Below are 1,075,677 nucleotides of genomic sequence, written 5' to 3'. Positions count from 1 at the left end.
TATATCAATTTTGTTCCTTATTGTAACCCATAGTCCAGACTTCGGAGAATTTCGCCGGTTCTCGAAAACGCTTCGTGTGCTTTGGATTCCCAGCCGACAAAAATATCTTCCCTTTTGAGCAAGTTGCAGGCTTTTTAATACCTTTCCTTTTCGCTCGCCCAGTCATGAACGGTAGGAACAGTAATGTACACATTTTGTTTACATGTGCAGAACACTTGAATAATTAAAAATAAAAATGTTGTTTCTACTTTTACATTTCTTTGTTTCTATGTATACGTTTCTGTTTGTAATACACATAATTTGTCACACTGTTTGTTACATAATAATAAAAAGTAATAGTTTATTAATAGCTTTTCTCAAGCTGGCAGGTTTATGTCCTTAAGAAGTTTGTTGAAATGACGTATGCACATCCATTCTTACACACAGCTACACATACACATACATACACATACACAGCTGCTTCAAGCCTTCTTACCTTTTGTCCTACGAACACGGTTTCCACAGTTAAGGTTTTAAATCAATTTGATTCTATCATTAATTGGAAAGTTAGTTAGAGCACTCGTTATAGTCCACCGTTTCACTACACTATTCTCCGTACGGAATCCAAATGTAAGCTCATGCGAAAGCAGTACTTCTAAAAAGCAATTACACTGCGTTTGTGTATGAAATTGAAAGCATTTCAAGTATTTTTACGGTATTTTCTTTCATTACATCACCACCTCCCACTGAACGTACAGCTGTATTTTTGCGACGTGTTGAACAAAATTACATCTTAGCGATTCACGCTGCATTCACTAGCACGAGACTAGCAAACCAAATGAATTCCACGTTCGGAACTGCATTAGCTATGAGTCTTTGGAGCGTAGTATCATCCACATGAACATAGAAAAAAAACAACAGCCTCACAAATGAGATTTTGCAGTACCAATCGTATGACAAACCGGAGCTGATTTCATCCCACTCGCCCGTCATACACAAAGCGACCGACCGTAGCTCTCCCGAAGGGAAATAATTTGAACGGTCGAAAAAATGGACTTACACAATTCCACGAATTCAGGGGCAGCTACAGCATTCGTCAACGTTCATCCCTTAATCCGCCACGTCCACCAGCGGATGGGGAGAGAAAGCGTCCAATTAATTAAAATTGGTCATCGATATTATCTCTACCGAGTACTTCCTCGCCAGATCGATGGAACCAGCGCACCTCGCAAGTGGGACAACATGGTGAAGTAGGGCATATGACTACAGGAGGAAAATACAGCACTACAAGCAAGAGGGAAACACAGACACCAGCAATAAAAGTGGACCAAACCAGCGAGGATAACTGAAGTAATTAAAGAGCAAAATAAACTCAAAAAACAAGGTTGATTTGCTTTCAGGTCATACCATTCAGCACAACATATTGCATGTTTTGGACACATTGGAAACATTCCTATGTCAACATGCGACGGGTGTATTTGTATGTTCGATATGTCATCAAAGATAATACATGAACAACTATTAGTACAAAATTTGTAGCTTACTGAAAGTGTGGAAAGAGTATGTATTTTTTCATTAATTTATATTAACTATATATAAAGTATGATCATAGTTATTTAAAAGTACTAAAACTGGATAAAAAAGAGCATTGGAAACAAGATTTCGTAGCAACTTGGAGAAATTTTTCTATTTTTAGTTTGCTCTGCTATCCGACAGACCCTTTCCGATGTAACCATGTCGACCGTAGCACCTAACGATCCAGCAATTCTTCTCCAATTGATCCTACCCCACTGCTTGAGGCGATACGTGTATCTCACACTAATCAAACAATGGATGACTCTCAGGAAAACAGGTCAGCATCACCTGCCGTAATTCTGTGAACCGTATCAAACGGGGTTAATTTCTCGGAATACAGAAGAAAAAATCAGTCTATCAAAACGAGGTTCTACTTTTTTTGTCACATCAATTCATTACATTAGAGCATTTCCGAACAGGAGGAGGGATTGGGACGGGAATTAGGAAGCTGACTGTTTTGGTCCCACAAAACAGTGCCACGACAAACATGTTTTAAATCAATCATGAAATTGATTGCTTACCACTCCCGCATGCTTCTTTTTCTCTTCGCTTGTAAGTGACATCGACGCTCCCCGATTTCGAAGCTTTTGCCCTTTTTGCCTACCTGGTCCCGGTGGTGGAAGAACATAGGTACAGCACAAGCTGGAAAGGAAGCTGCCGATGAGACTGCCGTGGGCTGTGGCTCTATTTTCCATTCGCATCGTATTTTGCTTATAAAACATCATTATCTCTCACTGTCACTGGGCAGGCATTCTACAATCCGCCTGTCATTGGGGGTCGATTTGGATTGGAGCAAACGTACCTACTTAAACTGTCGGGGTCCTGTGTCGCAAATACCTCCAATGCTAAGCCAGGACTTGGTTTTGTATGTTTTTGTTCAGACCCGGAGGCGTCGGAGCGTCAGTGGAGCCTATTTGGCTGGCTTTTTTCCAGTTTGGAAACGTTGTGGGATGGTTACATTAAGCACCAGGAACAATTGAATCTTGAACTAAGTATCATTTGGATACTTGTTCAGCAGATTGATTGACATATTTGACTTTGTTTGTGCTGTTTAGCTAGATAAAACCGTAGCCGTTTTATTGATTGACGAACTTAAGCTGTTTGCAATTTAGCGTTTTAATTTAGCTTGATGTTCAAGGTTCAATCATCAAACCTGGTCAATTACAGTCGTTGCCACCAAATTTTGGTTCTAAGGCATCAATTTTTGACATTGCGCATGAATTTTTGCCTCTAAGGTATCAATTTTTGACTCTAACGCACCTACAACTCATAAAAAATACAAAAACTGTGTAAATTGATTGATTCTTGAGAAAAAATGATGAAATTTTAGAATTTCTAAAGCTTTTGTTTACAGCTGAAAATACGTGCCAATTTTTTTCACTCCATGAAACTGCCAAAATTGGCAAAACAATTGTTTTATTTTAAATTGTATCAATAAAATTATGCACTATTTAACTTAATTTCAATCATTTCAGAACACACAGTTTCAGAAATTACTGAAAATTTTGTAAATAAAGCGATTGACTCACTGTAAAAAATTGATGCCTTCGAGGCAAAAATCGTGCAACGCTGTCAAAAATTGGTGCCTTCGAGACAAAAATAAGTGAGTTAGAGTCAAAATTTAGCGGCAACGACTGTATCATGTGAGGCAATAGGCTCACCCAACCTTGTTGAGCGCCTAAATGTATGCAATATCGAGGTGTTTGTGGTGTTGTTTTTTTGATATTAAAGCCCCAAAAACCGTTTAAATTTTGATAAATTAAAAACATTTTCTTCAACAGCCTTTTGATTTTATTCTTTCGCAAAAATTAACCTTATTGAACTCACTTCGAAAAGGATTGAAAACAAACGTTGAAGAAATGTTTGGTGAAAAAAACGATTATTGTAAAGTGCCCAAATTGTACAAATCTACCCAATCATTTTTTTTGCGTTACAATTTAATAACGCCTATGATTTATGATAAAATCATTCACCACTATGGGCATTTATTTCTCGAGTATCTGCGGCTGTAAGCTAAAACACCCTGAAAATGCAATCGCAACCAAAACACTCATATTTTTATCCTGTTCCCCCCATTGCTTTTCATATCGCACAAATGGGTGGTTCGTGAAACATTTCAAGCACCGAAACGGGAAATCGATCACGTTCCCGAGCTGCAACCAAATGTGACCCCATGTCTGCCCGCACCCCGGTACACCCATCACCACGTGAACGTCATCGCAGCCGATGCGGTGTGGGGTGTGGGGCCCACCACCCAATGGGAAGTAAATGCAAAGTGGCCCGGTGATGGAACGGCGCTGATCGGAATGCAAAATCAGAATACGGCGGCCCGCTGCTTTGACGGTGGGCCAAAAGCGACTTCAGCAAACCCACGGACTGTATGGTGTGTTATGAATTTGAATTTTATCGAAACCCTTCACTCCGCTCCGACCGTGATCCATACACACACACACACACACACACCCTTTTCCCCTGCGTATGATGCTCGCAACAGTCGCACGGTTGGGTTAAGGTGAGGCGAAGCTACCTGCAGAAAGTGTGTGAGTAAGAGCGAATGGACGAAACAGAGAGCGAGGGAGCCACCAACCGAAACGGACATTTTTCGCGTGAATATTCACATCTTCATGGCACGGTGGATGAGGTATGTGTGGCCCCACAACTCCACGAGCGTTGGCAACGTTGGCATATCGGCCGAGGGAAGTTAGTGGCAAGCACAGGTACCGTCTATCAACCGACAATTGGAGCACACCGCTCGGGGAAGGATAAATAGAATGCGTCACATTTTCGTGCCATCCGTTATGCTTCCCCGCACCGATCACCGGCTACGGTCGAAAATGAGGCACCAAATCTGGTCACTGCCGTCAAAATATGCAATATGTCGACCTTCCAGAGCCCGCAAAGCGTACCACGGTTGGCCCTTCCTCGTACTTATTTCTTTCCTCTCTGTTCCCACTGTTTCCACACCCGATTTATTACGGTCGAGTGCCGCGAGTGATTGAATCCCGTTATGCCAAGGGGACGCCGAAAAAGGAATTAAAAGGCTCAATCGAAAAGCTCGATCGATCGAGCGCAGAGATTAAGGGACACGGGGACGACAAATTGAGGGCGTGCAGGGAGGCTGGGTGGCCTAGGGATCCAACGGGACCGTGCCGAAGGTTGTTAAAATGTTTGATTTGGGTAGCGGCCACTGGACGGCATTATGTCGACATCGAAGTCATCAAAGTCGGTCCTCGGAGTCACCTTTATAATGTTCTATTTTTTTTCGAATATAGAGCATAGCAAAGTCCGCCCTGGAATATACAATCGGGGTAGGGGGAAGACTTCGAGCAGGTGTAGAGGCTGGTTGTGTTTGTGTGGGCGCGTGTGCATTCAATTGTTCTCCGGGAAACCTTCTTCCTCGTCTTCTTCGTTGCGCTGCCGCGATCAAACCTGCCAGCCGAATGATGACGATGATGATGATGACATAGGTCTCGAAAGCTGTCAGTGGAAAGTTTTAATGAGCAAAAGTTTACCGAAGCTACGAAAATACCATGTTGGTGTGCGGATGTATGCGCCCATGCCTACACCCCTCCGTTTGGTGATGTGTTCGACTCCCTCCGGGCAGTTCTGTTCCAACAGCAGCCGCCACCCACTGGCAAAACCACTTTGTGTCATGTAAATTGCATATTACTTTTCGTCTCTGCACGCTCTCTCTCTCTCTCTCTCTCTCTCTCTCTCTCTCTCTCTCTGGTGAGTGATAAAAATATAACCCCTACAAAAGCACCAGCAAAACACTTGTATCGTACACAATAGAGGACAAAAACGCGACCCCCACAAACATGACACACTCACGCTCTTTCCTGGGGACCAACGGAAAAGAGCAAGCAGAGTAAAAGTGTGCACGACTTTATAAAAAAGCGGCCTGCCTCCGCTCCGACCGAGTGGGACCCTGTCAGAAACACAAATAAGCTACCGGGAAAATCACGACCAAACTGTCCGTCATCCGTCTGTCAGGGTCGGGTCGGATTTTCGGTTTCGTCGCCCCTTCCTGCCAAGCCCGATGGCTCAAACGCCGCTCCCCCGGAACAGGAATCAAATCAATTATCCATAACTGGCGGCTACATAAATATCCTTTTTTGCTCACAGTTCACAGTGGACAGGGACGGGGAGACGTCGTGACGACCTGAAAGGCCGATGAAGGAGATGAAATTGTGTGAGTGATGTTGGTTTTTGTTGTTTTTTTTTGTTCTTCTTTTTTCTTTTTGCTGGGCCAGATCATTGCTGTCAGCCTCCGCCCGGTGACCAATCGATCACTCAAAATGTTGATTTTTGCTTCTCGCACACGCCGATATTTTACCCCAAGACGCGAGGCCACAGCGCCCGTATCCTGTTTCTGCGCCAGCGTCACACACACAAAGGGAAACAATTTCATCGTTTTGGGGTTGCGAAAGGGAGGCGGGAGGGTTTGATTATCCGACATTGGTGACGGATGTTGTCAAAGACTACACCGAAAACAAGAGCTCAAGCCACCGCCCGTAGTGACCGTGTGGAGCTATTTGCCGGTAAGGAAAGCGTTTCTTGCGCTACAGTGCGTGAGCGCGGCAGTGGTACAGTGGTTATAGATATTTTAATCTGTTTGGTATATAGCTATCTTGGAATACAACATAATTAAACAAATTTATTATATAATTGTTTTATTTTTATGTTTTAATTATTTTACAATGGACGACTTGTAACCCTACATCTCATGAGTAATTTTAATATTTTCGCAGTCAGTCTATAATGAGAACAGCGTCATTCATCGCTCACACGATGATTTTCAACGAGATGTCATTTTATGTAAAAAAAAAATTTATGGAGACTTTTAGCCTATTTGCTTCATTCGCCTCTGAGCCTGCTGACGAGATGTCATATTTATGTGACAGCTGTACTGTTGATCAGCATCCCGTGCGCCTAAAGGTATGCAATGCAATTGATAAATTGAAAAATTAGTACTGATTGTAAATAATTAATTTACGATGTTATACTTCGTTCTTGAAAAGAAAGAGATGCATGCAACTAGCGTCACAGTCCCCGGTCGGTGGACCAATACGCGAACCATCACCGGCCAGCCCTGCCCGCGAGGCGCAAGAAAATAATTAGCTCGCCATTCGTGTCCGCGTGTGTCGTGTGGTGGTGCGGCGCACTCTGGCATTGTAGCCTTTTTTTTTTTGTTCGCTTGTTCATTACACTGCCACTGCGATTCTTTGCCAGCCTAGCCCTGGGACACCAAGTGGGAGTGAAATATATGAGTGGTTTTTTTTGTTTTTAAGTTTTTTTGTTATTTTGCATTTACCATAGTTTTTTCTCCGTTTTATTTCTCACTCCTGTGCTGCTGACACTGTTGGACTATCAATGTTTTTTTTTGTTGCAAAGAAGCGATGAGGAAACGAATAGATAGTGTTATGCCTTGCGGTGTACCTAGTGTTGGTAGAAAGATGGAAATGCATTCACACCATTTACAATAACAGCAAAAAAAACTAATAATAGTGCTTGCTAGCAGTAGCTAATCAGCGCTCCATTGCTCGAAGCTAGCTTGGTAATCATTCGATAGCAAACAAAAGGCAACTTTTCATGCTGAATGATAAACCTTCCAATTCTCTCCGATTCAGCGGCATATTTGTTACGCCTTGTCCAGTCATTTGTGCAGTGGTCTTGGCACTATTTTACATGAATGTAAAGGGTGTTTTGTGTGTTTTTACAAATGAAATGCGTCGAACACTCACCACTCATTGAAATAAATGTTAAAACTGACACTAAGAGGAATCCTCTGCTTTATTCAAATAGTGCCAACACAAATCGGCAAAGCTCGAATGAAAAACGCACACTATCCATGCTCATCTCACAAAAACGCCAGCAAGAGAATCAGAGTTAGTCGCGGGGTTGCTTGTAATTACTCCAGCAGAAACCTCGGGACATATTCCCGGCTGTTTGGACGTTGGCGCTAATGTTTTTGCTTCGCATTGCTTTTACATAATGTGTGATCATATCCACGACACCCAAGACGATGACATGCCCCTGTAGACTTTCCATCGTAAATTATTTTCTGCGAGTAATATAATGCCTCCAATTTCAAAAACATAGCGCAGTCACGCGTTAATGATTTTGTTTCTGTTAGCTCATTATAACACTTAATGTTTGGGCTTGTAATTGTGAACATAAATCATAAAGGTCTCATTTCATTGAAACCCCAATTAAAAAACACAACTATACACACTCCCTTTGGGTACCCAGCAAACCCTTTAGCTGATCTCTATCGGTACCGTATTTCCCGTGCCACCATTGCAGATTGCATTAATTTAGATACATATTGTGTGATAAAACCGAACTGCTTTTTGCACTCGATCAATAATCATCCCGCACGGGGTCACTCTTCGCCACGACATCGACCACATTGGAAAGCTACCTCCCACTCTTCAAAACTACACTACGTGCAAGCACGATAGCGATTCATTTCAGCTCAGCTCGGGATCACTTAATGCTGCCCCTACCACCCCCCCCCCCCCCCCCCCCCCCCCCGATCCATATGCAACGCATCCGGTCGCACCGAAAGGCAGCTAATCAAGCCCACACAATGGTCTCGCTGAGCGAGATCGTTTGCGAGCTCGTTGCATTATGTGATTCAATTAATAAGCACAATCGTACCGACGCGGTTGATTTTCGAGTGTGCACAAAGCGCGTCGCGATTAACACACGGTCATCGATAAATGGAGCAATAATTCCGCCAACACACACGCACGGCCCACACCAGCAAAAGCTCCAGCCCGGAAATCATTCTCCCATGCTCTCGGCTGCATTCATTTCCTGTATGCCGGCCATTTTAGGACGCCATTTTGCACTTCCAACCGAGCGATTGGATGTTTCACGTTTCAATTTCCACCGTATCGATACTGGTACTGTCGGCGCTTGGGGCCCTTACCGAGGCTCTCCGGGAGGGACCGTTAAATGCGTTCGCGTTACTTTGCACCATATCCGGTGCCCCTGGTGGACGGGTGCGGATGAATGCGTGCAGCGTCTCTCAAATCAGCCATGGGCAGGAAAGCGGCACAACTGGGTCAGGGTACAACGAGAAGGTTCATTACACGCATACGCGAGCTGCTTCCGGAAACTGGGGTACCATTTTGGGGGCGGAAATATGGTTACCATCACCATGGAACTGTTGGTGTCGCATTACATGGCTATGGTTTGTGCTGACTGTAGAAGTCAGCGGACTTTTAGTTTTGATGGCTGATTTAAGTGCTAATGAAGTTAAAGTTAAAGACAACTATTAAGTAGTTTGAAGGTTCGTAGTTCGTAGACAACTATTAAGTAGTAGGTTAAGCAGTTATTAAGTCTTCCGATGTAATGATAAGATGAATTTATAAAAATCAATTTTTTTACACAGATGGGACTGATATGGTGGAAACATTAAGTAAAGAACATAAAAAAAACTCATTGGGAAATAGCTGTAACTGTACTATCACATATTCGCTTATTAGCTACACACGCACCTTACTCTCTTTAAGCTAATTCAAATGAGCAGCTTTAGCTGTTGTACGAAATGCTGTAAAACACATCGCTGAAACAGTTTGCCATTTTTACGTTCATGCATGAATGTGCCTGCCGCTACATAAATTTAGTTAGCACGATCCGCGAAGCAATACATACCAGTGATGCAACCATTTCGCACTTTTGTACTGTGCACAGCCAGGTTTCTTAGGCAAAGAATGCTGCACTTTGGGTAGTGAGTGTTGGAGGGTGTTAAGAAACAAGAGCACGATATTTTAATTGCTATTGCTTTTTCCGGCTTTTCACCTCGGTTTGAACAGCGGGATGCAATTAAAATGTGAAATAAAATAACTCCTCTGTGCTACGATTCGCTTCAGATAAGAATACCAGACACACACACACACACACACACACACACACACACACATACACAGGAATAATAAGGAAACGGTACGGAAAAGCACAGTCGCAAGGGGCGCTCACGGTACAACAAACGCTGGGAAACGGGCAAATTCTACCACTGTCCACCAAAATCTTCCGTGCTGCGGAAGGAGCAAAATGAGATGAAGATGCACTTTCAAGCGTTGACCGGCCGTTGCTGCAACAGTCTGCTGCCAGGGTGAAGCATACCCGCGCACCATACCAAGCACGTAAGTACGTTGGGTCGGGTAAGCTTGGTCGCTTAGGTTTTGCAACCAAATGCAATGCACGTTTGTTACAGCAAGCCAGTGTGCAGCTCTGCGCATTGCACTTTTCGATTAATTCACTGGAAAGCCCGTGCTGTGCTGCGCGTTGATAAATGTACTACAGAAATGCACGGTCGGGGCAGCTTCGCACGGAACAGCAGCAACAGTTTCACACGAGCGTCCGCGGAGGATTAAATTAATTGTGTGCACTGACCGGTTTCGGCCGAATTGGTCCGAGTGTTTCGATTACCCACTCCGGGTTGCACCGAGCCCAGAGGAGGGAAGGAGAGAGGATGGGAGTGGGATGAGGTCGCACCGTCCGGGGTCAGGATCCAACACGTTTGCCCCGACAATGTTGCGCTTACGAGCTTTAAGAGACCGCTGGGATTAAGAGTGCTACGAGAATGGTTGCAGTGTTCGGCACTGCTCCAGTGCTTGTCGCGCTTTTTGCACCCGCTTTTGGCCGATGATAGAAAGCAACGAATGTGGGGGACAGTGCGAAAAGTGCCACAAAGTCTGGTGCTGAGTGCACAAGACAAAAATCGCATCGGTAGCGTTTGGAGTGGCGAAACCAGCACCGAATGGGGAACGAGTGGCATTACAATACAAAATTAACCAGCAAAAGGAATGGTAAGTCGTGGAAGAACCATTTTTACGTAAATTTGAGTAAAGTAAAATCACTTCAAACCAGAATGTTTATACGGTGCATTTTAAGTAAACGATTTTACAAACTTTTCTAATGGAAATGATTGTAAATATTGCGTATTTAAAGAGCATCAAAAGTTAGCTAAAAAGTTCAGGAAATATTACAGATTACAGACGTTTGGGGTGTTCCGTAATTTCTTGATTGAATTAAATGACCATTAAGTACACACATTTGCTTGCTATAGTAGAGTAGCGGCGGCTTGGGCACTGCTGCAGCAAGAAATTGTTTCAATAGCTCCAGGAGGCCCCTATCTTTTCAATAGTCTACGATTTCCAGAACTAGCAGGAGTTAGTCTGGGAATACGTATATGTATTCTTAGGTTGTTTGCTAACTACATTTTCCACATCGTTGATAACAACAATGATGAGATAGATTTAGTCGTCCTTAAGTGTGCACTACTTTTGTAAATGTAGAGGTATTGTGTAGGAGTGCGCCCCACACTAGATAACTAAAACTCGCGACTCGAGATTTCTATGGGAGCAAAAATCAGCACAGTTACCATATTCACCGGGGAGTGCTTAAAAGTGTCAAGCAAGATCTACCCGCCATAGACTCTATGCAAGATTTGATAGCAAGATGATAAGTAGATATAGTACTAAATTCATGCTCAAAAACTGTGCTGTTAACTGAATTCCATTAATTTTCTGGGGATATTGACCACGAAGCGTAATGCTCCGCTAGCGATGCTTACATTTGGGGTTTGTCCGATGGCTTAATTCACTTCCCCTCTTTCCTTTAATATACAATGCTTCCCAATTATCAGCTAATAAAACACCCTTTGACCCCATGATTCGCATAACTACCCACGTAGATGGCGCTGCTGTTAAGTGTGCATTAGTTGCTTTATTGCCTCATGATGGCGCTGCTGTTGTATTATGGCTTAACTAAGGTGTAAATCAAATTGCCTATGTTTTGGCGCATTTCAATCCTAAACAGCTATATTAGAGTATGTTGTAAATATCTACCCTAGTAAATAGACATTATTCTGTACACGCGAATAAATCCATTTTTACAAAAAAAAAAAAAAACTAAGTGAAGATAATTTAGTGACCACCTGAACACAAACTTTTCTTACTTGATCATCTTTTCATCCACAACTCCTGGTGGTCAAGGTGTAACAGTCGGTTAAGCTGAAAATTGATACTGAAAGGTTAGTATGTTGGATTTGTTGAAGGATAGCATTAACTCATCATTTCAGCAACATTCAGAAATCAGAATCTAAGGTTCCCTGTCAGTTGCTCAATCCTTTGACAAACTTCAGTGACATCAAGGATCTATAGGGCGGTGTTGATCATCAATAAACATCAAGATAACCTTCCGAGGCCTGTTTCATACCCAATAAGAAGGTAAGATGTGGTGACGCGTGGAAATAAAGACTATTTACACATCTTGCAGCTCTAAATTTTCGATAGTAACATTTCGTGGCTAGCTTTCAAAACTGTGCTGTTTAATAAGCAATAATATCATCGTTGAGCGTCTGCTTTAGTTTTTCTTTTTTTTTTTTTTGGCTCAACAACCGATGTCGGTCAAGGCCTGTACCCACTTGTGGACTTGGCTTTCAGTAAATAATTGTTTCCCCCCCCCCCCCCCCCCCCATAGCAGGATAGTCAGTCCTACGTATGGCGCGGCGGTCTGTTTGAGGATTGAACCTATGACGGGCATGTTGTTAAGTCATACGAGTTGACGACTGTACTACGAGACCGGCTAGCTGCTTAGGAACTAACAGAATTTAAGAGGTACTTTTAGACTTTATTCTTCTTATTCATGGGACAAAAGGCCTTCGTGGCAGCCCTTTCAGCGGTAATGTTTTAGTTCTTTTTACTATTTACGACATATCTGGTAGCCTAAATCTATAGACCTGATTGGACAATTTGATCATCGATTCTTCCGTAAATCTTAACCCGTTTAAACGCCCCCATTGGTTTAAACATTGGCAACATTCAACACAGGAAAATGTGGGCCAGCTTTAATTATTGCATAGAGTGCGACAACGTTTTGCCAAAGCCCCAAAGCTACAACCTTTTGTATCAATTGAGTGTTTGCCTGTTTTTGCTTCAATGCTACCCAATATGTGCTTCAAAATTGTTTTTTTGCCCTTAATCATCAAACATGCACTAAAACTATCTCCACCTGACCGCCTGACCGTGGTTTAATTTCATTTGATTTCCGCGAGCGCATAAATCATCGGTGCCAAAAAGTTTTACACCACGCATACCAACCAGCTTGTGTAAAACAGTCCTTCCTTCGAATGCATCAAACCGACATTCCCGACAAAAAAAAAGCAAGGAAAAAAAAGGACAGCCCACAGCTTGCATTAAACGCCAACGTTCAAATGCTTCAAACGCTGTTTTATTCCACGCACAGACGGTACCGATTCCAGTGTGCACGGTGCTCTGCATTCGCCTGCATGCGCTCGCAGCAGTTTCAACGATAAATTTAATTATTTGACAGCGGGACGGCGAACCGAGCGGGACGTCCGTCCGGTGAATCCTTGCTGAGTGAATTTGCATGACCGATTCCATCCGGCCAATCGCGGCCCACCCGCCACCACTTGAACACCATTCCCGCTGCCACGGTTGCGCTGAATGCAGTTGAAAATTGCCCGGAAAAGAAGACGATCAGTGGGGTTTTTTTTCTTTTTCGCTCACTGTCCCCACTTTCTTTTTCTCTTACACACAATTCTTCGCTTTTGCAGCTAGAATGTAAGCATCCGCGTACCGGGGTTTTGCTGACGTACGCGAGCAGCACAGCGCAGCGCTAAAGTTTGCTGCTAATTCAGTGCTAACGGTAAGAAATTGTCGGTGCCTTACGGGGTCCGTGCCCGAGTTAAGCACTTCCCATGCGCTATGCACCGAGTGATGGAAAATCTCTCGCAGCCAAGTGTGTGCGGCCAGGCGGGCTGTAACGCGGTGCAAGATGTTGAATGTAGCTCTCAGATTACCGGCGATCTCGCTCTTGTTCTATTTGCCCAACGGTCTGCCAAACGGTTCGCTTTCCTAGAGCGTGTAAAAAAACTGACTTGCAATTGTAATTTTTTGTGCTTACCCCCTTATTTCCTTTCCTTTCTGCTGATGGGTTGCGCCTCCATCATGCCCGGTGTCGGGGTGGGTAAGGTACGGCTAAGGAATAGCTTGTTTGAAGTGTGCTGTATTTAAATCTTAGCACAAATTCTAAGAATTTTCTTTTCCCCCGTTCCGCTCGGTCACGATCTTCGCAAGCATGAAGCCGGCAGCGTGATGAAGCTGTACATATATTTTCATTATGTTCGCTGCATCGCAATAGCACCGCACAGCGAACAATCGGAGTTCGGAAAAGAATGACTTTGGTCGCACAATTCGATAGGAAAACTTTTGTGAACAACCCGCTACTCGCACTGAACGCGTTTGATGTTCGGTTCAAATAAGTTCGGTACAAAAATGAACTGAGCAGCTAGCAAAAATAAAGTTTGATCATCTTTTTTCTTGCGTTTTGCCGTCAGCCACCGCGGGACAATAGGTTCGTTTCGCAAAGAAGGCAATGGTCGGCTCCCGCTCCATCATTACACGTTTGTATTGTAGCGAACGGGGTTTGCTTTCCAGCGCCGGCAACTAATAATAATAGTTTTGACCAAGAATTGCCCAACTATTCTTTGCGCCCATTCAGAGCATCAGCAAGCGAGCCAAACAAAAGGGCCAGTTCGTGATCGAACTAATCCCCACTGTTTGATTACGAGTCAAAGCACGTGGTACGCGAGCGCGCTGGTGTAATTTTCCGGTTCCGCCCAGTCCGGATCATGCTTTTGATCAATCGCCATGCCTAGGATGACATCGTGACATCCTACCTCCTCCTGCTCCATTTGTTCGCCCCAGCAAACGAGATACAAAGCGAAGAAACAAACCCAACGACTCCTTGTTAATCAAGCGCCCGTCGATGGGATGTCGCTCGTGGGCTGGGAGGGAATATAATTACCTCCGAACTCACCCACCACCTACACCGCGATGATGCAGCCGGTTCGATTGCGCTACTCGCTCTCACGCGGAAAGGAAGCTCGCCCGACCGGCGCAATTACCGTATGAGCTATGGAAGGATCGTTGGGAGGCGGTGCCGAGACGTTCACCGATCGCTGCAGGAGATTGCTCAGCTGGTGTAGCACAAAGAAAGAAAGGCAAAAAAAAACGCTTTCTAGGAGAAAAAATACTACCCCAGGGCGATGTATTACTTTTCGGTATGTGACATTTATAGTCAATTAAATGAAGTGAAATGAAATTTATGTTCTTCCTGGCGTTTCATCCCCGTTCGGTACGCGACCGGATACAACATCCGGCTTGCTAGCGGTGTGCAGCTTAAAGGCTTGCAAGCATTGGGTTTCGTTTCCAATGTTGCTGCCTTCTTGCGACTGGCCGTTTTTATCCTACCCTCAAACGTGGTACAAACGGGTGGGCAGCAGCACCATGGTGGGATGCTGTTTGACGGGCAGAACCAACCTGGGTGGGTCGCTGTGCTGCAAGGAGTTTTATATTTAAAAAGCCACTTTAAACCATTTCGGATTAGCAAGACAAATGGTGTAGCAAATGGATGGACCAATGGTGATATTTGTTTTGGAGCATTATTTGTATTTATGGTAGCGTTTGATCAAACCCCTGCACCCGTTGATCGGTACATTGATAAAGGTTTTGATGTGCGGGACGAAGAGAGAATAGAGTGTTGCTATATAAATATGCAATAATTAAATGTTTTATCTATCAACTCTTCTAGCAATTTCTGTATAACTTCCTTTTGCTTGCCTACAACTATATTGAAACAATTAATTCAATGCACAAAATGCCAAATAGTGCTAAAAAGTATTTTTAATACTGTCTTTGTCTGTCTTTTAAATCCTTTAAATATATCGGATGTGGTATGATACGCTACAAACTAATTTGAGTCATCTCTTTCGCTTGATGAAAGCATAATCATTCTGCATATTCATTATTCCATTACACCAAGAGTTCTAGGAATTTGTTGCCTTCCTTTCCTTTTGTTGCTTTATCGCGTATTCGCCCTTAATGTAAAGCAAATGAAGAAAACATTAACTAAACTTTACATGCAAAACGCGTTGATCCCGTCAGCGAAAGAAGGTAGAGTCAAGTGCGGTACCGCACGCTTCCCACATGTCGTCAGCATCTGATTATGGATGTTATTCGGTGCTTTTGTTGTGGCTTGAAGATTGCTTTGGTTTGTTTCTCCTGTACGCAATCAATCTCCTTCTTTCTTCTTTTATCTTCCATCTCACTCTCCCGAACCGCGTTTGCTTTTTACTTCGGTTAGCTTACACGATATAAAGATAGCGGTCGGAAGTGTAATCTTGTCATCGATCATCGACGTTCGACGGATGTTGGCTTTTCGGCTAGCGTGTTTACGTATCGAGCTCGAGCGGTCCCGCTTAAGGTTAGTTTCCGGACAGGTCCTGGCAAGCGGCTCATGCATCGCGCAACAGACGGAGGAAAAACTTTTGTCCCATCGAACCGATGCGCGATGAAAAGCGGCGAGTTCAGGCACCAGTAACATCTTGCCAGACACGTGGTAAAGATGTGTATGTGTGTGTATGTGTGTGCAGCAAAAAGTATGAACCCCAATACAGCAGTGAGCCGAAGGCAGCAAAGGCAGCAATCTGCAACGTTCCGGTGTTCCCCACTCACCCACTCTGTCGGCGGAGAAGAAAGTTGTTCAATAAAATACTTGATTAGCTTTATGAACGTGTTGCACATTTTTAAACAAAAGAAATAACTCGCGGTAGAAAAGAGCGCACAGCTAACCCGCGATCGTGTGCTTTCTTGGTGTGTAAAGCAAAGAAAGCGGCACTCAACTTCCGGAAGGCGAGTCGGAAACTTTTAATTGAACCGTACTGTTTAGCGCGTGGGCCGGTCTTCTACCATCCTTTGCCGGTCCGACCGCTTGCCAAACTCAAACCGGCATTCCGTTTTGATGATTAGCAATAAATTCGAAGCAAGTCGACAATACGAGCAATGCGAACAACGGCAGTCTGCCCCTCCTCCCTCCATTTTTCTACAGTCACTTATCGCGTAAAAATTTCCAAACACGTGCCAATATTGTGCTCTTTAATGTCAATCGTGGGACTATTACTTCGGCCGAAACTTCGGCCGTATGGCAGACGGGTGAGACAAAATCAATTTGCTTACCCGAAACCTTCCCTTGGTCGAGGGAAGCGAGTGTCCGTTGGAAATGAGTCGCAGCCAGACTGATGTTTCATCAAAAATTGACCATCGTCACACCGGTGGCCATCCGGTCGCCCAACGAGCCGGGCTGTCTGCTGGGAGAAATAAATTCCCCCTCGCCGTAAAACTTTGACGATTAATTAGAAAGAATATATCTTCATCTTCGGTGGACGGCAAGTAGAGCTGTCCTCTTCGCTCGCACTACGTCCGTGTCTGTCCCGCTGGCTGGCAAACAGTTTGCCATCGATCAATCGGTCTTTACGTGCGCGCGCGCGGAGCTTCCCTTATGGTGACCTGCTGGCAGAGCGTTACTTAAGATGCTGGGTGTAAAAGTAATAGCACAACACCCTGCCAACGCACCACGGCCATCGAGTGACAATTTCGCCCACATTTCGCCCCTGGCGGCAAATTGCAAACTTACACTCCAACAAAATGATACGACCTCCCCCCCTTGCGGGTACATGACACAATCTGTCTTACGGAGGGCGGTGTGCTTCGGCAAAGTTTTCTGTGCAGATAAAAGTCAATATACGTGCGACAAGTCACTCACACGGCAAAGTCGTAGCATTATTGTTTGGCTTTATTTCTCCACCAGCTTGGAGGTACTTTTTGCATTTTTAAGGTCCTTAGAAGAAGGAATTCCAAAGCGCTGTATAACAAAAAACAGTGGCAACTTCATAGCTTATTAGTGAGGTCCGTGCATGTAGCTTGCATACATGTGTAGTTAGCAGTAATTCTCCTAAAAGTATGCAAAATGCACGACAAATTAATTTTGCTGCTGTACTCTTGTAACTAACCGTATTGCAATTCATTTTTGTTTCGTTCCAGAGTGTCCAAAGTTAATCTAATGATGGAAAAGAGTCACTTCGGTACCTTGTTTCATAACAGTATACAACAGCCACACTGTGCCACACGAAAAGCCCTGCACGTCCCATTAGCGGGCACAACGATCGATTGCCCGACTTATTGCAACCCATTTCGTATAGAACGCGTAGAAAACTTTTGAAGATTCAATTACACCTAACGAATCCATTGGGAAGGCAGTACGAATTCCTGGTTGGACGGTACAACTGTCTAACGTACGGATTGTGTATGCATTTAAAGCACACATAAGCCTTACGCCATTCATCAGGTCGATTGATTGCCTTTCATATTTTATACGTATAGCACCACTAACCGTGCAGCACATGGATGCACATGGTGTACTGACGTCCCTGAGTGTGTGTGTGTATGTGTATGTTGTCGGTCACACACGCTTTCGCTGTCGGGAAATCCATTTGTCAAAAGGTTTTAGAAATCTTGGAGCAACGCATGAATTTAAACCACGCCGAACGTTTTGGTTGCCTTGAAACGGGGCTTCCATTTGTGTTGGCTGTCGCATGACTGAAGCATTTGTGAACGGTGTGCATGTGTGTGTGTTTGTGTGTGATAACAACTGACACATCCACTCTTCCCATATGGTTCCGGCCCGTTCGTTCAGTCGTTATGGACGCTGGGCAGTATCCATTTGGGGTAATTGTGTCACTTTAGACCGGCACGGCAGGAATTAAGAGCTTTCCGGTCTGGTCGGTGAATAATTTAACATGACGCTGCTGTCGAACCACCACCCTGTGATACGATACGCTACAAAAGACTTCCTACCAGCATCCATCCAGCTGTGCGGTGGATGTATACTTCTCTGCTCATTCCATTTGAGATACATTTAAGATGGCAGCACTCTCCGATACATGGTTGTGGAGGTATTTTAGAATTAAACTGTTAGAGCGATAGAATTTGTCGTTCACTCTCTCGTGTGTGGGTTTAATATGATCGAATTACCGAGAAGTAGTTTCTATCAATTTACAATACATTTTAATGTATAGGATTGATTTCGCAATGCATGGAAACATATTAAGTCGATAATATTGATCAAATGAGCTGCTGATTGCATACATTTAGGCGTTTATTGTAAATTTTATGATAAATAACCAACTAAACAAACGATTTGTAGCCAATCCTATACTAACATTTAAATGTTTTGCGAAAAAAAAATCATTCATTTAATTTTTACTATTTTTCACTATTTTGTTAGTCATTTATTCAGATATAACGTTCATTATAATAACAAGTTAGCAACTCAAACGCAACAAGATACCCGGAACGTGCCCCGTTAATTAAAGCGTCCATTTAAACTTGACTTCCTAAGGCTCCCAGATGCCAAAGTCATCATCAAAACAAATCTTTCCAAATTATTCCGATTCCCGCCAGCAAACTGACTGGAGGCTCCATCCTTCTCTTGGTTGATGGATATTTACCCTGTTCCCGGGTCCGAGGAAACGATAGACATCCTAACGAATACATCTTCACTCGTGCTTTAATTATGTCTTTCCCCCAAAAGCAAAGAAAACTATCGCAAAGCAAAGCCTTCATGTTCAACGTGCCGGAAGCTAGCTCGCACATCACTGTTCGTCCATTTTCCCTTCTTCTTCTTTGGCTCAATAACCGATGTCGGTCAAGGCCTGCCTGTACCCACTTGTGGGCTTGGCTTTCAGTGACTAATTGATTCCCCCCATAGCAGGATAGTCAGTCCTACACGTATGGCGGCGCGGTCTATTTGGGGATTGAACCCATGACGGGCATGTTGTTAAGTCGTACGAGTTGACGACTGTACTAGGAGACCGGCTCGACCATTTTCCCTACAGCTAGTAAAAAAGTGGGCTGTATGATTTGAAACACAAAGCGAAACTATCCAAAAACTTACTACCCACTCGAACGTGCTGCGCCGGAAGCAATCGTAGACGGTGTAGACACTTTCCAGCTCCGTGCACAAAAGCCAACTCGTCGACGGACGCTCGAGGGTATGGAGCCGCTTGAACAAACCCCGAAATAAATGGCAGCAAATCATGACGCACCGAAATGGATTGGTCAACTGGCAAGCATCACGTCGTGTGCACACACTGTACGACTGTGCCATGTTATTAAAGTAAAAACTTTCTCCACGCTCAACAGAACCGAACTGCCGAAAACAGTGTGAGGTGAATCGAGAGCCCACATAAACAATGTGCCGGACGCGTCGAGAAAGTTTGCCGAAGCGACGCACGGCCCCAGAAGCAATGGGGAAATGGGGGACCAAAGTTTCATTAAGAAAATAGATTGAAGATTAATTATCTGCAGCAGCAGCAGCAGCAGCAGCAGCAGCAGCAGCATCGGTGGCGCCTGAGAGTTTCCCTTGCACATAGGAGAGGATACTTCACCATTCTTTTCTGCCAACATTGTGCCAGCAAGCTGTCTTGTCTTCTGACAACCAGCTCCGTTACCAAGCGTCAATTTACACCTTTTTCCATGCCGGGCGGTGGAAAGGCTGGTTGTTGTAGCACTCAGATTCACACCCACAGCTTGCCGGTCGAGTCACCAAAGCGCTTGTCAAATGCTGCTTTTAATCTCAGCCAAGGAATGCAAAGGAAGGAAGAAGTATTCCACCCTTGGCTCTAGCTCACCGCCACACCGGTCCCGCACTCTTTCATAAATCATGAAAAATATGTTTCATCAAAATGTGCGGAATTTGACTAATGAAAGGCAACTTCTGATCCATCCGGCTCGCTGGTTGCAAAACTGTTCATCGCACCGGCTCCGGGGCAACGCCAGCAGACCATGCATCAGCACGGGTGGGAAGGAGGAAGCATTTTATTTCGCCCAAACACGCTGGCGCACGTTGGTCTGGTGATGAAACAAAAGCGCATCAACACGATTTCTTATCTAAGAGTGGGTCTACTCGTGTCTACTGTGTCACCAGCATCGATAGACACATTCGGTCGCACTGTGCACAGCTTTGGAACCGGGAATGAGCGGCAGTCGGAACAAATATACAAATACACACACACACACACACACACACACACACGCACACCGAGGGTGGCAGTAAAACCATCCTTCGTGCGAGGAGCGTGATTTAACACACATCATCGTAAATAAAGCATTCGGCTGCATGCAGGGAAGTAGCGGCGAGTGTGCGGTAGCAGCACGTGTGTTCAGCACTTCCGCCCCGCGCCATGGTGCGGGTATGGCTGTTTGCTGTCAACAATCATTTTGAGTAATAAACTCAGCACTCAAACCGCACCCGGTCGATGATGTCGGTTGATGTGGGTTTACAGAGCGTAATGGTTTGGAATGTGCGAATTTTAGCAGCGCGCCAAACACATCCACATCAGCTCCAAGTCTTGCGGGGTTGAGAGTATGTTTGTTTTTTTTGCGTGTATGTATGTATGTATGTGTCTTTTTGTGTTTTCGTTGTTGTTTTTGCTTTGCTCGCGCCTTTTCCCTTGTTTCAATATGGCGAAGAGTCGCATGATACTGGGCGGGCCCTCGCTGTGTGTTTCCGCTTCCTGTGCAGTGCGGTAGTGAGCGAGTGGTGAAGTTTGACGGCTTTGGGAGAGCGGAGGAGAGGGGATGTAAAACACAATTTCCATAAAATAAACCGGGATGGATCTTTGCGAACTTTGCAAAGCATGTTCTACGGAACTCGAGTATAAGAATGCACGGGATGTGTGGCTGCTGGCGTGTGAATGTTTGCCCAAATTGAATGCGATAAAATCACCTCGTCGGTTTTGTACACACATATCGTTTTCATGAAATTATTTAAGTAACCAGTACCATATTTGATATTTGATACAGACGAAACCGAACTTCAAGGTAAACGTTTCGCGGTCCTAGCATAATGGGTTGCCTTATCGTTCACGTCATACAATTAGTACCAGCAAGAACATAAATGCGTAGATCAGTTTAACAATTACGAAAAAAAGTAAAAATAAGATGTGAATTATACGTAGAAAATATTTCGACATTCTATGCAGGGCCCACAAATGCTTGTGCGTCGAAAACTTCATTGCTATGCCTGAATTTTTCCACTGAAGCATAAGCACATTCAATGATTGCTTTGTAATTAAAGCATTTGAACTCTTTTTTATGTAAAAAAGACCTTTTCTAGTTAAAGATACTGAGAGCTCAGCCCATTAGTGGTGTAGGCAGGCCTTAGCCCACAACGGTTGTTGTTCCGGAGAAGAGAAGAGAGCACTGTCGAATACTTGTTTTGGTTTTTTTTTACTTATACTCTATTCGCCAGTGAAGAAAAGAGCAAAGCCTAGCCTAAGAACTCCCTTTTTACTGTCTTGCGATCGTTAGGCCGATGCTAGACACACCGACAATTCACCGTCATGCTAATGAAATGTTAACCAACAAATTACGCTTCTGGAATGTTAACAAGAAAAAACTGAGGATTGTTCACGCCAGTTCGGATGAGACTATATGTGAAAAATTAACTAAAATGCAAGTTAAATTGTTGGTTTGCTTTGTAGAACAAAACAAACAAGCATTTCGTTTGGATTTAACTGCGCCAATGGGTAGAACAAAATTGATCGCCTGAAAAAAGAAGCGTTGCGAAGCGTTATACCACCGACAAACCGACGTGACACTGGCGTTACAAAAGTGTCCCACACGAAAGTACTGTCATTTACCAGTGTGGCGATCACTTCTGTCAAAGTAAGCTCTGTTCACTGCTGCTTCGATGTTAACAACTTTTCTAAATACAAATTGCGAAGGAAGTGTGAGGCAAGGTTTTGTGAGAATTATTGGACAAAACACCCAGGAAAATCATTTTATAAGTTTCCAAATCAATGTAAAAGATGTGAGAAGTACACAAAACAATACGCATAGGAATTTGCGAAGAAAATCAAAAAGGGAATTTAGCAGATTCTTCTCTGTGTCAGTGTAGTAAGCGAATCATTATAGAGATGGCGCTAGTGTTTAACGTATTTTCATTAGAAATAAGGAGACAACTTTTGAAGCTCATTTTGTTCGAAGTGTCACGTCGGTTTGTCGGTGGTTATTACTTCGTCTGTCTTTTTATTTCGTTATAGTGTTTAAGGTCAAGCACTGTACGCACCTACAAAACCAATCAACATTTCGTTTGTGGGTGATGTTCATTTGCTCTGTGCAACGTCTTGAGTGGAAAGGAAGAGTGGCCATTTGAAAGATCGTGGATAAGTCATTTAAATACTATCAACCCGTTTTCCCAGCTAACAAATAACCCGCTTTATCCTTCAATCAACTAACTATTCATTTACATCAGTGTGTCTTCCCCATTTTAAAATCGACGTCCTCAAACACAGCAAGGCAAATGGGCAGCAAAGAATTAACTGCGAGATAAAATCACTCCGCTCGCGGCCCCCGTTCGGTTGCGCACACTTTCTTGCCGCACAAATCTTGTCAACCGGTCTTTATAACTGTGTCCGCACGGTATATACAACCTGCATCATTATCCCGTGCCCGGAATGTTCAATGTTAATCATGCCGCTGTGGCATGGGCTACGGGAGAGCCATTTTCCGACGACCCAGAATCCGCCCATGATGTTTGCGCAAAAGTGCAAAGGCGTGCACGGCGGCGTTCGTCCCAGCCGACCCTATATGCCTGTTTGCTGTTTTGCTTGCAAAGTGGAGCGCGTTGAAATAAAATCGCGTGTCACTCACCGCAAAGAATTGCCCACACGTCTCACAACGCATCGGGAAGGGTTACAAAAATAGGGGGGGGGGGGGGGCGATGTGGAGCGCAGCAGTGAGGAAACCATACCGGCTCGGCTCATAAAGCAAACCACCGTGCCCGCTGCGAAGCTGCCGGCAGGAGGAAGATGAATGTGCGACGCAAAATATGATGTGTGTGGTTGGAACATCGGTCGGTGTGGTTGAGGTTTTGATGGGACAAGAAGGAGAAGGATGGAGAGGGGGAGAGAAAAAACCAACAAACAGACGCTTACAACGATTCAGAACTGAAGCGTAGCGTGGAGGAAAGGAGCACGTGGCCAACCAACCCTAAGCTTTTTTTTTTACAGTGAACGCTTTGGCGCCACATGGCCGTCGCTGTGCCTGTGCGAGAAGAAGGTAAGGAAAGTGGAAAATGATGAACCCCGGTGTAGGCGTGCAGTGAACGCAAGGCAGGCAGGAAGAAGGTAAAGCACGCTGGAAACCCACACGACACGCTCACTCGGTGGTTAGATTGGTGGTTTTTTCCTGTTATCATTTGTTGTTGGCTTTTTTTCTGTGTTTCTTTGCCTGTTCCACTCCCTGGGAAGCTTGGTCAGAATTTTTATGAGCATCACCGTCGCCGATCAAACGCCTGGATGGAAGGCGAGGGAATGTATTCAACGAAGAAAAAAGGAAAAAAAAACATCATCATTCGTCCAGAAGCGCCAGTATCTCGGGATGGGAGAGATTCAAAAGAAATGAACGGTAGTAGCAAAATAATCCTCACAAGCTGATGGAGTTTCTGTCCACCTCCCCGTGTCTACTTCAATAACACACCATGAGCGCAGAGTGGACGAGAACGAGACGGGGGCAGAAATAAGGGCGAATTCAAACATTCCATTTCGAAGCGCTGAACCACCCTGACATCCCGAGGCATGGTCATACATCAAATCTAGCAGCCTTGCTTTTTTTTCACCTCCACTTGGAAGCGGCACGTTGATACGGTTACATCGGTAGAGGCGTGCCGTTTTGGCGCTTTCCCACTTTTTTTTGCTGTTGTGACGTTGGTTCGTAATTTTTACTCCCATCGTGGCTGCGTGCCACCATTAGATCGTTTCTTCATTTTGTTTTCATGTTTTTTTTACTACTTTCTCCCTTTCGCACTGTGGTTGGTGTGGCGGCACGAAACGAGTTCCGTTTATTTTATTTCGTTCAAATGAAATCAAACGTCAGGAAGTATGATAAGAGCACAAACCACCAAACAGCTATAAGCGCTCGCTAGACCGTTAAAAATCAGGCGAAACGTACAAACACACACACACACACACACACACACACACACACACACACACACACACACACACTAAAACACAAAAAGGTTCCTTGCGAAATAAAGAAAAAAGAAAAGCATCGTACATGGCTCTCGGAACGAAAAGAGACCCGAAAACAGTCCTTCTCAGGCAATGGAGACGCCCGGTGGTTCAATGCGCGGTGGTCGGGACAAACCGGTAGGTAGGTGACGCGCCCGGAATCGTATCGGAAGGTGCAAATTGTTACCTGATAAGCAATGATACCGCAACAAATTGTGTCATTACGGTGGGCGTGGGATGAGTCCACCTGGCGCACGGGCAAGGCGGGGCTTTACAGTGGAAAGCGGCCGGGCCGTACCGTACAATCAGGCACTACACAGCGAACCTGACCTTCCCGTAGCCCACCTGTCCCACCTCGATAATGTGTCCGGAAGTCGCCTCGGGCCGATCGTGTAGTACAATGGCAGATATTTAGCTTCGGGCAGGTCGTACCATCGTGTCAACGGTACACCAACAACATGAGAACACAAAAGGTGGAAAACGTTTCGGTCGTCGCTGTACACTGATGGCTGATGTGTAGCACGGTAACAAAAGGGAACGGGAGAACATTGCCTTTCACGCTGATAACACGACTTCAAAGTATTGCTAGACGAGAAAGGAGACGGCGAAAAACACACAACAGCATACACACTGTGGCAGGATCTTCAGGATCAGGTGTCGAGCTGGCGCCACAATTTCTCTATGTGTGTGTGTGTGTGCATGTGTTGTAAAGGAAGACACACATGTGACGATGTTACGCATGTGAATGTGAACCTGTCTATCCATTGGTTTTCACAATAGCAATTTTGTCATACGATATTTTCTGTGAAACGCGAGCAATAAAGGTCTTCGTCGATTCACCTCTCGGGTGGAGAGAGGGACAAAGATGTCCTGTTACACATTGCTACCGGGCATTCCTTGCTACATGCCTCGGTACCGGAGCAAAGGCGAAAAGGGGAAGAAATCGGTGGACCCGGTGTACCCGGATGAGAGTGAAAAAATAATTTACAGATTAATTAAATTCAATGAATCCAGAACATCCTACACTGCCTTTATGGGAATTCCTGCGCACACCAAAACGAACCCTGGAGGGTTTGGGGTTGGCAAGATCGAGTTTTAGGAATGTGCTATTCCGACTTGTTGAAGAAAAGTTTTCAACACAACCGTTCAGTTGAATTAGCGTTTAAATCAATACGTTCATAATTGAATCTCTTCTCTCGTTCACGGTCCATTTCGAAGAAAGGCATTTAAAAGGGTTGTGATACTGTCCAATTGTTTGATTATTTCGGTGAAAATGTTAGACAGTAGACTGCTAAAATATGCTACATATACTGGGTATCAGATGGAATGAGCAATTAAATTAGCGGCATAGTTGAAATTAAGCGGCATAGTTGAAAAATGTGTATGAACTGAATGCTGTTCATAGTAAAGGTATAATAACTTAAAATTATTTAACGCATTACACAATACAAAAAAGACTATCGCTGTTGGAACCTTACAACAGCAAAAGAGGATGGTTCCAACGACCTGTCGACATATGCGTTAGGAATTGGTGAGAGAGGAAAAGAGATGGGAAAAAGAGAGAATATTTTTAATGAAATAGGCTAAAAAGACTCGCAAGATTAGCTAGAGCGTTATTTACAAACGAACTGGCGGAATAAAAAGACATATTTTTTGGCAACAGCTAAAGTACAACCAAAAGGCTTTAACGTGTTCGGCATTGAATTATTTTTCCGCTTCGTTTTTTAACGAATTATTTTTCCGCTTCGTTTCGTTACATAAATTGATACATAAAAATACGATTGATTATTTCAGCGGTTGGCAAACTTTCACGGTAAGGGACCAAATTTAGAAAATGATCGAGAGGCGCGGGCCAAGTGAAGGTGTCGTGTAGATACAATGTTAGTGTTACAAACGGGAAATTTCACCTCGCGTTTAATATTTACGATAAGTCCATCAATCCAATTAGCGATAACCAAAGTTAGAAGAGTTCGACAGTATGAAATGTCAAAATATGTTCAGTAAGTTGTTTACGAACAGAGATAGGATTACCCATATTTAAAAATCATACAAATCCTTTCAAGGTCCGGATTCAATGGATTACGGAAAACATTTCATGACGGACTTCTCAGGAGCTCAAAAATTATGTAAATCGGCACTGGTTAAAGTTTTTATACAGCTGGAACAATGTTCAACAATTAAAATGCATTCAACTAATTGCCATGAAAGCTTCCAATTGAACCTGGTCTGCAAGGTTTACATCTCTCTGTGACTAACTTATTTATCACAAATGAAAACTTTGTCCTTTTCTACTGTCATCCATCACAACCCACTAGCTGATCGGCACGAACATTTCCTCACCTCACAAACCGATGGATACACCTCACAGTCCCACACAGTCATTAAATCATTTAGTCTAATGCTAGGGTAATGGTTTACGGGGCTACCGTGATCAGCAATGACGGCCTACTACCAGCAACCCACACGACGCTAAAACCCATATCGCATCCGTAGCCCCCATTGCGTACGGCGCATCTTTTCCTCCCGGCCAGTGCTGTCGACCAGCACAAACCAGGTGGAAAATGTGTTGATCCATCCGCAGAAATGCCTCCCCACCCCATACACACAAACAGCGTACCAGCTAGCGATTAGATGGCGTTATGTGTGCGAAACCGCGGCTTTCGCCATTTTACGGTCAACCGGTTTTGCGTACCGGTGAGCATCAGTGCCACCGTGTGCATTTCATGTGCCCATCACCGATCAGGTGGGAATGAGCGCAAAAAGATGTGTCTCTCCCTCCCCGAGCAGTTAGGCTCGATGGAACTCGTTCGGTGTTTACGGGTGTATGCTTTTTGTGCAACGGTGCGCGGGGCTATGCGGGATACCATCCACACCGGGACCATTAAAATGATAAATAGCACAGCCATCAGTTTTATGCTACCCCCGCTTGACAGGATGCTTTAAACAGGATGCCGTGTTCCGTGCCCATTCCGCTCGCTGCACTTAGTCGGCTACTGTTTGCTTCCTAATTACGATGTACCTTTTGCTATCTCGAAAACGGCTCGGCGGTATATTATTGGAAACAGGTACACAGCGGCTGGTTAGTGCAGGGAGTGTTCCATCCCCGGATGTGAGCGGAGAAGATTCGAAAACATCCGACACAGGCTTGTCGATAATGAGTGCTAACGTCTTCCTGTTTGGTGGTGATATTTTGGGACCGTCAAAATAGATGGTACACCTCGGATATCCTTAACACTCCCTGCCACACTGGGCCACGGGACGAGAGCCCAGCTTGGTAAATGGTACAGAAAGCTACCCCGCATTTTGCGCGATTGTAAATACATCGTTCGCTTTTGGAATGTTTATAGGCGCAGAAGAGTTTTCCATGCAGCGATCTTCCATACCGAGCTGCCACCGTTCCACCTCATTCGACCGCGCTCATCTTTCGATCACGCAAACAGTGCAAATCGCTCCCACAAGGCTAGGGTTGTGGTGAAATTTATGAAATTGATATTACTTATGCATGTCAGCAGCACGTGATGGAAATAGGCAAACACGGTATGGGCCACCAGCGAGCTGTGGGCTTGGATGGAATTTCAAATCAAGAATCATCACCTTTCAAGAGGTATGGGCGAGGGAGTGAGTAGAAGAAGAAAAAGTTAACACTACAAACACAGCAACTCTTCAACGCGTTTTTATAGCCCACATACCAGACGAGTTGGAGCGTACTGAGATAAAAAAGGAATGTACAATTTGTACCGAGAACGTTGTGCCGAGAGTACTCCCACCTCAATGCCCACGTAGTTGTGTGAACATATTGCCTCGATTTACTGCTTCGTCCAATTGATCATTCTGTAACGCATCGGGCAGGTTTGTGTGGAACACACTTAATGCCACAGTTGTCAGTGTGGCATTTTTGGCCTTTGAACGCATTCCCGATTTAGAACGAGAGATTACACAGCGCATGTCGGTCGATTGTACAATCATGATAGCAAATGGGGCATGTCACAGCAAGCCTCGAACATACACCAGTCATTACCAGTCGATCGATGAATTTAATGAAACACGAAGTTGATCTGTAAAGTTTTGAAGCGTTCGGCTCGATCGAGTAGTTCATAAGTAATAAGTAAAATACCTTCTTGAGTTCAAGCCTCGAATGGACCGTGCCCCCGTAGGACTGACTATCCTGCTATGGTAATCAATAAGTCACTGAAAGCCAAAGCCTATACTAGTGGTTTAGGCAGGCCATGATTGAAAACGGTTGTTGTGGAAGAAGAAGAGGAAGAAAGAGAAGAAGAAAAAGAAGAAGAAGAAAGAGAAGAAGAAGAAGAAGATACAAGGAAACATATATTGCTGGAAAATTGATTCTCGAAATTGTAGTTCAGCAAATTAAATACATGTCATACGTTTACGGTCTACGTAAGCCAGTCGTAATTGAATTTAATTTAAATTAGCGTAACTTATGGATGACACTCGGTAGCACTTCCTTACAATAGTTTTGATGCAACGTTGAAGGTTCCTAAAAGGTTCTCTTTTATTCTCTCTTTTCCGTGAACTTCATTTCACACACACACACACATACTTCATCCACAAACGAGTGCAACAAATCCCAACGAACGGACTTTTCAATTCAACTTCACATTGCCGCACCCCGCATCGCCACCGTCCGCCCGATCTGCTCGCTTCGATGCCAGCACAAACGGAGCATCAAAGCGATAACTATTACCATTCCCCAACCTAGTCTGCCACTGCATCAACCTAGTCTGCCACTGACAAAGACAACAGCGCCACGGGAACATTAGTGGCATCGCATCGGCCACCTTCCTGCCCGCACCGGAACAACGTCACGTGTTGTGGAGCTCGCGGAACACACGGGACGCGCACGTCTGCTGCTAATGACTTATTTATTCAAATGATATGCATATCATAGCGGCCGTTCGAAGCCCCGACCGCCCAGTGATCGTTGCCCGGAATTCGGCTTGCCCCGGTCGGCTGCTCCAAACCGGCCCCCTCCAACATTTTGGCTCGTGTGAGTGTGGCGCTTGGAGTGCGAATAGCTGCAACCGCCAACGCTGGCTGCTGCCTGCTGCAAAATGATAAGCTGCAGAACGCAACGGTCAGCGCAATCGGTACGGGAGGTACGGCTGGTACATAGCCCCGACATACGAGTTCATGGTCAATTTCCGTTCAATACCCTCATTTATTTCCTCACGACTTATACTTTTCCGCTCGACTGGTCGCCCGCCGCACGAGGACAAAGGCAAATGCAAACAAAACGTTCTGCCCGAGCGAAAAACTCCCGAGAGCCATATCCGGTGTACGCGTGCGTGTGTGTGTGTTGGATGAATTGGTGTGTTAGAAACGTTTTCACTTGCGGGACGGGTATCACGTTTTCCCCCTGCGATGGGTTGGCTTCGGTAGATTGAAAAAGCGAACCGCGAGTCGTGCGTTTTTGCAGCCTAAACACCCTACAATAGCAACACACTTAGGCTGGGGGAGGGCTTGCTGGAGTGTCCTTTAATCCTTGCGGCATTATCATTTCACGGCCATTTCGATTCTATTGGCTCTTATTGCCGTACATGACATCATGTTTCTGTTGTGGTGGTGAATCATTATGCCGTTTGAGTGTTGGTTGTTTAAAGGGAAACGAAATAAACAACACGACTTTTAATGACTTTCTCGTTGAAAAACTATCCCTTCAAGTAATATGCTTCAATGCAAAAGGTAGTGTAGTTGTTTGAAACATTTTAAAGCATTTTACACAGCACTCGGTAAACCGCGAAACCGAGCAGCTTTCTACACCGCGTAGCAATCGTACCACTGCACTACACTATGGTGCAAGTTCTACCACAAGCCACACAGTTTTGCAATGCCTATTTAATGCCATGCTCATAAACGGCACACTGCAAAATGGTTCATTCACACACACACACACATACATTTTCATTCTACGGCATGCTACTCGGAAGTCGGAAGTTAATTGCAACTGGCAGCAACTAATGCGACCGTATTGATCGTTCCGGGTACAATTAGCGTCAGCTCATGGGCGAGGAATTTGTTGGACCGCGTTGCGCCCGCCTTCATTGTTGCGCGGTACGAACCGTTTGCAACGCTTTACTGGTTGGCCACTTTTGGTGGGTGCCAGCTAGCTAGCGTTGCTTTTGACGGGTGTTAGCGTTGCTTTAAAAATAAAATGTGCAGTTTTTAGACTTCAAGCGTCTATTTTTCGCATGAAAAATGCATTTCGAAGAACGGTTAGTGAAGTAATCCGTATACATCACATTGTAAATGCCCTTAAATGTGATGTTGATGTTGTTATCTCATGATATTTTCCTGGGATATACTCTTAAATACCAAATTATACAAGCAAATACTAAGTATAAATAACAAAAAACGTATTTTTGTCTTTGCTATTTGGCGTAACGTCGTGACGGTCACTATACAGGTTGTCGTGACTTATTCAGTATCACGCAGCCGAATAGTCAGTTAGCTACGGAGGGACGGTGCAAATGAGGCTTGAACTCATGACGATCATGTGATTAGGTCGTACCAGTTGACGACTATACTCCGGGACCGCCCCAAAAAGCCTAAACAACCACTTTCGCTTTAAAAGCTAAAGCGACTACATGTTTTCTTTCTATTTTTTCTTCTACTTGGTTGGAGGTGGCTTGAAACTTAACAACAAAGTTCGTTTGATCTTCCTGTTCCGCTATCGATCAAAACTTAACAAGCCGTTTGAAATCAGTGCATTAAGCAGCATGGGGGATTGTCCAGCCCGGCTTCTTCGCCTCCAAATATCGAAAGCAAGATATTTCCCTTTTTGTAAAGACATAAAACATGCATACACTAAAAGCATTCAACTGTTCCGTGACGTTTGGACAGCTCGGGTATCATAACTGGGCAGCTTTCTGCACCTTTTCTGATGTTTTTTGTACGATTTTTTCTTTCTCTTTGTGTTTGTGTGTTACTGCTACCGTTTTACTCCCTTCGGCACGCAATGCTTTGCAACGCAACATGACTGTTCGTGCTGCTATAACAACAACAAAATCCCGCAAACCTTCGTCAGTCCATTGTAAAGTGAATCACTTTCACTGGTACGGGCACAAACGGTGGGCATAAAATAAAAACAAGAATCCTACCAAACTGGCTTCCCCTACATGGGCGTGTTGCTTTCGTGCACGATAATTATTCCGGCTGCATTATGTATGTTTATTTTAAGTACCTAGGGCCCGTCCCGTTGCCCAGGCCACACTGTCGATCGCAGCCAGGTTGGCCAAGGTTAGGGAAAGGCGAATGGGTGTTTTCTTTTTTGAGATTTTCCAAGAAAATGTACCTAACTGGTTTGTGTAGAAAGAGCGTGCACTTCGTGGCACCTAATTTGCAGTAAAATAAATCCAACACAAAGTAGTACTGCGCTACATATCAGCCTAACCCTTTACTGTGCTTTAAGTCTGCTCCAATTTACAGCGTCATGTTAAGCGTGTTTTGGTCAATCCTCAGCAGTGGATCGGTTTCGGACCGGATGAAAAGATCTTGCCCTGCACGACCAGAGGGCCGGAGGAGTGTGAACTGTAAGCTTTATCATTACTCACACCCAACCAGACCAAACGCAATCGAACAAGCTCCCGCCCCGTCCCATCCCAAAAAACCATCATCATCAGCCGGTACACGGTACGGGATTCTGGTAAGCCGACAAGCTTACCAAACCATTATGCAGATCGCTTTTAATTGAAGCGCAAACCAAAAAGTGACTAAACCTTGCAAAAGCCCCACCAAAACCGGTACAGCCCCACCAGATCGTACAGCATGGCCTGGGTGCCGTATCTGCTCCACCCCGCTGTAACTGTTACGCTGCCTTTGCCGCATGCATGCCTCTAAACCCGATGTACAACATAACCGCACGACAAGCAGCACGGCTAATGCTAGACTAATGGTAGGTAGCGGAAAGACCGAAAATAGTGTCGTTTATGGGATTATTCGGATTGTGGTAGTGCTAGCAAACTGCAGGCAAGGCAGAGGAAGAATGACAGTGGGATGAGGTGAGTTGTCGTTAGGCATTGAAAAGTTTGATACATGTAAGCAGGGTTCGGTGCGGTGCTGGATAGGAGTAGTATTACAGTTTTGCACTAAAGTCAACAGTGGAAGTTTTGTAAATTTTTCTTAGTAAAGATTTGTACAAAAACTCAACAACTATCTGACTCAACAACTCAACAATCATGATTAAAATATTAATCCAACCGTAATGAAACGAATATTCAAGCATAAAAAACACACACATAAAACCACTGTAACCTTATTAAACATTATAATGTTCCTTCAATCAAGAACCAACCCCCTCCTCCACAGGCACTCGCACAAAACTGTAGCTAAAATAAGCTTAATAAACAATAAATTAGCGCCAGCAACCGTCAGCTACCGACGGCGAACCACAGTGGCGTCAGCCTGAAACGAGCTATTTCCATAAATACACCCACGTCCCCCAATGGGGATCTCAAAATTCCTTCGCACGGATTAAATCGTCACACGTTGCCAACCCGCCCGGTTCCTTCACCACGGGTCACCTACGCTACCGAACCGAGCTTTAGAGGCCGATGAATCAATTTTTAGCTGCTTTGACACCGATACGGACCGTCACCGGGGGGATCCTTCCCCGAAGAGTACGGTATAGTTTTACGAAATCGATTAAAATCTTGCACCCATTCAAAAGCGCTCCTTTGGCTGTGTGGGTACACGTTTGTGTGTGTGTGCATGGGAACGCTTATCTCATCGAGATAAGGGCTCATATTAAACCGACAATGAACGACACTCTTGGGTGAACGCAAATCCATTAAAACTTTGCGTTCACTCGTCGCTCAACGCAACACAACTACGGCGATGGCGATGTTAGGCGATGAGCTTTTCCCCTATCTTCTCCACACACACACACACACACACACACACACACACACATCACCACACGCACACATTCCGTTGAGCAGGGTGTGGAAGCACCTTAACCGTTGCGGGTTATACTTGGTCTGGTCGGCATACCCGGAAAAGAACGGGATGACTGCAAGCGGGGAAAGGAATATGATCACGTGCGTCCGGTGCGAGCAGGGAACAAGCCAGCCAACACACTTTACCATAATTGTCTGCCGGGTCAGCCGGGTTATGCCCGAGCTGCCCTTTCGGACGTTGTTGTCGGACGGCCCCTACCGGCAGGCGAAAGAAAGCGGTCTGCTGGAGTGAAGAGAAGACGAACGCATTGTTTTGTACCGGCCGGCACATAATCTTTCCTCGATGACCACCGTGGGAGCTGTTAGGCGGCCGTCTCTTTCCACTTTCATTGGTTGTTGTTTCCCCCCCCCCCCCCCCCGTAGTCCTGGATCTGCTCAATATACAGTGCTGTCTCCAACGAACGCACGACGGCAAAAGCTCATTCCTGCTTCGGGATAACAAACGCTGTAAAAGATTCCGAGAACACCAACATTCCGACACGGTTCATCTTTCAATCGAGTTAACAGTGATTACAAGACGGTACAACTGTGTGAAGCCTATTCACGGGCAAAGAATTTAATCTCATTTGAACTATGACAAGAACACGCTTCGAACAACAGCGGTTCGATAAGTTTTGTGCTGGTGGGTAGAATGCGTGCGGACGCATTGCTACTACGTCTCATCACTGCACCGGAGTGGTTCATTACTATCAAACGAATGTAACATGGATAAAATTATACACCAATGGGCAAATGGATAACGTACAAACCCTACACGCCTTCTCTTTGGCGGATGATGACGGGAAGCTGAGAGCAGCGGTTCCGGCTTTTCCTTTGATGTGTATCTGCGAACGACAATCGGGGGGAACGCTGGGTAGCGAAAAAACGAAACGCCACTTTTTTTTTGTGACTTTCGCTAGGAGACTGTACAGCAAGCAACAGCTTCACCGCGTTCGCAAAGCCGTAAATCCTACCATAAATGTGGTGTAATTAAATTTAACGCCAACATCCGCGCGCGCGCGACTGCGAGAACGACCCCGACCGATGGGATTATAAGCGCGAACATGGTGGGGTTGGGGAAGGGGAAGAGACAAATTTTGGCAGCTGCAAAAGCACATAAACAGGGCCCCACATACACACTCGTATACAGAGGCAGGCAAGTGGCAAGTGGTAAATTCTTCTCCAGTTAAGCGCCAGTGACACTGCAGCTGACAGCAGACAGAAGAAAGGCTACCGTAATGAAGCAGCAAAAGCTCGACACACACACACACAGAACAAGAAACCCAACCGGTACTGACATCTTGAACTCCTCGGCTGAGAGGGTGACAGTGAGAGTTGAAAGATGTAAATGAGAATGAGCGCGATGAGAGGCATAAAGGATAAGCTTTCGCTAACTGCTGGGGATGGATTAGATTGCATACGGCGGGCAAGCGGTGCTTAGCAAAAGGATGGAAGGAGCCGGTGGATTGCGTCGCGGATGAAGCTGAAATCTGATAATGTTCAGTTGAACATGGCCGACACAACCACGAACGATGGAAAATGAGGTAAGAAGCGCAGAGGACACACCCGGACCATGCATTGAGCAGCCGAGATCTAATTATGTGTGTAACGGTGTGTCAAGAACAGGAGCGCTCTACACTATGCAATCTCGGAGGGTTCAACCGGAAATGGGGTTTGTTATGATTTCCACACCGTATCTTCTGGCTTGTGTTTGTTTCTTTCTTTTTTGTCAAGATGATACTGGAGGAAGAGTGAAGCTACTCACAGTAGCATACGGTAGTGGTAGCTATCCGAAGTAATCTGTTAGGTGGGATGCCGTCAACTGTTCGTACCTTTCTGTAAGCAAAACAGTAAGAGAAAATGAGTGAAAAATGAGATAACGAGAAGCTCTACAAACTGATAGAGGCAAAAGTTGCATAAAAAAGGCAAAAACTTCCCGTTTAAGACCATGCAGCAATGATCAATTATCTTCCGCTTTGCAAAGCACTTTAATACTTCTCAGACCAGCTAACACCTACGGGTCACTGAAAAAACATGACTGCATCCATTTCAAACGTAACTGTCTGTTGCCTCTGTAGTTTTCGAAGAAATCTTCATGAGTTACTTTTTCCCATTATCACATGATTTCCCAGACCTGGAAAAGCTCATGAAAGCAATAGTTGTAATGTGAAATTGTGACTCTAATTAAGTAACAAACGCTGCTTACAACAGAATGCTCAACCATTTCGTCATATTGGTGCAGATAAATGCATCATCATTTGTATCATTTGTGTTCAAATTTCAAACAGTTTTGTCATAAAACTAAATATAGGCTGGTATTATTGAATCCGTTCGTAGCGGGAACGTACGGCGCTCACATGAAATTCTAGAGATGGCAACACATTTATTGAGCCCGGTCCTACAACGCCGCGGTGAATAACTGTAGCAACCATCTAGTATGTTAGGAAAATGAGTGTCGGGATGTACGCCGCCGCTACGAACGGATTCAATAATACCAGCCATAGTGTTTCCCATGATTCATTGGTTGGTTCCTATCAATTTTTCGATGATTCCCATCTTTTTTTTTTTTGCATACCCACGATTTTTTGGCTGTTTCCCAGATTTTTTTGTTTCAATTGTATTGATATCCAATCGAACGATACCAATAAATTATGAAAACGAACCAAACCTCTATGGGACACGATGAATAAATCGTGAGACGAGCCCAAACAATTATGGGACCTGATCAATAAATCGTGGGTGTTGCTGCGAATCGTAAACAAATAGAGAACTGTCACCGCGGCTGACAGCAAAACATTCAGCATTTGCGATCGCGAGAGATTCTACACTCTCACGTACAGAGGGCACTGTAACGGGTTCGGATACAGGGAAGGCGAATGACCTCAGGATCGAGAATCGGGTTCCTCGCCATCGCGATTGCTTCAGTAGCATCACGACAGCGAGTGAATATAGTTGAAAAACTTTTTAAAGGTTTACAAAAACCGCGATTCAAATAAAGTTTCCACCCAAAGCGAAACTCAGCGTTTTAAGTATTTTTGATTCCTACGAAGAAGTGAATACTATATCGCCACGCGATTAGTTCGGGAGCTAACAGTGGGAAACCCTGTAAATAAGTAGGAACTCCTTAAGTTTACCTTTCCGATGCCTGCCTCAACTGTTGATCTGTTTTCTTGTGCCATCAACACAAAACAACCTCAGGTATGCTGGTTTCCACAGGAAAAATTCTTCAACTTCAAACATTCCCACAAAAGTAGATGGCGGTTCTCTGCCGTTACCCTGCGTTTTGCCAGAAATTCACGGCCATCAGCCCGGTGAAGCATTTCACTTTGACATTGTTTTCGTTTCCGAAAACAAAAGAGGTCGAATGTGGTGTGACGAGCTCCTTGGTTTTGGGGCCAACATACGCGACGCAGCTGGGCCTACTGTACACGAAAACAGAAAAGGCAAAAGCGGCAAAACTTTTATGCTCAACTGCTTTGTGGTGGCTTGCCCCGTCGCTGGTTTCGCCACATTTTGTGAGCTTCCGTCGGCTTTAAAGAAGATCGTTCAAGGAAGAAAAGCACAAGAAAGGTAGTATAATGGGATACAACAAAAAAAGCAGGAGGAAATGGAAGAAAAGTTTTTGCCGTGGGTAGTTTTCAAACTTTGCACTTTCTACCTGGTCTTACAGCGTTCGCACGAGTTTTCCTTCATGACTTCATGGTGGAATGTGTTGAATGTTTTAAAGCATTGATTTCAAAAGAATGAACAAAAGCTCAACAGTACCAAGCGTAGGAATGTACAATGGAATACTATGTTGAACAGCACACACACACACACACATACACACACGAAAACTAGCAGAGTAAATGCATCGAGTGGGGAAAGGTGCAAACTTTTCACCGAACTGGGTCACCAGAGTGTTGTAGCATAAGTTGCAAGCTGTCAAGGGCAGCCGTGAATCACGTCACCCGACATCTTCATCTTCTCGGTGTCACCTGTCGACACCGAACATCCTGACGTTGGATGTCTCAGATTGATTTACTGCTCATACATAAACGCACGCTCACATATACATTGCCGCATTGGCAATAGCAGCGGACACGGTGTGCTCTCCCGTGCACCACAAGTTATCGCCGCTTCGGCCCATACCTTCATTAATCATTCTGCTGCTGCTGCTGCTCAAACCAGAGAGCGAGTGCAAGAAGATTTCACACCGCTTCTCATCGTCAGGTGTCCGTCAATCGCACGGGCTTCCGGTACAGCGTGCCGGACAGCACGGTATATATGGATGACATTCACTTGGGGCATTAATATGACACCCATTCGGGCGTTGGCTACACTATTAGGCCACTATTTGCATAACGGCCGCCGGCAAGGGAGCGAACAGTAGGAAGCCCGAGCTCACAGTAATCGACGCGTATTTCCACCAGGAAATCGGCAGATAATGATAGATTATCGAACGAAACCGGGGCAGGCAAACGGCTGTGAAGAGGGAGATGCTTCTGATCAATCGATAATGGATGGACGGGACGTAGCCTAACCTAATTCGCACGCTATTAATCACGCAGTTTCGATTGCGCCATCAAACGGACCATCAGTTGCGGCACACTGAGGGGCGCGTGCTGTGAAGGCTTTAAACGACCGAACCAGGGTTAAATTACAGGGTAGAGGAAAACATATCAGCACTCATTGTTCGTACATATTGGTCGGAAGCGGAAGTGCTTCTTCTTACAGGAAATTGTGTCCGTCTCGAACACGCTCGACATGTGATTTACTATGGTAAGCGTTTCCATTTCGTGGATCTTCGTTAAAAGGAGCTCAAAGATTAGTCGAAAATTTTATATATTAAAACTCAAGCAGCTTTAATATGCAGCATTTAAGAGCGGTCAACTCTCAAGAAAACATCTGGTCATTTTGATATCAAATATTGTTAATGTATTTATGAGGATTTATTTATTAAACAGATACATGATAAAAAGGAGATTGTAAACAAATGATCAGCGATAATCTTTCAAAACAAAAGAAAAACAGGCAAGAGTAGTTGATAAAACTATTAAGTAACTCTAGGTACTTACGTCTATTTCCTGATTTCATTTCATTTCATTTCATTTATTTCATACAATATCCGCCATCAAGGCTAAATATAATAGACTTAAAACTAATTTAATACTAACAAATTAACAAAATAATTCATGAAAAAATAAGCCTAACTAACCTAGTCTTGACCTAGCAAAAAAGAAAAGAAAAAAAACAAGAGTAGAGCGTAGAGACTATCATAAACTTAGCAAAAACAAAAAAAAGAGAGTAATAGAAAACTAAGGAGAATAATTAAAGGGAATTAGAAGAAAAAATACGGTTACGGAAAGAGTTAAGAGAGGAGTCGAAATCAAAAAGATAGTAAAAGTGGTTAAACAACCTGAAACAGGACAGAAGAGGGTCATTGAAAGAATAAAGAGTATGACGTGTTTCAATTGACAGAGGATCACGTGGACGAAGAGAACGAGAGGGAACATACAGCGAGATGGACGAGAGTAAATCAGGAGCATCAGTAGCAGAAAGTAATAAGCCACCAATAAAACAAGCCTGAAACACTTGGCGGCGGAAGCTTAAGGAGTGAAGATTGAATAACTGCAATCGCGTTTCATAGGGAGGTAGTGAGGCAGCACCGAACAAACGACGAAAGGCAATCCTGGTAAAGAGGCGCTGAATGCTTTCAATTCTCGAACAGCCATCAATAGTGGGAGGATTCCAGATGATACTTGCATATTCAAGAATAGGCCTTACCAAAGCACAATAAAGGATTCTTAGGATGCTTTGATCTCTAAAAATAGAGGTAAAACGTAAGATAAACCCAAGGGTTCGATTTGCTTTTAGTAGCACCTCATCACCTGATATCTGGTAAAATATCTCAATCATTGTTGCTAGTTACAGAAACAAATGCCCGTAGCCCAGCCATAACCACCAGCTGCGCCCAGCCACGGCTACGGTTCCCAGGAAAACGAGATCTATATGCTTCGGAGAAACGCTGAGCAACATTGGTTTCATAAAGTAAATCCTCTTACGGAGCTACCGATATGGTTTCGTACGCATTCGCACCGGCACATACACCTCCCCGGTATCGTGCCCGTGCATCAGCGCAATAAATATGTCTGCTCGATAAGACGAACCTGCAGTAGTACACCCGGCGTACGTACGTACGTACGTATGTGTGTACACAGTGGCACTTGGTTGCATAAATCGGCGGTTGCCTTTTATCGTCTTGCTCTGGCAGCGCAGCGCGTTCTGAAGATGGTTCCAGCAGTGCCTGCCCAGAACCAATGTAACGGCCGGTGGGCAACGAACCAGAAATGCATCAGGCCCGCTGCAAAGCCACACGCTGTCGGGATGGAAGCACCGGCCAGCCCACAATGGACAACGACCATATTCGTTTGTTTGTGGCCTGCAACCAGAACTAGCCATAATGTTGTCAATGTTGTACCGAAAGTAAACAGTCGCTTCTGTTCTTGCCAGGGCCGTACCCTCTTGTACAGCCGAAAGAGGCTGTCGCTGTACCGGACGAAAACTTGAGCTTGATGGTAGACGACAGTGCAGCGATAGTGAAACGGCAACGGGAGGATTAGCTACTGTAAGTGTCCGAGCGAAAGAAACAGTGGAGTTTGTGTGGGAGAAAGTGTGTGTGTAGCAGAGGAAGTATCACGTACAGTATCGGACAGAAAGATAGGGCATTGGTTTTTTAACGCACCGTGCACCCGTTGGGTCAAGTTTATGTGTGGTTTGTATGTGCTTGTGTGTGTGTGTGTGTATGTGTGTGTATGTGTGTGTATGTGTGTTTGTGTGTGTGTGTGTGTGTGTGTATATGTGTGTGTGCATGTGTGTGTGTGTGTGGATGTATGTTTGAATGTGTATTGATGTGTGTGTTTGTTTCACAAGTAGGTCGTTTCGAATAGATTTGTAAGTAGTTTTTTTGTGTTTTGGGTTAGGTTTTTGGTGTGATAAGCAGGACCACCGCCCTCGCGATCAGTGTGTTTTCGATGTATTAACAATGTTACGGTCTTCTTTCGCCGTGGTCTTCTGAGGACGTCCGGTTGACTTGCGCGTTTCGGTTGTCCAAACGCGTTTCAGTTGTCTAAGCACGTTTCGGTTGTCCGAAGCGCGTTTGCCACAAAAGTGCGCGATCGTTCCATTACGAACTCGATCCTTTTGCGCTTAATGCCAGCAGCAGCCATTCGCTTTTACATATGGCGCTGATGATCGGTACAACGTTTACCTCGACCCATTGTTACTAACATTGCTTGCTTGGACCGTCAAGAACGCACTGGTTAAAAACTTGGACACGGCTGATCCCGTGCTCTGCCTGCGTTCTACTTCTATACGCGATGAATTACATCGTTTTGGAGCAGCAAAAACATCGCATGGATAAAAACTATCAACGAGTACGCGAGTAAGCGTCTTCCCTTCAAAATCGAGAAAAGAATACTGCCGCGCTCATGAAACAAAACGCCCATTGAAAAGAATAACTGCGCGCCAGCTCAATGCACGCACAAAGTTTACCATTCGCACACAACGTGCAACGCAGAGATGCACGAAGGCCTTTCAATGGCGTGCACTGGAGAAACACCTGTGAGGGAATGCCGAGTTCATTGCTATTGTGCGCGTGTCCATTTCGCACCGGTGTCGCATTCACATTCATGAAACAGCACACCTGCGTTTTCGTCCGAGGAACAAGCGCTGCTGTCGATGCAAACTTTAGTTTTTATCCAAGTGTAAACGCACAATGTTTCACATGATAACACACATAATAAGAATAATTTCAACGCAATATGACATCATGGCAAGCTATGTTTTTCAGACACAAACCCGCGCACTTGCTAATACACATTAAAAAGCACACTCTCTTTCTACTACTACACACACACACACACATGCACACACACACACACATACACACACACACACACTCACACACATACACACACACACATACACACATACACACACACAAACACAAGTAACGTGGCAAAACAAGTGCACGGTGCATTGAAAAAAAAGGGTCCTATCTTAATGTCCGATACTGTACGACACGACACATTTCATCCACTGGAGTAAGATGGGCAGGCAGGCAGATGGTTCGGGTGGTGACCGGGGCAGAAGAAGAAAGCAGAAGAAATCGCTTGCCAATGTCGGAGTGCCGTGTTCTCGTTCGGTCGGACAACGATGTAATAATGTTCCAATTTCTTTGACAATGCTATGACCCCCTTCAGGGTCCCCCGAGCTGTACCGAGCTGACCGGCCAGTGCAACCTACGGCTACGGTCACTTCGTACCAACCCGGGCACACCGCATCCAGGATGGGCCATCTCTGGCAGACTCGAGTGAACCGAGGCTTCGTGTATTTTATGAAAATGTGTTCCCAATCAACAGCATCCTCCGGGCTGGCCTTGAAGCGATCCGTGTGTCTGCTTATTCGTACGTCGAAATTGTCCCTGTCAAGTAGCAATACACACACACACACACACACATACAAACCTTAGCCGGTTCATGTTCAGTACAGCACAAACGTGCGGAGCATGTACAACTCGCTTTTGGCCAGCCTAACTGAAACAAGGCTCACTTTGCTAACAGACGACCCGGTCGCAACACAACGTTTGCGTAGCGGTCAAGCAGATTCCTCTCCCGGCAGATGGGGAAACGATCGAGTTCGGTAGATTGAAAAGCGGTACGGAATGGGTGAAGGCAATCCATTAGCTTACAATAGCCTTAATCCCGAAGCAAATCGGTAACGCAATCACAAATGGGGTATTTTACGCTGCCATCCAACCGACCCGCTACCCAGCTTGAAGGGTTGATCCCTGTCCAGTTCAGCAGACTAGCAGCCGATATTCGCTCTCACGGAAAAGGTTGTATTTTTCGGAATTCGACACCGGACAACATCTGGAGGGTTATCAGGAGTGGGATGAAGGGGTGTCAGATGATCCCTTCCAAAGAAAAAGATCTATACTTACGTGATAGTGTGCTGACTTGCCGTCATCAATACTCTAATCACTTGCAAAAAAGATAAGCGCCGTACAGAATGCCTTCTATTCAATATGCTATCGGAATACTTCCCATGCTACCCTCATAGTTGTTTTCCGATAAACTGGAGTGAAATAAATGAGCCCATGAGTAATTTTCTCATGCCAAACATTTTTTACATCCTATTTTTTGCTGTTGTTCCAGTTAGACGTCAAAGTAATGTCGTTGTTCAATAAATACAAAACCGATAAATAAAGGTATAAAATCAAGGTACCCTCTTTTGTGAAAGTTCAATTAAACACATTCTGTTTGTTAATCACTGGAAATCAACACCGTAAGTTGATATCATTCCAAACATGTAACATTGATTGCATGACATCAATATCGATAACATCAAAAGGCATTTCAGATAGACAGGTACTACATCCTGCCAGCATCCCTTAGTTCCTTTCGCACGGTATCGATGGATTGGATTCATCGAATGACGTGGAGGAAATTAAACAGACTGCATCGGAAATGTTTTCAGCCAACTGAACATGCATCACTTGCAAGCAAAAGCTTCCTAAGAAACATTTGCAACATTGCAAAACTTGTACAGTCATGCTGAAGAGCACATTGCGCTGTACAAATTAATTTGATGAAATAAAGTGTTATAGTATTTACGAGGCCTATAAATTCCCTGAAAACACGTAAGATAAATATAGAATGTGTACTAAATAAGACCGTAAAAACGAAAAGCATGTAAATGAAATCAAGCAATTTTCATCGAAGAACTCTTCACACTACGGTTTTGCACTTTCACCTATTAAAAAAAAAACTGCCGGTCAGGGGTGGAATCGATTTACACGCTATTGCGCTTTTCCAGCTTCCATCTTCCGACTTTAATCTCAGTGCCGTAGGGAGCAAAGTTGGAGCAAAAAGACACCAGAAAAAACCAACGCTTAAAGGACGTTTAAATAAACGCTAGCTCGATGCCACAACAAAAAGGCCATGCATCCAGCACGATCTATTTATGATGTTTTCTGACCATTTGGTGGTCACTGTTAGGCCGCCGAAAATATTGGAACCACTGCTCCTGTACATCTTATTAAGAATTATGACACGGATTTATGCCGTCCAATATATTCTACTTCATTCTTCGTAGCTTCTGTGTATCTTCTGGGCGCGGGCTTTTGTCCACTTTCACAAAGGAAATGGCTTGATCGGTTACATAAAATATGGAGGAGAGAAAAGAAAACGGGGAGATGGTTGGTTTTTCTTTCGTATGTATGGATATAGCATAAAAATTCCAGCAGTGTAGGTTTTTTTTCGTGGATTCCATGTATTCTCAGATATTCCGACCCTGTTTGGTCAAAAAAACCAATGCAAATCAAACCGTTTAAGCTAACGGCACCGACTTACGACGAGCCAAACCAAACAGCACTGTAAATGTTAGCTTCATCTGTAAAGACGTTGCGCTTGTCGAAGCAATCGTAAAAAATCCAATTAACATGCAAATTAGCGTCGCTCAGCTTGGCGGTTACAGCGGCCATTGAACTTTAAGGACGCTTGCTTGGGCTACACCGTCGGGGTGCATCGCCTTTCGCTCTTTCTTTCTGCACCCACCGGTAGAGCGTAACGATGCAGGGGGGGAGGTGTAATGTGCGCCAAAAACTTCCGAAAGCAAAACCCAAGCAGCACAAGACGGGGCTGGAGCTTTGATTTTGCAAATTAACAAACTGCGACTGCTTTCGTACATTCCACCGGAGCTACCGATTTGCCGGCAGCATTTCGTTAATGCAATTGAAATAGCAAACGGAACAAGAAATTGCTGCAGTAAGCTGCAGTCAGATTTTTTGGCATTAGCTTTTGGCAGCTGCAGCTGCTCGGTCGGTCGTGTTCGTCTGGTTGATCTGGAAGTGGGCAAACATTATATGGCAGTGACCAATGCAAGATAGCCTGATTTGTATTCACTAATGAGGGGAATCATCTTGATGTTAGTGATTTAATATGCTTATAGCGAGTACAAAACGTTGGAGCTACAGGGCCGATTACATTACGATCTGCTACAAATTCATGTGGTTTACTTAAATTTAATTCTTGCCCTCAATGTCACTTATAATTACACAACAGAAACCAATTAAACAAGGTTCAAAAGAACACATAACAGCTTTCTGGTGAAATTCAGCTTATTTTAATGATCAAACACGACCAACATGAAGTGCGCGATGAGTGGTTCCAAAAAGTTATTTAAAAAAAAACAACCAAAAGCTCACTCAATCATACGTAGATGTGCAAAAAACACGCCAAACCCATTGGATTGCCGTGAACCAATATCAATCAGCATGCTTAATGCAAGGTGTACTTTGAGCGTGTTCTTAGAAAAAAGGCATAATTAATGAATCTACTCTAGCAGTGCGCCAGAACTGCTCAAAAGCGTAGCCAAAATGGCAATAAACCGGTTCGCTTTTTTTCACTTCTGATTAATGCTAATTCGGTCAAGCTTGTTGGTTTTTGGTTCGTTTGCGTGCTATCGCGCTCCGTTCGCCAGTGAAGCAACGAAGTACGAACGGAAAGCATCAAAAATTTAATCCCATTGCACTTGATTGAGAAACTCGAAAGCTCAAATGAAAGCGCGCACTCGGGTGAAGAAATAATTGACACATGTTATTTAAATTTTGATGTGCATTTTTCGAGCAGCACACGAAGCGGGATGGTTCTAAGCTTCTTGCACGTGCGGAATTGAGAATTAAATATTTTTTTCTCTCTTAAGTTTAAAACCTTTAGCTTGTCTGTTTTAGCTTGTCTGACTAGTGATCATGAATAATAAGGAAGAATGAGCTTTATTTTGAGGAAAGCTACCAGAGATGAATTTCAACGGGTATAACTCACCATTTTGATGTACTCGATCAACGCATTTTCTTTTTCTAGACAACAAGCTGAAATTTCAGCCTATCAGTGTTAACAGTATTCATCATCATCGGTTGAATCCATTGAACAGCTCCAACGGTCTGCCATATTGGACTTCAGCAATTTCGTACAAAAAAGATGTATTTGCAAAATTGTTTTCTATTTTGGTTTTTTTCTCTTTATAATGAGTTATAGTACTTTAATTAAACTTTAAAAAAATCAATCAAAACAATATTTAACCTTTCTTGACACAATATTTATCCTTAAATATAAAAGCAAAATAAATAAATCCTTTCAATGAGCTAAGCTAATCGCGCCCGCGACAAATCGACGTTTGTTTACATATTTTTCAGGCTGAAAAACTGAGGCTAGTTTTGCGTGTGGTTTTGTATAGAGTGTTGACATGATTTCAGCCCTCAAACTACATATAAAACAGCTGGCGAGTATCGTAAAAGCTCCGGCGAGTTAGTGTTATTATGAAAGGTCGTTTCCCTTCCACGAGTATGATTTTTGAATGCATCGGCAAACTAGTTGTAATGATTCTGTCGGTTATGTTGATTTGTATGCTGTTTTGCATAAATAAACATAAAGCATACACATGTGCGGTGTATATTGAAATACGTGTATACATACTTATACATAGACACCGCACAGCAAACATCGCTTTAATGGTACAGTCAAAAAAGATAAAAAATGATAATCTCACTGGCATTCGTACTTCGTTAATTATTTGTTAACCAATTGAGTCATGGGAAATGTGACGTAATTTTGACCACAATAAAACTGATGTTGATTGTTCTATGTTAAATCAAGGCCTTTACTGATGCCCCTTTTTCCACTCCTTTTCTTCTGCCTACGCAAAATTCGGCAACACAAAATAAACCCCTACAGTCACTAGACATTTTAAATCTTCTTTCCAATGTTTTCCGTTCGACTACTCTTTGATCCTCGCGAAAGTACGCCTCAATTCATGCTATTTATTCTCTAATTCTGCCACAGTGTCAATCTTACCAGTGCGCATCATCAACACCGTGTCTGCTTTCACTGGCAACGGCAAGGAAATTAATCCCACGACGGGTCCGCCACCGTACTGAACGGCTAGACAGCAAAGTGTGCCCTTTAGCTCGAACGCCCGCCCGGGGGTTGACGAATCGAATAAACGAAGCTGATTGCGTTGGTGCCAGCTATTTTTGGTTGCTTCCACAGCCAATCGAGGCGAGCAGCAGTTGTTTTGCCATCCCGATCGGTCGACTGATTTCGGCGCCCTTTTGCTGTGTGCTGGACGTGGGTGAACTAGTAGCAAGACGCTTCATCAAGACGCGCCTGCCAGGAAGAAACTAACCCGGGGTAGCCTTTTTCCTGCCGGCCGGTATCAATTTAGATACCGCAACGGTAATAGCGGTATCGAATTTGATTCTTTATTTTTTCCTCCTCTGTTGTCCCACCGACCGTTCACCGCTCGGTGCCCGGACAGGTCCGCCAACCGGAACACTTTCGCAAAGAGGAATTCATTCGTAAGGTATCGACATCGCAGATCGAACCCATAATCGCTATTCGCTTTCGTACCAGCAGTAGCAAATGGGGCATGCTTTCAGGGCGAATCGATTCGAGTGCTGCCTGCTTTCTTCCCCCCAAACAAGGACACAATCCATCCAGGGCCATTCTCGCTTGAGGATACGATCGTGGGAATAAATAAAAATGATATTCGATTATCTGCCTTTGCTTTACTGCTTTACGCTTTCGTTTCCAATTGGTTGCGCCACAGCGCCGAGAATCGGGATCTTCGCATCCCTCCTTGCATGATGCGCCCCCCCCGCGAAGCGAACCTTTCCACGACTGTCCCAGATTTCATCACCTCCAAACATTCAATTATTGCTCTCGGGAAGTAATCATAGCGAGCGAGCGAGCATGCACCAAATGTTGCGCCCGGTTCGGTTTTCGGTAGCTAGAGAATGGTACGGTAGTGTGGTAAAATTAATTACATCCTCAAAGCCCCGAGCCTGCCCCAGCCTGTTGGGACGCCCTGGCGGATTTTGCGACATTTGATTACGGGCATCGGGCGGCGGGGGAGGTAACCATGGGTGAACGGTGGCGCTCCATAAACGATCGGCTCGGCTTTGAACGGTGGGTGGGTGAGCAAAATTTGCATACCAGAAATGAAGCTATTCCGCTTAATGAAGTGCAAATTATGAATCAATAATCCGACGTCCCGTTTCGGGATCGGGAGCATTCGGTGCACTGTGGCGTTGCGGCAATTTGGACGAGTGCGACGCATTTTGTCGGCTACATGCCCATGATGGCAGGATGTGGAAAAGTGAAGGGCACGGGCGAACACCGAAGAGCGTAGAGTAATGGGATGTAATTATAGTTTCGGTTTGTTTTGCCTGATGAGCTGTAAAATGTAACTAAAGTTGCGATTAGTTTGAGCAACAAAATCGGATTGTTTTTGTATTTATTGGCTTTACGTAAATACTACAAGTAAGTGCTAAAATCCTCCAAAAAATTCGTTACATTTTGCTGAATTTAAAAGCACAATAGAGTATTGTGCATGGAAGCAATAAAATTATCGCTAAGAATCATATAACCTATTCTTCTACATTTATATCACTGATACATAATTTTACCTTCGGCCATGTAAATACTGAAATAAAAAAAAATATATTCTACTGTTTCCATCGAATGCTCTTTTGTATTGCACCACGGCGCCTTCGACAGTGCGCACGAGCGCACAAGTGTGAAGCTAATGAGACCAATTGATCGTACCGCAACCCAAAAGGCGATAAGCACTAATCCAAGACTTCACGTGAAGTGTCGCACGCCCCTTCAAGCCGCCGGGCACTTGCGCACGATACACAGCTTCATGCTAATCCGCCCGATGAAGGCCCTTCTTAGTTTTTGCTACATTCTCATTTCCCATTTCGCCTGCGCTCGTAATCAACGCTTCACTCGAATGGTGCAGCAGCACAACTGCCTCGCCTAACAACCGTTGAAGCATTTGGAAAGAAAAAAGTCAAACACTCGTACACTCACAGTTGTAAAACGGTGGTTGAACTGCCATTTCCTAGATCTTTGCTAGCATTTTTTTTCCGCCACTCTTACGGGACACAATCCTCCCAGACACGAGACGCTTGCATTGGCGTCTTATTTTCACCCATGCTCCAAACGGCACACTTTAAAAGCGTGCCGTATCTGAAAACCTAGCAAATGCATCGTCGGCGAAACGTGGAATGAAACAAGGAGAAGGAAAAAACACCGCTTTCGCTACCATGTACCGATGCACTGGGCACAGTTACGGTTGCAGGAGTAAAAACTAAGCTCAAAAAATGCTGTCAAGTTGCATGGCTCAGCGGGTACACCACTTAATAATGTTTCTCTCTCTCCCTCCTTCTCTCTGTATATGTGTGCATGTCTGTGCGGCCATGTTGTGTGGCCGTAACTACTCGCTGGATCAGTTTGATGTACCCGCACGACGGTTTCGAGGATCCGTTAGAGGTGTGGTGTACGGCAAATTGTGGCGACAAATTTATCGCGCCTAAGTGCCACCGGGTGGGCCTTGGGATGCTTTTTTTGTTTGTGTGCTTGGAGCAAAAGCATTCGCAATTAAAACTGCACACTTTACAGAATTTTTCCTTATTTATCATTCTTGCAATGAAAATTTATTTCCTCTCACTTTTGGGTGCCTTTTTTCACAACGCACACGACGGCGATTGTATGTGCGAGTGTGAAGGCAAACGGTACAGTATTTTTTTTTGTTCTAACGAAGATAGTGGTGTACGGGCCTTTACGCTTTTTTCCTTCCCCCTCCCCCCCTTTGATCCCTTTAACGGGTGCATTTTTCCGCGCGTACCATTTGCAGTAAATGTGGAAAGCTCGTGCTGCGTTGGGCAACTGTTGTACGACCCCTTGTACGAACCATCGCTGATGTCAACGACGGCATAGTTGGCGACGATTTCGGTAGCATTTTTTTTTTCATGATTTTGGTGACTACAAATTGTCCCTACTAACCGCTCACCATGTGGCTACATGCATCTTCCTCCTCCTTTGCGAAAGCCAGCCGACACGAGACAGTTTCGTTTGAGCACTCTGTTCACTGTGCCGTGTTGCACTCAGCCAAGTCGCGCCGGAATTGCAGGCACGCATTGCGCACCGTTTCGTGGTTCACATTTCTCATTTGCCTCCCGTGTCGGTCCGATCTGATATTCTGCTGCATCTCGTGCGAAAGGCAATCGGCAAAGGCAAGCGAGGAGCACATTCGCGCGAACGTTGGCAGCGATTCGAGCGTCGCATTTTTATCGACAATCTTTGCCGACCTATCATTTTATTCGTCTCTTCAAGTATTTGCTGCGTAAAGGAATGGCTTTTGGAGCCGTAATTGAACATGAACCAAAAAAACATGCACATGCACACACACACACAAACACACAAAGCTATCGTATCACACGGACTACGCTGAAGCCGTGTGCGCTGGTTTGGATGCTTTTATAAAAAACGCTTACTTGTGCAAAATAGTGGAGAGTCTTTTTTTTCTACTCATCTCCACTATTTCTCATTCAATTTGCTTCAACTGAAACGGCGTACAAGGAATGAAAAATATGCAAACGAGTTACGCATATCGGTGTGAAGGGAGCAAATTGGTACGTTCCTTGGCGGTAAAGTAAACACAAGCACGCCAAATCGTACCCAACACACCGAATTAAACGAACGTTCGTTACGAAGGCTAGCGCAAGATTTAAAGCAATTTTTAATGATCTGAACGGTAAACAAATGTAATTAAAAAACATGCAAATTAACGTGTTGTAAACGGTTTCGTGCTTGGGGTGCATTGCTGGCAAACACAGAACACCGAAATTGGAACACTCCACAAGGAATGTTTTTCTTTGCCTCTCATTCCTAACAGCTTTTTCTGCATAACATAGTGCGAGCGCTTCATCCACTGCTTACCATCTGCTGGTGATTTTCTCACCACGAAATGAATGAAATATTCAAAATATTCAAATGGCGCCCATTTTCCTATCCCTACCCGCAGTGCCGAAAAGATAGAGAGTGGAATTTATTTCAACGCATGTTCATGTTTTCTTTTTCCCTTTTTTTGTTGCTCCCAACATCAAGCACTTATGATGAATTCATCATCATCAACGTTTTCAGCTTTCGCTTGCTTGACGGCGATTTCTGTCTTAGTTCCCATCGGCTGCACAGTGCACGATGGAAGGATGAAAAAGCTCGCACCTCACTGACCTTAGGCTGCTCGAAAGCAGAGTCGATCGAAAGCTATTCATTTAACTGATGGAGAAAATGAATAACATGGTTGGAAGCAAAGATAGATCTAGCAGATTACACGCTTTCATAAAACAAACGCTTGATTAAAGCTAATGTTTTGCTTCATTGTTACGGGCAACCAGGCGTCTCCATGTTGCCAAAGCGCATGTTGAATGATGGTTTGCGTTAGCAAATTTATCATGAACAAACGGCGTTAGAACTTGACGTTACTGTTGATGTTACAGGGTTACTTTTGTTGCAAAGGCTATTGAACCTGTCTCAAACCGTTTGCTAAGATTTTCATCATTTTCAATACAATAACGAAGCGTTTCTACAGTTTATTTCAAGCCACTCCGATACGAAACAGTCAACAGATTGTAAGACAAATTGAAAATTTAATTGGAACCGGTTAATATCTTAATGACCTTCGTAGTTAGTCATTGTTGTGATTGTGAATTATTAGATTTGATAACACCGAAACGTATATTACCATTAACACAGTGTACTTTTTGGTAAATTAATTTTCTTATCAAAATGCATAAAATGCTTCATGTACCTACAGTGGCCGGCAATATAAAGTGGCCACTACTTACAATTTTACATTTTTTACATTTTTTCCATGAAAAATGAAGTTATTGTACTGCTTTATTTTTTGAAACATTGCTCGTGATATGCTTAAGAATGCGCAGTATGATAGCATGACAAAAATGAGAAGTTTGCTTCAAGAAAAATTATTTTTTCCAAAATTGATCAAAATCACTAAGCCAAAATAAAGTGCCCACTTTATTCATTCTACAGAAAATATTTTTCTGAACAAATATAACACCAAACTTATAATTTATATGCGTTCCTTTCACATTCTTTACATGTTCAAGGATCTTTGGCGTGATTTTTTAAAAATTTTAAAGGTTTATCTAGTTCTACATCTAGTTTTTGCATGTGGTTCTTCTCAAGTGTTATCCAGAGCATTAAATTTAAATTTATTTGTTTGTTACACCAGTTGTATCCAACTTCGAACTTATAATCTGCCACAAATTGTCGATGGAACCAAGATTTAGACTTCATGGAGGACATGCAAGGTGTTTTATACGATACTAGTTGAGAAATGTTTTTTGTATTGATTGTGTGTGTTGCGATGTTAGCCTGTAGGAACATGTATTTAGTTTTCAAACCCCATTTTTTTAAAGAAATATCCCAAAGTATTGATGAAGAATGTTAAAAAAAGTATAAGCCATAGTTGTACTTTCGATTCACACCAGTTTTCCCGCTACTCCTAAAGATAAACACCCCCTAGCTATCACATTGCAATTTTCGTAATTTACTGCTCGTTAGATGTGGCGTCCTTCAAGTTCCTCGCCCGAGCTACAGCAAGACTAACAAAGCCAATTGGCTTCAATATGATCAAGAACATGCAGATATATCGTAAGATTGTTGAAAAACTGATATTTGGACAGATGATTCCAAATTAGAACTGATGTTCAAAAATATCTAGACGCGATCCAACAAACCAATATGTATGAAGAGTGCAATGTGATGACCAGGGAGGGGATTTCTATACGAGAAGTGGGAAGTATGGTTTGAATCGACGGCATAATGAAAGCTAATACTTATTTAAGCATCCTGTGTGAATGTATCTGTTTTCTGTGAAAAATACGGAGCTAGTAAATAAATTGATATTACAACCGGAAGACGACTCAAGTTATACACGAAGAATTTTTTAATTATTTTTTTCAATCAAATCGAATAAAACTTCTTTAATGGCTCCCACTTAGACTTAACTTTAATCCTATCGAGATTTCGTGTGCAAATTTTGATGCAAATGTGGTGAAAATGACGTGATTAGGAAAAACAAAATATTTTAAAGCTCTGAAATACTCCTAGGAAGAACAAATGCCAAATACGTGCAAATAAAACAAAATAAATTATGTCAAAGATCCTCGAACATGTAAAGAATGCGAGAGGAACGCATATAAATTATAAGTTTGGTGTTATATTTGTTCAGAAAAATATTTTCTGTAGAATGAATAAAGTGGGCACTTTATTTTGGCTTAGTGATTTTGATCAATTTTGGAAAAAATATTTTTTCTTGAAGCAAACTTCTCATTTTTGTCATGCTATCATACTGCGCATTCTTAAGCATATCACGAGCAATGTTTCAAAAAATAAAGCAGTACAATAACTTCATTTTTCACGGAAAAAATGTAAAAAATGTAAAATTGTACGTAGTGGCCACTTTATATTGCCGGCCACTGTATTACTGAATTATCTTAATGAATAAAACCTTCATCAACCAACAACATCGGACTCAAGCGAAACGTACGAACGAGTGATAGAATATTCCCAGCTAATTACCAAACACCGGGCAAGGTGTGCTGAACGGCACTTGCAACACTATCCTAGCGTGGGGACACTTTTTACTCATTTATTTATTCAACAAGATAAACATTGTGCTCGAATTAAACGTTCGCATTCACGTTCTTTTCCCCGTTCGCAGACGGCTAAGGACAAGTTCTGCCATGTTCTGCTCCATCCACGTCCGTCCCTCCACCGTCAACACTACTTGGAAGTAGGTGAAAAACTTTCCTTTCGTGGTAATTAATTTTTCTAACCCCATCCGTGCAAGGTGCCGCCCCGTTTGGCACTGAACATTAATGTTTTCCCACTTGCACGGTAAGTTGTGTCAACAGCGAATGATAGTAGTTTTTGGTTTGTGTGAAACCAAAGAAAAAAAAACAACAACACGACGTTTAATACGGTTGGCTTTCGACTCTTCTGGCATCTGTTTTAGTGTCATGCTCAATGCTTCGTGTGGGACATTTGATAGTGTTTCGGCAAGATATAATATTCAATTCCATTCCTTACGTCTCATACTGCATGTGATGAAAAGTTTAAGTGAAAACGACATGCTGGATGGCAACATCTGATAATTTAATATCATCTTTAATCATAGCCATAGACAAAAGAGGGTGTGAATAATGACCATGTGGATAAAAAATACATCCCATAGCTTTTAAGAAATGACATTAATGAGTATGAGACACACAACCAACCAAGAAAAAGCCGTATGTCGCATGTCTGTTATTAGTTTATAGCCGCAGTTGAGGAGTCAAAATTTGTGATATCGTGTATTTTAGATAAACAAGTTGCTAACAATGCGATAATGTCTTGATAAAATTCGTTTAAACTATAGAAATGTTCAAATTCGGGTAGTTAGAGAATCTTCATAAATGTGTATGTAACGGTTATGAGTGAAAAATTTCAAAAACTACTATCAATTTCAGCTAAAAGACAATTATGAACTGTGCAAATCAAAATGATCGTTTCTGCGTGTCGTCATAACACAAGCGGGTCGTATCTCGAGGGTCGCCTGGACTTAGGTATATGTTAGCTATGCTGTACATTTAACTACATATTTGTTATGAAATAATTAATCTAAAAAACACACTTTATCATATAATAATCATTCAATGATCCTCCAACATCTATTGAAGCGTTTTCAGCACACCTTAATCGACAGAGAATTTGAGTTGATTGAAAAAAAAAAAAACTAAAATACAATAAAAACTTAACTCTTCCCATGAAGTATCAACATCACAACTTAGCACAATGAATTTATAGCTCCTTGGAGCTGCCATTGCAGGTTTTTCGTTGTGGTTTTGTTCGCTCACTTTTATCCATAAACTGCACATTAAACCGCACGCTGCCTTCACCACCACCATCATCATCATCATCATCTTCAATATCAGCACCATCATCATGATGTCAACTGTTCGGTTGACCGCTAGCTTGGATGAGAAATTATTTGTTCTTGCACCTAGCCTCGCATGCCAGCAAAGGCAAGGCCCCGGATCGTCTCGGCACCGGGCCCAGTCCCGCCCGAGCCCAAAAACCGCTTGCAACCGTACAAAAAGGAACGCGTCGAATGCAGCCAGCAGCAAAGGCCACGGCATCCAAAGGACGACACAAACCGCCCCTCCCATAGAGACAACGACCACAAAGCGCTGTACACTTTCATTAAAAACAAAATTGGATTAAAGCGTTTAACCGCAATGGGAAGCGAACGAAACATGGGAAGCGTGACAGCAGGGCACCTTTACGCTTGTGCAAAGCTGCAGCAGCCGTACCGGGCCGGTTTGTGGTGTGGCAAGCTCAACCCCAAACCCACCGCCATTGCTGCAACTGCACGAGCCCGCCGGACGTGGAAGAAAAATATCGTCATAACCTAATCACGAGCGCCACGAGTGTCCTTCCACGTTCGTTCGCATTGGGTCATATTTCTTCATACGCGAGCATCATCAGCAGCAGTATGGAGCAGTAACATGGGGCGGCAGTGGCAGTGCAAATGGTGGGTTACAGCGATGCACAAAGTGAAGCAAAATGGCACACCCGTTTGTACTGTGCGCAACGAAACGGTAAGAAATCCCAGGGAAATCGAATTCCAATCCAAGCTACTGATTCTCGCGCCCGTGCTCGCATTATGGCTCGATATCTCAATCTTCGTACGTCTCGAGTATGTGTGGCTAACGTGCACCGATGCTTAACCTCGTCGCCTGCAGCTTGTGTTGCAAAAGGTTGGCGCGATGCCGTGGTGGGGGACAAAATATGACCTCAAGCTGATTTGAATGCGCATGTGAGCAGCCACATTTCTGTGCTTTCTCGTACTCTGTGTCGATAACGAATGGGAGGATGTTTTTTTTCGATGGTGACGCTAACAGAATTTACTCGGATGGTGGTACAATAAATGCAACAGTTTAGTTTCTTGAAAAATAGAGTTTAAAAGTATTCCTGCAGTGAATTTTAATGGAACAAATATGTCAAGATTTACTAGAAATAAAATTGAACTTGAAACTTCAAAGAGAACCTTTAATCGTTTTTTTATCCTCAATATGAGAATAATATGAAAAATTGCGATAAAATTATCATAATTAAAGTACTAACATCGATAAGAAGAGCCTCTAACTTGTATTTAAATATAATAAATCCCCAAGCTTGCACCCATACATACCCGAATCAAGAGCGTTCTTTAGTCTAACGGTCGTAACTCAACCGCAAAACTGGAATAAAAAAAAAACAAACCCTCACCCTTGCACAAATGTTTATTCCATCTCTTCGGTGCGCTAACCGTGGCAAGGGTAAAAAGTAAATCGAACCATACCTGCACCAGCGGCTTAAATCCGCTCGCTTCGAGGCATTGATGTCTTTTTCCCGGTGCATGATGACCCTTATCGTACCCCCGCTCCCTTATCCGTGCCGCTTGCAATAGATTTGAATAGATTGTATCTCTCCACTCTCCAAGCACTCTTCATGCTGTGGCGCAACGGCTGCGCTCCGTATCCGTGCGGCGTACGGTTCGTACAGTTCGAACCTGGTGTCGTTCTGTGGTTTCAATGAGTGGCATTTCTTTTCCCCACAAACGGTCACACGTTGATAGAGGAAGAACACAAACTAACTTTTTTTTCTCTATCTTCTTCATTCCTTTCTACTCCCAACGCTTTTCACCCCTGATAAGTGCGCTGGGCCAATGAAGCCCCTGCGAAACCCCGATCGTACCGCAGGTACACTCGACTATCCGATAAGGATGTGCGAAAGATGTGTACCACCATGGTATAGACAGGATTTGCTCGATATTTATAGCCTTTTTCGATTAGCATGAATGGCACGGTGTCGTCTTTTCGGGCAAGGCAAGGCAACTTTCAGTGTGCCCTTTTCTCTTCATCACACTGCTCCGCTTGCTTTGCTGCGTGTTCTTTTCTTGCTACGTTCTTAGCGTTCTCAACGCTTCATTCGCTCTGTTCACTTTTCCTCAGGTTACACTTTTAAATTCGTGCTTCATTGGCCATTTTGCCCGTGCGAAGGGGCGCACACAACGAAAAGGGTGCATGAGGTGTGCAAGAATGCATACGATTTACCGTTTTGTCGCCCGAAGGCAATCGTTAGCACAGCACGACGACATTCTGGCGTCCCGCTCCTAACTCCATTTCACACAATCGTTTAAGAATATTGACGATCTGGTGTGCAAGTGTCTCCGCCGAGCGGTAGTGAATAAATACAGCACGAACAATCTAGAGAAGCGCGCTCATGCTCTGCAGTGCATTTTTCTTTTGCGTGCCAAGAAATAGAATGAAACGTTGTGTTTTCCTTTTCGTATAACAGCGCTGCTATGGACAATATTTAGATTAGGGCGTTCTTTTTCCATGTTTAACAGATTTATTAAAGGACGGTACAAAAAACACGCGCTAACGCTGTGCTTACGATCTGAAAACCGGGAAACTGCTCACTACCCCGGGGGGGTTTGGGTAACGCGCCATCCGCCATCGAGCGAACGGTTGAATGATACAACTTTTTTATGTCTCATATTCGTGCCGTGCCGCAATGCAATAAGCCAGATAAATGGAAAACGCCATTCGGAAAAATAAAACTCTACACCTAACACCTCCAGGATCTGTGGAGTAACGCTTACAGCGAGCGCTTCACTACGCTCAGCTTCGGTGGTTGTTAGTGTAGGAAGAAACCAACACCGACAATAGTAAACTACTTCAAAGTGCAAATGCATGCGAATGGGAAGCTACAAAGCGTGGAAACCGCCCCAAACCGAGCGCAAAAGTAGGTCGCCAAGCTTCAGCGGTTCGAAGCCAACGATATGCAAAGCAAACCCAAAAGGTAATAATAAGCAGGTACGAAGAAACGAACACGTCCACCGGGCTACGAAACCAGTGCCCTTTCTGAAATATACAGTGAGTGTAAAAAATAATCGAAAACAGACAACCAGCACAAGACGTAAAGATAAAGCCTGCCAAATCTTGTGTTATGCATATATTGTGCCAGAGTTTTGGTACTGGGCTTTGCCCGCCGCCCTAGGCGAACGAGATGTTGTACTCGATGCAGGCAAATATTTAGTTTTGACCTGGTGCAAAAAAAAAAACAACACCGAGGAAAGAAAACATGAAAATACTACCAAACACATTCCGGCAGCTTCGACTCGAGCGGCGTGCAATTGTACGGTATTTTCTGTCCAGGTACATATCTGGGCGAGAAGTTTCGGTACACCCCCCGAAGCAGTGTTTGGTACTGTTTGTGCACATTTTCCATTTCTCTGGATCTAGATGGTTGCGAGTGAGTGAACAAAAAAGAGGACTGAGAAACGGAGAGAAAATTTGTAAATTGGAAAATTTGCATGCTTTGTAAGTGGTGCAATTGTACGGCCGGCTTTGCTGTACTTTGTTCACCATATTGTAAGACAGCATTAGCATGCCATTGGTAAAGGTTTCAGGTTTCTGTGCTGTCGTTTTCTATTGGCTTCGATTAACAGCAGAAAATTATCAGTTTAACACAAATTCTGAAAGAGTATAGCATGAGGTTTTACCATGTTCATGGAGTACTGTTGCTCTATTTACATTGAATGTTAATAATTGTAACACCCAGTGGCGCATTAACACGAGTGGATGCCTTCAGCAGTCACACGAATATAGGCCTTTCTGATTTGTCGAGTGTGAAGTTGCAAGAGGAATTCTGAGAAGCAAATTTACTTGTGACTGGCGGATGGGTTCCTTTCTAGGCCCCCCCTCAAGACTTCCCGGCTCCATGCAACCACTTAGTTTGTGTGCTGTTTAATCCGCCATTGAAAACACCATAGAAGTATCAACTCGGTGAGTAAGAAATCCAAGAAAAAGAGCATATCGTTTTATGTGAAACTAATCCAATTGGATTATTTGGCTCAACAATTGATAATTGATCATGATAACTAAAACAGCTATATTAACCTTCTTGTTTCAATTTCCCTTCTGCTTGAACCAGTCAATCGATCAAACTGACTTGACAGATATCGTGATGGCGGTAATCACAATCTGTTGAACAGTGGAGTATCAGATGCATTGTTAAGGTAACCATTACTATCATCGTGGTTACCAGGGACTTTACAATCTTCATTAAACGGCCTAAAATATGAGTTAATTGAATAAGTAACAACTCGCAGATTGACTTGATACGATAACATAACCATCTGCGACTTGTTCAGCATCGAGCATAAAGGCACACTAGAGGTTTATTGCTCGTAGTAAATAGACCCATAACGCCATAAAGCTAGACTATAAATACTGTTTTTATTAACGAATGTAACTCCACTTTAATTTACAGCATTTTTAAATACCAAACAAACAATTCACACTTATGCAACGGCATGGTTTATCCATTAAATAAACTACCGTTCCCACCGGGGGTTAACCTTACTCGCCTACGAATAGTCAATCAAATGCAAACGAACAAATGTGAAAATTGCATCTAATCATCTATCAATCACGCTGGCTAAAAAAAAGGGGAAACAATTCGATGCGCTTCCCTGCCCAACCCGTTCCCCATTGCCAGTCCATCGCGAATCAGCTCGTTAACGGAACAGCAACAGCACAAGTTTGTCTACACGACAGTCTAGACAGCGACGTGAGCACAACCCGCTACTCGTTGGCTTTGCAATTGCGTCATGCATAATGAAGCGCAACCGTTTGACTGTTGCATATTTAATTTCTAATTTCACTATCCGCACACCGTTCCGGTGTTGAGCACCGGTTCTGCGGCAGTGCGGCCTTCCTCGTTCCTGCCTTGTTCCGTAATTATATCACACTCACACGCAGCCCCATATGTCAGTCATTATGTCAGTATAATCAGGAACCGTTGCAGAGATAGATCGAGTGTTGTGCCTCCGGTATGACTAAAAGTGTTGTAACAGCGCGTTTACAAAGGACGCAACTGTATGGATGATACATTTTTTCGGCTTAACATTGTACAAACGAAACTGATATCGATATCAGTAAGTAGTCTTAAATTAACACTTTGAGATAATTCTATTTTACTTAAACACTTAGAAAAGCAAAAGTAATAGTATATAATTTTATCAAATTATTTTTATTTTCCTAGCGCTATTGCTTCCAATTACTTTCTAAAGTGTATTTGAGCATTTACCTACTACATCAAAACTATAAGCAAAAGTCTATCCTTTCCCGTAGTGCATAAAACTTCTCAGATTGACACTTAATTGAGAAATTATATTGCATTTTCTCTTTTTATAGCAAAGACAAGGTTCTTTATCTTTCAATTAAATATTTCTGAAATCTGTTCAACAGCATAGTTGAATTGTGGTTATTTGGCTGCAACAAAACTACAGAAGTAAACAATAATTTTGAATTATTCTTACAAACCGCAGTAGTGGCCAATTGCATGATTGGCATCAGCTTGACCGTCGATGCCAACCAAACCATCGCTAAACTTTAAACCAAACAAATGCAATGCGCGTAACAATTTTGCCGCAGTCGCGCACAATCGCCGACAACCCGTTTGTTTCCACCAAAACATTCCTGTTTCATTCCCGACACAGCTTCCACCGACCGGTTACTGGTAGGCAACACAGTTTGCATTATTTATTCAACGAAAAAGGTAATTTCATTCACGACCCATCATTGAGCCAATACGAACGGTGGAACCACATTACTGACAGAAAGAGGAAACATTTTCCAGATACGAAGTGCTTTCAGGACAGATTTCTTCGGAAATTGTCAACTGCAGCATTCTTCTTCGCCGAACTCGCACAAACCGCCGTAACTCAAGTATCGGAAGCAAAAACGACCACGACGGACGGAAATGGTTTCCGAGCAAAACCGAGTGGCACACGGTTTAATTTCGGATTTGTTCAACTCGATTTCCACAGATAGGTCATTGTGTGTGTGTGTGTGTGTGTGTGTGTGTGTGTGTGTGAGAGTGTGTGTGTGTGTGTGTGTGTGTGTGTGTGTGTGTGTGTGTGTGTGTGTGTGTGTGTGTGTGTGTGTAAACAAGTGATGTCGTAATACACTCACAAGCACGCAACCCACAGGCACCAAACCGAGAGCGAGTTTAGTATTGATGGAAATGGAATACTAATAGGATTTGCTCGAGAAAACCGATAAAACCCATCCATTTCTGCAAAACCGCCACCTTCTTCTTCTTCCACTTCTTCCACCCGGCCAAATGCAATCGAACCGTGAGCTGTATCAAATTCTCGCTACATGATGTGCCTTTTTCAGGTCTACAATTTAGCTCCCAGCCCCGGTTCCTGCTGGGACGCATCAGAACGGCTTACCCCTTTTTTGTTTCCTTTGCCTCCGTTCCCTGTGTGTGTGTGTGTGTGTGTGTGTTTTCGTTGGTCGCAGAACGTCTTCGTTTCGCCCCGTTTCACGGCGTTTGGTAAGTGTTGCACGTGTTTTTATGCTAATGAAATTTAACCTACTTTCTACAGTCGGAAAGGCCACGGACTAACCTTGGCTACGGTTGTACGGCACCGGCCTGTAGAACAAGTGTTCTGCTTCCTCCATTCGTATGGTTTGACCTGATTCGCTGATGTATTATTCGATCCGAATTAGCATTCCGATTGAAATACGTCAATTTTGATTCCAAATTAATCCAACTTACTCTATGGCAACGTTTAAATTTAGCTAATTTATTATTATTTGACTTAATATGACCGCATATTTGCGTAACCGTTTTCCAAATGTAATTCGACATTTAAATGCACTACTTTTGATCAAGCACAAAAAAACAACACACTTTACAAACGCATTTGCCTCACTAAAGCCTAAAGCCGACGAAACCTTCCCAGCCCGTCCCGCCATCAATCACTGTCAGTCGACTGTCGCTCAACCTGTGGCGTCGCTGTTTTATGCGGCCGTTCCCGTCCTAGTTCCGGACGGCGGTCGAGCAATATCCTTCCAGCCTTCCCCACAACGTGTACCTGTTGTCGGTCAGAGATCAATAATTTCTAGCTAATGTCAGCAAGAAGCTCCAACGCAAAGAAAGCTCTGTAAACCTGACACGATCAAAGAGGACAAGACTTCTGACGATAGTTCAACCGCCAACGGCTTTACTAGTACTTCGTCAATGGGAATCCACTTATCGATGGCGGAGATTGAAGCGACCACCAGCAAGGCAATGTCAATTGCAAACTAACCACATCACCTACGGGAGGATGTAGCATAATCTATACAGTAATTATTGATTCCACGTAAATCTATTTCAACTTACGCGCACAGAGAACAAGAGTTTGTCTTGAATAATATGCAGCGAATAGGAGTGATAAAGAAACGACACGGTAGTGGTACAGTATTAAAAACACAAAGTAAAAAGTCTATTAAATCTTCATTAATGCTTCTACTTAATGCAGTTTTCGAGTATATTGATAAGTATAAAAGATGTACGACCAAATTTGAGATTTTAAAAATCCAGCACCCAACACCCAAAATCACATCACATTAACGTACGCACATTTGTGGACCTAAAAGAATCGCTCCATTAAAATGGGCCACAAAAAATCGCCTTTGAACTTCAATCTTATGGAAATTTTCCCACATCATTCGTGGCCATTAGTGGTCGCGTAAGGTCATAGCTGGACCGGCACTGTATACACCCACAATCATGATAAGACTTATGGCGATAAAAAAACGGGGGCACCAAACCGCATGCCATGATATCACACTGGCGTAACGGGCAAACGCTAAATAAAACCAAAAACAAAGAACCCCGACCAGCCGTAAGAATTTGATGAAGCTAATTAATTTTTGATGTTACCCAAAATGATTAATGGACCACATTTTGGGAGGAAACGTACTGTGTCTTACTTTTGTTTTTTTTGTCTTTGTTTCATACACTTACTTACAGCGCCTGACGGAACGACAATTTGGGATAGGTTGAAAAGGTTGTTTTTTGCACATCACAAGATTGGCCCTGGTTTATTTTTTAGATCGATTTCATAGCACCCTTTTGGTGACTAGTGGAAAGTAGAATTGATTAAAAACAAAGCCTGTGAGAAGGGACAGTTAGCGTGTGTGTAACATTTAGGGTAGGGATAGCGATTTGCCTGTGTGCGTCATGTAAACGAATGCATACCGTTACAGAAATTTGCTTTTGCAGAGGTCTTAGACTGATTGCGTGCAAATTTACCTTGAAAACATGTTTGTATTTTTCTAGCAGCTGAATTCAAAAGCTCTTTCGTTGTTGAATGCTTCATTTACAAAAGCGTTGCGTTTTATAACTTTCCTTTTAACTAATTTTAATTGATTTGCAAATCATAATCAGAAATCCTGCAATTCATCGTGTTTTATTTTTCGAATTCTATTTAATTAATTATGGCAAATGAAGGCATCACAGGGCCATTGCAAGAAATAAAATAATTATTGCACATGAATTGAACAAACCCATTCTGAATCTCACCCAACACAAAACAAAATCATATTTAAGTATCCTGTTGCAAACCAATAACGACAGCCCTCACTTCAGACCTGCTGCAGCGCGGTGGATATTAATTCAATCAAAACAAGCAGAACGTTCAAAACTCCCAACGTGCACGCGGGGTTATGTTTTTAATTACTTTAGCAATGTTATACCCATGCTTAAAAATACAACTACACATCTGCTCGAGTCGAACCGATCGATAACAAGGCCGAGGTAAATGTGCGGGGTAAAATAAAGGGAAAGTTCACTGATTACACCTGTCCGCTGAGCAGTGCGTACCCCGTCCGATCGGAAACTGCACCTGTTAAATACCATTTCGATTGCTTCTCAGAAGGCTTATGAATAAAATTCCGCTTCCTGACCCAAAAAAGCAGGAGGCACAGCTGATTGATAGCTTTCGGAGCAGATTTCGAAGAAACATAATAATACAATTTCCAGAGCCGATGATTGGATGCCGATTATGAATTTACGGCCCAGACAGATGGAATACATCATTGAGTCCCTTCCAAGATTCAGCAGAATTTGCTACCCCCAGCGAAAGCACTAATTAAAATGTCCTAAACTACTCCATCTGATTGAACTATTGATTGATGCGATCGGTTCGGAAGGATTAAGGTTGGAATGTAACGGAAATGGTTGTAACAGTTGTTGCAGTTCGCTCAGTGGCCTAAAATGCATTGCTTTATTTTACTATATTTAAGATCAAACTATGTTAAGAGGATATTCTCCTGCTGCAGCTATTGAAAAAGTGATTGAGCAAACATTACTATGATACACTCATTGTGAAACATAAATGTTTATTTTGTCATTTTGAAATCGTTCGGTTAAACATATCAAAGCAGTTGCGTAGGAAGTAGCAAGTAATCTTTTTCGATGAAATTGCTGCATAATTATTATACATCTTATCGGAATCACTAGCTAGTAATTATGCAATGCAATACTTTGTGTACGAGTCATCTATATTTTTCTGAGTAATTGTTATGCCTTAATTGGCGCTTTCACCGACACAGATTACTTGATAATGAGGGGTTTACCTGTCCGTCCCACGCTATTATCAGAATCGTGAACCCATCGCTGAGAAGTTCCGCAAAGATAATTATTCAGAGCATTGCGATCGTACAGAAAAACCTTGACCGTACAAGAGTGCACCTACACGAGCGATGGTTTAATATGAAGCAAAAATAATACAACCCTCAACCCATTCTGTCTGAGTAAAGTGGCAGTAGAGCCGATGTTGATGACTGTTTCGTAGTTAGTCACGCATAGATTTACCGCTTCGCAGTAAACTAAGACCGTGTCATGGTGCGAAATTGTTCCATCTTTCTTCCACCGGGATACCGAGATCGGTGCAGAAATGTGCACCACCCTCCAGTGGTACGGGATATTAATTTTATCGGAAACTTTTCGAGTGTCATCGAGCGAAACGTTCCCGACCGTCCCAGCCGGTTCACCGTGGCCAGGTGCAGCACTCAAGGCAGCAAAGTGCACTCGTCTGCATCCTGCTCGGGGAAGGAGCGCCATTCGGTGCCCGCATTGTGGATGGATAGGAAAGCAGGTAGCAAAGGATTTCTTGGGCAGGGAGAAAAAGTTTCATAACCTAGCTTCAAGTGTGCGAAGGTTTCTACATCCAGCGCCGGTCCCACAGCCGGTGGCGTTCATTGTCGCACGTTTTGGTTTTCTGCGGTGTATATAATGACGGGAGCTGGGATATCAGCGATGCAAAAGTGACGATGGAATAAACATTAAAATATGTGAGTACGTAAAAGTTTCCCTATTTAAAATGTACGTTTTTTTTCTAAAAGCCGTCATTTGGTTATACCTTGCCCAGCACATTGAGGAAGTTTAGACGCATAGAATGGCACTACCACTGACCTTCTTTAGAAATTGCATCAAGTTCGATCATTTTTTTACTCTCTTAAAATGTATCGTTGTAAAAATGTGTTTCAAAGCTATTCAATTAAATGTCCAACACAATATAAAGTCCAATTCGGTACACTGTAGCATAGCTTGCTCGCCGGTACGAAGACGTCAGCACAAATATTATACATACAAAATCTTCTTACACAAAATCAACAAAACACCTACGATACTTTTTCCACATGGATCACATCGCACCATTGGCAGAAACTATGTTTGTTTCCGGCTGGGTTTTTCCCTAACCTAACCATTGAAGGGATAGGCACGTCCAGCTAGAAATGGATAGGCAATGTAAACAGCTCTGTTAGATTTCATTTGCTGCAAAATATAAAGATTACAGTTTCTGGCACTATGTTGGGCGTTCGTTTATTTGCTAACAGTAAGCACTTTCAAAAGCGAGAAAAATTGCTAGCAGATGTGTCGAGACTGCAACTGGGGATACAAAAATAAAAACCTGCTCCTCAAAAACCATCCCACCGAGGGAAAAAGCTTTTCTGACGCTTGACGCAATTACCAAATGAGGCATTAGGGTACGCTCGGTTTGCGAGATCCAATTACCAGGGCCAGCTGAGCAGCCGAACTCGCCCAGTCTGCGGCCCTAGTTCCAGCGTAACCAGTGCGACGGATGGTGCTTGAAAACTTGCTCGCAAAGGACCACCTATTCCCGGAAGCATTGATGCCCGCAACGAAGACAGAACACTGGCACTGCAGTTCCGTGACACGGGTCCCGAATGCGGTGACTCAACGGTGAGCCCATTACGCTTCAGTACCCTCCCAGTGTTTCCTCCTGGCAATTGCAAACCGGCCACCATGCAGTAGACCTTGACATGTGGAACAATATTGAAGATGTTGAATGTTAACTTTCCAAAGCAGCTCAGCTAGACCTTCATATGTGCACACATGCACACACACACACGCGAGTAGAAGTTACACTGCACGCGAGTCAGTCAGCACACGGTTACCGATAAGTGGCCAAGTGGCAGTGGCAGAGAGTCACGAGAGTCACGGGCAAGATCCGGTGGAAGATGCACACGGGGCCTGCTTTTGCCACATCAAAAGCGCCCAAGACCGGCTGAGAACGAAACGGGTGGAGAGACAGAAGGCCACGGCACTTGCCATTTGCAGGACGTGTCGCACTGCGCATGTACTGGTGCCCAACCGATTTGCTCAAGATTGTCACGACAACATGCTGTCCGGCCTCGGCCGTCCCAGCTGATCAGTTGATTCGTGCGGGACTTCCTTCTGTTTGACCTTCCTGGAAATGATGGCCAGTTGCAAATGAACTAGTTGCCTTCTTTTGCGAGAAACCTGTACGGTACATCGACTCGTTCAACGGGATGTCGAGAGGAAATTTCACGGAACGGGCAGAGAGCAAGAGAATGACCATTTTCAATCGGGTCCAATTAATGTGAAACCATGATTAATTCCTGTCCCTCGTCCAACAGTCCCAGGAGCATGGTGTGTTGTAACATTCAACGCTCTATGCATCATTTGCTGGTACTGCCATATGGGTGCAGTTTTGTATTTATTACTACTAAACTACCAAGCATTGATAAATGTATCTTTTTTTTATCTGTACTTCACGTACCGTTGCATTGCCACATTGGAATTGTTGCTAATAAATAAAACAAAACAAAGTAGCTCCCATGCTAGATTTCCATGAAATTAGTATCGGTGAAAATGTATCACTGCATGCTCAATGTTGCATAAAATTTATAGAAGAAAAAAACAAAACAAAAACCCTCATCATAAAACTGGCTAACAATCCCTCTCCACTAGTCACACACACATACACATGGTTATAAAATCAAATCAATAATAATCGGTAATGCAATTTTCCACACCATGATCACTGAGCATTATTTTCTATAATTTCCCTGCCCGATAAAAGCGCGCAAAACGTGGGCCCGGTATTGGTGGCGAACAGTAGCGATATTAATTCAATCGTAAATAATACCCTTCGTTTTACGCTCGCAAATCTACCACTGTTCACAACAATGACACTATGGCCGCTGTTGCTTAGTCGTCGCTAGTGTAGCCCGCTACCGACACGAGCACATGCACAGAATAGGCCCCTTTTTCGACCTTTATGCCATACTCAGGCCCTGCGCTCAACACACATACACACACACACACACACACACACACAATAACCCATTCAATAACTGACCCCGAAAGGGCACAAGCAGGCGTAATGCAAAGAAGGATCATCTCGTTTGCAGCCATTGCCGATGGGGAATAGGCTTCCTTTGCAGTCGACTGGTTACGGGATTGAGCAAGCGCATCATATAAACGGGTGCTAGCAACGGAGCGTAACTGCACATTGGGGACAATGCTAGTAAAGCGATTCATGGACGGGTTCCTGTGAGATGAAGAGAAAGAGGAAGCGAGAACGTTAAGCACACATACCATTTCACGAAATCCAACAACTTACAGCGGTTCTGCTGAGCGATAAAATAATAGGTCCTATCCCATATCGATGACACAATCAGCAGCGCAGGTGTACGGACAGGCCCATTGATAACAAGCTGATTGGAGTAGATTAAGGCGCCCACTCGCAACCTGTTTCCCGGTCTGCAAAAGTGTCACCATCGATCAACATCGAACTTGGGCTACGGCTCTCAGAACAGCTGTAATGCGTTTCCGAACGATGCAGCACTTGCATTGTTTGCATGTTGCTGGCAGACGCAACAAGAAATTAATTTTCCAAAACTGATGAGTCCACCGGTTTGAAACTGGGACACCTACAACGATAGCAACGAAATGCAAATACACGCAACGGATGGTTCGATCACAGCTGGAAATGAGGTCAAGCATTGAGACAGCAGACCGGATTCGCTTGGAACATCCACAGCCGGTAGTGATTGATTTGGCCCATTCGGTTGGCAGCTAGGCAGCGCTTCGGGAAGGAAGGACGGCGCCAATTACAAGTGCCGGGGCACAAACAACACTCGGACGGTTTGGACGCGCCCAAACCGTGTTCCGGTAAGATGAAGACGTGAAACGGCAACGGTCATACATCTTGTCCGGCTTAACACCATTAATTTCTACCAAACCTCGGTAATTGCCCTGCCCGGGTAGGTGGTAGACTGTCACCAATGACTAAACCGAGCATCGTGTCTTTCCCGTTCCCGTTCCCGTTCCCTTTCTCGAACGTTTTGTGGATGGTTTGATGGATGCGCGTACGCCAAAGTGCTAAGACGACACAGATGTCTGGCGGGCGTGTTTAACTCAGGGGGTGCTCGGATGTGCATGGCGAAGCCGATGGCAGTGTCCAAAACTAGGAACACGATATTATCGTTAAATAAAGACGTGTGCTATTTGCGGCAGTTGAGACGAATGCTGGCACTAGCTGTCGGTGCTAAATCTGAACGGATGCATGCCGTAGTGGCGGTGTCAAAACTGTTTACGACTGTACAATCGATTTGCTGACAGCTCCAATGCAGGATTGACATGCTGCGGCACATGTGTCAAGGAGTGGGAGTTGATGGCGTTTAAATTAGCATATTTAACGGTTGTGACAGCTACCAGAAATGCGTGTCGAGCTGGTGACCTTGTAAAGTGCGAGCTTGCACAAGATCGTAGTACATGAGCATGAGCGCAGGGCAGAGTAAAATAGGATAGCGTAATTAGATTTTTTTTCAAAAAGCGACATATCAAAACCGGAACTTCAGATAAATAACTAATGAACTAAAGAACTAAAAAACAAAACTAATTAACTAATGAATTAAAGAACTAAAGAACTAAAGAACTAAAGAACTAAAGAACTATAGAACTAAAGAACTAAAGAACTAAAGAACTAAAGAACTAAAGAACTAAAGAACTAAAGAACTAAAGAACTAAAGAACTAAAGAACTAAAGAACTAAAGCACTAAAGAACTAAATAACTAAATAACTAAATAACTAAAGAACTAAAGAACTAAAGAACTAAAGAACTAAAGAACTAAAGAACTAAAGAACTAAAGAACTAAAGAACTAAAGAACTAAAGAACTAAAGAACTAAAGAACTAAAGAACTAAAGAACTAAAGAACTAAAGAACTAAAGAACTAAAGAACTAAAGAACTAAAGAACACAAGAACTAAAGAACACAAGAACTAAAGAACTAAAGAACACAAAAACTAAAGAACTAAAGAACACAAGAACTAAAAACCTAAAAAACTAATAAATTTAATTTTGACAACAATATGATCTTTACATCCCGATTCTTTATTTACTATGTTGTTAACTCATTAGCACTTGTTTTATCAAACTCTAAATCATTCTGGAATAATGTTCATGACATATATACTATTTCTCCAGCCAAAGAACAGTACCCATTCATCCAATTGCTCATTCAGACTCATTCAATAGCGCTCTAGCTGTATTTATGTTAAACTGCCAATTATATGCTGCATGAAAACAACATTAAAATTGATTTCACAGTAATCATCGTTGGTTCGTACGCGCTATGAGCCATTTTCATCAATAAGCATGCGTGTGTGGGTAATGCTCGTGTGTGTGTGTGTTGAAGTGAAAAAAGTGGACCTACGACAAGCAACACATAATTAACAGTGGGGATTATACTGCTCGGCGGAGACAATAAAACACAGCGTTACTGTTACTGATATCGGCCGGCTGGTGACCATCTCATTAGCAGCTAATGGACAATCCAGGGGATAAGCACGATTAACTTATTTTAACATCAGTAATCAACGCAATATTTATGACACCGAGTGTCTTTTTTTTTCACCAACCAGTTGGTGCATGGATTATACGTGATTATCGAACAATTCAGTTGCATCTGCAACCACTCGCTCGTTCGTTGGATAAAATATCAAGTTCTTATGAAAGGGATAACTGACATATCAGCAAGAAAAATAAAACACACCCAACACAGCAAATCTCTCGTTCTCACTTTCCTTCCCATGTTACAGTATGTACGCATGAAGTTGTTCGCCACTGCACTGCACTTGCAGACACCGTGTAACGATTATTTTATCACCATGTAATGGATCATTGGACGGGTGCTTGCTTTCTTGCGAAATCACCATTCGCGAATGTTTACCAGTTCCTTTGAGCCTTGCGAACAAAGAGTTCGTGGCGAAAGCCATAGTACAAATTAAGATCCCTCTCCACGGCTGGGGACAACTCGTACAAAGACAAGCGTACCCTTCGATTATGCTGTGAAACCTCCTTCAATACTCCCGCTTGATGTACAGATTGAAGGGGCGTTCCATTATGTCCACCCTCTCGGGATGATCCATTACAATAACATCATCCATCTAGAGGGAAATTATGCTCTTTCAGTGATACATTCATCTCGTGTACTCGTTAGCAGTCGTTTGTTCACACCGTTCACCTTTCACCTTAAAGCTGCTCTCCAAGCTCCACGGCGAGGTTATGCCTGCAGTGCGATTTTACGTCATACACAGTTGCATCTTATTTTGTGTGTTTCGTGGTGTGTTCTTCTTTCTATGACTGGACTACCATCCCCTTGTTGCCGGTTTATCTGGTGGGTGGCACTTCACCACTCTTAGCATACAGTGCCTGTCGCATAAAATTGAGATTTATGACAAATCTTCCACAGTCCCATTTTACACTTTCTAATGATGATGGCTGGAAGATTCAAGCGCCTGACGAGCTGTGCACGGTTGTGTGTGTCCCGATTTCCCGCAAACTTGCCCAAGGGTACAAAGCGTAATGTTGAATATGGTGCACATTTTCCAAACATGAAATCTTCATAAACCGTACGAAGTTCGACGCGTTTCCAAGAAACGCCCTGCTTTCGCACGGGTCGAACACTGCCGTCCGTTCATCCGGGGAAGGGTAAGTGCGAACGCATTTACCGATTAGCTGCGTTTATGGTTAGTTTTATTACCCACCATTACCCCTCAAACACAGCTCCACCCAAAGCTGCGAACACTTTTGTTGTAGCTCGAAACATTCGAGGTATTTCCGGGAGCGCTGTGCTTCTAAACCCCTCCACGTATCTGTTAATTTTTTTAATATTGTTCAAGAGGCTAAGAGTGAGCCAAGCGTCGGAAAATGTCACAAATGAGCCTGTTTACGTGGCTCACAAAAGTAACAACCCCGCTTTAAATGTATTACTTTTGCTGCTGCAAACAACAGGCAAACAAGTGGCTGGCCGCATGAAAACGGGCCCCTTTTTGGGAAATTTATGACACAATAAACTCTTCCCTGTTTATCGCACAATGATAAATTGTTAGGATTCTTTATTAAAACTTCCCCGGCTAGATGGATGCGTTCTTGGGCTTATTACTCTGCGAGACGTGTATATGGAGTTCTGTATGCGTGTGTGTGTGTGTGTGTGAGAGAGAGAGAGAGAGAGAGAGAGAGAGAGTATTATGGGTGTGAAACTTTATTTAAGCTAGTGTTGGTAATGTAAAGCAGCATGTGAAGGAGGTACAACTTTGTTAATATTTATGCAAAATCTATTCAAACAAACACTTGATACGATGGTATTAAATTTTAATAGTTTTGTTTTGTGTTTTAGTTTGTTTAAGATTTGTTATTAAAAGCAGGCTTTTTTCGGTTCGCTGTTACTTCAAGTATAAGCTGAATGTTCATTAGACGTATTGGCGTATGTATTGTAATTTTTATAAGAGTAATGGTATCATAAAACAATAGGACCATAACTGTTTCAGGTAAAAAAAAGCGTTTATAATCTTTTTTAAAGACGATATGCTGTACCGAAAATTTAATACAGCAGATATGCCGAAAGGCAAATGGCAAATGCCATTGTTTAAAGCAAGCTGAATACACGACACCCAAGCATACTTAAACCCTTAAAAAAGGCAAACGCACTCATTCCATCGCATTAAGGCCAAACCTTGAGTGATTAATGTGGACGCAAAAAAAAATCGATCGATAATAGTGCTGCAATGAGGGTAGTTTTATTTGAATGGTTTTCCGCACCAACGATCTGAACCGAGCCGGGAGCTTTAAATCCCTTTGCCATATGCATTCCAAATGCACTTCCGGTATGGGCAGGATATCATCAATGGAGTTTTTCCTCCTTTTTGTTTTTTTTTTGTTTTTTTTTTGTTTTTTGTACATGCCTGCACATCGTTTTCCGTTGTCCCGCATGGAGTTAACCAGCTTAAGCACATACGACTACATCGCTTGCATTTTCCCGTGTTAATTAAACGGAACTGTCACACGGGAAAATCAATATCACTTCATTCACACGCTCTCGTGAGCAAGGGTTTTGTCCGGAACCGAGCAGTGCGCGACGCAGAAATGGAAATCAATCAAAATAATCTCTTTCCCAATTTTCAGCAGATGAAAGCGAGCGTGTAGAGATAATGTGGAACAAATCGATGGAATTAATATTTCACCTCGGCGAATAGCCGAACAATGGATCTGTTTGGTGACAAATTTCCTTTCATCGCCGTTTGTCTTTCGATCTTGACCGTCGATAGGAAGAGATAGCAACCATAAAGGACCCTTTGGAGCAGTGGTGCATAACATCTTCGAGCAACAAGTCCACTCACGGTGCTGTAGATAACGCGCTTTCCGAAGGCTGAAAGCATTGCAAGAAAAATGTACAAATAAAGCACCGTTGCTTTCTTCGCTCTTCACCAACTCACCCATTGAACCCACCCACCCGTGGAAAATGCTGCACATGAGTGGAAAAACAAGCTCGAAGCAAAGCCATCCACCTTCCACTGCGCAACAAACAAACACAGGCACGATTCGGTTGTGTGGTGTCATTTTTATTGGACGCTTTATCGGTTCCCTTTTTGCACGGACCCTTTGGACGCAACGCAGCACGCGTCAGGTAACGGACAGCGACAGGTGCTTGTTAGTACCGTACACGAAACCGATGAAATCCTTCCCCGCTGGAACCTTCCACCCCAGTGCGCTCACTATCGATTGCCTTAGCTGATAAATTATCTCCCTCCCTACAAGCTGGCTCCAAAGTCGGTCCGGCGGAAGGCAAACGAAACAACATTCGAAGAAAAGGCAAATATTTCTCGGTCAAGTCGACCCGCAAAAACGGACCAAGTCGGAGGGCCCAAGAGTGGCGGGTGTGCGGGAAGCTGCTGACGTAAGATTTTGACAAATCGAACAACGATAAGATGGAATGTCGGTACCGTGCCAGTATCTTCACACACGTACACGTACATACAAGGCACTTCCTCTCACCGAATCCTCACTTCCCGTTGGGCCCCAGGAAACCTTATCGGTGGGGGGAAAAACCAATAATAATAAATCACTATCGGTTGTGTTGTGTAGCAGCAGCAGAGAATGCGGGCATAAGTTTACGACGGGGTTGCACGGGCCGAAGCAGCAGGTTGGGCTTGCTTGCTGATGGGCGTAACACACTGTCATCCGCAGGTTCTCGTGTCTTCCGTACCGGCATGTAGTTAGGGCTCGCACACTCCAAACGTTAGCTTCCTACTGATTGCCGATCTCGCTCGCTTGGGTTCGAAGTACTTAGTCGGTGTGAGTGAACGCTGTTAAAGGTTTGCTGTTGTACTGGCAGAAGGGAGAGACAAGAATAATTTCTCTAATAAAAAAAAAAAAACAAACAAACAAAAAACTAACTTTTGTTAAAAACAAAAACATCTCATCGGAATCGGTTCCGGAGCTTTGTCCCGTCTCGGGAGATTGCTATGAGGAGCAGCAAAATCAAAACACCATTATTAATGGAGCTGGCCGGCGTCACTTAATTACGTTTTGGTATACCCTGCAGCAAGTTCAGCCATATATTCCGTCGGTGTTTTAGTTTTTGTTCTTTTTCTCCTATCACACCGTTCTGTGTCCTTTGCGTTCTCTTTTTTGTTTGTTTTTGGCCTGCTGACCAATGAGGCTGTTTATGAGCCGGTTTTGTTCCGTTTTTAGCCGACGGGAAAGATAAAGAATTTTTAATCTGTCAAAGTGTAGGTAGTGAAAGGAATGGGGAAAATCAATAACTGCTTTGTTGCATGGGGCTAATTTCTTTCCTCCTTTCGTTGCCATCGCATGATCGACCAGGCGTCTCCACCAGTAGAATGTTTCATGAAATAAGTTTCCATTTCGTGATCAACAGTAAGTGAGTGCTATCCGTTTAAAGCTTGACTTGAAAGTTGAAGTTTTCTTACGAACATTTTGATGGAAAAATACTACAAAAAAATGTACCATTTAATCTTCAAATGTTAAACAAAACGTGAGCCACCAGGCGCATCCGTTGGCCACTGGCACAAAACTGGTTTATGTGCAAGCGCAATAATTATAATTTTTAATGGAATGAAAAATGTTTAACCACCTAAGTTACGTTCCATACAGCCCATATTAACAGCCCATAAAACCGTAAACATCAGAGCCCTCGGATGCCCCCGAAACTCATTTCGTACCGGCCGATGTGCGTATTTACCGAATGTTTCAGTGGTTCATTACTCCGCCGAGAATTGGCCGCCCACCGAACGGACGGCCGTGCGTTAAATCTCGCCAGACTGTAGTCAGTTGTCACGCGGGACCTGCCCCGGTCCCCGTTGGCTCGAAAATGATGGAAATCATTCGTGTGAGGCGAAAACAGCACACCAACAACAACAACCCGCCACCATCAATGCCATGCCATCCATCCTGCCCAATCGGCCCAAAAACCGAGCGCGGGAAAAGACGAATGGGAGAAAAACACAGAAACGCTGAATAAAAAATTAACCTTCACATCAAAAACACAGCCGCACTGGGATCCAGTAACGGCTTCGGTGGTTTTTGTGTAAGCGTTTAATTAAATTCTGCCTTATCTTCCTCGGTTCCGATCGGGATTGGGCGCTGGAGTAAAATTGGTTGATGGATTTACTTGCCAGTGAAAAGCGGTTCGAAGTTAAAGCGAAAATTGAACCATGAAGAGTGACTACATAGCGTCCCATACGATAGAAATGGAAATGTGTGTGGACCATTTTCCTGCAACGATCTTTAATTGCTCCTATGCGGGATCCGGAAAGCAATGAAGGATGAACGAGTGCTTGAATTGACAACGTTTCATTCCGTTAGTCGTATGCACTGTATAGTAGAAGTGGTTATGCACCATAAATTACACATGTTCTTGGAATACTAGATACCTATTAGTTAGCCATGATTTAGCACAACAATCAGTGAACGAATGGAGGATATGCATGAGTAACCCATTTCATCGAAGTGCAACAAAACACTGAATAGTTATGGTTAAGGAAAACATTCCATGAATTTTATGATTTTCCGAAATGTTTTGTACAACTGACTGTTTTCCAAAACAAAAAAACCGTACATACCAGGGCAATGCACCCACGCAACCCTGGTAAGGCGGTCGGATAGTTATTTAAAATTGATGCAAACAATTCTAACATATTTGAGTGTAGGAGCTGCGGCTGGCGAATAGGACACTGAACGATGAGTTAAACTGTTGGTTTCGTATTGGTATGTTGGTATGCCAAATACATCTGAGATGCTCTTTGAAACCTTCCAGGAATGCATAACTTTACACAATTGGAGCACTGAGTGAAGCGGTAAACGGATCGAGAGAAAATGCCTTGGTACGCTTGAGAATTAATAATGCTGTAAAGTATTTCTTAGCAATCGTTCAATGGTCTGTGCAATTTTGATCCTATAAAAAAAGCCATTTTCTTCTGTTTGTGCTTATACATTTAAATGCTGCTTTAAAGCGATGGTTGCATTTCACTTCTTGACGGATCATATGCATCTACCATCTATTTATACCTTCACAGGCAATATCACGATGTACGATTGTTCGCTTCAAGCAATTACCAACATTAATATGTTTCTGTTAATCTCCTTGGATTAATCAATCAAATGAATTAGCCGCAAGCAACATTGTCCTGCATTCCTCGCGCACGATCAACATGATCAACTGTAATAAATTCCAACGAAAACCTCTCAATTGATTGTGTATAATTTATTGCGAACGAATCGAACCCACACAAACAAGTCATCGTCTTCTACCACTACTGTCACTGTCCCTCAAGGAGCCCGGTTTGATTCCCTTTATACTTGGCCGCTGATTTTGTGCCTGATGGTGAGAAGATTATCCAATATCATATCCATCTGCAAAGGAGCGTTGAATCATTCAATAGTATGACCCACCGCCTCGGTGCGGTTTGATAGTTGTGGTTTTGCACCGTGCTTCTTGCGCCACCCATCCCTCTCCCGGTTCCCGGAGCTGTCTTAAGAAACGCTCCAATCGAACATTGTTATGCAGCGAATGTTTATCTTTCATATCTACCGCTGGCCTCGTCTCGGAACAGGGGGGTTTTGCTAATGTTTTTCCTTCCTTTTTTGTATAACGGGGGGCGCCTTGGCACTACGTAGCTCTATTCTGCATCGAATCCCTATGCCAACCGAATCGAACAGCTCTGCCGAATTGTTATCTTTCGGGGAAGGGATAATATTTCGACAACGATTTCATGCTCGACATACTCACACACACAAACTAAAACCGGTACGCCAAACGACCGTGAGCGATTGGATGCTTATCGATTTGCACGAGCGTACGGACACGGTTGGCAGGGCCCGTACCTGTGCCAACGCCGGGGAGTTGTTACTACATTTATTTTACCGTTTCGTCTGTCTCTGCAGTTTCATCGTTGTGTAGTGTTGTTCTGTCTGTCGCATCCTCCACTCCAATCATCCGCGTACGGCTCTACATGGAGAGCTATCACGCTAGAATGATTTGTTTAGTCAGAGGAAAAATGGGCTAAAGTTCGCTTAACTCCCCTTTTCGTAAAGTTTGTCGGTTGACAGAGCAGATGGATAGATTGTGCTCCACAATCAACTCACTTTCATCGACAGCTAATTTCGAATGTTTGCGTGATTATTTTACAACAGTGCACACGAAATGCTGGCACACGGGTGAGTACACTTTCCAACTGTAATCATAATACTTCACAAACTGATGGCAACGTTTTTTTTATCTCTATGTAATGTACATACGTGGAAAGTTAAATGACCTTCGTTTGGACAGTGGGTACGTTGGACTTATTTGCCTTTCAGAACATTACCTTACTTTGCAGAAGTTCCAGAAGGTCCACGCGCGGGCTTCAACAAGCCTGAACGTGACCAGTGTCCTTTGATCATCCGGTTCTGCGTGGTACTGATAAATCCAGGAAGCCTGTATAGGCCGGCATACACCATGCAATGCGAAGGTTTTTTCATCAAGGTAGATGATTGATGAGGTATATCGATTAACTTGTTTTCTCAGAAAGAGACTCATATTTTAAGTGACTGATGGTTGCCAAATTGTTTACTGTGAAAAGTAAAAGCATTCGGCAGTCGCTAATGATAGCTATTTACACGAAAAAATAATCAAAATAAGGAGTATAGCAATAAATTATTAGCAGAGAAAAATTATCTATATTTATTAAATCATCTATTTCCAGCTCGTCCTAACTGTAAAGTGATGCAATTCAACATTAACTGCATTCTTTTTGTCAAAGCTTCATTCCCTTTTATAAGTGTTCCTTCCATCCGTCGTAGCGTTGCAGCGACAACAAGGCCCATGCCATTACAATACCTACCTGTGATTAACAAAGCATACATCATTTCGCTCGTGTGTCACTTCAAACGGTAGCTAGGGAAACACGTTACAACATGCCGGACCTAGAAACCTCTCCCGCTAAGTGCTGGCTGTACTAACACGGTGTGATGTGTCGTTGCGCGATGCTACATAATTAATGACGAACCAGACGTTCAGGTGCAAAGTGCGCCACAGAAAAAAAAATGGCTTCACATTTGTAAAATTTGCAGTCTATCTTGGCTGCATCGCTGACAGTGTGGTAGTGTAAATAATTTCCTCATTACTTTGCACCACGCAGCTTCATCAAAGTGGCTTTCCGCGTTATCATCGTCGTTATCATGACCTCCGGTGAGGCTTTTATTTTCCACTCACTTAATGCAAAAGGTGTATGAATTGGTTCATACATGGTTTCAGAATAAGCAAACAAGTGGTGCACACGTACTTACCAATCACCAAAATTGCGATACTGTGTGTACAGCTCTAGGAACTGCTGATACATTTCAGCTGACGTTTATTTTAATTTTTACTGGGTGTACTCGTTAATGGTTTTGGTTTCTTTCCTGGAACTATTCTGTAACTTTCGCTTATTTCTTCATTTGTACTGTTTCACTTCAACGAACAATACTATATTGTGTAATTATGCTTTCAACTCGTACATCTTACTTGGCGATCTTCATAGTACAAAGCTCTGATGTTTGTATTTAAATCACCAAGAAATGACAAATTTGATACATTTCTGCAAATTTTCGAAAAATGTTCACATTGTAGATTGATATTTTGAAGTACTTCTTTTACAGTAGGTAGGTTTTCTGTTAACAAGTAATACAGACTTATTAGTTACCACGCAGCCGAATAGTCAGTTCAGCGGAACGTCCACGCTAGGCATAAAACCTACGACGTGCGTGTTGTTAAGTCACGCAAGCCTCCAGAAACCTCGTTTGAGCAAAAGTTTTCACTCGTTCTATCAAAAAGCGATGTAAAAAATTGGTTATAAAAAAATGCTATGAGACCACCTGGACTACATACACTTTGATTCTATAGTGCATCACCTGATCTCTTTAATGCACCTTGGGGTAAATGTAAACAAAACCGTGTTTTCGAGTAGCTACTCGAATCTAAATTTAGCTTTATGGCTAGAATAATCTAGACTGAAAATTGCAGGCTAGTTTTTTATGTGGTTTTGTATGGAGTGTTTAAATGATTTCAGCCTCCAACTGTCAAACTCCATACAAAAAACTAACTAGAATCGTGAAGGCCCCCATAATCTGTATTGTATTTGTAGCTATCGGTTTTATTAACAAGGTAAGCAGCGTTATATGATGCAATGTATATGTATAATTGTATATGATGCAATGCAATATAATACAGATGATGATTGTTTGTTTCTTATAAATACGTGATTCTGTTGGGCTTAGCATTGCGTGATATTGCAGCGATACTTCCGAACCGAGAGGACCTATCCCCTCCCGGCAGTATTTATATCAACGAATTTGTTGGCATAGGTATTTACCTACCGATTCACCTTAGCTGGGCATACATTCTGAGCCTATGCTTCTAATCTCAGCTGGATGCATCAATAGCCAGCACAGCATCAACGCAGCAAATCACTAGTCCTTATTTGCTCATGCGTTTCGATTGGACGGTTGTAGTGGCAAAGGACAATACTGGTACAAACTCATAAAATCCACCGCTTTTTGGTTATGGCCTTTCAATTCTTTCCATCCTTTTCTCCTCACTTCCGTTTGCTATCCCTGCGTAAGGAGGGGTTCGAGTTTCCCCCTCTGATAGATTTCTTTTGTTTGGATGGTATGGATGGTTTTATTGAAATTTAGGATTACTCTCTAATCGCTTTTAAAGCATCCGACAAACATTTCCATGCATTGATTCTAGACATCTGTTAACAGCAACATAAAATGTACCCGTTAGATTTTACATTATTTTCGGATTAAACAACAAGCCCTGGAACACATGCCGTGCAAACGATGCTACAAAAAAAAGGAAAATAAAAACGACGTACAACGAAAACCCTATCCCAAACATTGTAAGCCTTACTTTAGTCCGTTCCAATTCCTGGAAGGAGATGTACTAAACATTCACCGCAAACGCTACCACATTACAATAATGTGAATTAGTGTGTGAGTGTGTGAATGTAGGCGTGTGTGTGTTTTTGTATGGGTACGAGGAACAATAGGAACCGCATTAGAAATTGTAATCTCCGATAGCCTCGCCAGTCATTCGTCGACGCTGGAAAGGTGCTGAGTTTACGTCGGTTTGTTCGCAACTTTGCCATCGCTTCCGGTTTCCAGACTGTCCGGCTAGGTTCCAACGGCGTGCAATAAATTCAAATCAAAACCACTCGATAGTACGCCCTGCGATAGTAGTTGCAACGGACGATGCAAACGCTCGTTTTGCAAATGCTCGCTTGCAAGGACGATTAATTACTAATTCATGAGTGTATGAGCGTTGGCTTGGGCACACTTGGGCACACGGCGCGTGAACCGAAACCCGTAGTCAAATCGCACCTCTCACGTTTGCATCACAAATGTAAGGCTGAGACTGGAATGGAAGGCGAATGTAGTCTATGTAATAGTAAATAATCTTGGATTAAACCAACTATTTAGACGCCAGGAATGTTGTAAAGCCCACGGTGACTGTTAAATATTTACTTCATTGTATGAAACATTGTTTCAGAACAAATGTTTTAAAATGGGGAAAAAACAATTTTAGGTATTTAAAGTGATCTAAAACCGCTAATGAAAATGAAAAAAAATCAGGAAACAAATAATTCCATGATAAGCACGCCCAAAAGTATGCAAATGGTATTGCAAAACGACGTTTTGAAGTAGTTCGTAGTCCCACGAATCAGAAGCAAATGTAATCGAAAGGCAAAAGCTGCTGCCAAACAACGCAAAACAACGCAACCATCCATCGCAAAGAATTGCCATCGATTTGGTTTTTTTTTCTTTTTTTTCAGGTTTCATTAACCGATAAAAGCTTAAACGTAAGGCCACAACAAACTAGTGCAGAGAACTTTTCAGCCAAATCGAGTTTTGATTTTGAAGCATTCCAATTGTGCTGTGTGCACTATAAATGGTACCACGCTACGCTCTGCTTTTGCCCGAGAATTTAATTTTCTGTTCCAGTTATGAGTACTTAAATGGCTGTAAATCTAATTTCGAATGTGTTCGTGTGCACTCTAAACCGCCCCGTGATTGCTCATGCCCGTGTTGCTGGCGACGATTTGGATGTATTTAGCCCGTCCCAGCGCTTAACACGTTGCACGGAAACGTTGCCCGTTTCGCACCGATTTGAACAATAACAACGCTAATGGTTAATGAAAATGAATGGCTGTAAAGTTTTGCTCCTCCAGCCTGGCCAAGATGTTTTACGTTTCGAGGAGGGTGGTGGGGTGTTTTTTTTTTTATTTAATTTTATTTCTGCCCAACAATTCTGGCCTTAGACGGCCTAAGCGATGGTATCATATTTGGCTTCTAATTTCGTACGACGTAAGGGCAAAGTGTGACAGGTCAAGAAGTGCGCATAAAAGGTAAATTAAATATATTTTTGGGCCGTTTGAAGCGGTGTCGTTCAGTTGCCTCTGCAAGACCCCGTCTCCCACTCAATTCGTGAGTAGTATGGTTTGTAATGCGTTAATGTTGTCGTTTTGTTTTTATTTTTTCCACCGATCCATTAAAAAAAAGATCCAGGACATTTTAAACTACATAGCAATAAACTGGTGATGGATCTTGGAGATGGAGATCTGGAAATGAATGGGTGGGTGAGTTATTTAATGGTGTGTTAATGTATTCAACATTTAAATATACGATTTTTGTACACTGACGGTAACTGACATCAGGCTGGCCCAGTGTTAGATCCAATTTTAACTTGATAGTACATGCAGCCTTTACGCGTTCAAGCCCTTTCAATTACCACGGGTCAGATACGCGTACACTTAACCCCTCAGAAACGTTCATCCCTGGTGGTTATAATTTTTAACTAATAGTACAGCATTTTAGCAAAGAGTGCAGCCTAACACAGACAGCCTGTGCACGACTTTGTTAGCAACATTTGCATGCAGCACAGTAATTTCATACAAGTACAGTGTGTGCGCGGAACAAAAAATAAATAACGGGGAAAATTATTTCGTCAAAGGGTTAATGTTTGTTGTGCTTACTTGATAATGGAACGGTAAAATATAAACAACATGAAACAATCGAATCGTGATAATATTAATTTTTTGAATTGTGTTTTTATTTAAAATAGAACTTGCCTATAAATTCGCCACATATGTCCCTATCGTTCCATAGTGCATTTTACCAATGCGTTTATAGCTGCTGTTACATTACTTCAATGTTTTATCGATGCGGTAATGTTGAAGAAATTATTCATTCGCTGGCGGTGTTTACAAAAATGCATCTTCAACGTGAAATAAAATAAACAATAAAATACAATCCATCACCGGCACAACGTGTATATTCATACAATTAAAAAAGGAACTTTCTGAAAAAAAACGGTACCGTTGCACAGGTCCGCTGCGGCTAGTAGGGTTATTTTTCACCGGGCTGCACAAGACTGCCAACCTAAACGTACACAATCGAATTTTTTAGCTGAACAAGAAGAAGGGAAAGCAGCACAAGAAGCGGCAGAGTAGCGAAGCAGAGGAAGATTGGGAGAAAACGAGAACGGATCGTCCGGTTAAAGTGAACATTTCATTTTACCCGCCTGTCCAGCCAGTGGCAGCGAATTTGTGCACGGAGACGAAAGGTTGCAGCAAAGCGTTTGGTGCCGCCCCGACGAAGTACACAACCGGAGCGCGTACGATTAATCGTACGAATTAGAAAGAGGTTCGTTCCGAGCTGTGCGGATACGGGAGGGTTTTTTCTTACTTGCTTGTGCTTGCCTGCTCGTTTGCCCGCGGTGGTGGTACGTGTTTGTTCTTGAGAGCATCGTGAGAGGGTGATCGGAAAGGTACGAAGAAGGGTGGTGTTTTAGCGGTGCAGCAGCTGAACCAACCGGGCAATTGTTCTGCCTAATGCCACCGTTCGCTCAGTCGATACAGTTTTGCTTTTGCGTGTAAGATTTTTGCATTGCTGGTATTTGTCTGGAATTGAGATTGGTGGGCAGCGTGAGGTGATGGAAATTGGATTTTGAGGTGAAAATAGGGAACATTCAGGGCTTTGTGCTCAACAGTGTGTATGCGCGTGGACGTGTGTGTGTGTGTATGCACGTTGGTAGTAGTAGTGGTAATGGTGGTGGTTTTATTGTGTCCGTCCGTGCTGTGCAGATCCAAGTGTACGAAGGTAAAAGCTTATACCTTGTGCGTACATGTGTGTGTGTGTACGTGAAAATGTATGCGTGAGAGAGAGAGAGAGGTAGCATGAGAGTGCGTAGAGAAAAGCAGAGCACGACCGAAAGTGGTCCAAGAATGGCGAAAGCGCCGCATACAAACAGTCCTGTATTTTTCCGTGTGTATGTGTGTGCGTGTGCATGTGTGTTTAGGTGTGTGGGTTTTGTATGTGAAATCTCGATGGATGGGGTGATAATCGCGATAAAAGATACTGTTTTCCCCAATGGCGCTATATTGCATTTTATTGTGTTGTTATTTTTTCCTTTTTCGTTGAGTTTTTAATTTCAATCTTTCCTTACCATTCTAGAGTGCTAAAAGAAAGTGAAAGTTGCATCAAACAACGGCACATGATCAAGGTTTACATCGGTTTTGTGGTTGACTAGCAACAGCTACCCGGAATCGAAACCGTGATTTGCTCGTGAGCATCTTCGCGTCGCGAACTGCTTCATGTAGGGATTAAGCTAATCACAGTCAGACACACTCGCACACACATTCATACATACACTAACACGCCCGGTCGTCTATAGTGGTGCAGTGTATATCCAGTGTAGGCTCGGGTGTGTGGTTCCTCGAAGTACGCAATACCAAATCAGCCGGCAAACGCGCGGTCGGAAGTTGTCCACCAACGCGGTCGCCCAGAAAAGTAGGAATTATTCATAAAAAACAACGTTAGAGAGAGAGAGAGACAGAGAGAGTGTGGTACGGCAACGCAACTGGCGACCGTTGTGGTGTGTCCTGGGACTGTTTGTTAGAAAGCGCCCAAAGTCTCTCGCCCAAACGGCACTCTCAGCTCAGCCAGAATTTCTGCCACCCATCCACAAGCTAGGAGCGCGCCTACGGTCCCCGAAAAAAAAAATCGCCAAAGTACGCGCGCTCGCTCGCCTGCTCCGCTGTGTTTGTGTGTATGTGCGTGCATGTGTGTGTTAGTGCGCATTAGTGCGTGGAAGCAGAGCACCACCAAAGTGTGTAGGATTGTTGCGTGCGTAGTGTGTTAGTGCTCCGACCGGGCTGTATACTCACATACACACAGCATCACGAGCATACATTCAAACAAGACTGAATTTCGGAGAAACAAACGGACGCTGCCCAGGGACAAACGAGTTTGCAGGACGAAAACACCTGCAGACTTTTAAGTTAGAGGAAAAAAAATCAGTGAATTGTACCGAAAATCCTTTAAAAACAAAGAAAAGAAAAATTACCAGTGTAAACGTGAACGTATTTAAGTTCGGTAGGTTAATTCTTCCTTCTCCCTTAAAGCAATCGTAGTTGGCTGTGGTGCGTGTGTGTGCGTGCGTGTGTGGTTCGCTGTGGGCGCTTCCGTTGCAAGCAGCAGAGAGACGTCATTTCAAAAAGGAACGATAACAACAGATAAAACAAAAAGACAGCAAAATGACAGAAGAATCCTACCCGAAGACCCTGTACGTGGGCAACCTCGACACGTCCGTGACGGAGGAGCTGCTCTGCACACTGTTCAGCCAGATGGGGACGGTGAAGAGTTGCAAAATCATACGCGAAACCAGCATCGACCCGTTCGCCTTCATCGAGTACGCCAACCACCAGTCGGCCCAGACGGCGCTGGCCGCGATGAACAAGCGGATGTTCCTGAAGAAGGAGATCCGGGTGAACTGGGCGACGAGCGCGGGCAACCAGCCGAAGACGGACACGAGCCAGCACCATCACATCTTCGTGGGCGATCTGAGCCCGGAAATTGACACGGAAACGCTGCGGGAAGCGTTCGCACCGTTCGGCGAGATTTCCAACTGCCGGATCGTGCGAGATCCGCAGACGCTCAAGTCTAGGGGGTACGCGTTCGTGTCGTTCGTGAAGAAGGCCGAGGCGGAGAATGCGATCGCCATGATGAACGGCCAGTGGCTCGGTTCGCGCTCGATCCGGACGAACTGGTCGACCCGCAAACCGCCGGCACCGCGGGAGAACTCCAAAGGTAAGGCAGAATTGTGCTCGACCATCCAAGCAATCAAGCAACCAGGAAACGAATTAGCAAACGTTTTTACAAATGTTCTCTTTTCCTGCTTTTGCAATAGGAATTAAGAGCGGCAAAACGCCCGGCTTCGAGGAGATCTACAACAACACCAGCCCCACCAACACGACCGTGTACTGTGGCGGTTTCCCGCCGAACGCGATCACGGACGAGCTGATACAGAAGCACTTCGCCCAGTTCGGCCACATCAACGATACGCGAGTGTTCAAGGACAAGGGTTACGCGTTCATCCGGTTCGCCAGCAAGGAGTCGGCGGCGCGGGCGATCGAGGGCACCCACAACAGCGAGGTACAGGGCCACCCGGTCAAGTGCTACTGGGGCAAGGAGAACGGCGGTGATGTGAACAGCAACGGCATGAACACGTCGGCGATCGCGGCCGCGGCAGCGTCCGGCATGATCGGCATGAACATGAACGGCATGGTCAGCCCGCTGCAGCAGATGCAGCCGAACGCGGCGGCAACGGCCGCCGCCGCCATGGTCGCCCAGCAGCAGCACAGTGCCAATCCGCAGCTTACTCAGGCGTCGGCGGCGGCGGCGGCTGCGGCCGGCGCCCAGTACCCGTACTCGGCGGCGGCGTACGGCCAGATGGCGTACTGGATTCCGGTAAGTACGGTGGGAAGCGGGCTGTTCGTCGGGTTTGCATTGTATTACTCATTCTGTGTGCTCTCCTCGTTATACAGAGTGGATATCCGCAGATACAGACCCAGTACATGCAGCAAGGGTACTACACCTACCCGACGGCGTACGCACCGTCAGCACCGCAGCAAACGGGTACGCCAGGTTAGTAGAATTTTATGCACAAAATAAGTTTAACGTCGCTACCAACACCGCTTATTCGTGCTTTCAACCATTGCAGGATATCGCATGATGCAACCAAACATGGCAGCAGGCTGGGGAATGCCGACGGTGCCGACTGTTGCCACTAACGGTGCTGCTGCCGCGGCGGCTGCCGCTGCGGCCGCTGCCTCATCGCAGCAGCCGGTGATGTACGCGACGATGCCCCAGTTCCAAACGCAATGAGAACTATTGAAAAATTACTCTACCAGCAACAACATCATCAGCAACAGCACCAGCGTTAAGTCCAGCACCCATAGCAACATCAGCAACAACAGTACGAAGGTCCACGCTAGTACCAGTATCACGAAACCTTACAACAGCAGCAGCAGCAACAACAACAACATCATCAACAGTAGCAGCAACAGCAGTCTCCTAAGCATTGTTTCACCCTCCCCTGCCGCAATCGCGGGCAACAGTAGCAAGAACAATTTCTGCCTGATGCCAAACCTGCCCCTTCCTTCCGCATCGGGAGCACTACTATCGTCGGGCACGTTCGACAACTTATCCGCAATGTCGTCCACAACTGCTGCTGCCTCGAACGGCGGATCCATACTGCTCGGCAGCGGTCACTCTAGCACCAGCAGCACCAACTCCACCGTTGCCGCCATGGTAGCGGCAGCGGCCGCCGCTGCCGCCGCAACACTGAACAGCAAGCGGCATCCCCCCTCCGCAACGGTCGTTTCCTCATCTCAGCTTCTCGTTTCGAACGGTTTGGGGAGTGGTAGCAGCGGTAGCAGCAGTGGCATTGGAAGCACACTGCTTTTCAGCGGCAGTCACCATCGGCGTCTTCCACTCAATCCATCAACGTACCAGCCGCCGCAGCAGCAATCGACAGCATCGGCCGCTACAGCGCACCACATGACGGCGGCAAACGCGATAGCGGCGGCGGTCGCCGCAGCAGCAGCGACCGTTGCCCAGCAACAGCGCCAGTATCGTCAGCAGCACCAGCACGGCTACTCGACGACGGCCACGCTAGCCGCATTATTCCCGCCAATGAGCAGCAAGCTGCTGCTGCCGAGCAGAAAGCAACACACATCCATCACAGAGCGCAGCAGCAGCGCAGTTCCTCCATCCGCATCGAAGCAATCAGCGCTGGCAGTGAGAAACAGCACGGCAACAACCAGTGCCGAAACCGTGTCGATCTGTGGCGGCGGCATCAGCAGCAGCAGCAGCAACATTCCATCCGTTACGGTTGTGCCCTCCTTGTGCGGCGGCGAGGTGATGGGGGGTAGTGAAGCGACCGTGCGCACGCTAGTCGCAACCGTCGGGGCAACGAGCACGATCGCCACGCTGGCCGCGCCGGTACCGTCGGCAATGCTACTATCGGCGTCTTCGTCCAGCAGCAGCAGCAATAGTAATAGTAGTTGTAGTAGCAGTAATAGTAGTAATAACCATAACGATACCATCGGTACGACTAATCATTCCCATCGGGCTGCCGCCGATGGTCTGTCTCCGTCCGCATCATCGTCGAGGGTCGATGGTGGTGAGTTTAGCTCGTCAGTGTCGTCAACCGTGTTGATGCCGTTGATAACGAAACCGCAAAGCAATGAACCCTACATCAGCAATAGTGGTGGAACCGGTGGCGACGATCTTTCACACGCAAGCGTACCTACTGCCGTTGAAGGCGAGACTGATCCAGCAACAGAATCGTGTACGGAAACGGCAGTAGCAGCAACCACATCGGCAGCAGCAGCAGCACCGCTCGCCGAGGACGGCACTGTTACGGTTGTCAATGGTGCGGACGGGATCGCACAACATTTTACCAGTCGGGACGAGGAGTGCTCCAACTTCACCATCACCGCCACCAGCAACAGCAGCCGCAATGCTCTGAAGCACAAGCTAACTTTTGATGACGAGGACGACGAGCGCGAACCGGCCGTACCGGCAAAAGTTCGAATATCGGAACAGGAGGATGATGATGACGGTTGTGCATGGGCGGCGACAAAAACCATCCAAACGGACGTGGCTGGTGATGGTGTTATCAGCGAAAAGCTACATCACGAGACAACTAAGAACTGTGGTGGTAGTGGGATGCATAATACCATCGGCGCGTGTACTACAAACGGTGCGATCGAGGGACAAAGTCCACAAACCGATGGTGGTTCACCCACGGAACGGTGCAACAATATTCCTTTATAGATGGGACGGATCCCTGGATCGTAATTTAATTTGTCTGATAAGTTCCCTTCCCCCCCTTCCCATTGCTGTTGCTGCTGCACACGCACACATTCGATTGTCCTCATCACCACACAACCAGCCACCATTCGCGTGCAGCGAAGCGAAAGGAACAAGATTTATTTTGCTAAACAAACGACTTTTTTTGTTCAGATAGGGAAAGAGAAAGCTCATACACCCACCACCACTACCCCTCACTTTAAACACAACCTTCCAATTAGGTTCAAGCTGTAACGGTGGATTAATCTAGACCACCACACCCAATACTTGTCTGCAAGCCACAACGCATCCTGCTGCTGTGTCCCCGGACCCCATGTGCCCCATAGTGTAAGCGGAATGAGTTGTAAAATAGGGCAGGAAGTGGCTTTATGTACAGAGTGCTTATATCTATGCGTATAGCTTTTTGTTCATTATTGCGTCAAGGTTGTGTTTTTTTTTTTAGCATCTGTGTGTACCACAGGATCCAAGGCGCAGTAACGCTTTCCTCGCGACGCTTCTGCGTTTTCTGATCAACAGTTTGAATCCGGTGTGCACACAGCAGCAGCAGCAGCAGCAGCAGCATCGTGATTTTAAATTGCGGGCTGATCGTCCGCCAAAGACTGACACACACACACACTGTTGTCCCTATTGAAAAGTTCAAAATGATGCAAAACACGTTCCTCTCTCTCTCGCGATTTTACACAGCGTTCAGTCCGGGTAGCAGTGCGGCAACGGAAACCAGTTTTTGACCAGTCTGTCTGCAGTCAAAAAAGAAAAAGGACACAGACAGAGAGAAAAAGCTAGAGCACGAATAGGATTACAGCAGTGGATGCGCTGCTGCACACAAGGTTCGGAAAATTTGACACTGTCCTTTTGTGTTGCAAAGTGCGAGAAGAGGCAGGGGAAAGAGGGCACCCTCCGAAAATGGTTGGTTGTGTGTGTGTGAGTGTTTATTTTTTTGATAAATGTAAAGAAGTAAATAGATATGCAAGAAAGGGGATTTTTTTAACAACAACCACACACGTACGAACGCACAGTGTACCACCGTGGAAAGGAAAGTGGGAGAGCGCAACCCTTTTTATAAATTCACAAAAAGATCACTCCCGGACATAACCCAAAAAAATAGGGAGAACGCTTTAATGTGCTGCTGAGGACGTTATTAACAAGGGGACTGGAGATAATTCCATCTTCATTCCTCCTCAATTGCTCTTCCCGGTTTGTTCGTTCAGTTTGGTGTGCCCGGTAAACAACGATGACGAGCTGCTGGTGGTGGTGCATGTTGGATGGTGTGTGTGTAGTATTTGGTAAAGAAATTCTAAGAGGTCGTCGTAACTAAGGGAAGTAGAAGAGCTAGCGTGAAGGAGAGTGAAACAATAGCGTGAAAACCCGTGAAACAGCGATGCAGTGAAATTAAAACATCCCCCTTCTTAAGATGCTGCAAAAAAGAGTGCAAAATGGAAAACACAGCTCTAGCAAAGATAGGCACAGGTGGGTGGGTGTGTGTGTGCGAATGTTGTGCATGTTGCGTTTGAGTTAGTTCGTTGATGATAAGATGCGCTATGCGCTATCACATAAAACAAAATCAACCTCGGACGGATATGCGTCGTGCGGTTAGGCGTGTGTGTGTGTAACAATGAGATGAGGAAAGGTTTAATGGGTTAGTTTTCTACTCGTACGGTAAGCAACAACAAAAAAAAAAATAGGAGAAGGATAGGCGAAACGAAGGAAAGCGAGAAAGAGGAACAGATATATTTATTATACTAACTAACGCACAAACCTGGCTGGAAAAACAAGACACACACACACACAGACACTGACAGAGAGAGAGGTTTTCCAGAGGTTAGGGGACAAAGCAGGGAAGGGGGAACACTCAATAAGAGAGAGAGATTCCTGGCTAGACAATTTTCGAGAATTGCGAATAGAATAAAAGAACGACGGAAACCATCGTCAGGTGCAGACGTGAATTAAGCTATGAACCTTTACTCTTGTGTGGATGTGTATGTAAGTGTATGGATGATGATGAGTGGTGTTGTCGTATGTAAGTTATTAGAACATGCTAGAACCACTCTGTAGCTCACGGGAAGACGTTGGGAAAAGAACCGATTGGATATAACTGTAACTGGGGGAAAAAAACAGCGAGAAAAGGGAGAAGGAAGGTTAGCGAAATGTAGTTTTGATTGAAAACGAAAATTAGTATTGGAATTGTATGTGTGTGTGTGCGAATGTATGTATGTGTGTGTGAGAGAGAAAGAGATAGAATGAGCGAGGGAATTAGAGGAAACATGGATCACTAGATCCGTGATTGATACATTAATTGGCGAATGCGCAAAAAGAGAGTACGCAAGTGTACTGCGCAAAGACGCGCCAAAAGTGTGAGTGTGCGGTATGTGTGTGGTTAAGGAAACTTTTCGCGGGTGCCGGGGGAGGGGTGTGGCAAAGACTGCACACAGAAGGCACCCTGGGATGGATGGGGTGGTACAACCAGCCAACGCATAACACCACCCATGACCCCATCCTGTGGCAAAAACAGAAGCAACTCAGGGACACAGGAACACAGGTGTCGCACGTGTCAACTACTACTGTACCCCGCGTTGTCTGCTTTACCGGACGATTTAATGATGAAGGTAAAGAGTGAAAAATGAGATTGGATAAAACAAAGGGTGGTTAAAAGGCGAATGGGATGGGGGCGAGAAGGGGGGGGGGGTATAAATTGGGATCTGTATAAATTGAAAAGGGCAAAGGGGCGTGTGTGGAGTAGCAACTCAGAGCAAACTCAGTGAAGCAAAAAGGTCTCTGCAATCTTCCATTAATGTGGAAACACACAGACACACACACGCTTGCAGGACAGGAAACGGAATTTGTGCAGGAAGGATTCAGTTCCCAGGAGTGTTTGTAAACTGAATGATAATAAGGAAGCCAGAAAACGCAAAGAAATAAAGCGGAAATCATGGATAAAACAAATACAAGTCGTGACAAGCCGTATCAAAGCTGAAGAGGCGTCGAGCATTGGGCAAATGCTCCATGGTAAAATTTGTTTTTTGTTTTTGTTTATGATAGTTACACAACATCAGGCTTTTTTTAATTTACCTTTTTTCCCCCTATAGTACTTTCCATAGACAGTTCAGGTGTGTCCGTCTGTGTGTGTGTGTTTGTGTGTTTCCATAAGGCAAAGTGAAGTGGATGGAAGGGTTTAAATTATATACGTAAGGATGTGTTTGTGTGTGTCTGATAGTGTAAAGGAAGAAATGAGAAATTAAGGGGGGTGCGGGGAGTAAAAAAAAACTAGCCGTTAAGTTAAAGCTACTGTGTCCTAGTGAGTAAGTAAGATACTGTCACACAGCAAGAAGAGGAAGGTAAAACATAGAACTAACTATTTAAGATAGAGGAGACAAGGCAATGAACGAGATTGGCCGTGGGAGGAAGAGAAAAGTAGGGTGCAGGGAAAGGTTGTGTGGACACCGTTCTTCTTCTATATGGCTAATATGACCTACGACGTGCAGCTTATGCACAACAGGCTTATGAGACCTTCTTGAGAGTCCTTCTACCTACACGCAGCCGAATAAATAAGTCAATCCCCTATAAAGCGCTATTGGGAATGGACGCGGTGTCCCACATGAGATTTGAACCCACGAACGGGAGGGTAACATGTTGTTAAGTTGTGCGAGCTGACGACGGTACCACGGGGTCGCGCTGTGGACGCGATGTGAGCCAATTATTTAAACTAAGTGAGTGAGTGAGTGAAACACGCAAAATACTAAAAAACCGCTGAAACGGCGTACAAAACTCTCAAATTGGACTGTGCGCGCAAAAAAAAAAGAGAGGACAATTACAACGAGAGAGAGAGAGATATGTGTGTGTGGAAAAAGTGATGCCGAGTTGTGTTGTGTGTGCATGAATTTAACTATAAAAGCCTCTCCCCCGTAGGTAGTGCTGGTAAGGTTAGGTAAGGGGAAAGTGGGAAGGGTGGGAAAATGGAGGAAAGTGCAAAGAATAGGATCCCTCGGAATCGACGACAAAAAAGACAACACTTTAATGCACCCACACACACACGTGGGTGAGTTCACTGAAGAAAGGAAGGTGCACAACTCCACAACACCCCCATGCTTGATGGCGCGGGTTGGCGGATACAGAAGAGTCCGAGGGTGTCGAATACTACATGAAGGTGCAGAAGAAGAAGAAGAAGAAGAAGAAGCCAAATGTTTTCCTAAGGTAGTACACGAGGGGGGGGGGGGGAAGTGGGCTAATAAGACGAGTGGGAGATGGGGAAATGGTTGATGGAAACCCCCGCGAGGTACAACGAAAAAGACAAACCACACGCACTAAATCCGTTTCCGGATCCAGCATTAGGGACGGATTCTGTCACCCAAAAAACTGCATAATTGTGGCAGAAGAGAGAGAGAGAGTGTGTGTGTGAGAGTGTGCTCTAATGGAGGTGAGAGGAGAAGCAGGAGGTGCAGTTGGAGTAGTACATAAGACGACGCCCCCATAGTTTGTAAGCTACATTAGGATGTTAAGGACTATTGGATTATGCTGAATAATAATAATAATAATAATAATAATAATGGTTTGCGCAAATCCGGGGGTGTGTGGGAGAGACGACGACATGTGTGATATAATTACAAGAAAAGCAAAACAGATAAAGAAAATGGGAAAACTTAAACAAAAAAAAGAAAGAGAGAAAGAGAGAGAAATGATGATTGACGGAGACAAAAAAAACAACTATTAGAAAGAAAGAAGAAGGCAAACAAAAAAGGACCGGGGTGGGTAAGACGAATCAATTATATTAGTTATTTTAAGAGAACAAAACCAGGAAACAGGAAAAGCGCAAAACAACAAGTTAGTAGGGAAAGAAAGAGAGAGAGAGAGGGAGACGTGCTATGAAAGATATGGGGAGGGCGCGCCGGGTGTGAGTAATAAATGGCGAGAAGAAACAAACAAACAAACAAAAAAACGGGCGCACAGTACGTGTGTGTTGTTTGTGTGTGTGTGCGCGCGCGCGTGTGTGGAAAAGAGTAAAGTGGATTGACAACAAAAAAATAATAATTAAGAATGTGAGTGTGTATTTCTTTTCATTATCATTTTAAACACTTCCGAAAGCCGAATCGTGATTCAATTTTGTTTTCATTTCTTTTGGATTAGTTTTATTTCTGTCTTCTTGACGGATATGAGATGGATCTTTTGTTTCATTCGTTTCCATCCTCTGGTTTGTGTATGTGTATGTGTTTATTATGTTTGTGTGAATGCTTTTATGAAATCTACTTTGTGTTGTTTGCTCTTTTATCGTTTATTGTGTGGTTATGTTGTTTGCTTTTTGTTCTTATCTATTTTCTGTTTTATTTACTACTACTACCACTACTACTACTACTATTACTAATGTTAGCAACTCACTCGGTTTCCACTTTTGCTTTCTTCTTCTTTTTTCCCCTTTTGTTTGTTATCTTTTTCGCGCGATAAGCAACTGCTAAAACTGATTTGGGTGCTTGCTTACACTACTGTTACACGCTAAGGATTCCAATGGACGTTACGTACGCCGTAATTATGCGCCCGCAAAGCGCAGTCGCAATCCGTTCCACGATCGTTGTTTTCGGCCAGTAAAGAGAGAGAGATTGAGGGACCAATTCCAATGCTAATTAAATGTGTGTCCCGTTTTTTTATGTCTATCACCAATTCACCTACCCAGCACAACACATTACTGACGGCGCGTTGTTCTAAAACAGCACCACAGCCTACTAGTAATGCTCATTAGAGCAGAAAAAGGGCGAGCGGGAAAACCTTTGAATCTTGTTCGCCTGATTGCTTGCCATTCTGTGCTTTGTGTTGCATCACTACTGGATGGAATGTGTGTTTTTTTTGCTAAGTAAGTTTTGTAAAGGATACAGGAAGAAAAGCCCCAATCGCTATGAAACGACATAAACCAACACGCTAAGTAGCTGACGAGCAACACGAAGGGAGAAGGGAGAGTGAATAACGGTTAGAGAACGCTATAGCTATATGGTAACCTGCTGCAAAGTGAACACAAAACTCATGCTAAAACTTCCCTAAGCTTGGTGTGAATTTCTCCATACTACCCCCAAAATCCTATCTGCTTTAGTTGTGTGTAGTAGTGTGTGTGTGTGTGATTAGTTTGGTGTATCTTTTTGTACAAATTCCGTCGTCGTCGTTCGAATCTACGCTCCCAGCGGTTACGATTTGTTATTTGTATAGTAGAGCACTGTATCCGCCAAACGACTGTGTGTGTGTGTTTGATTTTGGATGCACTTGGATGCACCGTAAGACTTACTGCTCCTGTCCATGCATGTATGCATGTTTCTACTTATCGACAAATTTGCTGCGTATTGTGATTGCGGCATTACTTTTGGTTGAGGCATTTGCTTTGGCGTGTTTGCGGAGCGCGTTATGCGCAATGATTGCGTTTATGTGTGACGGGGGCTTCCCGCGTTCCGCAAATGGAGAGTTCCCGTTTTTGTGCCGTTCCCTTACTCCCCGCGGAAGAAGCTTGTGTGTGATGGTGATGGTATTGCTTGACGATGCTAATAATGTATGTTTATGATGCGTTAAAAGCGAATGGTTTTTGTTTTTTTTTGCGTTTGATTTATTTTTCGTTTTGTTATTTTGTAATGTTTTGTTTTTGTTTCTTTGATTAAGACCCGAACGGTTCATCAGGCTGTTTCGGTTTCAATTTCAAGGCAACTGCTGTTTCACATTAAGAGAAAAAAGAAGGGAAAGCTAATGTGTAGGGTGAATTAAAGCAATTAAAGGAATGGAAACATCTTGCATTTTGCAGCTGTGTTTGCTAACTCTTTTATAAAAACATTTAAAATGGTAAACCAATTTGGCTCAAACTAATATCCCGATGTGCCTGCGTAATTGGGATGTCGCTGTAATTGTACAACACATTGTTGCATTCGTTGCCCATGCTAATGCGTAAACCGTGGTATGCCGAGAGCTCATCAAGCGCACACGCATTCAAGCAGCATCCATTGTATAAAACCGTTTGTAATGGTACAAACAGTACGTGTTTGTGCCGTTTTCGGTAGAAGCCAGCGAATCTCCCCATTACTCTTTTACACTTAAACAATAAACAAAGCCTCTAAAATTCTTAAGCATGTACATATTGAAGAAAGAGAAATAAACAAAACAACCAATAACGTACCCAGTTTGTTCAGCTTGTTTACATGTTCTTTACACCGACAAATACCAAATTTCTGTTTGATTTCCTGTCTCGCGTTCACCTTCCTTCGCGCAGCATCTAAAGCATCGCACGGCATCACAACTGGTTGCAATAGTGATAAAGTAAGAATACTTGTATAATAGAAACTTTGTTCACTTTCGAACGAGCGGCAAACGGAGATTGTTTTGTTTTCTTATTCGTTTGCGAGGATAGATGCTTACAACATTGAATTAACCTACAATGCTACGGTCGGTCGGTTGGTTTGGACACTCCGTTTCGCTTCCGCACATCATCTCCATTATATACATTCATTGGGCAGTACCACCAAACGGTTAGTTGTTTACCTAGCCGGATCGGTACACAAACGATTAAGGAAAAGGCAAAACAAACCACGATAGCACGAGCATTTGGAGTTTGAGGAATAATCATTGCTATCTAGACGGTTTGTTCTGTAGCTAAGTTTAAGTGCAAATGTGTGAGTGTCTTTCCTTACGCCTACCCTATAGGCGTACAACAACTAAACTGAAATGTACAAATACGCATAATAGCTAAAGATCGTGTAGACGATGTGATTAACAAGAAAAAAAAGAGCTTGCGAGTGAAGCGAACATACAACTATACATAATACGCATACATACACACCGTCGCATCGACACACGCAACACCGTAAGTCATTGTCTAGTGACGATTTCACAACCAAGGATAAGAACACAACAACAGCAAGATGATTAATCGCAGGCGGGGAATTACTTGTCTTATACATATATACCAGAGTACCACACGCTCTACTAAATGTGTGTGTGTCTGCTTTGAAACAAGGGACCTGTGTCCGCACCTGTCCGCATCAGACCGATGCCAGCTTTCCTACTGCCTCCCTCTTCATAATGGCCACACACACTTCCTGCGACATGTTTGTGCGTCCTAAAACCTCCTACGAGGTGCCTTCCTGTACCCATTCCACCTGCTTATAGCGTAACGTCACCAAAGTCCTGCAGCCACTTCTCGTACGCGGCTAAGCTTTGCGGTGCCACTGAGCGGCGGATGCGCTTGAGCGAGTTGTGAAAATCGCTCTCCCGGATGCTGCGCAGCTTCGTCGGGTCCATATTTTTCACCTCCTCCACGTTAAGCTCTACAAAAAAAGCAATCGGGTTTGTTAGTATTTCCCCCACCAGTCTCAACATCCGCATTCTGCAAGGCCGACCTTACCTCGTATCGGTTCCAGCGCCGCGTCCCGCGCCAGTGCCGTCAAATCCGACCCCGAGTAACCCTCCGTCAGCTGGGCCAGATGGGCCAGATCGGCATCGCTCAGCGGGCTGCCCTGCTTCTGCAGCAACCGCCGCAGCAGCAGCTCGCGCGTATCGCGATCGGGCAGCGTCACGTAGACACGCTTCGGGAACCGGCGCAGCGCCGCCTCGTCCAGCTCCTGGGGCCGGTTGGTGGCGGCCATCACCACTATCCGGTCCGCCTCCGAGTTGGCCGGCAGCCCATCGAACTGGACCAAAAACTCCGTCTTCAGCCGGCGCGTTGCCTCGTGCTCGTTGCTGCTCCGCTCCGACAGCACCGAGTCGACCTCGTCGATGAAAATGATCGACGGCTGCAGCTCGCGCGCGACCGCAAACAGGGCGCGCACCAGCTTCTCCCCGTCGCCCACGTACTTGCTCGTGAGCGTTGCGGCCGAGATGCTGAAGAACGTGGCGGAACATTCGGTCGCGACGGCACGGGCCAGCAGCGTTTTGCCGTTGCCCGGTGGCCCGAACAGCAGCAACCCCTTCGCCGGTGTACGCAGCCCGGTGAAGAGTTCTGGCCGCACGGAGGGTAAGATGACCATCTCCTGGAGCGCTTGCTTCGCCACCTCCTGGCCGGCAATGTCCTGCCACTGGACCTTGGCGCCGCCCTCGACTATCTCGTCCATGATGATCTGTACCAGCTTCGGTTCAACGCCCTTGACGGAAATTTGTGGCTGCTGCTGCTGCTGCTGAGGTTGCTGCGGCTGCTGACCGGCGAGGGGAGTTTTCGAGCGTGGCGGTGGCGTATTTTTGCTACCATAACCATTGCTGGCCTTCCGCACTGGCGAGCTTCCAGGAATCTGCAATGGTAAAACGGGAAGAAATGTTTCAGAGAGAGAGCAAGAGAGAGCGAGCGAGAGAGAGTGTGAAACCGGGATGCTTACGGAAAACTGACGCCTGATGGCAGGTGGTGTTGCGGCCGGTTTTGGCACAATTTTTGGCATTCCCGCACCACCGCCCACGATGCTGCCGCCGTACGTACCGCCGTTCCCGAGCCCGCCGGCAATGCCGCCCGCTCCGCCCGTTCCGGTCGGGGTCGTGCGGGTGCCGCCCATGCTGCGGGGCAGGGTTTGCGATTTATTCATCACGCCCAGATTGCCGGGACGCTTGTAGCCGACTGTTAATTTCCGCCCGGATGCTGTGTGATGAAAAGGAAGAGAGAGAGAGAGAGAAAAAAACATAACGATGCGATGTTAGAGAGTGTTTGTAGCGCGGTATGGTCTCGCTCGTAAGATTAACCTCCTCCCGAAAAAAAGGGTCAAATAAAATATTCACTCGTTAAACTGCGACAGGAAGTTGAGTGGGACAGAGAGTTAAAGGATACACAGCGGGGAAGGACGATCGTGCAATTACAAAACGGAAATCAAGCTTTCCACAAGTGTTGTGGGTTTGCTCGTTATTACTGTGGCAATTTATATGCTTCTAGGGTGCTCCCATTAATGTAAAACGTGAACCTTGCGTGGGTTGTACGGGTGCAGGCGTGTGATTGAACTTGAAATCTACGCTCCTCAACGAGGTAAATGCATGCATACATTAAAATAAGTAAGGTACAACAAGTGAGTTAAAAAGCTGTCTAAGAGAACAGTTTCTAATCATTGTCAAACTAAAGCTGATAAAGTGCTACATAGAAAAGGTGCTAAGCGTAATAGAAGACAACAAAGAAATTATACAAAATAGCCTAAAAGTGATTTACTAAACTAATCTGTGCTGCTTGTTTAAAACCACTTAAATTGCGCTACATAAAGCTAACACAAAAAAAAACAAAGATACGCAGTGATCGGGCGTATGAGCCTGTGGTTCATAATAAAAAAGCATACTTCCGAGACACGCAAAAATAACACAATAAACGATCTTTTTTGTGTGTAGAAAGCACACGATAAAGGAAAATCATTCCCCATATAATGTGAAAATGCGTTCCCTGTCCTTTGTTTGCTTGCCGATGCTTTGCACTTTACGATAATGATGCTCACAAGCAACCTTGTCAAGTGGAGGATGGTTTGTTTATCAACATTACTATACAATCGTTATCATCATCGTCCTGATCACGCCCGCAACAAGCAGCCCGAAGTAGGATGGCAGACACGTTTTGTTATCCTGCAAAAGCTCCAGACCCGTCCCGGGTCTGTTTGGTAAAGTCCTTTCCGTGCGCTTGTGTCCTCTTCTCACGGTTAGAGAGTGGCGCTTGTTTCCACATTCTTTCCCGGTGCTGTACCGCAACAATAAGGATATAGATGAGCTGATGAGTTCGGTGTGCGGGGAGAGCGGCTTACCTTCGCTGGCGGTTTGTTTAATGGGCAGTGATGGTGTGGCAGGCGCAGTGGCGGCCGTTGTTGGCCTCGACGAAGCAGCAGTACCGCGGGCCGGATGGTGGTTGGTGGTGATGGTACAGTTTTCATTAAACGATACCATCCTGTTCTCGGTCGGCGTACTGTGCAGCTTTGATTTCACGTCCCGATAAGGCAGGGTGGTGGTGGGACTTCTGGTGCCACTGCCCGTTTCGTGCAGGTCGGATGGAATGAACATGGGTAGCTTAAACTTTCGTTCGGGCGCAGAAGCAGCACCACCGGAAGTGGCGGCTTTCGCGGATGACAACGCGGTCGAGGTGTCCTCATCGCCGACGGTGAACGTGTTCTGGCGCCGTACGGTGGAGTGTGATGGTTGCTTGTGCGTTTGCTCGCCTTGCTCGCTGCCTTCGAGCAACTCAAGCCGTTTCGCTTCCAGCATAAGTTCTGGCATGGGGATGGGGAGATGGGGATGGAAAATGAAAATAATAAAAAAAAATACGCAAAACAAAAGGGCTTAACTTAAACCCGAACCCGTCACCGAGATACACTACCAAGCAGTTAGCATCCTGGATAAGCATTAGCAGCTCAGTGTAAAAGCGAAGAATGGAAAACAATCAAGCCAAAGCCACCCACCACCACCCATTCGCTGCTCCCATGGGGACAACAACCAAACGGTGATCTACATTACCTACACACACACTACTACTACTACACTGGTTAGAGTACAACTGGAGAAGAAGCAACAATTTACAGGCAAAGGTCGGGGAGAACATTTGCAAAAGCTCGCACACCACCAGACACGTTGAATGCAAATACTTCCGTTCCATACACACACACACACAACATACCCAGAAACTGCAGCCGATCGCGTGCCATCGAGAGGTTGGTTTGCATTTTATCGTGCAGCCGCTGGGCCCGCTCCCAGACCTCGCCCCGGCCACCCCAGCACTCGACGGCGATGCCGCGCTCCAGCTCCAGTATGCCCTTCCGGTACAGCTCGATGGCCAGCTCTTTTTGATCTGCGGAAGAGAAGGAAAGAAGGAAAGCAACATAGTAAAGCTACTGTTTGCAGTCAACGTTACCGAATCGGCGTGCAATCATTTCCAGCTAGCTAAATATAAATCACAGACACAGCAAATTAAGCAGTAAACGTAATCCACACACTGTTGCATGGGCATCCAGGTTTACAAGCTACTGCACCCAAAAGTAAATTAAAAAAAAACGATGGAATCACACTTACCACACCGCCCCACCACACTTAATCTTCAATTATGTCGTTAATAAAGCAATTTTCGCATTCCCTCCCCAAACGAGGACGAAGACACGCTGCAAGCACACCACAACGACACACCACAGTCTTGTGGCGGTGGTGCACAGCTGGGTCTGCAACGGTTTTGCACTGTTGTCTCGAAGCCAATAATACCTCTGCACCACTACTGCATCCATTTCCCAAAAGCATCGATACAAAACGGTACACACCAGACCCACCACCATACCTATATCGGGATCAAATTTGCATTACGATGATAGGGGGGGAACAGCTTGCCAAAATCGAATGCTCCAACACTGTTTGGGCTGCAAACAACAGTGTTGTCGATTTGCTTACGAGGTTTAAAACAAACACACACACACACACACACACACACACACACACACACACACTTGTGCTTTGGCAAGCGAAAGTGTTGCTTTTGTTTCGTGAAAATAGAATTAGATTGTCATTTAAGGGAGAGAGAAATTGTATTGTAGAAAGAACATCGTTTAAGTAGCCGAGACATGGTAAAGCCAAGCGCTTAAGCGGTTGTTAGAGGGATTCCAAACACTCGTTCAAGTTTAAAGTTCAAAGCGAGCTTCTCCTGAAGGTCACGCAAAAGCTCGTGTCTTCTGCAAGAGTCTTAGGGAAATTACAGAAAAATCAGCGTACCACTGTGGACGGAGATCTTGAGTATTTGTTCAATTACCAAGGCCCTTCTCTCAGCGATGGTTATTATCCAAAGAATTGGTTGTGAGTAAGAGCAATGCCTCTTCTGGACCTTCTGGATAGCTGTGATTGGTTAGTTGGTTGGTTAACTTACAGATGCTTTGAGCAGCATTTCAACCTCTAATCCGACCTTAATAAGCCCTTTTAGTACCGATGAAGCGTTACCATGCTTGTCCTTGTATTGCTTGTTATTTTAATTAGTTGAATGTTGAGGAGAACTTCAATCAAAATAGTTGGACTGTGCTGAGGTCATACAAAGCATGATGTTCCACTTAAAACGGTATTACTTAAATGGGGAAAAAATGGATCGAAATTTAAAGAATATAGTTTATCCTTGGAAAATCATTGAAAAATAATAAATTGTACTCCTCAAAATATTTTAGAAAATTTTAAACATTTTAAATTAAATATCCCTTTAAAAAAGCGTTCAACAGTCGATAGTTAACAAGTAACGACTGCTCATCAGGAGCATCACAATAGGAGGAGCCGCGTTGAGTACTAACTTGCTTAACTTGAGCACTACACACGTGTATGTCACTCCGGATGCCACTTTCCACAGCTTATAATAACCTAATTTAAAACAACATTAGTGTCACCGTCAAACGAAAAAAACGGGTTGAAACTAACAAGAAACGAGCGCAGCGCGCTACTCATCACCGACAAGCGACCAAATGTGTGCCAAGTAGATGATGTGTTGTGCTGTGTTGTGTGCTCGTGTCGTCCGGAAGCGATCCCGAAGCGACGACACCACTCTTTTTGTACCATCACACCTGTGCACTCCACTGCATAGATGGCGACGAGTGGAACGATATGATGCCGCTTCAACGCCCGCGAGGGATTGCAGCATAATGATGCAAAGCACAGCTGACAATTTGTCGACGCGGCATAACATACGACGATGCCAACCGTGCCGAGCTGTGGGGATGATGATGGTGATGATGGAACTTCCCTGCCATCGAAGCCCCCCAGCTCCAAGGGTACGCAAGATTGTTTGGTGATTTCTCGCGAGAATACCACGCAAAAAAAAACACACACACACACACACACAGCCAGCTGGCACAAAGAGGCCCCGGGGGAGGATAACAACATCAGCAGTCGCTTTAAACTGGAAACATCATCAACAGTACTGGAACCTTTAAACCATCTCATGCAAGTATCATAAACCACGAACAAAAACGAAACGAACGGAGGACCCAACAATAGAAGTTGCACATTTTAATAGCACGACAGAGAGGGAAATGGGGGACGAGGGGGATGATTGTGCATCTTAAGCTGGATTGATATTTCCGTTCCGGAGAAGGACGAGCTCGACGGCCAGCCATTTGCTCGGTGCTAGGAAATGTCCTTGCATTGCTCCGGTACCGTTCCTTTCTTTCATGTCTAAAAGAAGACCTTTTTTTTAACTTCAGCCGTGTGCATTCTGGTTGCAAGCTCGAGGAGTAATAAAAGGAAAGCTGATTCATGGCACATCACACAGCAGCATTCCTTGTGCTCGTGAAGAATTCGAGACAAAACTTTCGCTACTCTCCAGTGAGAAATGGCATCAAAGTTGACACGTGTAGAGCTTTGCCGCGTACGGCACAAGGAAAAATAGGAACGAAAAAGCTCACCACCAGACACGGTCATCTTTACTTTACGAACGAACCGTCACCACTGTTAAATTTTATGATTTAAAATAAAAGTTTTGTACTGCAGATTACAATGTGCTATCTCAAACATGAAATCAGATATTTTAAACTGTGAGTTGACAACCCAAATGACATTTGCTCGAAATTGTTTTCCCATATCTGCTCGATTAGTACTCGATACGCCTGAAATTGTGGATTTGTGTCTGATCGAGTGTGTTGAAAGCGCTAAAATTTGGTGAGTTCGTAAATTAGACTTGCTTCTATCGATTGACGATGCCGTCGAGCTCATTTTACACACATAGCTTAGATTTTTGATGAAAAACAAAAGCTAATTTTGTGTGACGTTATTTTATAAAAAATCAATATTTTTTAAGTATAAAATGGCTACCTGACCAATTATAACGATAGAAAACATCATTTTCGAGCGAATCTAGAAGAAAACAACGAAAAAGCCACATCACAGTTGATTTTAAAGGCCTTTTTCTAAATTCCCTTAAACTGGTGCAGTTTAAGGGAAGTTTAAGGCTCCAGTTTAAGGGAATTTGCTCGAATTCCGGATTATTCGTGCTCGAAAATGTCAATTGGGAACTGTACTACATGCTAGTGATGGGCAAAGATACGGCAAACATCCGGAGTTGGCTCCGATCTGATACCGAAAATTTCGGAACCATCTTCAAAAGGTAGGTCCGCCCAGCATTGATATGTCTACTTGTTCGCTCTCTCACTTGTATGTTCCGACTCGCCATACTTGCTGTGGACAGAATGTTCGGCTTTTAAAGGCAATTGCAGCACTTTCAATGAAGCTTCTTTACTAGTTCAATTTCAATCTTTCCGCTGTATTCGAATTTCGAAGATGCATTCACACCCTTAATCAGCAGTATTCTTTGTGTACGTTATCCTTATTGTGTAATTGTCCTCTCAATGTTATTTCCCGTGACCGTATTAATTCCTGGACTTTGCGTAAGGTTAGGATATATTACTATATTAAGATATAGGGAGTAAGAACAGATAGGTGAACGCACTTTTGAAGTCGTCCCACAATTCACCTATCTTGGGTCAAAGGTCAGCAACGACAATAGCATGGAAGCTGAGTTGCGCGCAAGAATGCTGGCTGCCAACCGGTCATTCAACAGCCTGAAAAATCAGTTCACCTTAAAGAACCTGTCGCGACGGACGAAGCTGGGACTATATAGTACCTATATAGTTCCGGTACTCACATACGCCTCTGAGTACTCACATACATGGACACTGTCCAAATCTGACGAAACCCTCTTAGCCGCGTTCGAGAGGAAGATGCTCAGAAGGATACTTGGCCCCGTATGTGTGGAAACACAATGGAGCCTCTATAATGACGAGCTATACGAGATGTACGGCGACCTCACTGTCGTACAGCGTATCAAGCTCGCCAGGCTCCGGTGGGCTGGCCATGTTGTACGCATGGAAACGGACAGAGGAGGCGTATAAAACAAAGTTATAAACAATAAACTAACGGAGAGAATGTATATAAACAATAAACAATTGTCTGGAGTCGTTCAGAATCGTCTGGAGAAGTCTGCAATCGTCCGGAGTCGCCCGAGTTCGGAGTTGGTCGGAGTCGGCATTCGAAACAAGGCCCTGTATACGAAGTGCATCCACAAAGTGAAAGACAAAAAAACACAACGAAATGAAATACCTAATCACCAGCAAATTACAAATCACTTCGGTTCCGGTTGACTCCGATGGATTCCTATCGACTTCAGACGACTCCGAACGACGAGACGAGTCCGAGACGTCCCGGATGACTAAAACTCCGGGCGGAACTAGTGGTTCCCATTTTGCTGTAGTCGGATCGGAGTCGTGGGTACGCTCTAAAGAGCACATCACTATTCCGGATGACTTCGGACGACTCCGACTGCGGTTAGAACTAGTGGTTCGTGGTTTGCCGAAATCGGAATCGGACTAACAATAGTCCGAATAGGATCGAAGTCGTAGGTGCGCTCCAGAGAGCACATCACTACTACATACACAAAATTCTGAGATTTAACATTGTCATTAATAGGGTTCTCTAGCCAGCCCAACATCAAAAGTTTCACTTTTAATCAACAAAATTCTCATTTCCACAATGTCAAACGTGTATCGACCGTAATCCTGTCATTCCAGTCTTTTGCGACATCTATAGCACGAACTACATCTATTCGTTGTACGGAGACAACTATCTAATTTGGCAGCAAATAAAATGGACTACACCTTTTTGCTGGAAAACGTTATCACGGCAAAGGGGTTTTCCATAAATTACCTTCATGAATCTTCGATCAAAAACACACTCCAAAGTGCCTTGTAACAAGCTACCATTTATTGGGATTGTATACGTATTCGTTAAAATAAAAAGTTCCTATCATCGCCCCAATGCCTCATCTTCCCTTTAAGTCCCCTCTCACCGGCCAAAGTGCTTCACTCTCTGTCCGCAATATCCCCGCGTAGCGGTAAAGGACAGCCGAAAAAGGATTCTTTTAATACCGCAATGTAAGTCCTGCAGCATGACCAGAGAGAAAAAAAGGACACGTTCGGAACCGTTTGAAGGTAGTTTGCGTGCGGCGGAAGGAAATATGTGTAAGCGGCATACATATAGATTTTCTTTCTTTTTTTGTATTAGCTTTGCCTCAAGCTCCTTATTGCAGTGTTTCGGCTGAAGTATCGCACTGTCGAACATTGGCATTGGCACTGCCGGTCAGCGATTTGCCAGTTGGATCGAATATTTATTGATTGATCAGCTCCAACCCTCCGTGCATCCACCCGCAAATGGGCCTCACAATTCCGTACCGTTCCATTAGTGGATTTTGCTAACAGGGGAAAAACTTTCGACTTCACCGAACTTCACCACAAGCGTGGGAGATGATAGAGAAGCAAACAGTACACAGCGCTACTTGAGTGTAGTGTTCGTCCAGCCTGCCGAAGCATCCATTAAGTGCTCTGGCAATGGTAAATTAATTCCAAATTCATTTGTTCTGGCTGTGAAATCATCACACAAGCATGTAAGCACGCCAGCCAGCCAGCCCGGCAACAGTCCCACCAGCCGGGTGGTGTATACATTCTGCCAAATTTTAGCAGCATCATCATCATCATCACTTGCGCGGGTTGTTGTTTGCTTGCGTAATATTAACAGTCAAACATTACACCATCGCGATATTCTCCGATCCAATCGTTCGGGAGTACCCATCTGTAGTTTGGGTTCCGTTTCATTCTGTAGCAGGGATCCCCTCCACAGAGCCAGCAGGCCAATAAGGACACAACAACATGTGTTAGGGGGGCACGGTGTAATACAGCAGTAGCAGGGATGAAACTGGGTTGGAAGGAATTATGCGCAGAATCGGAAAAAACCTGTTCACCACCACCACCGCCTCTCTCGCGAACGGGAGTCACAAACCGGCCAAATGGGGGAAAGGAACTTTTGATGACAAATTTGATGAGGCGACTGTACAACAGATTGGCACACTGGCTCGAAGGTCACGTGTTAAAGGGTAAATGTGGGCGGTAAGAAAAGAAAACAAAATGGATAAACATGCAAAATGTAATTATATCAGTAAGGTAGCGTCTGATGCTGCTCTGTGGAAGTGTGTATCTGTAGTAACGGGTGTACCAAAAAAGGAAACTTGCCGATGGGGAGAGGAGCATTGTGATTCATGCCAGCTTGACGCCAGCGCAAATAAGCCAAAGCACGCGGTAAAAATTCATGATGAAACGTGTTAAAGCTCGAATTTCTCTGTGCACAAAGAGTGTTTTAGTTTGATTTCTTTGTATGAAAGACAGACACAGTGGCTACGAAAACCAATCAGTAAGCTACCGTAATGGCCAAGGTCTCGCTTTATCGTACCATCATAAATCCTAAGCTGATATAAAAGCATTTTAAAACACATAGATGAACCACTTGTTGTACCCAAGCATAAATAATCGTATATGGTTGTTTAATGAGCCGACTGACCGCATTCGCGCACCAATGCCTGATGGGGAAAACGGAGAAGAACCGATTAGATTAGCAGTTTATCCTGCACAGAGGTAGCTCTATATTTAGCTTGGACCGTTCATTCACGCATGCGGGTGCACTTGCAACTAATTTAATATCGTACACACCCGGGGTAACCTTGTTACAATTAACCCGCTAGAAACTAGAGACAAGCCATTGCTGGAAAGGTCTTTTAAAGGGGTTAAAAATTATAGTTTCCTGGAATTGGAGAACCACGGGAAAAGGGAAAATGCACTCGCAGACAAGCATTGCGTGATGGCGCAAAACCCCAAACTTGTTTGGACAGTGATCGAGAAAAGGTGAAACGTGTAAACAAGGGAACATTAAATTCGTCGCGCCATTACATTGTCCCGTCCCCCTCCCCGGAGGAGAAACCATTCCCATAGCTGCCCCATTTTAATCTCAATAAGGGGTTTGTGTTTAAGGCGGCAGACTACACTTCACTTGCTAAGGTGGCTCATGAAAAGGCTTCCCACCCTGGAAGAGGTCACAACACCGGTTCGGTACCGTGTGTGTGTGTGAAAGGAACGCTAGACACATAAAGCAAGTGGAGGAAAAATGACATAAAACATAAGTTATGTCGCGTGTATGCTCACATGCACCATGTACTGGAGAGAGAGAGGGGGCGGACCAACAATCATTCTGCACTCAGTGCACGTTTGCTGGCGCACACGACAACCTTCTCCCACATCCAGCCCACCAACCACCACGGTCATGAACGATTTTCTTTTGCTCAATTTGGTGTCGGGAGAAAATTGCCACCGCCTTTGGAAGAAACAACACAAAGATGGGGTTGTCTTTGCCTGGCGAAGCCAAATACTTTACCGTCCTTTGTGCGCGCCCCAGGATATCATCCACTGCTGAAAGGCGCTTGTGTTTCTCCCTTTTTATGTGCTTCTTTTCAACCTCCCACACAAACACACACATGGAAGGGAGGGCAGGTTGGTTACGGTGAATACAGAAATTGATTAAACTTACAGCACGTAACTTTGGCGATCGATTGGCCGCAGCATGTTTACAAGCAAACAGTGGGGGAAGGACTTGTGGAAGAGAACGGAGACAGAGGAGAGACAAGCAGATGCTATATGATTTATGATATTTTGGTATACTTTTTCTTACATTATAAAGGGTAGTTTCGCGTGAAAGTAAAGTCCAATAAAGCCAGATAGTTCAACAAATGATGTTTAAGGGAGGGAAACACTGTAATTATCTGGTATAAAACAATGTTGTTAAAAATCAGGCACAATAAAATCACTGAAACTGTCACAATTTACGACAGGATAATAATTTGCCATTTTACACAGGACCGTAAACGCTCGATCACGCTCGATAATCGAGTGTCGTCATGGAACGAAAAGGACACTTTTATGAGCCCTCAAACACAGTAACACAGTAACGCACAGCAGCGTCAGCACAACATACCCAAAACTCTCCCAAGAATCCTTCCGAAAGACCCCTTTTACCCATGCCATACACCGTCCTTTTAGCCCTTTTTTTCTTTTGCTGACCAGTCAGTCAGTCAGCCAGTCATTCAACCTTGCCTCGGTGTGTTAGCCGTATGCTGCCGTAAGTACCACGTTTTGTCGCAACGGCCCACAGCAACGGAACGAGGCGTAGGGGAGCCCGCGTTTGAATTCGGTATCGATTATACCGGTACCGGCAAACCCGGTTTCGGACCGGCCTGGAGCCTCCCGCCCCTCGCATCTATGGTACCGATCCTAACAACATTTAGGTTAGTAGCGTGTGCGTGTGTATGTGTTCACGGTGCGTCATGTGCGTTTGCGATACCACTTGGCTTCACGTCCAACGAAACAACAAAAAAAGCTGCGTTTTTTTGTAACGATGGTAAAGTTGAACAAAATAAATACACCCAAAATCCGGAAATCCTTTGCGGAAGCGCTCTCCCGTAGCGCTTCTTGCCGTAAATGGTGCGCCATAAACGGGCGCCACCGGACACCCGGGAGGGGAAAACAGAGCACGCTAACGCACATAATCAGCTAAAGTGTTGAAAAGTGTTGGCCGGTTAGCAGCGAACCACTGGACCGGAAGGAAACGGGCCGATCGATTTAAAATTTGATCAACGCGCATCAACTCCCCGATATCGCGAGCTGGAGCCGTCGTAGTGCGCCATTGTGTCCGCGGCGTATTGTTTCTTGTTCTGTACCGTTGCAGTCGGTTGCATTTGCACCGTTCCATTGCTTACTGCCATTGTGTGTTTTGGGCATGGTGGGGCAAGGTGTTTGCATATTTATTCCAGTGCTGATTGTTGTACCGTTCGGTTTGTGCAATAGATGCGCTTCCGTAAATGGAGCGATAGATATTTAACTGCCGATACGTACTCATGGTCGAAGCTGAAGGGAACGCACAGTTTCAGCCCAATGAACCTGCTGCTAAGGACATCTAGATAGCGAGTTTAATAAGCTTTTCATGAGTAGTATGTTGGAGGTAAATAAGTCAGCTCTCAGAAATTGTTCAGAAAAATATACGAAACTAAATTAAATCAAACAAACAATTGTAAATATTTGCAAATAAATGATGCAAAATATAACATTGAAAATTGAATTAAAATGCTCACTTTCCGCAAGAAACAGCAACCAGCAACTGATTACAAAAGGAAGGAAATTTCACAAATGATTTTTCCTAATTTTAATGACCTATTTCCGGCAACCCTGGAGATGTACTCATTCCGTTTAAATATTAACAATTAATAGTGCTTCACCATCATTCCGAAATTACATAAGCAAAAAACCAACAGACAAAAGAAAGGCTGTTGTTTCAAATGTTTCCAGCACGATAGTCCCGCCATCAGTCACGCCATCGGCCAAGTCGCACCAACAACAGGCACCTAAAAGTAACAAGATTAATTTTTTATCGGCGCTCGTCTGGATGTATTGATTTTTTGAGTTCCAGCATGTCCCAGTTGCTTGCTTGCTCTCCCTCTCCCTTCCTTGTTTCCTTTTTGTCCCATTTAACCCGTTCCCAAACAGTCTTTTGCCGCCAGTGCGACCAAACCTTTGCCGTTTCCTGGTGTGTCGAGAGAGTGTTTTTTTTAAACATTTTTGTTCTTTGTGTTCGTTAACGTTGGGATAGGACAAGGCTTCATGCGTACCACACCACACAAGCTCCAGCGTGTCCACTCTTGATGCTTGCAGAGTGACTTTGACATGCATTACTAATCATAAGGACGCCTTCACAGAACTCTGGAGCGCATTGCGTGTTCCAAACGTGTTGTTAGTAGTACAATTTTATAAAACCAGCACAAGGATACATTAATTGTGCAGGTGTTTGCGAGGCCAATTTCACCTTCCAGAGAAAGGTGCTTTCGCTTGGACGAGAGATGGTGATTAGCGGCGATTAGCTGTAATTCATTTGATTCAAGTTCGCCAACTTCAAGGTGATGTGCACAAGTTTACCCTTTTGGAGCAGGTTTGCCCCCCAAAGCTGAGTCATCGTTCAGGGTTAACAGGGCCAAAAATCGTTCAGCACACGCTTAAGGACTGGAAGTGAATGACCTCCGCGAGCCAAGTCGGCTGGTAATTCGCATAAAATTCAACACCATCTCGACACCCCGGTTCACCTTGCCGCAACGTGCCCGTGCGGTTTATGTTGCAAGCTATAGCCCTCCCATTAATGCCGCCACCTTTTCAATTCATCCCAACAGGGGACGCAGAAACACTTACCCCCGCCGCTTGCCGGAGTGTTTGGCAGCAAAATTAAAACTTTCAATTACTTACGAGCGCGCATTGCGAGCGGACCAAGAATGGAAGTAAAAGTGCACCGGCAGCCAAAGTGCAGAACACCGCGCGGGGCGCCACCATCCGGGGTATGCACCGAACGGCACCTTGCAGCTTAATCCTTGAACAGCACGACACAAACACAAAAAGTGCAGCAAAAGGAGCGATGTGCAACGGCACGAAACCAGCGGACAGGCGGCACACATTTTTCCGCTGTGTACGTGTCTAGCGAGCGGAATTGAAACTATTCCCTTTTGTCCTGCCACCCCCGTCCCTCCGCAGGCCTTCCTCTCCATGGGTCTGTAATAATGCTGGGCGGATTGGCTTTGTGCCGTTCCAGACGACACAAAGACGGCACCACCGACACACTCCGCCATTGCTAACTTTTTCTTCCGGGAGCAAAGTTTGCTAAAAAGCTCCTTCAACCAGACGCCAGACCTTTTGCACGGCTCCGGCAGTACGAGGTGCACAGGGTGGACAAGATTAATCACATCCTTTAAAACTCAATGGAAGGATTTTTCGCCTGCCAGTCTCCGTTAGCGTGATGACCAATGGGAAATTCCCCATCGGTGCCAAGTCTGCCGACATACCGCTGCACACCCGTGCAATGGATAATGGTTCGTCAGCAAAAAGGTACTGCTGGCGTTGGGTGCTAGAGGTATGCCCGGGATGACATTTTGTACGAAAATAATAAAAATAAATCGTCCCTCCATTGACAACCTCAAACTGGTGCACAACCAGTTGGTTGAGGGGGAATGAATCAGTTCGGCGAGGTTTGCAAATCCGTAAAAGGACAGGATTTGCTGGTTGAGCGAGTTGTCTCAATGCCATTTCTGTGAGCTCGCCGTGTGGTTGAAGGACGCCAAATATCTTATGCATTTGTTGCTCAATAACGCGAGAATGTCAGAGAGCAGGCAGTCGCGAGCAGTGTGTTTTTTTGTTTTACAAAATAAAACTTGCCATTTAGAACTAAAACAAAACAAAAGCTAAATAATAAATTGAAATGAAGCTAAGCCCATGCTGCCCCACCCAACTCACCCTCGTTGTCTTCGTCGATTTTGAGCGCCTTGGAAATGTACTCGAACGCACGCCGGTGGTGATGCTTCTGCTTCGCCAGCAGCGGATCCCCGGGACCCACCTGGCTGCCGCTCGCTGACCGCTGGATGGACATTTCGCGACCTTCGCCGTTTACCAAAATGCCACTCTGTGAGCACTGCAGCGGATGGGCCGCTTGATGCTGCTGCTGCTGCTGAGGTTCTGTGACACCGTGCTGCTCCTGTTGCAGTAGGCTGTATTGATGCTGCTGCTGCTGTTGCTGCTGAAGCTGCTGTGCGGCGGTGGTACTGTGGATGCTGTGGCTACTGTGCCGATGATGGTGATGGTGATGATGGCCGTGCTGATCCGTGTTGATCACGATCTCCAGCCCGCACTCCTTCCGGACCGGCCGGTAAACCACCTTCGTGGTGAAGTTGTACACGTAGCGGAAAACGATAAACAACTGATACAGCAGCGAGCGCAGCACGTTAAACACAAAGATAACGGGAAACGAAATGATGTAAAGGTTTTGCTTGTGGACCGAGCCGCCGTCACATCGTTTGGCGGCCGCGTCGGTTCCGCCTCCTACAGGACTGCCGGCGGCGCTTCCGCTGCCGTCCAGGGTGCCGGTTTCGCCGTCGTCGTCGCCGGTGGCGTCGTGCTGCTTGCTCAGGCTGCCGGTGCGCGATTTTTTACTGGGCGACTTGCCAGCGGTGGTTAGCGTGTATTTATTGCGCACCATCGGTCACACGGGCGCGGATCCGGGGCCACGGATTGCCTTGCTGCTGCTAACCTTCCGTGGCGCGCGCGATTTTTATTTTTCTTCTTTGCCTCTCTCCTTGCTTAACACCAAAACACAAGACCCACGCTCCTTTTGCTTTCACGCTGGTCGATGAGCGCTGCCGCTCAGGCGCTTCACCATACAGACGGACCGAACGAAAGTGTACTAATCGTGCTACGCCTATCGCGCTTACTACTGGCAACGGGGAACAACAAATCAGGACGAAAGGCTAACAACGACACCCGCCTTATGATACCCATGTAAGCGGGGTGGGGGCAAACTCTACTGCTTTCTGCCCTGCCCTGGTACTACACAACACGCACTGTGAACTTCTATGCTAGCACGAACGAAAGCACCGCTCACCATAGCGATCGCATAGTGAAGGGGATGCTGCACAGCACACAGTTGGCGTGGGAATAATGGGTGTGCAGACGCAATCGCCACAAAATAACACTACAAAAATCACACTCACACACATGTGCGCATCGACACACGCACAGTAACGCACGGAGCGCTTCTTCACTCTCGCTGGTCGCACTAGAGCACTAACACGGAAACGCTATATTTACACGACGGTGTTACAAGAACAAACGCTACAAACGGAACGGAACCACCTATCGTAAGGCTACGGAGAAGCACTACCTAGTTGCCCGTTTGGAGAACGAAATCGCTACGGGAAATCATCCCCCTATGCAGATGGTTCCGCACTGTGCCCGACTACAGCTAGACACACTGGGACGGCACGGCACGATGATACAATTCACGCCCGTGACCGAAACAAAGACTGCTGCTGCTCATTTGTTGTTGCTGCTGGTGCACACAACTTTTCGCTGCCCGCAGCTGTCAACGCTTGTGCTTAGGGCGCGTGTACACGGTGTCGCTTCCTGAGGCAATGGGCACTGCTCGTTCGACTGTACGGTAGGATTTTTTTTTGTTACTAGCTCTGGGGGGAAATCAATTGCAGCACCTTGGGAAAGCCAATTGTTAGTTTTGTTAAGTTTAAGTTTAATTTAAATTGTAGTTTGTTGATATATCTCTCTCTCTCTCTCTTTTGTTGGCCTGTTTACTACAGAGCACGTCAGTGTGGCATGGTCCGGTCAACAATAATTCTCCAGGATGCTCGGTCCCTGGCTGCAGCCTCCCATTAATGCAGAAATCAGATCTCCGAAAGGCCTTGCTTCACCTGATCCAGCCATCGTGTTCGCTGTGGTTCCCTGCGCCTTATGCCGAACTGGGGATCGCTGTCGAACACGTTCTTGTTGGGGCATGAGTCCGACATCCTCATGACATGTCCCAGCCATCGTATCCTGCCAGCCTTGCTCGGTTCGCCATACAGCTCAGCAAGCTCGTTGTTAATCCTTCTCCTCCATGCTCCATGCTCGAACACACCACCAAAGATGGTCCGGAGGATACGTTGCTCAAACACGCCCAGAGCGTTTGCATCCTCCGCTCGGGTGGTTCAAGACTCGTGTCCATAGAGGACCACCGGGCGAATCAATGTGCGATATATCTCACATTCAGTGCGGGCTCTTCTGGATCTCTCGGTTTGATTGGTGGAAGATTGCCTCCAACAAACCCAGCTTGGTAGCAGCCGACTAAATTTGTTGCAAGGGGCACAAGTCTGCAGAACACCATCTAGGATCTTCGACGGTAAGCCTCTCCGGCCCCATCTTGAAGAGCTCGGCCGCCAGTCCATCGCTGCCAGCTGACTTGTTGCTCATAATCTGCTTGATGGCGCCGATGTTCTCATTCAGAGATGGCGGAGGCACCTCGTCATCTGCACCAAATTTGTTGATTTCATAACAAATTGAAAAAAAATCAAATTTTGCGATTTTCTTGCAAGTTACTGCAACGTGTATACGGTGCTAAAGTAAAAGCGCCTGATAAACAGCTGTCAAGTAAATGTCAAGCAATGTTTACAGCACGTTTTGCGTCGCCGCGAAAATAAAACAACGTTTTTTCCCCAGCACCATCGGTTCCAATCTACCTAAAAAGCTATGAACTCGCAGGCAAACGACTCCGACAGTGAATATTCGGTCGAAAATGAGGGTTTGGAATCATCCGCGGAAGAAGACAAAGGCAGCGACTCAAATGACACCAGCGACGAGGATGCGGATGAAGATGACGAGGACGAGGATGTGGTAAATATCGTGTCAAAAGAATCGTACACCGAATGAGCTACTAAAACAGATTTATGTCCTCCTTTACGTAGCCAAAACTTGCGGACGATGAGTATAAAACGATGCCGTTCGAAGATTTGCTCAAGCTGCAGAAGAAGCTTGGCGCACGGATGTACAACGAGGCCATATTCGGCACATCGAAGGATAAGAAACCGAACGCATTGAAACCGAAGCCCAGCAAAAAGGCGAAACAAAAGTCCGCATCGGAAAACGAGTCGAGCAGCGATTCGGACAGCGGCCCGGAGGAGATGACTTCCAAGCGGAAGGTTCCCGCACTCGGAATGGGAAAGAAGGACAAGAACGCTTCCCTCACCCAGCCCAGGGATCCGCGGTTCGATCCACGGCAGGGGTACTTTAGCGGCCGCCAGTTTCGCAACAACTACAGCTTCCTAAACGACCTGCGGCAGAAAGAGCTGAAGAAGCTGAACAACAAACTAGAGGCCGCGACCGATCCGGAAGAAGCTAGCAAGATCAAGTTTCTCATACAGCGCACGGAAAACCAGATTCGTGAGTACGCGAAGCATAAGGCACTCGATGCTGACCGAATGCGCGAAAAGCAGCAGGCCAGGGCCGCGATACAGGAAGGCAAGCGACCGTTCTTCGAGCGCAAGAGCACCAAGCAGGCGCGCGCACTGGTCGAGCAGTACGATAAGCTTAAGGACCACGGAGCGCTGGACAAGCACATCGACAAAAGGCGAAAGAAAATCTCTGCTAAAGATCGGAAAAAGCTCGACTTTGCTACGTAGCGTCGTTTTATTCCTCTACTGCTCAAATAAAGAACACAAGCACTCTATCCCACACGCAACATGCGCGCTTCCCGCTTCTCCTGCAGCTCCTTGCGCTGATCTTCGACCACTTGTCGCCGTTGTTCGAGAAAATCTTTATACTCTGCCGGATCGAGCTCGTTCACTATTTCGATCCCACACGTGCGGGCGACTCCGACCAGCGCCTTGCACATGTGCTCCAGCGTGAGTAGTGCGTTGGGTGGATCTTGCAGTTTGATTTTCGCTATCTCGTACAAATGCTTTCGTGTGATCTTGCCCGCAATCTCTTTGCCCGGGCTCATGGCACCGCGCTGTATGCCGGCCGCTTGCTTGAGCAGGAACGTAGCGGGAGGTGAGTGGATCGTCAGCTCGTACGCCCGGTCGGAGGTGACAGCTACCCGGCACGGCAGCGGAATGCCTTCCTTGATCTCTTTGGTCCGTTCGTTGAAGTCTTTGCAAAACGCCGCTATGTTAATGCCTCGCTGGCCGAGCATCGGGCCGAGCGGTGGGCCGGCCACTGCCATGCCGGCTGGGATGTTTGTTCGCAGCTTGCTGGTGTGGTTGATTTTGTCGAACGTTTTCTTCATCGTTTTCAGCCGTCCCGCCGCTTTCGACATTTTGGCTGGAAAATGAGGTAAAAGAGTATTAGAGTTAGCTCGACAAATTATCGGAATATTTGATGAAATACTTACAGGTTTTATTTGCTGTATCGCCCGGGAATTATTGCATGCACGGTGTTGTCAAAATTGTGTAATCAAAACAAACGGTTTCGTAGAAAGGAGGTTGGCTCATGGACCTTCCAACTGCAAACCACTGACAGGTAAGATTGACAGTTAAGAGCAAAGCAAACCAATGTGATTTCAAAAATAACGAGCGAACAGTTGAGATCGTTTGAAGTTTAAAAATTTGCGTTTTATTTAAAAATCTCGATGTAAATGGAATTGTTTAAATTTTGAGTTGTTCTTTTTGCAATATTTATGTTTGAATGAATTTAATTTTTTTTACTATTCTATGAGATCTACGTTCGAATATTCAGTTTTGAGCTTTGAAACCTTGATTGGTATTATTCTATTCTTTTTCTTCTTCTTTTCGGTGCAATAACCGTTTAAATCAGGGCCTGTCTGAATCACTGATGTGCTTGGCTATCAGTGACTAATTGAACACCCATCCCAAGCGCCACAAATTAAACTTCAACGACTGGAAATGAAATATCTACAGAAAAAAAGAAAGCTCCATAACTTCACTGGTTTCTAGTTCTATAGCCGTTCTAGTTCTAGCGATGCATAACTTCAATTCAAAACCATACAACAGTACAGAGGGAAGGAGAAAGCTCCCTAAGCGAAGGAGGATCCGCTATCCCGCTAACAGATGGCGCCACCAGCTTTTATGCTATTTTTTATAACGCATGAGTCGTTCACCGTCTGCTAAACGAAGTCGTTTAGGTTTAGGTTGAAAGCTTGTGTGGTTTAGAACCCGTTTAGTGGTCGTTTAGTGGATTTATGGCACTTGGGATAGCAGGATTGTAAGTTCTACGTGTGGGGGGCATGCATGCTCCATACAGGTGTTGACAGACATTTTCTTAAGCTTTGCGAGTTGACGATTCTACCACTGGAAACTCAAGGTTTTGGTTTTCGATCGTCTACCAACCGTTTGGATCTGCTTTGTTTTATTTATTTGTTGCGTGCAACAAGCACATAGTTTTTGTCGGTTCGGGTTGTTGAGATTGTTTTCGGAGAGATGCGATCGCACACGATCGTACCCTAATAATGAATCAAAATTTAAAAAAAAACCAAGAGCAGATTGCATCCATATCAACGTTTCTCGATTTATTTTTTTGTACTATGAACCTATTGAACTCATTTGTCCATTTGTGACTCAAAATGGTACTGTGGAATTAATAAAATCAATTGAAAAGGTATCATGATTACCGCCATCTGTTGATGGATACTGTGACTTCCCCAGATTGTTTGATTCGTTTTTTTAGCTTTTTTAAACTCATACGATCATTACAAAAGCAAAATAAAGGAAGTCCCGTTCAAAATTATTCTCACCAATTACTTCCGGTAGTACCTGCCCAAACCGGAAATAAAATCCATAACGTTCTCTACCGCATTTTCCATCCACAGTTGTTACCATACACAGCTGTGCAAAAGTGGTTGTAATTTAACACCTTTCCCTTTCTTGACACCTCAAGTTCTAACTCGCAACCGGTTCGTGCGTGTAATCCGATATGATGCAATGGTATGCGATTGCTCGATTAAATTGTTATCATTCATCGTAATAAGAAAATGGAACGAAAGCATCCCAGTAGTTGGTGAATTAACACAATTAACAAGCCACCCCACCGGTGAGTGTACACGTGTGTACCAGCAAGCAAACCGATCCGCACCATCAGCGTGGCAGTCGTGGTGGCTGATGCTGTCCAGCACGTGGCACCAAAGGGAATGCGCTTAATGCGTGCCGACAAAAGGTGTCGACATACTTAGGCACACACACCGCGCACCACCGGAAAGCACTGATCGGCTGACTTCCGGCATACGAGTGGAATTTCACCCAGATTCGATTGCCCGCTGGTGCTTCGGGTGACAAATTCCTAGCACGCGCCACCTTTTCTTACCAAAACAAAAGGCATTTTCTTACGAATTTTTAACAAAAATATGACACACCCAGCAGAAACAGCAGAAAAAATGCTGACGAACCACCTGGTGCGTAGTGTGGCGCCACCGTGTAGCGCGTAATGTTCTAGCTCGATTATTAGCGCGCACACAGCGACAAAAAAGCCACTGCTTACCGTGGCACATTTTTTGGTGTGGAACGGGCGGAATAAAAAAACCATAACAAACGGAAGGAAAATCGCACCCCGCACGTGCCGTTTATGGTTACGCGCCTTTTCACAGTGAGGGCGGTACAACGAAGGGCGCTCCGGAGCTCTCTTGCGTACGACAAAACGCTTATGTTTCCATTTTTTAATTTATTTTACTTTATACTACACCACAGTCGGAGATAGTTCAATGCGCGGGGTTCACGAGCGGGGTGAGAAAGCACGATGTGCACGGATTTCATAATCGGTGATAAATTGAAAAATCAATGAACGCATTTAACCCTCCGCCTCCCCCGAAAGATCATGTAATGTTGGGCAAGGGTTTGGGCTGTGCATTTTCAAAGGGTAGGGAATGACGAGGCAAGAGGGAAATATAGAAAGAAAGAGCGAGAGACATTATGGTGGCAGGTGGTGGTGGTGCTACTGTAAGTGCCAAACGCAGGCTCTACCCTCTACCCCACGAACGCTGCTATACCCGTTCGTTTCGCACCGAAAACGATCGATCGATCGACCGCGAGTGAAGGTTCTCCGTAGTGCTGCTGGTCGTGTATGCATCGTGCATCGGGCCCTGAAGGTGGACGGTGCACGGGAGGGGAGGAATGTGAAGGGGGTTCCAGCCGGCAAGGTTGGAAAATTCATAGGCGAAAACGCATCGCCCACCGAAGCCCGGGCGACGACGATCGAGCGGACGCGCACACGGTTCGCTCAGTTGTTTACAAGATCGCGATAGAGCAGCACGCAACAGCTCTCGGACGGCTTTCACACACCGTGCGCGCCTTGTCCAACCGGGTAGGAAACTGGTAAATAGTAAACAGAAGAGCCGTGTGTCGTTGCACGAGTGTTTCGACAGCTTAGTGCGCTTTGCGGGTGTGCAGGTGTGTATTAAGAGGTGTACGCTGAACGTGGTAACGTGGAGAGTGCCAAAATAATAAACAACAAGCTGTAATTTTGTGTTTGTCGGGTGTGTATGTAATTGTGTAACTGTAGTGATATTAAAGTGTGAAAAAACGGAGTGGTGCTCATCATTGTGCTTGGATCGACCGTATCCTTGGAGGCTCCTCTTGTTCCCGTACCATCGGCGTGTGAGTGTAAGTGTAATATGGGAATAGAAACCGATCCTGTTCAGTTCAGTTTGACAGTCCATCAACAACAATGAAAAACGTGGACAGTATTATCACAGCCACCGCCGCACTCTGCCGATCAGCATCTTTTCTCCACAAGAAGGCTTCTTGGAGTTTTGTCTGTCTGTCTCGGCCCAAAAAAAAAGTGTAATATTAACGGTAACATTCGCCGCATATTTACACAGTCGGAAAGTGAAAACGAGAGCTTACGCGTTCCGTGTGTGAGCACGCAAACCGGCCACCACCACCGCTATCAGTGTACACGGTCGGTCGGTCGATTGGAGTACACATTGTAATGCCCGGCAAACCGGGGGGAAGAAGGTTAGCTTCCTGATCGTGGCCCGTTTTTCGCCCTTACACAGAAATGGCTTTATGTCTTTTTTTTTTGGCTCTGCTTTGTTTCATTCCGTTTTGCGTGCAACAAGAATGGAATTTTCAACAATTTTAGTAACACACGATCGTACACGATCGACCGCTAATAAAGCTTCCAATCGAACCTATTTACCAACTGAGCTTTACGGTGGGGGGGTTGGATTATAGCGAAACGGCGGTGTTTGCATCATCGTTACGGCTGACTGATGCGTCAGGAAATGTGTATCTAGGGGAAGCCCCTCATATGGGGCGGCGAGGGTCGACCCGGGTCGATCGGTTCGCAATGCGTGGGAGCACTTGTTTTGGGTTGTTTTTTTTTGCACACAAACACACAAAATAGACGATTAAATACATTTTTTTTTGCAACAAGTTTTGCATCATTTATGTGTGTAGGTGGGTAGGCGTGTGATTGACGCCTCCCGATGAGCTTAAAGAAGGAGCGTTAATCCGATTGCTCTTCAGGCACACGCGGCCCACGTGCACGAGGGGTGTTTTTGGTGGGGAAGAGATCATGCCAATTGGTGTCACCTTTAATCTCTGTGGCTGATGAGAATTGAATGGATACTACCTTGGAATGTTTAATTTATAATACAGCAGATCATCCTTGACCGATAACCGATTTTATTTGTTGAGCAATCGAATCAAATCTGATGCAAAAAAGACATACAAAATCCATTTTTAATCTGCTCCCCATTTCGGAATCCATTACAGATTGAAACATTATTTGCGAAAATTTAATGCTCCACGAAAGAATTGCTAATTGAGATATCTTCCCAATTACAAGGTTCGAGCTTGAGTTCAGTATTCCAGTCCATTTTGTACTTGTTCTGCAATGGCAATTGCAAATTGCGCCTCATCTTTACAACCGTCTGCGATCCAAATTACACACACACACACACACACACACACACACACACACACACACACACACACACACACACACACACACACACACACACACACAGTCAATCCAGTTATTAAATTGTTAAACAGACAGCAAAAAAACAGAAGTGGCCATGAACTGTTCACTGGGTCCTGTTCAACAAGCCGGAAGGCTCGATATACCTCTGCAACAAGTAGCACTAATGGAAGCAAACACAAAAAAACCACAACGATAACCACAACCACGGCAGAGAGTCCAGTTCGACGCAGAAGAAGTAATCGAGCATTGTGAGGAACCAATAGGGGGGAGAAGGGGTTTTTTGGGTTAAAAGTTGGTCTCGTTTAACCTTTTTTTTCTTCTTTGCCATTCGGTATTCCCACGTTCGGTGTTGCATCATTAGGCTTTTGATTTCCCGTTAGAATGTGGTAATCATATCTGAAATCACAGTGCCACAAATCAAAGGTTGACCTTCGCAGACGCTTCCTGATCGCAAGGCGTTTGAATGTGTCATGGTGAGTTGGTTGTTTGTTTGTTTGTTTTTTTTGCAGCACATGTGTGCCAATTATTTAATTCCGACCGAGCTACCAATGTGTACACATTGGGGGATTTTTTTTTTGGATAAAATGTCTGGTACTACAGCTATAAAATAGACCGGGACGGGCACAAATATGGAAATCAAACCAGTAAAGGATTGATTGTACAGGCAGCGATCTAATTTGCGATTCCAATAATCCCTAGTCCCAGCACAGACATCATCTCCGGTTCATTACCATGCGGAAAAGGGATTCCCCGCCTCTTCCCAGCCAAAGCACATGTGTGCTCGGGATCAAAAATCCAGTTAGCGCATAAGCAAGTAAACCGGTGCCTGATTTGTTGTTTGATTGGCTTAGGTACAGCCTGAAAACCGCCGTGCAGTGCGGCGGCACCAGACGCGGCGTCGTATCAAATGATAGGTTAGATTACGGCGGGGCAGTGTTAGGCCACGCGGTTGAAGTGTGTGGTATTTATTTCTTTCCCCTTTGTCAATCAATTAATTGGATGCTACCCGATCACGCTTACAAGCACGAGCTTGTTGGACCGGAACCGGTCCATCCCCGGGGGGATAGCCCTGACGTTGCATTTTTGGCATAAAACCATAGTCTCAGTCATTGCACGTGTAGCAAGGAGAGTTGGGAGAGAATGGGGCTTGATGGGAACAATTTATATTGTACTGTGAATGTACTATTAAACTTATTTAGTCATGCCTCAAACATATTAAAAAAAAAACAATAGAATCTGCGACAAAATGAAGAAAGATATCGATACAAATTCTTCATAAGATAAGCTTTAAATATGAATTTGTGATGCTTTCCGAGGCTCAACTTCAGTTTTTCGTTTTTGTTTTGCTCTTCTTGCACTATTGAAATGATAATAGCTTTGGAACCATTAGAGTTCACAATTATTGGAAAATGTTCCACAATTTTGTTCTATGCACTCAAAACTACAATAATCTTGTTGGAACAAACTCCTTTAAGTCTTGTTTTACCCCACAATGACGAGATTGCTTGGATTTTTCTACCGATCTGGTATGATCAATTGCTAAACGTTTCCGCAATGTCCCTGTCGGCGATCATTGGCAAATATCATAAGCAACCTTCCCAGCAACCTGAGATAATGGGATGGATGCTGCCTGTTTGCACGAACCGTTCCACGCTTCGCATATCCGGCAAAACAGAGGCGTTTGTGAGCAATAGAAACAATAGAATTGAATAATTGCACCTCACGATCGCTCGCCGATCATGAGATACCGCGGCTGATGCTACCGCGGTGCCAGTACCACAAACTCCACAGTGTTCAGTGTTTGAACCTCCAAATTCCAAATTCCTAAAACATGCTCTACGAAAGTTAATAAATCCGTTCAGCGCTTGTTTTTTTCTCTCTCTCTCTCTCCACTTCGAAAGCCCTTCAAAAGCGTTACAAATTTGCCCTTTTTTTCAACCAAATTGCACCACAAACCTGCAGTGCCTGCACGGTGGCGGGGCGGCACCGCTTAATAACGCCCCACACTACGGCTGACCTTCGGTGACGCTTTCGGAGACGCGCGCGCGCGCGCACGGGGTCGTAATTACTTTCTCAAAACTTCTCTCCACTACTGTGGACCGGTGCGCTGCCGTGACGCCCCTGTGGGCAAACGCGTCGGTCCGGCGGTTCCTCGGTGCGCAGGTTAAGTGTTTTTGTGTTTTTGGTTAGCGGCAAGGCGGACAAGGCACACCCCCCCCCCCCCCCCCAGGAGACAAGGTAAGGCCGCGCGGTGTCGCCTTACCTCGATCGGCAGGGCTATCTTAAGGTGGCAGACAGGCAGCCGGCAGGGCGCTTAATGGTTTGGTTTCGGAGCTGGGTGGGCAACGATGGGCATTTTATTAGTTGCGACATTATTATATTTTAATGATGATCGGTGTCAGACGAGTAAGAGGTGCAAAAGAGTAAGCTGCTACTGCACACATATCCATCAGACCAGACAAAAGGTGTGCAGCTGGAGAAGAAAAGCAATTAGAAGAAGAGCTAGGACCCCCGCCGGGGCGTCCTTTACCTCCTTTGTGCGGGTTGTGTGGATGATTTTGGACTTTCGCAATGATTTCACATGGTCATCGAAAGCATCAAAACAACAACAAAACCAATCCCTCCCTTAAAAAACACAGTAAACCCACACATCCAACAGATTGTAAAACTGTGAAAGTTCGCGAATCCATACCCGCCGCGGCGGTCTTAGCGTTGCCCCTGTGACGAACCGGCGACAAAGGATTCTCCTGCGTCACGTGCGCTCTGCCGATGTTGCGCTGCTTTGCAAGTGCGTACCGCGCCGGCAGTTTTATGGTCCCGCGCACGGTTCGTTGACCACAAGCAAGTTCGTCCGTAGGTTGTGCACCGTTTATGGGTACGCAAATTTTACCGCAGCACATGGTCTAGCCAAACGATTCATGTAATAGCGGCATTATATTCACACAAACCGAAACAAACACACGATGATTTGATGCATTTGATGCGGGGCAACAAGAAAAAAACCCCGCGTTTGGAGGATGGGAGTTTTTTTTGTTCTCCCTCCTCATTCGTACGTTTCTTTTGCGACAACGATCACAACCGGTCGTTACCGGTTTTTTACTGTAGCGAGCAGGGCACTGTGAAGCGTTAGTTGTAAACAAAAATTGTAAACAACTCGGCGGCATACCCGGTCACAGATTCGATCGTTAATTGGCACGCAAAATGATGCTTTGCTTTAACGCTCTTCTCTCTCTTTCTATCTCTCTCTCTCTCTCTCTCTCTCTCTCTCTCTCTCTCTCTCTCTTTCTCTATTTTTCATATTTGCCTTTCAACAAAACGGTCACGTGCGTGACGCTTTATCCAAAAAAAAAAAAACGCATCAGCACACTTGCGACCACGCTTCACGATCTTCAGGCGATCGTCGATCGTCGCAATCCGAAAGTTGTTTGCGCTAACAGGTAACCACCGACAGAGAAAAAGTACTCAGTTTGTGCTATTTGCATCCGTATCAGCTTTAGAAAAGGCAACATTTTGAAAGGCATTATGTTATTTTATTCATTTTTTTTTTAAATGAACAAATCGATCTTTGTCGATCGATCTTAGTTCGCTTTGTGTCTAGAACCAATCAAGATCCAATCTTTCCGACACAACCCACAACAACCACCAGTTGTTTGGAATGTCCACCGACGTTTGTTGCGGTTTTGTGGTCGAATTGGGGAATCCAGCCATGCCCCCCGGTTCTGCCCACAGGCGATGGGGGATCAATGAAGCGAAACCAACCACCTCTTACATTAGATGTGGAAGAAAAAAAAAACCGGCATCTCCAGCTTGTTTTTTGCTTCAAGCTGGGAAATTCCCTTCAAACTGGTTTCGCGTTTCTGGCTTGACCACCAACCCCCGGGCAGTAATCGGCAGATACACGATCGTTTGGTGGGAAATCTTTGCCCGTACGGTGCCGATCAGGTATAATGGGCAACCTTCATAGATTGCGATTTGATACCAATCTAGGGAGCAGTAGCGAATTTCTGCCACAGTAAGACCCATTCGTGGCATGACATTGATTTTGGCAACAAGATCACTGCCTCCGCCTCTACAAGGGGAGGTCTCTTACTGTGCATCTTGTTTTGCTTCCCGTACCATTTCCCATGATGCACCGCAATGGAATGTTGAAAATTGCTTCGAGCTACTGTTGGCACGTTGCCGCACACCGTCGTCATGTACGTTCCACCGCCACGCTGACAGACTCACCGATGCCTTGTGACAGATACGCGCGCACAGCCCAACTTTAGCACAACACAACGCGGGAACTGGTGGCACAGTAGCAGCCTGGAAGGAAGGAGCGGGAGCGAACAGGGGGGAGGAATGTTGCAAACAAAACACATCATCCATTCCATCAAACAATGCCGTACCATTGTGCAGCTGTAATGGCTTAGTGTGTGATTGTTTGCCTGCCCGGTGGAAGAATGTTAAACGTATTTGCAAATAATTGTGATCTTAGCTCGATCCGTTTGCACAAGGGGGAAGGGGGGATTCCCCTGCAAAAAGGAATTTGACCACATCCTGTGAGCAACAAAGTTTTGAGCCGTGCTGTGTGCAACACGGGCTGGGCCCCAATACAGCTGGCCATAGAGTCCGCGAGCCCGCCGGGAACCGTATTCACAATCATTAGCATTGATGGATTGGAAGGGTAGGAAAGCTTGCGTCCGATCAGCGAACCCGTCCATTACGGTGGCTTATCGTGGTAATTAATTACTGGCGAGAGTGTGTCGCCGATGCCAGTGATGCAGTTCCGGCAGACGGAAGGAAGCGAGTGAGTGTCCAGCTGCTGCACTTAATGAGAACCATTTTAACCAGCCGACCGGCCAAACACGTGCCGCCAGCGCCCACGCAGCGAGGCTGCGAGAGGTGAGACACGGCCGCGCTTGCCCGTGCGCACGAGTTTTGTCCCACGCTGGAAGCTTTCGGTTGGTACGGTGCACACTGGCACACTGTATATGCTTGGTTTACACGCTTCGTGGCGCACAGGGGGAAACCATTCCTGGGCAGGGCTGTCAAACACTGGACAGAGCAGAAGAGAGTTGGTGCGGAAGTGCGACCCGAATGGGAAATGGAAAAGCTTCACGCGCTCTTTACCTGTCAGTTCGTTTGAATTGTACTGTCTAGAGGAGAATATAAGTTAATGAGGATTTATGTTGTGCTTAGATGCTTAACGATATGCGTTTTTTTTTAATATTTAACGTTGAACGTCGATTATCCGGGGGCGCATTAACCGGCTGGTGACTTAATCGTGCGCATGAACTAGCCAGCTGTGCAATTGTGGCAAACATTTGTAGCGATTTTAAGATCTGTAGGAAAAAAGGGATGTAGATTTCTAGTGTGTAGTGAGCTTTACAATGAATTTTGTTTAGTAAGTGAATTTTAAAATGTTTATATGAAATTGACATTTTTCGGACAATTATCCGTGGAAATCGATTAACCGGCAATCGTCCAATCCCTAGCATCCCTGATAATCGGCGCTCTACTGTACTTAAAATATTTTTTAAAAGATTTTCTCTCTCTCTCTCTCTCTCTCTATCTCTCTCTCACTTACTCTATCTTTGACTCTTCTTTTTATCTATCGGAATTTTTATTTCTCTGGATCTCTTTAGCTTTCAATTTAGTTTCCTTAAACTTTATCTCCATATTTTAGATAACAAATCCTACATAAGTAAATAATACTGAATAACGTTTGGGGAGGACCATTTTGACGTAACTTTTAGCTTATGTGTGAACGTTGAAATCTTGTTTTTATAAGACAATACTACTTGTTTGTAGCAAAAATTCTTCTTCTTCTTCTTCTTCTTCTTCTTCTTCTTCTTCTTCTTCTTTTTGGCTCAACAACCGTTGTCGGTTAACCGTAGAGTTGGCAACCAAATTTACACACGTAAGTTGGCAACCGGCATACCCGGGTATTCCACACGTTTTGATGCAAAAAAATTACGATTTTCATAGGTAAACAATGCTTTCTATATTTTAATGCTGTAAGCAAGTAATGCCGACCATATATTCTCTTCAATTTCATTTATTCATTTAGTTTATTCATTTTATTATAAAAATAACGGTCAAATTGAAATTTGGAATCGCTTGAATTTGACTCGAAAATAAGCACAATACGAAAAGAGGAAGAAGAGAAACGTCATTCTCCATACAAAATGTATAGAATACCCGGGTATGCTGGTTGCCAACTTACGTGGTAAAGTTAAAAAAAAATTAAAATAAAATACTTACAGGCTGTTTAAAATTACTACTTATGCACCAAAAAATCATAAATTAAAAGTTGGGAAGCTACGGAAAATTTCAAGTCAATAAAAGCAATGAATCAAAAGTTATTGCAGTTCGAAGTTGAAAAAAATACCCGGGTATCCGGTTGCCAACTTAAAGGTTAAGGCCTGCCTCTGTACCACTTATGAGGTTGGCTTTCAATGACTTTTGCATTACCCCTCATAGTAGGATAGTCAGTCCTACGGCATGTTGTTAAGTCGTACGAGTTGACGACTGTACCATGAGACCGGCCTGAGCAAAAATTCTACAGCTTTCTATTATTCATGCTTAACTTTCATCTTTCAAAAGTAAAAACCTTAAATTTTGATGAAATCATTTAACAAATAGTTATTTTAATCTTTCGTTAGTTGTCAAGAGACACTTTGTAGGATCGCGAGCGCCTTGGGCCGTAGTTTGGAGTCCCTAGGTCGAAACCAATACAATGAAAGCCTTGACGATTTAAAATAAAAACCCATAAAAATGATGCAGAAAAACAATTATGCAATCAAAGAACTTGTAATAGAAAAGAGGATTTGGGTTATGTAGTTTATACTTTTACTTTGTCATTAAGGTGGCATTACTCTGTCAAAGAAAAATGTTGGAATGTATTTAATTCATTAGTCTTCATTAGAGTTTGACACCACTGAACCGAAGAGTGCGATTGATCGATCGATCTTTTTGCGTTGGGTCGTTTTTAAATTGTCATCCGCACGGTTGGTGCACACCAAACCAGCTGGAACTAGCTGTAACCAGCTATGCTTCGACGAACGTGTGTGTGATTTTTTTTTGTGCTGTTTTCGGTTGTCTCACGATGATGTTTACAAAACCTGTCCCCTAAAGCGAGGTCCACGGTCAGGTTCAGTGGCTATCGTCGAAAGGGACAAACCCAAAAAAAACGCACAGGATGTGTACAACCGAATGCATCGCATTGCATCAGCGGCTAGCTGCTGTACGCTGGGATGCATTTGAGCTAGCAGCTCACCCCGCTTAGGACGCTGCACGATAACGAGCAACCAGTTGGCGACCGCAGTCGCAGCACAGCATACGGTTGTATAAGCGCGCTCCGTTACATGATCGTGCGCGCATAGAAGTTGCTTTATTATGGGCACGACTACCATGCACCGTGCGTCCCAATTGAGATCGATGTCATTTCCTTACCATCGGCACTGCGCGTAGCACTGTCTCACTAAAGCTTAGATTTGCAATGGCTAGCGCACACGTCCCAGCAAGCCTTCAACCTCCGCTGGTGATGCTCGCGGCGCTCGAGCGATAGATTTTTCCAAGAACCGGCACACAATCAATTATATCCGATTAATTGGCATCAATCGGGCCACTGCATTGCATCACCCAAATTGCCGTTCTGGTGATGGTGATGGTTTGCTGTTGAGCTCAATGTTTGTGTTTTTGCAGAGTGTAGCATCGGGCACGACTGTGCTGCCATCTGTGCTGCATTAGGCACCGATCACCTTACATGCCGCGGCTACCAAACGAGCAGCGCGCCCGGTTCTGTTTGCCCATTAAGCATAATTATATTCATCGCCAAACTGGTGGCTTCAGCCGATGTTCAATGTTTCAATGTTTGCAAAGTATACCTCCAGACCTCCAGGTGCCACCCTCGTCTCGTCCGTTTACGATATACCCACTCCTCGTGTGTAAGTGTTATTGTTAGGTTTTACAGACGTTACAAAGGTCGAACGGTTGAAAATGGCGCACCGTGGTGCGTTCAATAGCGCTCTCCCCGCTCATCAACAATGTCAATGTGAATGATCGTAAGAAAACAAAACAAAACACAAACACACACGCACAGAGTGCATCCCATGCACAACAGCCACGAGTTCACGAGACGCACGGCGTTGCATTGGCGCTGACGCCGCGGCCACGTTTTTCCATTCTTGGCTGTGCGTAAATCTTGCCTCCCTTCCCCCTGCCCTTCCAACTCGCTTTACGCGCTAACCTTCGCGTGTACAATGGCTTCTGGCAGTCTACACACATTCCACAATGCACTGCGTTTAGCATCACCTCCACGGCACTGATGCTGCGGTGCGGTGCGTGTAGAACGGAGGAGAACGAGGAGAGAAGGTACGCAAACAAGATCGCGAATGGGTTGTTTCCTTTTTCGCTGCCCGCAACGGAACTGACAAAATCGATCACCCAACCAACCTACCCCCCCCCCCCCCCCCCGGCCCAGCGCACAACTCATCTCGGCAGCGCATCTTGCTACGCTCCGACTTTAGGCAACCGGTTCCGATGCAAATGGGCAGTGAGCAGGCGACGAACCCCGGGCAAAATAACAGGAAACAGACAAAACAGGACAACGCGCAGCAGGCCCCGGCGGTGATAAACGCGAACGAGATCGGTCCCGCCAACAACAAAAAAGATCAATGAACGATGCAAATATGTGCGCGTGCTCCGTTACGGCGGGCGCTTTCGGTTTGATAGCGGTTCGAGTGCGTTTATTGAAGTCGTTCTCGGAAGATCCTTGACTTTGCGATTGTTGGCCGGTTAGTGATCGGGGAGGGTGTGTGTGTGTGTGATAGAACGTTCCGGGATGGGTTTGAGAAAACACGCTTTTTGGTGACAACGTTTTATTGCCCCTTTTTGCGGGGGGGAGGCTTGTTTCGTTTGAAGGTTCGTGGCTTGGTTTTATTGCGAATTTAGAGAAATGCCGTTATGCTCTTAAAATACCAAATTTAAATTCGGAAGCGGTGGAAGCGAATCGTTGGCTTGGGAAGGTCGTTCGTTTTATGGTTTTATGGAGATGTCATGCAGCTAGTGAATTAGCTCGTGCCATTTCTGATGTTTCCCCTTTGGGGACAACGAGCTGAAGCGATCTAGATGGTAAATTGACGGAATTTTGCAGTCGCAAACGTAGATGTAGATGATGAAATTTAATGCCCTGCTTCTGCACAGCAGGATCTACCAGCCACACAACACCACCCCGTGTGACATATGAACAATGCAAATTGTGGAATAATTTGCTCGCGTCATCTATCGCTTCACTGTGACCGAACGCCCTTTTTTCTCACGAAACTCCTGACGTGTTCTAACCCACCGACGCGTTCACCTTGCCCTAGAACGGGTCACGAAGGTAAAGAAAGAAGGGGGAAAAAAATAAACAAACCAACCTGCCTTCCCCGGAGAGTGTGTCCGGCCGTGCCGCCCGAAGCATTAATAATCAATTTGTTCCGGTACGCTAATGGGAATGCCACCCACCAGCCAACCAGCCAGCCAGCCATCCAGACTAGATCGTGCCACGAAAAGGGGCTTTTAGTCACCCTCGACAGCGGCGGGAGTGGCCATTCCCGGACACATTCTACACCCTTGAAAGCTTTGTTTGCACCACAAAGGGAGGATTTGCTGCACACATTGGCCTGTCAAAAGCGTTCCCACATGTGTGTGTGTGTGTGTGTTTGTGCCCTGCATTGGACGGCTCGGGATAGGTGCAGGGCTAGCTATGCAAATCTGCGCTCTTTCGTCATCCGATCCGGTCCAGACCCGGTGCTTTATTGGCTCGGTGTGGTGCAAATACGCGCCCGGTGTGTTGATTTATGGGCATGATCGGGATGGATTGTTTGCTGGCGAGTTTCCACCGGCTTGCGACAGCAGCCCCCCTGCGCACCTCAGCAGACTGACGGTCACGATCATCGATACCGGCCACCGGTAAGCGCGTGTCCGGTTGAATCGATTTGCATAAAATGTGTACCAAACGCGTGGTTGCACGCGACGACAAATGTGCCTGTAGCGGGGCATACTCCGTAGGTGGGTTTTTTTTGTTACGATAGGTGGTTGGGTGATCACACTCACTCAAACACTCTGCCAGCGGTTCGGGAAGAAAGACACCTCCAGGTTTTTTGGTTTTTTTTTTGTTGCTGTCGGGAGAAGTTATCAATGAGCTATGCCGCTCTCTGGAGAGGGAACTTGACCACCAGCAGGAAGCGTTTCGCGTGTGCGCGTACCGAAGACTGAAAACCCCCGTCCCGCCTGAAAACCGGTTCCCTGGGGGTTTTGGGTGAAGGGTCATCGCGTAAGCGGGGCGCGGCAAGCAAGACAGCCGGTCCCGTAGAAGTGAACCGTGCCGCAAGTCGGGTCGAAACTGGAACGGACCGGATCATTCCAACGGCGTGCGGATGGACCCGCCGGCCGGCAGATGAGCGCCAGGGCTGCGTTGGAAAGCGTTGATCTCACGCTACCTTTCGGGGCGTAGGCGTGCAGACAAAAGGGGGGTTGTAAACCAGGGGACGACAGAGGTGATGTACGCGATCGTAAACGATCGTGGAAGTAACTCAAGGGCGCTTGCGCTGATCGTGTCCTTTCCGAGAAAGGGGGAGTGACGAAGTGAAGCTTGCCAAACCACGCACACACACACATGCATGCTTCTTACCGTGCACACTGTCACATTTCAGGGTGTAGTGGTGTAAGCTGTTCAAAAACCGTTTCGCTTTGGGGATGATGGCCACGAAAACGTGCGTCGATGGAGCCGCCTGGTGGAATGGAAATGAAATGTTTATTTGTTTTTTGTTTTTTTGCTTCCATGCAGAGAAGAAAAGCCAAAGCCGGTAAAAACCCAATAAAGAAGCTTTTTTAATGCCTTTGTTTTTGGGTTGCGGGATGAAACCCAAATAACACAATAAGCGTCACAAACTGGTTCCTTGCCTTCGCGTTCAGTATGATCGGTGAGAACTGTTTTTTTTTCTTCTTCTATTGACATAACAAGGTCACCCCAAAAGGGAGGGGTGCACAACTTCACATTTCGTATCACCCGCACGGTAGCCTCGATCGTCAAGATGCTTCTAGAACGATCGTGTGATGTAGTACACCACTTTTTTGTTTTGTTTTTGCTCGGCCCTCTCTTTGTTCGGAGCGGCTGTGGTTCCGCCTTCGATGCAAAACGCTATCGATCGAGGGCGATCGAAGGAGAGTGTTTAGAATCTGTGGGAGAAAAATCACCGTTAAATTCAATTAAACCCCGTTTTCGTGATCGGAGCCGCGTGAAGGGCGGGTAAAGCCTTTCACACCGTGTCGGGGCAGCGCTTGATGTTGGTAGATAATCAAAGGGTTTACATTGCTATCGTACTATCGTATGCCTATCTCACGGAACGATCACACAATTGATCGGTATGGGGCGGTAGTTTTCCGGCTACAGCCCGGCTGCAATGCACTGGGGCGATTGTTTTTCACCGATTAGCATCTACGCGGTGATAGCAGACTGAAGCCATTTTGATTGATGTAGATCGTTGATCGTTGGTTTTGCTCGTGTCTTTGCAAAACAAGCAAATTAAATCTAAAGGATGAGCTTTCATAATTCATCAAAAAATGCGTTCATTTTTAAAAAGCGCGCACACACACATACAAAGGAATGGTATTAAACCTAACTGAAAGCTGAAACATGAAACCTGATCTCCTAAACACACATACACATATACAGAAACAGTGTTGAGAAAGGTCTGCGCCCGTTCCAGGTGCCCTGTGATTCAGCGGGATTTTCAGCAAACGGTAACAAACATGCCTTCTACCCTACCGAGAGAAGCAGAGAGAGAGAGAGAAAGATAGAGAGAGAGAGACAGAGAGAGAAAGAGAGAGAGAGAGAGAGCTCAACAGAGAGGGAGACAGCGACACATTTAAGCTCTTGATCGTACGATTCGTACGATCACAACCGTTTCCACTGCCATCACGGAAAGGCTGCGGCGTCCCTACTAGCTTCAAATACTCACATTCTTGTTGGGCCACGCGTGCGTTCCGTGTCCGGCGAATTGCGAATTTGCCCTCACCGCAACGGCACGCTTACGTCAGTCAGTACCCGCATCAACGCACTTCGCCAACCGTCTGGCTGAGCTCCTGGCGTTCCGTGATTCAGACGGTAATCAAGTGTACAATTTGGTTCCGACAATAAATCCGAGCCCAATCAAATTAAGCTCTGCTCATAGAACCGAACAGCTGGCGAACTTCCGACACTACCAGTGCGTCATTCAAACCCAGTGCGTAACGCCTGCCTGGGCGTGAGGCGTGTGAAAAAACAGGCACGTTTGTTAACGTGTTAGCATGTTTCACGGTAAGTCGCTAAGTGTCACTAACAATGCCACAAGCCAATCAGTGAGGTAAACTGTGCGTGATAACGGTCCGTGTCCGTGATGATGAGTGAGCAAAGGGACATCGGGAAGGGAGTAATTATGTCAATAATTTACGCTCATGATTGAGCGATCAGTTTAATTCGAAGTTTTTGATCACTTCTTTAACAAATGGTGCGTGTTCTGTGTGTGTGTGTGCGTGTGGGGTGTTGTTTTGTTGATCCGATCGTGGGAAATGGTGATGATGATTTACCGAAGCCAACAACGGTAGCAAATGATGTAAATTGGTGTGCCCATGCACCCACCCCCGTGCTGTGTTTGCCGAAAAGCTGATCGTTGTTTACTCAAAAAGAAGCGTGATACACTTATCAGCCGGGACGCAGGATCCTTGTTACCTTGACGGCTTGCTGGAATGGCCCAGGTGTCGATCGACACAAAGCAAAGCAATAGTGTGGTTTTAGCAAATAGAACAACAACAACAGATCAATATATCATCTACGTCTTTTGCGGAAGAAAACATGAATTTGCAACCGTGTCCCACCCGAAAAAAAAAAACAAACCTCCACACACACACACACTAAATTTGCCTAACGAATTCATATCCTCCGCGGTTGTGAACCACCGCGTGCCTTTGCTGCGCGGCGCGCCTGTTTGTGGCCGCCGCACATAAAACTCGCTCCGTCGGTCCGCAAACGGTTCATTCGTCGGCAGCGGTCACGGTTGTGCGGATCGTACTGTTGCGTCCAATCTTTTTGTTGATTCGGTTTTCTCCTCCGCTCCTCCCCCCGTTTGCAGGTGACAACGGTTGCCGGCTGGTAAGCATGAAGACGCAAATCCACACGCAGCTCGGTGCGCCGCCGCACGATGGGTCGTACGATAACGAGGCGCTCAGCTGCTCCACGATCGACATAACTGCGCCGAACAGCGGCGAACCGCACGGTGGTTTACGCGGCTCGAACGAGTTCATACGTAAGTTACCCAGTTGCTGCCAAAAGTTACTGCTCGGGAGTGCAAAGTACTGATCAAGCTGTTATTTTTATGATTTTTTGTTCTTTGCCATTGTGCTGCCAACAGTGTCCGACAGTGGGAAGAAGGTGACGGGCGATGATCAGACGGGCCAGCTGAACATGTGGCTGCAGCGCAAGGCCCGGAGTGCGTTCTCGGAGAAGATGATTAAAAAACGGCTGCCCATCCTACGGTGGCTACCGCAGTAAGTACCCGTGAATACCCGGTCCCGGGTCGGTTGAACCTGTTCCCGAGACGGTCGTAAATTCAAAAAGAAACAGGTTGTCTGTAACCAATGCCCTTCTCTCTCCCTCTCTCTTTCTCTCTCCCTTCACAGGTACAACTCCACCGACGCGATCGGGGATTTAGTGGCGGGAATAACCGTCGGCCTGACGGTAATACCCCAAGCGCTTGCCTACGCCGGTATTGCCGGGCTTCCCGCTGCGGTTAGTATTCGCTACGGCTACCCCAAAATCCACCGTCACATGTTTCTCTCTATCTAATCATATATGCTTCTTTTCATTACAGTACGGACTGTACGGCTCGTTCCTCGGGTGCATCGTGTACATCGTGTTCGGCAGCTGCAAGGATGTGCCGATGGGACCGACCGCCATCGCCTCGCTGCTCACCTTCCAGACGGCGGGCGGCAACGTGGGCAAAGCCATCCTGCTCTGCTTCCTGTCCGGCGTGGTCGAGCTGCTGATGGGGCTGCTCGGGCTGGGCTTTCTGGTGGACTTTGTGTCCGGCCCAGTCTCGTCCGGCTTTACCTCGGCCGTGTCGCTGATCATCGTTACCTCGCAGGTGAAGGATGTGCTGGGCATTAGCGCCAAGGGCACCACGTTCATCGAGATTTGGCGCAACATCTTCAACGATATCCACAACGTGCAGGTGTGGGACACGTTCCTCGGGCTGACCTGTATTGCGGTGCTGCTGATCATGCGAGTAAGTGCCGGTTTGCTTTCGGGAGCTCTCTTGGGAGTGCCTGTAACTAAACTCCGGTTTTTCCATCCTGCTCCCCTACAGATCATTGCCGGACTGAAGGTGGGACCGCCAGACGATGAGCTCAAGTCAAAGAACCATCGCATCATCAACAAACTGATGTGGCTGATCGGGACGTCGCGCAACGCGATCCTGGTGGTGGTGTGCGGTGCCATCGGCTATTCGTTCCAGTCGTCCGCCGTCGCACCGTTCAAGCTGATCGGCGACATTCCGCCGGGGCTGCCCTCGCTAAAGGCACCGCCGTTTTCGCTCACCGCGAACGAAACGATGAGCGGGACGGAGGAGTCCTTCATGGAGATGGTGTCCAGCCTCGGTTCGGGACTGATCGTTGTGCCGCTGATCGCGCTGATGGAGAACATTGCGATCTGCAAAGCGTTCTGTAAGTGTATGGGGATATTGCGATCCTACAAAAAACGGCATTTATTTATCCTTTTTGTTCTACCGTTTGTGCAGCAAATGGAAAGCCGGTCGACGCGACCCAGGAACTGATCGCCATCGGGCTTGCCAACATTGCCAACTCGTTCGTGCAGGGCTTCCCCGGTACGGGGTCGTTAAGCCGCAGTGCCGTGAACAATGCTTCCGGCGTGCGCACACCGTTGGGCAACATCTACACGATGGCACTGGTCGTGCTGTCGCTGCTGTTCTTCACGCCCTACTTCTCCTACATTCCGAAGGCGTCCCTAGCGGCCGTCATCATTGCGGCCGTTGTATTTATGGTGGAGGTTAAGGTTGTGAAGCCCATGTGGAGGACCAAAAGTAAGTGAAGATGGGTTTAAAATTAGTCGCGAAAGAAATCATGTGCTCAATCTTTGCTTTCGCTGTTTAATTTTGCAGAGAGTGATCTAATTCCCGGGCTGGGAACGTTCATTGCTTGCCTGGCCCTGCCGCTGGAGATGGGCATCCTGTTCGGCGTGGGGCTGAACGTGGTGTTCATACTGTATCACGCCGCCCGACCAAAGATTTCCGTCGAACGACTAACGGTGAGTGGCGTAACATTCTTCCCCCTTACAGCAAGTGCATTTTTGATTCCAATAACGCTGATGCATTGCGCTTCCCTTCCACCCATTCCAGAGCCCGGGTGGTGCCGAGTATTTAATTATCACGCCCGATCGCTGCCTGATCTTCCCCTCGGTCGACTACGTCCGCAATCTGGTGACGAAGCAATCCATCCGCCAGTCGCTGCCGGTCGTAATCGACTGTTCGCACGTGTACGGTGCCGACTTTACTGCCGCCACGGTGATCGACAGCATAACGCAAGACTTTGCGCGGCGCGATCAGCCATTGTTTTTCTACAACCTGAAGCCGAGCGTGTGCGCCATTTTCGAGGGACTGTCACCGGCCGACTTTGTCGTGTACTACCGGGAGGAGCATTTGGACGATCTGCTCAAGCAGCGCGCCTACAAACCAAAGGAAGTGATTAGCGCCTAATGTGCCTTCGTGCGCCAACGGAGGGGGGAGGATGCCGGACGATAGCGAAAGCGGGTCTAGAAGTTGGGAGAGGGGGGGGGGGTTCATTATTGTTGTCCAACTATTTTGAGAACAGTATTAAGCAAAGCGAAACGAAAGCAAAAGTGCCAGATGATTTACCAAGGCGTGGCGCTGCCGCGCGCCTGTCCAGCCAGACGATTGGATTGGAAACTATGTTCGACTTGTGGTGCCGACACGCGTTCGAGGAGCTCAAAAGTACGGAGCGGAGCGCACGGCGGTCCCAACGGGTTTGAGGTGATTCAACGAATGTATAGCTCCTACGATGTAGGTATTATTATTATTTAAAACAATCAGAAATACGGGCACACGCGTGCGAGCGGAAGGAGCGTTTACATTATTATTATTTAATTATTAGTAACACGAACATGTTCCACGATTGGTTAGAGCTTAGCGAGTAAGGGCACACATGTTTTAGTATGGCCTAATAATGTAAAACAAAACAAAAAACACCATTGGCATCCCGACGAATATGAGTACTTAAGTACCGAACATTAGAGGTATTTTGTTCTACGAATCTGAACACTAATAAAATGATCCAATAGAAAATGGATAGGGGTTTGTGTTTATTTGGTTTTTTCACTATTTTAATGGTAAATTCTATTTTTTTATTGGTAGCTGTGCCGGTTTCCGCAAGACCGGCTGTGCATCCGCGGAAATATTGTGCGTAAGTGTTAAAATATATATTTGATCCAGCCTTGAACTGATTTAGGCCTTAGTTCTAAGAAGAAAACAAAGAGAAAGAATGCGATTTCCACGTAAAATGTATTCAAATGAGGACATTGAGTGTAAATATTATAACGTTCTTCAAACAAATTTAAATGCGAAATATTTCAGTCATGAAATATTTCAACGTTGTGTTTGGAAGATTCAATTTTTAACATTTGAACCACTTTTATATTAAATAAGCTTGCAAAAAATAAGTTGTTACATGATTTCATAAATTTGAATAAAATTTGATTGCTAATAACATAAGGTAAATGTTCATAAGTCTCTAACTGTTGATTTTTAAATGGTTTATGGAGTTATTTTCTCTAGTATTTGATAAAAGATGATTTTTGAAATCAACGATTAAATTATTAAATAATTTCTTTAGTAGCTTATCAATCAGTAGATTGATTAAAATAAACAATCGTGTACAATTTTGAATCATTTCAAATTTGACAGCCTTTTCGCTGTAAGCTGTCAGATGGGACTGGATGAGCCAACCCGTCCGCAACCATCACTTGACATCAATAACAACTCGTAAACAACGTGCAACGTGCTGCCAATTGCTGTTCCACCACTTCGTAGTACCTTAAACAGTTTAATTTTTCGTTATTTAGCTGTACCATTCTTCCACACTCACCATGAAACGACTATCAGAACAGCAAACAAAAGTTTTGTTTGAAAAGTTATCAAAATAGTGAGTATTTGGAGCGTAAATCGCTCGTCGCTCAAAGCCGGCAATGCGGTGACACTATACAAGAGCTTCTCCACCCATTTTCCAGCATCGGAACGAACGTAAAGCTGCTGATAGACCGGTCCGATGGTACCTACTGCTTTCGGGAGATGAAATCCCGCGTCTACTACATGTCGGAGAAGATCCTAAAGCTCGCGGAAACGGTACCGAAAGAACACATGGTATCGGTTGGGACGTGCTTTGGCAAGTTCACCAAGGGCAACAAGTTCATACTGCACATAACGGCGCTCACCTACCTGGCCCCGTACGCACAGTACAAGATCTGGCTGAAGCCGGCCGCCGAGCAGCAGTTCCTGTACGGCAACAATGTGGCCAAGTCGGGCATGGGCCGCATCACGGAAAACACCCCCGTGTACCAGGGCGTGATTGTCATGTCGATGAGCGACGTGCCGCTCGGGTTCGGTGTGGCGGCCAAATCTACCAACGACTGCAAGCTGGCCGATCCGCTCGTGACGGTGTGCTTCCATCAAGCGGACATAGGCGAATACATTCGATCGGAGGAAAATCTAATTTAGGTGGGAAAATAAAAGAAAAAGGTTGAAGTAAAAAAAAGCAAAAAAAAAACAATGCGTTTCATGCGTTTTGAAATGTTTCGTCGAAAGTTTTCACGCGACGTGAAATTTATTGCAGTTCACAGAGCTCGGCCGGTAAAGTGACAGCGCGCTGTAATGTTTTGGTTCTGGGTGGGGAGGTACTGGTTGTAATTTTGTTGTGTGCCGCCCAAACCTGTCCGTCTCCGGCTGTACACTTGTTTTGCGCCCGTCTGTGCACAGCGAAATATCGCCACCGCCTAGAGCGAAGTCCCCGCAATTGAGGACCCTTCCAGTACCAGTGGTTCCAAAGTCCAAAATCGCGCACGATCGCGCTTCGATACCGTGCGTGTGGTGCCTGGTGGGGATAGTGTTGAAGCAGTAGAAAGTGGAACGAAGAGACTGCTGCTCTTCAGTATCACAGTGCCAGAGGTCATTGCACTACGCATGTAAACATCGCCTGTCGGTTGGTGCATCGGTTGAAGCAGCTGGTAACACCCACTTCCGGGAAATGAATCGGGAAAGCATCTACTACCTGCCGGAGGGTAGCACGGAAAGCACCTTCTGCTACGATGAGGACCGGCCCCGGCTGCCGCTGCCCAAGCTGGACCACACGCTCAAGCGCTACCTCGAGTCGTTGAAACCGTTCGGCACGGCCGAGGAACTGGAGAATACGAAAAAAATCATCGAGACCTTCCGCAAGGGCGTCGGTGCGAAGCTGCAGACGATTCTGGAAGAGAAGGCGGCGAAGGAAAAAAATTGGGTAAGCATGTGTGCGTGTGAATTATCATCCACGGGGGCGCTTCAGTATACCACACACCGTACGCGGGGTTATTATCTCGCGCAAAAAAAAACGAAAGTCATATATTTCAGAATATTTAATCAGCCAACAAGATAAAGACATGGGAACGAAGAAACGAGAAGCAAACACACACGCACCACTGCCAACGGGAAGGTGTAAAGTTCACTATCGGTATCACACACCCTTCCGTCCCGTCCCGATCGCTGTACCGTCGCCGACGGGTGGATCGGGTCGTCTGAGCAAACGATCGATCCAGTAGGCGGTTGCGTAGTTGCCTTGCTTTAGCAGCACGTTCCGGTAGCTATGGAGACGGTCACGTAGCGCGGGCGACACTCGGATCGGTCCACCCGGGCCTGCCTGCATGTGGTGCAGAATTTCGTACCGCAGCTCGTTCGGAATGTTGCTCGGGACGCGTCTGGACGTGTCCGTTTCGCTGTAACCGCCGTACGTGAGCACACCGCCGCCACCGTTCCGTATCATCGCAACGAACGTTTCTTTCAGCACTTGCTGCACTCGCGGCTGAACGTTTGGGTCGAACTGGGCCAAAAAGCGAACAATGTTTGCCTGCGACGGTAGTAAACTTTCGAACGATTGCTTACATTCGGTAGGTAGGTCATCGAAGGGCTCGATTAAATCGACCGTCGAGATGCAGTCGGCCAGTATCGTCCGCTCTGTTTCGAACGGATTGAGCTGCTGCGGCGTGCCAGCGATTCCGGACGACACGGCCAAAAGCACCAAGTACCCAATGCTGTGCACCATTTCGATTAACGAGTTCGTACTGAACGAGACAATTTTGATAGGGCCATATTGCTTGCTTGGTCCCGTCACTCTCTACAAGGCGCTCTCGGCGCTCGTGTCAGGTTCTGATAAGACATTAGATAACCATCAACACCTGTTCGGTAAAGAGACGATGAAGAGACTTTTTCTGTGTCTACTGTTTGTTTGCGCTAATGACAACGGAAAAACCAACGCCGTGTCCCGGTTCGGTAAACAAACGCAAACCAACATGGGAACGATGCGCCGGTTTGTTTTCCCCCTTTCCCCGACTTCGATGATTCACTACCGGAAGTCATGTGTGCGGCTGATGCGCAAAGCAAAGATACAAACACCATCAGTGTTGTTGGACAAGCAGCGCGAAAGATTTATCTAATGGGGAATGTTTGCTTTTTAGTGCCAAGATATGGTTTCGGTGAGCTTTTTCACTATAAAAAGATGCTGGCTGCGAACGGTACGGGCACATTGTGAAGTGTATACAACCCCGTAAAGCAGTTGCAAACAGTAGCCATGAAAGTCCTGATCGTCCTAGCACTGGTGGCCGTCGGTGTGTCGGCAATGCCCGCCCGCCCGCACGGTGACGCACGGGAGAAGCTGCACGAGTATTTGGCCCTCGTGCCGGAAGACATTCGGGCGGAGCTGGAGACGGCGATCCGCAATCGCGAGAAACCGTCCGACGCGTTCTTCGCGAAGGTGCGCGAGCAGATGCTGACCCAGCTGGCGGAGAACCAGCGGTTCCGTGAGTTTGCCGAGCAGAAGTACGCCCAGTTCCTGGGCCTGCTGACGCCGGAGCTGCGCGAGGAGGTTGATGCGCTGATGCAGAACTGGATCCAGACGGGCAGTGTGCCGCATGCGGACGAGGAGCTGCGTGGCAAGATGCAGCAACATTTCCAGCAGCTGAAGCAGTCCCATTTTGAGCAGTTCCTGGCGCGACTTTCGCCCGCTCTGCGCGAACAGGTGCAGGCTGCGCTGAGCCAGGCCGGCCAGGGGCGCCCACAGTACAACGCTGAGCTGCGCGAAGCCATCCGGGAGCACTTCCTGAAGCAGAAGCAACCGCAGCCGCTGTAAGGAGGGAGAGAGAGATAGATGAGCTTGTATCTGCCGATTATAATAATGTACGCAAAAGCTATAAGCGAATGTTCAATGAATAATCTGAAACTTATGAAAAAATGTCTACACTTTCAATGGCGTTTCTTTTGGTTTCGTTTACTTTGTTTAAGGGGAGAAAAATCATATCAAACTCACTCCACTCATACTAACTCCACTCATACGGTTCCGCTCTCTGCCCACAGGTCGACAAATGGTGGGAAGACTACGCTTACTGTACGCTCCGGATGGCGTTGATTCCGTACTGCGTCATGGTGCAACCTCTGCTGCTCGACGCCGTCGGTCTCGCCGCGGTGCCGGAAAACTTCCTCAAAAGCCCGGCGACCTGCCTGCATCACAACATGGTGTTCTGGAAGCTGCTGCGTACGGAGCGGCTCCGACCCATCGCCAGCGCCGACAAGAAGAACGTATTTTCGGCCGATCTGTACCGCCGGCTGTACAACACCGCCCGCACGCCCGGCCTCGAGATGGACAAGGTGGAAAGCCACTTCCGCACGGAGCGCGAGGGACCGTGCGCGTCCCACATTATCGTCCTGTACGGGGGGCGAATCTTTAAAATTCCCGGCCTCAACGCTACCGGCGATCCGCTCAGCCCGCAGGACTTTCTGTTCATGCTGCAGCAGATCCAGGTGAAGGTGGAGAGCGAAACGATGACGGTCCCGCATGCTGGCGTGCCGGTGCTGACGAACGATGATCGTACGAGCTGGGCCCGCAATCGACAGCACTTGATCGAGCTGTCGGCGCGCAACGCAACGATGGTGCGTGAAATCGAGGAAGCCGTCGCGCTGCTAATACTGGACACCCACTGTCCGCAGAACTTTTCCGACCTGGCCCAGCTAGCGCTCACCGGTGACATACATTCGAAGTGGACGGACAAGAGCTGCGGTACGATCGCGTTCAAGAACGGGCAGATGGGTTGCTACGGCGAGCACTGCTGCTACGATGGGTCGATCTCGATGTCGATCAGCCTGTACGTGATGATGAGCATCGCGGAGGAAGGCGTACCGGATTGGGACGTGCCGGCGGCGAACCTAATACGCCCCGAGGAGCTCGTGCTCGATTTGGACGATACGCTGCGGGAGGAAATCGTACGCATGGAAAGCGTCGCTGACGAAATGGTAAGTGTATGTGTAAATGGGTGTGTGTACAAGATCAATAAAAGTATCTGCTTTCCCTTCACCTTTTTTTAGCAAAACTGCGTCGTGGTGTCGATGGACCAGTTCCAGGACTACGGGAAAGCGTTCATGAAGCAGCACAAAATCCACCCGGACGCGTACGTGCAGACCGCGCTGCTGCTGACGTACTACCGGCTGCACGGCACGTTCGCGCCCACGTACGAGACGGCCATGATGCGCCAGTACTACAAGGGCCGGACGGAAACGTGCCGCTCGTGCAGCATCGAGTCGGTCCGCTTCATAGAGGCGATGGAAAGCGCCACCGTGGCCGATGCGGACAAGGCAAAGCTGTTTAAGGCGGCCGCTCACCGGCAGATGGAGCTGATGAACGAGGCGCGCAAGGGCAACGGCATCGATCGGCATCTGTTTGGGCTGTGGTGTGCGGCGTACGACAACGGCATACCGATACCGGAGCTGTACGACGACCCACTGTACAGCCGGAGCGGCGGCGGCGGCAACTTTATCCTTTCCACCAGCACGCTCGGCTACACGATCAACTGCGGGTACGTGGCGCCAATGTGTGCGGACGGGTACGGGTGCTTCTACACCATGCTGGAGGACTGCATTTGGGCGATCTTTTCGGCGTACCGCGACAGCACGGTCACTAGCGGGCACAAGTTCCAGCAAACATTCCACCAGGTGATGGGCGATTTGCGAGCGCTGCTCGAGCGCACTGAGATGACGAACAAGCTTTAATGTAGGGATGGGATGGGAAAAAAAGGAGGAGGACGAGGTGTGGGCCAATTTTGTTTTTTATATGTTTTTTTTTTTAATTCTGTTTACTAGCCGTACTAACGTAGTCATGATCAAAGGTCAACGGGGTGTTGTGGTTATATCGGTATTTGTTGTATTTAAGCGTCACATTAAAGTGTAAAGCGTACAATATTAATTCAGTTTTAGTGTGTTAGTCTCAAAAACATAATATCACAGCCATAAGAATGGGTTTTTAATGTTTTTAGTATGATTTTACAATGGAAAATTCAAACTAAAAGCACTCCGAAGACTTTTCAACGCCTTTGTTCATCAAGCGGATCAACCCATCCTGCACGTGATTTGTTGTTGTCGTGTAAGTAAATTGCCTAAAAATAGATAATTTTTTGGTAATTACCCTCCCGCTTATCTCACTCTCAGGCGCCTTGGTGACAGGATGTTGGTGAGAAAACGGTTATCATCACGCGCCTGCAGCTGCTGCTACTTTCTATCGAGCACGGTGATTCGATTCGATGCGATGATGCAACAATGGACATATTGAGGTGTACCGCAGCCACCGATTCACGTGATCGATGGCCAACAGGTGACTCACATACATTGGGGCTCCGGGCCCCCTCTGGTGCAGCGCGATAAGACATATTATGCTAATTGGCCGAACGCAAAATTGATTCATGCGATGGCTGGAGAAGAACCTTGATCTGTTCGCTCGGTTTGATATCTTCTCGTTACGGCGGTGCTGCTGCGGCTGCTACTCCGTTGCGATAAGAAACACTGGGCGGCGTATAAAAGACATCCTGCGGCAGAACGAGGGACAGTGTAGTGTGTTCGACGTAAACCTGTCAGACGCAACGCAAAGATGAAGGCACCGACCGTTCTGTTGCTGCTCGTCGCCAGCAGCTGCTGCATCGCATCGCCCGTTCCGCAGGCTCGACTGCAACGCCGCACCGAAGTGCCGGACGAAACGCTCGACCTCGTGTACGAATCGTTCGTGACCGTGTTCCGCACGGTGCAGGCAACCTATCCGCCCGCTCTGCTGCAGGAAATTGCGACCGAGCTGCTCGCGACCGGTGGCCGCTTCCAGTTCTCCGACGCGCTCGCCGCCCAGCTGGACGAGAAGAATGTCGAGGTGCGTGCGAACCTGAAGTACGCGCTGGAGGATTTGGCCATCACTGCCGCCGGGCTGGACGGTGCCGATGAGGTCGTCCTCAGCAAGGTGCACGACTATCTGGACTACGCCGTGGACGTGCTGGTTGGCGCGGTACCGATGGACGTGGTCGAGGCGCTGGTGGTGGAGGTGCTGGAAAAGGAAGGCTCGTTCGATTTCACCCCCGAGCTGGAGGCGATGCTGGGCGAGGCGCTGGCAGCCGCCAAGGAGGAGCTGCGCAAGGTGATCGACTACGAGTTCGAGCTGTTCGACGATCTGATCGCGCTGGACGACGAGACCCGTGCCCTGATCTACCGGGTGATCGACTATCTGGCCGACGAAACGTACCAGGCGATCCCGTGGAAGCTGCTGGAAGACATCGTGTACGAGGTGATCGAGAACGGGGGCGTGATCGCGCTGTCCGACGAGCTGAACGAGCGCATCGAGGAGACGCTCGAATCGTTGCGGCAGAAGCTGCGCGAGGTGCTCGAGTCGCTCGAAACGCTGCTCACCCCGAAGAAGGTCGCCCGCGTCGTTCCGGACGAAACGATACAGCTTATCTACGAATCGATCGCGACCATGCTCAACAGCCTGCGCGCCAACTTCCCGGAGGACGTGTTCCAGGACGTGGTGCACACGGCGCTGGTTAACGACGGTGTGTTTGCGTTCTCGGAGGAGCTGTCCGAGCGGCTGGACGTGGCGCTCGAGACCGTGCGCAGCGCGATGCAGCAGGATCTGGTCGCACTGGCGCTGCAGAGCGTCGAGGATGCGGACGAGGAGGTGGTCGCCAAGCTGACCGATTACTTTGACCACGCGACGAAGGTAATGTTCGAGGTGTTCCCGGCCGACGTGCTGGAGGAGATCGTGAAGGAGGTGCTGGCCAACGGCGGTGTGTTTGAGTTTTCGGCCGACCTGCTCGCCATGATCGACGCCGACCTGGTGCGCATCAAGGCGGGTCTGCGCGACCTGTTCGAGTACGAGTTCGCGGTGTTCCCGGAGCTGCAGGAGCTGTCCGGCGTGGAGCTGGAGCTGGTCTACCAGGCGTCCGACTACGTGGTCGATGAGGTGTACAAGATCATGCCGTGGAGCCTGTTCGAGGAGATCGTGTACACGATCGTGAGCAACGACGGTTTGGTGGACCTTTCGGACGATCTGATGGAGCGCATCGACGCCACGGTCGAGGAGCTGTTTGTCCAGCTGAAAGACATCATGGACAAGGCGACCGAACTGTGGGAATAAACGTTCCATATCGCCCAGTCGCGTAGATCGTGCCGATTGGAACGATCGGTTCTTTTGGGGAATGCGATAAATAAACAAAACTCCACACACTTTGGACGAACGAAACGGATCGTTTATTGTTTGTTGACTAGCTTGGGGAACAACTTTCTCAGCGCTTCCTCGATATCGATGTCCTGTTTCGGCTGCGATTGGGGGGAGGGTGCCTTTGTGCCGGTGCTCGGTGCCATGGTGGACGCAGCGGCATCCGTTTCTTCGGCCGCGTGACTTAACCTGCGGAACAGTTCCACGTCTCCAGTGGAGGACAGCAGCAGGGCAAGAATGTTCACGTAGTCCTGGTTGATTTCGTTCTGTATGTTTGCCGTCACGTTCACGTTCACGTTCACCAGATCTCCGATGGTGTTGCCGGAGATGGTAATAGGATCGCCCGAGACAAGCGCCAAGCAGATGGCGCTGCTTACCAGCAGGAGGGCACTAATTCTCGGATAACTAACTCGGATCATTTTGATGCAGTGCTGGAGTTGGAACCTTGCGTAGGCTCTTTTATATTGTACACATGGTTCAAGAAGTTGTGCAAGCTTGAAGATGAATGTGCACACCTTGGGCTGAATTGAATCTGCATCGCTTGTGATGGTGGCAACATAATCTTGACAACCGTTTATCTGTTCGATGTACTTGGGTCTCTTCCGATGAGCGGGACAAGACAATGTGCCTAACCTTGGCAGTATAGTTTCATCACACTTGTTATCACGATGGGGACTGATGGAAGAGAGCAAAGCAACAGAACAACAAAGACATAAAAGGTCGTTGTAGCATCTGGTACGGTAAGCGATTGTTTTCGCACATGTTATCAGAATGGTTATCACCTGTGGTCAAGAAACGTGATTGAAACCAATAGCCTATTCGATTATGCAACTAATTTCAATGGTCTATTTCGATTCGTTTTAGGAAGAGGTTTCGCTGTAGAGATTGCAGAGTGATGTAACGTTTGAATCACTGTAATATCTTTATCACTGATAAGTAATGCACTTTATGTGAATCAACGAGGAAAAGTAACGACCCTGAATTGTTGACTACTCAACGCTTTTGTTTGTAGCATTATCTGAGAGTTATTTGCGTACAAGTTTCATGTTTCCACATTTTGTAAATAACAGATCATTTCTCAGGGTGAAGCTGTCCAATGATTAGTGTAGCAACATACCCGTCTCGTTGGCTGAATTTGCCAGACCTTATGGCTAGCTCTAATGAGATGATTTGATTAATTGATTGATTAATTTATTTATTTCTTTATTTGATTAATAATTTGTTGGCCTCTAGGGTTTTACAAATGTGTTCTTGTAACTCTTTATCACGAAGACGAGAGCGGAACTGGGAAACTGAGACGTTGAAGTCGAATAGGTGATACGAGTCGTTAAATGCAGAAAGAGCGCTCAAGAAAGGGTCATTGTGGCCATGACGAGTTTGGCGGGAAGGAATAAGAAGCGGGGATCTGTCACGAAGGCGACGTGAAGGGGCATAGATAGAAATCTAAATATTCCAAGATCTTTTGTGACAGTAACTCCGTTAAGCATAGTCCTCGAATGCTGGACTTATTTATAATAACTGTTAACGTACCGCATTTAAATCAATAGGTAGCAGGGGAAGGTCCTTTGGGTAGTAGGGAAGGTACACATTTTAGGGTTAATCGAGAATGTCTTATGAAGCATCAACATATGTAACTAGAATACAAATGTTTCATTGCAGTAAATACAGCAGACACAAGGCCGCTAAGCTAAATCTGCAATATCAATCCATGCCTGTCTCCAAACATAGTCTTTTGTCTGTGAGCTACCCAATGTTGCTGCCTGCAGTTGAATTTACAATAGTTCTTCTTCTATAGCACAACAACCGTGGTCGGTAAAGGCTTTCCTGTAGCTACTAGTAGGCTTGACTTTCAGTGACTTATTCATTTACCCAATGCCGGATAGTCAGTCCTGCGTATGGGGGGCTCGGTCCATTCGGGGCTTAAACCCATGACGGGCATGTTGTTAAGTCGTATAAGTTGACGACTACACCACAAGACCGGACCCCAAAAATAGTTCATCTAGACTTATACAACTACAGTGGAGGCTCGTTTATGCAGGTACCTTTTATCCGGTTATCCGTTTATTCGTGCTGTTGCGAAATGACAGTTCAATACAAAGGTGACAATGCGTGCTGAAGAGGATATTTGAAGAAGAAAAAAAAACCGTTATAATAGCACAATGCCATCACAAAAATGCTATAATTCATGGCAAATTTAAAATATTTTTATTGTAAAAACATAAACTGGCTATTTTAATCGAAACATAAGATACATTATAAAAAAAGTTCAGTAATTTGTGATTTACTATATACAGAGGAGCGCCGTTTATCCGGGTACCTTTTATCCGGCTTTCCGTTTATCCGTGCTGTTGAGAAATGACAGTTCAATACAAAAGTGATATTGGGTTATGAGGAGAATATTTGAAAAAGCGGTTATAAGAGCATATTGTCATAACAAAAAACACTATAATTCATGGCAAATTTTAGAAATTCTCTTTCGAAAAACATGAAGTTAATAAAAAAACTGGGTTATTTTTATCAAAAAATAAGAAAAATTTCCAAAAAATAACCAGGAATTGGTGATAAAATATATCATTTGACTCATTATCCGTGTTATTCGCTTATCCGGGCGAAGCTAAGTCCCGAGAAGCCCGAATAAACGGCGCTCTACTGTACTTTGACTCAAGGATAATGTATTTCCTTGAGTCATTTATAACACCTTGCTTTGACTCATTATCTGTGTTGTTCGAGCATCCGAACGAGATCGAGTCCTGACGAGCCCGGATAAACGGCGCTCCTGACTGTATTTGACGTAAAATAAAAGAAATTAAAAAAGTGCGTCATTTGATTTGACGTTTTGTGAAATTAAATGTGTTTATGCACAAATACATTACAGCATCTAATAAACCACGCAAACGCGTGGCAAATCATCATTTTACGTCTTTTGTTACGTCGTTTGCATAAACAATCAATCAATTATCCCAGCGCACAAATTAATTGCAAATCACAAATCAGTTTAAAACTAAGATTCCCTAAGGATAAAGTGTTGGTATTTAATGATCTTAAAGACCAAAAGTTGATCATTTTAAAGCAATTTTATTCGGAGGGAAAATTACTGTTGCAAACCAGCTATCACAAAGCTTTTCTAGCTACTTTTAAAAGTGTCCAATCCAACTCAAGCAATTTGACAGGCGGATTGCTATCAATATTTCGACTCTTTCCAACCGATCGCACACCAAAGTATGGCAGTACAGTTGTGCTTGTTAACAATAATAATAATGCTCTAGAAGTTTAGTAGAAATTGAACTTCTACCCAAAACACACTCATTCCCATATCGAAGCAATTGGCGATGGTACGGGCCAATAAAGTTCCAAAAAACAATAAAATGGCAGCAATAGAAAAATAAATACACCAATTATTGCACCGACGGGAAAAAAAACTTTATCCCAAAGTAAGCAAAAGCGATCGAATGCCTGTTTCAATTCGTTGCAAAAAGTTTGCCCTGCAAACAATGGCAAACAATGCGGCACCGGATACAGAGGGCGCACGCAAATTACCCAATGCCGTAGCATACCGTCCATTGTAACAATGGCATAGTCGTTCTAGCTAATATTTCCCAATTTTTTACGGTGGGCAAAAATTGCCCAAATGGTTCGATTACACACGGCAAATGGGTAGATTTATAGCTAAGCTTTTGAGAGGAGGGGACGTTGCTGTACTTAGTGGGAAGATAATTTTTGTTACTCATCTCCAAACGCTCGCTCCGATTACGCGCTCGCACCGGCAGATCGAGCAGATTCGGAAAATCATTTGTGAAAAGCACGAATAAAAAAAAATCATGAACAAATGGAAAACGAAACCGACTTTTACCGAATGCGATTTAAGCGACATCAATAATGTATGTATGCGCCAACCAACCGCGTTGCGTTTCGCCCTGATATTGTGGTCGAACAAGCGGCTCCATACCATGTGGCGAATGAGGCGAAAAAGTTTCGGCAAGTAATTTGCAACTTAAAACAAACAAAAAACGGACCCACACAATGACTCTCAATTTGGAAAAAAAACAATCAAAAATACAGCAAAAAAATATTATCACTTATAGAAAAAGGCATTTATTTGTCGGGAGGAATAATAAATGTGAGCGTGAGTACGAATTATCAAAGCGAACTTGGTGGGTGAGGAAGGGAGGAGTGGAGGGGAGGGGAAAGGAGGCTGGATTGGGAAAAAATCACGCACATCTCTCCCCCTCCCCCGTCCCATTGGTTGGCCGGAAGTGGTGAACATTGGTGGTAGAAAAATGACGGGAAAAAACACACACACACACACACACACACACACACACACACACACACACACACACACACACACACACACACACACACACACACATCAGAGCGGAAACGTTATACGCGCGGGACAGCGTTGTGTGTTCCGGGTGTGTGTGTGTTTTTTTTTTGTTTGGGACAAATCTGCATACACACACACACACACACACACACACACACACAAAGGGACGATCAAAAAGACGCAAATTAATTTCCTCCTACATAAACCATCATCATTTTCCATCGGACGGCCGTCCCACCAAACATCGCCGGAAGGACGGAAGGATGAAAACCGCACCGCATCCTCTTCCTCCGCATCGCACAAAAAAAAAAAACGGCACAGCAAAAATAATAACAACAGTTGAACTTTCTGGCCATTGTCACAAGGGACGCTTGGTAGAGGCGCACCGTTTTTCTTATTGTTTTTCGTTGTATGCAAATATTATTCCTGTGTGTGTTGTTGTTGTTGTTGCTGTATCACTGTCATTGTTGTTTGCCAATTGTTCCTCTCCACCCCCTCCCCCTCTCCCCGCTCTCCTGTCCTTGCCCCGTTTCGGACGGACGACCACGCGGGGCAATGAGTTGCCCCCATGTTGCCCGGATGTAGTGTGTGTGTGTGTGAGTGTGACATTTATTTTAATTTTCTTTTCATCGCAATGTAATTGTTTCGCGGATCGTGCGGTACCACACCCCCCCCCCCTCCCCTCACTTGATGAAATGAAAAATGTATCGGTAATTGTCGTACGCTTTTCCAACGGAAACGTATGGTTTAATTAAAAATACAAAAAAAAATACAAACAAACCCCAAACAACGCAATGTTCATTATTTTTCATTACCATTATTCAATTAAATTTATGTGTTTACAAATAATTAAATCCTTCACCGAAAGCCGTTGCTCGGCCGTCTTGGTTGGGCCTTGTGCTGGCACGTTTCAGTCCCCCCCCCCCCCCCCGCCACAGGGATCAGGGATTTATCGGTGACCGCCTGTCCGCTGGTTCGCTGGCCGCGCCTTACCGTACCAGCGTGTCAGCGCCCGGCGTACGTCCGCCATCCCGATACCGTAGTGACCGTACTCGTTCAGCGCACACACCACAATCTGCACCAGCTCGAGCGAAACGTTCGTCCGGACGGTGCTGTTCACACGCACGCTGATGCTGATAATGTCACCGATGATGCTGTCCCGGATGCTGATCGGTCCGGTCACCGCCTGTCCACCGTACCGACCGCCGACCAGCTCCTCGGCACTGTCCCCGAACAGGAGCAGCTGCGATAGTGGGTCTTCTTGCTCGGCTGGCGCCACCCGCCCGACGATGGCGCCCAGTACGGCCAGCCCGACCAGCAGGGCCGCGCGATGTTTCATTGTGTTTCAAAAACTTTCCCGCTCACTCCTCACCCGTGCGTCCGTTGCACCGTTGCACCTGTGATTGATTCACCTGCTCCGGCTGTACTGAAGTGGACGTGGCTGTCCGGGGAACCGTTTTGACAGCTAAACAGGGGCAAGGAACCGTTTTCGGGGTCGGTTGATCCCGCTGTCGGCAATCAAATCACGCCCCGAGCGGCGATCCAGATTAGATAGCCGTGAAGTGTAGCGCCCTCCGAACGTTGGAATGTTCACCAATCAATCGGGTTGCAAAACGAATTGATTAGCTATCGCGAGGGCGGCATCACCGTTTGACTGCTTAAATTAGCACCCACCACGGGCTGTGGCGGCGCCATCTGTAGCCTCGCCAGTGCGTAGCAAGCTTCTCAAGATGAAGGATCGAAGTGCAGCAACCATCCTTATTACCGTATCGTTCGTCGTCGCCGCCCTGCTGGTGGCAGCGAATGTACCGAGCGCGACCGGGTCCCCATTGCCCGGGTTGGGCGGCATGCCCGCGGACTTTGCCGGCCTGGGGCACGGGTTCGGCGCACAAATTAGCAACATCATCAAGGGCAACACGTACGACCAGTTCGAGCGAGTGATGCGGAAGCTCTCCAAGTCCGCAGGAAGCCGCAGGTCCAGCTCGGAGTCGGGGGACGTTTCTAGCGCCGAGAGCGACAGTTCGTTCGGCATCGGTGGGTCCCAGTTCGGGCAGCTGTTGGAGATGCTGCAGCAGCAAATGGCCCGCCAGCAGGGACAGGACGCGGGCGAGCAGCCTGGTAATGCGGTCCCGTTTGCTGCCATTGATAATAGTGTCGATTAATAAAATGGTTAAAAGTTCAAAAAAGATTCGTGCTCGTCGTAACTCATTCGCTTTCTTTCTTCACCCACTATTACGATCACGCTGTCACATCGGGCGGCCATTTCTTCACGGTGCTCATGAGACATCCATCTCGGGGCGTCAGGTTGTGCGGAAAACCGCACACCAAACATTGTTTGACAAATGTGCAGCTGGAGATGTACGGCTGCAACTGCACCGAAGCTCTTTCCCCTTCCCGAAAAGTGTACTTGCTCTACTACCAAGCGATTTGAGTGATTTTGCGACGGTAAAACATTGTGGCACATGAAATATGAAACGCTGGACCGCAAAGCTATTCCGTTTCATTTGCAGTAATGCTGGAAACGATTGGTTTGCAAATATTACAAGATGGCTCGTGGCTGTTTGTTTTCGGAGTGAGAAATGGTGGAGCATTACATCACTAACGTGGGCGCACCAGTGCCAGCAGTTCCTTAGCGATAGAAGGGGCTGTAACAAATGACGGTGACATGGGTCTGCCGACGTTACCAATTTCAACCAAATTAGCGGAAGCGAATGGATTCGATAGCAAAGTAAAGCAATCGTTTGTACAATTAATAATGTTTTAATGTTTATTTATTATTTACGCTCTCGGCGTTTCATCAGTTTTCACTGCCAACGGTCTTGTTTATGGTTGACGATCGACGATGTGCTTCTGGACCAGCTGCTCCACATGCTGGCGCCACAGTTGCTCCTTTTGCTCCTTGGTCATGCCGGGCGCATTGTAACCGTCCGGTTTGGTCTTCACGAGCGACTGCACCAACTGCTGGTAGGGCATGGCATCAGGCAGTCCCGTTGTTGGCAAAGTGCCGGTGGTAGTGATGGTGGTGGAACTTAATTCTTCGCTGAGTTCTTCGCTAGTTTCTTCGCTAGTTTCTTCACTGGTTTCTTCACTAGTTTCTTCGCTGGTTTCTTCGCTGGTTTCTTCGCTAGTTTCTTCGCTGGTCTCCTCGCTAGTCTCCTCGCTAGTCTCCTCGCTAGTCTCCTCGCTAGTCTCCTCGCTAGTCTCCTCACTAGTCTCCTCGCTAGTCTCCTCGCTAGTCTCCTCACTAGTTTCTTCGCTGGTCTCCTCACTAGTCTCCTCACTAGTCTCCTCACTGGTGCCCTCAGACGAGGAGGATGACGATTCGGAGGACGATCCCCGGCAAACGTTCACGTTCACATCCCGCAGCTCCAGCAGCAGCTCGGCAATCACATTCACCAGCTCCACGTTGATCTCGCTCTTGATATCGACGTCGGCATCCACGTTAACCTTCACGATGTCCCCGATGTTGTTGTTGCTCATCGATATCGGTCCCGCTGTGACCGCACCGAGCAGCGCCACCAAACCGAGCAGTGGTAGGAAATGCTTCATATTTTTCTTTTTTTTGTTGTTGTTGCTGTTCCTTTTGAGACAAAACTTTGCCAAAAACTTCGACACAACTTAGGCAAGTGTAATGGTGCCAATCGGTTGCTGGCAAATGCTTTTATACAGGTGGGAGTCGATACCGTCGATACAAGGGACACGCTGAATGGGTATGGATACTTACTAACCACGAAGCGATAAACACGGTAAAGATTTTGTTTTATTATTATTTTTTTCTGCTAAGTCTAAGGTCAGATTTAAGCCACAATCAAAACGGGCGGTACGATAAGAGACGTTGTTAATAGGGCTTACATTAAGCGGTAATCTTTTAACCGTATGAACAACATTGATTGAACTGATCGTGCTTGATAAGACGGTTTCGGCTGGTTTTTAATGGGAAGCGGTTATTGATTTATTTCGTTTCAGCGAACAACACGCAAGAGTTTTTTTTAAATATATCCTTTTCTGCTTCTTTGGTGTAACCGATCTATGGTCTATGCATGTCGGCCTGTGCAGACTTTTTAGATTTATCAAGTACCTCCCTGCATGGATAGACAAGACTATGCTATGGAGGGATAGTTAGGATGGGAATCGATCCCGTCCAACATGGCAGCAATATATTGGAGCAAGCTTGAATAATTTCTACGTTGCTATTTCCTTTAGAATTCATGTTCCTAACATAAGGTTTATGTTGGGTTATGATCTGATACACTAAATTAACATAGGAAACCATTTCGTCATGTGAATACGACGCATTAAAAATTGAGTTCAATTCTTCAAAATTTCCTTGAATCATGTGCACTGTGCGTTTCGAAGTAATGGGATGTGCTATTAGTTGATGGCCATCGTCTATTCTAGTTCTGGCGAGCTATTGGGGTAGTTGATGAGAGTTATTGGTGTACTTCCTGAAATGTAAAGTGCACGATCTTCAACCAGCTGTGATCATTCAGGTCTTATGATCTCGAAAATGAGGGAACTTTTTATGCCACGGATCTCAAAAACCAGTTTTCTGGGAGTACTGTTTAGTCACAACAGAATATAAGTATGAGTCTTGGATAACAAAGTGCATATACCCTATCTTTGGATTACAATTTCTGCAACAGAATCTTCTCACTGGTGACACTGTTCATCCCTCCTATGTAAAATAATGTAGAAGGAGCGTCTTATGGCGTTTGATCCGAGATGTAGCTGACTGTTTGAGCACTGGATCTGCTATCTATGGGGTACTCAATGCCACGTACACGAATTTTTGCAATTGAAATGATACTCACCCTCATCCAGTTCTGACATCCACTATACAAGTGATTGTGTTGTACCTTTTAAATCATTATCCTGCACCTGCAAATCCGAAATGACACACTTTCTAAATAAAACCAACCAAACGAATGAAATAAAAAATGCTTTAATTCCTCAATCACCCCCGTCGCCCACTCAAGCAATCGCCTCATTTACATTGGTTGCATGTTGTACTATGTCCAGCTCAGCTCCCAGTCCAAACGGAGTTGTTGCATTACGGATCACCTTTCAGCCACATCAAGATTAAAGATGTTTGATGGAAACAAAATAGCTTAGCATGAAAGCTTATGTTGTGTTTTGTTTTTGTACACCCCGCCCTCCCTAACCAAATGATCGATTGTACTGCCATAGGGCGAGATGTGGGCACTGTATGTGTGTGGTATAATTTATGAAACCGTCAACCCGTTGCTCGTCGAGCTTCGCCGCCCGGCCGCCCGCTTGCCAGTGGTTTCGTAGTGTGACAGTGGGAAAATAAATTAATTTTTAAGGAATATGAATGTGCGGCGTAAGCGAGAAACGCCCTTATTCGGTGTTGCAATTTAGTGGGGCTGAGGTGGCAGGAAAGTCAACCAACAGCACCGTAAGGCAGGTGTAGTTTTGCATGTATTTATTGCGCTGCTACAATATTCTGACATGCGACACATGGCCATACACACAGAAGAAATAACAGAACAAAAAGCGGACTTTGCACTGCAGCTTTTTGTGAGTGAAATCTTTCGAGAAAGGTATTTAAAACGGTCGTTCTTTTTCGTGCTACACATGGCCCTGCTTAGGGTACGGTATCATGTTCTCCTTTCTTCGTATTGGCTTTCAGTAGCCACGTGCTAAGGCCGGGCTTGTCCACGCTTGAAGGATATCGAGGACGGACTACCCTACGGGATCACGATTCTTTTACCGAGGAAAATGGAATCGAGAATGGGAGTTGCAGAGCACGACAACACGACAGTCGAGGGAGCGGATGGGGGGGAATGTACGGCCCGCGGGCAAGGGCAGCATGTGTCACATCCAAACATACATCAACTCAGTAGAACTCAATTGAAACCAACTGTGCCAGTCAGTTGGTGCAGCGAAACCAAACCTCGTGGCTGTTCCTTGCACATAGGAGCATGGTGGAAACTCCCACCCCACCAAACAAACAAAAAAAAAACCCATATGGGTGGCAAAAAAAAGTATCCCAGCAAATGATAAACGACGGCCACGGGGTGGGACCGGGGGGAATGGGGCACATGAATCACCCCTAATGCCCCCGGTGCGGTGTGGAGAGTAATGGTAATCGTGAAAGCGTTTGGACATTTATACAGTTTTTATTCCGCCGACGGACTCGTGGGCCTCGTGTTGGCATACGGTCGCGTCCGGGGTGGTCGTCACACCGTCACAGCTTTGCAGCGATTATGTACGGTTTACGGACGGAATCACATCAACGTCAAATGCCAAGACATTTAAGAGGCAGCGAAACGGGCGCACCACGACAGTTATGATACGCGAAAAGTATAAAAAAAATACTTGCGATGGAAACTGGCGGTGCCATACCAGATTGGCTAGCTATGGCCTGAATACGGCTGCTAGTATGGTTTGGTCCGTAGCAAAGAAAGGTTTGACACGCACCTATCGCTCAGGAAGTTTGATGGTGGGCAACTAAGAATAATAGTATCTAAAAGTAAAAATCTTATGAGGAAGTCAGAACATGGCTGTATGATTTTGTAACTGAACACATGTGAGGACCGACATTTCGTCACATTTGAGCGGACAAGGTTGTCAAAGTGCTTTGGGTTAAATTAAGTGAAATGATTTTCTTCTCAGGGAACACCTCAACAACAATTGGAGTGGTTTGCTGGGAGGCAAAAGAAACCTATCGGTCCTTTGTCTCTGTAAAAATAAATAAACAACATGTCTTTTTTCCAAAAAACTCAGACCAGTGCTCTTCTTTGCATACGATGTTTTAATTCGTGGAAGCATTTGGTCGATTGGGTGCTGTTACTATTAATGCATTCTGGATAAAAATGTCCCTACTTTTCTGTTGCTCAACTTCCATGTTCGGCCTTTCTCTGGAATTATCTTGCAACAATTTTCTTGAGCGTTTCGTACTGAACTGGACAACAACATAAGGTGATCGTAATACTGGTTTACATTTGAGGTCTATTATTCCTTCTGGAAATAGAAATGAAAGGTTGTTCCCAAGGAATACTTGTCATGCGGATCATGGAGTCTTCGCGTAGCTCGGGTGTTTGCAAAAGTAAAGTTTTACGATTTTTAAGTGTAAGTAACATGTAAGTTGGTAGGTTAAAATACAATTGGTACAATAAATAATGCTTTACATTAAATTAGCAATCTGTTTGTTTTCTTTCATTTAAGTTAAATAAAACTCAGTGCAAAAGTGTTGTATTTGAAAATTGTTCTGTTACTATTGATCGTATCGGAGCAATTTGTTCCATGAACTGTCGAACTTGGGTATACGTGTGTATTGTCGAACTTGGGTATACGTGTGTATTAGTGTATTTTACACTAATTTAGATATGCGAATTTTTGCGAATTATGGACTGTTTTTTTATAATATCTTAACAATAACCATTATAGCATCATAGCTGAGTTCTGTGCTGGCGCAGTGGAAAACAATTGAAAAACAAAACCAAAACGTTACGAATTAGATTAAACCAAGTGCAACTCAAAGTAGTTATGAAAAAAAACTAAAAATTAATTATTTTGTTTAGTAGTCATTTACAGCGATAGTATGGACAGGGAAATATAAAGAATTAATAAAACATTTTTACATATTTCCATTTTATGCGTATGGTCAATGTACCTATAGCGGTGTAATGAATGGAGTTTTGATACATATAAAATGTATGAATGTCTTAACACAGAGCAAATGAACAACGATTCATCTTCCCAAACACAACCAATATTAACATTAATCACAAGTTTTTTTTTGTATAGTACTACATTGTACCAACAAAGTAATGTTAATGAAACTGATTTGTGGAAACTTGTTTCCATTCCTCAGTGTAGAATGCTGTAAAAATATGAAATTTCGTCATCATTCGATCGTCAGAAATGTAAAAATTTGATTGGTGGAAATATTGAATGTTGCATTAGTATTAACGACTGCATTTAATCCAGTTCTGGAAAGGCGTAATTGAAACAGAGGTTTATTTTACACTAATTTAGATATGCGAATTTTTGCGAATTATGGACTGTTTTTTTATAATATCTTAACAATAACCATTATAGCATCATAGCTGAGTTCTGTGCTGGCGCAGTGGAAAACAATTGAAAAACAAAACCAAAACGTTACGAATTAGATTAAACCAAGTGCAACTCAAAGTAGTTATGAAAAAAAAACTAAAAATTAATTATTTTGTTTAGTAGTCATTTACAGCGATAGTAATAACACGAGTTCCTTTATGAAATCCTAACGATCCCGAGATAATGTTGTCACATTGAACAAAACAAATAGTGGTTTCGACCGCTGGGGAAGCATCATTTAACCTTGAAATCTTTTGTAAAAGACCAGAAAACTTTTTGTACTACCATATATTAGATTATACTTGATGATTTCTAAATTACCGTATATACCACAACAGCTCTTGGCACTGCCACCAATATAACTATTTACTCCCTTTACTCTAGTTATTGTTCGGCTTAATTCAACGAATAAAAAAGCGAACATCTGTTTGTTTCTCCGTGAGCCGTTGTCTAGCACTTGGGTAAGCAATTGAGCCACTAAAATCCCTTTAACCCTTTGGTAATGCATATTAAATAATAAAATAATTAAACCAATGGACATTTGAAATCCGTTGGATGGCATTAAGCCAAACATCATCCCTTCAGTAGTTTTTTGCGTATTTTTTGAGCATGATGTTACAAAGTATTAACTGGTGATAAAGCTCGAAAGTTTCTGAACCACATCATCATTCAGAAGGGTAATCGTGTTTAGCCTGCTAGGGTTACATGCAAACAAGGAATGGTTACGTTTTTTATCATTTATTCCAGATGTTCTTGGATTGCTGCAGGCTTGCCATAGAGCTATTTGGGTAAACCTTCACCATTAGTTCGTTCATTTCGATCATTGTGGTGAGCGACGGAGCTTTTACACCGTTGTATCAAGCACAAACCAAAATGCAACGGTTAATGCACACGAGCAATCCATACAGATCGTAATCCCATCACGTCTATCGTCAGCCATTGGCTAGTTAATGAAGTCGTAAATTGTTTCATCAAAGTGCAAAGCTTACAATGCCAACCTAATAATCGCAAAAAAAAACAACAACCTCACGCCAAACGACTCAACAAACTGCTCCACAGACCACGACATTCACAAGAAACGCTCGATACACCATGCCTTCGATACAATTTGTCTACCAAATGGGACTTTATTATCGTGATATTGTGTAGTTTACTTTTGCATTAAACGGGTTAAAAGCACGTCCTGCCCGGGCGAATGGACCGTCCTTACCGTCGCACACCTTGCCCAGTCGACCCAAACGCTTCGCTACGTACTGTACAGTGTGCGCGGAAGAAAGTGTCCCTTCGCTCCGTGCGCGGACCAAGGCCCGCCGGAATGTGGGGGAAAATCTTTAACCCCCCCCTCCCCCGATTGCACCAAAGATGGAGCCAATGTTCGCGCCATAAAGTACGGCGTGCAGATAACGAATGTAGTGCCAGTACACCAGTGCCAGAGTGCACAAAAGAACTGGAACGCGGATAATGTATGCAAACCCCGTACCCGACCGTTGTCCGGTTTCGTGTTCGGTTCGTGTTCGATTTGGTCATAGAACGAACAGGCGCGCATATTACGGTACAAGGGCTTGGCTGGGGAAGCTGCTTCGGCAGCGGGTATGCAAAACCGTTTCCTTTCCTTTTTTCACGATCCGGTGAACATCTTGGTGCCATTTCCTTCGCTTGTTTTCCTTTTGGACTGGTTTGCCGTTTTTTTCTTCCCTTTGTTCCGTTGCTGTTTCATCATGGGGGGTGGGGGAAAGTTTGCCGGTACACACACACACACCCTGAAGGATCGAAACTTCAGAATGTTTTATTGTAATTGTGTTCCGGTTTGCACCGGTCGTTTTGTACCCCGGCTATTGGGCAACGGAATTGGCCGACGGAAGCGGCAAAGTGGAGCGGGGGTAAAGGGGTTCGATGGGGCGTCCGGCAGAACAATTGTGTTTGCATTTCGGTTTGGTTGCTGTCAGCGACGGTCCGATGCCGATTTTTCGATTCCAGCTTTGCTCCACATGCCGCCCCTGTTCTCGGAGCTCAGAATCGTATTTTACTGTTTGTTGGGGCGATAAAGAGATGGAGAGAGAGAGAGAGTGAGTGAGTGTGAATGAAACGTATGCAAATACGGCTGCACCCGTCCAAAGCTGTCCAGTCGTTTCCGATTTGGAAAACCCCCGTTCAGCATGCCCGGGGACACAACACCGTCCCAATGCCGGCGGTAGATCCTTGGCAAAGCCGGACACGAGGTCACTCCAATGAGCCCACCGGTTCCCGTCCGGCTTGCGGTCGGTGGCTTCATGTTTGCCGCCCGTACCAGTGCCAAATGTCGAGTGCCGGGCACTTCCGGTACAGCCGGGCAGGGCACAAGGCTTTCGTCGGGCTCGCAGCGTTCGCAGGTAAACAACTGCGAGTGAGCGGTGCGGGAATGGTGGGTAAGGGGCGTTGGGCTTGCAACCGGATTACCGATTGACCGATGGGATGCTGTACCGATGTTTACCGAACAAATTTGCAATTATCGCCATCTGGTTCGTGATCGTACTGACCGGGTGACCGGATCGCATTGGCTTGGCGTGTGTCGGTTGCCGTGGCTGCAACCAGCGGCAGGTGTTTAGCTGGACCCGTTGCAGATTGTACCATTGATGTGCTGACAAGTGATAAACAATGTGTCCTCGTATTGTTTGTATCGCAATAGTGACGATGACGACCGGCATGCAGTGGGGAACAACGGCCAAGCATCATGTCGGGTATGATGGGGCACTTTGTCACCCTATTGGCTGGGCAGCCGGCAACCGATTGAACTTTTGTCTTTGATCCGGTGTTTGGCTTTGAATTTTTACATACAGTTTCTCGTTTCTCGGTGCACAGTTTGCACCCGGACCGGACGGCTCGTGGATATAGTCGCTGCATCAGAATTCTAAGAATATGATTGTCAACCTGCCTTGCAGGCGGAGGAGTCAAACGCGAACGCAAGCTTATGCTACACTCGCTGTCCAGATGCTGCGGTGTCGGGACGGCCAGCGCACACATAAACCCATCCATTCAGTTTCATTACAATTTCTGTGTCAGTGCACATATTTTTAATTTTATGCCCGGATGAGATTCTGCATCGTACCTGTCCAGCTGGCAATGGGTTGCAATTGGTTTCTGGAGTTTTTTTTTTGTTGCGCTATCCTGCCATCTTTTACAACGAAATGGCTAGTAGAAAGCGGACTGGTGAGGAGTGTGCGGCACAGCCGTACCACAATGAACCTTATGGCAGTGCATTTAGCTGTAATGCGGGGATGGAAAGCTTCCCGGCAATCCTTTTCGCATTGCAAGCGGCTACGGTGGATGGCGTAGTTGATGACGACTCGAGGTTACAACTAACTGCTTTGATGTTTTCATTATCATTGTGCAGCTGCCGGGATACAGCTGTCTCTCTCTCTCCCTCTTTCTCACACTCTTTCTTCATCATGACAGCTTGCTTGACTTTTTTTCTCCTTCCTTCTTTCCCGTTCCATTAAGTTTTGTGAAAAGCTCGACCCGCTTCAAACTGATACTCGGTAAAACCCGGGAAAAGGATAACTGTCACCAATCAAATGTATGTTCCAATGGGTGTTTATGCGTGCATGAGAGTCGCTTCTTTCAGTATATGGTTTTGCTTTAATTAAAATGAACCGTGTGCTAACAAGAAAGGAATACTATATGGAAAAGTCATTTCCATTAAGAATTAAATATAACTGAAACAATACTATTATTTACAATTATATTGTTTATCGTAGTGCAAAAATCAATTAAATTTTGAAGAATTTGTCACTAGTAGTACCCAATACTAGTACCAATAAAGGTGGTATTCCACTATAATGCGCTCCATACGATAATTGAAAAGTTGAAATGTTCTCTGGTCTTTTATGAAGGGTTCAAAAATAAAATGAAGTCATTCCGTTACATAGTGACAGAAAAATCTCTTATTTTGTTAAATCTGTCAACATTTTTCTAAAAAATCTTTAGGATTTCGTTACTAAAATCATATTAACGCTGTAAATGTCCAAATAACAACGCAATTATTTTTTTGAACATAACGTTTATGAATTGTTATTGATTTAAAATGATAAATTGCCTTTTGATCATATTTTTGCTTTTTTAAGTGTTTTTTTTACTAAAGTGCCATTATAGGTACACAAAACAGGATGTTCCTACAGTGATTATCGTCATAAAATCAGTAAAAATAGGATATTTTAGAATTTTTCCAAAATATTTTTAACATGTCGTATTGTTTTCACAAAAGTAAGCATCAAAAATTAGTAATTTACAAAAAAATGATAGACTACTATTTTTATTCAGTACTTTTGTCAATATTTTCTTCACTCAAATTTATACATTTTTTACGATCAAAATATGTAAGAAATCAATAATAATCCTTGCTATTCATATGAAAACAGCTTCAAAACTAAGTTTTTTTTTATAGTATACTCAGGTTTTGAGCTATACCATCACTAGAGGAACACAATACGACGACTATAAGAGCAATACAACCATTATAGGTACAACGAACTAGTCACAAACATACGTATTTTTTCGTAAATTTGTTGTGTTTGATGCTAAAAATGGTTGTGATGGCAAAGACAAAACATATTACTATTGTTATGTGTTAAAACATTCATAAATTTACCTTCCTGATACTTAAAATCTATTACAGCACATCTATTAGGGGTATAATTGCACCACTATTGATACTTTTACCCTATTGTATTATTTGTAAATCATAAAATGACAATTCGAAGGATGAAAATTAATTCCAAGTACCTGATACTCTCTGTACGATGTTGCCAATGGAAAATGTATTCATTCATCATAGTTATGAAATTTCCAACGGTAAAATAAAGCTTTTGCTTTACTTGTTATTTTAACGAAATTCTTCTGTTCTCTATTGAACGAGCTACATAATTCAGTTGTATTTCGATTCTGATCGTGACTATCACAGAACACCGCAGATATACGAAACAAATTCACTATTTTATGGTGCTCTATAGTGCTCAAAAGTAGAATGTAGAGCTCAAAAGCTCTCGGGAAGATAAGATGTAAAGTATCTTTCTTTGGACTTTGATTCCATCGAATAATATCTGTACCATTGCCAATAACGCCACTATTGATTCATTTACCCTGCTGCTGAGCTATTCCAGACACAAATCCTGTAGTAATACGTTAAACAGTTCCAGTTTTGTTTTGTGCCTAGCTCGTATATGGCTCAAGCGTGTGTGGCTCATAAAACAAGGTGAGTCAGTATTGCAATCGAATAGCTGCTTGTTTGGATAATTGGTAACATTATCATAGGGCGTGGTTTGCGTGGACCAGTTATCAAGGACTGTCAAATTTGAAATATGGTGGCCAGGGCAATGGTCGAAAATAGACCTAAACCTATGGCGCTCGGTAGTCAGCGTCACGCGCACATACGCCGGTGTGATTCATACTCCGGGAGCGGGATGATTCAGCACACTTCCTCAAAGAAAACTCACCGTTGCACTGCGCCAGACGATAAGGCGAAGGTTGCTTGGCGAACTTCCTGTACGCTTGTACAGTTCTTTCATAGCAAGCTTATTATTACAACTGCTTATTATAAGCGATGAAAGATTCGGCACTTGTCGTCGCACATAAAACGCACTTTCATTGCAGCCGAGGTTTATTGCAGGTATAAGCTTCATTCCAATCCGTGGCTTATGCTTGATTTACGGTTCACACCGAGTGACTGATCCAGCTGTTTATCGGCGTCCGTTCGTTGTTGCGATTGGATTGTGGGGAGTCCGCATTGGCATTGGAAGCTTTAGATTAGCTGTGAGTAAAAAATGTAAAGAATATTTTTAAAATTATAAATGCATCGATTTTTCCACTATAGTGTTAAGAATTTTGGTACCATTTCAGAAAGTAATTTGATATACGTCGAATGTGTCATGTTTTGAGTTACATATATTTTTTTTGAGTCTAGTATTGTAGCTTACTTAACATGTAATGATAAATTCATTTTTTTTGGGGGTTTAAAAACATTTTCTATTGTTATCGTCGTATTACTTTTTTTAAGGTTTGTAAAACTAATACTGCTATTAGGTGACGTTTATTTGAAGGACCTTATACATCCATAATAAGATTGTTTTGCAGTAAACAATCTTCTTCAGAAAACTCAAACCTTAGTCTCTTAATTCTAGGACATACGAAGTTCAGGGGCATAGTATTAACATAGCATAGGGTAAAAGTATTAACAAAGTATTTATCTGTGTATTCAGTGGGAATAAGTAAATGAGTTGAATCCTGCAAAAGAATGAATGGATTCATTTCAGTACGAAGATTTTATACTTAGCTTTCCATTGTATATGATTCCCTTTTTTACGATTCTCTATTTGCCTCATTTAATCTGATTCAGGGAGTAGAATCTCAAAGGTGTGTGTTGTTAGTAGGCTCAGAGGGTAAGTTCGATCGCAAACTATTCGCCCAAGTATTTGTGTAGTGCTGTTTTTTTCAAAGTGTAAATGTGAAGTTTGAATCAAATATTGAATCAAAGAATCAAAATACTAGCTCATCTTCAACTCATTGATTCAACTAACTGATTCAACTCATTGAATATTTTTAGGTGTAATTTAACACAAAACCATGTGGTATAAATCATCCTTAAATAACACAGTAGAGCATTACAAGGCTCTTTAAGAATAGTGCAGTATCAAATCCCAATTCAAATACTAATAAACGTTGCAATTCATCTGATGAATCCTCTTACGTATCCCGCTGTCTGTCTATTGAAGGGTGCCAATCGGAAATGCGCTAACAGAATTGGCACAAAATTGCAATTTGTAACATAGATAAACACACTCACACACACGCATATGCACCTTGTTCTGGAATTGTCTTGGAATTCGTCTTTAATGCAGCGCTCGTAGCGTGAGAGGCGAACGCCAGCCAAATCCTTTCACTCCACAGATGCAGTGTGGCCAAGGGGGCGGGCACGACACGTGGACGCTCCTTGGGGAAATAACAAGGATAGGGATGAAACTAATTAAGAATTTAATTAATTATTAATCGACCCGTGACGGAATCGAACGACGATGGAGAGGAAACCAGTGACAGTGTGGCCTGATGTGATGCAGCCTCGAAAGCGCCCTCTCCCTGGTGGATGGTGGGAAACGGGTGGGAATCGGACGAGAACCGAACGAAAATCCCGGGAAAAGCCCGGACGGCAAGCGCGTGGCTTTAAGGAATGTCGGAATTGAAATTCGATCCCGATGGCGGCACTTAATTGAAGTGATTTGTGGAGCCTGGAAGGGGTTTGGATTTTGCGCGGTTGCGTGTGAGTGTGTGTGTATTTGCATGCCCGCTCGGTCGGGGAATGCAATTCCATCGGGATGAATTAAATTGCAATCATTTCGCGGCAAGCTGCTAGCGTACGAGCCATCTCCGCTGAAGAGGTACATATGACCGCGCGACCACACACAACACCCATACGTCAAACGGCAGATGAATTAGCTGCCCGGAATACCTCAATAATTAAGACATCGGGCACCAACATTGAGCTGGACCGCACGGGACCGGAGGTCCTGCATCACCGTCCAAGAAGCGTGCCTTCTGCCAGCCGTAGCCGACTTCGGCGGCTGGAAATGGTAATTTCAATTGCCAGCACCCACCAAAAGCCACCCACAAGCACAACGGGACCGTGTGGGCTTAAAGATGCGGTTGCACTTAAAGAGTTGGGTTTGCATTTAGGGGTCTGCCGATAAAGCCGCCAATTTACAGGGTTTCCCACGATTTATTGGTTGGTTCCCACGATTTATTGGTGCGTTCCCACGATTTTTTGGTCATTTCCCATAATTTTTTGGTAGCAACCCACGATTTATTGGTCGGTTCCCAAATATTATTGGTCGGTTCCCAAATATTATTGGTCGTTTCCCAAATATTATTGGTCGGTTCCCAAATATAATATAATATAATACCGACCAATAATATTTGGGAAACGACCAATAATATTTGGGAACCGACCAATAATATTTGGGAACCGACCAATAAATCGTGGGTTGCTACCAAAAAATTATGGGAAATGACCAAAAAATCGTGGGAACGCACCAATAAATCGTGGGAACCAACCAATAAATCGTGGGAAACCCTGTATCGGTCGCTATTTAACACCGGATATGTTAATGCCGCGTGCCGCGTGCCGAACGCCGGTGGCTGATAATGGAAGTTGGAAATCAAAGTTTAATCTTTTGCACTTGAACCCGTCCGCCGCCCCACTCCGAAGTAGCAGAAGTGAACCGGAGAGGGCGCAAATGCAAGCAAAGGCTGTACGGTATAATGGATGATGCTTGCACGGCACTATTGGTTTGGCATATGGTTGTCACGTGTCGTGAGTCGCTTCCGGCTTTCCTGAACAGTATTAGCCGTTCATGTCGGCCAGGAGGGAGCGTTTTAAAACTAGCCCGATCCTGTTGCTCGCTAAAAATAGGGAAACCCCCTCACGGCACACCAACACAAGTTTGGAGTGGAGTTTGGTAGGTTGTTTGGCTACGTTGTTGAGTTCTTAGGGTCGTGCTGGTTGCGTTTTTTTGCCTCCCCGTTCCTGTGCAACACTAATTGAAATCGCATTTCCCGGGAGGCCCACCTCAGAGTAATCCCGACCGGACCTAACGATGGCGGAAGCGTGTGTCGGCTATTATCGGCAATCGGGGGTACATCAGTCCAACACAAAAATGAAGGTTGTTTTTTATGTTGGCAGGATAGCAGCAAAAAAAAGCAGGCCTAAAAAAGTAACCCACTTGTAAATTTGTACTCCACCGACGTAACCTGACCCGCAAGGTGATTAGCGGTACACGGCAGGATAATTGTGCCTCTGGGGGTAGGTGGGAATACGAACGTCTGTCAAAAGCGACAGACGCTTCGCGCTGAGCTCAGGGATCAACAATTCGGGATTGGTTAGTTTAAATTTGAAAACGGGTTTGTGCAGTTGTTAAGCTTGAAATTTAAAGTATAATTGTGGCAAATGACATATCTAAAGTTTCTTCTAAAAATATACTCCAGACCTAGGATGGAGTAGTTTGATAGACAGTTCAGAAAATCAAAAGACAAATGAGTTTCTTCATGAAAGCCTTTTACAGCTTATTAAATAACGTACACCGATTTATTATTAAGCTTTAAACTGTTAATATCCTGCAGCATTTTGAAGCTTCTTGCTTTAACCTTGCTTTAACGACGGAAAAGCCTCAGGTTGTCCACCCCTGGATTAAACCGCAAAAAACCTTGTTGATTATTTTGGTACAAAAACGACTACCTTTTTTATATAAAAAGCATCGCGCCACTGAGTGACAGGTACGGCTTCTGGGCTGTGTTGGTCCGGCACCGGAAAGGAAGTTTGGTGTAAAATCAGTTCTTTCCGCTTACCACCATTAGAAAACAACATGCCGACCGGGGAGTGGCGGGCTAGGCAAGGCTGTCCGACGGTTAATTAATTATTTGCATGCAAATATCAATTTACGAACGCATTACACTGAGACCATGTTGGTCGAGAAACAGAAAGTAGAACACACGGAAACGCGGAAAAGAAACTACACCGAATCGATGCGAAGAATGTTAAGCATTTCACGAGCATTTTCTCACAATTGCATCCTGGTTGGGACGATAAGAAATTCTGAAAAATAATTCTGCAGAAAACAAAACAAAAAAAGGTCCTTTACCTAGTCGGTTGCTGTAATGGTACGGTGGAATCAATTTACCCCGTTACATATGAGCCACAAATAGGTGTGTGTGTTGTTTCGGTAAGTAGGTTTTCTCCCAAACAAATGGTAAACCATTTACGTTTGCCAGTTCTACATTCCGCTTTGCGCGTTCCCCCACCCTGAAAACGGAAGCGGAACAGTTGATTGTTCCCGCTCAAGCAGGTGTTTAAGAAATGGCAAGCGGAACTGCACATTCGGAACTGGTTAGTGTCGCTGCATGCTTGCCCGAGCCCTAATTATCCTCCATCGAGCACGGCAGAACGACGGGCGCGTTGGAGTGTATGTGTGTGTGTGTGTGTTTGTTAGTGCCCGGGGAAAGGTAGTTAGGTTTGGAAATATTTTTCAATCTCACAAATTGTAACTAATTCGTCTAAATTAGACTGCTCATTAGTGACGGGTAGGCGGCACGGCGGCGCAAGTATGTGTGGTTTGATGCATTTCAGCATTAGCCCGCGTGTGTGCGCTTTTCGGAGGGACCAGGCAAAGAAGGGAGCAGGCGAAATGGTGAGTTTATTTTTCTTACAACTCATTAGCATCAAACTGTTGACAGTTAGAACTCGGGTCGTGAGTGTGGCCATCAACTGCCATCAGCTCCCTGGTGGCTCGTCGAATGTGGAGTACCGAATCGCACGCAAAACTGCATTTTGCACAATCGGATGAATGGAACCGTGCGGTCTGAAGGGAAGTTTAAGGGGGGGGGGGAAGGTTGACTTGTGGCTGTGTGGTATACGTGAACGGCAATTACCATTACTTAATTGTTAATCAGCTTTAATAATGAACTTTCCGACATTCTGTACCGCAAGCGTAATGAGAAGTGGTAAAGAGAAGAGAGCACACGACATGAAAACGAAACGTCTAGTAACCTGTTTTTCATGCGCAATGCACAAAATTAAAGGTTCCCGTTGCTGCTAGAACAATTCTGGAAGAAAAATGTCATGTAGATTTAATCCACAATAAGTGTGAAAATGTACACTTCAAGCATTCTGTTAACCTTCCCATCCCATCAGCAACCAGAGTTTGTATTCGAAAAGATCAACCTTACCAAGGCAAAAGGTGGGACGGATTAGTATGCTACCCTCGGGCCACACGAATCAGACTCGATAGCTTAACATGGGTGTTGTCCTCGGACCCTGTCACCAAGGTACCGGGTCCACCATTTGATGGCAAAGGTAGTGACTACATTCGTAATATGCAAAAAAAAAAAAGTAAAACCAAAGATCGGACAGCGGATAAGCCGCTGAAGCGACTCTCTGTCCATTGTTCCGATGTGCTATGAGGCAGTGAGGAGAAAGGGGATGAAAGAGGCGCCAGAGCCCCGCGAATGGGGGTAGGTAACGATGGATCGACGATTTCAAATGACTGTCGATTGTGTGTCATTTAGAGAGATAGCCATCTCATCGCCAAACGACACAACAGTGTAAAAGAACAAATATTGCCCCAGAAGGTGCCCGCTACCTTCCATCGTTCCACCCTTAAGAGCCACAAAAAAACGTGCATGAGCCGTGCCAACCCCACGGAGCTGTGGCACGGAAAAGTGTAATTGATTTTGTGCATTAAAATGCATGCGATGTCATTAGAAAGTGATTTGGATGAAACGGGGCAAACGGTTTCCACCATTTTTTGTTTTGTTCGCCGTGCTTGCTTTGCTGGACCATGGGTGGCAGTAACTGGTTGGCTTCGGTTGGTCCCGGGTTTTCCTCGCGCCTCCCCCATTATCGATCCCACGGCGGAGGGATACATTTACGACCGAAAAAGCCGCCGGTTGTTGTTGTGTAGTGGCGCTGCCACCGGTGCCCAGTGCTATGCAGGACGGCACATTATATCGATCGTCCCGGGTAGCTCATTTCTCTCCCCGTCCCCGTCTTATCACACTCCCCACACGGTAATGTTTTCTACTTTAAAACGAGCCCACCAAAGTGGAAGCGGAAGAGCGAACGGTGGTGACGGTGGTGTTGATGAAAGAAAAGCAACACGCAGGCGAGGTATAAAATTTAGAGGAAATAAACAAATGGAATTAAATTTGTATGCAAATTTGAAAAACAAACGTCACCCATCGCCCGATAGGGAGAGAACGAAATGCCCACTTTACTCATCCCTTACCCCTTGGCCCATGATTTCATTGCCGGTTCCTCGTACCCGAGAGGAGCGATGGTCGTTGGCTTCCGGTGGGTGGTATGAGTGTCCTTGTGTTTTGGGCGGTTGAGCGGCGGGCGATAAGACCGGACCACCCGCGGGCTCAGACTAGGGCAGCTATCTCGCACTTGTGAAGGGGGGGACAAATGCCCATCCCCGTCCGGCCGGCTGGCTCTGGTCTAATTGCTGTGCAAATTATATCTCTAACGAGATAGATAATGACACTTTTGCTCCCGGGGCTGACCCCGCTGTCCGCTGGGTGAACTGTTCCCAACTGAGCTTCTCCAAGGCGGAGTTCGGCTGACTGAGGCTTTCTTACCGTTTTCCAGGGGGGGACAAAAAGGGAACTATCGATTCTGGGATTCTAGGATTTATAGGAAACGGCTGGATGGAATCTTTAATTTTCTGGCTCGAGCGAGGAACTAACATTGAGGGGGTGAAATAGAAAAGGAGGGAAAACAAATGGGGTGCAATGGTCATGAGCACGGTTGTTAGAATTTACCGTGTTAATGTGTGATGTGTTTATTTAATAAAGTGCGTAAACAATCACAACTTTAATCGCAACTTCCAAGCCCATAATCAGTGACCGTCCAAATTAAGGGTTTGACGACTGAAATAAAGGTTAATTACTATGATTTTGTGACATTGTTTGCGATGGTAAATATAGGGCGCAAATTTGAACATTCTCTCCACCGTTACGCGTTTTCGCCCTCCGAAATTAATGAAATCATACGATATGCAAAAAAAAAAGGTAGTGATTTGTTTTTCCACAATGTTGTTGCCCTCGTTGCCCACGGTGAATGGGACGATGACAACAGCAACAGCACTGTGTTTATTAAAAACCGTCAATATTAATTCAATAAAGTCCTGATGAAGCCAAGGGAAACTCTCATGGGGTAAGGCCAACGTTCGCACATGCCGTGCACCTGAGGGAAAGTATTCTTTCCTTTTTTTTCGTTCCCTTTCGCGTTTGAGGCTTGTTTTGCGCCTCGCGAGCTTTGCTCTGCGAACGTCGCACGTGCTAATATTGAGCACGTGTACCGGTGGAGATAATTTAGAAAAATTCCAGCAGCAGCAACACTCCACACCCGACCTAGCGTTGCATGAAAAATGATGCAGCATTAACTGAGCATAAGCGCTTGGTGGTTTTGGTTTTGTTTTCCTCCACGCTCGGCTGTAGCAATTTTCCTCCATTCGCCCTACTCGCTCATGGCGTTTGTTTTGAGCGCTCGATTGAGCGAAACCCATCGAGCTAATAGGTCATCAATATTTTTCCTCTCGATTCTCGAGCGCGTGCCCTCTCCGCGTGACTGTGGAGAGCGGCATGTGAAGGCTTTCCGGGCAAACGATGGAACTTTCCACCCTGAAGCCCGGTGCATCCTCCGAAACACGGCACAGGAAAAGAATTACCATCTAAAAAAATAATAAAAAAACACCCTTACTCATCGGAGGAAAGGATATCGAGTCAGGCCGGTTTTTGGTTGGCCAAAACAGAAGAAAGTAGAGACAAAAATAAACCAAAAAAAAAAACACAAGTGCTGGATAATTTGTCACTAATGAGATATTTTGCCACCCGGTAGCCAGAATGCCACTCACCCTCACCGGTAATGGAGTTTCTTGCCACTGGCCACACATCTGTCAGTCCTTCTACCTCGTGCCGTGCCGCTGAAGGTCCAACTGTCGTGGTTTAGTTTTGATGGAGCGTACGGTGTAGGGGCAGGGCCGGCAAGCCATGTCCCCGGCACGGCGTATATAATGGTATTTTTCATTAAAAATGTAACACTTGTCCCGCTGCGGTCACCCGGCAGCGCTTCACCCGTCCTGGTGTGGGGTGATTGAAGTCAAGCTGTGCGTTGATGATTCGAGTGTTTCATGCACACACTCGCAGCCGCGCAATGAAGTGGATGATTTGATCGATCGCAGGCAAACGGTGAAAGACAAGTGCTGGAGGGCGTAAAGCAATGGACGTGGAGGGTGGAGTGATCAAGGGTGGAGGTTCCGATTCATTAGCGAGAGTGCTGGGCGCTCGCTTTGGGGTGGTGGTACGGTCGGACGAAGAAGTAGAAAAGGACCTTGAGAAGATGGTTACTGGTTTGCTTCGGTGGAGCTGGAAGGAGCATTGGAGCATAATTTCGCAAGTTTGATCCGGGAACTACATTCGATTATTACCTACCAGTGATGTTTTATTAAATGGTCCTGGAGAAGGTAGCATTTTGCATACCGCTTCACGCAAGTGCTCATTTCTATTGCACTTTGGTAAACAATATTCCAATAATAGCCCGAAGCGTTTTAAGTTTGCTGTAGATAGGCGTATTTCTTAACTAATATTTGGCTTGAACTCACGAATAGTTATATTGAGCCTTATTCTATCCCATCAATCGAGTCTTCTCAACTTCAAATTGAGATAAAAGTTAATTTTATGCTTCATTTTTTGGCATAAATTACTTCTAACCTTTAAGTTGATTAGAAAATAATAGTAAATGCTTCAAAAACTGGTTCTTTATTTCATGTTAGCCTAGCCGCATTGTTACATTATGTTTGGTTAAAAGGTAAATTTTCTGTACTAAACATCTATTAACCACTAAAACTACATATCTGCTATTCTATTGAACAATCTATTAACATAACTGAATAGACGAATGTGTAATTGAAATCTCATCTTTTATCCTATTTTAAGTCTTTCTCAATAAACAAACAAAAAATCTACCCTACTCTATATGAATCATGATTATGGTAATCTTCCGCTTTTCTTGTCATTGGCATTCAAAAACTAAGCCAATTTGCTTTGATCACGACGGACCGGCTTACCAACGCTGCTGTTGATTGCTTCAACACACACAAACACACACACACACACACACACACACACACACACACACACACGTCAACGAAAGTTTACGTTTATCCTTCGCCAACCCAAATATGACCACGGGGCTTTAGCCATACTTTTGTCAACTTTAAACAACTTTGAAGTGATTCAAATTTCAATTACACGTACTTCATACGATCCTGTGTTTTGCGCTGGGGTTTGCGCCCCGGAGGGGTTTTATACCCGTGGGGGCAAAACGGCCCCTATTCTAGCGCGGTCTATCGAGTACGGGCAACTAACGGGTGTGCATCGCCCCCGGGGGAAATGATTGTAATAAACCAGCAGAAATATTTTCTTTGTTTCGATCCCGCGCCTCAGCCTTAAGAACGGGAAAGGATGGTGGCGCTGGCAGCGAATGGAAGCGAGAGGACGAAATATAAGGCGAAACGGACTACGGCGGCATAACACGATCGCACTTAACTCGTCACCGCGAATGCGCCAGACCAATCATCGGCACAGACATTGATTTTGTGCCATTTTTGCCGATGATGACACTTGCCCCGAGACGCCGACAGCACTGCCCTCGCTGCCACCCGGCCTACCCGCCCGGCACACAAGCACACAATACGTAGGATGATTTGAAAAGGATTATCAGATTTCGGTTGTTTTCCTGCTTTCCTGCTTGACATGTTGATGTTTCTTTTTTCTTCTTCCCGTTTTTTTTTGTCTGTACTTTTCTCTTACACGCTCCTATATCCGCATCCTTTATTGTGATGTTCCCAATTTTCCCCGGTGCCTTTTTTCCCGTACCCATTTTTCTGACCTCAAACCCCTCCGCCACGGTCCCGGGAGGTTCATGCGTTATCGTGTCAAATCGAACAGGCTTGCTGCCGTTTGAAGGGTTTACACTTCCCGTCATAACATATCGGGACCAAGCGGGATGCTTTTTGCTTTATTTGTTTTCGTCTGTACCGGACTCGTCGACCCAACGCTTGGTGGGAGAAATGGTAAAGGAGGTTAGTGAATTCAATTTTGTGCCCTTCTCCGTTGTTTGATTGCACAACAGCGCGGGAGCCTGGGAATGCGTCGGCAAGCCGGAACAAAACGATACCGACAAATCAAAAGGATATCAATCCCTTTACTGGGATTCTCGCACGAAGAATTGTGTGTGTGTGTGTGTTTTGGGAGGAAATCTGACAGAATTTTCTCGGGTGAAAATCCGCAGAACGGCATCAGCAGGTTTGCCAAGCTCGGATACTCGGAACAGGTGGACGGATTTTTTTGTTTGGGCATCGGGTTAAGTGAAGGGGGTGTCGATCTTGTTTCCTGCAAGCAATTTCGATAAATTCCATCGTCATCATCATCATCATCATCATCCTCACCGTCGTCATCATCGGCATCGGCAGGCAGCGTGATCGTCTGGCCATTGACCGGGAGCGGAACGAGCCAAGAAAAATAGCCACTTTAGCCCGGTTCCGGTTCCGCTACCAGTGGCGATGGCCTTGGGGCAAAAGATGAAGAATCACTCCGTGCCGTGCCTTCCTGTCGTCTCAAGAGATTTCGCTGGTGGGAGAGAGGGGGAAGGAAAATCACTGAACTAAAACAATTCCACCGAAAGGCAAACGGGCAACGTGAAGCGTTTGCACCCGTTCGGGCACCAAATAGAAAGCTACCGAGTGTGTGTGTGTGTGTGTGTTGTGTGTGCGAACGATCGGATATGGAACGGAATTGTAAAATTTATTTGCTTTCTGACAGTTCTACTGAGCAAGAGGGTTGGTGGTGGCGTGGGCATGTTTTGCTAGCTGAAGATGAAAAATCGTCCGTCCCGGGCAGAGCGGAAGGAATCCCGGAATACACGGGAATTTACACATCACCGGCAATGGCACGTGATAAATATCCGGAATCGGACATTATTATTTTTCTATTTGTACTGTGTCTGCGTGCTGGGTTGGTGTAGGTGCGAGGGAGGGGAAGGAAATACCGAACCAGCCCGTTCCATCCCTCGTCCCTGTTGTGTTTTTTTTTACTGAACCAGTGGTTTGTGTTTATTTTATTTTATTTTAGTGCCACTGCGCTACAGCCCTGCTTTCCACTCGGTAGCCTGGCGATCCCTCGGCAGCGGTCAAACGAAATTGACGAAGGAAGCAAAACAAGGAAGGAAATTCCGGACCATTTGCAGCGAAGCGTCGTAGCGAATCTTATTGCCGTGGCCGGGTCCGTGGGTATTGAGGGAGCGGTCGTTGGATCCAGCGAGTGAAAGAGGAGCATCAAACACAGAGCAAAGCGAAGGCAGAGAGAGAGAGAGGAAGAGATATGTCCGCGGTGGATACGGATTTGGTATCGATTGCCTATCGAACGAGGCAGAAGGAATAAAGCAACCGTCGACCGCACGTGCCCACACGTCCTTGCTGCAGTTGAAGTGGGGCGTGACAGAAGGGGCAGGAGTGAAATCTAATTAAGGCTACGGATTAAATACAAATCAGTTCCTGGTGCGAGTGGGGTGAGTCAACCAGCAAGCCAGCAGTAGCCAACAATAGCAACAGCAACAACAAAAACCCTCAGTTGACATAGGAAACTTTAACCTGCCAAAACCAATAAGATTACAGGGCGTATTAGCTATTATGATGTAACTAAATATTCCACTAAAATCAGCATCATTCGCCATCCCCGCGCACTGTTTTGTCCGTTCCAGTGGACCGTTCCCGGTCAATGTACGATTACCGAAGGCTGCACGTTGTTGTGATGGGTTTTGCTTGCTGGGGTGAGTGAGGCCGCGATGCGCAGGACACACTTTGCTGCAACATTGGACAAGAAGAAGCTCATCAGTTGGAATTGAGTGGATGATGATCGTTTCAATTAGTTTTGGTTGGACACCAGTGCCCGCTACCTACCCGATTTCCGTCCGATTGGTTTAGTGGTGTCAGATGTACTTCGATTCGATGCTTATTTGTTGGATAATGTGATTCGTTGGGATTTTATTGCAAATAGCATGTTCAACGCCTCGGAAATGGGGTTGTTTGGTTGCCACTAGCTCCGTTATTCTTCAACGGAAGGATAGTTTTGGTACTGGCACTTCCAGCCGTTCTATTTCTTCAAACATTGGAGAGATTTAAACCTTCAGAACACAAACTTCAGAAGATCTCAGAAATAGACAAGTTCTTCAAAAATTTTCCGACACCGGTGGGTATGATCACGCCGGTAGCCTTCATTGCAGGGTGCGGTCACGATCACTTTCGGCGAGTGTATCCTGACCGGATCGCTGGTGCTTGTTTCTTTCGCCGGACACACAATGGTTGGCTTCGGGCAGAGGCTTTTGCACGATCCGTTCACTTGAACCCACTCGCAGCACGCGTACTGCCACTCGCACCCTTCGCCCGCTTCCATCGCTAATGCTTTGGAAGTGATACAACTTAGCCATAGAACGCAAACCACTAGCAAAGCATCCTTCTTCTTGCGACACAAACCACTAGCTGTCATCGTTGGGGATGCAACCCCCGGTGGGTTGCCAAACGATTGATTTTAATGAGGATCAGCAGCGAAAGTGTGGCGTCCCGTTCGGGCGTCAGTGATCGTGGAACTGTAATTGTATACTGGCAATCGGTGAGGCGAACCAGGGCGAACACGCACTGCAAGCGGTAAATCCCCGCATCAGTACCAGAGATAAGATAGAAGGAAGGTCAGCGTTGTTTAGACGAGCTGTTTTGGCACGCTACCCAAACAGTGGTGACTGTTTACCTATTTTTGATATTATGTGATAGTGCGATTGTAGCAGAAATGTGTGTGTGTGTGTGTGTGTGTGTGTGTGTGTATTTTGCAAAAGTGAACTGTAACTAATTTCAAAAGCATGAAATAATGACATAATGCTTGATTGCGTAAAAACCGCTATAGAACGTCAATCGTGTGTGTTGGCAAGCGAGGAACCCTGCTAATTCAGTCAGCGAAAGGTTCAGTCGAGAGTCAGTATAAATAATGATCCACTGTGTTGTATTTTCCACACCTAATTGGCCGTTTCGTTGAGCCATATTGGATAGAATTTGGTACAAATGAGCATGTAGCTCAAAATAGTTTTGTACATAGTATTTCTGTTGTATTTGGTTGAGGCATACAACATAGATGGTTGATATAATCATCAGCTCATCAAACGGCTAAACTGGCCACTATTGTTTGACTTAACACAAGAAGACGAAATAGGAAATTAGAATGAAGCTACGCGCGCTTCAAAAAGCATCAAAATGCTATGATTCCAACAAGAAAGCGGATGGATTTGATAAGACTGATTAATTTGTCACAACGCCGGTGCCGTGCAAATCCTATCTTGAGCAATGCTCCCGACAGCTCCAAAGCGACCCATTTCCTTTAGTAAGAAAAGCGTTTGCGAAGCGATTTGAATGATTGATTAATTTGTATACTTGCAAAACCGGCCGCAGGCGTTATCGTGTATGTGCCCGTCGTCACGGGCACCGACACTATGCGCTCTGGACGCTCCACAACTCTAGCTTCTTCGGTCGGTTGGCCGAACGTAGATAGAACTGTTTATTTTCTTGCACACTTTGCCGGATGGTCGTTGCCGTTGGTGCCTTCAGCCGTTTGTGAGCCCGGGAACGATCGCCCGTCCGACCGACCCCGGTGATCTGGCCTTTGCCCCGGGTGTGTTAAATTTTACTGCCACGGAGCTATTGATATTTGCGACCGTGATTGGACTGGAATATCCATTAGCAGCCGTCGCCTCTATTGGATTGCGATTGCGGTGCTTTGCTCGGTGTTTGCTCTAGCTTTAATCGATGCAGTGCGATGCAAACGAAACACCAGCACACATGTGGTGCGTGTCACCTTTGGCTTAATCCTTATCTTGCCTCCAGCAGCATCAGCAGCAGTAGCAGCACAGGCAAGCGTTTGTTTTGCAATTGTCAATTGGCACAACAAAACGCATGCCATTTCTTTAGATTGGTAACTTTTTCAATTACCATTCGGGTGCTGGGTAGCGCTCAAGACCGAACAGTCAGGAGCGGATGGTGACACAAGTCACTAGTGCAAAGCCATTCGCCTTGAGCATCGTTTCGGAGTGCCATCGAGAGCCGTGTCGTGTTGTACGGAGCAGGATCATTTAGCAGGAAATGTATCGGATCGGCAGTTCTGTATCGGGCTGTATCTAGGATAAGCATTTAGAGAGAGAGAGATAGTGTGTGTGTGTGTGTGTGTGTGTGATAGAGAGAGAGGCAGTGAGAGATGGAACGAGAAAGCATACTGTCGTGACGTTTTTCTCGACGTACGAAATAATACAACCAATAAAATTTTCAATCAATTTGATGCGAATGAAAGGTTATTGATTTTGAATTCCACTGTTTTTGCCTCCGTGCTCTGTTTTGCTGTCTGGGAGTATACCAGCAGGCTTTGTTCGTTTGCATCCTCAGTTAAGAGTTGGATGAGAAACAGTGATCTATGAAACTATCGTTACATTCCGGACACACATTGCACAGATTAATTTAGTATTAAAATAATTCTCAGTAAGAGAGTTGTGCGAGCCTTAAACCAATGCTTTCACTAGATGCAATAGATTAGTTTTGAGTCAAATAAACACATTATAATAATCTTTGCAAACTAAATTGTTAAAGCAGATCTTCATGTTAACTCAGCCTTGTAAATTAAACGTGCATAATAGCACGTGCAGTATTTTCAGAAAAATGTATTTACATTCCCAACTCGAAATCGGAATTGGACAAGATGCAATTCTGAACTCCAACATCTACTTTTAAGCCCAACAATCAACTGAATTGACAACCGGTCAAATATTTTCACACAATGCTTAAACGATGACAGGCTGTCAAAGACCGAGAAAAATAATTCCTAGGAATGATTCTGATCTTTTGTTCGCACCGGCTGTGGCACAGTCTGCTAGAAAGTGAAGCTATAGCGCGGTCTAAGGTCTAATTGTAAGTCCCATTACACTAAAGCTCGGTCTCGTTTATCGCTGTCACTGTGGTCAAACGGGTACGGTGAATGACAGGTTTTGATTTATGGTACACTCTGTTCATTACTCTTCCGTTTAACCCTGTCAGGACGTTGGCCACAATTCTACACACACACACACACACACACACACACACACACATACACCTTTCTGCACACGCACAGAACGATCATTTCCGTTCTGGGGGCAGCTTTCGAATTCGTTGAATAACTATTTTGGAATATCAAGTTTCCTGTTGGCATGGTTTTGATGCGTCGGATAAGCTCAGCCGGGTAAGCGGGACGGTTTGCTAATAATTTCTGACGAATAATGTGACTCCACACATTTCGTTCGTTTTTCATTATATTTATGCTGTACAACAAATGCAACGTAAAAATTTGCAATAATTAAACGGTTGCAAAAAGTTAACCATTTTCCGGGAAATTATCAATGTAGGGTAAAATTGAGCTTTGCCGAACAGTATCCATTTGTGAAAGGTAACTCGAGATTATTATTACTTTCAATTCTGTGAAACAGTTTTGATTTTATATAAATACAGAAAAAAGACATGCTAGTAAATCATAAAAAAGTCGATAAACGCATGTGTATTTTCCAAATAAATTGATGTAAAATAATACCTCAACAGGTTGTGCTAGCGTCGAAATACTTTGTTCAGTATTTTGCAGCTTATCCTGATAACTGATCTACCTCCATTTTTACCGTGAAATTTGAAAAATGCTGCAAATATAGTTCTAGCAAATGGTGTTATAATATCAATAAAAAACAATAAATTATGCATCTGTTTGCAGTACGCATTAGTCGAACTGACGATGTGCATTTTGACCATTTGACGGTCTAGCAAAGTCCTGCCGTGCAACCCGGCTAACCCGATGGTTTGTGGTCCAGTCCCACATTTCACATGCGGCAGGTGAGTGATGAAATTCCGCAAATGATTTCTGTCTCATCCGGACAAAGCCAAATCCACCCCACCCCCCTATCACCGCTCCCCACTTGGTGTAGAGCAATGAAAAGGAGGAAGGGGGTTTTGGTGGGACTAGATGATTGACAAACAGCACCGCAGCGGTATTCTTTCGATCGTCGACCAGTGATTTAGCACGATGCCACTTTCACACCTTCCGCACTGCACGAAACCCGGTACTGTAACTGATTGACTGGTATGAACTACGCCTCCCACCCGCCTGCCCCTTCAACTGCTTCGCCACGCATTTGTCTGGGCAGCGGGCGGGCAGCAGCTTGTGTTCCGGTCGATAAAATGTGGCATCGTTGTTATATTATGTGTGCCGGACTCCGTTTTGCGGCCTGACACGACTCAACGGCACAACGGGCTGCACAAACCACAGACCGGAAAGGTGAAACAATATAAATTGCAACCATGCCACGGCAAACCCGTTCCGTACGTGTCATAAAACACGGGACTAGGGCCGTTTGCCGCCCGTTCGGTGTTTGGAGCAAGTGCCGGAATGCAGTCACGTTCTGGACACGTGAGGGTGTGTGTGTGTGTGTTTGGGCATGTATGTGTGATCGATTACTGCCCACGGGAAGTTGTGAAATGCTAGCGTTGAAATGTCAATGATGAAATCTACGCCGGGTGGGATTTGTGTTGATTGTAACATAATTTATAGAAGGGACAAAAAAAACAGCCAGTAGTCCTTAAAGTATATTAAAGTGAATGTAAAAATGACCTTAAAAAGTGTTCAGGCGTTAAATTACCATCACCGCACTCACACACACACACTGCACCCCAAATCAATCGATACTGGGTGTGGAAGAAAGGTGTAGCGTCAAATGCACAAAAGGTGTATATGTCGAGCATATATCCCTTCAAACTTTCAACCCAAGAGTCTGCCGTGGATGTGTTAAGCCATTGTAAACGGTTTTTGTAGGGGAGTAAAAAAACAACCTTTCACCGATTTTTCTTCACACCATCTTTCACAGCTCGCACAATCGCTTGCAGAAGGCAGTATCAGGGATGCTGTGGGATTTTGCTTTCATTCGACTGCCCTCGTCACAGCTTTGACACGAGCTCCGGACACCCTGGCTTTGGCTTCACTTGAAACCACCGTACGCGGATCCTCTCTCTCTCTCTATCGGTCGTTAGAATGTTTATACACCCCACGAACCTTTCACCAAGCCCACGAAAGGGAACGTTCTACTTCAGAACGGGAATTCATTCCAAGGGCATGGGCAGCAAAACAAAAAAAAAAAACCGGCACACGACCCTAAACAGCTTCGTGATAAAAATGTTAAAACACAATCTCGCATTCTCTCGTCTGGCAGGGCCGGCTCGGTGCGACGAGAGATCGCGCTGCAAATCAATGTCAGCGGTGTAAAGGGAAAATTAATCAAATGAACACGCGGTTCTGAATTTCAATGAAACGAAACGATCGTGTAGTTTCGGTGTTCTTCCGTTCCTTTTTCTCTCTCTCTCTCTCGGTCCCCTCACGCGCGTTTTGGTTTGTTGGTTCATTCAATTGCCGAAACATTACCACACGGCCGCTCGGCACGTCAGTCGTTGCCAGAACCGCGGGCTGCTTGCCTACATTATCGCCTTGCCGATTTTTACCGCTGCCAAACAGGGTCGCTGCGATCTGGGACAGGCGAAGAAGGAAGGGAACAACAATGAAAATGAAAGAAAAAAAATCATTTCATTTGTCATGGATGTATGCTGGACCTGAAGGGAGAGAGGGCAATAATGGCCGGGTAAATTAAAAATGGTTACATTATGGTGGTACAATTCATCGCACATTCATTTGGCACGGCCCTGTTGATCGATGGTATCAAATCGAATCGATCAAATGTCACGGATGTCATTTCGCGGAACATTTTTGTTGTCGGGCAGTTTTGTGTGTATGTGTGAGCAATTTTTAAAGAGTTTTAATGAAATATGACAAAACGGATACAGAACATAGCTTTCATCTACGGATGTAGTTCTACTGGGATGAATGTGGAAGCTGACAATCGAATCAGCGCTATCGTTAGATTATTAGTTTAAGATTATGTAGAATTAAGTAGGTACATGTTTGTAAATAATTTACAAAGAAATTAATTTTCTCTCTCGATGATTTATTCTCAATTCTTTCTAAATTCTTTTTTTCAATTTGAAGAACAAATAAAACCAAATCCAATAGAAACGACTTGTTATTTATTATTTGAATTTCTACCGCGGTGCAAGCGTTGTACTAAATAGAGCCTACTTTCAGGGGCAATGTACTAAAACTAATCACATTGCTAGGAAATAAACATTTCTCTTGCTTAGTGTTCATTGTCTTTAGTTTCTTTTATTTATTTCTGTTGTTATTGTAGAAAAAAATCTACCAATTTTATTAACACATTATAGGTTCTTCATTAACTAAAATGTGTTCTATTGTTTAGTTTCATTTTTACAAACATTTTGTAGGCCTATATTTACAAACTCGTGATTTTTGCTTCCACGTATTACCTTTTTTCTAGAATTTCTACATCATTGTACATTCCTTTTTTGCTTGTATTGTTTACAGATTATATGGTAAAGCGCTATCGAAAATGAAAGTAAGTATGAGACAAAATCAGTACCCTAAACCAAACGTTCGGGATGAGACACGTTCGCGATGAGTAAGGAATTTCGTTCAAATCTGCCTCAGTGCACAAGTTTAATCGATTACCTTTTTGAAATAGATTAATGTGTTAATTAGTATTGTGTTTAATTACGTCGTTGCTGTATTTCATTACCACCCCCCAAAAAATCATTACTTGAAACTATTGTGTGTGGAGCAAAATTAAGTCAGCTATACAGTACACCTGTTAGATTTAACAAGGACGTTACGCACGCCGCTTTTATAGCCTTACACAGTGAATTAATTTGCAAAACAACAGCGGCAGCCGAAAGACTTTGTTGGCTTAAGAAAAGCGGCTCTACACCCCATGGACATGCAGTGTTTACCTTCAGTACCGTTTCGGGGCTGCATTTGTTTGGCCTTATTGGAAGACTTTTCCCCCGGTATACCTAAGCCCCCACTGTTGCCTCCAATATGATATGCTCTCGGTACACGGCACTGTCGATAAGCCGCAGCCGAGATGCCAGTTACGGCAAGCGTATAGTAGTGTTTTTGCTATCATGCCCGTCAATCCCTGCCCCGAAGCAATCGTTTGCAAAAACCAGAAACCGATCGGGCGTAAGTAACCCTCCCGGCATTAAATCCTTCCCCGTATGCGAACGAGATTTGACGCTCCAGGCGTATGGATGGGCTCTGCGTCTGATGGGTTAAATTAAAATGCTGTCCCATTGCCACTCGTTTCATCCTCGCGGAGTGGGGAAGAAAAGTTTGGTCGATTGAAATTATCGTCCCCATCGTAGTGATGGGAGTGACGGTGACATCAAAGCCCGTTTCTGTGCCGTGTGTCTGTATACATCTGTGCGCACACGACCCGGAGAAGCACCTGCAGCATCTCGTGACATAACTTAATTTCCCAGTGCCGCACCTTGGTGGGTGTCGTTTCGATACGGACTGCTGGGAACCTTGGCTTAGTCCCTTTTGTGCGGGCAACGGTACCATCGGAGGATCGAGCAACACGCCAGCCAGCGTCACCTTTTGTCACCCATGATAAATCAGTGCTCAGCGTTAGAGTGGAAAAGCGTAGCGTATTATTTGGCCAAAATTAAAATATCACCCAGACAGCACGGTACCCCGTCGCCTCAGGACTCGACGCAGCAAGGACCGTGTTTTACCATTCCGTACGGGGAACCGTACGCACAAGGGAAGCAAATGCTGCCCATGCAACACCGTCACCGAACCGAAGGGATATTAGATGCCATTGAAGGTGGCTCATCCGTGGTGAATATTGTACGAAACATGCATCAAATAATTGTCAATGGTAATAGCATGAGTGATTGTCGTGATAAATAATGCGTTCCAGTTGGTTAAAAGGACAGGAAAAACAGAGCATTAGGGTGTTGCACAGGTACGGTGAAGGTTGGGAAAGGACCATAGGAGGGGAGAAATATTAGATACAAAACACAGCCGAAAGCGACTGCGTGCGGAAGGATGCAAAAACGAAGGGCAGACAAATCCTACATCATCCTTTGTCAACCGAGAGAAGGGAAGCAAAAAAGCCCCGAATTCAACCCCAGGCTGCATTTATTCTGCACCTTCTCACCTTACCCCTGTAAAAAGTGCGTTTATAATGTGCCTGTGTCACCGTAGTATTGAGGGCAGCTTTACGAACCACGCCTAGACCGGCTGCTATCGTGGTGTGCATTTGCACGATAAGGGATGTTGTAACCCCTGGAATAACAAATCCTGCACGCACTGCCGCTACATCCACCCACTGACCCCTATAAGCGCCAGGAGCTCGCTTTCTAGACGATGCTGCAACCGAACGCCGATAGAAATATTACTCCTGACTCAAACAAACATATAGAAATGAACATTTGGAGCACATTGTAAGCAACAATTGTGCGTGTTCGTGCGTGCGTTTGTATGCCGAGACTAACGAACAAACACTCCTGCTGTAGGCCGCGTGTTGGTGATACATATGTTTTCTCCCTTTCTCCCTCCCTTCCATCCGAGAGCTCTTCCCCGTTGCCCTTGTTGCGCGGGAATACCAGCATATGCCGGCACCTTTCCGGTGTGACACGCAAAGTGTCGATGCGTGAAATGCGTTGTGATTCGCCTGCGTTGGCCCCTTGCTTGGCGCAGCCTGAAACTGAAGCGTCTGGAGATTGTTCTTCCCTTCCGATTGAAGGGCCGTAAGTGAGGTGCAGGATCCAAACTATCGAACAGTCGGGTCGGTAAATAGTAATTTAAAACCCCTTGCATATAAACTCCCGTTTTGTGATGAATTAGCGAGGGAAGGATGCAAACAATGAAATGGATCTCCGGTCGGGCATAATCGGGGAACTCGAACTCGAGCTAGTCGAGTCGGTTATTTGGACGGGATTGTCGATTTGTTTCGAGAATGTTTTCGAGAGCTCAGGTTCGAGGGTTGTGAGGGAGACACAAAGGATTACATTGCACTGTGTTTGTTGCTCTATCTCTCTTTCTTTCTCTCTCATACACTCTTTCTCTGTGTACGGATGTAATGTTGCATGAAGCGAGATAAATTGATGGTAAGCGGGTGGGCCTACCCAATGGTAGGTAGGTAGGTAGACACATTTCGAGGTACGAGGATGATAAAGGATTAGCGACGATGTCTCGTGTTTGTTGGAAGGATTACGAGCCAACCGGCAGGGAGATTGTTTGTCCCTGTGACACGGGTTTTGCGATGAAATTAATGTAATTAAATAATGCCTGTGTGGGAAGCGCTGCTGCTGCTGTTTCAGCGCTGCGGTGCTGAGTGGAAATCAATTTCAAGTCAAGTAAAGACGGGCCCGCAAAGCGTACTGTAAAGGACAGTTGCGTAATGTTGAATGGAAATTGAATGGAGGTTGGTTTTTCGTGATCACCATACGGATGGTCAACAAAACCATTGTCTTCGGAAAAAGTATAACTTTAAAAAAGAACATTAGAGTCATAGCGTCGGTAATATATAAGTTACATGCATTACATGCAGGTATTCCAGTTCACAAAGCATTGCTTCCATGTTTTAGCGAACCTTATCGTTGGTAAGCATGTGTTTTCAGGTGTTCAAGAGGAATCCTTAAAACAACATGGTAGATAAACAACCTTTAACTCGTAGGAGATATTGAATTTAATATCCATCTTCTGTTACAAAACTAGTTTCACCTGAACCAGTTTCATGCCAAAAACAAAGAATTTGAAGATTTCTTTTGGACACAATTATGAGATTAATTGCTCGGTCGAATATTGTTTATCTCAATGGTAAGATATTGTCGGAAGTAAAAATAAACTAGCATTAGCGGAGCATATTACTCCCGCATACAATGATGTCTTAAAACATAAATTGTACTGCGAAGATGAAAATAAAATAGAATATAATAAAAAAATTAAATATAACATTGATTATGCCACATATGTAAGTTTCAGCCAAATATGTAAGATAATAGGTGCGTTAGAGTAAGCAATTAATGTCTTAGAGCTAAAATTTACCGACACTACCCGCTACCGTTCGCAGAACACGGAGTTGCCAATATAATGCATGATTTAACCAGTTCAATTAATGACAAAGAGATGAAAAGCACGATCAAACATGAGTTCTGAGCAATGTCAATTAACTGTCGATCAACATTAATTACGTTATCATATTATTTATTGTATATTAACGGTAGTGCATCTGATGATATCGTTATTATTTCGTGGTATTTAATTGCAAAACAATCAACTCCATATTCCAGTTAATACTATTTTCGCACGAATTGATTCGATTCTGGGTAGTGCAATATTGCACAGCATTGTTTCGTTCAGTTGCCTGTTTATTAATGAAATATGCGCGACGCAAGTACTGCCAGCATGTACTAAGCGCACCACAATCGAGCCTGAGTGCCCACTTATTGACGTTTTGCCTATTCCCCAGGAGAGTTTAAACTGTCGTACACGTCTGGGGGGCGATTGTATACAAGCGGCTTCCCATGTTTTCCCTTTCCCCAACCGCACCCAAATCGGTGTCGGTGGTTGACTTAATAATTTTCTAATTAAGATTTCATGCCAGTTTAACGTTCAATAAAACTGGCAGTTTGCCGCGGGAGTCGTTCCCTTATCATGGGACACGTGCTCAGTAAACTCTTACTCTCGCTCTCTCCTCTTTCCATTTCTACCGAATCGATCCTGTTTACCAATTTGTTGGTGTAACAAGAATCTCCCCAACTGGAAGGGATAGAGTATCTCCCTCCCGAAAACTTCCATTTGCAAGCGTAAGCACAGTTCCCGACACACCGTAGAAATCGTCGCTTGCCGGTATACTACTTGGGGTTGAATGAGAATGTGTTGCCTGGTACGGTAGCAGGGTGGTCTCAATGTGTAGCTTAAAGGTAAAGCAAAGTTTGAAAAACAAGACAAAGGCGGATATAACTGACTCGCCCGGTTGCTCTTTCTTCTTCACTGGAAGGGTTGAAGGTCTCCGCCCGTACGTTGGAGGTGAGCAAAAAGCGTTTCCATTGCTACATGTCAAAGCAAACGGCATGATAATAATAACAATAAAAGAACTGCGCAGAACACACCCCCCCTCCCTGCGAGTGGGCAGTTGGCAGATTTTTGCACGGCTCAGCCAAAAATTTCTAATTATACTAAATATTTTAATTAAAATTATAACGCTCTCTCACGTATGCAAATTAGTGAAACGGCACACGGGCAGCAACACAGAGGAAAGTTTTGGTGCGATCTTGCATCACACCAAAGCCGTGGAAGCGCTGACCGGTAATAGTGGATCCGAACCGAACCGTCCTCTAGGGTTGGGTTGGGGAAACGAAATTCCTTCCCAGTGCCAGTCGGCGAAACTTTGCCCGACCTGCGTCATCCTTGGCCTAGAACCGTTTTCAAGTGCGGGCCAAGTGTTCGGGCAGCAATTAATAAGAACACACTTTTCGGCCGATGCTTCGCTTTTGCGGGACCTTTTCGGGGCCTCTCATAAACACAATCCTTTCATGTGCGCGCCCGCGTACCATGTGAAGGTTGGGTGCGCACCGTCCTTTTGCGAGTGGGATTCGTTAAGCCAAAGTTCGAATCATAAGCCTCACGTTGGATTCCGTTTTGGCTTGTGAGGTGAAAAGCATAAATGAAAGGATAGTTTGGCATTAGTGCCATGTGCATACGGAGGTGGAGTGGGAAAGTTGAAGTTGAAGTTAAACGCCGCATAACTGTCTGGATTGTGATGGGAGGTGCAGTTTGCAAGAAGAACAACTCAGCAATAGTTATTTAATTTTTTTCATCTCGTATTCAAATTGAAATTATTAAGCGTTGTCCTCGGCATTTATCACTGTCAATGTGAGACTTCAAGCTGCATGTAATGGTATGAAAGGCTCGAAGGAAGCCTCTAACAAGCACTCTCCAATACATTACCCTTTTAAAGAGTGGTTTTAAAAGATAGTCCCAAAAACACTCATCACCCGTTCGTTTAGCAAGTGGAAGTACGCTATTATTGTCATCACTATTCGGCATACTCGGCAACAGAGGCACTCACAAGCAGTACAGATTGTATCACTAGAACATGACATGACAACATTCAGTCCCGCTGTGCATCAGAGCAAAGCTAGAGCCATAAGAAATAAATAAATAAAATAAATGCTTGAATCTGGGCAATCCAGGAGGGAGAGTGTTAAAATTAGCATATTCGTTTCCGTTTTTCCCGAAAATCCCGACGTCATTTGCTGTTCCGTGTGCCATAAATCCTTACCGGGCGCGCCCAGCACTGGCAGCGCGAGACCTCACGCTCACAAATGCACGTAGAATTTAAGGATTCCTGGGACAATGTTTTTTTTTTCATCCCGCTAGTCAAATCGCTCCGGAACCTCCCCGGGAACATGTGTGAGTCCCGGGGTGGTTACCTTTCCACTGGTAGGAGGTAGAATGGAAAAGATGCTGGTTGTTTGGTTTCAGAAGGGAGGGAGGTTTGGGGACGACCAAATCTCGACTTCTTTGCCTATCGTCGCGTCGGTTCAATGCCGAGCGAATCGGTCCGTAACGCGGCATTGTAATACCCTTCGCATACCGTGCGTAATGCGCTGTGTAAGAAGAGAATAAACCGTTGTATTTTTGATCTTGTGCGCGCGCGTATGTGCTTGTGTGTGTGTGTACTGTTTTTCTTTTGCTATTTATTTTTGCTTTCATTTTCCATCGCCCCGTACTGCCCCATCTTGATGTACCAACAAAGGTTGACTGTTTGGTATTTGGGGCAGGAAAGTCTCTCTCCTCTCTCTTTTTTTCTTTTACCTCCCTCTCTGTAACGCGCTTTCCGATCCCGAAAGCAACAACGGTTTGTGTATCACAACAAGAAACATGACGGTCCTGCTCAAGGACAAGGAGTGTGCGAGTGTGTTGCTAGGAGACGGTTGCACCAGCACCGGCAGGGACGGCAGCAGATCTGACTGAAGCGTTGTTCAGAGCAGTGCCGGAGATATTGAGCATGGTTTGTTATTTAGAGCATATTGACCGTGGATGATGTGTAGTGTGGGTGGTATGTGTTCATTATCCGAGCGCCCTCGGGCCCCTGCAAACACAACTGTTCAACGGTAGGGTAATAGGGAGCAAAGCATTAATGCGATATCTTCACAATAGCTGAATGGGTAAGATTGGATATGTAACGCTCATACAAACACCGCACCATCGTTCACATATTTACCGCAAGGGTAGTATAGATTTTGTGCACAAAAAAAAAAAATTGAAAGCACTACTACCGAATCACTGTTGAAGTTAATTTCATTTTGAGTTTTAAATTCAACAATCGATGGCACGCGCTTGTTACGGCGTTTGTTTGCCGGCATACACAGGCAAACACGGCTGCAGTTACCTCTCACCGCTTCTCCCTCGCCCATTTCCATTTATGCTGAGGATCGCTAACATTGCCCACTCCCCCTTCTTCTTGCACAATGCTGACGCCAGTTTTCAGGTTTCAAATGTGCATAAATCAACATCATCAGGCTCGTCAAGCGTGGAAAAGGGCGCAACCCGGAGGAACAGTGTAAGAACATTCTTGGGTGGCTTAACGACGACCGGAACACACTCCCCATTGTCGGTCGTTATAGCCATCAGCAGCCAACAACCTACCCGCGGAAGCGGTCGGAAAAGGGGCGAAGAATGTCGGTACTCGAGTGTGCGAGTGTGAATCATCGCCGGTGGCTGGCTGTGGATGCTGCGGAGCATCGGAGCTGCATCACTCGTCCATAAATTACATCAGATTTCTTGTTTACATTACTTTACTGGCCTCTTTGTATCATCGCCCAGCCATTACATTGCTTCCAGCAGGCTGCATAGCAAGGGCAGTGGCAGAGTGGCATGTGGGCAAGGTAGTGGCAAACGACTACTACAACCCGAGCAAACGCCGTTCTTGTGTGTGTGTGTGTGTGTGTACGGACGCATTGCTTTGGTTCGTCTATTCTTGCGCCTTGTATTGCTTCCGGGAAACGGAAACCGGAACCAGATGAACGGATGAGTAAACACACAAAACCCTCTCGGTGGGTGCCGTATGTGTGAATGTGAGTGTGCGGCTGGAGTGGTACGTGCAGACAGGCCAACATCGTAAGGATAGTTGCGTTCGTTACGCTTTACACATGGGGGGGCGTTATGGGGCCTTTATAGGGAAGGCCGGTGTGGAATAAAAATGCATTGGAAAAGTAAAGTACAGCGACAAACAGCAACGTAGGCGACGCAAATGAGGAAAGATAAATAAAGATGGTAGAAAGCTTCCCGACTACCCCCACCCACCCTTTCGCAGTCAGGTGAAGGGGGTGTGCAAAGTTTGCAATGTTGTTTAGTCAGAGCAAATCGATGCGTTTGGGCAAGGATAAGGGGGTTCGGATTGTGTGCAGGTTAATGCATAGGGCGGTTAGCAGAAGGGTTGATAAGGTTGGTACAGATCAATAGTAAGATATACCTGTTGGTTACCATTCGTTGATGAAAGGATGGTAAGCTAGCACATGATGGAAACTGATTGTGGAAGTTTTTATTATGTTTGTTCAGTGTACGATTGCAGGAATGTGGTTTTTGTAGCATATCTAATCAAGCAAACCATCAGTAAAAGGGTGTTTTTATGTTTAATGAGTTGTACAAGAGCTATTTTGAGATGGATAAAGTTGGCAAACATTCGCAGTCGTCTCCGTCTGCTCCACCCAGTTTTATACGGAGCCGTTTGGTATCGTCTGGAGCCATCCGGAATCACCCAGAGTCGTCTGGAGTCGGAGTCATTCGGAGGCATAGTTTTACGGAGTCGGAGTCGACCGAAGATGACCGATGCAATGTTTTTGTGGTTAGGCATGAAATCATGCCCTTCAGACTTTGACTTCTGCTGATTTTGGTCGCCTCAAACCACTATTCTTATAAAGAAAGGCCTTTATAAGAAGTGTAAGAAACGCAAAATGAAAGAGGAAAAAACTAACTCCGGCAGAACCTTCATTAGTGTCAGTCCTATATAGGAGTAATAGTTATAATCAATTGTCATAGCATCAGCTGAATCTTTGATACTAGAAATCTCCCCAAAACAAATTCCGTCGCTATTGATGAGCAAATCCGTATGAAATCTTAATATTTTACAGCTAGATCAAGAAACTGATCATTAGTTTTAGCATCCATTTGCAACCATTTCATTTCCGTGCATAAACGCGCTGTCCTGAATGAATTATTTAAACATGTGGTAAAAATCGCAAACAAAAAACAAACGAACGTTCCACTCCAAACTACCGTAAGTGCTAACCGTTCACGCAACGCGTCAGCTGTGTTCGAGAATCTATTCATTAGCAGCCACACGAGCGTTATGCACATGTTTAACTTACCAATAAGCACCGCCAGTAAGTCTTTCCGTTGAAGATGTTTTTTTTTCTTTCAACTTTTGCCTTCTGCAATGCTTGCAGTGTGTGATATACTATAGTGACACGGTATGACAACAAGCAGCCAATGGGACGGCGTTGTTCCGCTATATTTATTAATTTACATTCATGCTGTTTACACTGCATGTCCGCTACTGTATGCGGGGCCGTTAGACGGCTAAAGGTCGGGACGGCCATTGCCTTGGCAAAGGTAAATGGCGCCAAACTAGTTAGAGAAACAGGCAGACAAACGGTGGATTTTTGTTGATAGATTTGAAGCTCTTCTAGCCACTTCATTACGTGGACCACGCTGATGATTGGACGGAAATTAAACGCAGCAATGGAGTTGGGGCTCCTCCGTGATGGGTGCGTGCAATCGTACGTCATATGGACGCACTGATTAGCGACGCTTCAATAATCATTCTGAATGCGTGTGTGAGTGTTCAGTAGAGTGTCGTTTTTGGGCTATTTTTAGACAACGAAAGGCAATGAAAAAACCAGCCAAATCAAACGGACACAAATACATTTACGAAACGAACCCAATGTTTAGACGACCACGCCGAACGACGAACAATGTGTTTTGGGTGTAACGCTTTGGTTTCGCTTGTAACGGACAGGCAATGAACCGCAACGCAAGTTCATTGCAGCAGTTGCCGTTCAATCGTCAGCCGATCAGCTCCAGAGGCAGTGTGACATTGCCGAGCGCGATTAAAACCCCTCACACACGGCGTGACGGAATGGCATGAAATCTTCAACCGGCAACAAAACAGTGCCCCCAACACACACACACTCGTCCGGTGCCGGTGATAATTGCCTTGTGGACCAACGACGTCTGATAAGATATAATCGTGAGCACGGAGGGGGATTGCTTTGCAGAACAGCGTGGTGTGTAAAGATTCCTCCAGTTTGTCGTTGTTTAACATTATTGAAGGTATGTACGAATGAAAGTCTCGTCTCGTCTAAAACCACTGTGTTGTAACAAATGTTGAATGCTTGTTTTAGCATACGATCTACGATCTCCAACCATGACGACACAGCGCTGGATCGCGCTAACCCTCGCACTAGCGATCTGCAATGTGCATGCCGAGAACATACTCTTCCTCCAGACGACGCCCTCGAAAAGCCATCACATCTGGAACCGGCAGATCTTTGACCGGCTGTACGAAAACGGACACAACCTGACCATCCTTTCGTTTGAGCAGGAAACGTCCGTCCCGGGCAAAACGTTTCTGGTGATGGACGGGTACTACGCGAAGATGATGGCCGCGTTCGCCGACAGTGCGGGTGATTTCTCCAGCTACGAGCACGCGTACGGCAACATCATGAACGTGTACCAGTACTACAAGGTGGCGAGCGGGCTGCTGGAGGAGGAGGACGCCATCCAGCGGCTGCTGGCGTACCCGCGCACCTTCCGGTTCGATCTGGTAATACACGACTTCACGATGGGACAGTGGTTGCTTGGCTTTCTGGAGCACTTCCACAATCCGCCGCTGGTTAGCATCTCGCCGTACAACATCCCGTCGTACACGCAGTACCTGGCAGACGTACCAGTCTACACCACCTATCTGCCCCATCCGGCATCCAGCTTCGGGACGCGCATGACTTTCGTGGAGCGCGTTCAGAACACACTGTACTGGTGGTTCGACATGCTGTACCGGCAGCAGGTGTACATGCCCCAGGAACAGCAACGGCTGGTGCGCGTCTTTGAGGGTGCGAATCGCACTCACGTCAAGCTGCTGGAGCGCCGATCCGAGCTGGTGCTGGTGAACAGTGATCCGGCGCTCGACTTCTATCAGCTGCTGCCCCCGAACGTGGTGCAGGTGGGCGGTTTGCACATCAAGCGGGCGGAGGAGATGCCACCGGTAAGTTTGGAAGGGTTTTGGGCGGGAATATTATAATGGGAGACATACAAACAAAAACAATGCTATTAAATACCCTTGCATCTCTCCCACGTTAGATGATGAGCCAGTTCATTGCCCGGGCGAACAAAGGCGTGGTGCTGTTCAGCTTCGGCACGAACGTGCAGAGCGAGATGCTGGGGGCGGAAGTGAACCGGCAGCTGCTCGAGCTGTTCGCCAGCATGCCCGACTATGGCTTCATCTGGAAGCACGCGAACGCGGACGGGTTGATAATGCCCCCGAACGTGCTGATGGCGCCGTGGGTGCCCCAGTCCGCCGTGCTGGCCAACGGGCGCACCAAGCTGCTCGTTAGCCACGGCGGTCTGCTCAGCCTGCAGGAGGCAGCGTGGAACGGTGTGCCGGTGATTGGGGTGCCCTTCTTTGCCGATCAGTTTTCGAACGTGCGGCGGATCGAGCTGGCCGGCATCGGTATCGGCATACCGTCCACGCAGCTCAACGCAGTGACGCTGAAAGAGGCGATGGATACGATACTGAGCGATAGCAGGTAGGCCTAAATAATAATCGATCGGATCAGCACTGCATCACTTTCACTGCCGTTCATTCCACTGCTAGCTATCGCGCACGGAGTAAGGAGCTTTCGTACCGCTTCCGCACGCAGCCGGAACCTCCGCTCGAGCGTGCCATCTTCTGGATCGAGAAGACGATCGCCAACAAGGGCCTGCGGTATCTGCGCTCGCCGACGCGCAGTATGGCACCGTACCAGGTGTACGGGCTGGACATGGTCGGGGTCGTGCTGCTGATCGCGCTCGGATACTATCTTATCTTTAAGCGTCACTCGAAGCCACCGACCGGGGAGGCGAACAAACCCAAGAGCGACTAGTACCCGCGATAGGGTGGAAGATTTCACCTGTGCGGCAAAACGCACGGTGGCAAAACAACACGGACACGGCGTTTGAGCAGTAGCGCATGGTTTCTTTCTTTTTTTATTATTTCGCAATCATCCCGAAACTACACGCGACGCGGGCACAGCGCACAACCAGTCTTTACAACACAACAACAACAACAACAAAGATGGGCGAACGGTGCCAAGAAGCACGGGAGCGTTAGCCGCTCCCGAGGCTCTCTCGGCACGGCGCACGCAATGGCACGTAGATCAGATGTGGGCCGCCACGTCACGACCGAGCGCGACGGCGTACGGGGGCGGCGGCTCCTGTGGCGGTGGAAAGATCTTGCTGATCTTCTCGTACGACGGTGGGGCATGGTCGCCGCCCATCACCGACTCGTACGACGGTGGTGGCAGGGTGGCATCGTGCCCGCGCTCGATCGAGTAGATCGACGGCTGGTCCGGCTGCGGCCCGGCCCAGAGACAGTTGCCGACCCGGTGCGTCAGGTAGACGGAGATCATGATGCAGATCAGGAAGAAGGCCACCGCCAGCGCGGCCATGATGAGCTGCGCCTCCAGCTGCTCCGCCCACCCAGTTCGGTTCATCATGTAGTCCAGTAGCAGTGCCACGACGACGAGCGACGGGATCGTTATCAGGATGATAGCGAAATCAATGACGCACTGCTGCAGCTTCATCTGCAACGAGGATGAGGATCGAAAGGCACACACAGACACACATACGCACACAAACACAATTAGAGCACACAATTCGATAGGCTTTCCATCACGCACTGCAAACATGGCACATGTTCACTGTTTCGTTATTTTTTTGTTTATTCCGTTTGGAACTTCCCGTCTACTTACGGTGCTACATTTTGAATCACAACGGAATTGGAATGTTAACGGCCGCGCGTTACTTCAAGAGCACTGAGGAGGTGTTTGCTCGATAGTCACTAAGCGAACCGATCTGATCGCGCACACTCAACTCAAACCCAGGCGCGCCAAATGTCCTGCGCGGGCAGATACTGTGCTGCGAATACGATAAGCGAGCCTGCCACAGTCGGTAGATAAATCGTTCACTCCCCTACTCTCCTACGTGGTTCGTGAGATACTCATGGTGATTTTTTGTGAAATGCTGAGAGTATTCGCACGTAGACCAAGGCACACTAGCACGCGCACGCAATCGCATCTCACCTGACCGGACGTGCGGAACATCGCTCTCGCGGGCTCTCACGTGTACCACTTTGTGTACGCTGAAGATGCTGGCCCCGGCCCTTGGTGACACCTTAGCCTGCCGCGGGCCTGCCACCCCCTCCCGGGAGGTACTCTTTTCCATCCGGTGTTTGGCGCAGCTTTGTTGACACAGCGATTACGCAGTTCGTGCTGATTTCGTTCGCGTATGGGTCGGGGAGGTGTTGTGGTCTTTGTACGGTTTGCCATTGGGAGAGCCGTTGGAAAGCCTGGACTGCTGGCTATAAAATCAGGTACAGAGCGCAGAACTGATACGCGATCTAGGTGATGGGTGTGGGACGCGGTTTGGCAGCGAAAAATTGGAGCAGAATGTTGTGCGATGCGGCAAAAAAGATGGTAGCAAACAACGTGCTCCAACAACCCGGCTTGACCGGGTGCTAATTGTAACACATTCCCGCCCCCCCTCCTTTCCCGTTTTGTTGCTATCAGCGTGCGGGGTTATCCATGCGGAAGGGGAAGATTACTGAGAATATCTCAATTGGGGTTTAACAAAAAAAAAAAAAACTGGTAACTCACAATGTTAGTGCGAGATACTCTCGCTTGTAAGTCCACTCTCGTTGCAGGGGATATTGCAGAAAATCTGAGAAAGAGTTTGAGAAAGAATTAAGCATTAAAAGCATTACAGCATTATTTTATTAGGTGAAAACATACTTTTGAAAGTCAAATGTCAGCCCTTTTCCCAAGTCATCAAGTTGAGCATTTGAATAAATGGTAAAGACTTGATAAAAAAAACCCGAAATACAAACATTAAACTGGGTTTACATATGGCCTGACAATTACACACCACACAACAACAACATTCTCCGCGGTGATCTTACACTCTCCTACTAGTAAGATCTCCCCACGCATTACACGAAGTGCTCCTGAGATGCTGTATACAGCTTGTCTTTTGTTTATTGCTCTCTACTCTCGGTTCCCGCAACCGCACAGTTGGCGCCAGATCGCCAGCTGTGTACTGCGCAGCGGCCAACTAGCCGGAAGGGCCGATCTCTGTGTTTTCGTATCGCCGCGATGACGTAGTAGCGACGGGGGAATGGGTGGAAAATGCAGCAAACAACACGAGATAACAATGCTTCCCACTGGCAGACAGTGGCAAACCACACCGCACCACACCGTTGACGGTGTCAATGTCACACAAAAAAACGCGTGGTGATGACGCGGCGCACGCCACCGATTGCCGTCATACGTTGGGCCGTGTAACTGGGAAAGTCATCGGCCCACTGCCGGGGTTCGGTGCGGGTGGAAACTGCGAGGTGATAATTGGCCTTGAAAGTGAAATTTTGCGCCTCGACCACTAAGCGGCGAGTGGATTGTGAAGACCGGCAGGTAAATGGGCCGGAATCGGTTCCGGTTACGTTACCGCTTCGCTACGGTGAAAGTCCTCGCACGTGTCGCTGCCGTGGTGCAATCGGCCAAGCCTATGTTTTCGGAAGGTGGTAGCTTCCAACTGTCGTGCATTCTGCGCGAGCTTAGATAATCTGCGTAAGTGAAAAGCGAATGGTCATGGCAGTTTTGGAGACAAAAATGGTTGTTTTTAAGGTGTAGCCGTTGGGTGGAATTTCCCATTTCTCGCGTGATCGCTCAGCCGTGACTCAGGATCGATCTGGGTGACCGGGTTATAATATTTTTAGCATTCGTTGCAGTTGCAAATCTTTGTTCGAATGTGTTGTGACGTGTTCATCGTTTTGTGGGTCGCTTGTTCAGGTTCAGAGGAAAAAGTGTAGAAAAAAACAGAGGAAATACAACATCGACAGTAGTGAAGATGAGTAATCTTGATCTGGTTTAAACGCATTAACATTAGCGCTGGAGAATGCTACACAAAGTACGGCCCTTGCCCTAGGATCATGAATTTACTAATGATGCAAATTACAATTGCTGGAATCAGAATTAAGCTTGAAACAAAAAACCTCAAACAATAGCGTACATATTTCTATCCCTGCCCTGATGTCACGGTAGATTATGAGTGTCCGACCTTTCAGGCCAGCAAATGAACCATTAAAACGCACGCTTCAGCGTAAACCCTAATCCAGTCGTTCATGATTTAATTTGGCGGGATTGTCGGGATACCCTACTGGCGATGGAAGGAGTGCAAGTATTTCGGTGCAGCAAAATATGACGAGCATTAGTACTTTGCTCACGTACATTTTAACATCATTATAATACCTATAAATTTCATCTTTTATCGTCACCCACACAGCATCGCCCGAGGCACATCCCTAGGTGGACGCACACTATCATCATCATCTATCTTTTCCCGGGGTCCCTTTTTCTACGGGGGGAGGGGAATTTTCTGGCAGCTGGGATTGCTGTCGGGGCGTTCGACCGTACCGTGCGCGTCTGGAAGGGATAGCTTGCGTGTAGTAAATTCTCGCCCTCTCGCATTCTGTCTCACTTTCTCTTTCATGCTCACTCTCTCCTTCTCTCTTAAGCGTGTCCTAAGCGCTGTTACGTCTTTGTGGGGCAGACACATTACGACGTCACATTTATTACGTTAGTTTATGAATACTTCTTTCCGCCCATTTCTTAGGCGTAATGAGATGGCTATCGAGAATAGGTATTTTCTGCTGGTGATAGCATCATTTGACAGCTATTAAACTTACAGCGCATAGGTCAAACGCAACGCAAAACGAATGCGAGGTTGGTTGTTGTGTACAATTGTTGTGCATTATTTCTTTTGCGGGCAGTGCTGTTCATGTACCATTGTTTGGAAAATATTTGTGAATTATGTTATCACTTCGAGGTGAAGTAAAGAAGGTGGAAGGGAAAACAAAATAGTAGAGAGAGCAAAATAGAGTAATTCGTATAAAAATATCGCTTTATTTGGTATTTCAGTAACAAGCAGGTAAGCTTCATAGAAACTATTCCTATTGGTGGAAACAAAATGAAGACGATTATTTACAAGAAAACAAGGCAAACAACAATGAGCATAAATTTAATGAATGATATTGAATGAATATGTTTGAGTGCGCGCTGCTAAAATTAACTACAAACCTAATAACAATACCAGCGAGGATGGATAACATTAGTGACAGGTTCTGCCAAACGGGTTGAACAAAACAAAATAATAAAAATTAAATTTTTTACACAAAAAAAAACTGAAGCACAAACGATTAAACTACACCACTTAAGCGAGCAGCAAACAAACAAATAAATAAACATCAATGCAATCTCTCGGAAAACGAAAGATTTTAGTTGATTCAATGCTGCTGCTTGTAACTGGTAACAGCTCACGATGAACGTTCGGTTAAAATGGCTTTTAGTAAACGTTTTGCGCTTGACACGTAAAACACAAACACACACACACACACACTGTCGTCATGGTTGTGGTAAAATAATGACAAACATACCTAAAAAACTACTCCCGGTACGATAATTCGCGCTGCCAAGTAGGAAGGAAACCAAGCTAAAAAGGCTAGCCGAAACAAAACATTCACTAACAACTGCCCGAACAACATTGTATGGCAAACGACCAGTGTGTGTACTGGTATGGCGAATGCAGAAAGCAAATGAGAAAAAAAGAAGATACTAATTAGGGCTTGATAAGAGAATGAAACAACAAAAAAACATAGTTAGCAGCTTAAAACAACACGAGTAACGATAATTGGCATGATACAAATGAGCAGGTATCGTAGCTGGAAATTATGCAATCATGCGTTGGTCACTGTTGCCAAAAGAAAGAAAAAAGGGAAGGCAAAACAACCAGTGTTTTCCTCCCCCTTTTGCAGCCTTAAAATGTAACACCCAATGCGTAGCGGAAGACGGACGTTGGAAATCGCATGCCGGGCTAGTCGGGCCATGTTCGCCACTGGATGCGGTTTTGCATGCTTCGTTGGGCACATACACACGCACACACGCACACACGAATGCAGGCTTATAAATCTATGTTCCCACCGACATCGATACCTTTGCATTTGAATCGCTGGCTTCCTCAATGCCCTAAACCTTACTACCAGAAGGAACTGCCGGCCCCATGCCCGGGCGGCGGTAGCGGTGGCCCGCTGGCCGTCTGCTGCTTCACCTTGTGGATGATCGTCTTCACGATCGGCACCTTCACCGGGATCGGGTGGGGCAGATAGACTGGCACGTGCTTCTCCACCGGGTACGGTACCGGTTTCTCGATCGGCACGGGAATCTTCTTCTCCACCGGGTACGGGACGATCTTCTCGATCGGTACGGTAATTTCCTTTATGTCCGGCACGGCGATCGGTTGCGCGACGGGTATGTGCACCGGGTAGGGGCGCGGCACGGGCACCAACACCGGGTGGGGGATCTTGATGCGCACTTCCTGCGGAATCGGTACGTGAATCTTCTTCACGTACGGTACCGGCACGGGCGTTTCTATCTCCACGTGCTGGCTGATCGGTACCGCACGTCCCTTGGTGTGGATGATTTGGTGCGCGGCTGACCCGGTGGCACCGTAGCCGGACGTGAGACCGGCGGCTGCCCCTATCGCTGCCCCGCTGTGGAAGTCTTCGTCCGCCTCGTCGAACTCCTCGCTACCGTCTTCATCGTCGGTGTACTCGTGCGAGGTGGGCAGCTGGTTCGGTGTACCGTGCAGGATCTTGTACGCCTGGATCAGCTGCGGATGGTACGAGGTATGGGCGGACGGTACGTGATGGTGATGATAGGAGGACTGTTGCTGCTGTTGCTGACGATGGTGATGATGGTGATGCTGCTGCTGCTGCTGCTGCTGCTGCTGGTGTTGCTCCTGATGCTTTGGACGGTGTTGATGTTGAACGTAATGCTGATGGTAACGATTGCTGCCCAAACCCGACGAAGCGGCCGAGATGCCAGCATGATGGCTTTGCGGTTTCTTGCTGCCCTTGCCCTGGTACGCACGATACGCATTGTAAGCGTTCGATTCTTCGCTAGCGCTCGTATCTTCATCGTCTTCCTCCTCCGAATCCGAGTAACTGGGCCGGTACCGTGTTCCGCCGCCATGTTTGGTGGACGTTTTGTACGTCGTCATGTACTGATGGGTAGCGCCTGCCGTAGCCGAATCTTCCGCATAGTCTGACGACTCTTGCTGCTGCTGCTGCTGCTCTTGGTCCTGTTGGTCCTGTTCCTCGTTGTCGTCGTACTGGTCGGGTTCCGGTGCCGGCCGATACTGGGGCCGATAGTGATAGTGTTTGTTGGGTGCCGACTGTGGTCTCGCATACTCGGCCCCACCTTCGCCACTCTCAATCCCATTGGACAGTTCGTTTATCTCGTCCGGATCGTCGTGCGGGTTTAGGTGCAGGTTAGCCCCAGGCGATTGATACGCCAGCACATACTTCCCGAGTATTTTGGCCGGCACGGGATTGCCCCGGATGGTGACGCACTGCACTAGCAGGAGTGTTAGCACGGTGGCAAACACTGTAATAGATGCCATCTACAAGAGAGGGAGAGAGGGAGAGTGAAAAGCACACGCGCACAATGCTTGTCAGTAAAGGTTAACATCACAACACATACACACACAGCACTCCATCACTCACTTGTTTGATCTTGTATCTACTGCACGGGTTCGGAACCGAATTTACTATTTTTCACCCCTTCACTCTGCACTGCTCGAGCATACTACTATGAAAAATGCAATACGGACTACCAGATACGGGAACGAATAGTTCCGGACTTGCAACACGCACCGCTTTGATCTGCACTCGGATCTCTGGATGTTGTAGCAACCTGTAGCAAACTGTGTCTTGTGCTTGTTGAGTGCCGACCGCTGAACGAATGCACCCATTATCGTGCAGTGGTGCAATATTTATAAGAAAATTGGCACCCGAAGCCACCACAGGGCTTAGCTGTGGTTTGCAGAAAGAGTACCACATTCACCTGGGGGGAAGGGGTGAGGGCCAATGCGCTATGCGGGCATTACTGCGTTCGGATCGGATTTGCGCTGGTAATTCGAGCGGAACTTCGTGCGAGCGCCACTTCCGCCGCCGCCAACCTCTTAGACACCGGGGGTTGCGAGGGCTTCCAGTTGACGGAAGAAAGTAAGTATGAGGATGGCGGCAGGCCCAATGCCCATGCCGACCGAAAGTGGTTGGCGAGGAATTGTTTGGGTGATTAAAAATTCCCATGATCGTAACCGATCGTCGCCGTTGGATGTTTTGTGGGTCGGGCAGTGCAGGTGCAGGTCCGGCGAGCCAATTAGGGCGCGCGTAATGCATGCGAGTTTGGTTGTTTTATGAACATAAAAACACATTTCGATCGCGCTAGCATGACCGGTAAGGATTATGGTTTAGGGTTTGTTTATGAAAAGCGGCACGGGACGTGCAACACACGAGCTGCGAGCTGTCGGGCTTCGTTGTCCGAGTGGTGTTAATAATGGGCGCGATAATCCGGATCAAGAAATCAAACACACACACACACACACACACACACACACACACACACACACACACACACACACACACACACACACACACACACACACACACACACACACACACACACACACACACACACACACACACACACACACACACACACACACACACACACACACACACACACACACACACACACACACACACACACACACACACACACACACACACACACACACACACACACACACACACACACACACACACACACACACACACACACACACACACACACACACACACACACACACACACACACACACACACACACACACACACACACACACACACACACACACACACACACACACACACACACACACACACACACACACAGACATATGCATTTGCTGTAATTGTATGCTTTATTACGCTTCCAATTGATTATTGGAATGATTAATGCAACAATGAAATCGAAATCGAAGTGTAATTATGAAGCAGAATGAGGCTTATTAATTCGCAACATATCGTGCTGCTGGAGTGTAATGTGTTAGCGGTGCGCTCGCACCCCTTACGGCTGTACTTCTGTAGGTCTTCTTTGCCCGGCACAGTTTAATGAGCCATAAGTCAATCGATGTGGGTTTAGCAAAAAACAGAAACAAAAAAAAAAGACCGAATCAATTATTCCACAAAGTTGTGTCTTTTACGAGTGATGCAACAGATACGTTTATGCTGGATGATTTTACTGGCAATTGAAATAGTTATATCGACCAATACTTATCGTCATACTTTGCTTCGATTAAAGGGTAACGTTACAGAGTTACAGTCCATGGAAATTGTCGTTATCGATGTTGTTGAAGATGCATTCAAACAAGAATTGCGATGCATAGTTATATTAATTTTTATATATTGTTTGCTTTATATATTGTTGCGATTTATGCTTTATATATTGTTAAACATTACATACATTATGTATGACATTGCCAACATCTTTTAAAAACACTGTTTTTAACGTTTAGATCCTGACTAGCTGTGGCAAAACTGATGTAATAAGTAGATAGCGGTAATAAAAACAGAAGAGAAATAAACAAAATGAATATTTCAGTATGTATTACGTTATACTTTATCTAAGCCTAAAAATCATATTAAGTTTATCGTAACGTACGCTTTTATCGCTCGTTCGAAACCTACATAGCGATGAACTTTACCTTGAAGTGCAAATAGTGAAACAAACTGTTGTAGTGCTAGTACTGTCTGTCATTCATTAGCATTGTATCTTTGTCGTTGCCACGCATTTCATGATAATTGTAAACATATTACAATAATGATCTCTTCTTCTTCTTCTTTTGGCTCAACAACCGTTGTCGGTCAAGGCCTGCCTGTACCACTATTTGTGGGCTTGGCTTTGAGTGACTAATTGATTTCCCCCCATGGCAGGATAGGCAGTCCTACGTATGGCGGCACGGTCCATTTGGGGCTTGAACCCATGACGGGCATGTTGTTAAGTCGTACTACTGTACTACGAGACCGGCCAAATCATCTCTACTAATTGAAATAACTGAACTAACATACATTTTGCACCACAAACCCTTTTTATTTCAAGAATGTTTTGCAACAAAAGTGTCCATATTACAAGTATTCCCGTTCTATTTTCCACTTCCGAGAGTTTTTCAACCAACCATTCCAACCATTCCAGCCCGGCAGGGACGTCACGCGGGATGCTGCATTTATCGGATTTTAATCACATTTGTGTTGTCCGCGTGTTGCCCACCGTTTCCCAATGACAATGCCCCCGTCCCTGACAATCAGCCCGACGCACGGGCCGTGATGCGAAAACCGTCGTTCGTATTTCCGCCCTGGCGCAGGGTCGCACACTGCATCCGGGCAGTGCATTCCGGTTGAAGGGTAGAAGCATAGAATAGCATCGATCTCGGGTAGCCAAGCTAGTGACAAAAATAGAAGCAAGCGAAAACTGGCACAACAACTACAGCAGCAAAAAAGCATCGGTCGAGCAACATTTGCACTCCTCTTTCAATGGAAGGCTAAATAGAGTGCGTGCTTCGCAATAATGCAAACACGGAAGCAAACACCGTAACAAAAAATCAAAATACAACAAGGCTAAACTTGCTGCAGTCCCGGGTGCGAATCCCGCGACTACATTTGCGCACATCCGGGAAATGGTATGTGGCCCAAAATCGGAAAATATTAGCTAGAGCTACTCCGGTAGGGTGGAACGGTTCCTGCAACCAGGCGGGCTAGTGGAGATGCACTTCTGTCGCACAAAAGCTTACGTTGCTCGAAAAAAAGCAATGGGAATGGGTTGCGATGGGATGGGTTGACGGAACTTTGTTCTATGGTCGATAATTTGATTGCCTATCAGGGACCTGTGGAAAGAGCTGTAGGAAGAGACAATCAAACAACTGGGAAAAAATGGACGAACTGCAGCGAAGGCAATGGTGAACGATTCTAGTGTGTGTGTGTGGTTTTATGATCTGGTTTTTGATGTTGTTTTGCCCAGTTTTGGACGAAATGCCGTCGTTGTGCACAGTGTTTACCATAACCGAAAAAAAAAGAAACAGTAGGAATCGGCGTTTTGCTGCCTGTGCAGCCAATCATTTCACTGTATGAAAGCTGATGTTTGCAGCACTATGGCTATCGATATAAAAACACAGTTCTATTATTTTGTTGAAACATTTTTAGGCAACGTTGGGTGGAGAAGTGAAGGTTTTTTCTGCGCACGCAAGTGTTGCTATCCAACTCAGTTGTTAGCAGTTAAACAAAGCACTGATCAAAACTCAACAGTAAGAGAACAAAAAAAAAAACAAGGTCTAGAGCGTATGCGATTCTGTGGAGATTTGATGGATTGAAGGGTAAAGCTAATTGGAAGAACAGTGAAAAATGAAACGAAGTTCGTGGAAGAAGGCTTTTAGTAACAACATTGAGGAGAGCATGAGTGATTTAGTGCAACCAAATGGAGCTGCATTCGAAGTATTGAAAACAATTGCCCAACAAAAACGCATATTCCCACACTAAAGGGAAACGTTCTTGCAGGAAAAATGGACCTAAAGCCGCACGATCGTTAATTAATTAAATTGGGTTTCTTTGTTTGTATTAGACTTTTTTTCTTCTTTTTTGGGTTTGGATGATCTTTCTCCACACGCACAATGGCCAACTAGAAGTTCGCTTGCAATCAGGTGATTGTAAGCTTCGACCAGTATTAGGCGAAGCTGAAGCGAAGGTGAACTCTGTGCCAACGCATGGGTTGTGGTTGAAGGATGTAGTTGAAAAAATAAATAAAAAAGAGGCAACGATTGAGCGATTCGCCAAGGGAAAGAAAACGCGTGAAAAGAAAAAGAAAAAGCGAAAGGGCAACATTGGACGTTCGATTTGTGGGTTAGCATGTACACGCAACGCAACGCATCATAACGCTGGGGGACGCAGTAATTGGAGACCCCAAGTTTTGTAAAGCAGCTGGAACAGTCGCACCCGGTTGCTGGTTACCACTGCTGTAGTGGTCTACCACTACCATTGCTGGCGAGATTGAGGAAGTGGACGTGAGCCTGGCACAATAGTTTTGATACCAAATGGGCCACCGGTCCCATACCGGGCGTTCGATCACGCGCGCAGAATGTGCCCGTGCTCACGCGGGTCGAATTGCAGTTGCAGTTGCGAGCAAAGCTAGCGAGGAAGCAATACAGGATGCGGGTCGTTCCAACAGTGTTTGCAGTCGGTACAAAGCAACGTGCCCGAAGCAACCAACACTTGCGTAATGGTTGAATGGTAAAGTGTAACATTAAATAAATAGAAAAAAAAAACAAACAAAAGGGCCAGCACGACAGTTTGGTCGGGAAGCCGAAAGTCGAAGAAAAGCGTCGAACCCTTTCTCTTCCGGTTTGGAACCCCGTTGCACAGGTCACTCAAAAATCGTTCCAAGTGAAGCTTCCTCGTACGTGTTCGATAGAGATAATGTCTCTTTTTTTCTCTCACCCTGTGTACACTCTAAAAACTACGAAGATAATTGTTGCAAGCTCTTCCTTATCGTTCTGTTCTTCCTGTCGAGTGGTGCATGAAAAGAAAGACGAAAAAAAAACACGAAAAACAACACAACGGACCATAAACCACGCCGTACCAGTCGATCGGACCGATAGTTGCCACCGATTCGCATCCAATATTGCCCCGGGACACGGTACATTGAGCTTAATTGATGAATGAATGAAACGTAAATGGACTCGGCGGCCATTGGCAGGCACACCATCGCGGTTGCGAGTGTCGCGCTTGCAGTAGCCCGTTCGCTGTCTCGTGTTCGCGCCCAACACCTTGCCCGTGTTGCGCGCCCAACGAGAGTGAATTTTTACGCTCGCCGTACGACGTGCGAAAACACCGACCGAACGCTATGGACTGCGATTGCCGGCCCGGGCAATTGGCGTCCCATTTTAATGGCGCTGTTTACATATGTTAATCAAATGAGCATAAATCTGATTTGATTGCTTCCGATGTCCGGGGCAGCAAAAAACGTCGGGCAGATCGGTTGACGGTAATTATTCATGGCAGATTAGTTTTCGGTACTTTCGGCCTGGTGGTGGTTCGGCCCCTATTCCACTGCACTGCACTGCCGGAGTGGTTTGGGGAAAATGGTGTGCTGGCCGGTAGTGCATGGCGTATCGAACAGAAAGGACAGGAATGAGCATGAGAAAGGGCGGTGCATCCAATTTACTCTCGGTTGGAGTGTGATAGAAGGCGGATGATGTTCACAAACAAACGTGAACGAGTTGCTCCTGGAAAGAGGGAGGGCATTTGAGTTGCATAAAATTAGGGGAGCATTTGGTGTAAAATCAAAGGGAAATATTCAGCAATTGGTTTGGTAGACCTTCTTTGGCGAAAGATAATGTAACGAGTTTTTGATGCATAAAAGGGTCCAGGGAGCATGGAACTCATATGCACTGCCTGTAGGGAACGATAGTTATTGACATTAAAACATAAGCTAATGGAATTAATGTTTTATAAGCGAACATATCCAGTAATAATGTATCTTTACTATGGAAATCAGATCTGGCCCACCATGGCTGTTCGTTCCAATTGCGTTCGAATTTTGAACCTTTAAACCAGTACACGTTATGCATGATTTATAAAGCTTGATTCAAGAATCAAATAACACTGCATTCTGTCTCAAGGGAGCATAATTTCACAAAAAATGTTACACTGCACGTTACTATTATTCATTAAATATGTTTTCCTTTTGACGTTTCCGCTATGCTGCACGCAAATTGCTACACGCCCAGAAGCCTGTAAGTCAGCCAAAGAAGCCAACTCAAGTCAGGCAAAAGGCTTGCATCATCCAACCGGCTTCCCGGGATGGGGTGGTGAAGCAAAATGGCGCGTATGACCACATCTAGATCTCTAGCCGCTGTTGGTTGGCTTGGCTTAATTTGTTCCTTGTTCCATCCGGGTTTCTGCGGTACGCTGTGGATGGATGTGGCGGTTTGCTAACCGGCGATAAGAAGCAGTATCATACATGCCATACTACAGAGACACATACATACATATTCACACATGCACATAGTCACACAAACATAGAGAACTTCACCAAAATCCAAAGCCACGCATCACGGACGGATGATTAAGTGTAACTTCTGATGCCATTCCCATGCCGCAACTCCGCCGAAAGAGGTCCCGCGTGATACGGTAACGCGCCGCGGTAAGTTTAGCACACGTACAATAACATCAACCACGCACACACACACACTCACACACACAAACACACCCATCGTGCACCCCGTTCGGCGTGGGTAAGTGGCCAAGATCTGGTGGCGGGCTTTCGCCAGCGCCAGCGATACACGCCCGCAAACACGCGCACGCATTAGCAGTGGCGCGCTCGAACAAACCGTTTATCAGAGGCGTAAATCAAAATTTACATAAAGTTACCCGATTATTCCTGGCAGTGAAAACTTTGCGTTCGTTTTTCTCTCTCGCAGGAAAAATAACGCCCACCGTCGGGTACCGGGGTTGAAAACTGGGGTCGAAACATGTGCTCGCTTGGACCGGCTGGTTACGTTGAAACTTTGGTACGCGGCAACCAGACCGTTGTCTGGCGGATGGTAGAAGTCAGGGATCTAGTACTAATGGAAAGGGGAAAGATGATGGTAGATCATACCATTGGGAATTGGTGTAGCTTACCACTCCATCTTTTCGGGGCACTGGATCTTGTCGTGACAGACTGCTTCTTTAACGATACTTACTGTTTTTAAAGCGATCGGTACATTAACATTGGTTGAATTTAATTGGCACGAGTTTGCAACTGCCATTTGGAATTGATTCTACGAACATCTTAGTCGAGCAGGGAATCAAATATCAACAAACTGATTGAGTTTACAGTTCTTCGATTGACTTGAAGAATAGCAATTCATTAACTGAACAAGAACAAGAACAAGAACAAGAACAAGAACAAGAACAAGAACAAGAACAAGAACAAGAACAAGAACAAGAACAAGAACAAGAACAAGAACAAGAACAAGAACAAGAACAAGAACAAGAACAAGAACAAGAACAAGAACAAGAACAAGAACAAGAACAAGAACAAGAACAAGAACAAGAACAAGAACAAGAACAAGAACAAGAACAAGAACAAGAACAAGAACAAGAACAAGAACAAGAACAAGAACAAGAACAAGAACAAGAACAAGAACAAGAACAAGAACAAGAACAAGAACAAGAACAAGAACAAGAACAAGAACAAGAACAAGAACAAGAACAAGAACAAGAACAAGAACAAGAACAAGAACAAGAACAAGAACAAGAACAAGAACAAGAACAAGAACAAGAACAAGAACAAGAACAAGAACAAGAACAAGAACAAGAACAAGAACAAGAACAAGAACAAGAACAAGAACAAGAACAAGAACAAGAACAAGAACAAGAACAAGAACAAGAACAAGAACAAGAACAAGAACAAGAACAAGAACAAGAACAAGAACAAGAACAAGAACAAGAACAAGAACAAGAACAAGAACAAGAACAAGAACAAGAACAAGAACAAGAACAAGAACAGTGGTGAAGAACAAGTGGTTTTATCATATAATTTTTTTTTACATTTTATCATCTCTTTGTACATGACATTGCGAACATGAACGTAGTACGTGAATTATTTTCAAAATTGCAAACATTCTATTTTTCGTTCTATTTTTTCTAGAAAGAGGATTTTTAGACATTCTAAAATTTTCGTTTCATCCCCTCTGAATTTTATACACCATCGTTGAGTTCAAAACAACCCGATCGATAGTGTTTTCGCGCCGTGCACTGGAATACCAAACCCCGCAAAAAGGTTATCGCGCAGAGAAGTATCCCATCGTGAGCGCGTCCCGTTGGGAGTTTATATTTCTCGTAAAAAGCTACCCAACAACTACACACATCAAGCACGAAGGATGCAACATCTTGGTATGGGAGGTATGGGTATACGTATTTTTTGTAACTCCCAAATTGTACACTGCCAAAAATACACAAGCAAACAAAAGTGCCAAGTGACCGTTGCGCACACTAAGCGACGGGAAGGTGTGAAAAGATACGCATAAATCATACTTTTGGCCCCATTTTCTTGAGCAAACCCCGTATCGTGCTCGTGTTGCAACATCGATGGAGGTGGATTAGGCTACCGGTGGAGTGGAGAAAAAAAAACAAGCGGAACTAGAGAAAACTCTCACAGGGTCAACCGTGCGCGGTAGTAGAAAAGCGCGTCCGGCAATAAATTAAATGAGTTGCGAAAATCCGCCTTCCGAGTACTGTCGCTCCAGTCGCTGTCATCCGAAACAACGCTCCAACTCTGCCTCGTGCGTGTGCGTGCATGTTTGGGAGTGTGTGTGCCTTACGATGGGAGAAAGCTTTAAGCTCAATTTATTTTACTTCTTTTGAGAAGCATCCTCGCATTCTTTCCTACATCAAAAAAAGGAAAAAAAAAGCAAAATGTCGGCAATCGTCCACATTGTCTGGCCCTTGGTGCTCCCAGTTCATTCCACCGAACGAGCTCGCTTCGACGTGTTGATAAGAAAGTGAAACCGTTGCTCTGTTGCTTCATTTGGCTTTGGTGTATCGTTTTTCATGTGCTGAGGGTGTTTTTTTTCTTCTTCCGTTTCCATCCTTCATTGCTCTCTCCACGTACGGTGGCGATCTTAGAAGGGAAGGAAAATCCAACCCAAGCATAACGGAAAGCCATCAGCAGTCGGGATGCGTTCCGCACCAAACACGCACCAGCGTAAAATCGACCCGGTTAAGCCCCCGGTTCAGATCAAGATTCGAGCTCGTCGGCGGGTGATGAGCAGCTTTGGTGCTCGCCTTCCTTCACATGCGGTAAATTCATCATCGAAGTACTGGACGGGATGTGACGGTGCGGGTGATGGAGTCGCTTACACCGTTTGACGGTTTTGATGTAGGTGACGCTTTTTCTCTGAGCAAGCGTCCCTCCCGTGCTATGAACGTGCGAGAAACGAGTGTGGAGCGGGGGTAGAATTGGGAAATGAAGTGGATAATTTGCTTTCTGTTTTCGTCGCAACCTGTTCTATGCGAACAGCCCTCACCCGTGCCGTGTAGATAGTTTTCTTGCCACGCTTCGCAGGTTCCGTTTTTGTTGTTGTTGTTGTTGTTGCCAGTACGGCTTCAGTTCTGGCTGGGCAAAGAAAGTGTAGCGTACCGTGGCTAGGCCGTCCCTTCCATCCACCAGCAAAGACGCATGTGCGTACACGCGTTGGAAGGTAATGTTGTGCTTGTGTAACGTCAACTGCACAGAGATCGTCGTTGAGAGGTTTTTTCCGTCTGCAATTTTTGCCACATATTTTGAGACGACTTATTGGTAGCATTTTATTTTGCCTCCTCCACCGCCTTCTATGCTCTCATGGGTGCTTTAACACACGACAAGCAATTTGATGGCGAACGCAACAAACCAAAAAAGAAAAGTGAGAGGGATTGAAAACCTACCCTCGTACTGAGTAGATTTCAAATGACAGCAAAGGCTTGTGATTTAGCGCGGCGGAGAATTTATTGACAGAGATAAGCGAGTTTATTAGAAATGATTTAATCAAACGGTGAACATGGCAAGAAAAATCAAACCTTAACTGCAGATACACATTCAAACACACACACACACACGCATACACAGACATACACCCACTGAAATGGTGGATATTGGCGAGCTAGGAATGGTGCGGGAGCATTCCACATGCTTTGAGTTCGGTGAAAACTGTCTTTCGACAAATCCCTGCGTAGACGACATGGGCGAAAACGAACCAAAAATAATAATAATAATAAAAAAACAAACAAATTGATGCTTTTGGAGAATGAGCGCTCGAGCGCGTACGCGTGTGTGTGTGTGTGTGTGTGAGTGAGTTGGGAATTTTCCACTTCGGGATGCAAATCTCTGAGTTATGCTAATGGCATCGACACACTCTCTAGAACAAAGAAAACGAGCATTCGTAAGATTGTAGACCGAACCCTTGGAGGCTGCAAGAAAAATGGTCTCGTTCGAGATTTTTAAACATGGGACATACAATGGGATGATTTTGTGCAGTCGGAAGTGTGCCCATTGAAACGGACAGGCCCCGGAAACGACCGGGTTCTATCTCAAATGGGATCGGGCTAATGTGAGTGTTTTCTGTTCGACCAGAACACATCTCGTAAAGCATCGTGGTGAATAGGTTGCGCTGATTTGTCTCCGAGTTTATGTGTAGAGTGTGCTCTTACAGTAGATTATCGAGAATGTTATATGCTTTTATTCATTCCATTGAGTAAGGCAAGTCGATGCGCTTCATAAACAGAGAAACACATAAAATAGAATGATTATCTACTAAAGTAGCCTTTTATCACGAGCATCTTAGTTTCTTCTTGATGTGTATAACTGTCATTCATGCAATAGAACTACTTTTTGTTTCGGAGTATAGAAATTACACGCTATATCACAAGTCTGTACTGTTTCCAATCCTTCAATTATTAAGATCTTATGGTCGTTCTGTTATTCTGCTTTATAGTTCTTTTTAGTAAATCCGTTTGTTATGATCAATATTTTGAATTCTTTTGTTGATGTATGGTATTTTTTTCTTTAGATTTTGTTTTTGGTTGATTAGATAATGTAGATAATTAGATGTAAAATGAATTCATTAGTTAAATTGGTCAATAGTGCACAAATGGTTAAGGGATCTGTTTCTCCATTTTTATTTTGTTCGACTCTACAGTTTTCCCGTATAAGATCTGTAAATCTAAAATTTTCCTCATCAGTGCCTCAGTTTTATTGTACTTTGCTTGAGTTCTAGTTCTCTAGTTGCTAGAGATTAGATTGGTGATTTGGAATTAATGAATTTAACAATTGTGAATCATAAGTCTCCATTTGCTATGGATTAGTTTTGAAAACAATGTCGAACATTCGAGCTGAAACATTGCGAAACATGTTGTTTGCCGTAGTCCATTGTTTTTCTTTTTAGAACGTACAATCCCTATTGACTGACACCCATGTCTAATAAATGTCATATGAACTTATCTGTCACCTTTACCATCGCATACAAATGATATAATTACCATGAAATGACCGAAATTTGCTAACACAGTGAGTTTGCCGAAACAATTTCTCCCCCTCTTGACACGATTGCCACCAATTGCTATTGATGCAAAGCAAAGTATTGTTTTGCTCTACGTTAGTAGTTTGCCATTTCCACAAAGGTCCACGCATTGCTCACCCTAACAGCCGAACCCTCGCAGGAAATGCTTTGAATATTAATCACCTTCCAACCCTGAAACACATCAAGCCTCGTCTATCCATAGCACCGTATAATGTCCATTTTCCCCGTTTTGGGGAAGTTTTTCGCGTGCAGAAACAATTAACACCACGCGGGGCGTCACCCATTGCCGTCGGCGTTCCCAAGCGGAGGTTGACATTTTGCTGCGCCAGCATAACGTTGCGAGGGTGTGGTAGCGTTGCCGAACTAATGTTTGCATCGAAACGAACCATTTGTCCGATAAACAAATCTAGCATGCGTTTACGCGACAGAGCACACAGGGGCGCGAAAAATCATCGGGTGGAAATCAACTCAAAAATGACAGAGTGTGGATTTAATTACAATATAATAAAAATAATGACACCGCGTGCGCATATCACCGGATCTCGGGGGCGTACCGTGGTGCGATATGAAACTTTCCATCAATTCCGAAAGCAACAAAAACGCCGGTTCACTGAGGTTGAGGGGAACATTATTAAACTGGCTGCTGTGTGCGGCAAAAGGTTTGATCGGCGTCGTACGAAATATGCCTCCCGGCCGTGTCGTTGTACAGCAGGGATAGTATCTTGCAGGCAGCTTGTCCCTGCAGCAGCAGCGGCAGAAGCAGCAGCATCAATAGTGAGCGTGAGCACCGTTATCAGTTATGACTTCCGGCGGCGTCTTGCCAAACGTGACAAGCTTTTCGGGGGTGGTGTGATGGTGGCACGCAAACTGTGTGGCGTGGATGACAAAGAGAGGCAAACACAGACTGAGAGTCAGTCAGCCAGTCTTGCCAACTTCCCATAGCCATAACAAGCTGACATTTAATGAACGTCATCGGTAGGCGGGTTCGAATCGTCGCCGGGATTTTTCACAACCGGATGCACACACACACACACACACACACACACACACACACACACACACACACACACACACACACACACACACACACACACACACACACACACACACACACACACACACACACACACACACACACACACAGATACACACACACACACACACACACACACAGATACACACACATTGCGATATTCCGCACTAGTTTCCAATTTGTTCGGCGAAGTATTCGAGGAAAAACGGCGAACACACGCCGTGGGTAGTCGAATCACTGCGTAGGCCATTGGAAATGGCGTTTACGCAGCTAGAGGGGTATAGTGGCGACGGTGCTATTTTTCTACATCTCCCAAAGCTCTGCGTCGGGAGCGGGACGGGCTGCGAATCGAACAGAATGGGAAGACGCATTACGCTAGAAGCAGCGCATAATTCGATGTCAGTCAGATTGTAGTGCCGGTGAACGGGACACAAACGCCACTGCACGGGCTCGTGGGTTTATTGGGGGCCATATTGCCATCGACCGGCGATACACCCTCACCTCTCTAAGCTCATCCTCTCCAGCAGTCGAACGCTAAGTGTGAAAACCAACCGAACTTCAATGGTGCGTGCGTGAGAGAGATAGAGAGCGACTCCTTCAGTGGTGGAGGTGCATGTTCTGCATGCGAAATTAGAAGTTTTCTTATCACACTCCGCTGCTTGCCGAGTCGGATTGGCGGGAAGTTAGTGGGCACTTCCGAGGGATTTCCTCCCGTGCTTTTTTGGATACCCGTGTGACAGGTTTTCCCTCCGCGTGCTCCGGACAATCTCTGTCCGTCTGTTGTATCCATCAGTGTCAGCGTGTGTATGTGTGTGTGTCTCGGTACACTATCATGGTCGTCACGGTGGAACGGGCATGCTTGCAAGCGCCAATCTCATCTCATTCCCGCATTCCAATTCTTATCGAACGTGGATCATCGCCATGATCCCCCAGGTTTTGTGATCCGGATCCTGGCCGGGACCTGGCAAAGTGTCTCATCGTCATGCAAATGTGCTCGGTCGGGGAGCGATGATTGGAGATATTTTGGGAAGCACAAAACGGTAATCAGACGTCAATATCGGTTGCCCTGAAATCCTCCTGGGTTAATCCAGTTAGCGGATGAAACAGCAGCAGCAGCAGTCGCTGCACGGTGTCGTGCGTGCAGGGCATAACCGGCATAAGCGAAGGATTAGAAAGGAGTGCTGTTGGTGGCTGTTAAAGTGAATTAAAATTAAATTGATTGGATTTTGTGTAGCTCTCCTGGTGCGATACGGTTCCGAACTATGCTGCTATCAACGTTTTACAAACACAATCTTCACTGCAGCAAAGGTGAGAGCTAGTGCTACAAATACAGTTGGTTGTCTCAGTGATTGTTTGACAACTGGCATAATACGGTAGGGTAATATAAAATCGCATCGATATCAATCTGTACACAGAATACAGTTTAAATTATTTCCAAACTATGAAATTATGTTGAAAAGAAAACATGAACAAAACGCGATAATCCGTTCTAATCTTTGCACGATGCTACGAATGTTAATGGGAAACTATTGACGAAACAGCTACACATTATGGTTTTATTTATTTTGCGACCAAGAATTTTGCGACCAAGAATTTTGAGGCCAAGAATTTTGCGACGAAGAATTTTGCGACCAAGAATTTTGCGACCGAGAATTTTGCGACCAAGAATTTTGCGACCAAGAAGTTTGCGACCAAGAATTTTGCGATCAAGAATTTTGCCACCAAGATTTTAGCAACCAAGAATTTTGCGACTAAGACTTTTGCGACCAAGAATTTTGCGACCGAGAATTTTGCGACCAAGAATTTTGCGACCAAGAAGTTTGCGACCAAGAATTTTGCGATCAAGAATTTTGCCACCAAGATTTTAGCAACCAAGAATTTTGCGACTAAGACTTTTGCGACCAAGAATTTTGCGGCATAGACGGAAAAAACTACTAAGCAAAATATCGATGAAAAAGTCTGTTTTAATATTTGGCTTTTAAGAATTGTATATGATACCAATGTGTTATATAATTATGATGAACAAAGCATCAACTAATCTCTTGATATCAATTTTACTATTAATGAATGGTATATGCCACCATGATATAGCTTATCATGAACAAAGCATCGACTTATGCCTTAATATCAACAGTATTAGAGGGATAAAAGTTCTGTGTAATAACCGATATAATTAAAGTTGCTCGCATTTCTTATGCAAGTATTGTTCGTTACCTGGTTTGAGAGATATTTTTTCGGCACGGGAAAAAAGATACGCTGTGCATTCCGTTGTGCCTACCTCTTTGTTCTGGTGAACCATGTTCCGGTGACTCCACTACCTATCACAACGTGCAGTAATCTGTTCCTCAGTTACCAAACTTACCAAACCGTATCGATGGCCCCTGCGCTGCTCCAGATCGATGCGAGCCGCATCGCAAATAGACGCTGCCAGTATTTTATTACTGGCATCAGTAACCACACATACACACTCACAAACATATACACACGGAGGTATCACGGGGTGAAGGGCTTTGATGAAGCCGTGATGAAGGTATGGCATAGAAGGTTTCGACGCCAGCACTTCGTTCCACATGTGGGTGAGTGCACTGGCAATTGGAGAGCTGTTGCGTGTGATACACAGATCGCACTTCTGCACATTCGCATCCTATGTCGGGATTGGTATCATGCTGATGATGAAGGAAGTCAGCGAGCGACGACAAACACTCACCGGAAGCACAAAAACCGACGATGAGCTATGATGTAATGGGAAAATGTATGTCTGATATCGATACCCTCCGTCGGGGATGTAATTGGCTAGGTGTTGCGGATAGCAGAAACCTGGGACTTTCACGCAGTCAAAGTCGGTTCGAAAACGTGAGAGCGATTTGTGTATTTTAATTTTTGCAGAAGTTGAGATGAATTTTATCGACTCCAGGGGAGATTGTACGTGGCTAACGAAAAGTTTTGATTGTGGTTAGAAACAGTAAAAGTACAGGACCATTTGCGCTTTTTGCGCTCTCATTGTCGCAAAGCAAAGCAAGACGAATTGGCACGCGGTGTGATTCATCAGTTTCTGCTTTCAGCACGCAAAAAAAACACGAGAATATAAAAAAAAAAAACAAGATCAAAAGATAAAAGGGTAAGCTGACAAATAGCTCCCTGACAAATGTGTGTGCCAATGTGCAAAGCGTGAATGTAAAGGCAAACAATCCAATCGGAAACACCAACAGCAGCTTCTGAACAGTTTAATGGACTTTGCGCGATAATGTACGCGTGCGGCTCGCGTATGCAAATGGGGAACCGAACTTAGGGTTTTTGCTTCTCATTTCTTCACCCTTACGCTCTCTCTATCGCTACCTTGCAAGATGCTGCTGGAAGCCAAAGTTGAAGTTAAATATGTTTGAAAGAACCAACGCAGCGTTTACCTTTGCCTCTTTCAAACGAAAGCAACCGTTGTGCAGGGGGGACGGAGCATTCTCATCCGTTTGGTAGAAGCTGTACATTAAACGACTTGGCAGATGAAAATATTCCGAATGTGACTTTGCCCAGCTTCTTCTCACAGTTTGCACCAGCCCCACTCGAAGCGGTAGGTGCAAAAGTTTTGCCAGTTTAGCTGGCTGGTGGGAAAGTGTTCCCATCCCCTTTGCGCGAGGCCTTTTTGACTCAAAAGCTACCCGCGCTTACGCTCTTACGCCACTACGAACGGATGCCAACCCATCTTCGCCGTGGTGCTGTTTCACGATGACGCTCGGCAAACCGACGGCCAGAAAGAAATCGTGATGAAGCGCGATGCGTTTCGATGGTTCGATTCGGAAGGCAAATGGCAAATGACTAAATGGAACGGATTGCTGAAGTGACACTTTTCGTCATCCTTTCAATAACCTCTCTCGTTCGTCCAAAAACACGCCACAGCTGGTTGAAGAGTGGAGCGTTTATGGGAGGTTTTTTTTCCTTGTTTTGCGTGCAGAAAGTGTAAAGTTGGCTCTAAAATATTCATCCCACCTAATAAGGTGTAAAATGATGGGAAAATGCTTTTAGCATGCATAAAAATCTGAAAAACCACTCATACGTGCCCGCCGAGCGAAAATGGAATCGGCGAACGAAGAGGGTGAAACGGTGAAATGAGACTCAACGGATGGCTGAGGTGTAGAAAGGAAACATATACGTTATACCAACAACAACAACAACAAAAAGGGCAAAAACAAATGTCACGTGAAAGAATGTGCAAAACTGATTCGCACGGGGGTGCGAGATGGATGCTGCGATGCGTCCGCTTTCTTTACGATCGACGCCGCGAAAGGTTAAGAAACCGCCCACCGGGAAAGGGGGTTGATGGAAATGTGCTTCATAAAAGCGAACCGATGCGAAAGGGTTGCGAGAAAAACTGTGACACAGTGTAGGCGACCGATGGGAGGATGGGGAGTAGAGCATAGCATAGCTGTTTATATCACCGGAAGAGCGTGAAAACTGTCCGGGTGTTGATGATCGTGTGTGAGAATGAAACTGAAAGCTCCGATCGTGCTTCGGTACGTATGGGTGGAAGAAAGGAAGCTAGTTTTTAGGCTATAGTGCAGCAACAATTTGGGATTTATCAAAGATTTAATTCACAGCGACATCTAGATTGTTTCTTTAAAAATTTCACTAAAATTAATGAAATGGTGTTATTCCTTGCAGTTGCAGAGCAGTTGAACAAATAATGAATTTACTTTTAGATAAGTTAGATCTCCCAAATCCCATTACGCAAATGGCACAAAACTGTTATAGAAATCGCTCAACCAGGATCATGTAACATATCGAAAGAAAAGAAAACAGAAAAGAGCGGAAGCTTGTGTCGCGCGTAGTTTTAAAAGCCGCGTTAAGAGGAAACTTTTCCAAGAGGCAACACACGGAACGGAACGGAAAAATGTATCCGAAAAAGAAAATGGATTGTTGAAAGCTTCATGTGTGTGTATGTGTGTGTGTGTGGGTTGTACTCCTTGTTTTTTTTTATGCAGATACATGTAGCGCGAATGGTAAGCGAGTGGAATGGTTCGAAGAGCTGGTTCCAGCAACATGTTTTATAACGACAGTACACTCACCGCATGATGACGATGTACTTTTAAAGGAAGCAGAGAAAAAAAACTTCCAGCCTAGCCTCATTCCTCCTTGCCCTTCTTCCCACCACCCCGGGGGAAATGTTTGCCAAACGGACGGAAACGGGCGGAAGAGGGGGGCGATTTCTTCTGGGAAGTTGTAAAAGGAGTGATGTGAAGTTTATGTCGTTTTTGTGCTTTTTGTGCTCATATATTTGTTTGCCATTGTGAGTGTGTGTGTGTGGGTGGGTGGGTGTTTTTTTGGTTTATTGTTGAGTTCATATGTGGTAGAGAAATGTGGCCGAAGGGGCGGTTTGGTGGGTGAGCTGGTAACTTCAAAGGGAAAAGTATGCAAACGAGAATTAAGAAGCAAAAACAAGACACACACACTCATAAAAACGGTTGATGGAAGTGTAAATGAAATAATTTAATTACATTATCATACTTCTAGCGCCAGCCGGTTGGTTTGTGGTCGGCCTCCATCCAGACTGGTGCCGGGTGAGCTTTTTAAATAGTAAAACAAACTTGCTAATATGTTTGTCTTGCAATGGAGTTTCGTAGGTGTTATGTTTGTTTTACTGGAAAAGGATAATATTACAACTAACAGATAATCATGTACTGACGTTGCACATGATTATCTGTTAGTTGCAACACGTTGCAACGGTGGATTGTAAAATCCCTTTCAGCCCAGCTTCATCCTGGGCGACACACCAGCAAACGCTCTGTCAAAAGGCGAATCTGTTGATAGCTAGCCCAAATGCTATCCACCATCAGCATTTAAATCAACCATCCGATGTTTGGCGAAATGTTCGCACCCCAGACCGACCAGATACGAGATTAAAAGAAATAAAACCCCGGGTAGATAACGTCCGCTGCCAGGCCGGATTCACACCACCGCGGTATGTCGCAATAGGTAAAAGTTTATCGTTTATAAATATGTTTGTTGCTTGCATGACGTTGCTGCATCCGTGCGTGACGGGAAGAGTATGTCGCGACGGTGCAAATTTACGACGCTAACGGTCGTGTTTAGTGTGGAGCGGCTAGAAAGCTGCACAGATGAAATGGTTGCGACGGATCATTACAGCCTCGAAGGATGTTTAACACACACACACACACACACACACACGTGCACAGGATGATGTTGATCGGGCGTAAAATTCGCCTGAAATGGTGTTAAAACTTTTTACGACGGCTTGGAGAATTCATTTACGATCACTGCGTGTCCTACTCTCACTCTATCTCTCTCTCTCTCTCTGCTGCCCTCAACCTGTGGCTGGATCGATTGCGTGGTTTATCGCGGTTGATGGGTTGATAAATTCTCTATCGTTAAAACCGAATCGCTCGATGATGCGGAAGCGCGTTAAACAGGCTTCATTTTCTCAGTGCATCATTCGGCAAAATTAAGCCTAACGGCAGCGTTTGGTGGTTTTAGTACACGTTTAGTACATCTAGGCCGTTATTATGCTCCATGCTCCGTGCCAGTACGCGAACATCCAAACGGGTCTTTCAAACGCTGCTGTAGACTTTCTTTGTGTTTAAGGATGGTGGAGAAAACCAATTTTGTTTGTGTTTAGCTAAAAAACGGTGTAAGTAGTCATCATAAAAGGTTGTAGTTAGCTTATTTAAAGCGTTAACAAATCACAGACTATGGTAGAAATCATACATACATTTCAATGTCGACAAAATCAAGTAAAGTTATCACAGAGATAAGTAATTTATTATAATTTTAGAAAAAAAAGAACAAAATCGTCTCAGTATGGCAGCAAATGAAAACTTGCGTTCGAATTTTCCGTTGAAAAAAGTGACAAAAATTCCATGATATAACAAGCTATTGCTCCATTTCCTAGGAATTTTCTACATCTTGCGTCCGAAAATCCGACTTGAAAGTTTTAAATTTCTACTGAATTTTCCACATACCAACATACCAAAGCAAACTCCGATCGAACCATACCTTCCTTCGCCGAACACAGTGCTGCGTACGCACGAATCTTACACGCAGCATTCCCGAAACCGAACCAACCCCCGCTCACTCCACCTTACCCCGGGTTACGGCACTATAAAACTAAGCTCAAGAAGCACGGTGGCAGCCGGAGCCCGCAGTCGGCCAAAAACCGGCAACCGATATTTATTTTCATTTCAGCTTTGGCCCACCAGAATCCCACCGTAATCTGATTATCCTGATGTACCTTCGGTGCCGCGGTCGTGGTATGGCTCGAGCGTCCTCGTTGTTCCCACGAAGGCTCGAGCGTCGCGCTAAGGTCACCACGGCGGCCATCACCGCCGATCCTACCGCCGATTCAGCCGACACACATTTCCGGCTGTTTCGGGACCGGGCCCTGTACCGTTTTTCCCGGACAACGCTTGTGGTTGACAGGCCGGAACCCGATTTTTGAACCGTCTGTGTTACCTTCTACTTAGCGGGCTTACCGGGGCGCGGTACCGTAGAAACCTGATTTACTCTGCGCGCGTTCGCGCACGGACACGTATTTGCTTTCAAAACAACGGTCCTTAATGTCAATGGTGGTTGCGTGGTGTGATTCGCGGCTCTGGAACGAGAAGAAAAGGCAAATCCTGGCCGTTGGATGTGATCCACAAATCATACTTTGTCCGCAAATGAGTCATCATGCGGACGAACAGAAGAGGGGGTAGCTATGTGACCACGGAAGAAACCAAACCAGTTGACCAGTATCTGAACGGGCAGGCAGCCAGTGTCCTGTGGTGGGAGGGAAGATCAATCATAATTAAGCGGGCCCCGCAATGAAGCCGCCTAATTCAATTGCCCGTCCTGCAGCGCACGCTGACGGAAGAAGCGCACGAACGTCGAACGAACCGTCGAACTGCACAGGCACACACACACACGATCGATGCAGACATATTTTATTCATACCGGCAACCAGGCAAGACATCATGCACTACTCAACCTACCCGTCCGAAAGAAAGTGCGCCGGCAAACAAAAGGGAGCTGCTACCCGATTGGCTTTTATCCCGTTGCACAAACCCTTCCCGGACGCCCCCGTTCCCGTGCACCGTTTGTTTGTGTGTGAGAGTACACTCGAGGGATTAGCACATAACCCGGTCGGCACGGCAGACATTAACCGCACGTCGGAAGTAAATGGATTTGACACTCGACCGTCAACTGTGATTAATGGCTTTTTAATGGAGTGTAAATAAGCGAACCCGATGTAAACACGGGTTTTGCACGATTCGCCACCATACCCGTAGCTACCCTGCCATAGCCAGCACGCGCCCTTGCAAGGATGCAAGGATACAAGTGGGTGAACAGGGCGACTTACCCGCCCGACGATCCTGGGGGCCGCGCGGCTCGCACAGCCACTGTCAATCTGATAATGATGGTGAGTCTGATTGATTTTTCTCTGTCGAACTGTGACGGCGACGATGAGATGGGTGGCGGGCAACGATGAAGTCGGTGCCCATCACGCGGGGTGGATTAAAGAGAAGCTTCACCAGAGCATTATGATTATGAACTCAGGATGGACAGATGCTATTGCGTGTTTTGGCGTTGGTTGTTTGAGTTGTGTTTGGGTTGTTTTTTTTTTCTCTCCTCCTTCTCCCATAAATAGACATTTTGCTGATGTTCATTTGATCGTGAAATGTGGTTGATTTTCCATTCCCTTCGCCCCGCCAACTCCACTCTACTCGGGTGGCTTTACGATGGGTAGTGGTTTTTGCGGTTGCTCCTCCAGCGATTTGCGCAGCTCGGCGAGTAGATCCCTCCCGGGGTGCTGGTTCCGCACCGGGCGCACCGGGCTGCATTCGCGACCGGGCGGCGGTTCGACCGGCCCGTCAGCCGTCCGCTTGGGCCGCTTGATGGAGATGAGCAGCTTGCTGCTAAGCTCGTGCTGCTTAGTGCGGGCTTTTCCACCGGTTGATTTAGCTTCCATTTCGGATTTCGGCCGAACGCTATTTTCGAACAGACGCAGCGGTACAAACGCGTGTGAATTTGGCGATCCCGCACGGTGACGACGACGACGACTGCTGGGATGTGTGAAGCGGCGAATGAAAGTTATTACTCGGCTGCACACACACACGTGCGTCGCCTACTGTGCGTATGTGTGATGAAAGGTGGGATGAAAGATGAGGCCATTTTTCGGGCCAATCGATCGAATGCCTGGGTAGGGTTGCATGAGCACAATAAATCACATCGGATTAGCCGGCGACGCACTATTGCCCTTGGTTGGGACGGGGAAATGGAGGTTTTTTTCCCACCCAACCAGCTCGGAATAGGAAAGCGGTACCAAGTGAGGGTTTGTGGTAGTTTCAAATTTCATAAATTATCATTTACGCTTCGCAATAAAACACGCTGCCCCATGTTTGGTTTGTATTCTTCGTTTTAGTGGCAGGGTATCGGTGTATTTTTTTCTCAACTCAACATCATCCCTTTTACCATCACACACACACACACACACACACACTTTTGCTGTCAACCCCATTTGGGATAGGGACGGTGGTGAGAGTGCGCCGCATCCAACTGATAACGACACTACGCTAAGATCGCATGCGACACCCCTTAGTTTCGGTGGGTTCGATTATTTATTTTTATTATCCTTTATTTCCTCACTGATATGTCGTGTGTGTGTGTCCTTTTTTTATGTTCTTGTTGAAATCGGAAACCTCCGCCCCCGGAGCCTGGAGTAGATGGCGAGCAAAGAGAAAACAACGAAGTGCATTGACAACCGGGACAGGAATTATGGTTCAAAGTTTGCAAACCAATTTTGGTGGTTTTCTTCGTCCTCGGTCCAGTCTTCAGTACGCCTTGATGCGTTGCTGGCGTGTGCTGGCGTGTGCTGGCGTAAAATGAAAAGCTCGCCGTCGCGTAGATATTCCCTGGAGTACACACAACAGGATAAAGAGGCAGAACGAAAGAGTGAAAGACAAAGAGGCGCAGAGCTCTGTATAGATGAGAAAAGTTTAAATAGAGCACACTATCCCTGGTGGCATCCCTTGCGATGCTTCTACAATTTAATGATCCTTGAGCCGTGTGGAAAATATTCTACAAATACAAACATCCACACACACACACACACACTCGCTGTGAGATTGTCGAGCTTCTTGGGAGTAGCGAATAAATTGCATCACTTTATCGACTTTGCGACGAGAACCTTCTTTCGAACCGTACTGTGGTTGGCCGCGATGAGTACCGTACCACTCGCCGTCATTGCGGGGGCCAATCGACCGGAAGCCGGAATGTCCGGATGCGTATCGGATTGCTAATAAGATGTGTTTTGTGTTTGCCACAGCCCTGCATACGCGCTTCGAACGGCTAATGATTAGACACGCTCGACTCGACTAGCCCTGGTAGGTAGTACGCATCCCGCCGGTGACGTCCGGTTTTCCTGGGTGCCACGCGCCCGCTCCTTCCGGCATGGTGTACGAAAGTACGCCGTACGTGAACCGTTATTGAACCGGGTATTGGGGTCCAATAATTTATTCTTTCCCCTTGCTCCCGGTGCTTCAGCGGCTTATTGCAAGGGTGGAAGAGTCACACACCGCCCGGAGTCGCCGTCGATGTGGAGGACGGTCCCGTTTTACGACCGGCAAGCAGATTGTACTCCCGACAAACGACAAACGACCGGAAGGTTTACGGCTTTATGGATGAAGTGTGTCGGCTGGCAGCTTTCTGGCCCTGGCACTGTTTGATCAGTGACAAGTATGTAATGTTGAGTCAACACGATGGCTACAGCCGAGGGCCGAGTAAAGTTTACGATCATTTGCTTGGTTTTTGGGGTGTACGTTTAGCAGTAAAACTGGAAGGAAACTGTAAGATGCGCCAATTAACAGCTCAAGTAGGTTGATTTGCAGCAGTACCTTGTTTTTGCAATCATCCTTTGTTCTTGTAGACAAACAATATCCCTTCACTTTGCGCCTCGCAGCTTCGCTTGTTAATCGAAGAAAAGCTGTAGCGACATGTAGGTTTGGTACCGGTGCTGCTAATCCTTCCTAATGTGGCTAGCTTGACCATTCATCTTCCCGGGATGGGTGGCGAGAACCAGTGCTCAACAAATGCAAAAAGCCAAATGGCTACAGTCTCGAGAGCCTAGCGAAGTCCAAAAAACTACCTCCCTGAGGCACCATTTAATGCCATTCAAATTTATGGCATTCATGAATAGATAAAACCATTTTCTTAATATTTGGATGGCGCCTGAAGACTAACAAACTGGATGGGAACGGTGGGATCGACTTATTGGTCAGCTTTGGTCACAATAGGGTGGTTCGGTTTTAGTAGCAAGTCTTTAATAGGTGCTCCAACATGTTTAGATGAGTTCCAATAGGCACGATTATTCGCAGTTCAATTCACGATTATTCACTAAAATCACATCAAACCAGGCTACAGCTCAGTGTTCGCATCCAAACGGTAACAAAGGGCCGTGCCCAGCTTAAGCCAAGTGTGCCCGTAGAGCGAGGGTTGTCCAGTGTGCACGGCCACTATCATGTCCTCGCTGGGATGCACTGGCAGATATACGAGTGTTCTTCTTGGAGACAGAGACACTTTTGCACGCCTTTCGCCACTTGCCATTTTGGCCGAAGGATATGGTTCCGTTTATCCACCTGATTTTCAGACTCTTTCCTTCTCTCTGTTTCTGCCCCTTTCTGCTCTGTTGTTGCTTCACGCTGTCTATCCTTTCTTTCGCTAGTTTAGGTCCGACGGTCTGTTTTAAAATTCCTTTCCAACTGAAAGCATATTAGCATTATTATGTGCCAAGAGGCGATGGTTTTTTGTGTGGTGCGATTTTGCCTTATTTTGCATCGTACGCCGTCCGTAACGGACGGTAAGGTGTGTCGTCCTTCCTCGGGCTGGATGCTGCGACGCTCTCTCTCTCTTTGTCTTTCTCTCTCTCTCTCTCTGACCATAGTAGGGAAAATATTCATACTCGAATCTTGAAAGTTTTGTGTGACAACGTTCGCTTTTATTTCACGAGTTGCTATGCTTTTTTGTGTGGCACAAACCACACTTCGTTCTTCTACCGAATGCTGCTACCCTTGAATGCATTTTACGAGTGTCGGTCAAACAGTGTGTGTGTGTGAGTGCGTTTTTTTTTCGGGTCGCTCATCCCGTGCCAGGTCTTTGCTTTCGCGTTAAACGATTTATTGGCAAGAAAGCGTTTAGCAGGGGTTTTGCGACAGCTTTACGGGATGCTTCATTTTATTGTCCTGTTTGCTTGCGTTCCCTTCCAGCTCGTGAAGCGGATGCTGCTTGACGAATCCACTCAGGACAAAAGCACCCCAAGTACGCACAAGGGTTAGAGAACGCGGCGAGCAAACCACCGTAAACATCTGGGGAAGGGATAAAAACCAATGCACCGCGACCTGTATATCGGGGTTTGGCTTCCAAACTCGTCGAGCTCCGGTACCGGTGGATGAATCATAAAGGTGTCATCAGTCGGTGATCTGGATGCCGTACGTGCGTGAAGCGGGGAAACCAACCAAACCAACAATCACCAAAATTACGGACTCAGACCGATAGGCTTCATTCATGCTGCAATTACACTTCATTATGTCTCTTACGAATGTGTCGATCTCACTGCTTCCCCTGCTTGGCAGGGGACACAGCATAGCGCTACCGAGCTGCCTGCCTTTAGGAAGGGGGAATATTGTAGGGAATACTGTTCGAGCAGTTCACATCCGTTTATCCCCGGATACTTATGTGACCCCGGGATTCATGATCCGTTTCGGGCACACATTTGCAGGCACTGCATCCCTTTCTCGGGTGTGTCTCGGGAACGGAACGCAGTCTTGGCGAGCTAAAAGGCGCTGCTTAGACACGCGACACACAACGGCAACGAACAGGGCCGAAGGGACGAAAGCCGAGCGGAAAACAAATAAATACATCAGACCGTGCAGGAGAGGCAACATTTGTGCGGGCCCGCGCCCCTTTTTCCCTTCACGCTGGGCACTGTTTTCACATCGTTAAGGGGATTAGAGCTTACTGTGTGTGTGTGCGTGTATGTGTATGTGTTAGCAGTGTTGCCATTTTTGCATTTTCCATGAAGTGAAGATCTTAATGCCTTTATTTACGACAGTTTAGCTGTCTTTTTCTTTTGCACACTTTCTCCCATTCATTCCACTATTTTTTGTTTCGCTTTCTTTTTTTTTGTCGCCTGAAAAGATTTGTTTTGCTTTGCTGGGATTTTTACGCGACAGAAACTTAAAGACGGTTAAGGGCCACACAAAGGGACATCGTTAATTATGAAAACGGGCAACACTGTTACACTCACACGGAGTTGCTTACAAATTGCATTCTAAAGTAGTGGAAAAAAGGATTTAAATTCATTCATCCCTGTTTTCTGACTTTGGAATCAACTCAAGATTGATATTCATCCTCAAATTCTGTCTAATTGACGATTGATCCCTAATTTCACATTGTATCATTTCTGTACGTCTTTAATATTTATTTATTGATTTATTTATTGATTAATTTATTGATATATTGATTCATTAATTGATTGATTGATTGATTGATATATTTATTTATTTTTATTCAATTATTTATTTATTCATTTATTCATTTATTATTTTAATAATTTATTTAACTTTTTATGTATTCAACTATTTGTTTATTTATTCATTTATTTATTTATTTACTTAATTACTTCTTTATTTATTTATTTGTTTATGTATTTATTTATTTATTTATTTATTTTTTTATTCATTTATTTTCTTTGTTTATTTATTTATTTATATACTTTTTTATAAATTTCTTTATTTGTTTATAATTAATTCACATATATATTGATTATTTCATTTATTTATTTGTTTATTTATTCATTTATTTTTTGTTGAGTTAGGTTATTGGAAGGTTATTGTTAGGTTAGAAGTTTTTGTTAATAAAGTTGCTTGCTGCATGCCTTTTAAATCATTTTTTGTTTACAACGGACGGTTGTAAAATTCAACAAAAGTGAGCCAAAATTTACATAATGCGAGCTTTATTGCTAAAACACACCAAATAAGAAATGGAACCTGAAAGCTGAAAGGCGGTTCGCTTAATCTGCAAACCCCTCCGAGGGCGCCAAAATGCAACGCTGTACACTTGCCTGCTTGGCAAACCGAGGCTGGCGGTTAGTACAAACCTCTGTTACACATTACACATTGCTCATTCGTTCCCTTCGCACCGCAACGCGGGGTAACGCAAAGAGAAAGCAAACGTAAAAAAAACAGCAACGCTCAAACAACACACAACCGGTACGGGCGGGATCCCTTTTGCTCGGCTGGGTTTGGCTGGGCTGGGAATGTTTGCTAATCCTATTACGTAAGATTTTTGAAAGTGTTAAACATATGTGCCTTTATTTATGCTAGGCCATCAAGTTCGGGCTGCCGCCGTCAGGTCAGGACAATCTCATCCTTCCCTTTCTTTATAGTGCATTTTTTGTTGTTGGCTGCGTTCGTTGGCGCTAACCCATCACCAGCATCCGGGGCCCGTTCGCAGGAGCGATGCACCCGAACGATGTGGGGATTTATGGCTGCCGGAAGGTTGTCTCATTTGCTCATTTGCCTAACGATTACCAGCTGAGCGTGTGTGTCAAATGTCTCTAGTACTGGTTACTGCTGTTTATTCTTATTTTTCTGCTCTATGCTACAGCTGACGTCTGCTCCAATGTTTGTACACGTATCCGGCACTGTAACGCGTTTGATCCAGTGCCGTGTGATCCCGGGCAGCTGCTTCTTCCGTAGGATTTGGGCTCAACTAACCCGGTTTGGACATTCGGGATGAGATGGAAAGATCATGCTGTGTACCGCCGCTGGCAACACTTGCACCGAGTATGTTGTTTGCTGTGGTGTGCTGCATTTCGTCGTGGCAGTGACAGGCCGAGGCCAGCATCGTAATGATGTCGTGTAAGTAAGTAGCTTAAAAGCGGTGTTGATTAAATTTTTCCCTTGAAGCTTGTCATTTATTGCAGTAGATGCTTGCACATTTTAGCTAACTGCATTATTTGGGCAATAGCACACAGACGAAACCTTCGCTGTACTTGTCACGCCCTCCCACAACTTCTAGCCACAAGGCGTACAAATCAAATCGCTGCTCGTCGATGGTTCATTTTCATTCGGCTAACCCCATATCGAAAACGTGTTCCAATCACACTCAGAACGGATCAGAGCGTGGCGACTGCAGACTGTTGATTGGATTAGCTGTGTCATAATCGAGCAATAATCGGAACGAATCAATGAAAAATGCACGACATCTTGTCCACTTTCACTAGCTGCCCTTGGGTGAGCTTTTCGGAGGTTTTATGCTTAAAAGAAGGATGGAAGGGGTAGGCAAATTTCAGTGAACAATATTCAAATAGTTCATGGAATAAATCAGCATCATTTCGAACGAAATCAATCAATCGATTGAATTTCGGACAGTTACTGATTACACCAATTTCTACGAACAATTCAGCTTGAACCACTGTTATGGTGCATGCTGATATTAGTATCAATTCATAACACTGATTAACGATTGTAAATATTTCACATTTCATCTCACATTTGGGTTTTTTTGGAATTTTGATTCAACAATGCACTAAGTTTTGCTTGACGATCCTTTTCATTATCATATTATCTCTGATGCAATATTATAACTCCATTTTGCTACATTGTTACTGTATTTCAGTTACATAAAGCGCTAGAGAGCTATTGTCTTTACAATTTGGTGATTTTGGATTAGGATTTTCATCCGGGTGCATTTCAGGTATTTTTAAAGTTGAAGTCATAATGCTCTCGATTATTAGCAACAGAAAAGAAAGAGAAAAATGAAACATGAATAAATGTAAAAGAACTTAAAATAGATCCAAAAATTAAAATGTAAAATAGAGAAATAAAATAAGAAACAGAATATATCAGAAAAAACAAGTGATAATCAAACTGGTCGGCCGAACAACTGGAATAACTTAGATTTGGAAGAGAGGTAATGCGTCAAAGGAAGTTTTGGAATACAACAAAAAACGTATTTTTTTCTTTTTATAATCTAAAAACAGGCTGAGCGAATAATTAAAACGCGAATTGCTTGTTTTGCACGATGTGAAGGAGGCAGTTGCATTAAATTTGCATACATAATAAAACAAACAATAAATATAAAGCATTGGTTATTTTCCTGAACGTCAAAAGACATGAACAATATCCAGAAAAGCCTTTCAACCCGCGCATGGAAGGTGTTCTCTGAATGGTTTCTGTGTAAATTAATACAGCGCTTCGAATCACAAACCAACAATTTGTTTTGCTAAATGTACAAATTAATCGACTCACTTTGTTCTTTTCCGTTTCCTTGGCACACGGTAAGCGTTCTAGATAATTCACACCCAAACAGCCGTGCAAAATTCCGCCAGCAAACCGGTAGCTTTCAGCGCACATACCCCACAAGATGTACAGCGGCTGATTGAATATTCAATATCACAAACCGTGTGCAAAATTGGAAAACAAAACCCTGAACAGAAGCCTTCTTCCATTAAGCAGTGCTTCTCGGGAAAAAGCCCGGTCTCAAGCAGGCTCAAGCACCGTACCCGTCAAAGGGGAATGGCCACCAATCCACGCAAAAGGACGACGAGCCTGGCAAAGCTCACGCCTTACCCCTCCTAAGAACTGCCCATCAAACACGCTAATACATCATATCATCCCTGTGTCCCTCCGTCCGCGTCCCGACGGCCGTTTACAACGGGATCCCGAGTGTTTGCTCACACCGCGCATGCATATGCGAAACGGCTGCAGGCTACCGCTGACGAGAAGCAAGTTGCCAGCGGCGGCGAAAAAGACAAAACCCATCTCGAGACGGTGCTGCGGCACCCGGTTTCCCGGTGGCCCCGACACAATCGCGCGTGGAAGATTTATGCTGACGAAATTAATTAAAGCATCTCGTCCACCCCCCGGGATGGCGCGCGCTGTTGTCTAGGCTCGGGCAAACGGGCAACGTGCAACAATTGGGCTGCTGCTACTGTTTACTGACGCACTCGTCGCCCTTGGGGACTTGGCGGCAGCGAGCGCGCCCGTTTAACAGTGAAGCCCTTTCTCGGCTCGGTTGGTTGCTTGTTTCTGCCGCGTGCCAACACAAACACGATAAGCGCCAAAGCAAAGCATACCGCACGGTACTGGATCCCTCCTCTATCTAAGAGGGGGTGGGAGACTTATTTTTCTTAGGGACCCCCGCGAGCGACAGGCTGTTTGGGAGTCCGCGAATAACGCTAACACAACACCAGCGCACACAATTCGCCGAACCGAAGGCGCCAACCACTTGAGCGGTATGTGCTGGAATTGCCCTTAGAATCGCGCCCTCCTTAGGTGAAGCAGCTGGGACGAATGGGCCTCAAACAAAAGCGACAGAGAGGGCAACGAAAAAATGAAGGCGCAAAGGGCGCAAAGAGTGAACACCAATTCGTACAGGAGCCGCTGTGCCAGTAAAAAAAAGCAACCCCCAAGCAGCAAAGATGATAACAAAACAACGAACGTTTGCTCACATCAACACATCAAGCATGCACAAGTGCACAAACACACACACACACACACACACACACACACACACACACACACACACACACACACACACACACACACACACACACACACCCATTTCGCAGGCGTTAAAAGCAACAATTCAAATCACGCGCTTACGGGCGCTTTTGATCGTGAGCACTCACCGCTCACGGTGATGATGATGATGTTGATGATGAAAGGTGATGATGACTTTTCCTTCTGCCCGGGTTTGAATGTCAGAATCAATAGAAGAAAGCGCTTGCTTATAATGCCAGCGTGCGGGCGTTCAAATTAACGAGCGGCAAATTACTTTTCTGACCTGGCGCTGGCCTGGCCGGAAAGAGCCAGAGCAGCCTGGCAGCAGCCGCGGATCGGGTTTTGGTGGTGGAAGCTTTCTCCGAGAAATTGCTGGCCGGCTGGCTGGCGGCGTTGGAAATTGAAAACAGCAGTGAGTGATTGTGCTCGCGATGGGTTTGTACGTAAATTGCGCGGAAAGATGAGAGGTTTTTTTTTATCATTATTATTTGATTGTTGTTGCAGCTGATGTTAGTTTATTGTTTTTCTATCGCTTGGTTTGCCATTTGAATTTGCCAAAAACAATACGAAAGCTCAACACCGGAATAAAGTAAAAATTTTATTGCAAATAAATCACCGAATTCCAAAATCGAAGAAACTAAAATTCCGGAGAGGCTCGTTCTCGACGACCGCGGTCACGTTTCACGGGGCACAATTTTGGTCCGCGTGTCAAACGGTTACTGCTGCCGGCATATTGTTTATATTCCCGGGCCACGCCACGTCAGCAGAATGTAATCGTACGCGAAATTGACAGGCGAATTCGGCTGGCCAATTCCGCCCTACTGTGCCAGTTACCTGTGACCACGGCACAGCACACCGCTAATCGGGTATACGGCCGAACAAAATAGTAACCTTTCCACTGTTCTCGTTCGGCTCTGCCCCGGTCAAATTCAATTAGCCTCTTCGTGCGCATCATCCTAATGCCAATTGTTGACAGTTGTTGACCGGTGCTGCTGCTGCGTTCTGTTTGTTTCCCGTGGAAATTCGCATTCGCGGCTGTTTGCTGTTGCTTTTGGAACGGGAAGCAGCTACAAACTGGGTGTGTGTGTGTGTGTGTGCCGAAGGCCGGCGAAAACGCGATGAAAGGTTAATAATTTTTATTGAATTCCAATTGCGTTTGCGAGCAAAATGAAGGAGAAGTTGTGAGAGTGTAAGAGGGAGGGGAAAGGGAAGAAGAAAAAAAAACCGGACGGACGTGCCATGATTACCAGACTGGTTGCGCTGAAAAATCGCTGAATTTGATGCACGTGGAAATCAATGTACCAAAAAGTGGGGAGGAAAAAAGCTTTGAAATATAAATGTTGCCGGTGCCGAGGCTTTCTATTGTGGCAATTTTGCAACGGTGTTTAAAAGAGGAAAAAAAAAATAAAAACCTGGAAGCGAATGGGCGATGGAAAAAATAAATAACAGGACGTAGCGGAGGTCTGTCAACAGCGTTTGCTAAAAATAATCTAAATTTGCAATCGTTCATGGCTGACAGTAAAGAGCGTCATACGCATACATTTGCACGGGTAAAAGCATGCGGTAAAATTGGATGAGATGACATAAAATGGTTTTTAAATTACGCAGTTTTTATGCACGATAAACTTCGCTATGTCTTAGATTTGGCGTCGTGTTATCGTTTTTGCTTGAACCGAAAGCAAGGTTTGGCCATGTGGTGATGATGATGATGAAGTCCCATCTCTTACCCTTATACAGGTTTGTGAAGAGCAGACATATCTGAAAGATAATGTTACTCTTAAGGTTGGTGTAAAGAAAATTCGAGCAAGTGGTGGCATTGGCTCAGAATACACAGACACAGCACATCCACCATATTTCTGACCAACTTCAGGGAAAAATGGGTTTAACTTCATCAAATACAATGGTATTCCCTAACATGCTTTACATAGCGCACTGCGACATACATATGGTCAGTTCCATTGGTAGCTTGAAGCAATTAAATATGATCATCCAAGTACAGTGTGTTCCTGTTCCATGTTTTGATGACCTAAAATCCAAATCACGATCGGTTGAGCATTTGTCATTTGAGTTGTCATGATAAATTATCACTTATCATATTTCTAGATATTTGGGCCGGTCTGATGGTATATTTGTGAACTCGTACGACTTAACAACATACCAGTCATGGGTTCAAGCTCCGAATAAACCGAGCCCCCATACGCAGGACTGACTATCCTGCTATGTGTATTCAGTAAGTTACTAAAAGCCAAGCCCACTAGTGATGTACAGCCAGGCCTTGACCGACAACGGTTGTTGTGCCATAAAAGAAGAAGAAGATATTTCTGGACTCGCTATTAGTGTGAACTCGTGTTTTGCGTTTCAGTTTACATGCTAGGAATAATTTACTTCATTCCATTAATATCGTCTCATTTTGAAAACTCGAAACATCTTTTCCCTAGAATCCCTTCTTACCTATCTTTTTCTCTTTCTTTTTTGTGCTTGTATAATTTAGCAACAGTAAGCAAAGCGTAAGCAACAAAGAAATTGACTGAATTTTGCAAACGTTTGATTAGAGAAGTAAGTCAATAAAATGGGGATAAAATTGTGTACCTCATCCTTCAAAAACTGACTAAAAAAAAAAAACGAGTAAATATAACTAAGAACTTCCGCCGAAACAGATTTGCTGCGTAGCGTTACATGCTGCTACATGCTCCCGTTCGATGCTGAAGGCAAACCTTTCCGAGCAAATCAATTTGGATTAGGCAGCAAATGTAAAGGAAAATAATCTCGTAAATCATACCATACTTCTCTTTGCATTCCTTCCCCAGTGTTTACCGCGTACGCAACCCGCATCCATCGCTACGCCGAAAGCCGACATTCTTTCTACATTAAACTCGCGTAAATTTGATTGATTTCCTTGTCAGCACGACATCGGCACGTCGGTTGCGCTAGCGCCGTACGGCATGTGCACATGCTATGCTCGAAATAATAGAAAACAAGCAGGTGGAGGCAATGCAAACACCTGCTCAAGAGAGGAAGCACTGGCTCTTCGCAGGCCTGTGGAAAGGCTGCGCGAGGAGGAAATCCGATCCGCAAACATGCCTGCGTACCGTTTCCGATGCTCGATGACGGATCGACGACACCTGCCCGGGAAATGGGAAACAAAATGGGTGGCAAGGACAGGGTGACACGGGGGGAGCAGTTTTATTTATTATTAATCTGCAACTAATCCGCTCAGCGAAACAAAAGAAAACATCGTGTCGTTTATCTGCCTACGCGTCATGCGGTGTGCGCGTCGGTGTGTCTTTTTGCGATATGCTTCCGATGCCGGGACTTCGATGCCGAGTGAATATCGAACCGAGTGAGAGCAGGTGAAAGTGGGAAGCCTTTTGTATTCTAGCCACGCGATACGAGGCATTAGAGCCGGGCGGCGATTAAAGGACCCGCGTCCACACGAAGACGAACGTCGTGCGAATGTCGGCTTCGCGAAAGTCAATACCCCGAGAAAGTGGTGTAAGGGATGGTGTGAGAGAAAATGTTAATTATAATTATCCTTATTGGTAGCGTGCGTCTTATTCCTGCATGAAATTACAATCCGTAATGAAAACACTGCCCCCCGGGTAGGCGAGGGAAGGGTTGTGTAGTACAAGAGGATAGAAGATTACTTTCCAAAACACAACGTTGACGTGTTTGCCATTGCTTAACTAACCGTGTATCTAGCACCAGCATTTCATTACCGGAACAAACTCAACGCTCGACTCAAATAGAACGGCTGGATCATGACTTTGAACATGCGTCCTAGATGCCTATTTAGCTTCGGTCGGTTTAAACAAATTTAAAGACAAATTTATTGTCAACAAAAACCCATCGATACGCTCTGCAAGCAAGAGCCAAGCAGCTAAAGGGAAAGGGTTGGACTTTGGTGTGGCGATCCAACGCTCAATCAGCTTGGAAAACAAGCATAACAGAGGCGGCAGCAGTGCATGAAGGGCACCGGGGTGCGGAATCGGTTAATGAAGGGTTCTCTCTGTGTAGGGTTAGGTAATAAATCCTTTCCTGGTTTGCTGTTAAGCAACAAACAAGAAGCCTCCACTCCCGGTGGAAGATAGCACTGTCGAAAAGGGCGGAGAAGTACGACAAGGAACAACGTCCGGTTCGGGACTTTTGTTTTTCCTTCCTGCAGCCCTCCCAGGGCTCGTCCTGCAAAGACTGGGTCGGGGTGTTTACAGCAAAGAAAGGGGAAAGGGCAATGTTTCTTGCTCAGCGTGTCCAAGAAGCGTCTTCCGAAAGGCGAATGTGAAATGTTTGCTACACAGACATTAGACCCACACCTGTCCGGTTCAGTTCGGCTTTCGGATCCTGGTCTTGCGGATCTTGCAGCAGTGCGGGAATCACACAACGGGAGGGTCAGCCCGAAAGGGAAGGGAAGAATTTTGCATGTTGTACATTGTTCCATTTTGCAAAATGTCCGCTGCTGGCCAACGTCATCGTCCGTTTTGGTTTTCTTCCAAGGAAAATGGGCAAGCACAGAGCCCGGGTGCCTGGCCTGGAGGATGATAATTTTTACTAATTTTCTACCCATGTCGCCATCCTTCCCAGGATTTCATACCCTCTGCACATATGTGTGCGGTCAAGGAACCGTTCGGTTTCTTCTCCTCCGTCGTGTTTCCCACATGGGCTTTGCAAATCCCATCCGAGCCTGAGGGAGACCCGACCGCCTGGAATGGGGAACGATGTGTGGGCGCATGGGAAAACAGAAACATGCTCCAAGTTGTTGTAGTTGCTCGAACCGTACCGGAGACCCGGGAGGGCCAGGAAACGGTGAGACCGTGTTGAAAGATATGATTTGTATCTGTTTCATTTATTATCAACAATCTTTCATTCATTGTCCGGGACGAGTTGTGCGTGAAGATGGTGCCAACCGAAAGCTATACCTTCATCTTGTGCTATGCTGTGGGTGATTCACAAGTGGGAGGGTTGCAATTGTGGTTTGTTGCACAAGTAACCTTATTGCAAATGATGCATCATTGCTGTGATTGTTGATGTTTAGCTGGGTTGCGCAGAGGCCCTCGGCCACACGGCCTGGGAAGTGTTGCAGTGTGTTGAGAATGTGAGCGGAAATGTATTGATTAATATTGTTTGATAGAGTGGATGGAGAATGATTTAATAACCAATGTGGGATGTGTTGTACAGAATGTGTCTTCAGCAGACGAAACACATTCCGTATGAACTTTGGCCGTGCTCACTAGACTTATTGTAACAAATTCCCCGAACGATTGCAATCATTACTGATTATACCATTGACAATGCATTGTGCAGAGTGAAATTCTGGAAATTCACCTATTTAGTCCTTATTCCGCGAATAACGTGCATCTGTGCATTGTACTGCAACTGTTTCTCCTGTTTGATGGATTATCTACAACTATTCTGCCTAATGTTTCATTGCACTTCGACATCGCTTGCTACATATGCGGGTGGCTTTGTACACTGCAGCCACATAATGGCTAAAAACCGGCAAGCAAACATCGTACGAGTGTTTGCGTAAAAGCAAGCGAAAGTTTTACATCCATTTAACAAATTAAAGGCCACCGCTACCGCTCCATGCTTTCCTGTGGCCTGGTGACACGGCATGCTAGCGGTATAATAAAAGATACGTCCTTTGAAGATTTGGTTGGTTGGTCTACTTTGCAGCCGAAGCATCGAGGCAAACTAAGCAAAGTTTTGAAAAATTATGAAACTACATTTCGCAGTACTTTGCAAGTGTAAGTGGTTGAGGAATTGCTGCATCGTCGTTGCATACAAATATCAGCTTGTTTGCTTGATGGATTAAGGGGGTGACTCTAAATGTTGCAACATTTCTACTTTCATCCTCCATTCACTTCATTAAAAAAGCTTTTACAGTGCGCCAAAACTTGGCAAACGTTGCCAGTTATGCAAACAAATTTAAAGCAACACATTTTCGGTAACATACAAAGGGCCATGTAAGAGCATGTCCTGTTTTTTGCGTACCGTTAAGCGCCATGTGTTTCTAAGCCAAATGAACCGACTCAGCGCTGTTTGATCGCACCATTTGGAAACACTTTCCACCTTACCAATGTTCACGCGTGGCGTGCCGAAATCGCTCCTACCCACACACCTAACGGTGTTGCACGGTGAAAATTAAATTGTATTTCTATTTGCCCGACCGTGTCGTGTCAAGGGTCGGTCGGCCAACAATCGGCAAAAAGGTGCGTTTTAATTTGTGCGTGATTGTTGCACCCATACCCTACGCCACATTGCATGGCATCTAAGCAGGAGCGAAGAATCAGGTAGAATCACGAAGGCACCCACAACTCAACAGCAACGCGCGTCTGGCAGTGTTTGTTTAAACTGTCGACAGCCGACAGTGATGTTGCCCGAAGGAGTCGGAAATCGGAAAATCGTTGTTGCAGGTTGCCGGAAAATGCTTCATATCCGCTTGGCGAACAAACGCCACCCTCAGGGTACGTGTGTGCAATGCACCAGGGAAAGCTGCTGTAGCTGGTTGTTGTAAATATTTGCACCACTCTCGTGCGCTGGCATTTCTATTCTGGCGTGACAAGCGGACTCAAGTACGGCCGCCCCGGACACGGTGGAGCGTACACGGTGCACCAAAACAACATATCCGCTTGTTACCGCAGTTGTACGCTAAACAATGCTGATGATGTCGAGTGGCAATGCTTCAAAGCGGATGCATTTTCGATTTCGTTCCTATGCTTCTTGGCCGTTCTTCGAGTTTAGCGATCGGTGTAGGCTAATTGGAACCCGTTTGAACCCACGGGAAGAACTGCACTTGACGAAATTGGTCGTTGTGGTGAAGGAACTTGGGAGAACAGAACTTCAGCACTGGTTGAAGATCGTTGGGTTTCATGTGTACGATTCGTTGGCTGCTGCCTACTGATCAAAAACCTCATGTTAAGCAGCTTCTATTTTATTACATTACACGCTGTAATTCTTACTTTATTCTCAGCTGTAATGTATATTTATTGAATCGAAATGAATACTCGCCTTCTAAACAACACATTAAGCTCAAACGCAGTACGCTCATTACGGCATTACGGTATATTTTTTTTTTAATTTTGGATAAAACTCATGCAGAATTAAACATTTGAATTAAACACTGGTTTTGCTGCATTCTCATATTTTCTTACAGACGCTCTATTTATTACAACTTCCACTCGTTTAACTAGCTTTTCTAATTTGACTGCAGGCAACAATTAAAAGCACACAGATTGTTCGTATGCAGCTGTGCACTTCTTTCAACAGATCTGATTGATGCTATTGAAATGGTTGCGTGAACATGTACTGAAAAGTCAATTATATTTATTTCCAACACATTTTATCCATCATAATAAAATACACGTTTATGAAAGCATATCTAAACCATATTCCTAGCATGTTTAATTCAGCAGCAAGCGAGAATACCGGTCCTTTGTGTCATTTTAAACCTAGAGCTATATAAACTATTACACCATTCCAACAAACCAGCATTCCAACAGCAGCATTTGATTGGCCGAGTTGGGAAAATCCAATTGAATACATAAGAAAAGCGTGCCAGGGCAGAGAGGTCGATTTGCACATTGTAGATGAATTAAAAATAGGGCAAACAAACTCCCCATATGAAATGTTGGAAATTAATCAAAACATCACTCAGAAACGGTACATTAAACATTCTCTCGTTACCAACGAGCTTTGTCAAATCTGTCGCCCATTCGTTTCTATAGTTCCTCTTTTTTTCCGACCACCACCCCTGTCTCATCCTCCTTCTTTCCCTTTCCTTGGTCTAATCCTTAACCACTGAAGTGCTAGGGCTCCTTGTGAAGTTTTAAGCAAAAACCTACTGGCAGGCTAGTACATACATCTAGGGCAGAAAGTATTCCAGCTAGGCACATGCATCAACCGATTGGCCAACAGTGCTCACATATTGCTTTCGCTTTGCTGCTGCCCCTGCTGCCGTTGCTGCTGCTGCTATTTGCGACGGGGTTAAAAGAATATTTTTCATTCCCGTGTCGAGTTTTTGCATCTAAATGGTCGTCCCGGTCGTTCCCACATCCTTCCCCGTGCGCACCCCGAGTTGAAGAGCCGGAAGTAGCAGCGACATAGACGGCGAACCCGTACGCAGCATGAGTGGGGCTGGGTGTGCAAACATGAGCAAAACACGAACTCCCCGGTTGTGGGTTTCTCACTTTCTCGGTCACAACCGTTTCCAGCCACATCAGAGAGATCGGTTTTAGTGTTGCCCTTTTTTTTTTTAGCTGTCCCACACAAAAAAGTCTTCCCCGGTCGAGATGATGATCAAATGAATGGAGCAAAAAGGAGTACATCAGCAGCAACAACAAAACGAAAACGAACGAAGGAATCAAAAAGGATCAACGAAGAGCATATAAGTGTTTTTCAAATCATTCACTTTCAGGCTGGCAGTGGACGGGCGGGTCGTGGGTAAAGCAGGGACACCCGTCACTCGATCCGGGATCTGGACAAATCTTCCGGCTTTAACGCCGGCAAAGCCGGTGGCCTCTAAAGAGGGCGCAAAAAAGAAGAACCAAAATACGCTCGGTTCGACAACTTTTCATTTCGTAGTGATTGAGATAGTAGCTTAGGCTGCGAGCGAAAAAAAAACACACACATACAGAAAGAAGGACATGGAGGGTTTAAAAGCTCCCAAAGCATGGCGTGAGCTCTTATCCATCAGTTTAAGCATTTTAAAAGTGCCACCACCCCGGTAGAATTGCTAGAAGGCAAAAAAAAGGGTAAAGGAATCATTCGAACTCCATTTCCTAGCAAATCCATTTCCTCTCTCTCTGTTTCTGCTTGTGCAGAACGCGGAGTGCAACGAAGGACCTTTGGTTCGGGGCAGACGGTGTGCCGAGTTTTGCTCAGTTCCGTGCGCTTTCGCCGGAAATGGAAGAATGTGAACGCATGCAAATGTAACTAATGAATTAAAAGCGGCACCTGCCGGACGGGGTGCAATTGCAATCGAGCAACACCTTGCCGGTTGCGCTGTGGGCAAAAGGCTGTGTGTCGATGATCTTCGGCAACGGAAGTATCGTCAGCTTGCATGTATTGCCGTTAGTGGCATAACCTTTTATCCCTGCTGTGAACTGTTTTTTTTTTTCAAATGTTTTGCATTTCGCTAATTCAGATTTCGCACCTAGTCATCTTGCAGCAATGAAATTGAGTTCGAAAAAAATCGAAATGCTACGAAATGCACATTCATCTCTCGTACATTCATATCCGGTTCGAAGGACTAAATCTTCGTCGGCCCAGATCAGTTCACCTAGTTGAATATGTGACTTGCGTTTTGGTTGAAATTTGTTTCTTCATCGTTTCGTATCACTCAACAATTTTACCCTTTTTATAGATAATAATGTGTTTCTCGTTGCGTACCTTTTCGAGGTAGTGGTTACGAGGTATTTGTATTAAGTAGGTTAGGTGTATCAATGAAACGAAATTCTCGTTAAATCAATTGGCCAACGCCATGCTGTCGTGCCAACCAATTCTTTGCTGGCGTTTCATAAAACATGAATCTTGAGATACATTTTTAACGGCCTCAAATTAAACCCCAATTATGAAGAATGTATTGAAACGGTCGCAGTGTGTTAATGTTCCCGTAGGACAAACCCCCGCAAACGAGCTAGCTGAAATCAATTTTGATCCTGAACCGTCCGTTCTGGCTCATAAAATCATAAACTGGACGATTTTCCGTTTTCCGGGCAGTGCCCATCTATTTTCACGGAAGTGTGGATCAAAATAGCAACCACAGGTAGATGCCGGGCCGGCCACACATATTCATCCACCCCTTAAATTACCCTTTTTTAGGAGCGCTAAGTGAGGGTAAACAAGAATTAAGGGAAATTACCACACACACAACACAACGCCCAGCAGTATGACGGAAGTATGACTTTTTGTCACCTTAATTATGGTTTCATCGGAATTGAGGCGTGTGTGTGGGTGTGAGAAGCACCAGCTAGCTTAAATTGTTTGAACAAAAATATGAACAACACGTACCACGATTAACCCACTCATCGTCATGGCGCGCTTGTCATGGCCGTAGTGCCTTTTACATATTTCATTCGTGTGTAATTAAGTGTAGTTTTCGGGGCTGAAGTGCGGAAGCGCTTTTTGGCAGCCCCAAAAATGGGATGCATGATTGGGCGCTATCGATTAGGTGTATTGTTCTCGAGTGTTCTGGCCGTCCATCGGCTAACCAACCTGTTGACAGCTTTCCTATCCAACCGTGTGCGGATCGAAAAAAAGAAAAAGCACTTTCCATAACGAGTCCAGTGATAGTACGGCCGAATGCACGATGTTCTAACGGTCAGTGTGTGTGTGTGTGTGTGTGGACGTTTATAAATGCTGGAAAATCAATCATATCGACGTGTCAAGCGTGGTTAGCATATAACTTTCCCGTGCTAAGGTCAATGGTACGGGGTGGGCCATTGTCGATCGAACTAGGCGAGTTTTGGTGGGGCTCGCGTGTTCATCTTCACTGAGGAGTAAAAATTGAGGCAATACAGAACCCCGTGACAGCGGTATAGTTGGTCGTGTGCTAGCACGGTGTTGGGGTGTCCGGGTTTGACAGAAGCTAGAGCTATGGCAGGGAAGCTCAAACGATTATAGTAACACAGTGAGATTTAACTCAACAATATCTCTCATATTTCGATAAATCTTTGTTTTTTTTACAAATTTTACAAACTTTAACTTTACAAACATTTTATGGTTTTGATTTGGATTATAAGCTTATGTTACAAGCGAAAAAACTGTTTTATTAAATAATTTGTTTAAGATCCTTGTATTAAGTGTTTCTTCATCGATGGTATTTCATAGTATTACTACATAAAATTTCCTACATAAAATGGATGAAGATAACCAATAGCTTTAAATTGTATAGATGTATTAGGCGCTTTCAACTTCTGAGACAATCTAGATATTCATTTTATATAAGTAGCAACTTGAATAAAACATCAAAATAAAATAAACCTCCTGAGCTTTTTTGAAAATTTGTTATGCGATTAGAAACCAGTACAAGGAATTTTTCATTTAGTGGACAAGAAGTGAGGTTTTGTGGAATACAAAGTGGTAGCAAGTTGAACGAAACTAAAACATATAAATCATGTTCTACTTTAAGCATAATACATACTCAAACAAGGATTTAAGACATCGTTAGTGGACTTACTGATACGTTCAAGAAGGCTCGAAAAGCATAGTTTCGCTTCACTATCAATCAATAGTGACATTGAGCTCAAGTGAAACAGTTGAAGCTGTGTGCAACCTCTGCCGAAACAGTTTTACCAATCATTTATCCTACGGCTTTCCCAGCCCTGGCCGAATGAAGCAAGAATCGGCTCGACGGCCGCTGGCTCACTGTTAATTATTCATCGTGACATCAATCACTTCCGACACAGCCGTCATGGGCAAGTAGGTTCGATCGCTGGAAGGATTCGGTTTCGAGATGGACTGGAGACTCCTCCGTGCAATATGTATGTGTGTGTGTGTGGTTGGAGTGGTTAGTTAGAAGCACCCAGGACGTGGCCGCCACCGTTCCCAAGACGGGAGCTAGATTATTTATATCCCATCGGTGAGCCTTTAAAATCGTCCCGTTCGAGGCGCACTACCTGCTGTCGCTTGATCCAACCTGGGGAAAACGTCATTATCGGGAGCTGCTTCGTTGCTTCGGCCAAGGTGTAGATATTTCACACCATCGCGGTGGTAACGTACTGATCGCTGCAAGGTAATCGGAAACACATTTTCCTCACCAAAATAAAGAAAAAAACATCCATGTATTGCTTAACTCGAGCAGTGTGCTTGGAATGTATAGGCAACGGGAGGTGGGTTGAAGATTGGTCGGTTGGTTAATTATTCAAACTGAGGAGAGTACGGGGTAGGGGGAAGGGGGTAAATTTAACGCCGGAATAGAGCCGCCGGAACACCACAACATCGTGCCACATCCACCCACCTTCTCCTTCGCCATCAGGGGCTTTCCGGGGAGCGATGAACGTAACACGGCCAGATAGTACCTCGTACCTTCGCCGTACCTTATTGGTCAGCAGCCTTGGGTCAGTTAAAGTTTATGACTTATTCATACGTCTGGCATAATGAATTCATGACAGATAATCGCCGACCGGAAACCGTTTAAGGGAGGTTTTGCAGGATTGTACACCGGTTCGATCGAGCGCGGCCGAAACCGTCCGAAGGTAAACTACCGCTGTGGTTGATTTAAGAGGTAGAACAGCTTAAGAGCGCTGCCAGAGTCGTGCCAGCCCGCAGTCCCTTGTCGTAGGTGGCACTAATAACAATAATAACAGTTCTGACCACGCCAGTATCCATGGTAGGCTCACGGGCGCTAGGAGTGCTAAAATTTACACGAAATTTGCTACCAAGCGGAAGAAATATTGCAGCCCGGAAATGCAGCCGGAATGTAGCGGTCTGCTTCTGGGTGGATGATGATGATGGTGAAGAAATCGATATGGTTTCATTTAAATTGTAGTATGTAGAAGCGGAGGCGTTTAATTTATGTTGCAACATGTTTCGGCTCATTCGCTCGTAGTTTAATTTTTCCATGATACATGGCAAGGGTCACAATATGCAATTGTAATTTCACGATAAATGCGCGAAAACAAATTTTACACAATACTTTTGATTATATTTCTGTGCATGAATTGAAACGATTTTTTAAATAATATAATCAGCATTGAATTGCAATAAAATACACAATTCTCTGAGGTCGATCAATACTACTGCTTTCTGTTGTGCATGTGTCAATCAATGGATGTCGCTCTAACTGCCACATTGACCGTGCTGTGAACCTGTTATCATTTAACCAACAAATAATTTAAGCCCTTCCGCTTGCCCAGTAGCCATTGTTTGTAATGGAGCAAATAGCATAATCACACCTTTACCTCCCTTACCAAAGCCCCAAAGATTTGCATCGTTTGATCGCAGGTTGCTGCAGGCGTGCTGCACGCTGCACACGGTACGATACGTGCCTGCCCGGTGCATCAACACGGCCACAAACAACACGCGCACAAGGTGTACCGGTGTTCGCTGGCAACATCTTAGTTTAGCAGCCGTGTGTTAATTGAAATAGGTCGTTGCCGTTGCCCAGTGCACCATTCGGACCAGTTGGGGAGGGGGGAAATAATCCTCGAGCGCACGCGGGCGCGCCCGCTCTTGTTCGCCATTGTGCACACGAGCACAGCGAGAATAAGATCCTCCATTGTGTGGCGATTAGGAGACGTTTGTCTTCGAAAGAGAACCTCCGCACGAAATTGATGAAAGCCCAGTAATTAACCATTTAATTGAGTAGTGTGCCAGTTTGTGTGTGTGTGTGCACGCCATCGGCCATGTAAGGCGTGCCCCGCATTCGTGGCGGTACACCAGGGGGTAGTGGGTTTTGTAGGGCCCGGTTTGTACCGTCCGCACCGTGGCAGGTTGATTAATTACGCCGAATCGCTTTCGGCATCGCTTTCGATCGAAGGATTAGGCAATAGTTTACCAATAATTAAGCGAGAATGCTGTTGCATTCGGACAATGTGCACGGTGCACGGATAACGGTGCACGCGGTGTTCAGAGGAGTTATCTACTGCAGCGTTTCACTGTTTGACAGAACAGGTCCTTACCTTTGCTTTGAATGTAGAGTATTTTGGAAATTATTGGGATGATCAAAATTACAGTTAAAATATAATTTTAACATTAAATCTCTTAACTAACATAACATAAACAGTTATCACTCTGAAAGATTCTAAACGCTTTCACAAACATTTCCAATCGTCACTATCCTGGGCTGAAGCAGATCGTTGAATGCAGCAGATTTTGCAGCAGATTGAATTAAGACTTTGAGGCTTTGAAGAGGGAGGAAAATACTGCTCAACGGACAATTCACGGAATACATTGGAAGAATTGGTTGCAATCAAAAGTAATACATCAAGAATCATTTGAATTTACTCAAATAATATATTTAAAAAGTTGCGTGAAGTAAAACATACATCCATACATATTGTAATATTCCACATTAGAGGTTAATGTTAGAACTTCAAGATTGTTTACTAACATCAAAGATGATCCTAAAAATAAAACGAAAACTAGTACTGTTCTCGAACTGCACTACCAACCACCGGATACTGTTCACATACCCCAGCTGCACATATGTAACATAGCAAACTTATCAAAGTTATGCTGTTGGACAACATGCATTCCGATTAGATTAGACCCGGCACAAGTTACCGCCAACATGTGCCAGCAGCCAATTGCGATAGGTGATAGTTTGTCCCGAAAGGCCCAGCTAGCATAATCAAGGACAGCAGGCCTAATCGACAAGTTTCTGGTAGTTTGCTTGTCGGACGAAACGATGCTGCTACCTTCCCACGTGTGCTCCTTGAGCAGCGTCCTCAGTTAGCAATCTTTGCGCGGATTGGAGGACGAGTAGACGAGTGCCGATAAGTGTTGCGAAAGTTTGGAACTATTTCTCTTGCTTAAATACCAGGTTTGGGGTTAGTTGCGGTAGCTTCCCGCTGTCGATGAGAGCTTTCCTCCGTCAGTGTGAGTGTTTCTGACAGCGACCACCAGGTGACGAGGAACGAAAGGGAACGGAGTGGTTGAGTGGGCAGCAACAAAAAACCTCTCCTCTCACTGCAAATGGTTAGTGTGGTCGAATGTTGAAGTCGTAATAGTGAAGGCTTTGTTTTGGCCCAGTGCAACAGAGCCAAACGGAATCGTCCCTCCCAATGTGCGCCCTTGGGGAAAGCTCCCGGTGAGACGAACTCACTGCCGAAGCAGGAAGGTGAAGTGAAAATTTAATTAAACTTTACGAAACCTCTCCCAGTGCGGTGACTGACTTCCGGATTGGACTTGGAGTTGGTCCGGTGTCGATGTGCGTGTGTGTGTGTGTCAACGGTGGATGTCACCCGTCTGGGCGGTGTACGCAGGTAAGGTTGCGGCGTGTTTCTATGCAAGAGAGCGAGAGTGCTAGTTTGTTGGCGCTTCCGTTTGCGCTTTACGAGACGTGTCAAAACATAATAGATGTAATAATATGGATAATTTATTATCTAAACATCTTGCCAGGCGCCTCCGTTTTTGGGACCACCTCAAAAACGGGGGAACCCGGAAGCTGGAGCGCAGTGCTCGGTGGGAGTGAAAATGAAACAGATAGATGGGACGCCACGCAGGCAAGGAGTGGTGAAAATGAGAACGTAAACATCTCCTTTTCGCTGCCAGCCGGCGAAGGATAAGCGATAAGCGCTGCGGTGTAGAAAAGTTAGGGACGAGTGAGTTGGTAATGAAGTTGTTGCTATTGTCGGTTTGCTGGGGGCGAAGGGCTGAGTTTAGGAGCAGATAGATAGAGAGTGAGAGAGATATCTACATCTACATAATCATGAACGTCCGAAAGGGGAATGAGAACTAGCGGATGACATGAGGTAAGTGAAAGGATGAAGGACATTGCTAGGAATGGTCAGCAACGGGAGCGGGTGACGGTAGCAGTAAGGCAGACACTGACGGAAATGCAGCATCGAGGAAGTTGTTAAGGTGGGTTACAATGGGAGTCCTAGGGAGAGGGTCCAAAGACAGACAACAAGGCTGCGAAGGATGGGGCGATTTTGATCCAACGTCAAAATCTTGTGCTGCCCGTAAGATGGTTGCGGTTTGAAATCGGCCTGGCCTGGATGAGTGCGGTCAGAATTTCTGGCATTAGTTGAGTTGTTTGACTTTTCCACTACCAAAATGGGGTTGTGGAGAGGTGGTCAGGGTGGCGGAAGGAAGGGACCCGGCTGGTGCTATAATCGGAGGAAGGACATCGGAGCGACGGATGCAAACTGGGCGATGCGGAAATGCACAGTCAACGAGGTGGAATATTGAAGATGGCACTTGTGGGACATGTTTACGTCTTCCGGTCGAAGGATGAAGGTCCTGGACAGGCCGGCAGTACCCGAGAACAGACGATGCCAGTCGAGGAACCGAGAAGCTGTTGGGAATGATCTTCAGATAATGATAGTAATGGAGAACGATAGCTAGCTTGGCCGGGGCTAGTAATAAGGGTAATTCAATATCGAACACAGCACAAACTCTCACGCTCCCGTTCCGATAAGAGTTTGTCGCCTGCATAAGCACTAGAAATTTGACGACACACCAAGGAACGATCGGTGCAGGAGGGTTATGCTTTACAGCGACCGGTAGCATGCTGCTGCAGCGGCTGGAACCGATTGGAGTGGAGGTATTCCGGTGCAGGGATCTTGGTTCAATTTTGCGGAACAGTGTGCAGCGCACTCGAGCTAAAGCAGAAAACATCAAGTTAACGTTCCCAGGAGCATCATGAATTGGAGATGGCATTTGCAGCTGCAATCGGGCTGGTGCATATTTAAATTTCAATTCTGCATCCGGTTTAAGAGAAGGGGTTCGTGGCGAGCGGGACGTGTGCGATGTGAAGGTGACCAGGTCCTTAGTGCTGGTGGATTTATTACCGCACTTAAGAAACACACCAGGTGTGGCTGTGAAACCGACGGGGCTGCTAAATGGTCAGATAAGGCAGGACTGCAGGCACTGCAAGATCAATAAGAATAAAACATACATCATGCATTGCAAATAAACACAGTGTGTACACGCTCGTACCATTCGTGCTCATCTGGGAAGGTTCTGTGGAAGGTTCTCAAAACAACGATCGGTAATTGAACTAGGAGGTTAAAGCGGATAAAGAGGGAACCGGTAAAAGAAATATGAAGCTGGAAAGGAGCGGGACTGCTGTACAATTAAGAGGTAGTATCTCGTGCATGGCAAAGAAAAACACGAGGTTATATATCCTGGTAAGGAAAAAAGTGTTTTTGCATTCGGTATCCTGTAAAATCAGACTGCATAATGGATCATATTGATTATCCATCAAAGCAGAATGGGAACAGGACAGCTTTTTCGTAAAGAGCTAGCATATTTTTGTACATAGTATTGTATCTACGTGTGTTTTAAATGAAGTTATACGATATCTTAACACGTTGTATATTGTATGCGCAAAAAGAAGATAGTTTCATAAATAGTTAGTGTATTATTAAAAGGCAGAAGTCAAAGGTGGGTAAAATATGTCGCAGAATCAGAGGAAGTATAATAGTGAAGGAAAGAGAAGAAGAGGAACATAGGAAACTCAAAATAAGATAGTGAAAAAATTAGAAGTAAGAAGAAAAAGCGGGAGACGACTAACCTAAGAAAAGGAAAATTAAATCAAAATCAGAAGGAAAAAAAGAAAATAAAAAAACCGAGAAAAGTAAGCTCAATGACGCGAAAAATAGAAAAAAAGGGAAAGATAAGAAAGAAGAATAAGAAGTACAAATGAAAGATAATAGAAATAAACCAAAAAGAAAACAAAGCGAAGAAGAGCAAAAAAACAGGAATTAGTTAAAAAAGAAGGGAGATAACTAAGCGAAGAGCCACCGGAGGCTTTAGGCAAACTCAAATTAGGTATTAAGCAAAAGAAAACGTAAAAAAATAAAGGGAAATATATCATGAAGTAAAACTTTTGTTTTTCGTTTGATACTTTTTTTAAACACAAAACATGAAAGAAAGTAAACCTCCTACTTCTCACTAAAATACATTTGAAGTTGCAGAAAACGCCTTTTTGCAAGAAATTGATGTCCTTTTTTATTATTCCGCAAGAATATATCTTGAATTCGCTCTTAATTATTGAGCTGTCATATAGGTTTTGCAATGACTTTGACTTTTTATCACATTTTCCATCTAAGCATTCGTACGAATAAATTCGATAGACATTTCTTGCGGGATATTACATACAAAATAATAGTAATATTACAAACATAAATTTCCCCACCAACAGTTATTAGCAGGGGTATGCAATGGATTAGCTCACCATCCACCCCGGGGCTTGTTGAAAGGCTCGTTTTTCCCAACGTGATCCCCATGACGTGATGACTACTGTGGTTGGGACGTTTTTTTTACGACGCCAAGCACGCATAAATCCAAACCCCTAGCAGCAGCAGCAGCAACAGTAGCAGCAAATAGCACCGGCCCATGTCCGCACAACCGTGGTGCGTTTTTAATGGTGCGGTTCTAACAACTATAATCTCGCTGCGTTCTGCTCAAAACGAAACCGCGTGATTAGTGCGTATTTAAAACGAGAGCAAAGCACCCAAAGCAAACGCCCCCTCAAAAAAAAAAAGCAAAACAAACGGCTCTGAGTTTGGATATTTTGTTTCCATTCTCGTGTTTCGCATTGTTGCTTCCCACCCAGAGTGCGCTCCCAATCTTTGTCATAATCCATAATCCATTCCCGGTTGCAACCGAGGGCCCTTCAGTCTGACGAACTGCTGCCAGTGGTTGCCAGCGTCATCAAAAGCCCGCCCGCTCGTTCGTTCCTTCGTTCCCGGGTCGATCCACATCACGCAAAGTACAGGGGACGGTGATGCGGAATCGCGATTGGGGGGCTAACAGTGTGGCGTGGTTGGTGCGGTCCCATCATCCACCGTACGCCTTGTTTCGGCGCGGTTTCGGCAGATATTGCGTGACATTTGTTTCCCCACAGTGCCGAGGTCGTATTTTGTGTAGAAGCAAGATAAATATTTGCCGATAAGAATCATCAAATTTCAGGCTCAGTTTCACTCTCGGATTATGTCCGGTTGGTGCGGTTTCGTGTTTCGCGGTCGCTGTTGCTGGACAAGCCCCACACCGGAGAGGGTGCAATTGGCCAGAACAAGCACCGTGGCAAGTTATGGCGATAGATCAAACTGCGCCGAGTAGAACATACTAGCAAAAAAAACGGAAAGCAGAGAAATCGACTGTTTTGCGTCTGATTTGCACACGAACTTTTCGGGCAGCAGTACGGGACCGAAGCGTCCGGTTGTCCACCTACGCGGGCCGGCCCGGTAGCACGGCAGCACTACCGTGGTTTAGAGATTGTAGATAAGTGTCATAAATTTGTCCCTCCCGTGCAGTCCGTACCGTGTTGCAGAGGGACGGCAAACGCATCGGCGAGGAAGATGAATGAGCGAACGAGCGCGAAAGGGTGTAATTCAGAGGGTGATTGCGAGAGCGGGATCGAGAGAAAGGTTCAAAGATCGCGTCCTCTCTCGCAGCAACTGGCACAGGATTTGAGTGACAGACAGGATAAAAAAAAAGCACAATGTCCGTCCGTCGGTCCACCGGAAGAGTTAAGCTTGAGGTCGATGTCAATGGTGGAACCGGCGTGCGTTACTGCTGCTACCACTTGGTGGGTTGGTAAAGATGTTAATCTTTCGCTGAAATCAGGCTTTCGGTAAGTTTCGGGCCTGTTGACTGTATCCCGTCCAAAACCCTTTTTTTCTCGCTTCGTTTTGTTTCAGCGGTATTGTGCTCTGTTGTCCTAGAAAAAAAGGATGCAGCTGTGCAGATTTGTGAAAGGGAAATGCTTTCAACTGCGGCCCATTGTTGTGAAGCGGTTTGACATTTGATCCACCGGTGAGTGGAGCATGATAGTGCCGTTGATAGTTCTTGAACTTTAAGCTTTATTTTTGCTGGATCAAAAATGCTGTTGGTATTATTTTATGTTACTACTTTATTAAAGGCATTTTCTGTTTCACTCCATTGTCTGTTGATAGCTTTCGATTGTTGCAACAACCGCACATGGCTGTTCGGTTCCATCCGAGTGGCGTAAAGAGGCAATCAATGACTTCAAATTTTAAGCGCTTGTGCATCAACGTTGTACTTGACCTATTGTTACTGGTAAACATAGAGTCTATGAGTACATTTTGAAGAGTAAAGGAATACTTATTATTACATGTATAGTCTGTTGACATACATAGAGTATATCACGCAATCTTTCGTGGATGATTATTGATTAAAATGATTACGTAAAAAAAATTTGAATGCTTTTTGTTGTAATGTTCAGATCACCTAGAGTGATTTTTTTTAAAACTTTATGAAACATTTTTCTCTACCTTTAAATAAAACAGATCCCTACAATTATTGCCCGCACTGTCCCATCCCCTTACAACTGGCCATTTGTCCTGTTCACATGTTCGAAACTGTCACACGGCAAATACGGTTCAAAATCGACGTTGCGCAACATACAGCAGCCAGCTCCATGGAGTACCGTGTCAGTCCGAAATACCGAAACCCGAAACTGCCCCGGTTGGCCAGTCACGTGTTTCCTAGTTCGAAAAACCACCCTACACCCTCCCGGACAGCAAACGGAAGGATCAACAGTGGTGACGGAGGGAGGGCCAGCAACTGTCACTCGTTCGGCCCTTGTTGTGTTCGGCTGTTCGGCCGGGTTTTTGTTATCGTTTGCGTTCGTGCCGTAGGAAAAGCTGGCCCACGAACGGAACCCGAACACAAAACAGCCAACGCGTACACTGCAGCGGCTGGGAAAGTGCGTCGGGAAAAAGTGGTCCGGAAAAATGATACCCACATTCTCTCAAACGAAGCCCACTCTCTCTCGCTCTCTCTCTCGCACACACTTTTATTTGTCAAAATTTCTCTCATTCTCTTTGTTTCTTTTCGAGATTTTAAGCATCTTCTCTCGGTGCGATACAAAATCACATTCATTCGTGAGCGTGAGCACAGAGAGAGAGAGAGTCCCACAAACTCTCCGGATTTCCCTCAACTCTAGGGGTTGGTTCGGGTCGGGTCGATTTGCTGCTGCTGCTGCTGCTGCTGTTGATATCTCTAATATGTGTGTACATTTGTTGTTGTTGTTCCCTCGGACCGAATCCTGACGGTGGCGGCAGCCCGACAATTGATGAAGGTTCAGTATTTGCGTTGCATTCCTTACGCGAGCATCCCGCGCCGCACCGAGCGATCCCGGGGCGTACTGTGCGCGTTTCGCTCTGTCCAAATCTGCTTGTGTCATTGCCGGGTTTTAGTGAAAGTGTGAAGTGTGTGCTGAAAAACAGGCGGTACAGCCAAAACACACGGTGTGGTGGTATTGTACGGTGGGTGCTGCCACTGCCACTGATTGGCAATCGGCATTTTTTCCGGTAAGCGTTGTGTTTGGGTGTGTGTGTGTGTGTGAGGGTGTTTGTTTTGCGCGAAACAGGGCCAACAATTGAAAGAAGCAAAATTGATCGATGCATCGTGCACCCTATATCCCTGTGCTGCACCGCAGCACCGTGAGTGACGGCGTGAAGCGTTCGGATGCTTTAGTGTCTGGTGTCTGGCATCATCTGATGCTGGTGTGATACTAACCGATCGATGGGTGGCGATGGATCAGGGCCACAGTGCCAAGCTTTCTGATGTGGTGTACGTAACACTGGTTTGTGCTTCATGTTGCGTGTGTGCATGTGTAACACAGTGTGGTTAAAAAGCAGGATAATAAAAGAATGCGAGTGTTATTGTTGAGCGAAAAGGTTGTTCGAAACTAATCACCACTGAACAAGGTTTGTGTACTTAGTTCTAATCTGAACATCAAAAAGTTGTTCTTCGGGACTGCCTGAAAACTGAAGATAGATCTGTGGTTCTTTGTGAAAAAACCGCGGGGAGCATAGTTGTGCTGGAAGTGAGCGACTGGTTGAAAAGTGTTGTTATCAAACTAAACCAAACATATTAGTGTCAATAATGCCATACTTTTTCAGTGATTAATTGTACTAAAAACGATTATAACAATCCTCTGCACATTTGAACACATTGATAAAGGATACATACCAGAGCGTCACAGCTTTAAGGTCAGTTTGCAGACGGTTCCGTTGCTGTAAAGACTCAAATGATTCAAAAGCTCGTTTGGTTTGAAGCTCGCTGCGATCCGTCCTATGCTATGCTCCGCACTGGCACCAGATCGTTTCGGAAACTTGCCAAAACGGGTTTAGTTTCGGCTCGGAAACCACCACTGACCCAGTGTGGCCGTGACGGACCGAGAGCCACCACATGGCGTCCCCCTCCAAAAACCCAACAGGAAGCGAGCAAGTGCCGGTGAACAATCACCCGACCAAGAATGGTGTTGGTTCCCTCTTGCACCAAAGGACACCAGCTCCTTTCTGCTGTGTATCAGTTTGCTTGGCTTTGGGGACAAACCCAACCCTTCCCGCTACAACACCGTGTTAGTGGTGGTGGTGCAGGCATTTTCCAGTGACAGAATTTACCACCGATCGTTTTGAGACACCGCGACATGGCCACGGCCACGGTGGTGAAAGCGGTTGCTGGAGTGAGAATGCCTCGAGTGCTATTTTGTGGCTCCCACGCTTGTGTTTGGTAAACAGTTGGTGCGCTCGGCTTGAGGCCCGTAACCCCCGTAAACGTACTGACGACTGATGCGCACCACCTCCCTCCCGCCAACACGAAGAAGGGACTGCGGTGGAGCTGTGGCAAACAGAGCAACCGAAAACCCGACGCTGCCAGTTGGGTTTTTGGGATCGATTTTCCACTTAAAACCTCAATCGGAGACCGTAAACTATTTCATAACATCGGTCGGGTTGGTTTGCGATAGCTCGAGCCACCCGAACGAAGCGTTAGTGTGTGTGTAAGAGAGAGAGAGAGCGGCAGGGAGTGTTGGGTTGGGGGCAGGGGGGACTATAAAACAATCACGAGTAAAATGAGAAAATATTCATCTAATGTGAGGTAACAAAAACCCTCTCTGTACCGCTCTTTACCGCCAAGCCCCATCATCACGACCCACCATCATTGGGAAGAAGGGCCAGATCCATCACAGATGTGGAGTTCGTCTTTTTAGTGTCTGTCCGGAAAGGAATGAAGGATCTACGCTTTTGAAATCAGTCACACGACCCGGGGAGCTGAAAAACAGGGCAAGTTTTCCCGTCCGCTCAAAAAGTGCCCCTGCCTGACGACGAGTGGCAAATAGGGGGAGAAACGGTCTCGAACGGTCTTGCCTTGGAAGCGGAGGATTAACAATTTATTCAATAGAGACAAAAGTATCCTCCCTGGCTGGTTCGGGATACCCGGGTTCTGGTTCTGGGAGATTTTGCCCCGTTCCCGTTCCCTGCTGCGTCCCCGTAGCTTACCTTTTCGATCTTACGGCACCCGGAGGCCGGTGCGATGCGGAGCTACCTTGTGCAAGCGAAGGTTTTGCTCGGCTTCGATTCGAAATCGAACCCGTGAAGGGATGGACAATGGCAGCGCAAAAAAAAAGAACGCACCGTACCGAGTACCTTGAGGAACAAAAGGCTAAGCAGAAGGGAAGCCCTTTATTTTTTGCGCTCTTGTACTGTGAAGGGAAACCCGTGGGAGGCTGGCAAAAAGGCGAAAGGAAAAGCTCGTTTCTAGATCGTGGTGACGACGGCGACGACCCACGAAACGACAGAACGTTGCGTCCGGCAATCGTTGATCCCGGGACGATGCTTAGAATAATGTTGTGTCTATGTGTGTGTGAGTGTGTCCCGGACCGGGCGGACGTAGCACGCACGGGTGGTAGAACTTTATTTCCAGCTTGATAATCAACCTTGCACGTTAGGGCCAATTTTCCACCATCCACACCGTCCGGAAGTTCCACTCCGGCGGGGAGGTCCGGTCATTGTGGACGAGAGCAAGTGAAAACTGTGGACTTGTGGAGATGGAGCAGGTGGCGGAGTTCGGTGTCGATAAGAACTGAACCTCCCGTAACCGATATGTCGCATTAAGTGGCAGCAAAAGGAAACCTTTCCTTTCTTTTGCTTTCTCTCTCTCTCTCTCTCTCTCTCTCTCTCTCTCTCTCTCTCTCTCTTTCGCTCTCAGTATCTGTCTGTTTCTGTGTTTGTATCGTACCCGTAAGTTCCCGTACTTTGACCGTCCGTCGTCCCTAGTTCAGGAAAAGTGGCTTCCGCTTTTCGATGAAGCTAAAGTCTGTCTCTCGGCAGAACCCATCGAGCGGGGTTTGTGTCCGTCTGTGGGTGTGTATGTGAAGAATAACAAAAAAAGGGCTTTTCCACTTTTCAATCAGCATGCGAAACGGCGCGAAAGGATCGCACGCTTTTACTTTTATTTCATGCTGATCGGTTCGTTTCGGGCAAAGTTTCTTTCGGGTGATTGGGTTGAAGATGCTGTGCTGTGAATTAGCCGAAAAAAGGGGGAAAGTTTCTTTCTATTACCCCGGGTCGGGTGGTACTAAAGCACACGGATGCTGGAGTCGGAAGTGGGGTTTCTGTGGGCATTGTTATCTTTAGCCGGTGTACGCAAAAGAAGAAGAAAAAACGGTTTCAATCAGAAGAAGACCACTTTTGGGGTAGAACCATACCATTGAAAAGGACCTTTCGCTGTGCTGGGTCGATCACTTTTGTCACACGGCCACACATCCTTAAGGTAAGGCAGTCATCGCACCGAGAGAGTTTGTTTTATAGTTCAGCGTGTGAATTCGATTGGAGGGGTTTGCTCGGTGCAAGATCTACGGTCTACGATTCTTGATTCAAGGAACCGTAAGCTAAGGATTTCCGGAGGTTTTATTCCCCATTTTCCAAGGCACCCTTTCGCCCCGGTTAATGATGGCGATGGCGCCACAGTGCGCGTTAATCCTTCTTGCCACGGGGATCCAATCGAGCCACGGGGCCACATTAACCCATCAACCGGGCGATCAATTAAGGAGGACAATTAATTATCAGATTATCAGACCCGCGGTTCGCGCTATCGCCGTCGGACGGATCGTTTCTTCCTTTTATGTTTTTTTTTTTTGTTGCTGAGTATTATCTGCGTTTGTTTTGATTTTGGATTGAAGTTTGGCGCCTTTTTGTGATGCTTCTTTCGTCGCCCGAAGCCCGGATCATTAGAATGACCGAAACGACCAGGGGATACGGTTGAAGCAAACCACTCATTCGCTCCCAGCAGGAGCAGCAGCAGCAGTAGTAGTAGCAGTGGCAAATTATTGCTGATGAAAATTGATACTGTTTCGTTAGCGATTCGGGACAGTTTTCTTCCTTTTTGTGGGCGAAGCACACAAAAGACTGCTCGAAGAGCTCGTCCAGAGAGCTCGTCTCTCTTTCTGTCTCGCTTATTAGAGGTTATTTTTGAACCCAGTTTTCCCAATTGCTGCTGCAAACCACATTCCCAACCCGCCTGAAGGAGCACGGCACGTGGCAGCTTCTTTTGCCGCGAGTGGCGTGGACAGTCTATCCCCGAGCCACGGGTAAAGGTAGCCGAACTCTTAATAATTTCCCGGAACTGTTTGTCTTGGCCGTAGACGGAACGTGAACGATACTTCGCTCTGCAAATGAAATATAATGGTGGCGCTCGGAGTGTCCCGAGCCGCGGACGCAAGCGGCAAGGGAGCCCACACAGCGCAATATTACAAAGTGGACTCTAAGGGGGGAGAAGGTCTGTACGGTCTGTCTGTGTCGTGCGAAGAAGACGCACTGCACGCAGAATGTCACGGAACGAATTTGCGTTTGTCAAACCACTCTCCGGAGAAGCATGGAAGACGGGTGGAAAAAATGGCATGTTTACCAAACCGGACATCCACCGACACTCCAAACGCGCGCGCTCTCCCAATGTAAAGCTGGCGGACCTGGTCGGAAAGGAAAAACCTCCTCGAAAGACAAGGATGTTATTTTTTCGCCCAGTCGTTCGCTCGTTTGTTTGATTATCATTTAATTTCGAGACGGTCTTGTTGTTCTTCCGCTATCGGGAGGGAGGGGAGGGTCGTTCGCCGTCTCCGTGGGCTGCCGTGCATCGGGGACCACTTCCGCTCCGGCACGAGCACGCCACGCGGTCTGCTTTTTTCTGTTGCTGTTTCCGTTGGCCCATTTCTATGCCCCTGTGTCTCATTCGCTTAAGTGTTTGGTAGCGATGGGGCTAGTGGGGCGAAATAGATAGGGAGGTAAGGGATTTGCTAGGGTAAATGTTTGCGCCCGGTGCAGGCTGGGTTTTTGGATCTGCTCTCCCCACACTGCCCACTATTCCAATGTAGCAGATAAGTAATTAAACCAAAGCCCAACTCTATCGGGTTTGGCGCGCGTATTGCCTTCGGGCTTCAGGTACGCCACCAGCTGAGGGCCGCGGAAAATCCACTCACTCTATGAGTCTCTCTCTCTCTCTCTCTCTCTCTCTCTCTCTCTCTCTCTCTCTCTATCGCATCCCTTTTCTCTTTCTGCTTTGCAAAGAAAAACAGTTTGCGCTGGAGAAGAAGCAAATCAAAATAGTTGCTGTATGCAGATCGACCTTCGCGCCGGGCGAGATTCGCGCCCGGAAGGATTCCGGGGTGCTGCCGGAGTTTAATTAATTTTTCTTGCTCTCTCCCTTTCTCTTTTTTTCTGCTTCTTCTACCGTTCTGCCACATCCGGTCCTGCTGGTTTTTTTTCCATCTTGCCGTGTGTACACTTGTGTGCAAAGACCCCCTCCCCCCACTCGAGGAAAAATTGAATGAAACGAACGGGGTTCGATTCGCGCATTCGAGTTTGTTTAAGGGGTGGGAGCGTGTTTCCTTTGCCTTTTTTTTTGCGCTACATTTGATGCTGTAGCGAGCTGACTTATTTTTACCACTGTTTGTACACCAGCAGGGCGGTGGGTTGGCATGTGTGTGTGATTGTGGAAAGGGAGAAAGAGAGAAGAGTTAAAATCCACCAGGCGCATACTTTTGCCCCCTCTTCTACAACTCGACAGCAGTGAAGAACCACGCGTTCATGATTTGAATTGTGCCGGAAGTCGCCGTTTTTTCCCTCTTTTTTTCGTTCGCATCTTATCACACACGACCTGTGTTATTTTATTTCAATTTTTTTTAAACATGAAGCAAAGGCATACAATCTCATCGAAGAGGAATCTTTGCAATCTTTGGCGATCCCGCCGTAAAACGTGAGCGTAAGCAGTCGCTTTGGTTTGTTTGCCTTCGCGCTTTGTGCTTGCGATTAGGGATTTTAGGTTTCGTTGTGGTTTGGGTTTTCTTTTTGATGCAAAAGAGGGCAAGCCCTTTCAGCAACATTTTGGCAGCAAAGATGCGTGCCGATTCGTTAGCGTCTTTGTTGATCTTGGGCGGAGAACATTTCCCAAAAGCAATGTTTTTCAAACAGCAATACTGTTTTCCGGTTACACCAAAGACAAAGCGGATGTAGAGAGAGAGTGAGAGATAAAGAGAGAGAGAAAGAGAGAGAGAGAGAGAGAGAGAGAGAGAGAGAGAGAGAGAAGGAGCTGTATTGTGTTGCCACAGCTTTCGTGGTCCTGTTACTTCTAGCGCGGGGGGGAAACGAAATAAAAACACCCTTGTGTAAAGTGTCCCTGCCGGTACTTGACCCCGCTGTTCTTCCACTCCGCTTCTGTTCCGCCCGTGACGCCGGTGTTGGTTAAATTAAAAAGTGAACTTTGATTCCATTCCTGCCCCCTCCCTGACCAGTGCCACCGCGTGGCAACGGAACATAATGAAATTAGAAAGCAAATAACTCAATTTAGTTCGCAAGTGAAACGTTTGCGGCTTCTAACCCTCGATCGTGTTCGCCCACGGCCGTTCCCGCCTACTAGCTGTTGGGGGGGGGGGGGGGGGGGAAATTATGCCTTTCCCCTTCTGTTTGTGCTCTGTTTGCACTCAAACGGTCTGGCTGTGCTGAGTGATGTATACATTTTTACCCACCCTCTCCAGCACCTCGAGCAACGGTCGGGCGACTCGGCATCTCCGTTGCTAGGAAGGTCCGAAAACCCGGTTTTTGGCTAATATTTACCAATTTTACTACCACATCGAAAGTTCAGCCACCGGAACCGGAGTCTCCCACTCTGACGTGGTGTGTGTGTGTGTGTGTGTGTGTGTGTGTGTGTGTTTGTGTGTGTGTGTTTGCTGTTGACCAGTGTTGCCAACTGTCAAACGTAGCGTGCAGCAAAGGGCAAGATTGACGAAACCTGCCATTTCCAACAGCACAGGTGCACAGGAGCCTGTCGGTCGGTCGGTTGGTCGTGTCGGGGGGGGGGGGGGAGAAGAATTTTAATTAAAAGTCTTTTATAAATCAATTTGTCGAACCTCATTCCCCATCTCGCTGTGAAAATGCTGGACGGCTACAAGTACACAAGGTGACACACAAACATACGCACGCACGTACCGTTTTTGGCAAACGCCTATACGTGCTGGCGCGTTCTGTCGGTGCTCGTACGCAAAGTGGGTTGCCGATGGTGGGGCCGAAAGGGACGCGTATCGATTACACGTTGGGTGGCGGCTCCCGGACCCTTCCCCGGAGTGGGTAGTGTTGCTGGCGACAATGTTGGGCGACGATACGGCATTTTTCCGAGCCCGTTTTGCAGTGGAAGTTTAGTCTCTCTCTCTATTAGTTGCTTCCGCTGGTTGGCTGTGCTTTCAGCACCTTCAGCAAAAGCAAACGCACCAAACCAAACTGCGGCCACTCCACGGAAAACATGTTCAACCTTTCCACCCTGGCTGGTGATTGTGAGTGAGTAGTGAAGCAACCATTCCATCGTCACGGGTTTCACCGCCGTTAAGCAGAGGAAGTCGTCGGGCAAACGTTGTAACTTCCAAAAATAGACAAAGAAGTACGTTGCTGTTCAAGATTTTTTGTTTCTTCCAAACTAGAGCCTGGGAATAGGTACCGAACTCGGAACTTTACGGTTCACTCGCTCAAGGTGTAAGGGTGTAATTAATAATAACGATTTAATTATGAGGACAGGACCCGCGCGCAAGGGTTAAATTTACCTTTTACCAACCGATCGTTGGGGAAACGCCCCTCCATCGATTGTCCTTCTTTTTTTCCTGGCGTTGTTTGGCGAACTTTGATGCCCTGCTTCAAATTTAACCCTTTTTTTGTTGTTGTTCTAAAACAGAACAGACTCAAGGTCTATTGGGTTTTCGATGATGCATGTTGCTTTAGCGACCTTTTGCAAAGAAAAAAGAGCGCACCAACCAAAACGCGGCTGATCGTTATCAAGCATCAAGCGGGGAAAGGTCCTGAGGGCTCGATGAAATCGATTAGCAGATAGAAGGTGATACAACAGCATCAGCACACACACACACATACAAACTGGGCACACGGTAGGTCAAATAGGCAGAGAGGAGAAAAAAATCGCTGTCCGCTGCAGTAAAAAAATGAAGGCAAAACCTCGAACGCATCAACGAAGACCGCGCTGATCGTTAATTAGACACGGATCCGGATGGTCCGTTCGCTTGGACTCCCTTGAGCCATTGCCGTTCATATATTTTTTTTTTCACTCCGCCCGTTGCAGGCGCAAACGGGAGCCAATGATTTCACGGTCTAGGAAGAATTAAGTGCGCCATCTTTTGGGTTTTTTGTTGTTGCCGTTGCCGTACGGTTTTCGATATAGGCCATGGGTTCGCTTACGGGATGCCTCGTAGCGCCGGAGTACGATAAGGTCATCAATTAAATTTTCCCGCCTGACTTGACCCCGGTGGCGGGCTTATTCCTCATGGGCCCCGAAGTGGAATACGGGAAAAGCTGAAGGGATGCTGCTGCTGCTGCTGCTGCTGGAACGACAAGCCGTGGACGGTTTTGTTGATATTTTTCGTCGGCAACTTCGTCGATTAAATCGAATCGCGTGGCTTTTACCACGCGTCATTGAGCAGAGAGGGGACCGTTTTTGTTCGAGTTCGAGTTAATTACGGTTAGTGAATTGCAGTCTTGCTCAACCCTGTCCCCTGTGTCCCCATGGGGACGCGTTCGCTGTGATTAGGATGGTTGAGTTAGATGATGCAGAAGAAGAAGAAGAAAAACCTGCTTCCCCCTATTGAACCTCTTAAAACAAATATGGTACCACCGTTTGCCAGCCGGGCCGGGCGACGAGCTGTGGCTTGGCTTTGTCGCTTTTAATATTTCTCGTTTTAGCAAAACGATGGGAACACCACCTTCGTGGAAGATCGAAAGATTGGACCCGGCAGAATGACACACCGTAATGGTTATGATTTTTGGTTTTTTCGACCGAGCGACGGGGGAAAACTTTTCCTTTTATGACATCCTACAAACCCAGACGGTTGGCTGGCCCTCGCAGCTCCCTCGCCGTGCTTTCCACTTTTAACGACAGCACCAACCATAACGAATCTCTAGCACCTGCGCGCGCGCGCGTGTGTGTGTAAAATAGATCGTCATCGTAAAAGCGCACGCGAACGCGCGCCCGATTCCCGGCGTAGTGCGGTTTTTCCCGTGCGAAGATTGCGGGCGGCAAACGCACCGGCAAACGTCGAAACTGACGCGCCCCTCGAGGGCTTCGCCCGGAGCCGTGCCAGATTAGGATGGGTTTTCCTGTGCGAGCTTATGCTGGGTGTGTGTGTGTGTGTGTGTGTGTGTGCCTGTGCGCGTATAATGTGATGGAATGTTTACGATTTTAATTAAGATTCGTAAATAAAAATGAGCACTGCTACGATGGACCGGGGCCTTCCGTTCCTTCGCTCGTTTTCTGAGGTGTGCTTCAGCGACGTTCGACGGCGGAAAATAGACGCCAAAATGGGAGGAAAACAAGGAGGAAGGCAGGTATCGAAATGAAAGTTAATGCCCGATGTGCACACAAGATTGTATATGTGTGTGTGTGGAAGCATATTCGCGATTTTATAGCGCCGGGCGTTGGGGAAACTTGTGGCGCTCTGGCCTCGGGCGCTGAAGCTTATCAGCAGACGGGGAAAAGTGAAGAAAATGGTTACGTTCAGAAGCATACTGTCTGGCGAAAATTATGAGAAAAAAAAACACGATGAAAGTGAAAGCAGTATAGAACAGCTTTAAAATAACTAGCAAAGTTCTTACAGATCATATGAGAGTGGTCTGAATGGTCGAGTGAAAATGAACGTTGTTTAATTGGTGTTTTGATGAGATCTCGTAACATATAAAGCAATATATAAATATCCCTTAAGATTTTTTGGTTAGAATAAACAATTATTATTAGAATATACATTTTGATAAAATTGGTTTTAATTACGTAGCATAGAAGTACGTAGGATACAATGGTCTATCATTAGATTTAGACGATGATTTTACCGAGTATTTTCGACAAGTTTTCACACAATTTCCTCGGTTATCCTGTTATATGATACACTTGTATAAAAAACCGGATTTATAATTAAAAAAGGACTTATAGCACCTGTTGTACGATTCACACACTCGTCTGCCACACCCAGATTCATCAGTAAGAAGCGCCACCAAATAAAGCCTCACAGCTATAAGCGATCAATCAATGTGGTTTTGTTGCGGGGGGGGGGGGGGGGGTGTAAACTCAACAACTGCTGGAAAATGCTGCTGTACGTTTCCGAAAACAAAACAAAAAACAAAACAAAAAAACAACCATTCCTAAATCCTCCCATTCCCGCAACAGCCGACGCGGTTCGATTCGTTCGTTCCGTGGAAAAACACCTTCCGATTGCTTATGAGTTGTAACGTATCATATAAAATCTGCTTTCGGAGAAATGCTGCGCTGGAAAATCGAAACTTGCCTGCCCGACTCCCCTGCCAGGCCTTATTATTCGCGTGCTGCAACTTAAACACATACATTCAGCCGCACACACACACTGAACAAAACTCAGCGAACACATGCTGGCGCCGCGCTTGTTTGATGAAGTTGTTTGATTCCTGAAGAAAACTCACGCAGGTTGGAGTCCAAAACCAGGCAAGACAGAAAGGTGGCAGGTGGCATGAGTGGCCGGTAGCAAAAGGTGAAGAACGACGCTCGAATCGACGTCGTCAAAGCGAAACCTAATCTGAATCACAGTTGTATTATAATAAAATTTTATGTTTATATTTCCGCTTTGCTTCCGCACCCTGCTCCTTTCCTGCCCTTTCCTCTCCACTCCCCGTACACAACAACACGTGCACGATGGATTGGAGCAGTGGAGCAGTGTTGCCCTTTGCCAAGCTGCTGACGCAACCTAGTCAACCGGTGTCCGCACACGAAACCGGAAGCCCGAAACCGTTTCCCCGCCCTTGGTCGCTATGGTCAGCGACGGTTACAGAGGGAGGAAGGGAACGCCTTTTTCTTCCTCCAAAACAGGCTTTCCTTTCGCTGTGTGGCAAGGTTGGGTTTGGATTTTGCTCTGCCCATCGCCCCTTCCCTCGGCTCATTTTTCCCCCTAACGCCACGGGTTGGCTCGAAAGTACGGAGCACGAAAAGGCAATCTCTGGTTAATGGAAAATAAACCGCCCGCCCGGTGGCCAACCTAAGCCGTACCATGAAAGGTGGAAAGCCCACTAGCCCCACTATTGTGTGTGTGTGTGTTCCTTTTCCGTTGTAGAGTGGAACAAAAAAATGTTGGAAAAGAGAGCAAGAGTGAGAGCGGGTTCTTTGGGGCGGTTTTTTGTGTCGAAGAAAAGAACCTACCAATAGAACTACCTCCCGAAGGAGAAAGGAAAGGAGGGAAAAAAGTAAAGAGGCATTTTCTCCATTGATCGTGAAATGACCGATAAATTTTTACCCCATGGGCAAGTGGTTTTATTCCTTCGTTTTCTTTTTTTTTCGGGGTTTACGTTTCACCTCCGCCCGGTCGAAACCGGAAATCCTGTGACCGTGACTGTCGATCGTCTGAACGCGTCGAGGACATCGAACGGAGAGAAGAAAAAAAACCTCCCCCGCCACTATAACAATGGACGCGTCAATGAAGGTTGGAACATAGTTCCCCTTGGACGTAAAGAACGCCCGAATGAACGCCCGAATGACTGGTGTACTGCCGTGTCCTTACGACCAACAGAGCTAGTACCGTTGCTATCGAGCTTCCAAGTTTTCGATTAATCGTTCTCGGAGTAAGATTTGCCGGCGCGTATTGATGGTAGAAACAACGGGGAAACAGACTGCGGTGTTCGGACGGGCAGTGCAGCAAATCCTGCACCACCATCGAGTGCATTTAAATTGCTTTTGATCGATCTTACGAACCACCGGAACCTCCGGAGTGTGGTGCATCTCCCAAGCCAGCCCAGTCCAGTCTTTAGCAGTCGTCTAATAGGATTGCTGTTCCATTGCGCCGTTTGAAGATAGGAGCATGAAAAACCCCAACACTGAGGATGGCTGAGGTTCTTTTCATCGGCTGGAAAAGCACCTGCTGATGAGATCCTGTTTTTCCCGGCACTGATCAGCAGGATTGGTTTTGCAAAAGCGAATTGTTGCATCTGCAGCACTGCCGAGCCCGAACTCAATTGCAGCTCGAAGGGTCTCCGGCAAACCGGGGTGGAAGCCAATGAGCTGCAAGAGCGGCACGCGGGGCACTTGCACCTTTCTGCTTTCCGTCAAACCCGTCTCCAATTAGTTTGATCTGCAGCGATGATAGGGCGAACGAAGGTGCATGCTAATGCGGCTGGGGCTACAGTTTTAATAAGACGTGAGCAAAACTCGCCTCCAAAAAGAGGGGGAAAATATATCAAAGCAGCAGTTCAAAGCGAACGGCCGACCGGCCCGTTTTGTGCGTCATTTGGTGTAGTAGCCTCATTTGCGAAACCATCTTCCCGGTTGCGTGGCGTTTGCGCTTAAACCGTTTTCACATTGTCGCTGGCAGCAGATATCAGTTTCGAGCGTTTTGCAGTACGGCTCAGACTGCCCCCGATTCAGTCGGCCCGGGATGTCTTATTATTCATCGTTCGAGCAGGGAATTTATTTTCATTAAACTCGAACAAATTATGCCACTTGTCTGGGGCGTTCGGAGGCCTCACCGGCCCAGCGAAAGCAAGTGCGCTCAACGCCACTCATGGGGGGGGTTTGATTATGTTTCACTCGTATTTAAAACGATTTGAAAGCTTAGAAGCAGGAGCAGCACCGGCAGCAACCGGCACATAAAATTCATTAGCGCGGGTATTATGAAGTCTTACCTTTCTTCATTTTGGGGATCCGCTTTTTCTTCGAGCGATGTTGACGATGTTGTTTTTTGGACTGCAAACTTTGGGATTCTTCCAGTGCAACAGAGACATCAAGCAGGATCTTGTTCCTGTCTTACACCTCACTTTACTTCGGTATAGACTGGGAAATGAGAGAACCGGGCAGGAGCAAAGCGTTTTATACAAAACGGAATGAGCAATTTCATACGAGCATCTTGGACTATTCACACTGCTGAGAATAAGTTTAATATCACTGGCAATTATGTGTTGCATCTTTTGATAAAAATGATGTTTAACTCAAAAGTGAAGGAGTTTGTGAATAATTTGGTTAGAATAATATAATTTTTTTTAAATAAATCAACAATTTCTTGATTCACACGATGGCTGGCACTGTTCAATTACATTAAAAAAATGATTCAAAGCGTTTCTTTTGCATTAATGTAAGTTAAATAAATATTATTAATGTAGTTTATCTCTTGCAAAACCCAGATTAGCCAGAATCTTAATTCTTTAAAAGTCTCATAGTTTTTAAAAGTTATTTTATGCACATGTTTTGTCGTTCAAATTACAAATTACAATTCTTAAATTCTTTAGCATATTACGTCTGAATATTCGTTGTTATTTCCTTAATAAGCTTGGCTTTTTAAAATAATTTCTACTTTTTTTCTTTATATTAAGGAAGCAAGTTTATTGCTTCGTTTCTGGTCTAATATGATTTAGATGATTTTTTATTGTTTTAAATCGAAAATATTTGTAAACGTCTCGTGGTTTAGCTCAATCAAAATTGCTGTTTCTTTTGCGAAAATTTCACTCGAAAGGAAATATGAACAGATAAAAAACAATTAAAATAATTAAAGCTACCCTTAAACTTACTACCACCACTGTTTTGTGTCTACCATCCCGGAATAGCGCCGTATCCCCCGGAACGCGCCAGTTCGCTCATGAATGTATTAACATTTTTTGTCACCTGCACAGCCGTGCACCTGGTAATTCCGGTGCAAGATGTGCATACGGCGGGCGTTGATGAAGATATGAGCGCGAGGAAATTAAACTAACGCTCGGCTGCATGCTGCAACGGCTTCTTTCACTTGGCAATGGGAAAGCTGCCGATAAAGCATCACCATTGTCGGCTGGATGCAACTATTTCGCAAAATCCGGCGCTACCGTCCTCCGGCCCCGTCCCGTGGTTGTCCACGAAGTTTGATTGTGCTCATATACACAAACACACACACACACACACACACATCTATGTATCATTGTGTTGTTTTCTTTGCCTTCCTTGAACGAGTGCAGCAAAATTAAGCTTATACGCAGCCAGGCGCACACTACCTCAAAAAATGGGTGGATGTGCTGAAATTTCACCCCACCGCCAGCACTCTCGCAGCGCGTACGAGATTGAATCATAAGTGTAGCCTGTCGGAATGCATATGTATGCAAATTAGCACAACGTGCATAAGACACTCGACACTCGGTACGATGCATCGCTAGCTGCGCAGCGAAGAACAAAACCGGCACGAAGCACTGGGCGAAAAAGCGTGTCCCAAAACCGTACGCAAACAATGGCACGGTGTCTTGGAATTTTGAGTGCGGTAGGAGCGGGAAAGGGACGAAGACATAGCAACGAAGAAAGCGTCAACTGATAAGATCGCAGCACGGATTAGCGAACCGAAACAACCCGGCTCCTCTCAGCGAGTACACGAAGCTGCTCATTTCGGCGTTGTGCCGCGCCCTGGCAACATTCCGCCCCTGGGAGAAGGGATCCCACATTCCAACGGTAGGGCCGTCGTCAGCAAAATTCATTAATTAAAAAGTGGCAACAAATGAATTTACTTGCCTGCTTGCCTGTCGGTAGAGAAGGAAGAGGCAGAGCCAGAGGTGGGAGCAAACAGCGAAAGCTTAGCATTTCATTTTCCTCGAAAAACGGTGCCCCTTCCTAATTTTCCCCCCGAAATGCGTCACGCTGTAAGTATGCAGTATACATTCCGCCGCGCGTAGGATGCAATGGGTGGGCTTGGTATATTTTGGTGGGGGATGCATGGGGCACACCGACGGGGGAAGCAGCATGATAACGAGCGGAATAGTTTCGCAATTTGATAAAACAAATACGTTAGCGAGCGGGAAAGGGGGAAGGGAGTGAAAGGCAAGGACGAAATAAACTAAAAACTGTTAATGAATTTCATTCGCACCGAAATGTACGGTTCGTTTGGTTGATTTGCAGGAAGTGAACTAAAGTGAACTGCCGGTCGCCCGTTGACGCCGCATTTGGTGCGACCTTACATGCTCCCTGCTCCATAAGACGCGTGTGTTACATTTGCTGCTTGTGCAAACAAGATTTCTCGCCAAGCGGATATGTAATGGGATTTCACATTTGTTTGACGCGAACGCGTTTTGTAGCATTAAATGAATTTTCTCCAAAACCAACTTGTTCTTTTGTCTTGGTGTTCTGTTTTCTAGAGTGCTTTTTCTACCCATTTCCGGATTAAATTATCAAGACAAACTGTTGATTTCTTTGTTGATTCTTTTGCTTCACAGAATCCAGCTGCACCACGGTTAAAAATCGTAGCATGCAATAAGGCCAAGCGTTAAAAAGTGGAGAAAACCCTCTTGCACCCCTCCACCTAAGGTGTTGATCATAGTATTGAGCATTCGCCCTGAGGGGCCCTTTCCGCTGCGTGCGCGCCTTCGTGAATAGGGACACGTGAAAAAAAAAACAAAAGCTCCGAACGAGTGGGCGAGAGAGCAACAGCAAAAAAACCGAGCTGGCACAAAAACCTGTAGCTGATAATTGCATTTTAATTATCCAGTCCTTTCCTCCGGACCGGATCATCCGAAAACAAAGTGGTCAGCGGCTGATGGACGGCTCGTAGTGTGCGTGTTGCTTACGGTGGGTAAATAATCAAACGCGCGTGATAGAGAGAGAGAGAGAGAAAGTGCGAGCTTTTAATTGATAACGCGAAGCTCCCCTTCGTACACACGCAGTGGTGGTGGTGGTGGTAGTGTGCACAGCTGGCGATGATGCTGATGATGCCGGCGGATGGTAATTTGCGCGGTAGTAGTAGCAACAGCAGCAGCAGCAGCAGCACAGCCGTGCCAGTAGTGGTGTGTCCGTTGCCCGCGTGCCGAAGGTAAGAAGCCCGTTCCAGTGCGTGCGTCGTCCGGTCGATTCATTAGGAAGTCATAAAATGAAGCGCCTGTGTGCAGGTTGACGAAAACGGAAGAAAAAAGGCTCTCCGGAAGATTGAGTGAAAATACAGTGACGCGATCTAACGCAGTGTGTGTGTGTTTGCGTGTGTGGTGTAGCTGCGTATGTGTGCCGTGGCCCTTTTTCAATGTCGATGCGCGTCGATAACTAGACGAGTGTGTGAAGTAAAAACGTGTGGATGGTGGTGTTGGTGAGAGGTTTGATTATTTCCGCACAGCAAGTTGTGAAATTGAGAGCTGCCAGTGTGACGCCGGTCTCTTGAGTAAGTGTTGATAATCGTTTAGCCAAGTAGTACGGCTCCTTTGAAAGTGCAAGGCTATTGACGGTTGCGGACTCGTTGATCAATAGAGCATCTTTTTGTGCTGACAGCATTCTGTAGTAGGCCGTGTAGTACTTGGAGTAGTCTTCGTGCTTGCCTTCCATTAGACCCGATAGAGGGAAGCGATCCAAAGCACCCCTGTATCAAGACGATTACGGTACGACGAGGGGATGGGCGCACTAAACACCGCCCGGTGGTGGCATCAAGCACATCCGGCTACAGCTATTAGTGGAATGATGGTGGCTGCACGATCCAGATCGGCCGCCAGTGGTGGCAAAAACAGCGTCCACACCAACGGCGACGGTGGCACTAACGAGATGGCGAAGCGCAATGGCCGCCGAGCCATCGTTACCGCAAAGTGCGCCGGCGACAATGGCAGCAGCAGCAGCAGCAGCAGCGGCGGCAGTGGCATCATCACGGCGGTCGCCGGCCATCGAAGTCAACGAGGCGTAGTTAATTGCTTTCTACGATTTATTTTCCTTCGCAACATGTTCATCCTCCTGGTCGTCATCAGCGGGCTGCTAGTGTCAACGGCAGATGCGGTCATCTCCAGTCGTGGTAAGTTAATAACATTCCATTCGGGGCAGGGTGGGGTTTTTTTCTTTGCGGGCTGCTCTCGCCTACCCTTGTTGCAGTTGGTGTGGGCAGCTGGGGCAAGGTTTGTTGGTCGGTTTTATTGGTCGTTCTTTTTTGTAGCTGTTGCTGTCGTTGTCGGTTGGGTAGTCACTTTGTGAGATCGTGCTCGACAAGTGCCTCCCGGGGAGTGGTTGTGCCTCCGGAGCCCGCGAATCTTAATCCTGGTGCTATGGTGACCCTGGTGGTACAGCTTTAAGCGATGGATGGCAAATGGCTTTATTACACATCACAGATACGCTCTAGCACACATACACTTGAGGATGCTCTTGACGTTTCTACGTGATATGTGACATTAATAAATGAAACAATTGAGGTAACGCTCGTCGCGTGATCCAGGCGATAGTTCCGGAAATAGCAAGGAAGATACAGTTTATTCCCGGAAGAAGGGAATGGAGATGCATTATGCTTCGTTGGATGTTCAGGACTTTGTTGTATATGTGTGAAGTCCTATGCTCATCCAATGCCTCTCGCGCTGTTGCAAGGCTTCTGAAAATTAGGTATAGAATGTTGTATGCTATTTCAAAACGATCTGCCACGGAAATGTCAGTCCTACGAGTCGTCAACTCTTACGGCTTTACAACATTGCGCGTCGTGTGCTAGAGCAACGTATTGTTCGAGTTCCTCATGCAAAGGCAATCTTGCCAAGATAGGTTCGAGAATCATTTGCCGACAGCGGTAGTTATGGATTGTCTAGGATCAGGAATCTCCCAACTGTGGCCTTCGGGTGAATTGTGGGTTTCGGGAGCTTTTAAACTGTACTACACAGCAAGTTAATAAATAGTCAATGTGTTTTGACTATTTTTAAAAGAACCTAAAACATCAATAATTGACAGCTGTTAAAATTTGACATTTTACAACAATAATTTCCATGTATAACGAATATTCGAATGCTTTGAAGGGCTCACAGAATGACACTCGACATGACATTATTTGCGAAAGCAATGCGGGCTAAAAAATAGTTTTGAAACCCTTGGTCTAGATCAGATACAGTGGTTTTGTGCTAAAAGAAGAACATTTTAAAATGTTTTTAAATGCCCAGAATGGTCCAATAGGATAGTATTTTGCTAGTAGAAATAGGATTCTATTTTAAATAGCAAAATTCAGGTGTGATACCTCTATGTTTTTGAAAGGTGTACAACAGGGTTGTAAAAGGTAAAGTTTGAATAGTACAATTAGAGTGTTATTACGATAGGACACGTTTATAGGCAAACAACTACGTGCTAAACATTTTCCTTTATTCGTCCTTGTATCATTTTTCAAGTTATCAAGTTACGGTTGCATACTAACTATATTGCATACTTTACGGCGTTTTTTTGAAAGACAGGGCGAAATGAACTTTCTTTATCACCTCGAATTGTATTCCAATACCTACCAAATTAATGGTGTTCTTTCTCATAGCTCTTTGATTTGGAGAAGTTTGGCCACCAGAACTATGTCTTGAACCACTGATCTTGACATAAGAAATATTGATTATATTTATTTGAACTGGATAAGCAAGCATAAATCCTAAACCGTTAGCAAAAATTATATCAAATTCCAAGCCGTATTGTGAAGACTTTCAAGCAGCCAGACAAAGCACACTAATTGAACGATTCTGCCAACACTGTAAAAGAGACCAATTTAACTTTCCCCAAACGAAACATCCGGCATAATTTCCCCCCAGAGTAGTAGCACACGCTTTATTGTGCTGCCATAACTCCTAGGCCCTTGTGATGTGATTATCTGTGCTTTATGATCTTGGAAAACTATTTATTGCTCGCCTGCTCGTTTGCAAGTTCACATTATCATACCGTTCCGGGCAGCGGCGGGGGAGTAAAACGCTGCCTGTGACTCTTGTAAATCAGCCGGAGTCCCTCCGTCAGCAAACAAAAATCAAACCTTCATATCAGCAAATTCCCAACTTTGCACCTTCCGGTGACCGACCTACGGTAGGCGGCTGAGGATCATTGTGCAAACCCCATGCCAACCTTTCCCCCTCATGTTCACCTAACCAACCGACCGGGGATGATAGCTAGTTTTCGGTAGGAGGGTTATTTAGTCATAAATCTTGTACCGGGGCGCGCGTGCACACTCACACACACACACCTTCTCCTCCCAGCAACGGAACGGTTTTACAGAACGAAAAGGTGGAAACAAACCAGAAGAACATGTGCACTTTCGAAGCGAGAAAAACATCTTCTCGGCCTTAACTTTCTCCCGGGCCATCCTTCACTCACTCCTTACTGGTGTAGGGGAGGGGAGCTCGGGCTAAGGGTTTCCGAGTTCCGATACTAGTCGTGTTTGCTGCAAATGATTTATACATGACACCGCGATACCCAAGCAAAGAGAGAGAAAGCAGAAAGACACGCCTCGGCTAGAAGTTTGGCGCAAAAGCAACTTGTGCCGGTTTGACTTTTCGGGCCTGTTGTTAAGTTCTGCTACGAGGGAGAGACAAAACAAAAAAAGAAGCTCCTACTATCCCTAGTGCCAGATTAGATGTTTTGTCGGCTCTAACTCTAAAGCACCAGCTCCCACGTGGAGAAGGAGGTAACGTAAACCAACGGCAGGCGTGTTGTTGTTTGGCGCTGGTTTGGTACAATCGCAACGAAATGGCCGCCTCCCACAATTCGGGCTGCGTTGAATCAGAAGCATAATGATTTACATCAAACGCCATTAAATTACCATAAATAACAATTTATCTATTTCCAGTGAGCTTTTCGCCGAAATGTGGCGAAACGCGGAAGGTGGCCACGGACACGGGCTTGGGATGTGGTGTTCCCTCCGTACTGCTGCTGCTGCTGCTGCTGCTATACAGCGCAACCATCCCCAGAAGGCAGGCGGGGGCCTAATTTTGCACCCATTAAACAATTGAAAAGTTCCTAATGGACTTTCCATCCATCCATCTATCTGGCCGTATATTTTTTTTCGGCCTCCTCCCTCCACCACCATTGGTGTGCTGATGGTGTGTCCTTTGTGTGTCGTTTATCTGAACGCGAGCGGCCACAGAAAGTGGTCACCGCACGGGCACACACAAATAATAAAAAAAACAACAACACTCACATTGTGCCTCGGCACCGGCAGCACAATCGGCACACAACAATGCAATGCAATCAGCAAAATCATGATACTGCCACGAGACAAATCCATTTTCTTATCCACAGTTGAAAACTTTCAACCATCGTCCCGGCACCGCCCCATGCCCCCTTTGGACGGCTGAAGCTGTAAACTTTTTGCCATAAATCAAGCGGAAGACACACCACCGGACCACCGAGAACCGGTTGCGGGACGAATGATGGTATCGTCCCGAGACGGACCGAAGGGCAATTCGTTGTCTTTTCTCTTCCCCCCTGCTACGGGATATGTTGAAGGATGATTCCCGTTAAACGGCCAGCAGGGAACTGAGCCGTTTTGGACGAGTGGAGCTTTTGTATGTGTGTGTGTGTTTGTTTGTATTTGAGCGATAGAGGTTACAACATGCCCTAGCAGCGGTGGTGCAAACTGATCGTGTCGGTGTGCCGCTTCGGTTTACCTCAACGTCCGTCAGGAGAGCACAGCACTGCACAGCAAATTCTAAAGAAGCAGCAAACTATTTTCTGTTTCTTCTGGTCCCATCGTTCGAATCGCAGGCCAATCGGCAGTGGCGACGGCGGAGGAGGCCCACGCCCTTTGGTGGGATGCATTGTTTGGAAGAGTTACTCCGGAGCCACCGACCGGTGGCAGCTGGGTCGTGGGTTTCGAGGACCGCACCGGAAGATATAAAGCACACGAGTGCTTTTGGCGATTGCGATGACATCGGTAAATAAAATAAATGAAGAGACGCGGCGAATGGATTCCACTTCTGGAACTTCCTGCCCTCCACTTCAAGACGCCCGACAAAACCGACTCTAGCTCTAGGACTATTAGGGTGCGACACGCAGTGGTGCGCGCTACAGGGTGAGCTGCACGGGCATGCTCCATTATCATTTCAAGACGAAAACGGAACGTTGCAAACAAACGTTGACATAAATCGATCTAATGGCTGTAAATCCATTAAAGGCTAGTTTCTCACCAGGAAGATAAGAGACCACACACTCCGGCCACGGACCCACGGAGCTGGCGAATAAATGCGAATGCGATAGGATGAGCGCGCGGCCGCCCGTCGGCCAATCGGTTGCTATCAATCGAGTGCCGGTGGATTGATTGTTTGGAAAATGGCATGCACGAGGGGAGGGTTTGGTTTGGCTTCGGTTGGTCCCATCGCATTATCTCTACCAAACGATCCCGATCGCATGGGGGGGAAGCCCGATTAATGATGATAGCGCTGGGGCTTTGTGTCAATGCGATGGCACACGCAAGAACGGCCGGAAAAGGTCAAAGAGGAGGGAGAAATGTTGAGAGGGTACGATCCATAATGAATGTGCTCGACGTCGTCGTCGTCACAAAAGTGCCCGGGAGCGGGGTGAGGATAATGTTTTAAGCATTTAATATCATTATTGAAAGGTTTCGAGCTCGGCGGTGTTCTTCGGGGCATTCGCGGTTGGTTGGTTGCTGGGGCGAGATTGATGGGAGGAGGTTTAGGTAAAAGAATGAAGCGCAAGCTAAGGACGATGATGGTCATTTAATACAGCCCACCCAAGATGTATGCAGCTTAGCGTTGGCGAAAAGGGAACCACCGTTTTCCCCTTCGCAAGCGGTGCTGTAACTGTACGCGGCGCCATTGCATACTTTACGGCGCGTCAGCAGCAGATGAACATGCGGCGAATGTAAATATTTGGCTCGTTTAGGAAAATTATTTCGCAACAAATTTTACCCAGCAAACATGTACCATCCCTTCCTGTTTACACACACACACACACACATACATACACACAAGGGGCAGTAGAAGCTTGGAGCTGAAGCGTTAACTGTTCACTCGAAAAGACATGATGAGCCCGAACACGGTGAACGGCGTGCACACTAGAAAGGAAGCAAACAACGCAACCATCTCTCGTCTTTTCCCGAGCGTTCGGGCTTTTCACTATACCGGCGTTAGCTTTTTCCACGGACCTGTGCCATATTCACCCTTGTAGCATCATTTGGTTGTTGTTGCTTTTCTTGGAGGCACTCTGAGTGCTTCCCGTTTGTATCATGCTTGATAACGTGTGTGCATGTGTGTGGGTATGTGTGTGTGACTCTATGTTTGATCAACACATCTTACAGCCTTTTCAACAATACATTGCGTTGAATGAAGGCAAAAGCTGCTGCGGGAAACTTTAAGCGCCATTGCCGTAGAGAGAAGCACAGTGTGTAGACAGATAGAAAGAGAGAGAGAGAGAGTGAGTGAAAGAGAACCCACACCATCGGAAAGCCAGCCCACCCACTTGACGGGAGGGCCGCTCATGTTTCACTGTATAATTTAATGTTGCGTGGCAGTGGCAGTAGAGCGCACAAAAGACAACGGCGGAGGCCCGCTGCAGGATGTAAGAAAACGTGTTCGCCTTTTGTTTCGTCCGGCTCGGTTGCGGCGCGTTGGTGCGTTGTATTTGCACTACCGTGGGGCGCAGGAGGCGGGCGGGAAGGCCACCCATTTTCGGCACCATCTTCGCGCCGTTGGTGCTGGCTGATGAGAAACTCAAACAGATAGGCAACAGCGGCTCGTTTTGTACACTTTCATCCCCATAGGCGACTAGCTTCCCACGCCTCGGCCCGGAAGTGATCGAGGAATCGGGTAGCGCCCCTTACACGCACACACACGCGCGCGCCAACACAGGGCAGAGGAATACTAAATATTTATCGTCTTGAAGTAATTACATCCTGTGCGAATTCGACTGAAAATGGTCGATGCTGGTTGTCGTCGCTGGTGGGCGAACAGCGGCTTTTTTCTCCGTTCGGCTCTCTTCAACGGGGGAAAAAAAACAAATGGAGCTAGTGTGGTTCCGGCAATGTGGAGCAGCGGGTAGGGTGGGTCACAACGGATCCGGGGTGATTTATACGCTACGAATTCGAATTTTGTTCTGCCAAATCGACCGAATGATGCGTCAAGGCCGGTCGCTGGCTGCTGTGACAGTGTGAGCCATCGGTGGTTCCGGTTAATGTTTCCCGCTCGCGCACGCCACTATCGATCGAGATGGGTGGAAAGCTACGTATCGTACGAAATTTAAATGGCTTTTCGGGTGGCTTCGAAATGGTGGAACTGCCTGCTGAAAATGTTCGTCAGCTGGCTAAAATGTTTCACTGGTTCATTAGCGAGTAACGGTGGCGGGAGCAGAAGTGAAAAGGTTATGTCTGTTGTGTTTGGCCTTTTTGTGTGAGCGAAAAAGCGTTGGTTATTGATTTTGGAAGGGGGTGGGTAATGATTTTCAGCTTTGCTAGTGGACAGGCACGAATGAGGCCACCGCTTATGAGTATGTTTTAATGAAACAGAGTAGATGCACTATTAGCTTTACCTTTATTAGTTGGTATAAATGAAGGGAATAGGTTTTTGGGAAATAAAAAAAAGTCAACAAACGGCTCCAGCATGATTGCTCTTTATCTTACATTTTCCAACAACTTTTTCGTTTAAAAAAAAGCCTTACTAAGGGAAAAAATAACTGTAAATTATGTTTTATTGTAAAACAAGACGAAATCCCGCGCCGGGGAATGCTTCCCCCCTACTCGGCAATCTCACATCGCACCGAATGACCGATTTGGGACGCATTGAAATGAAATGTTTCTTTTTGTTTTTCCTTTTTTTTTCCTGGAACAATTCACACCAATTCCCTCCCTTCCGCTGGGCCTAGGTTGTGTGCGGCCTAGTGGCGGACGCGTGCGGCAGTACACATTTCATTCGCACTTTGGCCTATAAAAATAAAATAAAATCTAACGATCGGGAAATAAAATCAAATGTGCAAAGCGAAGGGGAAATAAAAAAAAACTAGGCACCACAACCGCCTCATCCCACCTCATCCGTGAGTGCTCCCGGGACGGACGAACAGCTCCGTGACGGAGCGCGCACCCCAAGCTTTATATCAGCACCCATCAGCGCAGCACGCCGAACCGAGCACCCAAAAGGGGAAAAAGCAGCCGTTCTCACGCTGAAATGATGCTGATGGTGATGCTTTGCAATAATGTTGAGGGGGGAAATTGTGGGCCGTTGAAAGCGTCGGCTAGAGCTAGAGAGTATCGCTAAGCGTGGTTTTACAGTGGGTTTTGCAGGGCCTTTTTTCACGATGGCGTTAGCCATTGGAAAACAATATAAACGAAGCGGATAGGATTTTACGCACTGTGTGTGGGTGTGTGTGATCGGGATACAAACGCGTGCACACATCATTCGATTGTGTTGAATTTGAAAATGACGTTTATACGTGTGTGTGTCCCTTTCCAATTGCTCAATTTAGCTGAGCTAAGGGAAAACTGTGTCTGTGTGTGCATGGCTGATAGTAAAGGAGGAATGATTTTATTAGCTGTATTTTTGCTGTTATTGTTCAAACCATTCCCCGTCGGGACTTTCGCCCGTAAGACCGGGATGATGTTTTTATCTTTCCGATGGATTATTGAAAAGTAGCCACCGCTATTTGAAAACCCATCACCACGGACAGATGGGCCAGGCGTGTTGCCCTTCGGGGCAAGTACTAAAATATTCAAATAGCGCCCGGCGATGGCGATAAGAGAGTGACCGTTTTCCCGACCGTTTGGAAATGGGGGTTCATAAATAGATCAATTTTGAAAGTGTGTTATGATTATGTTGCAAACACAGGGCGCCGTGGCGTTTGGTGGGCGAGGTAGCAAGTCTCTTTTCATTGTTGGAAGCATACCTAGTAGGCGCGCGCGCGCGTGCCATCCCTCGTTGTGTTACGGCGTGCTGGGCGCCTCCATCAATCAATTACGGAAAGCGAACACCACCAGCTTGCACAGTAAAGAGCCCCATTTACTTAGGCCCATCATGTAAGCCGGGGATTAGGTGCAACCATCGGTGGAGCACAATCCACTTACGCGCGGGACCGAGGGTCGCAAAGCTGTTAGCCCCGGCCCGCGCGAGACTGCAGGGAGGTGTAATACGGCCCTGGGAAAGTTTGGCGTGGCGTCCATCGTTAAAAGGCACCAATCAGTCTTTTCCATGGCTTCGGGCAACATGTGCGGCCAAGGTAGAGTGGTCAGCAAAATAGTTGCAAATGGTTTGCGGTGTGTGTTGTCTGATTGCTTGACTTGACTACTTGTACACACACACACACACACACAGACGCACAACTAAACGCGCCCATGTAATTGGATACTTGTGAAACGGGTAGGGTTTCTTTTTCGATTGCCTTGTCGGTTCATGGCTTGTCTATCGCTCAGGTTGAGAATGATGCTCGTTCCAATACTGAATGCCGCTGGTACACATTAAGTGCTGCTTGTATGCTGTCATTTAGTTGCAATGCTATGTTCTAAATTTTCACTCTCTCTCTCTCTCTCCTTTGATTTCTCATTGGCAGAGTTGCATTCAAAACCGAATTGAACCAGTTAGCATGTCCAAAACGGTCGTTCGCCGGATGAGATTGGATACGATTTTTTATTCATGTGTAAAGCGGCCACGTCACAGGCTTTGCTTTGCTAGACAGGTGCACTTTGCTGCCATTCCACGTGTCTGGCTATTCAACTATCAAACCCAGAAAGCATATGCGAGCCCAGCAATGGCAATCGAGGTGAGTGAAGCCACTGGTCGGCTCATCGGCTCACTCTTACGGCGGCAGGAGGCATAGGAGTTTAATTAGAGGTGATCTGGCAAAAAATCTGTCCAGCACATTCCGTTCACTCACTGCCTAGCCTGGCACACAAAAAGCAACAAAGATTGGGGAAGAGAAAAATGGAATAAAATGGATTGAAAAGAAGACAAAGCTTTTATTCCGGGTTGCCAGCGAGGTGTACAGTTGAAGAGAAATTAATTAAAATTAGCATTATAGGTTGTGGCTTTCCCAATCGGCCGGTACACAACCCTTTCGAACCCTTGATTGACGGCATGCGAATTCGACAGATGTCATTGTGCGCTCGGATAGCCAAGCAGATAAGGGCAGCGCGGGAGTGGAGAGTGTGTTCTATTGTTCTTCAAGCAGCGTTATTATGATTGAATTTAAGAGGCCCGAAGCTTTACGCATCCATTCAGCTCTATTGGAAATGGGCTGAGCGTTCGGCTGGTCGGTTTGGCTGACACGTGCCAAACCATTTTACCCTCCCTCCCCCCCCCTTCCCCCTCTACGGTTGTCTGGGTGGACGGATATCGTAGAGGTGGGGAGGGATCTAGCTAGTGCGGTCGAGCATTGGAGGCAAAAATAGACTTTAGACTGCTCAACACAATTGGAATCTAATCCTTTTGTTCGCTGTAGAGCGTATCGTTTCCCTCAAAAGCATACGATTGAAAGGAATGCGTCCGTTTCTTTTGAGATGACCGAGATGGCCAAACCTGAGCTCACAAAGAAGTGATTTGGGTGGAACAAAGGGGAATGTAAACGTAACAGAGCACATTAGCGCTGTACAGTATAAGGCAAAATCTTTATAAGGCAGAATCGTTAGATTTGAAGCAAAGATCCGAAATAAAAAAAGGTAAAATAATGGTTGCTTCAAAATATTATTTCTATAATTTTCGCTTTGGCCAATAAACAACAACGAGATTTTAAATAACTTGTTGACAAAGAACAACTATTTCTTAATGAGCAATCAAATTTGAAGTGACCGTACAATGTGCACATCAAATATAGACAGCTATCCGAAAGAATGGAACATTATAATGAAAATTTTTCGAACTTATTCAGTCAACAAAAAATATAAAAAATAATAAACACAAGAGCTCCAGGATGATCGTCCAATTCCTATAAGAAAGAAAACGACCCCCTTTACCGTGTTAAGATGGCTAGGATGGGCTACCATCCCAGCGCTGGTAGTGACAGTTATTGATGGTCATTATTAATATCTTTGTGCCGTGTTGTATCAGCCTCCTCACATTGCCGTGCTGTTATCTTGTGCTGTGCTTTGTAAATAGATGAGAGTTAGGAAAGTACGTTACAGGAAGAATAATCGTACGTTGCTCTGCGTTTGACATACTTTCCAAGAGGCGATACTAATGAGGATCGCCCGTAGAGTGAGTTGTTCCAAAAAACCTTTGTCGGAAAGGACAATTAGCGCCTTTTACGTGGAACAATAGAATGTAGCTAGGTTTGTTGAACAAACATGAACAACAAAAATGGTTTAGAGTTCTTTGTGATTGATTCTTTTTTCGGCCAAAATCAATTCCTAATCCCGGTCTGTGTCGAAGCTTCTGAAAAGCTGCTAATTTTATCGCTTGCATAGCAAACTTTGGATCGAATAGATCCACCCATAAGCTGGTTGTATCAATGAAGCATTTACAATCAGGCTTGCTTCATGAGCAACGCTGCGGTGGAAGCTAATTTTATTAAGCACTGACATCGAACGACTCCCGGACCTGCCCTGAAAGAGCGACGCGCACCGGCTTTGTCAAGAAGTCGCAAAGAAACGAAAAGAAATGAAACTCTGACTGGATGAGGGGCAGAAGAGAGGAGCTCGCGAGGCTGCTTATTGGATTAGAAGGATTTTGCTTATTTTTCAGTCATTCTATCATTCGCTTCCCCGCAGGACGGGGGTTGGTTGGAAATTGTGTGTGGCACGGAACGCAGGAAGAACGCGCGAGAAGAGCAAGGGCGATGGGCGAAACGACTGGCAGCAGTTAATGTTTTGACGATAGCTTATTTGTTGATTGGATTTTCGGGCCCTGTGTCAAGGTGTGGTGCGTGTGGACCGTCGACCGATCGCGAAGGTATCACCCGCACGTCCGCCTGCTAATAGCCGAGACTGCAGGATTTATTGATTTTGGGGCCCGAAACGTTAAGGGCGGGCGGGTGAATGACGGTGGGAACCTAAATAAAAGCTTATTAGCGTAGAAATGGGGGGAAGTGATTGGCAGGATAGAGCCGTCGGCCGACCCAATTGTCTGTCGGGGGGTGGTAGAAGTTGGTACTGCTTAATCGTGACGTTTGATTTTCGATTTGTTTGTTTCCTCTGTTTTCTTTTTAATGATAATTGTTATTTGATTAAGGAATTTAGCGCATTAAGAAACTGGCTCGATAAGATTCTATTACTACATGACGTTCGTTACTTCGATTTTTGTTGTGCAAAATTAAACTGTTTCCGCGTCGATTTTGGGATTAGCTTAGTACGCGGCATGCTTTATCGAAGCAATTGGTTCGTTCGCTCACCGCTTCACCGTTAAACGGCTGCCACATGCTGTGATGGATGAAGCACAGTTGATTAATTCACCAATGTTCGAGAAGTGCCTCAATCGAAAGTTAGTTTATACAAGTGTGGGCCCCCCCCCCCTACCCCGCACAGTAGTAGCGTTGTCGTAAGCAAGTGTTCCGGGTGAGCATACTTGAACACGCTCCGGTGACACATGACATCGCATAAGCTGTCATGTTTATCATAATGGAAACTATCCTCTGTGTGTGTGTGTGTGTGTGTGTGTGCGTGCTGTCGTCTTCCATCACCTCACTGCCACTGCTGTATAGATTAGTGCCTTCGCTCCTTATGATTAGACCGGGCGTTATCATCGTCTCTGGCAGCGGAAGGATAGCGGATGGGGCGCGTGCGGCAATGTTCGGCAAAGGCAGATTAGTTCGTTAACTGGCATCATCAAACGCTCGAGTCGAGCAGATACTTGAAGCTGAACGAGTGCTTTTACCCGCTCGGCAGAACTGTGTGTGTGCTGAGTTAAAGTGATCTTCTGACCCGGGCTACAATAAATCGCAGCGCCCCAGGATGTGTGGGTCTCGTTCGCTTGCTGGTAGGGCGATAGGGCCATAATTTCACCCCTAAAACCTTACAGCGAGCGAGGTTGCAAAAGCGGCCCCCCCCCCAGTTTGAGTAGTGTGTTCCTTGCCCCGTCTTTCCCACGGCTGTGAAGACACGTACGGAATCAGTTATGCGAAGTGCGAAACACACCGTGACCGTGGGAGCTTCGGGGGACCACCCGAAACACACACCGAGCAACCGGCGATGGATAAAGCTAAGCCTGCCCTTCACCCCACTCTTGGTGCTACAGGCACACACACACACAGTAAAAAGAGGCGAGAAACAACCCCAAAGAACGATGAATGGTACACGTGGTCGTCGTGCGCAAATGATAGCACCATCGTCCCGGTGTGAACGATAGCGTCGTCGTTGGGATGCTTCATCCAAACCGCACATCCCCCGATGGTTGTCGTCGTACCGCTTGGGAGCGAACGTGATGGTGCTGTGGGGCTGGGGAAGGCCACGTGACGATGGATGTGAGATAACAACAGCAAAAAAAAGCGGGCAAAGAACAACGATGTCCACGGCACAAAACATGGCACCAAGAAAAAGGCGCACACGGACTTGGCTCTGTCTGTGTGTGTGTGATTTGCAGCAAAAAGCTTCAGAAGATTTCCGCAAGCGAACAGCGCCGATTGCTTGGGAGTCGGGGACGCAACATTTGACCGTGGGTTGAAGAACGCCAACACGGTGTGAAATATTCCTCCTATCGCGCGCGTAGAAAAGCTTGGCGCAGGGTTGGTCGTGGGTAAATAAATGCAGCAGCCCAAGCGCAACATTACGGTTGGTCATTTACCGAGGGGGGGGGGGGGGGGTGGAGGTTCCGTCGCAGCATCGCTTGCCTTGAGTCCTTGCCTGCCTGCCTGCCTGCCTGGCAAAGTGGGTCTATAAAATATCGTCTGGCAGCGGCGGTGGCGGCGTCAGCGATGCGACACGTTGAATGCGTCTCTGCCATCACCGTACTGTTGCGCAGGCAACAGTGTGCGAAAGGAGAACGTGGGGTGTGGGAATGAGTGAATGAGGGAAGCGGGAGAGGAAGACAGGGAGCAACAAAAAAAAACACGCCTGCGAAATGGAGAAAGCCGGATGGGAGTTGTGGTGCGGCAAGTTGTCAGCAGAAAATCGTGGAGTCCTTAGGGAGGTTCGTGCCTTGCCTTGGTGGACAAAGTTGGTTGGACCGGTTGGACCGGTAGGTGAGCCAATCCTTTTTGTTGTTGTTGTTGTTGTTGTCGTTGTTTTGCTGCCCCCTTGTTGATGGCGTTGTGTGTCCTTGTCCGGGACTGTGCCACTACTCGACTCATCCTGCTGCCCAGAGTGCTGTTGAGACTTAAATCGAGCGAGCGGTCTGTTGGCGTTCGAAAACCCCTCCACCCGCCTAGGGAAGAGGGAGCAAGGGAGGGAGCGATGGCAACTGCAACACACCCCGTCCTGGGGGGCATTGTCGGCCAGACACGTAGTGCTTTTGAATTTTTAATGTCCCCATTGCCGGTGGAGCGAAAGTGGCTAAAATGGGAGGCTCAGGCCGGGATGGCCCGGGAGCAAAAATTAAAGCGCAGCAACTCCGGGGAAGCTGCCCTGTTCTCTTTCTCTGGGATGGGGCACTGTTCGGGTGGGCCTTTTTTAAAGTGAACTGACCGGGTGGCTAGAATCCGGACGAATCGTGCAATTCCGGTGCACCCGGTGTGATGCCATTTTGTTGGGAAAAAGGCAAAGGATACCGACGAGAGGGTCTGAGTACAATTTGAGCCGCATTAATCTGGGCGGCATCGGTTTTTAAGCCCCTTTTTGAGATCACAGAATTGGGTCTAATTAGTTTGGGAAGCCGTTTTGTTCGTGCCAATTATTAAAGATAGAGAGAGAGGGAGAGACCAAGCGTGGAATGTAGGAAATTCGATTGTTGCATTTAAATTGTTTGCATCAGATTGGGATTTTTGTTTAATTTGATTTTTGTTTTATCAAAATAATTCTCAACTTAATATTAGCACTTTAAATCTGCATTCAGATTGATGTATTAAATGTTGTATATAATTGATAGAAATGTGTTGAAAAGCATCTTAACAACAGCTGAGAAAACCTGATTCCCATTTAAGGTTATACATAATTTGAATCATTCATATCGGAATTTCGGTACCGCCAGTTCTCAAGAAATCTGTACCGGTACTGAAGAACGTCCAAGAGATAACAAACGCTGAAGCGTTTACCATTTTCAGCAGTGCAGCCAGCACTTTGAATACATGAATATTCAGCATTAAGATTCATGAACTTAATACTCTGTTATCAACAACGGGGGGTTTAACGATACTAGCTAGCCTATTTATATCAAGTTTGACACTTGGCGTCTGCGATCATGTCAATACTCCATACTAAACCACACGCAAAACTATCCTCAGATTTTCAGGCTCCAGCCTGAAAAAAAAGTAGACGAACGCCCATTATTTGCCAATTATTTAATATTTGTTAGTTGGAGTAACTCATGGTTTAACTCATGGTTTAAAGGAAGATTAAATTATCGGTCGTAAACTAAGTAGCTAAACGATTTTTTAAGAGTTTGCCAGCTTATCTTCGATGCCACCATTGCGAACTGATTCATATGAATGGACACTATTCAGCGTTAGGTTTTGAGGTTACAACCATCGAAAATTTACAAACAATGATCACACATTAACATTGCCGATAATGAGAAGTGATTCCTGTTTTATAGCAAAAATAGTTAAAACGAGGTTCGAAATGCTATAAAGATATCATCAGTGTAATCGATGATGTTAAGATCGATCCATTATCAAACAGCGATCAAGAAACGATCAGTGCAAACTTTACACCGAAGTTCTAATAAATCCTTAACCTCCACTCCCTGCATGAATGACAGCGAAAATTTGCTCTTAATGTTAAAAAATGCAGCCATACACTCTCCAACATCAAACAGGCAGTTTATTAAACGCCCAGCTTCATTTATATCTCGCAAACCCAACGAAAATGACCCCAATGTTTCATCGCAACGGCGAAGCGAACTTTGATGTCATTGCAATGAAGTGCAGAGCAACTTCAAAATGGGTGGGCCCCAACGAACCATTTGTACGAAGCTGTTGAATGTGACAGAAACAAAGCGATCGAATTATGGCACACGAATGTGAAACGCTTACATCTGTTAACTTCCGGCCAGGGTTCTCTGCCACCGTAACCGCTGCTGCAACCTTGCGGCCGCCTTCCTAACACTATTAAATCATATTATTCCTTCCGGTGGTGCTGAACGGGAATGATGAACGCGTTCTGAAACTGAAGAGAGCAATGAGTGGCGGCGGGTGGTGTGGTTCCAACTCTTTCGGAGATGCCATTGATGGATTCAGACGAGAGAAAAAAAAGCGCCTCCGTGTTCACTCTGCAATGCAAGGAAAGGGCCATCGAAATGGATTCATTTTCTTGACTTTGACCCCATCCCCGATTTGGAAACTAGCTTGCTTGCGATTGGAAACTCGCAGGCACGATCAGCAACCCCTCTCCACACCCTGTGCTCGAGGTGGAGTAATATCGGGCGGCCCACACTTGGGCGAATTTTCCTTTCAATTTGGCTTGTTTCCGTTTCCGATGCGGCGACATACGGCGAATCGATTCGCATTAACTTGGTGTGGTGTTCGCCGCCCTCCGACCGTGTGTTTGCAAGTCAGCATTAGTCAGTTTTTTTTTTTTTTTTGTACATGGAAGGGAGAGGAAAGCATTGGACTCGGATCGATTGCACAATTTTGCCCGTGTGCAACGGTGTCGTTGTCGATGGGAACGAGCCTCCTCCTTTTTCCTCGTTGTCCCTCGAGCACAGGGTATCAACTTTATTAGACACTATTCATCAGCACCAGCACATGGTTGACAGTGCTGCTGCTGCTACTTGCGAGGAAGTGTTCCCCACTCTGGTTCCGTAAGAAAACTTGATCCAAGTCGGAGACAAAGTTGCTTGCGCGCTTGCGTTTTCGGCCTTATTGCACACACAACGACGACAGCACAGGAGCATTCATGTTCGGAAGCTTTCCTTCCCAGCCTGTAATACTTTACCGCTCGTGGTAGGATGTAGGAAGCTATTTTTATGCACAAAGTTGCTTGAAACACACGACGCCGGTGCTTACAAGCGCTGCTACTACTTTTCCGAACAGTTGCCTTTGTCGTTGCCAGTGTGCGCCGGTGTATTAGTTTGGTAGCGAGCCAGCGGGAACCGGTTGTACATTTAGTAAAGATGTAGAGAAAAATACAGACACACACACACATGCATACATGTGAGTTTAAGAGGGATGGGGGTAAGAGTGTAGGAAGAAGATGAATGGAAGAAAATCGACAAGAAAAAAAAAACTACTAAAGGACAGGAAAGGAATGCGCCGATACTTTATCTTCCCCAGCGCCAGAACACATGGCGCACAACGAAATCGTTAGAAGTTGGCTGGCAGTAAACGATCGTTCTTTTGCATTATGCTGCTGCGAAGGGAAATGCGTTCGGGCGCTCTCACATACAAACACACACACATACAGTCACTAATCCAGTGCCTTCGAAGAAAGACGGTGTGCCAAAGCACTCTGGGGAGTTGGCAATGGGGTGGGAGCGTGGTATAGCGGTGGTCACTTTGGAAAAGAAATGAGCAGGAGAAAAAGAGGGAAGGGGGGGGGATGTGAACGGAATCCATTTTTCCTGTCGAACGTACACCGAGAGAGGGAGAACGGATGCGTGGTATTTTCCCATGATTTTCCCGAAATTTTCACATGTGTTTCGAGCGTAAGTGTTTTATGACTTTCACCGCACGGGCATGGGGGGGGGGGGGGGGTGGTTCAAGAACGTGTGGAATGGACGAGAGAGGACGACAGTGAGAGGTGTGGTTAATGTAGAGGGAAAAGTTTGCTATAACAACTCTCCCATCCCCACACCACCCTCAAGCCTCGAACGGATGATGAACGATGGTGGGTAATTAATCATCGGAAACGATATTCACTTTTGGCCCCTTGGGCTGGGAGTGGGTTTGGGCAAGGCCATACCGTGAATATGGGCTACCGTGAGTGCCACCCGAGTGTGTCGAGTAATACGTGTGTGAGTGTGTGCTGGGAAGGGAAACGTTCACAAACTAGTGCGCCCTTTGTGTAGCGCACACGGCGAAGAACTTATTTGCCCTCTCAGACTCGCTCGCTCACCTCCTGCTGGGAAACGTGTGAAACATCTTGTTCCCCAGCATTCCTCGAAAGAAAGTGTCGGCATCTTGTCTCGGATCGGCCGCTTTTCCGCTAGCACTTGCAAACACATGCCGCTACACGCAGAAGGAGCAACGGTACGCATACATGCGGCGCAAATCTCAGTGTGAATGCTGCTGCTTCCGTGTGTGTGTGTATACCGGTGCAGTAATTAATCATCACACGTACGTAAACCCAACCAAAACAAAACAAAAAAAAAAACACTTCCTCAAAAGGGTGCGCTCTGCCATGCTGGAGGACGGGGAAAACATGCTGGTAAACAGACCCGAGTAACAGACCGGAACGAAGCGAAGACAGCGCAGGAAAACACTGAAACAAACAGTGGCACAATTGCCACGAGCCACAGGGAAGAGACGGAGACAGAGAGAGAGTGAAAAATCTGGGAAAATTTGACACCACTTCAGCCGTGACCGACTTCAGCTGGCTGGCGGTACACGGCCGACACAGCGGCAATTGATGATGAGCCTCGGCGGCGGCAAATCTGATGGTGTTCGCTTTCAGCGAGTGCTGAAAATGAGCGTGAAGATTTATGACACTTCGGAATGTAATTTAATATTCATTTATTTAAATTCCTTCGCTGCCGCGAAGTACACACAAACGCACAGTTTCAGCGAGACCAGGCTCATCCTCAGCCCACGACCCAGGCAAGTGTATCTTAACGTCCTGCTCTGGGAGAAAGCCACGTGGCTTCAAGCTATGCATTGTCGTTTGCGTCCTGCTCATCGGCTCATGTCCCTTGCTCCCGCCATTCCGGGCGGATGACGGATGTGCGCAACTGGTTTGGGCCCGGCGCTGCCGGCATCCTCCGCCATCTTCTCGTCCCGGGCGCGCTTTCGTTAATGATTTCGCTCAATTATAAGCAGACGGAGGACATCGAAATATGATGCGCCGGAGTAATTAGTGCGTCGGCGAAGGTCATTTATAATTGATGTTTGAGGTTGCGAGGCATTTAAAATGAAGCATCGTATCCCGTACTGGGGGAGAGGGGGGGGGGGGAGGGGCAAACGGGACGGGGTGTGGTTACTGGTGGCTGAGAATAATCGCCCGGCAGGTTGGCGCCAGCCGAGTATTCCATTCAATCGTCCGAGAACATACTAACGTTTGTGGTTGACGGTTGCGGCTGGACGATGATCTCTGTGTGTTTCTTTGATGGAGAAAGTTAAACAAATATGGTACAAATTTAATCCACGTTTGTAGGCACATGCAATGGTAGAATACAGTAAGTAGCGCCTGTGTGAGTGTGTGTGTACTTTCGGCTTTTAGTTTTTCATATTTGCAACACTGACTTCCCGAACCGCAGAAAACCTGCTCGATTTGCTCTGTGATCCGGATGGTAACCTTATTTTTACATGCAGACAAGATCTGGACCGCCTCATGAGAACGTCTCTAGAGCACCACCGCAGACGTTGGCCAGATGTCACCGGCAGCAGAGTCCTGTGTGGTCATCCTGGTTTTGTGTCCAGACACACACGCACAAACATGTGTACAGGCACAGCATAGATGCTTGCAGTGCCAACTGCCATTTGCCTAACCAACGGGCAGACAGAGAGAGAGAGAGAGAGAGAAAGCACATAAGATGTCCCACATGACCCTGATGCGTGTACGTAGAAGGGGTTGGACGACTTTGAACGTTCATATGCTGGCTCGCCTGTTCGAAACAAAGATGAAGGTCGCTCCCGGAGGCCAAACCAGTGCTATGATTTACTTTATCCAGTGACACACATGCACCACTCACACACTGAGACCGATTATGAACATAGCGCATGAACGATCTCGCCAGTCAACTGCAGCGCTGCAGCATCGCTCAGAAACAGTTGAGAAAACCCCCCGTTTTTGTGGGCAGAAGTCCTCAAAAGGATGCTTCCTTCGGTGGGGAATGACATTCTGAGCCGGGCAAAAGTTACTACTTAAAACGGAGCGGTTTGAGGCTGCACCACCGTACCGTGCCAGGTCCTTCCAGCAAATCTTATTTAATTAATGGTTTTTATCTGGGGCTAGTAATTGGCGCGTGTAATGTGCCGGCAGATGCATTCTAGCGCGTACAACCGAAGGGTTGGAATTGAGCTTGTAGATTGTCAATCTGCATACAAAGCGTTGCAGCTAGTGAAGGTGTTGACAAAAAGCACAGCAAAAACGTCAAACCCTCGGCTAGCAACCAATATCCCGAATATTTAGAACGCAAATTGAAACAAATATGGTGACAATTTAAACGCGGTACTATAGCTCGCCAAATACTCTTCGTGACGCCTTGATTTTTTCCTCAATTGTGAGAAGAAGTAAAAAAAAGGCTTTAAACTCAATAGTGTGTGGTGTGGCCGTTATCAGTCTATCTTGGCTTTGTCGACTTTCGCCATAATGACTGTTGCTGTCTCGCCTAGCGACTTTGCTGACCCCAAAAGATTGTTTCCCCCGGATAAAGCCATAAGATTTTAAGTTTAAAAATTACGATATAGTTGTATGCTTGCCACACGGCACCACACACCTCGCGTTCGCTGCCGCAGCGAACCATTTCCGGATCGGAGCGAAAACTTTCGAGAAGCACTTCTCATTTTGCTTTTCTTTGCGCGTGAAAATTCTCCTCTCCAACAACGGAAGTAAAGCGAGCCCTAAAAGGAAGAAAACAAAAAAGAAAAGAAAATTCCTTCTTTACCAGCCAACTTTACCGCCTGTGGTACAGATTGCAATCGATAGGAGAAACAACGCGCTTGTTAGTCGTGAGGATATAGTTTTTTTTTGTTCGAATTTTATGGTGCTTTCGCTCGCTCTCGCATCCTCTTGATTTTCTCATATCAGTTGAACCATTATCATAATGAATAGCTAGTAATAAAAATTTGTTCCGATTCGTTAGATGAAGATTTGAAACCCGCGGTTGAATGGGTTTCGAACTTTTCCGTAGCAAAAGTGTAAAGTCTGCACACGGGCAAACTGCCGGAGAAGCTTCAAACCGGGGGTAGAAGTCGGTCGCAGGATCGGTTGGGGCGATTCTCGGAAGTTGTGGAAATTGTGCAAAATCGAAACCCCATTTCATTGGCGAGTGCTGTGCGGATGTGTGCCCATTTCGACTCTCGGCGCGCGATGTCACTTTCGTGACGCCAATGGCGCTAGGCAATTCGTTAGCTACCACACCAGGGCCAGGGCCAGGGTTTGGTCGTTAAAGAAGCCCACGTCAATAAAACGGAACCGATGCGTGTAAGGCAACGAAATGAAATACTTTAGCGCTATCGCACCGCTTGGTTCGGCTGTTAGATGCTTGGAATTCCAGAGCGATGTCGCCAAAGCTCCCCTAAGATAAAGGGAACAGCCTTGGGAGGATTGTTTGGGCAAACACACAAACATACATACACACCAGACAAACAACTTCGGATGTAGAGGCTTTAACTCGCAGATAGGCAAACAATCATCCCGGCACATGGCTTGGCAATACTACAAGACACAGCGTGTCGGTACGACAGGGAATGTAAGGAGAAACTGTTAGAGAGAGAGAGAGAGAGAGAGTGAAGAAAATCGCGACACTTTTGCAACATCAGCCTGTCTTTCTTTACCGTTTCTTCGGCTCAGAGTGTTGTGCCCGCTGGCGTCCTGGAGCGATAGCCCGCATTGCTTACAGCAAGGCCCCCCCCCCTCCACCCATCCCGGTGCGAAGAAGCTGTGAATTGTCACACTCAATATTTTACCCGAGCCGATTGGTCGACAAACGGTCACGGTGCTCTGTTGTGTCCAAGACAAACACACACACACGTACAAACGAATATCGCATTATTTGGTGAGCTTTTTTTTGCAACCGCAGCGAAGGACACTCCCCAAAGAGGCACTGGGAGGGCACAGATGGTGTGAAATAAAGTTTTTATCTGCTAACGAGCCTCGGCTGCAAGCGGCCGTAGCCACCGTCACCAGCAGCAGCAATGGTTGGGTAGACTTGGAAGGTCTTAATCTTCAGCAATTCCCCCCGGAGTCCGTCCCTCGGTTTCACCACTGGGAAGTCAGCACAGGTCCGGCGTGGTAGCAGCACACACCATCACGACGTGGCAAGTTATTTTGCAAAGTTGGCCAAATGTTATCAACCTACCAGCATCATCGTGTGTCTGCTGCGTGTATCTTGATGCGCGATGTGTAGAGCTCTATCTCTCTCTCTCTCTCTCTCTCTCTCTGTATCTCTAGTTATCTTCCCTGGTCTTCTGTCATCTGCCAGTGTGCTGGCGTTGATCGACCGCCCAGTAACAGCCAGAGGCGCTGGCCGAACCGGAAAGAAGTTAAAGCGTTATGCTCAGCAAATATTCGGTCGCAGACGGAACACTGTGGTCCCGATGGCCTCGTGGTACTGGTGTGGCCTCAATTCTGGCCGAACCAAAGCGTGTCCGTTGCCAAAAACTTTTGCCCTCCTTTTTCTCTCGCCCTGTTGGGATGGAGCGCATACGCCATTAGTAGCAGCGGCAGTAGCAGCAGGCAGCACCAAAGGCAAAGAATGTTGGCTTTTGGGGTGGAAACAATGCTTCGGACCAGTCGGGGGGCGCTTGAACGGCTTTCTCCAGGCAGTGCGGAGTTAGCTTGAAGCGGTAGGAAGCTGGCGTGTATAGAGTTCAATGGTTTTAACACGATTGCCCAGGATGTAGAGGAGATATAGCCGCATTATTAACCTTGAAGTTCTATTGCCTTTGCGAGTGTTTGGCGCACGGTGAAGCACAGAGTTTGCACGGTTATTAAATTGCATTTGTAAATAGGCAAACATTCCTTTCGGCGTAATTTTCATTCAGTTTTGTTAGTGAGTGAGTAGCTTAATTTTTCTACAACCACTGCAATAGTTTCACGATAAACAGTTCCGATGAATGTAACGATCCGATTAATATCCTCTTGTTTGGGCATTGCCAAGGTTTCGATTCCATGGCGAGTATTGTGCGAGTTTGTGTGTTATATTAGCTTATAACGGCCATTAAATGATGTCTAAAAAACGATTTTACAAGCTTCCAAATCTAGCAACAAAAATCACTCCAAACTAATCCTTTTCATGTGTTCAACACATCACAAAATGGCATGGAGTGATCAGATAGGCTGCTGTCGTTTGTGCAGCACATCATTCCGTCCCGGATGTGTTGTTAGGCCCCGCACAAGCCGCACTTTGGAAATCAAACGCCTATACCCGTGTGCGGGAATGAATAATGCACTGTACAGTAATTGTATGCACATAAACATTAAGCTTCATGCAATATGAATACCGAAATGACTGTAACGCTCTCGCGCGCGTGTATGTGTGTGTGATAACGGTGAACATTCCCATGCGTCCCTCTCGTCACATTAACCCTGATCATTTGATGCAAAAAATAAGGTTGCATCAGGAGTTTGCCGCACCAGCCCGCACATCAAACGATAAAAAAGGTGCACGAGTGCAGGAGTTTGATGTTTGGCACAAATGGGTTCGGCTCGGTATGGCATTTTCAATTGACATGCATGCGTATACTATTCAGTCCAGCTTTGCAGCTCATTACGGGATAAATGGTGCACGGCGGTGTAAAGCGCCAGCGGTTCCACTTTGAAAGCAACTTTCTAAAATAATTCCGTCGATGCAATGCAATCATATCGTTGCTTAATTGGGAAATGCGGTACTTTGGGATAAAGTGGAACGGATGGAAATTTACAAACGCGCGTGGTTCGCACCAGTTGGGACAGCATTTAAGGGGTGCTTTGTAGCATTATGCTTGTTCGCTCAGAACTGTGTTAAATTAGCAAATATACATCAATTTCGTGTTGCATTCAATTGATTGTGCTTGTGTAGCTATACCAGAGCCAACCTAGCAAAGGCACAAGTACGATCACATTGCTCTTGAACGATCGGTTCCGTGGTTGCTCTGGGGCTCTGTAGCATCATATTCACAGAAGGATGTGGCTTCACAATAAAAGCCCTCGAGAGAAAGTGAAACAGTTCGCCCGGGAACTTACCAAAGTCAACTGCACAAAACTATATGCTGGCAGCCGTTATTGCCTTCAGTCCGGTTTTGTTGTGCGGGTAAAGGGAACCACCACCTGAAGGAATGGAACACGGCCACCGTTGGAAGAATATATTTTGGGGTACGCCCGTGTACAGAAGATGCTGCTGGCCACCCATGACGGGAAGAGGTTCATTGGTCCGTTTTCCGCTTCAAAAGACACGGTCGGACTTTTCGCCTCCTACTAAGTGTGTGTGTGTGTGTGTGTGTGTGTGTGTGTGTGTGTGTGTGTGTGTGTGTGTGTGTGTGAAAAGCAAAGAAAGTCAACCTTTCCCAATCCACTTGTGTGTGTGCTGGTAGGGTGGGACCGGTTAGATATAGAAGTTTTGCCAGAAACTGCGAAGGAGAAAGTTAAACATTATCGATCGGAATTGTGCCGGACTGGGAGATGTCCTTAGGAACTTAGAAACGTTAAGCGATGCGTTTAGCAGTCCCAGCAGTTCTCTAGCGCACGCTCGCTTCAAAAAGACTCCCCAGCCCTCATGTTAGCTGTGCCCTGCCTGTGTCCTGTATCTGTGTGCCCGTGTGTGCGCTTTAACATTCATTTCTATCCTCTTTGAAGCGATGGCCAAAAGGAGGACACCAATCGCTGCCGGGACACACTGCTTCTTCTTCTTCTTCCACTCAATTGACTGCATCCTTTTACGATGGTGAGGTTCGTTGCTTTTCAAAAGAAATGATTGTGACCCACACACACACACACACACACACGTGGACATTTCAGCACAACCTCAGCGAACCCCGGCTTCACATGCGACCACATGTGGCCTGCCAGTACCTGAAGACGGTGGAGTGCTTTTGTTGTTAAGCTTGAAAATGTGTGGTCCACTTGGCCATGGTTGAGGCTCTCTCCGCTTACCCTTAGGGGGTGCCCGAAGCACTGTTTGGCTTTTCGTTGGCAACCCCCCCCTCCCTGCTCTTCCTGAGATGGCACCAAAAAGGAACGATGAGATGGCCGGTTTATTTCTTTATTCATGCGATTTGTTAGCCTTTGTCCTGCTCCATCCAGCAGGCTTATACTACACAAGGGGACGACGCTGGTCTCGAGAGCTCGACTTATCCCCGCATTCGTACGTCGCCTTCAAACGGACATATTTTCAAGCATCTGTTTATCTGCCAGCTCACTGTCACCCGGGGAAAAAAGGACCCAACACCCGACCGTTCTGTTTGATCCGGCGGGAGAGGATGCTTCGGTGTTTCGGACCGATTGTTTCGAATAATCAGGTGGTGGCGGTGGTGGAGCACCGAATAAAACATTCGAAGCAAACCTTTGAAATTGATTTTACGGTAAGCCACTTGAAGCGCGCTGCAGAGTCAATACCTTTTTTTTTTTTTTTTTTTTTTTTGCTGAAATAAACAATTTTCTCGCTGCGTGTGGCCGGATACAACGAAATGTATGGGAAGAGGTGTGTGCGTGCTGCAATCAGGCAAGGGGGTAGCATTGGAAAATACTGGTGAATTTGATGTAATCAAAATCTGTTGAATGAGCGGAATGGGTTTTACGAAATAATTTATTTCTCTGAATATTTAACGGGTGGGAGTGGAGCACATTTAAAAGAAGCGCCTTGAAACGGAACGGAACGATCGGCAGGCGCTTCTCTAAATATAGCTCATGGGGATGATAATTATGTATTCTGTAGAAAAATCCTCAAGCAACGCTGGCAGGCTTTGGCATTCAAGCATGTCAGGAAAAGAACGAATAGCACATATATAAATGTATAACGAACCCCCATCGGAGGTGAAGTGGAATATTGTTGTGGATAATAGCGTGCGTGCGTTTGCTGTGAGAGTGAAGCGGGCTTGGAAACTGGTCGGTAATTATCATTTTTTCACCAATAACTTGGCAGCGTAGCATAAAGACGATGGTGCTGGGCCACTGTGCCACTGTGCTAACACTACAAAGACAATACACGCTTACTTGGGTGAGGTAAAGCTTTGCCCTTGCCTTCAGGAGAGCATTGTGACACAGCGCAGAACTTGTGGTAATAGGTGTAGGTGTTGTAAGAAAAAAAAAATGGCACCACTACACCACTACTCGCATAAAAGCTGGCCACGATGACCGGGTGGGCAAAAGTGGCTCAACAATTTCCATCCGGTCCCAGTACTCGTGGGACTTGTCCTGGCCGGAGTTCCGGATTTTCCTCGTCCAAGTGCGGCAAGCACAGGAGGGTGAAGATAGTGAATGTCTTCTTCCAGCTGTGTAACTCTCTTTGTCTAACTCTCTTCTTTTCTGTTTCCCGCCTTTCATTGGTCGTAATTTCTTCGCACAGCAATCGGAAAACAGAAACAAGAACGAATGTTCGTTCCGCCCGTTATTTTATCTCGCATCTTTACTTGGCCCATACTTTACGGGGGGGGGGGGGGGGGGGGGGGGAGGTCTCGCTGCGGCTTACGGTGCGCCACTCACTGCTGGCAAAAGTATGAATATAAATAAGTTCATTTTGACGAAATGGCACTCCTTGGCCTAGGAGTCACCATTTCCTGCTTTGTGTCGAGGTCGGGGATTTGCGGCTGGGAAGTTTTGAGCTCTATTTCTCCTTGGTTTTAGCTGAGTTGGGAGCATTTTGCGTGCATGTGTGTGTTCAGTGTCACAAGATGTATAAAGTACCCTGATTTGGCACTTTGTATGCTGATTTAAGTTATTTGTATTTTAGAGTTTTTAAGTAAACTTCGAGTACTTTTGGGCAGGAAAGGAGCTGGTAATTGTTGCAGGTAAGAATTGCTGTCTTAATCCCTGGTCTTTTAAAGGTAAGGTGGCTCGGCTAATGAATTCGATTCGATTTACAATGCCTGCATCGTCTTTGTTCTATGGCTTAGGCTGTATTGAAGATATATGAGGGCGACTGACTGACAGGATAAGTAATTCAATTGGATCGAATGACGATACAGCACCAGGGGAAGGTTGCTTGCTTGAATCTCGTTATTGTGCCGCAGTGTGCTTCCTTTCACAACTGAAACAAACACGCAGCAACCGATATGACGAGTCATAGTTATTCGTTGCTTTTCTGCCTCGAACCAGGAGAATAAGATGCAGCATAATTTTTCTGCAGCAAACCACACTTTCCGATTGTTTTCCTGCATTCCGCTCCCTAGTAAATTTAATTCCAACACAGTGTACGTTCGATGCGAATGAAAGAGTGCGTAGATTCTAATCAAATGCGTATACTGCAAAAAAACACTCCTATTGAAATAGAAAGAGAGAGAGAGAGAGAGAGAGAGAGAGAGAGAGAGAGCGCTTCCAGGGCAGGTTGGTAAATTGAGCTTGCAAAAGATGTGTGTCGTCGTCGGAAAGGGAATTGAAAGCAACGAAGAAGTGGAACACAACAATTGAATCTGTTTTCCGACTCAGGAAAGCTGCTACAAAACGCCTGATTGTAGGTTGTATGTCTGATGAACGGTGCCATGCGTACGCAAGTAATCTAACAGGTTGTTCGACCTTACCGGCCGTTTTATTTAATCGACATTCACCTCAAACGGTGACAGTTTGAGTTGAGTTTGAATGAGACCTGGGAGGATTGTTAGTTCCGAATTGGAATCGAATCACGGTAACGCACTGTAGAACGGTTTATTCCTAACAGGTTTCAATTTGAGCTTTATAAAACGAAATGGGAAGTCGAACGAATGAATGTACCGTTTGCACCATAGAAAAAGCGTTCTTTGGTCAGCTTAGTTACACTCTTTATTAATGATTCGATTACGGGCTCGGTACCTTGGTCGGTTGTTGCTGATACTTCATCACTTCTACATAAGGTCCTTTTGCTAATTCCAACACTGGCTATGTTCTTGAATATGGTTCTGATCGCTATATTTTTTTGTTATTTTAAAATCAATATCGAATTACTGCATACACACATTTTTGTACTTAATGTCCTGACTTAATTTATTTTAATTGATGGAAACTAATTACTACATCGGAACCGTATGTAAATGCTGAAAAGCATCACATGTTGTGGCGAATTCGATTGATGCTGTTACCTGTTCTGTGTGCCAGGTGTAAGGGAAATTGTTGCAGCACTGCTTGAAAGTAACAATTTATTGGCATGTTGCTCAAGTACCCAGAAAACAGCCACAAGCAGCGCATCCATGATTATTTATGTCTTTTATCCCACCTCATCCTCCCACCAAGAATGAATATCAGGCTGGAATATCGACAATGCAGAGAACATAAATAAATCTACCTGAGCGCGTCCATACACCTTGGGTATTTTCAGAATTCTACGAAACACGTTGCCGATCGTGTCCTTAGAATGTCAGCAAATAATTGGCTAAAAACTCTGTTTTGCAATTCGCTAACGTCGCCTGCCGTGTTTCGTGCCCGGTGCTATTTCGAATTTTGAAGGCACATTTTTGGCACATCTCCAAACAAGGATCCTCCTATTCAAACTAGTCATACCATTAGCGAAAACCGGTGGAGCGCGTGCTAGGCAATAGTTTTCGGGCGTTTCAATCTGCTCAAAACACACAAACAACTGAACCAAATCGAGACGATCATTAGTGAAGTTTGCGCAGCAGCACAAATAATAATCGAACGGTGGGCGACCGCTCACGGTCGTTCATCTTCATCTTATCGGGTGCGATTATGCTATCTTCTGGAAGGATGAAGAATGCTCCCGCCTTTTACAGGTTTGCTCTGCCACGCTACGAGTCTGTTTTGATGAGCTTGGTTGTGGAACAGCCGGACGGGGCCGGTGTGAGCAGCTTGAGTTACGGGACGCGCCTCCTTTCCGGTATGTGTTCCGTCTGAGCAACGTTTTATTTGAAACCGTGAAATGGCTCCACTTTACGCTGGTCCTTTCGTGGAAAAAGCAATCCCGACTGCGGAATGACGGCCCAGTGTACAACTTTTTCTTCGTTTGCTGTAAACAGTTTGCAGGCATCCACCATCCCGTTTCTGGACCGAAGACAAAATTCGTTAAGAATGTCTTCGGTGCTGCTTAGCAGCGCATCATTGTGTTTAATGTGTCCTGTTCCTTCTCTTGCAAACGAGATGAAGTAAGTCAGCTTCAGGATGGCGAGAGGGTTAAATGGAATTTCAACGGGCTTCTTGCGCCGTGTTTCGAGGTGCGCTTCTGTTTTTGAATCTCAATATGCTTTCCAGGTACACTAAGCGAAAGGAGCGCTGACGGTTGTGTCCCTCTGGGTTGATGTATTTACTGTTTTGCGTTTTTTTTTGGTAGATCGTGGTCCTAACTTACTCTTTTCTTAAGAAACTGTCTTTTTATTTTTAAAGCGATAGCTTATGAATCACTGTAATGCTATACTCGAGCAGTTTGTACAAAAATCTGTACCATAATTCTTTATCTCACGCGTGATACGCGTAGAGCTGTCTCTACTGTGTGCTACGCGGTATACAGAAGCATCCTAGTGTTAACCGGCAACGACTACCGCTGAACTCCCAAGAAACTCCTAGCATCAACAATGCCCTCCCGAGGCATCGTACTGTAGCACCTAATCACAGCAAAAACATGGCACTTTTGCTGTCACTCCTCTGTGACATCACCACCTTCCTTCCAGCAGCACAGAAGCTTGATGGAAAAGGTAAAAAAAACAAGCGGGAGAAAGATATACCCCTCCCGGACACAAACCCCTACTCCATGAATGTCCTAGCTAGCTAGTCGTGCGAAAGGTGACGGACACAAGCGGGTGATTGTTGCGCCACGGACGGTTATCTGGCTGGTGTGCCATTTTCCCAGCTGCCTGGGAACGCATGAATCCGAGACAACGCACACACACACAAACACAAACTGAGACACGGTTGTCACCTGTCGCCTGTTCGCGTCATCATCGTCTATCTTTGGGAACGTGCGAAGCGTGAATGTTAGGGAACCAAGTTTCTTACGCTGTCTGTTTCAGCTCGCGCACCTACTACCCCTGCCGTGTGCGCTTGGGACGGGAATGACACAAGCTTTTGTCCCTATTTGTGTACTAGTAGCTAGCACGGTTTTTGGTGTATGTATGTGCATTTTTGTGCTTGTGATCTAGTTCGTTTAATTCAGCTTTAATGCACATTCTTAGCAGTTGAAGTTTCGGGTACGCTTTGGAGACTGTATTATTGTTTGCTATCCATGGTTTATTGATACAATTGTTTTACTATGCTAGATCTTTCTAAAAGAAGACCTTTTTTCTTATCATATTCGCAGTCTAGTGTCTAAGTGATATATATCCAGAAGTGCTTTGATAGTTGCTCTTTGTTTGTGTGCCATTGCAGTTTGCTTTCAGCATAATGGTAAGAGATTCTTTCGAATACTTACCACTCGTATCTTCAACATCCCAACACGATCATTATATTCACACCACATGTCTGATTCATTGCGTACGACGATACCACATGTCTTCCAGTCGGAAGGCCTTGCTCAGACTCAGAATCCACTTGAGACGAGTGCATGTAGCCTTTTTATAACTCGTATCATTATCACTATAAGATTACAAACATTCATCCATCGCTCCTGTGCATCCGTGCAGCATCCGTTGACGTTTAACATTTTGATGTACGCTGAAAAGCTCGGTAAGCGACAGATACACCCACTAGCTGCGCGGATGTGCTGCAAGAACGAACTTTCGTAATGCAATTTAAAAGTACCATTACAAACGTTGCATAAAGACATTTTTTTAATAAAACCTTTTCTCTTCTTTCTTTTGTCTTTCTTTCCAGGTAAGTGCGTAAAAAAAATCACATTTCTAATGAGGTGGACCGTGGCGCAAAGCCAGCTCGGCAAGTGTGAGTACTTGGCTGGTTCCCTAATGAGATACATTTTTACTATATAACAACTCACATACACCATCGAATAGCTAAAGGTGTACGAATGTTGTACATCATTCCATAGCGTTCAAAAAATGTCTCTCCCATCGCATTTTTCTGTGGAATTCTGTGGTAACAGGAATGGGGTTTGGAACTTTGCATATTTAATATTCAAGGAACTTGAGCGAGTTGGAGAGCATATGCGAAATAAAATGTAATATTGCCAACATTCCTTTTATATGAATGTTTTGAACGAATTTTTCGTACTAATTCCCGCGGCAGGATGGTTCTGTGAAAATGAAATAAATCATATGATATTGGCCTGCTCAAAGGTTAACAATGAATAAGTCGTTTCATAGTTCTATTCATTGCTCTCCTCACTTTGCAATCCGTCCCTGGCCTCGTTACCTAACCATGTATCTAACTGACTTACTGAGAAAAGATCAAACTAAAGCATTCATTTGGACAGTACAAAGTAATTACTTTGTGGCTAATTTCTGTTGATCTCTCTATCTCGCTCTCGCTCCCACTATATCCTACTGTTCGAGCTTTTTCTCGTCTTGTCTCCTTCAATTGCTGCGTGGCTTACATACTTTTGAACACGTTTGGATATCTCCCCCCCCACTCCACCCCACGACCCGAAAACACGCAACACCTCCTGCCCAGGGAGGGCAGCATAACCGCTGCCCACCGAGCGGCACATCGCGAAACGCGAGCTTAGTGCGTGTTCACGCAACATAAACGGTGTGACGAGCGAAAGCACTCGTGCGTACAATGTACGTTGCGGTTTCTGCTGTACATTGCGTGTAACCGGCTGTTTGCTTCTTCTTCTTTCCCTGTGCGCAATACATGCGCACCTTCAGCAAACGAATCTAGCGTTTTTTGTGTGTTGGCTTGTTGTTGCGTGGATCATGAGGCGCAAGGAGCAAGGACTGAAGACTGAGCCGATGGGATGGGAAGTGGGGAGCTTTTTAGTGCTCGATGACGCTATCAGTTTCGGGGATTACCATAATGGTTGGCTCTCGCGCTTGGCCCTTGTTTCTTCTACTCCCGTTTCTAAGCCTTGTTCGTTCGCGTTCGCGGTTCACGGTGAAGGCCAAAAGTCAGACAATTACCAACCGCCTGCCCGGTGTCTCTTCCCCATATACCCTTCCCCAGAATGGGAGCCGGAACGCGTAATGTCAAAAAACGCGTTTGTTCTTAAATTTAGCGTAGCGCGCTGAGGTGGTAGAACCGATCGCACTCACCATTGAAAGCCATACTCGGCAAATGGCTGCGGAAAATCAATTTTCCTGCTAACGACTCAGTTCAGAGAAAGAGAGACAGAGGGAAGAATGGCGCGAGTTAATTGAAGGAAAACAATGTGCTTTCTCCATCGTGTCCAGCGTGTCCGACCGCACATTCGAAGCGGGTGCGTCATGTTGGCCGTGATGGTATCACCTTCACCTTGGTTCCGTTATGCGACATCGAATATGAGGTGGAGGGGTAAATCAGTACGAAAAAAGGGTAAATTATTTTCCATATCTAACTGCGAATGCTCTGGGATGTTGCTTTGCATGTATTGAGGGGCTGACGGCTTTTGCAGCAAACCTCGCATAATGTGTGCGTGTGCCCGTTTACGCAGATCATCGTTCAGAGTTCAAAGTGGCTGCATAAATCGTAACCGATGGTTGGGGTAACCTTTTCTTAAAAACGAATAAAAAAAAACATCGTACAAGAATAAGTGGAATCGACCGCAGATGCTGTACGCTGCGAAACATTTCCATAAATTTTACCCCGACCGCAGCAAGCTCGACCTTTTCGCCAAACGTTCTTTCTTGTCTGGGTGTGGGTGAAGCGGATTGCTTCATCACTTCGCCTCGAGCATGCTGATGATGATGATGCTGCTGCTGTTGCTGTTGCTGCTGAAGCATTACAAACACACACACGCCGTGTTGTGTGCTGCAAATTCATCTTATCGTGTGCAAACCATCGTGTGCGTCCTTCCGGTGCCGCTGCCCGCTGAACGTTTGTACACGATCGAAGGCAAATTTATTGGCAGCGATTTCAATAATTTTACTTTTGCCACCAAACAACAAGCAAACAGCGCAACTCTCCCCCTCGCCGAGTTGGGAGAGTTCGAACGATGGTTTTGTAAGCTGCACGAGTCGGATTTACTTTTGGCCTAGTTTGGTTGGTCGGTATAATGTTTACTTCTGGAAAAGTGTTGCGATGCTGTAAAAAGGATTTTTCTCGACGCCCTTCCTCTCTTTCTCTTTTCCACGCTGGATGTGAGCAAAGGAAAGAGAGAGAGAGAGAGAGAGTGAAAATGGCCGCTTAAGAAGGACAATATTTTCTCCCGGAGCGTAGCGTTTGACGTAATGGCGACGCTTAAAGGGGCAGCCAGGGCAGGGTGGTTGGGTTCCATTGAATTTCGGAAAATGCCACCTCTTACCATAGTGCCACCGTTCCAGGGAAGCAAAACTCGGCCACCCCCCCGACAAGGATGAAAAGGAAATATTTATTACGCTTTACCATTAGCTTAATTGATGTTATGAGATTTATATTGGAAGGTTTTTATTGCCACGTATGTCAGAGTCCTTCCACGGTGGTGTGGTCGGAGACATTGGCACGTTTTGTTGTACGCCTTCCGACAATCGTTCGGTCGGTGCCTACGCTCGTAACGTAAGTTCATTGCTGTTCAAAAGAAAACGAATACATTTGGGTTGGGTAAAGGTTGGAAAGAAGAGATGAACTTAAAGTGGACCAATGTTGAGGATGGCTCTCGAGAATGTTCGAGCGAACGGGTTTCCAAGGACTTTTTATTCGCACAGAAACATGTTTGATGGGTTCGTGCGCGTGTCCAACTTCGTTCTTGGTGTGTAAGTGTGTGCATGGGTGTGTGTGCCCTCAATGTTAAAAAATCTATTCCTTCTATACTGTCGGCTCGTATGCACGTATGATCCCCGGTGTAAAACCGATCATAGGGTCCCACTCGAAAAGCCTCTCTACCGTCCGACAATATTTGACAAATGAATAATTTATGATCTACTCGGTACCGGCAGGGCGGGGTGGGTCCCCTGTTTGGGTGGAAGATTTGTTTTCTAAAGTAGGGTAAATGAAAGAAATCCCAAGATCGACTCTTTGTCCGGTGCTTAGAGCTAAAAGCGAACCAATTTTTTTTTGGTATGCGTCGGTCCTTTCTTGCAGAATGATTTGCAGACCTTCAGACCTCAGCTGGAGTACCGAGAGAGAGAGCGGGAGAGAGTGAGAAAGAGTGCGTAAACATTGAAGCTTTACAAGAGCTTTTTATCCTTCGACCCTGTTTTCTTCTCCAAAGAAGTTTCAACATATATATTTCCCTGGTCGTAAAACATATCCAAATCCGGTGCGGCGTGCCTATGAGTGCCTACTTCACACTGGTACCGTCGGGTAGGGAGGAAACCACTAGCACTAAGGGGGGTTGGATTCTCATTTTATTTGAAGAGCTGGTTGATAGCTTAATGTATAAGGGATCCCCCCTCAAATGCGTGAGCTGGGCGAAGGCAACCGTATAAGGTTCAGCACACACTAACATATCTCTTTGTGTGTGTGTGTGATCGGTCGTTTTCGGGGCTCTGGAAGCAGGCGTTGCAAACTGAACCGTAAACTACCGGTGCGGAGAGAGATTTATGATGGTAGAATGATTGGAATGGATGGATTGGATGTTGAGCTTCGTCGTACCGCATCGTACCGTTTTACCGGGGAGCATCGAGCAAGAGGCAGCCACTGCCGCCGCCGCCCGTAGACGAAGATACGGGGTTTGAGATTGTTAGTTATCTTATATTTATTTTGGTTGTCGAATTTTGCTCACCCCCTTCGTACGCGAATGCCCGGGCCTGACAAGGGTCTTTAAACACACACACACACACACACACACACACACACACACACACACACACACACACACACACACACACATGCACGGAAGTGCGGCAAATCCATTCGTTTTTATTAAGACTCTATTATTGGTTACGGTTAGCAATTGCGCCCGAGCCTAATAGATGGTCATTTTTCTTCCGCCGTAAGATCCTCCTGACAGCAGGATCGGGGTGTTTTTTTTCCCCCTTAACAAGGCAAAGAGTTAGCAAAATGAAAAGGTTTTCTTTTTTATTTGGGGTTGTTTTCTCCACCTATTTTTTTGTGTGCGAACGGGGAAATGCTTTTTATGCAAATTGGTAAAACAACTCTGTTGAAGACGAAAAATGGCAACCACTTTTGGGCTTGATAGTGGAGAAACGCTACGTTTGCCCAATGCTCTCGGAAAGAATTGGCGGAAAAGCCAAAGCTCACGATCAAATTTCCAGCACCGACACTTATTCAATCAACTTTATTTGACCGGGGAGATGCCTCAGCAGCTTTCGATAAAAAAATCATTTCTCTAAACGTTTCTCGAAAGAGCGAGCCGCTAAAATCGTATTTTACGATTATCTTGCACTTCTAGGAGGCGGGATAAACAATTTAATGGTCCCATTTCTTGGGACAATGTGTTCGCCATTGTCACGCGTTTATGGAGCCGACGGGCAATCGCTGGCAGGCGCCAGCAACCGTCCGCCCTGAAGGAAGGCGGAAAACAAACTCTGTGGAAAGTGGGGCGCTTATTGGCTCCGAAAGGCTCCGACACATCTCCGGTGCTGTTGTGGAATGGGTTGGAAGTGGTGGCGGGTTTTATCATTTTATTTGCTTACTTCAATCCAATCAAACCATTCCGACCGTTCCATGGCCCCACCCACACACGCGTGCCCAGTGTCCGGTAAAATGGCCCACGCGATCGTTCCAACGCGATTCTCGGTTGTTGGTTGGGGGGAAACCCAGCAGCCGCCGCCCCTCGGTGGATCGGTTGATGATCGATATTTTATGACAACTGCTCAACGGTCCTAAACGAGCAGGCTGAAGGCGCGCTCATGGAGGCTCTTTCAAACGTTTTCTTTAGTGTTTGATGTCGTGAAAATAAAAAAAAAAATAAAAAACACGCCCAAATAAAGTGAACGTTCCACGAAAAAGCCATCTGGCACTTCATCCATGTCTCGGAGGGAAAAAGCATCCACCACCACCGCTCCTGGGTAGTAGAAGCGTGCGCGTGCACGCCAGAACAAAAGCCAGAACCGAACCTGAAAGGAACCGAAACCTGAAAGTTGTGTGTACGAGAACATTCACACCATCTTCACCGGTGGGACACAATGGCAAAGAGAGAGAGAAAGCAACAAAAAAACTTTTTCTTCCCAAAGTTATTGCTGGGTGTGTGTGTGTCTGTGTGCATCATTACTTGTACTCCTGGTGACGGTGTCACTTTTCCCTGTCGACACTAATGGGGCGAGCGCAGAGAGGCGAAACGTGCCGTGTCCATTCTTCCATTCGCTTCTTCGTTCGCTTCGCTCGTTTTGTCGAACGGGCGGGCGAGCTCAAATTATGCCGTAGCGGGCGAATTATGACGACACATAAGCGCATTATGATTATGATGATCGTAATAATGTAACGTCTTCTCGTTTTACACACCGCTTCGCCCACTCGCTCCAGCCCTGCGCGGGAAGCATCCTCTGCAGCGTGCTTCGGCTTACACAGCCGATGGGCAATGAGCTCGAAGCGACCGAAGCACCTCATGATCATCATGAGCAAGGTTCTGGGAATGCGCAAAAATGCGTAGTGTGTGGGAGAGTGTGCTCGATACATCTTAACGCTCCCTGGAGCGATGAGGAGTAAAGCTGACGCATTCGCATTTGTGCTGCAAAAATATGTGTGTGTGTTAAATATTGCACCTGTAACCAGTGAGGAATTGACATTTCCTTGATTGGATCCGTTGTTCAGTTGATGGAATTTCCTTCCTATCATACTAACCCCTCACGCTCTGCCAAATCAATCCCAAAGCCTTTTACATCGTGCACCTTTGCCTGCATTCTTTCCGTTGCAAACACCTTTTTTTCTGTGTGAGCATTCACCCACTGGCAGAGCAGTGAGGAGAAGAATAAAATGAGAGGTACAACATAAAATTAAAATCTTGTCCGGCATCTTGTCACACTGTGCATGACCAGAACGCCCTTCTTGAGCTCTTCCTTTTCCTCATGCTGTGCAGATGAAAGTGAACAAAAAAAAAAATGGAAAAGAGAGTAAATTAAAGCATGAAGTGGCGGTGATGAGCTCCGGCTTCACAGTGCACAGAGAGGGAACGTACTTCGCACTCGAGAGTGCAGGCACCTGAGATGAAGCGCAAGAAAGCGGGGCCAATAGAACAAAAACAACACACATAGCACACAGCACCCCCGACCGAAGACAATAAGCGAGAATGACGTTTACTAATTACATTTTTCACCATCTCCTTGCAACTCCCGTTCGAAACGGTTCTCGGCTAGAGGTTGTATTGAAAAAAAGGTTATGGAAAGTAAAAGTCTTGGACAATGCGGAGGTGGGCTGGTGTAGTGTGTCTAAGGGTTGTAGTTTGTCCTACCGTTTCTCCTTCCTAGCTCCGGCCCATTGTTGTAACTGGCTGACTGGCCGGTCACCTGCTGTGCAGCGCGAACAATGCATCCAGGGGGCTGGGATTTCTTCGGACGCTGGCAGCTCCTGAGTCCGCTGATTGCGTGCCTGTCTTTTTGTTTTTAGTTGTTGCTTTGTTTTTGTTCTTCCCGGTTCCCACGAAGCCACGCGTTGAACGATGACGGGACACTGGGCACTGGGGTTGTGGAATGGTGTAACAGGGTGGGAAATGGGAGTGAAGCGTGGTGTTCCGTTGACAGATTCACCGTAGCAAGAAGTGATCATGGAAGGAAGTTGCTTCATTTGAGTTGAGAGAGAGAGAGAGGATGAGAAAGAGAGAATAATAAAAAATAACCTTGTTTTATCATTATTGGTTACTTTGGTCGTGGCTTTTGTGTGGGTAAGAAAGGAAAAAATAGTAAGCTTACAGGCGATAAGAAAACTTACACATTTAGGGTTGCATTAATACTGAAAATTGTGTCCAATAAAGCGCTTTTTTCAAGGCCAGGACATCTAGCATACAGCTCTTATGATTCCAGACTATGACGCTGTAGACTATCGTGTACCCTCTCATCGGTTGGTGGCAAAATAATTACCAACTTGTCGAAGAAGGATGTGACCTTTCGGCTGTGGATGCCATTAAAAGCGATTGTCGTTTAGATGGCGCGAATGTTCCGCAAATGCTGCGTGCAAGCGTGTAGGCTGCTAAGTGTCTTCGCTTCGAACTGACGCACCGCAACTGCTCTCGCACAGCTCAGCCACAACCCAATACGCCCATTGACCGGAAACGCGCTCGAGAACCAATTTGACAACCGGCTGGTGCTGCTGCTGCCGGTCGACCGGTCGATTGACCATTCCAGATGCCAGATTGGTTGCGCTGCAGGAGCCGTTCCCTTCTGCTGCTACACCCGGCCCGTTTCGGAGGAAATAATAAAAATCCGACGATTTATGGGGTTCGTTTTTTTTTGTTGGTTGGTTGGCCAGATCCGTTCAGCGTTTGGAGCGTGGCGGTGGAGACGCATGGTGGTTGAAATGAGTTCGGCCATCTTCAGCGCGAACGGTTGATGGATGATAATGGTTTCCGGTTCATTCGCTGCGGCCAATGCGAAAGACGATGAAATGGCCCATTTTGAAGCACATCAGTGTATCATCGTCCCGTGCAAGAGAGAGAGAGAGAGAGATAATGCCCGCGCGCGATGAGTGCTTCCGGGAAGATTAGAAGTGGATTCGGTTATTGGATTGATGCGGGATGGGACGGAAAGGGGCAGTGATCGTGCGAGTGTGTGTGTCTAGCTAGTGGTGTCTCGTGACTTGTGGGTGAGTTTAATTGACAATTGTACTCCTTCCGCGTGGGGAATGACTCATGCAGCACTAAAGGCGATGGGTTGGGCTGTTAAGCTTCTTGGAAAAGTGTACCACTCATGCGGCAACGAGTCATTTAGGGAATTGGAGACATTTAGGATGGTTTGAAGTAGTATTGGTTTTACGTGAGAATGTGTGCAAAAAGTTAGAAAAAAATTTGAGCCTTAATATGTTACCTTCGTTGTAATTTCCATGTGTTGCTAAAGAATCATATGCATCATGGATCGGTACGGATGTTAATACTGAATGTAAAGTTTCATCAATATTGAGTTGAGAAAAGGAAATCTTATTGACTCATTAATTAGGAGTGTTTGAGATTGAAGAAACGTTAGAATTATGAATCAAATGAATCAAACTTGTGATGCATAAATCATTAAAGCTTTCATGATCTTCCAGGTGCTAGATATTGCTGGTGAATCGTTCGAGAAACATTATTCGTGAAACTTAAAATATTTCATATATTAAATCTTCATAAATTTCAATATAAATTGGTCCCAAGAGTAGCAAATCGTCTTTCCCGAGGATAAAACATACAATAGTAGTTCAGTCAAGGTTTAGTTGTCCCCTTTTCACTCTCACTTGACAGATAAGGTTCCACTGAGCGAACGTTTACACTGCACGCAACTTAAACTCGGGTCAAATCTGCAGACAACGGTCACGAATTCTTCGCCCGAGGAGGACCAAAAGGATTTAGGACCGTTTTTTTCTATCTCTATCCATATTCACCATCCTTGTTGCCGTATTGTAGCCCATTGGAAAGCAAAATATACCGTTTTTGCCCGGCTCTTTCCATTGCGTATGTACGTACGGCTTTATTGTCCATCGTGACGAAGTGCATTGTAACGGAGATTGCCACCTAAGCAGCTTCGCAAATCGGATGTTTTTTTTTCTTCTTTCACTTTTTACGATTTCTGTGATTTGTTTCGATTTTCCACTTCGAACGAAAGAGTCGTTTTTCGATCGATAGTTCCAATAGCTCCTACACCCAGCAAACCCACACGCCAGTTCCTTTTCTCGCGGCGATATGAACCGATAATAAGGCAAACAAACAAAAGATCGCAAGCGGAAAAGCACGCACGACGAGTTTCTGGCAACGTTTTGCTTGTTGTTGCTGCCGCTGGTACTCTGGAGGAGTTTTGTTGCAGAGGATAAATGCGTGAATGCTCGTGAGAGAAAGCCTGAGAGTGTGTGTACTCAGGGAAAACATTTATCTTACGCTTACCGGGTGGTTTTTTTTATGTAGCATTTTTGTTCTTTTTCCATCGCTCGTTTCCATTGGCATAAGTCTTCGCGAGCTGCTTCAACACGCGTCTCGCTTGGCGAGCAATTGTGCAGATTGTTTTTACTGCTTCGTTGAAATCTGCTGGGGCTATTTTCGTTCCGGCTTTTCACCTTTTGAGGTAGCGTGCATCGTCTTCTGCCTTTGCACCGTCTCTCAAACAAGTTTAAAAATTGTACGTATTTTATGGTGTCCTCACGACAAACTAGTTTGATTGCGGATTGTTGTAAATTTGTTGCATAAAATAATATGCTCCACTCGTCATAAATTACTACAGCTTCCGCTAAATATAATTCATCGTGCGCCTTTCGTCTTTCGGAGAAGCTTAAAAGTAAAGCATGACAAACGAGTGGTTAATTAGTGTGCTACGGGTTTTCCACCCATTTGTTATCTTCCGCATGTACTATGCTCTGTTTTTTTGTATCTAAAGAACAGTAAAACCACTCTAAACTGCTGTGTTTTACCACCGCATTGCATTGCCATCCATCCGGCACAGTTCCGCCCGGTCCGCGGAGCGTGATAAAAATGATCCAAAGGGCGACGCGGCCAGCGCAAGCAAGCAGGTGTGTGATAGCAACCTGGCAAGAAATGGAAATCGGCACGATTACTTGCTGCTCCGTTGGACCGGAAGCTCTGGCGGATTGCGAAAGCGTGAAAGTGGAAAAAATTTACCATTTTACCAACCATAAAACTTCTGCAAAACATTTTTTTACGTGATCGTTCCCGTTCTGTGCAATGTATCGATTCAGGAAAGCAACACCGCACAGCATATCGAAGAGTTCTGGTTGAGAGTAGGGCATGGGCATGAAGAGCTGTAGTACGGCTGGTGGTGAGGAGGTCAGATCGGGGGCAGTTGCTACAATATTGAAACAGACTCACGTATTTTCGTTTGATTGTGAAGTTCCGTTTTGTGGCACAGGTACCGGGCTGGTGGTGGGAAATGGTGAGGAAAATTCCTTCACTTTTCAGTGAGTGGCAATCCGCACTGAATTCATAATTCAAGGAAGTGGCATTGCGGCGGAGCCTTACCTAGAAGAGTGGGTGAGTGTGTATGTTAAGTGGAGGGCAACACTTAAAAAATGGAAGAAAAAACAGGAAGACATTTTATGAACGTTTGTTTGAATAAACATATTTGTAGCATATCTGCTATACAGAACTCATTATAATACACACTATCAGCTATAGACACCTTGTAACACACTTCGTGAAAACAATAACCTTCCAACATACAACCCGGAACCAAATGTATGAAACACAAAACTTCTTTTGATTATAAATAAAACCAACTCCGACCATGGCAAGTCAGATTCGTTCGGACCGTCAGGATAAGACTATGACCATCCTAAATCTTTCGACTTCTCATTTAAGGAGTTCTTATATGTCCCCCTACCCTAGCTAAGGTCTCTAAACTCAAACGTTTCCAGTAATGGAAACCTCTTCAGAGTTTCTATGATCGTCTGGATAAAATTTGAAAGTCCGCTTCGAAATAGTATCAACATCAGTTCCGTCTATTTCAAAAACGATGACCTTCCTTAACGACGTTTGAAGGCCAATGAGGCCAGCGTGAGTTCAAAGTTACTACATGGCAACCGTGACAGGACTCGAACCTGCAATCTTTGGATGTGTGGCATGATCATCCAATCTTCTTCTTCTTCTTTTGGCACAACAACCGCTGTCGGTCAAGGCCTGCCTGTTCCTACTAGCGAAGTGGGCTTGGTTTTCAATGACTTATTGTTACCATAGCAGGATAGTCAGTCGTGCGTATGGGGGAACGGTGTTTTCGGGACTTGAACCCATGATGGGTATGTTGTTAGATTCTTCTCGATCATCCAATACCATTGTTTATACAGTCTCATTGAATTGAGTCTCATTGTGGAATTGAATAATGACCGGCACCGTTTGGGTTGACAGGGACGACATTCTCCACAAACTTTCTGTTGATGTGTACATGTGCTAGTTGAGCGTCCATTGAACCTGGTTCCTCGAATTGATTGTCCACAAATGTGTAAAATAGTTCCCGCAATTCAATCAAATAGTGCTGAACGCTATAACGCTAGACATTTGTTTGGTGTGACGTATACTGAATAAAATGCTCACTTATTTGACGTTCGTAGCGTCAACGATGCGCCGGTCCGGTGATACAGTCGTATGATACAAATCTTGAGTGCCTAGTTAGAAGAACGATAAAACAAGGAGTGCTTCATTGAAATGGTTAGAATCAACGTCAGAAAATGCGTTCTGGAAAATGTTTGATGAGTTGTTACGGTGGCATTTAGGGATCACAGATTTTATACCGCAGGCTTCAAGAATTTTACGTATTTATTTTATTTGCAAAAAATGAAAGTAAAACCTGTCGTAATCCTGTCTCATTCTTTGAAGTAAAACTCCAGACAACATCTCACTGTATTGGTTTTGCTTTCATTTTCATTTAAATGATGTAATGCACCTAGATTTTCCTAGAAGTGTATGTCTTAAGAACACCGTAGAATGTACTCAACAACGTTGTGTAGTTCACCTTTTTAATGTTTCATGGGGGATGGTTTTTTTTTGTTGGGTTAGAATCAGACGTACAAAAAAGAGTTCTTCGAAGGATTTATGATTTGTTAAAATTTGTTTTACCTCACCACCCGTTCAACCTGGTGTTTCAGCCGTAGCTGAATGACCGCCATAACAATCATCAATACTGCGCTGGCTGGGTAATTATGACTTGCTCTCCTGTTTCCCCTTACCGCCAGCGATCCAAACGAATCGATTTCATGCTGCCTCTCCCCGAATCCATGCGAAAGGCATAAAAATTGATAAACAACACCCCCGCTCCTGCCGGCTGCAAAATTGATCAATCCCAAAAACTGCACCGGGCAACACCGGGCCATTCCAGGCATTTGAAACGGCTCGTGCTCGTTTACGGTCAGATTTCAAGGCTTTTTTTGTGGTGCTTCTCTCATGTTTGTAGAGCGAAACCCCGTAATGACTATCTTGGGAAATGGTCAGCACATCGCACACAACCAATCAGTGATGCACACACAAAGAGAGAAAGAAGCATAACGAAGAGCACAGGTTTCAATCCCATTTGAATGAAGTATGGTTTACGCGGAAGGGAGGGACAAAATGGACATGAAAAACTCCAGCGAAACCTTTTATCTGGTACTGTAAAGCGACCAACAACAACAACAAAAAACTCACTCACTTCCACCGGATGGATGGATTTCTCCCTTAGCAAAAGAGTGCGCAAGGGATGCAATCCCGAGGGTTTCACGAGGGCAATTCACGCGAAATGGACGACCTTTGAGCAAGTAGTCGATCGGCGGTGGTAGTGTATCGTACCATTTTCGACCCCGTTTGCCACCCGTGCTGCTCCCCAAATCGCTCGCTGCTGGGTGCCCAAACGTTCGTCGGAAGATGGACGGGACCGAAGCGAAGGAAAAACGAAGAAAAGGTTGAATGATGCTAAAAGCTTCACAGGAGAGGTTAATCCAGTTTCCACCCAAAGCCGGAAATGTACGACTCGGGACGGAACTCTAAGATCCTTCGCCCGCGAAATCGGCAACATGTCGATAATCTGTTTTTATTCGTCCAATCATCATCGTTCGAGGAGGGAGATTTTTTTTCATACATTCGCTCCCACTGCGTCTGTTTAAGTGCGTCCAGCTGGGAACGGGGTTTGGAAAATAACCCTGTAAAAGCATTTTAAAATATTCATGTCCCCCGCCTGGCCTGCCGTACGTTTAGCGAAAAGCCCCTCGATGGTTCCCTTTCGAGGCTCTTGTCGGCGCGGTGGTTTATTAGCGAAGAAGTAATAAACCTTTCGAAGGGAGCGAGGACCGTACGAAAAAGAGTGCGCCTGTCTGTGTGTCGCAGATGATGCCCACCGGTGAGGGAGGGGTATGTGTGGTGCTAAATTGTGGCAACCCCTATCGTCGCGTGCAAGAATAATCGGAAATCGAACCAATTTTCCACAACAAAGTTTGTTTCGCCTCCTTGACTTGACATGTTCAAGATTGGTGGAAGATGATAAAACAGCAGGACAGAAGAAGCGGGAGACTGTGCTCGTATATCGTGCCGCACTCGAGAGCGCTCTTATGGTCGCTTGGGGACGGCGGACGCCGACTGTAAAGTTAATATATAAAAAAGAACCCTAAACCCGGCGAAACCGGAGCCTAATTCGCGCACCCGATCGAAGCATCCGTTTATGATCCCAACGGTGTAAATCGCTTTTCCGAACCGCGAATGGCAACGTGTCCCTTTTTTGTGTGTTGGTATTCTGCCCATCCCGGAGTCCGGAAATTCTCCCCAGAGAGAGAAAGAGAGAGAGAGAGTACGACAGCTGCCTGTACCCCATGCGTACATCCGTCCGGCCGTCGGGGAAGTACTTCTGCTCGCGCTTTTGGGGAGCAGGAAAGGCTTTCAAACATTATGCCCACCGAGAATGCTGGTCCACCGGTCTAATATTCTAGTTCTGGGCGGAACCCACACCTACACGGGAAGGATGGAAGGGCCCAATGTACAGAGGACGGTCTCACGGTGGATGTTAATTTCCTTTCGCATAAATTTTGGCAGTTTATTATCACTTTTTCTGTTGGTTAGCTGATGCTGTTGTTGTTGTGCCCTTTCCAAAACCGGATGCGCGTGGTTGTCGGATACACCCCACCCGACGGTTTGGGATAGCGTCCGGTTGTAGGGCGATCTACCCGCCGAATTTTGGGGCATCACTTTCACCCGGGAGGTTTTACCTGTGGACAAACATCCTGTTCATTTTTCTTTCTGTTGCTGGCTCCAACAAGGCTTTCCTGCCTCCCACTTCGATGCCTCGCTGTGTGCTGAAGGATGTACATGATACAGGTAAAATTGAAAACCATTCCATTTGGGTTGCGGAGTGACGGTCCCGGGTACGGACGGATAATGGTTCGCTCGGTGAGGCTTTTATTTCTTTGCGAAAACTAGATAATGGAATTTTATTTTCAATACCACTTCTTGGGAGGTTTACTTTTTTTTTGCCGCTGCTATTGCCTGTGTCCCTTCCTTAGGATGGGGAGGACTTTGCGCGAGTGCGGACTATTTGCTGAAGAACGGCCCCAACCTTTCCAACCCAAAGTGTGTAGCAGCCGGCCGGGATAGGACTGTACAAAAATAACATTTTATGTTCGTTTTCGAGAAGTATGTAAACTAGACAAGAGCAAAAAAATAATTTCACTTGCAACACGTGGCTCAAGACAGGCTCTGGCAGATAGATTCTTCATCATTCCCGGGTGATGGGTAATCGTTGAGTATCGCTCTCCCCTTATTGGCAGACATTGTTACCTATACTTGGGGGAAAAACAATAAGGTTCCACGGGCACACTTTTAAGAAATGGCTCAATAAAAACACTCCTCTTCCAACTGTTTGCGGTCTTGGTAGGTATACCGGTATCGGCAGTAATGAATTGTGCGACCCTAGTTGATTTAATTTACGATGGTTTACAAAGTGGCCCGAGTTTGCTTTATTGTTTTTCTTAGTAGATGTATTTCTTATATATTTTATCATCTTGCACTTAGTTTGTAGCTTTCCAGCAGCAAAAGACAAGCGTTGTAGCTTTCTGCGTAATATTCTCAGGAAATTGGTTGCAATTAGATTCAATAGTAATAAAACGGAATGCGGAATGCATCTGAAGAATTGATTTCATTTCAAAGCCTTACAAATAGAGTCTTCTGCAAACCACTTCTGAATGCGGTTAATGTTTATGTTTCTGAAACATTAGAAATTCAAAATAGTAACTAAATAATAATTGGCAAATTGAAAAGCTTTGCTTACAGAAAAGCTAAGGACAGGAATTTCACAGAAAAAAAACAACAAGATCAATAAATGCGAGGTGCGCCTCAAGGCACAACTTCTACCTCTGCTTTATGCATTGGCAGCTGGCTGCACCCTCGGGCCGCTGTAATTGAAAACCAACTCCTACCCGTACAACATTGTTTGACCAAAGTTTACGACAATGCAAAACTGTTCAATTATGTAAACTTATTCCTCCAGTCCGTCCTAAGCGAATCTCGAACGATCTCCGTCCGAACCGCCGAGCGCTAACGGTAAAACTTTACCACCAACGATGCTTAGTCGCTAGAGCGGGTGGGGGATGACGGGGGTCATAACAAGATGTCTTTCATTTTTGCTAAGCATCCTACCCCCGAACCACCTCACCAATGGGCTCCCGGCAGCGAAATATAATGACGCAAAAGTCGTGCAACGTGATACGAACGGTAGCGCTACGGGGCGAATTTTTGCCCACCGTTAAGGGGCCGCGCTTCATCCTGGTGTTTGGTACCATGCCCTGTCCAGAAGGCGAGCAGCTTTCTTAGTATCTTGGTACTCTTCTACGCTCCCTACCGCTCTTACTGTTGATACCTGTACATTTTATTAACAAATTATCGAAAATGAATTTAACCATCGTTGGGGTGGTTGGGGTGGTGGATGGTCGGAAGCACATTGTTTTACGCCGTCCAGTCGAAATGTTGATGTTTTCAGCACCCCCTTCGACCACACCACCATGGCCACCCACGCATTAGGCCGCGAAAATATTTGCCCATTTATTTTAGCACGAGCACGAAAAACAGCATTATTCCCAACGTTTGTTCGGCGATTCTTCGGCCGAAGGTATGATAAGCGATCGTAGTAGCGCCACTGCAGTAACACGCGCGAGAGCCGGCTGCTGCCGGGCATATTTGTGCGAGATCGTCGTCGTCGTCATCGTAGGCAAAGAATGTCTTCGTTTAATTTTCCCAAAAAGTCTCACCATTCTGTCCCTTTCCAGTTTGTTTTTAGAAAACCCTTCAGCTCGGCTGCCCTATAGCACTGAGCTTCGGAGGCTCTCCGTAATGACGCGCTCTACTGGCCAGGCTATCGTTCTATCTTGCCGCACAGCCCCCGCACCGAAAAGCAGAATTTTGCAGCCCGTCAGCTCCTGATAGCTATCTGGTGGGTGTTTTTACTGCCCCTGGAGCTAATTAATTTGATTCAATTAATTTCAAAAACAAAAGCCATATACCCGCCACTGAAACTGGGAAACCATCCTCCCCCCCCCTACCTTGGCTACACACAGAACGGTGGCTCATGCTCGCAGCCGCAATTCCGGACTTTCGGGGATCCGTTAATAGAAAAAAGGACTACCCGAATTCTACAAGTTTAGATCACCCCGCAGCGCTACCGGCCTCACCCATCTCAACCACCCAACGGTACAACCCATCTCGTGCCCGCCCCAGTACAGAACAGAAGAAACCAATTCGGAACGGATTCGTTTTTTCCCGCGGAATGGGTCGCGCTATCTGCTGTGCCGGTCTCGGTGCGCTCTAGGAGTTGCGGAATGCCACGCGGTTACTGTTTTCAATTGTGTGGCGAGAGATTCAGTGAATGGTGAATTGAAAAGAAAAGTCCGCGCCGAATGGGGTGAACCACTTTACGTTATTGCAACCAATTTTCCAAATGGCTCTATTTCGGCGCAGGGCGCTGGGTGGTGTTGGGTTTCGCGTGTATCTCCCATGGGGGGAGGTATGGTGAGCGAAGGAAGCTTCGGCACTTTTCACACACTGGGTGCCGCCGTTTCACTTCGGTGCCAACCAACGACGATGACACACCCGCGTACCCCGATTGGTGGACCGTGATCCATCCACGGGGCTTTCCTCTGGGTGAAACGATCGTGTGGCGGCCATTGTTTCAATAAAGCGCCCAGCGCAAAAACAATCCAGCAATAGAAGACAAAGACGAAGACGGGGGAAAAAAATCCGCGAGATTATGTAGATGTGATGTTGATTTTGAAGTTGAAATCACATTATGCATACCCACACAGACGCGCACACACACACTCAAAGGCAGCTCCTTCTCGGCTGTATCTGCAGCGATGTGAAAAAGCACCATTTTGCTACTTTACGGTTGAAGCGAGCGCACCATTTTGGGATCTGCCTTTTTTGCCACTTCATCCTCTTTGAATAGCTAAAACAGCATCAGATCACCGTTGGGGAGGAGGGCCGTTCATCCTTCGTGAAGTGTACGCGTCGACGCCTGTATTAAGTTTAACTGTCATCAAGCGGCGTAATTGAGTTTTGGTGTTCGTTGTGCGTCATCGTGTGCGTGTCCTGTCCCCATCCGTGCTGCGGACAGGGCTGCATTAGCGATCAATGCATTATTGACAAATATTTAAACATTTCGCCGAGCAATCTTTGTCCCGCTGCGACACGTGTTGAAGATTTAGAAAAGTGCTTCAAACAAGACAGCGCCAATCTTATCTCCAAGCATTTTGTTTTTACCCACGCACAGAAGTGTCCATGATAAAAGATTATACATTTCTCTACCGCAACGTCTTGCTGTGAAAGTCTATAGCCATCGTAAATCCGACGCCATCCTGTTCTCTCTTTAGCTCCTGCGAAGGATGCTTTTAATTGGGCTTAGAGTTACACGGGGCATCCAGATGGGGGGTTCTCTCCAGAAAGGCCTTTGTCCATTGTTCCTTAGCTCAATACGACTTTGTACAACCCTTTTGTCTTGCGGTGAGATTCGATGAAAGAGTTTTAAAGACATTAACAAAAACTACCAACAACAGCAGCAAGAAGCTGCTCTATCCTTCAATCCTTTATCAATCAACCGGTCTCTTGTTCGATGAATGAATTTGGGGTAACGAGCAGATTTGAGGACAGCAACAACAGAAAGAAAAAAAAAAACAAAAAAACAAAGGAAAGACGAACTAAGCTCTCTAACGGCAAGGAGACTTTGTTAATCTTTCACATCCGATCCGAGCTCTCGAAACATCAAAGGGACCGAGAAGCTTGCACTGTCACCGAATATTGCCGAAGCTTTGGAATTTCTTCTGCCTTCTGGCAGGGTGTAGACCTAAAGTCAGTAAAAAGGCCTTGGACCGCAAAGCTGGAAGCAAAGCTGTATTTAACTAGTACGCAGGCAGCCAGGGAGACTCCCTTCGTCCGTCGTTGTCGTCGGGCTCACACGGGGGGTCAGGGATTTTGAAGGATTTTCAGCAAAAGGTTATAAATAACGACCGTGCGCCGTTTTTTGGTCTCTCTCTCTCTCTCTCTCTCTCTCTCTCTCTCTCTTTTTATCTTAAGGCCCAACTCTTACTGCCCTCTTTTTATGCCGGCTTCATCATAATGTCAGCGTGGGTGATGATACTGATCACATTTCCAGAGCGCACCTATACGCAGCGAGGCCCCCGAGTGTGAGCTGGTCAGATGGGGCAAATTAAATTTTAACTTTAATTATGGTCCAATGGTGCTCGTGAGACTACTGGGTCGGAAGGACGCTGAACAATTAATTGTATTAAACACATCTGGATTATGAAGCAAAAAGGATCCATCGCCGTCGATAGCAAGCGTTTTTAGAAAGGGGACTTGACTAAGTTGGCATGCTTTTTCTCTGGTCGGTTTTTGAAGTGCTGAAAGAAGATAATCTTTTTGAGTTTTCTGTATAAAGTGTATATCGAAGCTACGCTTGGCTGTCATGAATCTTACACAATCTAGAAGATTACCGATGCTTCTGAGTACAAAAAAGCTTAATGCAATACGATCATTTGGTCGCATATTTTTGACTGATTGGACTGAATGACTGAATGACTTAGGGTGTTGTCGCTTCACGTCAGATTTACAGGGTTAATCGAGTCGTATTCCTATGTAGCGCTGCATAATTTTTGAACTTTGAAATTAAAATTCAAATGAAAGCTCATTTCAAATCTGCATACACTACACAGTTTCGGGTTGCAATGAATGTAATGGAGTTGGAAAAATACAGCAAAATGAAGAAAATGGCTTGTAGTTTTTAAAATAATTCACTAATTCTTCAACTGAAAACAATATCCTGTATAGTTACGCACTATAAGCTGTGATGACAAGTACACAAACTATTTTGAAGTAATATTTCAGGTGCTCATAATTAAGTAGTAGAAGCAATGTTTATCCCAATTGACATTTTCGAGTTCTATTTATTGGTTTTTCGGGCTATTTCCCTTAAACTGGTACCTTAAACTTCGCTTAAACTGCACTAGTTTAAGGGACTTTTAGAACAAGCCCTTTAAAATCGACTTAAGGACATAAAGTTTCTAATTCTTCTTACTGTTCGTTAAGTCATATTACAAAAAAAACCCCGAATTTTCACCAAATAACGCCGTACAAAAAATACCTTCCTTTTTTGCCAAACATTAAATCAAATTATTCTTAAACGAATTGGACGCCATCTTCATCGAATCTAAGAAGGTCATTTTCATGCACAAACGAAATTTAGACACTTTCTACATGTTTTACCATACACAAATCCACATATTTTGGTATCTCGAGCAACATCCGAGCAGATCATGGTTAAAAATTTAGAACAAATGTCACTTGGGTTGGGAATTCAAATTGTACACTTTAGTACCTAAACCTTTTTAGAAAAGGGACAAGTCCTCGAGACATGCTATTAATGCCGACCGAGAAGAAATCATCGAATTTTCGCGTAAGTTGCATCTCGCGGTATCCAGCCAAAATATAGCTGATTTTCGTGTTACAATGCATATGGATGGTTTTAGCCCCAAATTTATTATTCAATATGTTTCTGACTGAAGAATACAACTTTGAAGCTCCTTTAATGAAGCTTAAAATTCGATCAAAACATAATCAAATCATCATAAGTCATAAAATAGCAAGAATAACCCTATCGAACCATTGAGCTCGTTGCTATACTGCGTTAATGTCACCACGAACAACGGCGCTGCCAAGAAGAAGCTCCTCCGCTAGCGTAATATCGAACGAAATTGAGCTAGTGGCTGTGAAATAATTGGAGCACTCCTTTCGTACTGCGTGACCACTCAACTCGGCTCGACAGTTGCTCGACTTTTATCATTCGCTGCCGAGTCCAACAGCATCATCCAGCCAACAGCCGGTAGCTATCCGGCTCGAGCAAACGGGCAATGATAGATAAACATTCTCCGAAACGTAATCAGTGCGAAATGCGCCACTTTCGGCATTAGCATATCATCATCACAAGCTCTCTCCACAACCAGATAGCAGCAGCAGCAACAAGAAATAGGAAAAAAAATTGAACGAAAATTGGCCATCCTCGGCAGTCGGCACGACAGCAGGAGGATGATGGGTAAGAAATCTAATCACCTTTTCCCGATATCAAATGTCGATTTTCATCAGTCGCAAAAATCATCAACAGATTCCGTGTCAATCACGCTCCGGCCCGTGGGTGGATGGGGACGTTATGCTAGTTTGCTTTCTCCCTGTCGGACATAGCGCCCGAATGCCTGCCTCTGCTGGCTGCTCCATCCTATTGGCGGCTTAACACCACCCACGGACGGTCGGACGGGGACGGACGGCTTTTGCTTTCTTTGCTCCATCCACACCAGGCCGGAACAATACACACCGGCGCGCTGTGAAAACGCTCGCCGAGACTGATAAGCCGGTCACACACAACACTCCGCGGTCCACCGGCAACGGCTTTTGACCTTCTTTCTCGCCCTGGACTGCTTTGCCTGGAACCGTGGACCGGAAAACCAAAATACCCAGCACCCGGGCAACAATCGAATACAGTTATTTTGATGATCAAATCGTCGAACCGTAAATCCCTCCCCGCATCCTCTCGCATTCTCTCGGTCTCTCCCATCCACTCTCGAAGTTGGTGCTGATTTTTCCAAATCCGAAATGTATTTGACATTTGGGTCTAAATTTTTTTTCTCCTTTCCTTGCTGCTGTTTTTCCATCCTTCATTCCTCTCGCCATCTAATCGCCTGGCAGTGTGTCGAATTCGAGGGAAAACCCATTTTTGGGAAAGCCTCACTAAGCATCAGCTGGTACCGTCGTACCACGCCGGGCACGATGGAAATATGCTGCCAGAAAGGGACCCCTGCTGCCGTGAACTTGATGGGAGAGCTGGTTTTTTTTATTCTTCTATGCGGAGCTAGTTTCGTGTAGAAATGTCACACTATTTGTACTGCCGCTTTCAAATCCTCGTCCACCCGTAGGCTCCCAATAGCCGGCTCTTATCAGCCGAGCCTTTCGGTGCGGTCCAATTCCACAATTCGGGCGGTCCGCAGCGACATTTGCGCCAAACACGGTAGAGGCACGGTAGAGATGGCAGCATGTCGCACGGTCGGTGCGCCTTTCGGACTGTGGCAGCTTTTGCAGCGTTATTTATACTATCAATATGTAAATATCTCCATACAAATGTTTCCTGACGGTACTGCCGCGTGTACACCTCCTTCTTGTGTGCCCGTGTGTGTTGTGCGTTGTTTGTGGCGCTAGCGTCGCGTTTTTCGGGGACTGTTCGGTACTCTATTTACCGCCGAGATGACCCAGGAACGACCGGGAACATCCGCACCGAGAGGCAAGCTGAGAAAGGAGGCAGACTGCAAAATAGAACTTCGATCGAAAACTGTGTCGAACGGCAAGGACTCGCGTGGCGGCCTCCCCACGTATTGCCGCGGATGAAATGATGCGACGAATCGGAAAACTGTCCCGTCCGTGTCATGGCTTCGGGGGATGATGAAGAGTATTCTTTCTTTATTCTTTTTTTTTTGGAATGCCGTTATATGATGCTGGCTTCGTGATTTTAACAAAAGGTTGAATGCTGTCGGAATGTTTTGGGATACAGCAAACGACAGCCGGTGTGAGACGCCACCGAACCCAGGGAATGCATTGCTGTACAACACCCGATCACTCCAGTTGTGTCGTATTGCTCTCGCCGTGTTTTCTTTCCTAGCATTACCAATGCCTTTGTCAAGAATCAATTCCGTTTAGTGTTCCGGCGACTAAATCGATAAGGATCAACCGTGTTCTAGGAAAATGGATGGCAAAATGGGTGCAGCGGTGGTGCTGCTGCTGCTAGGAAACTGCACTTTGCTGCACACACTCCCCAGCAATTGCCACACAATCCTTCCAGCTTTGTGCGCTGCTTATTTGGTGCAGCTGGTGTGTAGCTGAAAGCTCACGCGACATTGACAGCGGCAAGCAATCCATTATCCTCTCTCCAATATGACGCGGATTTCTCTTTGTGTCATTGTTGCCAGTTGTCAAACGCTTTTGTCGCACGGCGTGTGGGTGGGCGTTGGTGATGCTGGTACGGCATAGGATTAGCACGATGCTTTGAGGATTTGTGCTACAAATTGGTAAGCTGCTGAACCACTCACCCAAGTATACAAAAGGACGCTTCGCTCTGCACGAGGTCAACAAAGTTCCCGCTCAGTGGGACAATGGACACTGTGGGAAGAGTGACAGAAAAAGGGAATAGAAATGGCGGGAAGGAGGTTTTTTATGAAATCAACGAAATTTCATCATCATTCATCGACCGAGCTCACTCTCTCGTACTCTTCCCTTGGTGAAGGTCGATCAGGATCAGTTATTCTCTGAGTGGCGGACGGGACGCGCATGTGACAAATTCGATTCGTATCGACCATACAAGTACCTTTTCTGGCAATTGAAGGCCTGCGGCCTGTGTCCCAGGCAGGCAGGCTCGGTAGGAGTGCCGTTAAGATATTCATGTATTCCGAGCCCTCGAATCCCGGTTCGAATTCTCACGCAACGCAGGCCAGAATATATCTATATGTCTCCCTGTTCATCATACAGTGTGCTCATCATTATTATTGCTTGGAAGTTTCAGTTTTTTTTGTTGGTCTATTTGCATCGCCGGCCACATATACACATAGTTTTGCGTGCTTGCTTTGTCACATTTTGCCAGGCCTGCGTGCATGGTGGGGTTAGAAGCCAATGGTGTGGTGAGATGAACCGATTCATGAGGCAATCAAGAGAGCGGGAGAAGGGACATACATTTATTTTCGACCGGCCAAATCGATCCACCCGCTGCTCGTCCACTTGGGTTTTTTTGGTGGGTTGATTCGGTATTCAGGACTTTGGCTCGAAAGGGAACAATCGAAAAATGTATTTGAAATTCTAATCCAAACGAGGTTCCGCTTCCAATTCGATTTTTTTTTTGCCATATCGAGCGGTCAGAAAGTCAATCACCGTGCGTGAGCAGTTAAAAGTGGGGGACCTGGGTGTACCGTCGAATTTGAACTGCTTCTAAAGATACTTTCACACACAAACACACACACACACACACACACCCACTAGCACACGGGTCAACTTTTGGGTTTGAATTAATTTTGCAATTCCCAATACCACCGGGTGTTTTGCTCTGTTGTGGGTATGTTTTGTTTTGTTTTTGGCCAGGGTAAGCCACTGTTGCGCATGGATGCTTGCGTTTATCGTTATTTTGTGAAGATCTGGTTCACCCGAACAGTTGCTGGCAAGTCAAAAACCATCGTCATGCGTGCGTGCTTGGGTCTTTTGAATTAAATTGTTTTTTTTTTTGTATGTCCTTCCACGAGAGGTAATGCAATTGTTCAACGTGGGTCACTACCAAGGAGCCTGTGTTTGTTTAGGTTAGTTGGTGCTGTATATTCTTTAAAACTGTTTCCATTCAAGCAATCACGCGGCAAAGGTCAATTGATGCGCATCACAAGTGCTTATTTATTGGGCACACGTTATATGGCTATACTTGATGGTTGTTTGGAATTGAATCAACAACAGTTTCATTTTTCGCATCTCTAGATCGCTTGCTTCTCCCACTTTTTAATAAATAATAGCATGTTGTTTGTACCTTAGCTTTCCCTCTTCTTTGCTTGAACGCCAGCCCCTTACAAAAGCGTTTGCATCACTTGCGACAATAAACTTCTGAATAAAGAAGGCAAACTTTGGTGCATAATATAGTACGCCAGCAAGTGAAACGAATGTATCTCATCGCGCTTGTCGTACAAAAGGAACGGTCTCTTCATTGTAGATTAAGATTTTTGATGGTAATGGTCGAAAGCACTTAGGTCGACGGCTTTGAATGCCGATTTGATAAACGAAAACACACCTGGGACTTGCTGGGGAGGCTGTTTTTTGTTGTTGTTTTGTTGTCGATGCACAAACACGCTCACAAAAGGTGCGCAAGCAGCAACATATTTTCCGATGGATAATTGTACCCATGAGATTGTCACATCTGTTAATAGGGATGAGGGTCTTTTTTGTTGTATTTTTTTTTGAACGATATTATGCAGTTCAGTAGTTTCACAGAGTCATCGGACTGGAAACGTTGCGAAGAATGTCCCGTGTAATTGTATGCATTATTGCGAGAATGCGGTAAAATGTCGCCATAATAGATGTTTTGTTATAAATTGTCATTTCAAATGTAAAACTGTACATAAAATCAATGTATAGCTGCTGGTCTATAGACACACTCCAGAGTGTTTGCAAAAGGTATTTTCCATCCCGTTGCTTTCCGACGAAATTATGTCAACTGATAATCATTCCAACGTAATGAACATACAAAAATGTCACAAAAAATCTCGACTAATCAGCATAGAACGTTATTGCTATATTTTTGTACCTTTGATGGTCTACTGGCTTTGTATGAATCAGTTAAATTATCAGTGAATGTTAAAGTACAAAAGGATAATACTTGCACCTTAAATTAATAATAGATTCACAACAATAGATGCAATGAAATAAATATTATAAAATAAAAAAAAAAGGAAAATGAGCATAATTACATGTTTTTTGTTTTTGCTTCAATTCACATGAATGACATGTGCAGCGACCTTGGTCGCTACGATTCGCGTAACGTGTAAATGCGACTCGGGTGCTGATAATGAAGTGAGAGCGATCGGCACAGATCGATTGGAGAGAGAGATCGTGAACGGCGAAGAGAGATCGGAGAATGGAGACAGAAGCGATGGCGGAGAGAAGCGGGACTTCGGTGACGGCTTGCGTGTAGTTCGGGTGTGTTTAGAGTGGCGGTTAAATTAATGTAGCGGGAAATAAAAGTTAATAAATAAAGTTAGTTATAATCTCTAAAATATTAATCTTTAGTTGTTTCATCTGGTGACAGCGGTAAAGCGCCTACTTTGTAGCGCACGTAACGTTATTTCTGGCTGGTGTTCTAAGTGATAGTGTAAAAGTAAAGGTATAAAGTATGTGGTGAAGGTAAATTGCAGCGTCATAGTGTTAAGTGCTAATTATGATCTAATTATTAAAAAAATCATTTTTCTTTCGTAACTAAGTTAACAACAGTTTATTTTTGTTACTATCATTACAATCATAGTCATCATAATCGGTAGGCTAATCAAATTAGTTGGTAAATATTTGCAATCATAATCCGTCATTTTATTTTAGCCGCGTACGTAGAGAGTAATGAACCCTAAGGTGTTGGCGCTTAGAAACAGGACTGTCAAAATCAATAACGGTAACGTGGATAAAATTCATTCAACAAATCTGCAACACAATCTTAATTCAACTACAAATAGTGATCAGTGTCTACATAAAGAATATAATTATACGGAACACCTCAGAATTCTTAAGGAAGACTTTTTCAACCAGAGTATTGAAATCGAGCGTGCATTAAACACTACAATCCACAAAATGGCATATGAATTTCCACTCGAAAGGGCAATGTTATGTATTCCGGAATACAACGGAAATGCAAATGATTTAGATGGATTTCTTTATCAAGTTGAATTCTTTGCTAAACAAATACCAGCGGGTGAATCGGAGGAAGATTTAATTCGAACCGTAATGTTTAAATTAAAAGGTAGTGCAGCTGGTTTCTTTCATCGCATATTAGACGAATCGTGGGTAAAAGTAAAAACAAACCTTATTAAGCTGTTTGGAGAAAAAATGAGTTTAGAAGCCATTTTCCAACAAGTGGAAACACTACAACAAGGGGGAAATGAAGCTTTTTCCGCATTCAAAGAAAGGGTTCTTAAACTCAAAGAAAACATAATTAATGCAGATAAAAACAACACCGAGGACTCGTACGCCATACGAAACCTAAAAATACACTTTTTAGCTGGTTTGAGAAATTCGGAACTGCAAACACTGGCGAGAATGAACAAACACTTAGATTTCGATGAACTTTTAGAGTATTTGGAAGATGAAGTGGTTCAAATTGAGCACATGCGGAAAATCGAAACAAGGTTGAATCGCTCAGAAGCGCATAATACTCCTCAAACCAGTTACTGTAGTGGCTCATCTGCACAAGGCGTGATTGACGAAAGAAACCTGCAGCAAGAAGAATGTAGTGCCAATAGTTTTAGACGCTGCAACAATAGCACTAATTTCACTAACCCTTCAAATTCAAATAGTTTTTGGCAATCACAACACAATAGTACGGCATATAACACAAATACTCGTAACATTAACAGTAACTTTTCTCGGCCAAGAAGATATTTTGCTCCGCATAGTAGTTCCTACCATAATAATTATACACAACTAACACCATCACACAATTCAACACAACCACAAAATAATTATACACAACATTTTTCACAACAAACACCACCACAGAATCAACATGAAACTAATAATTCACGGGGGCAAAATCAATATTACCACCAACCATTGAATTCCAACACACATACAAAAAACTAAATCAAGGAACACTATGTGATGAAACAGTAATTAATAGTGTTCCGAAAAAACAGAAAAATTTATTTTTGCTCAGTCCTAAAGAAGAATATATGGATAACACAGAAGAAGTACCAAATGTCTGTGGAAATGAATATGAATCATTGGATATAGAATTTACTAGCGATGGTAAACTAATGGTTCATATTTTATCGCAGAGCTCAAAAAAATTAATGATAAAGTATTTAATTGATTCGGGAGCTTGCTTCAATGCATTGAGTTGGGAATCGGCAAAAGAATTAGGGCCTTCTTCCATAAATTACAATGACAAAATAACATTGTCAGGGTTTGATGGAACTTTGTCCGAAACCATTGGCTCAATTTATGTTAAGTTAAATGTTGGAAAATCTTTATATGCTATAAAATTTTACATACTTAAAACACTCAGCGTTCCAGGAATAATCGGAGCTAGTTTTTTAAGAAAATACACGTTAGGAATAGGAAAAAAATTTGAAAACATTCATTTGCAAAAGAATATAAATGAAAATGAGAAGGAAAAAGGGAGCGAGGAAGCGAGTATGAATGAAGAAGATTGTACTTTGATAGACAATCAAGAAAAAAATGAGTTGCTCTCACATATGGAGAAACAACTCTCTGATTGTGATGTGGTCGAAACGAGCAAGGAGGAAGAGTTAGTCGGTTCAGAAAGATATAGAGAATTAGTAAAGAAAATTAATTTTACACATTTAGATAGCACAAAAACAAATATCATTCAACAAATAATTGCAAAATACACCGATATATTCCATTTGCCAGGGGACAAACTTACATTTACTAAAGCAGCAATGCACGAAATTGAAACAAATTCCAATATACCTATATATAAAAGACAGTACAGATTTCCAGCTGCTCTGAATAATATTATGGAAGAGCAAATAGAAGAAATGCTTAAACAGAAAATAATAAGGCCAAGTAAAAGTCCATGGAATGCTCCTGTCATGTGCATTCCCAAAAAATCTGAGGATGATCAAGGAGAAAAAAAATATCGGATAGTAGTCGATTTTCGTGCTCTCAATTTAATAACTAAACCTTTCGTATATCCTATTCCCAGAATAGATGACATCATGGATAATATTGGCAATAGTAAATTTTTTTCTACCATAGATTTGAAATCTGGATTTTTTCAAATACCCATCGCACTTAAAGACGCCGCAAAAACAGCTTTCTCTACAGCTAAAGGGCACTATGAATTTTTAAGAATGCCAATGGGCCTCAAAAACAGTCCTTCAACATTTCAGAAGCTGATGAACACTGTGATTTACACCATACAACCAATTAAAGCTTTCGTTTACTTAGATGATATTGTGGTGTTCGGGGATTCAATAGAAGAGCACACCAATAACCTACTAAAAGTGTTTAATGCTTTAAGAAATCACAATCTCAAAATAGAACCGTCAAAATGCAAATTACTCCACAAAGAAATAACATATTTAGGCCACACTATCAAGGAAACAGGTATTAAACCAACACAAGCAAATGTTAAAACAATTTTAGACATGCACACACCAAAAACCCTGAAGGAAGTACGATCGTTTTTAGGAATGATAAATTTTTATGGTAAATTTATACCAAACGTTTCTGATATTAGAAAGCCTTTGCATGAGCTTTTAAAGAAAAATGCTGAATTCATTTGGGATAAAAATTGCGATGAAGCATTTAAAACGTTAAAAAACCTACTTATCTCTGAACCAATTCTAGTGCGACCAAATTTTGAAGATTGTTTTGTAATTACAACAGATGCTAGCGATTATGCTCTTGGAGCAGTATTATCGAACGAAAAAACAGTAGAATGTCCGATCGCTTATGCCAGTAGATCCTTGGTTGGAGCCGAAAAACGGTATCACCCTATTGAAAAGGAACTATTAGCTATAGTATGGGCGGTGGAACACTTTAAACATTATATATATGGAAACAAATTTATCGTATATTCCGATCATAGGCCCCTAGTCTCTATATGGCGCCTTAGAGAAAACTCGCCGATTTTATCTCGACTTAGGTTGCGCTTGCAAGGATTGGAATGTGAAATACGATATAAGAAAGGGAAAGAGAACGTGGTTGCCGATTTTTTATCTCGGCTTCCAGAGCTAAAATCGAGTGAAAATCAAAAAGAGGAAGAAAACAATACGGTAGCTGTGTTCACACGCCAACAAAAGAAACTTCTTATGAATCCTAATCAAGGTAAGAAACAAAAAGAAAAAGTGGAAGAAAATAATAACATCCCTGAACATGAAGATCACTGGCAACAATTATTAAAATTAGATGTACAAAAAGAAACAAGCACTGAAGAACTAAAGAGGACAGAAAAGTTGGAGAAAAACAAACAAACACTTAAATCAAAATTTCAAAATTATAACCCGGGGACAGAGCGAATTCAGATTGAAAAACATGAAGTAGATACAGTGCTTAAAGAATTTCATGACTCTCCGGTAGGAGGACACGTGGGTGTTAAAAGAATGAAAAAAAGGATAAAGGAGTTATTCTTCTGGGCTGGTATGGATAGGAATATTGAGGGCTACGTAAAAAGTTGCAAATCTTGTCAATTAAATAAGATTGGTAGATACAACAAAATTCCTATGCAGATTACTACTACATCAACTTTTCCTTTTGAAAAGTTGTACATGGATATTGTAGTACTACCAGAATCAGAGAGGGGGAATAAGTACGGATTGGTAATACAAGATGATCTCACAAGATATTTGATAGTTACACCAATAGCAAATCAAGAAGCAACAACTGTAGCTAAAGCATTTGTGGAACATGTCATCTGTCTTGTTGGCGCTCCTGTGGAACTCGTTACTGATCAGGGAACAAACTTCATGAGTGCGGTTATGAAGGATGCTTGTAAATTATTAAAAATTAAAAAAATCAACACGTCAGCATACCATCCGCAAGGTAACATAGTCGAAAGAGCTAACAGGGAGCTTAAGATATACTTAAGACAGTTCGTCGGTAAAAACTATAAGGTGTGGGACGAAGTTTTACCATATTTTTCCCTACAATACAATACATGTATTAATTCGTCGACTGGTTATACTCCTTATGAATTAGTTTTTGGTAGGAAAGCTAGGTTACCAACTTCCATATACAAACAAATTGATAGGAAAAGGATGTACTCGGATTATTCTGAAGAGTTAATAAGAAATATTGCAGAGACACATTTCATAGCGAGAGAAAATTTGATAAAGTCAAAAGAGAAGCGTAAATTAATATACGATCAGAACGCAATAGAATGGCAACCTATGTGGGGAGAGATGGTACTCGTCAGAAATAACCAAATAGGAGTAGGGCAAAAGTTGCAAGGGCTGTGGAGAGGACCATACGAAGTGGTTGAAATACCGAGCGACCAAACATGTATAGTAAGGAATGGGAAAAAATTAGAGAAAGTACACAACAACAGATTAAAAAAATTTAATTCATAAAATGAAAATGGGAAAACAAAAAGAGTAGAAATAGGATAAGGAAGATTCTTATATTCAGATTAGGATTTAGAAACATTAGAATTAGTAGTTTAGGGATTTGAAATCAAGGAAAACATAAATTGTAGGATAGTCTTGGTAGAAAAAGCTTAGTTACCAAAAAAAAAAAAAAAAAAAAAAAAAAAAAAAAGTAGAAGTAGGATAGACAAGGGTCATAGGTTAGATTAGGATTTAGATACAGAATACGGGGTTTGAATTTTAGGAAATTATTATTTAGCTGCAGGATAGAGCCAAGATATAGTTAGTTTAGATTTCATTTATAGCTTTAAGTGATTATGTACATTTAGGAAGTAAGGATTATTAAAAAAAAAAAAAAAAAAAAAAAAAAAAAAAAAAAAAAAAAAAAAAAAAAAAAAAGATTATCCCTAACTAGTTCCCTAAGCAACAGTAGCATATAGCCACAAATATCCACACGGCATATACACACAAGCACGTATCGATGGAAGCAGCATTAAACAGACACAGGCACAAACGAGATATCGAGTTGAAGAAAAAAAACGTAGCACACACCACTAGCACAGAAAACAAACGCTATACGGGTTGAGCTGGTGAGGTTGAGCTAAGACGGTTGAATGATGGTTGAATGATAACTTTGCTCCCCCAGTTCCCAGTCCAAGAAGGCAGCTTATAGTCAGAATTATGCACCTAAAATATAGAAGGCCAATGAATTATTAAGTCAAGCGGACGGACTTTACACGTATGTTACGTTGTTCGCACGTGAACGCAGCAGCAAAAAGAGCGATGAAAACGACAGCCCAGCACAAGGAGCGTTCTGACGGAAGTCCCTTCTGACGGCCTAGATCTATCATAAGACACATATAGATCACGAGATAACGATAAGAAATTGCTTGCAAAACAAATCGTACTACATAGTTTTCTTGCAAAACAATTTTCGTTAAAAAAAAAAAGTAAAATGACATGCAGCGACCTTGGTCGCTACGATTCGCGTAACGTGTAAATGCGACTCGGGTGCTGATAATGAAGTGAGAGCGATCGGCACAGATCGATTGGAGAGAGAGATCGTGAACGGCGAAGAGAGATCGGAGAATGGAGACAGAAGCGATGGCGGAGAGAAGCGGGACTTCGGTGACGGCTTGCGTGTAGTTCGGGTGTGTTTAGAGTGGCGGTTAAATTAATGTAGCGGGAAATAAAAGTTAATAAATAAAGTTAGTTATAATCTCTAAAATATTAATCTTTAGTTGTTTCACATGTTATGGTTGAGTTTTATACTATATTATTATAAACTACTACTCTTTTTTTTGCAAGTGATTTAGAAATCATACAATAAATAATAATCATTGCATAGCTTCAGGCGCTTTTTGCGCCGAGAGCTCATCTTTCATAATATCAACTGTGTTATAATTCATATGCATTCAACCTAGCAACGGCAAGGTTATTTAAGTTATGGTAAGATAGACAAGTAGGTGTTCACAAAATCAACAATAACCGGTGCTATATAATCACAGCATGCGTGCACGATGCTATGAATAATTATTGATACAATTGCATCCAAATTAGCATTATCGTTCGTTTCCATCAGTATGTATTGTATGGGCGACCGCTTTTCAACAATATTTCAACTGCGCCTCACTTCAACAGTCACTTTAATCCTAAAGCACACACTCAAACTCCACCAGCAATGTTGGGATCGGGTGTCGTGTGGTACCAACGTGTCGTCCAACCCCATTTTAAAGCCAGCGCTTTCAGCCGGTGCAAAAGTTGCTGCCTCGCATTTAAAGTTGATGAATTCCGGAGCAAACCAATCTCTCAACACTGTTGGTGTTGGGCCCGATTGGGCGAGAGTGGGTGGTGTCGAAGGGCGAGAAGGGTGGGGTAGGTAGATAATGTTGTTGCAAAATGTTCCATCTCTATCTCCGCTTCTGCCCCGGCCCGGCGGATAGTAAGCGATAAAAACAAAGAGGAAGCAAAAAAGCGGCCACCAGCATTCCAACCATTCTTCTACCGCAAAGGAAGCCTGACGGAAGACGTCAGAGGACGAAGCAAAAACAAAAAAAAAACCTGAATGGCTAGAAAAATGATATTTTGTTTACATTAGCAGCTCCCTAGCGGAGGGAGCGTCCTGAGCTTGAACCGGGGCGGCGGTGGCGTCAGCGGCTTCCGGTTGGTAGGGTGGTTGGCTGGACGGTAGCAATTTTACGCTTTGCTGAATGGTTGCGAAGCACACACACACACACACACACACACACACACACACACAGCTCAGCAGAAGTAAAAAGCACACCGAAGGAAACAACACACCGACTCCAAAATGGCCCCTCTAATGTCCAACAGCGTTGGGAAGATTTTGTACCTTCTTTTTTCCAGCGTTGGTTACCCCGTCGTCGACCACTTTGGTCCCCTTGCCCTCCATCTAAACCCCCGCGGGAGCTAGCGCCCGGAACCGGTGACAAAATCTGGGATCCGGGAAATTGCTTATCCTTTCGAGCGAATGCAAGAGCGAACGGAATGAATTGACAGGGCCTGTGAGGAGAGGAGAAGGGGGTGGAGGAAGGGAGGAGAGGATGTTTCTACACCCCACACTTCCCCACTCTTTGCCGCTTCAATTACAGCCACAACTTGCCATGGATTCTCCCGCTGGAAGAAAATGGAAATGAAAGAGGACTCGATGAGTGGTGGTGTAGCGATGGCGTTGGTAGTGGTGTACGCATCGCGTAACCGGCCAACCGAGGGGCTGGTGGTGTGCACACGGGTCACACGGCGGGGTGTATAGCCCGAAGCCGCCGGGGGGCGCCCGAAGAGGATGGTGAAATTTATTCTGCATGTAATTTCGCCTTAATTGAATTACGCTTTTTTGCGCTTTTGGTGCGCTTTTTTTTATTAAATTTACATTGATTTTGTGCCACTGCTGCTGCTGCTGCTTCTTCTTCCTTTGGATGTAGCACGGGATGCTTGGCCGCGTTGACAGCGCCACCATTGGCACAAGAGAGTGACGCGTGGAGATGTTCTCGCTGGAAGAGGGTGGACGCTTGCTCGTTCGTCATTATACCCGGCGTGTGAGTGAGGTTTGCCACCGGGGGTCTCGGTGAATGACACTGGATTTACACCGGACCGCCTAGCCCCCACTGCATTGGTGCTCCGTGTCTTCACCGAGGGCGTCACAAAGTGGTGCGAATGAAGTGGGACGAAGAAGAAAAAAAAAGGGAAAAGCAGAAAATCATCCCAAAAAGGAGCAACACAAACATGCTCGATTGCTCCCAGCGGGCGATGCAACAGGATAATCATTATCAGGGAAGCGGCGGTCGCACTGTGTTTTTGGAGTTATTTTTTTCCATTCCATTTTCAAATGGCCGTCCGGTGTCCATGGGACGCTGACACCCGTATACGGCGACCACCACCCCGGGCCGCCCGCAGACGTGAAGCTGGATGGATGATTTGATCGGTTTATAGCGACGACACCACACCCTGCACCACCCTGCGCAACTGGTTCGGGCGGTGGTAAACCCCACGACAATCACTGGGACCACTTCCGGGAATTCCGAAATGGCCAGCAAAAAAAAAAGATCTCTACCGCCGGACCAGGACTACATCGGTCGTATGACAAATTTGATAACGTCAAAAGAGTGGTACCCCGATAACGAGGCTTTGATTTTCGCATTCTGTTTATCTACCCGGTTGTTGGGTGTTTGATGCTCACTTTTTTGTGGTATGTGCAACATCGCTGGATGTTAATTGAAGCTACAGTGAGAGAGATGAAACATTTTTGAGGGGTGTTTGCGCTAACCAAAAAAAAAAAAAGACAACCTCCAAGATCCCAACAACCGGACACGCGCGCGCAGGGCAGTCCCTTTGATGATGGCTAGAGCCAAACACAAGGGCGTCGGTGTAGCGCAGCGCAGTGTGTACCTTTGTGGATTGTGGATCATGTCAAAACCATGTTTCACTTCAGCGGAGAGCAGCAGCACGATCTTTCCCACTTTTTTGTGTGTTCAGTTTGCCTTCCTACCGGGCACATCATCATCGCCGCCGCACACGCACGTCTCCATGTGGGGTGGAGTGAGGCTTCGAACTTAATTAGATTATAAAAATGTGACAGTCCAGCACGAGGGAGCAGTAGCAGCATTAAAAAAAAAAGCGACACGAGATGAAAGATTAATTAAATGTTTATTTTTGTGCAGCAAGACCTGGGTGAGGTGGGTGAATCGGTGTTGTTCACCTGCCCAACAGTTTGTGTTGCACTTTTTTGTGTGTGTGTGTGTTTTGTACAGCAAACATTACCACACAGAAATGGACAGCCACTGACATTTTCGGTGGAAAAGGTCCGAACCTGCGAAGGATATCAAAGGCACTTAACGTTTGATGGTGGTTGCCGGTGGTCTGTGTACTTGTAACTCATCAAAGTACGAGGGATGTTGCTTGATTTGTGCTGCTGTTAGACAGGTGCAATTAAAAACATCATCCACACAAACAGTGTCTATTTCTAGAAGCATGAACAGAGAAGATGTCTTTAGTACGAAGGGAGCTTGCAATGAGTGACGTTTGGAAAGTAACTGCCTTCCAACTCGTGTGCCAGTGGTCCTGGAGGTCGTAAATTATTCCCTACCCATCCCATCCTAATACCACTCCATCTTCGATGGTTGGTTAGGAAGTTTAACCTCCTACTTGTGACCCTTCGAAATCCCCGTGGATCGCGTTGCCACTTGTTCGAATTCTTTGCACGATTGGCCCACTTGTATACGGCCCACGGAACTCTAGCGGTGTGAAACAGGTCGGCTGGATAGTTGCTTGCACTGGATCAGTTTTACCCAGGGAGGGAAGAGTTGCTTGAGGAGAGTTCCGGCACCGCAGGAAGCCTGCCGCTGCTCTACACAGCGGTCGTCTTTAATGCGAGAAGAGCCACCGCCTCCTAGTGGCGTAAGAACGCGTTCTTAAGCACTTGGCAGCACCCACACCCTACGAAGCAGTGCTGCGCTACAGACTGACGATGTGGACAAATCGGTACTAAATCAGTGGTGGCACGTCCAGTGTGCCTAAAGGGAAAGCAATTTGCAGGCCGGGGAAGACTGTATAGAGCAAGCGGCTAAAATGTGTTGGATTTATGTTTTATATTACACATGAATGATTGTTCGATTAAAGTGAATGTTGAAGAGCAATGCAAAATTTCTACTGTAATAAAAGTGCATAAATTTGTTCTTATTTTGTCCTCTTGGCAATTTCCTCAATGTGTGTGTGTGTGTGTGTGTGTGTGTGTGTGTGTGTGTGTGTGTGTGTGTGTGTGTATGTGTGTGTGTGTGTTAACCATGCAAAGATTGGCGCCCGTTCGATGTGAAAAGGCACAAAACATTTCCCTAACATGCCATGATGCGTGAACGTACATATTAAAGGTGTAATAATGCATGTACAGACACACCCCAGAACTAGCACCATAAAGAGAAAGAGAGAGAAGGAGATAGAATGTACATGAAGCAATACATTCCGAACTTGAACGATGCCTCGAACACGAACGAACGAACCAGTGTACAGTGCCAACGAGACGCCGCAACGTTTCGCAAAGTGCAAGTTTCCCTCTAACCTCGGGGATACCAACACTGCCGCTTCAACTATATCTCTCACCCATTCCCCCTCCCGGGGGCGATGGAGGCTATAATTTTCCAACCGGCAGGCACAATCCAAACTCCGAGTGGAGTGTGCCTCACCCGGCCGTCTGTATCCCTTGGAAGTGTGGTTTGGTAGTAGTTGCCGTTGGCTTGTTGAATGGTCGACCGGGTCGACTCTGGTTCTGTGTGTCCTGTGTGAGTAGTTGCGCATTCCTTCCTTGACTGCTTGTTACGAGTGCTCGCCCTCCGGGTGTCCGTGCCAAGGACGTCGGTGGTAGTGTTGGCGGTAGCATCTGTGTGTGTGTGTGTATGGTCTTAGTTTGAAGGAGTTTGTTGTAGCTTGGCTTGCAAACTACTAGAAAAGCACTCGACAGAACGGCGCTCTTCTACCCGTATTCACGCTTCGTACGCGAACGCGCTCGCGCGTTTGAAGTTGCCCATGGGTGGTAGTGCACATTTTTCGATTTCGAAAGTCCGCTCTGCGCCCCCGCCCGCACAGAGAGGTGGCATGTTATGATTAGGAATTTATTGTAATAACACCTCTAAACGGTTTCATGCTTCGCCGACCCCGTACACCACTGAGGGCGGAAATGATAAATGGGTTTTGGCGAATAAGCTTGTGGTGGTGGTGCTGCTGATGGTGCTACCACTACTATTACCTGGTTACTTTCCAACCACACACACACACATTTCGCCCCTCAAAGCTCGGTATTCTAATTTGATGGATATCGCACCAAATCACACGATCCGATCCGGTTGCAGCACGTATCCTTGGGATGGCTGGGCTCCTCCTTTAAGTTGCCACCGCGAAACTGTTAGTTCCCCGGAACTATTGTGTACTAAAACACAGTGTGGTGTCTGTGGAATGGTTTGTCGAGTGCAAAGGGGAACACGGGGAACAACAAGCTGTTGGTGGCTTTGCCAGGGCTTTGCCGTGTTCGTCGGCGGTGTTTCTCGCGCAACAATTTCCCTTAGCCCCGGTGTGACGACAGGTGTCGTCCAACTGCTGAGAGTCGCCCTCTAAACCTGTGTAAACGTCTCCCAACACCCACAACCTTCCACTGTGTGTAAGCGATTAAACGATTCGATTTTGCTCCGCCAAGTGATTGCGTAGTTCGTTTGTGCGTTTGACTTTTGACGAACTTCTTCGGCAGTGTGCCCAATTCCGGGAACATTTTGCGCTGCCGGCAGAGAAGTGGGGATGTTTTTCCTCTGGAAGGTGGGCAATGGGGTGAGCTGAAGGAAAGCTTGCGTCACCACCGTCGATTCGCACCGTGGTGAGCCGCTACCGCCCAGAATACCAGCCCGAGAAATCACAACCAGCCTCGGAATGTATAAATTATTAGCTGCGTCGTGTGTATCCCGCCGTGCGCACAGGCAAGTAAATGATGGCGTGGCAAGGGGGGGGGGGGTATGGATGGGATGAAGCGGATGGGTAGGCCACGTGTGCAGCTTGCCCGGGCTAGGATTAAACGCGCGCAAAAAGGTATTTTGAGGTGAGCTAGCTGTGCGAGAGTGACTCTCCTGCATCGGACGTAAGCAAGAGGGGGGTGGATCTACCCAAATCCAAGAAGCTGCCTGTTTGTTTGCCCAAAGTCATCTCGAGGATGTGTGTGTGTGTGTTTGTGTGTGTGTGTGTGTGTGTGTGTGTGTGTGTGTGTGTGTGTGTGTGTGACGGGCGGATTGCTCGTACGTCAAACCGTCTTCACAAATTCTTCCTCCACCAAGGCACCAACTGTTTCTTTTCACCGAATCCGAAAGTTCGGGCTTCGGGCTTTCATCCGCGCTCGGGGGTCGTTTCACTCGGTCGGATCAGACGAAGGCCCTGCCTTCGGTGAAAACACATAGGAGCCGGCCACCCCCTTCCTTCTAGTCTTTCCCCTCGCCAACAGATCGCTAACAAGGAAAATCGTTTGAAAATGCTAATTGAAACAAGCTTTCAAATCAACTGAGAAAAGCCGCCCGAATTTGTTAAGCACAAAATCCGCGACCAGGCTTCCCCCATTGCTTGACTTTCTTTGCTGCCTCCGTCTGACGGTTTTTGTGGGAAGCGTGCGGGTAGCACGGGAAACCCGCCCGAACAGAAGGTTACGCGTTTCGCAAGGGGCGGCATTTGCCTTGGTAAAGCAACGCGTTGGAAGTTGTTTTGCTACCATCCGTTGGAAGGGTACAACTTCCCCGGTATGGTGGTATGCTGTTGTTTTCGGGAAGATGTTTTACCAACCGGCAGGAGAGGGCAGGGTTTTGGTGTTGAAGATGTTTATTGGTTTTAAATATTTTAAATTTAAATAACTCCACAACATTCGCCTCAAGATGTTCTATTTTCTACCTTATAAACTAACATTTTTCCCTTTTCTTGTCTCTCCCTGTAGGTATGTATGAGCAACACATGCAGAGGAAAGCTTCACTGCCTCACCAAAAACTTTCGACGAGAGAGAAAGTGAGCGAGAGACAGCCTGCATCCATCTATCGTAAGCACATTAGTGTACCAACTTACGGGCGCAACATCAGCAGAGCGGCTGAAATGTGTATTTGTTCACTTTACAAACAGCTTAACAAACGGCCCACTTCCTCACACACTCCCTGGCAACGCAATTATCGGCGCAACGTCAGGGCCAGAGCTACAACACTTCCCTGCACGAACCTCATGGCTGCCCAGTTCACTGGCTTGCTCTGGGTTTTTAATCTTTCATCCCAAACACGTCTAAATCATAGAGAGAGCACTACAGTGTGGAGATGCGTGTGTGTGTGTTGGCGGAAGTTGGTATCAAACAAAACTTTTCACTTCACTCCTCCTGCCATGATTTGGCTTTCTGGTAGAATCTCTCGGGCTAGTTCGGCCATCTGTCGAGTTAAACACATTTTCCCACGATTTTTCGATGTTGTCCATCGATGCATTGTAGGACCATTGATGGCTAGCGCCTTCGTTGGATGATGTGTCCAGAAACAGATCCATTAGAGAGGGACGCAGCAAAGTCGTTGCCCTATCATACCCGAACTGGATGGCGGACGCTGTTGCGAGGGCTGGCATCATCAAAACAGCAGATTTCACTTTACCCAAGCGTTGGCCGATGGTAAAACATGCAAAGCATTTTTCCGCCAAAGCGGTGCGCTAGTATTGGTGTGTGCGAAAAGTCAACGAATGTCGGCCGCCGATCAGTGTGATAGTATGCATCAAGTGTTTTTTTTTTAATCCGCAAGAAGATGGTTCTTTTCCACGGTCAAGTGGTGTGCGCGTGCGGAGCGATGTCACTGACATTTGATGGAGATAATGATTGTTCATGTCAAGCGACGATCATTGCCCTCCCTTCCCCCCGTGGGGGATGGTAGGGATTAGCTCTGATTAAGCAAACGTCCGAGCAGTCGCTGCTCGCGAATGCAGCTGTAAGTGGTTTCATTGATTGTACGAATTTTATCCCAACGGTTCGAGCGGATGGGTCTGGATCGTTGCACAGGCAAGAAAATGGCGCAGCGCTTAATGAACACGGTGTTTTAATGGGGTTTGCATGTTTAAAATAAAACAGTGATTGTACACTTATCAATAGGTAATGAGAAATGGAAGCTTGCGCTACTTATGAGCGTTCGTCTTTAGTCATTCCCTGGTAGCTTTCAAGCGTTTCAAGTGACAAAGCAATCGAAAATTGTACTATTACTTCAATTCTAAACCTTATATTTTTCCTTTCTGCTTGCATCGTAAAGTAGCTGTAAAACGGAAGCAAATAAATTACATACAGCTGCCAAGTTCCATTGACGAGGATCATTTTTTATCTCTGCAAACTTTACTTTGAAACAAACGCTTTGAATCGTTGGTTAGAAGATTTGTCAACTTTTGCCAACCAACGAATAAAAAACGAAGCCCCCCACCGAGAGAAAACCGTACGGAAAACGACGACAGTTCAGGCGAAAAAGAAAAGCCCCACTCAAAACGTGTCCATAGACATTTCAATCAACTGTGGGAGGGAAAAAAACCAACAAAAACACAGAACCAACTTCTCCACGATTGATCGGCAATTTGGTAAATCCTGCGGAATGAGGGGGAAACAATTCCACCACAGCAAGAACTTTTACCGATAATAAGATGCAAACCTCGGCCGTAAACGGCTCGTTTCGGTGGGCGGTTTATGGTGTGCCGTATAGGGTGTGTGAGTGTTTTTTTCGCCCTCTCTCTCTCTCTCTCTGTTTATAGCTATCATTTTATACTTTCCAAGTGCGTGTGCTTTTCTATTCTTTGTTACTGTTTGGCGCTGTGTGTTTTCATACCCACGACCGAACCAAACTTGTACAGGGAACCATAAATGACACGGGTTTGTCACGCCGTTGAAAATAAAAGGTGTGTGGGAAGCCGATCCGCACTGCCTTAGTGGGGAACAGGGTGAACAAAATGGAGGAAAATAGAAAGGTGTCGTAAAAAAAACACACACAACAGCGTTGGAAGAAAATTGAATATAGGTGTCGATTGATTGTTATATTCCGTCGCTCTGCAGTCGCATGGAAAACGCTGGCGAGGAGGCGTGTGCAGTGCCGTTTTTTCTCCATTCAACTCGTTCACAGGAACACCCACCTATTTGTGTGTTTGAGGGTGTGTGTTTCTCTTTTCCACAACGTTTAACAGTGATCGAGCGCCCGTACACACCACCGTGCGAAAATCATTCGATCTAATGTTGGGTTGGTGGGAGAGTTTTGATTTTGATGTAGATTTTAGACTTGTTTCTATTTTGTTTGGAGATTTTATAGTAATTCTAAGCTCATTTTATGTAACATTAAAAGTTAATTGTGAATGATGAAATTGAGATGAAATTTTAACATTATTTTGGTTTAAAATTGTAAGTTCTTCATACAACTTTCGTCATCTACGCACACCAAAGTTGTGAAGCTTTCATTCTTTGGAAAATAGGCATGCCATTCTGCATGTAATGAATTTTAGATTAAGATACAATACTTTTCAGATCGTTAACAATTATTCTATCGATAAAAATAATGTGCAAGAACTAGAAAAAGGTTTTATTCAACTTGCTTGCATGCTCAGCAATTCTTGAAATGTTTTCAACCTCTTCAATGGATTGAAGTAAAATAATTGCAATAATATGCAAGTGATTTCAAACTGATGAATGTGAGTTGTGATTTGAATTTAAATTTCTGAAACAAAAATCCAATGCTGGGGGCCTTCACGATGCTAGTCAGTTTTTTTGTATGGAGTTTGACAGTTGGAGGCTGAAATCATGTAAACACTCCATACACAACCGCACAGAAAACTAGCCTGCAATTTTCAGTCTAGATTATTCTAGCCTCAAAGCTAAAATTAGATTCGAGTACCTGCTCGAAAAATGGCAAAACAAGGTGGTGTTTACATTTATTTCAAGGTGCATTAAAGAGATCTGGTGATGGAATCCAGAATCAAAGTGTATGTAGTCCAGGTGGTCTTTTTATATAAAAAAAATTGAATATCACTTTTTAACAGGGTGGGTGAAATTTTTTATTCAAACATGCTCTCTGGAGGCTTGACGAATACATAAAACACTCTTGAAATCTTCATTCAGAAGCAGAAGCGATAAAAATCAGCTTTCTAAATTCATACACCTTGGGATAAGCCCACCTGTATGTTATACCCACTTAGATAGCTGCTCGAAAACTGCTATACAATGCAAACAGCTGACAGGCTGAAATTTCAGCCTACAAACTTAAAACGGAAAGGACCCCGCTACCAGAAAACCTCAATGTTTGTATGTTCACTTTCGCTCCAACCCAAGCCAAGCTACCACGTATTTCTATGTTGCGGAGTGTAAATGGGGTTCGCACTCACATAGCACGGTGTGTTGTTGCGGCGCTCGTAGCATCATTGTTATTATATTTCATTCAATTTCCTTCTGTGTTGTTGTTGTTGCTGCTGGTGAGCCTTCCCGCTAGACGGTCGTCTCGATTAGATTAGATTTTCGATAGCTCGTTTACGGGTTTTGATGTTTTATTTATAAACATAATCGTTTGGCGAGGGCGCCGTGTATGCATCGCCGTCCGTTACGGTGGTGTTGAAGGATTTTTTGTTGTTGCGGCTTTTTCTTCTTCCAACCAACCCTTCTACTTCACTTGAAAACGAGCCCGCCGGAACGACCCAGACCATCGCAATCGCTTGTGTTTGTGGGGTGTGAAAAAACGCGAAACGCGTCACGCGTTTGATTCGTGCCTATCGATCGATCGTGTGCCGTTCGAACCGTCGCCAACCGTGTCGCTAACCGTTTTGCCACTTTTCCCATTTTTTAGACATTGATCGACATTAAACCGTAGGGCGTATGCGTGGGCTAAGGGGAAACAATTTCTACCAGCAAGAGTAAAAAAAAACACTCACTCTACCCTTCCCATCACTTCCGGCATGTCTTTGGCCACGGCACTTTCGCTTTGTTCTGGCTGGTGGTGCCGCTTTCCGGTAGCAGGCAAGCAGCAGCATACATACATGTGTTACTGTGCGCATCCGCTGCTTCCCATACTTCCTATTTGGCTCTAAAGTAGCAGCAAGTGGAAAAACAAAGAGCCAATCAGGGTGCAACCGTTCCACGTACAGTGAGGAGTGGAAGAACTTGTTGAATCTCTTTGCTCAAGAGCGTCTGTCGTCAGAGCAAACAGAGAACCTCGCAGGCCCTCCCCTGGAGGCACGGAGCCTCCACGTGAAAGTGTTAACTGCCTGGTAGATAGTGGCTGGCGTGTCAGAAGGACAATTAGTCAGTCAGTCAGTCCGTCAGGACCGACCGGGCGGACGGTCTTGCGACTCTTAGGCTGTACTTACATCGATCCCATTACGCGGGGTAGCGTGTGAGTGAAAATTGTGGTCCTTGTATCGTGTTCGAAGCCTGTGTGTGTGTGTGCTGTTTGTGCAGGACACACGAACTTCTCTGCCAAGATACCGGGGAATGGTAAACGTTCTTGCCTCATCGTTCAAACTCACCTCACATGGAGGAAGGGAAGCCAAAGACACGGGTTGATTGTTTACAGTGACGAGCGCAAAAGGGTTCTTGAGGTGATGTACTCGGTGCTGGTGGATGGCTTCGTTAACCGATCGCCTGCTGCCGGTGGGAAGGGCTAGAATGCCGCCACAGTGTATGTGTGTTCGCTTGCTTACTTCTGCCAGTGTGGCTGCATATCCGTGTGCACGTCTGTGGAATGCAAAAAAACGTTCCGCTGCGCCTAACCATCGTACCTGCATTGATTCGTTCGGGACCTGAAAGTAGGAAAGAATATGCATGCCCCGGAAGAATGAAGCGAACGGTGCCTGCCGTACGGTACAATAGTTTTGCAAAACAACCGTTTTTCGTCTTTTGTTACGGCTTCGAAGATCGAACTAGCAAAAGAAAATGCTCTCGATGCAATCAAAACCGAACTGCCACTGTTTGCTGCAGGGGCAGGAACATGGATACAAGAGTAGCAAGAAGCGGATGCACTCCCGATCGGGATGGGAACAGTTGGCAGCAGCATGCCGTCACGTTGTGCAAAGCAGCACACTCACCCCCCGCTGGTTCCTTTTTGATTGTCAATAAATTCTTGTCTCAATTGGAAGTGTGTCCTCCCGCCGCACGGGCAGCTTAAATCTACTCCCTGGATGCGCTAGCGATGCACCACCGCTATTGCTATTCCTTCTTTTGTGTGTGACTTTAAGCATGTGTGAGGGACACACACAAGCACAGATGAAACACTTCATTTTCTCCCGATGCTCGCCAATGCTCGTCGACATCAATAACCATGCCTCCGGTATGCCTTGTTATTGTTGCGGATGGTCCGGAGGCAGCGGACACGGGATGGGATTGATGTACGTCTATCAGGTTCTGCGCTTACCATCGGGAGCACGGTTTCGACCGACATGCTGCTGCTCTGCTTCCGGGAAGCAAATCGGGCAGAGCCTTCCCTTTGCAACAGGCTTCTGGCGCACCGGTGAGGTCCCTCCGGGTGGGTAGCTGCTTGAGTGGATTCACTATGCTCCTGCACATAGCACACTGCAGACGTTTTTCTGATGCATTGTCTGCTGTTTTTCCCCCCATTTCCCCATGTTCGGTCGTGTGGCGTGTTGTTCAATAGATTCTTAAGGCACGGGTGAGGTCGCGCTGTATACGTGGTATCAATTTCTTGAAGAGCATAAGTAGGGTATCTCGGGCCATGTACCGCGAAGTTCGGCTAGTGGTGGTGTTTTTCAAATCTGTTCGATTGCTGCTAGCTCACATTTCCTTCCCGGCGCTACACTTGCACATTGAAGGAGAAAAGTGGCGGATGTCAAACGCTAAAATGTGCGCTATTCATTTACCCGAATAAATAACCGAGACCAAAATTGGAATTGATTCTAGTATTGCTGTACGTGTCAATCAAGCCATTTTTCAGAGGTTCTGTTTGAATGAAGCTGCAAACTTTAACATTTTTTGACAACTTTTTTGAAATCATTTAAGGAAAATTAAAGAACAGTTTGAATCTAGAAATAAATGTGTGACTCTGAGAATTATGGATGTAACAGGTAAGACGCGCACCATCATCATGCAATATGTGCGTTGTTGCATTATATGAATTAGTTACTATTCGTAATCGAATTGGGATTTTTATAAAATAAAATATAATTGGAATCGAATTGAGATTTTTAGAAAGAAAAGGTTAGGGAGATTTAGACCAAACTAAGTTTATGTGGCTAACAGCAAGTAGAGAAGATAAGTTGTTTTGGTAAAATCTTAAATCTAAGATAAAGAACATAGTTAATTCACTCAAGTTTTGAAGTTTATTTTACAATGCAAATAGCTTGTTCATATTGCTATTTTTGTAAAATATTTTTGTAGAGACATTTCAACTTATTGGACTCATTTGCTTCATTCGTAAAAAATGATGTCATAATTCATATACAGGCCTATTATCATACTCGAATGACATTCGATTCCGTCGGAAGCACTCGAGTCGAGCGGGAGAAAAATTGGTATCGTTTTCGCCATTCGAATCAATGAAGGTTTCGTCGACATTTTTGTTCTAGCATCTGTGTGTTTGACAGTTGGTCGAAGCAACCGGCCGTCGGAGTGAGTGTAAACAAACGAATTCAGCACTTCTTTTAAAATATTTTTTTTCCATAATTTTGTTGGAAATGGGGTAAATATGAGTAATGAGAGTGTTGATAAACTTAATTACACATGCAGACAGTGGCTTAAATTCTTTGTGAGATTAAATTTGTGCGTTTCCGACAGCTTGAGCTGTCGGCAGAAAATCTCTCGAATGCACCTTCCTGTTCGAGCAATACGGTACCGATTTTTACTTCATCGACTCGAATCTGCCGATGAGTTAGTCGAAGCGGAACGTCGTTAGCGATAAGAAAACGATATGAAAATGAACATAATGAACGTGCGAGTGAATCTTCTCGAATGCAGAACGCAATATAATAGGCCTGATAGTAAATATTAATAGGAGCCACTGGCTCTTAACTGGAAAGCGGCTGCAAACTGAAGGATTGTTTTACTTAAATTGGAGTTTTTTTTTTGCAATAACTATTTTTTTCGAATATGGCGTTAATAATTAATTTCCTACAAGCCAAAATCAGCAAATATTATATTGAAAAACTAATTTGCAACTAAATTTGCATCAATTCAGGCGCTGTATATTGCCGTCAAGAGGAAATGTCTATTTTTATAGATTTCCCTTACTTAAACCTGATACCGGTATAGACGTTTCCGTAGTACAATCATCATGTTGTAAGACTTTACAACGTGCCCTTTTTGCTTCAAATATTTGATTAGATCTAACTCCTCTTAGCTAGTACTGCCAATCCTGCTCTGGGTAAATCAATCACGCCAGAGATAGCCACGTCCAATAGTACAGGTCGAAAACGGCTGCTGCGTCAAATAAGCAGAAACATTGTTACAGTGCATGATTTATAAGAATATTATGTTTATGGAAAAGAATAATTACACAGAAATTGTTGATCATATCCAGGTATTGCGAAACATACATTTTCTCGCTGCATGATTTCCTCGAAGCACGCAAGAACTTCAAAGCTAAAATTTCAACAGAAAGCGTGCGCAAAATATAAATCAAACCATTTGCACTGTCTACCCTACAAAGTGTTCCGGAAAATTATATTTTCCAATTCAAATGTGTCTCTTTTTCAATTGATTATTTTCTCCTTGTTGCACACAGTACACGATGGGGCAATAGTTTCTTGCTCAATAGTCAAATACATTTGCCCCATTGCATTGTTAAGAGTGCTCACTTGCAGTGTGTTGCCGGCAATTGTGCTCGTAGTGGTGGTGCTCACTTTTCACAAAACTACGAAACAAAATCATTCAAAGCCCCCACTCGAAAGAATAGTGTGAAAACAGCAACAAACTTCTTCTCGTTGACGCAAGAGCAGCATTACCTTCGGGCGGTTGAAGGAGAGAGCAATGGAAAGAAAAAGTGCACGTACCGGCGGGTTGCCATTTTTGCATTGCCCCAAAATGCATTCAATACACCCCGAGTGCCTTGCACAGCCAGTGCATCGTTTGCTTCGTTCGGTTGGCAATAAAAATAAACCAACAGCCAAGTAGTGCTCCCTGGCGGCTGCGCGGACGGGTGGGTCGGTCAACAGCAGTGAAGTTCTCTTTATCAATGTTTAAAACAGCGGTAAAACCCATCGAGTGAAGTGGACTGCTTACCAGAGTAAACACAAGTGGTGTAGCAGTGGCTCGGGCTGGTCGCGTGCTCGAGCATCATTGCAGCTCTCAGGCCGATTTTGCAATGACCACTCGCGCAGCGCAGCGGTAGAGATTTCACGAAAACTTTCATCTTGACGCACCGATATCGTGTTGTACTGTTGTAGGTAGGGGGGAGGGAGCGTCGGACCATCGGACCCAAAGTGCAGGGGGGTCGTGAGCTTTTTGTTCCGCGTTTTTGCCGCGCCGATCCTTCTTTCTGTAAGGATGCAGGCGAGAGCAAAGAATAGGCCTCTGACGATCGAAATGAGCCGTTGAAGGGAAATGGCACGAAAATGCAACCAAAAAACATCGTTGAATTTACGGGTTGAAAAAAAAAATCTCGCTGCTACTACTGGTAGGGGAAAGCGGGGCAAAATGGGCATGTGGGGCAAAATGGGCACCCTCTATTTAAGCATTATTTGACTACAAAGATGCTTTCCAATGCTTAAAATGTATTCATTAGAGTGTTCTATGAACACCATGTAAGTTTCATAACCCTTACATAACAAATAACTAAGAAAAATGCAAAATAAGGTTTAGCAGCATATTGATGTAATTTTTGCCACTTCGAAAATAAGCTTAAACGTGTGTCACAGGGATGCGTTGAAGTTTTTCATGATATATTTTTAAAGATATGATATTTCTTTACAATTTGTCTGAAGAAAGCAAGGCGATTGAATGCGTATTTTTACTAATATAATAAAAAGTACAAAAATGCTTCACGTGGGGCAAAATGGGCAGTTACGCTTGGGGCAAAATGGGCAGATGCTTTTGACATACGGCGCGTGGTGAGGCTATGGTGTTGTATTTGTCGCCTCAATAATGATAACAGGCACAGCTTCAAAACATTCGATTTTGTAGATTTAAACGTGTAAAAACTGTTATAATTTTGATAACATATTTTTGGAAGAATTTTAAGGGCTTTTCTGACCAGCAAATCAAAAGATAGAACGAAAAATACATTTCACGAAACGTGCGCAAAAGCATAGACCATTACCTAAGCGCAGTTGTTGTGGCCCATATTGCCCCAGTGTTTTGACGTTTCACAGTTTGTTTACATATGCCCATTTTGCCCCAGGGCTATGCCCATTTTACCCCGTGTGTCAAAATAGCTTCTCGTAAAACATCAACTTTTATTTTACATTATTTTATTGTTTTTAAGTTGTTTTCATTATATGTGGCAATTTTAATCCATAGATAAATGGTGGAGGTATACCATAATGAAACAAAAATTGTGTTTTGTGGAATATTCAAAGGAATATTCAGTAAATTGCTTAACATGCCCATTTTGCCCCGCTTTCCCCTACACCAGCGCTGGTACAAGGAATGAAAAATACCGTACGTACGTATGGTGGGCAGTACAACGGCAAGACAATAACACAAAAAAACACACACACAAGCGGAAACTCATTCACATAAAACAACACTTTGAAATTGTGCTGAGCATTGGAAAATGGGGGGGGGGGGGGGAGTAGAATATGGCCCAAAAAGAGGAAGTGTGTGCCGGGTCGAGAGTGTTATCCAAGCGCAACCTATTGGCTGTTGCGAGTACATCGATGCGCTTTTGTCAACGGCTCGATAGCTTTCATGCCGAACGTACAGGTGAGCGTCGAGCATCGAAATTCGATGACCTCAGCATGACCGGACAGAGCGCCACAGAGCCTACGAATAGCTCGCCATCCTGTTGGGTGAATGCAATATACAAGCCACTCTTGGACCTCGGTTGAGCACCACGAAAGCAAAAAGTAGCAACAAAAAACCCAGGACCAGGACATTCCTCCACAAGAAAGGGACGAAAAATGGAACGAAAAGCAAAGCGGAACGAAAAATCCAGCCGCTAGCCCAAAACATCACAAGAATCCACCGATGCAGTGATCCGTGATCCGTGATCGAAGATGACATCCGGTTGCAATGACGCCCCGACCGAAACCCTTGTTTTCTTCCGTCGACCCACCCGCCCCTTTTGCTCAACCCGATTTGCGGTTGAATCGTGGCCAAAAGCAAACATCGATTCATTCTTTGGTGGCATTTGAGCGCGCCTGATCAAAGCAGCAAAAGAAAAGACAAAAAAAAAACTCCACCACCCACCCACATATTTCCCCACCAAAAGCGGGGTGGTAAGTCATTCATAATTGAATTCCCTCTTGCTTTGTGCGCTTTCTATTGCATTTTGCAGGGGGTTATGCGCTTGCTTTTGCTTCTTGCTTTTCGTTTTTGTGGCCTCATTTTTAGCCGCCCCGTTCGCTCGCTTTATATAAATGTTCTGCCGGAGGATGGGCCGCACAAAAATCGAACCCGAGCGAGCATCTACCAATTTTGTTTTCTTTTTCTTTTCTTCTTTTTTTTTGTATGTGCTACCACTGCCTGTTTCTCGCTCAGTTGAGATCCTCTTTGTTTTTTTTTTAACTCTCTTATCACGCTGTAGTAGCATTCCACGTAATATGATTACTGCATCCGGCGCAGACGGCGGGCCGTAGTTTGGCATCCGTCGCGAGAGTGTGTGTCCTTCCGGACTGCATTTGACGCGACGCTTGGTGCGTTGAGGGTGAAATAAAGGGGGTGGGAGGGAAGTGTTGCGCTCCTAATGAATCTACCATTTTGGCAAACTGCCACCCAAACCCATGAAACTTATGGAGGATCGAAGGTTATGGAGCTCCCTCTTCAAGCTGTATTATTCATTAGATCGAATTTGTAATAGAATAGTCAGCTGCGAGCTTTTCCTTTTTTTTTATTCGACAAATGCAGTAGAAACTTTTAATGTAATGTGATCTATTACACGGAGGTTTATATGGCTCTATCCCTACAATCGTTACTGTTTCGGGATTTCTCACATACTCTACTTGCTCACAGCGTATTCACGCATAACTAGAAAGACACTGTACATGAATCAGTTTTGCTTTTAGTGTTTGCAGTTTTCTTTCTACAAATGTTATGTTCTCATAGCAACAATTCCACATCGATGCGAACCATTTTGTTGAATAAACTAATGAATTAATTTTACCATTATTTACCATTTTACTTTAAAAAGAACATTTCATCCTATTGATATACTTCAAAAGAGATGTAAAGTGTTAACCTTTTAGGAGAAGTTTTATGATTGTTAAACCAATTTGCTTCATCAAAGTATGACTCAATTAAAATACTGAATAAATTAAATTAAATGAACTGAACTTCAAATATCCTTAGCCCCGAATCATAACACTTATGTTGCAAGAGTCAAATATTATTTTTTATAACTAAATATTATTTTAAAATAGATATTTGATTGCTTTCTGATGATTCTTGGATTTTGTTTATCAAAAGCAAAACATTGTCGACAATATCTCATTTATTTCATATGTGGAATAAAAATATTTACAGGTATTATAGGGTATTATCTCGAATGTTAGCGTAAATCGAATTTCGAGGTTTTCAGTCTAATTATAGCCAGTTTTTGTATAATTTTGCTTGAAAAGGTAGGGTTTAGCCACTACATTAGTTATTTGATCTGATTTCAACGGAAGATTACAATTTTGTATCGTTTAAAATTGTTTTGAAAATTCGACCAAAAGGGAATTTATTTTACATTTCACATTTGATGTGTCCATTCAGTACAATTTGCTCAAAGAAATAAAATTAATTACAAATTAATAAAAAAGCGTATAGCGAAATCGCGCATATCGAATATATCGGGGAATACCTGCATATGGTCCATCGGGGGGGTTTTTGACAGCTTATGGATTAAACAGTGCAATAGAAAACTCAAACCAACAAGCGAAAAAAACACACACCGCATAATGGTCTGCGGTTCTGGTACTTCCACGAACATGACTTTAATGATCAATCGGTTCCCATTTTCCGCGATTATGCAACCACAATAAAACACACACACTGGTGCGATTGAAATCGGATACATCGGAACCGAACCATATTGCGCCAGCGGTGTGTGGGACGATGAACCGACACAAACGTACGAAACGCTTTGAAATTTGAACTCGTGGTGAGGGGTAGGCAAAAATCAGTTGCATTAATCTTTAATTTACGATACGTCAATGTGAGCGACGGTAGATAAAATTAATATAAAATAGCATTTGCATTCGGTAGCGTTTGTAGGGGCGTAGCTTGTAGGGGCGGTAATGCAGGATGTGCCGTGCGGGACTGTCACCCCTTGTGGGCTGTGCAGTTATGCAATATTAATGTAGACTGATCAGTCTAGTTCTGGGAAACGGTCGGGAATTGTGGTTAGGAAAAAGCGATTCCCGCCATTATAACAAAAAAAAGAAGCAAAAGCACCCAGCTTAACCCCCCCCCCCCCCCCTTTGCACCCGGTCTCCGATATGCGCTGTTTCGGGTCAAACGTCATTCGAAGGAAAAATAATTAAGCCGCAAATAATTAGCTGCAATTTTAATTGAAATTGAAGAGTGATAAACAATAAGCAGCGCTCCCGGGCGGGCCAGGCCAGCACCATCCAAAAAGGGACGCCAACATGTGAAGACCCACCACCACCGACACGTCATTGTAATGAGTTTTTCCGGGAAAATTTTGATGCCGACCTTTTGGCTCCCTTCCCCCCCCCCCCCCCCCCCGCCTGCGAAAAACTGTAAGCCGTGTAGTGTAGTGGGTGTGTGGGAAGGATTTATTTGCAAATGGTGGTTCACCGCCATTTAAACAATACTAACAAACGTAACCACCACATGATGATGCCTGTCCGATGCGATCCGTGTCCCGTGAACGGGCCGGATCCCCGGGTTACAATTATCTAATTTTGTGGGTTGATTGTTTTTATTGTGCGCCACGCTCACCTGACTGTGATGCATCGGATGTGCCAGGATGTGAGGTTAATTGATGTATTTTAATATCATAATTATGATTTTCGATTTCAATACTGTCGGTAATTATGGGTTGTAATGGTAGCGCGTTGTCTGTTTTCCATCAATTAGGATCGGTGGGAGGCATCCTTACGGCAATAGTATGCATATAAAGGAGTGTGCGGTATGTGAACGCTTACAATTCGGGGTATGCACGTGTAGGATTTTATGTTAAACTGTTAGCCTCACTGCATAAGTGTTGCATAATGGAACAGGCTGGCCGTTATTGTTGTGCTAATCTATAAATGAAAAGATGTATTTTTATCAGCGCTTTTAAGCATCATTTCATTCACGGTTTCACCTGCAAAGCCAATTAAAAACACGCACAAAGAAGCCCACCACCATAGCTATTGATCGTTTAGTTTTTGGGGCATCGAACCAAAAAGGACTTTCCACCTTCGCTAACCAACGCTAGGAATCGAACAATGTTTTCCTAACAAATGGGGAATTATTTATTAATTATTCGTGCTACCACAACCGGCACAATCTACCTGATTGTGTGCATATTGTGTGGCAATGCTCACACAACTCTCTCTGCCACCCATCCACAATGAGTGACGATGGTGCCTATTACTCCAAGAGTCAACTGTAGCCAACCCATTCATCTCAATGTTAATTTTAGCAAATAAACTCAACGTCGCACAGTGAAAACACCCTCAACACCTTGCGTATGTGTGTGTGTGTTTGTGCGGTGGGAAAGGGCCGCAATCGATTCCGTTCACCCGAATATGGGCTCGAGAGAAAATGGTACAAGTGCGCTGGTGACAGTGTGTTGTTTGTTTGCACTTCCTGCTTTCCCGACCCGTTTGACAATGTCTCTGTAAGAAGACAGTTACACACACACACACACACACACACACACACACACACACACACACACACACACACACACACACACACACACACACACACACACACACACACACACACCGGTTGAGCGATTCCATTGCCACCACCCATTGAGCACGCGGGACAATTTCAATTCAATTTCATTCCGATAGCATCTCATCAATCTTGTCTGTGTCTCAAGAATCCTGCTCGCGACCACGGCCCAGCCAACGGTTTTGAAAGAGTACGAACGGTAGCTAAGAACGATACAGTAACAAGCAAGCAAAACAAACAAACAAACAAAAAAAAGCTCACCAGCAGGCAAGAGGAAAATAAGAAACAATAGTCCTCGGCTAAAGGAAAACATTGACACTTCCGAGCGTAAGGGGATAGCGACACGCGAACGGTGAGAGATGAATGACGTACCGATGCTCTCTTCCCTTGTACGCGGGGAAAAGCTGCTGCTGCTGCTACAGCATGAAAAATAGCCATCCACTCGCTCACTGGAGTGGAGATGAAAGTGTGTCGGTAGTCGGCGATATACTGCTTTCAGCAAAATCATCCCCTAAGCTTCCCGCATCGCATGGGGGGTGTGGTAATGGAGGGCCAGGGGAAGGACAACCTGTTCATCTTGTCCACACCTTTCTTGGGAGCAATGCGGTGGGCCGGGTGACGGTATTGTGTTGCTGAGCTGAGCAGTACTGCTGCCCGGTACGGTTGACAGTTTTACGCCAAAAAGCGCAGTGGTTGGCAACTTTTGTCGGAAATATATGAGCATAAATATTCCGTTGAAGTAATATATTTCTCTTTGATTGTAATTGTTATCTTGGATTGGGCAGTCATTTAGTTAGTCTTTTTTTTTTTTAATAAATTACTCTAGGGACTGTCCTGTGATTGGAAGATTTGCAGGTGCCAACGGGAAGTCTAATGTAAGACGTTGCGGGTCCTGTCAGGACCGATGCCTTCGTATGTAATTTGGATCGTTTGATTACTGCCAACGGATAGACTATCCTGTTACAAGTTAAACATTATAAACCTGCATCAACGCACCAGGTGCATAGCAAATAAAGACTTTGTATTCAAATGAAGTAAAACATATCCAAGGGAAAACAAAGCCACAGACATAGCATTATTATAGTTCCTTGCAGTTTATATATTTTCCTATCAAGTTCTGAAAAATAATAATTATAGTATGAAAGATTATTTGTTGCATTTAATCTCACAGAACATATGAATATGCTTCTAAGAATGCAAGAAAAACGTCCTTGCCAACCCCTGGACTTTCCTAACCCAGTTCGTAATACACTTGAGCGACCGTCCCGGTTCGCCCAGATTCTTGTGCCGAATGCGTTCCCTCTCTCCTGGTCCCATACTCTCGTGCACAAGTACCGGTTGTTCGGTTTTTTGATGAAAAATGATCCCATTTTACCTCCGCTACCGCTGCAAACGCTGTTCCCGTTTCCGCGTGCGTCGTATGCGCCGGCTGAAAGACGACGTTGCCTAACGGTGTGAAGCAGCTGCTTTTCCGCACAAGAACGTCCTTGTCCAGGAGGAGCGGTATGCCACGACGACGGAGATAGATATCCGGAAGTGTATTACAATGCAGATGGTCGTAATCTTTGGCCATTTGGTTTTGGCAGGGGTGTGAGGCATCGGGTTTGGAAATTCGCGAGCGCTCCTCCTTATTGCCTGCTAGGTGGAATTTAAACATGTAGTTAATCATCATGGTTCGCTGTGTGGGGCCATGGGTTCATTTCTGGCAGTTGTTTGCCTGTCTATTTGATCTTGCGCAGGCCCATAGAAATCCGCCCATTGAAAACGGAACGAGTTATTTATAAAGCACAACAAGATTGAATGGCACCGCGTGACATCAATCTGCTCCAAATTAGATGGTTTCTCTATTGCCCGAACCCCGGAGCCTGTTACCCGTTGTGCAACGCTTGATTACGTCTATCGGTGTCATTCAGCGTTGAATAACAGACAGACAGCAGCAGTAGCAACATCATGGAGAGTTGCAATTAGTGTGGTATCACTTTTTCCTGTCCAGCGCCAGCCTTGAAACCCTTCCCCTATTGCTCTGTACTATTTTCGCTGTAGCAATGATCGACGCGATTGACATGGATTGTAAAATGTGGAAAATAGCATCACCCATCCGCAAGTGCTCCCTTCCCGACTGACCCCATTTTGGGCGGGGTCCCATTCGATGCTACTCGAAACCTTCCTCGATCCAGCAGTCAGTTCATCCAGCGTGTCACTTTCCGGCTGTGTTCGTGGCGCAATCTCGTCCAGCGAAGTTCTTTTATTTGATCTGGCCAAATCCGCTCTTGCTTACCTCTATCAACAGAGCTTGTGTGTGAGCGTGTGTGTAGGTATGTGTGCTTGTGTTATGCATCTTTTTATGCAACCAATTTCGCTTTTGAGATCGAACCAGGCTGATCTGGTGCTAAACAAACCCACCGATACCCATCCGGAACCACAAACGACCGTTCATATTTCATCACGGACTAGAAGGTTTTCTGGGACCCGTTGATGTTTTTGGGAGGATTTTTTTCCAACGGAGTATATTTGTTAACTAAAACGGGTGGAAGTTAAGAGGGGGAAAAACGAAACCATCTCGTATGTGTGTAGCGGCGAAGGATCATCATCAACGGGAGTCGTGTGTGTGTGGCAAAATCACTTCTTTACTATCCCCAACGAACTAACGGGCGTTACGGGGGAATGCTTTGAATATTGAACTTTGCCAAAGACTGCTGACACATGCACATGATGACAACTTCCTAGTCGACGCCGGGCACGCAGCAACACGATGATGACGTGGCAGTGATGGATTCTGATCTCTTTCTGAGCTGACGGTACGATAAAGAAATGCAATCGTGATAGTGGATATGGTCGTGAAAAAAAACACGACCGGCTAGAGTAGTTGCAGAAATGAAAAATTTGTTTTCCGTCCTAGTAGGGCAAATATCCATGTGTTACTTGCGCTCTTTTGTCGTCTTTTTTTATTTTGGTTTAAGTCTTTGACTAAATGTTTTGGTGGAATGTTCCTATGATGAAGTTTGGCTTTGTGTGAGGGTTTTTTTTTGGTTTATGTTATGCATGCGAGTGGTTGGCAGGTAACACAGATTCATAATCACTTAGGATCGTACGTGGTGAGTTTACCGTCAAGTGTATATAATTTGCATTTCCCTTAGCTCATTGTCAGCTGTTTTTTTACAATTTTTTTCCTGATAGTAAGATTAAACATTGTAAAATCTGGCTGAAGCCGAAATAATATTAATTTGACTTGAATAAATTATGATTGAACCTTGAGTTACAGGAGGAGCCGAAGTAGTGATCTTATGATTAATGCATCTTCTCTTTGTGCGTTTATATACAGGAAATGTATTCTGAAGATATTAGTGAAATTAGTTGGAAAACAAATTTATTTGGTAGTGTAGAGAAGAATTAGTAAAATTGAGTCATCGAGTTGCTGGTGTTTACTTGTTCTAGTGAATTTATGATGCATCTTATTAACTATACAAAAAAATTGAGTATTCAGTACTCAGTATTGAGTACCTGTAGCATTGAAAGTCTATTTGATTGAAGTGCAGGACATCTTCAATACGGGATCCGTACGTCCAACCGTTTAAAAGAGGTTTTTGATTCGTGATTTGTGACGAATGTTTTGGTCGTTTCGTGATTATGGCTTTTAGCCTCTGGCACACCAAATTGAATATCTTGAGTGTAAAAAAAAACTACCACTTCGTTCCTTTTTGAATTATCTCGATTTTTCGTAAATAGTTTATTACAAACCTGTATAACTCCAAGAAAGTTCCTAGTTAGATGCGGTTTTGTTTATCAAAATATAAAAAGAAATAGATAATTTTCAAACATAACACTGTTAATTCAACAGCTTAAGGCTGACACGGTTGAACAGCTTGGCCGGTCTCGTAGTAAAGTCGTCAACTCGTACGACTTAACAACATGCCCGTCATGGGTTCAAGCCCCAAATAGACCGTGCCGCCATACGTAGGATTGACTATCCTGCTATGGGGGGAAATCAATTAGTCACTGAAAGCCAAACCCACAAGAGGTAAAGGCAGGCCTTGACCGACAACGGTTGTTGAGCCAAAGAAGAAGAAGAAGAAGGCTGACACGATGTCAATAAGTGAGAATTTCAATTGAAATTGGAATCTAAGTAGGATGATTTCTAATATTGTTTTTAATACTTAACACTTTAAGCGCCGTGTCATATAAATTCGCATGACGGTTTGGCTCACCGTTCAGCTTGGCATCTGACGCTCAGTGATTAAGAACGAATGAAGTAGGAAAGAGAGAACGAGAACGACAAGTGCTACGCCGCTTATCGCAATGAAACAAAAGAGTGATAACAATGGCACAAGAAACTGTCGCTCTCATCGCTCTCTTGCCATGCGCTACGTGCTCACTCAAAAACAGTGACGTCAGGCCGGCGGTCAAAGTGTTAAGCATGAGGAGAGCATGATTTGTGGCAATAATAATTGATAAACTTAAAAATATGCCTTTTTTATTTATATAACATTTATATCAAAATTAGCTACTTTTAGGTCCTTGCATGAGAATAGTCTGTTCAGGCATGTTCAGGAAAATTTAATTTCATCTGTTGAAAATCATTGCACGCGCTAGATACCAATGGCTCTGTGGAAGATAAATCCTTCGCCTATAAAAGGCAAAGCTTGCGATAGATTCTACACTGTAAATATCAGCCATACTGCACAACCTTTCCCTTAAGCAAGACGTTTACTGCACCGTTTTCTCCGGTTGACTTCGGTGCAAACAAAAGCCAACATTCAATCGGCTCCCAATGGCTAATAATAGCAAACCCAAGCCAAACATCTTGCAACCAATGTTCTCTCCATTCGAGCGATGAAAGCAAAATTGCACCGTTGGCGCGCACCACGATCGTTGCAATGGATAGAAGGGAGGGAGTAATAATCATAACAATTCGCTCACGAACATCACGGACTACGAATAGAATTTCCCAACCATATATACACTCGGCGTGTGCAGCGGCGCCAAACGGCGTCAAGCGAACGTCTGCAGCGTCGCCATCATCATCATCATCGCCGTCGCCGTCGTCTTCGTCTCTGGACTGTCCGATGGAACGAGCGATCGAAAGCAGAAGCTTAAGCTTATTTATGCATCTTTGCAAACATTGCATCTACCGGAATCGGACCGCTCCGTTTTCCATCTCGCCAGCATCTCCGTTTCACTAGCTGGGCTCTGAGTGGTGGGTAGGTAGTGGTGGCGTTAGTGACCCCCCCGTCTGCTGTCCTCTCGCTGCTTATGCTGACCATCACACGGAAACCCTTTCTCAATGCGGATGGGGATGAGGGACATGATGCGCGGTTTATCCGTTACGGGGTTGATTGGATTTGCTTCGCCTGCAAAACCCGCTTGGTGTGTGTGTGTGTGTGTGGTGTGCCCGGTTTGCACCATTCATTGACGCTGCCGCACGAGTACGAAAGCACGAAAGTACGTTAAGCTGCTTAAGCGCTGGGGCTAAGGAAAACAAATGCACTTGCACGAACAACTTGATGAACAAAAGGGAAATTGGTTCAGTCCGTTCCCGGTTCCGCGACCGCGCTGATGTTGCTGCTGCTGCTGAGTCAGTGTTCTTCTTGATCGATTTTGATTCGCACCAGCGGGTGCCATTTCAGATGCGTTGCATCTTTCAGGCATTGGGAGTTGAGAAAATTCAATGAACAAAAGAGCTCGTCCCGCATTTTTTTATTGCTTCACAATTTCAGTGGAAATTGTTACTCCAAAAAAAAAACACACACACACACAAACTTGCGAGCGCTCAGAACGGAGGCGCATATCATTTGCATTACAACATGGGTGAAATTAAAATTGAAGCTGGTGCCAGTGCCCGGAGTCTCTCCCGATCGGCGAAACTGAGGAACGGAAACCCTGCGGTGTGGGAGAAAAATAATGCTGCAAACATAATGCAAATATTAGCGCAAAATTCTCCAAAGAAATCAGAAAGAATGAAAAACAACGCCCCTTCATTCCTACAACCCGTGTGGGGATCTTTCGCTCTCGAGAAGACGGTGCCTGCTGGCAGTGCGCAAACAGATATACGTCAAGGCGTTACAAAAAACGATGCGAGGCACATTGGGGCAACATAGCCCAGAAGCGTGTAAGAGAGAGAATGTTCTACCCAAGACAGGGGTTATGGCGAGTAGCTGAGCAGGAAAAGGGGCAATCGTGGCCCATGGGGTCCATAGGAGAGAAAAAAAAGCGTATCCATTTCTTGCAAGCCTTCCTTTTGGGCCGCTTTGAGGATTGCTTTTACTTCGGTCAGTCTTGTGTTGCTTTTGTTTTTCTGCTACAGCCCGGCGGTTCCCCTTGCACGTCTCGACAACTGCAGTCCGGTGGCAGTACAATGCACATGAATCGCACCAGACGGTTAAGCCGTGCGGAATCCGTGGGGGCTTCATCAATTCCTGGTCTCAGCAGTAATTTCATTTACTCGTTTCGGTAATGCAAACAGCACGGAGGAAACACCAACCGGTTCGCCTCGATTCGTAATGAAAATAGCCCTGTCCACACCAAGCAGCTCGCCTCCTCGGAGGGTGAAGGACCAAGACGGAAGACGTTGACATGGAGAAGGAACGGTGGCAGATTCGTTTAGATTATGTTTTCTTTTCTGCTTGCCGTCAAGTTTCAGCAAAAGGGATTGTGTTTTTTTTTTGAGCTACTCCATCCAAACCCTCCTCCTCCTCACCCACCCTCCACCCACCCCCAAACTAGGCGCTTGGGGAGCACGGTGTAATAAAAATTCAAATAAAATAAAAATCTTCCGTCTCGTGCTTTGCGACGGCGGGAGAAACTTCCAGGCATTTGCATCCAATTGGAACGGCAACCGTCTGGCCTTTCCCGGTGGACCCGTAATTCAACCGGGAGAGGAGGGGAAAGGGCCTATGTACTGTATATTATTTTTCTCTTTTCGTCTCCCTCCTTCACTTGCTAGGCTAGAAAGAATAGGGCGGGGAAATATGTTCACGCTCGCACCAATTTGTCATTTTGATTTGGTGAGGTTTTATTTTTTTCTTTCCAAGCCCCACCCACTTCCGGGTTTGGGGTGGTGGGGTTTTTTTCTTTGCTCGGTTAGACGGTTGGGATCGTGACACGCTTGCCGTCAAACGAAAAGCGAACGACTTTCTCGTGCAAGAAAAAAGGAGGGAGCCCATAAAATGGGCACTCACTCGGCCCGACCATCCCGATAAGATATGGGCGACATAGGTCAAGGAGGTTGGGCAAAGACGACGACGGGGAGGCCAGAATTTTTTCTGAAAATTGTCACAACGGGAATTGGGTTTATAGTTTTGGATAGCGGGGTCCCGGGACCCCGGGTGGGTATCTGATTTTATCTGACACTGTTATGCGTGCGAAGCAGTCGTTTTTGATGAAGTCGCTTGGTTGAGATTGCACTGAGCCCCCTCGCGCCTTGGGGGCAGAGTGAGTGGGGTGGTATTAAAGCTACTCGAAGGGAGTTTTTTTTTTTATGCTGCATTGTAGGAGGATTTAAATGCGTGGTACAAAATTGTTGCTGACAGCTAGCAGTGACGGAAAAGGTCACTGTTTGGGTGGATGAAATGGAAACAAGATGGTAACAATGGTTTTACAGCACAGACTTCGAATGCTTTGAGCGAGTGGGATATTGGGAGAAAGTGTTTGCAAGAAGATTTTTCTCTGAATTGGTTAAACTTTACTGAAACGTATGTAACTTTTTGGGTTTTTCCTTCAACAGTGTAATTAGATCCAGAATTTGCTTGAAATCCCCACGATAGGCAACAAAAACACCTGGTACAATACTATATCACGCCTCGTTTCTTATTCACCTCGGTTTCAGTGTCAGAAAAGGGTTCAAAAACCAAAGTGATTCTTATAATTGAGCCAATTCATCTGAACGAATAAAAAGAACATTCATGTATCTCGAAAGATACATGATTCCTATTAGTTGCACACCCAGTATCTACAAAGCAGCGTTACATGCAATAATCATGGGAAGTATCAAATCGTTTCTTGAACTTATAGGACTTTGATCGTCCGACAATGCACTATTTTTGAATAAGTTGTCGGTAAGATATTCTTCAGTCCGGAATGGTTTGAATTGACTGTGACTTGCCTTAAACTTGTGTTCTGGTAGAAGTTGTTTCTGAAATATATCATATGACTTGCGTGTATTCATTTGATGAAATGATATCTAATAGTAACTAGAAAACAAATCATTGTCTAGTTCTGAAAAAGAAAGATTAATTAAACTCTCTCGCCACTTAACACTCCCTGAGGACTGCTTTGAAAGCAATCGAATGCAGATTGAATCCAATCAAAACGCGAATAATTGTTCGAATAATTGAATCGATCGTCCTCATCACCCCTAGGCTCGCGGGCACATTAGACTAAAATTCATTGAAACATTATGCCAAACCTCGATTCAATATCCACGCCAATTTCCATTGCAAATGCGCACGACCGCACAAACACTCAACTGCTCGCGACCTATCTGGCTGCGGCAACAGATAGTAGTACCATCTCGGGCGCGGGGATCCAATATGCACGCTGCCTGCGCGCCAACCATTAGCCAACCAAACGCGAGTTGACACATTCTTGCTGGAAACAGTGCCTAATCGCAGCCGACATGTGTTTTTCGGGCGGTGGCCTGATGTTGTTGCTTCACTACCTCTATACACGAGATACAAAAAACATTAAAGCTTTCTACGGGTAGCTAAAAGGATAGTAACGGAGAGGATGTGTGTGTATCGTATCCTGGTTGTTTTTCACCCTCAATCCCTGTCCCCCAAACCCGAGATTGCTAAGCGATAGAGAGAGCTAGAGGGAAGGGAAGTGGAAATGATATTTATATGCAAATTACAGCATCCACCAGTACGCCACGCATCTGATCTGATCCCGAAAGCCGCCCTATGCCCGAATTTCATAATCATGTGCGCGCACATCCCACTTGAGTGTGCAGGAGCAGCGTTTTCAAATTTCAATATCATCAAATCAGAACCCCAATCGTAGAAAAAAAACACACACACACACACACACACACACACACACACACACACACGAAACACTACCACCACAACACTTCATTGCGAGTGTTTTGCCAGCGGGCGCAAGAACCTCGCGGCGCTGTTCGCTGGTTTGCTCTGGATGAGCTTAATCGTTATGATTTTGCACCCGGCTGCACTTCTTCACAACCAATGGTCGAGCAAAGGAAGGGGGTAGTGCGAATTATTGTGGGTCACTATCAACCAGGAATTCAGAAATGCTCTCGGAATGCTCGGAATTGTCGGTGTGTTTGTGGTTCTCACATAGTACCACGCGTGCTAGCGTTTTAAAATATAATTAAACATAGCCACAAAAATGCATACTAACCCATATGCCCTTAACCGCAGTAGGTTGAGCGCAGTAGGACACGCTAGCAGAGGATCCCTTCGTCAGCTGCGCGAGAGATCGTGCGCCAGCGATCGGCTGTCAGATTCATATCCGCGGTGGGATAACGAGATCGTTCCATTTAATTAAATTGAAAACTTCACAATTACATTCAATTTCAATCGAAGCTGTACAGGTAAACCGGGTGCCTGAATCTGGATGAAATATCACTTTTTCCGTTATTGGTCCGGCAATCAGAATATCGAGCACGACGAATGTGTGTAAATGGGACCTGGATTGGACGGGATTTCCGATTGAAGGTGTAAATGAGTTTTTTGTGCGCACGGATCATCGTGTTTCCATCCAGTCGCGGGAGGGAGCTATTTTCCAGTGTTTTACCGACCGTCCACGGAGGGTGTGTGGGAAACATAAACAGATGAATTTCGCATTACCGGGGTATCGGGATGAAGCCACCACCGAACAAAGGTCAGAGCGAGGCTTTACCGATGGCGCAGCACCAACACCCACCGTCTGAGCTCTACCCAGGCACTGTCCTGAAGTCATGTTGGTAGAACTGCGCCGACTTTTCCACACCGATGGGGAGGGATCGATGTTTGGTTCGGGCATTGCCTTTCTTCACCTTTGCTGTGCGTTCGTGTGTCCGTTTTGTTTACAGTGTGCTCTAAAAGTGTTTGTCTAGCGGCACATTTCATGCACAATAAGATGAATTAAGAGACGAATGATAGAGGTAGCAGAGGAACATCAAACAGTGGAGAATGTCGTTTGGGTTGAAGTCAGGATTATTGATAAAAGCTAAATTAAATCTTTAAAATCAAGAGAGTAGCCCAGGTTGCAGGTTACAGTGTACCATTAACTGATCGACGTGCTTGATAGAAGTAGACAATTGTCGTTTTGACATCGAGCAATATTTAAAAATTCTAAAAAGGTCTGATAACTGGTTTTGGTACACAGTTAGGATGCTTGCGTTTTGTAATATTTCAAGCTTTCTGAGCGTACATTATTGTCTTAAAATTAAATGTTAAAATTGTCTGTTATTGTTTTTTTTATTCATATTAGAATGCCATTCGTTTATAAAACCACTTGTGCACCATTAATTCCTTAATTTCCCCAAATATTGGCCCTTATTTTCTGGTAAATATACGGCTGGACGTACACTTTCTGAGCTCACTGTACGGGTGTTGTGCCCGTTGCGTTTCGTGCCCATTTTCCACAATTGTTGTTTTGTATAATTTCTCCACACCACCACCACCACCACGAACAGGGGGGATATATATGTGCGTCTATAATTTCCCGTACGAATGCGAATATTCGTAAGCGCCCAAATGCGAGAAGCTTTTACGACCTACTGTGCCCCTTACTGGTGCTGGAGAGGTGCCGCACATGAGCCGCACTCTGCTTCCTACCCGTCCGTTCGGTGGCGAAACAAGCAAAAAATAAAGGAAAAACTCATGCCGAAACGGAATGAAAACCGTTCCTTTTCCCTCGTCACTGCCGCAGCTGCCTGGTGCTTTTGTGAAGCTGGTCTGGTGCGCTAGCATTAAATGGATGAATATGGTTGGCAGTTGAATTTTTAATTTTCCAAATTGGCGCTTCCCGGGGAGGCGCGTTCTGCGAATCTCGGTGCTAGCGAGTTGTAGTGGTCCTTCCCTTTGCGTGGACAAACATTTCGCCGAGTGACCTCGCGAACCCGTGCATTCCCGCTGGGAATCGGTGGTGGTGCTGCTGCTGCTGATGCTGCTGCTTTTGTTTGTTGCCGAGAGTTGGCGTTGTAATTGAAATTTAAGTGTGGGCTGTTGTTGTGCTGCTCTGTTTGTGTTGTTGTCGTCGTTTGTTGATTTGTTTGGTTTGGTGGGAAAAGTGGGCAACCGGTGAGTGTGTGTGTGTGCCATCGCGTGGAGAGTGAATGTTGTGAAGCCAATGTAATGGGAAAACTTATTTTTTGGACCCGCTATGATATCTCATTTCCGGCAGCGCGATTCAAAGTTTGCTATCGGGAATGGAGATGGTGGGTTTTGGCGGGAGTGTAAAAAATAATAAACACATAATGAAAGTTCAACATGACGGGGACAGTGTGTATGTTTCAATAACAAAAAAACGGATGGGGTACAACCCGTCTGGTGATGTAAACGATATGCTCAAGGTATCAAGTTATATGCGTTATTAAATATAAAATTATTGATCCGATGATGTCTGTGTTCATCGAACTGTATTGTTCCAATGCCCTTTTATCTCTTCGTTAAATAGTATGAACAAGATACGAAACCAATAATTGAAAACAAATACAATATCGGATATTTGTTAACAGAGAAAAGGCTTGAAAAAGCTTTAAATTTAACGGGCAAAGCGCATATGAGTTTGACATCAAACGTGCACAATCACAATGCTGTTAGGTATGGTAACTGAAACCTTATCTCTGACCACAACACGTACCATCAAATGCAAATACCGCCCCATTCAGCAAACCGCAGGGCAAGGATGCTGCTAGTATTCTAGATGCGGTGTTTGATGCTTTTTCCCATACAACCAACACTTCAATGCAGCCTCTGCTGCACACCCATTGCTGGACATCCAAATGATCCAAGGCACAGCAGTAGCAGCAGCAGCAGTATCAGCAGCAGCAGCAGCAGCAACAGCAGGCAGCTTGTCTCCCGGGAGTCTCCCGGGTCGCTCGTACGTATCTGCAGGACATATGCAGCAGGGAGTTGTGTTTTGAAACTGCACCAAACGGGCATGATTTTGGAGCCAAAACAACAACACCAACCCTCAACAGCGCCATAGAAGCAATGGGAGGAAAACATCAAACCGACCCACTCTAATGAGCTTTCCCAAAAGCTTCGCTATGCCGGTACGAACGGGACATGCGGGGGAAACGATGTTTGTAATTTCATTTAAAATTAACTGCCATGGATGGCACCAGGAACATGATGGGGCTGCCCCGGTAGTGGCGTTGTGTCGTTTAAATTATTGATTAAAATGTGCATTTTCTGTTTATCTCTCCTGCACGCGAAAAACAACAGCATGGCCGAAAAGTTCCTCTGGACCAAAAAAAAGGAGGAAAAACACAGTGCAACCCAACGCGTCATGTGCGCTCGTGTTACGAATACTGTTTAGAGAACATAATCCCTACTTACAGCAAAGTTTGGCCAGGAAGCGGGTCCACCGGTTGGGACACAAAGCCAAACAGGGATGGCCAGGGATAGCAAGGCACGGTAGCGGTGGTGTGTCAATTCGTCATTGCAGCAGCAGCAGCAGCAACATCCGGTGGTAATTCCAGACCCGCCAGACGCACACAATGCGCAATAGTTGCGTGCGTACGGGCGTGAATCGCACCTACACAATATGATTAGCATTAGCGAGAAAAGCTGTGCATAATAATGAGTAGCAGCAGCTGGTTGGTGGAACCGTGATAACACGACACATCGAATGGAGTGGTCCTGCTGAGCATTGGCGTTCCTCGTGGCAAGCAAAGTCGGCAGTTGGCTTGCATCGGTGGGCAGTTGATTAGATAAATTCAATGCTATAAAGCGTACCTCACACGTAACTTAACAAATTCACAGGGCATCAAGCTGGATGGATTCATGATTCTGGTGAGCCGTTGATGTACTTGTACGTGGGCATCGTGCGGAGGTGTCTGTCGTGTCACTTTGATGTGCGACAAAAGCTGTCTATCAAAAGATGCAATTTTTGTGTAATAAATTAAGAGAGCATTTCTGTAGAAATTCATTAAGCACAAGGCGATACAATGAGCAGGTGTACGGTCTGTGATGTTACACACTTACAGCATCTACAGCATATCTAGCAAGTCATTCATCCATCCTTGCTTAAGACAGTACGTTATTCAAAGATGCAGGGCAACGCTATGGCCGTTGCATGCTGCTTTCAAGGGTTACGGAACCTGCAGTCGATTCAAAGCATTACGGTTTTACGGTAAAGCCGAACAGCGTCAGTGGTTATAATGAAGACGAAGTTTGCTGACGATGCTGGTGATGGGGTTTGGCGATGAAAAAGCTTCCGCATGTAGCGCAGCCATACAGCCAATGTGGCGTCAGCAACAGGAGCATCCCGTTTAATGCATTATTGATGTTTTAGGCGGTTGTGTGATGTCGTCCCACTTTCCCGCATCCATCCTTAAACTGTGCCTGTCGCCTGTGAAAGATTGCTGGCAAATGAGCAAAAGACACTGTGTGCTCTATCTATACCGGGCAGACGGGAGAATGAGGTTTTTGAAAATTAAAATCACTCTTCACGAGTGCTGGGCGTGTGGCACACCATTTGCATAATTTTGCGCTTCTTTTTGCGTGATGAATCGCACCGCCATCGCGAACCGGGGACGACGGATTGGAGGTCAAGGGGGGATGTTGTTGTTGCCAGGATGCTTTGCTCGGCCGGCGTAATGTAACAACGCCTCGCGCACAAACGAAGACAGACGATAACTTTATTTACCATAATTTGTGGGCATTTGACAACACCACAGCAGGCAGTTTCCCTGGAGATAGAGAGAGAGAGAGAGAGAGAGAGAGAGAGAGAGAGAGAGAGAGAGAGAGAAATGGAGCGTGAAGAGCAAATTTTTTTAAAAGACAGCATTTAACCGTACCGAACCGACTGGCTGGGATGGGAAGGATTGACGCTGTGGGGTTGAAGCGTTATGTTGAAGCAAGTAACCCGTCCACAAGAACGTTCTACCGTGCACCGGCACTAGCACATTCTTCGCACCGGCGAATGATCGGTTAAGGGGCGCTCTGGTGGCTCATTGAATAATTTATCAACGCGTGTATAAAAATTAACATTTTCCTTCGATGCTCATTCCAGTGGAAAGATTATTTTGCGCCCCTCGTAGTAAAATCGATCATTTGTCGGTTTGTTGATGGAGATACAAAAAAAAAAAATGAAGGAAATCGACACATTTCCGCTACCGACGAGCGAATGCAAATAAACGAACCCAAACACACATCCTCCACAAACAAGTCATTAGCACCGCGTTACGTTACGAATTACAAACAATTCATCGAACAAAATGTGATGAACGCACCGAGGAAGGAGGAAAAATCACTGCCCGTATCAAAACAAAATGCCTCCCTTCCGGGGTTGGTTGGCAAATTTGTTTCCAACCTTGTCGTTGCACTGCCCGAAATCGATGCCAGGCGGAAAATCGAAATCAAATTCTACATTACCACGGCATTTCCTCATCCCGGACGCCGGGCAGTTGTCGCACAGTCGGGTCGAACCGGTGTTACTTGACACGGAAAGCTTCTTGGGTCTTCCTCGTCTACTGGTGCGCTACTAGGTGGTACGTGAGGTACAAGCTGTGAAGACTCGAGCGATTTGCTTTTCTTTGCTTCCGTTGATCGCGGATGGTACGGCGGGGATGGAGAGAGGGGTGTAGTAAATTGTATCACGTACTGTTTGCATACGAATTACACACACATACACACCGTTTGGTGATACCCTCCGACCTGGAGAATGTGGTAAAAGTGAAGAAAAAACGAGACGATTTTATCGGTGAAAACGTTTCCGTTTTCCGTGCCGAAGCGAGGTGAGGAAGCGTTTATGCAGGTGGAATGGTTTTTGAAACGTGTTGAAGGTAGATGAAAATTTGATGTGAACAGAGAAAACATATTTGTTAGGATTTTCGAACAAACAAGGACACAGTTGTGTCAGTTAAGTTCGACATATTAACAGCTTTCCAACAGTTAGTTTTAAAAAGAATCAAACCACTTCCCTTAGATTTTTCGTGCTATTGCTGAACGTGCTCTCTTTCTCGCTTTCCCTTCTGATAGCGCTGCCGCCAATCTATGAGAAATCAAAACTTTCCGCATAACAAACAGACAAACATTGGATCATCAGCACACCGCCGCACCGAAACCGGATCACGCGCCACGTAGAGGCACACGTAGACATCCCCAGCGCAGCTCAGCCCCAGCAGCCAGCGCGCTTAGAGCGTTTGCGGCATTGCTGGATTCGTTACTCTGTTGGCGTGGGTGTTGACTGCCAAGTGCGAATGTAATTGACAGTCGAGTGAAAGTGATTGCAGGCAAATAAAATCATATTTTTCGAATTATATCGCATGCCCCGACGTGACGACGCTGCGCTGCGGATCAGCGGATCGTACCCAGAGCGAAAACCATTCGCCCTTGTGTCGTCTTACAAAAGGACGGCCGGGCGCGTTGGTGTCGTTTATTTTTATACTTGTTTATCTACAAACATCATCGCTGATGATGAGCAAACAGCAACACGACGATGTTGTGCTATTGATTCGCTATCGAGTGGAGATTATACATGGGGCGAGCATACGTACGCTGCTACCGACACTTGACCGTGAGCTGCCGGAGTTTGATGTTCCAGCGGGACTAGCAGCGGATCTGCTTTGCTAGCTAGCTGGATGGTGCGCAATACTGTGGATTAATTGTACGTGAAATTAGTATAATTACGTTGGAGGAGATGGAAAGCCAGACCAGACGGGTCTGTTTGGTGGTGGCGTTTCTTGTCGATCGTTTATCCCTCGATCGATTTTTGATCAAGTTTCTAAATTGACCTACTCTTTACAAACTGTAATATGAAATCAACAAATTTAATAAACACTTTCCAGTGATGTATTATGTAGCTTTTTTCAATTCTCTTCAAGAGAAAAATAAAACGGGAAAAAGAAAAACCATTAACCTTCTTAACGTCTTCATCAGCGGTGCGAGCTGCTCGGTCGCAGTGCTTTAAACGTGCCACAGCCTTGCCGCTGCGCCACGAGGGGAAAAAACTCAATTATCGGAACAAATGCGTAACTAATTGTTTGCAAGTAGCTAAAAAAAGTGGTAGAAATTGCTGCCCGAGAAAGGTTTCAATCGTTTGGTCTTAAAAATTAACGGCTGTGGGAGCTTGCCAGCAGAATACACAGCGACTAGGATGTGGAACCCGTTTTGTACTTCGCGCGCCAAAGCAAACGTGCAGCCGTGAATATTACAGCAGAAAAACGCGTTAGGACGAAAAAGAAGAAAAAAAAGGAAAATCCTTCCATGACACAGTCCCGGCCCCAAGCCACGTTCGCTGGCGTAATGATGGGAACTAATGCGAACGGTCTGCTGTTAATGTTTCGCAATAAATTAGAACCACGATTTATTTGCTGTATTTGTGTGTTTGTGTGTGTACGTGCAGCTAGCACCCGCTGGCAGGCAGGAACTGAAAGATTGTGCTTTTTTCGGCGGTCACTCGCGCAAATGGCTTCCGGAGAAAATTGGATTCAACCCACCGTACGCGGATAGGCCGTAGCTGACCTTTCCGCCGCCAGCCAAGGGACGACGGGATGGGTGCGAATGTTAATTGCGGCGCGCGATTTTACTAACAGAATTGTATCGCCTGTTTACAGCGGCAAGGGCACCATTGAGGGACTTGTGGCGAGCCGTATAATTTTTAACGATTGACAACGGTGTACTACTTTTGTTTTTGCAATCTCGTTTTGCTCCGCCCTGAGATGGAAAATTTCATGTCCTTACGAAGCGCAGCGAGTAGCAAAAATACGGCCAATGTGTGCGTTACACTTTGTACAAGCATACATCATAGCCGGGGCCGTCGTAACGGATGGCTGTTGGTGCCACTTTAACTCAGGATGTGTGTCCGTACACCTTAACGAGTGAAGCCAAGAACTGAGAACCCTAACGACAGTATCTGATATCTGAGAGCATATTCGATCGTTTACTACAAAAAAGGCTTAAAGCTTATGTGTTAATAGTTCAACATGAAATTAAATTCAATCTTTATTCGCTAAATTCAAAATGGTTTGATTAGTCGATTGATTTAAAAATCATTGCATTAATAAAGGCGCTTAAAGCTTTTAATTTTTGATACAGAGGTAAATAACATCAATTGTAATATAAAGAAATATTTAATGTTGTTAACGTATAGAAATGAACATTTAACGTGCAAGAGTTGCGTTAAGTGAAAGAACAAAAATAATTAAATGACAATACAAACGATTGATGATTCAATAATGGAAATAGATAAATCTACGATCCGCAGGTAAAATAATTAATGAAGAATTTAAAAACAAATTATTAAGGCACCGCCATGCCCAAGCTCCTTCCAGGAACTGCATGAGACGCTTCCCGTCTAATACGTTTTAATGCAGCATGTGGGTCCGAAAATGTGCCGCACACGGTTCAGCTTGGTGTACGCGTGGATGTAATCGTGATGGGACTTGAAGATGATCGTTACGTCGTTCGTCTCCCCTATGCGAATCATTTTGCATCGGAACTGCAACGATGGATTGAGCAAAAGAAATCACACGGAATTAGAAACACTGACGGTGATACTTCGCCGCACACTAGCTGTCAAATCACGGACGCCGGTTGTGTCAAAAACACACTGACGCCGCACGACGCAATTCCTAACCTAGAACATTCGATGCTAATGCGTTGGCATTTGTGCCATTCACTCGCTATGGTCTAAAGCATCGTTCCAATTTCCAGAAATGTGTAAATCGAAACTTACCTCCCTAATGCGCGTTATGTGGGTAATCGTTTGGGATATGATCGCCGCCGTGCGGTGGTTCTGCAGATTGCACAGCTGGAGGCTGCGTGAGTTGCGGCTTTTCGACACTTCCAACCGCTGCGTCACGCTGATCTGCATCCCGTGCAGCGTGACCAGCGCCCGGTCGATGTGGCGCGGATCGACGTAGCTCACGTACGCAAAGCCCCGGTTGTGCTGCCCAAAGTCCATCAGCAGACGTATCGTGTGCACTACGCCGGCGTTCGAAAAGATCGGCACCAGCTCTTCCGGCCCGTAGTTGCGCGGGATGCCCTTCACGTACAGCTCGTTGAACGGAAGCGCCTCGCTCATCCGGGCTTTCAGCGCGATGATGCACTGTCCATTGCTGTGCTGTATCACGTACGTATTGCCCATCCAGGTGACCGGCATTTTGCTCTGGGTAGGACGCGACAGGACGCTGCAAGAAAGCACAAGAAGCACATTTATCACTTTATCCATCAAGTTTTCGGCGATTTAGAATGCACAGATATGAGCTAATATGGTGTGTGTACCGAAGCTGTTTGCAATTGAGTGAAATCGAAGAAGAAGTCAGGAAAACGATTGCGTGAAAACTTTATAAACCTGTGACGTCACTTCCTGCAACTTAAGTGAAGCGAGTGGAACGTGACCGCTCGAGTCGGTTGACGCGTTGTGGCGTGCGTGCGTTACATCTATCTTTTTCTGCGCTGCGGGATAGATGTTTTTTAACGTTCACTGTCACACGCACGTTTGCTCGCGAGCAGAATCAACAAGCCATCTCGCTCTGCCTGCTATGAACAAACGAGACAGCATGTTGACACGCGCGCGACTGCCGCACATTTGGAGAACGACATCTCACGTACACACAAACACACACACACGCACCGCGCACATTAGGCGAAAGCGATAGAAGAAATATTGGCCATAAAAGGGACATTTGAAGGTTATTTGTGGAGTGCAAAGTGACAGATCTTGGGTTAATTCTCTCCGCCGGCATGAAGTGGGTAATTTTAGCGTGGCTTACAGGAGTTCAGAAATTGTAATCTATCTTTAGCTGAACTTTACTGCCTGTACTTAGGAAGAAGAAACAAGGAACACTCCGTTTTATGATGGATGTAGGTAAGATTAGAAGAGGGAAAAAGAAAACCCATAAAATGAGCGAACATTTTGCATGTTTTGCAATCGTTTGAAGCTGTCACTATTTTTAGTAAAGATCCATCCGTTTCCGGACCTTTCAGTGTGGCGTGCCAACCCTTTCGGCACTTCATCCTGCACGGCATAGGTACGGCAGTATCATCACACCAGCACGGGTATTCGCTCGTCTTTAGGATAATTTACTGTTTCAATTACAATGTCTCCTGTGACTGCCGTACCGTTTCACCTGTCCATTACGGGCTTCCCGGAACGTTTTCTGCACTACGGTGTCCCGGGTATCGGTGGAAGTTCGACTTGCGTCCAATAATTTAGAGCTAATTTATTATTGAATTAGCATCGATAAATCACATCGGGAAATAATTACAATATTGTACGCTCACGGGACATCACCTGGCACGCCCCCTCCCCCCCCCCCCCCCCCTCCGCACTGGCCGAACGCAGACGCCGTGAGTAATGGCAAGCGTTTAATTTCAACAGCTCGTTAGATGGCGCGGTACGGCTTCGGACGATTAAGGCAGGTTTTCGATCCCAAGGTTTCGATGGATGAATTATTTGAGCAGCCGCGATGGGGCCGACGGCATTACATCAGGCTTCCACGGCTTTCATGGAGTCGGGGCAGAGTTTAAGGCGAAACTGAACCGTGTAATGGTTAAGTTGTGTTGTTTGTTATAGTCGATCCCTCACACGGAAGCGATTTATCATGGAGAAACTTCACTTGATGGAAGCTTTACGGTTGAAATGTGTTAAGAGCAGAATATTGGCAGTTGGCAGTTGACGGGTGTGTGTGGCAACCAAAGTTAAACTTCTAACCCTAAGCTAATCTAACTGGTAAAGCATGTTAGCTCAAACAGGCCTGTAGCTGATCCGTCTCGCCGTACAGTTCCATCGTAGCGGGCAGTCAACGGCAACAACCGCGAAAACACAAATTTTGATTGATTTTGCTTTGTGGTGCTGCCTGCATATCGGTGCACACGACGTTGATGGAACCGCTTCGCAAACTTCCCGTTGTGCCGGTGTCAGTTTGGAGCGGATGCAATTGCCAACCGACATAACAGGCCACCGCGAGCAACACTAGTACCAGGCAAACCCTGGTTTTTGAAAAGTAGTAAATGTCGGACAAGCCATTCAATGCGGGAAGCTATAAAGATTCGTTTCCAAAGTTCCCACTACGAAACTGCACATTAAAGGGGAAATTTAAATGAAACGCCACTATCTTAATGGGCGGATCGGTTCTTTTTTAGTGTCTTCTAATAGCACTATAAACAAAATCTTGCCTGCATCGGTACTTTCCCTACCAGAGCCGGGCGGCCAAAAAGGAATAAAGACAATAAACTGAACTTGGCAGCAAGATAACTTTAAGGAAATGTGTCTGTTAAAGGGAGAAGTTGTGCGAACGTATAAGGCACTTAAAATCGGTCTACCCCTAGAGGGGAATGGCAAATAGTATTGAAGAATGTGAGTGTTTTGTTCGTTTAATGAGGCAGTCTATTTTATATGCTCAGTTGATGCCGATTGTTCCCCTTTCGGATGATAGTGCAGTGGTAGGTTGTGGATCACTATTCTACATTTGCTTGAGAGTTTTTTAATGACTTCAGCATATCAGCGTCGAGATTTCATATTTTTCTAATATCGTTACATTTATGGGCCAGCTCAGGGTTAAGTCAATACTGCTGGTATGATTTACAACAGTTCCTCGGTATACTCAGTCCTCCAGTAAAGCTTCATATGCTCTTCTGTTCCTACAGGGTTTTGCGATTCTGCCCCAAGACCTTTGGACCATGTGTGTGATATATCTCGGATTGCGTATGTTCTAGATGTCTTACAGGGTTTCCCAGGAGTTCTCATAGTTGTAGGACATTTAATTAATTCTTTTATACGGGAAACGAACACGTGATGGGAATTGGTCTGTATAGCACCCTTGTTGGGCAAATCCAATTTACTGGGAACCTGTCCAAAAAGAGTGCCATAGAGTCTAGTTCTCAATACATTAAGTTTACTTCCAATAGGATAGAGTCAAGGAAGAGTCCCACAAATATGAGAACACCTCCAAAAGCACATGTAACAGACTCTCAGGATTTGATGGAGCCAATTTAGATACTATTTACAGAACAAGGCATCTCTTTTGGTCGCTATTATCGTTATCTGAAGTGAAGACCAACCCCGTAGCACCAAAACATATCCACAATCTTGAGGCTGTCACCAGCAATGTATGCACTACTGCTCCAACGTGTTTTATTGTAGTCATCTCAATCTCAAGATATAGGTAAAGCATATAACTTTCTCAACTTGAATGTAGTCTTTTAACAGCATCCTGGCGATCCCATTAGTAACTTGGTTGATAGTGATTCTCCGAGCATTTTTTTCTCTTATTAGCTAGCTTTAACTGATCTTAGCGAGGAACTGGCTTGGTCCATTGTTTCCCAACTGCTCTATCATCATAATTATTTCCAAGCAGATTCTACAACATTCCTGCAACAGCGACAGTTTTTACCAATACGATATAAGTCAAACACAAGTTTTCATTTCCTTATACACTAACCCGGGTAAACAAATCCAACAACAAGTACCCAAAGGGGTTCAATTTATATGTTTTATAACAACCATCTCCATCGGTGGCGGATGTATTTCTTTCCATCCAACTATGGAACTTTATTCCACCCACTCTCACACTCACTCTCAAGTGCAATGTTCCACCATTTGGATTACCATTTTCTCCTGGCCACTGTCGGTTCTCCTGCCGACCTTATAATCGTTCTCCTGCTCCAAAAAGTCATAGAGAAAGATTACAGACTGTTCGGTTCTCCGGCGAGAACAAAAGCCACCAGGGGCGGAAGTCCGGTTTAAAGAAAATCCAAACAGAGTAGGATATTAGAACTTCATCGGTAAATATCCGTTTCATGGTTTCTGCAATCATCCCGCTCCTGGATGGTGTGGCTTCCCTGTACCGGCCCCAAAACGAGCAAGCTGGAAAGGATAAGGAAAAGTGGTTGGGTAAGGGAAGGGAAGGGGGGTTGAACCTCGGGTTCCTTCATATCTTGGTATATTTAACCAGCAACCCAACATAGCGCTACGTATTGCTTCCGCACACACACACACTTCCCTTTGCTAAAACACAGTCTTAGAACCTTCCAAGTCTTTACCGCGAATTTCGATAGCCAAATGGATCGGTAAGCAAACTCTCTACCCGCGTGAGGGGTAGGATAGCAGTAGCGGCAACCAGCAGGCAAGCTCAAAATTGTGACCCGGAGCGAAGAGTAGTGTCTTCCCTTGCTCTATCCAATCCCGATCTAAAGCCGTAATCTTGCGCCGTACACCGGTGGTTGCAACCATTTTTCTATTTCCGGTCCAGCGTGGGGAGATGCGATACTTCCACCAGCCTGGCAGAGCGAGCGGACGACGACGGGGGGACATTGTGCCTTGCGGGGAATACAGAAACTTGCTCGCTGAAACTTACTCCATTATCCGCAGATGCCGGTAGAAGCGAAAGGGAAGACCGGTGGTACGTTAGTAACATCGTCGTTCGCCGGCTGTGTTTGGTTCCGGATATCCCCGGGGTGTGTTCTGTCTTGGACTGCTCCTTTTGCTCCGAGCTTCAATGTCAATGATGCGGAGAAATGATTGAACCCCTTAGCCAGCCATAGCCGCTTGTTTTGCGCTTGTTGGGGAAGAACCCGGTCCCAAAAATAAAGGGAAAGATCGCCGGAACGACGATGGTTTAATTTGTGGACGGACGGCAAAAGGATGCCGTGTTGCAAATAGGACAACGGGCCGACGACATTCACACACACACACATATACTTACACAGCGTTGCCGATAAAACGGTACCATTTTACAAAAGGGCCAGTAGTGGCCACCTCAGTTAGCCGGTCGACCGGGCCGAGGACGTTTTCATAATTATTCCCGTAAAAATGCTACAAAATTTGCATTTTAGACCGCATCCGAGGTTTGACGATGTTTTTTTTTTTTTTTTTTTGCTGTTGTTGATCTGTTTATCTCCTCCGTCTTGTCGTTTCCTTCATGGTGGTGTACAGCAATAGCCCTTCTACCTTCCCAATGCCATCGTGAAAACCCGTTTGTTATCTCGAAAATATTCATTTCCCTGCCAGCGTGTTCCCTTTTTACGAACCGTTTAATTGAAGTAATGGATGCTTCCGTTGTGTGTGTGTGTTTTCCTGTCCATTCGACCGAGCACGGAGACTAACGAGCGCAAAGTAAAGATAAGAACGCTTGGCGAAGCCCTGGTCATCTGGCTGATGCGAAGGCGAAGAAAGTTTGTGCAAAGTGTTGTGTCACAGGGAAAGTGCAAAGCAAAAAAAAAGCTTAAACGATAGCTTAAACAAGGAAAAAAAACATCACAATCGAACGGTGAGCATCATCATTGGGCCAGGTAACAGTGTGCGCCATTGGTGGAAGTTAGGTTGCGAAGTTACACTTGCTGGAGTTGAGCGAATATCTGCTTCTACTCTCTCGGTCACCGTGGGAAGTTTGGTACGGCTCGGCCTGGACCTGAACCGTTCGGCACCGGACAGGCAGGAGAGCGACAATTAGCGAGGAGATGAACGTCATTTGTTCGGTTTGATTGCGGTCATTAGTTTTCGGATGATATCGCACCGGTGGTGGTATCCTCTCCGTCCACAATGGGAGGTTTTATTACTGGCGCCGTTTGAAAACAAGGAAACGCCTTGGTGTGTACTTTGTGTTGCCATGCCAGGCCCTTTCAGGGACCCCAGTGGTGCTTGTTCCAGTTAAGGATTCAATTACAATGAACCTATATCTTTACGTTGTGAAAGGTGAGCGTGTACTTGAAAGGTTAGCTGAAATTACCCAGTAGGGAAGGAAGGCAAAATTAATTAACTGCGTCCACATTCGAAAGAAAAAATGCAGTGAAGCTAAAGCAGAGCCACTTAGTGCAGTAAATGACTCAGTTAAGCAAGGGGTTTTGCAGATAAATAGAGGAACTTAGTATCTATAAGCTGTTGTGAGACATAAACGTCTCTTACTTTGTCTAGTGTTAAGGAGCATGTTTGTGAAAGCAAATAACAGCCTAATGTCGCTCTTTCACTGTGAAAACTCTTCATTGTAGAACGCTCGAACAAGACTATAGTGTACGTATACTGTTGTATGAGTACCCAGAGTTTAGTGTCATCAGACTTATGCAGGGACGACGTACGGACAGGTGAACACACTTTTGACCTATCTCGGGTTAAAGGTCAGTCAATGACAACATCATAGCAGCTGACTTAGAAGCACACAGGATGCCGGGGAAGTGTCAACCGAGCAGTCTGAGAAGAAATCAGTTCACCACAAGGAACCGGTCGTACCAGATATACCCAGTACTCATATATGCTTCAGCGATATGGACACTGTCCAAATCAAAACTCTCTTAGCCTCACCGTTCAAGAGCAAGATGCTCAGAAGCTTGTTTGGCACCACCGTATCTGTGGAAGAACAACGCAGTGAATTAAACCCAACATACCGAGGCCAGGTAATGTGCATGCAACTGGAAGACCAATCCGGTAAAAATTAACCAGCGAACCGTCCACACGGACAGCGGGGGCTTGGTACGCCCATGTTGAGGTGGCAAGTTGTCGTAGAGACATCCGCTTGTTAGGCCGGAAATGCGGATTGGAAGGTGAAGGCCGAAGTAAGCAGGTAAATGGAGTATGACAGAGATCCGTTTTGTCTCTTATCTCTTATTACACTATGAGGATAAATAAGTTTCATTTTGAGCGACTTCATCATGACCCTAAACAGCAGTGTTTCGTCAGATTTGGCCAGAATAGGCTTCATATTTTAGGAGTCCTTATCGAGTGATTTACCGAACGTATTGTTCGAATTGAAGTCGGAGTAAAGGTAACCATGTCCGCCAAACGATCGATTCAAAGTTTCTTTCTGTGCGATATTCTTCCAGTTCACAAGTTCTTGAGCTGTCTACAAGCTGTTTACCATGTGCAGGTGTGAATTATTATTTGCAAACCTAGCTACTCTGTCTCGTCTTAGCTGCACTTCATATCAGCAAGAAAGCTTTTACGGAACACATGTTCAATAAAGTGTTAATGCAAACTAGAGGCTTCATTTAAACACGCCAAAACATTGTTCTTCGAAAACATTCATATTACAAAAGTTGAATTTCCTGCCGAAGCAAAACTCAATCCTGTCCTGGAGGTGCTCCAGCAGACGAAAGTATGGGAACTGGAAAGCTAAATTAGAAATTATTACTAGCGCAATAATTATCCCGGTACGCGAAACAATCCCCAAGTACACCACGTGTGCGTGTGCGTGTACAGCATCTCAATTACAGCGTAACCTAACCCTTCATACAATCGTCTAGCGGATGTTTCCCCTTTTCCCTTTACAAATTTACCGCTTAATGATAGCGAACGTGTGGGTGTGTGTGTCGGTCTTGGTGGATGGGTTATTGTTTTCCGCTTCCCTCCAACAATGCATCCCGCTTTACCTTTTATGCGCACGGAAGAGGGTGCAAAGTTTTGGACGAGTTAATTTTTCACTCCACCTGCTTGCTTGGTACCTGAACTCCAATTTGAGCGTTCGGATTGGTAACCGACGGAGGGTTACTACACTGGCAATTACCGGGGATGATTTTTGTGCCCGGATGCGGCGGGACTGCTCTGCCGTACGAGCGCAAATGCAAAAGTCATAAATTGGTTTGCTGCCAAGGTGCCGTTGCTGGGGATATAGTTTATGAGCCTGTCCGTTTTTACCGATCCGGCAAGCAGCAGCAAACGCCTGGTCGTCCAGGAACGGGTCGAGAGGTAGACATTACGGGGAGGAAAACCACCAATCTGACACGATGTTTCGGTAATCCTTCCTAGCCTACAACACAGTACGGTGGCCTGGATGGACTCCGGTGCAGCACCTACTGTAGCCCAGTGCACTGCAATGCAATTATGGGTCCCGTAGCACACCCGTAGCAGCAACACGTTAGCACGCCGAACGGTGGCTGAACAGTGTCGAAGTTGAGGCGCACATAAAGATCGATCCTTTTTCGTTGCGTCGGATTGGTTTGTGTGGCTCGCAGCGAAGCCGGTTTTGGTACGGGCAACGAGAGCCGTTTGGGAAAATGACAACGACGATGATGATGATGATGTGTGTTGCATGCGTGTTGGGAAAGGGGACGCTTCACTTTCCTCCCGGCGGGACGACGCCGGGCTGGCACGGTAGCAGCATCACAGGATATTATTCAATCCGTACGATTGGATAACATTTTCCTGCCTGCCAACGAGCCGAACGATGTTCAATTTCCGCTACGACACAACCACCCAGCTCTTCCCTTGCAGTAGTCAGTGGGACTGCTCATGTGCATCGGAAACGGGAAGGTTGACACTAATGCCCGGCGAACGATGGGGGGCTCACGGGCAGACAGGATAGAGAGAATGTGTATCTATAATTATATTGAAATAGGGTTTGATTTGTTTCAAAATGTTATTTAAAAAGAGTGGCAAACATACAATTACTCTTTCTCTCCGCTCTTGCACTCTCTCTCGCTCTCGCGTGCTTTTCGTATCCATTTAGTGGGCACGATCACTCGCGAACATCAAACGACCATACCGGCAAAGGAGGGTGCACAGTATTGGCAATATGCGAACGAATTTTAATCTATTCGATTAAACACGCGCCTACCGTACTGGGAGAGGAGGGGACACGAACAGCAGTAGGATCGAGGGTGGCACAGAGGATCACAGAGGCAAAACGAGACAAAAAGCGGGACAAATCTGCATCTGGGAGTCTGGGAAAAACGGGCATTAGGGCGGAAAATTGGCAGCTTCCCGAAACGCGCATCGAGTCCAGTTTTGCCAATTGGAACTCCCAACTTCCCCTCCCTTGCCCGTCATTCCTCACAATCGGTCCTTTGATGCGATCCCTTGGCCCTACCCGGAGCTCCTGGTGGTTCGCTCCGACACACTAATGTGATGTTAAATGACATTCGATTCGATCACAATCCCCCAGGTCAAATTCCCTTGTGCCTGTTCTGTGTCACCCTTTACCCCTCCCCCGTCAACCCACCGAGGTGGGGTGCTTAATGCTGCTAGCCTATGCAGCAACTCCGGTGGTTTCCAATCTGTGCATCAAAGCTCGGCGTCAAAGCCAGTGAGTAAGAGCGGTGGAAATGCGACGTGGCAAAAATGCAACCGATGCAACCTGTTTGATGGTGTAATTGATTTTTCGGGAAGGCTGAAAATGAAACTATAATTAAACGTGTACATAAACGCGCCCACGCCACTGTGTGATGGTCGTAAATGCATCTTTTGCCTAAATTTGACATCCTTTTTTCACCCCTCCCCCCCCCCCCCCCTTGGCTGTAAGTGGCGGTTGATTGGCAGTGTTCCGAATCGGTGCAGTGACACCGAACCTACCCTGGGTAAAGTGCACACATTGAGCACAAGTGCCTCCAATACAATTAGTTACCGGCGCCCGGCAGCAGCAGCTCGTTTAATTGGCCCCGATGTGTGCACATTAACGTTTGAATGCACCTCACTGCAGCGAGGAGTGACGTGGCCTACTGTCAGCGGAAATCGTGACATGCTGTTTGTCCACGCTAACGAGTGGTTGCAGCTGTCCCCAAACAGCAGGAGGGGATGGAAGGTCACATATCGATGATGTTGCTCACATGCTTGGATGGGAAGTTTTTTTTTTTGTTACGCCAACCGATTAATGACCAAATTCCATGCGGCGCTGCCAATTCGTTAGAGAGAAAGGGGCCACGTTTTCCACGTGTTTGAATGTGCACACATCCCCGAACGCAATGGGGCGTGTGTAACACGTATGCACCCGCATGCACCTAACACAAACTAACAAAGAGAATGTGGGGGGGGGGGGGGGAATCGCACGCTTGGTAGAGAAGCTAAACCAGGATTTGCTCTTGCGTGTTAGTTACGACTGATGTGTGATGGGCTAATTTTTGGTTGCGGATGAACTGCCAGGACACCACTGTGGTGACTGTGGTTGTCATTTGTTTCGTCGTGTTTCGGTGATGACCAAACGGGGCAGAACATCTGCATTCAAATTACGTGTATGTGTGTGTCTGTGTGTTTGCGTTGCTTCACGCGATGCAGCTAAAACGCACCAAAGGATGGGCGGTGGGGACTCCGTATTTATTGTGTATTGTTGGCGCTTCTGTTCAACAGTTTACTGTTGAGTGCGTTTGCTGGACGCGATTTGCATGAAATGAGTCGTATGCAGTTTTATTGATGATTAATTATTTGCCTCTTTCAGTGCACTGCAATTGCATGGTGAATGAGACAGCATTGAAAGGATCAGATAGGAACGTTTTAGCCGTTCAAGATTTTTCTCGTATTTCTGCTGTTACTACAATGCTTGGCATTACGTTCGGGTGCTTTTGTCTGTTTGTTGCTTCTAAGCTAAGCATCGTATCACTCTCTGGAACATTCAAGTACAGAGAAGCAACTGTTTCATCTAATTTGTTTAATAATCACTTAATAATCACATTTGCTCAAAAGCAAAAAATAAAAAAAAACAAAATCTTTTCCTGGCTGGAGACAGAAGCACTGTACTAAGGATCTTCATGATAATACAGATTCATTTCAAGAGCCTATTATGTCACCACCATGTACAGCACGGCACGTATTCTGGTGCTCACCTCCGAATGCTTTGATAGCTCAATTTTCTATTAAATCTAAAATAAAATGCACAATGCTCACAGCTAATCGTTCGTTTATTGCACACTGGCTAATACATTAAGCGAAACCACGCGTTGTATTTTACCACTCCTGATCAGATGGCAGGCATTTGCAGTCAAGCCAAGGTGCTTCTTTGGAACCAAGAAGATTTGAAAAAGAAAAAAAATACACATACTCACACAAAACTTCCTTTTTGGCTTTGAAGTCGTTTCTCTCCCGCACGAGATTGCCATTGTCAAGTTTTTCCGTCCGCGCAGGATCGTACCAACCCAGTAGCATTCAGCTTACTTCGAGACGATTGTGTGCCATGTGGATCGCAAAAAACTCCTCCTCGAGTACCTAGCCACACATATACGCGTCTACACACACACACACACACACTTCCCACTCGCACGGGGTCGGGTTTAAACGGAAGCACTACAGTCCGGGCACGTAATGACTGCTGGCATTATTTTAATAGCTTAATACTTTTGCTCCCCATATGTTCACATCCTACTTATACACTTGGCGCCACCACCACCGTTTCCCCATCTTGAGCACTTTTCGTGACATCTGCAGGGCAATCTCACCGTCTCCTAACTGCTGAAGTAAAGGCAAAGGCACCGTAGCGCCGAGCGGTGTAAAAGCGATTCCGTAATCTTCTGCCAAACCGAAAATGGAAGGTATCCGCGGAAGAGTGTGCCATGTGCACACCGGAGATACGCACAGGGCAACTTGCACCACGAAAAGCTTCACAGTGCTGACGGGGCCTGTGTCTGCCAGTGAAGCGGAAGGAAGAATGCCGAAGCCAATTCTTCGCCCCCAGAGCTTACAATTTAACGTGTTTCGATTTAGTTGCTTTGCGGCTTTGTTGGAGTGTTTGAACGCTTCGGGAATGGTGCGAGCTGGCAACGATTTAACAAGCGATTTAACGGCAGTTACATAAAATAATGCTATCGCGCTATCGATTGCCAACTGTCACGTACCGAAACGGGTCGTACAGATGATTAAATATCATTATTTAAATGCATGTATATGTATATAACTTTGCCAAAAGTTGAATCCGTTTCGGATGTGTTCATTGAAACGGCATTCTAAGAGTTCCTTTTTATCTATCTCCTTTTCTCTTTGTCAACCAACATACAAAGCCAAATGCTCTGTAACCGCCATCCTCAACGCTCGACTTGCGTTGGAATCGCTAGAAGCAAGAGTAGCGCATAATATGCCTCAAGATGGCTCTTGTTGCTAGCAGCACCATCATAACAGTCAATCATTTCGAGTGAGTTGCAACTGCATAAGGTAATGAATGAACCAGGCTCGAGTCGCGCCCTTCTCCCCCAGTAAGTCGCGAACGAGCTTTATTGTTTAACGAAATGAAAAGTCGGCGTCGAGTGGATGTAAAGTGTGGTGCGCTACGGGCAAGGCAACGCTGGCTGCGACTCCCGACTCGAGTGGCTTCTTATTGCTTTTTATGCGAGCGTATTAGTGTCAGGGTTCTCTCTATCTCTCTCTCTCTCTCTAACTGATTCGTGGTAAGTGCACTTGCAGCGCAGTTGCACAATTTATTTCAGTCACTGATTATGAATGAAACTCAAGACACTACTGCTGCTACCTTCTCAAGTCTTGAACCGTCTGGAAGAAGAATGGTTGCAACCGAAGTGCAGTGCTGTACCGGGCTTGTGCCCTTGTGTTCGCCTTCGAGACGGCTTTTGAACGGTTCCCGTTGTCCAGTTCCCCGGGTGGAGCCGCATTTAATTGACAGTGACCGATGACTCCCTGGAACTGTGTCGCGATAACCTCCCTCCGCCGTGTGGGACTCACACACTGTTTCACTTACCATTTTACGATCTCGGGGATTAGCCTGCAAATGTGCTAATTCTATTTTATTCTCTTTCTCTCCCATCTTTCTTCCGTAGGTAAGTCGTAGCTCCCGATGTCCAAACTGGCCTGGCGGTGGTGGTGGTGGTGGTGTGCGTCATAAATTATGTGCCCCAGTCGTCGTGCTGTGCACCTTCAGCATATCACATCAGCACCTGATAATGGGGTTTAGGTGGACCCGGAGCTCACAAATCTGCATCAGCAAGCAGCAGCCCAGCGGACAGACACCCCCACAAACACACACACAAACCCTTGCAAACGGTGACAACGTACTTTACCGGCGCTACTGCACAGTGTGCTGAGCTTGCAACCGACAGTCAGCCGGAAGATTGATTCATGCAACCAGCAACCCCCGTTGGAGCGGTGTTCTGCACGCGCCGTAAGGTGTCGCCATCGCTTAAAGCACACCCGCTGTCGACAGAATCGAGTGCGGTATCCACTTACATTTGTGTGCAGTCAGTGATTTCACGGTGCAGAAAGCGATCCCGATGGTAATGGCACACACCGGTCGCAGTAGTAGCAGCTACGTCTAAACTGAGTCGACCCGGAAGATGTAAGCGCTTCCCCTCCATACAGCCACCATGCCAGCCGACCACACACCACGGGCAAGCTCAGTCAGGAGAAATTAATGGCCACGACGGGGGAGCCGAAAGCGTAGTGGATGCTATTAATGTTCCCGCACCAGTATGGTACCGCTTTGTGTGCATGTAAGCAGTTCCTTTGCCCGACGAGATCCTTACGGCATAGGAGCCGTTTGTAGCGCCGTTTGTCCCCGAACAGTGCAAGCCGGACCCGTTTCCGTCTCGAACGCAAAGGAACGGTGCACACTTTAGCTAAACTTGGGCACTCCATTTTTCTATGCTCCTTTCTGGGATACAAAACTCTACGCTGCACAATTGCACTGCGAGCTGCTGCAAGCCATTCAGTGGCTGCTCTTAGCTGCGCCGCACGCCACTCTCGGGAAGAAAATGGTGTGGAAAGCAAAAAAGGGGAAAATCCCCCCCCCCCCCCCCACACTCTTCTCGACGGTGGCCACTCCACGCCAAACCGGGTGGCGATAATTTATGTGCAATTAAACCTTTTGCTCCCGGGACTGGCGCAAATGTGGTACGCTTCCCTACCAGGTACGAACGACGGCTGCAGAAAAACGAAATCTACACCCTTTTCAATCGTCCACATCCCGTGGGTCACGAAGCCAGTTCAGCGCCGGGTTTCTAATGCGTTGCGAGGGATTAAATGAGAACGATTGGGTTTTTAATAAGTGCGCTAAAAGCGCTTGTAACGGGCGGCGGTGTCTCGCTTGCGTCACTGGGGAAGGGAAAGCTTCTTGCGCACGGAGACCTGGGGAATGGACTTTCTGCTCCAATTTCTATCCTTCCTTTGCCTTGCAGGCGGTGTCAAAGTAGGTCTATTACCGGAATGTGAGGCACTTAAATTCCGTTTGATAAATTTTTCGATTGGGGCGTAGGTGGTGTTGGTAGGCGCAGATTGGGGAAGCTGAAAAATTGCTACAAATTAGGCTGATTTGTTGCGCCGGGAGAGCGAGCGCCTTCTGAACCGGTACGATGCGACTGTTCATAATTCGAACGTGATTTAGCTGGTGGCCAGTTTTACTGTTGGACGAAGATGAAACAGATGGCCAAAAAGTGTAGCGTAGCCGGACGGGAACGGTCGGTGTAGGGTACACGGTGTAGCAAAATGTTACACTTTCTCTTAATTTATTGACAGTTAATTACACTGCCAAAGCCTGCCAATAGCTGAGACTTAAAGTATGATGAAGTGTTTGAAAAATTATGCACCAGACAAGCAACCAAATTGAGCGAGCTAATGGCAGGGTTAACGAGCGTTTGAGCCCGAGGAATGATTTGCATTCAGTTTGAGCTTACAGTGGTGTAATAATTGTGATGATTTTGTGTAAAGTTTGAGCACACCAATGCTTTAATCGTTTAACAGTAGCCTCATGAAAGAGAAGAACTCCACAGGAATTGAAAACAAAATAGCTAGAATTCATTTTAACTTACAAGAGCATCTAAGAAGGATATTCAAATATTCTTGGAAGGCCGTTCCGGTAGCAAAAAGGAAATACCCTGATGGTTGACTTTTGATCGAATCTCCCGAAAGCTTTTCTTGTTTTTCGATAGTAGAGATGTTAGAAAATGCTCAAACTGACCACAATACAGCCAACAACCTTGTAGTAGAGCTCTTCCATGGATTTTGATACAGACACCAGGTCAAATTCCTGTGTCCGGCCAGCGAGGTCAGTAGAACAGTAGAGTTCAAATTCAAAGAAACTCTGAAGAATTAAATAGAAATGTGATTTTATAAATACTTAAAGGCGAGACAGTTAGCTTTGATGTTCCACAATTGCAAAGCTCTCTTGCTATGCTTGCTCTCTTGCTTATTTCTAAAAAAAAGCTTTAATGCTGCTCGCATGTCACTTCACTCTGCCACTGAAGTGTAATCTTTATGCATATTTTTCCTTCCTCTCCGTTAGCTCAAAACACATCAAAGCAAAGCAAACCCCATTGCTAGGATGCACTGAAACTCACCCGCATAGAGCCGCACTTTTAATCCCTCCAGATCCTGTTACTAATGAGGGGTCCAGGCAAATGGGCCCTTTTCTATTGGGACAAACGCTGCGCTCTCTTTCGCGTCTAGCCCCTTTCAAAGCACAATCGAAAAGATACAACAAACCGCACCCCAAAACAGTGTGATTAGTTATAAAGCGTCATTTTCCGGGTAAAGAAGGAAAAAGATACCAGCAACCGATTCGTTTCATTTCGTCCCATTACACCGGTTGGAACCGTCGGGGACCGATTTTGGGGATCTCTGTTTGTCTCTTTATTTGGTCAACTACAAAACAAAAAAAAAAACCGACAGACACACATATTGGCGAAGGATTTAGTTTCCGTCCGGCGTCCGGCAACAACGTCTTCATCGCAAAACCATGCTTCGCTTTATTGCCGTGTAACGCTTCATTAGAATCTCTCCCGTCCGTTGCTACAGTAAATAGAGCGCTCAATTGATGCGCGTGAGTTTATCTAATCATCGATAAATCACGATATTCTTTCACGAGCTTCTGCAGCATCGTGGTTCGTACCCGTACCGAAATCGACCGACACCACCGGTGGGAAGCACGTTTCAGGCCCAGGATTTGGGATGGTGGCAAAGGGGTTTGTGAAAGTTGAAAGTCACGAAGCTCATTGGTTTTAGTGGTCGAGGATTAATAAAATCTTTCTCGCTCACTCTCTCTCTCTCTATGAAGCACTTGTTTCTCGTGCCGTTTACACTCCTCGAACTCTACGGGGCGCCTTCCCAGTGGGCACCACGAGGTAAGAAGTAAGGCTTCCGCTGACTGACGGGGGCAGCCTGACAAATGGGAGATCGTTTTGAGTGGAACAGCAGTGCTCGATCAAACTAAAGCTTCTTCGAACGTTTCAACGAGCAAATTGCGCTTATTAGTCGGAAGTCTTACTGCCCCCCAGCACCGGCACGGCGGTCGGTTGGGTACCATGGGCGTCATATGACCGTGCTCTGTGTAATCCGATGGTCAGTAAAGATGTATGTGTGTGTGTGTGTTTATGTTTGGTTAGAAAATCGCATATGCGATTGCTTTTCCCTTCCATTGAGCAATCTCCGGAATGGTTTGGGATGGAAGCTTTTGAAACGCTGTACGTATCATTGGCCACAGCCCGGCGGCGGTGGTCGTTGCTGGTAGCGGCCAGTAGAGCAGTAAAGCCAAAGATAAACGATCCCGTATCGGTACAAATGGAAGATTACCCATAATTTATTTACCAATTCATCAAGCAAAGCCAATCGTCCGCTCGTTGCTGCTCGTTGACTCCACTTACTACCCCAACGTAACTAGGGAGGGAGCCCTTCGTGACGAGCGTTTGAAGATGTACGGCAAAGAAAGCAATTCAATTATGAAACCGTTCGTTCAAAGCTTGAGATTTTGAAATGGAAAAGGGCAAATCTATTTTCCATAAATTGAAACGTACAAATTGAGCTGCTGCTGTCTGTTTTTTTTTTGCGTTTTTAAAAGCCAACACACTTGGTTGTGGTGTGTGATGGACAACAGCGATAGTGGAACAAAAGTGGGTAAGGAAAAACAATCCGATAATGTAATGTCAATAGGTTCACGTTTCCACATCTTGCCGGCATGAAAAGCTCCTTCATTATCCGTCCGCTCGGTACCTCGGGTGCGGAGTTTTGCCTTAACCGATTCTAAATGTACTAAACCAGCCAAAAGGAGAACACGCAGAACGAGCAGCACGCAAAAAAAAAACCAGCGCCGGCTACTTCTAATCCTTTTACTGCCTCCTCGCGTTTGACTTCGTGTCCACAAACCTGTTTGATTGAAAACATCTTTGCCAACCGGTTTCTTGAATAAATCATGACGGAATCCACCTTTTTCAAATTAAATTATTCAAAGCATGAGCAAAAGTAGGGCGATACGAAGGGCTTCGCGGTATGGGTGCAGCGACGGTGCTCGGATATCCTTTCCTAAGTAATCAGTCTGTGAATGCATGAAACCCCAAACCGAGCAAGCGTCCTTAAGTCCGCACCCAGTGTGGAACGATTTGGAGGAACACAGGAAGGAACGTAGAGCGGGTGCAGAACGAAAGGGGAGGACAAAAATGTCGCGTCGGTCAAAGGGAAACCGTGAAGAGATCAATTTGCAATGTAAATCATGCTTTTCTATAAAATAATGATAAAACCCTCTCGAGCAGCAGCAGCAGCAGCAGAAGACCATCCCGCAAAACCAGAACCAGACGTCGGTGCGCTTAACGCGCTCTGGCGAAGGGAAAGCTGAACCATCACCCAGCAGCTGAATACTTTGCGAGGAAAGTGCTCCCCGTAACTGTTCCACCCATTGATTGTCCCGTGTTTTTCCCTTTCTGACGACACTTTTTGCAGCGCTGACTCATCCGATGAACGCGCAATGGTGTCTGGTCGATCGATCTGTGTGTGTGTGTGTGACCGTTTTGTGCAGCGCTAGTGATCTGTGGTCCCCATCGGGATGGAGGAATATCCCTCCTTCTCGTCTATAAAAAGCTGGACACAAAAGCTGGACGATGATTTTCCGAACAGCGGGCCAATCGTGATCCGTCGGTTGTGCACCGCCCCTGCTGGAGATGGAAGATGGAGCATGAGATTGAACATTTATTTCATATGTTACTCTGCTATCGACCCGATCCGCGGGGCCTGGAGCGGGGCGAGGGGCATTCTTCCGCTGAGAGTGTCCGGATAAAACACGAAGCGCACGCGACGGTCGGGATATTAAAGTCCCCGAAGCTGTTCGATGCAAATGAAGCTTTTTTGTGGCTTTCCCTTCCCTGTTGGCAAATTTATGCAACTTTTCAGCACCACCCCGGGGGGAGCCGAGCTGCACAGAAACTTCGGCGGACAGTTGGGTAAAAATGCAATGAGAAAAAAAATGTCCACACAAAGAGGACATTACATTCGCAATGCGCATCCGGGTGGAACTAATGAAATAAAATTTTCGATCACTCAACCACACACACACATACACACACCGCTTTCCGGTTGCACTCTTTCTGGTTGGGGGTTTTAGCTGCGGTAACACGAATCCCATGTATAAGGACGCCAAACAGATGGCGCTGCAAAAGCGAGACAGCGAGAAGCTATCGATGCAAGTTGAAGCACACACAGATAGCGTCGCGATTTGACCACTCCGGGTGGTTCCTGTGTGACAAGTAAAAGCTTTCCGGGGGGGAGAGTGTTTTTTTGTCCGCTCTCAATCCCTGCTCTCAACCCCCGTTCATTAGACGTGTACGCGTACCACTAAGAAAAGTGTGCGAGGTACGGGGCAAAGCTCCCACCATAAAGGGATGCATTTGTGTGCAGCACATGAACGGCGACAACCACAAGAATCGTAATTTATTGGCTTCCGTGGTAAGTTTTATTAGACCATTGTTGGCCCATCCCCCCCCCCTTCCTGTCAACCGTGCGGTATCCACAATTATTGGTTTCAACGCCCCGCGCCCCGGTCGTCCCAAAGGGCAGGACGAAGTGGGGACTCTCTTCGGTACCCGGCGCACCGTAGGACCGATAGGTCGTCGGAAGCAATGAGACGTCTAATAAATTATACCATTATAAGTAGATAGCTCAATTTAAAGGTTTTTATTACATCCTTTGTGTGTTTGTGGGAGGGAAGATGGGATAGATGGGTGGGCGATCGTAATTTGCTTGCGACAGGCTCTGGTAATGGCGGTGGAACGTCCTTTCACTCGGCTAGAGCTGCAGATATTGAATTGTGGATGAATAATTGGGCAGGAAACGTATCAAGTTGTTTTTCAGCCTTTTTTGCGTTCCGAGGAGATAAAAATGCGTTAAAAGCTTTAACGAGGAATTTTAGAACACAAAGCTCGAAAAGAAGAAACTACCTAATAAAACCGGGTAATCGACTGGAAGGTCTTGAAACTACTGCAGACTCGTGTTGAAACAAACAAACCAGGACAGCCTTCAGCTAATTATAAAAAGTACAGAAATAGGTTTTCACGGAAGATGTGGGTAGGCTTCAATCATTCGGAACCGTTGCAAACGTCCAGAACCGGTTGGGTTCATTTCGAGCTGACCAAAATCGACCGAATCGTTGTGCGCTGACCTTGGCGTCGTGTTTGTGAAACTTGTTTGATATTAGAAGTGATTATTGTCGATATTTTAAAGTTCTTCTTCATGTTTCAATGCTCAAAAGTGCGTGGTTTTGACTGAAAATTGGCAGTGATCAGTTATGATTAGAACCTAAGCTCAACCAAAATTGTAACATGTCTGTTAACATGCGTCTTTACAGATGAAAGTAAGTAAAAATATTAAAAAAAAACTGCACAATATTAGAGAATGATATCTAAACGCACTGAATTTTTTAAAAAATCCTGTATGATAGATGGTAGTTTTTAAGAAAAATTTCAATTTTTTTCCAGCCAGGTTGTCCAGCTAGGTTAAATCCAAATCGGCTCCGAAATTGGTGCCGGAATCGGCTGATTCTAGTTCTGATTTCAATCCTAGAACTTAATCTAATTGCGGAGCCGATTGCGATTTCCAGGCCAATTCCAGTACTGGGCCGATTCTGACAGCGGAGCCGATTCCGGGATCAGAGTTGGCCCCGGATATCTACTCCGGAATCGGCTCCGGAACCGGAACTCGAGTCGGTGCCGGAATCGGCTCCGGGATAGCAATCGATTCCATAATCTGAATCGGCTCTGGAATTGATTCCAAACATGGAATCGGAACCGAGCAGTTCCGTTGCCGAGCTCCCACCACTATTATAAACGCCCTGGGATAGGCCAGAGAGCAGTTCGCTCTATAAACAAAATCATAAAATGGTCAAAGCAAAAGCAAATCAAGGCATAAAATGCGCTGGTGAATATTACGGGGGCGGTCCCGTGGTACAGTCGTCAACTCGTACGACTTAATAACATGCCCGTCATGGGTTCAACCCAAGAATGGACCGTTTCCCCGTAGCAAGGATTGACTATTATCCGGCTGTATGGTAATGAATTTAGTCTCGAAAGCCTGTATAAGCCGGCATGTCCGCGCAGGACGTTACGCCAAATAAATGAGATGATGATGCTCTGGTGATGTGGTATAAACTTAATAGCATTTTTTTTTACATTTGCTAGAAAAGCTTTATTTAACCTACTCACTTTTTTTATTAAGTTCTCAAAATTTTTGTTGCATTACTAACTCTTCGCTTAAAACAACTCCGATATTGCAAAGTTTATATGCATCTCGTTTCGTTTCTTGAAATATTACAGCCCTCCAATGCCACCGATGTGTGCTCGGAACTGGTGGGTATAAATTTTAATAAGTCGCCCACAAACGAACAAACAGAACATAAACAAGCACCCTGTGTGGATGTAACTTTATGAAACCCCTCACATTTCCATGCGTACCTCCACACGGGAGTGCATCCTGCAACGCGGTGATTGTGCCAGTGTTATTGGTTTAGTTTTATAATTAGCACGAAATACCACTGGAGGCCACCCTTACATACGCGGCTAGCATACTAAACCACAACCGACTAAGGTAAAATTCCTTGGTGGGTGGGCAGGAGTTCATCTGCCACCATCATTCCTTTCTGCGTGTAAGCGTAACTTTTGTTTCTGCTCTCCACGTTCAGTTGCTGGGACAACAGAAACATGAGGAACGAAATTGTTTCGACACTTGCACAACTTCATCCATCATCCCCCGAAACCCGCCCGTCCCGATCCCGTTGCGGTTGCCAGGGACGGTGGCCAATTGCAGCGGCAAAAGCATCACATTAATGAGCGTGTACGCTGGGCGGTTGCGTAGCGCCGTCGTGGTGCTGGTGGTTGCTGTACGTTTTCGCGTAATTTCGTAGAGAGTGTCATTGAAGAAAAATGTTACCTTCTTGACCAGTGAGATGAGGATGTGTGTATGTGCAAAGAATGCAGGACAAATAGCACAAGAACTTTCCCAACAAACCTTCTTCTTGCCGGGCTCAGTGCACAGCGTATGGGATCGGAGCATTTACTTTCAAACGAAATTGCTGTCAATGGGTTAATTAAGGCAGTGAAACAATTATACTTGCAGCAACCTGGAAGTCGTTGGTTTTGGTGCTGCTGGAAGATGATGAAAGCACATCGGATAACGAACAATAGATTTCATAGTGCTTGAGCTAGTATGTGCGCTCATATAAAGCCGAGAGGGTCTGGTTCATTGGCCTAGGAACAATTTCAAACGAATTTTTTTTGAGTAATCATAATTTTTGTGAAAAAAAAAACAGAACCCCTCTCTTCAACAGTCACCAGGCAGGTTTCAAAGCTGCACAAAGCATACACAAGCAATGGAGTTATTTGCTCTTCATTCGTTTGCAACCATGTCTCGCCGTTAACCAAGGTTGACGGTTGCACGGCCCGCCCAGTTGTGTCGCGAAAGCAAAGCCTTGAAAGCGTCCACAATCCCCATGGTCGTCGCCTCCTATTGAACCAACGCGAATGCTCCATTTTAATCAAATCAACGCAAGAATGTGCAATAAAACTATCGCAAACTGCACGGAATGAATTGTGCTGCGACATGCAAAAGCTGTGGCACACCGGATGGACCGAACGCGGCAGGAGCAAGTACGGTAAAGCTGTTTAGCCATGGCTCAGTACACCGGAATGGCTGCAAGCGGTGCTAGTGGAGGGGCACTTTTTGCTTCTCGTTCATGCTTTTGCTCTTTTAATACGAGTGATGGTTTGCCATTTTTCTAAGCTTCTTTATTTATTAGCTTTTAATTTTTTGTTACATTTTTTCCGACAACCTTTTGGGGGATGCCATCACGCTTCGGAATGATAGGTTATGTCACCGAAACAAGCCTGACTGTGTCAAAGGGTTCGGTTCGGCTGTCCCCTTCTTCTGTGCCTGAATTGTTAAAGAATCGAACGGTTTACGTATGACCCTGGCGGTAGGCTTTACATCGAGCCGAGCCTGCCGAGCGTTTGCGTGCGTTTAGTCGATTTGACTATGGTCATGCTGCTGCTGCTGCTGCTGCACGTGAACATGGCTACCCTCGGCTCGTTGCGAAGGCTAAAATTTAAATAAACATGAACATTCGCCGTGACTCCTGGTTCGGTTTCGTGTGCTGCGTGTGCTTCTCTCCGCCGTTCTGCCCATTAGAGTCCGTGTTGGGCAGGAGATCATTTGACAAAAAAAAAGCTACGAAAAGTTTAATTCACCCCAACATCGGACCCTTTGGTCATGCACTGTTTTTGTACTCTAAGGCTGATGGCGGTCGTGACGGTGATGGTGGTTACCGTACATGTCAACTAATTTCCCGCGTGCGAATAAAGCTTAGTGACGCGATGTAGGTTAAGCTGGAAGTATTTAGTAATACGCTCGTCTATGACAACCTGCTCTCTTTGTTCGGGGCACAGAGAGGGGATATGTGTTGCGTGCGTGGTCATCATGATGATGATGTATGCTCAACCGGTACTCGCAGGCGTGTAAATCAACGCCTTTTCCCTTTGCATGATACGGCACCATACCACTTGTTTGTAGTCGGGGAATTGAACTGGAGCGAATGAAAGGATTTTTATTGTCTCAGCGCGTGAAATAGACCGCTTATTATTCGTGTGAAAGGAAGTGAATTAAAAATATGTATAACTAATATAAGCAGTAGTAGTTTTTTTTTAAATTGTTCATGGTGTTATTTTGATAATTTATTGCATTATTGGATTTTCTCTTTGAGCACAAGTTGAGGTCGTCTCCAAATTAAGTGGTCGATTTGTGACCTTTTTCTCTTATTATACTCCCTGAAGAATCTTTCAACTTCTAAACACACTTAACCAGCTAATCCTGTCTAGCATCTGCTGTTTTATTTCTTGTCCAAATGAAGAATGTTTGTAAATGATCGTAAAAATCAAATTAAAATTTATTTTATTTAAAAATATAAGAAATCAAATGGACCTTTCGATTGTTTTGCTATTACATTTTAAAATGCCAAAAAGTTATGATGCTTTGACGATTATTTGAATTTTCCTCATAAATCAAATCACTATGATGTGAGCTTTCTCACACAACAATCTCTTAAAAGCAACATAGATAGATGAAGAGAGAGTTAAACAGAGTATTATTTATTTAGGAAAAAACCTATTACCCATCCATCATCATCTCCTGCAAAGCAGAAAACGGGTAAATTGTGTTTCTCTTTGTTCTATGACGCTGCCTATTCTTTCGACACAATAGCACACCCACACACACGTCTCACGTAACGAGTGTAAAGCCGCTTCCTCTGCAAATGTGGCTGTGTTTCCTGCGGAACACAGCGTTAATGAGCCGTGTCGAACGGATGCAAAGAATCACTGTTTTTTGTTGTCTGTTTGTGTGCGTTTGTCACTTTTCTTGTTGCCTTTTCGCAAATGTGCACCCTTTCCGCACTTTATTCCGTGGATGGCGTTTTTTTTCCTTTTTGTTTGTTTTGTTTGTCAACCTGGCGGAACTGCCACGGAACTGCACACTCACACACACACACACAGGCAGACATACTCACAATGAATGGGTTAAACGAGCGAAGAAATGTCTATTTGTCTTCGCCCTCCCATTTGCATGACAACAATCCACGTGTGGTGGTACAAATAGACGTACGCACATGGTGACATCGGTGCGCGTACGCACCACAGGCGAGGATTGTGCTTGTACGTCGGCAAGGTATAGGAAGACACACGTCAGCAGCCGCTTGCTGCCCCCACCTGGCTGTCGACCGCTGTGTTGCCACCAACGTTGTGCCGAGGTGTGAAGCCAAACCGCGCCTCACCTGGCCTCCGAGACTCGTCGGCGTGAGCACAACGGTGGGAAAAGCCAGCGTTTCCTTACCTTGTCTAGCAGTGGTAGTGCGAGCGCAGCAAATCAGACCATACCGAGCAAGCACACGAATCCCCGGTATGCTGCACTCTTGCCGGCAGTGTGGTGGAGATCTTTCAGAAATGAATAATTGCTGCTACAGGCGAGGAACCCAAGTGAGGAAAACAGGAACTCCCGATACGGAAACGGAAAGGAAATGAAGATTTTTTTTACTTTAAAAAGGATATAAAACCGAATGTCATTGTTCATGTGGGTGTGTATGTACTTGTGTGTGTGTGTGTGTGTGTGTGTGTGTGTGTGTGTGTGTGTGTGTGTGTGTGTGTGTGTGTGTGTGTGTGTGTGAATACATCATATGCACGTGGTTTACGTGCGTACGTTTGCGTACAGGTTACAGTCGGCGGCGCGCAATGGCAAATGATTTTTATTGCAACCTTCCCCCGTTATTACGTTCCGTGACAAAGTAACATTGTCCGTGTGATTCATGGTGTGGCATCTTTATTATGCTACGTTCACGTGACCGTGTTACCAGTGAGTAATGCGCTTGTACAGCAAGGAATTGCCGATGCTTTGCAATGCTTGTGTGGTACAATGTTGTTTGCGAAACAAGTATGCAACATATTGCTACTTTTGGAGGTTAAGCTTGACTTTTTCGCCCCTGAGTGATCCACCGGGTCGCATTAGATGAGATTTTTTTTTTAATGAGAATTGGAAAATGGTATTTGTTTGCGTAAAAATATTTCAATAAAACCAAAAACATTGTGCATTTTTACTAACGCTGCGTTCATCACTGTTTCCCGGAAGTCGTTATTCCCTTGGTATAATGTGTATGTGTGTGGTTACTGTTCATGTCCAGAAAGGGAGCCAAAACGATACACATTCATTTCTCCAGCTCTTCCGCTACCATTGCTCGTGAGCAAAAGCCGCACCGTTTCTGCCTTCGTTGCAATTCAAGCAATGATTACAGGTGAAGCGAACCGACAACCATCGCAATACGTCACTGGTTTGTGCGCATTGTTCTGCTTGTGCGGGGGATACTGACTTTTGGTACTTCGTAAAATAAACAAGTCCGGAAAAAACGAATAAAAAGAAGCAAAAAAAAACGACGCAAGCTGTAACGGCATCCCATAACCACAATTCTTACACCGGCCCACCATGACGTACACCTCGCGTAATGGGCGAAAACAATCAAGTGAAAATTTTAAGCCCATTTCTCATACGCATATTACCATTTCGCCCAAAGCCTTTCGAGCGTTGGAGTGCTTGAGACCTCTAAAACCAGGCAGAAAAAAGCCAACACTTCTCCACCACCGCATTCGCTTGTGCTAAGAGACGAGTGAGTGAATCGGGCTGTACCAGCCATTGACGATCATGTCGGTGAACCTGTTTTGCGAAGGAAGCATCGGTGCTGTGCGTGTGTGTGTTTTTTCAATGAAATATGAACTTTTACGAGATTGTCGGACGACTCCTCGCACGGCCTACACACAAACACGTGTTGGGGATTGCGCTCTCTTTCTGAGTGGTGCTCCTTCTCCTCATAAATGTGCTTTCTAACGGCCTTGCATGGAGCGTTCTGATGATAAAATGGCTCGGTAAAGCTTCTCACACGGACTGTTGCGGAAACGAAAGAGAATGAGTAAAAAAACAACCCTGAAATGGATAGAATTTGAGAGATCCACGTGCGAATTTACCAAATCCCTTTTCCGGGTGTAGATAGGATACGTTTGCCTTTGTGTGAGAGAAACCCACCCATGGTTTTGCGTTCTGCAGCACGGCACGGCACAGAAAGTGCTCCGGTGGCCCATTTACGATGGCCCGTGCCTGGACGGATGAAAGACAGCAAGCACCGGACGGTTCTTTTATGGTTCTTCAATATCCAACCTCGGTTTCAATTCACACGACGCTCACAACGCGGAAAGCCAACTCCGAACGCTTACCATCCGGACGAATTGTTGCTAGGGACTGTGCCTTCCAGCGGTGTGTGTGCTAGTTAGGGACATAATTCAGCCCAAGTGGACTGGCTTTCATCTCGCGATGGTCGAACTCTCCATCCATGCCGGACGGGATTTCACCGTTGCCAGTGCCGGAGCTACGGAAGAAGACGCAAGTGAATACGTCTGGCAGCTGGTGGCGATGAGCTTGCGGGAAGACCCCACCGAACAATAAAACATCCCTCAACCAACGGCTATACTTGCCAACGTACCGTTATAATAGAACGAATTTGCAATCTCATATATCGGGTTGTGGGAAAATTCATACGGGCAGTTCTACCGTACGGGCTTGGAATGCGTTCCGTTGAACCGCGTGAGCGAGTGGCCCATAAACTAATACACACCTCTCGCTGCGTAGTGTGTATTAGTGATGGGAAAAATGAAGTTTTTATCGGAATCGATTCCGGCTAGCTCCGCAGTTATCTGGAATCGATTCCGGATAGTAGGTCCGGAATCAGTTTCCGGAATCGATTCCGGAATCGGCTCCGGAATCGGAATCGACTCCGGAATCGGCTCCAGAGATGATTCCGGAATCGGTTCCGGAATCGACTCCGGAATAGGAATCGGTTCTGGAATCAACTTCGGAATCGGCTCCGGAATAGGAATCAGTTCCGGAATCGACTCCGGAATCGGCTCCGGAATCGGAGTCGGTTCCGGAATCGACTCCGGAATCGACTCCGGAATCGGTTTCGAAATCGAAGTCGGCTCTCGAATCGGAAATGGCTCATAAATTAGAATCGGCTACCAAACGGAGTCAGTTTCGGCATCGCCATAAAAAAAGGCGTTTGAATCCAATCATACTACTTATTGATAACCGCAAAAATCCAAATTTACTTGTAAAAGATCCATTCTCATGGAGATTCCCGGACTGATTTCGCTCCGGAGTCAACAACGGAATCGGCTCCGGAGCCAACTCCGGAATCGGCTCCGGAGCCAACTTCGGTATCGGCTCCGGAATCGGCTCTAGAATCTTCTCCGGAATTGGCTCCGGAATTGGCTCCGGAATCGGCTCCGGAAACGACTCCGGAATCGGCTCCGGAATCGGCTCCGGAATCGGCTCCGGAATCGGCTCCGGAATCGGCTCCGGAATCGGAATCGATTCCAGCATCGGAATCGGCTCCGGAATTGATTCCGAACACGGAATCGGAATCAGGTAGGTCCGATTCCGAGCTCCCACCACTAGTGTGTATAGAAGCGCTTGCGGTGGACGACAGATGAGCTTCCACAGCCAGAACGGAAGTGGGCACGCGGCTGGCATGCGAAATTTAATATGCTGAAACAGTGCACGCTGAAGTACACGATCATACAGGGGCTGCTTCTAACGAAAGTGAAGAAGCTGTGCCGCGCCGGCTGGACCTACACAATCGGAGCAATGTGTTGTATTTTTGTATTTTTCCAGTAATTTGTTTTGTTTTACTCTCAGTATTGGTACTGTTTTCTCCGTTACTAAATGAAATCAAATGCGATGAACCTTTTTTTTCTTTGCCTGTTATAAACTCGTTTTGAAAGCCTACCATTTGGGAATGCTAAAGATTCGTGGAAATGTTTGCAAACTGCCGAGATGAATTTTCCCCAAAAAAGCAATACGGGTTTCAGTGCGCAGCATCGATTCGAAAAAGAATTGCTCACAGCAGTTAAAATTATGGAATTAATCATCAACATATTTTTCAGAACACGACATAAGTTGTACTTATAGCTGACTGCAAGAGCACCACCGACGGCAAGCTGCTTTTACTAATTATTATTTACTGTAAATATTGCTTTTTTGTGTTGAGCTAAACTTACCATAATCGTATTGTTCCATACCGGGTCGAACAACGTCCTTGAGGTAGTAATGATCCTCTCCACGCGAATGCTGCTTCCGTGTTTGCGTGACAATAGCCTGACAAACTTCACCGCACCAACGGTATGGTGTAGTAAACAGTTTAACAGTCGCAAGATGATTCGTCGGAAACGGAAACGTACCGCAGCCCATACACGCATATGGGTGCCATAAAATCAACCGTATCCTGCCAACGGTAACGTAAATGGTGTAATGAGTGCCAAAATGAAATTGACGACAACAATCGTACGAATCGTCACCGCGCGGCTGTCAAGCAATTGGCGACGATGGTTCGTAAGCTCGCGCGTATGTCTACCGGTGTCGGTCGGGAAGATTATTGCATTCGTATGCCACACAAGTAAGCCATCAGTAATGATGGTACAGAATCGCACGGTGCGTTGTGTTCATTTTGACCGAGGTGCTAAATAGCAGGCTCGTAAAAGCCTCGACAAGTGCGTTGCCAACGGCGTTTTGGGCGAAGAGGGGATATCTTCCGGAAGCGACATCTTCGTACCACTCGATTGTGTTTTGATTGGCTCAATCTATTGCGGGATATAGGTGGGAAATGAAGCTAAAGATGCTTCTATGAGGGGGATTGCTGGGGCAGAAACAAAATAATCCAAATAAAACGATGACAATTGTGTATGTGTGTGCGGGTGTGAATGTGTGCTGATTTGTTGCCTCTTGGTATCTCAATTATTGGAGCAAATGGTGTTTTAGGTGTTCCGCTTGCGTCCACCAAGGTTATAAAAAAGAAGATGAGCGAAAACGAATGATAAAACTCATTGTCCTTAACCATGGTAGAGATGATTGCAAATGAATGATATTATGGCGTGGTGTAGTTCGATATATCGCTCTCCGTTGTGGCAGGGGAACGTATGCTTGGATTTTTTGCATCCTTTTGCAAGGATAATTTTAACTAACATGCTTTAAAAATCACATTCCTGAAGCAGCAAACCAAAGGCATTCAATTGTTAATGGGGGTGTATAAAAAAAGACACGACACTACCATTAAAATAGTTTATTTTTGGTTTATATCTTCACGTTCGTAAGTGTTAATCTACCAAAAAATGAATTTTCAATCGTTCCTAATCTCTGGCTTACGGACGATGCCTTTATTAGGTGTCAAATTTTAAGGTTAACATGTTGAGACAAAGTGAACTAAAATCCCATTTCAAGTGTAACTACTTAACATAGAACAAAAGTGTTAATAATAGCTACTGAAGCCAGGTTATTTCATACACCAGAGATGCTAGAAAAACAATAAAACCCGTAACATGTTTGACACCAACACGTGCCCTTTTCATTCAATGGCAATGTCGCTTGCACAACCACTGATAATTGCAACTGCGGCAAATGCAAGCAGAAACCTCCAACATACGAATTGAACAGCGATGAGCAACCACAAAACCTACGAGCCCGTTGAGTGGAGACTGGTTTGGAATGGTTTCAAAATGAAAGGTTTAAGTGTTGTGGTGTGTTACTTTAAATTTTGATTATAGCATGAGCGTCGTTTGTTTCGTGCTTTACGTTTCTTTTTTTTCTCCCTAAGCTGGCCTACACTTACAGCTAACCGATATCTTCAAGGGCGATGTCAATGTTAAAAATTGGCCCAATATAGTTGCCTTATCTTCTCAATAATACAATCGCTGCGCGGAGCATAAACACGACGCGCATAGCCAGATTGTACTCGAAAACTGGTGTCGGTGATAGACTTGTTAGCAAAATGAATTTCATTTCCGCCATCGCACCGAACGCTTACATACCAATCAGCGACGGCTGGCGACATTCCGGCCAGAACGGTATCCACTAGGGGACGAAAATTCCTCCCAAATGTTAATGTTGGCCATCGCCGTTTCAAACCCAGTTACGGTCGGTTCAAACATCGGCGATTCGGTGGAATTTAGCACAAAACATAGCTTCACTGTGGTCGCCCACAGGTTTCGATGCAGGAAGAGGTTCGGGAATGTAGTGCTATGGTGTGCTTTGTTTCGATAGGATAGTTCTCCTTCCTTCGGCTGTCTTTGTATAAACGAAATCTATAAAGTTTATACTTTTTATTTTAACGATAATTATAGTAGAATAAAAACATACTTTACACAGTGTGGCTAAGTCTCGTTTATAGTACATCTTCTCTAGCTAAAAGCATTTTATGAATCTAAACCCTTGTATAAACTCGATCCAAGGTCAAACTTTCTTGTTTCATCGACTATTTTCCTCCGCCGAGGGGTAAAACCTCCTCTTCAATCATACAAGGTACCCTAAATAGTTGAAATTCCTATGTTTTCTAGGAAAAAAGCCTGAAAGCTGTTCGATTTTCACACAAAAAATAAACACAAAAACACTTGAGCCTTTGTCTTATACGTCGATAAAAGCATACAAGACCGTTTCTTACAATATTAGACTTGCAACAGTTTCGGCTACTCATTGTTTCCCTTACCGTTTTCCCTTCCTTATCCTTCAGCACGTATTTCCCGTTTCGATCCCACAAAAACTTGAACAAAGCCCATCAGCGTAGCCTATTCTATTTGGGATACAGATAGCTACAATGTTTCCGGTTCTATCGATCGCTCGAAGAATGTGTATTCCGCAGCCTGTTCGATGGTGCTGGCCGGTTTTTGTGGATCACCGACGCGGTGCTTGTTGTAGCCTTTTAATTAAATTTTACCAAACTCATCGAAAAACGGCCGGCTTCCCCTTCGACCAATCCGCGCTCTCTCGATAGCCGGGTTTTAGACAAACTTTTGACGCCATAGTTAACGTTGGGCAGCAGCAGCAGCAGTAGCTTTGTAACAATCGCTGGGACGCCGCTGCTTGCTAATCAGGTTGGATCAGGTATGGAGGAAGAATATGATCTTCGGGACAGGGTAGCAAAATTTACAAAAGATGAATAAAGTCTCCCATCAGACCCGGCCTCCACTTAGCCGGAGGAGGGGTCCCTGCAAAATACCAGCAAAGATTAAGAAGTTATTTTGAAAACGTTGAGAAAAGTTAGTAGCTTGCCGATGTTTTTGCTTCCTGCATTCCTCATTATGGTTCATCATTCTACAAGCTCCGATGATGAAGGTTGAACGCGCAAAAGCACAGTGTATTTCGCGGCAGTTTCAAACTAAAGCAAAACTCCCGCTGTAAGCCAGCCCGTGCTACGGTTTCAAGAATATAATTAACACCAGCACAATGGCAACGTGTTTGTGTTACCCCTTTTTTTTGCAACCTTTCAAAACACATCACATGTAATCCCACGGCAAAGCGAACTTTTTCAATCAACAAGCCACAAATGCAATCATGTCCGTTTAGCCGTGTAAATGCGCCCATGCGAGCCCCCGACCAGGTCGACACCGCATCATGCCAGGGCTAAATCGCAAAATGATACGCCCCAAAAATCGCCCGTTATCATCGTGTCGGAGCGCGCCTTACCTTGCCAATTCTCGGTTTAGCTTAGCGACCGACCTCCTCCGGCACCACCGGCTTAGTGTGTTAATCCACCTTTAGCAAACCGTTCACGCGTGAATGTGGTCCGGATGATGGTTTCAATGTCACGGGCTCGCATCAAGCACACGACGCCGCCCGTGTCGTGTAGTGGACTATTTTTGGCACAGCTTACTACTCCGGCTCAAAGGATTGTGGATTATCACCCAGCAAAGTGGAAAAACCTGACATTTCGTTCATGGCTTTAACCCCTCCTTGATCGTTGGATACCATCTTCCATTGCAAAACGGTCCACCATCAATGGCCGTGGGACCAGCAGCATTTTGGAAGCCTTCTTGGGCTGTATGTGTGCATAATAATAACGTTTCCAGAGCGCAGAGCAGATACATCGTTTTACTTGAAGCTGATAAAACGGTTTGGCTGAACGCCATAATGGTCACCATTTTCCACGGGTGCTGCATGTGGTCTGTCGCTCTGGAGAGGTTAACTATATTTTAATTTGCACCTTTGGCCAAATTTTGGATGGATGTGAAATTTCGCTGCCCATAAAACTAGGGTACGTTGTCTGTTTTTCTTTTTCACTTCTCTCTGTGCGGACATCGGGGAAGAAGGTCGTGAACGCTATTTAAAGGTCGACACTGGAGGGGTTTGTCTTTGTCTGGTAATGAAATTATCGTTATCCGTTGGCCGTGCGGCGCTAGAGTGCAACTAATGGCCAAACCAAGGACGAACATGATAATGACTCACCGGTGTACCCAGGTGGAGACGTCTTCATGTTGTTGCTTCAGGCACGAGGTCCACCCGAAAGTCGAGTGGTACAACCATTTATGTCGCATTTTATAAATCATTTTATAATTTGCAGACAGTCTTGGCACTTGAAAATTCCCCCTCTCGTTTGTTTGTACTGTTTGAAGACAAACGCAACAAAAGACACATTCAGTATTTTCATCGAGATTTGATCAATCGTTAATGTGATGAAAGCGAACCTTGCAGTTGATTGAACATTTTTTTATAAATTTAAAATAATACCACATTTCCCAATGGCAAATTCAACTGTCCCTTTGGAAAAGTTTTCCCAACCCACACACACACACTCACACTTTTAGGCGCTGGACACGGTTGATAAAGTTAAAAGCGGTAGCAAAAGTTTTCCATCTCATTCGGCCAGTTTTTACCGCAAGCGCAAATCTTCCTCAAGCACAACTGTGTGTCGATGTGTTTGTCAATGGTGTGTGATGGTGGCCAGCAGGCAAGTTTGTTGGGTTTTTTTTCTACTTCTTTTTCTTCTGCTACCGGAACTCGGTAACTTTCCTGTCTTCCAATTTGCTCCATTCAGCAACTGTGCGCTGTGGAAAAAAAGCGGGAAATGATCCATATTTATGCTGGTTGAAACTTGACCAGTAGGATTAGTATGAGATACCCACCAAAAATCTCTCTCTCTCTCTCTCTCTCTCTCTCTATCTCTCTCTCTCTCTCTCTCTCTCTCTCTCTATCTCCTTCTCCATCTGTGCACGGTTCGTCCACCCTCTTGGGGCTGTATTAAAAAAGGAATCTTTCTATCCGGGCTGAGGCTCCCGCAGCACTGTAGGTGGTACGCAAAAGTTATTCCAATTCCCATCCGGTGTCAACAGTCAACAGGGAAGCCCGAAATGGGAAAAAAGCAACACAACACACAATCATCAATGGCCAGCATCAATACAAATTGACAAGGATGTGTAGCGCGAACGCCCGGAGTTCGAGTTGTCGGAAAGTCTTTAGAAGAAGTACAGAACCGGCTTCCACTGACGTTAGCCCACACACACACACACACACGCACATGGATACACAAACAAAGCCGAGCAAAGTAAACTAAAAACTCTAAAAACCGGATGGGAACAGACGGGCAGAAGGGCGGTTGTTTTTCTTCCAGAGTTTCACGTTTTCCTCCCGTTGGGCAAGTGGAATTGTGTGAAGAAATGAATAGAAATCCATGCAACGTCCAGCGGAACAGAAGTAGAACAGAAAGTTTACAGCGTTTTCTACTCTTTTTGATGCATTTTTCCTCCCTGCTGCTGCTGGTGGTTAAAGTTTTTGAAGGACTCGTTGGAGGCGTCCTTTTTGGACACCGGCGGCAAGGCCGATCGGTCGGAGTTGAGCGGTTGGTGCGGGTCAGTAAATAAAAGTTTGTCAAAGTTTTCTGCAACTCTGGAATGCTCCGGGTTTAGTGCTGCTGCTGCCGGGACAGGATAAAAACAACCGGTTCTGTCGCCGCCGAGCCAACACGCTGACAGAGCAGGGCGCCGAGGAGCGGTTGCGGATAGTGTAATGTTGATTGTTGGTAGTTGTTTCATCCCGTGTACGATTGCGCCCGGTTCGGTGTAATGTGCTGGCGAGTAATGGGGATAAACAAGGCGCCTTGTAACACATATCGCTTGGACAATGGGTACAAATGCTGAAACTTATACCGCCACACGCCCACCGTGGAGCGTGAAATTCCGATTGGAAGTTATCGCTACCGGTGTGCACTCATAAATAGCGGCAAGCGGGAGATTTGTACTGGGGATTTTCACTTCCTCTCCGCCAAGGGAATGTGTGAGAGCAAGTGTTTGCGTTCTTTGGTTGGCAGTAGTACTTACTTTTCGCTAGTGGTCAGCTAACCTTTGTTATCATTTCTTAGTTGTTTAAACAGTTTCAACTAAAAACATTTATGTACTGCTTTTATAAACAGCGATAGCTGTACCATTTCCAATAGCCAATCATAATAATACTTCTTCATCGAAGAGTTTACAAACGCCTGTGATATTCATCAAGTATGTTCAGCAATATTAAAACATTGCATACTCTCCAATGTTTTTCCAACCGTTACCCTAAAAAAATCAGCTTTTAATACAACTGTAATCGATACTTGGTCGTACTCCCCTAATAGATATTGCTTGTTGGGCATTGATTAGTTTCCCATGAAAATCAAACCACAGTGGCAATCATTTTGCCAACAACGAAATTACATTCCCGTCAACCAGCGCCCATTCAGACTGTGCCTGTGTGTGTCTGTGTGCCGTCACAGACCAAAAAGCAAGTGTAATTCAACAAGAGTGCACCCTTGCTGGAGTGGGCACTCTCTTCTCATGCTGTCTGGAGCATGAAAAGCACCGGCTGGAAAAACGATCCCAATTCATGATTGATACACTTGCAAATGAGAAATTCAATTTCAATTTTTCATCACCAAACTACCGATCCCCCACCATTGCACCACCGGTACCCTTGGATGGTGGTGCACTTCTGTCGCCGTTGTTACGTGCTCTTCTCCTTCACCGGCGACATCGGCGTACGTGTGGACAGACGAACGACGAGATTTGCAAACGGACGGAATCGGTGATGTCGTCTAGTGTGCTGCTGCTGCTGCTGCTGCACGTCAAAGAATTTTGGTCATGCTGGAAAAGTATCATCAATCCGAACCCCGGCCAGCAGTGCCAATAGAGTACGAGGGTCATAGCACGTGTATGTGTGTGTGTGCGGTACGTTTGTGGCATTACTGCACGTTCCCAGCGCAGTCTGAGCTTTGCCTATGTCGGCAAAAAACCGGCCGCATCCTTGCATCGGGAACCACCATCACGATCACGTTTGCGAACGCTCGCTTTCCATACGCAACGGGCAGCTTTTCTTCGAGTTTTTTTTCCCCCCTCTAGTTGCAGGAGTTCCAAAGGTCCAGAGTGAAGGGCCCGGTTCAGGAGATGGCTGTGAGAATGCAAATGTGTGTGATGTTTGGTCGAATGAAATGAATAAACCTCATTCAGCACATACTCTCTATGCACTCTGGAGTTGATGCTGCTAGAGTAGTATTGAATCACGATTCGACCATCGTCCCTGGGCAGTCGCTGGAACGGTTTTGTACCCCGTACTCCGTTCTCGGAAGCACTTCAAAGCGAGACAGACGATGAGGCGTTCGATGTACTACCTACTCCACATCGGCGATTGGCAAGTATCTTCGATTGGGCGTGTGTGGCACGGGATGGAAGCCCCCTTTTCCCGGACAGCAGGCGAATGTGTACGAAATTCAGCACTTTGATTGTGTGGAGAGTTGTAACAATGGTTACGATCCAATTGTTGCTTACACTGGCAGGTGTATTATTGTTCCTCTTTATCGCATTGCTTGGGCCTCATTCAATCGCTCAAGTAAGCACAAGTGCTTGGCAGTATGTTTGAATTGTTTAAAATTATTTTTTTTAACACGGTCTTATGAGCCACTTTTGTTACTACGTTTAATTTGAGAAAGAATGGATATTGTATTGTTATTGTTTTATTTTTATTTTATTTTTTATGAAGACAAAAGTTTATTTCATTTAAGCATTATGCTTCACCACGCGGGTTTTTTTGTCTTATATTCTTATTCTGTGGCATATTTGAATTGCGATTGTTTACTTCTACGAACAATTTTGTGTTAGTAAGAATGTTGTAAGAATATGATTTATCGTAATATATCAATCTGCCATTTTGAGTGCCATTTTTTAGCAAATTGATAGCAGTTTCAACGTCTGTAAGGTCTGCCAACCAAAGCGTTTCATTATTGCTGTGAAAAGGAGCGTTACCTACCCAATGATGGCGCAAATCCATCAATATTTAAATTATTTTTTCAATGTTTTTTAATTCAAAATATACAATCCATGAAAGAGGCCATTATAAGCTATACGGCAAAGCCGTTTCTCCCGAAAAAAATGAGACAATTATATTATAATATGCTACACAATCACCACGTGTAATGGTTATGGCATGCTCGCCAGCATTGACAAGCTCTTCCCGGCTGTATACGGACCCCAGATCCTAACCGTATGTCATTTAAGCTTGATTGAAAAAGGCTGTAAAATGGGTTCATCTAAAGTAAAAAAACACGACTAAACCTCTGACACGGACACCAGCCAAGCCAGTCCGCTTGAGCGTAAAAGGGACTTTTGCCCTTAATGAAGCCATCATTACTTCCAACAGGTTGAGCGATGTTTGCCATTTTCGAACAACTATTTGAAAGACTCCCAGCCGGGAAAAGGGAATGCGCCGTCGCAACACTTGCGCGTTTCGTGATAAATCATCATCACCATCAACCACCCCGGGAATCGGTACCCGGCAAAGTTAAGCACCGATCATGCATGCCTACGCTCCCTGTCACCCCTTCCCCGATCCCGTTGGGTTTCGTTTACGGTAGCGATTCATTTTCCCATAAATTTTAATTATCTACAACGTGTTATTAAAATAATCACGAACCGTGCCGGGACAGCGTGACACCGAGCCAGCTCTCTCGCACACAGGCTCTCGCCCCGGGTGGAGCAGCGGAGAAAGTGGAAGGGATAATGGTATCGTGCCGCGTATAAAATGCGTATTCTGGGGTTTTGTTTTACTTGCCCTCGGTTCGAACGCTGATGGGAGGCGAATGCTTTCATTTGACGTTTTCCACCTGTCGTTTAGCACCTGTTTTACGATGGCGCTCACCTATCACGCTGCAGGTCACCACACACTATCGAACCGGAATGGGGCTGCTTCCTGCTGGGGGGTGATCAATAAACTCGATGGTGGTCGGAACGGTCTGTCACGAACACACCCAACCCAATAGAGTGTACGACTTACCGGAAACAGGTGGTGAACGGGGAACGAACGAGAAAAAATCTTTCCGAACAGGAGGATGTAAATGTATTAATTTGGTTTGGTGGTTCGCGCGGATGGACACGCAGTGCTAGTGTGCCGTTGTGATTGCTTTTGAAAACTCAACTGATTACTCAAACTGAAGCTTTTTTGCATTCATTTTCATTTGCCGTACAGTGCCCCATACAGCTCCAGCACTCATAAGAGTGATTCAAATTTGTTGAACAATGTTCGTGAATATTGGTTGTCCCTCGATTGCTTATTCGGTTGCACAATTATCCAGCGCAACTTGGCAATAAACTACTCCCATGCTGTCTTCCTTCCTGAAAGCACACCGAGTCGTTCAGAGCGTTACTTCAAATTGAGTGCAAATCTAGCACAAAACCGAGGTCGCACTTTGGCCACCGTTTGCCAGTCCCATTAAACAATCTGCAACTTTCTCACGCGCATCGTTCCGCTCCCTCCAACACATCGCTGCTAAAGACAATCAGAAAATCTCATTAAGCCACTTCTTTCCAAACGGTAAACCATATTATCGAAACATTACATGGTGATTAAACTTTCCACTCACTGGCAGGAGCGCTGCGCCTTGGTGGAGATCGGTGGAGGCGCCGCGGTACTACCAGCCGCACCGCGGCCAACGATATTTCTTCATCATCATCATGCCTTACCCGCCGTGCTGCACTCAAAGTTCGATGTGGCGCGGAGCGGGAAGGTGCACTTCCCTCGCCAAACACGGTTTGTGTTCCTTCCTTCCCGGTACTGCCGCCCGCAAGCAGCGACGTAGCGAGCGCGCTATTCATCTGCATCGGGGGCCAGCTTGCTCTTCGCGACGTTCATTGGGTTTGAGTTTATTCGTTTTTTTTTTGTTTTGTTTTTGGCAGCACGGGAAGGAATTAGCACCGAAGTGAAAAACACACTGTTGGCAAAAAGCGAAAAGAAATCGTAAGCGGTAAAATAAACTTTTACCCTACCCCGGAGAACGCCGCCACCATTCGTTCCCGCGAGCGTTGGAATGCTCCGGCGGGAGATACTTCTTCTTCTTCTACTTGCGCCCGCGGCCGCGCTCACTGAACAAATATGGAAGCGAAGCGGAAGTGAGAAAATATCATAAACCCTGGCGAAAATGTCGTATGCAGAGCTCTGTTCTGTGTTCCACTGCTTCCCATTCGGCAAAGAGGAAACCAGAGCTTTACGGTACACTTGCCCGTGCGCGTTCGTTCTCTTCGTCGTCGTCGTCGTTGTTTGAATTGTGATTATGTGCTTTTGGTACCGCGAGCCGCGGGGACCCATTTTTCCTGCCATCTTTGGCATCATTACACATTGGGTGGTGGTGTGGATGCGTGTAAAGTGCACGATTGTGAGCGGGCGAGTGGGTACCGCTTTTCCTCGAACAGCGGCAAGCTTTTTATTAATCCAAAGCAGCATTGCACATTGATATTCCAACCGGAGCCGGCGAAGCATGGCGATGATGCTGGGCGAAATGAAGAAATATTTGCCGAATATAAAGTAGCATTACCCCCGACGTATTGTTTGTTGTTTTCTCTTTAAGGCAAAATATTTTACCGTGGCTGCTAGGGAATGGAGGTTACCCGTTTGGTGAAGCGGATAAAGCTTGCACATTGCAAATGGCAAACTGATTTAAAATAAAAAGTGTACTTATTTTTGATAAATTTTATTTTATTTTTTGCAATTGCTTCATCGTGGTTTGTATGGTAATTTATGTAAGGCAAGCAACTTAAACCTTTTCAGCAAATTTTGATTTATTAAAGTCATAATAAGCTTTGTTAGACTAATATTAAAATTGCTTAGAATAGTTCAAACAATTTCACGTGAAATGATGAAAGTATTTTCATTACTTTATCAACTTCATTCTATGAAAAAATAAGAATATGTAGTCAAACCTTTACATTTTCAACGCTTTCATTAAACTCTCATTCGTTGAATAGTGATGGAGACGCATGGTTGTTGTCGAACTTATCGCGTCAATTTTACATTACATTAAATTAAAAGCTATTATTTGATTTTATTTGATATTATATTGATTTGACCCAAGTGAATAATAATACAAGTAAAATAATTCCATCAGTGCAAAGTCACATGAAAAAGAATGGATAAAACTACCTCCACAATCACTTGAGCCATGTTTAATTATTTTAGAATAAAAACTATCAAGAGTTTCCCTACAGATCAAGTAAAAGTGGTAATTTAGTAAAATTAATTCAAATTGAAGAAGAAAGCATTTTGCACATCATATAAAAACCAGAGTGCAACGTTGTATTTCGGGGAAAAACGGAACATAATTCAAATGCACATTAATTAAATCATGCCATTTAATAGAGCGAACAGGTAGCACTTATCATGGACACCTCATGTTCGTAGGCGTAAGCACTGCAGCTTAAAACCTTCCCCATGTTATTCTGCCCTCATTTCCAACGAACCTAAAACGAGAAGAAACGAAATGAATTAGGGACGCACAAATTTACATTCACAGAGCCCAGTGGCGTCTCTTTCCGCTGGTCCCGTAATAAAAGATGGTCGTACCGCCGTACTGCCATCCTTTCCGCGGTTCCCTTGTGAACAATTATAGTTTAACCGGTAATGGTGTGAGGAAAAAAATGGTGTGTGAAAAAAAAAAATGGAAAAGTTTTTTTTTACTACTCCTCCCCCCCCTTCCTCACCCCCTTTTTGTTACACAGCCTGTCGCCGGCATATTGCCATAGTGGTAGGAAAGACAGAGCCTCCATGCCGATGGGAATAACTTCTGAAGGATAAGGGAGGAATCGGGCGGTTAAAGGGATGATGACAAAAAAACGGCAATATTAATTATAGACATAAAGTACCGAGGCGAGAGCATATTGCGGCGGATGAAAAGTTCTTTGCCTGGTGTGTGTGAGAGAGAGGTCTGTCGTAGAAGCTGGTAAAATCCATAACGCCAGGGAATAATTATCATGTTATTCCACCGACCATAACCCACAAATGCAGATGTAGCGAGGTATGGTATGGTTTTTCGGATGGAAATGGAAATAGAAGCCGTTTCTTTCGAAGCTGTTGCGAACATATCCTTCACATGTGTGTAGTGGTGAGGGGAGGGGGGTAGGGTTGGGCTACGTCAGTCAGCACGAAATTCCCTAAATCCATAGTAACTGATAAAACTCATCCCACTAATCGTACGCCACCGCAAACGAAGGCTAGTAATTTGTTTGTTATTATAGCACGCAGGGAAAGGATTTCGCAGAAACCAAACAGTTACCCCCCAAACGGGAACTACCTCTCTGTCTCTCTGTCTCTCTGTCTCTCTCTCTCTCTTTCTACGTTTCACTTTGTGGTAATGGTAAAGTTTAAGCCCATCCTGCTTTCATCGGTGGAGGGAGGGGGGGGGGTGATTAAGACACAGCCGCCCGGTCCGAAATCATCGCCTAATCGAAGCAGCAATCCCGTCACCGCCCAAAGCTTACCAGATCGATCGAGCGAAAGCAATCGACAAGCCCCGGCACATTAATGAACGTGTCAAATGTAATAGCGTAGCGGCGCAGGGTTCGCACTTGATTGTTCGCAAATTCTGTCTGACAAGTGCGTAATTCGATTAGTGGCGATCGGTTCGCCGTTGGCACCGGTTTTTTGGGTTGGTTGTGGCTATTTTTCGCTCACTCTTCCCTCCCGTCACCACGAACTTTGGCCAATCGGTGAACAAGTTTTACCGTCCCGAGGCTTTGCCTGTCGCCTGCCTTTTTTGGGGTTTATTTTTTTCTTTTTGCTTCAAACGAATTGACACGTTACAGTTTCGGCTCACGTACCGCGTTCATCCAGTAAGTTTTATCGGAACCGATCGTCGCACTCTACCCTGCGGTCCGCACTGTCCTCTTCGGATTCCGTTTTGTGCCAGCCCTGCGGTAATTGATTTCATTTTCGGCGAAGGAACACATTTTCACACGGTGGGCTGTGACCCTGGTGGCGATTGTGTGTATAGGCGCGAGCGCACGTCCAACCTCCAAATCTGGCCAATCGTGGCGTTGCGATATATTAACCATCGTTAAAGTGGGACGTGTGCGCGGCGGCGGCACATTTTGCCGGTGCGAGATTTAATTAGCTTCCTTCCTTGGCGGTCATGCGAGGTCATGGTTGGGCGGCGTGACAAAGAGAGGGCAATATGGCTCGGGCGTCGGGAACGATAAATTATCAATTGCCCGCTCTCGCATCAATGGACGTGCGAATAACGCGGCAGTGGGGAAAACTCTCGAAAAACATACACAATGTAATGCAATTTTTAATATTTTCCATTGTTGCAACACCAGAATGACTCAAGCAAAAAAAAAATGATTAAATTGCTTAACAATTTCATAACTCCCCAACATTTCTCCCAACAGTGTAATGTTGTACTGACAGCATAATGTTTCTTCTACTTCTACAGGAAGCAGCAGCAGCAGCAGCAGTAAGGGCAGCTCCCCACCAAACAATGGATTGGTGCCGCGGTTTATATCACGGGGTCACACCTACCGAGCCGTCGTCGGTGACACGCTGGTACTTCCGTGCGAGGTAGAAAATTTAGGTAAGTATCATTTTTATCGTGATTTACGTGTGGACCTGAAATGCAGGATATTTACTATTTAAATGGAAAGTATCTTCTGTTCGCAGCTATTTTATGAATTCATGAGATGAGTTTGAAAGTAAAGATGTCGTTTTGGTTTAGCACTAATACAAAAAAAAAAAACAATTTGATTTGAAAATATGTACGTTATAACTCGTTCGATGATGTTTTATCCTGTTTAATTGAAAAAAAAAATCAACGCCACTACTGCACACGTTTGATGTTACCTCCCTACGAAACCTCCGTTTCGCTAATAGCTTCTTCAATCCATTAGCGAGGATCAAATTTAATGTTGCAAAAAATACCTCCGTTGTTGTTCTTTACCAAAGGACCAAAGGAGCAAAGCCTTGGCAAATCCTTTCCTGATGCCGTAAGCCGAAAATGTTTCTTTCCTTTTTAACTTCACGATAATTTACGCGTGAGGACCAGGGACAGATTAATTGCAGGCAACTGTAGCAACAAAGCACAAACCCTCTTGAATAGCAGTGAGCAAACGTGAATGCTCGCTTTTCGACTACATCACTTAGAGCACGCAGCGTCTTTCGCAGCTTTGATTTGATTAATGAAACGGGTTGAAACGGTGTATCCACTAAATTCGCTATTAAATCTTTGCTCAACCGACGGGGTGCAATTTAATGAAAAGAATGGCAATTTACGATGAGATTACGATGGAGCAAAGCTTTGCTAGAGCAAAGCCAGAAAAGGGGAAAGATGGGTTACAATATTCAGGCAGGACCAGGTACAATATCACAACGCTCGCTTATGTGTGAGTGTTATTTGGTATTAATAAAGCACCAGCAAGGAGACACGGTGGAGCAACGATGCATGGATTTGCTGCACACATCACTCCTTGTTAACTGTAGGGAAGGATTGTGTCATCCTCTCAAGCCAAAAAAAGCGTGTAACCGTTTAAACCGGCATCAAATCGATCGACCAGCCGGCCTTTATCTACTCAGTTAGCAATAAATATCGACGGCAGCCATGACGGCGCACAAAACGCGGCAGTCCTTTCCGGCAGCTGAGATACGCACCAGCCCGGCAGTACCCGGCAGCGACATCACTCTCTGACGACGACGATGATGGCGACAAACCCGTCTTGAGTATGGTACCGGCCTTGACCGACAGGCACACTGGTGTGGTTGCGAAGGGACTAATCTGTTTACATTCGATTTTGATTTATCCCTAATGTCAGGCTGGAGGGTCGAGCCCTTCCGCTCAGCCCCTGCCGGGTGCTGAAACAAGCGAGCGCGCACCGGTGATGAAAGTCACCCTTGTGGAGCTGGGCGCCGGGGTGCGATTGGGGATGGAAGGCGATATTTATGCACGGCCCGCGTGATGGATGGTTCAGCAAAGGCAACGCCCACCCCAACTGGAGCGTTCTTGTTTTTTGAGAGGGGGACAGTTTTCGGAACCCGTGCTCGGATCGTGCGCTGTTTTCTTGCTGCCGAAAAAAAAAGGGATAAAGTGTCGGCCATTGCAGGAACGGAGGCAAGGTTTCTGTGGCCTCTGATTTGTGGTTGAGCATGCGACAACTCATCAAATGCTCATCATTCATCATTCCGAATTCCGGGCGGAAGCGTCTACCATATTGCCGTACGCTTTTGTTCCGTCGGAGGGGGGTTGTGGCCCAGCCCAGATTTGCTTCCGTTCTGTTGGGAGGACAAAGTCTTGCAAGAGTTGTTGTGCTTTTTAGTTGTGTGTTTTTTTCTTCCATCTTCTCGTTCACTCTCGTTTGCACTCGTTTGGAGTAAAACTTAAGCAAAACAATTCACCTTCGTCGAGCACGGTGGAGGAGGCTTGCTTACCCTTTTCAAAAAGTGTAGCAAAGCGCTTTTGCTTCCCTTTTGTTAGGCACACAGGTGTCAATTATCTGAACAAAGCGATAAGTGTTTCATTGTGACAGGGCAACAATGAATTAAAAGGTTAGGGGAAAAAATTAAAGTAAATTATAGCAATAAGCCTAAAAGCAGAGCACAAATTACAACCTCAAATAAAACAAGCGGTGGCTTATTTCATCACAATTATAATTGCGTCCAAACAAGTCCATTCATTCAGGCGAATAGTGTGTGATATAATTTAAAATTATTTAAAATCACACCACCCGAACAGCAACCATACAAACCTTCAATCACAAAGCACAAACAAAGCGATGGAAAGCAAAAACATTGGCACACTGTAGTGTGGCGCATGGACTGGCCAGTTGTGGCATTGTAATTGAATTCGCAATTTAATCATGGCCTTCGGAGAAGCACCACCAGTGCCGAGAGCTGGCAAAAAACGGCCCGAGTTCAATCGTTCGCTCCGTATCTGTTTCATACTAATTATCATCTCCCCGCCCCTGTTGTGTGTGTACCTCACTTACGCCGGCGGTTCCTTTTTGTGTAGCGGTATTTTATGTTGCTTGGTGTGTGTGTGTGTGTGTGTGTCCCAGCGGACCGACGACAAGTGGAAAGTGAGAGCCACTTTCATCACGATTTGCAGCCACCGTAATCAAATGTATGAGAACGACCATAATTAGTGGAAGCGTAATGATTAATTATCCCTTTGCTCGCCGTTTTCTGCCCGTTGTTTGCGACTCCGCTGCCTCTATTGTTGCGGAGTGCTGCTTTGCCTTTGCGCGAGTGTCCAAAGTGCAGCCAGGAAAGAAAGCGAGTGAACTCGCTCCTTTACAACAAATTGTTGTACAAGTTGCAATTAAAACACAGGTTTCACAGTGGTGCAGGAGGGTTAAGCAGCATCGTTCTAACGTACGTACCGTACTCTCTACTGCTCTTTGTTTGCAGACAAAGAAAGAAAAAAACGCACCAGCGAAAAAGCGAGAAAGATTGACATAAAATTGTAATGCAATGAAAGGTCATGAATAATCAATGCTATCGGTTTCGGTGGCGATGGATTGTCCTTGTTCTGTGTCCTTGTTCGGCTCATTCATCAGCGTATGCGATATGCCCGTGCGACCGCTAGATATGAGACTGATAGGTGACGGGTCAATTGATTAACTTTTTCGCTTCGCTTTCGCTACGCCCTCCCGGCGAAACCCCAATGCTGTAATCTAATGGTGAGCCCTGGTGTCGCCCTCCTATCGATCGTTTTCCACGAAGCTGGTTAATTCATTTCATTTTCAACTGTTGTGTTTTTTGTTTTTCGCCTGCTCTCTCGCGTGTATTGTATTTACCGTATCGCGCTTTTACTACTCACCAACTGGTGCTCCCATGCGCTTAAACAATTCATTCACTGGTGCGCCCACAGTCACAGCGCAACGCCGCGACGAAACATACATCAAAGCCATCGACGTGCAGTGGACAAAATTCTGCTCCATTAATTCGGTTTTACTGCGATTTTGGTGTTACTGGCTTTGGAGGGCGTTTTTTTTTCTTCTCTCCATTTCATTTGCATCGCACAACAGAGAGATAGAGTTTGGCTGGGCGATGCACAGCAACCGAAACCGTGCCGTAAAAGCTCCGTTGGTTGGGAAACAAAGACTGGACGGGAGCTTGGACAGTAGAAGAAATAACGTACACACACACACAAAATAACAAGCGCGAGCGATTTTTTTTTCTTCTGCTGTCCCGTTTCGCGTTGCCTCACATTTTGCTACCGTGCTTTATTTAATGTAATTTTTCGCTCGCTTTTCAAAGCACAGCTGTGTGCATTTCCCCTTTTTTGTGGTGTAGAGTAGGTTGTATGATTTTTTTTTTGTTAGAATTTTGTTTTAATGTTGCTCGTTTCTTTCTGCTGCTTTCATTGCGGTTCGGCACTCCCGCGGTTTACGGTGAAGTTTTAACCGAATGGGAATGAAAGAGGTAGAAATAGAGAGAGAGAAACAATCCGTAACTGAAAATGGTACAGATTTTCAAACTGAAAACAATACGTCGGGAGCGTCGTTTAGCAAATTTCATTAGTGTGCATTCGGGTTGGGTTTTCTGGCCCGTTTAGTTGCATTTACTCTCGGCCCAGTGTGTGTGTGTATTTTATCGGTGCGCAGCGTATCATGCGAACATATCTATACGCTTTGCACGTGAGCAACACTGATGCGCTTCTGAGCTCAGAAAGGGAGTTGCGGAGAAGGGCTGCAAGAAGTGAAAAAGATGAAACATTTGTTCGAAAATGATTTTGCTGCAGAAAATGTTTCATTTTGATTTAACTTTCAAACCGCCATTTTTTCCGGTGCCGGTAACATTGTTTTACGATCGGGCCGGAAGAGTTTTCCTTTGCAGATTTATGTTATGCACCACACCACGGGGTTCACCTCAATGAATAGCCCGTTCTGTGTCTATTATAGTGGCGGTTTGTTTCGGGATGTGGATGGGGAGGGACATTTTCCCGTTTCACTACAAATGTTCGCTAATCTGTTCAAAGCGAATCGATGTTTTTATGTTTTATTAATGCAGCGAAAAAAAAAACGTTCTAATAGAACATTTTTGCTTTTTTGTGCGTTATTTTGTTCAGTTTCAATGATCCTACTTTTGTGTCTGTGTGCACTCATTCGAAGTGGGAAAATCGGTTTTTTCCCGTACTACCTGGCACGGGTAGGGTCAAACGAGAACCGTCCAACCGGTAACCGTGTTCCGATTTTCCCGCCTGAACAAACACTGCTGCATCAACACTTTCGTGCGGGTCCTTTGCCCTGTGCACGCGTGCGACTATACATTTACTTAATCGCTCGGTGAGCGATTCAGCCATCATTTTCTATGCCCATCACGTAACGCGAGCAAGCAAAGGGCCGTCCGTTTTGTTACCCCCCACCGGACAGCCATCGTTAAATACCGGCCGCAAGCTTAAACGCATCCGTGTGACATCGAGATGTCGGCTCGCTTACACATACGCAGAGAAGCAAAAAAAAAAAAATAGAAGAGAAAGATCATTTACTTCCGCTTGTCCACCACCTGCAACGAGGCTATGAATCGGCCAGTTTGCTCACCGAAACCGATCCCAACGACGGTTTGCTCCACCACCATGTACTCCGTCTACCCATCCAGCAAATGGTTCATGGTGGTCCACAGATTGCTGACAATCGAGGAAAATAGTGAGAAAAAAAATTGTACCGTCAGCAGCCACGTTTGACAGTGAAAGAAAATGGTGCCCGTTTTTACTCCTCTTAATGCATCGCTGTGTGCGAGTGGGGACGGTTTTATGCCCATCCAGTGACGGCAAATACGCACGGAATGGAAAATTGCACTCCAAAGCGTTGAAATCTTGGTGGTGAGGAGAAAAGAACCATTTTACCTGTTGTAGTGTGTTTCAGGATGCGTTAGTGGTTTTTTTTAGCGAAGGTAAAAGACCTATGAACGTACAGGGTTCTACCATTGTTCTCGGCACATTCGGTGCTTATAGTGCACAAAACGGGCACCTTGTCATTATTGGAGCAACCGTGTTATGGTGGATCGATAGACTGCCTTTGGATTTCCGGGCAAAAGCAGTTCACGTAGCTCGGTATTGTTATATTTTTTTGAGAAATGAATCCACACCAGATAGCTTGAATGATGAGGGTACAAAAAAGGCATATTGGTTAGTTTTATGCATACAATGAACAATAGGCAGACTATTTGTAATATGATCTCTAATTCATCTTACAAAAAAACATCAAAAGAAAACAATTCTCCATAAACGTAAATGTGCCCATAGTATCGTACTTTTTGTGCTCAATTTACTTTGTTACATAAACAACTTTAGTGTGTTGTTACAGGGCTTTGCAAGTGGTTTTTGGTGTGTTCCCACTATTTGTTGGGCGTTTCCCAGATTTTTTTGTTGAATTGTATTGATTTCCAATGGGACGATACCCATATATTGTGGAAACGTACCAAAAATATATGGAATACAATGAATAAATCGTGAGACGAGCCAAAAACCACGAGACAATTTTCATTATCTCATCATGTACTGGGATAAACCTGTCAAAACACAGTTAGTCAAGTCAATGGATTAGGCATGCCTACACCAAAAACAGCTGTTTTGTGGAATTATGAAAATGAAGAATTTGTATGTGGACCTTTTATTCTGAATGGAAAAAAGAAGAATTTCTTTTCGGAATTTCAATTACCAATCTAACAAAAGTTTGATGCATCTTAGAGCAGACAGGTCGTAAGTATTGTGGTTTGTGGCAGCTCTTTCATCATTTGTACATACCTTTATATCCCAAAACCCCATTACTAGCCCCATCATCCTTCCTACACTCATGCGGATGCGAATTTCCAATTGATGTAATGTTCACTTATCAGCACTTCGAATGGTCAATATAATCCAACGCATACAAAGCGATATCTTGGGTATGAATCTACTCCCAACCTTAATCTTGAGACCTGAGACCTTGTTAGATGTTTTGATTTTACATACAAACTATCAGAATAATGTTGACCGTTAGGTCCTATAGAGACTGAAAATGATGACGAATTAAGGGAAGATCCTTACGATCCAAAATACTCTGTTTGATAAGTGTAAAATTCTATAAAAATGAAAATACTAAATAAATGTACGTTAAGTATCGTTAATTCACTATCCTCAATATAAGCAATAGTTTATTCAAATGATTTCACCAATCCATTTCACTTGTCGTTCGACTACGGTACCTTTATAAACTTGAATAGTTAGCTTGAACTACCTTGAATAACTTTATCCGTTTGCTGGCGCGATGTTTTTGACAGATTATTTCATTCAAATGAACACTGTGTCTTTACCAGCAAGCAATACACACACTTTGTCTATTTGTTATTATAGATGGTTTTCAGATTGTTCTTGCGCCACATTAGCATTTCCAAAAACCATAAATCATGCTTGTTTCCTAACAGTAAATATCATTTCTCAGTATCAGTTGAGCCGGAAACTTTCGATGGTCCCAGTCCGAGCCGACTAGTTACGTTGGATAAGTTAAAAATAGCCTGCACGACAACGGTGCAACATATTTGTTTAATAAATACCTACTGCAAAGAAGGACAGAAAGCTTCATCTCTTCCCACCTTCATCCACTCGCACATACTCGCGAACCACATTCCGCAACGGTCGGTTGCGCTTATCCTCACTCAGCATTGTCCTTCCATCCGACTGTCGGCGTCGTCCAGCCTGCCACATATCGTCCGCTGCGAAGGCATTTTCGTTCAACAAAAAAAAGGCAAAGGCAGCACGCAGGAATCTCGCGAACTTAATATATAAATAATGATGATAAACGATGGTAGTTTTTTCTTCTTCTTTTTTTTCGTTGGGAGGTTCGTGCCCTTCCTCTTCTCCCAATCATCGGCCCCATCAGCATGGCGCGCGTAATGGCCCTGTGTTTGCGGTTCGTGATTCGCCGTATCCACTGGATGGTCGATTTCGCGCCAGCATATTAGATGGGCGGACCGGGCGCACATACCTTACCGCAAAAGCGCCACCACGTTCACCTTTGCGCCTCTTTGTCGTCTTTTGTCATTCGGTTTGCCGGCTGCTTGCCTGCTTCTCAGCCTTCCCTTTTCCTTCCTCCATTGTTCTCGCTCGAATTCCAGCAAGCCCGCGAAAAAGTCGTTTAGCACAAGACGGAAATGTTTTTTGATGATTTATGAACCGAAATTGTAAAGTTGGGCCTCCCGTTGGTGTTCCCCTCCCGTCCGTGCGCGGTGCCGGCTAGTCAAGAGGGGGAGGGGTAGCAGGCGTCCACCTTTCCGGAAGCGTCGAATGTCAAATGAATGTTTCATCGTCGGGGAGCGGCGGCTGTGTCTAAAAAGGAAAACCATATGCCCCGGGAGGCTTTGACTTAGCCTGGGCTTAGCACAAACAGCACAAACACGGTGGCAGAATGATCGTTCGTTTGATGTCATTGTCGAGGTAGCCACGGTTAGACACACATACACGCGGGCTCCGGCACGTGGACACGCAAACAAAGAAACGACGGACCCGGTCGGTATCGCCGTGAAGAAAGGTGGCTGTTTGTGGCCAACTTTTGCCTGTCAGATTTGCGATAACACGATACGGTGGCCGATTTTATTGTCCACGTGGCACACATTTGCCCTGCCTTCGGTTTCCTTCCCCCCATTAGCATGGCGCCCCACGATTTTCCCTGGTGGAGTGGGATTTTCCCTGTACGAAACACAGGAAAACGTCACTGGTCATTTCTTTTATCATTAGGAAATGACATGGAAACTAAACCCGACGTCAACGCAACTGCAGGGAATGATGGGGTATTAGAGCAGGGCAAATAAATAGCAATAAAGTGAGAGAGAGAGAGGAAGGGAGAGAGATTGAGAAAGCTGGAAACGTAGGCATAGCTACAAAAAATACGAACCAAAATCCAAATCATAATCCAAATAAAGGACACACCACCGGGATCGTTGAACGATATTCCTGTCACGCACTCTAGTTCTATTTCCGCCCAAAGGACCCCCCCACCAGAGAAAGTCTTAAATCGGCGTTTGTGCGTATGTGTTTGTGCGTAGAACAAATACATACCGGGCCTCATGGGATCAGCAAACGAATGGAATTGTTAAGCGAGGGAAGCGAGAGAGAGAGAGGGGGTTTGGGCCAAGTGCCGCCGAGACCACAAATAAGGAAATCCTCCCGGAGTGCACGAAGTGGGCTGATAATCTGCCACGGTGGGTGGGTCCCCATTACAGCAGGGGACCATCCCAGGCCACCTTCTCCCTCTACTTCACTCCTCACCGATGACGAGTGTTTCCTGCGCGTGGTGGATACATTTGCTCTCAGGGCTCACAGTCAGCCGCCGTCTTTAGTGAACGCAAAACAACAATTGTGAAATGCTCTCCACCCTGGTTTAGATGCTACTCAAACCCATACACACGTACACAAAGTCACCCCAAACACACAGAACAATGTCCCCAGCTGCGATGAAAGCACGACATCGCACGGAATTGCGTGCATTTAAAATATATTTCGCTTAATTTATTATTTACATCTATTTCCACTCACCGCTAACGCTTGTTGCTGGGACGTGTACGCTTGGCAGAGCGTGAAAAAAGCCGCCGGACGCACAGCAGCAGCAGCAGCAACACACCGTTTGCTACGAAGTTTTTATGTCCACCGTCACCTGTTATAAATTACCCACGGAAGACAATTTGGTTGCGCCAACTTTGTGTTGTAGTCGACTGTTTTTGGTGCTTTTGCTTTTCGGATTTCTTTTGGTTTGTGCACAACACCAACCACCAATTCAAATGAAGGCTGCCTTTTCCCTTCAGGGAATATCCTTAAACTGTCATATTAGAGCAGATTCCGCAGATATGCTGTACGATAGCACTACGGACAGTAGATTCACTTCATTGCATCCGGATCAGGCCCGTGATCGATCTGACAGACAGCTTGGGCACAGTTGTTAATTTATCACGGTTCGATGCATCTTCGTATCGTCTGCTTCTGTGTGGTCGTACACCGGCTTTGCCAACAGCCCACTAGTAGCAGCAGTGTGGTCCGATTTCGTAGAAAAAGATTCGTCAAAAGAAGTGAGAATATCTGGTACGCAAACAAACAACAAAAACAAACTCCCTGGATCTACTTCTATCTTGCGCAGTGCGCTACTGCGGGTAGGATTATGCCCTTGCGGGCGAGACGGCAGAACTGCAGAAGCGCCCAGTCTGTCAATCTTTGGCTTCGGAAGAAATCGTTCATCCCGGCCAATGTGTCTAGTGACAGGACTGGCTCTGGGCAGTGTGATTGATATTTTGGGTATTTCGATGACATTGTGGTTTTTTGCTTGGGCAGGTTCTGCGAAAAAGGATGATGTATTGGCTGGCAGCGCTCACACAGGGAATGGTTGGATGCGTGACGTAGTTGTTTTAAAACACGTCAACGGAATGACGGTTGCCTTTTTTGCGGTCTGGAATTTGGAAGAACAATCCAAGCCGCAACAAAACAGGTGACAAATTTATTCCATTTCCAAGTAAAACTTTGCCAAAATCGTTGCCAAACAGGCTTCACGTTTAAAATCACTACCTGGAAAGATTTTAAGACATCAACATACCTCGACAGTTTCGAGTTAAATGGCGTAAAAATACATAATACCTTTGTCCGGATTTCGTTAAGCTGTCCGGCTCAGGATTGACACAGTCGTCCAGAGCATAGTTTTCAATAGCCTAGCAATAGCTCCACTGTCCTCCCGCTTTATACTCGCTCAGTTCAAACCGTTCAAACCTTCCCGTGCAGTCAACGGAATGACAGTTAAACCCAAACTAACCATCAATTCCCAGTTCTCGACACTGCTTGACAGCTGGTGAAGCATGTCCGGGTTGACAAAAAGAAGGATGAACGTGATCGTAACCTAACTGCCCACCTAACCAGCGTATCATGGCAGCATATACGGCGTTTGTTTGACGAGAATGACTGCCTTGAATGGACAATAAAAAAGCTCGACGTGCATCCTCTCCTTTGTCGGAAAGTGTTTTGTGTCATTTTGTGTGGTGTGTATTTTGTTTCGGGATTCTTTCAGCCTCAGCCGTACTGCTGTAGGTGTACAGGCGAACAACTTCCGCTAATGGTTTCTCAAACTGCACACCTGGAGCACCTGGTTGGATGCTCGCTCAGCACACGACTGCAGAAAGGAGGAACACCTTGGTGGAAATTAATGACAGTTTAATCACGAAATAATTACAGTTTCGCTCGTACTCTTGCTCTCTCTCTCTCTGTCCTTGCCGCCAACACACGTCGTCGGGCGCGCGCATCACTCCCATCCATGCCAAAACCCGGAAAGAGGGGATGTGTCCGCTCGAGGACTCGCATTCCGTTTCGCTGCATTACCGCCTGGTGGTTTGATTGGAACGCTTTTACGCCCGGAGCGAGATCCATTTTCGCTGGTGGCGCACACACACATACACCCTCCGTGTTCGGTAGGGATGGGATGGGGTGATCAACTTTACACCTGCAAGTAATTGCACCGGCGGAACAAACAAATGTGGAACAGGTTAGGTAAGGTAGGTAGGTAGCAACAACAAAAAAAGGCATCGGAACACCAGGTGCGCAGATGGGAAGCTTAATTGTACCGTCGCTAAGGGGCAGGTGTCGTTGTCTTGTCACACGAGATTGCAATTTTGAGCGGGAATTACTGGCTACCAGTTACAGGGAAGTGTAATTGTTACCGAGCTGCTGCCAAACGGGTTAGATGCGAACGGGATACGATTCGTACTGGGTGATGTAGTTTTTCTTGGTGTCCCCCTTTTGTGCGCGAGCAATGTTGATGTCGTCAGTGATGTCAGTTTATGAAGTGCGCAGTCTTAATGTGCAATGGTTGCCGAGGGTTCGATGTCGGCGCCAGGGACCTGATTGAGCGGTACAGGAGTAAAGTAATTAATTTCCGCCACCATCACCCTTTCAGCTGCAGTAGAGTTTTCCTTGAATATTTTAGCGCATAGATACTGACGCCGCTGAAGTGCATTAATTATCGAATGGCACCGTCAACAGGGAAACGGTGCCGCACGTAATGAATTCCGATTTCCAATCAACGCGAAAGCATTTAAAGGAAATCGTTCCTTTGACTGTTTGCATCCGCCTCTCCTGGGGTGGGGCTCTGAGCACCGGAAAAAGAGTCAACATCCGGAAAAGAGAACTGTTTGCAATTTTTAGACGATTGGTTACTACCAAAAGAATCGTTCACTTTCTCCCCCCGGAGTAAGTAATTGTTGGCAGAATTTCGCATTAGCCCTCCTGGCGGTCTGGAGTGAGCGGTCATGGTTTGGTACAAACTCCTCCTGCCTCCTTTTTTTGTGGCTACCACCAGCCCAGATTGAAGCAGGATAATTCTGCGTAGCAAAGCAAAGTGCAAAATGGAAACCACACCAGCCGCTCTGCTCCAAATTCCGCTCCGCTCAACTCATCAGCACCGAAAGTCGCACCTCATAAATAATGCCCGAAATAAACCGCCGGTCAAAATCGGTCCCTCCCCCACCGTCTTTGGTGCTGGCTTCAATCGCCCCTCGAGCGGCACTTAATTCGTCCCGACCGCCACTGGACCGCACCGCCGCCGCTGCGACTTCCGATCAATAATCTGGGGCGGAAAGTTTTGCTCGCACCTTATTAACTGGTCGCGCGCGCCCTTCCCGCTGCCAGCTAAAAAGCAATGGTGAGGAAGAGCAGGAAAAGCTTCCATGGGACTGGGACTGAGAGTTACCAATAAGCATCGAGGAGGGGAAGGGGTGGGAGCCGTAGCATCGGAAAGTTTTGTGCCGAGTCAATCGCGCCAAAGGGATACGCGGGACGGATGCGAAGCGAGCGAACGTAAGAAGGAAAACAACACCTTCTGGTGGAAAATACTGCTGTAGGACACAAAAGTTGGAAGGAAAAGTTTTTTTTTTACTCATTCTTTCTCTCTTACTCATCCTTTCCGCAGCGTTCTGGCGCTCCCTTCTAGCCGGCACGTCCAGCTCAGTTCAATCCAACCGGGCGGCGGGTTAGGCAAGCTTGTTGTTCAACTTAGTGTTAAGACAAGGATCAGGAGCAGCGTAAGAAAGGTGTTGCTTCTGCTGGGCGTGTTGGGAGGGGGTTCGGTGGTCACGCCAGAGATGGCACAGTGTGGCTGAGTGTGTGCGTGTGTGTACTAGTGTATGGTGGAAAAAGTTTACTTACGCCCGTCGACCTGCCACCGCTAAGCAGCTTAAAGAGACGTTTATCCAAAGCTATTTTTAATGAAACGGAAGAATGTTCGTTCTACCTGTCTGCTGGGTGCAGGATGGATCGGAGGCTCTCGCTGGCTTCGTTTCGTTTGCCGGTACGGTCAGATTGAACACCGGACGGGGTAAGGGTAAATACACCGACAACAAAGAAACACTTCACCTACCAACACTTTAAAATCCTGCCGGTTTTGTGCTGGAGCAATCAAACTGGGAATTAAATGCTTGATGTACGTTAAACCTAACACGAAGCGAATAAAGGGGGAAGATTATGGCTTCTTCTGATCGTTTAATTTGCAAATCGTGTACTGATTTCCCTTTCAATAAAGTTTTTCCGAGTATTTTTTGGGGATTTAGTTAAAAAAAACCTTTTTTTTATGATACTGGACTCAATTTATTTGCATGAATATTTAATTTGTTAACATTGTTTTTAAAACTACTTTAAATTTACAACTGCGCAAAAATTAAATGCTATTATTTCTTTCTTGCAAAATTCCAATTCATACTTTATTTAAATATATATTAATGTTTCCCGAATCCATCGAAGTTAGTCAGCTCTTCAAATTTCTCTACACTTTTAATTACAATTTTCTTTCTGCTGACCTTATAACTCGTGTGTTTCCATAGTTCCAGTTGGAAATTTGCAAGAAAAAAAGTGTCCTATTGTGTTTGCTGCCCAAATTCAATTAAAAACGCATTCCCTTCAAAAGGGCAACAGAGTTGAGGCATTTAGGCTTGATTTGAAAATGATGTCCCCACACGCACATACACACACACACACACACACACACACACACACACACACACACACACACACACACACACACACACACATTGCTGCAACTGTGCAACCTGCACAAACGCTCCTCTTTAACACCTCCTTTCATCTCCATGGCGAACGATTTGCAGAGAGCGAAGCAACGCGCAAGAAAATAAAACATAAAAACTCATTAGGCTGGATTTAAACGGTGCGCACGGCCTGGTTGCACATACACACATCGACAACAACAACAACAAAATATAGTACACACTACACGCGGCGTTGCTCTCCGGTAATTACGGATTCTACCAGCGACCTTTTCCCTTGGCCGAGATAGGCGCCAGACCAGACCGGACAGTAGCAAAGGAATTGTTGAACAAATGTTGCAACCCGTGTGTTGCGTTTCCTGCGCATTCAAGCGAACGGGCAAAGGTTTGGTCGAGCGTTTGGTGTCGTTCGTTGCGGTGAGAAAGTAGAAAAGTTTCTCTACAAACTTGGGCGTCGAGGACAAACCCAGGTGGGATGGAAACACGGTACTAGCCCGGCGGATATATGGACACAGATGGGCTTAAGTACGACGGTCGGAACAGTGCCGGCAGTTTCGGTTGACACCTGATATGGCCCGAAAGAGAGCCCACGGTTGGCAGAGAGCGTTATCCGCGTAGCGTGCCCAGTGTCCTACAAAGACAGCGGCTAAAAAAAAATGTAGAGATAGTTGTGCGCGACTTGCTTCATTTTCAGATGGTTTTCCTTCACGATGCAAGAAGCTCGGAAAGAGATTGCACGAGAACTGGGCAAGAAAATTCAACCACTTCCATCCGCGGCTACCATGTTCTGGGCTTTTTTTTTAAATGTTACAAGCCAAAGTATTTCCGCTTCAGCCGGCAGGGAAGCACAATGAAGCAATACCATGTCGCGGCGAGACACATGTTTCCGTGTTCATCAAGCGTGAAATTAGTTTTCCTTTTCTTTTTTTTACCTCTTCTGTGTGATAGAAAGACTGTATGCTTTTTGAGCGCTCGTTCAACTTCCTGATATTGAGCAACTATTCCCGTACCCTTTTTTTTTTTTTTTTGTGCAATCATGTCTATTCTTGCTCTTGTTTTTGCGTAAGCTGCTGTCCCCTTAAGCAAAGCTTCCCGTCACGTAACGTTCCTGGGCGAGATGCATGGAACGTAGAGCCGGCACAGCGAAAGCAAACTCTCAACCCTGTGGTGGTGGGATGGACAAAGTTTGTTTTAAAACTATTACGCGCTTTCCCTGTCATGGCGGAAGAAAGCGTGATTTAATTTAGAGGAAAAAATGCATACATATATTTATAACAGAAAGTACCTATCGCGGAAACAGACTGCTGCTGCCGCGCGGAGCTGGGGCTGCCGAGCGGCGTTAGCTTGTTTGATGTACATTTTTAATGAAAAGGGGTTTAAAAAAAGGAAGGTTGACATTGTTCTCGACAGTATTTGCCAATGTTCTTTTCCGTGACCCTTAAAGATGTTTGGATGAAAAAATTGGAGATATTTTATGTTTAACGTGTATTGCATAGCTTAAACAAGCGGGTATATTATTATTATTTTTTAACTTAATAATAGAGTAAAATAAGTAAATTCCATTTCATAGGAATTTTAGGGAAAAAACGACATTATCTTCTGAAGCGTCGAACAGCCATCATCGCTGTCGTTATGACATATCCTTTTCGCGTTGCTTTAAACGTGCTCGCGATGGAATTAAAACCTTGTAAAAGGATGCAACTTGCTATGGAAATATAACGAATCCTGTTTCATTCTGTCCAGTGCTGTGTTGGTGTCTTACTGTCATGGTTGTGTTCCGTCTAATTTTTTTTGTAGTATCGTTCCCTAAACGCCTTGAGTGAAACAGGTTACATTTATCGTCTTGCAGCACCATCTCTCTCCCTGCCCAGGGCGTAGCAAGAAATCGTAGTCAATTACGATAGCAACTTACGAAACGGACGCAGAGATTTACTGCACTCAAGCATGCAAACACCGTTCCTTTGACGCTCCCGTGGGGTTTCTACTGCCATAGTTACCCTCAGGCCACTTTCTGCTCCCACCGAAGACTTCTCGGAGACACTTGCAACCAAATGGTGGGAAAGGAAGTGAACGGTTCGGGAAGTGAAGCCACTCTGGTTCGTTTGCAAGGTGCGCCTGCCTGCGCGCTTACCCCTTTGATATCTCAATTGCCTTTTAAGCTCTTTTTAACTGCTAGGACAGGGGTTCAGGCTGGTGCAACTGCCGCCACGCACCCCATACGTAACCAATCGGATTGGCCAATAGGTTTCCAATGGATACAAATCTGCCGGGGCGACTCCGGGCTTGGTTACCGTGTACAAGAAAGAAAAAGAAAAATCGGATTATTTTACCGGACACAGCTGAAGGGACTTTATTTCAAATGTAGGACACACAGTGATACATGCCTGTGATAAGAGGGACCAGCGGGCGTTTCCATATTTGACCTCTCTTTAAGGAACCGATTGAAAGGGTAACAGATTGGACAACAGGACAACAGATTACAATATCATGCAAAACGGCTTGCCTATGTGTGTGTGCTTTTTTAGTCTAAAAGCACTTTCACTTCGAGGAAAGATGGGGCGTTTTCTTTGATTTACAATGTCCTGAGCGTTCGTGATCTCTGGGGTACGGGTATGATAATGTTGTGGGATAATTTTTCCCACGAGACCTAAGCGATATCGCTATTTATATCAGGTTGTAGATATTATATTGCGTTAAATTTGTTGTATTGCTGTAAATTACGGTTAGTATTGAATGCTGTACTTCCTGCAAACGTGATTGTTTTACTCGTCGACCATTCAATCTTTCCTTTCATACACCTTTACCTACCTTGTAGGCTCGTAGCGCAGTTCATGCTCTGCAGTTTCAGTTAAATAATATTTCGTACACTTGTTTGTCGAGCTTGGGGCACGATTTACATGTTTCATTTCGTTGTATTCTGTACCGTGCGCATGTACACTTGTGGTTGGTACAACCTGCACCAAGTTGTGGTATGCTATTGTGTGCATTTGCAGCACTGCTCAAGATTCGCGCGCCCCATTCAGCAACACCGGTGCACGAAGATTAGATGGCATTGTGCGGCAAACGGAGAGCAAAATTTGAAGCAACAATATGTTAACACGACACGGGAACGTACCGACGCTGTATTGTTCTTCTGCTGTTCAAAGCAGGCCGCAGCTAGGTGTAAGCCTTTCATTCATGGATGTTCATTCGACAAGGGAAAGGTAAAACTATTCCATCGTGTGATATGTACACGTAACCGTATTCAACGAAGCTTCCTACCAGTCAAGCGGTTACGTCTTAAGGCTCATGAGGATTAGTGGAATCTTGAATCTCTTCGTCTTCGCCCCACACACACACACTGACGCAACCCCGACGGCACCAGAGCACGGAGTCTCGTTTGCACCGACGGGTAGTGTCCCACTGTTACGGCCAAAGGAGATGGTATTAAATTAATCCCTTCCCCAACCGGTTTCGTGCTATTGTGCGGGTGGTTCGATATTCCGATCATAAGTTCTACTTTAGCTTCACCAGTAGAGGCCACAACACACACACACACTCATCCACGCGCCGTCAAACGTGTCGGTCCAGGTGGTATGATGGCGTAATCGATGCCACAAATAGTTCGATCACAGCAGTTAAACCGAACACTCGAGCCTACTGTTGGCCGGGCTTAAGATTCTGGGAAGCCCGGTCGCATCAAACCGGCCGCTCGGACCATGACCATCGGATTGGGGCGCGTTAGTAGATTAACGGAGAAGCTGCATCGAACCTTGTGGCACGCAGCGGGTGGAAAGCTGTCGCAGTCGAACCGACAGAGGTAGCAGCAGCAGCAGCAGCAGCAGCAGCCATAAATATGGTCATCAATCGACCATGAAAAGCTCTGCCCTTTCAGATCCGGATCGATGCGCGCTGATATCCGTAAAAGATTTACGAGAGATATCTCTCTGTGCTGCCTGCTTCTCCACCAAACACCCCGTTGCGTTCTCCCAGGTTTGCCCAGGTCCTCTCCCATAATGCGCATAATTCGGTCAGTAATTTCCGAAATTACGAGAGGCACTACTGTCCTTCGGTGGCCTGTAGGCTTTATCCGATAAATTCCGATTCTCATTGCCCTTCGATTGGTCGGTACGATTGGAGATGCTGGAAGCTGTTGGAGCCTCACGCGTTGGTGTGAGTTGTGGGAATCTTTTTCTTCTTTTCGCTCAGCCTACATTTGATTCAATTTAGTAGGCTAAAAAAGAAATGTCCCCACGCGGGCTCTGACAGTTCCACGGGCAACTGGCAAACTTCTTAATGAATCGTGCAAAGAAAGTGCCCAATGGATTGGAGCTCGTAATGCCTTAACAGACTGCACGGCATATGAACACACCAACATATGGACAAGTTTCCGTCCCTGAAATCTCCTAGACATCTTGATGTGGGCCTCTTTCATTTTTTTTTTTCTTCTTTTCAATGGCTTCTCCCGTGTTGTTGCACCAGGCCTAAGTTGGAAGTCTGTTTTGTGCGGTGACCGGTGAGTTACACGTGCTACAACAACACCGGTGACCGCTGGGCGTGAAGTTTTGCGCAAAGCCTGAAAACTGTACCACAGCACACATATAACAGAGTCTAGAGAGAGAGAGAGGATAGTCCGTTTGAACCAACAAACTCGCCAGAAAAACCAAAGACAGCACTAAAACTTTCGCCCCGACCTCGACATCAATTGTGGGCATACTTTGGATGTAAGTGTGTATGGATGTGTGGCTGGTAAAAAGGTGGAAAGATAAAAGTGGAAATGATGATGGGCACTTGAGAAGACACACAGCTGCTGGACACGCTGGTCCGGTAAGCGCAACCTTTCCCTTTTTCCTTTCTCCCATCCTCTCTGTCCAGCAATGCGCAACGGGTCCGAAAGTGTACGGTTATCCCCGAAACCCACTCGGATCCAACCGGATGCCTTTGTAATGGATGGCGCACGGTTTTCGGCTGGCTTAGGATCAACTCCGAGCTCGGTCGGAGGAGGGAACGCGTTGGTGAAAGTTTTCTTTTCCACCATTGCCATTCCCAGGCGCTTTCCGGACAAGTTCTTCTGTGCGGGGAAGCAGAACCAGCGCAGAGAAAACGTGTGGCATTTGCAATTAAATTGTTTCGATTGTTATTCTTGCAATGCTTGCTTTCTCTCTCTCTCCCCTTTGTTGGTAGCAAACGTTTGGGTGGAATGTGTTTTTCTGCGCATACCTGTGTTTGTATGAGTGTGTGTGTTTGGAGTTGTTGGCTTTGGTTCATAATTTTGCAATCAAAACAACATCGCACTGGCGGAACAACCAGAACCACTTAAATTATTGCTTGTTTCGGCTTCGTGTGGCAAAAGTATTGTTGTTATGATCGTCCTTCCTGTTGGCCGTGGTCGGGCAGATGAACGCAAAGCGCAATGCCAGGCCAACCCAAGCCTGGTCCGATTAGTTTAGGTTTACCGTTTCTCGCTCACCGGCCGCTTGGCTGTGGTTTGGGCATTTAACTCCATCGTGGCCGAGTTTTTTTTTTTTTTTTTTGAAAAAGTTTCCCGTTACGGTGAAGAATTTTTGCTGTGGTCAAAAATGTTACCCAAGCTGCTTGAGAAGCGTAATGCTTTGCGCATTACAAAAGTTGGGACTTTGGTGGGACCATTTGCGGGTGCGGGCAGTTTTCTTCCGTCTTTCTACTATGAACGTGCAATCTGGTTCTCGTGGTTGCCCCTTTTCCCCCTATTCTTAAGGTGGCAATTCACAAATTACAATGAAAAAGCACATCAAACAAACCGAATCCGCACCATGGAGGGCGCAATGCAAAACCAACTGAGAGCGACAGCATCCTTTTGCGTTTCTATTATTTATCTCTATGTGTGTGTGCTTTTGGCGGAGAGTTTTTTTTTACCAGAAATGAGATTTAAAATAAAAAAATAAAGCCGGAAGACTATTGACAACAAAGGAAGCCATTCCTCGAGAGTCATAGTTCGGTTTGGAAGAATCCCCCCCTTCCTCCCCTCCCGCAACCAGGGTGTTCCGATCGAGCGAATGGATTGTGCGAGAAGGCAGGAAGATGAGATAGTCAAAAAGTTCCCAAGAAAGAAAGTTGCCTTTTGTGCGGAATTGGCAAGTCAGTGGATAGCTTTTCGAAGCTTTTTTTTCGCACATACTCTCTTTCCCTCTGCCCGTCTCTCTCCCTTTCTCCTGATCGTACCATGTTGGCACCTCCTCATCATTTTTCTGTGCGATTTTGTGCGCTTTATTTTCCTGCCACACAAAAACGTGCAAACTTTTCCAATTTTCTGTCGAATCATAATTTTCCAGTAATTTGGCCGAAAAGTTCCATTTTTCCAAACCTTCCCTTCCCGGCGTACCCGGAAACGGCAGCGGTGCGCTCCTTTCTTTTGGAGGGCAAAGACAACCACCTACAACCGCAGCCAACGCGGGGCAGGGGCACTGGAGCAATGTTTTAAGGGATAAAGAAGGAATTAGTGCGCTTTGACCCGAGCAAATATGGTGAATCGCAGGCACACGGTGGATTTCGGGGGTGTATTGAGATAGGGGCACTGTATAAGCTCGCCAATTCGTAGCAAGTGGCGCTGTGGCAAAGGCAAAGAGGGAGAAACTTTCAGCACACAAGCTAGGAGGCAAAAAAAAGGCAACCAACTTCGACAGCCTCGACAAATGGAACTTTCTTTCTTTCCTCCACACACCGCGCACACAGTTCGAAAGCCACACAGAGTCATACGCAAAACCGCAAATGACAATCTGCTAGCATAACGATGCACACACAGACACACACACACACACACACACCAGGACACCTCATGCACTTTCACTTCTCCTATGTGGCGAAGGCTTGGACCGTAATTTCCCGTTCCCGGGATGGTTCGTTCCGGACGCCTTTCCGAAATGCTTGAAAGTTCGAACAACCGAAGGGTGCGCAATGTGGCGGCACCGTACCCGTTGCATAGATTAGAATCGGAAAAGCAACTCGAACCGCCAACGGTCTGTGGTCTGTGGGTGCTGGAACTGACTTGGCACTGCAATTACAACATCCTTCATCTTTGGGGTGGCGGTCATATGAATGTGAGTGTGCTTTTTTTTGTAGTCGTACCATTTTCTCCAAACCACGATGTGCATGTCCGGTGCTCTTTCTTGCCGAGCTCTTTCGCACCGACTAAGCTACGGGGAAAGCCGTGGGCGGTGAAGGTGTAAACCCCAGACCCAGACTTCGTGATGGTGGTGGTAGTGGTGACCATAATCTGTTGGTAAAAAATATTAATCCTTGTTTACGAGTGGCACGTTACGGCGCGAACCATTTCCCTAGGTGAGCTGATGTTTGTTTGTTCTGTTTGGCCTGTATTTGCTCATTTCTTTGGCACTCGTATTTAGCTGAAATATGCATGGTATGCGAACATCACAGGAGAGTAGTTAAAGTGTGGTTTGGATCTTTCGGTAATCGGCACAAATGTTCGAAAGGAATATTCGTTTTGTTTTAGTTTTTGGTTTAGCCTGAGCATGACAGCATTGAAAAAATAAAACTCCAATGTTCTGTAAGAGCTTTGCCATTAATTGTTGATAAAAAATGTATGTCCTACCAAGTAATGGTGAATAGGCAGAAAATCGTAGTCAACATAAAGTAAATACTTTATGCTAGGGGTTGATGAGTTAATGACAACATGTATTAATGCCTACAGGACTCTCAGTGAACAGAGGATTACATGACACGTGTGTTCATCTTGTTCGATGACTGATAAAGCGGTGCCTTACAAATAACTTCACGCCAAAACTTTAGCAAAATAGGCATAGCAAAGTACTGACACATGTGCTAGTAAACATGGTGAATAGTTCTGGTTTTGTAGTCGACTTGGATGCTTATTTTTCTCCCTAGCGTCTGTAGTTTATTTATAACATGTTTCAATAGCCAAATTCTTAAGAACGTCTCCAGTAAACACTGTGACGTGCGAATGTACCAACGTACGTTTGCATTTGTATCCTCTCGACACACATTCTACACATCATCAGCTCCACACCACGTACGCTTCATTTACGGCCGGGCGTACTGATGCTAAAACTCATTAACCTAAACCCAGCTCTTTTTGTCATTAGGGAACGATTCGTTAAACAGCTCCGCGAGCGCTCGAAAACGGCTGCTCGCACTCGTCCGCCGCAAAATCGTCCGTTGGGTGAAGATACCTGCGGTGGCGTCAAAATGGCAGGATAATGTGTCTTACGCACCACTCACCAATCTAATTGCGATACTAAAACTCATCCGTACCATTCCGAAGGAGGTTCCGAAATGTTCCGTGGAACTGGTGGATCGAGATTTACTCCCTGTCACTTCCCGGGGGCGGTGTGAGTGATGCTTCCATTGGAAGGAAAATTAAATGTTCGTATTATGTTTGTTTTTTTCTTTCGCCCGTTTCCCGAAACCATCATGTGTTGTGTGGATGCGCACGGGTAGCGCACGGAGTTGCCAGTAATGCTCCCAGGGAAGCGTTGTCTTCCTTTGACGTCAACCAATCCCTCCAGGGGAATGCTTTTTCCGCGGCGGTTTCTGTCATTAAAAATGCGTTTCAGCTCGTGCGTACACGGTGACACTGAGACATTGCTTGCGACAAACGTCTCAAGCCGCGTCCCGTCGCTGGTGTACGGTCGGGTCCAAGTGCCACTCGGCGTACACTGATGGAATATCAATTGCTCTACGGGTTGAGTTTCTTCCCTGGGCCACACATCACGACACCGCACGCTAGCTAGCAGCCTTGGCGGCGGCAGAACCGCGCTGTGACATAAATCTTATTAATTATCGTCTCACACTCTCTCTCTCTTTTTAACGCCATCTCTTTCCGGTTTTGCTCTACTTACAGGAACGCTCGTACTGCTGTGGCGACGAGGCTCGAATGTGCTTACCGCTTCGCAGCTGATGGTTACCCGTGACGAGCGGATACGGCTTGTCAACGGGTATAATCTGGAGATCTCCGAGCTGGAACCGCAAGACGCCGGTGACTACGTCTGTCAGATCAGCGACAAGGTCAACAAGGACCAGGTGCACACGGTGGAAATTCTCGGTAAGTTTTGACGCCGACGTAATTTATGGCCAAATCGCAGCAAGAAAAACGGTCCCGGGCCCACGCCTGTCCCCTAACCCGTGGGAGTCGACGCGGCGTGTGCGAAATGAAGGGCAAACCGGTAACTTAAGAAGCGTCCTCCCCTAATCACGGCGAACGAACCGCACCTCGCAAGCTCAGAAGACGCAACTGACGAATGTCTTCCCGGGTCGGCCGGGATCACCTAAGCGGATGACTCGATGATTGAAAGCTTGTTAGCCGTGCGGACGTAACAATGTACCGTCGGGCCGGTGCATGGCACCCACTTTGCCTTGCTGGGCTGCCTATCGTTCCAGGCACCTCGTACTGCCCACACTATCGCTTTGCATGGCATCGCACCAAGGGAGAGGGATGGGATGGGAAAAGTTACATCCTTTGAGCGGGTCAAAAGTTTGTTCGCTTGATTGAATTTAAACGAATGTTTGACGGCTTGTACGCTTCACGCACCGTTTACGAAGCAGGAATGCACCCTTTTTACTAAGCCTGATGTCTGGGGGGGGGGGGGGGGGTGATTTGCCCCGTTCGACGTGAGTGAGACCTTCCCCGAAGTGCCGCTGCCCCTGATGCGCTTATGTACGGCGTTGAAAGGTGGTTAGTGGTTGTTGGTTTTTAGTTTGTAATAAGTTTAGCTCCTTTTGCTCGATGATGCATACATGATTGGGATTGGGAGGGCTTTACTGTTGCGCGTACGGTAAGGTTCGGCGTGGTGGTGATGGTGGGGACGAATGAAGAGCACGCGTTCGTGTGCAGCATGGTAACAAGCACGTTCACGTGGCATTATGCCGTTACAACCCACCAACGCATACGCTGTGTTTCACTTAAGCAACTTCTTTACAACGCGTTAAATCGTTTAACGATACTGGAAATCAACGAACAACAGCATGCCATTGTATCTTTTTTATTGGCGTTGCAGGGCTTTTTGTTATTTTGTACTTGTTTTTTTATTATTTCATTTCAAGTATCTTTGTACATTGTTCATCATTCTTCGACAGCTCAGCTGCAGAATTAGGAGATAATATTGTTGAATTTGTTTGAGGATACCGAATGGTCTGCATTGAAAGTTGCGGCAAAATTTTATCTGTTTGAAATATTTCTTTTACTTTTTCGTCATTTTATTTATTCTGTAATTTAAATTCCACGTCGTATTCCTCAACCTATTCTTGTTTCATCGTAATCGGTTGAATTGTCAAAAGCATAATTTTTGCTAGAATCAATTAGGTCGACAGAATGAGAAAAAAAGACATACCAATCGATCTAAGCGTCAGCTCTTCTAATAGACTTCCCATTAACAATAATTGGTTTTCGGGATCTGAAACTTTTCTCAGAAAATTGTAATGAAATGCGGTTTTAGTTCCCGAAATTTAAGAAAACTGTCATGTAAAATCATGCTTCTGCCACATGTTGCACACCGATCAACAAACATCTATAATGATGTGTGCAATTTGTGATACATTCTATGAAATTACAAAGTTCCAGCTTGTCAAGGATGAAGTGTCACTCACAAACTCTCCTAGTTGTGGCCATCAAGCGTATACCAATTGATGCCTATGAACAACCCTCGTTTTCTTGGAGCTAGTTAACATCATTCGCCTGGTTAAAGTTGGTCTTGGATGATACATTACCCCCCCCCCCCCCCCTCCCTTCTTCCTCTGCAACCGTGAGTGGTGTAGCAATTATGACGATTTGTTGGGACCAACAGTTGTAAGGGTTTTTCGATCTCACTACTTGCAGCTACGAGGAACAGGAAACATACCACCGGGATAGTTGTTACCGCCTTTGATGTACTGCGCAACGAACAACCTCCTCCATCGTGCCCCCGACCCCAAATGCATCAAATAACATCCAGCCTGATGATAGTTCACGTGCGGCGCTACCTTAACGTATCCCGCAACTCATCCAATCGTGACAGTAACGCACACCTTTCAGCTCGTTAGGCAGCTCGCAGGATTGCACTTTAACCCATCGGATGATAATAATAATGCGCAGCGGAAAAGGGAGTAGAGTGGAGGAAGGAAAAACAAACTAAAAAAGCACACACACACACACAGATACACACAAAAGCAGTTCACCAAATAACTTTTTCACCCAAGCGACATAGCGGCAGGGGTGTGATGTGTTCGCGCGCGCAGAAGGCGTAACGATGGAGCGAGCATGTATTTACTCACTGCCGGCAACTTCGCCCCAATGGAAGCCGCTCCCCAGCAGGGCCAACACTCATTTCTTTGCTTCACTGATGCGCAGCAATATTTCGTTCGCCCTGTTTCCCCACCGCCAGTCACCAAAACGGCGCAGGTGTAGCTGTGTGTGTGTGTGTGTGTGTGTGTGTGTGTGTGTGCACGCTTAGGCCTCGGGACGTACCAACAGACGCCAACTTCAGAAGACCGACTTTCGGCACGCTTCAGCTCCAACGCTTTTCTATCGCGTGCGGGTGCGCGCGCGTCTCCTTTTCATCCGTAATGATGATGAGATGAGGCACCGTCAATACGCGGCTGGTTCGCACATGATGCCCGCACAAAACCCCACTGCCCTGTCTGCCGACCCTGTTCCACTAGTTTGGATGTGTGCTTCAGCATCTGGGCGGCCTTTTTTTTTGTCCATTACTCGCTCTAGAATGCGGTAGCGAAAGTACAATCATTGCGCATCAAATTCCTTCGCCCCTACGGGGAACCGTTTCGTTGAGTAAACATGCATGAAAAGAAATTGAAGATACACACCACCCATCACATCACAGCATAGAGCATCGCTGCGTGGAGAAGTTGTAGCTTCCTTTTCTTTTTGCGCGGCACATACTGGTACGGCAATACTGTTGCTACGGGCGTGGAGGTTTGCGAAGCCAGAACCGTCCCCTAGAATCGGGTGCCTTTTTTTGCCCTTTGCTTTAAGAACTTCCAAAGTTCTCTTTCTCTCCCTCTGGTGGCTCTGATTGTAAGGTTGGTAAGGTAGTTGAACCTATCCCAAGGTAGACTAGCTCCACAAATGGTGCTTTGTTTCTGTTCCGGTTCCGTTTGGGTCTCGCTTCCACGTCCCCCTCTAAGCCGTATGGTCGTATGTGAGTAGTTGCTTTTGCTTAGATTACCGCACGGGGAGCGTTGTGGACGGACGGAAAGATAGTGGAAGCAATTGACTCGTGACGGACTCGTACCCTGGGCACAACAAATGAGAAATGAAGTTGGCAAGCCAAGAATGGCCCCCCTGGTTCCAGCTCACTTGCAAGCTCACGGCCGTATATTCATGCCGCATTCAAAGTTCATTGAATCCACCGTCGCCGGACGCGTGGAGAGAAAGGAGCGAAGCCACTGCCCATTCGGGATGATGATATCGTTTGGAAAAATACACATTCCGCATCTCCAACACCCCTCCATCCCATCCAACCGCCGGGACCACAATTTGGTCGTCCACGAGAATCAGCTTCACTCTGCCGCCGTAGGTATGGGGCCACTTTTACTTCTATCACATTGCTGAGCCCGTTGCTCTAGCTGCCATATATGCGGGTGTGTGTGTGTGTGTGTGTCTGTGGTTGTGTGCCGCACGTGTTCATCTAGTCATGAGTGCCACTATTTGCTTAGCAGCGAGACGTTTCCGCTGCTGCGCTGTCTGCGGTGTATGCCGGGCCCCGGCAACATATGAAGGCAAATATTGCTGAATAGATCTTGGGCGCGACGTACCTTCATCCACCACTCCCACCGTCCGGTTCGCTCTGATATTAGAAAGCAAGCGGTAAAGCCTCCACGATACCAAGCGAGGGGAAGGGATATGGACCATGGGAACACACCACACAGTCGAGCCGCGGAGGAGGACGGTTGATATTGAAATAACTCAAATTCATTCCACACAGCACACACTGGTGGCCTGCATCACCGTTGCCGCCAGTTGACGGTGAAATGCATTTTTATCAAGCAAACCAACCGTACCGACCTGTACACCACCACCGTCGTCTGCTGCTGATGCACAACCCCCACGTCATGTTTAATGTCACACCGGGTTGAGTTTGCAACTGCCTCGCTCGCACACTCCGGTGCGATGATATTATTGCATGAATGCTGCCGGTGCTGCCAATGACTGCAAACTCGTTGGGTGAGTTTTATGGGAGGGAGGTTTGAATATTGCAGCCCTTCCAACCCCTCTCCCCATCCCGCACACACACACACACACACGATGCCAGCGAGTTGCTTTACAATCAATCAGCGCAGGCAAGCGCATAAATGGGGGAGCGAGAGTCAATTTTTCAAAGTCAATTTTCACTCAACAACTCTCTGCCGAACGTACGGCGGGGGAGGGGGAAAATATGAACCAACGAGTGTGCGCTGGCAGGAAAGTTTGCGAACTGCATGAAAGAAGCACAGCAAGCACACGGGAGGTGGAGGTAAAATTTCAACCGTAGTTTCTTTTCTACCGCTTCGCCGGTGGATTTGGGCCGCCAGTAATGAACCTTCGGTGCATGCGGAAGTGAACAGGTTTTTTTTTCGGTAGGATTAAAAAAGTTTCAATTGATTTATTATTCTTCCCTGTTCAGCAAGCTCCCCACCCCCCCACCCCATTTCACCGTAATAGTTGGAGTTTTCTTTGGGGTGTATTTTTACGGATGGAGGTGGTGGGGGGTTGTTCCTTGCTGTGAGTTCCATACTCTTTTAACTTTAACACTTTCATCTTCAGCTTCTGTGCATATATCTGCCGTTGAGTGGAAGTGACTTTTTACAAGTCAGTTTCCGTTCGTTGTGATGATTTTTTTACATATTGTTGTTGCAATGCTCTCTCTCTCTCTCTCTCTCTCTCTCTCTCTCTCTCTCTCTCTCTCGCTCTCTATCTCTCTTGCTCTCTCTCTTTATTTTAATCGCACTGATAAAGCTGAGTGTTTTTTCGTGTTAAAAATGTACTTTACGAAACGAGACACCTAAGTTGCAGTAAGCTTACCTTTTTTCGTCAAGTGGATGGTTTAAGCTTCACAGAGGAGAAATTATTGTACATTATTTAACTTTTACATTTTACATTTCTTAAATTACCTGCCCTATAACGGGTCACTCAATCTCATGCAGCAGCTACAATACAACATTTCGCTCACCTTAATTAAGTTTAATACTTGTCAGCACTTGTGTGTGTGTGTGTGTGTATGCCCTGAAAGTGAAATTACTATACAAAAAAAGTACACACCACCGAATTGATAGATTACCCATCGGAGTCAAGTCAAACAATTACCAGCGCAATCTGGGCGGAATGGGATGGGGGGGGTGCTCAAGTGTCGAGTGCAGTGCGTCCCGGCCTCGCGTAAATTATGTTTGCATTTCCCGAATGCAATCATCTGATGAGCCAAGCGGTTATTTATTAATTTTTAATTAACATGCGTAAAATTGAATCAATACACATTGTGGCATGGGCTGTTGCGTGTGTGTGTGTGTGTGTGTGTGTCAGTGTATGTGCGAAAGAAAACACAGAGACAGAGAAAGCATACACATCGCCCCGATCCGCGGGTAGGAATGAGTTGCGAGTAGCACCATCAACCAACATCACTGATTTTTTTCTTCCTGATTGCACACCACTCACACATTTTCAACAATGGAGTTTCAGCGAAAGCGGTTTTAATTTTTTTCATGTGCGGAAAACAATGGAGCATGTTATTATCATTTGTTGCTAGGGGGTAGCATTGTGTTTTGTGGCTTATTTGCAGTAAATGCTTTTCCACAAATTTGGAACGTTTGGTTTGGTTGGTAATCGTCTGATTTAATTTCACATTTTCATCCTATTCATACAGTGTAATATGTTTTCAGTTTATTTGTTTGAGGCTTTTTATTTCCTTTAAAATAATCGATTAAAGCCTTTCTTTTCCCCCGTCACAAGAAATATAGTTCGCCATCACACTACAAATAATCGTTGGCGAGCGATCGGGGCCATGCTGACCGGCACCGGAGAGATAAACTGAATGGTGCAGGGTCGACGTCGCACGAACCTCCAACAAAAAGCGTCCCCCAAACTTATAAACGAACGTGCACATACACAACACAAGAAGGGAGAACAAGAAACAGGAAGAGAATGCACGACACTCAAAGGCACGATCAGCAAATGGATTGCTTTGGAAGGCTGGAATGCTCCTCAGCCCACAAACGTTGCCCGCAAAGAAATGAAAGAAACTGCCACAACAACAACAAAAAGTAACAACAAAAACACCCAAAATAAAACGAGCAAGTAAAGGCGAAAGCAAAAAACACCTCATTCCAATTTCCGCCCGCCCCTGGCAGGGCCGCCCCCACCCCCCCCCCCCCCCCCCCCCCCGTTTGCTCGTGCACGAATTGGTCACATCGGAACCGCCGGCCAGAATTAGATATGAAGCTAATCCTTTTTCTGTTGTCCCACAAATTGTTACCCCCGGCGTCGGCTTCAGCTCACTACTCCACTTTTTGCCATCCGCCCGGGGGCGGTGGGTGCATTCCACCGAGACCAACCACGTGTACGTACGTACCCGGGACCGAAAGCGACCAGGCGCCTCCATCGTGCGCGGTGTGCCGTTCCTGTGGCGTTTCTTGAGCTTGCTTTTGCTAGCCGGGTTTTGTAAGAAATAGAAACATGCTTCCTCCCGCTGCACGTGTGCTGTTGGTCCTTCCCCTCCTGACTCTCTCGAACTCCCTTGACGCTTTTGCCATTGGTTGCCATGGCTTGAAGCAAACCGGTCGCTCTCAATGCGGGGAGACGGGCTGTTTCGCGGGGAAGGATATTAAATGTTTTGTGCTATTTACACCCGAAGAAAATGGAAAGAAATTGAACCGTTTGCTTTTGAAACGGTGCGCTTTACCGTACGGTGGGATGCCGTGCTCCCGTTACGAACACGTTGTGTGTGTGTGCTATGGTGGGCGATTGCTTCTACAATATCATCCCACCCCACCAGGGAGGTCGCATTTGATGTGCAATCATGTGGCTGGAAGGCACGGGCTGACACAGGTACGGATTGTACAAAACGGTGGAAACAAAACTTTTAACTGCCGTCCCGTGAAACCCCCCCCTCCCCCCCTCCCCCACCAACGGATGATCCGGAGCTGGCAGACGACTGTAGAGTGAGGGGAAACGCTCCAGCCGGGCGTCGACGAGAGCACGGAACTTTTGCTCATCCACCTTCCGGTTTTGCCGATGGAGCTCGCTACATTTATCCGCATCCGTACGTCGCCGGTTGCACCACACACACACACACACACCCGCACCGGTTGTAGCAACATCCAGCGGTACACCGGGGGTCGGTTGACACCAGATTTCATTCACCACTCGGTCCCCCGGCGGTCGGGATAGCGGCAGGATGAACTTTTTAATAATTTATAAACTTCCACCGAACACATCAGGCAGACCGGCGAGAGCGAAACACATCATTCAGGGAGACTTTTTTTGTTTTGTTCGGTGACCTCACTTTTCCTGCCACATCGCCACCTCGCTCTTTGATGGCCCACCCCGTCTCGGTTGGTTAGTTAGTGTTTGCTTCTCGCACATCCGGAGCAATTCGAGCTCGTCGAGCAAAAGTTGCTGGAAGGAACACGGATACACACCAAAAAGTTCTTGCTTCAAACTTATCTGATGCGCTGATAGTGGGTGCGACAAACAACAACGAAAGAGTTGCGTGTGTTTTATCGGAGGGCAAGAAAAAAGGAAATACTTCTTTGTGGAAAGACTGGCACACCAGTTAGCGTACTGATATTGGTGTGCAAATGGGGTAAGCTACGTCTTGAACTTGAACAAATCTTCGATCGTCCTTCAATACATCGGCTGTTTTAATTTGGAGAGCGTACGGGGATGGGACCTCCTCAGTTTGGTTGTTTTATTTCCCATTAGTTTGCTAACCCATTACTGTACTTCATTCTCCACTACTACTTCTACTGCCCCACGCTCACGCTCGTGGTGAATAATCAATATTCGAATTGCATACCAAGGCAAACACCGTGGCCGCCCATTCTCGCTGGTCGCCGTGGATCGCGCGCCCTATGTGTGGTTCATCTTACGCCGGGTCCAATTGCAGCCAGCCGGTCAGTTGATTCCATTTGGTCCGATTTTCTCCGCGTGCTCCGAGAACAGCAAACAACAAGGGCGGCAGAAAAGAAGAAACGAAAACTTTGCAGCACACATCTTTTCGTTACCGCCTGGCCGGAAAGGACACCCAAATTGCTGGCGCGGATGTGTTCGGTGCAGGCCACACAGCACAGTGTAAACCACAGCCAACGTTTGGGCGGTGGTGGTGGTGCGGATGGTGTCTCACGTGTAGCACAAGTGCATCTCTTTCCCCCATTGCCCCTTTTTCCGCCCCAAAACCGAAATGGTTGGTCAGTTGAGTTAGGTTCACCAAACCCCAAAAGTATGGCTGGCCAGAATGACATAAACACACACACACACACACACTCACACACAGCCTGTGGGGCTAACCAATGGCAAAACACGACTGCTATGCAATAACCAGAACACAGCACACACATACAGACACACAACCTACAAATTGCATTGCAATGGTCAAGTACTGCGACCTGGGGCGGGAAAATGTTGCTGTACGGCGCTCTTTGTCTCCCTCTCTCTTTCTCTCTGTCTCTCTCTTTCTCTCTCTCTCTCTTCATTATTTACCGAGTGGGAGTAGAAGAAAGTGGCCCAGCAACCTAGCACCCAGCAACCGGAAATGAAAAGTACATGTGTAAAATGGTGGTACATAATTCATAATTTACAATTTCCCAACGACCCACCCACTAACAGGAAGAGGGGTAGGGGATGGAGAGGAAATGGCACAAACACAAAGAAACACATTTTTGCTGCCTCGTGGTCAGCCAGTCGCCTGCGGACAGGAGAAGGTGGTAAACACTAATCTCGGGGAATAGTTTTGGCTTTCGGGTTGAGCTGGTACAGATGATCGTTACGATGAGCGTGGGTTGTGGTAAACGAAACAAAATGCAAAGAGAGAGAGAGAGAGAGAGAGAGAGAGAGAGAGAGAGAGAGAGGGGAGAGGGATAGAGCGCAAAAAATGCCCTAACGATCGCAATGAGTGGTTGGATGCAATGTTTTCTCGTGTGTGTATGTTTGGACAAGAACGCTAGCCTAGGGCAGAGCTTTTGGTGCAGAAACTTCACGTACGGCCCTGCAAATAATATCTAAAAATGAAGAAAAGTGGACACACCGCCCCCTCCTCACCTCGCTCTCGCTCCATTTCGAAAACTGAAGGAAAAAGGGCAACCATCGTTCCGAGCAAACCAATGGACTAGTAGTGCGCGTTTGGTAGATGATGTTTTAAATTGAATGTTGTTTCTCTGCCGCTAGCTCTTTTGTATGATGGCCCTAAAGCTCGCCCGAAGACGCCGGGGCAGACTGCAGCTGCCCGGGTCCTGCTGCGCTGCGAAAAAGTCAATGGATTGAATGAACTTTTCGGTGCAGCAAAAGCCCCGTGCGCGTTTGTGTGTGTGTGTATGGGTAAGCGTGATGTGGTACGGTGCGATAAGTAGGTTCAGCACCGACAACTTTCCTGCCCCAAAAACGGGATGCGAAGGAACGGCGCACTTTGGCCACCTTCATGCCCATTTTCTTGGGACGTGGGAAATGAAGTGGAAGTTTATTAATAAGCTTTTTCGGATTGCTCTGACAGCTAGCAGCGCATATGCGATGGGTGGATGTGGGATCGTTTATTGTAAACTTTCCTACGGCACGTTTCCAATACAACGCGTTCGTTGTGAGAGGAAGAAAAGCGAGGTAATTGGTGCCGAGATGCATCGCTTGATGAAAGTTTACCGGTTTTGGGGAGAAAGATTTGGCAAGATTTGTTATGCAAAGTTTCGCATACATTTGGAATGTGCAGTGGGGTGTGGGTGCGTTTATCTGATGGCGCTGTGCAACGGGAATAAACTGCACTGGGAATGGAATGCGCCCCACACAAAAACACATGCTGGAATGGAGCACTGCAAAAGGAGTTTCAAACACTTCAGTCCAGTGTTTAGTTAAAACTTCAAGCCTCGTATAGCAAGGACTGGCTATCAGACTTGGTGGTATTTATTAACGTCTCGAATGTTTGTTCTGACCGGCGTAACTGCGTAGGTCATTACGCCAACTAGAAGAAGCACTAAATTTACAAGAATTCAGACCACATCATTAGTATTGAATCCAATTTTTCTTCAACTATCTTCAAAATGATCGTTATCTGAAAGATCTAGGATGCAACAAGAAGGGTGATAGGATGGACTGCAACAAATACAGGAGTATTACGGTGTTGCATATCGCCTATAAAATATTTTTCCCAATCCTTCAGGATCGCCTTGTCCCACTGGTCGAAGAGATAGTAGGAAATTATCTAAGAGGATTTTGTAACGGAAAATCAACCACTGATCAGATCTGCACCATGCGGTGAAGTTTGGAGAAGATGGCTGACACGACACATACCATCCCTTCATTGACTTCAAACCCGCATATGATAGCTTATTTGGAATGAAGGTGAAGGTAGATGGAAAACCCTCAGGACCTTTTGCTCCCACTAAAGGTCTGCGCAAGGTGGACGGACTTGCCTGTCTCCTATTCAACTTGGCGCTAGAGAGGGCCATCCGCGACTCGAGGGTGGAGACTACGGGAACCATCTCTTATAAGTCAACCCAGATCCTGGCATACGCTGATGATATAGACATCATCGGTCTGTGGCTCTTCTATGTAGCAGAAGCCTACCAAGGGAACGAGCAGGCGGCATAGAGCCTAGGATTGTAGATAAACGAGGCAAAGACCAAACTGATGGTGGCAACATCAGCGGACCTAGAATTCACCTATCTTGGGTCAAAGCTCAGCGACGACAATAGCATGAAAGCTGAGTTGCGCGCAAGGATGCTGGCTGCCAACCGGTCTTTCTACAGACTGAAAACCCAATTCACCACAAATATCCTGTCGCGACGGACGAGGCTGGGACTATATAGCACCTACTTAGTACGAGGTGTACGACGACCTCACTGTCGTGCAGCGTATCAAGCTCGCCAGACTCCGGTGGGCTGGCCATGTTGTACGCATGGAAACGGAGGACCCAGCCCATAAAGTCTGTTTAGGCCGTCCACAATGACAGAGAAGGCGTGGTAGGCTTAAACTGAGGTGGCAAGATGACGTAAAGGCGTCCGCCATTAAGGCCGGGATAAAGGACTGGCAGACGAAGTCGCGATACCGTGATCGGTTTCGGACACTCTTGAAACTGGCCAAGACCGCAAAGCGGTTGTAGCCCCGGATAAGTAAGAAAGTAAGCCTTACTTACGAACCCCTTGTTACGAAAAATTATTGAACTCTGTTATGGCTTCTTTTGTACAAATTGTCATAAGTGAACACCCTTCAATGATGGAAAAATTCCTCGAGGCTGTACTAATAGTTCCACATAAGTACACAATAGCTCAATTACATATAGATTGTAATATACCCACAATAGCCTTTTCATATTCATTGATCAAATGTATATACAATGTTAAATGCTTAGTAAGCACACATCTAGTTCTGAGAGAATGTGATCTATCAGTGATCTATCAGTCAAGAGCTACAAAAAAGAAACAAACCAATGAGGAGAGAAGCTTATTTCGTATCCATCATGCTATAATATAACACCGCAAATGTACACATAATTTGTCAACATGGAGATAAATTAACTAAATTAACTACTACAGCTTCTACTGTAGCGAACAACTATGAACATTTAGTGATCCACGACCGATAGGAACCTATGGCGTATATTTTTTGTCTTATTATGAAATATAAGCTTCAAAAACCATTATACAATTCAACACTACGTTTCGCCGTCGGCTCTTTTGCTCCCCGCAAAAGTGCCCATTGTGCAAAGCTGAGCTTTCTTTTGATTGAATGTTCAACTTTAGCCCTCTAAAGTTGTGATTAAATTTTTACGTACCCAATCAACATCTGGCAAATGTTGCGCGCACAATGCCACAGCGAGCGAAACCTTATCGTATCACAACCCGCCAGCCGGATTGAAATCGCCGTTTTTTTTAGGGAGGGTTATGAAATGACACAGTGTGAAACGCAACGCAGCAGCCGAACGAGCGAACCGTTTCATGCAGAGCAGCGAGCAGAACGGGCGCCAAGACCTTCACGAGCGCCATTATAATAGCTATCATATTAGTTTTAATAAAATTTTATGCAAATTTTTCCGCTAAATTTATGTTCCTTTACCCGCATCCACCCGTTGTCTTCGGTCTCACTCGATTTCACTACCCCCTTAAGGGTGTCTTTCTTGCGCGCTCGTGTGTGTGTGTAGTTTCGAAGTACTTGCGCCAGTTATTGAAGCACTCGCTGAGTACGTACTTTTGCCTATAACGAGTAAATGATAGCTTCGGCTTTCGGGCTCGTACGTCGTTCAACCCATCCGGTAGCACCACAGCTCCGGTATACGGTTTAGCAGCAGTGCTTGAGAACACACACACACCTCAGCATACATGCCGTACTGCCACTGCCAATTATTATTCAACCACGCCACGCAACCCCGAACACCACTTTACGGGCCTGATGGGTGATTGTCTTCGCGTCGCGGTCTCGAATGATACCGGTCGCACGATAGTTTCTGGCCGCGAATCCGGCCGCACACTCACACGGGCCACACGAATGAATGGTGTGCATCGTGTGCCCCAGGGTGCTGCAAGTAATATTTTCTAGATTGCTTTATGGCCCTGCCCTCGGAACGAATTGGGTGACTAGATTTGAATATTCTATATGGAGCGCAGGCGAGTCCACCGGTGGTGTGCAGCTCGCGTACGGTACCGTACCGGAATGGCGGATGTCTGGTTGTAACACATTTTTACTGCTGTCGGCAGCAAACGATGCTTTAATTTGCGAGAAAGATGAGGGAATGTTTTTTTTGCGAGATGGAATAATAATACTTTAACGATAATATTGATATATTAAACGATAGCATCATGACAAGCACCGGAGCTTACGATTTAAAGGAAACCACACAAAGGGATACTGATGGCTGCGGCAAATAGTTCAATTAGCTTCCTCTACTGATGAGGGCAAAGTGTGATAGCTTATGCACGAATAGTTCAACATAACAAATCCTTCTCCTCATTCCCCGTTCAACCGTCCCACACGGCGCCAGGTACGATAATACGATTGCAACACATTTAATATTCCATTTCAGCAATCACACCAGGTGGCACAAAACGCTTGGCGCATTTTCTCACCCCCGACACGGCTGGTTTAAAATCGAATCACAAACACGACAGCTCCAACACGCTCTCCCACTCTCGCTCGTAAGCACAGCTTATCCGATTCAAATTCCATCAGATAAAGCGTAAGCAGGGGGGGTGTGTTGCGCTACCATGCTCTTTGGTAGAAAGATTTGATTTTACGTGCTCTGCTCGGCACACGGTCCAACGATCGGCCTCGCATCGGGGTACTACTGCCAAACACTTCCAATGAACCACTTCACACACACACACAACGCTCTTCACTTCCCCGGGGTGGAAGAAATCGGTGAACAATTTCGACAACCGGATTATGATCCACCTAATCCTTCCGTGTTGTGATTTTATGGCCACCAGTCATTAAACTATTATCACCTACGGTTCCTTCCTCCACCGGAGGTGGTGAGCTGTTGCTATCGTCCCGTGCGAAGGTGTATCTGTGTGTGTGTTTTCCGATGTGTAGCGATCCCACGATGTGTCTACTCAGGTGCGATATGTGGTGTACCCCATTCCCTGGAGAAAGAGAGTGAGTGCGCCTGAAAGACGTCGACCCCGTACACAGACACAGGTCGATTAAACTACGCTGATAAGATTTTCCCAGCTCCTGGGGCGTCCTGGGCAAGACTTCTGGGCGCTCTATCGAATTAGGGCGCTCCCTCTCCTATAGGGCGTACCGGTAGGTGATTCGCCGTGAATCTTTTATGACATTTTTAACGCTTTTTTCTCGGTCGGTCGGTCCCGCGTCGGTTCTTCCCAGCCGAGAAACGAGAAATCATTCCCACAATCAGTAGACAATCGTAGACACTATCACATACTCTGCACACTCTACACGGTGGCTGCTCGAAGGAAGGATCGATTTTCGGAACCACCGCACACACACACACACACACACACAGACACACAGTTCTCTGTAAACGAGGTTAACACTCATGTCGGTGTGTCCCGGTGGGGAAAATGAAGCCAGCAATCTACCATCGTTATTGCTGATCGTTCGAGCTTGCGGTCTGATCCCGACGGACGTAAATTGGTGTTTGTGTGTTGGAGTATTTGTGTGTGTATGTGGCGTTAATTTATAGTTCTTAGTTCTCAGCTTTTAATAGCTAGAGGTTGCAGCCTTATCTCCGTAATTACCGAACCGCTTCACTCTTAAACAGCTACCAATTTGATAAAGAATTCCCATGGGGGGGAGGAGAGAGGTTTATCGAGCAAAACTTTCGTATCGTGCTAGAACGCTTTTGATGAACAGTTTTACAATTCACTTAGTGTGTGGGGTGTGGAAGATGAGAGGTTGTTTATATTTTTTTTTTGGCAAACTCGTAAATGAAGAAATGATTTCCCCTGAGTTGACAGTGTGCTGTGATTGGCATCCAACTGGGTACCTTCATACAAAAGAGGTTTTTATTAAACAAGTATTCAAGCTAAACGGTAGTTAGTGCGGCGTAAAGCTCCATCGAGGCATGCTTTCGGATGCAAATTTGCTTTTAGTTATGACAATATTTGCTTTCATTAAAATTATTTCCCTTCCCTTGCTAGAGGTAGTGCATTTTTTGCATGCTTGCTATACGACTCTGCCCTACAAAAATCTTCACAATGCTTGTATTGTTGTGGTGTAAATAAATGCTGCTCCCTCGCTGCCCATCCCCGGGGCGAGACCCGATTCGACATTAGCGTAATTAACAGTGCCGTGTTGGATTTTGACGCTTTTTTTCTCCCCTTCTGTGTGCATCATTTCCATTCCATGCCGCGTTCCAGTTCCGAACAATTGCAGTGTGCAGCTGCTGTGCGGATGCATTATTCTGATGGCAGCTGCTAAACCCGCCACCATCCAGAAAGCTTCCACGCACACACGGCACCCACAAACGCAAAGAGCCAGAAGAAGGCTGAAGCTTTATGAACTTTTTCTCTTGTCTAGTTCCCTTTTTCCCGCGGGGCGGGAAATCTGGTGTTGTCGGTGGTGTGTGTCGTAAATGCAGTGCTTGAAATTACGCTCCATTAATTGTGGGTTCGGGTCGTATTGTTGTGCGCCTGTGAGTGCTGATTGCACTTCGACACCAGTGAACCGCGCGGGTGTGTGCATTACTGTGGGTTAGGTGGGGCAAACCCTTACCACGCAGTGCAACGGGGTTGCAGTATAAAGCAAATTGCACCAATCCGTGGTGGTGTGTACGCCTCCGTCTACGGATAGCAGGATTTCTGTCCCCCGATGTTTGGATCCCATCGTCAACGCTCTGCACCGTCCAAATAAGCTGCTTCCGACTTTCGGATAAACCCCGATTTGTAGGATGTCGGATTTATCTACCACTTCCGACCCCGGGACGCTCCCGTGCACGGATCCTCAGCGCGAAGCTTTTCACCCGAGAAGCAGGCACTAAAGGCAGCGGAGCATTGGCGTTGGTGTAAGTATTTGCTAAGATTGGGCGGCGGCAAACACTTGGACAAACACGTAAACCGTCATCCGGCGCACGCTAGCAAGCGCTCTGGTGCTGCTGGTGCTCCATATAATTTGATGGCACTCTCGGTTTTTTGGCAACGGATTCATTTCGTCGCCTCGCTTTTGCGCACCAACAATCGAACGGCGTACGACGTACGCGCACAGGGGGTGGGGGGGGGTGTTTCTGTGTGTCGAAGGACGGCAATAAAAAGCATAAAACATTGTGAGTGCGACTGTTTATTACTGCCATTATCACTATCGTACCGATGTTCCGGCGACACTATTCGGCGCACAGTCTAGTAGCGGTTGGTAGTAGCTGTTTGGTTCTGTGTGTGTGTGTGTGTGCCAGCTGTTGTTTTAGCTCGCAGCGCAACCCATTACTCGGTGGAATGGCGTTGCTCCCAGTGCTGCCCAGAGGCTATGACCTTCGTACAGTTGGCATGTACATTTCTTCCGCACTCTATTGCACCTTGTGCGGGTGATGGTGGTTTGCGCTAGAATTTCGTCTGCGTTCGATCGGTGATGACTCCCGACCAATGCGTTTGGCTGCGGTTACAGTCGGTGGTAAATACATAATACACTACTTTTGCTATGCACTTCTGAGAAGCGAACCTTTTGAAAAAGAGGCAACTAATCCCATAAAGTGCTGAGATATGCGATAGAAAGAGGACATATGCGTAAGTGTTATGGACAATCGCACAGCAAGCGAGAAAGTTCACGCCATTAAGCAAAGCATTTGAAGTTTTTGTGCTAAGCCTTTGTTTACTCATCCAGCAACCAGAGCATAATAGATGCTCCCGCCCATTGGGGGCACCATGTTTAACTATGACAGTGATCTAAGATCTAATCTCGATTGAATGGATGCTTGGAATGTTTGGAAAGCTGACTTCACACTGTATGCAGTAGCTTTTGTTGATAGACAATTGCAGTAATTATTTGTCTTTCTAATTATAGCAGCAAAAATCACACCATTGAATGCTGCATGAATGTAGCTCGAGTTAGGTTAGATAAATCCTGATCTAGGATCCTGATACTAGCTACAAAGGATCCCGATAGCAAGAAGAATCAAACCTTTAATTATTAGCTTTTAATTAATTAACTTTTGTTACACATTTGCCTTTTAACTCAATTCCTTTCTAATCACTCGAAGCAATTGTTTTCCATTTAAGACATTCTAGCTGTGTGTTCCTCAACAGAGAAGAAAAAATCAACCGTTTTGTTATGCTTTGATAACATGTTCTGATCTGAATGAATTTTCAACGCGTAAGAACGCAATAAACGCTTCCGTTTGTCCACCGTTTCTTTGTTGCAAACGCCCCGGAAAGTGATTTCCATGAACATCCAACAACGCTCATCTCAACTCTTTGTCCTGTCACCAGAGCTAGTCCCGGGAAAACCATGTTCCGAGCGCTCCAACATATTGACAACACAAGCACACTTCCATATATAAAGATAAAACGTGTATGTTGCCCTCCCGCGGCGCAACATTTTGCAGCACCAACAGCACGTGCAGCACTACCAACCAGGAAAAGGAGGAGCCCGGGCCCTAAATTCCGCTCGAATTGCTCTCACCAACCGGGTTTGCCGTGGTTGTTGTTGTCCTAGGTTCTATCGGTCATATAATTATGGACGCTCTTTTATTGTGTTGCCTGCCGCTTCGTGAGGGAGTGCTGTGTCTGGCTGCTGCTGCTGCTGCTGCTGTACCATAAATAGGGAAACACGCCCGAAAATGTTGCTCACCGGCATGCTTCCACTTTGCATGATGGCGATGGCTCACACCAACCAAACAACACACACACACACTCGATAAGCTGCTCAGTGGGACGGCCGCCACCGGCCCCACACAAGCCGAAAAGTAAAGCACTTTGTGAGCGCATATACATCCACATCATCACTGGTGAAGCAGGCTCTCCAGCGCTAAAGTGGCAGGATAATCATTGTACATACCGCCCGACCTTCCGACCCGTCAGAACAACAGGCATGGCCAGAGCGACCAGAGGAGGGGACGCGTGAAGAAGATCCCGAAACATTACCCAGCTTTTCTCGGCATTATTATCGTGTTGTCAGTGTGTGTGTGTGCGTGTTGTCGGTCAAGAGCAATGGAAAAGCTGTATTGTTACACCCCACCCACTCGCCTGGCCCGGTTATGGGATTTTTGCGAAAAAGAACATCGCGCGCAACCCGATTGTTGTTTGGGGCGGTCGTACATTTATGGTCCACCGTGTGGCACACTCGTGACACTGTACGTCTGTGTCGTTTCTCACGCACATTTGCCTTTTATGATTTGTGTTCCGTTTATTTTATGGTGCTTGATTCGAACACACACACACACACAGTTGTCGAGCAGGACCAGAAGGTTATGTGGGAAGAACAGAGGCAGGCCGAAACTCACGTCAACACGTGTTTCACCCATATTTCGATGGCTCTCAATCTCGCCGCTCGTTGTCCCCTGTGTGTGTGTGTGTGTGTGTGTGTGTGTGTGTGTGTGTGTGTGTGTGTCGCTGTCTCTCTCTCTCCCTGCTCCCTGTTCACGGTGACACTACTCGAACGCCACTTTACCGCTGACATGTATTCCCATCATTCATCAAAAAAATGCACCGGATTCTACCCTCGGGGGACTCCGGGCACTCCGGGGGTGCGTTTCATCCATAAATGATTTCTCGACCGACTTTTCGAAAGCTGTGCTACAGCAACAATAGCAACGTATAAAGCTGATAAGAACAACCCTACCTCTCTCTCTCTCTCTCGCCATCAAACAATCCTTCAACAAACTCTCGTGTAGGTACGCGTAGCTTTTCAACAACCAACGCACGATCAAATTCATCAATATTTATGAACACACACCGGGCGGCGGACCCGTTGCGTAATGAATTTTGCAACAATTGTTGCTTTTCTGTCTCGATTTTCACCAACACCACCACCACGAAAAAATCACGAACGTACGTACCCCGCTCGGAAAGCGCCACCCAATGCGCTTTCTGTGCGTGTGCACTGTGCTTTTGTTCTCACGCAATAAAATGGGGCAACTATTGTTTCGTTCACCCATGACACACGGACACACAGGATGATTACGACCCGAATAAAGGAGACCAGGTCCCAGTTGTCATTGGGTGGTCGGTCCAGAAAAAAAAAAACCGAGCTGCATCGCTATTTTATGCACCAGTTTTACGCCGCCTTCCGTCCAGTCCAAAGAACTACAGCTTACGGCTTACTATAAAACATAACTTGTTGTTGATCCATTTTGCATTTTTTGTGTTTTTTTTTTTTGTCGTTTCATTTCGTTTCGGTATTTTATTTCCTTGTGGGTATAACTTACAGTACACGAATCTAGCTGTGTGTACGTGTTTTACAACGATCTCGGGGGCACACTCGACGCTCCGCTCCGTCTCATAAATCATTGCACATGCAAAGCGATGCGATGGAAAGGGGAAAGCAATGGGAAGGACAGGGAACGGAGGTGGTTGAAGGGATGGATGGAAAATGATGAAAAATATACGACTTTCGCATCATGGTTCGCGTAGTACGGTTTTCACACATTACCGGGCGATATGCATGAGCTCGAATCCGATTTTCCGACACGCGGGCAATGATTATCGCATATGACAAGGGGCTGCACATGAACAACGGCATGGGAGGAATGAAGGTGGAGAAGGTAAAACAAATGACCTACTTGCACACACATACACACATGCACGAGATTTCTTTGGGTGACTGATTTTCTTTTCTCCCGTGCCCATTATTAATCGCATTCATTTCGATTCGAGCGTGCGCGGGAATTGTATGCTGTACTTTTCTGCATTCTGCTTTTCTTCCAAGCCCAACATATGCACACAATCCGTGGCAAACGGAAGCTTAAAACACCTGTCACTGTTGTTGGTGCGTTTTTGTTTTACAATTGATTTCGGTAGCTTAAAACATACAACGCTGATGATTTATTCGCAAAGGAAAACACAATGCTCGCTAAATCAATTCTACCATTCGGTGCGGGAGATTCGGTATGCTCTGGATGACACGGTGACAAATGATCTTCTAAAAATGGTTCCTTCATTTTCCCAACCACCCCCACAGTCACAGTCATCGATTTATTTGCAAATGTTCTACGAAACCGGTTCTTTCGAGTGCAGGCGAAAACGTTTCAATGCGAATTTCACAACGAAAGAAAAAAAAATCAAATAAGCGTACCAACATGGCTAATTTTATTTGGCAAAGGTTGAAGAAGCACCTGCCGGAAGGAGAGAAAAGGGAGAAAAGAAGCACAAAAAACGTGCCATGATTAATTTCTTCCCAGAAACAACCCAGTCACCACCCCTGGGAGCAGGTGGATTGTGCAAAAGAAAGCATCCAAATGCTTAATACACCATCCCCTCTCCTGCTCGGAGAGTCATGCCGGCAACAATAATAGAAACACACACAAACACACGCACACCGGTTGCCACGCACCCCTTCCGCCTGATCATGCCCTTTTCCCTGATGGACAAATTTTCACGACGAATATTGACGGCGCCCGGCGCACGTACACGTCGAGCGCCACAAATCTAGATTACTGGGCCTCCATCCTCCCGGGCCGGGTCAAGCCGCTTTTACAACAACACCCACCCAGCACGGGGTGACATGGCAGCAGCTTCTCCACCTAGGCAACAGTCCGCAAAAAGGGAAGAGTCCGAATTTTTGTCGCAGGCGATGTGCGAAAAGCAATGACCTTTTAGAAAGAGCGCGAAGGATTTCGGTTTACTGTCGCTGCTCTGTGCAACAGACAGCGAACAACAACACACTCACACAAACAAAAAGGTTTTTCAGCATAACGCCAACGTACAAGAAAAGCTGTCGACCGGTGAAACGACGCCGAGGTTCATTTTCTCGTTCGACCAAAACACACGGCTCTCCGGAATCTTCGCCCGTGCCCCTCCCCCGGGAGGAGAGTTTGATTCAGTTCGCCCTGGGAGCAGGCAGCCGGACACGGCACAACAAAGCAGGCCAACCTCGCCCATCCCACCGGAAGGACACTCCGGGAACACGTGTTTTGAATAAATCAACGTCTTGTTTTTTTTGCGGTGTGTGGGCGGGCTGTGCGCCGTGTTGGTGGCCGGCCAGAGCACAAATAAAGAAATGTAAATGTCCCTGCGCCCCTTGCTCCTCGTTCACACGCTAATGTTTCACAAGAGTGGGGCAAAAAAAACACGCAAGTGAAAGGATAAGAGGAAAGAAAGAGAGAGAGAAAGAGAGAGAGAGAGAGAGAGAGAGAGAGAGAGAGAGAGAGGGAGAAAATAAGAGAAAGAGAGCGAGATACATTTCCCAGCAATGGATGAACAGGTGATTTTTTATCATGAAATAATAAAATAAATTCCACCTTTTATGCTTTCCTCGCAAGCGGAGTGTGGAGCGCACCGCCAGGTAATAAATGGCTGGCAATGGAGAATATTCACTAAAGCTTTGGGCGATATTTATCCGATAGTAAAATGGGGGCCGGGGGACCGGAGTCTTAATGGCTAACAATTTAACTCATTTCTCAACCGAATCAATCAGTACGTCTATGCTGTGGATGAGGTTTTTCATCGCTGCGCGTGGCTCAGCTCTCTTTTTCACCCTGCGCAAACAAGGAAGAGCTTTTCATAAACAACCGGTCCAATATTTTATGTATTTGTATTGCACGGTTACTGTGCCCTACTATTACTCCCACTAGCATCGACACCATGCCACCTTGTCGAACGAATTAATGTCTACATCGGGCGGCCCAAACGGGGCGTGTGCGTTTAATAAACAGCCATGCCAAAAAAGGGGGGCGAGTGGGTAGAGTGCAGCCGTTCATACCGGGGACTATCCTTTCCCCTGTCGTGCTGCGTGAGCGTACCGAAGTATCGACGTAAATTAGTTTAATGGATTTCTGACAGCCCTCTTTAGGGAGCAGCGATGGAGGGTTTTCGAAAAGGATCAGGTGTATGAGCCCGCCGGGAGGAACCCAGCCCATTAACTATTCATCTCAATTTAGAACAACCGAACCGGGGCTGGGGGCGGGCGGGCTGGCATGTAATCATTTGCTAGGGCAGATCTGCCAGACGAGACGGGATAATGCGAGACACACAGTAGAGGCAAAAGGCTTCAGGGACCAACGGGTAAACCGGGCGACAAAAAAAAGTACGAGCACAACGGGTGGAAGGGGGTGTAGTAAAATTTAGGATAAGTACGGAAAGCTTTTAACTGTATTTATAGGAAACGGATTTAATCCTCTTCCGCTTCCTCGCTTTGTGGGTACCATTCGTCTTCATCCTTTTCGTTTTGTGGAAGTTAAAGTCATACACCGGGGAGAAAATCCGATGATTGACTGGCGTAATCGGGAAGCAAACGCATACTAACCACTCTCATTGTCTTTGGGTGCATTAATTTAATCACGTGTTTTTGTGTCTTCTTTTCCCTTACAGTGCCACCGAGTGTGCGGGCCATTCCACCGACCGGTCAGGTGACGGCACGCAAAGGAGGCGCCGTAACGCTCGAATGTAAAGCGTCCGGTAATCCGGTCCCATCCATCTACTGGACCAAGCGGGTAAGTGTAACTGTGTTGTGCCGTTGCTGTTCTTTCTATCTATTTTTGCTGTTGTTGTCACAAGCGCACACTTCCGGAACGGTACCCCAGCTCTAACACTGCTCTCTGTTTGTGTCTTTGTTCTTCCTCCTCTTCCCAACCCAGACTGGAACGGGCAAATCGGCTGCCAAGATCGGCGAAGGGCCCGTACTGTCGCTCGAGCGCGTCGAACGTCAGCAGGCCGGTGTGTATCAGTGCACCGCGGACAACAATGTCGGCGAACCGGTCACCGTGGACATGCGGCTGGATGTGCTCTGTAAGTATAGGCTCGCGATGGTCACACACACACACACACACACACACACACACACACACACACACACACACACACACACACACACACACACACACACACACACACACACACACACAAGCATAACTTCAAATTATGCGACCTCTTTAGCAAACGGGGCTCACGCTACGACCTTCTACAATACATGCCACCGGTAGCAGAGACAGAGAGAGGAAAATCCCTTGCAGCACGCATAAATCAGGCAGCGAGCGTTTGCAATGCTCATCGGCGTGTAGGGTTTGTTGCGCTTTTTTATTGTTGTTGCTATTAATGTTTCGTTCGCGACTCTCGCCCTTGTCGGGAGCGCAGGTTTAATAACCGCCTTAAGCTGAAATAAAGTATCACATTATTATTTTGGTACTTTTTTTTTACTTTTAGTTGTTGCCTGGCATAGCTTTCAAGCACTGTTCCACTGTTCCGCACCGTGCTGATGGAAGCGACGGTGCCAGGCGCGATGGGATAGCGATGAGCTTTCCGACAGTACAATGTGCTCGTCCAGCTCGTTCGGTCGGGTTAGTCGCTTTATCCACCGATGCGGAGCGATGCAAGCGGAAACTAGAGCGTATACATTAAAATATATTACATTACCGGCATGTTTGGTCGCTTCGTTGACCGCTGGTGCAACCATGATGGAAGGGCAGGATGGTTAGTAGGATAGGAAATGAAAACGTTACGATCGGACATAATTGGATCTTGCGAATGGGGCCATGGTGGAAAGCATCCATCGCTGGTAGCGTGGTATTGCTTGTTAGCTCTACATCAACAGTGACGTTCATCTACATGAAATTAATAAATGGTTTTTTTTTTTTCATCAGTACACTACATAACAAAACTCTTTAGTAAACGTAACGATTTGAACTTCTCGGTCGGTCAAGACCTGCTCAAGGGCTTGCTTGGCCCTATGTATGGAGGCACGGTTCATCTGGAGCTTGAACCCATGACGGGCAGGTTGTTAAGTCGTACGAGATGACGACTGTCCCACGAGATCGACCTTACGGCTTGAACGGTTCAATTAGTTGTCAGCTCTTTTTACCATTCAAGTATATTTTTATTTGAATATCAAGATTCGACTGTGAACTCTTCAAAGTCAACTCTTGAAACCACGCATCAGGCGTAAAATTAAATAGTAATGGGTAAATTTGGTAAAAATCCTGAGTCGACTCCGATTGGATTCCGATCCGACTCCGGATGGTAGGTCCAATCAGCATTGACCGGAGTCATCCTGAGTCGGAGTCGTTCGGAATCTGAGTCGTAGTTGTCCGGAGTCAGAGGCGAAGTCGTTCGAAGTCGTCCGGAGTCGTTTGGAGCCGTCCGGAGTCGTTCGGAGTCACAGCCGATCGAATTTGGCAAGAGTCACTCGGAGTCTCCCGGAGAAACCACTAGTTCCGGCCGGAATTTGAGTCGTCCTGAGTTGACTGGAATCGACCGAAGTCAACGGGCCCTCTTTACTTCAATCAAATACTCTGCTTTGATGTTTGCTTCACATTAGTGATGTGCTGTATGGAGCGCACCCACGACTCCGATCCGACTCCGACTATTGTTAGTTCGATTCTGACTCCGGCAAAATGGAACCACTAGATCCGCCCGGAGTCGGAGTCGTTCGGAGTCGTCCGGAGTCTTCCGGAATCGTCCGGAATCGACGATTCCAAACGACTCCGGATATTGCAGCGCGGACCTACCTTCCGGAGTCGATTCCGAATTTATTGGAGTCGGATCGGAGTCGACTCCGGATTTTTGCTCACTTTACCCATCACTACTTCACATGATAGATTGAACGTGACGTTAAAACCGTTAAGATCACGAGCTTTGAACGTACCCTGTAAGAAGGAACAGGTTGTCCCCGAAATACGCTATTAATGCGGACCTAGATTTCACGGTTTCCAAAATATCACTCATTTTCGTATAAATTTGGTTGGAATGAGACGTTTTAGCTGCTATTACAGGGTTTCCCACGATTTATTGGTTGGTTCCCACGATTTATTGGTGCGTTCCCACGATTTTTTGGTCATTTCCCATAATTTTTTGGTAGCAACCCACGATTTATTGGTCGGTTCCCAAATATTATTGGTCGGTTCCCAAATATTATTGGTCGTTTCCCAAATATTATTGGTCGGTTCCCAAATATAATATAATATAATACCGACCAATAATATTTGGGAAACGACCAATAATATTTGGGAACCGACCAATAATATTTGGGAACCGACCAATAAATCGTGGGTTGCTACCAAAAAATTATGGGAAATGACCAAAAAATCGTGGGAACGCACCAATAAATCGTGGGAACCAACCAATAAATCGTGGGAAACCCTGTATAACAATTGATATAATTCAACCTAAATATTATAATTGTCTACCTTCTTAAATGGCATATAAAACTCGACCGCAAGGTAATTTATTCTACATTTTAAAATTGAGGTGTAAAATCAGCACAAATGACTAAAACAACTGTCAATCCTACAAAACCACATATTTTTGAATCCGTGTATAGGATGTACCGCGTATTTTGGGGACTACCTGTACATTGAACAGGCAGACCAGTTTTTTGAAGACAATCTTGTTTCAACATTTTCAACCCGCTACCGTCCTTAAACTTCTGTATCCAATTTCTAATGAAATCTTTTCCATCAAATAAATAATCTCGTTCGTTCAGCTCACACTCACTGAAATCAACAATACTAAAGATTCTACGAATGCCAGCCGGAGGAGGATAAATTTGCCTTTACCCGATGCTGAACGCCCAACGTTTGCTGCTTGCCCCGCTTTATGCAGAACGCACACAACGCTCATCGCCCGAAGCGACTTTCCGCTTAGTGCGGATGCTGCACTTTGCTAATATAACTTTTCACCTCTTCTCTCGCCAATTCCAAACAATCTCAACAAAAACCCCACCCGCCAGCGTGTTCTCATTACGACTGACTGGCTGACTGGCTAAATGTTAAACAAAGCATCGCATGTTTGTGCAAGAGAACGCCGGCGGGGGCAACCATCAGTCTAATTGAGTTTCGTGCATCGTTGTACGAATGCAGCCGTCATTGCACCGTCCTGAAATGATTGACACATACACACACACGCACACACCACACGAAAATACTGAAAGGGTTTCAACCGTTTTTCTACACCATGCATTTAGCAGAATGTGAAAGAATATTTGCGCTTATTAGTTGGAACAGTGAGTCGGGCGGTCTTGCCCGCCATTCGATGCTGTTTCGGTCCCGCTTTCAGCCGGCGTAGGGTAAGCACATGCTCCCCTGGTGCATTTGTTCAAACACTCAGTAGAGCACATGCACGCCACGCCAACATTTGTCACGGTTCGCCTGCTTCGACAAACATTCCTTCCGGCAAATGGGAGCGTGTATTTGTGCGCTCCGATCCGATCAACCCCGGATGCATGTGAACGGGTTGTGTAGCTTCCGATCGGTGGGCCCGGCTCGTCGGTGCCCAAACCACAACGCGCCCCTCATTCGACATGTCTCGCACGGAACGTACGCCGGTGGCTCCTTAAATCAAACAATTTAACGTTTGGCCTGGTCCTTTTTGCCGCCACTTGCAGCACACCGTTCCAGCGCCGAGTGGGTCACGCTTGGCACGCCTCGGCTCGGCTGTGCCCCTGCGCCCGCGATCCGGGGGAGTTACCGAGAATGCGCTAATTAAATTTACCACATCGATACGATACGATAGCTCCCGTAGCCGGCCGGATTCCACGGGCCACGGTAGGCACTGATCGGATTAGACAATCGACTCGCGCCAATCGCGGTGGCACAGGGGTATAAAATATTCAGCACCAAATTGCGAAACTCAGTCCAGTTTGGTGTGCATTTCCCGTCCCAGTCGACCCTTTCTCGTGCTCCTTTTCCAGGTGCAAGTTCAAACCGTTTCAGTTCAGCCCTATGTGCGTGTGTGTGAGATTTAATTTTTCATCCATTCCTTCCGCTCACTGCCCTGCGCCCTGTACGGTGCTCTCCATCGCTTCCGGCCCGGGTTGGCATGATTGGCCGTGGCATCGCGGGGCCCACGCGGATGCATATCATTTATTTATCTGAACGTTGGACGGTGGCAGCGGCTGGCTGCGGTGACCAGCGTCGAAACCACTCGGCCGCAGTCTCGTTTGCGCCGGAACCTCCCCGTGGAGCCTCGGGTTCGGGCAAAATCTGGTCGTTTCGCGCGAAAATCGTTGGCAAAATAATCAGCTCCACCACACTCTCCCCACCCGCCAATCGCTTCAGCGATAATGAACCCACCCTGAGTGGCTGCCCGGTAGGAAGCGGAAGGTTGTATGTGGCTGGGTAAGGGATTTCGCGAATCTCAACGGGATGCACACGCGAACACTCACACACATATGGTCACAAACAATGCACAATTGCGCGTATGGCCAATCGCTGGACAATTTGTCCCGAGGGTACACTTTTCCGAATTGCGCATCTCAAGCGATAAGGGAGGGGGAGGGTGTGTGCGGGGATTGTTTCACAACATTTCATCGCAATTGATGGCTTCGGTGTGCTTGCGGGTGAATCAATCAGAAACAGCCAAAGAAGCAATCGCTAGCCAACAATTTGCATTCCGTATTGTGATTTTAAAAAAATAAAATAGTAATTTAACTTACTGGGTCCATGGTTAACGGTTTTACCTTTCTTACACACGGTAAAAATGCATTAAAGAGCAGCTACTGTGATCTGTGTTAGGGTTTCTAGTTTGGTTATGGAATTAAAAATGATACCGTTGCTGTGGTTGATTTTCGGCATTCAGAACACTTATATTTTAGTAAACGATGTATAATAACTTTCGTTTTATTTTGAACGATATTTTCCTTTTTCCATGGTCGTACAGATCTGTTAACTATTTAAGGCAATCAGTGCTAAAAATACATATAAAGAATCTGTAAAGAGAGCTATTGTCAATGGCTTTGTTTTATTTGCTTTTAGTTTAGTAAAAACATACCGTAAGTTAGCGTGTATAATAACCCCTTTTTAGATCGAAAATTATCAAATACACGTCGTTACACACGGGTACAAACTTTTGTATTAGTTCTGAGAAATTAAAACTAAACTAAATCAAAAAGTAAAGTTTAGAACATAGCAAAAGAAAATGAAGGTAAACCGATGACCTTCCATTCGCTTGTACTAGAAGCACGAACAAAAATGGATCTGAATGAAAGTGGTGACATGGACTAAGTTGTTTTTATATTTGATAGAATTTAAAATAAACCTTATTTTTTCAAATATTTAATAGCTCATCAGGAGGGAGGGTCGTTATGTACGCTAAAATACCGAACATATTCATTTAGAACATATGTTAATATTTTAAAGTATGAAAAACGCGTTGTTTTTATTTTATTTTTTATTTTCCCTAATGTTGTTTAAAAACAATCAACTCTGATTTCAAAATTAAACCGTCCCTTAAAAACGTATGACTTTGCATCATTGATATTATTTGTGCCCTAAAAACATTATTATATGATCTGAATTCATACAGAAACACAAACGAAATAAGAAAAAAAAACAATTAAATCTCACGTTTTGTGTAGCCTTCCCGTCGTACTCGATACTCTTTGTGTTGTTATTTAACCTTCGAGCGGTAGTGACTGTTTACGGTGATTCACAATTAATTCGTACCCTTCTACGGTAATGCTACCGCGCCTATTCAACGACGAACTGGTGGTTGATTTAATCGAAATATTTATAAATAAAATCGATTCCATCACTCAAAGCCACACGCGAGCGGCCAACCGCTGCGAGCGTATTTAATCATTCGACGTTTAACGTGCCCCTGGTTGACGAATGATGATTTGGTTCTACCAGAGTGTGTGTGTGTCTGCCGCTTTATGATGACGCCAGCTGGCCATTTACCGCACAGTTCAGTTTTAAAAGCTGGTGTGGTTTTCCGCTACAGAAAAAAAGCAATTGTGTGTGTGAGTTTATTTTTTCTCTTTCGTGTCACTTCTATAAGCCATATTAATCTTTTCGTTCAATTCATCATTTGAACTGCGCAAAGCTGGCGCACAGCTGACGGGAAAGGTACACGGTATAATGATGCATTTAATAAAACATTATTCAACACAATGCATGCGCTGCTGGCTTTATTTTCTCAATGCACCAAACACAGTGGTTTTCGACAGAGCGCTCAATTTCGTTCGACCGGTCGACGAAGTGAAGCGAGCCGAAGTTCAGTGTTACTTCACCAAAATACCATAAATCCTTTCCCATTTGCTGTGCTCTCTTTCGAGCAAAAGTGGTCCCACTTCACGCCCTCCCTCCCTTTTTTCAATCAAATCGATACGTCGACACGTCCATCACTGAAATAGCGCTTGATTAAAATCGGTATGTTTTACTGGGCAACCAATTCCATCTAGTGTAACCAAAAGCGCGCGCGCACCATTACCCGAAAGCGAGTAGAGAAAACTGATTGATTGATTTTTACGCTCTTCCTGCCCACCCAGCCCACTTTTTCAACGTGACCGCTTGCTAACGTGAATGTGTTTTAACCACCACCTCTCCCCGTTTTCGAACTTCATTCCAGATCCGCCCGACATCAGTGTGGAAAAGTCGTGGATCCATTCGGGCGAGGGATTCGAGGCACAGCTCGAATGTATCGTGCATGCTGATCCGCAACCGACGGTAAGTTTTTTCGTTCCCTCCATCTCTTACGCTACGCTTCTCCAATCGCCATCGTATTCTAGTGCCGAGTTGATAACAGCAAACCTCGGCCTGTGTGTCCGGTAGCTGTGTGAGGGAAGTGTTTTATTCCGTTTTTTCCCCCCATACTACCTCTCGCCAAAGTTTAATGAAATAAGTCACGTAGCATTTATCAAATTAGAATTACGTAGCTGGCCGAACCGAACCTGCTGAGACGAAGCAGCAATGGGCAGCACCGGGCAGCATCATCTGCCTCTTGGAAAAGGTAAAAGCCGAGGGCAACAAGTGAGAGTTTAAATTCGTTACGTCCGACTCTACCGGTTTTCGAAAAACGTTCCCACACACGCACACCCACACGTTGCCCGCTCACGTGCATACTCACGTTCACTGTGCACAGTGGAGCGGTATAAGTGGATGTGAGCATTAATCATCAAAAAGCAGTTCTCCAGCACGAGCCGGCTGCGGCGCTGGTCTTTTGAGGTTGCAGAACAAGATTGAACGCAGCCAATAATCGCACTGACGCGGGAACTGTAAGCGGTGCGAAGGGTTAAGTGTGGCAATATTCATTGAAATTCATCGCACTCCCGGTGCAAAACTCGTCTACCGGTCTGTTTCACTTTTTTGGTGCTAGTTTCTTTTTTTATCGCAAAGGAGGGCAATTCAGCAGCTTCGTTTCGGCTGCTGCTGTCCGCATGGAGACGCATGGAGACGCCTGGTCACTCGTGTGTACTGTTGCTCGTTGGTACTGTTTCTTGCCACTTTATTTGGCACACACACACACACACACACACACACATCTATTCTCACTGTTGGACCTTCCTTTTGGCCGCCCTCCTTGCAAACATAAAATTGCCATTTTAGTGGATAAAACAAAATTGCTAATCCATATCCAGCCCAACCGGCCGGTTCAATAGCACATACACACCGACCATATTACCCGTTACCACCTGGCAACAGTCAGTATCCGTACATGGCGGGCTTGAAGGCGTAAACAATAACAGCAACAAAACTCTGTTCCCAACACCAATAAGCTTTCTTTGGCCACGCTTTCCGGGGGACAAAACTCTTCACCTGACGATCACGTCACGCGTGGTGACGGGTTGTGACGTGCGCGCGTGAATGAAACAGCAAACCGATCATGGACGCTTGTGGAGGTAAGCCCTCCACTACCCTCCCCCCGCATGAATGAACATGGAAGCACTTTATGCTGATGATGAAAGCAAATGGCAAAACACCTTGTCCTGCTACCAGTCCCGATTGGTGGACAGCATTGGTGGAGAAACAAATGGTGTGGTTCCGCTTTGTATTTTTGTCACGAGCTCGGCTGTACAGCAAATGCTAGACCTACTATCCTGGACCGGTGAGTATCCTTCGTATTTCTATGCTGGCTCACTGGTTCACCGTTGACCCTTTCGCACTCGGCCAGCCAGGTGTAATCAAACTAGAGAGCCCACTTGAGGTGGATCAATCGGTCACAGCATGAAATCGGCCAGAGGTTTCGACCAAGGTTCTGGGGCTTTCATGCTCTTCCGCTTTGTGTGTGTGTGCATGCTTTCGTGCTACGGTCTTCAGCTTGCGTGTGAATATAGACTTTCATCGGTTGGCACGGTTCGGTTGCTCTGTCCCATGGCGTGTGAAAACCGGCTACTTTACACCCAGCCGGGATGCTTTTCTTTTGGGCTTACCTTGCGACGATGTACAAACACCCAGACACAAACACAAGTAACGTAGAAAGTAAAGCTTTCAGTAAAGCCGATCGTCTCGTAAAAAAAAACACATTCAGAGCCAAGTTGAAAATCATCATCATTTCTTCCTCGGAAAGGCGCCCGATGGGAGCAGCAAGTGAGTTAGCTGGGAAAGAAAACTTTTGCCTAGGATAATTCAATTTAAGAGGAGCTTGGGAATGGGGATCCATTCACTGTTAACATGTTTGCTCTTTTAGTTTCAGTTTTATTCACAGTTCGCTCCGGATTTGGATCAATTCAGTGCCGTCAATACTTCTCCTCACTCATCGTGTGTGTGTGTTTTTTTTTTTTTTTCTTAAACGATGATCTCCTTTCAGTTGCAATTTCTTCGCTCGAAGGCCCCACTGCACGAAATTCGATTCACTTTTCCTAATCGGAAACTGGACATAGGGCTTCTTGATTTCGTGGAAAACCCAATATCCATGAGTTCGGGCGCAAGCGTGAGATGAAGCGTGGCTGGGATCAGCAGACATAACTTCCACATGCGCCATCCGAAGCCAATCCCATTAGGGTGCACCCGCACAGCAGAAAATTGAATTTTAATTTTTACGCTTCATAAGCAAACTTAGACGTCGATGTTGGCAATGCTATTTTGCTTGCTAAAGTGTCGAATTTGCATGTAAACATGAACAGGATCATGCTAGACATATTACATCGAAACACGGATGGGTTGTCATGAAACGATGCGGATTTTGGATTTCAAAAATTCATCCTTTCTGATTCGATAATTCGATACGACTTTCCAACTGAACCGGTCCACTTCAAACACTTCATCGAAAAACTGGCCCTGAGGGTTGCATATTTGCCCGTTTTTTCCCCACTGCAAAAGCAGATGCACCATTTCATCAATTCAACCAAATCAAACACATGCTGCTAGGATTATGTAAATCATATTGAACGCATCCGAATGATTTACGGTGCCTAGATCTGCCTAGATAACTTTGGAAAACGTGCAACCCCTTCTGCCAGAACTCCCACGCCGGGAAGCAACGTCTTGCTGCACCACCGTGACCCCGTCAGGAACAGATAGCAACACACAAAACAAAAGCTGTTTTCGTATGCCATCGATACGAACGAACGAACTTTTCCCGCCAAGCTATCCATCTACATGCCCTACAACAAAGCGTGCCCACACAAACCTCTAAAAATTGATGATCGATCGTAAAAGTTTGGGCAAACGCAAACGCCCCACACACACACACAAATGCGCGCGCCCATTCTTCCCCATTGGGAAGCTAGGAAGGAAAGGCGAGATACCGCTACACCCAATGCCTGTCTCAGTTTCATCGATCAAATACACCGAACCGGGTAGCCACAGATCTCTTTCAATTCATTTAATGGTGCAACCAAATTTATGATGCTTTTAGTCTGCCCCTTTCTTCCCCTCCCTTCTATCCTTCCGCCGTATCTTCATTAAACTGCACCCAGTGCTCACCCACCAGTTTGACCCTCTGTGTTTCTGCTTTCGGTTCACAGCGATGCAATTTGATTAATGCATGTTTTACCACTTATGCGTGCGTGTTTGTGTGTCTGTGATAGTGGGTAGATTGCGGCTGATAAGTGATCACCATCGTCATTCCACCACCACCATCAACAACGCACACTTCACTGTCTACATTTTTTTGCTGAGTGGGTTCAATTTTCTAATTGGTTCTTTGCGTTTTGCAAATTCCTCCTGATGAGCACGGTCACGAGTGCGTGCTTGTCATCAATTTCACCCTTGAGTGGAGTGCACCTACGGGCCCCGGGAGGAGACCACACCGCCTCCAATTTCGGCCCCCGCACGGTGGGGCAGATGCGCACTCCAGCACAGCACATGCTCGGGCCGAGTGCACAGTACAACGGTACAAGTGGTGCTTGCCGCCGCAACGTGCATATGCAACAGGAGCGTTCGTCCGCACGACGAAAGCGCATGTAATCATGGGCCCACTTCAGTTACAGTGCGGTGATTGGTGCTACGCTTCACTCACTGAAGAGCGGGCAGGGGAATGTACAGATTCACTACGGCCGTTAGGAAGCAACCCGAAGAAGAGCCATGAACGCGGCTAAAAGTGAACAATATTCATTGTCCTTCTTGGAGAATCTTTTTTTTTTTTGTATAAAACCTTCCCCCGTACGGTTATTTCATCACAGTTTGGAGTGGTTGAAGTGTAATTAAAATTCATAACAGAGTTCCTCCTGTTGGTGCTACTTCAGCTTGAACGATCGGCTACAATTATGCTGCTAGTAATGGAGCAGTTTTTATATTGCCTTTGCACAAGCCTCTCCCATCTATCGCTTGGACCAAAGCAAGCCCTTCCGAACAAGCGACCTGGCACTGCAAATGTACGCCACCGTTCCAGCGTTCATCGAACGGGGGCAACAAAGTTTTGCTTTGTTTTGATAAATTAATTTCATAATCCTCGACCCAATATCTCCGCCAAGTGTGGTTGATGCGCTCGATAAAGGTCGTCGGCTTCGTTGCTTGGCAGCGGGCGTGTCATCGGGCGCGCTAACGCTGCTCATAGTGCTTCTACCGTACACCAATGTATGCTGTGTTTGTGAGCATCTGTGTGTGTGTGTGTGTGTGTGTGTGTGTGCTTTCTCCATCATCGCAGACAGGGTCATTTCCATCTTGCGAGTAGGAAGCCAATTGTCCAGTTCATCATCGGGCAACGATGAAGTGTCGGCCTAGCAGCAGCAGCAGCTGCAGCGCACAAGATGCTCCAATCTCAGATAGGAAGCCGCCGAGGAAGGAAGGAAGCTTTTCGCTTGAACTGTCATCGCCATCGCCAACGAAACGCCTGCGTTGCACCTTCGCTGGGCACTGGAAGCAAACGTGTGGCGCCACGGCATTGCCAGCACTGTGCCATTACAGCTGATGAGTTGCTGATAATGATGTGCGATAGAGAACACGTTTATGAGGCACTCGCAGGACGGATGCAAACATGTGTTCCGTGTGTTGGTTAAGCTGATGTGCACCGGTATGGCGTGTGTTCGTTGCTACTGCCGCCGACAATACTCGCTAGGGTGTGTGTGTGTCTGTTGGTGAAGCGAATATAGCCATTAGCGTGACGGCATTCGCTCAAATTGAACACGAGCGGACGCATCGATGCTTTTGGGCTAAAAGGGGTGGAATTTGGGAGCATGTCCGTACTGGGTTCGTGTGGCGTTGAACCAAATAATGAAGTCATTGAAGGCGAGTGCATCCTTTAAAATATATAAGCTAATTAAATCACGCAGCTCAGTTGCTTGGCTGCAAGTTATGTTGAGCTTCGTTTCGTTGCTTTCGTCTTCCTTCTGGCATCCTTTCCAAGCATTAGCGTTTACTCTTTACTTCACTCTCGACCATTTATGTGTTAAGCAAAGTAGAAATATTATCAACACTGTAGCGGACATCAATAATTGCAATGAAAAGGGCATGAGCTTTGTAGAGAAGTATTGAATCTTCCTTCTGATTTTTTTTATATTTTACAAATTTTATCTTTCCACATTTTTTTTCTGGACTGTGTTGCATCAAATACACTAAAGAAAGCAAACGACACAAAAGACAACACCAATCTTTATCACTATTTGGAATGTGGTTGTCCAATCACCTGCCAGTGCCTCTCGAAAAGCGGAAGATTGTTGGCTTGCGATCAACATTCCTGCACGCTGTCGTCGTAAAATTTACCACATCGTTTTCCACGCACGATTCGGAATGGGGGAAATGGGGTGAGAAAAGAAAATGTCATCGAAATAAACCGCGACAAACGAATGAAAAACCTCAACCCAACCTCCCGGCATCGGTGGTGCCGGCATCCATTATCGCTGCAATACCATCAGCAATCGCGTCACCGTTTGGTTCGTTTCGTATCGCCCGCAGCACGGTATTCCACCGCCGGTAGTGGTGGTGCTGCTGTTGACGGGCTCAGATGATTAGGTTCTCGAGCTGGAAGCGAAACACTAAATTCAATCGAACAAAAATTACGATAAAAGAGCGGGAAAGAAAACAGAAAAGGGCGAATGGCCACCGTGACCGATTCGGGCTATCACCAGCAACAGCCAGAACGGGGTTGGAAGTGTGGTGGAGTGAAAAATAGGAAAAAGTTGCTTCTTTTTTTGTCAAATTCCGACCAGTGGTACGAAGAAGCATACAAACATTCCGTTTTTCCCCGAGTTACCCCAGAACGGCGAGAGGTAAACATCATTTTGTGGGAAGGTTTGTAATAAGAAATAAAGAAGAAGAACCCCTCGTCTCCTCGGCGATAGCCAATCCCCGCGCCACCAGAACGCGCTCTGTACCGAACGAATCGAATCGGCGAAAGAAGCTGTGAAAAGTGATAAAATTTCAAATCAATAATAATAAAGGAAGCGTTAAGAAGCAAAAAAACATAACCTCCTTTCTCCGCCGCCCCCGTTCGAACAACTTTACCCGGAACAAGCTGCAGCGCGCGCGCCGATCCTGCAAATTTCCCCCGGGGGCGGAAAAGTTAAAGGAAAACCAGGGACAGTTGCGTGTTTTTTTTTGTCCATCCCTTCTTCTGTCCCTCACCATTCGCTGCCGAACATTTCTAGCAGCGGCCGACTGAGGTGGTGGAATTCAAAAGAATGGTGATGAAGAGGAAAAGCAACAACAAAAAAACGAGAACTCACACCAGCAACGCGTAAAGAAAAGAACCAAAAATGAAGCTTATTACTGTATCCCGAGCACGTAGAAAATATTAAGGAATTAGTTTGGAATGTTTGAACTGTCTTCCTGGGCTTGCTTTTTTTTTATTTGGCCCATACATACCATGGAGTGTTTGATCGAGGGACAGAGGGTGAGAGAGAGAGCAATGGTAGGAAGGCACGAGGCTCAAGGACAATGGAAAGTGCGAAGATAACATGAGATGAAAAATCGACAAAAAACCTTCACACACACACACACACACACACACACACACACACACACACACACACACACACACACACACAATGCCAATCGCACGTTCCATTTGTGTCCGCACACTGCGCTCCGAGGACAATTTTCCCATTTCCACCCCTTTTCCTTTTTTTTTTTCTTTCGGTTGCTGTTTTCGCCCCTCCCCGAGCAACAAAATTCCGCATTTTCTTGTGTGCAATTCCACCAACGACGGATGCAGAAGTGGAGTCGAGCTTAGCAGGGTGAGGCCGGGTGGCGTTTCTTCCCGGGATAAGATTCTGCCGAGTTTATATTCAAACAAACACGCAACGAGGAAAGAGCTGTAGAGAGAGAGTAAGAGAGCGCGAGAGAGAGAGAGAGAGAGAGAGAGAGAGAGAGAGAGATAGAGAGAGAGAGTAATGGTTGGAAGATGAAAAAATAAAGCATTCCGGGAATGTGTTAAAAAAACCAAGGGACCGAGGGCGCAATTGAAATGTGGTCATTGGGCGTTGCGAAATGGGATGTTTGTCAGAAGGGGGGACGCGGAAAATGGGACTGGAAGTGAAATTCAATTTTCCCACTCATTGAATTGTGATGTTATTTTTGGTTTATCGCGTGCGCGCAAAACCGTCTGATGTCTCTCTTTTGTGCAGTCGCCCTGTAGTTGTTGCTGCTTGGTGCTGCTGGATTGTATAGCGAGCAAATGGAGAGCTGAACGCGAACATTGCAAATGATAAATGAGTGCAAAGGCTTGTGACATTGCTGTGCTGTGGGTGGGGGGGGGGGGGGGGTGGATGAAACACATCCAGTACATCCCCCCATTCGCTGCTGCTGATCGCCTATCACACTTCGCTTCGGAACGCTTTGGTCCTCGGCTATTCTTGGGTATTTCATTTCACCGTGCACCGGTGGCAAGCATACCGCCCACACCTGCGGGCTGCAACTTTTAATAAAGCGCTGCACACGCACCCTAATCGAGCCAATATTGTTTTGCTCTGTGTTCGGGTGTGCGTTCGCTTGTTTAATTTTCATCTCAGCGTACCACGTTGGGGTCCCAACGCGCAAGCAAATTATGTGCTCTGGGTTTAATAAACCTTTCCTCTCGGTATACTACAGCGCCGCAGTAGAGCTCAACACACAAAGCAACGGAACATGGTCTGCATGTTGTCCAGCAAAAAACAGCCTCCAGGCGGGACCTCCCGCAGGGCGGCGTACGAAGCACCATGTACCATAGAAGGTGCAATAACTCGGCAGTATAATAAAGGTCAGCTGCATACACGAAAGAGGTCGCGCCACACTACTGTGCCACACGCTGTGTGTGTGTGTGTCCTGCTGCAGTTTGAAAACGATGAAGCAAAAGGCTAATAATTTGTCCCATCCCGCTTGCTGTCTCCGCTGCGTCAATCACTCTTTTGCTCCAAATTGCGGACTCCCGCGCCCGGATTGGAAATAAAATTTTACAACTTCCAGCATCAATTCCCAAAATGGCTGGCTGGTGCGAATGGTGCTGTGGCTGTGTGTGTGTGACCAGTTCCCTTGTGCGGTGGGTTGGTTAAATTTATGGACCGATTTCGAATTCAATCGGTAGCAGCAGCGCATCGAGATGAATCAGCGTCCCGCTTCCCGAAACTCCCGGCCAGGTTGTGAAATCTAATCGAAGAAAGTGCCACAGCTTTTCGCGAGGAAAATGCGCGCCGCTTCGCCGATTGCAAGAAGTGATCGGGCTGAACACCATCACCTCCCCACCACCGGGATAGATATAGGTGGTGATAAATAATTCATCCCGATCCTTGATTCCAGTGCTCTAGCTCGAGCCATTTGCCATTTGGCCCCTGGGTTGGCGGGCTGGCAGATCGGTTGCGCTTTCCTAATTCAGTCCAGTTCGCGCTTCAAGTCGACGATGGTGGTGGTGATGGTGGTGGATAATTTATAGTGCACGCTGTAATCACAATTTTAAATCAATCTGCCATGGTGTCCCGCCAGTCCTGCATCAAGTAGATTGAACGAGATGAAAGCGCTCTCGGACGTGGTGTGATGTGCACGGATTTTAAAGTGGTCGTGTTCGTCTTTGCTGACTAGTTTACTGTCCAGCTGCTGGTGCTGGGCCATCATTTAATCTTGTTTCTATTTCCAAGCAATAACTCTCTTTCTCTCGCTCTCTTTCTCGTGCTCTTGTCTGGGGACTGGCGTTTGGGAATAAAACCTGTTACTAAATCACGAACCATCGACGAGGGAAACGATTGCTAGCTTAATAAGAAAAGGTGCAAAGATGCTCCTTTTTTGCACGTCCTGTGCAGCTCCAGGGAATGGTGCAACCTTTCCCACACCCCCCCCCCCCCCGGGTCCATACCAACCATACCGATCGTAAACAATTTTCCTAACAAATTTTCATACCCACCACATCCCGACTCGTTTCGGGGGATGTTGACAGAAACCTCTGCTGCCTGCCACTACTCAAAGATTCATGCTCGCTCACTATCTTATGGTGCCAATCTCTCCCCTCTCTCCCATGCCCTTTGTCCCCGTTTGGGCCATTTTACTTTGCTAAATGGCCATCTTAAAAGAAATGGGCTTGCCTGGCGACCGGTAACCGGTCGTCTTGCGATGCAGACGAAAGATCATCACCGACGACAGATAATCTCATTGGCACCTAACAACGGGGTAGTAATCACTGGCAATCGCTTCATCAACTATTTATAAAAAGCCCGCCCGTGTTATCCTTGCAAACCAGCAACACACACACACACACACACACACACACACACACACACACACACACCCTGGTACAGTGACAGTACCATAAGCGTTGATTGTCGAGTGCCTTTCCTCAGGGGAAGGTCCCAATTTGACTAAGCTTTATGGTTTGCCTTCTGGCAGCAGCCACCTCTCCGGACAACGACGCTAGAGGTGGTAGTGATGTTGAGGTTGTTGCGCCGTGGTTCACCTTTTTGCCACCGTTCTGCAGTTGAGAAAATTGTGTAAACTAAAAGATAGGGGACACACTCACACACCCAACACCTTTGGGGACATATTCCCGGAGCAAAACGCTGAAAAAAGGGGGCGATCGTTTATATTCATGAATATTCTCCTTCTGCCTTCGCCCAAGTGAGTGCTTGGATAGTATGTGCCGACACAGACCAACACACAAAGCCATATGTGTGGGGAATGTAGTAGCCCTCATATGTTTGTTTGTTTGGCTTAACTACCACGCAAATGGAGGCGGAGGCCACCTGTTTTTGTCTGAAACCCGCAAAAAGGGCAAAAAGGTAAGAAAGGAATTCATTTTCCCAAGCCCAAGGTTCCCCTTACCACACGCGACAAGCAACGAGGTAGCACGATGATTGTGAGTAGTTTGCGGCTTACTCCTTTTTAGCTTCCTCGTCAATCCTGGGGCCCTGCTCCTGCGGGACTAGCTTGGTATCCGGCGCACGGCGTGCGTTCCCTGCGCTCAACTGACAGTTTATTCGGGGCAGCACCCCCGGTCTTTCGCATCGCGATAGACCGTTCGCACATATATACGCGCGCTGTATATTAATTTAAACATCAACTTATTCACCGCATCCCCACCCGATCTTATTTGCATACCTTTTGGCCGGTTTTGGGACGGAAGGTATTGTCTCACCTTTGTGCACCCCAAAACGGGTGAGTTGTTTCGTTTTTCTTCGCTCTCTTATCGCGCACTCTCTCTCTTTCTCTTTTCATTTTTCAATAAGCAATAAGTTACAATCACCACGAAACTCTTTCCAACCTGTGTTGTGCTTTGTCGGTGGAAAACACCTTTTTCCCGCTCGTAGTACGAGGAGTGTTTTCGCGGGCTTTCTGTTTTCCCCCATTGCATACGGGAACTTTTGATTCGTTTTCGCGAAACCCGTGTTTATTGCTATTGTGCCAGTTGGCACGTTAAATTTAACGTTTATTGTTTACCTGCCGCGTACCCCATACCGGGGTTTGCCTCATCGTCCCCGCTACAATAGTCGATGGGATGGGGTCGTTTTGTGGGCTGTTTTCATTTGGTTTATGATCAATCAACGTGTGTGTGTGTGTGTGTCAAGCGCGCGAAACGACTTCTTCGATGGTGTTGTTTTCGGATGTTTTGGGTCGTTTCGGTGGGATGGTTGTCGTAAAAATGGCGCAATGCTCCACTCTGCTCTCCTGCGTTACTATATCGGTGACGCTATAATTCAATGTACCGTTAGCGACGTCAACAGACGGCTTGGCGGCACACGAATGCAAGTGAAAATGGTTGTGTTGGCCATTTCTTTCAAACGGTCGCTTCTCTATCAACTGCTTCGTCCCGAGCATTGCGCTCAGATTGGACTGCGGAAAGTGTTTGCAAATGAAGTTTTCTTTGTGCTTCTCACTTCCCCCCTTGTAACATTTCTCATTAGTGTAAAATTTAATGATCCTAACGGAAGTTGCAACCAGTCGCTTTTCGTTTTCTAATTCGTCGGAATTACTATCATTTGCTTTCAAACCCCCCCCCCCCCCCACCGGGCTAGCCCTAGCAGCAACCGAGCGACCCGAACGGTTATGCTAATTGACAGTGTAAATAGTGATGAAAGCTTTCTGCCCAAATCGCTTATTAATGGAGGTGTGCGCTCATGTAGCAATCGATGGGAAATGTTAGAATTTTTAATTTAAAAACAAATATTCCAAAAAAGAACGAAAAATCTACTCGTTTTACAATACGCCTTTCCTCTTGCACACAAATTACAACCGATCATCCCGACGCAAGCGACGGTAGCTAAGTAGGGATTCCATTTCCTCATTAGCCGGACCCGACCGGGAAAAGGGGGTAATCCGCTTTGCCGCAGTTAAACGGATAAATCCGGGTCCGGGGTACGCACGTAAATACGAAAATATTGTCACATTCATCATTTGTTTTTAAATCTCTCGCTCAGCCCCAGGAGGACCCTCCCCGAGGGGGAGAAAGGACAATGATGTTGGGGATTGTGGGTAGAACCCAACCGAAAAAAAAGGCTGCCCCGTTTCGAAGGAAAGACAATAATATGGTACACGGGCAGGAAGACCATCCTCCCAAGAAGATGTAAATCTCTCTCTCCGTCTTTTACGCAAACACAGCTTCTCGTGCGATGAAAGCTACGTTTTGTTTTTTTTTTTTATTCTCTCCCACGACTCTCTCTTTCTCTCTGTCGTAGCGGCAGAAAAATACCCCCGGAGCTAACGCCAGCCTACGCCAACCATCCCCAGCGAGAGTACGAGGGCGGTGGAATGGTCCGGGTTGTGTCACGGGCACTCCAACTCGGGTCCGAGCGAAAAAAAAAGGGATAATCCTATTTGTTTGCCATGGGCTGTAAGTTTGCAGGACGAAAGTGAGAAGATACCCGGGCTCGGCCTGTCGACCAGACATCGGTTTCAATCCCAACCCCATCCACCCATCTCCGCTCCCATGCAGCAGCAACCACAATCGTATAATCGCCTTCTATTGTTGTGCTGGGGCGGGGACGCAAAAGAGAGAGAAAGACAGTTTAGCTCCCAATCCTTACGATTGTTAGTGGTTGGCTGTGCTGAAAAGGGGTTAAACCTTTGCCTTGGTTATCCGATGTCCAACGGAGGAGCCGGTGAGGCCGGGACGAGGTCAAACCAAAGTCCTCAAATCCACAGCCCAAGCCGGTTAAAAGGATCTACGGCGCTGATGTTATTTTCTATCCGATTTGTGTCCTCCTGCGGTGGCGAGCATTTGGGTTTTGCTGTAGTCCGACCAACATGGAGTAAAAACACACTAGCTGCATCGAATTCGCCTCTCTTTCTCTTTAATCCGTTACATCAATTAATCCGCAAGTGGGTTCTTCCTGCCGTTCAAGTAATTGCTGTCGTTATACCGTGACGAACGTTGTTGGGGCGTTGTTTTTCCAACGCTAACGCAAACACACACACACACACACACACACCGGCAAACAGTGCCAAAATTGTGTGGCGGTTTTGTGTGCCCCCACCTCAATGGTCGGATTATGAAAATCAATTCAAAGCAATCGTTACTACGTGCGCACAGTAACGTTCGCTCGGTGGAAGAAGTTGTTCCGCCATAGCCAAAGCCACACGGCATGTCGAACGACTCATCGACTAACCCCGGGACAAATCCCGGGACCAAATCTCACACTGAATGATGATGTGTGTTCGTCGCCACACCAGCTGGCCGCCGAACAGGGACGAGCCTTTGACAGAGCAAATTTTCGTCAACATCCGTTGATCCGTCGTCGTCGTCGTCGTTTGTTGCTGCCGGGTGTACTCTCATACCATATTCTTTCGCAATTCCGACGATCAAGCCGTCGGAGTTTGGTGGTATTTAGAGGGATTGGCAAAACACGTGCTTCCCCGCGAGACTACATTGACGCACGAAAGGGAAAGCTTTTACGCAAAGGGGGAATAGAGAATGAGAGAGAGAGCCATAGCAGAGATGCTGCAAATTGCACCACACGTAACACGTAAATTCCAATTTGTTTTGGCAGCGGATTAGCTCAAACCTCATCCTTCGTGTGCTTTGCATGGTGGGCTGCTGGTGGGCGGAGTAGGGGAGATGTATGTTTGCGTTAGCATAACCCTTTTACCCGCAATCTCGATTTGTTTACCTCCTATCCTATCCTGTTCGAGAGGGAAACCGAGGACGCACCGGCTGTGAACAATGTGGCCGTACCTTTTTCCCACGGGGTATCTAACCGAACCATACATTCGTGGTTAAGCTCACTCGTTTGATAGTGGTGGCCGTTTGTATGGGCAGCAGATGGGGTGATGAGTGATGAAGCGAGCAATGGGACTGGGCAGGAAAGTGTGGCGGTTTTGTTCGATTTCGACATTTTGACCGCAGGAAAAACAGTCGCACAGGCCGGGGCATTAGTTTAACATTTAAAACATACCGATTAAAGGCTTAGCAAAGTGTTAAAAATTCATTCCATACTCTCACACTTACCGGTTTGTGGGGCTGATTGGGAATGTAGCGTGGCTCCGGGGCTGTGTGAGTTGAGTTTTAATTAACAGTACACGCGCGATGTGTTCGGCTGTTTCGTGCAAGTTCAGAACGGTCGCTTGCCTCCATCAACTAATCATAGTGCTTAATTCTATGGGCAAGATATTGTGGTCGCCCTTTGACCTTCGTATTGTCCTGTTCGGATGTTCTGTTTTGTTGTGTGCATTGTGGGTAATGTTAATGACAACAAATAATGGCTTCAAACAACAACATATCTTACAATTAACAACAATTCGCTCTCTTGAGGATGTGTACGGTAAACACTTAAAAATTGAATATTTAGATCTTTTTTCGATTACATGCAAATTAAATATGAGTATGAACATCATGAAATATTCATAGAATTGAGTTAGTTAGGGTAAACTAATGCAAAGCAGTTTCATGACGTATCTGCATTCTAAAACCCCAAATCCTATACGAAAGTCAAAGTGTGTTTTCATTGCTCTGAACTTTCCCAAACATAAAAAGTCAACAAGTAATTGACTATTTAACCAAAAATCTATGAATGGGGCTCTTCACGATTCTAGTCAGTTTTTTTTTATTGAGTTTGACAGTTGGAGGCTGAAATCATGTAAACACTCCATACAAAACCACACAAAAAACTAGCCTGCAATTTTCAGTTTAGATTATTTTAGCCTCAAAGTTAGAATTAGATTCGAGTACCTGCTCGAAAACACGGTGTTGTTTACATTTACCCCAAGGTGCATTGAAGATTTCACGTGGTGGAATCTAGAATCAAAGTGTATGTAGCCCAGGTGGTCTCATAGTATGTTTTTTTAAACCAAATTTGAATATCACTTTTTAACAGGATGGGTGAAAACTTTTGTTCAAACAAACTTTCTTGAGGCTTGACGAATACTCAGAACACTCTTAAAATATTCATTCTGAAACAGAAGCGATAAAAATCAGCCTTCTAAATTCATACACCTTGGACTAAGCCCACCTGTATATTATACCTACTTAGATAGCTGCTCGAAAACTGCTGTACAATACAAACAGCAGACAGGCTGAAATTTCAGCCTACGAACTTACAACGGAAAGGGCCCCAATGTCTCATTTCCATGGAGAGAGCTTTCTTCCGTAATTAATCGATTATTCAACAAAATAAACTCTTGCTCAAAAAGCATTGAACATAAAGTAAACAGAAAGTTTCCACGTCTCTGTAATCCACACATTTTCCACTTTGTGTAAGACGGTACGTTTCAAACGCACTAGCCTAGTGCAATCGCTCGTTAAAATGAAAATGCTACCAAATGAATTCTTGCATTTGAAGGTTCGCCATTTCTCGCTCTAGTTTCGCTATATTTGCTCGACCAAAAGTCAACATTCCTTCAATGTTTATGCAATGGACACTGTACACTGTAAAGACACGAGCAGAAGCAAAAGCGTTCCCTCTGCACACACACACACACACACACACACACACACACACACACACACACACACACACACACACACACACACACACACACACACCAAATAGTGACCCGTACAAATACACCCCAACCCATACTGCACCTGCACCTTGAACGATACATCGATGCAGAGTGCAATTCCGCTGGGCATTTACTTGCCCATTAATTGGCTGGAGCGATCGCTGTCCCCCTCCCTTCGATCTCGGTAAACAGCAAAACCACCGACAGAAACGCATCGTGCAGCGTGCAATTTTGTCCCACTGCTTTAGGGACCATCTGGGGGTACCACCGGACCCCGCCCCGCCAACATTGAGGACATGTTACGCGATCGTTAGCCCTGTGTGTGTTACGCAGCTGTTGGAAAGGAAGCAAATTCGCCCATGGCCGGGGATAGTGGCGCAAGCGGCCGGTACATGTTTGTGTAACTTGTTGAAGTTTGGATTTTGCGGTTTTGTGAACAAAATCGGGCCATCCATCGCTTAGCCACGCCGACAGGCAACATACACGATGCGCGCCGAACACCTCCCCTCGTGTCAAGGTGAGGTGAACAGTTGCGTTTGCGGTTCCGACGCATTTTCTGCCAATTTTCTCACGTAACCACGTAGGGGGGGGGGGGGCGAGAGTTGCTAATTAGAATTACATTGCCACAGCGCAAAGTTAACGCCTACGGTCGGTTCAATGTTGGAAAATCGACTCCTGGGGTGCGTGAGAACAGTCCTTAGGTTTGCACTGATTAAAACAATCAAACAAGAGATACGTATATTCCCAAAACTGTTATGCGATGTCACAACAAAAACAAACCCCACACTTTTTCGTTTTTGGATATGTTTCGTTGGATATGTTCGTATCAGTACGTAGTCATCCTTCTCGTGTATGTTCTTAGAACGACTAAAAACTATTTCTAGCGAACTTCAAACAAAATGAAGTAACACCATGATACGAGCGAGAAAGCAATTCTGAGAATTGTTTTAAAACATGCATACCGCTGCGTACAGTGGCTCATCGTCAACGGTGCAATCGAAAACCGCATACCGTGAAGCGTAGTTCCGGTGATAAAATGGGTTTGGTATTTGGGTGTTTTCCTTGTTTTTTCACGATCCCGGCTAGTGGTTAACACACATCCCGCCTACGTCCTCTGTGTGGTTCTGGTTCGATTCGGATTGCGGATATTTTGCACGCTCGATTCCGGAAATTTTGTTCCTAGTTGAAAACCACAAAAGCGCTAAACCGACGGACCCGACTGTAGCGATTCCGAGCATGACATCAGCATCGATAAGAGCTTGGGGTGTGCTACGGCATTGCGTTGGTGGCAAGGATTTGTTGTTTGTTTAAAATAGTAGTATTAATATTGCTGTGAAAATACCAAACAATGTGAGTATATTTTTTTTATTTGATAACAATAGAGTTGTAAATACAAAATACTTCAATTCCTACAAAAAGTGAAAATATCACCATTCCTGTGCATAAAATTCTTCATTTTTTATAAAGAACAAATACTATTGTACTTTACAAGTACATAAATTAGCAATATATTGCGATTGGCTCATTTAATCCTTCAAATCAGATGCAAGAGCGATCAAAAATGGTCAAAACGTTAAATAAATAGTGAGTTCATAGCAAAAGACTCAGTACTGGGGCGAGATTCTTAGTGATCTTTTAGGGTATATGATTATAAGAATTGATACCAAACTTTCAACAACACCCATTGGATAAACCAAAACAACTATGAATAACTCCTCCACGGCCCAATGGTCGTAAAACTGCACAAGGCAGAAAGCTTTTCACCCTCCACCGGAAGACAACGACCACAGTAAAAAAAGCAAAGTAATACCCCAAACAAACCAAACACTTTGCGGCATACCGTTGGAAAACGATTACTGTGCCCTGTGCGGCTCAAGCAGCCCGGCAGACCGAACCAGACATATTTTCCTTACAATCAATTAAGCTAAATAAATTGAGTTATAAAATTTCACCGTTATTACTTCGGCACAGCCAGTTGTGACCGGCTTGCTGCTCATCCACTTTAGGCTGGGTGAAGGTGGAGATGGACAGCGATGGTTCGGGGTAGCAATCGCAGGACGACCCGGGACACAAAACACAACGATGGCGGGGAATGTTTATTTTTGGTTCGCCGATTCCTTTAGGTCTTCCTTGTACGACTACTACTCGTTTTCGTAGTACACGATTTTTTGGACGACCGAACGAAAATCCCCACGCCAATGGGGGCGGATTCACACGAATGCTGACCACGCCATGCAAAGGGCAACGACGACGGCGACGACACCAGTGGGAACTTTATTCAATTGTCAATCGTTTCGGTACGTTTGAATGGTTGCACCCCGGCAGAGATGGAAGAGCCGGCGGTCCCTGTCGGTCTGGTGAAGCAATAATAGTCATCCGCACCGACCAAACGATGTGTGACCGAACCATGCAAAACATGCGCTCGGCTGCGTTGAAAAAGGGTTCGTCGTACATTCATTGGCCGCAATCCGATTCTGGTCCCGTGTGTGTGTGTGTTTAAGAAGAATTCAAACAAAAGTCAAGCTATAGCGCACGCTGTCGTGTGCTACGGCAAACCAGTAATATGAGGTCCTGGCCCAAGCAAAAGGAATATTAAAAAAAATTGCCCTCTTTCCTCTTCAAAACACTCTCGCACAGAACACATTCTAATATCAGACTCGTAAAGGGAAAACGACAAGAATAACAAAAAAACACATGTGTAGTAAAAGTTCAAACAAACCCCCTCTCCCTCCTCCCAGCCATTCCGGGATCCTCGAACAACCCCCGGATTGAATGGTTTGGCCCGGTTGCGCTTGGCCAGTGTCTCATCGGTTCGCACTAATGCTGCTCCTGCGAAAGGCGAATAACATTTTGTCCCAATTTCATCGTCCCACGGGAGGGCCCGGACGTGGTCGCTTCTATTCTTTTTTTTTTGTCGTCATCATCGTCGTCATACTATCAACCTCCCATACAAATTCTCATCTATTCACTTCCCTTTCCTCTTCTTCCCGTTCTTGCGGCAGGTCTCGTGGAATCAGAACTCATTTCCGCTGCAGCCAACCGACCGGCGTACGATGTCGTCCAGGGGCAACCGGCACACGCTCACCATACGCCACGTACAGCAGGAAGACTTTGGCAACTACAGGTTAGTGGTGGAATTCATTTTTTTTTATTTTAATCGACCCATGTGTAGTGTGTGTGTGCAACCGTGCCATTCTGTATAGCGGCACGGATCTGAATAGAGCTTCTAATATCCCCTGTTTTGGTCAGATGAAAGGAAATGGTGATACTGAGCGGGGAAAGAAAAAAGGGAACACTCTCGCCCAATATCCTCGAGCTTGTACCGAAATTGTTGGACGCTTCATTTGGGCACGGTCAGGGTACACAAACACATGCAAGCTCCAAATGAAGTCACCCAGTGGACGAAACCGAGTTGGGCTGGTTTAGGAAAAAAAGGGCACACGAATGAACAGCCCAGTGCGTCGTCGATGTGTGCCAATGTTTGCTCCTTGCACCAGTCGTGTGTCTACGATGACCGGATGACCGATTTCTGTCTGATGATTTGGCACTTCTTTTCCCGCCACCATTCACAGCTGCGTTGCGGACAACTCGCTGGGCCGTTCGAAGAAGTACATGGAGGTTTCGGGGCGGCCAGGACCGGCCGATTTCCTGTCGCCGCCGTGGAGCCGCTCTACAGACAGCTTTAACCTGACCTGGAAAGTCGAGAGCTACCCACCGCTGCAGGAGGTCCGGCTGCTCTACCGGAAGCTGATGGTAAGCGGCTGATTCTCTACCCAAAATGTTCCGGCCAAGACCGAGTCCCTGTTTTGTTGGCTAAAATTGTTGATTCGATTCTCCGATTTTTTTTTCTCAACGCTCCACAGATGAACGAAACGTTCCAGCAGCCTGGCCGATGGCACGACGTCATCCTAACGCCCGCCCCCCGGCCCCCATCGGAACCGTTGACGCACGTGATGGCGTTCACACTGCGCGGGCTGCAGCACAGCTCGGTGTACGAGGCGATCGTGCAGGCGAAAAATCGCTACGGCTGGAACGAGGTAAGCAGGATTTTGGGAGAGGGCTCTTTAACTCCTCCATCACTGAACGCACGTGTTTCCTTCTCTTTCTCACACACACTTTACCCGCTACAGGTGAGCGACATCTTCCAGTTCTACACGCAGCGAATAACGTCCGACATACACTCGGAGGAGATGCAGGTCGCTAGCTCGACGTCGCGCTCGGGGGCCACCACGCTACACCGGACCGCACCACCGGTCGGAACGGCCTGCACGCTGCTGACGCTACTGGCTACGCTCATCCCTTGGCTGCTGCTGCACGGTGGCACGCTTGCCGATCGCTCCAAGGTCAGCAACTAAGCAGCGTCAGCATTGCGATCAGCACCCGGATGTGACCGAAGCAACCGACCCGTTCGCGAGCCGATGTTTGCGGACACGTTAGACTGTAAGTTTTCTTTACCGAATGGGGGACACTATAAACCAAAAACCGGGGGAAGGAGGATTGCTGCACCCGGGCGAGAGCTGCGTTTCAACAAACCCCCCCACTGCAGCCGTGTTCGATCGTCATCAGAACGTGCCAGCACAGAAAATGCTTCTTCAATATCAGCCGTCAGCTTAATTTGTAATGAGCAATTCCAAATCATCCAACATTCCAACGAGGGCTGGAGGGAAAGGACAGGTCCAGACACTCCCGAGACGCACACCAAGCCGAAACAATCGAAAAGACGTCCACCTTGGCAGGCACGGTCGCGTGACGGGCAGACAAAACTGAACCGTACTTTGATAATTAGCTAGAGGGCAAAACAGGCTGGCAAGGCAAACTAAAGCTTGTGTCTGTGTATCAAAGCAGAGAGGGGGGAGGGGGGATGATGTAGCAAACGGACACCCATACATATGCCAAAGATTCGATACAAAGCACACACACACACACGCAGAGCAATTTTCTGTGCGCTTTTGAACTTTTCCCCCGTTTCCTTCTCTGTGTGCGAACTCCTGCCTGAAAAGAACGGTCCTTTCATTATGTATAGATGTATATGTGTGTGGGTGTGTGTATCCAACTTCGTACTAGTTTAGGAGATCGAGGGAAAGGGCTCACCTTAGAAACTTTAGTGATGCTTGCACATTCGGTCACCGCCGGCCCGCCGTAACTCTCGTGTATATACTCGCATACTCCTTCCCATGATGTCCTGTGGCGCAAGAGATCCGCCACCATCATCTGCCACGCATCTCATTGAGCGTCACACACACACACACAACCGTGGAGGGCGCGACAGAACCTCCTGCACATAAGGGGACAACCAAGCAGCAGGTGGATGCCGGGAATGTTAGGGAAAATCGAAAACTTTTGCTTGTACCTTGTACTACCACCACCACCGGTGGTCCACCTCGCCCGTGAAATCAGAGCGAACAGGCTCGTGATAGGTGACAGACAACGGCCAAACGCTGTGACACACGACACAGCGAACAAAGTTGTACGAGCAGCATCGGCTGGCATCATTACTAATGCAACAACGACAGGCAAAGAATCGGCAACGATCGTGGCGTGGCGTGCTGGCAGTAGAAGTTTGCCGAATGTCTGGATGCCGGGTTGTGTCCCCGGTGTCCCGTGTGTGTGTGTGTGTGTGTGCGGCTAATGTTTAGATAAAGTCTTAAGCAAATTAAAATCAATTCGGCTGCGCGTTTCGTGTGTAGTGTTTCGTGTGGCGCGCGTGTGCGCCATATGCGTTTCACGTTGTCAAAAGAACGAGCGAGAGATTCGCTACGACCTACCAACAACTCGTGTGCCCAATCGACCCTCCCCGTACGGTGTGAACGCCAGCACATGATACCACTTTTTGAACCCCTCGTACACGCGCACACACACACCCACACTCCGCCGGGAGGGAGCCTGTCTTTTGTAAATACATTTTAAACCATTGTTTTGATTATCAAAAAGTCAACCTTTTGCCGTTCGGCGCCACCTTTCCCCCTGAGGGGGGGCCTCGTTTAACCAAAACGCCCACGGAACGTTTCAATAATGAGATATGACGAAGTTATTACCCATCGCACACACACGGAGAGTAGCGGCGGAATTGTTGCAAAGGATCGCGGGGAAACGCTCATGCCGTCACCGTGGGCCGGGGAAAACTTTCCGAAAATCGTTCCATCGTTGCATGCATCTCTTTCTCTCCCTTTCTCTCTCTCTCTCTCTCTCTCTCTCTCTCTCTCTCTCTCTCACTCGGTCTCCGTTTCTTGGGAGGCAGTGTAGAATCAATTAAAATGTGAAAATATACAAACACTCGACGAGCGAACTGCTGTGCTGCCTTTCCAACCATTTTTCCAATATCGACTCAGCCTACCGAGGCTCCTGGCACACACACACACACACAAGCCAAACCAAGACCACTCATACACCCACTTTGTTTTCTCTGTGCGCAAGTTTGGCAGCTACTGTACCCACAAGGCTTACAAGGACAGCGATGCGGAGCGGGCCCGATCGTAACTCGAGTTTGCCTAACGATCACACCCTGCAGCTGGAGAGGTTGTTTTGCTACTGCTCGCCTGCTGTTTTGTTAGTAGACAATTTGGCAAACTTTATCAAACTTTGTCCAGCTTTCTGTCCCCATCTCCCTCTCCTCCCTCTTCACGTCCAGTTGTTGCGCGTTCCAGGCTCTAACCATCACAAATCGAACGGGCCAATCGATTTGAAAAAGGGAAATATTGTACCACAACTTGCGCTGTGCGCTAGACAGCCCCGTGGGTTGGTGAGGAATTTTAAAACGAAATTAGTATATTTTCCTCTACTAAAATTTTAAACACAAAAAGAGGATCCTTACCTTCCGGAGTCCCACCCTGAGGGGATATTTTTCGGTTTCGATGAAGTGAGCACTTGCCTTCCAGCGAGGATAGGATTAGCGACGATTCCGCTTGCGCCCTTTTTGACGGACGGACACGGAGCGTTATGATTGTTGTCAAACGACCACTGCTGACGTGCGTTTTGTCTCTCCCGGGGCTGCACATTCTTTTGTGTGGTTTTTAACACTTTACCCCCACCCGAAGCCCGGCCCCCTCCATTGGCTTTCCCAAAGGATCGGTTCTCCAAAAGGAAACTTCTCCAAGTTATGTTGAGCGTTTTTCTTTCCAGCTGCGTGTTTTTTTCCTCGCATACTTTTAATCCATTTGTATGCGCGTGTTGGTGTGTGTGTGTGTGTGTGTGCCAGATCCATCCTTCCGTTTTACACTTCACGTTTCTTCTCGCACGATAATCGGGGCTTGATCCATGCGGCCAGAATCCAACACGTCAATGCGGTCGGCTTCTGTGTGTGGCTGTGTGTGTGGTGCGGTGTGGCGCGGCGGTGGTGTGTTAAAAGTTTTTCGGCCCGGTCCATAAAACTTCCGGGCCCAACATTATCTTGCGTCCGCATCCGGCAGTGCGGCGGGACACACGGAAGCGAGACACACTGGCAGGAAAGCTCTCGCCCAATGCCAAGAAATGTTCGGGCAACCCCTTTTCTTTTCATAAAGAATTTGGGGAACCAAAGCAACCAAACAAAACAAAAAAAAACCCTCCCGGAAACGTGTTGTCACACAGCGTTCGAGGTGACATTCATTCAGTGGGGCAAACTGGAGCCACAATGGGAATGGCAGCATTAAAGCAAAAAAAAAACAAAGAAAGAGATAAAGGGAAGAAAGTCGGTGGAAAGGGAACTGCAGCAGTGTCGCGCACTTTTGATGCACTCAACCGTGAATAAGCCCTGGGTTGCCGCCGTTGCCGTCGCCGGCCATGATGAATGGGTTTTGCTGGTGATGGGTTTCAGTTTTTGGGATGCGCCAACTTTTCGTTCCCCGTAAACCCTTTTCCCTTCCCCAGGGGGTTTCGGTGGCAGCGCCACGAGTAGCAGCATTCGGACGGCAAAGCAAAGCATCTTTTGGGCCAAAATTTAAACCGACCTCTCAATCAAAACGGCTCAATGAAATGCGACAGCAAAAGAGCGGTTGGTCTAGATTGCATGTTCTTCCACCTCCCCCCTCGTGGTAAATGCTCCCTCCCCCCCCCCCCCTCCCCTCACATTTACCATTATAATTGCTCAAAGAAAAACGAAACTAAGCCCTGTGGTCCCACTCGCAAGCATCGTTCCATTTCGGCCGAGTAGAACAATTAAGAATCGGATCGTGTTTGGGAATGTGGCCCCAAACGCCCCGAATGCCCCATTGTACATTGCCTATAGTAGCACAGTTGTCGCGCTCTGCAACAACTCGCAATCTCATCCAGTAAGTATGTGTGTCTGTCTGTGTTTAATAGTTAAAGCTCTAGGATCACCGGTCAATCGGTGTGTGCGTCAGCGTCCGCGTGACACGCACCGTGCACCTTGTAAATAGCACACGAAAAATATACATACATACATACATCTATATTTACTCGCAACAGAAAAGCAACAACAACAAAAAAGTCCCCCAAAAATACACACAAAATTACTTTCGAAGCACAGGTAGGACATTAAGCATTTACAAAACCCCGTACGTACTGCTCACACGGACAAACTGCTCATTCACCACACCAAACACATTGTCGCGAAGGTGAAGCTGAAGAAGACACCGGCAACAACATCAACCAAAATGAGATGAAATTCCTTTGCTCAGTGAGGTGTGAAGTAAGAAGTAGCAAAGTAAGAAGTCACACGGTTTTCCCGCGCTCTTTCACTCTCATTGGTGGCACCTTACTTTTGCTGTGAATGGTTCATACAGTTCAGGCACACCCATACACACTTATCTATCTTCTCATGATACAATTTTTAACACAACACGCCACATCATCAACGTTGAATGCGTTGAATGAAAGTGAAAGTGAACAAAAGAAACAAACAAACAGAAATAAAAACAGTAGAATAAAGCTCCAAGACAAACAAAGCTAAAGAAAAGGCTTTGGTCGTGTCTAGCAAAAGAAAAACGCGTATAGCACTAGGTGTGCTTTCGAAAATGTAAGCCAAAATTAAATGAAAGAAATCAGCAACAGCAACACAACACGAAACGCTACTGTAAACCAGAACAACAACAAAAATAAAACAAAACAAGAAAACAAAGCAAACAAATGAAAGCAAAAACCAAAACATCAAAAGAGGAGAATGTGTCGTGGTACTGTCGTGGCGCGCCCCTCCGGCATTGCGGCGGTAGGTGGCTGCAAGGGGCAAGATTTGAAATGAAGACTTTTTATATATTTAAGTATTATATTATATGTGAATGTACCTATGGCGAGCAGCATGTAAATCGTAAGGGCACCCTTATACGGTAAGTACCACTAAAAAACCTACACACTACTATTACTTGATAGTAAATAGGGCGAGCAATGCAAAATTAAAGAAGAAAAAAAAACAGACAAAAGGAGAGAGAGAGAAAGAGCAAGAAAGAGAACAAGGAAACTAAAAACGGAAAACAAAACACTAGCAAAAACACACAAAACGCGCGGGAAGAGTTGTCTAGTTGCAACTGCTGCAGCAGCAAAACCAGTAGAATTAATTGAAGCCGAGCAGCATCGAAGGGGCAGGCTAAGATGGAGTGAATGCCGCCTAAAAACACATAACACAAGACATATTTAGACGTTAGCGTAAAGATAACATTTCAGAGAGGAAGAGAGAGAAAAAAACAAAAACCATCCCCCATACCAAGAAAAGCACAGTGTTTGTGTTGTGTGGAGCTGTGTCGTAGTGGGAGAGAGAGAGCAAAAAAAGCTAAGCAAAACAACAACTAACACAGCAGGAAGGCAGTAACAGTTGAGGCATTACAGCCTACACGACAAAACACACATGCAGACTAGTTACTTTAATGATGATTGATGCTAGCCAGGTGGAAAAATATGAAGCAAATTAAATATTGACTTTAATGGTAAATGAAACGCACGAAGCCGCCCGCCCTGCCGGGTTTCCGGTGTCCGGCGGTGAACAAAAAAAAAGAAACAAACAAACAAAATCGTACATTGCGGGCGCCAGAATCAAGTGGAAACAAAGAAGCACACACCATACGTCCCCACTGCTGGAGAGAAACGAAGAGAAGGCGGACGGCAGAGTACACGAGCCTGGCCGTGAAGGCAAAATGGCAAACTGACAGCACGACAGCGATGGTGATGATGATCATGATAGTTGACTACGTAAACAGAAGTGGAGGAAAAAGAGAAGAAGAAAAACAAGGCAAAGCGAGAAAAAGATGTAGAAGAATGAAAAAACAAGCAAGAAGAATTAGGAGTAGAGAAAGGATCAGAGGCAGAACAGAAGAAAATGGATATCCGAGACGAGTCCCGTTCTGCTGCTATCTCCGGGGATATGACGTAGGATAGATGGCCGTGCGTGACGCGCAAATCCTGTATGATTATTGTACCAGTCCACAACAATTCGGAAAATAAAAACAAAATTAATACAAAACAAAACCAACGCCAAACCAACGCCCCCGTCGCTGTTGTGCATGATTTGAGGAAACAAATGTGTGTTTCTCTAAGTGATTTATACTTATTTCTTTTTTTATTTTGTGTGTGTGTTTTTAATGTTTAAAATAAAGTATTTTTAATATTTTTATTAAAAAAATGTATTTTACATATTTTTTATCTTTTGCTTTGTTTTTTTGCTAATTATAATGTATAATGTTTGTACGTATTGTTGTTTTCTTTTCTTTATTTTTCTATTTTATTTTCTATCCGTGTAATAAGTTCATCTTAATTCAAGCGGTCTGTATATTTACTTTCTTTACTTTTTATCTTTGTTATTATATTTCATTCTTTCACACAATTACTTTATACTTCTCATATTGAGCTATCGATAATTACATCGGTCAAGTAGTTTTTGTAATCGGTTCGCACAAAACATCGTAAAGTCTTGAGAAAGGATGCCAATATCCCGAGCGTAAGTAATTCCTTAGTATTAGCTAGTATTAGTCCCACTGGAGCTATCATTTGCATGCCTAACAGCATATTCCATTAGGTTCCCTTACAGATTTACAGAAGCAAAAGTAAACTGCAATTCGGTAAGACGCCATCCCTGCAACACGAAAAGACACACGAAAAGAAGCACAAGATCAAATCAAACCCGCACCAATAAGATTCCTCCAAAGGTGTACACCAATAATGGCCCCAAATTAATCCATTTCAGTACCGCTCTCGCTAGCATCAAGTGAAACCCGAGCTGATAGAATGCTACTTGAAAGGAAAAACTTCAATTACTTCCATCTCACTATCGTATCTACTAGCGACTGGGTTCGTCTCCATCGGTCCATCAGTGGGACATTTATTGACTGTCGACGGGCAAGCGCAGTGGGGAGAAGCAAAGGGTTTGGCTGCAGCCACTTTCCTAACATTCCGAGCAATTTTCTGTACCGTATTCATCCCACCGCTCTCCGAGGAAACGTAAGACGTAAGTACGCTGCCCACATTCCAATACGTTGCGGGGTTTTTTTTGCAGATCTTCAGTTTCGATGCACCGACGTGCTCTATTCACTTGCAGCAGGCAGCTCCGCTCTAAAAGCTCCAGGAAATCTGCTCGATTTAAATGGTGGCAAAGCAACGAAGACGAAGGAAAACCCAAATCAAAACACAACACAACAGCACAGAAGCTTCAACCGAAGAGATGCTTCAAGCACTGCCGAGTGTCTGTTGATGCTGGGAGTTTTGTTTGTCTTTCGCATCGCCTGCCATCCAAGTAGGTGAGGGATGGATGCGGCAGCTGTGTACAACCCTGTGCACGGCAATCAGTTGACATCCATCAGCTCATGTGCGTGTGTGTGTGTGTCACGATGAGAAGAAAACTTTCCAAAGATGCGCTGGCATTTGGAGTCGTGCCAGTAAAGCATTTCGATTTAAAAGTGTACTTCCGTCCGGAGGAAGAGCGCATCTAAAGAGCCTTCATCAGTTTTTGCTCGTTGCGTCGTTGCTCATTGCAAACGTTGGTGCTGCACACGCTCCGTAAGTGACACGATAAACCACTCTCCCGATCCAAGGGATGTTAATTAATTCCATACCTCCCCGAACGCATCCTACTACTCCCTCCTTCGAAAGGAATCGTTTTCTAGGGAAATGGCTCAGAATTCGGATACACCGATTCCGGGAGGGTCGGAGGCGAAGGAAAAAACCAACCAAACTGAACCCAATCCTAGCTTTGCTTTCTTCCCTGGTGTTGCCTTGGTGGGGCAAGAACATCTTAAGTATACCCGGCGGCGATCGAAGTTGCTTCAAGATTAAGGTAAGCAAATTAAAATTGATTCGTGCGTTGGTCGATGGAAGAAGAGCGATACAAATCGACAGGCGTAATGCCAGAGAAGAAGGTAAGCGGAAAGGTGAGTGAGAAAATGGGAAACGGAAGTAAGTGGCCACTGTGGCAAAAATAATCAGCCCCTTGGTGCGATGGTGAAGGTGAGATGCTTACTGCTGCTGGATGCTTTCCTGGAACGTGGTCGTTTAAGTGTTTGCCGTCCGTTTCCAAGCTTCCAGGGAAGCTTTTTTATGGCAGGTTGTAGGAGAGCAATCCTGCAGCCGAGGCAAACATTCCAAAGCAATCGGACCTTTTTGCTGAGGAGTGTATTTTTTCATTCCGCTTTTTTTTTGTTTTTTTGTTGATTTTACTTTTTATTAACAGATGTAATAAATCAACAGCGCTAATTGGCACTGGCAGGCGAGCGAGCTTTGGTGAGTTGCTTTTACACTGAAGTTGGCTTCTGATTTGACTGGTTGATTGGCCATTGAATGTCTATATTTTTAGCGATCGTTCCGATTGTTCTTAAACAACAATTGCAGGATGATATTTTAGCTTCGAGCAAAGATAGTGCAGCATATCTGCTCTACAGAACTTATTATAATACACACTATCAACTGTAGACACATTGTAACACGCTTTGGAAAGCCAAACCACACCATTATAACACATTTAGTAAAGCAGATCATACGATAGCAACACATCCGGAAGAGTACAGGCGACTCAATCCGTACAAATAACAGCTGTGACACACTTATTAAAAACAACCGAAACGCACAACATGAGCAGGAACAGTTTATGCATTAAAACTCAAAACAGGAACTTAGTGACAAGAACCATCGCTCTGGTCAACAAAAGACTAACTTAGTGAAAACCATAACTTTTCAACATACAATCCAGAACCAAATGTCCGAAACCCTTAACTTCTTATGAGTAAAAATAAAACAAACTCTGACCATGGCAAGTCAGATTCGTTCGGACAGTCAGGATAAGATTATGACCATACTACTTCTATCGACTTCTGATTTAAAGAGTTCTGTTATGTCCCCCTACCCAAAGTAAGGCCTAGAAATTTCAACGTTTCCAGTAAGGGAAACCTCGTCAGGGTTTCTACGAGCGTCTGGAACAAGTTTAGAAAGTCCGCTTCGGAATAGTATAAACATCAGTTCCGTCTATTTCTGCAAACAGGTTGACCTTCTTTAACGATGTTTGAAGGCCACAATATTTTAGAATAGAAATATTAATTAAAAATGGTTTAATGCTACAGTTACTTTCTGAAATGTTGGTAAAAACTAGTCACAAAGTGGTACGCTATCGATTGTTTTATTGGATCGACCGATAGAAAATCCTCGATTGAAACTAACTTTACACCAAACTGCTCCCAGCTGATGAGTATTACTGTTATCTAATTAAAGTTTTTAAATGTGTAGCATTAGTAATGGTACGAACAAGAGTTCGAACGTTGCCTGAGGAGCCAGTTTCTGATCTATTGGACTAATCGTAAGCTCCCAGTGCCATTTTCTATAAGCGCCGATGACCTTGTGGAGTCGCTGAACCGATGAAAAAGTAAGTAACTTACTGAATATTAGATAAAGATCTTTTAAAACAAACTAATTGGATTACTAAACAAACAAAAATACCCAGTCGTAGAAGAGCCTCTTTTTTACTCATTCGGAATCCAATTTGCATTGCCTCCATCATGCATGCTGAATGCGTTGAACTGACATTATGGGCCGATTTTCGCATCGTTCTTCCGAGTACTTGCATCCTGATTGTTACTGCCCGTTTTCCGCCAACTGTTGTTTTACTAGATCCGTGCGCTTCTTAGCACCACCTTGCCGAACTGCTCGGTCGCTGGCAACTAACTTCCTTCAGACCTTGTACCAGCACTCAGCGGGGAAATAGTTTGTGAAAACTTACTAGTTAATGATAATTTGTCACTTGCGGGAAAGTATGCGAGTAACTAGAGTAATTTGCACTACAACTTCTCCTTATGCGCTACAATCGGAGACGATTTTGTCCTGTGCAGTACTTTCAGCAGGCTAACTGCCTTCAACTCTTCAAGTAATCGCAGATTATTTTTTTATCAAGAGCCGCAGTTCTTACGAAATTTAAACCCGACCAAGTTGTTTTAACTGTTGTCACTCGTAAAGTGACCCTAACTAGTAAATAGTAGCAAATACTGGCACCTAAATATTTTCACAGTTTCATTTCACCAATCACTTCATTCCAGTTCCACAAACGGTTACTAGTATACGATAACTTGTGTTGAGTTTTCAAGAAATGGTCCCCACTGTAACTAGACACTTTAAGCTGAAAATTACCCCCAAAACAAACAAACAAATAAACCTAAACCACTCGGATACAACGCTTCAACACATTGATTTCGGCCAAATTGCCATCGAAATTCGGCGAGCTTCATCGCCATCGCTTCCGAAACGCGTCCGCGGCGACATTAATGGAGGGTAATTGGAATTGTAAATTTTCATTTCAATTACACCGTACAATGGGGTGGCCAATGGCCGTGTCGACCCCTCCGTACCGCCCCTCCCGGTGATGCGGGGCCTCACTGCCGCCACACCGTAGCGCACCGTAGCAATTTCAAACGTCATTAAACTTAATGTGATTTTTAACACACCAACTTCCGCGAAATGCCGCTCCCCATCGCGCGGAAAGTTCACTCCACCCACCGGCATAGTGGGTGTGAAAAGTTGTGTGAATAGTGTATGTGTGTATGCCTGTGTGTGTGAGTGTGTGTGTTGGTGTGCGTGAGCTTACAGTTAATGTGTGGTTATGCATTTTTGATTACCTTCGACGGGTGCGCGCACAGCTGGCCATCATTAAGAGCGCCACCATGGGTGTTTCGGTCCCGGTTCCACCAATTCCGCCCGGTATCTTTTGAAAAAAAAAGTGGAATTTCCCTTATCGTGTTTTGTGTGTTGAAATGTCCCATTTTCTCCCTCTTTTTTAAAGTGCTTTTTCAAACTCACAAACTGGTGGTGAGTGAAAACTTACGCTTCCGTATTGAAGTTTGCAATTAACGGGAGATTCTCAAGCACAACACATACTCACGGGCAACTTTTTGCCTTGCATTCAGGTTCATTTCAGGCTTGGCACCTAATGGCCAACCATCTTCCAATCCGGCAGGGAACCCGGTCCGACGAACGTTCCGACCATCACCACAGAAGAAAAAGCGGAAATGAGAAATCCTTTCCACGGAAAGGGTAAAGGCCACCCGCAACAAACCGACATGCTCGCCCCCCCCCCCCCCCCCACACACACACACACACACGGCTCGATAGTTTTGCAGAAAATGCAATTTATTCTGCTGCCGCTAGTGCTACCGCCGCCGCCACCATCGCCACTGCCTAGATCGTGTTATAGATTAATTAAAGTTGTGTAAACACACTGAAACGATCGTAATCTCTCGAAACCAACCCTGCTCTAACCTCTTCGTTTGTGGCACGGCTGCAACGTCACGGCCGGGGAAAAGTCAATCCAACCCTGACTCGAGCCGACTCGACGCTGACGCTTCTCAGGTGGAGGCGAACTGCAGAAAGCTTGCTTTTTTTTGCCCCTACCACTCCATTCCCATGCCGATGGGCTGCAATTGCAGTGTGTGGTTGCGAATCCCAGGCCTCGCCCATTGCGAGATGAAAGAGCGAGAGAGAGAGAGAGAGAGAGAGAGAGAGAGAGAGCGAGACCGGGAGAAAGATGCACGAATGCACTCCACAAGCCGGAAATTTATCCACAGCAATAAATTAAAAGTCAATATAAATTATTTGGATTTCTCTCTCCTTCTCTCTCTCCCTTTTCCTCTTTTTCTCTCTGTACACGGTGCAGTGCGTACTCCTGGCAATGGTTGTGTATTTTTTCTATATGTCTGTGTACCCACATGGTGCACCTTTTGCACCAACCATTGGAGTGGAAACAGCGCGGAGTGGGTTGTATTTGGGTGGTAATGCATGTAGTACCTGTGCGTCGTTGTGCATCCGCTCGGTGCACAACTTATGCACAGCGTAGGAAAAGAAAATTGTAATAAAGCACATCCACACCCAACGACCCGGGTGGGTTCACACGAGGGAACTGGTAAAGCGATGAGTGCTTTTTTGCTCCAGTTTTTTTTTTTCGCCTTTCTCCGGGAGCAATTCCAACTCCAACCCTTTGCTCTGCTTTATTACTTCATCCATTTAATCGCGTATTGATTGTGGACCGTACCGGTGTAATCATAACATTTACCCAGCCAGCAATGTTGGGACGAGCTGTGCAAGAACTTTCAATCATCGGGGGAAAAGTTGATCGGATCGGCAGACCCTCTGTAATGCAAATATTGTTAGTTTGGGACCTAAAAAACCATTGCTCGAAAAACATTGCTAAATAAAGGAAGAGGTTATTACTAATTGCTCGCACCAAGCAAGCAACATACTTTTCGCCAACTGTGAAGCTTTGTTGCTTGGCAAAGTGTATCGATGTTAGTTTTAATAAATACCACATTTTCTGGTCAATAAATGGATGCCCATTGCTCGTATGGGGAAAAGCTCTAAGCTCGCACCATATTTGTAAAAGGGTGTTTCCGTACTGCAAATGGGCTCTTGGGCTTCCACACCAACACTCACCCTACCAGCTCGGGTCACAGAAACTGGGGAGTCCTCCGAACGAAGCGATGTGTAACAAATTGCGAAACAAACACCAACCTTACCCTGGCTCCTCAAGGACCGCCGCAAGGCCCAAGTCGTCGGCATTGTCCCAGCCCCGGGAAAGATGATGTGCCGAGTGGCAAAATATTCAAATTATTTAACAACCAAACAGCCGATCCGGTCCAAAAACTTGGTAATACACACACACGCATATACCCCAAGGCTCTTTATCTCTTTTTCTCTTTCTCTCCCACTCTCTCTCTCTCTCTCTCTCTCTCTCTCTCTCTCTCTCTCTCTCTCTCTCTCTTTCTGTTCAGCGCGGTGGCTGCTTGTCAATTATGTAAATAGCTGTCGACGACTTTAGGGTTGCCGGGGACGAATGTTAGACACGGCGTGTGTGGGTGTGTGTGTTGGGATACTGTGCTAGTCGTATTCGACCCTAAAGCAGGCTACTAAGGCACACAAAGAAGGGAAGCACTAAACAAAAATGCTTGCTTTCTTCCTTTTACTCTGACAGTGTTGGGTGTGCCAATTTCTAGTTTCGCATTTAAACGATCCGTCTGGTGCGCGTTTTGATCGGCCAGACTCCAAGGTCTTGTAAATTTAAATAGTTAAGGTTCGACATTCGCCTCTCTCTCTCTGTATATATCTCTTCTCCAAACTATCACTGTTATGTGAGAGCGTATAATTTTCCGGAACCAAACGACCCTTGGTGTGAACCATAACCGGTAGACATTGTATTTTTGATGGGGCAATTCGTAAGAGCGCAGCCAGTTCACACGGTAAATGTGCAATGATCTTGTCAGTTCCTTTCGTAGCAGTCGTAGTGTTTTGTCAATCAAGTTTGGAATTTTTATTCACAAAATTTGCAAATCTTACGATGGCAATGCAGCAATACTCTCAAAGACTGTTTGGTAAAGTAGTTTGCACACTATTGGTGTCTATTCGTATATGCTGATCATTTAATGTTGCTCATCATGGTGGTCTAAATCAGATATCAGAACAAAGAGCGATCGGGCTAAAGCTTGAATGTCGGCTAAATCGATGGAATGTTGTAGTGTGCTCTGAAGAAACAACATAACATCTTAGAGCAGAGGTGCACCTCTACACTATAGCCCGCGAGATACATGCGGCCCACGAGAGCCAATAATGTGGCCGGCGATGACTTTGTAAAGGATAAAATAATCGTTGTACTACAATGACTGCTTCAAGCAAAATTATAAATATTGTAAACTTGAATTTCAACGAAAATCAAGCTTCAAAACTGTCGCCCTTTGATGTATTGACTCACAGGTAACCCTATAAAAATAATTACTCTCAAAATGACCCTCAAGAAAGTTATTAGCGAAGCAATGAGACCCGCGAAGTGAAATGTTTGGAGGAGAAAGAATGGAAATATAACGAAATCCCGGTCCAAAGATGAACGATGCTACTTAAAACTATCTAAATTAAAACTAGTCAAGTGATCTAGGGGCCGGTCTGGTGGTACAGTCGTCAACTCGCACGACTTAATAGCATGCCCGTCATGGGTTCAAGCCCCGAATAGACCGTGCCCCCATACGTAGGGCTGACTGTCCTGCTATGGTAACAATAAGTCACTGAAAGCCAAAGCTCACTTCACTGTAGTGGGTACAAGGCAGGCCTTGACCGACAACGGTTGTTGTGCCAAAGAAGAAGAAGAAGTAATCTATAGATGTTGATGCTCTCATATTATTTGCAATAGATTTGCTGTAGTCTGGTGCTTTTAAAAACGCTTACAAATTGCTCCATTAACGGCCGACGAAATATCACTCGATGTGTAAAAGAGGCATTGTTTTGTAAAAGGAATATACTCCTAAGCAATATGAAGAACAGTAGACTTTCCCCGTTTACCGTTCTTTTTCTTTACTCTAGTCCAGGGGCCTCCAAACTTTTCAGCCCGCGGGCCGCATTGCTTCAAAAAACACTATGTTGAGGAGGGCCATTTGATGTTACCTATAATTGATGAATGAACGTTTAAATCTCATTTTTATAACAAAATACTAACGATACTTGAACAGATTCGTGTTATTAAACTTGATTTTTGTCTAAGAAATGTAAAAAAAAAATACAATTTCTTTTGAAAAAGTCAAAATAACCTAATATTTATTCTAAATCTGGCAAAGTCATCGGGGTCGCATTTTAAGCTCTTGAGGGCCGCATGCGGCCCGCGGGCCGTAGTTTGGAGATCCCTGCTCTAGTCCACTAAGACCTACCTGCTGTCGTAATTTAGGACTGGAATAGAAACCGAAACAGGAATTATGTAAGCAACTAGAACCTTGGCAGCAAATTGAGCTGAAATTGTTACTAGAAGAGATTAGGATAGACCCAGCGATGTTGCCCTTAGAGTTAGCGATCATGTTAGAGTTCAACACGTGTTAATAATGTGGCAATGTTGTTGTTTGAATAGTTTATAGAAGCTTTGGCTCCAACGGAGTTCTTTCGCCTCTACGAATGTGGCGAAAATTTCCTTCACTTTTATGAAATTAAGCAAAACGTTTTGACTCATATTTTTCGAAGAATGAGACGACATTTTCGACTGGTACTCGGTTTGTTAACACGCTTCAAATCCGTGATAACTCCGAGCCACCATTCGCGCCACCAAAGCCACCAAAAAATTAAATTAAATTTATCCTCGTGACAGCTTTATTCTGGAAAATACAAACACTGAATACAATTGTTATAATATACAGTGAACCCTCTCTTATTTGACACCTCTCCAATTAGAAAAACCTCTCTTATTTGAACATTTTGCACAGTCCCTTGATTTCCAGTACATTTTTGTTCCTCTAATTTGGAAAACCTCTGAAATCTGTGTCCCTCTTATTTGTGTTAGGTGTCGCCATGGTTATTTAATGATGTATGCTCAAATTGGCAATCCTGTTCGCAGTTTCCTATAGCAACAGTTAAGGCTGCATACTAAATGTTCTGTCTCTTTCTTGTTTGGATGGACCTTTCATTCACTTTCCACCTTTGTAATTTGAAAACCCCTCTTATTCGACAGTCCCATCGCCTCTCAAATAAGAGAGGGTTCACTGTAATTGCTGTACACAACTTAACCGATAGACTCCACCGCTTCTTATTGCTGGCGTGCGTTTACGTAGTAAAAGCAAATTTCAAAAATTAATCCAACTCAATCACTAAAGATGGCGTGTTATTTCTCCAGTTTTCGATTACCTGTGAGGCTTGGTATATGGTGCATCGTGTAGTGTGATATAACGCCCATTTGTTGGGGTTAAGACGCCACGAATCTATTCGCCCCAGACACCTTCACACCCGGACACATCGGACGACGGAGTCTCAGTAGTTTACAGTACACGAACGACGAAAGCCAAGTCTGTCCCAAACCCGCCAAGGGGAAGCTCTGGTGTCGCGGCCAAGCCACCAACCAGGCCACTAACAGATTGGATGCTTCGACGTTTCAAATTACTCGGTGTCGGTGTGTCGCGGCAAACCCTTTGGGCAATCGGGAAGGGGTTTCGTGCGAGAAAAGAATTCCTTCGACAAACGACACAAAGGTGGGTGTTCGGGAGGGCATCTCCTTGAGAGGGGACATTTTTCATCGCACCTTCGCCAGCTCTGCCAGCATTCCGCGCACATATCAGTTCGAAAGAGAACGACACGGGGACACAGTGTCCCCTTGCGAGCATCCTAGTGTCGTCACAATCGAACAACAAGTTGGGAAGAGAGGTGGCGCAGGTTCCGAAGAAAGAAATTCAATAAATCTTTCACCTGGAGCACACCAACCAAACTCCCCCCCCCCCCCCCCCCTCCCGCACCGTGTGTAACGGGGCGTAGTAAATGGAAGAGGACGGGAACAGTGAAAACCCTGCCCGTGCCAGAAGTGCGATTTCTTCCGGAATCGAAAGCGGGCAAATTTCTCCAAACTCAACACCGAGTTCTTTTGCACATTGGATTGGGGTTTGGGATCCTGTAGGTGGATAAGGTTCGAACGATCGATCGAATGGAAGTGTCATTCCAAAAGGAACCGACGTACCGTCGTACCGTCGTCGAACGCGTGCTGCCTTGCAAGGCGCTTGCGTTCCCCCAATGGAGATGGGTGCGAACCTATCCGCAAAGGTGACATACATCTACATCGCTGTCCCGTCATAGGGTGGAGGAGAGTTACATGCGTTATCTTATCACCGGGTACACTGTGTGCCGTAGATTCCCGTGCCGTCTTCAAACTGCAGCCATGAAGTGGTACGCGGGCTGGGGTGGTTTGGGAAACAAATGGCAAAAGCTATTTGTAACGTTTCAGCAAAATTATTTTTACACAATTTTTACCTCTTTTCGGTTCTGTTCCCATCCCCCCCCACCCCCCCCCCCCCCCCCCCCCCCAGAAATGGATGCTTCCTGTGGAATTGAAACACGTGACAGTCCCTTGCATGAAGCGTTTTCTTTTGTCTCTCTCCGAAAACCGATACCGGAAGCATCAAAGTGGAAAATGTTAATGGTACGAGTGTTGCCCCACGAAAGCTCCACACACACCTGCGTACCTGGTTCCTTTCTTCGATGAGATGGATTTGTGCGGTTGTTTGTGAGGGTTAAAGATGTGAGGGCTCGCTGTATGTGTTGGGTGAACGAAACGGAATGATGAGTTTGGATGGGATGCTGTGCAATGCCGGATGCAGTCGTTCTCGGTGGAGCAGTGTAAAGGAACGTTTTGAAATGTAGAGATTGGAAACTGGAAACTCCTATGAAAAGCCTAGCTTTGCTTACTTGTTTCACAAATCAGTTCGATTGTCTAGCTTCTGAACAGTTTCTCCATTGCAGTAAGTTCGATCTTGTTAAACCAATAGCAACAGTGGTAGAAAATGTTTTCATTGCAGGGCTTTTCAATCCATCGCAACACCATAGGACAATTACCCAATCCCTAAAAATACATTTCAAAAACATCAAATGGTATTTGGAATGATCTGTCACTGGATCAGCTCGCTCGAGAAACCTTGGTAATGATTTATTTGATTCGCTCAAATCGTCCAAGGATACACTCGTTGATAATTCATGAGAAAATCCTCCTAACAACGTCGTTTTTTTCATGTTTTCCATGTTGTGCGTAAAGAAAGATGCCAAAGATTAGGTGAAAAATGTTTAACCAAATCCCCCCGTCCTCGCTGCAGCTCAGATTTATTGAGCCCTCGTGGCGGGCTCGTGCTGCGCCTACCGCCAATAATTTCCTTCCTTTCCCCGTCGGCAGTGGAGTCCGCACCGATCCACCATTAACAAACCAGCAAAGCAAAGTGGCGATAGTAGCTTCTTCCCCGGTCTTGCTTTTTTATCAGTACGACAATAAATTCCGCTTGCTAAATTATACCACGACCGGCGGCTGGCAGCATCCTCAACTAATCTCTCCCCCAGGTGTGTGTGTGTGTGTGTGGGTGGCGCAGTAGAGTTAACAGCACCCCCAAAGCCGGCGGACCCTTTTTTCCCCCTTAGTTTTCGCCTTACTGCCGTTGCCGTTAAGCTTAAATCGTTGAAAAGGGTTTGATTGATCGAGCGTTATCTTTGATTTATAGCGCTTTCGGCCTGTTTTTCGGGTGGTTTCTTAAATCCCATCTGCGCGCGTGTGAGCCAATTAGTTACGGTTCCGTGAACAAAACACACCAACACGCACCAAACGGAACGTCATTTTTAATTCGCACAAGAAAGTGGAGAAGATCGGCGTTATGTATTGTAAGAACGGCAAACAAAGGCGTCATCCGTCAATTACGTAACGCATCAATTGCATAGCAAACCAAACCAAATCCAAACCCCTAATGTAACCGTGCGACCAGACATTTCGCCAAATGGCGTCAAGCCGTGAAGCGTGAAACTTAAATCGGCGAATATTTTCAAGCCATGTGTGAGTGCGTGAAAGGCATTTCTTTGAACGGCAACGCACCATACAGGATAAGAGCTGAGTACAAACATCATACGAGAGGAAAGATGACGAAGAGAGTGAGTATCCTTTCTCTCTCTCCTTCCGCTGCCTTTGAGGGATGCTGCGACCAATCGAAACGCTGCTAGCGCGCACCAAACTACCAGCCATCGTAACAGGAGACCATCCAAATCAGGAGGTAGCTCTATCGATCCACACTCTCACCATGTCTCGCTCTCGCTAGTGTGAGAAGATCGATAGCTGCTCTCTCTTAGTGGACGCTTATCACATGCTCTTATCATACGAGAGGAAAGATGACGAAGAGAGTGAGTATCCTTTCTCTCTCTCCTTCCGCTGCCTTTGAGGGATGCTGCGACCAATCGAAACGCTGCTAGCGCGCACCAAACTACCAGCCATCGTAACAGGAGACCATCCAAATCAGGAGGTAGCTCTATCGATCCACACTCTCACCATGTCTCGCTCTCGCTAGTGTGAGAAGATCGATAGCTGCTCTCTCTTATTGGACGCTTATCACATGCTCTTATCATACGAGAGGAAAGATGACGAAGAGAGTGAGTATCCTTTCTCTCTCTCCTTCCGCTGCCTAAGAGGGATGCTGCGACCAATCGAAACGCTGCTAGCGCGCACCAAACTACCAGCCATCGTAACAGGAGACCATCCAAATCAGGAGGTAGCTCTATCGATCCACAACTCTCACCATGTCTCGCTCTCGCTAGTGTGAGAAGATCCATAGCTGCTCTCTCTTACTGGGCGCTTATCACATGCTCTTATCATACGAGAGGAAAGATGACGAAGAGAGTGAGTATCCTTTCTCTCTCTCCTTCCGCTGCCTTTGAGGGATGCTGCGACCAATCGAAACGCTGCTAGCGCGCACCAAACTACCAGCCATCGTAACAGGAGACCATCCAAATCAGGAGGTAGCTCTATCGATCCACACTCTCACCATGTCTCGCTCTCGCTAGTGTGAGAAGATCGATAGCTGCTCTCTCTTACTGGGCGCTTATCACATGCTCTTATCATACGAGAGGAAAGATGACGAAGAGAGTGAGTATCCTTTCTCTCTCTCCTTCCGCTGCCTTTGAGGGATGCTGCGACCAATCGAAACGCTGCTAGCGCGCACCAAACTACCAGCCATCGTAACAGGAGACCATCCAAATCAGGAGGTAGCTCTATCGATCCACAACTCTCACCATGTCTCGCTCTCACTAGTGTGAGAAGATCGATAGCTGCTCTCTCTTACTGGGCGCTTATCACATGCTCTTATCATACGAGAGGAAAGATGACGAAGAGAGTGAGTATCCTTTCTCTCTCTCCTTCCGCTGCCTTTGAGGGATGCTGCGACCAATCGAAACGCTGCTAGCGCGCACCAAACTACCAGCCATCGTAACAGGAGACCATCCAAATCAGGAGGTAGCTCTATCGATCCACAACTCTCACCATGTCTCGCTCTCACTAGTGTGAGAAGATCGATAGCTGCTCTCTCTTAGTGGACGCTTATCACATGCTCTTATCATACGAGAGGAAAGATGACGAAGAGAGTGAGTATCCTTTCTCTCTCTCCTTCCGCTGCCTTTGAGGGATGCTGCGACTGCTCGAGTAGCTCATTTTAGAGAACAAAATCAGATTGTTTGTGATTTATTTCTTTTTAAAATTTTATTGAGGCCATTCACATTTTTTAAATTGAATCAAAATAAAATTATATTAAAATTTACGTAAGGCGTAAATCATCAAATTGATTGTTCTATTTCACATAACATACATGATGCTTAATATGTTGCGCATGTCTTACAAATTACGAACAAAATCGGTCCTGTTTGCAAGAGTTTCGGCTGCATTTTCGATCCATCCATCAAATTACGACCAACCATAAACACTGACCTACCTACGGAAGACGAGCACAGACAAGACGTGAACGGAAGGTAGCCAGAGACAGGTGGACAGGGCTGTTTCCAGTGTTACAGTTAAATCTCGTGCCTGCGAATCGCACGAGTGCCACTATCATCAAATGTGTGCCTTTACAATGAAATTCGTGCCGCTGCGTTCGTCACGGTGCAACGTTACTGCGACGATCCTTTGGTAAGTTCTCCCCCTTCCCCTCCCTTATAAGCGTTACGTAATTGATGGATAACGCCTAACACAGAACGCTCGGAATTTGATTTTCAGCAGTCGAACAAGAAATTGCGAAGGAGTTTGGTGTAATGCGCTGCTGGGCTGCTGAGCACATCGCCATTGAAAGTGTCATAAAACCGTGTGAGCCTGTTCGTGATCCATTTTCTGTTGCTAAACACTGGCCAAAACAGCCATTTTCGAACACCTTTTCCCTCTCAACCATAATCACCATTATCACACACACACGCACACGGACACAGGCAATATTACTCATTGGAATGACAAAACTTTCCCTAAGTGAAAAACATTGCCCGGGACATATTTCAACGCTGGCCACCCGCGGGGCACTCCAGTGGTCTTCCCGCGCTCGAGCAGGCGGCCAAAAGAAACAAGGCCTCTGGAGCCAAGCAGGAGAAAGGCCTCCAGAAAGGGAATTTATTTCCATTACTGACACCACCCGGCAGCCGCCCTTAGTGGGCCTTTTGCAAACTTCTTGCCCGCCCCCCCCCCCCCCTGCCCCAAAAGTGTCCACTGGGAGAGGGTGGGGAGGGGATTTCTTGCTGCAAACCGCTAGTCACGAGGACGCACCCACACAAGCTGCTCGCTGCCGGTGGAAGTGGAAACTGTCCCAAACCACCTGACTGCCGCGCTATTCCTGGTGCCGGTCAGCATCATCGTTACACACTGACGTCGGTGATAGATATGCCCTCCATCTCCCCCTCCCCCCCCCTCCCCCCCACCATTCCCTAGGGTGCTGTAGGGTAAAAGTTTTTCCTTGGCCACCCCCGCCTCAAACGGCGCTCTACTAATGGCAAGACATTCGTTATTATCAATAAAACACTCTCCGCGTGCACAGGCGTGACGTGGAAGACATTGCCTCGGCCCATAACGATTCATATCCGCTAATTAAATCACACTTTCGAGCCGAGCGAATTCGTAAAAACTTGACCAAGTTTTTCCTTTTTTGCGGTTTTGGCGGGGAGCGGAGAAAGTGCCTTCGAGCCATTTACCCATCCCGTGTTTTGGCGATACGAGCAGCCGCCTTTGGTGGAGGTAACGATTTCACGGATTACATGTCCAATTTGCTCCCTGCCTGCCTGCCTGGCTCGGTGACCTGCCACTGACGGGCCCGGTAATGCCATTATCGATGTCATGCCCTGCGGGGAAAATCACTTTCACTCATTTCCCACCGCTCACGCCAAGTTTCGCTCCCTTTCCCAAATCCCAAGTGCCTCGAGACTAGTTCGCTCTCACTCTCTTCCGGGCTGATCAGTGTCAGCCTTAGAAAAGATTGTCTTGCTGGGCGGTAGTTGCAAACTTTCCCCCCTCGCTTGCATGTACTCTGTCTCCTTCTGGATTCAGGAAATATGGAGGAGGGATGGTGGCCAAAGAAAGTTTTCTGATTGAACCGAGTTCGGAGTTATCGATGTAACTGGAACCGAGCGTAGGATCCTCCAGAGAGAGAGAGAGTGAGTGAGAGCGACTTAAGGAATCACACCGTTACGAGCTTCCGGTTGTGTTGGGGGTTGCATGCCGCAAATGCAATTACCCCCGGTGTATGTTGCGGTGTGAAAGGAAGGAATTTCCACCCACCCCGGGGGAAGATAAACACACACACACACACACACACTCTCGACCCTCAGCTCATCAATTTCGCTCGATTTTGAGTGGGAGGGGGAGGAATTTCACCCCCTTCCCGGCGGATAGAGTCGGACTTGTGTTAGTCACTCTAATCGTGCCCGGTTGTAAGAGATTGGAAATAATTTAACTCATTTCCGGCAGTTGAATCAGAGTAGGAGCGTCTCTTACTCGCTCTTTTGAGATTCATAACAAAAATCACTCACAAATACGGAGTGAATCACTGTTCAGCGATTAAATGGAGTCGATGCCTTTTCCTGCAGCTTCATCATTGACGCGTGCGAACAGATTCAGAATGAGTGGGCGAATTCAATCAGCACGAAGAATTTACTTTACTTGTTAATAGGTTTAACGGCGACAAGTAAGTCATTCTCACTGAATTGAATCACTAGCGAGTTAAACAACTCTCACGAAAAAAAGGCAAAAATTAAATCTCGATGAACGATGTGGCAGCTCTCCATGCTGACGCCAATAAGTCGTTGCCACCTAATGTTTGCTCTAATGCAGGGTTCTCCAAACTACGGCCCGCGGGCCGCATGCGGCCCTCAAGAGCTTATAATGCGGCCCACGATGACTTTGCCAGAGTTAATATAAATATTACGTTATTATGACTTATTCAAATAAAAATGTATTTTTTTTTACTTTTCTTAAACAAAAATCAAGCTTTAGTAACGCGAAACTGTATTAGTATCGTTAGTATTTTGATGTAAAAACGAGATTTAAACGTTCACTCATCATTTAAAGGTAGCGTAAAATGGCCCTCAATATACAGTGGAGCGCCGTTTATCCGGGTACCTTTTATTCGGCTTTCCGTTTATCCGTGCTGTTAAGAAATGACAGTTCAATACAAAAGTGACATTGCGTTATGAGCAGGATATTTGAAAAAGCGGTTATGAGAGCTCATTGTCATAACAAAAAACACTAGTAACACAAGTTAATAAAAACTGGGTTATTTTTATCAAAAAATAGAAAAAAATTCCTAAACATAACCAGGAATAGGTGATAAAATATATCATTTGACTCATTATCCGTGTTATTCGTTTATCCGGGCGAGGTCAAGTCCCGAGAAGCCCGGATAAACGGCGCTCCACTGTAGTTAGTTTTGAAGCAATGCGGCCCGCGAGCTAAAAAGTTAGGAGGCCCCTGCTCTAATGCGTCAATTTTTGACTCAAAAGGGATTAATTTTTTGACCCTAACGCACCTATTTTTGTCTGTAAAATATCATTTTTTTAATCTTGTATGAATTATGATAATTTTACAAGGTACTTGAGCAGAATTTTGGCAATTGTTATTTTACATCACATACAAACAATACAAAAACCATGTAATTTGATCGTTTTTTTTTGACAAAAAAATCCATTCTTTACACCTGCAAATATAGGCCAATTTTTTTTTCACTCAATTAAAACTTCCAAAATAGACATAACAATTGTTATATTTTAGATTCTATCAATAAAATTATTCACTACTGAACTCAATTTCAATAATTTCAGAACACACTGCTTCAGAAATTACGTTCAATTTTGTATATAAAGCGATAGACTCACAGTCAAAACCGGATGCCGTCGAGGCAAATATTGATGCGCACTGTCAAAAATTGATGCCAACCAGACAAAAATAGATGAGGTTTGGCTTTCAGCGAATTAATGATTACCCATAGGCAGGATAGTCAGTCCTACGTGTGGAAACAAGGTCTAATGAAAACTGACGACTGTACAAAGAGACCGACTCATATTTCTAACCTTGAACAGTAGGAACTTTCAGCAAGGAACGAAAAACTGAGCTGCGAATGATTTAAATCAACAGTGAGAGGTAACATTCAATTAGGTATTGATCTTCAATTAGCTAATGGCCCAGTGAACGTGAGATAAGACTGTGTTGTTACAAGAGTAACTCTGGATTGAACTCGCTTTGGGTTGCATGTAGCTCAGCTAAAACGATAGCTCAGCGAAAAACAGTGAACAGGGGCCAAAATCCATATTTCAAGCTATCGCAACTCGTTTAAAACAGTTTTATTTTTTAAGCAAATCTTCACTACCAAACAATTACTTGAACAAATTATTACCACCATAAAGCGGGCGGGCTGCTTGCTCTACCCCGCAACAAGCAAGCCGCCTAATGAGCAAATAAACCACTCCCGGCGTTGTGAATGAACTGCTTTAACCGATACTAAAGTAATTAGACTTGCCTAGCCGCACCCACCTACCGCTGCCGACACTACCACTACTACTACTACAACGAGAAATGGATCTCAAGTGACCTTCCGATTGCACTGTTCCGGTGCCTTCTCCCTCCTGGCCCCCTTCTTCTTCTCAAGACGCTACCATCGAGAAAAGCAGTGATAGCATTATTTATGTTCGACCAAGACGCGCTCCCTCTGCTTATTATCCCTTTACATCTCCCTAGTTTCCCCTGGGCCAGAAGGGATCATCGGGCACCGCACAGCGCAAAGGCAGGAAGGCACGAACCGGCAATTTTTTGGGGTGAGTTTGGTGTGCGCAAAAGTTTTCCCATCATCATTATTCCCCTATCTCTAGCGCGCGCTCTCTCGGTGGTGGTGGCTGTGTTCCTTTCCCGTTTGATACAGCCAATAGCTCTCTATCTTTTGGGTCTGGGACTGGTGCAAACCATCCCATCTTAAACTCCAATCCAATTGTTGGCAACCGAAATTAAGGTTGAGATGAGATGAACAAGGCACCACCGGGCTTACGCTGTCACACAACGCCGCCGCTTTGTGACGAGTGACTGATTTTAGGCAAAAAGGGAAAATCGATCTTGGGTGAGGGTTTTTTTTTTTTTTTTGGGTTTCTAGCAGTGCCTAGCTCTCCCAGGAAGACTCTCAGCAACCGCGCGGAATTGGGCTTTGGGATTGGGTGGGGGAAAAACGGACTCGCTAATTGAGTCATCCCCTCCTGCTGCCGCCGGTGTTAGCTTCTTTGAGCATTCTGATACTGCAATCACTCTAGGCACCCGAGCAATCGAGGAAGAGGGTTTAGATTGTTAGTAATTATAATGGCATTAACGCCGCCTTGTTAAGGCTAGCAGAGAGGATTTTTGAAAGCCTCCGGACGGTTTAAATCATTTATCGCAACAGCAGGCTCGATACGATTGGAGTTTTCGCACGCGCCTGTTGCACTGGAAATTAGGAATCAGAAAGGTTTTGGGAAATGAAAAGCAACAGACAGTAACGAGTGAATGCATGTCCATCATCGGATACAATCTTGGACTAATCCGAGAGCTGGTTAAACGTCATTTTGATATTATCGAACGCATCAAAACAACTCATATCATTGGTGTGGACCCTTTTTTTAACCTTATGTTCCTGGGAATAGGATGAAGAATCTTCCCTGATTGTTCTTCACTAGATGACTCGACAGGATGATGCTGGCAAGTACGCACGCGTCGTTAGGATGCGTCCTTTCCATCCTGTGGCGTAGTGATGCTTCTCCCAAGATAAATTAACCTTAATCAACCGAAATTGACACCATCTGAATGGTCCCTCTAATGCCAAAGTGGTCTACAATCTTGCTTGGATTAATTTTATACATTTGATTCATAAAGGACGACCATAAAGCTGCATTATTGGGACATCCACAATCCTCTTAGACTGTGGCGTTCGTTCCTTCCTTCAACCATAGAAGAACACATGTACGCGGAAGTTGTAGTAGATGTGACTCAATACAATATGGCTCATGTTGAATGGTCTAATTGAGCGTTGCAGGGATCGGTATCGTGTGGTGCAAAACAATCCAGTTCAAGGACGCCTTATCTCAGTGTGTGGAGTAGGCCAGAGCAGCTCTGAGGTGAAAAGGGCCATATTGTATAATCCCATAGGCATTTCGAGCGTCGTTTTCCAGTGTATCCAGGACCTTTGATCACGCGGCACAAGAAACTACAAGAAACTCGCCCATACAAAGAACTTCTGTCGCAAGCTACAGAACGTTTTATAACAAAACAACAAATTATGAATCATTTATCCAACTAGTACGCACCCCAAGATGATTGTGTTGTCAAAAAGGCTGAAGTACAGAATAGGCGAATGTTGTACAAGCAAGGCAAGCAGTTCCTTAATTGACCAAAATACCAGAAAGCACTGTTCAATTGTGATTGGCAATCCTAATCAGGTTAGAAGTTATCATTTAATCGTCCCTCTAACAGAGCTCGCTTACAGAAATTAAATTCCCAATTTAGAGTAAAGCAAGTGGTTTCACTACTAACAGCACAACGACGGGCTAAGAATTCTTACGATCATTGTAATTAGCCGCAAAATACAGTGCAACAGATTGTTAAGCGGCCAATCTCCGTACTGCCCCCGTACCAAATGTTACCTCTCCTCAATTTCCAGCTCATCGCTCACAAATAATTCAATTCTTGATAATCGTCCCTCGGATCTCGGAGCTGCTCCCAACGCCGAACTCGCTCTCTCGACCTCTCGACGATGCTTCACATTTCAATCTGTTGTTTGTGCACATAGTTTTCGACTTTGGCAAGAACCATCGGCACGTTTACAAACGACACACACACCTTGGTTGGAATACACAGCTACCATTCCATTCTCGTGGTCACTGCACCGATGTCCACAGACTCGTGCACAGGTTTGTGTTCGGTTTCGGGTATGAAATCACGTCCCCGCTGCAGCCGGTTATAAGGGCCCAACAAGCGAAGAGGTTTCGTCCACCGGCGTCAGCTTGGGAGGATTGTGGTTTGGTCCGTTCACACGTCCCAGTGCAGGTACGTTGGCTCGGTCGGTCACACTGCACTGCACAATTCCCATTCCTTCACCCCGTAGTTGGTGCTGTGTGTGCAAGTCTGTGTTGGAATTATGTTAGTCTGTCTGACCGCCACCCGCCAGTTCTGGCCGGCTCTGGATACGGGAACACGAGCGCACACGAGTCCTTCGGGGAGTAGGGACGGTGGATGGTTTCTTTTGCCACTTTAAGAACCTGCTGACATCGTTATGCATACCGTACCGGATGTTAAATGATAGCCAAGCCCGGTTCGAGGTGCGCGCGCGTGATCACCACAAGGATCAGCACAAGAGCGCTGCTAACCCTGCCCGGGCACGGGATGGGGTCCCATATGCCGGTAAGACACACCGTACACAACCTACACACGGTACGGTTTCTATGTGAGCGGTTGTTTCGCGCAACAGCAGGAAGGAGAAACGGTAGTGGTGGAATCGGATGGAAACTTGTTCCTTCTCCGCACATAGGTTCTCCCCAAATTGGATTTGGTTCAAAAGTTTATGTGTCTGGGATTTGTTTCGTCCCCCCCCGTCCCCCATTATTGTATGTGGGAGACCCGGGAAACTGGGTTGTGTGCTGAGAACGGGGGGAGGGTGTTGCAAGACCACAATCGTTTGGAGAATTCCCCTTTGTATCTATCGCCTTTGCTTTTGTCTCCGAACCTCTCTTTGGCGCCTAACACGACGACGTTCCGGGTACCAGGTGCGGAGCGTTTCTCAAGCCATTTTGGGACGAAGGCAAACGAAATAAACTGTTGTTATTTATCATCTCTTGACCAGCGCTGGGCAGCCGCGCTAAGCCAGAGCATCTGGTCACTTTTTGGGTTTTTTTTTCCACGTCCTTGTGATAACATCCTCTTATTGCTCTGATAAGATGCAAACGTCTCGGTTCCCACGGTGTGTGTGTCTGGGAACGGCGCTGTTGGATGCTTATCAGATCATTTCTAACAAAGGAATAATTGCTTATCTTCCCTATCAGACTGGCTCCTCCCAATTGTGACCCAAGTGCAAGGGAAGCAGTGGAATTCCAACCCGTTAAGTTTGAAAATCCATATCAGTCATGAAGCACCCGCACGGGGAAACAAACAAAAAGAAAAAAAAAGCCCGATAAGGGAAAGGAAACCCTTCCTGCTTTGTGTGTGCCTTCCCGACAGGGGATGGAAATCTGTTGGCTACAAATTAACAAATGAATTACAGCTTTTATTGATTTAACCTATGAATGTGTAAACACTCAACCACAATCGCCGTTCGTAGGCGAGCGAGATTATATTATTTCAATTTGCAGCTCAATGGCTTAGAATGTTTTTTTTTTTTAATAAAAAAAACCCATTCACTGTTTGCTAGAAACACACACACACACACTCGTGCTGCGCATATGCAATGCGATGTGGGGCAAACAAATCAACATTCATCGGCATTTGCAAATACCAGCGTGGTTCAATAAAGCCAGGGGTACATAAATCATGATCGCTGGGCAAACAATTCATTTACATTCAACAATGCCTTTCTAAACAAGCCGATCGATCGATATTAGATTAGTAAAATGGAGAGAGAGAGAGACAGAGAGAGAAAAAAATGCCACAGCTGCACAGAGAGGCTTGTTAGGACGTGAGGGTTGATGTTTACAATCAAACCCACCGAAGGAACAGGTGAAATTCATCTCAGCAACTACAAATGCTTTTCTTCAAATGCTGCTACACCGTGTATCCACTGGCAGTTTTCGAAATGTTGCACATTTTGTTGAACAGTTTAAAAGCCAACACAAATAAATTGTACACAAACTTCTAACAAGAGCGACCAAAGCAGCAGCAGCAGGCAGTAGAACGCTTCGCAACAACACGGCAACACTACAACCATTTAACGATTTGCCATGTTTCTGCCAAGTGGTGCCGAACATTCTAAAGGTTTGCTTGTCCTTTTTCTTCCCACAGAAGAAGTTCCGTAGCCCGGGTCAAGAGCCGAATGTTATAACCGTCACGGCAGAAGAAAAAAAAACCACACAAAAAGTGGAACACTCCTCCCTTCCTTCGCCGTGACGACACTGTGACCAATCCCCGGTGTGGCATCGTTAGCGGCAGCTTGTGGGCGCAATTGCCGGCCGCCGAAAAGGTGTAGGAGAAGAGGGGTAGGGAATAAGCCGCCACTCCTGCGGCCACCACTGTCACCGTGTCAGTCAGTTGGAAAAACTGTCGCCCAGAACCGATGGGAAAGGGCAGGAAGCAATGGAAGCAAAGATGAAACTTTAGCTACTCGAGAAAAGTTTTCCATACCAAAAAAAAAAAGCTTTCCTCTTGGATCACCCTCCCCCGGTTGCTGCCGACACAAGCCTGCGATTGTGTGTGCGAGTGGCGTGGCGGTTTTAGCGCGCGCTGATTTGCCTGCGGTGCCTTTAACGCGAACCGAAACCGAGAGCTATCATTCGCAGTGAGTGCAATACGCATTTGTGGTGATAGGGAGGGGTTTGGCGGGAGGGGGGGGTTCTCAGTGCCAACCTGGATAAGGGGAGGAAGCGGAGACTTCAAAACTTGCCGCAGCCAGCCGGAGGAAAACGTCATTCGTGCGGTCATCCGGAAAAACTTACCTAACCACCGGTGTCACCGCAGAAAGCGACTCACACACACACGCACAGCCGCAAGAATTTTGCACATTGATTTATAGTTTTATAGTTTTGCAGCAGCCACGGGGCGGTAAGAATTCAACTCATTTCCGCGTTGCAGTAGCAGGAATTATGCATCGCACGTTAAACTGCGGGAATGGGAAGAGCGTTTTATTGCCCTTCCCTGCCCTAAATGTGGGTCCGTTTTTTTCGGTGCCAAACTATTGTTAAAGCGAAAAACAAAGACATCAACGGCAAGTTTATAAGATTGTCTTGAAGATTCACACTTGCTCGAACAAAGGCACAACGCACACTTTGCACGATCAATTAAGTAACAACGTAAGTCTAAGTCGATCAAACTAAATCCTAACATTGGGTCACATGGTTAAGTAAAAACGGGTCAGCAAGTACCAGCACCTTAAGTCACTATCTTTACACCATACACCTTCACCCCACCCCCTGTCAGCTGTACTGGTCCGTCCGCTCGTCGGTCGATCGCTTTAGCCAGCGCGGGGCCAGCTTGATCATGAGCAGTGCGCCGAGCGGTGCAGTCAGTATGATCGCCAGCACCGTCACGATCAGCACGGTCTGCGCCCGGCCGTACTCGTCCGTCGCGTTCACGCTGCGGGCAAGATCGAGGGCGGCCGGTCCGAGGGCCGCCTGGACGGTAGCTTTCGGGAAGCCGGCCAGCGTGACGTACGCCTTCTCCTTCCAGTTCAGCTCGCTGCCCACCGTCGACAGGTAGGAGGCAATCAATCGCAACTGCAAACGTCAAAAAAATATGAAAAAGTCAGTGAGTAAATCATGCGTGCCGTTTTCGGTGTGTGAGCCGGTGCCCGGAACCACTTACCAGCACCGCAACCAGCAGCGTCACAAACCCGTACAGGACGGTTTCACCTTCGAGTACGGAAAACTTTACCTCCTTCCCGATCAGCGAGAACGAGACGGGCTTGAGAAACTTCCACAGCAGATCCAGGTACATGCTCACCTCGTTGCACTCGGTCGGGGGCCGCTTGCGCCACCCGGTACCGGCCACGAACGCGGTTACGATGCAACCGAGCGCACCGGCCGACGGGTAGCCCACCTTTTTGCTGCCCACCACCGACAGCGTGCCGGCGAGGGCCGTCATCGCGAACCGCAACCCGTTGGTGTACTTCTGCAAATGAGTACGAGAGGGGGGGGGGGGGGAGCGGTGCATTTGAGTGTAATTAAAACTGTTAACTTCCGGTGACAGAACAGATGATACGTTACCGCCTGGTACGAGGGCAGGTACAGCAGGGCAAGCCCGCACAGGCTGCCGTACACCAGCCCGATCACGATACCGATCGGTCCCTGCAGGATCTGGCTGGTAAGATCGCCTGTAGAAGACACGGGGGAGAAACAGAGAGAGAGAGAGAGAGAGAGAGAGAGAGAGAGAGAGAGAGAGGTGTTTTTTATTAAAAAAGTGCGATTAAATCGGGAAGTGGTACGTACAACCCCACACTTACCGGTGGAAAATATCACCCCCAGGATGACGCCGAACAGGAAAATTGCCAGCACATCATTACAGCTTGTCATGGCGATGATTAATGTGTGAATGCCTTTGTTCAGCCCGAGCCGTTCCTCCCGCAGGCGCAGCAGCACCGTCACGACGACGTTCGGCGAGATGGCAGTAACGACCAGGCTTGGAGATGGAAATGAGATGGAGAAAATAGGAAGAGCGGAACACCAAGGTAAGTGGTACTGCTTTCTTGCCAGCTCGCGTTTTTATTTTTTACTGCCACGTTCTGCAACGCGCAAAGTGCAATCTTCCGTATTACGTTCTCTTTCCGTTTGGGAGTTAAAGGTAGTCCAAGGGTTATAATGCAACTGTAGGGTCACAGGCCGAAAATTGCACTTTACCTCCATGTCCCCTTTTTTACACATTTTTTCCACCATTTTTGGAAGGAAAACGGGGAAGCAAAAGGCCATTAAAAAACAGGAAGGTGATTCGCTGTGGCCACACGCGATGGTGGAGACTGCCGCTGCTCCCACTGGAGCCAACTGGTACCCACCTCTAGTGATGGGTAAAGTAAAAGAATTGTCCGGAGCCGTCCGGAGTTGTCCGGAATCGTCCAGAGTCGGTCTTGTCCAGAGTTGGAGTCATCCGGAGTTGGAGTCATCCGGAGTCGGGGTCATTCGGAGTCGGAGTCATCTGGAGTCGAAATCGACCAGAGTCAGCCGGAGTAGGAGTTGTCCGGAGTCGAAGTTATCCGAAATCGGCTTTAGATGGGCGGAGCTGTCCGGATTTGGACGTGTCCGGAGTTGGATTAAGAGTCATCCAGAGTCAGATTCTGAGTCGTCCGGAGTCAAATTCGTTGGATGTCTTCCGAGGCCGGAGTCATCCGGAGCCAGAGAATTATTCGGAATCGGAGTGGACCTGCGTCAGCCGGAGTCGGGGTTGTACGAAGTCCAAGTCGACTTCAGTCGGTTGAAGTTGTCCGGAGTCGAAGTCAGAGTCGTCCGGAGCCAAAGTTGTCCAGAGTCGTAGTCGGAGTTGTCCGGAGCCGGAGACGGTGGCGTTCCGAGTCGAAGTCGTCCAGATTCGGAATCATCCGCAGTCGTGGTCGTCCGGAGTCGGAGTCGTCCGGCGTCTTCCAGATTCGGAGTCTTTCAGATTCGGAGTCATCCGGAGTCGGGGTCGTCCGGTGTCTTAGACGTCCGGAGTCGGAGTCGTTCGGAGTAGGAATCGTCCGGAGTCGGAGTCGTACGGAATCGAAGTCTTCCGGCGTCTTCCAGATTCAGAGTCATCCGCAGTCGGGGTCGTCCGGAGTAGGAGGCGTCCGGAGTCGTCCGAAGTCAGAATAAAAAAAAAAAAACAAACAATTCCTACTTCGAACGACTCCGACTCCGGATAACTCTGATTTTTGACGACTTCGGGAACGCCGACACTGGGCAGAATTAGTGATTTCGATTTTAAAGGAATTGGAATCGCAATAACAATAACCGGAGTCGGACGGGTTCGTCAGTGCGCTCCAGAGAGCACATCACTAGCTTAACTCCATCAAAGGAAGCGAACAGAAAAAATGGGTGCGATTACCAAGGAAGGGAATTTATTCCGCCAGCCACTCAAACGTTCGTATGAAAATTCGTACCCACAACAACAAAAAAAAAAGCTCCCCACCGAGAAAAGAAACGGTGCAATCACAAAGACACGGCATAGTGATGCTAACAGAGTTGCAACTTGCACTGGAGCCCATGGGTGGGGATGAGATTTTAATCTACTTCTCTACTTGCTGCTGCTGCTACTGCCAGCTTTCATCAGCTGGGAAGGAATGAAATTGATTTTCATCAACCGCAACGAACGGGGCGAACGGGGCGAACGGGGCCACAAACAAGCGGCACAAATTTCGTTTGGAGATCATCCAAAACGGGTTCAGCAATTCCAGCGTGAAGAGAAGGGGCCAGCAAACGGGTTCGGACAGAATGGTGCGCAATCCATTTAGGAGGGTTTTCTTCTTTCCCTTTTCACCCGGCATAATGATGAACACCGTAACGCGGGGAGTTTATTTTATTTTTTTTTTGCTACCAAAAGGACCCGTTTTTTCCTGCCCCGTTTCGGCTCTCACCGGCTCCTACACTTCCTGTTGCTTCGCACCTTCCCCCTTTTACAAGACCTTGCGCGCGCACTTGTGCGTTCTGTTCTTGAGTGATTTTTCACCGAACCAGGGTCGGGGGAGGGTTCCCTTTTCTTTTCTTTTTTCCCTCTTGTAAATGCATTAGCTTCACCTTCGCCCTTTGGTCCGGAGATGGTTGTGAGATGTTTCACAAATCCTTTACCCGGGGGCCAGAGAGAACCCATTTCCCTGGAAGAGATGGGGGGAAAAATTCTTTTCATTTTCACCATTTCGCTTTTTTGTTGTTGTAAATTCTGGCCAGTCGTTTTGCTACCCCTGGCCCCGGTTCAGCTCTTCCGAGCTTCTTCCGGCAATGGCATGGGCTTCCAGGACTCCCGGTTCGCTTCCGGCGGGTAGTGGCACCGAATGGAACACATACAAAAATGCTTTGACGTGCCCATGGAACCAACCAAAAGGAAAGGAAAGCGGACAAAACAACGGTCCCGCACACACTCTTTCGTGGAACGGGTGTCCCATTGTTGCGGCGGGAGGAAAAGGTTCTTTTATGTGGCTTTTAGTGTACTGCAACGTCCATTAGCCGCCGCCGGTGGCCGTTGTGCTTCCGCTCACCATAATGCTCCATACTGCCAGAGCGCCTCTTCCCACCCATCCCGAGAGCAGCCCGCGGGTCGCACGTTTAAAACCAAATTAAAGGATTTAATTCCACTACCGCACACTGGACGGGGGATACGCTTTGTAGCGGGGAGGGGAGGGGGCTGAGCAACAACGCCAACAGCAACGGATGATGAGAACCACACACACACACACATACTTACCCGAGCAAAACGCCCCACAGCCACGGTAGGGCGAGCAGGTAATGGGAGAGTACGGCCACGGCCGCAACCTCGGCCACCGTCGGCACCAGCGTGAGCTGCATGATGAAGCGAAACAGCGACCGGAGGGCGTCGTAGTCCAGCCCGAGCCCGGCCAGCAGCATAATGTTGACGAGTGCCATCTCGCGCAGAAACACCTCGACCCGCTCGTACCCGGCAAAGTCGGCCCAGCCAACGTTCGCGTACAGGACGCCCCAGAACAGCATGCCGAGCATGTCGGGCAGGCCGGTCAGCGAGACGAGCACGCCGCAGGCCTGGGCGCCCACGAACAGAAAGGCGAGCCGCATCAGCCCGCCGGCCGGCTCGGACAGCTCCGGTGGCAGGATGGCGTACGCGATCGCCCACAGGAACGCGAACAGCAGCAGCAGCGCGAGCGGTTGGGACGTGGTCGGCCAACTACGCACCAGCGATGGGCATCTGAAGTGGAAAGAGGGAGAAAGGCGCGTTAGTGTTGCGTTGGTGTTACAGCAATTACAGCGTGCTCGATTGCGGTGGAGCAATTTTGGGGGGAATGGGAAACGGTGGTGGGGAAGGTTTCCTGTTTAGCGCGGAGAGTTTGGTTCGCGTCGATGATTGCATTGTTGACGCGTCTATTATTTGCAAACAAGTGGATGATGAACTAAGTAAAGCATTGCACAAGCCACTCTAATCACTTTGTCTAGCGGCTAGTCATAACACACACGGTGGGGCGTTGTAACAATGTTGTAACAAAGTTCCATTGGTTTATGGAATGGAGCTGAATGGAACTGACCTTTGCAGTCTAAATACAGCATGAGGTGGTTGAAAACAATGCAATAGAATAGTCAAACCTATGCCAAAGCCTGACAAGATTACAACAACCAAGCAAAGGTTCTAAAGCAGCTATTTCCATGGGCTTTTTAGGGGTTCTGATACATTTGGATACTTTTTTAACTGTATTGCAAGCAAATTGGAAATTACCGAAGTGAATTTTGCCTGAAGGAACAGGATTCTAAGGCACTCTTATAAGACTTGTGTACCTGAATTCCAATTCGACAATTGTGCTCACTATGTCCAATATGAGGTAATACAGAGCTACGATTGAGCTACATGCTGAGCTTCTGATTGGATTTCTTCTTCTTTTTTTTATTTATAAGCCTTGTTTACATAGAGCTATTCAACACAATGCCAAGCTGAAATCACTGTTTCTGCTAGAAGAAATTGAGGCGAGAAGGCTCAAAATTTCCATACAATATTTTGTTCTCTTATTATTTTAACACAAGGAGAACGGAGCTGACGATCATTAGCATCGGTTGTAGAGAGAACACCCAATGAAGGTTGTTCAAGTTGAACAATGTCCAAAGTCCATCAATAGAAATCAATCGATCACTGGCGCTTAGAGTGTTAACGCAACTCACTCTCCGTGGACTGACTATCGTTCTATGAGTTAAAGAATAACTATCAAAATGGTTAGCACGGTTTGGTTCCGGGACCACCAAGACACTCACCGCATTGGAAGTTACCTAGAAATGTGTACTAATAGCTCAGTTAAACAATCTCAGATCAACATTGCTTGTGAAACCTGCCAACGCTGCCTGCTAGCGAATGATAATAATTGAGGCAAACTGGTACAAATTAGCAAATAATCAATGCCAGCAACCAGTCGAAGCAAACCATCAGCTCACTATTCGATACTCTACACACACTAGCGACAAACGGTTGTAACTTTGATTGGAGATTTGAGCCCATTTCGATGGACTTGATTTACACGCCGCACACACCCTGCCAATATACCGCAACACCCGTGCTACTACCAAAAAAACAAGATCGTTTATCACAAAACAGACAAACACAACAACAACAACAAAACATACACACACACATGACTGATATACTTGCGAGCGAAGGCAGCGGTCCGTCCCGGCGTTGGACTGCCGGAGATGGTGCCACCATTGCCAACGGATGGACTGGTCGTTCGCACCGGATGCCAATCGCCAGTGTCGGCCGTCTCCGCCGTCACCACCACCATGCCGGTGAGGGGCAGTGCACCATCGGTGGTGGCCTCCCGTTTGCTCAGTGCCATGGCCAAATCAATCGACGGAATCGGCGCTGGTACGGTGGTGGGCGCACGGCTGTCCGGTTCTGTCGGTACGCTCGATCCACCGTTTCTGGCCGGTGCTTCTGGTTCTTCCACGGACGTGATGTAAACTGTGTGTTTTGTGAAAGAGAGGGAAAGAGAGAGAGAAAGAGAGAGATACAATAAGGGATTAGTAAAGCAAATACACGGGGTTTACGCGTTGTTCGCGATCATCTTTCATCTCCCCCCAATCAAACGCATTACATTTCCCATCCATAGTTGGATTATGTTTGCGCACAGCAATCTTTGACCACGCAAACACGCACGAACTTTACGCAGCAATGCCAAAGCCACTCTCGTCGGTGGTATGTGATTGTTTTTGACGAAACAGACGCTATTTTCTCTATTCTCTACTATCACACGCAGCAACGCGCACGCCAGCTGATACGCCAGCTGCCTACCACGGGAAACACCTAATCGTAACTGTGGGTGCACGGCTGACGGCGCCTTCGTACAGCCGCGACGCGTTGACGTTATCAATTATGACTGATTAATTGTCCGCGAGACAGCTCTATCGCACCCTCACACCACGCAAGAGCGTGTCTGCTTGTGCCGTACTACCCCCCTCCACTTACTTCTCGGCGGTGTCAATGGATGCGGCATCCGGAACGGATCTTCCAAACCGGTGCTGGTGCCGGCACTGCACAATCTCTGTCGTCTCGGCGGCACCGCACCTAGCACCGCTGTCACTCGATTTTCGCTTCCAACCGACGCACGTGTTAGCGTTCACATATAATCCGGGGGACTGGTTACGAATACCCAATACCGGAGTGGGTCTGACGGTCGAGAGAAGCGATCCAATTTCGGGTGACTTCCTTTTATACTTCCAGCCCAAACGCCAAAAGCCCTCCCATTGCCCGGGGTTTCGAGGGGTTATGGGGTGTCGTTTAATTACCATTATCGTTTTATCTGCTGTGTTTGCTCTGCACTGCATTACGCCACTCGGTGTCGGAGATTCTGGCAAGACGTTCGTTTGGGCTGCTGCTGCCCGCTGCTCCGGGTCGTGATCGTACGCAGGCGATCCTCAAGCACACAGCCGACCATTTACAACCAAACCCGCCTGTTTTTTTAGCATTCGGTAAACATTTGCTATGTTTGATGGTAGTAAAACTATCTAACCGGCCCTCTCTTTAACTACAGACAGCCACATTCGTACTACCAAAGCGGCTCAAACCGACGACCGACGTATGTCTTGCATGCCTTTTGCACCAAAAAAGTGCTTCCAGTAAATTGGGCATTCGGGGAGGGGGTTTTGATTGAATACTAACGATGGAACGTCTCCTCCAATGGAACTGAACTCGATATTGAATGCTGTTTAATGCCGTGTGGGTTTGGGAGGGAGGGAAGTCTCTGGGAAAAGCTGCTACCAATCAATAAGCTTTGCACAGGTTGCGCAGCACACTTGCACCCCCATCACCATCAATTACAGGAATTTTACGGGCAGCTGTTGTGTTGTACCCACTGCCTATTAATTCTGCCTACCCGTAGAGACGAAGCTGAGTCCGGGGACCTTCCTATGACCCGCTCCCTACTCAGCCTCAGTGCCAGTCAGTGATCTTTGTGGAGGGTAGGGCTCTCTAATCGTCTTATAGAATTTGGGTGATGTTACAACATCTAACAAAACAATTCGGTCCAACTTGAAAGCTTCCAAACCAGTGTGGCGCAGGGAGTGCACATGGTAGGACAATTTCCAAGTGCTTTCACCGTACCTGCTGTACACGCTATCCCTCCCCCTTCGGTGGGTCGGTTAGTGGTCAGCAGTACCTGCAACGCAGGCTTGAACGAAACCGAATGAATGCATGCATGAATAGAAACGAAACTGAGGATGAAAAACGTTTCCGCAAAAGCGAGAGCTACGAGAGAGAAAGAGAGAGAGAGAGACAGAGCGAAAAGGTGGTGCCCTCCCAAATAGCATTGGAGCGTTACGTTTCGCGATTTTTGTATGGAGGCGTTACTGCTCGCTACCTGCTCATAACACTGCTCGATAGCAGTCCTTAGTGAGCAGGTAGCGTGTAACATTCTATGTAAGCTCAATGAAAGCTCAAAGCTCAAGCGTTACTTAGCGAGTGCACGAACCACAGTATAACGCTGTGGGTTCTGTATTCGGATGTAAACAAAAACACACACACTTTTTTAAAATTTCGATGCACATTGTTCAGTACAACGATAAAATGTATTTTATTTAACTATTATTCAATACTTACATGCCCCAATATATGGTTTTACACGTTTATATACGATTTCAACCATCACTTTGGATGGTATCAACTGATGCCGACGGCGTTGTTGTCTCTGCGTCAAGCACATGTATTGTTGCCGCTTCTAATGCTCGGGTCGTTTTTTCGTTAGCAGTAGCACAACGATTAAACGCAATAATTGTACCACTTGCAAAGCGATACAAATAAAGTAAAACACATAATACACCGTACAACACACTTCTTAACAACACTTGCACATAAAAACCACTTGTCGATGCGGTGATCCAATGTCCTGTTTGCAGTGGAAAAATAACAATGAAAGATTAGAATGCTTTCAAATATGACATTATTTTATAATACTTTCCTTTCCATGCTATTTTGTGGTGTATGGCAACGTTGGTTTGCTTGAAGATACACAACGACCGGTGTGTTGGTCCAGTTGAGAATGTGCCGATCACGATCACAGCCGGCTTTAGTGATTGTTGTAGAAACTGTAACAATGATCAATATCATTAAATCTGCATTATTTTTACAATTCATTGTGATTTCATGAAAAAGTAAAGTGAAAAAGTAAAGTAAAAGTGAAAAAGTAAAACATTTCATCTTACCGGCGTCGTATTTCGTCGGCATACACACACACACAGCTGCTCGATCATACTCGGACGAATGTTGCCAAATTTCGGGATGAAATGATGTTTTTCCTGTGAAATAATGTGTTCAAACATTAAAAGATAGTTTATTTACTGAAATATGCACAGAACACTTACCTTTTCCCGAGTTTTCACATAAAATTTTACGATTATTCTGCATTACAATCTTTACGGGCGGCTGTCCGTGTTTGTTTACGTTTCTGACTTGACAGATATGCGCGCTGGCATGTGACGAAGTGAAATACATTCAAACCTCGCCAATTGCAAGTCTGCTTTTTCAATTGAATACAAAAAATCCGAGTTGTTCACATAAATATGAGAAAAAGTCAGTTTATCCAGTTTGTATAAAATAACAAACATGACAAAATACGCAGACATTAGTCGTGTTACAAAATTTCTTTCTAATAAACAAAATCTATCTTTTTTTGTAGACATATGATATAAATGCAATTAGCGAGTTCTAATTGTATCATATATATTGCTATTTTCAAAGCGGTTTAAATTAAAACAAACATCCGTGTTTTTTAAATAATCAGAAAGATAATTATATACTTAATAATGATTAAAATGTATTTTATTACATTTATGTACAACGATAACCTAACTAGTAAGCATGTTCATGCACGTGTGTAATTATTTGATAATTTTTTTGTGATCCCTATATGAATGTTATTAAGTAAAACAGACAATTTACTCTGTTCCTTCAATTCTTCAAGATAAGGTTTTTTTAATAAATACATGTAAGTTTGTTTAAAAAAAACATATATAAATACATATATATAAACACACATACATATATAAATATAAATATAAATAAATATATATATATATATATATATATATATATATATTTATTTATATTTATATATATATATATATATATATATATATATATATATATACATATATATATATATATATGTATATATATATATATATATATATATATATATATATATATATATATATATATATATATATATATATATATATATATATATATATATATATATATACTTATATATACATTTATTCATATAGTATATAATATTATAATATATATAATGTACTATACATAAGTTGTTAATATTATTATTTTTATATCATTATACCGATGGCGGAAACCTTTAATTTTTTCATAAAATTTTAGTACAAGTTTCTGTTAATTTTGTTTTAAAATATGTGATCTGAATCGTTATGAAATATCCATCACTCATCTTTTCCAAATTCAGTTAGACCATCTCGCTTTGATTTGAATTCTAAGTCAGAATGTATGGGGTGCGCGGTACGGGTAAGAAGAACATAAACGCATCACAACACCAAAGTCTGGGTGAGACGGTGATGGTGTGAAACGCTTCTTGCTTCAAGCTCTTGTGGTAACAGTGTTAAAAGCAACAACAACAACAGAGAATAACGCATCGCGTAGAAACAAACACACCGTTCGTGGGTATATCAGGGGGGGAAACAACGGGAAAAGCTCAATTCTCTCTCAGCGATGTCGCTTGGGCTGTTCCTCCCTCTCCCTCACTGTACGGCCACGCGTGCTGTGCCCTGCATATATGCAAAACGGTGATACGCCGGAACAAACCACACAGGGAAAACCGGAAATTTGTGCTCCTTCCGGTAGATGGTGCATCTTTGTGCCTGTGTGTGTGTGCCTCTGCCTGTCGATGCTTCGTCCACGGTGCGACTGATAATACCGGTTGGGATGGGTTGGCGGGAAGACGCTGCGGGAATGATAAAAGCTCCCCGGACCCCGGACCGGTTTAGAAGTATAGCCAGTTGGACAGACACACACAGACAGGCAAGGCTGGTATGGAGATAGTTTTACCGGGTGGAAGTGTGTGTGTGTGTGGTTGTTTGAATATTTTCGGTACTTTTATTCCCCCCCCCCCTTCGCTCTCTCTCTCTCACTCTCACTGTTTAGCTAGCTGTTGGCCAGCTGCATCAATTTCCAGCTTTTGCATTTCCGTTTTTGAACCCTTCTTTCCCTCTTTCTCTCTCTCTCCACTTTCACTTCATCGCTGCATCGATTTCGACCAGTTTGAATGATGCATAAAATTGCAGTACAGGAAGACTTCCTGCTCCCTGTCCCCCTCTCTTTTTTTCGGGGTGGACGAAACACGTGGTTGTACGTGTGTACAATTTCAACACAAAATATGAGAAGCTTTGATCCGGTTCTTATTAAGTTTGTATGAATGTACCTGTTGGAGAGGGGGAGGCAGGGGGGGGGGTGAGGAGGGGGAAGAGGTTGGAGATACTTATATGCAACCCGAAACAACTGCTCTCCATTCCGCACCATTCCCTTTCACCCCCCCTGTGTTCAATGCTTTTCAACCGAGCCGGTCCCGGAAATCGGTCGGCAAAGGCATATGAATCGATAGTGAGCAAACCTGGCCCCGTACAAAAACACATACACACACACACACACACAACCGTTGAACACATTGAGCACACTGCGCTCGGGCGTACTGAGGTTCGGTTTGGGAGATTTCAGCACAAAACTTTCCGCCAGAGCTCCTTTGCCCTGGCGGACCTTTCATCACTGGTTCCCGGTTTACCCGAAAATCCCGACCACTTTTGAGGGGGAGGGGAGGGGGCGGGTTGTGGACTGAGTACGAGGTTTGGCAGGGCAAACTGGTTCGCAAACTCTTACCAGCACCACCGGCTACGAGAGAAGTGCAGGAGCAACAACTGTCTATCTCGGGGATGTTGAGCTTTCGCCTTCACCTACACCCGGAACCAATCCGCAATCCTCCCTGATCGGTTCTTCTCTTTTCTTCTCCTTCTCTCTGCCTCTCTCTAACTCTCACTAAAGTCCTTGGTTTTATCATATTTATGACAGGAAATTCGTACAGTCAATTTGATTCTCGAGATGAATTTCGAGTGTGTTTCATGCGATTACGACGATTATCTCGAAGCCCGCGCACTTCCCTCTTACGACGGGCCCGGGGCAATCGAGCATGGTTGCCGAGAGGATTTGATTGGATTTCAATTACGGTTCCGCCGGCGCTCGCAATAAACAGGCAACCATCCTTCTTCCGCGTTCCGCAGCCGAAGCTCGAAAGCACTACTAAATTGCAAAGCAAAAAGGCGATGCCCCTCGTGTTGTTTTGCATTCTCGTGGGCGTTGCTGCAGCAACTTGATCAATTTCGTCACACCCGCGAGCGAGGACAAGGGAAAGCGGGCGCGAAACTTTTGCAATTTACAGTACCGAAAAGTTTTGGTGCTAGACACACCAAACGAGCGCGCACACACTAATATGCGTAGTTGCGTCGGGGAGAATGTAGTTTCGTCGGGAAAACTAGCTTTGCGTGTTTGCGCGAGAGAAACTGTTATAAGGGAGCTATTTATAGCAAAGGAATGAACATCATAGGGACAGAGAAGAAGTCCTGCAAGTATGGTTAGTGCTTCTGGCAGTTCACGGTGGGCTCTAAGGAAGGGACGTGGGCCGTCCTGTAAGCTCTATGAAAGACCTCTCTTTGTTTGGAACTATCGTCCAAAAACCTTCTAGAAATTCGAGACCTAATATCAAAAGTCCCACACAGGAAGACCTACGAACTCCGCTCAATCTGTTCCCAACTCTCGGTACCAACAACTCCTGCCGGAACGACTCTCGGGACCTTAGCCTACATACTAGAGCCTATCCAACAAACCGTCTCCAACTCCATCTGCAGGCAAACTGTTGTTCTCCAAAGGCACAGCAACTTCAAGAAGATCATTGTGATTCACGTCTAAGATTGTTTAGGACTTCTGATTATTCCTCTATCCTGTCAATGATTCTTCGGATAGAGACAGTCCTGGACATTATAGTTCTGAGCAATTGACCAATACCGGGATATCTCCTTCTAGAAATGTCCTTTAAGTATCTCTAATAAAATCCCAGGTGCTCGAGGATCCGCTCCAACCCACACCCACTTTTGCAGGACGACTTACTCGGTCTTAGCACCATTTTTCGATCCATCCGGCTGTCTTGTTGGTGGCATTTGACACTCATTTCGCACTCATTTAATTTTACTGGTGTATTTGAGAACTGGTATACCATGACACTCACGAGCAAAATGAACTATGCTACAAACACTTCATCGTTCCGTTTTGTATGGCATTGGACTGCGGAAATTATCGAACATAACAAAACAAAAATGCCGTAAATCAAGGCTTAAGTTTCTTGAAAAATGTTATGTTAAAGCAAGTTGGCTAAAGTTTTGGCTAAAGTTTCTATACACACAAAACACACAAAATGAACACACAAAATGCATCAACTCGACGTAGAGACGACTCGATTATAAAGGCCGGGGGATATTGCTCGTACTCGCTAGTGTAATTTCGATTTTCACCTGCGCATTTGGCGGCTGCTGACCGAAGCATTTTTCCAAACAATTAGGAGCCACTTCAGAAAAGAGGTTATTTTTCTGTGTTTTTTACTTAAACTGTACTGGAAAAGCTTTGTAATTGATAGGTGAATATGTTGTGCAAATATTTCAGCCATTTGCGCATCCAAAAATGATTAAAATAATACTTTATTTTGAGATCCGGCACGACCATTCGCTCGATGATCAAAAAAAGGCACCCACAGTCTGATGACAGCTCCACAGTACGCTTGCAACATTCCCCTAATCGATTGCAAAACTCCCCTAAGTGATTGCAAACATCCACAGCTTGCATGCAATATTCCTCTACCGATTTGCAACATTCCCCTAAGTGATTGAACTATTCCCTTATATGATTCGAAACCCTGTAATGTCAACACCATCTACAGGACGTTTGGATACGTATTTTGAATGTTTCAAAAGTCGCAGGCTCCAGAACCTCATCTAGTACTGTATTGTTGGGAGTCGTAGTTTAGTTTGGAAGAGAGTGGTAGGTTTTTGTTCTATCCAAAAAAGTACAATTTCCTTTTGCGTCGATATCTCAATGCCAACAAGGACAGACACGGCGAAGTCGATCGCGGCTTTCAGAATACAACGAGTTCTGCTTGTCTCTTTAATTGGGCAAAATGGGTGCCAGTTTAAACCATTATAAAATCTATTCCCGCACCTTTCCGAGCCTTGCAACGATGTGTAAAGCATTCGTTCATCCCCCGTTAAACGAACAGGAGAATCAAACCGTACAGCGAATGAAACGAACCGTGCATCGGAAAAGCACCACCAGGTAGCTATGGGGAGCCACGAATTTTCGCCTTCCACATTTGCACCGCGATGCACAAGAGCACCGCCTTTGACCACCATTAATGTTACACGGTTGGTGAAGCACTCCTGTCTCACCATTAAGCCGATACACCAGCCAACCAACGGCCACTAATGAATTGAAGGTGCAGCATAGCATGCCTTCTGAGTGAGTGGGTGTGTGAGTGGGGAGCGTTGGGGGGCCGCCCATTAAGCAGCAGGAAGCAGAAAGGTTCAAAATGATGGCCGTGGCAACGGAAAACTGCCCTGTAAACTTCTTCTGCCCGGGACGTGCAAGAAGACACCCGGTGACAGCAGCTTGCAGTTTCGTGCAGTTGTTGCAAGTGCAAGAAAACGTACTGGGGTATTCAGGGGAGGGAGGTGTGGGTGTAGAACATTCGGTAAAATTAATTTTAATTATCACCATGAGAGAGAAAGAGGAGGGCTTTGGGAGCAAGCGTCCGTCCGTTGAAGCCTCTTGTGCTGGGGACTTCTTTTTATGCATTTCCCCAGGACCCGAACCACCCCACTCCCCCTGGGTGTCATGCGTCCTTTCGCTTCATTTTACGCTTTCCAATTCCTGCTCGAACGGGCCAATTTGGACGAAGCACGGTTGAGCACTAGAAAGTCGAAGCCTACGGTCGCTAGTCGAAGCAAAAAAAAAGATCCATTTTCACATGGCCATTGGAGTCGGGTGTCGGAGGAATTCGGAGTACCGGCGGTCCGTGTGGCTTTCGCGATAGTGTGACCAAAAACCGGTACCCGAGCCGCTACACACACACACACACGCACACGAGCGCGCGGTAACGTATCGCCGAATGGAAGTGGCGGTGTCACATTAAAAGTGATAAATTTACCGCTGAAAACTTCACCAACGTGTAGTAGGCCAAAGTTTTCGCTTTAAATTTGCCAAATTTCGCTCCCATTACGTTGGGCAGAAGCAAGCAGCAAAGGAGGCGCCCCCTTTTCTTTGCCTCGTGGACACGTGTACCCAACAGTGGAAGGCACAGTGGGCTATAAATTACCTCGTTTGCACGTGGACGTTCTTTCGCTTTCGTTTCCGGTAGGCGCAATTGAGAAGCGCCGAGCGACACGAGCGAACGACGGTATTAATTACACCGGCGGACGGACGGAGCCTTCTGGGCGTTGGGTTGTCTGACAATGTTGCCCTTTGACCTGCCGTCTTATCGATCAGCGCACGAAGACAGGTCGCTATTGCTTGGTTGATATCGTGTTTGCCTGATTGCGGTGACTCCACGTGCGTTGCCACTTTTCCTACACACAAGCAGACTGTTGTGTTTGAAGCTTTCTTTCCGGATTTTTTTGAAAGATTTGATCACCAATAAATCGTTCCCGCTTTTACGTAAAAGTAGAATGATAAAAATTTATAACATTAATTTCAGCCTCAGCTACAACTCTCCCATCACACTCGGGGACAATTTCACGACAAGTCCTTGGCAAAAGAGAAAGGATAAACCCATAAATTGGATTACGAGTGGTAGAGAGCGCACTCGGAAGGGGTGCTGTACGGACCTGCCAATATCGTCGATCGAGTGGTGCTGCCCGACCCGACATATAGAAATAACCCGTGGACACGTAACAGCACGACGCACACGTGTTATGGGGGGTGCGGCAGGATCGTTTAGGAATTCCGTTTCACTGCGTCAATTTTCGGGCTTGATTTCCACCACCTTTCGAAGGGGCCGGAAAAAGGTACTAAAAATCTACACTACATACATCATAAATGGGTTAATAGAGTGTCCCTTTTTTCTGGTCCTGGGAGAGGACTAGAGGAGTGAACCGGCCATTTCGAAAGCACAATCCAATCGATCGAACGAGAGTCGAAAGGGAGTCAAAAGGGAACGGATGCGAAATTGAGTAAGGGCAGATTCGCGCTGGTTGACCAGCCAACGGGAAAAAGTGTTCTCTCGTATCAAAATCGTAAAATTGGAACGGAAATTATGCTATTCTTTTCGTACGCCGGAGGGGACACACCGGAGCTAGTACACGGGGGAAAATAAATAATGCACTTCCCTTCAACACGGCGGCTAAACAGCAACAGCAAGAAGGATGATCACGCTCTTTCGGGATGAGTTAAAGCTCCGTTGACGCTTTTCCTCATCCAGCGTCGGAGTTCATTTTTCACTTCCCCACTCTTTCACCCTTCTAAAGCAGGGCACTTGCGACTTTAATTAAAAAAAGCTTGTCCCGCCGCTACGCGACCACTACGCGACACCATACGTTCCGTTCCGGTTGAACCGGTGACGAATGGCGCAGCGCAGCTTCCCTTTCCTGTTGCTGTTGCGGGAGTAGTGTGGAAGGGCAAAACCACTCACAAGACTGGTCAACTTTTTTCTTTCTCCCTCTCTCTCTCTCTCTGTCTCTCAGGCCATCTTTCCAAAATTATGACAAACCACAGATTAAAATAGATCGCCCGGGTGACAGTTAGTGAGCGCGTCGTCCAATGGTACGGCGGCCTTTCCCCCCATTGCTCGTGCACTCCAAGATAAGCGATGAGATATCATTTACCCGGGTATCATCCATCACTAGGAAAGTGAGAGGCAAAAGGTAAAGGAGGGGCGGCCGGTGGTACCGCAATAAACTTTCCTTAAAATTCCCTGGAGATGATCCGTTTTGATGCTGCGAAATGGCTTCTTGACTTTGCCGCCTCACTCACTCACTCACTCACTGAGGCCCCTTATAAAGAGGAAAGCGCGCGCAATGGATGGGCCGGCCAGAAGACCATCCGTGACCGCTCCGTGGGCGCTCCGGGTCGAGCCAAGATTCGACCTGCCAGATAAAAATAGCCAACATTAACTTTTGTGCAACATTTAGGAATGGAAGAGAACAATCTTCCCAAACGCCACCGACAGCGGCTAACTTTTGACTGACAAACTGAAGGTGTGGGCGCATCTGTAGGGGAAGATAGGCAAAGACCGACCCCTTAGGGACAATGTTAAAAATCTAGGGATATATAAATGCAACGACCATGAAAATGTGCATACATTATTTTACACTCATGTTTTATCAGAAAACGTGTTGAAACTTTTGAGTTAGGGTAAACGTACCTATAGTGGTGCTAGTACCAATAGTGGTGTTATTGCACTAAAATGCGTCTCATACGATAAATTAACAGTAGTTAAGTTATTTATGATAGTGTGAAATGTTCTCTAGCCTTTTACAAAGGATTTTAAAATGAAATGGGGCCATTTAGTTTCTTAGTGACCGAAAAATCTATTATTTTGTGAAAGGTATCAACATTTTTCCAAAATCCTTAGGATTTCATAACGATACTCATATTTTTGTTAACGTTCTAAATGACCACATAACAACGCAATTATTAGTTTTTTAACATAATTGTTATCAAATGATATTGTTTTATTCAAATTCATTGGCTTTTGACCATATTTACGTATTTTTAAGTGTTTTTTTACGATAGTGCCATTATAGGTACACCAAACAGGCATGTTCCTATAGTGGTCCTAGTTCTAAAATCAATAAAAACAGCTAATTTTAGATTTTTTTCGACGACATTTTTGACATGTCGTACTGTTTTCATTAAAATAAGCAACAAAAATTAGTTTCCTGTAAGTAATTTTTTCAAACAAAGGCCAAAATTCGCTTATCTGGCTGAGTGAAAAATCGACTTCAAATCAAGCAAACTCTTCTGAGTATGGGTTGCCGACAGGTGTTATTCAGTACTTCAGTCAATATATTCATCAACCAAATTCATACATTTTTACGATCAAATTACGAAAGATATCATTAATATGGCAGTAATCCATGCTATTCATACGAAAACAGCTTCAAAACTAAGCTATATTGATATTATACACTGTTTTGAGGTATCTTTGTTTACCACCACTATAGGAACACAATACGACGACTATAGGAACCATACCACCATTATAGGTACAACGAAGCAATCACAAAAATATGTATTTTTTCGTAAATTCGATGTGTTTCATGGTAAAAATGGTTGTGATTGCAAAGATAAAACATATTCCAACTGTTATGTGTTGAAATATTCAGAAATTGTCGTTCCTGACACTTTAAATCCATTAAAATACATTTGTACCACCACAAATTGCACCACTATTGGTACATTTACCCTACTATCGTTTTTTTTATGTTTTTTCATGAATTAGAAACATGTTTTTTTCGTGCAGATTTGGGATATGGGGAAGATGGACACCACGAAGGGTAAGATGGACACTTAACGGACACAAAACAACTGTCTAGAACTTCGCTGTAGGAAATTACCCCGCGGAAAGTCTACGACTCCAGCACTTTTGAGGGACTTGTTGAATAGTTAAAGCAATTTTTCCACCATGTCAACATTCAACTTTTTGATATTTTCTATCCCACAGAATTTCCCATCTATTACTGAACGATGTCGTATCAGTGCCTAATCTTTTTATTTCATAAAGTTGTACAAGTCGTGACAAGATATTGATTTTAGTGAAATGTGCCTCATCACCGTCGAGCGAGTAATAGCACAACGAATGGCTGCTATTTTGACTGGCGTGCCGTTTCTCGCATATTTCCATGCTTTCTCTAGTTGCTAGATGGTTTATATCTTGTAAATACCATTATTGAAGTTATTTGATGAAATCTATTCATTGCCAATTGATATAAGAAGTAAAATAAATCAATAAATTCGGCTTCCCTACGATAGAGTGTCCGTCTTTCCTGCTTTGGTTTCAGGATGTTTAAACCACCAGAAACCACCAGAAACATTATTGCTTTCATTCTCGTTCTTTCACCAGTTTTTTGCTGAATAATCACCACAACTCATTCATGTAATAACACTTCCGAAAATATAAGCAATGCAAGTTACACAGCTTAAGATCCGCAGTAGTCATTAGCAGTAGTCAAAGGTTCCAATTAAAACCAATGTTGCATAAATTTTATGCCAAAATTGTTCTCAAATGTGTTTTTGCTACTTTCAGTTTGGATGCTGCATGCTGTTGATTTGTTCGAAAATTACCTTTTTCAAGCATTTATGAGAAGTGTTCCTCTTACCCGTAGTGTCCGTCTTTACCTACCTTCCCCTATCTGCCTGTATGGGGGTTGTTGGGAAAGAAGAGACAGTGGTGAGGGGAGGGGGGAAGGTTGGTCCTGTCCGTCCGAAACCAAACTGATAACTTTGAATTCATCTGACATCTTAATGTCCCCGGAGTGGTCGTTTCTGTCGTGGCAGCGAAAGACACCGGAATCTATTCCGACCGATCGAGCCACTGTACTGGATAATACATTCTCATCCGTAGTCTTGGGGGTGGGGGGGGGGGACACATAAGCATCGCTCCTTAGTTCTCCTGCACCCTTTTTCCGGGGGAGGGGGGGGGGGGACGGGGACTTTTCTTTAATTACCGCAAAAGATGACAATCATTATTAATTAAGTGAGAGACGGAAAAATAGAAAGTACACCACCTATAAGCCAACGCGAACCGCTTCCGGAGCTTCTCTTCGGAGGTGGAGCTTTTTACTTCCTTTTTTCTTGCCCATCCAAACCAAGCAGTGGAACATACGAGAAGAAATAGAAACAGAAAAAAAAGGTCACCGGCACCAGAACCATTTCGCTAGAAAATCGGATCCTTTGACATTGAACGCCGGAACCAAACAGGAAAAAGGGCACAATATCAGCTAATGGGTTGCGGCAAACCGTAGGAAGCGATTAGAAGTTACGATTTATGCACTCGTGGGATACAGAGAGTCGTTTAAGGGAAGTGCGAGAAGCAAACGAGACCCAACATTTAGCGTTTAACTATGCAAAGCCGTCCCAAGGCCCAGAGTTTGCAAGGGTTTTTTGAAATTCCGTCTGATCAGTTCCGTCCGATAAATGGATACCATTTTTAAGAGCGACATTAACGGACACTCGTATACAGTGAACGTGAGTTTGAATGTGTCCCTGTGCTAGCGGCTAAACAACACTCCTAATTGTTCATTATCTGGGCGGGGTATAGAGCAGGGCGTAAAAATGGAAAAGAATCACCGCTGACCATGCTTAAGATTATCCAGCCCTTGAAATGTTAAACATTATAAGCCGCATTTACTGTCCCTTTTGCAAGCGGCTGAAACAACAACCACCTCCTCGAAGGAGCACCAGAGCCTGTCCTTGGTCACCTGTGGTTTGGACAGGCGCCCGGAACGCTGTGACAGCTCTTGCAGCTTTCCCTTTTGACGGCGACCATAAATCGGATGTCACAATCTCGCCTGTGACGGCAAAGAGAGCGGGAGAGATCACGCGTTTAACATTAGTGTCAGTCTTCGCACATCCTGAATTTCCGTAACGGTTACCTTTCGCACCTTTCCCCCCCCCAAAAAAAAAAACATGAAAAAGCACCGACCTGGGGGACCGACGGGACACAGTCCCCTGAAGGAAACACAGCGCGAGTGTGTCTTAAATTTCGCCATTTTTCACCTGCCACCAAATCCTGGCGACACCGAGCAGCGGAAAAGGTTAACGCTAAACCCAAATTTATGGCCCCCACGGTTTCGGGTTGTCACAAAGCACACACGCGCGCGGGCTCGGCTTACGCGCAAACCAACGCGCCCCGCGGAAGATTTTGTGTGTCGTGACATGCAAACTCCACGCAAACAGTAGCAAACAAACAATGCAAAGCAATGGGGGGCACACAGTTTCGAACAAGCATGCAAGCAAACATCCGGTCTCCTCCCGGTTGCTTCCTGCTGCTATCGATAACTCCCCCCCCCCCCCCTCCCCTCAAATGCTCCCGCAACCATCCATTGTGGTTATGCACACAGCTGCGCAGCCACCTTTGGCGCAAACTTTGGGCGCGTTGTTACAGTTGTGACAGCCTCTCCCGTCTTAAGCGCACGCAAAGCTTCTCGCAGCGTGTCCTAATAAGTGAATCGCGGCATTCGCGGCAACGAATAAAACCGTCCTGTTTATCCGCCCTGCTGTCGGGGGCTGTGTGTCTGGGGCTGTGCCACACCGACACGTTGCCACATCGTGGATGCAGATGCAGCAGCAGGTCGCAAAAATGCATTTCGTATTGCAACCGTAAATTTATCACCTCGACGACGCCTGACGTTCTTGCCTGCCAGCTTGCATTGCCACCGGCAATTATTTATCGGGTTTATGTGGGGCACATTGAGGGGCTGAGAAATAGGATGAGGATGTTCCTTTCCTTGCAGTGACACACACACACACACACACAAATTCAGATAGCTTTTCGCGATGGCCTTGTTGGAGCTCTCGCTTTGATGAATCTTTCATTCGCCTGTGACCCAAGTACAGCTGGTCGGTGGTCTCTTTCGCATGCTGCTACAATTATCTGATTAGCGTGATTATCTTTCTACCGCGCGCGTGTGTGTGAGGGGGGGGGGGGGGGGAGGGTTGGGGGGTAAGCAAACAAGCAAAAATAAAAACCCATTTCGCGAGGGTGTTTTCTAACCGGCTACAACAGCCACCGTCGTTATCTTGTTGAGTCAATAATAGGCGTCGGGAGCGCCTCCTTTCAAACAAGCGGCTGGATGAAAGGAAAGTGTCTTGTGTGTTTCTGCTTCTGTTTTGAAGAGCGGCTTTGGCTTATCCAAAACACCGGTTCTACGGTGGAGTAAGCGTTCGGGGCTTAAATAAATGATTGCTTACGGTAAACTGTTCGATACGGGTGTGTGGCATTGCATACGGGTGGCTACAATGGTACATAAAGTTGGGTGAGAGTTGCGACCACATGTCGGGACATGCAAATATGGGTCAATGCCACGGATGATCTAGGTTACGTCGCTCGGCTGTTGTGGGCGCTCTAATTGTGATTACCTTCTAACGGGAAAGTGCAAGACACAATGGCTGATTATAGGTTAACAAGCTTGCACACATTCGTGATTTATATGAATCGTCTCTTCTTGCAAAGAACGCTACAACCGGAAGCACTACAATCAGTTGTTATATAAGTTATAATTATTATTACAGGGTTTTCCAGTCGTTTTCATAGCTGTGGGAAATTTTATTGACTCTTTCTTAAATGAACTTAATGTAACTAGAATTGGACTCCCTAGCTGGACAAATCCAAGAGCAATTGTCTAATTAGCCTTAAGAAAGAGTCAAGGAAGTGTCCCACAACTATGAGAACCCCGGGAAAACCCAGTATTTATTTGCTGTTTTTTTAGGACAGGACTAAAATGTTCCCAAGATTCTTGGCTTGAATTTGTTGCCCAAATACATTGGATATTACGAAAACAGAGATGCTCTTTAAATTTCCTCTTCAACATTTTAAAGCCACGATTATACAAATCCAGTTCAATTATGAAAAACTTGTGACAATATGGACATTTTAAGCAGTTGCATCATTGTAGTTTTCCACTGAACTAAAAAAATCTCACATTATCCTTTACTTGTATTTAATATTCAAAACTACGAAATAAATGCTATAAAACTATAAACCTATATAAAGTCAAATATTAGTCTTTTTTTATATTACTGTTCAATAAAAAGGTAATGAAACTAGCATGATGTTCATAGAACACTCAAATGAAAAGGTTCTGAGAATTTCAGTATATCTTATCGGTGTAATAATGCTAAAAAAAACAGGTTCCCACTTTGCCCCGTGTTGCCTTATTTGCACGCAGAACACGTAAATGAAAATTGTGTTGAAATGATCCAATTCAGTTCTATCACATACACGGTAGCAATGGGTATGGGTGTATAAATATCGCATCTTATCAATTAATTATTCGCTTCAGCCCCCGGAAAAAAGAATCCTTAAACATGCACATAAACAAGGATGGTACTTTCTGGGGGAAAAAAAACAGAAGAGCATACACGGGGTAAACTTACATTTAAATCCCTCCAAACCGGATTGCGAAGAAGACACTCAAAGAAAGATCACGTCACGTGGAAATGATCATCGACATAGATACTAAAATGAGAATAAAACTAAATTAGACTGTAGACCAAACACCGACAAAATGATCGTATTGATCACGTTTTACAAACCGCACCCGATCGATCCACACTTCAGCACACGTAGCGTTGGTTGTAGCATTAAGTAAACTTTCCGCGCATGCTGTTACAGTCACGTTTTTTTCACAAAATCAACACAAATTCCCCCTTCTTCAAAAATTGTAAAAAATAATTTCGCACCATTCGAACGCGACGCGTGTAGTTTGTTTTGGTTTTTAATTCAATTAAAAAAAAATCGGTAAACATTCGCCGGCTGTCAGTGTGTAGTTTTGCGTACCGAACGCTAGAGGGCGCTAGTGCAATCGCACAATGGGTGAGCGGCATGTGGAGTTTGAAATATTTCATTTCAAACTAATTGTAGAGGATCGGTTTTTGACGAGAATCTAAGATGACTCAATTTTTTCAGTTTTATGGAGTCTCTAGAGTATACATTTTCCCAATAGAACAAGTTCAGTTTGTACCTTGCTTGTAACGAAAACACAAACTAACTCACTAAGACCCCATTAAATGGTTTATAAATCGTTTTGATCGATGTGAAAAAGAAAACAATAAAAAATCTCCGCTAGTAAATCATTTGAACCAGTAGTGCCACTTGAGATTTCGCACACGCCGAAGCTATTTTGTTTTGCCGGCCATCAGGTGTAGGGGCCGCGATAACAGTCACTCAAGTATTACAAGCCACATGCGATTGGGTTTACACAAGCCACACGATCCATAAAATTGCATTACAAAACGACAGTCATATAGAGAGAGAGAGAGAGAGAGAGACACACACACAATAGAGGTCAGTACAACACGAAGAGGATTTCCAACGACGATATATGGTAACGGAACTGTTTATAGATAAAAAAAAAACGTGCGGCAATTGGCGCGCGTAAATTACAGTGAACCCTCTCTTATTTGACACCTCTCCAATTTGAAAAACCTCTCTTATTTGAACATTTTGCACAGTCCCTTGATTTCCAGTACATTTTTGTTCCTCGAATTTGGAAAACCTCTGAAATCTGTGTCCCTCTTATTTGTGTATGGTGTTGCCATGGTTATTGAATGATGTATGCTCAAATTGGCAATCCTGCTCGCAGTTTCCTATAGCAACAGTTAAGGCTGCATACTAAATGTTCTGTCTCTTTCTTCTTTGGATGGACCTTTCATTCACTTTCCACCTCTGTAATTTGAAAACCCCTCTTATTCGACAGTCCCATCGCCTCTCAAATAAGAGAGGGTTCACTGTATATTCGCTTCAGTTCCCTCCTGCCTCCGAAATAGGAACGAGTGGTATTGGCATTATTATTTGAAGCTATTATTTGAAGCTAACCGCTTTTTTTACTTCCCCAAAATAGCTTTTACCCGCGTTCAAAGAGACCACGTGGTTGAAGGTGTCTCACCTGCCGCCACATCCAAAATGCCGCTTGCCGCTAATGTTTTATTAAACACGCTGTCTGTTGCAGTGGAAGTGGGAGAAGGAGGGAGTTGAGCTAGTTCCCAGCATGGGATTCAGTTACCGTCGGAATCCCCCATTGGAAAGCCTTCCATCTCATCGATCGAACTGTGTAGAAGGGAAGTGGAAAAAGTTCGAACGGGTAGCAAAACAAAAACCAAACACCAAACCATGTGTTACTAAACCAAGGGATTACGTAGTAGTGCAAAACCGGTTTTTTGGTGGCAGGGAGGAGAGGTGACTCAATTCCACCCACCCCCGGGTGCATTAGAGGAAACGGTGCGCGCACTCTGAGCCTTCCCTTGTTTGCTGTGGGGAGTCCCGCATCGCGACGCGACTCCAATCCAGCGGGTTTATTATCATCTGCGCAAGTGGCAACAGACCGCTCCAGACCGGGGACAGTGAGAGAAAGAGAGAGAGAGAGAGAGAGAGAGAGAGTAGTGGCCCGCGGGCACGTAGCAACTTTCCGCCCAGCCCTTGCGGGTCTGTGGTGGCGCGCTAAACGCCAGTCGATGCGCGATCGTGAAACACGCCGGACCGCGGGACTTTGCGTTGATCAGCGTGCGGCAGGCAGCGCATGTTCGGTAACAGTACGCAAGCGAGCGCGCGCGCGCGCGTAACGGTTGTGCCTGTAACGGGGGCCCGCGTATTCATTTACTGTGAAGTGTGATAGAGAGTGCGGTGCAATTTCTTCCAATCACAGGTGTGTGTGTGTGTGTTTGTGTGGTGGATGTGTTCATTTCGCGTGTGCGAATCTGTTTGATAAACGATTGCGATCGGTTAATGATGGAATTCCGTGCAATATTGCAACGTCCATACACTGCAAACTAGCAGCAGTAGCAGCAGCAGCTGCGGTACAATGTGGGCTCGGTCGTGGGTTGCATCATCGTCGGGGTCGTCGGCTACCACCATCCAGTGGCGCACTTTCTCCCGTTCTCCAAAACTGCGCCCTATGACATAAAGCCGGTCAAACGAACGGGGCGGAGATTTCTCGCTCCGCTGACCACGTGGGAATATCACGGCGCTGTGGATACGGTGTACGGTGTACGGCACACAGCGGCCAAAATCAATCCCCCATGTTCCCTTCTCCCCCGCTCCCCGGGGTCCTCCAACATGGGCGAGAATTAATGAATCTCGGTACAGATCTCTCTCCATTGCAGCTGTTGGGATGATGAGCGGTACCTTCTTTCTCCCCACCCTCGATTCCCCTCCCCGGACGCCTGCTAACTGAAGTACAATGTACTGGGACGGTGGGCCACCCTGCCGCAAGCGTAATGAGCGCTTGTAACGCTACAAATGGCGTGGTTAGATAATTATTTTTCGCCCAGTTTCTGCGTACTTTCATTCCGCTTGTTCTTCCACTTCTTCGAACAGCACATCATAACTCTCAACCCCTGCGGGACTGCGGCCATCAGTAGTCGTCCCGGTGCATGGAAATACAGCCTACACAGCCTAATGATGTACGATTGTGCAGATGTTCCAAAAAGGCGGCAAACATCCCGGGCGCATCTAATTGGGAGTTCCCTTGCGCGAGCTCGGGATGAGGGAAGGGACTTTGGGGGCATAATAATATTTGATATCATGTGTGTGGTATTTACCCCCGTGGTGTGCATTCCTTTTCGCACTGGAGAGCTAGGCTAGTTTTGTTTTTTAATTATAAACTGGCCAACAAACGGACCCTGGAAGGAAAATGGTTGTCGCCGTATTGCATTTCACGTTCATTAAACCAGATTGTGCACTGCACTGGGGGTAACACGGTTAGGCTGCAACACACCCCACACGGCGGCTGGCCCACTGCACGGCGCATTCTGCATGGGTGGGTGTCCTCGGAGTTCAAGTTCAGCGCCAAGTAGTGTCATTCATGTTGTTGCTTTCTTTTCACCGTCCAAGAGAGCGTGTGTGTGTGTGAGAGAGCTTCTTCGTTCGTTCCTGTCTTTTGTTTATTGTTGTGAAGTGGTACTGGTTTTTGTATCAAACACTCTCACACACTTGAAACTTACGGAAAGGGGTTCACCCTTGATTATCGTTCGTAGCCGGGGGCCTAGGTGTGTTTTGATACGGATTGTTTATTTTTGTGTTGTTGCTGGTTTACAGCGTCTGTGGCCGTTGTTCCGGTGTAAAAATTTGGCCTTGGACCTCACCCTTAGGTAAACCATAGGGGGTTTGATCTTTTTAGTGTTTGAATTACTACCGCTCGCTAGATTTTTCAATGTGGCAGGGTTGGAGAATCAAATCAAGTCCGTTGTTCTTCCCCCTGAAGACAAGACCAGGGGACCCCCGTGTACTAAGGGTAGAACAACACTGACTACAAACTATTGGGGATTCACTCTGGACTCTTTTGTCAATAGTCTTCAATCTATTGATTAGTTTTGATAGTCCTAAAGTAGCTCGGAGTTTTGTGAGTCGGATGCTGCCAACTGCCCGTTTGATCCCTGGGTGCAAGACTTTAGCAAGACTGCAAAGCCGAAGATCTATTGATGCCTGTATCCGCAACGTATAACCATCAACTCATATTTCAACCGATTTAGCTTTAAGTAATTAAGTGCAATTTATTGTCCAAATTGACCATCCGACAGGGAAGTTCTTCCTGTTGGAGCTATACTTTGATAAAGCTTGGTTCAGTTATAAATGAGCAAAATTGAACTAAAAACTCCCAAACTCTAGATTCAAATTCTAACTAAACATTTAAAGTACGTAATGAAGGGTTACTGGATTTAACAATGATATTTGGGAGTTTCCCCAAAATAACCTCTAAAAGCCCATGAGCAAACACTGTAATGCTCTTGCTCTGCGCTTTTTTTAAATCACAATGTCTTTGTCCTGTTTTTTTACCAAATGAGCACCATATTAATACATTTTGGATAACAAATTGCGCATTTTCGACCCGACATTGTTGTATTTTAGGTAGTTTTTGTTGTAACGTTATCACAGAAACAATTATAGTTGAAGATGTGATAAGAGCAAGTCTCGAAAGCCTGTATAGGTCGGCATGTCCGCGTAGGACGTTACGCCAAATAGAAGGAGAAGATGTGAGAAGAATGACCAATTGAATCGAAGCAATCGAACCATAAACCATCGTAGGTTGGGAATGACTTAGAAGTGAATCCAAATCCAAATGCTTATTTTATCAAGTAATTGCCATGAACCGTTCAAAGAAAAACCGAATCAAAAGCCTAATAAAAAAGCATCTCCATTTACATTAAATTTCTACTTGCTGTTGCCGTTCATCGGCCCCAACTGAGCACTCCAACGAGGGCGTTTGGTTGGAAATGGTTCAAGAACTACCGTTTTCACCGATAAATTAATTCTTCCCATTAATTCTGAAACGTTTGCGATACAGTTATCTTGCTATCATGAAAAACGGGCCCAGAAAAACAGCCCCAGAGTCGAAGAATTCGTCGGCTTCTCCCAAGAAAGAGAATTGCGCCACGATCAGAACACAATGTTCACCTACATCTGCGCCAGTTCCGGACGATGATGCAATTAAAGGCGTGGAAAATGGAAAATTTGTCCCCATTTTTATCGTCCACCTCATATCGGGGAAAGCCCCCTGCCACTGCCCTGCTCCCAAACACACCAAGTCATTCCCCGGTCTGGGTTTGTGCCACTGCGACTCTGAGTTCTGCCGTGCGAGGGGCTTTTCCCGCACTTTATTTACGCTCATTACGCCCGCCAACAACTTTCAATTCACTTTTCCCATCGTTTGCAGGCCGCTGCCTCTACTCTCTGCTGCCCTTGCCCCTTACTCGCTTGCTGCATTGTGTGCAGCGTACGGAACAGCAACGGTACACAGTGTGAGCGGTTCTTCCCGCGGAGAAAGCGACGTGCGCCGGGCGGCGGCGGCGGGAAAGAAATCCACACAAAAGACGACCGCTAATTGGGCAAACATATAGGTCGATGTCGGTGAAGCCCCTGCCCAGTCCCTGCGCTCCTCCTCGTCATCATACATGTCCACCCTTTCCCAGCGAGCGAGCGACACAGCGAAGATGGCAGACCCAGATGAGGGCGGTGGACTTGCGTTGGCAACGGCACGCACCACGAAACCACCGCCGCCCCACCGACTGCCCGCCATTCCCGAAGTCCCGAAAGCAAGCACCGGGGGCGGACGAGAGCAGCTGCGCCACTGCTTCGTGCCGGCGGACGAGAACGGGTGCCTTGGGTTGCACCTGAGCCGCACACCTTGGGACCCGTACCCGTGGGTGAGCGGTGTGGTGAACGGTTCCGGGGCGGATCTGGCCGGCGTCCGCACCGGTGACTGCGTGCTGGAAGCGAACGGCGAGGATCTGCTCGGTCTGAAGGTGATCGACATTGCAAGGCGGGTGCGCAGCCGGCGCAGTTCCCGCTCCGCACCGGCCGGCGTTGGTCTGTTGCTGTGGAATTCGGGCTTTGAGAAGAATGTAAGTGGCGCCCAATGTCACCAGTAACTCAGGGGTTTCCGGTTTTAATAATCCTTCATCTATTTTTTTTTTTTTCGGCAGAACCTAAATCCACAGTCACTGTCCCGGTTTGCCAACTGTTTGCAGGGCATTGCCGGGCTGCTGGAGTGTCCGATCTGTTTGGAAGTGATTAGACCACCGTCCTGGCAGTGCAACCATGGCCATCTGATCTGCTCCGGCTGTCGGTCGCGCACGACCAAGTGTCCGATCTGTCGGGAGGTGCTTGGTCGCGGCCGGTGCATTGTGGCGGACAAGCTGTTTCACTATTTGGTGCAAACGCTCGGACATGAAGGTAAGATGATGGCTGATGATGGTAAGCAACGAATTGTTCCCCATTTTTAAGGGATTTAGCATGAAATAGGTTGTACGTTGCAAGTAGTTTACTTTGTTTTTTACCAAAATAGTACAATTATACAGTCGTAGATTAGCAAAATGCTATTGTCTCACAACTACTCGACAAGCTTATTATAAACTTCACAGAAAGCAGTAATGCACTTCAATTTTTACGTGGTTTTTGAGCTATCTCATCGTCTTAAGATTCGTTTTTAGTCGATTAATTGGATTTGGGATTGTAAATTACTGGTAATTGAACTGGTGAGAGACTCTTTACTGGAATCTTGTTGGTTTAATCTAATCTTTGGATAATGCAATTGGAAAGTCCACCGATATGAATTCTCCATTTCAAATGTGTTAATCGAAGTTGGAATCAAATCCTGTTAGAATTTCATTCAAATACCAATGTATTACTATCGAATCCCACTATAATTGCAATAGCATCTCAGTCAAATTTAACGCGAAATCTTGATAGTTTCTTGCACTAAACTCTAGGATGGGTATAAACTGAGCATGTTTATGAAGAACAATATTCTCGCTTGTTTTCCGGGTTTTGTTAAAATTTACTACAATCTACCTAAAGCTATAAGCGGTTCTAGCGACCGTTTTAAATGGCGATGGTGGAAGACAGAAGTGTCTATAGGCCCTAAATTTAGACATCACAATAATTAATAAATATATAGATAAATCACTTGTTTTTAGCTACAATTAGCATCGTCATTTAGAAGCGAAAGTCGAAAAATTACATTTGATAAATGAAAGAAATTATATAAAACAGCTAACTATAAATCGTACTATTATAGTAGATGAAAATACTGCTCATTAAAGCGAAGAAGAAACCGAACCAAACAGCTATTCAAGCAAATTAACAGACATTGTTCTTGCACCAGCTGCATTTCGATGTGCCAGCAACTGGTTCACATTCCCATTCATCTAACCCTTGTGTCACACGCTGGTATTCGGTAGTAAATCTGGAGTAATTTAGCAAAAACATTTACTATAAAAACAGTTCATAATGAAACGCACACTGCGGACCTGCTATTATTATTTTCTGTTTCTGCTATCTCCTAGCACTTTGCGCTAATCAACTCTCCAATCTTTCTCCTTCAGCTGACCAGCAGACAGCGTTGGACCCTAAATCACAGGACACAACACACAAGCAGCAGCAGCAGCAGCAGCAGCAACACCATCCCCATCATTGGTCTGCAAACAACTCGGGACGCCTTCCACTGGTACGGCGGGAGTACTACCAACACCGCCCGACTCAGCACACCATCCCCACGCACGCATTCAAATTGAAAGCAAACAACGCCCCGGATGGTGGTGTCCCGGCAACGGCATCATTACTGGCCGGGTCCCGGGTGACCACACCGCACAGGACACCGACAACGACGACGACGAGGACCGCCCTGTATCACTGCCCATCCGGTCAGCCCTGTGCGCGGATGAAAAATCAACATGACATCCTGATGCACCTGCAAAAGGCACACCAGACGAGCGTCGTCCAGTACTACCTCACCGCGGACGACACGGTGGACGTGACGGTGGCCGATGCCGGGCACTCCTCCGCGCTGGCCTGCGTGGTCGTCGTACCACCAGCACCGTCCGCCGCCAGGGGCAATCAGTTGTTCTTTGTGGCACGGTTCCGCTGCCCGGAGGAGCCGAACGAAACGCTCTGCTGGCTGTGGCATTTGGGTGCCGAACCAGCGACGGGCCAGTTTCGGGTGCAGCTGTCGCCCGTTGCCGGGGACGAGCCGACGAAACCGTGGCAGGGACGGCCGGTTACGCTCGAGTGGAGCCGACAGGAGATTTTGAAAAGCAAGCGATTCGTTCGCACAAAACTAGCTTCCCTTCCCCAGCGGATGCGCGTTCGGGTGCTGCTCGATGCGGCGGGTGAAGCCGTCGATGCGTAAGGGCGATTCCGTTCTAAGAAGACTGGCCTGATCCGTGTTACAGGAAGGTGTTGATGACAGTGTAACAAGGAGGTTACCTTTTCCCTCCGTGTTGGCCGTGCAGTACACATGACAGTTGCAATGCATTCGATGGGGGAAAAAGTGAAATAGAGAGTGCAATGTCTTAAAGCGAGTTGTTTTGTTTGGTAGTTTTAAATAGGGAACGTCACAAACAGGCGGCAATAAACTGTTCAATGAATAATTCAGTAAGCGTTTAGCTATATTTCACTTGCTATTGCTGTGGGGTAAAGAAATTAATCATGCGATCAATCATTCCCAGCAGCGCCACTGACGACAAGAAGGCATTGTCACTTGGAATGCGGTCTCATGCCGTAATTATTCGCTACAACACAATCATTCAGATGCTGCTTTTGCATTTTAATGAGCCGCTTATAACGGTGAGTACACAGAAAATCAGCAATAATCAGAATGATTTGCTGATAATTATAAATAATTGGTTTCTAACGCTTAAGACTGGCACTTCTAACGGTCATAAATTTAAAGCATTCAAATTCAAACCGATCTAGAGCAGTTTGTGTGAAATGTTTCGACGAAGCATGAAACATTTCATGTTTGAATTTTACAGCCGTTTCTTCACAGGCCACGTGGTGCAGTTCATTGCGAGGAGTGAAATCGACGGAATAGGAGTCTTTTGAAAGACGGAATAGGGTTCAAAGTTATCTACTTACAAAAACAATTATTTTTTTTCCTAACAATTATCGAATAATCAGACTTAGAAAAAAATAGTTAAAAATTGAATGATTTTCTTTTTCTTTTGATTTGAACTTCAATATGTACCATATTTTGAGAAAACACAGCAAGCAACAACTACGTATTAATCTTTCAGAGAGAAAATACCATTCTTCGTTATAATTGTTATAAATAGTACAATACAGAACGAGAGGTTTTATTAACAAAATGTACGTCTCCTTTCGATTGTGACCATATCGGTCCACGGTAACATGTGGAAATGCTTTACACTCTACATGATTACAAAGTTCCGCAGAACAAAACATATACAACAACGTAAACAGCAACAAAAGGCAAGGAAACTGGGCGGCTTTGCAAGCACACATCCGAAGATTACAGGTCCGCCAGGCGCTTGATGGATACTTTGAGCAAAATTTCCGTCTCCGGGCTGAAGGTGGCACGGATGCAGACGCCAGTATAGAACACGCCCGACTTGCTGTTGACCAGATCGTTCCACGATTTGTCCACCATCGAGTACACCTCGGAGCGGGAGATCAGCTCCTTGCCGAGGATGTGGTCGAACCCGGCCTTGCGCACGATCACCTCCAGCGCGTAGTTTTTGCTCTGCTCCGGGCTGCCCTCGAGCAGCGCCGAAAGGAAGATGTCACCAATGGTGCTGTGTATGGAGGACGCGATGGATGGATATTAAAAAAAAACGCTACAAAGGTGAAGAGCAGTGAATAGAGACCGGTTTACCTTGTGTCGGAGATGAGCTTCAGCCAAAATTTATGACCATCCAGCAGCAACAGCAGACACGCATTGTCGACGGGCGTACGCGGTGGGAGCGATATTTCGGCCGACGCCGTCCCGAACGATATGACCGGCGTCCGGTGATGGACGGTCACGTGATCCTGCAGCTCCGGCGCTGCAAACAATTCGATGCAAACGGCGATTAGGTAAACTTTTTTGCAATAATCGAAAAAGAAAGCTGTCCTTACCGGCAATTAGGTCCGCACAGTACTCGCCACACGGACAGTGGTACGAGTGAGGGCGCACCGGCACGGTCAGCTGTATGCCGTTCTCCGGGATGCTGCTAAGACTTTCCACCGACACGTTGCAGGACATGGACGAGGTCGGTCGGCGAATCGCGAGACTGTTGTACGAGCCGGACAGCTCCGGTGCCAACCGATTTGCCGAAGGGCAGCGCAGCACCGACACGGAATTGTCGCGCCTGCAACGAAACATGACCGTTAATTTCAATTGCATCAATGCGATCCCCGCCACGAAAGAAAAGCCGACGAACTCACTTAAATATCTCACTCGTCGACAGCGACAACGATTTGCCCTTCGAGCCCTGCAGATCGCCCACCACGTCCGGCGGCTGCATGTGCTGCCCGCCCCCGCCGTGCTTGCTCAGATTGTCCACCGAGCTGGCCTTGCCCATGATGCGCGCCAGGAACTTGTGCGTGTGCGAGTGTATGGGCCGCCCGCTCGGCACCAGATGGCTATCGCTACCGTACGGGCTTTTCTTCCGATCGCAGGACGAGGCCCGCTTCGGCTGCCGGGTACAGCGCGCTCCAAACAGCCGCTCGCGCAGCTTCCCGTCCGTGCCCTCGCGCAGATTGAACGCCTCCGTAATGGACTGGTACACCTGCTCGGCCAGCAACGAGCGCCCGACCGTGTACCGTTCGCGACAGATGGCACAACGTTCCGCCCGGACCCGGCACCGCGAGCACACCAGATGCCCGTTCTGGCACTGGAACACGGGCGGCGGTATCGTGTCGAAACAGACCGGACACTCCAGCGCGGCCACAATCGTTTGCATGCTGGCCGTTAGCCGCTCGAGATTGATCGGCATCGGACCGCAGCAGAGCGATTCGGGATTGCAGGCCGGCTCCATGCCGGTGCTCCACAGCAGCAGCGTCACGATGTCCGCCTTGGCCCGCACCATGCCGGCGACCTCCGCAATGCGCATGCCGAGGACATCTTCGTTGTTAACCTGCAAAACAGGGGGGACGAAATTATTGTTTGAGTCCACGGTGGTTCTCCCCTGCTGTTCGGTCGCCCATTACCTCCAGAACGCAATCGCCAACCTTCAACCCGGTCACCTCGGCCGGTGAGTCTGCATCCACGCCGCTAACCTGAAAGAGGCAAAATGGTGCTAGATGAGAGAGAGAGAGAGAGAGAAAGAGAGCGAGGGAGAGCGAGAGAGTGCTGTAGGCCCGTTTCCCGCTCGGAAAGACGATCGCCTTGAAGCGGTTGGCCGGAGCAAACCAGACAAACGCGGTTTGCCAGCCAGCAGCATCCTCCGCTCTCGCGCTTGTGCTGGCGGAGAAGGTGAAGGTCGCGGAACAGTCGCGGACCACAATGGCCTAGGTTATGAATGAAACCAACCGAACCAACCCTGAGTAAGCAATTTTAATTCGAGGGTCACACACACACACACATGAGTGCGGAAGAAGAAGCTGTAATGATTGCGCCCCGCGTCTCGTGACACACATTTAACGCTTCAGCACACAATCACACTTGCTAAGGCAACTCTTCCACAGCACACTGAGTTATTCAACAAGCGGACCGCGAACAGGCTTTCTCTCTTCGTTCATTCGCACCGATTCACCAGCACCGATTGAAAAGTGTCCCCATCTGCGCACACACACACACAACACACCTACCCAAGGATACGGGTCCCATTTGCTGCGGGTCAGATGAAAGCCACAGGAACCGTCCGTCTGCTTCGGTATGTGCAGTATCCGGACGGAAGGATCGTAATGATCGTCCGTTGCTGTGGTTGTAGTGGTTGCGTTTGTCGTTGTTGTTACACCACCACCCTGCTGTTCCGCATCGATGCCGCCCGTCCCCTGTTTGGGCTCTAACTCTAAATTCGATTGAACAACGACCTGTGTTTCCACCATTGTTTTGAGTGCTTTTCTCCTTCCCTTGCAGACGCGTCAATTGATAAACGCACTCACGCACGCGTAACTTGCGATAAATAGAAACGAAACTAATCAATGCGGCACTACTAATCACATTGCACTGCGCGCACACTCGCACACAGATTTCACCCCCCGGATCACGGTCACTGGTCGCAGGCTCCTGCCGATCGAGCCGCTGGTTCAAAAGTAACTGGCAAAGCCTGCTGCGTGCGATTCGTTCGATCCGGCTGCGATGGTGTACGGCACGGCACACACAGCCACAATACGGCCGTATTTCCCCTTCCTTGCACACGTGTGGTGGAATTCCTTTTTTTTTGCGCGCGCGCGCTCGTGCCGTTGACGTTGTATTGTTGTTGTCGCTGCCGAACGGTTCGATAGCACGGCTCAATACCACCAGCAACCGGTTTGCGGTATTGGAACCCTGCGCACCCACAACATCTCGCGCCGTCCGCTTGGTGTGACCCTGAGTCCGCATCTAATAGCACAGCAGATGTGACACCGGCGCGAGCGAACTTCCGCTTAAGCAAAATTCAAAACACTCTACCACCACCACCACCACCGATGCTTTGGTGTTTCTGAGATCATTCGCCGCTCCCCCACTGCCTTCCGGTCACTTCTTTTCCCTTGTTTTGTCACGATCGTCTGTGTGGGTCAGTGTGCGATCTCGTCGTGCCAAAAGGCCTTCGAATTTTGAAGCCAGTTTCAAACGGCAACGATTTCGTGACGGTCCGACTCCGGTGGTGTCGTTGTAGGCTGGCACGCGACAACACTCAGCGCAACTTGCTCAAATGTGTGTGTGTGAGTGTGGACCAATTAAATCGTGTTACAATTCTGCCGTTAGTGCGTGCCATCGCTGCCCTTTCCGGACGGTGGAGGAAACATTTTCCTTTGAGGAAGGCAGCAACCGATGCGATAATGGTGTGGAAAATCGTTGGCGTGGGTGAGGTGTGGTGTTACATAAATGATGCAGGCTGGTTGCGGGCTTCTGGCTGTGTGGCTGTGATGACAAATAGACAGGCGTTGTTGGTTGCTTTCTGGCGGCAAGGTGCCGAGCCAATTTGGAGAAAGTAAGCCAGTAAGTTATTCGGTTTTGGGAAAATGCACGCAAACGACCAAAAAAGATACTTGGATCGATCCAGAAAGTTGCTCAAGGTAACAGAAAAGATTCCACTCAAAACATGACCCTATTCTACTCCAATGTGTTGCCTGGTGTTGATGTTGAGAACGACACGCATGAATTCCGACTGCTTGGAGGACAATTCAGCACACACTACGACGGAATCTTTAAACCTCGTTTGACTGCGGAAATTTTGGGCACACACAGTGAAACATTTTTCCTTCACAATTTTCGAACAACAAAACAACTCGACGTTGAGACATCACAATTATGATATTTGAAAAAATGTTTTAAATGTGTGATGTTCTGCTAATGCTATTACAATTCCAATCTTACATCATCGCGTTTCCACTTACATCGATGCTCCACAGACCCTTTTATGCAAGTTAAACAAGTTGAAGACAACATAAATTAGGGGTAGTCCCGCGGTACAGTTCTCAACTCGCACGACTTAACAACATGCCCGTCATCGGCTCAAGCCCGGTATGGACCAAACCCCCCCCCCCCCCCCATACGCAGGATTGTCTTCCCTGCTGTAGGTGCTAACAATAAGTCACCGATAGCCAAATCCATTTAGTGGTAAAGGTAGGCCTTGATCGACAACGGTTCTGGCACCAAAGAAGAAAAAAAAGAAGAAGAAGAAGAACTTACCATAAAAAAACGCATTACTAGCATCAAAGATACTAATATACTTACTTATCCGGATCTACAACCGCTTCGAGGTTCTGAGTAGCGTCTGAAACTGCTCACTTGAGCATACCACTGTCCCCTCTGTCCTTCGGACAAGCTCTGCAATGGGATAGGATCCAAAGCAATGGGATTATCCCCTCTGAAAGATAATACAGGGTATCCTATTCAACTCCTCTAACGGACATGTGCCGAGGCACACAGCTGCCACAAGATTCACAAGACGCACTGAGGTCGAGCGGTTCTATGCCGTTCTAATCACACTGCTTCATGAATTTAGCGAATACAGAATACCTGAAAGAACACTAAACTTTCAATCAACGTAACGGACGCTGCTGGAACTCTTGAGAATGGCTGTGCACTATACGGTAGTTAAAAGAAAACTAAAGGATTTAACACTAGTGCTCCAATGAATGCTTTGATGCACAAACGTAGGTCGCAGGTTACTGTGTTTACAACACTCCACCGTAATTACGCTTCGGAGAAGTATTGGAACTGTCTCTTTCCGACCGTAGTTCTTTTAGCCTTCCTTTGAATGGAAGGACGATGGAGGAGCCGCTGTATGAACCATCGGTACGCCGATAAGGTGCCAAGATGGCGTCCACCAGCGAGGGTATGTTTAACAAATGGCACACGATTACACCGAACCGCAACGCCATTCCGCACCTTTAGATCTCTTTATCAAACTACTGTTTTCGGATATTTCATAATCGAAATTCACGTTGTATGTACAACAAACTCAAATTAAACGCAAACATAATACACATACAATAAACACCTCCTCAACTACTGGTATTCAATAAAAATCATCTGCTTTTTATTGTATTTTGATAGATTACTTTTTTAATCAATTTCTCTTTTAAACATGTCCTTGCGGTTCGTTATTTTTATTCCCCTTTTTCGCTTTTACCTCACTAATACGCCTAGTGCTTTTTTTCTGTACAATGCGTTTGCCCGCTCATACTGATATTACATGTGTGAGTGTGTGTGTCTGTGTTTAACTAATTTATTAATTCGCTGAACGTGTTTTTCTTTTCTTCCTCGAGAGACATGGCCATCTTCCCTTTCGTTAGCCGGCTCGGTGGGAGAGACTTTGATAGAGTTTCCAAGCCCCCACCCTTCCCATCTCTTTGCATTAATCCGAGTTTTGATTGATCTTATCCATCATAACCGTATTCAAATTATGAGCAAAAGAGATATTACCATGAAGTTGTCAAAATTCTCTCCCAACCAAAGGGGAAGAAGATACCGTCATTTTTTGAGGCAATTATGAAGTCCAATTTTGGGGCTTAACGAAATGTGTCTAAAGTTGTTGCTTAGTTTCATTGTTCTCTTTATACAAATCATCCATCTTGTAGGAGTAAATCAAAACAAAAGCATTGTCTATTGTGCTAGTAGTGAATGTCCCACTATTTCTCTATTAGTTTTTCACATTGATAGCACATCCCTGGGAAGTAAAGCAAGAAACCACTCTTACAATAGGAGTGGTTTGCGTTTGTCTTTGTTTTCCTGCAAATGTTTCGCGCTTGATGAATGTTACTAATGACTGATCATCATTCTAGCCACCATCGCCACTGTACGTATTATTTGGACACAGACCAAACTTCGCGATCAAAATCACTGGACGCCAATCGCGGAGTGGAGAAGTGTGAGGAGAACGCCTCACACCCTTATCGCCCTTAGCTCTCCTCCCCCGACAACTTGGCATTTTTGCTTACATTCCCCACTGTTACTACTGTTGTGTTCGAAATTGATCCTCGTTGCGTTATTATTGATATTAACCCGTCCCTTTTCTCGCACACACACGCGCACACACATACGCTTTCTCTCTCTCTCTCTCTCTTGATACTAAGTTTGTTTTCTTGTGTTTCATATCTGAGCATTGTTTTACTTGGGTTTATGTCTTGTCTTTCGTTACCGTTACGTTTTCGTCACACAGGTTTCGTGTACACAGGTGTTTATATAAATATTAATTTAAGTTACGTTTGAAATTAAAATAAAAGCAGAACATACATTAAACCGAGGGCGAAAAACCAATTACCTACTTACAAATTAATGCTTTCCACGTTCGTTGAATCGGCGCTCGGCACGACATCATTCAACGTAACATTTACATTGCTACACGCACGTTCTTTTTTTTTTTAAACTAGCGCTACTATTCGTTCGTTTGTGTTTGCGTTGTCTTTTCCTTTTACAACTAACTTGCCTTATTTTCCAAACCAATAAACAGCGACACACAGCAGCATCCTCCCTGCCGTGGGCGCCCTTTCTATTAAATACAATCTCGCTCTTTGAAACGGGTTTTCAGTTATTTCTGTTATGTATAGGCTCGCGGGCTCACAAATAATCCGTTCGACCCCTTCCTTTGCTGGTCTACCAGGAGGCAGGGCAGAGCTAAAAATCCCTCTCCAAAGCTAAATCGCTCAATCGCTTGCCGCCTTCCAAAAACCGTACAAACTACAACACCAAAACGATCCTCGCAGAGGGGGGATCCTGTTTGGGGTTGCGCAACCGAAGCAAAGCCAAACTTAAAAAAACGGAAGAACAAAAAACACACTCCGGTTATTGCGGCACGAATCACAACTATGCTTTTTCCATAATGATCGTCTCCGTTTTGTTTAGAATATTGCAGTGATGTTTTATCGATCGGTGTTGCGCCCGAGTGTAGGCAGGCCAAGTGCTTCCATCTTGCAACGACTGCGTTTTTTTAAAAAGATTGTGTTCTTATTGTATTTCCGATAGATCTCCCTACCTCTTCTATCCGTCCGGTAACCTGTCACGTACTGTAAGCACCTCTCGTATAGTATCAAGACTTTTCGACAATGAAAAGCACCCTTGAAAGGATATCCTTTTCCAGTATATAGATATATAAGTATATAGGTATAGATAGTTGTACGACTCTCTCTCTCTCTTTCCGCATTCACTCGTTAACCTTTCTTCACAATTGTGTCACTGTCGGGGTACTTTCTGTTTATATCATTTGTTTGTGGTCTGTGTAAATTCTTCACCGTTTCGGAACCTCCGCCTCGAATGCAAGTTGTAGTTGATGGTGGTGGTGGTATTGTGGTCCGTATTATTATTGAGTTTTTGATTATTGTGCCTGAATGCTGCCACTGTACACCCCTCCATGCGCTCTTAGACAGTTTAAAAATCAAACTAACGGCGGTTTTACTTTAAAGTTTGCTTGTTAAAAATGCAAGATCTAACATCTTGCTGTTAAAAAAGAGATCCCATTGATGTTGCCGCTGATAGCTAAAACCATGCCAGAGGTTCAGGCCTGTTGAAAATGTACGCCCCGTTAACGTCTTTGCTTTCGTTCGGGTGCGAGTTTATAGTTACTATGCACTACGCGTTTGGCGGACAGCTTAAAAACAGAAACCTGTTTTTATGTGCCTTTTTAGGCATTAAAAACGGAAATAAACAACGTTTGCTGTTCGAAAAGTTGAGTCTCACTCACGAAACGTCACCACCACACTTCCTTTTTGCCAACACTCTCTCCCACTCCCTGTCATACACACTGTCAATCATATCCATTAATGTTCAAGCTATTTAAACATTACGCTACAAGAATAGGGTTTGTGTGTGTGTATGTGTTCTTCATCCATCTGCTTCGTCTTCGGCTGCTACCGGCTCGCTAGTGGCCGGGAGCATATTTACACGCTGCTTTAACGCTACATTTCTACGAAGTACTAATTCATTATGATCAATCATTTCCCCTTAGCTAAATTACACCTTAAGTCAATATATTATCGTTAACGTTACGTCAAGTATTTGTCTTGCCGAGTGTGCCTTCAGTCGGCACTGTTTCTCGTTGCAACGCAATGTGCAAAAGGTTAAATCCTTCTTTCTTCTTACACGTGTGTTTGTGTGTGTTTGTGTATCGTTTTCACCAACCTCATACAATCGCACCATCCTAGTCGGGGTTTGTTTGATGATTTTATTCTTGCTTCTTCTAATGACAAGTTGCAAGGTTGCAATTGTGCCAGCAATGTGATCGTTTTGTATTACCATTTTGGTATTCCATTGGCAGTTGTTATCCAGCATGTTTGTATATGAGATCTACTAATCGGTATATTTATATTATGTGGGTGTGTATGTGATATTCTCTAACACAATATGTAAAGGTACTTAGAACATAAGCTATACTCAGCGACCATTCAGGATATTAAAAAAAAAAAAACTAGAAAAAGAAACTATTTATAACAATTGAGCTAATATAATCTACAATTTGTCCATTCAACCCGTGCTGTATATCGATTTTTGTAGCGTTCAGCCGTCGCGTGACGCGTGCTGTTATAAATGAAGACGTTTAGTTTTTTTTAAATATGGAGCAAAGCGTTTTGGAAATGGGGATTAAAAACGGGTTTCTTTGAACACAACCTCTCCTTGGTAAGCAAAACTAAAATCAAATTCAAAACCCTCAAACTGATTCCACTGGTTCTGACTGACTGACTGTATCCAACCTGTACACACACACACATACATACACACGATTAAAAAGTATATCCACAATCAAGGACCAGGCCCCGTACGCTACACCACTAACGACTGGGCTTTGTCAAGTACAATCACTTAGCCGACGATCGAAAGTTGTCAAGATTTTATAATCGTCTTCAGCGGATCTCCATCCGAAGCGTTCACACCGAAATGATGATTCGTTACACCAAGCATACTGCTGCTGCTGCTGCTGCTGCTATTACCGCTTGCGGAGCTCACCGTACTGCTTAAGGTGCCGCTTCCGGTGGTGTTGCTGCTGAGGTTACTGATGGTACTGTTGTTGCTGTTGCTGCTACCACTGCTGCCCGGTCCCATCGGGCTGCCATCGTCCGGCGATACGCCGACCATCGGCGATGGACAATCCGTGGGATACTTGCGCTTCATGCCCACGTGCGGTTGACGGATTGACTGTTGCTGCTGCTGCTGATGATGGGCAGCGTGTGCGGACTGTTGCAAGTGTGGCGCCGGATGATGATGCTGATGATGCTGATGGTTCGATATTGGCGCTTCAGGATGGTGAACCGCACCACCCCCACCGAGCGGTGACGGTGTGACGGAGTTTACCAGCCCGCTCGAGAGCGGACTGTCGGGCAGGAAGGAATGATCGAGCGAGTAGTGCAGCGAACCGTCCGTTTCGTTGCTCTGCAGGTTCAAGATACTGTCGATCGCATTCTGCACCTGCCGGCTAATGTCCTCCTCAAAGTTGGGCACTCCCATCGTATCGAACGAGATGTGATTGAACTGATGCAGATCGTGGATTGTTTGCTGATGGTGATGATGATGATGTTGATGATGATGGTGGTGGTTAAGCTGCTGCTGCTGTTGTTGTTGCTGCTGGTCATGGAAGGAAGACTCTCCATCTCCTCCTCCACCTATCATACCGGTCGGTAGGTGCAGTGCAGCCTCTTCTTTACCAACCATCGTCCCTGGACCGTTCATAACCGAGCCAGGATTGTGCTGGTGGTGAGAATGGACAGAATTGATCACCGGTGCTCGACCGCTTTCATCGACACCGTGCTGATGCTGATGGGGATGATGATGATGCACCGAGGTGTCCAAGCCTAGAAGTTCACGATCGAGATAGTTGATTTTATTGTGCTCACTGCTATCGTCATGATGAGTGCTACTACTACCAACAACACCACCACCAACGTCACCACCACTACTACTACCACCACCACCACATAGGATTAGACTAGATGCATCATCGCCTGGTAACGGCAAAGCGTTTGAGCCACTGCCACCATGCACCACCAAATCGGTCGAATCGTCGAAGCAACCCTTGCTGCCTTGCTTTCGTCCACCGTCATCGACCATGTCTGCCCCGGTGGTCCCGTCGATGGCCGGGTGCATATGATGGTGAGTGTGAGGGTTTTGGTGATGCAAATGATGGGAGGAAATGCGATTGTGCGATATGTGGTTGCTGTGATGCAGAAGGTGCGACTGCTGCTGCGCATGATGGTGGAGCTGCTGCTCGTCGGCCGCCTGCGGCGCATGGTGATGATGGGGCAGCGCGTCCGCCTCGCCGGGATCGCCGTTGTCCAGTATCCCTGCACCACAGATGCTGTTAAGATTGTTTAGGCTTAAGCTTAGATTAGTTTCGAGCATGTCGAGCATATTTCCATGGTGGTGATCGACGTCCTCCGCCGTCGCTGATGCTAGCAGGATGTCCCCGTTCCACGAGGTGCGCTTCGATACACCGTGATGGTGGTGGTGATAATGATGTTGTTGATGATGCTCATGATTGATGTTATTGTTGTTATTGTTATTATTACTGTGGTTGTTATTGTTGGTCGCTCTACCCAGCATGATAATGTTAGTGGACAGCCCATCGTCTTCACCGTCAACCTGGCCGACCAGCGGATTGCCGTTGGAAGCCGTTCTACAGTTACCAATGATTACCCCGCCAGTACTAATAGCTCTACTATCACCACCAAGCCCACCACCACCACCATTATTTACTATCGTGCCACAGCCAATACTGATGTCGGTGCTACCAATGCCGCTGCTACTACCATTGCTTACAAGAATGTGTTCGTTACCTGGAGCGGGTTTCGCAACAGAACCGTTCGAGCTGACCGTGCCCAGCGGCTGCACTTGGGAGTTGTTGTTGGCGGCCCCGGCAGGCTCATCGTTGCCGGCACAATCCATCAGCCAACGGTGATCATCGTCGCCCTTCACGACGTTGGCACTGCCATCGTCGAGCGGTTTCGAATCGTTACGATCGAGCGACATACACTGCCGCTTGTTGGGATTGATTGTTTCGGCTTCCGACGGTTCGCTCGCGTACAACAGCCCAGCCGAGGATGGTCCATTGCCTCCGGCAACTACACCACCACCACCCGAAACCGCACCCGTCCAATGGCGCTTCTGTGTTCCACCGCTGGAAGAGTGCTGCTGCTGCTGCTGAATAAGCTCAAAGCTGTTGCCCGTTGCTTTGTGCAGGAAGGAATCGGACGTAGATTCCTCCTCGTCGTGCGATGACTGGAACACCGAAGCGGACCAGTGGCGGGACGTCATCATATCGTTCGACTTTTCGTTGATCCCGCCAGCGCCACTCCTTTCCACCGCGGATGAGCTACTTTCGCAACCTCCAAACAATGCGTCCAGGCGCGTTTCAACACTCTTCGCGGATGCGCCGCCACAAACACCCTCCCCACCGCCGGTTACACCCGTGCGCTGATGATTGTTGAAGAATTCGGTCAGCGGAGAGTCGATCCGCGACACCGGAGGCGGTTGCTTATCGTCCGCCGTGGCGTTAAACAGCTGCTCCAGCTGCTTATCGACACTTTTCGAATCATTCGAGTTGAACATTTCGTGCATCTCCTCCTCCGTCGTTTTCCTTCTGCCCGGCGGATCAATGCCGAGATTGGTGGCTTCGCTCGTGACGTTGCCATCGCTGCCGGGGCCGGTGAAGTAGCTGAGATCTTTCTGGAAGCACATCCACTCGTCATACGGTGAGTCGTGCTGCTGCTGCTGCTGCTGCTGCTGATCCGTCGACTGCTTTGAGGACGTGATCTGCGATGCCGCAACGGACGGACCGGACGGAAGGTGATTGCTATCCAACTTCGAACTCTCCGCAGCACAATGCTTCTGTGCCGAAGGTAAGTGTACCTGGTTGAAATAACGCAACGTCGGAGGGGCCGTCGATGTGACCATTGTGGCGGCGACGGATGAACCGTGAAGCGATGGGTTCAAAATGTCACCTTTCTTCTCGTCCATCATGCAGGCGCTGTCTGTTTTCTTCATTATGAAGCTGGGCGTGATTTCGCTTTCGATATCATCGTAACTGTTCGTCACCGTTGCTCGTGCGTTCTTCTTCAACGCATCACTCCAAGGGGTGCCACCACCACCGCTACCGATGCCAGCCATACTGCGGTTGGCGGTCGCTGGTTCGTGCTTCACCGTTGCCGACTGCACCTGCACCACCGATTGCACGACCGACGCAGTCATGTTGGACTTTTGGAATGTGCTTTGGAAGGACGTTTCACTGCCCAACGCAGTTTTGCACACTGTGGTGGTAGTACTGCTGGAGCGTATTGTTTCCGTTAGCATGGTGTTCGTAGTCGAAGAGAGTTCTGAAACACAGCTTCCGGCGGTTCCGGTGCCATACGATGGTTCGGTTTTCCTAGGACCCTCTGGCAGCGTTAACGGCAGTAGCGGAGATTGGCTTTGCGCTGGTGGTGGTGCGGCTAGCTCCTTCAGTTTGGGTTTGTCCTCGTCAGAGGAGACGCATATTACGTCCTCGCCGCCGTCTGCTGAAGGCATCGCGTCGCCCTCCACCTCGCGGAGATGTTCTTGCATCTCTTCAATCTCCTGCGTGATGTCCGCCTTGAACAGCTTGTTCACCAGCATCAATTCCGAGGTGCGCACTTCCCGCTATTTAAGATAAAAAATATAAAAGAGGAATAGAGTGCAAAAGAATGGTAGAAAACACAGCTCAGCCAGTGTGCTTCGCTCAAGCTAACGTACCATCGACTCGTTGATCATTAACCGCTGATAGCGGCTGAGCATCGTCCGGAACGCGTCCGGGAACCATTCGGCGGTCGTCTCAAACTGCAGCTCTTCCTCCTCATTCTCCTCGCACTTTTCCTCGTACATGCAGTGGTAGCGTATTAGCCGCTTGATTGCATCCTGCTTACTTCCGAACGGTGTGTTGGTGTCCGGTTTTGTACACGCATCTTGATCCTTCTGTATCTGAATTTCAAACCTGTAGCGCGCGAAAAGAAGCAACGAAAAAGAAAGGAAATAGAGGAAAGCAAAAAAAAATAGAGAGCAGAATTAATACGCTTGCCCGACATGTGACCGTTTACAAACTTTCCAATTCCTTCCCGACTTCGGTTGCAATTTAAGGTAGAAGAGAGTTTAAAAAAGGCAATATCACACTCACAAACTTGCACGGGGTACTTTTACGGCGGGACTGTTCGGCACGTTCGTCGTAATGTACGTCATCGGGGTGGACGGTGAAGTACCCGCAGGCGCGGCGATGATGACGGCCGGCGTGCTGGAGTTGTTGTTCATGGCCGAGGCGGCCACTACGGCTGACGAGAGAGCGCTGGCCGTCGTCGTGGTGGTCGGGAAGGAGGCTACCGTCGCCATTGTTGTCGTTGTTGTCGTCATCGTAGTGGAGTTGCTCGCCGTCGCCACGGCTGTGCTGGTCTCAGCCGGGTGTACGGTGCTGTTGGTACTGGTTGAACTAAACGGAACGACGTTGCTGCTGCTGTTGCTATTGCTGCTGACGTTGGACGGAACCAACGGTGGTAGTGGTATCGCAGACGATACCGCAGAACCGGCCGATGGTGTGCCCGTCCGCAGAGGAGTAATTGCAGCCAGAGCGGGCGTTGCCGTGGAGGTCACAGCGCCCGATGAAGGGGTCGTTCCACCACTGGTAATGAGAATGCTACCGGCTTGTGTCTGTAGCTGTTGCTGCTGCTGCTGCTGTTGTTGCTGAATCCGGGCCGCTGTCTGTGCAATCATCTGCGATGTACCGCTCAATATTGCATGCGATCCGCCGACGATCACGATCGAAGAATTGCCAGGACCTGCGCCGGTAAGTGCTTTCAGATGACCACCGCCGGGCAGACTGGTGGCGACAAGTGGCGGTGGCACGGGAGTGTTGGAACGATTCGCACCGGTTAACGCACCCACCGGCGGCACCTGGTGGTTCGTTACGAGCGTTTGCTGTTGCTGCTGATTGCCAACAGTGTCCAGCTTGCTGACCAGCGTCATCTGTTGCTGCTGCTGCTGCTGCTGCGTCGGCACAAGCGTGTGCAACGGAGGCATCACGGACGGGTTGCCCAGCGACTGTCCGCCGCTAGCAAGCATAATATGCTTGGGAAGGATCGTTCCCGCCGGGACCGTGATGTTGTTTTTGGTAACGCTCACATTGTTACCGACCGTCGTCGTGGTTGAGCCGACGGGTTTCAGCATCGGTTGACCGCTACCGGCAGGCTGCAGTGTCGAGGTGATTGGAATGATCGTAGTCGTCTGCTTGTTCATCGCTACATTCGCACCGGCACCGAACTTCTGGCCGCCGCCGCCACTTTGCATCGGCACGGTGCTGCTCGTTATCGTGATGGACATGGACGAGTGTGCGACGGAAGACGCGGTACTAGCAATCGCTCCGGAAGCTATCACGCTCATGTTCGGCCCGGCTGGCGAGGACATGATTTGCATGGGCGTAGGGCCGGCAGTGGACCCACTGCCAGCTTGAAAGAGGGTCGTACCACCGCTGGGCGTAACCGTGATCGGCGTTATGATTGCCTGCTGCGGTTTCTGGTCGACCGCAACTGCATTTGCTGTCGCTTCGTTCGGGCCCTGACTGCCGCTGCTGCTGATCGGTGCTGGCGGTGGCGGGTGACTCTGCTGCTGGGCCGTGCTGGCAAACGTGTGCCCGGCCGGTATGGTGGGAATAATCTTCCCACTGGACAGTATCTTCTGCTGCTCCATAAACAAACGCTGCAGCACGGTGCAGATCTCCTTGTCCGACATTGTCTGCAGGTTCTTGATGGTGGGCAGCGGTTTGCTGTACATCGGATTGGCCGGATCGAACTCGGCCGGTATCATCAGCGAGGCGAGCAGGTTTTTGTTCTGCAGCTTTGTCGACAGCTGCTGTATCTGCTGCTGGACGCTCTTCAGATGTTGCTGCTTTTGCGGGGTCAGCTGAATCGTTTGCACCCGCTGCACCACGGCAGGCGTTCCGACCGCTAATGGCGTACTGCTGCTCAGGGATGCTGGGGCAGGAACTGCTGAATTCACACTGACTAATGGAGGCATCTGCTGCTGCTGTTGAGGTTGATTTTGAAGCTGTTGTTGCTGCTGTGTAACGATGTTGGCTCTGGCCTTCTTGATGGGTGTAGCCGTGACGGTAATGTTGTTACTGACTGGGGCTGCCGGTGCTGTGGCCGTAACGGTGGTGGAACCGATAGTACCTTTTACGACCATGGTTGTAGATCCAGCCAATTTCGCTGACTGATGTTGCTGAGGATGCACTTGAGCAACTAATGGTTGTATAGTTTGCTGTTGCTGCTGTAATTGCTGTTGCTGCTGTTGTATTTGCTGTTGCTGCTGCTGCTGCTGTTGGAGACTGTTGGTAACAAAGTTGTTCGGATTCACGGTTCCCACTATTTTGGTGCCAATCTTGGTCCCATCCTCCGCCAGTATCGGCTGTGCATGCTGACCAGGCTGCAGAACAACGCTTGGAGGAAACCCGCTCGGCATGGCATTGACTTTCACAACCGTCGGTTTCGAAGGACTGGCGGCGGCGGCTGCTGCTGCTGCTACTGCTTGCGTTTTATCCTGTTGCTTCTTTGATCGATTGCGTTTCGGTTTTTCCTTTACAACGTGATTAGAGTTTGCCCCATTGCTATTGTTATTTACTACTTTCGGAGCACCCGCTGGATTGTTGTTGGTAAGGATTTGCGTATTCGTCCCACCCTTCTGCACCGTTGACGGTGTAGAAGAAAGCTGCTGCTGCTGTTGCTGCTGTTGCTGTGACTGTGTAAGCGTCGGCGTTGGTCTCGTTTCGCTGGACTGTGTCACTTGGCCAACGTTGTTGAAGTGTATCTGTCCCTGCATCAAGCATTGCGCCAGCTGCTGCGCATTGATTCCCGTCGGTACGATCAGCACACGCTCCATCGGTCCGAGGGAGGCGGTCGTTTGGCCGGGGCTCAGCTGCGTTATCTGGTTGGTCAGTGTGTTCAGAGAGAACAGCTGCTGGTTCGGTCCAACCTTCGGCAGCTCCACCAGCTTGGGTGCGTTTGGATTTACCAACACAGTTTGTTGTTGTTGTTGCTGCTGCTGCTGCTGCTGCTGTGGCTGTTGCTGTGGCTGATGGTTCAAGATTGGTTCAATGCTCGTTTCCGGCTTGCGAATATGCTTCATGCTTTGCGGTTGGGGCTGCTGCTGTGCCTGCACCAAGTGGGGCTGACTATTGCCGGCAGCTGTTTGCATGTGCTGCTGCGCTATTGCCGTTGCTGTGCCAGATGGCTGGGAGGTAAAGACGGTTGTGATCGTCTGCTGTTGCTGCAAAAGTTGCTGCTGCTGCTGCTGTTGCATTTGTTGCATCTGTTGCTGTTGCTGCAACTGGTGTTGCAATTGCTGCTGCTGTTGCTGTTGTTGCAGCTGTTGCTGCTGCTGGAGTTGCAGCTGAGGCTGTCCAGGTTGGATAGTGACGGTGGTCGTAGTTCCGGGCGCTTTTTGCTGCACCTGTGCACTGACTGTGGCCACATTTTTGTTCTGCTGTTGCTGTGGGTGCGATGACACCACAATCTGGTGGGCCTGCTGCTGAGTGATGGGCACAGGGGCTGGCTGTTGCTGCTGCTGTACGGGAGCAATGGTGGCCGATATGGTACTGTTGCTGTTGGCGAGCGTTGCCTGCGGTGCTTTCGAGGGTTCGTTTACCAGCGTTATATTGCCCAGCGCACCGGACAGAATCGCCTGGAGGATGGTTTGCGATTCGGGAGTTTGCGGCTGGTTAATGTCGTGCTTTAGAATAAGCTGACTCGTTTCGGCCGCGATCGATAAGCTTAAGCTGCCCGTCAGTTGGGCAAGTATGCCCTGTGCTGTGGTCACCGGCGGTGGCGGTGGAGGAGGAGCTGCTGCTGCTGGTGCTGCGGCTGGTTGTTGTATTACGGTCGTCGTCGGCGTGATGGACGTTTGGTTCAGTTGCACTGTGGGTGTGACCACGACCGAGGGCTGCTGCTGTTGCGTGGTGAACACTACTCCACCGCTTCCACCTCCTCCGATGACGTTCGATTGGAGCGTGCTTGGCACAGTTTGCACAGTTTGCATATGCGATGGCTGCTGTTGCTGATGCTGCGAAACGGTAACCCCTCCTAACGTCGTCAGCACGGTGTGGTTTTGCTGCTGCTGCTGCTGCTGCTGCTGTGGCGGTTGCATCTGACTCTGGATGGTGATGGTCGACTGCGGCTGACTAACCGAAGACTGCAGCTGGGCCAGGCTCTGGTATTGGGCACCGACGGCATTCACCACCTTATTGTCGATGATTGGAGTGATTTGTATCTGATTGTTAATGGTGCCACCTTTCACCGCCTTGCTCTGGTTCGCCGTCGTACCGTCGACTTGTGAAATTTGAATATTGCCTATCTGCGTCGGTACCGCGCTGGTCGTACCGATTGTGTCGAACGATTTTTCTAGCTTTTTCCCGTTCTTCTTGCTGAGTGCGGCGCTGCCCGAGTTGCCGCCGCCCATCGTGACCGTCTTCTTCTTCGAGGCAGGCGAGGGAACGGACGAAATTTTACCACCGCTCGTAGATATCACAATCGACGTGGTCGTAGCTGTGCCGGAGGAGGAGGCGGCGCCAGATGCCATCGTTCCGCTGATCGGTGCCATGGTGGTGGTTACCATCGGCTGCTGCAGTGGCGTCGACGAAGCGGACGCAGCGCTGCTGACGGGTTTCGAAGAAGGCACCGCCAGATGAGGCTGCGCTTCGGCCATCAGCTGGTTTTGTATTTCGTTGATTTGGCTTTGCAGCGTTGGCGTTACCTGTGTGTTGTTCAGCACGTTGTTCATTAGGCTGTTTACGCAGATCGTGTTGCTGCTCTGCTGCATGGTCCCCGCGTTCGAGGTGGCCATTGACGAGGTGGTGGTAGTGTTGATGGCCTGCACGCTCGCGGTCGGTGCCACGGTCGCAATATTGACGATCTTCGACTCATCGTTCGCTGCACTGCCGAATCGTGGCAGCGACACGGTGTACGATGCCTGCCCAGAACTAGAATCGTTCGTGGGATCGATCGTGATCATGAACGACGGTGCATCCTGTTGCTGCACCGCCGTCCCAGTGGACGCTGGCGTGTTAGAGCCCGGAGTTTCGCCGGCCCCTTTCGACTCCTGCTGCCGCTCCATACCCGGTGTTGTTGTCGGTATCGAGATAGTGTAGGGAAATTCCACATTCTCCGAACCACCGGTGGAAGGTATCGTGATCATAATGTCACTTCCGTTTCCTCCAGCACTTGGCTGATTGGTCACCGGAGCACCCTGCTGCTGCTGCTGCTGCTGCGGGGCTTGCACAAGCATCTGTCCAGTGGCTGGTGGCCCTCCGGACATCATATCTTTGCCGGGATGCTGCTGCTGCTGCTGCTGCCCGCCAGAGTTATTAGCAGCGTTCATTGCGTCACTGTGCTGTATCACAATATTGGCAGGATATTCCACTCCACCGGATGGGTGGCTGCTGGCGGTGGTCAGCAGCGGCGGTGGTTCATCCGTGTCCATCAAATCGTCGTCATCAATGCCGATGCCGGAGATTTTCATCAGATTGGCCAAATCCAGCTTCCCCGTTGGTGTGTGCGTGCTGCCGTACGACGACGGTGAGCTGGGCGACGTTAGCCGTTCGACGGAGGCCGTCGTGGTGGACGCTATCGCGCCGGTAGACATTGGCACATGGCTGACGGCTGGCGCACTCGGTTGAACAATCATCGGTGCGGCCGTGGCGACCGGCGGTTGCATGATTGGTTTCACTTTCTTCTTGTTTCGTCGCTCCTTTTTAGGTTTTTCTACCTCAATCCGCGCGGCCGGCAAGGATAGGGCCGCCGCTGGCGGAGGCAGCTGATTTGACTGCTGCTGTATAGTCACCGCCGTTGCGTTTTGCTGCTGTAGCGTAGCGTTTGTGTGATTGAACAGTTGCTGTTGCTGCTGCTGCTGCTGCTGTGCTGCAATGGTTTGTGCTTGAATCTGTGCCTTTACACCGTCGGTTACGATCACCTGCTGGCCGGAGGCGGTAGTTAGAATGGGCGTACCGGGATGTTGATGATGGTGTCGCAATGTGTCCGTCGTAACGGTGGGAATAATTTGAGCCGTCTGTATCTGCCCATCGATCGTTGAGGTGGTCAATATCTGTTGACCGCCTGTCTGCTGCTGTTGTTGTGGCTGCTGCTGCTGCTGTTGCTGGGCAACTTGGGCGGGTTGCGTTTGTGGAGCGCCCTGAGCGTTCACCGTGATCGTATTGGACGCTCCACTCGGAGCGAATTGAATATTTTGAGCATTCACCACGATTTCCCCGGTCGGTGTGGATCCCGGTGCTGCTCCAGGGGTGGACGAGGGCGATACGAAGGTCGCTCCGCCCGGTGCCGCCGTCAGCTGCAGATTCACGCCGCCCAGCTGGTTCAGGTTGATGTTTTGGTTCTGCAGCCCGAAGCTGGCCTGCTGGAACTGGGCGGGCAGTGACGTGGTGAGCAACTGCCCGTTCAGCCCGTTCGGCATCTGTATCTGGGCTAGGTTGCCGTTCAGCTGCAGGTTCTGCAGCTGGGCGACGCCCTGGCTCAGCAGATGCTGGTTGATGGCGGCCGTGATTTGCTGCGGCTGCCGCTGGCCCTGCAGCCCCTGGATCTGCGTCAGCGGCACGCCCTGGTTCGTCTTCAGCCCGGAAATGTTCTGCTGCACCAGATTGCCCTGGGACGACACGATGAACGTGGGTGCGGTGGCCAGCTGCATCGTCCCGTTGGCGTTAAGTATCCGCAGCACCTGCTGGGGCTGCGGCTGCTGCAGCTGGGGCCGCGTGTTGTGTATCACCAGGCTCGGGGCGGCCAGCTGGGGCGTGGGCGGCCGCAGTATCAGCTGCACCCCCTGCGGCGTGTTCTGCTGCACCAGCACCGGCATCTGGTTGAGCAGCAACGGCTGCGCGTTAATGTTGCCCGCCGGCAGGATGATGGAACCGTTCTGGGGCGTGCCGGCGGTCTGTGGCTGCGTTGGCTGCTGCTGCGCTCCCGCCGGTTGCGCCGCCGTGGTAACCATTTGGCCGTGCACTTGGGCCGTGTTCGAGGCGGCACCGTGCGGCTGGGGCGGTGCGGCAGTGGTCGTGAAATGCACTTGGGTAGTGCCGCCGGCGCTCACCACCGTGCCCGCCTGCGAAACCTGAAGCTGGGCCGCCGGCAGCTGCGACACCACCGTCGGCAGCGAGACGGAGGTGACCGTTTTCGGCTGCGTGACGATCGTCTTCGTGCCGTGCACTACCGGTGTCGTGCCGTAGCTGGACACGTACGCCGTCGCCTGGTGGGGGCTTTGCTGCTGATGGTGCACCACGGTGGCCGTCGACGGGGAGGACGAGGTCGACAGCGTCGGCGACACCAGGGGCGTCGTGGTGGCCACCGGCTTGGGCAGAATCTGCTGCGGTCCCTTCACGCTGTGATGTTTCACGCTCGATACGCTGCCGCCAGGTGCCGGGGAGGTGGTCTGCAATCCTGCCCCGGTTATCACTAGCCCGCCGGCGGTCGCGACGCCCGCCGTGGCAACGGACGACGGTATCACGCTCGGCGCCACGGAAGTGGCTATGATTTGCTGCTGCACGAACTGTTGCTGGTGCGAGGGCGACTGCTGGATCGTGTGGAGCTGCTGCAGCGGTATGTGTTGCTGCTGAACGCTCGTTTGGTTTAGTTGTTGCTGCTGCTGCTGTTGCTGGGGGCTGGGCTGGGATACGATTGTTGTGGTGTGGCGCCCGCTCTGCTGCTGCAGCTGATGATGGTGCTGCTGTGCCGCCTGTGACTGGGTAATTGCAAACTGGGAACCTTGGAAAATTTGCACTATTTGATTTCCGGTGCCCACAACAGGATACTGCAAGGGAAAGCATGAACAAACAGACAGAGGCAATTAATCAAAAGCACGCTTTAGATATGTCTCACGGTACTCACCTGCTGAATGATAGGTTGCGGTGTCGGTGGCCTCATGTTTGTCGCGCTGGACGTTCCACCTGCCACGCCGGTGCCGCTGCCGGTAGTGACCAGTATCGAGCTGCCGTTCGGACTTGCGATCGGACTGGGACTGGCAATCGGGCTTCCGACGAATGATACCGCCGCGTGGTGCTGTTGGTACGGATTCTGCTGTTGTTGCTGCTGCTGCTGCTGCTGCTGCATTGCTTTTTTCGCCGCTTTCGGGCTACTGGCGGGGGGCAATGTTCCATGTCCATGGCCTGCATGTGACTGTTGGAGGAGGTGGTGATGTTGCTGCTGCTGTTGCTGCTGCTGTACAGCACTAACAGAGGACGACTTCCGACCCTTCTGTTGGGGAAGAATCCAATGAAAACGAAACCACGTTAATATAACTGACAAAATTCCAAACCCACATCATCGCCATACGTACCTTGTTGAGCGAAATGTTGTTGGAGCCGACTAGAGTCGTATTGAACTCATTGCCAGGCGTGGTCGAGATGCTGTAGGTCGTAGCGCCCGCCGGTGACTGCGTAGGGCTAGGACGGTACACCACTGTTCCGGCATTTGGGCTGGTGCTCAGTACTTGCTGCTGCTGCTGCTGCTGCTGCTGCTGCTGCTGCTGCTGGTGAACGATAGTGGATTGTTGCTGGCTAAATGATTGACGTCGTCCTGCAACACCGGTTTTGCGATCCTGCAAACCAAATCAAAGCCAAAGTTACCAGTTACATCTTATGTGCATCCTTTGCCCCATGCCAACACTTACTTGCTCCTGAGTCACATTACCGATGGTGCTGTTCGTCACCAGCAAAATGTCCTGCTGCTGGGAAAACGGTGACTGTGAAGGTGACGGCTGCAACCGAGGGCTCGCTGGTATCGATGGCGACGGGCTCGGTGTCAGAAATGGACCCGGAGGAGACAAAATACCTACAAATGGCGGATGATGCGATTTGGGAAATATTATTTAACACTGCCACAATGGAAAACTGTTCACGTTAGTGCTTATTTACAAAGAAGCAGGGGGGAGGTAACTAACAAAAAAAAGGCTTGGGTAGTTTCGGACGAGAGGAAATGGGGAGATCAAATCCTTCAACGTAAAACGAATGTTTTTTGGAGGCAGCATTGGGGAAACATGTTTACCGAATATCATCGTTTCATCGCAGTCGGAAGACGCCTTCCGCCCGGGAGTGTGGGGAGATATCGAGCACCGACACACTTCACATTACACTTTGCACACAACAACAGCACGTGCTTGTTTGAACCTACGTGAGCACAGTGGTTGCTGTTGCTGCAACACCTTCATTTCTCTATGATTCACTGAACGGGGTTTACCGACTCGTAAGGATAATGGGAACGCAAGGACTGTGCATTTCTTTGGCACAACATTCATATACATCACCAACAGACGGCTACATTATTTAACACCAACGACACACTATTTTGCAGACGGATTTTCCACCTCTACTTTTTCGTCTACGATTTACTACACTAAACACGTTCGAACTTGAACCATTAACTTCCTGCATTTCATAACTTTTGGATCTCGCTCGTAGAGTAGTATCCTTAGTAGACGGCAATTACACTCACTTAAGTATCACTGAAAACAGAATGGATTTTTACACATTATTCCAGGGTGCTCTCCCCGCGATGTGGCAGTTAAAGGGCGCACGCCATTTATCGATTTGCTGGTGGATGGCTTTACACAGCCACATTATCAAAGGCCACTCATATCCTTTCTACCAAACAACAACAAACGCCCACATTTATAAGTCCTTTGCGGGAGAGACGCGAGCAAACAACTCCAACAGGGGGCTCACTATTGCCACAAGAACAAAAGCAAAATGCCATTAACACTCCGAGGGATCGAAAAGACGTCGCGTTTTCTCTTGTCTAATGAAGAAAAGATGCAAATGCTGCTGTTGCTGCTGCTGAAAAAGCTAAACAGAGGTATAGCCCTTTTTTATCCCTCACAATCAAACACACAGCGCCAGAGAGAGCATTAAAAAAAACGCGAAACAAAAACCCAACACTGGAGACTTGAGGTTCGTTACACCTAATCGAAAGAGATATACGTATATTGGAAAGACGACACACACCGTTATTTGGCAGCTTCTCTCATTCATAGGCACACGCGCACTACCATCACGCAACAGCCAGCAGCAGCAGCAGCAGTTGGGAAGGAAAAACAGCAGCACAAAAACAGTAATAAAGTGTGTAATACTTTCTCCGCCGAAAGGACACGCAAACACACACTGCGAGAGAGAGAGAGCGAGCGAGCGAGCGAGAGAGGCAGTTGGAGAGCGTTAGACGAAGACGCGAAGTCCTTGCTGGAGCTCCCGCTCTCCGGATGTACTAAAGGAAGTTGTATCGCGTGTGACACCCTCTTCGTAAGTCGCCGCTAAGTGACGTTGCTGTTGTTGTTGCCGTTGTGGTGACACTGTGTTCCGTTGCGGATGGAAGTGGGGGATGATGGTTGGGACGGTCCCCGTCCGCCAGGATCGTCACACTTGCATGAGAGCGCCTACTAAGAGAGTGCGGCGCCAACAGCAAAGAGAGAGAGCAGCAACCACAGGAGCAACGCAAAAAAATGGGAGGACGACATAGCGAGCATCGCATCTCGCGCTTTCCGCGAGCGGTCGCGTTTGATGGGAAAAAATTCCTTTGTTTGTCACGCAAAGAGAATCGCACGGAACGTAGAGAAGCCACCAATAACAACAACAACAACAACATCACCTTGCCCACCCGCTACTACTGTGGGGTGATAATAGGTAATGTGTTGCAATTGTTGGGCAAATTGTTGGTTTTCACACACGAAGAAAGAAAAAGGAAACATTTTTACACCAAACACACAACAAATTGCCCGTCGATTGAAGGCGGAGTGTAGTTCGGTGGTTTGGTGTGTGCGTGTGTGCGTGGGTGTATTTACAAATTAGCATCACGTGAAGAATGGTATCAAGTATCAAATCATCCACTCACACACCCTTTTGTACGCCAACATATTTGGAGCTAAATGCCACTGATTTTCAGCACTGATTGATTGATTCTGCTTTGTTTGTATAATACAAATTTTCTTTAAAGTAATGCAGCTTTTTCACAGGCATTCTTCATTATTCACAATGTCACAAACACACATACACACCCTTTCGTAATACCCCTTTTTTCTATGCACCCCTTTTTCTAATGCACATTTGCTCAACATTTCCACATACTTTTGTTGGAACACACACAAATTTTCTAATAAACACTATCACCTTTACCTATGCTTTTCTTAATTCTAGTAACACATCTATCTCTGCACACACAAGGCCACCAACACCACATCCTCCCCTCCAGACCGATCGGAGTGCAATGCAGCCGCGTGTGTGTCACGGGCATAGAGCGACGAGAATGGAACCACACCGATGCCCAATTTTCTAAGCGCATATACGCATCATACCCCATCCTTCTTTTGGCGCTCGCAATCTCTCTTCGTTCGAATGTCGACTACTGATTTACCACCATCGATCCATCACAACACCTCCCCACCAACAACTACTATCCGTCGCCGTGCACTGGCAATCGCGCATCAGGGCCCGTTGATGAGAGCTGCGCTTTTTTACAGCCTTTCGAGGCGGAGAACTAATAACTACAACACACGAGGACGGTACAGCGATTCCTCCGCAACTGGCAGTGCAGTTCGGCAAGAGGGCACCCTAATAGTGCGCACAGCAGAGCGCACATCCTAATAGGGCAGAAGAAGATCGACGGAACGACCGCTCTCGGAAATGCTTTGCATCTCGCGCGTCTACTAGAACTCGTGTCTGTCTCTCGCCGAACCTTTGCTCGAGAGATCCAGCAGCAGCAGAAGAAACCCCCATTTGCTCTCCCCGTTCTTCGTGGCCTTCTTGTGCGTTCCTCTTCCGCAGATGTGGAAAGATTCATTTCCCGATTCTTCCGTTCCGTCCGACCACGTGTGTCCGTCTCCGACAAAACCCAGTTGCAGCAGTTGCGAGTGTGTGTGTGTGTCGCTTCCGGCTGTCGTAACAAAGGTACGCATAGCAGTTCACAGTGTCACTGTAAGAAGATGTAGAGCCAGAAGAAATAGCAACCGTTTTGTACCCAGAAACGAGCGCCACATGAGTGTTCTTTTCGTGATGTGTTTGTATGGTTTGTTGTTCGCCGTTTCACCAGTGCATTGAATGGGACAGAATGGGGCAACAGAAGGGGGAACAACTGGTAAGGGCTAGCAATTGCTCTCCATTTTAGAACACGAACAGCAGCAAACTAAGAGCTGGTGTGGCTCTTAGCACAAGCGCCCGAGCACTCTCCGGAAATATTTACATCAACAAGCGTCCTCTCGTTGTTGTTGCTGCTGCTGCTGCGAACTCCCGATGAGATCTCCCAACTGATGCGTATCCTGAGCGTGTTTTGTGTCTGTTTTTGTGTGGTGGTGGTGGTGGGTTTGCCCGAGAGAGAGAGAAAAAAGGATGACGAGTCGCGCTATAATAGTAAAAGCACACCGCAAAAGGCTACGACGTCATAGAGAAGAGTTGACCAGGAATTACGTCCACCCACCCACTCTCCTTCCCGTCAAATTTGAAGAATTTCGATTAGTTCTCATCCCCCGTATCCCCCTTCAACTTACTCCATTTTTAAGAGTTTTAGTAAGTAATTATATAAAAGCACGCTAAAGAAAGTACCGTGCGAGAAAAGAAGAACACGTTTGTTTGTTTTGATTAACACGTTGATGCAAGCGATGAATTATTCAACCAATGTGCTTCCGTTGGTCCAGCGACACGCGAGTCACGCGTTGTAAGGTCATTTTTTCGTAATTTCTTTAGATTACAATCTCGTCACATTTGTTAAATATTTAACACCATCTTTAATCTGTTATCTTTTATTGCACAATTTTTACACAAATTTACGCATACACTTAACATTGCGCATCGTAAGCAAAAGCTCACTCAACTCATCATGGTGAGGAAATTGAAACAGAACAGAAGCAAATAATACACACACTCACGTATGCAAACATCATCCGACGCGTGGTTCATAGGGAACTCACGTCGTCGGTCAGTTCATTACACCCATCTTACGTGCTTTGTTTAAGTAGCATCAACACACACACAAAAAGGGACGAAAAACAAATATATCCTTTTTCTAATTATGCACAAAATTTCACACTCCAATCGATATCAATGTTTGTTCTTCTGGTTGCTTTTCACAATTCTACACAATTCCGCGAGAGTACAACTGTGCAGCAGCGAACAGCACACTCACTCACGATCAAACACAACACACGTTTATGCCTTTAATTAATTCCATCCTGCTCCTTCGTTGCCATCGATAGCGACGACGCCGACGACGACGCTACACAAACCGCATCTCAACCGCGGCAGCAGTTCGATGATGATGGTCCCGAGAATGCTCGGGAAAATGCTCGCCAGGTCGGAAAAATACCCACACATCAAGAGCGACCGGGAATGGACGCCCGCGCGACCAGCTCGTGTGTCACCAGCCGCCTAGATGAATCCTGGAACCGTTGTTCCGGCGAGTTTTTTGTTCCCTCGTCTTACACTCTCATCGTTTCTTTTTTGCCCAGCTCTCGTCCTTTTTCTCAAACGAACGGCCGTCCCTTATTTGTCAGTGTGTGAGCACAGAAAACCCACACACACAACCATACTGATCCTTTTTTTTTTGGTCTTTTGCGCTACACTGCATCGCCCCGTCGTCCTTTGTAGCACACCACTACCAACGCGCGCACATGCCACACACAAAAAAAGGGCTACGAAGGAACAAAACACGGCTCTCGAGACGCGTGCAGGACAGCTTCCCGGTTCGCGTTACGAATTACGCAAACACACACACACACACAGACATACACAGAGACGCTTCCGTCAGCCGTCACAAGTGTCCTGAAGGGTTCTCGCACCCATACAACCTTACCCAAACCCACACTCGCTCGATGCTGTGTGCTGTGTGTGCTGCTCTACGTGACTCCGTGCGGTGGAACAGTTGTGTTACCATCACCCCCATCACCACCAACACACACACACACACACACACACAGCTCTCGGCTGCAGTCAGCGTCATCCCAAACATCACATTCTCGTTTGCCGGCAACGAGATTACAATGGCAAGTACACAGCATCCTGTGTGTAACATGTGCGCGCGTCCTGCCATGAAAAAAGCCGATACTTTGCTTCCGTTCGCTTTCGGTTGGATCTTCTTACAACGCAGTTGCGGAGCGTACAGACCAGCACAATCTCGTCACGTCACGTGTGCACGACGCACATGTATGTAATGGGTTTGCGTTTGAAATTCGTTCCGTTGTACAACCATCTTGGGATGTTTGGTTTGTGTAAGTTAACCGACACAACAAAAAAAAAACGTTTCAGTCCAATGCACGATATGATGAAATCAAACCAATTGTCCTTTTTATCACACTTCCTCCAAAGAGGCCCACGACATGTGCACACACACACACACGCACATGGCATGCGTGCGTGCGCGCGCGCGTTCGCTCGTCCCCCTGGTGGTGATAAGCATCATCATTCACGCGGGGTAGAGTAGGGCGAGAACGGGCGAGAACTGACGGGACGGAAACTGGGGCGGCTTTTCTTGTTGAGTTTTTGAAGGTACGTACACGGGAATCGATTTCCGCCACCAGAGCTCTCGCTGCTCACTGTACTCACCACACCGCCCCAGTAGTTTGCGCCCATTGCGCGGGTGTGTGTTTTTGATAGCTTTGTCTGTAAATCATTCACCAGGACACCACTTTCTCTCGCAGTCACTCTTTTTCTCTCTAACGCGTGTGGTGTTCGCCGCTCTATCGGTACAGAGCACCCACTCATTTACGGGCGCCCTCTGGACGGGCTGTATCGGCCGGGGGAGTTTTCTGGATGAGGCACAACAATCCAGAGAGAGAGAGAGAGAGAGAGAGAGAGAGAGAGAGAGAGAATCAACGTGCCCGGAGTGAAAGGATGCTGAAAATCGAATACATCAATCTGTGGGAACGCCGCGATACGGCAGGCGATGGTGTTAAGCGAACGCTGAAGAGATAGATAGAGAGACAGAGAGACAGCGAGAGTTTTTGTGTATGCTATTTGTTCATTCATCGCATACGCATGCAAAAAGAAAGGATGTTTGATGGAGCAGAGATTTGGACGGCAGCAGAAACATGTTACATCCTTTCTCGTCAACGTTGCTGTCAGCGCCATTGATTAGTAGATTGTGTATGTATGTATATTTATATGTGTGTGTGAGAAAAAAGAGCATTTAAAATGTAGATTTTTGGTTTAATTAGCCACATAACATACAGGAAAATGGCGAAACAACAAGGTTGAACAAATCAGAATATTAACTGCATTGCTCTGTCATACAAACGCAGTGAATCTTTATACTTAAAAGATTATTTTCCTCTTTTGATATTTTTTTAATTTGTAACAAAATTGACAAATAGTTGATTGTTTGTCTAATACATATATTATTAAAATAATTACATTTTGCGTTAAAATTCCAGACGGTCATTAATAATTGTTTTTTATACACAACACTTGGTCTGAATTAGTCTCGTACTCGCGACCTACAATGTGACAGGCCGATCGCTTATCATGTTACCACGAAGCAGTTCTCTCTCTGCACAGGTAAAGTTTAAACAAAAGCTGCAAGTAAACTTATAATATCACACGCGTTAATTTCTTATCGCTACTATTTTACTACTTATACCAATTATGTAGCAAATACAAGAAATAGGTCGCATTAATTGCAAATTACCATACCCAAACCAAAAACAGTCCCATCATCATCACCTTTGAAAAACAGAAGAGCATAGTCAACATAAATCACTCCATATGATGCATAGTGCTATGCAATTTATTATTACTTTTGCAACTCGCGGAACAGTCGTTCAACAAGCTGTGGTCGGAAAGTTCATGGCATCGAAAATGACGGCCCCGGAGACTGCACTAAGCGCCCGCGTAACGAATCACACCGCACCCAGCAATGGGGTACGATGGACGGTACACCCCAAACCATCCGGTGTGTGTATATGTGTGTTTGCCAACATTGTCGACGAAAGATCCAGGGGCCGCGGCAGCAGTAAGCCACCAGGTTTTCCCGGTTAGAGAAGGACACAGTAATCATTAGTAGCAAACTATGCGGCTGCATTTCGAACGGAACGCGTAGCAGCTTGTGTGTGCACACCCGTGGCAAAGCGAGAAACACATAAAGTGCATGAGGAATTGACAAAATCGATAAGCTATCGTCGTTCCACAGCCACCCACCCAGCATCCTTCCTGTAACCGTAGCAACCGTTGCCGGGCAGCGTGATTTGTGTTGCTGGCCGGGGCGAGGTCTGGACCGACCGGATGTGGATGTCGCGGATCGACTGAACGGGGTTTCACTGGCAATTGCATCCTCCTGCGGCTGCTGCTGTTGCTGCTGCTGCTACTGCTACACTTTCGATGCAATGTTTTGAAATATTTTAATTACGTCGCTCTCTTCTCTGGGTGGTTCTTCTACGTTTCGCTTTCGCCCTGTCCTATGTGTTATGTTTGCTTGCTGTTGCGAACTTAAAAATAAGCAGAATTTGCGCTATAGTAACGAAGTTATAATGTATGCATGCTGTTGCAGGCAACGACAGGCGTTGCCAAACGATACAAGGCACTGCGGGACACACATTGTAAGCCACCGCGAGGCAAGCAGCAATCAATAGAACCCCGCGCTAGAGCTAATAGAAAAGAATCAAGTTGAAATAGGAGTTTTTGTTATTGCTGTTAAGCTATGTAAAAAATGAATACGGGATGCTTTTTTTTCGCGCACCACAGGACGGATTAGCTGGCACACAAAGGCAAGGAACCTATTCCGTTGATACTGAAGCGTGTAATTCAGATTAATTTAATTTGTGTGACGAGCCGTACTAACAGACAGTGATTTAGTTTATAGTTCAAATTAATTCGTGGAATAAATTCAATGATACAAACATTTTTTGTTGAAATTACTTTGCGTAAGAATAAAAAAAATGTGTTGCATACTAAACAGATAAAACGAAAACAATTGAATAGAATAAAAAATAGTTCCAACTACACAAACCCTTTCCTTCTAAAACTAGATGCTGTTTCATTATTCCAGCTCGCAAGGAATATTTTCTGGAGACAACCGTCACACTGAATATTTCCTCATTTCCAATGCAACACTACTGCACTATAATAATCACAAACAATGATGAGACAGTCTTTGCAGCATAAACACCCGTACTCGACACTCCGCCAGGATGCACGTGACAATGACTCGCAGCACCCGCAAGGATTGCAATGCATAAGAAAACACGATTAAATCATTGCACAATCGGACGCAGCTCGGCGCACAAATGAACAGGTGTTTGCCGCTGCCTCATTTGCATTAACAGCAAGCGCCACAAACAGAGCGCAACATCAAACCGCAACACACACCGGGCTGGCTGGCAGGCTGTCGGCGTTCGTTTGCGATTGTTTTTGGAACGTTTGTCCAATCAATTATGTCGTCGCTTTTTGGATGAATAGATATGCTGCTCTGCTCTGGAACGTGGAATGTGCCAGCAGGAAACCGGGTGCTGGTGTTCAAGGGTGCGAGATACACCAGCAATGGGGAAAGTAAACGAAATTAACTATCCATAAACATACTAGTGCTCCGGTTGGGTCTGCTTACCGGTCATAGTGCCCTGTCGGGATGGAATTCCTCTGGCCGGTACGTTTCAATGAACGGAAGTCAATCGCGTTCTGCCGTGACAGATTGCTCCTCTTCGCACTCTCGCTCATTAGTCAGGGTAAGAGTAATTGTTATTTTAATCGCACCCGAACGCAATCAATTCACTTTGTCGCTCGTGAAATCAACCACGTTCCAAAGTTGATCCCTTTTTGGATGAAGGCGTCGTGCTGTGGTTTCTTGTTAATGTCTAAACTCATACGCTATTACGAGTAGTAAAGCGCTTCTTGTATGTCATTATAATAGGTGGCTACATTTACAACAATTGACCCATTCAAGTCATCCACAAGCTGTCAGTTTAACTCGACTCGACCACCAACATAGTGAGTGCTGGATTTGGACACGAAACAGTAACCATAAAGATTGAGCACCGTGTTTTGCCATGGCAGCATCATAAAACTGTAAAGTGTATGCAAACACACACACTCACACTAACACACTTATAAATAGCGTTGCAAATCAACCCTTAACCAACCCCGCACCCCATTCCGTTGCACGGTTGACGTTTGGAAGGGGAGCTGCCACTAGCGATCGTTCGGCTGACGTTTAATGATGATGATGAGGTTAAATCCGCTGCTACATAACATTGCATTGTAACTACGGACACGCCTGATGGACTATGACCACCCTTCTCCCTTCTATTTGCATGGTGTTTTAGCTCACACATACGTACACACACACGCACGCACAATCCACCCGTGTCCAGTGTTTCAGCGTCAGCAGTGTTCGAAAATTTATGCACCACATTGTGGCCGTTTCGGGCTACGGACGCGCACGCACACGCACAGTATCGAGTCACCGTGCGTCCTTGCTGTCAGTGAGCACCTACTATTTTTACTATTATTATTATTTTCACTTTGGTAATTCGGTTCGCGGCTTATCGCGACACTACGCCACCGTCTAATTACCGTTTAATAGTCCCGCCGTAACTGGGTTGTCTCGGTTTTTGGATATTATATTGCCACCGCCACCACCAAGCCAAGCCTAACATCACGCAGAGACAGTTACAGACGGCGTGGCTCTCGTCGTACGCAGCTCATAAATATGCTTCTGCTGCAGGTGGTGGTAGTACACAATGCGGTTCTCGAGCGTGTCGATTGGATGTATCGCCAGTCAAATTAGCCAACCAGACAAAGTTCAAGGTTGGCGGCGTGGTGCAGTGTGTGGTGCATGTGCATCAGCCATACTACCTGTGCTGCGAGTGGGCCCAGTCTTATCAGTGAAATGGAGGGTTCGCGAGGCCTTGGCAAGAGCGCTAACCATCACGTGTGTCGAATTTCAGCGCTGTGCTCGGAAAGCATAAATTACATGCGAGTGTTGATGAGGATGCTGGCTTTAACGATGAAAAGGTATTGATTGTGAAACTAGTAAAGAACTGACTTTATGCGGTGTCGTGTAACCCAGTACAGCCTCTTTATCAGCTAGGTAGGTTGTAACGCTCGCAAAACATAAAACGAATTGGAAGTAGAACGAACTTATTTATCGTTCCGTTTGTGTTAAAAGTGGTTTCTGAGCACTTTATGCGTATATGGAGAGAGTGGTGTTAGAAGCAGGATGAACAATGATGTTAGAACAAACGATGTTAACAGTATCAGTGTATCGAGTTAACAGTCATTAGAGGTGCACTTTCAATCGACCACTCATTAACGGAAGCCAAAGTTATCGGTCACAGTCCATTACCATAAGCTAATTAAACATAAGGGTTTCATTATACTCATTTTTCTGCTTCTCCTTCTACTCGTCTACTTGTTGCAACGACCTGGTCAGGTTCCTTAAAATATTACCTGGCAAGCTATTAGAGCTGCATTTGTATCACGTACGCGAATAGCTTTTGCCCTTGTAACGACAGGCACACGTTCCGGATGTAAAATCGAGCATTGTGTGGTCCTTGCAGCAGCCAGTGCGTCTACAACAAGACTCTACTGGTCCTGTTCTGCTAATTGCAGAGGACGGGTTTTAGCAATCGTCATACAAAAAGTTTGCATTTCCATCGGCATGTTGAAGTGGGTTTTCGTTGACAAATTGCAACTGTACAGGATGGCGGTAAAAGTTTAGTTTTTTCTTCTCCAGTATCATCATCGGAACCAATCGTACAATCAAATAAATATCATATGCCGATAGCCACACAAATCGGTGCAGCCCGTGAGCGTGGTTCACTGGTTGGATACATTGAAAGGATCGCAAAAAAATGTATCTGAACAACAGATTTCTATCGACTCCTACCGAACGCAAAACATTGCCAAACGCAGTCAAATTGGAAGAGAAAAAATCAATCAACATTTTATTCTACAGCACACACGTGTTCAAGCACCCACTGTCGTTCGATTTGGAGCCTGTTCGGGGAAGCTCCCGAACCCGTTGCTGCTACAAATGTACAACCTTCATCAACCAACAATCGCGGCGACCAAAGGCAAACCCCAAAAACAGTGAAGGAATGATACGAACCACTTGCTGTATGCCGATTTTCCCTGTTCCTTCCTGCTGCTTCGTGCTTCGTTCCGGTGTAGTGCAGTTTGTTTGCCGCCAAACGAGGGTCAAACCCCGGCCTGTCCGCCTTAACCGAAATGCATTCTCTGCCGTCTGATAATGGAATTTGTTGCAGCAAAAACATGTTTACACTATCACACAAAACCCCGTTCTTTTCAACAAAAGGCCCCGCGGCGTACAAAAGGATACTTCGCCACATACAAACCACCGACCGTGTTGCACCCTTGCCCTACCCACCCAAACACGCGCGTAGAAAAGCGCTTATCCCCCCGATTGATACGGGTATTGTGTCCGTCCATTACTATCAATCCAATCGTCCCGCGCTCAAACGCTTTTCCATTTTCACCCCGGAACGTTTTTTTCCCCATCGAAATACGAAACACCGAAAATAGTTTGGACACGGAAACCCATTCGCTCTCCAAACATCGCTTCATGGGGAAATGGGGATGGAAAAGAATGAAACCACCACCGCGTGTGTGTCCATTTGTGCGTTTTGTCGATGGGTGTTTCTCACCTTGTTTGATAAATCTATCACCGGTGCAAGGGCAACGACCACTTTCGCCGCTTTCGTACACGACGACGACCTGTGCTGCTGAGGGGTGATTTTGATTTCGAGGGCTTCGATTGAAAATCGAAAATTGAGATTTCTCTAGTGCTGGGCCATACACAGCGGCGCGACATTTGGCCCTTTTGTTGAACCGCAGCTGTATGCCCACACCAACCTGCTGTCCATTCGGTTTGCTCTCATTTTAGTTGAATGATGTGGTTTTCAGAATACAGTAAAACATATTTACCAGGTCCCATATTCCATTCGTTTTATCAGACAAATTCACTGGCACACCTGCACCATGATAAAAAGTTGGATATAACCTGATTTTCTGTGCACTTTAGCCGGTGCAACATGAACATATTTGAGCTACTGACTTTGCGGATGAATGCAACAAACACACCCCTCCTCCCCAATTGCACACAAACAGCATCTACAATTCAAAGTTAATAACAGGACCTACTTCTTCATGGTGCACCATCTCCATGCTGAAGCATCGAAGGTTCCCTTCTTAACATCAAACCAACCTGGCCATTCTGCCCCGAAAAAACAACATCCGGAACGGGGAAAGTGTTGATCTTTCGGTGCAGTGAGAGACAGATTTCGACATCGGATCATTGCGATGTGGTTCGAAAGTTCGGCCAAAGCCAATGACTCTCACACCACACACACCACCACCACCACCATCAACCCGCACCAACAGCATCATCTAAAGCTGACCTTTCTAACGAGGCTCTTCCGCCACTGTTTCTCGGGCCCGGCGCGCCACCGGCAGTAGAATGCGAACCATCATCAAAAGAAGAATTCCCAAACAACAAACAACCAAAAAAGCTGCAAAGGGAGTGTAAGTGGAAATCGCTTCGGTTTGGGGCTCCGGCAAGCAATTCACCGGAGAGTTGTCGATAGCAGGCGAAGTTGTTTGCTGGCCGACTGCAACGAGCAGCAGCTTAAACAGTAGAGTCTTTGCCCTTCTCCAAACCGGTGCGAGATCGTTTGTGTGGCGCTCCCTTAGATGAGAATCACACAATGCAATGCGGTTCCAGGAGCTACAGCACCTTTGGCCTGTGGTCTTTTCCAATTCATCAACGAGTCCCTTCTTCCCCATTGCCATAGGGAAAATCAGGTAAGGCGTGCGGTGAAAGTACCAACAAAAACAATCCTGTTTCCTGTGCAATCGTTCGCTTTACAGACCGTGAACAGAGGAGTTGATGTGCCCGAGGAGGAAACCACATTCGACCAAGCAGAGACTGACGCTTTTCCCATCCTACCTTACATCCCCAGAGTTATCATCTTCACCGTACCGTTTCCGCTGTCGGAAAGATAACACACATGCCTCAGGTTGTGTTACACACTCACACACACACACACACACACAAACGCACGTTCCTGTTGCAGACGATGTGAAAATCTTTTGCCGAAAAATTCCAACACATCACAAACAACCGACCCCGTTAAGGCGAGCGCTTAACGTACGTTGCGTGAAGTGTGTGTTGGACGGTAAAGAGCGTTATCCGTGTTTTTTTTCTCCTAATCCCACACTGAGGTAATTCAACTTCAACACCGGTGACTGTCTGACGAGACCGAGCAAAAGGAGCAAAAGGAGACGCCTTGTCGCCCACGTAACAAGAAGAACTTTTACACGCAAGACAACGGTGCAGAAGGTGGGAAAATTCGGAAAAAAATGGACGAAAGAAAAAAAAATCTCAAAACGACTCGCCACAAGGATAAAAAAAAAAACGAAAGTTGTACGTAAAGCAACAGCCTAGCGTACGGTTTAGAGACGCAGACACATAAACAAATGCTTTTTTTGTTCCTCTACACTGCCAGAAGAGCGCTTGGAAAACTTTTGAGGACAGTTTTTTTTCCCCTGTGGGACTGTGAATCCTATTGCCCAATTTTGGGACGGTTCATTTTCCTTCCTTCTCCACCTTGTCATCACTCGTTCTACGTCTGACAGTAAAAGCTGACCAAAGTCTACGTCCGTTTAATTTTCCGTCAGCGCAGCGAGCTCAGTGCAAATTGCTGTCAGATTTTTTGGACGGTGGTACTTCTTTTGTTTTTTTTTTGTTTTCAGGAAGCTTACCCCTCGTCTACCGACGGCTAAACACTATACACACACCTCGGTATTTGCTGGTCGTTGGTAGACGGTGGGGTAGTAATAGGATTTGCACCCAAAACCCCCATCAGTTATATTTCACACCATCAGCAACACACTATTATTCCTGCTGATGGTTCTGGCCGGAAGATACGACAACACCAAAACCAACCGCGGGCGCGCGCAAGAGGCCAGAGATCGGTGCCGGGAGATATGCAAAACTCGCCGCCAGGCAAGTAAAGCAACAAGAAAGGCGAGTTGTATGTGTTCATGCACCGCCTACAACACTTACAGCGCTGTCTAACATCACATGCCACCACGACGCTCGCAGGGAAGCTCGTTCGTCCCTACTGTGAGGTCCTGCCGTTGGGCACAATCTATCTTCCAGCTTTTTGGCGCTTGGTTGGTGCAGCACTCCGCAATAAATACGTGAAATCTCGGAGGCACACGCACCCCGACAACCAGCAGTAATGAAACGCACCAAGAGAGATTGGAGCGTATTTGCATTTGATAGACGACTCTAGGCGGCGCTCTCTCTCTCTCTCGCCACCGCAATCGCTGTGCTGGTGAAGATGACGTTGACGACGGACGCCCGACAGGACCATATCGTCGCTGTTGAGAGAGCGATACGGATGCGGGAGGTGGAAGGGAATTTATTAGGTGTTTTGTGGCGTAGCATCAGTGTCCGCTTCAGTGTTTTAGCGACCGTAAATCATTAGCGCACTGTGTGGGTGAGGAGTTTGTTCTTTGGTTTTTACTTTCATCCGGTGGAAACGCTGAAACATCTGGTTCGAAACCGTTTCGCTGCACATTCCGGCACGGATGAGATGTGCAGGAATTTTGACAAATTGTAATGTTTTCCGTTGCTTCTCCCGTTCAGTAGGTTTAGGAAACAGGTGACACCACGCTTTCTCTTTCTCATGTAATAGTATAGTGCTGACAGATGAATGACTTGTTTTACAACCCCATCGCGTTTAGAATGATTAACATAGTAACAACAAGTAAGATTGTAATAAATAATTGTATTATTAATCGATGAAAGCATTCTCTAGAACTCATCGCTACTAAAGAACGCTGCTCAGACTGCTTGATGATGTTGGGGGATATCGGGATAAATGGACAAGTGCACTGATTACGTTAATTCATGTTTAAAATAAAGATTGATATTCACAAGACCTCTATTGCGTTGTCGGCTTCACACCGTGGCATCGTATTAGACCCATTTTCTCTTCCGCTACCCAGTAAAGCTTAACAAAAACCGTAAAATGCAAATACAAAATGAAATCATCGATAGACACATCAACTGTCAGGGGGGGCAAAAGTAGGCAAGAGTCATTTTCTGCAGTTTTGTTTTGATCTTACTCCCACAGCCCTTTCGTGCAATACAATACATTGTGCTGTGATGCACACTAAAATGTGCGGAATCATGCATCAAGCTCATGTAGACCGTTTTTTTCCACTCGTTGCAGAAATAAAATACCGGCTAGGGATGTTTTTTTGTGTGTGATTGTGCCGTCCCCAGTTGACAGCTTCATGTTTCATCACGCACAGCGTGGCTTGTAATTGAAGGGAAAATGCCGTAAAGCAATTAATATCCCTGGACGGATCGGTTGTGCGCAGGAGGTCCTTTATGCATATGAGTGTATGTGGGTGAGTGTGTGTATGTGTGTCCCTGTACGGGAATGTGCGTTGAAGAGCGCTTCTGTAACATACAACAAGACCACATACAAAAAAAAATCAATAAAGGAATAGCTTTTGCAGAGGGCACAAAGGAGAGGTGCTCCAGTGCACAAATAATAATAAAAAACCATCGAACGCCTATGCTGCGTAAAACACTATCACGAGGATATTAATTTCAATTTGCAAAATCGTTCATCTTCACGTAGTAGGCGGCCCACCGAATGCTGATAGTGTGTGGCTTCTGTGCATCCTTCCCCTGGGAAGAAGTGATACAACATATTGGAACTCATCATTGCCATGCTGCCCGCCCGAGCATCGAATTCTGCCGCGGGTGGACACCGGTGGCGGTTCGTGACATTTCGACCCCGCCGTGTCCCTGTGTTGCTTTCATTATTAAGCTTTTACTATCGTTTATTAATTTGACAACGATGACGACGACGTTACACAGAACAGACAGGGTAAGTGCCGCCTGACAGCGGCGTACCCGTCGCCACACGCTATATATAATTTGGCAGCATTAACACACAAAGAAAAAAACAACGCGTTGGACATAACTTTGCATTATTTAAAAATGCACCATCAATAAACATTTTCCGCTGAACGACCCGGGAGGATCCCCGGGGTTGGTGGATGGAGACACAAAGTAACCGAGTGCACACACACACACACACACGCACACGTATTATGCATTTATCGATCGAGACCGGGGCAGCTCATCGCTTCCACTCTCAACACTGGCCGTTTAATTTTTGGTTTTGCTCTCGCTGTTTCGGCCCATTTCGAGGCAGCAGCAGCAGCCCCGCGAACGGATGACATTTTGGCACGCCAAACTTTTCGGACAATAATTCACACAGAAAAAGTCTACTTTTTAACCTGCCGACAGGGAAGGACCGGGTAGTAGAGGGATGGGGCAATAGGTTGGTAATAATAAATCATGTTTAACCCGAAAACCGGTAATTTATATACATATTCATGCAAGAAGCCCGCGCTACACGCGCACTATAATTGATAATTACGGCGAATTATGCATGCAGAATCGCTCGCCAATGTGTCAATACGGAAGGTTCAGTGCAGCGGAAGTGGAAAAGTATGTGTGTAAAATGTTATAAAAAAACATGGAAATCTCGGGAGTGAGTGTCTTTCGTGGTAAAAAATCTTATTCGCTTCATTTATGATAAATAACAATTGCATTCGAAACTATTACTACAGCGGTAATGCAGATGTCATTTTTCATTCATTAAAATTGCTTTTTACATTGTTTTTGAACTTGCCAAGAACTTGCTGATTTATTGAAGCACGACATCTAATTAAAATGATAATTAAGTAAACAGATTATATTGAGTAAATAAGCTTTCATATATTCTTGCGAAATCTATATGTTTTAGCTAGCAAAATAAAAAGGCTGTTAAAAATAGTACAGAATCGTTCTTTTGAATTCGATAATTTACAATGCTGAACTTATCCTACTGTGGACTAATTTTCTTCCACTACATATTCATGACATTACAAACACGTAAAATTGCAATTTACGATACGATTTTCACAGTACACAGCTCTCCACTGTATGTGCATGGGACAGTAATGCCCTCCGGGGAGGGTGGCCGGTCATCACCGCTGACTCGTAAACGTCTAGACGGGTTTCCTCCCAACTGATCCTAATGCTTCTCTCCCCTCACGTCCAAAGGGTGCATGGACATACATGCGCAATTAAAGCGAACCCATTTCCGTATCACACTGGTTACTCCTTCTCAATCACCAACACACACAAACATATGCTATGAGCAGGGAGTGACACAAAGCGCATGAAATGGTGCACGGACTGACCGTGTCGTATCGCGGATTTACTAACCAACCTGGATGAACACGACGACTATCGCTTATTGCCTTCGATTTATCTCCATTCGCAGGATCGATACAGCCTCGAATATCAAAAGGGGTATTGGAAATCAGTATCATCAAACCCAGTGGCAGGAAGGATAATAGTGTATCCTTTAGACATACATTTGTCACACCTAGACGAAGAGGGTTACACTGCAGTCGTCGTGCCCGTGGATTACATGACGGACAGGACAAGCTAACTCGCACCCGCACTGCTGATAAGGGATCACCCGTAGCGACAGCAAATCCAATCATTCCAAGCTAATAATTCAATTTCTTCACATCACAAACGAATCTTGCAAACGAATCTTCGGCCCAATGATACAATACATGCCCTGAAATCAAACCTTCCAGCGTTGGTGGTCCGGAATTCCGTCCGGAAAATCCGTTACGATTGCAGCCAAAACATTAAGCTTCACGCACCGAACAAACGATGATGGTGAGGCTCACAACGATGCCTTTCGCGAAGCATTTGAAGCTTCGATTTATTGGCTAACCGAAAGCACTTCTAAAGCATCCTTGTGCAGTGGATCCTTTCTGTTTCTTCGTTCGAAACGCTGAGATTGGGCTGGAGATAATGACAAACCCTGGGACGGATAGGAGCGCAGTTCGGCCGACTGGAGTGATTGTAGCAATCAATTTAAATCTAATTTTCCAGCACTATGGATGCATCCCAGCACATCCACGCACACATGCGATTTCATCGTAGTTGCGTCACCGATGGAATGCAAGGGCGAGAGATGCCCATCAGGCAGCAACGGAACCGGCTGTTCTGACTGGTCGGTCACGCATAAATTTATCCTAACCCAATCCCAACCCCAACCACCCTAACTGAAGCGATGGTCTCGGACTAGATCCTTCCCCGGATGGACGACACAGGAAGCGCGTATTCTCTCTCTCTCTCCCTATCTCTATTCCCTCATGCATTCACGGTTGAGGAAGTATTTGAACATCACCTGCAGCGGGATGCAGCGCATCTTTCGATCGACCGGTGGATGAATAATCATCACACGTTGTGCACTGGTAGCGAGGGGGACATATGCAAAAGCATCACAACCGTCACGTACTATTTACCTGCGCGCAGACGATCGAACCTGTCACCCAGCGGATGTACTTTCCCTCTCTCGCCGTTACGGTTCCGGCTGGACCAGTCGGATAAAGCTAAGACGAAAACCAGCACGTCTTGTTCTTAGCGAATACCGCACGTCTTGGCGATTAAACACTTTACACCTTGGTCAAGCTCGGGAAAGTGCATATTAAGTCGTACATCGAACGGTTTGGCCCGACTGAACGAACGCACCGCACCAAGTTTATATGGAGTGTAATCTACTTTATTGAATTAATGTATGTGATTGGTTATTTGCGGAACTTGCTTGGCTTGGTGACTGAAACTCTCTCAGAATACCGATGGAATGGTTCGAATGCAACAGGTTCTTCTCATCGACACACGAAATAGGCAACATTAGAAAGAAGTAACAGTTCGATTGCTTGTCGAAAGTCTGAGGGACTCAATGTTGAGTTCATTGAGCTAAAATTAATTAATTCAAAACAATAAAATCGCAACACAGTTCCAACAATGTCAAATTCATTATTATTCAAGAGTAGGCGTAGTTATCATAGCTCGGCAGTGACAATGATAATATATCCTTCCAAACTTAGTTTTGCCAGACCACCCCCGGACCCCGGTGTTTCCGGTTCGCATTACAGTTCATTAACGAGCGCGAGAGAGCATTGATATCGTTTATTCTGACGCGCCAATTCGAAATGCACCAACCAAACACAGTCACGCTTGGTTCTAAAATCATATGCATAATTAAATAATCGAACTCCCTCCTCTCTTCCCTAGCGAATGTGTTGTGTGTTTGAGCCCGGAATTAGCGTTCACCTGCTTCCTTGCCCCAAACACTCCTCCTCCTCGTGCTGGCGTGCGGCGGTTGAAGTATGTGACTATTTTACGCTCAGTTTAAGCGCAGGGGGCGCCTAATAATCGTTTGACCGAAGCAGCAGAAAGGCAAATTAACGCGTGTCATTGGTTAGATACGTTTTGCGCGTTTGTAAATAATTTGGGCGTGAGGGGAGAATAGAACACACCCAAACAAAGATGTTCTTTGAGCAATGGTATAACGAAGACGAAATGCCCATTGCATCGCTTTCCGTATCAATTTATCTGTGTTGAAGTTGAGATAAACGAGTATTTAAAAGAAATTAACATACTATAGGTGCTCTTTGGAGGCCACCCACGATTATGATCCGATTCCGACTATTGTTATTCCGATTCCGACTCCGAAAATCAGAATCACTAGTCCCGCCCAGAGTCAGAGTCGTCCAGAGCCGCCAGGAATCATCCGGAGTAGTCCGGAGTCGTCTGGAGTCATCCGGAGTCGTTTGGAATCATTCGGAGTCGTTTGGAGTCCTGAAGTCGTCCAAAGTCGTCCAGAGTCGTCCGGAGTAACCTGGAGTCGTCTAGATTCGCCCAGAGTCGTCCGAAGTCGTCCAGAGTCTTCCAAAGTCGTCCAGAGTTGTCCGAAGTCGTCCAGAGTCGTTCGGAGTCATCTCTGGTCGTCCGGAGTCGTCCGAAGTCGTCTGGAGTCATCCGGAGTCGTCCGAAGTTGGAGTCATCCGAGGTCGGAGTCGTCCAAAGTCTCCGGAGTCGGAGTCTGCCGTAGGCATTTCACTTCGCGGAGTGTTTCACTCTGTCCCTTTGCGCTTGCACTTCTTTAACATATTTCGGGCGACTCCGAGCGACTCCGAATGACTACGGATAATGAAGAGCGGACCTACCTTCCGGAGTCGATTTCAAAATTTTCGTAGTCAGATTGGAGATTTTTGTCCAACTTTGACCATCGCTAATTTCAATGACAGTTTGAAACATATTGCAACTTAACAATGATGCATCAAAAACATCAAATAAACCTTCTACACCTCTGCCCCCTCTAAAAATACTATCCAAATTGTGCAGTAGTAGACCTTGGAAGTCAACAGCTTCACACGAAGCGAGTAAAAGTGTCCACCGAATATAGCACACACTTTCTTTTTCACCGTTTGCCGCTTTACCACCCCAAAACGGGTACACAAGAAACCATCAAAACACGCCGTCCACCTTCCCTTCGCTCCTGTCCCCCCGCCGGCCAAAGCGCGGTGTGTATCGAACGGTGCGCGATAAAAATTATGTCCCTACCTACACTTCCGAGTGAAAGTATCTCTTGCTAACACAGATGCTAGCAGCCACACACACACACATGCAACATACATGTGACCGTTCACCACTGTGGCGTGCGTGTGTCTTTGCGTGTGTATTGCGTGGCGTATAGCAACGGATGATGGCTGTGTTCCGGATTTATAAGCGAACGAACGAGGAAAACTGAAACCAGTGTAGGGAGCAAGCTCACAACAAAAAAAAACCTAGCACGACGACCGGTTTGCTTGTTGGGGCCTGTGGCATGCGCAACAAACAAACAAACAAACACGCCAAACCCCGGACGCACAACAAGTGGTCCCACCCGGGAACGGCTATACACCAACCCTGCACCAGAACACAAGCAATAGCCTGCTGCATTTGGAATTGCATTATAGGGGGAGTAATGTTGGGATGAGCTTTTTGCCTGTTTTTTTTGTCAACTATATTGATACTGTTATATATAATGGATATTTGTACCGAAATAACTGCATTCTTTTCTACCCCTTTTGTAGGAGCCCTTTGTAACACACGCCACACTCGAAAGAATGACATCAAATCATTAAGAACCACGCTTTAAGAATCACACATCTTCGTGCAGGCGCTAGCAGAAGATGCTTGCAGGCTTAAACTTTACTCTTCCTTAGGAAACAAAGAGGAAATCGAAAAGAATCGCCCTCGTTCAAAGAAAAGGCGAAGAAACAAAATCCTGGCAAAATTGCAAAAGAAAAAAAAACCCCGATAAAAGACGTAGTAAAAGTATGCTTCGGTAAAGGGCGCGGGGGGAAGAGCCCGGACGCGGCAAGATAAAGTAAGCCCACGGACACGTTTCACACCTCGTCCCCACTCAGCTCGGGATCCCACCCACCGTCACAACCTCGTCTTAAGTCTCGTGTCGTGTTGTCAGTGTGCTGCCGCTGGCGCGGTTTTCTTTTGCGTCCTTGAGGCATACCATCCTCGCTCTACCCCCTCCTCTCCCTGGGTCTGCGTGGAAAGGGAGGCAGCGAAAAACGAAACCATGAATGAAACACACGTCCCAACATCCCTCCAGCTCCTTGCGACTTACTACTACTACTAGCGCGGCGCGGCCTTCGTTACGCCAGCAGCAGCACACAACCAGCTGGTGTGGTAGAGTAGGTACACGCCGCCATTCAATGTAAGTCGGAAGCAAAAAGTAGTACCCTTCTTCCGACACACACACACACACTCATACCGCTGCTGTTTCCCATCGACCCCCAGCAAAAACTCAGCGGGGCGCGCCGGAGCAAACCTTCTTGGGCGTGGAATGTGCCTTCACGCGCGAGATTCCGGAAACGATTTGCTGCGCTCTACGAGCAGGGTAATGTGGGTCAGAGATTTTTATCACTTTGGCAACTTTACCGTCGCCGCCGCCGCCGCCGCTGGGTCTATACAACAACGGGAGCCTTTACAGTGTTCGTGCCGGTGGTGACATTACGACCGGGAAGTACCGAGGGCAACTGGAGCGCGTAAGAAGTTTTATTCCATCAGCATCAAAGGAGGGTTTTGTAGTAGCAAATTGATCCCAATCATGCACGCAACAATAATCACCCAATTCTAGAAAGAAAGTCCCCAAACAAGTGTATTATTGTTTCCAGAAGTAAAAACAAAGGGGTTTAAATTGTAGCAACCACAGTCTCTTCTGCCGGCTTTGACACTTGCTGACAAAATGCAAAAAAATGAGGGCAACAACCACTCGACGATTTCAGCTGTTCATAATCCTTAACTTATTCACTGTCAAGGACTGTCCCTTTTACCACCAAAAGGGCACACACGCACACACACACCATCGACAGCTCGCGCGGGAGCGTGTTGGGATAGGTCAGCCGGAAGAAAACACTCGTAAATGGTGTATCTCGTAAATGGTCCGCGCCCCACTGCTGCCGAAACTTCACCCAAACACTTATCCCCTAACCTAACACACGCTATAAAAGTGGGAGGGGGGAAGGGACAACGAGACCTGCCTCTCCTTTTGCAGTCAAAACAGAACCCACGCCGCACGCACCTGCCCGAAGGGGGGGGGACGTGTTACTGAAACACGGCCAAACAAAAAACGGGCGCTGTTGTTTGGCGTGCTGCTGCGGCGCTATGTTATTTATGCAACAATGTTCACAACACACAATCCCAACCATCGTGTAACATGGTGGTGGTGCTATCTGTAAAAAACCCGCACCACAAACCTGCACGCTGAGCCGGCTGGAAAACAAAAAATAAGTTCTTTTTTTTTTGGAAAAGTAATAACACAGCTACAACAGTTCTACCGGTTGTCAAGCGCTTACGTGCGAGGGGAAAAGAAATGGCACAAAAAAAAAGTTGCTTTTTGGTACACAAGCTCATTGAAGAGCTACACTGTGCGTGCATGAGAATTGATTTACATAGCCAAATATATGCGTTATAACTGAATTAGGAGCAATGGTTTACGATTGCTTGCACAGACATGTAATTGCTAGTGAGAATAGAGACTTGCAATCATGCAATTATATCGCTCAATCATTCAATTATAATTTTATTATATTTCATTCTTTTTTCTTTGCTAAAGGAACGCTATTTTTTTACTTGTTAAACATATTTTGATCGTAAGTAAGTAATTGAAAGACTCTAGAATAAACATAAAATTGATAATTATATACAACATTTAGAAAAACAGAGAAACGTATAACTACAGGCGTCCCCCGAGTTACGACCTCCTCGAGTTACGACGATTCGCAGATACGACGATTTTGATTTTGACAGTTAAAAGTTGTCATTGAGAAGAAATTAATGTATTTTTTGAATTTCTAGGCTGATAACCGTTATAGACACATTTCCAAAGATTCCACAACTCCCCGGTCTTGAATATCTATATTATGTAAACGGCTTTTGGAGGAAAATTAATACATTATAGTACATTACTTTTTTTTAGGCCGTTCACAAGGACAGAGGAGGCGTGGTAGGCCCAAATTGAGGTGGCAAGATGGCGTGGAGGCGTCCGCCATTAAGGCCGGGATAACGGACTGGCAGACGAAGGCGCGAGACCGTGAGCGGTTTCGGACACTCCTGAGGCAGGCCAAGACCGCAAAGCGGTTGTAGCGCCGGATAAGTAAGTAAGTAACATTACTTTAAATAAAGTACACAATTTCATAGATTCCGACTCTTCAATTTCAGTTATAAACTTTATATTCACAGATATTCGACGTACGACTATTTCGACTTACGCCTTCCTTTGGGACATATTTTCGGTCCCAAATACAGTCGTATCTCGGGGGACACCTGTATGCATAAGAATCAAGTTTCTTTTTACGATTATAAATTGTTATTTGAAAGAACCTGTGAAAATCGTTAATCCAATCGGAAATGTTTTATCAGAGTAAAAATGATCAAGAGCGTCGAAAAAAAACTCAACACTTCAATCTGAACGTTGAAAGCTTGCACAAAATTTCAAATCAGTTTTAACCAAACAAAAATTATGATATTCTGCATGCATTTTACTGCATTGATTCGATCCAAAAATAATTATCGAATGTCACTTCTGTTGTCCCCGTGAATGTTGGTGTGTTGTGTTTGCTTTATTGGCTTTTCTCTGGCCCCGTCAAGCCATTGAACTTGAGCTGAATGCTTGGGCCTGCTCTCTTGTCGGGGTGTGTGAGTGTGTGTGTGTGTGCATATGCGCGGCACTGTCCACCACCCTTTACAAGTTTGAAGATATTTTTCGCCCGGTTTTGCGCGGCCCACCGCCACTAAACAAGTGGCCCAGAAAAGAATTGGCCACCGTACCTACTAGCACGCTAGGCTGGGGATTTCCCCGCTTGTTTTGGCGCACGCATTGACCCCGTGTTGTCGTCCGCCGTCACACATTGACCAGCCCTCCCACTGTGACGGAGGTGTGTGACTGTGTGCAGCACATGGCCGCATCACGAGCGTAATTGGCACACACCATGAGAAGCAAGCTACATATTTTTAGCATTTTAATTTAGCAAAATTACATCTCCTCCCCCCTAGAGGGATGACAGAGAGAGAGAGAGAGAGAGAGAGAGAGAGAAAGAAAGAGAAAGAGAGATAGAGAGAGAAGCCTTCACCGAAGAGTAAAAAGACTTTCTTTTCGTGCCGGAGAGGGAGATAGAATTTTTTAGGCGCACAGTTTGTTAAACCAAGCTTGAATTGTTTCTTTTCAAATTGGTTTCTTATAAGCCAGCAGGAAGTAATTCATTTAAAAAGTACAAACTGCCGCACGAACAAAAAAAAACATGCGTAGCCAAATCGAAGCACACAAATGCTACGAACAACACGCGACATAAGATCGTCGTCGATCATTACTAAAAAAAAAAACAGTCAAGACAACTCCCACCACAGCGCACGCAACCACAGCACAGACGACAACGACGTCGTGAAATGTGACAAATTCTAATTTTGTGCGTATTTCATTTGGCCACTTGAGCAAGAGACATCGACTTCTTCCTCTCAGCTTCCTCGGCACCGACGTAACGCTGTGTTTTTACGGTCGTTTCGGCGGCGATTTTTATGCTTCTCGGTACGCTTGTTTAACGTTATTTGTCGAACCATTTGGCACCCCCCTCCACCCGATGGCTGGTGCATTCCGTGCGTGGGCACGCAAACACACACACACACATACACACACACACAGCCAGGGGGAAGAAAACCCCATCAACCGACAGCGATTAAGCGAAAGATTGACGTCACACAGAGAGCTGGGTCGGGGTGGCGGCACGCGGTTTATCGAAAGAGCAAAAGAAGTGTTCGCTGCCACGCTGCCACCAGAGCGTTTCGGCTGTGTGTCTTAGAACGCGGTGGCAACAATTTCTGCGACACTTTCCCACCGAAGACGGCTCGGGAACATTATCTCTCGGTCGGCGACGACCCGGTGGGCGGCTTAGCTCACAAAATAGTACGACCAACATTTGGGTCAGTTTTATTGTGTGTCTCAAGCATCCCGGGGGGAAGGCTGACACATGCACACTCACAAGATGATGTGGTGAATGTTTTTTGCTCTCATTGTGCATACCTTTAGCGCACTCATTCTTTTTTAGCCGCCAGCTGCAAGAAAGGGTTCGGCTTTTTTTTTTAAACAAAAAATAAACTAATCCCAGCTGCAACGGTTAATGGCCTTTATCCCATCTTCATTGCGGGTTCATCAGCACCGGAAGCATTGCTATCATGCAACAGTTTATGCTAGAGAAGCTTATTAGGTGACAAGTAACGATCTGCTGCGATCGCCACTAAACGGCATCGAAATGCCTTTGCACTAGCTTTGTCTAAAAAAAAAAGGGAAAAAAGCAGAGCAGAGGCGAAAGCAAGTAACTGCAGGAAACTACCACTACTGCGACGATTGCCTGTACAAACAAAGAATAAATCGCTTTTCGACACTGTTCGACCATTCGGGGTTTCTCGCTTAGCTGCTCTTGCTGCGCTGGTGACATTTTAACGAGGGGATGAAAGCAACGCCCCGGGAGGAAACAGCCACTTCTACACGGTGGTGCAAACGGGGACTGAAATCTTTGCCACTTTCCTCCCCAAACCCATCTTAGTGCCTCCCAAATTATGCTCGACGACCAGACACAACATGCACGCGCGCGGCGGCGGAGCACGTTTTCCCACGGCCCTTAATGTGTCGACGAGCGTGCGCAGGAAGAAGGGATTGGGGGGTTTCCGCTTTCGCATACTGCACATCATCATACACACACACAAGCACACAAACGACATGTTGTGGATCGGAGGAGCATCGTTTGTTTTGCCAGGGGATTGTTTATGTTATGTGCAGTGCGGGTTGATGTTGATTAATTAGCAGGAAATTGATATGTAGGATTTTAGTACCATTCAAGTACTAAATGAAATAAATTTTGTATGTAACAACAAACCATTAAAAACGATAGCAAATACAACTACAATCAGCAGCAGACTATTTAACAAAAAACTGTTTTTTTTTAATCTTTTTACATCAGTTTTATCGGTTATAATTTTGCTTGCTAAGGCTTTCGGGATCAACAGGCGCTCCTCGCTGGGCCATTGTTTGTTTGTGCGAGCGCATGGCAATGAATTCTTCATCAAAACTCACTCAGCAAAAACAAAACGATTTTCATACGTCTGTGGGATCAATCTGTTGAATTCCTGTGCGACTGTGTTGATGGTAACGATTCTGTGTTTACTTCAAGCCAACTTTTTAAAACAAACATTGGAAACAAACGAAGGTCTTTGCTTTTTAAAGACAGCATCATGAATGATCTAAATATACAATCCAATCAATGAATGAACAGCACAAGGAACACCTTTTGGATATTCTGGACTGCCCTAGCTTGCTGTCACGTTGAGCATTCTAACCTAAATAATCGGTATATTGGGAGAATATAGCGGTGAAGGGACGATGGAATAAAAATTAAAAAAAAAGACTAAAAACACATTTTCATAAACACTGTTCGGCAGGTTCAAATATATGTAAAACTAATGAGAGCGTTGTGTAATGAACGCTTGTTACAATCATGTTTGTTTTCCAGTGCTATGCTGTAATTGTTTTTACCGACGTGTGTTAAGTATCATTTAATGGAGCTTGTGGCTCACCATGATCGACGATAATGGCCCAAATGTCGAGTTTTTATTTGCCAAAACAACATTAATGCGTTGTTTTCTTTCCATCCTTCACTGACGATCGCTGTCCAATGGATCGGCTGGGTTTGTCGTTTGTTTGTGTCAATAATTTGAGGCATAATAAATAAATGCAACATTTATCTAACAAAATAAATCTCATTAAATTGATAAAATGTCAAACAGCAACGTTCTACTGTCCACCGTGAAACACTTGCATATTCTAATAACGCTTTCAATCATTTACCAAAGCACAGTAGAGCAACGTGCGACTCACGGTATGGATTACAATTTTTTTTCTAACGTGAATGCAGACACGACAAAGAAAACACCGCGAGAAGCAGAAGCAAGACTGGGTGAGCCAGCAGTGAGAGAGTTTCCCGTGTCGCTGCTCACTATGATTCTCAACAATGCACGCACACTGCCGCGCGCCACACGACAAGCGCCACACAAAGAGTTCACCAACACACGCGCGCAAACGCATACACCACACGTACACACACACACACTCACACACACCGTACACACGGGTCAGGTCCCCGTCGTCACTGATTTGTTGGGACGAAGGAATTGGGCGCACACGCACAGATTTTTTGCTCGATCCATCATCATCCTTGCTTTAACTGGGCGCGCACCAATTCTCACCCGGCGATTTGAGACCATCATTTTTACGTTTACGTTGAAGGAAGTGTGTGAAATCGGGATACAGAGGGGATACATATTCGAGGAGGCGGGAGCGGGTTTAGTGAAAGCAATAATACAAAAAAAGAGGAAACTGATTTTCACCTTGCTGCTCACCTGGCTTGTCCAATGACTGCCGACGATTCATTGGCAAACGGAAGTCGACGCGTGGACGCGAAAGGCGCAGTGACCGCGGTTCTGCCCTGCACTCACGGGACAAAACACGGCCACGAACGTAATCACTGCACACGTACACAACTAATATTCACAACCATTTCGGCACACGCACTTTACACACACACACACACGGACGCACGAGCGCACGAGCGCGCACGCACACACACACAAACACAGGCTTACACGTACGACACACACACACACTCGCTCACGCGTACACGGCGGATCCGCACTTTTGCCCGTGGCCGCTTCCTCGCTTACGCCAGTGCACTGTATCCAGGCTCAATTTGGGCGAGCGTGAGCGAGACAGAAGGGGACTGTGCTGGGCAGCAGACAACACACAGGGTGAGGAATTGTTTTGCCGCCGTTTGCTACGATCGGAAGAGAAAAAAGCTGGAACCACTCGCCTTTTTCAGTGCACGATGCTACCGGATCCCGGGATCGAAGCTTTTCCTTTACACGAAACACGGCACACAATTTTAAAAAAATATTTTCGTCGGTGGTTGTTGCCAGTGACGACTAATGGGGCCAAAAAAAAAACGACCCTCTCCCTTGTGTGCCAGGTAGCAAAGCACGTCTTCACCTTCCCCCGTACACCGCCCGTACGCTCCCACTTCTACACGATGCTGCTGCACGTCGCGCTTCTAGGGCACACACATTTTCCGCACATTTCCACGCCACTTTTCTCGCACTTGTCACGCACGGAACCGGGCTACTGCACTCGCACCAGCTGCCCTGCACCGGGGGCCACTCGCGGGACACACTTTTTGCACGCGCAAGCACCGATAACGCACAAATTTTCGTATTTATTTATCGCTCGCGACGGACGAGGTAAATAAATGGCTGCCTTCGTCGCTAGATTTCACCAACACCAGCGCAGCGCATCCATCACGGCCACCGAAGCCACTGTCCGAAAATGGACGGCGACGGTCAGTGTGGCCAGATTATTTTGGCGGTTTTCGGTAGGCGCATCAACATTTTATCGGTAGTTTTCGGTAGGGGTTTTACATTTTTTCGGTAGTTTTCGGTAGGTTTTGAAGTGTTGAACGGGGAGGGGGAAGGGGTAGATTTGGTTCATAGCAGTCACATAGCGTCTTTCTGAAGTGTTGATCTGAAAATTGTACTAGGGATTCTAACCCAACGAATGATTGAGAAGCATATTTGCTTCTTAACTTTTAGGACTCCCTTTTTTTGGGGCTCCAAGTAGCCGCATAGGACATTGCTAAATCGAATGTGCTGTCAGCAGATATGCCCATTATTTGAATGAATTGGTAAGTGTAATGATAACAAAACAAAAATTAGAGATTGTTTCTACAAATCCTGCATAATTCACTCTTGAATTGATTCCATCGTATGAAAAAATCGCACGCCTTACATTATATGTCAAATCCTAAATAACATTTTACCAGCGCGTCCAATATCAACGCATCTCATGAAGTACATACACGAGTCTTGGTTGTCTCTTTTGAACTTCTGGTTCTGGTTGCTAGTGATTTCCATATGGAGTTTAATGGATTAAGTGATTTGGGAAATGGTTATATGACTGTTTGGTCAGTATTACGACGAGTATTACGAAATCTGGGATTTTCGGAAGGATAAATGAAAAATCGGTAGTTTTACGGGGCTCGTCTGTGAGTCGGTAAGCATATCCAAAATCGGTAGGAATACAGATAAATCGGTATTTCTGGTCACTCTGGCCACGGCTTCGAACGCGGGGTAATTTTTTCGAACTACGAAAATTTCGCAAATAGCACTGCGCCAGGGTATGCAGATTGGACATTTGGGTTTACATTAGCAACATTTAATCCCGTAAAAATATGAAAAGTTAATTAAATACAGTGCGTGACTCTCCGCAAATCGCTTCACGTCTAGTGCTATAAATAAATACTTCACTGATGAAAATATAAATATTTTTCGATTATCACAACGGTTGATTCAAAACAAAATTTAAATTTTCGAACATGGAATTCCGTTTCTACAATCTACATGATTCACAATGAATTCCCAAAAGATCAATAAAACTTTTCATTAGAAGATGAATTGAAAGATGATTTTTATTTTCATAAAGACTATAATCCGATTGGTATCATTCGCATTCGAACAAATGGTGTCCACACAATTGAAAAAAAAACATAACAGAAACGTGTTTTTGCTCGGTTTGGTGTAGTGTAAATAAAACAAAAACATATTATTTTTGTATTTGGAGCTTTTATAGAGCATCTTAAATCACCGACAAACCGACGTGACACTGGCGTTACAAAAGTGTCCCACACGAAAGTACTGTCATTTACCAGTGAGGCGATCACTTCTGTCAAAGTAAGCTCTGTTCACTGCTGCTTCGATGTAAACAACTTTTCTAAATACAAATTGCAAAGGAAGTGTGAGGCACGATTTTGTGAGAATTATTGGACAAAACACCCAGGAAAATCATTTTATAAGTTTCCAGATCAATGCAAAATATGTGAGAAGTACATAAACAATACGTATTGGAATTTGCGAAGAAAAACAAAAAGGGGATATAGCAGTTTCTTCTCTGTGTCAGTGTAGTAAGCGAATCATTATAGAGATGGCGCTAGTGTTTAACGTATTTTCATTTGAAATAAGGAGACAACTTTTGAAGCTCTTTTTGTTCGAAGTGTCACGTCGGTTTGTCGGTGCTTAAATCACCGACAAACCAACGTGACACTGGCGTTACAAAAGTGTCCCACACGAAAGTACTGCCATTTACCAGTGAGGCGATCACTTCTGTCAAAGTAAGCTCTGTTCACTGCTGCTTCGATGTAAACAACTATACTAAATACAAATAGCGAAGGAAAGGCACAGTTTTGCGAGAATTATTGGACAAAACACCCAGGAAAATCATTTTATAAGTTTCCAAATAAATGTAAAAGATGTGAGAAGTACATAAACCAATACGCATTGGAATTTGCGAAGAAAAACAAAAAGGGGATTTAGCAGTTTCTACTCTGTGTCAGTGTAGTAAGCGAATCATTATAGAGATGGCGCTAGTGTTTAACGTATTTTCATTTGAAATAAGGAGACAACTTTTGGAGCTCATTTAGTTTGAAGTGTCACGTCGGTTTGTCGGTGCTTAAATGTCAAATAGAAATTGTCTGTTAGAATACCTGCATTGCAGACTAGTGATGTGCTGTATGGAGTGCACCCACGGCTCCGATCCGACTCCGACTATTGTTAGTTCGTTTCCGACTCCGGCAAAAAGGAACCACTAGATCCGCCCGGAGTCGGAGTCGTTCGGAGTCGTCCGGAGTTGACCGGAGTCGTCCGGAGTCGACGACTCCGAACGACTCCGAACGACTCCGAACGACTCCGACTCCGAACGACTCCGGACGACTCCGGACGACTCCGAACGACTCCGAACGACTCCGAAGACTCCGAACGACTCCGACTCCGGGCGACTCCGGGCGACTCCGGACGACTCCGAATGACTCCGAACGACTCCGAACGACTCCGAACGACTCGGGACGACTCCGACTCCGGGCGACTCCGGACGACTCCGAACGACTCCGACGACTCCGACGACTCCGAACGACTCCGAACGACTCGGGACGACTCCGACTCCGGGCGACTCCGAACGACTCCGAACGACTCCGAACGACTCGGGACGACTCCGACTCCGGGCGACTCCGGACGACTCCGAACGACTCCGACGACTCCGAACGACTCCGAACGACTCCGAACGACTCGGGACGACTCAGACTCCGGGCGACTCCGGACGACTCCGAACGACTCCGACGACTCCGAACGACTCCGAACGACTCCGGACGACTCCGACTCTGGGCGACTCCGGACGACTCCGAACGACTCCGAACGGCTCCGGATAACTCCGGATGACTCCAACTCCGGGCGACTCCGGGCGACTCCGTACGACTCCGGACGATTCCGAACGACTCCGGATATTGCAGTGCGGACCTACCTTCCGGAGTCGATTCCGAATTTATCGGAGTCGGATCGGAGTCCACTCCGGATTTTTGCCAACTTTTCCCATCACTATTGCAGACCACTTACTTACCTTTCCAGAAAATCATTCATTTGTTTATCTGGGATTGTTGCAGGTATGAAAGCTAAATATGCTGGGCGAAGGATCCGGCTCCTTTCTGAAAATCTCTTCCAAAACCAGGGAACAACTTCTTGACATGAAGTGAGCTAGTTGTTCTAGCTCACCAAAACTAGTTGTTCTTGGCATGACGTGAGCCGAGAGCAATTCCTAATTTACCCAATAGCCCCTGCGACTTGACAAAAATATTTCCTGAAATTTGAACGTCTGATATAAGCCACAGTGGTTCTGAGCGGATCAGTTGGTCGCATGATATTTTCTGTTCTGCGTGAACGGCCTCTCAATTACACGTCCCCAGGGCGAGAATCGTACGCTGTCGTACGTGATTCCTAAGAGCTACGTTATGGCTGACCAATGTTTCTTGCGTGCGAGGGTCTACTCGTCCAGAGATCGCATTTACACTGTCCTGATGATTTCTAGAGATTTATAAATGAGAAATTTCTAAAGATACATGAATCATGGCGATACGATTCGAGGCTCGAATCACTCATCATTGTACATTCATACAACAGAATCATTAAGAAAGATTAATGAAGCACAACATTACACTAAATCCAAGGAATTTTGACAACTAAACAAAATCCAAAAATTTCATGCTCTGTGTCGGTGCGTAGTTTTCTAACAGCACAGACTGCCGCCTCAGCTCGCCTGCCTGACAGCATGAAGCGTTTGTCGAAGCGTTTCGCGTTGTCAAACCGGCAAACATTCGCGTTATTTGCACGGCTGCGATAGCAAATATTTTGTTCTTACATATCCACCACGATGGCTCGCCAGCTGACCAAACTCGGTTATCTCGATGTGAAGAAAACGTTATTTATGCTGTGCGACTTGCAGGACAAGTTTCGCCCCGGCATGAAGATGTTCGATCCAGTGATCAAAAACACTAGCAAACTGGTAAGGGGTCACCTTCGGCACGGCGCCACAGGCCGTAGTTTCGCTTATCGAGCAAGCACTAATTAAACACCCTCCTCCCTCCTTCCCATGGGCTTTGCTTGTTTCGTTTCGTAGTTGCAAGCGGGCAAAATACTGGACGTGCCACTGATCGTCACCGAACACTATCCGGAAAAGTTGGGCCGCATCGTGAGTGAGCTGGACATTTCGCACGCCAAGGGCGTATACCCGAAGACGCTGTTCAGCATGATGATACCGGATGTGCAGCGCAAGATCGAGGAACTGTACGGGGCGCAGGGTCCCGAGACGGTGGTACTGTTCGGGCTGGAATCGCACATCTGTCTCGAGCAAACGGCCATGGATTTGCTCAACAAGGGCTACACCGTGCATGTGGCGGCCGATTGTTCCGTTTCGCGCACGCAGGAGGACCGAAAGTTTGCGCTGGAGCGCCTGAAGCAGTACGGGTGCTTTGTGACGACGAGCGAAAACGTTATCTTCAAGCTGATGCGTGACAAGCAACACCCGGCCTTTGATAAGGTGCGCCATCTGGTGCGCGACCCATCGGTCGATACGGAGCTGGCCAAGCTGTAATGTGTGGGACCGGTTCGGTTCGAGTGATTTACATGGCTCCCTTTTTTAGGTGCAAGAGACGGGGACCAGGGAACTGATGGTTTGGGATGCTAAAGTGATAGAAGAATTCAAAATTCATAGATTTCGGTAGGGATTTTTTACACAACGGATGCATTTAAACAAAGTTACAGTAAAGTAAATGGTTATTAAAGTTTTTTTTTTAGTAATGTTTTATTACTTGCAAAAGATCCAGCACGGTTGAACGGAAGTGGTAACAAACTCACCATTCCCGTTCGGCAAAAAGGCCCTTGTGCTTACCTAATTGTGTGTTTCGATGAGTAGTAGGGAACAGTATGAAAAGGGAAAAGAAGAAACCGATTGAAAAAAGAAAACGTAAAAAATCCGAAGCAGCCGAGAGGGAACCTGGTTCCGTCGCCAAAACCACAGCAGAGTAATCTGACCCAACGAACGAACATATTAACAGACATCGGAGGTCACGAACACGGACGATAGTAGGGAAAACAGTAACAGCAACCGCCAGCAACGGCGCACGAACGGTGGTGGGGGTGGTGATGGCGTTGTGCCATCCCGCAGAACTGCCGCTTCGTCCGTTCCAGGCGCCGTCGACATCAGCCCGTCGCCCGTCGGCGGTACCGTCGTGGCTGGCTGGGGGCTGGGTTAGGCGTTCGACCAGATCGTACACTTTTTGGCCCGATCGACCGAGGCCAGCGTGGAGCTGAACGGGTGCCAGCTGACGGCCGTGACGGCCGCACCGCTTCCACTGTGAAAAAACCAATTCCGGTCAGTACTGCTCGGTGGCGCGGGATAAGTGTACGAGTAGTAGCGTATGTACACGTGGGCGATGGATGCATTTGATGCGCGCATGCACATGAGCAAAGCGGGTGGATGACAAAGAGAACCGAAAGGGGGTGATAGCGTAATTATTGTAGCATAAAACTAAAAAGGTTCCAATTTCTTCGTACTGGGACGGGCAAGGGGGATAGGAAGATGAAAATGATAAACTACTCTACCACCACCACCAACACCAACACCAATAGTAAGGTGAAACCCTTTTTTCAACTCACTTGGGATCCTTCAGCACCGTCTCGAGCGGTCCGTTAATGTTCCAAATGTACACCGAACCATCGGCCGAACCGGCCGCAATCCGTGAGCTCGATGGACTAAACGCCACCCGGGACCAATCGCATCCAACTTTAAAATTATCGTTACTAAAAAGCAAAATTCTTATTAGAAAAAACAAACGTCCACAGCCGCGGCTGCCAATACGAAAACCTACCGAAATGTGCGCACGATACGGTTCTGGCGCAGGTCGAGCAGGTTGATCGTGTCGTCCCGTACGCAGCTCAGCAAAAACTTCCCATCCTTGGACAGGTCGAGCGAGGTAATTTTGCCCTGCAGCGGTATGTCGTTCGCCGTACAGTCGGCCGTCCGCACGTCCCAGAAGCGTATCTTCTTGTCCACGTGGCCACTGATGAAGGAGAAGCTGTCCGTCGTGACTAGATCGTTGCAGCTCGAGCCAGCAAATTTCGTCTCCGTACCTGCAAAGGAGGGGGTGAAAGTGTGTTTTTTTTTAAAGAACTTTGCTCCATGCGACCACAACCACACTTACATGAACGATTTTTGAGGTCCCATATTTTGAGCGTCCGATCGTGGCTGCCGGTGACGAGGAAGGCGGAACCGAGGAACTTCGCCGCCAGCACCTTTCCGCTGTGCCCGGTTAGGGTGTGCTGTGGAAGGAACGAAGAAAACAGGCGACAAATTAGTAACAATTTATGGTACAGAAAATCAATCGCACGCTTATTATGGTTTGTTCGTGTGATGTAGAGTTATGATTTGTTTACACGCTTTACCGTTTGGTTCGAATATATGAACGACCATTAAAGCAACTCTAATTGGGACGCAACTGCAACTGCTGCCGCCAAGTTTATGAAGAAATTGAAGTAACTTGTAAACTATTTATTGGACGCTTTATCGCCCGTTAGGCGCTTTCCTAGCAGCATACGCCGATACGCGAAACCTGAACCTGTTGCACACGATACGATACATCAACGGCACGATGATATCATTAATTTCACATTTATTCAACGCATTCAACATTTCTATTTGCACTCGTTTACCTTTTCCCCATTCCTTTCACTGCAGGACGGGACCGGTGCTTGCTAGTTAGTTGCCATGGATACGGCGTTATATGGAGCAAATCGATTTGAACGTTTGGTGTACTGCAGATTGCATACCTTGAGGAGTTTATCTATCAAATTGCGTTTGAATTTACGTTGATGGCGACGGTTAATTTATTATTACGTGAAGTGTAGCGCGTAATAATCGTGTGTTATTGATTAAAGAGTTAAAGGAAAGCCTAAGTAATGTTGAATAATTGATTTAAACAAATTGATGAAGAATTCTATTAAACCGTTTCACCCTTACGCTCCCAAACGGTACTTCACCCCTGGCGACGGGACATATGTTTGCTGCGCAAGAAGCTCCCGTACCGTACGCAACCCGGCACGAACCCGTTTACATTCCGTGCGTAATCTCTCACCCACTAATCGAGGAGTCATTTGGGACGCGGGGTGGGCATGTTTGCAAAAGCTTATGCTGACACGTTTTCTCATTCACCCTCGATAAATCGCTACCGCAACATCCCTCAACTCCCCCAAATGAACCCACAGCTAGAAGAACCTCTCGTTGTTGTCTCCACTAGTGGGCCCCGTAGGTCTCCCGGTATGTGGTCCCCTTTTGCTTGTACTGCATAATTATCGCACCGATGCACCGATGCATCATACCCCGTGGTGGAAATGGGGCAACGGGGAGGGAGAACGGTTTTTGTAGAGCATATGTTTCCCCTATGCCGCCCCGCAACCCGCTCCACAGACGGGGCCGGATAGTGTGATGTCATAAATTTGAGCAACACTTTCCTGTTCTTCCGTTCGCCGGCACTTTGCGTGGCATGCGTAACAAATCAGTGCGTGTGTGTGTGTGTGTGCGAGAGTGCGGCCTCAATTTATGTCTTATCGCCAAACTCCTACCACCAACCTGCATCAGGAAATGTGGCACGATTGCACTGCTGCCTGTGTTTTTTTTGTTGTTGGTTGGTTGCTGTGTCGGTGGGCGTCCTTAAAATAAACGGGAAGCCTTTTCCCGTAGGCGGTCGCCGATGGTTGGCCCTCGATGCGAAATAGATTACCCCGATACCACGTGTGTCTGTAAAGCATTCAAGGGTGATTGCCAACCTGCATTAGCCAACCGGGTTGGGAGGCAATTAAGATGAAAAATGACGCGAATTTAGTCGATAATGTGGCAAAAGGAATTTTGCTCCATCGACCAGTATCGATCAACCGGGGCGAATGGTGTGGCAATGGTGGGCATGTTTTTGTTTGTAGGCTTTAGTTATGTGTTTCAATGTCGAATAAGTAACCCAAGTGCCACAAATCCACTAAACGACCACTAAACGGCTTCTAAACGACTCAAGTTCTCTACCTAAACGGAATATAGAAAGACTTCGTTTAGCAGACGGCAAACGACTCATGCATTCTAAAAATAGCAAAAAAGCTGGTGGCGCTCTCTGTTGGTGGGATACCCCAACCAGTTGAGCTTCATCGCTTGGAGGAGAGCTTTCTCATTTCCTCTGTACTGTTGTATGGTTTCGCATCGAAGTTATGCATCGCTAGAACTAGAACGGCGATACAATTGTTTAAATACTAAACTCCAACCGAAAGCACCAGTACTGAAGCAAGTGAGATTTGAGTAATGGTCGTTGGTGTTGATACCCACGTATCTGACCACACGACCATTCATATAGATTTTTGCTCGGAAAGTTAGAAGGCTATATAGGTCACGATAAGATGAAACTTGTCGAAACACATTGCGAGAAAAGGATAGCAATATAATGATGAGTTGTAATACGCCATCTATTGATCAAACCAATGAAGCTGTGGAGCTTTCATTTTTTTTCTATGGATTTCAATTTTCCAGTCGTTTAAGCTTAATCTGTGGCGCTTGGGAAGTTAAAGTCTAATCAATATCAACTGACGTTTGCACTAAAAAAGGACTTATTTCGGTAGAAAAAGATAGTGAGATTATTTCTTTCCATGAACACCCTATGAAAGGTTCAATTATACAAGCTTACTTGCAAAAATTAATCAACGACCTTGCGAGCTACCTTTCGTTAGTTATATGGCCTTTTCGCCATGGCGGCTTCAGCATTGTTTGGAGCTTCTTGACGCGCCGGGTCGGCCATTCGGAAGTGGACTTTCTTTCGTTGTTCTGATTGTTGTCTAACAGTGCCAAGATGTTGTAGATGCCAGAACAGGCTTATCGTCCAAAAACTGCCGCACGGTGTCCGTTTGAAACGATCGCGCACGCTTCTGAACGAAGTTGCTTCACGTTTTTTATCGTCTCGGTTAGAGATTTGACTGACAGGTGTCAAATTTTGTCTGCTGGTTCATGTGATACTATTATTGAAAATGCTCACAAACGCTAGCGAATGCACATCAGCATTTACTTAACAATTTCACACAGAATGACTACATAACCGATTTAAGAATAAATATAACCAACACATTTAATGTATAAAGTTGTTATTAATTCATAATTTCTTAATGTAATAATTATTTAAGTTATACACTTTATTTTTCAAACCAACGAATGGCAATTTTTGCAACGAATTATGATTTTTGCTTTTTTACAATTTATTTTGAAGTGTTATAGAAAGAATATGAAGTTCAATAGTCTGGCGTTGATACAAAATGTTGACTTAAAACAAAATCGCCCCCAGGAATCGTGTGATATGATAAAAAGTGTCTTTAAATTTCAAACCATTATACAGTTTTTAGAATGAAATGGCACACACTGCATGGAAAAATACCCAATTTATTAATATATTGTAGTAACTAGGTTCAAGACTACTGTTATTTTTTTAAAAGAAGCAGAGAAAAACGCCTCTGACAGTAGAAGAAGCCATTAACATTAATGAAGACAAAGCTGAAGTGACTCCAATACGCTCATACCACACCAAAGCTGTATCATTAATAGGAATAATCGCTTCCGTTAGGAAAAAAAAAGTAATCCAAATCATTACCACCGCCAGCTAGTAGTATTGTCACCTAGCACCTCCACCAATTCGAGGCCGATCGTCCGAAGTTTGATCGTGAAGCGGTGAAATTATTTACCTGCGACCCGGTTCCCCGCTTGTGCAGAGATGTCAGTCTGCACAATCGAACGATGCTATCGATCGAGGCGATCGAGAGGGGTTAAATAAAACCGAACCAGTGGAGTGAGGTGGGATGCAAGATATCATGGAAACCCATTTTCCAAACCACCCGCGCAACCCGGTTTATCGCAGTGGCGCTTTGGACAGGCGAGATGCACAGCACACAAGTGCATCCTCTCGGCCCGGTTCGGATTTGAGCCAACAATCCGGGCACACTGGTTCTCTCCCGGGGGCACCAAACGGCGTAGTTTGCCTGTTTGCATGCATCTTTTCCCTTCCCCACGCGTTCACTGGTGGAATTGTTTTGCTAAAAATAACATTCGAATCGCAGCATGTGCAGTACACACACGCACCTCCTAAACCACAATCGAAAGCTTCTCTTCTTGTCCTTGAACTGTCCCCATCCGCACAGATGGGCCTCTTCTTCCGGGGTGGCACTTTTACAAAACCCACTCCGAGCAACACGAAACTGTTCACGATGCAAGCAGCAACAGCAGCAGCACGGTCGAGAGCATTAGCATTGGCAGTCGAAGTCAACCTTGGTTGGCGGGTTGTGTGGTTCGCATGCACCGATTATTAAATGCACCCACAAGAGCAAGCCGGCCGCCCTAAACGCCCCACACACACACACCGCACCGCAGTTGCCCGCTGTGGGTTTTATGAATGTTTCTGAAGTGGATTTTACCGTTCCGAAAACTTGATGGCCAACTTTTGGCGCGAGCTGTGCCGTTTTTCCCGCTCGCTCGATCGCGTGGCAGTGAGCGGCAGTCGCTTGTGCACACGGTGCACACATTTTCCACCCCGGCAGCAGCCACTAGGGAAGCCGTGCACCGATCGTTTCGTGCCGTTTGAACGACTCTGTGTGCATCGAGTGAGGGGTCACACACACACACCAACGGAAGGAAAAACCTGCCGTTCGGGAATGTGGCAGGATCACTTTCTTTTTATTGGCACGAACCGGCTGGGGAGGGGGGCGAAGATCTCGGTGTCGGGGGTGTTTTAGAATGGGGCGACCTGAATGAAGACGTCCCTCGGGTTAAAAGATTGGAGCTCGAGGTATCGGTTCACTTTTGGATGATCTCCTCCCGAGCGCGCGGTTGCCTGTGTGTAGGACGCCTGTCGATAAAGCTGGTTCGTCTTTACGATTAAACAGTGCACAACTATCAAGTGAATGTGTGTTCCGGTTTCATCTTTATTAGCGCTTTAATGTTCAACAACAAATTGTATCATTAGTGCAAATTTTAACCTCAAGAAGCAAGCACAAACACGGTTCGTGCGCTAACCATTCCCGGAACCATTGGCCTGGATGTCTGGAAGAACATTTCAAAATAAACCGACTACTGAGAGTGGCGCATAAATGCTGAATGCAGCCATACAGGGTTTCCCACGATTTATTGGTTGGTTCCCACGATTTATTGGTGCGTTCCCACGATTTTTTGGTCATTTCCCATAATTTTTTGGTAGCAACCCACGATTTATTGGTCGGTTCCCAAATATTATTGGTCGGTTCCCAAATATTATTGGTCGTTTCCCAAATATTATTGGTCGGTTCCCAAATATAATATAATATAATACCGACCAATAATATTTGGGAACCGACCAATAATATTTGGGAACCGACCAATAAATCGTGGGTTGCTACCAAAAAATTATGGGAAATGACCAAAAAATCGTGGGAACGCACCAATAAATCGTGGGAACCAACCAATAAATCGTGGGAAACCCTGTAAATCATCCCACTTATTGAGCGTGACCTACCACTGACAGCTGACGGACGGATAAGTAACTGTCATCGAACGGGTGACGGCGGCTGTGGGCACAGAGAGTTCCTGCGCCAGCAGAACGACCGCAGTTGTGCAGTTTGATTTATATCCCTCCCAACCAGCTGACGAACAATCGTCCGCAGCAGCAGCAGCAGGCAGCAGGAATTGTTTTGAGGAACCCATTAACACCCTTGTGCCGTTTTGTTTTAGGCAAGAGCTGCATAAAAGATCACACCAAGAGCTGCAGAGGGATACGGTGGCCGATGGTTTGAGGCGGTAGATACCGATTGGAAATGACACACATTGCCTCCCGTACCTCGGCAATCGCTTGGTTTGGAGGCACGTTGAAGGTGGGTTTTATCGTAAAAGAACGAATGAAAGGCTGCTCTACGCTTAAAGGAACGTGCTGAGGCCGACATTACAACATGTTTACGGTTTTGTGCCTTACAGGGATTGATTATAAACCCAATTTCAAAGGTGTCAATTATGATGACCCGCTTTGTGAGTGCCTGAAGTGCTTTTTTAGAGGGTCGAGAAAGGCTTATTGTATGAAGAAAATGAAGTGTTAGCGGTGAGTTTAGCAGTTTAAGTTTGATTTGGATAGGATAAAGCAGCAAAGTTGTGTTATAAACACATGAAAAAGTAAAGAAGTATAAATCCGGTTCGAAGGACCAAATTTTCGACCACTCGAATCACTCAAGTCACCGTACTGCCTTTTCAATTTCAAGCCGATTCTAATTAATTAATACAATGTGTAACACACTTGACCTCGTCCAATATGAAGCTATATTTCTTTGCCTGCAGCGGCGCCTTTTGAAATGGACCAACTTAATCGTCTTTCCCGGTTGCACCCACCGTCCAAACGCCGTACGTTCGCCCAAGCGACGAACCCTCAAACCCATCTACATGGCTAAATGGGCATATAAATATAGCAATAACCATAGCAATAAATACCACCATAATAATTATCATTCTACGTGTGTGTTTGTCTCCTCCACGCTCTTCCCCTTCTTCGGCTGTTTAGTTCGACTCAGGTGGAAAAATGAATCGGCGGCAAGATCAACCCATCAGGTCGGGTCCCGTCAGTTTGTCGCCGCTTTTTCCTTGCTTTCCTGCGATCTGCACGAACCTGCGATCCGCAACAGTACGAGGGTGCAAAGCTCGTTCTAATGCAAATTATGATCGACAGTAGCGTAAACTATCTTCCAAATAGCCTTTTTTTTCCTCCACCGATAGCGTTCTTATGCTCGTGTATGCAGCGCGTTCGTGCGTTGGGCTGTAATGCGATCTTTACCATTAACTCTTTCCTTTGCTGACCATCGAACGAAGCATCACCAACGACCGGAGAGCAGCCGCAAACACCGTCTCAGTCATATTGTAAGCAAACGGCGGTGCACATTATGCTCGACCATAAAAATTCTAACTAGAATCCCGTACCCGTCCTCAGCTGCTTTTCCCGCTGGTTGGGTTCGTCGCTTCGGCTTCGCTTCTTGTATTCTAATTGATTTTTTGTCATCATTAACAAACGATCGTTGCGGGTTGCTTTATACCGGTGCCCTGCGTACCCAGCAGCACGTTTCTTTGGTCCGAGGAACTGCTTTTCTCCTTGCTGGACAGGGCACAACCGATCATCCGGAACGGGGAAAGGCCTGGCGCCATTATGCTAAAGCGATGATGCGCCCCATTAGGATCGAAGTGGCGCTGGCTCTCAAGTTCTCTTCTTTCCACGCGCACGCGGGTAAAATGCAATTCCCAACGTGTATGTGATTATTACGGTTAATAACAATCGTAATGATAATTGTAGAACAAAACCGGCCAGTTTGGGGGGGAGCAATTTATTATCCTCGTTCTCCCTCCTGCTTTTGTTGTTGTTCGAAAGCAGATGTGAAGAAAAGCTACCCTTACCGCGTGGAATTTCGCTTTCTGCGTGAGGGCACGGTGGCTTATCGCACCAATCCGTCAATTATCTCACCTCAACTGATGGCCGAGCCAGCGGTAATCGGTTTGCTGATGCGCTCAGATCATGCTCGGTAGCCGCCCTTGCTTCATTATTTCACACGCCAGCAGCTCTGCCCCGTAGCCGATCGTGCGGATCGTTCAGAGGTGTCAACATGGCACGCTGCCGCCTGTAAACAACTGTCCTGTGCGGGCAGTGACAAACAAAAACTAAATGCCAATCCACCTCAAGAGGGGTGGATTTGATCGGTATCGAACTCCGGATAAAACCGATCTAATTAAATCGCTTCCTTTCCCCCCAAGCAACGAAAGACCTGCGTAAGCGATGCCATCGACAGCAAGCGACGAACCCCTTATTCCGCTTATCCGCAGCAATCCGTTGCTGACGTTGTACGACGCGTTGACATGACGCGTAATGCTTCCGCAACCGGACCCCTCCATTTGCGGTGCCCGTTTTTATTGACACTAATTATATAGTGCTCCATAGCAGGGCAGTGCGCTCCGCGCCGGTCAAATCAAAGCTAGAACAAAACGAAATCAGATCAGAATCGTACGATCAGCCCCTCGATCAGCGTGTGGAATCTGTTTCCATTCCCAGGGCCCGGCCGGTGACATTTATGTGACATAATTGCATCAGTACAAACACCTCTGGAGCACGGCGATACTCTAATTAGCACCGGGGTAGACGATTTCCACCCCTTTCTTCGGGATTCACATTCCGTTGATCGACAGTGCAGGCGTTATGGAAAAAGGGGGTTTAAAAACGACAACGATTCCAAAACAACAAAACAAAAAAAAATGACAACCTTTGCCAACAAAATGCGTGGCTGGCTGTGTTTGCGCGCGCGCGCGCAAATGCCAGCCAGAGGCAGGCGTACGATCCGGTTTGCCACAGGCGAAATTAAATTGAAAACTATTTATTGGCCACAATTAATTGCACACACACATACTCTTCTTCGGGCTTGCGAGGGCAATTTTATTTGCAGACAATTTTTCTCCCCATTGCCCCGGCCGTTTAATATGCTATCTATTTTTATTAGTTCGCGTGGTTGCTGCGAGAGTTCGCTACCCCACGCCACCGCCCAGCTAAAAAAAGGGGAAGGTTGTGGTGTTTTTTGCTTCTTTCTTCTCCCCACCACGGGTTCAGGGCGCTTAACTTTGCCCTTTTCTTGCCCGATGCCCTTTTCAGCCCGGGCTGGGGGGGGGTTTGGGTTTTGCAAAAGGTGTAAGAGCAAGCGGATGCGGTAATTAATTAATTAAAACAAAATATAATTTCCAACAAACAACCAGGCCCGCGCGGTGCGTGCTCGTGGGCCCTTTGCAGGTTCTCGGTTGGATCGTGTGTAAAAGATTTTCATCACCAAAGGAGCCGAAGGAACGCGCGTTCGCTGCTGCTGCTGCAAAAAAGGGGGATCCTTCCCCGAGAATGACTGCCAGAACGGTGCTGCGCGTTGTTTTATTGCCCCTAGGGACATGCCCGACTCGGTGGAAAGAATGAACGACGATCATACCAAACCGCGGAGTGCGGCCCGGAGAGTAGTGTAGGGCAAATCGCTGACAAGAGCTTTGAAGGGGAATGGTTGGTGGCACAGCAGCAGCAGCAGCAGCAGCAGCGGCAGCAACGATCACCGTAAGTGCATCTAATAAATTTTGACAAACCACCACCGACGTCGGTTTTTGTGCTGCGTGTGTTGAACCGATCGATTGCAGGTTTATGCAATCGCGATCATCGCACAACGCACCATAAAGGCTACGGCAAAAGCATGGGGGGGGGGGGGATGAGGGCGTTAATGGTAAATTATTTTACTGCCAATAGAGTTAACCTCGCGTACGCGCGGCAGGTACGTACGAAGCATTATTTAAAACTCCAATCATAAGGCTTCCCCCCAAAAGGAAAGGATGGTGCATCCCGACCGTACCGCCGGGGTGAGCATTATAAATAACGCATGATAACGCGCTGGGGATGTTATCCCGACCGTTACACTGACGGAGAGGCAGAGGGAGGGAGGGGGGAGGGCAGTGGATTATGGTGTAATTGAAAAATTACTTCACCATCATAAATTGATCGACCAAACAAGTTGTGGCGCTAGCCACCAGGTTCGTCGCCTGTTTGCCCGTCCGCTTTGCTAGCCGCTGCCGGTCCTTTGCGTGCGCGTGTGAAGGGTTTTGGCCTGTGCTAGAAGCGCACAGCGAATCGATCGAGTGACCGAGCAGTGGTCGCTCCCGGTCCCGGGCTAATTGATGGTGTACATGGAGCCCACAACAAGGAGCCCAACAGCCGCGAGATTAAGGCCCAGGAACGAGCGTGGTGGCGTGGCGTTCTTCAAATGCTGGCGATGTGTTGCAGTCGGCTTGCTACATGGCGGTGGTTTCAGCAGCTTGGCGCATTCAGCTAATTTACCCGGCTCCACTACACTCACTACTGCAGCAGACTGTATACAAACAAATAATGAATCCACCGACTCGAAGGAGATTGAATTCAAAAATCGTTCCTCCAGCACACGGCAAACTGCACCATTTGATCATTCACCGCTCGAAAGTCCCGTAAGCTAAATCTCTATCCGGCCCGTACGCCCGTGGAAAATTAATTCACCCATCTCGGCCCCACCACCACACTTCCGGACAGTCGCATTCGGAGCAGGGACGGCGGATTCCTTTTTGCTGGCCCGTCCGCAACGAATGTGTCAGAACTGGAGCTGCAGAGGGACGCGACCGGCAAGCCTTTGTCATTTCCAATCACGTACCGGGCCGCGTATTGCAGCAGCAGCAGCAGAACGGGCTGCATCCAGAAGGGTCATGATAATTTCCATCACTCATACATTTTATCCCCCTCGCCCCTCCCGCACCATATCGGTCTTTTTCCTCAGTTGGGCATATTTGCGGATGTTCGGCGCGTTTTATTCGCGCGTTCGCGGGTTCACGATCCCGTGTGGGCCTCCGGCAAGCGGCAAACACATGGCTTGTTCTACACGCTTGTCCGCTTGCAGTGGCACAGGACCGGTGGCACGTCTGTGCGGTGGCGTATTTTGCATTATTAATTCTTCTGCGCGCGCGCGCGTTCGCAGTTTGCATTACGGAAGCTGGCGCACGTTTATTTTTTGAGTGCGCTGACGTGCACACGATTCGGTTCGCGTAAAATCCGGCGCTGCAGCGCACACCATGCCATGATGCGTTAGGTGAAGTAGAATGCTGCTTGTTTCGCCTCGGTCAGGTATGCTGGTGCCGTGGAGTAAAGCTCATTTGCCACCCGCTAGGTTCGTGCTGCATATTGCGCTGATGAGCTTTGTCCGACGGTTCGGTGTGTGGCACGGTTACGTGCTCCGTGAACGTATACCAATCAGCTGTCAGTTTTGTCAGGGGTGTGGCAAAAATTCTATTCCTAAATAAAGCGCGTTACCGCTAGAACTCATCAGAGAGAGAGAGAGAGAGAGAGAGAGAGAGAGAGAGTTTCGAGGGATAGGTGCCATCATCCCGACACATCGTGTTAAACAGCAGGCAATATGTATGATATTTAATTAAAATCAAAACCACCCAGTACTAATTGTGACGGAACGCAACAGGTTCGATACGCACAGGCACACTCTACGAACTTGTACGTGTGGAAGCATATGCAACCGTTTCTGATGGGTAAGAGTGGCTCAATCAGTGGCTTTGAACGCTTAAATTTACTACTTTTTTCGAGTGAAACATAATAGTATGATTATACAACACTGATACATCTTGACTTAATAACACTATTAATAAAAATACAGCTTTAAATGAATATCTTGAGGATTTTGCACCGGTTTTGGTCATTAACATCGGCACATTAGATAATTCCTATTGGATTCTAGATGAGCCTGCCTATAAGGGATGTGACAGAGTCCACTTCGCCTTAATGTAAAGCTCACTTATCTTAAAAAAATAATCAAGAAAGTGTCCCAAAATTATGAAATCGCTTGGAAAACTCTGTATCATACAAAATGCAATCATTCTCTGTATACATTGAACGAATGATGGAAGTAAAAGTGTTGGAATTGTGGCACTATGCGTTGGAATACGCGTTATAAAGGCTTTTCTCACTTATTTGATAATTGATTTATTTCTTTCACTAATATGAAATCATGAAGATATCCAAAGGTCTTTAGAGAAGCATTTCATATTCGTAAGATTGAGCAATCCATATAAGCATTATAAAAAAATGAATTAAATCCATTAAACCATCACAGCCTGTGACATGTATCTCAGAGGTGGCAGAAGTAGTCCCCCGGTATCGGTACTACTACACATTGTTTAATGTAAATTTATGGCCCGCTTTATGATTTCCCGATCGCGCACGATCGTTGCGCACGCCAATCCTGCAACCAAAACCTCATCAAAGAACCATCACGGCGGAGACCACCTAACAAGCAGTGCCCCTTCTAACCGCTCCTGATTTGTCCGACATGAACGCGATTGTTTACGCGAGCTCTCACACATGACCACATAAGTAACGAACCGAACCAGCAGTGAATTTGCCGCGACAGTACGCTACGGGCCGCTAGGATTACTCCATTTGCACTTAAGCACCACCGCCGTATTTATGGGCCCCGAATGGGGAAGGCTTAATGAAAAACCGATCTCGCACATCGTAGGCTGGGGACAGCGACAGCGAACCCAAGGTATCCAGGTCGCACCAGTAGCGCACACCACCTGGAAAGGATAGACTTATCTCACAAATGGTTGTAGCATCGAGAATCGAACCAATCGAATGACAAATGAAGGAAGCATCGCTTATGGTGGCCACCTAGAAACCGATCGAGCACCACGACATTGCGAATCGGTTCCCCGGTATCGCGGGGGACCGTGTTTTGTCGCACTCGCGGGTGCAATCGCGTATGGCCGCTGCGGTGAAAGCGGCTTACGCAGCAGGCTTAAGGCGATACGAGCGAGGACCTTTGCACCGGAGGCAGCATCAACGACATTGCCACCCACGGTATACCGTCACTGAAGAGCAAACAAAAACACCAGCAAATCGCCACCTTCCGTCCTGCGAAGGGATGGATCTGTAGCAAAAAAAAAAAAAAAGATCCGTCCCCATATCGGAACTACCGCCCACGCGCGTGTGTCGCGATAAAACTGTTGAATGCTTTTAACTTATCGACACTTCGACGGTTGTCCGGGGCTTCTGGGGTAGCGCGTTCATTACCGCAGCGCGGGCCGCAAAAACGAACAACATAGCATCCAGCTTTTTGTGGTTTGCATTTGAATTTTTATTGCATCTTACTTAATTGCACCCGCGGGGCGTTCGGTGCAGGGCGAGTAGACGACACCAAAGGGGGCGCGCGCGCGTACGTGTGAGCACGATGGAGCAGCAGCGTGTTGCTCAATTTCGGTCCGATCGTACCAAATCGAACAACACTCTTCCATTAGGACACGCCACCCCATCGATTGAGCTTGACCAGTGCGCTGCGAGTGTATGTACTAAATGGTTTGCCGAACCGGGTTCGCCAGAAACGATCTCCTGCCCGTTTCAATCGATGGGCGCGCACTCGCGATCCCTTTGAATTAGTGAGGCCAAGCGGGAAACCTTTGCAAAGCGTACACAAACAAACAAAAAAAAAAAACTCCCCTAACCATTCGATTCGTATCTTTGCTGATCGGAGCTGCTGGTGCGTGTTGCCCAGTTAAGCCATCGTCGTAAAAGTGCACGGAAAAGTGCAGCTGGGCGAGAGACATAAAAGAGATAGGTTGCACACAGTACACACGCGTATTATGGTGCAGTTTTGCAGCAGCAGTCGGACTAATCTTTCCTAGTTGGGGATGCGTGCGATGGGCCGCTATCGATCGGAGGGGGGTGGAGGTGTAGAGATCTGTAAAATTTGCATAGAAAATAATTATGCGTCACATTTTTTGCTGTCGCTTATCTTGGGCACCGCTAGCAACGGTGAAGTAAAGGGTGTTCCAGCGGGAAATGTTGGGATACGATTTAGAAAGTTAGCTTATTCTTTACTAAGTACAATAAGATCGTTTTTATGTCTTATAATTAATTATCTTTTCCATCCATTTTGTAATCCATATCATCGTGATAGAACTTTATTTTAATATTTGTTAATTACACGCAATCAAATTGACAAGGGAAAGTTTCTCTATTCTAAGAGTGAAGAGAATTTTACTCGTTAAATTAGAAAATTGAAGCTTTCACCCTGTGCCAGTCAATCTATTCATCCACCGAGCTATATTATTAAATGACAGTTTTGTTCACGATGAAAATGCTTGAAGCTTGTAGTATATTTAGATCTAATTCTATTGAAGTAATGTCATACACTAAATGTTAAACCCCATATAAAAGCATAGTTAATCGTCATGTTCAATCGTCAATTTATGCAGTATTGATTTAAGAGCTTTTTATGAATCTTATTATTGATCTATGAACAACATTTTGTAGCGAAATCTTTGTGACACTATTCGTAAAGATGTTGTTACCAAGAATTACTGATAATCTACATATGATTCTTCAAGAACACCAGCAATAAAAAATGAAGTGTGGACAGTCCAGTTTAACTTCATTTGGGACGGATCACCCTTTGCGTGATTACGGTACACAAGTTACGGCTTAGGGTGGAAAAATAATTGCCAGATGCATCAAAAAGACATGATGGTTGAACACCAGGCTCAATTGTTTATGTACACAATAAGCTAGAAAGCTTTCAAATAACAACGAATTGTTTTTGAAGATTACTTTTCAGTTACATTCTGTATGTGCTCCACAATAATACGTTTGCGAGCCACTTGCGCACAACTTTTCCAGCAACCTAATGCTGCATCTATGCACGGGCTTTACAGATTCGCACCATCTTCCCGGAACACGCAAACAAAGACACTGCGGTGCGAGGCTAAAACTAGAAACGCTTGCGCATTTGGTTGCATTTAAAACACGGGCCGATTATTCAATGGATCCCCTCCGTGCCCTTGGATTCCCCCCCCCTCCCTCCCTTAGATGCCTCACCGATCCATTCGGCAACAATGTTGCAACTGCTGCTGGGTGGCTAGCATCTCGGCTTCCGTGTACTACCGCATCTGCATCCCCGCCTGACCTGCCCACCTGCCACAACAGGGGTGACACCGGGATCAAAGCTGTCATCTCGCCGGCATAAGAGAACTGGCCCGATTCAAACATGCCGATATGCACCCCACCGACGGTGCTCCAATCCCGTCCACTGTCCCGTTCCTGTGCCTTGCCTAGCCTTCCATTGGCGGGGATGATGTTGTTCCCGGTGTTGTGGGTGGTGTGCGGTAGTACAATTTCACCAAAAGCCCGCGAGTGCGAGGAACGAAGGGTGCAACACGGGTGGAACCTCATTAAAATAGTGTTCTCTTCCCTCCCCCCCTCCAGGCTGCTTCAGTTCTTTTCAGTTTTAATAAACATAAACCGCACCCGGCACGTCACATTTGCCACGCGGTGTTTGTGCGCGACAAGACCTCTGGGAGGGAACCGTTGGGTGTAGTGTGTCCGCTCTCGAGCCCTGCGCTGGGATCAGAGTTTTCGATCAATTGCATTGAATTGGAGCGCACCTGTCGACAGTTTGGCGACAGTTTTCGTCGGCTCGTTTCGCTCGGCTACCTACGGGTTGGCTCACTCGAAGGCCGAGGCAATTTGGGTTTCGGTTCGTTTTGCTTACCTCGAAAGCGGCCAACCGTACACAGCCTGTCACAGCCGTTTGATCGATGGCGATACCGGTGGTGTACTTTACGTTTTGAGGTGAGACTCCTTCTGCCAGACGCCGGGAACATCAATCCAAAACCCCGGAGAGCAGAAACAGTTAGAACTGGGTTACGGCAGCCAGGGTGGAAGAATTCCGGCAAAGCCCATCCACATCGGTGCTAATAGTGCGACGAATCCACAATGCACCCAGTGAAAGGAAACACACACACACATAGACACACACACTTCTCTTCTCAGCCTTTAGTCTTTTTAGCTCATCAGACTTCCTCGTTTTGGGGGGACACGACATCTCAGAAGAAGCCCGTGCGGGAAAAAGCCGTTTGACAATCGATCGCTGCTGCTTGTTCTACAAGCATATGCTGTATAAGGACATCCCTTAGCAAGAGATGGATTGAGCTCTTGCCTCCCCCCATGGAAACTACTTGACATCCATCCATCCTGGTGGTGCGGCATTGCACCGAGAGAGAGAGAGAGAGAGAGTCAGACAGCGAGCATCAAACGTCAATTTGCTCGCGGGCACATTAAGTCATCAGTGCAAGTTTACATCGACCACAGCGACGTGGGGACAGTGTTTCTTTGCTGTCACTCTATTGGGACCCTCATTTGGTACAGTGAAATCGAAAAACAAACCCCCTATAAACACACACACACAACAAATCACCCACATACTTGACCGCCCACCGTAGCTCGGCGCAATGGTTGCGCACGTGAAGCGCGGAAGATCGCGCACGCCGGTGGCCGGTGCTTTGTTGCAGAGTTTGCAGGCTAATTGGAAGTGGAGCGAAATGGTACTGCCATGCTTTTTTCCAGGAGCACCCGTTGTGCCTGGGCGAAAGTTCCGGACATTATTGTACACCGTGGTGGGGTGTGCGGTGGACAACAGCACGAACCATTGCTCCAATATTTATTGGACGTGCTTGTGCGGGCTTTTGTGTGACATATGCCACCGACGGGATGAATGATCGCCCGGAAGATCGCCACTAGCAACTTGGCGAGGAGCCCTGGTTTTGCTCAGGTAAATGTACGGTGTGGGTTTAATGGGATATTTTATTTTAGGGGTTTGTTTGTCCAAGATGCACACTGTTGGTCCGGTGTGTGTTGGAGGTGTAGATCGTAAAAGGCGAACAAACATTCTCTTTCGGCTAGGGGGGGAGGGGGGGGGGGAGGTGTTTCATTTGTCATACGGAATGTTGGCACGCGAACCTTCTCTGAATTGCATCTGAATTCTGTGTTGATGGGTGGCAGCGTGGTTTGTGTAAATTGTAAGTCAGCATTTGCATAGTAATCTCCCTTAAGCATTCTGGGACACAACTCGTCGCATTTATGTCATTTTTGATGACATTTTTCAATCATAGTTTTTAGACTTTGAGCAAAGTATGCACAAACATCAATGTATTTCAGCAATGTGGAATGAGTTGGTACGCTCATGTTTGTCAACAATTCAACTACAATGATGTCAGAAGTTGTAAAAGCTGGAACATCAATCGAGCAGATCATTAGGTCGTCACTATCTAAAATTCGACGTAGTTATTTTCCTATATCTCGACCTTTTCGCAGGTTGTTGAGGGAGTTGTTGAGGCTCTGCTCTTTTGTAAGGGATGTAGTATTCGTATGGTTTACACGTTGATCCTCCTAAATGCTAGGGATCGCTACACATGAAGAATTCTTTCGAATATATCTTCAATCGCATGCGTTCTTGTGGTGTGGACCCTTACCGTGAACGTTTATGGGTCGACCTAGAAGAGATCTATGTAAAAGAGAAGAGATCTCTCCCCCCAGCATTTCCTATGTTCATGTCCATGAAATAATGTTCTAATATAATCTAAACAAGTTATTTTCATCAGGAATAACTAATCAGGCTTCAAAGGATGCATGACGAAACAGTCGGAAAGGCTATTCTTATTTTAGTATGGTCTATTTACTATACTCCAAGGAAATAATACTTAAAAAACCCTCTTCTAAATCCAAATGAACATTGCCCTATAGACGTCGATTATGTATCCAAACGTCAAACGTCAGCATCCGCTATGAACTTATTACTCAGCCCAATAATTAACCAATAATAGAGGGGGGAAAAGCTGCCATAGAAATACCGCCAACGCTTGCCGTTAGAGGACCAGTACAAAACCCCAATAAGAAGATTACACAAACCAAACTACACCAATCCTAACCCTTTTCATGGGCTCTAGAAGAAAAAAAAACACACACACACACACACACATTCCAGCCGTGGAAAGAGGGGCTCTGACTGCTCTTTTAATCTCGAAATGACAATGCTCGGTACCACCCCATCATCATCATCATCCACCGAAGGGGTACCACACCGAGGCGCATTGGTTTGTGCCTGACTGTCTTCCCATGTGCCCATATTCCCAACCCCCTCCCCCCTACCCGCTCCTCGATGCCGGTTCGGTACCGGGTTCCGATGCATATCTGCTACTGACCCATTTTTACCTCCAACGGCTGGAGGAGGTAAATTCCATCCATCAGTCATGTGAAAGATTGCTCTAATTCGACTCGTCTGTGCGGCCACCAGTACTCCCCGGCACATTGTGTGTGTGTGTGAGTGTGGAGTTGGCCAGTTTATGGATTTTTCCTACAATTTTCGCCTCTGCAAGTAAAGATCACCAAACGATGCGGTCTAACGAACGAACGACGAACCTCATTGGGCTTCTCGGCACGTCTGCTGCTGTTGGCCGTTGGCGGTACTAGCGCTCATACTAGAAAGGGCCCAAAAAGCAAAAAAAAGTACACACTCACTTCCGATTGCCCCCCCCCCTCCACCGGGAGGGCAGTCAATCGGCGTCTCTAGGGCGACTGCTAGGGCGAGATGATCAGCTTGATGATCGGCAATGATTTTACGATTGCCCATATTGGTCACAAAACTGCAAATTCACCAGCAGAGTGCGCTTCCCCAGAGCAATGTGTGTGTCGTGTGTGTGTGTACGGTTTATATTTTTTCTCGGGACATCAGCAGCAACTCAAAAAAAAGCAAACAAAAAAAAACGAGAGGAACTAAACTTTCCGTCCAACTCCAAGCTGTCCTCCATTTGGGTCTGCTACTGTCATGCGAATGAGTCGGTGGAATTGGCGCTATGTAGTGGGGATTGGTGGCAACCTTCTGACCAAGATTCGAATCGAAGTAAGTCAATAAAATCAAATTGAATATTTATTTCCCATTCCCGGTGTGGTACTTGGCTCGTTCGCTCTTTCTCTCTCTCTCTCTCTCAGTATCTTTCTTGCTATTGGAATACATAGGTTAAGCGATAGCGAGGAGATGGATCGACCGCAGAGCGTAAGATAATATCATCGGCCGAATCTTTGCACCCTCCCCAAAATGACAATGCCGGAATGTCGCCCGAGTGGGGCCCCATTCCGGCAGCAGCCTCACGGAAAAATGGAAGATGCATCCGCGAAATGCAATCGGCCAGCGTCTGTGTTCGAGTGAATGTCAATCGATTTAGCTCCCACAACAACAACCACCCGCACGATTCATTTCCATTTCCGGACGCCAGCGACAGAGTGCCACCGAGTTTTGCGGTCACCCCAGCCGCCAGTTGTTAGCGGGCCATTTTGTTAGGCGAATTAATATGTGCACCCACCTGCTTCCACCCACCTGCTTTTGCTTTTGCATTGCTGCGTCCAAATCGAAATGTCTCCAAAAAGGAAACTAGCAGACTGCAACAGTTCTGGTTTGCGTTTCATGATGAGCTTTTTTTGCTGGAGATGTGGGGACGGGTTCGCAATTGCCGAGTTTTCCTCTCCGACCATCGGCTGGCGGCTGTGAGCAGCGGCAGGAGCGGGAAGGACGGTATCGCGAAAAAACGACCCCGGTAAGGAATCGCACGGGAAAACGGTGCCACGACGCTCGTGGTAGCCTGAAGAGGGTCAAAATTTACATAAAGTCACCTGTCAAGCGATGCGCCGCGCTCTTCCTTTTTGCTGGCGTCCACCATTTCACCAGCTCCCCCCGGTGGTGCCGGTGCGGGCTGCGCGCTGAGCGTTTCTTTCGGGTCTCTTTTTCTCCGCTGTGCGCATTTTCATCTTCATTTACCTGCCCCTGTATTGCGAGTTGTACTTTTCCTTCGGCTCTCAAGTTGCTCGCAAGCTTTACAATTTGAAGATAGGGGTGGAAAAAAAAAATCAAACAACAAACCAAAAAAGAAACATGATGAAGATGCGCACACAGAGGGCAACCGTTTTGCAGTCCCTCACACACACACACACACACATAGAAACACACAGTGATCCGAATGAAAAAAGGGTCAGAAAAAGGAACCACACGGTTTGTGTCACTGCGGGAAATGGCGACATTTCTCATGGAATAATCGTCTGTCGGGCGCAGGAATATGAGCAATTGATTATGTCCTCCCCCCCCCCCCCACCCCTCACCCACTTCTTCCACCTCTCCCTCTGGGAGACTCGGATGTGCGTCACCGTGGTTTGTCGTAGCCACGCACGCCCGTTGGCTACACGCTGATGGATGACGCTTCTGGTCGCGACGGGACCAGTTAACTTCCCGAGTTTCCCGCGCCAGCGAACGATCGATGGGTGCCGGGTGCTGTTGTTGTGGCTGGCTGGTTAGCTGACTGTAGATGCCGGGATGAAGATAGCACTGATTGGAATGTGGCCATTCCGATGTGCGACAGGCGACACAGCAGCAGCAGCAGCAGCAGCAGCAGTTGCACACGATGCACACGAACAACAAGTTCGCTTTCCCTGCTGCCCGTTCCACGCCGCGTTGCACACTCATGCCCCCCCCCCCCTTGGGACGTGGGCGCTGGGCTGGGAAAAGTCAATCGATACATCAAGCTGAGTGTACGTGAAGAAAGTACGCAATTGGCAGCGGGTACAGGTCACAGTGATGCGCCAACGGTGTGATACGGCTGTGAAAATGGACATTAAACGGTTCGCCTAACGCGCGCGCATACCATCTGGGCCACGGATTTTTGTCATCCATCTTTTTTTTCGGTGTAGTGGTCGATGGTGTCGTGTGTTATTTGCTTGGCAGTGAAACAGTTTATCAACATGAATAAGTGTGTTAACATTTTCCCCAACCCACCACTCAACAGCAACAGAACATCAACTGGGTCAGCGTTGATCAGTCACACTGTTTAGCACGATTGTTTGCACGACTGTTCCTCCGCATAAAAGTATGTTTTTGCATAAAAATGCCGCTCGTTCGCCGAACAAACGATGCAAACTGGAGCACAACACAGCGCAGGACGTGATGTGCAGTGCTTCCATATTGCTAATTGAATTGTACGCAGCCAGCGAACTGTCGAACAAACACGCTTAATCAGCCTTTCCCGTAGTTCCCTGTGGCGCAGACTACGTAATGTGCCGGCAGAACTCATAATCGCGTGTGAATCGGAACATTAATGGGGGAAGATGGTATATATCGAGCAACGCCTACGGAGGCGTTTGCGGCGGGTCTTTCGCTGTAGTAAGCCTTGGGACGGGCACACCGGCCGAACACGAGCAACGAGCAGCCGGATGCTGCTGCTTAGCCGTTTCCCATTGTGGCCTTAGCAACGAAGCAGCGTGCGGGGCCATATTCATAAGTTACACAACATCAATTAGATAGGCATTCGTGCATAAGTTGCTGTGGTTTAGTGCCACACAGGAGTGCGTTTCCGGTTCGGTTTTGGTGCCGGGAGGCACTCCGGGCTATATGTTTTAGTCATAATTTGCACAAGCAAAAGCTTTGCCACGGTGGAGGGAATCGGTTCGTGCCGAGATGGTAATACGTCTTCGCGTCGACCTTCATCTACGAGAGCCGGGATGAATGTGGGTTCTCTGGGCTTGAACTTGAACACCTCATTTGCAGTGCTCTATTTTTAATAATTATCACACATACACACATACGTACAAACACAGAAGCGTACACGCCTGCTAAATCTGGCTGGGCTTTTGTGAGCACGAGGCTCTGCTTTGAATTTCCGTGCCTGAGACCGCGGACTATTATTAGATCGCATTCCTGCGAGGTGATGCGCTCCGACACCGGCTAATGGTGCTCAAATCGATGGCGCAGGATGTGTGTCCGAGGATGTGGAACGTTTGGAAACAATGAAACGTTTGACCCCGTACGCCCACAACGACCACGTCGAGGCCAAACGTACGCGAGCGTCAGGAAGGATGAAAGGTTCATCGCGTACACTTTACAACCTGGATTGAAAAGTCTCGAAGACGGTCAGCGAGAATTGAATCCCAGCGGGGTCAATCGTCGATATTCCGGACCTTGGGGAGGGAACATCATCGACAAACGAGACAAACGGGTTCCGATCGAGCTTGCTGCCGTTTTACTATCAAGCTCGGCGCGACCCAACAACCTTCACGCGGGTGACGCCGGGTCGGATATTGCAGCCAAGCACCGGCAGGGCGACCGAATGTGGGTGACCTGGAAAGCGATCGCGATTCCATTACACCTGATGGCCATCACCGGACGGGATGTGGATGGCGACCACCGACGACCGTTCGTGCCGTACCGTTTGATCGTCACCAGCACCGAAGCGAAGATCAAAGGCAAGCGATAGGTGGTCGGCCGGTGATGACTGTTCCATCTTCTAGCCGTTCTAGGGACGTGCTCTAAGGGCAAAAAAAAGGGAAAGCACTCTACCCCATTAACGGGCCGCGCAAGATGAGCCGCTCAATTAGGCCAACCGGGGCCCCCCCTCACAAAATCAAGATCACCCGTAAATCATGCGCCGCTCGTGCCAAAACGGCCGAAAAGCCAAATGGGCACCGCAAACCATGGCACGTTTTGCACCAACCAAACCCCGGCAACCGGAACGTCAATCAAGATTTGCGGAGTACGTTTGGACGACACCGTGACACCTTCGCCGGTGGATGCAGCGCGACCTTCACCGATACTAACCGGGCGGGAGGGGCACATTAATCATCGTCAGGGTGTTCGAGACCGTTAGCTGGGTTTGGGGTGTTAGCTAGAGCCACGCCAAGATGCGATACTTCTCCTTCCCTGCGGCAGGCCCGGTGACAGGTGCATTTTTCATCCATCGAAGCGTGCGGAGGGAAATGGAAATGTTTTCTAACATGGCGGTTGGTTAGCAGATGAGCATTGAGAAGTTACTTTGTATGTCAACACAGCGAGGAAGAACTACGGGTACGAGGTTTCGGTGTACTGTGTGGGATGAGCCTAACGTGTGCGGTACTTCGAAAAGCATCTCTCAGCCCGGTAGACTGCGAGCCTAGCCGCATGTTTTCCCTTTCCCCTGCTTGGCGCGCGTGGGCTGCTCGACGACACACGACGACGATGCTGATGTGCAGGGAGCTCGCGATGTGTGGCCCTTTTGCGAGCAACCCCCGAAGCGGCTGGTGGCCATGTCGCACCGGGACCTGCGATGACCTGCCGATGAGCGATTACCGTGTCTGCCTGTGTTTGTTAATGCGCTGACCTGGAAGTTGCGGAATCGCATGCCCTACCGGATCGCTGCTGCTGCTGCTGCTGCTCCACTTTGCGTACCTACATCATGGGGCAGCGTTTGGGGGCAAATCGAAGCTGCGACCTCCACCAAAAGCCTAAACATGAAGACTCGATACTTGTCTTCATCTAATCACAGTATTGCAGACAAACGTTTGGAATGAAAATTCCAGCAGGTAATGCTTCCTCTACGATCTCTCTCTCTCTCTTACGCCCTCTTAAATTGCGTAGAAAGCTGGCTTTTGGAAGAAGCAGACTTCAAATAATTTTGGGTATTTTTTGGACAATTGAAACCTACAATAATATCTCACCCACCAAGGAACCCGCAAGAGGATGATACACTTCACCTTACGGTTCAGTTACGCTAAAGCGGATACTCCACTCCACTCCACTCGGTACGGCCAACATCCACCTCGGGTCTATGGTCTCTGCATCGCGGAATGTCTATGATTAAGCGATAGCGATCTTCGGCCTCGATCTGTCGTTTGGGGAATTTCGTTCGCGTGAACGACTCACACTTGATCGCGTGGTCGATAGCATAGAAGGAAGCAGTAGGAGCAGTAGCGCCTCACCATGTTGTGGAGAGTGTTGCTGTAGTCCTCCTCAGGAAACGTGGAAGGGTGGCGATTAGTGTGTTTCGTGTTTCAAACACCTTCTTTTTATTCCCCTACTTCCAGCTTTGCGAAGGATAGCTTAACCAAAATGAAGTAGCGACCGTTTGCGATGTAGAGAGATGGAGCCCGATAGAGAGATAGAGAGAGAGGGAGAGAATCTACAACTACACCGTGCAAAATGGGTGAAATGTGTATTTGCACTATGTGTGCTTCTTGACGCAATAACATCTCCCCGCACGGGTTTCCCAGATTCGTGGCTGAATTCGTGTACGAATCGAACGGTTTTGCATACTTCGCACCCCGAACTGGTGGGCGCGTTCTTCCCTTTCTTTCTCTCCCAAGATGGCTGGGAGAGAGATAGAAAGCGCGCGTAATTAGAGGAGGAAATATTCTTCCGATGCTGATGAGTGTGCTGCGATAAGAGCATAGCGCCAGGCCGACCATAATCGGCTCCCGGTGAGTGTTTGCGAGCGGCCGCGCGAGGGGTAAGTAAGACACGTCACGCCCGTCGCCCGTGTGATTCAGCGGGAGGCGCCGCTGTTTAGCCGCACGATCGAAATATGAAGATGCTGATGATGCTGATGACGGTGGAAGGGCATGACGATGATGACGACGACGATACTGGCACGGATGGCGAACTATCCAATTAGAAGGCCCTTTTCCAGCTAGACGAAGCAGCCCTGGCTGCCCTAATCAAGGCAGCAGCAGCAATCATTCGTTCTTGCGCGCTGGTTGGGAAGAATCTTTTGGATCGACGAGAATCGTGGCGCATGCAGGCAGGAAAAGAAGCAAATCAAGAAGGATGAAGTCACGCAGAAAAGAAAGGCAAGTACGGTAGCTGTACGGTAGCCGGGAGTAGCGTTGGTGCTACCGAGAACGAAACGAAAAACAACGGAAATCATGTGATCGATAATTGGTCAACAATTTTATGTCGTTCGGAATTGTGCGACCTTACTATTTATGGACGCACACATAACTGTGCATTGTTGGACGGAATTGGGAATGGGAGAGCGAAGGAGAGAGTCGAAATAATGCACGGTGACACACTGTTCTCCCACCATTCAGCTGGCTGCTTCTCTGCTGGCTGGCACTAGAAGATGCTGCCCTTTCGGAGTTGTCAGGCCGTTCCCACAAGCCTCGGTCCAAGCAATTTGAATGTACGAAAGCATCGAGAAATGGCGAACCAAATGCGAGGGCATAAAACCAATCGATCGAATGGGCGGTCACAACTGGCGGTCACTGGAAAGGTGAGCGAGCCGCCCGGCCGAAGTAATCTATAAGCAATTAATTAAATAAAATTATCCTACCGGATCGTACGCGCGCCGTATATGGTAAAAAATAGTTTGCCCATCGAAGCCCACGCGTGGGACCCGGCGTGGACACCACCGTGCCGTGGACCAAGGCATGTTGGGTATTGGGCAGAGCCCGGTCCTTTCATCCCACCCACGAACAAACGGAAGCGCGCGCGCGCGCACGGTCCACAATTGTGCAATGCAATTAGGGACAAACAATGGCTAATAAGCGTATACACATAATTAGTGCACTTTCGCGCAACACTATCGGACGCTACGGGAGCTTGAAATCGGGCTACCGTTGAGAAGATAAATGGAGTGTTTGGGGGGGGTGGCGGGGGAGGCTGTGAATTCGAAAAGGGTTTTGGAAAAGAAATCGGTTCGAAACAGTGCCTTAAAAGGAAGGAAAAAAGATTGTTCTGAAGGGCAATGAGGCGAAGAACGCTGGGTGAAAAGGAAGCGAACCTAAACAAGAACAAATTCCAAACTTTGTTCTGATGTCATTCAGGCTTATTATGGTCGATGACATCCGTCCCTCGAAAAAAAGACGCTCCCCACGCTGCGGACTTCTAATTAACGGGAATCTAATGCCCGTCGGCGCAAAGCAATGGTTGGTTGGCAGCTGGTTTCGTTTACCTCCAACCTTACTGCATGTTTCCGCCGTGACACACCAGTGACGTTCCTGATGTTCTGGTGGGTGCTGCTGGCTGAGTGGTTTGAGCACCCGATCGTGTATGAGTATTTAAAGTTTTTGATTTAAATTATGAGTTTTCCCTTTAGCCACCACCGTTTGATCTATCGTTACCTGCTGTTCTACGTCGCTGACAGAACGCTGACGGAGGTACGCGGAAAGATCAAAGACAGGAGACGAACCCGCACTAAACTCTCGGCGGTGAGTCGTATGTACCGCTTGTTCCACCGTCATTAACATGACACTTGAACCCAGGATTTCAACGCAGGCTCGGGGGAAAAAGTGAAACCCTTTGGTTGCACTAGCTTGCAAAGCTGTCGGTGCATCGGAGCTTCGAAACTGAGCCGGTTTCGGTCGGTACATGCTATAAGCTATGGGATTGAGAACGGCCGATCATTTTCATCCTGCCGCGGGGGATCCAGCGAGCTAATGTAGACCAGACTCAACATTGCCTCCACTGTCCGTTCGTTATGGTTTGTGCTCCTTCAGAGTGGGAATGAAGGCTCCCTTTCGCAGCAAATCTGCTTCCCCGCTTACAAGCGCACCGTCGACGGTCGGCATTCCTTGGCGCATCGAACACAAAACCATCAAACCACTTAATAAACCCACTAATTTACAAACCACTTCACCGGAGCTCAAGTGTGTAGAGGCCGGAGAAGGTAATAATAGAAAGAAAAAAAAAAAATCCGCGAACCATCGCCATAAATCGCACGATCGAACCTGATCGTGTCTGTTTCCTTTCCTCAAGGTAGTCTAATGGGGATCCTGCTTGGCTTACTGGGCTTTGTCCAGCGTGCCCCCGGGGAGACGGTGAAGGTGTCCGAAACTGGAAATGTTCGCGAAATAAAACACCAATAAATAGCACAATCACACCACAAACCGGAAAGCGTCCACCCTCAGTGGACTCAGAGCTATTCAGGAGCGGAAGGTGCTCGGAGTGTAGCTACATACCGAAATAGAAATAGAGGGAAGGAAACAACAGCGAGCTACAGCACACAAAAAAACCTGCTATCCGAATGCTTTGCAGCCCCGGCTACTCACAAAACGTTTCGCATACGGCACATCGGAGGCCTCATGTGGAGGTAGATGCGGTAGTAGGGTGATCCCGAACGATCGATTAAAACCGGAGTACTGTTAAGTAGCATAAATTCCAATCAGTCCGCCCCCGCGCGGGGGTATTGTGCGGGTGGTGTCGTGTGTGTGTGTGTGCTTTGGTTTGGGTTACCACCGTCGTTCTGGATTCGGAATCTGGTTTGTTGCTTGCCACCAGGCTCGGCGAAACCCTTTACTTGTGTGCTTTGGGAAATAGGCATGCGATCGGGACAGTGCTCCAATTTCCGCGCGGGGAGAATCACTGGAGAAGGGCCGGGGTGCAAGATTCCAGAAGCATTCAAATTTGTGGAACGTATCGAATTAGAACTGCACGTACATATACAACACCGGGCGGAGGGGTAGAAGCACGAAAACAAGGTGCAAAACAGTTTACAGTTGTTTGGGTCGTGCAGTTTCCCGTAAGGTGTTTCTGCCCCGTGTGGCAGGGAAAAGTACCGCCCGGTAATGCAAAATTTTGTAATTTAATACACCTTATTAGGCAAACGTTTGGAGAGTCCGTAAAAACAAAGTGCCGTAAACCGTTTTCTCCAAAGTGAAGTAAACACGGAGCCACTGTTTACCTCCAATCAGCTTCGTTCAATGGCCGGTTCGTCTCTTCCCTCGCATTGCTGCCCAAAACCTACGCCGGCGAAAGCGAAAGTCGAGCCCGCGCAATAATTGGAAGACCAAGAAGACGCTTTGGGCTGATGCCTTTTTGCTTCTTTCCATCCATGGGGTGTGAAGTTGAGATTTTTGTTCTGTGTTGATGCTGCTGCTGCTGCTTTTTTTGTGGCGCTAACCGAACACACACCTAGGCCATTGAAATTGGTGGGATCGCGAAATACACAAAAAATAGCGCATCAATCAGCGCATGGGCACAATGGACCAACAATTACCCCCTTTCCTCCTCTTCCCTTCACCCCCAGCATCCCCCACTCCATCTCAAACGGAGCGCTTTGATCGGATGGATAAAGGGCTCTTCCGGACCATTGGAGTCATCCTCGCCAACCCAACAACAATTGGGCAGATCGGGCGCGCGCGCTTGTGTGTGAGAGGGGGTGTTAGAAAACAATGAATGAGATTTCATACGCACGGAGCCACTACTTCCCCCCCTCTCATGATGGTTTCTTCCGGGCGGCCGCTTATTGTTTGTTGGCGGGTTTGTTTTCCGACACTGCACGCCATTTCACTTTCCACCGATCGCCGATTGGCGGTACTACGTATGGATGACGGCGGCTGGCGCTGATGATGATGATGGACGAACAGTTTGATGATGGCCGCGAAAGATCCATTTTATCGGGCGTTGATCGTTTTGCCCGGCAACGGCGGCACTGGGGCGATCTGGAAATGATTTTTATTTAATTCGATAATGATATTTATCAACACGCTCCGATCGGCGGTGTTGGGTGAAACTGTGACTGTGGTGGAGCTGTTTGGGGGAGGATGTGAAGTGAAGAAAGGAGAGAAAGCCAAGCCAGTTTTTGTGCGCGATCTTCTGCCCTCGCTCAATCCTTCTTTCCCATTCGATTCAAATGCTTTTGTTGACCCTTTTGTCGAGCGCACGCACCGCAGAGGTAGCGGACGATCGTGACCGTTTGCAGTTGCGCGGCCGAACTAAAGCCGAAATGAAGAAGAAGAGAAAAAAAAACAGTGTGAAACCGTGTGGCTGCCACAGCAACACACCACCAATGTGCGGGTGTGATTGGATTTCCTTCCAAGCGCCCCGCAAGATAGCGCAGTGCACTGGGTCATCGCGTCCCGGGGCGGAAAGTTCGAAGATTAAATCAACACACCGGGCGCGTTAGGACGCGGGTGAAAGCATCGCGTGTTGGTTGCAACACGTTGTGCGACTGCAGTCGTCGGTGACTGCGGCCAGCTCTGGTGGGAGCGGGATGGTGCGATCATCCAACACTACTCAGCACGCCAATTGCACACCATATCAATCATTGGAGCGGGCGTGCGGACCAAGTGATTGATACCGGAATTTAGCGTCCAGCGTGTGCTGTGTGATCCGATAAACGCACGCCTTTACTACTGTCACTCGGGCGTTCGTGGGCCCTCGGGTGATTATAGCCTATCGGTAGCGAGGGGGGGGGGGGGGGAGAGCTGTTTTTGATGATAAGGCGGGCACCCGGCCAAAATTGAGCTATGTGCGTGACTATCCGAGACGGGGCAATGTCGGCAAACTTCACCATAGCAGCCCAACAAATGGATTTGTTTGTTGCACTAAACTTCGATGCCTTCCTGCCCTCAAGAAACGCAATGTTGCTGGAAAGTGTTTCCAAGCTGTCATCCTGGTCGGCGCACGCGAACGGATATAGAAGCGATGGGTTTGAAGGGTTTTTATTACTTCGGAAAAGGGGCAAACATCTCTATTATTAGTCGCGCGGAGCAAAGTAGGACTTGACAATTTACCGAAAATGTGTCAGTAAGAGGTGTCAGTCAGCGACAAATGAAGCCTGTTACGGAGTGTTTACGAACGGGTGGTGAGGAGAGCAGTGTCACGACCGTGCCACAGAAGAGCCCTTTGATAAGGTCGAGAAAGCAACCAGCAGAAAGTGTTTGGAGCAGTATGGAAAGTTGTGACTGGCAGTAAGAATTGCCCTCCATCCTTGAGCTACAGCATTTGTTGCATGAGCAGAGGGGTTCGTCGCTTCTACCCCAACACAGTGTTTCGACTATCAATTCCACACCGAAAACGAACCCATGTTTGCATGTTAAGCTAAGCGAGTAAAGCATTTCGATTAATTTTATTCATAAACTCTACACAAACCTCTCCCTGACTCAGACGCGCGAGTTGATGTGAATGGCCAGCACACCGTCGTACGCGTTGGCGGGTAGCACAATCTGCGCCCGTCCGTCCCCACCGACCGTGATGGTGTTGCCCGTGCACGCACCGTTGACCAGGTCGCCCGAAATCACATCGCAGTACGTGCCGGCCGGCAGGCACGTCTGCAGGCTCTGGTTCAGATCGAACGACTCGAGATTGAACGCGATGAAGCCGCGGGCCCCGCGGCAGAACGCCATCTGGTAGTTGCCGTTGTCCCACCAGTCGTTGATCTGCGTGCCGGCGACGGCATTCCGGAACCCGATCATGTTGTAGATCTGGCGCCACCGGTGCTCGCACACCCAGCCCGGGCCGCACGAGTTGTCCGGATTGAAGGTCGGCGACAGCAGGTTGCCGTTCGCGTCCTGCGGCGGCCCCTGCTCCGAGTCGCTGAACGAGAACGAGCTCATCACGCGCACGATGCCGAACGGATGGGCCAGCATGAACGCGGTCGCCATCTTGTAGTTGCGCGGCACCTTGTACGTCAGCACGTCCGAGCCACCGCCACCGTGGCCGCGCTGGTTGTCGTGGTTGTCAATGAACACGAGTGCGAGATGGGACGGCAGGAAGCCCCAGCCGGTGCCCCAGTTCGTCAGGTGCCGGAACGGGTTGCGTCCCCGGAACACGCGCCCAATCTCGGCCGAATGGCGGAACTCGGTGATGGTGCCGAGGTGCGTGTACTCGTCGCGCGTCACCGCCTCGCCGCCCAGATCGATCACCTCCTGCGTCAGGAAGGGCCGTGCGTTCGGCGGGAAGCCGTGCGACGTTGGCAGATTGGCCATCCGGCTGTAGATGGCCTGCAGATCGCCGGGCCACATGTGCTTGACCGCGTCGACCCGGAACCCGGCCACACCCAGCCCGATCAGGTGGTTCATCAGCTCGACGATCTTGTCGCGCACCCACGGCACGCCCTGGTTCAGGTCGGGCAGGCTCACCAGCTGGCAGTTGCGCACCATGATCGGATCGTTGTAGTTCGTGATGATGCAGGGCGGATTGAAGTCCGTCACGCTGAACGGCACGCCCGGGAAGGAGAAGTTCGGCCGGTTGGCCGTGCTGCCCGCCGTACCGCCACCGCCCACCAGATCCGCCATGTGGTTGATGACCAGATCGACGTAGATGCGCACGCCGACATCGTTGCACCGGCGCACCATGCTCGCGAACTGGGCCTCCGAGCCGGACCGCGTCTCCAGCCGGTAGGACATCGGCTGATACCGTTCCCACCAGGGGCGCCGGAAGTTACCGCCGATGACGGCGTTCTCGGTCGGCGGCGACACCTGCACGCCGGCGTAACCGCGCGGCGCCAGGAAGTTCTCGCACTCCGCCGCAATGTCGTCCCATTTCCACTCGAACAGATGCACGATGCCGCTGCGGTCGGCCCACTGGTGGGTGTTGAACTGGGCCGCCGCTAGGGTGGCACACGCCGCTAGCAGCACTACGGCAGCACGCATGACGCTACAAGACACACAGCAAACAGCAGCAGCAGTTGTAAAATTGTTTTCGATTGTTTACGCTAGCCGGCCAGTGCCGGTGCTATAAATACTTGTTCACTCTCCCATCCAATGGTCCCCCAGGAAAACGTGCCCCAGTTATCGCCGGTGATAAGATAAGATAGCGGAAAGGTGGATTAAATTTCGATTAACTGATTTTGTTTGTGGCGTTGTGTCCGTACGGATTCTTCTAGCAAAACCCGATTTCTCACACCTTTGACTGAATGGGGCAAAAAATCCCACCATTTTTGAAGCTGCGATAAGCGATGGAGCGATTAGCCAAAATCAAAAACCGGTGGCAGTTGGTAGTGATACAGCCACCATGTGGGGTTTACCGACATGATAAAACAAATCCCACCCATCAATGAAAGATAAGAGCACGGAACAATACGGGATTCGAGACGATTAGTGTCAATTTTACTATTGATGGCGTGAGGCAGGCGCACTTTGAACCGCTCTGGAAGTTAAGGCAGCGTTCAGGCATGATGTGCGAGTATTCCAGTTGATCCTTGATGTATTGATTGTTTCGTAAATTAAGCCCCATCGTAAGTATGTTCCCACAAGCGTAAAAGATAGCCCAGCTTAAGAGCTAAGTCTATTCCGCTCGTTTGCACAACATTTTGTAATCTGTCTTGGATGTGTTTACAATCAGCAGCACTTGTAGAGAAATTTGAATGATTTGAACTAGACTTAGGCCTGACGGTTCATTTTCATGAACGTGAACGTACTAGTTTTTTTCATTGATTTAGTTGAACTGATCGTGTATTGCGAATCTTTAGTTCATTTCAGTAGATACAGCATGGAAATTATTTGGTAGACCAGGACGTTCTTCATTTCGACGGGTAGGAAGTTCTTTTTATGAACAACTCATTACATTATGATTTATAAAGTACTCATCAACCATGATTAGATGAACGTAATTCGTTCGTTGTTCAATCTTTAGAATGAACTGAAATAATCGTACAATTCTGGTTCTTCGGACACTCCTCTAATTTGAACCTCTGTAGAGGGATGTTTATTGCAGTTAGTAGGGTGGACTCAGTAGTAAATTTACTGGTGGAGAAATTGAACATAACACAATTTCAACGTGATTTTCAATATACAGCCGTAGGCCCTACATTTTACCACAATCAATAATCATTTTTGTATGTAAGAGAACAATCTGCACCTATAATAGATTCCATAATTCATTCACTCGATATTTTTGCCGATTTGTGGCAACTCTAATGTTTCTCAAGAAAAATATTAACAAAAGAGTATGTTAATTTATCATTTTATGCAACAAAAATGGCCCTTCAACTCCTTCAAATTGGCCCTTTTCATCCAAAACTTACAAAATCCCAAGAGGTGCCAAGCAATGAATTTGATAAAAGATTTCACAACCGTTATAAATAATTGCTCCCATCATAATGAGCCTTGATTGTACATACGCCATTGTGAATTCTTTGCACATTTTCAGAATAAAACTGTCAAAAAAAGACATTTGATTGCAGTTAGCGCTTCAAAGCCCATGTTTTATTCTTATCACGCCTTGAATGTATCTGTCACACTCCGCCAAAAGTACAATCGAGCTAAAACGGTACCGAGGTGTGGCAAAAGTAAATGAAAACAACAGTAACCACCAGTTTCCTCATGTTTTGCGATCCTCATCGATAAGCAAATGTTGGATCTTTTTCCCCCAGTCACACACAAAGATAAATGCTTCATCATGAACGTTGTTTGATAACCCAAACCAATCTGTGCACAACGGTGGCAACAATGATGAGCCCGTGAGCCCGAAAATTAAATGCTGCTTTGTGCGGTGCAACATACATTCCCATTGAACGGATGCGCCCAGTTCGGAAGCGGTTGATGCTTATCGACCAATCGGTAATAACACATCGCTACGCTTACCATCATCGCACAGGGCAGAGTGTGAGCATTTTTTGTTTTTTAATGATTGACACTTTAACTCCCCAAAAGCGGGCGAAAGAAGAAAAAACCAACCCCACATTGCGGTGGTCTGCATGGGGTTGTATTATAGGTGTCAGGAGCCGAAACTTTCCCCACCAATTATGGCATTGTTGTTGTGCGGTGCATTTTCCGAATCGCTTTCAAACTCCACCCCACCGATCTCATCGCCAACCCGTTTTTACGGAGAATCGATGTGTCTTTTTTTTAAGTCGTTGTAATGCTTTTTCTATTCGGTTAAAGTCACACCACCACGGTTCGGTTTGACCGCGGTGGTGTGCCCCGGGTCGCTGGGAACAAACGCTTGATGAACAATTAAGGTACGATCTTGGCACGGACGACGTTTGAAGGTGGCTTTCGGGGCCACCACCAGCCACGGGGCCGTTCCCGTCCAACAGCCGTTAATGGTTTGCGGGATGAGCGTGTCAGAGTGTGTGTGTGTGTGTGTGAGCGCACCAGGTCTGCATCTCGGGCGGGCTCGTCCAAGATTGCAGCGCATCCAAGTAAAGGTCAGTTTTAACCCAATTCACACGATTAATAGCGCGCGGTTGATTAAATCTCCCCAAAACCCCCTCCCACATTGGCGTAGGTGAAGGTGTGAGTGTGCGCGTTTGTTTCACTCCTCTTGGTTTCCGTAGTCCCGAATATAACAAAAAAAAACGCACCACCAAGCCCACCAATTGGCCGCTCAAACGTTTCCGCATCCCGCGCTGCCCGATGAGGGTCTATGTGACTGACGTCAAGCGAGCCACACACACACAGTAGCGTACTTACTACACACTGGCGCATCGCACGCACGGCATCTCGCATTACCACCGTCCCTCCGGCCACCAGCCTGATCCGGCCACCGCGTGAAAGAAGCGAAGCGACCTCACGAATGCTAAAAGTGCCTCACGAGACAATGAGATTCCACAACCAAAGGTTTGATTCATTTACGCGGCAGCAGCCGCTTCTGGCGCTCTCCATTCAGGAAGGTATGGTTTTTTTTTCTATTTTTCTTTGCTCTCGATCGATACCGATCTATTTTCCTGCAGTGAAAAGAATCTAACGAACATCTTCCTTTCTCAGCGGTCAAGGTACGGCTACACGGCTACCTCGACCAGCACACGAAAAGCGCGATCGAGCTCGTTGAGTTGAGGGGAAAAGGAATTGAGCAACACACACACAAACACTCAGACAAACAGCCGTATAACCTTTAATAGGCCATCCTTTCTATTGGGGAGTCCAGTGGGAGCCCCAGACCCGGGGCCAAGGTCCATGAAAGCAGGTACACCCGGCCGATCTGCCCGGAGGAGGCTTCAGCTACGGAAGCGCCGTGATGTGCATTTGACATTTAAATTATACACAGAACTCAAAACCTTCGCGCACTGTTCTGGGTTGAGGATTTGCATAAGGAGGAGGAATAGAGCAGAGGGTAGGAGGGTCTGGCCAAAAATTTCCAAATCTCCAAACTCCCGCTGCCGTGTCCAATTGTTATGGCGATACAATTTCCAAAGACCCATCCACCAGTCCTTGGTGGTTTGCCCTTTTCCTTTGGCGGTTTTGCTCGGCGGACGCTCTGGCTGTCTGCTCCGTGCCTGCTGAACCGGTGCTAGGTTAAAGATCTTAGACACAAAGTAAAGCAAATGCTGCCTGATAGGGAGCCAACGGTGGTGGAATGGTGGACCGAGGAGCTTACGGTTAGTTGGTTGGCATTAATTGTAAAACGGTATCATTTGCAAACGAGCGTCCCAGCACCGAGGGATTTTGCTTTCGCTTTTGAAGGGCCACCGGTGGTGCAGAGGACGGCAGTACGAAACCCGTTACACGCAAGAACTGGGTCACGCGGACGAAAGTGTTTGTTTTGTGGGGCAGAGTAGAGTTGTTAAAGAGAGACTTTCACAGCTGATTAGAAATTGAATTTAACGTTGTTGTTTTTTTTTTATTGCACTAGATTTTATTTCAAAATTTGTACACTTTTCAAAAAAGGATGCTTAGTGGAGTGCGTCTCGCGAACGCATCACGAAGGTCGATATTTACAGTCGGGACTAAAAAGAAAGAGAGAAAAAAAAACAGAAGGTTAGGTTCGCCGTCTACAACGTTCACCTCCAACCGCCAATACTTACGTTCGCGTGGATGGCCAGCACACCGTCGTCCGCGTTGGCGGAGATGAAGATGTTAGCGCGACCGTCACCACCAACGGTGACGCTAGCGCCCGTGCAGCTGCTGCCCGACTTGCTGCCCGAAATCACATCGCAGTACGTGCCGGCCGGCAGGCACGTCTGCAGGCTCTGGTTCAGATCGTAGCCCTCCAGGTTGAAGGCGACGAAGCCGCGGCCGCCGCGGCAGAACGCAATCTGGTTGCCACCGTTGTCCCACCAGTCGTTCAGCGAGGTGCCGGCGACGGCATTGCGGAACCCAACCATGTTGTAGATCTGGCGCCACCGGTGCTCGCAAGCCCAGCCACCGCCGCACGAGCCATCCGCGTTGAAGGTCGGGGAGCTCAGGTTGCCGTCGCCGTCGGACGGCGGTCCCTGGTCACCATCGTTGAAGAAGAACGAGCTCATGATGCGCGGAATACCGAACGGATGGGCCAGCATGAACGCGTTCGCCATCTTGTAGTTCTTCGGGACCTTGTGCGTGAGCACATCGGAACCGCCCGCACCGTGACCGCGCTGGTTGTCGTGGTTGTCAACGAACACGAGGGCCAGATGCGACGGCAGGAAGCCCCACTCGGGGCCCCAGTTCGCGAGCCAGCGCAGCTGATTGCGCCCGTAGAAAGCCTTGCCAATCTCGGCGGAAAAGCGGAACTCCGTCACCGTGCCGAGGTGCGTGTACTCGTTCTTGCTGATCGCTTCGCCGCCCAGATCGATCACCTCCTGCGTGATGAAGGGACGTGCGTTCGGCGGGAATCCTTGGTCGGTCGGCAGGTTGGCCATGCGGCTGTAGATGGCCTGCAGATCGCCGGGCCACATGTGCTTGACCGCGTCGACACGGAACCCGGCGACACCGTAGTTGATCATCTTGTTCATCAGCTCGACGATCTTGTCGCGCACCCAGCTGTTACCCTGGTTCAGATCGGGCAGTCCGACCAGCTGGCAGTTGCGCACCATGATCGGATCGTTGTAGTTGGTGATCGTACACACCGGGTTGAAGTCGTTCGGACCGTACGGCACGGCCGGGAACTGCATGGCGCCGGCGTTGGCCGACGAACCGCCCGTACCGCCGTTCGTGCTGATCGCCGCCATGTGGTTGATGACCAGATCGACGTAGATGCGCACACCGACCGCGTTACAGCGGCGCACCATGCTCGCGAACTCGGCCTCGTTGCCCGAGCGGGTGTTCAGGTTGTACGAGATCGGCTGGTAGCGCTCCCACCACGGGCGGCGCGGGCTCCACACGACCGCATTCTCGGTCGGCGGCGACACCTGCACGCCGGCGTAACCGCGCGGCGCCAGGAAGTTCTCGCACTCCGCCGCGATGTCGTTCCACTTCCACTCGAACAGATGCACGATGCCGCTCCGATCGCCCCACTGGTGCGTATCGAACTGGCCGCTCACTGCCACGGCCATGGCCGCCAACAGCATGCACACGAACGCGCGCATTTTCGCTTCGGTTGTCACTGGTTGTCGCAAAACGTTTGATGCCCGTTGGAGCACTTGTCCAAACTGTACCGGTTCGTGGCGTCCCCGGGCAGCTTTTATACGGCCGCAGGCAACGCGTCCCACTCACTGATAGCGAATACTGTCAGTCCGTCTATCGATAACCACCGTGGAGCGCGCGAACAGTACGATTGCGTTGCACGGTGTTGGTTTCTTATCGCTAGCAAAAACATAATATCAATCAGCGCATCAGCTACGCGATGCTAACCACTGGTGTTTGTGGTGTGCGACGTAGTCGCGAGCCGTGCTGTGGCCTTGCCCCTTTCCCTTTCGGGCCACCCTCTCCCGACCCTTTAGTGTTTGCAACCAAGCTTCAATATGGTTCTCCCTTATCAACTGCTTTCTTCGCTTTGTGCGAACAGTAGCGCGTCTCAGCATTGGAGAAGCATCTCGGCTCATAACAAAACGTGATTGAATTTAATGGCCAATGGAGTGCCAGACGCATCCGACGAGCGGTAGGTGGGCAACCTTTGTCCGATTACGACCGGAGGTCCAGAGGTGTGGAGCACGCACGGGTCGTAGTCGCACTTCTTTCCAGGTTCGATTCTCGCGGTTGTGCTAGATGGTTATGCTGCGATAAGATAGCCCAGGCGCTCCTAATTGCTCCGATCACCGCACCCACTGGCACCGGAACACTGGTTTACTGGTAGGTAATCAGGTTAGCCGAAATCGGACCCCCGCTGCCACTCCCCGGGTGGCTATCGGGTGGCTTGGTTTATGACAGTGGTTTAACACGTGATAAGCAAAGGCGATAAATAAAATCGCAGGTAGCATAATCCCACCACAGGAGAGCTGCTAATGCGTCGTCGTGTTGGTCCATTGTTTATCAAATACCACCCCCTAGGGTGGGGGTAATACTACTGCGGAATTTAATAGCAGTTTCGGCGAGCAGTTAGCACGCCACCGGCGGATGATCGATCACGTACGGGAAAGCTGATTACGCTATCTCAATGGTGGATGATCGGGAGCAGTGTGTGTGTGTGTCATAAAGTTTGAACCATATTTGGCAAGCGGAAAGAACGTTCGCGGGTCGTTCGGTGCATCGTGACTCCGCCGGAGGATAAACCGCCGGTTCTAGAATGTTGCCGTGCTTTGGAACGGGGATAAACTGGTTGACAGATAAGCCGTGACTCGGACCGAATTACTACGGTTGTGCAATTGTGATATTAATGTTGATGCTTCGGTCAATCTTGGATATTGATCATACTGAAAGTCTCGCACAAGTGAGCTGAAGAACCTAAAGTGGGAGTTTCCTATGTCCTCCGACATTTGAACCCAAAACAAGCAAAAGTTACTTAAAAACACTGAGATATGTGAAGGAGATATACAAACAGAAGACTGTAACCGCGACGTCTATGATATGTCCATATAGAATCTTTTTATCCTATAGTTACCGTAAGATTTGGAAATGATAGCAATTTCTTCGGTACAATACGTACAGTATCTAAGGATCTATCTGAGGAACAACAAAACTTCGGGTTACTCTGGGGAACAACTAATAATTCTAGCAAGTCCACATGAGGCCAGTATGTGCTTTCATGTCGTAGCTAAGTGTCGTATCATGTCGCATCTAAGGATCTATCTGGGTAAGAACGAATCTTTGAGTGACTGCAGTGAGAAACAACGTCTGTTGCAATTGTTTACTATTTTCCCTGAATTTCAGACAACCAAGAAGGAACGTGTTTTTTATGAATTGACTAATAATTCTAGCAAGTCCACATAAGGCCAGTATTTGCCTTTAGATGATAAGGTTAAGAAGAATAATAAGAAGAAAAATACAAGAAAGAAGAAAGCGACAGTAACGAACAAGAAGAAGAAGTAGAAGAGGAAGAAGAAGAAGTTGAAAAACGAATAAGAAGACGACAACGAAAGAAAAAAAAACAAATAAATGAAGTAATCACTGCGATATTAAGACCACTATCCACACGACAAGCCAAGTCATGTACAAAAGTCAGGTCAATTCACAAGTATCCAGGGTAGGAGGCAATCGAATACACCCAAATACTGTTCCGTCCTGTGCATGAAGCTACTTCGTGCAGCTCATTACGACGCTTAATTTGCCTACCGAGAAGTATGTGGGTCACTTCTCGACAGGCAAATTTCAGTCAAAACCACATAAAAAAAATTCACGCTCGAACAAGACAATAAATTTAATTAACCGCCCATAATCACTGCGGGCGACTATTTTTTCTCACAACCTTCCACTGATCTGTGAACCAGTACCGCCGCCGGTTGAACCTTTTGGCTGCCCTTTTTGGGGTGCAATGTCAAGAGAGGGGGTTTGCATTACGATTGAGCAGCGCGACTTCCGACACACACACAAACCGATCCCTAATCGATGGATGTTCCGTCGAACTTCCCAGAGTCCGATGGGGAGTTCCCATCGCGGGCCCAATCGTGCCAACCTGGGAATGGGTTATCCGTCCATAAAGATGAATCGTCCGTTCACTTCAGCTAGGTGATAAGCTGCCTTCCGTTCCCGCTGTACAAATAAAACCATTCCAACGTTTTCACGGGGGCAATTGGTCGGTGAGGGATTGGGAGTTTCTAGGGACCGGTTGGATCGCTGCCGCTCGATAAACTTTCGATAATCGTTTCAATTAGTGACAAAAAAGGAAGAAATTAAAAGAGTGTGGCAGTCGCGACCGCTTCACACATACACACACGCACACGTGACGCTGGCGTGAGCAGCGGCCACCCTCTCCGGGGGGCTAGGTCGACCAAGGTCTGGGTTAGGTCCCATCCAGCGCTGGTTCCCAATTGCTTTATGGTTATGGGGAGAGAGGCTCGCAGTAGAGCAAAAGCAAAAAAACGCGAGATGCAGTTTGGAGGAAGCGGTACACCAACTAACGGAAAGCATCTTCAACAAAACTTCTTCCTCTTTTTTGTAGGCGGAGACGAGCACACACACATATACACGCAGATCGTGACGACCAGAATCATATCTACCACCCACGGCCGTCCGCAGGATCTCGCCGGCCCAAATCGGGAATCGGCAGGGTTCAATCATACGCGCGATCGACTCCAAACGCAGCTGCCGCCAATTGGCCGATTCTGACCGTCCGACTAATGGTCCGACACGATGCGTCGATGCGTCGTGCAGTCTAGCGGTAAGAGACGAAGGTAACAGTAACGCTTCACATACCATCGCCAGTACAAAATGCAATTAATTGTGCGCCTGTGCTTTTTTGTTCGCAAGCTCTACACAACCGCCTGCCGATCCGAACGGTCGGTTACACAGAAGATGCGACCAAGAGAATGCGTTCCCACTTCGCTATGGCGGGGGCGAGCGCACTGAATGATTCTTAATTTCCGATTATGCTACAAATTGACCTACGCGGGCAGTGTGTGCGCTTTCGCCATTCTTGAGCATATGCGGGATGCACCTATGTGTGCATGTCTATGGCCACCTGTGACTGCAAAACACGCACGCGCTGGTGCGAGCATCCACTGCGCCACTATTCCCATAGAGCGCCGGACAAGCCGGTGCCGATGCACCGTTCTCCATTTGCGGGCAAGATGGATGCACCGATGTAGATTGTAGCTTAACAAATAATAATTAAATTAATTAGTTATTAAATTATACTTTTCACCCCCGGCGGGCTTCTGTGGCTCTGTGTGGCGAGCGTTGGCCGGCTTTGCTGGGTCTGATAAAGCGCCGTAAAACCGTTGTGAGGTATGCCACGATGCATGCTTCTCTGCATTGCCGGCACAGTGACTTACGCGCTCGCCCGATCAACCCACAGCAAACGGGACGAGTTGTGCTGTGTGGACGTCATCCTGCGGTCAATTGATTGTAACGGCATGTATCGGCCAGTGCCAGTGGAGATGAAGGAGATGGACCATGAAAAAGCGTTCCACACACCCCCACGTCTAGCGGACGGGCCACGGTTGGAAAAGAAATGAGTTTTTCCTTCATAATTAATTAAAGGCAGCGTCTTGGGGGGTTGAGGTGTGTGCGCATTTCCAGTGCTGCAAGACAACGAGGAATGAATCCGTCCAGAAAGAGAGACGGAGCGAGATAGAGAACGTACAAGAGAAGCTTACGTGTTGTTTGATCGACAGTTAAAACGCAGCAGAAGTGTAGCATCATCATCAGCATCGTCGTCGTCATCGTGGCTGGCAGACGATAAGGTAATACGCGTGGTGCAACGCTCGCACAGACAACGAGCTAATCAGCCTTACCGGCATCGGTTAGTCAGTCAGTCAGTCAGTCAGTCAGTCGGGCCAATCGAGCTGTGGATGCTTCTTCCCCCGTAGCACCCGCCTTAATTGGATTAATAATAGAGCCGCAGGGCGTCGTAAGCCAGTAAGCCTGCCCACTGTTCTAATTATTTTAATTTTCGATTGTTTGATGCGAGCTGCTTCTGCTGCCCGCGCTACCGCGTTGTGCAGCAATTGATGGTGCTGCGTGCGCCCCGACCGGGGGAAGCCTACCGTATATTCCTAATTTTCCGCGTGTCGATCGATTATGGGTCGATGTGATTGACTCTATCGTGAAGCGAAGAATAGAAGGAAAGCTCTCTGTTTCCTTCCCCACATCCATACCTTTTGTATGGTGCATGCAATGTAACAAACAATAAGCGCTTCAGTTACAACTGTACAGCCGGCAGAGACGCTGGCTTTGTGTGCGCCTGATTGGGGTGTAGTGTCCAGAAAGTGTGCCATCGACGTCGTTCCGACGTTCCACACCAAATGAAGCAATAAAATGATTATTAATTTCGTACACAATACACAAAAGCGCTCGCAGAACGAGAAAAAAACAACTTCAACTTCTAGCATTAAACATAAGCCGCGAAACAGCATACACCAAAAAAAAAAAAGAAACACTCTTTTGTGCTTTATAGGAGATATCGGAAGGATCACGAGCCAGCGAGATCTAGACAGTGAAAGTCGCTGTCTTTGCAGGAATGTCTTTCATTTTCCAATTCCCACAGCCCTGAATGCTCCAATCGGGCGGGAGGCTGAGATTTTCGCACGAATGGAATACACGGCACAGTGTTTCGGACAAAATTTTCCCCGCATGATGCAAAATTATGATCCGTGATCGTAATATTATAAATTCTTAAGAAGGTGTGGGTTATAAAATCATTGAAAAAAAATTAAAACTATTTTCTGTTCATATTTTAAATGAGTTTTACGTTTTCTCCTCCAGCGAGCATCGAGACTAGCAGTGATTTTATCGCACTGTGCGCCAACCTGCCAACCGTTCGCTAATATAATTGCAATGAAGCCTAAACGTTTGCCCCATTCCCTATCCCTCCGCTACCAATCGTACATCCAGGCCAGGTTTGCCGTTCCCAAGAGATGCTCCCGGTTCCCGGTTGAAAGCGTATAATTTATTTCTTCTTTCAATTTTACCGATTGTTCCCAAGACTCCCCCCTCAGCACCACCAGCAGCGGATCGAGGACGATGGCAGATTCCAGCCGCAATCCGTGCGCGCGATGAGTCAGAGACAGGTAGTGGAAGTAGTAAAGTAGCAGGGCCTACCGATCGATTCTATCCAGCAATCCAGCATTAGTAGAGGGAAAACGGCAAGCAAACGGCATGTCGGTGATTTATCGTTTCCAACGCGAACGGCATTGGGGCGCACCGAACGGACCCATTCCACGAAGACGTCACCGTCACCGGTGGGGATGGACCACGGTGTGGGGTTTCTTTAGAATCACCCAAGTCGCTCCGAAAGAACTATTTGCCGCTTCGTGAGGTTATGCTGGTGTTTTTTTTGCTTGTACCTTTACCAACTTTTACTACTGCGCAATGGTTGAGCATAAACCGTTTCAGTTTGCACCTGAACGATTCGATCGGAACGAAGTGCAAGTGATTTACTGGACCATCTTGAGTGTGCAGTTGAACTTAAGCGCACCCACCGGATTGGAGATGGTGGTAGATGAAACTAACAAAGAAAAGCCTTCCTCTTCGGACAACAATTGCACAGTTTCTCTAATTTAGATCAGGGACATGCGCGGTGCGGGATTTGCAGAAAGTGGGCAACAGCCGTCGATTAGGTTCCGGTTCCGACCAGCAACAGCAGGTTCCTGCTACTAATCAGTGTGACTAGTATGACGCTGCCTGTGTGGGATCATCACCCACGGGTGTAATGGTCCTGCATCGGTGCAATCGATCCCGAGGGGAGGCCTGGCTTTTAAGGCTTCGGGTTAGTCTTTTTTCCGTTCTCTTGCTCTGCCCATCTACACGTCCACACAGGCGTCCACCGGCTAATGAGTGTGCGGAACAGTTTTATTAGCTGCGGTGAATGGTGGTGAATGGGTATGCAAGTACGGTGACAGATGTAGGTTACTGTGCAATAGCGCGAGCGCGCGCGCACTCGGTTTTATATTTAGGATGATACAAATTTACGACCCAATGGCTGGGTCGGGGATCGTAAATAGCTTGCGCTTCCTGCAACTGTTGCAACAGTACGGCGTGGGTAACCGGATTGAATTTCATGTGCGGTGCAGTGAAAGCATTCAAATAAGGGGAGAAGAAAAAAGGCTTTAAGACGTGAATTGAATCCAAAATGAAGTGGTCGGTTTTTTCTGAGTTGTTTTAAAGATATACTCTAAAAAAATTGAGTTGTATTAACAACTTAACGACACAACGTTAATTGTATGTTTTGGTCCTTCGAACCCGATACACGGCGCGCGTAATTCAAATATTTATCGGAAAAAAATTCAGGTTACAATGTTTTGGTTGTTTTTAGTATTTTCTTGATCTATTTGCAATTGCTTTTTATATTACCAACAAAATAGTTTGAACAATATACAAGTTACCAGTTTTTTTTGGATCATTCAGTTTGCCAATCTAATTGCATAAAACGTGCTGTGCAGTAAGGACAATAGTGGAAATTAAAATGCTTCTGCTTTTCGTAATCTGCCGAGCTCGGAATTGCTAGTTTGTTAAACTATCTGCACTCACAAGTAACTTAATCCACCAGAACAGCAAAACAGCACCAATTGATGACGGCATGAAATTAACACCTATGAAGCATGAATTTGTATTTCAATCTTTATCACTCTATAACGATTTGCCCGATTTGTGTGTCTGCTCGCAAAAAAGAAACAAACTTTCCCGCTAATGTGTGTCTTGCCTCCGATTAATGTCTCCACGAACAGTGCGATCGCTTAGCCGTCATGTTAAGCAATCGCATCACAGCGTCAAACGTTCGACAACATCGGAGTGTTCTGCCCGACCAGCCTTGGTTGACGATCGCAGATAGTATTACAAACTTAGTCGTTAGCCCTTCCTCAAACACATACACACATTCACTCCAACGAGATGATGAGGGTAGCTGCGCGCGATCGGGTGTCGAAAGCTTGACTTATCTTATCAAACCACGGGCGGGACACACGCGTTGTGCCGCAGTGACAAAGCACCTTTTTCGCCGTCTGCTGACCGGCGTTGATGAAGACACCGATCGACGCCTCGAGCCAACCAGAGGACGGCTAGCCTATCTAGCCATGTCGATATCGAGTGTGAGTATCGCCGAGCGTCTCCACCGCTAAGGCTACAAAGTCCTGGAACGTTTTGCGCTTGCTCGCACGATGAAAACCCATTTACGCCTTGATGCAGCAATCGCAGGAGGATCTGTGTAGTAAGCGTGTGATGGGGATGGTGGTTGTCAAAGATGTCGCCAGCTACGACGATGGCGCCGCGGAACAAACCGAGTGGAAGGGGTGTGGTGGGGGCAAATGTGTAAGAGTGTTAATTTCAATTTATTCTCGAGCAATCAGGTTCAGGTCATTCGATGGTTGGCTTTTTTTTATTGCTCTTAGCTTCTCATTTTCCTTACCCGATCGTAAATGAAAAGGCACGATCATTCGTTCGAGACTGATCGTTGGTTGGTGTGATCGTATTGCGCTGATGCGTTGAAAGACTACGTGAATGGAGCAAAAGTGATCGCGCCTAACTGCTTTATGCGGTGACTCTACATTCCACGCCCTATACCCTTGGCCCAAAGATGGAATGTAAAACTCTGCCCACTTCCGCTCGGGAGGGAGGTGTTGCGTCCGTTGGCACATCGATGCGCTACTAATAATATTAATAACAAGAGCAATTTATAAATCTTTCGATATAAATAACGATAAATTGAATTGCTTCGCACACCTCTCCTACGACGCGCATGTTCGACCGTTGTCCCGTATGTCCCTGTTCCCCCCTTTTTGCCCCTGTATCAGAGGTAACTTGATTCCGAACACGTGGGCGAGGTGCGATTTTGCATCGAAACCAATCGAAGCTGGGATGATATCTGCGTTCAACACTTTTCCTGTTAGTTTTTTCTTCTTTCTTTCCATTTTTTTTTGCATTATTGTCGTTCACTGCCGTCACACTTATTTGTGCGGATTTGTTGGCACCGTGGTTCAGTAATAACATTATTATCTTGCCGTATCTTTTGCAACCCCGCGCATAGGTGAAAGCATAAGAGAAGTGGGGAAATACACACCGATTCGTGCCAATCGGTGGTGTAAGCTTGCTTAAGAGCCGATAAATTATTATGCCGCTACAACCTACACCTCGGCGCTAGGTTAACTAATTCGTCTTTTCAGCCGTGTGTGTGTGCAGGTTCGACCGGGCTGCAGTCGCAACTGAGGGTCGCCGATAATGATGATGTTTAACGTTGGAAATGAAAAGTTGCACGAGCTGGAGCTGGAGCCTGGATTAAGCAGAAGTAATAGAACGACTATTTTTTCACAATGCAGCGCTTTGACACGCTGGATTACAAATTGATCGGAAATGGCTATTTTTCTAAAAACCGGCCAGTGATCATTTGCATAGATACAGGACAATCGCAGCCGTCGGTATCATGAGAATAGCATGAGAAATTGCCAACTTTGTATGCGCGCTTGCACATCGTGTGAAAGCAAACTTTAAATGGAATCAACGGGACATTGGCACTTTCATTTGGATGTTAAGAATTGCGTTCTATCAACTACTTTTATAGGTTTTAAATATTGTTTTGATGCTTAAAAAGAGTTTGAATACTTTTATGGAGATGTCCAACATTGTTCTACAGGTTTTTGAACGTTTCCTGAATTTTGTGAGAAAACTGCACATATATAAGCTAACCGTTTGAAGTTTCAAGCTAACAAAATGAGATATTCAAGTTTTGCTGTGGTTCGAAATGACAAGTGTGGTCCTTGAAATTTTATCCTCAAAATACTAAAATCCATAAAAAAGTGGCTATCAAGCCTCCTTCCAGTGTTAATATTCCGATGTAATAGATCCCCACTTTCAACTAATCTACACACTTACTCAAGCAATCTTCCTACAAAATGACGTTTAAAATACCGGACCCCGGTCGCCGCGGTTTCAAACGCTAGCATGGGAAAGCTATCGCAACCATACGCGTCGCCGCTTTTGTTATTCAGCAGCACAAGTTTAATAAGCGCACCGTTTATCATCATCGCAACAACGTGCAACCGGTATTCGGTACAGATCGGTGCCGAGCGCAAATAATTCAACCAATGCGCAATCCTCCCCCGTGTCCGTTGGATATTGTGTTTTTTTTTGTCGTTGTTCAACCTGTAATCAACCGGGTCCAGGGAAAAAGTGGAAATTCTTTGCACCACCTGCCGCTGTGCAAGGCATGGACGCGGGGGTTTGCTGTGTGTGGTGTGGTGCCGCTTAAATCCCATAATTCTTCCGATAAATCGTTTCTTATCATAAATGCCGCACATTTCATCTCACCTCTTTCACACACACACACAAAGACCCGGGCGCACATGTACGGTGGTTTGTGTGTTTAAGGGTGTTGGCAAATGCCCCATTGCTCACGGGCCTGCTGGGCCGCAGCGCTTCCTCCACTTACGGATTTACACAGCGGCCGTGCCGAGACTTGAGAGTAACCTGTTACCCCTTTCCGGGAATGCATCATCAGGGGGCGGAGGGTGCGCGGGGGCGCTGCTAACCGGAGGGAATATAAAGCATTCTTAATTTCATCTTCCGGGGCGGGGAACGATGATCTCATGCAAACGAGTGGCAAAACGGGAGCAAGAAAGCAAGAAAAACCATCTCTCGTGTGTGTGCGCGCTCCCGCTGCGAGTTTTATTAGGTTATCAATGCGAAGCAGCAAATCAGTGCACAGGGCGGGCAGCCAGGTCTAGGGTTTTGCTCAGCCGGAAGGCTTGCCGGTTCTATTACGTGTACGGTTTTTGTTGCTGTTGTTTTTGTTGCTTTACTTCGTTCTGTATGTTCTTGCAAATGAGCACGGGGCAGGAATTTTGCAAACCAAGCTTACGGCAGCATATAAACCATTGTACCACGGGTTTTAGTACACATTCTCCCAGTAATCTTTTGTGCCTGGGTGGAATAAAATATGTTGGTTTTAAGGCGCGCTTTTATTTCCCGAACACTGGCCACGATAAGGATCGGCCGACGCGGTACAGGTTGCGGCAATTTGTTGTAGCCAGTCCCGTGCCCACCACTGTGTGCTTTGGCGGTTGTTCCGGTTTCTAGCCTCCCATTGCACCAGCACAAACTTTCGCCATTCCGGAAAAGGGTAGTCCACCACCACGGCTGCGATTCTGCATTATGGCCCGCATGGGTGTGAAACCTGTGGCGCTCCTGTTTTGTTTTCCGGGTCAGCCTTCCACAGGATGGACAAACGAGACGTTAAATAAAGCTCCAAACGGTTAAAGTTGGTAATTAATCATCCTCAAATCAGCTCCCCGGGCAAAAGACTAGAGCCCATTGTACGACCTGGTCGATTCGTCCTACCAGATGCGCTGAATTAAGGCGTTGATAAGCCGTTTGTTTGGTGAGAGAATGTTGAACCCCCGCGCAAAAGCTGTTTTGTTCTTTCCGCCTTTCCGCCTTTTGATGCACAAAAGGCTGGGCGGCGGCGCGACGCACGATGGACAAAACACCCAATTTGCATAAACTAATCGTAAATTTCGATGCGTAAGCACGGTGCTTTTTGCAAGGGGTATTTTTAGGTTTGAATTAAGGGTGGAGAACGTTTGCATTAAATGCGCTTTGTTTCGTAATGAGCCAGATAAAATGACAACTTTCTAAAAGCATTTCCATTCTGAACAATAATTCAAAATAATAAAATTCATTCATTTTTCAGGAGTAAATTAACCGAAATTCTAACAATCTTTTTCAAACCTTCGAATCTACCAGTACAGCATGCTCACTCTGTTCGACGGATGCAACTGCTGCTAATGCTCCCATTAATCCCGCTCTCCCTCATTTATCACTCCCGCGAATTCTTTCCCTGCGGAGTGGCTGATTAGCATGAGTTGATGACATGCAAACGGCGGCTCGTGAAATACGAGAGCGCACCCACAACGGTTCGCGCAGCCGTTTGCTTTTTAAACGCGGTCAAGAATCGTTACATGAGTCGGCCAGAAGTAGTGCCTTGCCAGATGCCGGCCGAGAAACTTTGTAGTCATCAGCAATCCGCTGAACACGCGCTACCTCTCGAGACGAGATAGCGCAAAAAAAAGCACAATCACAAAACCATTAGCGCCAGTGATCGGCAACACGTGATGAGACTGAAAAATTCGGAAATTGAAGATTTTTTGCCGTTCGGGATGACCTGTTTCATCTGAGTTACTCTATTGGAGTTCTCTATCTTTAAAGAATGTCTGTTTTTGATGCTTTGATGCTGATGCTTTTCTAGCAAAAGCTGCGTGTGCTTATGCTGTATGCTACGATTCGTCCCATGGCACCGATTTGCCGACCACTGCCACAGAGCGCACCACCGTGTCCCGCATACCACGCTCCAGTGCAGTATTTATGTCCGTGTTTGTTTATTTACACTTTTAATTTTCGGTTCAGGGCAATGTTTTCACTGCCAATTACTTGCCCTGCGGATGCACAGAAACCCGCTCGTTGGCGCAGAGCCTGCCAATGCAGAGCAGAGGATGCAATTTGCTGCCACCAGTGTCGCATTGGCCGCTAGCCAGAGTCCGCAAAGCGCACAGTCATCCGCCATGGCACGTTTACGGGCTCCATCCGAGAACGGTCAACGGTGCCGGGATAAAGGGAAAAAATTAGAGCACCTAGCCGAGCACGAGGGCACACAAAACGTACAGGCGCAACTGGACGATTGCATTCGTACTGCTAGCCGGAGAGAGAGAGAGAGAGGAGGAAGACTCCAGAAGGCTACCAATCTGGAGCAAGCGAGCAATAATCAAATACAAATAAGTACCGAATAAGGTAAACAAATTAAGTTTGCATATTTTGCACCTTGTTAGGTGCTCCACGGCTTGGAAAAAAGGGAAGCGGGTAGAAACGGAGCAACAAAAAAAACGAGCAACTATTTACATTCCACCGTGTTTGAATATGTGTGTAGGATCGTTTATAGTGAACAGTGCGGGTGAAGTTTATGGATCAACGATTTTCCTCTTCACCAATACCCAGCGCTCGCTGCCAACCCCCATTTCACCATGCTACGGTGCATTAGGTGTAGTTCTTTTTGTAGTTCAGCACTACCCCAACGCATTTTAGGAAGCCGTCGAACCGGGTGGAGGTGCATGTGAGGGAGAGTGAGCGCAAAATTTTCATCTTGATTGCATAATGATTGCCAGCAGCACTGCTGATCGGTACATCAACACCCTTCGATCAATAGGAATTTTGTGAGAGGAGCTAGAGCGAGGGAGGGAGCGAGACGATAGGGGCCGAGAAGCGCCCCATCGAGCCGGGAAATTTAGAACAGGAACTAGACTAGCGTGTCTGCAACGGAGCAACGGAGCGGTTTCAGACGTGGTGGCCGCGTTCCTGCGAGCCATCTGCCGGCACGAACGAAGCTGCTGGGTCTATTGTATACTGTTGGAATGTCTGGTGCGTTTGTGTGTGTGTATTTTGCTAAAGTTACACTGACTTTGACCTAGATCGGAGAGACGCTGTTCGATCGAGATCGAGCGTGATGTATCTACCGCGTGAGGGTGGAATGTTTAGCAAGAGTGTGTAGAAAAGTGTGTTTCTGTGTGCTTGGAAGAATTCGCTGGTAGATTGCTTGCTTGCTAGGGCACCTGCACTTGCTAGTCTCGAGCTACGCCTATCTACGTCATTGCGAAACGGTTCCACCGTAGAGATGGCATGCGATTTTAACTGTATTGAAATGATATAAAACATACTCATTACATGATGCCTGTTGATGCTGGCTAGCGAAATGGAATTCAGTGTAATTAAGTCGTATCCCATTGGGTACTGGAGCAGTCAGAGAAGGTCTGCAGTTGACTGCAGACAATATTGTTCGTTTTGGGATTTGTTCTGGGGAAAACAGAACATAAATCTAACCCATATTACGGTCATGCCTGCTTTCCTCTTTATCTTTTGAGAAATTCCTTATTAAAACGGCCTTTGAGGAACCAACAAAAATAGAAAAAAAAAACAAGAAGTCTAAATTGACACATGCTCTCCTCACAGATCTTCTGCCTAATATGAATCTGTTTTTCTTGCCAAGCATTTCATAATACGTTTGTGTAATATTTCTTTATACTTAAAATGCAGGCGCCTATCATCGCATCCCTTGTGCTTTTCCACCTGCTTAATGTCTCATAATGATATCTCTGCCTTCTCCCCTCAAACTTGACCTTGTTGTCGCATAACGCCCCATGTCCAGCCTCTCCAGGTTCAACTCGCACCACCGTAATAGCCGCTAATTTCATAATAAATGTGCCGATAAAAAATGGTCCAGCAGCTACCGTGCGGCGATGATTGCTTCATTAATCATCATTTAAGCGTTTGCAACCGTCACACGGCGACGTGCACAATCACAACAATGGCTGTGGTGGTGGTGGTGGCGGCTGTGTGAAATGGTCCCATCGCCGCCGCGGACCCGATCATGATTGTGGGGTTTTCTGATCTATTCTGGCGTTGAAATCACTATTATCCGTTCCGGGGCGCAATCCGTCGCTAGCAGAAAGGGCCAAAGAAACCGGGCCAACCGTCCGAACCGTCGCACCGGTGCAAAGGTGCAGCACGGCCCCGTTGTCGATGACGAATGTGGTGCGCAGTTAGCAGCGCACAATGGCATCTCGCAAGGAGGGTAAGTAAGTAAGTCACTTGCAGCATCGGGCAACACCCCCTGACTGGCCTTGTGGGATGCGGGAAGTGACCTGCGAGCATGCACGCGGTAGTGCATACCGTTTTGACATTCAATTTAACCGACCGTGATTATGTGGCTGCCTCCCTCGGCAGCAGAACCAACAAAACCGGCAAACCACCCGGGTGCGTTCGGATCGATGGCTGTTATTACGCGGGTAATAATATACCTATTTTTGACACTAGCGCAGCCTACGCACCACGCGCGATATGTACTGTGTGTGTGTGCGGAGATACCACACACGGGAGATTCTTTTTTTTTTTTCAATAAACATGTGCAGCCTGCTTGATGGTGCACCTTTACCGCAGCTTCCAACTGATAGCGGGTCCTGTTGGTGCTGTGCGCGCGCAAGGTGTGCACGAGAGAAGCGAACCGTTGTGGGTCATCAGCAGCAAAACCGGGCTAGGCAAAATAATACACCAGCGCGCGCGTGTTGCCGCTAATGCTGCCAAGGTGAGGAGGCGTGCATCGAGATGTATCGCCCCGGCCGTGTGGTGTTGCCGGTGCCATTCCAATCCGCGGCAGTATTGGCGGTAATTTATACCGTAGATAAATGAAAATAAATGGCAATCAGCACCGTGCAGGCAGGCAGGCAGGCAGGCAGGGTTTGCACGCGGAAGTGAGCCCGATGCACCGCAAACCGTTGTTGTGCCAAGGAAGAAAGGAAGACGCTCACATCGTCTACCACCCTTCCTCGCCTGTATGGGTGATGGCAAATGGGGCGATTAAAGGGGCGCCGGGAGAGGGTTCTGATGCTTCCGATAAAACGGCAGCAGCGGAGTTTATAAAGCGTGTATTACGGCAAATGTGTGCCTGCCAAACGGTGCAACGGCAAGGTGGAGTGTGCAGATAATGGCAATGATAAACGGTGTTTAAACTGTGTATGTGTGTGTGTGTGAAGTTACCCCGCACGCGGACACATGCTTGCCCCGATCGGTACATGCCGGAAACGGGATTCTAAAGGGGGAACGTGTGTGAGGCGGAGGAGACAAAGTACCAGTAGAAAGGACTAAATCGTACACACACACACACAAAACACGTGTGTGCAAAAGTGGCGAGTTGGTTCGCCAGTTTCCGTCAGTATTTGCACGTCAACCGGGTGCATTGGCCCACCAACTGTTTTTGTTTCCACTGTCTTCTGGCTTCTGCTGCCAAATGTGCATCTGCCCTCAGCCCGTTCGGCGAGCGCTGTGAGTTGGGAGTTGAAAACTAAATTATGCGGTTCAAGCGCGGGTGTTGGCATGCGGTGTTGGTCATTGCACATTTGTGGGCGGCGATTTGCACATGCAACCTGTTTTCACCGGTCATAATAAAGCGGAACAGCTTGTGATGGGGAAAAGTTCAGTTGCAGACTGGAGCTAGAATTAGTGGCACAATGCGGGGCCTATTAGAAATAAAATGGGACAGATGAAACGTTCATGTCGAGTAGTAACGTACCAAAGGGATTTGTTTTGTTTGTTTTTTTTCGAGCGGCATCTGGTTCGTATTAGAATTGGGGGTTGCGAGACATCAATGGATCATAATCGCGATTTAATGTTTTATCAAAAGAAGGAATGCAACTGATTAGAAAGATGCTAAGAACAATAAAGAATAATATCTAGGTACAATAAAGAATAACATATTAATTCAATCGGAGAAAATGCAAAAAAAAAAACAGCATCTCCTCACGGGAGCAAACAAGCGACGAACCCCCATTGCCGACACCAATCGGCAGCGAAATCAACTGGACCAGTAACTACACAAGAAACCCTTTTTTATAAGGCTATCATTCACCAATGACGCCATTCGGGCTGGCATGCAGTCACAGAAGTACACGGAAAGTGCATTTTATGAGTGACATTTGCATATTCCGCGAGTAATAAAGTGAAGATTATGGTGTTTTAAGCACACCATTAATCCCCCTCCCCCCAGCATCTCCTCATGCGGTGGATTGTTACCGAGCCGCCCTCTATCTGCGATCGAATCTCGCCACCGCTGCCGCTGCTCTGATCTAGTTTCCAGCCCTGGTGTGAAACTACATCCGGCCGCTGTGCAGTGCAGAAGAACGCACCGAGGTGAAAAGCAAACACAGCGTGCCGGCATGCCCAGCACAAAAGGGACCGAGGATGCTTTCGGCAGGGTCAGAGAGCCCCGATCGTAAAATGTTAATGTTCCGTCCACTTGGGACACCGAACCAGGAAATAGAAATGCAAGTAACGGCGGAGACAACACGAGCAGGACACGAACGAAGCCCAGTTGGGGACAATTTATTACACCTGACATAATCTATCTATGCCCAATGGGTGCGCGATTGGCATAGTTTCTCCCCCCCCCCCCAGGCCGCGCTACGGTCCGGAGGAGATCATGTTGTCGTGTCGAAACGATAAGCACCCGGGATGAGTGCCGCACGCTTTAAATAGGACCAGCCGACGCGATTGGACACGAACGTTGTGCATCTAATTTGCATGCCGATGGGAGAGCAGCCGCGCAAACAAATGGTTATGGGATTGTGCGGAATTTTTGGTAGCTTTGGGTGGCCGGTCTGGTTCAAAACCTTGAAACATTCCGGGGGGAGCGAATAGAGCGACCCTTGGAGGACAAGAAAACGCTCCCGGAATGTGAAACAAACTGTCAGCTACCATAAAATTGGGTGATGTTTGTATGCAATTAAAACAAATAAAATAAAGCTGCGGTCAGTTTGATTGAGTAGGCACATTATCGTGCCGATGCCGACAGAGAAATCGTAACAAATTCATTCGGTGATCGATTTAATGAATGAGAGTCATTTTAGTGATATCGGTTTGTGAAGAGAATTCCTAGAAAAGACAAATTACCTCAAAGAATTTTTAGACAAATTATTGTAATGCATTGAGGAGCGAGTTTCTGATTAGAAAATTGGAGGAAACATAAACCAAATCAAAATGTAAATTTTATTACATTAATTTAATCATTTTATATTAGACAATACTTTGAGAATGTTAAACGTTACAGTAAAATAAATATGCCATGATGGTAATGTTCAACAATCACCACTTTTCTTTCACCTTATCATGGGACCAAACGCCAGTTAAGTTTGTTTCGTCGTTCGCTTCTCCTTGACTGATCGTTTCTCTCCCCTAACCCCAAATCACTAAATCGCAACCAATCAAGCAGGTGACAATTTCACTTTCCAAACGACCTAACTAATTCCACTCCAAAGCAATCACTCACTTATGCCACGTTCGTTTAGCGAAATTAACACAGACACTACGGTTCGCCCCCCCCCCCCCCTTGGACCAGAGCCACTAAAGTTAACGTGCCGTGCTGGACATTCATTAAAAGCATTCTTCCGGTCCACGGAAAGCGGGAAAGCCACGGCTAGCACCCTGCGGAACGGGGTGAGAATAATTTGCTCTCCTCGTTTTCGAACCCACATCCCACCAAACCAGCCAACGCCAACCAGCCGGTTCGTCACTTACGGAAAGATTTCAACTGCACACTTACCGAGCGAATTGGTTGCGACGAGCCCGACACGTTGGACGGTTCTGCAAAATCCGTACCGCAGCTCCACCATCACCTCGTCCCCCCTCCCCCCTTTGGGGGAAATAATTTCGCCTAATTACATTCGTCAACTCCAAACGAGCCTCCCTTGCTCGGTTCGCGTTATCGTCTAGCGTCGGTGGAAAACCCGCGGAGGAGAAATTACTCTTTGTCGGTGTCGCCCAAGCAAAATAGGACACGGGCAGGACCACTCGGGGTAACGACCGGGCCCACCGCACGTGCCCAAATCTGCGCCCGACGGTGCGCCTAGCGTCCCCCTGTAAGATTAGATCGTTTGCATAGATCCGTGCATGCGTACGGTGGTGTCCGTGCATGCGTCACTCATTCGGGGTTCGGCGTTGCAGCAAGGGCGAGAGCGAGTGAAGGGTGTTTTGCACCATTAATCAAATGCACAGCATACCCAATCAACGGTGGTGGTCAACACTTAAAAGGTGCCCTCCTTCATGCCATGGTGGGAAGGGTTCATCTGTTGCTGGGAGTAGTGCACCACTTTGAGCTGGAGCGTCCCATGTGGGGTTTGTGTTGGAACCGTTTCCGCTTAACTCGGGAAGCGAGAAAGCTCTCGTTAGCCGCGAAGATGAACCATCGCGCGTGAGCTGTCTCAGAATGGCCCACAGACCCGCGTTTGAAGCGCACAGAGCAATAAAATGTGCAACTGTGTGTCCATCCGATCGATGGTAATATTTCCTGTACTTCCTGTTTTTTTTTTGCTTACTTGCTTGTTTCATACAATGTTGAGCAAATGAGAGATTGTTGCTCAGGTTGCAATTAAGATCAACCAGCAAAAACATACACACATGTGTGTGCGCGAGCGCGCGCAAAACAGGACGCATCGATTCCCGAGCCGAGGAAAACCGGCCATTACTTACTTTACACCCAGTTCCCAGGAGCGGATCAACTGTTTGAGTGCAGTTAAAGGGCTGAACAGATCGGGAATGTGTTATTAACACTTTAATAAATTTGTTGATTGATGCGCTTTTGCTGCCCGCAATGCATTCGCGTACTGCGTACTAAACGCACCGGAGACCGCGCGCGCACCGTACCGGCGCGGATTGGGAGCGAACGCTAACTGTAACGAACTGTACTGCCACAAAATGTGGGCCAACCGCACCAACCGGTGGTTGGGCAGCCCGTGCAGTCCCTACAACTACGCAGGCTATGTAATTTGCCCGCGCGCGCGCGCGTTCGTTGCTTCCCAAAGTCGCGTCGATCTGGCGCGTCTGTACTAGCGGGAGAGCGTTAGGCGATTTTCACACACATCGGTGTGCCGCTGGAATAGTGTGCACTGTGTGTGCCTGCTATTCTTTCCCTTCAATCGACCGCCCCAAAAGCTCGTTCGGCTACCGGAAGGTTGCCTCCCGTCGGCAGACAGGCGGGCAAAGGGAATGGAATTCCCTTTTTGAACGATGCAGAGCAGAGATCGATCGAAGCGATAAAGCCTTAAAATAAAGCACACGCTCAACGGTGTTCGGGGGCTTGAATGAATTTAGTTATTAAAACTGGGCGGTCGGCACACACGTGCATGGTACGGGGTTTTTGGTATGTGTGCATGTGTGAGTGTGTGCGGGATGATTTCGTTTGCGCTTTGGGCGCTACTAACGGGCGGTTGGCGGGTTTGCTTCATTTACTTCATTGATGCCCCAAAAGGGATGAATGAAAATTCGGAACAAAGCAGGAATGAATAACAAACAAAGCGAGCTGAAGGTTTTTTTTTCATTTTTTTGGTACATTGGGATAAAAGTTTGTGGGAGCTATGCCAAGCATTGTCGAGGAGATATGAAAAACATTGATTTCATAGACTTAATTTTGATGAAAAAAGAAATAATTAATTAAAAACAACTCTCTACAACAGCAAATCCATATGCAGGTGAAAAAAAATTAAAATAAAAAAAAGATAAATTAGTAAACAGGTTCGTGGCTTTAGAGTCGCATACAGTACCACAAACGCGTCCTCGAGGTTGTCATCTGAACTGTTGATCTGTAGCAAGAGCCAACTAGAACAGTGACCGGTAAAGTTCGCTCTTTGTTGTCTAGATGACGGTATCTTAGGCTTTTAGAAACGTCACTGAACTAGAAGATTCTAATTCATGTGTCTTTGAAGAAAGATACGAAGCATATCTGCATTTTTGAGGTGCAAACAAATCTATTAAAGTTATAATAGTCTTTTTCTTTTTTGGCACAACAACTATTGTCGGGCCTGCCTTTACTCACCAGTGATGTGAGCTTGGCTTTTAGTGACTTATTGTTACCATAGCTGGATAGTCAGTCGTACGTATGGGGGCACGGTCTCTCCAGGGCTTAAACCCATGACAGGCATGTTGTTAAAACGTTCGAGTAGAGGACTGTACTGCCAGAGCAGCCTATTAAAGATATAGTACAGACGGAATATATGATGATGGAATTGGTAGTTTAGTTTGGTTCAAGAAAAATAAATCACTATTTTAGAGCCTTATAAACCTTATTCTAGTCTTTATTATTATTATTATTTTCCAGTTTAACATGTAACATTTCTATAAAATTGAGGCACATACTCTTTGAGATCATGTGTTCACTATTTGACCGATTGGAATTGATTGATTCTATTGGTAAAACAAACTAGATGCTTAGATGTCTTGATGTTCAGAAGAATTTTACTGATATATTTATATTGAATTTGAACAACATTTCTATAGTGCGCGATACAAGGCAAGACCATGTCTATAAGATCATATCATTCAGTTAAATTAGTAATTAAGTATGCCTTTCATTGATAGTCTTAAAAAGTGTATGATGTTTGTGGAATATAATTTAAAAATTTAATTTTAGCCATAACACAGAATACTATCTACTACTACTACTAATATAAGTACTACTACTACTTATGCATTTCAAAGTTTTGATTGTTTATTTTGACCCAATGGTACTGAGTGTGTTTAAGGCTGGCAATTACCGGAAAGAGATGCTACGATTTCCTGTTAAATGAAGATACAATTAGAAAAAAACTTTTACACATTTCCATCACTTCCATCACTTGCACACATTGGCCACTTTGCTTGTGAATGGAACCTTTCAAGTAATGGTTGAATATTCGTAAAAAAATGCAATCTACCTTTTCCTGCCAGCGTTTCGTATCAGCATAATTTGATTGCACATAAAACTACACTTGTACCGGCGCGTATACGTCGTCGGCACGCAACATCAGACAAAAAGTGCCTCTCATCATTACGATGCTAATCTTAAACCCTCGATGCTCTTCTTCCGCCTCGACGTCGACCTTGCCGCCACCCAACCTACCCCCAGCTTCCTTCCCAGACATCCCCGGTGGATGGCGGGCACACAACACCATCACTAACCGTTACAACACACACACACACACACACACACAAAAGAATGGGTCACACTCTAATAAAACCGGGCGAGTGTGGCGACGAACGGCACCAACACCCCATACCAACATAAAATGCTATTTGTTTTGCTCCACTTTAAGCGTGGCACGCGTGCTTCCGCCGAATTTGGCCCGCCAATCCCCGGGGTCGCTCGAGGCCGGGCCCGCCGGCACAAACGCGTCAAGCTCGGACGCACAAAAACGAGCCGTGAGTGATTGGATTAAAAGCAACAACATCATCACGATCATCCTCATCAGCTGCAGGCTGCCCGCAAATCGAGTTACACTAGCCGCCACACGGACTACCTGTCGTCTTCATTTATCAAAAGCGGCCCGGTGTGCATTGGGTTACACGGGCCCGGGTTACACATGCTCGAAAGCAGGTTGAACTCGGCCGCTTCCCCCAAATCACCCGCGTGGTGTCCCGAGTGGTGTAAAACAATAGAAAGAACGAGCTTTGTGTGTCGAGCCGCGGGTACGAACAGAAGAACGATCATCATGGCGGCTGTGAAAAGCAAAAAAAAAAAAAAAAACAAAAAGACGCAACAACAAAACCACGCTCGTTGCTGATTAGGAGATGTAATGCATTTTGTCAGCATGGTGCCGTTTTGAGTGTTAGCGGAACAACAATCCCCGACACCCCTTTTGTTTTAGCATGCCCGGCGTGCTGCTGTGGAAGGTTATCTGTGTGGAAGGTAAGGAGGGAGACCATCCACATTACTGTTGTTGCGTTTTTTTCTCCCTTTGTACCGCCCCCTCCGTGATGGAATCTACACTACTGACATATTTATCCCTTCAGCGGAATGGGACGAACCATCCGACCCCCGCAGATACGAGTTCATTTCTCCCCTTGTTCAGAATTCGCCCATATTCCCTACCCTACCTTTCGCACGAGAACAGCAGCCTTTGCTGAACAACAGCCAAGACGCGATCGTACATCACTCCGCTGGCGATGATACGCGTGTTACGTTTTACGCACTGCGCAAGGTGTTATCTTTCGCACATCGCGTTTTCTGCCATCGAGCGCTCGCGTAATCTTTTACACTCCCGGTGTCATGGTTTGCCTGCGGGCGCGCAGTTTGCTGAACTGGATGTAACCAACTCCAAACCAAACCATCACCATGTCCCCCCAGCCCACCGCGTCCTCGATTCTACTTTAAATGCTAATTCCCTGCTATTGCGATGTTTTCTTTGCGCGAGCAGCATCTTCTGCAAAAGCGTAAGTGACTGTTTTTTTTTACATTGCTGCCTGCATCATACATACACCTTGCGCAAGGGTACACACAGGTAAGGCATTTGCGGATCGTGCGTGCAAGAACAAAGCGTTGAAGCTTAGGGTGAATCTTGGGTTTGATCTGAGGCCTGCGAAAAGACCCAGCACAAAGGCGGAAGCGTAAGAAAACAACAATGTTTTTTTTTGGTCCACTTCTACACCATCGCTCCGCCAATGTTGGGGGTTTCTCCGTGGTGACTTAAGTAGAACTAGCACTCTGCGTGGAAAATAGAGCAGTAAAATTAGACCATGATTAATGCGTGTTGTATTCATTTGCATAGCACACATGGAGAATGGAATATTTCGATTGTATACTCTGGTAACAAGAAACAAATGGTTTATCAGTTCGAGTGTGCGTAAATTCTATTTGTATTTTGTTGAAGAATTTCGTGTAGACTGTTGAAGTCTGTTGTTTGGAAATGGGATTTTTCCTGAGGTTTGGTAAACTGGTTGTTGTGATTGTTTCTGCGCTTATGGTTATTGACACCATGACGGTCAATCAGGTTGTGTCTTGATGATTAAATGTCTTGGTGACCCAGTTTTTTGGTGGAGGTTCATACAAGTTCTGATGCTTAAGTGTTGATAATAGCTTGCACTGAATGTCCAATCTTTTAAACCGTCATGTTTAATACTTGTGTGATAGTAAATGCTAAAATTGATACACTTCTTCTCTGCCATTGCGATTCATATTGGACAAGTTCAAGAGACCTAAGTTCACCAAGAATTATGGTAGTTAGTTCATGCTAAATAACAATCGGTAGAGTCAACCGTTTCAACAAGACCATAATTAATCCTTTAGAACAGCTTATTATCATGCGCAGGTATGAAAAATGTGTACCATCTAGATAGAACAGTACATGGAGAAGCTTTTAGAGGTGCCAGAGAATCGATGGACATGCCAAAAAAATAAATAAAAATACTCAAAATTTCGTAACGACACTTATAAACCAACACATTTTCACTTTGATTTTTCCGATTTACATTCCAACGAGACCACGAGCTTCTTAATTATTTGCGGCAGCCCGCCATTTGACTGTCCAGTTGCATTAGTTTCTAACCGGCAACGATTGCGCTAAACAAAACATCCTTTGGTCAATGGAAATGGTCCACTGCCTACAACCCGCCTGCCCCCCCAAAAGCGGAAGGGCACTTTCATGCAAATCAAACGACGCGTTTGCACCGTTCGGGGCCCCGTTGGGCCGCTGGTTATCGTCACGGGGGTCAAACGCGGACTCTCGACACATGGGGGCCAATGCAACATTCATTAATTCGTTTGCTCCCCCTCTTCACCCCCCCCCCCCCTTCCCATTGTGTTGTTTTGCTTGTTTACGTGCCACCAAGAGAGTGAAGAAGGAAGCAGAATATATGTGTGCGCGTCTGTTATTGAAGGGAGAAAATAGCAAAACGGAAACATGTTGCACACCTTCGTTAGAGTGCAGCGCAGACGATGATCATCGCGACGATTAGAAGAGCTTCCCTTCCACTCCGCTGCGTTTCCCACCGTTTAACTGTGCTGATAAATGGTTGCTAAGCAACAGGGGAGCGTTTTCCCCCACACATACATCACCGCTTCCCAATTAATCCGAAGTTAATCAAAACGCGGAAAACGCGCATTCTCTCTGTCTCTCTGTATGTGTCTCTCTCTCTATCTCTCTCTTCTCTTAAGACGGAAATGCTCACCCAATTTGTGCACACCTTCCTCACCAGGCTCAGAAGGGGAATCTTTCGTTGGGAGGCCGATTGCGCTGCCCAACGTCCCCAACGACCATTTCCCATGTCCATCGGGCGGACACTGACGAACCGGGAGTGCTAACGAACCTCAAATGTGCATGAGCACATTGGCCAATAATTACCCCCTCCCGATCGGCCATCCAAGCCTCCATCCAGCCAACAAGCGCATGCCAACGGACCACAAATACACGGCGGAGAAGATTCCGCTCCGCGTTCGAACAACGCCGAAACCAAATGGGAAGTGATTTCAATGCCGGTCACAATACGAACTGCCCTTGGCCCTTGGGGCAGAGACAGTAGGGAACACGGACGGCCGCTCGGACCATGTTTATGTGATCGTAATTTAACACTCCTCCTACCCAACCTCCACAACCCGGTTCCATACCTAACACCACACTCCAACGGAGCCCTTTTAAAGTAGCCAGCCGGGGCAAAGCAGAGCAAACGGTGCGCAGCAGCTGTTATTTCCCGCTTGGGGAGGCCGCCCGCCGTCGCTCGATTTGGCCGCGATTTTGCTCCCATTTACATCGGTGGTTTGATTTTCTGGCATTCGAACTCTCGGTTTTCATGCCGTCGGTGGTTGGTAGTGCGTTTTGCTGGCCGTGTTTTCCTGCGATGAGCAATATTTCTACCGTCTGCCGGTGCCACATCCCGGTGTGGCCTGGGACGCTCATTTCCTGCCCAGTACTCTTTCGGTCTGTAAGTGTGTGTGTTTTGGGTAGGTTTCATTCATTTGTTTACAATCCATCCCGGCTCATTTAGCGCCCTGGAGTTGCATCGTAGTTACATCGTGGTGAACAACGGAGGGGAGGCCTTTAAATAAAGCTTTAACACGTACCCGACCAATGGGACGGGAAGGAGCGAGAGAAAGAGCGGCAGAGTGGCAGAAGCGGAAGCGTACAAACGGTACAAACATTCTATTTCGTTTCTTTTTTGCTCACACGGGGCGGCAAAGGGCTGCTGCGGGCGCACTGGATGGGGGGGAGTATGATTATAAATTGGCAAAAATCAGAACATTGATTGCAATTAATTATTTTTCAACACTCAACATGTTGGGCGCACGCTGTGTCGGTGTTGTGGGCCTGCGGCTGGGCGTTTGCAAGGGAAGGGGCGGAGACGAAAGCAAACGATGCAACGAAGGGGGGTTTTGGGTGGCAGAGAGCTAGTTAATTAGCACTGGTAATTAGATCAGCCGTGCGCCAATAAAGCAGTGCGATGGGTAGAGGAACCGATGGGTGGATTGTTTGTTATACTGCTGCTGCTGCAACTATCTTCACGATACACAACCCCACCATGGGGAGTGAGCAAACGAAATATTGGGCATGGAACGCGGTCGCGAAACTGTTTTGCTACAGTTTTGTTCGTGTAGTTGTACTTTTTTGTTTTTAATGTTTCCCTTGGAATGTAACGGTGTTTAGAGCTGAAAATAAACACTACACGGCGGACACATTGTTAGCACACACTGGCACGCTGGCACACGAGCTTTGTCGAGGGCGAGCGCTGGCTGGTCAAGAAATTAGCAGATCAAAGCGAGCAATGATCGGTAATTATTAAACTGAAGCACGGAGAGAGCGGGCGTCCAGGCGTCCAGGCCGACGTCAAAACAGTGCTGCGGTTTACACTTCAACCCGAGTGGTAAACCCGTACAGCGCACAGAACACTTTCGTGTCATTAAGGCAAGCGGGAAAGGAAGATGAAGCAGCGGCGCGCGCGAGAGAGCAATAAACATAGAATGCAGAAACAAATGAGGGATAAAACCCGACAACAGCCTTTTCCCTTTCCGCGCCAAAACCGCAACGGGGTGGAAATGGTATGGTGCAGTCAAGCGTGGAACAACAAAGCTGTGTACAACTTGCTACGGGTCCTGTTGGTTCGTTCGCCAGGTTGGTTTGAGGTGCCCGGGTGGCCTGCTCCCTGGGCCTGGGCTGTCCCGGGGCCTAGCAGTGCCATCATAGTGAGGATGCACATCGCTATGCTCATAACGCCAGAACCATTGGGGTAGCATGTCAGATTGTGTACAAACCCTTAACGACTTGTAAAGCAGCACTTTCCTGGAACGATCATCTTGCACACGGGATCGGAGCCGAACGAGCGCGGGCTAACGACACACACACACACACACAGTGCGCGGACAACACGGCTTCCCCCGGTCACCCGGACCAGATGATAGGCCGCCGTACCGATCCGTGACTTAACCGTTTCAGCAAGGTAAACACAATAATGGTGACCGATATGATAAGATGAAGCGGCAAGAAATAGAATGGCAGCAGAAAAAAAGTCCCACGGGCCCATTCGGAGGGGTGTGCTTGGGAAAGTGTGCGCAACGAAGAAACAAAGACCGCGTCCAAAAGTGGTCAAACTCATACGCGGACTGTTGTTGGCCCTTGCACCGTGTGGTTCGTAACACGATAAGAACAATCCGCAGGACACGAACCCGGTCCGAAACGGCATAGAGGTCTGTGGATGGGTAAAAGCATGGAGCATAAATCATTCGTCCATTCGATTGGACCATTTTTGAGGAGCGCCTGGCTTTGCAGCCCCCCCCCCCCCCCGCACCCCCTCTCAGTATAGAGGGGGTACTTAGTTATGTTGTTCAACACACAATATTTACACGGGTAATGTGAGCTTGCATGTTTTTTTGTCCTATTTTCTGCCATTTTTCGATAGAATAACCTTATATTATTAATGTTGTTGTTTATTTAATGTTCTGTGTAGGTGTAGCAAGGACTTGGTAAACTGATACTAATTGATTCACATTATGAAATGTAGTCATTTTGGCATATGCAGGAGCTCTCGTGCGTTGAACGATCAACTGAAAATACACAAAATTGATAAAACTGGTCAAAAACGGTACTTGAAAATATAACTTTTTTGCTAATTTTACTAATAGCTCTACAATCATTTCTGATTTTCGACAAACGCTTTCGCTCTAAAAGCCTTTGGATTGGCAATGAAAAAAGGAACCATAAACAAGCGATAATTTACGATAGAGTAAGGGCGCAACGTTTCAAACCGCAAAAGACTGTCGCGCGCTGCACAGTTTTGCCACAATCACCGTTAAAATGCAAGAATACACAGGCACCTTTAGCATAATCAGTGTCGGTTGTTATGTGGTGCAAACTTTCTCACATTATTCTCGTGTGCAGTAGTCGCAAGAACTACACCAAACCTGCGGGGAGGGAACGACGACAACGGCTGTGGTTGCGCTTTGTGCACCTGTGCGAAGTTCGGACCCGGTCGAAACCCGCGCTCTGAACCCCGCTAGAACGCGTTACAGGGTGGAAAATTCTTGGAAGCTGTTAAAAAATCCATTCAAACACACACAGACACATACACACAATGCTGCGCACAACCTCACGCTAACAATCGCGTATACTTTCTATTCTTTCACCTGCCCATTTTGTGTTCGCGTCCGTCCTGCGTACCATTTGCGGGCAATGGTATTATCCAACTTCATTATCTTCAGCCCGCACTGGACTGAGAACTGAAGGTTGAGAGAGAGAGAGAGAGAGAGAGCAAGAGAGCGTCCAATTTTATTTATCTGGTTGAAAATCTGTCCACCAATGGGAGGGACAAAGGGAGAGAGGCATGGCGTGCACCCGCAGGGTAGAGTGGTTTGGTCAGTGCATTACACTAAAAAAAACGCACGGAACGAATCGCAGGGCAAATTGCATCATCTCATCAAGATGTGCATATCTTTCAACGGTCATTCCTCATTTGTTTTAAACCGAGTGCGGAATCCACTGTGCAGCGGAGAGGTCATTACTTCACATTTCGCTCATGATATCCAACCACCATCAACCTGCGCGCGGATGGAGGATCCGGGCTAGTAGTATTTCCCTGGACACGGGAATGGTAATGCTTTGCATCAGAAACCCCCTGGAAGCCCCGGGAGAAGTTCGCACAAGAAGTGGGTTCGGGCCAGAGTGTTGGGTTCTTTACTGGAGATTATCCCCAGTGCGGGGAAACCGACACCGGCCGAGATCGGGACGGCGCTGGAGCACAGGGGCACACGGGAGCGACAGGGGCACACGCACACACACTCCCAGGGATGAATGGGTGTTTTTCTTTCCCATTTAATGAAACTAATTAAGCGGTTTTAATGGGATGTTCGTGGGTATGCAGCGCAGATGCAAACGAGGCAGCAAACTCAGCTTAGCTGCTGCTGCTGCACATTTACGTGGACCGTGGTCGTTGGTATTTGACGTTTCATGTCGATGGCGGTGGGCCCCGAGTGTCATTGTTGCTTGGCACGCAACCGTGAGCCCCCTTTAGCTACGGCTCGTAGTGCATAGATCTCTTTTCTGTACTGGGAAACTTCTGGGTTCGCGAGGGGAATATATAGGGGGCACAGTTCCTTGTTCGAGAAATAATGTAGCGTATGGCACGAACTGATTGCAATTTATAAAGATATGATTACCGGATACGACCGGATAGAATGCGAAGCGTGATTCTAGCAGTTGATGTTACTGTCCGTCTCCTTCTTTGACTGTTTCTCTGTTTTTGTTGGTATACACAATCACACAAGAGTCCTTCCATTACCTGCACTACACACGTATGGCTTCACTGGTGCGTAATACGTCCGTACGCTTTGTTTGTATTTTCCCGTTCACCGGCGAGTACCGGCGAAACGAACCCATCATTTGGATTGATCTCGTTATGCCACAACGCTCCGTCACAACAGGCAAACGTTAGAGCTAGGAAGGGCCCTCGCGTTTGCAAAGTCGAAGTCACCGAAAACAGATCACGATAAGACTAAAAACGGATCCTTATTAACGTGTGTATGTGTGAGTGCGTCGATGCTCTACATAACCACAGCATCCAAACCCCCCCCCCCCCCCCCGTTTGGAATGCGCGTTGCGTTGCGCATTACGCAAAACCCGCAAGGGAAGCCCCGCAAGCCGGGCACAAACAGATAGCATAATTCAATAAACTCTTCATTATTATTGCGAGCCCCGCTTTTGCCCCACCCGCCGGGACATTTTTGCATTTCCCAATCCATCCCGATCCCGACTCCAGAATGGTTCTTTCGTTCCCTCGCTTATAACCCCCTCGGAATCGAACAAATGAGCCCGACTGCGCCGTCCCCGTCGTGCGCCTTTTTGCCGGCACACTGTCGAGGAAAATGTCGTAATCAATGATCTATTCCACATGCGCAGCAAAGGCTCGCGAAGGCTTGACGGTTGGGGCCACGAACAGTTCCCCCCGGAGCACCGGGTGCACCGGAAAAGGGAAAGAATTTTTACATCCTTACCTGTGCCCGATTTGGACATTTAGTGGCAGTAGAAACGTCCACAACACGACGAAAAAAAAAGAAGCTTCCAGCCTCCACAGCACGCTCCATCGCGCGGTTGCAGTTTCTCAAACGATCCCGTTCTGTTACACCCCTGTGTCGCAACAAACCATGCCGACCGCGCCCGAGGCAACGCGATCGTTCGAACGCTTCCCCGTCTGGACCACAAGACAACCCACCACACAAGTCCTGCAGAATTGTAGTGGCATTTCTGATGCACATGTGGCGGGGTGGCGGCCCCCGTTCGGTAGATATCTCTCCCCATTCTGCTTTCATTAATTTGTTCCTGCTTCTGTTTTACATATCAAACTGTCAAAATATCGAATTTCAATGCAACCGGTGCAGTGCCGCAGCGGACCGACCGACCGGGCCTCCCGCCGCCTAGGGACCGGCGCGGAACACCGGGTGGGGTGTGATGAATGATTTTGCCCATTGAAGAGTTGCTGGAAGCTTGTCTCGAATCGATTGCGAACGACGACGATTGGGATGCTGACACAAACACACACACACACACACTCACACCAAATACAGCACAGTACATGAAACGCAGGACTAGTGGAGTTGATCTGAAGGACCCGCGGCCTATTGTCTTATCATACCCGCTTCTGCATGCCCTTCTTTCGGTGGATCTTCGGCATTGAAGGACTTACCCCATGTTCCTTCGAATCTTAAGACGCGTGTGCAGATCCTCTCTCTCTCTCTTTCTCTCTCTCTCTCTCTCTCTCTCTCTCTCTCGCTCTCTCCCCGACTGCACCTTGTCATATGAGCTCGACACGGACAACTGCAGAAACTCGACAGCTTCCGAGCGCTACCGCGTTACATGTTATCGATTGACTTTCAATTGCACCAGTTGCGCAGTCAGTAGCGCCAAAGACGTCTCTCGGACAGTGTGGCTCGTCCAACCGATACAATGGCGTACGCCCGCCTCGCGTGGTGCGTGTTTTGCGGACGAAACCCGCCCTGATGCGTGCGGCCTGAAGCCTGACCGCCTTAAAAAGGATGAATTGGTCATGTTACGGCGGTGCAAAACCGTGCTACTGTCCGTCACGGCTAATTATGTAATTTGACTATGGGCGCACGCGCTTTCGCACAAAAATGGGCAGGCGACGAAAGTCTGCCGTGAGCAGAATGGGGAAAGGGTTGGCGGAACGCTACCGTATGACAACTTCGGCAGGGTAGGCGGCGTACATGACACGCAAGGTCCAAGCAGCTGCGGTTGGCTCCAGAACAGGTCTCGTCCCGTTCGAGGCCCGCCTGAGTCGCTGTGCAAATTGAAACTCCGAGGCAATTTGTAACGAGAGTTCAACGACCTCCGAACGGTTGAAAGGGTCGAGTGTTGGCGCGGAAGGGGGAACATAACCCCCCACCATCGCTGCGAAGGGTAGGCAGGATTCGAACATCGAAATCGATCAATGATGGGCAGCAACGACGATCGGGAACGACACGAGCAATAGCTGATGAGTGCCCGCGTGTACCCCCCCCCCCCCCCCCCCCCCCCGGGCGCTCCGGTTCGTACTGGAAGTCATTGACATTGGCCGAAACGATCTTCCGGACCAACGCCCAGAGTACACGGGCCTGTGTATGATGTTGCGGTGTGGGTGTGGGATGCAATCCCGAACAAGAAGAAGAAGCGAACAACAACAAAAAAAACACCACCGATGGACGCAAGGCAAGGTTGCGCCTTGATGTGTATGTGCTTTTTGCTTCCTCGAGCGGAATCTTCCCCTGCCTGCCCTCGAAGCCGGAAAGGAGCCCGATCGTTGTTTTATTGATCGTTAGCGGGGGGGTTGGCTGGCTGGAGGATCGTCGTGTTTGCTTAATTCGATATAGCACAAACAAACAAGAGCAAACTATAAAAAAAACCAAATACACAGCCGACGAAGAAGCGTGAGCGCAAAATTTACTCTCTATTACATATATGAATATTTCATGTTTCCATGTTCTACAGCGAGAAGGCGATCACATGGAGCGACCGATCCGTATGGGCTCGATCCACCCCGCCCCCGCTACTGGGTGGGGTGGGGGGGGGGGGGGTTGTTGGGGGGTATGGTGTCCCGAGGCGCAGCATGAAGGCGAACGATCGAGCACTATGTGCACTATGTGCTCTGGGATTTGTTTTTCGATCGCAGCCCATTGATAAGATTAGTGAACCGTGCGCCGCGCGTACCGTCACGCCGCCCAGCCACAGCCCAACGACGACGAGCCCTCGAACCGACCGACCGACCGGCCCGTGGGTTTTCGATCAGACCAGCCAGATGGGGCTGGTGCGCCGTTCCGACCACCGATCGGAAAGGATTTTGAAACATACGCGCCACACACACACACACACACACACATACACACACAGCTGAAAAATATCTCATGGGACACATGCTCTCAAGAACGCTGTGGAAGATGGAGGGAGGAAAGGACAAGGTTCTATCAGAGGCAGGATGCAACACAGCAGAATGGTAAGCTTTTGTTCTATTCAATTTCTGTTTTCCACCGAGATGCACCCGTTTGAGGGTGTGTGTGTGTGTGTGTGTGCGTTGCAATGCGCCCGCTACACTAGTTATGCCATTTTTCTCATTCCCTTTGCGCCCGGGTCTCATCATCTAACATGAATTTTAGTGCGCTTATCTGCTAAACCATAAATTCCGGCCAGGCCGTGTGTCTTCGCGACATGCAGCCCGGGCGATGGTTTCCGATCGATGAAAAGGAGCATTTTTTGTTGTTTTGCTTGTGGGATTTGCCAGCAGTGCACTGTGCGAACCACTTTTTGCACCTTCCCAGCTGTAGCACACCACCGTGTGTCCACCTTTCGGGCGTACGCGGGACAGGGGGAAGCTGGATGAGTCGCATTCTCACGTTTAAGCAGCAATGTAGCAATCACTGTACCGTGATCGGTCTGTTCCGCACACGTTCTTGGACAGCCGGACAGGCCGACTAGTTGTAGCGTGTGTGTGTGAACGGGTGTGGAATAGTGGACAAGAACAAGCCCGAAAGCTCACCGGTAAGCAGATTGCTAAATATCGAACTGATCGTATAAGGAGCAAAAGTATGAGAGAGAGGATACATCAGTGGGAATTTCAGAACACTTTTAACCGATGAGTTTTTCGGATCGTAAGCGATAAAGTCTATGAAATTATGCAATGTATAAAGTATCTTTTCAGCCAATTGACTCTAAAATAAGCTTAAAGTTATAATAAATAAAAGATACACACAAAAACAACCAGGGACTCAAATCAAGAGTCAAGTCACCAAAGTGCCTCCCGCAAAACAAAAGCAAACCACCACCGATTAGCGTTCCAGCAGTTTCTGACCGGGATGAATGAATCCGTGTGCTCGGACAGCCCGCGCAACAAAACCATCCCCTGTAAACACCCTCCAAGCGGTACAGCGGGTCCGCAGCAGGGTCGCAGCATAAAGGGGCGCAAAAAATGTGTAACACATTTCCCGGCGTGTCGTGTACATTCAGCACCAAACAGCGCGCAGCAAAACGATCGAGAGATTAAGTGACGAATTATAGGATTTCCATTTCTACATATGCAATCGCCGGCGGGTGTGTTTGTACGATGTTCGTTCGTAATCAATTCCACACCACCACCACCGCCACACCACCGGGTGGTGTGCATAACTCATTCTCGCAGCGCTCAGCCTTGCAGCCACACCACGCGAATGGGACGGCATCACGCAACGCGCGGCAGGCTCGACAGCGCAACAACGATACATGCACGAAAATTCTATGCAACACACACACACACACAACATTCTCGCCCCGCCCGATGCCATCGGATCCACCGGCATCATCCTGCAGGAGTACGAAAGGGGTGTTTGATTAGCGCTGGCCGGTCCCGATTTGTGTAGCAATCGGAGCGTACGGATTCTTGCCCGGTTTCGTTCTAACTATGGCAGTTCGTTACTATTGGCGATTTTCTGCGCGTTCTACCTTACCCATTAGCCCCGCGCGGCCGTATGCAGATTCGCTGTACGGGGTTCGGTGTTCGGCGTCCCACCAAAAAAAACGTACCTCCTCCTTCCCTGCGCGCCCTCTACATGACGCGATAGTTTACATGATTCATTCTGGCGTAATTCAACGCAGGCGAATGGGTGGTGGATGTGGCGCACACATCGATGCACTCGGCGCGCGCATAAATAACTTGTCCTCGACCGTCCGTGCAGCGTCCGCCCGACCCGACGGTCTTATCATCCGCCAGTGGTCCCCCCCCCCCGCTCCTACATACCAGGGTTCGCGTATCGCGCGTCAAGCCAGGATCGCGGGTGAAGGCATCAGCAATCAATTTAAAGCAACTCAACCAAACGCGAGCAAAACAGTTAACCGGCCGGTGGAAACGCGCGGTGGTTCGCATCGATCGCGTCCTTTTCCCTGGCGTTCCACGAAATTCACCCTTGCGCGCTCGGGGCTCGGAGGAGGAAGCGGTGGAGGTGGAGTTGGCTTATGGCTTCGATGCACTACGCCCGATCTTTGATCGCATAGACGGACGTATCGGTTTGCTGCAGGGCGGAAGGGAGGGAAGGTGGAATGCAGAATCAATAAAGTGCAAACCTGCACACACACACACACACACACACACACACAGAGCGACTGCGAGCTAGAAGTTTGTCTGGTTGTAGATCAAAATCGCTCCGCCGGTGAACTCCGCCGCATGCGAAACAGGACAATAACGAGTGCACACGGACGAAACCAGCGCGATGCATCCCACTAGTGGTGGAATCGGGCAAGGGATAAACATATATTCTCCTCCGCTTTTCCACCACCCACCCACCGCTTCATCGGCGGGTGGAAGAAATATGTTTCGCGTAAAGTGTATCGGACAGGGTACGACGACGACGACGACGACGACGGTGTGGTGTTGGCCAGTTGCACCCAATACGTTATCTTTCGGGAGAGGGGGGAGTTAGCTCCGGATAGCGGTGAAATATGGATCGCGTTCTGAGACGGCAAGTTCCGATAAGTTAGTGCGATGACTGACAAGAGCGCTCTTACATCGTCTAGCGCTTGCGGTGCGCTCTGCCCCGCAATCGATTCTTTCCAAACGCGAGCTTGCTGTATCCACACACCAGACTGAACTGAAGCTGAAGAAGAAAGAGAAGGAACTGCAAAACGGACAGCAAAGTACGTCAGATTCGCTCAGCAGGGCAAAAACGATGTGTGTGTGCAAAATCAATGATCAAAGCTAAATTAGACACGTTTGTGCGGGAATGTGGGTACTTGCAGTGCCGTGCATTGTGTTTGTTTTTGTGCGCATGCGGCAAAAGAGAAATGTCCAGGAAGCGGATAATTTGCGGACCTTAATTTCATCAACCGCGTACGAGGCAGGGCGCTCGTTATGCTGTGTGTTTTGCCTCGAAGGAAGGGTTCATCATTTTGCCCCGGTAAATTTCACCGAGCAGTGGTGGTGTGCAAAATATTGCCAAAAAATCAATGCACATTGACCACAATTCACCTTTTACCTTTCACTAGTTTTTGACCGAAATGTCGCTGTTTGCTATTGCAGGGTATTGGTAAAAAACAAAACCGTCTTCCATTTCAGCGAAGAGAAGTGGCAAAAAAGGGCAGCCGAAAAAGACAATCCGGGGCTGGCATGTATGTTTTGCAATTACTTGGTTTAGGCTGCTGGGTATCCATCCACGTGCGCGCTAGTGGCCTTATTTGCAGTCTAGTTAAGGAGGTTAATTACCTAGATTCGGTCGAAAGTGAGATGAAATAACGAGGCACTGTGGACGCACATTCGATTCTGCTTTGTGAATTGGTGTTTTTTAGATCGTTTTTTGCATGCAAAACGGAATACGTGGTGATGAATCTACACATCATCATCATTGCTACGTCGTTTGCCATTATTTGATCATCGTATGTTTGTTTGTTGAAGTTTCTAATTCCAGATTTCTGAGCATAAAATGCAGCAGATTGGTGTATGGTGAACAGATTGTAGAAAAAAAAAATGAGATGCTTGTGCTTAGAACTACTGAGAACTACAAATGATTATTATTAACTACTGAGATTTCAATGCTCTGAAGCGACGAACCTAAGTGATTGAACTGAAACGAATCGCCAAATTTATGATCTTTCGCTCCTACTGAAGACACAGTTTACACACCCTGCAGGAAAAAGCACAGCCTTCTTTGCTCATCTTGCATGCACTCCCCTTCACCCAGATTCTTCATGACATAATGCACACTCGCGCGCGAATAAAATTGCAAAACTCAGCACGATCCCCGCTACATTTGCACCATAATGAAGGTGTTGATAATGGTAACATACAGCGCCACGGCAAGCCCCCGCTCGGCTGGTTCTGACCCAATTTTATTGCTCACTTCCCCCCATTCCCACCAACAAGCGCGAACACACGTGCACAGACCTAATAAACACCAAATGCGCATACAAAAAAAAAGAAGTAAAGACGGGAAGCAGAACAACTGCTGTGCGAATTCAGCACGGGGCGCCAGTATCGTAGGGATGCGTTTGGCGCCCTACACCCTCCGGGGGGTGTTCTCCAGGCGGGTGTGTGGGAGTAAAGCACGCGCGAAACAGAAAAGAGCACCCGCGATCGACATTTGCGATGTTCGAATGATGATAATGACGTGCAGGCGATGGCGTGGGCTGGCAGAACATTCCAGGTCATATATTTGCATTCGTTTCCGCCCTGCCCGGACCCTGCCTGTAATCCCCCGAACGCGTGTGAAGCCGCACAGGAGGCAAAAAGCATAGGAGGAATCCATACAAACAACTGGCACCACGCGGTAGCCGGTTGTCCCCTCCCGCAGATTCCTTAATTGCGGCGGCGTGCGAGAGGGAAAAATGGCAAACTCACAGCTCCAAAGACACACTTTCCGGGCGCAAGGGGCCGTTGCAGTCGGGTCCAAAGATTAAGCACACTGAGAGTGCGAACCAAGGGCTGCGTAGGGCCTTCCGGTGTCCGGTGCAGGTCGGTTCCAGAGCGTGGGACGCTCCGATGGTGTACCGTGATGATTTGCACTGCACCAGATCACTGGCTCGGTGGGTGGTTTGGGTAGTAAATTTGTCCACCAATAGCCATTCGAATTTTCAATTAGCTTGCAAATATATGACTGCAATAGCGCCGGAAGGTGCTACCTGTGTGTGGATTGGTGGTCGCTGAAGAGCTTGAGCGCGTTACATTTTCACTATAAACGGTGGCAACATGGTAAATGGTGCGTATACCGAGCCCCTGTTGTGTTAAGATAATTCACTGCTGTGTGTTGGTTGCCTATGAGGTGGTTCGAGGCCTATTTGAGGGTTTAATAGCTTCGAAGTTCGTAAATCATGACATTAAATACATTGGGATATTAAACCGTTTCTCCGATGCGACAAATTATACAAACAACAATAAGCAAGGAGTCAAAGCGCTAGACTGGACTTTTCATTCTTGTTTGCATCCTTGTGGAATTCGACTCTATTTCTCCTTTGTCGAAAAATGTCCACGTTTGTCGAAGATGGCCATGTGCAAAATACTCCAAAGCCAAACCATTTCTTTTTAGCTTCGCAATCTGTACCTGCCGGTGGAAGTCAACCCCAGTGACAGCAGCGCTCGGGGCAGAGTAAATTGAAATCGTCCTCAGTGTGCTGCGCAATGACATATCAATAAATCAGACGGCCGGCCGGGGAAAGGGACAGGCCAGGAACGGCATGAAACAGAGTCCAGCAAAAGCCCCGGCTTGTGTGTGTCCCACAGGCTGCCATTTGAGCCCGCTCACCGTGACAGTGACACGATGCGAGCCAACTTCGCACAAGTCTGACCACCGTGAAGCGACAGTCCGCACCAAGCGGAACACCGGGGCGAGTGTACGGGCGCGTGATTGGCTGATGAGCGGAAAATTAGCGAGTCTACCGCGACCTTCCGTGTATCGATGGCGTGCTCGGCGCGATGTCACCGCGAAGCCGATGCGCGCGCATTCGTCGGTCAATCATCGGTCAATCGGCATGCGAATTGTCAGTGTCAACGAGTTCGTCAGCTGATTGATTTCTCACAAGTTGACCGCCGCAACCCCGGCTGCTTCCCGTGAGTGACCGGATCGAATTAACATCGTGAGTTGCTATCCTCCTGAAGGGAAGTAAGCAAGGGAAGAAGAAACACTAACTGGACTGGAGGTCAAGTCCACCAGAGTGACAGTCCGGGTCGCGCTGACTTGAGCGGTGCGCGCTCGATCATCAACCTGCCATGCCATCGGTACCGGGTAGAATACAATCGGACTTTTTTCTTCTTCACGTTGGCACTTCGTACGTCTCAACTGTCGAACGGTTGAGAATAGAAGGGGGCTTACGTCTATGTGTGTGGATGTTGAACTCCTGCGTAAGTTTCCTCTCTAGCTCGCTCGTTGAAGTCACCGGGCACCGTGAAAAAGCTCGCCGTACATTTTATGCGAGCAGCCGCGCATATTCGGGTGGAGGTAATTTCTGTCCCACCAATTGTTCTTACGGCGTGTGCTTGTTGTGTGTGCTCCACCATAACCTACCGCACACGGGCAAAAACTGCCTTCCCAAAAGATCAGCACACAAAGAAAGCATGGAAATGAGCAGAGCATGGATGATGGTGGCGGCTGTAGTGGCGTGTAATTTAATAAATTTAGTACCCACCGTTTAATGGGTAATTTAAATGTTTACGAGAATGTTTCATTCTTACTGCCCGTCGTGCGTGCGCTTCTCTCGCTCCCTAAACGCGCCCGCGTTGTTTGCGTTTATGCTGCGTTTAACCATGTACAAATCGGTCCCCGCATCATCGCATCGCTTTTTTTGTTATTGTTTGTTTTTTATTTATTTTTTATTAATCTTCACTGTCGCTTTGCTCACTGTCTTCCGGGCCTGTGTTCTACCCTTCCCGATCGTGCACAGAGCACCCAAGAGCAAGAGTTTATGCAAAATGCGCACGCAAATTATGGTTGAAAACCCCCCTCGCTCTCGCCGCCGACCGGACAACTGGACATCCGCCGCACACCCACCAAACCGCGCAGGGAAAGGTTTGCCAGTGCTAAAGGAGAGCACACGCGACGGCGCACAGTTGCCCGGTTTCGCATTAGATCCACCCCAACGTCGGACAGTACGCGCGAGCGCGCTCGCACACAGGAAACAATTGATTGCCTATTTGTTTCAATTTTTGAAATCTCCGCAAACCGATCTTTCATGCGCGGGAGGAATTTTTACCCAGAATACTTTCTGCTTCACTCGGGGAGCCATTAAAGGTTTAGAGCCTTTCCTTTGGTCTAACTAGGAGGGGTTGCAGCTTAAGGATCTCCTCCATCTGCCTGCTGTTGCTGCTGGGTAATGGGTTGTGTTTGCGAACCGTTTGCGAAAATCCCACAGCAGTAAAGGGTCAGACTTTCGGAGTTGCTTCGCGGTGATTCACGTTCCAGCCGCAATTCTCGGATGAACCTGGGCATGTCTGCGCGTTCGTTTCTCGCTGATCTGATCCGTTGTGCAAAAGACAATAAACTGCCCATGCGCATGAAGGCCCGCAAAGGGGCGATCTTAACGGGCCCGTGCTGCTCATGATCGCACCGGGGTCGCCCAAAGGACCGATCGCCCGGGAGAACACCGGAAGAACCCGGACGCCCAAGAACGCCGTAATGTGCCGCAGCGCTCACTCCCACCGCAACGGCAGCCCGTATGTCGAACAATTTATCTTAATTTGCATCTTTATGTGCGATATACGGTGTACACTTTTTTGCATAATGTTGGTTTTTGCTTACGCTGATGGTTGTTGCTTTTTGCTGGAAGACGCTTTTTTTAAACTGAAGGATGGAACGTTTAATCCCATCCCCTTGATGTTGCTGCTGCGGTGGACCTCCCTGGATTTTAACTGGATTGCTCTGCTGCGCCGGAAAGGAAGCGAGCTTCTTGCGCCTTTCCCCCGCACTTTTCCACACTATTCCTGTGGGTCCCAGGGCGTCGCATTATGCAACGGGACCTTCCGAAAAGGATCGAGAGGTGCGAGTTTTAATCAAATTGCCCGTGTGCAAAACAAACACGTTTCCCGCCTGGTCAACACGTTTCTGCGCTTCGTGTACGTTTGTGCATTTCCTGTGCATACTTTCTGTTGGAGGATTTGTTGTTGTTGTTATTTGCTTTTCCAGATGCAATCGGAAAGCGTTTAAGCAGCGGGAGTGAGAATAAGAGCGAACCGCAGAAAACCCCGTTGCCTTCGAGGCGCAGCAGTGCGCTGCTTGACTGATTTCGGGTGCCATTTGCTGGTAATGATTTGTGAAACGCTTATCTTCATCGACACAGCAAGCTAATGAATTGCGGTATTACTGCTGTCCCAGCACCTCCACCGAGACCCTTTTCCCTCCCGTTCTGGCTGCAGATTGTATCCATTCTAGCGGAAAAATGGGCGGCCAACCTGAGAAGCAGCCAGCAGTGAGGAGGGCAAGAAAAAGCTTTAACCGAACCCGTAAAACCCAACTCCACGCCGCGTTGCGCATTCGAAGATCGGTTGGAGTCACCTCACTCGCTAGCGCAAAAGGGTTTTTGGTTTTTGTGCATTTTTGTTGTGGTAGTACCTTTGCACATCTGTTGCAGATGATAATGATGATTGTTTTTGCACGAAACATCACACCGAACACCGGTTTTGCAACACCTTCAGAACACCGAACGCCGGCACACGCTGCCGCTGTTCTGAAGTATACAGCTAAACAGCAGCAGAAAGCGTTCGATTGGCTTGTGGTTCTACACTATTGGGCTCTAGGTCGCTCCAGTGTGGTGGAACGTTTATTTATTTAATTTTTGTGTGTTCTGCAGTTCTTTTCACCGCTCCTTCAGCAAGTGTGGCGGCTGCCGCGCGTGCAATTTACGGTAGGTTCAATTAAGCGTGAAAAATGAATTAATACAGATATCATCGAGCGAGAGTGTTGGCGGGCGGGTGCGAGATAGCACTGCAACCGCGCACGATCGCGCGATAGGTTTGCTGCAGTGAGGAAATTAGTCAATTGGGTATAAGCATTATAAGGCAACGGGATTAAATTTATTGCTTCACGGCGCAAAAGGGCAACGCATTTTTGTGCGGTGGTGTGGGTTTTTGTTTATAGTATTGCAAGGCATGAAAAAGAAGGACTGTTTTGCAAAGTTTTGTTTTTAATTTGTTTGGATTTTTATTTTCTTGGCGTACTCGGAGCAATGTTGGCTGAATGGCTTTTGGGATCTGAACCTTACATAATTAATATTGTACCGTAGAATGATCAATGAAAAAGGTTAGTTTTCTGCTTAAAATCGGTATGAAACCCCTCTCAACGAGTACCCCTTTTAACGAGTTTTTTTTTTACTAACTAGCAAATCTAAATGCTGAACAAATACCACTCTTAACGTTAAAACATAACGAGAAATATATCATTAGTGTTCCAGGTACAATTTTCGGTGCTGATGTAAAATCAAGTTCGGGATAACATTGAGCATTTCATTAATTTTGATTATCGCTCAGGCATATACGAGCTTTGATACTAACCATCGTTTAACCATCTAAACTATTGCCAGGATGAGAAGTGTCGTGTAATTGAGCGAGGCAAAAGTGTGTGGTATATGTTAACGAGTGTTTCTAGTGCGTTTCTTCTGGATCTACCTCCTCATGAAGGCGAGCGTTTCACCTGCTAATTGTTGCTACTTAGATGTCTTTCAAATGACTACATATGTACTCTGTGAGTGGGTTGTAGATTTGATGCCAATGAATTAATCGTAATCTTTAAAACCTTATTTCTGGTTAATAATATTGACCACAAAAAAATACAATTAAGAAGAAACTGGCTTATTTCTTAAAAATGTCTAGCAAACAATGTCAATCTTCCAAAATACCAAAACCCTCTAAGATACAAACCAAAAAAAGATCGTTCTAAAAACGGTGTTTTAAGGATGTATTAAAGAAAAGTCTAAAACAATCGACCTCTTATTCAATATTGACAACGATAGTGAACTACCGAAGCAAAATAAATTATTGACGACACCTATACTAAATCCCCACGAACTCATTTATAGTCCTGTACATATTCTAAATATTTTACAAATGAAAACTTCAAACTGGTCTTTTTTTTCGAAATTTCAAGTAAGAACACTAAAATTTAAAAATAGAAAAGAGATCTATATGATGCAATAGAGGTGACAGTGCTTTAAAGTGCGTCCAGTGTCAGTCGCAACCTACCGTGTCATGTGTACCGTAATGTGTGGGGGTTGCATCTAAGTCGCAACCTCACCGCCTCTTCCCCTCACTACAGAAAATAAAATTAAATCACCGTGGAGAAGATAAAGAATAAAAAGGGTCCACATTGTTTGACAAGAATCATGACCGTCGGACATGCTACGATCGCGTGAAACGTATCCTTCGTTAAGATTTCATTCTTCACGCCACATTGTAAACGTGGAGGTCGGCAACGAGATGCAGCTGCTGCTGCTGGTGACCAGAGCTGACGCTGCTTAGAAAGGAACGCTTCCCATCATCCACCGCCGGACACCCGACTGCCCCACCGTGGGTACCGGAAGGGACCTTGAGCCCTGGCCTCCTAAATATATCCCTGAGTCGTGCTGACACGACCATCGGTCCGTCGCTCGGGCTCGCGAGAAACACGCACGCAGTCTTGGGTTTTATAATTTGTGTGTACGTGGGTCTGTGTGTGCCCTCCACTGTGCAGCTCCACGGCAGCGGCAGTGTCTGTCACCCCGGTGCACACCGATTTACGGCACGATTGAACCGGCTAGTACGTGTGTATGTGTGCTTCATCGCATGACATCTCTAGCCCATGCATCGTAACTAACCGAATCCAAATATTTCTCCACCGGCTCCCTCATGGTACCTCCTCATGTGGCAGGGCAGTCGTGATCTTGCATCGCGAGCGCAAACATTGGTGCCGCGATCCGCCCGGAAAAAATTAGATCGACCGCACATTTTGACATTCACCGGCAGGGCGGCAGAGAGAAAGCCCCCACCGCATTAAAGCAGAAAAAAAGAAACGTGAGCATTTGTTTTGACAGCCGGAATGGAATGCCCCGTCCTCCCGTTTTGCAGCTGCTGCAGGTCCACAGTCCGAAGTCATTCATCTAACTGTGTGCAAACATAACTCACCGTCCTCGAATATCTCCCGATAGATGCCGTGATGCAGTCTGTTTTTTTTTCCTCTGCCCCTCTTCTTTCAGGAGACAGTGCCCCGTTAGGGCACTACCGATGGCAATATCCTTTAACTTTCTTCTGGTCGTGAACCAAAATCCCCACCTTGAACCCAAACCTTCCCATTGCTCTCCTCCAGGCCCTCATTGAAAATCAAAAAAAAACCGCACCGCGTGGCCAATTGCTATTAAAGGAGTCATTTATTTTGCAATTGAAACGCGCACCGGATAACTTCATCGGGCGCGGTTCGCATATAAATAATCTGTACAAATATTGATTGTACACGATTTTGCATTTGATTATCGATAAATTAGGTACCGGAAAGCAGGGGATGGGGGAATTGCTGTTGAGAAACGCCACGGATTGGTTTGGTTTATTTATTTGCCTCGCCCCGCTTTATTCCCCAGATTGGATTCGGTAGGTCGGCTGGAAGATGGTCTTCTGGATGGCACACTGGAGCATGCACCACCAGTTCGTGGCTACATCTGCGTGCAAACGTAGGAGGGCAACGGTGTTCAACCAAATCCTTGGGAGGATTGGGACCTTTCCCGGTTCCGGGTGGTGGGGTGTGTTACCACGTGTAGGTGCTGCCACACGATCACGGAACATCTTGTTTGCACTCACCTTGTTTCGGGGCGATCGCTGGCATCACGGCTCCGCTAAGGGAAAGGTTAGAGATGACGGCAGTTCGAGCAGTTGGGCTGCTTCCTCGATGAACAAGAGGGGGAAAAGAATTATCACAAATATATTATTGTCTTTCGGTTCCGTGTGGTCAAACCATTGCATTGGTGTATTTTTGTGGAACCGGCAACAGGAAGTTTGCTGCAGAGCTCTGGCAACGTGTAGAGAGTCATGAAAAACGACCCTCTCGAGGGGCTTCCTTAGAGGACCTAGAAACAGGCTGCACTACCTCTGTGCCTTGCTATCTCCCTCATTCTGCCTCTAGCTCTGCAGCAGGCCCCGTAAGAACACGTTTCTGGCAGGGCATTCTCACGACGAAACTCCCTCCGCCGTTTCCGAAATCGTTCCGCGTTGCAGCGAGAAAATGTCAGGAACTGTAGTGTAGCTGGCAACGGGGGAACAGGCGTACGCCTCACTAACTAAAGACGCAAGACGCACTCCCTTCCCGAGAACTTCATCATAAAGATGTTACACTTTAATGGCTTGGCGCTTGCGGCTATTCCCGAGCTAGGGCGCACGGACTATTCCCCATTCCGCTGGAAGTTTGCGTTCGACCTTCTCGTTACGACTTCGACGCGCCCGCCACGCTTTCGGGAAACTATAGCCATCCCTTGTTGCTCAAATCCTACAAAAACAAAAAGAAAACACACGCCAACGCGTTTCCACCTGGCTCTCTAATGCTGTTTGCGTCGATTCCATCACTAACGGGTTCAGCATTTTTTGCATTCTAATGTGAGAAGAAGCATACCCCTCGCCCCCTTAGGTCACGCTGTTGCACGCCCGTGTTCTGTGTGTGTGTGTGCGCTTGCTGGGGTGTACACAGAATAATTGGCAAAAATAGTGCTCCATACATTCCACGGCCTGTGCACGGCGTCTTTGGGAGAGCTTTTCTTTTACGAGAAGGAAGAGATCATCTGAACAATTCTGGGGGAGGAAAATCTCCCCTCCCCTCTTCAAAAAAGCCTCTGTTGTGCGTCCGTTGCTTTATTAATTGCGCGTAATTAAATACTGATGAGGTAGATTAATTGAATTAGAATTGTTGATTTTTGGGACGTGCGGCTTATCCAGGTTTTTTGGGGTTTTTCAGCTCTGTGAAGAACATACACACACACAATGAGACAACGAGACAAAAAATAAACCCCAGTTCTTTTACCATCCTTATGATTGTCTTGCGTTTATCTGGAACGCGTCATCTTTTTCTCCTCTCAATCGCACACACAAACACCTGGCCCTTCAACCGTCGACTTCACACCGTGGTAACATTGACATCTTGCGTCAACCCCATGCTGTGGGGCGCGTTCGCGTCAAGTGGCATGCTCGTTGAGTTCCGTTAGACTACTGATGACAATTCTATCGCCCCCTCTCTAGGCCCACCCTAGACACACTGTCAATTGTCAACCAAATTTCAACGTCGGCTAACAGAACTCTGGAGTTACGGGATTTGGTGTGAATTTTGCGATGCAAAACTATAGAAAGCGGAATGGAATCTCTTGATGTATGGTTCCGGACGACAGGTGGCGATCATCTTCAGTCTCTGGTGTTACTGAAGGTACTACCACCAGCAGCTGAGCAGGATGAGATAATGCCATTCGGGAGCCCATCACAGCCGCGTCATGGTTATGCAAATTGAACTACAATTAGCTGGAAAACTGTGCCATTGTTTACCCGTCGACATGCTTCCCCGGGAGATGATTGGGCACCCTGAATATGATGAGCATCAGCGCGAGGGATGAGTTGATTGTGGCCGATAGGGTGGCCCAGGAAGAGCACGGTACAAAATCGTGCCACAGAATCTTCTTTTGCACGTAAACGACACACTACATCATCGTTTGGTGTGCCATTTTTGTGTTTTGGTTTAAGCCAATCGTGCATACGAACGAATTACCAAGGCAAATGCTGCGGGTGGGTGGCAGACGGCGAAAGGGAAGGCCCTCAAAACGGGTCCCGTTAATGGAGGCTTTGTTTTTTTTTTGCGCATTCATTCGCTCGCCAATGGCGTCAGGTGGATGACAAGTGTACTCTATACTGTGTGTGCCGGTCTGACTGGCGTTCTTGTCGGGCCTTCGGTGGGTGGATGATGCTTTACAGGGGGAGGGTTTATATTTGGGTGTGAATTCTCTCCACCAGGTTTGAAGCCCTCCCCCCACCACATTCCAGGCCGCTTTGAACGAATCGCTCAAAACGGTGACTGGTAGAACTGTGTCAACAAGCCATTTCACGGTTGTTGAGCCCTAGAGCTAAGCAAAAACTGCCGCCTGATCTCGGGAGGAAGAGATAGAAACCGGGTAAGCCGGCTCGCGATTAGTGCCAATTATTGGAATTTGGTTTTATTTTGATGCGTCCGACTTGTCCGCCCTGGCGAGGAATAAGGTCGAGCCGGAAGCAGGCGATAAACCCCGGCAGGCTCGGGATGAAATCAATACAATCAATACCTCCTCTAGCCGGTTAGCTGTTTCTGGATCTCAAGCGGTTTTGCTAATCCCTTAACGAGCCACCCGTCAGCAGCCTTACATTGTAGAAAGGGGTGGGGAGCTCGCGCGATGTGCGCGATGTGCCCCAAACGTACACGTACGCGATGTGTGAGATGTGGGCTCTCATCAATTCATCATCGATGGTCATTGTCGGCGTAATCATCGCCGTGGGCTTTCTCGTTTGGAGTCCGTGGTGTTGGCTTTGTTTCGCCTTCACTCTGTCATCAGTACGCTTCCCGCGGTACCCTACTTCCAATCCGGAACGAATGATGGCATCCCGGCTGATTGGAGCAACACCACCTGCTGCCCGCAAAACACGGGTGATTGGACAAATAACGCTAAAAAGCAATCGGTTTGCCGAGGTTGAAGGGTTTTTAGTTGAGTGCGAGTTGATTGTTGAAGCGGTGCCAAAGATGCGTTGCGATTGGAACGTACAGTATTAGGCACGCTGCCTGACACGCCACGGAAAGCGCACTGTAGATATGGACGATATAATAAGTTTTGTTTGCATGGGAGCTGCTTTTGCTTGTGTTTGCTTTTGCTTTTGCTTTTGCAAAGAACATGTTTGACACTTTTCACAAGCTAACGCTGGTGATAATTTAACAGTTGATGATTTTATTAGAATTTGATAATTTGACAAGTTTACAAAGAAAAAATATAAAATGATTGCTTTTTTACTCTAGCATTTAATTTTATAAAAGATCTATAAAAGATAAAATAAAATAATTAATATGTCGTTAAGATTATGAATAGCGTAGACTTCAACATTATGTTTAAAGCGATAAATCTAATAAAGGGGTCCTTTCCGTTGTAAGTTCGTAGGCTGAAATTTCAGCCTGTCAGCTGTTTCCATTGTATAGCAGTTTTCGAGCAACTATATAAGTGAGTATAATATACAGGTGGGCTTAGTCCAAGGTGTATGAATTTTGAAGGCTGATTTTTATCGCTTCTGCTTCTGAATGAAGATTTTGAATGAATGAAGTGTTTTGAGCATTCGTCAAGCCTCAAGAAAGCTTGTTTGAACAAAAGTTTTCACCTATCCTGTCAAAAAGTGATAATTAAATTTGGTTATAAAAAACATACCATGAGACCACCTGGACTACATACACTTTGATTCTAGATTCCACCACCTGATCTCTTTTATGCACCCTGGGGTAAATGTAAACAACGCCGTGTTTTCGAGCAGGTACTCGAATCTAATTCTAGCTTTGAGGCTAGAATAATCTAGACTGAAAATTGTAGGCTAGTTTTTTTGTGTGGTTTTGTATGGAGTGTTTACATGATTCTGAAATCATCCAACTGTCAAACTCCATACAAAAAACTGACTAGAATCGTAAAAGGCCCCATAGTTTGAAAGATGTAATTTGTGGTTTTCTTTAATAGTATGAGAAATTAAGCAAATGATTTATTATTTTATTATTGTTAAACATTGGGAAATTCCTACACAATAGATATCAAATGAAAACTCCATTTTGCCACCAACGGTCAAATCGATAAGATAAATCAATAAAAAATGCCATCAAACTCTTCCTTTCAACCGAAATCACCGTGCCACATTGCTCGTTAATTTTGCTCATAAATGGCACAACAAATTATGCTCGTACACACACCAGGCACGATTGCTTGCCAAAACGATTTCTAATTGTTCGCTGCATGAAAAAACATTAGCCGAAATTAAAATACCCACCCAAACGGTAGCCAACCGACAGCACGGCCAATTAGTTCAATTATAACTGATTTCACTTATTGAAGCATGGTGCAAGCAGGTGATAAATCTCAACCAAGCAGAGCTGCTGCTCCGTCCATCGCTTTGCTAATATCACGCATCAAGTGGATGTAGATGTCAAGTTTTTACACCCGGCTACTGATCTTCGACCTGGCGCCCGTGTGCAGGGGCGGACGCGCGGCCGACGGCTGTTAGCTTTACTGCCATGAAACACCACGCTCGGAACCGTGACCACTTGCCGCTTGTTAACACTTTCGCGAAAATTACTACCGGCAAAAACGCTCCTTTCGCTCTCGAATGCCGACAATTTTCCCTAATGACCAGGCCAGGGGACGCCACACTTTTGCCGGTCCGGGGGCCGGTTGGTGTCGGGGGGTCTCGGCCGTGGAAATTACAGTGCCGGCGATGGACGAGCGGCGGAAGGAAAAACAAAGCTATGCATCCATCGGAATGCACTTGGGTTCCTTATGGACGTGGAATGTGTGCGGATCGGGCACAACCCCATCGGATTGATACCGTCCGACCCATACTGTCGCCTATGAATGCAGAATGAATCGTGCCATTCCCAGATCGAACGGGGCAGGTGATGATGATGATGACGATAATAATGCTTCCACATACATAAAACGCACACACACATATCTTCAAGTCAATAGTGATTGGATTGCTTCGCATTGGGTCACGGACGGGAAGAAAAAACAACAACAACAACAACAGCAAACGGGAAATAGGAAGGAAGCGCCAAATACTGGGTCAATTGAGAAGTACCTGCTGCTAATGTTGCCGTTGATGTTGGGCAGGTTGGAGTGCAGAAGAAAAGCTTGCCCACCAACTGCTGCGACTGATATGTGTCTCGGGCGAGATTTCCTTCCTTTCTCTCCCTTCTGTTTTTTTTTGTACGGAACCAGCCACAGGGGGCGATGCATTTGATGTATGACGGGTGCCTCGTTAACGTCTGGTGAATTTCACATCTCAACATTTCATATCCTTAGCATTGGGAGCGGCAGAGAAGAAAAAAAACGGGGTGACATTGTGCAGTGGATCATGTTGATGATGATGCTGACGATGGTTTCGTACCCATCGCGGCATCGCACACGCGCATAGACCAGCCAAAAGGCGACGGCGGTGACGCACCGCTGAAATGTCGACGTCGTCCATTGAAACTGACAGGCCAGACAAGGCGCGGGCAGGGGCCAACAGGCAGATTAGTATCGTGCGCGGTACATTCGCGCGAGTTTATCGATGTCTCGTGCGCTTCAATCATAATCAAGCGTAATGCTTCATTTCAGCCAGCCGTTTACGTAGCAGGCACTGGCAGAAGCTTTCAAAAGGGGTCCCAGGAAGGGGCAGCACAAGCCAGCTTCAACATTAATTTATTGACCCATTCAAAAAGCCGGGTTCGTCGTCTGGTGAAGGAAAGTGCGCTCGGGCGCACACATGAACGTTCGGCACGGAAAACCTGTAAACGGGAACGACGATCTGCACCGTAGAATCGATCTCATGTATGTGTGACTGTGTATGTCCTGTGAATGCGAAACCCAGCCAGCAACACAGCAGGTGGTAGGAACAAACCCGCGCAAGCCCGCGCCACATCACGATCACGAGTTTTGACGTTTCGCTGCTGATCTTCTTATCAAGCGCGGGATTTGATCGCCTTCCAGTCAGCCACCCGTCGTCTCAGAGCCCGTATCCGATTGAGACGGAGCCGTGTATTGAGACGCGGATGAGATCGTAATTTTCCACCCAAGCAGTGATGGTGGCACGGCAAGCACATATGGCAACCAAGAAGGATCTCAATCGTGCGTTCATTAAAAATAATTAACCGAGCGTTGGCGGCAGCAAGCGAAGAGTGAAAGTCCACCGTGTTCTAACGGGTCAAAACGGTTCGTGTGGAAAATTGAAAGATCTTTTTTTCTTGCGCATTTAAACCTTTTTATAGCTGAGGTGTAATAAAAAAAACGTAAGTCCCCTATCGTAAAACGCAATTGATACTGCGCAGACAATCCATCTTCGCCACAGCGCGCCAAGATGCGTGGCGTGCGGAGCATGTCGTACAAAACGCTACAGTAATGTTTCCTCGTGTGCGAGCTGACATCGATTAGACTGTAAAACACACGCACACGAGACACACGGCAAATGAAGAGCCGCAGCTGTAAAATAGTATGTGCGAGCGTGCGAGCATGAATGGTTCGATGGTTCGATCCAGTTGTAAAGCAAACGACAGGGACTTAGATTTTGCTCCACATCTATAAATTCAACTGTATGGTTTTCCACTCCGGTTTTCCATCCCTGCACCAGAAACCAGTTGCCGGCAGTACAGTATCATCATCATCTGCATTGGGACAGTTATTGCGAGGGAAGGCAGCCACACTAGTCGTCGATGCTGCAGCACTACCGTGTGCGGTCGTCGCAGAGCGCGTAAAACATAATGATTAGTGTCGAGCAAAGTTATCGCGACAAAGCTGGCAGAAGGAGCAACGAGAGGCAATCTTGGGCAGCATTTGTGCAATGTGAATGTTGGTTTGTGCATGTTTTTCGTTTGGTATGTTTTTTTTTTTGCTCGCTAAGCGTTTACTGCGCCGGCACTAAATAGTAAATAGTGCACTGGCGTGCTGTGCTTGCCTACCTGCGATAAGCTTAAGCCGTCCGCGAAAATCTCCCGCCGGCTCCGGGGTAAGGCAAGCGACAAAACGCAGAGCCACGCAAGGAAATAGACTGCGTTGAATGTTTTAATCGTTATGATTTCCTCCGGCCTGTTCTCGTTCGATGCACCACACACAAGCTACACAAAGTTGCCTGTTGGCGTTCCGGTAGCAGGCCGGCGAGCGGTTGGCAAGCAATGGCAACACGAAGGGTGGAGGTGGAGATACGCCTGAGAAAAAACGGGAAATTACGGGTGAGGAAAACCAGATCACCCGGACGGACGGATGGATGGATGGACCATCTCGCGGACGGGGAAAGAAGCAATAGTTAGAGGAACGATCGGAATGGAGCGAGTCGGGCTAAGTATGCTGTCGCTGTACGCACTACACTACGCAGCTGAATGTACAAACAACTCATTAAGACAAATTTAAAAGTCAATTAATTAACTGTACACCGATTAAATTATCATTACGGCACGCCGATCATGATGCTGCTGGTGTCCCGCGTGCTAATCGTCCCGGTCAGCAGATGGAGCACCGATGGAGCGAGATGGAGAGGGCATCGGTGGCAAGAATTTCACTTCGCGCAGTGATGCGACCGTACTGGGACGGGATGGTTTGTTGCAAACATTCCTATGCAAAGTGAAATTGATTTGATACGGTTCCGTACGTGAATGAATCAATTTCAAACGCTGAGGAAAGCTGTGTGTGTGAGAGAGTAACGTCAAGTGGTATGATAAACGATCGGGAGAGAATTATTAAGTCAGTAAACAACTTCATCAGGCAAGGATAGTTGACTTAAGAAGTTTTGTTTGCGGTTCAAATACTAACACAGCTAACGGTCAGCTGATTATAAATACTTGACATTTTCAGAATTTGTTTTATAGATGGAATGAATAAAAAGAGAATAATAATAGTTTGCAAAAATAATAACATGTCAGAACTAGGTCACTAAGGATTAACAAATGTATATTGTTTATATATTTTTTTAAGATTTTACTATGCAAATGGATTACATTCAACTGTTATATTGAGCAGTTTAAAGCTTTTTGATGATATAAACAAAAAAAATCTCATTATCCGGCATACATTTAGACACTCTCATTATTCATCACGTTATAGGAATCATTAGGGGTCCTCCTAATTTTGGACACTTGCTTGATTCTTTCTTCCGGAAGTGAACTTTTATGTGACGAAAATTGCTCTAATCTTTTTGAACATGGGTAATTCCTATTAGATTCCAAATAAGCTCGTGCAATCAGAGTATTGTAAGGTTCAATTCCCGAATAAAGATTCAAGAAAGTTTCCCAAAATTATGGGAACTCCTGAAAAACTCGTATAAAAGCAAAACAAAAGGTCTTCTATTGATGAGGCAAACACAACCCAGAATCAACTCGGACGCATTAGTCAGGTTATCTCCCACCAACACATGTGGAACATCCCCCAAATTAATAGGAACATTTAGCGTCAGCCTAAGATGAAGAACACTATTAAGCCACCAGATCCTAAACGATCGAACGTATCGTTTCATTATCCACAAATTCCATTCGCTAATGGTTTGATGGATGGTTTACAATTTTTGCACACTCTTTCGACCACTAATTGATGTGTCGGGTTGCTTTTTTACTTTTTGCTGCGACGACGCCAAACGACGACAACAGCGACTACAGTGCCGGTAGCACCGAAGTCTCATCCCGCCGTTGGGTTGGAACACGAATAACCCAAAACACCTCCCGCGTTCCCGGCGCACACTATAATTAGTGTAAAATGATAAAATATAAAAATTAATGCTTATTCCACTTGCGTCCAAGCACCCCCTCATCGTCATCGGCGGACGACGTTCCCAGGGCCCGTTGCATTGTGGCGATTACGCTACCGCGATGCGTCCGCAGTTCCGCGTCAACCGTGGGTGCAGGCCGAGCCTCTCCTCATTCTCTCTTTGTGTATTGATATTTAAGCTTTGTGGTATGTTCAACCCAACTCCCCTTACTTATTTCTTCGCAATGTCTACGAACCGGAATCGGGAGCCTAGCTTCACAGTGTGTGTCTGTCCGCGCTGATGATTGTCATTATCGCTTACTGTGCGCCGCTGACGATCGAATCTGCCCTCCGAAAAAACGCTGTGCAGCTAACTATTACTACTAACCTAAAATCTTAACCCCCGGGGCCAGCTTCACCGCACGCAGTGTCCTCACCATTCTCTCCTCCCATGTGGCAAGGTGCAAAATATGACGGGTTATTCGCCTGCCGGAAGGCGAAAAAACGGCAGCTACACCGAATGATGAATTTTTAAACCTCCCAAACTTCGCTTACTAAACGGCAGCGCTTCCCCGCACTGTCATCGCCGGGATGGCAATGTCATTAATGGAGTCGCCCCTTTCCGCATCGCACGATTTGGCCAAAAACTGGTGCGCCATCGTGCGCTCAAGTGTCCGTGCCGTTAGCACAACCCACCCGCACAACGCACTGCGGGAAGTAAACAAGCAGTGGCAGTGGGAGCGTTTTGGGGCGTGTTCCGTCTGTGTCCCACTCTCCCTGGGAGTGCGGGTGTACCCGACCCGATAGAATCGAGACGGAAGTGGTCGAAAGAACAAATCTTTGTTTTGTGCGTTCCGTGCTGTTTCGCTCGCACGCGGAGACAAAGGGATGCAATGATGGGATTGCACGCCCACTGTGAACAGAGGGTAGATGTGAAGAGAGCGAGGGAGGGAAGGACGAGTAAAGCGATTTTCCCGGCTGACTCGGGGCAGGTTTTATGTGGGAAATGTTTGATATTTCCACCGTCCGGCAGCTCCGGGCGGGGCGCGAGTGGTTTGCTGAACCCGCTGGAAACCGCAGCGGGAAGGCAGTGGTCGGGCAAAGTAAGCAAAGCAGGTGGCCGGACAAGAACGGCAAAACAGGCCTTTTGCTTATGACAACACAGACACACACACACACAGACAATTGGTGATCCCCGCGGGATGGTGTTTCTATTAGCGATTAACCTACTTCCGACGACGAATCGCAGAGATCCCGCGGGATCCCGCGCGGTAAACTCATTGCACAATCGCAGCGCACCGCCGATTTGGGTTCTGATGGGAGTGTGCAGATTGGCAGCAGTGCTGGTAGTTTGCGGTGGGAACCTGCCCAGGCTGAATAAGATTGCCCTGTTTTGTGCGACGGCTTAAAATTGTGGTCGAGTTTCGGCCACTCGGCCAGGAGCTGGGACGGGCATCATATTAGCATCGGAGTTAGGGTCAGAGCGAAAGAGTACAAGTTGCGCAACACAATACACGCGAGGGCTGGCTGGCAGGGTGGTACCGTTGCCAGAATACGATGGACATATTTGCAATGAATAATGTTTCGCCAGCCGTCCTAAAAAGACGTCCAATGAATTGGCGTGGTGACGTGAAAAAGTCAGCGGCTGCGGGTTGCGATTTTGACAGTGCAGCATTGTAACGGTGCGTGCCCTGCTGGGAACCGGTGGTCAAAGATTTGTGATCATCTCAGCTCGCATTAGCCTCATCTCACACACTAAAAGCATAAACATGCAGCAGCAACAGTACACATAAAGCTAAGGTGGTCACCCATTTTTTTCCCCCAAACAAGAGTGGACCAAAGTGGAAGATTTACAAATTACCGGCAAAGTTTATTACCCACCCATGTCTAAACATGGGCGTGCGGTGGCGGTGTGCTTTTCGGAGGGCTTTTAGAACCTCGCTAACAACACGCCCTCGTCCCCCTCCCTCGGTGTTGTAAAAGGCGGAAAGATTTTATGGGCGGTATGTTTATAAATTTCAAATTATCATCGCTGCGTGCCTAATGTACTGCTTACGGCGTGCGTACGATGGCGGAAGGGAGGATCAGGAAATACAGGCAAACAGGAAAATCGACCCTCCCCACTGGAAAACTGATGACGAATCTTCTAGCAATAAAAGATTAAACCGTCGACTGCGTCGGCGAGATGCTTTTTGTGCCTGCGACGTGTGAGCTACTCGAGCGTAAAAAAGGCTGTATGAGCGATGCGTAGAAAACTGTTCCTCCTGGATCGAGACCTTCAGTTGGTTTCCCGGTACCGATGCTGTGGGATGCGCGAGATAGAATGAAAGACCTTGTACCACACATTGGGCTGGGCGCCAAATGCTACATAAGCTCTCAATTAAAACCGATTTATAACTTGTTTCGGGAGTTAGTTCCACTTCTGGAAGACTCGCTAGTTTCTTCTCCGCTTGCTGTCCACTATCTACCACCAAAGACCCGTAACAGCAACAAGAACAAAAAAAAAAACAAGATTGGAAAAGAGACCCAAAAACAGAGGCACAGTGAAGTGCTCCGCAGAAATGCAACCCTAATTTAAAAACCCACGAAAGCTCATCATCACCCAGTGTACGGAGTTGTGTTGGGCCAGCCAAACCGAACTCCGAAATCGGTTCTAATAAATAACTCTAATTGACCGCGCGGGGTTGTGTTCTAACCTTCGGTACCGTTACCGTGCGCACTCTCGATTCGGTTGCCTCGAAAACGGTGAAATGATCCCGAAAGCAGAGCATACACCCCGAACATGTTGTCTAGTTGTATGGGAGAGCGTTCATTACAGAATAGTCACCGAACAAGCATGCTGCTGCCGTGTACCATTTCCACACTCCTTAGGGGGAACATTGGAACGCCAAACACACACACACACACGCACCCGTTGGGAGCATACATTGTTTGCAGACAGAGGATCTGCCCAATGCCCGGCTTCCGTACATGGTGCGGTACTGCGTTCTTTAATTTTTTTAACAGCATCAGCCGAACAATGCTCCATTAATTGTTCGGCTTCACAACACATTTTAGCAGGCTGCAGGCACAGCTTGCAAAGCAAAGGCTTTTCCTCGTTTCGGATGAATATATTTTGCCATATCGTTAGGCACCTTTAGTATCATCCGTACCAGGGGGATGGCATTAATCATCATCAACAAGCGTCAATGTTGGATGATTGCTTAAATATTCAAAAAAAGGTTCGTCGCCTGTGAGGCGTTTAAAAGCCTATTTAGGGGTGTCGAATTGCTGTCGTTTCCTGATCGGCCTCTGCCTGAGGTTCAGCGAGTTCGAGGAAGCAAAAATAAGATTGCACAGAAACACATTTTAATTATTACGCTTTTTGACGCGGTATGCGAATAGGATATGGTTCTTGCGAGAACAGAATTCGCAGAGCCACTGATTTGGAAACAATGGCCTGAGATGGCCAGGTTTTGGAGGAAGACGTTGCTTGTCCTGTTTGAAGTATGCTACAATGGCAACACGGGGTATTGTAGGAATGTCATCTTCATCATGGGAATTAATTGAATGATTTATTTGGTTGCTAGATATAAAAAGATACTTTTTTATAAGATGTGGGTTACCAATTTTGGAATAAATTGTGTTCTAAGAAGTGATGTGTTGTAAGCAGATGTGTCTAAGCTCCCTGAACGTAACCACCATACGAAAATAATAAAAAGTATAAATAATAAGGGGAAAGGTACAGCATTCAATCCAGAGGGCACCAGCTATCGCAACCCACTGACTCGACTGACCTCGGAAGGACCGGGGCCACCGGTCAACCATATCGCGCCACACAATTCATCACGATTAGGTATGCATATTTACCGAATTCCACGTCCACCGGTGAGCTATGTGCCGGTGTGTATGCCACCCTCACCAGAAGCATGGTCGGTACCGGTGGCCTCGTGCCGATCGTGCCTACCAAGCGATCCAGAAGGCCAACAGGGAAATGACCCAAACCAAACCTTGGGCACTATACCCAACCCGTTTCCTTCTACTGACCTCGAAAACGTTGCATCGAACGAACTGTGTCGCAGGTTGTGCTAATCGTTTGGCCCGAACCCGAACGGGGTGGGCAACCAAAACGGTGGAATTTTTAGTACTTTTTCCTGAAAACATAAAAAACCTCGTTCCGTTTCTGTTCGCTTCCTGCAGGGTTAAAGGTCTTTCGGAGACGCTGAGCAGTCCAACCACATGGTTCGATGTAGCGCACCCCGGGAACCTCATTCTTTGTCCATTGTGATGAACACATTTACGCTTTGGTTTCCTATTTTTGTGTGCATTGTATCATAAGCCATCCCCGTAACCGAACCAACACGGCAAGAGGAAATAACGAACATTTTGAACAAATTTGTAAATTTATGCGCTTGCCAAAATTGTCCGTCCCGAAAGCTGATTAAATTAAACGCGCAAAATATCAAAATAACCGATACGGCCAGCCCGTGAATGGGGGATTTTTATCTTGTGTACTTGCACGGGTTTTTGCACAACCGTGCTTCGGCCGATGCTTATCGCTGCCAATTTCGGTCCGATAAATTGGGTGGTGAGACCAATTAGGCGCTATAACTACTAGCAACATGTTCACCCCGAGCCCGATCTGGGTTCATCAACCGACCAGAAGGAAGCAGTCAGAGCAGTACCAATAGATTTGTCATAAGTGGATGCCTTTTTCTTGACGGCCAGTTGAGGCGAGATGGATTTCAATGAATAAATTTTCCCCGGTTGCACTTATTTCGATCCGTGAACCTTGATGTGTGAACTCGGGAACGATGTTCGCTGTGCGACTCTTATCATTTCTCCCTGCAGTTGGTTGGCGGTTTGGAAAGGCAACCAGAAACAATTTCGTTTAAAACAAACGGTACACTGAAGCGGGCGGAATGGATGTGGGTCGTAAATCGACGCGTCACACGCGGGGCCGTGTGTTCTTCAAAGGGGTAAGAACGGTGTTGCCACGGACGGTTCATCGACAGCACGGGGTGCCGATGCCCGTTAGGTGATGAAAAACCAGAACACATTCTTCGGGCTGACCTGAGCTCACGAACCACAAAAAAAAAACGGTAGAATTAGTTTTCCGATTATAAATGCGGGTGAGCGACAGGGATAGAGAGAAGCAGAGAAAGAAAGATCATCCACGAGCAGCGCCAAGCGTCAGTTCATCTAATTTATGAAATTAATGCCAGTTCATCATTCTTCTGCTATACACTGGCAGGTTAGGTTGGGTGGAAGTGTGTAAAAAAATCTACTCATAGACAAACACACATACACGGTCAAACAGTGTTAGGTGTGTTGTTTTTGTTTTTTGGACCTCATAAACACACAAGCGAGGAAAAGGAGAAAATGGGAAACAATTAAAGCTTTTACTTTTACCCAGGAATCAAGATAAGGCACTGAAGAAGGGGGAATGAAACTACTCTAATCAATTTATGGCCCCATCGTACATGGTAAACCTCCCCTTTATTGAGCCAACGAGGCTTTTCTTTGGGAGCGTGAGGCGTATGTGTGATCTACAAGGAAACGTTAGAGGTTTGATCGCTTCTTCCGCTTCTACGCCTTCTCCATGCTAATGCCAATCGGGAGTTAATTTCAAATCTACAACACAACTTAGAATAGTGGTGTCAAACTCGAGCAATAGACAGACATATTATGACCGGAGCACATATGATATCTGAAAAACGGTATACGTAGATATTGTCAAAACACAGTCGTTACCTCATTGGAATCAAATAAAAAAAAAACAGGAAGCAATTTGTAAAACATTGAAGTTAGAACTTCGGAATTCAAGTTATAACTATCATAATCATTCTTAATAATCAATTCTAGCATTATGTCAGAAGACGTACACTCAGACTAAAAGAAACGGCACTCCGCTCAGCAGATCACCTGGGTTAGACACGCCTGATTTAGAATGTAACTCGAACAAGGCACATTGTACACCTTCCGGTCAACAAAACAAACGGAGTTTTCTCCACCGCGCTCGGGGGAAAAATCGACGTACAACGAAACAGACAACAACCAACCGCCCATTGCACTACGCGGTACAAAACGGAACATAAAAGTTAGGCAAAAGGCCTCGTTCATAGGCGATAACGATCTCATTTCTCATCGCCGATGTTGATCGGCGTTAGTTTGGTGCTCATATTTTGTGCATTTGTGTCTGTGTCTGTGTGTGTGTATCAAACGGAAGGAAAGGGGCATTAGAATCGTTACCAAATCGTACGCTATTAGAGAAAGTGATCGTGAGATCGCACCTTCCATCTGACGAAGATCATCATCATCATAATTACTGCCGGCTGGGCCACCACCCCAGCTCCCTCGAGCCGAAGGTAGAAGCACACCGGCACGGGGGAGGAGAGGTAAGAATTCTTTGCTTTGAATCTTGATCTGCGATAGACACACAGCGGATGTGCGATTTGTACCTTCGGCCAGCTGGTGATAGCGATCGCGCGTTCTACACGGCTGTGTGTTCTACGCTTCTACACGATTTCAGTTCGTTCATTTTGTGGTGGCCATTTCCATCACTACCACACATTGCTATCCACTTTGCCGGTGGCGGCGAGAAAAAGGGGTGACGCAGAAACAGATCTGCCCGAAAAGGAAAAAACCCGTACAACGGGTACGCAGCATTTGCCCTGTGTTCTGTGGTTTGACTTGCACACCGTAGGGCCATAAAATTTTGCTAATCGTTGCACTCACGCAAGAACAGCGGGACTTCCTCCCGGTACTCCTGGTAGCGATTAATTCGTACCTTTCGAACTGGCACATCTTGCACTGATCTAATCCCACGCATTAGTCGGCGGCGGCGGCGAATTATCGAGCAGAAAGTAGCAGAACCCGCCCGTGCTTGCACATCAATTAGCCACATTTCAACGCACAAACGGCGTCGTTTTGGGCGTTAGAACGCTGCAAAAGCTAACTAACTGAACGCCCGAACTAACCGCCCGGTTCTGTACTCGCTTTTCTTTCCGATGCTGCATGAGTGAATGTGCGAGAAAGATTTTGTTTTGCCTGGTGAGTGTGATGGGCATTGGAAAAACAACAATCCCCGTCATCACACGTGGTGGTTGGTTGGTGATTTTTTGTTGCGTTGTTTTTTGCAGCTGTAGTTATGGCAAGAGCTCGGGCAAGGTTCCCGAGCGTCCTTGCGTGTCAGAGCGCTTACGGGGGCCCCTTGTAATTAACCACCAATAGCCGTAGCCGCAGGCGGCAAGCTGGTTGCGTGATTACATTAGGCAGGTATTTTCTTTTTGTGATGTGTTTTTTTTTGCTCGCTTGCTCCAATCGAGCCCTGCCCATTTTACGCGCCTTTTGCGTCTTATCGCACCGCACACCAGTTGCAAAAAAAAAAAACAGCCGGGAACACACGGGAGCTTAACACTAATGCTCCCGGTTACACTGTTATTCTCTTTTCTATTTTCCTTCCCTTTCGTTCGTCCCGGGAGAGACGTAGATGTTTAGCGGCATTTGTTGGATTGATCTATTAATTAAAAGCACACTCTTTTCCTCCACCGATCCGATGCGTAACTATGCCCGGGGGAGAATTTTGCAAAAACCGCCAAGCGCCACCAGAGCTCTGGACGGCCAAGAACGCGAATCAACGCGTGACGCGAGAATAGGCAGTTGCTCGAGGCTTCTAATTACTGCTCCCCCTTCACTGCTGTAAACACAGTGAAATTCGTCTCGAGCTTTTGCAACCGGATCAGAAGTTGTGGGATGGGGCTTTTACAGAAAAAAAAGCTTACACACCCGATGAATGTCGTCTTCAGCTCATCAGGCGATTGATGCTCATTAAAAGGTCACTGGACTCGAACGACCCGCGCAGAATATCGAAAGTCGTCGCTACTTTCAACATTCTCCACCAGTGAAGGTCCTTTCCGTCCGGGGTCCCATTTTGAGCGCTTCATTGTGCATTCACCGTGCACACTCCCGGTGTACGGTCGAGCTTATTTTTGTTCACTCTGTTGCTGCTATTACTAATGATTGTTCGGAGCGGATCGGGTTTTGTTTCATTTCTGCCGGCGTGGACGTTAAATGGCTTACCATAAATTCGACCGATGCAGGTCAGCGTGACATGGTCAAGGTGGATTGAATTTCCACCCCGAAAACGTAATCTGTGCACGCATCTCGGGTGTGCGAGCAGCGCGCGTTGCGTGCGCGCAATATGTTTTACCAATAAGCATTGGAGGACATCACTCACCTGGAATGGAAAGAGTGGAAGAAACAAAAATGAAGACACGATTAAAGATCGGTGAATCAAAAGCGAGTAGATAACAAACTGTGCAAGGTCAGAATTTTGTAGAATTTTCAGCTAGCTGTACAATTAGTGACGTAAACATACAAACACATTCCAGAGATACTTCAGATACTTTGAGGTATTCCATATGAATTAAGGTAACCACTACCTTGAATGGAAGATATAAACACACCAGTCAAATACACACATTTATAAAACATAACAATTGATTAAAAAGAAACGATGTTCATTCAGCATTATGCAAATTGCAGACTAAATGAATTAACAGTTTGTAGTTTGCATAAGCTTTGAATTTTCACTTTTTCTTTTCCTTTCTATCTTTCTCCCTCTCTCTTTCTCTCTCTCTCTGTCCCTCTCTCTCTCTCTCTTCCTGTAGCACTCTCTTCCAACAAATATCCATTCATGCATTAAACTGCCCAATGGTTCCGGCGCGTACGTCCACTCCACTGCCAAACGGACCGACAGATTAAATTCGATAATAAACGGTGCATGTTTCTGCGTGATTGTAGCCCTCTTTTACCACATGGCGCCCATTTGCTCGATGACCCTGTGCAACTGCAACACATCAATCAACGGGTAGATCAGTCGACCGATATGTGTTGAACGGTTTAAATTTCCCAGCAACAGCCCTGCGATCGAACCGTTCTGTGCCATAGCTTATTGCAAAGGAAAAAAAAACAGAGAAGCAAACGTCAACGACCACAGCATTCGCCGCCTCGGATCCACTCATCGAGCGAGTGTGCAAACATGGTCTTTACTAATTTTATGTCGTTTAATTATGATGGACGACATCGACATGCACATTGTCCAAATGAGCTCGACCAAAAGGCGACCGAGTGATAGCGATCGATCATCATCAGGCGGGACTAGCGCCGGCCACAACATGCACATGGTTGGCTTAAGGTTCGATGCACGGTGTTGCCACTACCTACTTCCCCAAAACCTTCCGTACCTGCATCTTTGAACCTCCCACACCGGCCACCAAGCTATCGAAGGGCTCACAAAGCGAAACCGCCCGACGGTAAATAACGCCTCGCGGGTATGGTAGAGGAGAAGGAGAGAGAGGTTGCTGAATAAATTTAGTTGTAAAAATTAATTTTACGGTCCGAGTGAATCGTCGCCGAAAGGGTTGTTTTTGAGCAGGGGTTAAAAAAAACAACGAACAAAAAACAAAGGCACCCACCATACACAGAGCTACTACGCCTATGATACGAAATAGCCGGCCATGGGAACATCGACGGTGGTAAAAACGACGAACCCGAAATAAAGGGTTCGATAGGAAAAGTGGACTAGATGGAAAAGTATCTCTCCCTATGCCCTGTGCTTTTCCCGTTGCACCTAATACATGGCGTTAAATTATTTTTCCTACCAAAGACCATCAACAACAACAACAAAAAAACAACCCAAGAACGGGATAAGATCAAGCCCGGCTGGCACTGAGCGGTCGGTCAGGTTTATTCCACCAACAGTTTGATAACTTGTCGATGACGTTCGCTTCGTAAAATCACCAGTCCGAAGAACGGGTTTTCCTTCTGGCTATAGCTTTGCTCATTTTGTTTGCTCACAACTCATAAAAATAAGTTCTAAACGATCCTTCAGCTTGTAGAGCAATATAGAACCGTTTGGCACAGCCGCTTGATGATGAATAAATATATTCATTCTTGCCCTTTCCCTGTGCGGGTGATGAGCACTTCCTTGACCAGAGTGATGTGGATCGATGCTGCAGGGAAACAATTTGCGGCCCATTTCGTGCCTTACCGTCCCCTATAAGTCCAAAGCCCCCACGGGAGAGAAAAGGAGAGGAAAAATGATTCGATTTATTCGTTTATTTACATAACATGATCGTAATTTTCAATCGCTTTCAACATGCAGGGCAAAACAAACCCCGTACAAGCATGGACTGCACGATAATTTATTTTATTATAATTGTAAACGAAAGGCACACACCATCGAAGCGTGGCAAAGACCTTGGCGTAGGGAGGGTTGTGCGGGGTGTGTTTGATAATAGAATTCATGATTTCACGCTTCGTTTTTCGCGGTGCCGGCCTCCAAACGAATCGCCCCCGAGTTGATGCATCCTCACGCCGAGCTAACGGCTCTCTCTCTCTGAAGGGGTGATGAGTTGCGGTCACCATCCCGTAGGTAAAATGCAGAACGAAGGCAAAACACACACACACACACATTTACGGAGCGATATTTCAATATTTTATTATTTTTTAAGCATCACCTCCCCCACACGATCAACCATCCAACCAGCAAAGGGTTCGTGGCTAGATTATCTCAACACATCCGTATCGATTTTGCGGTTAATCGTAAATCTACACAAACGCTCGGCACGATCGGCAAACCGGAACCGTCTACGCTCACTAACGCGGTACAGCGATCGGGTGTGCCCGTTCTAAGCGCGCCAGAACACGCAATCGTGCTGTGACGTATTGGCACGACAGCACACGCGTGCTCGCCCTCGTGTGTGTGTGTGTGTGTTTGGTTGATTTGTTCTTCCCACATCATAAATCACCACCTCGGTTTAATTCACCCCCCAACACGAGGCGACGAGGTCCGTGCGGGAGGGGAAAATTCCGCACGACTCCGCACCACTTTACGAATGTACGCCCGATGATCTCGAGATCTCGGCATGAATTAAATATCGATTTCAGTATGCAGGCAGCCAAACCGCAGCAGCCCTCGGCCGGTCAACGATCGACATCGGCGGGCGCCATTGGATGAAATCGAAACTAGATAAGACGCGCTGCAGACAGAGTGAAGGGGCGATGATGTGGCTTTTAAGCTTGACGATCTCTAGCCCCTGATGATGAACTCGAAGCGCTGCGCTTTATTCCCCCCGATTCGTTTTGCATGAGCCGTCGTCAAACAAACAAACCCACCGGGTGCCCACGATCAACTGACCCGCGCCGGCCCGGACGATCCAGATCCAGATAGTGTCCGTTATCGCATACCTTGGTCCCGTCATCGTGGAAAATGTATCCTCCCATTCCCTCCCGGCACGACACAGAAGCTTGCACAAATTGGGAGCTTGGCCGCTGCTCCAAGCCCCCGAGGGGCGATCGATCGAGACTGACCGATAAGAGCGGCCCAGCGTCGCTCTGGACTGGTTTGGCACTGGCAACAGGGCGTGCGTGGGTGGTGGGGGATGTGCACTGTATGCGCCAACTGGACGCATACGAAAAACTGGCCCGTTGCAACTACTATCCCGGTTGGCGACGAAACGGTACCGAATTTATGAACCGGTTACGATTACGATCGTGTACGGCGAAGTTTCATGATCCTTGTCAAATATTATGCGAGCCAATACGTTTGCCAGTGCATTGCAGTGAAACCGTTGCGCGTACCGTGCTGCTGTGGCTTTCGGGTTTGGTTGATTATGATGCGTTTTCCCGGTTTAAACTGAGCACCGATAAGTGGGTGGAACAAATTGGCTGGCACAACTGTTTGCCGTTTGCCGCACGGCGCAAAATCGTAGGGTGGAAAATGAATACCGATAAGTTGTCCATTAGCCGATAAGCTTCTACACCACGGCCGGAATGTGCACCTGGCCTTGTGTGGGATGATAAAGCTGAATAAAGTATGGATCAAGTAGACAAGCGGAGCAATTTTGGTACGAAATGTGGTGCATGTCTGCCGTGCTGTCTAGACACGTTATTAAAATGCACTCTTTGGCTCACAAACAAAGCGCATTCCTTTCATGTAAATATAGTGTCGATGCTAAAAACGAAAATTCTAAACTTCTCGCGAAAGAATGATTGAACATGAAGGTTCGTGGGACTGTCCTGGGAAAGAACTAATAATTAATAAGATTTTTCAAATATTCTTTTCTACCTGAACACCAAGGTCCAGGTTCTTCAATGGTTCTTTTGTAAAAGTTTACTCGAAGCCAACAATATATTTTCGACTAACGTATTGCATCCAAGAACATTCCAAGAAGTTGCGTTTATTGTTAGAACATCGTCTTCTCCAACCGGTTAATTTCTAGCCCAAATAGTCAAGCTCATAAGCATTAGGAAGCAAACACGCATTAGCACGGTGTTTAGCGATCTTGATAGCACGACCAAAGGCACTTTGTCAAATGGGGCCACAACCACCGATCGGTTCGATGTTAGCATCCGATTCCAATCACTTTCAACAAGCCCATAAACGTGGCAACATGCAGGAACGTCGAAAATGCTGTCCAATACCAATACGATACCAAAAGGAAAATATCAATGAATGCACCACTTGCCTGCAACGAGGGGGAAGGAGTGGCAGATAATCAACGCAAACAAATCTCACCACAAACAGCAACAGAAAGAACGTTGTTGAAATGATCCCATCTCGCCCCCAGCTCCCAGCAGGATGTCTACGCCCGATCATCGGCCGGTAAGGGCGCGGCGTGGCCGGCGTGGCGGATGACACCGTCAAGCGCAGTCAATGATAATCGATCATATCCAATCGGGCGGAACGTGCGAGGGAAGTTACCAGTGCCAAAGGCGATCACGACGGTGCACGCTTGCTGCACTTACGAAGACACCCGACAGCAACACTCCCACCGAACGCATCGACGAAACGCTGCGTCGTGATTGTCATTCGAAGGGATGTGTGTGTGAGTGTTGTTGTGACCTCTCTCCTTCGTCAGGTCGATAGGGTTTTATCGATCGCGTTTGTCGCGTTTATGCAAACACACCCCGCCGATAGTGTCCGCCAACTCATTTGTCCGGCGCGTCAAGATAGTGCCCGCGCAAGCCCTTTACATGTACGTGTTTATGTAAAAAATATGGAAGATTGCGGGAATTACGGTTGGTTGCGGGAGTACGCGGATGATCCCGATCCTCTTTGGTTGTGTCGTTTCCCCTATCGTTCTCGCGCGTTTGTTTGTTTGCCGTTTGTCAACCGAAACAGATTTTCGTGATGATGATAGAGCACACAGTGTAGGGGTGGCGAGCGGAGCAGTTTGCCTCATAACGGTACGCGGGCGGGATATGCTTGTACGCACTCAAAAGCCGATCTGACGGGTCTGTCAAATGCTCGGCCCAGCGTTTTGGTCGTAATTGTTATTTCCGCTTGCGATCTTCAAAAAGTCTACTGAAGTCTGTAAAACGAGGGAGTGAAAGAGAGAGAGGTAAAGAGAAAAGAAGGGAGCATAAAACGCCCGCGCGTGCATTGCGCTCATCCCTGCGAGCAGTGTAATATGTGTGTTAATGCAGCGCTTGGTCCGCTTTTTAAGCACTTCCTTTCGCTTGCGGGCAGCCTCCACGAATTGATTTGCTTCGATTTTCGAAAGAGTGTACACAGGGAGGGGGCCGTTTGGGCTTGTTGCCCCGTCACTGTTGTTTTGCGTTTGCCACACATATGTCTCGCGCGCACACACACACACCAACATTTCGGAACGAAATTCGGTCACTCGGGTGGGCGGAAAAGCATCAGAATCCGTCGAAATGGGACCGCTTTACGTTTAGCCGGAAGGCCACACAAAGTGCCGCATTGCAATGTGGCGTAACGAAGCGGCAGTTAAGCCACCGTCGTCGTGGTCCGGCACCGTACGAAGCTGACGGAATGACGCCAAACGGGCAACGGAGTGTCAACCCATTCGCGGACGACACAAACAAATAAAAATCAATAGCCAAGATTGCCACGAAACGCGCTCAAGTCAGGTCAAAAGGAGAGCACGTGAAGAAGTTTGTTTCATAGGAGATTCTGATGGATCATCTCGAGTTCGGGGGGATAAATAACCCACGCACAGATACGCACAAAAGCACAGACTAAACATTAGTAATTGTTCAACGTGCAAACATGCAAGCTTCGGAACCAAGCCAATGGGTAACTGTTATTGCGGCCTACACTTTTCTTCGCCAACCTTCCGTTCGTTCGCAAGACTGCGCAAAACAGTGCCTCACGACGACCCATCCAACCGTTACCGAAAAACAGGTGTGAAAAACAAATCAGCTGGAAAATTGTACATCAACACCCGAGATGCTCTCGGCAAGCTCTCGGTGGGAGAATCCGGAGGTTCGGTTTAAGCCACGTTCTAAAACGGCTGTCTTGGTAATAAAACGCATCAACATACTCCAAGCTCAAGCAGCGAGAAAGACAGACAGACAGACAGACGGATCAAAACGGAAACTGAAGCGCGTTTTGATTAAAAGAGTTCAGGCCGGTAATGACCCGAAGTACATTTCTGGTACTAGCTGGGCTGCAACCAGGTAAGAGGGTTCCGTCGCTTGCCGGATCTCCTATTGAGGGAATTTAAAACCAAAGTAAGGAAGAGAATCAAACTTACACAAAGGCCTCCCAAAAGAATTCGTAGCTACTTCCCGCGGACGGGAAGAATTCGAGAATTGGAGCACGCGAGATGGCAAATAGAGATGGACACACAAGCTGAAACGCACTGCAGGCTACTTGTAGGGAACGTTTACCATTTTTCACTCTATCCAGCTTCCTCCGGCATGCTTTCAATGTGTTGGGGGAGTGTTTGGTGATGAAAGATGATTTCCCGGGCTGATGTTGGCTGTAGCCTGTTTTCGCACCCGCGACTCCCCTTCCCCCTGTGGCGGCGCTCGGTGAGACGAAATCCGACGCTGATAATTATTGTAATTTATATGACATAATGCTGCGTTTGGATACCATCCATCAAAACCGAGGCCACGGCAGACCAGTTCGGGGCGCACTTTAGCCCGTCTGGTACTTGTGAACTTGTGGCACGCAAGGGGTCGCAGATCGTTACCCGCTTCACAGGCGCTACGGGTTGGAGAGCTGATGCAATGCTGCTGCTGCTGCTGCTGCTGCTGCTGGTGATCAAGATCACCGGGGGCGCTCGGGAGTGGTCCCGATACTCGCGGGAAAACAGTCCTCCCGGATGGAGCACATTTTTCGCCAGAGACAAGATCTTGTGCCGCTTGTGCTGCCGTTATGAGTACCCCTTTTGAGGGGGGCGGGTGAGGAGTCGAAGGCACATAGCAGGAGGCAAAAGAATGGAAGTCGGAATGCTGCGCTGGGAAGCTGCAGTGGTCAGAATGGATGTACCATTAGATCGTAGCAGCCACAACAGCACTCATTCATTACCTGCTCTCGCACTGCTGTTCGCGATGGGCGGCCCCATCGCTCAGCGGGTTAGTGGACGCGCGCGTCGTTTATTAATTTTTCCAATGTTTAATTCATACACTGCCGCCGGGGGGGGGGGGGGGGAGCAGTGAAAGCATCCCCCCCATTGCCAGTAGAGCCCAAACACTCTATTCGTGCGAGCGATACAGCTGAATTTGACGGATTTGATGAAATTCTTTCCATTTTTCGCTCTCATGTTGCGTACGCCCTTTCCTCACGCACTCCCAAACAAAACCTTCCAGCATTCTCTGCCCGGCACCGAGTAGGAGCACAGAGCGTTGCATTAAATGCGGTTTCTACCTTAGCGGAGAGGAAATGGCTAGACGCAACCTCCCCACAGAATGACAGCTTTTAGCGGGCCTAACTGTTTGGCGAGGTGAAATGTTTTCCATCTTTTTTTCTTCTAATTTTGACGCTTCACCGTTTCGACTTCCGAAATTTGCGCAAAATCCTGCCGGCGGATGATGATGATGGTGTGGTGGTACGAGCTGTTGTTTTGCCACTTCCCCCCCGACCACACCACTTACCATTCCCTGGTCGCTTACCGGCACACCAAGCTCTGTGCCGGTTTGCAGTGAAACGGAAGAGGAAACTTTGCGGAAAGTGGCGAATCTTTTTTCCATTCTTCCGCACTTTTGCGCACTTCAACCGGAATTGTGTGAAGGTGTTGCTAATGTGCATGTGCCCAGCCACGCAGACCTTGGGCAGCGCTGGTGGGGGCGGAAGTAAAATCTGCGAAAGAATTGGCAGCCAGTGGGGCGCATTGCAGCAAGGTTAGGAAATGGATTGCCCGGCACCAGGCTGTGTGTCGGCATGAATGAATAAATTGAATACTAGGCGCCTTTTAAAAATGATCTATCAACGGTGTTGCCGTTTTCAGCGAAGGGTTTATGGGGAAGCTGTAAATGTTGTTTTATGTGAGTGTGTGTTTGATCGTACCCTTTTTCTTTTCATTCATTCAAACGCTTAGTCTGCGTCCAAAGATGAACGGACACGGTGTATTAAATCGTATCAGCAGCATGTTCCAGCCGGTAGTAAAACGTGCGTAAAATTGTTACGATTAGGAGAAGAGAGATAGACAGGGTGAAACAAAAACAACAAAAGCTCATTCGAGGAGGGATTAGCGTTGTGTGAGAAAAAATCTACTGCAAAGGAAAGGAATTTTTCCCTGGTGCGTAAACATTACAAATCATGCCGTAACGGATTAAGTGTGCATCGCTTTAACTGCAGCACTTGAAGAACAAATCATAGTTTGCATAAAATGATTTAAGAGTTAGAGGGTTACAGCGTTTATGACCTGTGTTTCATAACCATTTTTATTTGGAAATGGATCAATCGTATTCATAAATGGAAGGCTATCCGTTAGGCAAGATGGTGTAAAGCTATAGTGGGAAAAGTAATTTAATTATTACGACTATCATTAAATTATTAATTCTAACTGGACAGGTTAAGTGATCCAGTTTTCTACAGCAAAAAAAGAATCATCCTTATTAATTTTAAATAATAAAAAGTGTACAGTAAATCTTGCGCCGCATAACCTGTAGCAAAAAGTATAAGAAGGTGGAGTTATTCTTTCCAATCCAATAAACTTGATCATACAACTGGACAGATCCGTTAATTTCCCTTTTTTTAATTAATAGCGCCACAACAGTCGCACACGCATGACGGTTGCACCCTGCGCAATAATATGTAATAATGGTCATAGTCGTAACAAAATATGCAAATAAGAAGCTACTTGCAACCCGCCCAGCCCTATGTGGCACAGAAGGAACAAGGGTAAAAAAAGAACGATTCAGGAAGCAAGGAAAATGCATTGACTGCAAGTTTTATGCAAACATTCCAAACTGTCAATGCTGCGGACAAGTTCACCACGCGCCATCATTCGCGCAAGGGAGATACAATTGGGAAGTCCCTCCCAGAGGGAACTCCCCACTTGCACACTGCCTGGTCTCTGCGCCCCCTTTTCCCACCTCCTTGTAGAGTGCGCACTCGGAGCACCACGATACGGTAGGCAAAAGCGCAATGGAAATGTCATCCAATTTTGCCGTACACCGCCACAAAGTTTGACGCGCAAAACGACGCCGTGTGTGTGTGTGTGCCTGTGACCCACCACCATTTGCATCCTGCAGCCTCATGCCCGGGCCCGTACACCTTTCCTTCCGTTCTGCGGGCCACACCGAACAAAAGGGCGCACGGTGAAACACCGGGAGATCGGGCAGCACGAAAGTTCTCGGACTTTAAATGTGCTATCGATTTTAATTAATCAGTAATAGTAACAATTGAATAGGTAGAGCCATTCGGCAGCCGGTCGTTTGTGGAAATGTAAATGGCAAACCCACGGACAGACTTGGCCTGCCTGAGGGAGGGGGGGGGGGGGGGGGTTGAGAAGGGAAAAGCTCTTCAGTCGCTTTTCGCGCACTGGGGAGCAATGGGAGCGGGCGCATCTCGCAATAATAAGGAATGTTCGGTTGGGAGGAAAAAGGGCCGGAACATGCATGTGCATTCGTACTTATGCACACGTACACATAATCACCCATACAACATTCCCACCCGCACTTACACACATACAGGCAGAGAAGAACGCAGGTCCGGCACACGACGCACGGACTCGCGACTGCGACTGGTGGGTAAGGATCGTGGCGCGGGGGGGAGGAGGATATGGCCGCAATGGGTTGTACGAATTTCGCCTGGGTAAGTGTGCTTGCCGAGCCGCAAGGCTGCAGGCAGATGAATCGCCGGTGATAAGCATAAATAGAGGCAATTGAAATAGTTTTGCCATGTTCTGGAGTCGCACCGTTGCGCAGCCACAGTTGTGGGTGAGCGGGCCCCAAAGCCTAGAGGATGATACGCGAATGTGCTTGCGCGGATTAGGATCATGAACTGGTTGGATGCGGGGGGTTTGGCGGTGCGCGAGCCGTATAACTGTGCACACGGTGTCGTTGCGCCACAGTGTTGAGTCACAGTTCGTGCCTTGACTGGCGAACAAAGCCCGCTAACTACTCTGACTCTTCGGTTCGCCGGTGCAGCAGCAGCAGCATTTGACAGGAAGGAAGTAGCTGCAGCAAACCCCCCCCCCCCCCCTTACCCCAATATACATACCCAACAGGATCAACCCTGAAGCGTTGTTGGGGTGGGAGTAGTGCACTAGAGCTCATTGTATTGCGAACGGGAGTGCAGCTAAGTTTGTTGTTGGCGACGCGCAGGAGCAGCGAAACAGGAGCACATACTGCAGAGCGCGGTGTCAACACTCACACTCGCAGTTAGCCGTCGCCGTCGTCGTCGTCGTCGTCGTCGTGCCGCGGAGATGGTGCCAGCGTGAATAATGGTGGCAACGGTTAGAACGGTGTGCGGAATATTAATTTTCAATTAAGATTGTTCTCGTTTGGCCCTCGGTTGCATGCATCCCCCCCCCCCCCTTACTACCGCATTGAGAATAAGAGGTTCTGATGGGTGGCAAGAGGCAAGATGGGTGGTTGCAATGGTACGAGGGCAAGAATTTGTAAGGCGCGTGTGGTTTGGCACGCTCGCGCACAACGGTTCGCAGGCCCGGTCTCGGGCTGGGGATACTCGCCATCGAGGATACAATATACATATATGTATATCGGGCAGTAAGTTCATTTGCCATCTACAGCGCATTGAAAGGTGAACGAGCAGCAAACGGTTCATCGCGCATTCGACGCTTGCACAACGGTTGTTGGTATCGGTTTGTGTCCGAAAAAGGGTGGACAGTATCACATTTCTACATGCCGTTTTTATCGTTTGAAACAGAAATTTAAGGATTTGTCGATTTTAATACCGATAAAACATAATATTAATCGGGTTTTTCGTTTTCATTTGGTGTTTTAGGATGCTTAAACATTAGAAGAAAATCAAAACGAGAATCAGAAAGAAAAAAAATGCAAGCAGGATAATTTAATATTTACAAGTTTTATAACTTTGCGTAAGCAAGAAAAGATAATGGAAAACAAAACCATTGCCATGAACAATGTTATATATGTGCAAATGAAATTTTTGAGACCATGTAAATGAAATAATACAATACTTAAATAAAACCTTTAAAGAAAGTAATAAACATAAAACAAAACATTTAAGAAATAAAAGGACATGATAGTGCGTTGTGATAGAACATCCTCGAAGTATGATCAAGTAAAAATGATTAACAAATGTGAAAAAAATTAAAATAAATATAAAAATTTAAATTAAACAATAATCAACATATTAATGCAATTATGTAAGAACAAAGGCATTCATCACCTCAAAATTCTTCGAAATACATCCTTTAACATAGTAATTAAGTTCGTTGTGACTATGCACGATTTTGTCATAGAATTATTATTTCAACACATCACAAAATAAATAGAAATAGCACTACTTCACACTTAACCGAGCAAAACAACATGCTGTCATACGGTGACGAGAATGAATGTACAAGGCATAGCAGCATAAGGGGCACACAACGCGAAAAAAACAAAAACCACAAAACGATGGTGTCACAAGACACAAATGGAATGCGACAGATCAACAAACGAAATGTCCACCCATGTCCATGTTCTAATGTTTGCACTGTGCGGTTGATCACCCCGAGCGTTCGCACACGCGTGTTGAAAGTGTCGTTTGCTCTGGTCAACCGACTCCAACGCTCTCAATCCCAAAGGGCTCCAAGTTCATTACACTTTTCTCCCATCGCAGCTGCCTCGCAGGGATGTATCGTGACGGGTCGGAATTTTAAATATGCACCATATGACACACTAAGGGAGGGTTCTTCAAAACGACACGACCCAGCGCCATCGATCGCCGAAACTGTGGCGCGGTATACCACCACACAAGCGCATCGATTTATCATTTTCGTCCCTGCTGACCTGGTTTTCGCCTGACGACGGTTCGCTACAAAACGGGGCGGCGTGAAAAGTGGCGTAACCAATGCTGGCTTCCCGGAATGGACATACTCAAATCGATCATGTTGCCGGGAGCGGGGAAACAAAACACAAAAAAGATGCTTTGCCCTAACGCGCGTTCGTGTGAAGATGCTCTCCTCGTTTGTGCTGCGTTTGGGGCATTCGTGCTGTAGTATGCAGAGTCCTGCCAGAGCGCTATAACAGTAACAAAAATGGCACTGATCTCAAGCCACACAATACGGAGGTGAATGAATGCGCCCTCGGGCTGGCTGAACTTGAGAACCGAAGCACTGGCAACGCAATAATAACTGTTAAATTGAATTTTTGAGCCTCATCCTCCCCTCCCGGGGGGAAGCGTGATCCACAACCTTCCGTCAATGGATGCAGCCAAGTGTAGCGAGCTGCGGCTGCGTCTTTCGGAGTGCGGAAGACAACCCCACGGTACCTATCAGTCACCTCCGGTCAGCACCACTCGTTTCCGACCCATATCACTTCTATCTTCTCCCCCGGGTCGGAAAATGCAATGCCAGAACGCGATGGGCCCCAGCATTGCATGCCGGTGAAGCACCAGCGTTTTGGTCGCGCAGGTATTTATTTTCGACTTCTTCCTCTCTCTCTCTCTCTCTCCCTCTGTTAGTAGCGATCAAGGGGATTCGAAGCTTGCAGGCTTTGTCTCGTGTCCGGTGCACGGTACAGACACTGCCCGAAGGAAACCATCATTTTCATGCTCATGAAAAGAAACTTGTAACAATAAAGATGATGAATTTTTCGTAGTGCACTTATCGGGCGTATTTAATCAACGCTTTCTCCCCGTTCTCCTATGATGGTATCAGGTCCACATCATCATATTGCCACTTGCGGTGCCCTCCTACTTGCAGCACCGCTCTCTGTCCGATTGTCCGGTCGCTTGATTTTGGCTTCTCATCGTCAAACTCACCGGAAGAGAAGTGTAGAAAAGGAAGGGGAAAGGGAGAACAGAAATAACAACAGAAATGCAGCCTTTAGTCTGAGGCGTTCCTTACGCCTCCGAAAACGCAACGGTACCGTACCGCGCACGAAGGGTGACCAGGTGATGTTCGGTCCGGTTCGGAAACAATAAAGCAGCACGGGGACGGTGATCCAGAAAAGAAAACCCATTTCAGCTACTTGTCGGATTCTGAACACGGCGCACGCTGCACAGCCTGACCTTAATAGCCCGGACATACCAATGATGGAGCACAGCCCCACAGCATGTGTTGGGGTGGGGGACAACGAAAACAGGCGACATTATGGATGGTGTAATTTTGCACTGAATTTGCAAAAAAAAAAAAACAACAAGATAGCAAAAAGACAAATGAAACATTTCATAAAGCAAGTCAATTGAAGATGCAATAAAAATGGAACACTTCTTTGCAACAGATACAGATGCACGAACTGCACCGAATGGTGTTTGAAAGGCATCTGTAGCCGTTACTGTTGGCAGCTACACACATCACAGAGCCGTTCACTATCAGACCGTGTCATTTCTTACGCGATACAAAAGATCCCGCAGAGCCTCTCGCACGTTCCAGCACCGGGCAAAGATTTAACCGGTCCGATTGATATCGGGCCACGCGAGACAAGACGCACAACGACACAGTAGATGCGATGGTCCAGTTCATGACATCACTGGCCCGTGCGGTGCTTGGCATCTTCTCTCAGTTTGCATCTCACGGAAAATCCCCCCCGCCAACATATGCGAGATGTGCCGCGATGGCAACGAAGTAAATCAGTTCATCATAAGCTTCGGACGCCGGCCGGTCCAGTGTGTGTTGCGTCCGTCAGCGTTTGCTGTGTCACTGGAGCAACACCACCCGAGGGGGGAGAAATGAGTGTTTAACGGTGTGTCGCTGTGTGCGGGAGCGAATGTTTCCGAAGCCCAAATGCATCCGCCGGCGAATGGCGTTGGCGGTGTAGGAGGCGATGCATTTCCCGGACACACACACATACACACATTGCGCAATGATTTATCGACAGACGGTGGCGCAGTACTGTCATAACTGCCATCCAGCCAGCACAATCATGATTAGCTATGTAGGGCAGTGGTTTATGCGAGCGAAGAGTAAGAAAATGACAAAACGAAGAGGAATATGGATCAGCTTAAATGTAGCATTTTTAAGCGGGGAGAGTACGCATTGAGCGCTTAAGGCACACCTGAAACATAAACAGTTTAACTTAAATGTTTTGTAAAAAAAAAGTTAAAATTATATATTTGAGCTTTTACTCTTACTCCTGCATACGCATACGAAATTAAGTTAACAAAATGGCCAAGGATCAATTTGGATGCTCTTTTTATAACACGTTGCAATATTGAATATCGCTCAAGTGAAGTTATCGAATTCACAAAAGATTTCAAAAGTTTTAGGATTATATTTGAGTTAAAATCTGATTTTTTTCTTAGTTTCGTATATAAAATTTCTTAAATTTATTCCATCTGGCTTAAATGACCCTACATTACCATACTTAAAACTAATTCCTTATTCATATCCTGTTAGAAACTAATTTATGCTACCTAGGAGATGCTATGTAAAATAATCTTTAATTCTTCCAAGTTCATATTAAAATCTACTCTATTGCCGCTAAGCGTTATAGGATCTAATCATGCTGGACAGTGGGTCCCTAGAGCCTAATATTGTGAAAGGGAAACCAGCAGCTAATAACAGTCTGGGTCTAATTGAGTGTGCAATGAAATTATTATAAGCTAGCATCAATCGAACCACACATTAACTTGTGTAAGAAGAGACATTGACAAGTTTTGAGCCTATGGTCCAAAGATTCTAAACCAAAAAGTAAACAGCTAGTACTATACAAAGCACGGGGATATACTACGAGATCATGGAGGGTGGTAAAATAGCATACTTGTGAATTTTCGCTGAAAAGCTTCAATCCTATCTATACTATATCGATGCTCGGGGCACCATGCGATTTAAGCATTTTCAATAATAGGGCGAACAATAGCGCAGTAAAGAGTTTTAACACGTATAACAATATCTAACAGACGAAGAGCTTTACATAACGTGCTTTCAAAATGACCCAAAATGGAACGTTAATTTGTTATCTATTGATATCCAGTACGACCAATCATCCCTTACTTTGTCTTGGGCTGGAATTCCGAGCATCTGTTCTTGTCTGAAACTGTGTTCTCCTTCAGGGCTTGATCACGTTCTTTGATTCCGAAGTCCAGTTCTATGCACATCAGTTTTGAACATTGAACATTGATCATGAATGACTTACTATTCGAATTCTATCTTCAAGGTTGTTCTTTTAATACATTTCCTCGATTATACAACAAACACTGCACAAAATTTGACTTCCAACAGCGCACCTGTTGAACCGTCTGAAGTGGGTGTGCACGTGAGCAACCGAAAGAGCAAACAGCGTCCAAACGGAAAGAACATCTTCACCGTAAGCAAACAATTTGATTGATGACGATTACCAAATTCGGTATCCAAATGCACCGTCACGCGAGTAACGGCGGTTTCTCCTTCGCCCTATCGAAAGGGCAACGACGCAGAAAGCAAACAACCACCACGGTCAGACGCACGCATGCACACTGACACACCATGCACAGGTCATTGGTTGTTGGTGAACTTCAACCGGGCTGAGAAGCTACTCATCGCAGTTCTTTCGCTAAGGGTACAAAATATCCTTTTTAATTAATATCGTCCAGCGGCACAAGTGGCGCACGCCCGGGAGTGCAGCCGGCGCAAGTATCGCGTGCCTCGCCGGTGCACCAGACACATGTCCGGAGATTTTACAGGCATGAAACAGTAGTAAGTTACCGGCGAATTATAAGCCCCCTTGATTCTACCCAGCACGTGAGCTTGGAATGTGCGTTGCCCCTAGCACCACCCGAAACCACTCGACCTTCGAAGGGCAACAGAGCGTAAGAACGGTCGAACAGGCGTCCTCTCCACGCGGAAGCCTCTTGTCAGGCTCCGCTGTCCGGTGATGCTGCTGCACAGTACCGTGCACATGTCCGCTAGCATTCCCGCCCCTGCTGAAGTGTTTATGTTCGTGGGGCAGGGTGCGGTGCAGCTTCGAGCCGGGCGTCGTCGTACTCAACCGCGCAAACCCATGTCAGCCGATTCGAACCGCTTGAACTCAAACGTAGCACACAAACACGGAGCGCGCATTATTTTACACGTGCGGCTGCGCGTGCAGCCCGTCCACCCTTTAAGATAAGTAGCTGATGATCATGCTCGCGCAAACTTATGGGTTTTTCTCCTTCCGAGAAAACGCGCACTCGATCACGATTGGGACGGACGGGACCCGATGGAACGAGCTGACATCGAGGGACAGAACACGAGCCGCGCGCCGCACAATCTGGCTCTGGATCGGAGGATTCGTTTATCTCTGGTGTTCGCTCCACACTACGCGATTGTCCGCAGGCAATGCGTACACACATACAAACACACGCACACAAACATGGGCGCATTCCAAAGACCGTGTTGAATTTATTTGCCCTCCACGCGGTAATAATAGCTAGGTACAAAATATGACCCCTCGTGCTCGACTTCCTGCAGAGCTTCTAGCAGCTCTATAATCATTGCCGAGCGTCCTCCCCACTCGCCACACTTCGCACAGGTGTCACGCAGGCCGCTCGTTGCGAAAACTCGACACAATTCCATCCGTTTTTCAAATTGATTTCTATCATACGGTTGGCAGTTTTAATTAGCCGAACCGCGCGCAGAACTGACTCGTACAGCGACTCGGTCGGTAAGACCGTCAAGTCACGGCTTGATCATCGTTGGCTTCCTCCTGTGCGGAACTCATGTGAGGGCTGCTTAAGCATTCACACTCGGGCCGGGTGCCGGAACAAGGGTGAAACGCGCGTGTGTGTGTGCTTATGTTTGGCAGCATTCCAGGAGCGCCCCAGACCAGGAAGCGTTCGGTACATTCGCCATTTGTAATTAACCCATCCATCTAAAGCGCGAAGCGCAATTATAAGCTCATTAATCAGCGCTAATCATTAGTAGTGCGTATTCGCGGCGGCGGGTTCGGGAATCGTGCTGCTGCCTGTTCCTGCGCGGTGAGAAAATCGCCATCCCTCACGACGACACCCTCTGTCCTGTCGCTTAGGAGCCCGTATTCACACACATTGCCCACACATTCCACCGTCGGCCACTGGCCGGCGGCAGGATGGACTCCTCAGTGGGTAATGGGCGAAAGATTTAAATCAATTGATTCGATTAGAGTGCTTTCCTTCGTGCCCTTTCACTTCTGCGCCATTCCCAGGAACCTGCACGCCAACGAGCTAAGGTCACTCTACAAAGCGAGGAGGGGTAGGAGTAGCTGCCCAGTGCGATCCAACACAGCACCGGTCTAGCGACCTTCGCAATGGATGGCTTCGTTTCCGTGCCGTAATTAGTGGGCAGGCTGATGGGTGTCAGTTTACTGCAGCGGGGAAATAAAGAGATGGGACTACTTTCTCCACTGCGCTAATGCAGACGAAAGAAAAACTCTTATCCTGTTCGTTCTCCCGAGCCTCCGAAGATGATGAATGATGCAAAGCTAACAGCAATCTGTCAGCAAACTTAAATGCAAATGTTACCACCGCCCTCACACGCCGAGCTTCACACGCTCGCGGTCGCGGGCTTGGACGGTGCAGTGCGGTTGGTGTGAAAATTGCCCGCACCGCAAGCGGTCGGTAGCCAAACGCACCTGGGTGGCACCACAACAACGGGCACCGCCAGAACGGTAAAGATACATACGCTCGCTAATTGATATTAAATTGGTGTGTGCGTGCTTGCTTGTGTTCTTGGGTGGTAGATAAATTTTAGCTAATTAATATGCAGCCCACAGAGAACGAGGCGGTTTGATCACCGCCCGTCAACACGCCGTGCGGTGAAGATACATTATTGGTATAGAACCTTTAACGGTACAGACCGGAGGCTGAGAACGCCCGGCGGTAGAGGCCCGTGGGAAGGCGAGCGAAGCGGCCCGGTGTGTGAATAATTTGTTTATCCTCTCAATCAACGGCATCATCAATCACTTTCCGCACACATTGCGGTGCGGTACCGTAAGTGGGAGAAAGTGTGCGCTAGTAAATATTATCGCTCTTTCTCTACCAAACATTGTTTGCGCCAGAGTATTTGAAGCAGCTCGCCGAGGCCACAAGTTCGGCTCAGTTCAACGCATTGAAGTCGCTGCACGCAATGGTCACGAAGAAATAACACACTCCGCAGGGATACGGGCCCCAAAATTCACCAAATCCACGATGCATTGAATCGTGCCACTCTTTACGTTCCCCTTGTTTATCGCTGCAGGCCATCCCGGCTGGACCGTGTGTAGCGAAAGAAAAACATTCTTTTCGGCGCAACTTGTTCTTTCAACCCTTCAATTGGACACGCGCACGGGCGGTACTACACACTTGCTGATGCTGCCACAAAAGTTGGTCACTTGCGGGAGAGCTATTGCCTGGAGAGGGAATGAGAGAAGAAATAAGCAGGAAATCGGCCTTGGCTTAATTTTTTTTGGTCATCAGTTTATTGAGGCTACAAAAGCCTGACAAGCGACGAACCCTCTTCAGTCGGCATTCACCGGGCTTGGTTAAGACGAGATTACTTCTGCCCAAAAAGTTACAAATCTTCTCTCAGGAAGGGAGTGTGGGTGGGACGGAATTAGCTGGCATGGCTGGGCCGGATTGGTTCGGCACAAAACGGAACTAAACACGCAGCACACCTGTGCGACACAACGGGCATGCTCCTCTCGCGCGTGGGCTGGCATTCCAAAACCCGGAACGAATCGAAGCACACTTGACCATTCGTGGACGCGCAGCAAGAATTCCAGGGCAATGACTAGGAGTTTGCTGGTCAGCTGTTTGGACTGTGATTGCTTTGGATTTAATTCCTCGCTGCAATAAAATGTAGGTCACCAAGGCATGCGCTGCTGCAAAGCGTTCCAAGCGTTTGTGGATGGACAGAAAAAAAACAGACGGGACGAAAGGGAAGAAAACGCGTGGAAAAACAAACTACACTTAATCGACACCTCACGCCACACACATTCACACACACATGCACACAAACCAGCCACAGGCAGCGGTTCGGTTTGGACGAGCTGATTTTTTGCGCCCGGCATCGGTTAATGTGTGAAAGGAAACAAATTAGTCACTACATGAGCTGCCCTTACTACGTAGGCGCCCGTTGCGACTCAGCAAGAGGGGAAGGGTGAGCGAACCAGGTGCATCCCTCGCCGTCCAACCGGTCATCCTATTCCGGGACCGGTCATGGTTGTTTGACTTTCTAAAGCAAATCCCCTGCCCTACGGTGCGCGCCTTGGCCGCGGCAGCGCAGGAATCCATCAAACATCCTGAGTCAGCAATTTTCTGGGCGCAATCTGTTGCAATCAAGCATTCATCTTATTGAAGATACAAATAAACGCACACACATACACACACAATAACTAACACGATGATCGTTGCTGGGCTGCGTGGCACCACACGATCGTTGAGCACTGTTTTCTTAGGTTGCGATCGATTATCACATTGTGATTTAACGTCTTAATCTTAAGACACCCGGCGAGAGTGAGACACGGTTTTGTGTGCAGTGGGGTGGTAAAGGGATGAGCAAAGGGTAGGGGGGAGGGGGAAACTAGAGCTTATCAACTGCTTCAATGGCAGTCGATTCGGTAGGTACAAGCAAAGGAGCAGGAGGAGAAGGTTCGTGGCCTGTACGCTGCCTGCGAGCCAATTTAAAACCAATCATCTTCCGAATAGGAAGTGTGGCGCGCAGGGTGTCCACAGGATGATCCACCGACTTGCTCGAGAGGTTCCGTTTTCGAATGCAAGTGTGGCTTTTAATGGGGGCTAGTTTGAAATAAAGTGTGATTTCATCTGAAGGCTTCTTATTTTGAAACACACTTTAAAATGCTATAATGTGCTGTTTGGCCGGTCTCGTAGTACAGTCGTCAACTCGTACGACTTAACAACATGCCCGTCATGGGTTCGATCCCCAAATAGACCGTGCCGCCATACGTAGGATTGACTATCCTGCTATGGGGGGATATCAATTAGTCACTGAAAGCCAAGCCCACAAGTGGGTACAGGCAGGCCTTGACCGACATCGGTTGTTGAGCCAAAGAAGAAGAGAATGTGCTGTTTACAGGAATATCAAAGTATCAGAATCCCAAAAGGTCATTCCTTGAATAAATGCCAATTATTTATTGTAATGATTTATTTTTAGAATCGTTGATTCATCTAAAATTTCATGTTTATTGGATTATCTCTAACTTCATGAATCTAGAATCGTACTTTAAAATGGCTATATGTCGAATAGCTCAACAAAAGAGCGCCGAACAAGCCGAAATCCAATGAGCCAAGTTCTATGAGTATTTTTTCGCTTCTCAAAAGCAATGCGGGACCAACTGGAGCATAACTTTGTTGCCGCGTGTCGACCTACACTTTCAAAAAGTTTTCCTGCGTCCGAAAAATAGAGGACACAGTGTGACCGATCGGATTCGATCCTGTGATTGAATGATTTTGCCCTCGTCCGCTATACATAAACGGTCCGATCTTACTTGTCAGTACGCTCTCCTCAGTACGGAAGAAGGGGGGAAGCAGATGAGATTGATTGTTCAGAAACCTAACGGTGGGCCATAGTGGAGGGGATCGGGGGGTTCGTTTGCTCGCTCGATAATGAGAAGCTAACGACAGTGTCGATTGCAAAAGGTACGGAAGATTATGTCGAACCTGCCCGAAAGGAGGGTCGAATGTACTCCTCCATACACACACACACACACACACACACACACACACACACACACTCGCACACTCGCACACGACACACTCGCACACCGACACCTGATTACCCACTTTATGCGGGGCGAAAGCAGATATCAGGAGGCCTCGATATTCTTCAATCACCCACAAGCACAAACAGCATGATCGTTATCATGAAACATGAGTTCTCCCGAGCCGGGTCGGGGGCGGCGTGCTGTTGGGCCCAGAGAAAGTTCACACAAAGAGCGAACGCACAATCACCGCCCGCCCGAGACGAGCGGTCCGGAAATTAATTTACCCATCCCGGCCCGTGCTGTCTCCCGGCCCGGGGTGAAACGAGAGTGCTGGAAAGAGAACCAGCAGGCCCAGGCCCAGGCAGCAGCGGCTACTGCGCAGCGACGTGCGTGCATAATGCTGGCACCGGACGGTGACCAGCTACCAGCGCGGGCGACCGGCCAACTTCCGAAATGGAAACACGTAATCGATCGAGCTTCCGATCGAAAATTGGTGCGTTACGTCGAACGATCAATTTCTTACTCAATTTTCAGCACAATTTATTTTCTCCGACCGCGCAGCGTGAAGAAGGTGCGTGGTACGCTGTCCACTGCACACTCAAACACTAGCACACGAACAATGGTTCCGTCCGGACGGTTTACGGTGGACCTGTTTGCGGTCGATCGTTATGCAAAGTGGCCGTGAAATGGGCATAGTCACACAGGGGCAACCGTTTTCTTACCTTTTCGGACATGGATCTGGATGGAGCTGGGTGCAACAAGAGCGAAGGAAGGAAGGAAACGAACGCGCGACTCTAGTGACCGACAAAGGGAATCGGCCGTGAAATGTCGGAAAATTCCAAAACTTCCACATGCTTTCCTCGTTCGCGTTAATGACTTGCTCAAACTGTGAGCAATGCTACGTAACGTCGAGATCGTTGCGATAAGATGCGGCCGTAAGACACGGCGGCCCTCCCTCACTCTTGATTGATGGATTGGAAAATGACCGACATGGGCCGAGGAGGCTGCCATGCCCCATACTTTGCCGCCAAGAAAATCGGGGAAACTGCCGAAACACTCGTGTGCGTACATTAAGTGGGGAGAGCTCGTACGAACAAGAGGGAAATTCGACAGTGTGAATCAATTGGAAAATTTACCATTGCACGCTCATAAGGTGGCGCTAGCATAATCGTACTACTTGGAGCGCTTGTAGCGGAAAATGATCCGTGGGGGGGCGAAAGCAAAACAGAACCATAATCAGTTTCGTAACGGTAGAAATTGTTACGTGAAAAATACTAGCGCCTTAGCATTTGAGCTTTTTGTGAAGGTGCAGATCACCAGGGTAGGAATGATTAAGCAGGAGTTAGTTACAGTTTTTGGGTCATGTGCTATGAAATATCTTCACAGGAGAATGGAATAGAACGCAGTTAGCTTAATAGGCTAAGTATTGAATGATTTGCTCGACTGGAGGAGTTTTGATACTCAGTAAGAGCTGTAAAATGCTGTTTACGTTAAAATGAAGTATTACCGTGCTATTAGCAGTTGCATGAATTGCGAAAGGAATAGTCAAGCTGTATATTGGCTATCATAGAAAAGACTCTCATAAGACTCTCATAGAACCAAATAATTGAAATTAAATTAGTATTTGAAGTATCTCAAGATGAAACTTATCACAAAGCTTTGGTAGTGGGTTCTAAATACGCTCATGTGTTTAGGTAAACAAACCATTTGATTCACGCGTCTCAGAAATTCTAGAAATCTTTGTGCACGTTACAAATAATGTACAAAAACAGCTTTCAAAAAAGCACTTTTGTGCATCTTCTTTCGAAAGCATCCCAGAGTGGTTTCATAAATTATTTAAACCGAATGTATGTAATACAATTTTTCACTTCCACACGCCTACGGTTGATGAAAACATTGAAACAATCGAGATGGTAACGGTGCAAAAGAAAAAAAAGGGAAAAGAAAACTCGCCAACCCAATCATGAGAATGTGTGTCGAGACTTTCGCCCATTGCAGGCCACCAAACAAAAAACAAGCGCCCGAAAAACAGAAGCAAGGAGGTTTTGCTTACGAAAATAAACTCTCTATGATCTTCATCAGTCTACGCAGGCACCAAAAGCTTGACCGTGTGGCGCCCGCCGACGCACCCGCACTTTTCCGCTCACTCACGACGCACAGGTTCGTCAAATGTATGCGCACTGCTGCTGTTGTGTGGTAGAAGAAAAGCGCTTTTCCACGGTTTCTTTGGCTGCATTGGTTAAATGGTTTTACAAGAAAAAAAAAACGAGGAATGCACCACACCCCTCTACCCGTTCCTGGGTACCCATTGTGGAAGATGTGTCCGCAAAACAATGGACACTACCCCTGCTGGGAGCGGTTCGCCACAGACAAGGGAAGTCCGAAAACTGTCACACTAGGAGCGTTAGGGGAAGTGATTTTTTGATCGTTTCACATCCACACCGGGCGTCCTACCGCTTCTCGTTTGCCTCTAGCCTTAAAGTTTGAGCAGGCGATGGCCGAGAGAAGATGCGTTGCTTTCATCGGCAGTTCTCGCGCCACTTAGAGCAGACAACACGTCGACAGCACGTCAGGATTTTCATCCGTCAGGAAAAATGGTGGACGGTGGAAACATTTTGGAACTCGCTTTAAATGCATCATGAATAGAGATCAAGACGTTAAAATTGGACGACGATGGTGCTCCCACCATTTTCGGCACCTTAGCGCTACTGAATTGCTTGTTTTTCGGTTTTTGAATTAAATAAAAACCACACACACACACCCACAGATATCAAGTTCAAAGGTTTGTACCGCCGCTTTAGTATGGTACATTAGCAATCAGAAATGTCAGCAAATGAATTTGTATTTGTATATGATGGTGAAAGTGCAAACAAAGCCTCACTCTATTCCATTTTTACAAAGAAAAAAGTCTTTGATGTCTCTTGTTTTGTTTTCAGCTATCACTAACATTAAATTGGATTATACAGGGTACACCCTGCTCTCTACCCTGCTTCCATTACACGTTCAATTCGAAACTACGGCAATCCACAATCTAATAACGGAGAAATTTATCCCACGTGTTGCATGATTCAATTATTATCCTTTGCAACAGAAAAAAACTACGATTATTGCGTCATAAATTGCAACATCATGTTTTCGAGTGTTCCATTTCACTCCTCAAAGATTGAATAGAGATGATGCATTCTTCACTAACCGTTTTATGTGTGTGTTTATTTTTTTTAAAGCAAACATCTATTCTACGTCCCCAGTGCCCTAGCTAATGCGATAAATCCTCGACACGGTAGACGGCAGAATGGTAACACTGCATCGTTGCTTCCAGAATTAGTAACGCCCCGCGGTGTAACGGTCAGGGATGAACCAGAGATGAAACAAAACAAAAAACACACACACACCCGGCTGAAGGTTATTAGCTGATAGAGTTGTAGCCCACACTCGTCAACGTCATACTGCGGTGAGTTAGATAGAACATGCCATGGTTGATGCGCCGGCTTCTGAGCACCCCGGATACCATTTCCATTAGGACACCTTTTAATTAATCTTTTGAGAGATTCGGACGGGCCGGTTCTCTTTTTTTTTGCAACACACACCCCGACCGTTTACATGACCGTACGGCTAGCCGCCGACCCGGGTTGGCCCCGTTAGCATCGGTTTTGCGCAAGCCACCGCGCTGGCGCGTCTTTAATTTGCCTCGATTCCGTGCTCCCCTGGGTTGGATGGAATCGGTCAGCGGCCGGCCGTTCTTAAATGGCAACCATTTGTTCCCCTAATGATCGTTTTCGCAATGCGCCCCAGCCTAAAGTGCGCGGCAGGGAGGAATACAAAATGTATCGCGTAACACCCGTGTTTGAATCGGGGGGCTAGAGGTCCCCCGGGTAATGCCGCGATGAATCCAGACGGCGAGAAACACACACTGCTTCTGCTAAAATATAAGAATGAAAAGGGGTAATTAAAACAATCATTTGTAGGAGACAAAGAGACCGTTGCTCGGTACGGTGCGCGTTATTTAAGCCGTTTTGCCGTGCGTGAGTGTTCGATTCGCCGAAGCGAAGTTGTTGCATCAAGTCCGGCAGCAGCATAACTGTTGATGACTGTAAACCGGAGCAGGTTACAGAGCCGGGCGGCGGCGGCAAATGATATGGTTAATTAAATCATCACTCACGAAATTAAACCTCTCTGGAGTAATGATTCAATTATGTTGTATGCAATTAGAGGTCAAGCGCACTGTTGTGAGGGACTTGGACAAGGCAAAACATGGGTTGGCACACAATTCCAACACATTCGGTTGAGGATATAAGTTTATGGAGCTTTTTAACTGCTCATGCTTATGATCTGTTCGAACTCTAGATATGTTTTGAGTGTTTAGTTGGACGAGCTCGGTTTATTCTACACGTTTGCATTATAATAGATGCTTATAATAAAGATTTGGGAACTCATTTACTGAAAAAAAACGAAAGTCATTTGTGTCTATGCATGCGTTTTCTCTGTACTGTATTGCCAAATATTATTCTAATTTTGCACGGCAAATTATGAATCATTTCTTAAATATCTAAATATAGAGGAAGCCAACCCAAAATGCCTCACAAAACTGTGCCAAGGAAGAAAACTACACTGGATCCAAGGAAAGAACCTGACATACGTGCAGTGTTATTGCTAGGACATTTTATGTTATAATATAATGAAATGAAAGAACAGGAATATAGTACTATCACCTAACAACAGGAAAACAATTGACATCAAAATCCTCTTTTCCGTTTCTTCGTCTCAAAGTGACACTGTTCAGTACTTTAAACATTGACTGCACAAATGAATGCATTACATTGCGCCAAGCGAGGCTAGAAATCATGCAGATCAACAAATGCTTTAATCTTATTCCTGAGAATAAAAACTAAATAAAGTTTAATTTAAAATGGAAATAAAGTGTTACTAATTAAACGGCTGAAATCACCAGCTCCACACCAGGCTACCGGAGGTCTCATGTTACGGTGGCGGCATTGCAACACAAACCAAAAAAGTAGAGCACAAATCGTTGGAATAGCTTGTTTATGGTGAAATAAAAAGGAAAACGAACCCTCACACACAATAAAAAAGGGGTAAACCGTGATCATGCAAAACAAAAGAAAGTAAATCTGTCGTAAAAACGCTACTGGAAGTAGTTTATGCACAGCTCGGAAGGTGCTTATGTTGCTATTTGCTCCCGGTAACTGCTTCCAGATTCCCTCCAGTACGCCTGGCGTAGCATGTAAATATCGGAACAAGAGGCGAGTTACACATTTTGTCACCGAAACGTGATCCGTTGTCAGTTTAACCGGGTCCAGGCTAGGCGGGCGAAGAGAAAGCGTAGCCCTTTCGTACTGCAATTTTCACACACTGGCGTGCCGCTGGTGTGGCAAATGGATCGAAGAAGTGCATTTGATTCGCTGCTCAACACCCAGCGAAGGCTGAACCGTCTTGAGTGAATGATTAGAAGTGTCACTTTCCAAAACGGGCATCATTAAGCCAAATTAAATCAAAAACTTAAGCTCCCATCATGCACGCTGCTGCTGCCCGACGTGTATTGAATAGGCTCGTTTGTTTGACAATAAGGTGAAGAGACACAGAGCAACTAACAAAAACAAAAAAAAAAAGGCGCAAATAGCAAGCCGTACTGCAGGCACAAAATAATAGCTTCCATGCCGCCGCCCTGTTATTGCATTCTTCGTGCCCGTTCGCCCTTCGCGGGGCTTCTCATCGCGCTTTATTTGTGTGAATCACGCGATTATTAAAAGCGCAGCGCATTGTCACCGCGCGGGTTCGTCACATCGTCATGATTGGGTTGCTGTTTGGCACATGATTTGGTTTCCCCAACCCTATTGTAAGTTACGGTGGCCACAAAATCGACGTTTGGTTCCTTTACTATTATTATTCTGCCAGGAGCGGTGGTTCGATTTGTCCCAAAACTTTCCCTCGTGCCCTCGGTGCGCGAATCCAACGAACCACGCCACTTAGGGCGTGTGTCGGTTGCTGTGTGCTCCGTTTGCAAATGAATCCAGGAGGGCAAACGTAGGTATGAAAGACAACAAGCATGACAATCCACCGCACAAGAACATATAATTTGCTTGTGCAAAGCAACAACTTACTACCGTGTCTACGAAGGCTCAACCCCTGTTCCTTCTTTCCGACACCTTGTTTGCATGTCTATGCAAGGGGTCAAGGCGGTATCTGGCAGCAAAGCGGAAGAAGAAAAAAAGGCAACAACTCCACTTGCCATAAATTTGGATGGTGAACGAAATTGGATCACCGAAATGAAAACAGGGCCAAGAAAAAACGAAACCGCCACACGTTCGACCGCCACTGATAGGGAGTGTGCGACCGGAGGGACCGGCGGACGGGTACGGCACGAACCATCGAGGCCTGGTGGACATGGCTGTACCGAGCCCGATACTTGCCGCACAACAATGTGACATTAAAGATGCATACTAAAAGGAAAGTATCTTTACGAGTGCTAAAATAAGTGTGAGCGTGTTTGTGTGCGCGCGCGCGCGAGCGCCATATCATCTACACGCGGGGGCCCTCGAACGACGAGCGGGAGGAAAAACATTTGCGACACCAATATGCGCCGCTAGAGCAAATTCGAGCCTGCCAAGCTCCTCCGACCCAGCAGCCTTCCGTGGGTACGGGGAGGAGATGGGGACGTGAAGTACGCAATAAAGCCCGTGGTCGGGAATTAAGTACTAAAAAGAAAAACAATGACCCTGGCTGGAAAGTGAACGAGTGCGCGACAATGAGAGTTCAAGTGTGAGGTGGTGGTCGAAAAGAAAAACAAAACAACAAGGTTACAACAAATAACTGCAATGCCGGGATCGGAGCACGTTTGAGCCACTTTATGCCGTGGTTTATGGTTTTTACGGCTGTTGTTAGACAGTGTTTGCCAAACGACGCATAGTGTACTTTCACTCAGCGCGTGAGGTTGCTGCGGAGAAATTCAATGCAAACGGTTATGATTATTATAACATTGATTAAAGTATCAATATTTTTGGAAACGGGATTGTGAAAAATTCATCACAGACCATGGATAAAACTCCATATTTTCAAGCTGCTGTTATATGAGTAGCTCATGGCGATATTGAACTTTACATCTGCTTTAACGTTCATTTGGGTACACCTAGTAGTTCCTGAGCAATAAAATGTCTTCAGTGCCTTTAAGTTGAAATACTCTTTAAGAGGCGCATTAAACGCACAGAGACTGGGGATGCCCGGTGATTTAATCTATAAATGCGTTAGCTCCAACACGGTCGGAGAGAATCGATTCTCAACAGGACTTTCGCTCCGCAGCAGTCTACAATCCTCCAATAAGACTCCTTATTATAATTACGTTTAATACAATCAGTTTTAGCTAATGGATCTATCATTAGATTCTAATTTGAATGCGAGGGTAATAAATGGCAACGATGCTCACCAACGCTGAAAAGCTACACCAAGGTTGCAAAGATAGCACAAACATTCAAAAAAACCACTTTGCCTACTTTGCCTCAGGTGCCTTACGGGAACCTGCATCACAGGATGTACCCGAATGTGTAGCAGCAGCACATTCTCGTTAGCGTTGTTGTGTGTACCGCATTGCAAATGTCTACCAGCTAATCCACACCCTAGCGAAGCGCGTTCCCCGTCATCTTTCAACGCATTGGATCGCTTTTGCCACTGCGCTGGTACCGTTTGGTGCTTTTTGCCCAGCCCAGCATCCATGTCAAAGCTGACGTGTGCCAAGGGAGGCATCGAGATCGCCACCACCTCGATGCTGCAACTCATCGCTACCACTACGGAAAATTAGCATATTTTTAATCACCATTAACCGCACAAATGTGTCCCTTCTTCTCTGCCGTCCCGCGTTTTTCACGGTGCGCAACGAGGATGCATAAAAGATAAGAACATATATTGGATCCCATCTCCTCTGCCAACGGATTATGACACACAAACCGGTGGAAAGGAGAGAGGAGTCCCACCGTTCTTGTGAGGGTTAGACCCCGGTGCCTTCGCTACGGTGCACTTGTTCACGCGATAATCAGTCATTTTGCATGGAGATGCACTCACTTTGCGATGCGGCGTAAGCCGTACTGCGAGCGGAATTAACTGTTTAGCGATGGAGGTTTGATGCCTCAGGCGAACAGAATGGCATGCAATTCTAAATTTAAATCCTTTTCGACCGGCAAATGCTGGTACGAACCTGGGTAAAGGCTGGGCCCTGTCCCTGTCATCTCAAACTGTACCCACTGGTATGAATATGAGTGACCGTTTCCCTCCCTCAATAGACGGATAAATAGCAGAGTTTCTTTCTTTACTGAGCGATTACTTAACACCTAGATGGGCTCATAATGTTGCTTCCTGCTTTTGCAATAAACTCATTGTATTATCTTTTTTTTTCGTTTGCAATGATCTTTTCCACGTTACAACAATCATTCAAGAAATACTGTTGCCACCGTCGTCGCCCGTGGTCGTTGCACTGCTTGGGAGCGAAGGTACACCGACCAGCCCGAAACTGCCAGAGAACGAATGGGGGTTGTGTACCTATATATCGGCCAATTAAACGGTTCAAGCGGTCAGAACATTTACCAGCGCTAATCCTGTTAAGCCGTGCGAGCCGTCTAGGGGAAACGAAATGCAAAAAACTGCATCCACGAGCACGGGTGCGTTGGGCAGCGATTGGGTGGAAAAGCCGTTGCCGACAGCACACACACACACACACCGTGTGTCTCATCTGTTCTGGAGCTGTCGCAGGGCAGCGGCAGCAGCTAAAACATGTCAACAGCATCAACGGCACCTTTTAAAGCTTTCTGTGTTCTGTGCTCCATCCAGAACGGGCGAACTAGGGGCGATCGCACCCACCAAACTCTTGCTGTCGGTGTATGTGTCCGTGTGTAGGTGTGTTAGATGAGTAGCGGCGCTTGACGTTTCTGGCCATCAGCCGGGGAAAATCAGCTACGGGGAACCGATACTCTCCTGGAATAGAACGGAATGAATCAAATTTAACGCCATCCTATCCGACACGCGGCCATTACCACCGATTGAGTGTTAACGCATGGAGCGAGCAAGAACAACGGGGGTTTCCTTATATTGTTTCTTTTTTTCTCCCTCTTGCTCACCCCGACGCCACCCCCTTTGGCTTGTGCAGTTTGCTGTGCTAGGGGAAGGGGCGTACGTCTCAAATACGTATCGAATGTCATAGTCGGGGGGCCTCTTCCCTCCCGCAGCCCAAACATTCTTGCGCAATTGTGGAACGGTTTTAAGACCTGAGTGCTGAGTTGAAGATTGGGCTTTTAGATTTTCTTACCCACCCGGCTCGCAGCACCCGCAAGTCTCACCAAGTGTGACTGCACTGTACAGGGATGGGAAAGGGTCCCAAAGAGAGGGTGGTGTGGTACGCTTTCGTCCGGTAAGCGATACGTTTTTCGCCGCTTAAGAAAAAAGGTTCTAGCTTTCTACGCAATAACGGCGATCCACGGGTCGCCCTCCACCGGTGCTGGTGAGGGTTTTTCTTTTTCCGTTCGGGGTTTTTTTTTTCTTTCTTCAGTAAGAACGGGCGCTGTGCGGTGATGCAAGAAGCGGCCGAAAGCACAGTACTGTTCTAATCCGAATAAATTTGGACCACGGTTGAATGTCCGCGAAAAGGCAAAAACGGTAACTGGATTAGCAGATCCGATGTGTCTGCCTGTTTTTGTGTGTGGCAATTTTGATTGCCAATCTATCGTTGGTAACTTGTACTATTGTACTGCCAGACTAACTTTGTCATCGTGTTAAGCCTATAATTGGTTTTTGTTAACTTCATTTTGTTTTAATATTTAATTGCTTTTTTTTACTTAGTATTTCCGGTTTGAAATTAGTTGTGAAGCCTTAAAGCGCCAGAGAATTGGAACCTTTTTATTCGCATATTGTTTACGCCGCGCTACCGGATTAATATTGCACCATAAAATCTCACCCTTCTTAGCAGCATTGCGAGCAAATGGTTGAATTAGCAGTGTCGCTTCAAATAAAACATGCAAATTGAGACACCAAAGTGACGCTCCTTCATTCACGCTGTAATCAGCGCTAGTACTAACCGTATGTGTGTGAGCGCGCTTTCCATATTGTCCCCGTCCGAACAGCACGTTCCAACGACATTATACCACTGCTAACCGGCTTCACACATCACCTGGGAGGCGATCTTAAATCACGATCTTAGGGACATCCCCAAGACACACTGGCGTAAGCGCGCTCGCGCCATGTTGCGGAAGCTGTGTGGTAGCCATATTCTCGCCCTTTGTTGACCGCGAATCTTTAAGCTTAATTTATTGTTATGCTTTTGACACATGGCGAATCCAGAGCGGGCTTCTGCTGCTCGCAGGCTTTCGCGACATACTCGATCATTGCCACCGCCGGTGTTGCCACCGTCACCGAGCAGGATTAGGATAAAAAGGGTTCACCGCTAATGGTGGTGGTCTGCGCAGGAAATGTCGGTCCCCAACTGCCGTCCGACGAAGGGATGATGCTCATTAGCAGGTCGAGGGAATGGTAGTTCGGTAGAGTTGACAGCCTAGGGATTGTGTGTTGATTTATTTTTATTATTTTTGCTCAATCATTAAACACTTTGTGTAATAAAACATTGTTATTTTCATTAAGTACTCCTCAAAAGGATTAAAGTAAAGTGAATTGTGAAATTAATCCATTTATTCCTATTTCAGAACTACAACTTGAAATGGACTTGCATGTTCATGTGCATGTAGCAAGTATTCAATGAAGGTAATTTTGATCTGAATGTTTCACACCAGTAAACAAGCAAAAACTATCATTAAACAATACTAGACCTGTCCCATTATCTTTTATGACTGTCCAATAAACAGTGTTTAAACGTAAAAACACTTTGAGCAAACTGCAGCGGGTGCACATTCGACGACGTTACGGCGAACATTGTTTACCGCACATTAAACACATTATTACATCGCACTGGCACTTTCGTTAGCAAACGATGACGGGTTCCCCAATGCCTCTGACTGTCCCGACCTATCTCACCTTCACCCAGCACCGGTTGTTTTCTCACTGTCAGGGCTCAACTGTCAGTCGAAAGATTGTGATCACTTCATCACTCTTCTGAAGTTGCACTCGAGCACCTTCTCAAGTGCAGCGGCCGCGCACACCCCCACCCTGCGCCACTAACATTGCCGCAACAAAAGCTGTCAAAACTATTATCATGCCCAGAATGACTGAGTGAGTGAGTGTCTGTGTGTATGTGTAAAGTCACATTATTATTACCCGGTGTTGTTTCGCTTGGGAGACGAAACATAAAAAACAATCTGCAACAGATGAGACTGTACATAAATTCGTAATTATTTTGCCATGTGTGCACACAAAACTGGACACAAATAAATGAAGGCAACCATCACCAAGGCATGCTGGCGTGCTTCGTGGTCATTCTGTATCAGATAATTGAAATAGAAACAAAAAAATAAATCCGTTGCCGCTTCTTGCCAGCCCCATTATGCAACGAGTTGAAGGTGGGAGCGGGGAGAAATGGCAACCCCAGCCATCAACCCTTCCCATGCCTTACATCCTCGAAGTCAGACGGACGGACAGACTTTGACACCGGACCATCTAAATGTGATCATCTTCGCCCTGCAGTCCGATCCGAGTGTGACCCTTTGCGCTCGTTGGCTCGTTGGAACAGGGCAGGAGGGTTTTAAAACCGTGCATAAGTAAATTCTGCACGTTCTTGCTCACACACACACACACACGGGAGCGAACATAAATAAAAATGTTAATGAACCTATTTCGGTTCGCTTTAATTTACGCTCTAAAGCGTCAAATTGCTGACAACAGGCGGGTGCGGTGAGTCACACCGGCGGGTAACACCGCGGTCAGTGGCCGCGTCTCGAGTGGTGAGAAAATGCATTTCTTTCTGCCTTGTCCTACACCCAAACGTGGCGCACGTTTTCCTTTGCTCTGGCCAAACGCGAGGCTGGTGCATCACACTTTTGCACAGCGAGCAAAAGCAGGAACAACAACAAAAAGCGAAATGAAATAATGCACTTGATGATATTTACATCATTCGTCGCGTGCGCTGCGCTCAAGCGTGTGTCAGTGTGTGTTTATCTATCAGCACACGACGGTCGGAATCAGTAAGAGTGCACACAAACGTCTGACCATCGGGTCAACTCCTCCCCTGTAGCACGGCAGATTTGCAGAAGAGTTGGTGTGAAAATGAAATTACACTTTCTTCCAAAGGAGCGAATGTAGAGGCGAAAGAACCCGGAGCTCTAACCCGGGCTACACGAATTCGCGTGTTTGCCAGCGCTGATCCCCATCGGCCATCATCCCCACACTGCCCATCATCCTCCAGATGGGCTGTGCAATGTGCTTCTGCCGTGCTCCTTGAAGCTGTCAAGCGATCTCACACCTTTTTCCGGAGCGACACGCAGCAGCAGCAGCAGCAAACGGCAGAACAGCTCACCATTGCTCCCATCGTACGGACGGACCCGAGGGACCGTCAAATTGGTGCAAGCAAATGGTGCGCAGGTCCCCCGGTGGTTAGCCAAGGTCATTGACGATGAAGTTGATGAAGATGGGGATGATATTAAAAATAACCCCCCTGAGAATGCCCCATGCGCAACCCCGAAAGGTGCTTGACCACACTAGAGCGCTCGCCCGGGTTTGCGTCCGATAACGATTCGCTTGCTTTTAGTTTGTTGTGTTTCGACTTGAGTTTTTTTTCTCTGGTGTGAATCCGTTTCACTTGTACCGGGGCTAACGGGACTCGTGTGCTCTGGGGTTCCAGAACTAATTTAAAGAATGTACAAACAAAAACAAAAAAAAAAACAACAAAAAACGTAAAAAAAAGCAAACCCCCAACCAAGCTTTAATGAAATTCATGCTAAAGATTAGGAATCGTAACAGTGTGAGACACGGGGGGAAAAGGTAAAAAAGGGCATCAAACACCATCAACCCCGCAGCAAGCAAGGGGATCAATGATCGGTTTATGACACCGAAACAAAATCATCCCAGTGGCGCGCTTCTGGACGCACGTGTGTGTACTGCCTGCCCTGCCAAGGCTGGACAAACGCGAGTCGAGCGCCCCGAAATCGTAAGAGAGCAAGTGAGCGAGCGCGCGCGCCCGCGATAGCCCTTTCCGGTCGATTAATTTTTATGGACGCATATTTGTTCACCGCCGCGCGCCGAAAGAGGAAGTACACACAGTTGCAAAGGTATGATGATGAGATGGAACGGTTTTTGAGCTGGGTCCGCTCCGAGAACCTGCCAAACCTGCACCGAGTTCAGAAACGCAAAGTCATACAAAGCTAAACGCGGTTAGCGGTGGCACGTGCTATCAGACAGCCGACTGAAACGAACGGTTAAAGGGGGCCACATAATGTGGCAAGATGCGCCGATGATACTCTTGTCAGCGACCTTCACAGAACAAACAACAAAGTGGCCAAATGGTAACGTTGACTGAGCGGGTCTGTGTCTCATTCTTGCTCCGATCGATGGAGTGATTGTGGTGTGGTTGTAGCGATACTGGGGAGCGAAACATCCACCACCTCTCCCTCGGTTAGAAAATGGTAGCTAAAGGGAAGAAATGAACGAAAATCGCTGCTAGCAAACAAGCAAACCAATGTGTGGTGCCAACGTTCTTCACCCAACGGATCACATCCGAAAACTTTCAAGACACTATTTTCCTCCGAAGAGAGCGTGTGCAATGGCGGCACGAGGCGTACAAGCCAAATAAGGCAAATTGAAATTAATTGGCAATGACCGCCGGTTGTCCGGGTGAACCTGCCACACACGGGACGGAAAGGAAATTTTTGCTACCGCGAAACACCCGAACAAACGACCGGAAAAGCTACCGAATGATTGGATGATAATTAATCTTCGTCAAACGTTGGTCGTTGGGTTAGTGTTTGGGGGTTATCTTTACGCATGTGGGTGCTGCTCTTGATATGAGTGTGTTAATCCGTAGTTCAGTCGTGTAAATATAGTAAAATTTATCTGTTGGATACACAAATTGATGAAAAATACGATAATTTAAAAATGTTGTACAAATAATTAATACAAACTCCTTCTACACTTCGGAAAATCCATAGTATAGAAAAATAAACAAGAGTTTTTGAGAATAAATAATTATGTTCTAATCACAAATAATTGTAGCATATTATTTAAATAATGAACTTTAATTATTATTTCATAAAAAAAAGGTTCGTCACTTATACTTTTATTGAAGTCTTTTATTACTTTCGGGAAGTAAATACCCAAAACTTTGATTTTAAACAGAAAAATAAGTAATCATTGCATTATTGTTTATTTAATCTAAAATAAACTATGTATAAAATCTATCGAAATTGGTTTTCAATAATTGGAATAATAAATGCATACACAAATACAATAAATTAATCGTCCCTTTAAAACAGACTCACCAACCACTGCATGCACTGCAACATTTGTAAGGCTTTGCGAACATTTGCACCAGTTGCGTTCTTTTCCCCCGAGGGAACGCAAGCATTCTTGAACCTTGAAAAAAAAAAACACACGCCCCAAACGTGTACCACCTTCAGGAGAGAACGGCGAATGGCTCCACAGAAATTGCCGTTGATCCAACGTTATGCAATAGCGTGACCGTATCCTCGCGCGAGAGCAGCCCGGCAAGAACCGAGAAGTCAAAGCGCAAACCGTTAAATCGGGAGGCCTGGCCGGCGTTCGACCCTGCCGGGGCTGTCACGGTCCCCAAAGTCAGGGCCAAGGCGACCGAAACGGCAAGAATTCCCCTATGCACGCGGTGTGCTTTTTCCCCTGTTCACCTTGACGGCGGCGGCGAGAATGGACGAGAGCCGCACGATGATCGGTCGTTTGCCCGGTACGAGTACGTTCCCTCCATGCCGTAGGGGATGAAGGAAAACGTTTTTTTGCGAGTTTCTTTTCGCACACATGGTACATGGGGAATGGGGAACGAAAAAAAAAAACTACGACAAGGACGGTTGTTGGTACTAAACCCTTGTTCGGGAGAGCGCTGAAAAAAGCTCACCGTCCGCGAAACGTTGCCCGTTGGAGAAAAAAGCATCGAGACGATTACCGTCCACCAGGGAGAGTGGTCACCGCGGGAGCTTCCCAACATACTTAGGGGAAGCAAATTTGCACACTTTATCCCCACTCTTTCCTATTTACTCGAGGAACTCACCTATACTGGTGCACGGTTTGCAAAAGCTTTTGCGAGAGAGAGAGAGAGAGAGCGAGAGAGTGAGCGTTCAATCGGAGGGTAAAAACGGCTCCCAATCCGCGAGCATGCTTTTTGCAACCCAGTCACATGGCAGCATCCGCGCGACCTGTATCGCAGAACAGTTGAGGTTCGACGAGCGTTCGAAGGCAGAAAATTTGCAAACCGATCCACATCCGTCACCAGTTGCTTACCTATGTGTGAAAAGGGAAACGAGAAAAAGAGAGAGAGAAAAAAGGATCATAAATACCTTCCACATCAGAATGATTGCCAGAATTAATGTATTTGCAAATCTTCGCTTTCTTCTTGGAGTGCTTTCGGTAGGAGAAGCGTAAAAAAACATGCCAATCCCCAACATTCCGTTCCCTGCCCGACCTACCACGTACGATTGAAAGCCCTCCCGTTGTGAAACGTTTGATAGAAAAACCACACACAAAGTCACACAAATATCATCTGCTATAAACACATATCGACAATTGATTTACGACGCGCTGGAAACGGTACCGTGTACACCCGCCGGATTGTGGTCTGAACTTTTACCCCGTTCGGTTCGTTCGCCCAAACGTTGTGATACTCTGTGTTGTGGAATCGGAGAAACATGTGCACACACACACACAGCCCCACGCCCGCAGCATATCATACTAAACGGAGCTGATGCCATAAACGATGGGGTTAGTTGGGCAGTAAAATATGTAAATTACCCACTTGATCGGATTCGTCGACGTCGGCGGGAATAGGACGCGAGTGGCTCTATTTTGTAGAATTCTTACACACTAAATTCTACCCGCTCCTGGGCTGATCGGTTGTATGGCTGATATGGCATGTACCATTTATGGTTGGAAATGGGATGGAGGGGCTTTAGGACATTTTAATTAGCTGCTTTACAGCAGGAAAGGAAACGTTCTTTTGATTGCAATGTGTTCTTGTTTTCTTCGTTTAGAGCCGATCGACTTCGGGCGTTGATCGCGCAGGGTCGAGCTGTTCACTTTCGGTGGAAAATTTCACTAATCCAACGCAACATTCCAACACACGTCCGGGACACGCTGCACTCGATTGGTGCTGAAATTGCTAAAACCCACCATTTCCCCCAGCAATTCAGCGATAATCTCGAGCTGTCTGTTGCGTTTTTTTTTTTTTTTTGCAAACCGATATCGCAAATATTGAGTTCGTTTTTCAATCTCCCAGCACAAGGTTCGGTCCGGCGCCGGCGGACGTATTTACGTATTCCAAAATAATCAATTAAGCTGCTCCTTCCGGGCGGGACGATGACTTTCCCGAAAGCCCGAGCGCCGCTCGGTGGGAAGCACACCGAAAACCGATTCGTATTATAATTAACCCTAATTCTACTTCCTCCGGTAGCTGCGGCGGCTATACCCTCCGGCACGTCGTTTTGGTGACGCGTTTTTTCTTTTTAAAGTGTTTTGGTTGCAGCTATCAAAACACACATACACAATCACACAGGCAGCCTCCTTTATTTCCCATACCGATGGGATCCCAGCACGGTGGCAATAATGTCCCATTTGCCGCGGGGATGGAAAATTTAACCACCCAAAAATGCTACACTCCCGCCGACCGCACAATACATTTCACTTTCCGTGCGCTATCTATTCCATTCATCTATAAGCGCACACACACAGACAGGTCGGGCGCATCAACATGCACATGCCGCCCCGTCAGCGGCGGTGTGAGAGTTTGATGAGTTTGATTCTCATCATTCACCGCGGGCGGGCGGTGGAGAAGAAGCGTGCTCGGGGAAAAGGCCCATTTTGGGCAATTCATCGGGAACTGTGCACGCGGGGTTGGTGAAAACTTACCCGGTGAAAAGTGAAAATTATATCAAGGTCAGGGAACAAGATTGAAAATTTTCGTCGCTCGGGTAGGGAAGGGTAGCGTGTGCCAATGGCGCCTTATAATGGCGCTGCTGCGAAGGTTTTTCGAGATTGAATTACACTCACGGAGAACAAGGGGCGGGCATTACCAAATGAGAAAGAGGGAGAGGGGGAAGGGGAGAGGGGGGAAGAAAATTGTTTTCGGGAAGTTTTCCACTTTTCGGAGCAGTTTCAGCAGTTCCCAACCATGCGGGCACGGTCGGACGCATTATAGTCACGACCAAGCTTTTTCCGGCAGTTTCGGGTGGTTGTATGAGGCGAACTGGGGCTGTGAGGGATGCAATCGTTTAAGTTGAAGGGTTGTGTGTGTGTGTGTGTGTGTCTAGCTCTTCCTCGCTTTCTTTGCCTTCATGCGATGATTCTCCATTCATGAAAATCAAAAACCAACGTTCACTTTCAGTTGCTACCGCCCGCTTCCCGTTTGCTTGAGATAACGTGCAGCGCCGCAAACGATCACGAGCGTACATCGCTCCGCCACGCGTTATCTTCCATTCAACATGGGCTTACGTGGGGCCACGTGAAACCATGTGAAACCGCGGGTGCTTTTCAGCCCAACCCAAATTCGGTGCGCGCATCTTCGCAAACGCTCCGTGGTAAAAGTGTGACAAATTATCGAAAACCCTAAAACAAAAGTCCGGCTCGTCGGCTCGGCCGGCGTCTTGGGCGGCGGTGGCGGCCGCGGCGATCCGGTTGAAAAATTCAAACCATCCGGGAAGGGTAATATCGCTCCCGTAGCTAAAGGGCATAAATGGGTTTGCGGGCAAGATGAGTTTGCCCATTTGTTTGGCAGGTTGTTCTTATTATTTTTTTTTGTGGCGATTTTCGCTCTCTCTTTCTCTCTCTGTGTAGCACTCTGAGCATTTCCTCTATTTTAAATTTAATTCGCTCAAATGGGTATATATTGAATCGCAGTTTGTCCGCATCGCCTCGCGAAGAAAGCCAATATTTCCCGTCCCGGTTGTGCGATAAGGTCGGCCAAAGAGATGTGCGTGCCGAAAGTGCTGCCTTCCGATTGACCTGTGCGCACAGAGGTTTTGTGTTTCCAATTGTTTTTCATTCTGTTTTGGCTGGCCCCTCGGGCTGTTTTGACGGACGGAATGAAACCAGCACAGCAAAAGTGCATATAAACCTCAGCCGAAGGAGGATTGAAGATGGGAAGGGTGCCATAACTGACGCCCGACCGGAAACTTCTGATTCACACGATCCGGAAGGATTGCTTTTTTCGATAACGCTTTAAAAACTGTGCGCTGAAAATGTTTATTACCCAATCAGGATCTGGCAGTGGGGGGAGGACCAGAGGTTACAAAGGCACACGCATCTTGGCGCCTCGGATGGGGTCGTAAAAAAACTGGGTCACTCGCTGCTCGATAGGAGTTTTCACTTATCAGCCTTTTTATGATGGCCGGCGCGGCGCTCTTCTTTTCACGCGTCGAATTTGGGCCACTGCCAAACACGCTCGGGCCATTCCGGACGGAGGTCATCGTGTGTGAATCGTGAATGCAACTGCGCACACTGCTGTCTAACCTTCACCGATTTCTTCAACAACATGTACAACACACGCAAACAGAGCCTCCACCAGCCGCGGGTACGCCAACACGAACGATCTAAAACGCGTTATCTGACCATATAGGAAAATCATGGGTGCGCTTTGATGCAACCACCAAATGGGAACTGGAATGTGACATGCAGGTGCAAGGGTAGGAGCAGGAGGGCAAGGCCCATTCCACGCATGCTTCTTCCCTCGCTTAAACGTATACACTCGATACATGCTGAGACGCATCTTCCCGTCTGGACACGACGCTGTGAAGAAGGGGTTCGTTTGGGCGAGAGCAAAACCTGTCCCTGGAGGTAGGTGGACAGGGTGTTTTCGTTTTTTTTTTTTGCTTTTCCATCCTTAAACGGCAATTAAAGTCTAATCACTGCTTTAACTGATACGACCAGCGACACCCGTATGATATGGAAAGGTGTTCGTGTGTGTGTGTGTGTGATCTAGAGGAGTACATTTCATTTCCTGGCAGGGGTTGTAAATTACGTCGTGCCACCTACGTGCCAATGAGGCTAGTAATTATTTCTCATTGCATTGATAACACGCCGTAAACTGGCACGCATCGCAACAGATCGATGGGATGGAGCAGTGAGCCACCAAACACTATTTTATCGTGTTTTGTTGAATAAAACGTAGCTTTTTTCTTGCTAAATATGTTTTAAGTTTTTGAGTAGTATACGTGGTTTAGAGAACTTGTTAAATGTTGTAAGCAATATATAAAACAAACCTATTGGAAATAGATTGAATTGAGAATGTGTGTCCTCTTGTCGAGGTGTACATATTAGGAAGACAACGTATTAATCTTTTCTCATCATTGCCATCTTACAATATTGTTAAAGCTTAAATTTAAAGTATTAGAACCTTAAAAAATGAACTTTGTTCGGCTTATTGTAGAAAAAAAGATGTTTTTTCTTACATTACATTATTCTTCTTCTTCAATTTGGCGTAACGTCCTACGCGGATATGCCGGCCTATATAGGCTTTCGAGGCTTAATTCATTACCACGTAGCCGGAAGTCAATCCTTGCTACGGGGGTACGGTCCATTCTGGGCTTGAACCCATGACGGGCATGTTATTGTGTCGTTCGAGTTGACGACTGTACCACAGGACGCCCCATATTTCTTACATAAGCATCCCTTAAAAGGTGATTATTCAAGTTTACTTGCCGACATAAATCTACGGCTTTTGCGAGCTTTGTGAGTTATCAGAAATTTTAGCCATAGCGAACGAAGACATGCGTGTAGGCATGTTTTTAAGATCTATCGTCGATTTTAGCAATTCCTTTACAGTTTTCGCGACAAAACTGTTGGAGTAGACTTTTGCTTTGGGGCAGCTGGGGGATGTTCGACCGGTTCGTGGACTAGGGTGTCATTCCGCAATTCCACCGAAATTCGCCTAAAATGATACCATTGAGTTTTGGCGTACTATTTAGTTACTATTTCACTGTGTGACCGGTTGCATCAATCTCTCGACCAGGCGAACGCATCTATGTTGCGACTTTTCCCTCGGTGGTTATTTTTAGTATCATTTGGAGCTTCTTGACGCTCAGGGTAGTCGGCCATTAAGCACTGAGCTTTCTTACGATGATTTGATTGTTGGATTATAGTGCCAAGATGTTGTAGAGGCTGGAACTGGCTTATACGACGTCCACATACAGCCGCACGGAGTCAGTTGTAGACGCCGTTCTTTGATCGCGAACTCTTCTAAACAAAGTCGCTTTACATTTTTGGCCATCACGGATAGAGTTGGTATGTCAGAGGTGTCAAATTTTGTCTGCTTACTCATAAAGCATGAAAGAACGTCAATTTTTGTACATTTTTTTAAATGCAGTCGTTATGTCAAATACTTCCCATACAATAGTTGCTAGTCAATCGATCACTGCTGTTGTTAGTTTTTTACAGGATAAACAAATCAACCAACTGGCTTCAGGGTTTGTACTCAACAGTGTGCATTTTGCAGGCGTTCCAGGTCGCAAAAAAGTGAAAGAAAGATAAAAAAGCAAATATTGTTGTCACTTCAATGGCCTCGAGCAGAGAAAAAACTGTCTCATACCACGTTATCTCTACACATTCAATTGCAGCAGTCAATGTAGAATGCTTTTCCAAACTGTTTGCACCACAAAATCTGGACGTATATGGCAGAGGATAATTAAGAATCACATAAAACTGCTAATCATTCTCTCACATCGTGTGGGTGAAAATCAAAGTCCTCAACGATACGTCTCCACTAGGCATACCTACTTTTGGGACCATTAAGTGGGTGTTACATTAGTCATATCTTTGATGCCACACACATAAACGATAGCCATCCGTCACATTCGCTTTGTGAAGCTGTGCAGGTCAGGCGAATCGGGCGGTCGGACAACGGCGCAAACCCGCAAACCTAGAAAGTAAGACACCCCCGCCGTGCACTCAGTACGTTGCCTCGGCGATCAACGAAGCGAGGTAACAGAACAAAGCGTACGTGTTTCCGGTCATACCCGAGGAGAGAGAAGAAATTAAAAGCAAATTAGAGATAGTTGGTCAAGATTTTGCGACACCAATTCATGTCACCGTCGCCACCGCATCATCATCGTCGCCGGGCCATGCAAGAAAATGGCGGGAGTGGCACACTACCATATGCTCAGTACGACACATTTCTCTGTTTACCCTTCATTCGAAAACGGACACAACTATCAGACAGATTGGGGTGGTGGTTGTTTACTTGCTTGCGTTTGCTTGCTGCTGGAACATCATTAAAAACCAATGAACAAGACCGCATCGCCGAGAAACAATGAATCTCAACCCCCGGGGACTGTCCCTGACGACTATCGGTCACTGGCACATCATGCAATGTCAAAATGTGGCGCTGCCAAGGGTTCATGTGTTACTTTCTCCTTCGCAGAAAATTGGGAATTTCCCACCAGTGCGGTCGCCCCACAATGCTCACCACACGCACCACATGTCCGAAACACGAACGAACCAATGAAAATCTCCCGATTGCGTTCCCGTACGCACCGTCTCAGTGCTGATGCGACCGGGTTGATGACTACCATCGTGAAACCCTACACTACACACTGCCCGCGCAACAATTGCACCCGTGATTATAATGTTTCCTTCCACCGCCCAACACACCCTCCTCCACGTGTTTGATGCGTTGTTGCAAATTTGATTTCTTAGTTATTTCGATTTCGGTGCCAATTTTCGTGTTGCTGCGCTGGTGTTGCTTCCCTTCATTTCGCGATGTGTTTCCTGTGGCCCCGCAGCACGCTTTAGCCCGCACGATGCGTTCATTTACGTGTACACCGGAGTGTATGTGTACATACAACAGCAAGAAACAATGCAGCAGCAGCAGCAGTGTGCTTTTTTGTGCTGCGTAATGAGCACTAATAGACACACTGACCTGGTCACTTAATTTTCGCTTTTTTCGCACGCGCGCGCGCTCCCCAGCAACCGTTGCAAATTGGGCACACATTTATGCCCCGTACAATCAGGCGAAAACACTATTTTAGGAGACGTTCCCGCAAGAATTTTGCCCGCAGATTTGGGGACGGAAAGACGATTAGGCCCAATTCCGCCACTAATAAACAACTCCGACCAAGACGCGCAACACGCCGCAATGAAAGAGAAATGTAGAAAGGTTATTTTAATGGTAGAAAAAAGGTAAAATAACGATGCGAAAAGTACACTACCCCTTTGCTCCCGGTTCAATTATCCAAAAACCTACAGCACAAATCATCTATAACCGGGAATGGGAGGGTGGTGGGTTGCCGCAATCGGTAGCGGTATCATACAACACCGTCAGTGTTCCTTTTTTTTTGTTTGCCCGCTTCGCCCTTTAATCACTTTCTTGCTCTACTGCCTCCCTGGCATCTCCCTGGTTTTTGGGGGTCGAAGGGAAATTTGCCGGAAGCAAAATTAACCAAACAGTCACGGAACCCGAACACACCGCCTCACACACACAACCATAACGCGGTTGGTAGTAAAATTTTCCCTCCCTTTCGGCGGTCGCGGTTTCGGTGTGACATTTTCGTTTTTCGAAAAATTTCGTTTTCAATGGCAATGGCGCTTTTATGTTCCCACACCATGGGAAAAATGATAAGCCACCACCCTCCGCATCGAGCCCGCGCTCGTCGAAAGTTCAACCCATTGAAGAGAGTGAAATCATGTGTGTGTGTGTGAAGTTCACGTTACTCTAAATGTGTGCACGTCAGAGGCAATTTTGGACCGTCTCGCTGCAGAGAGCTGTCTCACCACATTAAATTGTGTGCCCTTTGCTGGAATGCCCTTTTGCCAAGGGGCCGTGGTGTGGAGCTATCCACCAACAAAAATGGACATCACTTCACTGTGTCGTCGACGGGTAGTTATCACAACTTGCGGACTACACATTTTAGCTACATCGCTGAACGCCGGCCACTCGCCTATAAGATATCAAGCGGGCGACACATCGGTCGCCCCGAAACTGTAAGTGCTCGCACAAAAGTGACACACTTTAGCAGTCTGTCCGGCATTTCTCCACCTCTTAGGCTCTTAGAGCCCGTCCATGTCAGCTTCTTACCATCCCACACACACACACACGCGTTTTAATGACATTAATCAGCGTCATGCGGTGTGGTGTGTGACGATGTTCCAATGATCCACTGCACTATTGACCGGCATAAGTGGACCCGTCACGGGAAACGGCCTCCGGCCAACGACAACCTGTTTTTGGGCATTAAAGCTATTAAAAAGCAGGCATTCCGTTTTGATCCCGAAATTCCACCGAATGAGTCGAGCCGTTAAAAAGGGATTTGACAAACAAATGAATCACACAAACACTTTTTCGCAGCGAATTCTGGTTCTATTTTGCGGGCTCGCTGTCAAAATCGAAAGTAAAAACGTGCTAAAATGCTAAACACACCCTGCTTGACCCTGCTCGTGGTGCTGCTGTGCGTGTGGAAAGGATAAAAACCGTGTCAAACCAGGCAAACACGAACATCGACGACAAATCGTACCGGGAAAACAAACCCATGCAAACGGTGGTGCCGTAGTAAATTGGTGTGCCTCGGCGAGGCTATCGAATTCAAATCGAGTTCCCTTTATAATTCACATCCTACCAGAGCCGGCTGACGGCCGAACCGATGAAAGTTACGATTAGATCAGTCCGCCCGCGCTCGAAAGGCATCCCTAAAGCGCGCCGACACTAAACACCTTCCCAGCCTGCGGAAAGGATTAATTTTCAAGTCGGGGAGAAATTTTACACGTTACACTCGCTCGGGTGAAGGAGGTTCGCAACAGGCAGGAAGGCAAAGTCAAACGGACACTGTGAGTGTGTGTGGCTGTGACCCAGTTTTCCTGCGGTTCTTACGCGGGTTAGTTTGGCCAAAAAATGACATGGAATTTACGGCTATCGGCTGTGGCGGGTGGCAAGACCTGAGGGAATAGCCACAGAACCGCGCGGACGGGCACGGCCAGGCCGCTGCTAATGGGCATCATCATAAACACCATAATAACGCGGCTTCAGGCTACCGCCATCGTCTCCTCCTCCTACTCCTCCACCCTGGGACACTGGGTATATCATCTTTTGTGCGCGATTTAACAAGCGGCGGGTGACAGTGGACCCAACGCCCAACCTGGAGCCGATAAGCAAACATCGCGCGAGTGAGCGGCGTTCGTCGCCGGCGATGTGTTTATATCTCATCATTAACATCGTTTGTGTGACCGACCGAGTGGAGATGATGTGGTAATTCTACCTCCGAGGCCACGCCAATGCACCAAACCGGGACGGGCGGCTGGACGGGGCAAAAGGAAATGGTATAGAATCGGTCGACGCGAGAAGTCGCTCCTTGTGGCGCGCAGAGGACCGATGCTGGCGCGCATATGATAAATAATGTTCGATGTTCGGGCCAACCGAATTGTAATCGTATCTACACTACCGCCAGCACAGCACCCCCTATGCTTTTGTGTTCCGACACCGATTCCGGAAGTGATGCTCGCTGTGTAGCATGCCAGTTGCTTTTTGTTTTGTGTGTTTTTTCGCGCACATTCACCCAACACAAACCGCTCGGGCTGGCTGTACATTATTCATTTCCAAGCGTACCTTTCGATGCCGCACCGCACCGCAACTCTTCTGCTGACAGAAATACAGGGAAAAACGGGCACATACACACACAAAAGCTCAATCAAAAGTGGCTAAGCATTGGCACGGTTTTTCTTTTTTTGCAAGACGACTGCTCGTTGGCGACATATTGTGAGAGTGTGTCTGTGGGTCTTCCTTTTTGGTTTGAGAAGCTAGGCACAGCATTCCGGCAGAGCTGTTTGGCTACCGCTACATCCCCGCCTTGTGTCGACACAATAAAACCTTGGACGACCCCGCGGACACCGCAGGGCAACGCAGTCGAAAGGGCGCACGGGACGGTTTTTGCAAAGGGGGACAAGATTGTCATTTTATTTATGATCATTTTTCGCGACGCGACTTACCCGTTGCGGTGGTAAGTGAACGGTACGTGCTGTCCGTGGAACCATGCCGGGATCATCCTGCCCGTAGAGGGAAGGGATCCGCGCTTTCGCCGCATGCCCGGGGAAAAGTGTCGCTGGCGAAACCGGCGCGCTGCTTGTGTGCGGGATTGGTGTAATCGGACACAAGCCGGGTGGCAAATGGCTTAACCCTCCCCCCGCGCACGAGTACCATCTGCCGCCGAGGCTGGCGAGGCTTGACGATCTTTCTTCGGTGCGGATTCTTTCGGATTTCCTCCCATACTGTGTGCTAGTCAAATTGTTTCCCTTCGACGCGAACGGGACTGTCGGTCCGAACTGTCGGCGCGCGTCGATTCTGTGCTGCAAATGAACCGACCGGTGTGGCTCAAAGCGAGAGGGAACCAACGCGCAAATATACCGAGCCGATTGTGTGCGTATCGTGTGCGGTTCGCGTTGGATTATGATTAGAACGAAACTGCAACTGTTGCATTAATTTTGTTTGTTTGCTGCTGCCAGGCTGCATCATGCGATAAGCGACGGGAATGCATCTCGCAGCCACCGGCCGATTCTAACGGGCAGCTTTTGATAGAACCCTTCAAACGGTCCATCATCATCGGCTGCAGCAAGAAGTGAAATAGATTGAGGCTGGAACTGTCCGGAAATGATAACTCTTGCGTAATGCCGAGTGGGTAGCAGTGGGCTCAGTATTGCCTCCATGGATAAAGGGTCGTTTGAATTCCTAATCCCGATACAATGAGCTATAAATTAACCAGAATGTGGATGCAGTATGACATTATCGCTTTATCCAGCAGTTTGACTTTTTTTCTGAATGTATGTTTCTACTTTAAAATTATAAAACTAGAAACAATTTCAAACCATAAATTTATAGCTAGATAGGCAATATTGCAGTTTTGGGGTAATTTGCAAAATTTTGCACTCACAGACGTATTTCATATATTTGGGACGGATAAAACCAGAATATTCATGTTATGTGTGTCTACGATATATAATTATTGTTGAACAAACAGTATACATATATTATTTTTGGCATAAAAGTGATGAGCGATGTAAAAAATAATGATTTAAACTTATTCAAAAATCCAATTTTAGCACACTTACAAAAACTCCAAATTCTATGATAGCACACTTTCCAACACACTGAAACTGCTACCGCTCGACAATGACTCTGTCACCACAATAGCACGACAAAAAAAAAAACAAAAATACAGTTTCAGTGGTTCACAGGGTGAAATAAACCTTAATTTGTGATGCACAATTCTTAACGGTCTAGTTAAGAAATACATTTATTTTGATCGAAATCAGTCGTAATATTGTGATTTGTGTTTAAAAAAAAAAATTAAGAATTATTCAGCAGAAATGTTTCATATTTAAGAAAAAAATGCTACCTTAAATCGATGCAAATATTTCGAAAAATAACAATTTATACGTAGTGTGCAATAATTGGATACTGTGCAATAATTGGCAAATTACCTTGGTATATTTTAATATAAAAATTAAAAGAATATATAAATGCATGAATAAGAGTAAAAATACAAAAAAGACAATGTTCAAAACGCAAAAATCGAATCGAACACATAATCTAAATTATATTTTTAAGTCATATTCCATACTCTATTAAATAGTTTAAAGTTTCCCACAAATTATTAGAAATTGTCTGTTAAACGTTTTCAACCACCGAGAAGTTCATAACTCGGTAATATACTCACACATTCCACAATTTCTTAACTACCCAGCGTCTGGCTACAAGGTAACTATGCGGGGAAAACATTGCAAACATCAAACGACCCATCGCGCAGCCATTCTGCCACACCGGACGAACCCGAACAAGGCGCATCATCCACAACACACTGATGGCCAAAAAGCACAAACCAACAAAAACCGGGTCACCCTTAATGAGCCCTTCGCCCTTGTTGGTTGTTGAAGAAGGTAGGGCCGGTGGGGGAGCTTCGATTGGTCGGGTTAAGTATTTACGCGTCCCGCCGAAACATCTCATTTTACACCGGCCGGGTTGAGAGGGTGGCTGCGTGTGGATTCGGTGTATGATAATGATATAGCAGCGCCCGGCTGGACCGATGATGGACGATGATCCCGAGCCCGTGCACGGTGCAACGACCAAATGGACCGGAAATTGAGCGCCAGGCAAACGCCGAGGTTAACGAAACCAACGAGAAGGGCTCATACTGGGTAGAGCTTTAGAGCCGAGTGGGTGGAGGTGTGTTACCATCGAGACAAAACGTGTTTGGGGTGGCCCGTGTACAGCTTTCGTTGAGTGAATTTCCCTAAAACATTTGGACACTTTAAATGGAATTTAATAACTATCACGAGAAATCTTCCGCCCGAAGCCCAAAGGAGCGATAATTTGGAGTGGCCAAACATGCGCACTGGATGGCCGTTAATGCAAACCGCTTTGAAATCAACACCTGCACAAAAGCACACCCGTTCCATTCCTTCCCGGTCCGCATAATCAGAGCGATCGATTTGGGAGGTTGCTCGCGCGTACAAAACGAACTAATTTTAGCTCCGGTGCGGTAGAGTTGAGGCATTTTTAACGGTCTGCGACCGAGCAAATCATCATCCCGATTGTTGCTGCTTCCCATCGGGTTCCCATCGTTTTGATCAATTGGAAACCTCCGATTCCGATTGTGCGGAGATGAGGCGAAACAAAAAAAAAGGCAGTAGAAAGAAGAAAGCTAGTTAGCCCTGGAACGAAGTAATGTCACCCACAACCGGTCGAGCTGATTTGCTCGCGCGTATCAAACGCACATTGGGGCAGGCAAGCCGTGCATCGGCGGCGATACGGGATCGACAGAAACAAACCGAACAGCAGCAGCAGCAGCAGCCTAGTTTCCATTTCGAACGATCAATTTCGATCGATGAGAAACAAGCGACGAACCTTCCGACGGGCCGTCCCGTTGCATTCGCTGAACTGAATTTCCTACTTCGGGCATCACCAAACTCCCACCGGGGGCCGCCGTATTTCCCGGGGAAAAAACCCTCCCACCCCCCCATCCCTCTTTGCCTTTGCCGACCCGGGTCAGCCTACTGGGCGCTGCGCTGGAAAGCGCGTAGTAGTTACCCTGGTCGCTACACTCACCTAGCGCGGCGCGGTAACGCGACCGACGACACAGCGACGATCGATTGATTGATAGTAACAATCAACGCAGTTTTTCTCCCAGCACACACAGCGTTCCTCCAACCCAAGTCGGAGCACGGAGCACGGGGGAAAACGGGAGGGAAAGCGGAGGATGATCGCTGATCGAACCAATCGATAGTTCGATCCATCGGAGTTCACCCGCTTCGGTGGGAAGATATTTTCGGATGCCACAACAACTCCACTCACTCAATACACAGGGGCGCGCGCGCGCGCGTGTAGTTTTCCCGACCTCTGCGTGAGGTGCGCGCGCTCGCCCCCACCTTTTTCCACGCACACTGCGCGGCCAGTCGACGCTTTATCGAGTTTGCCGACGTACGTCTTTCTCGTTATCGACTGCCGGCGGTGCGGCCGCTTTCGAATGCGCGAATGCTGGGGCGGCACTGGTTGGCAGTGACGGGGAAGTGCCATGCCGACGTTCGTTCTCTATTTTCAGGAATTGTTAGCCGATTAGTTTAATATGATTTGATGGAAATCGGATTAATGGACAGGGCACACAACAGCGGGGAGAAAGGAACTTTCGCGCCAATTCAGGATTTTTGCAATCGATATGTGCGCGCCCGGTAGGCAGAAAAAGGGTTTTTGTTTGCAGGCCAACCAACCCCCGAGCCGAGCAACGAACAAAAAAAAAAAAAACGATTGATACAGTTGGAAGGAGATATTGGCAAACGGGGAAGGGCGGTGGTGGCAATGCTTCAAACGACGCATTAGCACTTTCACACACTTCTTTCGCAGTGCGCACAGCAGCAGAGGGTGTTGTGAAGGGAAATTGAGATGCGTATTTGGTTGTTGTAAAAAAACGCATTACTCTATCGTGTGTATTGAACAGGAGGATGAAGAAAGAAATTACATTCAACAGCAACAGAAGTCACATGCTTTTTGGGAAAAAAGAAGAAAAAAGATAAAGCGCCAAACGACGAACACAATCAATTTGATGAGGTATTTACCAACATCGATTATATTTCGATAACCATTACTAGACTAATTCACAGTTTGAGATTAATGTAATGAAACAATGTTAAACTTCTTATACATCACATTTGAATTTAAGATGACAAGCACTATCTATTTCTGGCTTCAAAACAATCCACAGCTCTACCTATTGGGCCACTCGAGGTTCGTCGCTTAGTCCACGGGTTCGTCGCTTACCCATTACATCACTACGTCAATTGCGACAATTGACTCCTGTAAGCTTCTAACATGTAGATTTCACCTTAAGAACTGTTATTTTTTGTCGTTAAGTTGTACTTAAGGCATCCATTTCTCCTCGAAAAGGGTATCAATGCGATCGATCTCACATTTTGCACCTCACCCCATAGAAAGCACTGTCATTCTTGTCACTTGAAAACAATTTCCTTGCACTTGCAATAATAAGCATAAATCTACCCAATCCAACGCAACCGCAGCCCGGCCTGCAAGGAACAAGGTTAAGTGTCAGGAGCATTAATAATCCATAAATCATCGTCATTAAGTCGACGGTACCACCGGTACGCGGCACCACCAGAACGGCAAAGGCAAACGGTGCAACCAATAGGGCACACGAAGACAAACATCACATAAAACCAACACACCAACAATGCATCCCTTGTCATTGTTTGCGCTCACCGCGATAACCCGCGTTGTGTGTGCGCGCGCGTCTAGTGAGATGATTTACGAGTGGGTTCCCTTCCTAGTGATTCCTCACTTGGGCATTGCCGGTGCTCCTTCGTGTTCAAACAGAGAGGGAAAATGTGGTTTAACTAAATACCGATGCAGCGTGTAGGTTATATGGCCGTTAGAAGTAGTGCTAAAAACACACACGCGTGTTTACTACTCCACACAACAGTGTACGCGGGTACGCGAGGTTGATACAGTATGGCCTCTTGAGAAGAGGGATGAGTCCCGCTCTCTCTCTCTCTCTCTCTCTCTCTCTCTCTCTCTCTCTCTCTCTCTCTTTCTCAATAGTGCCCATCAACTTTGCCCTACTAAAACACAAACCTATCAAAAAGCGGTACCATCATCTTTGGGTGCAGCCCGCTCGCACACATTGAACGCCATTCGACAGCAATGGCGCTCGGCCGCTCCGACCGATTGACGTGCGTGAAACAGTTATGCGCCAAGTGGAGGTGTGCTGTACATATGCTACAAAGTAGCAACATTGCGCGATCACTTTACAAGTGCACTGCAGCTCGGTTTGCAGTGTTTAGGGCTCATAAAAAGAAGATGGCACCTTTTCCTCCATCTTCCTTCCCTTCTCAGCATCTTTCTCTTGGATGCTTGAATTTGCAATTTTCACTTAACCTCACCATTTCGCTGAGCTGTCGAGACCTTCTTCAGAGGCGCACTTCAAACGGCCAAGCATTAACGTCTTTGTAGGTAGCAATGGGGCGAAGGGGGGACAACACTAAGTCTAATTATCATAACACACCTCCTCCACCTCTTGCAAGATCGCCCCCGACTCGGGTGTCGCACTCGACGTGCGGCGGAGCGGTGGCGCGGATCAACAACACACTGCCATCTCGCACGCTTCCCGGATTGAATTACGTCTCAATCATGCTGCGCGAAAAGAGAGCTGTCCGCGAGGTGGCTGCAAGGATTGATCGAACGCATCGCCGCTAGAAAGCAGAATAGAAACGAAACAAAAAAAAAACAGGGTGACCACTTTTAGCACTCCCAGCACACCCAGCACGCACGGGCGAGCGCGCAGGAGTGGCGCGGCAGGATTTATGATCTCGACTGCAAAACGGCGGCCATACCGTCGCGATGCCCATAAGCACCCTTGAAACCCGGCCACAAGGGTTGCCTCTTTTGACGGTGAGCCACTGCGGAGGAGATCTGTGTTTCTTTTTGCCCCCTTCTTCTAACCCCACAGCAGCGATGCTCTCTCCTACTAAACCGGCAAGCGACGAACCCGGTGCGCGCGGGCATGATTTAGTTGCTATAAAATAATAAATTAGTATTTTTCCGCGGATTTGATTTATTGCGGCCCAGCTGGGACTAGCGGCAAACCGTTACCGTTACCAAGGGATGGGATGGGTGGGTATGGAAGACACTCAACCGGTGCGCTTCTGTCGCTGATCGATAAATAGCATCGTCACACGATCGCCCAGCGAAAGGTGATCCCGATGTAAGTGGATGATCGTAAAAAGCGCGGGCAGGGAACAGTGGCGCGAACAAAAATGGCAACGGAGAGGGCGAGCAGATAAGGAAGGCTTTGCTTGTGGTATTCGAGAAAGAGAGCGAGAGATAGAGAGTGAGAGCACCGGTTAGAGTAGATTGGAAAACATTAGAACCCTATCATTATCGGGCAAAGCCCAACATCTTCCGAATATCAATAAATAAGGTTCCGCGTTGACCGCGGATGTCTTCTTGCCCGGAGATGCCCACCGGGATCGGCTCGGTTACAAAAGAAGAGGAGGAAAGGGAATGATGCGGAAGAATGAGCTCTCGCGGTGGTAATGGTGTTGATTGCAACCGAAGAAACTAGCAATATCCCACCCCGCCCTCTAGTCGGAACACGCCAAAGTGAATCGTTTATGGTTTATGTGCACGAAAGTACATTACGCCTGCTACTCCCGCCGTTCGCCCGCGCGTTGGCAATTAGATTCGCTAACTAACTTTCCGGTCATATCCGGCCGGGCACAGAATTCGATCTATTGCCATCAATTGCAGTGCGGGTGCGGCAGGCCGCCCGAAGGCATTCGCGGATCAAGCCAGTGTGCCTGTTATTAGGCTATCGCGAAAATGATCGTAAACAAACACTACCGGATCATCACCGGACCGGGTTCTTGAGCATCTAAGGGTGCTCTCTCTTGCCCCTGTTTGCTACCTGTTACTCGTGCGCGTCCTCGCTGGCGGACGAAATTCGTGCAGTGTGACTTAATGGCCGGTGAGTAGCCGCTCGTCCGCTGGCAGTGCTTGCTTGGAACAATTTTGCTTGAAACGATCCTCCACCCTACTGCTCGGGTGTTATTGAACTCGATCAAATAGATTCCCTTTTCGTCCTCCCCTTATTATAGCGCTACCACTTTTGCGCAAACACGAGAACGATCACATTCTTACACCGCTCCACCTTCACACGTCCGGTTCTAATCATATGATGTACCCTGTGCGCGAGTAAAACACAGATCCCTATTTGCTGCCGCTGCTGCTACGGCTACTACTTGCTGTACCGTTTCGATTTTCCCTTTCTTACTTCACTTACTTCGCGTTGGTCAATTTTGCATCACCTTTCCATCAAACAACGACGCGTACACACACACACACACTCCGTAATCTTGCGAATCATCAACACGCCAGTCGGAAGCGCAATCGGTTCTAATAAACTCATCCCCTTCGTCAGCTTTCCATCTTCCACGGCACGGTGAGCGTAACGTAATCGGCTCGGCTCACAATCACTCGAGCCGCGATAGTGAGAAAACTATAAGCTTATCTTTGCACAACGATGGTTTTTCCTCTTCCTTCCCATATCCCCATTTCCGCCCAGGATGACCCGTGACGACGCTTTGCCAATTGCGCTTTGCGGGCGTTGGGCGAGCCCTTTTCTTTCAAGCCGTTTCAGCGTGCGTGGTGAGGCAGGGTGTGGTTTTGGTTGCAACAGCAACAAGAACATGCAGCATGCAACCAGGCGCGGCGTAAAAAGGTAAAAATCAATCCCGTCGTCCCGAGCGAGCCAACTTCATTAGATTCTTATTTCGTACCCCAAACCAAAACAAACCATTTCTCGCTGCGCTGCGGCGGCTGGTTGTGAAGAGCGCGCCACAAATCGTGCCATTACCGGTAACATGCGATCGAGAATGATTGATCGCGGCCAGGCTGCCGATCAGCACAGACGAGGGGCGCGGCAAGCTGTGATCGAGATTCAGCACGCATCTCTCCGATCGTGCGCACCTCGTGGTGGGTCTCGTGGTGCGATCGGCTCAAACCTGCCGCGCGCGGTTGCAGTTTCAGTTACCGCTGGGCTGGGATCATGCGACCCATGCTTTCATTAATGGCATTATATGATCGGGCGCGCGCGTACGGTGCATGTTCGGTACGGGTAAGTGATAGCGGAAGATACTGATACTGGGCGATTGCAAGGAACGCCGGTGCACAGTCTGCCGATATCTCTTGCACCATATCAAATCGATTGCAATCGATTTCGAAACCGAATAGCTGCTGCTGCTTGGGGGCGCTTGGTCGTGCACTAAGCAGATAAGCAACAGCAGCAGCGGGTGCAGCACGACCGGGCGTCCTGTGCCGTGTTCTATACTTTGTTAGTTTAATGAACTCATTACGAATGGTAAAAATGGATGCCCGGAGCGGAGGGTGAGCTTTCAACTAGTTTCCATTGTGCGATTGGGAACGGTCGTAGATGCACTAGGGACGATTTATAGATGGACATTATAACTGTTGATGCAACATTCGAAAGCAGTGCCATTTGTATTTATTCAGATTTAGGAGTTTGATCCTACACCATACACAAAGTGTTGAGGGATTAACATTTACATCGAAATTAGAGCGCAATAAGTAAACATTCATACAGTGAATCCCCTCACAACGAGTACCCCTTATGACGAGTTTTTCACAAAACAAGTAAATCTAAATGCTCAACAAATATCTTTCTTAACGAGTAAAATTTCGCATAACGAGCAATATCATTTGTATTTATGATACCGTTTTTGCTGCCAATGTATTATCAAGTTCACAATTGTTTACTTTCAGCATTTCTTTAAGCTTCAATATCGCTCAGGTAAATGAGTGTTTTGATATTAATAATTGTTTAATATAAAACAATTGCCACGATACGATAGGATTCCACAACTGCCAGATTCCACTGTATTTGTATGTTTTATTTTCAATTTTGTTGTTGCTTTAAGTTATTGTAGTTTTGCTTGCTAAGTTCTAAAATCTAATGGAAAATCTTCCTGGAAAATATTCCTACAAATATTCCTAAAATCTAATTGGAAAATATTCCTACATTTGGTCTTATTATCCAAGGTAATACTTTACCTTTAATCGTCCCTTTGTTTATCTTAGTTTATTTCTATCAAGGCTCAACTATAGCTTTAACTATCAATCCTGTCATCTGGCTTACTCAAACTTTCAGATTTATAGATAACATAACGCAAAGTGTGTCCTATTTATTAACAACAGCTACTCAATTCCTCAATTACAAAAAAAAAGTATAAATCTCTTCTTCTCAACAAGAGCCATTTCAAACAGTAAGTAGTGTATCATCAGCATAGAATACAACCGCCAACAGAATAAGAACAGATTTGATTGCATGCAAGTGCGAGCTATTTCCATTTGCCGCAAGGCTAGCAATTAGCATTTCACTGTCGCATCGGCCTGTTATTAGGTTAGGCAAGAAAAGAAGCACAACAATGGAGGGGACACCGCCCCACAAGCAAGCGCGGAAGTATGTTTATTTAACAGTTTCTAGTCGTTGGGAAATTTGCTCTGATTTATGAGAGCGCCTGCCTGTAGCTGCGCGAATGTACCTGACTGCGGCGGCTACAGTCAAAGATTAGCAACCAGAGCTTATGGAATGCAATTTACTTTTCGGGGTACGTTTTATGCGATGCTGAACAGCCGCCACAAAAATCAGCCGCTACAATTCATCACCGTAATCGGTAGAGTTATAAATAACAAAAGTTGGTAGCTAAAAGAAAACAAAATACCATCAAACCGTAAAGAAATGCAAACAAAAACCCGCCATCAAATGTCACATTTTTGATAAGAACGAATAATGCTGTCGTCGGTGCCGGGGCAAACGGAATTTACAAGTACAAAACCGCCCCCCAACCTATGCCCTCCGAAAAACATAGCGGTACCATTTTGAGAGTTTTCGTTCGCGCTTCGTTCTGTGTGGCTTTTCGCGACCCTCGGGGTTTTCGGTGTCAAATTTCCAGCGTTCCAGTTGTGGTACGCTCTCCACACACACACACACACACACAAGATGCAACTGCAGGCTGCAGAAACAAGCAGGAGGCTGCTGCCACCCTGGATGGATGTTCCCCGCGGCGGGCAGGAGGGCAGCAATGTTCATTTCCTGCAGTTTTAGGTCATTTTTGTCCAAAACTGATCGGTACCACACGATAGGCAAGTGACAAGGGCAACTCTCGGCCATTGTACTGGTGATGCTTTGCTGGACCATTGTACAGCAATGAAAAAAAAAAGAACAAAAGCGGGCCACTTTACCGATGCTGTACATCGTATCGGCATTGCGGCCACACGACGGTGCAACGTTCCCGGTGACAAGAGGTTAAGGTACTTGCATTGAAACCGTCCGAACAATTCGCATACCGGTGATTGCGTACCGTCTTCCCCTTAACAAAAACGGTCTTTCCTCTGGGGAGCAAAACATCATTAAAGCTCCGTGGAACGATCAAACCATGCTCGCGGGGAAGCATCTCGCTCACTCTCCTTAGCTCGCTCTCGGCCATACATCCGCGGTCACTCAGTGAAAGCAGCCCCAGGATCGGCAGCCCAAAACAGAATCGACGATGAATGAGCGAGAATGACGGGCGGACTGGTGAAATGAGTGCCTTGCGTGTGCGAGAGTACGGCTCCATTCCTTTGCAAGCGGGCTTCAAAGCCCTCAGAGCTTTTGCTCTCCCCCCCCAATTCAAGATCTCGCCACCACGCAGCTCCGCCGACCTCGGCGACGGTGTGCCTTCGCCCGATCCGTTCCCGCACCGCTCCCCGAGCGATCCGCTTGAGAGCTTTCTTTCGCTTCCGCGTCGTTCGTTGAACTTCCTGCTCGATCTGGGCCAAACGGCATGCCGAGCGAGCCGAACGCGCGCGCGCGCAAGCAAGTTGGCCCGATCTTGGCGCGACTTTTCACGATCAAGGTTGTTGCGTTCGAGGTCTCGCGTCGCTCTCTCGCGCTGGTGGTTCGCGCTCTCTGGCTCTAGTCGTCGGGATGAGCTTGCTTGCTGCCGCAGAGCAAAAGGCTGACGTGCTTCATGATCTTCATTATGCAACGGAGCTGCACAGCATCGTTCCCGCTCGCTTGGAGAGCCGCCGTCGTTCTCGCAGAAGCGCGCAGCAACCGCGCGGTGAGCAAAAGCGCCACCATCCGAAGAAGCGAACGAGCCGGCTGTAAACGAAGCTAGCCCGAGCAGCTCCCCGTGGGTTCGGGAGCGCCCACCAAAGCCCATCCCCGAAGAAGATCGCGCTCTTCCGCCGCGGCACTGGAATCGAGCGCCCGCGTACGAGGAAGAAAAAAACTTATATAACAACCCACGGCCAGCCAATGCTCTTTAGTTAAGTGACGACCTTCGTACGGTCAAGATCAGTTTTGGAAAAGTCTTCTCCCCTCCCCGGAAGGAAAAGCGGACGACGTACAGCAGCACAGCAGCTTCGTCAGGCGAAACCCAGCACCAAGCTTCGACTTGGACACTATTCTGCAGCAGCATTGCATCGCATTGCTGCTCGCGTTCGGTTTTTTTTTGCCGTTTAGGGGGTTCGACCTGTAAAGGTGTGTGACGAGTGGGTGTTGTTCTGTGTCGTCTCGGTGTGCTAGACACTTTTCAGTGAAAAGTGTAGTTTTTCCTTTTATTCCCACCCGTACCCAGAGGTGAAAACGTGTGCACGCAAAATTGAGCCGCTCGCCGCTAAGTGATTTTCGACGCAAGTGGAAAAAAAACAGCAGCAGCATCAACGGCCCACCCCATCTGAACCCCAATCGACTCGAGAATACTGTTAGTGGAAAATTGCCTCCAGCACGTAGCGCAGTTCGATTCTTTCTGCATCTGCAAACAATTTGCTACACTACACACACACGCACATACGAAGAGGGAAGCAAATTCCCCAAACCGCAAAGAACAAGTGTCTGCAAGAGTGTGAACGAAAGTCCGAGATCCGTTTGCCGAGTGTGTTTGTGTGTCTGTGTTCAACAAGCAGTGAAAAGCAGCATTAGCATTTTCTGCCGGAAAATTCCCCTGCCTTAACATCGAACTACTCTGTGGTACTGCCGCAAAACCAGTGGAGCTGTAGAACCTGAGGCAATAACTTCAACCGAGGCGAACCAAACGCACCAGGCAACAAAAATAACAGGTACGTTAGGAAAAAGAGATTTTTGACCTCCACACAGACACAAACCGTGTGGATCGATTTCGATGCATATACATACGCATACCGTTGAGGGCGCACCCCGGAGTATAAGCGAGTATAAAACGGGGGAGAGAAAAAAAAACGGGAAAACGAAATGATTTCGCGATCTTGCGATCGCTGATCATTTGAAGAGGGTAATATATCGATTGCTACGCGATTGAACGGCCGAATGGTGTTCATTAGCGTGCGCCCGTAGAGTGTGGTGTAGAATGGATGGAAAACCTTACGCTGCACAAGCTGCTGTCCAGCGCTGGCTACCCGTACCGCTGCTTTGTTCGGACAATGCTCGCTGTACTTTTTTTTGGGAAGCCTCCCGAGCAAATGAGAGGTTTGTTCTGTACGTTCTACCGACTTTTTTTTTTTGGCAATCTAATCGGTAACTATCGCTTACACCTTTAAGCGCAAGGCGAGCAATTAAGATCCATCGGATAATGTGATGAGCGTCGCCCATTGGGCTGTAAAGAACACGAGTGATTTAATCGCCGTAGAAGAGAGGAACGGCACATTTGTAAGCTGGCCCTTTTTTCCCTTCGAACATGAACAGATGGATCCATGTTCTAAGCGCTTGTTCAAGATTTTGGTGTAAGTCCAACGTTTTCTATGGGGGATTAGCATCAGAGGTTTTTTTTTTGTTCACACACTTAAAAGAAATTGGTATGTCTTTCAACCTTTCCCAACTTAAACGGAAAGTAGGCAACTGTGTTCATTTGACGCAGTCGGGGCTACCAATTTGCTGTGGGTGAAAACACCCACACAGGTCGGGGATCGAAATTTCGGAACCAACAGCAAAAATCGTTTGCATAAAACAAAAACAGCACCAGCAATTATCCACTCATTTAATGCTACATTTTCCGTTGCGTAAAGCCCAGGGTGGTTTGGGTCTTGGCCGGGGTTTTGCGAATGCGAAATCGATTGCTCTTGGATTGGAAAGTGTTGGTGAGTGAGATGGTTTGCCAAAAGCAGGTTAAAACGTGCGCGTGTGTGTGTGTGTGTGCAGTCGAAAGTGCAAACCGTGAATGGGGCAAACGAGAAACCCAAACTGAATGCAGTTCACGCGGGGTAAAAACCTATCAATCAGGAAATGAGGTGTGAAATGGTGGTTTGCTTTTGTGTGTTGCACTGCCTCCGGTATTGATGGAAGTTGAGTGTGCCAAACTAAACGCAACATTTAAGGGGTGAAGCTTTGTGTGATCAGTTTTTTCTTCTGGAAGCACAACAAGTGGCGTTAACGCTTGCGAGAACAGAAATCTGTCGTAAAACTAGATCTCGCGATATAACAGTAAAAAGATGCTTCCTTATGCCATCAGCCGGCAGGATGAGCGGGTCTCGTCCCGAGAAAAGGTACGCAGTGCAGCAGAAGAACATGGGTGTCCGCAACAGGTTTTCCTGCTTGCCACAGCGTCAGGGACGGCGCGGACCGGTTCGTTCTTCTGGCGACACCCGGTGCCTGCTGCCAACAATCCATCTTCATCAGATTGATCAAACCAGTGGATGCGATTGTCAAGTGATAATGTAACCCGCAGAACTATACTGCAACGTGCTAGAACGTGAGCAACGACTATCTCTACGTGTGTGTGTGTGCGTGTGTACGCGTAACTTGTTTCGCGGTGAATGAACAACCGATCGCGGGAAGATCGTTTGCAGAACGGGAACTCTGGCGAACCTGAACCATTCAGTCGCCAAGAATGTTGTCCCACTAGAACCCTCGCCACATGAACCACCTCGATGGTACTTCAGTGCCCATCAAATATTGGAGCAACACGGCATAAAGGGTAGGGTGCTGCTCGCGAAGCAGAAAAGTACCTTGCAACACTGTTGGCTCCGCAAACACAGCCCGGTGCGTGATCGTAAACAATAGGTACGGGGAAACAAAACTCAACACAAAAAAAAAAAGGCTAAAAAGGAAAAATCAAACAAACCTCAGGTGTACGGTAATCGATCGGCCTAAGCCCGAAAGAGACTGCTGCTGCTGCGAAAAGCACACCTAGCAAGTGTAATATTGAAGGATGAAGAATCGTGGACTTGGAGGAAAACACGTAGAAAAACAAATCCTTCGCCACAAGTGCTAACGCACACAGCAGCCCGAAGCAAAGAACACACGTACGCCCGTGCCTGCGTATTCACCTTTGGGAAATAACAAATTCAAATTCTCACCTTCACCAACTGGTGGTGGGTGCCCGATGAGAGGGTTCACCTGTATTGCCATTTGCGGGTTGGCGAGGAGCGTTGCAGTGTGGTCCGGGGGCTGGATGGTTCAAAATTAAACACAAATTGAGTTCACCTGTTTTACTTTCCACCACCACCACCAGGAAAGGGGTCGGTCCGTGATGTGTTAAAGATTTTTATTTCTGTTTGCCTGTCTGCCAGCCAGCCTTTGGTTTGGTTTGGCCCCTTGCCAGCTATGCAGCCTCGGTGTGATTGTGTTTCACCGAGCTAGAACCATTTTTCTGTGAGCCGCTTATTTTCCCTCAACTACCACAGCCTCCCGCATTGCGTACGTGTGCGTGTGATAAGTGGTCCGGTAAATTCAAGAAAGAAAAAAAAACCCATTAGAGCCAGTTAGTGTGAGATTAGATTAAATGGCTGTCTCTATGGCGAGCGTCACCTGCAGCAAACACACAAAAGACTTCAACGCGCTTCCAAAAGGCGACGAACCCTCCATCGACCGTACACAAAAAAAAATCAGTGTAAAGAGATGAATGCACACTACCGCAGTGGCGCAGCCTACGTAGCAATGCGGAATGTAATCAATTCTAAGAAGCAGATATAGCGCACGGTGCGAGTGTCTTCAGCGCTAGAAAAGACACGGTTAGGTTGGTAGATACTTCCTGTGGCACGGCTGCTGCTGTGGTGTAAAACTGCATACCATACCCCTCCATGCGTTTCATATTGATATACACGAGGTACACACTGAACCAGTGTGTAGCTGTGTTCTTCCTGCTTCCGTTTGGCCGTTTCAGTGGCTCAGTTTGGTTCAGAAGCGTTCCTTCAGCCTTCAAGAAAATGAAACAATAAACGCCAGCGGAATGCACACACACAGACCGATTAATTTGCTACTGCTGATGTAGCTCCCTGGTTGCGAGATCGTTTATGTGCTTTGCTACCCCCTTCCGCTGTTCCACACACGCTTTTTCCCTTGCGAGTGTGCTGAAACACGCTAAGTGCATCAATCGTGCAGAAGAAAGATTGAGCAGAAAACATCGAAACAGAGCGGGGCAGACGCTCGCGTCTACAGGTTCTGAGCTGTTCTGAGCCCCAGACACACCAAGCACACATACACATTGGCCAGAAAGTTCGTTGTACGCAATACAGCACTCATTCGGTCATTCGGCGAGCTGATTACCGGTGAAAGGCGAACCTTGACTCCGAGCTCCGGTTTTAAATTGTAGCCGTTTTTTACCCATTCCTGTTCAGTTTTTTCCCCTTTGCTTGCTGTTCATGTTGTCAGTGGACATCTTTTCACGTTTTTCCCTGAGCCGAGGCGTTGCTTTCGTCGTCTTCATTGGTGCGAGTTTGTAATCGTGCTGTTTCCGAGCCGCCGAATGATGTAACTAAATTGTCCAATTCCACTCTGCATTCGTTCCGATCGGTTACGAGTCCGTCCCGAAAACCCTCCGTCACTGGGTCAATGGATGATTTGAACGCGCATGTACCATTGATACTTGTAATGATGGAGAGACTTCTTCAACTCCGTCTTCTTAACGGGCGTGAAACAGAACATTATCCCCAAAAAAAATCCCCTCCAGTATCGTAGGCTCGAAACCAACCATACCAATAACCCATCGTTATAGTGTGCTGGCAGTAATGCTAGAGAGACCCGTGCTGGGGAATCGCCAAGAATCTCATTCCAGAAGCAATCGAACCCGTGCAGATACATCACGGACCACCGAACCGGAAAAGGGAATCAAGATGAGGAGTTTGGCTTGATAATAGGCAATGTGTGTGTGCGCGCATGAGGCGGAATGGGAAGGAATGGAGCGTTTGGAATGAGCCCATAATCGCCCATCCCCGCAGTGGAGTAGCGTCCACCAGGAGCAGGCTGCAAACACGGCCAATAATAGTCGATACCGTTTCGGAAGCTGACCGATGCGCGAGCGCGCCTGCGTCTCGAAAATGTAGATCACGCACGCGGAGCTATGGATCGGCGATTCTCACCGATCGTCCGCGCGTACACCGCTGGTGATAAACAGTTAAATAATTATCTAACACGATCGCATTGAAATGCAGCAGCAGCAGCAGCACCGCTGCCATTCTACGTGATTCCTCGAACCAGTTAACTACCAGCGAAGAAAAACAACACCACCGTTGCGTTCTGTTGCGGGTTTTCTCTTGTAGAATTATGCCGCGACAAGAAGGTACAAATTGGACCTCGACCACACACATATATACACACACACACACCCGTACACAGTGCCGCCCGGAAAAGGATTAATGATTGGCTGTGTAGAATCAATTTCTCCAATCACCCAGGCACTAGGCGCGAAGCGCGCGAAAGCATTGATTTTAAATTTAAAATTCCACCTAACGATCCACTGCTCTGTTCCCCACCCTCTCTCCTGCACCCAGGGCAGAATATGTGTGCGCATGCGTTCGGAAGCTGCTGGAAAATGAATTATAATTCACGGATGATTTGCATTCTGCATGAATCAGCAGCAATGAATATGAAACGCATCGAGTGTGCGCACAAGCTGCAGGGAAGGCGGGCGCGCGCGCGCGCTTCGGTTGTGTACAGCCCGGGGCGGCAATTATCCTTTCCGCAGTGTTACAGTTACGGCGGCTGCATTCACACGTTTGCAGTCGGGTACGGGGTGTTGTTGTGTGCCAGAAACGCACAACCCGGGGGTTAACGAAGCACCAGCAAACTGGCAGCGGAACAGAACAGCTCGATGTAGTGGCATGCAAATATTCCACACAAGACATTCCACCCTTCCGAGAAGCATTCGCCAGTGGAAGCAATGAGAAACTGTGTTTTTATGTTGAACTTACAGTTTTTGCAGTCATAATTTATTGTCAAAAATCGGTACAACCAAGAGCACGGCAACGCTTGCGCGTCAAAGTGTTGTGATAGGTTCTTACTAAAACCTATTGCAAAACGTCTCATAAAGTAGATCCACTAGAAGTGTATTTGATATTTTGTTGAGATACTTTGATTGTTACAAAACATTCAAAAGTTGAATTCAATGTTTTCTTTGGGTGTGATTCGTTGAAGAAATACTATAAACGTTCTTTTCGTGTGGAAACAAATCCTAACCTACAGCTCACTGCTTCTCAATTCGTTGCTGAGATGAGCTTCTAAGGGAGATGGCAAGAGATCCACGCTATTCAACGGAAAATGAAAAACCTCATACCTCACCATTGTCCGTGTTTTGCTGTCTATTTACACCACTACCACCACCACCACCACCAAGCGCAGGGCTGAACGAAATTGAGGAAAAACTTCTTAATTAGGTGATTACAATCTCAGCTTCACGCAGCGTTTCTAAACGGTAATCCGAGGAAAAAAAGGCCCCGAAGCGAAATGCACCGTTTTGCCGTCGAACCAGTGGTGGTGGTGGTGATGGTGTTGGCAGCACTAGTCCCGGTCGGCTGCGCTCGACGCTTTTCACCCCGGATGGATGGTTAGCCGATGCCAGAACGTGGCTGCTGGGCGGCGTTCCGTTCCGTTCTGGGCGGCTGGGACCGATGGCCGAGACCTACCTACTACCGGAAAGGAATCCTCATTTACGGGATCTTTCTTGTGCGCCGGAGATGTTGGGCACAAAAACACATCAAGAAATCATACACACACACAACATGCACGATTAGGTCCAGCGGTTTTTTTTTTCTTTTTCCTGTATTTTCTACATAAAACGCTTGTCCAAAAGCGAGCTTCTAATGTGGCCAAGGGCGGACACTGTGGCTGGTGTTTTTATTCCACAAAATTAAGATAAACTAAAACACACATACATGGATTGCGCAGGGGGGGGGGTGGCCGATTGGCACAGGAAGCACAGTACGTTCTATCACTGTGTCCGTTTAGGGGTAAACCACTAGGCAAAAGGGGGTGAAAGGGCAGGGCATCGCAAAGAACGGGCAAATAGAACAACACAGCCTCCGCCTCCCACGGTCAATTAAGTAATTTTTGAGAACTCAGCAGAGGTAGTACAGGGAACTTACATCAAGTGCAGTTACTTTGTTTTTCTTCCCAAAGGAAAGCTCAATAATCACAGTCCAAATGTAAGAAAGCTAGCAAGCTACATGTAACAAGGGTGAAAATGCTATTTCCTTCCTCCGTTTGCGTTTGTTACCAAGGGGCCAACACAATTTAGGTCAGAGTTCTATTCTCAACGAAAAGTGTGCACACAAACAACATGATTAAGCTTTGAATTATGGCAGGCACGGAAGTACAGCCCGAAGTTGCTATAAACCTTTCAATCGACGCGTGCGAAAGCGAACCGCACAGTGAGCGCAAACCAACGAGCGCCAAAGGGTATCGCAATGCGCACGCAATAACTCCCCCCCCCCCCGCTGGAGCTGCCCCACGGTTTGTGGTTCATAATTTGTGATTAGATACGATCAACCTTTTGCCACCTTTTTGGCGCACCCCCGTACACTAACGCGCTGCAAACGCGTTCGACAGCAATGGTTCGATTTGCGATCGAGGTTTTAAAATCGAACGCATTTCCCTACTACGGTACGCCATTTGGGGCGCCCCGCCTTGCCACATATATCGTGTTTGTGTAAATGTCTCTATTCTGAGTGAACGGGTTAGCGGGAGCTACCGGTGTACCTTCCAGCAGTTGCTCAGTTGCCTGCACATGACCCACATTCTCGCACGGAGAGCTGGCCGCACCAAAACAGGGGGTAGGCGCAAGTAAGACACCTCTCGTCATGTGCACAGGGGAAAAAAGACCTTCAGCAAGCGTGTTTCCATCAGTTACTGCCGGGAGCGGGGTTCGTCGCTTCCTACCCGCCGGCTGACTGCACACTGTGCAAGCATTCCTTCGATTTTTCACCACTCTTTTTTTTTTTGTAACGATCCTAACACGCGTTTCCCGCGTTCGTACATCAATCGGCTTCGCCTCCCGGGAGGAAGGTCCACCACTGTTGTCGCGTTGAAATATGTTCTCAACAGCAGCAGCAGCACCAGCTTCGGTAACGGAAAGGGAATAGAAGAGAAAACAACCGTTTGAAAGCCGTCTTCCATCTCCCCCCCCCCCTCCCGGGAGCTGCATCAAAGCCCGCTGCGATCGGAACGGAAATGGGGAAAGTGTCTTTTTCTACCCCGTGACGTCGCCTAACGGGCAGGGTAACCCTTCCCGCTCCCGATCAGGATTCTTTCACCGTCGCGCGCAGCGCGCAAAGGGAAAGAAAATTCCACCTACCGAGCTGAACGAAGCGATCTTCATATTGAGCACCGTTCACCGATTGCCGACCAGTTTTCCAACCAGTTTTTCGGGCTACACGGGTGGTGTGTGTGTGTGTGTGTGTGTGTGTGTTTGTGTGTAGCTCAGAGGATGGGATGCTGGAATAATTTCTCACCGGGCCTATTCCCGTGCCCAGCATCCCGGTGGCAAACGTGATCGTCGCGACGTCTCCGAACAATAACACACACGCTTGGGCACGCAAACAGTATTTCTCATTCCGTTTCATTTGCTCCCTACCCCGCCACGATTGCTTCTGCGTGCGAACTTTATCGGGAAAAGCCGATTATAATAAAAACAAATCGACACACCACAGTGACCCAGCAGCAAACGTGTGCGCAAGCGAGAGGCGTCGTTGGCCTATTTGCGTTTGCGAGGAAGGATCATACACTTTCTCCTCGCGTACAACCCTAGCGACACATCTACCGCGGGCATACGTTCTGCTGGATGCTTTGGCAAACAGAAGCGATCGGCGTACAAGTCGCGTTAGCTTTTTTTGTTTTTTGCACACCACACGACACCGAACCGATGGTGCACATTATCCGTGCGGCGTTTGCTGAACTGTTGTTTGGTGGTAGGTGAAGACACGACAAATAAAGAAAAAAAAACACACCACATCCCAAAAGCACCACAGTACACATGGTGGCTTGCACTGTTCCGCCAGCCGCGAAACGGGGACGGCCTGTAAGCGGTCTGCTGGTTCTAACAAAATTTGCATACCTGAAAACTAGGTCTAGTGTGGTGTTGTTCTGGAAGGGAAAACGGCGGTCCCGGCACGGGAACGGGATGAGCGCTTTTCGTGAGCGTTCAAGCGACAGTCGCTTGTTAATTGTTTTTTCCCTCATGTGCGAACGGCGAACGAACAAACACGCCCCACGTGGAAAACAAATCGTAGCCCAGTTTTCCTGTCCCCGGGGTATGCGGGTTGTGTGCCGTTGTTAAGCTATTTGTCTGCTCTGTTTGCATCGGAGAACGAGCGGCGCAATACCACACACATACACACACGCGCTCTTCCAAGCGGGATGAAACGGGATAAAGCGAAAGCGCACAGAACATCATCCTCCTTTCGAGGTTCGCTCAAAACTTCAGCCTTCCTTTTCCCTTTGGCCACACTCTTGCCGAACCGATGAAAGCTTAGAAAACACGATTCAAAAATAATCCCCACCGGCGTGCGCACGGGTTGCCTACCCCCCCATATGCGAGGGATACACCCCCCTCGAGCGATACACACAGAACCGGTGAAACTTGTTTCACTTTTGCTCGCAAAAACCGCGTGTTCTGCGTGACCGTGACTCAACCCGTCGTGGTGGTGGTGGTGGCGGTGATCGCCAAGAACCGGGTGATCAAACCAGACAAACATTCGATCAAAATTAAGGTCAAGCGCGAAATTGGGTACACAAACACACACGTCCACCTACCCAATGACACAAAAACAGAGTTCGCTCGCACTGGAACAACCTGGAACAAAGGCAGGCAGGCAGGCATATCCGTTTCGGCTCGTTTGCAAAGCGAGAGAGATTCTGGATTTGGCAAACAGCATTACATATTGGGATATGACTCATTCTTGAGGCACAGTTTTTTTGTGTGTCTTACCAATCCGTTTTAACTCAACACTTCCAACAAGTGTCCTCCATAAGCGGCCAATGACCGAGGTGGAGAGTTCTGCCGCACGGTTGACGCTGATGACGCCAACTTTCCACCGAACACTACTGCAGAAAGGCCAACTCGGGCCATTCTGATGGTAATCGGCGCGTTCTTGGCGAGACGACCACTCATCCGGCCAGCTTTTGATGACCGAAATAGGAACACTCGAAGCACTGCGGAAGATGATGCGCAGCGTTGACATTTTTGGCCATACCGATGCACAAGACACGAACCCCCCAGCAGAGCGCACAGAGGCAGCAAAAAAGGGGGTCAGGCTTTTGTTTTTACTCATCCTCTCTCCCGTAGGCAAACAACGATGATAGCAATGACGCCATGCCGATGAGACGATATCCACGAAACCAGCTCGATGAGGGTTTTTGGTGGTGTGTACTATCGGTTGGCGTCAATGTCAAAAGTCGATTCACCCCAGGCGACGAACCCCTCGATCGTATGAGGCACTCTCTCGGTGTCAGTTTACCCGTTTCTTCGCCGCACAGTGACAAATTGCTAACACATCCACCCCGGTACCTTTTTCTTGCGCAGCGGGCTGAGCTAACTAAAAGCATGGGTTGTGAATTATCGGAACACGATGATTTACGCGTGACGCGCGGCTAATGTGACACTTAATCTCCACAACCGGCCAGCAAAAAAAGCAGGCTGTAAAAATGACGCGTTTGTATCCCGAGAACAGAAAACGTGGAACAACAACGGCCAAACAACAACAACAAAAAATATGCAAAGAAAACACGGCAAATATTGATTTATGTCGGTCACATAAGCTTAACCAGCAAACGGGGCAAACAGCGTTACAGGTTGCTGCTGCGGTCCTTTTCCCGGATAGGAGGATAGGATGGGGTTGAGAAAAGATTATATAACGGGATATTTTGCACACACGCACAAACGATCCCGGACCAAGACACACACACGCACGCACATGCACGAATGTTATGGCCCAAGGGAGTTGCGGCGGTTTGTTTTGCATATGTTTTGTCATCCCGCATTTTCGATGACGGACGGGTGAAGTCAGACGACCGATTAGTGGCGATCCTCCCCATTTTCCATCACACCCTTGGGACCTAAATTGTGTTCAACCCGCTTCATAAAAAAACAAGCAGCTGCTTACCTTCCTCCCCATTTACTGCTGTTTTTTTTTACTCATTGTTGTTTGATTTTACGTGACTCCCCCCAGCGGGAGTATGTCATAAAATTAGAGAGAAGGCAAAAATATTTATGCTAATTTCACCCTGTCATCATCTCGTTCTCTCTCTCTCTCTGTGTGATCTTATCGTACACTTAATCCTTCTTATTTTCGACCGTAGCTGGAAATTTGATCTGCATCAATTCTTGCTAACCGCGACGTCCACACTCTAAAAACCGGAGCCAAACGACCAAACGTGTCTGTCGTAGAAATAAATCATCGCCTAAACGAGAGGAGCACCGTTTGACGAGCGCTGTCCCGCCTGGGAGCAGCAGCCAACAACGCTCTTTGTACCACCGGAAGAATTGCACCATTGTGCGGCTACCATTTTTGCAGCAAAAGGTGCACATTAAGGTTACGATAAATAATGCATCCATCCATTCTGTACATCGGCTCAAAGCCACAAAACCATCCCGACACATTCGAGCCTGACAACATTGCTACGGCTTCAATGGCTTCAATGGTAAGTCGGGGTCGGTATCTGCGACGCTACACACCTGATATGCAAGCGAAACGCTGCATTCGGCCGACGACGATGATCAGCATCACTTGCCAAGGAAGTGGGAAACGGGACGCCGCGGCTCCCAGCAGGCAAATGGGTGATGAAGCTTGTTGCGAAATGGATCACCTTTTAATTTCTCACCAACCTTGGGCCCCCTGCACGGGGAGGCTCACATAGAGCGGCTTTGATTTGCAATCGAGAACGGCACAGATCAAGCGGACACAATCTAGTCAGCTGGGGGATGTTTTTTTCTTCTCACTGCTTGCTCAGCATCAGAACATCAGCACCGGCAACGGAGTGTTGAAGCGAAGGCGCTTCGCTGTTGGCTGCGTGTGTGGGCTCTCTTATTTATGCTCTTATTGTTAGGCAGGACCTGCCAGCCAGACGGTTTTCCCTCCCAGTGACATTCAAATCAACACAGTTGACTGCTGTGCTGTGTGTGTGTTGCCACTGTGTGTGCTGCTGAAAGCAACACGTCTGCACTGTAGGGCTTTGACTGCAGTACTTAGAGATAAATGGATCGCGTTGACGCGCTGTTGCAAAAGCCCAGCGCGATCATCCCCCTTCGGGAGGCTGTCGTCTCGCTTTTTTTTTGCATTTACACAGCCCGAACCGCCGTTGATAGAGGTGGGTAATAAATTATTCATGAAGCGCTTGATTGGTAGGTTAGCAATTTGTCAGCCCCGTTCAGCCGTTCAGCCTTTGCAAAGCAGCAGATGCTCCCTCAGACTACCCATTTTCAGCTCTCCGCTTACTTCCCAAGAGAATACACAGCGGCTAAAGAATTCTACTATTTGCACATGAACTTCTGCCCCCCCTCCCACCGACACGTTGACGTTGGGTTGATTGATTAACAAGCCTTAACTAGCTCGCGTTCCCATTGGTTCCCATTGGAAAATCTCCCCCCGTAACAAAATAACAGACCACGAAACGGGGAACGATCGTTTGGTGGAACGGTGGTTGCTTTCCAATACATAGTAATTAAAAACAAAAATCCCCACGGCAACGGAATTCAATTGCAGGAAGCGTAACCTGAAAAGCGCAGACGCGTGAGGGCTTTGCTTTTCCTGGTGATCGAAAGTGAAACATTCAGCTTCCCACCGCGAATCGGGGCGTTGGGCGCGATATATGCGAGATGCGTTAAAAATCATCATTAAAGGGAAAGAATAAAGGGTTTCATCCCTCCGCTGCACCCGCCCAGTTATGAGTTTCACTTTTCATCAAAATTAAGCCACGCTCGGGACGGAAGGGTGTCGGACGGACGGGAGCCCCCCGCGCGCACGGTATTTAATGCGATCTGCTTCTCTTCGTGTATCGCTTTCGTTGCGCCACTTACCCGCGTAAGTGAAGGAAAATTAGCAACTTCCCCCTGCTCATTTTCCCCAAAGCACATGGGAGTAAAACTGTACACAACATTTTGGCAAACGCAAAAGGCGAGAAAGTGTGGACAAACTCTCGTTTAGCCGCGGCGGGACAGCATCTTCCCTTTATGTGAATGGTCGTGTGAAAATAATCCGATGCATCTGATTGCCCCTTTTAAGGGTGGTAAATTAGGGGAGAGGAGGAGAGGGGATGAAGATGGATGGACATAGATGAAACCAGAATTCGGCACGCACAAGTCACGATAGAGCACGCAGCCAACAACAACCAAACAAAAAGAAAAACAACAAGTTTTCCCCTCGATTCCATACACCGGTTCGTAATTCCGGTGAGAAAAATGGGTAATGTTTTTCATTTAAAAAGCAAAAAAAAAAGAGAAACTCCGAAAAAGTATTCCCCACTTTACATACAGTACACCATTACCAGTGCGCGGCTTTTCCCGCGTGTCCGTGTGTGTCATTCAGTTAAAGTGTTTTTATTTGAAAAACTTCTCACTTCCCCGCTAATGTGTCATTGTATCTTCCGCACACCATCGCGCATCATTCTGCCTTACGCGCACGGAGGGTCGAACACTTTCGGAACTGCTGCATCTCAGTGAATGAAACACGACAAGCAGTTCACTGACACCGGGAGTGGATTGTGGGCTATAAATAACGTATAAAAAAAACAAGATGTATCATCATCCAGCAATACAGCCCCCGATGGGTGGCACATCCGGTCAATTAGAAGCAGAACGCACACAAAGCACTGCAGCACCTGGGTGCAGTGGCCAGCGCATTCTGACGCGGAGAATGATCGGCCGTGTGTGAAGTTGTTTGGTACACTGGTCTCGGTGTGTGCGTGGTAAGCATCCTGCCATCATGCATCGTTACCCAACGTGTTACCCAAGCCCGGGTTGTCTGTCGCGGTAATGACAAGAGTAAGAGAACCGTGTCTTCTTCTGTTTTTCCTCCGCTTCAGTCGAACCAGGTCAGGAAGCAATCCGTCTTCGGCCCCTTCCACGCGTTGTTTTACATCCAAACGTGCTCACCGCTGGAGCGCACTGGCTGTGGCGTATTTGCATTTATTATTTAAATCTTGCTAAATGCTAACAGTAAATTAGCAACAAGAAGCTACTCGGGAAAGGAAACACTCGTACATTGGAGGACATTTTGCAAAAAGGAATTAAACCTCTCCCAAGCATCCATACAGGGAGGTTTAAGCAATTTGTAGCGGGAAGCCAAATAAAGACAATGTAAATCATTGACGGCGCCCCAAACCTTCCCCTCCTCTTCCTACGGCCATCCACGTCAGCCTCAAAAGATGGCTCCAGTGTCCCTGGCTTCTAACCACACATGCGAATGTGTCCCTTCATCTTTTTATGAGCACCAAGCACTGTGGTGGTGGCTGTGGTAAAGTATGCATGCGGAGGGAAAAGCACACAAAACCGGAAAACTCGATACCGATAATTGAGAACAACGAGCGGGATTTAGCCATTCCAACCTGTTTTCCAAACCTCGCTTCCCCTTCTGCTTGCCGCAGTTGTACACAGGTGCGCGTTCCTGTTTGTATCTAACGCGCCGAGTTTCCCTTGGTTGCGAGCGAGCCCCAAGGAAAGGGTGCTCGATTGATAATAGCCTACCGCGGATGCGGCCAACCGGTGGAAAAGAACCTGTTCGCCCCCCCCGGGCAGCAGGCAGCGGGAAGAAGCGAAGGGGGAAATGCGAAAACTGGTTCAGAGAGCTTTGATTGAAATCGGTATGCCAGCGAGCGCTGATTGTTGATGGAAGCTGCAGCAGCTCGCGCTATGCTGATGTTGCTTCATACGAGAACGTAAATAATTTCGAAGCTTTCAATGTTTAAACAAAAAATCAGCCCATTGTATGTTACTTTCTTTTGCTCGGCTCTGTTCTAATCGTTTCCATTTCGTTTTCTATCTTTACAGGTATGTTAATGCTCTTCGAATCGAACACACCGCTGTTGGAAACATTCTGAAGATACTAGAGTCAAAACGCGGGAGAAAACCCCTTATCAAGCTAGTACGCACCTCCCCTTATACGTAAGTCTTCTGCTAAAAGTATTCACCCAATGGCCCCAATAGCAGTTGGTAGCCTTTTCCCCCATTTTGCATAGTCACACGAGCGACACACACGCAAAAAAGGGAAAACAATCTTTGCACACCCATCACCCGCGTGAGCGTTGTTGGAAAAGTGCAGTTAGGCATAGTCCGGGATCTGCGCACGAAAAGAACCTGCCCCGGATAGGCTACTACGCGGTGTGTGTGTGCATTCCAGCACTGTTCACCGTACGCCCAACCCACCCCTCGGCTGGCCGGAAGATGCGCACGCATCCACCCGCTGGGCCGGGTGCGCCTGGGGACGCCTGCAGAAACTGTCGCGCTTGCGCGGACAGACGCGCGGCAGCACCTTGGCTAATGCATTCCAGCTGCTGCCGCTGCCGTCCCGTTTGCCCGCGAGGAAGTTTGTCTACGATATTTACATAATTTAAAGCTAAATAGACGTCCCCGCTGGGTCCTCTCGCCCGTCCAGCAGGGAAGCGATGATAATCACGACCGTAAAAGGAACGACATGGTAGTAGCAAGTGGTTGGCGTGGTTTGTATGCACGAGCATCCCTTGCTGCAGCTGCACTATCCTCTAGCGGCCGAAGGGAAAATGTTGGGGAGACAACCACTGTAACAGTTTCGGGCTGACGCACAATTCGCGCCAAACGGTTTCGCAGCTGTGTGTACGGTCGCTCTGCCGCGTTTCAGAGTAAATCGAGCACAGTGGAAACACAATACCGCCGTGGCGCCGCATGTGCGTTCTAGTTTACCTCTAGGGGTGAGTGGTTTTTTTCCCTCCCTCTTGCAACAGGGTAGGATTTGAAGGAAGAAGACACACAAACACACCTGGTAGACACAGCTCACGTACACACGGCTGGTGCCGGTTGCATGTCAAACACATTCCGCTGGCTGTGTTTGCTAGTAAGTGATTCACCCGCTGGAAGAATCAATGAATTATTCTGGAGCGTGAGCGAAACAAGTCAAGCTAAGAGTTGCGAGCGCGAGGACGTGGGTTAACTGTAGCCTAGCTCGCTTCTCTCTGCCCAAATTTGGATGGTAGGAAGCGCCAGCGCAGGGACATGAATTATTGACAAGACAGGAGCCCGGGTGCATTGGCATGAATCATTAGAGCATGTTGCTGCTGCATTCCTTCGGATAGTAGTCGCATTAACGTTTCATTTATGTTAAATCAACAGTTCTAAGCGAGGAATGAAGAAGGTGAAAGGGTAGAATGTAGGAGACATGGGGAATTTTGCAGATTGACTTGGTAGGCATAGGTAATTCATGCCCTGTGCAATGTGTTTACTCATGCATTAAATATGAAAGCATGGTTAAGAATTAGTTTTTTATTAGAACTGCCAATAATATACTTTTTACTTATTCCCAAACATTGTTGTTCTGACAGTTCTTTTTATCTATCTCTCAATATGAGTGTTAGAGTGTCTTAAGGTGACTTGAGATGATTTATCCACAATCAAACATCATTCTGATGATGCATCGGAACTATTTAACTGTTCAATTGAAGAACACCTCCTTTGAGGTAACCAAACGGTGCTACTAACACCACACTACAACAGCAAAGTAATGGTAATTGTACAAAGCAACCGCTTTAATTAACCATCCATTCATAAAAGCCGATCAACCCGATTGCACCACGGAACATACCATCATTCCCACCGTTGGCTTCAATTCCCCTCCTTGGGTGTTCCCCCAATGCTTCTGAAGCGCATTCTTCGCAAGTGGAATCGGTATCACTACACATCGACCGTGCGATAGCGGGAACGCTTGGGAAAGAAAATCAGGCCAATCCTCGGTCCTCGCGCACCGAATAGAACCGGAAAAAACAAACCCATCCCACACACACACACACACACAAAAGGGCTATAAAAATGTATGCGCCTACCCCTATCCCTTCCTGGCGTGAATAATAAATCCATTACTACGCCGGTGCGCAAACGAGCTATGCTGGGACTTTCACTGCAAGCTGATTTTTTCCACCACGGTAAAGCGTACCCCTTTTAACCACCCAATAACGATGCTCTAACGAGATCGATGGCGCTGGTGTCCAAGAGAGTGCTTGCCGCTCAAACGCAGCACCGTTCGATATCGTTCTGCTTCTGCGATCGGTTTGCGATTTGACAACAGGCCGAGGAGCCGCACCGTTCGACAGGTTCGACCCCAATTGCAGCCTGGGAAGTTGCGGTGCGGCGCAAAGAAGCAAGCAACATAATTGCATAATGCCGTTAGAGTTGCCAGCCTGCTGCTACGATGGCGTAAATCGGATGCGGAATTTGGGCGCAAAAAATGTCTTTCTTTTTGAGTCCTAAGTGTTACAAGCTTTTAAACAAACGCGCAGCGCAAATATTGAGAAGCTAAAGTGTATCGGTTAAGAAAAGAAAGATGCCGGCCAACACATCCAGTGCAAGCTTGAGCACGATTGTCATTAACACTTGCCACAGGACAGACAGGAAGTTCGCTTGAACAACCCGTTGCTTGATAATGCGCCATGCGCCGCGTGCGACACACTCACCTACATCCAGAGGAAAGGCCCGCGAGTGACGCGCGCACGTATGCCGCTGCTGCTGACGTACCTTACCGGTTGTGTTTTGTGTGTCGCGGCTTCCCGCATCAACGCAAACCCGGCGCATTTAGCTTTATAAACACATCACACGCACATCATCATCATCATCATCAACCACCATCCAAGCCAATGCAAGAAACGACCAAACGTGGAAATGGTCCCGCTCCCTGCTGTCGACACAGTATTCTAAACGGGTTCCAATTCCAGTCACGCACCGACGCAGGAACGATCGCCGTGTGCAGTCGCACCGCCAGCAATACTTTCTCCCCGAGGGCGAGAGACCGCCTCGTCGGATTCCCTTTCCATTCTTTTGCTGATGAGCGGCGGCGGCGTCGTCTTCTCGGGGACACACGCAAACAAGTGGACCTGTCTGCATGGCAGTGAGCAGCAGTCTCACGCACCACGAAGGGAAATGACATCTTAGCTGCTGCTACCGGGTGCGATGTGATCTCTTTGCTTGGGGGCTGAAAAATGAAGTAATTAGTGTCGCCGAAAGTCAAGACACGGCAACCCCGAAGATGACTTCTCCCGGCCTTTGCAGTGAAAGGGGGGCATGACTTTGGCTTTTGCGTGAGCTATGTTCGAGCAGGCAGAGTAATCAAGGGCCCTATGGGTCTGGCGCGCCAATTGTTCGCGAGCAGAATTATTCACAACTCAATTCTGGACCTTGCGGTGTACATCGACTCGAGGTCACGCTTAGCACGCGCAGCATCTCCAGAGAAAGTGCACTGAAAAAAAACGCCAACTTGTTTTTAAGCTTCGTTCAAGAACCTGTTCCAAATGTACATCGCTTTTTCCACCCCTTCCCACCACCACCACGCCACGGATTCCAACCACGGAGGCGGCGAGCTCACCGTGTACAGTGTGTGGTGGCCTGTATAGCGAGCGCGGGAATGCGGGAATGGCCCAGCAAGGGGCCGACCTACGACGATAGCGATAGATGGGGGCGAAAACCAGAATATCCGGCAACGGCGAATATAGGCCAGCAAGTTATTGCTAGCGTTTGTTTTTTTTTTGCGAAACGAAAGAGGGAGCGTATTACTTATGCGAGCTAAATCATCCCCTCAACTAGCCTAACTAACTGCACTCGCACTTGCACCAGCTGTCTTTCACTCTCCGCTCGCCTGGCGCTATCTCTCTCGCCAACTCTTCCGTTCTGAGAAAAGAGGCACAAGAGCAGTAAAGTAAAGTAAAGTAAAAAAAGCAACAGGAAACAACACACTCTCGGTGCAGAAGTATGTGAGCACCTTTCTGGTACAGTTCCTCGCTTCTCCCCCAGCAGCTCTGCAACTATCTGCGCAGGGGGGAAAGCGAACTGCGGTAAACCTACATCATAATTTCTTATCGTCTAACCGTCATAATTTTATACACTCATATAATGCGACTGTAAACATTATTAATAGACCTTATTCACATGCTTTATTGGAACAATTTCTCCGGCCTGCATTGTGCGGCGCAGCGCTGCATTCGCTCGCGATTTCAGACGACGACGATGATGATCATGCTGATGATGAGCTCGTGCACCGATCGTGGCGAGGGGCCGCGAGGAAACTACAGTTAACCTACACCACCACTCCGACCGATCAACAACAACAACAATGGCCAGCCTGCGAGCTGCAAGTGACCAAAACGACGACCGTCTAGCATTGCACCGAGGGCATGATCTTCTCCACGACAGGCGCCTGCGGTTAGCGAGGGAGGGTTTGAAAAAGTTTGTAAAGTAACAGACACTCTCCCGTAGAGACGTTCCTGTCCCTCGGATGAGCCCTGGCAACATGGAGCCCAGCCGCACCAGTGCCCATTGTTTGCTAAACGACGGGCAAGTGTCCAGTTAGTGTGGCACACGGCGCAAGAAACTGGTGCATGGTTTCGCGAACGAACGACATATATACACACACACACATCTATCTTGCGAATGATTTGTGCTAAAAGCTCTCCTCCTAAAGGGGAATATGGGTTTGGAAGATGCAGGGAGAGATTTTTTACCAGGTCACGCAGACGCAGAGCACAGTTTGCATGCGTCACCGGGCGGGCGGGATGATTCTTTACCGGTCTCTCATGGTCATTATTATTGATTGCCATCACTCGGTCGGACAACAATTTGTCCACACCGGAGAACTCTCCAAGGCACAGCACAGCCGGCCAAACATTGTTTGGAGGGAACGGGGAATCATTGTTCAGCAGCCCTAGTTCCCATTTCCGAGCTCACTCTTCCCCCCAATTCCCAGCCACAGGAAGGTGCTCAGCCACCCTACCGCGGTCGCTGAATGAAACGCTTGTTGCATAATTATTTTTGTTGATTCATCATAACGATGAGAACATTCTACTTTCCGCCGGCCGCGCGATTACGGGTGGCCCGAGGAAGAAAGGGGAAGAAAAAGAAATGGGACGCTATGGTCAGTTGAAAATTACATTCCGTTTGCCCTCAAGAAAAGGGGAGCGAAATGGGTCAATGAACAAGAATTAAATTTATGTTTAACATGACGACGGATAAGATGGACAACAATGTTAACGATTGTTTGTTACGATCGGTAATACATCATTTCCCCCCGGCACAGCGATCGCGGTGATTGTTGTGTGTGGCAATGATATGGCAAATGCAGGGACAAAACGTAACAGCGAAGTAATTAACATGTCAATGTTGCGGTACCAATACCATACCTACTTATGTTTATTAATAACTTATTTAAAGCACACAAAAACACACGCTAATTGAGGAACCTGTGGCTCTGGGTAATAATCTGCTCGCTGCAGCAGAATTATTGTAATTTTTATGATGAAATAAAAGCAAACCCTGCCACAACACGGCGGGCAGCACAGAATGTGGGATGTAATTGCATCCCGTTCATTTGGTCAAAGAAAAAGCAACGCATCCCAGCGTTGAAGCCACCATATCGCAGCATGCAACGAGCAACCTTGAGCGGCCCCTAGTTATCCACCGGCTCGAATCACGCGGCAGGGCATAAATTAATGCACGGTCAGCAAAAACCCTTCTTGCTGCGCTGCGCTTTGCCCGGCCAGACGCACGCAACCAGATAAACGGAAGCGTTGGCCAAGATGATGGACTCATCCAAGCGATTGCGCGCGTGTCGCGTGCTGTCATCCCCGTCGTCCCATGACGATAAGGCAACGCAGCATGTGTGTAAATAATGTCTCAGTGTGTGGACTCCGATCGATCGTACCGCGGTACCGGGTTTCGTTTCGTCAGAGGCTAAGATAGCCTCTTCTTCCCCCCCCGAGCGATAAGGACACGATCGACTGAAGGAGTGCAGGGTGGGCGGGATGTGTAATGGCAATTAAATGCACTGCAAAGCGTCGTTGGCCATCTTTGGTCTGTGGAGGAGCTATAAATAGAGCTCGCAAACGTGCTCGCTCCGGCACCGGGTTTCGAAACGAGTCAACGAGCCCCGTTCGTCGCCTGTGTTTGTCGCTCCACACTTCACTTCACTTCGCTCACCGGGCAGGCAGGAACGCAGCCCGCACTTTGCATATCGATCATAAGAGCCGGGGCAGCGTTGTCAGCGCGGCAGATGAGCGCGCCCGACGGGCCCTGGGATTTAGCGCCGATCGTCGCGTTGACGTGGGCTAAAAATATGTCCCATTGGCACGTGAGGAGCAACGCCGAGAGCGCACCAAACATAAACGGTCGCCAATGATAACTAAACAACGCGCGATCGATGTCCTCCGCTACACAGCATTAGCCTCATTCAAGAGCGAGCGTGGAAGAACGCGATTGCGCACGCATTGGATAGGTTGGGAATGGAGCGTTGCAGACGCAGATCCACGCAGCCACACGTTTCTCGCCCAAAAACTGCGGCAAAGATAATCACTGGTTACAGCGACCATAAAAAGAACAGTTATAACCCTCGCCCATGCGGCCACCAACGCAACCTTCGGGGCACGGTGGGAAGTGGTGGAATATCAGCGGACAGAAGAGAGACATTTTTGGTTTTTTCGGACAAATCCACAAGAAAAAAAAACACATTGTTTTGTTTCGTGAATCCAGGAGGATTGGAGATATCTTTCTATTGGGGGAAAGTTGCAGCCAGTCATGCCTGCTGGAGAAGCATTCTTTCCGTCTCGTGTTCGTCATTCATCACTGGTTCACTCTGGAATGGAACAGGGGGGAGGCAAGTCACAGCGGCACAGCACACTTCCCATCAGGGCGCAAGCTCTCGTACCGGCGGGGAGTTCGCGGACCGGGCTTAAACGCAGCCATCTTAACGGGAGGTTAATGTTCGCTCCAAAAAAACAACCCTCCTAAATCCAAACAGTAATACCTCGGCGCATTAAATCGACGCTAACGTAATCGATTTAAATCATCTTACCCACCGGGAATGGAATGAATCGATCAATGTGGTTGCATCGCGCCGAGTCGGTAAGCGGTTTCATAACTTCCTTCCCGAAGCCGGCACCACTACGGTCACCGGAAGTGCGGAACACGGCGGAATCTACAGCTAGCGATTTCGAAACGCATCGAAATAATTCGGTCAGAATGTGTTTAAAACAAGATGGCCCTGTGAAGCCGCCCGGCGGTGGGTTTGATTGGAATCTAGCGGTGATTTTTGTTCGTCGCTTTCCCGCTCTTGATCGGCTTTTCGCGGTCTCGTTTTGATGGCCATGTAACGAAAGGTGCTAAAACTAGGCTAAAACGCTTGTCCGATTGCTTAATTTTGGACACTTCCTCCGATTCTCCGAAAAAAAAAACGGTTACATGGGAACCGCAATGCACATTTCTATGCTAATTTTGCACGCTGAAATTGCTACACTTCCGACCATGGACGGCAGAGAATGGACCATTTCGCTCCATTTTTATTTTGCGAATAAACTGCGCGGACACAGCACGTACTTGCTTTTCTGCGGACGAATTGTATTGTTTTTTTTCGGGAAGAAAACGACTCACAGCTGTAGCGCGAATGGTACCCGCCAGTTTACAATCCGTTTTATTGTTGTTGAAAGGTGCGATGGGTTCATTGTTTTTTTTTTTTCTTTTTTTTTTTTTGTGGACCAATTGTTTTCCGCCCTAGTGCTGTACAACTCTCTGGACATGATCTAGTTTTTAGCGCGCTGACAAGAAAACAGTGTGAAACTGTTGGCATTGGTGACAGTGGCCCCGCACTGGAAAGCAGAATTTGGGACACCCTCTTTCTCCGTGCCGATTGGCCGCTAGTGGCCGTTTCGCATCAGAATGTACGCCCCAATGTCCGAATGTTGGAACGTGTGGCAGTGACTGGAATAAAAAGAATACAACCACTTTCTCACCGAAACGCATTAGCAACTGTGGCCCCAGCGTGGACAAACGAAACGGGATCTCACACGTACTGCTGCTAAATAATGCTGCTGCTTTCCGTCTGCCCGACGTTTCGAGGGGAGCGCACTCGTCTTTCATGTAGCGTAAAAATTTGGGTTCTTCATTTCGGCCATCCTTAACCATGCTGGCTGCTTTCTTTTCTTGTATGTCCGTGTGTCTCTGTGTGTGCTACGCATTTTTGTTAGCTGCGTGTGCACGTACACGAGAGAGGACACATATTACGTGCAATTAGGAAGGAAAATGGTTATCAATTACAGCTTATGGGTACGCTCCCAACCCAGCGCCTATTATGCTTCTTGATCACCCGAGATCACGATCACACACTGCCCAATTCCAACGACGCCCCGAAACAACTGCCACTACTACCGCTAAATCATTCTGCTTGCTGGTTATTCTTGACGTTTAATTTATGTGAGAAAATTACTGTATTACCACAGTAATTGGGCGGCACGAATGGGGTGGAAAATGAAGCCGAGGCGCCGATGTAACTTGAAACTGGAGCAATGCGCTGCTAAAACCACGTCCACAAGACAGGGACGCAAACACGCTCATTTCGGGACAGCTTCCCTTTTGGTTGAATCGTTTCCCTTCCCACCTCTCTATTTGTTTGGTTACATTTTTAGGCGTTTTCAACATGCCGAGCACAAGACACAATGGCACGTTTAATCGTAATGCCCCTAACAAGAGAAGGAAAACAACGGTATCAATCAATGACTCACTCGAAATGACACTTCCTGCCCGAAAATAAGAACGCAAGCGCGCGCACACACCCGGAATGTGATAATTTGGTGTCCATTACCCTTCAAGCTGGTGTGTTGGGGGCAACTGGAGCAATACAGAAGGAACAAAATAAGAAGAAAAAAACAACCCGCCCGAACACAACAAAACGTGAGCCACCGAATTACCGAGTGATCACGAACAAATGTCCCCCTTGGCGGCGGCGTTGGACAGCTTAAACGCATTCTTTTTACCGACATTTCTTCACCGAAAACTGACTACGAACCAGTAGCACCCGTTTCCAATTTTTACTACCGTTCTATGATGCGCCGAACGAGTTAACGGAATGTGTTTTTCGGTCCTCTCCTACCCATGAGATCCGGACACTCTATAAAAAGCTCCAAAACCCCGACCGACATCGCACAGATTACACGGTGTGTTATTGGATCGAGCGGTCCATCGCCTTGTCTCTCTGGGCCCGTCGCGAAAGTGGCGTACAATTATTATGTTCGGTTCGGTTCGTTCGAAGCAAAGCAGCAAGCGGTTCCCATCACACCGCAGAGAATGCGTAACCGATTGGTTCTGTTTTACACCCCGATACCGTAGCCCAATTTCCGCAACCGTTGCTGAGGTTGGTTGCGTCAGCTACCTACATTTTCTACTACGGCGAGCCACATTGCTTAAGGTAACTGGTTCTCCTGGACAAAGGCACGCACAAAAAGCCATGTAATCATGCGTTCGGTTGGGATGCAATAAAAACATCAACGTGAAATCTTGCTCCTATTAGCACCTTGCATCGGAAATACAACTCGTACAAAGACTTTCTACACCCAGGGGGCAGAGATGCCACGATGCATCGTAATCTACAAACCTCAAAAAAAGCTGTACAAAACCTTTCTTCATTTCGATTATTAAATTTCTTTCCAGCTTATCGGGGCCTAGGGCAAACTTTCAACGCCTTGTTGTTGTTGGCCTGGCCTTAAGGCTAGCTTCCTTTTGTTGCTGGTGGGTAATTTGGAGCAACAGCTTGTACCGATCAGCAATCGAGCTGTAATTATGACATTATCGATTTTACCACGTGCCAACAACGAGTGCCGGCAGTGCAGCAGACGAAAGATTTGAAGCTCCATCACAGCGTGCACTCACTCAGCTCTGTTTCTTCCATTTAAAATCGTTTTTTGGTTGTTTTGATTACGCAGACAAACACAAGGCACACTCATGCTTTAGTTACACATTTTTGTTAGCTCTTCGCTTAAAAGTACCAAGATTAAGAAGTACTAAGATTGTGCCCTGGATAGCTTGTGTGGCGAAAAAAGCGACAACGGCCCATTCTAACGGCACCTGTTGACGATGTAAAACGCTGCTCTCCACATCGTCGCCGCGGCCTCGTCAGCCCTTAACGTTTCCACAAGCTCTACTTTTCCTTTCCTGCGAACCGTCTCACTGCCAGCAATATTCAAATGCCTGCCACAGCAGCGGGACACATTCATCAGTCGCTCGTTCGAATGGTCGCCTCCATTCTCGACGCTGCACGTGCACTCGTGCCTACGTTGCGATCAGCTAGGCGAAATAAAAAGCCTGGGCAATTAGATCGAGCCCAAAACGGGATGCTGGGCACTGAAACGGGGGGCAAACGATCCGGCGCGTCTCTTGCACGAGAGCACTTTTAAGGAGGCCACTTGTAAAACAGTACATAGCAACATTTTTGTCATATTAAAAGACGATTTCCCGTTACACTGTACAGACACACACAGACTGGCTGGTAAGAGTGATTAACGATCAGCGTGTGCTTGTACACACAGCGCAAAGGGTTCGTGTTTCGTGCTGCCCTTTTGCTTCATCTCCGGGGTGCACCACACATACCAAAATTCAGTGCCACCGTGTCGCGCCGCCTCAGAATACTAATCACGCACAGCGTGTGCATTCTTGGACGGAGAGCTTCGAGACCCGAACAAATGCCTCAAATCACACGCTGCACTTCAGTGTTTGGTACACGAAACAAACAAAAAAGCACAGAAAAGACACTTTATCACTCGCGCGGTGTCAAACTTTCCATACTAATGATGACCTCTCCCTTCATTTACTTCTAATAATCGTTAAGGGCTAGAGACAGACGCTAAGGCTCGGGGCTCACAGCGTTCTTCCCATCGCATGCAACACCAGCCCATCCACACCTGGTTAGTCGTGCGGTTCGTGCACCTTCCTACCGCCTGTGATTGATGAAACGTGCCTCGCCTGAAGTAGTGGCGCGATGCTAATCATCATTACAATATCACCCAATCTCGACTCGGCTTAAAATGCATACACATCGAACACGCTGGAGGTGGGGCAGGCAAACTCCAAATCGTTCACCAAAAGAGGGAAAAGTGATTCAACCTTCTCCGTGAAAACCGTGGCGGTGAAAACATTTCATCTAATTATGTAATTATGCCTCTTTTGACCGAAGGCATTGTTGCTTTCCGGAACGCCGCAAGCGCCGCGACGACCCACAATGCTACACAACCGTTTGATGCCCACATCCAAACACAGCAGTACGCAGTGCTTCAAGTTTCCTTTTTTTTTTCGGGGGCTACACTTTTCCTGCAGGTTTCGGTGAAGCAGCAGGCTTTTTTTGGTGTTTTGTGGGTCATAGTGTCGTGCAGCCTAAAAATAGCCTCAGCCCCGAGCAGGGTGCCAACGGATCGATTCGTAAGAACATTCCTCCCATTCATTGCCCCAGCCCGGCTGGGGAGGGGAGGTAGCTGGTGGCACCCACTATACACGAACCCATCATCGGCCATCCATCATTTGGAGAAAAGCGAATTCGTTTAGGCGAATAGCTGAAAGCTGAACGCTCTTGCTACAGGGCGCCGTTAGCTTGCGTCGATCAAGTCCGCGGGTGCTGTACAACCATGAAGGGGACGACGATTCCCCTTCACACCGTGTTGCCATTGACATGCTTTATAATGGATCACAAATGCATCGACGTTTCGGTGTGTGTGTGCGTTTGATGGATGAATTTTGTGCACGATTGCTGTCAAGCGGCACGAAGAAAACGAACACGATTGGTTTATCGGAGAGCGAGTGCTAAAGTGCATGCTCGTTTAAAAGACCCAGTACTACACAACATTCGTCAGAGATGGTACACTAATGATCGTTTTAGACAGTCGATTCTTCACCAAGATGTTTTGTCACTCGTTCTTATGTGAAATGATCTCCAAATGCGCATGGAACATACCTAAAAAGAGAAGTAGAAACACATACAACATATGAGTATTGTGGATGAATCGACTACACTGCGCTCTTTCTACAGCACAATAAGCCATCAGGCCTTCAGAATAAAAGATCAAGGTTAAAGGAATGGCCCCGCAAAGCCTCGCGATAATTTTAATCAAATAAATAACCATTTGTGGCACCGCCAATCGCTCTATAAATTTGATTATTCTAATACGGACTTTGACACCTCTTTTCGTTACAGCGCCACCTACAACGAAAGCCGTAGCGCGCGCAATCGATAGCAAATAATAGGTAAGTTATGCAAATCCACCACAACCTTCTGGGACATCATTTCCATCGTACGAAATGTGCTACACACACACACACAGTCAACGATTGGCTCTTCTTTGCCTTGAGCTTCTCAATCTTTCGTTCCGTTCTGCACCACCGCACACACCGTTTGTCGAACAACGCAGCAAGAGCAAAGTTTTGCGCCCGGATGGCTTACAAGTGTGGCGCCACCGGGATGGCAAGCGAGCACATTTTGCCCTCGGAAGCACAGGAAGCTGCAAGGGGCTGAAAAGGAGGGGCGGGGGCTAAGGCATCCCGAAATCGCTGTAATTTGAGCTTATTTACTCACAGCGCCACGATTGAAGTCATTTTGCCTCAATCCATCCTGAGCAGCAACCGCAGTAGCTGTTTCAGCATGTTCTGCTGCTGCTACGGTAGAGCCACAGAAAAGTAGGTCTTCGCTTACCCCGAGCGAAGCGAATCGGATGGGATGGGATCGGGAGGGATGGCAATTCATTCAACATAACGCTGCGGAATGGCGTGGTACACTTAATCATGATTGAGAAAGTGGCATAAATTTGGCAAGCAAGCGCTTCATTCAAATGTTCTGGCAACGGGATCGAGAATTAAGGAATCTGCCTATTCCCACCCCTGGTGGGGATCATCTTCTATGTTGCGTGTGCGTGTGTGCACAGTTTGATGAGGAAAGGCAGCGATGCGCGCTGCTCTTGCTTTTGAGGGCTGAAACGTACAGTTTTAATCAGCTTGTGCACGTACAGATGTGTACGTTTTAATCACTGCGACATTGCGGAGGATTTTTTTATTTCTCTCTAAACCAAAAACTAAACCTCTAGTGAATAGTTACCTGAATGAATTTGAAATCCCGTACACAAAACCATGCAAAACAACCAAAACGGTGGGTTCGTTGTCTGTCGTTTCGTGCAAGTCTTTCGAATACATAGCGCCAAAGTACCAATGAAAAAAGCACCAATGTGAACGATGGGCAAGTTTAACGTCTAATCGGCTCAACTTCACTGCAACAAACAGACACAGACGCACGGTTCGAAAGACACCGTTAGGCTCATGATGAAGAGTTTGATCCCGTCGCGCATACGATGCACTTGTCCATGGGAAGCGGGACCCCTGATCGACGTCTGTATGTGAAAGAACGCATGCGTGCGACAGTGGCTGGTTTGCCCGATACCCCGGCAGCGATTTATCAAGATTGTTTTCCCATCCAACCGACAGGGAATGGGTCATTAAAATCATTGGATATATTTTCAGCAATTAAAAGCGCCTTCCTGCACGGTGTGCGGTCGTCGGTACCACACGTCCGGCACGTCATCACGTCAAGATTACGTGAAATATGTGCGCATAGCCGGGGTTGGTGGGACTTGCTGCTGCCGAGACAAAGAGCGTATGTACCGAGGTTGTGCGTGTGTGTGTGTGTGTTTTGTTTTATGACCTTCACATTCATCCTCTACATCCGGTCCCGGCGTATGTGCTTGGGTACGTTGGAAGGTGCGTTGAACGAACCGGGTAATTCACTCTCCCTACTTACATTAGCTACGGGTGAGGTCAGTGCGGTTCATCGCAAAGCTCCACGCAAAGTACTGGGAGGCGTAAAAATGCACTCATACGATGCTTGCATACTGCACCGGAAGTAACAAACAAGTACGTACAGTACCGAAAAAGTGTTTGCCTAAATTGCCACGAAGTATATGGGGGGAGATCGAAGATAAAAGCAAATATAAAATAACACCAAACAAAACTCCTCTCTTTTACTTTTTTTATGTACAAACACACACACACACACGCTCAGGCATATAAGCAGCAGTTCGGGTTTATTGTGATCGTGTACCAAACACCCGACTCCAACGATTCCAACGATCGCCGATAGGCGCGAGGTGGAAAAATTACCAAGCAACGGTTTATTTATTTTCTTTCACTTCCCATCGCCCCCCTCCCGTCAGAAAACTTTTCATTCCAATTTTATTTTTTCAACATTCACCCACCCATTCCACAAATTCATCACGATGGAAATCGAAGCTTCGGTTTTGTAACCGCACAGCATCAACCCTTGAAGTTGCACGCTTGCTGGTCCTGCTGCTAGGTGCTGGATCCCTCTCTCTCTCCGTGTCTCTCTTTCTTTCTAGGGTGAAGTGCAAGGTCAGGGCCGGTGGGATGCGGCCAGCACGAATGGGGAAATGTAAAACAAACAGGGAAAGAGTGAGAGAGCAAACCTTCACCTTCACCAGCAGCAAAAACCGTCTCAGACAGATCTGGCGCGAGCTCACAAGAGATAACCACAAAAATTGGTTGTGTAATAAGCCACAAAAAAAACTGGGGGCAAACATTACACGTTGTGCAAGAGCAGGGCCGCAGGTTCAGGTGTTTTAAGCACCCCCCCTTGAAAGTTGATTTTTTCCTTCTTCTCTTTCATTCTTTCTTCCCTCGGATCTTGACCGATCTTGGTGCCGCGAGAGCGCAAAGGGAAAATATTTCAAGGAGCGAAAAACAAAAAACAAACAAAAACCAGTCGACCATTAAAAACACCCTTTTTTTCGTGAATCTCGATGCACTTGCTCTACCAACACCCATAAACACACAGCCAGACTCGCTCTCCCTTTGCCTCGTGTTGGGTTTTCGTCGCTGCCGGCCATTTAGACTTGTCGCGTTGGTCATCTTCCAACCAGCTCGCTCGGAATAACGGTAACAATGTGATAATGGTAATGCTGAGTGCTCCTAATGCATTTTTCGGTACCGTACACTCTTCCCAAAGCTCTTACCGTTCTTTCTCCCCTCTCCGCTCAACTACCATCCATTGGGAAAATCGTGTGAATCGCAGGCCCCTACAATCGGCAGCCCGTCATCGGCGTGGCGTGCTTGAAGCTAATTTGCGCTCTCTGCCACAAAAAACCCCGACAAAACCCTCCCCAAACCGCGGAACAATAAGGGCTCGATCGCTGGCTGACCACACAGGCAGTCCCAGGGGCGCACACAGTTGGGTCTGCGTGTCAGTTGGTCATTGGCAAGCTTTTGCACGACACACCAACAAGCCTGCGCGTCCGCTGCTACAGGTTTGGGCACATTACACGCAGCCACAACGGTGTAATGTGAAGGAAAAAACATGCCATTTAACAATAACTAATCGATTACGCATGACCAGCCAGACGTTCTCGGCTAGTGGCCAGTGGCAAGAGCAGGAAGGGAAGGAAGTACACTCAATTCTTCGTCGCACGCTTCCCTCGCACTACCCCATTTTAACCGAAGCGAACACGTGGAAAAGTTGTGTTTTGCCAAAGCACCGTTACTGGCGATGCTGTACGGGCGGAGAGAGGGAGCTTTAAAGAGAAATAAGCTCAATGTTCCGCATTTTAATTGCTCAGCCCAGGCCTTAACAGTTGCATCGACAAACTGACAAAAAAATGGTTGCGTTCAATTCGAGCTTGACCCGATTCAATCCGAGTTCATTCTACCCCGTTGGCTCGGTTCGTCTCGTGCTGCGTGACATCTGGACGGTGCAGTTTTAGCTGAGACTGAGCTGAGGAGGACTTCGTCCGAGTCTTCCTAATTAAACGGTTCGCTCATGCGTACCATTTTGCGCTTCTCCGCGCGTTTTACCTCACCCTTAAAGCAGGAAGTGCTGCTACTACTGATCGCGGACATCTTCATGGTTGTGCATAGGATCGTTCTAGTTTTTTTCCTTCTTCTCTTTGGGTTTGGGTTGGTCAGCTCGGGGGAAAACGTCACAAAATGAAGCATGACATAAAAATGTACCGCTATTTACATTAACCGGCGAGCCGCGTGCGTTGTTCTCGCGTACCGTTCTCGATGCTTTCTCCAGCCATAGAGCATCAAACACCGTGCCTCGCATCAAACACCGTGCCACGAGAGCAAAAGTTCTACGAACTTTCCTTTTCGAACCCCGAAGCTCGATAAAAAATGAAACCGAGCGAGGAAAAGAACCTACCGTTACGGCCCCTCATATCGCGCTGTGTTCATCGAGATGAGGCTGTTTGAGATGCGGCTGAGCAGCGATCCCGTGGGACGCTTAATTAGTGACAGAATGGAAGCAGTTTTGTCTTTGTGTAAATGTTTATGTGTGTGTGTTGATATAAGCTTTTAGTGCGGCTTTTGCTACCGTAACATTAAGGGTAACCCGAACCCAGCGATGTGACATTGAGATTATCGTTGTGATTAGCTCGGCCAGATAAGCGACGAACCTCCGTCGCACAAGAACAAGAAACAGTTACAAAAGGGTGGTAGTAAGCCGATTTGCTTCCAGCTTCTAGTGTGTTTTTCGTTCTGTTCCGCCAGCCATGATCGTTTTACATTCCGAACGGGTTGCGGTAGAAGAAGCCGGCACCATGTCCCGGAATCCAACGTGGTCGGCGGCTCGCCCACCTGAGCAGCAGACACCGGCCGGAGCGGCTAGTAATCTTCCGAAATTGAACCATTGATTGTGTGAAGTTAATTTACGGCTCAACCCTTACCAACGCTAACAGAACTAAGAGACTTTTAGGGGGCAAAGCGTGGTACGAGGGGACGTGGTTTGCGCAAAAGATAAGCAAAACTAATTATGGTAAAAATTGAACCCTACTATCGACGCCTGAATACGCTTTCGAAATCCGAATAATACCGTGCGGAATACATTGCAGACGCTCTATCCGCAAGCAAACAAAAAAAAAAACCATGAGAAGAACTCACACCCTATTACGATCATTTCGGTTCTTTGCCCCACGGGCTGGTTGATTTTTGCCCCCTTCGCTGCGTGTGGCGGGGCGTGCGGTTACTGCGGCGTGGGAAATGGTACGCAAGAAAGCGAGCGAAAGAACGGCGGTCGGCCAATAGATAACTTTCTTCGGCCCGCGGCCACACATTCGGAGAAAATGGGAGAAATGGGGGAAGAAGTACAAGTTGGCGAATACAAAAAAAAAAACGCAACACCGCACCAATCCGTCTTGGGGGAGATGGATTGGATTTGTTTGTTCACGCCATCACCCGGTGCTCATCGCGCCAAAAAAAAAAAGGAACAGAAAAAAAGAAGCGAGATGTTTTAATTTCATTCTGCTAGGCACCACGACACTTGGTGCGCCTGGTACCGCTGGCTGGCGGGCAGCAGCATGAACCGCGTAAACCAGACGCCACGGGGGCGCTGACGAGGGAGGGGGGGGGGACTTGCAAACTTTTATTTTGTGTTTTTTCATGTTCCATTTCACTGGCCTAACCATAATTCAATCATAATTGCACGCTGCCCGATTCGTGCCGGCACGCAGTTGCGATGGGTTGCGCGATTCGCGGTTCGATTGCGATCCGACAGAATAGAATGCGCTGAAAAAAAGTGCTTCTTGGTGCTATCACTGATCGCGAATCACACACACACACACCCAGCTGACCCGAAGCTCCCGTTAGCTGGTTTTGCAGCGATGCTAGGCAACAACATCTGTCTACGGCCAACGCCTCCTGCAATGCCCGTGCATCGACAGCAGCAGCAGGAAGGCGCTCGAGCGCCCGACTTTGACCCCGTTTCACCCCTGGTGGGGTAATTTAATTTACACCACACGCCTCGTGTACGCGGGCGCTTATCGTTTGCGTACCAGAACGTTGGATTGTTGAAGTCGCTCGGGAATGTTTGATGAGTTCGAAACGAAAAACAAAAACACCCGAGCAGGAAGAAAAAGGCGTTACAACAAATTATGCTGCGCTCCTCACTGGTGTGTACCACGACGCACACCGAGCACAATTTATTGCTTCTGCCCGACGCCCTGCTAGGTGTGCAACTCTCCCTGGAGCGCGGCCGCGCCGGAGTGTGTACGGGTAAAAATTCCACCACCACACAAATTGGTAGCTTTCGGGTGAAAAGCCAGGAAAACCATCAACCAATGTTTTCGTTTCCAATCCCACCCCCACACATACATCAAACGCGGCGCGCGGCTGACTGTTTTGATGGAGGTGTGCGATCTGATAAGAGAAAGACCGCGGCACGATGATGCTGATGATGATGATGCACGTTGATCTACTTCCCGAGGGCGGATTCGGGTAATTTGGGTCCCAAACTATGCTCATTTTTTACACCCTCCAAACACGCCGGGCATTGTATGCATAAATTGCGCTCCAGATTGATTGTTATTAATTTGCAAACGGCACAGCTACATGGCGGCTGAAGGGTAGGTGTATATGTGCAGCGGACGCATTGAATGCACTGCGGGGGCGCAGTGAGTGGGGCAAAAAAACACAAGCAAAGCAGGCATGTGAAACAAGTTGTTTGCCTAGTTATTTCGCGCAGACTGCACCCGAAGCGGGTGTTCTACTTCAACTGCTTGTGTCGGCTGCTGCTGCTGCTGCTGCTGCTACTTCCCGATGTTGCCGGGATAATCAAGAGACGGGCGCGTATCCCGCGCGATGGGCGATAATCAACGCCCGCCGGTCGTTGATTCTGGTTTCTGGCCGGTGCTAGGCACTAGCGCAGAACCTGCGAGTGTCCGAGATACGAAACCCCACTGGCGCACGGGAATATAGGTTAAGCGCGCGCGTAACCGGCCAATGTGTGTAGGAGGTACCGTTTTTTTTTTTTGGTCTGTGTTTCGGATCCGGCGCAGCAGTGCTTTTAGTTTTCGCTATCTCTAGTTTCCATCAGCTTTGGGCAGCGGTGTTTCAGCGAATGGCCAACTTTGAGAGCATGGGACATTCTTGTGAAAACGCATCGGATGCATTGGATGTTTGGTTGGGTTGCGTTTTTGGTGGTGGCACGACGATCGAAACGGATCGAATCCGATGGTCGTACGTTTTGTGAGCTTTTACCGCAGCGACGCGGCAACACGCACCGATAAATCAACTCAATTGAGGACATTGCGTTTGAACGGGCGAATGTTTAATGTGCGCACAAAAACGCACACCCTTAAAGCGCAAGCATCTATCTTTGGTGCAGTAGGAACGACACGCACATTGCAACCCGGTTTCGGTCGGTAGGTTTTGAGAAACACCAACCTGGCAACTTGATTGCTCCCTGCCGAAGTAACTGTAAATTCGCGCACACGTGTTCGCAGGCCACCACGCACATTGTGTAGCGAAAAGAAAATGCCATCTCACGGCCATGTGTGGCGAGCAGAGTGAGCGAAACATCGACGGGCAAGAACCTGCATCAGGAAGGATGGCCAAAAAAGTGGTTTCGACAAGTGGGAAAAAAATGGTAATAAAATCAGAAGGGAAGTTTCGGACTTTTTTCACTTCTTCTTTCCATCAAACTCCATCCAAAGACGACGGTACGAACGGTGAAATGTGAATGTGCGAATTTTTAACAGCAATGTATCAAACACAATCATTCCGTCCACGTACGAAGCACGGAATGGAGAGAGTGGCATGATTACAAGAAGACAACAGAGCGTTCTTCCCTCCGCGCTTAGCGACGCTTTGCCGCGTGAATTTGGTTCACATTCGCATGCTTTAATATCAATTGGCAACAAAAGATTTGACACCTTCAAAAGCAACCAGGCGAGGAACCTCAATCAATGTGTCCAAAAATAGTCCAACGCGTCCCAATCAATGGTGCTTTTCCTGCGTGGCACAAATATCCTCGGGGTGAGAAAAAAAAACAACAACTGCAACAAATACACACACAGACACATTAAGTTGCGAAACGTATCGCCCATTGACCCGTTTCTTCGCTAACGATCTCACGCGTTCGTGCGAATCGATGCGCCGGGCCGGGCCGGTGAAAAGTAAACAAAAAATAATCAGTTCAACACCATAAAAAACGCCCCTACCAGCAGCCAATTGGTTCGGTTGCAGCGGAAGTCCGCCCAATCACCTGGATGCGTTACACATTGTCACAGAGCGCGGGAAGCGAGTGAACCAATCGAGGAAGCAACCACCACGGCAGGGGTGAGCAAAGGGAGGCATGTGTAAAGCGAGGGAGAAAAGTTTAATCAGATCAATATAAATCTCGTCAACTCCCGCGGCAACTCCCCTCCCCTTTTATAATGCTGAAAAACAATCCAGTTCTGCACAATCAGCGACGAAGATAATGTCTTTTTTCCGAAGGGGGAAAAGATAGTTTTTCCCCCCGTGCTCCAATTAACCTGATTTTGTTATGCCGCTCCCTTTCCCCCATTCCCAATGACCTAACCCATCCACCCACTCTGTCTTGCTGGACTGTTTTACTGTGCTGCTGGCTGGTCGAATATACCAGAGCGGTCGAGCAATCTCCCCCACTGTCTGTTGTCTCATCGCAGCACCCGCAAAACCCGATTGACCGCAATTTATCCGTAGTTCAATCGTCAAAATAGACGAGATCGGAGAACGATTCAGAAAACCGTCACGGTATGTTGGTTCACCTGTCCCGCGCGCAGCAAGACAGACGGTGAAATAGAGGCCAGGGAAGGTTTGCCTGTCGGTCACCGATCATCCCCGGGTCGGCTGGTGACAACGATCAACGAGAAATTGATCGTGTCCGTAGCGGGACGGTACCTGAACTTAGCAGCCAGAGCACGTCTCTCCCGGGGAAAGAGACCGCAGGGAGCCTAGATACATTAAACGAACGATGTGAAAGTAGTAAATTCTTTTAAGCGAAAACTTTCGATTACAATGCGTCACGATGCGTGATGATGAGGAGTATTTGTGAAGGGGGGGAAATACCTCCTTTATTCTTCGATCGAGCTTCCATTCTGCTGAGCGACATCAACACGTCTATCCCTATCCCTATCCCTATTATAAATCCTTCAATGCAAACCCTCAGTGCACGTCCGATCTATCGCCTAGCACAAGAAGAGTTGTGTTTTGACGTAAAATTCTAGCGTCAATCAAAAACCACGGCCCATTTCCACCCACCGCCACGGCTCATTCACACGAGCAAGCGACGAACCCGTGATCTCTGTTTAATCGCTTTTAACCGAAGGTTAACGCGTTCGCGCTCTTCCCTTTTGGTGCCATCATCGTCCGACATGCAACACCGATCGACCCTGCGGGAAAGTGCACCATCAGGAGCAGCAACAGCAGCATGAGATGTGCGTGCCATGTAAAGCGTACCCGGTTGAGCTTTATTTGCAATTTAATTAAGCGCCTGCCAAGTACCTCCCCCACTGTGCGAATCGGTGGGAAGTTTTGTGCACGGTGCAGCGCGTGTGTGAATATAAAGATTTGCTGCACGAGCTCGATTTGATTGACCGATGCCAGCCAGCAGCAGCAGCAGCTAGTGTAATCTTTGAAAACGGACGTAAGGGGGAGCAACCATAAAACATGGCAAGTGTGAAATCGGGGATTATACCGACACCAAGACGCAATGCGTGCGTGCTATAATTATTCGTGCCGATCGCGATCGCTGCCGGTCACTTTCCCATGTCGGCGCAGAAAAGGTCAGCGACAGTGGGAGACGATCGGGACACGCCGGGATAGAATGTGCATGCCCACAAACGCTCCGGGTGAAAATCGCACCCATCGCATGCATGTCACGCATCTTTCTACCACCTTTATGTCCGAGCTTGAACCATACACAACCCTCGGCGTCCCGACCGCACACCGTATCGCGGGAAACGAGGAATAGAAATGGTCGCGTTTTTTTATTCCTTTTTTTCTCAATTTAATTATAACGTATCACGAGTTCTTGGAAATTCTTCACCGACCAGCAACAGACACGTTTCGAAGCATTGCATCGCTAGATTGCAATGGGACGATGATGCATGGATTGCGTAGAAAGGCGCGAACCTGTTCTAGGATGGTTAGCAAAATCAACCACCATCAACCCGTTCTCGAGTACGATTGGAGGGCTAAAAATAGATTCTTTCTCGCTGTGTCGTCATCCGACGCACACTTCCCATTCTCGTCTATATTTGTCACCTGTCAGACCAGCAATGGTTGCTGAATGGTGGGCGAGTACTAGAGAGAAAAAGGGGCCCTTTTTGAAGTTTGTTTTTACACTCCAATGCACAAGGTCCGGTGTGTGTAGCCGTTGTGCAGCCTAACCATGGACGACATTAAACGGTCGTGTGCGAAACCCCATGCCCAGCTCCCGGTTGCCCGGTTGATTGTTTTGCTTTGCTATTTTTATCCTCGCACGTCCTGCTGCTGCCCAACCGGTCCATCACCCAGCCACAACATACGATCGTATACGATCGCATAAATCCGGTTCCCCACAGTGGAAAACAACAGTGGAACGCCGCGAAATTCTCGCACCACGCACTGCCAAAGACGCACTGCCGACCACCTGCACCTGGATCGAGAGTACTGAGTGAACCTGCAGCAAGGCTACGGCTAAAACAATCCCGATGACAGATGCGCTTGGCAAATTGATTCCTGCTGGCCCCAACGGCCAAATCGGTGGCCGCAAATAAGAGGGCACCACATAAAATTAGCACAGAACAGATGTGGCCGAGTGTGGTCCGGGGTTAACCCCCGGTGGCAACCCAACCTTGCTTCGACTGCTAGGAATGTTAATTATTTCAGTAATTCCGATTAATATGACGGCATGTATTGGCATGACAGGGCCCGGGCAGTGGACTGTCCAACCGACTGTCAAAGTTCGTGCAGCTATTCGAAGCCATAAAACAACAATTAGCACCGACTGTCACGGTTGGTGGTCGGCCGCGACGCGCCACCACGAGCAGCAGACAGCCACCTGCAAAGCACGCCGAGGAAATGTACACCATAAGAGATTTAATTAGCACCAGCAGTGTGCTTAACCTTGAACCAGGCAGATGCACAATGCAACATCATCCGCGAGGTTCATCACAAAAAAGAAGAGGGGAATAAACATCACCAACGGTCGCATCTTTCATGATTGTACCCGCAAGGACTTTTGGACGTACCATTGGAGGACACGGGCCAACCACCACCATCTGGGCACAATTATATGCGTTTTTGTTTGTTTGCAAACCACTTTTGTACCGTGTCAGTGTGTTCGGAGCAGTGCATTTCCTACGTGTAATGACCTTTTACCATGTCCTTGAGAACGTTTGGAAGGAAAAGCGAACATGGGGCATGAAAGGGGGAGACATGATTAGAGGGCTCGGGATCGTTCCTGGCGCCGCGATTGCTTCCGTTGACCCACTTTCCCCGAGCGCCATCCCATCCACCCATTAGATCGCATCAACTACTGTCAAAGCAAGCTGGCATGACTGAAGTTTGCAAAGTGGAATGTATGTTTACCTTAGCAAGGAGATATGGGCAACCACAGGGAGATTGGTTAGGCGTACGCCCTTTTCTCTCCACTAATTGCATAAATTAATCACCGATAGTTAGGTCAGGAAAATATGCACAGTCCCATTTGAGTGTGTGTGTGTGTGTTACCCCGCCTGCTTCCCAGGGGATGGGGCTATTGGTGTACTTGGTCAAAGGGTTTCCATATTAATTAGTTATAATTTATATTTTACACCAGCTCATGCAGTGAACGAGCAGATTAATGCTTTTCCGGTACGAGTTTATGTGGGGCACCGGTTTCGCTAAAGAAAGTACGGTTGATCATAGGGAGAATATTAATGGTTTATTTTAGTGATTTCAATGCAATTGCAAACAGGAAGAGGGAAAACGAGACAACTTTGTTTTTTTTTTTCTATTCATGTATAATATTTTGTTTTTTTTTCTGCAATGCAAAATAACAATCTATAAATGACACACTGTTGATGAAGGAAACAAAACAACATTGCAATTACAATTCAGCCGTGTAACGGATTCTAAGCATCATCGCAGAAAAGGGAGAACGAAACAGAGAAGGGCAAATCATTCTTTTGCGAAAGCCTCTCGGGACGTCTTCACACTGTATGGAGTTGCACACAAACAACAAGCGTTCGTTTTAATTCGATCATTGAATAATTATACCAATTCAACACCCTTCGCCCATTAGCATGCCAATTGAATTGCGAATTGCCGGAACGGTAAAATAGTGATAGTAATTGCCACGCGTCCCACCGACACCGGCCAACAGAACACACCTGCAAGCACACGGGGAGGGGGGAGTATGATTTGCACCGTTAGCTAAGAAGTGACGTAGTTAGAGGCGGCCCACTATCTTTCTGTGCTTTCTCCCAGAACCGTGTGTCGGTGGGATCCTTTCCTTTGTTTTTGATCGAGCACCGGTTGCTCAAATTGGGCGATTGGGAAGCCGGAGGTGCACAACCTACCGATGAAACGGACCACCATTCATCAAGCAGTACCCGATAGCCGTACCGATACCGTAGCCGCTGAATAGAAGGAGCAAGATTTCAACACTCTTACGCTTAAACAAAGCTAACAGCAACTTTAGCAAAAACCCCTGTCATTAGCAGGGAAGGCCGCTCTCACAGCGTTTTAAGTTGCACCGTTCGAGGCGACCTCCAATCTTAAACGCAGAAGGAAATGGGAAAAAAACTTCTTCTGGAAGTGTTACAGCCACCGACGAAAGAGTCCAAGCAGTTCCAAGTGGATGAACTGGTGGATATTCGAATCGAGGCATAACGGTCTCAATGTGCGGAACGAGAAATTTGATTACAGATTACAGCGACTTCAGCACTCCCCACGACGTTGTGCGTGGAGATCGAATAGTACGACCAATCATCGCTAAAGCAGTCAAAGAAGTACACTAAAACAAATAACTCCCGAGATAAAGGTTTCGAGAGTTGCTTCCTCTACGATCGAACTTCTTGCTGATACAACACAGCGCATCGGAAAGAAACGAATCTTTCGAACGCTTTCTTTCGCTCACCGAGCAACAAAACCCGCGCGCTGGACATGATCGAACCCACCGGTAATTATGCCTTTCGATAGCCCGATCAAAACAACCCTGCCCATTTTGCTGTCGAAATGGACAAACGAACACAACGAGACAACAGGCCAGATATGTGCTTGGGAGGGGGGGAACTGGAATCCCACACTATTCCCCCCCACAGCATACAATGTTGCCTAGGACGGTTTTTTGCCTCTGTGACGAATGCCATCACCAAGCTTGTTTCTCTTCAAAACAGTTCGGTTTGGTTTGCTACACCGGGGCGCCGCCGGTATCTTCGTATCGCCCGCCCGGTTAGCAGCATGAGGAGCATGAGGAGATCTCCAGTCTAAGGTGCAATTAAAATTCTTCCTCCTTCCGCACTTCCGCAAACGCTACTAACGGCAGTTCCGAGGGCAGCAGCAGCAGCAGCAAAAACACAGCCGCAACAAACTAATCTTCATTGAGATGCTGTCTTACACCCCGGGTTTCGGTTGGCAGATATGACAAATGCAATGTTGCTTGTTTGCCGTTTGCTATGCCAATTCTTCTGCATCCATTTACACGGCTTCACGGTACGGATATTAAAGGCCGGGGAATACTTCACATGTGAACGTTTCCGCGCCATAGGAATGCAGCATCGCAGTTGTTAATTGCTTCAGAAACAGTGCGCGAATAGGAATGGTCTAGTTCCGTGCATGAAACATTGTTTCTTAAGCGTACACCCCGTCCCGTCCAGAAGCACGAAAAGTTGTTCGCCCGCTTACGGTCTCCCCTATCTCACTCGCAATCCATCGCTTGCGAAGACATTGTTGTGCTATCAGCATTTCGCAGCAGGGAATGCACACTCTCATGGGGGAGAGAGCCTGCGAACCATGCGACTATCATAAACAAGTCGCGCGGATGGTCTATCCAGTACCCAAGTCAGGAAGCTGCACACACACACACACACACATTGGCATTTAGGGGAAAAGGGCAAACGGTTGGCAGCGTAGCAACGTTTGCTTCATTTACGTGCCATCTGTGTGTTACAATCGGAAAAGACTTCCCCAGCAGGAGGATGCACATTTCGATCTTCAATGCTTCCTTACCATTTCCTCGCAATCACAATTGCACCGGGGCACCGTTTTAGGCGCGGGTCGGGATCTGAATCGGAAGACACACACAGTTGAATGTGTTTAAAATTTTAGCATAATCGTGCCGGTGGTTGAAACACTCAGTGAGGCAGCTCTCCCTCTGACCGGGTGACATTTTCATCAATGGGAAAGCGGTAGCCCGCTCGATGTGCCCGATTACCATAAGGGCCGCTACTGACGCTATGACCTGCCCTCGCGCACACGATAATGATGACAACGATGCCAGCTGATATCGCAGGAACTGCAAAAGGCAAACAAACCGCGGATAAGGTGTCCCGAAGGCAAAGCACCAAACGCACACACGAGGGCGCGGGTGACTCATGCTAGAGCTGGCTCGTGACTGACCAATTCCCGAACGATCGACCGCATCGGGATGGGGCACCGGATGGGACCTTCGCGTGAGAAAGTCGTTGCACGTTGGACCCAATGGCGCACCGACCGTCCACTAAATCGAACGTGCCGCCACAAACGCGGCGACAAACGCTGGCAGGAGAGAAACCCCGCTAGCTTCTATGAACTGTTTCAACAGTTGTTTCCCTTTGTACATCCCCCGGATTGCGGTTTGGTTGCAGGAATTTGCAGCACATGCACACAACAATTGACCACCCGTTTACCTGTAAGCAATAGGAAAACCAACAAAAAAAAAAATGCTATCAAACCCCAGCCACCCATTTGCACATTATTTTCACTGTCCGCAACAGATAAAACCGCAATGAAAGTTATGGCGCTCGCAGCGTCCGCCAGAATCGTAGCGGAAGGAGAAAGTCTTCGGCCACAGTGGGTGTCCACAGCCCGGACCGATTTCTCGCGTGCTTGGCAGTAGGCAAGAAAAAGCCTCTCCAATCATCAGTAAGCAACAAAAAGACGATCAATAAACAATCCGCATCGATGCATCGGTGCAGCATCTTCTCGGAGACATAAGGAAAGAAAAGTCGTACCACCGGAGGGTTTTTCTATATTGCTGTGTGTTAACAAACGAGTTTTCCACTTCCCGAGCAACACACATAATTCATACCACGTACCAAAAGGGTTGCAATATTTTTATTGCAGCTGTCCAAGCGGAAGCCAACGGCAACCCCTCCTAGCAAGATTGCCTAATTAAATTACCAACTAAATTAATCAAAACACAGCGATGCAACGGCTGCATCGTTTAAAAGAGACATCATAATCAAACTGGACAGCGAGCAAATGGGAACGGTTGGGCGGCCAGTCGGCAAGCAAAGATTCTATGGCAAGAAGCTCTTACTTCCTGCTAACCCACAACCCTCGTCTTTCCAGTGGTAATACTACGTTTACATGACAGATTTATTATGATACATCGTCAAACCACCGCACGCGCGCGTGTGTGTGTGTGTGCGTTTCTGAATGCGACTGATCTAGAATAAGGAGCTCGTAAATTCTGCTCGCATCGTTTCCTTGCAGAGCGGGTGCAGTTCTTCCGCCCCTATCATTTGTTACAAAACTCTGCGCTACCTGGCCAGTCCTCTTCTGGAACGGACTCCGAACGCGTGTGCATAGTAATCTGAGCCTTCCTTTTCGAATTGGAAAGGCGATCTGATCGGATCTGGCAGCGGATGATCCGTAAGCTGATAGGTTTTTGCTCCGGAAGGAACACGCAAGAACCTCCACGCATGGAGCATTATATGTATGATAGCATCCAGCTAATAATAGCGCAGAACAGAAGCTACAACAGGCAGAACCGATTGGGGCAGCGGGAACATAAGTCAAATCGCTCCCGTTCCGCGCAACGGCATCTCGTCGTACCGCATCTCGTAGACAAATGTCGGCGCTGCGTTCGCGTAATACGCGACGGAGGCTGCGTATCACCTTAGCGACAAGGGGCGCGCGCGCGCGCACAACGAGGCTTGGAACATTTTAATTATTCCTTTATTTATGTTCTCTGTCACTGACGCTCGGTTTGCCCCCTCGGGCTGCTTCGTTTGAGTGGTCTCAGCCCTATGATCGGGCAGAGCAGCAAACGATGGAAATAGAAAATGGTGCTGAGATTGAGTCAAAGTGTATGAAGTGGTGTGTAGATGATGGGTTGACCCCGGGTGTAGGGTAGGCAGCACACGTATGCATCGGGGTTCGCCTTTGCCGATCCGCTCTCATTTACACCGATTCGTTTCGTTAATTGCATGTTAGCCAGTTGCTGCTGTTGAACCAGTTGACCGACTTGCATACGTAAAACCAGCCTCCACTTGTCTGTTGGAGGTGTTTTTTCCATCCCTGTCGGACTCAGCCACATATTCGTTTGAGAGTTCATTCTACCGACCGAACCGACCTTCCCTGCGTGCCCGTGGAGTGCGCCAAAATAATGACCGGATTGGCAATTAAGAACCCACGGCAAAACACAGAGAGAAAGAGAGCGAAAAAGTGCACTTAAACAGAATATTTTGGAGGGTTTGGGATAAAGCGGCAAGTGCCCTCAAACAGACGGGTTGGAAATTCGATTCGTTTCGTTAGACTGTTGCCTGTACGCAAAATGAGATTTTTGGCAAAATGAGCATCAAAGCCAAACATTGGGCACACGGGTGAGGTCAATGAAATTGAAACAAGGCTACGGTGGAAAACGTTCTGCATTACACGCGAATCCACCACACACGGGAACACTGTGCCAAAAGCAGCTCGATCAGTAATTCGGGAGCGTTTACGCACTTGCGAAATTGATTACAAAAGGGGAACCGTTTTTTTATAGACTCTAAATGCATCTCCATCAACCTTCATTATTCTATACCAAGTGCTTACGCAGATACAAGCTTGAGCCGATTTTGAATGTTTGCCTTTAGTTATTTCGGTTAACTTATCTTCAAATTATATTCATTGCAACTTATTAGTAAGCTACAAAAACAATTGGCTAATCCGTACAGGATTCAAATTGTACTTCATACAAAAAATCCAATCAGAGAATCTAAACAAAACACGTAACAAATGCATTTTGTAAGATCAGTTTGAGCGCATCAAATTATCAATTAATTCATTACAAAAAGACAAACAGCAGACAAACAAAAACTAATCAAATCTTTCCTTTTTCTTCACTTTCTCTTACAGATTTGATCGAGTTTTTACAACAGGTAAGCAATTGCAATTATTGCAACAGCATTGAAATAAAAATGAAACCGCAAACCTTCGCCGAGGGGGTTCACTGCCCTCTCTCGGAAGCGATCTGGCAATGGCGAAACATTATCTTCACTTTCCATCACTGACGCAGCGAGTTTTCATTTCATTTATTTGTAATGAAAACGAAACGCTTACAACACTGAAGCTATAATTTGCGCAACGCGGAGAGAACGGATGACAACCATTTACACACACACACACACACACACACACCGACGACCACGCGGGACACATGTTGACAGAACGGATATTTGTACTGCTTGCAATTGTTGTACCGCAGCCAACATAACGGACCAGAAGTAGGGAAAATTGATCCCAGGAGCACGATCAAAGCTCTAGCAAAGAACGCACAGCGCACAGTAGGTTTGATGAGCAATCGCACCTCCGCGTCCAGTTGTGACTTCCGGTGGGCCCTGTCCCTGTGGCAGGAAAATCGTGCTGACAGTGCTGGTCGCAAGTTGGACCATTATTGGTTGCGATCCCTTTGGGACGCTCACAATTCAATTACGCCACATTTAATGAGAAGTTTTGTCGGCGGTAATTGTCAGCATCCGCGCACCACGATGCTGCGCGATAAAAAGGGAAACCGGTGATTAAGAAAAGAGCTTTGGAATGTTTTTTTTTATATAGAAAAAAAAAAACAATTTTCATCTTCACAAGCTAAGATATAGAAAGGAAAAGCCTTCATTTCTCGATTATTGCAACAACAAAAAACTTCCAACCCAGAGATTAAGTTGTTCCCGCAGCTCGAACGACTTTAAATGAAGGGTGCTGCCGGACTGGCGGAAGCTTCTGCCTGCACCGGAAGAACGATAATAATGAATCGCTTTTCGTGTTCGGAACACTCTGAGAACGCGATCCAGTTTCTTCGGTACGCGTATCTTTTGCTGACTGAAGCCATTTCCTCCTCGGAAATGTGCCAAAGTGTGAAGTGTGCAGCAAACAAATGACACCCAATCGACTTGATCGAGCTCTGCTGCTGCTGCTGCAAAACCAATGCATCGACAATCCCATTTCCCGGATGGGAAAGACATTGTCCCGTACGCAAAAAACAAAGATATTTCATTTGGGCATCGAAACGAAACATGCGACAGGAAGCGATGCCCTTGTTTTCGGATTGGCAGCATAAAAGCCGCACACAAAATTGTACGCACATTTTATTACGTTCATTGGAGGTGGTAATTTCTCACCTTTCTCCGGTAATCCCGCTGTTTCGATCTGCTCGCATATCACCGCCACCATGGCGGAGTTCATCGATCCGACCAGTAACATTCAGCAAAAATCAAGAAGCTGGAAAAAAGACAGCATATCGACCTTACGAGAGCACGAGGACGCTCATTAACGCTCACCAACGCTTCCAAGGCGGCAAGTGAACCCAAAAAAAAAAGAATTGTGGATGGTTCAGAAATTTTGGACCAATTTCACAGCCAAAACAACGCAACAGAGAAAGCGAGAAGGGCGAGAGGGCGTAAACAGAACGTGCATTTACCCCGTAAAGAACAGATTCCCGCACTGCAGTGGTGTGTAACACGACTTGGCACGCGGAATGTATCCGATGCCTGCCCAGCTACCTCCACCGCGTGTTCGGTGGTGTGTAACGTGGTGGCCGCAACGGATGGATCATTGCCACACCGGTTCGTTACGCTTCATCGCACCCGATCGAACCCCCGATGCCGCAGTACATTCTTGGCCGCAAGGGGAGGGCACTGCCCAGCCGGAGTCACCCGAAAAGGTGCTGACGGGCGATGGTGCCCAAAGCCAAACAGGGATTCCGACCGAGCCTGGGCTTAATAATATTTTTCGGTTGCTCGATTCCGAAATTAGCCGTGGTCAGGGGGGCGGTTTGCCCTTTTTTATTCCCAACACTACACGCCCTCGGCCGCAAGGCGGCAAATCAGAATCAGAACCGCACGTAATTGTAAACTCTCTCTCACACATACACAGATACTCTGCCCGATCTGCCTTTTTTAATGAGACGACCAAGAACGAAATGATGCGCAGCGCAATGAGACCCTTTGAAGGGAAGCGTTGTTCGGTGCTCCAGAACACCGTAACACATCCATCTTGAGTGCAATGTTTCACGCTGCTTTTTTCCCGCATTTGGGAAGCCCTAAAGCCCTACTGGATGGAAAGGGGGCCCGGGAGGGAGGGAAGAACTTTTACAGCACAACACGACCAATCATCTCCGCCGCTTGTATGGCTTGTATGGTCCGAAGCGAAAGGGCATCGAATACCACCCAAAACTACAGTTATTTGCGCCGTAGTTCACATTCTTCTTGGGCCCAAATCCGCACCGCCTTCACGCCGATCGTAATTGTAACAGAGCACTGGGGAACACACCACACTCAAAGGTTAAGGTGCTAAGTTTCATAATTTGTTCACCCACCGCCACCGTCGCCAGTTCAGCACAGGGAAGGAGAGCAAAACCGAACATTCTAATGAGGTGAAGCAGCAGCAGCGGGCGCACGATGCATTTCCCCTGTGCTTTTTTTTCTCGTATTCATGCACATCTGCTCGGGCGCGGAACCCAACAAAGGGATGAAAATCGAAGCCTCGCGGTAGGTGCAAATTATGAATAATTCATTCCTTGATGGGTATGGGGGCTTTGACGGAATTTAGGAGTGAATGAGAGAGAGAGAGATGGAGAGCACACAATGATGGGGGATTTGGAGAAACCCGAAACGAAAACTTCTATCACCAAATTTGGATCTTGGCTTGGTGTGTTGGTGCCACACATTCCAGCCTAAGAGAGCTGCCCAATACTGCACACACCGCCCAACCCCGATGCGACTCATGCACGATCGTGCTCTCTCAAAGTCCCTTTCACACACACACACACACTCACAAACTCCCCTATGGGTATCTGGGTAAGTGTGGTCCCGAGGTCGCAGCAATTTCTTCATTACGGATGCCACGTTTTTCGGTTGCTGTCAATTTGATCTGCATAATCATTTTCACGACGACGGTCATGGGAAAGATTTCGTTTCTGGGCCAAACCCGGAGGGTTCACACCTTTGGCAAACGAATCACAAAAACGAATGAAAAGAAGGTTCGTTGTTTCAACCCTTTTCTCCATCGCGTGGAGTAGCATAAAGACCAGAATTCCAACCAGAACAACCTACTGACCGCAAGATAGCGAGAACGTCCACGACGACGACGACAGAGAGGAACTTTGTTGTGCTTGGCTGACAGGGAGCGGAGAGGAGCGGTTCAGGTTACGCGGCGATCGTGGTCGATTGCAATCCGGTGGCAGCTGTACCGTAAATGTAATTTGAAATTATAATGGAAAAATATCTCCAACCCATTTAAAGCTCCTTCCCCCATCGAGCTGTGGTTGCTGGAGCTGGTGCTAATTCGCAGCAACGCTGCAACGGACATCATCTTTATCGGTCACTGGTGTCGATGCAGCAACAGATTGAACAAACACCTATGTGCATCCTCCATCTTGATCGGAAAGAACGGATGCGTTTGTTCTGCTGGCACACGATCCGCGTGTCGTGGCGATTTAATAGCGCACGCTGGTAGCACCGACGCATCCGCATCAGATTGCAAACCGGGTCCGTTAGACCGAGGGGCTGCAATAGAAGGATGATTGCTGCGCGAGATTGGAATGATTCGATTATTGAAATATTCTAATGGCCGTTTTCCGCCCCGGTACGGCCGGTAAATTGCACACACAACCATTTTGCACGATCGATCGTTCCCTTCGCAAGGGAGGAAATAGGCGATGAAAACTATTCAAATTATCTCGCTAAAGACACAACGCTGACCCCCATTTGCTACTGGCCGGCTAGGGCCGGCGTGCCGTAGTATGAATAAAGATAATTATACGCTGCGTGGACGAGATGCCACATGCTTGGCCGTAATGCGTTTTCGCCGGAATTTCTATACCTTCTATACTGCACTGTTTGTGCCGGCTGCTGGTAATGTTTCTTCGGAATCTGTGCATTAGCCCGCCAATCAGCCATCGAAATCGCATAAGCCCCCCCGCCGGTCAGCTCAGGTTGTTGTGCTCACTTATCAGTGATGGTGCTGCATCTGGCAAATGCTGCCCTTTTTCCCGATTCCGCAGAAAACGCCAGCCAATCCTCCGTGTGTTAGGTACCGTTTGCTCTCCCTTGAGATTTCCCCCGTTCATTTCCAGCCATGCACCGAAATTAAAAGATCCTTCGCCACCGATTTTCAACCCCGAAGCACGACAGCAACAATAAATTCCACCAAATGTTTGCGCTGCGCCCGGTGTGTGTGTGTGTCGGGCGAAAATTGCCGCGGCACGCCAAACACATCGTCACCTTCGCTCCCTTTGCCTGCCCACTGTCCTCGCGGGCCCCTTCCAATCGCCCCTGGGAAGCATGTGAGAAGCATTTGAATGTGGCACCGGGGCTACGGAAAGGGTCAGGAACTTCCCTGCGCCACCGTCGAACCTCTGCGCAACGGAAACGTGATGAATTTCTTTCCACGGGGTCGCCTACATCTCAAGTCAAAGGGTCTTAATTAAAGGTACGCTCGATGCTCTGTTTACTGCTGCACCATCGGCCATCGAACGAACGGCCCCAGTTGGGGTCGGGCGGTCGCCTCACAGCGCCTTATCAAGTGTTGACCGTCACACAACGCCTGTATCCCCCGCCTGGCGGAGGCGGCGGCGTTCATTACGCTGCGAGACGAGCGGGAAAGCTCACGACTAGTGCTTTTTTGTTGTTGTTGTTGTTGTCTGCCAATTTCAGGGCTTTGCAGGAATTTGCATCTCCACGTCGTCTTGATGAGGACGTCCCATCGTGGCCAAACGAGCAAATGGCTTACTGCTGCCTCAGCGCACCACTCGTATGCCAGGACATGACCGTACGGGAAATCATCATCGAAAGGTGCTGTGTGTGTTTCTGTACGGGTTGTTTGGGAAATTGAATCCCTCGCACTCACGAACCGCGATCTAGCGATGCCGGAAAATGTGATTAAATACACACCGTTTGTGGGGAGGGGGCGGGCAAAAAAAACAGAGAGTGTCCACGAGCGCAGTTTGGCACTTGATCTACAAGCGTGAATCTTTCCTAGCGTGAAGGCTTTTGATTCGATTCGTTACTTTGCCTGGTTAGCCCTTAGTTTCGTCTTCCTGGCTGCGGGAAAACGAGAGAGAGCACCTAAACACTCGCCAGAACGGTTCTCCCAAGAACGTTCTACCAACAGCCGGTCACACAGTCACACTCAACCCCAATGGCTTCGTCGCCCAGGAATGGCTAATTAACTCCCAAACATCTTCTTTAACAATCGCAACACACACACACACATCGGTGGTACAGTAACGTTGCGCTGGCCACTTCAAAGACTGCTGCCGCCCGAACTGGCGGCACGTACTTGCCCGTACCCGACACCAATGTACACCATCGTTCCTGTGGCGGTACAAACGGGTTCAACTATTCTACGCACAACGAACCGAAACGAAAGGAAGTACGATTTTCGGCAGTTTCGTGTCGCTGCTTCTCACGACCCAAACCCCGGCGGTCGATGCTCCAAACGGGCCGATGACAGATCACAATTTTAACGGGTTCCGTACCAGTCGTACTTAACCCACTTTTAGCCAGCCCATTAGGCGGCACCCCGTTCTAACAGTTACAACAACCCATTTAGTGTGCGCAATTTGGTGATAAATTAGTTCAGGCCCGGCGGCAAAGTCCCGCTCGTCACCAGCGAGAACCTCTCATAGCACAGGTTTGTGTATGCGAAAATGTGTCTGTTCCGCAAGAATAGCAGCAGTATGCCGCACACAACAATTGGACAGCAGAAATAGCGCACTCGCCGCTCGCTAACTGTCCCGACACAAAACCATCAAACGCGTCTTTAAGCAAACGACATCTCGTTACCGCTCATTCAAAGCCAATCTGCGCGCGGTCAGTGTCGTGGAAGTACTGCTGACCGAGACAGGGAAGCATTTTTTTGCATTTAGTCTCAAGCGGGCCAGACAGCAAACAGCACCACCGCCTAGCAGCGCTCCGTCCCCGTGGCCTAATGATGGATGTTATAAATGATTGAGGCAAACAACGGCTCCATGGTGCAGTTTATGTATGGCAATACAAAGTAAAGCACTATTTGTTTCAAGCGTTTCGTTTAGCGCAGCGCGTACACGCTTGTTCTTATTGTAAACTTGCACACATTGTTCATGACCCATGAAGCCTGGACAATGCAGCTAGTTGTGCATGGCTCTTATCAATCATTTTGCCACACCGAAACCTACTTTTACAGCAAGCCCGGGACTTTACGATGGTCAATCACGAACGCTGCAGCCACGCAGCAGCAACGTCTTTGAAGATGTGTGCCGGGGCCTATTGATCGAATCTTTAGCACATTGTCTGTGGTCCACCACACGACCACGCGCCGCATTGATGGCATCTCAGGCAAGGTACTCCTTACGGGCAGGCCGGGAATTTTCCACCTCGCCTAATCCTCGCTCTCACCCGGACCGCATGAAAAGGGAAAGGCTCGCCGGCGTTATCTTGGCTGCATTTACACGCACGTCACTTGGAGTGTGCTTGCCATCTTTCCTCACCCGGAGAAAGAACAAACAACAACTACCACAACCGTTGGGGGGGGGGGGGAGGGAGGGAGAGGAGGATGTGGGAAAATAAATTACTCTGTCGAAACGGATTTCCACTAACTAACAACCCATTCTGGCAAAACGAGGCATTAGGTGTGAGAAGCTTGCGCCGATACTTTCTTTTCGCTTCGGATCGGCAAATTCCAGACCCGGGAGCGGCGGGAGCTGGGCAAAATTTAATGAAAGTATTTGCAGTCCCCTGCTGGTTTGCTTCCAGTACGCCAGCTTGATCGCATCAGCCGCTCATCACCCACAACAAACATATAGCTACCGTGTTCTAATTCCCATGGTGTAGTCTCATTCATCGCTAAGTCGCTGGTCGCACTACTTGTGCGCCGTTCCGCACTGGGTTGCTAGGCCATAGCTAACCATTTAGAGGAAGGGGGGATAAACGGGGGATGTCCTCTCCTCTTCCCATATCATTCACAATCAGCAAAGCGAATAACAACATGCAGCATCCCTTCGCCGCAGCAAAACCTCATTCAAATGGCTATCGGTTAGTGAAAATCTCCAACTCCAAAATCGGTTCCGTTTGCGGGATGAGAAGGTGGTGATAGTTCGAACGGGATAGTAGTGTGCTCCAACCCCTGGCTTCAAATGCCATCGAATCGATTGGCGCAGAGAGTGAAACGGGCGACAGAAATGCGAAGAACATGCCATCTGCGCTAAACGGTTTCCGCGTCTTTCCGTTTCGCATCCCCCGAGACTTGGAGTAGCTTGAACTTATCTTGGCGTTCAAAATCTTACCTACATATTCTGCTTTTTGCTACTGCTTCGACGGCACTGTGACACCGGCCGACCGGCCAGCAGGTTTTCTCTGCCCTCCACGCCACGAGTTCGTCGCTTGTTATTGGTAGCATACTTTCCTGATCTCTGCCCGAATGCGAGACCTGTGCGAGGGAAGCTGAATATCACAAAGATCCGCAACTGAAGATGTCGTTTAATTATTCATCCTATCGCCTTCGATTGTGCACACATTCCTACTCTACTCGACCTTATGCTTCCGCATTTGCCTGATGACTTCTCGCGCAGGTCGTTAATACCTTGCGCAGGTTGCTCTCCAAACAGTTTCTATCTAAATCCTCGTGCTTCGCACGCAAACTCGCAAACAGCAGGATAAGACAACCGAATAAAAGCGATTACTCCCGTGTGTGACGTCACAACAGAATGCGTCAAACACACATACGCACTGAAACCATTGCAAATTTGTTGCACTGACGCCATTCGCTCGAATCTGTTGTAACGCTCATTGCTGTGAAATTACTATCAAATAATCCGTCGACACCTGGGTCGGTGGGATACTCCGGGAGCAGCAGCCAACAGCGGCCTACACGTATCGCTTCGTACCTTCCCGGACGTAATCAGCATACCAGCGCGCAGCGCAGGGAGAAGAATAATTAGAACATGGCATTCATTAGCACCCTTTAGGGCCGCACTCCGTTGTTCTGACCTGTGTCAGAGCATGCGGGAAGGCTCACTGTTGTTGTACCGCAGCACGCCAGATGTTGAAGAAAATGCCATCGCCAAATGGGTGCTGCGGGAGGATGAGGGTGCTGCTCATGAGCAAGCATTAATGCATAGCAAAACACACACACGCTGAAGACACAAGGTCCGGACGGAAGCGCCGACACTCGCCAGCTCCCCCTTGGTGCCATTAGCGCACTGGCAAAGGATACGTTACACATGCCGTGATTACTATCGAGAATGTTTCAATAAGCAGGTTTAGAAGGGGGGTCGAACGGGTTGAGGGAATCCAAGCGTGCGCGTGCCCGCCGCCACCAACGGGAATTAGTGCTTATCGTGGATGGCCAATCGGGCTGCCGATTCCCGCCCGCAACAAAGTTATCGGCCATGTGGGGAAGAAGCGAACAGGGGGATTGGGATGGGCAGTATCCCGGCTAACGGGACGTGAAGGGTTACATATTTTTCGCCCTACAGCGCACCCCACCCCATCATGCACACATGCGAGAACACGCCCGAGAGCGCGTTCTGTTTGGCGCATGTTACAAGTTCCTGGGTGGAGCGCGCATGTGAGTGTGTGTGTGTGTGTTTTAAAAAGGTTATCATAAAAGCAGCGGAACCGCCAAGCGGTACGCTTTGTTTCCTTCTTCGGCACCAATCGGGGTCATCAGTAGATCGATCGGCCCTTCCCAGGTGGCTGGAGCGCCCAAGGAAGCATTCTGCTTACCACAGAGGATGACGCAAACTTTTGGCAACATGCCAAAATAATGGACACGTTTGCAAACACAAACACTAGAAGAGAGCGAGAGTGCAACGAACTTGGCGAAAAAAAGTTCACACAGGCCCCCACCGACAAAACCCTCTCATGCCACCGGGACAATAGCAGCTCTTCACTTTTATTTTCAAACAGTGGGAGGTCAAATTCTATTCTCCCTTTAGCCATACACGCCCAATCCTACCCTCAACCCTCTCAATCGTCAAGGTCGATTTGCTATTATTTTGTTATCAAATGTGTTCATCATCCATCAACACAGGCTCGATAGCATGGGATCGGTTTTCTACTGAGAGCCGCGGCGGTTCGATCCGTCCGGGCTGGTGGTGCTTTAGAATTCGCAACATCTTCAAACGCAGAAGAGGCATTATTCTGTTCCCACTTATGCTTATGAGACTATCCGCCCGATACCTATACCCCCTAATCTATCGTAGCGTGTGTGAAAACGTTGCTGAGGATTCTTATTCCTCACAAAGGTTCGCTTTCACAGTCAAGCGCACTTGACTCGGAAAGGGAAAAAGAAGTTCTTTTATTACTTCCCAAAGCCTCATAGTAGATCTTCAATTTCTCAAGTGTGCGAACACTGTTACACACCTCGCTCTCACCTCTCTGATCGACACTTGGTATCATCATTGCTACTTGGCGGCCAGCAGTTCGAAACGGATCTACCCAAGCCACGGTGAGGCTACGGTATTGTTAACTCGAGCACGATGCTATCTCATTAGCTGTTTACCTCTATTTCGCAATGTTTCGTTTATGGCGTTCGCTCGAACCACTTCACCTATGAGCCATCCAAGGTGCGGTGTAACGGCTGGTGGCGTTACACATAACAGCTCTCGATCTAACGATTATATAATAACTCATTAAATATCGTTCCTGCCAAACGGCTCGACCTTCCCTTCGCAACGCGGGCATTTGACACGCAAGCAAGCAGGTGGAGGTGGGAGATAAAGAACGGAAGGTCGAGTTCAATAAACCAGTTTGTTATGATTTCCACAAGCAGCAGCGGGATGTTATTCTTTCGATGCCTTTTTTGTGTGTTCTTCTCGGTTGCCACTCTAAACCCAAACTAACAAAGACGCCAAATAATCCCGGCGTATGTCTGTGCAAGAATGATCTTGTTATTGTACCGACCCGGTTACTTGTTACCCCAAAGGCGAATGCCATATCCAACGCTCTAAGCACCTCCGTTTGCAACACTCGTTGGTCATTTTTGCACCAGAAAGAAGCATCGCGCGATCGCAAGGTAATGCGGGGAGAGGGAAGCTAATAAAACTAAAAATAATAACTACTCAAAAATAACACCCCTACGTCCCGCCGTGCCAAAGCAATGCAAACATAGCCCACAGCAGCACACCCGATCGGTTGACGTATGGTTGGCTGAGCGTCTGAGCGTCACAGCAGCAGCAGCAGCACCAGCAGGTCATTAGCCTTGACATTGGTGTACCGGCCGACGTCACGGTGAAGCCAGCAAGCGAAAGCCATCAACCTCATCAGCACTATCACTATGGTGCGCGCACGAATTCTACGCCATCAGAGCAAAGCGACACACCGCAAGAAACGAAAAGCAAAAGTCCAGAAGCGCACCACCGGAATGTGGTGATGGTGGTAGTGGTAGTGGTGCCCGCTAATAGGTTCATTCCTGTTCGGGCTCCTTGCTTGACCGCTGATTTAAGTTACTTCTTTTTTGCACGACCGCTCCGTACCTGCCCTGAGCTCCTGTCCCCTCCGGACAGGAAGTTCTTTATGTCTCAAGCGAAAGAGAGCTTCACGCATTTGTTGCTCTTGTGCTTTTGCCCCTTCCCGCTCCATATTTGCCCGCGCACTGTCATCAGACGGGCCACCAGAATAATGAACTTTCGCTTGCCAACTTGCGCGCGATCGTTAAAAAACTGAGACGAGCGCCGTTATGCTAATGATGTGTGTGTGGTGCAACAAGAACATTTGGCTGCGCGCAAAACCCCGCACAGGATCAAAGGACAAACACTTTACGCAAAGCGGCTGGTAATTAAGCAGTAACACAGAAGCGCACACATCCCGTTTGCCTGTGACCCGTCCGCCGTCAAGCATTAAAGCATTAACTGCCGTGCTTAGAACGAAACCCCCCGCCCCAGATCCGCACCACATATATCTGGATCATAAATCATGAAGCACTGGTACGGTGGAACACGTTTGCACGGTACAGTTGTAAATTGGTCCACCGTCGAGCACGGTTGAATCCCTGAGGGTTATAAATTACGCTTCATAATCGGTTGTTCTGCTCGCGCTTTGACAGCACTCGTCATAATCAAGTTACGCTAGTGCCCCCGCCTGGAAGGATTTGGGGGGATTGGCTCGAAAGCATACAGGTTCTGTGGCATGGCAAACGAATTCTGTGAGAATAATAGTGTTGTACAGCGGCACAAGAGATTCTGATTGGATTTCCTAGTTTCTGGTGCTTTGCAACTTTCCCAAACCATACCAATTGGAAATTGAATCAGGAATGTCGCTGTGTTATAAATCTCATCAAAGTTCAAATATCCTCGAGTGCTTCGTGCAAATCTCTGGCACAAGAAGCGCAAATAAAATAACCTCTGCTCAAGTGAGGTCAAACCGATTAGTCAAACAGTGCTGCCAAACGAAGGTAGAGCGCTTCTACCCGGCACGGATCACAAATAGACGGAGAGAAAATGTTTATTCTATCACGAATATCGTGGCCGATGGAAAAAAAAACCCTTGCCGTTTGTTACACTACCTAAATACCCCTGCTCACCCTGTCGCTCGAAGGTGCCGGAGCCCAGCTTTACTCCACATTATCATTTCGTGATTTCTCCAAACACTAAACAGTATCGTTTCGGGGCTGTAAACCACTTAGCACAAACTGTTTCGTTTCATTTTTTTTTGTGACCCACACCTTGTGCTCGTTGGCTTCCGTTGCGGCACCGGGTCTGTGGCGTACCTTTTTTCGCTGCAACATTGTTGCCACACGGCAACGTTAGTGACAATACCGATGGCACAGCAGGATACGACAACAGTGCACCGGATATTGCAGCAAACGTGTGCGATCTGGGTCGCAGGTGCCTGCAAGGCGTAAAGTTCAGGCACGAGCTCGACACAAAACACATTCCTTCCGTGCAAAAAAAAAAAACCTGGAAAAAACAGCCAACAGCCCCCCGTAGTATACAGAGACCGCAAAAAAAGCGCCCAACAGTAAAGTCCTTACCCAGGGTCAGGGTCCCCGGTTTTTTTACCCCATTTCGGAGGCGGAATATCTTCAAGCAGTCGACGCCAATCGCCGCTAATCTTATTCCTTTCGCCCGAAGCGGGTGAAATTATTATTTGCATTCATAATCGCGCACCCAGCCTAAGCGTGCTTTCGGTCGGTTCGGTTGAGGCGGTTTTATTTCTTCCTTCAAATGGGCGCGCGCGCAAACGCGATAACATTATGTGCAGGGAACTGTAAACGTGCTGGCGGGAAATGTAAAGGCCTTTAGAATGCGGTGTAGTACACGCTCTGTACCTTTCCCCCCCCCCCCCCCCAATATCTGCACAATCCCCAAACCACCCCCATCAATCCGCCGCATGTTTTGCCAACTTCTAGTTGGTTCAAAGTAAGGTTTTCCCTTTTCTTTTACTTCCAATGTTTTTGTTTTATGTTTACTTTTTTGCACGAAGCACCAAGCACTGGTGGAAATTACGTCAATTACATTGCGCAGCGTATACACTTCCGCAATGTAATGCGTTCTGTCCGTACGTCCTAAGGCTATTTGCTTTCCGCCCCCTAATGCATCGCGAGGCAGAGCTCACCACCATCCTCTGTGCGAGCGTGCGCACATACACGAGATGTGTCCATTAGATGGTCGTTAGCTGGTCCGTTTTTGGACCATGGCTCTGCAACAGGAACGGTGGAACTAACTGTACACTGCAACACGCTGTGTACTGTAGAATAAAAAAAAGACACAACCGAACCAAAGACCGCTCAAAACCAATGGTCAACTGTCCGCCCGGAATGTTGGCATGAGGGCAAAAATTGAGCAATCAATTAGCGGCAACACTGTCGGCAATACAAGCACGGTGTACCTGTGATTGGCCTGCAGCCTCAAAACAAGCGGTCCGGGTTGTGCCGGGCTTTGTGGCAACGCCAATCAGCCTAATAAATCAACGGAACGGCGCTGATCGCTAATTAAAAACACCAAACGGGCAAGGGGCAAACAAGCCATCAAAAGCGGTTCGCTGTGCGCTGTCATCGTCAAACCGCATCTCGAAAACATTCCGCACGGTTTCGCCAAAAAAGGGGCGCACAGAACAGAACAAATCGCAAACTGCCGCGCTGCCCACCCCCCTGGCCCGAGATTGAATAATTGTGGCCAAAACGCAAGCGGAAGAAAAAGGGGGGAAAACTCCACACACGCGCAGCCAGGGATGTGTTTTTCCTACGGCCATGTTCGCCATCTTTTATGGACTGCTCTCACGCGGAGCAGTGACCGGAGGTACGGGAACGGAAACCAACGGAACGAGCGTCCTGGGCAGTAACTCAATTCCCCTGTGGCACTCGCGCTGCACACCACAGACGCACAGGCAGGAGCTGTGGAATTTTCCTCACGTTCGACCACCTTCCTTGTCGGGGAAGGGTATGACAACGTGTTGCCCGTGCCCACTCCGCCGGGCTGGAATGTCCGGACGAAAAAGGAGGAAGATCTCATTTGGACGATCGCTCGAGAAGTTTGTGCACCGATGTGTGTTTTGCTCCAAAATACACCAAGCATAATGGTATCTTAACAGCAAACAGGAAAAAAGGGGCAGAAATAAAAAAGGGAATGGGAAAAACAACATGAAGCGCGCGCACAAACATTCCCTTCGTGCTTGCTACGGGCTCGCCCGTGCACGGTGCTCGATGCTGGCATATCTGATTTGAATTCATATTTATACTATTGGTTATAGATTTTTGAATGGTCGGACCTACCGCGCAACGGCGCGCGCGCGCGCCTCCACTCGACATGAACTTGTTGCACTAGTGCGCTCACTTCCGCGGACTTCGGTGCGGATCCCGACGAGCGCGCTGGAAGCGCTGGACAGCGCGCGGTACCATCGCGATGGAAAACACGTACCATGTGCCGCGCATGCAGTCGGGGCGGCTCCGCGGGAGAGGAGAGTGCACTTTTCCGGCTCGGTCCGGCAAAAAGAGATAAATTGGAAAATAACAACATTTTGCCCGGCTGGCAAGCCGAACACGGGCGGCAAACAGTGCACGGCTCGGAGGATAGAAGGGACAACAAGTTGGCATAACGAGCCAGCCGGGGACATGGAACACACCAAATACAAGTGCTTGACTGCGGGTTTTGCAAAGCGAGACGAGCGTGTCTTAAAAAGGGAGGCACAGCCGCGAGAAGTTTGTTTTGCAACGGTGGACTTTTCGTCCTCAGCCGGATGCCTTTTCCTCAGCCTTCTCCTGCTGCTGCTGCTGCTGCTGACAACGCTTCAGGCACTCCGACTGCGAGCCAAGCATGAGAGCATGTGTTTTATATCGACATGAATCGAATTTAACATAAATTCTTTGCCATCCCTTGCGCGATAGCGTCTCGCCAGTAATTCGACGAAGCGCGCGCGTTAAACAGCAAATAAAGCTTTGAATGCCACGTAGCACAAGTCCACTCTTTCAGCTGTCATGCTTCGAAGTCCAGATAGCCAGAGTACCATATAGGAAACATGTATTGAATTTGTGTGCGGACTGTTGAAGAAAAAGGGGCCGCTCTTCCAACATCCACACCGCTGATGCTCTGCTGCTGATGCTATTGGAGCTTCGTCCCAAGATGTCGGGACATTAGCGACGACGACATGTTCCCAGGAGATATCATATTTCGCTGGCGCATCTCCTGTGTCGATTGTCTCCCTCCCTTGGCGCATGGCTTGGGATGGGATCTCCCATCAAGAGAACCTGACAAATTAAGACCGACAGTGACGTAATGATGCCCGGATACTGCACTATCACATCGATCAAAACATCATCAATGCAATGCCATACGAACCGTTTTCATTCAATATTCCCTTTTTCCATTTTCTGTCTCTTGCAGCTCAACCAACAAACAAACAACAAAACACTCATCCGTCAAGATGTGGCCGAGATCGTTGCGCTCCCTGCTGCTGACGTGCCTGCTGTTAGCGTCCTCCTCGCCGAGCATAGACGCGGCGAAGAGGCGATCCCGGCTCGATCTGCCCATCTCCAAGCCGGCCGACGCACCGCTCGAGGACAATCTGGCCACCGCGTCCGGGTCCGAGCCGGCGTACGAGCGCGTCGAGGCACCGGCCGCGATCACACCGGCCGCTGCCGCCACCAGTGCGGGCACCTCCGCCGAGACGGAATCGTCCGCCAACGCTAGCGGAAGCGGAAGCTCGGAAAACAGCAGCCAGATGATCGACGAGTACTCGGACGAGGAGTGCGATCCGGACTTCATTGCGTTCGAGCTGGTTACCGGGTAAGTGTTGTGCCGTCCCCGCTGTGTTGTGCGCTCTGTGTGTGTACTTACCTAAACAAAGAGATACAAGAGAGAAAGGACAAAGATTGTATTAAAAAAAAACAACACAGCGGCAGCCAAGCGATTGACAGGGTTAGAAAAGATCATTGATTCGATGGGTGATCTCTCTTTTTTTGCATACATCCACAGGTACGTCTTCTCGGCACCGAACAAGCTGCTCGACTCGATGCCCGGCACGCTGATGCTGACCGACTGTCTCGAGGCCTGTCAGAACAATGATTCGTGCGCGTCCGTCAACTACGAAACCGGCCTGTGTGTGCTGTTCTCGTCAAACTCTGACAAATTACCAGGTAAGTTTGTCGTTTTGCTCGCCTCCCCGAAAGGGGCACTACTGCACACGCCAAGCCACCGTTGTTGTCTAGCAGGGGATGCAGTGAGGATGCATCTTCCCACTGTGGGCAACATGTGTCTTGCTTTACAAACCCCTTTGATGTGTTGCTGCTGCACAGGTGGATTTGTCTTGCGCATTCCGCACTAAATAAAGAGAATACACTTCACCTAACGGCGCTCGTAATGCCGAACGAACGATCGATCGCGTATCTTTTGGATCCGATCGCGAGCAACAACAATATGATCGATTGATTGATTTCTTGAAATGGTCGAAGCAGTGGCAGGGTAGGGCGGGAAAGCAATTGTATGAGATAGATCACTTTCTTTCCCGGCCAGGGGGAAACATTGTTCAGGCCGGCCCTGTGAACCAGAAGCGTAACGACCATCATGCCGTGCCCGCGGATGGTACCCGTTCCCGTTAGAGTGTCGTGTTCTGGTTGCGCTGGGAGGTCTCTATCGATCACGTTTTGTTGATCTTCAAACCGTTTGTCGATCGTTCCAATCGTTCCCCTTTCCCCGCACGCTGCGCGGAAACTACAACGCAAACAGAACAGGAACCTTGATTCCGATCTGGTTCGAAGCCTTCCAATGCGCTCTTAACCTCCCGTAATGTGGATAAATGATGTCAGGAAAGGTTAAAGATATGGTCCCGGACAGCTATTTGCTGCTGCTGCTGCTGCTGCCGATGCTGTCGTTGGACACAAGTAATATGCTGCCTGCGCAGGTCCCAGCTTCTTCGCAGCGGAAGAAAATGGCTAATCGAAAAGCAATTAACTGTGATCAAATTAACAATTGATGCCGGGATTTACTGAGCCCGATATCGACCACCCGGCAATTGACCCGTTCCCATAACCCGTTGTGCCGAGACCCCGGTTAACCTTACGCTGCTTTCCGCGCGGTTCCAGCCAACTAGCGCACACACTTTGAATATAGTAGTTAGCTAACGGCCGAACGAAAACGGGTGCTTACCTCTTGGCGCACGATCGATAATCCGATGATCTTAACCGAATCGTAAGTCTTGGTAATGCTCTCGGAACAATTAAGCCTGTCCCCGGCTTTTTGATGCTACAGTGGCCAAACACGTACACCCGCTCAATGCCCGTTTATGAACCATTAGGACGGTGAGAAAACAATCCATCGATACCGACCCGAGTCGCTAGCCCCGGCCGGTGAAAGCAACCTTGACTCTTTCTCTAATGAAGGGTCTCGAGTGGCTTCTCCCGATCACCAGTGTTTGGTACGGTCATTAGCGAAGCGCATCAACACTTCATCGTGGGCAACATGGGACGAAAAGCCTGCCATCAGCGATGTAAGATTTTACTCGCCAGATTCCACCGAATCGTGATGATTTCCACGTGACACAGTTTCGGCATTAAAATGGACGGGGTTTCCCGCTTGCTGTGTTTTGCTTGTTGTGTGCGCTTCCCTGCGCTTCCTTTTTTTTTCTTCATCTTTTGCCTCGAGCCATAACGGCTCGGCCCAAGAAGGAAGAGGATCGCTTCGCTTTCGCTTGACCGACTCTGCCAATTTGTTCGAGCGCGTTCGGCGCAAAGAATGGACATCACTCATCACTTAAGTCGCCCTCTCTCCGGCCGGTTCGGCCATGGTCCTGGTGGCGTTTAAATTCTCGAACCCGGCCGATAATTTATTGTTTTGGACACAATGCGGCGTTTGCTAGCCTGTTGCTTTTGCCGCAGCATTCTTGCTACGCCAAAGGGAAAGTCCGTTTCATCTCGCGATCGCGCTGCGTTCGCATGCAAACAGATGCATAGGCAGAAGCATGACACGACAGAAAGACCCTGAACAATACCTGCCGTGTGTGTGAGTGTGTGTTTCCGAAAGTTATTAGATCTTCCTCAAGGGGGATGGGATTCGGAAGGGTTAGATTTCGCTTTTCACCAGCCTCATAAATTAGCCATTGTGTATTGGCCAAAGGCGCGCGCGCGTGCAATGAACCGATCAGCATGGATCGTGCTTTTCTTCCCTCACCAACTCTCCCATCCACCAAACTACCGCAAGCAACCGTTCGATCGGTCGTTACCGTGTGTGTGTCCTATGCTCCTATCCACAGTACGATTTGGACGCGTGTGAACAACCTGGCAAAGCGGAAGCTCGCCGCCCTACACGACTTCTCGCGTTTTTTGGTGACCTTTCGACGGAGCGCCCATTATCACAGCCCATTCGCTGGGACACAGGTTTCCACAGCGCAAGCTGCCCTGTGTGTGTGTGTGCCTCGAGGGCAACGATCGCGAAAAAACAAACAAACAACCATAATAAAATTGTATCTTTTCGATGATATCTCCAGCGCGGTGGGAAGCGTATGTTTCACCAACGGCCGAATTGGCAAACGAGCAGCAGCAGCAGCAACCGCGTTTGACAACTCCCCATACCGAGCAAACGGGGTGACAACAGGCACGCTGGCAAACGAGCCAACCGTTTGCCGTCAAGCAGATCAGCCTCTGGGATGGGACTGCAGAAACAGCGTGAACAACAGAACAGATCCCAAGCGTGGATCATAAATTATTGTTCGAGAGTTTCACATCGAACGCTAACGGCAGCCGCGCTATTGCATGGGGTGGGGAGGTTCAATATCGTTCCCGAGAGACTTCAGCAGTAGATGATTTCTTGCTTGCTGTGTGTATGTGTGGCGTTGTGAAGCGCACGGCATCTCGATGGTCAGTGTATCGGCTCAGTGATTTATGCTGGGCGATGTGTCGTTGGGAAGCCGCAGCTTCCACCTCTTCGGTATCGGCTAGGGAAATCGTTCCCCTTTTGCACGATATATCTGTAGCCTGCGCCACCCGCTGAGTGCGCCAAAGGCTATCGATCACGCTACGCAATGTCACGCTACCGAGGTGCGTCAGCTAGCAATCAAAACACCGCGGAGCGCGGTAGAATGAATTGCAGCAGATCGAGCAGGCGTCTACTCTTGCTCGGGCAGAGGGTTTTTTTTTACGATTCTAATTAAGCGATACAGCATAAATCAGTTGCATTATATCGCGTTTCTTCTCCGCGGTTGAGTTCAGATCCATCCGCGGCAATCAAAATCGCTCCCCGCCCTTCACCGTCTTCTATCTCAAGCTGTTCACCAGCTACCAATGGTTGAAGGGATGCGTTGATCGGCGAGAGCAGTCTCATTTGCAGCCAAACAGTACCAGTGAAGTAGGGTTCTCCGTAACATGCAATTGCACTGATCGATTGAAGCATAGAAGCGGAAGAAGTCCGTAAAAAACCTCTCCCCCTCTCCACCCGCCAAAGTAAATGGGAAAAAGGGGAATTAATTCGCCGGTACGTTTGAAGTCAGCCCATGTGAGTGCCGCTGTAACATGAAAGTTACAGCAGCAAATACAGACACCCGCCGCACGCAGAATGCGTTTCGGTTCTGGCAGTTTTGCTTCATTAAAATCCCCCCCCCATCCCCTTCCCCGTTTTGCTCCGCTTCACATTGTGGCCAGTTACATGTGTGCGTGTTTTATTACCCCCGCGGAGAGTTCTCATGTCAGCATAGATTTCTGGCATTTTTTTGTTTCTTCTTCATCTAACTGTAACGGGCTGCAAGGGCGCTGCATGGCAGCAAGTACGATCGCATCTCAGCAACATTCCATCGATTGTGGGGCCGTTGGGGAATAAGCCGAATCGATTCTTCCACCGCCAAGTGGCCAGTTCGATTGATGCAACCGATCCCAAACACGCGTACATCATTTCGCTTTGCCTCATTCAAAGCGCGCACCGTGCGGCCGACAGTTCTAGCCCACACGAGGCAGGTGGCTGAGCGCCAGCGGAGCGATAGTCCGCTAAGAGGCCCCCGGTTTGTCCGACTTTTCATCAAACCGTGCGACGCAGTTCACGTTTTCAATAAAGGCCACCCGCTACGCTAACGATCTTCGTGTGCTGCTGGGCGGGAAGCTAAGACCAGCTTCTCAAGCAAACGGGCAGATCGGGCAGAGACACTGCGGCACCTTCGTTTGTTCCCAGTGCGCACTCTCGGCACACACACACGCAGCAGGAAATGTAGCTTCCTTTTGATCATAATTTTGCTAGCTGCGGCGCACACGCACACGACGGTCGGGGTGCCTACAGCAGTGCGCACAGCGACCTACCCCAGGCGGTTGCCAACGATAATTAATAATTTGTAATTTATCTTTCGACTTCTTCCCTCCCCCCACCCGTTGGGTTCGACGCCTAGCAGACGAAATGCAGACTGCAGCGGCGGGTTTCCCCTGCACTTTGGTGTGTGTGTGTGTTTGTTGCACGTTTGTTTCACATCTGTTTAGCCATAGCGCTGTCAAAACGGGCTTCCCATTGCTTTCCCCCTTTTTCCCGCGTGCGGTGTTTGAGTGTGGGGCACGATTTCTGTATTATGTTGACCCTATTGAGGCGTCTTCAGCCGTTGGCGTGGGGAATAAATTTGTACAGCGGTACGCGATGACCAGCAAGGAGATGGTGTGTTCGCAATCCTTCCCTTGCCGAGTGGTGTGGCTTTTCTGTGTTAACGATTAGGGGAAGTTTATTTTTCCCTCGAAACGACAAAAATTGAAACGTTAGCTTCCCTTTTTACTGTCACCCTTTTTTTCGTGTGTGCAAAGCCCGAACGAGAACGGAAAAGATTGAACGGTTGGAACGCTTACGATTCGCTCCTCCCCATTGAAGCTATTGATCGGTTACAGGATGGGTCGAGCCATTAGGGTAACACACAAACAAGCAGTGCAAAGCAAGGGGAGGAGTGGGGGAGAAGAAAATCGACTCTACAATTCGTGATCGGGACCGGGGAGTACATAAATAAAAATTGGACCGATCGCCCATTTAGACGGGATGGCAAGCGACGAACCCTCAAGATTGTTTCCCAAGTGTTTCTACTACCACCAGACCAGAGTGGGGTAGGCAAGAATTTCGATAGTTCGTGATTGTGCATATATAGTGCATTCCCATGGACTGCTTCTCAGCGCGAACGCGACCGACCGCGTTCTGACCGCTTCAGCGCAAAACACAAAAAAACGCCGCACGCCGCAGAATGATGGGAAGCGCAGCAATTTAAGCACAAAACCAACAGGGCCAAACCTCAACCACCACAGTCGCACAATTTGCGCACCGGGACTGGCAATCGTGATGGTTTGCCGAGGGTGAAGGATTTTAAAGCTGCGGCGGCGGCGGCGGTCTTGGCTTTCCGATCTAAACCGTTGCCCGTAAAAGGGAAGAGTGCTACGTGCACCAAAACCCCCGAAACGCACACCTTAACGCGACGATCTTGCTCACGCGGAAGCGTTTGCTCTATTTCTACTACTGCGCAGGAGGACGAGCCAGGAGGTTACACATCCCAGCCGCCCTGGCTCATTATAATTCTTCGATTCGAAGCGTCTTCGAAGTGAAAGGGAAAAAAATGCGCCACACGCAAAGCTTATGGGAAAATGGGAAAGCATCGCAGAAGCCCACCGAGCTCCAACAAACTCCGGGTCTTCCGCTCGGGGACCGACGGAAATTTATCGGCTTGGGCTTTCGAATTCTGATGCTTCTTTTGCTAACCGCTCACAACTGTTTCCGCCAAAGAGGATGAGCGCGCGCGCGCGCTCGCACTCAAGTGCACACGATTTGTGTGCCTCATTTCTGCTACGGCCTGTTTTCTCTCTCGGCTTTCTTTGCTGCAGCAGCAGCACCAGCGGACAAACGGAAGAACATGAATTCATAATTTATTTGCAAAACGGGAGAAATCGTGGACACCTTGGGGGCACAGATTTTGCGTTTAGCGTGTGTTTGTGTGCCTGTTTGTATTGCTTCTATGCGCGTCTAGCACAACGAGCATCGCTTGTTGCAGGGGGGTTGATGATTCCTGGCACTCTGTGGCATGTCACGACGGGCAGAGTTTGCCGCAAGGCAGCGACCAACTGGTCGGTCGTCGCTGATGGGCGCACTAAATCAAACAGCAGTCGCCCCTTCTAACGACGATGCGCTATCGCGCTGTACCTCACCGTTTCCGGTCGGCACGACCATGTGGCACTGCGGGTACTCTCACTTGCGTTTGAGATGTAACTATGCAACTTAATTCCTATGCTTGATAAAGCTCTTGAATGAAAGGATGATGAAAAAAAAAGATTTAAAGTAGTTACAACAGCACAACAGCATAAAAGTAGTTACAGATTCTAATTGGAAATCACACCAAATCTAGTCCACCGGGAAGAAACACTTCCCTCCTCCCAAATCTTCCCCATCACATCCCCAGGACAGGGCAAGCGACGGGCTAGTTGTTATATGGCCATTGATGAAATTGAAAAATCATTTCATGGAAGCTTCAGCCGCCGGGCACGAACACGCGGTCGGTAAAGGCATACTAATTTACACGCTCGCTTCATCTATTCCGGGGCGCAAGGGCGCATCGCTCAGGAAGAGCCCTATTCAAGCTAAAGTATCTTGCCATCTCGCTCCCTTCCATCCTCCACTTGGCGTGGTTTTACCACGTAGACAGCTAGAATCTAACAACTATCAAATTACCGCTAATAATACCGCACTTTTTGCACCACTCACTGGTTCTCTCTCTCGCTCTCCTCCGTGCGTCCGGTGTGTCCGCTGGCAAGCTCTTTTGGTTAGGCTGCCTTGATACATCAAGAATATATCGTTGTCTGCATGAAAACCATTCGTTCGATTCGATTGATCGATGCATGGCAGAAGGCAGTGGCTGGGGGGCAAAGTGAGCCACCTTCCCTGTTTGCTGCTGCTGCTGCTGCTGACCAGACCATCCCTGAGCGTCAAGCAAGACCAACGGCAGCGGCAACAAAGCAGCCGGACCGAGCCCTTTGGATATTGTTTCATAAACCGCGCACTAGAGCATAGAGGAACGATAATGAAACGGAGCCTGATTAAAGGCTGGCACCGGTTGCGCGATGGCGCCTGCACGCAACGAGCCGGGCGAGCGCAAACGGCAGTGCATATGCATGCGCCAAAGGTGGCCGGTAATAATCCATCGGTTGATCCATTATTAAATACAATATCCTATGCACCCCGGCTATACTTAGTGGTGGTGTGTGCAATTGCGATCAACGACTGCTGGCGGCAAAACGGGCAATGAGACGCCACTGGAAGAACGTCCGCAGCCGACGGCAAGCCTCAAAGCTGCTGGGGCTTTTTTCCCCATTCCCTGGTTTAGGCGAATGGCACGTGATGTACGGCAGCTGTGACGAATGCAAGCACAAAATAGTACCTCGAGTACGCAATGCCAACCGCTCCCGGGAATAGTGAAAACACGCAGCGGAGCGATCGCGCCAACAGCTCCTGCGAGATATCCTCCGAGTTGGTGCTAAGAATGGGCGAAAATACAAGCGTGCTCGTCATCGTGCTAGCTACGGGGGCGCTTTACCCGTTCCGATCGCAACTCCGTTGCGTGAAGAATTCGATGCTTTCAATCGATTTTGCTTTCGTTCCATCAAAACGCAAGCCCGGGCGAGAAGGGGAGAAGACTCGAGAAATAGGTGACCACTCGGCACGTTCCCATTTTTTTTTTTGTTGCCTTTCATCCGCGCTACATTAGAAAGTGTGCGGCCAGACGGGCAGTGATTCTGCACGCGCCTGCACTTAATAATTACCTCCCGGCCTGAACAGCTAAAGGTTGCGTTGGCAAGCGTTACTAATCGGCACACGATTAAAAACACCTCAGATGTCAGTCCCGGTGCGGCGGTGCGGGCTGCGCTTGAAGTGAAAAAGTAAAATTAAACATTTCATCCCAGCGCACGCTCGCTTCTTTCTGATAAGCTGGCCCATAGAAGGGGGAGCAACAACAACAACAAGAAAACACAAAACAAAAGTGAAACCATCACCCATCATCATCGCCAGATGTTGGGCAGGAATGTCTTGTAAATTGCTGTACCAAACGTAGCAGCTTGAACATGGGCGAACGGTTGAAGTAGCAGCAGCAGTAGCGGGAAGCAACCCCCCCACCCGGGATAGCCAAACAAAGCATCAATATTAAGCATAGATTTTTACGCGCCAATTGCTGCCACCGTGCCCTTACACCACTAATCGGTTCTGTTTTTCTTCTCTCTTTCCTTTCTACGCTCTCTGTAGGTGCCCTCACAAAGTCGCAATTCCCGGTGTTCACGATCTACGCACAGAAGTCCTGCCTGAAGCTGCGGCCGTGCGAACGTGCCTGGTGCATCGACAGGGTGCAAGGTTACAAGCTGAACGGACACGTCAAGCGCACCGCCCAGGTCGTTTCGCGCCGCGACTGTATCGAGATGTGCCTCGGCGAGAACGAATTCACCTGCCGGTAAGTACGATCGGGGGGATGAGGGAGAGAATAAAAACAGGGAAAAGAAAAGCAGGCCCTTCTGCACCCATCGGTTGCAAACATTAAACTCAATGACAGCGAACTATTGCGTAGCCGATTCGAAGTCAGTGCTACAATGTGGGGGGGAAAAGGCGAGTCGGACAGCCGCCAGTCCCTCCGGGATGCAGCCAAAGGGTGGCCCCGGGGGACGGGCCCATTACTCAGGAGATTAATAAGGCTAGAGGCATTTTAATGATGAATGATAATCGTAACCGGGCGTCGTCGTCGTAACTTTTAAAACAGATTCTCCACGCGTTCGGAGCGCACATCGTGAGCGCATCGGGCCCGAATGACAAAGAAATCAATTTTAGCGATTTATTCAGTAGCAGCGTGAAGGAAAGCCACCCGTGCCGGCATCCTTTAATGCCTCGAAAGCCGCAACGGGCCGCATTACAGCTCGATTATTCATCTCGCGGAGTTTGCGCGGGCACGAGCGTCTGCTTATCATATCGTTAGCATTATGCACTTGCTCTGGGCATGCTGCAACAGCCGCGTTTCGGTTTTCTTTCGTTCACGGTGGATCGAGCATTTTTACGGAGCTATTTTTCATCGGGCTACAGGGTGTAAACCCCCTGCACGGTAGTTGCTGCGTGCAAGGTTGCGCAGGTTCAAAGCGTTTCCGAACAACCAGAACGGCTAGGATCAGCTGTAAGGAGCGTCTGGAACAATCTGGCTTTGAATCTTCCCACTTTTTGCCCCCGTCAATTGTTTTTCAAGGTCGGACATTGAGATTTGACCATAATTTTCTATTTTAATGTAAACTTTCCGGGGCCCACCAGCATGCGCTCCAACTGCAACCAGTGGGGGAGCCGCGGCGGGTGGAAAGAAACAGGACAGGTACGATCGACCTGTTTAGGCAATCTATATATCTTGGAACCAAAATCTAAACATTCCATTTAGCGAAGGCACCCATCAGCGCGCCCGGATTAACGTTGAGTCATCTTGTTAGAATTTTGTTAATGCCCCACGTATGTGTGTGTATCTGTGTGGGGCGAGCGGAGCGATTAGAACGTTCTTACAAACGTAACACAGAGAGAGAGAGAGAGAGAGAGAGAGAGAGAGAGAGACAGAGGCAGAGAGGAGCTTGATCGTTTGTTTCGTCGTATCGAAATGAAGAAAAAGCCCATTTTTCGATCATTACACGTCGGTGGTTCGAATGTCGATTTCAAACCGCTCCACACATCAATTGGAAGCAAAGAGGGAAAACAAAACCGGTTTGGAGAAATAGTCAAACCAGCAGAGCGGACATTCAAGTTTATGTATAATAAACTGCCCCTTACTTACTCCCAAAATCGTTATTGTTAAAGGCGGGAGCGAACGGATATGAGACCAAATAGAACCGATGACTGTCAGTATTGGCACTCTTGCTGGAGGGGGGATCTGTGCCTACGACTAGCCACAGCAAGCCCGTGAAAGGGAGTGGAAATTTCAATGATGTACTTCTTTTATTGGAGTACATTATTTTAGCACGCACACACACACTCGACTCGGGGTGCTTAAAATGTTCGAAGCATCCGGAACGCCATCATTCTTAGCAACCTGATGCCGCATCATCAAATAGAGTAAATCCAATTGAATTCTAACTCGGCGGGAGCAATTTTGCACTAGATCATCGCTCTAGTGTCAGGTTTATTACCCCGGGGTGGGCGGTCCTGTACCCATCTTCTTAATACTACGCCCCAACCCCATTCAGCAACAAAAAAAACAAGGACCAGACACGATGTGGGATTAGCAAAATGCGGCGCATCACCGGGTAACGATCCTCGTCTCGCGGGGAATGGCTCATTAAAAGCCCATACTTTAGCGGAAAATGGCATAATGGTGTGCACAGGCAAAATTATTGGTACTATAATTATTAGAATATGAGGTTAAGTTCCACACAAACTTCCAGCCTCGCTCTCTCTCTCTCGTGCTCTTGCTCTTGTGTTTTTCCTGCGCTCGGATGCATTTTCATCCCCAACAACGAGCCAGCGATCGTTAAACATCCAGCCGCCCGGATCCAAACCGCGCACGGTGGCTTAATAACGCATCATTCTGGCATCGGTTTAAACGCCTTCCCTGTCGTGTTGAAACGGATGAACGGCGAGAGGCACACGTTGTCCTGCCAGTCCTCCCTCGTGTACCGCAGACCAAAACGAGCCGAGACGAGCTGGCCGGGACAATGTAACAAGTGTCTCGCCACCGTGTCCACAAGGTTGCCACCTCGCAGAGACAAAACTAAGCAAGACAAGGCGTTCTGCCGATCACAAGTAGTTAGCTATAATTTCGCTACTTTAGCTACGGCAAATGCATCGCTGCTGCAGCGTCCCAAAATGAGCCGTCAGCGTTCTTTTCCTCCTCCCGATTGGAATTTATAATAATCCAATCGATTTGCGCGCACACACACACACACTTACTATCAAGAATAATAGAACGTGCCCGCAAACACGAGTGGGATTTATTTGCAGAGGAAGCAACATAACACAAAAAAAAAACAAACTTCTTGCTCACTTACCGCTAATCTGCTGTTCGGCCTGGCACTCATCAAATGATGGCACTCGGCGAGGTGAATTGATGCGCTTGCACCGATAGCCGCCCGGGAAAAGGGGGGGGGGGAAGAAAATTACGCTTTTCGCTCAACGAGCCTGCGATGCACAATCAGCGGCACTAACCAACACAAACCTGCAACCCCCGCCTTCGCGTCCTCTGCCACCATTTCCACCACCAGTTTGAAGAGTACCGTTCGACGGTAATTATCCTCACGGCACCTTCGAGCGCAGCCTCAGCTGCGAGGGGAAGCAGCTTAGCAGAACCATCCGACCGCCTTTGTTTGGAAGCCAATAGCATTATCGATCGATCGGGTTGCGCCCCGCTCGATCAGGCTCACGTGCGGATTTATGAATTATTCATCGTCCTTTCGCGGTGCAGTATGCAACCTCCCTCGCTCGAAGGATCGTGCCCGCGTTTATGCTGATCAGCCGTCGTCCCCGTCCGGCGACCCGATAAGCTTTGAACTTTGCTGCACGAATTCCGCTCGCGAGGCTGCTGTTTTGTCTGCTGGGGTTCGTCGCCTGAACACCTTAAAACTGGATCGTGTGATGCTAGTGACACACTTCGTTCGGAACCAAACGTGCCGCGCTTCCGTCTAGGAACGTAGCCGTGAACGGGACACAGTGGATGATTGCGTCATCCAGGAGTCGTCGTCGTCGTCGGTTCCAAAACGAGCCTTTTGCGGTGCGCCATCCAGCCTGCTCTCGCAGTGCCTGTGCTTAATGAGCATTCCCCGTCTATTAACAAGGGCGCTGCTGTTGCTGCGTGCTTCACCGAGGGGTTGTTTTTGACCGGCGTCGTGCCACGGCCGCTAGGGATCTGGGGATCTCTCTTTTGATGACATCCGATAGCTAAATCATCGGCCACCAATTGTCAACCGAGGCGGGAGCGCTACCGTTAATTGGAACCGTCGAGTGTTGTTTGCGTGTGGCTTTGTTGTGGTTGCAATCATTCTAAAGACACAAGACGATATTGGCCCAATAGAGGCGCCAGCCAGCAAAGTGTGGGAATCGGTAGCTTCTACCGTTCTACCGTGTGCTAGGGCATGCATGGGACAGTCGCCAGGCACAATTAACGCCGCGCCGGACACCGGACAGAAGGGAGTAGAGGAAAAAGAACGCTCATAACCCCACTCGAGTTCAACGAAGAGTTCATTTGGCAGAACAGGAACAGAACTCTGCACTGGAACTGTTAAAAAAAAAAACACCGAACAGTTCAACTATAATCTCCGCTTGGATTCCCTTTTGGGATTAGTATATTGCTTGATCGCGGTCCCGCTTATTGGAGGACCGCTGCGGATACGCGGTTTGTGGCATATTTCCTGCAGTAACAGTGTTCCAGAACTTCTAGACACACACACGCTCTATGGCCGTGTCCTGTATGTTGCCGCCGTTCTGCGCAAAAGGGCAACGATCTCGGGCTGGGATGTGTCTTCTGCTACTGGCCGTTACACTCGAACCGCACAGTTTTCGTAGGTGCTATCATAAAACTTCAATTTTATCATCATCTTTATAGAGAAATCATGACCCATTGCAAAGCCAGCACCGTCGTTCCGCGTTTCGCCCGCGGTCACAGCGGTAACCCATCGAAATGGAAAGACAATTGCCAACACGAACACGAATCACATTCTCCGAAACGGTGGACGACGGTGTTTGCTTTCGCGCGGGGGCAAGAAGTTGTGTGTCCGAGAGGATGGCACTTTCGTCCACCAGTCCGCCAGCTGGTTCTATCGGAATGGCGAAAATAAAAGTAAATCTTCCCATTTGTCTCGATCCCCCCCGTTCGGGAGCTTAAAAGTGAATGCCCTCTCTCTCTCTGTCTGTCACTGTACCTGACACTCACCTTCTCGTTTGAGATAATCCTTTTGCCAAACTCGCATCTACCGTCGGACGGAAGTCGACATGATACAGAAGCGTTTCTCCCCCGTTTTGGGGTGAACGTGATGAACAAAGCGACGAACCTTCCTCCCAGTACATCCGGTGACTATCGTGATGATGGTCAGGTTCTAGCGATTCTTTCTTCCATTTTTCTTCCATCACTAAAGCATTGCGAGCCAAAACAAAAGTGATCGAAAATCATAGACGCGAATGATCGTCTGCAGTTGCGGCATTGGAGGCATGGAAGTGAACGAGCCGATCATGCCAACATAGACATGAAGGTAAGGCGAACAGGGGCAGAGATAACATGCGGTGAATTTATTGTTATGATTACAACCTAAACAACTCAACCGTTTACACTAACAACATCGGATATTGCTACTATTAAGAAACATTGCCCACCGTTGCCTGGCCCGCTTGCCAGGGACACCACCCCGGAGAACGTGCTTCTTGTCTCTTTTGCCTCTTTTTCTTGTGTCTGTATTTTTTTATGCTTTTACACACTGAAGCAGGCTCGTGGTTCTATTCTATTAACCTTTTCCGAAACCATCATCACACACGGCGCGCATGATCGCGATCATGTTCACACACAGGATCGCATCCGTTCGGGGATCATAGCGCGTCGTCCCGGTGTCCCTCTACCCACCCAAACCAATCAACCGCGAACCACATAGAAACACTTTTTTTTCTCCCCCTTGCAACTATGCAGAAAGAATTCTTTCACGGGAGATTTTTTTTTTGTTGTTGCCCTCCTCTGTTTCACCCATCCGATAAAAACGTGCAGCAACTTGATCTTTTGCAGCAGCAGTAAAAGATATTGAAGTTGAACCCTTCGGAAGTACGTGTTGCTACCGGCCGGAGCTACCGTTAGTGTGAGATGCCTTTCCTTGCTCCGCATTTTTTTGCTGTGCTTCTTCTTTTTTGTGTTGTAATGCAACGCTGCACTCTCCGAACTCGCGCCAGTGTCCATTGAACGGCCTGGGCACAATCGGTATTTTCAGCTAACAACAGCTAACAACAGCACTTTGCCCCACAATCGAACAGGCAGCAGGCGGTGGGGTCAAAAGAAGGAAGGAAAAAAAACGGTGGTCGACATAGGCGTCCGCATGAACATGGTTCCAGCACCATGCTAACAAACCGACTTCCTTTACACCTTTTAGTTTTAACGTGGCACTAGTAGAATCTGCGGAAGAATCCGGTCACGGGGCAGAAATTCTGCCGCCCCGCGAAATTGCGCCGTGGCATTTCTGGTTAGCGGTAATCGAACATGTAACCACGCTTGACGTTCGAATGGCCACAGTCTTCCTGCCCGCCTGTTTCCCTCGACCTCGAAGTGTAGGAACACCGAAAGACACATTATTAAGGAAGTAGTGCGGCTGTTTGGTCACTACCGAACAAACATTGGCAGCATCCCCCCCTCAACCACAACCTCAAGCGAGCAGCAGCAGCAGCACAACACAATTGCAACAGTTGCCCTTTTATGTAATTTCTGTCAACTTGATCACTTTTTATGCAAATAAACTACTCTGCACACGGCGGTCGTCGTTTCGCGCAGCCCGGCGGAACAAGCGGGCCCGCCAGCTTTGGTGCTAAAGAGAGAAGATCTCCCGCACAAGTGCTGCGGCACAAGTGTTACCCGCCTGCAACGCTGCTTAACTTAATGGGGCCGAGGGGAGTGGGAATTAAGTGGACGAAGAGGAAGACTAGGAAGAGGCAAAACATTGAACGTAACAAACGAAACAAGAGCAGCGCAAGACACACCGTGCTAGCGAGCAGAAAGAGTTATGAACGAGCATAGGTGAGATTGTCGCATTAAGGGAAGGTTGTGCGACCCCAGCCAACCCCGGGGTTCGATACACGTTCGATGCGTCCCCGAGGTGACGCTTTGCGTACAACCAATCTCATTATATTCATTCACTATCCACCTGGAACAGTGGACCCAACCCAGCCCACGGTCCGGACAGTGGTGCGCGCTTAACGAGCGGCGTTGCTTACGACGGGCGTACTTTTTGCGTGTCGTACGGGTTCCGGCTAAGTGCGCGACTACTCCCTCCCTCGATTGCCACGGCCACGGCTGAAGTGCAATTAACGCCAAACCGCACAAACACGCCGGCCGGCAGGCGAGACTTAAACGATCGTTAGATCTGACAAAAAGGTTTCACCCTCCTCAATTTACACGGACACGAACGACGTTCGCTGCCGGGCGCTGGTTCTACACACATGAGCCCACTACAAGAGCCCTGTCAAGGGGGGAAGGGACGATTATTACCGAGTTCTTGGGGGAAAACAGGGACGTTTGGAGGAGAAAGGTTAAATTGCAACACGCAAATGCGGCAATAATCATAAAGCTTCATAATTTCACCAGCAGCTTCCGTTCAGGAGCTGCGTCTTCAGCGCTTCTTATGCTTCATTTATCTTTATTTATTGTTTATGTGTTTGTATTCTTTTCTTTCTTTGCTTACCACACAATCCCGGTAGCAATGTTTTGAAAACACTCCAAAACCAAGTCACCAAACAGTAGCGTTCGCCCACCAGCACACGGAAGCGTTTGCAGAACAAACCGGTAACATTCTTCAACCGTATTCCGATTGAGTTCATATTTTCCGGAGCTATCATCTACAGTTTTTTCTTCTCTTTTTTGTACTTTAAACGCTCTTTTGCATGCCACCTTCCTAGAAGCAGTCAACCCAGCATTGGAGCTGGTTGGTAGCGGGAGAGCGAAATTATCATAGCATTAACATTGTATGCAAATCCCTTCTCCGCGAAGGCGCGGGCGCGTTTACGCTTATCTATTGGGCCGGCGATTGGGCTGACAAATTAAGGCAAGATTTGAATGTTCAGCGCGCAAGGCTAGCGTGCACCATGTGCCAACCCTGAAACGCTTGGCACGGTTTGGTGTAGTGACCACTCGATCAGCAGAGCTCGATCAAAAGTTTGGTTCTGCTTTTCGAACGTGTCTGTCCGGTTGCCACGTTGCGGCTAACAAGGGACCGGCATCAAAACAAACTAACAGCAATCACCGCAGCAACGAAAGCGAATGAATCGCGACGTTGAAATATAAATTAGATTATCCTTCCCAGTCAGCAGCGACAGCGACAGCAGCAGCCCCGATTTGACCGCAGGCGCGCGCGCGCACTGTGAAGGGTGTGATGAAAGCCGCTGAATTCCTGGCCGTTTTGCCGTCCACTCGCCATAATCGAGTTAGGAGTGAACGAAAGCACTTCCACGGCCGTATGTGTGCGAAGGAAAATAACAAACTACCAAGCCACAGTGGTGGCGGCGATCGCGCAGACAGCGACGTAGACGACGAACGGCCCCTCGGGCACGAACCGTTCAGACTGCCGGAACACGGTCGCACATTGAAATTGATTGCTTAAATAAATATCAAATCAAGTGTATTGGAAGTGTCCGAGGCCTGCCTACCGTGTCCCTCTGGGTCCGGACAACTGGCATTGGCAAATGTGGTACACAAACGGATCAGGCACGGGTCGAGATCGAGTTCGTCGTTTGATCCGTTGGTTTTTTCTTTGCCAGTCTCTTCTTGCAGCGTACAGGGCTTCGGCGTTTTACAGTTAGCACAGTTACCCAAGCCACACTGATGCCGTATCAAATTCACTATCGCAAGTGCAACCACGAGACTGATATGTGTGTTTATAGATGTTTAGTGCTTGTATCTGCGGAGCTTGGTTCTTCGATTTATGCAGTGCTGCAGCGCAACTCACCATCAAAACTAAAAGCCAGTGAGCACAACCTGCGAACTTCACCGTATCTCTGGACAGAGCTCGATTGATTGTGGTCACTGTGCTGCTTTTTTACACATTTCTAATCGGGTTACCGAGAGAATTAACAACATTAGAAGAGGAGGGTTTGTTTTTTCAACTTGTGCTTGCGCACCGAAATTAGTTCACCAACTTAATCCCATACCAGAAGACACTACACAGAGCTACCGAGTGCATTGGTGTACCATGCAAGAACCGCCTTCTTCTAAACACCATCTCGTTATCTCGCTGTGTGCCGCTCGATGCACCCAATCGATAACGCCAAACAACCAAAGCCTCCTCATCCTCGTCTGGCCGTCTGGTGGTGGTGGTGATGATGGTAACGTAGCGGTACACCCTAGATGTTGGCGCTGCCCGGGAAATGGGACGCACCGGTGAGGGAGCTTCCAGCTTCAACCCCGCACCCTCCGATATGCCTTGATTGCAACTAATCTAGAAAATTAGCCCAATCGGGCTCGATCGCTCGTACACGCTGGCTGCATCGTTCCCTATGAATCGGGGCAAGAACATGAACTAACAGCACCAGCAGCACCGAATTGTACCTGTTCCGAAGAGAACATCGAATCGATTATCGATTGTCCAAAGCGGAGAGGAGAGTGAGTGTGCGCGCGCCCGTGCACCTGTGCCCGCAAGGTATTTGATTAACGGAGCGATGTGATCGAATAGGCAAGATGAACCGTACACATTCGAGTGGGCGCCTCTATGCATCGGTTAATCGGTATTACATAAATCGCGATAAGCAGCAGCAGTTTTGCTCCATTTGTTCCGATCTATCGATGCCCCGGTTACGCTCCCTGGTTCCCTGGTTAACCCACATTCGAGCTAATTGGATCGACATGGCGCTTAATTGCAGGCGAATACAAACACCTCCGAGGAAAAGGCAGACCGTGGCAATGTACCCCAAATCTTCTGCATAGCTCAGCGGGTCAAATTACTTTGGGGATTCCGTGCAGGCGGTTGGTCACGAGCAGAATTGTCGCTGTCGAACGTTGCGTGAGAGAACATACCATTGTCCAATCGAGCATGTTTTCGCCCCAACCTCCATCTCAGCGCAAGACCCGTTAGAGATGGGGGAGAGGTCTATCTCGACGTCCGAAAAGTTAAAGCCTAGCACCCCCATCAATAGAGCACACACACACACACAGACTGGCGTCACAGATACCAACCCAGCCCGCGGCTTTGCTATCATTATTGTCCACGCAGCAGACACTTTCACGTGGTCCCCATCGCTAGCCGTTTGATGGGAAAAAAGTGTAATGTCAGTTTGTGCATCCTTCTCGCCGATAGTGTCGTGAGAGCCATTTCAGCTGGGAAGGAGCTATCTCGAGCCCGCTGGGCTGCTGCTCAGTCCCACGAGGGACGGGCAGGGACAATAGTTGCTCCATTCTACGCCGTTCCGTAATTAATTCTAGTACATAGCGGACGCGCCCGCGCCCAGTCGTTGTCTCCCACGGGTCTCCCACCGTGCCCGTCAGCAGTGCCACTGGACTGTGGGACTGTGGGCGGGAAGAAAACAGCGATGAACGTGTGCGCACCAGGCGAGCGCTAAATAATATGAAATTAGTGTGTGTTTATTAATTGGCAGAAAATTAATTATCCAATCGACTTGGATCGCTCGCCCGAGATGCGAACCTACGTGTTGCTGTGTGTGTGTGTGTGTGTGAGTCTGTTTGTTCCGTAAAATGTACCGTTCCTTTCGTGGCCGTGGCCATCTTCGAGCGAGCATGGTTCTAATTACTATCCAATGGGGCAGGAACGACGCAGCGCACGGAGAGCTTGATGCCCGGAGGCTTCACACCCAGAACGAACCCCACACTATCATTGTTGCTAGGCGTGTGTGTGTGTGTGTGTGCTCTCTTTCTGTCCAAGAGATTCCCCTTCGTGTTGCGTTTCTTCATGTGTGTTGTTACGCTTAACTTCAAACGCACACGCCAAACGATGGAGATTGTGCAAGAAAAAAGAGTGTTCTAGCGGTTCCTTCGAAACGGCACGGAACGTCATACACCATCGTTCAGCAACAGTTTTTGTGGGTCACCGTGCAGGTTTTTAATGTCTTGCCTTCACTCCCGCGCAGCAGTTTTAAAAGCTCATCCTCAGCTCGATCATCTGCAAACGGTTGCTCGAGAAGCAGCACGCTGAGCATCCATTTAAAACAAAACAAAAAAGCTCCTCTCCAAGTGGACAACCCAGTGGACGGCCCGATGACGGTGCGATAAGAGCCTGCTGCTCGGGTACTGCACGGTCTGCCTTTCTGGGAGCCGCGATGCGCTGGAGAAAGTCTAATTAATTTACCGCACACGCTCGATCACGCTCATCTCCGCGCCAATGTGCCTTTCGGCGAGATCGGCGACGCCACCGCCAAACAAAGTGTCTTCCACACACACACGAGGGGGGATGGGGCTGGAAGCGTAGAAAGTCCAATTAAAAAGATGGAATCCATCACATAAGCACACACACACACAAGCACTTACGGGAAGGAGCGATAGAATTTGCTAAGAATTTCCCTTGGAGCCCGTTTTTGCAGGATGCTCGGAGGGCGGCCGCGCTGTGTTGCCGTGTGTCCGCGCTCCGCGTGCTGTCGATCGATTGCCGTGCGAAACAACCGACAAACAGTGACAGTGAAACTGTCCGGCGGCCCCGCGGGCTCTCTGATCTGCACGGACCGCATGCAACGCGGTTCCTCGCGTACCTGGCCAGCGCTGTCATATTATTTGCCCGCGAACACCGCGCGCCGTTGTAGTGGTACCGGTGGGCAATCGTTTAAAAAAACGATAAACTGTCACTTCTCCGGAGAGAGAGAGGAGACCGGGCGCGTTTGTGTACAGGGAAAAGCACGCCACATTGTTTTTTTGGGATGGAACTGCTACGGCTGATGCTGCCTTCCATTCTTAACGCTAGTCAAACGGTTGTCAACAACGGTAGAACGGGCCGGGATTGGTTGGAGATTGCCACCTTTTTTCCTTCTTGTATCGTTATCGCTTCTACCCGGGCATTGTCGATCGGCACAAAGGGCACGACGCCGAGAAAAAGGGTTCGCCGGGGATGTTTTTCCACCTACCACCTACGGCGTGTGTGCGATCGTTGGCGGCCGCGGTTGGCGCCAAATTGCGTGACCGTCGACGAAGCCGCGATCGACACCGTATCATGCACGTATCACGGCAGCACACACACACACTGAGCAGAGGGTGCAGGATGGCAACCACTTCTATAAGCGAGTGTGCGAAAATTGTTCCTTAATGATCCGGCCGCCCACCAGCCGCCCCGGGTTCGAGCTGTGTTTAGCAAAGCATCATCACCACCACCCCCGGGTGTGCTTTTGCCAAACATAAATCATGTCCCGACTGTCATTGCGATATTGCGATTGATCGATCCTCGCTCTCTCTCTCTCTCTCTCGCCTCGCAAGTACACACAATCGAACCGTTGCGCGCGTTTAAGTGTTTGGTGCCGCCATCTATTGTTGCAGCAAATCGACCGATCCAGCAGGACACTGCTGCGGCCCCGAACCTGCACCGATACGATCGATCCGGTTTCAGCGGCTCACCCGCTGGGCGGCACTCCATCACTCTCTGCACGATTGCACGCCAAACGAGAGAGCGCCCTGCCGCTGCAAGATTGAAAGATTTATTCCAATCGTCTTCGCGGAACGGTCTTATTAGCATAAATGGGGAGCAATGTGTGATGTGCAGGTAGCTTCCGTGCGCTCCGTGGTGGTAGGAGCTGGTAGGTGCTTTCGTGCGGTTCCGTCAGATACTTTCAACCTTCTGCTGTTACGATCAAATAAAGAAAAGAGGGAGTCCCGGTTTGAAATTTACAATTGACATTGGGGTGAAATTATATTCATCCCGCAACCCAATTCTTCGATCACCTTTTCCAGCCCCATGTCTTCCCGTCAACTGGATAGGACACGTTTATTGGCACCGTTTTGGCCTGCGGAGGTGAAGTGTATAGCGCAAAAACGTGGAATACATTTACGCTTCGCGGGCAGCTTCCGAGGAAATACAAAACTTCTCTCCCTATAAGAGGCAAATTTCCGTCAACAACGCCATCTTACGGCTGTGGTGCGATAGGTATAGGGATCTGGTTGTGCGCAACAGCATCTTATGCCTCACTACGCCCTACCATCATGGCCAGATGTTCGCATACATATCGACCTTGTAACTGGTTCCCATATATACATGCAGCCAACCCACCTTTCTCGCCCAAGAGAATCCGCTGTAACTGTACTCACGCGCATCGGGAAATAACACCGATCCACAGTCCGTGCGCACGATCGATACCGACACCGGTTCGCCGGTTGCTTCCCCTTGCTGCGCCGTGGTTTGCGCCCTCCAAAACGGGAAAGTACTGCAACGCAAGAGACCGTGCGCGCGCGCGCGGAAAGAGAAGGTGTTAATGAAATAGGTGCCCAGCTGTGTCGACGATCCTTCGGCACTGGAACTGGCGCGCAAAACATCTCATCTCATCCCCGCACCGCGGGGTTGAACAATCCGTTAGCAGCAGTTTAGAGCGCTTGGGGTTTCATAGGGGGGGAAACCGGGCGGCGCGTAGAAAACTGAACATCATTTTCGATTGACCCAATTACGGGTGGAATACCGCGGCTGTGGCTGGTAGTATTCACCCAGTCTGCCCCGGTTTGCTCAGTACCAACCTCGATTCCACCACCGGGCACGACGGCCGAAGGGCTTATGATTACTCAATTACAATTATTCATTATTTATGCTGCCGGTGTTTGTTGCTGCCCGGTAATATATGGCGTGTATGTGAGGGGCGTTGTTCCAAAGTGTCCCACTCGGCGTGGCAATAATGTTGCCGCTGCTGATTAGAAATTGGATCAAGCTGATGGGCAGCACACGTGGGTTTTTTTCTTCCCTGATCCAGACAAGAGGAAAGCCACCGTAGGATGGGACACTGAACTGGACCACGGTAGTTGGCCTGTCTGTTTATTTGCGTAATAAAGAGTCCCTCCCTTTTAACTATTGCCGGCGCAGTACGCGCGCGTGCTAAGCGATGGGAAATAAATACCGTCCGCGCTAATGGCCCATGTACTCGGACGAGATAGTTGGCAAATTAATTACTGCATGCTCCTGCTGGAACTGGATCACACACGCGAACAGCGAACGTGTGGCTTGGCTTGCAACCAAACACACACAAACCCGGCCGTGATAATCCTTGTGCTGCGAAACGAACTAATCATGCTTTTTCGTGCCGCTTTTCTTTTTATTTCCTTACCCACGACGCAGAAGAGATAATTAGCATTCATTCTCGCTTGACAGAGGGCGCGCGATGTAGGACGAGAGACCCTGCGATTACACCTGCACAAACGGGGATCGCCCTTTCGCCCGGTTGTGCGCCACGTTTTGTGCGCCACGCGAGACTGATTTATAGCTTTCGGTGCCAAAGACCAACCAAACACGTTCTTGGGCCGGACGGTGCTTTGCGACATTAAATTTGCGCCAACAACGGGTGGGCTCAGCTTTCGACGCTCGTTTCGTCATTTGAGCGGCGTTGTGGTGTATTATACTGCCCCTCTGCCTCTACTGCTGTTGGTGTCTGCTTATGCTGAAAGGAAGAAGGATCTGATTTCGCAACACCAAACATAGCAACGTTTATGGGCGATCGTTATCTAAAGCGTACTTCGCATTTGGAGCATAACAAATTCCACGAACACGTGATAGCACAACAATTCGAGCAATGTTGACCCTCAAGGTGACACTCCACAAACACGCACACACACACACTTTAAGCATCAATTTCTTATGACAAGTGAATTAATTGCGTCTCCCAGCGCTACAAAGGGAGAGAGAGAGATTAGATAAAACATTGCTCCATTCGGAGCTGTTTGTCTTAGCGTACCAGTAAGCCGGGCCCCCGTTTGTTGTACCTTCCGACAAGATCCGACAGCTTCACTAACAAGGGAGAACCGGGCAGAAAGTGCCAAAATGCTTGCGCAAAGTGTCTGGCACGATCGTGGAGTGACATTTTTTTTCATAAATCGCTCCAACGACCCTTTGGAGGCGCTCAATTAAGTTGCAAACAACCTTCCCCTGGTTCGTCTTCCCAAAGGAGGCAAGCAAGCAATTTATGGTTAGACGGATTAGAGAACACACACACACACATGCTTGATAGTTTGTACCGATCTCAATCGCACTGCATGTAGCGTAGGCTTAGCAGAAAAGATCTACCCGGACCGATTACGGAGATACGTCTCCGCTGGCACTGTCTTCTGCTGCCACGACGAACCGCTAAGGTCACCGCGACCACGATGATCAGCCCCAGCGTGTGCAGTAATGGTGTACGGTGTGCGACATGGTACGGTGATGGTGTTCAGTTGCCAGATAACCATCGAGAGCAGTTCGGTAGATGTTGTCCAAACCGCTCAGCATGGATGGGAGTGATTCTGCTGACATTCCAATTACTCGCTCCCTCCTTCTCCCACACAACCGTTGCGCAACGCGATCGTCCATCGGCACCGGACGTGCCATCCATCCGACGGTTGGATCGTGCCCGGGCCGGGGAGGGGACTGAAGGAAGGCACCCAAGTAGTGGTACAACAACCTGTGCCTTGAATTTCGCCATCCCTTCCGAACGGGGATGGTGATGGTGCTTGTCTTATTAGTAACAAAATGGATCACTCACACACACACACACACACTGATGGTGCCGCCTGTTGGATCGTAATTGTACGAACCCATTCTAGACGCAAGAAGCTGCGTCAATGCTTACTACAGGGAGTTTAGCCAACCTATTCTCGAGCCCTCTTTCAGCAAAAGGAATCCATAACAACCTGTTAATTATATTCTTCCCTTTGGCTTTGTGATGCGATCAGTGCAAACAAGGGGGGATTGAGAGAGAGAGAGAGAGAGAAAAAAACACCCTCAACAAAAGGTTCGTGCGCTTAGTCGCAGGCGCACACACCTTGCGCAAAATCTAGTCGTGTTTGGAAAACCGTGGCGATCGCGAAACGACGAACCCACTTGCGCAACACACACACACCACATTTCCCGTTCAGGTCAGTTGGTTCGGGAAGCAATAAACCAAAAAAAAAACGGGCAAGAGAAGAACTAACATCGATGCACACGAGGGGTCCATCAACCTCTGGAGGGTGGAGCACGGGTTAAGCGCAAACCAATAATGGAAAAGGATCGGAGGATCGCGGCAAGCGGCTAGGAAGCTTGTACTATATCATTATTGTTAGACGATAGCAGCATAGAGGGAAACAATTACTATTTGAACCCTCGACCCTTACCCGCCCGGTATAGAACCTCGGCCGCCCTCCGGAATGCCGGAAACGGGGCAAGCACGAGATGCCCCGGCGAGAGCAGCAGGAAGAAGAACAGCGAAATTCAGAATGTTTCGAACCTAGGACCTAGGCGCATCGGCAAACAACTGGGGTACTAGCAACGGGTCGCGCAACAAAAGCGCAAACTACCAGGCGGAGGACATCTTTCGCCGCATTGTTAGGCTGAAGGCGTGGAAAGATCGCTACGAGCGCGCGCGCACCATTATGGGGTGCACTCTATAGACCTTACAGACACACACAGGCACACACATACACACATACTCCTTTCACTGATAAGAATCGCGCTCCGCGCTTGACTTTTCTCCAATTTGGCGCTTTCCGCCGTGTGCTCCTGACAGGGCGGTGGAGACTTGTGCGATGGGCGAGCGAGAAACCCCAACCAGCTCTTGGTGCGCCCTTTTGTCAATGCGCTTATGAAACTCTTGAGAGCTCTCGGTGTGTGTGTGTGTGCACCCTGGCTCGCTTGATTTGGTACCGCTGGGTTGCAGCAGCACCACGCGGGCTCGCGCACCACGAAGGCAAATACTCGGTGGAAGTCGGATAAAAGTAATAACAAGTACAAAACTATCTTTCGCCCCGGATGTGTTTCGCCCCGTACCCTATTATTATTGCCTATCGCGGCACATGCCCGCCGCCCCCCTCCGCCCGCTCAGCCCCCGAATCGGAACCGATTCTACCCGGGCAAAGCAGGCAGGCCTTCTTCCTTTCGTTGCACAAAACGCCCATTGAAAGCCATTTTTGATTTAATAAAGCACCGGTGGGGCTTGTTAAGCTTTGCACCGGCCTGCGCGCAGGGCATTCTGTAGCTTCCCCTGTGTGTGTGTGTACCGTGCTGACCGCGCTGATATTCAACAGCTTCTTCTGGCCTGCTGGAGGAAAGCTTGCCTTGTGATGGTGCACGCCCGTGTGCACCCTTAAACGAGCCTCTCTCTCTCTCGCACGCCCCTTTCGGTTTGGGCTTCACGGGTTCGCGACAAAATCGAGCAGACGTTCGCGACAACACGACCGCGTCTCTAATGATCGCCAATTACTGCGATCAGCAAACAGGAACGAGCCGCGCCGAACCGAATGGTAATCCACTCGTCTATCTCTATCCGTACCTCCGTTACATGACAGCGAACAAATCGTTCACGGTGGTGTGCGGTGAGGCACTCACTGCCTCAGCCTGAACGGTCGGTGGAATGCTGTTGGCGCGCAAAACGTATGAATAGTGCGACCACGCGACGTCAGGAAAGGTTCACTGTCGATCGATCGATCCATCCATCCAGGGTTCCTCCACGCTACCGTGTGCAAGGCGACGCGCCTGCTCTGCTTGACGTGCTATGCTGTTGTAGCATCGATTCGGGAGTGTTGCCGCCGCCTCCCCGACAGTGCGCTGGGAGATCTGTCGTTCGTTCATCAATCATCAAACGCAAACCACCGGAACACGCGGCACGGGATTGGCAAAGATGTCATCAGCCTCTTGGGGAGAAGTATCGGGGTAGCAGTATGCCTATCCCAACGACGCCCAACTATCTTCACCCAAAACAGCTCAATTCACGCACCAGCCACCGGCGCTAGTGTCATTATTATCATGTCCGGTGGGCTCTCTAACAAGCGTTTATATTATTGTTATTGCTAGCTCTACACCTTTCTCCCTCCACCCTCCACCTCAAGGACGTTCCGGTTCGATGACCTTCTCTCGGATGGCCGATCACCGGGGTCCGTCACCACAAACCCAATCACCCGGCCCGGCGAAACCACGACTTGCGTGCGGTGGTCGTCCTCCTATGTTGCCGCATTTTTATGTGTTTTCCCTTTCCTTTTTTTCCATCACATCACCCCGATCGGCCATGCTTGCCACCGATTAGATGTTTCCACATCGCAGTCTTTCTTCTGCCATGCCGAAAAAGCGATAAGATAGATGACAGTCCACCAACGTTAGATCCTTCTTTTAGAGTCTAAAATATGGCTAGCATAATTGAGCAAATCAAAAGCACGTTATCATGGCAACACATTTGCGGGACGGGAAATGGGAAAGCATCATAACACACACACACAGCAGGGGGCCGCAGCTCTATGGCCAAACATGTCGCTGCGTGCGATCGCGATCACACGCCGTTTCCGCGCTTAGTGCGATTGATCAATGACCTCAGCTGGGCGGGTGGGAGTGGGAAGGGGGAAGGGGAAGAAGTATCATTTCGAATGGCCCCTTCACCACATCTGATTGAAATACACACACACACACACACAAGATTGCGGTTTTCTGTTTGTTTCGAAAAGTTTGTTCTTACGTTTCGTTCTCTGCTTTCAATTAAGTCTCCCGTATATCCCGCCAGACTCTGAAGCCTGTGGACCTGTTTGAGGACGTCGAGAAACAGAAAAGCATACGAAAGGGGGTAAAAAACGTTCCAAAACGATCCGAACCAACAACAAACAACAACAAAAAAGCGATTATGGCACGTAAACGTAAAACTCGTTTTTCCGGGTCATTTTTATCACGAAATCCCGAAAAGCCATTTCGGCAGCTCCACCACGGTGGTAGAAAAGCGAATGATTCTCAATTTGGAATCATTTTATACCTTTTCTGCTTTGTTGCTTCTGCTGGTCCGATTCTCGACTCGGAAGAGACGTTGAACGTTGGGAATAAATTAATGGGCAGCTTTTTTTTTTATCGGAGCAGAAAAATTGCAACCTTCGCAGCGTTCACCAGCTTCAAAAGCCGAATAGGGAGTTCCGATTTACGCATTCTGCCCAAGGGGAATGACTCCATTAGCTGAGCTCCGCCTGTGCCACAGTGACACAAACGTACCTTTCGCCAGCCGAGAGCCATCGTGGCACTGATGATGGACTAGACAGTGAAAAGTGAGCGAAACACGAAAGCCACCGGAAGAAGAATTGCCAGAGAATAGAAGTAGAGGGCAAAGACTCAATACTGGTGAAATGGAAAGCAGCCGAAAAACCGCAGACCTAGATCAGAAGATCAGCAGGCGGTTTGGTTGTTTGCTTTTCAACCTGACGGTGAAGACGGCGACGACCGCACAATAACGGACGCCGCTGGACGTGGCGACATACTTGTACCAAACAATTTGCTTCGCTCCAGTTTCGCTTGGTGGCGCCCACCTTCCGGCTATGGGTCGAACTCTTACTCTTACGCTCGCTGGCCTCGTCTGGATGCTCAATCACACAGACACACACACACAGGGGGTGAACGGGGATAGACACTATTTTGTTATTTAAATCTGTTTCAACGCCGAACCTCCAAAGTAATCGACGACCAACGATCGTAACCCGGAAACATATTCCAAACTTCAAACTCCAGACTTCAAAAACGACGCTAGCTTCTTCTAGCCCAGATCGGTAGTGTAGGTAGGCACCAGCCGGACTGGACCAGCACTATCGATGAAAATTGATCAATTATTATAATTACTAGCTGGTTACAGTGCGACAACAACACCGCTGCACCAAGTCCCGCAGATGAGACCAGGGTCTTACTCGAGGTGCTTTGCGCCACCACAACGTACGGTGGTGGTCGCCTGTACTAGAATTCATTCCCCGTTAGGATCGTTAAATGGCCATCTGCCGTGTTCCCGGTTCTGTATCTTCGCCGCAGATGTAGGGCACTGTATGCATTACGGAAGGCGATTGGGGATGGCAAGATTTAACTGTCCAGATTTGAATATGACATCCCCAATCGCCACAGCGTGAGGTGTCGAGAGTGTCGAGCTGCCCCGTGCATTACCCGATCACTATCTTCGACCTCCTTCATAGTGCCACCAATTGCTAGATTGCTTAATGAACTAACACAACACCATTTGCATTCCGGTCGTTTGCATTCTAGTGCGAGAGCGCATCACTGCAATTCCTTGCTCCACTTACGATTACTTCCATTGCAAGGCGCCACGATTCTAATCCGCGCTTTTGTTTTTGTCCCGCCACTCCCATTCCAGCTCGGCCAACTTCTACCAGACCACGATGACTTGCGAGCTGTCCGATATGGACCGCATCACGCTGGCCGGCTCGTCCGCCTTCCAGACGAACGACGGTGCCGACTACCTGGAGAACAACTGCGCGGAGGAGCCGACGAAGCTGTGCGAGTTCAAGCGCCTGTCCGGCCGCATCTTGAAGACGGTCGACTCGGTCTACCAGGACGTGGCGAGCGTGGACGAGTGCCGAGAGCTGTGCCTGAGCTCGCCGTACCGCTGCCACTCGTACGACTACGGAGATACCGGCGATATGGTGTGCCGCCTGTCCCACCACAGCCGCGCCACGCTGTCCGACATTCAGGATCCCTACCTGGACGTGCCGGAAGCGGCCACGTACGAGCTGTCCTCCTGCTACAACGTATCGATTGAGTGCCGCGCCGGCGATATGATTGCCAAGATCCGCACCTCCAAGCTGTTCGACGGCAAGGTGTACGCCAAGGGTTCGCCGAACTCGTGCTCGGTCGACGTGAAGAGCTCGCTCGAGTTTGAGCTGCGCATGGGCTACCAGGACATTGACTGTAACGTGCGCCAGAACGGGCTCGGCCGCTACCTGAACGATGTGGTCATCCAGCACCACGACACGATCGTGACGTCGAGCGATCTGGGGCTGGCCGTCACCTGCCAGTACGATCTGACCAACAAGACCGTCTCGAACGATGTCGATCTGGATGTGACGGGCGATATCGAGCCGGCCCTGTCGGAGGAGGTCGTCGTCGACTCGCCGAACGTGGTGATGAAGATTACGACGCGCGACGGCAGCGAGATGATGCGCACGGCCGAGGTCGGCGATCCCCTGGCGCTGCGCTTCGAGATCCTGGACCCGCAGTCCCCGTACGAGATCTTTGTCCGCGAGCTGGTCGCGATGGACGGCGTGGACAGCAGCGAGATTACGCTGATCGATGCGCGCGGCTGCCCGACCGACCACTTCATCATGGGCCCGATCTACAAGAGTGCCAGCTCGGGCAAGATACTGCTGTCGCACTTCGACGCGTTCAAGTTCCCGTCCTCGGAGATGGTACAGTTCCGGGCGCTCGTCACACCGTGCATGCCGACCTGCGAGCCGGTCCAGTGCGACCAGGACGATTTCGGTGGCGAGCTGCGCTCGATGGTGTCGTACGGGCGCAAGCGGCGCTCGGTGAACGCGACGACGAGCGCGGTGCTGGAGGCGGTCGCACGCCACCGCCGCGAGACAACACGCCAAGCGCCGCAGGACGACATGCTGCTGGTGCAGTCGATTCAGATCACCGACAAGTTCGGGTTCGAGAAGCAGCAGGGCGCCAAACCGAAGCTCAGCAGCAGCGAAACCGTGTTCGTTGCCAACGATGGTCAGGGCATCTGCGTTAATGGATTGGGTAAGTATGCACGCACGATCGATCGATTGGAGCCCAATGCTAACGTGCCCGTTTTGTCTTCCGCAGGTCTGATCGTTGCCGGTGCCGTGTTCCTGCTCGGCCAGCTGGCCGTCATTGCCATCTGGACCTATCTGTGGCAGCGTCGCCGAAAGCAGCGCCAGTTCGAGAACGCCTCGATGGGCTCGTCCGTTGTGCCGACCCCAACGCTTACCGGTAGCCGGGCGGACTCGATGTGCAAGCTGTACGACAGTGGTTACGCGGGCAGGCACTTTTAAACGCCTAAACCAGGCGCCCAAACGCTAACCACAAACCCCACCAAAATTGACAACAACACAAAAGAAACAGAATATTTTTAGAGCGAAACGAACAAAACAAAAAAAGACTTCCGACACACTTACACATAATGTAGACAGTGACACACTTACGGAAATTTAAAAAAAAAAACATACGAATACGAAATCTATTTGTATGGGCGCGCGCCATCGGGTGCAGGAATGCCCGCTTCATCTAAGCGCTCGCAAAACCCGGCCAGATTAATGATTTGCCGCCCGGGAAACGCATTCAAAGACACATAAGCATAAGGCGCTCTTGTCATATTTGCGCAACGATCCCTTTGCTTGCGGTGCTTGCGTAAGTGTGTGTTCTTGTGCTTCGTACACAGTAAAGTGTCTCCAGTAAAGGAGTCTTTTTTTTAAGCAAACGAACACATAACTCACACAATTACACGATCGAAGGAAGGAGAAGTCGAGAAGATGGAAAAAAACAAAAACGAACAAAAATCATTCAATCATTCTATCAATAATCATTTTATCACCATTTTCATGGAAAAAACGATCATACAATTAAAAAAAAACTCACACAGACACATTGGAGAAAAGGACGACTAGAATATAAAAAACAACAACAGAGGGACAACATGAGCTGTAAAACTAAAAAGCAAATTGGGGATTTTGGCCAAGGGCAAACGTTTAGCAGGAAACATTAATTAGGGAACGGGTTTGGTAGGGACTGTTTGTATGTGTGTGCGTGTGCATGTGCGTGTATGCAGAAGGGGGTGTGATTGTGATAGGCATTACGAATTAAATCGCAAAAGAAAAGCTTCTTCCGTTTGTGAGACTGATCTGTGTGTGTGTGTGTGTATGTGTGTGAAACGAATGCGACTGCAGCGTGAATGTAAGTGGTTGCATTGCCATGCGCTGTTGCGCCATTTTTTGGCGCAAGTGCACGTGTGATGGAACGTGTGTGGTTGTGCGTGCGTGTATGTACGGTGTGATAGAATTAGTAGCAACTGTTTCGACTTCACTGCGAAGAAGAAGAAGAAGAAAAAAAGACACACACACGCAGACAAAATTTACCTAGCTAAATGCGAAGCTAAATAGTATTAACGGTAGGACAGGCAGGATCACCCTTTCCCCTAATGCGTTTAATCTTCCCCATCCACGGTTTCCAGTCCAGAGTGTTGGAAGGTTTTGAATTGCAAAAAAAAAAAAACACACACACACAGGAGGGGAACCATTGACCAATATCGGTAGTATCGAGCGCAGTGTATATCCATTTGTCCTTTTCTCCGGACTTTTAGGCCACACCCGCGTGCCCGGTGTACGTCGTCGGTGAATTATGCGGCGATCGTGTTGGAGAGGGGTTTGGAAAGCCCTTGTAAGACCGTAAAAACGATCACAGTACGCTCAATGGGTAATTCAAATGAAACCGGGACACTGAACGCTTTTATTTGAGTTGCACATTGGGTGCATGCAAAACCCAGTAGCACAGAGTACAGGGAAAAAAAGGATGGCAGCTGTTTTTTTTTTTTTTTTTTTTGCTAAAAGAAAAAAGCCTCATCTCATTTACGGCGCCCGTCAGCGCCGGTGCAAATGTGTGGCCTTAATTTTAAGCATTTATCGTAATTTATTTTTACTCAATAATCCCTAACTTTTATTAGTTCTTTGAAGCGTCGTGAGCATGATGTGAGCCGACACTCGTATTAATCTTCTCCAGGCGCGTCGCGGAGGGTGGCATGTCTAGCGGTGCCTCTATCTTTGTAATTTAATAGCAGCGAGCGAACAAATCATACTCAGTACGCAGGGCGCCGAGATACAAGCGAGTGCTGTACTTTCCTTATCGTTCTACTTTTTTTTTGCTCAGCTGCATATTCATATCTTCTACAAAAGAAGAACACACAACAAAAAACTGACGAACAAATGTGACCCAGTGGACAGTCTGCTGTATTACCTTGCAAACGGAACTGCCACCGAGCGCGAAGGCAACCGGCATACAATAATTCGCAATACAACTAACCTTAGCCAACAGTAAGCAAACACATAACAATAGTTTAGTAGCTGGATAGTAAAGGTACGTCCAAGTGTCTTTGCCACTAAAAAAAAAAGGTGCGCACAAATGTTTCCGACCGTACCAACATGTCCTTCAACACACACTTTTGCTTTGGCAAAACGTTACTTTTTTCGCACACAAAAAAACAGTTTATCTTCTACGACCAGGAGGGTTTTTTTTCAATGATAAACAATTAATAGCATTGATTGCTCCATGAAACATTTCTAAACTTTACACCATGAAATACAAAACGAAAGTAATGCAAAACAAACGATATGAAAGAAGAAAAAAGGAGACGGCAAAAAATTTACAAAAAAAGAAAAGAAAACAGACACACAAACACCGTATTAAAGTCAAACAACGTAAATGATAATTTAACTTAATTTAAATGTAATGAAATCAAATTAACATTAACTTAATTGCGCGTAAAACAACCTTAGGCTAGTATAGAATGGAAAAAAACGTTGGAAACAGTGGAGATAGTGCAGAAGCAGTAGAAAAAGGGGGAGAACGTTTACGCCAGGCGCCGAATCGAACCGAACCGGCCAATCAATCAATCAACGCAATGCGATCGGATTTTTATTCGAACGAAACATTGCGCAATAAGTACTACTTATACATACAATACATATGCATATGTTTTCTATGTATTCGCAAGGCCGCGCACCTGCTGCGCCGTTTCCGCCGGACCAGCAGGGCAGGGAAACGGTTATGCAGCAGTGGCCCTCACCAAACGGACATCGGTTGGCAAGCGAACAGATAGGAAAACGTTTATACTGTAATGTGAAACATTATTTTAATAAAGTGAATAAATTTAAAAATTAACTTTGCGCACGTGTTCTTTTTAGGCTAGATTATGAGAACTCTTACGTATGTTATAGAACGCTCACCCTTAATCGATGATCCACGACCGACCACATGCGGCTGGCAGAGTCGTTCGAGGCGGCCAATATCATTGAACCAGTCGTATCGAACTCCACCGAATTGATGCCTTGATTGCTGCCCACTAGCACGCCACGTTGTTCACAAACACCTAAAATATGGTCATAATTAGTGCTTGTGTACTTAACCGATTAAAGAAGAATAATGTTCCAATGGCCGTACCTTTTCCCACATCCCATAGCTTCACCTTCCGGTCGGCTCCACCGGTCGCGACGATACGCTCAATCGGGCTCCAGCGCACCGCATTCACCTCCCCGTCGTGGGCGTCGAACTTAAACTCTACGCCCTCCGGCAAACCGTCCACATCGAACCGGTCCAGATCGGCACCGATCGAGGACGGGCCGGGAATGTCGCGTATCGCCCGCTCCAGCTCGCTCTCGATGCGTGCCTTCTTCTCCTTCACAAACTTATCGTTCTCCTTGTTCATGATCTCGGCGTCCCGCGACTTGTACTCCATCAGCAGGTTGAGCAGCTTCGTGTTTTCGTCCTGCACGGCCCGCAGCTTGTCCTCGGCCGTGTTGGCGCGCAGCTGCGAGGCGAGCGATTCGTCCTTAATCGTAACGTGTGATGCTTTCATCTCGTCCAGCTCTTCCTTCAGTGAAGCGCAAAGGGCCGTCTGGTCGGCCAGCGCCCGCTCCTTCTCGGCCAGCAGGCGCTGCAGCTCGGTCAGCTTCTGGTTGAGCGTTATCACCATCTGCGAATGTTCGCCCTTGCGTTTGTGCAGATCCGTCAGCTCTTCCTGCTGGGCCAGCACTTTCTTCTCGAGCGATTGGATCTGGGCGTTCGTGATGGTGGCTACGTCCGTGCCGAAGGTGGTGCCGCCGCCCCCGCCCGCACCACTCACATTGACGCTGTCGCGTATTTTTCTATCAATTTTCAAATCCAAATTTTCCTGCCGAAGCTTGGCGGCCGTATCGAACAGTCGGTTGTCTGGAAAAGAGAACAGCAGAGGGGTTGGTAAAAAATCTCGCAAAAAAAAGAATACAACACAACCATATGGAGAGTACTCCGGTGGGGGCGAAAAGACATTCAGACATTACATCAGCGATCGTCACTTTCTCTTTTCACTTTCACACGGGCAGATGCGGGGAATAATGCCGTGCAATGCAGTGCAACCGATGCAGAATGCATTGGCTACGTACGCATAATCTAATTTACCGCCCCACCTATGTCAGTGAACCGCCCGGTGGTTCGGCAAGGACACTTACTGTAATGGATGATGTCGGCAAACCGTGCCGATTCGTTTTTATTTCGCTCGCGCAACCGATCGGCAATGATGTCGCGCCAGTTTTCCTGCATTTTCGCCATTATTTCAGTACAATACGCACTGACCAAACTGCTTGCGCGATGGACAAATTAGCTTTCGAAACAGTTCACCCCTTTCAATTGCGAAATTTCGGACCAGTCCCACCAATGAATCGTTTTCCCGTCGGTTTTTACACTAATGTGATTGCTACGGACGTTAGAAGCCGATGCGCCAAACGAAACCACAGACCGTTCGAAACACTTTTGCACGCTTTAGTTCATATTTTCAATAAATGTTCTGTATCCTTTTTAGGCGGTACAACGTATGAAATTTCGATTTCCACTGCCAGATTGCACCGCATCCGAGCCCCACCGTGTGTTTGTGTTTTGATTAGCACTTTGTTCGTCTGATTTGCTCCAATTCACAAAACTGACAGCAAAAATGTAAACAAATATCTTGACAGAGAAGTCGGGTTTGATATTTGCTTGAATTATTTTGAACGAATTTCAAGACCGTTGCCCGGGACCGCAAAACAACAAATTTTAATGGAAAAGGATGTTTTTTAGAAAATCACTTAAAATAAAACCAAAATTTGTGTTACTATCCACACGATATCGCTTTGAACCTAAATGCGAACAAATAAACTAGTCAAAGATCATTGAGTATTATACGCACCTTGGTTGTCTGCACAACATGTCAATGACACGAAAAACAAAAGAAGCCAATTCCGCAAATGTGGAACAGCCCAAGTGCTGGTGAAAGCACAAAACATTGACGAAATTTTATCCTCCCACTTTGTTTCGATTCATCAAACTGAATGCTTCACACTTGGGTGAGTGGTAAATCAATAAAGAATTGAATGACCTGTACAAATTAACAAGCATTCTGGCGCTTCGCCTTTGCAGCTGCAACACTGCTTAACAACACGGCGCATCCAAACAGCAAACTTACCATGACAAGAATAGGAAAGGCTGATAGTGTAAAATCCGAAACGTCCTCACTGCCAGACGATCGCACCATGGACTATGCGGTAGACAATCCGGCCGAGGCAAATTCCGACTGGACGGATGAGGTGATCGTGAAATCGGAAGTCATACTGCCGGCGGAACAATTGTCGCCGTCGAAACGGTGCCGACTGTGTGATAGTGCTGACCATATATGGGTGCCTTGTTTTAGTTTGGGTGGAGGCGTTGAACTGACCCCGTCCCATCTGGAGACCATTACCCTAATATCGGATATCGTAATCAGATACGAGACAGACTTTTCGTCTGTCGTGTGCTCGTATTGCCTGCTAAAGATTGAGGAATTTACTGTGCTACGGGATGTGTGGAAGAGTAAAGACAAAGAGCGGCACAATTGGGACGAACCATCGACAAAGCCGAAGCTACCGGAAATTAGCATTAAAGCTGCCGCCATGACGGACGCTAGCACACAAACTGACTCTTCTGACCAACTGATAGCTGCAAGCAGTGCAGAAGTACCGGAAAGTGTCGCTGGCAGCAAAGAAGAAGGACCAGAACCCGCAAAAGAAAAGGAATCAACTCCATCCTGTGCCGCAGCTCACGGATCACCGTCGACTTCATGTAAAGAACATGAATCGCCATTTGTTCGAGCTACAGAACAGGAACCAACACTGCCCTCGGCTTCAGAACAGGAATTACCACCGGATGCTGCTACAGAACAGGAATCAACAATGGCCTCGTCTACAGAACAAGAAGTGGAGCCAGCCTTAGAAGCACAAGCTGCACAAGCTGCCCCAGTATCAGCGTACGAACAGGACACCATCATAATCGACGATGCAGACGATAGTGAAGAAGTAATCGATGTAGAACGGTATTACGCGTCCCGCTCGAAGAGACGACGCACCAGAAGTCCAACGAAGGACGAACTTATTAGGGAAACGTTGCGGCTGGTAAAGCAACAGTATCGACGGAAGCGACACCAGAAAATACGCTAAGCAAATACGTTTTCCTTCGTTTGTTTTATCAATTTTGTTACAGTACCAACAAACCTTAAAATTAAACTATTTATGTAGAATTATTCTTGCTCGGTCGGAGGCGTAACTTCGAACATTTTGCAGAACGTCTCATCCTTCTCCACGATAATTTTGCGGAGCAGTTCGCTCGGTCGCAGCGGCGGTAGGCTCACCACTAGACGCCGGTTGCCCTGATTTTCATTTCCATGGCTTTGTGACTTGAGCCTCAGTTTACGCGCGATCCTGGAGAGAGCGAGAAAGATGTGGAAGAATTGAAATAAAAATGAAAACGCCATCATTGTATTAAACCTTTCCCCGTGCGCCTCACTTACTCATGAATCATTTTTCTGTCATCCTTCGAATACTCGTTGCTAAACACGATGCAATGTTCCGCGAGCTTTCCGTCACGTAAATCCTGCAGCTTCTTCCTGATTTCCACCCGATCGAGCTTAGCACCCTCCGAGCTGTCCCCGCCGAGCCCTTGGCGACCCACCTTCTGCTCGACACTGATCGGGTTCACTATACCGTCACCGCGAGCACCCAGACCGGCGCCACTCCACCCCAACTTGGCCAACAGCTGAAAGCCAATGTTGCCCGCGTCGAGTTTGTTGCTCGCGTCGGGTTCCTGTTCCATGGATTGTCCTTCGCTGGTGGACTTTGCGGCGGATGATTTCGACACGACCTCAATGCCCTCCACCTCGGTGGCATTTTTCTTGCGCTACAATTGAAAAGCAAACAAGCATTAGTGCATTATCACGACCAGCACCACCAATCATACTCACTATAACGGAGTAACAATACTTCGATAGACGTTCCTTCGCCCTTTCCAACACTATTCGCATCGCAAGCTTGTTGGTACACTCCTGCGACTTGGCGATCGTTATACCACCAACCACGACAGATCCTCTGCACACTCTTTCGTTTACGGTATGCACATTTGCCTCCATCTGTAGACCATCTTTATTGACCTGGTTGAACATTTGCATTGTGTGGCGCATATCGTTCAGGATGATGAGGTCGCTTCGCAGACAGTTCAATATGAACGTCGGTATGCTCGGCACATCCGACGAGTCCTGGGGTTCGTTTGTCGGAGCCGGCGCTTTCAGAATCGTTGATGGGTCGTCTCTTCGCACCTTGCAGGCGGCTGCGTCCGAGGCCGACACGAATGTACGCTTCAGCATGAAGGCACGCTTGCGATGATACTCGCCGCCGATGCCTTCCGCCAGCTTGCTAACCTGCTCCATGGTTTCGCGCGGATAGGTGCACCTCAGCAGCTCGATGTTCATGTACACCTGGGCCAGACAAACGAGCTCATCCGGCGACAGCACGTGCTGGTTTTTCTCCAGAAAGGCGAGCCTCAACTGCCAGTGCTCTTCCTCCTCGAGCGGATTGCGCAGCTTGTAAATGTCGAACGGTTCCTCCTCAATGCTTGCCTCATTGCACTCATCGCTCGAAATAGGGTCGCTTGTATTGAGGTTTTTCTGCTTCTTCAACTTTTTCTTATTACGAAGCAATTCTGTTTGCTCCACAGAGTCCTTTTCCGCAGCGTCACTATCGTTTGCTGGTGACTCCTCCGGTACGGCACATACCAGACTGCTCTGGACGTTTTTAAACTTTTTCTTTTTCTTCATGGATTTTATCAGCACTATATGGTTCCCTTCGGAAGCACTGTCACTTTCGTTTGCCTGTGGCTCGTCCGGTACGGCCGACGCAGGTTTTCTTTTCGTTTTTTTGACCATTTTTGTACGATTTGGTAGCAATCTATGCAAAACCACGTTTGCCTGCTTGGGAATAATCGAGTGCCTTTGTTTATGTTATGGTTTTTGGGCTAGCTGTCATCAGCTGTCAACTGGTGCAAAAGCAAGGTGCATACACTGTTTACCGGTTCGTTTCAAGGTTCTTATATACGAACCGGTTATATTACTGGATTTTAATATTTCGGTTGCGAATTTAGTTTTAATTGATCTAACACTGCATTCAATTGCTTCATTGTATACCTAACAAATGTGTTGACATTTTTAATTTTTTCGAAAATAACCAACATAATTATGAGAACTTTCCATACCAGCGATGTTCAAAATGTTTGTTTTGAATCAGCTTGAGCTTCGCTATGTACTCACCTTGGAGTTTGTTTAGATTATATTTTAGTGCGCTATTGATAGTATTTTAGCGCAACAGGTTATTTTATATGACCAATACACTCACATTTAGGTTCAATCACATTGTCGCGTAGTAAGGAAACTTTTTCCAGAACAAAGAAATACTCAGATCCCTTTGTACAGATTGTAGTATGAATCTAAGCTCTACCAACGGACTACAGCGAGTAACCAGTTTGCCGGCAAAGACACTTAAAAAGCAAAACAGGCGCAAGCGATTCAATCGTAGCCGGCGACGGAAAAACATAAAACTGGTGGCCACACGTCCAGCAAGTACAATACACGTAGCGATACATCCTGCCCTACCGCCAGAATCGCCCGAACCACCTGTTGTTGACAGTAGCTGGGACATCGATTCGTACCGCACCCGATTCGATACTGTATCGCTGTGGAACCTGAAGAAATGGTTCATGGAACTGCACAAGGACACCATCCCGGAGCATGAGCTCGTCCCTTTGGCGCAGGTATTTGCCAGCATGGAAGCGTACGGCTGCACGTACGAGCCCGAGCTGATGGAGCGGGCGAGCCAGCTCGGGGAACCGATCGCTCGAGTTTACTGCGAGCTGAAACAGCACAAGTGTGCCCGCACGCTCGTGTCGGCCGATACGGCGGTCCGCGCATGGCTGGACGGTGTTACGTACGCGGACGAGCAGGAGTCCATCCGGCAGATGCAAATTGCGCAGATCACTCCCGTGTTTCCCGCGCAAACGTTGGCCGCGATATTCCAAAACATTGTGGTGGTGAACAACTCGTTGAAGGAAACGACGGAATGGTTTGAGCGTCTCGGCGGCGGTACGATATCGATTGCGATCAGTCCCATATCGTACGGCGTGTTTGAGGTGAAGGCGTACGCGGCCAACTTTTTCATCAACAAGGCAGCCGGCACGTACCAGAAGGCGTACGCGCAGTGTGTGGCGGATTTGCTGGAAATCTTGAAAAACTACTGCTATCAGGTGAACGTAAGTAGTGGGGCGATACGTACATTTGCTTCTGAGTATGGTTTGTTTACCGGTCATGCCTTGTTTTTTTGCAGTACATACAACGGTTTTCCTACCTGCAATACAATGTCGAACGGTTGCCGAAGGAAGGTGAGCTGGCACCGGTGGGACAATGTTTGCAGCAGAACAACATCGGCTACCGGATGCTGCAAAAGCTCGGCTGGACCGGGGGACCGCTTGGGTACAAGCAGACCGGCATCCTGAACCCGATCGAGGTGCCCGCCAAGCACGATCGCCGTGGGTTGGGCTGCATCAAGGCCAAGAAAAGGAAACCGGGGAAAGCTGACCATGGGGACGGGGACCACTGTGCACTGGATTTGCACTTTTACCACGAGCTTATGCTCTCGATCGTCGCCCGCAAACCGTACTACGATCTTATCTTTTCGCCCGAGTTTACCGAAAATGAGCGTATCGTGTTAACCCGGTAAGTCGCAATGTCACCTACTATCGCAAACACGCTCGAAAGAACGCGTTATAATGCTGTCTCCTTTCCGCTAACCGTAGATTAGCGGCACAGTGGCGGCTTCGCTGTGAAACACGGCTAGCAGTAACTGGGCAGGCTCAGTTTGTCATCAAGCGCTTTCCGCTACCGCCCCACGACGTCCTGGTGCAGGTGCTGATCGAAAAGCATCCGCTCGTGTCCAAGTACTATGAAGTAGTACCGCCCAAGGTAGGACTCATAACGCTCTGATCGCTACCGGGACCGGCCGGGACGGATGGCTTGTTGAAAGTGTGAACTTTGCGCGTGATTTTAGACGGTAAGTAGAATAGACAGAGCGTTCTTTGCTGTAGGAGGTTGGTGCAACGGCTGTGCTGTATTAATTGTGACGTTTATGGTTTTTCCCTTGCACAAATTTCATACACGTTATTTAGTTTTAACATTTTCTGTTCATTGAATTTATTTTCATTCAATTACGAGGTTTTGAATATGACTTATTTTCGTTTATCATATTGTTTTTTTTTTTCATTTGCATTTACGTTAATATTAAGTTTTTATTACATTCTTTTACTAATTTATCTTTTGTTTTAACTCTTCAATCACGATTGTTAAGTTTGCGCTCACTAATGCGTGTTAAATCATTTGTTTGATTAATGTTTTCTTTATTAAATGAGCAACTTTCTCGCTTACTTTTTGTTTACGCAAACTTCATTTGAAAACAGCACTGTAATGTTACTGAAATGTTGAAGCAAAGATTGTTATTGTTATTAGTAATTTAAAATAAATACTCCTAGATAATTAAAACTATGTTTGTTTAAACTAGGTTGGAAAGGTAGAAGAGTTCAGGGTTGCCACCATACACTATGCGTATGAGATGGTAGTGCTCAGCACGCATTACTTACTAGGAGGCACACTAAGAGACGCGTGTAAGCGTAAGTAAGAGCGAACTAGATGGAGCCGAAGCTTGGATTAGTCGATAGTGGAACTGACGATAGAATACAGGTTCACTTAAAACCCGATAATTCCGCCAAGCGTGTAGCGCTAGAGAGAATTATTATACCGAGCTGATTTTAGTGCGTTAAGTATTTACCATTTTGGAATTAAGCATGAATAATGTGCAAAAGCGAATAAAATGAATTTAATTGTACCCAAAAATTGTAACCCATTAAGCGTTAGTATGGGAGTGCGCCAAAGGTTATGCTTCGAAACGGTCTCTGTCTCTGCAACGCTAAAAAAAGCTTTACCGAACCGACAAAAGCTCCACTTTTAAGTTCCTCGGCATCAGGGTACGTGCAACCTGTTGGCCAGCGGACACTGTGTGCGTTAGCATGAATGGTCTCCTCAACGGTAACCCTAACTGCCTCACACACACACACACATACACACGAACATTCAAACTAAGGCAGCGTAAACAAACCCCATGTGAGTGCGGTGGCCAGAACACTGGCGGCCCAAGGGGAAGCCATGCGACCACCAGCAAGACAACCATCACCACTGGGAGCGCAAAAGGGAACCGAAACGTGGGCGCGCGCGCGCTCGCTCTGGAGGAAAGAAAGTACGAACCGTCCGAAAAAAGCTCACAAAACCGGTTTCGCGCCAGACCGACGGACGAATGGCTTCGGCAACCCCCGGGCCAGGCCCGGTTCACCTGAGCACATGAGCGCGACTATGTGTGTGTGTATGTATTCTATGCTGCCGTGCCCAGGGGGTGTCTGCAAAGGGGTTGGCGCGCACATACAACCAAACGCGAAGGGAGGTTTCATTGTCTGTGTTGGTGTTGGAGTCTTTTCGGTGGCCTGGTCTGGTTTGCAGGTTTCGCTGAATGCAGCCACGGCAGTCGAGCTTAAACCACGGTACGTTGTGCATCGTCGTCTCGCTACGGGGCAGCGCGTTTTCTCGACCACGAACAGCGGCATTACGTATATATGCTTTCGAGTGGGGAGGGCTGACGCACCAACGACCCGGGTTGGATGCGTGTTTTGTTACTTGAGAAAAGGGTCGACCGATCGTGACGACAGCGTCTGTGTTTGTGTGTGTGCATGTGTTCATGTGCAACCCGAGTGACAGGTGCAGAGGATCGGAGCAGATTTCAAAGTTCCCTACGGGTAGGATATCGTATTTGTGCGTTCTCTTCTAATTATTGAAAGGCTTTACTGCTGGCGGTTGGGGTGCAGCTGTTCGGTCGCAACACTTGTTCGGTTGTGCGTGTTGCACGTGTGCAGTTGATCATCGTGAAGTTTAGTTTTAAGGTTTTTTTTAAAGAGTTTATAACCCAACTGTTTGCATGTGTTTGTGGTAATAATTGTTAGACAAAAAGAAGGGTATTTTTTATAAAAATGCATTATCTCTGCAGTTAGTTAGCATTATTGCGCATAGAAAAGCCTCCAGAAGGGATCAACGACTCAGCATCACTCAAGTCGCTCTCTCCAGAGCTGGAAGTGTGTCAACGACTGCGTGCCAACACGCGAAGAAAGTGACACATTTCTCCTGCTTCCCGCAAAGATCGGGTAACTTCAATGCGCGCACAGAACAGGTCGGCTTTGGAAAGATCTGCTAAGTGATGATCGTGCTGCTTTAAAAAAAATGTATGTGTTTATACGCCTGTGTGAGTGTGTGTAAAGTGTTTGTTATAAAGCGTTCAAAGAGGCAACTGCAATGTTCTTCAAAGAACACCGACCAGCTCCAGCCCTACCCACGCGTGCCCCAGGAAGGGAGTATCGCATTCTGTTCGGTGTGTTGCTGTGTGTGTGTGTCAGCAAGAATTTTAATCAAGTGTCCGCCGTTACATTCATTGATCATTTTCAAACGTCGTTAAACAAGTTTGCCGAATACTCCGGCTAAAAGCATTCCAGCATTGCTGCACCACCGAAATGTGTTTGGTGTGCAACATGTTCCTCCGCGTTACAAGTGCGACTTGTTAAAAATGTGTGTGGGTGTATGTGTGGTTGTGGTGTGAATTGTGTAATTTGTGTTTTTTTTTTTTTCAAATCCCATTTTGCACCATCGCAAAACAGAATAATCCCGTGCAAGAGTATTCCCGTGTGCCAACTGTGTTCTTTCGTCTTACTTGTGTGTGAGTGTACGTGACAAATTGGATTAAGTGCAATTTCATGTTGTGTCCCCGGCCTGCGGTCATCATACGCTTCCAAACATTCCAGCCCGAACCTTTCGCAGCTAATTGGATTGGAGTTTGCCTTCTGCGGCGGCCACCAAAACCGTTTGCTGCAGTTACACTAATGCGGCCGGATTAAAGCGGAACACTTTCCGGCGAGGTAATTAATTGATTGTTTCCAATTTGTATAAGCCGCATCGATCGCTTTTCTGCTCCCACGAGAACCTGCTTCGAATACGGGGGGGTACGAGGGGAGGACACACATTTCTACTGTGCTTTTCTTATCGTGTATCTTCCCCCCCGGGGGTGTTTGATTTCTAATCCGCGCTGTCCGCGCTGAAGTGTTCCGGAATTTTACATGCTTTTCTTTTATACGACAACCACGACATCAGCACGATGACGACGGTGGTGTGTGGGTTTGTTATTGTGATACGAACAAGACAAAAAAGCTGTCCCGCTGGAATCTAATCATCATCAGCAGCATGCAAGCGCGGAGGAAAGTCCTATCAGAAAGCTATCAGAATTATTTATTTAAATTTTGTTTCCCATTCGAAATTTCTCATCTGCCCTCGTTCACGTTTCGGAGCGATCATCCCGTGTCTCGGGGGCTCCGCCGGTACAGGACCGGAGGCGTGTTTTGAATGTTCAAATCTTCCCAAAATCATCACTTCCCAAATCTGATGTCGCTTTCCAAAGTTTCTACCAATATCATAAAACAACACGCACACACATTTCAAACCAATGGCCACCCATATCGCTTGGGGGAAGGAAGGAAGGCCCACAGTCAAACCGGTGGCCGCTGCTTTGATTTGTTTCCGCACCAGCTGGCTGCGTGGGGATTGGCCCGCTGTCGACGCGTTCTCATCTTCCGCTGTCACGGGGTTTGTTCGCATTCTATTCCTGCGTTCGCGTACGGGCGTTTGCCATCAATCAAGTGACCGGGCGGGAATGGAACAACCCGCTCAGAAGTCTGGCATTTTGTGGTGTGGCGAGGACGGAGAGAGCGGCTACTGTGCATACTGTCCGGTCCGTCCAGCGGCGGGAAGATGCACACAGCAGAAGCAGAAGTCCAAAACAAGGCTTAGTTCCCCCGAAAAAAAACACACACACACACACATCCATCTGAAGACATCTTAGTTGAAGCGTTTTCCTCTATCGAACACGACATGGACAATAAAAAAAAAGGCGGCCGCCGCCGTCGCGGGACCTGAGTTGGGTTGAAAGGGGAAGCCGAATGCTCTTCAAACACCATTCTGAAATCGATACACACGCGCGCTTGGTCGCTTTTTTGGGTTTTGGGAGGGTTTCGGATTCGGAAAAGGAGCAGACAGAGTTGCAGTGCCGCTGCTACAAACGGTAAACGATCCCTGATTGTCATCATCTTGTGTTGTGCACGATCGGACGCGCGCAGGTTTTCAGTGTGTTGTTGAATATTCATCTACATAACGTTCTTAGCCGCTCTAAACAGGGACGGGAAAGATGGCAACACCAACGTCTCTTTTGTGGGCCACATTGTTGCTGCAGCTACGGATTACGGCAGATCCTCTGTGGTTCTGCTTTTGGTAGCTTTTTAAGCGCTTTTCAAGCTAGAATTTTGATTTTTAAGCTTTTTTTTTAATGTGAAATTTAATCCATTTTGAACAACAAAGCCCTATTCTACTACAAGCATCAATTTAAACTTTGATGCATGATGCAAAAATAAAGCCTCAAAGACACAAGGGGTTCCCTTTGGTGCAGTTGCAGCATCGCCGTATGCAAACGAACAATCAAACAAACTACAGCACATCCAATTAACGCTTCACTTGCTAATAAAAATGCACTCCATATCAATATTGGAATCTGCGAAGCACATTCCATTCCCACCGCAGAACGGCATCCACACTTAATCTTCACATCAAGGATTTCAAAACAAAATTCCGTTAATTCCTACCCCATCCCGTCCAGCGGCACGTTGTGAGAGTTGAGCCGTTGAGCCAAGATTGAATCGCACTCGCTGCGTTGGGTTTGTTTATATGCACAGCTTGTACATATAAACCCAAACAAACCATTCGAAAGGCACAGTAGTGTGCTGGTTCGCCGGTTTCGGTTTTCCCAAAGTTAAAGCCGATCGTTGTTAGCTCGGCTCTGATCACTTGATTTGGAGTGTGCTGTTTTCCCGGCCCGGCCCTCTCTAAAATCAAACAATTTCCTTTTGTTTTGTTACACCTTGTGTGCCCTTCGGGCGGTGCTAGAACGTACAGAAGAATGGAAGCATTCCTGGAAGAAGAAAAAGACCTTCTGTAGAGTGCCGTACAGATGGTATGGTTAACTGTACGGTTTTTGGTACTATCATGCATCCAATCCGCAACCAATCCAACCAGCATCCTTTATTTGGCAGCGAACCTTTCACATCCAATTATTTTTCAATCAGCTGATTTTTGTCGCTTACTTTTGCATACCTACGCCTTGCAGTCGATGCGCATATTCGATGCGCACGCGGGATTAGCAAAACTGCGTGTCCCGAGTTGTCCTGCGGTTCCGCATAATGAGTGTTCCCAGTGCCGGGGTCCCGTGTGGTGTAAGAATGTTAATTGAAACAAGTAACACATATACACTCTCCTCGCGCCCTCGGCTGCTCTTTGCAAACGACCAAAACGTAACAGCAACACAAAAAAAAACCCGTTGGGAAATTCTAGCTGTGGCCAAAGGGGTAACAGTGTTGGAGCACTGTGTAACACTGTGGTCCGAAGCCGATTGGGTCGAGTTTTCGAGGATCAGGTTTCCCGGGTCCCCTGCGCAAACACAATAAACTCATAAAATTTTATGTTAACATTACCGGCAGGCCAAGCAACAACAGCGGTTCGGGAAAGCCGAAACACAACTAAAGCAAATACCATGCTGTGTGTGTGTGTGCGGTTGTCGCTTTGCTAGCTTCTGGCAAGTGGTTTTAGAGCCCCCCACCCCTCCCTTCTACAGGTCCAGCGTACAACGGAATAGGGTTGAAATAAGATCTGAAAGCGGATTCTGACCGAGCAGTGGCGGACGCATTAGCGCACTGCAGCTTAAAAGCAAATGCACGTTACACGGCGGGGGCAACACAGCACAGCAGCTAACTGCTTGTATTATGTGACCGAAAATGAGCGCGGAACGAAGGTGGGGACACCTCAGAAAGCGATGGAAATGACCAGACGGAAGACACTGAATGGCCCGCACTGCGGACGCGGCAAAATGGGGCGCGCAATTCCACTAGGGAAGGGATGAAACACACAACATTAACGAAACGGAAGGTTGTCTTTTTTCGTTCTGTTTTTGTGTATATTTGTGTGGGAAGATGCGCGCTTAGAATTCCGCTTCACCCAGCTGTGTTTGACGCGCGTTCTCGTTTCGGCCTTTTTTATTTTTTTATTTTTTTGGTTTGATTTCACTGCTGATAAAATAGAACGAACGAGCGAAAGATTGCCTTTTCTCGGCCCAATCGAGGGCCTTCCCTCGGGGGCTTGGAATTTGTGTGGTTGGCATTTCGTTTTCCCGGAGCAGTCATGCTGTAGTGGAACGGCGGTTTTATGCGCGTTCTTGTGGAGGATTGTTGGGCTTGTTGGTGTTGTTGTTGTTGATGGGCCCATGGCATTTCCTTCATGCTGTGATTGAAATTGAAACATTAACGCAGCACCGCACACCCTTCGAGCGCGTCATCGCTGTCGACGGCGACGGATTGATGGAAAATCACACAGAATGACTGGTCGGTTTTCTTCACCACCCCTCTTTCACACTCTTCCTATTCGTGATCGTGATCGGCAGCGCGTGCTAGGTTAATGTCCTTTCGGGTGCTGGGTGCGTCCCTTGCAAAGGGACATACGAACACGGCGATCGTTTTTTTGTTTGATGCAGCCAAGTTGTACTAGGAGTGGCGCATGCTGTCAATGGAGTTCTGATGGGATTTTTTGGTACGGCAAAGCTTGAACCTAAACACAATCAAAATCAAAGTTAATGCCTGAGCCATGAAAATGTTTGATCAATGTGGCAACCTAAGAACCCATAGCAGGTCGTGTACCACCCTCAAATCTGCCCTCAGATTATGTTTTATGCCTCAACGGCTTGTTTTTTGCTTCCCTTGCCTTCGATTTTGATTGGGAAGAAGAAATTCTATTCTAAACTCCCATCCCATCTGCTCATCTTCCCATCCAACGGTACACGCGTGTGGGATTCGCTAAACGCTGGGTTCGATCGATTCCTAGAACGCCTAGAAGATAAGGCATAATTTCGCACCTTTCTTGCCAAAAAAAACAACAACAAGAACAACACACTTTTATCCCGTTACTTTGACCGCGCGGCGCAGAATAGAACACTTAAAATTCTGCTCATTTGTGTTCGGGCAGCGCTGTTTGACAGGGCCGCAAACAATCGACCGGGTTCGATCTAGCGGCCGTGCTGTCGATCAATCGGATCGATCGATCTTTTCTTTCGCATGCTTCAAGAACGAAGGAGGGGGCAAGACTGGGGTTCTAAACAGCCGCAATATTTGACCGCAGTTTGGAAGCGGTCATCCGTGTTTCCCTTTTTTTCTTCCATTTTTCGACCACTGAAGACGGATGGTTCTCAAGTTTCGAGTGGTAATTAAGAGTTTATTTACCTATTTATTGGCTTGGCGAGGACTCAAATGCCGCCGCCTAACGACACTTACACACACAAACACACACAAGCAGGCTGAAAACGTATTCAGCGCTCTGTATAACATTCCAGCCGAAGCATTAACAACTTGAACGATTGCACAAGTGACGAACCTCGTTTTTCACTTCTTAGTCATCTTTCAATACAGCCGCTTGTAAACTCCATCGCAAAACCCCGTTCGGTTTTCACATGTACACGTCCGATTCTCTCGAACTAATGTTCTCGGCCCTCTCCCTGCTCATAAAACGTTTGTCCATTTGTCTGATGACCAAACGGGGTCTCCGCCCCTTTGTACTGTGCGACCCGGAGGTTGAGGCATTTTTATTTAATGAACTGATAAGTTTATCTTCAAAGCAAAAGTGGACCGGGGCTAGCCGGGCGTATGTGCAAAACCATCATCGAGCACAACATAAGCACCCTTTTCTTACCCCACGTGTGTGTGGATTTGGTAACTTTGCCAAGGGGCCGAATGATCGAGTGGCCCCGTGTTGATGCCTCCGTGCGTTAAGATGAACACTCATCGATAGGTGAATCATTTGCGTTAGGGGAGGCGGGTAGAGCGGCAGGGCCCGGGAAGTTTCGCGCTAATCGCGCACACCATTATATCGCTTTGGAAGCGTACGGGCTGTAAAGATTAGTCGATTTTTGTTCGATGGGGCAGCACCAGCACAACCATTTGCACCTGCGAGCGAGCGTGCCGCTCTCCGCGCGTCGATCGTTTGCTTTCCGATCTATGTGAATAAACGCTTAATTGCGCAAAAGTATGTTGGTTTTTTCCCCGTTCGCGTCTCGCATATGTTTTTGTGGTGGTGGTGGTGATGGTTGGTGTTTGTGTTATTTTCCTCGCCATACCAAAAGAATCACCAGAAGCATATGGTTGATTTGTGGGTGCCAGCGCCCACTCGAGGTACTACCAACTTCTGATTCGATCGTTTATTTTTTCTGCCCTCTTCCCTCGCTGGTAAGGCAGGAAGGTGTTAAGATGTGTTCTACATGAAGTACGTAGCCAAAGCCAACCGTGTTCCCTCTAGCCACATTCCACCTCTTCACCTATTCTTCCCGATGCGTGTGAGATGTGTGATTGATAATCGTAATAATCTTCAAATCCATCTGCGGGCGCACTTACCCCGTTCTAACCGTTAGTCCAGTGGGCGCCTGCAATGATGCTGTACGCCGGTCGCAAGGAGGGCAAAATGTTAATAAAATTAAATCTAATGTGCTACACCGGTGAAGAGAGTGTGAGCAAATGATGATTACCAAAGTCGGCGGTCGTGTTGGTTGGTTGGTACTCGCGCTTGATTTCTCGCCTCGCCTCGCCTGGCCGTTTTTGGGGGCACATGTTGGCGGGTGCGGAAATGCCAACGGTGAACGAAGGAGAAGCCAAATGCTCACCATCATTTTCCTCTTCAACGCCACTAAATCACTCATTCCTATTCGCCTCTTCCGTATTTTGCTCCCGTCGGGTTTCGTGCTCGAAATCTTGTGATTATGTTCCACCCTTGAGCTTTATATACACACACACAGTACCCAGGATGATCTTTTTGGGGACGATCATCGAACCGACATTGGTTTGTGCCTTTCGGTCGGCATGTGCACAGAAGTTTTGTTCCCGTCCTCGCTGTCGTATGTCGCCTTTGATTTATCTCGCTGTCGAGCGTTGTTCGACATTACGTTTTTGTTTGCTGCGTGGTTCATTAATTAGAATTTACTTCTCCATTTTATCTGCCCGAGCTTTAGCAGCCCGCAGTGCGCACACGGCGACATTTGCTGCGGGCAAGAGGACTCAGGGCCCTGGGCCTGAGGGCACCTTTATATATGCTTAACTTTTAGATCTTCATCTTTACCCTTTTTGGAGCAGTCAGGCAGGGAGTTTGCTTTGTTCTTTCGCTACTGCTGCTGCTACTGCTACTCGTTATTATTATGCTTCTTTGCGCGCGCACGCAGGATCCGAGGAAGGCAAAAGATGAGCCCAAGATTTTCGTTTGGCGCCTCGTATCAAAACGCACACGGGGTTCGTTTGCAGGGATTTCGCATGGAAAGCACACAAAGACCTGCAAAGCACGCCCAAACTAATGTGTGGGATATCATGCCCGAACGCCCAAAACGAGCGGTTAGTGTCGTCTTCCTGCTAGCCGCCGGACCGGAAAAAGTGATGGGGCCAGCATTACGATTCGAAAGGGCGCGACGCGCCGGGAAACGGAAGAATAATGAGCTAAAGGGTGGAATAATGGTACAACATGCCGCCCGCGGTAGCCGGCAGAAGGGCAGACACGCTCCTTCTTAAAGCCAGCGAAGGAATGAAAGCGATCGAGAAAGATCGTTCGTTTCTTGTTGTTTTTTAAGCTTCAAACAGAAAAAAAAAACACACGCCAACACGATCAAACAATCGTGGGAGAATCAGAATGTATGTTTAACATGCGTCCGGACTGTAGGCTCCCCGACCCTCCGCGCGTGTGGCACGACGATGTACGACGACGATGACGCCGTCCTAGGTGGATGGCACAGCTTGCTGTCGCCAGGAAGTGAGGCCTTTTCTTTCTTGCCGCTGTGAGCGCAGGGGTTCGTCGCTGGTGACGCCACGCAAGTCTTTTAATGATTTAATTAACATTATTGTCAAGTGGATGAAATCTTGATCGCCGGAATCGATGAAGGTTCCCTCGCTGCTGGTGTGTGCATGCATGTGTGTATGTGTTTGTGTGTGGGGTACATTTTTGGGGGTAATCATCCCCATAAACTTTCCACTCAGCGGGGGGAAGGCAATAATAAGCGTAATAGGAGGATGTTTTGAGTCAAGTTTTGCTGCGGTTGTGACCATCATCGATGAAGAACAAATCAATTTCCACCTTCTTTTCCCGCCCTCCTTGAAGCTACTCTTTCCCGCTCCAGTGAAGATCGTCCGTACGGTGCTGCTGCTCCGATTCTTATTATGTAATAATCTTTTTTTTTCTTTTCTTCATCATTTTGTTCACTCAATTCGATTTGCATTCGAAACACGCACGCGCGCGCTCGCAACCGTGCTGCTGCTCCGGTGAACGCAAGGCAATAACATTTGGCACTCGGTGGTAAACGGATGGTAAACCACCCCGAATAGAAAAAGAAGCATGAAGCATAATGCTCGCGCGTAGGGAAGGGATTATGATCTTTCCAAACCCTGATTTGTTGTGCTGTGCGGTTGCTGGGCAGTTGGCGGGGATACAAACAATACCGCGGAAATTGGATTAGTTCTGGTTAAGTGCATCCGTCCCGGTGGGAAGGGGAGGTACAGTGGAGTGGTTCTTCCCTATTCCCTTGCCCCGATGGGTTCCGCAGGGGGATGCTTTTGTCTCCGCGGACAATCGCGATTCGTCAGTCGATCGGAACAGATCATCCTTCTCTCGCTTCCCTCGGCCACGGAGCGTTTGGGAAGTATCAAAAGCAGTGTAACAGTTCTCCAACGCTAGAAAAGGGTTTTTTTTTGTTAACCAGCTTCTTTAAATTACCGTTTTATGTTCATATTGTTTGCCTCGCGCTTCAGGAAAGGGGAACGCGCTGGCAAGATTACGATCGAGATGCGATATTCCATTAGTGGCAGTACGCGACGGTGTGTAACGTTCTGGTATACCCCCCTTTCCAAACCTTCCGATCGGTTCGCTATTGATGCTGAGATCGCAGGAGGGATTTCTTCGGGGTGTTTCCCAGGAAGGAATTAAATAAAGCCGTACCTACTTCTAATCCGCACTCCACGGACGCTGCGCCGGTCACGCCGGTGGAAAGTAGTCGATAGAAGCGCTACGCTTTTATTATTCCCGATCGGTTCGATTGGTGGCTACGAAGCTTCGAAGGGATTTTGGGAGGAGGTACAACTAAGAACGGTACATACCGCATCGCACCTACTGTACAGCTGTGAAGCCTCGCAGTAGAAATTGAGCGCCAATGGTCATTTTGCAAAACCGATCCGAACGCTCACTTGTCCGCCAGTGTCCACCACCAAGCGGGAACGGCACCCGGGAAGCATTTAGCCTGAAACTGCACGGAACTGTTCGGGAGAAGGAAAACCACACACCGAACGGGTCGGACGGGTTGTTCGCGGCTAGCGGCTTCTAAAGTTGGAAGCTATTGTGTGACGCGAGGTCCGTTTTGTTTGCTCGCGTTGGCCCCGCGAGTGACGATAGAATCACTTTGCCGTTAACGGTATTCTCAATAGAGGTGGGACAGGGGGGTGGGGGCATGGGATGTCTTCTTTGCTAGTGCCGTAAGTGAACAACTTTTTCTATCAACTTTTGATCCACTCTTGATCGTCATTGTTCGACGTGGTTCGTGATCGATTTAGCTCTCGTTCTAATGAGTTTGGAGGTTGGTGAATCGATCGGCAAGACAAGCAGGAGGGATCTCACTATTGTGGCCCCCATAGGCGGCATCATGATTTAGAGCGGCTGTATTTAATTATAACCTTCTAAAAGTCTACAAAGCTCGCATGCGTGCTTGTGTGCCGGGACGGCAAGAAGTGGCTTGGCCGATTGTTTGCCTGCCAAAGCTAATTAACTTGTTGCTGGAGCTAATTTTTAGCTGATTGAATTAAATCGTTTCTTTTGGTAACTTACAGTGGACCTTGACTTATAGTGTTTGTTTCTGTTTTTTTCGGCAAACTTATGGAAGAAGAACATGCGGAAGCTAGATTAATTTATTTTGCAATAATTGAAATCTTTTTTTCTGGTTGATAATTCAGTGGAATTATGATTTGTTTAGCGAACCTTCTCGAAGTCTTAAGTTAACATTGCTATCTGAGCTAATTTTAGTCAAACCATGTTATCCGTTTCATTTCCAAATTTTGGTCAACCTCAAATCGAACAAACTTTCATTTCAAACTCTTAACTCAGAGCAAACACGATTAATTTGAATGTTTACTTTTCTTGTTACCCAATATCCATAAATCATGTGAATTTCGAAATCATCAGCGTGAATATTTTGCCATAATTTTATTGAAATTATTTGTTTTTCAAGTTTTTTTCTTCCAATCGCATCGTTTTCATGAAACAGCTTGACCTGCATTAATATTCAAATCAAGCAAAATGATGGGTAAATAAATTTGTCAAATTAATTTGAAGAAAAAAAAAACGGCTGAATGTCCTCAAAAACGCGATAATTGCTCGTGACAGGGCCATCGATTATCGGTTGGAAGAGAGTGGTTGTTGGGGGTAAAGGGGGAAGCAGAAATGCCAAATCGTGCACCGAACCGCGCCCGAAACCGTAGATGACCCGTAGGCAGCAAATCGATGGGGGGATATAAATTAGAAATTACCCACCGGTGCGACAATCCCCCAAATCCATAGCCTTCCCATCGCTCGATTGTCGCCGAAGAAAGTCTTCTGCCAGTGATCGACCAGGAGAGGCAAAAAAAAAATCGAAGATTTACGAAACGCCACGCCAAATCGGGCCACAAGTCAAACTGTGGCCGTCGGATTCACCTGGCAATGATAGTGATAGAGAGAGAGAGAGAGCGAGAGGGTGCTGGAATACCGCAGTACCAGCCTACGCGCGCATCCCATCCACAGTCACAGATAGTCACCCCACACACGATGACCTCAATAGCGGGCCAAAGATGTACGAGCGTCCCAGCGCACAGTCCACCGTCAAACATGTCAAACAGCATGGCGTGCGAGCGCGCGTGTTTTTGGTGTGCCGTTCCGGGACGCTGTGTGTGCTGTGTGCTTTACGTACGATGCGAGCAGGTTGAACTCTGCGCATGAACTTCTGTTGCGCAGCCTCCCTAACTGATCGCCGATGTCTTTTCACTTGCTGTGGAGTAGGAGACGAACATGACGTGCGGCGGGAAATAAAATATTTGCCACACAAGCGCGCGCGCGCGCTCACCCTCGCCTTTCTTCTCGCTTGTGGATGCTAAAATTCCGGTAATGTTCTTTTTTTTCTCTCACCCCTTTACCATTCATCGCGGTGCCAGCATTTGTCGTACGGTGAAAGCTTTCCCTTTTCTTAATGTTCGACGCTGTTTGGCACAGGTGAGCTGTGCTTCTAATTTTATCCCAGCGCACCTAGCACGCATTGCACGCTGGTAGATGTTAATGACCAGCCGGAGCAATTTGACAACCCAAGCATCCGCTCCTGGCTCGTGCCGACCGGGGTTGGTGGGGAAAAGGACGTGGAAGCCCAATAAATGAAGCGCTGGGAAGGAGGCGACGAACCTCGCCGATCACGAATAGACTTAAACAGACAACAAGCCCATCGAACCGTGGTCCGGTGCACGATTCAACTCATTTACATATTTTGTTTCATAAATTTACCCCTTGCGCCAGCTTGTAAACATGCCACACTCTTACCTCTGTAGTGTGTATGTGTGTGTGTCTGTGAGTGTTTTTGCTTCTGATTATTCGCACGGACTGAGCCTGTTAACAAACTGATCAATCGAGCGAATTATGAAAATCACCATAAGTGAAATTAAATTTATAGCAAACGCTTCTCGCATCGTGTGCCTTTTTTTCTTTTCTTCTTTTCAATAATCGTGCCCCCTAACCGGCCGTGCAAGATTGACTGAACACGCGCGCGCGCGCTAATTTATGGGTGACAATTTATTGAGTGCTAGCCTCTTTACCCCGTTGCTTCTAATCGCTTTTGCTTGTTGAGAAAGTGATAAGCGCAGGTGCGCTTTGTTGCATATTTTAAGCAACCGGCTTCGTTCAATGCTTCCTTCGCGTGCCCTCATTTTATGCTCGCTATATCGCAAATGTGGCGGGAAAACAAGTCACCGAGGAAGTGGAATAGGATTTTCGTTACCTGGACGGCTGGTAAATTATTATTTGCGTGATCTTCCCGGCAATGGTGGCACCATTTCCCCTAAAGTTCTTTCTACGGAGGACAAGGAGGTTCGTTTGCCAGCTTGCTGCACGCTATCACACGCAAGAAGCGCACTCTAGAAGTAGTAACTCACACGCAAGCACACCGCGGTGAAAGCCAATCGCGGGTACGATCGCTGTGCAGACTTCGGTGCACTTGGTGGCGGTGCACTTTCTCTTCCAATCGGCCAAGACGAGCGCCGCTTCTAAGGTTCCCTGCCCAGCCGGCGTTTGACGCCACCATCATCATCGTGGAACGCATGCTGAGTTTGAAAGGAAGCGAACTGTCGGGTTGACCCCGACTGCTGACCCCGTCTATCGGGGACTGGCCGGTTCGAAATGGATGCGGAAATGCTTCGAACGGAGATTGCCTTTCCTTATTTATATACATATCTTCATCGTCAGCGTACCCGTCGTCACTGTGCTCATGGTGACGGTGGACCGGTGCCCGCCCGAACAGGTTGATGATGAGTTTCTCACGGACATTATTCCGCACCGTGGGCATGCGTGCAAGCGACTCCAAAGCGTCGATTTGCGGTCCAAAAAATTAGCCGGGCAAAAGTGATTTATCTCACTCGTAAATTATTATCACACTCAAGTGTCTCGCGGCTGGATCTTTGCTCCATTATCCGTTCGTCTCTTTTTTGTTATTATTGCGCCCTTTCTCTGGAATATTTTCGTTGCTTCCACTAGAAACGGTGTGATGGAGAACGGGCGCAGTAAGAATGGTTGTAAAAAATAATGCTGTCCACCGTAATGGGGTTATGAAAACGTAAATTGAATTTTCTGCGGGTTAGGTACTGCAGGCGAGAATGAAACCTGACGGAACGACGAAAATAAAACTCCAAAAAATCACTCCACTGTGTCAACTGGTGCTAGGTTTTGTGGCAGTTAAGGACACACTGCCTTCCCATTGCTATTTGCCCTCTAACTGTAATATTAATGGTCTCTTTGGGAAGGGAACAGTGCGCTAATGATGGTAGGCAGTGGGGGACATCCCATTCTGGATGGGAAGCACCGCAGCTAGGGTATGTTTGGCCGTAAGCCGTTAACCTGCGGGTGAGGCACCTGTCAGTGGCGTTCTCACCACACTTCTTCTAGAGCGAGTTAGAAGCGGGTGGTGACCGCAAACCGCATTTCTAACGTCACACCTCCCTAAAAACCAATTCCCAAAAAGCCCCTCCCCTTGCCCCTATTAACTGCTAATGTATTTGTCTTTCAAGTGTCGCTGAGCGCAAAAGCGCGCAAATGACATCGCGACGACGGTTGGGGTTCGTCGCTTACCGAGTTCGTTGGGGGGCCGCGTTGAAGTCTTTTGTTCTTTCGCGATGCTTGCGCGTGGTGTGAAATTCTTTCGATACGTTTCCGATTCGTTTTGCACTATCTACTGCTGTTGTTGGCTGTTGGCCCAGCAGGTGTCTGCCCCATTCGAAGAAACGGGATGAAACTGTAGCGAAACCATGTGCGCTGAGTGTGTCTATTAATCGATTTCGTGTTAATGCCGTCCCGTTAGCGTCGAACCAGAAAAAGGTCGTAATAAAGATTCACAAAGCAAGCCTGTAACTGTATTGAAAAGAAATTTAAATCGAACCCAAAATGCGCGATTGCGGTCAATTTTAAATGGGATTTAAAAAAAGCCTCTCGCTTCATTAATATCCGTATCAAGCTTTCGACTCGCGGGGATTTTTGGCTGTGGCCTATAGGTTATTTTTCCAATTAATCAACAGTCTCGAGCGGATTTGATACATTGTGAGCTTAGAAAACGAACAAAAAAAAACGTACCATAGGGAGGAAACTAAACACGATCATTAAAGAAGAAAAGAAACATACGCCCTTCCGTTAAATCCTCCTAACGAGTCCCTCCTAATGCGCGAGTCCGATCGGATCGGCTCTGCCCTACGGTCGGGGCTTCACAGTATACGTCTTAATTTCCACTCTTTCAATCGACCCGATCGCGTTTGCCCGGCGAGGATAACGCGAATTTGCAATTCAAATGTGCGTAGAACCCATGTAACCCGCGCTCTGGTTGTCCATTTTGTTTGCTCTTTCGATGGATTAATTAGATTAACATTAGGGGCACACACACACACACACACACACACACAGCGCACACAACGTTCGCATTCGTCAAGCAAATGAGGGTTGCTGCTATCATAACCAGCCTTACACGTCTCTCAAGTTCGGGTGGAGCACTGCTGTCGCCATTGCGGCTAGAGCAGACCAAAGGTGAACCCCCTTCGGGGAGGTGTGTTCGCCTGGTGGCACTACAAACCGGCTACACGATAGTGATCGCGCCGATAGAACAGGCTTTCGCTTATCGATTAATTGCCCCGTACAATGCTTTCTGAGCATCGCTGGCAGCGTGTTGAGCAACCAGTTCTCTCGTTGCTAGACCACAGCCACCGCGACGAGGTGCTTGTTATTGTTGGTCAATCTTTCGGGCATAAAATTCGTTAATCACTAAACCTCCCTCCCTCCTCTCAATTGGTCGTTTGCTCAGTGAAGCTGTCCACTTCTACACACACACACACACCCATGCTGGCACGATATGAACGGGGCAGCAATTAATTATGCTAATTTTCCGATTTTAACCTCCTATCTAGTTCGTTCTGTTCGGCGTGCTCTGCAACACGGCTTTGTTGAAAACCCCTCTCACGCACGCTCACACGCTGGGGAAGCTGCGGTCTTGTTTGCTTGCTTTTTTCGCTCGCTTACTTCTTTCGAGCTTTTCGATTCTTAATTATGTTCGCGCTCGCCCGGGGTTCGTGTCTTCCAGTTGCCGCGCGCTTTACAAATACGTACGCTCTATACGTCGTTGGGTCGTAAAGTTGAGATTTTCTATACCGCATCGGTTCGGAAGAGTCTTTTGGCTTTGGTCGTCTCTGGTGACAAATTGTACGTGGAAGTTCTAAGCCGTTTGGATTCCGTTCGCACGCTCCGCGGTTGGTCGGGTGGTCAGCTCGCATCACTTTCATACGTAGCGTTCCCTCCTCTCCGCGTCCGTGCCCGTGCTCCTGCTGCCGTCGTTCCCACGAACTCGCGCAAGCATTAGACACGATCAGCAGGTGTCATAACGGTCTGCGGCTGCTAGCGAACGCGGGTCCTAGAACAACAAAACGACATTCGAACGCACAACGAAAAGGCACGGCAAGATAAGATTTACGTGCTTGGACGATAAAATCGAAAGAAAAATGGCCTCGTGTGTGTGTGTGTGTGTGTGTGTGTGTGTGGACTGTGGTAATAGCATAGAGGTGTTAGGATGTACGGTTTTGTAATTCACTTCCACCACGAGTTGCGGCCCATAAACTCTGGCAGACGAGGCATCCATGTGAATTGGAATAAAATCTTTATACCCTTTTGGCACTCGGCATTTGACGTCAGCCGGGACCTGCCACAAAACTATACCAACAAAGCAAGTAAAAAGGGACCCCAGAACCCTCCCCCTACCCAACACGCTGTGGCCCATGCTGTGGCGATATGTCAAACGTTTCTCCCTCCCCCCATCAACCGTTGGGAGTGACAGCTAAATGTCACTCAAATGGCTGGCTCACCACGGCAGAGCAGCAGTTGCTTTGGCCGGTTTCATCACCGCACCGAGCTAGAGCGACCTGTCACTGTCTCAATGTGGAGTGAAGAATTTTAATTGAACCAAATACTATTCAATTGCTGCTGCCGCTGCTGGTGTCGAGTTCCATTTCTGCGCCGGAAAAAAGGCTTCTTTTCGAAATGTGACTTGCGCGTCATTCATGAAACTGTGGACGCTTGGGTCATCGCGGACAGAACTCGACTCGACCGTGCGATCATCAGCCCCTCAGGAGAGTCACCAAAGCGCGCGGTTGTTCCGCAACGTAAAAGTGCAATTCCTTCGATCGATCGATTTCGAATGATGGGGCGCGCGCTTTAGCCTTGGGCTAGGGAAGGGCGAAAGCCGAATTGGAAGGTAGCGCAAAAAAAAAAAACTCCGTCCGTTTTGCAACACATTCGGTACAGTTTCGTGCCCGGGTGATTCATGGCCATTCGCTGGCGCGAACTGAAAACGAACGCAAATAACTGTCGATTGTGAGACGACGATGAGTGCGGACCGCTTGCGAGCGATAGCCTCAGACCGCTGGCGGGCCATAATTTGGCCATTGATCTTGGGAGATTCGAATCAATCAAGCGCAGTTTTATTGCGGAAAATTGAAACGATCGCTTTTGTGCTCTAGTTTGCGATCGCGACCACACGATGGGGGAGGGCAGACACAAGGGGAAAGGCTCTGGCCTTTTAACTACAGGGACTTCGGTAAAGAATCGGCAAAAAAAGGAGAGATAATCAACATGCTAGCCGTGTGTCTACTTTGCGTTTGCTTTTCTAGCTATCTTGCGCTCAGCACACACACACACAGGCACATTATTTCTATGCACGTTTAAACTGGCCAGGTTCGTCTTCTCTTCGCCGTCCCAATTCACACACACAGGGTACCGTCACCTCTACCCACGTGGAAAGCAAATATGCAAAATCTAACCTCAAATTCGCAAATAAATGCGCGGCGCCGGCTGTCTTCGCTCGTTCTGTTCGTTCTAGGAAAGCGCCGGCGGTTCGTTCGCAGTCATGCCAGATTAATGCGTACGCACATCTTGACATTATCAATGCGAATCGTGACCACGCTCGTGAAGTTGCAAAACCTCACCACTGCACCACTCTTGGCAACTCCGCAATATCTTTACGATTGATAATTCTGTCCACTTCGTCATCCGAGCCAAGCCAACGATCACGTTGTTGATGGTTCAATTTCCCATGCAAAAAAAAACAATCCACTGCTCGCGGGCTATTTCCCACCTTCGTTTGCAGCATCTTTCGCTCGGCCTACGTCTTTCCGGCCGGCCATCATCGTAACGACCCGTCATAAAAAAGAAGACGAATTGAAACCATTTTCGGTAAGAATGGATAAAATTTCATATTTTATATAGGCTCCCCCCTCCCCATCCCCAGGGCGGAGGCCGGGATTGCGGCACGCACGATAAAATGAAATGGAGAAGCGTTGTTGTGCCACACGCAAATTAAGTTGTTTGGGAAGTTTGAAGGATGTTTGTCGGTTTGCCCACCGGCTGGCGATCCTTTGTTTTGACAGGCGGTAGAGGACTTTACGATAGTGCTATAAAGAAGCCGAATGTCGCTTTATTGTGGTGCCAGCAGTGGTGCTTCTTTTTTGTTCGTTTTTTTTTCGCGTTTACGTTTGTGTTGGCGGTGGATAGAAAGTGGAAAAAAGTGATGTTAGAAATGCATGGTTTAGTGACCACTTCTTTCTAACAAAATATGGGTATCTAACCTTTCGAAGTTGATCGATTGTGTGCACATTTGTTTGCCACAGCTTCGTGTTCGTGTGAGCGGGCGCGACACGTCGATGGCGAAGGATCCCACGGGATGCGCACGCCTTATCGCATAAATTATTTGCGCAAGCGTTTTGCGCTCCGTGCCCGCTGCTCAACGACGCGCCTAGAACCAGCGCAGCGCAAAAATTCCCATTTGCAGAACAAACAAGAATCGATTGCGTCCTACCTGCGTGAAGAATGTGCATTCCTTACCCCCAGCTCTGCCCCTCCCTCTCCCCCACCCGAATGCATTCGTGACAGTAATGAATGTTGTTTACCTGCATTTAAACAACTATCCGCCCGGCTCGGCCCCGCGCGCCGGAGCTCTTTCGTGGCCGTTTCGTTTTCATTTGTTGTCCATTTTGTTTCTCCATTTCGCACTGCAAATTACGCAGATCGTTATCACGCGTTCGAAGTATTTCGCTTAGCATCAGAACCCTTGCTTTTTTGCCCAGTCCCCATGCTTCGTGGTTCCGTCCCTAACCGGTGTTAGGGAAGCGCGGTTGCAGCAGCGCGCCCTGTTCTTGGCGTGTTCTTAGCGTGTGCTTTTTTGTTATGTTTTTGCAACCGTTCTCCCCTCCCCCCCCCCCCCAACCCAGAAGCTCCCTTAGTCGACGCGTAACGTGTAACCAATCGCTAATCAGGTTGTCTAAGTTTTAACGATCGTGTTTCCGTGGATGATTAACCGCGGGGAAGAGCCGAACAGCAACTCAAACAAACGCTCACCAGAGCTGCTAGGAGGCTGGAAGAGGTGATCTCGTACAGAAGAGTGTGAATTCCTGCTGCCGCTGCGGAATATCAATAATTGATCCAATTTTCTGTAATTGGAAAACAAACGAAGGGGCCGCACTAAATGTGTGCGTGTTTTCGTACGATCATTTTACACCCTCTGTGGTTCCGGGCCGTTGGGGTGGCCGAGTAAATAAAAGTGAATTAAAAAAACAACATATCGCTTTTCACTTCTGTTAGAGAACGCGCCACAGACACACACACATAGCTTATCGATGGTAGTCACCTGAAGGAGGCATTCCGGAGCGCAAAGATGGCTAATGTAACTTCTTAATGGCAATACAATTTATTGCCACAGCCACCACAGCGGATTCGTTATCATTCCGTGATCGCTACACGGTGTTCCCGGTGAAACGAATCACGATCATGGGCAGCTCCTGGTACGAGCGAAACGCGAAATTGCTCCAAACGCAGGAAGGAACTGGAATCAAGCGACGAACCTCCACGCCATATAGCATTTGTGAGTGTGTGTGTGTGTTTTTTTCCTCCCTTCGTTTCTTAATATTTTCAATTTATTGCCATCTGCCACTTGGCGATCTTTTGAGCTCCGTCGCGATGCTCCGTTTGCGCCTTGAAATTGATCATTCTGCGCCGAGAGCGCGATACTTGGATAGCAAATTACAAGAGGGAAAAACAAAAACAAAAACACATTGCAACGAAAAGTGTTCGCTGGCACTATCATGATATGATGGGATTTATTTATTTTAATACCAAATCGATCGATCTCGGAGGTATGCATCCGATCGATAGAACAGACACCAAACACCAGTATGGCCATCGCTGGTTGCGTATTTTATCTAACGCACACGCAAACGGGCATCGACTTCCACAGGGTGCATGATGTGCAACCCGATATTGGTGGAAGGGGGGGGGGGGGTGTGCACCACCGAGATTATTACGGTGAAATTGATTTTCATTATTTTCTACCACCTTCACATGCGGGATGCAGAATTCCTGGTGCCTGGTGCAGATGGGTTTTGCGCATCGGGAATGCACCGTTTCTGCCCGTCCTATTGGAAATAACAACCGTGCGGCAGGGATTTATGCTGCAATGCGAAACTGCACCCGCTACACAAATCGTGACCGTGTGCGCGCGCACGCTCGTTTCGCTCCTTTCATCGCCTCGCTCCCGATCGTACGGAGTCGCCGAAAGGGAAGGGGTTTTTTTTTTTGCGCAATAATGATCACTGCACTTTTCCGGTATTTCTATGTGTGTGTGTGCTGTATGCGCTTCTGCGGTAGAAGATGATGGGCCGTTTATGTGTTGAGGGTGCCGCATTCCTATTGCCGTTTGCGTGAGCGATGAGCAGCTCCCCCCCCCCCTTGCCTTTATCTCGGCAAAATGGTAATAAATTCTGCAATGATTTAGTTCTTTTAGGCTTTTTTGTTTTGTTTTTGTTGCTTTCCGGTTTTTGCAACAACAACCCGCTGCAACTCGCTCGCTCGCACAGCGTTGATGTGATCGTACCGGTGCAATCGTTTAGCGATTGGAGGGTAAAAAGCGAACGAAGCGAGTTCGGTGCCGTCCCTTAGGATTGAGGTCATAATCCCGTTGAGGAGGCGAACATTCCCTGATAATGAACATGCTCCGTGTGCAGTGTGTGGGGTTCTGTGTGAAAGGTGTTTTAACTGTATTGTGCAGGGTCGTATAATTATGCTTTGATTTAGACAAATTGGTCCTCTTTTATTCAAAGCAGGTCGCTGATCAGTTGAGGGATGCTATTTATTATTTGCTGTAAAATCAATTTTGTTTATTTCATTTTATTCCTCTAAATCGGACACCATTTTTCACATGCTTCCTAACACACACAGACACATTGCATAAACGTTACGTTCTCCACTGCCCATCCAGCCAGACAGTCTGACGGTGCGCGGTGCTCATAATTCAAATGCGCAGTTTGAACCAACGACTCAAAGATGACATTTTGCGATCGAGTGCAAAAAAAACCAAACACACACGACTAGAGCAGCGTACGTTTCTGCCCACATTCATATCAAATATCCGTCGTCAACGATGCGTCGTTGTCGAAGTTCTCTGCTACTTGTGGGAGCTAAACCCGAACGAAACGAACGGAGGGAACAGCAAACGTATTAAAATTAAACAAAAATCAGGTTACAAACCAACCGTCCAAGCGCGAGACCGAACCAGCGAACGACGAGCGCAAACTCGATCCATGCCACAAGTCCGCGGGCTGTGTCGGCTTGTCGGCGAAGCGAGAGTCGGGGCGGGTTGGGTTCTTAGCTCGTTCGTCTTGTTCTGCTGCGTCCAGCGTGTAGACGTCCAAAGGCGGGCCCAAGAGCACCACCGTTCCCACCACCGGCCGTAGTGGATTAAATTTCCGTACACAGGTGTTATTAGATCGCGTCACCTTTCGGGTTTCGCAGACGGCGACGGGCTCTTGGTGGAAGAAATGGAAATGCCTCGTGATGCTATCCAGAACCACCAAAGCGGGAGCGAAAAATAGATTTATTCGTTCGCTCCAAATGCTCCAAAAGCTGTTCAGGAAATGCTTTTTTCTGGGAAGGAAGCAGAGAGATCGTACGATGAGTCACCATCATTAACCGAACAGTGAGTTGTGGATTTTGCTCGACTCCAATCATCGAACCCCAGACGCTGTGGTGCTTTCTCGAACCGCAGCGCTTTTTTTTTTGGCATGACGCGCTTTGTTGGCTTCACACGGCACTGGGCACAACTTTTTGGAGCACTTTTGTTCAGTTTGGCTTGTTTGGGGGGTTTTTATGCGTTTATCTTGATCAGGTTTGAGCAGTCCCGCTTCCTTCTGGCCACGCAAAGGACAGGTGCATCGAATTTCAAGCCGTGATCAACGACGATATTCTCCAGCAAGTTTGATTTGGAGCTGAAAGTTGTGATAATGTGTTAAATCTGTACATTGATGCCTTTCCGAAAGTAAGAAACAAGCACCATGCTCGAAGTTGTTGAATATTTATGTCCTTAAATCAAGAAATTACAGTCATTCGAAGGACCGGAGCATATAATTTCTCGTTAGTGCCTAAACTTAAAGGTTAGTTTAACGATACATTATCAATAACAAGTTGTTGGGAGATTTGTTGCTCACTGTAGACAGAAGACTACTGTTGAACCGGGACCTAAAAGCCGTTCACGCAGAATCAAATCATTCTCAAAGCTTGTGAGCTTATGAACACCCCTTACTCATCTAACCTCAGTATGGACATCGCTAAATTGCAAGCATTCGAATAGGTGATGTTCACTGATTGTTTGTCTCTTAAAGAAAGAGCCCTTTGGAATGTTCCGACAGCTCTTACCAAAACAGTTAAGCTGTCTTTTGCTATTGCTTCCATTAGCTGCGTGCATTGATAAGCTCGGACTAAGCTCGGCTTCAACTTCCCTCCAGCTCTCGGAGCTTCCATTCTTTGTAGCCTCGTTCAGCAGCACGATATGACGACAGAATATGCGCGCATTCGCACCCGCAAGCATGACCCATTTAGGGTCGGTACACCGTCCCGGCGACCCAGGTGAATGGGGGGGTGGTTTTCATTGTACGCGGGGTACGACATTATAAATTATCTTCCCGCTTTTCCATTCAATTCAAATGCGTCCACACCACCGCCGGCTGACTGCAATGCTTTGCTGCATCCAACCATCCAGAGAACGCGTCCAATGCGCGCACACACACACCGGTCGGTGTGCATAAACTCGCGCGTTGGCCGGTCGTTCTAAGGTCCACACCGGCACCGGCCGCAGTGCCACGACCGGCCGAAAAAGGGAGAAAGCGTGTTCTAGCCGGTCGCAGGCGGCGGATCGCCAATGTGACGGAATAATTATTGCCCCATGTACGGCGGCGCAAGGGCGTGTAGCCTTTGTTTTTGGTGGTGCGGCTGGCTGGTTGGCTGCTAACACATAACAGCAGCGCGCAGCAGTTGACAGTTTTTTACGCCACTGCAACGCAACTGTTTGCCGTTTGGTGATGGTGTTTTTTTGTTTTCTTTCGCTGTGAGTGTATGTGTGTGTGTGTTTTTATTTGTACAGGTATGTGCGAGAAAGTTTCCAACTAATTTTCCTCATCCGTGCACGGGTAAAAATGGTATGGTGATGCGTTTATGCTGTGTGCGGACGCGTGCAGCGGGTCGTGCCAACTGTCCGGAAGTAAGCATAAGTGCAACCCAGTGCTCCGGAAAAACGGGGAGGGAGAAACGCGGGTTGGCGGAAAAAATTGGTTCAAATGCAACCAGCCAGCCGCGGTCAAAGCCCTGCGGTCACCCATTGTTTTTACGCCAAACAGACGGACCGCAACATAAAATGTAACATGTTCGCAAACACACACTGGCGGCCCTTGGCTCGAGCTCGAGCGCTCCCCAGCACAGTCTAAAGCCGGTCGCTAAACATCGAACCATTTAATCGTCCAACCAGCCGTTTGCACTGTTTGCACTGTTTGCATATATGCAAATACGTTCTGCCATCGTACGCGCAACGATAGTTTGTATCGCGCGCGCAAGCGTGTTTACTTTCGGTGCTCAATATTTTCCGCCTTGCCCGCGCCACAACGCGCGGGTTTTTTCGCGCGAAAGTGACCACCACGGGACCACGGGGTGAACTTGAAAGTGAGAGACCGGCGCGCACATACACACGCGCGCTGGCTGCATTAGACAGAATGAATTCCCGGAAGAGTGCAATGAAGGCAAATCTTGGCACCGCTTGCATGACAGCGCACGCAGGCATAAAAGCGGCTTTTCTTTTCGGCTCTCCCTTTGCCGGAGCTATCTCTCGGGACCTGCAGCACAATGCGCAGCTACCGTGCGCGGCGGAGAGTCTCTGCGGCACCCGCAGTGTAAGCGGGTCAAAAGTTCAGCCCCATTGCGCGGCAAACCGCGGCACGAACGGACGTTGGACGAACTCGTTTCCCCGCTGCATATGGCAGGATAATGTGAAGGATGAAACGGGCAGCCATTAATCATGGTCCCCCCCCCCCCCCTCTTTGCACACATGCGCCGCGCACACAACCGCACAAAGTGTTCGGCTTTTGTCGAGCTGCTGCTCCTCAATGCAGTACATCCCGGTGTATGAGCGTGCAGGGAATCACAGTGGAGATGAGTTTAATGTTCCAATTTAGTGGCGTTACATAATACTTGAATGTGCACCATGTGCCCGGTGTGCTTCTTCGTTCAGTGCTTTATAATTATGTTTTATTTTAAAGAGCGGGGAAAACAGGTGTGGAAAAGCTGTACCAACCAACAGGGGAATGGTTTAGCTTGGGGTAAGAAAGGAAAGGATCATGCATACAGCAAATCCAGGAAGCGATTCACCTTAGTTCAGGGGTCGCCAACCAGGAGATCTTGGAGCAAATGTGATTACGCATATAAATATCTCGTTAAAGCCCATCCATTTCAGTGAAGCTTGAATAAAAAGGATCCCGAGAAACCAGTTTAACGAGGTTTCTTTCTTGTTCAAATTCATACCCATTGGCTTATTAAAGGTTTGGTTTACTTTGTAAATCTTTCGATTTTTTTTTGATTCAGTGACTTTTATTCAATTTTGCATTGGAAAAACAAAAACACGACCTTAGTGATAGAAGCAAAATGATATGAAAAGATTTGTTTCTTGGCTTCACGATGGCTTAGATCTAATAAGAGCATTTTAGATAATATAACCAGAAATGATCCTCGCTTAGAAATGATGTCTGTCTGATATAGTTAACATAAATGTTTGAGACTGCGATTTCAATCTTCAAATATTCTCGCTTGTTGCAATATCCCTACATTACTGGTTGGTTCTATTTACTGATAAGGTTGCGAACCACAGCCTCAGCTTGGAGAGCGCTGGCAGTTGAAAGCCCTTCAACATAAAGAAAAAAAAAGCTCCCAGCACATACTTTTTGCTTCCTTGCTTTGCTTCAATTCCATTCTAGATGCGAATTGCAACGGAACGCAAAGAATGGCTCATCATTTCGGATGCTGTACCGCTGCTTCGCATGATGATGAGAGGGATCTTGCTTCGCCGCCGGAATGGTGGGAAATTGCACACCCTTTCGCACAGTGTTCAGCCCACCTTTCGACAGTACTTTCCAGGTGGAGAGATGTAGCCGACCGAAGATGCTCTTAAAATCTAATGGTTATGGTATTGTTATATCGTGCTCACACTCTCCACATCATCTCCCCCGCTAGCCACCATTGCACGGTGGGCCTGGTGTTATTTTTTTACTGCCGATCAAGCGTTGAAGTATCCAACTTAATGATGTCGATCCCGTAGGACCACCCTATCGGATCCTGTAGCCGCGCTGCAGAGTGTGGCACGTTTCAACGACCACTCAACGCGCCCTTTAGGGTGTCGATAAATTTCCCGGTACTAATGCATCTCTCTCTCTTTCTCGCCAGCTCCACTCCGTCTTTCATATGGTTCAATCCTCCCATTTGATTGCACCTGAAGGGCTAATGAGGTGATTTCATTCCTTGCTATGCTATCCATCGTGGAATGGTGACGATAAAAAACGGGACTCAATCTCTCTCTCTCTCTGTCTCACTCCCTCTGTCCCCCATGTACCCAAACGTTCTGCTACCCACACCTGTCCAGGATCTCGAGGGCATCGGGCGACACGATCGATCATCCTACGCAGTGTGTGTATGTGTGTGATTCACTGCGACGGGTGAAATCACGTCACGTTCCGTGCACGCTGTTCGGCTATCTCAAAACAGTGTCGCAGAGAGTGTGCCCCATACACTCCCTTACTCCTTAACGACCCAAAACGGCCCTACGTAACGTTCGGTGCTGAAAGCTATAAATTTTCATCTTCAACTATTTACCGAGAGCACTAATCCAAAGCTTCGAGATGCATTGCATTTTCTGGCCGCGACTATCTGCCCGGCGAGATGGTGCTGACAGCGATTGGTTGGTGGGCTGAGCCGTTACCACCAGTCCGCTAATCGAAAGCATTCCCGCCACAGCCACAAACTAAGCGAAAAGCTAAGGTAAAGATTATGAAGAAATGTATTTGGATTTGTGTGCGGGATATTGCTACGCAACATTGCGGAGGAGACCGCGTGGAGGAGACCGGACGTTCCGGATGTGAGTTTACGGCACACGCTCACGAATCTTGTGTGTCTGTGGCTATCGTGCAGAAAGCGGAAGAATTCCGTCTTCGCCATCTCCCATATTTTTGCGCCGCGCACGGGTGGCGGGTGAAGAAATTAGAAAATAATATTATTAATGTTGTGTCAATTATTATTATATTCCCTCGAACGGTTCGCTGCCGAAGCCTGTGGAATGTGCGCGATCCCGCACGAGCCCCACGGCCGCTGATGCCTAGGCAAGCGCGAACAAATGCGACCGAAACGTGAGCCCCATCTAGGTCTTGCGCGGGGATCCTGCACGGCGGAGGTGATCCGCACGCGGTCGTTTGGGCACAACTTTCACCAATGCATCTCTCCTGCTTCACGCGAACGGGAAGAGTTGGGAGAACGCTGTAGGTTGACTTCGTGTTTGACAGCGACCGACCGTGTGTGTGTATGTTTGTTTGTTGCACGCCCCAGCTGAGTTGCGGAAAGGCGTGACAATGAAGCGATTTATCAGTGCTGTCAGGAGGGAAATCACTGTATGGCAGGACCCGCGGGAACACATGCAATATGCACACACGCACTTCCTTTTGGGCGGTAAGGTTTCTGCTTTTGGCTAGAGTTCATTAGAAGGATACAGAGACCCTTGTTTGAATGTTCAGTTTGAATGTTTGATAACTGAGCAGTTGTACAATCTATTATCAGAGGATTTTGTTAGACTTTTAAGGAAAGGGCTGCAAATACAACTACTATGCTGTTAGGAATCGTTTGCCAATTAAATGAAATATGCCCGGATGGTGCTTGTCATAGTTATCATACTTATTTAAGCTAGTCAAACTATGACATCAATTTGTTACACAATTAAACCAGTAGAAGTAGATAAAATAATACACATTTTTCTACATCCGTGTTTTCCCGTTGGCCCTTTTGGCTTGACATTTTATTTTCCCAAAAAGCAAGAACACAGCAACATGACGCAACCTGTTACGTATGGGTTTGTTTAGGTAAGACGTTAGCGAGGTCAGAACGATAGAAAAATGCCTTCCATTTAACATACTGCTACCAAAAGTGACACCTTGACTGCGCTGTGTGTGTGTGTTGTGCACCGTGACAATTGAAACCAGAGCTGAGAAGTCACGCATCGTTGCCGTTTGTTTGCTGTCGTCACGATCATTCTAGAAAGCATTCCCAAAGTCGTGCGTATCATACATAAAGAAAATTGTACGTTAATGCAAAAATATGCATCATCTGCCTCCAAATTCGCTCTATAAAAAGAAATATTAGTGCCTAAATTTCTACCCTGTTTTGTGCATCATAATTGATCCATTCAGAAGATTAATGAACCGGTATCAGTTAGAACCAACCAAAAAAATAATACCACCACCCGATCATTATTTTCCTGCTAGTCCACCCAGCCCGCCCAAAACCCCCGCACTGTACCGAGATAATCAATTGAATTGAAGAAGGATTCGGTGACCATAAATCAAATCCGATGAGTCTGCGCGCAACCAATCGATTGATCGTGCCTCCAACTCCTCCAAAAAAAGCCCTCATGCTCGGGGAACAAATTAAACGGCAAAAAGGCGAAAGCGGAACGGGCGTAAATCGGTGTCGGTTTGCGAATCATGTGCGCTCCACCGTAAACCCGCACCGAAAACATCGATCAGTCAGCTGCGATATGTTCTTTCCTATCCGATGTTGTGGAGCATTGAACGCGGCTCGAAGGGATTAATTCGTGGAAGCAGCAGCAGACTCACCCCATTCTCGATCGCGGTGTGTAGGACCGAACCACACCAAATTACATCCGATTCAAGATGCGCAGAGAAGTAAAGGGTGAGTGTACCGCACAAGATCTTAACGTTCTTGTTTGGTTTTGTTTCGGATCTGTACATGCTATGGGAGCATTTGGCGTAGCCGGCAGATACCCTTTCGGAAATGAAGACAAACTCCACACGCGCGTTGTATTTGGGAAAATCAGAAGTTTGCACGAATGCTACACCCCACGGACGGAACCGGTAAGAAATCATTCCAATCTAGCGATCTTTCGCGCCAACGCCCCCGGGGAGGTGCGTCAGTTCTAGGAAATGTCGTAAATACATAAGCTGACGTTAAAACAAATGGTAGCAATGGTCGGCGAAGGGGTGAAATGCTGTCGGTGTCTGTCCCGTGCGTGCGTGCCTGCGAGGGTAAGCAAGGGAACCCGATTGGCAGCAGGTGACTGCTCCATTCGAGCCCAAGGAACCTCTTTTCAAAACGAAACGGTGGAAAACGAAATCCCATCGCAACGGAAAGCAAAGAGGAAGAAACCAAAAATGGAGATTAATCAACCGGTCATGTGTGAATACGAAATGAGCTCCGAGCGGGAAGATCTAGTTTAAATGTGTCTCTTTCGAATCGCAAATCTACAGGGGTTGAAGAGAAGATGAGGAGAGTCTCCCCCGTGCCTCTTCTCGCACGCAGAAGCGCGCGATTTGCGTTCATCGCGATCGCAAAGAACACAGATCTTGGGTACTACACCACCCACTCGGAGGATTTGCGCACTTGGCCGCAACCCCTCCGTGTGCGTGTCGTGAATCCCACCAGCCTATGCGGATGGGATTAAGAAACACTGTCCATCAGCTCTTTATGTGTGTGTGTGTGTGTGTCTGTATCTTGCTGTATTCAAATTGCTAATCTTGTTGCACGAAACGAAACAAGGATGCAGAAGAGGAACCCACGAACCACACGCGGCGGCGGCGGCAGCTGATGTGTCCCGCGAAAAACCGGGCAAACGAAAGGCACATAATAAAGTAAAGAATGATAATCTGCCTCTTTGGTGGAGGGGGGGAGGGGGGTGGAGGTTTTCTACGGGACATTCTGCTACTCGGCCAGCGATCATCACGTTGCTGCTGCTGCTGCTGCTGGCTCGGGATGCGATGAATCAGTGTGTGTGCGCGCAGCACGGGCGAAGAAGCGATGGTAGCGCGCTGCTCCTTTGGCATTATAAATCTCGATTGGCTTGAACGACCAGATCAGGTTAGGGGGAAGGACAAGGTGGAAAGTGTAATTTGAAGGGCAACGGTACTAGAACGGGGCCGGCTCTTCGTGGCAGGTTCCTCGTCTGGGGCCGCCAAAGTCTTTGGAGTTGCCTGCTTTGCTTCCCGTTTTCTCGTTTGCGGACGGAGCGAAACGGATCCTTCAACTCGATCGTGTGTAGGTGTTCATTACGCTATCACCAGATACAGATTCCGGATTCTTTCGCCCCTGACGTCGTCGTCGTCGTCGTAGACGTCTTCGGCGTGGTCGGATGGGAGTCTGCTGCAACCGGATCCTTCCCTGGAGGGGTCGTGGAACTCGATCCGTCGGCGAACCGAAACCCGCTACCGCCACCAATCCACAGGAACGTGAGCGAAGCGAGAGACCTCTACATGTGTGTGTGTGTGTCACAACTGTACACCGTGGTCTTGATTTCAGCAACAAACCACTAATGTGTGTCTTCCCAGTTTTCTGGGATGTGTACGCCACATACACACACACCGACAATTCCTGGGGGATGACACCATCTTCGCATGGCTTAGTGATCTTAGGGGCCGTCCCACAGTGATCTATGGTAATGGTAATTTTTATTGCCTGGAAAAATTCTACCCCTGGATGTCCCTTCATTGCTTTCCATTTGGTGTCCAACGTGTGTGTGTTTGTGTGGGTCCATCAGCGAAACCGGCAGCCCACCCGATGGAACGCGGGGCGTATGCGCGACTTCAACAACTTCTGCACCAGGCGAATGGGTGGCGTTTCCATGATGGCGGTGCATGATTTATGGATGTAATTTATGTAGGAAAATTGCCAGCTGAAATCAATTTTTTCGCCAAAGCTCCGTTTTATGCCGCTAAAGTGGGTGGATGGAGCAGGAGAGCCGAAAACAGTGCCCTCGTCCCACCCCCTAGTTTTCTATTCCTTTGGGTGGGTTTTCTGTCTTTTCTTTGGTGGTGTAGTTTTTTGGTTTTAGGTTTAAATTCTACCATCGACTGCCTCCCGTGTGTCCGATCGCCCTGACCTTTTGAGTAAGCGTTCACGCTCACGTGTATATACAGGTAGGATATCATGCCATACCGCCGGCAGAAATTAAGTATGATAAATGGTAGAGCATAATTAGCAGCATGTTGTGTTGTGTGCAACAAGCGATGATGTACTGTACCAGTGTGTAATTATACTTGTCCGTTGAGGAGGCTTCCGCCAAATTAAACATCCGTGCTAGCAACAATATACAGTTGGGAAAGAGAGACAGAGGTTTAAAGCTGCTCGAAAGGAATTTCAAGCACTCTCCATCACTTCTACGACTTCTACGGGTGCACCGCTTTTGCGCGTCGTTCGCATACCGCCACGGACGACCGAACGCCGCTACTGGGACGGAAACTGCGCCAATTGGTTGTGACGCTTCTCGTATCGGTCGCCAAAAACCACAAGCGGATCTAGTTTCGCCCAGGACCTCCACTTCCTCTGGCAAACGACCCGCAAAACGTACAGGCAAGCAGGCACATCCGTCCACTGCCAGCATTCCTCGATTTTGTAGGGAAGGGAAGGCAACCGTCGGTGCTGTACCCTTGCCGCAAAATAGGATTAACACTTGGCGGCCGCCCATTGCGATGGCACGAAGGTGTCACATTTCCCTTGCTGCACACAGCGAGCCGCTCGGGAAGTGGCATTTTCTGCTTCCTTTGAAGGCGACTTTGATACACACTGGAGACGTATTCCGTTACGTACGTGATCGGTTTGAATGTCAATAGGTCACCGCAACGTTGGACCCTTTGATGTACTCTCTACATGTCTTTTTTCTCCCTCTTTTCCGCGATTAGCTGGATTGGCAAAGGTTGTGTCGCAAAATTGGAAATTTATTTCCAATGCCCTCGATAAACCGCAGCACCTTCTCTGATGAGATGCGCTGCTGATAAGATGCATATTGTGCCAAAATGCATGGCAAAAAGTAGGTTCGACTTGCTACTCCAGGTACGACCGTACAGGTGCATTCCTGTACAACAGACACACACACTGCTTATGGAAAAAGCTCCTCCGCTCAAAAGCTCACCATAATTTATTGCCCCATACCCTGATATCCTGATCTCGCGGGCTTGTCGGAACGCCACGCGGCTAGATCGGAAAAGGTTGCAGCCACCGCCGCGGTAACGAATTGTTGGGCGCATGTTCAATGCACCCTTCACCCAGGCAAGCGTATGCCATTGAAATCGTGTGGCCGGGGTCTCCGGGATTTTCGGATGATCAATGCAAAACCGTCCGCCCGCCCGCCCGCCAGAAGCGGTGTGGAGTGGGAAAACAGAATCGAAACGCTGGTGGAATGGAGTGATTTTTTTTATTGTATCCTTCCTCTGGCAGCCCTTTACGGATTGGTTCTCTGGCAGGTTTGGGACCGGGTGTGTTGCACTTGCCCTGCGCACACGATTGTGTCTGCTGGCCGGGGCAGCTGCTGGGCAGGTGAGCGTAGGCTGGCTGTGGGTTTGCCAATGCAAAACATACACATTCTGATCACTTCCACCGTGGCGAGATCGTGGAGATGGAGGCTAACCGGACCTGAAGCAGCACACCCAGCCGGGCGTCTTTCGTATATGTGTGTGTGTGTGTGTGTGTGTGTGTGTGTGTGTGTGTGTGTATGTCGTGTGTTTCAGCCTGCTTCTTCTGGGCACGAACCTAGAACATGCTCGACCGTTTGCCCAGATCACCGGGTCGAGAACTGATAAACTAACCTTTTCAGCGGCACAGTGGGTAAAAAAGAAGGGAAAAAATAAATTATTTCTACAACTTGATTAAAATGAAGTAAAATTTCTGATTGAATTTTACATGATTTTTCCACTCCAAAGTCTCCACATACAAAAAAGAAGAACACTCATCACGCCTAATTAACGGCATTGTTTGATGTCCGAGCATATTGGATGTTTGATTTGCAAGCAATAAAATACATTTTATGCTGTTGCATTCCGGCGTGGACCGACGACTGTTTTGCTACCAGTTTGGAGCTGATTATCCCGGCTGCATCGCCTTAACGCCACAACCCTTGGTTGGCTGTGCACTTTTACGAGCACAGTTTGGACGACGACCACGGTGTCGTGTCCGCGTCTGCAATGTCTTTATCTCTCTCTCTCGTTATGCTTTGCGAGGCATACGAGACAGCCTGCCCCTTCCCCCATCCAATGTATGCATGCCGCTGCATGTCTAGAATCAAAACCACGAGCGCCTCCCATTAGGAGTGGCCGTTTCATTCCAGTTGCGCCGGACCTTAAAAACTTCATCCGTAGCACGGTGGCAGGCAAAATTCCACCACGATGTCGTTGTCAGTGGCTCCTTCTCTGCTCCCTCCGCGCCACGATGCTATTCGGTGCACGAACAACAACATGTTGCTCCAAATAGCCAATTTAATTCGCGAAAGACAGCGACGAGAGAAGAATGCTGGGTATCGCCCGGGAGTTTCCACTGCTGCTGCTCCACCGCCAAGCTGGAGCGGGTGTATGCGGATTCCGAGTGTCAAAGTGCACCTGTGCAACAGAGCTGGGGAGAGTGTGTGGGGAAGGGTAGGTAAAATTTACAACCATCGCTGATGCACTGATTGATGGGCATCGTCGTCGTTGTTGTTTGGGGGTTGCACGCAAGGGCTTGCACCGCTGGTCGTGCAAACCAGTGCCTTGCGGTTCGGTTTCGGCGGCTAACATATGACTTAATTATTGGGTCTCTTATCTGCATCCCCCCCGGAGCAGGCAGCAACACTATGGTGCGCGATGGCGCTCAAGTACCGGCCGACCCGGTTGGACTGCAATAAAAATGGGAAATCATTTTATTCCCATTCGCCACACACTGTTTCCACCATCCTGGGGGCTGGGGTTGGATCTTGGCCCGAGGTATATGACGGTGGTGGCGACAGTGAAGCATTGCCCGTGATGCTGGGACGCACACCGGCGGCAGATCTGAGTAGCGATAGTTTTAGTTCACGCTTTACGCAGAATAAATCTGTTAAGGGTAGTTGGGGCAAAATGATCATGGAGGGGAAAATCGGCGAATGTTTAAAGCAAAGTTGAAGAAACCAATGGATCGAAATCAGGATAAAATACAAAATATTTCAATGGTTTTCATGAAAAACAGACATTTTAGTTTGCCTAATCCGAACTTGTAAAATATTGGAAATTAAAGCAAAATTACCAATGTCAGACGATTTTTATAAAGCTGTAGTATTAAACTGTATCCAACGGTCGACAGATAAACTGTTTTCGTATTGGAATTTTGTTTTCATTTTTTGTATAGAGTCTTTGGACCTTCTGGTTGACATTCGCCTCTTAGTCGGAATAGAATGTTTAAAATGACTGCAACCAGTTATACAAACCACATATGCGTTAACTAACGTTTGAGCGGTGAAAAACAACTTCTGTATGAGTTATTCTCATTGACAAATGAATAAATAGGATCAACCACAGTTTTACCATCAATCTATCGCCAAAATTTAGTATCATTTATCAAATAAAGCATCAAAGCATCAATTTACCCGGCAAGAGCATCAAATGACAAATATGTTTGTTCAATTAGATGCAAAGAAAAATCCTTAACGTGTCCATTTTGCCCCATGCATCCCACTGCATCCCTGTGCAGTACCGTGTGGGGTGCCTAGTATGCTGTAGTTGCATGCTACATAATGCGGCAAATTATCTGCCACCGTAACCTATAACCATGCATCACTTTACACGCTTGCCGTTCGTCGGCGCTGGTTTATGCTACTTTAATATATTAACTTATTTTTCCCATCTACTGGTTTCGTTTCAGATTGGTCCTGATTTTTGTTTTGGGGGGCAACGAGATACCGTTCACCTCACTGCGGCTGGACACACGGAATCAGCCTTCGGTGGAGCAAGAACACCGTGTGTTATCGTTGGGCGCGAAGGTGGCATGATGATGCAACGGAATTATACGCGAAATTCTTCAGAATTCATTGTCCAGCGTGTGCAAAAGTGTGGCGTTTAGCGGCCTTTTTTCTATGCTAGAATCTCGTTAGCTGTTTGCGGCCTACACAACCTGGCTGGGCTTGCTCTGCTTTTTCAACGCCAACGCTAACGAGCTCACTAGGCGCGTACTACTACGGGATGCTGCAAGATTAATGATAATTACCATCCCGCTGTCACATGATAAAGTGCTAACGATAAAGTGTAATTTTGAGATTTCCATCCCCACGCGTCTCCACCGTGTCCGTGTGATCAGCTCCATCGTTTCGTGGATGCTCTGCCACCTCAGCCAAGTGATAATAGTTGACTAATCAACCTGTGCAACACATTGTGACGAGTGTATTCCAATCCTGTTTTTTTCTGTTGTATATTTGTATACACATTTCCTTCATTTTCTATTTCCACTTTCTTACCTTCCACAGTGAAATACGTTCACAGTGCAGTGCTTCTTCGATCAATTTAAATGGATCGCCCCGCATCGTCGTTATCGTCATCGCGGGCGATGCATTCAGAAGCGATCACCACCACCCGGCCTGTCATTATTGTGAGTCAGTGAGTGAGTGCAACGGGGCCGTGCCAAAGTGCCGAGCAATCGCGTGTGAGAACGAACGGATCGTGTGTGTATGTGTGTTTGTCTGTGTGTGCAGTGTGTGTGTGTGTAACCTACGGAAGGACGTCAGAACGATACCAGCCTGAAAGGGAAGCGGCGTTAATATCTGCAACAAAACCGGGGGCGCAGCATCAGCATTCAGCTGCCATTTCTTCCCATCAGCGGCATCGCGACGGACCCAGCTTTAATCTCGCGCACCCGATCTGGCGCTGCTTTTAAATCATTATCATCACGCCCGTCCCGGGCCAGCATCGAAAAGCGGGGGCTGATCTCGGCCGATCGGTGCGCTTACAGTACGCCCGGCCGAATGGTTGCTTTTGCACGTTGATTAGCGGATTTCCATTATCCGGCAAGCCGTCAGCGAAGGGACGACCGCTTACTACTTTGTTACCGGGGCGAGTAAGTGCAGCACCGGCTGCTTGCGCGAAGATTGGTGCAAACTGATTGCGAACCCGGGCCCGGTCGCTACCGGCAAAACTCAATCAGCACTCGCTCGAGCGTTCGAGAAGAAGTATGGTAAGTGTTTTGATCGATTTTTTTCGATTTCCCCTTTTTCTGCAACAACAAAAAAACGTAATAAAATCGTTCGAGTTTAATGCCTGTTAGTGGTAAAATCCATTGTGAGAGCTTAGTCTCCCTTCTCCGAAAAATGCTAACCATTCTGTAAATCACTCAATCGCGCGCGCGTTATCGCGCGCCGAGATTTGATGGAAATGGATATAGATCCGGGAATGTTTTACCGCTAATCCCGGTTAGCAGTGGAAGAGCGTGTGAGGGCGTAGTTTAGGAATCTTTGGGCGGCGTACTTCTTGCGGAAACCCAAGAATACCGCGCCTAATTTGTAGCACACATAAGCGATGCGAAGATTTATTACGGTGCTTGCGTAAAAAAAAACTCGCCCAGATGGGGAAAACGAAACGAACATATGTTCTAGATGGCAGCGCTACGCTCTGTTACATTAATAATTCCTACCCCCCGCTTTATGATTTGTGCACTTGAATTAAAACATCTCCAATTCCAATCTGATCCTCGGTCTCGGTTCGGTGGATGTGATCAGTTTCGTTTGATAACGGGCAGCGCTCGCTCGCAGCAGCCCTTCTAACAGCCTTAAACAAATGATTCGCTTAATCTTACGCAGCTGCCGAGGGATTGGACCCGCTTGGGAATGCTTGCTTTGTTTTATGTTTTGTTTTGTTTGGGCTTTTTTTCTTTCTTTCGTGGGTAAGGTCTAGTTGCCGTCCATAAATTTCATTCCCAATCCGCCCGTACAGTAACAGAAACGAAGGTGAAACGAAACGAAATGCCTTTATCAGATGGCGTATAAATCTTACGGCGCTTGATTCTCGCACCGCCACTATTCATTCCCACTTTGGGCGCTTTTCAGAGAAAACAGAAAAGCAAGCCCTAATCGGAACAAAATGCATCCTGCTGGAAAAGGAACGCTCCGAAAGCATTAAACCTGGAAATCCCCAAACTCCCAACAGGCTGCGAACAGCGTGAGCGAACGGCCTGAAGCCAATAAATTAATGTACCAACATGCTTTCGGGCGCATGTTTAGGATTTAAAGTGTTTGTGTGTGTGTGTGTGTGTTTGAGGTTGTTTTAGATCTTCTCCTCCTGCTCTCCATGATATGCGATCCAAAAGGATCCAAACAAAAGTATGTTACGGTCTGGGGAGGCGCGGTTCATCGCCCAGCGTGCGTTTGATTAGAGTCCCCGCTCGATCCGAACGGTTTGGGTCCCAATTCTTCGGGGTTTGTGATCTTCCCGTGGCGATAGTTCCAAAATTTTAATTTCTCACTCACACCCGTTCTACGTGCAAGGATCTCGTAAATTTGATCTGGTCTGCGGTTTTGGGTTCGCATACCTTTTTGCCACTTCTTTGGTGCGTCTTGGGCGTTGGAAGAAATTCCTAGCCAGCGCTAGAAAATAGCACCGTCATGCAGATGATCAAACTCCTCGTCTAGACACTCGCGCACACACACATAACCGCCCAGTGTGCTGCTTTGAATAGGGACATGATGATCTAGCAAACGAAAGGTCAGGAATGTTTCTCCCATCGCCCTCTACGTCGCTCCATTAAATAAAACCCCAATCAAACGAACCACTCGTTCGCTGTCAATCCGAGCGCTTGTGCCATTACAACGCTGACGGCCTGAACTCGAGTCGAGTCGACACAGAAATGCTGTAATCCGCCTCTGTTAGAGCTTGATGTTAATAGATCCTGGAGAGGATGCCTTCTCTCCTCCTCGCCTGCTCCTCCTTTGGCCTTTTCTATTCAATTGCACTTCTCTAAATGTTTTGACAATGAGCGATTTAATTAAGCACTGGCGCGGGTTTCAGTGGATTCAGCGGCCATCGTCGCCTTGTAAGTTTTTTTTTCAAGCTGATTGTAAGCTTGTTGATGTTTGTGTTACCCTGTACCCGCATCGAACGGCATCGTTTGATGTTTCGGCCGTGTTTAGGATGCGGCAGGTTGATGGATCAGTGGTGCATCAATGGCTTGTGTTGCAGCGTTGTGGGAAGGGTAGCATTAGCATTCCGCATTTTCCGCCTGACCGATTCACAGTGAGGAGACGCGCTTTCAATTAGTACCATCAGACCCCACCAAGACCGGACCAGAGACGGCAGACAATCTCGTCGGAGGTTGTAGGCTAATTTATAGTAACCAAACATGCAACGCGGTAATGAAAGCGAGCGATACAGCGATTTTTGTTATTGATTAAACCAAAGGAGTGCCTCGCACTGATGACGACAAGTAGAACGATCCTGTCGACGGGCGAAATGACCCAGGCAAGACTTGTGGGTGTGTGTGTGTGTATTGCGCGCACTGCACTCTACTTTAGCTCCGCAATTGCTCCGTTAACCTTACCACACCTGAACGAGTCGACGAGCAGTGAACAAAGCTAATTCGAACGCTTTCTTCGCGCCACAAGAGCACCCACCTCACGCGGGCGGTGGGTAAAAGTCCATAAATTATAAATTACGAGCAGTGGTAAGAGACGATGGCTATGTCTATTGAATAAAATATGGATCGCATGCGTAGTGCACATGCACATAAAGGCACAGCGGTCCCGCCACGCCAACACTATCGAGCGGGATGGTGCGGCCATTGGTGATAAAATGCTTGCGTCCGTCCGCCGTACAGTGATGGGCACTCTTGAAACCAGAAGGATGCAATGGGGTGTGAGTGCTGTTGCACTGCAACTGTATCTATGGCGCGCGAGTGCCGTTGCTGTCCGGCCTGAATCATCTAATTGGTTCACGCGGTTTATGGTGCGCATGTTTTATTAGGATCCTCTATATTTAGCAGCACGAGCGATGAGAAACGATGGGTAGGGCCGGTCTAATGGTCGTGTACATTGGCAGCTGGGTCGTCCGCAATTCTTTTAGCATTGTAACAGCATTTGCACATTTGCTGCTTGGAGATTGAGAATAGAAAAAGGGTAGTCTAACAAGGTAAAAGAATTCTTCGTGGCATCAATTAATGTCAGTATTTGTTGGAGCTTCATGATCTGATTTTGTAAGCTAGAGTTGTTGAGTGGAAATTATTGAAAAATATTGCAAAATTCATGTTCTGTTTTACATTTCCCAAACAAGCTTTGGCAGTACAAGCGTAACTGTGATTTGAGAGGTGGCAATAGCTAGTATTAATCGACCTAATTCAACCGGCTGCTGGCAAGGTAAGGCCAAGTGAATCTTCTCCAACACTCGACGCTGGCCCTATTGTTTCGCACTATGCTGCACGCTGCGCTAAACGGTCTGTAGTATTTTCTTCCCCCTGAGTGTGTGCATGAGAAACAACACCCAAGCTACAAAACATTTAATTGTCGATTGCCGATGGATTGTTAAAAAAAGAGGAAAAAAAAACAGCACATCTTCCCAAACAAGCTCATTTTCTATTTCGTCATAGTTTAATGTGCTGTTGTTTGCTCAGCTCCCAGAAAAAACGAAGCTGGGAGTGCGCGCCACACGCGGCAAGTGCTGCAATTATATGGAAAACTGGTCAAATACAATTCCCACACAGGTGGTTCCATGGGCAACCGGCGGTGGCCTAAGCATCGGGACGATCGGATCGATGTGCTGCGGTAACATATTAGACACAAACGCGTCGAGGCTTTCGGGAGGGCAACACAGCGCCGCACGGGAATAACCATTAGTCGATCGAATCGCAACGCTTTGACGGCGGCCCACCAGCCGAGTGGTTCAATTTTCGACTCTATTAACGAAAAAAAGTTTTGACCATTTAACGTTTTCATCACTGTTAATCGCGGGCAACGTTTTCGTTCGTTTTTATTTCCCTCTCTCTCGCTCTCCATTTTAAATTTGGGAAGCCTTTTACTTTTTTGGGACGCAGATCGATCTTGGTCTCGCGCTAAAACAAGCATTTCGATGCGATCTCGATCGGCACGAAAACGTGGCAAAGAACTTTCGTTTGCGTTACCTCCGTTACCGGTTCCCGTATTGGGCAAAACGAATCGTGTACGAAGCATAGATGTGTGTGCCAATTTTTGGGTGAAGTTTTTTTTTTCGCTATTGTCGGTTCCTGTCCGAGGGCGACGAGAGCCCATGCTCCTGGGCACGTTAATTTACGATTATTTCTCTTATCGTGTTATTTCACTTGCCTTGTGTTTAAGCCGCGGGCCGCGAATTTCGGTTCTTGTGCGTGTGTTTCTTCCTCTATTCTCGGTGCGATTATCTTTACGGTTAATTTTCCTGTTTCCTGTAACATGAGGCGAGGGAAAAGGTACTGGCAGAGCGTTTTTGTTGGTGAAGATACCGAAAAATCCCACTTAGTATTGGCGAGTTTTTGTCTCGTTTTTGCTATTTTTTTTTTAGCTCTTGCAGCTAAGGCTTGTTTCAATTTTTGATTATGCTGCGTTCCCACAAGTATTGTATGAAGTTTGCGTGAGGCCACACTTTGCATGTGTCAGCTTTTGAAGGACGGAAACCCCTAACGGAAAGCTAACTTACGAAAGCGTGGCTCGAAAGAAGGCAGGATGATGTGAAATCTTCAAAACATCCACGTGAGATTCCTCCCCAATAAACGACGGGAAGCAAGATGTTTCAATTAAGTTTTATCACACATTTTTGTCTGCTTGTTTTGATTTCCTCTTAACATAGATGTGGCGGGGGAAAGTCTTTGAGAACTATTTCCTACTTGCACAGCGACAGCCGGGACTGGGTGCCCGAGTGACCCAGATGATGGAAATGAGAGTGCGGTTCAATCTGGAAGCTGGTGGTGGTGGTAGTGTGGTGTGTGTGTGTGTGTGTGTGTGTGTGTGTGTGTGTGTGTGTGTGTGTGTGTGTGTGTGTGTGTGTGTGTGTGTGTGTGTGTGTGTGTGTGTGTGTGTGTGTGTGTGTGTGTGTGTGTGTGTGTGTGTGTGTGTGTGTGTGTGTGTGTGTGTGTGTGTGTGTGTGTGTGTATGTTGGAGCCCCTTATTTGCGTGCCACGCCCAAGAAAACCTACCACCCGTACTCTCTCCGGCTTGAAAATCTAGTAAATCTACTCGGTCAAGATGGAAAAAGGGAATGGAACCTGAGCTTTCAGGCTGGCCCAGTTTTCGTTCCCCGGAAGCATGGAATGCATTTTCTTCCTCTGTTGTTGCTGCTTTTTGGAAGGGTGCAAGTAAAAGAAAATGCATCTCTAATCGCTGCACCGTGCCCCCAGTATGGGGGAGAAGAAACAAGTTCAGATTTGTTACAAATTCTCACCGCACAATGTCGTTTTGCCTTCGTCGAGCGAAGGGAAAGGGCATTTGGGGTTATAATTCCCATTTCATAAACGATCAATGCATCCGATTAATGCTTAAATTGCACTCTTTGGGATATTTTAGCCACGTTACAGCCATGAAAAACACCAAAAGAGTTGTTAAAGTCAGGATGTAACCTTTGTTGCTGGAGAAACTATCAAATGTTTCCCCAGACAGAACTTCAACGTTGAATACTAGACTCCTACAGCAGAAACTAACCCAACAATTATACTTTACTTTTTAGTTCAGTTTCTTATGAAGCGTTGGCATAATGTATGTCTCCAAATTTCAAACCGCACGTAAAATAAAAACCTGTCTTAAAGCTTGTACAATTCCAACTATCTGCGATTCAACGGTTACGTTTCCGGATGCAGCAACATTAACTAGTTTGTACAGAATGGTGTGCCATATTTTGCTCGGGGTGTTACCCTCGCCGCCCTTCCATTTAAACAAGGAAACATATCCGCGCACCGCGGCACCTTCGCGTACGATTGTTTGTACATTGTGTGCGAATAAACACATTTCATTGTGCTGCTGCAAATGCTCCGATAAGACGCTCCGGCGGCGTTTTGTGTCCGCCGTGTGTTTACTTTTTTTTTGTTGCTGTTTTCTCCGCAAACTGTCAGTTCCAACTATAAACAACTCCCAAGCGCGCACGGCGTTCCATCCATTTGCGAGCGGCGGCCCATAATCTACCCGCTCGGATCTACGAGCGTGCAACTTGCCTGGTTGGCTGGTCCCCTTCGCCTCTGTTACCCTTTGAACTTCGTGAGACAACTCGTCTCGTGTGTCCGACGGTACCGAAAGAACGGAATCTGTCCCCGTCATCGGCAGAGGATGTGAAGACATTTGCGACCGGAACGTAATTCACTTTTGCCTTCCGCCGCACGCTACCACGGAAGAAAGTGTGTGTCTGTGTGTGTGTGTGTGTGTGTGTGTGTGGACAATTGGAGGGGGCCGTTTCTGGCCCAAAAGCGTAAGAGAACCGAGGACAACTTTTCACATGACCATACCGCGCGTGATTGTGTGTTTCTGGCTGCGAGGTTATGAGTTTTGCTACAAACTGTAACCGCGTTCGAGCGCGATTAGCCTTTTCCCTCTCGGCTTAGGGTGGAAAAAAATGGTTCCGCTCCTTCCGCTGTCCGGGTAGCGTCGGGAAGCATTTTTAATAGAAATAATAAATTTCATCGCACAGCACGATGCTTCTCTTCCCCATGTGGTCGTAGAATCGAGTGTACGGGTCCAGTTGCATTTACCAGTGCAACGAGCATTTCTTATCCGCACCGTTGTCAACCCACGGCATTTGCTCGTTGCGCACGGGGCCAGCATCCCTGGGTGCATGTTGGAAATGTAAAACATGGCACACGGAGGAAAAACGCAAACCCTGTTAACAAACAAAAAAACACACAGGCTGAGCAAACCTGATCGGCCCTCGACAAGACGGGACGGCGACGGATTTGTACGGTTGTTCGAATTAAGCGATGGGGAGTTTGTTTTTTGCAATTCGTTTGTTTCCCTCCAGTCGTTTAGCAAGGCGTGGAAAACTGTCCTGTCCAACTGATCGGGGCGTATATCGCGCGCATTTCCAATCCCTAATCAGGTCGAACGGAACGAGCAACGACGAGCGGTTGTTGTTTTTCTTTTCGGGGTTTGCTTTCCGTTTGTGTGCGATATTTTGTTTCCCGCTAGCAGCGATCTTCGATCGCGATTATCTTCGCCCCTCGTTACGTTACTCAAAAATGACATTCCACAGCGCACAATCAGTAAGGACCCATTGATCCTTCTGTAGAGCCCTTTTGCTAAAAGCGTTGCTGGCCAAATTACCGGGTGTAAACCCGGCAGCTGCCACAAACGGCAGAGACAAACACAGCCGGCTTGCACAGGCCGCGTGACTTGATCGGTCGCATTAAAACAATCCAATATCTTTCGCTGCTTGCCAACCTGTGGTTCATTTCTCTTTATCGTAATCAGATCCCAGCCCCGCGTGGGGTATAGCGGTAAACAAAAACTACAGCTCTACCATACATAACATTGCAAGTTCGCATTGTCGACCAGCAGAAGGGTTGTGGTGGTGATCGGGTTAGTGTAATAGCAATAGGCAGTGAAGTGAAAGAAAAAAGAAAACGTTCGTAATGCGAAAAAGCAAAACCATACCCCCAAACGACTTCCCATTTCGTCGATCAATCATTCGAAAGATCACGCCTACGCGATTTGAAGCAAACCGTTCGCGGGTTTGGGTAATAAAGGTGCAACCTAGCAAGGGAGGGAAGGCAAGACTCGCCCGTTGTAATGATTGTGCTTGTGGAAATGGGATACCCTACAACTGGGACTTGCACATCCACTTGCACGATCGTGAAGTGAGTGTTTGTCGCTTGCTGTTGGAAAATTTCTCCCCAGAAAAACAACAACAACAGAGGGACAGTGTGCAGAATGGAGAGAAGGAATGATGAAAAAAAAAGAAAACAAAACACATCAACATGAATGGCTTAAACGTCCGTACACACTTCACCGGTAGTTAATTTAATATTTATAATCAATAAATCGTTAGATAAATTGCACCCGATAGACGAATCTCGGCGGCTCTTTGTTCCCGCTGCAGCCAACGCGGCTAGGAACCATTTGTTGGCGCTTCCAGCAGGAGGGAAAGGAAGGGAAAAAACCTAGGGAAATTGAACTAAGGAGGCGCCATACGATTTCGTCTTCGCGAGCGTATCACGATCGTGTGGCGATCGATCGTTGCCACAGCCTGCTCGCAACGCTTTGTGTACGCAATAACAAATCCCTATCAGCTCGTTTTTCCCGTTTTTCCCGTCCCCCAGTGTGCCGTTCGATCGCTCTCTTGCACTGTAGACTCCTTTGCACTGCGTCGTTAGAGCCCTTTAGGGTAGTCCGTTAGCTGATTACTGGAACGCTAATGAAGACAGCAAGCGCAAGGCAGGCTTCGGGCGCAATTTCGCTCTCGCTTGGCCGAAGAGTGTGTTTCGCTACATTAGCGCTCTTTGTGGAACAAACTGTCTTCAAGAGGTTCAAGATCACAAAATAAAACAACGTTGTGGCAGTTGTCTTAGAGAAATATAAATGTGTGTGCGTTATTGTAAATGAAAATAGTACAAAAGGATGCTCTCTGGCCGACCTGGTCTCCTTGGGCAGTACGTGTGAAATAGTTTGCGTTCTTGAAAATGCGTTCTGAACGTGCCACAGTGAGGGTCACGCGGACCAGGGCTAAGTCAGAGTCGTCTAAACCTATTTTTCCTAAAAATCGAAAGTAAAGCAATACCTTTTCTTGTATGTGTGTGTGTTTTTGCTTAGCTATTTGGCACAGTTTCGTAACCGCTAGCCGATTATTTCACGCATTTTCTACATTTTCCCCACATTTTCGGTGTGGCTACTCATCGGCTAATTTTCTTCTTTGTGACCCCATAACTCGCCGCCTGTGGTCGCAGTGAATGGCGTCCTAATTTGCACACATTTCACATCACGCGCAACACTTTCATCCCTATTGTTATGATAAACAGCGAGCTTGGCGGCGAGACATCTTTACCCTCCCTTCCCAAGTCCAGGTGTTTTGATGCACCACACTACCAACACACCATTTTGTTGCCTTTGTGTAGCACTCTCTCGCTCACATGAGTTAAAGAGTTGGCTTTTGATGAGTCAATTCGTGGTCGCCATTTTTTTTTGTTTTCGTTTTTCTTTTTGGAGTATAAAAACAAAACACTCATAGCGGCTCATTACCCTAGCGAGTGCGACTAATTCCGGGGCAAAGTGTGAAATGAGTGCGCTGGAAAGATCGCCCCTTTCACCGGCCAATGCTGTTGCTAGCTACCGCTAGCTGCACTGTTTGTAAACACCCGCGAACCGTGCGCGCTCGTTCACGATTACGCCATCTGCGGGTAAGCGAACATTACCGCTTTTTCCCCTTTTTTGGGTTGAGTTTTTCACCTCGTTCTACGGCTTGTTGTGCTGGTCATCAACTTTCCGCCACAAACCGGTACAAATGAGGGAGAAATTTTATATAATCAACAGCAGCTGTGTGGGTGCTCCCAATTGCGACATGGCGGTTTGGGCGGTTTGCTATTATGTTTGCCGACCCGAAAGTTTGCTTTGTTTATACGCGGGTACGCGGGTGCCGGCAGCCAAAGAAATCTCGCGCTCCGGCACGTGCGTGCCGCTGGAAAGTGCGAACTTGAACCGGAAAGCGAAAGCGATCCTATTTTTCTTACGAAATAAAACGCGTGGGAACTGTTACACTTTTGGGAGTGGAGCTAGGCTTTTATTTTATCATATTCATCTAGACGTAATATTAATTTGTTGACATGACGCTCAGTAAGGATACAGCCATTGTTTTGCAATCGTTTTGCAAATGCGTTCATACATAATTTGTTTGTGTACTAATGAAAATGATTGTTGTGGCCCATTGGGGATGCATCGAATGATAAATGAGCTGCAGACACAACACCATTCTCGTGCGAACAATGCCGCCCGGTGGAATGCATTTCTGTTTATTAGCCAATCGCTTAAACATCTTCCTTTGCTGAAGCGGCGTGTAGATACATTTGTAACATCTTCTTCATCCCTTTGCCGATCGTTTTGCTGCGCTCAACCGCGTGCCGACACGCGATGTACGCGAGAGCAGGCAAAATATGAAGCGGAAACCTGAACAAAACAAAAAAAAGCATTCCAATGCGCCCTAACGATACATCCGAACGGTGCAAAAATATACGCCCCAATTAGGCAGTCGCCGCACGACTCCTTGCCGACCGGCCGTCAAGCAGATCCTGGAGCATCCGCCTGCCCGCACACCCGGTCACTGACACAGCACAATTCCACGAACCGCCCGAAACGATGGCCCGCTGTCGATGGGCGATGGATTTGCAGATTATAATGCCGAAGATGCGTTGCTCCGCAAACGCCAAACCGAGCGGGCATCCCCGCGGGGCAGGCGTGTTAAAAGTGAAACGCATAATTATGCAAACATTAAATGCACAATAAATCTGTGGCGTCCCGGGAACGACCTCTGCGGGCTGCGGGTGTCGTTGAACCGTGCGTGCTTCCCATCCTGGGGGCACCGAAAAAGTGCACCGTCCGACGCATCAGCGCACAACGGCGTCCTTGAGCAGGCGAGCGTCGGAGCATCAGCGCCAACCATTCATCTAGCCAGCCGAGTGGCGCAAAGTGCATGTAGCTCTATTTTGGGCCCTCCGGGTCGGGTAGATGCAGCATATTGATCCGTCTGCCAACGCTTCTCCTTTGCGTTGTGTTTCGTCCAATAGGTGATGGAAGCCTGTCATCAAGGGCGTCTCGTGTGTCGGAGATGAGGTTCGGCTAGACATTCAGATCAGCGTTCAATGGCCAAGAATCGGTTGCCCTCTAAGAACGTAAAGCATGAGAAAAAAACAATTCTTAGGTCCTATGTTTGCTTCGGCCACGCACGCCAAAGATGCCGGGATTGTGGATGCTTTGTTTGCCTTTTCTCGATGGTGATTGCGGTTCACACCGGCATCCTGTGTTGGGCATCGGGACCGACGGAAACCAACCGATCAACAATGTACCATTATTGAAGCGACTGACGCAATTCGTCGTGGAGTAACCCGTGCAGCGGTTGGCGTGGCGGTGCGAACTCGATCGTTACCATGGCCGGCACCGGCACCACCCGTATGCCGTAATGGCGGCGCACGAAAATCTCGATTAAGCAATATTCCAAACTAGACCCCAAAGCCCCAGCCAGAAGTAAACCGAAAGTTGCCGACATACTTGACGAGAAGAACGCCGCTACACGGCGACAGGCGGCTACGGGTCTCAAAATATTGCCCGCGGAAAGCGTTCGCGCAGATAAATGGCTCATTGTAGCCGGGTTTTTTTTCGGTTCGGTTCCGGCTAGCCCGTCCGTGAATCGTGGCCATACAATGTGCAATACGCCCCGCCCTGTTCCATCCCCCCAGGGCTGGGCTGGGAGAACGGTTTTGTTTTCATTTGGCGGCTTTGCGCGCGTGGGAGCCTTTGTGGCTAAAATTGGTAAACCCTGTATGATGTGTGTTAGTGCTGTAGATCCCCCCGAAGCTTTCAAGATCATTAAAAAGGGAGAATAAGAAAAAAAACACCAACCATTTCTTATGCTCACTAATCGCTGCGGCGCTAGATTTTAGTCCGCGTGCCAACATATTCTGCTTCAATAGCTTCAAAGCACGCCATTCTTCCAACACCGTGCTAAGGGACAAGTTTTAGCCTAACAAGAGGCGCCATCCAGACATCGGGGTGCATCGCTTCTTGCTCTCTAGGCAACCGGCTCGTCTATCAGGCCTGCATCATTTCACCCCCGGCGGGTAACGAGCGAGAGCGAAATGATAGCCGCGTACGATCATTTCGCTGGAAAAGGCAACAATTTATGCTGGCGTGCCCCATCCTTAGCACTTTCACACCGCCGGTGGTTCGAAAGTGAAATCTCCAGCAAAAAAAAAAACGGCTCCGAAAACCGGTCGCAGTAATTGGGTCCATCGTGTTGTTGGGCCCTTTGTCGTCGACAAGGGCCCTGTTGTCATCAGCGAGGGGAGGATAATGGCAACACCGACAAAAAAAAACCGGACGCTTGGCACATTTTGGAGGATCAGGACACGAGCCGTTAAGCATTGCGCGTTGCACACTCGGGCCCCTCGCAATCCTAAGGCACCAACGTGGACAGTGCCCGATCGAACGCTAAGCGATCTTTGCTGTCGATGTTGTGTTTTCCTTCCCACTTAATCTTTGCATTTGTTACAAGTTTTTTGTTTTCTTCTGTCGTGCAAAGTGAAACGAGTCGATATGGTGAGTGGTTTTTGGTGCGTGTTTTTTTGTATGTTTATTTACCTTCCTCCCTTTGCTCGCCTCTCACAACCTCCGCCGCAGCTTCTGAGTGTTGCGAGTGTTCTCATTTTCGTAATCCTTTCAGGCCCCACGGTGCACGGTTTGATTTGGGCATTCTGAAAGTATCTTACGCCCCTCGCGATAATCCGCCGTGCGCTGAGAAGTGCGAAAGTGGGACCTAAGAAACTGGTCCACGCGCAGCATCGTTCACAGAGAACTGTTGAACCAAATCCAGCACATAAAAAAGAATCCAAACCACTCTCGCACGTCTCGCGCACCGGCACAGATAAGGCCCTCTAACAGCCAAACGAAACAGGATTTACCTCCACAGCTCCGAAGTGCCCCGGATGACGTAAGCCACCGAAAAAGTTCTTCAACAGTTTGGGCGACCGGAAGAGCGTACGGTGTTGATGGAGCGCAAATAAAGCAAAACAATTTGCCAAAAGAGAATTGAAAAAAAACAGGCTACATCAGCTTAAAACTCCCCCCCCCAAAACGAACAACCGCTGCCGCGAATCATCGCAACATCATCCGTGCCGATCTCGGGCGACTGATCGAGAGCAAATCAAGTGGTTGATCCTTGTCGCTCAACGGCTCCGCTGCTGGGAGCGGACATAACAGCGAACAGTGCGGACATTTGGAAGGGACGAGCGCGCGCACGCGGTCGGTTAAGGAAGTGATCACCTTATCTTCCTCTGCCATTCGCTGCTCGAGCTCGAGCCATTATAAACAGTGAGTGGGTGCGCTGGAAATGAATTGAATGCCGAAAAGAGCGGCGCGACGACTCACGCGCTCCTCGACGGGTGGACAAAACAAGAGGGATTATTAAATTTTTGAACAAATTTATCAGAACAGGTTCCTGTGAGAACTAGTTCCGCGTGCGTATTGCAGGGGAAGATTGGTCGGGTGGAGGGGCGGGGGGACTAATTTCCGTCCAAAAAAGTCCATCACTTCGACCACGTTGCGAAGCCTCCGAAGCAGGCGAAGGAATTGAATGACGCACCGACGTGACAGAATGTTCTTTTAGGGACGCGGACAACCTTCTCACCCCGGGATGAAGTCTTCTTCCGCCTACCTATCGTTTTGAACGGAACAGCATCTCTGTGTTGTGGTACGTATTTTTTTACTGAATGATTGAATGCATCATCCTCAATGCAAAAAAAAGAAACCTGTTCAGATAGACGTCCGAGACCCGTTGGAGAGGTGTTTGCCTCTTTGCCGACACCAGACTGGCAGACGGGTTGACTCCCACGTGGACAGACGGTGCGGTTGGCAGACAGTATCGATTCCGCGACTACCCACCACCTCCCATCCTGGACATTGGCGGTACAGCGGTTGACGTCGAGTTCGGATTGATTTACGATCCATCGTGCACCGAAATGGGTAAGAACCCGAACGTACTCTGCCAATGTCGTACATCATTTGTCAGTATGGTTCTGGCACGATCGGGAAGAACTTTTTTTTTATTATTACTACTGCTATTTCGTATCTTAATTAGAGAGACTGACTACCACTAGACAAATGACTACCGTTTTACAGTTCGATGCAGTGTGTTGTTTTTATCCCCTTCCGTTTGTTTGTTGCTGTTCGAATGTCTCGAGGACAAGCGCGCAAGACCCTCGTCAACTGCAACTTTCCACTGACAGCTTCATTAGAATACTGGCAGTACAAACAATGACACCGTTGGAAAATGAATTGCCCGTGTAAGTCGCGTTGCTAAACGCGATCGACTTATGTCGCAAGCTGTCCGACCGATTGTGCTGCGATGTGCTGCACACGGTTTAGCATACGAGCACGAGCTGTTTTGTAAAAAAAAAAGAACTTTACACCGCACCGCACCGATGTCGGCAATGTCGGAAAGGAAGCAGGTGTTAATTATGCATATAGGAGCGGCGGGCACAGACTACTTACTACCAAGAGCGTTACAGGTGGGTTGACGGAACAGTAACCACAACTATACGGCCAACGGTCGCATGCATGGTGCTGATCGCGCAATAGAAACGCACCATAAATTATAACGCACTGACAACTGACGGCAAACGGGGCAGCAGATCGCGCGGTCGCGATCTCGGTCGCGAGTAGCGAGACAGAGGGAAACCGGTCGTTGTTGTTGCTGATGCTGCGTGGTGCCGCATGATAGATGGTTCATTTTATGGCTGTAAAATGTCTCTCGCTGGGCAATAATTCGCATGACACACACACACATGTCACACATGCTGGCTGGCAGGACGGATCCAGGAGAGGGGTTGCGATTAGGGCACGAGATCAGATTAAAATGAGCAGATCTAAGTCAGCGATAAAACTCATTTGCTTCTCCGTCGGTATCGCTTCCTCGGCTCCGGACGGTCAAACCGGTCGCAGGCGGAGGTGAATGGATGACAAACGGATTACCCGTGATTTGGGGCTGGCCAGATTCTGCCCCTGCAGGGCACACAGGCAGCGGCGACCGTGTGACGTACGTAAACGACGGATATCTCAATCTCTCCGGCAGGTGTGCTGCTGTGGGTGCCGTGTGAGTCGCCGGCGAACAGAGGAACTTTCTTTTCCCGAGTTCTATGCAACACACGCCTGTCAAATCGTTTCACTTCCTCTTCTTCCCGCCTACCAATGTGTATGACCTTTCGTCGAGGTCCCCGCGTGCGTCGGCTGCGGGAACCCTCCGGCACGGTCGGATCTACCCGTTGGGCCGCAATCATCACGATCACCACACTAATTGCATTGCCTTACAAGGTTTAATCAAAAGCAAAACCTACCTGCCACCTCATCCATCATCTTTTCCTCCCTTGGCTGGCTTTTCGGCAGTGGTAAGAGCGGCGAAACGCTTTTTGTTCCCTTTGCATCTCGCAGCGCCGGATGCAGGATGCTTAGATTACGAAACCCGCCTAACCCGCACTGTACCGAGAGAAATGCGGAATGGACAGATACGCGTGTGTCGTACGGGTCGTTTTGCTCGGGAAGCGATCGCGGGCTGTCCTTCCCAAAATTGTGCTGTGCTTAGTACGGTGAAAGTAAGCGTCGTCAGCGAAATCAGTCAGTCAGTCAAGCGAGACGCAAGTCAGTCAAATCGAGTGGGCACACCGGCAACAACTTCGCACCGCGTTTGCCGATGCTTTTGCCGTTCAGTCGCGTTTCTGCGTGGCCGTGGCAGCACCGGCAAAAAGGTTACAACCGAGTGCGGTGTCGCACCGGAGCTTTTGTCCGGCTTGGAGTGGGCATTTTACACGGGCACGAGGTTTCCCATGCCTTACCGTTTCTTTTTTCTTTTCCGTTGCCTCTCGACACGGTCCTCCTCTGTGCTTCTCGGTGTGCATGATCGTACAAGCTTCATCGTATGAATAAAACTGCTTCGCAAAACCATCGCTTGTCGAGTTGTCGCTCTTAGGGGGCGCGGGAGTCGCAACAGTGAGTGGAACCTCCGGGATCTTTGTGGCAGCACGATTCGGCAACAGCAGCAGCAGCAACGGCAGCCATGGTTTCCGACCGGGAGTCACGAAAGGAAGCGAGGCCGTGTGGCTGTGCTGTAGATCCGTCGGGTGAGCAAGATTGACATGACTAATACGTGGATCATTACAAGCCGGCCCGACAACCGACAGCCAACACCGCTCGGTGGTACAGATCAAGGAGGGGCGATTAGCGCAGGCGGGGGTTGAGAAATGATCTAGATCAGCACATTGGACATGATCCAGCAACAGCAACAACAACAACAAAATGACTAAATGCAGTTTTCGCCATTCGAAAATCGATTGGAAGGCTTCGGGGTGTCTGATCACCCCCAATGTACGGAGTGGCGTGTTTGCTGCTTTTCGTTAAAATCGTTTGCTTTAACCTTTGACTCTTTGCCCGACGGGGACGCAAACAAAAGAGGGGCTGCCCCTGGATTGTCTGGGTACTGCGGGAGGAACGAGAAGAAAATTGAATTAAAACTATCACCGATCACGCCCGCATCAACTTCCCTGTATTTGCTTACCCAAAACGCCCCGGGGGGAGGAACGAAAGAGAGTTCGACATGCAACTCTCGTTCCTTTCGAACGAGCTTGCACGTCGCTCAAAAAAGCAAACAAAATCTTTCGCGTGACAGCGATTGTCGGATTCAGCTGGATTTTGTGATCGCTCCATTGCATCACACAAAGCGAAGAGTTTTACACCCCAATAAACCTGCCAATGTGCACATTATGCACCCCCCTTCAAAAGAGACAATTCTTTTGACGATTATTCTTCGGTGCCTAGCGGTACTGGTATCTCCGCCGAGTGTCCGGGTGCACCGTGCAGTTCACCTGACGAGATGACATATGATCGGTGCGTGCCCACCGTGCACGATCGCAATCAACATTCTGGCAGCCAGGCCATTTAACATCACCCACTTCAGTACGGTTGCGAGCGATCGTCACACACGTGATGCAAACGAACGATCGCACGAAACCTCAAGTGCAGCCGGGCCACGAGCGCTCCATTTCGTGGAGGTTGCAGGTTCTCGGTCGCCGCGCTGGTACACCTTGGCAACGAGAGCATCGAGAGCAATTGGAGGTTTTGTTTGGTTTGATGCATTGATATAATTTCGCCCATGCGGGACGTGGCGTACCTACACCGCACAATCAAAGATTGTCGACCGAGCTGCGCTGTTGTGCAACGCGATCGATCCTCGCACGAATTCGGGAGTGGCTGCTCGCTAACATTTATCATCAGCAAGAGCAACCTCCAAAAAGTGATCTTTTTAATGTGCACTGCTACACCCGGGTGGCTTGTGCTGCGCTCCGCTCCTGCTCACCAGTGCCGGTAGAACTAGATCGAGCTCCAAAAACTGAAAGTTGTTTCGAAGGATCACCCTTACGGCTCCGCTCGCACAATCGTGCGACAAGTGTGAAAAGCCTCCGAACACTGTGAGCGGGTGTTTTTTCCCCCTTTCGCAAAAGATCTTCAAACGAAATTCGGTAAAGTGAGGGCTTCCCCTGTGTGTTGCTTTTTACTTTCGATTTTTAAACCCAACTTGAGAGATTTTCCCAAACCAATGCGAGTAAAAAAAACCCTTCGCCTGATTGGATGTTCAGGTTTTTTGGGCTGTTGTTGCTCGGTTCCCTTCTGTTTCTTTTGCCCAAAAGGGCCCGCAGCCGCAGCAATTACAAATGTATTGATCTCAATCAGGCAGGTTCTGGTCCCTATTCGGTGTATGTGTGTATATGTGTGAGTGTGTGCGGGTCCTTTCAAAGCCACGAAAGGACTCGTTTTTATGAGTAATTTTTACCTGCTTACTTACCTCACGGTGCGAACCACCAACGGGGCAGTGAAAACCAGAAACACCGCAAGACCGGTATTGAGCTCCTGCTTGTTATGTGTGATGAATGATTTATGAAGCAGAAAATCACTCTCATTTTCTCACCGACAAAGCAGGCCAGCCGCCGTTGTCGCTGTGCAGTCATGCTGCGGATCGAAAATGGGGACACTTTTTTGCGCTCCCCATGCTCCCTTCCTTCTTCTTGGACACGATCGCATCTAAGCGCAGGGCAACATGTGTATGCAATTGCCATTCATTAGCAGATGATCGGAAAACTCATGTCAATTACATAAAAATAATCAATCCATCTCTCTCCCTTCGCCGGCCCCGAGACTGCGCTGCCATCGTCGGTTTTCCGCGATCGATTACGATCGATTGGGAGATTGTTGCAAAATTTGAAAAAAAAGAAAGAAACAAGGTGCGCTTTGCAGCGTAATGCTGTGCTGGTCCACGGGGAGACGATATTTATATTGATTCCTTTTGCGAATACACCTAAAGGGAAAGGGATTTCTGTGTTTTGAAAGCTGGCTAGCAATGAGCAAACGGTCGAGTTTTGCGTTCTACACCGTGCGTTCGATCCTTCAAGCCCTTCGAGAGCGGTTCGTGGCTTGCATTTCTCTCTATATGGCACTGCGAGGGCCACATTCCGGCCACAAAACAGTGGTGGGTGCAGTATGCGAATTCCTTGTGATGTTTTTTGTGATGGTTTCCCCGTAGTTCCTACGCGATGAATGGAAAACGGTGACTTGAATAACATAACACAGACAAAAGTTGATAGTGCATCACAAAGCTTCTTCTCCCTTTTAGCGTGGCACAACAATCCTACATGCTCTGTTCCATTCATTCGAAAATAAAAACAACGCAAACAAAAAAAAACTGCAATATTGTTGATGTTCGTCCCCAAAAAATCGACACATCAAAACAGCGGCCCCGGTGTGCCGTAAAAGGTGATTGTCGAAACGTTTTACGACCGCGCGATGTTCGCAGTTCGCGAGGTGCCAATATTATGCCCGACTCGGCACAGGGATGATCCGGGGCAAGCGGTGCACACGGAGCATAAAATCAGCTCCGGCTCCGCCGAACAATGCCACGGCAGTGAAAGGTGTCAACTTGACATTCAAGTTTCGTCGGTTTTGGGAGCGGCGGTACGCCGCGTACAGTGACGGGATGATTTTATATCGCCCGTTGCCCGAGGTCACACAGGAAGGAAGTTGAAAGAGCTGGACGAGCACGGAGAGGGAGGGCAGCCAAGATACAGATCGGTTTGTTAAATTCTACTGCTCCAAACCGCGTACCTTACACGTTTCAGGGTCAAGCGAAGAGAGAGAATGGCCTAAATGGGGTCCGAGCGGCCCCAAACGGTGTCTCTCTGTGCCAGGTGGGTTGCCGTGGGCTTGTGTGTTCATTAGCTATGGCCAGCCTCTAGCCACACCAACAGGGAGGGAAGGGGCGTGTGGAATCAATTGTTTTAGTGCACACACATGCCCTGGCAACGCGCCAAACGGGATTGCTGCGTGCCAAACTGCCCTCGTATCGCTTGCGCGCATATTCCTTGTGCGCTCCCTTGCGTTGCCTTTGTATGAATAATTGAAATTGTAAATTATAGGTAGAAGGGTGCAAGCTAATCAAACCCCCTCCAGTGCACCCCCATCGGCATGGCGGAACCGTCGTCATGAGGCGGACCAAAAATCCTGATAAGGGTGGGTGATCGAGTGATTTCCATTCGCCCGATCGTGGGCCCGTTGATGGAGCACCGACATCGAGAGGTATTGGAACTGTTCGATTGTCAGACAATGGCATCTCGAGCGCCTGGTGCGCGTTCCAGCACATGAAAAGCATGCCGCCGAGCGCGGTCAACAATAGTTCGTCTTCACCTTGATGGTGGATCGATGGTGGTGGTGGTGGTGCATTTATAAATTATTTATGTGAAACGCTGTATCTGTACACGCCGATAATCCTTACGCAGAGGATCCCGCCGTACGCCGGCAAAGTTCACGCTGCCGACGAGAGCATCGGAACGACCTATGGACAGCGGAACACTCGGTTTGCCCAGCAGAGCGCCTCGAGTGTGCGACAAGTGTGTGCGGTCGCGAAAGAGGCCGAACATGCGCGGGCCCGCGCGCCTTGAGTGATGAATCATTTTCTCACACAGCCAAACCCTTGTTTCCACAGCTCCAAGTTTGCAAAGGGCTTTGTTGTTTTTCTGCGTTTACTTCAAAGCATACACACGAGTAAAGGCACCGAGCGTATGGCACAGTTGGCGCACGCTGATGATGCTCCCGCCGTTCACTCGAAATGCCGGAAGCACCGCAGCAGGGCGGTAGGCGGACTATAAAACTCGCCCCCCGGGTGCCACTCGAGAGCCCGCGGTGTTGTTGTGAAGAATCGCCAAAACCGTGCTTCCCCTTTTTGCCTATTGCGGGTGAGAAACTTGAGACCAACAAACTAACTAACAACAACGGCTGTAGAAGCTGATCCGAAAGTTCCTAGCGCTGGCCGGCAGGTTTTTGGCCTGCCTCAGCATAACAAGTGTTGCTGGAGCTGTTGCAACGCTGCTGAAAACGCCTTCAGCTTCCCCTTTCACTGGGCAACCTGTTGCAGCAGCCCAACACTAGCAGCGAAACACGGGCTACGGCAATAATAATGACCTCATTTTTATTCTCATTTGTGCTCGCACCGGGGTCGCAAAATCAAGTCCGCTAGCTTTTGCAAAACTAAGTGGCGGTTATGTTTTTTGTTGATGTTGTGGTGGTTGTTTGCGACGGGTAAACTGCGGCGTTGCGGATGGCGAAACTTCCTTGCGGAGCGTTGTAACAAAACGCCGAAAAGGCGTCGATCGTTAAATCCAAACCAACCACCCGCCCGGGCCTGAAGCGAGAGAAAGCGTTGCGTTTGCCTTTTGTTTGGGCAAGCTTGTTTTTCTGCTTGTTCTCGGGCTGATCTTCGAGGTCCAAAATGGGAAGGGAGACGTCGGCTAATGTTTTGCAGCGCCATGCAAAAACCTGACACGATGGACACTGTGTGTGTGTACACAAAAATGGAGAAAACTCTAGCTGTAGTAATCGCCGGAAGGATGCAAATTGCGATTTAGGTACAAGATTTCAAATAAGTCTCGTGTTAGTGAGAACTTGATTTATGAAATGAACGTTTTCTAACAGCCTCCGAAACTGTTTTTTTTTCTGAGGTTTAAGCCTTTATATTCAATTGAATTAACTCATTCATTGGTTATTTTACTCATTTACATTTACTTTTTCTTTTACGACAAAGTACGGTTTTCCGTGAATTTGATTTATTTATTCTTCCATAGTCTTTTTAAACTGATTCCGGGGATTCCTAATACTTACTATTATTCGTTTTTATTCAGTTTAGTTATTTGCTCTGTATACTTATATACTTTACAGTTTATTATGTTTTCTTTTTATTTATAATTTGCATTGAAAAAAGTAGTAAGGCAGATAGGTTCAAAAATACGTTCAACTTCAGAGGCCAGAAAGTAAACCTAGCAAGAAATTCCATGCGAATAACGCGAAGCTCAGGCGCGTTGCTAGTCAAGTGTGCGGTGCGAAACGACACCAACCACTTCTTTCCTTCATGCACTTAACTCGAGCGTACATTTCCGTCTGCCACGAGAAGGTGCCCGTGTTCGGTCAAGAGCACTCCAGAACGGGCCGCCGCAAGACCGTGAGCCAACACCGCAGCTTGGCAAAATCGCCACTGCCGGGCGCGTACACGCTCACCCGATACGCACCCCGTTAAAGGTGGGCTAACATGGAAGGCCTACTGGAAGTGAATGGCTGTTGCGCACCGTACAGGCCCCAAAATGGCAAAGCATAATCCCCCAGTCCGTCGCTAAAATGAAGGATACGAGCAAGCCAATTCACGACACAGCGCAGCACAGACGCTCGCAGAAAATGGGGTTACGAAAATATGGATCAAAATCGTGATACACGGTGTCCTGGTGGCTAGCTACCGGACCGTCCCAATGCCACCCTCTTCCGCCCAGTCCAGCACCCGGGCCCCTTGATTGCGTGCGGTGCGATTAAGAACCATTCAGTTCAGGTTGACTCTCCTCTACTTGCTCTAGGTTCTGGGCCGAGCCACAATCAAGCGGATGACATTGAGTTCCTGTTGCCGCCGGCCGCCCGATTTCACCCGCGTGCTTCGGGTGCGCCATTTGTTAATTGATTTCTTGTTCTCCCCCGATACTCTCCCGTGGACCCAATTGTTCCCGTGACGGCTGAGTCTCCCCGGTGTGTTGACCAAGATACACCTTTCCCTTGGGTGTTTGGGAGTTCGATGAGTTCGAGAAAGAAGAAACGACGGTTGTCCCATTTACAGGTTAGAAACGTATGCCCGGTGGCGTCTGTGACAGTAAGTCGGTGCGGAAATAAATCGTTTCTTAAAAGGGATTTGCTCATCATCCAGCAGGTCAGTTCAGGCGCATCGGCTTTATCGGGTGTAGCAGGCCAAACCTGGGGAGCCAGTTGTTGCATCAATCATCGACGTGAATTGTCGTCGAGCCCAGCTGGCACAGACGACAACGTAACGAAAGGCTTTCCCCTCTGCCGGATAGGGCGGGAAGCGTTTGATTACAGTACAATTAACATCATTACGACATCTGTGTCGGCGTCGGAACGGAACAAAACATACTACTCGCGGCCAGACCTGCCGGGGAATGATGTGACCGCCGGGGATAAATATGATCGATGACGGTGCCGCCGATCCGCAAACCAAACCGTAATAACTCAATCGCCGAGCGTTCGATTGCACAGGAATGCCGATACTCGATACCGTTTCACGAAAGCGGGAGAGAGCGAGAGAGAAATCAATTACCGGATCGTCTTTCGGTGACTCACTCGGCTCGGTGGTCGATCTAATCAGGTCAGTCGGTGCTTGCAGCTAACGGTGTATATTATGCTGGCAGGGTGAGGGCACCGGGAAACCTGCTACACCGGGGCCGGGGGTCCAGTCAATTAATGGAAGGAACTTTTTGGTGCGACTGGAGCGCCCGATGGGGGGGTTCGAGAGAGCTTTCGTTCCAGGACACGCCGACGGGAGCTTTCTTAATGCCTATCATTCACGCAAACCATTCAATGCGCTGCAACATGAAGCACTGTACTCCGGGGCCCAATGTGCCGACAACTTTGGGACAAATGATGGTGATCATCATCATCAACTTTGCTCGCTAATGATGCATCCAGCTGACACAAAACTGGTGTGTGAGTGTGTGTGTGTGTGTGTCCGTAAATCGAAGTTCCATTTTCCATGCTCCCGGACTGATCGCGCATCGCGCAACACAGTACCGAGAGTGCCAAGGCCAGAATGATAGTGCTGATGGCGGGCAGGGAGACATTCATTGCTCGCCGACGAGTGTCAATTAAATTCATCTTCACCCGTCGCAATTACGAATGCCGATTGTGCAGGTGAGGTTCGCGGTAATGCATTCCAACCTGTCAACGGTCGGCTGGAATGTTTGCTTCCCTTTCCCTGCCCGATACTCAAGTGGCAGAGGCGGAGAGGCCGTAACTTTGTCCCATATTTACGACCACCACGATACCCGTAAATCCAATTACATTTATTTTACAACATATTTCCCTCGCTCGCTAATTTTATCGCGCTTTCGTTATCTGCAGGCTGTAGCGGTGTGGCTTGCCGTGCCCGTTTGCCGTGCCACTCCGCCGCAATTGATCGTGTGTGCTTTATTTTTCACCATTGCCGCGCGCTCCGCCGCAGCCACCCTTTTTCGGGCCATTGTGCGCGTAAATGTCCCAACAGAACAGCGGCCAGGGCGGCGGGAAAGCAAGACACACCGAACGGCAGATGGAGCTTTTCCATGTTTAGGGCTCGGCACCAAACACTGCTGCCTAACGGCAAAAGCCTTTACGCCACACTCCCGGTCCGTTGTCCGTGACAGAGCAGAGCAACATGATCTTCTTCCTGCACCCGTCAATAGAGCGTCACTTTGTCTGCTTACGGTTCATCCTGTGCCGTGGGCATGCTACATATCGCAGATTCACCGATGTGCACCGATTGCATTCGATTCTAGCTGACCTGCCTTCCAGTTTGCTTGACGATGACACACAGCAACAAACCATCCGGGTGTATGCCAGCCGAACCCGATCTCTCTCTTGCTCTCGATCGGCTCGATCGTCATTAAAATACAACATAATTTATGTGTCCATCAGCGGAAATTTATGTTAAATTATTGAAAAATAAATAATGAACGTTAAACCGTGCAGCGGGGACGCGACCCGATCGTGCACACCGCAAAGTCAGATCCATTCACCAGCGGGAGCCAGCTTATCGTGCGTACGACCACCATGGCGGTGTGTTCCGATTCCGTTGGTACAAATCGCAGCCGCGGCTACAACGTACAGGATAGGTACGAGCTCGCTCGCTCGGTGCGCGGTGAGGAGTTGCGCAAACTGTGGCGTTTCCGTGTTTCATTTGTCAACCGCGCGTTTGGCTGCGCACCGCGTTCTCTGGCGGAGCGCGTTCTAAGTACGTTCTATTTTGCATTTTTGTCGCCGCAGACTGCCAGCAGAAACTCTTCCCTACGTAAACCGGCTTCGGCTTTGATTCTAAGCCGGTGGTTGGGACGGCGGCCTGTCAATGCACGCAGTCCGGTGCGCTCGCTCGCTGTCAATCCGGCACGGAACGATTCGCCGTCGCAATACCGATGATCGGCCGCGATCGACTCCTTGTGCGCTGTGAACAATGCGCATTGTGAACGAGTCGAAAACAAACGACCGTTACCGCGTTCGCGTCAAAAACCACACAAATGATGAGAGCGAGACACCGACCTCCCCCCGAATCTAGATGCATACGGTAAATGGTCATTAATTATTGGACCGTTTGTAATGGAAAAGAATGGACGGGTAAATTAGGCTGGAGTTAGAAAATATGTTGGAACACTCAGCAGCGTTACAAATGGCACCCGCGGTGTTAGCAATGATGAGAAAAACAAACTCACAGCTTATTATTTCTTCGGCAAACGTCAAATATCCACACACGCAGCCCTCTCTCCCCTAGGGAAACACACTTGTGGCAAGGGGTGTGACAAATGCCAAGCATGAAAACATGCATTTTAAGCCTTTAAGATTGGTGTGCCATCGAACGTAACCTTCCTTTCTTGACGATATGCAAATGGGAAGCCGTTGGTGGGTAATCCGTTGCGAGTGTGTTTCGTTGTTCCATTTTTTTATTGTAGCATAGCCGTTGGTTGCATTTTCAAATGCCAACTCCCGAAAAGTATCAATATCCGCACACCGCTGATTAATGCTGGTGTAAATTTGCACGCAGCTCGATAGCGGAGGATTATTGCGCCGTGCTCTTTACCTCCTTCCTTCCAGTCGGTGGATTGCTGTTGAAATGATTAAAGCATATTTTTTGCTTGTATGCTGCTGCAATCTTAATCCGCTCTGTTTTGTATTCGGAAGGATTTTAACGTTTGATCAAATAATCAAAAAATATGTTGAGTGTTTATTTGTCCCCAGGGATGGTAAAACGGGCGTGAATGTCTTTCTACTTCAGCGCTCTAGTTTGCGGTGAAGCTTTTTCTTGTCTTCTTCTATCGCTTGCACAAACAATCGGACGATCTTTGCGTGTTTAGCTCCCCTTTTTCACGGTTCGCTCAAAAACCATCGCACCAATTGCACCAATCGCACCAATTGCACCAATCGCACCGTTCCCGTCTCTTTCTTCTCTCTTTTTGCTGAAATGTGTCAGTCGATGCTCCCCCCCCCCTCCCCCTGGTTCCAGAACCGTGTTAAGTGTGCAACGAAGTTGGCCCATTCTGCAATCGAACGCGCCCGATCGGTCGCATCGAACGGGGAGGACTTATTTCCTTTAGCACTGATCAAATATCGCCGATACGGCGTCAGCGAGAGCTCGATTGATCGATTGATCGCGGCACGATTAGGCAAATCGATAAAGAAGCGGCATGGGTATGGGATTTCCCTGTGCGGGAGGGAGTTGTACCGGTTTCCCGAAGGAAGGAAGAAACACACGCCGAGGACCGCAAGCAAGGCTGTGGCTTAATTTATAATGTTTGTGATACGGTAGAGCTATCTACTTTAGCCCGATTAGATTACCCCGCCACACCGACGCTGGGACGTGATGGGACCGGTCGGTCGAGTGACAGCGTGTCCGTAACGGACATACATATCGGAGAGCTGTAGGCGGTACCGAGACAGCGACTCTCTTTCCCTCGCGATCGAAATATGCTGTACGGTGGTCTCAATCTCGGTTCCGTCTTGGATCGATTGAATCCAATCAATCCACACACAAACACACGCGCTGTTCTCTTCCGTCTTGGACATTCCGCATCCCCCCTGATCACATTTTGCTCTCTAGGGAACGGGATTGGCAGCAAGCACTACTACCCCCCTGGCCATCGATACTCCCAGCCTGACTTGATGATGCGGGTTCCGCGATATCGTTTATAGCCGGTACGGTTCCCGGTATGGTACCGGCACACACTGCCTGATACAGGGGCGCCTTGGAACGAATGGAACGAGCAGTCGTCCTTACCATTCCCGTTTCTTACTCCCCCCTTGCTCCTAAGGACAGTGCGGATTTATGCGCAAAACCGCAGGGCGCGTAGGAGTGGGCCTGTAAGTATGACGGCAAAATTTCTTTTCCAGCCCGAGACGCCGCCACAAATTGAACTACCTTCCCCGCTAACCACCCTTCCCCCGGTGCACCCCTTTCTGCGATCGAACCTGGTAGCAAGGGCAGCAGGGAAATATTTCCTAGAACTTTATGGCTATTGAATTAAATCGATATTTGCTTCATTCTCTCATCTTCGGCGGCGGCGGCTGTGCACGGTTCTTTCCGTCCCCCCCTGGCTAGCTAAATTGCATCTCGATCGAATGAGGAGCGATCGGCATTATCACCACTGTAAAATGCATTCTTCTCTCTGGTCTGTTTGGGCATGGTGCGGCGTGGTTGCCGCTGGTACCTTGAAGCCCGTGGATAACTTCATCATAATAAACACACGCCGCACCGCTTGGGCCTTTCGCTCGCCTGCCGCTTTCTTTTAATTAGCTTACACTGGCGGACATAAATATTTTGCCGGGTAGATACACTTTTATCCACCTTCATCATCATCATTAACAAACCACACGCGGGCAAGAGGGAGAGAGAGGGAACAAGGGGATTAATAGCAAAACACTGCATAGTCGGGCGCGCGCAACCGCGCACACGGCCACGGCACATTTGTTGCAACCTACGCACCATGCGCGATTCCGTAGGGATAGCCTTCCGTTGTCATGCCGTTAGCACGTCGTCTTTGTGACTATGGGCATTGCAGCAACAACAAAATGAAGAAGAAAAGAAACGAACAAACCTGACCCGTAAACCCCCCTCCGCAAGGTGCCGGGAAGGGAAAGGGCAGCTTAATCTTATTTACGAACAAATTATAATTTCAATAATGTGCAATAAATAATCGCTAATAATGATAAACCACCTGATTGGCTGCGTAGAGTATGCGTGTATATGTGTGTTTGTACGTGCGTAAGGCTGCATAAGCCTGCATTGGGCAGTTGCATTTAAGCGACAACTGGTTGCAGGGGTTGATTGTAATGAATAACTTTGAATGCTTTGAAAGCAGCCCCCCCCCCTCCCCTTATGCCTGCGCAACTTCAGTTTGCGACGGATTTGGCATCTCGTCGTCACTGATTATTTGTTTGATTCTCGTTTTTCCTGCGGGTGGATTATGACATTCTACGAGCAGTGTGCTTCACGAACTTGTTTGGTGAAGCAAAAAGGGTTGTATATAAAGTAGCGAGCAGTTGGAACGCTCGATTGTTGCGTAGAGTTCGAAGATTAAACGGTTTTGCGTGGGTGGGTTCGGGTTTTCTCTCGCAAACTTGGCAAACCGAAGCGGAGACACTTTGGTCACAACGGGCTCGCTTGGGGCGGAGGGTGTTATAAATCACCGCCCGGTGATTGTCCGATGAAGATACGCACGAGTTTTTTGGGAAGGTGTGTGGCGAAGGGTAAGAGTCTTTTTCTGTTTGGCTAAGAGTCAATTTTTACGATCCCAAGATACAGCCCATGGGAGGGGAGATACAAAACAGCGTTGCTTATAAAAAGTTGCCTTATTCAAACAGTTATTTTACGCGCTTGAATGAGTGTTTATGCGGGTGGGAAAATAAAATTAGCATACCGCTGTTGCTGCTGCTGCTGCTACTTAAAGGGCCATATGCAAGTTGGCGTCGTGTGGGGCCGTACAGTTAATAGCGGCTGGAAATGGGATTGATTAACGTGCCGCACGTTGATGGGTGTCTCGCAGCAAGTGGTTTGGCAAACATTCTTTTTATGGCATCACCCGATGACGATGACAGTGCACCAATCAAACGCCCTCCAAAACCTTCTACACGTGCATAAGTCATGCTAACAAACCAGGCTGATTATGTTACCAATACATCGGAGATAAGTGAAAACTTATCTGTCACAAACGATCTCAAGGGAATCGCGGAAACCCGATTAGATCTCCTATGTTTGCTTGTTCCCCCAAACGGTTTGCCCCCTAATCGATCCTCGTCCCGTCCCTAAGGGCACTTACTCGCGTGCCTCACCGTATGGACGACATGTTTTCTCTAACTATTTGCATAATGGCATGATTGTGTCTGTAAATGCCAAACGCTTTTTTCCTCTTCCGCTGACGATGGTGCTTTTCGACCAAGCACTGTACTGTTTTTTTCTCAAACATCAGCAATGTCTTAGCAAGAAATTCAACCAACAAAGCCCTACCGGTTGCAACTCCTTTGTTAGGTGGGATTGTAGGTGAGCATCTGTTTGGCCGCCGGACCCGCTGGTCGATGGCTCCGTTTGCTTGGTTTAAAGAAATTCCTTTAAACAAACTTTTGTTCCACCTACACCAAAAACCATCCTCTAAGCGTGGGGGACAAAAGAGCGGTCAACCAATGTTCCTCGGCTCACGAGAAAGAGCGAGAAAACGGGGCAGTGCAGTGGGAAATAATTGATTTAATGATGGACTATTGTGCGCCGGGTAACAATGTTGCGACCCAGCTTAGTACGCAGCGAAGAAGAAAAGAGACTTCAAACCAACGGTTGTAGGCGCGCACAAGAACCTTTTTGGAGGATGGAGCGGATGATGAGCCACACCGGGAGACCTCCCAGCGCATCGGAATGCAACGGTCTGCTGACGGGGTAGAGCATTAGACAGACAAATAAATGCCTACTTCCGCACGCAGCAAGCCCTTGAAACGTTGTCCGCCAGACCGCACGAGAAAGTAAGGCAGAACCGATTGACCGCATCGCGGTGCTGGCGGGTTGCTCGATTGATCGATAGACGCCCCCGAGCGGGCAAACGGCGATCGACGAATTTGCGTACCGACCCAGGGCCCGGCCGGACAGAGGTCGAGTGAGACATTTTGCCCGTGCCGGAGCGGACTCGCGATCCATATCGCGTCGTTTGGACGACCCCCTTTTTCGTGACCGAGCTCTGGTGCCCTGTCAGGGCCCGTTCGCCGAACCTTGCACGGGACAAGAAGACTGGGTAATAATCATGTGAAAATTATACCCCATCCCATCCGGGGTCTCATTAAATTATGCCGGAACACCGCCCAAGAAGGGGGACCATTTGATCGATCGATCGGTTTAAAGATCTCCCGGCCCGAAAAGGTCGCTTAATCGGTATATATCGATACCCCGCCAGAGGCACTGGCTGTGATATCGATCCGTCAGAGTCAGGTTTGTTTTTGCTTATAGCATCGTGCGCTCTCTTTCTCTCTTGCTTGATCTTCTCAAGAGTACACAAATTAATTAAAATTAATTTGACAAATTTATAGACTAATGTCGATCACGTCGGAGACGTTGGAGGCAGGGACACATGTAATACCACGCTGCCATTTTGCGCCCGGCGGGTGGTGCAATATTTTCCATCCTAAAGCAGCATACACTGGGTGCACTTGGGCGAGGAGCAACACTGTACAACAATCTTGCTTGGCTCGCAAACCTCGATAAGCGTCCTGTGCACATCTCGTTAAGATTGTACTTTATGTCTCCGCACGAACCGTTAACCACCGCGGTGGTGTATGCGTGTGTGTGTGTGTGTGCCTGTGTGGTGATGAAGATATTCCAAGGCTCTGTCAAAGCGGGTATTAGAAGCTGGCATTGCTGCGGACGAGTGACGAGACCGCTACTTAGAAATTCAATAAATACGCCATAAAAACTATGTGCGTTTGGTCGCGTCGTCGTAAAAGCGAGTCGCTAAACCCCTTCTGCCAATGTGGCGCGAGCAACTCGCTGCGTGAGTGAACACATAACGCATCGTTTAAAAGCGCTTTAAACTGGGGATGGTGGGAAAAAGGCAGGAAATGCGACAGTATCGTAAAAACTGCAATGTACTCGCCATCCATCGGTGGATTAAAAGCAAATCGGCACAAAAATGTTGCACTTGATGCAGGCGATTTTAAGTGTCGCTTAACCTCAATTCCTGTGCGGTGCGGCGTTTGTACGGAGCGCGGAAAGCGCGGATCGCTAATAGATTGTAGAAATTTAATCGCTCGTCTGTGTCTGTCGATCGATGGGGAATGTTTTAATGTGCGATTTGACCGCCGGCATAGCACAAGAGCTGGGGCCTGTCGATGGATTGTGCGTAAGAAAATAATTAATATCAATCAATTAATCTCGCAACGCGTGCAAGAAAGCAAAAGGTATAAAAACAAACCAATCACACACACTCATGGTGAAACGCGATAAAACCGGTGGTGGACCGTGGTGGCTGCCGATTGTGCTTGACGTTCGATTCGGAAGATCAGGGCGAAGCCTTCGGGGGAGGCGTTGGTTCCCGAACTCCCGAAAATACGCACACCCAGCCCAGGTGGAAGGGAGATCGCGACGTTTGCTATCATTTTCAGTTAATCAGTTTCGAGATATAAATGAAGTTAATTTTCAATTTATATGCATCGGGACATCAAATTCACGTGGGGTGGGCCTTCGCGGGGTGCAGGATTCGAATCGCCGCCCGAGGGTAGCAGCCTGTCAAGGTTGGGAATGAAAACGGCGGCATTCGCCTGCGGGAAGCTTTTACAATCCGAATCGGAATGATGGAACGAGCATATAGAAACAAAACCATGCCCAGCCAGCCGTTGTCTCTGCCGAACTGTGACGAAAGCGTGGGGAGGTCAAAAAGTGGCATTCTTCGAGATGGTACGATTTTTAACAGCTTCCCGCCCGAAAACAAAAAGCGACCCAACCGGGGTCGAGGAGGCGTGCCACGGGCCCTCTTGCCGGGTTCGATTTGATGCAGCGTTTACGGCGTGGCAACGGAGAAAGATTAAACATCGCAATAGAAACGCTAATGTCCGCTTAATGTGGGTCATCCGGGCAGCAGCAAACGCAACAACAAAAACGGCCCAAGGGACGAGCCGGGACAAATTTTCAAGATTCTTGGAGTTTTTGTTTTTGCTTTGTTTTAAATTTTCAACCGCGACAAGTGTGTTGGAAATGTGAGACGAATTGTGCTTCCGTCCGTTGCGGCCACCCGATCGAACCGGTGGTAGTGAGAAAGTTGTCCCTGTTTTTCCCCCCCGGCCGAATGTAATACCGGGAGGAACGGCAATCGTACAGCATTACAAATTGTTTGTTAATGCACCATTACAGCGAGCGTTTAACCGGTTATTAGGTCACCGGCCACCAACGATGAGTGCGTTTCATTGCGTGAAAGCACAGAATACGGACGCCACAATAAACCCACAACAACAACAAAAAAACGGACCGGTCCAATTCAAATTGCGTGACGTAACGACAAAACTGACCCACCGAATAAAACCCATCGCGGTCCGGCCCCTCAAAAAAAAAGGCTGTGAAAAACGTTTGCAACACTACGGAAAGCGCTCGAAAGCAGTGGACATAAAACCGTAAAACAATAGACTATACTGCTGCACGGTGCTAGTTGGTGTCGAGATTTTTTTTTTTTATTATTACTTCGCCCCGAGAGTTTATGAAACCGATCAAGAGAGATTGCGCTATTACTATTTCGAAATCACTAAAGCGCACACTCATAAAGTAGATCAAACGAGGGTTAGACACATTAACTGCACACCGGTGCAGTGCAGAGGTAGAGGATCCGTTTGACAGTGTGCGCGTGTGTGGGTAGTAATGATTAGCCGGCTTACAGCAGAGGGTTCGCAACCGTACGGAGGCGGTTTTTGATTCTCACCAAGCATAAAGTGGCACTTTGGAGCTACAATTACTGTATATTACACTACGTACCGAGTTGCTGTACCCCTGTACGATTGCGGTACTCAGGTGACTACAATGTTCACTCCATTTCCTGAAGTTCTTCGTAGCGCTTCTTCAGTGCGCTGCAGAAGCCATACAAGCAGGTCGGGTGAGAAGCCTTGCGTTCACGTTTTCACTTGCAACCGAGCGGGTCGCAAAAGCAAAGGCACGAAAGGAGAGGCCTCCCCCCGGCCAAGCAAAGGGCAGAGGTGCACACAATGGGACACGGTGGAAGAAATAAAGCCTGGTAGCCAGGCGCAATAAAACGCGCCATCCCGTAATCGTCATCGGTCCCAAACCTTTCCTCACACAACCGTTGGCGACGAAAAGGTTCGTCGTCTGTCGCGCCGCGCGTTCAAGTCACTCAGGCTCACTTACGAAAGATTGAGCGCAGACAGACTCCGGAAGGAGGGGGGAAGGGAGCGAGCATTGTGATACTAACCTCTTGAAGCTATCAGGAAGAGAGAGAGAGGGAGAGAGAGAGAGAGAGAGAGAGAGAGATAGAGAGAGAGGGAGAGAGAGAGAGAGAGAGAGGAGAGAGACAAAACGCGGACACAAGATGGTAAAAAAACCCTTCCCGAAAGGGAGTTTGACAGCGTCGTCGTCCGGGCGGGTGGTTTGGCGTTCGCTTCTGCCCGGCCACTAACAATGGTGACATTTGCGGCGGCGCTGTTGATGCAACAATGTTTAAAACATGACAAAGTGGATAAATTTATTACGATTGCGCTCGGTGGCAATGTTAAATTCGTGGCCGTCGCAGCCCCCGAACGGTTGCTCTGAATTGCGCGCCCGCGCTTGGACGGATGGGAAGAAATTACTATTCAAGTGCATTAAAAAAACCGCCCGTGAGAGCAATAATTTTCTAGATCTTTTAATGGAGTACCAGCTTGGAAGGTTGGTGCCCTTTTGAAAGGGTTGTGTGTATATGTGTGTGTATGTCTATCGGATGCCTTTTTTATTCCGCAGGAGATAAAACAGCAAAGGAAGTGTCTTTTATTGTACATCCTCTGTGTAGCTGGAAGCGATAAAAATTACGTTTACGATTCAGTTAAGAGAATTAAATCCATTCCATCGAATTAAGCAACCATTGAATGCATTGTAAAATGCCGATGCTTTTATACAAAATGTAGAATGTTTTTGTAGCAAACTTTACAAACATAACAGACAGCAAGTCCATGTTCTTTTATACTCAACATATAGTCATTATATTAATCGATAATTGAAACCCAATCAGAACACTACACCGCTATCGAAAGATTAGATTTAATCGTGAAGGTAACAACTCTATCGCAAGTCCACTACCAGTAATTGCGACCATATGTGAATAAGCTGGAGCGATTAAGACCACCGAGGGAAACCTGAAGTGAACCAACGTGGAGCGATTAGATTTTCATTTAGCGGCTGAGCTTAAGTTGTGACCATTAGTAGCGATTGAAGAAAATACTAATCAATGCCAGCGCGAAAGCTGCATGAAAAAGGCGTGACGAATTAAGAAGCATAAAATATAAACACCGCAGCCGTATGGACCTTGGACTTTCGGATCGTCCAGAAGAAGTAATATCTCCCGATTGGTAAGCTACAACATCCCACAAATAAGACTCCAAGAGCGACGGCAGCTTCATCAGCCTCAATGATCGATTAATAAAACGCTTATGCAATGTAGACCCGCAACGCCCAGACCAGTGCGCTCCACTCCGAGCCGGTTATGAATCGAGCATCAAATGAATGCTGTCCGTGTGCCTTCCTTCTACCGGTACACATGCATGCTGACCTGCCCCCTTTGCGCAAACTTTATTATAAAGCCACACATTCATCATTAAATTCGGTGATAAAAGTAATTTTAAAGCGTAATTGATCGACGGACGCAACACGCTTCCCGGAGCATCGGATTGACCTTTTTCCACGTCGTCTCGATCGGGCACTACAACAGGCGAACCACCGAAAACGAACAAAATAAGCAGAGCAAAAACGTAACTTACACAGCGCGCCGCGCAGACAGCCGAATTGATTAACTTTCTCCTTCGCCTGCCTCCCGGATCCAGGAGGGATTCGCTGCCCGTCAGAGGTCAGACAGAGACCGCGTGGGGATATATTGTACATCGGCAGCAGGTCGAAGCGCACATAAATCAACGCATAAACCAATCATCAGCGCGCGCAGCGTTTGATGAGTTCGCTTTTGTCGCATGGACGGTTGTCCTTTTCTTTTTAATCTTCCCGTTCGATGCGAATCCGTGATGCCTGAGCCGAGGTCACCCCCAAGGTGATCCCTTATGCACACAATTGTCGTCTAAAGAGGGGCACACAGGGGACAACCTCCGGGTGTGCGACGGCCGTATGCAATTTATGCACAATTTATGAGCGTGTCGCGCACTGTACGGCTTGTCTTGGTCGCAGAAGCCCAGAAGGGCATGCTCCAGTAAGAAAAGCAAAGCTGCTGCCGACATTCAGGGCAGGGCATTCGAATTTCCCAAAAACACACACACACAGAGTTCCCTGTTCCCCACTTTCCCTGTAGTTGGACAGTGTCAAAAGAGGGGAGTAGTAGTATTTTTACACACGATCGTACACACGCATAATTTAATCTCGCTACATCTGACGACGAACGTATGTCCCGCGGGAGGTGAATTTATTTAGCGGTGGTGCCGTTGCCCTCTGCTTCCTTGCACACACGCGTTTCGCTTGCAATGCAAAGTGTGATCATGCGTCAGACGAAGGAGCAAAAACAAAGCAAAAAATACGACGCACTCCCTCTTTCGAACCGGTTAAGGTAGCAGTGCGTTGAAAGCAAAAACCATCGGTTGATTATTTATCGCTTGCAGAACGGGAGTTGGCCAACACCCGCCCGGAGCGGTTCTGTGCTTCTCCGATTTTGATCGCTCCCGTCGCAACTGTGCCGTTGACGAGCAAAGCCCCAAGACATTGACTACAATTGCATCAATGTTGCCATTGCACGGCACCCTGCACTTTTTTGTGCCCTTTCCTTTACCCTTCGCACCAATAGAGGGGCACAACTGCGACCTTCATCGTTCTGCTCGGCAACGGGCTGAAGGTGTTGCATCGCTCGTGTTCCGCCTGCTCCCTGGTCTCTGCTTATGCTCTGAATTTATCACATGTTGCAAACAGGCGAGAACATATTTTCTTACCTGTACAACGATCGCTGGCAAACGTAGGAAGGAATTTTCCCACACGTTGCATCAAATGGTACCAGCAGCAGCAAATGGGTTCTACCGGCCCGGACTTCCTTCCACCGCAAGCACCTGCACACAAATAGATAGAGAAAAATGGACCATAAACGAGGGAAAATATGAACGCTGCAACACCCGCCCCGTTTATTGGGTATTCTTGCACACCATCCGTGGTGCACCACCGGTTTATCACCGAACTGCCATCGGCCCCCCTTCGACTCCCCCTTGCCGGGGCGACATCAGCAGCGCCACCGGCGGCATCGGCAAAACGCTTGGCGCAGTTGCGATGCTGCGGCCCGATTCTCACCGTATGCTGGACCGGATGGCCGCGGCAGCGATCGAACCAGCAAAGCCGTAGGAAACATTTCGTACCCACCGCTTTATGGCGATGTGAAAGCCTCGCGTTCGAAAAGGGATACGATTTAATTCCACCGAAACCCACCAAATCCACGCCGAGGGCCGGAAATGTCCCACAAAACCCTCTGGCTCGGGGGGGTGGGGGAAGTTAAATAAAAGGTGGAAGGTTTTGCTCTGCTCTCTTTCTATGTTGGGCAAGGGTTGGCCGGTCACTGTTTGCAGCGTGGTTTTATGCTCGTGAACCTTCGAGCACACAAAAACGATGCATTTCTCTGTTCGATGAGGGCTCCACATTAAAGCTGGAGAAACAAAAGACCGGAGGACAAAACTATACCAAAGCTGACCGAAAAATGCTCAACCACGGTCCGGCCGCCGCGCTGGAAAAGATTTGTCATTTCCTGTTCGGATTTTTATTACCTCGAGGGTATTGAGACGCCCTGCAGGTGGAACGCTACAGCGAGCTCATTGGCATATAATTCATAAATTTCTCTGACCGCTGAATGAACTGTGACGATTTGTATTTTTTTTGTCTGTTGTTATTTGTGTTGAAACAAAAAACGAATCGCTCAAAATGTTGCCCCTTTAGTATAGGTTTATTCGAAGCATAGAGACGCACATTAAAGCTGCTAACTGCATCAGCTTCCTGTTTCAAAGTCTGCCGAAAACGACCAAAAAGCCGTGAAGCTGAGCTTTATTAGCGATTTTTGGCCAAATAGCTGTGTTTATTTGTTGGGATTATTTCGAACGGAGCTTAAATGCTCGTTGGAATGACGGTTCGACCGAATCGTTCAACCGAAAATGAGCGCTCCTTTCGATTATTGCGAACCATGTGAACCGCGCCATTGGTTGTATTATTTACGATCGCCCCGGCGGGATCGAAGATAGCTTTTGCTCGGGTGAACCCCATACTTAACCGATACGTATCTATACGTTCGCGGTACAAGGGGACAGGTTTCTAGGGTTGCTTGGGTCGATCAGCACGAGCCGGGAGACGCAAAAATATGAACCGCAACACGTACACCACCAATAGCGATCAGTAAACACGTCTCCGTAACGACTTCAAACAAAAAGAAAGACACAAAAAGGGCACCCCCACCCTCCTCTTCCTACTGTCCGCGGATCGAAACAACGAGGCGGAAAAAGACAGCAATTATCAGACGAAGAAATTAATATTAATAAACCTTTTACCCCCGTTTCCTGCCCATTCCGCCGGCATCGTAATGCCGGCGGAATGGTCACTAGACATGACGCGAGCATGGGCAAAAGCGCGCTGGTGTGTGCTTATGGGTAGAAAGTGAAGCAGTTCTGTGTGTTTTTTTCTCTTTCTGTTCGCCCCGCCGATGCTTTGGGGCAGGTCCGTTGCGACGGCCTCATCATTGCTCTGCTGGTCAGTACGGAATCGCCTGGCTGCCGTTGCCGTTTTGTCTTTCGCCGATGTAGGTACAACTTGTGGCTCGTGACAGTGATAAATGGATTTCTAATTACATTTGCTCACCTCTTGTTGTGTTTTGGTTTGGGTTTCGCCTGACCTGGCACTCGGCTTGGGAGGAAATTTGATCCGTCCGTAGCGATGTTCCGGTATGGTTCGATCAGTCGATAAGGCGCTTGGTGGAGGGTATGCTGAACATGTGTGGAGTTTCATTTCCATCGTGCGGTAATGGTTTTGCGATCGTTATTACGCATATATATCGGAATGAGATGGTAATATGCATTAATAATAATTATAATTTGCCTTTTTGCTTTCATGAAACTTCTTTAATTCTGTTAATTTCTAAGTGCTGTGTTCCATCTTAGAGATCATGGCAGAGAGTTTAACTCAGTCAAAAGATTTGACTTTCTTTAATCAGACAACGATGTGTCACACAAAAGATCAATATTAAACAATAAGTCGCGAAACATGTTAACACAACGTTACAATAATCTGATTCAGTTCACCACACCATAGAAGCCATCAACCGAACAAAGAGCATAAGCACTGTGCACAGTGGACAGTGATTCATAAAACGCGACTGTCGCCCGATATCAGCACTAACCCATCGCTCCGGCGGGTAATACAATGTATTGGAAACTACCATCAATTAGGAGCTGTAAGAGATGCAATCCATGGGAAAATTTGAATAGTCAATAGTGCGGGGCAGCGGGAAGCCCTTTCTCCTCCCGATCAAACCCGATCCCCCCCCCCCCCCCCCCACACGTCATGATTATCGTGAACAACATGACAACTTGCTGCCCTGCTACAATGTTGCAGCGCACACGTTCCCTTTTACCAGACGGACCAGATCCAGTGTCACTTGGCGGGCCACGGACTTTCTAAGATACTGATGCACTCAACTTGCGCGCTGCCATAACACCGAGGCGACATTCATCGGCACCGGCCGCACTGATGGCTATCGCGACATCAAAATGCATCGAGCCACGGCCACCCGCTCCCGGCCCGCTGATCGCGACTACCAAACGCGATCACACTGATTAACAAACGGCCGCATCGTGCCAGCGCGTTCGCTCTTCCATGTGTCGTTCACGTTTTGCGCACGTTTTTTTTTCCTTCCGCGACAATTCATTCACAGCTTTGATGCATGCACCGGGTGTAACTGCACTTTGGCTTGAAGCGTTCGGGCAAAGTTGACACAGGGGTGGTGTGCGATGGGCACTTACTCATAGACACAGCGCTCAATCGTGCTGCTCAATGTGGCATATCGTTTTGCTGGCATCTATCGAAGACGCACGGATATATCGGTAGACCCGCGGGTTGAAAGAAAAGGTAGGAACGTGTGTGATGCATCTGCACAATCTGATTGATTAGTTCGCCCGTACATGGTTCGACTGGGGAGCTTTTTTGAAAGCAGAAACATTGTCGCATCTCGCTTCGATCCACCCGCACGTGGGATATTGGATGGAGCATCCGTCTGAGAGGCTCACCTTCCCGATGAGTGACATTTTCACAAGCGCTTGCACGAAGCAAGGTGGGCGCACGGCTTTGACAGCTAACAGGTGTTGCTTCCTTGTACGATCGCGTCCGCACACGTGGGATGCGCATCGGCCAAGTAGGCGCGAATTGTGGTTGCGTAAGATTGTACTAAAAGGACAGAAACAAAACAAACACAACACATTGGGTGTTGATATTCGATATTTCACCACACACACAAACACACAAGAACAGTGCGAACTGGGACACAACTGGAATGTTTCTCTGCAATCGGATATTCCACCCGCTTTCTGTACCACCGTGTGTTCCACAAGGGCAGATAAAACATTCTACAAATGCACGCCGTACCGCAAAACTGCAAGGTGCAAACACATCGGTGCGGCGGCTTAATGTCAGCACAATAGTGGGAAAACAGCACTCGGTGCACCCTGCTCTCCTCTCCCTCTGCATTGTGCCGCCGTACCGTTAGCGTACCGGCAAAGAACCCGAAAAGGGGTTCATTAGGGCTATTTCTTGCGATTCTTACTCCCTCCGGGTGCGTTTGATGCTGCAAGAAACTGTCCTAAATGTTGCTCCCCTTCCCAACACAGGAGAAAATGCCACCCAAAGCGCCCTTACGGGTGTGTGTGTGTGTGTGTGTGTGTGTGTGTGTTTCAATCCACTGTCCCTTCCCACTGTCCCATTGTGTACGGAGGCGAACATTCCTTGGCTGCTACGGTTGCGCGTTGCCGGACCGGTATGCAGGTGAACCCATTTCCATGGGTGTGTGTGTGTGGCTATGTCTGTGTGCACACCCGCAGTGAGCTTAAATTGTTGGCGCGCTGACCGAGCATTACGCTCCCGCCACCCGCTGCGGGTTCCTCCGTTTCCCGGCTAACGGAATACCAGCGGAGCATGCAAATTGCAAACCACCCTCACCCGGGCGCCCTATTTCCCTTCCTTTGCCGGTGCGGGTTAACCAGAAAAAAGGGAGCGGGATGGAGGAGAGGCGGAGAAAGAGAATAGCTTTGATTCGGACCTCGCGTACCCCCCATTCCCGAAGGTGCGAGAACAGATGTAGTTTAAGCGTATTTAAGCTGCCCTTGTCGAGCGTGGGGGGCGGGTGAAAGGAAGCACAGCTCGGCGTGTCCTGTGTCCGTGGTGGTGCGATCGGTGGAATGGAACACTCCCGGACAAACACGAAAGCGATGGAATCTTCACTCACTTCGGGTGAACCGTCCGGGTAATCGCGATAAACGAACAGGGCACGATTAACTACGACCGCGAGAAGTTGGTCGCTTCGTCCGAAATCGGTCCATCGCATTGAGCATGCATGTTTTGGTCAGCACTTGTGTGCATGTTTCGGGGTTCGTTTGGCGAGCCAAATATCTCGATAAGCTTTTATTTCTCCTCACCAGTACAGTTTTACTACTGTGTATTTATACCTGACCCATGTTCCGTTCCGGGGAGCGCTGGACAATCTGGCCATGGCGATCAGTTGCGATAAGTGTGGTTTTGACCTCACGCCAATAAAAAAGAGCTCCCCCAAAAGAGTGCTGTTGACAATCGTACCTGAGGGTTTAAAAGTGAAATCCCCGCGCGATCCTCGCGATGAGCCCGTAGCGTGAACGACAGTTAAACGCGCGAGATTTAGGTTATTTTTAAGGAGTGAAAGATACAACACACGGCCTCGACGTCTGAATTGCATAAAATTTGCAATCCAGCCCGGCGACCCGCTTCTTTCCCACAAGTTGGATGGATGATTTATGATGCGATAAATTTCGCTTCGATTTTAACGCGCACACACACACACACACACACTCAACCCCCTTATGGTCTGATCGGTTGTGTGATGGAAAGGTAAATTGTTCCACCTACCTCTTCTGCTTACAGCAGCGGCGGGAGTAACGTGACACAATCTCGTACGGGAGTTGGTTCAATATTTGCATTACGAACGGCAAAAGAAAACATATACATAAAAAACGGACGGACAGAAAAGAATACACAAAGCAGCACGTACGGTAGCACCATTCCACACACACACACAAAATTGGCGAATAAAACGATCGTTTTCGAGGAGCGAGAGCCGGATTTTTTTTTGGCAAATTATTGTACGCCCATCAAATGGTCACATAAATTCAGCTTTCTCACGTTGCACCAAAAGGGTAGAAAACATACACAAACACACGTGCAAACACAATCATAAATCAACACCAAACCGTCCTTCTTTCTTTTTTTTTCGCGTGTTTAAGCGTTCAAAGTTCACCCAAAAAGAGTGGTGAGATCGTACCAGAAGGGAGTTGGAGATCTGCTGGCTCGTTGATTGCGTGTGTGTGTATGTGTGTTTTTTGTTGTTCGTAGCACCCGCGTAGCTGCCTGTGTAAATCAGTGGATTGATTTTGGAAGCCAACCCCTTTTTTCGTAAAAGTGTGTAAGTGTCGATGCTGTTCCTTTTCACTTCAATCATCCCTTTCCTTGCTTCCGGGAAAGTGCACGCGCAGGAGGTGGCGTCGCGGGAGTAGTTATCGATATGATGGAACCGGATTTTCGGCACACGCACCCAGTAGCAGCGAGACAATCAACATGCGACAAACAAAAAAACGTCAGAGCGTGTTACATGGACGTGATTGAAGCGGGAAAAAAGAGAAATAAATTACCTTTTGGAAAAGAAATAACCTTCCCCCAATGGCACCAGGGATGATAGTGGTAAGGAGCTGCGCCACATTTAATCGAATGTACGAAAAGCCTTATCATCCCTGCAACCCCCCCGGGATGGGTTAACTCTTCGCTTAATCTATTCGCCCTCCCCCTGCCACGTGATGGTGGCCCAAAACACAGATGGAAAGCGAAAGTAGGCCAACTCATATTGACGTTCGATTCTTTCGTGCCGTGGCTGGCAGGAGCGAAGATGGTAAAAAGCAGATTATGCCCCACGGGTCCCCACCACGGCAGGAGGATGTCCGATTTTTCTCTGTTTGCCGACGTCGGGAGGTAGGCTTGGACAGTTCATTTTCTCTTCCGCCATATCCCAAACGGGGCTCACAGATTTTTGTTTTCATTTTTTTTCCTCGTGCTTTTTGGGAGAATGTTTATGCTCCTGGCACAGTTTTTTTTTTTGTTTTGTTGCCCATATGCTTTCGCTCGATCGACGACCGATGCGTCGGGCCTTAATTTGCGCCGCAAACGAAAGCGCCCGATAATAAGAACGTCCCAACCAGTTTTACGATTGAGGTCATGTTTTGTGGTGGCATTTTCGATGGTTGCTACCCCTTTCGTGAACCCTCGGTGGTGGTTCGAGGAAAGCTTTTTCTTCCGATGAGGGGTTTCTTTTTTTATCTCTGTCCCCATACTGGCCACGAGACGCTGGCATGGAAAAAGCGCCATTACATTTACAAACCCGCAAACGAGCTGGGAAGATACATTATTAAGTTTTTCTTCTTCTTCTTCTTCTGTTTGATACTCGTCAATAATGACGAATATCATTATTGAAAAATGTTTTAACTATTATCACTTCAGGCTTGAGGATGGAATGTTCGTCACTTTTCTCACCATCAATCGATCACCTTCGAACTGTCGGCGCTGCACCAACTTCAACGAGGCTCGCTTCTTTCGCTCACTTCAAAACTCTCCACGCTCGATCTTACGCTGACGGCAGCAGACACGGGTAGAGATTGTACTTGATAATAGAGAGAGAGAAAAAAAACGAAAAAGCTTACGTCGAAACATTCCAGACCAGCGGACAGAGATCGTCGACGAAGTTCCGCGGAAGATGCGATCGAGAGTTTTCGCTGTTTGTTTTATGGCTACTGCAGAAAGCGAAAACCCGAACCCATCCTCCCGAGCGCGGGTTCGATCGGTTTTAGCTGGGTCATGATGGTTTTAATGGTTGCTGCATGCCACCTTCCGCCTCCCGGTACCGCATCCATCCATCGGTTCGGGGAGTGAAAGTTTATCGGTTGGTGCATGCGAGCGATCTGCTGGCATTTGTGGCCATCGGCCAATCGAAAGTGGAGTGTGGAGTCGGAGCGTTTTCGGCGTTTCGGTTGAAGATGTTTATCCCCGAAGCGAGGGAAACGGATTCCATTCCGCAGCTACCGGAATGCTGCCGCTCGCTGGAGCATTTAAATCAACATGGGCCAATCGCTGGGACGACCGTTCAACGTTTGCGGGTATGTAACCTGCAGGCACAGGACCCATTGACGTCTCGCCACCAGCTGTCGGGTCAAGTGTTTGATTGGTGGAAAATGAAAACATCGCTGCAGCGATGGATTATGCGTTGCAGTATGGTGTGTACGCTCTTCACATGCCACGTACGGGGCGAATAGAGATTTTGCAATCGGGGCTCACCGCAAGCCGTTAATCTTTGAACCCGACAGCATGATGAACCACTAGCGACTGCAGACACACGGAGCCGGTATGATTTTTGTTTTTGTTTCTCCATCGTCCATATCCAACCGAACGGGTAGACGAGCTGACACAACCGTGCACGATCGTTATCGTTAAAGTTCTGACATTTTAGCATCACCCAACCCCCGACGGCGTACAAAGGGGTGACCCATTCGTGTAGAGCGTTAGGCACCGCCAAATTGGACACCATTTTCGCTGCCTCACCATTGTGCCCTTTCACCCCGAAACGCTAAGGCGAGCCCTGCACCACCGCTAAAAGGGTTGAACCTTTGGCGGAGCGCACAATTAGAGTAAACCGAACCGATTGTGTACGACGAACGCAAGGCAAGATATTATGTAGCTTCGGTTTGGGGGGGGGGGGCATCAAACAGGAGGTTAGATCGGTGCGGAAACCTCCAAAGTTCCCGCGCCGTTCGACACTCGGGCGCGCAACGTCATCATAAATCACTTTCAATTTCGGCGTAAGTATTATTATTTAGTCTTCAACGAACGCGCGTTCCACGTTTTCGGACCGATTATTGTTTGGCGCCGACGATTGGTGCGATTGGCGCCGAAAGCTCGCCAGTTCCGAACGCACCTAGTTTTTTTTTTTTGTTCCCCGCCCTTCTCTGCTTTTGCTGAGACCTTAGAAATGGTTCAAAAGGAGAAGGAAGAAACGCCAAGCGGTACGCTACCGAGCGTCCCGAGCCCCAAAAGCAATTCTGATTGCTTTTGATCAAGGCTTTTCGCGGGCGGGTGGTTGGTTTGTGGTTTATGTGCATGCTGTAAAGGCTAATTTTATTTAATGCGATCGTCGTGATACCGAAACGCAGCCCTGCACACTAAACTGGCGCTTGGTGATAGAAAAAAGGGTGGAACGGGGACGGGGAAGGGCAAGCAATTGCTTGATGTTTGAATGAAAATGCGAGCAATGCTTGTGCTGAATGGTGGTGTTCGAAGATGATGAGCGGTCGATGTTTGCCGTCTGCTGGATGGGATGAGTCAACCAACCATGGGGAAGTGACCCAACCATTCGCGGCGAGGAAAAGAAGAATTGTCCATTGTTTCCTTTGCGGCTGCTTTCCAGCACCATCCCACCATTGTGACCCTGGTTTGCTTCCAGTCAACCGGCCTAGAAGCTACTTTAACAAGAGTTCCTGCAACGCAATGAGTCAGCGCGCGTGCGAGCCTGCTGCACGATCTTGAAACCACCGTTGCAACTATTCCAAGGCAACTGTAAACTACCGCCTCAGACCGGTGAGACATCGGCGGGTGTGCCCGTCTTCACCGACTCAAATGAATCTCTCGACCGGGGGAAATAAATGTCAAGCCCATCCTAACGGTAAGCAAAGAAGTGGGAAGAAAAATAGAAACAACCAACCTGAGCAGAGAGTTGATTGACAGTGATAGCACGACCGGGAAGGACTCCGGAAGGCGACGGCAAAGTGAGAGTGATTTATTTACCGGTATCGTCCCGTCCCGCCCAGATCGTCTCCGAGGCTGCCCGCTTACAGAAAAAAGGGGAAAGTCTAGAATTGATGACTGTGCTGCGATCGGTGCTGTGGTACCGATTTACATAACGAACGACAGGGCGACGACACACAGCCGCGCAACACGTCGCCAGAAACGTTTCACCCGAGTGAGTGTAGACGCTGTGTCAGTCAGTGGCGATGGACAAGTAGTCATCATCGATCACGCGAGGAGAGATTGAGAAAGGGAGCGGGAAGACAGGAGGTGTAAAATTGATGTTGCATTTTTCGAACCACTGCCGCAGCCACACTGTGAAGATGCTCCCAAGTACAGCTTCCCGGCAAGCCTAAAGCGTACAATTAAAACAAGTGACTTCAACGCAAGCGGCAGCGACGAACTCCTTGGACCAGTCACCAGTCAGCAATGGGGTGTAAATTAGTAAAGCTCTTTTTTGTTTGCATGCCTACACTTTCCACACTTTGCACGTGCATATGGCGAGTGAAAGGTTGCTAAATGAGTGAAGATAAATTAACACAGTTCAGCATTGGATAATCGAACCAGGGATGCATATTTTACGCCGCACCGTACCGAGGCGATCGTCTTCAGGAGCGATGCTGGCTGAACAGTTTGCAGATAGTTTTTTCTTCTGCAATCCTTTTTTTTATATTTACCACAATCCTAACGATGTGAAAATACATTTCCTGTCACCACCACGCGCGAATTGGTGAGAAGTTGTGCACAAAACCGACGAATCCCGGTGCCCCGGAACCGATCAGTTAGAGCTCTGCTAACGCGGTGAAAGGAATCGACTGGATTGATGATGGACCCGGGTGAGTCTTAATCATCATCGTGCCGGTTCATTATCGGGACATCCAGCAGCGTTCGATCTGGTTCGGTTGGAGCCTTCCTGTGTTTTAACTAATTCCCTTTGCCTTGCATAAGCAGGTAACATCACCCATCGGTTCACCCGTGTGGCAGCGCTCAAACTGGGTGCAAAAACAAAACACAAGCCAACCAGCCGGACCGCCGTGTTTGCATCGTTGCTCGATCAATAATTAGCAAGAGCAAGCGGACCGAGCTGTAATTGAAACCCGGTCCTGAAAGTGGCTTCGATGGTGGCTCATGTCTGCATGTCAAAACATTTACCACCCCCGGTGAGCGAGCGGAGTGTGCGGTTGTTTGTGTGGGCAATGGAACTGGAATGCTTTTCCCGGTGTGTCTGTGTCTGGAACGTTACAAGCAAAATCAATTAAAACTAGACCGAAAGTAGAGAGAAATTGGTGCTGATGTTCGGTGCCCAAATGCTAGACATTTGCCCTCCCGCGTTTGGGGCACGGCGATGAAAATCTGTCGCTCAAACCTCATTACAGGGCTTTTCGCTCAGGCATGCGAAAAACGCAACGCAAACCCGCCAAACAATCGCCCAAGTGCATCTAATTAAATGGAAAAATAAAATAAATAATCCAATCGACATGCACCACACGACACAGCACACTGGCACACAGCAACACAACTCCAGCTCCAACAAACCATGGTCAGGAAGTGGTCGCAACGCGCACTAAATGCCGTATCTGCTGCTGCTGCTCTTGCTGCTACCATACAAGGAGAAAACAAGTGTGCCCAATCGACAAACACAAACCGCGCTAGAGAAGCAGCGATAGGATTAACCGACCTGGGAGAAGACCAACGCACGGCACAGCAAGCAGCCCGGAACAGGGTCCGAAACCCCGGAAAAGGTCCGGCAGAGAAGCGACCGGGTCATAAAATGAAATGAAAAGTGCACTCCACATGCAGGAGACACATTTGACACTGTGGTGCTGGGGTGCCCGTTTCTTCGCCGGTGGATTGTTTAATTTGCGTACCACCCGGAGGTCGGCACCCGGTGGGGGTACAGACTACACGTTGCCCTTCATCCGATTGCACAATGGGCATTTGCCGGGATGAAATTCAAAAAATCAACTTTGTAATAGCGCAATTCCAAATAATAGGTTTTAATACTAAGGGTTAAACTAAGAAAAATACCAAATATAAGCTCTTTATCTTTTCTGGTTCTCTAGAAAAGACCTCTCAAAGTCGAGAATTGTTAAAAAAACGCAGAAAAATTTTCACTTTTTTGGATAACTTTGAACCTTTGTAACTTTTGCAAATATGAATCGATTTTGATAAGTTTAGACATTTTAAAAAGGATATTCAGTCAGCTTTATAAATATATTAAAGATTTTGAGTTATGTTATTTTTTTGCAAAAATATACGATAATAACTGAAAAAACTTCCCGAAAATTTTCATCATTTTAATTTTTGACTTGATGCCATTATGGAAGTGGCGTAGAGTGGCGTTGTCTCATATATGTCGCATAATAGTGTAATATATATACTATCAATCTGTGAAGAAATATTCTGCGAAAGTTTGCGAACGCAAATTTTATTGAAGTTTTTTCATATCAACTTTTCTAAAAACAGACACATGCGTAACTAGGCGGCTCCATAGGTGCCTAGTGTAGCGTATTTAGTGTATTCTACAAAAATATATTCTACGTGCTTTTGATCACTTTTAATATCCATTACGAAGCTGTGTATCTTAGTTTCAGCTCATGTGCTTATCTAATATGTAAATGTATATTCTGACCTAACTTTATTATTAAATTTATTATTCAGAAAGAACGGCATCAGCCGTATTGCTGACTTTATTATTAAATATAATGAAGCAAATCAGAACCAAACACCTTTTGGTACTGCTCCAGATTATAGACGGATGTAAGGAAAATAATGTTAAAACTATACGCATAACAGCAAAATATTATGAATACTCGAGCTTCTATTGCCGTTTTGGGAAAAGAAACTCCCAAAAGTCATGACAAACTAAGTATAAGGATAGAGGGGAATATGCTACAAAGAATATTTTGCAAGAAAGAAAATGCATTCAGAAGGACATTTTGTACAATGAGCTGTATTACTCTGATTCGTTAACTAGTTCAATATCAGTAGCTACACACACTAAAACAAAGACAGGGTTTAACTTTACAAATTAAGTAAATACTTTGTTTGTAGCTATAGTTGAATTCTGATTTTTCAGATAGTTGTAAAACCAAGAACATCAGATTTTTATTTTTATTATCCCTTCTGAAGGCAGTTCAGGACTTGGAAAAGTATTGGATGAATATTGTGTGATATCAATGCCCAGGAAAATGTGTAATTCCTATTTTTTTAAACAACAGATTTAAAATTTTAACCTTTAAAGACAAAAAATATGTGCAGCTTTTCATTACGAATTTGAGAACTACTTTATTTCAATGTACCTGCTCTATCTAATTACAGTGGAGCGCCGTTTATTCGGGCTTCTCGGGACTTAGCTTCGCCCGGATAAGCGAGTAACACGGATAATGAGTCAAATGATATATTTTATCACCAATTCCTGGTTATTTTTTTGGAAATTTTTCTTATTTTTTGATAAAAACAACCCAGTTTTTATTAACTTCATGTTTTCCGAAAGAGAATTTTTAAAATTTGCTATGAATTATAGTGTTTTTTGTTATGACAATGTGCTCTTATAACCGCTATTTCAAATATCCTCCTCATAACCCAATGTCATTTTTGTATTGAACTGTCATTTCTCAACAGCACGGATAAACGGAAAGCCGGATAAAAGGTACCCGGATAAACGGCGCTCCACTGTATTTAAATGCCTTTATTCATGTCTTTAGAAATGTGAACTAGACGTTAGGAGCTTGTAATAGCATCCACCTAGGTTGTATATGTACATTTTTAATATTTGTACTGCCTGTGAGTAAAAGTGATGAGAATTAGCTACAATTGTCCTATACAAAGCAGAAAATATTATCTTATTCAAAATTATTATGCTTTGTTCATATATTATGGAACATCACAGTATATTTTAAAATGGTTTATACTATTAGAAACAACAAATACAAGAAAAAAAACACACAAAATTAAAAAAAAACAAAGCAAAGATCCCTTAAAACACTATTTTATGTAGCGCCACCTGGTGGTATGGATGCAAACTACATATAAAATGTTATTTAATATCATAACACTTTACTACAAACGATAAAAACTAACAATTTCTGCAAAAATAATTTTATCCCGAAATTTGTTCTAAACTGCCCATTGTGGATTGGCAGCAATCCCCCCAAATTGTGAAGCCTTTGCTCTCTCTCATCCCTTCTTCCTGTTTTACGCTCGCTTCGTTACGTCGGTTTAGGTTGTACATTCCCTGGAACTGACAAACGAGTCAACATTTTATCCATCCCAAGCTGCTGCCCAAGCAGCGGCCACGGGCTTCCCTGGCAGTTGGCGGATTGGCGAAACCCATCACTCAGTAGAGAACTCCAGCTGGCAGAGGCCGAGAGCGAAGGGAAAATAGATCCGGGGGCACGCACGCATATGCAAACCGGAATGAAAGACGCTGGGATCTCATCGGTTGCCCCTTTGGCACTGTGCGTCTGTGTATCTGTTGCGATTCGCCTACCCGTAGATGCCGGTCGCAAAAGCTGGCACCAAACGATTCATCGATGGGAAACGGGCCAGTACGCACGCAAACCAGACGAGTAGCGCGGCCCACAGGATTTTGGCAGCGAGCATTGGCTGGTTGTGCAGTGCGCTAGGCGGGACCTTAAGGCGGGGACCTCCTAAGGGGTTGTCGGTATTCGCCGGGACGAAGTGAAAACGAGTTTTAATTGATTTAACAAGTTGTTGTCATTTGGAAGTTTTCTATGCATTATTTATGGGTCGTCGGGGTGTATATAAAAGATAAAAAAAAACACGAAAGCACGCATAAAAATCACGATCTTAACAGCTCACCCGATCCCGCAAGCATCCTCAGTCGCAGTCCTTCGGAGCAGGTGAAAAATCGAACACGTTCCAACATGCGGTGTTCGCTTTCCTCGGCTGTTAATAGTGTTGGAAAAGGGAAACGCCGTAGGCGAAATCCATGAAGCATTAATATGCAATCGCTGACAAACATTTAGCATTTAGCCATTTAAGTGTATGTTTTGCAATGGCCAGAGGTCAACACAAAATTTTAAACTCTTAAAACGCGGAGTTGTTAAGCCCTAATCACTCCCAACAAGCTCATTTATTCAAATATTAGTGTAATTATAGTATTAAATTGTCAACGGTCAAATTAAACCTTGCGTCAGATGAAACGTGTTTGTCGTTGGCACACGATCTCCAACCATGTTACACAAATGATTAATGACGGCTCACCAGTTGTAAACCTGTCTAATCCATTCCCATCTAGGAATGCCATTTTATCAAAACACTTAATCTACAATCATTCTTCAGCCTTATCACTCGGCCACAGTCATAATTGTTAATGATTGAGTGGCGCAATTATGGCTGCAAGATTATGTCTTCTCAGCACCTTGCACCGCCGTGCATCAAACCACCGATCATAATCATCCCTTCTCGCCTCACGCAAACACACACCCCGCGTCGCAGCGTGTCATGTTACGCTACACCGCTAAAGGATGGGTTCGCAAACGTATCAACACTGCACCGGGCGTTCACCGAGTGGTCCACACACTAAATCAAACACGGCATTCACCTCACACCTCCCGTGGTCCCGTGGGAGCGAAGTGGGAGACACCAGAACGGGACCAATAAATAAATGTCACAATTTATGTCCATTCGCGCTCCAAATGACGCATCGCACCGCACCAAGGGCCGGCCGATGCATCCTCTGGCGAATTGGGAAAATCGCCCAAACGCACTCACCATAACCGGTTCCGGCGCAATGCGATGCGCGCGCTCACACACACACACAGCCTCAAACGGGAGAAGGTGAAAATGTAAGCGCATCTTCTCGCGCTTTCGGTGCATGATAAATGGGTGATCGATCTCTGGCGGTCCCGCCCGAAGAGGTTTGTGCTCATGTTTTGCCAGCAACAATAGCGCATAACCGCTTGCAATGTGTTGAGGGGGTTTTTTTTACGCGTGTTTTTTGTTTCATGTTTTCCGTATCTTTCTCTCATCTTTGCTGTTTTGCTCATCCCGTTTTGTGGCCGCATTGCTCGCCCAGTGTCGTCGATAACGAATTCTCAACAACTCACACGAAGAAACCGGTGGTATTTTGGCGTGGTTGCAGAATATTTTCACAATTAATCATTGCCGTAATCATTATTACACGCAATAATAAAACATTTTGCTTTCGATGTACAGAGTTGAAGCAGGAAGCTAGTGCTTGGGCTCTCATCGTTTACGGTGCATTGGGTTGGGTTTTGGGGGGCTACAATCTGTGTGTGTGGCCCGTTTGCGACCACAAAGCATTTGACATCAAGTAAGGGCTAAGAAAATAAGCTTAAAAGACGAAAGAGAACCTCCACACTGTAACTGTTAGGCAGGGGACCACTAATGAAGTCGTCAAAAAAGTGGACCAATTCTCGATCGAGAAAAAAATGCCCCGGAGTGTCAGTGGGCCAGAATGGCAAAATGGTAGAGGACAAACTTTCTGGATCGTGATGCAAAGGGTGTAACAAAAAAAAAAAAGTTATACACAAAAATAACCCTCCAAGCGGGAGAATGAATTTGGTTCACATTTACGCAAAACTGGCGGTACCTTTGGGAAAGGGAGAACAGGAGCGGGATGGGGAAATAATTTACGAGGTATTATTATTAACGACGATTGGGTAAATTGGGCCATAAATAATGGCACAAAAAGTCCACCCTTTCGGAGCCCCCGAGGATACCGAGCCGCGGTTAAGAAAGGTTAAGCAGGCTGCTGTCGATCCGACGGACGCCCTAGGCTTTGTTTTGCTGTCTTTCTTTTTTTGTCCTGGTCCCGAGCCAGGAAGAACGGGATCAATCTAACGTAATGAGCCTCGCAAATGCTTCTCCCGAGCACCGCTGGGAGTGAGAAAAGAACGGAATGGATGGAAAAAGTGCCGCAAAAAACAAGGGGACTAAACGGAGGCAGGACACATTCGCTCGTTAAACGTGTCCGGGGATAGATTACGGATACTATGCCCCCCCCATTTTCCACCCACTTTCTTTCACCCAGGTCAAACCCACATTTCCATCGGCATACCGAAAATGCGCTTCGGGCAAATCAGTTTTTGGTCGTTACTCTGCTTTTTATTAGCGCGATGCATGCCACATTCCAGCGAGAACCGGAGCCCAGCTCGGCGTAGACCGAACATGGGAATCTCACCTCCCCCCGGCTGCTCGGTTGCACTTGTTGCACAGTGTCCGCAAACTGTCCACCACACCAGCCCAGCACCGCGCAGTGTATCGATGGGGAAAATCTTCGACTGCACCGCAAAACGCAACACACAAACACACACACACACATTTCCCGGGTAGCTACGGCGGCACCGATCGCAGTTCCCGATCGGGTTCGCGCGGCATTGCGTAAGCGAATTTGATTCGACCACTCTTCTGTCCGGCTTCGAAACTGGCAAATGCAAAATTTATGTTCCATTTCACCGAACACACGCGGGCGCAAGCGGCCTGCTGGTGCTTTATCTTTATGCCCGTGTATGGAAGCAAACACGGAGCGCCTGCAATCTATCACCAAGCATCTCGGTGCGCCTGTTACACCGTGTGCACAATCATGGCAGGCCCGGGTTTTTCGTAGTGCTGCGTGCTCTCTTGGACCGAGCCTCCCCTTGCACCCTAGCACGCTTGAATAATCGAAAGCACACTCCAGCCGCGAGGTTCCACAAACGGACGAGCCTATTTTTCAAAAACTGCTCCAAATCTTGCCCCATGCTCCCGCTCCGTAATAACGAGCCCCACGTTCCGCCCCTTTCTGGCAGGTGTAATTTTATCCCACCATGAATGGGACACCCGATTGCAAGGTGCATTTGAATATTTAATTACCCCAATCGGTTCGATCCTGTTCGATTCTTCCAATCCCCATTGAGCGCGCCTTCGTTGCGTTTCAAAGGCGAGCCCCAACTACGCAAATCATTAATCTTGCGGAGGCGACTATCTCGTTGTCGGCTTCATTTGGCCAAATCGTGCACTCGTGAGCGTGCGACCGGGTGAGGAGTGGACCGAGCAGCAAACAACAAAAAAAACTGGACCTTTTTCTAGGACTCAGATTGCCCGGCGCACAACATCGTTCGACCTGTGCTGATCGATAACCTCAGCGACACATTGCTACGTACACGATCGATATTTCGCGCATGTGTTTGGATGGATAACACGCGTGAGATTCTGGGTGCAGGGTTGCAGAAACTATACTGAAAACATAGAGATAATCCAACCAGCAACCAGCAATGTTCAACTTTTTTGTAAAAATCATTGCACCACTAAGGTGCAAATCATTCGATAGTGGACAAGTGGTTTGATTTTTTCTTTTTTGAGTAACTATGTTGAGTAACTATGTTGAGTAACTATGTAATTAATTTTCACGTTTTCTTCTCGGAGATTTCTGGTAATCAATCAGTTAATTCTATTCCGCCTGCTTTCTTGTCAAAAATCACTCAACACTGAAAGCAACCAGAAGCTGATGAGTGATGTCTGAGAGATTTGCAAAGAAACTTGACCTCATACCACTCTGAGAAGTGTGGGCTAAATCTCTTATCCCTTCCATTTTGAGTCATAGCAAATACCAAACCACCCACAAGAAGAAAGAGAATAAATGACATTTAACCACCCGACACCGCGACACACCAGCGACAGGTGATCGCGTACTCGAGTGACTAATCCCATTGCGTTGCGGCAGGCTCGAGCGGAAATGGAATTACCATATTTTCTTCCTCGCCCTATTAATCTTCCTAATCGTTCCGATACGGACAGAACCACTTCCCTGCATCCCACGATGCTTTCTCCCCGTACCGGTCCGTTGTATTGGCGAAGGGCGGTTATGCAAATAGTAAGCGTTGCCTCACGATTTGATCCCGCCCGCCAAGAGACAAGCACCGACAATGGCAATTGCTTTGTTAGTTCTAGTTAGTATGTTAATTGATTAAACGTATCACTAATTGTTGGTGGTACGCGTACTTGTTATCCACAAACACACAAACACACATACACAGGCTCGCCATTTTCAACAACACAGGTGAAACATGGAGCCCCGTTTCGTTTCCCACGGAGCGCCGCGTGGTCTGTCCAAGGATTTACGTAGGCGCGGTGATAGAGCACAGCGCTCGCGGAGGTCCCACATTATCGGGCCCGCGTATATGAATGTATAATTTGAGAGCGGCACACCGTTCGCTACTTACATTGCAATCGAAAACCCACTGCCACCTATAATCCTGCATCCAATCTCTTCCCTTCCACCTGCTCTTTCTGCTTTTACGTCTTTAATTAATTCGTACGTTTTCGTTCTACCTTTCCCTTTTGCTAGACGCGGTGGCTACGCTCGCACGGGAAGCACACCGACAGGCCAGCCAGCGTGACATCGCGACCGGACGCGGCGACACCAGCGGAAATGACTATCAGCAGCAACACGGCCGCTCGATCGATGGCATCGATCGTCACGAAACGGGACCAGCAGCAGCAGCAGCAGCAACAGCACAACAACAGGCACGATCGGCTACCAGAACGGTCGAGAACGCAGCATTCAGTAATGATGGTGACCAGCTTTCTGGGCCAAGCAACAGTCCGGCCGGCCGGTAGCTTGTTGCTGCTGGCAATACTTCTCGTGACCTCTTGTGCCGTTCTACCCGGCGTCGAGGGCAAGCAACAACTGTGCGAGGTGGAAACGGGCCAGTCCAGCATCATACTGGACATTGAGGAAAGCCGGGGAAGCTGTAAGTGTACTTAGCGGGCTGTGCGTGTTATTTAAATACAGAACAGGGAAAGAGATGGAAACGGACAAACAGCTCCCAAATGCCCGTTCGTTTAAGCATAAATAGACATATTTGCGTTTTTTTACGCGTGCGCTTACTCGTATCCTCGGGCGCACGAAGGATCTTGCGGTAATACGCCTCACTCAAGCACTCTTGCGCACGACGGTACGGTAACTTTAGTACGCAATTGTCCCCTTCAGGCAAAGCCCGCTAAAAGCTACAGGTGGTGCAGCGGGATCGGGCATCCAGATAGAGTATCCCTTCGGTCGGCCAAAGTCACATTTGCTGCAACTCGAAATGGTTTTCTTTTTTTTACGTTAAACAGTCTTTTTTCCTTTGCTCTGCTACCCATTTTGCCCGACCAGAAGCGGCACACCATGTGTTGGCAAAAAAGTAACAACAACGGGCACAATCAATTAAAATTTGCCCTGTAGGTGGGTAGAGTAATGGTACACTTGTTTGTTGCTCGTGGACGTACCACTTCGTGACCGTTCCGGCTGCACTGTTGGGCAGCTTATTGGCCCCCGCAGGCACTAATCAGAATTAGAGCTTCCTGCGGGTGTGTTCGTGTGTGCTTGTAAGCTGCGGCATGCGCGGAGATTCCAACTGTATGCTTGGGTTGGGCCCATAAAATAATCGGGAACGGTAATTCCTGCTATTTGGAGCATCATGATCTAGTACCTCTCGATCCTCACGTTCTCTAAGAATACCAGTATTATACAGTTGCGTTTGGTTCTTTCACAGACGTAATAAAGCCATAAAATTGAATATTACACTATTGGAATGGGGTTGAGGTAATGATAGAAGCAACTCCAGCCGGTCTATAATACTTCAGAATAGCATTTTGTAATGACACAGGATATAATATCAAAGTAACGTTAAATACCGATTTCGAGTTTTGATGAATTCTATGTTGCACTATATACTTCAAACAATTTTGAAGATAACTAACGAACAGGGCCTATTACTAGAATATAAGGCGTACATTGGAATTGGCAAAGTATGAAACACCCCTGATGCCCTACATTAAATCACATTGAACCGATCAGAGATGCCGTCCCACTGCAGAACTCCTTTTCATGGGACACTTTTTTCCCGCTCCAGCAGCTCATCTGATGATCTTTACTAACCCTTTCTGGTACCTTTCGTTTCTTTTTGCCAGCCGTGGCGCAACATACGAACCCACCGGAGCTACCGATCTCGGGCGACCCGACCGATGACATCACCCTGGAGCTGGTCTTCCCAAAGGGCAAACCGACCTTCCTGCTCGACGGCAAATCCTTGCGCCTGATCCATCCACTAGATCGCGACGAGGAAAATCTCAGCCACATCGTGTTCCAGGTAGGCGGCGTTCGGTTTGCTCAATGCCAACAGCAGAAAACAGTTCCACTAAATCGCCCCTTTCGTTTTCGCTTTCGTACTCTCTCCCACTCGTGCTCTCGTTCCGAATCTAGATAACCTGCATGGTGCGGTCGACGCGTCGCAAGCGCAACATTCCAATAATCGTCCGAGTGTCGGATGTCAACGATAATCCGCCGATGTTTATCAACACACCCTACGAAACGACCGTCCCGGAGGTAGGTGTAGTGCGCTAAGATGTAGTTCTCACTCCAGGGTCTCATTCACTGGACATAGCAATTGGGTCGTTTTGGGGGTTCGTCGTCGAGGTATAGTGCCCACAATTGAACGAATCTATAGGCAACAAGCCATATCCCCTCAGATTGATCCTTCGAGTTGCGAATGCCCGCTTTCTCTGTTTCTCTGTGTCCGTTGCATTTGACTCTACTGCATTATTTATGGTACAGCCAGCGCGTACGTGGCCTTCTTTGAACGTGGTGCGACCTCGGTTCTCCTGGGGTCGATTGGGCGCACACTAAGCGCACTAGCGGCACCAACGTTGTCGTCCCGCATCGACTATAATTGTGCAATGTGTGCGCAGAATTCCGTCGATTCCAAGATTCCAAACACCCTTAGACCGTAGAACTTCAGCCCGCATTCATCCCGTAATTCGTTACGCATAATAATTGCACATGCCATTGTGCTCCCGGTACGCTTTGCCCACACGCGACCGCTACCTGACTTTACCATTATGAGCATACAGTGCGCGTACTGATGATATCATGCCTGAGGGGGTCTCTTTTTTTCTAATTCGTTCCCTCACCTAGACCGACATACACGGTAGGTGAGGTTCTTGCCGTCGTGTCATTATCCCGGCACAGTGCACGCATGCTTGAATTGGATAGTCACAATGCACCAATCGTGTAAAGCGGGGCACAAGCGTACTTGTCACTAGATCTCTCTCCCACCTTCACGGAGCCTGGGAATAAAGCAAAAAGATTAAAACCATTCACCCATTCTGGTAAGGCTAACTAGATTTATGAAAGCATTGAACTCTTGCGGGCTGGCGGGTTGCATTCCAGGGATGCACAATAGTAGAGTCGACCCTTCTACGAGCGTCGCACTATCGTCCATCGGCGTATAACCTACTTCTGCAATTGCATAATAATCCTAGCCGAGCAATCAGCACCGGTAATGGTACGTGGGTGTTAGATCATCCCACAACCCTATCATCATTATCATCGCTCGTCAGCGTGTGGCACTGTGTTGCTCCTCTACCGGTTTATTACCTTTCTTTCCAATGTCTCTGCTGATGCTGCTGCTGAACAATCGTGAAACCGTGGTTCCCATTTCCTACGTCATTCAGCTTTTTTTTATTTCCACCAGGACGATATCTTGAACAGTTTCCTGAGGTTCGTTTTTCCCGAGGTTTGCGTGTGCGCTAGCTGCAGCATGCCGTCCATTACCTCTTCCACATCCGAATCGGAAGGTGGTATTTTATCGATCTTATCGATACTTAATGCTTTGTTTGTGCAGCAGAAATGGAGCTGAAACAGTTCGTGACTTATTTATTACCTCGCCCGCTCAGCTGCCTTCTCCGGAGCTCCGTACCTCAAAAAAGGGACCGAGCGATGAATCTGACGATTCTGGTACAACCATCCCGGTCGTTGGTGAAATGATGTGCAGTAGAAACATAACAAGGCAAAGCTCCTCCTAGCTGCAGGTCGGTAGCTCGCATCGATCGGTTGCTTCAAAGGTTTGTAATTAAAGCGCGTGACGTTTGCTTTTGCTTATAGCTTGGTGGGTAGCCAGATAAACCTTCTCCTCCTCCGCGATCGATCGCCATCGGACGCGATAAATACTGTGATTAGGTTTTTGTTTTAATTAATTCCTCTCGAAATGATGCGTTCGAGTTGGCGGCAGTCTTCTTCCTGTTTCCCGTGTCGAGTGTGTTTTTCTTCCCTTACCAAACATGACTGGATCTCGCGGCACTTTGTGCATTGTGGGCGTACCAGCTAACAACTTTGTTGTCTTGCTCACTTTCTCCGACCCCATATTCTGGTCCACTTGGCACACAAATCACAGCAATAGCTAAATCCGCCTGCAACCGTTAAGAAGAACGAAAGCGCAACATTACAGCGCGGTGAACAGCACCGACAAGCTTGCTTTCGCCCGGCAACAATCTAAGCATACAAACCCTCGGAACCAACAGAAAAACCGGTCCACTCCGACCGGTCATCTTGACACTCACACCTCGCTGAACACCGCGCGCACAAAAAATTAACCCCCCGAAAAGCTTTTAGCGAAATTATTAGCACCATGTGCGCGATAGCACACGCGTGTCCCCCAAGTATGTCGCGACTTTTCTCTCGCCCCTCGTTTTAGGTTTGTTATTTCTTGTCGCCATCTACTTCTGCGACCTCCTTTCAGCAATAGCATTAAACTGCAACTAAGCGCTTGTGAGAGTCATCGATTCACATATCTTCGAGACGAGACGCAACAGACGCACTGTAATCCCACGCGTTAAAATACTGAAACCGCAGACATTGCCACGCTGGATTAATTGACATCCTCTGCCCGGAAGAAAGCAATCCAATAACGTCTCGTCTATCCACGAGCGTCTCGTCGGTTAAGTTTATCTACTACGCAAAGGATAACATTTATCACCCACCCAAAGGGGTGAGGTTGTTGTACACTCGTCGAGTAGACGATAAATTTATGTGACTTAGATCACAACCCCACCCCGTCCGAAGAGATTGCGATCGTACGATTCGCACGCGAACCTGCCGGAACCACCAGCGTCATAAAAGGCACGAAGGTTTGTTTCTATTTTTATTAGCTGACTTTGAAAGTGCACAAAAACGCAGCCACATATACCAGACCCCGCACCGAGCCATCTAACGGAAGAAAGTGAGATCCAGGAACCTGGCAGCACTTCTCACGCGCATCGGGTCAACTCAATTTGACCTCACCTTTCATTCCACCTCGCAGCGTAATATTTTATTTTCAACAGCTCGTCCAACACGTATGCGTGCGGCCCCCTTCGGTAACGGTTTAATTCGAAAATCTTAAATCCCTTACGGAAAAGAGCACTGTGTGTATGTGTGTTGCCGGATAATTAGAAAGCATTCACCAGAAAGCATCCGAAGGAATGATATTAAGGTTAAAGATGCCCTCGGGGAGAACTCGTCGCACTCTTGGGGTTCGTCGTGTCACTCGTGTGTTGTGAGAACGCATGAATCACGTCATTTCGGAACGATCCCCCTTCCTCAAAAACCAGTGTTGGTGTTGACGGCGGAAATGCGCGACATTTTAATAAACTCTTTGATCCTCGCGGCCTTATTCCCTGATCGATGGTTATTGTGTGATCGTTCCGCACAACGTTCAAATGGAACGCGCGTACACCATGTTCTTCCATATTCACCGACAAGCTATTTATAATTATGCAATTATAGTGCCTTATTACCTGATTGTTTTGATTATCGTACCAGTTTTATCGAGCAGTCGTCGGAAACTGTTGCTGACTACGGGAAGCTGATATGTGATTGGAATGGAAATGAGCAAGAGCATGACGTTGGGGTGATTCGGTGTGTTAGGATCTGCTTTCCAATAGACTCCGCCAACGTCAAAACATACCCTGCAGACGTATTTGTTGTGACGAAGTAATCCCTTTCCACATCAAACGGATCAGATTGCAGGAAGCGGCAAGTGACATGGTGCTAAAACCAACCCCTATCCCATAGTTCATGTATCGAACACTACAGGGCATACTGACCTCGCCTGATTTATGGACGGTTAATTAATTGCAGCACAACTGTCAACTGTGGAGGGTTTTTTGCCGATTAAAATTCAAAGCAATATTATTCGAATCTTAACCCGGGTCGAAACGCAGCGTGCAGCAGAGCAGAATACCCCTTCGGGTGACTTGGGCGACGTCACAAGCGACGAACCTGTTCTGTCGCGCGCACACTCCACCCCAGTGGGCTGTACGATCGGTGATTGTGGAATGATATAATTAACGTGAAATAAGCAATACGCGAATCGCGCACGTCCCAGGAAAAGCTCACCGCGTGGAATGAGGAAACACCGTCGCATGGGCGAAAGCAGCACGGAGATCGTGTGCACGGGTGTGCACCCGCGCTGCTTACCCAACTGCCCCGGAAGGGACGGTGTGCAAGCGAATGGCGCAAGCAGACAAGCAAACAAGCAAAAACCATCCGCAAGAATTAGCTTCTAATGAGGGAGAAATTTTCCTGTGAATTTCATTAGGCGAAGGATGGTTTTTGCTTCCCCATGCTCGGGGCGAGTTTTTTTTGTGTTTCTCCTCTTCGCTGCAGACGTATGTGCCAGAGCCCACTGCTTGTTTGACGTCGTCGTCAAAGCTAGAACTGGATTAATCGATAACCATATTTGTGCAAATGTGATGGCCTACATGTCTCGTTTTACTCGTGCCCGCGCCCGGACAACGTAACAAGATCGTCTTTTCCAGGCCGGCCTATCTTTCAAGCATTCCACCGCCGATCGAGGGAATGCGATAAAATGGGAGGATCGCGGTCGCACACTGCCAGCCCCACATGCACTAATGCTGCCGCGTTTGGTATCAGGCACCACAGCATCGGTGTTTGTGCAACAGGCTAACCGGTAGGGCGTGAGTGTGTGTTGTTTTTTGTAAGCTGCATATTTACAGCGCCAGTGCTGGTACAACATGGGCCAAAATGGTTACAACCGCTACTTAAAGCAGCCCTACTCTGTGCCCTTCTGGGAGTGCAGGAAACCATTAGCCAAAATTAGCATGAGTGTGATCGTTCCACCCGGGAAACATGGTCAAAATTTTTCTAACTTTAAACGAGTGTTTATTATTATTCACCCTTCGGGCCGGGAGTTTTTCGGGGCAAAACACATCTCACCACGCCAGCGGCAAAGCATTCTCCCCATTTCCGAAACGATGTGCAAAAAAATGTGGCCAAACCCTTGGCTTTTGTGCGTGTGTGTGTGTGTGTTGCTTTACTGTGTTTAACATCTCGCGTTATACCACCCGAATCGTAGCGATCAGGGACCACCGCAACGACCGTCCGATTCCCGTGGGTGAGGATCAACCCTGATTAGGTTTCTTATTTTTGTGTTGCCTCGTTTTCCCGATACTTTCCCCCAGATTCCCAAACCGCCCCATTTGCTGGTGATTGAAAGTTTGTCGATTTTTACATGCCCCCCACATCCCAGCCTCCGGAGCTCAGGAGGATCGATTGTGATCCACCCCTTGGCGGATGGAATGTTCGTTTATCGTAACGTCATTAAACGACGGTGTGTTTATTTTACCAGCTTTTCGCTGTCGCTCGGCCAACAGCTAATAGCCAGGGTGTGTTGTTGGAGGGGGAGGGTGTTTTGTTTTTTCTTCCCTGTTTTCGTTCCCCCGTCCCTTGCCCGATTGCATGTCTTATTTCGCGTCCACTTAAGGGCGTCCACGCGTTTATGCGAACACGCACCCCATCGGAACAACCAGGCATCGGCAAATTGTCCGCACAAAAGATGACGCTGAAAATAATAACGCTAAAATGTGGCAAAAGATTATTACGCCGATCGGCACCGACCCCGAATGACGGTCGGTTGTGACGACGCGAAGTTGCGCGCATCAGACGATCATGATGATGATGATGATAATCATGTTCATAAAATTTGATGAGAATACTCGTTAATTATATTGTTCGAAATCGAAAATCACTGTTTCTGTGTCCATCGTTTGCGATGCGATAGTTTGTCCAGCTTGGCAAGCAACCCAACAGGGAAAAAAGTAATCCCTGCCCTGCGGTCGTCGGGATCGGGGGAAGCAGGTGCTTTAAATAAATCACTTCCATCACCAAACCCTGTGAGCGATCAAGTTAATTGCAGCTCGCATCAGGTTGGGATGAAAATTAAAAACGGCCTCCTAACGATGTGTGATATTAATTTCCTATTTGCATTTGCGGTCGTTGCGATCAAGGTCCTCCTGGTGGGTTATTTAAAATAAACGGGAGTGGAAAAATGCAATCTCACTCACAATTGCCTACGATCGATCGATATTGTCGGACGGCATCATTTGTCATGCCATCGTGGCTCAGGGTCAAGCGTCTCTTGGTGTCTTGTGTCGTGTACAGCACGGAACGAAATGACTCCCGCACGTCTAGAATTGTAACAATTGCATTTCAAATATGTGTGTTCCTCCGTCCGGTTTCTTCCGCCCCCGGTTTAGGATTGGAATGCAGTATTGGCAGTCGTCACTTTACACCCATTCAGAAATCGAACACTCGATGCGATCGCGCAACCTCCTCGAGAACAGAGCAACCTGTCAAAATCATAAACGGTTTCGTGACACATCGAAACACCCCTTCGACGCCTCGCTCGCCAGGTTTGGGGCTCTGAGCATGTGCTTTTGTATTAAAGCGACCGTAACAACAACAAAAAAGCGGCCAACTCCAACGCAACCACAATTCCGATCACAACAACGATCACAAGCGCAGTGCGCGAGAAGCTGGTTTGTGTGCAGTTTAATTTCAAATGTTTTTTGTTGTCTTGCCCCTATCCAAGCTGCCACGCACGTTTTGTACAAACAAATTAGTGACGACTACTTAACGTCTCGATTGCTACCCCGTTTCTTGCTGGCCACGGGGGGGGGAGGGGTTTGTTTTGAACAAAAAGGGGGTTCCCACTATTATTATTGCTTTGCTTGAGAGTGTAAGCCCACCCAAAAAGCTCCAAATCACCACCGGCCAACCAAATCCACTTCAGCCCGATATGGACGCGAAGTGCACCGCGCGCGCACACCAAAGAAACCGTTCGACGGCGTTCCCGCACTCCGATGATCGTTTACCAATCGATCAGCAATCCGGCACGGCTCGATTGACAGTTTAACCTTCAGGCGCGTTCCTTCAAGCGGCGAGCGTACGGCGCAAAATTCGGCGCGGAAGATTTTGTCATCGACCGTCTACCATGCATGCGCGATCGCCGGGATGATGCTTTTCCGTGCCGGTGACTGGTGATTTTCTCACGACTTTGCCATTAAACGGTCGGTGATGCCCGTTGGGAATTCGTTGTGCCGCGGTGTATCTAACCCACCATGCACCACGCACCACCATCACCTTCCCGTCCTTCCCGAACCAATATTATTAATTCAAATTATCTGCTCCTAATTGATCGTGCCCGTGCACCGCGATGATGCTCTCTTATGCAAGCCCACTATCGAAAATGGCAAAACGGGAGTTTTTACCACACCGTTGACAAACCGCAAGCGCAAGAAGCGAACGCAATCCCATCGCCGCCGCCATTGGTGTTTGCGCACTTCTTTCAAGGTCTTGAAAGGTTCAGTCCAAACCAACAAAAAAAAACAACTCCCCGACTGGAAACCATGCTACGTGGCTGCCTGGTGACTGTCCCTCAGTCTGTGTGTGTAAATTAACGTGCATATTGAGCAGTTCTCATCGGGTCTTGGGCGCAAAACCGCAATTATGAGTCGTAATCATTTTTTTGCCATCTTAATTCGTACTCGCCACCAATGAAGAAATCGACAGTGATGTGTGTCGAGAGGGGCTCTTTTCCCCCTCCTTTCTCGCATACTTTTCTGCAATTCAAAAATGGGACGGTTTTATGCGCATGCAAGAGAAGCGCGCACGAGGAGGAAACCAGCAACCAAACAGGACAGAGGAAACCCGAACGCTAAGCGTGATCGTCTATAAAACGAATGCACCGAGGTTCGGTTTTTTTGGAAAGTGCCTTCACATCCCTCAAGCGTCTCATTTAATGAGATTCTTGATCTGCCGTGATATTACACGTCGCGCGGCAGCACTTTTAGTGCGCTGCAAAGAAACACACACATTTGAATATCGGGTCCGGTCGGGCGTGAAATGGGCTTCCGAGAAAGAGAAACGAGAATGTGCGAATCAAATTTCCCAACTTCATCTGTTCGATTCCTGCAATTTCTTGAGCACTGTGGTCGGAGCAGGGGGGACAAAAACGGAGCGTTCGGCAGCCTTTCGGTGCATGAACTGAGGCAAGCAATTTGTGCCATTTGCCACAGCAACAAATATTATGCAAAAAGATGCTTATTTAAACCTGTCTATTATTGTTATTTCCGTTCTGTTTGAGGTTTTGGCCTAAACAATTCGACTGCAAATTGACACGCACAAGCACTAATGGAATGAGTTTGTCCGAACACATGTTCTTTTCTTTCCTATCCTATATTCTGTTTCACATTCGCCTTAATCTTGTTTTGCAAATGTTTACAAAACAAACGATGAAGGACCGATGCATTTGTATTGCTTCGGCAAAAGTGTCAAATACAAGGTTTAAGCTGCAAGTTGGAATGATTCGCGTTGAAACCGCATTATACCTTCGCCCGTCTGTTAGAAGGTTTCTTACCAGCATCGAATTTACTGCTCCATGAAAGCAAACGGCAAAGGTTAAGCCGTCCACCAATATTCATAACGCCGACGATAGAATGATTGTTCCGCCAGAGCCGACAAAGAGCTTAATTCTACGCAATTATGCTAATTAACTTCTTAAACTCTGTTCTTCAAGTCACTTTTATCGCCAAACCAGCAACGACAGTTTGGAACCAGTCGGTCACACTTTTAATGCGGCGGTTCCCTGTCACAGTACACTTGTGACAAGGTGAATTATCTATGCACCAAAAATAAAATCACGATCTGCACTCCATTTTATTCACCCACCGCATTTATTCATCCTAATCGGCTTGCATTTGTTCCGTGTGGAGCTGGCGGCAATAGCATAGCCGAGGTAACACACCTTAAATGCTATCAACGGTACCGCTGGGTGACAATTTTAAGCCACTTCGCCACCATAGTGAAGCCATAAAACGACCTCCACACGTGGCGACGGGGAAATAAACTACGAAAGACTTGCGCGCGGCCAGAACAGCGACGAACCTTCCGCAAGTGAACAAATTTGCACGTCGAAGGATATGACACTGGCGTACCAGTACCACGTTTCTTGCGTTTCTCTTCAACGCATTATACGCACCCCGTGACATTTAGCAAACTTTTTTGCTAAACGAGATCGTCGAGCAAATGGGGTCAGCTGAAGGATAGCTATCAAGATATATGCGTGTGCAGTTGCACCCCGCCGTCAAGATACATTAAAATTAAAACAAAATCTCATCAAACTGCTGCGGGCAGTTACTCACCGACGGGGAGGGGGGAATACAAAGAAACAAGTCCACTTCGTGCATGAAAAAGGTTAATGAAATCCAATAAAGAGAATCTGCGGCAAAGGTGCAGGAGACCCCGCAGCAATTAACCTGATCAACGTGCCAAATCGGGACACATGTTTCCCGACTGGCAAGTAGAACGTGAACGCGACAGAAGCAAGAAAATAACGAAACGAGGCCACCAGGAGCAGTGCCCAAAATTGAGACACATCGGTCAGCGTGGAGTTGGGAAAGAGTCGGGCGGCTGGCACGTTTTGGGGTGAGCCATTTAGCGATGGAAAAAGGGAAAAAAAGACACAACAGCATACTATACTCAAAAGCCATGTCCTAACATCCGATTTGTGCATGTCGCAAACAGGCTAACATCGAATCTGTCGGGTGAAAATACTCAGACAGAGAGAAAGAGAGAGGATAGCATTGGGTTCTAAATCACGATTCCTTTGCTCCCTTGGGTTCAGCTGCCTGGATGGATTGCTGTTGGGGCGTTGTATCGTTGTTGCTAATACCGGTAGCATAAACAGTAGATACAAAAAGAATACAAAAAACCGATGATTCGGACACTCCCAAAGATGGGCGCGTGTAGCAGTCTCGTTGCACCGTGTGGATGGACTTCTAAAAAATTAACAACGTTTTCTGAACATACCGAAGTTGCAAAACCGCGGCTATTCCCTCCTACAATACCACAGATGCGATCGCGCTCCCTTTTGAGCACTGAGCTTCTTCCGTCCGACGGCCTTTCCAGAGCAAGGGCAAGTTATAATGAACAAAAACCACAGCTCCACTACCACCACGACCACCGTTACTACCACAAGCGATTCTGGCTTGGACGTGAGCTCGCGATAAGCGAGGGAAATATCCAGGGAACAAGGGCAGCAGAGCACAGCATTTTTTACACGATTTTTCCCCTTTTTTTCTCGTATTCTGTCCGACATAATCCTCTCGCGTGGCTTAACACGACCATACGGTCGGTTTGCGAGGTTTGCCGGGAATTTGCCATCGATCGCGAGTCATCGGTCCCGATCGCAAAGAAACTCCGATCCGCGCAAATCCGCGTGACCACGACCAACGCCGCCTCTGCATGACCGGTTTTTTTGCGTGTTTGTTTCTGCACCGGGATCGATCGGGAAGCACGCTCGCGCGAAGATACGCGATGACTTCCACCCTTATTCTAAAGGTTCTGGGCCGCATACCGCAACGAATGTTGCCGCCACGCTGGGCCGAGAATGAGGGAAGAGGAAACGGCACCAGATCCCAGAACGGTGTCGACAACGGTACTCATGCAGACACACACACACGCGGAAGTTGCACTTCGAAGAACGTAACAATTTCATCGGGGCGCAATTGTGATGTCGCGGCGTTCGTGCGATTCGTTAGTGTGCGACGCTTTCCGCGTAGTCGGGCCAAAAGGTGCGAAATGGGATTTTGAGAGTTGAGACGTTAGACAAGTGTCACCGTAAGTGGGCAGGTCCCAGAAAAAAAGCGGGCGAAGGGACTCAACTGAGCATTTTTGAGCAGGGCGGAAGTTAAAAACACAACTCTGACAAGTCTCCGACAAAACAAGCGAATTACCCTTCTACCACACCTACCAAACACACAGATTGGCCCTGTTTTGGACAGCCAAACCATTCTCCCTTTTTCGGAACACATTAATCTTAAGTAAGCACAGCCAGTACGTCTCATGCGCGGTCAAGATCGGGTAGGTGCGTGCAGGCCAAACCGTTACCGCTAGTTTCAAATCGCCGTGAGTTGTCAAAATCTGCACGCTCTAGCAGTAATGATGACTAACCGGGCGAGCCGCCACCACATGGCCTCGACGGCGATCAGCAGTGCTGTAGCAATCGTCCTGCCGTCCCAAGGCGTCTATTAATCTAAGCCGCTGCATTTAACACGAACACACACAATACATTTGTTACTAGCCGGTCGTGGACAGCTGAAGAAAAGCTTAGCGTCGGCAGGCGACGAACCCGAAATGCTGCCGGCGAACACAGACGAAACGACGATTAGCAATTACGCATGCAAAAGCGATGTGTGTGTGTGTGTGTGTGTGTGTGTGTGTGTGTGTGTGTGTGTGTGTAGAGCTTGACATATGAGTTCCTTTGCGGTTTGCTCAACACAGACACGCTACCCCAAACCCCTTTAAACGTCCCTCTAACTAACCGCGATTCAAAAGAAGGGGCAAGAGTTTGCCTATTTTTTGGAGAGGCCTGAGCACAACAAACCGCAGCTCGGAACAATGCAAATCGTGTGCCGCTGGTGGACGGGTTTAGCCGTGATCGCCAATTTCGACCATGAAATGTCACAACAGATTAACGGTAGCGGTTTTGCACGGTCGTTGCAATCAGTGCAGGAGGCGCGAGGCGCAGCTTGAGAGCAGGTGGTTGTTAAGCCGAACCGTTGCAACATTAGCTCTGACCCGGTTGTCGGTTGGAGTTTGTGTGTGAGACGTTGCAAAAAAAAGCTTTAAAATCAATTACAAAGACGTTAAAATAAATCCGCACAAGCTAATTCTGTACGGAGCGAGAGCTTTGTGAGAACGCTAAGCAAACTCATCTACCATTTTTTTATGGCCCAAACGGCCAAGAGTCCGCACGAGCGCTAGATTGTATTTGAGCATAAATTACGGTGATTTATCTTGCACGCATACCGGTACAAACACTGAACTTGAACTCATTTCTGTGCACGCGCAGCAACGGTATCCTGCTGTGAGCTGGCGAAGGCTTCCAAAATTGCGCCCCCGCCCTGTGAAGGAGCATCAAAACATCGGCACAGGGTGTATAGAAGGGCGACTGTAGCTCCGATGTTAATCTTAACGAGCCACGGCGATGTCAACCGCGCAACCTATCAGTCTTCGATGGTAACTACTGAGTACTGCCGTACAAGTGAGCCCCGTATTTTACGACCATCTCTTAGTTACGACGGTATGGTAAATAAAAGTAAAAGTCAAAGTCATGTCAAACAAATTACGTGCCACCACGTGTCGTATCCATTGCCCGCTGCCAAAGCCGTCAACGCGCCATTGGGGGCGGGTGGTGATTAATCTTTGCATACGGCCAGTGCTTGATCCATGTGTATACGGACTGAATTGAAGGCAAACCAATGGGCAACGAAAGAATGAGGTCAGGAAAAATTCTCCTGATCATTCGTCCAACTCCACCCAGTTGGCAGCCACTCGAGATGGTGCAACCATTATCAACATTGTTGCAATTATAAGGAAACCTCTCTGGCAATGGAGGTGCAATGGTAAACACGAGGATTAAGATCATATTTCTCATTCCCTGCCAGTGCACCCACCCACCGCCCTCCCACGCACAAGCACCATCGATCGATCGCAGATAAAATGTCGGATTAGCACACTCGGAAATGGCACCGGTTCAAAACGAAGGCGCTTTGATGACTTTCCGCGAGTGAAGTATGGAGGGAGGCTTAAGATTGAGCAGGCGCGCGCTGCTAACTTGCCCACTTAATCCGTGTAATTTTACACTTTGCACAAATAGCAAAGCAGCAGGGTCGCCTCCACTCGCCCGCACATGCTTGTAGTACACCGCAGGAGGTGATCTAAATGTTTTATGGGCGCAAAATTAGTATCTCATAACTGCTGCACAGGCCACACCACATAATGACCTGTTTGATAATGACTAATTTCCCACGTCGCTGCCGATATTGTGCGCTTTGAACTCGATCTCCCCAGCCCCGGTCTGATCTTGACAGCGACAAATGCTCCACCCTGGACGACCCTTTTTTGGAAAGGGAGGGGAGGAACCATCCATTTACCCATACGAAAAGGGTGAAAACTAACGGCACTGGGTCGCCTTTTTCCTTACTGCAATCGCAATAATCACAACCCTACAACGTCCATTTAGCCAACGTTCTTTCAGCACCACACCGGACAATGGCCCCAGAATGGGGACCTTATTAGAAAGCACTCTATAATTGATCCCCGACCGGACGCGTGGGGCGCTCTTTTGTCACCCCGGGTTTGCTGACAAATTGCATTGCATTCTTCTGCTGCCGGGTAAGGTGATCTCGAACTAGATCTGCCCCATTCGATAAGCATAGAATCGGACCGAGTGGCGGCAGTGGTGCGGTCTGGTCAATGTTGACCATAATTGGACACCCGGTTGCCGGTGTACAGCGAGCGAACCGCTCCAATCGCCGATGGTACCCACGATGGTTGAAGATATGCTCGCGGGGTTTTACATCGATCGAGCGCAGAGTTGGCGGGGTTGCGTTGCGCCAAACAATCGCCTCTACCGTCGCTGTTTGTTGAAGAATTTTAATCAAGCATCAGGTGCTGCAACGGGTGCCCTCTTTCTCGCTCTTTCTTTTGTCGCCCGATCAGCCGACAAGTTGGGCGCGAACATTTGATTGATCGAATCGGGAGTCGAGCAATCCGACCAGCGGGCAAAGAATTCGCGTCTCATTAGCGTACCTTGGCGTTTGAAGCACACACACACACACATACCGTCACACAGCACAAAATGCAGCTGAGCATCGCTGCTGGAAGGTGTGCTACTCATCGGAGTGAGCTTATCCAGTAAATCTTGCGATCAACCCAAACCTGACAACACCTGATGACGCTGGCAGACGTGCTTGCATACACTTGCCGATCACGTTGCCATCTTTCCCATCCCCTGACGGTGCGCCAACTTGTGGCTGATGTTAATATAGGTCACAAAGGGAGGACCGTCCCGGCAGGGAGGTTCCCCTCCGTTAGCTCAGTTTGCCCATTTCACCCACGAGCGAAAACAGAAATAAAATCAAAATAAACCCGGTGAAGAGAATCGATCCACCCGGGTGAAGTTGAGCGATCATAAATAATTCATTTCTCACCCAACCACATCCCGATCCCTGTTTCCTTTCCCACCGTCTATCAACAGAACGCCCACATCCACAAATCTGTTTCGCCAAAACATTCGCCGTTCGGGCACGATTCGGGGTGCGCGACCGTTGGAATTAAAACAGGACACAGGTTTCGGCCGGGGTTTCGCTTCTAACCGCTGGCGGCAGAGATACACCTTGCATTCTACTACTACTACTTTCCCCCTCTCGCATGATCATACCATTGTTGTTGTTGATGTTCATGGTTGCTTCCCTTACAACGAACCCCGTTTTGTGACCGTGTGCCCGAGAAAGAAAGAAAAAAAAGCAGCCACGATCAGAGCGTGCAGTCCTGATGAGGGAGCCACTCCTTTACCGCGGCCCTACGGATTGCGGATTGCTTCCAGCGTTCGCTTCGCCCGCTCATCGACACCAAAGCTGCTGCCCCGGCAGGACTGGCAGGTGACTTATGGAAAACTCGACTCCCGGCTGACTGGATCGGCGAGAGGGGGAGATCGTGTAAAACACCGAACAAGAACGACGTTGTCGTCGTCGTCGTCGCAGCCGGGAAGATAAATCTTCCACCACTCGTCGATGAAAAAAGGGGTTCGTCGCCACCCAGCCGCCGTTGCTTTAATCGTGCTTTCTAATGGCTGCAAGGTGTCCCTCCTTGTTTTTTTGTTTTGCAAAGTGCATGCCGGCACAAAGCCGATCGGTTCCGCTTGAAGCCGTATTCGTGTCGCATTCTGTCGGTCGGGTGAGTGAAGCAACCGCAGCAAAACGAGTCACAGACGCTCCAATGCGATCCCCTCTCCTGGTGTCTTGTGTCTTTTAGGCAAATGCCCCGTCCGGGTAACAAGTGAACTTACCGCGCTCAGGAAGTGCCTTCCTGAGCCATGCAAACGTTCCTTCAAGCCGGCTACGCTTTCATTAGGAAGGCTTGCTAATCGACTTTGGTCCGGAATCCGAAGTTTAATGTGATTCCGTTCATCACCCAAGCGGCTCGTCCATCCCCTCCTCCGTTTGGTGCGCATTAATAAAGCAATAAAACCGTATTATCCCTAGTTATTCACGTTCCCCCAGAATTGCGGTTCTTCCTACCACTTCCCGGTTCCGGAAAGGTGACGACAGGCGAAGAATGCCGACGGCAATACAAGATAGAACAGCGCATTCGCCCCTTCGTTGCAAGCAAATAAAAGCAAGAATAAACATCGCCTGAGGTGGCGGCTCCGTGGCCGGGGTGGCGGACAGACACACTCGCCGAGCGATAGTGCTAATTTCCAGCTTATTTATTGCCCGCACTTAAGCTGCCACAGCTGAGCGAGAGGAGCGCGCGCGATCTCCGATGTGTTTGCGTGCCGGTCGGTCCAACATGTGCGTGGTGCATGCGTGTGCCCGCTGCCGTCACTCCAGTATCGAAACATACCGGGCCGAGATAAATGGGGGACCCTTTGCTTCACCTCCGTGTCCCGTACAGTGTGTGTGTGTGTGTGTGTGTGCACTTTAGCACTTTGCCGGAACGCAAACAACCGCCAACAGTTTTTGGATCAACACGGTCCGCGGTACGCGCGAGCCTTTCGTACCAACATAATGTATCGCACACACGCTGTACGCTGACGTTGTAACAATCCAGCACCGATGCAGCAGAATGCAATGTTTACCGCATGTGTGTCTGTGTGTATCGATACAAATGATCGAGAATTACACGTCGGTAAAATGCGATTTTTCAATTATCACGCCGGTGGGGGGAGGAGGAAGGTGGTGTACTGCGACGGAAACCGCTCACCATGACCTGACCTTTTGGCCTGCCAGAGGGGGGAACCATGAGCATAAATTACATTAACACACACAACGGCCACGACGTATCCTGTCACGCGCGCAGAAAGGCGGCTCAAGAAAAAGGAGCTGGCCCGTCGTATCCCCTTTTTTGGGAGAGGAAGCTGAGGGAGAACGTACAAGCTTTCTCAACCTCACGTTAAGTGCAGCATAAAGCCGGTGCCGTTATGCAAGAGAAAGTAACGCCTATCACCGACCGCATCGATCGCATCGGTAATCGAAGGCGGCGCGCTTATCAATTTCGCCTCTTTTTTATGTTGTTGCCCATTTAATCCCATTTATGACGATTTACGGTAATGGGGATGGTTCAGAGCATACGGTTAGCGGCGGCAGGAAAGGATTTTCCAGATTTTATACTCGAAAGAGATGCTCAAGCCAACCGTGATATACATGAACCATCGAGACGACGGTCGCAAAACATTGTGAGGTTTGGCATTGCCCGGGGCTTAAAAGCATCCACCTTTTGATGCTTCTCTAATTTGCGATAAGCGTGTTCGCGACCGCAAAACACTCTGTTGGTGGTCGCGTCCCCCCCAAACGCCTTTGACTCCAGCTCCTTTGCCTGCAGCAACATCCACCAAACGGTAGGTGCACGCTCCTCCCTGCCATTCCAAGAGTGTCAACCGTACGAAGGAGCGCAAAAACACTTTCGACAGCAATTAACCTACCCTAGCCGGTGGATTTAGTTTCCTTCGGGCCTCGTACGAGCAAACGAGCAACACACCTCACACACCACAAGGCATCACACACATTAATCTTCGTCGCAGTTGTGCCCCGGTTGGCCCGGTGGTTTTCACTGTTCACATCCGTTGTTCTAAGCGTTCGTGACGTGGCCGGGCAGGCACGAATCTGGCCGTAGTGCGGAATCTCCCTATGGGGCGCGCATTTATGACACGGCCGTGTAAGAACGAGCGTCAGCCAAGTGTCAGCTTTCCATTCCCACGGGCGCAACCGAGCGTGTCTACTATCCGGTTACTTCCCTTTTCGCGTGTCACGATGATTCTAGAGCGATGTGGATGCACTAGAGTTGGAGTCAACCGTACCATCATCACGCTCTTCCTTTGCTGCCACACGCAATCAAACGAGTCTGGTTGGGGTGGAATTTGCATCCCCTGTTGCTTGTTTCGTTGATGTCTGATTCTGACATTTCGGCGAGGGATCTGCTCTTACCACTCTAGGAAGCGTTACTTCCAGTACTCTCGATAGCCCAGTAATGCAGTCGATGCAAACAGCGATAGGTTCATCCAGGGGGTCGTCACGTCGTCCTTTCTAACTTGCAGTCGGCTGACATACGCCCCAATCGGGCCGGGACGCGTAACGTTTAGAGCCGCCGGTAGAAATAGCCTTTATCGCAATCGCCATGTACGATTCAGGCAAACGTATGTCTTCCTGCGCTCGTTACACGATCACGCGTTTGTTCCGTTCCATTGCCGTGCCAGACCATCGGGGCCATCGATCCCCCACCCCGTATGATTGATCGTTTTGCCGGTTTGCCACAATCGATCGTCACCGGACGACACCGTGGAGCCTAGAGGGAACCGATCCAGAACATTGCGCGGCAGCTCATACGGGAAGAAATTCGCTTCCCCAACCTGAACAAAACGGATCATTCAAGTATGTGCATGTGTTTGTGTGTGAGGGTGTGTGTGTGTGTGTGTGTGTGGGAGGCAAATTGTTTGCATAATTCGACCCCGCCCCCCCCCCCTCTCTTTCAAGGAGAAATTGCAGTACATGATTAATTGAACGTGCGCAGGTCGTTCATCGCGCCGGCTGCATGATCGTGCTGGGACATCATACTTCGCTGGCCGTGCGCCACGAACGCTCCACAGGCAGGAAAGAAGATGATGAGTAGCAACAGTGCTCCTGCTGCCATCACCATCACAAAACATGCGCACGAACTGTTCGGCACTCGTGGCCCCGGTGACATGCAATTTATTTCTGCCACCTTTCAACCTCGTCACACCGGGGCACAACCGTGCTACGGCACTCGATTCTAGATCCCGCAAATCTTCCCCCCCCCCCCCCCCCAACGGGTGCACTAGCTCGTGTGCTGCAGTCTGCTCTTGTGTGTTTGCAATTTTACAACCATTAGCCGAACCAAATGCCGTATGATTTATAATGTTGATTTTAATTCTACTCTCTCTCTCTCTCTTTCACAGTCGACACCGGTCGGGACGACGATCTTCCGCAGCATCCAGGCGACGGACAAGGATGCCGGTGTCAACGGGCTGGTCGAGTACTTCATCGTCGAGGGTTCGCAAAACATTTCGGACATCTCGCCGAACACGCTGACGGCGGCGGACGGTTTTGGGGTGTTTGCCATCGCCTACCCTCACCAAGGCCAGGTAAGCGTTGTTTTCGGGATGCATTAACGAACATTCCAGTCAGGGGGGCGAGGAGGCAATAAGACCAAAACCACCCAAAGCAGCAATAACTTGAAGGAAATGTGAATTGAAGCGAACAAAAAAAGGGACACAAGTCAACTGTCACTCGATCAAGCCAGTCAGTATGTCTTGATCATATTCCGACCCGGTAAACGTCCGTTGACAATGCCGAATGCAGTGGTGCGGTGTGTGCTTTGGGTTTACGATATGCGCGCTGCACCGTGCTGCTCCATCACTCCATCAGGCAAAAGGGGTAATCTGACAGGGCGGCCGCACTGGGGTCAAAAAAAACAGAGAGCCATTGCAAAATGGCAATGGCCACACACAACAATCACATTCATTTTCTTCATATTTCGTTTTTAATGGCAGGCTTTAAATAAAATCTCACTTCTCACCCCATCTCTCTTTCGATGGGGAGAGAGAGAGGGGAGCTGAAACCTTGCAGTGTTTTGCACTGGCGAAGGTGTTAAAATATACTTCCAAAAGCGACGGTTCGTCGGTTCCCGTGCAGGAGGGAACTGCAGCCTGCAGAGCCGTGGAATGCGAGCTGAGCGAATGCAACTGAAAATGACGAAAAATATCGAAAAGCTGCCTCCCGCACTCTCTCTCTCTTTCTTCCCTGTGCTGAAACGTGAGAATGCCGCGGGTTGGCGAACAAAATGCTGCGCGGCACTCATGCGCAGTTGCTCGTTTACCGGGGTGTCACGATGGGATGTGAGCATTTACTGCCAGCCAGGAATGTCGTTGCACAACAGCATGATCACCACCACCACCCGCCAGCCAGCAAGGTGTGTATGGTGCACACAAAAATTTATTGGGTGCTAGGGCCAACCAAGGGTACCACCAGCACCACCTACCCCCACTACCCAGAGGCATCTGAGATGGCCCGTTAAAGAGGAAAAACAAACCGGGTCAACGGGTGGGGGGTGGAGAACGAACCACACGAACCAAATAGCGACAGGTGAGCGCGTTCGGGCATTCACATTGTGGTGGAAGAAAGGAGGAACTAATCTCGTTTTGGAATAGAGCCTCCCTCCTCGTAAAGAAACTTCCCCGTTCCTTTCCACTGTGTGTAGGAGTACAGCAACTAGATCGCGCTGTTTGTGTGTGTGTGTGTTTTGGTTCCTGCGATCGTTCCGTACACACGACTACACACTCTCCGGGCAAGTGCGAGTCGCAGTCTGTGGGCCAAATTCTGCCACCACAATCTAACGAAGGAACGACGGCGACGGCGACTGTTTACATAATAATAACAACAAAAAGGGAACCCCCCCCCCCCCCCCTTTTTAAACCCTCCTTCCACATTAGCCGATCTGCGTGTCCGCTGCGTGATCGTCCCGAACTGCACCAGACATGCACTCGCGATCGCTGGTCTCCATTACGATGCCATATTTTATCGCTAATTTCCATCCAGAAAACGGAGGGGAGGATGGGGGGGAAACTGGAGCTGAGGCAAAGATTAAGATAAACTTTTGCCTGCCCTCGCATCAGTTGCACGGCTCTCTTTCTCGAGAAGCAGCAAGAAAGGCAAAGGAAGGAAAGGAAACAGTGTTTGCGCACAAAAATGCGGAAGGAGTTTCAACTTCTTCTAGCGCTAGATTGCAAAAGGGGAAAAAGGGCAAAGATCACGTCGATCGGGGTTCAGCGTGGAGTGATTTGGACCGCAAACTGCCTGTGCAAAGCAACTGACATGGAAACTTTGTAAAAACCGATTAATTATTGTTATAACATGTAAACAGTAACAAGCGAGAATCAGGTTCTGAACTAAATGCAAAAATGATCACCATTTTGCTATTAAACATGATATGAATTGACCAGCTCTTCCTGAATTCTAAGGATCTAACTGCAACTCGAGTGACGATTTTCCAGCTCTCTCGTGTAACGTGAGGTCAATTTCTTTCGCGCTACAAACGATCCTTTCGTACCTGCGCGCGTCCCAACCGTTAGAAGCAATCAGCTTCAACAACACTACACGCGGGACGGGGGCGTTTTTTCCATTCCAGGGCAACCATTTATCACACTAAACACGTTGCACAAGAGGCACGGGACATCAATCACAACCGCGGGACCGTTGCGCGTGCGTTTATTTGTTTACTTTTTAAAAAGAGGGGGCCTGTTACCAACACCCACCATGCTGGCCCGAGATGCACAATCTTGCTAGCTGCACCTCATCGCGATCGGCAGAATAAAAACAACAGCACACGCGGCTGGAATCTAGGACACCTCGCCCAGCCTTAATCACCATTTCGCGAAAGAGGATTATTTTCACCCGCTACAAACTGTGTACAAAAACGCTGGCTCTTAGGGTGTGTATGCCCTTGTGTAATATAACTTTCTGAAGCACTTCTTTGCCGCTCCCCACAAGCAGACACGATCGAAGGGCGATCCTATCTCGTGCACTTTGTTTCGCGCCATTTTCCCAACCGATCCTTGTACCCTTGTGTTCTTACCGTTTTCATCTTATTCTCTTCTCCCTCCGTTTTCGCTCATTTAGGTCACCGTGGTCAAGACGCTGGATTACGAGCGGACGCAGCGCTACTACCTGACCATCGTTGCATCGGTAAGTACGAAATTTATGCGCTTAATCTTGCATCACCGTGCCAAAGCAGCCCCAGCCCGGCGTACAGGCACGACGGGCCGCTCACGGGAACTGTCGGTTCCCATTTTTCACGCCTCCGATGGCGCAGGATCAGCTGTAGAACCGTACGGTACACATGGAGAACAGCATCAACAAAAACAACCGGAACAGTGCAGGCTGTGTGAGAACAAACTCGCTCACACGGCAAACGGTTGAACGCAGGAGAGTACTGCACGGAAATATGGGAGCTAAATTACATAAATGTTGATATTTCTGCAAGCACCGTGGCGCGATGTGTGATGGGGGACGAATTGTGCGCCACAGGCCATCACAGCCGTGCAGCATTGTGATGAAGGCTTTTATTGCAGCATCAACCTTTACGATGAGCCACAGCATCATCACACCGTGTGGGGTTTTTTTTCGGGAGTCTTAATTTGACCTGTATTTGAAGGTTGTTTTTTCCACTCATCTCGCTTAATCGTGGCAAAATGTACCCCTATTGGTGCGGTTTGCAATTTTAGCATTTAATTTAGTGAACACTTTTTGCTTGAAGCCATTAGATAGTTCACCCATGTGACTTTTGCACTTCATTTGCATCTCGTTTGATTTTGGTAATAACATGCTATAACAAGACCATTGCAGTACTCCTGCGTAACGCGCGCATCGTTCAACAACCTTTGCCCAGTACAGCACCATCTCGCGCACGGTCAAATATTGTTTTTTTTTCTGAAAGACGGATTTACTTGAATGCTTTCGCTTTCTTCGTTCACGCCGCCCACTCATCATTATTTTTAGCTTTATGCCATACCTATTTTCCGGCTGCTCATCTTTTTATCGCCATTTACCGCATTCGTTGGTGCGCTGTGATTGCCATTTCTCACAACCGGCTTAGAGCTCCACCGCCCGATCAAACCGACACGGCTCTTAGGTGTAGGAATTAGGGAGGGTGTTTGTGTGAGCATTTTTTTTCTCCTTCCCCACACGTTATGTTTTGATAAGTTTTCTTTCCCGCGAGATGATTGTGTGCAATTTTTATGCCTCTCCTTTTTTTTTGTTGGTACATCCGTTTTTCGACGGTTTCGTTTTCATCGTTTCGCGCCGAAACGCTACCGACAAAAAATTCAATTTATTGCTTTCGCCTCACTTCCACGGTTAGTTCGGTGCATGAAAATCGTTTTTTCTTTTCTTTGATTTGTATTTTTTAAAACGCGTTGGGTGCGTTTCAAGTATCACAAAAACGCTAGTTCCGGTTGTGAATCGAATCTGCGGTGTGCAAATTGGCGTAAACTACCGATCTATTGCTTTTGCGTTATGGTTCGTTTTTCTTTTTTACAACAACACAACTACATACACGCTATAAATGGATAAAAATTACACCAGTTTTGCGCATTATTTAAAGCATATTATAAAACACTTTTACCATTCCATAAACTGAAACCCGTCGGTCCGACCGGCTTGTTCTTCGCTCGCACAGATCGATTCGCACAAGCTATTTGCAAAATGTCGGCGCACGTAGCGCTCCTTAATAAATCATAAATGTTCCACACCGAATGCTTCCAGTTTGCCAGGCCCGCAATCGAGTTTAGAAGGGGAGGGGGGTGCAAGAATGCCTAGGTTCTCTGCCCGTGGTAGCCCATTCGAGTGGCCTTTTAGGGAGTACAACTCTCCCATACATGCCACCGCGTAGAGTCGTAGAGTGAAGGGATTTTTGGACACCCAACGAACGAAACGAGTTTAATGGCGGGTGGTTGGCTTTGGCGAGTGTTAACCGATCCGGATTGAAGCATCAACGTCCCCGTCGAATGTCGTGTTCTGTGGTAAGGCCTTCTATATAGCCTTAAACCTAATGAAGATTCTGTACGCTACCCAGGAAATATCATAAACATCCAACACGTGCGCCTGCTTATCGATTATTTGCACACGCTATCGCGCTTTCCGGAGCTATGCCAAGCGCTTCTCTGGCCGGTGATTGAGCGTGTAAAAGAATTGGTACTTCCAATAGCATCTATCCTTAAACACGTAAGAACGCTCATTCCGTGTTGAGGACGCCCGTTTTGTTTTTGTTCTCTTCTCCGTGCCGGCGTTCTTATTCTTTTCGTTATCTGTCCGAGAAGACTTTGATTTATTAATGGAACCTACATGCTCTACGCCAATACTGCTCTGGCCTAGTCCTTGTTTCCTTTTTTTGCCTGCACTCCGAAGACCTTCCCCTCCCGCCGTAATGCTGTTGTTTGCATACTTCCACCCTACCTTCGGTTCGTCTTGATGCTGACGAAAAGATATTCCGGCCTGTGCGCACGGCACGCGGCAGCATGCTCGGCTGCTCCCGAGCCCGAGAATGTGTGCTCCATCTCGTTGACATTTAACCCCGTACCGCGGTGCAGGAATGTTTCTGCCCTTATCGAGCCTGCCCCTTTCCCCCGCTGCAAAGACACCTCCCACCCTTCAGTTTTTGCTAACGAGTCGCTCGCGCTGTCTATCTTGCGCTGGCGGTGTGGTTAGAAACATTCCCGCATACCGCAAAACCAAAAAGAAAAAAAAAAGAAAAAGAAAAGAACACCAGCAACAGCAAGAAGCAACGAAAACGGCCCCCGACATTGCGCTCCAAGCCCCAAAGACAAACGACATTCACTCCCCGGGTAGTCCCGTAAAGGGTGGCCGGGGCTGAAAATTGGCATGAAATTTGTTCGGCACAATTATTTATGGCGTCCCGAAAAAGGGGTAGCCAAAGCAGAGCGGCGAAAAATGCTATGCTGTTCAGACACACACACACACACACATCTAGGAGATTCAAGAACTGGAGCAGAGAAGAAATGGTTCAAATTGCCTAGTTCCCGCGACCTCAAGAGACGATCAGGCCGGAGTTAGTTAGAAAACAAAAACTCCAGAAAGGGAGGCGTTAGAAACACACCCCCAAAAGGGGGGGGGGGGGGGGGAGAGGATCGAAAACGCGCTGCAAAACCCGCAGAACCAATCACCCCGTGTCTTTTTCTCTCTTTCGGACACGTTTTTTTTTTATTTCGACCGTGGCGATGGCGGTGGTGGCGTCGGTGGCAGCGCTAGGAGAAAATTAATGGTGTTGTTTACGCTAAATGGTAGCAATAAATTAATGCACAGATTTCCACCACGTATCGTCTCGCGCCTCTGTACGTATCGATCGTGTACACTTGTCGAGGAGCGCACAAAAACACACACACACACGGACAAACTCACGTCTAGTTTGAACGGAATTAGTTCCTTGATTAATAAATTGTATTCGGCATGCTGCATGAGCAGCAGCCGCACCAGATAAACGACTTGGGCGAACTTTTTTTTTGTCGCTAGAGCTTTGCAACCGTCGTTTGGTTGGGGTATTTTTTAACTTTTATATGACATTCTCTTCCACCGAGCGATTGAGTGAGAAACTGCAGTACCGAACGAGTTTGATGCCAATTAAAATGGGCTCTCGGTACAATTTTGCACACCTTAAACTAATCGCAACCCCAATTGAACGGACCCTTAGTTCAAACGATGCTTGCACTTTGCAGACATAATGTTAATGTATAACATACGACAATATATATATACACACACACGCACATAAAACAGTGGGCGATTGCTTGATCTGTATCAGTATCACGGCACAACTTTACCGAAATGTGATCGTCGCCATTAATTTACCTTTCAAGAACGAGCACGAAACGACGCATTTTTAACACCCTGTGAAGATAACTCACTTACAACTTCGACATCCTGGAGGCGAGGATGTATTGCCCCCCCGGGGGAAACATTCCCAGGTTTAAGGTTGCAATGGGAAATTTTATTTGCCAAACTGCAGTTTCATCGTAACAAAGAGTTCACCAGTCCCGGAACGATACAATGGCCAGAAGAGAAGTGCAGGAAGAAAAGGGACGAAAGAATAAGGAAACCTTCCTTCCGTACACCGTAAATCCTTCCAAAGTTCGGTGACTTTCGGGTTCCCACCTGACAGCGGATCCCTCTGATACCAACGGAGGGGCCCATTTTGTGCTGGGAGATGAACGATCGGGGGGTTTTTTCCCTCCCCACCATTCGAAATCGGTTCTTTTCTCCCATGCCGAGAAATCCGACCAAATTGATGACCGATTAAAAATTATTAATTGATACCGGATCGAAATAATTCTGCACCGAAAATCTTCAACCATTAAAATGCGCATTAAGCGCGCACCGATCAGTTTTTATGTATTCGCCTCATCCCAACTCCGTTCCGTTGCGGAGCAGTGGCTTCACTGCCCTCTCCCAGCTCGTTACGGAGCGGGAACGGTTCACAGGAGAGAGAAAAAACCCATCCAGCATCCCTGAGCACCGCAGGAATGAGGAGCAGGCCGGAATATAAGCAAAAGACAGGAAACGTGCCAAGTCCTACGGTGCCGGATTTATTGCAACCAAATCGAAACGGGCTGCCCAGTTTCCGACAAACGAAACGGCAAAAAAAGAGAAAGGAATACGAACGGAAAATGCCAAACCCCGTCGAACACTGCAAGCTGAACACCAGTTTCGGGATGGTGCGCACCAGGCTTTTCGAAATTAAAGCAAACATGCTCGTCCGTGTTGGCAAGTGAAGTGCCGCGCACACACACACACACAGGTTTGGCACGGCATGAGCCGCCAGCGCCAGCGTATCGGTATCGATCGCCGCAGGAGGGCTCGCGCTTAGCTGCAGCTTTTTGCAAGCAAAACACCAACCTGCGACCTGCTGCTAAGCAACCAGTGCAACCGCGAGAGCGTGACACCGGAACATACGGGGGAAGCGCTGGTTCCAAAAATGGTGTGCCACAGTTTGCAACTACATTGCAGCGCGATCGCGCGACGCGTGGGCGGTTCGTTTGACGTCCCTGGCGCAGCGTGTTGCTGTTGACACGATCTGCTAATCGATCGGTGGAGGTGGTGGTCCGGCTGGCTGGCTGGCTGGCCGGCAGGGTCAACGCAATTTGGTGACTTACAGAGAACCAAACAGGATGTGAGGGGGGAAGGAGGTGCCTCACTCATATGCATACGCAGACAGATGAATCATTCGAATCTGTGTTTGTCCTTTGACTTTGTGCTGCGAATATTGCTCGAATTACGCTCCCGACCGGTAGGTTCGTCGCTTATTTACCCGTGCTGAAAGTCTTTTGTCTTCTCGAGACAATAAAATCACATTTGCATAACGCATTCGCGGTGCAGACATGCGTGATGTGACTTCCAACCCAAAATCATCCCCCGTTGCATTTTTGTTTTGTTTTTCGTTAAACACAAGATCCTCTAACGATCCGCTGGCATCAGCGACGACGGAAGCCCGCCCGAATGTGGCGGTGATTAATTACAGCAGTGCATCATGAATGCCGCACGCTGATTAGCCGCGCAAAACCCGCCTGAATAATGCATTAGCTGCAGCGTAATAGCGCTGAAGCTCCTCCAATTTAGCCATCGCTTAATATCAATCGCCGAAATTGATCGCCATTCGAAAGGACATTATTCATTCCCTTATCGGGGGATCGGGGCCGGGCCAAAATGCGGGACGGCAGGTTTTCAAAAACTCCGCCATTAGTCGTCCCGGAGTGCAGCTTTGTTGGTTGGTTGGTTGGTTGCTTTCCGGATCATTTACGAATTAGTCAGCGTGAATGGGCACCATTGTTTTTAAAAACTTCATCAACGACTGCTAACGCCCGGATTTGTTCCTCCATTTTGGGGCCGCAAATGAGATATTAATTAGCATTTTATTTTCCTTTCGACACGCCATTTCTATCGCCATCGATCGAATGTCCCGCAGCCCGTCTTGCCGAAGCCTAGAAGATGTGTTCGACGGTTCGACGGTGGAGCCAATGTGGCGCTGCTGTTTTTATGTTATCACGAAACAAACGGCTTGTTGAAAGCTGAACGGTAGTAGCGGGCTGGCTGTGTGTCTGTGTCGTTGTAGATAGTATAAAAATCTCACCCTCGACCCCCAACCACCACCATGTTGTCCTACAACCGCAATCAGTCTGTAAGCGAAACTATAAATCAGTGACGAATTTATAGCGCGTTCAGATGTCGTCGTTATGGTCGCATGATTAGCATATTTTACTCATCGCACGACCGACTTCTTCCGACCGGCTTGGCGAAGCGAGAGCGAGAGTGTGATGGGATAAATGGTACGGGAGGGGCGGTCCCGTGTCAGACACAGAATGTCGGTCGGCGCAAAATTTTGTTATCATGTTTCGGAATATGTATGAGCCTGTTAACACCACCGCTTAGCTTGCCGAAAAGCACGTGCAAAGAGGCAGCAGCGGACGTGCCAGTAGCGTGTGGAAGAAGAAAGTTTGTAGGTCAAATTCGACCCCTATTCCCCTTCCCATGCGACAGCCTTACTCGGGTGTCACGGAAGTACAAGTTAATTATGCAAGAAACAGCTAGAAACAACCCCGGCAAAGCTAAAGCACGAATAATGCCAAATCCCTGTGTTTGCTGGTACTCTAGCCGCTTGTAGGTTACCCACGGTGCACGAAGCTGTATGTTGCGGTAGCGATTAAAATTTTCTCACCCAACCCACCCACTACAATGTGCGATAAAACTGTGTGTCCGTGTCTGTGCGCTTGTGGCTTGAACATGCGCACTGGCGCCTCGGTGCACGCCTGATGCTTACTAAAAGTGGTGAATGCATTTAGCATGGAAGCGGGCGACACTCGTACACCGCCACCATCTTTCCACACCTAACAAGCACACACACACACACACACACAATGCGTACCAGGCCGGAAAAAGGTATTCATACTCCCACAAGACGCAAGGCGGCATTTTCCAGCAGGTTTCCAGCGCAGCACTGTGAGAAAACGGGGCGATAATCAAAGCACCGGCGACCATCGCTCGACCCCTTCCCGCCATGGAAACCATCATGGAGTAGAGGAGTTTGTGCGATACAGTCCGCTCAGGGAAGGATGCTGCAGCCCAATGTGCCAATGCAAGAAACAAACGGGCCAACTGTTGCAATACGACCCCAGCAGCATGCAGCAGTGCATGCCATTCCGGTCTTCCCGCAGTGCGCCAGCGCGGCACAAAAGTTAAAGTTCAAACCGTTGTGCCGTCTTCGTCTAGTCTAGGGTCTGTTTTTCCTTCAGCTGTCTTTGCCTCACTCACCATTTGCCTCTAACCTAATGGCGTGCAGGGGAGGGAGGCTGCTGACTGCGGGAAATAGTAAATAACAAAAGCAAAAAAAAAGTAACAAACCACCATCTCGCACAACTAAAAAGCGATTGTGGTTTATGGAAGGCAACACAACGGCAGCAGCACCCGCTGACTGCACACCTTTGATACATTGCGGGCCCCGCACGATGCGCCCCATACACACACACGGGAGGCCAAAAGGCAACGACGTGTAGCTGGCTAATGTTAAACAACTAATTAATTTCGATTTAAAACGACCGAACGCGACCGTGCCCTGGTGTGCCCTTAACGATCCGGTGCCGAGCAGAGGAGGCCACACTTACCATACACTCGACATGAGGACGGTGCTTCTTGGAGCATCTATGGCCCTGGGATGATGATAAAAGAAAGCGCGAGCGCGACAAAACACACAAAAACAGGGTTAGAAGCATGAGCTTTAGTAGATTCTCTAGTGAACGGGTTGCTCAGGGATGGGCAAATACCACAAAAAGCATAGGTTGTTAGTGAAAAAACGCATCTAAATACCCTAGAGGTTTGTGCCCCAATGATCGCGTAAGTCGAATATCGTGTTTGTTTGCCACAATGCCCCTAAAATAGGTGTAGTATGGATTAAAGAGGAGGCTTAATTGTGAAAAGAAGAGCTCAACATACATGATAAATCCTATTTTTTGCTAAAATTGACCACAATGATAGAAACGATCAGATAACATCAAAGATTTTCACGACGGTGGCATCTTTTCTCGAATTTCTGTGGCACGAGGCGCCAAAAATGTTAAACATGACTGTCTGTGTCGAATGTTTTGCACATCATACCCAAATAATATGACCAGCTATTAACAACCTGTTGTTTGTCTTCTTTCCTTTACAATCTTGCCGACCACTGGAGCACTAAACCGCTCATCGTGGGGAGGCGTTGATGACGTTACTAACGAAATAAAAGAGAAGAAAAAAAGCCGATATGCTAGTGGGTCGCACCGACCCGACCGTACCTGCTTCCCTTGCGCGATAACCTACTTGCATAATAGCCTAACTACGGTTGCAGCGTTTGCGGTGTATGGTTGGGCAGGTGGAGGCGCTTGTGGCAAGCGTTTCAAGAAGTTAGACATCTTCACATTTGCACGGTTTGCGGTTTGTGGCGCCCGATCCGATCGTACCGACATACCGACTATATTTCCCGCACGATGCAGCGTTGATGAGTCCGTGAGTATTGTTGTCTGCTGGGCCTGGGAGTTGGTGTTGTTGTAGTTGATTTGAATGTGAGAAAACTCATCCACGGGCCCCAGTCGGCACAGAAAGGGCAGCATCCGTGGTAACGCGAACACACTGCTCGTACATCCGTCACAGAAGTTCAAGGCCTCGGATGGACCATATTTCACATGCCTTGACATATTGAAACGATTGCACCCCGCAGCTTCCCGGCACGCTAGTAGACTATAAAGAAACAAACAAAAACCGGGGGGAAAAAATTGGCACAATTTTTGGAGCAACTAATTCGCTTCCTCACACGCAAACCTCCGCCGCAGGTTTGGCGTTCGTCACACACCAAGCCACACAGGCCAAGTGAAACCAGAATGTCCTAACCGTATAGTGAGAGTCGAAACCGGAATCCAATTAATGTAATTGATACTGTCAAACCTGTCGCACAAAAGGTGCCCGTTCGGAAAAGTGTACCAACCGGGGCGTCGGGTGTCTCCAAACATACCACACACACACACACAGAAGCGGTGCTCAGACGTTTAGTCGCAATTCCTCACGCGGTCCATTTCGCACACTTTACCCTGAGCTGGAGCGCAAAAACCAGGGGGATGGAGCGTCGGACGCGCATAGTCCACCTTAAATCGATGCAATTTATAGTTTTGGATCACGTTACCACTATCGTCCCTCTGTTGGGCCCCCGTTCGATTCAGTTCGGTTTCGTTTCGACTCCGTTCACAGCTTGTCTAGGTTTTTTTTTTGTGCCGTTGAAAACTTTGAGAGCAACTTCTGTCCTGTTCCAAGGCGTCCATCGATCTGGCGGACGCGAATTGCGCGAATATGTAATGCTCACCCCGTAGCCGATCCATCAGCCGGGTGCTGCTGCCGCTGTTTGGGTCGAGAGCAACGTAAAGAAAATGAGATAAATGTGGAGCTCTCTCGGGTGACAGCGCAAAAGAAAAAGACACCAAAGCTCATACGACAAGTGCCTCGGATCTGGCAGCCACCGTTGCCGATCTCGACGGCAAATGAACGAGCTGTACGCCAGGTCGCCGGTCTGCCCGATCGCACAGATCGAAGATTAGGGCTCTTAATTCAATACACTTTGGAGACGCGCGGCAAGGGAGCTGAACGCTCTCAATTAATGGGTTATTTAATCATTTCGCTTCGCGACCAAGCGACCACGCTAGTGCCTGCCGTTGTGGCCTGCAGTTTGTTCCCTTAACCCCAGCCCCGTACCCTGAATTCGGTGAGTTGCGATTTTGCAATGATTAATTAATTTCGATGCTTGAATCCTGGTCTGCACCATCATACCACCTACCACTGCCAATGTTTTCTTCCCCTGGGAGGGCCTGGGAGGAATGTTGCAGTTTGATGTGCGATCAACGATTCCTTCGCCTGCGACGTTCTTGTGCACCGCTCAAGCTTTTACGGTTTCACTTTCCGCCGATACCGTGTTTTGTGTGTGTGTGTGTGTGTGTTTTTTTTATGCTGATGGCCAACATCAGATACAGTCATGCAGGACCTGCATCGAGCGGAGCCGGTTTTATGCTCACGATTCCGCCACAATCCACCAGTGAAAGCGGGATTGGAATTTCTTCCCCCCTCTCCTTTGCTCTCGCAACCAAAACAATAGAACGATCATCAAAAATTTCAATTCGTTTGCTCCGAAATCAAAAGGTCCCAAAAGGTTTACTGCTGCTGCTGCTGATGCCGCTGCGGCACGGGACTATTTTGCTGGATGCTCCCGTCCAATGCCATTCATTCATTATGGCATGCAGCAGCGCATTTTGCGCGCGGTGAAGGACTATAAATGTAAATACGGTGCTATATTTAGTTGTTTTGTTAACCTCTGCATCTTCACCGCTCTACCGCTGTGTGGCACCGATGCATAGTTTCGATTTTAATGGCATCCTTCTGCTCTATAGCCACGGTGCCGGTGTGGTACGACGAAGATGTTTGGTACGACCAACTACTAGGCAAAACTTTCCAAACCACCCGAAGAAGCAAGCACCCAAAGTACCTCGGGAGGAAGTGGGGAATTGGGTTTCTCTTTCCAGCCGATTCTGTTTCTATTGATTGTGTGTCTGTGTTTCAGTGTTACATCTTCTAGCTTCTCTTCTTGGTTTGTCCCCACAGCCATCCATTCGCACAACCTCCCTTCGATGATTGCCGTGTTGTTTTCTTCCTGTAATTCAATCTGTACAATGATGTTTCATGAATAATTCATAGGACTGTCGGCCACCGACCACCGGCTGAAGATGGGCACTTTTGGGGGCTAGAGCAATCGCAATCGAGTCTCGCCGGGGCTGATTGGCCAAGGATTCCTAGGCAAAATGAGCAACCAACCGCATGGGGTGCGAAAAAGATAAACACCAAACCGAGCGGTGGACACCACACAAATGGCTCCTCCGGATTGCCCACCATATATTCTTTTAAAATTAGCATACTGATCGGAGGTGGGGAGAGGAGGGGTTCGAAAGGGCGTCAAAGCGTCGTTGCAAATAATTTGCGCTCCATACATGGTGCTGCAACTCTACGCTGTGTATTATCAAACGCCCGCTCGAATCTGGGCTTTTGCGTGTTTGATCGCATCGTTTTTGGGGGCACACTGGGCGGGAAAGGTGCCTTTCCCATTCCAACATGACAAAACGATTTAGTCGTGCTTGTGTGTGAATGTGTGCATACACTGGAATAAAGATGACGCGCGTCCGAATCGGATAGATTATCGATTTATCGCTCCTTGAAAAGAACTGGGCTACTGGGCTACAGGTCAGGCTACGTAAATAGGTTCAGCGAATTACAGAATTTGGAACAATGCCGTCGCCGCCGGTGAAAGGTGAGATGTGGGTGAGCAATCGGTACCGTTAAATTTCTATCCCACTTTTACCCCACCGCATTGAGTCGCGGCTATACATGAATTGTCTAAGCACGACAGGCCGAAAGCCGTTCTTCACCTGAAGATTGTAATCAAGTCCATTCTGGCAGAACAAAACGCTCGGGTGATAGAATGCTTCTGCCGTGATTTCACACTCACAGCGAGTTCGCCAGTCGTGTTGGGCGCGCATGATCTATTCAACTTCTCTGATCCCCCTTCAACACCCCCCCAGCGGAGGTAGGGGCACTGAGCATCTTCTTCCTTTTCAAATCCATTATCTACGTATCGGCGTATCGTATCGGGTCGGTTGAGGGAAGATGGTTGGTTAACACCTTTCGGTGTGTTTGGAAATCGTGGCAGCACTGTTAATTCACTCGTGGCGACCCGGGCTCCGAGTGAGAAATTTGTGACACACACACACACGCCCAGCCGCCATCCAGCGGATTGAATTGGGACGTGATTCCTGTGTGCGCCAAGCAAAGGGGGCGCTCTTGTTCTATCGATTGAAACGCCTCCCAAAAAAAAGAAACGAAGCCAACCATTAGCGCGATACACCGTCAGAGGGATCGGAGGGCCCTCGATCACGCCCGATCCGAAACTAGTCCGAAAAATCGATTTATCGTCAAGACGCGATGCACCCCACTACTGTACGCGGGCCACCTTGGGGCTGTGCCTGTGCTTCTGTGCCTAACGGTGTTCCCTCCGATCGCGCGGCATTCGACATTATTATCTGCGGCCAACCGCAGCCACCGCCAGCGAAAGGTGCAAGTTCACATGCACCCGGTTGTTCGTGTATAGGGGCGTGGGAGGGGCTTTATGGTGTGAAAAACATGCTGCAAACAGAACACGGACGAGACGTGAGCATAATTATGTAGCACCGAGCTGTGGTTTTGGCGGTGGTGAAAGAATATCGCCAAGAATCGAGGTCAAAACGATCTAGCCGCTCCGATAACGAGCACGCGCGCGACCGTGTGTGAGTATGTCTTGTGCTGCGGTTTGCACACATTCAAATCATCTGCCTTGCCCAGCCATCGTCGCCATCGTCAGCGGCGGCGTGATCAACCCTCGTTGCATAATGTCGGCCACCTTCTTCCCGCCTGCCCTGCGGTGGGGATTTGGGTTTGGGATAGTAGGGTCATGATGTGTATGGTGATCATGCCCCCATCGCCACCAGCGCATTTCGCCGCGGTAAGGTTAGCGTGGATGACTCTCGAAGAAAGTCTAAACGCTTTTCGCAATTAAGATTCACCAACCACACACACACACACACACACACACAGGGGGCATGAGAAAAGCATCGGCATGATCGGCTCGCCTACTACAGGAACAACGATCGCTTGCCAAACACAGTCACGGTGCTGTCTGGGACGGAGCGGAACATGGGGCTGCAACAACTTAATTAGCTTTTCGCTTATCCCACCTACCGCGTGTGCTGATTGCACTGGCCGTGGGATGCCCTCTGCAAATCCGGATGGACTCACCCAACCCTCCCCCTCCCGCACGGTTTCTATAATCCCGGAAATGCACTGACTTCCTTTGAGCGAGCAGAGAGTTAGGTAGCAAAGCGTCGTCGTCGTATCTCATCATGCAGCCGCTGACAGTGCCACTTTCTCCAATTCTGGCGGGCATCCCGGTTTGCCATAATGTTTCTTCGCACACCGCCGAAGCTCGCAGCCGAAGTTGCTAGGGCAAGAGCGCACGCGCGCCCGGTTGCAATTAAAGTACGTATTTCAAAGTGCCCCCAGGGGTGCGCAGGTAAAGGTAAAGATTGAGGAGTCTATTCCGAATCTACCGACCGAGTGGTAGATCGACGGCGGGACGAGGGTTTATGTTTACATTTCCCATTTTCTCAATAATTGCTTTTTGCACTGTTTGTTGTCGTTTGTGGTACAGAATACGGGCAGCAGTTTCGCCACAGCATTTCGTATTTCAATTTCACCGCTAAAGTCAGATGAAGTTGAAATGCCTGGAACAACCCCAACTATCGGACATCTGTCACCGGGGTGGCGATAAAACTGTCCCCATCGTTTATGGCTTTCTCCGTCCTCTCGTACGGCTCGGCGATTTGCATGCACTCACTCGCATTAAATCGGGCAGCAAAGCTGCCTTGCCCACTTCCCACCGCTCACAGCTCACACTGTTTTCATTTTTATTTCTATCCAATCTGGCAGTGTGGGCAAAGTGCCAATTTGTTTCATAATCCGTTACCGTAACGAATGGCATTGGCTTTTGCAAACGCTTAATGGCAACGGGTGGTACCCGTCATACTTCTTCCGAAAGGTCCTATCTCTCACTTGCGATTTTGCGTTTGGCCTTTAATGCTCGAACAGTTAGTACTTCTTTTCTTTTTATTAAAGCCTTTTGGTAAACCACATTCTGTTTTGGGTATTGCACGCGCTGGATTAATTTTCTCCTATGAATTTCCCATTGGATTTGCATTGGATGTAAACTCTTTCTCAAATACATTCCAACACACAAATCATCTTACATTTAACTAGACAAATTTTCTCCATAAACACTTTTCCCAACACGCACATACTACCTTTTAAAAGTGTTCGTGTACCATTTTCGCTCACAACTAACCGTTTTGCCATTCAAACCAACAGCGCACCATACTTTCGCCCGAAACCCTCCGTTTTTGGGGGACCGCAAAATGTCGAAGATTTGCGCACGCTAATTAATGGCAATCGTTGCAAAACCTGCCCCAGCACGGAACCTTCTTTTTCGCACGTAAAACCCCACATCCGCATACTCTGCTGCCCTTTCTGCAGGTCATGCGGGTTGGGTAGAAAAAAAAAACAGTGAACCCGGAGCGCCCGTAATTATTGGGACGCGCCACCTTACACGCACCGCTCGAGCCCTGCGTTACGCAAGACGCCGCTGACACTAAACTGACCGCTCGCGGAAGAGTACCGGTTTGCAAGTGGGCAAGGCATACCGGAACAACAACAACAACCAGGGGGTAACAACGAACAGCAACAAAAAAAACCAACAAAATTAACCTTCACGCAAAAGTTCCGTGCCGAGTTCGGAACCGGGCAAGTGCGATCTTCCACATAATTATCCATCAGCGTTATTTAACTTCTCATTGATCGTTTCCGGATTGTCTGTGTGTGTGTGTGTGTGTGTGTGTGTGTGTGTGTGTGTGTGTGTGTGTGTGTGTGTGTGTGTGTGTGTGTGTGTGTGTGTGCTCGAAGCGAAGAGAAAGCGCAGAGCAGGGATGTATCTGAAAACGGTTCAATCACCCTCTATGATCATCACCCTTCTTCCATGTACCGCATAGCGGCTTCGTCGTGGACGCCTCCTCATCGCGTCGGCCGAGTCGGTGTGACAGGTTGAAAAAGAGTCGTTGGGGGTGATGTGAAGAGCATCGAAGAAACGAAAAGAAAAGCACAAAAAAACAATACCACCAATCATCCTCCGCCCTTCGGTCGCGTATGATAAAACCGTCAATTTTGCGTTCGATCGCGCTTTCGATTGCCTAATGTTGGTCCACCGAGAGGTCCGAAAAAACCCCCCGACCGACGAAGGGCATTCGGCATAGTAATTAAAAGCGTCTCGCAAACAATTCTGCCCCGGCGGCAATTAAAATGATAGAGCGTTTCGTTCGAGAGCAATTTCAGCGGCCCGCTAAGGGCAAACTGGTGTTCGGCAAACCAGCCCGATCCACCCGCTTCTACCCAGCCATGTCTGTTTCGGACCTTCTTTCTCTCTGTGGAACTGTGAATTGTGCGTTGCACACAGAGCACACAGAGGTGTGCACATTTTCACACACACAAACGCGCACAGTGCACATTCAGTGTCCTAATTGGGTCGCAACAACTTGTCCACTGAGTGGAGTATTGTTACTGCCTGGTTTTTTTTTGCTTCTTAACGCGATCGGTTCCTTCGAAGAGCTGCTCGCGTGCACCACTCATCGTGGCGACGGAATCGAACAACCCGCAATCGAAAGCAAATACGGACGGGCTACACCACACACACACGATTGCGCAACCGGGGACGACGGCTCATGAACGCGACGGCGCTTTTCATTCATACTTTTACGCACTAACGCCAACGGTTCAAACCCCTCCGCGCACGTTGCACCTTGGCACTTGCCACCCCGAAAGCTGGTCGGCTCATTGAGCAAAATAAAATAATAAAAAGTAGCTGACATAATCGAACACTCCCCTCCCCCCTCTTCGATAGAGGGGGAACTAATGGTATACCCGTGCGTACCTCAGCAGCAGCCGCAGCAGCAACAGGTGCCGGATTTCAAACGCACGACGATCGGCGCGCATCGATAAATCGTTCCGCGACAAACCCCGTTAGAGCGAAAGCCATTCCGATCAAGTGGCAGGGGGGTTGCGGGGTTGAGAGGGGGGGTGGGGGTCCGTGCGTGAGCGGAGTGTAAATGACACACAATATTTGCACAGCACCCGATTTCGTTGAGCGTCGTCCGCGTGCGCTTCCTTTCTGCACGGTGCGTACGCCGATGGTGGCCAATCGAGAAGGGGTTTTGCTTGTTTAACCCACCCCCGGTGTATCACCAACACCCAACCACTCGAACGCTTCATGCGCTATCGGCCCTGCCCCCTGCGGCCGTCATACGGTATTGGGGCTTGTTTTATGGTTGTTTATATTGGTGGGCTTGTTTATATTTCCCCTTAACGCACCTGTGTGACGCCGGTTTGGTAGTCACGTACCGCGATTGGGCCCGCCGGATTAGGCCGGATTGTACAAACAAAACAAGCAGCAATCGTGCAGCAAACGGCGAGGAAAAAGGATTCGGCATGCTGGCAAATGATCATTTGCATATCTGTTGACTTCCGCGCGTGTGTCTGTGTTCTCGATACGCAAACAAAGATACCGAGGAGTGTTGCAGCTCGCAATAGTGGTCAATTATTGTCTCTCCTTACAAACATTCCACATCTAACGGGGGGGAAATGTATGCTTACAATTTTAACATCACCCTATACACGACGCCCGAGCATGCGCGATGGTGTTGCGTAAGGTGATGAGATTTTTTTTTCTCGCTTGTTTTTGTTTCATAAACCGGGTTCCCGCGTCTAGTGATTCCCGCTAAGCACTTATCGCGCCGGCGTGAAAGCTATCAAATCCCTCGAGGATCGAGCAATCATGCTCGGCAATCAAAAGCTGAGCGGCACCGAAAAGTCAACCCGCCTGGTATGTGTGAGTGCAATGGAGAGTGACTCCTCGAACTCGGGAGATTCTTCGCGACCTCCCGTCGCCGTCGTCTAGGCGGACACATCTTCATCGATCGATGCACTGGCTTCACCATGAGCGTGCGCACGCTAGGTGGGCACACGGTGCGCCTCGAGGTGGGCTGACATATTACAAAACCCGACGTGTCACAAGTGGGAAAACGAAACAACGACTTCCCGCCTCGCTGTACCCCCGCCGCGCTTTGTCCGGGGTTAATTCCCGACATCAATCAAATGCACCTTACGCTCTTGCGCTTGCGCAACGAAATGGCGATGCACACACCGACACTGACGGTAATTCACGGCTCACGGTGACGTTTGGCACACGGTCACTTACACCACAACTAATGCCACAACTGCTGCTGCCGCCGTCCATCCAGTGAAATTACATGGTGTTTTGTTGTTTTCGTGTTTCACCAAAAAAAAATGAACAAATACCATCCCGTGTGATTGATCCACAGGCTGGCGGGTTGATGTACTTGCAAATGGCAATCGTTGTTCGAGTTTATTACTCCAGCGAACAACCGAACAAGTGTCCAGTGTGGTGTCTAAAATGATAACAAAATGATCATGTGTGAGAAGTTTATTGATTGAAAAGAAAATAACTTAACATACCTATGACAAGCTATCCCAAGGCCATGCTGTGGAGTTGGTTCAGTGTGAAATATTGTCCATCAACCGTGATGCACCGAATGCCTTTGGCGAGGGGGAAATATCATGCTGCTACATGCCGCTGTGCTGATCGCACCTTTCCGTGTGATTGAATCGTGTAATAACGTCTCCTATGGCACCGAGAACTGATGAAAAGACAGAACACAACAACCTTCCACATGGAGTTATTTTTTCCTCACGGCAATATTGGTAACACCCTTTTCCCTCTCTGGTTCTGCTCTTATTTCTTCCCCTGTTTCGCCCCAACGGAAAGCTGTTGACGGATTCAAAGTAGGGAGTAAGGAATATGGCCATTCTAGGCATTCTTAACGAGACATGATTGAAAGAAAAACAACCAATCTCAAGGTTGTTTCGCGTTGGCTTCCAGGCCTTTGCAACGCCCTATTGTTGCAGCGCCCAGTTTATGGCAGAACTCTTGCGGCTAGGGAATGACATACGAGCGCTGCATAATGTATATCTCGAACGCCATCGACCGCCACTGCCCGCTCAGGGAAGCAGTGCAGTGCCCCGGGGGCAACATTTTTGCTACGTTGCGTTGAACAGGTTATTTTTCTGACACTTCTGGTACTTTTATAGCATAATTAAATTCGTTTCCAAGGCGGAGTGCTTTACGCGCCAGCAGGGGCTTTCGGGATGGAATGTGTTTAAGTACACGAGATCACACCGTTGAGATATTGGTAAGCAACGAGCTTTAGATACAATATAGCTTCACGCGTACAAGGAACTCATGTATTTAGTACGGATGAAATGCATTTCACGAGCCACTAGTGTCTTTATAGCAATGTTAAAATTTACACCGGTCACACCTGATATGGTACAGAGGAACAGATTTGAGCTAAATTCACAACCAGCAGGGTTGGGTGATCAGTTGAATACAAACGACGAACCCCCACGATCATGTCAAGGTACTGAAAAAAACACTTCCACTGTAGACAAACCTCAAAAGACTGGGACTTGGGATTGTAAATGAACTAACAAGCCCATACTGTCCGTCATTAAGTGCCTACAGGAGGTCTGAACCTTCTAGCCTGGCCTTATTCTTTACATGCCTTATGCTTTTGTGCGTTTAGAACCTAAACCACCCCTCTCTCTCTCTCCCTTCGTCATCTCTTCATCTCAACCATCTGTCCCCTGTTCTAGCAGACAACAGAAAAGCAATACAAAAAAATGCACAGCCCCACACTTTGAAAGGTGCTAAGAGTTCTTGGGCCGATCGCGTATCGTGCGACAAGTTCTGGTTCTCGGAAAAGGGCATAGGCGTACGGGTGGTACCCCTCGGTCAATCCAACACAACCAGCACCCTGGACCACTTCCAATTTTGGGCGTCCGGTCTGGCGTCGTGTAGGGGTAGTTAACCTTCAACGCCATTTGTCCGTTTGAACGGGCTTGCTGCTAGTAGTGCGAGCCTGCCTCTACCACTACTACTGCCATTACTAATACAGCGTCTTTTAGATCGTCGGACAAAACTCTTGCTCGTTCTTTTGCATACCCTCCCCCCTCTCGACAGGTTCGAAATTTATATGCAAATGAGGCATCAGGCAGGCCCACAACAGCCACAGCAACAAAAAAATGGAGCATGATTTTATCGTTTTCTGATTGCTTTCTTGCGCACTTCCACCACCGGGGTCGATTGTGTCTATTTCTCCACCCGGCCAAATGCCGCTATTCCTCTTGTGCGGTACACGATCAATGCCTGCTAGAGATCGCTGCAGCCTTCGACACCTTGTCTGCCGCTGATGCTGGCAGCACAAGTGTTCGACGGGTTTGGCTGTTTGTCGTCGTCGCCTGCAATCACAGACAACACGAGCTGGAACCTCCTAATGCCTCGCCGGCACACGCGTCTATTATTGGGCTGCGATCGAACGCGCATTCTAATCTAAACGCTGCGATCTCTCTCTACCCACCCCATCACTGATGATTCGAACGAAAACGGGCGCAAATATGAACGAAATAAGGCGGATTACCCCGCAAACTTAGCTAGCGGCACCTACAAAATGCCTCTCTGCCAAGTGTAAGCTTTATGGGACATTAAATGGGTTGTTTTTTTTCATTCCTCAGACACACATAGAAAACCGTGTTAGCGATCGCAAGCGCGTGCTCGCGCAGGCTGCCCTAACGATTGCAGCTTGCCTTTCATAATTATATTTCCACCCCGATTACACGCGAACGGCGGCAGATTAAGCATAATTTAAATGGCTCGACCCACCGGCTCGCGTATGCCACGACATTTGAGCTTATTTTTTACTGCGTCCGCGTAATGGCTGGCTGGTTTTTAAGGGACACCAGCAAAAAAAAATCCCACGCGATCTCTTGCCATTAAGATCTCGCTGTAAGCAACGGAGAGATCGGGAAATAAATCGAGCAGTGCAACGCGCTTGCTACGGATGTGTACTTACTAGGTACTTGGTCCGCTTGGGTGCTTCCAAGGCGTTAAATAGTTGCCTCGACAGCCGCTCCAAGGCACCAAAAGCGCTTAAACGCACGATACTCTGCGCAAATGTCACACCGTAAATACCTTCCTGACAGGATGTTAACTTTTCCGCTCGAAAAAAAAAACGTCCTCTGCGGTGTCCGTTCGGCACCTGATACGGATCGGCGGTGTAGGTCACACCCTTCCTCTACCTTTATTGTCCCTGCTGATTCCTTCATCCCAGCGATCGGTCCCAGTTCTTGGCGATGGAGCATGATTTGGTTTTGCTCCATTTAAGTCAACCCCGCCTTACGCAAAAAGGAACACCGTGGTGTGGTGCTCGTGCCCGTCGGCCATGGGTGAGCGACATGTTCTTTTTGCTCTTGCGCTGCGTGTTTGCATGTGAGTGTATGTGCGTCTCAGTGCTCGGTGCAGCAACATATTTAAATATCCCCACATCCACCGTGACAAACGGGGCCGAATGAATCTATTTGCACGATTCCAAGTCGCGTGTCGCCCGTAGGTGTCCGTGCCAAGTGCCAACTCGCCATTCCCCACCCCAATCGCAGCACACAAATCCTCTTGTGGCGGTGCAATTCGCGACAACAGCCAAATGCGACTACTCTCTCTCTCTGCCTACGGTAGTGCTTAATACTGCAAGCTGTAAGTACAACCGTTAGTTTTGTTGTTTGTTGTTTGTTTTGCTCTAATTTCCCAACAGAAAAGCTTCTTACGCTGCAAGCGAGATAGAGAGAGTGAGAGCAGGGGGGTTTATCAACATCTTTCGGTACGTCGTGCCCGGTACAGGAGTATGCATTAACGTGTACAGCCCGATAAAAGAGCAGTTGCTGTTGCTGTTTTAATGATGCGTGTCGGAGCTCGATGTCTCTTACTTAATACACCAAACACCAACAGCGCCGTCTAATGCACCTGTGTGTGCAGCCATGGGGCCTGTCATCCCCTTCCGTGTCCCGTGGCCGTGTGTTTGGTGGGAATATTCACGATTTTTTGTGAAATCTTCACTGCATCCGGGACGGGTGGTTGTGGTCGTGGTGGTGATGGTGATGAAATCTGCTTGACAAAGTCCCGCGAGCGTTGCAAAGGTTGCCTGCCGCAGCCGATTGCATTCGATGCACATCATTGCATCTTGTTGAACAACGGCGACGGTGGCGGCAGCGCATCATCACATCGTCACCAACACACACCAACCGATAGTTAAGCTCTTCCCTTTTTCCATCTTCTCAGCAGAGGACTCTTCTCGGGTTTCAAATCAATAACAGCATAAATTCACATGATCATTACCGGGGGAAAACCCCCCCAATTCCATTCCTGCTCTCCCTCTCGTTTGCGGTAATCATCGACATGCACCGCGGCATGGGAAAACGACAACGGTACGACACAGAAATGAAACGGAGAGGAGAAAAAAAAAGCGACACTACACACAGAACCGCGGTACAACAGTTTTAACATTTCACGATCACATTGTACCCAAAGCGCGGGAAGAGGATGGCGCAATTTGGCGCACAACATTAGATTGGGGTGAGGGGGGGGGGGGGGGTCGGCTTTGCAGAAATGCACTGCAGATGTTTCGTTGCTGCAGAAGGAGCACTTTGAAGGAGAGAATGCTTTGTACCGTCTCGTCACCCCCTGACCGGTAGCAAAAGATTATCATTTGGATAGAAGGAAAAAACTCATTCTAATTGAGATGAACTTTGAGCACATCCCCAACAGGCCCGATTTTACACTCTAGCAAGAGCTAACAAGCCATTGCACAACAACTGCTCCTGCATGCGTGTGCCCCTATGACGATGCTCATTAGCGAGCAAACAATGCCTTCTTCGCTCATATCTTGCCCCCAAACCTTAGCGTTAGAATATCGGTCCAGTATCTCAGCTCGGCTCCTGCAGTCCGGCTGAAAAGCAAAAGTTGAATGCCTTCGCCACATTAGCATTCCTGTTGCAGCAGTTCCCCGCTCGCAAACCATCACACCAGAAGTTATTCTTTACGACACTCCAGCCAAGCAGGCTCAACTCATCTCTCTTAATTCAAGAAGCGTTCCATTATGCGCTCATATTTGCACGTAGTCATCATCTACCGACCACTCTCACCGTCGCTGTTGCGCCCCGGTTGGTGCCCCACGTTGAAGCCACGCAGCGTCTGTACCCGTCATCACATAGGTGGCAAAAAGATGCACAGGGTGAGAGAGAGAGATCAGCGGCACAAACGTGGAGATATGGTGACGATTGCCCCGTGGCTACTCCATTACCTCCATCATCCACCGTCGTCGTCGTGATCGCTCCCCGATCGCGCAATGAAGATATCCTATCGGACAAACTTATCAACACGCCCTGGGAAATGGGGATCTCGCCATGCCTGCAGGACGACTGTGCCATAACTTGCACTTGCGCGGCCAGCTCACAATCACAGCGCCCGGACGCGGGTGATGATTCGCAACCGTCGACACTGGACGGGCCTCTGCATTCACCATCAAACACCCTCCTTCCCGGGCATGACAAAAGCGATAAAACGCCGTACCCTTGTGGCGGTGCTGATTTATGGGAAAGATTTACGACATCAAGCTTAATTCTAGATGTGTCCGTGTGTGTCTTTGTATGTATGCCCTCCAGCAGCCCTACTCTTTACGTATGTGTGCATGAGAGTATGCGCTTTTGCGTGTCCTTTCTACCGGTCATCTCTTGGTAAGGCGTTGCACACACAAACTCGAAAAGGTGTTGAACTTTACACACGCTCCACTCCAGCACTCATCCGCAAAATGGGAGAGAACACCACCCGCTTGCTTACCGGCCACCGATACACACGCTACCACGGGATCGCGGAATGCGGAATGCCCGGGCCCCCAAAAGGGCAACACTCTCGATGTCATCTCCGGAGCCGGGCCGGGCGCGCGTAAATAATTTGCACTCACGCGACATGACTCGGCGGGATTAGTGAAAGTTTTTCACTCGCGGGCTTCAAACCCTCCCTGCTGTCCGCAAAAGATCGGCAGACCAGCAAGCCAGCGCGGAACTTACACAGTGGACGCTGGGCGATGGTGCGAAAAGCCAGGATGAAAGCAAACGTTGCAACTATCGCCACAGTGAGGCCACCTGTCTCTCCCGGGGTGATCGCGCGCGCGGCTAGACTTCAAACACTAAACCATTCCCACCTCACCCCGGCCATTGGTTTTATTGCCATGCCATTCGATCGCATTATTTAATCACTTAATAATAGCTAATTCATCATTTTTGCGTGTATGTCGGCACATACCCGTCGGCAGCTGGAGGTTTTTGATTTCCCCACGAGCGGGGCTACGTTTGATCCAGACCGGCCGGCAAACGGGCCGAACGTGCGAAAAGAGTGATCCACTGCTAATGCAGTCACCGCTCTATACCTAGATCGATCGACCCTCCTGCTATTCCCCCTCTGCTTCGGTGTGTTCGATCGAATCAACGTTCCCATCCAGACCGTCCATCCATCATGCTTTTCGCGCACTTCCTTTTCCGGGCTGCACTTTAGGTTTTTTTTCTCCTTTTTTTAATCTAGCGCTCTCGCTAAACCTGGAAAGAATAATGTTGAATATAGCCTTATTCTGGCTGGCTGGCTGGCCCGGGAATCGAAGGGGGTGAAACCGATCGATGTACTCCAATTAACCCCATCGGCTCCAATCGGAAGTGATCTAATTTGCTTCATTTCCAGCAGTCAGCCATTCCATTCTATTCCGCGCTTACCCCGTGTCCCGGTTTAATCTGCGCTTGATACTAAAACAGTTCCTCAGTTCAGAAGGTTCGGAGGAGGATGGGAAAAAGTGCGGAACAAAGCAAAAACAATCACAACCCCATGGAAGGAAGAAACCAGGGCTTGAACTCTTCCAGCATGTAACGTTACTTGCTACAACGCCCTCGCCCCCTCAATGCGGACGGTTCAAAATGCCTTCTTCTCCCACACATCGTCCGGGGTAAAAGGGTGCTTATCGAAGATTAGAATCTGCGTTTCGTGCATTTTGTTGCTTTTTCCACCCTCCCCGCGTGCCCTCATCTGGGTCTGGGGGAAGAAGTGGCTTAATCTAGTCTGTGGCGCACACACAGAGAGCTCTTGCGAGTGATGCAGCGCACGCCTTTGGCTTTGTTGCTGACCGCATTTTTTTTTTTGTTTGCCTCTCCTCGATCGGTTCAATCATTACCAACCGTACTTGTGTGTGTAAGTACAGACGCAACCCTTCCCCTGTAACCGATAAACGATCGATCGATCTGCGTTTGCACAACAGTTTTTGAGGCAGAAATAGGCCTCGGTCGGCTCGTGCCATTTTCCATCAACCAGGCAGGGGGAAACTGTATCAAGAACAAACGAACGCATGGGACGCTCCGCGCCTGCATTGGTGGGAGTTGTTTTGGGAGGGGAGGTCGCTAGTTTGCCGTGCAAGAGAAAGGGCTGTGTTTTCCATCTCCGCAAACGGGACGACACAACGGTGAATCGGAGCCGAGGTAGGTCAGCTCGGCAGCAATTAAAGTGTACAGTGCGCGCACTAGTACAAAAAAAACCCTTAAATGTAGATCATGCCTGGCTACACGATCAAGGAAAAACGGTTGTTCGGTGCTATTACGATTAGGTAGGTTTAAACGGAGCACGGCGAACTGCTCCGGACACGGTCGTAAACTATTCTGCTCTGCGATGTAAACCGATACAAAGACACTAAAAATAAGTTTAAATTAATTTAACGTTAAGCGAAGCATAATTTATAGCTTTCTTACATACTTTCAAGCCCTTCAAGTGGCAGCCTAATGCTGATGCAGGGGTTGAACCCGACACACTACACCTGAACACCTGATCGATGATTAACGATACTTCTGACAATAATTAGCAACACCTAAGCGTGTGTGCTAGAGCCTCCAAGGCTAAAGGCCAATTACTAACCATCATAAATCAGTGCCATCTGATTTTGATCTGATCTCCCCCGCCAGAAACACACACACTCACACACAGCTTCGAGAGGATTAATGCGTCTTCCAATTAGTATCTACCCCCGTTGATCTCATACCCACCATCAAGCAGACACAAACCAACCGATCGCTGTGTCATGTTTTGATGCAAACAAATGTATTCTAGTGCTATTCCCGACATCTGCTGTTGGGTTAATACTGTGAAGCATTAAAGGTGTCAGGCAAGCGCTGTGCATCGTCATCATCGCATTGAGAATGCACACCTCGCATGAGTTGCCAACACTAGAGAGCCGTAGTGCTACATGTGTGCGACAGGAATAAGCTTTAAATTAGAAAATAACTCAACTGGCAAAGAAAACAAACCCCCGAGTTGGCGGCTTTACCATAGCCAAACACAGCCAGCCAGATGGCTAGAAGTGCGGTGCAACTGAGTGCGTGGGACTACACTACTCTTGGGCTTTTGCGGTGTTTTACCGCGCCCGACGGCTGCTCAGCAGCTCCTGCACGAGACCTTGAGCGATTTTCGCTATATTTAATCAAGCTTCCGAAACCCGGCATTTCCGTGCAGTGAGACCGAGCCATGGTACCGTTTTAGTGCCCGCAGGCCGAAACCTATTGATCGTTATTAGCGTGTTCGTTATGACAATCGTAATAAATCCTTCACCGGGTGCGCACACAAGCGGGCTCGTCGCTTGTTCGCGCGTTCAGCTCACTTTGCAAATTAAACGCTACCGCAAAAGCACACTTTCACCGTTTTATTTTTCACTAGCAACTAAATAAGACGATATCTTCATTTGTGGCATTACGCTAACTAGCCTCGGGCGGCTGTAATTGGTGTTTTGCGGGATGAATAAATCTTCACAGCACAACGCTCTTAACACGTGCGCCGATTTACATCGAAACAGAATAGAAGTTCCCTCGCCGAATGATATTCCACCGGACGGTATTCAGCAGGTTAGGGTTTAAAATTTCACCCCAAGACTATTAACACTTCCGTCAAGCAGAGGCACGCTCTCCTACTTTCCCGGAATATCGATCCTTTCGAGCACCGTAGGGCATCACTGCAAAGCGAGGCGCATATAACACGCGACGGGGAATAATTACAAGTTATTAAACTCGATAAGCTACATTTAGGCTGTTCGTTTTCTAGCTGCCTATGTTTTTTTGTGTGTGCTGTTAGCAATTTCCTACACCAAGTCCCTAACGACAGTGCACACATTTGATAAAGCGCCCTATATTAGCTGCAGACACACGGGCAGCAGCCGGCTTTACAAAACAACTTCCCCGGCGGCAGTGCTGGAGAGTGCTGCTACCGCCCCAAAATCCGCACACAACCTTACAGGGGACTGGGAGGGAAAAATATAAAAACAAAAACCGAGAAACCAAAGTCCCCCTCAGGCATTGTAGTACACAGCTCAAACTCACCGTAATTATAGCGTTTCTGGCAAGTGTGAATTTCTAACGCTCCGTACGTGATCACCGAGAGCGCCACCGATCGGGATCAGCGCAAATTTGCACCGAAAGACCCGATGATTGCAAAGGAAAGGAAAAGGGGCTAATAAATTCACACACACACACCCTGCTGACTGTGGCTTGCTGGCGCCTGGAACTGTGCGCTATGCTGCGCTCCACCACCTGACAAGCGTATAGGCGTGAAAGTCCTAACGACATCTAATCACTACCGGAACGGTGTGCAGCCCGCAGCCGCCACCATCGCTCGTGATTTATGGACTCTGGGCGATGTCGTCGTGTACAGGGGGAGCGGCTATTAGGCTTCTCCTAATCACAACGGACAGCCGCCACCGATCACCGCTGACGCTCAATCGCGACTGCGCTTCACGTTCGCTCGAAATCAAGGCTGTGTGGCTGCGTATGGGTGTCCCTCCGGTTGACAATTTAATTATCATCCTGCCCAAGTGAGTGAGTGCTTTCACTCCATTGGGTTCGTGTGCACGCGTGCCTTGTATGATGCGTGTGTGTGACTGTGTTTGCATTCATGTAATAATTGCTATTTCCATATGCATCTCCCTACAGTACGAACGGTGTATGGTAGTGATTGGGAGAAACACACACAACAACCCCCGCCTAACCTAAATACCGGTGGTGTGTGTGTGTCCAGAAAAGGCGCTCTTGCGCGTCTGATTTGCCTCCTTTCGGAACATGGATGGACCGAGCGATTGGCAAGGGGCAAGCCCGCAACTGCGCGGCAAACCCCTCTTTCGGCTTGCGCCTTATCCAACACATGACCGGGCCCGACACATTCGCTGCAGGGCGAGTATGTATGCTTTGCTTTACACTCCTCACACTAGGTCCACCCTACCTATCCCCCCTTTATTTGCATAAACACTGCGGACAAAACGGAATCAGAAGCGCACACCATACGGCGCTGCCTGGCCCGTTGGAATGCGTCCAGAAGGCAAAACCACAGTACACGGTAGCCATCATGGATATGGGGGCCACGTGTCGAGTGTCGCAGCCTTCGCCAAAGGCTTCCCAAACCGCCCATTGCACATATGCACTGTACTGCTGGCAGCAAGGGCCGACGGTTTGGCGTATAAGGGTGAAACAGATTAACTGCCGGTGCTAGGAATTAGCCTACGAAATGGGTAAATTGTTTTTGCCCTTTTTTCGCGTACCCGCGCACTGAGCTGCGAATGGGTATCGGCCCTCAAACCGAGCAGGACGGGTTCTTCTTTCTCTCCTCTGCTTACTCTTCTTCTTCTTCTGCTCCATTTTTGCATAACATGCACCGAAGCAACACACACACACACACACCGCGAGATGTGTGCTTTGGAAGCGGACGAAAATCAGGTGGCATAATGAACCACAACCACCACAAGCGGGGTTGTTCGACGTCATTTGTTTGTTTTGCTCTAAACGCATTTTCGAGGCAGATCGGAGGGGGGTTTAGGGACCGCGGGGAGCATGAGACGGTATCTGATGCACATTCCATGACCTCGATTGCGATGCAGCTCGATGTACAGTTTTTCGCTACCAAGTTTGACCTAAGCGCTGCACTTTACCAGACTCGTGCATTAGAAATTAGAACACACACACACTGCACCTTTTACTCGGATGTTTGGTTGTAGTTTCTAACGGCTAATTGTGACTTGGTGAATATCAACATCTTTACGTTTTCTTTGTGTTATTCTTCACTTACAGCGGTTATTAAGTTTTCTTCCTCTACTCTACTTCCGTCGGATAATAAGACAAGAGCAACCTTGAATGAATTCTTCTTTGAGCCCATTTCTTTGTCAGTCGCCTTGTCTTGTCTTTGATCCAAATGTTATCCGTTTATCTCAAATATTATAATCGTGCAACGCTTTAAAGCTGGCGAAGCCATATCTTCTCACCTTTAACGCAACGCTAGGCAATCAGCGTCAAATGGCAAACAGCAATAAACTATAATAATGTAATAAAATTATCACGCCGTCAAGAGCGCAAAGATGCAAATGCAAAAACGGGTTCATTTCTCGAGAGAACCCAACAAAAAAAACAGAAAATTCAATTAGCGTTTAGTGTTGTTTTTTTGGTTTGTATCCTGCGTCAGTCTAATAGCTTTATGAATTTCCGTTTACCGTAAAAGTGTGTTGTAAAACACACATAATACCTCACACACAGCCGCCTACAAATGGCAACCAACTTTGCCCATCCCATTTAATGGCATGGGACTTTGGCATTGAAAAGTTCGCTCTTACCTAATGGTAGTTGCCGCAAGTAGCAGCAAGACTAAAGTATGAACTGTTTCGCACAAAGCGGGATACAACCTGCAGCGTACATAAATATGGGGGTAGTATTATAGTTTGACCAAAGTGACTCAATGTCAGACGCCCCAAAAAAAAAAGGACAACCAGGAAGAAGCAGGTGAAAAGAATTAACAAGTCACGTTAGCACACTGCCGACGGGACGGGACTGTGGAGCGGCAGCAAGGGGTGCCAACTTGCAGACCTAAATTACGGAGCGAGAAGATAATAAAGATAGTGATCTTAATTCACGGTGGTAGGTAGTGTATTGTATTGCTGCTGTTGGCCGTTGCTTTTTGTTTCTGCGTCTGCCACCAGTTGCTCCAATGGAGTTGATTGCGTCACCCGCCGCGTACTTTGTCCTGTCCGGGATTTTAGGAGCGCATGCTTACATTCTCGGCCAGTGTCCAAGAAGGAGCACGGTGCTCGAGGAACGAGGAACACTTGTTGGAGGACACTGCTGTGCTGCCATTGCACTTCTGGTTTTTGTTTCATTCGCAATGATGCCATAAGTTCCGGGTTCCCGTTCCGGTACAGAGCACGGCTGATGACAAGGCACAACAATTCAGGTAGATGACGAGCGTGCAATTCAACGCAATTCAACGAGCTAAGATCACCAGCAAGCAAGTGATAAGTCAGCTAAGGGATCGAAGGGGAAGGATGTTATGGAAAGCCGCTTCATAGTTTCGCTTTCGATTGGCCACTCAAGGGGGAAGCTGGAAGGTCTCGATCGATGAGGAACCACCGTAACGAGCGCTACCGATAGAGCAGTACTGCTGCGGGCGGGAAAAAGTTTTACCCCGCTCGAGCAAAGTACTTCCACTTTGGTTAAAGGGGGTTGAGAGTCGTGATCAATTTATTATAATTTTCAAACCTCCCCCGAAACACACACACACCAACACAGGGAGTAAGTATGTTCCACTAGTGGCGGCGCCACATTACACGATGGCGTCGATTGCGTCGTCCTCATACCCGATACGCAGCACCACCGGTCGGAACGCCGCTGGCATTGCGCTAAAGATAGTTATTTTGTCCGTATTGTACTTCGGTAGGCTTCGAGCTTTCGAGCTACCCGGCTACTAATGCCAAGCTGACATTAGTGGTACCGGTCAGTATCGCACCCAGACGCACGGTGTTGGTGTGCCCCGGGAGTCCTGCGAGGAAAGCAAATTTAATTGGAAAATGAACACCTTCTAGGGTAGGGTTTGTGGGGGGGGGGGGACTCTCAATTTGGTGGCTCCAGCAATGCTACGCAATCGGGATGCAGTGATTGAAGGCGAGGAAATAGAAAGCGATCAATTGATCAGTGACTGCGTTGAAAAGTAGCTTGCACTTGGCAGTCTTTGGTTCTTCATAGATATCTTACGATGGTCTACGATGGTCTTTTCGAATTCCCCGGTTCAGAGTTTGTTTTTCGTAATGTACTGTAAAATGTTTTAATTATTGAAATTCAATTAAAATCGACTACAACGAATTATGGTTACGATCGCACCGCTATCGATGGTAGCTTTAATCAACCTCACTACAACAACTCCTCCCCCCACAGTGCTGCCAATCTCACAGCGGGAGTCTACCCTTGCGCGGGGCGATCAATTTAACGTCCACTCCATCGGGTGGACCAGATTTTGACACAAAAAGCAAACAACCTGCCCGCGTCTTCGACGCCTGGTTTGACCACTTTTGTTTTCTGCCGGCCAACAAAAACAGCACGACCGCGAGGCTTGCTTGTAGTGATAATTAATAATAGTCGCAACGGTGCGCTAATTCGAACCGAAAAACCTGAAGGATAAAACCTTCAACTCTGACCACCGACAATCGAGCGTAGATACGGTCACAAATACCTTTCGTGGGGAGGAGGAATTGGAGATTTTTAGGGCATTTCTTAACACACGCACACCGACCGACTCGTCCACCTTGTTGGGTGGCATGCGTTGACGCCGCAGTTTGCTGCGCCGTTGACAGAAACCGTTCAAGAAACGGTGGCGTTCCTTTCCTCCGGTGCATTGAAATCACGCTCTGCTCACGGTGTGGCGTGTAGGGGTGTCATGTAATCTCACCAGCCCAGGCCATTGTTTACGTTCACTGTGCGACCGAGTGCAACCGAGGTTTCATTATTTTTCATTTTCTTGTAAGTGTTTTTAAATTAAAAAACACAAAACTACTGTGTTGTGCTAACGCAACTTACAACTTACAAATCGGAACAAGGCACAGGTATCAGGGTAGCGGTGTACAGCCTCTGGTAAGCCTTTGTGTTCTGTCCACTCCCGCTGCCGAAAAGGGAGTGATGATTAATGAGCCTACCTAGCTCTGGCCAGCAGCGTCGTCAGCTCACGCTGGCGATGGCAATTACATTCAATTTACCGAAGCTTGACAAATGACCACGAGGTGGCAGAGCCGCGCGTGATTACACAGCCCTGCTGCCGTGATAGGGCTGTACATGTGCGCGTATGTTACGTCCAGGCCAACCAGGAGGTGCCAATGAACCGCATGATTGACCACAAGCAGCGTAAAAAAAGCCCCTCCAAGGGGATGAGCGATCTCGTACCTGTGCGGCGTGCATCACACGTCACAGCGGCAATTTGCATCTCGTTGGCGGGAGTTTTATTAACCTGCGATGGCACCTCAGGACGCGATCAAGCAAGAAGGAATGAAAATGGACATGCATTGTTGGGATGGGAGTGGGGAATGTGAGAATTTTAAACGATTCCGTCTCCCTTCCTACAAACAGAAGAAGAACGCTGAATGCAACAAACGAGAGCCTGATGGGTCAAGTGATGGGTACGGTTCGGGTGGTGGATCGGTGGAATCTTTATTTAATTCCACACGATGAAGAAAGCGTAACTAGCCTCAATATAACAAGGGGATCATGCAAACGATGATTGCACTAGATTTGCTAGGAGCGAACTGACAGAAATCAGTGTGCAGCACGAAGATGACGAAGACGCCATCAAAAGAGCTGGCTGCACGACGAACGACGAACCCAACGAGCGGCAACACACACTCCTCACAGGGGTAAATGAAACTCTTGTCTGCATCACAACAGCGCCACACTCGCACCGGCAAACGATGAGAGGGATTAGAGCATGTTACTAGCAGTTTCCACACCAGCCGTTTCAATCCTTCGCACAAAAGATGCCATTGATTATTACTACATTGGCTGTCTGGCTGGCCAGGCAGAATGTTGTTATTGATCCCATAGAAAGGGGGAAGAAATACACAACACGAAGGATGATTGGCACAAAGGTTTGACGTGACCACTGACACCAACCAACATGGAGGGGAGGAAAGAATACAACCCGCTCAAGTTCAACGTTTGCCGGTTAAGCTGTATGGGTTCGTGTTTCGCTTACAGTGTAATGTTACAGAGCTGTCATACGAACCATACTAAGCCGATAAGCCTACGATCGCTGTGTAATCCGTTGCATGAAGATGTCTAATTCGAATTGAAAGATCAACGAACGAGAAACAATCCTCATAATAGTATCGTAATTGCACAAACATTGCAATTCGTTACTACAATCCTATTCTTCAGCTTTTGCATTATTGAATTAAGAGAATTATTGCACTAATGAAGTCAATTCAATGATTTTGTCTCTTACTGATCAGGCTAGCTTACTTTAATAAAAATAATACATTTAATAGTGTCAATAAAATTGACCCACCCCGTACCCCTTCACAAACGCGTAGCACAAGCAACCAAGCTCAAGATTCCTCTAGGCTCTAGTTACCTGTTAAGTAGCCCCAGCAACGAACAAGGCATGGAGCGGGATCGTTAAAGCATCGGTAACTGCGGTAACAGTTGTCGCCAAAGCTCTCCATTCCGCAGTGGTTTAAGTATCAATTAACACAAACCTTAAACCGATCTTTATTGCTGCACTTCATTTATGACTGTGCCGCTCTTCTCGCCGCTGTATCGATCGATTGACTTCTGTGTCACTGGCTAGGCCCTGGATTGACGGCAAGCAGGCGTACCGGTCACTAGCGTAAGCAGGTGAAAGGAATCGCGTACCATTCGTGAAGGCAGTTAAAGCAACGAACTCCACGGGAGGGCCTCCAGGGCCTCAATTTCACTGCATTCGATGGAAAGTAACTAATATTGCCAAAAACAGTTACAATTTAATTGCTCCGCAGAAGCTAGCACACTACTTTTCAGGTGACTCTGTTGCTTCAACCTACTCAACGTTAAACCGTTTTCTTTTCCCTTCCCATTCTCCTTACAGGATCGTTCTCGCAACGCTTCCGAGCGGCTGTCCGCGACCACGACGCTAACGATCGACATTGCCGACTCGGACGACCAGGATCCCTCGTTCATCTATCGCGGTTGCGTCCTGCTCGATGGTGCCTGCCTCAACCCGGAGTACAGTGCGTCCGTGCCGGCCGGTACGCTGCAGGGTGTGCTGACGGTAACGCCCGAGCGCATCCAGGCGGTCGATCTCGACACGATCAGTGCCCCGATCCGGTACAGCTTCCTGAGCGGCATACCCGGCAACTATGGCGACTACTTCGAGATCGATCCGCAAACGGGCGTGCTGAAGCAGACGAAGCTGGTGGACGGTTCGGTGACGGCGAAAAAGTTCGACCTCGTCGTGAAGGCGGAAGAGGTCTCCGATATGAAGCGCTTCACGACGGCGAAGCTGTCGATACACGTGAAGCCGGTCGATGCGTACCCACCGATGATAAGCATTACCGCGACGGAGGGCTTTGTCGATGAAAACTCCCCCATCGGGACGGTCGTGATGGATGCGCACGGTAGCCCGATCAAGCTGTCCACCACCGATCAGGACCTGGGCCCGGACGGTGAGGGCATGGAGTACATCTACGAGGTAACGACACCGTCCTTTACCGTCTCGAAGGAGGGCGTGCTGCGCGTGAACGAGGAAGGGCTGGACCGCGATCCGCCCAGCCCGGGCAAGTACCTGTTCCAGGTGGTGGCCCGCGAAGCGAGCGGCAATGCGGCCAGCGCCCCCATGAGCCTGACCGTCCATCTGCGCGACGTGAACGATAACGCACCGCGGCTGGCGATGGTCGCGCCGGTAACGCTGATGGCTGGGGATGGCCGCCGGCTGGTGACGCAGGTGCACGCCACCGATAACGATGCGGCCGAAAATGCCGCCATCACGTACTCGATCTTCCACGTGTCGAACAATGGGGCGAGCAAGTTCGGCATCGATCCGGCGACGGGCGAAATCGAAACGCGCACCCGGCTGAACGCGGGCGAACAGTACAGCATCACGGTGCAGGCGTCGGACGTCGGCGGGCTTTCGTCGCAGGCGATCGTCGAGGTGACGATCACGCCCGGGCCGAACACGAAACCGCCCCGCTTCGCCCGTCCCGTGTACGAGGTGCAGGTAAGCGAGGGAGCGGAAATCAACTCCACCGTGATCGTGCTGAAGGCGGAAGATCCGGAAAATGACCCCGTCAGCTACGCCATCACGACCGGGAACGATCTGCGCCAGTTCTCGATCGGCAAGGACAGTGGCGTGATCAGCGTGATCCGCAAGCTCGATCGGGAGGATCTGACCCGCTACCAGCTGATCGTGCGGGCCGAGGACAACGGTGGGTTGGCGAGCAGTGCCACCGTCAACATCAAGGTGACGGACATCAACGACAAGAATCCGGAGTTTGACGAGCGCCAGCTGCCGTACGTGTTTGCGGTGGACGAGGGGCGGGAGAATGTGTCGATCGGGACGGTGCGCGCGACCGATGCGGACGAGGGCATGAACGCGGAGATTACGTACACGGTCCCGTCGGACATACCGTTCCGGATCGATTCGCGGACGGGCGAGGTGCGCACGAAGGTGGCGCTGGATTACGAGAAGCAGAAGGAGTACCGGTTCGTGGTGACGGCAAAGGATGGGGCGCCGGAACCGCGGCTCGGCACGGCCAGCGTCACGGTGAAGGTGCGCGATGTGGCGGACGAGGTGCCCCGGTTTATGGAGTCGACGGTGGAGATTAAGGTGCCGGAAAACGTGCCGGACATGACGGTGACGACGGTGCGCGCGTTCGATCCGGACACGAAGCCCGAAATTACGTACACGCTGAGGCGCGGGCCGGGCGATCTGTTCAAGGTGGATGCGCGCACGGGTCAGATCAAGACGATCCGGGGGCTGGACTACGAGAAGGACAAAATGCACGAGCTGCTGGTGGGCACGCTGGAGAACAATGGTACCGGGGCGGGCGATTACATTCGCGTACTGGTGGAGGTGGAGGACCGGAACGATATACCGCCGGTGTTTGTGTCGATCCCGGAGCCGGTTAGCATCAATGACAATCTGCCGATTGGGGCGATCGTCGGTTCGATGCCGGCGGTGGACGGGGACGGGTCGTCGCCCGGGAACGTGGTGCGGTACGAGCTGGTCGGGCGGGGCAAAGCGCTCAAGTACTTCCAGGTCGATGCCGACTCCGGCATCGTGCGCATTCGGGACGATCTCGGCAAGGAGGAGGACAGCGAGTATCTGATCGATGTGCGGGCGTTCGATATGGGCGAGCCGCAGCTGAGCAGCGTCTCGACCCTGCCCGTCTACGTGGGCCACATACCGGCCAACCCGAACGGGGATTCGGCCGAATCGCGCCTAGAGAGCGGTGGCATCGTCAACCTCGAGGTGCAGGGGCTTGCGTTCAGCGACGACAGCTACACGACGAGCGTGCCCGAATCGACCGGGGTGAACGCAACGATCAAGCTGATCCAAATTATCAACTCGAAGAAGGCGACCAAACACAACGGCGGCTTTAGCTGCGAGCTGGCGGGCGACGATACGGTCCGGCGGCTGTTCCGCGTCACGATCGAGGACCATGCCTGCGCGCTGGCCCTGGCGGCACCGCTCGACTACGAGGCGGCCACCAGCCACCAGCTCGAGGTGCGGCTAGCGTCCAGCAAGTACTTCGTCAATCAGCACAGGAATGCCGCCACCGTGAAGGTGATCGTGCAGGACGAAAACGACAACGTGCCGCAGTTTGTGATCCCGCGGACGTACCAGCAGAGCGCCCGGAACGACACGTACTACGCGGTGATCGGTGCGGACGCGGACATCGATACGCCGGTGCTGCAGGTGAAGGCTACCGACCGGGACATGGGACCGTACGGGCAGCTCAAGTACGCGCTGCTCGATGTGGACGGGCAGGCGAACGAGATCGCGCCCGAGGACGCACCGAGCACGTACTTCACGGTGAGCGAAGACACCGGCATGCTGAAGACGCAGAAACCGCTGCAGCAGGTGCGCCAGACGCCGCTCGTGTTTTTGGTGGAGGCGCGCGACAACAATGGCAACGCGACGGCCGGTGCGATCGTGCACCGGGCCCGGGCCCGCGTCGTGGTGAACCTGATCGCCGACATTAACCGGATGGCGCTCGTCTTTCTCGACTCGAACCCGAAGGATATGCGGCGGCACGCGCGCAACCTCGAGGAGCTGCTGCACGAGAAGACGGACGGTTTGATCACGGGCATTGAGCGGTTCGCGGTGCGGAAGGTGCTGAATGAGAACGGCACCGCCGAGGAGGTGGCCGGAGCGACGGATGTATGGTATGTACGGGAACGGGGTGGCGTGGAACGATCGTGCAATAACCTTCTTTTTTTCTTCATTCCACTTCCACACAGGTTCTATGCCGTTGATCCGCAAACGGAACGCATTCTCGAGCGCAACTCCAGCACGGTCGCGAAGCGCATCTTTGCGCCCGCCGTCCTGTCGCAGATCAACTTCGAAGCGTCCAGCATTGCGCGAGCGACGGCCCAGGGTATCTTCGGGCCGATCGAGCCGAAGCTGCCGATACAGAAGATCAAGGCGACTATCGTGGGCAACGAGGACGTGTTCCCGTTCGCGCTGATTGCCGTCGCGATCGTCATTCTCATCCTCGGTTCCATCGGTATCGTGTACATTTGCATCTCCTGGTCCAAGTAAGTGTGGCGAGCGTGTCGCAAGGCTACTTCTTCCCCATGCCCGATAGAATCCTGCTAAGTAATGCCCTACTTTCCCATTTCACGCTTTCCCGTAGATACAAAAACTTTAAGCAAAGAATGCGCCAGTATACTGCACCCGCTACTAGCCCCGTACGCTACGATCCGGTCATGATCAACTCCCAGCAGCAGCCCCCGTCGGACAATCCGACCAGCCTGAAGGAGTACGAAACGCAGGTGCTGGCGATGGCCGTACCGCTCGCCGACGAGGGTGACGATCTGCAGCTAGACTTTAGTGCGAAAAACCATGCCTTTAGCCTCGACAACGTTAGCTACATTACGCACAAGGAAAATGGTCAGTCCGAGGTGGAATGCCCAAAACCGAACGAAAGCACTTTTAACACTTGTCGCTCTCTCTTCTTGCACTCCCTTTTTCCATCCAAAACAGGTCAGCACAGTCCTACAAATTCCGACGCAACGACCGCTGTTGTTGGCACGCTGCAGCGCAACAATAACAACAACACGAAGAACAACAACAATCTCAACATTAACAACCGCCAGAACACGCTCAACCGGACGCTCGAGATGAACCGCAACAACTATCTGAATCCGCTCGGTTCCGGCGGTAATGGGGGCCCGGTAGTGCCCGGCACGCTCACACTCGGCCGCATCAAATCCGAGCGCAATAACTACATCAACGGGTAAGTAGAGGGCTAGTAGAGCGAGAGAGAGAGAGAGAGAGCGGGATCTGTGGTCCAATGTTGGCTCATAAACGAATTCTACCCTCCTTGCAGGTACGGGGATACGCTGAATCGAAACAATTTAACGATGGCCCAGAACAACACCTTCAACACGCTCGGTCGCAACCAGCGGAACATCAATCATGCACCGCACCACAACAACGCCAACCACGGGTCGAACAACGTGAACCTGAACCAGGGCCACCATCATCACCCGATGCACAACGGGGGCCCAGGTGTGGGTGGTTACGCGGGGACGGAGATAGTGACCAACACGCTGGGGCGCAACAATCGCTACAACGATGTGCCAATCACGAATCCTCTGTTTCACATTCGGTAAGTTGGAGGACGCAAGTCCACAAGCTTTGCACTATGTTGGGTAATGCATTTGAGTGGATCTGAATTTGGAGTCTGAAAATCTTCAAAGATTCTCATTGGAATTTGACATTGACCTTGAATCTCCAAAGGTCCTAGTAGCTTCAGGAAACAACTTAAACCTTATCGGAAGAAGTTAACGTATTTTCCAGAATCGCTATAAATCAATGACACACAGTTATATCAAAGAGAGTTAGGAACGTATACTAATCGATAACAAATGATTTAAACTCTCTCAAGTAGTGATCAGGACTCACAATGAGTGAATTAGATTGACGAGTTATATTTTTAGTTCACTTTCTGGGAGTCTTGTGAGCGACTAAGAGAGTTGTGCTGTCAGTGAGTTACGGGCCGGTGTGGAGAGTTAAATCACTCACTCGCTGAGATTTAACATGCAAAAGAGTCACAAAGGTTTTCGAATAACTCTTGAATTGTTCAAATCAAATCAATTCACTGCTTAGACTCAGTTCAGTGACTCATTCTGATAAAGCTATCTTCAATAATTAAATATTAATAACTCTTCAAATAGATCTGAATCGCAAAAGATTAATGACTTATACAATATTCAAAATTCTTCTGGGAAATGCAACCAGCTTCTATACAATTCTTATGATTAATTCTCATTAATTTTTCCCAACACTCCTTCCCTGAATTGATACGCAAACTCTAACCGAAACAATCGATCTCAAACCTTTGCAGCCAAAACGGAGACCTACAGTCGCAACCGCAGCTGAACCATATCAGTCCCACGAACGAAAACGTTAGCTTTGGCAAGCGCGACTACAACCAGCTGTCCTTCTCCTACCTAAACGATCTGGATCGATCCGATGCGGAAACTACAACCGAGCTGTAATAACGGAAAACTCCCCTCCCCTGCGGTGTTGTGCCAGCGGTAGGCACTGCCCGACCGGCTAGAAAAGCTCCATTCAATACTGTGTCCGTGTCTCTGTGTGGAAATGGGGAGATCACGCGAATATGCGAATTCTCTTACACGGGGCGTTAGCACAGTGAGATAGTGGTAAAGTTGGCGTATCTCAGGCAATATCGAAATATGTCTCTTGCCTTAACGATCAAAGTTTGAGCTAGCGCCTGTAAAATATTGTGACATATGTGGCATTTTATCTACTATTGTTTTTTTTTTGTTTGTGTTTTTAACTCCTCCTTCTACGGTTTTATGTTTATAGTTACTAATTTAAACGTTTCTCAAGCTCTTTATCTTTTATCGAAACGCCCATTCCCGTGTAGGTGTAGATTAGTAAGCAATTTTAAAAGACGAACAAGTGGAAGAAGAAGACGAGAAAGAAGAAGAAGAAGAAGAAGAAAAAGAAGAAGAAGAAGAAAAAGAAGAAGAACGTTAGTTTATAGTGAGAAGGCAAATGTGTACAATAGTAGCAGTAGATAGAACGAAACGAACGAATGAAAGATGCACCATTAAGGTGCTCTGTGTTAAGTGAAGAATGAAGTAAGAAGAATGGACACTATGTTATATTTATTATAAAAATACTTGCTAATCAGAGTATGGGAAGGGGCTAGCAACCGGCCTCAATATTAGCAAAGCTGGAGAGTATACCACCGGCTTTTATTTTATTACTCTCCGGCAATAGAAAATTAGTAGTTCGTCAACACACTAGAGTGATCTGTAGGCGACGAACTTTTAGTATACAACTTAGAAGGAACGGAAATCTAGCGAACGTGCGGCGCAACAAATGGAGATTATGTTCGCTGAGGTAGCATGTAGCAGTGTAAATATTTACAGTCATTTAATTAGTAAGCACCATGGTAAATAGGTAGGCTCGTTTTGAATCGAAACATTCCATCGAAAATGACGAAAGCGTGAGACGTAAGCTCAAAATCGTGCATTGTCGCTTACACACACGCACGTTTTCTGATTGCAGGAGAGTGTGTGTGTGCGTACTGCAAGCAGAACTGATCGATTTAAACAGAAAAAAAACCCAACTGCCTTAGCTAGTGGACACCGGTGTGCGTCCACAATTACCGTAGTACTCCGTTACACACCAGGGACATGCAATTACGTACTAGGCAAAGGGGACGTTAGAATTAGTACACATTGGTTAGCCATTACACGCATGTAGAGAAGAGGGTTAGGGCCGAGAAAGAAAAAAAACATAAAGAAAGTTTGATAGTATGTGTATCGATCGAAACCAATTTTAAATCATGATATGGCGGCGCGCTACCACACGCACGCCAACCGTCCAAATCCATCTAAATAAATATCCATATGAGATTACTTTCAAAAATAAAAACCGAAAATGCTTTTCCTTCCTCACTGCGTGCCTTCGGCGTCGGCGTCACTGGGGGCATCCTTGAACTGTAACGCCTTTGTTCGCTCCAGTAGCTGTTCCAGCTCGTTCCAATCGCTCCCGTTCTCTTCCACTGTTTTGTTCGTGCGTTTTAGCGGCTGCACAGGAAACGCTACCATGTGCCGGTACAGCGGGAAGGAAGGATACGTCCGATCGAGCTTGATCGTCTGCAGCATCGGCTCTTTAGAGGGTAACTTCAGCACGGCAGTGTTAAGGATTGGTTCGGCCAGCGGACTGCCATACGTTTCGATCATCGGTGTGTGCTTGGATCGATCCGCAGCAACACCGACGATGTCACCGACAGTGGCAGTGCCTCCGCCACTCTTGGTTCTAGCAGTTCGGGAACTATCTTTGCCGCCTCGCAACACCTTCAGGGTGGTGAAACTTACCTCACGCTGCAGATCGGGCGGAATGCGGAAACGATAGTCGGCCGGCGGGGGTACGGCCATGGGTAGCGGTTGCCAGTTGACCGGGCTGCCCAGTAGCCCGATGTAGCGCCCACCGAGTGTCCACAGGCGTACGGTGCGATCGCTGCTGCAGCTCAACAGCAACCCAGTGTCGTCCAGGTAGGTGAGCCCGGTAACGCAGGCCCGATGGGCCTGGTATGAGTTCAGCAGCCAGGGTTTCACTTGTGCACGGGCCGATCGTTTCGCCCGGCCCGGGACTACGTCGTTCAGCAGGAAGGGAAACAGTATCCTTAGCGCCGGCTTGTTTACGTGGAATTTGTCTTCGTTCGGGATCCTGCAGTTAGAAGTTTTTGTTTTTAAACTAGTTAATTTGGCCAAGATACAGCGCTACGCAACTAATTTTCATAGATGCACTTTACTGTAAAGAACATACCGAAAATATTGGACTCAAAACCCAATGAAAATGAGGTACTTATGACTACCCCTTAAGAGATCTACAACCAATACCGAACCCGTACTGGTTCTGACTGCACCTTTTCTGATTCTAGAACTGGACAAGACCTAATGACGGTCCTGGAACCGATACTGAACCCATACCGGTCCTGGAACCAATACTGGTCCTAAGACCGGTCCGATCATGAACTCATACCGATTTTGGAACCTATCATGAACCCATTCCGGTCCTGGAACTTATCATGAACCCATACCGCTCCTGGAACTTATCAGAACCTCATACCGGCATTGACTCTTTCTTACATGAAATGAACTTATTGTAATGGGAATTGGACTCCCTAGCACCCTTGATGGACAAATGCAATAAGAATTTCCAACGACCCTGTCCAAAAAGGGTGCCATAGTGTCGAATTTCCAACATTAGAAGTTCACTTCCAATAGGAAAGAGTTTAGGAAGTGTCCCAGAACTATGAGAACCTCTGGAAATCCCTGTATAGGTCCTGGAAACGATCATGAACCCATACCTGTCCTAGAACCTATCATGAACCCGTATTTATTCTGGAACCTATCATGAACCCATATCTGTTCTGGAACCGATCATGAACCCATACTGATACTGGAACCTATCATAAACCAGTACCGATCCTGGAACTGATACTGAACCCATTCCGTTCCTGGAACCTATCATGAACTTATTCCGGTCCTGGTAGCAATCATGAGCCCATACCGGTCCTGGAACCGATAATCAACCCATACCGAACCAGAAAAAGCTTGTGATTCCATTTATTTTTTAGAACAGTATTTGGAACTGTTCCGGATTCGGATTCGGATGCTTGAATACTTGGTCCGGGGGTTAGAACTAATACAGTTCCAGTCGACAAACCATATCCGGTATTAGATGTGCAGCGTAGTAAATAGCATAGCAATTTTACGTAAGAAATTTTGTAGAATTTGTGTAGTAATTTTTATCAATTCTTTTTGCATAAAAATAACAAACCCAAAAGTGAGTGCATCACTCATAAAAAAGTGAGTTTGTTTAAAAAAAGTGAGTGAATCACTCATAAAAAAGTGAGTTTGTTTAAAAAAAGTGAGTGAATCACTCATAAAAAAGTGAGTTTGTTTAAAAAAAGTGAGTGAATCACTCATAAAAAAGTGAGTTTGTTTAAAAAAGTGAGTGGATCATTCATACAAAAGTGAGTTTGTTTAAAAAAAAAAGTGAGTGGATCACTCAAAAAAAGTGAGTTTGTTTAAAAAAAGTGAGTGGATCACTCATAAAAAAGTGAGTTTGTTTAAAAAAAGTGAGTGGATCACTCATAAAAAAGTGAGTTTGTTTAAAAAAAGTGAGTGAATCGCTCATAAAAAAGTGAGTTTGTTTAAAAAAAGTGAGTGAATCACTCATAAAAAAGTGAGTTTGTTTAAAAAAGTGAGTGGATCACTCATAAAAAAGTGAGTTTGTTTAAAAAAAGTGAGTGGATCACTCATAAAAAAGTGAGTTTGTTTAAAAAAAGTGAGTGAATCACTCATAAAAAAGTGAATTTGTTTAAAAAAGTGAGTGAATCACTCATAAAAAAGCAAATTTGTTTAAAAAAAGTGAGTGAATCACTCATAAAAAAGTGAGTTTGTTTAAAAAAAGTGAGTGAATCACTCATAAAAAAGTGAGTTTGTTTAAAAAAAGTGAGTGGATCACTCATAAAAAAGTGAGTTTGTTTAAAAACAGTGAGTGGATCACTCATAAAAAAGTGAGTTTGTTTAAAAAAAGTGAGTGAATCACTCATAAAAAAGTGAGTTTGTTTAAAAAAAGTGAGTGGATCACTCATAAAAAAGTGAGTTTGTTTAAAAAAGTGAGTGAATCACTCATAAAAAAGTGAGTTTGTTTTAAAAAAGTGAGTGCATCACTCATAAAAAAGTGAGTTTGTTTAAAAAAAGTGAGTGTATCACTCATAAAAAAGTGAGTTTGTTTAAAAAAAGTGAGTTAATCACTCATAACAAAGAGAGTTTGTTTAAAAAAAGTGAGTGAATCACTCAAAAAAAAGTGAGTTTGTCAAACTCAATAAACTCAAAAAACTCACTTTTTCAAACTCAATAAACTCAAAAAACTCACTTTTTCAAACTCAAAAAACTCACTTTCTTACACTATATGAACTCTAAAAACTCACTTTTTCATACTCAATAAACTCAAAAAACTCACTTTTTCAAACTCAATAAACTCAAAAAACTCAAAAAACTCACTATTTCAAACTCAAAAAACTCACTTTTTCAAACTCAATAAACTCAAAAAACTCACTTTTTCAAACTCAAAAACTCAAAAAACTCACTTTTTTAAACTCAAAAAACTCAAAAAACTCACTTTTTCAAACTCAAAAAACTCAAAAAACTCACTTTTTCAAACTCAAAAAACTCACTTTCTTACACTATATGAACTCTAAAAACTCACTTTTTCATACTCAATAAACTCAAAAAACTCACTTTTTCAAACTCAAAAAACTCAAAAAAACTCAAAAAACTCACTTTTTCAAACTCAAAAAACTCAAAAAACTCACTTTTTCAAACTCAAAAAACTCACTTTCTTACACTATATGAACTCTAAAAACTCACTTTATCATACTCAATAAACTCAATAAACTCAAAAAACTCAACAAACTCACTTTTTCAAATTCAATAAACTCAAAAAACTCACTTTTTCAAACTCAAAAAACTCAAAAAACTCACTTTTTCAAACTCAAAAAACTCAAAAAACTCACTTTTTCAAACTCAATAAACTCAATAAACTCACTTTTTCAAACTCAAAAACTCAAAAAACTCACTTTTTCAAACTCAATAAACTCAAAAAACTCACTTTTTCAAACTCAAAAACTCACTTTTTCAAACTCAAAAAACTCAAAAAACTCACTTTTTCAAACTCAAAAAACTCAAAAAACTCACTTTTTCAAACTCAAAAAACTCAAAAAACTCACTTTTTCAAACTCAAACTCACTTTTTCAAACTCAAAAACTCAAAAAACTCACTTTTTCAAACTCAATAAACTCAAAAAACTCACTTTTTCAAACTCAAAAACTCACTTTTTCAAACTCAAAAAACTCAAAAAACTCACTTTTTCAAACTCAAAAAACTCAAAAAACTCACTTTTTCAAACTCAAAAAACTCAAAAAACTCACTTTTTCAAACTCAAAAAACTCAAAACACTCACTTTTTCAAACTCAAAAAACTCAAAAAACTCAAAAAACTCACTTTTTCAAACTCAAAAACTCAAAAAACTCACTTTTTCAAACTCAAAAAACTCAAAAAACTCACTTTTTCAAACTCAAAAACTCACTTTTTCAAACTCAAAAAACTCAAAAAACTCACTTTTTCAAACTCAAAAAACTCAAAAAACTCACTTTTTCAAACTCAAAAAACTCAAAAAACTCACTTTTTCAAACTCAAAAACTCAAAAAACTCACTTTTTCAAACTCAATAAACTCAAAAAACTCACTTTTTCAAACTCAAAAACTCACTTTTTCAAACTCAACAAACTCAAAAAACTCACTTTTTCAAACTCAAAAACTCAAAAAACTCACTTTTTCAAACTCAAAAAACTCAAAAAACTCACTTTTTCAAACTCAAAAAACTCAAAAAACTCACTTTTTCAAACTCAAAAAACTCAAAAAACTCACTTTCTTACATTATATGAACTCCAAAAACTCACTTTTTCAAACTCAAAAAACTCAAAAAACTCACTTTTTCAAACTCAAAAAACTCAAAAAACTCACTTTTTCAAACTCAAAAAACTCACTTTTTTAAACTCAAAAACTCAAAAAACTTACTTTTTCAAACTCAAAAAACTCAAAAAACTCACTTTTTCAAACTCAAAAAACTCAAAAAACTCACATTTTCAAACTCAATAAACTCAAAAAACTCACTTTTTCAAACTCAAAAACTCACTTTTTCAAGCTCAAAAAACTCACTTTTTCAAACTCAATAAACTCAAAAAACTCACTTTTTCAAACTCAAAAAACTCAAAAAACTCACTTTTTCAAACTCAAAAAACTCAAAAAACTCAAAAAACTCACTTTTTCAAACTCAAAAACTCAAAAAACTCACTTTTTCAAACTCAATAAACTCAAAAAACTCACTTTTTCAAACTCAAAAACTCACTTTTTCAAACTCAAAAAACTCAAAAAACTCACTTTTTCAAACTCAAAAAACTCAAAAAACTCACTTTTTCAAACTCAAAAGACTCAAAAAACTCACTTTTTCAAACTCAAAAACTCAAAAAACTCACTTTTTCAAACTCAATAAACTCAAAAAACTCACTTTTTCAAACTCAAAAACTCACTTTTTCAAACTCAACAAACTCAAAAAACTCACTTTTTCAAACTCAAAAACTCAAAAAACTCACTTTTTCAAACTCAATAAACTCAAAAAACTCACTTTTTCAAACTCAAAAAACTCAAAAAACTCACTTTTTCAAACTCAAAAAACTCACTTTTTCAAACTCAAAAACTCACTTTTTCAAACTCAAAAAACTCAAAAAATTCATTTTTTCAAACTCAAAAAACTCAAAAAACTCACTTTTTTAAACTCAAAAACTCAAAAAACTCACTTTTTCAAACTCAAAAAACTCAAAAAACTCACTTTTTCAAACTCAATAAACTCAAAAAACTCACTTTTCAAAACTCAAAAACTCACTTTTTCAAACTCAAAAAACTCAAAAAACTCACTTTTTCAAACACAAAAAACTCAAAAAACTCACTTTTTCAAACTCAAAAAACTCAAAAAACTCACTTTTTCAAACTCAAAAACTCAAAAAACTCACTTTTTCAAACTCAAAAAACTCAAAAAACTCACTTTTTCAAACTCAATAAACTCAATAAACTCACTTTTTCAAACTCAAAAACTCAAAAAACTCACTTTTTCAAACTCAATAAACTCAAAAAACTCACTTTTTCAAACTCAAAAACTCACTTTTTCAAACTCAAAAAACTCAAAAAACTCACTTTTTCAAACTCAAATAACTCAAAAAACTCACTTTTTCAAACTCAAAAAACTCAAAAAACTCACTTTTTCAAACTCAATAAACTCAAAAAACTCACTTTTTCAAACTCAATAAACTCAAAAAACTCACTTTTTTAAACTCAAAAACTCAAAAAACTTACTTTTTCAAACTCAAAAAACTCAAAAAACTCACTTTTTCAAACTCAAAAAACTCACATTTTCAAACTCAATAAACTCAAAAAACTCACTTTTTCAAACTCAATAAACTCACTTTTTCAAACTCAAAAAACTCACTTTTTCAAACTCAATAAACTCAAAAAACTCACTTTTTCAAACTCAATAAACTCAAAAAATTCATTTTTTCAAACTCAAAAAACTCAAAAAACTCACTTTTTCAAACTCAAAAACTCAAAAAACTCACTTTTTCAAACTCAAAAAACTCAAAAAACTCACTTTTTCAAACTCAATAAACTCAAAAAACTCACTTTTTCAAACTCAAAAAACTCAAAAAACTCACTTTTTCAAACTCAAAAACTCAAAAAACTCACTTTTTCAAACTCAAAAAACTCAAAAAACTCACTTTTTCAAACTCAATAAACTCAATAAACTCACTTTTTCAAACTCAAAAACTCAAAAAACTCACTTTTTCAAACTCAATAAACTCAAAAAACTCACTTTTTCAAACTCAAAAACTCACTTTTTCAAACTCAAAAAACTCAAAAAACTCACTTTTTCAAACTCAATAAACTCAAAAAACTCACTTTTTCAAACTCAAAAAACTCAAAAAACTCACTTTTTCAAACTCAATAAACTCAAAAAACTCACTTTTTCAAACTCAATAAACTCAAAAAACTCACTTTTTTAAACTCAAAAACTCAAAAAACTTACTTTTTCAAACTCAAAAAACTCAAAAAACTCACTTTTTTCAAACTCAAAAAACTCAAAAAACTCACATTTTCAAACTCAAAAAACTCAAAAAACTCACTTTTTCAAACTCAAAAACTCACTTTTTCAAACTCAAAAAACTCACTTTTTCAAACTCAATAAACTCAAAAAACTCACTTTTTCAAACTCAAAAAACTCAAAAAAACTCACTTTTTCAAACTCAAAAAACTCAAAAAACTCACTTTTTCAAACTCAAAAACTCACTTTTTCAAACTCAAAAACTCACTTTTTCAAACTCAAAAAACTCAAAAAACTCACTTTTTTAAACTCAAAAACTCAAAAAACTTACTTTTTCAAACTCAATAAACTCAAAAAACTCACTTTTTCAAACTCAAAAACTCACTTTTTCAAACTCAAAAAACTCAAAAAACTCACTTTTTCAAACTCAAAAAACTCAAAAAACTCACTTTTTCAAACTCAAAAGACTCAAAAAACTCACTTTTTCAAACTCAAAAACTCAAAAAACTCACTTTTTCAAACTCAATAAACTCAAAAAACTCACTTTTTCAAACTCAAAAAACTCAAAAAACTCACTTTTTCAAACTCAATAAACTCAAAAAACTCACTTTTTCAAACTCAATAAACTCAAAAAACTCACTTTTTTAAACTCAAAAACTCAAAAAACTTACTTTTTCAAACTCAAAAAACTCAAAAAACTCACTTTTTCAAACTCAAAAAACTCACAGTTTCAAACTCAATAAACTCAAAAAACTCACTTTTTCAAACTCAATAAACTCACTTTTTCAAACTCAAAAAACTCACTTTTTCAAACTCAATAAACTCAAAAAACTCACTTTTTCAAACTCAAAAAACTCAAAAAACTCACTTTTTCAAACTCAAAAAACTCAAAAAACTCACTTTTTCAAACTCAATAAACTCAAAAAACTCACTTTTTCAAACTCAATAAACTCAAAAAACTCAAAAAACTCACTTTTTCAAACTCAAAAACTCAAAAAACTCACTTTTTCAAACTCAATAAACTCAAAAAACTCACTTTTTCAAACTCAAAAAATCACTTTTTCAAACTCAAAAAACTCAAAAAACTCACTTTTTCAAACTCAAAAAACTCAAAAAACTCACTTTTTCAAACTCAAAAGACTCAAAAAACTCACTTTTTCAAACTCAAAAAACTCAAAAAATTCATTTTTTCAAACTCAAAAAACTCAAAAAACTCACTTTTTCAAACTCAAAAACTCAAAAAACTCACTTTTTCAAACTCAAAAAACTCAAAAAACTCACTTTTTCAAACTCATTAAACTCAAAAAACTCACTTTTTCAAACTCAAAAAACTCAAAAAACTCACTTTTTCAAACTCAAAAACTCAAAAAACTCACTTTTCCAAACTCAAAAAACTCAAAAAACTCACTTTTTCAAACTCAATAAACTCAATAAACTCACTTTTTCAAACTCAAAAACTCAAAAAACTCACTTTTTCAAACTCAATAAACTCAAAAAACTCACTTTTTCAAACTCAAAAACTCACTTTTTCAAACTCAAAAAACTCAAAAAACTCACTTTTTCAAACTCAAAAAACTCAAAAAACTCACTTTTTCAAACTCAAAAAACTCAAAAAACTCACTTTTTCAAACTCAATAAACTCAAAAAACTCACTTTTTCAAACTCAAAAAACTCACTTTTTCAAACTCAAAAACTCACTTTTTCAAACTCAAAAAACTCAAAAAATTCATTTTTTCAAACTCAAAAAACTCAAAAAACTCACTTTTTTAAACTCAAAAACTCAAAAAACTCACTTTTTCAAACTCAAAAAACTCAAAAAACTCACTTTTTCAAACTCAATAAACTCAAAAAACTCACTTTTCAAAACTCAAAAACTCACTTTTTCAAACTCAAAAAACTCAAAAAACTCACTTTTTCAAACTCAAAAAACTCAAAAAACTCACTTTTTCAAACTCAAAAAACTCAAAAAACTCACTTTTTCAAACTGAAAAACTCAAAAAACTCACTTTTTCAAATTCAAAAAACTCAAAAAACTCACTTTTTCAAACTCAAAAAACTCAAAAAACTCACTTTTTCAAACTCAAAAACTCACTTTTTCAAACTCAAAAAACTCAAAAAAACTCACTTTTTCAAACTCAAAAAACTCAAAAAACTCACTTTTTCAAACTCAATAAACTCAAAAAACTCACTTTTTCAAACTCAAAAACTCACTTTTTCAAACTCAAAAAACTCAAAAAACTCACTTTTTCAAACTCAAAAAACTCAAAAAACTCACTTTTTCAAACTCAATAAACTCAAAAAACTCACTTTTTCAAACTCAATAAACTCAAAAAACTCACTTTTTCAAACTCAAAAAACTCAAAAAACTCACTTTTTCAAACTCAAAAAACTCAAAAAACTCACTTTTTCAAACTCAAAAACTCAAAAAACTCACTTTTTCAAACTCAATAAACTCAAAAAACTCACTTTTTCAAACTCAAAAACTCACTTTTTCAAACTCAATAAACTCAAAAAACTCACTTTTTCAAACTCAAAAAACTCAAAAAACTCACTTTTTCAAACTCAATAAACTCAAAAAACTCACTTTTTCAAACTCAAAAAACTCAAAAAACTCACTTTTTCAAACTCAAAAAACTCAAAAAACTCACTTTTTCAAACTCAAAAGACTCAAAAATCTCACTTTTTCAAACTCAATAAACTCAAAAAACTCACTTTTTCAAACTCAATAAACTCAAAAAACTCACTTTTTCAAACTCAAAAAACTCAAAAAACTCACTTTTTCAAACTCAAAAAACTCACTTTCTTACATTATATGAACTCCAAAAACTCACTTTTTCAAACTCAAAAAACTCAAAAAACTCACTTTTTCAAACTCAAAAAACTCAAAAAACTCACTTTCTTACATTATATGAACTCTAAAAACTCACTTTTTAAAATTCAAAAAACTAAAAAAACTCACTTTTTCAAACTCAATAAACTCAAAAAACTCACTTTCTTACATTATATGAACTCTAAGAACTCACTTTTTCAACTCATAAAAAAGTGAGTTTTTTTTTTAAAAAGTGAGTGAATCACTCATAAAAAGTGAGTTTGTTTAACAAAAGTGAGTGGATCACTCATAAAAAAGTGAGTTTGTTTGAAAAAAGTGAGTGAATCACTCATAAAAAAGCAAATTTGTTTAAAAAAAGTGAGTGGATCACTCATAAAAAAGTGAGTTTGTTTTAAAAAAAGTGAGTGAATCACTCATAAAAAAGTGAGTTTGTTTAAAAAAAAGTGAGTGGTTCACTCATAAAAAAGTGAGTTTGTTTAAAAAAAGTGAGTGGATCACTCATAAAAAAGTGAGTTTGTTTAAAAAAAGTGAGTGGATCACTCATAAAAAAGTGAGTTTGTTTAAAAAAAAGTGAGTGAATCACTCATTGTTGGCACGATATAGACCACATGCGTTCTAGACAGAAGTAATATTTGTAAACATCGATCTGTTAACAGCAGATCGACCTAACTAACACTTTACCCGTCAGATGGCGTACTAAATACATAGAAAGGGACGACAGGGTTAGCTTGTGCGACAACTAGTTCTCCCAGAATAGGATAAAAATATGAGACAGATATATGACCAAGATTAGGGCCAATTAGGATAAAGTTCGACAGCGGTCACTAAAAGGGTCAACCAAGTTCATTGCCAAACAGCTGATCTAGAACAGGGCGCCATCGCGAAACGCGGCTAGTTGCAAATTAGATCACGGAAAGAAAGCACCAATTTTAAAACTGCTTGAAATTTGCTTGAAATCTGCGTGAATAAACAACAGTTTGTAAAATTATCTTTACCGTTTGCGACTCACTTAATCGAGTGCTACACACGTAGCAACACTCATAAAAAAGCAAATTTGTTTAAAAAAAGTGAGTGAATCACTCATAAAAAAGTGAGTTTGTTTAAAAAAAGTGAGTGGATCACTCATAAAAAGTGAGTTTGTTTAAAAAAGAGAGTGAATCACTCATAAAAAAGTGAGTTTGTTTAAAAAAAGTGAGTGGATCACTCATAAAAAAGTGAGTTTGTTTAAAAAAAGTGAGTAGATCACTCATAAAAAAGTGAGTTTGTTTAAAAAAAGTGAGTGAATCACTCATAAAAAAGTGAGTTTGTTTAAAAAAAGTGAGTGAATCACTCATAAAAAAGTGAGTTTGTTTAAAAAAAAGTGAGTGGATCACTCATAAAAAAGTGAGTTTGTTTAAAAAAAGTGAGTGAATCTCTCATAAAAAAGTGAGTTTGTTTAAAAAAAGTGAGTGGATCACTCATAAAAAAGTGAGTTTGTTTAAAAAAAGTGAGTGAATCACTCATAAAAAAGTGAGTGAATCACTCATAAAAAAGTGAGTTTGTTTAAAAAAAGTGAGTGGATCACTCATAAAAAAGTGAGTTTGTTTAAAAAAAGTGAGTGAATCACTCATAAAAAAGTGAGTTTGTTTAAAAAAAGTGAGTGGATCACTCATAAAAAAGTGAGTTTGTTTATAAAAAGTGAGTGGATCACTCATAAAAAAGTTAGTTTGTTTAAAAAAAGTGAGTGGATCACTCATAAAAAAGTGAGTTTGTTTAAAAAAGTGAGTGAATCACTCATAAAAAAGCGAGTTTGTTTAAAAAAAGTGAGTGGATCACTCATAAAAAAGTGAGTATGTTTAAAAAAGTGAGTGAATCACTCATAAAAAAGTGAGTTTGTTTAAAAAAAGTGAGTGAATCACTCATAAAAAAGTGAGTTTGTTTAAAAAAAAGTGAGTGAATCACTCATAAAAAAATGAGTTTGTTTAAAAAAAGTGTAAGTAAACAAAAACAAAATAAAAATTAAACCCGACTTGTACACTTACCAGCAATTCTCGATGTACCACGTTTTCACGTACCCGAGCGCCGTACCGGTGAACAGGAACCGGTTCGCCTTATCCGTTGCCAGCGTAATGATCCGATCGCCCGCCATATGAATGCCATTGAACTGGCCCTTGAAGCCACCGTCCGGGTGGTGGGACCACACCTGCACCATGCCATTGTCGAGCGAACCGAACAGCGTGCCACGGTCGGGCAGCATCTTGCGCATGGCCAGAAACAGCAGCGCCTGTATCGAGAGCTGCCGCATCTGCTCCAGCCCGGACGGCATCAGGATGCGGGTCAGGCGGCGGTGCGCCAGCTGCCCCGGCGGCATTTGAAACAGTGACCGGCGGGGTGTCAGCTTGCGCGGCTTCATCAAATCGGCCCGCCCCTCCCGGAACGAGATCGGTAGGCGGGTGCGGGGATTGGTCGCATCGTACCGCCGGTACGGTTGGCCCGTTTCCAGCATCCAAAACACGAGCTCACCCGCATAGCTGCAGGTGGCCATCACGCCCGGCTCCGAGCCGCTAACGGCCGCGCAAAGAATGTCGTCCGAGTGCTGCTTGCGCCACTGGAGCCCCCGCGGGTACTCGTCCTGCTCGGCGAACGCCGCGAACTCCACCACCCGATGGTTCCAGCCCATCGCCAGGATGCGGTTCGCCTGCCAGAACACGCCCGTCACCTCGCAGTCCTCCTCGATCTGGATCGTGCGCATGCACGTGCGCCCGCCGATGTTCCAAATCTTGAGCGAACCGTTGCGCGCACCCGTCAGCAGCATCTGCTCCTTGCCGTCGAAGCAGGCGGCCGTTATCTCGACCGGTTCCAGCACCCCGTTCCGGATCTGGGTGTGCGCCTCGGTGATGATGGTCATCTTGCGATTGACCCGATGGTCCCACACGATGATGAAGCTGTCGAAGCCGCAGCTAACGACCAGCCGGTACAGCCCGTTGTACAGCAGCACCGAGACGGGCTTGGTGTGGCTTTCGCCGTCCGTGCGGTCGAGCGCAATCTCGGGACAGCAGGCCGTCACGAACAGCTTGTTGCTGGCGACCACCAGCTCCCGGGCGCGCTTGTTGTAGTACGCGCAGGCCGGCACGCCCTTCACGAGCACGGTCGAAAACTGGCCAAACGTCTGCAGCAGCACCCGGTTGCGCACGTCCCACACCTTGATGATTTTCCGCTGATCGAGGCTGTAAATCTTCTCGCCGGCGTCCTGCAGGAACAGAAACGTGATGCTCGACGTGTGCCCGACCAGTACGACCGACGGTTTCTCCGGCCGGTGAATGTCCCACAGTCGCAGGTCACAGTCTGGGCCGCCGGAGACAAGCAGCTCGTTGGAGGGTTCGAACGCGAAGCAGGTCACACCACGCGGTACACAAAACTTGATCCTGCGTATTGCCGGCAGGTCCAGCGAATGTATGACCATGGCCGGCCGTGGCCGACCACGGGCAGAGGACAGTAGCGGATTCTCTTCCGCACACGCAATAAACAGCTCGGCCACGTTTCCGACACTTTCCACGAACTGCACCGCACGCACGATGTCGGGCAGAAGCTGTCCATAGTCAACACATTCCACCGGCGGGTACGCTCCGTGCAGCACGTCCTGCAGCGATACGTGCGTAACCGTCGACTCGCCGGAAGTCGTTACCTTGCGTTCCGGGTGAAACACAAACATCCGGATGTGACCGGTGTAGTCACCGGTGAGCAGACGGCTCGGCTCATCACGACCAAACCGATAGGCCATCGCGCTGATCGGCTGGGGCAGCCGTTCGATGACCAGCTTGAGCGTGAAGCACGCCGCAACCACATTGTACAGCCGCAGCTCCGTCTCGAGCCCGGTCACGCAGAACATGCTCAGATCGGGCAGTGGGACCGTATCGAGCACCCAGGTTTTCGAGCGCTTCAAGCTGGACGGAACAGACCGTGCCGTCAGGGCGGGTTTCCAGTCTTCTGTCCAATACTGTATCACCCCCTCGCGGGACGTGGTGATCCAGTGTCCTTGCGACCAGCTGATGCTGCCATCCTGTGGGGTTCCCGTGAGAGAAAGAAAGAAAGCGAATGAGCAACAGCACTCTCATCGAGCGCCCCCACCGAACACTTACGTAGTACACCATCGGACAGAAGTCCACCTTCACGATGTTGTACACCTGGCGGCGCAGCTTCACACACAGATCGCCGGCGATCGGTGGATCGAGCGATTGCTTCACCGCGTGCGGATCATCGTCCTGGAAGCCGAGGATGAGGTAGCTCAGCAGCTCGTCCCACTGGCAGTACCGGTCGTGGTCGGTGTTGATCTGCAGGCACAGCGTGCGGTACTCGTCCTCGGTGTAGAAGAGCCCGAGCTCGGCCAACAATTCGCGCAGCTCGTCGAGCGTGAGCCGATTGTTGCGAGCCCGGAACTGCTCGTGCAGCTGATCGATCTGTTCACGTGTCACGAAACGGTGAATTTCCCTGTCCGCATCGGCGGTGGAGAGTCGGCCGGCCATTTCGATGGACGATGCGCGTTTACCTGTGTGCTGCGATTAGTAGCTGCGGTTGCCTGATTGCTGGTTGTCTTTTTTAACTGCTGTAAATAGAATGAAAATATTGGAAAAAATACATTTATTGCCTTTCAAACTATAATGCGTTGGCAAATCAACATTAATTTACATTTAAATTAGTTTTAATAGTAATTTTAAATTACTTTTTAAACTCCAATGACCATGCTAACCACCCATTGTTTCGATGTTGACAGAACAATAACAACAAGTGTATCCAAACAAATCCCCTCTTGTCATAGCGCTCGTGGGTCGCGGGGACGGCAAACGTAGCCAGACAGCAAAAAAAAACGAAGGCAAAGATTATCTTTCGTCGGCGGAAAAGTGCGCGTCGCGTTTGTTAGATAACCTCCCGATACGAAAACACTTGTCGCGTTGATATACAAGCGCGACGCGTGTGTGTTGATTGTTTATCGTCAACATTGTCGCGCCCCTGGCCCTGAAGTTGCGCGTGTAGGTGAATCGAAAACCGACCACAATCAATTTGGAACCGATTTCCACGGAACTAATTCCGGCCAGGCAAAATGTCGTCCTCTGCTGCACTACAAAAGTGCAAAGCGGTCGGTTTCATTGGTGGCGGTAATATGGCATACGCCATCGCGTCCGGATTGTTGAGCAAAGGTATGGCATGTCGCAGATTTAATTGTTTGAATGTGTTTCATTCATTCCGTCCCATCACAAAACAGGAGTGCTGCAACCGGATCAGATTACTGTGTCCGCCACACGGCTGGAAAATCTGCAGGCACGCTGGGCCCCGCTTGGGGTAACGCGAACGACCATTGACAACGCGGAAGTCATCCTGCAATCGGACGTCGTTTTCATCTGCGTAAAGCCACAGATGTTCGACCACGTGTTGAAAGACTTGGCAAAGTTGAAGCAAACGTTTAAAACAGATGAATCCAACCAGAAGCTGTACGTTTCTATAATGGCCGGCGTTACGCTTGGTCGACTGGAGCAGGGGCTGGCGATGTTTCAGCCATGCTTGATAGCCCGTGCCATGCCCAACACTCCGATGCAGGTCGGTGTTGGCTGTACGGTGTACTGTCGCACGGGATCGGACCATCCTGTCCCGCCACTGTACCGCGATATGCACACCATGTTTGCGGCGCTAGGCGTTGTGCACGAGGTGGAGGAAAGTAAGATGAACGCCGCTACCGGGCTGGCCGGCTGTGGTCCGGCGTATGTGTACGAGTTTATCGAAGCGCTGGCGGACGGTGGCGTTAAGCAGGGCATTCCGCGTGACATGGCGCTGCAGCTGGCCGCCCAGACGGTGATGGGTGCGGCCAAGACGGTACTGGACACGGGTAAGCATCCCGCCGTACTGAAGGACGAGGTGTGCTCGCCCGGCGGTGCAACGATACACGGGGTACATGCGCTCGAGCAAGGTTCGATGCGAGGCACGGTCATGAATGCGGTCGAGAGTGCCACTAAACGGGCTGCAGAGCTTTCTTAGAATGCTTTGTTTGAGTATAACTCATACCATGCCATTGTTTTTATCATATTCATCAATATAAAGACAAATAAATAGATCCTTTTTTTCTGATATGGTTAAAACATTTCGTTAGTTTGTCATTAAATTTATTTCATTACCTTAATCTAGCTGGCTTAAAACAGTAAAAAAAAGATCCCACACACCTGCACTCCTCGGTACCCCGCCCTAATCCTGTCGATCCTTTTTGCTCACGTACTCCACACACCGCGACGGATCGGTCGGGAAGTATTCCTGCATCTTTGTCATCAGCCGCTTCAGCCCCTGGATGTACTTGCGCTGCGTCTCGTCGTTCATCACGTGGGCCACGTTCTTGGAAAAAATCTTTTCCCGCCCGGTACGCGCATGAATACCCACCATCGTCACACCGATCGGCCACGGTGCGTTGCCGATCGCCATCGTCAGGTACGCGTCGCTCGCGTGAATGTAATCCCGCTTCAGCAGGCTCTTCGTGATGTCCGTCAAGCTGTCGAGAATGTCTTCCGGTATCGTTTTGTTCTTTAGCTTGCGCAGCAGCGGCTTCAGGTATAGGCGCGTCTGCTCGAACGTGGCCCGCGCTATCTTCCCCTTGGTAGCCATGCGCTCTGCCACCGTCACCGAGCTAAGCTGATCGTTCCACATCTTGAGCAGGAACTGTATCAGCGTCATGATCACGTGGCAGTCGTGGTCCTTCCCGCTGCGCCCGAGCCGTACCGCCATTTCCTGTATCGATTCGTACGTTACGCTATCGTCGATGGCGTAGTCTTCGTCGGACGTTTTCGCTTTCCCCATGCCCGGCGCCTGCCCATTGGAGGTAAGAATTTCGTTCAGATATTCTTCGTCCACCTGTTCCATCGCTTCCTGGAAATCGTTCCGGAAGCCACGGTTAATCTCCGGCGTCGATATTTCCAGCTGATGTAGCCGAAGGCATGATTCTGCTTCCGTTTCGCCGAACAGCAGGATGGGTTCACCGCGTTCGCGCAGCTTCCGGATCACCTCCGAGCGGGGCAGCTTCTTGAAGTCATACTTTTGCCCATCCCCAACCGTGGCCTGACCGTCACTTTTGGCGGACCCATTGCTTGTTGCGCCGTCCGGTTTGTTAAGGCCGCTTTTTTCCAGATATTCCTCCTCTTCTTGGGCTAGCAGTTCACCGCGCTTGAAATATTTCTTATTGTCGCCCTGCAAACGAAGGGAAAACGATGGTGGCTAATTTCGGTCAAGGATTAGAGGCGTTTAGCAACAGGGCATACTTACAACGAGCTTTTTCTCCTCTAGCAGCTTCCGTTTTCTTGCAATCTCTGCCTTGAGTATGTCCATTCCAGAAGAAATTCCTTAATTTAAACGAGATACAAATTGCAGTGATGATCAGGAGAAATCGGTATCTTTTTTGGTGGTCGAGCGTTTGGTAAACAAACAAAGTTTGACAGTTGTGGAAATCCGTACAGCAGCGCCTCTATATGTGAGATGGAATACTAAAAGCATTCAAAAAATAAATTAAACGTTGCGAAATTGTTGAAAGCACCGAAAATTTCCACCTGAAGCAGGATTTGGCATCAATGCTATCGTTCAGCGAATTCTTCCTGAACCCAAATCATTTTGGACGCCAAAGAGATTGGTTTTCGTCAATGATTTTGTATGATGAATGACAAAGTTACGTGAATTCCAAATTAAATGAAGGGAAATTGCTACCATGTGGGTAAAAACATTCAGCCACTTTCCCAAACTCGATCGAATTCGGAAACAATCGTAGCGATTGTGAAAATGACATAAAATTGGGGTTTCTGTGAATGTTTTTTGAACATTTTGCTATATTGTACGCATTACTGAGCAGGATGCTCATGAAATAAATTAAAGCAGCAGCACCTCAGTTTGGGCCTACCACGCCTCCTCTGTACTTGTGGACGATCTATAAAGACTTTACGGGCTAGGTCGTCCGATTCCATGCGTACAACACGACAGTGAGGTCGCCGTACATCTCGTATAGCTCGTCATTATAGCGGCACCTCCAATGTCCTTCCACACATACGGGGCCAAGTATCCTTCTGAGCATCTTCCTCTCGAACGCGGCTAAGAGGGTTTCGTCAGATTTGGACAGTGTCCATGTCTCAGAGGCGTATGTGAGTACTCGTACTATATAGGTACTATATAGTCCCAGCTTCGTCCGTCGCGACAGGTTCTTTGAGGTGAACTGATTTTTCAGGCTGTAGATTGACCGGTTGGCAGCCAGCATCCTTGCGCGCAACTCAGCTTCTATGATATTTTCGTTGCTGACCTTTGACCCAAGATAGGTGAATTGTGGGACGACTTCAAAAGTGCGTTCACCTACTCTAGTTACAAAATTACTCTAGTCGGAGATATACGAGTCATGTGTTTAAGAGAGCGATTCAGGAAATGGATCCCAGGTCACTTTAGGAATGACGAGCCTTACCAACATCGGATCTTTATGGTTGAACTATTGAACAGCGTGATATCTTGATCGTGAGACTCCGGTGGGTTCTACAGGTTATTTTGACATTTCTATGGCATCACACGAGGGATCGTTCAAGGTTGGCCGCCAGGAGAGTTGAGCGCCGCCATAGGTTCAAGCTTTATATGATGATTGTCCAATGACGATGGCGTCAGCCTCTTCTAAAACCAACCATGGTCGTAAAGCGGTAAGAGCACCTGGTTAGTGCTAGATCTAAATCGAATAATATATTCTTTCTTTCTAGTTTTCGTGGACGTCGTCGAGCCATCCACCTTCCACTTCAGTCACCAATAAAACACAAGATACGCAAAAGAACATGTTTTCTTTCCACCACAGGCTGTTAGGACTGATCGGGCTTTACGGTTTTATTTATGCCGATGGAAATTAGAACACGTTATACCAATAAAGTACGCATGCCTGGGAGGAGGACAGCCTACCAGAGCGTAAACCACACCACCACCTACCCAACTCTCTACTTCTTCTCTACCTTCTTAACGGCTTTCTTTACTGGTTTCGCGGCTTCCTTGGCGGGGCGCACCTTCTTCAGCGACGGCTTCTTGCCGGACGCCTTAAAATCGGCCACCTTCTTGTCCACCTTCTCCTTGCGGGCCGCCTTGATCTTCTCCATCTTCTGCAGGCGGCGCGTCTGCTTCTCCACGAACACGACCGCCCGGTGCTTGGCATCCAGTGGCTTCTTCTTGGCTTCCGCCTTCGCCACCAGGCGCTCGCACTTGCGCAGCTTCGTCATCAGCTGGGCACGGCGCTTCGTGACCGCGGCGTACGGGTTCAGCTTCAGCATCTGCTCCTTGTTGGTGAGCGGGTTCAGACGGCGCACGTGTCGGTACACCTTCCTTCTCGGCGCTCGCAGCACGCGACGGATTTCCTCCGACTTCAGCAGACGGGTCAGATCGGTGTTGGCCATGATCGGGGTCGGCAGATTGTAGCCCTTCTTCGCGACCGATCGCTTCTCCCAGGTGCCGTACAGACCATCCAGCTTGGCGAACGCCGACTCGGTCCACACGCACAGCCGACCGACGTGGCCGCCGGGGGCCAGCTTCAGCAGGTTCATCTTGCTCACCCGCATCGTATCGACGCCGGGAATGTTACGGAACGCACGGCGCAGACCCTCATCCCGATCGTAGATGATCAGCGGACCGCGACGCTGGACACGGCGACGGTTGCGCATCTTACCGCGACCGGCGCGCAGACGCTGCGACTTGTACACCTTCTGCACGTCGGCCCAAACCTTCGAGCGGCGCAGGAAGGTGACGGCCTGCTTGGTCTTCTGGAACTTCTGGATGTCGTCGGACACGACCAGCGGCAGCTCAGAGATACCGTCGATGATATGACCTACGAGAGAGAAACACACAAACACTCACGAGATTAGATTAGATGCGAAGAGGCAATGTCAACAGCGGATAAACTTGATAAACTTACCGCGCGACTGCACCAGGGCAGGGACACCGCTGGCAGCGAGGGCCGAAACCAGAGCGTAGCGCTTCAGGTTGATGTTGATCTTGCGGTGCCAACGGCGCCACGGCTTGGTCGGGGCGAACATGCGTCCACCACGGCACATGTTACCGTACGCACCCTGGCCGGAACGGTGGGTACCACCGCCGCGGACACGCGGGATACGGGCCACAGCGCGACCGGTACCCCACGATTCGGCCGACGTCTGGTGACCGGCGGCCTCGCTCACGGCGTACGCCTGGCGACGGTTGCGGCGCATCAGCTGCGACACCTCGTTCACCACATCCGGACGGATCGGGGCCTTGAAAATTGCCGGCAAGGCAACTCCCTTATCCTTCACCGCCTCATTTTTGTCAGAGTACACACTGACCAAAGGGCGCGCTGCCGTCAAACTCTGAAAAGACAAGCACACAAACACACACGCGCACACACAGGCGCAACCGCGTTGTTAGAAAACTCGGAGTCAAACATGAACGATCAACAATACACATTCTCGGCAAAGGAACAACACTCTTCGGTACAGGAATTAACAATTTATAACCTCAAATCGGGCACCAAACATCCATTTGTTTCACACCAAACATCGATAAACAACATCTTCATGCACAACGGGGCTCATCAACACGCACGTTTCCGGCAAATTCACCCCGAGGCACGATGACAGCTACGGTGCATCGAACTGTCCGACACAAATATTGAACTTTTTCACCTTTTCGCCCTTAATCGAACCAGTCCGGTTCATCGCTTTTCTATATCCATAAATCCATTCGATTGTGGCGCTCACAAAAATGGTCCCGACATCATCATGCTGATTCAATCCCGATCACCACACCGCACCGCTTCCATTCCCGGCAACCAGGCTGTGGCAGTCCGGCACCATTGCCAAACACACAACCAATTTTCAGCTCGCCATTCATCCCAGCGCTGGTAAATCCTGCCAATTCCTGTAGCCGAAGTGTTGGTGCATCTTTTACCGTATGCACTTACCATTTTAGCACAAGTTTACTCCCGAATCTTCACAATTTTTGCTGGCTGCTTGGATAAAGCACGTCCACCATGCCACGGGGGACAGAAAAAGAACTATTCAAAGCGGAAGCAGCCCGATCCGGCGTTCGGGTGACAGTTGTCACCTTGACAGCACGACAGTTCAGTGGAAATGGGCAATCGAATGGTTTCGTAAATTTTGTTGAAAAACGTGTTTACTGTACGGTGGTATTTTTAATACATTTTTAAAATTTATTTTGATACTTTTTTGTGCTTAAACACTTCTTAATCACTGGATTTAAACCTTAAAAAGTTGTTATTTTGCCTTTCCATTTCCTTAGAAAAGGCCTTTCCAAATTGCACACAACGGAAAGCCTTTTCGCCACCAAACGCCAACTGTCAAACCCGCGGTTGTTGTCAAACAGTGGCCAAAACAAACCAAAAACAGCTAACATTCTCGGGGGAAGCCGTTCGCACTTGCATTTAACGAAAAACTCCCTTTCCAATGGCCGGTGAAGTGTTGGTTGATGCATTGCCGTACATCGATCTTGGCTACGATGATCCTGGCGTGCGGGAAGCGGTAAGCAATGCGCAAACAGCACACGAAACACCACCATATCAACACACCCGTACCGCTTCCCCTCCCTATTCCAGGCCATCGCCATGGTGGAGGAAGAATGTCGCCGCTATCGGCCGACGAAAAACTATCTCGAGCATCTGCCCGCCCTCAACACGACCGCGTTCGAAACGGAACTAATGGCGGCCGAATTCGAGCGCATCCAAAACCGGCTGCCGATGGAACCGCTCAGCATGAAGCGGTACGAGCTACCGCCGCCCCCGGCCGGCAAGATGAACGAAGTGTCCGCCTGGAGCGAAAGCGTGGACAATTCGATGGCCCAGCTGGAGCATCAAGCGGTGCGCGCCATGAACCTCGAGCTAATGGCCGAGTATGGGTGCGAGATGTGGAAGTCGTACCTCGAAACGTTGGTCACGATGCAGGCCAAGTGTCAGGCCCGGCTGGCGGAGGTAAAGAAGGAGATACAGGACGTGAACTGGGCGCGCAAGACGAAACAAACGCAGGGCGGCGAGAAGCTGCGCACGCTGGAAGCGCAGTGGGTGATGCTGGTGTCGAAGAACTACGAGATCGAGCAGGCTTGCGCCAAGCTGGAGGAACAAATCTACCACAAAAAGCGGCAATCGAGCGCACTGCGAGCGGAGGGCAGGGCTGAATGAGCTGGTGGATCGATTAAGCATAATAATTATAATATTATTTTAGTTTTCTCAATTAAAACGCTTCATAACTCAATTGAACATGATTTATAGATTTGCACGAATATTTTACACACTTTTTACACATTATTTTCTTTGGCGGGAAGTTTAAGTGTCGGTAAATGCGATTCTATTGAGATCTTCACACCACAACGACAGAAATGTAATATAAATCTATGGCTAAAATAGATCATCTGAGATAGAGAAACCGGGCAGAGGCATGCAGCACCTATTATAATCCCTCCAGCATGCCATTTTCTCCCTAGCACTGTAAATGTCTGTAAATATAGATCCATTTCAATTTCATTTCTGATTTTACTTTCGAGCTCATCCGCTAAGACGAACAGGAGGATAGAGGTCAACGGTTATTGGAGGTACGGGAGAAAAGGTGAAGAAAAGTTACACTTTAGACTGCCTTACAACAGATCTGGCCGCAGATCGGGGAGCTTATAGTTGGCAAAGTGAAACGGCGGACCGGAAGGTGACGGTGACCGGCTTCCGCCCGGGTTGGGTGGCACCCTTTCCGGAGCACCAGCAGTTTGAGATACGTTTGCCGTTTGCGCGTTGGCAGACTGCGTACCGGCTATGCTCATGTTTTCGCTTAACTGTTGCCGGTACTGTTGCTGTTGCTGCTGATCGCGGAGCGTTGGCTGGGGGATGAAGGATGAAGTGGGTGATGGCGCCATCATGTCCACGGCGGCCAATATCGGTCGATTGGATACGCTGCACGGAAACATGGCCGTTCGGCCACGCTTCCGGCGCGGCAGTATGCCTTTGCGGGCCATGTAGAAGCTGAGAATTGAAGGGTGCACAATTATAGCTCTGAAGGGAAGATTCAGTGTCGGACGTACGGTCGGATATGTACCGGATAGTCGAGATCGGAATATCAAACTTGAGGCTAACGTTTTGGAACGTTTCACCGCGTGATACGTACTCCGCCGCCTGCTGTAGAAGCTCCTCCGAACGGCGCACACGGCGACCGGCCGTACTGGTGTCCTGTGGGGCCTGCGGTTGCGTGTTCAGCTCGTACTCGCAGGTCACATTGGCCAGGGCAAATTCGGAAGGAAGATCTAAAATTGATGCAAACAAACGATAATTAAAACTATCTTTAAAATTAGAGCTTAATTATTGCATTATTGCTTCCCACCGCTATGTCATCATCGTTAGGCCAAAAAGAGAACTTGGATCTTTTCTCAGTTCTTATAAATAGTTTACTGGCAAATTTTGCTTTGTCTGTTGGGGTTTCTGTTGTGAGTGTGTGTGTGCAGACTCTATTCGGTATATCCTGTCATAAGATCCATCTGTGTCTATTTCGCAAGACGTATTCATAAAGATCATAATCCTCTTGTTTAAAAAAAATAGGAGAGGATTCATTCAACATTCGACATTCACACGACACATCATGCAGATTCTCTCGTACTTGCGCCATCACGTCCTGCGGCGTTTCCTTTTTCTCGTCCATCCAGACGGGCAAGTATCACGTTCAGCGTCGCACAAACGCTACAGAGAGTGGTAGTATTATGAGATTTACGAGACCCGAACCGGAACGATCCTTGCCAGATCCTTGAATTTGGGTTGGTGGTACACACGGGCACAAAACTAAATTATCCGCCACAACTATTTAACCTAAGTACAGATGTCACAATTAAAATCCCTACCACACTAGAGCATATTTCGATTTAATTTTGTTTCCTAAATTTTGCTTCTGGTTTTTGGTTGCTTGTTACGCCTGACTAATTATCATACGTATATAAATATAAACTTGTTTTTCCTCCATTTTAACACAAAAAGGAACGGATTTCAGATAAGGTAAGGGTAATGTTATCTGAAGAGCAAAATAAACAAGAAACTAACGTAAAAAGCTGCTCCCATCCAGTAAAGTCCATCACAATTGAACTAAATACTTATGCGTAAATGTAAGTTCTACTCTAATGCCGCTTATATTGCCACTGATTTTATCGAATTAACAAAAGAAGGAAAAAACATCGATAAACAAAATTAAAAACAAAAAAACGAAACTAACAAAATACTTATACACCATTAAGCACGCAAAAGTTATACTCGCTTCATGTAGATTAAACTAAACAAAAAAAAAAACAAAACAATCAAATAATAGCATCTGGGGCTCCACAGCACGGGAGACAGACGAATGACTAGAAACCTTCACTTTGCTCCATTTGTTTTAAAAATCAAACGGATTTAACGAATGCTTAGATGACTTTTCGAGTTCGTGATGTGACTTATTCCCTTACCCATTCTACTCTTGCTACCACTTTTGGCCTGGTACTGGTATACGCAGCTTGTGTGCGTAACCATAAACTTGACTGAAATGTATGAATTTAAAAATAACGTCGAAACACACTGTGACCACACTAAGGAGCAGCGCAAGTGGGTTTGTTTGGGTTTGGCCATTAAATCACTCTAAGGTAAATCAATTAGTCAATATATGGAGTGTTGCTGGTTTGGTTGCGAAAAATAAGTCGCTCTTATACGCGCGCGCGGTTGGTTCGCCTCTTCTAAATGACTCCCGCGGCCAGTGTACGTGAAATTGATTCATTTTCTCCCTGCGAAAGGTGAGCTAGATGGAGCTGAAGTCCATTTGTTCGCCCACTTTAGCAACCTTACTGTAAAATTAAATAAAGTGTATGTAAAATCTATGTATAATGTGTATATATAATATACTCTTACTATTCCCTGGATCATTCTCTATCGTTCAAACTCTTTATCTTTATCTTGGCAACTAGTTCCGATCTCCCCCTCTTTTTTGTTTTTTTTTTGCATCGTAATGTCTTTTGCACATTACAAATGTGTAACATTTTTCCCGTGATGTTATGCCCATGTACGTATAATGTCTCTCTTCCCTACATGTGTGTTTGTATATATATCTATAATATTATCTTTCCTTTTTTCCTTTCCTTTTACACGCACGTTTGCGGCGTTGTTGGCGACTTGTGTGTTTTAGGTTGGCTTTTTTCGTTTCTTTTTGGTTTTTGTTGGTTGAATTTAAAATTACATTCCCTGCTCTCTTTCTCTCTCTCTCTCCCTGAAAACCTACAACTACTATTACTGCTGTTGCTGTTCCCCCCTCTTTAATGTACCATTCCTTATCCCCATATTATTGGCATTGTCGTGTTGGCAACGATTGGAACTGCTTCCGGTACTGCTGCTGGTTGCGGGATGCCGTCGGCACCATCAACCGTACCAGCAGTGCCGTTAGCATAGTGGAAGCTAAACTGTGCTAAACCGTTATCGTGCGCTAGCGGGCATAGCAGTGGCTGCCGCCGCTCCTGCTATTGTATTTGGCTGGTCAGCTCCTTTATGATGCGCTTCTTTTCTGCCGCCTCCTTCAGCTGCCTCGGCATCGGGTAGGCAGACTTGATGTCCCACCGCTTCATCCAATTCCGCAGCGTCTTGCGAGGAACTTTGTGCATTTGCGATGCGCTGTTCGGAGAGCGGAGAGGCATTAAAAAAACGATCAAATTGATGTTATAATCGGCAAGCAAGAAAAACAGTTACTCCACACCACCTACCGGTAAATACTTTCACCCGCCTTCACGTCCATCAGAGCCGCCCAGAGCGCCTCGGTGTTGTACGTGCGCGGCTGGTTGCCGCGCGGATTGCGCAGCGTAAAGGCGACCGGTGGTGGCGTACCGTTCGAGTTCAGCAGCTGATGCAGCGCGTCCTTCGAGCGGCCAGTTAGCCGTGGTCGACGCGTTACCGTGCGCGCTAAGCCGCCCGTCGCCTGCGGCACGTTGCCACGGGACCGTCCGTCCAGCTTGCGAATCGTCAGCGTCGAGGTGGGAGGACCACCCGCACCGTACGCTCGCAGGCCGGCGGCCGTCCTGCCGGGGTGCGCTCCCTTGGCGGCGCCGAGCGCCATCAGGGCCGGTGGTTTGTACAGAATTTCGTCTCCCTCGCTTTCGCCGCCCCCGTTGGCGAGCAGGCTGCTGTCGATCTCCTCCGCCAGCAGCTGTATGGCGTACTCGTCCCCGTACTCCTCGTCCTCGTCGTCCTCTTCCGCCTTGTAAGCACCGGCACCACCATCGCCGGCACCGGCCGCTTCGCTCAGCTGCGGGAAGTTCGGCGAGCAGATGATGTTCTCGTACCCATCGCCATCGCTCATCACCGTGGAAGCATTCGTTTCGTCACCGCCGTCGGCGTGCCGCTCGGCCGCAGTTTTTAGGATCCGTTGTTGCTGCTGCTTCACGTACACATCCATCTCGTTGCGGTTGTACATCAACGAGGCAGCATGCTGCTGCTGTTCACTGGCACTACTATCGTTCTCACTGATATTGGCACCGCTGCAGCCCAGCACCACCACCGGGGAGTGGTGCGGCTGGGCCCTTCTCTTGTCGCGGGAAGACTTTGGTGATTGTTTGGCTTGATAGTTTTCGAAGAGATTCTCGATGGATTTCACCCGTATCGAGCCGCGGGAACCGCCGGGCCCGGACCGCACACCTATGGAGGAAAGCGATGGCACGGCCCCGACCGTACGCGGTCCGCCGCCGGCTTTCGATCGTTGCTCACCCGCACTATTGGCACTGTGACTGTAGCTAGACAGGGTGGTGGAGGAGCTGCTGCCGCCAGCGGACACTAGCAGCTCACTGTTTAGTGTGGAGCTGGTGGTGGTGGTGGCGAGCTTTCGGCGCTTCCTGTTGGCTCCAGCTTCCGCCGGTGCATCGGTCTCCCCACTCAACTCCATCAGATCAGGCTCAGCACCTTCGATTTCGTTCGCCTCAAAATGGTCATAATCGGGCGGATCACCAACGCCGGAGGACGGCGGGTGCCGATCGGTGTGGCATTGTTCTGACTTTTCCATTACCATGCGTCCATCATCGATCATCTTTTCGCTCACCTCCATCTCTTCCTCCATTCGGTCCTCCCGCATCGAATCACTCCCGACCCGATCCTCCGCATCCATTGGATGTGCGCCGAGGAACTGCTCGCAGCGAATCGCGTCTGCAAGTAGACACACAAACAAACAAAAAATCACACACACACACATACACGAAGGTTATGGATAAGTCTGGAAGAATGTATGTTTAATATCTAACAGTAACCAAAGGGAGATAGAGAGGTAGATAGAGAGAGAGAGAGAGTGAAAACAAGACGAAGGCGATGATGGCGTACAATAATGAAAAAGGGAGAATGAGAGCAAGGTAGACAATTGTGGCACATTTGTACAAGGGGAGAGGTTACAACCATTGTAATGGATGTCATAAAGAAGTAGCAATAACATTTTTATTTGCATTTGGCCACTTTCTCCCTTTGAGGAGCGTGCTTCATCGTCAACGACCAGGCACCTCCATGTACTACGGGTGCAACATGCACGGAATGCTTCTGCATCACGAATCGCAATACAAGGAATGCAATTTTAACATGGATTTACATTGGATTTTAGTAAAGCTATGTTTTGCACAAGTCACATGTTTATGAAACGATTATTCGTATAACGCGACGAATATTTCTATCATTTGTTTATGTTTTACACGGTTGCGACAACCTTTATCATCATGATTTTAATACAATTAATGCACCTTCATCTATCTCCGATCGCACTTACCGGAACCGGTTTTGTCAGTACTGTCCATTCCAAGCTCCTCCTCGTCTCCACACTGTCTGCTGCCTGAGTCATCTTCATCTACAATACACAAAAAACCGAATAGATTTAAATCATATTTTCTGTTTGATCATCAACTCTCCTACTCTCTCTTCCTATCCTACCGATGATTAAATCCTCCGTTTTGATGCACATTTCATTGCCACTCTCCCCGTTATCACTGTGAACGCCGTCCTCATTCTGCTGATGGTGGTGGTGATGGGGCAGGGCAATTCCCGCGTCAATCGGCTGCAGGTTTAAACTGTTCAGCAGCTGTCTCTTTGGTCCACTGGATGCATTGCTTTGCTGCATTCTTGCACCTGCAAATGCGTTCAAAAAGGGCATTAGCTTCAGTCAGGTTTAATGCAAACCATTCTGTACTACTTACTTTGACTTTGTCCCCCATGTCGTCCCGCGTACGATCCCTCGGACGCCCGTGCCGTGGCACCGGCATGCTCCACCGGCTCACCGGCGTCACTGCTGTTGGCACTGCTGTGTTGTTGCTGCTGGTACTGGTGGCTGCCCGATGGGCTGTGCACCTGGTTCAGGTTGAGCGCGGCGTCCGATCCGCACAGGCCACGAATTTTCAGCACTTCCGCACATTTCATCAGATCTGGCAGTCCCGCCTGCGATACGTTCACCTCGCCTTTGTACATAAAGTCTACCAGCGCCTGTATCGCCCACAGCTTGATGTCCCGGGGCAGGATGATGATCGGATGCTTGCAGGGGTTTTCGCCCAGGAGATTCTCAAAGTAGGTCGAGCAGGCGGCCAGCACCAGCCGGTGACAGTGCACCTGGTGGCCCTCGCATGCCAGCGTCACATCGACGAACCTTTGGCCGGCTAATAGCTGTAAAAGAGAGTGAAAATGTTACATTGGTTCAATGATTTTTTGATTTTACGCGCATTTTATTGGTTTTTAGGTCTTATTTGTGGTTGGTTTTGCCATGTTCATTTTCTCCAAAAATACAGTGTTTTCTTGTAAGAATCTGTTTTTCTAATAAACAGCCAAGCAGAATCTATAATATTCCTAATAGTGTTGGTCATCAAGATCTTAACAAGAAATCATACCCAGAACACTATCAAAGCTATAATTTGAGCTGTCTTTTTTTAAAATCAAGATTCTTTTAAAAAGATTCCTTTTTATGGGAACATAAATGTACAAACATTTAGCAGGGAAGAAATGAACCAACAATTCCTATCAATAATTGTTAATGAAATATATCACAAGACACGGGCAGCCATTGAATTCGATGCGCTTCCTTATGCGGCTTCCTTCATCGGCTAAGAGACCCTCATCAAATAGCTCCCAATAGCAGGAGGATGGCAGTAATTATCCTTCCCGGAACGTTCGATGACCCCAGCACGGGACGGCGCAATTGTTTCCTACAGCACACAGAAGCGCAGACTCAAATAAGGGCCCTTTACACCGCACCGGAGAAGCACCCAGCAGCAACGAAAACGAAGAAGTGTTCAAATTTCCGATTACCCCTAACATCCGAAACGCCCCCTATGTTGGCTGGAAGAAACGGTTCCGAAGGGTTCCCTTTAGCCAGCGCCGGCAAGCAATGTGTTCTCTACACATTGGGAAAAACAGGCTGGCAGGCAGGCGGCATTCCACGAGCACACACATGAGCTCAAACTGCAAAACCTCCGGAGGGAACCCGGACCAACAACACACACACACACACACACAAAAAACTAATTTAAAAAAAATCCTTCTACTTCAGAAGTCCTTAGCGTGCTTCCCTGCATGTGCCCTCTAGCGCCGTGTTATGCGACCCTTCGGAAGCACGATGGAAAAGCCCCCCGCCGCTAGCTTAAGCATTTTGGTTGTCGGGAATGTCCTCCACCCACCGGTACGGTTGGCTGAAATATCCGATGATAAACCGTGTCGTTGGACGACCCTAAAACCCACCCGGTCAAGATTACGGGCGACGAACGCATCGCAGAAGGCGCCCTCGCTCCCTCGACAGAGCCAGCGCGTTGAGCGAAAGAGCGTGAGCGTGAGTGTGAGAGAGAAAGATAGACAAAGAGTGCAAACGAACAATAGCGAGAAGAAGGGTACAACATACAGAAGGGGTGGGAATTATGAAGAGCGGCGCATGATCACGTTTCATCACCGGAACCCCTAGGGCGTATTATCAAAACGCGTGTCGCACCAATGGACCACACCAGGCATGGTACAAATAGGCAGGGCACGCCAAACACGGGTGCTTCTCTACGTTGCTTCGGGCTGCTCCTGTCGTTCGCAGATCTTCTCGAAATACGCGAAACAACGGAAGGCGCAAGGAAATGGGAGCTACAGCACCCCGAAGAGGGCTACAGATAAATTTGCACTGATTGTACTACAGTGTGAAAGAGAGACGCATAGAAGGAGGCACGAAAGAGAAGCCCCTTCTGTTGTAAGAAACGAACCCTTCGGCAATAGTAATGCACTTTGCGCAACCACCCCCCCCCCCCCCCCTTTTTTTGTGGCTTGCTAAGAACAGGGTGTGTGTGTGTGTGTGCACGCTTGCGGTCCAATCCAATGCCCGAGGGCCAGACTGTCACAGCCGCACGCTGCCACATCTTCGCTCTCCTTTTGCAGCCATTTGTTTGACGTACTTATTATTACACCGGCGCAAATTGGGCGCCCGCAAGCATCGAAGGCCCGCGATGCTGCCACGGACGGGTAGCAGATTGGGCAAAGGGAGTAGATGTTCCACGCTGTTGCCCTTTTTCATAGTTTCATCTCTCCTCAACCAGGGTTTCAACATCTCCTTTACACAGGCATCCTTAGTTACAAAAACACAACCCCACACACGCGTGTGCACCATATCGACAGTAGCAAAGATACGCACACACACACGCACACGCAGGCCAGCGACAAGCGACAGCATGCTTAGGGGGATGATGGTTCGTTACCATTGGCAACGGCCTCGGTATCTACGGTGTAGGGGTGCATTTGTACAACATCCTACCCACGTAGGCACGCGCGTTTGTTTGTAGTAGTGCCCCGATAAAGGTTGTTGGGAGGAAAAGAGCACTGTGATACGAAACAAAGATATCGCACGTAAGGCACACACACACCCACACCATTTAGTTGAGACCCTCCGTTGTAGGATGAAAATCCCTGCTGGCTGCGTTAGTTTTTGCGTAATGATGAGAAATCTTGCTTTTTAAAATCGCAATAAAAAACACACAAGAGAAGGTGTCCAGTGCCTACTGGAGCCACCACCACTTGTTACGGAGACGGTTTACGTACCTGTGGAAAGGCGGCACCGAGGCTGCCCAGATGGCTGTTCCAGCGTACGCAGAACTGCTGCGATAGTCCGGCGGCCGCTTGGCTCATGTTGGGCGGTACGATTCGCGTAGTGCACGTCGCGTAGTCACCTCCACACCGGGCTCTAATCGCACTATTCAACACTGGTGTGTGTCCCTGCCTATTGCATGTGACTAGAGAAGGAAGGCGACACTTCCCTGGTGATGCTGCCCTCGTTCGTTTTAGAAGCTGTAAGCAGAAGCAACGTAAAGGCGAAAATGGTTTTACTAAGACGCACACTGCCTGTTGGGACCACCACCACAACACCGTCGGGCGGGCGCGCTCGCGCGCACGCTCACCGACGTCTTCCCAATTAGCACCCGCCGCTTAGGCACCGTGAAGAGCATGCGAAGGCAGCGCAACCGAGAGGGCCTTCGCGCGGACCACCACCGGGAGCAAAATCAATACTTGAATGTAAATAGTAAACGGACGAGGGCGCTTTTTTTCTTTCTTTGTAACCCCTTGTTGTAATGGGAGAGGGCACTGCGAGATCTAAACCTACGGGGACACATACACACACACACACAATTAAACAGGAGTCACAAAGGCAGCACCCTCGCGCTGTGATGCGCACGACGGACTCAGGCTGTATTTTGCACACACAAAAACCATGCAACCCCATTCTTGCCCAGTGTGATAAACACACAGCAGCAGCACACCAACACACGGATGCTCCCACACACACAGGCGCGCGGGAGATATACCCTGCTGAGGTCAAAGGTTCAAAGATCCCTTTCGTATGACGAAACCCTCATTCTAATCCTCTTCTTTATGCACACTAAGGACGCACCCACAAACACATACAATCACGCACACACACAGAATCAGGCAGACGAGTTTGGGGTGTACATATTCGCGCACAAGGGGTGGTGAATCTTTTAATCCGGTCTGCCGATCTCTTTCTCGCTGCTGTGTCACTGCCGCACTCGCTCGCTCGCTCGCTCGCTCGCTCGCCCTCTCGGGGGGTTGACGATTGAATCATAGACGGGAACCCATACGCGAAGAATAGGGCCTCGCGCTGCCCTTTAACGAACAGCACGGGCTCTAGGGGTTGTGCGCCCGCTCCCGCTCCCACCCGGGCACCCTCCCATAACGCCTTTATCTCGTACACGCGTGCGATACGGGGTGTCCTCTCCTTCCGATAGAGCCATCCAAGTATCAACATCATGCACGAAGTGGAGGGGAGGGGGGGCAGAGGGGGTTGTGACCCTCTACATAAGGGGCGGACCGAAGGGGGGAGGGCACACACAACGCCAACTTGGTTACGAAATGTCACACACTCGCGCAGCCATCGATTTTATCGATCATGTATATGAACCGCTTTTGACCCCAATTTACAAGGGAAGAGGGAAGAGCCAGTGAACAATGCAAACACAGGGGGGACACGGACCTCTCCCATCTACGTGGGTTGGGGAGAGGGCGGGTGGCTTTCTTTGTGTGTGCCCTTGGTGGGTGGGCTAGTAAAAGTTTAAAGACTGTCAAACACAGAAATACACACACACACACTATTGGTTTACTAGTTTCTTTTTGCACGACAATTCTACACGAAAAAAAAATGCCCACAAAACGTGAATTCACGACCGCTCGGCCCACTACACTACACTCCTCACCTCAAGCACTGTGACACGACGTTCGCCAGCACGACGACCCAGCAGCAGCAGCAGCAGCACGGCAGCCGATGCATCACCGTGTCGTGTTTGTATTCAAATGACGTGCTGTGTGTGTCCGCGGCCGTCGCCGCTTGCTGCGCCCCGAAAGCGGTTCGGCTATTGCACAACACCCCACCCCCCACACACACACTCGGTCGACCGAGACGCCATTTTAGCGTTTAGTAGAGGATGATGCACTGATTTGTCCTTCTCGCTTCCGCCGTGTGGTGAAGATGCGCGCCCACCAAACCCCTAATGTCCTAGTACGCGTCCCAGTAGTTCCGGTTCTTTTCCATTCCGTTCCGCGCAACAGACGCACACACCAACACACAGATATAGGAGAAGGGATTCACCGAGCAAGAGAAAGAGATGGCGAGAGCACGTATCGGAGAGTTGTTTTGCTTTGCGTGTACCAGTGTGTGTGTGCTTGTCTGGTTGGCTGTGAAGCGTAGGCACACGCACACTGATGTGCGGCGGCTGTGTGTGCGGTTTTGTTTTGATTACCTTCCTTCTGTGTACGGCGCGTGTGTGCATGCGTTGTGGCGTCCGCGGTCGGTGCAAAAGTGGCACAATTTAAGTATTATTATAGAATTATTATTATTTCTTCAACAATTTTGTGTATTTTGAGACATTTGGCTGGTTCAGCAGCGATATTATACTCAGCCATTGCCAAAAGTACAGGAGAAGGTAGTGTCATGTCAAACAGTCCCGGGTTTGTTTACAGTTAAATAAATCTCTTACATTCTCTCTTTTAGCTACAATTAAGTGAAAACTCATCGCCTTAAAGAGGACATGTGAAAATAGCTCCAATTTTGGCACCCAAAAACAATGGCATTTCCCCTCGCCAACCCGGACCGGCTGAAGCTGCAGCACCATGCGGAGGAGCAGCGCAACCTCAAGCCGGGCCATTGCAACAAGTTCCTGCACGCCGTCATCGATCCGGCCTTTCTGCGCGAACCCCACGGCGCCCAGCTACTGCCCAAGCTGGCCGAGCTGGGCTGCAAGTACGAGCTAAGCGCCCAACCAGTCCCAACCACCATCACGTTCTACCGCACCGTGCCGGCAAAGCTTACGGCGGCCGGCGCGATGACGGACACGATCGTACACGAACCATTCGCCGTCCATCTGCTCGACGGTTGCACGCTTGCCGCGTACGTACGCAACCGCCAGCTGCTGGCCGCTGTGCGAAGCGTCAAGGAGGCACTGCCCGGTCGCCGTCTAAGCCTGCTCGTGTTCGGACTGGTCGCCTACTGCCGCGTCCATCGGGGCTGTGTGGGGCGCCGCGAAACGGAGCAAGCGCTCACGGAGGTCCAGCTGTACGAGGACACATCGCACCAGCTGCTGGAAACGGACGAGCAGGTGGGCAACTTTGTCGCCCAGCTGGCGCGTGCCATTGCCGAGCGGCCGTACAAGCAGCAGCAGCTGGACAAGTACAGCTGCGACCAGGTGTACCTGGGCAACGAGAAGAAGGGCTGCGTGCGGGTGGAAGGTACGGCCGGCCTGCAGCAGCTCTACCAGGCCCAGCTCATCAAGATACCGTCCGTGACGCTCGAGATAGCGGAAGCGATAATGGGCGCCTACCCGACGGTTCGCTCACTGCTGGAGGGGTTCCGGGCGGCGGGCCCGGCAGACGGACCGCACCTGCTTGCCAACGTTTCGATCCGGCGTGCGGGCGGCCCGATTACGACCGCGAACCGACGCATCGGGCCGGAGTTGAGCCGCAAAATCTACTCACTGTACGGTTCCACCAATCCCAAACAAGAGTTATAAATTGGAGATGAGTTTTATTTTTTTATACTTTTACAAACGTCTCGTTCATTGCGTACCGCGTACCGGATTGTTACTTGCGCTTTCCACCCCCACCGTGCCCACCGCTCGTACTGAGGTTGAACATTTTCTGCGTCTTTTTAATGTTCTTCGCTATCCGGCTGTTCGGGTGCAGCTTCTTGTTGGTGTTGTTGCCGCTGCTGCCCTCGTTAGGGTCGTCCGCTAGCGTAAACGCGAAACCGGGACGCTTCCCTTTGCGCGGTCCGGCGAGCGGTTTCGAGCCGCCCTGGAAGCGGCTAAAATCGACGTTATTGTAATCGAACGGTACGACCGGTTTGTTGGACGATTGGCGCCCACCGCCCTGCCCGACGGACGATTTCGCTTTGTTCCGTTGCCGCTGCTTGTCTTTTTTCGATTTCGCCGGCTTTTCGCCCCAGTTCGCACTGTCATTGTGCGGGCCGGTCGGTTTCGACTGATCCTTGAACGGTTCCATGTGCAGCTTGTCTGCCGGCTTCTGCTCACCCGCCACCGACTGCAGATCTTGCTCGATCGCGTCCGAGCTGCTGCTGACGTTAATTTCCATTGGGAATGATTTTCTTTTGCCCGGCGTTTGATTGGCGGGCTTCTCCATGATGACCGTTCCGTTGAAGCATAGCTTCTCACCTGCGGCGATCGATTTGCGTTCCTTTGCTTCCTCGAGCCGTTTGAGCTGATTTTGTGTCAGCAGCTGGGGCGGTGCCTTTTGGGATGGCTCTTCCTTCACCACTACAACGGTGGCCGGTGCTGGGGGATTCGGTTGCTGGAGGGTCAGAACGTCGGCTGAAGGTGTTTCCGTGCTTTGCTTACTGGTGGCGCCCGTGTTTTGCTGCTTCTGTAGCGCTTCGTCGTTGCGTTCTTTTAGCTGACGCAAGCGGCACGTTTCCAGATACCGCTCGAACGGTGTGTTGAACTTGTTCTGTTCGTATTTACTAGCTTTATTCTCGCTTCCTGCATCCTCTGATTGATCCTGCTGCTTGGAAGAAGGGGAAAAGTAAGGTTAATAATGCGTCTTTTGCTTTGTCACTAGGGAAATCCCATACCGGATGGTTAGTGTGCAATGCCAGCAGTTTCGTAAGTTTGGCCTCACTTACGTCGCTTTCACTCAGTCCAACGTGTCCGCGGGTGTCTATCGTTCTCTGTCGAAATACCAAAAAAATGACATAAATACTATATTTCTAATTGGAGACACAACAAAAGCAAACACTCACGATCTTCGGCACGGCTAATACACCCATATCGGGGACATCTTTCAGCAGATTCGCGTTAATCGCTGGTACCGGCTTTGTCGCCTCCATCCTGTTGGTTAAATCGCCCAGCAACGTTGGCCGGTTGGTAGCACCCGCATCGTCCGTACCGTGCCCCGCATCGTCATGCGGACACACCAAGGGATTGTCGAAATCGAACGCCGAATGCATTTTGTAGCGCGTGTCCGCGTGCTGTTCCTTCGTTTGTGCCTGATTGCCACCCGCTACCGCAGGCAGCTCGCGCGCCTTCAGCACGATCTTGTGCAGCGCATGCAGATGCTGCCGCACTAGAGAAGGCACCGGCGTGCAGCACGCTATAATGCCCTGCATTTCGCGCGGCAACTTCGAAGCAATGTCCAGTGCCATATGCTGCGGCAGCACGTAGCCCGGCGATTCGTCCTCCAGCCGGGCGATCTGATCGCGCCAGTACAGCACCTCCCGGAACGCGTACATCTGCCGGTGGTCGAAGACGTACCGCGACCGGCGATAGATGTTCATCACCGTGTCCTCGTTCATGGTCGGCTTCTGGTAGCGCTGCTTGCACATGAACGTCGACTTGTCGTACACGGTCTGCAGCAAGCTTTCGCCCTTCTCGAGCAGCTCGTTCCTCATGCGATCGTAAATGTACAGCAGATAGTGTGTGTCCTTCCGTGCGTACTCGATGAAGTTTTCCGGTATCGGGCGGATGCGCCAGTCCGCCAGCTGGAACGCTTTGTCCGTGTCGATGTTGCAGTAGTGCTTCAGCAGAAACTGCAGCCCGATGCGCGAGAACTGCAGTACGCGGGCCGCCTCGCCGGTGTCGAACATGTTCACCAGGTACAGGCCCAGATCGCGCTGCAACCATTCGATATCGCTGACCGAGCCGTGCAGCACCTTCAGCTTCTTCGGATCGGTAAACACCTCGTTCAGCACGTGCAGCTCGTCGCGCAGCGCTAGCGCATCCACGATGTAGTCCTTGGTGCGCGTGGACAGCTGCATCAGACAGGTGAAGCCTTGGTAGCTGCGGTACGAGTGGTGCTCGAGATCGATTGCAATCTCCTTCGCCGCTTGCAGCTCGCGCACCAGCTCCGCCAGCTGCGACTCTTGGTCGACGTACATTAGGGGCGTGCGCTCCAGCGGCACCGGTTCCTGCGGAGTCGTCCGTTCGAACACGTGCTTTGCCGGCTGGAACCGGTCCAGCTCGAACTCGTACGGATGCAGATAGCTTACGATGTTGCCCGCCTCGTCGTACTCTGGCAGCACGGCCAGCGGTTTGAGCGAGTGCGGTTTATCCCGTATCTTTGGCACGAACGGGTTGAGGCGTGAATTGTCGACCGGCACCTTGAACTTTACCTGCGGCCGGGCAATGTTGGTGCCGGTGATGAGGGTGGCTTTGACCGGTTCGCCTTTCTGCCTTTCGTTCCAGGCACCGCTCAGCCGATAACGGGGCGTCACCGGTACCTGCACCTCCGACTGGACCAGCACGGTTGGGACGACCTTCCGTATGCCGGCCATCTCATCCAGGTTGGAGTGTATCCGCTCCAGTATGTTGTCGTTGAAATCGTGAATCATCTCTAACCGCTCGTCCGGATCGCGGCTGTGAGAAAAGGATATGCAAAAACAGCAAAGGGTGGTGAACATCCGAATTTTTACATCTTCTACCCGGTAACGGTCGGGTTGGCCAGTCTACTCACTGCAGAATGTTGCCCTGTACTCCCTGCAGCTGCAAAATGTTCGCGATTATATGCAGCACCTGGTTGGCCCGCGTGTCCATGATTTTGATGAACTCTGGATGTGCCGCATATAGGTCGCGAGACCTTCCCGACGGCATCGCGTTTGCCGCCTTCATCCCGGCGATGATAGCGTTCTGTCCTTGCTGCCAAACAAAAAAATAAGCAACCGTATCAGTAAACCTTGTGTATGTGCGCCGTTTCTTTTGTGGCTGCACATGGTGGTTCGTACGTACCTCACACATCTCCCGTATGCCTTCATTATCCGAGGCTTGATCGTTCTTTATCGATGGTGACCCCATTTCGATGCCGTTGCTCTCCGCCGCCTGTGCATTGCTCTTGCCAGCTTTCTTTTGTTTTTTATTATCGGTCATTTTCGCAGCCATGACATTGAATTTATCGCACCGCCAAGCACTGGTTCAAGGAGGAACACTGCGAAATACCGAAACCGATTGGAAAGAGATTTTTTTTCCACAACAAAATAAACGTGTTTGTGTGTTTGACGCAAGGGTGACAGTTAGCAGAGTGTGCTATAAAAATGGTTATGGTAATTATAGCGGGTAAGCTGAAATTTGCGATAAATTTGTAAATTATAATAAGAAGCTGAATTATTTACTTCAATAAATAGAAGAAAAATAAGTTGTTTAGCTTAGCAGTTAATATTTTTTCGTTTACGGAGAATAGTGTGGTAATAATTCTTTGTTTTGAATAAAATGTCATGCCAGGTTTGAAGAAGCACAACTGTCAAACGTTCAGACATGGTGCAGCCTTGTGCTGTCATTCAACAACCCATCGATGTTTACCGCTTTGTTGTTGTTGAAGTGCAAACCCGACACAGTGCCGCCGCTTTATCCATTCTTTCCTTAAAATATATCTATTTTCGTACACTCAACTGCAGAGAGCAAGATGCCGAAGGTCCGCAGAAGCAGAAAACAGCCACCGGAGGGATGGGAACTGATCGAACCAACGCTGGAAGAGCTGGAGCAAAAGATGCGAGAAGGTACCTGAATGGATTGCTGCCCAAGGATGCGTCGGTTCCTTTGGTCCCAGTTTTTTTTTATTACATGCCCTAACTGACTTTTGCTTGCTTCCCTCCAACCTGCAGCCGAAACGGAGCCACACGAAGGGAAACGAATAACGGAATCGTTGTGGCCAATCTTCAAAATCCATCACCAGAAATCGCGCTACATCTACGACCTGTTCTACCGCCGGAAAGCAATCAGCCGAGAGCTGTACGACTACTGTCTGAAGGAGAAAATTGCCGACTCGAACCTGATAGCGAAGTGGAAAAAGTCGGGCTATGAAAACCTCTGCTGCCTGCGCTGCATACAAACGAGGGACACCAACTTCGGCACGAACTGCATTTGCCGAGTACCGAAATCGAAGCTAGAGGAGGGACGCGTCGTCGAGTGCGTGCATTGCGGGTGTCGCGGCTGCTCCGGATGAATCGGGGGCGCAAATGTGCTGCTAGTAGTAAACCATTCTCTAGCGATGGCTCAAACGTTGCGTATTTGCATTAAAGTGATATGAGAATAAGTTTGCGAAGTGGTTTCTGTTTCTTTTCCTCTCTCTCTTTGCCGTCTGTGGCATATTGATCTTTCTTTTTTATTCAATCTTGGACGAAAGTTAATGAACACGAATACAACATAATAATTTAAGTCTTTTGATATATATTTCATTAGTTCATACTGATATTCGTTAATATTACAATGCAATTCAAGGGAAACAGGTGTAACTAGGCGATTTGATGCTCCAAATTATTGTCATATTTAAGCAATTTTAGATTAGGAAAGCGGTCCAGCAGTAGCGCTATGATCCTGTCATCTGGCTTATTGACTGTGCTGGGGCAACACAGCTCTTTAATAACATCTATAGGATGCTGCACATACCTCGGTAAGTCTTCAAAGCTACAATTGTTTATCACAAGCACTTCCAACATTGGAAGTAGTATTAGAGATTGAAAATAATTCGCCCGAGTCGTTGGGAGCTCCACTTGTCGTATTCTCGGCATCTGGCTAGCGATGGCTAAGATGAGCTCCATGGGAATCGTTTCTCCGAACAAAAATTCGATCCTCGTTGCCGACCTAAATGCACGCAGCGTTTCGTACTGCATTTCAAAATCACCAATAGCAACCAATTCTAGATGCGGTAAGGTTACGGGTAAAAACGAAATGCTTGTAAGGGAATAGATTCGTCGGAGTTTAAGTTCACGAAGCTTGGTAAGGTTTGAAAGGCTAGACATTGTGGAATTGTTGACAATGCACAGCTCATCCAGATGCAATTTTGTTAGATTAGTACAGCTTCCGCAAATGGCTTTGAAAATGTAGCCGTTAACGGTAATGTCTGTTAGTATCAGCTCATCCAGTTCCTTGAGATGGGCAAAAAATGATAATGCATGCTCCACGTGCTCCGTTTTGAAAAGATTGCGTGATTCGTATGCAGACACCTTCATAGATTTAAGATGCGGAAACCTGTAAGAATATAGTACCACATTCGCTTCAGGATTCGTGAAGAACAGCTCCAATACGAGCGTTTTGAGATAGGGTGCTTTGATAACAGCTGGAACTGCACATTTCAAGCCGAGGAACTGCAGCGAATCGCTGCAAATTTGGATAGCCTTCATGACCGAGTTGCTTGCGTCTGTGTTAACTAGGTATAGTTCTCGAAGCACCTTCATGCGCCCAATGGCGTCCGTAATCATTTTCACATGGTTCCATGGCGGCTCGACTGTTGCTCTGAATGTTAGGTACTGCTTCAGCCTCGGATAGCACACGATGTTGTACATTACGTTGAAATCGCTAGTATTGCTCTGAAGGTTGCTCTGAAGATGTACATGGCGATACAAACGATCGGACTGTTCGAGCACCCTGGTGTTACTAACACTCGATGGCAACCGCAACACGAATCTCTTTATATAATAATCGGAAAAAATTATCTCCTTCCATTGGCGGCACACAAGTGAACAGTTTTTTACGCTGTAGTTGTCGAGATGGTCAAATATAGTGCACATTAGCTAAAAAAAAGTGAAGAAAATACGATTAGTCAGCAGCACTGAAGCACTGAAATTGCAGCTCCAATGGATTACTTACCTCGAATGGAAGCTGCCGTATTGGGGACGCGGCCTCCTGATTGGCCATCGTTTGCTTTACTACAATCGCAATGCTTGCGAGATACGATAACGATAAGAAAAACCTACGAAACGAAAAGCGTAAAACCCGGTTGCTCCACGGAACTAGCTACTTTTTAGATGTCAAATCTGCAACAAAGTTACCCGTAACCGTATTGCACAAAGACCTAAACGGAGCAGAATGACGATACTGGAAACTGCCGGCGTCCGTTAACAATGCAAGTTTCTCAAATGTATCCAATAGTGGTGGGTCATTCGATTCATTTCAAGGACCGACCCGATGCCAGTGCGGGTGCGAACCAGTCGACCGACGGTGCAACGAGTTCGGGTTGATCCGAATATTTAGTAGGTGCGAGAAAACATAAGCGACTCCAACCGGTTGGTGCAGCGAGTTCGGGGCGGGTATTAACTCGCTAACCTACGGTAACCTACCTTGGCCCAACGGGTCGGAGCCGCTTATGCTTTCTTGCACCTACCGGAGTCGATGTACCTGCTGAACGTACCTCTACCTTGTTCGGGTCGACCCTAAACGACTCCGGGTCGCTAACGGATGGTTCCGACCCGATAGGTTCGGGTCGACTCGCCCATCACTAGTGTCCAAGAAGGCCATTTATAACCCCTAGTCGATGGGTCGTGCTGTCTTTTCAGGGTTACGATTCAAAAAGACAGTTAGATGCATTTTTTTAAGGAGTCAGTAGGAAAATAATACCATTAATCTGTTGTTTAGGGTCGGTATTCTCTTGATGATAATCAAAGTATGGAATTGCCAGATAAAGATCGGTATAATAAACGTGATATTAGGAGTCACGTGTCGCGTAATAAACTGATAGTTTTCAGAACGGATTTAATGTAAAACTATTTTACCTAAAAACAAGCGTATTGGATCAGCAAATGAACTTAAAAATATAATAAAAAAAACAGTAAAGGAACAAAAAAACATTACCTCCTTTGCGCTTATAGGTTGTCGCTCTAGATAAGTCTCGCCCCCACTGCCACAAGCCGATTGAACCGCTTAGCTGCAGCATTGTCCTTCCAACCATTTCCCGGCATGAGAGCAGCGTCTCCCGCCCATGGCTACTACGTTACGTTATTTTCACACGCATGTATGATGAGGCCTGTTTCTTATCGCACGGTTGGGTGCAGGGAAGGGTCGTGCAGCCAATCTTTTTGCAATTGCTGACATCATAACGAGCCGTGAGGATGGCCAATAATAGTGTAGCATGTAGGTTGGAGGAGGAGGAGGTTTGTTTGGTTTGGTGCAAGCCGTAACGTAAGTAACATTAGCTGGCACGCACGGAGAAGAAGAAGCGGAAGAGGAGGAAGCAGAAGCTGTGGTCAATATTTGGACAAACTTCATTAAGATGACCGTGATGGGATGCTTGGGAAGTAGTAGTGGTCACCGTAAGGAAAAGAAATCCTACCCCATTATGGGCGGATTTTCTGGCCACTGGAGCATTGGGAGAGCCGGGCTAATGAACGACATGTTTGTTTGAAAAGGAAATAGTTGTGTGTGTGTGTGTGCATCCTAGGAGTGAGATAAATTAACGACGCGAGAAGATTGCAACGCGCGCTGCTCCACACGTTCGACACGACCGTCGGTGGCAGGAAGCACAGCGTGAGGGCAAAAATTACGTCCGTTGCTTGTTTGCCAAGGTGCCATCCTCAGCCACGTGTGTGTGTACGTGTAATGGGAGCGATTTTTCCTGCACGAAGCGGTAAAAAGGACAAAGGGAAGCTTATCACTAACGAAAACACGATGCCACGTGGCGGGGGCGTGGCCAGAAAGAAAGCTGGAGGGCAAATGCCCCTCTACCACAGCAACCCTACGGTTACAGCATCCTCCCGATGGTGTGTCGTCTGCATTTTTCCAAAAACGATCGCAAAACTCCCCTCCCCCCTGCACCTTCCCCCAAACGCTTATCCGTGGCTGATGGTGGCGTAACGTCGTACATCCCCCCCCGAAAAGCCAAACATTTTATCGCGATCCATAAAGCTAACCAGTTCCTCAAACAATATGAAACGGCAGTAACATTTAGGTCACAGCAACCGGTGCAGCGCAGGAGGGCCGGTGCGCTTTCTCTGTCTCTGGTGTCGTTACCATCGCTACCGTTCCGTGGTGCACGCGGGTGCCGATCATGCTCTTGCGTATATGCGTTTTTGTTGCCGTGTTGTTATTGCGCTGTCCTTACGGATTGTATAGAATGCGGTTCATTCTGGCAGTTCACGGTTAGTGAATGCAATCGTTCCCTGTTTGGCTACATTCTTTCGTCGTTTGCTCACTTTCCGATGGTAATGTTAGCCGTTGGCTCGTATCATCGCTACTATCGTATTGGGTGCTGGACGGTATAGGTGGGTGGTGGACGATACGGATGTTTGTGCATTCAGAAACCCAAATGGACAGGATATTCTACAAGCTGTTAGTGGATCTTTCCTCCAGGTAATATGATACGTTCAATTGATGCATTTTTTTTAAATCAAAATCTAACAACGGTACAAAAACAGGAAATGTACTGTTCAGCTTTCGGGGCTCGATTGTCGGTCAATGGGGGAAATAGTGATTGAGCAAAGCAATATTCGCTGCTAAAAGAGAGTATAGGAGCAAGCGCGGGATGTAGTTAGTGCACACTATTCAAAAATGGTACATGCAAGCCATGCGAGTGATTGTAGGTTGATTGTGGCGTTTCGGTTGTTTGCCTCGTGTTCGAATGTTTTTGTTTGTAAATTGAGCTCATGTGCAAATTATAGGTATGCCAAATGATCCAGAACCGTACCGTTCATTCAGTTCACGTGATAAAACGAATGAAATGTTTCACAAGAGAAAAACGCTATGGTTAGACGCACCAAAATTAAAAAACTCATGAAAATGAGTGCAATCATTCATGATAATTTTGAAATAATGAACAGAAAAACGTTACTACATTCGCCAATTTAGAGAAAAAATAAGAAATGGTCTATTCTAAACTATTTGTGTGAATCGCTTTCCACTGTCAAATGATAGGTTGTTGATATTGGTTTGCTTTTCATGAGATCAGACCAACGGATTAATCTACCAATTTTAAAATAGTGTACCGATTCACAAACTGTTCTTCTTCCTCTTTTTCCTCTTCTAATTCCTCTTCTTCCTCTTCCAATTCATCTTCTAATTTATCTTCTTCCCCTTCCTCTTCTTCTTCTTCTTCTTTTTCTTCTTCTTCTTCTTCTTCTTCTTCTTCTTCTTCTTCTTCTTCTTCTTCTTCTTCTCCTTCTTCTTCTTCTTCTTCTTCCTCTTCTTCTTCTTCTTATTCTACTTCTACTTCTACTTCTTCATCTTCTTTTTCTACTTCTACTTCTTCATCTTCTCCTTCTTCTTCTTCTTCTTCTTCTTCTTCTTCTTCTTCTTCTTCTTCTTCTTCTTCTTCTCCTTCTTCTTCTTCTTCTTCTTCTTCTTCTTCTTCTTCTTCTTCTTCTTCTTATTCTTCTTATTCTACTTCTACTTCTTCATCTTCTTTTTCTACTTCTACTTCTTCATCTTCTTTTTCTTCTTCTTATTCTTCTTCTTCTCCTTCTTCTTCTTCTTCTTCTTCTTATTCTTCTTCTCCTTCTTCTTCTTCTTCTTCTTCTTCTTATTCCTTTACTTTATCTTCTTCTTCTCATATTACTCCCTATCGTTTCGAAAATTATTAACTAATAAACGTAGATCTCAAGTAAACGCGTTTCCATTTCATTCTGTAATGCAGTTATTTGACACAACTTTTCTAGACTGATTTTCTTTTTTCCGAATATGGCTCATCTTTGTTCCATTTTGAATGGAACTATTAACTATTATAAAACATTTAATCTGTAATTGAATAGTGGGTAAAATGCATCGGAAACTTGAATTTCTAAATATGACCATTCCAAACAAGTAGGTAAGTAAGCAAGTACTCTTCGAACACCATCCCGTCCTTTCATATTCTTATGATTTTTAGCGAGGCACTTGCATTTTACGTAATATAGTTGAAGGCAAACGAAAAAAAGAGAAAGAAAATCAACAATCGAACGTCATAATCCATTAGTTATTGAAAAAGTTAGACCAGCGTGTGTGTTTTGCTGAACTCTTCTCCCGGCATCGCACAATCGGCTTCCCCTTTTGCGTCCTCCCTGCTTGCATGGACCGTTTGCAGCTTTGATTTCGATGGCCAGCGTTCGAACACGCGGCACGATTTACGTTCCCTACTATCGCCGGTATCTGCTAGTAGCCTGGTTGTACACACCCCGTATATGTTTTCTTTCGGTTCGTTCTTTGCCTCCCGCCCACAACAGAGAGTGAGCGCCCCGGTGCGGGAGAACAGGCACCGAATTCAACTGGACCGTTTCTTATCTGCCCCTGCTGGTCGGCCCAACGATCGCTTGTGGCGTTCCGGACTAGCATCGAAAGAAAGTGCCCTATGTCCTTGCAAATCCGGCCCAGTAAGGAGGGGATTGCGTTTTCTTTTTTCGTTTGTTTATCTTCTTTTTATTTTTCGTTCGGCTCTGCGGATTACCTCTACAGCACCCACGCGCGGGCAAGTGACAATCCGTACGATGGAAAGTTGATATCAGCAGGCGGAAGGGACGGTGAGCAGTGTCCACTGAATCTGGCGTGGGTTGGCAACGAACGATGCGTCAATACAAAGGGAGGGGGGAGGGGGGGTATGGGACCGTTTAGCCCGATTCGCAATGGCCATGGTGACGCTTCCGCAAACGTATATTAGCTATTGTCAATGGGCAGAAACGGATTATCGAATGTTTAACTGGAATGTTGCTGCTTCTATCTTCGGGTGCTTCGGGTTGTTCCTTCCCTTTTGCAAGTGTGCGCATTGGATTTTGCGCCAATAGCAGCGGGATACATCTCTTACACACACGCTTGGGACGTTGGATGCGGGAAGCGGAAAAGTCTGCAATCGAATTATTGCGGAAGAAATGTTGCTGATGTTTGCTGATGCGCGGTGGTGACGGTGGAAAGCACCGAGCGCCCGGTTGGTGGGCTGGGTGAGTGTGATTATGGAATTGATTATTTTGTTTGGAATTCCTATTGATTTCGTAGGTCTCATTATTAATGGACATTTGCTGGTAGAAGTCTCACGGCTGGCAACGAGCGGTGAACAATTGTGGCGGCGTTAGAAGCGTCTTGTTGTTAAGCTTTATTGTGATAAGCAATGCTTGGATTTGATGTAGAATTATTCGTGTTTTTTCATATTATTAGTTTGATTGGCTCGGCTAGAAAGCTGTGCTACTGATTTTCCCGGATGCACGTAATTACGAAGATGACCGAAACTTCAATAGTGTCGAACGCTTTTGCGAAAAAATGAGGGAAATGTTTATACGGATAACACCTTATAAACTTTATGTAAACGAAGAAGCCGTATAATCGAAGGAGACTTTAATATATGTAGGAACGATCGATTCATTTAGTTAGTCGCAAATCAACCATTGACGAGAACGGTCGCATAAAAGAGAAACTTGTTAAATAAAGATTTTCCAAGGTATTTCAAAGAACAGAATTCCTTTACTTTACGAAATTTTTAAATTTTTTAATCAGTTCAGGTCAATGTCTCCTCAATATGATTGTTACAGATGTTCCTGTTTCTGTTCCACATTTTTGAAATTGGTTCACTATTAAGTCCTTCTTTTAGTGAGACGAGTGAATCTCAATTCGCAAATTGAACTTATTAATGGATGAATCGAAAGTATGCAGTAAATGCAGTGAAATAACTACATTAAGACACGTGAATCGAGTAAAATGTGTATCAATTCAATACAATGAAATGCGAGTGAGTGAATCTGTTTTGTGGAATTAGATAAATAGCTATTCGCTTTTCGACGCTTCTGACGCTTGACTCGCGTGTGGGATGCTTACAATGGACTGACTATTTGGTGACTATTTTGTGGTGTTAGTATAGGATTTCCCTTGGATTTTTAGAAGCTTTACATCAGTTTAAACTCGTGCCACATGTACTGACTGCTGGACACCCTGTTTTAAGAATCGGTCCCAAGATTAAATGGTCCCTAAAGGTTAGAATAAGCCGGTCTCATAGTACAGTCGTCAACTCGTACGACTTAACAAACATGTCCGTCATGGATGCAATCCCCAAATGGACCGTGCCGCCATACGCAGGACTGACTATCCTGCTATGGGGGGGGGGGGGGGGGGGGGAATCAATTAGTCACTGAAAGCCAAGCCCACAAGTGGTACAGGCAGGCCTTGACCGACAACGGTTGTTGAGCCATAGAAGAAGAAAAATAAAGGTTAGAATATGGGTGGAGAACGATAAAAATCGGTAAACATCCAAAATTTGTTGGCAATAATGATGGAAAACATTGCAATTTTAGTAAGAATGAACAATAACAGTAAGGTTAGAAGAATAAGATGGAGATGATAAAGCATAAGAAGAAGAAAAATTGTGATCAAAAAGAAATTACGCAGTAAACCAATTAGTCACAGATTCATCATACCGGTTATGATTCACATTGTAACGAAACGCAATGATCGTAATGAAAGAAGCCAAATATAATTGAATGCAGTTTAAGCTTAAACTGTTTCCCCATTTTACAATATTCAGTAATAGGCAACGCAATTTAGCAGCAATGTGTGATTAACAGATTTTCCTGCAACTCGCCGTGCACCATTAGCGAACAACTGATACGCTTCCGGATATTCAACGGGCTTCAAACATCCTTGTTCTTGCCTTCGTTGCATTTTCCGAATACCCATTTCGTCTCACCCATCCCAGTGGATGTGTAATAAAAGTGAGCTCCATTCATAAAGTTGCTTCACACTACCATCAGCCAACGGTGGCAGTGGTACGCCATTCATTCCCGGAACATGTTCGCGTTTTATTTTCCTTGTTCTTGTCGTTGCTGCTGCTGGTGCTGGTGGTGCTAAAACTCTTTCCGGAAAATCACTTCCCCTTGAAAGGCCCAACATTATGGAGAATGTGTGAATGCCGCCATTAGCACCCACGTTTGGGGTGGGGGGGTTGATGGCGATGCTTTTGTGAATCGCGTGCTGGAACGGCACGACACACGGGCTGGAAGCCCCGGCCCGTTTGCAAGATATGATTGGTTGAAGTTGATTCAAGCGTTCATAAAATATTTATCTCTAATCAATTTAATAGATTAAAACATTACGACCATCTCGCAATCCTCTCGCTCCATCAGCAGTTGTCTCCCCCCCTCCCTGCTCCGATAGGCGGGCACGATCAGCCGTAACAGTAAATCACATTAATAGTCTCTGTCGTTTTTTCCGTCAATCGGATCGGATCGGTTTTTTGGGTTGGGCCGCACGCGCTCTGTTCCGTTTCGCAGTGGCGCATTATCTGGAAAGTTGTTAATTTTTAGTGGGGCATTGCAAGGTTATACCCTCCCACAGGGTGGGAGACCGGGGGCAGGCAAAACACCCCGGAAACAAAACGCATGAAATTCCAGTCACGATGGCACGGAGGATTATGGCTTTTTGAGATTATGCGCTCGAGCTCGGTGGAGGGGCTTTTTGAGGGCCCCAAATAGGAAAAGAACGGGAACGAGACAGCAAGCGGCGAGCGAAATGGTTGTCACCCGAATGCCAATTTTTGCTCTCGTAAATGGCAAAGCTTCGCAAAAGGGTCGGAGGCCGCCAAGTTTTGGGCACAGCAAACGGTTATGTCTTACTTTTGCTGCAAGGTGTAATTGATTTTTAGTTAATCTTTTGATTGGTAGCGTGGCATGGTCTGGGGCAGGATGGTTCGGAGGCGGGGAAGATCGGCCGTTTGGTTGTAGTAAAATTTAATTACACTGGTAATGCTTCATTTAGGATACCGCTGAAAGCTATTATCACTCTCACTTATCGGTGGCGATCACCTTTCTACTACCGTTGCTGCACAATTGTTTATTGCTGGGCGTCTTACGTTAGTAAACAAAACGGGTTACAAAAATTAAAGCACTAGAAAATAGTTGTAATAGATCGCAAAGTTAATACATCAGTTTAAATAAATATCTCTAATGAACTAAAATCACACGCACACACACACACACACACACACACACACACACACACAAACTGGCTTACCCTAGAGAGCAACCTTTGCACGTTGGGATACACACTCAGCAAACCCCAACGCTAGTCCTCATTGACGAACAACACCTTATCCTTGGGGCGCAGAAACGCGTAATAGAACAGGAAGCACAGCACGCTCAACGACCCACTCGCCACGATCGTGTGGTGCAGGAAGTAAAACCACCAGGACTCGAACGCACCCAAGTTGTACCACAGCACCAGCGAGGCCACATTTTCGGCCAGCACCAGCGCAATGTACCCGACGTACCACCAGCGCACGTGCACGAACCGTATCTTAAACTCGAGCAGCGAAAACACGTACATGTAGGCGAGAAACAGGTAGAAGAAGTAGCGCTCGAGCTTTTCGTGCAGCCGCACCTCGTACACGATGCAGGCGATCATCAGCAGATAGTGGTTAGCCACCAGCATCCAGAAGTACAGTGGGAAAAACACGTAGAACGTGGACAGGGCCAGCATGCGCATCAGCAGAAACATTACCCAGCCGAGAAATAGTACCGCCTTGCCTACCATATCGTCCTGCTCGAGCCCCACGATCGTTTGGCGCCGGGAGGGTAGCGATATCGCATCTCCATCCGTCTGATCGTCCGTCCCTTGGGCCTTCCGGCTTCCCTCCCTGGGATTCGCATGCTCAAACATGCCCTCGGGCAGCCGGGGCACCTTCTCCTTTATGAACGCTTCCGCATTGAAGAGCAGCATGTGGCGGAAGACGGACACGCGATGAAACATACCGGCCGCCGCTTCCGGTGTTGGTGGGGCCGGCCGCTTCGGTACCGCATCGAACCCGTCCGGCTTGAGGTACTCGTCGTCACTGTCGTCGGTAGCGTACCCGCGGACGTCTTCCGTGCTGCGCAGATAATGGTCCATCGCTTGCAGCTCCTCGACCGTGTCCCGCAGCTTGAAGCTAACGCTACGCCCCGATGGTCGGGCCTTTGAGCCACCGCGATCGACCGTGTCCGGCGGCCCGCTAAACTCCTGCAGCTTATCATCGTCCGTGAAGTTGACGTACGGATCCTGGTGCGCTTTCGACTGCTGCCGATCGAAGTTGAACGCACCGACGTTGAGCGTTTTCCGGGGACTTTGCTCGGCGGCCGGCACCGCCACTCGCTCATTTGCCGTCGATTCACGCTCCCCTTCGCTGCCGTAGCGCGAGTAGAAGTTGCGCATAATGTTCGGCACGATGGGATCCGCTTCCGGCGCTATAGACGGTGTGGCAAGCGCCGACACGGCCGTGCTCGTCGATCGTAGCAGCTGCTTGCGACGTTGCGTTGCCTGCTCGGCGGTGCTCCACGGATAGCAGCGGCCAACGATCTTCTGGCTTTCGAAGCGCTGATAGCCGGTAATGATGGTGGCCATCGTGAGGAAGGAGCAGACGACGCTGATCACCTGCACCGTGACCGTGTCGTAGTTGCGGAACGTGCCGTCCCGCAGCAGGATGTACAGCTGCAGCATCATCTGGGGGGCGGCCTGCAGGAACGCCTGCAGAAAGTGGTACAGCTCGCAGGGAGACGTTTCCGTTATCTTGGCGACGGCTTGCGCACGGCCGTAGGAGCCTTTGTCGTGGAACAGGGCTTCGACGCTCCAGAAAATGCGTCGGCTGAAGCTGAAGAGAGAGAGCGAGAGAGCGCGAATGGGTGTGTTTGACGATGTGAATCATTGCGCGGAAGGGGGGGACTTACCGGTAGAGAGCGGCGAGCGGAAAGAACACAAGTATCGCGACCTGGTTGAATAGGAAGCGACCCGTACGCTCGTCAAATCCAATGCGTTCCGGCCACCGTTCCGGGGTGGATACGATGGAGCAGAAGCACACCACGGCCGGGAGCCAGATAAGGGTGAGCGTGAACCATGCCCACGTCGGAGCGCCGTTGCGGAAGTGCTCCACCGTGATCAGTATGTCCGCCGTCGTCAGCACAATGTACAGCATCAGCTCGAAGATCACCGGCACCAGGAAGGTGGCCACTATTTGGGTGCGCGTCTTGACCGGGTAGCCGAGCACGGATCTTGGCACACCATCGAGGGCGTCCATCGTGCAAACTCTCTTTTGCGGTAACTGGCTCCCCAAACGATTGATGTTAGGTCTAGCGCGCCAACGAGGGTGTGTGTGTGTGTGTGTGTGTGCGTGCTATCGCTTTCGGTTGCGTGTAGCGTTATCGGAAAGCCTTTCGCACCCTTCTGACTCAACGGATGACCGTGTTTGTCACCCAGACGGTGCGATAAGCGGTTTGTTGCAAGTACTTGCTGCTGGCGTGCCTCAACGCGGTTTCAGATAACTTTGTTTTTTACGGCGATAGTGTGAACATGGTCACGATAGTCTTTCGCGATACAGTCCACAGTAAGGTGTTCCAGGGAGCAGAATACACAAGCGGTTTTATGCTGCGCATGTGCTTGTGCGATGCTTAGAAACACAGAGAGAAATAACGATACTATAATCATCAGACAAGAGTTCGTGTATGTTTCCTAACAGATCTCAAAGCTACTGAAATTTGGCCATTTGCCGGGATGAAACCTCAAAATACCTATTTATTTATTATTTATTTTATTTATTATTTATTTATTTTTCATTGTTTACTATTTTTAATTACAATATAGTGGAGCTCTGATTGATATTAGACCTTTTGTGCCTTTTACACAATAACATATACTGGATAAATTTAACGGTTTACACGTCATGATATAGATCATGTTTTAGCCATCGCGTTAGAGTGGAGTTCTTCTGCAGGGAAACGGTTTTTTGAAAAAAAAACCCTGGTCACATTGAGCATTTTTAGTCTAAGAAAAAATGATAACGAAAGAGAATCTACTCTCAACCTTATCTACACTAATCTTTCCTCTATTACATAAATTTATAATCTAGTCTATTTACTTTAATATAACCTATTTACAAATCGCCACGGGCTGGACGTACAATTTGTTTTATACTTTTCTAATAGTAGATCAACATATTGTATTATTTTTGATCATATTTGTTCTTTGATGAATGTCACTAGTACTATGCCAAAGTGTTAAATTAAGGATTCGTTTAAGAAATTTGTTTTGGACCACTTGGATTTTCTTTAAGAGCGTAGAGGCACTTTTCCCCAATCTGGGTATGCATATAATAATATAGGTCGTAGGATTTGTTTATAAAGCAAAAGCTTAGTCAAAATACCTATTTGTTTTAGGTATTTTATTTAAGAATCATCAAAGTCTGAAATCGTAACACAAACAAACAACAAAAGTTTTTGCGACAATCGCAAAAGTCGCAGAAGTTTTTGCGACAATCGCAAAAGTCGCAAAAGTTTTTGCGACAATCGCAAAAGTCGCAGAAGTTTTTGCGACAATCGCAAAAGTCGCAGAAGTTTTTGCGACAATCGCAAAAGTCGCAGAAGTTTTTGCGACAATCGCAAAAGTCGCAGAAGTTTTTGCGACAATCGCAAAAGTCGCAAAAGTTTTTGCAACAATCGCAAAAGTCGCAAAAGTTTTTGCGACAATCGCAAAAGTCGCAAAAGTTTTTGCGACAATCGCAAAAGTCGCAAAAGTTTTTGCGACAATCGCAAAAGTCGCAGAAGTTTTTGCGACAATCGCAAAAGTCGCAAAAGTTTTTGCGACAGTCGCAAAAGTTTTTGCGACAATCGCAAAAGTCGCAGAAGTTTTTGCGACAATCGCAAAAGTCGCAGAAGTTTTTGCGACAATCGCAAAAGTCGCAGAAGTTTTTGCGACAATCGCAAAAGTCGCAGAAGTTTTTGCGACAATCGCAAAAGTCGCAGAAGTTTTTGCGACAATCGCAAAAGTCGCAGAAGTTTTTGCGACAATCGCAAAAGTCGCAAAAATGTTTTGCGACAATCGCAAAAATCGCAAAAGTTTTTGCGACAATCGCAAAAGTCGCAAAAGTTTTTGCGACAATCGCAAAAGTCGCAAAAGTTTTTGCGACAATCGCAAAAGTCGCAGAAGTTTTTGCGACAATCGCAAAAGTCGCAGAAGTTTTTGTGACAATCGCAAAAGTCGCAGAAGTTTTTGCGACAATCGCAAAAGTCGCAAAAGTTTTTGCGACAATCGCAAAAGTCGCAGAAGTTTTTGTGACAATCGCAAAAGTCGCAGAAGTTTTTGCGACAATCGCAAAAGTCGCCGAAGTTTTTGCGACAATCGCAAAAGTCGCAAAAGTTTTTGCAACAATCGCAAAAGTCGCAAAAGTTTTTGCGACAATCGCAAAAGTCGCAAAAGTTTTTGCGACAATCGCAAAAGTCGCAAAAGTTTTTGCGACAATCGCAAAAGTCGCAGAAGTTTTTGCGACAATCGCAAAAGTCGCAAAAGTTTTTGCGACAGTCGCAAAAGTTTTTGCGACAGTCGCAAAAGTTTTTGCGACAATCGCAAAAGTCGCAGAAGTTTTTGCGACAATCGCAAAAGTCGCAGAAGTTTTTGCGACAATCGCAAAAGTCGCAGAAGTTTTTGCGACAATCGCTAAAGTCGCAGAAGTTTTTGCGACAATCGCAAAAGTCGCAGAAGTTTTTGCGACAATCGCAAAAGTCGCAAAAATGTTTTGCGACAATCGCAAAAATCGCAAAAGTTTTTGCGACAATCGCAAAAGTCGCAAAAGTTTTTGCGACAATCGCAAAAGTCGCAAAAGTTTTTGCGACAATCGCAAAAGTCGCAGAAGTTTTTGCGACAATCGCAAAAGTCGCAGAAGTTTTTGTGACAATCGCAAAAGTCGCAGAAGTTTTTGCGACAATCGCAAAAGTCGCAAAAGTTTTTGCGACAATCGCAAAAGTCGCAGAAGTTTTTGTGACAATCGCAAAAGTCGCAGAAGTTTTTGCGACAATCGCAAAAGTCGCAGAAGTTTTTGCGACAATCGCAAAAGTTTTTGCGACAATCGCAAAAGTCGCAAAAGTTTTTGCGACAATCGCAAAAGTCGCAAAAGTTTTTGCGACAATCGCAAAAGTCGCAAAAGTTTTTGCGACAATCGCAAAAGTCGCAAAAGTTTTTGCGACAATCGCAAAAGTCGCAAAAATGTTTTGCGACAATCGCAAAAATCGCAAAAGTTTTTGCGACAATCGCAAAAGTCGCAAAAGTTTTTGCGACAATCGCAAAAGTCGCAAAAGTTTTTGCGACAATCGCAAAAGTCGCAGAAGTTTTTGCGACAATCGCAAAAGTCGCAGAAGTTTTTGTGACAATCGCAAAAGTCGCAGAAGTTTTTGCGACAATCGCAAAAGTCGCAGAAGTTTTTGCGACAATCGCAAAAGTTTTTGCGACAATCGCAAAAGTCGCAAAAGTTTTTGCGACAATCGCAAAAGTCGCAAAAGTTTTTGCGACAATCGCAAAAGTCGCAAAAGTTTTTGCGACAATCGCAAAAGTCGCAAAAGTTTTTGCGACAATCGCAAAAGTCGCAGAAGTTTTTGCGACAATCGCAAAAGTCGCAGAAGTTTTTGTGACAATCGCAAAAGTCGCAGAAGTTTTTGCGACAATCGCAAAAGTCGCAGAAGTTTTTGCGACAATCGCAAAAGTTTTTGCGACAATCGCAAAAGTCGCAAAAGTTTTTGCGACAATCGCAAAAGTCGCAAAAGTTTTTGCGACAATCGCAAAAGTCGCAAAAGTTTTTGCGACAATCGCAAAAGTCGCAAAAGTTTTTGCGACAATCGCAAAAGTCGCAAAAGTTTTTGCGACAATCGCAAAAGTCGCAAAAGTTTTTGCGACAATCGCAAAAGTCGCAAAAGTTTTTGCGACAATCGCAAAAGTCGCAAAAGTTTTTGCGACAATCGCAAAAGTCGCAGAAGTTTTTGCGACAATCGCAAAAGTCGCAGAAGTTTTTGTAACAATCGCAAAAGTCGCAGAAGTTTTTGCGACAATCGCAAAAGTCGCAGAAGTTTTTGCGACAATCGCAAAAGTCGCTAAAGTTTTTGCGACAATCAGAAAAGTCGCAAAAGTTTTTGCGACAATCGCAAAAGTCGCAAAAGTTTTTGCGACAATCGCAAAAGTCGCAAAAGTTTTTGCGACAATCGCAAAAGTCGCAGAAGTTTTTGCGACAATCGCAAAAGTCGCAGAAGTTTTTGCGACAATCGCAAAAGTTTTTGCGACAATCGCAAAAGTCGCTAAAGATTTTGCGACAATCAGAAAAGTCGCAAAAGTTTTTGCGACAATCGCAAAAGTCGCAAAAGTTTTTGCGACAATCGCAAAAGTCGCAGAAGTTTTTGCGACAATCAAAAAAGTCGCAAAAGTTTTTGCGACAATTGCAAAAGTCGCAAAAGTTTTTGCGACAATCGCAAAAGTCGCAGAAGTTTTTGCGAAAATCGCAAAAGTCGCAGAAGTTTTTGCGACAATCAAAAAAGTCGCAAAAGTTTTTGCGACAATTGCAAAAGTCGCAAAAGTTTTTGCGACAATCGCAAAAGTCGCAAAAGTTTTTGCGACAATCGCAAAAGTCGCAAAAGTTTTTGCGACAATCGCAAAAGTCGCAGAAGTTTTTGCGACAATCGCAAAAGTCGAAGAAGTTTTTGCGACAATCGCAAAAGTCGCAAAAGTTTTTGCGACAATCGCAAAAGTCGCAGAAGTTTTTGCGACAATCGCAAAAGTTTTTGCGACAATCGCAAAAGTTTTTGCGACAATCGCAAAAGTCGCAAAAGTTTTTGCGACAATCAGAAAAGTCGCAAAAGTTTTTGCGACAATCGCAAAAGTCGCAAAAGTTTTGCGACAATCGCAAAAGTCGCAGAAGTTTTTGCGACAATCGCAAAAGTCGCAAAAGTTTTTGCGACAATCGCAAAAGTCGCAGAAGTTTTTGCGAAAATCGCAAAAGTCGCAAAAGTTTTTGCGACAATCAAAAAAGTCGCAAAAGTTTTTGCGACAATTGCAAAAGTCGCAAAAGTTTTTGCGACAATCGCAAAAGTCGCAAAAGTTTTTGCGACAATCGCAAAAGTCGCAAAAGTTTTTGCGACAATCGTAAAAGTCGCAGAAGTTTTTGCGACAATCGCAAAAGTCGCAGAAGTTTTTGCGACAATCGCAAAAGTCGCAGAAGTTTTTGCGACAATCGCAAAAGTCGCAGAAGTTTTTGTGACAATCGCAAAAGTCGCAGAAGTTTTTGCGACAATCGCAAAAGTCGCAGAAGTTTTTGCGACAATCGCAAAAGTCGCAAAAGTTTTTGCGACAATCGCAAAAGTCGCAAAAGTTTTTGCGACAATCGCAAAAGTCGCAGAAGTTTTTGCGAAAATCGCAAAAGTCGCAAAAGTTTTTGCGACAATCGCAAAAGTCGCAAAAGTTTTTGCGACAATCGCAAAAGTCGCAAAAGTTTTTGCGACAGTCGCAAAAGTTTTTGCGACAATCGCAAAAGTTTTTGCGACAATCGCAATAGTCGCTAAAGTTTTTGCGACAATCGCAAAAGTCGCAAAAGTTTTTGCGACAATCGCAAAAGTCGCAAAAGTTTTTGCGACAATCGCAAAAGTCGCAGAAGTTTTTGCGAAAATCGCAAAAGTCGCAAAAGTTTTTGCGACAATCGCAAAAGTCGCTAAAGTTTTTGCGACAATCGCAAATGTCACAATAGTTTTTGCGACAATCGCAAAAGTCGCAAAAGTTTTTGCGACAATCGCAAAAGTCGCAGAAGTTTTTGCGACAATCGCAAAAGTCGCAGAAGTTTTTGCGACAATCGCAAAAGTCGCAAAAGTTTTTGCGACAATCGCAAAAGTCGCAAAAGTTTTTGCGACAATCGCAAAAGTCGCAAAAGATTTTGCGACAATCGCAAAAGTCGCAAAAGTTTTTGCGACAATCAGAAAAGTCGCAAAAGTTTTTGCGACAATCAGAAAAGTCGCAAAAGTTTTTGCGAAAATCGCAAAAGTCGCAAAAGTTTTTGCGACAATCGCAAAAGTCGCAAAAGTTTTTGCGACAATCGCAAAAGTCGCAAAAGTTTTTGCGACAATCGCAAAAGTCGCAGAAGTTTTTGCGACAATCGCAAAAGTTGCAAAAGATTTTGCGACAATCGCAAAAGTTTTTGCGACAATCGCAAAAGTCGCAAAAGTTTTTGCGACAATCGCAAAAGTCGCAAAAGTTTTTGCGACAATCGCAAAAGTCGCAAAAGTTTTTGCGACAATCGCAAAAGTCGCAGAAGTTTTTGCGACAATCGCAAAAGTCGCAAAAGTTTTTGCGACAGTCGCAAAAGTTTTTGCGACAATCGCAAAAGTCGCAAAAGTTTTTGCGACAATCGCAAAAGTCGCAAAAGTTTTTGCGACAATCGCAAAAGTCGCAAAAGTTTTTGCGACAATCGCAAAAGTCGCAAAAGTTTTTGCGACAATCGCAAAAGTTTTTGCGACAATCGCAAAAGTCGCAGAAGTTTTTGCGACAATCGCAAAAGTCGCAGAAGTTTTTGCGACAATCGCAAAAGTCGCAGAAGTTTTTGTGACAATCGCAAAAGTCGCAAAAGTTTTTGCGACAATCAGAAAAGTCGCAAAAGTTTTTGCGACAATCAGAAAAGTCGCAAAAGTTTTTGCGACAATCGCAAAAGTCGCAGAAGTTTTTGCGACAATCGCAAAAGTCGCAAAAGTTTTTGCGACAATCGCAAAAGTCGCAAAAGTTTTTGCGACAATCGCAAAAGTCGCAGAAGTTTTTGCGACAATCGCAAAAGTCGCAAAAGTTTTTGCGACAATCGCAAAAGTCGCAAAAGTTTTTGCGACAATCGCAAAAGTCGCAAAAGTTTTTGCGACAATCAAAAAAGTCGCAAAAGTTTTTGCGACAATCGCAAAAGTCGCAAAAGTTTTTGCGACAATCGCAAAAGTCGCAAAAGTTTTTGCGACAATCGCAAAAGTCGCAAAAGTTTTTGCGACAATCGCAAAAGTCGCTAAAGTTTTTGCGACAATCGCAAAAGTCGCAGAAGTTTTTGCGACAATCGCAAAAGTCGCAAAAGATTTTGCGACAATCGCAAAAGTCGCAAAAGTTTTTGCGACAGTCGCAAAAGTTTTTGCGACAGTCGCAAAAGTTTTTGCGACAATCGCAAAAGTCGCAAAAGTTTTTGCGACAATCGCAAAAGTCGCAGAAGTTTTTGCGACAATCGCAAAAGTTTTTGCGACAATCGCAAAAGTCGCAAAAGTTTTTGCGACAATCGCAAAAGTCGCAAAAGTCGCAAAAGTTTTTGCGACAATCGCAAAAGTCGCAAAAGTTTTTGCGACAATCGCAAAAGTCGCAAAAGTTTTTGCGACAATCGCAAAAGTCGCAGAAGTTTTTGCGACAATCGCAAAAGTCGCAAACGTTTTTGCGACAGTCGCAAAAGTTTTTGCGACAATCGCAAAAGTTTTTGCGACAATCGCAAAAGTCGCAAAAGTTTTTGCGACAATCGCAAAAGTCGCAAAAGTCGCAAAAGTTTTTGCGACAATCGCAAAAGTCGCAAAAGTTTTTGCGACAATCGCAAAAGTCGCAAAAGTTTTTGCGACAATCGCAAAAGTCGCAGAAGTTTTTGCGACAATCGCAAAAGTCGCAGAAGTTTTTGTGACAATCGCAAAAGTCGCAGAAGTTTTTGCGACAATCGCAAAAGTCGCAAAAGTTTTTGCGACAATCGCAAAAGTCGCAGAAGTTTTTGTGACAATCGCAAAAGTCGCAGAAGTTTTTGCGACAATCGCAAAAGTCGCCGAAGTTTTTGCGACAATCGCAAAAGTCGCAAAAGTTTTTGCAACAATCGCAAAAGTCGCAAAAGTTTTTGCGACAATCGCAAAAGTCGCAAAAGTTTTTGCGACAATCGCAAAAGTCGCAAAAGTTTTTGCGACAATCGCAAAAGTCGCAGAAGTTTTTGCGACAATCGCAAAAGTCGCAAAAGTTTTTGCGACAGTCGCAAAAGTTTTTGCGACAGTCGCAAAAGTTTTTGCGACAATCGCAAAAGTCGCAGAAGTTTTTGCGACAATCGCAAAAGTCGCAGAAGTTTTTGCGACAATCGCAAAAGTCGCAGAAGTTTTTGCGACAATCGCTAAAGTCGCAGAAGTTTTTGCGACAATCGCAAAAGTCGCAGAAGTTTTTGCGACAATCGCAAAAGTCGCAAAAATGTTTTGCGACAATCGCAAAAATCGCAAAAGTTTTTGCGACAATCGCAAAAGTCGCAAAAGTTTTTGCGACAATCGCAAAAGTCGCAAAAGTTTTTGCGACAATCGCAAAAGTCGCAGAAGTTTTTGCGACAATCGCAAAAGTCGCAGAAGTTTTTGTGACAATCGCAAAAGTCGCAGAAGTTTTTGCGACAATCGCAAAAGTCGCAAAAGTTTTTGCGACAATCGCAAAAGTCGCAGAAGTTTTTGTGACAATCGCAAAAGTCGCAGAAGTTTTTGCGACAATCGCAAAAGTCGCAGAAGTTTTTGCGACAATCGCAAAAGTTTTTGCGACAATCGCAAAAGTCGCAAAAGTTTTTGCGACAATCGCAAAAGTCGCAAAAGTTTTTGCGACAATCGCAAAAGTCGCAAAAGTTTTTGCGACAATCGCAAAAGTCGCAAAAGTTTTTGCGACAATCGCAAAAGTCGCAAAAATGTTTTGCGACAATCGCAAAAATCGCAAAAGTTTTTGCGACAATCGCAAAAGTCGCAAAAGTTTTTGCGACAATCGCAAAAGTCGCAAAAGTTTTTGCGACAATCGCAAAAGTCGCAGAAGTTTTTGCGACAATCGCAAAAGTCGCAGAAGTTTTTGTGACAATCGCAAAAGTCGCAGAAGTTTTTGCGACAATCGCAAAAGTCGCAGAAGTTTTTGCGACAATCGCAAAAGTTTTTGCGACAATCGCAAAAGTCGCAAAAGTTTTTGCGACAATCGCAAAAGTCGCAAAAGTTTTTGCGACAATCGCAAAAGTCGCAAAAGTTTTTGCGACAATCGCAAAAGTCGCAAAAGTTTTTGCGACAATCGCAAAAGTCGCAGAAGTTTTTGCGACAATCGCAAAAGTCGCAGAAGTTTTTGTGACAATCGCAAAAGTCGCAGAAGTTTTTGCGACAATCGCAAAAGTCGCAGAAGTTTTTGCGACAATCGCAAAAGTTTTTGCGACAATCGCAAAAGTCGCAAAAGTTTTTGCGACAATCGCAAAAGTCGCAAAAGTTTTTGCGACAATCGCAAAAGTCGCAAAAGTTTTTGCGACAATCGCAAAAGTCGCAAAAGTTTTTGCGACAATCGCAAAAGTCGCAAAAGTTTTTGCGACAATCGCAAAAGTCGCAAAAGTTTTTGCGACAATCGCAAAAGTCGCAAAAGTTTTTGCGACAATCGCAAAAGTCGCAAAAGTTTTTGCGACAATCGCAAAAGTCGCAGAAGTTTTTGCGACAATCGCAAAAGTCGCAGAAGTTTTTGTAACAATCGCAAAAGTCGCAGAAGTTTTTGCGACAATCGCAAAAGTCGCAGAAGTTTTTGCGACAATCGCAAAAGTCGCTAAAGTTTTTGCGACAATCAGAAAAGTCGCAAAAGTTTTTGCGACAATCGCAAAAGTCGCAAAAGTTTTTGCGACAATCGCAAAAGTCGCAAAAGTTTTTGCGACAATCGCAAAAGTCGCAGAAGTTTTTGCGACAATCGCAAAAGTCGCAGAAGTTTTTGCGACAATCGCAAAAGTTTTTGCGACAATCGCAAAAGTCGCTAAAGATTTTGCGACAATCAGAAAAGTCGCAAAAGTTTTTGCGACAATCGCAAAAGTCGCAAAAGTTTTTGCGACAATCGCAAAAGTCGCAGAAGTTTTTGCGACAATCAAAAAAGTCGCAAAAGTTTTTGCGACAATTGCAAAAGTCGCAAAAGTTTTTGCGACAATCGCAAAAGTCGCAGAAGTTTTTGCGAAAATCGCAAAAGTCGCAGAAGTTTTTGCGACAATCAAAAAAGTCGCAAAAGTTTTTGCGACAATTGCAAAAGTCGCAAAAGTTTTTGCGACAATCGCAAAAGTCGCAAAAGTTTTTGCGACAATCGCAAAAGTCGCAAAAGTTTTTGCGACAATCGCAAAAGTCGCAGAAGTTTTTGCGACAATCGCAAAAGTCGCAGAAGTTTTTGCGACAATCGCAAAAGTCGCAAAAGTTTTTGCGACAATCGCAAAAGTCGCAGAAGTTTTTGCGACAATCGCAAAAGTTTTTGCGACAATCGCAAAAGTTTTTGCGACAATCGCAAAAGTCGCAAAAGTTTTTGCGACAATCAGAAAAGTCGCAAAAGTTTTTGCGACAATCGCAAAAGTCGCAAAAGTTTTGCGACAATCGCAAAAGTCGCAGAAGTTTTTGCGACAATCGCAAAAGTCGCAAAAGTTTTTGCGACAATCGCAAAAGTCGCAGAAGTTTTTGCGAAAATCGCAAAAGTCGCAAAAGTTTTTGCGACAATCAAAAAAGTCGCAAAAGTTTTTGCGACAATTGCAAAAGTCGCAAAAGTTTTTGCGACAATCGCAAAAGTCGCAAAAGTTTTTGCGACAATCGCAAAAGTCGCAAAAGTTTTTGCGACAATCGTAAAAGTCGCAGAAGTTTTTGCGACAATCGCAAAAGTCGCAGAAGTTTTTGCGACAATCGCAAAAGTCGCAGAAGTTTTTGCGACAATCGCAAAAGTCGCAGAAGTTTTTGTGACAATCGCAAAAGTCGCAGAAGTTTTTGCGACAATCGCAAAAGTCGCAGAAGTTTTTGCGACAATCGCAAAAGTCGCAAAAGTTTTTGCGACAATCGCAAAAGTCGCAAAAGTTTTTGCGACAATCGCAAAAGTCGCAGAAGTTTTTGCGAAAATCGCAAAAGTCGCAAAAGTTTTTGCGACAATCGCAAAAGTCGCAAAAGTTTTTGCGACAATCGCAAAAGTCGCAAAAGTTTTTGCGACAGTCGCAAAAGTTTTTGCGACAATCGCAAAAGTTTTTGCGACAATCGCAATAGTCGCTAAAGTTTTTGCGACAATCGCAAAAGTCGCAAAAGTTTTTGCGACAATCGCAAAAGTCGCAAAAGTTTTTGCGACAATCGCAAAAGTCGCAGAAGTTTTTGCGAAAATCGCAAAAGTCGCAAAAGTTTTTGCGACAATCGCAAAAGTCGCTAAAGTTTTTGCGACAATCGCAAATGTCACAATAGTTTTTGCGACAATCGCAAAAGTCGCAAAAGTTTTTGCGACAATCGCAAAAGTCGCAGAAGTTTTTGCGACAATCGCAAAAGTCGCAGAAGTTTTTGCGACAATCGCAAAAGTCGCAAAAGTTTTTGCGACAATCGCAAAAGTCGCAAAAGTTTTTGCGACAATCGCAAAAGTCGCAAAAGATTTTGCGACAATCGCAAAAGTCGCAAAAGTTTTTGCGACAATCAGAAAAGTCGCAAAAGTTTTTGCGACAATCAGAAAAGTCGCAAAAGTTTTTGCGAAAATCGCAAAAGTCGCAAAAGTTTTTGCGACAATCGCAAAAGTCGCAAAAGTTTTTGCGACAATCGCAAAAGTCGCAAAAGTTTTTGCGACAATCGCAAAAGTCGCAGAAGTTTTTGCGACAATCGCAAAAGTTGCAAAAGATTTTGCGACAATCGCAAAAGTTTTTGCGACAATCGCAAAAGTCGCAAAAGTTTTTGCGACAATCGCAAAAGTCGCAAAAGTTTTTGCGACAATCGCAAAAGTCGCAAAAGTTTTTGCGACAATCGCAAAAGTCGCAGAAGTTTTTGCGACAATCGCAAAAGTCGCAAAAGTTTTTGCGACAGTCGCAAAAGTTTTTGCGACAATCGCAAAAGTCGCAAAAGTTTTTGCGACAATCGCAAAAGTCGCAAAAGTTTTTGCGACAATCGCAAAAGTCGCAAAAGTTTTTGCGACAATCGCAAAAGTCGCAAAAGTTTTTGCGACAATCGCAAAAGTTTTTGCGACAATCGCAAAAGTCGCAGAAGTTTTTGCGACAATCGCAAAAGTCGCAGAAGTTTTTGCGACAATCGCAAAAGTCGCAGAAGTTTTTGTGACAATCGCAAAAGTCGCAAAAGTTTTTGCGACAATCAGAAAAGTCGCAAAAGTTTTTGCGACAATCAGAAAAGTCGCAAAAGTTTTTGCGACAATCGCAAAAGTCGCAGAAGTTTTTGCGACAATCGCAAAAGTCGCAAAAGTTTTTGCGACAATCGCAAAAGTCGCAAAAGTTTTTGCGACAATCGCAAAAGTCGCAGAAGTTTTTGCGACAATCGCAAAAGTCGCAAAAGTTTTTGCGACAATCGCAAAAGTCGCAAAAGTTTTTGCGACAATCGCAAAAGTCGCAAAAGTTTTTGCGACAATCAAAAAAGTCGCAAAAGTTTTTGCGACAATCGCAAAAGTCGCAAAAGTTTTTGCGACAATCGCAAAAGTCGCAAAAGTTTTTGCGACAATCGCAAAAGTCGCAAAAGTTTTTGCGACAATCGCAAAAGTCGCTAAAGTTTTTGCGACAATCGCAAAAGTCGCAGAAGTTTTTGCGACAATCGCAAAAGTCGCAAAAGATTTTGCGACAATCGCAAAAGTCGCAAAAGTTTTTGCGACAGTCGCAAAAGTTTTTGCGACAGTCGCAAAAGTTTTTGCGACAATCGCAAAAGTCGCAAAAGTTTTTGCGACAATCGCAAAAGTCGCAGAAGTTTTTGCGACAATCGCAAAAGTTTTTGCGACAATCGCAAAAGTCGCAAAAGTTTTTGCGACAATCGCAAAAGTCGCAAAAGTCGCAAAAGTTTTTGCGACAATCGCAAAAGTCGCAAAAGTTTTTGCGACAATCGCAAAAGTCGCAAAAGTTTTTGCGACAATCGCAAAAGTCGCAGAAGTTTTTGCGACAATCGCAAAAGTCGCAAACGTTTTTGCGACAGTCGCAAAAGTTTTTGCGACAATCGCAAAAGTCGCAAAAGTTTTTGCGACAATCGCAAAAGTCGCAGAAGTTTTTGCGACAATCGCAAAAGTCGCAAAAGTTTTTGCGACAATCGCAAAAGTCGCAGAAGATTTTGCGACAATCGCAAAAGTCGCAGAAGTTTTTGCGACAATCGCAAAAGTCGCAGAAGTTTTTGCGACAATCGCAAAAGTCGCAGAAGTTTTTGCGACAATCGCAAAAGTCGCAAAAGTTTTTGCGACAATCGCAAAAGTCGCAAAAGTTTTTGCGACAATCGCAAAAGTCGCAAAAGTTTTTGCGACAATCGCAAAAGTCGCAAAAGTTTTTGCGACAATCGCAAAAGTCGCAAAAGATTTTGCGACAATCGCAAAAGTCGCAAAAGTTTTTGCGACAATCGCAAAAGATTTTGCGACAATCGCAAAAGTCGCAGAAGTTTTTGCGACAATCGCAAAAGTCGCAGAAGTTTTTGCGACAATCGCAAAAGTCGCAGAAGTTTTTGCGACAGTTGCAAAAGTCGCAAAAGTTTTTGTGACAATCGCAAAAGTCGCAAAAGTTTTTGCGACGATTAGAAAAGTCGCAAAAGTTTTTGCGACAATCGCAAAAGTCGCAAAAGTTTTTGCGACAATCGCAAAAGTCGCAAAAGTTTTTGCGACAATCAGAAAAGTCGCAGAAGTTTTTGCGACAATCGCAAAAGTCGCAGAAGTTTTTGCGACAATCGCAAAAGTCGCAAAAGTTTTTGCGACAATCAGAAAAGTCGCAAAAGTTTTTGCGACAATCAAAAAAGTCGCAAAAGTTTTTGCGACAATCGCAAAAGTCGCAAAAGTTTTTGCGACAATCGCAAAAGTCGCAGAAGTTTTTGCGACAATCGCAAAAGTCGCAAAAGATTTTGCGACAATCGCAAAAGTCGCAAAAGTTTTTGCGACAATCAGAAAAGTCGCAAAAGTTTTTGCGACAATCAGAAAAGTCGCAAAAGTTTTTGCGAAAATCGCAAAAGTCGCAAAAGTTTTTGCGACAATCGCAAAAGTCGCAAAAGTTTTTGCGACAATCGCAAAAGTCGCAAAAGTTTTTGCGACAATCGCAAAAGTCGCAGAAGTTTTTGCGACAATCGCAAAAGTCGCAAAAGTCGCAGAAGTTTTTGCGACAATCGCAAAAGTCGCAGAAGTTTTTGCGAAAATCGCAAAAGTCGCAGAAGTTTTTGCGACAATCGCAAAAGTCGCAAAAGTTTTTGCGACAATCGCAAAAGTCGCAAAAGTTTTTGCGACTTTTGCGATTGTCGCAAAAACTTCTGCGACTTTTGCGATTGTCGCACAAACTTCTGCGACTTTTGCGATTGTCGCAAAAACTTCTGCGACTTTTGCGATTGTCGCAAAAACTTTTGCGACTGTCGCAAAAACTTTTGCGACTTTTGCGATTGTCGCAAAAACTTTTGCGACTTTTGCGATTGTCGCAAAAACTTCTGCGACTTTTGCGATTGTCGCAAAAACTTTTGCGACTTTTGCGATTGTCGCAAAAACTTTTGCGAATGTCGTAAAAACTTTTGCGACTTTTGCGATTTTCGCAAAAACTTCTGCGACTTTTTTGATTGTCGCAAAAACTTTTGCGACTTTTGCGATTGTCGCAAAAACTTCTGCGACTTTTGCGATTGTCGCAAAAACTTCTGCGACTTTTGCGATTGTCGCAAAAACTTTTGCGACTGTCGCAAAAACTTTTGCGACTTTTGCGATTGTCGCAAAAACTTCTGCGACTTTTGCGATTGTCGCAAAAACTTTTGCGACTTTTGCGATTGTCGCAAAAACTTTTGCGACTTTTCTGATTGTCGCAAAAACTTTTGCGACTTTTGCGATTGTCGCAAAAACTTCTGCGACTTTTGCGATTGTCGCAAAAACTTCTGCGACTTTTGCGATTGTCGCAAAAACTTTTGCGACTGTCGCAAAAACTTTTGCGACTTTTGCGATTTTCGCAAAAACTTCTGCGACTTTTCTGATTGTCGCAAAAACTTTTGCGACTTTTGCGATTGTCGCAAAAACTTCTGCGACTTTTGCGATTGTCGCAAAAACTTTTGCGACTTTTGCAATTGTCGCAAAAACTTTTGCGACTTTTCTGATTGTCGCAAAAACTTTTGCGACTTTTGCGATTGTCGCAAAAACTTTTGCGACTTTTGCGATTTTCGCAAAAACTTCTGCGACTTTTGCGATTGTCGCAAAAACTTTTGCGACTTTGGCGATTGTCGCAAAAACTTTTGCGACTTTTGCGATTGTCGCAAAAACTTCTGCGACTTTTGCGACTTTTGCGATTATCGCAAAAACTTCTGCGACTTTTGCGATTGTCGCAAAAACTTTTGCGACTTTTGCGATTATCGCAAAAACTTCTGCGACTTTTCTGATTGTCGCAAAAACTTTTGTGACTTTTCTGATTGTCGCAAAAACTTCTGCGACTTTTGCGATTGTCGCAAAAACTTTAGCGACTTTTGCGATTGTCGCAAAATCTTTTGCGACTGTCGCAAAAACTTTTGCGACTTTTGCGATTGTCGCAAAAACTTTTGCGACTTTTGCGATTGTCGCAAAAACTTTTGCAACTTTTGCGATTGTCGCAAAAACTTTTGCGACTTTTGCAATTGTCGCAAAAACTTTTGCGACTTTTGCGATTGTCGCAAAAACTTCTGCGACTTTTGCGATTGTCGCAAAAACTTTTGCGACTTTTGCGATTATCGCAAAAACTTCTGCGACTTTTCTGATTGTCGCAAAAACTTTTGTGACTTTTCTGATTGTCGCAAAAACTTTTGCGACTTTTGCGATTGTCGCAAAAACTTTAGCGACTTTTGCGATTGTCGCAAAATCTTTTGCGACTGTCGCAAAAACTTTTGCGACTTTTGCGATTGTCGCAAAAACTTTTGCGACTTTTGCGATTGTCGCAAAAACTTTTGCAACTTTTGCGATTGTCGCAAAAACTTTTGCGACTTTTGCGATTGTCGCAAAAACTTTTGCGACTTTTGCGATTGTCGCAAAAACTTCTGCGACTTTTGCGATTGTCGCAAAAACTTCTGCGACTTTTGCGATTGTCGCAAAAACTTCTGCGACTTTTGCGACTTTTGCGATTATCGCAAAAACTTCTGCGACTTTTGCGATTGTCGCAAAAACTTTTGCGACTTTTGCGATTGTCGCAAAAACTTTTGCGACTTTTGCAATTGTCGCAAAAACTTCTGCGACTTTTGCGATTGTCGCAAAAACTTTTGCGACTTTTCTGATTGTCGCAAAAACTTTTGCGACTTTTGCGATTGTCGCAAAAACTTCTGCGACTTTTGCGATTGTCGCAAAAACTTTTGCGACTTTTCTGATTGTCGCAAAAACTTTTGCGACTTTTCTGATTGTTGCAAAAACTTTTGCGACTTTTGCGATTGTCGCAAAAACTTCTGCGACTTTTGCGATTGTCGCAAAAACTTTTGCGACTTTTCTGATTGTCGCAAAAACTTTTGCGACTTTTGCGATTGTCGCAAAAACTTCTGCGACTTTTGCGATTGTCGCAAAAACTTCTGCGACTTTTGCGATTGTCGCAAAAACTTTTGCGACTTTTGCGACTTTTGCGATTATCGCAAAAACTTCTGCGACTTTTGCGATTGTCGCAAAAACTTTTGCAACTTTTGCGATTGTCGCAAAAACTTTTGCGACTGTCGCAAAAACTTTTGCGACTTTTGCGATGGTCGCAAAAACTTCTGCGACTTTTGCGATTGTCGCAAAAACTTTTGCGACTTTTGCGATTGTCGCAAAAACTTTTGCGACTTTTGCGATTGTCGCAAAAACTTTTGCGATTGTCGCAAAAACTTTTGCGACTTTTGCGATTGTCGCAAAAACTTTTGCGACTTTTGCGATTGTCGCAAAATCTTTTGCGACTTTTGCGATTGTCGCAAAAACTTTTGCGATTGTCGCAAAAACTTTTGCGACTTTTGCGATTGTCGCAAAAACTTTTGCGACTTTTGCGATTGTCGCAAAAACTTTTGCGACTTTTGCGATTGTCGCAAAAACTTTTGCGACTTTTGCGATTGTCGCAAAAACTTTTGCGACTTTTGCGATTGTCGCAAAATCTTTTGCGACTTTTGCGATTGTCGCATAAACTTCTGCGACTTTTGCGATTGTCGCAAAAACTTCTGCGACTTTTGCGATTGTCGCAAAAACTTTTGCGACTGTCGCAAAAACTTTTGCGACTTTTGCGATTGTCGCAAAAACTTCTGCGACTTTTGCGATTGTCGCAAAAACTTTTGCAACTTTTGCGATTTTCGCAAAAACTTTTGCGACTTTTGCGATTGTCGCAAAAACTTCTGCGACTTTTACGATTGTCGCAAAAACTTTTGCGACTTTTGCGATTGTCGCAAAAACTTTTGCGACTTTTGCAATTGTCGCAAAAACTTTTGCGACTTTTGCAATTGTCGCAAAAACTTCTGCGACTTTTGCGATTGTCGCAAAAACTTTTGCGACTTTTGCGATTGTCGCAAAAACTTTTGCGACTTTTGCGATTGTCGCAAAAACTTCTGCGACTTTTGCGATTGTCGCAAAAACTTTTGCAACTTTTGCGATTTTCGCAAAAACTTTTGCGACTTTTGCGATTGTCACAAAAACTTCTGCGACTTTTACGATTGTCGCAAAAACTTTTGCGACTTTTGCGATTGTCGCAAAAACTTTTGCGACTTTTGCAATTGTCGCAAAAACTTTTGCGACTTTTGCAATTGTCGCAAAAACTTCTGCGACTTTTGCGATTGTCGCAAAAACTTTTGCGACTTTTCTGATTGTCGTAAAAACTTTTGCGACTTTTGCGATTGTCGCAAAAACTTTTGCGACTTTTGCGATTGTCGCAAAAACTTTTGCGACTTTTGCGATTGTCGCAAAAACTTTTGCGACTTTTGCGATTGTCGCAAAACTTTTTGCGACTTTTGCGACTTTTGCGATTTTCGCAAAAACTTCTGCGACTTTTGCGATTGTCGCAAAAACTTTTGCAACTTTTGCGATTGTCGCAAAAACTTCTGCGACTTTTGCGATTGTCGCAAAAACTTTTGCAACTTTTGCGATTTTCGCAAAAACTTTTGCGACTTTTGCGATTGTCACAAAAACTTCTGCGACTTTTACGATTGTCGCAAAAACTTTTGCGACTTTTGCGATTGTCGCAAAAACTTTTGCGACTTTTGCAATTGTCGCAAAAACTTTTGCGACTTTTGCAATTGTCGCAAAAACTTCTGCGACTTTTGCGATTGTCGCAAAAACTTTTGCGACTTTTCTGATTGTCGCAAAAACTTTTGCGACTTTTGCGATTATCGCAAAAACTTCTGCGACTTTTGCGATTGTCGCATAAACTTTTGCAACTTTTGCGATTGTCGCAAAAACTTTTGCGACTTTTGCGATTGTCGCAAAAACTTTTGCGACTTTTGCGACTTTTGCGATTATCGCAAAAACTTTTGCGACTTTTGCGATTTTCGCAAAAACTTTTGCGACTTTTGCGATTGTCGCAAAAACTTTTGCGACTTTTGCGATTGTCGCAAAAACTTCTGCGACTTTTGCGATTGTCGCAAAAACTTTTGCGACTTTTGCGATTGTCGCAAAAACTTTTGCGATTTTTGCGATTGTCGCAAAAACTTTTGCGACTTTTCTGATTGTCGCAAAAACTTTAGCGACTTTTGCGATTGTCGCAAAAACTTTTGCGATTGTCGCAAAAACTTTTGCGACTTTTCTGATTGTCGCAAAAACTTTTGCGACTTTTGCGATTGTCGCAAAAACTTCTGCGACTTTTGCGACTTTTGCGATTTTCGCAAAAACTTTTGCGACTTTTGCGATTGTCGCAAAAACTTTTGCGACTTTTGCGATTGTCGCAAAAACTTCTGCGACTTTTGCGATTGTCGCACAAACTTCTGCGACTTTTGCGATTGTCGCAAAAACTTCTGCGACTTTTGCGATGGTCGCAAAAACTTTTGCGACTTTTGCGATTGTCGCAAAAACTTCTGCGACTTTTGCGATTGTCGCAAAAACTTTTGCGACTTTTGCGATTGTCGCAAAAACTTTTGCGACTTTTGCGATTGTCGCAAAAACTTTTGCGACTTTTCTGATTGTCGCAAAAACTTTAGCGACTTTTGCGATTGTCGCAAAAACTTTTGCGATTGTCGCAAAAACTTTAGCGACTTTTGCGATTGTCGCAAAAACTTTAGCGACTTTTGCGATTGTCGCAAAAACTTTTGCGACTTTTCTGATTGTCGCAAAAACTTTAGCGACTTTTGCGATTGTCGCAAAAACTTTTGCGATTGTCGCAAAAACTTTTGCGACTTTTGCGATTGTCGCAAAAACTTCTGCGACTTTTGCGATTGTCGCACAAACTTCTGCGACTTTTGCGATTGTCGCAAAAACTTCTGCGACTTTTGCGATGGTCGCAAAAACTTTTGCGACTGTCGCAAAAACTTTTGCGACTTTTGCGATTGTCGCAAAAACTTCTGCGACTTTTGCGATTGTCGCAAAAACTATTGCGACTTTTGCGATTGTCGCAAAAACTTTTGCGACTTTTGCGATTGTCGCAAAAACTTTTGCGACTTTTGCGATTGTCGCAAAAACTTTTGCGACTTTTGCGATTGTCGCAAAAACTTTTGCGACTTTTGCGATTGTCGCAAAAACTTTTGCGACTTTAGCGATTGTCGCAAAAACTTTTGCGACTTTTCTGATTGTCGCAAAAACTTTTGTGACTTTTCTGATTGTCGCAAAAACTTTTGCGACTTTTGCGATTGTCGCAAAAACTTTAGCGACTTTTGCGATTGTCGCAAAATCTTTTGCGATTGTCGCAAAAACTTTTGCGACTTTTCTGATTGTCGCAAAAACTTTTGCGACTTTTGCGATTGTCGCAAAAACTTCTGCGACTTTTGCGATTGTCGCAAAAACTTTTGCGATTGTCGCAAAAACTTTTGCGACTTTTGCGATTGTCGCAATAACTTCTGCGACTTTTGCGATTGTCGCAAAAACTTTTGCGACTTTTGCGATTGTCGCAAAAACTTTTGCGACTTTTGCAATTGTCGCAAAAACTTTTGCGACTTTTGCGATTGTCGCAAAAACTTTTGCGACTTTTGCGATTGTCGCAAAATCTTTTGCGACTTTTGCGATTGTCGCAAAAACTTCTGCGACTTTTGCGATTGTCGCAAAAACTTTTGCGACTTTTGCGATTGTCGCAAAAACTTTAGCGACTTTTGCGATTGTCGCAAAAACTTCTGCGACTTTTGCGATTGTCGCAAAAACTTTTGCGACTTTTGCGATTGTCGCAAAACCTTTAGCGACTTTTGCGATTGTCGCAAAATCTTTTGCGACTTTTGCGATTGTCGCAAAAACTTTTGCGACTTTTGCGATTGTCGCAAAAACTTTTGCGACTTTTGCGATTGTCGCAAAAACTTTTGCGACTTTTGCGATTGTCGCAAAAACTTTTGCGACTTTTGCGATTGTCGCAAAATCTTTTGCGACTTTTGCGATTGTCGCAAAAACTTCTGCGACTTTTGCGATTGTCGCAAAAACTTCTGCGACTTTTGCGATTGTCGCAAAAACTTTTGCGACTTTTGCGATTGTCGCAAAAACTTTAGCGACTTTTGCGATTGTCGCAAAATCTTTTGCGACTTTTGCGATTGTCGCAAAAACTTTTGCGACTTTTGCGATTGTCGCAAAAACTTCTGCGACTTTTGCGATTGTCGCAAAAACTTTTGCGACTTTTGCGATTATCGCAAAAACTTCTGCGACTTTTGCGATTGTCGCAAAAACTTCTGCGACTTTTGCGATTGTCGCAAAAACTTCTGCGACTTTTGCGATTGTCGCAAAAACTTCTGCGACTTTTGCGATGGTCGCAAAAACTTTTGCGACTGTCACAAAAACTTTTGCGACTTTTGCGATTGTCGCAAAAACTTCTGCGACTTTTGCGATTGTCGCAAAAACTTTTGCGACTTTTGCGATTGTCGCAAAAACTTTTGCGACTTTTGCGATTGTCGCAAAAACTATTGTGACTTTTCTGATTGTCGCAAAAACTTTTGCGATTGTCGCAAAAACTTTTGCGACTTTTGCGATTGTCGCAAAAACTTTTGCGACGTTTGCGATTGTCGCAAAAACTTTTGCGACTTTTGCGATTGTCGCAAAAACTTTTGCGACTTTTGCGATTGTCGCAAAAACTTTTGCGACTTTTGCGATTGTCGCAAAAACTTTAGCGACTTTTGCGATTGTCGCAAAATCTTTTGCGACTTTTGCGATTGTCGCAAAAACTTTTGCGACTTTTGCGATTGTCGCAAAAACTTTTGCGACTTTTGCGATTGTCGCAAAAACTTTTGCGACTTTTGCGATTGTCGCAAAAACTTTTGCGACTTTTGCGATTGTCGCAAAATCTTTTGCGACTTTTGCGATTGTCGCAAAAACTTCTGCGACTTTTGCGATTGTCGCAAAAACTTCTGCGACTTTTGCGATTGTCGCAAAAACTTTTGCGACTTTTGCGATTGTCGCAAAAACTTTAGCGACTTTTGCGATTGTCGCAAAATCTTTTGCGACTCTTGCGATTGTCGCAAAAACTTTTGCGACTTTTCTGATTGTCGCAAAAACTTTTGCGATTGTCGCAAAAACTTTTGCGACTTTTGCGATTGTCGCAAAAACTTTTGCGACTTTTGCGATTGTCGCAAAAACTTTTGCGACTTTTGCGATTGTCGCAAAAACTTTTGTGACGTTTGCGATTGTCGCAAAAACTTTTGCGACTTTTGCGATTGTCGCAAAAACTTTTGCGACTTTTGCGATTGTCGCAAAATCTTTTGCGACTTTTGCGATTGTCGCAAAAACTTTAGCGACTTTTGCGATTGTCGCAAAAACTTCTGCGACTTTTGCGATTGTCGCAAAAACTTTTGCGACTTTTGCGATTGTCGCAAAAACTTTTGTGACGTTTGCGATTGTCGCAAAAACTTTTGCGACTTTTGCGATTGTCGCAAAAACTTTTGCGACTTTTGCGATTGTCGCAAAATCTTTTGCGACTTTTGCGATTGTCGCAAAAACTTTAGCGACTTTTGCGATTGTCGCAAAAACTTCTGCGACTTTTGCGATTGTCGCAAAAACTTTTGCGATTTTTGCGATTGTCGCAAAAACTTTTGCGACTTTTGCGATTGTCGCAAAAACTTTTGCGACTTTTCTGATTGTCGCAAAAACTTTTGCGACTTTTGCGATTGTCGCAAAAACTTCTGCGACTTTTGCGATTGTCGCAAAAACTTTTGCGATTGTCGCAAAAACTTTTGCGACTTTTGCGATTGTCGCAATAACTTTTGCGACTTTTGCGATTGTCGCAAAAACTTTTGCGACTTTTGCGATTGTCGCAAAAACTTTTGCGACTTTTGCGATTGTCGCAATAACTTTTGCGACTTTTGCGATTGTCGCAAAAACTTTTGCGACTTTTGCGATTGTCGCAAAAACTTTTGCGACTTTTGCGATTGTCGCAAAAACTTCTGCGATTTTTGCGATTGTCGCAAAAACTTTTGCGACTTTTGCGATTGTCGCAAAAACTTTTGCGACTTTTCTGATTGTCGCAAAAACTTTTGCGACTTTTGCGATTGTCGCAAAAACTTCTGCGACTTTTGCGATTGTCGCAAAAACTTTTGCGATTGTCGCAAAAACTTTTGCGACTTTTGCGATTGTCGCAATAACTTCTGCGACTTTTGCGATTGTCGCAAAAACTTTTGCGACTTTTGCGATTGTCGCAAAAACTTTTGCGACTTTTGCAATTGTCGCAAAAACTTTTGCGACTTTTGCGATTGTCGCAAAAACTTTTGCGACTTTTGCGATTGTCGCAAAATCTTTTGCGACTTTTGCGATTGTCGCAAAAACTTCTGCGACTTTTGCGATTGTCGCAAAAACTTTTGCGACTTTTGCGATTGTCGCAAAAACTTTAGCGACTTTTGCGATTGTCGCAAAAACTTCTGCGACTTTTGCGATTGTCGCAAAAACTTTTGCGACTTTTGCGATTGTCGCAAAAACTTTAGCGACTTTTGCG

General features: G+C 46.9%; 38 protein-coding genes and 2 long non-coding RNA genes across 74 annotated transcripts; 19 read left to right on the top strand and 21 right to left on the bottom strand.

The window, feature by feature from the left end:
• Positions 1–81,815: 81,815 nt before the first annotated feature.
• On the top strand, positions 81,816–92,652 carry LOC1273632 (nucleolysin TIAR). 12 transcript variants are annotated; one of them, XM_061648461.1, is made up of 6 exons: positions 81,856–82,104; positions 82,915–82,963; positions 83,865–84,549; positions 84,650–85,209; positions 85,287–85,386; positions 85,463–92,652. In XM_061648461.1, exons 3-6 carry the CDS (start codon positions 83,997–83,999, stop codon positions 85,624–85,626), a joined length of 1,377 nt encoding a protein of 458 aa, XP_061504445.1. In that variant the 5' UTR covers positions 81,856–82,104; positions 82,915–82,963; positions 83,865–83,996; the 3' UTR covers positions 85,627–92,652. The 12 variants fall into 12 exon arrangements, with proteins under 12 accessions (XP_312633.5, XP_061504443.1, XP_061504445.1 ...); XM_061648460.1 differs by having other exon boundaries at positions 81,861–82,104; positions 82,915–83,056; XM_061648462.1 differs by having other exon boundaries at positions 81,861–82,104; positions 82,915–83,250.
• Positions 92,653–92,705: 53 nt separating this feature from the next.
• On the bottom strand, positions 92,706–112,337 carry LOC1273633 (spastin). Of its 2 annotated transcripts, XM_061648457.1 has the most exons (6): positions 110,721–112,337; positions 99,188–99,358; positions 98,325–98,783; positions 96,939–97,192; positions 95,975–96,854; positions 92,706–95,897 (listed from the first exon to the last, which is right to left on the bottom strand). In XM_061648457.1, exons 1-6 carry the CDS (start codon positions 111,457–111,459, stop codon positions 95,734–95,736), a joined length of 2,667 nt encoding a protein of 888 aa, XP_061504441.1. In that variant the 5' UTR covers positions 111,460–112,337; the 3' UTR covers positions 92,706–95,733. The 2 variants fall into 2 exon arrangements, with proteins under 2 accessions (XP_061504441.1, XP_061504442.1); XM_061648458.1 differs by lacking the exon at positions 98,325–98,783.
• A 1,033-nt stretch (positions 112,338–113,370) lies between these two features.
• Positions 113,371–114,483, top strand: LOC1273635 (ribosomal RNA processing protein 36 homolog). The gene is made up of 2 exons (XM_312636.6): positions 113,371–113,639; positions 113,711–114,483. The coding sequence occupies exons 1-2, from the start codon at positions 113,496–113,498 to the stop codon at positions 114,422–114,424; spliced, it is 858 nt and encodes a 285-aa protein (XP_312636.5). The 5' UTR covers positions 113,371–113,495; the 3' UTR covers positions 114,425–114,483.
• LOC1273636 (large ribosomal subunit protein uL11m) lies at positions 114,408–115,228 on the bottom strand. Of its 2 annotated transcripts, none has more exons than XM_312637.4 (2): positions 115,135–115,228; positions 114,408–115,064 (listed from the first exon to the last, which is right to left on the bottom strand). In XM_312637.4, exon 2 carries the CDS (start codon positions 115,057–115,059, stop codon positions 114,469–114,471), a length of 591 nt encoding a protein of 196 aa, XP_312637.2. In that variant the 5' UTR covers positions 115,060–115,064; positions 115,135–115,228; the 3' UTR covers positions 114,408–114,468. The 2 variants fall into 2 exon arrangements, with proteins under 2 accessions (XP_312637.2, XP_061504455.1); XM_061648471.1 differs by having other exon boundaries at positions 115,131–115,186.
• Positions 115,229–131,888: 16,660 nt separating this feature from the next.
• LOC1273637 (sodium-independent sulfate anion transporter) lies at positions 131,889–136,064 on the top strand. Its single transcript, XM_312638.6, has 9 exons — positions 131,889–132,006; positions 132,818–132,991; positions 133,097–133,232; positions 133,365–133,473; positions 133,556–133,969; positions 134,051–134,405; positions 134,480–134,782; positions 134,861–135,006; positions 135,098–136,064. The coding sequence occupies exons 1-9, from the start codon at positions 131,997–131,999 to the stop codon at positions 135,452–135,454; spliced, it is 2,004 nt and encodes a 667-aa protein (XP_312638.6). The 5' UTR covers positions 131,889–131,996; the 3' UTR covers positions 135,455–136,064.
• Positions 136,065–136,681: 617 nt separating this feature from the next.
• On the top strand, positions 136,682–137,508 carry LOC1273638 (60S ribosome subunit biogenesis protein NIP7 homolog). The gene is made up of 2 exons (XM_312639.5): positions 136,682–136,916; positions 137,002–137,508. The coding sequence occupies exons 1-2, from the start codon at positions 136,861–136,863 to the stop codon at positions 137,486–137,488; spliced, it is 543 nt and encodes a 180-aa protein (XP_312639.4). The 5' UTR covers positions 136,682–136,860; the 3' UTR covers positions 137,489–137,508.
• A 94-nt stretch (positions 137,509–137,602) lies between these two features.
• On the top strand, positions 137,603–142,250 carry LOC1273639 (peroxisomal carnitine O-octanoyltransferase). The gene is made up of 3 exons (XM_312640.6): positions 137,603–138,266; positions 140,372–141,304; positions 141,377–142,250. Exons 1-3 carry the CDS (start codon positions 138,015–138,017, stop codon positions 142,055–142,057), a joined length of 1,866 nt encoding a protein of 621 aa, XP_312640.5. The 5' UTR covers positions 137,603–138,014; the 3' UTR covers positions 142,058–142,250.
• On the top strand, positions 139,079–140,211 carry LOC11176139 (uncharacterized). Its single transcript, XM_003436045.2, has one exon. It carries the CDS (start codon positions 139,590–139,592, stop codon positions 140,145–140,147), a length of 558 nt encoding a protein of 185 aa, XP_003436093.2. The 5' UTR covers positions 139,079–139,589; the 3' UTR covers positions 140,148–140,211.
• A 9,366-nt stretch (positions 142,251–151,616) lies between the features above and the next one.
• Positions 151,617–152,509, bottom strand: LOC133391154 (uncharacterized). Its single transcript, XM_061642369.1, has one exon. The coding sequence runs from the start codon at positions 152,410–152,412 to the stop codon at positions 151,687–151,689; it is 726 nt and encodes a 241-aa protein (XP_061498353.1). The 5' UTR covers positions 152,413–152,509; the 3' UTR covers positions 151,617–151,686.
• An 18,726-nt stretch (positions 152,510–171,235) lies between these two features.
• LOC11175744 (uncharacterized) lies at positions 171,236–175,211 on the bottom strand. Its single transcript, XR_009764669.1, has 2 exons — positions 174,477–175,211; positions 171,236–174,380 (listed from the first exon to the last, which is right to left on the bottom strand). It is a non-coding gene; the product is annotated as an uncharacterized LOC11175744 (long non-coding RNA).
• Positions 175,212–189,950: 14,739 nt separating this feature from the next.
• On the top strand, positions 189,951–192,762 carry LOC1273643 (UDP-glycosyltransferase UGT5). Its single transcript, XM_061645050.1, has 4 exons — positions 189,951–190,872; positions 190,944–191,803; positions 191,899–192,344; positions 192,413–192,762. The coding sequence occupies exons 2-4, from the start codon at positions 190,967–190,969 to the stop codon at positions 192,678–192,680; spliced, it is 1,551 nt and encodes a 516-aa protein (XP_061501034.1). The 5' UTR covers positions 189,951–190,872; positions 190,944–190,966; the 3' UTR covers positions 192,681–192,762.
• Positions 192,752–193,918, bottom strand: LOC5667475 (uncharacterized). Its single transcript, XM_001688346.3, has 2 exons — positions 193,548–193,918; positions 192,752–193,379 (listed from the first exon to the last, which is right to left on the bottom strand). Exon 2 carries the CDS (start codon positions 193,377–193,379, stop codon positions 192,954–192,956), a length of 426 nt encoding a protein of 141 aa, XP_001688398.2. The 5' UTR covers positions 193,548–193,918; the 3' UTR covers positions 192,752–192,953.
• Positions 193,919–197,289: 3,371 nt separating this feature from the next.
• Positions 197,290–199,665, bottom strand: LOC11175807 (ell-associated factor Eaf). Its single transcript, XM_003436041.2, has 2 exons — positions 199,409–199,665; positions 197,290–199,305 (listed from the first exon to the last, which is right to left on the bottom strand). The coding sequence occupies exon 2, from the start codon at positions 199,303–199,305 to the stop codon at positions 197,881–197,883; it is 1,425 nt and encodes a 474-aa protein (XP_003436089.2). The 5' UTR covers positions 199,409–199,665; the 3' UTR covers positions 197,290–197,880.
• A 50,435-nt stretch (positions 199,666–250,100) lies between these two features.
• LOC1273644 (neural cell adhesion molecule 1) lies at positions 250,101–485,128 on the top strand. 4 transcript variants are annotated; one of them, XM_061642366.1, is made up of 11 exons: positions 250,101–250,313; positions 265,548–267,094; positions 407,998–408,135; positions 430,390–430,590; positions 452,625–452,746; positions 452,891–453,041; positions 459,594–459,691; positions 477,739–477,860; positions 478,309–478,489; positions 478,600–478,773; positions 478,867–485,128. In XM_061642366.1, exons 2-11 carry the CDS (start codon positions 266,707–266,709, stop codon positions 479,089–479,091), a joined length of 1,800 nt encoding a protein of 599 aa, XP_061498350.1. In that variant the 5' UTR covers positions 250,101–250,313; positions 265,548–266,706; the 3' UTR covers positions 479,092–485,128. The 4 variants fall into 4 exon arrangements, with proteins under 4 accessions (XP_061498350.1, XP_061498348.1, XP_061498349.1 ...); XM_061642364.1 differs by having other exon boundaries at positions 250,101–250,358; XM_061642365.1 differs by lacking the exon at positions 250,101–250,313 and adding an exon at positions 250,380–250,757.
• Positions 365,958–367,558, bottom strand: LOC3290603 (dead end protein homolog 1). The gene is made up of 3 exons (XM_563881.2): positions 367,271–367,558; positions 366,723–367,176; positions 365,958–366,485 (listed from the first exon to the last, which is right to left on the bottom strand). The coding sequence occupies exons 2-3, from the start codon at positions 367,146–367,148 to the stop codon at positions 366,342–366,344; spliced, it is 570 nt and encodes a 189-aa protein (XP_563881.1). The 5' UTR covers positions 367,149–367,176; positions 367,271–367,558; the 3' UTR covers positions 365,958–366,341.
• Positions 485,129–508,815: 23,687 nt separating the features above from the next.
• LOC1273645 (sodium/hydrogen exchanger 9B2) lies at positions 508,816–532,288 on the bottom strand. Of its 7 annotated transcripts, XM_061649118.1 has the most exons (8): positions 532,106–532,288; positions 531,942–532,023; positions 514,868–515,195; positions 512,973–513,446; positions 510,049–510,224; positions 509,813–509,919; positions 509,412–509,717; positions 508,816–509,323 (listed from the first exon to the last, which is right to left on the bottom strand). In XM_061649118.1, exons 3-8 carry the CDS (start codon positions 515,068–515,070, stop codon positions 509,024–509,026), a joined length of 1,566 nt encoding a protein of 521 aa, XP_061505102.1. In that variant the 5' UTR covers positions 515,071–515,195; positions 531,942–532,023; positions 532,106–532,288; the 3' UTR covers positions 508,816–509,023. The 7 variants fall into 7 exon arrangements, with proteins under 7 accessions (XP_061505102.1, XP_312647.6, XP_061505099.1 ...); XM_312647.6 differs by lacking the exons at positions 531,942–532,023; positions 532,106–532,288 and adding an exon at positions 515,700–516,201 and having other exon boundaries at positions 514,883–515,195; XM_061649115.1 differs by lacking the exons at positions 531,942–532,023; positions 532,106–532,288 and adding an exon at positions 515,700–515,933.
• A 1,702-nt stretch (positions 532,289–533,990) lies between these two features.
• On the top strand, positions 533,991–540,432 carry LOC1273646 (uncharacterized). 2 transcript variants are annotated; one of them, XM_312648.5, is made up of 4 exons: positions 533,991–534,208; positions 537,215–537,902; positions 537,984–538,233; positions 539,385–540,432. In XM_312648.5, the coding sequence occupies exons 2-4, from the start codon at positions 537,453–537,455 to the stop codon at positions 540,185–540,187; spliced, it is 1,503 nt and encodes a 500-aa protein (XP_312648.5). In that variant the 5' UTR covers positions 533,991–534,208; positions 537,215–537,452; the 3' UTR covers positions 540,188–540,432. The 2 variants fall into 2 exon arrangements, with proteins under 2 accessions (XP_312648.5, XP_061505098.1); XM_061649114.1 differs by lacking the exon at positions 533,991–534,208 and adding an exon at positions 534,221–535,652.
• A 661-nt stretch (positions 540,433–541,093) lies between these two features.
• On the bottom strand, positions 541,094–545,316 carry LOC1273647 (uncharacterized). Its single transcript, XM_312649.5, has 6 exons — positions 543,589–545,316; positions 542,989–543,057; positions 542,224–542,915; positions 541,915–542,147; positions 541,673–541,841; positions 541,094–541,592 (listed from the first exon to the last, which is right to left on the bottom strand). The coding sequence occupies exons 1-6, from the start codon at positions 543,826–543,828 to the stop codon at positions 541,310–541,312; spliced, it is 1,686 nt and encodes a 561-aa protein (XP_312649.5). The 5' UTR covers positions 543,829–545,316; the 3' UTR covers positions 541,094–541,309.
• A 1,124-nt stretch (positions 545,317–546,440) lies between these two features.
• On the bottom strand, positions 546,441–592,249 carry LOC5667626 (mucin-5AC). Of its 5 annotated transcripts, none has more exons than XM_061649113.1 (8): positions 591,271–592,246; positions 563,075–563,235; positions 562,742–563,002; positions 562,294–562,659; positions 554,541–562,216; positions 554,123–554,360; positions 552,193–554,029; positions 546,441–551,211 (listed from the first exon to the last, which is right to left on the bottom strand). In XM_061649113.1, the coding sequence occupies exons 1-8, from the start codon at positions 591,311–591,313 to the stop codon at positions 550,247–550,249; spliced, it is 11,547 nt and encodes a 3,848-aa protein (XP_061505097.1). In that variant the 5' UTR covers positions 591,314–592,246; the 3' UTR covers positions 546,441–550,246. The 5 variants fall into 5 exon arrangements, with proteins under 5 accessions (XP_061505097.1, XP_061505094.1, XP_061505095.1 ...); XM_061649110.1 differs by lacking the exon at positions 591,271–592,246 and adding exons at positions 563,449–563,905; positions 565,804–566,840 and having other exon boundaries at positions 546,441–554,029; XM_061649111.1 differs by lacking the exon at positions 591,271–592,246 and adding exons at positions 563,449–563,905; positions 565,566–565,726 and having other exon boundaries at positions 546,441–554,029.
• A 3,799-nt stretch (positions 592,250–596,048) lies between these two features.
• LOC1273650 (isochorismatase domain-containing protein 1) lies at positions 596,049–597,089 on the top strand. Its single transcript, XM_312652.5, has 2 exons — positions 596,049–596,311; positions 596,426–597,089. Exons 1-2 carry the CDS (start codon positions 596,180–596,182, stop codon positions 596,897–596,899), a joined length of 606 nt encoding a protein of 201 aa, XP_312652.3. The 5' UTR covers positions 596,049–596,179; the 3' UTR covers positions 596,900–597,089.
• Position 597,090: 1 nt separating this feature from the next.
• Positions 597,091–845,381, bottom strand: LOC1273655 (autophagy-related protein 16-1). Its single transcript, XM_003436038.2, has 7 exons — positions 844,939–845,381; positions 843,893–844,660; positions 843,679–843,821; positions 598,509–598,626; positions 598,176–598,437; positions 597,964–598,107; positions 597,091–597,659 (listed from the first exon to the last, which is right to left on the bottom strand). The coding sequence occupies exons 1-7, from the start codon at positions 845,036–845,038 to the stop codon at positions 597,557–597,559; spliced, it is 1,638 nt and encodes a 545-aa protein (XP_003436086.2). The 5' UTR covers positions 845,039–845,381; the 3' UTR covers positions 597,091–597,556.
• Positions 627,351–628,992, bottom strand: LOC1273652 (alpha-amylase 1). Its single transcript, XM_312654.6, has one exon. The coding sequence runs from the start codon at positions 628,914–628,916 to the stop codon at positions 627,426–627,428; it is 1,491 nt and encodes a 496-aa protein (XP_312654.6). The 5' UTR covers positions 628,917–628,992; the 3' UTR covers positions 627,351–627,425.
• On the bottom strand, positions 632,819–635,178 carry LOC1273653 (alpha-amylase 2). The gene is made up of 2 exons (XM_312655.6): positions 633,011–635,178; positions 632,819–632,932 (listed from the first exon to the last, which is right to left on the bottom strand). The coding sequence occupies exons 1-2, from the start codon at positions 634,487–634,489 to the stop codon at positions 632,921–632,923; spliced, it is 1,491 nt and encodes a 496-aa protein (XP_312655.6). The 5' UTR covers positions 634,490–635,178; the 3' UTR covers positions 632,819–632,920.
• LOC133395089 (uncharacterized) lies at positions 637,301–639,654 on the top strand. The gene is made up of 2 exons (XR_009767199.1): positions 637,301–637,656; positions 637,746–639,654. It is a non-coding gene; the product is annotated as an uncharacterized LOC133395089 (long non-coding RNA).
• LOC1273654 (uncharacterized) lies at positions 752,341–840,735 on the top strand. The gene is made up of 8 exons (XM_061648034.1): positions 752,341–752,435; positions 778,728–778,777; positions 795,617–795,639; positions 810,555–810,956; positions 811,146–811,306; positions 819,396–819,597; positions 839,073–840,460; positions 840,527–840,735. Exons 4-8 carry the CDS (start codon positions 810,595–810,597, stop codon positions 840,733–840,735), a joined length of 2,322 nt encoding a protein of 773 aa, XP_061504018.1. The 5' UTR covers positions 752,341–752,435; positions 778,728–778,777; positions 795,617–795,639; positions 810,555–810,594.
• A 271-nt stretch (positions 845,382–845,652) lies between the features above and the next one.
• On the top strand, positions 845,653–847,259 carry LOC3290598 (uncharacterized). Its single transcript, XM_563897.4, has 2 exons — positions 845,653–845,808; positions 845,882–847,259. Exon 2 carries the CDS (start codon positions 845,929–845,931, stop codon positions 846,931–846,933), a length of 1,005 nt encoding a protein of 334 aa, XP_563897.4. The 5' UTR covers positions 845,653–845,808; positions 845,882–845,928; the 3' UTR covers positions 846,934–847,259.
• Positions 846,939–848,797, bottom strand: LOC1273656 (uncharacterized). Its single transcript, XM_312658.6, has 3 exons — positions 847,734–848,797; positions 847,284–847,669; positions 846,939–847,194 (listed from the first exon to the last, which is right to left on the bottom strand). Exons 1-3 carry the CDS (start codon positions 848,688–848,690, stop codon positions 847,014–847,016), a joined length of 1,524 nt encoding a protein of 507 aa, XP_312658.6. The 5' UTR covers positions 848,691–848,797; the 3' UTR covers positions 846,939–847,013.
• A 286-nt stretch (positions 848,798–849,083) lies between these two features.
• Positions 849,084–851,699, top strand: LOC5667693 (uncharacterized). The gene is made up of 4 exons (XM_001688348.3): positions 849,084–850,066; positions 850,141–850,529; positions 850,610–850,863; positions 851,368–851,699. Exons 1-3 carry the CDS (start codon positions 849,242–849,244, stop codon positions 850,794–850,796), a joined length of 1,401 nt encoding a protein of 466 aa, XP_001688400.3. The 5' UTR covers positions 849,084–849,241; the 3' UTR covers positions 850,797–850,863; positions 851,368–851,699.
• A 674-nt stretch (positions 851,700–852,373) lies between these two features.
• On the top strand, positions 852,374–1,001,657 carry LOC1273658 (cadherin-99C). The gene is made up of 13 exons (XM_061648032.1): positions 852,374–852,649; positions 886,690–887,393; positions 940,608–941,013; positions 942,215–942,393; positions 942,507–942,629; positions 960,400–960,585; positions 963,119–963,184; positions 995,601–998,899; positions 998,975–999,271; positions 999,370–999,626; positions 999,720–999,972; positions 1,000,066–1,000,347; positions 1,001,086–1,001,657. The coding sequence occupies exons 2-13, from the start codon at positions 887,391–887,393 to the stop codon at positions 1,001,237–1,001,239; spliced, it is 5,505 nt and encodes a 1,834-aa protein (XP_061504016.1). The 5' UTR covers positions 852,374–852,649; positions 886,690–887,390; the 3' UTR covers positions 1,001,240–1,001,657.
• On the bottom strand, positions 922,138–1,016,776 carry LOC3290597 (WD repeat-containing protein on Y chromosome). Of its 2 annotated transcripts, XM_061648033.1 has the most exons (4): positions 1,016,393–1,016,776; positions 1,014,296–1,016,313; positions 1,003,097–1,003,448; positions 922,138–922,251 (listed from the first exon to the last, which is right to left on the bottom strand). In XM_061648033.1, the coding sequence occupies exons 1-4, from the start codon at positions 1,016,774–1,016,776 to the stop codon at positions 922,219–922,221; spliced, it is 2,787 nt and encodes a 928-aa protein (XP_061504017.1). In that variant the 3' UTR covers positions 922,138–922,218. The 2 variants fall into 2 exon arrangements, with proteins under 2 accessions (XP_061504017.1, XP_563902.4); XM_563902.5 differs by lacking the exon at positions 922,138–922,251 and having other exon boundaries at positions 1,002,531–1,003,448.
• Positions 1,016,777–1,016,923: 147 nt separating this feature from the next.
• On the top strand, positions 1,016,924–1,018,381 carry LOC1273661 (uncharacterized). Its single transcript, XM_312663.6, has 2 exons — positions 1,016,924–1,017,448; positions 1,017,514–1,018,381. The coding sequence occupies exons 1-2, from the start codon at positions 1,017,352–1,017,354 to the stop codon at positions 1,018,278–1,018,280; spliced, it is 864 nt and encodes a 287-aa protein (XP_312663.4). The 5' UTR covers positions 1,016,924–1,017,351; the 3' UTR covers positions 1,018,281–1,018,381.
• A 92-nt stretch (positions 1,018,382–1,018,473) lies between these two features.
• Positions 1,018,474–1,019,720, bottom strand: LOC1273662 (pre-mRNA-splicing factor 18). The gene is made up of 2 exons (XM_312664.4): positions 1,019,550–1,019,720; positions 1,018,474–1,019,474 (listed from the first exon to the last, which is right to left on the bottom strand). The coding sequence occupies exons 1-2, from the start codon at positions 1,019,610–1,019,612 to the stop codon at positions 1,018,485–1,018,487; spliced, it is 1,053 nt and encodes a 350-aa protein (XP_312664.3). The 5' UTR covers positions 1,019,613–1,019,720; the 3' UTR covers positions 1,018,474–1,018,484.
• Positions 1,019,721–1,021,081: 1,361 nt separating this feature from the next.
• On the bottom strand, positions 1,021,082–1,023,393 carry LOC1273663 (large ribosomal subunit protein uL4). Its single transcript, XM_312665.6, has 3 exons — positions 1,023,220–1,023,393; positions 1,022,200–1,022,626; positions 1,021,082–1,022,112 (listed from the first exon to the last, which is right to left on the bottom strand). The coding sequence occupies exons 1-3, from the start codon at positions 1,023,220–1,023,222 to the stop codon at positions 1,021,235–1,021,237; spliced, it is 1,308 nt and encodes a 435-aa protein (XP_312665.4). The 5' UTR covers positions 1,023,223–1,023,393; the 3' UTR covers positions 1,021,082–1,021,234.
• A 224-nt stretch (positions 1,023,394–1,023,617) lies between these two features.
• LOC1273664 (pre-mRNA-splicing factor SPF27) lies at positions 1,023,618–1,024,791 on the top strand. Its single transcript, XM_312666.5, has 2 exons — positions 1,023,618–1,023,796; positions 1,023,871–1,024,791. The coding sequence occupies exons 1-2, from the start codon at positions 1,023,722–1,023,724 to the stop codon at positions 1,024,447–1,024,449; spliced, it is 654 nt and encodes a 217-aa protein (XP_312666.3). The 5' UTR covers positions 1,023,618–1,023,721; the 3' UTR covers positions 1,024,450–1,024,791.
• Positions 1,024,792–1,026,306: 1,515 nt separating this feature from the next.
• On the bottom strand, positions 1,026,307–1,035,140 carry LOC1273665 (broad-complex core protein isoforms 1/2/3/4/5). Of its 5 annotated transcripts, none has more exons than XM_061644516.1 (7): positions 1,034,997–1,035,140; positions 1,033,330–1,033,575; positions 1,030,473–1,030,932; positions 1,030,210–1,030,404; positions 1,030,049–1,030,126; positions 1,028,016–1,029,444; positions 1,026,307–1,027,926 (listed from the first exon to the last, which is right to left on the bottom strand). In XM_061644516.1, the coding sequence occupies exons 2-7, from the start codon at positions 1,033,414–1,033,416 to the stop codon at positions 1,027,776–1,027,778; spliced, it is 2,400 nt and encodes a 799-aa protein (XP_061500500.1). In that variant the 5' UTR covers positions 1,033,417–1,033,575; positions 1,034,997–1,035,140; the 3' UTR covers positions 1,026,307–1,027,775. The 5 variants fall into 5 exon arrangements, with proteins under 5 accessions (XP_061500500.1, XP_061500502.1, XP_061500498.1 ...); XM_061644518.1 differs by having other exon boundaries at positions 1,033,795–1,035,003; XM_061644514.1 differs by lacking the exon at positions 1,034,997–1,035,140 and adding an exon at positions 1,033,889–1,034,544.
• A 342-nt stretch (positions 1,035,141–1,035,482) lies between these two features.
• On the top strand, positions 1,035,483–1,036,842 carry LOC1273666 (crossover junction endonuclease EME1). Its single transcript, XM_312668.6, has 2 exons — positions 1,035,483–1,035,722; positions 1,035,791–1,036,842. The coding sequence occupies exon 2, from the start codon at positions 1,035,864–1,035,866 to the stop codon at positions 1,036,803–1,036,805; it is 942 nt and encodes a 313-aa protein (XP_312668.4). The 5' UTR covers positions 1,035,483–1,035,722; positions 1,035,791–1,035,863; the 3' UTR covers positions 1,036,806–1,036,842.
• LOC1273667 (exosome complex component 10) lies at positions 1,036,803–1,040,304 on the bottom strand. Of its 3 annotated transcripts, none has more exons than XM_003436037.2 (5): positions 1,040,031–1,040,304; positions 1,039,759–1,039,940; positions 1,038,050–1,039,661; positions 1,037,882–1,037,977; positions 1,036,803–1,037,814 (listed from the first exon to the last, which is right to left on the bottom strand). In XM_003436037.2, the coding sequence occupies exons 1-5, from the start codon at positions 1,040,178–1,040,180 to the stop codon at positions 1,036,876–1,036,878; spliced, it is 2,979 nt and encodes a 992-aa protein (XP_003436085.2). In that variant the 5' UTR covers positions 1,040,181–1,040,304; the 3' UTR covers positions 1,036,803–1,036,875. The 3 variants fall into 3 exon arrangements, with proteins under 3 accessions (XP_003436085.2, XP_061500497.1, XP_061500496.1); XM_061644513.1 differs by having other exon boundaries at positions 1,036,803–1,037,811; XM_061644512.1 differs by having other exon boundaries at positions 1,036,803–1,037,808; positions 1,040,031–1,040,299.
• Positions 1,040,305–1,040,546: 242 nt separating this feature from the next.
• Positions 1,040,547–1,041,452, top strand: LOC1273668 (protein BUD31 homolog). Its single transcript, XM_312670.2, has 2 exons — positions 1,040,547–1,040,794; positions 1,040,900–1,041,452. The coding sequence occupies exons 1-2, from the start codon at positions 1,040,701–1,040,703 to the stop codon at positions 1,041,238–1,041,240; spliced, it is 435 nt and encodes a 144-aa protein (XP_312670.1). The 5' UTR covers positions 1,040,547–1,040,700; the 3' UTR covers positions 1,041,241–1,041,452.
• LOC11175955 (uncharacterized) lies at positions 1,041,448–1,043,238 on the bottom strand. The gene is made up of 2 exons (XM_061644511.1): positions 1,042,884–1,043,238; positions 1,041,448–1,042,807 (listed from the first exon to the last, which is right to left on the bottom strand). The coding sequence occupies exons 1-2, from the start codon at positions 1,042,929–1,042,931 to the stop codon at positions 1,041,530–1,041,532; spliced, it is 1,326 nt and encodes a 441-aa protein (XP_061500495.1). The 5' UTR covers positions 1,042,932–1,043,238; the 3' UTR covers positions 1,041,448–1,041,529.
• Positions 1,043,239–1,050,701: 7,463 nt separating this feature from the next.
• Positions 1,050,702–1,053,391, bottom strand: LOC1273669 (uncharacterized). The gene is made up of 2 exons (XM_312671.6): positions 1,052,651–1,053,391; positions 1,050,702–1,052,574 (listed from the first exon to the last, which is right to left on the bottom strand). Exons 1-2 carry the CDS (start codon positions 1,052,995–1,052,997, stop codon positions 1,051,017–1,051,019), a joined length of 1,905 nt encoding a protein of 634 aa, XP_312671.5. The 5' UTR covers positions 1,052,998–1,053,391; the 3' UTR covers positions 1,050,702–1,051,016.
• Between the last annotated feature and the right edge of the window lie 22,286 nt (positions 1,053,392–1,075,677).

Source organism: Anopheles gambiae, chromosome 2 (genome assembly GCF_943734735.2).
Source record: "Anopheles gambiae chromosome 2, idAnoGambNW_F1_1, whole genome shotgun sequence".
Taxonomy (NCBI): domain Eukaryota; kingdom Metazoa; phylum Arthropoda; class Insecta; order Diptera; family Culicidae; genus Anopheles; species Anopheles gambiae.
The sequence above is the reverse complement of the archived record's forward strand: the minus strand, read 5'-3'. Positions and strand labels throughout refer to the sequence as shown.

Bases quoted from the DNA above. Each gene is read 5' to 3' on its own strand.
- LOC1273656 (XM_312658.6), bottom strand. From the start codon at position 848,690: ATGGTCAAAAAAACGAAAAGAAAACCTGCGTCGGCCGTACCGGACGAG. The intron at 847,670-847,733 runs GTGAGTATGATT...TTTCAATTGTAG, and splicing joins AGTATTGTTACTCCGTTATA to CGCAAGAAAAATGCCACCGA. The intron at 847,195-847,283 runs GTAAGTGAGGCG...CGCTCTCTCCAG, and splicing joins GACAGAAAAATGATTCATGA to GATCGCGCGTAAACTGAGGC.
- LOC1273637 (XM_312638.6), top strand. The intron at 133,474-133,555 runs GTTAGTATTCGC...TTTTCATTACAG, and splicing joins TTGCCGGGCTTCCCGCTGCG to TACGGACTGTACGGCTCGTT. The intron at 134,406-134,479 runs GTAAGTGTATGG...CCGTTTGTGCAG, and splicing joins TGCGATCTGCAAAGCGTTCT to CAAATGGAAAGCCGGTCGAC.
- LOC11176139 (XM_003436045.2), top strand. From the start codon at position 139,590: ATGAAAGTCCTGATCGTCCTAGCACTGGTGGCCGTCGGTGTGTCGGCA.
- LOC3290597 (XM_563902.5), bottom strand. From the start codon at position 1,016,776: ATGGCCGGCCGACTCTCCACCGCCGATGCGGACAGGGAAATTCACCGT. The intron at 1,016,314-1,016,392 runs GTAAGTGTTCGG...GGAACCCCACAG, and splicing joins TCTGTCCGATGGTGTACTAC to GATGGCAGCATCAGCTGGTC. The intron at 1,003,449-1,014,295 runs GTAAGTGTACAA...TTCTAACTGCAG, and splicing joins TGGTACATCGAGAATTGCTG to GATCCCGAACGAAGACAAAT.
- LOC1273658 (XM_061648032.1), top strand. The intron at 999,272-999,369 runs GTAAGTGTGGCG...GCTTTCCCGTAG, and splicing joins ATTTGCATCTCCTGGTCCAA to ATACAAAAACTTTAAGCAAA. The intron at 999,627-999,719 runs GTCAGTCCGAGG...CATCCAAAACAG, and splicing joins CATTACGCACAAGGAAAATG to GTCAGCACAGTCCTACAAAT.
- LOC1273655 (XM_003436038.2), bottom strand. From the start codon at position 845,038: ATGGCGAAAATGCAGGAAAACTGGCGCGACATCATTGCCGATCGGTTG. The intron at 843,822-843,892 runs GTACGGCCATTG...ACCATATTTTAG, and splicing joins GCTATGGGATGTGGGAAAAG to GTGTTTGTGAACAACGTGGC. The intron at 597,660-597,963 runs GTGAGTTGAAAA...GTTTTTTCACAG, and splicing joins ACGGTGCTGAAGGATCCCAA to TGGAAGCGGTGCGGCCGTCA.
- LOC1273639 (XM_312640.6), top strand. From the start codon at position 138,015: ATGAATCGGGAAAGCATCTACTACCTGCCGGAGGGTAGCACGGAAAGC. The intron at 138,267-140,371 runs GTAAGCATGTGT...CTCTGCCCACAG, and splicing joins CGGCGAAGGAAAAAAATTGG to GTCGACAAATGGTGGGAAGA. The intron at 141,305-141,376 runs GTAAGTGTATGT...ACCTTTTTTTAG, and splicing joins AAAGCGTCGCTGACGAAATG to CAAAACTGCGTCGTGGTGTC.
- LOC1273643 (XM_061645050.1), top strand. From the start codon at position 190,967: ATGACGACACAGCGCTGGATCGCGCTAACCCTCGCACTAGCGATCTGC. The intron at 191,804-191,898 runs GTAAGTTTGGAA...CTCCCACGTTAG, and splicing joins GGGCGGAGGAGATGCCACCG to ATGATGAGCCAGTTCATTGC. The intron at 192,345-192,412 runs GTAGGCCTAAAT...TTCCACTGCTAG, and splicing joins ACGATACTGAGCGATAGCAG to CTATCGCGCACGGAGTAAGG.
- LOC3290598 (XM_563897.4), top strand. From the start codon at position 845,929: ATGACAAGAATAGGAAAGGCTGATAGTGTAAAATCCGAAACGTCCTCA.
- LOC1273653 (XM_312655.6), bottom strand. From the start codon at position 634,489: ATGCGCGCGTTCGTGTGCATGCTGTTGGCGGCCATGGCCGTGGCAGTG.
- LOC1273654 (XM_061648034.1), top strand. From the start codon at position 810,595: ATGTGGCCGAGATCGTTGCGCTCCCTGCTGCTGACGTGCCTGCTGTTA. The intron at 819,598-839,072 runs GTAAGTACGATC...CTCCCATTCCAG, and splicing joins GAGAACGAATTCACCTGCCG to CTCGGCCAACTTCTACCAGA. The intron at 840,461-840,526 runs GTAAGTATGCAC...TGTCTTCCGCAG, and splicing joins CATCTGCGTTAATGGATTGG to GTCTGATCGTTGCCGGTGCC.
- LOC1273636 (XM_312637.4), bottom strand. From the start codon at position 115,059: ATGTCGAAAGCGGCGGGACGGCTGAAAACGATGAAGAAAACGTTCGAC.
- LOC1273632 (XM_312633.6), top strand. From the start codon at position 83,997: ATGACAGAAGAATCCTACCCGAAGACCCTGTACGTGGGCAACCTCGAC. The intron at 84,550-84,649 runs GTAAGGCAGAAT...CTTTTGCAATAG, and splicing joins ACCGCGGGAGAACTCCAAAG to GAATTAAGAGCGGCAAAACG. The intron at 85,387-85,462 runs GTTAGTAGAATT...CAACCATTGCAG, and splicing joins GCAGCAAACGGGTACGCCAG to GATATCGCATGATGCAACCA.
- LOC1273645 (XM_061649115.1), bottom strand. From the start codon at position 515,727: ATGCCGCATCCATTGACACCGCCGAGAA. The intron at 510,225-512,972 runs GTAAGTATGTGT...TCCATCTCCAAG, and splicing joins CTGTGGGGCGTTTTGCTCGG to CCTGGTCGTTACTGCCATCT. The intron at 509,324-509,411 runs GTAAGTGGTTCC...TGACGTTTGCAG, and splicing joins CGCTGCTGGTTGCGGTGCTG to TTGCGATTGATTGCCTCCTA.
- LOC1273661 (XM_312663.6), top strand. From the start codon at position 1,017,352: ATGTCGTCCTCTGCTGCACTACAAAAGTGCAAAGCGGTCGGTTTCATT. The intron at 1,017,449-1,017,513 runs GTATGGCATGTC...ATCACAAAACAG, and splicing joins GTCCGGATTGTTGAGCAAAG to GAGTGCTGCAACCGGATCAG.
- LOC1273668 (XM_312670.2), top strand. From the start codon at position 1,040,701: ATGCCGAAGGTCCGCAGAAGCAGAAAACAGCCACCGGAGGGATGGGAA. The intron at 1,040,795-1,040,899 runs GTACCTGAATGG...TCCAACCTGCAG, and splicing joins GGAGCAAAAGATGCGAGAAG to CCGAAACGGAGCCACACGAA.
- LOC5667475 (XM_001688346.3), bottom strand. From the start codon at position 193,379: ATGAAGCTGCAGCAGTGCGTCATTGATTTCGCTATCATCCTGATAACG.
- LOC1273669 (XM_312671.6), bottom strand. From the start codon at position 1,052,997: ATGGACGCCCTCGATGGTGTGCCAAGATCCGTGCTCGGCTACCCGGTC. The intron at 1,052,575-1,052,650 runs GTAAGTCCCCCC...CTCTCTCTTCAG, and splicing joins CCGCTCGCCGCTCTCTACCG to CTTCAGCCGACGCATTTTCT.
- LOC1273667 (XM_003436037.2), bottom strand. From the start codon at position 1,040,180: ATGGCTGCGAAAATGACCGATAATAAAAAACAAAAGAAAGCTGGCAAG. The intron at 1,039,941-1,040,030 runs GTACGTACGAAC...TTTGTTTGGCAG, and splicing joins GCATACGGGAGATGTGTGAG to CAAGGACAGAACGCTATCAT. The intron at 1,037,815-1,037,881 runs GTATGGGATTTC...CCTTCTTCCAAG, and splicing joins CATTGCACACTAACCATCCG to CAGCAGGATCAATCAGAGGA.
- LOC133391154 (XM_061642369.1), bottom strand. From the start codon at position 152,412: ATGAAGCATTTCCTACCACTGCTCGGTTTGGTGGCGCTGCTCGGTGCG.
- LOC1273650 (XM_312652.5), top strand. From the start codon at position 596,180: ATGGCTCGCCAGCTGACCAAACTCGGTTATCTCGATGTGAAGAAAACG. The intron at 596,312-596,425 runs GTAAGGGGTCAC...TTCGTTTCGTAG, and splicing joins TCAAAAACACTAGCAAACTG to TTGCAAGCGGGCAAAATACT.
- LOC1273665 (XM_061644514.1), bottom strand. From the start codon at position 1,034,008: ATGGGGTTGCATGGTTTTTGTGTGTGCAAAATACAGCCTGAGTCCGTC. The intron at 1,030,405-1,030,472 runs GTAAGTAGTACA...ACGCATTTGCAG, and splicing joins ACATGGGGGACAAAGTCAAA to GTGCAAGAATGCAGCAAAGC. The intron at 1,030,127-1,030,209 runs GTAGGATAGGAA...TGTGTATTGTAG, and splicing joins AACGGAGGATTTAATCATCG to ATGAAGATGACTCAGGCAGC.
- LOC1273635 (XM_312636.6), top strand. From the start codon at position 113,496: ATGAACTCGCAGGCAAACGACTCCGACAGTGAATATTCGGTCGAAAAT. The intron at 113,640-113,710 runs GTAAATATCGTG...TCCTTTACGTAG, and splicing joins ATGACGAGGACGAGGATGTG to CCAAAACTTGCGGACGATGA.
- LOC1273662 (XM_312664.4), bottom strand. From the start codon at position 1,019,612: ATGGACATACTCAAGGCAGAGATTGCAAGAAAACGGAAGCTGCTAGAG. The intron at 1,019,475-1,019,549 runs GTAAGTATGCCC...CTTCGTTTGCAG, and splicing joins TAGAGGAGAAAAAGCTCGTT to GGCGACAATAAGAAATATTT.
- LOC11175807 (XM_003436041.2), bottom strand. From the start codon at position 199,305: ATGGCATCTATTACAGTGTTTGCCACCGTGCTAACACTCCTGCTAGTG.
- LOC1273646 (XM_312648.5), top strand. From the start codon at position 537,453: ATGTCCACCCTTTCCCAGCGAGCGAGCGACACAGCGAAGATGGCAGAC. The intron at 537,903-537,983 runs GTAAGTGGCGCC...TTTTTTCGGCAG, and splicing joins ATTCGGGCTTTGAGAAGAAT to AACCTAAATCCACAGTCACT. The intron at 538,234-539,384 runs GTAAGATGATGG...TTTCTCCTTCAG, and splicing joins GCAAACGCTCGGACATGAAG to CTGACCAGCAGACAGCGTTG.
- LOC11175955 (XM_061644511.1), bottom strand. From the start codon at position 1,042,931: ATGGCCAATCAGGAGGCCGCGTCCCCAATACGGCAGCTTCCATTCGAG. The intron at 1,042,808-1,042,883 runs GTAAGTAATCCA...ACTTTTTTTTAG, and splicing joins TACGGCAGCTTCCATTCGAG to CTAATGTGCACTATATTTGA.
- LOC1273652 (XM_312654.6), bottom strand. From the start codon at position 628,916: ATGCGTGCTGCCGTAGTGCTGCTAGCGGCGTGTGCCACCCTAGCGGCG.
- LOC1273638 (XM_312639.5), top strand. From the start codon at position 136,861: ATGAAACGACTATCAGAACAGCAAACAAAAGTTTTGTTTGAAAAGTTA. The intron at 136,917-137,001 runs GTGAGTATTTGG...CCCATTTTCCAG, and splicing joins TTTGAAAAGTTATCAAAATA to CATCGGAACGAACGTAAAGC.
- LOC1273666 (XM_312668.6), top strand. From the start codon at position 1,035,864: ATGGCATTTCCCCTCGCCAACCCGGACCGGCTGAAGCTGCAGCACCAT.
- LOC1273644 (XM_061642366.1), top strand. From the start codon at position 266,707: ATGGGCGCACTAAACACCGCCCGGTGGTGGCATCAAGCACATCCGGCT. The intron at 452,747-452,890 runs GTAAGTGTAACT...TTCCCAACCCAG, and splicing joins CCATCTACTGGACCAAGCGG to ACTGGAACGGGCAAATCGGC. The intron at 478,490-478,599 runs GTAAGCGGCTGA...AACGCTCCACAG, and splicing joins TGCTCTACCGGAAGCTGATG to ATGAACGAAACGTTCCAGCA.
- LOC1273647 (XM_312649.5), bottom strand. From the start codon at position 543,828: ATGGTGGAAACACAGGTCGTTGTTCAATCGAATTTAGAGTTAGAGCCC. The intron at 542,148-542,223 runs GTGAGTTCGTCG...GTTTCGTTGCAG, and splicing joins TCGACGAGTGAGATATTTAA to GCGCGACAATTCCGTGTCGG. The intron at 541,842-541,914 runs GTAAGGACAGCT...AATTGTTTGCAG, and splicing joins CTGTGCGGACCTAATTGCCG to CGCCGGAGCTGCAGGATCAC.
- LOC5667693 (XM_001688348.3), top strand. From the start codon at position 849,242: ATGAATCTAAGCTCTACCAACGGACTACAGCGAGTAACCAGTTTGCCG. The intron at 850,067-850,140 runs GTAAGTAGTGGG...GTTTTTTTGCAG, and splicing joins ACTACTGCTATCAGGTGAAC to TACATACAACGGTTTTCCTA. The intron at 850,530-850,609 runs GTAAGTCGCAAT...CGCTAACCGTAG, and splicing joins GAGCGTATCGTGTTAACCCG to ATTAGCGGCACAGTGGCGGC.
- LOC1273663 (XM_312665.6), bottom strand. The intron at 1,022,113-1,022,199 runs GTAAGTTTATCA...TCTCTCTCGTAG, and splicing joins TGCCCTGGTGCAGTCGCGCG to GTCATATCATCGACGGTATC.
- LOC1273664 (XM_312666.5), top strand. From the start codon at position 1,023,722: ATGGCCGGTGAAGTGTTGGTTGATGCATTGCCGTACATCGATCTTGGC. The intron at 1,023,797-1,023,870 runs GTAAGCAATGCG...TCCCTATTCCAG, and splicing joins ATCCTGGCGTGCGGGAAGCG to GCCATCGCCATGGTGGAGGA.
- LOC5667626 (XM_061649108.1), bottom strand. From the start codon at position 591,313: ATGAATCGTCGGCAGTCATTGGACAAGCCAGGTGAGCAGCAAG. The intron at 563,003-563,074 runs GTAAGTGTTGGC...TTTGGTTTGCAG, and splicing joins GTAATGTGACTCAGGAGCAA to GATCGCAAAACCGGTGTTGC. The intron at 562,217-562,293 runs GTGAGTACCGTG...TTTCCCTTGCAG, and splicing joins CGCAACCTATCATTCAGCAG to TATCCTGTTGTGGGCACCGG.
- LOC3290603 (XM_563881.2), bottom strand. From the start codon at position 367,148: ATGCCGGTCACCTGGATGGGCAATACGTACGTGATACAGCACAGCAAT. The intron at 366,486-366,722 runs GTAAGTTTCGAT...CCATCGTTGCAG, and splicing joins ACATAACGCGCATTAGGGAG to TTCCGATGCAAAATGATTCG.
- LOC1273633 (XM_061648457.1), bottom strand. From the start codon at position 111,459: ATGGTGCGCAATAAATACACGCTAACCACCGCTGGCAAGTCGCCCAGT. The intron at 98,784-99,187 runs GTATGTTGTGTG...TCCCCATGCCAG, and splicing joins CGATCGGCTGCAGTTTCTGG to AACTTATGCTGGAAGCGAAA. The intron at 96,855-96,938 runs GTAAGCATCCCG...TTACCATTGCAG, and splicing joins CCATCAGGCGTCAGTTTTCC to ATTCCTGGAAGCTCGCCAGT.